Source organism: Chlorocebus sabaeus, chromosome 7, assembly GCF_047675955.1.
Source record: "Chlorocebus sabaeus isolate Y175 chromosome 7, mChlSab1.0.hap1, whole genome shotgun sequence".
NCBI classification, from domain to species: domain Eukaryota; kingdom Metazoa; phylum Chordata; class Mammalia; order Primates; family Cercopithecidae; genus Chlorocebus; species Chlorocebus sabaeus.
The window spans coordinates 92,976,664-93,980,136 of NC_132910.1; the positions used below are offsets into that span (position 1 = coordinate 92,976,664).

The 1,003,473-nt window shown below is 36.5% G+C and overlaps 1 protein-coding gene and 1 pseudogene across 9 annotated transcripts; one reads left to right on the forward strand and one right to left on the reverse strand.

Annotated features, from left to right (window-relative positions):
- Positions 1–87,795: 87,795 nt before the first annotated feature.
- On the reverse strand, positions 87,796–906,884 carry INPP4B (inositol polyphosphate-4-phosphatase type II B). 9 transcript variants are annotated; one of them, XM_073017648.1, is made up of 28 exons: positions 906,558–906,785; positions 827,861–827,951; positions 788,099–788,161; positions 722,030–722,084; positions 520,714–520,777; positions 483,635–483,851; positions 481,635–481,679; positions 457,805–457,923; positions 455,544–455,660; positions 368,243–368,293; positions 358,674–358,753; positions 322,964–323,075; positions 312,823–312,895; positions 297,338–297,485; positions 267,749–267,879; positions 267,275–267,379; positions 251,643–251,751; positions 230,456–230,633; positions 217,356–217,559; positions 203,069–203,225; positions 184,662–184,834; positions 183,365–183,488; positions 182,199–182,316; positions 177,685–177,825; positions 174,773–174,870; positions 151,477–151,589; positions 146,289–146,443; positions 93,644–95,005 (listed from the first exon to the last, which is right to left on the reverse strand). In XM_073017648.1, the coding sequence occupies exons 6-28, from the start codon at positions 483,723–483,725 to the stop codon at positions 94,831–94,833; spliced, it is 2,817 nt and encodes a 938-aa protein (XP_072873749.1). In that variant the 5' UTR covers positions 483,726–483,851; positions 520,714–520,777; positions 722,030–722,084; positions 788,099–788,161; positions 827,861–827,951; positions 906,558–906,785; the 3' UTR covers positions 93,644–94,830. The 9 variants fall into 9 exon arrangements, with proteins under 9 accessions (XP_072873751.1, XP_007998061.3, XP_072873749.1 ...); XM_073017650.1 differs by lacking the exons at positions 93,644–95,005; positions 722,030–722,084 and adding an exon at positions 87,796–93,602 and having other exon boundaries at positions 906,558–906,782; XM_037992378.2 differs by lacking the exon at positions 722,030–722,084.
- On the forward strand, positions 370,525–372,126 carry LOC119621867 (U6 snRNA-associated Sm-like protein LSm3 pseudogene; annotated as a pseudogene).
- Positions 906,885–1,003,473: the final 96,589 nt, after the last annotated feature.

Below are 1,003,473 nucleotides of genomic sequence, written 5' to 3' on the forward strand. Positions count from 1 at the left end.
ATCATGGCCATAAGGAAGATATCACAGTGCTGTAGAGATTTTGTTTATGACCAGATTTTGGGGCCTGTTCCCAACAGAAACTAAATTTTGAATGGAATTACCATTAATATATATTGGGGTTTTTTGAGAATAAAATGTCATAGGTGAGTTAAAATTAATATATAATAATAAAATTTAATAATAAAAATTAAACTTATATAAAATATGAAGGAATAAACATTACTTTTTCTAATATAGTTCTTCCTAAAAGGAAAAAAGTAGACTAAGATTATTATGTTATCAAATGCTTAAAGATAAAATGTTTGTACATCAATAAACACTTTTTAAAAGCTTCATAATACAAATGTTAGAATGGTAAACTGTCTTTTTTGGACTTAGATTTCTAAAGTTATATTGACCTATATAGGCCTAGTAATGACAATTTTTATAACATTAGTACAGTTGGATCTTGAATACTGTGGTGGTTAGGGGCATTGACTTCCTGTGCACCTGAAAATCCATATATGTACATATATATTCTATAATGGAAATTAGAGGTTTTGCGTAAAAATCAGCTCTCTGAACTTTAACTCAAGAAGGAAAAGAGAAATCCACCAAAATCAGAAAAAACTCCCCAAACCCTGGGGAGGAGATGCAGGCAAACAGCCCTCTTGACAGCATCTGACTGATAAAAGTGAGAAAAGTTCCAGTACATGTGAGAGGCACAGAGCCTCCCTCTGTGACACCTTTCTGCTGGGGATCTGAGCAACCCAGGCTGAGGGAGAGCACTTTGTTTCTCCCAAGCCCCAGGACTATTTCGAGGAGAGGCTTGGAGGTCTGAGACGAAAAGAGAGTGAGAAGAGCTGCAGGTATTTCCCCTGGACCCTCAGGACTAAGAGCAGGATGCCATTTTGAATCCAGGTTAATACAGTCAGCCATTCTTTGGTGACCTGGCAGCATGGCCCTCCAGGCATTTCAATCTTAGACTAGAGATTGGAGCACTTGCTCTGGAGTGGAGTAGGGGCCTCCACAACCAGAATTATAAAGAGCTCCTCAGCAGCAGTCACTGGAATTGCGTTCTTCCCCATCTCAGGCCTGGGTTGGGAAGAGGGCTGCTATAGCTACAGTTTTTGCTGGGTGATTTGAAGCCAGGGTCAACTTGGTGACCTGGAACTGGTCTAAGTGAGTCATTGCTGGGTGTCCCAGCCTGCTCCCCTGAGAGATTATGGTGCTTCAGGGCCCCCTCCTGTCTATGTGTAGGAAGATCTCCAAGCATTTGGAGCACTCATTCACATTGACTAGCAATGTGAGACACCTCATCCTTCTTGTGCAGAGAGTCCTCTCCAGGCCATGCCCAAGCATATTCCGAAGAATTCAGAGCACCCGTTCACCTGGATCAGCAGCTTGTCCCACCTCACCCTCCTTGTGCAGAGATCCTGGTGCAGGGAGCCTCTCTCCACTTTATGTTCAGGCAAGTCTCTAGGCATTCAGAGAAACTGCTCACCTGGTTCAGCAGATTGAGCCACCCTACCTGCCCTGGACATAGATTATGATGCAGCAGGTTCCTCTCTGTTGCATGCTTAGACTGATCTCCAGGTATTCAAAGTGCCTGCTCACCCAGATTCGTAGCTTGAGCCATTCTGCCCTTTTTGTGCAGAGATCCTGGAGCAGAGATTGTGGTGCAACAGCACTCTCTGCACTACCCACTCAGGCAGACCTCCAGGTACCTGGAGAACCCACTCTACTAGATTGAGAGTTTAGGCCACACTTTCTGCTCATGCAGAGAACTTGGAGGTGAGAAGATTTATCAGCTCAATGCCTAGGCACACCTCTGGGTGCTTGGAAGCCACACACTAGATTCTCCTTCAGCACTAGTGCTTGTGCCTGTCATCAAGGGTCCTGCAGGTGGGCATGCCTGGTCTGGACCTGTCCATAATAGTCCCCACTCCCCAGGGCTGAGCAGAGAGCTCATACCACTATGCATTCCACAGATCAGTCCATTGCCTGAGGTAATAGAGACCTTCTCTCAGTAAACAAGGGTCAGGTATAATACCCATCCATATTAGCTCCATCCAGTTCTTATTCATAAATACCATCGACTGGCTTGTAGGTTGAACTGCACAGATAAGTATAAAACTTGCCAGAAGAAGTTCAAAAGCAAAAAGACCTTACCCAACATTCTCTACAGTCACACCCCCTAGGGAGGGGGAAAAGGGAAAGAAAAAGAGACAGAAAACCACTAATTTTATAAAGAAAGAAAGTAAAAGAAAACATCCTACCTATACAAAAATAATTACAAAAATCAGAAGTGCCAGTATCTCCAGATGAGAAGAAACCAACACAAGAATTATGGCACCATAAAAATTCTGAGTGTAGTGACACCACCAAAGGCCACACTAGCTCTCCTGCAGTGGTCCCTAACTAAAATGGAAACTCAGACACAAGAGATAAAGAATTCAAATCTTTTTTTTTCATATGATTGTTGCCACATGTATGTCTCCTTTTGAAAAGTGTCCATTCATTTCCTTTGCCCACTTTTTTAAATGTTTTTTTTTTTTTTTTTTTTTTCCCGTAAATTGGTTTAAATTCTTTATAGAGGCTGAGGCTGGATATCAGACCTTTGTGATGTGTAGTTTGCAAAATTTTTCTCCCATTCTATAGGCTGTCTGTTTATTGATAATTTCTTTTGCTGTGAAGAAGCCCTTTAGTTTAATTAGACCCTGTTTGTCAATTTTTGCTTTTATTGCAATTGCTTTTGGCATCTTTGTCATGAAATCTTTGCCTGTGCCTATGTCCTGAATGGTATTGCCTAGTTTGTCTTCCAGGGTTTTTATAGTTTTGGATTTTATATTTAAGTCTTTAATCCATCATAAGTTAGTTTTTATATGTGGTATAAGAAGGGGGTCCAGTTTTAATATTCTGCATACAGCTAGCCAGTTATCCTAGCACCATTTATTTAATAGGAAATCCTTTCCGCATTGCTTGTTTTTGTCAGGTTTGTTGAAGGTCAGATAGTTGTAGATGTGGAGTCTTATTTTGAAGTTCTCTATTTTGTTCCACTGGTCTATGTGTCTGTTTTTGTGCCAGTACCATCCTGTTTTGGTTACTGTAGCCCTGTTATATAGTTTGAAGTCAGGGAGGGTGATGCCTCCAGCTTTGTTCTTTTTGATTAGGATTGTTTTGGCTATTCGAGCTATTTTTTGGTTCCATATGAATTTTAAAATGGATTTTTCTAGCTCTGTGAAGAATGTCAATGGTAGTTTAATGGGAATAGCATTGAATCTGCACATTACTTGAGCACTATGGTCATTTTAACAATATTGATTCTTTCTATCCATGAGCGTGGAATGTTTTTCCATTTGTTTGTGTCATCTCTGATTTCTTTGAGTAGTGGTTTTTAGTTTTCCTTGTAGAGATCTGTCACCTCCCTTGTAAGTTGTATTCCTAGGTATTTTATTCTTTTTGTGGCATTTGTGAATGGGAGTTCATTCCTGATTTGGCTCTTGGCTTTACTCTTGTCAGTGTATAGGAATGCTAATTATTTTTTCACACTGATTTTGTATCCTGAGACTTTGCTGGGGTTATCAGCTTTAAGAAGCTTTTGGGTTGAGACAATGGGGTTCTTTAAATATAGGATCATGTCTTCTTCAAACTGAGATAGTCTGACTTTCTCTCCTCCTATTTGGATGCTCTTTATTTCTTTCTCCTGCCTGATTGCCCTGACCAGAACTTCCAATACCATGTTGAATAGGACTGGTGAGAGAGGACACTCTTGTCTTGTGCCGATTTTCAAGGGGAATGCTTCCAGCTTTTGTCCATTCAGTATGATGTTTGCTGTGGGTTTGTCATAGATGGTTCTTCCTATCTGAGTTATGTTCCTTTAATACCTACTTTACTGAGGGTTTTGAGCATGAATGAATGATGAATTTTATTGAACGCGTTTTCTGCATCTATTGAGATAATCATGTTATTTTTGTTTTTAGTTTGTTTATGTGATGAATCACATTTATTGATTTGCATATGTTGAACCAACCTTGCTTGATTATGGTGAATAAACTTTTTGATGTGCTGCTGGATTTTTTTTTGCCAGCATTTTGTTAAGGATTTTTGCATTGATATTCATCAAGGATATTGGCCTGAAGCATTCCTCTTTTTTTGTATCTCTTCCAGGTTTTGATATCAGCATGATGCTGGCTTCATAGAATGAATGAGAAAGGAGTTCCTCCTCCTCCATTTTTTGGAGTAGTTTCTGTAGGAATGGTTTCAGCTCTTCTTTGTACATTTGGCGGAATTCAGCTGTAAATCCCTCTGTTCCTGGGCTTTTTTGTTGTTGTTGTTCAATAGACTATTTATTACTGCCTTAATTTCAGAATTCATTATCATTCTATTTAGGCATTTAATTTCTTCCTGGTTCAGTCTTTGGAGGGTGTATGTGTTCATCAATTTATTCATTTCTTGTAGGTTTTCTAGTTTATGTGCATAGCAGTGTTCATAATATTCTTTGATGATTGCTTTTCTATCCCCTTTGTTGTTTCTGATTGTGTTTATTTAATCTTTTCTTTTTTATTTATTACTCTAGCTAGCAATCTATTTTCTTAGTTTCTTAAAAAAAAAAACAAAAACAAAAACAACTTCCTGGGTTCGTTGACCTTTTCAATGATTTTTCATGTCTCTGTCTCCTTCAGTTCACAGTTACAGTTCACTTCTGATTTTGGTTATTTCTTGTTTTCTGCTGGTTTTAGTATTTGTTTGCTCTTGGTTCTCTAGATTTTATAGTTGTGATGTTAGATCGTTAATGATCTCCTTTTAATTTTTTATGTGGGCATTCAGTGCTATAAATTTCCTTCCTAACAGCATTGCTTATCATTAGAAAAATGCAAATCAAAACCACAGTGAGATACTATCTAACACCAGTCAGAATGGCTAGTATTAAAAGTCAATAAATAACAGATGCTGGCAAGGTTTTGGAGAAAAAGGATTGCTGGTGGGAGTGTAAATTAGTTCAACCATTGTGGAAGACAGTGTGGCAATTTCTCAAACACCTAAAGACAGATATACCATTTGAGTTAGCAATCTCATTACTGGGTATATCTGAAAAGACTATAAATTATTCTATTCTAAAGACACATGCATGTGTATGTTCACTGCAGCACTATTCACAATAGCAAAGATGTGGAATCAACCTAAATGCTCATCATTGATAGACTGGATAAAGAAAATGTGTTATATATACCATGGGATACTACACAGTCGTTAAAAAATAATGAGATCATGTCCTTTGCAGGAACATGGATGGAGCTAGAGGCCATTATCCTTAGCAAACTAACACAGGAACAGAAAACCATATACCACATGTCCTCATTTATAAGTGGGAGGTAAATGATGAGACTACAAGGACACGTAGAACAGAAAAACACACTCTGGGCCTATTGGAGGGTGGAGGGTGGGAGGAAGGAGAGGATCAGGAAAAATAATTAATGAGTACTGGGTTTAATACTTGCATGATGCAATAATCTTTATGACAAACCCCCATGACACAAGTTTACCTATATAGCAAACCTGCACGTGTACCCTGAACTTAAAAAAAAGAAGTAGAATGATTACACACCCTTGAAGTTATATTGTTGTCAGTTTTAATTCAATAGTTATGATTTAAAAAAATAAGAATTTGAAGCACAGGTTATAAGGAAGCTTGACAAGATCCAAAATAGTGAACACAAAAAGATTTCTCCCCCCCACCTTTTTTTTTTTTTTGAGACGGAGTCTTGCTCTGTTGCCCAGGCTGGAGTGCAATGGGATGATCTCAACTCACTGCAACCTCTGCCTCCCAGGTTCAAGCAATTCTCCTGTCTCAGTCTCCTGAGTAGCTCAGATTACAGGCACCCACCATCACACCCAGCAAATTTTTGTATTTTTAGTAGAGACAGGGTTTCACCATGTTGGTCAAGTGAGTATCGAACTACTGACCTCAGGTGATCCACCCACCTCAGCCTCCCAAAGTGCTGGGATTACAGATGTAAGCCACCATGCCTAGCCTAACACAAATAAATTTCTAAAGCTATTCAAGAAATGAATGAAGAGATAAAGATATTTCAAAGAAATCAGTTAGACTTCATGGAATTGAAAAACTCATTTAAGGAACTTCAAAATTCAATTAGAAACTTTCTCAATAGACTGGACCAAATAGAAGAAAAAAATTTCAGAACTCAAACACTGGTCTTTCCAACTAACCCAATCAGACAAAACTAAGAAAAAAAAATAGTTTTAAAAATGAAGAAATTGGCCGGGCGCGGTGCCTCAAGCCTGTAGTCCCAGCACTTTGGGAGGCCGAGACGGGCGGATCACGAGGTCAGGAGATCGAGACCATCCTGGCTAACACGGTGAAACCCCGTCTCTACTAAAAAATACAAAAAAAACTAGCCGGGTGAGATGGCGGGCGCCTGTAGTCCCAGCTACTCGGGAGGCTGAGGCAGGAGAATGGCGTAAACCCGGGAGGCGGAGCTTGCAGTGAGCTGAGATCCGGCCACTGCACTCCAGCCTGGGCGACAGAGCAAGACTCCGTCTCAAAAAAAAAAAAAAAAAAAAAAAAAAAAAAATGAAGAAATTCTTCAAAAAACATTGGATTATATAAAGCAACAAACCTATGAATTTTTGGCATTTCTGAGAGAGAAGGAGAAAAAGTAAACAACCTGAAAAATATGTTTGAGGAAATAATCCAAGAGAATTTTCCTAATTTTGCTAGGGAGGTAAACATTCAGATACAAGAAATATTATACAAGACAAACATCACCAAGGCATATAGTCACCAGATTGTCCAAGGTTAACACAAAAGAAAAATTCTTAAAGATAGCTAGAGGAAAAGGCCAGATTATGTACAAAGGGAACCCCATCAGGTTAACAGAATACTTCTCAACAGCAACCTTACAATCCACGTAACCTTACAATCCAAGAGACTGAAAGCCTATTTTCAACATTCTTAAAGAAAAGAATTCTAACCAAGAATTTCATATCCCATCTTCATAAAAGAACTAAAGCTTGTCCAGAGAAGCAAGCACAAAGGGAATTTGTTACCACTAGACCAGCCTTATGAGAGATCTTTAAGAGATTTCTAAGCATAGAAAAAAGAATGATACATGTTTCCACAAAAACTCAATTAAGTACATAGCTCACAGACACTATAAAGCAAGCAAACAATAGAAACTACAAAGCAACCAGTCAAATAGAAACTACAAAGCAACCAGCTAACAACTTCATAGTAGGATGAAAACCTCATATGTCAATAATAACCTTTTAAATATAAATGGTTTAAATGCCCCACTTAAAAGGCACAGAGTTGGAAGTTGTGTGTGTGTGTATGTGTGTGTGTGTGTGTGTGTGTGTGTGTGTATCTATATATAAAGACCCTTTCATCTGTTAACTTCGAGAGACCATTTCACATGTAATGAAACATACAGCCTCAAAATAAAAGGTTTGGGAAGGAACTATCATGCAAATGGAATACAAAAAGGAGCAAAGGTCACTATTATATCAGATAAAACAGACTTTAGACAGTAAAAAAGGATAAAGAAGGAAATTACATAATGATAATGATTAAGAGTTCAATTTAATAAGAAAATTTAGCTATCCTAAACATATATACAACCAACATTGAAGGACTCAGATTCATACAACAGCAACTTCTAGATCTATGAAAAATCTCAGACACACAATAATAGTGGAAAACTTCAACACCCAACTGACAGCATTAGACAGATCGTCAAGGCAGAAAACTAACATAGAAATTCTGTTCTTAATTTCAACACTTGAACCAATTGAAACGAATGGACATCTATAGAATACTCCACCCATCAACCACAGAATATACATTATTCTCATCTACACGTAGAACGTAATCCAAGATTGACCACATTTTCAGTCATAAAGCAAGTTTCAATAAATTAAAAAACTTTAAATCATACTAACCATACTCTCAGACCACCAAGGAATAAACATAGCAATCAATACAAAGAAAATCTCCCCAAACCACACAATTGTCTGGCAATTAAACAACTTGGTTCTGAATAACTTTTGGGTAAACAACAAAATTAAGTCAGAAAAAGAATATTTGAAATAAAAGAAAACAGAGGCACACATAGCAAAATCTCTAGGATGCAGATAAGAAGTGTTAGGAGGAAAATTATAGCACTAATTATCTATATCAAAAAGTTAAAAAGATCTCAAATTAACAATATAACACTACACTTAAAGGAAATAGAAAAGTAAGAACAAATGAATCCCAAAGCTAGCAGGAGAAAATCAATAACTAAAATCAGAGCATAACTGAATAAAATTGAGACACAAAATTCCATGGAAAGAATCAGCAAAACCAAAAGTTGATTTTCTGAAAAGATAAAGAAAATTGATAGACTGATAGCCAGATTAACAAAGAAAAAGAGTGAAGATCCAAATAAGCACAATCAGAAATGACAAAGGGAATTACAACTGATGGCACAGAAACACAAAAAAATCCTCATAGACTGTTACAAACACTTCTAAGCACTCTGAAATCCTGTGGATATTTGTTCCTGCTAAATCCCATGTTGAAATGGAATCCTCAGCAGGTGGGGCCTGGTAGGCGAAGATTAGGTCATGGGGGAAAATCCCTCATGAATACCTTAGTGTTGTCCTTGTGGTGAGTGTGTTCTCACTCTGAGTTCATGTGAAATCTCATTGTTTAAAAGAGTGTGGCACCTCCTGCCCTCTCTTGCTCCCACTCTCACCATAAGATATGATGGCTCCCCTTTCTCCTTTGACCATGGCTGAAAGCTCCCAAGGCCTCACCAGAAGCCAAGCAGATGCTGACATGTGTTTTCCATACATTCTGCAGAACTATGAGCCAATTAATTCTGTTTCTTTCTTTATAAATCACCCACCTCAGATATTTCTTTAGAGCAAAGCAAGAATGGACTAAGACACACACAAAATAGAAAATCTAGAGGACATATATAAATTTCTGGAATTTATAATTTCCTGGAAACACACAATCTCCAAAGATTAAATCAGAAAGAAACTGAAGCCCTGAATAGACCAATATTAAGTTCCAAAACTGAACCAGTAGTAAAAAACTTACCAACCAAAAAAAACTTCAGACCAGATAGATTCACAGCTGAATTCTGTCAGGCATACAAAGAAGAGCTAGTACCAATTCTGCTTAAACTATTCAAAAAAATTTAGGAGAAGGGACTCCTCCCTAACTCATTCTAGGAAGTCAGAATCACCCTGACACCAAAACCTGGCAAAGATGCAGCACAAAATGAAAACAATAGGCCAATATCCCCCAATATCCCTGAAAGACATAAACACAAAAATCTTCAACAAAATAGTAGCAAATCAAACCCAGAAGTGCATCAAAAAGTTAATTCACCATTATCAAGTAGGCTTATTTCTTCTTATGTAAAGTTGGCTCAACATGCAGAAATTAATAAACGAGATTCACCACATAAAGAGAATTTAAAACAAAATCCATATGATAGTCTCAATAGATGCAGAAAAAGTCTTTGATAAAATCCAACATTCTTTCATGATAAAAACCCTCAAGAAAATAGGAAAGTACATACCTCAAAATACTGAGAGCCATCTATGACAAACTCACAGACATCATACTGGATGGGCAAAAATGAACGAGCATTTCTTTTGATAATTGGAACAAGATAAGGATGCCCATTATCCCCACTCATATTCAACATAGTCCTTGAAGTGCTAGCCAGAGCAATCAGACAAAAGAAAGAAATAAAGCGCATCCAGATAGGAAAAAAAGAAGGCAAACGCTCTATCTTCAGTGATAACATGACTCTATACTGAGAAAACCCCAAAGACTCTGCCAAAAGGCTCCTGGAACTGATAAACGACTTCAGTGAAGTTTTAGGATACAAAATCAATGTAAAAATATCAGTGGCATTTCCATATACCAATAATATTCAAACTGAAAGCAAAATCAAGAACACAATCTCATTTAAAATAGTCACACACACACAATATACTTAGGAATACATCTAACCAAGGAGGTAAAAGACCTCTACAAGCAGAATGACAAAACACTGCTAACAGAAATTGTACATGACACAAACAAATGAAAACATTCTATGCTCATGGATAGGAAGAATCAAAATCATTAAAATGGTCTACACTGCGCAAAATTGTCTACAAATTTAGTACTATTTCATTAAACTTGCAATGCCATCTTTCACATAATTAGAAAATCTGTTCTAAAATTCGCATGGAACCAAAAAAGAGCCTGAATAACCAAGGCAATCCTAAGCAAAAAGAAGAAAGCTGGAGGCATCACATTAGCTGATGTCAAACTATATTATAAGGCTACAGTAACCCAAAGAGCATAGTACTGCTACAAAAACAGACACATAGACCAATGGAACAGAATAGAGAACTCAGAAATAAAGTCACATTCCTACAGCCATCTGATCTTTGAGCAAGTTGAAAAAAATAAGAAATAGAGAAAGGAATTCCCATTTAATTAATGGTGCTGGGATAGCTGGTGAGATATACATAGCAGAATGAAACTGGACCCTTACCTTCTACCATTTACAAAAATTAACTTAAGATGGATTAAACATTTAAATGTAAGACCTCAAATGATAAGAATCCTAGAAGTAAACCTAGGAAACACCATTCTGGACATTGGCCTTGGAAAAGAATTGGTGTCTAAATACTGAAAAGCTATTGCAACAAAATAAAAAAATGACAAGTGGGACCCAATTAAACTAAAGAGCTTCTGCACAGCAAAAGAAACTATCAAGGGAGTAAACAGACAACCTACAGAATGGGAGAAAATATTTGCAAAGTATCATTGGATAAAGGTCTAATATCCAGAATCTATAAGGAGCTTAAACATTTCAACAAGCAAAATACAAATAATTCCATTAAAAAGTATACACAAGACATGAATAGACAGTTCTCAAGAGAAGACATACTATTAATAGCAGCCTGAAACACAAAAAGATGGCTTAACATCTCTAATCATCAGAGAAATGCAAATCAAAACTACAATGAGATGTCATTTCACACCAGTCAGAGTGGCTATTATTAAAAAGTCAAAAAACAAAACAAAAACCAAAACAAACAGATGCTAGTGAGGTTATAGAGAAAAGGTAATGCTTATAAACTGTTGGTGAGAATGTAAACTAGTTCACCCACTATGGAAAGCAGTTTGGAGATTTCCTAAAGAATTTAAAGAGAACTGCCATTAGACTTCAGGAATCCCATTACTGGGTATATATCAAAGAAAACAAATCATTCTACCAAAAAATGTATACACTTGCATATTCATTGCAGCACTATTCATAATAGTAATGACATGGAATCAACCTAGGTGCTCATTATTGTGGATTGGATTAAGAAAATATGCTACATGTACAGCATGGAATACTATGCAGCCATAGAAAAGAATTACATCATGTCCTTGTCAGCAAACTGGATGCAGGGGGATGCTATCATCTAAGGTGAATTAACTTGGAACCATAAAACCAAATACCACATATTCTCACTTATAAATGGGAGCTAAATGTTGTGTACTCGTGGACATAAAAATGGCAGCAACAGAAACTGGGGACTGCTAGAGGGAGGAAGGAGGAAGTGGATAAGGTTCGAAAACTAACTGTTGGGTACTATGCTCATTATCTGGGTGACGGAATCATTCACATCCCAAACCTCAGCATCAGGTGACATGTAATGAACTTGCACATGCACTACTTGAATCTAAAATAAAAGTTGAAACTATGAAAAAAATGAATAAAGAACCGTTAGCTGATAAAATACCCAACCAAAGAAACAAACAAAAGCACAGAAATGAAAATCCACGTATAACTTTTGACTCCCTAAAACTTGTTACTAATGGCCTATTGTTGACAGAAAGCTTTACTGATAACATAAACAACTGATTAATATACATTTTGCATGTTATGTATATTACAGACTTTATTTTTACAATAAAGTATGCTAGACAGAAGAAAATGTTATTAAAATATTCAAGGAAGAGAAAATATATTTACTATTCATCAAGTGAAACTGCATCATTATAAAGCTTTTCATCCTCATTGTCTAGGTGCCAAGCAGGCTGAGGAGAAGGAAAAAGTGGAGGAGTTGGTTTTGTTGTCTCTTGCTCTTCTAAAGTACAAGAGTCAGAAGAGGTGGAAGAGGGGGAAGGGGAAGCTGGATAGGCAGGCACACTTGATGTAACTTTACAGAAATACATTGTCTTCTGTCTGACCAATTTGCTTTTCTATTTCTCTAAAACTGTTTCCATACAGCATCATTCATTTTTCCACCATTTGTTTTTGTTTCACGGTCCATATCATAGAAGGGTTCATGTCATAGAAAATGTCAAAAGAAGAGTTGAATCATTGCAATCCTTTTGCCAGATTGTCTAATGTCAATTTGTCTTCCCACACTGCTTCTTCTAAGTCTTCTTCCTCATCCTTGGGCATTGGTTCACAATCACTCATTTACATCAAGTCGTCTTGTGTTAATTCATCTGGTGTGGTGTCTATTAGCTCTTGAATTTATCCAAGATCTGTATCTTGAAACCTTTTGTCACCCACCATTTTTGCCATATCCATAGTCTCTTTCATGATTTTCTTTATTATCTCTGTCATAAATCCTGTGAAGTCATGTACAACATCTGGGTGCAGTTTTCTTCAGCAGGAATTTACTGTTTCAGGATTGATGACTTTCACAACTTTCCTGTAACAGTGATGACATCTTCAATGGTGTAATCCTTCTAGACTTCCATGATGTTGTCTCTATCTGGGTTCTCTTCCATAGTGTTGATATTTTTTTTCCATATAGTACCGTGTATAATAAGCCTTAAAGATCCTTATTGCCCGCTGATCCAGAGATTGAATTAGAAATGTTGTTTTTGGGGGTAAGCAGACACCTTTACCTACCTTTGTTGTTGAACTCTTGGGGTTCTGAGTGACCAAGGCCATTGTCCAATATCAAAAGAACTGTAAATGTCAGTCTCTTAGTGGCAAGGTATTTTCTGACTTCAGGGACAAATCATCAATGGATCTGTTACTTTTGCACTAACCTAATAGAAAATTAGGTTGCAAAAGTAACAGATCCATTGATAATTTGCACCAAAAAATTATTTTTGCACCTATCTAATATTTCAGAAAAAGCCCTTTTTATGAAATATAATATTTAAAAGGGCTTTCCTTGTTTAGGTTTTCTTATTGTACAACCAAAATATTGGCAGCTCGTGTTTATCTTTTCCTTTTAAGGCTCAAGAATTTGCAGCTTTACAAAGAAAGGCAGTCCTGATTATAAATCTGACTGAATTTACACAAAACAATAGAGTTAACCTAAGTCGTTCTGTCTTAAATCCTAGTGCTTGCTTCTCTTTCTTAACAACTATAAAATGTCCTTTGTGGAAATTTTTGCAGAATAGGGCACATCTGTCTATATTAAAAATCTGTTCAGGCAGAGATTCTTTCTCCTTGATGATTTTCTTAATGGCATCTGGAAACTTTTCTGCTGCCTCTTGATTGGCAGCAGCTGCTTCTCCTGTTATCTTGATATTTTGTGAGTCAAACCTCTCTTTAAAATTACCTGACTATCCTTTGCAGGTATTAAGTTCTCCAGCTTTAGATCCTTCACCTTACTTTTGCTTTAAGTTGTTGTACAGTAACTTTGCTTTTTGTTGAATTATATTAAAGTCCATAGTTATGCCTTACTTACAGAAATCCTGCACCAACATAAAATATGCATGTTCAATATATGATACAAAGTTATTTCAGCCAAAGGGCAAGGTTTTTGTGCCTGCTGACATAGCTGCAGCAATAGTTTCATAAATTTTCTTTCCTTTTTTTTTTTTTTTTTTTTTTTTTTTTTTTTACAGTGGTCTTTATGCTGGATTCATTGATCTTGAAATGGTGGAAAACCACAACTATAGACCTCAACCCATGGTACATATGCAGCAATTCGATTTTTATTGTAATGTCATGACTTTGATTATTGGGAGCACTTCAAGCATCATTAGTGTCACTTTACATGGGTCTCATAGTGTTGTTCAGTGTTCATGTTATTGCACTAAATGTGAAGAAAAAAAACACAAGACGTGGGAGATTACGTTTTACTGAAATATGCAATTTGGTGGAGAGACTAACTGGTCATATAGAGATGATTATCATCACAGGGTGTTTCAAGCAGACACAACACTCGAGCTCACCCCAATAGCAACAGGAGGTGGCTTGAAATTATTATAGTAGAACAGTATATAGTATGGTTGATGTTATGCAGTTATAATTTTACAGAAATGATATGCTTTTTCTTAATTTTTTCAACATTTTGACACTACACAGTTTATTTGTAAGTGTTTTCAAATTATTACAAATCTCAAAAAATTTCGACATATTTACTAAAAAAAAATCCATGTGTAAGTGGATCCGTGCAGTTCAACCTGTGCTGTTCAAGGGTCAATTGTGTAATTTTTCTTATAAGAAGCAAAGAAAAGTATAAAACGAAGAGAACTCTAGGTCAATTCATCCTGATGTACATAAACTATTGGATACAAGGTTTCTAAGAAAATGGTGTAATAACACATATTTTTCATTTGTTTTTTACAAACATCAGTATCCTTCAGATGTGCTATTGAGAAATGTTTTCAAATTTAGCCAGTGTTACAAAACATTTTTTAATAAGATTGATCCCAGAATATTCTAGTTCTGGCACAACTCAGCCCTTTATTGGAAAGACAGATTTGCTCAACTTTCTAGCTTAATCATTAGCATGAGCACAGAGAAGGCAGAAGCAGAAAATTACATCTCTCATTCATTGGAGATTCAAAAAGCTGTGTACTATTCACCACCTTTCTCTTAATATCAAATTAATTACATATTTTTATTTTTTCTTCCAGCATTCTTACAGTTTCACCATTTCTTGCACTTCCAAAGCTGAAGTTTATTCTCAGTCTTGGCATTTCCCTACTTAAACTATATATGAAAACCCAAATTTAGTTTCTTCATTTCCTCTGCAAACATAAGTTCATTTAGTCTTCAAATGATTGAGTGAGGTAGATATAAGAATGGTTACGACACACATTTAAAAATCATTAATTCACCTGAAGTAGTAAGTAGAAATTTTAGGACATGAATCACATCTGGCTAACTCCAAAGCTATACACTTTCTGTCATATAACAGTAAGTTTACCAGCATTCCAATTGCTGTTGCCAAAGTCTTAGATATGCTCCCTGTTAATTATATTAGAATTCTGCCCACACAGGTGGATAGAGGATGGGAATATTTGAGTTTTGTTTTTAATTAAGATACTCATTACATTTATTGAGCTTTGAAAATATATATATATGTATATGTATATATACATATATGTATGTGTGTATATGTGTGTGTGTATATATATTTTTCTTTTTTTTTTGAGACAAAGTCTCACTCAGTTGCCCAGACTGGAGTGCAGTGGCATGATCTCGGTTCACTGCAACCTCCACCTCCCAGGTTCAAGCAGATCCCTGCCTCAGCCTCCCAAGTAGCTGGGACTATAGATGTATGCCACCATACCTGGCTAGTTTTTTATATTTTCAGTAGAGATGGGGTTTCACCGTGTTAGCCAGGATGGTCTCGATCTCCTGACCTTGTGATCCACCCTCCTCGGACTCCCAAAATGCTGGGATTACAGGTGTGAGTCACCACGCCCGGATGATTATATTTTATAAAAAAGCAAAACTGCGGTGTTTCTTGGGAGGAAGCAGCGCCATTATAGCTATTTATATGCTCTTGGCATCTTATAGATCTAAGAAGTTTAGATGAAAATATGTATGTTTATTGAAGAAATTTACTTTCATCTCAAATATTTCAAAATTTCCAAATATAAGCTATCCTATAATTACATTTTACAATTTTCGTTTTTATTTTTCTTTTGTTTTTGTTTTTGTTTTTATTTTAGACAGGGTCTCACTTTGTCACCCAGGCTGGAGTGCATTGAGTGCCGATCCTCCTGCCTCAGACCTGCCAAGTAGCTAAGACTCCAGGCATATGGTACTGTGCCCGGCTAATTTTTTTGTCTTTTTTGTAGAGAGGAGGTTTCACTATGTTTTCCAGGCTGGTCTCGAACTCTGGAGCTCAAGCAGTCCCCCACCTTGGCTTCCCAACGTGCTGCGATTACAGGTATGAGCCTCCGTACCTGGCCATATTTTATAGTTCTGATAGTCTTGTGGACTGTTAAGCTCAACATATCCATTTCTTCCAGCCAATGGAAACAGAGAATGGCCATAAAATTGAGAAAACAGCATTTAAACTGTGGTAAGAATGGATTCCATTTTTATGATTTTGTACTCTCATTAAATCAGAAATAAGAAAATGCTTGCATAATGGTGTCATTTCTTCTAAAGCCAATTATCTTGGCCTTCAAAACAGGTTGTGAGAATGTCAATGCTTAAGACATTTTCGAAATTGTTGTTACTTGTTTATGTTTTTCTTTTTTAAAAAATACTTGCCATAAATTGTGACAGGCTGCCTTCTCAACCCTTTTCACTTAAATGCTTATTAACTCATTTGGGATAATTAAAATGTTCCCAATGAGAAAGTCAGCTTTTTACGAGAAGCATACAATCTTGTTTTTGAAATTCCAGAAAAATGCTAAGGGAACACCAATTGCAATTTAACATTTGTCCTGTGGCTGTAAGGGAAGAAAGCTGTTTCTGTTAAATAAAACTTTAATTCCTTTGACCCAGCACACAGTCTCCTACCCTAAATTTGTCTCTATGATTTAATATTTTGGCTTCTTAGGAAATATTTTGAAACAAGTAGTAAAAGAGATAATTTTTGTTAATATACTTTCATGAAAATGATTAAATGTAATTTGGAAAAAGAAGAAACTAATCTGTGTAGTTTAAAAAGACACGGTGGCTTTTGTATGATTATAAAGTTTTAACAGTTTATTTATTTTTTTTTATGGGTATTTTTTTTTTAATTTATTTATTATTATTAAACTTCAAGTTGTAGGGTACATGTGCACAACGTGCAGGTTTGCTACATATGTATACTTGTGCCATGTTGGTGTGCTGCACCCATCAACTCGTCATTTACATCAGGTATAACTCCCAATGCAATCCCTCCCCCGTCCCCCTCCCCATGATAGGCCCCGGTGTGTGATGTTCCCCTTCCCGAGTCCAAGTGATCTCATTGTTCAGTTCCCACCTATGAGTGAGAACATGCGGTGTTTGGTTTTCTGTTCTTGTGATAGTTTGCTAAGAATGATGGTTTCCAGCTGCATCCATGTCCCTACAAAGGACACAAACTCATCCTTTTTTATGGCTGCATAATATTCCATGGTGTATATGTGCCACATTTTCTTAATCCAGTCTGTCACTGATGGACAGTTTTAACAGTTTAAATTGAGAAAACATTTGTCAAAAAGCCAACATTCCGAACACTTAAACATTTCTTATTAACTCTGGTTAACCCTATTAACTATTTCAGTGGAAATAAAAACAACCTATTCTCACGCAAAGCCAAGAAAAATGAGACATTCGAGTATTTTGAACGTATTGATGCCTTTAACCTTCTACATAATTGAAAACAATTAGGTCTACATAAAAAAGTCTTTGTCATGTAAAACTTTGGCTGGAAACTAATGAAATAATCTGCGCATTGTATAACTACTTAACATATTTTTATTTGATTAGGTGACTAATCAGATGAATTAGAGATAAAATAAAATTGACTTTAAAATTTTACATTAACATATGCCCTGAAGTCTTTCTTAAATGTCTATCATGGTATAAAATATGTCTATTGAAAGGAAAGATACTAAATAGGCAATTTAATCTTTAAAATACAGGCAGTTTGACTGAAAAACAAAAACAAAAATCTGTGGCCTAGAAATAAATGTGTGATACATAAGTCTGGAGACATTACCAGGTGAGAGACAATTTCTGCTTTAGAGATGGATATTGTTACAAAAAAGCTACAAGCATACATTTTAGGAAATAAATTGTGTCATGCACTAAATGGCAACTTCATTTTGGGCACTGAGAGTGAGGATGACGTTCTCTACACACTTTGAGCCCTAGTGCTGCCTAATAGAAGCAAACAATGAAGAATGAACTTCCTTTGTAATATGTGCATTGACTAAACTGAGCTGGAGGAGAGATGATGTAACTGAAAATATTGTGGAATGATTAGCTGAGTATAAGTAAAATAAAGAAATCTGGATTCACTACAGGTTAAATGTTAATATGTGCATAGGCTGTTCAATACTGTTCTAAAAACAAGCAGTGATAGTGGATGTAGTGGAATAGAGTCTATAAGGAAACTTATAAGGTTCCATAAAAGAGTAATAGAGAAGAAGGCCAACTAAAATTTAGAATAAGTTATTGGATTACATAATCATCATTTTGGAACTCCTAATGATACTACTAATCCAGGTAAAAATTATCATCTGAAACAACTACATGAATGATTGATGAAAAACATGAAAAGCTGCAAATGTAACCCTTTTCTAAATATCTCTGATATGCAAAGAGGAAAAAATAACTACAATAAAGCAATCAGTTTTTCAGCCCCTTAGTACAATGTTTAATCTTAGTACCACTAATGGTTGATCAACTAGAAAATGAGTTTTCAGATATGATGCGATGTATTACCCAGCATTACTAATGTTATACTTACTTCGACAGTAGTTCTAATTTCTGGTTTGTAGGAATTGCAAAGGATAGAAGAAGCTAGATGATGACAGAGTTTAGAAAACTCTCACTGTGGCAATGCCTTTGCCTTTGCTCCTAGAAAATTTAGACCAATGAAGTTTTGAAGATATTGACGTGACAGAACCATTTAAGCTGAATAATTTCTTCACAATATCTCTGAACTCAACTCGCCCATTTTATAGATCAGGAAAGGAATGTTAAGTTCAAAGGCAACCCACACTTGTAAAAGCCAGTTAGCATTCTACCTCAGATCTTTTGATTCCTAAGTCAGGTATTATTTGCCTAGTACCCTGTTATTCTTCAGGGGCTTGGTGTTATCCCACCAAGCAATATATTCTCTATCACTGGAGAGGTTGGGGGATAATTTGAAAGTTATACTACAGAGACAATTTAAACAGCAAACTTGAGTCTGGACTAGGATAACATCTTTAAGATCTTCTCTGAGAGTGCGTGGTTCTGTGAGTAATCCACAGTCAGAGCAAGCAGGTGTTAGTTGGGTAAATTAGGAACCCACCCCCAGTCACACTCTGATCTTTAAGAGTGTAATTATTGCACCAGGAGTAATTTCAAGAAATGGCTGATCACCACAAACAAAATAAAATGGCAAACTTATTTTTAGCCCCTTAAGAATGGATAAACAAAGCATTATTCCAATTATTTTTCATTACCTTCAGATAAATTCACATAGAAAAAATGCATTTCTATTCTCCTGTCAAATTCAATTATATAATCATTTCATTTGAACTTCTTTTATGAAGAAAAGTAAATATCACCTTCAAAATATTTGCAACTAATCTATAACAGCAGCTATATATCCTGCTTAGATAATTTTTATAAAGTGTGAATTACAGTATAGATGTTAGTAATTATTTCATTCACTGCTAAAATGACCTTCGTAACTGTTTTGTACTGAAGCATATTGGTAGCTCTAGTTTCTCAACGCAGTTAAAACAAAAGCACAAAGTCAAAATATTCCTCATCAGGTTAATGAGAATAAGTAGCAAACACCTGCCCTTTTGAAGATGCGAAAATGATTTTAACAGATTAGGTTCTGAGCTTCCTCAGGAGGTGATTACAGTCTTTTTAAACAAACTGTTGTTCGACATGGCCCTGTAAGTCCTGCTGGTAAATCAATAGACTAACATTTTTATTTTCTGTCTTTCACTCTGAGAGTATTGAAGAACTGTCCTCAAGGAAGTTTTCTCAGAGAGTTTTTTGTTTTTTGTTTTTTATTTTTTTTAATACCTGCAGGGTAGAGGAGTGTGGTATTGATCTATATATTAAGAGAAGAAATAAAGCCCAAAACTTTGCATATGAGGCCTAAATTTCATTTTCTGCACTCAGTGAAATAGAACAATATGGAATAAATCAACACCACAACCACAATAACAAAAACGCTTACTTCCTACATTACATAACCTCTCCTTTCTTCTCATTGGTATAATTATTAATATACTACAGTTCTGATAGGTAAAATACTAATAACAATTACAACATTTTTAAGAGGAAGGCAGTTAGAGCAGGAAAAAAGACTAATAACATGAATGATCTACAGTTGGAGCCTGAATAGCTTTTCTGCCTTACTTCCCTTTACAAATACAGGACATTAATGTCCACACTTAGGACAAAGAATAGTATTGGACTTTCAAGGGTATTGAGCTATAGATCGTACTCTGCCACCTATTTAAATAATTAAAAAACCTAACATTTTATTTTTATTTTCAAAACCCTCCTGATAATAAATATTATGATAATTTCTATTTAGTGGCTATCTCGTATGTACCAAAAACACATGTTTTATCCGTTTAATCCTCACAACTACTCCATGACATAGATATTATCTCATTTAACAGATGAGGGAACGAATTTTGCTTCAGCAAGTTGTTCAGTTTACACAATGAGGAAGTGGAAAAATTGGGATTTGACTTTAGATCTGACTTCAAAATTTATGTTCTTTTCTCTATACTGCAGTCTTTTTAAGAAATTAGATGAGATGTGCAGAACAAATGGGCTAGGGGTGTAACTATTTTAATTCTTAATAACTGTCAATGTTGTTTACCCTGAATTTAAAGTTTTTAGAGTTATACAGATTAAGATATTAGATTATGTTTGAAATAAAACTAGAAGAGATTACTAAACAATTTATACAAATTTTAAATAAACAAAAAATCCTCTAAATCCTTACTATCCTTTTGAGCTATTAAAATGTTTCTGTTTCAATAATGTTAGTTTAAGTCTATATCCTAGGAATTGTCAGATGTTTTAATCATTAGTATACAATCCAGAGAAAGTTAGCTAGCATGTAATTTAAAAGACATATTCCAGATGTGGCTACTATAAGTTAGGTTTTCCTATTTTTTTAACAAATATTAAAGATTATCTTTCTTTGGTGAAATGGATGGTGTTAAAGATAATGAGCTGAAATGTGGAGAAAGTTGCATGAATAGAATATAACAATCTAGAGTGAGCTCTTCATCCCTCATCATAGAATTAAGAATCTAGGTTTCATTCCCAAATGGTCCTGTGTTTAGCCAGATTCCAGCAGGTTTTTGGTCACATGACTCAGATTAACATAGTTAGCTAAAATAATGTCACATTTGCCCTGGGGTGAACTTTTCATTTAATGTTTGTCAGAACACCCAAGGGACTGTTCATGCATACACAAGGGTTTGTGTCCCAATTTCATACCTGCTTACTACTAAATATCTGCATATGAGACAGAACTCTGTCTGAAACTTGCTTTCATTCAACAGTCGAGGAGGAGGAAGATCTGTCTTCTCATTTATCTCTAACTTTCGAAGATTACTAATATTTATCAGAAAAAATCTAGTTGTAAGTGGACAAATTGGCTTTGATCAATTAAAAACTAATATTCAACTCCATGCATTATATGATCAATTCTATGATTACCTTGGGACAATTGTTACCCCCTCACCATTTCTGCATTTGTATTACCAAAAGAGAACGCTAGAAGTCAGGCAGGGTACTCTTGTGTCATTCCTAAACTAGTTTTTGGATGCACTTGGACTTTTGATGGGTCTCTGGAGAGACTGGCAGGTTACCAGGCTGCCTAAGGATACATCCATCTGCATAACTTGTAGAGCCAGGCCTCAAAATTGCCCAACAAATTTAGAACAAGGGCTTCATCCAGATTTGGACACCAAAATAAATATCCTAGGACTCAAGAGCTACCCCTTCAAACTATTCAAGATTTGTGACGGTGTCGTATAAAAATTGGCAGATGTATTCTCTCAATAGTATTTTAAAAGTGGCTCCTAGGGTTTACAAAAGAGTGTGTGGTCATTAGATCCAGAAAGGTACCCTCCTTATACGCTGCCTCATGACGTCTTGTGATTGCAAATAGAGCTACATTGATTGGCCTGGCCACTGAGACGGGGCTCCTGGGCTCCCTGGAATGCATAATATGAGCACTTTTTACTATCACTAGGCTTAAACAGATCAATCTGGTGTTACAGGAAATAAAACTTAGTGTGTACTTGTATTATTTTTTATAGATGGGATTCCTGTCTAAGATTTCTGGTCTGGGTGATATTTGACAAATGAATTAACCTAGGATATATTATTTATTTTCAGTAATACATTTTTTTTAATTTTTATTTGCAAATATCTTAAATTGAACGACATCCTTCCTAAAGGCAGATATTATCATAGTTGTACAATGACCGGGAAAACATACCAGTTCTTAGGTTTTAGTGAGTTTAGGAAGTTTGTAGGAATGAATCTCAATTAGTATACAAAGAAAAGGTTTGTTAAATTCCATTTAAATAGAAAATATCCGCAACTTTTCATTTCCCACTCGCATATATTGTCTGAGATGGATTATGTCATTTTCAAGATTGCTGGGAGTAAGCTGTAGAATAGTTGGGAGCAAAACAGGATCCAGCTTCACTCTGGGGGTAAATATCATATCATCCTCTCACCAGTATAAAAATGCTACCTACCTTGTACAATTGTTTTGAGGATTAAATGATATAATTGCCATAAAGTAGTTAGGACAACATTTACAATAAACATGTTAACATGTTTACAATAAATAGATATTTAGATTTCCTATTCAAATTTCTTCAAAATAAAACTGTCTCCTAATTTTTATATCTCATCAAGTTGGGTTTCCTTAATTCTATTTTCTTGTGGCCACAGCTAACCCGTATTATAATCATAAACTCTCCACAGTTGTGTATAATTGCTGAAAGTATCAATGAGTCAAAGTACCAAGAGTACTTGATATGGAATCAGAAGTCCTGGTTTGAATTCTAGCTGACAATAGATTGTTTGATCTTCCTGAGCCTTACTTCAAAATTGTTCTGAAAATTTAATGAAATAATGTAAAACAAATGCCTATCATTGAACTAGCATGTAACAGATGCTCACAAATATTAGCTTATTTGTTCCATCTAAATTATATATTTCTGGAGAATAAGAAGTATGCTATAAATTTTCCTTATCTCTATGTAGCTCATTGATCTGCACAACGTTGGGGTCTTAACAATTAAATATTCCCAGACTTCATGAATAAAACGCATTTCTAACTTTGACCATGTGACAAAAGAACTGAATATGTGAATTTATTTGATTGCTTTCTCACTGAAATGTCTGAATGGTCTTCTGCACCTTACAATGTCAAGGATACTATTTTCTTCATAATGATATCCAAACAAATACAATGTTAAAAAGTAAATTGCATGAAACACAGTGGGAAATAAAACTTACCAGACAGAAGATCAGGAGGAATTAAGTGCCAAAGCTCTGGCCCACATGTCTATAAAATTGATTTGACTTAATAAGTTTGATGCGAAGAGAGTTGTATTGTTTGGGATGTGCGTGCACACACACACACACACAGAGACATCTTTAACTGTCTGAGCACACCTTTCAGCCATTCATTTAGAATTCCATGAATAAATAAATACAAATAGGTTGTTTCATTTTTAAAAATCAGCTTTTTATCTGAAATTTCAAACGAAGCATATACTAGCATATAAACAGACAGACTAAAAAGCAGTTAAACTGAAGAATGCCCAAATGTCAAAGACAACTCATGATTGTTATGCTCTTCTTGGTAAAAGAAATACTGTATTTCTTACCACATGTTGATTAAATCTGTTTGTTTTTGTAAATATTTCTGTAATTTTTTTTTTTTTTTTTTTTTTTTTTTTGCAACCACCAGCAGATTTAAAGCATGGAGGTTTTTCACTCTAAAGCTTTGTGGGGTGATTTGGGTAAAATGTTTTCTATCTGTTCTCCTAGCTAACCCCTATATATCCTTTAGAATTAAGCCTCAGTGTCTTCCAGGAAGGTGTTTCTTTATCCCTGTTCCTTTATCTTCCTGTTTGGGACTAGCAAAATGCCCTGAGTAATATGAAAGTGCCTCACACAATGTTAAAACTGTAGTGTTCCTGTCTGTATTATCCACCAGATTGTGAAAATCCTTAAGGCAAAGACTTCATCTTCTTTCATCTTGAGTCTAATCCTCTAGAATGGTGCCCAGCACATAACACAGGCTCAATAGACTTTTGGTGAACTGAATTAAATCTATTTATAGAACACTTTGTGTAACTAAATTTATTCTAAAGTGATTGCCAAGTTTCCACTAGTCCAAGAAGAATGCTACTTTATGTACAGCTTCCTGAAGTGGACATTAATATGTACTTTTTATGAAAGCAATTTCTGATTTGGGTTACAGTGATAGATTTCAGCATCTGATTATAGGATTCAGTGATAGGAGAGTGATACCACATATGTAATTCACAAAAGGTGTAACATGTAACATGCAATTGGCTGAGTTTAGGGACATAAGCTCATCTCCAGGTTACCACTACACACGTGACTGTAAGTTCTACCATGTCTTTTTGGTTTTGTGCTTTGCAAAAGAAAATGAGTCACTTCTTTCTACCTAACGGGAGTAAGAAAGTCGCTTCTTTCTACCTAACGGAAAGGACCAGTAAACCTACCCTGCACAACCAGATCATAAAAGATGAGTTTTTAATTGATAAGGGCTCATCCTCTCAAAGAGTTCTTTCACTTACGTGGTCATTCCAATTACTAATAAGTAAATCTGCAAAATAAATGTAGAAATAATAGCTGATCTTAAGAAGTATAATTTAGTGATTTATTTTCGAAGATGGCTAAATAGGAACAGCTCTGGTCTACAGTTCCCAGCAAAATTGATGTAGAAGACGGGTGATTTCTGCATTTCCAACTGAGGTACCTGGTTCATCTCACTGGGGCTGGTTGGACAGTGCATGCAGCCCATGGAGGGTGAGCTGAAGCAGGGTGGGGCATCGCATCATCACGGAAGTGCCAGGGGCCAGGGGATTTCCCTTTCCTAGCAAAGAAAATACATGAATGACTGTACCTGGAGGAACGGTACACTTCTGCCCAAATACTGCACTTTTCCCACAGGCTTTGCAACTGGCAGACCAGGAAATTCCCCCCCATGCCTGGCTTGGTGGGTCCTATGCCCACAGAGCCTTGCTCACTGCTAGAGCAGCAGTCTGAGATCAACCTGGGTCGCTGGAGCTTGGTGGAGGGAGGGGCATCCACCATTGCTGAGGCTTGAGTAGGCGGTTCTGTACTCACAGTTTAAACAAAGTGGCAGGGAAACTCAAAGTGGGCAGAGCCCACTGCAATTCAGCAAGGCCTACTGCCTCTCTAGATACTACCTCTGGGGGCATGGCATATCTGAACAAAAGGCAGCAGACAGCATCTGCTGACTTAAATGTCCCTGCTTGACAGCTCTGAAGAGAGCAGTGGTTCTCCCAGCATGGTGTTTGGGCTCCAATAACAAACAGACTGCCCCTTCAAATGGGTTCCTGACCCCTGTGTAGCCTGACTGGGAGACACTTCCCAGTAGAGGCCGACAGACACCTCATACAGGCAGGTGTACCTCTGGCGCAAAGCTTCCAGAGGAAGGATCAGGCAGCAATATTTGCTGTTCTGCAGCCTCCACTGGTGATACCCAGGCAAACAGGGTCCAGAGTGTATCTCCAGCAAACTCCAACAGACCTGCAGCTGAAGATCCTATCTGTTAGAAGGAAAACTAACAAACAGAAAGGAATAACATCAACATCAACAAAAAGGACATCCACACCAAAACCCCATCTGTAGGTCACCAACATCAAAGATCAAAGGTAGATAAAAACACAAAGATGGGGAGAAACCAAAGCAGAAAGTCTGAAAATTCCAAAAACTGGAACACCACTTCTCTTCCAAAGGAACACAACTCCTCGACAGCAAGGAAGCAAAATTGGACAGAGATTGAGTTTGACGAGTGACAGAAGTAAGCTTCAGAAGGTCAGAAAGAACAAACCTCTCTGAGCTAAAGGAGCAAGTTCTAACCCATTGCAAGGAAGCTAAAAATCTTGAGAAGGTTAGATGAATGGCTAACTAGAATAACCAGTGTAGAGAGGAGCTTAAATGACCTGATGGAACTGAAAACCACAGGAAGAGAACTTTCTGAAGCATACATGAGCTTCAGTAGCTGATTTGATCAAATGGAAGAAAGGATATTGGTGATTGAAGATCGAATTAATGAATAAAGCAAGAAGAAAAGATTAGAGGAAGGAGAGTGAAAAGAAATGAACAAAGCCTCCAAGAAAAATGGGACTATGTGAAAAGACCAAATCTACGTTTGATTGGTATACTTGAAAGTGATGGGGAGAATGGAACCAAGTTAGAAAACACTCTTCAGTATATTATCCAGGAGAACTTTCCCAACCTAGCAAGAAAGGCCAACATTCAAATTCAGGAAATACAGAGAACACCACAAAGATACTCCTTGAGAAGAGCAACCTCAAGACATAAAATTGTCAGATTCACTGTGGTTAAAATGAAGGAAAAAAATGTTAAGGGTGGCCAGAGAGAAAGATCTGGTTACCCACAAAGGGAAGCCCATCAAAGTAACAGCAGATCTCTCTGCAAAATCCCTACAAACCAGAAGAGAATGGGGGTCAATATTCAACATTCTAAAAGAAAATATTTTTCAACCCAGAATTTAATATCCAGTCAAACTAAGCTTCATAAGTGAAGGAGAAATAAAATCCTTAACACACAAGCAGATGCTGAGATATTTTGTCACCAACAGGCCTGCCTTATAAGAGCTCCTGAAGGAAGCACTAAACATGGAAAGGAACAACCAGTACCAGTCACTGCAAAAAAATGCCAAATTTTAAAGACCATGGACGTTATGAAGAAACTGCATCAATTAATAGGAGAAATAACCAGCTAATATCATAATGACAGGATCAAATTCATACATAACAATATTAACCTTAAATGTAAGTGGACAAAATACCACAATTAAAAGACACAGACTGGCAAATTGTGTCAAGACCCATCAGTGTGCTGTATTCAGGTGACCCATATCACATGCAGAGACACACACTGGCTCAAAATAAAGGGATGGATGAAGATCTACAAGCAAATGGAAAGAAAAAAAAAGCAGGGATTGCAATCCTTGTCTCTGATAAGACAGACTTTTAACCAATAAGATCAAAAGAAACAAAGAAGGGTATTACATAATGGTAAAGGGATCAATTCAACAAGAAGAGCGAGCTATTCTAAATATATATGCACCCAATACAGGACCACTGAGATTCACAAAGCAAGTTCTTAGAGACTTACAAAGAGACTTAGACTCCAACACAATAATAGTGGGAGACTTTAACCCCCCACTGTCAAATTTAGACAGATTAATGAGACAGAAAATTAACAAGGATATCCAGGACTTGAACTCAGCTCTGGACCAAGTGGACCTAATAGACATCTACAGAACCTTCTACCCCAAATCAATAACATATACATTCGTCTCAGCACCACATCACATTTATTCTAAAATTGACCATGTAATTGGATGTAAAACACTCCTCAGCAAATGAAAAAGAACAGAAATCATAATAAACTGTTTCTCAGACCACAGGGCAATCAAATTAGAACTCAGGATTAAGAAATGCACTCAAAACCGCACAACTGCATGGAAACTGAACAACCTGCTCCTGAATGACTACTGGGTAAATAACAAAATGAAGGAGAAATAAATATGTTCTTTGAAACCAATGAGAACAAAGACACGATGTACCAGAATCTCTGGGACACATTTAAAGCAGTGTGTAGAGGGAAATTTATAGCACTAAATGCCCAAAAGAGAAAGCAGGAAAGCTCTAAAATTGACTCCCTAACATCACAATCAAAAGACCTAGAGAAGCAAGAGCAAACAAATTCAAAAGGTAACAGAAGACAAGAAAACTAAGATCAAAGCAGAACTGTAGGATATAGAGACACAAAAAACCTTCAGAAATATCAATGAATCCAAGAGGTAGTTTTTTGAAAAGATCAATAAAATAGATAAACTGCTAGCCATACTAATAAAGAAGAAAAGAGAGAAGATTCAAGTAGAAGCAATAAAAATGTATAAAGGGGATATCAACACCGATCCCACAGAAATACAAACTGCCATCAGAGAATACAAAAAACACCTCTACGCAAATAAACTAAAAAATCTAGAAGAAATGAATAACTTCCTGGACACATACATTCTCCCAAGATTAAACCAGGAAGCAGTTGAATCTCTGAATAGACCAATAACAGGTTCTGAAATTGAGGCAATAATTAATACTCTACCAACCAAAAAAAGTCCAGGACCAGATGGATTCACAGCCAAATTCTACAAGAGGTACAAAGAGGAGCTGGTACCATTCCTTTTGAAACTATTCCATTCAATAGAAAAAGAGGCAATCCTCCCTAATTCATTTTATGAGGCCAGCATCATCCTAATACCAAAATCTGGCAGAGACACAATAAAAAATGAGAATTTTAGGCCAATATTCCTGATGAACATCAATGCAAAAATCCTCAATAAAATACTGGCAAACTGAATCCAGTAGCACATCAAAAGCTTATCCACCACAATCAAGGTGGCCTCATCTCCGGGATGCAAGGTTGGTTCAGCATACACAATCAATAAACATAATCCATCACATAAACAGAACCAATGACAAAAACCACATGATTATCTCAATAGATGCAGAAAAAGCCTTTGACAAAATTCAACAGCCTTTCATACCAAATACTCTCCATAATTAGATATAGATGGACTGTATCTCAAAATAATAAGAGCTATTTATGATAAACCCACAGCCAATATCATACTGAATGGGCAAATACTGGAAGAATTCTCTTTGAAAACTGGCACAAGACAAGGTTGCCCTCTGTCACCACTCCTATTCAACATAGTATTGGAAGTTCTGGCCAGGGAAATCAGGCAAGAGAAATAAATAAAGCGTATTCAGTTGGGAAAAGAGGAAGTCAAATTGTCTCTGTTTGCAGATGACATGATTGTATATTTAGAAAACCCCATCTTCTCAGCCTAAAATCTCCTTAAGCTGATAAGCAACTTCAGCAAAGTCTCAGGATACAAAATCCATGTGCAAAAATCACAGGTATTCCTATACATCAAGAATAGACTAACAGAGAGCCAAATCATGAGTGAACTTCCATTCACAATTACTACAAAGAGAATAAAATACCTAGGAATCCAAGTTACAAGGGATGTGAAGGACCTCTTCAAGGAGAACTACAAACCACTGCTCAATGAAATAAAAGAGGACACAAAGAAATGGAAGAACATTACATGCTCATGGATAGGAAGAATCAATATTGTGAAAATGACCATACTACCCAAGGTAATTTATAGGTTAAATGCTATCCTCATCACCCTAGTACTGACTTTCTTCACAGAATTGGAAAAAAACTATAAAATTTCACATGGAACCCAAAAAGAGTCTGCATAGTCAAGACAATCCTAAGCATAAAGAACAATGCTGGAGGCCTCATGCTACCTGAATTCAAACTATACTACAAGGCTACAGTAACCAAAACAGAATGGTACTGGTACCAAAACAGATATTTAGACCAAGTGAACAGACCAGAGGCCTCAGAAATAACACCACACATCTACAACCATCTGAACCTTGACAAACCTGACAAAAACAAGCAATAGGGAAAGGATTTCTTATTTAATCAATGGTGCTGGGAAAACTGGCTAGCCATATGTAGAAAGCTGAAACTGAATCCCTTCCTTACACCTTATACAAAAATTAACTCAAGATGGATTAAAGACTTAAATGTAAGACCTAAAACCATAAAAGCCCTGGAAGAAAACCTAGGCAATACCATTCAGGACATAGGCATGGGCAAAGACTTCATTACTAAAACACCAAAAGCAATGGCAATAAAAGCCAAAATAGATAACTGGGATCTAATTAAACTAAAAAGTTTCTGCACAGCAAAAGAAACTGTTATCAACTATCATCAGAGTGAACAGGCAACCTACAGAATGGAAGAAAAAAATTTACAATCTATCCATCTGACAAAGGGCTAATAGCCAGAATCTACAAAGAACTTAAACAAATTTAGAAGAAAAAAACAAACCACCCCACCAAAAAGTGGGCAAAGGATATGAACAGATACTTCTCAAAAGAAGACATATATGCAGCGAATAGACACATGAGAAAATGCTCATCATCACTGGTCATCAGAGAAATGCAAATCAAAACTACAATGAGATATCATCTCACACCAGTTGGAATGATGATCATTAAAAAGTCAGGAAACAACAGACGCTGGAGAGCATGTGGAGAAATAGGAATGCTATTATACTGTTGGTAGGAGTGTAAATTAGTTCAACCATTGTGGAAGACAGTGTGGAGATTTCTTGAGGATCTAGAGCTAGAAATACCACTTGACCCAGCAATCACATTACTGGGTATATACCCAAAGGATTATAAATTACGCTACTGTAAAGACACATGCACACATATGTTTATTGTGGCACTATTTACAATAGCAAAGACTTGGAACCAACCCAAATGTCCATCAATAATAGACTGGATAAAGAAAATGTGGCACCTATACAACATGGAATAGTATGCAGCCATAAAAAATGATGAGTTCATGTCCTTGCAGGGACATGGATGAAGCTTGAAACCATCATTCCCAGCAAAATATCACAAGATAGAAAACCAAACACTGCATGTTCTCGCTCATATGTGGGAGTTGAACAATGAGAACACATGGACACAGGGAGGGGAACATCACACACTGGAACCTGTTGGGGGGTTGGGGGCTCGGGGAGGGATAGCATTAGGAGAAATACCTAATGTAAATGATGAGTTGATGGGTGCAGCACACCAACATGGCACATGTATACCTGTGTAACAAACCTGCATGTTGTGCACATGTGCCCTAGAACTTAAAGTATTAAAAAAAAATGTGATTTGGTAATTGTATTAGTCCATTCTCACACTGCTATAAAGAACTGCCTGAGACTGAGTAATTTATAAAGGGAAGAGATTTAATTGACTCACAGTTCCACATGGCTATGGAGGCCTCAGAAAACTTAAAATTCATGGCTGAAGGGGAAGCAAACATGTCCTTCACATGACAGCAGGAAGAAGTGCCAAACAAAAGAGGGAAAAATCCCCTTGTAAAACTACCAGATTTCTTGAGAAGTCACTCACTATCACAAGAACAGAAGCATGAGTTTAACCATGCTTATGATTCAATTACCTCCAAACAGGTCCCTCCCACAACAAGTAGAGATTATGAAAACTACAATTCAAGATGAGATTTGGGTAGGGACATAGCCAAACCATATCATTTCACCTCTGACCCTTCCCAAATCTCATGTCCTCACATTTCAAAACACAGTCATACCTTCCCAAAAGTCCCCCTAAAATCTTAACTCATTCCAGCATTAACCCAAAATTCCAAGTTCAAAGCCTCATCTGAGGCAAGGCAAGCCTCTTCCACCTAGGAGCCTGTAAAATCAAAAGCAAGTTAGTTACTTCTTATATAAAATGGAGGCACAAGTATTGGGTAAATACAGCCATTCCAAATGGGAGAAATTGTCCAGAACAAGGGGGGCTATAGTCCCTTTTTGAGTCCAAAATCCAAAGATGCAATAATTAAATCTTAAAGCTCTGAAATAATCTCCTTTGACTCCATGTCTCACATCCAGGTCATCCTGATGCAAGAGGTGGGCTCATAGAACCTTGGGTAGCTCTACCACTGTGGCTTTGCAGGGAAAATTCCTCCTCCTGGCTACTTTCATGGGTTGGCATTGAGTGTCTATGGCTTTTCCAGGCAAACAGTGCAAGCTATTGGTGGATCTACCATTCTGGGGTCTGGAGGATGGTGGTCCTTTTCTCATCTACTAGGCAGTGTCCCAGTGGGAACTCTGTGTGTGGGATACAACCCCACATTTCTCTTTCACACTGCCCTAGCAGAGGTTCTCCATGAGGACCTCCTCCCTGCGGTAAACTGCTGCCTGGATAGCTAGTCATTTCCATACATCCTCTGCAATGTAGGCAGAAGTCCCCAAACCTCAATTTTTGACTTCTGTGAACCATCAGACCCAACACCCCATGTAAGCTGCCAAGGCTTGAGGCTTGCACCATCTGAAGCAACAGCCTGAGCTGTATATTGGCCCCTTTTTGCCATGGCTAGAGTGGCTGGGAGGCAGGGCACCAAGTCCCTAGTCTACACATAACAGGGGGTGATGGGCCTGGTCCTTGAAACCATTTTTTCCTCCTAGGCCTTCAGGCTTGTGATGGGAGGGGCTACTCTTTGACATGGCCTGGAGACATTTTCTCCATTGTCTTGTGGATTAACATTCAGCTCCTTGTTACTTAAATAAATTTCTGCAGTCAGCTTGAATTTGTCCTTAGAAATTTTCTATTGCATCCTCAGGCTGCAAATTTTCCAAACTTTTGTGCTCTGTTTCTCTTTTAAACATAAATTCCAATTCCAAACTGTATCTTTGTGAACACATAAAACTGAATGATTTTAACAGCACCCAAATTACCTCTTGAATGTTTTGTCGCTTAAAAATTTCTTACAACAGATACCCTAAATTATGTCTCTCAAGTTCAAATTTCCACAGATCTCTAGGGCAGGGACAAAAACCCACCAGTTTCTTTGCTAAAGCATAGCAAGAGCGACCTTTACCCCAGTTCCCCTCAAGTTTCTCATCTTCATCTGAGACCACCTCAGCCTGGACTTCATTGTCCATATCACTATCAGCGTTTTGTTCAACAAGTCTCTAGGAAGTTCCAAACTTTTCCGTATTTTCCTGTCTTCTTAGCCCTCCAGTGTGCCCCAACCTTTGCCTGTTACCCAACTCCGAAGTTGCTTCACATTTTCTGGTATCTTTATAGAAGCATTCCACTCTCCACAGTACCAGTTCACTATATTAGTCCTTTTTCATGCTGCTATTAATAACTGCCTGAGACTGATAATTTGTAAATGAAAGAGGTCTAATCGACTCATAGTTCTGTATGGCTAGGGAGGCCTCAGGAAACTTACAATCATGGTGGACAAGGAAGCAAAGACATCCTTCTTCACATGATGGCAGCAAGGAGAAGTCCCGAACAAAGAGGGAAAAGCCCCTTATAAAAACCATCAGATCTCAAGAGAACTCACTCACTATCAAGAGAACAGAAGCATGAGGTTAACTACCTTCATGATTCAATTACCTCCCACTGTGTCCCTCCCATAACACATGGAGATTATGGGAACTACAATTTAAGATGAGATTTGAGTGGGGACACCGCCAAACCATATCAGTAATTGTGTATAAAGGGCAGTTTAGAGGAGAGAGTAAAATGCTAGCATAGAGGAAAATACAACTCCTGCTTAATAGAAGTCATATATACAATAGAATTGCAACCATTTAGGATAGCAGATGTCTTTAGGACATTTCTAGTTATCTCCTAGAGCTAGGATAAAAGGATATGCTTTATTTCTTTTACAAGGAAATTGAAAAATTAGAAAACAATTTTACACACTCAATATAGGCTTCATTTCTCAAAAATACTATAAGAATCACAATGTGACAATAGTATTTTATTTATGAATCACAGCCAAGATCCAAGAGCTCCAGATCTCTATAAATATTCTTTCAAGAACACAAATCCTTTTTTATTTGCATTTTGGGTGGAAGTGCTGACTCCATTTAAAATAAGGAAAACTAAACAAGAGAAATAGTACATTTTTGACATAGGAATACTAATAAGGCCTTAGGAAAATTAACCATTTCATATTTTCACTACTTGGATCTTTGGGGTTCATTTTTTTTTTTTTTTTTTTTTTTTTTTGAGACAGAGTTTCGCTCTTATTGCCCAGGCTGGAGTGCAATGGTGCGATCTTGGCTCACTGCAACCTCTGCCTTCCAGGTTCAAGTGATTCTCCTGCCTTAGCCTCCCAAGTAGCTGGGATTACAGGCATGTGCCACCATGCCTGGCTAATTTTTGTATTTTTAGTAGAGATGGGGGTTTCTCCATGTTGGTCAGGCTGGTTTTGAACTCCTGACCTCAGGTGATCCTCCCAAAGTGCTGGGATTACAGACGTGAGCCACCACACCTGGCCTATTTAGTTATTTTAACAAATTTTATTGTAAATCGACAAATTATAAGTGTATATATGTATGGGGTGCAAAGTGATGTTATGATATATGAATACAAGCATACCTTGTTTTATTGTACTTTGTTTTATTGTGTTAGGCAAATATTGCATTTTTTTACAAATTGAAGGTTTGTGGTAACCTTGTGTTGGGCAAGTGTATGGGTTTCATTTTCAACAGCACATGCCCACTTTTGTCTCTGTGTTACATTTGGTAATAATTATAATATTTTAAACATTTTTATTATGATGATTTCTGTTATGGTGATCTGTGGTCAGTGACCTTTGAAATCACTATTGTAATTATTTTGGGATGCCACAAACTATGCCCATATAAGATGATGAACTTAATTGATAAATTTTGTATATGTTCTCACTGCTCTATCTACCAGCCATTCCGTCATCTCTCTCCCTCTCCTCAGGTGTCCCTATTCCCTGAGATGTGACAATATTGAAACTGGGTCAATTAATTAACACTACAATGGCCTCAAAGTGTTCAAATGAGAGGAAGAGTCCCATGTTTCTCCCTTTAAATCAAAAGCTAGAAATGATTCAGCTTATTGGAGAAGGCATGTCAAAAGCCTAAATAGATAGAATGCTAGGCTTCTTGCACAAAATAGCTAGCCAAGTTGTAAATGCAAAGGAAAAGTTATTGAAGGAAATCAAAAGTACTATTGCAGTAAACATGTGCAAGATAAGAAAATGAAACAGGCTTATTTCTGATATGGAGAGTTTTAGTGACCTGAATAGAAATCAAATTAGCCACAACATTTCCTGAAGCCAAAACCTAACTCAGAGCAAGGTTTTAAATCTCTTCAATTCTGTAAAGGCTGAGAGAGGTGAGGAAGCTAAAGAAGCTAGGAAGCTGACAGAGGTTTGTTCATACAGTTTAAGGAAAAAAGCTGTAACATAAAAGTGCAAGGTGGGCCAGGTGTGGTGGCTCACGCCTGTAGTCCCAGCACTTTGTGAGGCCGAGGTGGGTGGATTATGAGGTCAAAAGATCGAGACCATCCTGGCTAACATAGTGAAACCCCGTCTCTACTAAAAATACAAAGCATTAGCAGGGTGTGGTGGTGGGCGCCTGTACTCCCAGCTACTGGGGAGGCTGAGGCAGAAGAATGGCGTGAACCCAGGAGGCGGAGCTTGCAGTGAGTTGAGATTGTGCCACTACACTCCAGCCTGGGTGGCAGTACGAGCCTCCATCTCAAAAACAAACAAACAAACAAACAAAAAGCACAAGGTGAAATAGCAAGTGCTGCTGTAGAAGCTGCAGCAAGTTATGCAGAAGATCTAGCAAAAGTAAGTGATGATGATGGCTATACTAAACAGCATATTTTCCATATAGTTAAAACAGCCTCCCAATAGAAGATGCTATCTAAGACTTTCATAGCTAGAGGATGGAAGTCAATATCTGGCTTCAAAACTTCAAAGAACAGCATGGCTCTCTTATTAGAGGCCAAGCAGCTGGTGACTTTAAGTTGAAGCAAGCCCATGTTCATTTACCATTTTGAAAATTCTAGGATCCTTATGAATTATGATAAATCTGCTTTGCCTGTGCTAGAACAACATAGCCTGGATGACAGCACATCCTTTTAAGGCATAGTTTACTGTTTATATGTTTATAGCCATAGTTTATTATTTTAAGCCCACTGTTGAGATCTACTGCTCAGAACAACAAGATTACTTTCGAAGTGTTACTGCTCTTTGACCATGCACCTAGTCACTGAAGAGGTCTCAAGGATATTAAAGATGTTTCATGCTGGCCAACACAGCATCTATTTTGCAATCCATCAGTAAAAGAGTAATTTTGACTTTCAATTCTTATCATTTAAGAAATGTATTTCATAAGGCTATAGCTGTCATAGAGGGATTCCTCTTATGGATCCAGGCAAACTGAATTGAAAACCTTTTCAAAAACATTCACCATTTGAAATGCTATTAAGAATATTAATGATTAGTAGAAGAAGGCCAAATATTAACATTAAGAGGAACTTGGATGAAGTTGATTTCAACCCTTATGCATGACTTTGAGAGAGTCAGGACTTTAGTGGAGGACGTAAATGCAGATATGGTGAAAATTGCAAGAACTACAATTAAAATTGGAACCTGAAGATGTGACTAAATTGCTGCAATCTCATGGTAACATTTGAACAAATGAGGAGTTGCTTTATATAGATGAGCAAATAAAGTGGTTTCTTGAGATGCAGTTTACTCCTGATGAAGATGCTTTGAACATTGTTATAATTACAACAAAATATTTCGACTAACATTAGTTGACAAAATAGTGACAGGGTTTGAAAGGTTTGACTCTACTTATGAAAAGAGTTTTAGTGTGGGCAACATGCTAACAAACAAAATCACATGCTACAGAGAACTATTTTGTGAAAGGAAGAGTCAATCAAACTTTTTCATTGTCCTATTTTAAGAAACTGCCACAGCTACTCCCAAATTTTCAGCCTCCACCACCATGATTAGTCAGCGGCCTTCAACATCAAGGCAGAACTCTCCACCTGCAAAATGAATGCCTCTCTTTAAAGGATCAGGTGATTGTTATCATGTTTCAGCCACAAACTGTTTTTTAATTAAGGTCTTTACAATTTGGTTTATTTTCTTTATGTCAATTGCATACTTAATCTTTAATTATAGCATACATATGTTAAAGCAAACTAAATATGGCCTGAGAAGGACTCCACACTTCTATATTTGAATCCTTGTAGATAAACTGTAGCCTAGCTTAATAGTCAGACAAAATTGAAAACCTAACTTACTAGTGTGCACCTATAACAATAGCTTTATATTGGCAAATCCCAGCAGCCATGTTTCAACCACTCATAGACTGATGAATGTTCAAACTGCATTGAAGTAAGGCAAACACCGGGTTGTAACTGATCTCACTGTTTCTGTTGCTTGCTTCTAATTCTTGTACGTCATTTTACTTTTTTTTGGTCTATAAATTTGTTCTGACCAGGAGGCACCCTGGAGTCTCTGTGAATCTGCTGTGATTCTGGGGACTACTCGATTCGTGAATCACTCATTGCTCAATTAAACTCCTTTAAATTTAATTCAGCTGAAGTTTTTCTTTATCAGATGGTGCCAGAAGCAGGATCTGAAGTGGAGATTCTAGCGAGCCCCACCAGGAGCGCTGAGTGAACCTGCAAGGCACCTGCAGGACGCACTTGGCGTCCATTGATCTCACAGAGCGCCTGGAGATGGTAGGTAAGTTCCCTCCTGGGGTTCAGAGCTCCACGGATTTATATTTTGAGCTCTTCTAGTTTCTTTGCACAGACTTCTGATTCAAACTGGGTTTCGAGTCATGACAGAAACTGGACTGGATCCAGGAATGGATTTGACCCAGGAATTAACTGGCTTGCATCCAGTTAGAGGCCTCTTACATCTGACTGGGTCAGAAAGGAACTGATAGTAAGCAATCATGTTGCAGGGGTTATAAATTTTGGCTTTTGACAATTCACACGGATTTTTGTGTTCTATCTCTATGTTTTTTATTTTTCTTGCGTGCTTAGGTAGGAAAAAAAAATCATTGGTTAAGTTAATCAAGAGAACCTGAGAGGAAAGCTAATATTTTAGGTCAAAATGGGATTCTTAATTTCTGAAAAACTGAGTTTCTTCTGGCTTACACATAAAGCCAGGGAGGCAGCGAAGTCTTACAGAAACAGCAAAAATCTCACTAAAGATAACGTACAGTGGAACGTTCTGAATGAATAACAATGCATTGAAGTACCTTTAAAAATGAGGGCTTTTGGTAAAGTCCCTTTTGTCTAAGAATGGGTTTGGCACTACGGGATGTCTACTGCTATTCTCTTTGGAATAATCTCCCTTGCACTCTTTGCTAGTGGCTGTAGGTGACAGGATTAGGCATGTACAGGATCATGGGACATGGCAAGCTTTTTCCTCCCCCATACAAAAAAGGAGAAATTTGAGAGCTGATGGGACTGCTGGAAAAGATCCCTTCGCTACCAACAAGTGGCCGCCTGAACTTTTCCAGGTCACTGAAATGAATGAGTCTCGCTCTGGCATCCCTGAGCTCTTCACCTTCCGCACCCTGCCTCAGGCAGTACTTTCCTTTTTCTTCTTTTCCTTTCCTATCTTTTCTGTTACTCAGGGCAACCATCTTGCCCAGAGACCACATGTTGAAACTCCTAATCAGAGGTTGGATTAAAGACGACAAGACCCATCTGGGGGCAAATCTAAACCTTGTCAGTTTGATATTGGGTGCTAAGCAGGGTGGCTCATGTCTATGTTTTATTACATGTATTTTGCTCTGGCCAGAATGAAGAAAGGTAATTTTCCTTTATGATGTGGCTTGGCCCCCAAGGGTGATGATGCCACAAGTCAGATCACTAGGGCCGCTCAGGTAAAGGGAACCCAGAGGCCTGGCATGCTGGCAAAAGGGTAAGAATTTCTTACTAGTCAGATTTCTGGCTTTTCTCTCTGTGCAAATGGTTGTATGAATGGTTAAAAATCACTGCTTATCTCCTCTTAAAGTTTTACTATGGAAAAATAATTCTGAGACTAGTTCTAAGCTGTAGTTCATCTGCTCTATTTTGTGCTATGAATTCATTTTTCTGTGTCAAAGGGTACCTTATAAAACATGGGCTCCGCACCCCATAAACCGGCTGCTCAAGATGGCCCAGCAAGCTGATCAGTAACAAACTCTGCTGCAAGTCCCTAAAACAAACAAAAAACTGGATGGGGTCTCCATCTTTTTTATGTCCCTGGGAGTTTGACCTTGTAACCACGTGGCAGGATTTTCTCTTGGTCTCCACCTTCCAGGGAACAGGAATTTTAGGGTTTAGGTCACAGTTTGCTCTAAAAATTATCTTGAGTAATTAAAACTCTTTGCAAGCTCAAAATTAACTACTCCAAACTTCCTCTGGGAAGAGCAGCAGATATTTACCTGTGCTATATAGCGTGGTAGCTAAGGATTTTGCCCTTTTCACACTGGCGGTCTGGGTTCAATTCCCTTCTTAGAAAGTGAGTCCTTTCTGGTTTAATATCTGCATGACCTTGTCTATTCTCTTTTCCTTCACGGACTATCTTAAATTTTCTTTATCTGGGAACCTGGGAGGTTACCTTTGGTAAAGATCAAAAGCCAGAAATATCGACCATCTGACCTGGCTAAAATCAGGTAATAAGAACTTTTAAAAGGACTTTATTAAAGAGTGCTATGGTTAAAAGTCAGCTTAATTAAGTGTGAATATTCAAGCTCTAACAGCCTGGACTCCTTGGAGAAAACAAGAGGTGCCAGAGACCCTTTTCCTGGCCCTGTTCTTCCAAGGACTCCACCATAAAGTCAATAACCAATTAAACTTATAAATCTTACAACTACTGTAGTAATCTTCTGTCTGTGTAATTATATATGCATTGTGTATAATGTTTATATAAGAGCTCTAATTAGTTTAAACAAAAATAAGCACTTAAATATATTGAAAACAAAATAAGAACTGTAATGCCTTTTAGTTCATGTAACTTTAGTAATCTTTGGGAAATAAAAACAGCTTTAGGCTAGGTACCGTGGCTCACGCATTTAATCCCAGCACTTTGGGAGGCCAAGGTGGGTGGATCACCTGAGGTCGGATCACCTGGCCAACGTGGTGAAACCCTGTATCTACTAAAAATGTAAAAATTAGCCAGGTGTCATGGCAGGTGCCTGTAATCCCGGCTACGTGGGAGGCTGAGGCAGGAGAATCCCTTGAACACAGGAGGCGGAGGTTGCAGTGAGCCAAGATTGTGCCATGCACTCCAGCTTGGACGACAAGAGTGAAACTGTCTCAAAAAAACACAAACAAACAAACAACAACAACAACAACAAAAAAACCAGAAAAAGAACAGCTTTAAAGATTACTAATAAAATAAAGACATTTTGTCTAAATTAGGGCAGATACCAGGTTTGCTAGCTGCTTTAAGGTCATAAACTGCTTTGACTTTTGAAAATTGTTCAATTTATTTTAGAGAATTCTAAATAAGGCTTGAGGATATATGGAATCAGCCATGTCCCCTAGCTATGCAAAGAAGATTATAAAGAAAAGGGATTTTATATGAGAAAGGATGTTCTATGATAAATTCTTGTCCTAAAGTAAAATGACTAGTTGTTTAAGAAGAGGGATGTTTAGGAAATGTCAGAAAGTCTAAATATGTTGTACATGGTCTGTGTAAGTTGTGAAATAATTTATGAAAGGAATTTATGCCAGAAGTGTTGTATAATTTAAAGGTGATTAGGCCATCTAAATACTTCATAAAATGCCACTATAACTCTTAATTGTACAGCTTACCTGCTTTACATCTGGGTAAGGCCTGGAACACGTGAAGTTAGATGCTGAAAAGTGTCAGACCTCATCTGCATTTCTCTCTGGGTCCTAGGCTCCACACCTAGTACATAATTAACATCCCTTACTTACCAGTGTTTTCAAAGTAAAAGTTGCTAAGAGTTAACATTGTAATATGCAATTGAGACTACTGGAAAAGTAGATTTACTTGCAAGGTATGTAAGGAGAATGAAATGTGTTTTTTATGAGAGATAAGAAGATATGGGAATGTAAATTTTTGCCTAAGTTAGAAGATTAAAGGATTGTTTTAAATAAGCCTAAAGGTTTGAACAAGGTATGGAAGGTTTATAAAAAATTAAGTGTAAGAAATTCTATGTGTGAACATATTGGCTAAAGTTAAAATGGTATTCAGTTTTTTTCATATAATTGGACATTAAAATAAAAGCATAGATTTTCTTAGAACATTGTTCTGCTCTGAGAAAAAATTGTAAAGTGTTATAAGAGGTTTATAAAAATCGTATGTTATGGTCAAACTAAGTTCTAGATTATGCTAAATCATCCAATACTAAAATTGTTTAAATATACAATTTGAATGAACTCCATGGTCTAAGTCAAATTACCCATGATAACCCATTAGTTATCAGTGCTATCAATCTAAATTGGAGAAACAACTGGTATTCAAGTACGACAAATGTCCAATGTTAATCATGGACTCATGAAGAACCGGGATGGTCACCTTGTCCTTCCTGAGTCCTTAAAGCTTTTGTTATTAAAGGTTCTGTATTTCATGACTTTTCATAAAAAAGAACAAACAATCCAAATTGAATATATTGATGTGGTGACATAAATTGAGGAAATAGTTTAAAACCGATGTTTGGTTCTATATTCCTAGGGAGACAATCAAAGCTTCAGGTATATTTGGCTACTTGATGGGCCATTTAAACCTTTCTAAAGGAATTTCATTCAATTGTCATTTTCAATGCATGTTTTCTGGTTGTATAAAAGCTTTCCCATACAAGAGGGCTGTGTTAAACTGGTAGATTATTATGCAACAGTATATTTTCACCAGGTAAAGAAAACTTTTTATGGTTCACTGAGGACAATTCCTCCACAATCTAGAACCCAAAGATTGGATTTTCTGAGAATATCAGAGAAGGACTCTCCTTGCCATCCATGTAACAGCAAAACTTTGGAGCCTTGAACCTTAGGTTCATAATCTCACAACTGAGGAAGGTCCCTCCACACTCCTGGAACCATACACCCTTTGGAACCTTTAAGGTAAAACTAACTGGAAAGTTTCTCCCCAGAACAAGATGGCATTCTTAGTGTGAACAGCTTTTCCCAGGATCACGGATCAAGACTTCTACTATCAGGCAATTCTTATCTTTGAATTTTTTTCCTTGTTTATGCCTCTATGAACAATAGAAATGAAAAGAGAATCTATTATGTGCACTTCTAGGGTATACTTTTATTTGTGAAGGATTTGCAGCCAGCCTTATACATGAATAACCTTATACTTTAGTAGTTAAAAGATGAAGGCTCAATGTAGGTGAGAAACTTTGGTGATACATACGTTGCCTCTTAATCAGCCAAAACTCCTCTTAACCTACATTATGGATTAAAGAGAACATTGCCAGGGGGCCTTCACTCTTCTAAAAGGATATCATTTGTTAGGCCCTTTTTCCATAGTTTATATTTAAAAAGGCAGTAATTGGAAGTATCTCCCTCATAATAGGCTCTACAGCAAATTCTACCTTAAAGGCTATCATTATGCAACAGACTTTAAATTATCTTATAACAGTTGTGTTAAATAATAGAATTGGCTAAACAGAAAAGTACCTGTGCAGCTGCTGACACTTGTGGCCTATGGAGAAACACATCAAATGTAGATTACAAAAATTCAGCTGTAAGGGGTTAATGAAAAGACCAGTTAGTCAAGTGAATAGACTTCATCTAGCTCATTCTTTAATCTATTTAATTTTGGGGGGTTTGGTTTATAAGGACCCTGGATAAGGAACATATTCCAAACTATTGGTATTATCCTCCCAACAGTTATATTAATAGTCTCCCTTGTGCACTGTATTCTTTCAATGGTTTTAAATGTTTGCATGCATCATCTCTAGAATATCAAATGGTTTCTCTTCGACTGGAATGACAAGAGCTGAAGGAAATGTGCAACCATGAAGACACCATAACCTATGAATGACATGCTGAGACTGGAAACTCAAAATGATGGGAACTGAGAATGGCGATAAGGCCGCAAGTTTTGGTCACACTGTCACCTAAGTGAGAACCTGTCCAAAAAGAAAGAATTTTTTTAAAACAACATTATGGGAGGCCATTATTTTAGACTGAGTTCATGCAATAGGCCCCAACAAACCAAACCAAACTAAAATGGAGTCACTCATGCTAAATGTGACATAATTAAACTAAGGCTTTAAGGAAACACATAGATCCTAGAACAGACCAGGTTTGTTTTTTTCTCCTGTAAACAGGATGTTCCAGCATAAGAGCTAACCTCTACTCAGTCCTTATTCCCTCCTTGCAAAACCTACTGTTCTGCTGTTTTCCAGTGGGTCTCAAAACCGTATTAAGTGCAGTTACAATAGCAATAGTAACATCAATGACTAAGGTTTTGGTCAATCTCTCAAAATTGAGAAAATGACCAAAAGGGGGGAAATTCTTAAAGAAAACTAAATATGGCCTGAGAAGGACTCCATACTTCTATATTTGAGTCCTTGTAGATGAACTTATAATCCAGCTTAATAGACAAAATTGAAAACCTAACTTAGTGATATGCATCTGTAACAATAGATGAGTGTTGGCCAATCCCAGCAACCATGCTTCAACCACTCATAGGCTGGTGAATGTTGAAACTGCATTCAAATAAGGCAAATGCTAACTTGTAACCAATCTCATTGTTCGTGTTCCTCACTTCCGATTCCTATACGTCACTTTACGTTTTTTGTCTATGAATTTGTTCTGACCACAAGGCATCCCTGGAATCTCTGTGAATCTGCTGTGATTCTGGTGGCCACCTGATTCACAAATTGTTCATTGCTCAATTAACCTCCTTTAAATTTAATTTGGTTGAAATTTTTCTTTCATCATGTATAACTTTTATATGCAGTGGGAAACCAAAATTTTGTGTGACTCACTTTATTGTCTGATATATAGCAAGCAATTGTCTGATGTATATATGTATGCATAATGTGGAATAATAAAATCAAGCTAATTAACATATCTATCACCTCAAATACTTATCATTTTTATGATGAGAACATTTGAAATTACCCTCTTAGCAATTTCAAAATGTGTAATACACTATTATCTATATTCATTATGCTGTGCAATCGATACAAAAAATTTTTTCTCCTGTCTGAGACTTTGTACCCTTTGATCATCATCTCCCCATTCTGCACATCCCCTGCCTCTGAGAACCACCATTCTGCCCTCTCCTTCTATGAGTTCAATTTTTTACATTCAACATATAAGTGAGACCATGTGGTATTTGTCTTCTGTGCCTGCCTTATTTCACTTAATGTAATGTTCTTTAGTTCCATACATTTTCTTACAAATGATAGAATTTTCTTCTTTTTGAAGACTGAATAGTATTTTATTGTGTGTGTGTGTGCATAATTTTCTTCTATCTTATGATGGACTCTTAGCTTGATCCATAACTTGGCTATTATGAATAGTGTTGCAATGGACGTGGGAGTGCAGACATCCCTTTGACAACATTCTTGTCAATATTTGCTAGCCATTCTGACAGGTGTGAGGTGATATCTTGTAATTCTAATTTTCCTAATGACTAGAAATGTTGAGGTTTTTTTCATATATATGTTGGCTGTTCGTATGTCTTGAGAAATGTCTATTTAGTTCCTTTGTCTATTTTTTACTCAGGTTTTTTGTTTTCTTGCTATTCAGTTGTTTGAATTCCTTAGATAGTTTGGATATCAACCCCTTAAAGGATGCTTGGCTTGTGAATATTTTCTCCCCAATCTGTGTATTGTCTCTTTATTGTGTTAATTGTTTCCTTTGTTGTATAAAAACTTTTTCCATTGATGTAATCCCACTTGTCTATTTTACTTTCATTGCCAGTGCTTTCAGAATCAAACCTAAAAAATAATTGCCCAGACCAGTGTCAGAGATTTTTCCCTATGTTTTTATCTAGTAGTTTTACAGTTTTGGTTTTGGTTTTACACTGAAACATTTAATCCATTTTAGTTGATTTTTTTTTTTATATGTTGTGTGAGGCAGGGGTCCAATTTTATTTTTCTGCGTGTGGATATTATACCATTTATTAAAGAGACTGTCCTTTTCTCATTGTGTATTCTTGATACTTTTGTCAAAAATCAGTTGACCCTACATGTCTGGGTTCATTTCTGGTCTCTCTATTCCATAGGTTGATGTGTCTATTTTTATGCCAATGCCCTGCTGTTTTAATTACTGTAACTTTGTAGCAAATTTTGAAATCAGGTAATAAGATGCCTTGTTCGTTTTACTCATGATATTTTTGAATTTTTGTGTTTGTGGTTCCATATGGATTTTAGGAATTTTTTCTATTTCTATGGAAAATGACACTGGAATTTTAATTGAGGTTGCATTGAATCTGTAGATCACTTTAGGAAGTATGGATATTTTAACAATGTTAATTCATACAAGCCACGAATATGAGATATCTTTTTATTTGTGTTCTCTTCAATTTCTTTCATCAGTGTTTTAGTTTTCAGCATACAGATCTTTCATTTCCTTGGTTAAATGTATTTCTAAGTATTTCATTTTATTTTTTGTAGCTATTTTGAATGGTCTCCTAGGTTAGGTAGAGGCACTGCTCTGGCAGGACCAAAGGCTGTGCTCTATAGAAATGCACCATTGAGGATTGCCCCCTGCCTGGGTGGGACTTTAGGGTGGGGGGCTTTTTGGCTAAGCCAAGCTGCTCTTTGGCTTTCTGGATCAGGCAGGTCTAACCCCTAAACTTCTCCAAAATACACAGAGGCCATCATCTCCCTGCCTGTGCAGGGGATTGGATTGGGCTCTGAAGCTGAGCATGGACTTGGGCCAGGTTGAACTTCTCACTGTGCTTCTGAAAGCAGCCAACTCAATTTTGTGGTTGGGCTATCCAGTTGGGTGGTATTTCCAATAGAATGCCACAGCTGTCAGAATGCCAGTGGTCCCTATGAGGTGAGACTGGAGTGGGCTTCCTAGGAAATGTCTTGGAATGCTAGAGAAGCTGGATTGTTGCTTCTGGTTCTCTTTTCCCCCTGTAGAAACCCTGGACCCAGGGGAATACACTCTTTGTCTTTGTGCCAACTTCGGGGAGGAGACCAGTTCTATTAAACTTCTAATTCAGTTTTTATTCAATTCTGTGGACCACATGGATGTCTCAGGCTTGTTTCCACATATTGGAGTTTTCACAAAGATGCTAAGGGCTGTAGATAGTTACTGGTTGAATTTTCCATGGGGTGAAAGGAAAGCCTGAGAAGTCTTATTTTGCCATCTTGCTGATTTCACTCCTTTAAAATGTCTGTTTCAAAATTGGACTTAGAACAAAAAATGATTAGTACAAAAAGGGACTCCAAAAATCATTACCACTTCAGGTAAAACAAATCCTCAGTCATTTTAGACAGATGACTATCTGTCTAAGAATTTAAAAATGATCAAACAAATAGAAAATTATTCTATAAACTACCGTTTTGAAAATGACTTCATGGATAGTTGCAGTACAATGCATAGTACTCATCAGAAATGGGTGTGGCCATTTACTTTTTACTTTCTTCTCCTAATAATGTTAAACACTATCCTGTCATAGAAGAAATATATTTTATTCCGTATCTTAGCATTAACACAGCCTTCCCTAATTAAAGCTCAATTCAATAAGCAGTCATTGAATCCTAATCATATAAATTAAAATTAACACTGAAGTTTGTGTTGAATCTTCTAGGTAGTTTAAATGGCATAATCTAAGTAAGTAATCTCTCTTTTCTCATCTCCCTCCCTGTGGATTTAATGGAAGTGGAAATCACCTTGGTAAAGCAGCAGGTGCCTTTAAGCTTTGTTGATGATTTACTTTGCCTTCAAATGTTATTCCACCACAGCATCTGTGAGCAGAATCAATTGTGCATTCCAGGCAGATTCTTTTTTTCTTCTTCTTCTTGATAATTTGTTATGCATCTTAATATATTTTTAAAAAATTGTGTTAGTCTTATATTGGTTTCTGGTTCCAAAGTATTAAGAGTTACATATGTTCACTTGCTTACATTTGTCTAAGTGCTTTTCCCCCTTGTCCAGAACATCTTTAACATTTGGTCCACACTGATCTAAAGATTTTAAACAGTTATGAATGCAACATCTGTGACATTTAAATTTATACAGAAAAGCTTTTAAAATTCTTTTAGTTGTAAATTATGAAGGCTCTCATTCTTTAAATGTTGAAAAATCCATGCTAGCAAAGACATTAGTGTAAGAAGAATGTAAAGGCAAAAAAGTGTGTGTGTATGTAAAATACAGAGTTAACTAATTTCCAGTACAATTCTGTAAGTACAGAACAAAATCACGAAGGATTCCGACTCACAATGGTTCAACTTATGATTTTTTGACTTTATGATGGGTTTATCAGGACATAACCGTCTTGAACATTGAGATCCTTACAACTTACAATTGGGTTACAATTTCTGCTGAATGCATATGCTTTTGTACCATAGTAAAGTAAAAAAATTATAAGTCAAATCAACATAAGTCAGGGACCATCTACTATGTGGCCAGCATTAAATGCATTTATGACTTACATTATTTTTTACTTATGATGGATTTATGGAAACAACCTCATAGTAAGTCAAGGAGTATGTGTATTTAATATCCATGAAGTTTGTTTCCTAAGACAAGTACTCTAAGAACTAATAATTTCAAGAAATGCCTCAAAAATGTTTTACTTACAAGTCATATTCACAGGTGAAGTATTGCAAAATAATAAACAATTACATTTTTCTATTTATATATGATATCTTGCTCACGCCACTTCCTAAAACATTGCATTTTAAAAAGATACTTGAATTTTACTAAAAAATTCAAACAAAATCTCATACACAGTCTTCTAGCCTTCAATTTACTCAAATTATTTAAATCATCTATTGGAAAACCAATATGTTCATAACTGTCAGTTTACAGTGTTAGGAATAAAAATCACATTTTCAAAGGTGACATATTAAAACAATAAAACTCAATTAAAGACATTAAAAATTTAAAGTTTCAAAGAACAAATGGATAAATTTACACAACTACTCATCAGACAAAGGGCTAATATCCAGAACCTACAAAGAACTCAAACAAATTTACAAGAAAAAAACAACCCCATCAAAAAGTGGGCAAAGGATATGAATAGACATTTCTCAAAAGAGGACATTCATACAGCCAACAGACACATGAAAAAATGCTCATCATCACTGGCCATCAGAGAAATGCAAATCAAAACCACAATGAGATACCATCTCACACCAGTTAGAATGGCAATCATTAAAAAGTCAGGAAGCAACAGGTGCTGGAGAGGATGTGGAGAAATAGGAACACTTTTACACTGTTGGTGGGAGTGTAAACTAGTTCAACCATTATGGAAAACAGTATGGCGATTCCTCAAGGATCTAGAACTAGATGTACCATACGACCCAGCCATCCCATTACTGGGTATATACCAAAGGATTATAAATCATGCTGCTATAAAGACACATGCACACGTATGTTTATTGGGGCACTATTCACAATAACAAAGACTTGGAATCAACCCAAATGTCCATCAGAGACAGACTGGATTAAGAAAATGTGGCACATATACACCATGGAATACTATGCAGCTATAAAAAAGGATGAGTTTGTGTCCTTTGTAGGGACATGGATGCAGCTGGAAACCATCATTCTCAGCAAACTATCAAAAGAACAGAAAACCAAACACCACATGTTCTCGCTCATAGGTGGGAACTGAACAATGAGATCACTTGGACTCAGGAAGGGGAACATCACACACCGGGGCCTATCACTGGGAGGGGGGAGGGGGGAAGAATTACATTGGGAGTTATACCTGATGTAAATGACGAGTTGATGGGTGCTGACAAGTTGATGGGTGCAGCACACCAACATGGCACAAGTATACATATGTAACAAACCTGCACGTTATGCACATGTACCCTAGAATTTAAAGTATAATAAAAAATTTACACAACATAATGAAGTCACACACTAAACCCCAAAGCCTGACTAAATATAAGACTGTTACCCAGGCTTAGATGCATTAAGCATAAATACATTAACATAATGTAGTTATTCATTATGTTACAGTTTTTAATGAATAAATTTTACAAAAAACTTTCAGGAAGATTTTAGAGAGTTAATTTATAACATTTTTTTTTTTTTATTCAAGCACTGAACAAATGGGGAAGACAAGGAGTAAGGATGTCAGATGAAAGTATAAGCACATAGAGTTGTTTTTTAATTTGAGATTAATTCACAGAAAAATTGTAAAGATAGTATACAGAGTTTCTATACAACTTTACCTAGCTTCTCCTAATGTTAACATCTTATGTAACTATGATGTAATACTATTAGCTAAACAGCAGACTTTCTTTGGATTTCCCCAGTTTTTTCACTGATGTTATTTTTGTTTCAGGATTCAATCTAGAAACCCAAATCACATTTAGCTGTCATGTTTCTTTTGTCTCCTCCAATCCATGACTGTTCCTCAGTATTTCTTTGTTACGATCTTGGCACTTCAGAAAAGCACTAGTCAGGTATTGTATGAATGTCCCTCAATTTGGGTCTGTCTGATTTTTTTATTATTAGACAAACGTTACAGATATTTTTAATCACCTCAAATATTGAATTCATTTACCATTGAACTAGAATTATATGTATTTTTATTTTACTTTAAGTTATCAGATACACGTGCAGAACGTGTAGGTTTGTTACATAGGGATATATGTGCCATGGTGGTTCGCTACACCCATCAACGAGTCATCTACATTATGTATATCTCCTAATGCTAACACTCCCCTAGCCCCGCAGCCTCCAACAGGCCTCAGTGTGTGGTTCCTCTCCCTGTGTCCATGTGTACTCATTGTACAACTCCCACTTAAGAGAGAATATATGGTGTTTAGTTTTCTATTCTTGTGTTAGTTTGCTGAGAATGATGGTTTCCAGTTTCATAGATGTCCCTGCAAAGGACGTGAACTCATCCTTTTTTAATGGCTGCATAGTATTCCATGGTGTATATGTGCCAGTCTATCCAGTCTATCATTTTTATACAGGCTATCATTGATGGGCATTTAGGTTGGTTCCAAGTCTTTGCTATTGTGAACAGTGTCACAATAAACATACATGTGCATGTGTCTTTATAGCAGAATAATTTGTAATCCTTTGGGTGTATACCCAGTAATGGGATTGCTGGGTGAAATGGTATTTCTAGTTCTAGATCGTTGAGGAATAGCCACACTGTCTTCCACAATGGTTGAACTAATTTTCACGCCCATCAACAGTGTAAAAATATTTCTATTTCTCTACATCCTCTCCAGCATTTTTTGTTTCCTGACTTTGTAATGATTGCCATTCTAACGGGCATGAGATGGTATCTTATGGTTTTGATTCGCATTTATCTAATGACCAGTGACGATGAGCTTTTTTTCATGTTTGTTGGTTGCATAAATGTCTTTTTTTGAGAAGCATCTGTTCGTTTCCTTTGCCCACTTTTTGATGAGGTTGTTTTCTTCTTGTAAATTTAAGTTCTTTGTAAATCCTGGATATTAGCCCTTTATCAGATGGATAGATTGCAAAAACTTTCTCCCATTCTGTAGGTTGCCTGTTCATGCTGCTGATAGTTTATTTTGCTGTGTAGAAGCACTTTAATTAGATCCCATTTGTCAATTTTGGCTTTTGTTGCAGTTGCTTTTGGTGTTTTAGTCATGAAGTCTTTGCCCATGCCTATGACCCGAATGGTATTGCCTAGGTTTTCTTTTAGGGATTTTTATGGTTTTAAGTCTTACGTTTAAGTCTCTAAGCCATCTTGAGTTAATTTTTGTATAAGGTGTAAGGAAGGGGTCCAGGTTCAGTTTTCTGCATATGGCTAGCCAGTTTTCCAACACCATTTATTAAACAGGGAATCCTTTCCCCATTGCTTGTTTTTGTCAGGTTTGTCAAAGATCAGATGGTTGTAGATGTGTGGTGTTATTTCTGAGGCATCTGCTCTATTCAATTGGTCTGTATATCTGTTTTGGTACCAGTACCATGCGTTTTTGGTTACTGTAGCCTTGTAGGATAGTTTGAAGTCAGCTAGCATGAGACTTCCAGCTTTGTTCTTTTTGCTTAGGATTGTCTTGGCTATGCAGACTCTTTTTTGGCTCCATATGAAATGTAAAGTAGTTTTTTCCAATTCTGTGAAGAAAGTCAATGGTAGCTTGATGGGGATAGGACTGAATCTATAAATTACTTTGGACAGTATGGCTGTGTTCACGACATTGATTCTTCCTATCTATGAGCATGGAATGTTTTTCCATTTGTGTCCTCTTTTATTTCCTTGAGCAGTGATTTGTAACTCTCCTGGAAGAGGTCCTTCACATCCCTTGTAACTTGGATTCTTAGATATTTTACTCTCTTTGTAGCAATTGTGAATGGACAGCCACTCATTATTTGGCTCTCTGCTTATCTATTATTGCTCTATAGGAATGCTTGTGTGATTTTTGCACATTGATTTTGTATCCTGAGATCTGCTGAAGTTGCTTATCAGCTTAAGGAGATTTTTGGGCTCAGATAATGGGGTTTTCTAAATATACAATCATGTCATCTGCAAACAGAGGCAAATTGATTTCCTCTCTTCCTATTTGAAAATGCTTTATTTCTATCTCTTGCCTGATTTCCCTGGCCAGAACTTCCAGTACTATGTTGAACAGGAGTGGTGAGACAGGGCATCCTTGTCTTGTGTCTCTTTCAAACGGTATGCCTCCAGTTTTTGCCCATTCAGTATGATATTGGCTGTTGGTTTATCATAAATAGCTCTTATTATTTTGAGATACAGTCCATCTATATCTAATAGAGAGTTTTTAGCATAGAAGGCTGTTGAATTTTGTCAAAGGCCTTTTCTGCATTTATTGAGATAATCAAGTGGTTTTTGTCATTGGTTCTGTTTATGTGATGAATTACATTTATTGATTGTGTATATTGAATCAGTCTTGCATGCCAGGGATAAAGCTGACCTGATCGTGGTGGATAAGCTTTTTGATGTGCTGTTGGATTTGGTTTGCCAGTATTTTATTGAAGATTTTCGTATTGATGTTCATCAGGGATATTGGCCTGAAATTTTCTTTTTTCGTTGGATCTCTGCCAGGTTTTGGTATTAGGATAATGCTGGCCTCATAAAATGAGTTAGGGAGGATTCCCTCTTTTTCTATTTAGGGGAATAGTTTCAGAAAGAATGGTATCTCCTCTTTGTATCTCTGGTAGAATTCAGCCGTGAATCCATCTGGTCCTGGACGTTTTTTGGTTGATATGCTATTAATTACTGCCCCAATTTCAGAACTTGTTATTGGTCCCTTCAGGGATTCTACTTCTTTCTGGTTTATACTTAGGAGGGTGTATGTGTCCAGGAATTTATCCATTTCTTCTAAATTTCCTAGTTAATTTGCATAGAGGTGTTTATTGTATTATCTGATGGTAGTCTGTATTTCTGTGGGGTCAGTGGTGATATCCCCTGTATCATTTTTATTGCATCTATTTGATTCTTCTCTCTTTTCTTTATTAGTCTGGCTAGAAGTCTATGTTGTTGATCTTTTAAAAAAATCAGCTTCTGGATTCATAGATTTTTTTAAAGGATTTTTTGTGTCTCTATCTCCTTCAGTTCTCCTCTGTTTCTTGTATTCTGCTAGCTTTTGAATATGTTTGCTCTTGCTTCTCTAGTTGTTTTAATTGTGAAGTTAATATGTCATATTTAGGTCTTTCCTGCTTTCTCTTGTGGGCATTTAGTGCTATAAGTTTCCCTTTAAAGGCTGCTTTAGCTGTCCCAGAGATTCTGGTACGTTGTGTCTTTGCTCTCATTGGTTTCAAAGAACTTATTTATTTCTGCCTTAATTTTGTTATTTACTCAGTAGTCATTCAGGAGCAGGTTGTTCAGTTTCCATGTAGTTGTGCAGTTTTGAGTGAGTTTCTTAATCCTAAGTTCTAATTTCATTGCATTGTGGTCTGAGTGCAATCATAACTGCTTGTTATGATTTCCATTTTTTGCATTTGCTGAGGAGTGTTTTACTTCCAATTATGTGGTCTATTTTAGAATAAGTGCGATGTGGTGCTGAGAAGAATGTATATTCTGTTGATTTGGGGCAGAGAGTTCTGCAGATGTCTATTAGGTCTGCTTGGTCCAGAGCTAAGTTCAAGTCCTGAATATCTTTGTTAATTTTCTGTCTTGTTGATCTGTCTAATATTGACAGTGGAGTGTTAAAGTCTTCCACTATTATTGTGTGAGCATCTAAGTCTCTTTGTAGGTCTCTAAGAACTTGCCTTATGAATCTAGGTGCTCCTGTATTGGGTGCATACATATTTAGGATAGTTAGCTCTTCTCGTTGCATTGATCCCTTTACCATAATGTAATGCCCTTCTTTGTCTCGTTTGATCTTTGTTGGTTTAAACTCTGTTTTATCAGAGACTAGGATTGCAACACCTGCTTTTTTCTTTCTTTCTTTCTTTCTTTTTTTTTTTTTTTTTTTTTTGCTTTCTATTTGCTTGGTGGCTCTTCCTCCATTCCTTCTTTTTAAATCTATGTGTGTCTTTGCACATAAGATAGGTCTCCTGAATATAGCACACCAATGGGTGTTGAATCTTTATCCAATTTGCCAGTCTGTGTCTTTTAATTGGGTCATTTAGCCCATTTATGTTTATGTGTAATATTGTTATGTATGAATTTGATCCTGTCATTATGATGCTAGCTGGTTATTTTGCCCATTAGTTGATGCAGTTTCTTCACAGTGTCGATGGTCTTTAGAATTTGGTATGTTTTTGTAGTTGTTGGTACTGGTTGTTCCTTTCTATGTTTAGTGTTTCCTTCAGGAGCTCTTTTAAGGCATGCCTAGTGGTGACAAAATCTCTCAGCATTTGCTTGTCTGTAAATAATTTTATTTCTCCTTCACTTATGAAGCTTAATTTGGCTGGATATTAACTTCTGGGTTGAAAATTCTTCCTTTAAAATGTTGAATATTGACCACCACTCTCTTCTGACTTGTGGGGTTTCTGGCGAAAGACTCACTGTTAGTTATGGGCTTTCCTTTGTAGGTAACCTGACCTTTCTCTCCGGCTGCCCTTCACGTTTTTTTCCTTCATTTCAACCTTGGTGAATCTGATGATTATGAGTCTTGGGGTAGCTCTTCTCGATGAGTATCTTTGTGGTGGTCTTAGTATTTCCTGAATTTGAATGTCAACCTGTCCTGCTAGGTTGGGGAAGTTCTCCTGGATAATATCCTGAAGTGTGTTTTTCAACTTGGTTTCATTCTCCCCGTCACTTTCAGGTACACCAATCAAATGTAGGTTTGGTCTTTTCACATAGTCCCATATTTCTTTATTCATTTATTTTCTTTTTCCTCTAATCTTGTATTCATGCTTTATTTCATTAAGTTTATATACTCAATCTCTGATGTCCTTTCTTCCTCTGGATTGATTCAGCTATTGATACTCGTGTATACTTCATGAAGTTCTCGTGCTGTGTTTTACAGCTCCTCAGGTCATTTATGTCCTTCTGTATACTGGTTATTCTAGTTAGAAATTGGTCTAACCTTTTTTCAAGGTTCTTAGCTTCCTTGCATTGGGTTAGAACACACTCCTTTAGCTCAGAGGAGTTTGTTGTTACCCACCTTCTGAAGACTACTGCTGTCAGTTCATCAAACTTAATCTCCGTCCAGTTTTGTTCCCATGCTGGCGAGAAGTTGTGATCCTTTGGAGAATAGACATTCTGGTTTTTGCAATTTTAAGCCTTTTTGTGCTGGTTTCTCCCCATCTTTGTGGATTTATCTAGCTTTGGTCTTTGATGTTGTTGACCTTCAGGTGGGGTTTTGGTGTCGATGTCCTTTTTGTTGATGTTGATACTATTCCTTTCTGTTAGTTAGTTTTCCTTCTAACAGGCCTCTGCTTCAGCTCTGCTGGAGTTTGCTGAAAGTACCCTCCAGACCCTGTTTTCCTGGATATCACCATCAGAGGCTGCAGAATAGCAAAGATTGGTGCCCATTCCTTCCTCTGAAAGTTTCGTCCCAGAGGGGCACCCACCAGATGCCAGCCAGAGTTCTCCTGTATGAGGTATATGTTTACCCCTGCTGGAAGGTGGCTCCCAGTCAGGAGGCTTGGGGGTCAGGGACCCACTTGAGGATACATCTGTCCCTTAGCAGAGCTCAAGCGCTGTGCTGGGAGATCTGCTCTTTTCAGAGTCATCAGGCAGGAACGTTTAAGTCTGCTGAAGCTGTGCCCACAGCTGCCCTTTCCTCCAGATGCTCTGTCCCAGGGAGATGGGAGTTTTATCTATAAGCCCCTGACTGGGAGTGCTGCCTTTCTTTCAAAGATGTCGTTTTTTTGAATACCAGAGAGACAATGTGCCCATCTCATTGCATATAACGGAGGGTCATAATATTGATATATTTTCTTCCTAGTGATTTTATCCTTAATCACCTGGTGAAGGTGATGTCTGCCAGGCTTCTCTGCTATAAAGTTGCTGACTTTTTCCTTTTTGTACTCCAGGTTCTCTTAATGGACACAGCTAAGAAATGTATGTATATTCATGTATATATAGGAATCTATATTTCTATATCCCTTTATCTGTGGGTGCGTATGTATGTTTATATGCATACATGTATGTATGTATGTGAATACATTTACAAATAAACATGAATTTATACTGATATATAAATCCAGTACTACAGATATATTCTAGCCTTTTTTTTTTTTGTAACTCATGTCTCAGAGAGAAACTTGATTCTCAGAATTTACAGAATAATTACCTATTTGTCCAACCATAGTATAACTTGATAATCTCTATTCATATGGGATACAATTTATCAACTAGATTGCAGTGTTTATATGCAGTTATCTTCCTCTTTATATAAAAGTAAAGCATACATCTAGTCAAAATGCTGTTTTCTTCCTATTCATTTTCATGGGATTATGTTATACATTTGTAATATGAATAAAGAATATAGAAAACTAAAAGTGGTAGACATAAATTTAAACCGAACAAACCTGAAAATTCAATGTATTAAATATGTAGTATATAGTTAAAGCACTTAGAGGGCAATTTACTCTACATTTAAAAAAAAAATCAGCAATCAGAAATCTAAGCAATCTAAGCTTCTTTAAAAAATAATGAATAGTTTCTGGTTCCTCTTATATAATGTGCTTTATTTTTTGTCTACTTCATCTTCTCTGAGTCATTGATTTTTAGCAATTTGAATATGATATGCCTGGTTTATTTAAATCCTTTTTTGTGTTATGTGAATTTCTTTGTTATATGGTTTTGTGTTTGTCATTAATCCTGGCCACTTCTCTGGCATTATTTCTTCAACTATTTCTTCTGACCTATTTTCTTTCCATTCTCTCTTAAGGCCTTCTATTACACATATATCAAAACTTTTGATATTGTTCTACACCTCTTGGAAGCTCTGTTCTGTGTTTTAGTTGTTGTTGTTGCTGTGTTCCTCTTTTTCTCTTTCAGTTTGGGTAATTTCAACTGAACTATCTTCAAACTCACTGATTCCCTCTTTGGCTATATTCAGTCTACTAATAAAACTAAAGGACACTTTTCATATATCTTAGTGCCTTTTTAATATCAATTTTATCATGTAATTTTCATGTCTCTTCTCTAGATTTCCATCTATTTTTTATACTTTTTATCTTTTACATTAGAACTATCAACATACTAATCATAGTTTAAGTTAAATTCCCTTTCTGAGAGTTTCTACATTATTGTTAAGTGAACCTGGTTCTCATGGCCTTGTCTTATGGTAATGTGTTTACTCTTGCCTTTTTGTATGCCTTGTAGTTGTTTGTTAAATGCTGGGCATGCTTTTTAGGACAATAAATACTAAGGTTATTGTGGGTTTTTTTAATGCTTGGAATTTTTTCCTTCTTCTAGGCCTTTTTCATGGGAGTGTGTATTCATCTAATCCAAATCTAGCCTGGGTTTGACTTCTGTTGTTCTGACTGTTACCCTCTGTGTCCCAGAACATTCAAATGTATGTCGTGATTCCTGTTTTTTTGCAGTAGGGTTTGTTGGTCAGAAGTTATGTTTTCAATATTTGTTTCTTCCTTTCTGCTATGGCCTGAATGTTTGTGTCCTCCCCCAACCCTCAGAATGTATATGTTGAAACTTACCCCCTGATGTAATAGCATTAGGAGGTAAGACCTTTGGGAGGAGATGAATGCCCTTATGAAAGAAGACTGAAGGAGCTTTGTTCCACCAAGTGAGAACATTGTCATCTATGAGAAACAGAACCTCTCCAGACACTGAATCGGCCAGTGCCTTCATCTCGAACTTCTCAGCCTCTAGAACTGTCAGCCATACATTTCCATTGATTAAATTACTCCAGTCTAAGGCATTAGCAACAGGAACAGACTACTAAACTTGCCTTAGATCTTTTTCTCTATGCTGCATTCCAGAGCATAGCTCTCCATTCAGCTTTTCTAGACATATTCTACTTTTGTTTTTACTTTAGATTTGACAGTCTGGTGGTTGGGTCAAAAAATAGGGATTGTTTGTGATGGTGTGATTAAGTGTCTTGATTTTAGGCAGGCTGTGTCCCCCTGGTTCTTAGGTGTGTGACCTTTACTAGTTTGTTTCTCCTCTAGCTGTAGTGCTCGGCATAGCATATATTCCTGACCCTCCTTCAAGGCTAGAGCTTAATTTTCTTTTTCTTTCCTGACTCTCCTTTAAAACTAGAGCTTACTTGTCAATTTTGGCTTTTGCTGCTGTTGCTTTTGGTGTTTTAGACATGAAGTCTTTGCCCATGCCTATGTCCTGAATGGTACTACCTAGGTTTTCCTCTAGGGTTTTTATGGTATTAGGTCTAACATTTAAGTCTCTAATCCATCTTGAATTAATTTTCGTATAAGGAGTAAGGAAAGGATCCAGTTTCAGCTTTCTACTTATGGCTAGCCAATTTTCCCAGCACCATTTATTAAATAGGGAATCCTTTCCCCATTTCTTGTTTCTCTCAGGTTTGTCAAAGATCAGATGGCTGTAGATGTGTGGTATTATTTCTGAGGACTCTGTTCTGTTCCATTTTTCTATATCTCTGTTTTGGTACCAGTACCATGCTGTTTTGGTTACTGTAGCCTTGTAGTATAGTTTGAAGTCAGGTAGCGTGATGCCTCCAGCTTTATTCTTTTGACTTAGGATTGTCTTGGAGATGCGGGCTCTTAGATGTACCATATGACCCAGCCATCCCATTACTGGGTATATACCCAAAGGATTATAAATCATGCTGCTATAAAGACACATGCACACGTATGTTTATTGCGGCACTATTCACAATAGCAAAGACTTGGAATCAACCCAAATGTCCATCAGTGACAGACTGGATTAAGAAAATGTGGCACATATACACCATGGAATACTATGCAGCCATAAAAAAGGATGAGTTTGTGTCCTTTGTAGGGACATGGATGCAGCTGGAAACCATCATTCTTAGCAAACTATCACAAGAACAGAAAACCAAACACCGCATGTTCTCACTCATAGGTGGGAATTGAACAATGAGATCACTTGGACTCGGGAAGGGGAACATCACACAACGGGGCCTATCATGGGGAGGGGGGAGGGGGGAGGGATTGCATTGGGAGTTATACCTGATGTAAATGACGAGTTGATGGGTGCTGACAAGTTGATGGGTGCAGCACAGCAACATGGCACAAGTATACATATGTAACAAACCTGCACGTTATGCACATGTACCCTAGAACTTAAAGTATAATAATAATAAAAAATAAAGAAAAGAAAAAAAAGAAAAAAGTAAAAAAAAAAAATGTTTACAGAATAAAAAAAAAAAAAAAAAAAAAAAAAAAAAAAAAAAAAAAAAAAAAAAACTAGAGCTTACTTTTCTTTTTCTTTGTGTTTTCTTTCCCCAGCCTCCACGAGTTCCTACCAGTGCCCTAAGGTAATGATTTTTATTGCCTATTCTCCTGTTGATTAATGCTTTTGTTCCCTATAGGAGTTAGTGTATATTCGTCTAAATGGAAACTCAGATGTGTGACAAATTGAGGAAACATCATTAATTTGCAGTTTGTGTAGTGTTACTTCTGCTGTAAGGGTGAGAACAACATTCTTTCTAGCTCTCTATTGCTGAACTGAAACTGGAAGTCAGTATCAACACTTTAAAAATAGTTCAGTTAATAAAACTTAGGGACATGGTGACAAACTCACCAATGCTAACATCAGATTTGGACAAACTTACCCACTCAGTCCCTGGAAAACTTTAGGTTTTCCCAGCAGGAACAGAGTGTTTGCCAGTAAGTTTGTGTTATAGGTGGAAGCAGACCAGATTATGTTTTCTACAGATGGAAAATCCCGAGGTCAAGATGAGTAGAAGTGAGATAGTTATACATACTGATTTTTCTTCCCAAATCCATTACTCAAATATATCACTTTTCCCCTTTGGGGTAAGTTAAGTTGGGGTAGAGACAAGGAATGGATATTCTTTTAGACCCACAGAAAATAGAGGAACCCTCCTCCCTTCACAGCAACATTCCTCAGCCATGGTCATATTTGCCCATTCAGTTCAATCGATAAATCCACAGTCAACCTGTAGGAAGATATTAGCCATCCGTGAGTTTCTTTTTTCACTTTCCTGAGGCTGCTGTCCTTAAAATCCACAAAATTCCTTTGAGGATACTACTAATACCACTGTATTGCCACCACAAGTCCCTTAAATGAGTCAGAATAGAATACCAATAACTCTAAGCTCCTGTGTTTCATTTTGTTTTTGTTTGTTTATTTTTTTAACAATTAGACTCAGCAACCTTGTCAAAAATAGTATATTAAAGTTTCCGTAATAAGAATAAATGATAATGTAAAGGTTAGCCTATATAAGATGACAACAAATAAAGATGCCCAAATTTATTTCCATTATTAAATTCTAGGGGATACTTACAACCTGCTGGCTAAATCCTTCTGTTAATCATAGTGCTAAAATGTCAAAATCTAATATAATTTAAAGTGCAATTTCAAATTCTCTTTTCCTTATCAGTTACAAATCCAGAAGAATTTAAGAGTTCACCAATTTCTCATTCTGCTCAGTCTCAGCCCTAGGGGTCCTCCATATTTGGGTAGAGTTGGCATTTCTGAAGCAGATGCAGTCTGGGCTCTCGCTGGAACAGGCATAGTTCTTTCATGGCCCCAGAAGTTAGTTTAATGCCAAGTCTCTCATGTTGTCACTTTTAAAGCATCCAAATAATTCCTAAGAAATACCTAGACAATTGTCAATAGCTGGCATTAGGCTTAAAATTAAGCTACTTCTAGCCCCTACATCAGAATCTAGTCGTTGGTGTTGACAAAGACCACAATGGAAATTCAAACAGCATTTAAAGAGAATAAAAGATAGTAAAAATCTTACTGATTTTAGTCCAGCCAGGAGGCTTATCAATGCTAGTTATCTGGAATTCATGATCTACGAAATTAAGCTCAATTAGTAGAAATCTTCTTTTAAAGAATAGTTAACGTATCTGGAAATACAATTACTATACTTGGAAAATTCACCACTCTACACTTTCTAGTGTCACAGAATGACATTTGAGACACTGGTATAGTTTTACATTTTTTCTCCTTTTGAATAAACTATTTTTTAAACATTATACTTTAAGTTCTAGGGTACATGTGCAGAATGTACAGGTATACATGCTACATAGGTATACACTTGCCATAGTGGTTTGCTGCACCCATGAACCGGTCATCTACATCAGGAATTTCTCTTAATGCTATCCCTTCCCTAGTCCCCCACCCCCCGACAGGCCCCGGTGTGTGATTCCCTGCCCCCTACGTGTCCCTGTGTTCTCATTGTTCAACTTCCACTTATGAGTGAGAACATGCAATGTTTGGTTTTCTGTTCTTGTGTTAGTTTGCTGAGAATGATGGTTTCCAGCTTCATTCATGTCCCTGCAGAGACACGAACACATCTTTTTTTTATGGCTGAATAGTATTCCATGGTGTATATGTGCTACATTTTCTTTATCTAGTCTTTCATTGATGGGCATTTGGGTTGGCTCCAAGTCTTTGCTTTTGTGAACAGTGTCACAATAAGCATAAGTATGCATGTGTCTTTGTAGCAGAATGATTTATAATCCTTTGGGTATATACCCAGTAATGGGATAGTTGCATCAAATGGTATTTCTGGTTCTAGATCCTTGAAGAATCGCCACACTGTCTTCCACAATGGTTGAACTAATTTACACTCCCACAAACAGTGTAAAAGTGTTCCTATTTCTCCACATCTCTCCAGCACCTGTTGTTTCCTGACTTTTTAATGATTGCCATTCTAACTGGGGTGAGATGGTATCTTGTTGTTTTGATTTGCATTTCTCTGATGGCCAGTGATGAGAAGCATTTTTTCATGTGTCTGTTGGCTGCATAAATGTCTTCTTTTGAGAAGTGTCTGTTCATATCCTTTGCCCACTTTTTGATGGGGTTGTTTGATTTTTTTCTTGTAAATTTGTTTAAGTTCTTTGTAGATTCTGGATATCCCATTTTAAAATTTTGGCTTTTGTTGCTATTGCTTTTGGTTCAATTAATGGAAAAAACTGAATATCATTTTAACTTTAGCCAACATGTTCACACGCCGACTTTTACACTTAATTTTTATATACCTTTCACACCTTGTTCAAACCTTTAGCTTTATTTAAAACAATCCTTTAACCCTCTAACCTAGGCAAAAATTTACATTCCCATACATTCTTATAATATCTTATACAAAACACATTTCATTCACCTTACACATCTTGCATGTAAACCTACTTTTCCAGTAGTCTCCATTACATATTACAATGTTAATTCTTAGCAACTTTTACTGTGGTTGAAAACGTTGGTAAGTATGGATTTTAATTATTTACTAAGTGTGGAGCCTAGGACCCAGAAAGAAATGCAGATGAGGTCTGACTTTTCAGCATCTAACTTCACATGTTCCAGGCCTTACCTAGATGTAAAGCAGGCAAGCTGAAAGTTAAGAATTATAGTGGCATTTTATGAAGCATTAGGAAGGCTAAACACTTTTAAATTGTATACCACTTCTGGCATAAATTCCTTTTCATAAATTATTTCACAACTTACACAGACCATGTACAACATGTTTAGACTTTGACATTTTCTAAACATCCCTCTTTTTATACAACCAGTCATTTTACTTTAGGACAAGAATTTATCATAGAACATCCTTTCTCATATAAAATCCCTTTTCCTTATAATCTTCTTTGCATAGCTAGGGGACATGGCTGATTCCATATATCCCCAGGCCTCATTTCAATGTCTCTAATATAAATCGAACAATTTTCAAAAGTCAAAGCAGTTTATGACCTTAAAGCATTTAGTAAACCTAATATATGACCTGCATAATTTAGACAAAATGTATTTTATCAATAATCTTTAAAACTGTGTTTTTGGGTGTTTTTTTGAGATAAGGTTTCACTCTTGTCACCCTGGCTGGAGTACAATGGCACGATCTTGACTCACTGCAACCTCTACCTACAGGATTCATGTGATTCTCCTGCCTCAGCCTCCCAAGTAGCTGGGATTACAGGCACCTGACATGACACTTAGCGCACCTCAGACTCCCAAGTTGTGGGATTACTGGCATGAGTCACTGTGCCCGGCTTCTAATGCTTTTTTGTGCAGAAATACATAATATCACAAGAGTTGGAGACATGGATTTTAAACCTCTGAGCTGTAAGAAACTTACTCCTCAGATAAACACACGCAAATGAGTCCATGCATTTATATAACTGGGAGCTCTCTGAATTAACGTTTATATGGCATATACAATTTATTAAAGCATAACCATGTTTGAGACATTCATACATGTATTTACATGTAATACTAGTTTGGTTTTTATTGTACAAATTTCATTGAATATACCAAGTTTTATTCTACTATTGACTGACTTTTGTGTTATTTACTATTTTGAAATATTATGAATAATACTTCTATAAACATTCTTATAATTGTTTTGGGGCCACATGTATGCATTACGCATACTAAAATCTGCTAATTTGAAGCTGACATATGTATTATTAAAAGTCAATATTATCTGTATCAATTGTTTAGAACTTAGATAAGACCTTTTGGGGAAGAATATTTGCCCAGTGACATTGAAAATTTCTAGGGTAGAGAGATAAGAAAAAAATGAGACCATCTTTTATTCTTTTTTCTGTTTAAGTTGTTTTGTTCAGCTCTCTAAATGCAAGTCACACTCTAATTTCCTTCACCCAGGACTGATATCTTCCACCACCCCATTCTAGGTATGCCACTGCTTAGGAGTAGAATTTCTGGTAAAGAGGTTGCATATATTCAGCTTAGTAGATTCTGCCCAGTGTTCAGAGTTAGTGCGCTAATTTACACTTCTGCTAACAGTATATAAAATTTCCAGCTGTTTCGTATTTTCCTATCAGTACTTGGTCTGTCAGGTTTTTAATGCTAGTTATTCTGATAAGTGTAAAATGGCAGCTCAATGTGGTTTTAATTTGCATTTGCCAAATGACTAAAGAGGGTAAATATTGTATACAGGTTGCATATCTTCTTTTGTAAAGTGACAGTTTAAGACTTTTAACCCTTTATTGAATTATCTGTGTGGGGTTTAAGAAAATGATTTGTAGTAGTTACTTACATTTTCTGGATTAGCTACTTTGTCACAAGTTTTCTAAATACCTTCTCTCACTCAGAGATTACTTTTTTACTCTCTTAATGATGTCATTTACTAAATAGAGTACCTCTTTTTAAAATACAGTCATGTGTTGCTCAAAGATAAGGATACATTCTGAGAAATCTCATTAGGTGATTTTGTGATAGGAACATCACAGAGTGTGTTTACACAAACCTGGATGGTACAGCCTACTACACACCTAGGTTTTATGGCATAGCTTATTGCTCCTAAGCTACAAACGTGCACAGCATTTAGTATACTGTATACTGTAGGCAATGTAACACTAGTATTTGTAGATTTAAACATATCTAAACTTAGAAAAGATACAGCAAAAATATGGCATAAAAGATAACTGAGTTTTTTTCCCCCATATATTTGTTGCCTGGATTAGTGTCTTCTTTTGAGAAATGTCTGTTCGTATCCTTTGCCCACTTTTTGACGGTTTTTTTTTTCTTGTAAATTCGTTTAAGTTACTGGTAGATTCTGGATATTAGACCTTTCTCAGATTGGTAGATTGCAAAATTTTTCTCCATTCTGTAGGTTGCCTGTTCACTCTGTTGATAGTTTCTTTTGCTGTGCATAAGTTCTTTAATTTTTTTAGATTCCATTTGTCAATTTTGACTTTTGTTGCATTTGCTTTTGGTATTTTAGGAAGGAAATTTTGACACATTGCTATGATACAGATGAACCTTGAAGATATTATGCTAAGTGAAATAAGCCAGTCACAAAAGAACAAATACTATATATGACTGCATTTAAATGAACTACCTAGAGTGCTTGAATTCATAGAGATAGAAAGTAGAATGGTGGTTTCCAGGGACTGGGCAAAGTGGGAATAAGGAGTTATTGTTTAATGGGCACAGAGTTTCCAATTGAGAAGATAAAAAAAGGTTTTGGAGAAGGATAGTGCTGATGGTTGCACAACAACATGAATGTACTTAATGCCACTGAAATGTACACTTAATGGTTAAAATGGTAAATTTTACGTTATGTGTATTTTATAAATACCGTATTTGTTTAATAAAAAAAAAAAAAAGTAAAAACTGGCACACTTACCAAGTGTGTAGGGGCACTTACTGCTAATGGAGCTTTCCAGATTGGAAGTTGCTCTGTGTGAATGAGTGAATGAGTGAGTGGCAAGCGAATGTGAAAGCCTAGGACATTACCATACATTACTATAGATGTGCTCATCACTGTGCACTTAGGCTACACTAAATTTATTTTTTTCCTTTTTTGAAAATGAATTAACTTTAGCTTACTGTAACATTCCTACTTCATGAACTTTTTAAATTTTTGTAATCTTTGTAAAAACACACACATTGTACAGCTGAACAAAACTATTTTCTTTATGGCCATATTCTATGAGCATTTTTCTATTTAAACTTTTTTTGTTGAAAACTAAGGCACAATACATAGGGCTACACAAAGTGAGGATCATCATTATCACTGCCTCCCACCTCCATATCTTGTCCCCCTGGAAGGTCTCCAGGGGAAATAACATACATGGAGCTGTCATTTCCTATAATTAATGATGTCTTTGCCTCAAATACCTCCTGAAGGACCTGCATGAGGATGCTATAGAGTTACGATTTTTTTTTTCAATATAAGTAGAAGGAGTACACCATCTAAAATAATGATAATAAGTACAATATAGTGAATACATAAACCAGTAACATCATTTATTATCAATATCAAGTTTTATGTACTGTACATAACTATATGAGATGTACTTTTATATGACTGGCAGCATGGTAGGTTTGTTTATACCAGCATCACCACTAGTAAGTAATGTGTTACACTGTGACTTATGACAGCTATGATGTCATTAAGCAATAGGAATTTTTCAGCTCCATTTTAATCTTATGAAACCACTGTTGTATATGCAGTCCATTGTTGACTGAAACATTGTTATATGACCCATGACTGTAATTGCAATCTATTATTTTGTTCCATGGTTAGTGTTTTTGTGTTCTGTTAAAAACAGAAGATTTTCATTTCAGTACAGACAAATTTATCAATGTTTTCTTGGATGGTTAGGGCTATTGTGTCTTATTTGAAAAAGATCTTTACCTACTAATCACCATAAAGATAATACAGAAGCTTTAATGTCTTATCTATCACAGGTAAATCCAAAGTCTTCCTGGAATTGATTTTTTTTGTTTTTTGTTTTCTTTTGTTTTTCTTTTTTATTATACTTTAAGTTCTAGGGTACATATGCACAACATGCAGGTTTGTTACATATGTATACTTGTGCCATGTTGGTGTGCTGCACCCATCAACTCATCATTTACATCAGGTATAACTCCCAATGCCATGATTTGTTTTTAATGTGGAGTAAGGCAAGGGTCAAGCTGTCCAATTCACTTAGCACCATTTAATAAATGTACCTTCATTTTTCCACTACCCTGCAGTGGCAGATTTATTACAAATTAAATGACTGAATATACATGTGTTAGTTTCCATACTTTCAATGATATATTATTCTTTTAATCTAAACTTGAACTAATAGTTAATTAACATACCTTTATATAAGGTATGTGGAAATAGGATTGCTTTCTCTACATTTCTGTTATATTCAATCACTAGACACATTTACTCCTTAATTCTAATGGTTTATATCTAATTTTTAACAAATTTTCTCTTAAAAAGTCATGTTTCCTGTGTATGATAGTTTCATTGCATCTTATATCGTATTGTACTGATCAGGTCCTCCAATACAGTACCAAAGTGGAGAGACAGAACATTTTTTTTAGGTCCCTGTTATGAATATTTCAACCTTCAGTATAAGTTTTAAAAATAGTTTTTATAAGAATAAAGAAGTTTCTTTCCAATTCTAGTTTGTTAAGAATTTCTGCCATAAATGGGTGTTGAATTTTATTATATATATACTTTATGGCATCTATTGAGAAGATCATATGATTTTACTCTTTTGTTCTCCAAATATGGTGAATTATATTGATGGAAACCTGAATGTTATTCCAACCTTACATTTCCGGAATAAGCTCAACTTGGTTGTAGCACATTTTTAAAAATAGACAATTTATTAAATTGCTAATATTGTGTGTAGAATAGTTGTAATTGTTTTAATAAGAATCATTGGCCAATGATTTTCCTTTCTTGTATTATTTTCACCAAATATTGTAGTCATGATTATGCTGGCCTCATAAAATATGTTGGAAAGCATTCAACGTTCTTCTATTTTTTGGAAGAGTTTTTTAAGATTGGTATCAGTTTTAAATAGCTTTATTGAAATATAGTTTTCATACATAAATATTTACTTAAAATGTGCAATTTGATTAGTTTTTACACACACCATAGTATCTTATGATTCTTAATGGTATATCCTCCACTTATTGATAACATCCATTTATTGTTTTTAATTTGTATATCTTCCTGATCTCTCTACATACGTACACACAAACATACGTATGTGCACATATATATGGACACACACATATGTATGTACACACACACACACAATGAAGCTGTCTGCACAATCAAGGGAATGTGGATATCCATTGCTCCCACAGCTTTCTAATGCCATTTTAAAGTCCATTGCTCCATCGGCCAAACTGCATTCCAGGCAAGCAATTATCTACTTTATATCACTATAGATTACTTTGTAATTCTCTAGACTTCATATAAATATAATTGTATAATATGAACTCTTACTTTGTCTGGCTTCTCTCAACATAATTATTTCGAGATTCATCCATGTTCTTGTCAAGACTTGGTAAAATCTCAACTTTAGTGATTGTTGTGGGTGTATAGTGGTATCCCTTTGTGCTTTTTTTGAATTTTATTTTTAATTTTTGACTTTTATTTTAAGTTTAGGGGTACAAGTTCAGGTTTGTTACATAGGTAAACTTGTGTCATAGGAGTTTTTTATACAGATTATTTCATCAACCAGGTATTAAGCCTAGTACCCAATAGTTATCTTTTCTAATCTCCCTCCTTCCACCCTCCACCCTCTGAAAGGCCCCAGTGGGTGCTGTTCCCCTGTGTCCATGTGCTCTCATCGTATTAGCTCACACTTATGAGAACATGCAGTATTTGGTTTTCTGTTCCTGTGTTAGTTTGATAAGGACAATGGCCCCTAGCTCAATCCATGTACCTGTGAAGGACATGATCTCATTCTTTTTTAAGGCTTCATAGTAGTATTCCATGGTGTATATGTATCACATTTTGCTTATCCAGTCTACCACTGATGGACATTTAGGTTTATTCCATGTCTTTGCTATTGTGAATAGTGCTGCAATCAACGTGCATGTACATGTGTCTTTATAATAGAATGATTCATATTCCTCTGGGGATATATGCAGTAATGGGATTGCTGGGTTGAATGGTATTTCTGTCTTTAGTTCTTGAGGAATGACCATACTGTCTTCCACAATGTCTGAACTAACTTACACTCCCAGTGTAAGCATTTCTTTTTCTTCATAACCTTGCCAGCATCTGCTGCTTTTGGACTTTATAAAAATAGACATTCTGACTGTCACTAGATGATATCTCATTGTGGTTTTGATTTGTATTTCTCTAATGATCAGTGATATTGAGGTTTTTCTCATATAATTGTTGGCTGCATGGATGTCTTTTTTTGAAAAGGTTCTGTTCATGTCCTTTGCCCATTTTTTTAATAGGGTGGTTTTCTGGTAAATTTGTTTGCTTCTTATTGATGTTGGATATTAGATTTTTGTCGGATGCATAGTTTGCAAACATTTTCTCTCATTCTATAGGTTGTCTGTTTACTCCATTGATAGTTTCTTTGGTTGTGCAGAAGCTTTTTAGTTTAATTAGATCCTGTTTGTCATTTTTTTGATTTTGTTGCAATGTCTTTTGGTGTCTTCATCATGAAATCTTTGCCTGTGCCTATGTCCTGAATAGTATTTCCTAGTTGTCTTTCAGGAATTTTATAGCTTTGGGTTTTACATTCAAGTCTTGAATTCATCTTAATTTTTGTACAAGGTATAAGAACAGGGTCCAGTTTTAATCTGCATATGGCTAGCCAGTTATCTCAGCACTATTTATTGAACAGAAAATCCCTTCCTCATTGCTTGTTTTTTGTCAGGTTTGTTGAAGACCAGATAGTTGTTGGTGTGCGGTTTTATTTCTGCATTCTCTATTTTGTTCCATTGGTCTATGTGTCTTTTTTTTGTACCGGTACCATGCTGTGTTGGTTACTGTAGCCCTGTAGTATAGTTTGAAGTCAGGTAGCATAATGTCTCCAGCTTTGTTCTTTAATATGCATTTTATTATTTTATTGTAAAAGTTAATTAAAATTATTAAAACATTAATTTAAAAATTGACACATAATCTAGGAAAACTGACACAGTAAAACCTACTCATTTTATATACATCATGGATTTTGACAAACAAACACATAGAGTACTCTCTAAGCTACCATAATCAAGACATAGTGTAGTTCAGTCAGTCCCAAATCTCTTTGCAGTCAAAAATTCTTCTCACCACCATTTTTTGGTGGGTACTTACCTGTTCTTCATCCCTATAGTCTTCCTTTTCCAAAAATGCCATATAATGGAAGCATATAGTAAATGGCTTTTAGGCTATGATTTCTTAGCAAAAGCAAATTTAAAATTCGTAAATAATGTAGTAAAGAGAAATGATTTGTTATTTTATTTTGCTGACTAGTATTCCAATGTATGGATGTACCACAATTTTTTTAAAAAAAGTTTTATTTGAGATTCATGGGATAGATGTGAATGTTTGTTATCTGGTTACATTGTGTGGTGCTGAGGTTTGGGTTATGAATGATCCTGTCACCCCAGTACTGAGCATAGTACCCAATAAAACTCTTTTACACTTTCATCTCTCCCCCACTAATAGTTCCTAGTTTCTATTGTTGCCATTTTTATGTCCATGTGTGCTCAATGTTTAGTTCCCACTTATAAATGAGAACATGTGGTGTTTGGTTTTCTTTCCCTGTGTTAATTCACTTGGAATAATGGTTTCTAGTTGCATTTATACTAATTCAAAGGACATGATTTTGTTCTTTGTTATAGCTGCATAGTATTCCATGGTGTATATGTCCCCAGTTCACTGTTGATAGGCACCTAGATTGATTCCTTGTTTTTGCTAATGTAAATTGTGCTGCAATGAACTTGCCAGTGTGTGTGTCTTTTCAATGTAAATATTTATTTTCTTTTGGTTATATATCCAGTAATGGAATTGCAGGTTAAACAGCAGTTCTGTTTTAAGTTCTCTGGTGGGTTTTCAAATTGCTTTCTCTACTGGCTGAATTAATTTACATTCCCACCTACAGTGTATAAGCATTTCCCCTTCTTCACAGCCTCACCAGCATCTGTTGTTTTCTGACTTTTTATTAATAGCCATTCCGACTGGTGTGAGATGATATCTCATTGTGGTTTTAATTTGCATTTCTCTGATTAGTGGTGTGTGGAGCATTTTTTTAAATGTTTGTTTCCTGCTTGTGTGTCTTCTTTTGCAAAGTGTCTCCATGTATTTTTTATCATTTTTTAAAAAATGGGTTATTTGTGTTTTGCTTATCCAATTAAGTTGTTTATAGATTCTGTATATTAGCCCTTTGTTGGATGAATAGGTTGTGAATATTTTCTTCCACTTAGTAGATTGTCTTGATTACTCTGTTGATAGTTTATTTTGCTGTGCAGATGCTCTTTAGTTCAATTAGGTCTCACTCGTCAATTTTGGTTTTTGTTGCAATTGCTTTTAAATGTCGCAATTGCTCATAAATTCTTTCCCAAGGCTGATGTCCAGAATGTTGTTTCCTAGGTTTTCTTCTATGATTCTTACCGTTTGATATCCTGATTTAAATATTTAACCCATCTTAAGTTAATTTTTGTATATGATGAAAGGTAGGGGTCCAACTTTATTCTTCTTCAAATGGCTAGCCAGCTATCTTATACAATTGATTGCTTTCCCCTTAGCTTATTTTTGTTGAATTTATCCAAGATCAGGTGTCTGTAGGTGTGCAGCTTTATTTCTGGGTTCTCCTTTTTGTTCCATTACTCTACATATCTGTTTTTGTACCAGAACCATGCTGCTTTAGTTAACATAGTCTTATAGTATAGTTGGAAGTTAGGTAATGTGATGCTATCAGCTTTGTTCTTTTTGCCCAGGATTGCATTGGCAATTTGAGCTCTTTTTGGCTCCATCTGAATTTTAGAATAGTTTTTTTCTAGTTATGTAAATACTGACGTTGCTAGTTTGATAGGAACAGCATTATATTTGTAGATCTTTTGGGGCAGTATGGGCATTTTAATATTGATTCCTCCAATCCATGAGCATGAAATGCTTTTTCATTTGTTTGTGTCATCTATTATTTTTATTAGCAGTGTTTTTTAGTTATCCCTGTGGAAGCCTTTTACCTCTTTGGTTAGATGTAGTTCTAGGTATTTTATTTTATTGTATTTTTGGCTATTGTAGATGGGATTGTATTCTTGATTTGGCTCTTATCTTGAATGTTATTGATGTATAGAAATACTAGTGATTTTCATATGTTGATTTTGTATCCTGAAATTTTACCGAAATCATTTATCAGTTCCAGGAGGCTTCTGGCAGAATCTTTAGGATTTTCCTTGGTATAGGATCATGGCAGCTGTGAAGAGAGATAGGTTTGACTTTTCTTTTCCTAGTTGGATGTCCTTTCTTTCTTTCTCTTGCCTGGATTACTCTGGTTATGACTTCCAGTACTATGTTAAATATAACATATTTATATGTTTTATATATATGGGGATCCTTGTTTTGTTCCAATTCTCAAAAGGAATGCCTCTTCAGTTTTTGCCCATCAAGTATGATGTTGGTTGTGTTTGTCATAGATGACTCTTAGTATTTTGAGGAATGTTCCTTTGATGTCTAGTTTCTTGAAGTTTTTCTTTAATCATCTAATGTTGGATTTTATAAAACCATTTTTCTCTGTCTATTGAGAAAATCTTATGTTTTTTCATTTTTAATTCTATTTATATACCACAGTTTCTTTATCCATTTAGTTACTGAAGGACAATTAAATTGTTTCCCAGTTTTGGCAACTATAAATAAAGCTTCCATGAACATTCGTATGTATGTTTCTAAGTTCTCATTTCTCTTGGGTAAATATGAAAGAGTGAGATAGCTGTATTATATGGGAAACATGTTTATCTTTATATGAAACTGTCAAATTATTCTCCAAAGTGGCTATACAATTTTGTGTTTTCATGGGCAGCAATGTGTAGTAGTTTCAGTTGCTCCACGGCCCCACCTGGTATCTCATTGTGGTTTTAATTTGTATTTCTCTAATGATTAACAATGTTGAACATCTTTTCATGTGTTTATAGTTACTGACTGTATATCTTCTTTGGTAATGTGTGTATTCAAATTTTTTGCTCATGAACTTTTAATTTATATAGTCTATTTTCTTGAGTACTGAGAGTTACTTATATTTGAAAATATACATTGCTCTGGTTATGACTTTCAGTACTATGTTAAATATAACACATTTATATGTTATATATATGGGAATCCTTATCTTGTTCCAATTCTCAAAAGGAATGCCTCTTCAGTTTTTGCCTATCAAGTATGATGTTGGTTGTTTGTCATAGATGACTCTTAGTATTTTGAGGAATGTTCCTTTGATGCCTAGTTTGTGATTTGTACATATTTTCCCTCAGTCTGTGGCTAGACTCTTCCTTCTCTTAACTATGTTGAATGTGGAACAAGAGTTTTTAATTTCAGTAAACTTCAATTTATCAATTATTTTACTTTTATGATTTATACTTTTGATGTTACATCTAAGAATTCTGCCTAATCAAGGTCAAAAATACTTTTACTATACTTTCTTCTAAAAGTGTCATAGTATTAGGTTTTACATTTACATTTTCAGTAGACATTGGTATAATGTTTGAGGTATTAAGGTTTACTTTTTTATATATATGCACATCCAATTATTTCAGCATCATTTGTTAAAAATTTTTTCATTAATTTATTTTTGTACTTTTATAAATGGTACTTTTTATTTTATTTAAAGTTATTATTAGAAATATAAAAACTCAATTTTTAATTTTTTAACTTGTGAGTACATAGTAGATGTACATAATTATGAGGTACATGAGATGTTTTTATATAGGCAGGCAAAGCATAATAATCACATCATGGAAAATGAATTATTTATCACCTCAAGCATATATCCTTTGTGTTACAAACAATTATACTCTTTTAGTTATTTTTAAACGTATAATTAAATTATTATTAACCATGGTACCCTGTTATCATATTTTCTTTCTGTCTTACTCATTCTTTATATACATTCTTTAACCCGTTAACCATCTCCACCTCACAGCCCTTACCCTCTCACTACCCTTTTCAGCCTCTGGTAAACATCCTTCTACTCTCTATCTCCATGAGTTCAATTGTTTTGAATTTTAATCTCACAAGTAAGTGAGAATATGTGAAGTTTGTCTTACTGTGCCTGGCCTATTTCACTTAGCATAATGACCTCCAGATCCATTCATGTCATTGAAAATGACAAGATCTCATTCTTGTTTACGCTGAATGCTACTCCATCGTGTATATGTACCACATTTGGTTTATCCATTCATCTGTTGATGGACACTTAGGTTGTTTCCAAATCTTGGCTATTGTGAATAGTGCTGCAGCAAATATGGGAGTGCACATATCTCTTTGATATATTGGTTTCCTTTCTTTTGGATGTATATCTAGCAGTGTAATTGCTGGGTCGTATGGTAGCTCTATTTTTAGTTTTTGAGGAAACCCCAAATGGTTTCCCATAGTGGTTGCACTAATTTACATTCCTACCAACAGTGCATAAGGATTCATTTTCCTCCGCATCCTTGTCAGAATTTGTTATTGCCTGTCTTTTGGATATAAGACACTTTAACTGCAATGAGATGGTATCTTATTATAGTTTTGATTTGCACTTATTTGATGATCAGTGATGTTGAGCACCTATTATTATGCCTGTTTGCCATTTGTATATCTTCTTTTGAAAAATATCTATGCAGATATTTTGCCTCTCTTTAATCAGATTATTAGATTTTTTTCTATAGAGTTGTTTGAGCTTCTTATATATTTTACTTATTAATCTCTTGTCAGCTGGATAGTTTGCAAATATTTTCCCCCATTCTGTGGGTGTCTCTTTGCTTTGCTGATGCTTTCCTGTGTGGAAGCTTTTTAACTTGATGTGATCTCATTTGTCCATTTTGGGCTTGGTTGTCTGTTGTAGGGTATTACTCAATAAATATGCCCAGATCAATGTCCTGGAGAGTTTCCCTAATGTTTTCGTGAGTGGTTTCAAAGTTTGAGGTCTTAGACTTAAGTTTTTAATCCATTTTTATTTCATTTTGCATATTGTGGGAGATAGGGATCTGGTTTCATTCTTCTGCATGTGGATATCCAGCTTTCCCAGCCCTGTTTATTGAAAAGTTTGTGTTTTTCCCAGTGTATGTTCTTGGTACCTCTGTCAAAAATGAGTTTACTGTATGTGTGTGGATTTGTTTCTGGGTTCTCAATTCTATTCTATTGTCTATGTTTATGCCAGTCCCATGCTGTTTTGGTTATATAGCTCTGTCGTATAATTTGAAGTCAGGCAATGTGATTCTTTCAGTTTTGTTCTTTCTGCTTAGGATAGCTTTGGCTATTCTGGCTCTTTTGTGATTCCATGTAAATTTTAGGATTTTTTTTTTTCTATTTCTGTGAAGACTGCTGTTGGAATTTGGATAGGGATTACATTGAATTTGTAGACTGCTTTGAGTAGAATGGATTTCTTTTTCTTCTCTTTATTTTTATTTTTATTTTTATTTCTGAGATGGAATCTTGCTCTGTCACCCAGGCTGGAGTGCAGTGGCATGATCTCGGCTCACTGCAACCTCCACCCCCCAGGTTCAAGCGATTCTCCTGCCTCAGCCTCCTGAGTAAGTAGAATTGCAGGCTCACTGTAATTTTTGTACCTTTTAGTAGAAATGGGTTTCATCATCTTGGCCAGGCTGGTCTTGAACTCCTGACCTCGTGATCCACCCTCCTCAGCTTCCCAAAGTGCTAGGATTACAGACGTGAGCCACCGTGTCCAGCCCATGTGGATGTTTTAGCAATATTGATTCTTCCAATCCATGAACATTGAATATCATTCTGGTTTTTGATATCCTATTCAATTTCTTTCATTGGTGTTTTATAGTTCTCATTATAGAGGTCTCTTCTTTTGTTAATTTCTAGGTATTTAATTTTATTTATGGCTGTAGTAAATGGGGTTACTTTTAAATTTATTTTTCAGATTTGTTCAATATTAGCATATAGAAATACTACTGATTTTTATATTGATTTTGTGTCCTGAAACTTTACTTGTTTATCAGTTCTAATATCTTTCTTTTTTTTTTTTTTGGTGGCGTCTTTTGGCTTTTCCAAATACAAGAACGTATCATCTACAAACAAAGATAATTTGACTCCTTCCTTTCCAATTTGGAAGCCCTTTATAACTTTATATTGTCTAATTGCTCTAGCTAGACTTCCAGTACTATGCTGAATAACAGTGATGAAAGTAGGCATCTTTTTCATGCTCCAGATCTCAGAGGAAAGGGTTTCAGTTTTTCCCCATTCAGTATGATACTAGCTGTGACTCTGTCATATATGGCTCTTATTATGTTGAGGTATGTTTCTTCTATACCAAGTTTTTTGAGGGTTTTTATTATAAAGAGATGTTGAATTTTATCAAATGCTTTTTCAGCATTAATTGAAATTATCATATGGATTTTTGTCTTTCATTCTACTGATATGATGTATCACACTGATTAAGTATGTTGAACCGTCCTAATATCCTAGTGATAAATCTCACTTGGTCATGATGAAAGATCATTTTATTGTTTTGTTAAATTTGGTTTCTAGTATTTTGTTGAGAATTTTTGCATCAATATTAATCAGAGGTATTGGCCTGTAATTTTCTTTTGTTGATGTGTCTTTAGTTTCGGTATCAGGGTAAAAATGGGCTCATAGGATGAGTTTGGTAGTATTCCTTCCTCTGGTGTTTTTTTGGAATCATTTAAGTAGTATGGATAGTTGTTTTTCTTTAAATGTTTGGTAGAATTCAGCCCTAGAGAATTCATAGGGTCCCAGGATTTTCAATCTTGTTGTTTGTTACTGGTCTGTATAGGGTTTGGATTTCTTCATGGTTCAATCTTGATAGGTTGTATGTATCTAGAAATTTGTCCATTTCTTCTAGATTTTCCAATTTATTAGCATACACTTGCTCATGGCAGCCACTAGTGATCCTTTGAATTTCTGCAGTATCAGTTGTAACACTTTTTGAGCTCTGATTTTATTTATTTAGGTCTTTGTTTTTTCTTGGTTAGTGTGACTAAAAGTTTGTCAATTTTGTTTAACTTAAAAAAAAAAAACTTTTTTTTTCATTGATCTTTTGTATTTTCTTCATTTCAATTTTATCTATTTCTGCTCTGATCTTCATTATTTTTTTCCATCTACTAATTTTGCATTTAGTTTGCTCTTGCTTTTCTGGTTCTTTAAGATGCATCATTAGGTTGGTTATTTGAAGTGTTTCTTCTTTTTCATTGTAGGCACTTATAGCAATAAACTTTCCTCTTGGTACTGCTTTTGTTGTATCCTATTGCTGGTTTTACTATGTTGTGTTTCCATTATACTTTGTTTCAAGAAATTTTTGATTTTTTATTTTAGAAGATTAAAATTAAGAAACTTTTTATTGTTCTTAATTTATTCATTGACCCATTGGGCATTCAGGAACATATGGTTTAATTTCCATGAATTTGTATACTTTTTAAAATTCTTCTTGTATTGATTTTGAGTTTTATTCCATTGTGGTTAGAGAAGACACTTGATAGTATTTCATTTTGTGTGTGTGTGTATGTGGTGTGTGTGTGCGTGTGTGTTTTAAGACTTGATTTTTGACTTAACATTTGATCTGTTTTTAGAATGATTCATGTGCTGAGATAAAGAATATGTATTCTGTAGCCATTGGATGAAAAGTTCCATAACTATCTATTAGGTCCATTTGGTTGATAGTGCAGATTAAATCTGATATTTCTTTGTTGATTTTATGTCTGCTTCTGTCCAATACTGAAAGTGGGGTGATGACATCTCCAGTTATTATTATATTATTGTATTGGCATCTCTTTCTTTAGCTTTAATAATATTTTCTTTTTATTTTTGGGTGCTCTAGTGTTGGGTGCAAATTGGGTTAAAATTGTTATATTCCCATGCTGAACTGACCCCTTTAGCATTATATAATGATGCTTCTTTGTCTCTTACAATTTTTTTCTTGAACTCTATTTTGTCTGACATACGTATAATGATTCCTGTTCTTTTTTGGTTTCTATTGGTATGTATCCTTTTTCATCCCTATATTTTCAGTCTATTTTTGTCTTTATAGATGAAGTGTGTTTCCTGTAGACAACATAAAATTGGGTCTTGTTTTCTTATCTATTCAGATGCTCTATCTCTTTTGACTGGAGAGTTCATTTACGTCCAATGTTATTATTGATAAGTAAGGACTTACTCCTGCCATTTTATTATTTGCTTTCTGGTTGTTTTGTTTTCTTCTTTTTCTTTTTTCCTTACTGTCTTCCCTTTTAGCAAATGTGGTTTTCTGTTGTGATATGAGTTAGTTTCTTACTTTTTATTTTTTGTGTATCCATTATACGTTTTTGAAGTTACCATGAGGCTTGCAAATATTATCTTACAACCATTATTGTAACCTCATAGCAGCTTAATACTGTTGGCATAAGCAAATAATCAGCAAAAAGAAAACTAGTAAGAACTCTATGCCTTAACTTTACCACCCAACTTTTGAACTTTTTGTTGTTTGTGTTTATATCTTATTGCATTATCTATGTCTTAAAAAGTTGTTGTGGTTATTACTTTTTATAGGTTCATGATTTATTTTTCCTACTTAGTAGTATTTTAAACACCACAGTTACAATGTTATAAAATTCTGATTTTTTGTACTTACTATTATCAGTGAGTTTTGTACCTTCTGATAATTTCTTTTGCTCATGAAAGTCTGCAATTTTCTGATTGAAGTACTCTTTTTTACCATTTCTTTTACAACAGGTCTGGTGTTGATGAAATCCCTCAGCTTTTATACTTCTGGGAAAGTTTTCCTTTGTCTTTCATGTCTAAAAGATATTTTCTCCAGATATATTATTCTAGGGTAGAAGTTTTGTTCCTTCAGCACTTTAACTATATCATGCCACTCTTCTCTGGACTATAAGGTTTCTTCTGAAATGTCAGCTGGATGTACTGGAGCTCCATTGTATGTTAGTTGTTTCTTTTCTCTAGCAGCTTTAAGTATCCTTTCTTCATCCTTGATCTTTGGGAGTTTGATTATGCAATGCTTTCAGGTAGTTGTCTTTGGGTTAGATCTGCTTGGTGTTCTATAACTTTCTTATACCTGGATATTGATACCTTTTTCTAGGTTTGCGAAGTGTTCTGTTATCCATTTGAATAAACTTTCTACCCTTAGGTCTATCTCTACCTCCTCTTTAAGGCCAATAATTCTCAGATTTGCCTTTTTGAGGCTACTTTCTATATCCTGCAGGAACGCTTCAGTATTTGTTATTGTTTTCTCCTTTGTATCCTCTGACTTTATTTTCAAATAGCCTGCTTCAAGCACACTATTTTTTTCTTCCACTCGATCAGTTCTGCTCTTAGAAGGCTCTGATGCATTCTTCAGTATTCCAATTGCACTTTTCAGCTTCAGAATTTTTGCTCGATTATCTTAAATTATTTCAGTCTCTTCATTATATTTGTCTGATAGAATTCTGAATTATTTCTCTGTGTTATCTTGAATTTCTTTGAGTTTCCTCAATACAGCTATCTTGAATTCTCTGAGAGGTTCCATGTCTGTTTCTCCAGGACTGGTGCCTGGTGCCTTATTTAGTTTATTTGGTGAGGTCATATTTTCCTGGATGATGTTGATTGCTAATAGATGTTCTTTGATGTCTGGGCATTAAAAAGTTAGATATTTATTGTAGTCTTCTCAGTCTGGGCTTGTTTGTACCCATTCTTCTTTAGAAGGCTTTCCAGATATTCAAAAGGACTTTGGGTGTTGTGATCTAAGCTGTGTCTGCTTTAGGGGCAGACACAAGCCCAGTAACTCGCTGGTTCTTGTGGACTCATAGAGGTACCACCTTGATGGTCTTGGACCAGATCTGGAAGAATTCTCTGGATCACCAGGAAGAAACTCTTTTTCTCTTCCCTTACTTTCTCCCAAACAAATGGAGCCTCTCTCTCTTTCTCTGTTCTGAGCCACCTGGAGCTATGGATGGAGTGATACAAACACCCCTGTGCCCACCATGACTAGGACTGTGCTGGGTCAGACCTGAAGCGAGCACTCCACAGGGTCTTGCCCAAGGTCTGCTTTATCCACTCCCTGGCTACTGCCTGTATTCACTCAAGGTCCTAGAGCTCTACAATCAGCAGGGGAAAGAGCCAGCTAGGCTTGTGTTCTTCCCATTAGGGATGCCATCTGAAAGCCAGGGACTAGAATCAAAAACCTTAGAAGTTGGCCAAGTGTGGTGGCTCACACCTGTAATCCTAGCACTTTGAGAGACTGAGGCTGGCAGATTGCCTGAGCTCAGGCATTTGAGACCAGCCTGGGCAACGCAAAGAAACCTTGTCTCTACTAAAATGTAAAAAATCAGCTGGGCGTGGTGGTGTGTTCCTGTAGTCCCAGCTACTCAGGAGGCTGAGGCAGGAAAATTGCTTGAACCCAGAGGCAAAGGTTGCCATGAGCCAAGGTTGTGCCAGTGTCCAGCCTGGGTGACAGAGACAGACTTTGTCTCAAAAAAAAAAAAAATTCCTTACAAGTCTTCCTGGTGTTCTATTGTAATGTGATTGAGCTGGCACTCAAACCACAAGAAGGAGAATCGCTTGAACCCAGAGGCAGAGGTTGCAGTGAGCTAAGGTTGAGCCACTGTCCAGCCTGGGTGAAAGAGCAAGACTTCATCTCAAAAAAAAAAAAAAAAAAAAAAAAAAAAAAAAAAAAAATCTTACAAGTCTTCCTGGTATTCTATTTCTTTCTTTTTTTTTTTTTTTTTTTTTTTTTTTTGAGACGGAGTCTCGCTCTGTCGCCCGGGCTGGAGTGCAGTGGCCGGATCTCAGCTCACTGCAAGCTCCGCCTCCCGGGTTTACGCCATTCTCCTGCCTCAGCCTCTGGAGTAGCTGGGACGGCGCCTCGCCCGGCTATTTTTTTGTATTTTTTAGTAGAGACGGGGTTTCACCTTGTTAGCCAGGATGGACTCGATCTCCTGACCTCGTGATCCGCCCGTCTCGGCCTCCCAAAGTGCTGGGATTACAGGCTTGAGCCACCGCGCCCGGCCCGGTATTCTATTTCTATTGTAATGAGACTAAGCTGGCACTCAGGCCACAAGAAGGAGACCTTCCTCATCTTCCCTTCTCTTTCCAGAGGCAGTGGAGCTTCACCTCGTAGCCACTGCCCTTGTAGGCCAATAGGGAGAATTGCCAGACTACTGCCAATGTTCCCTTAAAGAAAAGGGCTCTTTAGTTAGCTTGTAGTGAATGCTGCCTGGCCTGGAACTCACCTTTCAGGGCAGTGGGCTCCTCTTGGGCCCAAGGCAGGTCCAGAAATGCTGTCCAACAGCCAACTCCTAGAATTAGGGCCCTGTGAGCCCACTTGGTGCTCTACCAAACTCTGGCCAAGCTGATACTTCAAGTTTATGACAAAGGCCCTGTTACTTTATCATTTGATTTTCTTATGCAGAAAGATTCTCACTCCATAGCCACCACATCTAGGAATGTGTTGAGTCTCACCTGAAGCCAGCAAGTCACAGAGTCTCACTCAAGGTCCTCTATGTAGTTCCTAGGTTCCTAGGTATTGCTGCTGGTTATTCAGGACCCAGTGGCTCTTCAGTTAGCAGGTGATTAATCCTGCCAGGACTAGATCATTTTCTTCAAGGCAGAAGGTTCCCTTCTGGCCCAGGGTGTGTCTAGAAATGTCATCTGTGAGGTAGGGCGTGGAAAGGGGGAGGCTCATGACTCTGATTGGTGCCTTCTCTTGCTGTGCTTGAGCTGGTATCCAAGATTCAAGACAACATCCTCCCCACTCTTCTCTTTCCTCTCTTAAAGCAGAAGGGAAGTATTTCTTTTGGAACCATGAGTTGTGTATCCTGGGAATAGGGGAGGAGTGATGCTAGCACGCCCTTAGCTGCCCCAGCTGGTGTCTTAGTAGGTTGTGTTTCCCCCATTCCACTGGCTCTGGGCCCTGTTTGGCACTAGGATTTGCTTAGTTGTTGCAATCTTTGTGTCCTAGACTGCCTGTTGAGTTTATTTTGAGTGCCAGAGCAATATAGCCTCTGATGGCAAGACTCGGGGTCATACAAGTTTCAACCACTGGGCTTAGCGATTCCCCTCTGGCCAGGGCTAGTTTAAATACTCCCTTCATGGGTGGCTGTCAGCTGAGCTTGGACTGGTTTTGCTTTCTACTATAACACTGCAGCACTGAGTTCAATGCCTCACAATTGCTGTAATCTCCCTCTCCCTAGTGCACAGCATTACTGTCCATGCCATGTTACTGTTCCTGGAGGATGGGGAAGGGGTGTGTTGGTGATTCAAGACTGTCCTACCTCTTCAGTGTCTCTTTCAGGGATATAAAGTTAAAAACCAGGTACTGTGAATACTCATTTGATTTTTCTTATGAAGGTGTTTTCTGTGTGTGTGTGTGTGTGTGTGTGTGTGGGTGGGTGTGTGTGGTTAATTGTTTAATTGATATCCGTGTGGTAGAGATGACTGGTAGAGCCTTCTATTCTGCCATCTTGCTCTACCCCTCAGCAATTAATTTTTGTATATTGATCTTATGCTCTGCAACCTTGCTACCTCATTTATTACTTCCAGCTTTATGAAGATTCTACTGGATTTTCTACATAGTAGATCACATTGTCTGCAAATAAATACAACTTAAACATCTTTCTTTTGAATATATCTGCCGTTTTTTGCCTTATTAATCTGGCTAGAACCTTAAGTACAATGTCAAATAGAAGTGGTGACAGTAGATATCCTTGTCTTGTTCCAGATCTGAGTGAAAGAATTATTTCCCATTATGTAAATTGTTCACTTTAGCCTTCCCAGAACGTTCTTTATTAGTTGAGGAGTTTCCATTTTACTTCTAGTTTTCTTAAATAGTTTTTCTCAGGAATAAATTTTGGACTCTGTTAAATGCTTTCTACTCATCTATAGAGATTATCATATTTTTACTTTTAGTTTGTTTATATGATAGATAATGTTGATTTTTGGATGTTAAACCATATTATCCTATGATAACCCCACTTGTTGATTTTGATTTGCTAAAATTTTTATATTTTTCCATCTTTTCACAAATAATTTTGGTTAGCAGTTTTGTCTCCTGGTAATGTTGTTGTCTGATTTTGGAATCAGGGAAATAATGGTCTCATCAAATAAATTGGAAAATATGCCCTCCTATTCAATTTTCTAAAAGAAAAATATCATTTCTAGGTAGGTAACTGTCAGAAAAAGGAAGAAAGATCATGGGTAACCTATGCATGTGTATTTCCTCTCTCCACATTCGCCAGTCAAGTAAGTCACCAAGCAAATGGCTAGTTGTGTGATATGTCATGAGAGACCACAAATATTATCCTAGAGGTTGTTCTTCATTTAAAAACATGAACTGGAGATAAAGGGATGTTTATCATTACATTTCTTCTCTTTAAAAATAAATTTAAATCCATACTTCTCTCTAAAAGTAAATCAGGGACCTTTGAAATGAAACCACATTTAAGAGACAATGTATATTTCATAGAATCCTTGAATTCAAGGGGATTCAGTACTTGTTCATGGAGCTAACAAGGGGTGGGCACAGAAAATGCTGTATTTGGTTTACATATTGGAAAATGGAAAATAACAGTGAACAGATTCATTCAGAGTTCATGGCAAAATAAGACACGCTTAGACCTCTTGCCTCTCATTGTTAGGATTATAGCTGTTTCCTTAGTTACATTTATTTCTCAGTGAAATTGCTTTTTATTTTTATCGTACTAGAAACTTTAGACTCTAAGTGAAATGCATATTCACAGTAAAATAATTCTTAAGAAACAGGCCATTTTTCCTATAACCCAACCTTTTAATGTTGGGGACCCTGGGAGCGTGATCGCAGGCTTTTTTCTCACTATACTTGCTCCCCATATGAAGTGGATATCTGTTTCTCGTGTCCTCTCCTTTTGGGAATTGCTCCTTCCCAGTGCTATATGACATGGTGGAGCTACCATTTAATTACCCACTTAACCTGCCACAGAGGTGGAAAGACTGCTCAAGCTGGCCCTCTGGAGACTCCTCCCACACGCAGTGATTGAGCAGAGTCCTTTTAGGGATTGATACTATTGGTAGGTGGGAAAGAATTTCTTTTCCCTTGTGAGGCATAAGCTGAAAGTACCCTGTAAGCCTGGAGCCGGTAGGAACGTTCTGAAAAATGTGAAAAATGGCATGAAGAGAGGGAAGCATAGGCAAACTACCTCCCTCCCCAACAATGCTAAATATATAGCACATGTATAATATAATATTATACACATACAGTTCAATCTAGTGAGGGAGACAGACAAGAAAACACAATTAAATGACAAGTTGGACCTAGGTGGGAGAGGGAGATAGTGTATTATTCTGTTTTCACACTGCTGATAAAGGCATACCTGAGACTGAGCAATTTACAAAAGAAAGAGGCTTAATGGACTCAGTTCCACGTGGATGGGGAAGTCTAAAAACAATGGTGAAAGACGAAAGGCACATCTCACATGGCGGCAGACAAGAGAAGAGAACTTGTACAAGGCAACTTCCCTTTACAAAACCATCAAATCTCGTGAAACTTATTCACTATCATGAGAACAGAACAGGAAAGACCTGCCCCCATGATTCACTTACCTCCCACTGGGTCCCTCCCACAACATCTGGAAATTCAAGATGAGATTTGGGTGAGGACACAGTCAAACCACATCACATTGAGACCAAGACAGAGAAGTCATATCATTTAACCATCAGGCAGCAGATGTGCCTAAAACTCAACCTCTGTTCTTTTTCAATTTGAGTCAAGAAATTGCTTTTTTGTTTTGTCTAGTTTTTTCTGTCACTTTCACCCAACAAGTAGTGACTACTACTTTGTTTTTATTCAGCCACATGCTGACAGCTTATGCTATTACATTCCCATTTTTAGACTCTTCTCTGAACTTTAGATTCATATCTGTGAATATACTTGACTTTCTTCTCAGATTCGATGAAACAGAGACAGCTGGACCTAACATTTCTGAAGCCAAACTATTGATTTTCCCCCAAAACCTATTTCTGCTTCACATTTCTGTATCTCAATAAGTTGCTACTACCTTTCAGTTGCTTGTCAGAAAGCTGAAACTCACTTTGATTACCTGTTTCACTCTCCTCCAACTCCAAACCATCAGCAAGACCTGCCACTCTTTCTTCCCAAAAGTTACATGTATCTTTCTCTCTTCATTTTTACTTTATCAACCTCAGTCCAAGACAATGCTATCTCTCACTGTATTGCAATATCCTTCCAAATGCCTCACCACTTTCAGCCTTGGTTCCTGTAATCCGTGATCTGCACAGCACCTAGAATGATCTTGTAAAAATATAGACTAGGTCACTTTAGTTTCCTGCTTGGAACCTTGTATATGCTTCCCATTGCATGTAAGGTAAATCTTGAATTATTTTTTATGGTCTGAAATACTTTTGATAACTCTAATATTGTCTCTCATCAAGTGGCCTATACTCTAGCCCTCCTCACACACTGCTGCTGTGTTGCTTCTTCCCCCCGGCCTTTTTTTTTTTTTTTTTTTTTTTTTTTTGGCTAGATGCTTCTCCTGCCTTATAACTCAATTTAAGTTACATCTCCTCAGGGAGCTCAATTCTGTCTACCTTACCTAAAACAAGTAATTCTTGACCAACATAATGGTTCTCTGTCAAAACTCTTAGGTCATGTACTTCGTATCATATGCGATAATTAATAATTGTCATTTAGTTTTCTTTGGTCTATCTCCATCACTAGATTGGACTGTAAGTTTCATGATTGGAAGAAACTTCTTTTCTACCACTTAACACCCTGTGCCTACCTCAGTGTCAGCTACACAGATACTCAGAAGTATCTACTGAATGGATAAATGAGTATACAAATGAATAAATTAATTATGCAGGACATGATATAGAAGAATTAAAGGAGAATGATTCTATTTAGAGTGATATAGGAAGATTGCTTGGGAGAAAGAGGTATATGCGCTAGTCTTTGAGTAGTAGCTTCAAGAATGATGGAAAGAAAGGAAATCACATCAGTGAAAACCTGAAAGAGCGTGTGTGTGTCTATGATATACTTATCATGTACATAGACTCCTAGTATGGATTTGTGTGGAGGATAAAACCACAAGGGATGGAAAGTAAGCCTCAATAGGGAAAGTGAGGCCAAACTGTAGATTTCATTGACTACCAGACAGTGAAAGTTTGGATGAAACTATGGTTTTAGTTTGGATGGAACTATAATTATAAAAGTAATAAAAGATGTATAGAAAGGAAGTTGCTTTGTTAAAGGAATAAGAAAGTAAAAGGTGTGAAGAGGAGGTGGTAAAATGGACAAACCTTAGTGACAAACAGAATATGTTGACAGAGATGGAGGAGTCAAAGCTGATTCAAACTTGTGAACCTCCGGGACAAGGATATAGATTCCATTAACAGAGACAGGAAACCTGGGAAGGCTGTATGTGCAATGAAATTGTGATTATTTAAATACATATATTAATACATTCACAAATAGCCAGCAGATGCTTGGAAAGGTAATGCAGGAGCCCAGATAAAAATAGAAGATCAAAAGGTTAATCAACAACTTTCAAATTTGTAAATATATACTGTAGACTAAGGGTATCAGTTATGGATATAAAATCCAGTTATTGCTAGAAGAAAATAATTTAGAACATTTATTACAGGGAATTAGATGTTCATAAAATAATTGGAAAACATGGAGGAACCTTATGTTGCAAGACCCTTAATAGTCTTCTGGCTTCAAACGTCTCTGATCCAGTTGTTACAAAGTGTTATTGCTAGTCAGAGGTCAAGAAAATGTTAGCTCTGTGGTTGCCACCACTGCTGATGTCATAGCCACCTCAACTGACAACCTAGTAGGTGGGCAATAGATATGGAAGTCTAACTGCTGCTTACATTCTGCAATATACCTGTCTGTGCACACTGGTGTAAAAAAAAATAATAAATTGCCTCCCACTCCTTTCTGCCTTCCAAATATGGTATAAGTGGATTCATTGGCAGACCCTGTAGCATATCATGAACTCTCATGGTAAGTGTGCCAGGGAAAAGGAGTTTTTACTCTTCTAGCCCTTCTCTTTTAGGTGGTGGTACTCCAGGGACATAAAATATAATTGGAAAAGATGCCGAGTGCTGGCAGAGAAGACGCAGCACAATGGTCATTGCGCAAAGGGCTATACACACATTTTCTCACTTTTCAACAAGAATAGTAATTCATATTATTGCTACATTGACTTTATAGATAAGAATGTGAAAATATAGAAACATTAAGTAACTTGACATAGATCCACACCTAATCAGTGTGGGAACCAAGGTTTGTATCCAGGCATTCTAACTTAAAAGCTGACATTCTTTAGCCCTGTGCTGGAGTATTTGCCTTAGAAATAACAGCTGTAGACCTCAAGAAAGAATATTAACTGAACAAAGAATATCAAGTCTAGATTTTGGGGCAATTCCTAAATTCAAGAAACAGGGAAAGGAAGCAGAAGTGGTAGCTGAGACTAGAGAATGTTGGAAGCATGTATCATACTCAAAGTCAAAGGAGGTGAATTATAAAGGAGATGGTAGTCTATGGTCAATTGGTCTAAGAACAGAGAAACCATCATACTAGGCAAAAGGCAGGTCAGTATTTTCACTGTTATTATTTAATTCTGTCAATATGAATAGAAGTATTAATACTGTATTTATTTGAAGGCTATGGTGAAAATCAAGTCATATGAATTAAGAGACAGAAGATAGCTTTTAACAGTTGAATACCACATTCTCAGCGTTCTAGCCAAATGTGATTTTTCCCATTGCCTTCTCTTTGAACTTAAAGTTTATTAAAAGACTTAGGTTCCTGATTCCTGTTATGCATCAAAACCATTGAGAAAACAGAACTGAGTGTGTGTCGTTCCATGCAGTTATAGAGTTACAGTCATACACACGTGGCCGCTTTGGCTGAAATAGATTCTAGATTGACAAACTCCAGCCACATCTACCTGCTCTCCTGATTCTACTCCCTGGTCCAAAATAAAGCCTTGGGACAAATTTTCTGAGTCCTTTGTTGTACTCTGATTTTGAGTGGGATGTCATTCCCTTAAAACACAGGAATCTTTATATGGATGTTTAAGAGTACTACTACTTCATTCAGGCTACTCTTCTGGTTTCATAGCAGGCAGAATTTTGCTAGAATTTAGTATGCATTGTTTCACCAAGGAACTACCTTCAGCATTATTCCTGCTCAGCTATAGAAAAACATGTTATATTAACATTTACTGATGAAGACATTACAGAAAGGAAATATTTCTTGCTGCAGGATCAGATATGTTTTTGAAAATCTCTAGATGGCAAAAATTCTTTCATTCCATGCAAACAGGAGTCTCATTTGGTTAATTCCTCTGTAACATGATCTAATTAAAACTCGTTGGAATTTGCCTTCTACTATCAATTGCTATAACAAATTATAAATGATTAGACCTAAATAGTCTAAGAAAAAATTTTCTTGGTGTGTTTAAATGACACTACATATAATCTTGGCGACAAAGATTAATGATTTGCTCCATGTTAAAGCATTAACACCTGGTTCTGAACCTTCTTAAAACTGCTTATTATTATTATTTATTTTTATTTATTTATTTTGAGACAAAGTCTTGCTTTGTCACCCAGGCTGAAGTGCGGTGGCACGATCTTGGCTCACTGCAACCTCTCTGTTTTCCAGGTTCAAGTGATTCTCCTGCCTCAGCCTCCCAAGTAGCTGGGATTACAGGCGCATGCCACAACGCCCAGCCATTTTTTTATTTGTATTTTTAGTAGAGATGGGGTTTCGCTTTATTGGCCAGGCTGGTCCTGAACTCCTGGCCTCAAGTAATCTGCCTGCCTCAGCCTCCTAAAGGGCTGGGATTACAGGCGTAAGCCACCATGCCTGGGCAAACTGTGGTTAATCTTGCTTCCACGGAATAGTCATCCTGAAAAGTAAATTCCGCTGGTGAAAATTAGATTAACCTAGCATCAATGAAAACTTTTCACTGTTAATTGCAGCCCAGTAGAAAATTAACTGGGAATTGGATTATTGTTTATGCTACATTTCTAATATTTTAATTAAAGTTTACACATTTCTGTAGTGATGAAAATGAAAACAATGTATAATAGGGAGAAAAAGACAGAAACATAAAAAATAAAAATCACATTTATTTAAACAAAAATATACACACAGTGTACAATGAATATGGTTTACACAGAACAATAAAACAAAAATGACATGTCTTAAATGCCAATATAAAATGATCAATCTATTTGTGCCTAGAAAAAATTCCTATTTTCTAGGAATACACGTTATTGGTTCATCTAAAATATATATGTAACATAAAAAGAAAACAAATGCCAACCTTTCAGATGAGTACCACAAAAATCTAAAAGTTCAATGTTAGGTTAAATAAAATAATAAAATATTCACATGAGAAGTCTGTGTATACAAAGTATTTTGTATGTATGCAGTGAAATGAGAGTGCCCATATAGTTATATGCAGTCAGACTTTTGAAAGTTTCATAGTTGTTTAACATAAAATATTTTTAATGTTGATAGTGACATAAAAACATCACAAGAATTATCTAGATAATATAGCAATCTTGCCAAAATTTGAGTCAATGTTGCCTGTCAGTGCAGTAGGTCATCATTGATCATGTCCTTTCATGACCTGGCAGTAATTTAGATGATTTAAGGAATATTATCAATGTATTTACATTGTGAGTGTGAAAGGGCAACATTTTTTTCTTCCTAAAGAACTGTATTTACTAAAAATTATATACTTTTTGGCAAGATGTGATTTATCAGGCAACATCACTTGTATTAGGTCTTCTTTCCCTTGATACTCACTCTCTCTGGGTACCATACTCAATTGTAAATCTTTTAAAAATTTAAAATTCTAAGTATGCATGCAATCTGTAAAAATTCCAACTCAGGGCAGCTAATTTCATTACCTTTTTTTTTTTTTTTTGCTTATGTTACCTTACTATTTTTCCTATCTCCTTGTTATTAATAGCAAAACATAATATGTTCCTTTTAGAAATGTTTGACTCTCTTATTTGCTTCGAAATAAAATTCAGTGAGTGATCAGTGTGCACCATGATTCAGAAAAACAAATGCAAATTTCCATACATTAACGCTACACCTAATAGCTTGCAATATTTTATCTAAAACATTCATTTTGTTTTCCCATTCTTAAAGATAGTTTTTGCTATAGGTGGCACCTCTGTGAACGCAGAGCTCTAACTTAAAACTGCCAAAGCAACAAAAGATAATATATTGGGACTTTATAAGCTAAGAAACATAAACATGGGGGGGGAAAAGCATAGCTTATGTAGATTGCTGCTGGGTTAAATGAATGTGAATTCACACTAAAATTGTCAATCAGCTACACATCTTTCACCAAATCATTCTTTTTAGTCGTGCATAATTTTTAAGGCCTCCAGCTACTATGATGCCTTGTGTTCAATATGTTTCCTTCCCTCTGTAACTGATGATCACAGTTTTTTTAGACAAGTTTCCTAAATCTGTGATAAAAGTTAATTTATTTCCTAAAAGACTACAAATGGTGCCTCGTATATTGAACCAAACAAATGATACACCATCCTGCTTGGAAATTAAACACCTAAAATATCTGTGGTGATTTAGCATAGTGCCAGAGTGTAATTTATTTAATGTAACAGTTTAGGTTTCAATTGAGCTACATTTATTAGAATCTGGGCACAGTAATATGTTACTGTTTTTCCTACTTTCAGCAAATGCCAAAATTATAAACTCCAAAATAGATGGTGAAGTACATTTTTAGTGATATCTGATTGGGCTAACATTTCCCTGAATTTAGCCCTGAGTTATTGCTTAGACTACAGTTGAATTGCTAAGAATTCTCCTGCAAAGCATTATCAAGAGAAAATGTGATTTAATAATTTAATTATGAATATAGTCATCAAATATGACTTTTAACCTAACAGGAGTCTTTAAAGAAGGTAAAAACCAAAACAAAATTATAGCCATCTGAAGATACGGGATTGCATTTGATACCATTTTAATAATTTTTATACTGCCTGTCATAATTTATTTCCTAATGAAGAAAAAAAAGATGAAGGCATTCATTGTGTGCCGGTAAATGCTCAACAACTGCCTTTCCAGGAATTAAAATTGCTAGTTCATAGCATTTGCCAGTTTCTATGGTATAAATACTCCCACTGTGGACAGTTTCAAGCTACTAACACCATGTTAAGAATCTGCAGTCAGGAAGAGACCCATAGTAGCACAATATTGTGTTCTGTTTTCACTGTAAAGATGCAATAGACCTAAATAGACTCAAGAGTCCTGATAAATAGTATAAGGTAGTAAAATAATTGGGAAGTGGTATGTTTTGATTATTACCTTTGTTTTTAATATATTCCATTGTTTTTTATAATTTCATATTTAATAATGGTTATATTTAACAACTAGCTTACAAAATTTCGGATAATTTAATTACCAACTTTTATGCATCAGAACGAGCTAGTTCCAGCCCACCAGTGGTATTGTGTCTCTTGGTACACTATCAGCTTTTACATAGGGAGAGGTTTGATTTGCTTGGGAAGGAAGGCATTACTTTATACAAATCAGTCTCTCTTTGCTTTTTTACCTCTTATTTTATGTAAAATGCCATACATAGTTGAAGGATAAAAAGGAAGTATCCTCCATCCAAATGCTAGCTTTTAAGCCTTCAGAGTTTTTCAGAAGAGGGGTTAGTCTTATAAAATAAGGGTTGGAGGCTGGGTCTGTGGAGCTCTGCCCTGATTGGGCAGTTTATCATTTAGTACAGTTTATCACCTGGATCAAATGGTTTCTTGATTCATTGAATTATGAGGCTGACCAAACTATGTTCAGGGATTGTTTTGGCAGGGTGTAGACAAACCTCAAGGCAATACTTAAAAGAAAAAAGCAATGATATGAAATGTAAATGAATGGTTTCCTTGTCTTTAAATATGTTTTTCCTAGGGCTCAGTAAATAACTAATCCAGAATTGATATCTGCATTTAATATCAAAGGGGAACATATTATTTTTGAGCAAAAAAAGAGTTCGGAAATGTCATTTGCTCACTTCATTTTTTGGCTCAATATGACCTCCTAAAATAGGTCTGCTGGTGTATCTTTTAAGTGAAAATGTAGATAGAATAGCATGACTGTGGCTGTGTTCGTTCAAGAGAGATTTAAACTATTTTTTTTTTTAAACATTTGCTCTTTGATTTAGCCTTAATAACTTAAGAAATAGTGAAGTGGTTGTTCAAGAATTTTTGAACTGTTTCTCAGGAAAAAAACAATATTGTTGTCTCTATGAAACACATTTTCTTGATGAAATCCACTTTTAGAAGTTTACACCAGTATAGGCTTTCTATAAGGAAATGCAGATGACTATGCTAATGAATGAAAATTCATAAAGCATTCGTATTACAGTAAGCACTATAATTTGAGGCTTCTATATTATTTATTTATTTATTTACTTATTTAGAGATGGAGTTTCGCTCTTGTCACACAGGCTGGAGTGCAATGGCGTGATCTCAGCTCACTGCAACCTCACCTCCTGAGTTCAAACGATTCTCTAGCCTCAGCCTCCCGAGTAGCTGGGGTTACAGGTGTGAGCCACCAAAGCCAGCTAATTTTTGTATTTTTAGTAGAGATGGGGTTTCACCAGGTTGGCCAGGCTGATCTCGAATTCCTGACCTCAGGTGATCCATCCGTCTTGGCCTCCCAAAGTGCTGGGATTACAGGAAATCCTTGAAATGTCTTTTAAAAATAGAAACCCCTACTGTTGGCTTTCTAGTTAATATTTTTCTATATTTGAGACAAGTGGTTTCATTTTTTAAAACTACAAATAAAAATTATTGTTTATAAGAGTATTTACAGGTTGATAAATTACTTAACGTTTCTTGGAACTCAGATTACCATTTGATATGCTGAATGAGGCTTCATAGCTATTGGAGGAAGCCTCTGTCATCCCAGCCTCTTTATGTTAAATCCAGTGGGGCATGAAAATAACCACAAATCCTACCATTTTCAAATGATATTGAGCAACTCAAAGGTCATATTTAATCACTAAAATAAAGAATGAGTTAAGAGAACATCAAGGTAATTTTGTCTATGAATGGATTCAAAGTACACAGCACATTTTCATTAAAAAGGCTATAAGTAGTTTCATAACTGCCTCAAGTATAATGCCCACAGGTAATTAGCTAAAATAAAAAATTGATAATTCTAGTGTAAAAAACTCCAAATGCTTACCTAAAATTTGTAGTAATTTGAAAATCTTAACCCAGGACTTAGAAATGTGTTTGGAATCCTTATTTCAACAGGAATATTAGGCAAGGAGCTATCACATTCGGTATGGAAAGCATAATTTTATCCATTGATCATAGCTAAGAGAGGGCTTAATGAGCCTCTGTTATTTTCAAGGGAGATTTATACTTTGGATAGCATGTTCTTCTAATGAGAAAGGAACAAAAATAAATTCGTAAAATTTGTAGGAAAAAAGTTTCATTCATTCAGACTTTTGTACTCTTAGTTTCAATTCCAGTGATAAATCCTAATTTCTTTTTAACTAACTAGCATTCTCCCTTAATTTCCATGCATATTTAGCATAGCAATTTGGAGAAGGGACAAGCCACAGGCTAGAAAAGTAAGAAGAGGTTGTAATTCTGATTTTGCAACTCTTTTGCTGGGTGATTGGGGGTGATTAACCTTACCCATTTTTGAATACTGGTATTATACAAGATGATTTTTAAGGAAACTTCTACTTTGGGATTTTGGAAAACTTATAAATGTTATTTTACTGAGTAAGGGCAAGTTTGAAATTCAGGGTAACAGAAAATAATTGTTTTACTTTATCATTTGTTGTGGTTGCATATGTTTTAAAGGCTTATTAACGTACACAAACCTATGCCATAACTGCACGCTTATACCGAGATGACTGCTAAAAAACATCTCAGAGACACCTCACTGACATTCATGAACTTCACAACATAAAGTTCAGGCTGATGGGGATTTTCATTTTGGGTATCAAAATGTTCATTTTTATTTTCTTTGCAATTTTAGATCATTGCAGTGTTTTGCCTATCATTCTATTAAACGCTCTATATTGCTACATTCACAGCTAGATCACACAACCCAAGTCAGAGTTCTGAAAAGATGCCATGGTTTTGAAAGGTCTGTTGACTGCTTTACTCACTTCATGCATATGCCTGTTGAAGAGGAGGAGTCACACCTTGACTGGATGATAGAGATCATTGTGGAACATACCTGCAAACTGCCTCAGTATTCCAGATCACGAGTTAACTCTACCTAATTGAGTGGCTACACGTTTTCTTTTAATCCCTTATATTGATTCTCAGGTTGACTGTGTTCTCATAGGTTATTAAGTTGTATCACAAAAAAACTCTGCTCCTTTTCCCCCCTCTCCTCTCTTCATTTGGATGGACAGTAGTGCTCTCTGAATCACCCCTAGTCCTACTGAAATGATCCACGTTTCCTCAGAAACATTTAAATACTCATGAATGAAATTTAGACTTTGTGAACCAATCACAATCAGCTAGGCTCAGCACATAGAAACTCAGAACTAGAAATGACAGTACTGAGTCATGTAAGATTTTTTAAAATGGATTTCTTTCAGAGTAATATGCTGACAATGAATTCAAGTAGTTCCTAGATTTTGGCAAACATCTGTGATCATCTCCCCCACCACAAATTCATGACAATAAAAACAAACAAAAAAGACCAAGGTGAAGATTATCCAACTGAAACGTATTTGTGTTCCTGTTTATTAACATGTTGGTAAACTTAGGTGTCAGCTTTTCCATAAGTCCCCTCTGGAGGTCTGTAGTACTTGGGGAAAGCCATCAGCTGTAGCATGTTGAAAGCATACTTTCTGCATTTGATATTCTTCAGTACATTCTCTATGCGGCATCCTTCTCTGGTGAAAGGGGAAAAAGTACAACTTCATGAAACACAGAATAAATAAATATGCTTTATTTGTTTAATGCAGAGTTGCAGCAACAGTCCAAGTAAAAATAACAAAGATTCAACTCTACATTTTTTTTTTTTTCCACAAGTGATGATACATCTTACAAAATTAAATCCTAGGCCAGGCCCAATACCATTATTGCCCTCTGAAAGAGATGACTTAAGTCTCTTTACTCTTAACAGACATTTAAAATTTAATAAACTCTTTAAATATAATTTGCTCCACAATACAGCTCCACTTTAGTTTCATAAATATATCTGCCATTTTATAACATTTTCACAAATTAATTTCTCAGTCTCTTTAAAACACATTAAAATCTATATGTAGCCCTAAGGATGCAGGTTCTAGAAATAAGGCATTTAATTTATTAAGTCTGGCCCTATAGATTTTTAAAGAAAAATTTCATCTCTATTTTAATTTTATTATTTTAGCTGTGCAAGGAAGAGAGAAAATGGCTTTCTGAACAGCCTGGGCCAAGTCTCAGCTTTATAAAGGAAGAGTGCTTGTCCACGGACAGTACAAAAGTCACAAGTGCTGGGAATGGTACATCAAGACACAAACAAGACCTTGTTAAAAAGAATAGAAAAGTCCTCTGAAAGCCAAATCAACCCAAACAAGAGATACAAACAGGTAATTTAATTACAAAACATAAATAGCCATTCTCTCCATAAAGTTACTTGACAGAAAAGAGTTAATTGCAGCGAAGAAGTAAAACAGGTTAAAAAAAAATTTCTATCAGCAGATGGCATCTATGATATTAGCACAGTGGAAATAAAGTCTGCAACCTCCCACATCTCTAGAACTTGTCTCAGGGTTTCAGTGTTTGTGCAAATTCAGTCTTAATTTCTTTAATAAATTTAATGGGATGAGGACAGGAGGTTCAGAACTTCAAGCTTTCAGGATTCTGTTCTTTGTCTTATTCCCAAGACAGTAATTTAAAAATTCTTCTTGAGCTAGTTAACAGTGGGAAACACTTTTCCACGAACAAAAGAGCAAAATAATCCACTTAATGCATAGTACTCTGTTTTTCAGATTTTAGGAAAAACAAACAAAAACACAAATTAAACATTTTTTTTAAATTCTGTGAATTTGAAAATGTAAAAATATTACATCATTGTCCCCATGATTTAAAGTTCATTGTCATTTGTAGAAAAGAAAAAGGAATACAACATAAAACTTATTGGTATTTGGCTAAGAGCAATGCCAGACTTAAAATAAGCCACACAACTAGCAGGTGTGAGCTGACAAGCAGCAAGGCGACAGGATAGAAGTGTCGAGAAGTTGGCTTGTTATCAGTTAGACAGCCTGTTTCAGGATCATCGGATTCATTCAGTGCTCCCTGGGTTTGTCTGCTGTTAAATGAGGGGAAGTTAGGGGAGAAAAGAAAATAGTATAGAGTTCACACAGTAAAAAAAATGCAACCTTAAATATTCTGAAATACAATGCACTATCTTACATAACACAACTGTTTCAGATGAAATCTTATGGTAAATTTCCCCAAATGCACCTTGTGTATTGTTTTCTCATTGTACTACATGGGCGAAGGAATTAAAACAGGAGATTCCTTTAGCTCTTTGTGCAAGAAGGAAGGGAGAAACACTGTAATGATGTTCACGTGGGTTAACTATGTATGTACAAGGAAGAATCAAATAAGCATAACAGCACCAAATCAATACTATGAAATAAGTAAACTATGGACTAGCTCATGAAAATAATCTGATAACTACATCTCTAGAAAATGAAATGAGCAACACAGGATGTAGGGAAGCAAACCAATGTGTCTGGCATATGTAAACATACCCTCTACTGGCATTGCACCTATATAATGTATTTAAAATTATAAAAATGATTTATTGAAATGGCACGATCTTTAAAATGAACAGGACATCTGACATGCCATCCTTGCCAGCCATAATATTAGTTTAATAAAATCCAACTCAGCACCCTTCTGTTAGTTCAGCTCATAAATTACATCACCTCCTGCTCATCTTCCTTAGATAGGGACAAATCTATCTCCTACGAACACTACATCTGATAAGAGATCCATATTTACAGGGTGATACCTCAGAAAATAAAAGACTTCATTTTTAGATTGTTTACTTTCTGTGTAAATAAATAAAAGTAGGGGGTTGGTTTATAATTCTGCTTAAAAGCAGCTCCAATTATGGCCAGTCTGAAATATACCATATTGATATAAACTGACAATAAAATAATGTTCTATGCTCTAGTTCATCAGTATTCAGAGTATTAAGAATCTCAGTCACATTCAGTGGTTAAGGGTGGTATATTCTCTATTAGCTCTCCTACATTTTCAGGCAAAAAAACTTCTAATAAAGATCCTTAGTTATGGCCAATTTCTAGCCCTTTGCAATCCCCAAACAAGTCCTATATAGAAATTTTTGACCAGGCATTGACCATGCCAGTGTCAGCATTTACACAAATATCAGTCATAATTATTTCAAACAACATGAATTAGTTTAAAACACCAAATCAACCATAATGTGCTGTGCTCTATTATATCCTCATGGTTTGGTAGGACCTAAGAACTATGTAATCAGTGACAAAGTAAAAGATTGTTTGGAAAACAAATGGTTTATTGAGCAAAAGGGGGTTTACTTTGGATTTACATTTATTCCTATTGTCAGTTGTATGAGTAACCTGGTTACTATTCAACTTTTTCCAGCACACCAGGTAGAAAATGTACAGTATTTTATGCATTGATATTTTTGAATGCGATTAAGAAAAGCTCCCCTGTTTTATATTATTTCTCTTATTGGCTTCAAATCCCTAATCGTTAATCCCAGAGAAAGAATTTATTCATTTGTTCAACCCAAAGCTTTTAGTGTCTACTATGAACTAATTGTGCTGTGTAGGCACTGGGCATACAAGGTTGGATGCATCAGATAGAGATTTCTGCATTCGTAATGTTTATTTTTGAGTTGGAGGAGGGGGAATAGAAAAATAAGAATAACATCTGATAAAAGCACCGTGAAGAAAAGTAAAGCAGAAGGGAGTTTCGTGCGTGTGTGTGAGAGACAGAGGGAGAATTTTAAATAGGAAAGTTAGAGAAGTTCTCACAAGAAGGTAGCATGTGATCACTGATTGAAGATAGAAAGGGGAAGAGTGATGTGGATGTTCAAATTAATTTTTCCATTGAGCGAGCAGTGCATTACCTAGTAACTTCCTGATATAATGGCACTGGAAAGTTTAGGCTGGAGGACAAAGGGGCATGAAGGAATATGGGGAAGGTGTTTTCTGCCTGGCTGGGTCTCAGTGGGAAAGCCCAGACTCCCAGGGGCAGCAGAGAGGTGGGGAGGGAAGTGACCTGAACTGGTGGATGGCAGACAAAACTGGAGGACAGACTCTACAGTTATAGACCCCACTTCCATTATAGAATCCAAATAGAGACAAGGACACTAAGATGCCTGAGGGTAGCAGTTTGAATTTCCCCTATAAGAATCCCCCAAGATGATCTTGGAAGGAGGGCACATAGATCTCAGAGCTGGTTCTAGACGGCTCACTGGAGCAGAGGACAAAAGTATAAGAACTTCAATATTGCCAAATAGGTATCACATTCTATTAAAATTACTCTTTTTCATGTATTTCAAACAGCATATATTAGGAGAATAGCACATATAGAAACCGCTGTGATATAGTAGATCAGAGCACAGACTCTGGAGTCAGATCAGCTGTTTCAAGCTTGGTTCTATCACTTGCTAGTTGAGTGGCATTGAGCATGTCATTCTGTATGTCATATCTCTATTTCCTTATCTGTGAAGTGGTGATAATAACAATACTACATCATAGAACTGCTATGAAGTAACTTACGTAAGTCGATTCTTACAAAGTTCTTAGAACAGAGAATGCCTACAGCAAGCATTCAATAACTTATGTCATTTATATATCAATAAATAGGTACATCTTGGTAGTGTACCTAGAAACATTTTAACTAGTATGTTCCCTCCTGTCTTTTTTTCCCCCACAAAGACTCCAGATTCTGTTTAATGCATGGTAAAGAAAAATATCACCAGGCCCTTGGGGGTAGCAAGAAAATAAAAAAACCCTAAAACATGTGCTTTGCAGAGAGGAACCCTTATTCCCATGGAAAAGAAAAAGAAAAAAAATCTGAACAATTGCTCATCTGAGGGCCATGTGGGTCTCCAAGGAGGCTTTGTAGCATGCATGCTTCCTGTAATCGAGGGGTAACCATTGTTAACCTGGCCAATTCAGCAGAGAGGGAAAAGTCAAATTTCACATGGAAGGCTGGTCCATAAACTCGGTTTTGCGCACGTTGTGTGTCTTACCCAGTCATTACCTTCACATACAAGTCAGACACATTCCTCCTCCGCTGTGCCAGCCACACCCTCTGGACCATGGGCCAGTGGTCATTTCCAGCAGCAGAGGCTTGAGGGCAAGGCAGGGTTGGAAGGAATTGCTGTAGTGAGTGTTGTGACAGCACCAGCCAACGTGGGGGAAAAAAGCAGCAAGCCAATGCCTGGTTGGGGTCAGTTCATGAGGGTCTGTAAGTCTCCTTCAGGGATCATTAGTGCTAAAAGGAGCCTCTAGAGGTCATTCTGTGCATTCCTCAACTTCCTTTGGGTCACTTTCATACATGGTTTTCCTTGCAGGTCTGATAGATTTTCAAGAAAGAGTATGCCTTCAGCTTCTTTCTCTCTCTCTCTCTCTTTTTTTTTTTTTTTTTTTTTTTGGAGACAGGTTCTCTATCATCCAGGTTGGACTGCAGTGGTGTGATAATGGCCTGCTGCAGCCTCTATCTCTCAAGCTCAAGTGATCCTCCCACCTCAGCCTCCCGAGTAGCTGGGACTATAAGTGTGCACCACCATGCCTAGTTAATAGTTAATTTTTGTATTTTTTATAGAGATGGGGTTTCACCATGTTGCCCAGGCTTGTCTCAAACTCCTAGGCTTAAGCAATCCTCCTGCCTCAGCCTCCTAAAATGCTGGGATTATGGGCATGAGCCACTGTGCCTGGCCTCTACTTCATTCTTATTGAGTACTGATACTCTACTAATCAGGCCAATCAGCTAACATTTCAGGGAATAAAGTCAATAGTTTGGTTACTGTACAGTCCATGGTAAACATTCAGCCCCGATTATCGACAGTGCTGAGGCTAAGAGACCCTGCTGTAGCATGAGACTCTATATACATATAAATACATCAACTATAACCTATACATATGAATACATCAACTATAACCTATCTAACCTTTTTATAATTTAAGAAAGTAGTTTATAACCAAGTGATGTTACCCAGGGACATTGGGCAATATCTGGAAAGATTGTTGGTTGTCATAACTATAGGAGTGGGGGTACTGCTACTGGCATCTTAGTAGGTGGGGCCCAGGGATGCTGCTCAACATCCTTCAATGCATAGGACAGTCCCTGCCACAGTCATCCAGCCTGAATGTCACTGCTGGCATAACAGAGAGGCTGGGCCCCGGCTCTTTGTATTTCATACTTGGCTCTGTCCCAACGATCCCCTCTTACCTCTCTCTTTCCACATCTCCTGTCTCCATCAGGAATTCTTTTACTCATGCAACCCCCATAAACAATGCTCAACTCCCTTCCAGCCCTCAGTTCCCCACAGCCTGACTCATCGCAGCCTGCACAACCAGGCTCACCACTGCCACCCTTCCTCTATCCCTGCTAGTCTACCTTCACAGACATCAAGCATCACATGGGACCCCTTCCCTCTTATCCAGACCACTTCGGTCAGGAAACCATATATTTGTTTTATGATGTCCCCTGCTCAGAGCACCAGGCACCTCCTCCTAGCCACTCCAGTCACGTTCATTCTCACCCTTGTTCACTCATAACTAACTTCCCCTGTCCTTTCTAAAGTATGGCTCTAGTAGCATCAGTTTCCTGCTGGAAGCTTCCATGGCTTTTCTAGGCCTGCTAATGAAGTTGATCTCTCCTGGCTAGGACACCCTTGTCCCTGTGAGTACCAATTCTGTGACCTGGAAAACACACACACACACACACACCCCATCTCTGACTAGTTTGCCCTCCTCACTTCTTGCATAGCTCCATCAAGTACCACTGCTTCCAGGAAGCCCTCCAGGCCTATGTCTGTGTCTCCCTGTCTCACTCATCTTTCTACCTCGAAGAAGCACTCAGCAGGATTTGTCTAAGGCTCACATCCACAGGAGGAGGCAGGCCAGCAGCCCCACTTGGTTAAGCACGAGGGATCTGAAGGCCAAAAGTCTGCCTTCAGATTCTACCTGTCCTCTTAGTTCTGCCTGCTTGAGAGATTTGATTTGTCTCTTCAAGCCTCCATTTCCCTTCTTGGAAAGTGAGGTTAGGATGAATGAGATCATCTCAATGTAGGTGCACAAAAAGCGCTGGCTTGCAAAGTCGCAGAGGTGGTTTGGATGGGACACATGCTGTGACCCGAGATATTTTGTGCACCTACATTGGCACCTTTTATAATGTATTTCTCTAGAATCTTTTTAACCAGATAAAGGTACTAATCACCTAGAACCTTTTTAACTGGTAGAGATGTATAATCAAACAAGGTTGCAAGCCACTGACCTCGCCCACTGGTGTTCAAAAGTGGATGTATCAGGGTGTGGGTGGAGGAGCAGAGGGCCAGGACGTGCAGCTTGATCTTACCAGCAGCAATTGTTTATGTACCACCCCAAGCCATATTTGGGTAAACAATAGTCATACTTATTTCTAGCAGATGACACAGCAATTTGAATTATACCAAATAAATCATGCTATGGTCTGGTTGCACAGAATAGTTGAAAATAACTGGTCTACCTCATGCTTGAACAATTTTGGCCATGAGGAGAAAACGCTTTTCAAATAAGTTCATTCCACCCACAGTCAGCTGTGGAGGGGTTCAGTCACAGAACACACATGCAGGCATGTGTTGGGGAGCTAGGGAGAGGGGCAGGAGGAGGCAAGATATAGTTCTTTTTTAAAAATCTTTCAACTTTCAATTTAGATATGGGGGGTACATGAGTAGGTTTGCTATTTGGGTATATTGCAACTGGACAGTGAGCTTAGTACCCAATAGGTAGATTTTCAACCACTCTCCCCTCCTTCCTTCTCCCCTCTAATAGAGTGCAGTGTCTACTGTTCCCATGTTTATGTCCATGGGTGCTAAATGTTGAGCTCCTACTTATAAGTGAAAACGTGGTGTATTTGGTTTTCTTTTCCTGTGTATTGTGGTTGCTATTATCATTAATATTATCCTAGCACTACCTCCTAATCTGTCCAGTTTTAAGGTGAAGGCACATCTTAATAACTTTATTGAAATCTTGATTCCTTTTCAATGTCTCCTATTAGGAGAGAAGGACAGAATCATCTATCAACCAATCAATCAATAATCATAGTATAAATATCACATGCTGATTATAAATTTAGCTTAACATATTAGCCACAGTTTATCAATATAATAGTAGAGAAATATTCTTTCTCAGTAGAGCCACCCTACAGATGTTCCTCCTGGCTGAGGAGTAGAGCATTCAAAAGTCTAAAAAGTAATTTGAAAGTGTCTTAGAATGGTCCTTACTCCAAATACAGGGAACTAATTTATGACAGATGGCTTTATCTTCTACAGCTGCCAAATCTGCATGTTGTATTGTCTTCCAAGTGAAAATCACTAAATTAAAAGGTTTTTGTTTTTGTCATGGAGGGGCAGTTTTACATTGGAATTAATTTGTTTATTAACTTCCATCTCTGGAAATTAGAATAACACATTAAAGATGTCTTGCACGTAATCATCCTATATTCAGCTGGAATTTAAAGCAACAAGGCCTAGGACGCTGCTTCAGAACCTAAAGCTTGAGTCCCATGATTGTATCAGAGTAGACACAGGGTGACTTTGGGACTGCTTCCTTGCTTCCTACTAAGAATAGGACAAATGGTCATTTCTTCATGGCCACCAATGAATCTGTAAGTGCCCTGCAAGTTCAAAACACAAGGGATGTTTTAAGTAATAACATTAGTAACTTCCTCACTAGGAGATTATGACAAATAATTAGTAGCTTGCAAAGTACTCTGTCATTCCAATGTCATTAGTTTTGGCCATCACTGACCGGTAGATCACCGTGGAAGCAAATCCCAATGTTGTTTCTACTGAAAACGTGACAAGATCAGACACTTAAGGGCAGTTGCTAAATCTGCAGGATAGAAAATGATCTTTTTATTTATTTTTTTAAGACCTGTCAAAGCAGTCACTTAAAATAGAAACAAGTAAAAAGACATGTCTCACTTTTAAACACATCACTGCCTACAGGAGGAGATATATCAGTAAATATAATCCAATGTGCATGACTTGATGACATTTGCTTATTTCACTTTCTTTTCTGCAAGTAACTATGCTGTATCCTAGATCACAAGTCACCCATCACAGATACTCTCTCAAATCATTCCGACTTCTAAAAATAAAAGTCAGTCTTCCTATCTTCTCCTGCTGGGTAGTTATTCATTAATAGGTTTGCTATTTGATATCTGATTCCTTTAACTATAGCTATTCAAGCTTCCCAAAGGAAAATTACCAATTAAAACTGAATTGAAAAATCTTTCCTTCTGACCACCAACCTGATTTCCTCCCATGATAAAATGAGACCATTTCACATTTAATTATATGCTTTGAGTTTGAAGCTATGGGTATACCATCCTGAAATTACGAGCCAGGATTTTAGAACCAATATCTTGCAGAGCTTTATTTGACTCAACATTCATCTGATGGATCAATATTAATAAAGTACCATGTTTCAGGCCCTGGACTGCTGAATTGTATCAGATTTAAACCCTGCAGATCTGTGTAAAAATGGATATAATGAATCTGGTATCAATAAGCGCTGTGAGTGTGGCACAAGAAATCACAGGACCATAGAATCTCAGATGTAAAAATGGCTTTTAAAAGTCTTTGAGTTGAATGTGCACATTTTCTAGATGAGGAAATAAATTTAAAAATCTTTCTTATGGTTCCACAGTAACAAGAAGTAAGTAAAGAATCTTGAGAATATAGTTTCCCTAAATCACAGTTTGCTTATATCCGTCTGACAGGAAATGGAGAAGGATTTTCATTTTCAGTTTAGATCAATGTCCATGAAGTTAAATAACTCGAAATACTCTAAGATAACAAATCATCCACCTAAACTTTTAAAAGATTATAATTAAAATATTAAAAGTAGAGTTTCAGGACTTTTCAAACACTGCAACTATTTAAATGTTGTGAAAATGTTTATAAAAGAATATCATGAGTCAGATAATTCCCATTGGCCTAGATGTAAGCATAGCCTATATGGCCACAGGATCCCCAGCTCCATTTAAACTGTCTTCTCTTCTAACTGGATTTCAGAATATAATTTAGAATATATTATGTTAATCACAGGAAAAGCCCCTAAATGAGAAAATTACTCAAAAGACATAGCCAATGTCACTGCTTGGGACATCATAGACTGTTTCTAATGATTATGGATAAGTTTGCTACAAAAGAAAGAGCAATCTTGGGCAGCATTAAGCAAAATGCCCACTCATGGGAGGTGTGAGTTCTATCCACATGTGTGCTTTTCTTGACATGGTATTCTAAGAGAAGTGTTCCTGTAAACTAGAGGATATCACAGCATGGTAGCAAACGTGATGATAGTGGGGTTTGGGAAACCTGGCATATCAGGAAAGACTGAAGACATTGAAAATGAGAAAAATCCATTGCATTGGAGAAGAGGAAAATTTATGATTCAGTGGTTGTTGATTTCAAATAATCAAATGCTATGTAGTATAAGGCGTAGGCTGCCTTGGAAAGGAGTGGAAGTGTGTGAAGTAGGGAGAGATCACCTATATACTGTCCTATCATGCAATATGACATCTTTTTAGATATTTTTTCATTTATTGCAAGCAGTCATACTAGTTGGTATTATTTTTCGTATAAGCTCAAAATGGTTTCAAAATTTGATCGAGTAGCAGATCAGGGCTTTTATCCCTGTCTGTCTAATGAAAAAACCATATTTCTTTCACTTCATGATTGAGCTCCCTTAAGCAAAGGTTTTGCTACCTCTCAGAAGCAGGGAGATATGGTTTCCCGCCAGTTGTAAGATTAGATTCAGTGACCTCCAAAATTACTTTCATCTTGACTTTCCTGTGATTCTTTGATCCTCTGAAAACATAACTGCAGTACTCCAGAGATGCATATTTTTTTCTACTAATAGAATACTTGACTGTTCAATAAGAAATCGTGGAGCTGGGGGCAAATCCGAAGAATCCAAAGCATGCTGACATTGTATTTGGTTTCTAAAATTGTTCATGCAGTCTTATCTATTTTCAACTTCAATATTGAAAATGAAAACACGACAACATGAATATATTTAAATGTATTAATTTTTCCACTATCACTTTTTACACCCTTTGTTCCAGTTCAATGTTTATGTTTTATAAAATTCCTAGAAAATAGGAATATCCTCTCATCAGAAGAAGCCAGGTACTAAGTAATAATATTTTCAGAGGATGTCTAAACATTGCTTTGAAGAGAAAGGAAGTACCTATGGCCAGAATTATAACTCAAGAACAGTTAGGAAAGTGGCCTGGTATGAAATTTTCAAAAGTGCTTTATTTAAAAAAAAAAAAAAAAAAAAGGAAAAATGAAAGAGAGACCTAATGAGTTGAGAGTATAATTGCTTCCATTAAATCATTTCAAAGAACTGACTCTAGTTTTGATCTTTGAATTTTAGAAAGGAAAATATTTGGATCAAGTCTACAGAGAAATATCACAAATGATTAAAGGACCAAGAAAAAAAATCTTGTGAAGAAGTGTTTAAGGTTAGTTTTGCTTGCATGAAGGAATGCTAATATGTGATATGATCACTGTATTTAAATATATGTAAGATGTAAAATTTTTGATATATCAATTTTTATTTTGATGTTTTTTTTTTCTTACCTTTTTAGGTTATTGTTTAAAATGTGTGCCCAAGGGAATTTTAGCAGTACTGGAAACAATAGCTGCCTGAACTAAATACATTTATCCTTTATTCATGACAGAAAATTTGAGGTTTCCATTGGGCGGGTAATACAGAATAAAAGGATCTTTTAGGGTAGAGAGAGAAAGAGAAACAGAAAAGAAAAAGAAGGGAGAAGTGGGGGAAAGAGAGAAACAGACAAACACAAATCCAGCAGTGACAGGAGAGAAGACAAGGGGGCAGAGTTTGTCCAGGAGGGTGAAGCCTTGTTCACTGTTCACTTGAGGGAGCCCAATAGCAGGGGACGCTGCAGGATGCATGACTGACCCTTGGTCATTAGTCAGCTTCCCCAAAGATTCCCCTGTGTTGAGTTAGGCTTGGATGCAGTGAAATGAAAAGGCATGATGGTACCATGATGTATAGGAAATAGGCACATCAGTGGCTAATGACTGATACAGAAAAGTCTGAAAGCTCAGTGCAAGGGAAGACTTGTGGCTGGAGGAGAGGGTAAAATAATAGAGACTGACTTTCTACCCCCTTGGCTAGATAGGAGCTGAAATATGCAATGAAGCTTGTTGAAAGAAAATCTTTAAAAGAAATGAAACAAAACAAAAATACATATCTGACATACCTTAGTTAGTAGACAGATAAATAGGGGAGTTCTACAAAGAAATAGGTATATAGATATAGATCTATGACTCATTTTCTGGTTCCAATACCATGTAATTATGCTTTACTCTGTACAGGATCTCCAACAAGATGACTTAGTCTTGCTTGAAAATAAGAGAGAAAAGGAAGGAGACTAGTGTCTTAAACATTCTGTAGGTGTGTTTGTTGCTAAGGTACTTTAAAATGTGAACAATCATGTTTCACTGTTCTGGTTTGTCATTCTCCTGGAGTTTGGGATAACTTTAATTCCCAGTTAAGAGGACATTAACATGTAAAATTACTGTCTAAGCCTTCTGATTCTATTCTTGATAAGCACTAGTCAGAGAATAGGGGAGAAATTCATCACGACACCTGGCTGAGAAGGCAGTCTGACTTCAGGGATACGCTTAGCTCCCAAATAAAAATAAAAGTCCACATATACCTTAGATAATAGCCTACATTCTGAAAGTAGCCTGGGAAATTTAGCAGAACTCAATAACAAAAAAAATTAGGATATAAGTAACACAAAAAAAAATTAGCTCATCTCCCTATTATCTAACTCCATTAAGTCTGAAGTTCTTCCCCTTAAAATGAGAATGTTAACATCTATCCCATAGGATTATTGTTGGAATTATGTAAAGGTACTTAGAACATGCTCAATAGTAAAGATAAATAAATAAAAAATTTAATATCCCTTTTTGGCAGGTACAGTGGCTTATGCCTGTAATCCCAGCACTTTGGGAGGCTGAGGTGGGCAGATCACCTGAGGTCTGGAGTTTGAGACCAGCCTGACCAAACTGGTGAAACCCCACCTCTACTAAAAATACAAAAATTAGCCGGGCTTGGTGGTGGGCACCTGTAATCACAGCTACTCGGGAGGTTGAGGCAAGAGAATCACTTGAACCTGGGAGGTGGAGGTTGCAGTGAGCTGAGATCACGCCACTGCACTCCAACCTGGGCAACAAGAGCAAAATTCCATCTCAAAAAAAATAAAAATAAAAAAAATTGATATCCCTTTTTGTTTCCCTTCCTGTGCCAAATCTCAGTTCTTACACAGACAATGAGTACCTTGCCATTGCTCAATTCTGGCTCTTTTCTCTCTAATATTGAAATGCCCCAGGATTCAGGACAGCATCCTTTGTTTTTATATATATTTTATTTCGTTCAAACAGTTCCATGACTTAAATGTCATTTGATGCTGCATTACAGACACATGTACTGCATTTCCACTTAGTTGTCCAACAGACACATTAGGTAACAAGGCTAAAACATAACTTAAGTCCTGCTTACTCTGCTACCACCTCAGATCAGCTCTTCCCTTTCTTTCTATCACAGGAAATGACACTCACCCACTCTCAGACATCTGTGTTAAACACCTCAGTCCTCCTTGATGCTTCTGTATTCTCTGCACTCCATAGCCATCCATCAACAAGTCAGACCATTCGGCAAGATCTCCACTGCTGCCTGTTATCTACCATCACTTGTTCTTCTACTGTCAGAAGCTATTTTCCTGTCTTTTACCATGCTTGCCCCTCTATTAAGTTTCACTAATTCCTAATATATCCCTTTAGACACATGGCAAAGCAACCAATGCACAATGCTAGTGGCATAGTAAAAATATTTCCCGAAGAGTTTTCATGGAATCAAAATTCAGCTGTATCCTAGCTACGCACAGGGAGCCAAGCTTGTCAAAATAGCAGTGGTGCTTATCCAACTGCAGGGAAGTGGAAATATTTTCAACTGCTCATCACCAAGAGATTGAAGCTCTTGAATCTCAAGGAGGAAGTTTATCTACAGCCTCTTTTTGCACAATCTCTTGTTTTTAAACTTGTTTCTCAAGTTTTACAACCCCCTTTTCCACTGCCAACTTTTTCTTTTTCTTTTCTTTTTTTTTTTTCAGATGGAGTCTCGCTCTATCACCCAGGCTGAAGTGCAGTGGCATGATCTCGGCTCACTGCAACCTTCACCTCCCAGGCTCAAGTGACTCTTCTGCCTCAGCCTCCTGAGTAGCTGGAATTACAGTCATGCACCCCCATGACTGGCTAATTTTTGTATTTTTAGTAGAGATGGGGTTTCACCATGTTAGTCAAGCTGGTCTCGAACTCCTGACCTCGTGATTCGCCCACCTCAGCCTCCCAAAGTCCTGGGATTACAGATGCATGAACCACCACACCCAGTCGATTTTATTAGGGTTGAATGCTACCAAATTCTCTCAGTGATAGAATCTTGCTTCTGTTCTTTTTTGCTGCATCTGAAATTGATGGAGCTAACTAACTATGAACTGTTTCAACATCAACCACCACCATTCCCAGTGTTATATATTCTCAAATATTAACCTCAACTCACTCTTTTGAGTCAGACCTCCCAAAAGAATCAATTTGCAGTTTTTGTCCCTGAAAGTATTAGAGGATTCATCATCTTTCCTAAAAGGATAGGGTCTCTCTCTTTCCTCCACCTTTATTCTTTTCCAACTTCTATTTCCTAACTTTTCTCTTTAATTCCACTATACCGTGCAAACATCAAGATGCTACAATTTATGTTATCAACTGCTGGAAGTGATACAAATCCTAGAGAAAGAGAATAAGATACATTTAAGAATCTTAAGGTTTAGTTTTGGAATAACATGTACATGGCTTAAAAAAACAGCAGCAGCAGCTACATGACTATGAAAAAGGCAAAATATAAAATATACCAGAAAGGAATAACTTCCAAAGTATAGCTCAAAATGCTTTACAAATATCATCAATTTCTTCTACAAAGATTCAAACACCAGGGAAGTTTTCTTAGAGAAATAGAATGTTGTGATATATAGTGAAAGCCGGATAGGGTTTCAAGGATTAGAAATTAGGGGAGATGGGTATAAAAATAACATGGAAAGGCATGGAAAGAAAAATGGCAGATGTATTTGGGAATGATCCACAGCTGGCTTTGGTTATAATGATGAGGAATAAAAAAACGAAGGAAGGAAAATTAAATGCTAGGATATTTTTTGTTGCTTATCTATTTTATACATTTATAAATTCAATAAAACAAGATGAGGCTATGTTGTAAATGTTTGTGGCTGACGACAAACAGACATTATTCTCTAGATGGAGGGTGGGCAAACACTGAAGACTCATGAGCAGCAAAGTGGTGGGATTAGCTGTGTTGTAGGATGGCACCTAGCAGGAATAAGTAAAGTGGCTTGAGCCATGACTGAGGGACAAGAATTGAATAAACTAGGCCATGGAGACCAATTAGGAGGCTACTACAATAGTAAAGGAAAGAAATGGTAAGGGCTTGAACTGAGGAGTGAAGAGGAAAGGCAAGGAAGTTACAGATTCTAAAACAGAAGTAATTTAAAAATAGAGTACAATTAAGATTTTAGAAGATCAGAAAGAGGAAAACAATTATTTTCAGGTTTTAGAAAAAATACATTATATTTAAACATGCTAAAGTTTGATGCATGACTTTAGTTAGATATGGATAATAAAAAGGTAGGTTTGGACAGGATCTATACCATAGCTCTATGCCTTATATTTCATGAAAAAAGTAGGTTAATTAGATGAAATAATCCATGTGGAGAATACATCACACAGACAAGGGTTGAGGGCAAAACTCTGGGGGAATGCTTACATTTGTAAGGCTAGAGAAGAAGGCAGATAGCGAGGAGTGACATAGAAAACAGTCACAGATTCAAAGACTTACTCTGTAAGTATGTGTCAAGTGCTGCCGGTGGAGCAAGGAGGCTACAAAGGAAACAAGGTCACCAGATTCCAGGATTTTGTTATTTATAGCCTGTGACTTTCAGTCAGATTTTAGGATCAGGGATTAGGTGACAAGCAGCTGATGAATGAAGAAATGGAAGACAGCACCCTATTCTATGGAAACTACTGTGTTCAGAGCACTGATAGTGAAAGAAAAAAAAAAAAAAAAAAGCACATAGAACCTTGCCCAGCCAATAGAATTGATGGGACTGTTTTAGGATATGTGAGATAAGGATGCTTGGAGGCACAGAGAAAAGGGTAAGTAGGGAAGATCCAAGAATAATATGGAATATTTCACCATCTTTTTGTTGTTGTTTCTCAGGAGAGCAAAAGCTATTTCAGGGTTAGATATTAGCCATACAATAGATAAGTTTCACCGATTATTAAAAAGTCCTTATTAAGTCAGAGTCCACAACCACAAAGCATTTTCCAATTCATCTGAACATGAAACTGGAGAGAAAGGTGTTTAGGTGCAGGATGCAGGGAATGTAGGAAAGTAACCCAGTTAGAAAATTCACCTTTCCATTTTGTGACATAATCAGAAATTTCTGCAATATGTTCTCAGTCCTTTACTAAGAAAATAAAGCCAAAATTGAATTTCTGAACACCTAACAATTAACGTCAAAATAAATTAGAACACCTGTGCTGCTAAGTGTGTTTGAAGTAGCATCTTTACATATAATTTTAAAGTCCAATGTTATGAAAATCTCAAGAGTGTACATACCTATATAAATATTAATGCAGTGTATACATCTCCTGAATTGATCCCTTCTTCACATGGTTATTTGGTTTAAAGCCTTCCAGTGATCATATAAACACAACACTACTAATTAGGAACATTTTATCAACACCAATGATTGTCAAAACGATTATGCCAGAATGCCTTTGTACTGGCCTTTTAATTTCTAATAACTCTAATAATTTTTAATTACCTGGAACTAGATTTTGTATCCAACATACCATTTCTGATTATGGTCATTGGGAAAGCCTTACAACTGGCTTCCCAGAACTTCAGTATCTACTCAGAGTTAATAAGGAGGTCCATCTAGTTTCCAGATGTCTACTTCTTCTTGTTTTTCTAATATTGAACATTTTTCTTTTTTAAAATTGGTACTGTCCCACTGTAAGTTACAGCGACTTGGCTGTGATGTTTATTAATCTCTTTCCATTTTTTACCTTTACCTCTCAGCCCATCTAGGAATAGGGAATAAAACTCTATGAAATATTTCTCCAAATATGTGTAATTAAATAAGCTGGGAAATGCTGGGTTAGAAAACTCAAACAGAATTTCTAATTTGCTTACTTATTCAAGAGATATTAAGCATCTGCATTGTGCTAGGCTTTAAGTAACCTGGATACAAAAATAAAGGAGATAAATGTCCTACGTTCATGAAACTTACATTCTGGTCAAAAGGGCAGACCATAAGCAAACAAATATATGTTTTATTTTAGGTAATAAGCCCGAGGAAAAATAAGAGAGTAAAGGGCTTGAAAGCAGTGAGAGGTGAGGACTTTTTTTCAATAAATGTATCAGGGAAAGCCTTTTTTGAGGGGGTGAGCGAAAGAAGGAGCATTTTCAATACTTGCTTCACCCTCCAACTTTTTTTATTGGTAATACAACATGTGTGAACCAATATTCTACAAAACAAACTTTGAGAAGGGCCAAACTACTCTGCTCCTCTACCTTTCCAAATCTGGGCTCTAGTAGTAACACTTTTTCTTATCATACAATAGCTATTTATGTCAACTTAAACTTTTATTGTAAGCTAAGGAACGAGTTTGGCAAGATGACCTGGAATGCCAATTTAATTTTAGAAACGATATTTATTAAGCATATACGATGTTTTAGACCTTTGTTAAAACTAAACTCAACTACAATCGAAGACAGTGATGAGAGCACCAGAACTAAGTGCTGGCCCAGAGGAGAAAGGGATTAGCTTGACCTTTGGGATTCATGGGCATCTGCAAGGGTTCTTGTGAAAGCTAAATTGGTGCCTAAAAATCTTATGAATGTAGTAGAGTTGAAGGAGGCGGGTAATCCACTCAGGAGAAGGAAAGAACAGCATGAACAAAGGTATTAGGAAAAATTAAAGGACATATGCAGAGGACTGTGAATAATCCAAACTGAACAGACACTACAGTGAAAAGAAAGAAGAGGGAATGAGGTAAGAAAAGCTGATGGATCCTGAAATGGCAGAGGCCCCTAAATTCTAGGTAATTTTAAAATTACTCTGTATGTAGTGGGGAGAGACATGATCATTTTTGAACTTTAGGAAACTACTCTTTGATGGGAATGTGGAAAGTAGATTGGAAGACAAAGGACTAGAGAAAAAGGAATTAAGTGACTACTGTAGTGGTCCCGGTGAAAAGTCATAAAGGTCTGGAGTAAAGCAAGAGGAGGAAATGAACAAAAGACCATGTATTAAAGATGGGAGTGAGTGAATTAGCATCTGAGAGAGGTCACCTTACAAGGATTATGACAGAGGTAGCAATTAAAAACTCCAAGAATGAGGAGACAGTATGTTATCTCAGATACATTTTTTTTCCTTTCTTCTCTCTCTCTCTCTCTTTTTTTTATAACTACACTGAAGCAGATAATCAGACTGGGTCTAACAGAGCCATCATTTCTGACACTTGCAACGATTCTCTGCAATAATGCTTGAAATGACTGTGTTGTTTGTCAAGAAGATGGCTATCAGGGAGAGTATAAAATATCACTTGGAGCCAACAGTGGTAATTTGCTCAGAGTTAACTTTTTTGATAAAAACAAAGAGTGTTTCAGTAGTTTTATTCAAGTAGAGCCAAGAGAATTCTAAGGGCACCACAGTTTTTTTCTATCCATTTGGTTTGTGCTTTGTTGCACATCAGTCAGAAATGACATTTTGTATCGACTATTCTGTTCAATTGAATAAGACACAAAGACACGGAGCTTGGAAAAAGGGTATTTTTTTTCCTGACTTTTTAGTTTAGGCTTCTGCTAAATTGCTTAAAGCTTTTCTTCAACTCTGACTGTTAAAGTTAGAAGGCACCCTTAGAGATCACCTGGTTCAACCCCTTCGTTTTTCAGATGAGAAAGCAGAGGCCTCCAGAGAAGGACCAAGATCTCATTAGTAGTCCATGGGGTATAGAGTAGAGATTATGTGCAGAACAATTAGATTAATGATACTCTTCAGGTCCCACAAAATAAAGCAGAATCTCTCCTCTCATGCCCTGTCTGGAACAAAGAGGAAAGAGTTGGTTTCTTACTTTTCAGGTTTTATATATTGTGAGACATTCCTGTGCAGAAATACTCCCAGGGATTGTAAGGGAGCAGAGGCAGAGATAGCACAGATATGAAACAAGATCTCTCTATTCCCCAGCAATCCCCATGGTATTTTCATTCCTTTTCCTAGACAATTATAGTATGAAATTATCCTTTCTGAACCTGCCACTGTGGCTGCTATTGCACCAACTTATAAGCCACTAAGAATTCAGGATACAGAAGAAAGGAAATTAACACTCATTCAAAAGCATCAAGTAAATTCATAAAAAGTCAATCTTAAAAGTTACTATGTATTAAGCACTGACTATTTCACAAATGCTGATCACTTCACCCAGTGGTCACCTTTAGCTTTCATACCACTCCTGTGAGGTAGGTACAAAGATCCATTCTGCAAATTGGAAAACTCAGAGAGATTAGGTACTATGTCCAAACTCTCACTGGTAATATGAGGTAGAGAGATAATTTGAATCCAGTTCCTTCTGACACCTAAGTCTGTGCTCTTAACAACTGTGCTATACTTTTTTTCTACATTCTCCATTGCACGAGAAACTCTGTAGATTATAGTACTTGCACACATGGCCTTACAGAATATGTAGGACAGCTCAACACTCAGAATAATTAGATAGTAATAAGTAGTAGTCTCTGTAAATGAAATACATGTTCTAAACCTAAAGAGTTATCAGAGTGGGCTTAGGCTTAGGGTGACTTGTGATAGCCCCAGTTCATACCTATTGTCCCAGCAGGATTTACATGGAAGGATGGAAGAAAGGCATCTGGTGAAAGACAACAGCATTAAAAAAGAGAGAAAAAGAAATAAAGAGAGGCAAGCATTTGTGGTGTTTGTTATGTTTGTGTTACATGTTTGCTGCATGAGTTGGCGGGGGCAGGTATTTATGTGAACTAAGACTGAAAGATATGTGGGGGAGAGAAACAGAGGTGTGCTCTGATAAAGGGATGAGCAGATGAGATGGGTAACCAGCAGAGGAAAAAGGACCTTGAGAGCTGGCAAAGAAAAGCCACTGCAAGATCATAGGATTATACATGATATACTTGGATTTAAAATATTAGTGTGAAAATACTGTGCATGGTAGATTGAAGCAGAGCAGTTGGAAGCAGAAAAGCCAGTGAGATTATTGCAAAGAATATTGAAATAATCAAGATGTGAGGCAAATAAAATAGGATCAGGGTGGCAGAGAGAACATATCAATGCCAAAGGACACATCGAGGGGGAAGAAGTGGCAGAATTTTGGGCAACAGACTAGTAGTTAAGACTTACATCATTGTTTACAATTACATTGTCAACAACTTTGAGATGTTATCACCATGGGCAGTGAAAGAATAAGAGGAGCTGGTTTACTGCACTCATGAAGTTTTGGAAGTACCAGCAAACCAAAATTATAGCATATGTTACCAGAAAGTTGTTTATAGTAATTTAAAAAAAACATAATGGAAGAATCCTACCATCACATAGCACAGAAAACATAGACAATCTGACCTGTTATATGTATTTTAGTTTCAGCAAAACATCATGTCATAATATATGAATTCTGCTAACTCAGATTTTGTTGGTTTTGTTCTATGTAAATTTGTACATTTGTTTTGGCTTATAGTTGCATGAAAACTAAAGACATAGGAAGTTTATATCTGGTTTTATGTTTGTATATCTATAGGAAACATAATAATTTATGCCTGAAGGAAGTTATGCGATAATTACTTTTTCTTAAAGAGGTCTATTCATAACTTGAGTTGAGAAATAAAAATCTAATACAAATAAGGTTGTTTTTTACATTACTGGCTTTGACAAGCTAGTAGCTATCTGTGATCTATGACTGTATAGGTTAAGTGGACTGGTGGTTTAGAAATAAAACTGTAAAGGGATAAGAAGAAAATAGATTAGAAAAGCAACAACAGTAAGTAGTTGCGACTGCATCAAGAAGTGTATGTTGTGTATGTCAAATTCTGAAGGATGAAAAAAGAATGAAGAAATATAAGACATAAAACTAACCACATAATCTACGATTGGTACTCAAGACTTGGTACAATAGATGCACTTGGCTAAAATGTGAGTTTTGTCAGTATGTGGTGGGCACTAAATATATTTCTTTCCAGAAAGATGAATATATGAATAAGCAGAAATTCATTTTGTGACAAAATTAATAAATGGTAATTTGTAAGATACATTGAAATACAAAGTAGCAAGAAATATGAAAGGCAATTCAAACACCATAACTCATTACTCAAAATCACAAAACAATCAACTAAAGCCCTATGTTCATATTCACATAAAATACCATTGATATTGGAAGCTGATTTTATGACTTTACATCAGGCGATGAATTACTATTGTTAGGCTCTTGTATCACATGGCTCAAATAGTTTTATTTTTCAGTTCATTTTTTCTAAATACAAGCAAATAATTCACTGAAAACTGCTGCCAAAAAGTTGGCTAGGGGATAGGGAAGAATTGACTTAGTACAAATGAGATTCCAAACTTAATCTAATAGGTATCTAAAACATGCTTATGTAGAAATCTGTAGCTAAAATTTACCAGGTTTCTTATCCTTTTGTTTTAGGGGATTGTAACCAAAAGGATGCCATTCTGGTGAAAGAAGAATTAGCTGCCTCTCTCATTACTTTAACATTTTTCTAATAAGAAGTATTTCAATGAAACAAATAATTAAAAACAAAAAAAGATTATTAGCTAGTGGATTCTTATAATTCTATAAATATCAGGTTTTTAGAAATTTTCAGAAGATAGCACTGTACATGGCACATAGCGATTCTATATATATTATGGGATTCTCAACTCCATGGTATACAGGCTTACAGTGTAGTGCTTATTTACTGAAGACTCAGACAATCCTAGGCTGAATCAGGCTTATTCTCTTCTACCTGTGTTATTTAGACGAGCTATACTTTGATTAATATTTAAAATAGGGATAATATAATCATTAGATTAATGTGAAAGTTAAATTTGTATACACACAAAAAATCATGAACAGAATCTTTAGCATGCCTGGCATATGTTAAATACCATCATCTCTTGGTACCTACAGTGTGGTGGATTGGCTCCAGGATGGACCACCATGGATAACAAAATCCGGAGATGCTCAAGTCCCTTACAGCTGGCCCTCTATGTCCACAGATACAACCAACCACAGATACAAACAACCACCCATCGTCTGAGTAGGATCCCATAGATTTAATTATATACAGATAATTATTAAAGAGATTATCTGCAGAATAAATTATTAACATGCATAATGATTTCTAAAGAGAAATGTTGTTGCTCTTTTATTATTAAACTATTTATTCCCTAGGAATTATTTAAAATTTCTCTAGAATTTGCTACCTGATTGAGTATAATACATGTTCTTCTGTGTTGATATATGCAAACTAGAGAAATTGCATATTTGTATAAATAAAATATATAGGTTTCTCTCTTCTCCTTCTCCTCCACAAACAAGCATATATTTATAAAATAACATTAATCCTCAAAAAGATACTACAGCAAAGAATACATTGAATACTTTCATTAAACATTGTTTTGAACATAATGGCATTACTTTACTGGCTAAAATTAATAGTGCTTAAATTGCCTAGTTTTCTAAGACAGACTTTCCTATATGGTATTCTATGAATATTGTTATAGAATAATAGATGCTAGGTTAACAACAGCATCTATTATGGTAGATTATTTATGGTAGAGTTTTCCTAAGACTTTAATATATAAATGAGACTTCTGGGAGCTAGCAACATGCTATTTCTTGGACTTGGGTAGTGGTTTCACAGGTTTTTGCTTTATAATTATGTTTTTGAAATGTACATCTATTTTTATTCACTTTACCATAAATACATAAAAAATGTCTTACGTATGCTGTGATATTCTAAGGCAAAATAGATGATAATTTTCTCTTGGCGCACATATTTAACATCTGTGTTGCCCTACAAGGGTTTTTAAAGATGTTTAAAGCTACCAACTAATTAGAAAGTAAACCATTTACCTAAATTGATATCCACATACCAAGATCGTGATGGCTCACAAGCTAAGTAGAAAATTAATTCAGATATCATTTTGTTTTGATTTGTAACCTAAATAAATGTTTCAGTTTTCTTTTCACTTGGTAAAGGATGAAATCTAGGGCTTTCCTAAAAATCTGTGGGTCCAGAACCTATCATTACAAGAAAGCAATGTGGATTCTTTATAATTATAAGCAAAGGTAATAACACTGTTCTCATCTCATTCTTCTTTGATGGTTTTACTTTGCAAAAAGTATAAAATGACACATTAGACTGAAATAAAACGTTCTGACTTCCTTAGAACCAACAGGTCTTTTTTGATCAAGAATAGAATATTTTTATCAGACTACCATTATATTTAAATACCTTTCAACTATTTTACAAAAAGACCTCACAAATTGTCCAAATATTTATACCTTTAATAACTTCAAATACTAAATGTCTTATAAATTAGATAATGAAAATTAAAGAGATTGGATATAGAATAAATTATTAACATGCATAATGATTTCTAAAGAGAAATGCTATTGCTCTTTTTATTAAACTAGCTTATTTATTCCCTAAGAATTACTCAAAATTTGCCCCAAAATTGCTACCTGAATACTGAAGTATAACCCATATTATTCTGTGTTAATATAAACCATTTTTATTATTCTTTAGATTTCTAAAAAACATGACATCAATTTTGCTGTGCTAAATACGTATTGTATATTACACTTTTGGAAACACTTAAAGACATAAAACATTTCCAACAGACAAGACATGCACAAATAACTGATTTCCCCCAGATTTTTATATAAATTATATAGTCATTTTAGAGCTTTTTAACAAGAACTCTGTTGATGAGATTTAGTCACAGTTATTGGGGAAAAAAGGCTCCTTTTAAGGAAAAGTATTAAAAATGATGGGACTTGTCAAATGGGAACCACATTTATGCAAAGAAAAGAACAGTAGAGGACACATTGGGGAAGTGGGTTCTGGGCTTGGTGCTCTCACTGACTAGTGGTGTGTACTTAAACTTGACTTACTAAAATGTTATTTGGGAGAATTGGCCTAGGTACTCTCTGTAAGCCTAAAGTCTATTCTACTTCAGAAATTCTATATTTGCTTGTCAAATTCTACCTCTTAATTTCTAACTAACTCTTTATTCATCATGTACCAGGCACTGTACTAGATGCTGGAAAGATAAAGTTCCAGCCTTCAGGGCTCAAAGACTAAGGGGGGAAATGATACCCAAATCGATACCCAAATCAATATTAAAACATCAGTCTCATGATGAATGTCTGTACAGTGACATTCAAGCATAGACAAAGGAACAATGAACCATCACAGAAGAGGTATTGTCTGGGAGAGACTTCACAGAGATGCGGGAGTTTATTAGGCAGAGAAGGGGAAAGGACACGGCCAACAGGGACCACGTGTGAAAAAGACAGTGAGTTCAAGGACCTGGAGGGTTGCCTGGGAGGACAAAAAATTGTGGAGAAGGGAAAGGAGAGGGAGATGGTTAGAACCGTGGCACATATACACCATGGAATACTATGCAGCCATAAAAAAGGATGAGTTTGTGTCCTTTGTAGGGACATGGATGCAGCTGGAAACCATCATTCTTAGCAAACTATCACAAGAACAGAAAACCAAACACCGCATGTTCTCACTCATAGGTGGGAACTGAACAATGAGATCACTTGGACTTGGGAAGGGGAACATCACATACCGGGGCCTATCATGGGGAGCGGGGAGGGGGGAGGGATTGCACTGGGAGTTATACCTGATGTAAATGACGAGTTGATGGGTGCTGACGAGTTGATGGGTGCAGCACACCAACATGGCACAAGTATACATATGTAACAAACCTGCACGTTATGCACATGTACCCTAGAACTCAAAGTATAATAATAATAATAAAAAAAAAAAAAAAAAAAGAACCGTGTGACAGGCCACTGAACTGTTCTTAAGCAGCTGGTGCACAGATTAGATGTGTATTTTGAAATATGAATTTGGAAAGTTAACACAAAGGCGAGGCTTCCAGAAGGCAATTAGGGGAGTGAATATGAAGAGAGACGGTGGTGAGGCTGGATCTACCAAAAACATTAAGTGATGACAGCATTGTATCATTAACAGAAAGGAAACATGTATTTTATAAACACTGGTGATATTGGTGCCAGTGTCATTGTTTTGCTGGGAAAAATTGTCATCCTGACTTATGTTCTAGTTTCCAAGGATGGCTACTACATTTCCACATACAGAAAAGTTAAAATTGTACCTGTAGTCATGGCCCACCTTCTCAGAAAATAGATATGCTGGAGTGTTTCACTCAAAATTAACCTGAATCTCCCAATTTTTGTCCAAGAAACCATGAATGATAACCTAGACCTAGAAAATTGTGGGAGGGTAGTAAGGTGCTAATTGCTAACCTCTACCAGAGAGCAAGAATGTTACAATAAGAACCCTAATTCAGGTCTTCCTTGATTTCTTGGGCTGATTTTTATTGGTAACATAGACTCCAGTGACCATTCTCCAATCCACTTGAGGCCTAATCTGTTCACATTTGAATATATTATTCTTGCTCCCAAAATTTTTAACTTAGTGTTTTAGAATAAAATAGGACAGCTAAAGGAATGAGTTTGTTTTCTTAAAAGCCCAGATGATTTTAGGCAATTCTTAGGACACTGGGGAGATCTACTCTGTTTCTTATTTTATGATTCTAAACAACCCTTACCTTCATGTATTTTCTTTGGATAACACTGCTGTTTTATACATTAACTTGGAAACTTCTGAAGGAAATATTTTTATACAGGTCATATGAAAAATTATGTGATCATGCTGTATGCTGCTCTGTCAACTTCTATTAAGTATAAAGTAAAATAAAACCTGGCTGGATGCCCAATGCTGAATGCAACAATATGCCCAACCACAATACCCTATGTTTTTCTCTCTTTTTTTTTTTTTTTTTTTTTTTTTTTTTTAACCTGTTTCTGAAGAAGTGAGTGACGTTAGCATCTGGAAACACCACTACTGTATCTGAACACTTTTATATGCATGTATGAGATAATCACTGCTGCAAGTTCAAGTTCATTACAGCTTCATTTCAAGTTCCACCTGGGAATTAAACTTAAATTGAGACTGAAATGGGTTTTGTTATCCTTATTGTGCTGCTTAGAAAAAGATGCTTCATGGTAATAGGGAGAATGATTGTCATTGGAGCTGAAAACAGCGTTTCAGATAGTTCACCACACACACACACACACACACACACACACACACACACACAAAATAATATAAAAGTGAGATAATTCCAAAGATAGTCCAGAGGGTCCCATTTTTTTATTCTTGTGAACTGACTTAATTGTGGGTATCTGATTGACTGGACTATGGATCTACAACACTTATTTTAATATTTTCCAATCAATTGCTAAGACTAGTGCTGTGATTGTAGGAGACTGGATAGTCACAAAAGATTCCTATATCATGCTTAAATACATCACTGACAGCTAATGGCATTGTTGGGCATTGAGTATTTGGGAGATGGAGATAACAATACACGTAAGGGGCAGTTAATCTTTATTATGTACTGTCAGTAAGAGCAGAATAGATGAAGGTCTCTATATCTGTGTTAACTTATTCAAAATGATATGTTCCACTCAACTTGTGTGGCTGCTTTAAAATCAGTCAATTTCAACTGTAATCACTCACTAAAGATTGCCTACTAAGAGATAAGAGTGGCCAGGTATGTACATGTGTATATGCATGTGTGTGTGTGTGTGTGTGTGTGTCTGTGTGTATGTTAGACTCCACTTACTAGTTTGAAACTTCAAGATTCTTGATGTTAACATACGATTTTAATCATTTTTTGGGGACCTACTTTGTGCATTTATAATTCCAAAGTAATACTAACTATGGAACTAACTGATTGGCATGGAGAAAACAACCAAGAATACCCTTTTCAACAGTGTGGTACATTAAGGTTTGATGGTTAAATAAGCCACTGTTAATACTGATAATCACTGATTTCTAAAAAGCACAACCTAAAAAGAGATGAAACACTGCACTCATTCTTATCATTTATAGTGATTCACATGAATCTGAGGTACAGATGGACTTTGAACATATTATGCAGAATAGGCTATGGTAAATATAATCATCTATCCCCAATTCATAAAGTAAAGCAGATCATTGTTAAATAAGAAAGTTATTTCCTATTGTTTATCTGATTCTTATATGCACTTTAAAATTAGATAATTTTCATTAAATTCTTAAAAATACTACAAAAATGAAATTAAGCTGATGTTTGAGTTAACTCAAAGGACTTTGATAGCTATGTCATATCCTAGCTCATCAGGATAAATAATCATAAAGTGGTTAAAACTTAAGTGTTTTAAATAGCATTTGTTCAACATTGTATAATCTTATTTTTCTAAATGTTTCTTTTTCTACAGAAAATTGTTTTCATGGAATATTGAAAGGATCCTTTAACACAGCAGTCCCCAAACTTTTTGGCACCAGGAACTGGTTTCATGGAAGACCATTTTTCCACTGACCTGGGGGTGGGGGCAATGGTTTAGGGATGATTCAAGTGTATTACATTTATTGTGTACTTTATTTCTATTATTACATTGTAATATATAATAAAATAATTATACAACTCACCATAATGTAGAATTAGTGGCAGCTCTGAGCTTGTTTTCCTGCAACTAGATGGTCACATCTGGGGGTGATGGGAGACAGTGACAGATCATCAGGCATTAGATTTTCATAAGAAGCACACAGTCTAGATCCCTCGCATGTGCAGTTCATAATAGGGTTTGAATTCTTATGAGAATCTAATGTCTGTGCTGATCTGATGGGAGCCAGAGCTCAGATGGTGGCTGTAAATACAGATGTAGCTTTGCTGGCTCACGCACCACTCACCTCCTGCTGTGCAATCTGGTTCTTAACAAGCCACAGACCTGATACCAGGGGGTTGGGAACCCCTGCTTTAACCAACCAAGACAGCAAAAACAAAAGAAATTAGTATTTAAATAGGCTGAGTCTGAAATACTTTCTTTTATGTGAGAGAGGTTTGAACTCTCTAAACATTGCTACCTTAAGTAAATCTGACTTTAAAAGGAATTCAAGCTATAGAAGATAAAATATTCAGTTGTCTCCCTTTTCTGAATGTTAAAACTTCAGGGAAACCTTTGATTAAGCACACTGCTTTATGCAACAGAGGTTATATAAATATAAGAAGGCGTTGTGGTACCTGGAAACATTTAATCTCACTAATGAAGTAAGTGATAGGAACATGAAGAAAGTCAACCTCAAGGACTTTTGATTCCCAGAACAGCATAAGATTCAGGCCCTGGAAGGAAGCTACTTCTCAGATGTTTTGGTTGGTAACAAAGTGCCAAAAATATCTGGAAGCAGCTAAGCCTAAAAACGCACACATATTTTACAAGGAAATGAACAGTCTCAAGTGCTAAAATGGAAAAATCTAAATCTGCAAAGTGTTGGTAACATTAATACTTGATGTCCATGGTGATAATAGGGTACATTCATTAACTTGGAGGTCTACTGTCCTCTAGTTGCCTTTGGGAATCTGAACAATACTGGTGACGAGTAAATTAAGGAGACACCAACTTTGAGCTGCATTTTACAACTCAAATATACCTTGTCTCTTGTCATGGTTGCTTGGGAACTCTGAAGGCTCTGATCAGAGAGTTTTGACCCTTCCTCTGCGATCCACACATGGTTGAGAGGTCATTTGTGCTAAATGCTAAGGAGTCACGTTTTCTTTCAAATTTTAGAGTATGGTACTGTTTCTGATTACAGCATACTCATATTCCAGAAAGACAGGCACCATTGAAGTAATTACATCAGGAAAAGATGGGAATATATAAATATCTCATCACACAAATAAAAAATTAGGAAACGTAGTATAGCGCATTTCACATGATCTTTTGTAACAATACATATTCCATTTTAATAGGATGTTAAAAATCACTCATAAGCCTTTCCTTTCTGCAGTATTTTATCTGTTTATCTGACTCTAAAGTTACAGAAACGAAACCTATAATCAAGTTCTTTATCGGCTGCCTCTTAACATAGTTTTTGTTATTCTTCCTCCTCATTATTGGTTAGTGATGGAATGTGAGAATAAAGCAAACCTAGGGGTGTGCCAAGATGGGTGCATAGGAACAGCTCCAGGTTCCAGCTCCCAACATGAGTGACACAGAAGATGGGTGATTTCTGCATTTTCAACTGAGGTACCAGGTTCATCTCACTGGGGAGTGCCAGACAATCAGTGCTGGTCAGCTGGTGCAGCCCGACCAGCGAGAGCTGAAGCAGGGCAAGGCATCGCCTCACCTGGGAAGCACAAGGGGGAAGGGAATCCCTTTTCCTAGCCAAAGGAAACTGAGACACACAACACCTGGAAAATCGAGTAACTCCCACCCTAATACTGTGCTTTACCAAGGGTCTTAGCAAATGGCACACCAGGAGATTATATCCCACACCTGGCCCGGAGGGTCCCACACCCATGGAGTCTTCCTCATTGCTAGCACAGTAGTCTGAGATCTAACTGCAAGGCTGCAGCGAGCCTGGGGGAGGGGCGCCCACCACTGCTGAGGCTTAAGTAGGTAAACAAAGCCACCAGGAAGCTCGAACTGGGTGGAGCCCACTGTAGCTCAAGGAGGCCTGCCTGCCTCTGTAGACTCCTCCTCTGGGGATAGGGCATAGCTAAACAAAAAGCAGCAGAAACCTCGGTAGAGGTAAATGCCCCTGTCTGATAGCTTTGAAGAGAGAAGTGGATCTCCCAGCACGGAGGTTGAGATCTGAGAACGGACAGACTGTCTGCTCAAGTGGGCCCCTAACCCCTGAGTAGCCTAACTGGGAGACATCCCCCACTACGTGCAGACCTACACCTCATACCTCACACGGCAAGGTACACCCCTGAGACGAAGCTTCCAGAGCAAGAATCAGACAGCAACACTTGCTATTCAGCAATATTCTATCTTCTGCATCCTCTGCTGCTGATACCCAGGCAAACAGGGTCTGGAGTGAACCTCAAGCAAACCCCAACAGACCTACAGCTGAGGGTCCTGTTAGAAGGAAAACTAATAAACAGAAAGGACACCCACACCAAAGCCCCATCAGCACATCACCATCATCAAAGACCAAAGGCAGATAAAACCACAAAGATGGGGAAAAAGCAGTGCAGAAAAGCTGGAAATTCAAAAAATCAGAGTGCATCTCCCCCTGCAAAGGAATGCAGCTCCTCGCCAGCAATGGAACAAAGCTGGATGGAAAATGATTTTGAGGAGTTGAGAGAAGAAGGCTTCAGTCGATCAAACTTCTCAGAACTAAAGGAGAACTACGTAACTAGTGCAAAGAAACTAAAAAACTTGAAAAAGAATGGATGAATGGATAACCAGAATAATCAATGCAGAGACATTAAAAGAACTGATAGAGATGAAAACCATAACACGAGAACTATGTGACAAATGCACAAGTTTCAGTAACCGACTTGATCAACTGGAAGAAAGAGTATAAGCGATTGAAGATCAAATGGATGAAATGAAGTGAGAAGAGAAGTGTGGAGAAAAAAGAGTAAAAAGAAATGAACAAAGCCTCCAAGAAGTATGGGATTACGTGAAAAGACCAAATCTACGACTGATTGGTGTGCCTGAAAATGACAGGGAAAATGGAATCAAGCTGGAAAACACTCTGCAGGATATCATCCAGGAGAACTTTCCCAACCTAGTAAGGCAGGCCAACATTCAAATTCAGGAAATACAGAGAACACCATAAAGATACTCCTCGAGAAGAGCAACTCCAAGACACATAATTGTCAGATTCACCAAATTTGAAATGAAGGAAAAAATGTTAAGGGCAGCCAGAGAGAAAGTTCGGGTTACACACAAAGGGAAGCCCATCAGACTAACAGCAGATCTCTCGGCAGAAACTCTCCTAGCCAGAAGAGAGTGGGGGCCAATATTCAATATTCTTAAAGAAAAGAATTTTCAACCCAGAATTTCATATTCAGCCAAACTAAGTTTCATAAGGGAAGGAGAAATAAAAACCTTTACAGACAAGCAAATGCTTAGAGATTTTGTCACCACCAAGCCAGCCCTACAAGAGATCCTGAAGGAAGTACTAAACATGGAAAGGAACAACAGGTACCAGCCATTGCAAAAACATGTCAAAATGTAAAGTCCATAAATGCTGGGAAGAAACTGCATCAACTAATGAGCAAAATAACCAGCTAATATCATAATGACAGGATAAAGTTCACACATAACAATATTAACCTTAAATGTAAATGGACTAAATGGTCCAATTAAAAGACACAGACTGGCAAATTGGATAAAGAGTCCAGACCCATCAGTTTGCTGTATTCAGGAGACCCATCTCACATGCAGAGACACATATAGGCTCAAAATAAAGGGATGGAGGAAGATCTACCAAGCAAATGGAAAAAAACCACAAAAAAACAGGGGTTGCAATCCTAGTCTCTGATAAAACAGACTTTAAGCCATCAAAGATCAAAAGAGACAAAGAAGGCCATTACATAATGGTAAAGGGATCAATTCATCAGGAAGAGCTAACTATCCTAAATATATATGCACCCAATACAGGAGCACCCAGATTCATAAAGCAAGTCCTTAGAGACTTACAAAGAGACTTAGACTCCCATACAATAATAATGGGAGACTTTAACACCCCAGTGTCAACATTAGACAGATCAACGAGACAGAAAGTTAACACGGATATCCAGGAATTGAACTCAACTCTGCACCAAGCGGACCTAATAGACATCTACAGAACTCTCCACCCCAAATCAACAGAATATACATTCTTCTCAGCACCACATCGCACTTATTCCAAAATTGACCACATAGTTGGAAGTAAAGCACTCCTCAGCAAATGTACAAGAACAGAAATTATAACAAACTGTCTCTCAGACCACAGTGCAATCAAACTAGAACTCAGGACTAAGAAACTCAATCAAAACCGCTCAACTACATGGAAACTGAACAACCTGCTCCTGAATGACTACTGGGTACATAACAAAATGAAGGCAGAAATAAAGATGTTCTTTGAAAGCAATGAGAACAAAGATACAACATACCAGAATCTCTGGGACACATTTAAAGCAGTGTGTAGAGGGAAATTTATAGCACTAAATGCCCACAAGAGAAAGCAGGAAAGATCTAAAGTTGACACCCTAACATCACAATTAAAAGAAACAGAGAAGCAAGCGCAAACACATTCAAAAGCTAGCAGCATGCAAGAAATAACTAAGATCTGAGCAGAACTGAAGGAGATAGAGACACAAAAAACCCTCCAAAACATCAATGAATCCAGGATCTGGTTTTTTGAAAACATCAACAAAATTGATAGACCACTAGCAAGACTAATAAAGAAGAAAAGAGAGAAGAATCAAATAGACGCAATAAAAAATGATAAAGGGGATATCACCACCAACTCCACAGAAATATAAACTACCATCAGAGAAGACTATAAACACCTCTATGCAAATAAACTAGAAAACCTGGAAGAAATGGATAATTTCCTGGACATTTACACTCTCCAAAGACTAAACCAGGAAGAAGTTGAATCCCTGAATAGACCAATAGCAGGCTCTGAAATTGCAGCAATAATTAATAGCCTACCAACCAAAAAAAGTGCAGGACCAGACAGATTCACAGCCGAATTCTACCAGAGGTACAAGGAGGAGTTGGTACCATTCCTTCTGAAACTATTCCAGTCAATAGAAAAAGAGGGAATCCTCCCTAACTCATTTTATGAGGCCAACATCATCCTGATACCAAAGCCTGACAGAGTCACAACAAAAAAAGAGAATTTTAGACCAATATCCCTGATGAACATCGATGCAAAATCCTCAATAAAATACTGGCAAACCGGATCCAGCAGCACATCAAAAAGCTTATCCACCATGATCAAGTGGGCTTCATCCCTGGGATGCAAGGCTGGTTCAACATGCACAAATCAATAAATGTAATCCAACACATAAACAGAACCAAAGACAAAAACCACATGATTATCTCAATAGATGCAGAAAAGGCCTTTGACAAAATTCAACAGCCCTTTATGCTAAAAACTCTCAATAAATTCAGTATTGATGGAACGTATCTCAAAATAATAAGAGCTATTTATGACAAACTCACAGCCAATATCATACTGAATGGGCAATAACTGGAATCATTCCCTTTGAAAACCTACACAAGACAGAGATACCCTCTCTCACCACTCCTATTCAACATAGTGTTGGAAGTTCTGGCTAGGGCAATCAGGCAAGAGAAAGAAATCAAGGGTATTCAGTTAGGAAAAGAAGAAGTCAAATTGTCCCTGTTTGCAGATGACATGATTGTATATTTAGAAAACCCTATTGTCTCAGCCCAAAATCTCCTTAAGTTGATAACCAACTTCAGCAAAGTCTCAGGATACAAAATTAATGTGCAAAAATCACAAGCATTCTTATACACCAGTAACAGACAAACAGAGAGCCAAATCATGAATGAACTCCCATTCACAATAGCTTCAAAGAGTATAAAATACCTTGGAATCCAACTTACAAGGGATGTAAAGGAACTCTTCAAGGAGAACTACAAACCACTGCTCAGTGAAATGAAACATGACACAAACAAATGGCAGAACCTGCCATTCAAATGGATAGGAAGAATCACTATTGTAAAAATGGCCATACTACCCAAGGTAATTTATAGATTCAATGCCATCCCCATTAAGCAACCAATGACTTTCTTCACAGAATTGGAAAAAAGTGCTTTAAAGTTCATATGGAACCAAAAAAGAGCCCGCATTGCCAAGACAATCCTAAGCCAAAAGAACAAAGCTGGAGGCATCACGCTACCTGACATCAAACTATACTACAAGGCTACAGTAACCAAAACAGCATGGTACTGGTACCAAAACAGAGATATAGACAAATGGGACAGAATAGAGCCCTCAGAAATAATACCACACATCTACAGCCATCTGATCTTTGACAAACCTGACAAAAACAAGAAATGGGGAAAGGATTCCCTCTTTAATAAATCATGCTGGGAAAATTGGCTAGCCATAAGTAGAAAGCTGAAACTGGATCCTTTCCTTACTTCTTATACGAAAATTAATTCAAGATGGATTAGAGACTTAAATGTTAGACCTAATACCATAAAAACCCTAGAAGAAAACCTAGGTAATACCATTCAGGACATAGGCATGGGCAAGGACTTCATGTCTAAAACACCAAAAGCAATGGCAACAAAAGCCAAAATTGACAAATGGGATCTCATTAAACTAAAGAGCTTCTGCACAGCAAAAGAAACTACCATCAGAGTGAACAGGCAACCTACAGGGTAGGAGAAAATTTTTGCAATCTACTCATCTGACAAAGGGCTAATATCCAGAACCTATAAAGAACTGAATCAAATTTACAAGAAAAAAACAGCCCCATCAAAAAGTGGGCAAAGGATATGAACAGACACTTCTCAAAAGAAGACATTCATACAGCCAACAGACACATGAAAAAATGCTCAGCATCACTGGCCATCAGAGAAATGCAAGTCAAAACCACAATGAGATACCATCTCACACCAGTTAGAATGGCAGTCATTAAAAAATCAGGAAACAACAGGTGCTGGAGAGGATGTGGAGAAACAGGAACACTTTTACACTGTTGGTTGGACTGTAAACTAGTTCAACCATTGTGGAAAACAGTGTGGCGATTCCTCAAGGATCTAGAAGTAGAAATACCATTTGACCCAGCCATCCCATTACTGGGGATATACCCAAAGGATTATAAGTCATGCTGCTATAAGGACACATGCACACGTATGTTTATTGCGACACTATTCACAATACCAAAGACTTGGAATCAACCCAAATGTCCATCAGTGACAGACTGGATTAAGAAAATGTGGCACATATACACCATGGAATAACAAGCAGCCATAAAAAAGGATGAGTTCGTGTCCTTTGTAGGGATGTGGATGCAGCTGGAAACCATCATTCTCAGCAAACTATCACAAGAACAGAAAACCAAATACCGCATGTTCTCACTCATAGATGGGAATTGAACAATGAGATCACTTTGACACAGGAAGGGAAGCATCACACACTGGATCCTATTGTGGGGAGGGGGTATGGGGGAGGGATAGCATTAGGAGATATACCTAATGTAAATGGTGAGTTAATGGGTGCAGTACACTAACATGGCACAAGTATACATATGTAACAAACCTGCATATTGTGCACATGTAACCCTAGAACTTAAAATTAAAAAAAAAAAAGTAAAAAAAAAAAAAGGAATAAAGCAAACCTTCATTCAATTAAGTAGCTGAATTTATCTATTTCTACTTATGATTCAAAAAAGATAAAGCCCAAGTGGCTATTTTAAAATGTAGTTTGACATATACACTCCCAGTGTTGGACTTGAAATTAAGAGGTCAGCTGGTATTGGTATGAACATTAACAAAGACCTATAGGCTAAACAAGAAATAGTTTAGCCTCTTTCTAATTTGCCTGTGTATGAAGATTATGGATAATCTCACATATTCACAGGCAAACGAAGGCACAAAATCCAGGGCTGGTAATATTCTATTTCCTTGAACTATTCATGCTAAAATTATATCAAAATTTGCCTTTTTACTCCTTAAAATTTTCTGCATATCCATTACCGCTTTGTGTATTGCCCATTGTGCTTATTAAATATTTCTAGAATCTACAGTGCCCATAATGTAGCAAAAATTTTATATCTATATCTCTATATCTACTATTCCTTAAGACCCAACTCAAACGCTCCAGGCAAAGAAAGCATCATAGGGTGTCAGCTTCCTCCTGTGAGCATGTATTGCACTTTCTGGATTCAACCAGATGGCATTCACAGCATGCAGCCCTGCATTTTCTCCATTTTGTATTTCTTTCCTACCCTACTAGACTGGAGTTAGTTTAGGGCAAAGAACATATTTTATCTACCTAATGTGCCATATACTAAAGAATCATATATAAAAATACAAGTCAAGGTCCTCTAAGGGAACTAAGTGCCGTTCTAACAAACAGTATCCTGTACTTGGGCCATGCATAGCCTAGTTACTCCATAAATAAACGCACTATATCTTAGTAAATTTCAGGAGCTTATGATCACAATATTTAAATTGTGGGTAATCATTATTTGATATTTTATACTGATTTGACATTTTCATCAGATCATATTATTAAGAAGCCTTGAAACTGAGGACTAATTCTGGTGTCTTGGACTCACTCAAATAAAAACAACCCCTCATTTTCAAAAATGGTTTTAAAATACATAGCACAATATTACTATGCCATTATTTCTCAGATTGTGCTTGATTTTTTCTTTTTCCCTGAACGCAACTTTGAGGAAGCAATTCCAGGTTCACTCTGTTGTCTATTCCAAAAGCATACAGTAGCACAAGAGACCACACACTCTCCAGTTCAGTATTACATTTAAGGCACTGCGGAATTTATATACCACTCTCATATACCATTCAACACTTACGAATGAAATACTCAGAAATGAGAAGGGCTCAAGACTTTTAAAAACAAAATAGCAAACTAAAAATTCTACTTTTCAGAAGTAATATTTTAAATGTCACTGCCAATTTTAATCCAATGTTAAAAATCTATTGAGAATTCTTGGACAAAAATCAACTTATCTGTTGTAAGATGTCTAGTTCTAATACAGTTTTCCCTATTTCTAAGAAGAAAGGATTGAGATTGGGTTGAGCAGCGATGGTGTTTACAACTGAGAGGTGGACACAACTAAAATTGAAACTAATGGGAAAGATTATGTTTTTGTTTCACAGATTTCTCACCCAAATATAGTCTTGCCTGCCGCTGTCTGATAAACTATAAAGCAGAAAAGTGCAGGCAGGTTAGAAATCACCTAAAAACCAAACCAATGTGTTTTTAGAGGGAGATAAGGGCTTATAAACCTGGATACTTAGTCACTTTTCTAGTTTTTCTTAAGGTCATTACTTTGTCAGAGAACATAACTTGATAAAATAATCGACTTTTAATATTTATTGTCAATACATCCCAATCATAGGCATCTAGCAAAACATGGTGACATTTCTAGAGTAAGCAATAACTTTTTAAAAATGAGAATCATCAGTGTCTCCTGTGGGTGGAGGGTGATCTTTCTTATCTATCCAGTAATAACACCAGCTTAAAGTTCACTTTCTCCCTGTAGCCCCTGACAGTGCCCCATACTTTCCTTACCCCTCCTACTTGCTTAATTGTTCCCTTATTTCTGTTTCCAAAAGCAGAAATTCTGTTTCCATTAAGTAGTTTGTACTTAATACCCTAAAATACTTAATCTATCATTATGTATCTGTATGTGATTCTCTTTCAGATTTTGAGGTTTTTCATGAGAAGGAACACAATGTACTCATATACGCATCTTCAATGCAAAGCATTGTGCTTGGTAAATAATATGCACTCAAAAATTGCTTACTTGTTTGATATAAGAGAGTGCCCAGAACCATATACTCTTTATGGTATATGGATTCTGGCATAGTGGAATAATAACCCAGAATAAAATAACATATTTTTGGAATAAGCAACGCATAGTCAACTAAATCAACCAAGGTCAGCCTATATAGGCTCTAAAGCATTTTGGGGCAGTAGGTAGACCCTTGAGACATGGCTACATTTTACCAATGGCATAACATATAGCTAGTTCAGGGGACTGATTTGCCAGTTTACTTTCCAATTCTGTACTCTGGGTGGATCTTCTTGAAGACAAGCTGGTTCTGGGTAACTGCAAATATTTACTGGTATTCTGTTCCCTTTAACAGCATTGTGCTACTTAGTCAGTGGGAAACTTAAGCGAATTTGAACAAAGTTAAATTGCCTACCACATCAATTTTCAAACTTAGTCAAGATTTTGTGGTCTGGCTTAACTCAAGAATTAACCACAAATTAGTTATAGAATGGCTGCTTGCTATATACACGTGACTGATTTTTGGTTTTGCACTTTTCATGATTTTACAATGCAGGAATCTCACCCTGCCCAAAGAAACTGCCCCATGGGATTTCTACTTTAAAAATTTATTTACTTATTTATATAAGTGTTTGGTTGCAGAGCCCGAAATCATTTATTAATTAGCTATCATTGGGTATAAGTATATCCTACCAAAAAACTCAGTCCCATTTCTTAAAGCACAGGAATATATAATGCTCATTTAGGCCACCATACTTACTTGATGGCTAGAGCCAATTAGAATAAAATTGTATTCATTTATATTTCATTGTACAATACCAAGCACCCCAGAACAACTGAGGAAAAACCTTGCAAGATGACAATATATACCACAAAGGACTACAGTTTTAAATTTATTACATAGTGAGACAAAGTTCCTTTAAAAAGGTGATGCATTTTATGGATCCAGGAATAAAGAGATGAATGTAATTTATCAGCCGAGGCTCTTGGAAGCTAGGACTCAGAGTAAAAGGGCCTGGTTCCACCACATCTTAGCTGTAAGGCCTTTTGCATGTCATTTAACCCCTCTGTGGCTGTTTCTTTAAGACTTAATCCATAGGTTAAAAATCCATAGAATTAATCCACAAGTTAGAAGATTTAATTCACAGATAACACCCTGCTTGTCTGGAGTCCATACCATCTACCCTGGCCAAGGGGCCCCAGCCATTAGAATTAGAGCAATTAGTATCTGTAAAGTAGTTAGAAAAGTGCTTGCTACTTAGTAAGCACTATACAACTGGAAGGAAAAAGGGAAAACAGGCAGACCTTTGTCTTATGTTCTTCATATTAAATTTAGAACATGGTAATTGATCTTGCTCGTAATTACTTATAAAGAGTATTAAAATGCAGACTGCATTGAGAAATGATGGCAGTATCTTTCAGGAAGAGCAGGACTTGGACCGACTTTCACATCTTAAAGGGATTTTAAAAATTAAGCAGAACACAGAAATCATATTCCAATATTTGACAGGCTGACCTAAGGAAGGTGATGGTTGATCCAGGCAGGTGAATGGATCAATAATCGGAAGTTATGGGGTAACAGATTTCAGCTTAACAAGAAGATAAGTTTTATAAATCACATAGCTGTCCAAACATGGAATGGGTTGATACCCAAAGTGACAAACTCCCTGCTATTGTACATGTGCAAGTAAAGGTTAGCTGACAATCTGTCAGGGATGTTGTAAAAAGAATCCCTGCCTTACTTGGCAGGGTCACTAGGTAATCTCTAAGGTCCTTTCCAAATGCTGCAGTCTTAAAATACCATTAGCAAAAAAAGGTATGGGTACATAGAAATGGAAGGAGTTTGAAAATTGACTTTTAAGAGAATAACAATTAATGTGTAAATAAACATTTTATTCTGTTACCAAAAACTTATGATGTTTCACTACCCCATGAAAATAAAAAGCAAAGTATATAGTCTGCCATATTTGGGAAAAATTAATTTATACCTATTCTTTTCTCAATTTGTCTTATTTTAATGAGATACACAAATGTTGGAATTTTAAAATTAATATTAAGTTTAGTGGCTGAAAAGATAGCATAAGAATACACATATATCTCAGGAGTCACAACAATTGGGTCATTTGAATGAAAATGAAGTTTATAAATGTGATCAAATTATATTTAAGCAAAAAGAGCATTTAAATAATTTATATATCTTTTATTTACTAAATACAATGAATAGCATGATAAATATATAAAATGTAAAATGTTATATATAAATGTATATATATACATATATACATATATACACACACACACACACACACATATATATATATATCTGTAACTTTGGTCTCCAAAGCAAGTAAAAGTAATGTGAAAAAATTCATTCCAATTTACTTTTGAATTTCAGTTATTTTATTTGGATCACAAGTCTTGCAAGTATGCTAAATTCATTTTGTCAAACAAAAGTGATTATCTGAAATAGCTTTAGTTAGACTATTTCCTCAAACACAGAGATCTAACCTTGCTCTAGTAATTCTGTATAAATTATCACTGTTGCTCAGAGAAGCATATCTCCTTGCAGTGGAATCAGTTCAGGTGCATAAAGGGAACATCCTATGGCATCCCGGCTGTCTATTCTTGCCCGCCATCACACTATTATACCATCACACCATCATCACAGCACCACACCATCACACCATCATACCAGGGAGAATCACAGAGCTTTCACATTAGATTCAAGGTGCAGAGTCTTCAATTGAAAAACCTACCAGAAAACTCAACTGAAGAACTAGTATAGAGTTAAGAACAATATCCAGATTAAAAAATAATTACTTTATTAGGCTGGGCGTGGTGGATCATGCCTGTAATCCCAGCACTTTGGGAGGCCGAGGCGGGCAGATCACCTGAGCTCAAGAGATCAAGACCATCCTGGCCAACATGGTGAAACCCCGTCTCTCCTAAAAATACAAAAATCAGCTGGGCGTGGTGGTGCGCAGCTGTAGTCCCAGCCACTTGGGAGGCTGAGGCAGGAGAATTGCTTGAATCTGGGAGGCGGAGGTTGTAGTGAGTTGAGATTGCGCCACTGCACTCCAGCCTGGGTGACATAGCAAGACTCCGTCCCCTACTACCAAAAAAATAAAATAAAACAAAAATTAAAATAAAAAAAATAAAAAAACTTTATTAGATAAATACACTCCTTAACATAAGATACTGCGAAGTTTTGGATCAGAAGGTATCTAGTTTTCCTTTCAACACTGATCCAACAGAAACACATATCTATAGACCTCAGGTACATATTCTGAGAGAAACGGGGAAATACGTTAACTACACTTTTGTAGGCACTTCAGTATATTTTTTGTCTAATGTTGAAATACTGAACCTTTAATTTAGATTTATTGGTGCCAATGGGGACAAAAAGCTTTACAAGGATAAAGATGCAAAAGCCTTCTTTTATATGTAAGAATGCTGATTCAACATTTATTTTTTTCAGGGTTGTGGCAAAAATTCAGATTGCCGAGCATTTTCCTTAGAGGAGAAGTCAATATCTATGAGGAGTGCTGACTACTTACCTTGCAGCTACTTTCTTTCTTAACTGCTGGTGGAAATAGTCCAGATGATCTGCCTGAACAGAAAGCTTACCTTTGTAGGGAAGAGAATGCCCTGCCTGTCTGAAGATGCATACTATCTACCCTGCCCAGGAGCCCAAGCCATGAGAATTAGAGAGGGAAGTTCGCACATGCTTTTACCTCGTCAGACTCTAAATGAATTAAAAAGCTTCTTTTTCTCTTCTAGTCCTCCACACACACAAGTTCAGGTTCTTCCAAGACTCTTTTAGTTTGTTTTTTCCTTGATTGTGATAAATGAAATTGAAATTTTGCTTCCTTTTCAAACTCCAGAAGAAAATATGTTCAGAAACGTATTGACAAAACATGCTAATACCATTTTAACATTTAGTTGGAGATAAGGATATTCAAAGGGCAACTACTAAATTTAAAATTGAGCTCAAAATTTTAAAAATATACACATATAAATTTATTTTCCCTAGTACTAGTGTGCTGACATCCTAAAATCCCTAAGGCTAAAATCCCATTTAAAAAATGGGATATTTTTCATCTTCCTTTCATCTTAGCACTAGTGCCAAGGTTATTAGTATACTTTTGTTATTCAGGGGATGTGGGCAAAGATAGCAAAATGCACATATACATATTTATGATAAAACTAAATAAAGCATACTGCAAAGAAACGTGACTTTCTTTTACTTCGTCATAAATAGAAATGCAACAGAGTTTCCACTTTCCATTATGGTCTGAAATCATAACCTCTGTGATGAAATTTTAATTTATAAACTAACTTTAAGGATTGCATAATGGAAGGTTATAACTGACTACATGAATATCAAATATGTAATTTTCTGAAAATAGATTTATTTCAACCCCAAATGCCCCATGATTTAGAATTAATTTCTAATTATGTACAATGTCTATGTACTATAATAACTCAACCTTCAAGACTAAATCCTTGCTACAACATTGTTGTAAGGCAAAGTTATATGTAATCACATAATCTATTTTCTTCTGAAACATCACATCTTTTATTATTCAGTGTATTAAAAATCAGCTCGATTCTCTGTTCAGAAACCACACGACATTAGCAGCTTTTAAGTTATTAACATACACAGTAGAATTGTATGTATGTAGTCAAACCACAGAGGAAAAAAAGATGAAACTCATCAAATGCTTGTTGGAGTGTGGGCTTCCACAGTCTGTCAACCATGTGTTTCTCATGTGGTCAAGCTGAATCCATGGTAGGTCTACGCAGTGGTCTCGGTTGCCATTTAACTTTATGACCAAGTAATACTTAATAATATGTACCTTGCACATATGCATATGAGATTTTTGTTATATGAAAGGTTTTTTTTTTTTTTTTTTTTTTAATGGTGACTACAGATACTAGGAGTTTTCAATAAATCTATTTCAAGAGCAGCTGCTATAAAATTGGTTCATTCTTGTGAAGGGGAAGGCATTTTCCCCTTTATTTTCTGGCAAAAATAATATACCTTGACAGCTCTAATATGTCTTTTTCTCACTTTTGTTCTAGTCTATTTTCCTCAATAGAAAAAATCTTTATCACAAAATCAAATAAAACTAATGGTGTCATAAAATTCTGTGAATTTATGTTATAAAATTAAATTGTGAAACAAAACTGAACAAAAGATGACATCTATTGTATTTCTATTTTCAAAAACAAAAGAACAGTCAAGGTGATTTGAAAACTCTAAAGCATATAATAAATATAATGGCATTATTTTCTCAAATAGTTGAGAAAACAGACACCATTTTGAAAACACATAAATTCAGATGTGAGAAAACAGATATTTTGCAGTTTGAAAAAATTTAGTATTTTCAGCTTGTATTGAAGGTGCTAAGAGTAAATTTAGGAAGAGTCTTTAGTATAGGATATAGTGAATAGTTTATATGATTTTATTGTTACTTAAGTATTTACACCCTGCCTTATTCCAAAAAGAATTTAAGGCAATTTACCTGAATACATCAAATTCAGTAAGATATCAGGAATAAAAAGTGAGAAAGAAACAGTAAATGCAAGAGTAATGTCATAAAATGGAGCTAAGAATGAGGCCAACACACACACACACACACGCACACACACACACAGTGAAAGCCTATTAAAGAATGCTATACATTTGAAATAGATGAATCACAAAATTGGCCCTGAGCTTTTTAGTAGTCTCTACAAAAAGGAAACTACAAAATTAAAGCCCACCTGTACACATACAATCACACATCGCCCCACCCCAGACAAACACATATGCACATGTGCACCTGTTTTGTTGTGGGGAATCATTCATTAGCCGAATGTTAATGCTCTGGGAATGACTGCACAGAATACTCACAAACAGGGAACTTTACAGAGGAATTAAAAATATCTGACAACATGGATGCACCTGGAAAATATTATGCTAAATGAAACAGAGCATTCACAAAAGACCACAAATTGTATTTATATGAAATGTCCAGATGAGGCAAACCTAGTGGTACCCAAGGGCTGGGGGGATGGCATTTGGGAAGACACTGGTAATGGAAATGGGGTTTCATTTAGGAGTGCCAAACAGGTACTAAAATTATTGTAGTGATTGGTATACAAATCTGTCAGCATACTAAAACTACTGTAAAAAGGGTAAAACACTGTACCCTTTAATATGTTTACTGGTTTATTATAAAGTTATTACAAATAATACAGATGAAGAGATATGTGGGGCGAGGTATGAGGGAAGGGATATTGAGCTTCCACGCGCTCCCTGGGTGCACCACCCTCTAGGAACCTCCATGCGTTCAGCTATATGGAAGCTCTATGAACCCAGTTCTCTTGGATTTTTACGGAAGCTTCATGATATTAGCATTCCTTTCCCCCAAGAGTGTAGAGCACGACCTGCTCTGGGAAGAGTCTCATGACCCACTGTCTACACTGTACACTTTAAATGGGTGGTTGTTATAGTCTAGTAAGTATATGTGAATTGTATCTCAAAAAGATGTTAAAAATGTATCAATATCCTTACACTAGGCAAGTTGTTATCAAACTTCAGTGCACATCAGAATGACCTGGTGAGCTCATTAAAACACTGATTGCTGGGCCCCACTTGTAGAGTTTCTGGTCAAGTAGTTCTTGAAAGGGCCTGAGAATGTGCATTTCTAACAAATTATTGGATGATGCTGATGCTGGAATCACTCTCTGAGAACCAATGCAACAGATGATATGAATAATGGAACTGACTTTTTTTTTTTTTTTTTTTTTAACTTTCCTCAATATAGTTTGAGGACATCACAGCCATTCACAGTTTAGTAAAAACAATGTGGTAGGAATCTGCTATGACAAAGAAGCAACAATAACAGTAATAACAGTCATCACCACACATCAGTAATAGCCATGACAGCATTTAATATTTACTAATCCTCACTATGTAACAAGTACTATATTAACTGCATCAGTGATCATTGTTTCTTCTAGCGCTCATGACAACCCTATTAGATGAGGATGCTGGTGAAATTATCACTATAATATAACAGTTTGACTTTACCAATTGTTTACTGTGAACTATACCCAGTTACCAATTTCTTTGTATATGTTGTTTCATTTTACAGATAAAGAACCTAAGGCCTCTTAGAATTTCATTCCCACTGCTAAGAAGTGAAGAAATCAGGCAGTCTAACTCAAAAGTCCTTCCTTTTAACCACTTTATGTGACATAGAGGGGCAGCCTGCTCTCTGCTGAGCTGGCCTAATTGTTAGATTTTAGGGTATTCAGAGCAGTGATTACCCCCAAATAATGCTGTGATATTTGAGAGATATCACATGTGATTTGTTACTAATAAAATATCAATTTTGCAAATGATATGCTTTATAAATTACAGTTTTGATCCCCATAATGATGTCATTCACACTCATGTGAGTTTTGATATGCTCACTAAATGAAAGAGAATGGGGTGTAATTCTGTATAATGCATCTTTGCTCACAGGACTTTAGACCATTATCCTTTGAGCATTAGTATATGATGCCCAGCATTTGAACTTCTCTGTCATCTGTGGTCTTCTGATCAGGAGAAAAGCTTGCAATATTTTGGGTGCTTATTCCTAAACACAGTTGCCTCCTAGTCCAGTTTTCTTTAGAAATTGGCCTGTGAAGCCATCCAATTTGTTCTCTTGAACAGGTTTCTGGAGCACTATAACCAATATTCAAGTTAGGAGAAGGGCTGAAACCACTTTATGACAGTGTTTACCAGAGTATAGCAAGCGTTCTGATAGAAGACAAGAAGTTTTAGACCGTATACTGATAATTCATTGAATTAATAGTTTTGGATTTCTTTGTATGTGAGGACAAACATAATAGGCACATTGAGTATATGAATTCATGGATATCATTGGCTAGGACAAGGCAGTTGGTGTTTGTAGAAAAAATCATTAGGTGGTGAAATGAAAATTACTTCCTTGATTCTCTTGTCTTAACCTTCCAGGGGCATAAACAGACTCTAGGTTTTGGCATAACTGCTCTCCATAGATCATTCAGGTTTGGGCTGCCTGCATCTCAGCCCTCTTTAGTGAAAATGAGACCTTTTGCTGGACTAGTTCTTGCTACACCTCATTTTCCAAGTGCAAAGGCATAAATCATCTCCCTAATCAACTATAGGTTTTTGTTTCTCAGCTGGAAGTGTCTTTCCCTTGGCTAAAGTGGAGCCCTGTCCCCTTCCCTGCTAAAAAGCCTCACACCATGTCACAGGCTCCCGTCATAGCATGATGCATTCTCTGTCCAAACCCAAGAGATGTGCCTGTCTTATTCCACTGTGCTTTCATTTAAAAAATAAAAATAAAGCATATTTTTAAAAAACCACACCACTCCTGAAACAGTGTCTTCTAAATGTAACTTAAACACAATAGGCCAGTGGTTTATTTATAAATGCTGGAAACCTTTCCTAATTTGCAATTAAGTGCAAAACTCCATTATGTGAAACATTGAAGATGAGATGAGTGAGAATCTGGATGGCCAATCAATGTTTAGACAGATATTTAATCTTATTTTGTCTTACTGAGAAAGTATAACTTAAACAAAGATAGCACTTTCCATCCATCAGATGGCTAAAAACTCTTACAGTACAAGTATTGGGATGTGTGGAGACATGTGAGCACATGTGCATGGCTTGTGGCTTATAAATTAGTATAGCTATTTGGAAAAGCAATCTGGCAGCATCTAGCAAAATTAAAAATACAAATGCCTTACCACCCATTCTACTTATGGGTTTATATACATGGATATACATGGAGAATGTCTATTACAGTATTGTTGGTAATGGCAAAACATCAGATATTTTGGGCACTAGATAAATTGTGGTCTATTTATTCAAGTGACTACTATACAAGTTTAAAAGAAGATAACTAGATATAAAATAAATAAGCACCGATCTCAAAAACTTGGTATCAGCTGAAGAAAATAAGTTGTTCAATGTGGCACACATTACAACATTTATGTAAGCAAAACCACTTGACGAGTGTGATGAGTGAATAAGCACTACTCTTATCCACTTAGATAATTCTGATACAGATTTTCCTAACTCCTGGCAACTTACCTAAATTGTCTGCATCCTCAAGACACAGTTGAGGTTCTACCTCCTCCAAGACATCTCCTGGCCACAGTGATTCTTTTTATCCTCTGAACTGCTTAATAATGAATGCTTCCTACGCTCTGGACTCATTTATCTGATACTGTTCTTGTGGGAATTAGCAGTTTCCCCATATAGGATGCTTAGTGTTATTCTTAGTGCATAGTAAGTCCTCATTGACTATTAGCAGCTGTTACGATTTCAAATGTGTTTCCCCGTTTGTATAGCATGGTACTCTGCCATAGTAGATATACAAAAGATGTTCACTTTTGACTATGAAAATGATGACCACATATTTCTATTAATGATCTATTTTCCCAACTCACCTCCAGAGGTGGGGCTGCTGACACATTTTACAGGATATCCTAACTCGCCAATAAAAGCTGTGGGAATTCAGGAGTTAGACATTCACCAGTTCCACAAACTGAGTGCTGAGTGCTGCTCTCTGGGGACCCCAGATATGCACTAACCCCAGCTCTAAGCTTAGCTGCTTCTAGATTCCCTGATGCTATAGCTAGGGCTCTAGCAAGATTTCCAAACCCTGTAGCCCACTGTCACTGAGAGAAAATTTAAGGCTTTTAGAAAGCAAATGTTAATCCTGGGACTTTTTTCCTAAGACCTCGAACACCAGGAGAACTCTCCCATTTTAGCAATATCCAAGGATGCACTTTTAGAGAAAAATGGGATAAGGAAGAACAAGCAGGGTAGATAGAAATGGGGAGAGTGTAGAGAGCAAGGGTAACATTTCTCAGCAGAACACTTCACGCCCACTGGGTGCAGAGACTTTAAGTAAGTGATCTCATTTATCACAACACTCAAAAGAGGGCGATGGAGCATCATCTTACCTTTACACATTAGGAAACTGAGGCCTTGAGATTAATTAATGTGTCCACCACTACATAGATAATTAGTGTTAGAATAAGGAATTAACTCCAGGTCTTCCTGGATTTAAAAACCTGTATTTGTGGCAGAAGTTAAATGTATTTGCTTCAGTTAGATTCATTTATATTGTATTTGATTTTAAGTGAAAACATATGTTTCACATCCTTCTACATCTAGGCACTTAGTAATTTTGGGAGTTGAAAGAAGTGGTTGACTTGGAAAGGTGTGTATAAAGCTGATGGCTGCTCTGGACTGTGGCCTCCACGCTCACAGGGTCTCAAGTTGCTACAACTGGAAAACAACCCTATCAACAAAAGAAATTAGGGGAAAGAAATAGACCTCAAAATCATCATTTTTCTGTCAACAGAATACTATGACAACCTTGTCAGGCATGAATATAGGAAGAAGATCCACTAAAATCAGCACATACATTTTGTTCAGGAAGTTGGAAGTCCTTTGTAGGCCATTCTTTGATTTCCCCAGGAAGGTTAGTTCTCTTCTGGGGTTTATAGTGGATGGCTTATTAAAAGCTACTTGCTCTAACATGATTTCTAAGGATGTACACATTCTTTGCAGTATCTTTTAACTCACCTTCAACTGAAGTAAAAACATCCCAAATAAGGTCAATTTTCATGTTTTTATTAATAACCCTGAGTTGAAGGTGACTCTGTCTCAGCTTACTCCTGTTATTTGCTGCAAATACTGACTGAAGTAATGTAGCAAACACGCCACTGAAACTCTCAAGGGAGGAGACAATACTTAGCAATCACGGAAAAACTGTTCCCAATTACGATGTTCCCTACAAACGCATCTCTTTCAAGTAGTCAAAAAATAGCTGCAAACTTCAATTACCTATGTTTACAATGCTTATAATTCTCTTTAATATTTGAAATAGGATATAATATGAAATAATAGCAGCTCTTCTCCAACGAGTACAATCAAAAACAAAGAAAAAAATAAGCTCAAGTGGAAACAAGACTAAAGACAGAAGGAAGAAACTTTTCTATTTCAACAATTGAACTACATTACTTAAAAGTGAACCCTACAAGGGAAGAAGTCATACAAACACATCTTTTACAGACATCAATTGGTTAAGAGTCATTTACTTATAAAGCAGAATACTTCACAAATTATGCTCCCCCAACAGATAAATTACAGGTGCAACAGTTGAGAATATGACATTTAATAAATGAAACTCAATAAGGCCAATGGGCCTTTTAAGTCTCTTATAAATTAAATATTTACTGAAATAGAATGACTAAAGCCCTGTATTGCAAGGGTGATACATAAGTATATGCTGAAACTTACCCTGAGTCTTCCTACTAACGGCATATTAACTATCCTAATTTTAAGGAGCCATGACAGATTGAGAAAGTAATGTAGTATAAAACAAAAGACAATGGAGAACTATGGTGTCACATTATTACTTTGTATAGCCATCATCCTAGAGTTCCTGTTAAGGAAAAAGCCAGTACAATGGTATTTTTGTTTTAATTTACTTTATAGAGGCATTAAATTTCCCTATACAATTATATTTTGTTAAAATAGTTTTCTAGATTTATGATGGTCAATGAGGGTTAAGAATCACTGTTTTGGTCTTAACGATATAGTCAATCACTAAGAGAGCCTTACAGAGTCAGATCACCCAGACACCTGGTGTTGATCTTCTATTCTGAAGAGGCATTTATGCCATTTCATCAAACAGATGGTACTCAAAAGTCCATCAGGAGTGTGCAGCTGAAAGTAATACTGGATATGTAGAAAAAAGGAAGTCTGCATTTTTTGACAATTGTACAAAGGGTGGATTCAGGTGGTGAGCTGAAATAGTTTCTTTATTGCCTATTTGTTTTTGAATTAGGATAATAAGACTTTTCTTTCATATTCTGCAACTTGTGCTTATCAATATGTGACAATTAAGTGATAACTTCATATGCTTAATTTAAAATGCCTATGTATGCACAATACCACGTAATACATAGGACCCGAAAGGTTTAGAAACCCATGTCATTCATGTATTCCTTTATTGTATATTTATTGAGAAAAAAAATGATACTGTGTTCACTGGGTACTGTTTTCGGTACTGGAAATATAGTAGTGAACAAAAAGAAACAAAAGTCTCTACCTTCAGAGAGCTGCTTCTCCTATGGGGATTTCTGAATAAGAACCAGATGGAGCTTTATTTACTTTCATAAACTGCTACAGAGATAAGCATATACAACAGAAAATAATTAATATAGATATGGAAAAAATAAAACTAAATAAAGAGTGATATGATAACCTTGGTGAACTTTATTTTTCCCTTGAATTTTTACGATGAAGAAACCTTGGTGAATTTTTAAGAAATCCAGATAAAATAGCCTGGAAGGTGATTGGAATAATTCAAAGGTAAAATAAACTGCAACTGATGTTAAATAAAATTAAAAGTTGCAGTAAATTCAAAAACATACAAATCAAATTCCCTTAAAACACTGATTTTTAAAAATCCAGAGTTGTTCCTCAGAATGTCTGTAAAGTTCTTAAAAAATTAAATTCTGGGACCCATCTCAGATCTTCTCAATTATAATCCATGTGGGGGTCTAAACATATGTATTTTGTTTCAGTATAGGACATGTTGTTTTATTATAAAATTGAACCCAAGATGATGATAACTTAAACTACATCTTGATATACTTTAAAAAATAGATTTGGGGGGTACAGATGCATCTTTATTACATGGACATACTGCATAGTGCTGAAGTCTGGGCTTTCAGTGTAAACACCACCTGAATAGTGTACATTGTACCCAACAGGTAGTTTCTCATCCCTCACTCCCTTCCCGTCCTTCCACCTTTTAACACACCAATCAAACATATGTATTTTTTAAAAGTTACAGTTCATTTAAAAACCACTGTCTGAAGGGTGGGATTTGATAGATGGCAGAGTGAGGAGCTAGGCAAATCTGCTTCCTCTCAAAAAACTCAACTGTAAAATATTGTCAGAACCCAGAGTTTTGGGACCCCGGTAATCAATCAGCATTAAGCAGTAACTTGAGAAATGTTTATTCATGAACCACTGTTGCATGTGGGGTAAGAAATTTGTAAGAGTTATATGTCTAAAAATATTGATAAGAAATTTCTAAGGTGACTTATCTTAAATTCTATGATTATTTCTAGATATATAATACACATTAGCATCAAAAATGTTTATAAAAAACCTATTCAGGGATTGTGATGCTTCCATAATTAACACAGCATTTGCAAACACTTGCACATTTTTAAAGTGCTAAAGAGCTGATTTTCTTAAATAGGGAAGATATTGCATTTGAAACCTTATTTACAAGAGCTGCCAGGACACTTTATTTTAACATATGCTATTGTAGTCCAACTTTATGTCATAAAATATTCACAAACATAAAACTACAAGGATCATAATTAACTAGATTATACTGCACATGGAAAATCAGAGTATTAACATTACAGCCCTTGATTTTTTTAATTTTTTTAACCAACATTATTTAATGATTACTATGTGCCAAACATTGTTAATTCCTGTACATGTATCAATTCATTTAATCCTCAAGACGCTCCTAAAATGGAGCTACTATTATCAAGTCTGTTTTAAAAGATGAAGAAACTGAGAGGTAGCAAGAGGTTGAGTAACTTGCCCTAAGGCACTAAGAGGCAGTGAGAGACTAACTTGCCTATGGGTAATGGCATATAGCCTGGATTCAAATTAGCTGGCTCCCAAGCCTCATGCTCTTACCTACTCTGCTGTGTTGCCAGAGCTTGTAAACCTATGATCCTGTGTTGTGAGGCAAAATACACAGAGGGAAATGAAGGCAGTTATTAAAGAAAAGAACACATCTTATTTTCTTTTAAATACGTGCATACATATATACACAAATACAGATCACACTCACGCTCTGGCACAGTCCTCATACACACACAAAACCAAAAGAAGAAGATCACCAGAATACTACGGATTTCAAGTTAAGCCTTTAGTGTTTTAGATTCAATTTCTAGTGCCTAACCTTAAAAACACAAAAATGAATCATCACAAATGCTATATCATGGGCAAATGTATTGCATATATAATGTCAGTCATAGGCAATACCAAAATATGTTGTTCTATAGTATAACATGTCTAGTATACATATAGCCTTTATTTACCTGTTTGAATTATTTTATTTCTAATTTAAGGGTTCCCTCTTCTATCTTAAATAAACAGACAGCAATTTCATCTTCCAGAAGATTTGTTACCTAAATCAGTTTAGTCCCATGGTGTACCTGGCCGATAATATCATGCATTCCTGCGTTTCTCACCAAGCACCTTTGTTCCATCTACAGTGACGTTTGTCTTATTTTTCTGCAGATTTGAAGGTTTCATACATGAATTTGTTATTTTACCTGTTAGTGCTGAGATATTATTTTTTGAAAGAAGTTTTTATATCAACCAAACATGTTTTATATGGCTGAGATGTTCACGTCAGGCCTCTAAGACATCCTCACACATTTATCAAAAAATTATGATAGAGCTCCACTGAACAATGAAAATGCCGAGAGACATGAAATGGGATGAAATACAGGACTTCAGAAACCTCTCGTTAGTGAGAAAACATAGAGGCATAGAACGAGCACAAGCAAACGTCAATGTCGCCAATGAAAGACTGCAGCAGTTAAAAGAAAACTGGTAGCTAATGGCAGGTTAGATAAGAAGCAGCCCTCTCCAGTGAATCACATGGCATTCCTTTCTGGGAACCCAGAGCCTGTCCCACGCTTCCTAGTGTGCTTCTGAGCTAGGCTTTGCAGCAAAGAGACAATTTCGTTTAACTTTTTAATTAACATGTGTCCTTGCTGATAGACACTGTGAATGAAGCACTTTTTCCTTCCCATTATGGCTTAGAGTTTAGATTTAATTACTGTGGAAATGAATCAAGAAACGTGACTTCGGGCATAGCATTTTAAATGTCGGCAGAGTAACCATATTAATTCTCTATTTCAAAGTATCAGTGTCATCCCATCTTTATGATGAGTGATGTGAAAATAACTTTAGAAAGGAGGTTACTGACCCAGAGACTCCGTGGGCCATGGGAATATCACCTATTCGTTGTAATTTGGAAAGATTTTGTTTGGATAATGAGTTAGTTTCATTTTGAGAGTACTCATAAATACTTATGCATCATGAAAATTTGTCTTACACTGTTATATATGACATTTTTGGGGCCCCTTAACTTCAGCCAATCAGCTAACAAAATATATAATATCATATATAATCATGCATGTCATCAAATGTGTACACAGTCACATTTTCTGAAAATAAAAAGTTTAGAAAAGTAGCCTAAAATGAGTAAGGGAATACAGATAGAGATAAAAATATTATAGAGGTAGAGAAAATTATCTCTCTCTCATGTCATAAGCTCTAAGCCATGAAAATACAGTAAAGTACTGAAATATTTAGTCCTCCAATAAAATATGCATTTTGAAAAAAAAAATAAAACAACTAAAAATGACCTTAAACAAACAAAAAAAAACTTGAAAAACACGTGAGATACCTTCTCATGCAATCCAGTGCTCGGATAAAGAAGTCCTTGTGTAACTGGTGCTCATCTCTCAAGATTGAGCATTGTTCAAGTGTCACTGACATTGATGTCCTGTCTTTGGCGCTTTTACAACAGGTGAAACGAATACCATTTAGTTTGCGGCAAATCTGTAACATATGTAAAAACGAATGTTTACTGTACATTTGTAATACAGTAAAGTGTTGGCCTCCTCCAAACCCTTCTAGTCTAAACACATCAAATATAAATTTGGGTTTCTGTTAATTTATGGTAGTCAATTGGTTCAATCAGTCTTATCAGATGTAAAGGCATTACCTTTTCATTTCAAAAGCCAGTGCAATGGACCTAATTTGTTTAGTTCTTTGTACATGAGGCGTGGAACCGTTGAAGCCGTATAAGATGTGAAATACCCAGCAGAGGACACAGCACACTACCCAACGGGGTGCCTGGTCTGCAGTGTATGACAATGCTAAACTAATTCCTGCTCAGAAACAACACCTTCATTGTAAAGAGGAAAACACAAACAAACCAAAACAAACAAACAAACAAACAAAATCTGTATTCCCTGGATTAAACAGTTGATTCAAATCGTATATAACTAATATTCTCTTATTTTACATTTAAGAAACATTTGCTAGTCTTGGTTTTATGTTATGAGATTTTAAACATCCTCATGGTGCCTCACAACAGACAAGGGAACTACTCATCAGTACTAAAAAGGAGAATACTAGAAATGGCCACTGTTTATTGCAAATTGACTGTGCTCTAGGGTACAACACTAAGAAATTTCATATACAGTTGCACTTTTTAACAAACTTCACAGGGGCTGGGCGCAGCGGCTTATGCCTGTAATCCTAACACTTTGGGAGGCCAAGGCAGGAGGATCATTTGAGCTCAGGAGTTTGAGACAAGCCTGGGCAACATAACAAAGACTCCTCTCTATCAAAAATAATAATAATAAAATTAGCTGGGCATGGTGATGCATGCTTGTAGTCCCAGCTACTTGGGAGTCTGAGGCGGGAGGATTACTTGAGCCTATGATCATGCCACTGCATTGCAGCCTAGGCAACAGAGTAAGACCCTGTCTCAAAAAACACCTCCCAAATTAAAAATAAAAATAAGTAAATAAATAAACTTCACAGGAACTCTAGAGGAAGGTATAATTATTTTCTTTTTATAGATGAGGAAACTGAGGTTTAGATGGGTTAAGTAACTTGCACATAACAGAGCAGAACCAGGATTTAAACAGAACTCTACTTAAGTTCAATAATCAAGTCTTTTAACTTCTGTTAGGTTCTGTTTTCCTCCACAGTTCTTTCTTTTTGTTATTCTGATTTGAGTCAGAGAAAAATCACTGAGCATCAATACTCTCTTGTCTCATTGCCTTATGGTTAATAGGGAAATCATTCCATTTGTTTCTCTTCTATGCCATGGTAGGGTTCTAATATGAAATACCAATAATCAACTTTGGCATTACAATGCTAATCAGTGTGCATTTAAAATAGATCTAATGTGATATAACAAAGGTCGTCTTTATTATCTGTCATCAAGCAGTCTTTAAAAGTTGTCTGCTTTTAAAAGAAGGTAAAATAATACAGCTAATCTAGAACTTATTATCACGTTTTAATTGTGATTCTGATACTTAAACTTGAATTTATACATCACTATTAATTTAGACCTTTGGTACTTCTATTTCCAATATAAGTGACTAGAAAATATGAGAGCATGATTTCTCCATATAATCTTTTTACATCTAGAAAATTCTAATCCTTTCAAATAAACAGTATTTCATTTTTTAAAATTCTTAACTATATTGATAATAATAAAATAGACCATAATGGCTATTTATGAGATACGATTTTTAAATGGAATATTCCTTAAAATTTTTTGTTACTATAAACATACGTGTGCATGTGTCTTTATAGCAGCATAATTTATAATCCTTTGGGTATATACCCAGTAATGGGATGGCTGGGTCATATGGTACATCTAGTTCTAGATCCTTGAGGAATCGCCATACTGTTTTCCATAATGGTTGAACTAGTTTACAATCCCACCAACAGTGTAAAAGTGTTCCTATTTCTCCACATCCTCTCCAGCACCTGTTGTTTCCTGACTTTTTAATGATCGCCATTCTAACTGGTGTGAGATGGTATTTCATTGTGGTTTTGATTTGCATTTCTCTGATGGCCAGTGATGATGAGCATTTTTTCATGTGTCTGTTGGCTGTATGAATGTCTTCTTTTGAGAAATGTCTGTTCATATCCTTTGCCCACTTTTTGATGGGGTTGTTTGTTTTTTCTTGTAAATTTGTTTGAGTTCTTTGTAGGTTCTGGATATTAGCCCTTTGTCAGATGAGTAGATTGCAAAAATTTTCTCCCATTCTGTAGGTTGCCTGTTCACTCTGATGGTGGTTTCTTTTGCTGTGCAGAAGCTCTTTAGTTTAATGAGATCCCATTTGTCAATTTTGGCTTTTGCTGCTGTTGCTTTTGGTGTTTTAGACATGAAGTCTTTGCCCATGCCTATGCACAATAGCAAAGACTTGGAATCAACCCAAATGTCCATCAGTGACAGATTGGATTAAGAAAATGTGGCACATATACACCATGGAATACTATGCAGCCATAAAAAAGGATGAGTTTGTGTCCTTTGTAGGGACATGGATGCAGCTGGAAACCATCATTCTTAGCAAACTATCACAAGAACAGAAAACCAAACACCGCATGTTCTCACTGATATGTGGGAACTGAACAATGAGATCACTTGGACTCGGGAAGGGGAACATCACACACCGGGGCCTATCATGGGGAGGGGGGAGGGGGGATTGCATTGGGAGTTATACCTGATGTAAATGACGAGTTGATGGGTGCAGCACACCAACATGGCACAAGTATACATATGTAACAAACCTGCACGTTATGCACATGTACCCTACAACTTAAAGTATAATAATAATAAATAAATTATTAAAAAAAGTTTTTGTTACTATCATATGTACTTGTCCTACTTAGAATATTTAACGTTCTAAATTTAAAGTCTATTAGAGGTAAGGGCAGTTGATTTCTGTATTTCTACAATACCTGAACTATTGATTTAACACACTTGATTGTCATTTGTCCTCTTTAAATCTTCACTTTTACTATTTAAACTTAAAGAAGATAAAACCAAATAACTTTATTTTATTTATTTATTTATTTATTTATTTATTTACTTATTTTTGAGACAGAGTCTCGCTCTGTCACCAGACTGGAGTGCTGTGGCGTGATCTCGGCTCACTGCAACCTCCGACTCCCTGGTTCAAGCGATTCTCCTGCATAGCTGGGATTATGGTCATGCGCCACCACGCCTAATTTTTGTATTTTAGTAGAGACGGAGTTTCACTATGTTGGCCAGGATGGTCTTGATCTCCTGACCTCATGATTCACCTGCCTCGGTCTCCCAAAGTGCTGGGATTACAGGCATGAGCCACAATGCCCGGCCACTTTATATTTTTCAATTAGAATGTAAAACATTAACTAAAGCAATATTTCATTAAATAGATTTTTTAAAGGAAAATAAAATAAAAAAAATATTGACAAAATATTTCTGGAAAATATCAAAAGGAATTTCTATATTTCTTTATATTAAAAGTTTCATTAAGGCCCATGATTTACAAATAGAACATTGAAACTGAGGCATTAGCCAACAGAAATGCTACTAATCATTTATTCAGTGGTGAATTGTGAGTAAATCATATTTGGTCAGTATACACATTTCAAAAAAATTTTTAGAAATGTGTGGGATTTATAGGAAAACTTTTTCATACATTAAAATGGGAAATTGCATATATTAAAAGAAAATACACATTTGTGTTTATATGTGTGTATCCTTAATTTATCTATTTACATAACTTCACAATATGTACATAATGACACATTTATGTTTGTAAATCATCAGATGGCATGAGTATCAAACTATCTTCATGCCGTCGTGTTTTCAGTAAAATAGAAAACACAATTTATGACCTGCCATTGTGAAATTTTTGTTAGAATTAACAACCAGAGTGGTCTCTGAAGATACAAAGAGCAGCCACACTATTAAAAACAACCTTCATGTAATACAGTATGGCGCTAAATGGAACCAGTGTAAATGAGCTGCCTGAAAGCAACATTTCATATTGTTCTTCCCTGGGGCTCCAAGAAAGCAGGAAGGAAAACTAAAGAAGTTAGTTAGCCTTGCTTTTGGTAAATTATTTCATATGGGCTCATGGTAAATTATCCATTCCTTTTTCCCAGAAGAAAGTAATAATACTGAATTATAATTGAAGCACTGGCAGTAGGGGAAAACTTTCTGTTTTAAATGCTATGACTAGAGAATGAATAGAGTATGCCAGAAGCGTGGTTAACCTGAGCTCCAAATTATAGGAATAACACTACAGAACTGCAAACATGGCATTTATCATAAAGATCTTTAACATGTACCTTTCCTGATGGAAGAATGCATTCCTAATGAAAGGATGTTGGGGTCTGAATGTTTAACACAATTCATAAATTTCATGTGAGCTATGCCTCAATGGTTACCAGATAAGAGCCTTAAACATACAGGCATTTTTTTCTAATTCTTGTAGAAACCTGCGGTGAGAACACAGGCAGATCTTTTACCCCAAAGGCACCATTAAATGAGAAAGAGCTACACAAAATATAGCTCATTACCCCTAGAGCAATCCATCAGTAATGAATTCTATGCCAACATCTAAATTAACAAACACATTTGTAAGCTTGTTAACTGAACAATATGTCCAGGAGCCTTATTGAAGCTGTGAATCAGAGATCTGATAACCACATTCTGTTGAAACCATATGTCTCTAAAGCAGCAGTTCAAAATCCTGGGTGATACGGGCAATTGACATTGCAACATGCAACATCAAGAAACTCACAGACGCTCCCTCAGAGTGGAGAACACATCCAAGGTTGGTAAAAATAGCAAGTGAGCAAGATTCTTTCTTGAGTGCATCTTCTTTCATCTTATGTTCTAGTCTATGGATAGAACTACCAACAAGAGTAAAAATGCCTAATCCACGGAATAATAGAAGATGACAGCTGGTAACCCCAAGTGCAGAGGTTGGACCCTGCACAATAGAGAACTGATAATATTTGCTGGTTATGACGTGGCAGGAAATAAGATTTGACATGAGAGTGCTTACCGTTGCAGCCAGCCACATAATTTCTACATTCTTTCTTTTTTTGGATTGGATATTTTGATGGAGATTTTCTAGTAATGCTTTTAAATCATTTTGTTCCTGAAAATGTGAAATATCTGAAGGAGGAAAAAAACAAAGGAGAAAAATAAAATGAGACAGTGTTCACATTAAGCTGCCTATGGAGGTTTTTTCAATACATTTATTTGCAACCACAACTTTTCTTTTAGACAGGGTCTTGCTCTGCCTACCCAGGCTGGAGTGCCAGTGGGACCAAATCCCTGCTCACTGCAGCCCAGCCTCAATCTCCCAGGCTCAAATGATCCTCCCACCTCAGCGCCCAAAGTAGCTGGGATTACAGGAGCATATAACCATACCCAGCTACTTTTTGTATTTTTTGTAGAGACAGGGTTTGGCCATGTCACCTAGGCTGGTCTCAAACTCCTGAGCTCAAACAAACTGGCTGTCTTGGCCACCTGAAGTGCTAGGATTACCGGCGTGAGCCACTGCACCCAGCCTCAAACACAATTTTATAACAACAAATATCATTTGAAGCAGAGAGTATCTGAGGATAACCATACTTATTAATTTATCTGGTTTTATTCTTTACTTATAAATACGCTTAATTCTCTCATTCTCTATTCTGTATAACTATGGTAATATCAAGTGGTCCTACAGTACTATTTTACCAGCATTTTGGACAAAGATGACAACTTCTGTCTCACTTTAATGAAAGCATAAGACATACATGTAATGAGATATAACTTTCCTTCTTTTTTTGCCATTGAGTAGCTAGTCTGAGTCAAGAGAATATATTAAATTGAACATCTCAGGGGTGGGAGAAATCTGAAAGTTCAAATAAAATACATGAAGTCAGTTGCTATACAGCAAGTTTGCTTGAACTCGGCACTATTAACTTCTTGAATCAGGTAATATTTTGCTGGGAGGAAGACCATACTGTGCATTACAGGATTTTTTGCAGCATCCCTGGCTTCTACCATTCACACACCAGTAGTAGCTTTCCCAAGGTAACAGTAAAAACGGCCTTCAGACACTGCCAATGTCTCCTGACAGAAAAATATATCCTGCTTGAGAACCACTGCCAGAAAGAAGCACAGATACGATGGAAAGAGGAAAAACATGAGGCTATAGTTCACAGTATGAGATAATTGAGTAGAAAGCAGGAAATGACACTGGTGGCTCAGATTTCTACATACTAACAACGAAAGCATGGGTAATAAATGGCATACACTTTATACTAAAAACAGAGACAATGTACATTATGACACAAATGTCCCCAAGACTTGGTGAGATGGGGTTCAAGATTATAGTGACAGAAACAAGAAGACTGTCTATGTCTTCTTGAATGGTTGGGTAAGTACTGTATAGTATGAAAACACACTCTACTGTTGAATCCATAAACTGAGAGAGAAACTCCCGAGAGCTTTAACTAAGACTAAAAACAGGAGAAAATACAATGGACTACACCTACATTACCAAGTTTCATTGAAGAAATAGATGACATAGTCCTTACAAGTTCACAAAAACTGACACAAATGAATTTTAGTAGTAATGAGGCTTTGTACTTTTTCAAATTTGTACCAGATGTTGCAGTTTAGCAAAATAATATATCTGAATAGTTGTAGTTTGTGGCTTTAGCTCCAGGGAAGAGAGGAAGTATCCCAGTGAACTATACTAGTGATTAAGAGTGGAAGTGGTTGGTAAGGTAGGAATTTCCATTGAAAAGAATCATATCTCATCTTGGATTTTATGATTACAGAATAGAGGAAGGTTGGGTACAATCCAGATAGGTTGAGGGAAGTGAAATTCAAAATCATCGTATAAAATATATGCATGATTCCACTGAATTTGTTTCTAAAAGGGAAAGTTGTCAAAAGTCAAATCTTTACTATTTAACTACAGAAAATTCTCATAAAAATGAGAAAGTTTGACTGAAGACATTGCATTGTGAGGTAGAAGCTTCTCTGATATACAGGAATTTTAACAGGACACAGCCCAAAGATAGCCTGAAGAGAAAGGGAAGTAGGCCAAATATGGAATGCCTTGAAGGGAGTTATAAAATCAGACCAGGATTTGGTAGCTAATCAAAGAAGGTAAGGACAATAATTCTGTCTTTTAATTTATAATCATGGCATGCAAGAAATAAGAAGTCAAGTCCACTATCCCTGCTTTTAATGTTGATAAATGGCAACCAAAACAAACCCAGGGGAAGCCATAAATTAGAATTATAAGCAGCCATTAAAATTATGTGCAGGTATATCAGTGACATAGAAAGTGTCCTTGATATTGCTGAAAAGAAGAATTGGTCAGATTAATGAAAGAATGTATTTGTGTAACAATGTGTGTGTGTGTGTGTGTGTGTGTGCACATGCACATGAATGCCTGTGTGTATGTTGGCTTCTCTTGGCATATGTATACAGGCAGAGTGAAACATTAGTTTAGATATTAACAGTGGCCATCTTTAGGTGTGCAACTTAAAGTTTCAACTGCCTTTTCATATCATTTGAAATGAACATATATTGTTCTTAAATAATAAGATGATTTTAAGAGCAATGGGAAACAGAGAATGTGCATGAGAAAAGGAAAGAAATTAAATTCTTTTTTTTTTTTTTAGATTCATGGTAGAACAGTTCATTATATCCTGAAGAACCTAAATTCTTATAATATGAAGACTTGAATTCAAAATTTCCACAGTCTAGTAGGGTGGGATGGATATTTAAACTATTATTAAATATGGGAAAGTATACTGCAGACTGTGACATCACTCAGTAAAGCTTTGTGAAGCAAGGGAAGCACTGGACAATTCTATAAGAATTGGTGGGTGTGGGAAGGCATCTAGCAAAGATAATGCTTTGTGTCTACCAAGAGCATTTGAGGCTGAGGGGCAAATAGCAAAGGCACAGGCATGAGCCAGTACTGCAGAAACAGTGTGTGCGGTTCACAATGTCCTTAGAGTGGATAGTCCTGGGGCAAGATTTATGAAGGAGAATCATGTTCTGCTATGCTGGGGAATCTGGGCTTCATCCTAGAAAATGCGGGCAACTGGTAAGTTTTAAACAAGGGCTTAACCCCTTCTGGAAAGCCCCTGAGTTTCTTTCTGAAGTCAGGCTTGTACCAATGGCTCTCAAATCATTTTGAAAGCAATACAGAATAAGAAGTTTCTTTTAACACAAGATGAAGACATCACACATGTTCTGGAGAGCTGATGCATAACAATGCAATTTTAATCAGCAATACTTTATTATGTATTTGAAATTTGCTAACAGAGTGGATTGTAAATGTTCTCACCACACACACACACACACACACACAAAGTGATAACAATCTGAGGTGATGAAATAGTAATTAGTTTGACTATGGTAATTATTTAATAATGGATACGTGTAACACATCATCAAATTGTTGCCTTAGGTATACATAATCCTTAATTATCAAAAATACCTCGATTTACAAAAAGAAAAAAGCTTAATTTACATAATATCTCACAGCAGTCATACACACACACACCCCTCTGTAACAAAAATTTCATGAAATAATATTTACTTTTAGTGCATGCCTTGCACCTGAAATTTTTCAATTTCATAACTTTTGAAAAATTGTAGTTCCAACACACCACATTTATTTAACATTTCATAGGATTAACATAAACCACTTGGAAAGCCCTGATTTAGGGCAACACTATGTCCAAAGTGACTGGGGCTGAAGTGACATTTTCACAAAGTTCATAGTGAGAGGAGGAGTCAAGGCTAAAACTTTGTCTCTTAACTGTTGTACCCGTAATTTCTCCAAAAGCTCTGCTGATGTTTTTACCATTGGTACCACTAAAATCAGCTCTGGTATTAACACAATAGGCCAAATTCTTCAGAATGCTGAGACTCCAGAACAGAGCATGATTTATCAAAGTAATTTTGTTTCATTGTAGACATGGAAATGTTTTAATAAGCCATTTTAAACAGACTATAGGGATCCTAAATGTAAAACAAGCACTTGGCCATCATTTCCCCATTCCCACCTCATAAAGAGAGTGTGTTAGAATCGACAGGCATGATGTCTCATGGAAATTTCACTCCCTCTCCCATGGTGTGCTTCTTACAAGAAAGTAATTTTGATGGTTTTTTTTTCGTTTGTTTTTTGTTTTTTATTTTTACATTTTTAGGCCACTATTTCTATTTCTATAGTGACAAAACTTGCTTTATTCAGAGCACACCTCTGTCAACATAATACTTTGGTTGCTGCCAGTTTTTTTTTTTCCAACTCAATAAAAATTGCAGACCACAGAAATTCAAGTCTGGTTCAGGAAAGCGGTACAACTAATAATAGCCAGTTTGTTAATAGGTGAGATTTCAAGATGTAATGATAGATCCTGATGTATCAACTGAAAATTGTGGTGTACACAGAACGTGAATTGGTTTTAGGCTTAGACCGTGTCTCCTCAAATGTAAGTATAGCCAAAAAGTCTTGCTTTTGCTACTCATTCCTGCATTATTCTAACACAAAATTTAGACAGCACAGCTGAGTCTCTATGCATATGTCCATAATAGTATTCTTTTTTTTTTTTGGAATGGAGTTTAAGAAAGTTGTCAGAGATAAAAGTTACAAGAATGTTTATTGCATTACTGTTTATAATTTTAAATAGCAAAAAAGCTTTAAAATGTTCATAAAGAGTAAGAATAAAACAATATATTAATGCAAAGTAATAAAAAATGATACACAAATGCCATATGTGTCAACATGGATATATCACAAAAATGATATTGAGCAAAAAAGAATGAATTATAGAAAGATGCATCCAAAGTAACAGTAGTCATACTGTTAAATGTGCAAAACTGTACCATATTTTAATGGATATATAAATATAGAGTAAAATGTGTATGAGGATGTAAAACATCAAATTCAGGGTATTGGTGTTCTCATAGCAGGGGAGGGTTAAGGGTGGTAAGCCGGAGGGGTACAAAGGGAGCTTTCACCCTATCTGTAAATATCTGTTTCTTACGAAAATTCCAAAGCTGAGCAATGGGTTCCCAAATGTGTGCTATTTATGATTTGTTCTTTTTTGTTTGTTTGAAACTTTTATAATTGCTTTTCAAAAACATCACTGAGCCAAGATTCCAGGAAAATGATTTCTAATGCCAACTCTACTGCTGCTTTGACGTGTAGTCTTGGGCAAATTGCTTAACCCTCTGTCCCTATTTCCTCAACTGCGAAATAAGGACAAGAATCCGGTCATGCGTCATTGACTAGTAGTGGAAAACAATGAATAAAAGCCTTGGCAGAAAAGGCTACATTATTAAATTCTGTGTCACCTCTGAAAAACAGAAGAAGATATTAGTAGCACTTAAAAAAGAGTTCATAGCCTCAGAAGGGAAGCTACTTTCTCAGGTAAAAGTCAGAATGTATCCAAAGTAAGAAAAAATCTCCTGACACACATGCAGTTACATACCCCAATCACAAACATTCACAAACCCTGCGACTGTTCTCCCACCTCCCCAATGGAACACAACAATCAAGTTGAGAGTCAGGTGTTAGGACCTATTTCCTCCTTGTTAGGTCAAATAGGTTTCTTCAATAAGAAGAGCTCTGAAAATGACATTGACCTGAATCACAGGCAGGGTATTAATAAGGAAACAGGAATGGAACCATGGCCTCTTAGCTCACTGAACTGTGATGCTAATGATGTCAAATAGCTTCATTCTCTTATGGCCAAATAACTGTGTGGCCAGAAACTGTTCCAAGATGAATCAGAAATTATGGTTGCCTTCCCAGTCCCTAATCTACTCATTTCCCACACGAAGTGGCAGATACAAAATTTCCATGGGAGGCACCACACTCTCACTCTGACATCCATTGGTGTGATCCATACCCCTTGAAATCAAGACTAGTTCAGGAATGGACATGATCTAAACTAGATGGCACCAAACTCTCATCTCAGCAACTGTTTTAAGGATATGCAAGTGGCCTGTGCTATTCCAGTTGAGCAAAGCTCCAGAAGAGGAAAGGAACCTCTTCTTAACCCTTTGGTTGAGTGTGGGGTTAGCTCATGACAGCCATCTTTTAGCCATGAGGAGACCAGATGTAGGATAAAATTAACATGATAAAAGATAAGATCAGCCTAATGACAAAATACAAAGGAGATTTTTGTTTGTTTGTTTGTTTTTGTTTTTTTGAGACAGAGTCTTACTTTATCACCCAGGCTGGAATGCAGTGCTGTGATCTCGACTCACTGCAACCTCTGCCTCCCTGGTTCAAGGGGTTCTCCCGGCTCAGACTCCCGAGTAGCTGGGCTTACAGGCACCCACCATCATGCCTGGCTAATTTTTGTATTTTTGTAGAGACGGGGTTTCACCATGTTGGCGAGGCTGGTCTCAAACTCCTGACCTCAGGTGATTCGCCCGCCTCGGCCTCCCAAAATGCTGGGATTACAGGTGTGAGCCACCACGCCTGTCCTGAGATATGTTTTATACTGCTGAGTCACTGAACCAACCTTCTCTTGAAACCTACCTTACTGCTAGAATTTTCAGTGAGGTTTATCAGCAAGTTTTCTTTATTGTTTAAGCTAGTTTGAATTAAGAGTTTTTGTCACTTGCAATCAAAAGCATTCTAAGGTAAGTAAATTGTTACATATGTATCTTAAACACTGACCAGCCATAGTACAAATGTGTACTGTTGATTTAAAATGAAGAAAGGACAAGTCAGAGTATTTCTGGAGGGCAGCAAACCTATCACACCTGCAGTGATGGTTTTGAAACATGATCCTACATTCTTCAACACTTTTTATTGAGACGTGGAATATATGTCTCCTCAGGTTGAATCTGGGTGGGCTTGTGACTATCTTGACTAATGAAGTATGACAGAAGTAATGCTCTGTGGCTTCTGAGGCCAGGTCTGAATTGATTATGCCTCTCCTGCTTAATTCTCTTGGAACTTTGCTGACTGTATTCCTCATTTTGAGATGCTCCCTATAAGAACCCAGCCACTATGCTGGGAGAAGCCCAAGCCACATGGAAGGTCTTGTTTAGGTGCTTAAGTCAACAGTCACAGCTGAGCCCAGCCTTTGAATCAAGTTAGCCCAGGTGCCAGAATGTGAGTACAGAAACTTCCAGATGCCTCCAGTTCTCAGCCCCCAGGTACTCTTCCTTCCATCTGAAGGTCATGGACATCGTGGAGCAGAGACAAACCATCCCCAGTTTCCCTTTCTGATACCTAACCCACAGAATCTGTGAGCATAAATAAAATCATTCTGATTTTATAACAGTAAACTTGAGGTAGCTTGTTATCTGGCAATAAATAACTAGAACAGAACAGCTACAATAAAAACAATTTAAAGAGCTTGTACTTCCAAGTATGAAAAAATTAACATGATGAACACTGCTTTCACTGCCTACTCTGGTGAGTACTATATTCTGTAATATCAAGTCTCTTCTACAATTAATTCTAAAATAATTAGAGTTAATTTTACCAGCAAGCAGACAAATACAATTAGGTAAAAGCCATTGAGATATCTTAAAATTGAAAATTATGTTGTTTTAGATGCTGTAAAATCTTGAAAATTAAGAAAAGACAAAACTCCACCGAAACCAGCTTTATTAAAATTGCATTTCTAATTTTCAATTTATGAAGATGGCAATACAAAAGAAAACCAAATGTCAAGATCCCAACCTGGTCTGAGTTGAATATTTTTGACCTACACACTTTCAGTGTCTTGTCTTAAACAAATTTCAAGGTTGCATCACCCACGGCAAAAGGAAAAAACAAACTTTAAAAGTAATTTTTAAATTATATTCAAAACAATGTATTAAAAATTATTTGAAATTTCCTCAATCAACATTGTACATTGGGGACTATGGAATATGGTGTGCAGGGAGAAGAATATAACGATAACATATTTTTCCTGCTTATATTTTTTTAAAGACAGAATTCATAATTTCATTCCAGAATTTCCAAACAATTTAAAGTCATGTCAAAAAATCTAAAGATGATTTGTTAAATGGCTCTCCAACTCTAAACTCTAGTCTCCTCAGGATGCCTAAGATAGTTCAAGCACAGATGATAGAGCAGAATGGGAAAGAAAACAGGAGTACGAGAAGGGCTTAACACAAATCCCCAGTTCAGTCTTCTTGTGAGCCAAGTTAAACTGGGTGAACAACTACTTTTGCCCATACTCAAGTGGCCTAGGTGCTGGCACTGAAGGCAGTTGAATGGCCTCCTTTGTTTCACCTAGTCAAACTCCCTAGTCCCTGCATTTTACCCCAACAATAGCCCTAGCAATAAATGGCCCACTGAAAGTGCATTCTCCACACAGAAGTCTGAAAAACAGACTAAGAATGGATTTCTTAAAATTTAGGCAGAGAAGGAACACAGCTTTTGAGGTGATTTCAGTGCCCTACCTTCCTAACTGTACAAGAGCCAGACTGCTAGTGAAATACACCAAGGTCAGATGGCAGCCCAGGGAGGCAAACACATAACAAGTCCTTCTCCAAAAACCAAGGGCTCACCTTTTCCATGCCTCTCCTGTTGTCTATAATGTGGAAGGAATTAAATCACAAACTGTAAGAAAATCAGAGAAAAGGGGAGATGGTTGATTGGGGCTTTTTCCAATAGTCACCATATGTGGTCTACCTCTTCAGGCTCTTGCAGGCAAGGAAGAATTAGGTCTTGAATATTTCTTACTATATAGAATAAGTTAAATGAATAATTTCTGAGGTATCAGGAAAGGTATAAATGAGGTAAAATACAGGAAGATGATGAAAATAAAGCTGTGTTGGAAGGCTCCAAAATGAGGATAGAGGTAATAAGAATATGAAACCTACAATTTATTCCATTCATATGACTCCCTTTTTTGACTTGATGTGGTCTCTGATTTGGTAATCTGGGACACTCATATATTTACAGTGTATCAATGGCAACAAAACATATGAATCTATTAATGTGCTCGCACTGTTATTTTCTGACCCACTTGATAAAGATAACTTTATCCTTGAGACTTCAATTTCTCACCCTTACTTAGCTTCTAAGGAGAGTTTCACTCTATCTGACATTCTGTGATGCAGAATTAGAATGACAAAATAAAGGTGGAAGAAAAAGTGGCCTGGAAACAAAAGGCCTTGCAGTTGTGGTTCAGGGAGGAGGAGAATGGTAAATAAAGAGTGAATGTTTGGAAGAGCACTATGCCAAATAGCTGAGTGAATTACAGAGTTGGAAAACTGGATCTAAAAAGTGAAATAAGAATTTGTTAATTGTCTTTAATTTGATGTTTCATTGAAGGTTAGAACTAATGTAGTCAACCTTTAATTGTTGGTCTGATTGAACATCATACTATGATAAATATCTGAGTTTAACTTCTTGTTAACAAGAAGTTTAACAAGGATTTAACAAGAAGTTAAATTTATATATTTATTTCCAAAAAGGATGATGAGTCTTAATATTTTCAGTATCCATCTTACTTTGCAGTGTGGGACCAAAGAACTTATCCTAATGATGATTTCAGGAGCTCACCTATAGAGGCATTCCAGAAAGAAAAAAGTATGCTTTGTTTGAAAGATTATCAGAGAATCAGTGATTTCATGAAAAAAAATAAGATAAGTCAACATAGATTGCAAAGATTATAGAAATGACAGAGAAGGAGAGAGACTATTGCATAGAGAAGAGATGAAGTTCCGTTCAAACTACTGAAAAAACTTCACGATCAAATTTAACTAGATTGTTGTTTGTTTCTGTTGTTTGTACACAGCAGATATACGACTGTGTTGAAAAGCTGAAAGTGTACCACAATTATCATCTTAACCATCTCTCTACTATTTTTAAGTACATGTGACACTTTTTAGTCACAGAAATTGACAGTGGAAATTTTAATACTAACTTCTTTTCCCTGGTGAGATAATGGTAGAATGTACTTTGAAATACAAGGTATATACAACGTAATTATTCTGATTTGGCTGACAATGAAATGCAGGCATTGAAAACACCAAATGACTCACCTAAGTGAGCTTTCAATTGAATTTATGTCTTTTGATTTCATGCCACTAAGTGCAGACTTACTAGACTGGTATACTGGGAGGCCAGCCAATCTTTGATGAGTAGTAGAATCTGGAATGCAAGAGTTAGACATTCAAAAAAGATGAGAACCTCAGTGAAGAGGAAATAATGAAGAAAATGTAAGGCTAATTGAAAGGCAAGACATCTAAGTTTGTGCCTACACATACTACAGCAGAATAAGGCTACCTAAAAGATTTGATGACTATAATTTATGAGGACCACCGAGTAACATAGATAGTAACATAGATCGATGCCTGGTTGGCCAAGCAGGTGGATCTTTGTATGTGTGTATGTGTGTCTATCTTTGCTGCCTGTACTGCTGTTTGTATTTCATAATTTGATGTAGTCTAAATTTTAAGGGACATTAAAAGTCTATGTCTGTGATTTAACATGCATTGAGGAAACAAAAATTGGATATTATTTCTTCTTACTTTTTCTTTTAAAAAGCAACAGAAGTACTTCAAAAGATAGTAAAAAATTCTCTGAATCTTTTTAATGCTAAAAAGGATTAAAAACTTCAAAAGGTTAGTACATCAGAGTTTCTTCTGCAATTAGTTTAAAATAAATTTGTAATTACAAGTGTGTAAAAATATATGTATGGAAAATAAAAGCATGGTGCTGGAAATATTCAAATATTTAAAAATCTATAATCTTAAATTCAGTGCAGAAGCCATCAGACAGCAATGGTGGAGCAGCAGCATATAAATTAAAAGAACATTTGACTGGGAGTCAGAGAACATGGAATTTCGTCTCTGTTCTCCTACTAAAGGGTATGTGAACGACCCTAAGTCCCTCATAGCAAATGATGGGGTTGGACTAGGTCAATATTTCTTAAACTATGTCCTGGGGAACACTTATTTAAAAAAAAATGAAAATGAGGGTTTCAGATAATTTTTTCTATTCCCATAATGAAAAAAAAGCTATTTTAAACAAAATTAATTTACATATTATAGATTAGGGTTAGCAAACTATGATTTGCAGGCTAACCCCAGGTCATACATTTTTTTATTTTCGTAAATACATTTTTTATTAAGACTCAGTCATGTTCATTTTTAAATTTATTTTATTTAATTAATTTATTTTTTTGAGACAGAGTTTCACTCTTGTTGCCCAGGCAGGAGTGCAATGGCGCGATCTCAGCTCACTGCAACCTCCCCCTTCCTGGTTCAAGCAATTATCCTGCCTCAACCTCCTGAGTAGCTGGGATTACAGGAGCCCGCAACCATGCCTGCTAATTTTTTTTGTATTTTTCAGTAGAGACAGGGTTTCACCATGTTAGCCAGGCTGGTCTCAAACTCCTGACCTCAGGTGATCCACCTGCCTCAGCCTTCCAAAGTGCTGGGATTATAGATGTGAGCCACCACACCCGACCTGATTTACATATTGTCTATGGCTTATTTTATACTATAGTAGCCAAGTTGAGTCATGACAGAGATCATATGGCCCACAAAGCTAGAATTATTTACTATCTGGCTCTTTACAGAAAAAGTTTGCCAGCCATCCTACAGACTTTCTCAGAACCTTCAATGTGATAATGTGAATTCCAAAATAATTTCACTATTTAATCCTTGTATCACTCAACAATTATTAACAGAAATAGTGTTACTTTTCATAGTCTTCATTAAATTACTTCCAAGATCCAACAGCTTATACTATGCATTGAACAAATGTTAATGGAATAGAAACAACGTGCTTGTCCTCCTGGAGCTTACATTCTGGCAAGGAGTCACTGTCAAATAATGTAAATGACATATTGTATGCTGCATGATGGTAGAGGCTATAGAAGAAAATTAAGAGAGAAGGGTTCCGGGGGGAAGAGGTTGCAATTTCAAAGAGGGTGTTTAAGAAAGGTCTTACTGAGAAAGTGACATTCAGGCAAAGACTTAGAGGAGGTGAGTGAGTGACCTCTAAGGGGCAAGGCATTTAAGACAGAGCAAAGAGTCACTAAAAAGTCCCAAGAAACAGCAACAGGTCCATGTGGGGCAGAAGTCAGCGTGGAGAAGAGTAAGGAAAGAGTGAGAGAAAGAGGTGGAGAGGGATCAAAGGATCAAAGGGGTTGACTGTGTGGTGCCTTAGAGGCCACCGTAAAAATGTAGGTTTTTATTCTGAAAACAAACAAACAACAACAACAAAAACAATATTGGGGTTTATTGGAAGAGTTTTAGGAGACACATAATGAGACTTTCATTTTAAAATAGTCACTTTGGATGTAGTGGATATGAGTGGACTGAATGAGAAGCGAGAGAAGAAACAAAGATGCTAGGAAGAAGCTGTTGCCCATACCTAGAAGAGGTAAAAAGGGTTGTAGCAATGCAGGTGATAATAACCGGTGGCATATATTTTGGAAGTGGAGCCAGTAAAATTTTCTGATGGACTGGAAAGGGGATGTGAAAGAAGGGACTCAAGGGTGGCTATTTTTTTCCCCAAAGCAACTAAATCGTTGAAATTGATATAAATGTAGATGGGGAAGACTGTAGGAAGAACAGCTTTTTAAGGGCTTATCAGGAACAAAGATTAAGGTGTTAAGCACGATACAAGAGTTTAAGAAAGAGAGACGGGCTGGAGATGTAGATATGAACATGGATAGTTAATAGCAGGTATTTAAAGCAACTAGGCTGTGTTCAATTGGGGAGCAGAGTAGACATCCGTGGACTGAATCCTAGGCCACTCCAAAATTAGACGTTGGAAAGATAATGAGGAATAGAGATTTAAAAGAAGCAGCCATAGAGCAGGAGAAATCACAGACTGTGGTGGCTAGGAAGCCAAGTGACAAAAGAAGGAAAAAATAACCATGTCACACTTGTTACTAGATCAAGGAAGATGAGGGCAAATGACTGAGCATTGGGTTTAACAATGTAGGCTCTTGACAGAAACAGTTTCCACGAAGTTATAAGGGTAAAAGACTTACTGGAATGAGTTTAGGTGAAAAAATGGGTGGTGAAAAATTTTAATTCCACTTTTATCTACTCTTTTTGGGACATTTTCAAACTTAAGCTTGTCCTGCAGTATTACATAATATTTCTCTCTATTTCCAATCTCTTTTACACATTTTTATATGTCTATGCAATGACAAATATGAATATATGAAGAATTCCTCAGCGGTCTTGATGTTTCCAAATATTCATGTTTTAAATAAAATATGCAAAATATTTGGATAACTGACTGGATTTTTCATTTAAATATTTGGGTGTCTACATGATATGACAGTTGAGATGTTTATAAAACAAAGTTATTAAAAGTACATTTTGTTTATTACTCTGTAATAGTCTAATGTATAGTTTCTGCTGGAATGATATTCATGTGTTAATTTAAGAAAATCCTTGTATTTCTTATATCTTTAAATCCTTATGTCTTCAAGTTTGTTAAAAATACCATATAGGCTGGGCACGGTGGCTCAAGCCTGTAATCCCAGCACTTTGGGAGGCCGAGACGGGAGGATCACGAGGTCAGGAGATTGAGACCATTCTGGCTGACACGGTGAAACCCTGTCTCTACTAAAAAAAAAATACAAAAAAAAAAAAAAAAAATTATAGCCGGGTGAGGCGGTGGGCACCTGTAGTCCCAGCTACTCGGGAGGCTGAGGCAGGAGAATGGCATGAACCCGGGAGGCGGAGCTTGCAGTGAGCTGAGATCCGGCCACTGCACTCCAGCCTGGGCGACAGAGTGAGACTCCGTCTCAAAAACAAACAAACAAACAAAAACATATAAAGCCCTTTAATATTAAAATTATTCTTTGTGTTTAGGAAATTTAGATACACTTACTTAGCTTAACATTATAAATCAAGGTAATCTCACATTGAACAGAATCATCATTACTGCTTAGTTGTTTTACATATACGTTTTGTTTAGGTCATTCAACTATTAATATTTGTTAAAACAACAGATAAATAAAAGATGAACAGTTTTAACATTCTGGGCAATTTCATCTTCTTTTACACTCATGTCCAAAGTATAATGCAGTGCAAAAATGTAACATTTAAAATTTGACAGCTAACTCTATCACATATTATAAATCCAAACAAGTGGTTCTCAGGTCTTACTGTGCGGGCAGAATCACCAGGAGGGCTTGGTAAAACACAGAATCTTGGCCCCACAGCCAGATATGGATTTTTTTGAAATTACTCTTATATGTGTAAAAGGCAAGGAAAGATACTGAGTAGCACAGGGGTCGATGATGCTGATCAATGCTGATGTGCCCTCATTTCTATATGTACCATTCCCCATTCTGCTCTTCATCACAGGAAACCTCATTTTCCAGGCTAACTTACACTTAACTCTGGGCAATGAGGAGCCAGAGGGAGAGTCAAGGGCAGGAGGAAGATAGAAGCCAGCCTGTTGCTCCCCCACCTTTCTGCTTCTTATGGGCCCCTGGAAGTGATTATGTCTTTTCTATGGCTCCAGCTCCCACTGGGAAACTTTTGCATTCACGGTCCCAGGTTTTGCTAGACAGTCCTCAACAACACTCTAGATCCAGAGGGATAGCCCCAGCTTTTGGCCTCTGGTGACACTACCTCTGACGTTTGTCCTTTTAGCACCTAAGTTAGTAGCAACTCAGTATTGCTAAACTCTTGGTGACTTCACCAAACTCTGCTTAATTTGTAAATTCCTAGACTTCTTGATTTCCTATCTGGGGCCTGATGAATACTGCCAATGAGCACTTGGCATCATTTTTTAATTTTACCTCAGTATAGCCTAGGCTAATATCCTAACTCAATTGCCCTTCTCTTGCTGATCTTGTTTGCAAGTTAACCCCTTCTTGGATAAGCTTGACCTCCTCCTCAGTTTACAGACAGTGAAAATGATGCAGAGAGAAAAGAGATATTTGGAAGGGAGAGTATGATGATAAAGCGACAAAGTTTAAAAGTGCTTTTTTGCCGGGCGCAGTGGCTCAAGCCTGTAATTCCAGCACTTTGGGAGGCCGAGATGGGCAGATCACGAGGTCAGTAGATCGAGACCATCCTGGCTAACATGGTGAAACGCTGTCTCTACTAAAAAAATACAAAAAACTAGCCGGGCGAGGTGGCAGGCGCCTGTAGGCCCAGCTACTCGGGAGGCTGAGGCAGGAGAATGGTGTAAACCCAGGAGGCGGAACTCGCAGTGAGCTGAGATCTGGCCACTGCACTCCAGCCTGGGAGACAGAGCAAGACTCCGTCTCAAAAAAAAAAAAAGTGCTTTTTGTCACTGTTGAACCTTAGTTGAGAGAAAAATGGCCACCTCTGAAGTCACTGTTCTGTAATGTGGAGAGGCTCTCTTAACATTCAGAAAAGATCTCTTTATATAAATGTGAACTGTTCAGAGGAAACTGAGTATTACCATGTACGGAAAAGTGATTAATAACTTAGAAATTACTGTAGAACCTGGGAAATAGTTAACATATCAGAAAGTCTCTGTGCTAATCAGAAACAATCTAATTGTTTGAAGACCTTTTGTGGGTGAAGTCTGGGAATCCAGGCTCAAGATAAGTGATAGTTTCTAAGGATAGAGGGCTCTGAAAAGCAGAAATGAGGAATAACAACCATGGCATGTTCTGAGAAAGTGAAAGCAGCACACTGAAACTTGTGGCAGCAATGAGCCACATTGGGGTGTCGTATCAACACACATGATTCCAGTTTTAGGTAAATAAGCAGAAAGTGGATTGGTATTCAGATGCACCCTTTTTTGTTTATGGAGCATTGCCATTCACACACAACTGGTACTATCAGTATTGATTCCACCATATATTTCTGGGGTCTGTGACAGAACTCATCAAGTCACCACTATGAAAGAAATACTCACTTAAGTAGCCTTAATTCTCATCGTTAGACAGATAAAATGTAGTACAACTCTTCTCTCTGATATATGTACCAACTATATATCAATTTATATTCTGTTTCTCAGTGATATTATCCTTTTCTAACACAAGGTATCTGTTAACATGTGATATTGACTGCTTTTCCACAGTCTGTGGGTTTGGAACAGTATGGAGAGTCCAACAATGCAGTTTGCTAAAGAAGTCTGCCAAAACCTAGTGTTGATTTCTTCCAGAGCACAATCTGTGTTATAAATGTTGTAGCTAGTTTTCTGATTCTCAGCAATAACCTCATGTGTATCGATTTGTAAGTTTATTACACATGGAATATGATTCTGTATATCTTAGTAGCTTTGTTCTTTTCTTTCATTTTGAAAACAAAATCTAATAATCTCATTCGGAAAAGCATTATCACATACTTGTTCTGGAAAAATTATCTTGAGGTACTAGCGAGTTCTCTCCTGTGTTGGAAAAATTTGGTATATATTCAATGGCTGTTTGGACAGAGTATTCAATATTAGGGGTGAGTTGTTCCATTATTTGACCTAACAAAATTCAATTTTAGATATTCCACATTGTACTTAGAGTAAAGCTCCTCCTTCTCACCTGCTTTTGTGAAATCCTCTCATGGGAAGGTTTACTTGTCCCAATGGAGTTCTTTTACTTTTCATAAATTTCATATTATTTTTCATTTCTATAATTTTCTTTCTAGTTGTACCTTGACTTAAGCCATCTTTGCTCCATGAATCTATATTTCAAATAAGATTTAAGATAATCGAAATACTAAAAATGGAAAATGCTAACTAAAAATGTAAGTTCAAAGCACACAGAATACCTTAATATAAATACATTGTGCCCTATTAACTAAATATACTAAATATTAGTTTACTTAAACTAAACCTAAGTCCTTGACATGCACTCACAGCTTCTACACATTATATTTAAGGGTTACATCTTAATAATTATGCTAAAAGAATTTTAAAGGATATCAGAGAGAACCATGATTGATCAGATTTTTAGTTGGTAAGGTAGATGTGAACAAAGTCTTTTTTTTTTTTTAAGCTTTTCCTCTGAAGCAACCAAAGGACTATGGGAGACGTGAGAGAAAGTGTTGTAACAGCAGAGGTCTGAAGACCAACCCCAGACTACATTTAGGATTCTTTCAAAACCTTTGCATCAGTCTTCAAGAGTTTTCTGTGACCTTTTGCTGGAATTCTTCAGGTGTTAAAGGGCCTCAGCCAGGCATGGCATATATTTCTTTTTCCCTGGAAGCCAGAGTACTACGTTTTCAGTCTCTACATCATATGAGAGGCCTAGTCCTCTGCTGTCTTATGGCTTCTGGTTAGCTTTCTGGCTAGTCTCAGGGCCCTCATCATTGTTACCTCCCTAGAACCTCTCAGCAGGATCAAGTATAGGTCCTTTGCCCATAACTTCCACCCTGAAATTTCCAACTGTCTTTAAACATGCATCAATTTACCATCTTGGGAAAAAAAGACTCAAGAAAAACTCTCTCACTTGATTCTATTGCATTCAGCCTATTTTTTAATTTCTCTATTTGTATCCACTGTTACATTTCCTAAGACAGTAGCTTTCACCACTCTGTTTCTCTAATTATACAACATGCATTCTCTCCTTAAATGCCTGTAATGTGATTTCAGTCCATGCTTTTTTATTTAAGACTCCATTAAATGTCATTAATGATTCACAATCATCAAATCCAATAGCTTCACTTTCATCCTCATTCTTCTTTCATCAACACATTTGATATTCTTGCTCATTTTCACGAGAAGAAATATTCTTCTCATTTAGCTTATTTAGCTTATTTGACTCAATCTCCAATAATTTCTACTTCTTATGGGATCCTTAGTCCTCCTTTCCTTACACTTATGAATGTTCTCATTTTATAATGTATGTTTTCCATGTGGACTACATAGAAAACTAGTCAAATAATTCCTCTGAAATTAGTTATCTATAAAATACTGGGTTCTTATCCTATTTTCTTATTTTTATAAATATAAGTGATATAGATGATGTTTTATTTTTCCTAGTGCAAAAATAAAATCTGTGACAATGCATAACTATACAATGAGTGCCAGAAGTTGGTAGTAAGTAAAATTGTTTGAACAATAGCAACTACAAAACTAAATTATTCAGAAAATGAATCAACATTCCAAAAGAGCAACTATTGTTTCAGAAAGAGGTTTAGCTTTAATGTAGATTATTCTTTGATTACCTTGAGTCATTAAATTGAAAGCTACTAGGGCATCGACTGTATCTTATTTATCTTTCATCATCCAAACTGAATAGAATAGACTTTTACACATAATATTATCTCCACCAATATCTGCTAAATTTAATGTGAGACTTACAGTAAAAATTGTTCATAAACACACACACAAATACATACACACACACTACATTCTACATACCCTCATTATAATACTAAATTTCTTTTTTTTGTTTTTTTTGTTTTTTTTTGAGACGGAGTGTCGCTCTGTCCCCTAGGCTGGAGTGCAGTGGCCGGATCTCAGCTCACTGCAAGCTCCGCCTCCCGGGTTTACACCATTCTCCTGCCTCAGCCTCCCGAGTAGCTGGGACTACAGGCGCCCGCCACCTCGCCCGGCTAGTTTTTTTTTTGTATATTTTAGTAGAGACGGGGTTTCACCGTGTTAGCCAGGATGGTCTTGATCTCCTGACCTCGTGATTCGCCCGTCTCGGCCTCCCAAAGTGTTGGGATTACAGGCTTGAGCCACCGCGCCCGACCCTAAATTTCTTTTTCTAAAAAATATTTTGTATATAATTCTTATTGATGTAGTTGATGAAACACTATATACAAAACACTGGATTGTCAAACATTGTATAAAAAGTATAGAAAAGGTTAAAAAAAAAAAAAAAAAAAAAAAAAAAGCCCTGTTTTCTTTCTTAGCTCACAGTGCTAGTAAGCTCAACCTTATAGTGCTAGCATAGGAATCATTATGGTACAATTTTAGAGCCATATGACAATATCCTTCTTCTTTGTTTCAGATAAAACACAAAGGATATGGGCATTATTATTAGAGAAAGGACACAGAATTTAGCTGTAATATTTTGATAGTTGGTTCTTCCTCCCTTAAAGGGAAGAGGAAGACAGAAGGGGCTTTATCTGCTTCCTTCAGAAGCCGTGAATCATGTATGAGATGCGGTGGTGACTTTAAACATGGAGCAGTTTGTGTTAGTGATTTACAGAAGTACTATTTTATTTTATTTCTAGCACAAAATGTAAGTGTCTGAATGCTTTAGGTATGCACAAAAGGGAACGTGAAGGATGTCTGAGATCATCAAGCCCAACAGGAAGATTAGAGAGAGAAAAAGGAGAAGCACTAATAACTGCCACACTGGAATTCCCAGGCTGATCAAAGGGGCCAGTGAATATCACAGGTAGGACCTGAGGGGAAGTAACTTCTGAAGATTTCTCGTGCCTTAGAGTCAGCAGAACAACTGTCTGAGAGCTGCATCACATACAGAGGAGATTTGGTGGGAGAAACACAATACATGTGCCCAGATAGAGCAGTCATCAACAGCTTTGTCTATCTGACAGATATATAAGTTGTCCCTTGGTACCCAAGGAGGATTGGATCCAAAACCCCAGAAGATACCAAAATCACAGATGCTCAATTTTCTTATATAAAATGGCATAGTGTTTGCAAATAACCTAAGCACATCATCCCCTATACTTTAAATTATCTCTAGATTAATTATAATACTTCATACAATATAAATTCTGTGTAAATAGCTCTTAGACTATGTTTTAAAATTTTTAATATTTTTGTCATTGCACAATTTTTTTTCAAATATTTTTGATCTGGGGTTGATTGAATCTGTGGACACAGATCACACGGATACTGAGGACCAACAATATATTATTTTCTGTGGATGAAGATTCAGCAAAGATTTACAGGAAAGGAACTTCTGGGATTCCTATATGTGGCCTTTTCTCTGTAACAGGCACATCCCAGATCTAGATCCCATGAATTCCCCAAAAGAAAGAAAGACACAGAGGCCACCCAGCCCTACCAAGACTTCCACTAATGGCCTTTCTACAGTTGCAAGGAAGATGGGGGTGGAGGATAATAATATCTGAACTTGGCTGAATATGTCTTCCAAATGAAACTGAGATTTTAAGTAGTCTAAAAGCACTAGACTATGCTAAACATATTGAAAGGGCATGTTGATCGGTAACTTTAATTATCCATTTCCTATTCCCAATTACTAACTTCTAAAGGTTGATGAGTGCTTCATAAAACTGGTAGTAGTTACTGAAATAAAACTATTCCATGTTTGTAGATTGCTGAATTGAGACTATAAATTAAAATTGCTACATATATAACAGAATTAGAAGACATTTTGGAAAGAATATTTAGTCCACAAATGTTTCTATATGAGAAGAGTAAAAAGATGAGAGCTACTTGACTTGGAGTGAATATATAAGCTAAAATTAATTTATCATTAAGTCCTGATATCACAAAAGTCCGGGATATCCCTTAAAGTTAAGAAAACCTTTGAAGAAGAAACCTTTTTTTACTTCCAAAATAGAATTCACCTGCTTAATTCATAAATCATTTAAAAAGAGGATCAATAAATTAAGAGTCAGTACATCAATAATGAATTAAAAAGTGAAAGTAATATGGTTTTTTTTTTTTTTTTTTTTTTTTTTTTGAGATGGGATCTTGCTCTGTCGCCCAGGCTAGAGTGCAGTGGCACAATCTCTACTCACTGCAAGCTCCGCCTCCCGGGTTTACACCATTCTCCTGCCTCGGCCTCCCAAGTAGCTGGGACTACAGGTGCCCACCACCGCGCCCGGCTAATTTTTGTATTTTTAGTAGAGATGGGGTTTGACTGTGTTAGTCAGGATGGTCTCGATCTCCTGACCTCGTGATCCGCCCATCTTGGCCTCCCAAAGTGCTAGGATTACAGGCGTGAGCCACCACGCCTGGCCAGTAATATGTTTAAGAAATTAACCTATCCTTTAACATTGACACAAATTATCCCTTGATTTTGCTATGAAAGAAGGAAAATAATAGATTATATGGATTATGGATATGACCCAGCATGACAGTTTTTTCCTTCTTAGCAAATGGCCTAACCTCTACTCACACTCTTATAAAAGCTGTATGTTTTTTTTTTTTTTTTCCCCTTAAATAGAGCACAACTCAAATCATTCTTTGGCTTGCAATGTGTCTATAGGAGGAATAAACCCATATGTCATTATAATTGTATAGATTGGATTTGTACTTTTGTTATGGAGCACAACCACAGTCATACTACAACTCCATTCTGTGTCAAAGAGAGTTGTCTCAAAAATACAGGAAACAAAATATCAGAAAAAAATCCAGTATGTTCAGACAACTGTGTAAGCAATGAAATGCAATTGGTTTTATACAAAATTCCATCTTATTTGCAAGGAGAGAAATATATTTACATGTTTTCAAAAACACTTGTTTAATATTTAATTGGCAACATATAGACTCACATGTTGTTGTTGTTGTTGTTATTTTGAGACAGAGTCTCACTATATCACCCAGGCTGGAGTGCAGTGGCACAATCTTGGCTCACTGCAGCTTCTGTCTCCCGGGCTCAAGCGATCCTCCCAACCCTCAGCTTCCTGAGTAGCTGGGATCACAGGCGCACACCATCATGCCTGGCTAATTTTTGTATTTTTTGTAGAGATGGAGTTTCACCATGTTGCCCGGGCTACAATTTTTCAAAGTTATATTCCTATGAAGAGCTACTTGAATGTAGAATTATTTTGTATTTCAACAGTGCCTCTACATATTTCTTTAGCAATATGATTGGTTTTAGTACTGAAACCCTTCACAGACTTTGCCAGCAACCTAATTTGTAATATATGTTTTGAGTAAGGATGGCGTATTATTAGTTCTCAAACATTAGCATGAATCAGAAGTCACCTCAAAGTCCTATTAAAACAGAGACTTAGGGAGAGTTTAGTAGATTCACAGCAGGGCCTGAGGATTTGAATTGCTAACAGGTTTCCTGGTGATGCTGATGCTGCTGACCTGGGGACCACATATACTTTTCAAGAATTAATACAAAAAATATAATTTGGAAAAAAGTCTCAGAATTTTTATCAGTAGCTTGATAAAAATTATAATTTGTTAAAAAAATCATTAACATCCAAGTTACAATAAACTCTTTTTCATTAATTACTAAAGAAAAATAGTTTTACTTACATTATTAACTTTTCAGGTCATTAAAAAATTTAATACTGAAAGTATGTGGCTGCCAAAGAATCTCCATGTACTTAAGTTCATTTTGGCCAAAAATAATATTTGATTTGAAATAAAATATATAAATCATAATATAAAATCTGCAAGTGACATTTTTTAACTATCCACACATGGGCATGCATATGCCACTGTAATATTTTGATACCACATTCATTAGGTTATGAAGACATAAACGCTCTGCCACCTGACATATTTCAACTAAACAACAGAATATAAATCAGTGAGCAAATTGTTCATGATTAAACAACAAGTAGTAACAAGTAGACTTTGATTATAGCTTTTGGTTAAAATATAATTTTCCTATTTTATTAAAACTTCACTTATCAATGTGAATATCTCAACATATTTATACTATTTATAGATGAATTCCAAATACATTCCCAGCTCTCTGATTTTGGACTGCTCAAATGTTTTGTGCTTAATACAATGGGGAAAAGAAATGTAGACTTGACGAGTTGATGGGTGCAGCACACCAACATGGCACAAGTATACATATGTAACAAACCTGCACGTTGTGCACATGTACCCTACAACTTAAAGTATAATAATAATAAATAAATTAAAAATAAAATAAAATAAAATAAAATAAAATAAAATAAATGTAGACTTGAACAACGGCCCCCTCCAAGACAAATTCCAAACGTGTAAAACACATTTTTAAAGGCTTGGGTCCTTAACTTTTTTGCACAAAATACTGCAATACATATATTTAATAAGTTAGTTTCCTCATTCACATTGACTTAATATTACCTTGTATAACTGGTGTTATATCTGATATTCTTCTGCATGCGTGTCCAATGTCTGATGTTGCTTGTAAATGGAGACTTAAATCTTTAGTCAAGTCTTTTATATGGTTAAGAATTATACAAAATTTTTATCAGACTAATTAAAATGTGTAATTATAAGGTCCATATTTTTATTATTTGGCATTTTCTAGTGGCAATGAAATTAATGTCTCAGAATGAACAGCAGGACACATTCAAGAAGGCAATCAAGAGAATGATGCAGGTGTTGGTCATGCCACCTTGGCAATCAGTCTTTGAAATCAGACAATTTCAAAATCACTCTCATATCTCCACCCCTGCTTCTTTAGTCCAGTGACCTCTATGTCTGACCTCTTCCAAAGATTTATAATCAAGAAGCCATTATTGTTGTCTTCTCTAACTCACATACTTACAATCAGGAGGCATCTTTTCCATAAATATCTTGTAATATTCTTGTAGAAGTTCAAAGTTTTCCTGATTAATACTTTCTTGCAAAGAGACATCCCCAAACCTACAAATAGAAGAAAGAAAACAGTTATAAGTTATAAAATGGCACCAAAAAGTAACACATTTTACCTTTCCTTTTTGAATAGATTGGAATAATTTCCTAAGGAAAGAGTCTGTCTCATTTTTCAGGCTACAATGCACAATGGTGATTTCAAACATATTCCAATCTCCACTGGCCCTGATTTTACTAATCACTTCTAATGCATCAAATATCCTCACAACCATCAAATGTGAATTTGGAGGAAATACCATGTATGAAACACCAGTCTCTGTGCATGGACATGATTGATAATATTAGTTTCTCCATCCTACTCCACACCTCCGCTGCAGGGCTGCATCTCTGTATGTGTTTTAAAAAAAACCTTCTTTCTTCTTATCTATCCAACCTTCCATTTCACTCATGGCTGCTTAGGGAGGGGTCCAGAAGATCAGCACTGGACACTGGGCTGCACGCAGTCTTGCCCACACTATCAACTGCTATAGGTACACATAGAGCCAGATTTCCCAGACAGTGGGTCATTTCTGCTGACATTTTTTTCTGTTCATACTGAGAAGTCAAATGGTTCTGTCCACATAGTCTTCTTCAAACTGTAATGTAATGTTTGTTGACTTCTCTTCCTCACAGGATTATACATTATTTCAGGATAGGAAGCAGATTTCATGCTTCTTGTTACCCTCTATTCCCCTTATATCCCACAGCTTGGCAGAGTATATGGTATTTTAAAAATACCATACTTGCTTAATATTAGTGTTATGGAGTAAATGCTTGTGTTGTCCTAAAATTCGTATGTGGAAACCCTATCTCCCAAAATGGCAGTATTTAGAGATACGGCCCCTAAGGGGTCAAGTTAAATGAGATTACGAGGGTGGGCTCTCTCTGTCCACAGGCACAAAGAAGAGGTTGTGTGAGCACACGGGGAGAATGTGGTCAGTCATTTGATAGCCAGAAGAAGAGCCTTCATCAGAAACCAAATTGGCTGGAACCTTGACCTTGGACTTCCTAGCTTCCTGAACTATGAGAAACAAATTTCTGTTGTTTAAGCCACCCAGTCTATGGTATTTTGTTACAGCAACCCTAGCAGACTAGTAGTATTTATTTATCTAAGAATGGTCATATACAAGATCTACATTTTGATTTTGAGTAAACAGTGGTAAAATATTACTTCTAGATTACATAGCACATCTAACATGTAGATGTTGCTGGTAAAGCTCAAAATTCAGAATCAGAAAAAGGAGGTTCAGAGAACAGAGAGTAAGCAATATGCCCAGATTAACAGTTGGTTGATGTCAGAGTACTATTCATATTCAGGCCTCCTGCTTCTCGCAGGGTTTCCCTACTTTGCCATTTTGCCTTCTTTTCCAGTCTTGTGTGTCTTGTATGGCTTCCGTGTGTGAAAAAAGTGCATTCTTAGTATGAAAGAGAGATGAGAGGGAAGGAAAGGACACTTCTTAAATAAAATGACTGACAAGTAAAACAGTCACAATGACGAGAATGATGCAAATTAGTCCATTTTAGAAGCCTTGAAAATATAATGCTGACTAGTCTTTGAAAAGTCTGTGAATAAAAGAGTCTCATATCTCTCTCAAGATCGCAATAACAGACCTTGTTAATTCCAACTCAAAACACTCTACTCTAGTGTACCAAAGAAGAGGCAATTTGGAGTGCTGTTTCCCTGCTCCAAGTTGTATAGTTTATGATCCGGAATATCATTCATCTCAAACACTGAATTTGCTAAGACAAATATGTATAGATAAATAGAATATAATCTGATCCTAGACACTAGCCTTCAAAAGTGCTTAATTACCAAAGCAAGGAATGTGCTAGGTACTTTTAACCTTACCTGTGGGGCAGGGGTCACTTGGAGAGTGAATTATAGACAAGCATGTTAAATATTATACTACCAAAGACTATCAAACTCCCCAAATTGTTGCCTGTGAAGGAATTTCTCCAGCCAGCCCCCACAACAAAGATGATAACTTCTTTCTCTAAAATATTTCAAAAGTATGCTCTATGATCTTTTTTTGTTAATTTTTTGAGACAGAGTTTCGCTTGTATCACCCAAGCTAGAGTGCAATGGTGCAATCTCGGCTCACCGCAACCTCCGCCTACCCAGTTCAAGTGATTGTTCTGTTTCAGCCTCGCAAATAGCTGAGATTACAGGCGCCCGCCACCACGCCCAGCTAATTTTTGTATTTTTAGTAGAGACAAGATTTCACCATGTTGGCCAGGATGATCTTGAACTCCTGACCTCAGGTGATCCACTTGCCTCTGCCTCCCAACATGCTGGGATTACAGCCATGAGCCACCACATCCAGCCGAAAAAAGTGATTTTTAACAGTGACTCATGGGATCACAGTACAATCATTTATTGACTGAGCAAGTAGTTATAAAAAAAAAGTTAACATTACCAAATAATAATCATTACAATAAACACAAAAAAGAGAAAGACTGTTTTAGATTTAAAAAATTTGATGCTATTATCTGTTTACAATATTGAGATATATATTAACATGAATTCTAAACTTTAATACACACATAGGTATTTGGAAATAAAGAAGGTTAATCCATTTGAATGCTTTTTTTAGTACTGGCATCAAGATTTTCCTCAATGTTTTTGCCACGTTTAAATTTGACTTAGGCCTGGATTCCTTAAATATGAAAATTTACCTTCTATCTCAAATAATTTGGTACTGATAAAAAGAAAAATGTTATGCGTAAATCGATGTTAGTTCTATATGCAGATACGTGGGACTTCTCATCATATGCTTAAGAGGAACAAAGAAAAATCTCAAGTGCCACTCTTACACCAAAGCTTACCTCTCAGCCAGAGTCTGCTGTTCATTGATTCCAACGTTGAAAAGTACTGGATACACATGAAGCAACTGTCCTTCTTTAATCTGTAGAGGTAGCGACTCAAACATTCTGGCTGGAAGCTTGACCTCTACCACGTAATGTTCTCTAAAGAAGGCAGAGGACAAAGGGAAGAAACATTACTTACTTGTTTTGTGTTATTTTAGATTTATTGGAAGAAAACAATAAAAGGTTTGGGATATAGCACTGATTTAGTTTTCTGTTTGCTATATGCTTATTTTCCTCATTCATTCATCTCCTTATTAAATTACTTGACATAAAAAAGTTTGTAAGAATTCATTTACATGTGTGATTTCTCTACCTCACTCTGAATTCCTTAGGAAAGAAACGTTTAGTCCATTTTTGTATACCCAGGGTCATGTGCATTGATAGCCTCATTTTGTTTTCTTATTTTTAAAACTTAATCAGTCCTAAGAATAAGAACACTAATCTAATGACTGCTGTTTCAATACAGTGAAGCTAAATAAACCAAATAATTTATATAATGTTTTGGTATGGCCTGTTTGTTATCACTATTGATGAGTGTTTCTGTTTATGATGGGCTGATGGAAAGGTAATGGTTTTATTGCTTAGAGTGAAACTTTTGGGAATTCTGGTCATTTTGAAACATTAACATATCACAGGAGTATTTTTCATTGGAAATGTCCATTAAAAACTACCCCCTTTTTAATGTTGAAAATTTAAGTTAGGATTGATACAATATGATTAATAAGAGTGGCTACTTACATATTTTAAAAATTGTCATCTTCCGATACAATGTGAATTGAATATAGAAATTTAGAAAGTTTTGCCCAGAGGTTGAGAAAATCCATGTGTTTCAAGAACTATACAGAGAGGAGGGATTGTAAGATACACATTGGGGAAATAAGCATAGGGCAAATAGTGAGCCTCTTTGTGAAAATCTTTTTAATTTCTCCTAGTGTAACATTACTGATAAACAGTATGGACCACTGACTCTGAGACTTGTTTTTTTCTAGCTATGAAACAGAGACCTGGTAAATATCATGAATTTAGCAAGCATAGATGTTAGCATTACTTTCAGATGAATGAACGCTTTATTTTTCTTTGTTTAATTGCTCTCAATGCCATTTACAATAGCCTGGCTAACAGTCTTTCAGGAATATGAGCATCAATGAGTCAGTTCATGATTTAAACTTGCTCTGAAGGTGAAACATATAATTTCTTTGTGATAATTTGACCAGGTTTATTAAGAAATTGATATGAACTAATGTATTTTAAGTATATAATTAATAATTTTAGCAAATTTATAAAATTACACAATCATCACAATAATCCAGGTTTAGTTCATTTCCATTAAAACAATTCCTCGTGCCCGTTTACAGTCAACTCTACTACCATCAGCAGCCCAGAAAGCTATTCATCTATTTTCTCTCTATTTCCTATGAATGAATTTTATTTTTCTGCACATATCCTATGAATTGATTCATACAGCATGGAATATTTTCTATCTGGCCTTTTTCACCTAGTATAATGTTTTTGAAGTCATCCATGTTGTGGTATGTATCAGAAGCTTGCTCCTTTTTATTAGTGAAAAGGATTCTATTGTATCGATATCACATTTTGTTGACACATTTATCAGTTGATGGACACTTGGATTACTCCATGATTTGGGGTATTATTAATAATGCTGCTATGAACATGCAGGAATGAGCCGTGGTGTGGAGGTATGTTTCATTTTCTCTTGGGTGTATGTCTAAGACTCATGTGGTAATTTTATATTTAACTTTTTAAGACTGTCAAACTGTTTTCAAAGTGACATTTCCACCAGCAATGTACAAGGGTTCCAGGTTTTCCATATCCTCACCAACATTTGCTCTTATCTGATGATTCTAGTGTAAGTGGATTGGTATCTTTGATTTTAAATTTATTCTCCTAGTGATGAATTATGTTGAATATGTTTTCTCGCACTTATAAATCATTCATATATCCTATTTGGTGAAATGACTATTCAAACTTTTTGCCCATATTTAAATTTGTTTTTTGGTGTCATTATTATTGAGTTGTAACATTTATTTACATATTCTGAATATGAGTCCCTTTTCAAATATATGATTTGTTAATACTATCTTCTAATCTGTGGCTTGTCTTTTTACTTACTTAATGGTGTTTTTTTTTTTTTGATGCTTAAATGTTTATAATTTTGATGCAGTCCTATTTATCTATTTTCTTCTTTTATGGGTCTTGATTCTTGTGTTATGTCTAAGAACTCATTACCTAAACCCAACTTACAAATATTTCCTTCTGAGTTTTCTTCTAGAAGTTTCACAGTTTTAGCTCTTACATTTAGACTGATAATCTATAGTGAGCTAATTTTTGCATATGTGTAAATTCTTCTCTTTCCATATAGATAAACCAATTGTCTCAGCATCGTTTTTTGAAAAGATTCTCCATTCTCCATTGAATTAACCTTGGCAGCTTTGCTGAAAATCAATTGACTTTAAGGATAATAGTTCATTTCTGGAGAGTAAGTTTTGTTCAATTAATCTACATGTATATACTTATGCTAATACTACATTGTCTTGATTATTACAGTTTTGTAGTCATTTGTGAAGTCTGAAAGTATAAGTTTTTCTACTTTGTTCTTCTTTTACAAAAATTGTTCTTCCTTTACAAAATTTCTGGGTCCTTTGCATTTACATATAAATTTTAGGTTAGGCTTGCCAATTTCTGCAAAAAGACTACAGAGATTTAGATAGTGATTGCAGTGAACCTATAGATCAATTATGGAGAATTACTAAACAATACTGAGTCTTCTAATGCATGAACACAGGCTGTCTCTCCATTTATTGGATCCTATTAATTTCTCTCAGCAATATTTTGTGTGTTCTGTGTACAACATTCTAACTTTGTTAAATTTACACCTATTCTTTTTGATGTAATTGTGAGTTAGATTTGTTCATCTAAACCACCACTATTTCTGACAACTTTCAGGACTGTGCTATTTCCTACTCCAATCCAAGTCAAATCAGCCCACTCTGGTAGTGAAGCTGTTGTGTTAATGGCCTTGCCCTAGGAGAACTGTGTTCACAGGGCCAGGGTTGATGGGAGCAGTCCTCAACAAAATGCCTCAGACTCTTACTGGTGCTACCCAATGTTCACTGGTTTCTTGCAAACAAGTGCTTCTGAATTTGTGGTGTGCATCCGATTTATTCTGTTTGTCCTAAAATGGTTGTTTTGGATTATTATTTCCAGTTGTAACATTGCTTTTGGAGAGAGGGTGTGCTAAGCTGCTCACTTCATCATTCTAGGAGTCATGCCCCTACCCGCATGATCACTTTTGAGTTTCAATACTGCTTGAAGAACTTCCTCAGAAAAAGCATGCTGCACTCTGCCTACGCCAGATGGCCTGGTAAGCTTCCCTTAAACATTGTGATATAAGTATTATTGTTTCACTTTTGACAGTAAACTTGAGAGAAATATAGAATTGTATTGCTTTTCAGGTGTGCGTATGAGCAATTTTATTCTCTTTCTCCCAAATGAATGTCAAATTAAGTATTAATTCCAGGTAAATATTTAGTTTCTGAGGATGTGGGGTTTTTTGTGAGTAAGAAAGTCACCTTTCAGCCAACTATGTGGTTCTGGGTATCCTTCACAAAATTTAAAATAATTATTATATGTTTACTATCAACAAGAAGACAAGTTTACTTTGAACTTTATACTTAGTTTGTTTTGCATCTCTCTGTAGCATGAAACGGACTCTCCCTTTTGTATATTCATATGTTTTGAACATGACCTGAGAATGTTTCAAATTTTAAATATCCTCACGCAGCAATTAAAAACACTAACACCAGAATAGTTTGGACTTCTGATTGAGACAAGTTACTATAGGATGTACCTCTTCTTTTGGAGGTATGTTCTACACACCATCATTTTTCTTAATTATTTCTGATATTTTGCCCATCATACACTGACCTTCGAAGCTATTTATTTAAAACCCTTCTCAGAAATCTCACAGTCTGAGAGTGAGTTGTCAAAAATAATTAAGAGAAATGGTGGTATATTCCCCTGACACAGAAATATATCTTTTCTAAAATGTTACTGCTTTTAACTGAATTTAATTTAAAGTCATATCAAGAATTATGACTCTATTAACTGAACGATTCCCACAAAAGGAAAAACACCCACAGCTTTGGATGAGATAGTAATAAGGAGAAAAATGTTCTCATGCAAACTATTATTTTGAATTTCTTGTATTTTGTGGGAGAGTACTGCCATACTCAACTCACTACAATTTAAAACATTCATGAGACTTCCAGGAGTTTTTCAAGATTGTATCATATCATATCACCCATGTTTATTTTTTACCAAAAAGGAAAAGAAAACAAAAGAAAAATTCCCAAATCAAACCTGAATTCTCCTTGCCTCCTCTGACAGGAGTTAATATGACACGTCTAACAAAGCCTGGTCTTCAGGAAGTGAGCACTGTGAGCACTGCTTACCGTCTTCCTGTTATAACTGGCAATACATCATTGGATTTGGCTTCAATTATTTTAAATGCGACTTTCTTTAAATCAGAAATGCCAACAGCCATGTCCTCTAGCATTCCAATTTCATCACCTAAGCAAGAGAAAAGGCACTTAGTTACAAACAAACATTTGAGGAAAATGTCACTAGCTACTATGCCTCCCTGCTGGAATTTGTTCTAGCATTTTATTGAATGAGTTTCTGAATGCAGTGAACCTACTCTAGATACTTTTCCTCAGAGGCTGAAGGTTTTCCTTAGTGAAATGAGAACCGTTTCAATGGACTCCAGAAGTCAATCTACCCTTTGAGGGAAGGAAGAATGTGGACATTTTCTGTGAGGCTGGAGAAAGGTTTTAACCCCTTTATGATATGTGTACATTTCTTTCTACTGGCAGGACTGATATGCGTTGTCTAGAAATAACAGAGGTAGCTGAATTGATAATCACTGACCCAGGTTCATGCTAGTTTTGCATCTCCACACATTAACAAATGAAGCCTGAGAGGGAGATCATTAAGATTCCAGATCAGCACTCTCTAACAGAAACATAATGTGAGCCACATATATAATTTTAAATTTCCTGATAGTCATTTTTTAAAAGAGTGAAATTAAAAAGGTAGAATTAATTTTAATAATAGATTTTACTTAATCCAGTATATCCAAAATACCATTTCAGTTGTAAATTAATATAAAAGTATTGTCAATATAAAATACCTTTTAAAACTAGTTTTTGAAATCTGGTCTGCATATCCAGTACTTATTGATTTGGACCAGACACATTTCAAGTGTCCAATAGTCACGCAAGGCTACTATATTGAACAGTGCAGTTCTAGACATTACAGGATTCAGACTTTAAAATCCAGTCATTGAAACTATGTTGGCACAGAGCCTTTTATAGTAAAAAAGCCAGATGGCTGCTCAGGAGTCCACTCTGAAATAATCTATAATTCCATTTTCAAACCTTAATGGGAGGCAAAAGTAAGTTACAAGGTGAATACAAAAAACTGAAAGCTATATTATTTTTGTAATACTTGGTGCAATAAAGGTTTACTTCTTATTTTTATGTTTTTCTGAAAAAATTGCGGGTTAAATATCCTTATGAATAGAAATGTGATTTTTAACTTGTACTAAAGCAATACTCACTGTATGTACTTAGTAGCCCTTCATACTGTACTATCAACCCCACTGTGTGAAGCTGCTGTAGGAAGCCTGGGTCATACAGACTTGTCTGTAATTTGATGATAAAACCACAAACCAATCCGGCAAGCTGAAAAAAAAAAATACTGATAAGATTTACTGCAGTTAGCAAACGTATTTGTTTTATTTTGAAATATTTTAAGACTTCTGAGGCATCACATATTCGATTCTCAGGTATGTGTAACAAAACTACAACTATTTGGTAGGCATATTAAAACAAGTTGACAGTCTTTGATCTAGAATTGCTGTGTATAAAAGTCTTGGGGAAGGTAGAAGTGCAAAGGGAAAAGAACACGGACAGCAGTGAGGTTGATGGGTCCTCAAATCTTTTGTGTACCATTTCTAACAGTAAAATCATAAACACTTAAGCACTTCCAAATCTTATTATTTTTTGTACATGTAAAATAGAGATGATAATAGTCATTTCACATGGTCATTAAAATAACACAATGACAAAACATGTAGGTATAAGGCAGAGCATATTTTCCGACACCTGGTTAGCTCCATGTGCCACTGTATCATTCATGAACTAGCATGGGAAAGGGACAGTTTGGTTAAAACATTCCCTTTTCCTAGAATGTTTAGAAAGATAAGTCTTCTTTTTCTTCCCCTCCATATGCTGTGTCTATAAAACTCAGCCATGGGGATGGAGGCAGGTGGGGAGAAGGAAGGCACCAGCACCGTCACCATGATGGAGGTAGGCCTTGGCATTATGAATCATGTTGGGTGTAGGCAAAGAAGGTGGCCCTGTCAAACTTCCCATTCAAGCCTTACTGCCCTGAAAACTTATTTTAAAAACAAAATAAGAGATCATTGTGAAACCCTGTCCCAAGATTCATGGGGGAACTGTACAAATAAGCAACTGCAAACGGATCCCCCTTGCCAAGTCCTAGTGTGTCACCTGCAGTGCAAGGCAATAGTCCCTTCCCTTACACTTATGTAGACCCCTGAGCATAATACAAAGATGATGACCACACCCTTCATGGATTTCATACCCTGTGAAGCAGAATTTATATGTTAGAGACTTGGCCCTCTCTTTTCAGAAATAAATACTTAAGGTCTCATAAACTCTTTGCTTAGAACATTCAGCTAATATTTATCGTGAATAAGAAACATGGGGTACCAAAACTTTAAGGATCTTTCTAAAAATAAAGCTGTCCCAATAAGAATTCTATTCATCATCAAAGATAGAATGTTAACAATCTGGCACTGTTTTGTACTAACAATAACAACAGGCACCTACTGCTTGACTGAAGACGATGTCTCTTCTTAGCGTCAGCATCAGACACTGGGGCAAGCTGTACGCAAGTTCCTGAAGGAGCACAAACGTCAGGGACTGCTTGGCTCGGTTCACCACTTCTCCCATGCAGTCCTTCAGGGTAAGGATGAGGGGATACAACTGTTCATACCAGTCCTCTGAGGGGAGGGGGTGTAAGAACAGTGCAACAAATGAAGGAAGGTCTTGGAATATAATGCAGAACCAACTTCCAACTTATTTTTAATTTTTCCATAAAGTTAGACATATTCTTAAGGATTCACAAAGATTAGACCTGAAGATCTCTAATTTAAATCTGTCCCCAAAAAATGTCCATAAGCAGCCACCCGTCGGACCTTTCCACGTGGATGCATTTAACATATTTGCAGCAGATCTCTCTTCTCTGCTTACGTCTAATCTGTGCACTGCCTGTATCTTAGTGAGTGGTGCCATCAAACCTCTCTCATACCAGAAATAGAAGTTTTACTGGCCTTCCTCTTCTGCATTTTTCACATTAACTTGATCATTAAATTATTTCTACTACTGTAACAGTCCATCAATATGCATCTTCTCCTTGTCCATGCCCATTGTCGTTTATTGCTCTCCCTTGGATCACTTCCTGGACTACTCCCTAACCCATCTCCCTTCCTCCAGTCATACTCTACTGAATTCCCTTCTTAACAGTGTTGCCGGAAATATTTCTAATCAGTTTGTATCTGATTCTATCACTCACTTCTCACTTCTTAAAATATTTTGATTAAAAAAACCACTAAAGCATTCATAATAAAGTTCAAACTCATGAAAGACGCTCCATTATCTAAACTTTGCCTATTTGTCTAATCTCATCTTTCAGAACTTTATTTGCTGTCTTGAGTCTCAGGTGAAGTGAACCATATGTATTTCCTTAAACTTATCCCGTTCTCTCATCTCAATGTCTTTGCAAATCCTATCTCCTCTCCTAGAACACTCTTTTTCTACTTATCTTCCTGACAAATGCTTTATCTCTTCTGCAGACTCAATTCGGGATTTCTCTTCTCCAGGAAGTCTTCCTTCATTTCCCCCTTACTACACTTCCCTGTTCCCTGAAGACTGGGTTGAGTTGACTTCCTTTTGTGCCTATAGCTTCTTGTCCTTACTGTTTCAGGACTACTCACACACTACTCACCATTTTCCTCTGCAAGAAAGAGAACTCACTGAGGGCAAGGAATTCATTTTTTAATCACTGAATCACTAGAACCTAGCACAGTGCCTACCATATAGTAAATATTCAATAAGTTTTAATTGAATGAGAAAAGTTACAGTAAATATAACAGAGTTTTAAAGATATAGACAAGTACAAGTAAGCCAAGTTTTCAGTAGTATTTGGGATTCAAATAGCTGTTCTTCAAATGAGGATGCAAAACTGAGACCATTTGTGCTATTTGTATGTCTAGATTTCTAACATGCCTCAATCATATAACTATGACTTTGGTATGATAGAGAAACAATTTATGTTCTGTTTCAGTTAATTTGGAGATCAAAGCCCTGGCAAATGTTAACTATCATAAATTCTTGACTGTGTGACATTCCATTAATATATAAATAAATTAATGGATGACAAATATGATTTGATATGAATGAGCACATGCTGCGAAATTAATTATAAAGCAGGAACTGAAATGATATGATCTCCTCATCATAAAAGTGCACGCATCATTGTGAGTAATGTGAGTGGTAAATAACCAGTTAAGACCTTGAAAGAGTGACAGAGAACAATAAAAAGAATCATAATCACTATCGTACCATGTCTACTGTCACTTATTTATTTTATGTTGTGGTATAATAGACTAGATGAAATAAACCCAAAGGGTTGAAAAGATAATTAATGGACCCAACATAATAAAAAGGTATGCTCTTATTAATACTCTGTGAAATGCCTATGTGATGCTATAATGTAAAATACATTAGAATGTTAGAAATTATTATTTTAAAAATATTGTAGATGTAAGTGTTATTATAAGGATAAAAAACATAGAGAAAGAAGAATGCAACAGAGTCCTTTTAATGCATAATCATTTAATATTGGACAAACTTATAGGCAGCCTAGAATAAAATGTGAACAAGGGTTCGATTAAAACAAGCATTGGTTAACTGTTGATTCTTATGTCATTGTCATGTGTAAAAGGGAAAATGGAGGTACACTGGACTTTTTTCATAATAAAAGATACATCAATAGATATCAAGAATGAATATCCTATATTCCCATTTTTTTCATATTTGCATTTTTTTATCTCCTGTTCTCTCACTTTCTTATGTAATTGTTGCTCTCAATTTGAATGGGTAGACTAATAGACATAGGGAAACACTAGAAAAAACTTCAATAAAATAACCCAGATGTAAATTTTACACAATAGCAGACTGAAAACTGATTTTGTTCTGTGCTTAGCTCTGTAGAGATTTGTTTCTACTAGAGAATTTCCGAACATAAAATACATCTTCTGTGCAGTAGGTGGCGCTGCTTAATCAGGCTGAAGTAGAACTACTTTGCACTTGCTGCATTCAAGTAACTGATTTTTACTTTTGTATGCAGTAGGATAGTTCCCAAACAGCATGGACTTATTGTTTAAGCATCTTGCATCATATTATCCTGAATCAAGTGGTGAATACTTTATATGATTTTTCTAGTTAGAAAATTAAAAAAAAAAAAAAGTGGCCACATTTTTCTTTCTTGCAAGATATTAAGTGACAATTCTAATTAAATATTTGTTTCTGTTAAGAGTATTTAAAAGAGAAAACTTTGCAGATTTTCTCGTTAGCATAAGGATAGGTGCTGTATTCAATTCCATCTTCACTTATTTAACCAGTTGATTCTTAATTGTAAACTATAATCAGATGACCAAAAACACAAAACCAAAACAAGTCTGGTTTCCAGTTCCACAAGAATAGAAGTGGAAACCTGGGAAAATAGGAACACACAACATTCTAAACCTAGGAACACTGTTACATACTTCTGATACTAACGATATTCCAGCATCTCTAGCATAATTATATATACTTTTTATGGCTAAAATTTCAGGAAAATGGCAATATAGGAAAGCATCAATTATGAATGAGAAAATTACAAGTTCATGAGCAACGTAAAATGTCTTTAAAATAGTAGTAAGCCTTCTATGGAGGAACATAAGTGAAAAAGTTAAAAATAAATTTTTTTTCTAGAAAAGAAACAATTTAAATTGAGCAGATAATGGAAAATTGTACTGGAAAATTCCAATTGCCAATGACTCCAGGTTTTCTTCTCTGTTAATATGCAGTCAGTGTAAATCTCAGGTTCTGAAATAAACACAGTGACTGTGACAGGCCAAAGCAAGGCCAAAGTCAGTTCATAAATGGCCTTTTTGCTCCAATGAACATCCCATATCATTCTCACAAAGGAACAGTAAATGCTTTAGTTTTTTGCTTTAAAATATATTTTGGGGGAAATTAAAGAAAAAACCCAGGCTTCAGCTCTTGACAGTTTTCAGATTTGTCACTTGTCTATCACCTTTGTGTCTCTCCATACTTTACAGTTTACATGGTGTGTATTTGGTCCTCCTGATAAAGATGAAGGTAGTATTCATTCATATATATATGTGTGTGTATGTGTGTATATATATATACACATATATACACGTGTGTGTGCATACACACACACACAATCTTAGTTGAAACTAGAAACTAAATTCAGAAGAGTGGATGTATTTCAGGATTTTGTACTTTTATGTACACACACACACACACACACACACGCACACAGTTTTTTATAAACTTAGTGAAACTGGGGAGCTAAGAGTGCCCCACAATATAGTTAACTTCCCCACCATCTCTTCCCTGAGCCAACTAGCCTAGCAGACACTAAGTGTGATTTTATTCCCTGGGCTCCTTTCCATGACAGAGGAAAATACTAAGAGAATGTTTCAGTGCATCTATAAAAACTTGCTGAGAAATCCTTAACCCTGAGACCAACAAGCAGAGTCTTTCCTCGGGAAAACATAAAATGCATGTGGCTTAGCTGAGCTTTTCCTGAGCTTTGTGAAGTGTGTTGGAAGCCATCCAAGCAGAGCCTCTGTTTTCCAGCCCCTCTACTTGCTTCTCCGACATATTCAAGGGAAGCTCACTGAAGGATTCAGAGAATGGCTGCTGGGTGCCCCCCCTCACCTCCTCCACACACCATCTATTTCCTGTGCAGGATGTTCATGTCCTCTGAGCTCAATGGCTCTTATGTTACTCAGGAGAAAAATAAAAGAGCCAAATATCAACCAGTTGTAGCAGAGCATCATGCTTTTTTTCCAATTTCTGAGCCATTCTCTTCTCAGGTGCTTGGGCTTCTTTGCTCATTTAAAATAATTAACTTCACAAAAGCTTGTAGCTATTGTTATTTTTGTTATCACAACCTTTCAGACACAGAAAAAAAAGAAAAGTGAAAAGATTGCACATCCATTAACTTTATACAAAGAGATAACAGAAGAAATGAGCCAGCTCTTAGGATTCTCTTCAGGTAACAAGATGACGAACTGTGAACAAAAGCGATTAGAATGGCCATTAAAGGGGGCAATAAAATTCCCAAGGTCATGAAGTGAACACAGACCAAACTTACAGCCATTAGGGGTTTTAATCTATGCCTGAACCCCAGGTAGCACAGAAATGGTGATGGGTTCATGGTTGGAGGCTGGGGGTGGGAGAAATCTATTTCCTGCTTATAAAATTTTTGTTGACTTTGAAGGGCCTATGCCTTACATCAACCCAAATATGGATACCTATGTGCCTCTCTGAGTGAAGTTCTTGTCTTTCAGGCACAATTTTGCAGTGTGAACATTCATAATGTGAAGGGATCAACTAATAATAAGGCTTCTTCTGTAGACACTTTCTAAGTAAATTCCTTTGTATGGGTATAATACATGTAACCAACTTTGGTCATAGACCCTTGACACCTGCCCATAGGAGGCCTCTAAATACCTGGACATATCCTAGGGGCACAGGGCATAGAAACTAAGCTAATTCCAGACAATAGAAGAGTAATCAGGAAAAGAAAAGCACCCATGGAAACTTGACTGCTTCGAATGTTTTCTGGGCCGCTCAGAATGTCCTTCTCCAACCAAGCCTTCCTGATCCTCTTCCTGTCTTTATAATCTACTGCCTGTCTCTGATACAGGAATTGAGAAATCAATTTTTTGTCTTCTTTTAATAAATGCTAATGTGTCTTTCTTATATCACTGCTCCCCCCTCCTTTTTCACTGACATCATGAGAAATGGACTCATTCATTGGACAAAGATAGTGTCTTCTACGTGAGGTGCTGTGGGTGATACTAATATTTTTAACTCGTGTCCCCTCCCTTCAAGGAGCTAAAATCGAGAAGGAAAAGTAAGAAGTATGAAGGAATACCTACAGTATAAGGCAATATGATAACAGCTACGAAAGTTGGGATAGTGACCAAACAAGTTTTAGAAGACTGAGAGTTTAGAGGCAAGAGAGTTCATCTCTGGTGAGAAGACTGTGTTCACTCATGGCTATGGCATTTACTGCACACTTAAAGGAAGCCACAGGTGGAAAGAGCCCAGGGAAAGCTGCCTGTACTGCAGGTGGTAGACACCCACAGTAAGGCTTTGTAGGAATAGAGACTGAGAGGAGTGTTTGATTTTGTAGTGGAAATCTAATAAATAGATGCATAAACTGACCAGAGGGAGAAACAGGGGGTACTGGAAGAAAGGAAATAAATGACTGAGATCACTCAGTGATTTGGAGAAGGCAGGAATAAAACAGAAGTAAATGTTAAGCTGAAGCCATGGAATAAAACCAATAGGAGTCTAGGTATAGGCAGTCACCATGCTAGGGATAGGGAGTGGAGGCAGATAGGGGTGGGGATAAAGGATGGTGCAGGGGATGTGTGAATAGGGCAAGAGCTAAGAAGCAAGGCCAAATCAGAAACAATGCATATCAGACAGGGTGAATGACGAAGCAAGGTTTACGTTAACCCTGAGAAGAAGGTAGCACGTGAATGTACTTTCCCTTGCCTCTATCTCAGGGCAGCCTCAAAGGCCCTAAGGACATTCACATAAAGACCAAACATGTATCTTAAAATGCCATGAGTGTAGTGTCCACTGAACTACGTTCCAAGGTAAATGACTGATCTTAGCAACTTCCACATGTATGAGAAATGACTGTACTGCTCAACCCAAGACAAATGGCTAAGACAAGAACAAAGGCAAGCTTTCCTCATGTCAAGGGAACCTTGTTTGTTTAAACCCTGCCAGCCTGAGAACACAATGTCATAAAACTTTCCAGTCCTGCTCTTAGAAAAATAGCAAAGGAAATGCATCAACTGATATCCTGGTTAAACTTCTCATTTCGTAGCACAAAGTTGAAAGCCTTAAGTAAATTCTGCTAAGACAGTTTCCAGGAACCAAATCCTTTAATCAAACAAGCCTTGTATTTGTTGTAGCACAAAAGTTTTAAATTTGGGTTATGTATTGACTGGAGGAGTCACACACCCACATTCACTGTGCTTATTTTGTTGCCTTTTGGCCTTAAATAAACTGTAACCTCAGGACTCTGGCCCTCAAACAGGTTGGGTATTTAAGAACAAGCTGCGTAAGTCTTAGGTCTTTGAGCAACCTGAAATCATCAATATGTCTACATCAGTGAGCTCCTGTCATTTAAATATTGGCCAGCATCTAAGGTTAAGAAGAGAGGTAGTGGATACTGAGTTGACTGAATCCTTATCAGCGAGCATTCAGAGAAGTGAAGAGGTGCAACATTTTTACTAGGTGAATGTAAATGAAGTAAACTAGGTGAATATAGAAGTTTCCTAGTAATGTTCAAGACCATGGAATATAGTGCATCAGTTTTTTGGAGCATAAGTTTATACAAGTGCAATTTTCTATATGCATGGAACGTGTAGTTGCACCAGTTTAAAAACAAAATTCTGCAAACACAATAGGGCCTCATGTCCATAGATTTAACTTATAAATGCCAAGTAAGCAATCAAGTAACCAAACAATATAAACAGTACATTTCTTAGGCCATTTCATTCAATAATCACATGCCCTATGGCCGGGCATGGTGGCTCACGCCTGTAATCCCAGCACTTTGGGAGGCCGAGGCAGGAAGATCACCTGAGGATGAGAGTTCGAGACCAGCCTGACCAACATGGAGAAACCCTGTTTCTACTGAAAATACAAAATTAGATGGGCGTGGTGGCTCATGCCTGTAATCCCAGCTACTCAGGAGACTGAGGCAGGAGAATTGCTTGAGTCCGGGAGGTGGAGATTGCAGTGAGCCAAGATCGTGCCATTGCACTCCAGCCTGGGCAACAAGAGTGAAACTCTGTCTGGAAAAAAAAAAAAAAATTCACGTGCCCTAAAGTCCCTGGATGGGAGCTATCATCTCCCTTTTCCTCTATCTCGGTTTCTCTGTGAGTGTGAACATCACCATATTTATGAGAAAGTTAAGTAATTTTTCAATGTAATTATGAATTCTTAATTTCTGCATATGATTCCACAGTAAGCCTTTAAGAGATATCTAAGGGATTGATTTTCCTGAAGTTATCATATAGCACCACAAATTTGTGCCTGAAGCAACTTAACATTTTGTTAAAAGGGTCCTAGCAAATATGTCTGTAGAGAATAAGATTGGAGAAGGTGTTTTTTTCTTGGAGAGAACAGAGGCAGTGCATCGTAGACTCTAAGAGGGCAGGCTCTGGAGCCAGATCACCAGGGTTAGAACCCAGGCTGTGCACAGGTCACTTCAACTCTCTACTCCTCCATCCTTTAATTTTGTAGAATTACTCCTATGGTGTTGTAAGAATTAAATGAGTTAATGCAGTCAATATTTAATTTTTTTACCACATATCAAGTAACCCATAAATAAGAGCTTCTATGTTAAAACAATTGAAATCAACAAAGTAATTTCTACATGATACTTTGCACTTGCCCTCCTACCAGCATGGATTCTTTATGCTCTTCCTTCTGTCCTATTTCTGAGGATGAACTGTTGTCTAGTTCAGACCAGCTCCTCTCTTGGTACACCAGAGACCTCATCCCCTCTCATCTACTTAAGAGTGTCACTCTAGCAATTCTCTCCCTTCCTCCCACATTATCAATATTTCCTTTTATGCTGGATCATTCTTGTCAGAAAACAAACATGCTATTATCTCCCCATCTTGAAAGAAATATCACTGTTTTGACCGTAATTCCCTTTATAGCTCCTACATTTTATTTCTCCATTTCCTTTCACAGTGAAACTTCTCAAAAGAGTTGTCTATACAGGTTCTCTCTACTTTCTTTACTTCCTCTTTCTTTTAACCAACTCTACTTAATTCCTACTCACTCCCGTAAGGCTACTCTTGTCATCAAAGACATCCATCCTGCTAAATCCAAAGCCATCTCTCAGTCCTCATTTTATTTGACCTATTTTCTAACCCCGGATTTCAGGATGGCATATTCTTTTTGTATTCCTCCTACCTCACTGGCCATCTCTTGACCAACTGTGTTGCTGGTTCCTTCACTTATTTCTAACATATCACCACTGAAATGTCCTCAAGTATAATCTATAGGTTATTTCCCCTTTCTCTGTATACTCAATTCCTGTTGTTATTATTCAGTCTCATGTCTTTAAGTGCCATCTATATAATAACAATTTCCAAATTAATGTCTTTAGCCTGAATATGTCTCCTGAACTCGATTCATAATGTAAAAATGTTATTGAAATTCTAGGCTTACAATAAAAATGTACTTTGTATGGCATATTTTGATTATTTAAGTTTTTAAAAAATTTGTAAGTATACTCTAGTTGGGAGGCCAAAGTGAGTGGATCTCTTGAGGTCAGGAGTTCGAGACCAGTCTGACCAACATGGAGAAATCCTGTCTCTACTAAAAATGCAAAAACTTAGCTGCACGTAGTGGCACATGCCTGTAATCCCAGCTACTAGGGAGACTGAGGCGGGAGAATCACTTGAGCTTGGGGGATGGAGGTTGTAGTGAGCCGAGATCGCACCATTGCATCCCAGCCTGGGCAACAAGAGCGAAACTTTATCTCAGAAAAGAGCAATTGTTTTAGCTGGAGAACTATTAATTTTTTAAAGCTTCATTCATTGATTTTTTTCCAATGAAATTCTCAACATTCATATGTAGAAATTTATGAAATTCAAAATATTAATATTTAAGCCTTCTAGTGAAAAAGATTGTTGGTACTTGTATGTTTGTATTTTACAAAGTAAAAGACTTGTTATAACTATAAAACCACTGAAATAATTGTCTAATGTTGAGTATAAATTCTGAGAATATTAGTATCTTTGTATAAATGTTGAAGAATATTCACTTAATAATATCAAGAAACACTCAAAAGTGTCAACAGCAATGATAGATCCAATGGTAGATCTACCATCCATATGGTAGATCCATATGACTAGGCCTTCATTCCACAATATTGGGCCTCTATTATTTGCTATGAATTATGTCAGGTTCTGGAGATTCAAGAACAAATCACAAACACTTTCTTATAGAGCCAAGTCTAATGGGGAAATGACATTTAAGATGGCATGTACAATAAATCAGAGATTCAAAGGTTTCAAATAGCAGCCTATAGACCAGTCTTATATGATCTGCAAATTTTATTTGGAATTTATCATGTTTTAGCAATTTTTAACCTTTAAAACAAGTGAGGTATTTTACATAAGCATTCAGATTTATTTGAAAAATCAGAAGGGATGAAAACTTTAGGTCCATGTCCTCCATGGAAATGATTGGCTGGGGCTGGAGCAGTGACCTCCTTTTGGAGGAACATACACTCTCTACTTTGCTCTGACTTCTATCCACTTCACTTGATTCATTCATATTACTTCACATGATGCCTACAGGCCTTTGTGCTTGCAAGCCCTGCAGAAAGTGTGACAATATAAATGATAGAATCCAGTAAAAAATAAAAACAGGAGGACCTATTCAAAAAGCAGTAAATGAGATTTTTTCCTTTTTCCCTCAGTGGTGTTGCTCCAGACCTGTCAGGATCTTTTGTTTTGTCTTGTTTTGTTTTAATGTTTGTTTGTTTGAGACAGAGTCTTACTCTGTCGCCCAGGCTGGAGTGCACAGGTGCAATCTCAGCTCACTGCAAGCTCCGCCTCCCAGGTTCACGCCATTCTCCTGCCTCAGCCTCCTGAGTAGCTGGGACAACAGACACCCGCTACCACGCCTGGCTAATTTTTTGTATTTTTTAGTACAGATGGGGTTTCACCATGTTAGCTAGGATGGTCTCGATCTCCTGACCTTGTGATCCACCCACCTCGGCCTCCTAAAGTGCTGGGATTACAGGCGTAAGCCACCACACCCAGAGGGTGCTTTTTATTTACTCTTTTGTGCCATCCTCCCTTGGATGTGGGGCTATGTGAATACAGAGCCTCAAAGACACCCAGCCTCACCCTGGCTCTTCTGCACTGGCACCCAAGCATGTTGGTAGGTGGGGGTGGGAAGTGATCATTGGACTGGCGTGAAGATGAAGGTTGGGCAGGCATTGGAGAAGCCTGCAGAACTACAAGTGAGGCAAGCCTCCAAGGACTGCACACAGGCCTCATTGCCCTATTGGACTTCACTGATAAAACACAAAAGCAAAGATAAAATTATTTGGAATTTCAGGATGGCAACTCAGAGCATTAATCTTAGAGCACAGGGCTCTGCTGAGTGAGTGGCCACGCGTGACCACATTGGTCTCACATTCACAGCCTTAACCTGGATGACCAGGGAAGGCACCCTGGAGAATGTGAAGTTTGGGAATGGGAAAAGCTTTGAAAGCTCAGGAGTGAAAAGCACCAGGTGAGTTCTCAGAAGAGTTAAATATGGCTGGATCATGGAGGACGAGACAGGGTGAGGTGGAAGGAGATGTCAAAGTGCCTTGAAGCGGCAGGTCAGATGGGGATAAAGAAATGTAGGGCCATATAAAAAAGGGAGAAAGTGCCTAGAAGAGGCAGGTGGTGGTAAGGGAATTTATCACCTTGTAAAAGAGGGAGAAAGCTTGGCAAAGTAGTGAAGCATAAGATATGACTATCTGAGAAACAGTTCATTAATATATCAAGGGCAAACGTAAAGGCAGGTAAATCTATATACAAAACTGCTCTTAAAATTTAATCATTCCTTTTTCCAATAGATATTCTGAGGATCTCAGACAGAGATCACTCTGGTCGAATTTGAATCCTTACTTGGACACCCACTACCTCTGTGATCTTAGACAAATTACTTAACCTCTTCATCAATGAAATGGGGATAGAACCAGAAACTCCCCTATAGGCTTGTTGTGAAAAGAAAGAGAGGAAAGAATGTAAAAGTTCATCAAAGTACTTGTCACATAAAGGTGAGTGTAGTAAGTGTCAGCTATTAATGTGATTATTACCCCTCCTTCGATACCTCATTTGGTCTCCAAACTGCATTTGATTTTCATTCCTTGATGTTTCTTACACCTCATCTGAGAGTAATCCTCATGCCTCAAGGCTAACAAAGATTTTGCTCATCTTTTCTTCTTCTTTCTCTTTACATTTTATCCAGTTTAATCTATCTGCTGACGCCTCCCAAATGTTTACTTCCTTTCCTAAGTCTTTTATCTCGTAAGTGATGCCTTTGGAAGATCTCTCACTAGGTATATCCCTTCAAATACAACTTACTCATGCACTAGACTGTAAAGACAGGGCCATGACTGAACATGTTGCTGGATACAGTAACTGGAACGGGGTAAGTACTCAACAAATATGGAATGAATGAAAGAATTTTCCTCTTTCTTTTCCAACCAACACAAATTTAGTATCTTTCCATGAGGCTTAATGCCTGAACTATTTTATATATAATTGCATTAATTAGTGAGTTGTTCTAGTCTTTAATTATTATTATTATTTTAGAGACAGAGTCTCTCTGTCACCTAGCCTGGAGTGTAATGGCACGATCTCAGCTCACTGCAACCTCCGCCTCCCGGGTTTAAGTGATTCTCCAGCCTCAGCCTCCCGAGTAGTTGGGACTACAGGTACATGCTACCATGTTCAGCTAATTTTTGTATTTTTAGTAGAGATGGGGTTTCACCATGTTGGCCAGGCTGGTCTTGAACTCCTGACCTTAAGAGATCCACCCACTTCAGCCTCCCAAAGTGCTGGTATTACAGGCATGAGCCACTGGGCCCGGCACAGTCTTTAATTATTTGAAGTGTATTAGATAGATAGCTAATCTAGGGAACCAAAGACAAAAGATGGGAAAGAGGAGCAGTTCACTACAGCCTTATATGTGTTCCTATTTGAAGGTTGGGGTGCACTTTTAGGATGAAAAATCTTTGGCACCAGCAAGACATTGATAACTGGTGACAAATCACTGGCAAATCTCTAGTAGTTACCAGCAGACAGCTGTGCATTTGTCTGTTTGTTTGCTTGTTTACTTTTTATATACAGATGGGCTCTCACTATGCTGCCCAGGTTGATCTCAAATTATTGGCTTCCAGTGATCCACCCACCTGGAATTCCAAAGTGCTTAGATTATAAGTGTGAGCCACAGCGACTGGCCCAGATGATTGTGTTAACTGAAGGCAGACAGAGATATGTAAAATATAAGGTAAATACAGTGCATTATCAGATCCCAGGAGGAAATGTGGAATGTGCCTTATAAGTTAAAAAGAAACTTTCAAGCCAAAAAGGACATGAGTACCACGAAACTAGAAACAAATTCTAAGCAATGATACATGGACTAATTCGATGAGCTGCATGGATTGTTTACCACCTTTGAAAGAAACAGCGATGACACGAGGCCCATATGGGCTCATTAAGGAAAATTATTTCAGAGGAACTTTATCTTTGACAGGATTTACAGCTGGATAGATTAGGAAAAATAATTCAATGGCATGGGATATTTGGCCTTTTTTAGGGCATTTCATGATATACTTGTGAAAGATGGAGAAATATAGGCCATGCAATGATATGAATGGGTGAAGAGAGAGCTGGTGGAACACACATCCCCAAAGGGTAGTGATTAACCAGCGTATTTGAATGCATACTGTTCTTTTTAGTGATGTGCCTTAAGAATCTTTATTTAGATCTGCTTTCTAATCACTTTTACCTGTTACTTCTAGGAATGGACAGAAAATGCATATAAAATGTGAATTAAATAATCCTGAGTAGATCAGTAGATATGAAGGATGAAAGAAACAGGTATTTATTAGAGTGTACTCAAAGGCGTTTTATACTAGTCAGTTATGGGTTTAGACATCCATCTCTTCAGTAGAATTGGGATAGACTGTTTTAATCTTCTCATGCCCCCAATATTTCATAATGTCTAGTATATAGTGCTGCTTAAATGTTGCTTGAATCTTTAGAAGCCTGAAGGGTAGGTTAAATTTAGCAACGTTTATGGATATCAATAGAATTAGTGGTAAAATGTGGGTGTCGAAACAGTGAATGTCAGCTTAGATATCATTAATATTCGAATAGTACCCAAAAGTAGGGAGGTGGTCCTCCTGGGTTACTCTGCAGCTATTAAACCATATTTGTATCACTGTGCCTAATTCTGCGGACTGCTGAGACAAACTACAAGATGTTCAGAGAAATGCAAACTATTGGTTATGCTTGAAGCTATTCCTTTGAAGAATGACTGAAAAGGTGACAATTCAAAAGGGACATGAGGGTTGCTTTCAGATACACCTTAGGCTTAATGTAAAGAAAGAAAAGTAAATTTGTTTTTTATTGCAAAGGATATCTGGGCCAGTGGGTAAAATGAAAGAAAACATATTAGGATCAAGGTCTGGAGTATGCTGCTCTAGAAAATAAAAAGAGTTTTCTACAACTAAAGATGTGCCTCAAAGGCTAGTTGAAAATTGGCAGATATATTGTAGATAAGCTTCTTAACATATTTTAGGAGGTTTAATTACATAATCGTTAAGATGACATGAAAATCTAAGATTCTAATTTTTGCTGATTTTACCTTTGAGTCAGCAGTTTATGAAACTGAAGGCATGTAGTGCTACACAGACAAAAGATGATTAGAAAGGTGTTTGTACAAATAAAAGGACAATCTTTGTTCATTAGGAAACCACATAAATATACATAAGCTGTAGAACTTTGGAATAGTTATTCTACTATTTCTGTTCAGAATAGCACAAAAAGTTTTACATCTCTCAGCACTATCTGCATATACTCTGAAAAGAAATTTATAAAGCAAGCCAAAGATATACGGTAAAACCTTGGTTCTCAAACAAACAGAAAACCTTCAAAACTACAGATTTAAAATATTACTAAATTAATATACTATGAAAAGGAAAATTTGCAACTTGAAAAGAGAAATAGCTGTACGTTATAGAACAGTGTAAGAAGGTGGATAAAAGTAGCACAACTCAGATGACCATCTGTTTAGCCATGTTAAGTACACAGCAGCAAAACAAACACAAATTATAGCTACAATGTAAAAATAAAGGAGTGTGATGAAAAAAGAAAAACTGTCATAGAATTGATTTACTCCATACTTAAAAATGTATCCCAACATAAATCACAATAATCAAAACCCTATGAAATAAAACAAAATTCCAGAATTTGATTTAAAATAGATACAGAATCTAATAAACAAAAAACAGAAGTAATACAACATGAAGAATAACATCACTAACGATGCAGCAACAAATGCTTATCAGTCTTTATCATATCATACATTGTAATAAATACTATATGTCTCAAATTGCTCACCTAATCAATTCACTAATTAATTGTAAAAAAGAAAGGAGCAAAATGGCTTCTCACCCCAACTATGGGCTGGAATAAATTTGGGACTATTTAAGAAATACATTTTATTATCAAAAATAATATTTTGGAAGGTAGTAATATGTTATATAATATCAAACTTCACAGAAACAAGAAATTACAATATGACATTTTCACCCACAGTGGCATGAAATAAGTGAAAATATTTAAGGCTGAGAAGATTGTAATTAGAAGGGTGCTTTTAGATCCTGTTAGTTAGAGTGCCTTTTGTTATAGAGAACCGTCAGAATTTTTCTATCCATCCAGATGTTGATTTCTAAATGCTGTTCTCCGATAAAATGAAACCAGGGTTTTTTGGAAATTGGCTGAACCTGAAGCTGGGGTAGGGAAAATATAAGATGAGCCTAGAGCTTCTTATGGTGCCAAAGAGGAATGCAGTGAGTAAAAAAAGTAAGAAAATCAGTAAGGGAAATAAGAAAGTAAGGGAGTAAACAACATACGGTAGAATGTTGTCAGAAGGACACAGAAATCAGTCTGAATAAGAGAGAACAACTTGAGTCCAAAATAAATAATATTAGTATTGGATTCTTAACCAAATAAAGTAAGTATTCAAACAAGAAGAAAACATTTTGAATGTTGTCACCACAAGGAATGATAAACGTTTAAAGTGATGAATACGGTAATTACTCTGATGAATACGGTAATAAAGGAGCACACGGGGTTTTACCCCAAAATATGGCTCCCTGATATAATGAATATTTTGAATTACAGGCCCTTGGATATCAACAGATGCTAGAACAGACTTTTCCTATCTACATAAAGACTGGGCACACCGACGAAGGAGAAGAGTTGTTTCTCCTCTGCCTTGGCTCCATGTCTCTTAATCTTCTACCTCTTCAAAAGCACAGGCTGAAGTTGCCTTAACTGCTTAAAGCCCAGATCTTCAAAAACAAACAAACAAAAAAACAAAAAACAATTTCTTGTGATCCATTCCTTGAGTTTCCATTAACTGAACCCATATCCCAGGAGGAAGACTAAAGTCGTCAACAAACTTGGAGATAATTTTGTCACAAACCAACAGGCCCAACAGACCACTGTATGTTCTTCAAGCCCATTAAATTATCCTAAAAATTATTTGCTTTCTTCCTAAAATCATCCACACTACCTCTCCTCTCCCTTTCCCTTTACATGTAGGGTATATAAGCATCTGTACCCCATTAAGAAACTAGGCAATCACTGTGTGATTCTCCCCTTACACATGATAGCAATAAATTTATATTCCTTTTCTCTTACAAATCTGCCTTTCTATGAGTTAATTCTTCAATAACTTTTCAGAGGGCAAAAGGAGAAGCTTTTCATTCACCCACACATACACATACATTGAGACAACACAGTGAACCCCATAAAAATGTACAATTATTATGTGTCAAATATAATTAAAATTTAAGTTAAAAATAAGTATTCATGAGTCCACATTGATATTTAAAAAATGGACAAATAAATACATAGGAAAGAGTGGGCGACTCTTCCTTACAAAATAATTCCAGTTCTCACAATCTAATTTATGAGAAAATATCTGAAATTTAGTTAAAGACTTAGAGAATCAAAGATGCTTATATGTTAATTATAGCATTATGATAGTACTTAAAAATCTAAAATAATGGCTTCTATTTTGATGAATTCATTTACAGTCATTATAATATTCGTTCTGGAGAATGGTTATGAGGAAATATTCAGACAAAAGTAACATATTTCACACATTTAAATAGTGACTTCTCCTAAAAAAAATTCTAACACAAGAAAGAATTGATGATGAGTGAAATAAACATAGATAATAAGAAAATAAATTAGTGGGTAATATGTTGTAGTTTGACTCTAACCATCCACAACATTGATCTAGTTGTGAATTCTACTTTTGCAGCAACTTCTACTTGGTTTTAGACTATATCTACACAATGTCTCATATTCAAATAAAAATGACTCATCTTATCTTACAAATGATTTATCTACCAAATATTTTACCTTTTAAAATGCATTTTGATTGCCCAGATGCAGTCTTCTGGTGAAATATAAGATAAACACACACACACACACACACACACACACACTCTATAATTTCAAATATTTTGGAATTTTATTGTCTTCAGTGAGAAGTTTTGGCAACATTGAACAAAAAATGTAACAAAATCCAGTGTCCCTTATTTCTGCTAAAAAATAATATGTCTTGAAAAAAATCTATCAATGGACATAGTCACTAAAATGAATTCTTCTTACCTCATTTTCTAGAGGACAGCAGTGTTTGGCCCATACTTGATAATCAATATATGTTCAATTAAAGAAAATTGAAGTATGCTATTTCTTTATGACATAGCTATGACAAGCTTTCATTTTGATTCATGTAAAGTTATGAAACTAGACAAGATTCATTAACTAATAAAAACTGGTATTATTAACAACAGAAAATCCCTACATACAGTTAGATCAAGTAGGTGTGAACATAAAGAACATTAGCATAAATGTTTCACCTATATGAATGTATGACAGAGGAAGAGGGACCATCTACAATAAGAATACTTTAGGAAGCCATAGCTTACAATATAATTTAGAAATGGTTCTTACTGTTAATCAAGTGATGAAAGATTGATGTTTGAGATAATTAAACTCCTGACAAAAATGTGAGTAATGAAAAATCAGGAAAACAAATTGAGGAAACATAAATCTAATTTTATAAATATTTCTATTTTCTTATGACTCTTTCCTTTTTAAAGTAAAAGAAGTAACAGATTTCAGAAGAAGAGAGTAGGATAATATTGCTTATTCTCCACAAAGACTTAAGGTACCCAGCAAAAAAGTCTGACTCAACCCTAATAGCAGTTCCTACTGCCATAAAGAGATGTAAACGTTTGTCTTGGTTTTTGTGGCAACATTAATCAAACATTAATCAAATCAACAAAAAGAAAATTTCAAAACCATTTATAGGGACACACCTGTAGTTAAAATTTTGTTTGTATTTTCTAGCCAACTGTGTAATAAGGTATACATTTGAAAGTATCTGCCTACCTATCTACCTACCTACTCACCTATCTCTCCACAGAAAAACACATGCACTCACATGTATATGCATGTATATGTGTGTGCATGGTTTCACGAAAATCTAGATTTATCATATATTTTTTAGAGCAATATGCTGACATGTTCCTTACAATCAAATCTTTCTATATGTTTTGGAGATAATTTACACAAATATTTCTCAGAATAATGCAAAAGTCACCCTATCTGATTACACTCTGTTAAGAAACCACTGTGAGATACTGTGTCTGATACGCCTCTAAGTTTCTAAGAGTTAAGTGCAGATGCTTATTTATCCTTCACAAAAATTTTGGAGGAATGTGTAAAGGTAGGTTAAACTATGTCAGATCCTTAAAACACTTTTCTTTTTTCAAGGTTTTTTATGTGGTAAGAGAATAAAAAAAAAAAGAACATTGCTAGCAGTTCCGAAAACACAACTGAGATGCAATTTGATAAATAGCCTTCCATCATCCAAGCCAGAGCTGTGGAAAAGCATGCTATCAGCACTTTCATCAAAGACACTATTGACTCCTCTTTTTCTATCTCATTTTATCATGACTTTCTCATTTTGTTTACTCAGTAAATGATTGGGGAATTAAGATTTCTTACCTCTTGGGTGAGAGGGGATGGAGTCTGCTAACGAAGGTTCCTTTTCTCCATCATTGTTGCTGCCACTGCCTTCACTGCCGCCATCTCTTTCAATCAGTTTATCCACCATAGCAATAATGCAGTTCAGGCTCTTCCCTACGTTGGCCCACACCCTGTCCTGAAAAAAGCATGAGTATCACTACATATTTTTATCACAAAAACAAGATAAGGTAAAGTCAGATAAATCTATTTTAGAGAAGCATTTGGAAGGGTAGTCATTAGATGCAGATGGAGTAGCTCTAAATTCCCATTAATTTGGTCAGACTATGGATATATAATAAATATATGTTCTCTTAATAAAGCAAAAATGAAGTATTATGAATCTTTTTATTTAGTACATTATTTTCACTCTGTCATAAAGAAATTACCATCATACAATATTAATCCATAATAGAGCACAAATTATTATATTTTAAATGGAAGATATCTATTCTCTTTATCAACACTTATTACGAAATCAAAGACACACCAATATTTTTAAAGAATGGCCTCCTTTTGTGTTAGAAATTCTTGGGAGTATTTTTGGTTTTTTTTATATATATATATATATATATAAGTATATTCACAGTAGCATTAAGTATATTCACATTGTCATGCACCCATTACTAGCATCCACTTCCAGAACTTTTTCATCTTCCTAGACTGAAACTCTATACCCCTTACACATGAATTTCAAATTCCTTCCTCTTCCAGCCCTTGGCAACCATCATTCTGCTTTCTGTACCTGTGAATGTGACTATTCTAGGTACTAGAAATTCTGGAAGTATAGTCTTTAGACCACTTCTAACAGACTAGCCCAGAAAATTAGTACGCAGATCCCTGGGTCCCACCAGTTGAATCAGAAATCTTGGGAGGAAAGCACAATAAATTGAAATTTTGACAAATTCCTCAGATACTTCTGACCATACTGTCTTATAACTTCTACTTAATATTATACACTAGAGCTACATAATAAGTCACTTTGAGTGATTTATTTCCCAGGAAGCAACCTGTACCACTAACAGGCCTCTTTGCCACTAATCTTCCCAGTTCTCATTAGTAGCAATTTTTGCTTAAGGCAATGCATGCAACTGAATTGTTTGATTCACAAAATTTCTATTATTAATTGCTTAAATACTATTTTTAACATATATATATCACGATAGAAGACTGCCATTCGCCACTTCCTTCGTGCTTCTCTTCCTATATCATCTAGCTCTGACTTCTAATTTCTCTCTCCAGGCATAATATCCAGACAGATTTATGGTGTTTTCCCTGCATCATACCACAGAACAACCTTTCAGTGGGTGCTTTCTCTATAAAAGAGGTATCTCAGGAACATGGAGTACCACTTAATGTAAAGATAGTACTAAATTATAGTATTTCCTTAGTGGTTTGTATATTTTTTCTCAAATGTACTTTTCTTTTTGCCTAAGCTAATTTTGCTACTTCATAAACATATAAATTAATTTGGGAAAGGATAAATCAAGGAATAGAAACTAAAGTTGAATTGAGATTATGTGATGGCTATCTTGTAAAGACGGAGTGCACAGACATGCCTACTTTAGCTGAGGAAGTAATAGGGATTTAAAGAAAAGCAGAACATTCAAAGTTAGCACAGGTAATTTTGGATCCTTATGTGACATGCTACCTAGGAGACATTGAGAAAAGCATTTTGTCCCTGGGGAAGCCCAGTCGTCTCAGTTGGAATGATAATTCTTGCTCTAACTACTTCACTAAACTACAGTGGGAGCCAAATGTTGTGTTTTCTATGACGGCACTTGTTAAAATTATTACCATTTGGCAAAATCACATCTAAAACTTCCTGGCTTTCCTAAGTGAATCAAGCTTTCCCCTCACCCTGTAACCCTGAGTGGGAAGTATTCTATTAACCACATGTGATTATAACTATCTTTCCCCTAAAGTCAGATCTTTCCACAAAGAATTGAAAGCACTTTACCTCTAAGAAAAATTTGAACACCAACCACATCCATAGATTACATCATCATCTGCCTGTTGTCTGAGAAAATGATGTAAAGGAACCTCTGAGCCATAAACCAGGAGAGCTAAGGAAGCTCATTTATTCCAGGAGGAAATGCTGGGGAAAGGTAAGTAACCAGATGGTCTTGACATGAGTTGGATTGGGATTTGGTGAGGAGCTTCCATTCTGGAGCACAATAACAAACTCATGGCCTCTCTTTTGAATATGTCTTAATCATTACCACCAACTGCATCTTTAAGGTGATCAAATTGAAAAATGAAACAACTGTCCAGCTAAAACTGCAAATCAACTCTGCTACTCAGGAAAAAAAAGGGGGAGCAGATTCCTCTCAATTTTTCAGATTAGCTTTGTACATAAGTTGTCAACTCTCTTCCTATTGTCCATGTTGAAAGCAACTTGTGTGTGTGTTTATGTGTGTGTGCGCGCGTATGTGACACAGTTGGCTCACTGCAGCCTTGATCTCCCGATCAAATGATCAAATGATCAAATGATCCTCCCACCTCAGTCTCCCAAGTAGCTGGGACCACAAGTGCGCCACCAAGCCTAAGTAATTTTTGCAATTTTTGCAGAGATGGGGTTTTACTATGTTGCCCAGACTGATCTTGAACTCCTGGGCTCAAGTGATCCACCCACCTCAGCCTCCCAAAGTGCTGGGATTACAAGTGGGAGCCACTGCACCTCAGGGAACTTTATATTTTGATCAAAGATCAAGTCGCATTGCATGTTGCTTTTCTTACATAAAGGAATGTAACAGATAGATCAACTTCTCTTAATCACATCTCTGAAGAGCCTGAAAATAAAAGTATTTAAAAGATAATTTGACATTCACACGTATATATTGTTCTTCCTTTCCAAACAGCTCAGGTTATAAGATTTCGCTGGTAGAAAAGTCACTTTTGTAGCCTGTAAAGAGATCTTTGTTGGTCTGAGGAGCAAAATGAAGCATGTTCATTGGCTAAAACCAATCAGCATGTCATAAAGGGCTATATACGGTAGGCAGAATAAAAAAAATTTAGTCATTAATGTTTAGAGGACACAGAAGATGAGACAAATATTTGTTGGGGGTGGGAAGTTGAGCAGTCTCTCCTGTGATACTAATACACAATTAATGCATAATCAAATATTTGCTTGAGGGGACACTCAACAGCAGACCCTAAGCAGACTCCTTCTATTCCTTGTCTGTTGGAGAGGAAATGCTGCCTATCTGGTGGTGAGAGAATTCAGCCTTGCTGGTCATGGCCTCCTTCTCTTTTATGGCCTTTACTAAGTCGTTATTACTACTTAGTAGCAGTTAATAAAGTTATTGATGTGTGTTTCTGTCTCTAATATTAGACTGAGTTATTTGAGAACTGTGTTCTAGGTTTGTGGCACAGGGCCTGGCTCTCTGTAATTTTTATTGGAGGAAAGGAAAGAAGGCAGGTGGAGAAAGAGGGAGGAAGTAAGAGAGGGAAGAGAAGGAGGTGACTCCAAAGACAGATGAAAGGCTATATTTATATTCATTTTGTATAGGCACATTAGCTAATTTAATGTTCAAAAGCCACCAAATAAGGTTACTGTTATTGACTCAGTTTTTAGAGATAAAGGACTTCTTGTAAGAGATATTTAATAACATTCAACATTAAAATGGTATAAATGGACTAGAACTTCCATTCAGTTTGGTTCCAAAGATTTGATTCTTCCACTATGATTTTCCACAGAAATGGGGTACACAGTAGAACAAACTATGCAGGAAACAACAACAACAACAACGACAACAGTAACAACAACAAAAACCAAAACAGAATAAAGGAGCCCAGGAAGGGTGAGGTAGAGGTGTGTGCCACCTTACAGGAGCAAGACTAGGTTTTAGTTATCTGAGACTTAAATGTGAGAAGAGATAAGTTTACAAAATGAACTGGTTGGTCCCATCCCATGTACCCTCAAGTCTGAGATCAAAGGTGTCTTACAAGCAGGGATAGTGCTCTATCATTTGGTTAAAGGGTCATTCAGTTTGGCACAAAGGACATAAGTGACCTGCATTAATAAAGGAGTATCAGGATCAAGTTCCCAGATCCATTCATGTGACCAGGATATAGAGCAGGGTGCAGATAACAAGGAGGAAAGGTGATTATTCAATTACTAGGAGATTGGAGTACATGGTAGTCAATTGTTTTGAAACTAAGATGCCAGAGAAGGGTAAGAAAGATTTTTAAAGGGAAGCCTTGGATATCTGAGATTTTTCTTAAACAAGCCCCTTTCCATTATATCTCTGTGAAAACAGACACAGAGGAAAGTTACCAGCACAAATACATTCCCATTCTGATGATTTTTACTCACTGTGCCAGTCCACAGGGGAAATGCCTTGTGCCTAGATTGCTGGTATGGGGCTAGGGCCTACTCTTCTCTCTTCTCTACTAAAATCACACAATTAGTTTCAGATTGCTCCCATGATGAAGAAAGGCTGATTAGTGGGAAGACAATAGTAGCATAAGAATGTGGCTGCAGTACGTGGTGCTTCCAGCCCCTCCAGATCCTGCTTAGCTCCCCGCCACATGAGAGGATTAAAAACCACTACCACCTATCAGAGAAATGTATTGCTGGGCCTTTTCCCCAGAAATAGCAGCCATTATCTTGCTAGGTCCCCTACTGTATGAAAGAAGTAATGGGGAATCGGTAGGTTAAAGTCTAATCTTTATTCAGTGGAGCCTAATTGGTATATTTAACCTCCATGGAGCCTTCACAACAACCCTACTCCTTGGAGGTGAACTGGCTATAAACTTTTCCTGGTCAATGAGGGCATAGAGTCAGTGGGGAACCAGCAGCAATATTTATTTCACTCTGGGTCAGGTGCTCTTTTATTTCTGGGTTACAACCTAAGCTAACATGCAGGTCAAACCCACTGGCAGTAGATGCAGAAATGTTGACAGATGTAGCCACGGGGACATTACACCTGGCAGAGTGAGCCATGAAGGCGCAGGCAGCATGATGGTGACTCAGCATGTCACACAATTATGAGTTTAGTAGCATCAAGAGAAATCCTGACTGCTTTGGAGCAGTATATATTTTAAGTTAAAAAATATATTCCGTAATGCTTAGCTGACCAACTTTTTCTAAGGCCAATTTTTGATCAGAAAGAATGTGAACACTAAGCCAGAGCTGATATAGATGTACAAAACAGCTCTGATGTATCTATATTTCCGGAATAATTTCTCACTTGTCAATATCAATTTCTGAGGACTTCGATTAGAAACAGTCAGTGAATTAACAAGGCCAATCCCATCTTTAAAAAGAAGCTTCCATTTATCCTTGATTTTGATAGAGAGCAATATGCTCTATACTGGCCAAGGTCTGTAATACTGAAAAACTTTGTTCTTTCAAGAGCTGGATAGCTTTTCTCCCTGAACCCTTTATCCAGACTGTTAGGTAAATTGAGTTGCACTTAAAATATTCTGTGTTTCAAACTGGCAAGTGTATAGCCCACGGTATCTGTCTCTTTCACACACACTCACACCCACACACACACCACATATCAACATACACACATCAACACACACACACACACATTCACTAAAAATAGCCAGACATGTAAACATCCACCAGATGGGATTCCCCGATCTTTGCTTCCTATTGGTCCTCCTGCTTTAACTTCACCTATTTCCTCATGTAAAAATACCTGACCTTCATCTCCCAGTAACTACATTCAGTTTAAAATTCACTCCTGGCCTCATCTTGAAAACGAATCCCCTGTAACAGAAATGGACGCAATTAGCCATTGTTTCTCCAATTTTGACCTCTCCATATTCCCCTGGCTTGGATTTTTCCCATGCCTATATTATTGGCTATCACAAAATCAGGTCTATCTATAAGTGCCACATTAATCTTCACTGATCACCCTCCTCATCTGATTATTTCTAATCAAAAGCAGGCTTAGTACTATAGCCAATATTACATTCATCTCTCAGCCTGTACATCTGTAGTTGGGTAGACCTAGATAATCCTTATTTCTCATTAGTCTTCAAAATGAAACTTTCATCCAGATGTCTTCTTGTGGTCTTAGAAACATGCTGTTACATTAAATCAACATATATTTACTAGACATCTGCTATACACCAGTTCAATGCTAAACATCAAAGATTTGAAGGAAACTTTGGAAGATCTAATATTTCTAATATCTTGAAACATGTTGGCTTTTATACCTAGAATACTTTCTCCATTATCTTCCATCAATCTAAATTCTTCCCCTTTCAAATCTCACCATCTCCAAGAATGTTTCATGCTTCTCTCCTTTCTCTTTGCCTAACATGCTTTTTTTTCTTTTTAATAAACTGTGTGCTCTATAAATGAAATGATTATTATTTTTTAATCATTTTATTCTCATGTCTTGGTCCTAGAGAGGAAATGGATGAATAAAAGAAGAATGGATACAGGAATAAAAGAAAGAAAAAGGGGGTGATTCCTCCATCTTTTCTGACTGTCACATAACCACTCTCTGAATATTTTTGGCAATTTTAAATTTCATAATTTCTTCTTCTTCCTTTATTTTTAGAGATAAGATCTCCCTCTGTTGCCCAGACCAGAATGCAGTGGGGCGATCATAGCTCACTGCAACCTCGAACACCTAGGCTTAAGCAATCTTCCTGCGTCAGTCTCCCAAGTAGCTGGGACGACAGGTGTCTGCCACCACACTTGGCTTGGCATTTTTAATGTGTATCACACAACCACTTGCATCCTTGGAATATCTTTCAATACCTCTGTTCATTTTATGAGTGCTAGCCATCTTACTTAAATGAGACGATATGACTGTTAAGGTCTGGTTTCATATAAGTGCCTATACCACTGTTGCACACTGTTTATACTTATTGAATATCTATTGACTGACTTACTAATCTGTTATTTGGTAGTAAAAAGAAATGATACTATAAGAAGTTCTCATTACATGCATCTTAAAATTGAATTTAGAACCAAGTTCCTACTCTGAATGGCTACATTCAACCTAATAAATGCCACATCATGCTAAAGCTTTCAGTTCAGTGCAAATATTAAATAAAGCATTTGTTTAATAATAAGTGAAAAAATTCCACTGATTGACTAAAGCTTTTAACTTTAAAATGGTAACTGGATGCTATCTGCACACCATTAGATACTTGCACAACTGGTTGAATTCTATGACATTATCAGTTAGTGTGCTGTGCACAACCATTTTCAAACACTAATTCTTTTTAATTGTATGTACCTTAATAAATCAAGCCAACAGCCTGCCTATATACACCATAGTGTTTCCTTTACTTATTCACTAAATTTTGGAGTTAAAAATTTTCTGTTTGGGAAACAATATCTCATTATTCAAAATAAAATATATTAAACTTTGAGGGCACTTGATTTGAATGTAATAATACATTTCTAAAGTGTATGTATGCAAGTTTGCACATTCATTATACACAGGCACATCAAAATACCTGATATTGAACCAGGCATTATAAATGTCTAGAAAATATCCAAGGGAGATGATGGTATCCAATACAGAACTGCAGGAAAATCATTACATTATTTTACATAATCATTACATTATTTCATTACATTAATAGAAATAAACTATCTATTAAAATACGGGTTTGAATTGGAGGATGAGCTGCTGGTTCAGCAAGTCTATCCACTCATTCCTACATTAACTCTGAAAAAGACATTGAGCTAGGATGTATAGGACATGTTAGGTGTTATAAAAGAGGGGACTGAAGGTGAAAATATTAACTGCATGTGGGAAAATCTAGAAATTGGCAGGATTTCATGAATATGCATGCACATAAAGATCTCATCAGGGGTTTCTTTCCTTTAATAGAACATTTGTGCATTTTAATGGACAGTCATGAACTTTGCTTAATCACCTTTTGTGGACCTTCATATCGGATAAGTATTCAAAGCACATTTCTCTTGGGTGATATAGACTGGAGAAGTTCAGGAATGTTTCCCATCCATCAAGAAAACAGAGGATAGAACACATTCAGTTGCCATATAGGGAACAACTGGACCCATTCTCCCTGCCTTTGACTGCCCTTTCTGATGGTGACAGTGAATGCTTTGAGTGTTCCCTCCTCCTTTTAAGATTAACAAAACCATACAACCCTATTATGTGTGACTTAGGGAGAAAAACAATAAAAAGCTGAGACAAGGGGCAAATAGTTGCTTTCAATTTATACTTCCTGGGAAACATCTGAAGAAATTATTTCTGTGTAACTAGAACCTTTGTAATCTGCACATGAATAATTAAATAAAGTTGCCACCACTGGTTTCTGGAGGCTTCTGAAGTCCTTCATTAGTCATGACCTTAGCTTTGGTCATCTCTGATTTTCTGTGTCTATCTTGAATTTTACCACTTTCTATATTTGAAGATATTTTGAAGATGACTTAAATAGTCACTACCAAGTTGATTAAGACACTAGGAAATATGCACTAGGGAGATGGGGATATTTTGCAGATGGCTAGAATAGTTATCTTAGAGCTAATTAAAACACTGGGAAATAAGAACTGAGAAGGACATAACTGGGTACTCTTCACTGGAGGGGAGAAACAAAATCCTCAAAAGGACTCATGAATTATAGTGGGAGAAAAGCTACTGGACATAGGGCAGAATTATATTAAGTTGAAATATTCTGTTTCAAAATAAGAAGACAAATAAAAATAACCATCTGCAGATAAATTTCAAAGATATTAATTTATTCTATAAATGTGTATTGAGTACCTTTTGTGTTCACAAGCTTCACTAACTGTGTAAATGCAACAGTGAATGAGACATTGTTTTTTTCCTATCAGAGCTTATAAAGTTCATGAATACATAGAGAAAACAGACATATAAACAACTGATTATAATTAGTGTTCACTAGGCTATGTGTTCAGGTAATATAAGAATAATGCTTCATTATACAAAATGATTTGAAGTTGGATATATATACATATATACTAGTATATATACACACATATATATGCATCTGTCTATCACTTACAAAATTTGGAAGTAAATGGCCACATTTTAGTAGAGATAATACTCATTTAGGTTACCAACTTATAAGGTGTTGCTTTGAAAAAGTTTAATCATAGATTAATATCAAGTAGTCTATAAAAATTTGTTACTTCTAAAGAATGAGAATGATTTATCTCCTTATTAAGATCAGAACAATGGTTTTAGATTACATGTAGCCAATTTGATAACTGAAGAAAATCTTTTGAATATTAATTTTCACAGGTACCTCTGCATTATGCATGTTCTCAATGTTTTTCTGTAGAGGTAATGTTTTCTAAGATGGACAGAGTAGTTGGACAAGAGAAGTTGAGAATATAGATCACTATAGATTTCCTGTGGAGATACCTGGCTAAATATGCTTTGGCCTCAACAATTAACAATGCTTGCAACTGTCTATGCTCACTGCTACCAATTATGGCAGTATAAATAGCTCTTCAATACTCCTGTCAAGCTTGATGCTCTTATGCCTAGTGTTCCATTATTGGAATACTAAGCATGCTGAGTTATTTATATCCTACTGCTCAAGGTCATTGCCAAGGTCTGATTTTTCACTCACGTAGAAATTTTAAAAATTGCAACCTCAGGAATAAATGGGTTAAGCATTCACATTTGCTGTAGGCATCATTAGAGGATAGTACAGTACAAAATGAACTGTACAAAATTTGTAAGGAATATATCAGAAGATGGTTCATATAAATCTTATTCCCAAACACAATCTTTGGTAGTACTCAGTTACAGAATGGCCATAAATTTTTAGGTTATCTATGGAGTTTATTAATAGGATGTTTAACATAAATATTACTATAAATTTGTGCTTTTGTTTCTAAAGTCTATAAAATTATTGAAAAATTAATATGGATGGATCATTCATTGTGTTTATGTAACATAAACACATTTAACATAATAAGAAATAGCAAATGTTTGCCTAGCTTAAGAATGAAGACTAAAATTTTAAATTTGGTTTATATTTGTAACACGAAAGGAATTAATTGGATAATCTGGATGCTGAAATGCCACTTGATATAGAAATGTAGTTCAATTAAAAATGGGCTTTGTATATGTCTAAATACTAAGAATTGTTTTTCACTTTGCTAGAATGGATCAGAATATAAAGGATCAGAAGTTTCTTTTTTAACAATTGATTTGAATAGAAGTAGGCAGATTTAGCCCTTAACCTATAGTAACTTTGAAATTAAATCACAGTGTTGCACAGAATTTCAGAATTATTAGAAACCACAAAAACTAGGTCAACTTAATAGTTTGGTTAAATGACATGCTTTCATATTTTGGACAAACTAATCTTGGAATCCCAGCTGCTGGAAACATCTGTTGCAGAGATGTAGAGAAAGAAAAGTAATATGTCATCTTAACTGGCTAAAAGAGAATGCTATGTTAGTCTATTCCTTGGCACAGATTGTTAGACAAAATCAAATATTCCTTTGGGGTTTAATTGTTTACTAACTTTTCAGGAAAATAAACCCTTGAAGCATTCCTCTATTTAATAAGTAAAATTCAGCAAATAATGGACTTTTTTGTAAACATTCATTTTAGTTTCAATCTTTACCTTATTTACTATATAATTATTATCCAGATTCATATGCCATCAATTTTGTCAACAAAACAAGTTGAAAAGAGAAAGGACAGCCTCACAGTGATTTAGAGTGGGCAGGATTCTCTTTTCTGACTTCAAAAGAATGGTTCTTACCTGCACCAACCGGGTAGGATTTAAGAGTAATGTAATAACATTTATTTGCTTGTCAAATACTTATTATAAGAAGCTAAATACAATTGTCCAAGTTGGGTAATTATTACAGTCACTATCAGAAATTAAGTAAAACAAATAAAAAATGCTTAATGGAGTTACTGTAACCTTATTTGCAAACGTAAGCCAATTTAAGTGATCAGGGAATATCTTCACATAATATCACAGAAACCCAATTAAATTAATTTAAAATACTGAATTACTTCCAGCGTTGACTAGACTTGTAATCAGCACTGAAACTTTTCTAACAACTAATTAAAAAGGGAGTACACAAAGTTATGTTTCTAATTCATTTAATGCCACAGTCTCTAAAGGCATTTTCAATTAGCTACATTTTCTTTAGTTTTACTCAATTTATCAAAGTTAGATAAAGCTTTGAGAATAATGTTAAATGGTTATGACTCTGGTGAAATACTGTTTCTATCTTTTTATAAGGGATTTTTATCCCTTGATGAAGGAATGTTTTCAGTAGAAAGTGGATGCTAAGGAAAATCGATGAAAATGTTATACACCAATCAAACTTGGTTATTGTTTGCAAAGAGAGTAAAATTATAACAGAAGGAGAGAATTAGAAGTAACTTTTCTGAGTGGGAAAGATTCTTCTTGTAATTATGGTAAATTTAGACAAAGCTTTTATATGCTTTCCAGAAACGACGAGTTCTGAAGGAGGCTTAGAAATGACAGGAATGGAGACGCAGAGAGTAATGCAACCCTTCATTATTACCCGACTCCTTTCGCCTTTTGAAGGACAGCAAGAGAAACTGAGAGTCACCCCTTCATCTACTGGAGAAGAGAATCAGGAAGATGTTTTTCCTGGTGTGAAGACTAGCAAAATATTCCCAAAAGAATAATGAATGCTAAACAAACAACCATGCCAGCTGGTACTCCAGCCTTGGCTGGCCCATCACAAAGCCTCAAATTTTTCACGTTACTCATAAGCTCAAGTACTCATTTCCTCGGTGCCTATTTGAAACCTTCACCACTCACTTCCTCCAGTCCTCCCCGTCTTTTTCTCTTCGTACAGGATTCTACTTTACTGACAAAAGCAGCCATCCAGCCCCACCAACCCTCACATCTTCACATCCTCCCTGCAGTCTCAGGAGAAGGGCCTGTTCTTCCACCTGGGCCCTACCATTGACCTTCTTCCTTCTCTTGTAAGGACCTTGCTCCATCAGTTATCACCTCTGTGCCTCTCACATAGCCTTTGGAATATAACATGCTCAAATTTCACTCACTTTAAAACAAAACATGTAAATAACTAATAATAACACAGGCACGAACACACACACTAACTACCTCTCTCTGTAGGTCAGCTATTATGTCCCATCTAAAAGGCCACCCCTTCCTCTTTCTTGAATGGTTAACTTATACTCAGATTTAAATCTCCAGAGTTACTTCTGGAAACACCACTATGGCTACCACATTCTTGCTGTATCCCATGTACATCTCTAAGGCTGCACTGCGATTGCCATTTGTCTTTCTACAGCACTTTCTACAGGGTGTGGAGTAACTGAGGACCCAGGTTGTTCACCTGTGTCCTCAGCATGTGGCACAGTGAATAAGGCAGAACAGGTACTCAGTAACACTGGAGGGAATAGTTCTCTGTAAACCTTCTCAACTAATGATACAGTCCCCACTTTCTTCCTTCTTTGCCCATCATAAGACAGTTCTGGACTTAAAATTTTGAGTTGAAGTCATATTAGCAGAAACTGTCTTCTATCAAGCCTCTTTCTAAGCTTTGTTGCAAAATGTTGTAACTATTTGTTAACATATTTTTATCTATCACTAGACTCTGAGCTGCAAGAAGTAAGGATCTAACATTACTTGCCTTCCTACTTGAAATACTTACTAAATAAAAGGTTTCAAAAATTATCTAAAGAAAAGGAAACAAGGAAGGAAGGAGAGGGACTATTTTCAACAGGAGGAGGGGGTCAAGGTGAGGAGGAGGGTTTGTAAAACATAGTGAGTTAAAATGAGGGGGAAAAATTCCAAAATTCTCACTTGATTTAATATAAAATGGCAATTATTTGTCAAAAGGTTAACACTGGACGTTTATTGAAATGTATCTTCCTTTCTGTATACACTTGTATTCTTTAAAATTCACGGTCCATATTGTATGACATATCTAATTTCCCCACTTATCTCAAGAGATAGTATTAATCTTCATAACAAGATTATACACTTTATATTACTTAAGAAACATATAACAATAACACTAAAGTAATATAATACATTTGCCTTGGCCTTTCCAGGAAATGGAGCATCATAACATGGGTAAATCATTGATTTCATGACCACTCTAAGAGCTAACAGAACATGTGCTGTTATTTTCATTTTACAGTTGAGAAAATTGAACTTCGGAGAGGTTAAGAGGTGTGTACACTTGGAACTGTGAAAAAAAATTGAAGAAGGTGAAGGTAAAAGGGAGAAAGAAATATTTGCTCTTTGAAAACGCTTCATTGGGAGAAATGCAATTTTAATCACCAACGACAAACACTTACTCAGCATTTACCTCTTGGAGTCTAGCTCTGTCCTTTTTGTGATAGAAATTTTACCAAAAGAAAAAGCAGGCATCACCTCACAGCCTTTCAGATAACATTGTTTTTGAGAGGCCTATGCCTTTTAAGTAATTTACTCCCCAAACATTCTTAAAGTCTAGGGTGGCAATAAGTAATTGTTAACTAAAAACTTAATATCTAATACAGCTAATACACTATTTTTTTGTTAAACATATGATACAGTAATAGATTTCCCTTTTTGTGTGTGTGTGTGTGTGTGTGTGTGTGTGTGTGTGTGTGTGTGTAATATGCATATACTTTGGAGAATTCTTGAATAATTTATATGTATCAATTCAGTAATAATACCCCGTTCCTCTGCCATGGTGAACCTTCACGTTTCTCCCACCGTATTCGGCCCAACTAGAATTTATCTCATCATATTTATTTCCTTTGTTTATTCATCTTTCCTAGTTATTTTTTTCATATCCTTTTATGGGGCCATTCTTCTGTAAATTTTAGAGCATCTAGAGCAGCATCTTACATTATAGAATCTTGAACGAGAGAAATTTGCGAGATATCTATGTCTATAGTCATTTAAATGTGAATACTTTTAAAAAGTACTTCCAGAACCAAAACACTGGATTGCAACAATGAAAATACTTGTTGCATCCAAGTAGTAGTAACATGGAGGATTTGTTAATCTTTTTCTAAAAAATAACTTTCATGTTTTATATAGCGTGGCAATAAATAAGGAAACATAGAGTCTTGTAACTGTGGCATCTTTGATGACAGATTCTCACTTATAGATATAATTCATTGGCTAGCAAATAAATTTTATCAGGATTTCAACTTCCAAAAAATATTGCCCCTAAGGAAAAATGTGACCTATTTATCCCCAATCTGTGTTATAAGTTTTTTCCATTTTTTAAAATGAAAAGCAGAGTTATCTGATCATTCCTACCTTATTTCTCATTGCTAAACATTGAGAGGCACGTGATATACAAGAGACTTACCCACTCTTCCTCATCGTAGTCTGAATGATGTGGTATGGAGTCCTGCCGTCTCATCAGTGGGGGTTGCTCTTGGGGACTGCTCTCCTCTGTGCTGCTCTTAGGAGATGGGGGTTTCTTAAGAACGCCTCCTGGCCTTGCAGTGTAGAGTGCTAAAAGAGCACTCCTGACAAGTTGATCCTTGAAGGCATGTACAAAAAGCTCTGTCTGGAAAGAAATTGACAAGGATTAGAAACACCTTGGTAGGCATCTCAGCATAGAGCTGTGAAAAGGTCAATTGCAGATTTGTTGGCACTTAAGTGGTGTGTATGGTGGAAAAAGTACAGACACCAAAGAGAGAAAATGATTCATACCAATCAATGGAAAATAGTCTGGTTTGGGGATGCTGCCAAGGCCTTAAGTCCTCCTGTTTTAAAGTTAATGCTGAGGTTTTAAATGTACTATAAACACCGTCTGTCTCCTCAACCTTCTCCCTTTTAGTTTCACAAATTCTGTCTTTGGAGATGAATTTCACTGGGGATAATCATTTGAACAACATCTACCTGCGGCAGTTTTCAAGTCATTTCAAACACTCTTGAAAAGAAAATGTAATCAGGCTATGTATATCTTATTAAAACCGCAATTAGTTTTGCATCAGTCTAATATATTTTAAACAGTTAAAGACTAAAGAAAGACATACATCCTTAAAGGAGGAGATTATTTTTTAGTATCATAAAAAGATCTCAACAATAGTAGAAATGGCATAGGCAGACTTCTTCATGAAAACATCGGGCCTGTATTCCTTATTATCACCTCCTAAATGCTCTTTTCCACTAAATTGTTTCAGTAATGCTTAATGTTAACGAGGTTACTGTGAAACTTGGCTTGTAGATTTTACAAGCTGGTGGCAAATACCTAGTAAGTACTATAGCAATGAAGGCTTCCCAACAATAAAGAACTTTACAGTTGTACTTTGCAATTTCCTGATGAGATGTTTAACAGTTGCACCCTGTAATAGACTGAAGGGTGCAGTAATGAGTACACTTAGCATGCATGTGGCCTAACAATCTGTTCAAAGACTAGAGATGTAAGTCAAGTAATGGCCCATATTGTTCACATATTCATCCTCTGTAATCTCTTAGGAAGGGATCCTTTAACTCATAGCATTATATTGAATCATAATTGATATTGCCCCCATTTAATGAGACAGTCTTGATAATGCTGGCTTCACCAGTGATATAACTCGACAGCATTATTTCTCGGTGTACTCTCAATATGCAGTCAACAGTTCCAAGCCTATCTAGTAGTCACTAAATTATCTCTAAATCTTCTTGTTTTGAGCATCAGCAACTAAAGAAAACCCGTTAAGTCCCATGCAAAACAAGTGTCCAATAAGACTCTGTTATATATGCATAGTTACTTATTTGCCATACATCATAAAATTCTAGACGTGAAAGGGATCTTAAAGTTGACCTCTTCATTAACCAAGATGAGAAAACTAACAAACAACTGTGGTGATACATTTTAGGGAATACCTCATATTGGCAGCACAAATGGAACAGGAATGAAGTTTTCTAACCAATCAGCAGCTTTCTCCCTTATTCCACACTACTCATCACCTGCTATAAAACTAGATGTTTCTGTCCTTCTTCCTCTTCTTCCCTAACTCCTACTTTCCAAGTGTTTTGAACATCTACCAGTTCTCATAATTAAATGTGCCTATAATGCCTGTGTAACTACTTTACTGCTAAATTTTGTTGAATATTTTAAACACCCTGTTATTAGCCACATTAAAGCCACTTTGCAGGTGAGAAAACAAAACACGAAAAACATAATTTATAAGAATAAAAGATTGAAAAATATTTCGGAATAAATAAGAAAGACAAAATAAAAAGCAGTTTATACCGGATAGGCACAAAAAGCAGTGTTCACTGGTGTTGACAATGAAGTATTAAAATGAGAATGAAAGATATAAAAAAACTGATGGAAAAATTGGCTAGACAGTACTCAAACAAGTCAGTGTAGTCATAGCAAAATGAGGAAACATGTTATTTACATAATTTTTTATACAGCATGGATGTGCTTATCAGTGTGACTTTAAATATTAAAAACGTGAATTTACTCCCATTCAGCTTAACTAAACAATTTCTCTGTTGATGGTTTCAATAAATTCTTTTGATTTATTTTTAGAGCCAAACAACTTGCCTTCTTTGAATTCCTGCTACCACATTTCAAGTCTCCACAATACTCATGTAATTGCCATGTAGCTAAATATTCATTCACACTCAATGAAATCTTCTCTAGCACTTGTAATCACCATCATTTTCTTTCCATCACATGCACATGCCGAGATTCCACTTCATTTATTCAAATCTCATTTGAGTTGATTTACCACGAAAGGCCAGGGAGATCATGCAGGAGGGTCTTGAAGTTTTAAAACCCAGAATTTTTTTTTTTTTTGATAACTGAATACAAGGCTTACAATCTTAAACATAATAATAGCTAATCTTTCACTTGGTGTCTGTACTGACAAAATTTATCTGACTTCTTGGAAACTCTCTGGATCACCGGTATCCTGTGTATAGAAACACATTTTTTAGAAAATACCCAAATGTCCCATTGTTATATCCATGTAACTCAAAAAAAATTTTAATTTTTTTGACCAGCACTACTTAGTGATGTAGACCAATGTAGACCACTGATGTTTTGCAGTCAAAGAAATCAGCTTGAAAAGATTAATGTAGTCATGAAATCCCAACACAGCTGTATACATTAGTCCCTCTTTGTCTGTGGTTTTGCTTTCCCATGGTTTAGTTACCTGTGGTCAACCTTGGTCTGAAAATATTAAGTGAAAAAAAAAAGAAAAAAGAAGAAAGAAAAAATTAAATAGAAAATTCCAGAAATAAATAATTCATAAATTTTAAGTTGTGCAGCTGTTCTGAGTCAAGTGATGAAATTTTGTGCTGTCCTGCCTCAGATTGCCTGGGATATAAATCGCCCAGTATATCCATGCTATATATATTACTAGCCCATTAGTCACCTAGGTGCCATCTGGGTCACCAGATCAACTGTCACGTTATTGTAGTGCTTGTGTTCAAGTAGCCTTGACGTAGAAGACTGACACTACATCATTCCCCCAACTTTATCTCATCGCGTAGACATTGTACCATCTAACATCATCACAAGAAGACACGTGAGTACAGTACAAGAAGATATTTTGAGAGAAACCACATTTACATAACTTTCATTATAGTATATTGTTATAATTGTTTTGATTATTAGTTCATGTTAGTCTTTTACTGTGCATAATTTTAAATTAAACTTTATCATAGCTATGTGCATGTAGGAAAAAACAGTATAAACAGGGCTTGGTACTATCAGGGATTTCAGGCATCCACTAAGCATCCACTTGGAACATATCCCCGTGGATAAGGGGGAACTATTGTATTGCCGTTCTTGCAACTGGGATGATACTAGAAAAGCTGAAGTCATGGAAAGGGTGTGACCATATCACCGAGTTGCCTATTGACTTCTGAAAAACCTTTTTCTTTACTCATTTAGCTTGAACTACATTAAATGAAAAAAAAAAAAAATGCTATCTAAATGTTATCGTAAGAGTAGGCCAAACAATTTATTTAAAATATCAGCTTAATAATATTGTGTAAAAAGAATAAACTCTGAATGTAAGGCAGATCTATTTTATTTTTTCATATTAGAAAATGAAAGAGAAATGTTACCTTAAAAAATGAAATGTTTTCTAGCCTTCTGACATTTTTCCAATTCATATCCCCATACAACTATTCTTCAAAGCAACACACAGAATTATCTGCAAGTATAAAACTACTAAAAATTACTTCTCCTGGGGATGAGTGAAGAGAATTTCCAGTTTCCTGAATATTAATGGCAGAGGAATAGTTAGGACATGTTCATTTAAAACCACTCTTTTTCACTAGAGAGCTCAACAAATTAAGTGAAGTTCTATTCTACTTAGAAATCTCCTTATTTTTGCTGAAAAAAATTTAAGTCAATGCCTCATTCCATCTGTAATACAGAAGCAGCCAATGGCATATGCAAGTGATTATTTTAGTAATCATCTATGCAGCAAGAAAGAATCCTATTTATTTTGATATTTGATATTTTGAAATTACTTGATATAGGAATAGTGCTATACTCTGTCATTAGTGCACTGATGTATAGTCAACATTCCCTAAAGGAAAGCTAGACTAAAAGCTAGGAGGATACTTAACATCTGGGCAGCTCATATATATATTATCAGTTTGCCCTTGGAAAAATCACATAACCATTTTTCCTAGTCTGCACAAAATTACAGTGCCTACCTGTGAAACTCTTATGAGAGTTCATTGCAAACCCTCAAGTGCACTCTTTAATGGTCTTTTTATTTATTATTGTACTTTATTTTTATTTTTTATTTTTATTGTAGAGACAGGGTGTCACTATGTTGCCCAGGCAGGTCTCAAACTCCTGGCCTTAAGTGATCTTCCTGTCTCCCCTTCCCAAACTGCTAGGATTAAAAATGTGAGCTACTGTGCCCATTCTAATGCTTCTCTTTCTTGATTGACCTTTTCAACTTCTTTTCTTGACTCATCATTCTCTGTTCACCCAAAATGTGGTAAGTCAGCCCACAAGGGACCTTAAATCACTTTCTCAAAAGCACTTTTTTCATTGGTGAGGTAATCCATTTTACCATAGCTTCAACTGTCATCTTTACACCAAGGTCTAATAAATCCATCTCTATTCACCTTCTGAACCAGCTCTATCAACTGTTTCCACTGAAAAGCCCTTAGAGTTCAGAAATGCCAGGCTGAACTCAAGATTATGTTGTTGTTCTTTTATTTTCAGTAATTTTGTTCTTTCAAGATTTTCCATTTGACTAGTATCATTAGTATTCAACAACTCAGAGTCCAAACCTCTGAATTATCCTCACTAATGCCTCTTTTCTGGATTAGCCAGCAATTTATTCTACTTATACCTTTACAATAATTTCAAAACTCGATCCTTATTTTACATTTCCACAGCTAGTCCCAGTTAAGATCCTTTCTACATTCCACAGGGATACTTTCCACAGTCTCTTTATTGGTTGGTTCACTTTAACTTGTCTTTCCTTTACGATGTTATCAAAGGCCACCAATGTTAAAATATACACTCCTGAGTTCCAACCTTGAACTACAATACAAATACAAATATAAATGAGAGTTTGTATTTTTAGCCAAGTCCCCCAGAAGCATTACTTTTATTTTGTGATGCCCAGTAATATTCAATAATTCAAATCCAGTATCTTAACTCAGCCTATGTATTGTTATAAGGATGACCTTTACAAAACATGTATCTAATCCTTTCTCATTCAACAGCCTTCTCAGTGCCAACAGAATAATATTTCTCTTGAATCAATAACTAGGTGTTAGATGATCAAATTATATGGTGTTTTTTAAGCTACGAAACATTGCTGAAACATACACATTTCCAAAGTGTGCAAATAATTGTGTACATAACAGTGATGCATGAAAGCTGCAGGTCCGTATCCTCCTCTACTCTTTTTATCCTCAGCCTTTTCGATTTTAGCTGTTCTGGTAGGTGGCTAAGGGCATCTCATGATAGTCTGAATTTGCATTTTTCTAATGGTAAATGATGCTGGGCAACTTTGCATGTGTTTATGTTTACCATTCATAAGTCTTCTTTGGTGAAGTATATTTTTAATTCTTTTGCCCATTTTTAATTGAGCTGTTTGTCATATTATTAAGTTCTAAGAATGCTTTATATATTCTGATACAAATCCTTTAACATATGCATATTTTATAAATATTTTCTCCTAATTCATGGCTTCTTATAGAAGTTTGCCTGCTTTTATTCTTTTACATTGTACATTAAGGTTTATGATCTATTATGAGTTAAATTTTATATACGTATGAGGTAAAGTTAGTTGTTCATTTTTCTTTTGCACATGGATATCCAATTGGTTCTGCAAAATATGTTGAAAAGATACTGTTTACCTCTGGCTAGCCATATGCAGAAAATTGAAACTGGGCACTTTCCTTACACCTTTTACAAAAACTAACTCAAGATCGATTAAAGATTTAAATGTAAAACCCAAAACTATAAAAACCCTAAAAGAAAATCTAGGCAATACCATTCAGGACATAGGCATGGGCAAATATTTTATGATGAAATCACCAAAAGCAATTGCAACAAAAGCAGAAACTAACAAATGAGATCTAATTATACTGAAGAGCTTCTGCACAACAAAAGAAACTGTCAACAGAGTAAACAGACCACCTATAGAGTGGGAAAAAAAATGTGCAATCTATCCATCTGACAAAGGCTTAATATCCAGAATCTACAAGGAACTTTTATAAACAAACAACCACAATAAAAGTGGGCAAAGTACATGAACAGACTCTTCTCAAAAGAGACATTTATGTGGCCAATAAACATACATTAAAAACAGCTCAACATCACTGATCATTAGAGAAACACAAGTCAAAATCACAATGAGATACTGTCTTATGCCAGTCAAAATGGTGATTATTAAAAAGTCAAGAAACAACAGATGCAGGCAAGGCTGTGGAGAAATAGGAACACTTTTATACTGTTGGTGGGAATGTAAATTAGTTCAACCATTGTGGAAGACAGTAGTGTGGCAACTACTCAAAGACCTAGAACCAGAAATACCATCTGATCCAGTAATCTAATTACTGGGTATCTAGCCAAAGGAATATAAATCATTCAATAATAAAGATACATGCACGTGTATGTTCATTGCACAACTATTCACAATAGCAAGGACATGGAATCAACCCAAATGCCCATCAATGATAGACTGGATAAAGAAAATGTAGTACATATACACTATGGAATACTATACAGTTACAAAAGGAACAAGATCATGTCCTTTACAGGGACATGGATGGAGCTGGAAGCCATTATCCTCAGCAAACACACACAGGAACAGAAAACCAAATGCTACATGTTCTCACTTATAAATGGGAGTTGAACGATGAGAACACATGGACACAGGGAGGGGAACAACACACACTGGGGCCTTTGGGAGGATGGTATGGTAGGGAGGGAGAGCATCAGGATAAATAGCTAATGCATGTAGTGCTTCATACCTAGGTGATGGGTTGGTCTTTGCTACACTAGTATGTTAAAAAGGACATAATACATTGGTATTATTTTTGTTTGTAAGAGTAAATATGTTTGAGAAACATGTTTGAATTAAATAAAAAATCTATTCACGTATTTACCATTTCTGGCATTGCCTATTCTTTTGTGTACATTCAAATTTCTCCTGGTATCATTTCCTTATTCTTGAAGACTTTCCTTTATGATTTGTTGTAGTAGAAATCTATTACGAAATTTCTCAGCTTTTGTTTGCCTGAAATGGTCTTCATTTCACCTTTATTTCTGAGAGTTAGCAGGAATTTTTTTTTTTTTTTTTTTTTTTTCAGTAGCTTGAGGATGTGACTTTATTTTCTTCTGGCTTGTATAAAGCCTAATAAGAAGTTTGCTATCATTCTTGTTGGTGAATGTCAGCGAAACATGTGCCCTTTTTCCTTTTATTTCTTGGTTGTTTTCACAATGTTCTATCACTGTTTTTCAGTAACTTGATTATGATGTACCTGAGTTTATTTTTCTATATTTATTCTGTGTGGAGTATACTGAGCTTCTTGGGTCTGTAGTTTCATTAAATGTTGAAAAAATTGGACCGTGTTTTCTGCCAATATCTTTATGCTTCCCTCTCTCCCTTTTTTGGCATTTCTGTTTATATGCCTTGATTTTTCTTCTGGTCATGGATCATATTTTCCTGCTTCATTGCATGCTTAGTATGTGCTTATTGGATGGCAGGCATTTTGACTTTACATTCTTGGTTGTCAGATTGTATTGCACTCCTTTAAATAATGTTGGATTTTCTACGACAAAGTAAAATTACTCGGAATCAGTGGAACCCTTTCAAGCCTTGTTTTCAAACCTTGTTATGGTAGACTAAGAGCAGCCTCTAATCTAAGACTAATTTAGTCCCACTACTAGGGCCATATACTTCTGAGAACTTTAGTCAATTCCTGGTGTATTAAAAGGTCTTATCACTTTACTGGTGGAAAGATAAACTATTACCGGGCCTGTGTGACCACCAGGAATTGCTTTATAAGCTTATTCCTAATATTTATTTCTGTGGACATGGGTAATTTATTCTCATGTATGCATAGATTGGTACTCATGAAGAGTTAAAGGCACTCATTTACAGATCTCCAGGGTTCCTTCTGTGTGAAGCTCCTTACTGTCTGGTACTCTGCTTTGTGAATTCTGGCAATCTTGGCCTCCCAAACTCTAATCTCTGTCTCTTCACCTTGAGAAGAGAGTGTTTAGGTTCCTTTTTGCTACAGCCTAGGAACTGCCCTAGGAAGAAATCTAGATAGCTATAAGAATCACATAATTTATTACCTATTTTCCAGTGCTGAAAAACCATTATGTCTACATTTTGTCCACTTTCTTGTTGTTTAAGTTGGGAGGGTCCATGTTACTCCATCATAAACAGCAGAAGTTGTGATTCTATAAATTTTGTATGTAGTCTCATTGTCAATATTATCTTACATTCTTATCTTTGTTTTTCTTATCGTACAATTTTCTAATAACAAATTTTGTTTATTATACACTATCACTTATTTCACCAATTAAATAATTACCATTTAAAGGCAATTATGAAAAACAGAAACATAAGTTCTATCCTGAAATTTCATTTTTACCTAAACCATTTATTCTCAAGTTTTCTTAGACTCCGAATACATACATTCACCAACCTTAAAAAAACAAACAAAATTTCTACTCATTAAATTCTTTCCCACAGTTTGGAACTGGGATAGACCTAGGAGTGGTTATAGTGAATAAACAATAAAAAGTTATTCTCAGTCTTAAATAATCAGCACAACATTCTTCTCTCTATTATGTGTATCTTCAACTTCTTAGCACACTAGCTGCCTGGCACTGCTGTTACAGAAAACACTCTTGAAAAAATCCCGATTGTATATGTTTCAGAATACAATAGTTTTTATTTTTCTTTGAATATAATAGAATGTTTTGGTATAGTATACTGAGGTTGAAAGAATAGTAGGCATTATAAGCTATGAGAATTTCTCAAATATGCTGTGAGTATAACCTCTAACATTTGCAATAAAGGCCATTATTTAACTATTTAACAAATGTAATATTGCAAAACACCCCATTCTTTTAAATTCTCAGGTTGTAAAAATTAAGAGCCATATCTATGTAGTATTTGTCATATAGCATCAAGTATAATACCACACATAATTAAGTGCTCAATAGTGCTTTTTGATGAGCAGGATAATAATGACTTTCTAACAAAGGTCTATCAGTCTCAATGGAATAGAGAAAGTGATGGGTGTTTGAACACTAATATCACACAGATTTCTGAACTACAAGAGACACCTAAACACTGTCCACCTTCAGGCCTTTAAAAATATTATTTATTTTAGTTTGAATTTATTTTATCTCTTCTTTGTTTTTCCTTCACAGAATTGCATACTTTTAGTCTGAGAAAAAAGGAAATGCATGTTTATCTCACTCTATTATTAACCTTTCATATGGTGTGTTAAAATTTTGGTCTATTTTTTGCCTTTTTTTGTTGGAATTATTGAGATAAACTCAGTTTGCCTTTTGTTAGATTCTTACACCATAAGATTATACTATTTCTTTAATATTTTCATGAACTAATATGCAATAACCAAACCCAGTTATCCATAAGAAGGCATACCAAGAATGTTAAAATTATAATACAATTTAACTGAGTTTGTGCATATTAGAACATGAAACATCAAATGTATTCATTTTTTTGTGAAATTTTAGTAGTACTCCTTCCCTGCCCCCACATTTGTTTCCTTAGTCCTATGTATAAGAATCCACATAGCAATCTGAAGATACAGCATACTGGTCAAGCTCACAGAATCTGGAGCCAAAAACACAAGGTGTGTGATTGTGAGTAAATTTAATACTTCTCTGCCTCAGTTTCCTCAACTGGGTAAAATAAGGCTACTCACAACACTTACTTCATAGAATTAGGAAAACTAAATGTTAAAATAATATTATCCACCACATGGAACTCTGAAAATTGAAGAGCTTATAAGACTATCTCAGAGTTATTAAGCCACCAATAAATGCTAGCTATTACTATCACTTCATCATCATAACCACTACTATCAAGGGTCTTGGAGTTCCTGGGAAGAACAGGCCTGTGTTTTAATACATTTTTCTACCTTTTGTGTTGAGCACAGTGACTGGAAAATAATATGAATTCAGGAATTATTTTTAGTGTATACATTGGTGTGTTTGTCTCTACCAACAGTGTTTAGATGGATGGAATTTTGGCTGGGGAGCCCTATCCATGTGCCTTGGTTCTCAGTAGCAGTAGAGATGATGTAAATTACCTTTGGATCTAGAAATATTGCCTACTCAAAGACTCCTGGAATATGACCTCTCAGCAAGTTGAATTTTTCTGTTGCCACTTGCTTTTCTCCCAGACTATGAGTATATGTTTAATTGATAATGATTTAATGGCTATTGTCTTCAGGTGCAATGGCTTACCTACGAGGAGAGATGCCATCTCATTACAAAATAGAATACCTCCTTCTTCACTGCCCTGGGCTGCCCTTAGCCTTTCCCAGGTACCCCAAGTCTACAACAGTAAACTCTTCCATGTTCAGGTGCTCAAAAGCTATGAAACCTTTACATTTCCCTGATAAGCATGAATATAGATAACTCCTTAATGTCTTGAATATGCTATATGGATAAGTCCCTAAGAAAACAACTTTAGGTACCTATTTTCCAAACATACCAGTTCAGAATCAGTAAAGGTAAGCTGGGACTATCCATGAAGTAAACAGTTTTATTTTATAATCCATAGTATACAACAAGCCCAAAACTTAAAAACAGAACTTTTAAAGCTTACATCCTGCTAATATTAAATTATATTTAAATTTAGAATACCACTAAAACGATCTCTCTTTCGTACCTGAATTCATGGATCATACTTTGTTTTAAACCATGAGCTACTAAGAGTTTTCATAGACTATACAAAACTGTTAACTTAGATACTTCTCTGAAATTCCAGGCATGAATTCTTAAAAGAATGCATGGCTTGCAAACTTAACTTAAAAAAAGATCCTCCTAGTTTTAAGGACTGAGAGATTTATTAGTAGACTAAACTTGTCTACTCAGTAGAAAAGAGAAAACCTAGGGGAAAAAGTTGGAGCAATGCTGGATTCAAGGAGAAGAGAATGCCCATCCTAACCTCCCCCACCACCAAAATCACTGCAGCAAGTTGTAAATGATGTATGAAATGACAAATCCCTGCCCAGTGCACAAGAAGAATATAAATACTGCTCTGTAATCACTGCAGTGGTGTGCTACTCGCTAAAATTTTCAGCTTAGGCGCACCCAGGAAAACCTCACCTCATCTGTAAATCCAAAAAAGAAATGAACCAAAATGAGATGATATTATTTTACGGTATGCAACAACCTCCTCTTTTTTCTCTTTCCCTAGCCATAAAAAAAAACATACTTATTGAATATTTAGAATACTTAGGTGTTACTAAGGCATTTGTCTAAGAAAAATTTTTTAAAAAACTTTTGAATAAGGAAATATCTAAATCCATATATTAGATGGAGGACACTAGAAAGAACTTCCATTCTGGAGTCATCCAGACCCAGGTTTGAACCCGGGTTTTGTTTGAACCCTGTATTTGACTCTAGCTGCATGATTTTTCACATTTTTAAAATTTCTCTGAGCTTTAGCCTTTTTCTATGTTAAATGAAAATAATACGTTCTCCATAATTCTGATGATTAAATAAAATGACATAAAGTGTGAAGCCCATTGCCCTATTTGACACAAAGTAAGTACTTGCAAAATTTGGGTCAATATTTTCCTCCCTTTTCATGATGGAGGCATGTGTTCTGTCATGGAAGGAACGTTGTATTTTGAACTGGAAGTTCTGAGTTTGGTTTTTCACTTTTTAATTTATTAGACAATTCACTCACACTTCCTGAATAGATATTGTTTTTTTTCATGAAAATAGGTATGTTTTCTCCTATGAAAATAACATACAAAAATGTATAAACTGAAATGTTAAATAAGTATAAGACACTATTATAAATTAACATACCTGAATAAAAAGTATGGACATACATAAGATCCAGGTTTCTATGAATCTGTTCTTCAGAGAGGTGAAAAACTATACTTTTGTCTTATTCTACAATTATGAGAATTTTCTTTGGTCAGTTTCTTCAAGGGTATATTTACTAGAAGTGTCTCATAAAAAAAATTACATGATCTCCTTAAAATGCAGAGGTGAAGGATGCACACATTGGAAGTGGACTCCAGGACACTGATTGTACATTGAAAATCAACTGTCACTTATCTTTTTCTATCTCAGCTTTCTATCACACAACTAGCTGCCCTCGTTAGCTCTGGAAGTTGATACTGAGTGTCTACCCCATGCCAGACTAGCTCTCCTTTCTGCAGATAAAGGAACAAGCCACCTTTGGAAAAACTAAGGCTTAAATTCGACTGCTTTTCAAATAACTAACACATTTGGAAATTTTTAGAATCTCTCCTCAGTAAATAATGTTGTAGAGAGCAAACCGAGGCAGGGGAAGGACCCCATACAGACTGATGTAAATCCACATCAAAGTTCTGCCTTCAAATGAAGTGTCATTCCTATTCAAATGTAAAGCTTTATATGCATAAAAATTAGGTGATCACCAGAGGAAAATAAAGTAATTTTCAAAATCTCATTTAATTCACTTAATAAGACCATAAACCAAAGAAAATGAAAAATGCCAAGGAAAAGAGAAGATATATACTAACCAATAACAGGTTTCATTTCCTACTAGGAAAAAAGAAGAGAGTGCTCAGTAAGATTTGAACAGAGAATGAGGCCAATTCATTTTGATCCTGTGGCAACACTTTGAAGCTTACTTTTTAACCTACTCTATTTTACATTTCCAGATGCTATGAAAGGCAATGTATGCAGAAAGCCAGACCGATGGGGATTTGAGTATTTCATTTTCCCAACTATAGCGATGATTTGGATCTTACTTTTTCTGAAAGCATCTTTAAAGAATTCTTCAGGCTGTCTGGAGAATGCTGGCTTGCAGAATTAAGCAGTAGGTCTGCATGGGTTGCTACAAGAGGTTGTAGTTGATTGATGTTGCTGAGCACTTCTTTTGCTTTGGCTGTGTTTTCAGGTGAATAGTAAATAAACTGGTATCCGGTACTGCAACAACAAAGATAAAAATAAGTTACACAAACAGCATAACGGATGTTCAGCCCTTAATACCAGATGGCAAATGATAAACAAAACTCCAAGTATCACTCTTTCCTATTGATCAGATAAGAACTGTCCTAAGAGATTTTTAATAACGCACTAACAATTTTTATGTAAGGTGACAAAAATACTTTTTAAAACTAGGTAATCTTGTCTTTGCTAAAACACTGGGAAGATTAATACTAATATTTGACATGATTACTAATACTAATACTTGACATGACACATATGTAATCATGTCAAGTCATAGTATTCAAAACAAATTAGTATTACTACTGATTTCTAATGAACTTGAGGCCACGTAAGCCAGTGGGAAAAAGGAGCTTTTATATTCAGGCCAATCTCAACTTAAATCCTGGCTTGTCACTAACTAGCTGGGTGACCTTCGGCAGCTTTCTTCCTCATCAGGAAACTGGTAATCATCATTCAAATGATTCTATGAGGTGTGTGACATTAGAAGTCATTCATATAAAGTGCCTAAAATTGTGCTTGGCACAGAGATAGCATTCAATAACTACTACCTAAAGTTCCCACCCCCCCGCCCATGTTACTAGGTGAGGACTGTGGAGGAAGTAAATTTTAATAGCTGAGAAATGAGAAGAAAATTAATGAATGTCAAGTGGGCACATGGACAAATATATTGGATAGAAAAAGGACATTAGTAGCAGAATGCTATTTCATGGTGTTATTTTATCATGATACTTTTTCTTCTTATAGTTTTCCATTTAACATACAAAGAAATCTAAAACTGATTATTAACTAAAGAATTAATAGACTTTTTTTTTTAAGAGACAGGATCTCACTCTGTCACCCAGGCTGTAGTACAGTGGTGCAATCAGAGCCTACTGCATCACCTAACTCTCAGTCTCCAGTGATTCTCCCACCTCAGCCTCTTGAGTATCTGGGACTACAAGTATAAGCCACCACACCTGACTAAATTAAAAAAAAAAAAATTCATAGAGACCAGTCTTACTATGTTTGCACAGACTGGTCTTGAATGCCTAGCCTCGAGCAGTCCTCCCCTCTGGGCCTCCCACAGTGCTGGGATTACAGGCTTGAGAATTATTGACTTTTATAATAATCATCTAGGAACTAATCAAGCACGTTATGGGAGTAGGGATTTTTTAGAGTGAAGGAATCTTTGATCCATTTCATTAGGAAAAGGCATTCCAGCAGGAAAGCTGCAAAACAGCAAAACAGTTGCTAGAAGCAAAGAAGAGGGAAGTAACGACTCGTGCATTCACAAGATTGGTGTAAACTTGCTTACATCCCATTATACCCAAATGTCAAGACATTTTTTCAAAACACTTTGCAGTCAATGTTAGGTATTTACTGAATATGTCTACTACATTTTTACCAGCTCAATTATTTAAATTTCATAATTTTATTTCTCACCTTGAAACCTCAGACACCACTAAGAAAAACTGACATCTAGGAAGCATTCTCTGTTCTATTCCTCTCACACTAGTGATTTTTCAGGGGAAAATTACCAGAATCTTTAAGAAAACAGTTTTTTTTATTTTTATTTTTTGCAAACACATAATGAATATTCCTCCTATTTATTTACTTATTTAGTAAAAGATTAAAAGAAATGCCCTTTGAGGCTTGGGCTATTCAGAAGATTGAACAATAAGTCAATGAAGGTATCAGGTTTATGAAGGCTAAAGAAACACACTACTAGTTTATGACCCTTACAGAGATTTGCTCTCAATTTTTTACTTGTAGACTTTTAAATGTCAGAAGTGAGGGCTTCAAATAAAACATACCTTAATTTGCTATTATGTATATCTTAATGCAAGTTAAAGTAAATGAAAAACAACAATTGTGAGGAGGGAAAAGGAAACAGCAGTCCTTGCCAATTCTTTGTGTCTCTTTCTGACTTCTTGAGTGGTTAAGACAGATCTCATGCAGGAGTGTAGTAAGGACTTTGGAAAAGAAATCATGAACTCAAGCTGGATATAAAGTTTAATCCATCATAGACTCAAACAGCTCCACATTATTTTTGCAAAGAAATTGATTCTCTAAAGACACATACGTGTCACCAGAATTTAAACAACGTTAGATACCCAGCAGCTCCGAGAGCAGAAAGCAGGACCTACTTACAGACCCAATGCAGAGCCATGTGGTCGCTGCTATGTGATCCCTCTTTGCAGGTCTGCTATTCTGTCATCAGAGGTTGCATCCTGTGTCCTCTTATGGCTATTTACAGACTCCCCATGGCTTAGCTTTTGGAAAGCTAGAATGCTCATGGCCTTGTGGGGTCTTCCATCTCTCTCTTCACATGACTGCTTTCTGAATGTGTCTTCTCTGGTCTCTCATACACTCACTTCTATCCATTCCATTTTACTCCTATCACTATTGCCTTCCTTCTTTACTATTATTCTTTCCCAGAAGTTCACTGTTACTGTTTTCCTGAATATTACTACTTTCATTATCAAATTCCCTGACAGTCTCTACTCCATTCTTCTCTAATTCATACATTTCTAATATGTATTCTGCACATGTTCTTTACTTATGCCCTAGTTGAATGGTGCTCAGATTTTAGCAGTCACAATGAGATTCCCTTGGGGTTGAGGATAGGCCTCAATGTTTCCTGAAAAAATGCAGATTCCTTGGCAACATCAAGAGATTCTGCTTTAGTAGGGTGTAGCATTTGTGACAAGTACCTCTGGAGATACAGATGTAGGGACGGAGCCTCTTTAGATATACCCTCTCACTGTTTTGACTGAGATCCCCTGTAAACCCTTGATCATGCTACACAAGGACTCTGATAAAAGTTCCCTCTTAAGGTATTCAAATTTTCTTAGCACCTTTTACAAGGCTACTTTTACACCCCATCTTATTCACACAAGTTGCTTTGGTTCCCTCCTCATTACCAGTGTTTGCTCTCCTAACCTTTTTCATCATCATTTCATCTTTTGCCTCCCAATATATTCCCTTTCCTCTCCCCAATACATTCTTCAATCACCATGATGGTACATAATCCTAACTTCTGCCTCTTTCTCCTAATTCAGTCTTCTTTGGAGCAGAGTTATGTAGCAGGCATCGGTTGAAGTCTTTTTAACGATGAACACCTCACCTAGCAAGGCTGAAAGATTCATTTTCCATAATAAAAGCCAATGCTGGTGTCCAGGATGAAAGGATGAAATAGTATGGTATAGAAAAAAAAATCACCACTCACAAAATAATTTTAAGTATACATAAATTTTATCTACCTATTCAGTGCCTTACTCTTTAAACATGTCATATATTTTAACAGTTATAGCTTCTTAAATGGGAAGTAATAAGTATAATTTAATTATCTAGATAAAAAGAATATAGCTAAACTCTATTTTATAGTAGTACGAAATTTAAACTGGATCCAAACACTTGAGTCAACAATCAATCAGACGACTCTGGAAGAAAGACAAAATATTTACTTGGACGAAATATTTTATAGAATATAAATAGTACTGCAAATCACAGATAACGAAAATTGAAATTAGTTTCATATTTTTTTCTATAGATGAGAGAGTGAATTAAAGTGTACTATATACTTTAATATATTCATTTAAATAAGGTAATTTAATATATTTAATATTATTTTCATTAGAATGCACACCCACATCCCCATCCTCACATGTTTGTGTGTGTGTATGTTGTTACTATCCATGTCATATTTTGGAGTTGTAAAAATAATATAAAGCACATAATGAAGTAACATTCATATTCATAAGCTCTAATTGCTAACCAAAGTACAATTAAAACAAGGACTTATATATTCCTGAGTGTATATTTGTGCCAGTCCCTTTTTCCTGGTCTTCCTTATTTTCCCATCCACTTGTTGGCTTGCTCCAAGACTCAGTTCTTGGAACTCTTTTATCTACATGTGCCTCCTAAGTAATCTCATGGTTCAAATACACATGTTGCACTAATGATTTCCAAATCTCCATCTCTAGCCTAGACTTTCACCCTGAACTCCAATGAAAACAAAAGCTCTCCTGTTTACAGATCCAGCTTAACATGTCCCAAACTGATCCCGAGATCTGCTCCCTGCTTTCAACACCTAGCTCCTTTGCACTCTTCCCCATCTTAGATTATGGCAGGTCCATTTAATATTGTCTGTCATTCTTTGGCTCTTATCTTTCATCCAAATTTTCAGACAGTCTTGCCTTTTCCTTCAAAATATATCCAGAATCCAACCACTTATTTCCACATTCATTGCAACCACCCCATCATTCCTACCACTAGGATTAGTGCAATAGCTCACAAACTGGTCTCCACTCCTCTGTACTTAAACGTATCTATTGCAAGATAAACAATACTCTAAGATATTGAAGTCCTTGACTTATGCTTAGGGTTTGAAGAAGGCAGGAGGCAGACAAGAAGAGAAATACAATTTATTTTCCTTAACTCCTTGACCACAAGTGCACATTGTGGGACTTGCTCTGTTACTTATCCATCCTTTCACTTCCCACTCCATTGCTACCTCTACTCCTTAATCTGTTTGCTCAACCAAGCTACTACTTTGCACAGCGGAGTCATTAAAAAAGATAGATGAGATATGATTAACAGGCAAGGAGGAAAACAAGAAAGAAAAGACAGGGAAGGTGGGGCATGAACAGAAGGGGATTGGGATTGATGAGTTTAGGGAAAAATGACTAAGAGTGGTGTGTCTCTTCTCCTGTGGCAGAATTAAATGTCCAGAGTAAAAAAAAAAATCTAGAACATCTAGAACTATTTCCACTTATCTTTTTCTAGCTCAAACACACCTTGTAAAAAACAAAAACAACAACAACAAAAAACAATGTGGTCTCTTGAATCCGGAGAACTTGAATGCTCTCAGTTCTGACTGAGAAGAAAATAATGTGGATCACAAAAGAAAATTTACACCTTAGTGCACTTAAATATACCCTTGTGGTCTCACATGGTTTAATAACGGGCTTTGTGCCTCTCTGCTTTCCCCAATGCACCCTTTCCATTTTCTACTGGAAGTGGGGTTTGGAGAAAAGAATTAGAAAACAAAAACAAAAACAAAAACAAAACAGTATTTTACCTCCTATGGATTTCACTTATATAATTAAATGAGCTATATGATCTGTACTTAAATTAATATTTATCTTTACTCCTGTTTTTTAAAAAATCATGGTTTTGAGTCGGGCGCAGTGGCTCACACCTGTAATCCCAGAACTTTAGGAGGCCAAGGCAGGCAGCTTGCCTAAGCTCAGGAGTTCGAGGTCAGCCTGGGAAACATAGTGAAACCCTGTCTCTACTAAAATACAAAAAATTAGCCAGGCGTGGCAGCATGCACCTATAGACTCAGCTACTCAGGAGGCTGAGGTAGGAGAATTGCTTGAACCCGGAAGGCGGAGGTTGCAGTGAGCCAAGATGGCCCCACTGCACTCCAGTGTGGGCAACAGGGCAAAACTCTATCTCAAAAAAAAAAAAAAAAAAAAAAAAAAAGGAATCATGGTTTCAAGAAAATTTTAGAATCAAAGAGTGTTCTGATCAAAAGTTGATTCTGTCATTTATTAGCTCTGTGACAAATGATGCTAATTAAGCAGGAAAAAAAAATTAGCATTCATTTCTGCTCAAAATTCCCCCTCTAAGAAAATGTGTTTATTGGCTCAGATCACAGTGGTTTCTACTATTCCACTTTTCAGTTTGCAAGTTCTTAGTTGCACTTTCTAAACCACTGAAACCTCTTTTTTATGCACATGCTTTACTTAGCCCTACTCTTGCTTTAATGCAAATTTTCCAGGTACCATTATATGACCTTGAAATAAGCAAAGTCCAATGTGCTTTATTTCCTTTCCTGGCCTATTCCTACTTGTCCATGAGTTCACTTGCCTTGATTTCCTTTGCCACCTTCCAAGATCTAGTCAGTTCTATTTCTGCCTAGTATGGCTTCTGGTATTTTCATGTTGTCCCTCTGCCAGGGTGTTATGAGGATAATACCCAAACCTGGTCTCCTGGTTCCTTCCAACCTCGAAACCTTCTCAGCTTCATCCTAGACCTTATGCCCTAATATACTTAATCAAGTATAGGATAAGAAAGATCCAGGAGTAAAAATCATTCCCCAGTACTCTACAAATATAAATGTTCCTTTGACTGCAAACAGGCATGAGAGACCTTTTTGGGGCGACGAAAATGTCCTAAAATGGGATTGTGATGATGACTGCACAACTCTGTAAATTTACTAAAAATCTTCAAATTATATACTTCCAAAAGTTCATTTTTATTCTAGAAAAACTATACTACAATAAATTTCTTTTAGAAAAACCAAATCTTTCTAGTATAAGACATTGTAGACTAACAATTATGATTCTGAGATAATACAAAAAAAAAAAAAAAAAACACAGAAGGTACATATATAAGCCATTTTATTTTTTCCATGTTAAATCAGATAATACTTTAAGCGAATCCCTAATAAAGCCAATATTTTATACTGCATAATTGATGCTAATAATGTAAATCTCCTCCTCTATCACGCTAATAGATAATCATCATTGGGTACATATACACTATGGGCCCAGCCTTACGTTAAATGTTAGTTTTTCAGGGATTATATTATTTAATTTTGACAACAATCCTCTAAGGAACAAATATTAATCCAAGATGTAGAAACTGAAGCTTGAGTAAGTTAAGTAACTTGACCTGGATCACACAAATTAGCATAGATGGTAAAACCAGGTTCAAACCTGGGTCTTTACTGTTACACAGTTTGAACTCCTAATTATGTTTTACTATCTTTTGAACACAGTATCAACCAATTTTAAATTTGAGAAAATGAAAATGCTATAACTAATATGGGAAACATCTTTAATAAGTATCACTTATAAATATTAAAATAAACTATAATTAAGAAGTTATCACCTAATTAAAACAAAGTTCATTAGAGATGTATGATTCTATTTTATAACACAGATTGAAGAATTTCAGAATTGTCTCACAGTAAACTATTTTCAACAAATATTTAATACCTACTACTCAGTCAATGAATTAAGAAAAGCAAAAAGACAGAGGTACTCAGTTAACAAGGTAATCAGTGGATCATGTGTAATGATGCCAGCCCACTAAATGCTACGTGCAGGGCAGGTAGTGAGAAAGAAGAAAAAGGGAAATACTATTTTGTCTGAGTCTTTTTCCCACAAGAGTTTGCAACCTAAGGCTCTAGACGCTTGGTGTCTATGAATATCCTGAGGACAGCTGCAGTTTCAGGGCTGGCTTACTAACCACTCTGCACTAAAGTTCCTTACATTCCTGAGAGAAAAGGAAAAGGATAGCATATTGCGTCCAACTGCTCTAGGTTTTCCGAGATTGGAGAATCTTTTTGTTACCTAGTTTCCTTATTTGCTGGAAGTGGAAGTTGCAAAAAGATTTTATGAAAACATTTCTCTTATTTTACAACTAAAAAAAGGAGGAAGGATAAAACAAATATTCAAAAATAAATATAACTGTATTTATCTGTGGCATTCTAAGTAAACGTATTAACCTTTCCAACACATTCACTGATGTGATTAGATTGATGTCTTCTGTATATATGTCATACTTCCTTTCAGGTACATTTTTTACATACAGCTCTACCTACCTCATAATCCACAGAATAATTGAAATAACTACATAATATTCAGCTTCAGTGATGCAGAATAGTTTGCTTATTCATTCATCAATTCAAAATGCTTATACTATTTTACTATTATGAATGGTAATCTATGAATATCTCTGAAAAATTTACTCCTTTTATTTTTATTGTGGCCATATTCCTAAAAAAGTGGTATTCCTGAGGGGTATTTGAAAGGGCTGTAGATAGAAAACTGATAAGGCTAGAGTTTTAAAAATATTTTTACTGACTACTAGGCAGAACAATTTTAGGCAGAATAACATAGTAACTGACTCTGAGTGCAAATCACCACATCAATTCACATGATTTTTAATAGCACAAATAATTTTTTTTAATTATATTCTCTTAAAGACCCATAAGGAATTGAGTAGACCAACTACATTTTATTTCTCTCTGGTGGATAGCAAAATCCCTTCCTAAGTTAACATTGCACATTTATGAAGAGGATGTTTGTATTGATTATCTTTTGACTGCTTGAGGTTAAATGAGTATGGAAGAAGAACTTGCGAGTAAGGACAGAAGTCTAATTTTCTAGCTTTAGTTCTGTTATTAGCTGCATTGGTGACTGAATCTTTGGTCGTTGGTATTTTCATCAATAAAATAAGTAGGAGAATTCATGCTTTCTGGGATCCTCCATAAGTTCTATGATTTAAAAGATTATTGGCTGGGCACGGTGACTCACGCCAGTAATCCCAGCACTTTGGGAGGCTGAGGCGGGCAGACCACGAGGTCAGGAGATTGAGACCATCCTGGTTAACACGGTGAAACCGCAGGTCTACAAAAATTACAAAAAATTAGCCGGGCGTGGTGGCGGGCGCCTGTGGTCTCAGCTACTCGGGAGGCTGAGGCAGGAGAATGGCATGAACCTGGGAGGCAGAGCTTGCAGTGAGCCGAGATCAGGCTACTGCACTCCAGCCTGGGCAACAGACAGAGACTCCATCTCAAACAAACAAACAAAACAAAAAACAAAAAAAAAAAAAAAAATTCTTAATGTGAAAAAAGCACAGACTCAACAAGATTATTTTCTTATTTCTCAAAATGTCTCTTTAATGGAATATAAACAACTGACCTTATTAATTAAGCAATGGAAATGAATGGCTTATTTCCTGTATCCCCTTTTTCAGCTGTCTTGGCATTTACCCAGTTATAGAAACCAGAAACCTAAGAGTGCTTCAATCCTGCCCAGTCTCCCTCAAGCCATCATCCAACTGGATTTAAATTCTGTTAGATACTTCCTTAAAATCTTCAACTCCCCAGGTACCTGTTTTCCCTTATGCCACTATTATAATAGTGTAATTGTTTTCAATTCTTCTGTTCTCTCTACACTGTCACTCCAAATACTATGATCATGCCAATCTTCAGCTGAAAACCTACCAATTGCAGTATCTGTAGCCTACAGGGTGAACTGCCAGGAGCTGACATAGCAAATAATTGTTTAAGATTTGGTCCCTACTCTCTGCCCAGCCTAACATACTTTCACATTCAACTACACTCTAGCAGCTACTCTGTGTTGCTGGAGTTTATAAGCCAAGGTGCAGTGAATGGCACTATCATTCCCCAGATGTATGTGGGAGTCTTCCTTGATACCTCTGGGTTCTTACCTCCACTCCTAACACACACACAACCCCCAGTTGCTTCTGTAATTTATCTCCTCTCCATCTCTGCTGACACTATAAGCCAATCCATCTTCCTTCTCTGATGGGGTTACCACAATAATCAATTACTAATGTAAGCCTCATCACAAGGAAGAGGACATTGAAATAATTCAGGCAAAGTCTTCTCTAATAACGATTTTCCAATAACAGTATTTATCTCATGTAACACAGCCAATTGTTTGATTTTTCCATGACATAAATTCCACATGTACATTTTTAAAAGTTTGTAATCTTGTAAAAAAAAAAAAAAAAAGAGAGATGTTATACAGTTAACTTTCAAAGCTCTGAAAAATATAGTATATTTTATTTGTAGATGCCTGGCAATTTATTTGTAGATGAGTTTCTTTTCTGCTGTATGCTGCCTTTGCAATGATGACTGTCAAATATCTAGAACAACAGAAAGCTTTAAAACTATTCTGGAAACCACTTGGCTTTTAACAAGTTCAAAAGTTCCTCCTTGGATTTAGTGAATACTGCGGAGATAACATAGTGTGTCATGGTTTAAAATGTTGTTTCAGTTTACAGCAAAGGAGAAATGTAACTTCTGATTTATAGAAAATAAATCCTCAAATCACATTATCTTTATATATTTAGTTTTAAAAGTAAATTTAAAAAAGGTATTTTTTCCTGTAATTTTAATATTAGACTTAACATTTTTGCTTTTAAACCCTAATCTTCCTGATTATTTTTTTTCTGACATATCTCCAGGTATACACGTGTAGCCACAGCTATAGCGAAGACAAGGAAACCCAAGAGTGAGAGGTTCAGTGGCTTTCTGAAATCCCACAATAAGACTGGTTATGTATTTTGTCATTTTCAGACTGCCCTCTTCACCAAATGTCATATCATTAAAAATGTAGGGATAGTTTAGCAAATACATTTTGTCATTTACAATTGAAGTCATTTTCTTTAAAATAAATATTTAACTTTTTAAAATTCTGAACTGTCACACTATACACAGTGCCTCTTGCCTAAACATCAGATCATTCTTTGCCTCACAAGCTTTTGGACAGGTTATTGGAAGAATGCCACAACTTGGAAGTGTTAAAGTCACTACTGCATTACTGATATTGAATCAGGTTTTTAAGTTAGCCATTTTTTTAATAAATTGTCTCCCTTCTTTCAGAAGACATAAAAGCATATTTTCCCTTGCTAGTGAGGTACAAGGAGACACTGATGTTATACCTGCCAAATATATGTATAGGTTTTGTTATCAAAACCTGTAAGACATTTCCCACAAGTGCCTCTTTGTTTCTTTTTCCTAATTCCAAAAAACGTCTCTATGTCCACTACCTAATTCCGTCACACTGATCTCTTCTTCAGGCATAGTCATTGGTTCTTCCCTTTGCTCTTATGGCAGGCAACCCTTTGATGTTATTCATTCATTCCCCCTATATAGGTCCATTCATCAAACACTTATCAAGTTAGTCCCTCGGGATACTGACTGTGGTAAACTGGATAGACACATTTCATATTCTCAGAGCACATATAGTCTAGACGGATTTTGTACACCACAGGCTTAAAGCAGACTTGGCCTAGACAAGGAGTCAGAAGAAGCTTCCAGGCAGAAATGATTTTAAGATCTGTGGTGGTGAGAAAGTTCTCTCTGATTCACTATGGAGGGCAGTGGGGAGGGAAAGATAATGGTGTCGTGGTGCGAGATGAAGCTGGAGAAGAGACCAGGGCCAGATCACATGTATATATTATTGCACCTTAGATTTTCTCCTGTAAGCAAGAGGCAGCTAAAAAATGTTTAAAATTATGAAATCACAAGAATAAATATTTGCCTTTAAGAAATATAACTCCAACCAAGATAAGGAAAAATGATTGGGTGAGAGCCAGTCTGGAAGGAAGGACAGTAATTAAGAGGTTTGATAGTAGAATATTTAAAAGACAGTGGTTCTATGGGCTAGGATTCTTAGCTCATATTTTATTGTTAAAATGAATAACTTCCAGATATATAAGAAGGTAAATTAATTTTAAGAGAAAGCAAGAGAGAAAAAGTTGTCAAGGATTTTCAGGTACTACACTGAACAGTGGGGTAGATGATCATACCTTTTTATTAAGAAACATAACACCCAAAAGAAGCAAGTTTGAGAGCCAAAGGGATGCAAAATGATTCAATGTCTCAATCTTGAGGTGTATGGGAGATATGAGTAAAGTGGAGCTACCTGCTAGATGCTTATAAACATAAATATAAATATAAATACATATATATATTTATATGTATTTATACACCTCATTAGCCATACCTCTACTTCACACATGAATAATATCCAAAGCTCAGTACTCAAGACTGAATGAGAAATTAGGCATAATATGAATATTAATATAACTTTTTGGTGGTATTATTTCTAAAATTTAACTATCTCTTAACTAAGAAGCCTTAGTTTCTTAGTTAAGAAGAAGTCCTCTTAACTAAGAGTAGTTATATTAAGTGTAGGAATTTATCTAGAAGAAACACTCAGAAATTTGCAAAGATATATGAATAAGGATATACCTTGCAAGTACAGGTGGTTCTAACCAAAAACTTAGGAACAATCTAAATGACCATCAATACTGTATTGGTTAGATAATTATGTTAAATCAAATCAATCAAGTCCTACTCAGCTTACAGAAAGAATAAGATTTCCATGCACTAAATTAAGAAACTGCCTAAGCATTTTTGTGGAAATGTATCCCTTATATATATTTACATAAATAATTGCTAATATCGATTAAGACCTCATCATGTGCCAGGCACAGTTATAAATGCTTAGTATATATAAACTCATCAAATTTTAAGAACAACCCTCTGGGGTAAGCAATATTATTTCTACTTTACAGATGAGGAAACTAAGGTACAGAAAGGTGTGGTAATCTAATGTCACAAAGACAGTATGTGAGAATCAGAATTCAAATCTACACTGGGAGTGGTGTCTATGAATTGTCTGAGATGAAAGTTTCTGCTTATCCCAGAATGGGGGACAGAAAAATTAAACAGACTTACAGAAAATTCAAGAACATTATATTCTCAAGATTTGAGTTTGTGGACTAAGAGAATCACTGCTAAAACTTAAATAATTTGACATTCCAAGAAGAAATCTTGCTGTAAAATATATTAAACTGTTCAGATTGGTTTGTTTTGAAAAGAGGACTGGAACAGGTAGGCTTTCAACTATACAAGTCTCTTTATTCTTTGAATTTGTGGGCTATAAACAAATTTTGATTTTGTATACAACTACAATGGAAACAAAGGAGGAGGAAAAACTGCATTACAAATTCACTTATTACAAATTCAGTCAGGATCATGTGAAATTGAGCAAAAGTCCTTCCATTCATTGTACCACATTTAGTTCAAAGCTTTGCAGGCCTCATTATTTACTTCATACAGTATGTTCAAGCCTCAGCATGACTACTTAATTAAAAGCACTTTACTCTCCCTTTATGAAGATTTGGTGTTATATACAAGGAGTTGTATATAGGGAAGTCCACATGAAGAGAAACCTGGTGGACAGTTTTGGCTGATCTATCCCGTATTTGCCAAAATATGAACAGAGTTAAGAGCTGAGAGTAGCCAACAAGGAACTAACTCACAGAAGGAAAAAAAAAAATGTACTCCCAAGGAATCAAATTATAATCAAAAGAAAAACTTTAATTACCATTTCCTTCAAAATGATATATTGTCAGCTACTGAACATAGTCCAAAAGAAAAAAGGAACTGACAGGGGCTTTTATTTAAATTATTCTTATTTCCAGAGTGCCCATGTAATTTTACCATAATTTTTAAAAGAAAATTTTGTGATAGAAAATGTTCTTACTGAAAAGAAAAAAAAAAAAAGTATATTCGAAAGTGAATGGGAGATAAATTTTAGCTAAATTTTAGCTATAGTCTATGAGGCTGATCTTTTTAAATTTGGAGTACTGGGCATGACTTCCAAAGAAACATAAAGATTTAAGTTGTTTTATAAATGAAGAGTATTATATTCATATTATGTATATGTGTGTGTCTGTGTGTGTATATATATGTATCTATCTATATAAATATATACACATTTGCATACCATATATATACACACACACACACACCCTTTTTTATTTATTTATTTATTTTATTTTTTTTTTTGAGACAGGGCCTCTCTCCGTCACCCAGAGGCTGGAGTTCAGTGGGGTGATCTCAGCTCACTTCAACCTCCACCTTGCAGGCTCAAGTGATCCTTCTACTTTAGCCTCCCAAGAAGCTGGGACTAAAGGCACATACTACCAAGTCTGACTAATTTTTGCACTTTTTTGTAGAGACAAGAGTTTTGTCATGTTGCTCAGGCTGGTCTCAAACTCCTGAGCTCAAGCAAACCACTGGCCTCGGGCTCCCAAAGTCCTGGGATTACAGGCATGAGCCATCACCCCTGGCCTATACTATGTATATAACTTAAAAATTAGTCATTTAAAACAGTTTTGCAGTTTTGAATTTTTAATAGAAAAAAAATAACAATGTAAATTATATGTGTTAAAAAAGACTGGATGAGAGCACCCAGTATGCTACCAGTAATTGTTGTTAAGGAGGAATATTACAAGTATGCTTTTAATCTCTTTCTTTTGATTTTTCTGTGTTCCAGTAAGCATATTTCTTTACAAACTGGAAAGTTATCAGTGAAATTATTTATTAAAATATATATCAATAAAGGATCAAAGTATTTCTACTTAAAATATATATGGTATGACTTATGAGTTCATACAAAATACAAAGCATAGTTAAGATCTCAGACTCCAAATTGCACTGTCAATGACTGACAAGTTAAAGGTCTAAGTGGAATCTAGGGATCAAACAGAAAAAAAAAATCAAAGTAGGGAAAAAAAGAATTATCATTCCCAATCAAATAATACGATCACATTGCTTTCACTGAATGCTTTCAAATCACTCTCTTTCATAAAAATTTTTATTCTTAAGAATGAAAGTGAAGGTGATTAAAACAAATATTTTTGTAACTACTGATTAGTCTGCTCATTTGTTACTGGAGAAGGCATAGAAATGTGAATTTATGTTTTGCATCTCCCAAATTAAGTAGTGGTTAATAGTTCTATCAGAAAAACACATTTCAAAGGGAACAGTATAAGGTTTTGCATCCAGTTCTCCCATTCCTGGTTTATTGGATGCCTATTATGTTATAGGTTATGGACAGCTTATTTCCCTGCTAAGATTTTCCCCTTTTTATGTAAAAAGCCTCCTATTTATAAGAGAGAATAAGAAAGTATCTACCCTTATTCCTCCTTACAGTAGTAAGAAAACTTTTCAGTCTCAGAGTTTTTGCCCTGTGACTGTGTAACCATTGATCTTACAGGAGATACGGCTGCTTTAACTCTTTACGTTGTTGTTTGCTGTGGTCTGAATGTTTGTATTCCCCAACATTCATATGTTGAAACCTAATCATGAAGGTGATAATATTAGCAACTGGAGCCTTTGAGAGGTGATGAGGTCATGAGGAATCTGTCCTTGTAATAGGAGGCCCCTGAGAGCTGCCTTGCCCTTCTACCAGGTGAGGGTACAGCTAGAAGGTGCCATCTATGAGGAATGGACTCTTATCAGACACTCAGTCTGCTGGTGCCTTGATTTTGGACTTCCTAGTCTCTAGAACTGAGGGCCATAAGTTTCAGTTGTTTATAAATTATCTAGTTAAGATATTTTGTTAGCAGCAGGAATAGACTAAGACCTTGCTTTACTTTTCTTTAAAAAAGGTCCCCAGACTGGGTGCAGTGACTCCCACCTGTAATCCCAGCACTTTGGGAGGCCAAGGAGGGTGGATCACGAGGTCAGGAGTTCCAGACCATCCTGGCCAATATGGTAAAACCCCAGCTCTACTAAAAATTTAAAAAAAAAAAAAAAAAAAAATTAGCCAGGCATGGTAGCATACACCTGAAGTCCCAGTTACTCAGAAGGTTGAAGCAGAAGAATCGCTTGAACCCGGGAAGCGGAGGTTGCAGTGAGCTGAGATTGCACCCCTGCACTCCAGCCTGGGTGACAGAGTGAGACTTCATCTCAAAAAAAAAAAAAAAAAAAAGTCCCAAATCCCAGCACAAGCTGTAGTTGTTGCAAGATCAAGTAGAATCTGCCACATTCTTATCAGTAAAATTTTAGTTTATTTTTCTTAATACTTTTTGAAGTGATTTTGTTCTCTTTTCTGACTGAAATCTGGGGGAAGCAAAAGTTCATTAAGAGCATCTGGAGCATATTTGGGGAAAGTGGGTGTGTAACTAGGGTAATCACTCAAGACAGGCATTCAAATTAGGACCACTTGCAGGGCATTAGTTCTGTAGTTCCAAATGAATACATAGATAGTAGCAAATTAAAATTCTCAAGAAGAAGCTAACATGTCCTTCGTGGGCCTTTTTTTTTTTTTTTTTTTTTTTTTTTTTTTTCCATTTTAACAAAGAGTGTGGGTTTTAATTACTTCTTTGTGTTAATGAAAGAGTTAGGCTTTTAGGTCATGATCCTACTTAGCGAAAGTTCCGTCTGAATCTGATATTCCTGACATCGAGGCAGGTGGATTGCCTGAGGTCAGGAGTTCGAGACCAGCCTGGCCAACACTGTGAAACCCTGTCTCTACTAAAAATACAAAATTAGCCAGGGTGTGGTGGTGTGTGCCTGTAGTCCCAGCTACTTGGGAGGCCAGGGACGGGAGAATCTCTTGAACCCAAGAGGCAGAGGTTGCAGTGAGCCGAGATCTTGCCATTGTACTCCTGCCTGGGCAACGAGAGCGAAACTCTGGGATGGGATGGGATGGGATGGGAAGGGAAGGGAAGGGAAGGGAAGGGAAGGGAAGGGAAAAAAATCTGAGTGTGGTGGCTCATGCCTGTAATCCCAAAACTTTGCAAGGCCAAGGTGTGCAGATCCCTTGAACCCAGGAGTTCAGATTGAGCAAGATGTTGAAACCCTATCTCTGCAAAGAAATATAAAAATTAGTTGGGCATGGTGGTGTGCATCTGTAATCCCAGCTACTTGGGAGGCTGACGCAGGAGAATCACTTAAACCCAGGAGGTGGAGGTTGCAGTGAATGGAGATGGCACTAATGCACTCCAGCCTAGGTGATAGAGTAACACTCCATCTCAAAAAAAAAAAAAAAAAAAAGTTTAAAGAAAGCAAAATATATGTTGTAGGAATAAATTTTCCTTTCTGTTAAACAATACTAAAAGTAAAAACTTGATTTATATTCTGAGGGAGAAATCCACGAACTTTCACATGGTGTTGAAGTAAATCAACTGACACCAGGTACAAGTAAGTGTTTGATGTTACAAGAGAATACATAAGTCACAAACATCCTGATTTGGGTCTATTAAAAAATGTGTAATTAGAATTTTGGTTCTCTTAGAAAGATATCAAGTTTTCAGTATGAAATCCTCTATGATATGTTCAATTATGTGTGTCTGAATGTTACTCAAGTCCAGATTGTCCAAGATCAAAATTCTTATAGCTTTACCCTCACATTCAGTTCCATTTTACAACTCTCTAATGAGTTTAGGATTCTCCAAACAAAAATTTCCAGTAAGTGAGTTGTAATACTTTATATCTCAATAAATATTCTTTTACTTAGATTTCCTTTCCTCTTGATATATACCAATTGAAGTTCTATATAGTTTTTCAAGTTCAACTCATTTGTGTAAGTATTTCTGGTTTTATTCTCCAAACCTTTTATCTGTCTTCAGATAGCACTATTCGCTCATAGCTATATCAGTAGTTCTCAACTCTGGCTACAGATTAGGCTCATCTGGGAAGCTTTTAAAATGTATCAATCCCTGGGCCCAACTACCAAAGGCTTTCACTTAATTTTTCTGGGGTGATATCCTGTTATAAACAAAAGGTTTCAAAGCTCCAAAGGTGATTCTAGTGTGCAGCCAAGGTTGGTAACCCCTGCTCTCTATATTATTAATCTTATTGCATTATGATTATTTGTGAAATCTTTTCTCCAATTCTGGTTTTTAGCTTTTAAGTCAGCAACTATATCTGATTTATATGTGAATTCCAATGCCTGTGTATTTGATCTACATGATACTTATATACACAAGGCACTCCATCTCTTATTCAAGGAAAGCATAATGTATTACAGAAACATCACACAAGAAAAACCTTAATACATTACTTTGGCCTAGTAAGGCTACAAGAGAAGTAAAAATAAAATATTAGGGAGGGGAGCAAAATCAACTTGAAAAATCAGGAAAGCCTAATTACAGGGGTGAAATTTTCACATGGACCATGTGTAGAATTTTGAGTAGGATTATGTAAATGGCTTTCACAGAAATAAATGAAAAATAGTAGAAAATGAGGAGAACAGAATAATTTCTTATAAAAGGAAACAGAACAAGGAAAAAGGAAAAGGTAGAAATACATGAAGCCCATCTAGGAAATAGTTTATACAGCGTTTTAGAAACAACAATAGAAGTGGGTGATGAGGGTAGACATTGGTGGGAAAATCATGGGTGCTTTGAATGCCCAATGGATAAGCATAGACTCCTCAAAGTTTCTAAGCACAAGAGTAAGGTACTCAGATACTGTGCTTTAAAAGTTCAATCTCCCTAATTATCTTATAACTTTTAATAAATATGGTTGTGTGACCTGAATTGCTTTATATAAATACTATAAGCAATGTTCTTATGCTAAAATCCTTTTCATTTTGTGGCCATTGTATTAATCACAAAAGAGATCATCAACGGACATAAACATAAATTATATCTTTTCTCAGATGACAGTATTTTATTGGCTTAGATGAGAAAAAAAATAAATGAAGGTGAAATAGTACAATGACTGTGGTATTTCCAAAAAAACCTGGCCTAAAAGAGTTGGCTATCTGTTTTTTTTTTTTTTTTTTTTTTTTGGTTGGCGGCAATATCAAATGAAAGACGAGGCAAAGAAAAATTTCCTCACTTGTGATTTCATGTCCTGCAAAACATCATTGTTTACTTTAACCTAAAGCCCAAATTACTCATTTCATATAGTCATTCTTCTATACATTGCTGTTGACTGACAAATGCAATATTTGTTGCTGAAAAAGCCTGCAGAAAATGTATTGCATGGTGCGATAACTCTGTAATCATTAAATCTCGGCTCAAGTTAGCTCTTAATTTAACGGGTAGGCTGATAGTCATGCTCAACAGTATATTGCCTCAGCAAGCATTATTTGTCCCAAACCACTGCCCTATGGAGAATTCTTTTAAGATCCACAAAGTTCTTTTTTATTTCTTTTAAAATATTTATTGTATTTTATCAATAAAGCAATGAAATACAAATAAAACATTTAAAGCAATCAGTGTTTGTAAGCACTGAACACACTTCTACTTTTATCTTAAAAGTAACCGAAGATCTGTGTGTGTGTGTGTGTGTGTGTGTGTGTGTGTGTTGATATGTAACAGCACAGTAAAAAGTGAAGAAAAGTGAAGGATTCAAATATTTATGCAAATATTTAAACCTTAAGAAATATTAGTTAGAGTCTAACCATAGAACTCAACAGTTGTCTTTGACAGAAATATATTTTATAAAATTATAGGGTTAGGTTCCATATTTCACATACTGATGCTTTATATGCTCAGCTGGATTCTGACCGCCCTGTGGGCAGTTTTGAGTCTTCTAATTGAGTTATACACTTTAAAATTTAATTGAAGAAAAAAAAATAGATTAAGTCAACTCTCAACTCTCAAGGCTGAGACATAGTTCCAGACAAGATGGAGTAAATGCAATCTATTTTATTTCCCCTGTCAATCACAATGAAACATCCTAGATAAAACATATACGTCACCTATCAAAAAACTCCAAAAGGTAGACTAAAAAGGTATATTAGTTAGGGACCTCGGGACTTAAGGAATGATATGACAGTGAGTTCCATGGGATTTTTTTGCCTCCTATAATGTCCCAAACTGGGTGCCACAGAATTTTTCAATGCAGCAAAGAAACAACAAAAAATAGCACCCAGGAAAAGCCAAAGAACCTGGAACAGGGTGGCCCAGACATACCAACCTGTTCTGGAAGTGAATACCACAAAAACGTCATGTCCCTTCTCCACTAGAAGAATGGTACAGTAGGGAATCAGTGAGAAACACCCTCCATCCCCACTCGATTCCATGGGCAAAACCCTGTCTTCCACCCATACCTCCACTTCAGTAGGCATGGCATCCCTTCCCCCATGGAGCCTGTGGTGTGAATTAACTTCCAACTCCCATAAAGTAAACAGGAGTCGCCTCTCCCCTGGAGAGCCCATGGTTGAAACTTTGACTTCCACTCCCAACTGCAATAATATTTGTGAGAAGGGTGTGAGTATTAATGGGTAACCTGAGGGAGTTTCTTTGTGGTGATGAAACAGTTCTATATGATATTTATAATAGTGATGGTTACTCTAATCTACCCATGCAATATAATTTTATAAAACTATAAACCTTTACCCACCAAAAGCAAACAAACAAAAATGAACAAAAAACTAGAAAAATCATAGTAAGAACCATAACAGACTTAATATTGTACCAAAGTCAATTCCATGAAAGGAAAAAAGAAAAATATATGTGTATTGGTAGTTTATATATTCATATGATAGTAAGTCAATTATTCAACTCTCACCTCCTTTAAATGCTTTCTTCCTAAACATCTGGGCACTAAAAAACAAATTTTATATTTGACAAACGTGATAAAACTTTAAAAAATTTTCTGGTTTTGGCATTCAAACCGATTTTCTAATACTATTACTAAATCAACTGTGACTGAAGAATGAGTATTTTTCCCTAATTTTCAAAATTTGGATTCTTCAACAGACACCAGGACCTACTTAAGGGTGGAGGGTGGAGGAAGGTGAGGATTGAAAAACTACCTATTAGATACTATGCTTATTACTTGGGTGGCAAAATAACCTGTACACCAAATCCCTGTGACATGCAATTTACTGTGGGGGAAAAAAAAACCCCTGCACACATACCCTTGGAATCTAAAACCAAAAAAATTGAGATTCTTAACTTAAGACAAGTAACTATTTGAAAAGGAAAGTAGTTATTCTTCATACCTGGATAATGCGCTTTATGTTTTACATGAGCGTGGTCATAGACAGAGAATATTATAGGATAAGCTCAACTGATGAGACATGGGGCAGAACTATAAACTACTGCTGCAAAAGCTTTATAAGGCAATATTTTAAAGCATCTAAAAACAAAACTGGGGAAAGAGTATAATAAAATTACAAATAATAGTGGTAATACTCATGCCTTTCCCCTAAGGAACAGAACACAGAATTCTGTATTGTTGTGTCTCTTTCAAGTGGCACAATTAAATGAGCCTGAGGTCAGCATAGAAATTACTAGTAGGGTAAAAACCATAAATTAGGAGCCATATTCTCTATTCAGTATCTTTGGCTCCACAGTTAAGTTAGACTGTATTTCTAGCTAAATCTCTGAACACTTCCTTTGAGCAAGCAATAGTTGACACTAGAATATCACCCCTTAGTCATATGACTTCCCGAAAATTTTCTGCCATCACAATGCCACTCAGTAAGGAAGACACTTACGCAATTTGTTTAATCTAATTTCTTCTCTGGTAGTTTTGAGATATTTAACAACTCCATGTTACTAAATAGGTTAAGATGTCAAGAACTATACATTGTGATGGACCAATCTTCTGTATTCTAATCTTGTATATAGACTTCCTCAAAGGGGAGATGTTATTAATGGAATCTGTGCTTTCCTCCTGTCTTTACTTACTTTCTTCTTTCTGTTTCAAATCTATGGAGTAGTTTCCGAAGACCACCATTCTTAAATCCCTGAAAATGGGCAGCTGGAGCTCCCACAGTGATGACATCATAGAGAGCATCTGGAATAGAAACAGACAAGGAGATGAACACGTTGCAAACATTTATCTCCGCCATGCTGTTTGCATTGAAGCATACCTACTGTAGGAAGTATGAGGAATTACTCTGTTTAATTTTGCAGGAATAACTATGAACTCACATCTCAAGGGGGAAAGAGGAGCTAATCAATCTTTCTAAAAGCCACCTGTGCACCTAAACAAGATATAATATTTTCCTGATTTATGACATCTTAATTCTATGCTACAGTGTAGAACAGTGTGTTCTCTCATTATTCTATATACTTACTGAGATAACATGTTAATTGTTCTTTTGTGTATTTTACTTTATTGAGTTTTGCATCATTTAATTTGCAATCATGTTGAAATTCAACAATAATGAACAATCTTTCAACCAAATTTTACATAGAAAAAACCCCAAAATATTAGATATTTTGACTCAAGGGCAGAAGAGTGCTAGTACATTTTTAAAAATCTATACAGAGTACTTTCCTGATTGTGTATACTAAATCTTACACAACTTCAAATGGATGCTTTTGCAATTTCCTTAGGTGACATAGAAAGAATACATAAAATGTTTCTTGTTCTGTTTTCTAGTAAGACACTTTGTTTTTATAACAAAAAATCCATACTTTTAAATTGAAACTTAATCCTTTGATCTTGAAAGCCATGAAGTTTGATACATACTAAGTTTATGACTTCAAAACATGCCATCAGTTTTACATTCTAATGCAAAGTATCCCCATGAGAAGGAAGACAGAGTGAATGGTCTCTTGTTAAACTACATTTTATTTGAGAAACCTAATTTCATAGTAGATCCTTGTCAAATTGATTTTGCTATTGACACTTTGGTTGTTCTTCAGATCTCATTTACTAGGAAAACATAAATTATTTTATTAGCTTCAGGTAAACACCGTAACTTCTTCAGAGCAGTTCAATCCAGATGCATCTAAAAATTTTCTTTCAATAAAAAAAGTCTTCAAGCGAAAGATGTCAGCAGCATTCAGAAAATGCAAGATCACAAGAATACAACACAAACCAACCCATCAATAAGGCATATCATGAAAATCACTTAATAGTTAACTGTGTCCTGTTTAAAAAGTCACTAATAAACTAGAAGTCAGCTCTTCTTAAGATAGCAGAATATTAGATTTGTAAGAAATTCAAATATTTTCTAGTTCAGGGGATTTTAACCTAGGGCTAAGACACTGGTTTCAAGGTGTCCAAGAATGTTTGTTAATTACACAATTATGTCTGTTCTATGTCATGGAAAGGGATCACAGCTTTCTCAAAGGGTCATGAGATCACCCCAAAGTTACCAACATTATGTTCTAGTCCACCTTCATTTATCTGATAAGAATCCTGAAGACTATTACAAGCTAACTGCTTTGTCCATTTATCTGATAAGAAGCCTGAAGATCATTAGAAGTTAACTGCTTTGTCTAAAACCCCAAGGATTTTACACTCAGGGACTTCTGGCTTCCAACTCAGCGACAGAGAGTAAGGGTTCCTTGGTGGTTTAAGTTACTGATGGGAACCTGAGTGCTGGCTTTGGATTCCAGATCTGCCACTTATTTAACTTCTCTCTGTCTCAGTTTCCTCACTTATAAAATGTAGTTGAAAGTAGCTAAAAGTGGCAAGCATTTAGTAAATGTTATCTACGATTATTATTTTCTGTATAAGAAACAATCGCACCAATTAAAGGTGATATAGTAACTTCTGTCTATTTCCCCATAAAAATAAACTTTTGAGTCTGAAAGGAAAAATGACGCTGGGGCTCAGTCTTCTGAATGGAATGAGTTCCCGTGTTAATTGAAATGCAAAAAGACAAATTATCATGACAATGCAACAAAATATGCTGCATTTCTGCCAAAAACTGGGTGACCAGCAATACCAACAATATACAGAATGACTAAAAATATTATTCAGCCTTAAAAAAGATGGAAACTCTGCCATCTGCAACAAAATGAATGAGCCTGGAGAACAATATGCTACATGAAATAAGCCAGTTCCAGGACAAACACTCCACTTACATGAAGTATTCAAAATAGTCAACCTCATAGAAGCAGAGAATATAATGGTGACTGTCAGGAAATGGAGAGAGGGAATGCAAAGTTGCTATTCAATAGGCATAAAGTTTTACTTATGCAAAATAAGTTCCAGAGACATGCTGTACAACATAGTGCCTATAGTTCATAACACTGTATTGTTCACTTAAACATGTATTAAGAGGGCATATCTCATGTTAAGTCTTCTTAAAACAACAACAACCAAAAGAAAAGGCCACAAAAAAATCTTTTAGACTTGATGGGTTTGTCTATTACCTTAATTGTGGTGACAGCTTCATGGGGGTATGCCTATGTCCAAATTCATCAAGTTGTATAAATATATGCAGGTTTTTGTAGGTCAATTTTACTTCAATAAAGCTGTTTTATAAAAAATGTAGACATATATTCCACTAAACCTAAACTAAATGTATTCTTACTTCAACGTCCCCCAAAACATTGCCAGTAGCCTCTCCAGAACTACCCAATAAGAAGGGAAGGAAAAGGGAGGGGAAATCTGAATAGAGACAGAACTCTGAATTAATGAAAGTTTAAATAACTAACTTTTGCCAAATTTGCAAAAACATTTGTCCACAAGCACGTTTATAATTCCTTGTAGTGTCTTGTAAGAGGCCTATGCAAGTGGCAGGCCCTGACACTTTAGCTGTTTCAGCTTTACGGTGAATCTGTGTCTTCAATTCATCCATAATTTCAGCATCCTCCAAAGTGACTCTCTGGGAACAGAAACAGTCTCTATTCATCCACCTCCCTGCTCATGAGAATTCTAGTCATCTATGAAGAAACCAAGACATTTTGAAATAGCAAGAAAAGAAGCAGCATGGTGTTTGAATGGTCTCCTCCTCTCATAACAAAGAACTGATTGTTGATTGTTAAATCTAAATGAAGGAGTTTGTGTTTCTATAGAACCATCTATAATATAACTCCTAAAGTTATGAACAAGCTGTTCTGTAAAGTTCTGATGTTTTCTTTTAATTCTATTTTCTATTTATGAACTCATCCCTTTTAGGGTTTTCACACCATATTTTTACCAAGGACTAAGAAATCTCTTGACTAGTTCTGACCTCTTCCAAACAAAATAATCCAATTCCTAACGGCTTTATGGGCAAGTCTGAGTTTCAAAACCTATTCAGCTTAACATGTTCTAACTCTTGACCCTAACTGGTTCTTCCTTCCTGGTTCCCTGTGACAAATACAGACAACACATTCCTTTAAGCCTCCAAGAGTAGAGTCCTCAAGATCATGTTCAATTCCTCTCCTTCCCTCATCATTGTATCTCATCAGTTCTAACAACTCTGTTACAAAATCTTAATTCTCTTTGTTCATGTTACTTATCTTTATCTTAGTGCTCACCTTCCTCATTTTTTGTCAGGATGACTACTGTCTCTCAGTGTTAGCCTCTCTGCATCCACAATGCAGTAGTTCATTTTTATATGAGTGGCCAGTCGGTTACTCTATCTGACACACAGCCTTCAATACTTAATTCCTCCTTATAAATGTTCATAGTAGAACATTAAAACATCTTAAGGTCATATTTAGGTCATCTATGACCTGGGTCCAATTCTTCCTTGGTCACATCATCTAGTGTATTATAAACACCATGAAAGTGAAAATTATTGTAATCCCAGCACTTTGGGAGGCCGAGGAGTGCAGATCAATTGAGGTCAGGAGTTTGAGATCAGGCTGGCCAACATGGTGAAACCCTGTCTCTGCTAAAAATCCAAATATTTGGCCAGGAGAGGTGGCAGCCAGCTGTAATCCCAGCTACTGGGGAGGCTGAGGCAGGAGAATCACATGAACCTGGGAGGCACAGGTTGCAGTGAGCCGAGATCACGCCATTGCACTGCAGCCTGGGCAATAAGAGTGAAACTCCATCAGAAAGAAAGGAAAGGAAAGGGAAAAGGAAAGGGAAAGGGAAAGGGAAGGAAAAGGAAAAGGAAAGGAAGAAGGAAGGAAAGAAAGAGGGAGGTAGGGAAGGAGGGAGGGAGGGAAGGAAGGAAGGAAGGAAGGAAGGAAGGAAGGAAGGAAGGAAGGAAGGAAGGAGGGAAGGAAAAAATTGTTGTAGTCATTTTCAAGAGTATATCCTCAATGCTTGACACATGGGAGGTACTCCTCATTTATAGCATGATTGTCTGTTGTCCAGTTACAACAGCAGTTCTACATTTCTTGAAGTCTTTACATCTTCGTCTTTGTGTTCTCTGACTTGGACATTTTTCCATCCCAACCTCCCTTCCGTTTCTTTGCTACTGAAATCCCACTGCTCTTTTGCAATCAAACTCAATTATCACCTTCTCTTTGAAGCCTTTCTGAATATTCCAGTCAGAATAATAATTTTTATCTATACTTCCACATTGCTTTGTCTTTACCTTGAAGATGTAATTCCTTATGATAGTTTCTATATTCAAATAAAATAATGAATGTGGTCATAAAATTGTTACAATTGCCTTAAGACTCATATTCTTCACTGGATATATGTTATTTGTGGATAAGAATTATATTTAATAAACAATAACAATGTTAATAATAATGATGGTGACAATATAGTAAGAGCACAATAAAAGTTCCTAAATGAATGAATAATTATGACAACAGCTGGCATTTACTCATTGCATACCTGAACCCTTACTCTAGGAGGTACTCTATTTTCAGGATCTCATTTAATTTTCAAAATAATACTATAAGATAAATATAATTTCCCCAACTTTACAGATAATAAAACAGATTCTCCATGAGATTAAATAATTCGTCTAGTCTTAATGCTAGTAAGTTTTGGATCTGATATATTTTCCAAAGTCTGATTCACTAAACAAAAAAACTTATACTATAAACAACCTTCAATGTCTTAGTCACGCTTAGATTCTTCCATTAGCTGCAGCAACAATGAGCACATACTGGATGCTCAATAAATTTGATTTGTGTTAACATTCTAGATGTTTGTTTCTAAAATAGAGATGTTTTTGTGATCACATCAAAAAGAAGATTAAACATTTATTGTTAATTGTGGTCTCAGAGGGCAAACAAAAGCTTGTAATTTATAAAAATAAAAAAATGATTAAACTGACCAGACCTATATTATCCTAATCTTTATTCATTCACTAAACAAACACCTACGGAACACACACTATTTTCAAGGGTGACCCTCATTTCCTGTGAATATTTAAAATTAAGGACCAAAAATTTCTGTATTAGAATTGATGTAATTCTTATTTATCAAACATACAGAGGTTTCAGCATGATTTACTACAGCAGCAACTAGGTACACACTTAAATTATAAGCAAAATTAATTTTCATCTTAATTACCTTTCTCATCCAGGTATTGTTTCTATTTTTGCTATAGTTTTCATTTGTTCTTTTCATTTTAAAATACTTCTTTTTTCTTAAGCTTTTCTTTTCCAGCTTTCTCCCATGCTTTTTTTCCCCTATTTTCACTTAAAAAAAAATATCCTTCCACAATCTTATGTCATATCCACAATTCCCTTTTCTTATCACTCTGTTCATTTCCTTGTTCTCATCTTTGGCTTCCTTCCCTGTGTTCCCTGCAGGATTCCTTCGCTTCAGAGGGTCAATGTCTTATTTATAATCCCTTGAATTACTTACAGTTTGTGAACTCTTTTCCAATTTCTCATCTATTTATTTTAGTATCTTTCTCACTTTTTTATTTTATAAGTTCATAATATAGGCAAACATCAAGTGGCTGTAAGATAAATAAGTGTAAATATTCTGAGGGAAAATAGTAGATCTGGCTTTTATCATATTTATGATTCATATTCCTAACTCAAGATAATTCATGGAGAGATATTCTACATATTCTGTTTAAGATGTCAGAATATAGAAAGTAAATGACACAATTAATTAAATTCCTTTTCTTTAATCCTGTTCCAATTCTCACACTCTCCCCTAAGGCTCTTCCCATTACCTAAACTGCCCTTCTCTTTTTCATTTTTCTGTTCTTTATTCTTGTAAATTTCATACTTAGGCCTTGTTGCTAAGTTAGTTCCTACACAGAGATCTTTGTGTAATGTATCCAGCTAGAAATACTTACTTCCTCCTCTTTCCTATCATAGTCCTAAATTCATATCTTTATCAGAGTATTACTTTTCATATTGCATAAAATAATTTTGATAGTTAATTTACTTTCTTCTCTAGGCTTCACACAATGTAAAATACAGCATTGTGCATTTAATGTCTTTTTCTTCAAATGGAAATCATTGTAAGCTGTAGGTGTTCAAAAATGTCGATAAATAAATAAATATATAAATATTTAGATGCTCAATTCGGTTTGTCTTGTTTGTCGTTAGATCATACAGGGAATTAATATTCTTAACTGATGAATAAAATATTTATATACTCTGTCAATAAAAACATTAGAATCTGGCTACACATGCACACACACACACAGATGCACATATACACACAGATCTCAGGAATATGTGTGTGTGTGTGTATATATATATATTGGATTATAGTGTATAAATGATCAAAGAGCTCATAACTAAATTGCTATCAATATTTCCATGGAATTTGAATTAACTTTTAATATGCTGTGTAAAACAGGAAGGAATATAGAATTCCTTTAAGGAGATGTATTCAGGTTGGTTTTTCCACTCACACATTTTTTTCTCTCCTAGGATCTTGTCTTTCATTTAGCTGTCAGGTCTTCTCAAGCTCCTCCAATCTATGAGAGTTCTTAAGTCTTTCACTGTCTCTCATAGTCTTGACATTTTTGAAGAGTACTGATCAGTTACTTTGTAGAATGTTCCTCAGCTTGGGTTTCTCTTACAGTTTGTCATTAGACTGAGGTTCTGCAGTATGGAGCAGAATGCTATAGAGGTCATGTGCCCTTCTCAGAGCATCGTATCAGTGTGTGTTTCTGTACTACTTTGAGGCTAACCTTGATGCATTGGGGTGCCTGCCACTACTGACAGTTAATTCTCCCCTGGAAAGTTAGTAAAAATCTGGGGGGACATACTTGGAGACTATGCAAATATCCTTTTTCTGCTTAAACTTTCACTCACTATTTTTTGCATTCATTGATGGATCTTAAATTGTTACTGATATATCTGAATAGTAATTTTTTGTTTCATTCCTCTCACATTATTAATCAGAATTCTTCTGAAAGGCATGATTGACTCTTCTCCTCCATTCATTTACTTATTCTGTTGTCTATTAATATTAATATAGGCCCATGGGAATTTTTTATTTGGTTAATGACTCAGTAATATCTTTTTGCTGTTCAAGTTGTGCAGCTTTGTGTTTTGGGAGCTCCTTAAGTTTGGCTGTTGTGCCCTTTATATATAACTATTCTATTAAAAACATTTTTTTTAGCATGTCACTACTTTCTAGAGCCACAAGATGCTCCAGAATCATCTTGCATTTTCCCTGACTCAGCCCTGCAATCAACCAGCTTTCCAATAAACCTTGATCCTTTTTATTAGGGAATAGTGTTTAGAAATCAAGCACTGAGGACTAGTTATGCTCACTGCTACTATGGTGTCACTGTTTTCCCTTTCAGTAGCTAGGACTAGAAAACATATGTACTATACTAATTGTGTATACATATTTCCATATTTATTTCCTTATATGCCTCTATTCTTTATTTGTCATTCCTTTTATTATCACTTTTATAATTTTATTGATCATTTATTATCACTTAACATAATGAAAGTAGGTTAAAAATAAAGCAGTTTGGGGATAATAAATTCTAAGACAGACATATTGATAAGCAACAAAACAATCAGGATTCGAAAAAAAATAAGCAGACTTATGTGTTCTCAAATGTGAAAGTACTAGAGAGCAAAAATAGGGGAAAAGTCCCCAAACATTCTTCAGTTTTGAACTTCATAGAACAAATTTCAAATTGACAAACTCTCACAGCTAGCAGAAGTGTAGCACCTTATCTAACTTCTAGAAAGGCATTTTCAACCTATGATATTCCATTGATATCAAGAGGTCTTCTCCACAAAGACACTAGATATGGTTTATGTCTAGATACTTATAAAGCAAACAAAGCCTCCCTCTCTTTGTATTTCCTCTATTGCATTCTGATTCTACCTATCTTGATCAGAACCACTCCTCAAAAAGCTTGAATCTTTGTGTGAATATTTTATAGAAGTCCAAAGAGTTTGGCTTTAAATAGCATTTGTACACTTCAGGTCTTCAAAAAACTGGTTTTAAGTTTTAAACTTTTAACTTTGATAGCCAAAGAGTGTCTTTGAAGAAAACAATAGGAAAGTAGCTGCTGAATATTATTCTCAGAACTGACATGAATTTAAGCCAAGAGAAACAGCTTTGTTCTCCAGCTACGGGTATGTTAGGTCTGTCACATGGTCTGAAATAACATTATGTACAGTTGTGTAATCCTTAACTGTAATTGAGATATTTCCCCTCACATTTAAAACTGGTCACTCAAATTGTTAAAATATCAATACTTCTCATGAAAATTACAAATTTATTATCTTAGGTAGTCTTCTTAATATTTCGCAGTTGTCATTTGATAATTATCAGCTACCAGTATCTCAACGTGAAACAGCTAGGTTTATCTCCTTTGCCCCTTCAGCCTTGAATTTCACTTGGAACTATTACAAATTAGTAGACTGATCCATGTATACCATGTGATTTATTTCCTGGTCTCTTTAGTGGATGAAGAATGCTATACACTTAAAGTACCATGTTCATCCTTAGCTGCGGCAGTTGTATTCCTTTAAATTTAGAATTAACTGCAATTGATTGTTTTCCTCCAAAGAGAAAAAATGCACAAGAAAAAAATAACCTATAAGAAAACAAAATTAAAATTCTAAAGTAACAATACCTATAAGAAAACAAAATTAAAATTCTAAGGTAACAATTTGATTGGTAAAATCTGTATTATCATTTTAAAAATCTTTTTATTGTACCCTGTTCTTTATGATTTTTTGGACAGCTTTTACCATGGCCATATCCTGTTCTTTATGTATCTTTGTGATTTGAATAGCCCTTAGCTGTGTAATAAAAGTCTTCAAATTTTTGGTATCAAGAGACAGTTATAAAAATCTAAGTGGGAACTTTTTATAGAAAATTTAAGAAAAAAATACGTTTTTTTTTCTACTAAATGTGTCTTCCTTTTTGGACATTTTATAGTGTCTCAAAAATTGTCTTTGGCTTTGTGAAAATTGCATAGTATCCAAAGTAATAGATAAAAAGTAATAGAGAAGTAGAATTTAAGTTGTTGAGTCTTGTAAAGCTAAAGACACCGGATTGGTTTGAGATTTAATAATAGGGCTGCCTTATAGCCTTTTAAAAGCCATTTAATAATAGAAATGAGATGATAATTCTATTTTTCCCAGAAGATCTTTCTAAAATTTCTACAACTATAAAATAGTGCTAATGTCAGAAATGAAGACACGCTGACCTCATATCAAGGAACAATTTAAATATAATCCCCGATTTCAAAATGGCACGTAATATGCCTTTGACAGGAATTGCAAGCCTTTAGGGATTTTTAAGGGAAATCTGTTTCAAAATAGTCCAAGCAATTTGACATCATTATTAAGTATATCTAATGTAATTATGCTTCACTGATGAGGTGATACTCTCAAATTCTTGAGATACAGAAACAGGAGAGGTCTAGAAGCTCCAGTCTTTTGCTCCTTCCTTCTATGTAGAGATTATAAAATGAAAGGCCAAAGAGGTTAGCTGACTCCTCCACAGTTAACACAGTAAATTTTGACTACTGTTCGACCTGATTTCAACTGCAGCTTTATGATATAAAATCATTTTTTAAACATATTTTAGTTAAGCTTCGTTTCATACCAATTTACAGAATCCCACTTGAGATATCTGAAAAACAACAAACAAAAACAATGAGAGTGGGCGGGGCTGTGCTTGACAGGTGTGTTTCACTCATGTAAACTAAGGGCAAGCCCATTCATTCCCTGTGGGCTCAAATCAGGTAATGAAAAGCCATGAGAGACTATCTCTGCCTTTCCTTTCTTTTTGTGGTCTGCCTTATTACTGTATGTCTGATTTTTCTTCCTTGTTGGTTCCCTAGAACACAATTAGAGTTAAATTCGTGAGGACAGATTGTCTCTGAATCCCCAAAGAGAATACACGAGTGAAACTCCATTGATTTAGCTTGCGTGAAGTGATCACACCAGACTCTCTTTTTATTTTTTTGCACATGCTGTGTCAGGCACTGCGATCACTCAAGCAGCTATATCTAAAGGGACCAGGCTCACAAAGTAAAACCATAGCTATATAGCTAATATTTACAAAACACTCATGCTTAGAGTTAGCTAATATATTAATAATGCAGAGTTACATAAAGAAGGCTTTCAGTACTATAGATTACAACAGATCCATAAACTATGTCTGCTGTGAAACAAAGTAGCTGCTTTAGTTCGAATTCATTACATTTTATAGCAAAATATTATACTTTTCTATTGTATATCTATAACATATAAAATAAAACAGAGTATTACATTACAGGAATTTATATTCCATAATATTCACAATTGATGTGCCATGAAAATAAAATTTATTAAAGTATATTAGTATAAAATCTTTTGTTTTTAATTTTGGGGTTTACGTTTCATTCTTGTCACTGCTGGCTAAGATCTATTGTGGTGAGTATTCTACTTGTTGCATTTAGTTTAAGTGATGAATAAGGACGAAAAACTTAACTTAATGAGTTTCAGGGCACCCTAAGTTAACTGCAGGTTATTCCATTTGTCAGTATGAGACATGACAACATTAGTTCCGCTCAGTTACTTATTTCAAGAGCTACATATTAGCCTTGTATTTAGTGACTCTGCCAGCTATTGTTTGCAAAGCTTCCTCTCCAAATATAGCAGGCTTATTAATCAAATGTGAAGACACAATTTACTAATGGTAAAAATGAAAAAAAAAATTAGACCACATCCAAATAGCTTGCCAGTAAAATGCCAAGGCTTAGCCCATCTTACTTGCATTATTACCTTGCAATAATAATTCAGCTAAACATTCAAATCAGTAGCCACAAATCTTAAATAAATTCAACTGCAATCCAAAATCTGTTAAATACATGTTATGAAAGAAAGTAGAATATTTAATTCACTACCATCTAAGAAAACTTTTAAGCTTTTCATTTTGCAAATAATAAAGTGACACTCAAAGAGGTCAAATAACACAGTTAAAGTCAAAGTAGTAAGTGGCAAGGACCCAAAATTTCAATGGAGTTTTCAACCTGTATTATAACATGTAGTTGGTGACCTAGTCTACATAGCAGCTACTTAATCTGAACTCCAGTATCAACTAATAACTTTTGATATTATATAAATATTTTTAAAACATAAGCTTGATAATTTAGCATGCTGTTATATATGCAATACAATTCTGTACTTTTCCCATTAATGTGGCTCTTAGGACATCTAACCTTTTCCCATATTTTCTTTTTAGCTCTTCAAAGACTAGAACCAGTCTTTCTGCTAACTGCTTTGTCAAAAATCTTCTAGTTTCTGGGTTGTACCCTAGATCTGTAACATTATTTTTTTTTTCTGTATTGCTTGATATTTGTCATTACAAGTAAGAAATTCCTTTCAAAATCCTCTTGTGGGTTTGCTTGTACCTCCCAAGAAAGATACCTCAGAATGTGACTTTATTTGTAAATAAGGTCTTTGCAGATATAATCCAGTTGAAATAAAGCCATTAAGGATGGATCCTAATCCTATATAATTGTTGTCCTTAAAGGGGACATTTGGATACAGAAACAGACATACAGAGAGGGCAGGAGAACACCATGAGCAAGATAGAGGATTGGCATATAACATCAGCAGGCAAAGGATTACCAGCAAACCAGCACATACCAGGAAGGGACAAGGAAGGAATACTCCATAGGTTTAAGGGGAAGCATGGCCCTGATGACATTTTGATTTCAGACTTCCAGTCCCCAGAATTGTGAAAAAATAAGTTGGCTATTTTAGTAACCCAGTTTTTGGTGCTTTTCTATAACAGCTCTAGAAAACTAATACATATCCCAAACCAAACAAGTTAGAAAACGCATGCATGCATACACACACACACACACACAAACACACACACCTTTTGTTTGCTTTTCTAAATTTCTTTCTTTTAGTTGCCAGATTGTTTCTTTCAAATCTTCAAATCAGAGATTCAGAAACTAAACATATTGTCCTCATCCTATTTTACTCTATTTTTCAGATGGTACCTTGGAAAACAGCATAGTACATGGTTCTTTCATTTTCAAGAAAGAAATATGAAGTAAAAGGCCACTTTGATCACAATTTCTCTTTGTTTGGTGGAAGTATTTTAAGGTTAATCAACAAACATTTGAATACATAATTAAATATGAATTCATATGTATGTGGTCCCAAACAAATCTATCTGGTTTGATGACACTGTCATCTACTCACGGCTGTAAAGCAAATTATCCTTTTCCTTCCTTGCCTTATTCCCTCAGTCAGTAAGTATTTGCATGTGATGGTTTCTCCAAAATGCATCTTTAAGTCATCTTTAATCTAAACTTGGCTATTTCCTTAGTTCAAGACTTCGTTGATTTTTAATAGGTTCTTACTTGATCAATTTTCTCCAATTTCATCAGTTCTTATAAAACAGATCCATTTTGTTCCAGTGATGCAAAATGCCACATGTATAATAAAGCTACTATTATTTTATCATTCTATGTGTTTTACACACCCTAACTCAATCAGGAATGAGAATGAAATTGCTTGGAAAGATTAAATAGCAGACTCAGCTCATGTAAAAAGTGGTAGTGCTACAATTCAAGCCCAGGGCTGTTACACTCTAAAATAATATAAACATTTTACTACATCATAAAAGCCTTTTCATTTTGGCTATTAGAAAAACATTATGTTGATTGTCAGAGAGTTCTTAAGATTTTAGTTTCTTTAACACTTGTAACACTTTGTTTTTGGTTATTTTAAAAATCATTACCTATTGTTCTGTTCAAACTACTGACAGACACTCAGGAATTAAGGAAGAACTACTGTCTACTCCATTTTGTGCTGCTATAACATAATATTATGGACTGAGTAACTTATATAAAAAATATAAATTATTCTCTAACAGTTCTGGAGGCTAGGAAGTCTGAGATCAAGGCACTGGTATCTGATGATGGCCTTCTGCTGTGCTTTTAAATGGTAGAAGGAGGAAAAGCAAGAGAACAAATTTTGTGACTCTACAAGGCAGAAGAGCTAAAGAGGGTAAACTTGCTCCTGAAAGGTCTTTTTATCATGGCATTAATTCACTCATAAATGTAGAGTTCTCTTGATCCAAATGCCTCCCCTTAGGTCTCACCTCCCAACATTGTTGCACTGGGGATTAAGTTTCTAACACATGATTTTTGGGGATACATTCAGACCACAGCAGTTTCTAAATGCCTTGGGCCAATCCATCTCTCTTTTTTTTTTCAGTTCTTTCATTTGACATAATCTGTGGTGAATAAGACCTAAATTAAAATTTCATACACTTGATCACGACATATAATAACATAATACATCAGAATAAGTATAATCACAGTTAAACTTGCAAATCAGCTGATGATGTATATATGGTTGGTAGGCAAACACTAGAAAACAATAAAGTTTACTTTTTCAGACTATAAAATTTCAGACAATTCTAAAGCAGAACTTAGATCTCACTTTCACGTTTTAAAATCACATTATTGAGGTATGATTACCATATAAAAAGTGATATATATGTATACAACTTGATGACATTGGACATAAATATATATTCTTTAAACCATTACGATGACTTATGTCATAAGCCTATCAATCACCTCCAAAAGTTTCCTCTCTCTTTAATATTGCTATTATTATTAATGTGTATGTGTCTTATAAGAACACTTAACATAAGATCTATCCCCTCAGAAATTTTAAAGTATACGATATAGTACTGTGAACTACAGATACTACCCTGTACCATAACTCTCTAGGGCTTATTCATCTTGCATAACTGCAACTTTGTACCCTTTGACTAATACCTCCTTTTTTCATCCTCCCCATGGCCTCTGGAAACCACCATTATACTCTCTGCTTCTATGAGTTTGACTATTTTAGATTCCTCATATAAGTAGTGTCATGTAGTATTCGTCCCTCTGTATCCTGGCTTATTTCACTTAGCATAGTATCCTCCAGGTTCATCCATGTTGTCTCATCGTGGCAGGATTTTCTTCTCTATAAGGCTGAATAATATTCCATTCTTTGTACATATCACAATTTATCTTTTCACCCATTGATGGACATTTTTCTGTCTTGGCTACTGTGAACAATGCTGCAATGAATGTGGGAGTGCAAACATCTCTTTGAGATTCTCATTTCAATTATTTTGGATAAACACCCAGATGTATGAATGTTGGACCCTATGGTAGCTTTATTTTTAGTTTTTTTAGGAGCCTCCATATTTGTTTTTACCATAGTGGCTACACCAGTTTACATTTTCACTAACAGTGTACAATAGCTTTTGTGTTTTAACCTTTCTAAACCTGTAACTACTATGTTGTGACAAGGGCTACAAAACAGAGTGTCAGAATGAGAATTTAGATGTCTCTCTAAGTATGTTTGTATGCATTTTTAGGCACTTATCCTAAAGAATTTGATAACTTTGTGACCCCTAAAAGATGGGTACTAGTAGGATGATCACAGCATTAGTCTTTTAAACAGAGAAACATTTAAGAAGGAAAGGAAGCAAGGGTACCATTAACAATGGTCATAGGCATATGTAGGGACAGGGACATAATCTAGGACTTTTGCCAGCAAACCAGGGCATAAAGTCACCCTGAATTTGCATAATTGCTATAGTAATAAGTTAAGGAAAAGGGGAGATGAAAAGATATTGGAAAGTATATTTTTGATAAATGGCAAGGGATTATGTATAATGGTAATAAATATGACACCATATTGGTCACTCTGGCTCATTTTCAAGTACGTTCAGAAAAACCTATATATTTCTCTTTGACAAATATTTCTTACAACTGATTACTTTTAAATACTCTACCACCTTCTACCTTACTATACTCACTTTTTTCCCCATAGAAAAGGGGGCTTCTATTGATAGTTACCAGTAAGTCAAAAAAACCTGGCGTATTAGTCGACTTTGGGGCTTTGGTTTCTCAAGACAGGAAAAATATGAGCAAATTTCGTTTTCTCTTTCTTTTTTTTTTTCTAATTCAAGTGAGCACAAGTGTTACCTATTAGCCACCGTTAATACTACTTAAGGATGCTATTACTCATTTTGCATTTTCATCTCTACCTCAATCCAGGTGCCACAATCATAAAATATTTCTCAAAAATACAGCAACAAAAATATCAGAGTCTCTTTAGCAGGATTTAGGGTCATTATGAGGTTCAATTGTTTCATTTTCAACTTTATATAATTGTTAAACTTGACTTCTGCCAATACTCAAGCTGTTGAAAGAAGTACACACTGTAACATAATTTGCCATTTTGAAAAGAATAATTTATGATGATACCTTTCAAGTGAGGGCTGTGTACCTGCATTCTTTGCAGATGTAGATTTACTGGAACAAATTCTAATGTTTTCTCTCCTTTGCTGCTGCTTGATTTGAAAGAGGACCCTGATGGAAACCAGAAATGAAACATTATTAGTAAATAATGATAAATTAATATGCATGTTAAAAGATAAACCTGACAGAAAAATGTTAAAAGAACTTCAGAAAGAAAAACATATCCTATATTTATGAGTTGCTTTTCTTCTTAGAAATTCAATATTTTAAAAAATTGTCTCAATTATTCATGTAATAATTCTGTAAGGTAAAATAGGGTAATGTTTTCTTTGTTTTAAGATGTTAAAGTTAGAAGTAAAAGAGTTAAAAAAAAATCTCCAGTTCTCCTATCTACATAAAATCACTTTATTATTTTTTTTTTTCATTTCACAAGCAGGAAATGCAATTCACTTTGAGTAAGTAGAGTTATTGTTTCCACACCTGTTTCCTTGCTCAGTTCTGTCAGAATGTCTTGGTACATATTCACCATTTGGTCACAGTGAGTAAGGACATTTTTTCGCAGATTGTCCCAATGTGGAGAAAGCTCACCAAGTTCTTTTATCTCCTGGTTTCTGTTAAGAGTGGAAGAGAGGAAAAACTTTACTTTTATCTTAAATCCATAGACACGTAACCCTTAGTCAGACTTGTCAAGATAGTAAGAAATTATTTCAGCATAATTACCAGGAAAGTTCTATGAGCTTATTAGCTTAAATATTTTTAAAAAATTATTTTAGCACACACAAAAATATGAATAGTTTAGACCACACAAATAAAAACATATGTCAAAGGGCAGAAATTAGAAATGTTAAATTCCCTGATGAAATTTTCACGAAGATGGCAGACTTCCTATTCTTATATACATAGGGAAGACATCAGTTAAAAAGCAAATCGTAAAACCTCTATGTAAAGATGGCTAAGTTTTTAAGTTTCAACGGCACAGAATCAAAGAATGCAGGAAGGGGTATCTGACCATGCTGGAAGCAAACATGAGATACTTAGGTAATTCAGTTTATATATAACATAGTTACAAACATTTCTTTAAAAAGCAAAAGCCCAGCCCGGCACGGAGGCTCACACCTGTAATCCCAGCACTTTGGGAGTCTGAGGTGGGCGGATCACCTGAGGTCAGGAGTTCAAGACAAGCCTGGCCAACATGGTGAAACCCCGTCTCTACTAAAAATACAAAACTTAGCCAGGCATGGTGGCACGTGCCTGTAATCCTAGCTACTCAGGAGGCTGAGGCAGGAGAATCTCTAGAACTCATGAGACGGAGGTTGTAGGGAGTCGAGATTGGGCTACTACACTCCAGCCTGGGTGACAAAGCGAGACTGTCTCCAAAAAAAAAAAAAAAAGCCCGAATAACAAATAAATGGTATTGTCAGGTATGGTTTTATTGGCTTCAGCTTCTGCCAAAAGGACAATGTATGAAACTACTGTATGTGTATGCGTTGTTCCCTCCTTATCAAAAAGAAGAGCTAACCATGTCATTTAGGCTTCAATTACTAACTTTTAACTAAATTTCTACCCTTTAGCCAAGTTAATTTAAATCATCGGAATGCCTTTTGAAAATTATAGTGATAAATGGTCCAATATGCTGCTTGGTTAGATCTCTTATTCATTTCTGTAACCTTTTACCAACAACATTTTCATGAGGCTAATTTAACCAGTAATAATGAAGCTTCTTTGCTATTTTGGCCATGAAACATGCTAAATACCAAGCTAATAAATTCACAAGCTGTAGAATCTTTAACATTCTGTTAAATGCAAGAATAATGGATGGTGTGCAAAAATGTGACTTGCTTTCAAATGGTTGTAGCTGTCTTTGTTTTGCTCCAATGGGATTGCAATTTTGAATTGCTGCAATTTTCATCTGAGGTCTTTATAATTTTTGTGAACATTCATGTCACTCTCAACTTTTCCAAAGATTAGTATTCATGATGAAGCACTCATGGGAGAAAAAGTAATTAATCAATAGACAATAGAGTAAAAAAAAAAAATCATGACCAAATGAGAGACAAAGAGAAGGTTGAAGATTGGGGAGTTAACTTCTTGTTTGCACTCAAACAGCAGGATGTACAAGTTTAGGAAAACGTAACAACCACTAAAGCAAACAAGTAATTCCGAAAGATTGATATATCCAAGTCTAGAAGAATCTGAGCAATTAGGTTGAATCTGAGATATACAGCAAGTGTAATATATCAACTTAATATGTAAAGTTTCAGCTTTGCTTTCAATATTCAGTTATAATGAAAATATTAGCTAACGATTCTTATTTAATACTAATAGATGCACCATATGGTTACAATTTGTATTGTCTCTAAATTATTATCAGAAAGAATAATTAAAGGGGAGATGACGAGGAAGGTAGAAGAGTGATAGTGAAGCCCCTGACTACATTCTGGGATAGTGGGGGTGGTGTACATTGCCTTGTCTAAGATAAGTTTGGCAAAACGTAATCAGAAAAGTTTAGTATTCTGTGAGGAGTGCCTTGATACAAGCTGTGAGGACTCCATAATTTTTGTTTAAAATGTATTGCACTCTTCCATTATGCCACAATTTATAAAGAGAAGGATACTGATGAATCTGTTTGTTTTAAGCAATGATAGTAAAAATAGGTATACATTCTGAAAAGGACAAACAACGAGCATACTGTCTCTCTGCACTGAGAAAAGTTCCAATATAGGGAAACTACATGATAAAAGTGTAATAAACCAGACAGAGTAATGAAAACATTGCAAAACAAAATGGGGCAGGGTAAGAGAGACACTGCATTTATTAAAAAAGAAATTAATAAGCACATTAATTTCATTAAAGAAGAGAGGTACATTCATACATTAAAATAGATGAGAATGGAAGATAACTTGGTGCATGAAAATTGGTAAACTTTCCAATCAGGAAGCCTAGGGCTATTTATTCATAAAGACATTTTAATTTGTCACTCAGTGTTCAAAAAACTTCCTGGATTAAAACCTTTGCTTGGCATCTCAATCCAGATTCTCTAGGAAGCACAGAATGAGATTAAGCAATGCCAGGTCAACCACAAGGAGGTAAAAAAAGAAGTGATACAGGGAAGAGAAGAAAGCAGCCACAAGGTGGTACATGACTGAGTTGGGCAGAACTTCACAAGAAAATGTGGCTCGTTATTTGGTCATGTGAAACAAACCTAAAGAAGTCATTTGGAACCTTTGTACCTTGGAACAGTTAGTCAGAGAGAGGAACATTTACATGTCAGTTGCTTGTCATACTCTATGTTTCATTGATAAAGATTCATCCTACAGGTCATTAAGTCCTCTGCCTTTATGATTTTATAATCTGCCCCTTTGTGTAGCCACTGGGGAAACCATACTCTAATGGAGATAGAATTTTCCTGGGTGTGTCCCTATATGACAGTTGCCAAAACTACTGTGAATCCTTCCATGGTGGTTGCTACTGGGGACACGCAAATGCCTGGTCTTCACCTTGAGGGAGGCTAATATAGTAAATGGTGTTAAGAGATAAGGTGACAGTGGTGGCAATATCTGAGGCTCATCATTGAGCAAGTGGTCAAAAACGTGAAGACATGTAGGATTATAAGGTTTTAATCCTTAGGATTAGGATTGAGCCAATGTAGAAAAGCACACAAACTGGGCCCAGGACAGACAACCCCATGTACAATTCAGATGTAATTGCACCATCTACTGATAACCCGATAGCATGCAAAATAAGATCCCTCACATATTTCCCAAGAGGAGAGTCTAAGTACAGTCCTTTAGAATGATGGCAAGCTGTGATTCCCCAGAGACTTAAAAGAGCAGTAATAAATCCAGCCACAATATCCAATCCTCCAACTAATTCTTAAGGCCTTAATTGACATTCATCACCTATCTCCTTTACCACGAATCCCAGATTTTCCCCCATACTCCACCAGCATTTCAGCTGGTCTGAGCTGCTGCTGAGTAGGGTGTTGCAGAACTAAATCCTGATGAATTAAGCCCTTAGTTTTCTTGCTCCTATGGAGTCTTGGTTGCTGTAATTTCTCCTTCCCATCAGGGCGTGGAGTACTTCTAAGTTTCAGACATATTTTGCCTCGCTCAGATTCTGTGACAGTAGCCATATCTCCTCATGGTGGTGAGTATGGATATCTCACGCCATTTTTTTGGTCTATTGTCATGAGGAACACCAGATCACATATGGAACCAATCACAGCTTCCACTTAAGTGGGATTCTAATTGTGTCCCCTGACAGAACAGCACTGTTCCCTTGATTCCACCACAAGAACCAGGATTCTAACTGGCAAAGTATAAGTAGGGAAAGGTAGTGCAAATACCACAAGCAGATCACTTCTATTGATTACTGGAAGGGCCTACCCTTAGTCCCAGGACTGTGCGTCCTGGGTATGATAAATACAGCATTCTATATCAGCGATTGGTTTGGCATATTTCCCAATCCTAGAAGGCAGTATCCCGCTTCTAAGGTTTTTCCTCATGCTGGTGTCTTGGCTGAACTTTTCATGATTAATATTATTCCGCTGTACCATCAGGCCTGTTGCTGTTGGATGATGAAACACATTATGACCATAAGCTCACTGTTGTGCCTTCTTTGATACAGCAGCAAATGTCCCTTAGTAGAAGCAATATTATATGGGACACCATATCATTGGATCAGTCATTCTTAGGCTATCAGATGTGGGTGCCAGTGAAAGCACTGTGAGTGGAAAGACAAACACATATCTAGACCATAATTCACCCACTTAGGACAAATTGCTGCCTGCTCCAAAGTGGAGAGGATGCAACTTAATTTGCCTGCCACCCAACAGATGTTGGGTCTCTATCGTACCCTGGAGGAATGGTACCATCTCAGTGGCTCAATGTCAGTCTGTTTCTGGCATTTGATAGTTAGAAGCGACAATAGCTATATTAGCTTTGGAAAGGGAGGCCATGTCCTGGGTCCATGCATTTTCCCTGCCTCTGTCACTAAGATCTAAGTCCAACCACAATAGATCATTCTCTTCATGGGTCTATTGCACAAACTCTGCAGTAACTGAGAAAGGAGGCTGGCTAATATCCACTAGATACGTGACAATGTCCACCTGGTAGTAGAAAACTTCCTCTGCAGTATTTACAGTCTGATAAGCATGATTTTGATTGTGTTCACTCCTACAGCCCCATCTACATGTCTCTTGCTCATATTCCTTGTATTTGATTTTCTAGTCTTATTTCTTTCAGGCCCATCAGATTATTAACTCTGCCAAAGCTCAATGTACATCTGCACCTCAGGTTACCTCCTTCTCTACATGAAGGGAACACCAAGTAAACACTTTGCTGATCTTCCCACTGGGTAAATTTCCTTCATTATTGACCGTGAAGTCCACCCAACATGTCAGGCTGACCCATTTTTATACCAGCGCAAGTTCTTTCCTCCTCCAACAGATAGTCATAGGGAACTCTCGAGGGTGTGAGTTGAGTACATGTTGAATGTACTCTCTAGAGTATATTCGGGAACTCTAAAGGTCTGTACTGACAGTTTCCTATTTGCTTTTCCTAAAGATTCCACATAACAGAGTTGTTTCTCACCACAGACACTTTCAGTCCCATTGGCTCTCCTTGATCACCCCAGGATTTGTAATATAGTCTGGATCTTCTGGGATGTCCTTCTTGAATGGGCCCCACTTGTCACATTCTGCTGTTTAATTCAATGGTTTAACATGTGTTTATAAAGGGGTTGATTAGCAGTTAGTTAAGCACTAGACAAAAGGTCTTAATGATACGTGAATCAAAAATATAGTTCAAAGCACATCAATTCTTTTTTCTTTTTTGAGATGGAGTCTTGCTCTGCTGCCCAGGTTGAAGTACAGCGGCATGATCTCAGCTCACTGCAACCTCCGCCTCCCTGGTTCCAGTGATTCTCCCGCCTCAGCCTTCCAAGCAGCTGGGACTACAGGCACCTGCAATCACACCCTGCTAATCTTCATATTTTTAGTAGAGATGAGGGTTCACCATGTTAGTTAGACTGGTCTCGAACTCCTGACCTCAGGTGATCCACCCGTCTCAGCCTCCTAAAGTGCTGGGATTACAGGCATGAGTCACTGTGCCTGGCTCAGCGGGTTAATTATTTGCATAGATGAAAAAAAGACCTGTATTGTGTATGCATACATATGTGTTACATTACTTATTTTCCTCATTATTTGCCATCATACCACAATATGTTAGAGGTGTGGCAACCACATATGCCAGTTTATACCTGTTATTCCACTGTAATTATTAATACCTACTTTTATTCTCAAAATATTTATACTAGATTGTCTAGGTTATAGGATATCAGAGTTCATATAAGAATCATAAACTCCCAGGATGCTACGGTTGGAAGGAAGCTCAGAGAATAACCTGAAACCTCGTGTTTCACAGATGGAGAAGCTAAGGTAAAATTGCTTGTTTATCTCAGAGTCACTAGAATATCATAAAGCTTTTAGACTGTAATCCCCAAGCCCACTCTTTCCTTACCTCACATTATTCTCCACTATACAACGAAGAAACATAAGACAAACAGCAACAAAAATAAAAACAAAAAGCAAACAAATGGAGTGTACTTAATGAAGGTAGGTTGTGAGTGGGATTTGGAACCTGGACTACTGATTTACAGAACTACATTTGTAAACTTTCACATGCTTTAAAAACTAAACCTGAACAAAAGATAAATTATTATTTGGGATTTTTAACTCCTGGATATTTTAGTTTGAATGGCACGCCTACCAGTTACTACGCAGTAACTGAAATTTTCTAAAACATATTCAAGAGCATAATGGTGTCCAGAATTATAAGATCCAAAGATAACAGCACCCTGTGGTCCAGTCTCTGCATGTTGCTTCATTGATATAAGAAGCAATTTGCACTTTGGGAGGCCGAGACAGGCAGATCACTAGGTCAGGAGATCAAGACCATCCTGGCTAACATGGTGAAACCCCATCTCTACTAAAAATACAAAAAATTAGCCATGCGTGGTGGCGGGCGCCTGTAGCCCCAGCTACTTGGGAGGCTGAGGCAGGAGAATGGTGTGAACCTGGCAGGCAGAGCTTGCAGTGAGCTGAGATCTTGCCACTGCACTCCAGCCTGGGCGACAGAGCAAGACTCCGTCTCAAAAAAAAAAAAAAAAAAAAAGCAATCTGACATTACTGTTATAATTAAACAGTTGCATACCATTACAAAGCGTTTAGCATGAGCAGCAAAGGAGATTAGCTACATAAATGTATTTTTTAATTCATAGAAAAATAGGTTTTAGAATACCCCTTTCCTATCTGTAAACATTCTCATTTTACTCACAGTCACAAAAGCTTCTACTTTCAAAAGTTTTCTCTTTCAATCACTACTTTGCAACAACAACAAAATAATTCTTCCTGTAAAATCCACTCCCTTGCTAAACACATACAATCTCATGAATTCATTGCTTTACTCTCATTAGAGCTCTATCTCCAAAACAAATCTTCTAACCTGTCTCTAGCTTCTCCCAGTACAGCAAGAGCCCAACAGGTTGACACAAGAAGTTAGAGAGAAAAGACTGAATAATAAAATATTAATAAGCTTAGGCCTCTTACACATTAAACACTTTTGGGGACTTACTTCCATCTGCTCCATTTCCCTTTGCTGACTACAAAAATAAAAGGCAAATCACACAAAATAAATCTCCAAAGGAGACATATAATTGCTAAGGTCTATTCAGGAAACATCTAGTGCTCTATAGATCCCTGCATTCAAACAGCAAAGTATGACATTCTTGATACTTGATGAAATATTCATACAGATGTCTGGAAATAACCTCATGAAGTACTTTTTGTCTATATGGCTTACTTTGTCTTACTGTGTTTAAATATTTCAAAAACACATGCTTTTTATTTTCAGTAAAATTGCAAGTTCCTGGAAGTCATTATATCCTCTGAACCTTCCACAATGTAGAACACCCTACTAATTATATGACATGTTTAAAACACAAGCTATTTTAAAACATGAAGAGAAAATGAGATTAAAAGACAAAACAAAACAACTCTGTGAAGAATAAAGAGAAATAATTAAGCACAGAGTGAATCACAGAATAACTGGGAGAAAAGTAACCAAATGTGCTTTAATTTTGATACATATAATGCGTAAAATATTGTCAGGAATATTAAACTGATAAGTGTTTTTTTACACTTTACTCCTTACACCCCTGGGGCTGTTGTGGCTATAGGGACCCGGAATGTATTGGACAAATTAGGGCAAGTAAATGAATAGGCCTCAGGTTCTTTCCTTTACTTTACCCACCCAGCAGCTCCAGCTATTTCTCTTTAATTCACATTGGAATTCTGTGTACAATTCTGTTTGGAAAATAAAAGTTACTGGGCGGGGGGTGGAAAAGGAAGAAGGCGGCTTAAGATCACCAAAATAGAAAATGGTAGCTCTATTTAAAGCTTCTATTTAAAACACAGCATTAAAGTCCACTGATGATATATTCAAGGAGGGATTTCCAACATGGGGCAAAAGTGCTTTGAGCATGTGAGTGGCAGAGACTATCTTTATTCATCTTTTTTTTTTTTTTTTTTTTTTTTTTTTGAGACGGAGCCACCTCACCCGGCTAGTTTTTTGTATTTTTTAGTAGAAACGGGGTTTCACCGTGTTAGCCAGGATGGTCTCGATCTCCTGACCTCGTGATCCGCCCGTCTCAGCCTCCCAAAGTGCTGGGATTACAGGCGTGAGCCACCGCGCCCGGCCCTTTATTCATCTTTTTATCGGACCACAGTCTCCTACCCATGGGAAGTATCCGGGATGAGCTTGAGCTTGTTGACTGAATAAATGAAGTTTGCTTGCAGATTGTTCTTGTATTTTCCTAAAATTTAGGATAAAGTCAAAATACAGACTAACCCTAATGTAGAGTGTTAAGCTCTGCCAAGTTTCAATGCAGAAATGAGACATTGTACGCCTGTAATAAAGCACTTTGGGAGGCCGAGGTGAGCGGATCACGAGGTCAGGAGATCAAGACCATCCTGCCTAACACGGTGAAACCCCGCCTCTACTAAAAATGCAAAAAATTAGCCGGGCGTGGCGGCGGGCTCCTGTAGTCCCAGTTACTTGGGAGGCCGAGGCAGGAGAATGGCGTGAACCCGGGAGGCGGAACTTGCAGTGAGCCGAGATCGCGCCACTGCACTCCACACTGGGCGACTGAGCGAGGCTCCGTCTCAAAAAAAAAAAAAAAAAAAAAAAAGAAAGAAAGAAAGAAATGAGACATTGTTCAGTCTTCTAACCTTGTATGATGTAGGTCTGTAATCCTAGATTAAGCAAGTCTTCCTTAGGGATAGAGAAAGATTTGAAAAATTTATCTTCATATAGCATTTCCTACTGTGATGGTTAATCGTATATGTCAACTTGGTTGGGCCACAGGGTGCCAAGATATTTGGTCAACAGTATTCTGAGTGTTTCCATGAGGGCATTTTTGAGGCAGATTAACATTTGACTTGGGAGCCTCAGTAGGGCCCACTGCCCTCTCTAACTTGGGTGAGCCTAATTCAATCAGGTGGAGGCCTGAATAGAATAAGAGGCTGACACTTCCCCCAAGTAAGAGAGGACTCTCCTGCCTGACTGCCTTCAAACTGAGACTTTGCTTTTTTCCTGCCTTTGAACTCAGACTGACACCCTGGACTGGAACCACACCATCGGCTCTATTGGGTCTCCAGCTTGCCTATTCAACCTGCAAATCTTGGGACTTGTCAGCTTGCATAATGATGTGAGCCAATTCTTTCTAATAAATTGTGTGTGTGTGTGTTCTACTGTGTTTCTCTGTGGAACTCCGACCCACACACTAATGATGCTGGGATTCCATCACACTGATTTCTCTATGCTTAGTGCATAAGAAGCTGAGAGGCAGGCTAGCTGGTGGCGGTGGGAGAGAGATGGAAGGAAATCATCCAGAATATAGTTTAGGCTCTTCCATGGGCTTTTATCCTCCTACCACATTTTACAAATGCTCTCCTGACTTGTTCAAAAGAAAAACAACTACAGAGATGTTCGACTTGTCTAAGGGACATGCACAAGAAATCTCTGTAGTTATGAGGCCAACATTCTGTGTGCAAGCACCTATGATATCGGAAGTGTGAACCAGAATTGGTAAACTTTAAAAATGTGGGTATATAAATTCAAAAATGTCAGAAATTATAGAAGGTAATTAGTGTAATAAGTATCTGAGAATAATAGGTAATTAATGTACAGAAAAGTAGTAAGACAAAGTAGCCTGATAAAAATGTATACACTAAAGGAAATAGCCCAGTATGAGAGACATAAACATGTTATTTGAGACTGCTATAATTTAAGTAAATAGAAATATTTTTCCACAAGGAACTCTATAATACCATTTTTAAAAATAAAAATAGCTATAGAACTTTTAAAAAGCCTTTTGTTAGTTATTACACAGTAAAACTACACATGGTATGCATGGGTAGAAAGTTTAACAGCCAAGATGCTTTCATTCATTAAACAAAATTAGACCTTAAATCAAACTTAAAAGAAGTCATAAAAAATTTATTCACTAGGAAAAAAATTAAATACTAAATAGTGAAGAATAGACTACATAAATGACTGGCAGGTGGCTTCAATTTCATAAAGTGGTTGGGTGACACCATAAAACTGCGCAAAGTTCAACTGGATGTCAGGTTTCACAGTATATTCAGCTCACAATTCAAAATGTCTGTACTTTAACCCATACATGGATAAAAATTGCATCCATAAATCACAGGCCTATTTTTTAAAATACATTCCTATAAATGACAATGTGGTTAATGTTGCAAGCCATGAGCCACTATTTCAGGGAAAAACAACTGACTACTCCAAGTGGTCATTCACTCCAATTTTCACTTGAAGTTAAAATAACGGCTTATTGTACTACACACACAATTAAGCCTCAAGTTATATACAGAGACTGACAGTTGGAACACAGTTATTACAGGATTTAGTTGTAATCACAAAATCTGTTTGTATCTGATAAACAGCCAGATTCTATTATTTAATTTTAGGTAACTGCATTAGAAAAAAATGAAGAACAATAAGTATGTCTTTTTCCAAACTAAGAATCTATTTGCTATTCTTGATAAAGTTAAATTGGTATTTATTTACTTCTAAATAACATCTAGTTTACCCTTCATAGTTTGCATTAAAGTTATGAAACATGGCCAGCATTTATTTTTTAGTATTTTAAAGCTCAGTGCTCCTCTATTGTCTAAAGCAGTGGTAGTTGCATTGTGTGAAGATGTCTCATAAATCCACATATGTTCATTACATGCCTTTTCATTCTAAGTAGCCATGGAAATTATGAAATGTACTTAAAAGCTGTTAAAACAAGAAAGAGTACTAATACTCTCATCACATTTTAATAATTTTTGCCCATAATTTCAGAAATAGAGAACATTTCTGGATACCACCCCTTTAAATTCCTCCAACCCTGGACTTGGATGGAGGATGTTGTCCAGTTTCATAGGTAGAAGGAATTCAGCAGGCTCCACTGGATATTCTTTGTCACATTTGTTTGGTTAGTGGACACCATAAGATTTTCCAGGTGTTACCCCTTTTGAAAATCGAGGTTACTTTTGCATAGAAAAGATCCCTTCCCTTGATTTCATAACAGTCCTCTGAGATCATTGCCCCACTGCTGCACCAAACAAAATAAAAAATTCAGTTGTACTAGGTATATTTCAAATGTTCAATAGCCACAAATGAGTAGCCTATGGGATGGAACAGTACAGAGCATTTCTATCATCACAGAATGTTCTTTTGGACAATATCACTCTAGACAAATGACTGAGAAGTAAAGTGACTTGGTTGATGCTACATTGCCAGTAAATGGTAGATTCAGAACATGTACTCAGGTCCTAGGAATTCAAATCCTGTTATCTTTTTTATGTAAATTCTTGGGGGAGTACAGTTTCTTCTATAAAAGTGCCCCTGAATAGAAGGACAAGATTAGAAGCTCCCATGTGAGGGGCTCATCCGAATGTAACTTTCAAATAGTTCAACTGAGCTGGTTCAAATATTTTCTTTGAACATGCATTGAACAGACAGTCTGGGCTATAGCGACTGCTGGAAACCCAACCAACACAACAAAACGTGTATTTACGTTCTAGTTGTTTAACAATTACTTATAGAGTGCTTCTATGTCAGCTATTATTCTGATCACTTCACGAAAATTCACTCATTTGCCATTCATGACAATTCATTGAAATAGGCACAATGATTATCATTCTCATTTTAGAAAGGAGAAGTTAACCAGAGATGTTAAGTGACTCACTCCTGGTCACCCACCTAGTGACTGGCAGAGCTGGCATTAAGTCCAGGCAGTTTGCTAAGACTGTCATAAGAAAGTCTTATGGTGGCTTAAACAATAGAAATTTATTTTCACAGAATTCTAGGGGCTACAAGTCCAAGATCAAGGTGTTAGCAGGTTTGGTTTGTTCTGCAACCCCTCTCATTGGCTTGCAGATGACAACCTCTTCATTATATTCACACTACATCTTTCCCCTGTGTACATATACTCCCTGGTGTTTCCCTGTGTACCCAAATTTTCTCCTATATGAACATGAGTCAGATTGGATTAGGGCCCACTATAATGGCCTCTCTTTAACCTAATCACCTCTTTGAAGACCCTGTCTCCAATATAGTCATATTCTGTAGTACTGGGGCTAGGGCTTCCACATGTGAATTTGGCAGGGGCAAGGTGCAATTCAGCCCAAAACAGAGCTCATGCTTTAAAGTGCTATGCTGTGTGGACTCTCTATTAGAAACATAACACAATCCCTCTCCCACTAGAAACCTTAGCAGAGAGCATCTATCTTGACATTACCAATCTGAGGAACACACAAAACAAAACAAACACCAAATTTCTGTCTTGCCCACAAGGATAGAGTAGAACGTGTGATGCCAGTCTTTTCGTTTTTCACATTAAATTCCAATGGGCCATAAGAAAGGAGGGGTTTTTTTTGTTTTTTGGGTTTTTTTTTTTTTTTTTTGATGTTACTATAGCTCTTTTTAAATAAATTACAGATGCTATTTACCCTAGATCAGTCTTGTCCAGTAGAACTCTTCATGATGTTGGAAATGTTCTTTATCTGTGCTACCTAGTATGATAGGTACTAGCCACACGTAGCTAGCTGTTTGGTCCTTGAAATGTAAGCAGGTGATGGAGAAACTAAATGTTTCATTTTATTTCATTTTTAAAAAATGTAAATAAGTTTAAATAGTTACATGTGGCAAGTGACTATGGTATGGGCTAGCTCGGTTCTAGATGATTCAACTAAGCTTCAATGAGGTCCTTTCCTTCTAAACCTGGTACTTACCCACTATTTCTGTTCTTGTTTTTATTTTTGTTTTTTCTGAGACGGAGCTTCACTCTGTCACCCAGACTGGAGGGCAATGGCAAGATCTTGCCTCACTGCAACCTCCACCTCGCTGCAAACTCCCCCTCCCGGGCTCAAGCCATTCTCCCGCCTCAGCCTCCCAAGTAGCTAGGATTACAGGTGGATGCCACCACGCCCAGCTAATTTTTGTAGTTTTAGTAGAGACAAGGTTTCACCATGTTGGCCAGGCTGGTCTTGAATTCCTGGCCTCAGGTGATTCGCCTGCCTTGGTCTCACAAAGTACCAGGATTACAGGCATAAGCCACCGCGCCCAGTCCTTACCCACTATTTCTTACACCCATGAATTATACTTATCTGTTCAGTTATGCTGGCCAGAATGCTTGAGTCATCCTTGACACTTACCTTCTAAATGTAATCCATCACCAAGTTCTGTTGATTTAGTTCCTTACAAAAGCTGAAATTTATGTACATGACTACCCTGGTCTAGGCCACCATCATCATAAGCCTAGGCACCCATAGTATCTCCTAACTTGTTTTTCCCTCCACACTTTTCTCCCATTTTCTAAATGTAATCATGTTGCCCTGTGCTAACAATTTCAATTGTTCTTAGGGAACATATATTATTGAGTGCTTATTATATGTTAGGTATTGCGCTAAATTCCAGGTATAATACAAATAACAAAATTGAGGAATTATTTTTATGTTGCTCAGCAGCTCCTAACTAATCTGAAGCCTGAGTATTACCCCAAAATCAGTGTCTCAGCTTCAAACACACCAGCTTTCTGGACAGACGGCATGCCCTGCCTGCACTTCTGTCCACTGGGAATTTGTGGCATAGTATCGTCAGCATATCTAAGAAGTGTGCTAGATTTTAAGCCAGAGGAGACTAAAATAAATCACAGACTCAGATTTGTATCTGAGACAGAACCAACTTTCAGCTGAAATACAAAAGAACTATCATAGTAGCTCTGATACATTGTTTCACCATGTATATGATTCTTCACATAAATGTTAAGCATGGTTTCCACATTTTAAAGGCATATGAATCTGTGAACCAGATTTTTTTTTTATCAATAGTTTATTTTAAACCTTGCAATAACCATGTGCATATACTATTTAGTCTCTTTTTTGCAGCTGAGGAAACTGAAAGTTAGAGCGGCTAGGTAAATTGGGCCATGTCATATAGCTAGTAAGTGGCTTTGGGGCAGCCAGGTTTCACACATATATGTTCATATGTTCCACACATATGTGCACGCACACACACACACACACACACACACACCCTATAGTCTTAAGTGCTAGACTCTCTTGATCACTCAGTTACTATAGTAGCTCTGCCAGACAAATGATAGTGGTATAATCAAAAAATAAAATAAAAATCTGGAAATTGAGAGATTAAATAGTGTTCTAGAAATTTTAACTATGTGCCAAGTAGTAGATATATATTTTGAGTGAGGTTTATATTTATTCTCATTCTGCACTTTTGTCATTTCCATACACTTTTCCTTCCTCCATTCACTTGAAATACAAAAATCTTGGCACAATGGGAAAAAAATGGGCTTCTGAATGAGTTTTGCCTTATTCTTTCCCGTGGGGATATTTTAATACCCACATAGAAAAATAAAAGACATATTTCTATCACCAGCTTGGTGACACTAAGCGCTCTACAGGACCTCTCATTAAGTGATACCAAGAATCCATAACACTGAACTTAATGACACACACCATCTGCCCTCAATACTAGGAGTTGGTAGGGCAAACATACTTTACATGATGAATATTATACCACATGGTATTTTAATTGTGCATCAACATTGCATAAAGAGGAATGAACAGAAGAAATAATATTAACCAGGTGTGAGTCAATGGTAGAGTCCTGATGTGATATTTTTAATGCATTTTTTTTTTTTTGGATCCTTAGTTCTCTGTTCTTAGAGACAGCAAGCAAGAAAGAGAAACAGAGAAAGAGAAAACTACAAAAACATCTAAAAAGTTTATTTGATACACATTAGATTAAACAGAGTAGTTGCTCCCTATTGCTTTTCCCACTAATCAATGTTTCTTTAAAGTCAGTAAAGATCTTCACTGTGCATTTGTTTTACCTAAGTATTCAAATGTCAACAGACATCCCAAAAGGCTTGTGCTTCAGCCATGCCAAAATAAACAAGACACAGGTGAGGCTGGAGAAATAGCTAGATATAAAATCATGCCTACCTTGTAGGCCAAGTGAAGGGGAACCCTTGTCTGATGATAAACATATTTTGACACAATACATAAATTAAATCTTAGAATGTCAAATCATGCTCAATGGAGAGTCTGGGTCACTATGTAATATAATCCTACTATCTTTTGCATAATGAAAGTGTTTTTGATATATAATTCACTTAAATAAATCTGAATGTATTTGGAGTTTTTAATATATATATTTTTAATATTTTAAGAGGTATTCTTGAAGTGCTATCATTTTGAAATAAAATGAATAATCTTTTAAATTATAGTCACAAAATGTTTTAAGATATAGAATCAGGAAATGAAATATCTTCTGTCTCTCAGAACAGCTTTACTACTTAGAAAACCAATTCTACATTATATGAAAACATTTAAGTAAACATATAGAATGTGTCTCTTTAACATATTTCCTTGTGCAGCAACTAGGATTTCAAAGCTGAGATTTTAAAGACTCTTACCAGCCATCTTCTTCATATATAATAATATAAAATGATCAAAATATAGATTTAGGATATATATATAATTTATCATTGTTCTAAAATACAGTTCTAAAATATAGAATACAGAATATCTGATTTAGTGATAAACAAAATATATGTTTATCACTGACTGAAAAAATATTTTATCACCATTAATCTAGTATATGTATAACATTTGCACACTGTGATATCCAAGATAAGGCGTGTATATTCTCTCAAATAAGTGGCCCATAAAACATTATATTTAAAGTTTCTATGTCCCAAACTCTACTGTATTGTTTATACTAAAGTGATGGTTAATGTTAAGTGTCAGCTTGATTGAAGGATGAGAAGTATTGTTTCTGGGTGTATCTGGTTGTTACCAGAAGAGGTAACATTTAAGTCAGTGGACTGGGAGAGGAAGACCCACCCATACTGTGGGTGGGCACTATCCAATAGGCTGCCAAAGTGGCTAGAAAAAGCAGGCAGAAGGTTGAAGAAACTACTGAGTTTCTGAGTCTTCCAGCCTTCATCTTTCTCTCATACTGGATGTTTCCTGCTCTCAAACATCAGACTTTAAGTTCTTTGGCTTTTGACTCTTGGACTTACACCAGTAGTTTGCCAGGGGCTCTCCGGCCTTTGGCCACAGACTGAAGGCTGCACTGTCAGCTTCCCTACATTTGAGGTTTTGGGTCTGGGACTGAGCCACTGCAGCCTTCCTTGCTCCTCAGTGTGTAGACGGCCTATCGTGGGACTTTACCTTGTGATCGTGTGAGTCAGTTCTCCTTAATAAACTCCCTTTCATATGTACATATATCCTATTAGTTCCTGTCCCTCTAGAGAACCCTGACTAATACATACACACACACACACACACATATAGCAATGTATATATATAGCAATTTATATATATATTTAATATTCTATTTATTTTATTTTATTGAATATTCTATTTATTTTATTGAATATTCTATTTATTTTATTTTATTTAATATTTCATTTATTTTATATATAGTAATTTATAAATTTATATATATAGCAATTTTAAAAAGGCTTTAAGTTCATTGTTTAGAATATTTGCATCCTTTCTTCTAAAGTCCTTGCATTATATGCTAGAAAGATCCTCCCACCTCCTTCCCATTTATTGAGTTAATGATAAGACTTCTATATAGGAATGAAAAGGGACAGGAGAAAAAGAGAAAAAAAAATATGACATAGATCAAATTAATTTTCTCCTGGCAACTTTTATTGGTTATGAGGTTCACTTCCACTGAAATATTTCTAGGTGTTACTTTAAAATATTTTGTGCTCATGATAGGTTTTCCAACACTATTTGAGGCCTAGGAATTTATACTTTTTTGATAAAGTCAGTATTTCGTGGCCACCACAGTCTCTCATCTGAACACATAAAGGTACACATGATGTAACAAAACATTTGTAGCTGTCATGAAGCTTAAGTTATACATGTACCATCACTTTATCTAGTAATCAACATATTTCAGTGTAGACTGAGCACAGCAAACCTTTCAAGCAGTACAAAATTTGAAGAAAATACTCAACATAAACAAAATATATGGCAACGTTAAAACATACTGTAAAAATTTTAGTGATAGTTTAGCAAGACCTACATAGCTTGTCGGCACTCAACCCAAGCTTGAAGGACTGTAAAGTCTGAAGCACTGTGAATACAAACAAACGCACTCACATATAAGCATGTACACACAGACCTTAAATAAACATAGGATCTCTATGCTGTTTTCAACATGTTGCCCTCTTCCTTCCACCATAATTACTCCACAATAAACCAGCTGCCATTTCCCCCATCTCTCATTTATGCTAGATCAAAGAGGTTGTTTTTCAATAGTCCCTTACATATCATGATTATGGAATAATTTATTAAACTTCTCAAAACAAAGATGTTATATTGAGTACGTTAGAGCTAATATTATTTGCCCACTCTTCCCTTCCCAACGGATAATTCCAGTATACTTCTTAGGAGGTTAAATATCAAAGCTGTCACCAGAAAACTCCTACTGTAAATCTGCATTTTATAACATTTTCAATCAGATTGTGTGGGCCTGCAACATGAGTCATGAATTCTAATGAAAAGAGTAAAGTTGTAGACAGAAAAACCATTAGTAGATGGTTGAATTATTATAGGGAAGAAATGATAGTTTAATAAGAGCATGGGGAACAGCAGATATAAAAATTAAATGGCCTTGGGATAAACTGTGGAATTAGAATCATCAGAAATTGACACTTAAAGTAGAATGTGATTAAATGTAGTCAAATAAAAACAAAAGGACATGTTCTACACTCCTGCACTGAACTGTTGGGTAGGCAGAGGGCAGTATTATGGACTGAAATAGGAAATAATTGAGGAAGAATGAATTTGAAAGGAAAAAGATAAGTTAAGTTTTAGACATGTTGAGTTGGAGCTAACTGCAAGACAAACAAATAGAAACATTCGGCAGGTGGTTGTGTAGTGGTATCGAGAGTTCAGAATACAAGCGAGAGTTGGAGGATTTAGAAAACAATAGCATGTAGGTAATGATGAACTCCATGGCAGTGGATGCGACTGATTACAAAGGGCAAATAGAGTGGGAGAGCTGGTATACTTAGAACCAAGCATGAAGAAACACCAGTCTGTAAGGGATGTATAGAAAAAGAAGAGTCTACTCTGGAGACACAGAAGGCATAGCAAGGGAGGTCATTTTACTACCAGGAGACTGTGCAGCCACAGCATCTGATAGAAGACTGTTTCCAAGAAGAAGTTGAATGCTGCTGCAATGCCAAAAATATGAGGGGTAAGGACTGCACATTGGATTTAATGATAAAGCTATCATTGCGAGATGTTTATCATATAGACCTTTTAACTTCTGACAGTATAAGTAACAAAAAAAGAGATAAAGAAAGAACATTAAAAATGTTATTTGATGAAAATAATTTTAAGTTAATGAAAGTTATTATAGCTTTTTACATCTCAGGTATAGAATGCAATATATTTTCATGTATTCACAAAAAATTTGAAAAAAATTAGGCCAGTCATGGTAGCTCACACCTGTAATCCCAGCACTTTGGGAAGTGAAGGCGGGCAGATCACTTGAGGTCAGGAGTTCGAGACAAGCGTGGCCAACATGATGAAACCTCTATACTAAAACAAAAATTAGCTGGGCATGGTGGTGGGCGCCTGTAATCCCAACTACCTGGGAGGCTGAGGCAAGAGAATTGCTTCAACCCGGGAGGTAGAGGTTGCAGTGAGTTGAGATCATGCCACTACACTCCAGTCTGGGCAACAGAGGGAGACTCTGTCTCAAAAAAATTAAAAAAATAAAAATAAAAAAGAAAGAAAAGAAGAAAAAATTAAACAGTATGTTTCAAGAAAAGCTAAATATAAAAACAGAATATATTTAAAAATTTTAAACCAAGGGTAAAAACAAAATTTCTAACATCTTCAAAAAGAAAATTTTCTGAATAACATTTGTTCAAAGATGGAACAAAACAAAAATTAAAGACTTTCAAAAATACTAAAAATGGAAACATGCACATCAAGGTTTGTGTATGTGATCTAAGATCTACTTATCACAAATTCACGGTTTTTAAATAGTCTCTCCATTTAAACAGACAGAATAGAAATAAAAGTAGCATGCAGTCCATGTAGAAAGTCTATATTTTAAAAAAGAATGAAGATAATAAAGATAAACAGAGAAATAATTCATTGAGACAACAAGAAATGTGGAATTGATAAATCCATAAGAATTCTTTTTTAAAATGTCAATACAAATCAAATATATTACTTTTTATAAAAATATGCAAAATCTATAGGAACCAAACTATAAAAGTGCATTGGATGCAGAAAAGATGTCTTCAGCAGACCATATTCTTAAACGTAAAAAATGAATATCCAAAGCTATGAGTTCTTTTGAAAGTAATTTCGCTGTTGTTGTCGCTGTTTAATTTTGTTAATTACTTTGGTGAAGACAGTGAGGAGACATAAAAACTTGGCAGTTTTGTAAGGAGGTGAGAAAGAGATGAAAGTGCACTAAATGGCATCTCCTTTTACAACATGCTAACTAATTCACTCCAAATAATTAACATGTTTACCATTTAATATTGAACTATTCTCAGAATAAAGTCAAACTTTCTAAGTACAATAGAAAAAATACACATTCAATTTTATAATAAAAATAAAATTTTAAATATACAGAGATAATATTTGAAAAATATGTATCATGAAATATATGCTGAATATATACTAAATATATAAATAGTTCTTGTAGGCCGGGCGCGGTGGCTCACGCCTGTAATCCCAGCATTTGGGAGGCCGAGGCGGGTGGATCACAAGGTCAGGAGATCGAGACCACAGTGAAATCCCATCTCTACTAAAAATACAAAAAATTAGCCGGGCGCGGTGGCAGGCCCCTGTAGTCCCAGCTACTCAGGAGGCTGAGGCAGGAGAATGGCGTGAACCTGGGAGGCGGAGCTTGCAATGAGTCGAGATCGCGCCACTGCATACACTCCAGCCTGGGCGACAGCGTGAGACTCCGTCTCAAAATAAATAAATAAATAAATAAATAAATAAATAAATAAGTAGTTCTTGTAAATCAAAAGGAAAAATAGGAATATCCCAGTTTCCACGTAAGCATTTATGTGTACTTGTGTGGATATTTGTAACAAATATATAGATAAATGTTCAACCACACAGGCAATCAAAAACTATCAGTTTAAAAAGTAATAAGAGTTTAAGTCCTGCCTATGTAATTAATGGAGGTAAAATTGACAAACTTTTTGGAGGCAAACTGAAATGTGAAACCAAGGCCCTAAAATACATACACACTTTGTCTCAATAATTTAACTTATTGTATTTAAACCTAAAGGATACTGAAGATGTGCACAAATATGTATTTATATGATTTTCAACATTTAAATTATTTATATAATATGTATAATGTATATTGATGTACAATATACATTTAAGCAACAATTTATATTTCCCTTATGGAGCAGTCCTATGACAGGACATTAAATAACCATTACAAATCATACTGTAGGGAACCATTTGTGAAGGATGTTAAAATATATGTGATACACGGTGAAAAATAAGGTTACAAAATGAAGCATAGTATCATTTTCAATAAAGCATTTAGATTCCTATATAGAATATGCAGCACTATTAATACATGAACTATATAAGGCTTTGACAACAGTGCCTTATTCAACATGATAGATAAGCTGTGGTACTGATCGTGGAAGGTGGTAGGTAGATGAATACCGCCCTGCTTCCCACATAGCCATTGAATGGTGTATAAAAAATCTAAAAGATTATATACATCCCATTGAGGACTTACAGAAGTCCTGAAAATGCCAATGTTTTGGTAGAAGCATATGATCAGGACCAAGCAATCCCCAAGTGCAGGCACTTCAAAGATCGGATGCAAGGAAGTACCAATAGAGATGCCAGAATATCACTCAAAAGCCAGATGAAGCTAATAGCATCTCCATGATTATCAGTCATCCCATAATAGAAATCCCTAGGCATCCAAAGGATACTGCAAGGAATCAAGAATCCCTTTGTTCCTGATGCTATGAAGACACAGTAAGCCAATCTCATTTACCTATATATTTTTAGGGGATAGGGAAGAAGGAAATTAAAATTCTAAAGGACTGCTGATTTTTCTGAAAAGATAGAGTCATCCAAACTTTTTAAACCAAGCCTAAGGGGAAGCTAAATTTTGAATAGACTTTGATATTTAGATGGAAAGTAAGCTATTTAAACCAGAAGAAACCAAGGTACCACTAACTGGCAAGTCTAAATAGCCTAGGCTATTTGTAAGGGTTCGTGTATTCATTTTATTTTTCTGTGAAACAAGTTACTACTCTAAATCCATCACCAAGAAATAACCATTGTTCATATGTTAGTATACTTCCTTCTAGTCTTTTTATGTATTAAATTAAAATATTTTTAACTGATTAGTGGCCTACAGTTTTATTTAACATTATATAAATAATCACAGATGTATGCATAATATAACTCATATGTGCAGGAAAAATTAAGGATGATGACAGAGAGTGATGGTCACAGGAAACAAACCTCTCCTACCGCAGCAAGGCTCATGAAGATGACAGTAGACATAGAAAATAAAAACAAGGCTGGGTGCGGTGGCTCACACCTGTAATCCCAGCACTTTGGGAGGCCAAGGCAGGCAGATCACCTGAGGTAGGGAGTTTGAGAACAGCCTGACCAACATGGAGAAACTCCATCTCTACTAAAAATACAAAATTAGCTGCACATGGTGGTGCATGCCTGTAATTCCGGCTACTCGGGAGGCTGAGGTAGGAGAACCACTTGAACCCAAGATGCGAGGTTGCAGTGAGCCGAGATCACGCCATTGCACCCCAGCCTGGGCAATGAGAGTGAAACTCCACCTCAAACAAAAAAAAAAAAAAAAAAAAAAAAAAAAAAGAAAGAAAGAAAGAAAAAAGAGAAACAAAATTGCCTTTCTTGGTGTGGATTTGAAGTTATTTTATCTTTTCTCTTTCATAAATTTTCTGTATTTTTACTATTTCACATAGTGAGCATGTATTATTTTCATGGCAAAAACTCAACATATATTTTATGTATCTGTAACTGTGGCTGCAGGAGCAAAGAATGAGAAAATTACTAAGCCCCCATATGAGCTTTTCTTCACAGCAGTAAACAACTTGAGTGATATCTAACATTTCCTCCTTGTGAATTTTTTGGAACTAAACTATAATATTAAAAAAGTATAGTGTTATGAGAACACTTCACTGCCAATTCAAAAACTGCTATGTATCAAACTTGAACTCAGAAGGTGTTAATGCTTAGGCCAATCGAAGGGAGCTCCCAAAGGATTGAAAGTCTATCACAACTCTGAGATTTTGTGTATGTACATCTCAAATTTAATAAAAACAGTTCATGTTGAGTCCAAATGTCACACTAACAGTGAGACTAAGAGACTAATAGCAAGTGTGTTTTTAGATGGAAGCTGCAGGCAAGACAGACCCTGTGTGCAAGTGATGGAAAAGTAGCTGCTGCGCCGTTATGTCTCTGCCAACAACATTTCCATTCAATGTCAGGATTGGCTGCAAAGAATAACCTCCTCCATTCTGCTCTATTATATATATGTGTATGCTTTAGACAAATAAGCGAACAGTAGACATACATGATTTCTACAAACAAGACTCACACGGACTTACGCTTTCAGGTATACACCAACTTTAGATGTATGAAAGTTAATAATATACTTTAATGTTATGAGTGGGATTTCATTCTCGCTGATTTAAAAAAATTATGAAACCACTAATAATACCTTGTTTTTAATACATAGTTTGACTATATATAGAGACATTTCTATATAATATTTTCTTAATAGTATTCCTTTGCTATTTGCCTTCACAAATCCACAGTAAAAAATTAAAAAATCTTCATCTGTGAGTTGAAAAAACTGATATCAATCATAGGAGGCTTTTAAATTCTCCATTTTCCACTCCCTTGGAAAAGTAGAGACTGTTACGTAAGCAAATATTCAAATAATTGTCTAAACACTTCTATAGAGAGATGGCAACACACCAACTCACAACTGTTTACTCTGTTCATCAGCTTATACATAAATGTTTCAAATTGGGATAAAAAAAGAGGTAAAGGGTCAATTTATTATAAAAAAGTATAGGATTTTTAAAATCCTGACTTCATGGAAGTCAAGGATTCACTATGGTTGCAAATTCATCATCTTGGTAATTAAAGACAGGCCTGCTTTTGTCAATAAAGTTTTATTGAAACAGCTACAATTAATCATGCAAATATTGTCTATGAGTGCTTCTATATTACAACGGCAGATCTAAGTAGTAAGGACAGAGATCATATGCCTTGCAAAGACAAAAATATTTACTATCTTGCCCTTTAAGTAAAAGTTTCTGCTTACCCCTCATGTAGGGCATGAATGAGTTCATACTGTATTTATTAATATTTTGTTAAAAATAATATATTTTACATATATATTTACTGTGCTTTACTGTGCTTAGCTTTATTGCTCTTTACAGATAACTGTGTTTTTTTGTTTGTTTTTACAAATTGAAGATTGGTGGCAATCCTTCGTGAAGGTCTACCAGCTCCATTTTTCCAACAGCATGTGCTTACTTCCTGTTTCTGTGTCACATTTTAGAATTGTTGCAGTGTTTTCAATGTTTTCATTATTATATCAGTCACGGTGACCTGTGATCAGTAGTCTTTGATATTACTATTGTAATTGTTTTGGGGTGCCATGAAGCACACCCAAAAGACGGTGAACTTAGTCAATAAATGTTGTGTGTTCAGACTGCTCCAACTGGTCAGACATTCTACCATCTCCCTCCCTCTTCTCCTTGGGCCTCACTATTTCATGAAACACAAAAATACAAAAGTTAGGCCAATCTATAACCCTGCAATGGCCTCTCAGTGTTCATGAAAAAGACTTACATGTCTCACACTTTAGATCAAAAGCTAGAAATGATTAAGCTAAGTGAGGAAGACATGTCAAAAGTCAAGAAAGGCTGAAAGTTAGGCCTCTTGTGCCAAACAGCCAAGTTGTGAATGCAAATAAAAAGCTTTTGAAGGAAATTAAAATTGCTACTCCAGTGAATACATGAATAATAAGAAAGCAAAACAGCCTTATTGCTGATGTGGAGAAAGTTACAGTTTTCTGGATAGATCAAACCAGCCACAACATTCCCTTAAGCCAAATTCTAACCCAGAGCAAAGTCCAAAGAGAGTTACTTCAATTCTATAAAGGCTGAGAGAGGTGAGTAAGCCAACGAAGAGAATTTGAAGCTGACAGACATTGGTTCACGAAGTTTAAGGAAAGAAGCTCTCTTCATAACATAAAAGTACAAGGTGAAGCAGCAAGCGCTGATGGAGGATCTGCAGCAACTTATCCAGAAGATCTAGCTAAGATCATTGATGGCGGTGGCTATCACTGATGAATGTGGTCTGGAACTGAATGCACAATATTTCTCAGGTATGCCTGTGTGTGTGTGTGTGCGTGTGTGTGTGTGCGTGTGTGTGTGTGTGTGTGTACTCCCACAGGTCCTATACAGAACAATATATCAAAGGGACTTAGACACAGTTTGTATCTGCTACTTATTGGTTTACTACTCTTCATCAAAAAATGTTACAACTTACTTAATATTTACGTTAAAATTTCAGATAATAGTTATTTAGTTTCCTTAGCAATGCAAATGACTATAATACAAGGTTTCTCAGGCAATACTTTTGTCTTTATGGATAAAAAAAAACAAGCAAAATTTTTGCTTAGTGGTTCTTCCAGTTTGGATTTCCAAGCATGTAAATGAATGGTCTGCACTCTTTGCAACTATTGAAATGTAATGGTACTAAGGCACCTGTCATTTTCATTAAACAAGGCAAGAGTCTATCTGAATTGTGGGACTGGGAGGGAAGTTGGTACAAATAAAACACTTTCTGGGATCTGAGTAAAGGTAGTGGAAGAGCAGCTGAGAAAAAACCTCAGAGTAAAGCTTCCCCTGGAGATTACACCAAGAAGAATGCCTCAAATTCTTTTATAGGACAATTTCCCATTCTTTTTTTTTTTTTTTTTTTTTTTTTTTTTTTTTTTTTTTTTGAGATGGAATCTTGCTCTGTCGCCCAGGCTAGAGTGCAGTGGCGCAATCTCTACTCACTGCAAGCTCCGCCTCCCGGGTTCACGCCATTCTCCTGCCTCAGCCTCCCGCGTAGCTGGGACTACAGGCGCCCGCCACTGCGCCCGGCTAATTTTTTTCTATTTTTTAGTAGAGACGGGGTTTCACCATGGTCTCGATCTCCTGACCTTGTGATCCGCCCGCCTCGGCCTCCCAAAGTGCTGGGATTACAGGCGTGAGCCACCGCGCCCGGCCAATTTCCCATTCTTAACATGCCTAATTTTTACATTATGGTACATTAATTTTATATCATCATATAATTTAATTTTTGTACTATATTACAAATATAATTCTTAAACTATTTTCTCAGTTGGACAGGATATATCTTCAAGTAGGATTTTCAAGAATGTTTTGTGTATAATGGTTTCTGAGTTCTTGTATATGTCAGTACATCTCGCTTCATCCATAAAAAATTTATAACCTAACCCTATATAATAATGTAAAACCACAGCCTTTTTCTCTCAGAAATCAGTAGATACTGTTCCATCGGGTTCTACAGGGAAGTATAATGCTAGCCTGATTTTAGCATGTAAAATTAAAAACAAAACTGTAGACTCAGTAATTTTTTTAATGCTTTTTGTCAAGTTTTTTGCACTAACTGTTCTTCTCCAAGAACACTTAAAATTATTTAGTAATGTCCAGCTCTTTGTCTTGCACATCTAACATCTTCTCTCTCATCCATTTGAACCTTTTTTTCAACTTTCTTTAGCATTTAGGAAGAGCTTATTGTGTTTGTCTTCCATATTATAGACATGATTTCTTAGTGTTAAATCTTTTCTGCTGGCTCTGTGGATTTAATGTGGACACTGCATTTTAAAATTTCATTATTTAGTGCATTACACTTTTCTTCATGACTTTTTTTCTTTAGATGGTTCTCTTTGTATAGATTTCTTATTCTGTTTTACAATAACTGTATCTTCTTACACTCCACTGAGACAGCTGACCAATTTTCCTACAAGCTTTTCCTATTTCCCCTGAGTCTCCAGGATGAATTTTGAAAATCTCCTTTTCAATATAAAATTTAAAACATTCATTGTTGGATTTCTAAATAAATTCTAATGATAGGAGATTTATACTGAAAAGGTATTGGAGAAAGTCAAAAGTATACAGCCTGGCCATCACAGACCCTGGTGAGATTTTGGAATCTATCAGGTTTCTATATCTTTTGTTTTTGTAGAATTAAAATGTAATTTTCTTCTCTGAACAATTCCAGTTTCTAATTTTGTCTCTGGCAATGGAGCTTCATATTGGGAGGTGGTGTTTATTCATCTTTCCCAAAACTGCCCACCAGCCCCTTCTGTGTGTTAGCAAATGTTTTGCTGTGAAGCATATGGAAATAACAAAAGAGATACAGAGAAAGTCATAAAGAGAATAGGGTAGGTGGATAATACTTTGATGTGTTAAAATAACAACAGTAATGACAGTGGCTATGACTACCAAAATTCAATAGCTTATTAGTTTCTTTCTCCTAATTCCCTACTCATTCTTTCTCCCTTGATTTGCTATCAATGAATGCAGACAGAAGGATATTAGTGAGAATAGAAGTGGATTTTGAAGATAGCACTGTGGAGGACTCAAAAGTAGCAGACAAGCATTAGAAAGACAGCTGCTCATCCTTTAAGAGGTTTCTAAACTGAAGACAAAAGACAGGGTCACAAGACAATTTTCAAATTCAAATAGGATTACTCTTTCTTTTCCTAGCTTGTTGAATTTTTTTAATGAAGTGGTGTTAATGATCCATCAACTAAGATTTTCAACTCAAAAATATTAGGCTAAAATTGGTTATTATGTTAAATACTATATATAGTATAATAATAAATGCTACGTTAATGAATATAAGTTAATGAATTTCAGTGTTTTATGACATGTCTTATTTATTTATTTATTTATTTATTTTTTAATTTATTTGAGACGGAGTCTCACCCTGTCGCCCAGGCTGGAGTGCAGTGGTGTGATCTCAGCTCACTGCAAGCTCCGCCTCCTGGGTTCATGTCATTCTCCCACCTCAGCCTCCCGAGTAGCTGGGACTACAGGTGCCCGCCGCCACGCCTGGTAATTTTGTTTCTGTATGTTTAGTAGAGACGAGGTTTCACCACGTTAGCCAGGATGGTCTCGATCTCTTAACCTAGTGATCTGCCTGCCTCGGCCTCCCAAAGTGCTGGGATTACAGGCGTGAGCCACCATGCCCGGCCGACATGTCATGATTTTATATTGTCTATGTCTTCAAAGACATTTTATTTCATTTATCTTATGTTTTATTGCTATATCATAGTTGTATATATTTTGGGGGTACATGTGATATTTTGATACTTGTATATGATGTGTAGGTCAGAGTAACTAGGATATTCATCACCTCAAAAATTTATCTTTTCTTTGTGTGGTGAACATTACAATTCTTCTAAGTATTTGGAATTACAGAATAAATCATTGTTAACTGTAATTAGAAATTTAGTTTTGGCTACATTAAATGTAGCTATCTGGAGCCATTTAAAGGGTAAGCCCTAGTTCTAAATTCTTAAGTCTGCTTCATGTGGCGACTCTTCTTCTGTGTTTCTCAGGTCCTGCCTGTAATCTCATGCTTGTCTACTGAGAGTCTTTCCTTATTCTGCATAACTCCTGTGAGGACTAGCTACTGTCTTCAACCCTTCAGGATAAAAAGGTGATCATTACATGGCTCTAGTAGAAGTGATTCTTGGTGTCCAGTGGTCTAGAACGCAATCATGTTGAGGATAATGACTTCCAAAATCCAAACTCCTTGTGCTTCTACTGTAATATATAAGCTTGCTTTATCCTTCCAGGTAACGTGTTTTGTCTATTGCCTACTGTCACTATGTCTATCAGGTAGGGATAATGTTGAAAACCCATTTCAGAATAACTTGGCTGCTGCTTCTTGCAGTTGGCTCTTACGTAGTGCGCTTAGATTCCTGAGCATGCCATAGCTTCTCTTTGCCTGAGTCAATACGTGTTGTCTGATTTCTCTGGCTTTATGATCCTCACTCTGCTACTCTCAAATATTCACCTTTCTGTCTCATTTTCAGTGTTTATTTCCCTAGATGCAGATCACATTTTAATAATCCAGTTTCCTGTCTAATTTCCCTGAAATTGGGGTTCTGTTTTCGTATTCGTGCAGTCATGCCTACCCTAACCAATTTTGCTAACAGTTGCCAATTTGACCTGCCCTGTCTATGGTGTCCTCACTGGCTTAGGTTAATATGGAATCCCTGGGGACTTCAGAGTCTACCAAAACAGTACAGTACTATTAAATAAATATGTGCACTAATGTGAGCATAAGGCAGGAACCCAAATGCTAGAAATTTCACACTCTGCTGTAGATTTCAGCAATTATAAAGTGTTAACTTTTTAAAAGTTGCTAATTTAATGAGATTTAGAACCTTAACAGGATTTTATATAATGTAGCATTCAGCATTTTTAATGTTATTACAGGTTTGTTTAAAAGGCAGAGAAACAAATTGATTAGTCATGGTCCAGAGATACTCTTAACAAGAAATAAGCTCTCAAATCCCTCTACCTTATTATAGCAACTGATTTAATTTTGTTGTACAATACTGTCTATTAGCATAGAATGTTTTATTCAGTCATCTCCAGTCATTTTTAGACTAATAAATTTCTGAAAGCCTTACTACAAATGAGAAGTCCAAAGGTGAGTCAAATAGGAATTATTTCCAGAAACAGCAACCATAAGCAGTTGAGGAAAAGACACAAGAATTATTAAAAGATCAAAGCTCAAATTATTGGCTAGATACCAAGGTATCCAAGAAATATAGCTCAAACCACAAATGAAAGTAATATATGTAATGTTAAATTTTCTAGTAGCCATATTTTAAAAGTTTAAATAAAAAAGCAGATGAGGTTAACTTTAGTAATATATTTTATAAAATCCCAATATATCCAAGTTAACATTTTGTTATTAAATCATCTGCAAGCGTGTGCTAAGAATTAAAGACCTGGTGTGTATCTTACGTGATAGAACATTTCATTTTGGATTAGTCATATCTCAAGGAATCAATAGTTACACAGGACTAGTGGCCACCATAGTAGACAATTCAGGTCTAGATTTTTATGTCATCATTATGCCTTTAGAAAAAATATTCTAGAGAAAAAATAATAATTGATAAGTATGTGAGGTAATGAAAATGTTAACTGGGCTCGATTTAGCTATTTCACAATGCATACATATTTCAAAACGTTGCACAGATTATATATAAATTGTCAAAAATTTTAAATGATATAAAATAATTAATATGAGAGACAACAGTTATTTTCTCTTACCTGCACAAATCTTCTTTAATGTGAAGGGAAATCAATTCCTTAGGAATATGAAAGGAAAGAATGCTCTCTGACATTTGCTCTCGAATTCGCATCCACTTATTGTCAGATGTGGGAAATCTATATAATTTACATACTGGGTTCTTTAACACTGGAAAAAAAAAGAAAAAATAATAGTTAAATTCTAAGCAAATGCACGTCAGGCGAAGCCCAATTAACAAAACCATTAGTCAAGGTAGCACTTTTATTATTCATTTGATCCAAAATTTCTTTTTTATCAAAATCCGTTAGTGTATCTGAATTTCTAAGAATTTTATTTTGACATTTTTTTCAGTAGCTTCTGAGACATATAATCTTTGTTAAATTAAAAGAAAAATTATACATCAGACCCCAAATCATAAATGTGGCTACTGTGGCTTTCTAATTTATTACCTATTGACTCTTCTCTTCTTCTAAAGTTTTATAAAGTGTATGTGCCTACAAATATACATTAAAGCATACATATGTACACCTAATATACACTTTGAACAAATATATTTCTGAATTTCTTCTGATCACTTTTAGTCAACTTTACCTATTTACATAGTAGGTCACAAATGTTATTTAAGGAGTTACAAAAGGTCTTACTAAATGTTATTTATGTTATTTATTACATTCTTTTGTCGTAAAATCTGTTAAAATTCAAATACCAAGCATACTTTAGTACCAATGAGTCAATAACACACTTTCCTGAAACCACATATTATCAGAAGCAAGGCAGAGGGACTGTGAAGAAACCGTATTTAGTATGCAGGGGAAAGTAACAAAGTCATGTAACCAAGAATTTTTTAAAAAGATTCAGAAAAAGCATATAGGATTAGATATTATGATAACATTCGATACTTATTAGTGAAGCCAGTACTCACACCACACTTTCAAGCCATCAGGGGTGAATTTCATTTCCATTGCTCTTCAGCAATGAATGCCTAGGTCACACTTACTTACACACCAAAGCTTAGCGGGCAATAAAATATCAAGTCAGTCACCAGTCAAGAATCTATGATTAGTTGACTTCAGTTTAAATAAAGCTAATTAAAAACATTATTTGATATTGAAGCAGAAGGCTTTAAATAATATTGAACATGGTATGTGGGCTAGATCTCCTCAATGTACAGGGAAAAATTCTTTTCAAAATTTTACAGTTTGTAAGAACACCGTATTTCATTCACTACTTGGGTAAAAATACATATTTTTGAACACTGAAATGAGGATCTATTCATCCATTCCTCTGCAATCATTCACTCTCAAAGGTACACATGGGACATTATCATTATCAAAACTAGTACCATAATGGAAACTTTGATTTCGAACATCCTGTTCTTCAACTACCAGATTCAAAACTTCTAGTACACTTACATACCTCCTGCCAAGAATTAGAGTGCTCACTTTTCAACAGCACCAACAGAAGCCAGAAGTACACTATTTCTAGCATGTTGAGAGAAAATACTGCATTTTAAAATCTAGAGTGGTATGCCCCTAAAGATTATCTTTTGAATATAAGCACAATATTTAAATGTTGTCAATTTGGTTCTTTACAGAATACATACTTAGAGTTTATTATCTTTACTCTCTTTTACCTGAAATATAAGGAAGTACAGCCGATTAAGAAAAGAAAAAGTTTTATTCATTTGTGAAGTGACAGTGTTTCAAAGATAAAGAATTTGATTACTCCTTCTATTACAGTATCTCTGGAATAGGAAGAGAAAAAATATGTACTAAATTCGTTATGGTGTCCATATACCAAATATGGGATCTCATGAATTCCCAATATACCTAACATGGTTAGGAATATGCATGCATCATTTTATGGTAAGACAAACTTCAGTCCTTAAAATAGCCAAATTATTTCTTATTTAGCAACATATATAAATATTTAGTTATTTGATTTATCTAGACTCAGTATAAGTGCTATTTTTTAACCTCTTTTTTTTTCATGATTACACAGAACTTTTGTATCGCCTAAAGCATGGTTAAAAATCCTTGGATTTTGCTTGCCTTTTATATATACATCAATAATAATTTTTTAGAAAAGTTGTATTTTTAATTATGTCACAAAATATAAAAGTCTTCATTTTTCTGTTGATTTCAAAACAAATCCTTCTACTTTTAGTTTACTGTTTTCTCATATATATATATATATATTATTTATTTATTTATTTTTATTTTTTTGAGACAGGATCTCACTCCGTCACCAAGGCCGGAGCTTAATAGTGTGAGCTCAGTAATCTTCCTGTCTCATCCTCCCAAGTACCTGGGACTATAGGAGCATGCCAATTTTTTTTTTTTTTTTTTTTTTTTTTTTTTTTTTTTTGTGAAGACAGAGTTTCACCATTATTACCCAGGCTGGTCTTAAACTCCTGGACTCAAGCTATCCCCCCATTTAGGCCTCTCAAAGTGCTGAGATTACAGGTGCAAGCCACCACACCTGGCCTTATTCTTTCCATTCTAATACTCTTCAATGCACTCTGAATATAAACCTTTGTTGAAATAGATTAAGCAGAAATCAAGGGTGGTTTGATTAATGAACTCCAGAACTCTCCTGTAACTACTAGGTACATAGCATCCAAGGACTCTCCGGGAATGTTGCTATTTATAAAGAAAATACTTGGAACAATTTAAAACCCAGGCACTTTAGTCATGCAAAAAATTGCCAGTAATGTTGCCTATTTAAATTTTGTGGTATAGGTTCTGATCTTTTAAGACTCATAGGTCCCCAAACATGAGTAGTAAATTGCATATCTTTATCATTATCTCAACGTAGGTATAATGGAATCTACTTTGCAACCCAGTTTGACCCAGCAGCGTTGCTTATTAAACACCTATCATGTCTGAAGCAAGTATCATAAAATGCAGTATATGTATGTATCATATGTATCCTATGTATCATAAAATACAGTATAACACAGTATTATTTTTAAAATGAATAAATTGGGTCTGAACTTTAAATACCATGCAAATTTGTTGCACTGGTTACACAAAGAGCAAATAAAATGTTCTCAACTCAAAATTCTCGATGGTCTGATGGCGGGGAGGCTTTGCTATCGTCACATAAAAGAAAGGCATGGTACTCATGTATCCAATATTGCACAATGGGCCACAAAAGATGAATGTTTTGTCAACTTAAAAAAAATGATTATTCTCTATAGCTATATATACACACTCTGCTCACACACACTCCAGCTGTGTAAATAAGCAAATGATTGTGAATGACTTTCATCTCTGGCTCTCCACTGGTGGCAAGTATTTATTCATGCAGGAGATGACTCGCTGTCCATACAATAGGCTCATCTCAATAACAGTAACTATGTAATACCTATTATAAGCTCTTTTTAAAGAGAGCCCTGTGTGTATTCTCATCTTCATTTTTTCACTGCTTTTGCCATACAATTGCTAAAAATATCATGTGACCGATTATATCAAAAGAAAAGTAGTTGAGATATTTTAGACCATATCATTGCATTGTGATGACAATGTGAGTAAAGTTCTGAACTAGTCCAGATCTTGATTTACACATTCTTCTTGAGGTCCACCCCTTGAGATCTACCCCTTGAGATGAACACATAGAAGGAAAGTAAATAGCAGATTTTTCTTTCCTTTGAAATTGCAGCACAACTCAAATTTCTATATTGTTTCTCCCAGTCTGTAATAGGGATATTTAACAAGGTAGCATGCCACCTGCTTTTTCATGGGATTCAGTAATTGTGAAAGCCAAACTGCTGCAGTTCTAAATTATCCAAAGTAAGGATGCCGAGGAAATGTTCAACAAAGCCAACATGGATAAAAAAGACTGCTGCTCAAGTAACCTTGGAGCAGAGAAGATAAACCAAAGAGATACCATAGAGATGGCCTTCTCTCTGCTGTTTCTGTAAACAAAGCTATGCTAGCAATATCAGTGGGTTCACTGGACAAGAAAAATTTGGAAATGTAGATTCAGGGTCCAGGGGATAATCAAAAAGCTCAAACATTTATTTCACCAGGTTATCGTTCATATGTTTCTCCAGAGGAAGCTAATCTGTGATTATCTTCACACACTTTCTTACTTCCAGTACATGATAGAAGCAGCATATTTAAATGAATCCAACTTGATTGGCTTCAGGTCATACAGATTATTTTACTACACTGCAGATTCTTGTAGAGAATCTATTCATTCCATAGTTTTAATTATGTAGTGGTTTAATTAATTATTCAGCTAAATGTACCTATATTGCCTATTCTCCAAAAGCTACATTATACTTTCTAAGGATAAGTCTGTAATCCAATTAGATACTGACACATCCTCATTTGTATTTGAAAATATCTTAGACTTAAATAAATGAACTTAAATAAATGAACATTGGCTCTTTTAAAGATTGGATGAGCACTGAGAAGCCTAAACAGAAATTACAAAAACACTATTGTTAGCATGGCTTCAGAAAAGTGAGGGCAAGAAAAACCTGAGAGGAACTCAGAAAACACAGCAAACAGACACCCTGAATCCAGCCAAACTCACAAGCTCTTGGCCAAAAATAAGAAAAACTATTACAGATGTCATAATAAAACACACATGCATTATTTGTCTGCAGTTGGTGACAACTGGTGAATTTCACCTGTAGAATTTGGATTTTAGATCCTGGGTGGTTAGAAAAAGGACTGTCCTTAGGTCTGTTCACTGTGCTTCAGTGAGTGAAGGATACAATTTGTAAAGCTAGAAGCTAGCTCCTATGTCGTGCTGAGAAAACCGGACAACCTGTACTCTACTGCACTCATCAAGTTGTTTCTTGCCAGTATGCCTCTGGTCAAGGCATTCCATGCAAATCACAGGAACTCCCCACTTTCCTAACCACAGGTAATCATCCTATAAACTTAGCTCAGCTATCGCCTCCTCCAGGAAGCCTTCTTCAGCTTATACTACCTCCCTCCCTATGCAGATGTCTCTCCTTTTTACATCACACCCCCATTTCTATCATGGATCTTACCGACTGTACTACAGTAGTCTGTTTAGTAGTCTATGTCTCCTGAGGGAATATGAGCTTTGTGTGTGTTGGGGGGAGAGTGGTGGAGAGAGCTGTGTAGTTTTTCTGGTTCTCTTTTTTTCCTCCTGCACTTACCATAATGCCCAGTAAATAAAACATTCTACAGAAATGAGTCTTAGATCTTACGACTCAGATGTTTCTCGTCATTACTCTCCCCATGAAGAGAGAAGGTAGGACACCACCAATTGTGGAAATTGAGAGGGGAAAATGCAAGAGGGAAGAGTGTAATTAAAAGCCCCAATGCAAGAGAGAGCACAGGGATCAGAATCAGGGAAAAGATTAACCATAACTGAAAGATCCCTTCATGTTCTTCCACAAAATGTAAACTTTTTGACTATTATCACTTTCTTGCCTGTATTGGTTTTCTTCTCGTTTACCTAAAGGAGGAAGAGGAGGAGATAAATGGACTTACAAAGGTAGTTGAAGCATTTAAAGTCATCTAAGAGATGGTCCTATTCATTATTAGATAGCGAAGTTTACCCTTCCATTTGAAGCTACTTAACATCTTAAGTTAAATACTGTATTAGAACACAGTAATGAAAACATACGGAAATTTCAAAAGAGCAAAGCCAGTGGATTGCATCACATTTGTTAAAACAGCAAAGGGCAAATAAATCTAGGGAGGAAGTAAAAAGGATCAAGGGCCAATGTTATAAACCAAGATGGCCCCAAATTTTACATACCAGAGACTTACAACCACTGAGGCAAAACCCATTTAAATCACATGGAGAAAATATATTTTGTTAATATAAAATGAATATCATCTGATATTCAACAAGGTAGTGAATTTAGTAACGCATAAATGAAAGGAAAAACAAGGAAAAACTTGGCATTTACTTTTGGCTGGAATTCATCAGGACTCAAAATGAGTACAGTAGGGACTAGTTTTGACTATCTTAAAATATTCTGAATCATGCATTGCTTTGGATGGGGGTGGTAATGAGGAGAAAGTTATCTCAATATTTAGCTCAATTGTGTGGTATTGTGAACGTCAATTAAAATTTATGGTGCTACATGAGGTAGAACAAACTTTATTATTATTGTTATTATTATACTTTTAAGTTCTGGGATACATGTATAGAACATGCAGGTTTGATACATAGGTATACACGTTCCATGGTGGTTTGGTGTACCCATCAACACATCACCTACATTAGGTATTTCTCCTAATGCTATCCTTCCCCTAGCCCCCCACCCCCCGACAGGTCCCAGTGTGTGATGTTCCCCTCCCTGTGTCCATGTGTTCTCATTGTTCAACTCCTACTTATGAGTGAGAACATGTGGTGTTTGGTTTTCCATTCCTGTGTTAGTTTGCTGAGAATGATGGTTTCCAGCTTCATCCATGTCCCTGCAAAGGACATTCACTCATCCTTTTTTATGGCTGCATAGTATTCCATGGTGTATATGTGCTCTCCCACCTTTTTTTTTTTTGAGACGGAGTTTCGCTCTCTCTCCTAGTCTGGAGTGCAGTGGTGCAATCTCGGCTCACTGCAAGCTCTGCCTCCCGGGTTCATGCCTCAGTCTCCCGAGTAGCTGGGACTACAGGCGACCACCACCATGCCCGGCTAATTTTTTGTTGTTGTTGTATTCTTAGTAGAGACAGGGTTTCACCTTGTTAGCCAGGATGGTCTCGATCTCCTGACCTTGTGATCCACCCGCCCTGGCCTCCCAAAGTGCTGGGATTACAGGTGTGAGCAACCGCACCCAGCCCACATTTTCATTCTCCAGTCTATCACTGATTGGCATTTGGGTTGATTCCAAATCTTTGCTATTGTGAACAGTGCTACAATAAACATACATGTACATGTGTCTTTATAGTAGAATGATTTATAATTCTTTGCATATATACTCAGTAATGGGATTGCTGGGTCATATGTCTGTGGGCCACATAAATGTCTTCTTTTCAGAAGTGTCTGTTCATATCCTTCACCCACTTTCGGATGGGTTTTTTTTCATGCAAATTTGTTTAAGTTCCTTGTAGATTCTGGATATTAGCCCTTTGTCAGATGAATAAATTGCAAAAATTGTCTCCCATTCTTTAGGTTGCCTGTTCACTCTGATGATAGTTTCTTTTGTGTGCAGATGTTCTTTAATTTAATTAGATCCCATTTGTCAATTTTGGCTTTGGTTGTCATTGCTTTTGGTGTTTTAGTCATGAAGTCTTTGTCCATGCCTATGTCCTGAATGGTATTGCCTAGATTTTCTTCCAGGGTTTTTATGGTTTTAGGTCTTATGTTTAAGTCTTTAATTCATCTTGAGTTAATTTTTGAATAAGTTGTAAGGAAAAGGTCCAGTTTCAGTTTTCTACATGTGGCTAGCCAGTTTTTCCAACACCATTTATTAAATAGGGAATCCTTGCCCCATTGCCACTATTTTACTGAGGATTTTTGCATCGATGTTCATCAGGGATATTGGCCTGAAATTTTCTTTTTTTGTTGTGTCTCTGCCAGGTTTTTGTATCAGGATGATGCTGGCCTCATAAAATGAGTTATGGAGGAGTCTCTCTTTTTCTATTGTTTGGAATCATTTTAGAAGGAATGGTACCTGCTCCTCTTTGCTTGTTTGTGTCAGGTTTGTCAAAGATCAGATGGTTCTAGACGTGTAGTGTTATTTCTGAGGCCTCTGTTCTGTTCCTATATATATGTGTGTGTGTGTGTGTGTGTGTGTGTGTGTGTGTGTGTGTGTATCTGTTTTGATACCGGTACCATGCTGTTTTGATTACTGTAGCCTTAGAGTATAGTTTGAAGTCAGGTAATGTGATGCCTCCAGTTTTGTTCTTTTGGCTTAGGATTGCCTTTGCTATATGGGCTATTTTCTGTTGTTCCATATGAAATTTAAAGTAGTTTTTTCTATTTCTGTGAAGAAAGTCAATGGTAACTTGATGGGGATAGCATTGAATCTACAAATTACTTTGGGCAGTATAGCCACTTTCATGATATTAATTCTTCCTATCCATGCACATAGAATGTTTTTCCATTTGTTTGTGCCATTTCTTATTTCCTCTCAACAGTGGTTTGTAGTTCTCCTTCCAGAGGTCCTACACAACCCTTGTAAGTTGTATTCATAGGTATTTATTCTCTTTGTAGCAATTGTGAATAGGAGTGATTTGTGAATCACTCATGATTTGGCTCTCTGTCTATTACTGGTGTATAGGAATGCTTGTGATTTTTGCACATTGATTTTGTATTCTGAGACTTTGCTGAAGTTGCTTATTGGCTTAAGGAGATTTTGGGCTAAGACGATGGGGTTTTCTAAATATATAATCATGTCATCTGCAAACAGAGACAATTCGACTTCCTCTCTTCCTATTTGAATACCCTTTATTTCTTTCTCTTGCCTGATTGCCCTGGCCAGAAATTCCAATACTATGTTGAATAAGAGTGGTGAGAGAAGGCATCCTTGACTTGTGCCGATTTTCAAAGGGAATGCTTCCAGCTTTTGCACATTCAGTATGATATTGACTGTGGGTTTGTCCTAAATAGCTCTTATTATTTTGAAATACGTTCCATCAATACCTACTTTATTGAGAGTTTTTAGCATGAAGGGGTGAATTTTATTGAAGGCCTTTTCTGCATCTATTGTGATAATCATGTGGTTTTTGTCATTGGTTCTGTTTATGTAATGGATTATGTTTATTGATTTGCATATGCTGAACCAGACTTGCATCCCAGGGATGAAGCCGACTTGACTGTGGTGGATAAGCTTTTTGGTGTGCTGCTGGATTCAGTTCGCCAGTATTTTATGGAGGATTTTCACGTCAATGTTCATCAGGGATATTGGCCTGAAATTTTCTTTTTTTGTTGTGTCTCTGCCAGGTTTTTGTATCAGGATGATGCTGGCCTCATAAAATGAGTTAGGGAGGAGTCCCTCTTTTTCTATTGTTTGGAATAGTTTCAGAAGGAATGGTATCAGCTCCTCTTTGTACCTCTGGTAGAATTTGGCTATGAATCAGTCTGATCCTGGTCTTTTTTTGGTTGGTAGGCTACTAATTACTGCCTGAATTTCAAAACTTGTTATTGGTCTATTCAGGGATTCAACCCTTCTGGTTTAGTCTTGGGAGGGTGTATGTGCCCAGGTATTTATCCATTTCTTCTAGATTTTCTAGTTTATTTGCATAGAGGTATTTACAGTGTTCTCTGATGGTAGTTTGTATTTCTGTGGGATCAGTGGTGATCTCCCTTTTATAATTTTTATTGTGTCTATTTGATTATTCTCTCTTTTGTTCTTTATTAGTCTGGCTAGTGGTCCATCTATTTTGTTAATCTTTTCAAAAAAACAGCTCCTGGATTCATTGATTTTGGGGAGGGTTTTTTGGTGTCTCTCTCTCCTTTAGTCATAGGCAGTACAAAAGTTTTAATGAGACTTAAGGAAAGTAGTAAATTATTTTATTCCAAACCTAAATAATTACATTTGAACATCTTTCTCAAAGAAAAAAAAAATTGAGTTTTCTGTTATCTGAAGCTTAAATTCAGATAAGATACACCTGTTGTTTACCATTTAACAAGCATTATTGTATTCTTGTATGGAAGAATCTCTGTGCTCTCCGGAGGGAAGGAAGGCATCACCCCTCCTGCATCTGCCCTCCAGCCTCCTGTGCTCCCATCTGCTCCAGGCACCTTCCACTCCCAGGATATGTTTATATTGTACATCACCAGAATGATGCCTCACTGACTGCTGACCACCCACATCCCAAGATCAGGTTAGCTCTGGGCATTTTTCCCTTTAAGAGGGTATTAGTGAACGGATTGTATCTATATCCAGACTCCAAGACTATCAATTTTTGAAGCCTTTTCCCCATGAGATTTAAGAAAAAAAAAGCACCTTTTCCTCCCCCTCCTTTCCCTCTCTCTGTCTCTATCTCTCTGTCTCTGTGTTTCTATTTTATTTTATTTTATTTTATTTTATTTTGTTTTAGTTTATTTTATTTTTTTGAGATGGAGTTTTGCTCTTGTTGCCCAAGCTGGAATCCAACGGCATGATCTTGGCTCACTGCAAACCCCACCTCTCGGGTTTTCAAGCAATTCTCCTGCTTAAGCCTCCTGAGTAGCTGAGATTATAGGTGCCCACTCCCACACCCAGCTAATTTTTTTGTATTTTTAGTATAGACGGGGTTTCACCGTGTTGGCCAGACTGGTCTTGAACTTCTGACCTCAGGTGACCTGCCCACCTCTGCCTCCCAAAGTGCTGGGATTTCTCTCTCACTTTGTGTGTGTGTGTGTGTGTGTTTAGATTTAGAAGTCACCATTATTTAAAGGGCCATGTGGGAAAATCAACTCTCTTGCTTGGTTCTCTTGAAATCTCAGGGGCACATTCAGCAGGGCTAGAAATTTTTATTCCTTATAACGAATTTTTGTTTCAACCAATAAAGTATTCACCAAATTCTAACTGATTGGAGATTTCTAGACCAATGGGAGAGGGTACATGCTAAATAATGAAGAATTCAATTCATAACGTTTAAGTGCCCAGAGCTTGTTAATGTAAAATGATACAGACTGCAAATAAAAAAGTAATGTTCCTGCCTCTTAAGTAGCTTACAATCTAGTATCTTCTTCAAAATAACAATAATAGGTGATTAAACCCTATTTGGTGAAAAAGAATCAAAGTTGTGAAGCAAGAAATACAAATACCAGTAAGTTCTCCACATAGGAAGGCGAACTGCACATATTTATGACTAATAGCAGCACAGTTTCCTCATTTTTGTTTGGATTCCAACTCACACAGTCATGGAAATCATGGCTGTTAGGTATATAAAAATACTGTATCAGATCTAACGCTTGCTGAGGGGCGAACTTACTGTAAACGGGACCAGAATGGGAAACTTTGTGACAGGGTCTACTAGATTCTTAGATTTGGCATGGGAATTTTAGGGTCCATGGGCTGAAATACTCTGTAGAATTATATAATAATTTTATCAAAAAAAGAGAGAATTAAGGAATTTACAGAGAATTGTGTTTAAAACATTTTTTTTTAAATGTTCTATCACTGGTCAGACTTTTTAACTGTAAATAGTAACCCCTGAGAAAGAAAACTATAAATGACAAATATTCCTCCATATAAAACTGATGAAAATGAATATTTTCATGAAGTGTTTCAAAAAAGAAGGAGAACAATGTAAACGCTAACCTATGCTACATCAGCTTCAAACATTTGAGAGCCAAAAAGGAAGTTAAAAACTGTTTAGGTTAATTTGGTCATTTTAAAATAACTGAAAGGCAAAGAAGCTGAAGTGTGTTTCAGGACCAAACTGCTGGTTGAAAAACTTAGGCTTTAAAACCATTTCTTCTGTCAGCCCATCCAGTGTTCTTGTATCGATACTACCAGAGCCCATTTATCATTGCTGTGCTGCAGACAAGGTACCTCAGTTAGTGTGACTTAGAAACCAAACTCCATGATTGTGTGAAAGACCTACCATCTCCCCTTCTATACAGTCAAAACTCATTTCCCCTACTCCCCTTTCCACTCCACCTCCAACAGAAAATAATTTAAAGTTTTCTTAGTACTATTTTACTTAAATAAGCAAATAATTAGAGATAAGTCTACTTTTTAACCACTTAATTTTATGAGTTATATAGTTAGAAAGTCAAACTAAGTAAGACCTTCACATGTCTATTACATACTATGCCTTCTAGTGTGCCTTATTTGTATTCCCATGTAATTAAGGTACTTGCATATCTTTCTTATGGAATTGTAAATTCTGCCCCACCTGTTCCTTATTCTCTCTCTCTTTCGACCCTAAATTCCCCAGATTCCCAATATCCACATTCAATTTGCAAGGGCATGAAAAGGGTGAGGCCTTTGGGGAAAGTGTTTTCCTTCTTAGTTTTACAACAGATAAGTGAACTTCCTGATTTATACCAAAATCTCTAGAGATGTAAATAGAATAGTGAGGAACTGATATAAGATATGACATTCTCTCCCACTCAGTAAGTACTTCATAACTCACTGGAGACTCGAAAGATCCATTTAAGACATTAATACAAAGACTTGAGAAGAATGTCAATAGATTACTTTGCCTACAGATTAAAGAAATACCACATGGGTATAGAATGGATTAATTCCAAAGTTGCTGAGTTTAGATAAATAAATAGGACAAAAGATTAAAGTGATACACATATACATATTTTATATCTGCACAATGCACCTTTACATTTTGAACAGAAACATTTTATGAATAGCACTTAGTTTTGTCTTTTTATAAGGTTTTTAAAAATCCAGTCTTTATAACATTTGATTTTCATTTAGTCTCATCTTCTCCTAATATAAGATGACTCCAAGAAAATATCGGTGACAAATATCCTAGGTTCTGAGTGGTCCTCCAGGTTGACTGGACTAAAGACATTTAGAATTATCTTCAGAACTAAGTGGACTGTCACCACCAAACTGTCACCTCCATGAAAGGAGAAAAGCAATAATTAATAATTAATCATCTTTCACTCCACAAAGTATATTTAAATTGCAGAATGCAGCTGCTCCCACCAATTTTATGTCAGTAGCTTTTGTCATATTACAGTTTATCAGTAACAAACAAATACCCTGGTAGTCTGGAAGAATTAGTATGGCTTCCAAGACTTATGCCTTACAGAATTTATGGCACAGCTATGGAGAGGTAATGATTTATTTTTCAATATGATCTCTCTGTCTCTTCTTCCATAAGTAATATGTTTGCTTGATTTTAAAGTAATGTTTCTCTTTCTCCTTGAAATTTATACTTAACCAATAAGTATCACAAAATGCCACTTCTTTTTGTGTGTATAAAAAAGTTAGAGGGTTCACGTAAGTCAATCATTAAAATGTGTCTTATTATACTATAGATGGTTTCGATGATAACCTGAATCAAGCTGTATTTAACATGAACTTAATATCCCACTAAAATTTATTTTTAAAAATTAACATTTAATGAATGAAATAAATTATGGTTTGTGAACATATTAAAGTAAAGAACTAAAGGTTTAGCCAACTTTCAGGTGAAAACAAATGTGAGGAGGACCCTTTGATAATACTTTAAATATTTTAAGAACACTAACAACTCAGGTGTTTTTTAGCATGTATGGTTGATTTATTAATAGCTTTCTGGGTAGACCCTTCAAAACAGTATTTAGTACATACCCCACAGTATTATATCTTTCATAAAAGCTAAGAAAAATCCCATTTTATTTGGCTGTAGGTTGAGAAACACCTGTTCTTCCTTGGGTTAATTCTTCATTCTGTGAAAGTGGACTTGATGTTTTGAAACATATTTCTCAATTAAATTGCATTTTATTTATCTGTGTGTATAAACAGAGCCAAAGGGATGCCTCTCCTTCCCCATTCCCTATTGTTAGCTGCCTCCTGCAAGAGAAAACTGCTAATAATTTAGGGGTTGTGTATTTGAAAGCTGTTGATGTTCTGTATTATTCATTAACCTGATTATCATGCTATCTATGTCACTGCTTAAATGTACAACACGGCAAGGCTAGAAAAAAGAGTAAGGTATTTTACCGTGACACCAATTTGTTGATTAATGCCTTCTTAGTAATACCACAGCCTATTATGAGCAAAGGCCTTGAAATCAAAGTGGGTTTAAATTCTGGACCCATTGTTTACTGCATAGGTTATCTTGAAGACTTCCTCATTTGTGAAATATGGATAATGACAGTACCTTCCTCATAGCACATGTCAGAGGATTATCTAAGACAAGGTATATAAGGTATTAGCATATTGTCTGTCACTACAGTAGTCATTATTTACTAATGGTCATTTAATTTACATTATCATTTAAAAATTGGGTCCACAATTTTACATATTCATATCACATATATTTTAACTGTACTATATGTCTCAATTTTATTCATAAATACATTTAATATATAGTCTAATACCTTGTTAAAATGCAAACATATTACTGTGAATAAAGCAATACACACATCTATACCCAAGAATGTACAAATGTGATTATTAATTTTTCCTACTGAATCCATATATCTATTGTTTTAACAACTTTATGAGTTACATAATTAGGAAGTCAAACTAAACAAGAGCTTCACACTGTCTTCTAGTGTTTCTTGTTTGGGATAGTACATGATCCAATAGCTAAAAGAAATTTACAGTCATGTGTAGTTTAACAAGGAGATATGTTCTGAGAAATTAGTCATTAGGCAATTTCGTCATGGTGCAAAGACCACAGGATACACTTACAATACCTAGGCGGTAGAGCCCACTACACACCTAAGCTCCATGGTATCGCCTATTGCTCCTAGGTTACAATCTGTATAGTATGTTACTGTGTGTAAAACTTTAGGTAACTGTACCATAATGTTAAGTATTTATGTACCTAAACATATCTAAACATCGAAAAGATACAGTAAAAATATGGTATAAAAGATTTAAAATGGTACACCTGTAAAGGGCACTTGCCATGAATGAAGTCTGCAGTGCTAGAAGTTGCTCTGGATGAGTCAGTGAGTGTGTGGTGGGTGAATGTAAAGACCTAGAACATCACCATACTCTACTGTTGACTTGATAAACAGTGTACACGTTGGCTACAACATTTTAAAAATCTTTTCTTTCTTCAACAATAAATTAACCTAGGATTACTGTAACTTTTTTACTTTATAAACTTTTAAATTTTCTTAACTTTTTGACACTTTCATAATAACATTTAGCTGAAAACACAAATATATTGTACAGTTGTACAAAAGTATTTTTTCTTTCTTCCTTATTCTATAACTTTTTATTTTATTTTATTTTATTACTTTTTAATTTTTTATGTTAAAAACTGAGACAAAAACACACACATTAACCTAAGCCCACACAAGATCAGGATCACCAAGATGTCACTAGGCGATAGAAATATTTTAGCTGTGTTATAATCTTATAAGACCACTGTCATATATGTAGTTGTCATTGACCAAATGTCATTATGCAGCACATGATCATATTTGGTTTTTTTGTTTGTTTGTTTTTTTGAGATGGAGTATCGCTCTGTCTCCAGGTTAGAGCACAGTGGCGCGATCTCGGCTCCCTGCAACCTCTGCCTCTCAGGTTTAAGCAATTCTCCTGCCTCAACCTCCAGAATTGCTGGGACTGCAGGGACGCACCACCGCGCCCAGCTAATTTTTGGTATTTTTAGTAGAGACAGGGTTTCACCATGTTAGCCAGGATGGTCTCAGTCTGTTGACCTCGTGATCTGCCTGCCTCAGCCTCCCAAAGTGCTGGGATTAGGGACGTAAGCCACCGCGCCTGGCCGATCACGTCTGTTTTGCCATACAGCTAGCACATTTATCTTTCCTGTGGAATTGTACGATCTTCCCCCATTCTGCTAGTCCCTTATGATTTCCCAGTGTATTTACTAAGCTTCACAAACAACTGTGAGAATGTTGGTTCAGTGTTGATTTTATATAAAATTAAAATTCATTTTCACATGAAACTAACATAAGTATTTAAAACTGAGTTACATACCTGAATTCAAAAAAGGTAAGTTATCTTTTCCGCTCACACTTTCTGGGACTGTACATTCACATACCAGGGCACACTAGGAAAAAATGTAAAAAAAAAATTTGAAAATAATCAAAATAAGAAATGATATTCTTTTATTTTCTTCGCAAAATATAAGGCTATGTACATGGTTCCAAAAAGTCTTGAATAAAATACTTTTAAAAAACTATTTCTAGTTTTATCTTTACTACGAAGAGTATTTAACTTGTGATTTACTTAAATGTATATGTAATATGCTTATATTACATAATGATAGAGGCTACTCAGGGAAAAAATTAAAAAGAGAAAAATGATTATTCCCAACATGCTAGAGATATGTTCCTAGCACAGTAAATCATATTTGACAAGCTGAATCATTTCGTATTTCTTTCACCTGAGCTAATTTCAGATCAACAGAAAGCAAATTATTCTCTAGAGTTTAAGTAATTGCAACTTTAAATAAAAGACAAAATATGTTGAAACCACTAGTTATACAGGGCAAAAGGTTATTTTGTCTCCAGCAAAACAATGCAAACACTTGCTCAAAAAGTATGAGGATCATTTATAAATAAGCTGATCTGTGGAATCCATAATGAACTGATTAAGCTCCTGACCTTTACGGTAATGTCAATTTCTCAACAGAAAGAAAGAAGAGATACAGAAGAGCACGGGGACATGTTCCTAGTGAATGAACCGTGATGGGAGAGAATGTCCCAGACAATTCCTCATTAAATGTGGTACTCTCCCTCAGCTTCCTGTGAAACTGTAATGGAAAGAGGAAACAAAATTCTTCTGGCCCCAGGAGTTGGACAAGATCTATTTTCACATAGGCAGGCTCTAGCATTTGCGTCTTCAAATGAGTTTCCTTTTATCTTTAGAAAAAACATGCAGGTGGGGGTGGGGACAGGGAAAGAGGAGAGTGAATTTTCACAGCAAATATACCCCATATAAACAAGTAAATGCAAACATAACAAAGCAAACATACACACGAAAATCACAGAAAGTTCTTTTGGTGACAAAGTCTGAGGAAACCAGCCATCCTTCTGTAAGTTTTGCATGGCTCTGCTCAAGGGGCTCTGAGGGCTCAGACAAGCTTCTCCAAGGTTCTATCAGCCTTGCTTGAGCTATTTCCCCACTGTTCTGTCTCCCTCCACCTCTCCTTCCCCAGGCACTGGCCCTCATTGAGAATCATAGACGCTATGGTCACTTTTAACAATGGAATGTTTACATTCCTCAAACATTTTGAGGAAGAAGACAAAGAATTCAAAACACTGATTTAAATGTTACTTTCTGTTTTCTTAGAGTCTACTGCTTATTCCGCAATCAACATTCATCACATTACTCAGTAAATTTTTTGTTGGGGTACAAAAAATGGTTTCATAATTTTTTTATTGAGGTCCTAGTTGACTGAAAGAACGAATGACTGAAAATAGCTCTTAAAATTTGATGTTCTCTAAATCACATTTCTGACCACACAGAAGTCAGAGGTGCACTTCCTCTAATCCACAGCAAGTTTGGAAATGCACTTCCTAAATCACTAGAATGATGTTCAATGATACTAGAAATACATAAAATTTTAATTTCTCCTATTTTCAATATTTCCTTTAATTCTTTTAGCATACACAGGGCTGTTAAAATAATTTTTCATCAACATTATATTCATCATATCAGTGTTCTACACTATAATAAATAATAGATATTTATTTAGCTCAGAGTCTTATGGCTTACAGCGGAGTACATGATCTGTTTCTTCCCACCCCGTGAATCTCAGCACTCAACTCCAACCACTTCTCCTCGACCCCTGAGCTCCAGTCACACTGGCCTATTTGCTGCTCTTTCAACACAACAAGCATGCTGCCACCTCGGGGACTTTGCTCTTGCTATTCATGCTACCTAGAATTTGTATTCCTGCCATATATCCCCATCTCACTCCCTTATTTCCTGAAAGTTTCAGCTCAAACATCACATTATCAGTGAATCTTTCCTTAACCAACATCTAGTATAAACAATCATGCCTAAGCACCACCTGTTCCTTTCACCCTGTCTTTTTTTCTGTACAGCATATAGCACCAGTCAGTAATTTATTACCTGTTATTTTAATTGTTTACTTCCCCTGAAGGTACCATCTGTGTCTCTCTGGTTCATTGCTGAATCTCCAGAAATTAGTAGAATGCTTAGAACTTAGTAGGTGATATTTTTGATAAATGAATGATGATTATTTGCCTACAAATATTCTCTATAAGGTAAGGCTGGTTATAATACTTTCAATTTTACATTTGGAGGAAATAAGGGGATAAGACCTTCTGAGACTGGTCCTTAGCCACTCAAAGACTCCACCTTTCCTCTGAGCACTGCTGATAAACTACAATGAAAACAGTACATCAAATAACAGGAGCAAGATGGCCTGAGAAAAGCAGAAGGTTTTCATAAGGTGATGTATTAATACTCCACTTATACTATTTTTGCTGGTATCATAAATAAGTAAGACATTTTCTTTCCTTTTGTAGAAATCACAATCTCTTTGGTCACTAGTGCTATGCTACATTCCAATACAACACAGATCTTAAACTAACAGGAGAGACAAGGCAGGGGCTGAACTAAACTAAGCTGCTCCCGTGCCTCACTGGAGGATGCTCCTAATAACACTTCAATCCTGACAGGAAGCTGATCATCTCTGCTGCAGGCAAAGAAGGGCCGTGCTCAATGGGAAGACTTTTCCTGTCTCAATCAATCCTTTTGGCTGTTACTTATTGGGTTTTCTCATTTTTCACCTGATTTTATTATTTGGTTCCTACTTATCCTTTTTCTAATAGTATTGTCTTTGACTACTTCAAAAGTTGTTCTGTAAGTTTCTTTCTTTTTCTTCCACAATCCTACACTCTTTACTACATGCCATCTTATTTATTGATCCACCAATTGGCATGGAGTTATATGCAGTCACATATTGTCTCTGCTATAGGATAATTTTTACCTTTACTTCTTTACTTCTTTAAAGTAAAGTTGACTTCATTTATTCATTTATTTCTGAGTTAGACCATTTCAGGCACTGGGGATAAAGGAGGGAATGAAAATAGACAGTTTTGTCTCATGAAGGTTAATACTAGTGAGGAAAATAGACCACAAATGAGATAAATTAGTCATATATATATGACATTGAACAATGACAAGTACTAATGACAAAAATAAAAAATAATGCAGAGAAAGGAGATAGAAAGCTTTGGGGTAGACACTGCAATCTTAGATAGGGTTGCAGGAAAGGCTTCACTGAGGAGCTGACACTTCTGCATAAAGAGCAGAAGGAAATAAGTGAACCACAAAATTACCTGGGGAAAACACTTCAAAGGTAGGTGGAAAAACAAAGTGCAGGGACCTTGAGTTGGCAATGTACCTGAAATGTTCAGGAACAACAAGGAAGACAATGTGACTGAACCGTAGTGAGCAAAAAAGAGAAGTTGGGGAGGAGGTCAAAGAAGTAATAAAGTTGCCGGGAGTGGGACAGGGAGACTCTTATAAGACTGTGTTTGGTCACTGAAGAGCTTTGAGTTTATACTTTCAGAGAGTCGAGAAGCTGTGGGAGAAAGACATGTCCTAAGTTACATTTAAATAGGATCACTTTGTTGCTCTGTTGAAAACAGACTGATGTAGTGACATGTGGTGGCAGATAGGGAGAGAAAAGGAAAAAATCAGGGAGACTTTTAAGTCATTACTGTAAACATCCAGGTGACAGACAACATTGGTAGCAGTGAAAGGGCCAAAAGTTGTTAAATTCTGATTTCATTTAAAAGGTGCAGTCAACAGGATTTGATGACATATTAACTGTGAGTTTATGAGAGGCAGAAAGGAGTCAAAGATTACTTCAATAACAGAAAAAAATATTTTGGATACATAATGCAACATTCATCTACTATATTAGTTGTGAAAAAAGACAATTTTAGTTTTTCTTTTGTAATTTTTTCTTTCTACTACTATGTGGTTTTAATGCTTTATCTTCTATTTCTATATGTGCATATACTGAAGTTTGAAACAATCTAATATGGTAAATGACCCTCTGAGCAATCTTCCCTTGATAATAAATATGTATTCATAATACGATTAATGGAAACAAGTAAGAAAAAGAAAGCAAACATATGTGAGAAGAAAGAGTTTGGATTTTCACTTATATTTTATTCCATGCTCTGGAATTTAACACTCAAGATTAAAATGTAGTATTTTATATAAAGGTACTATTATGGACTGAACTGTGTCTTCCAAAGTTCATATGTTGAAGCCCCAGCCTCCAATGTGACCATATTTGGAGATAAAGGCCTATATTATGGATGTAACTAAGATTAAAAGAGGTCATAAAGATGGGGTCTTAATACTACAGGACTGGTATTCTTACAAAAAAAGGAGAAGATACCAAAACACTATATCTCTCTCTCTCCCTTCCTTTCTCCTTTCCTCTCTCTCTCCCTCCCTCCCTCCCCCCACTTCCCCTTCCTGCTTTCACACAGAAGATAGACCATCTGAGAAGGTAGCAAGAAGGCAGCCACCTGCAAGCCAAGTAAAGAGCCCTCACCAGGAACTGAACAGGCTGGCACCTTGATCTGGGACTTCCTAGCTTCCAGAACTATAAGAAAATAAATTCTTGTTGTGTAAACCATACAGTTTATGGTATTTTGTCATGGCAGCCCAAGCTGAACAATATCAGTATCGCTCTTTTATTTACGTCTGCATTAGATAACATGTGTCACTTTCATGACACATGACTATGGTGCTAATAGAAGTTTCATTCCTTTGTCCCTAGCTCATGCAAACCAATGTGAGCAATGTTATTTTACAAATAACTTCTATTTCAGTTACTTTCTCTTTCCATAATGACAGTCATTCAGGTCTTAAATCACCATTAGTAACAGATAAAATTAATTGATTTTCTATGGATTTTTGTTTAACAGATGTACAATGGTCCATGCATTTGTAGTTCTAAAAAACACTCTAGGTGATTCTAATCACACTTTGAAAAATGCTGATATAAAGTTATTTACACAATAAATATCATGCATGTTGGGCCTTACTATATGTCTCAAACATTGATATTCTTAAAGATTGCCAAGAGAGTTTATAGTTACTTTATTAAAAAATTGCAAAAAGCTCAAGGTTTACAAATAATCCAGACAGGGCAGAGCTGATGTCAAAATGTTTGATGTGTTTACCATTTTAGTCAGCTTATGACTCACACACGGTGTGTACTGCCACTGCCACCTTCTATTTCTGGAACAGCTCAGTTAAGTCTTTTTTAAGTTCACGTCCCTAAGCCAGAAATACTATGTAGGATTTGGGTGGGGGCATATTTCTAGGTATCAAGTTCTCCATTTATGAAAAGAGTATAATTCACTTTGCACTACCTTATACTATAGTGACATAGTCTGGAGTCAAAGGGTAGGCTAGTTTTGAGGAAAGTGGAAAAGTGGCTGGTGATATATTCAGAATCAGAGAAAGGAGCTCTACTTTGAAATGGGAAGTGTTTCTGCTACTGGTTTCCTGGTACACAGTTACAGGTCTAGGCATGATTATCTGCCTCTTTCTGCTCTGTGTCCCCAGTTTAGCTTCCGAATCCTCCTTCCTTGAGCGTGATGCAAGTGTTCATGTGATAGTGATAAAGACGAGTCTTACACAGATCTACAAAACAAACAAGGATGGAATGAAGGGACCCAGCCCTAAGACAGGGTTTTGAATACGTACCCAAGAAAGTCTGCTCCAAAACTACCACAGCCCTGATATTAGTAAATTACCTGATTTAAACCTTGGGCCTTCTTAAAATATTTTTATAATGTGGGAATATATTCCAAGGAGAGGGGAGGATAAAAGAGAAGAACAAGGTTTAGGGTAGCAGAGAAGACCCTAGCCTATTCTGGGAAAAAGACAAAACATTTTTGAAAGAAAATCTTTGATATTTTTGTAAAGTTAATAATTTGTTAAGTGATGGATAAACACCATCTCCCATGCAACAGTTTCCTGGGTAAGAAAAATCAAACATGCTTCAAGATAAGAGACACTAAACCAGAAAGTAAGTCACAATGGGCCTTATTATTATTTTTCTTAATGCAATCAAGAACAAGACAAAGATGTCCATTCTCACCACGTCTATTCAACGTTATACTGAAAATTCTAGCTAGAACAATCAGACAAGAAAAAGAAATAAAAGGTATCTAAATAGGAAAGGAAGAAGGGAAATTGTTTATGTTTGCTAATAATGCAATCTTTTATGTAGAAAACCCTAATGACACAACCACACAAAAAAAGTCAGTTAAAACTGATAAATTCAGTAAAGTTGAAGGATACACAATCAACTCACAAAAATCAGTAGTGTTTCTTTACACTGACAACAAACTATTTGAAAAAGAAATTAAGAAATCAATCCTATTCACATTAAAAAAAATACTTAAAAGTAAATTTAACCAAGGATTTGGAAGATCTGTATACTGAAAACTATAAAACATTAATGAAAAAAATTATAGATAACACAGATACATAGAAAAGTATCCCATGCTTATGGATTGGAAGAATTAACACTGTTAAAATGTCTATACTACCCAAAGCAATATACAGATTAAATGAATCCCTATCAAAATTCCAATGTCATTTTTTCATGGAAATAAATGTTAAAAATCCTAGAATTCTTAAGAAACCACAAAAGAGTTGGAAAAGTCAAAGTTATCTTGAATAAAAAGAACAAAACTGAAGGAATCATGTCAGCTGACTTCAAAATCTACTATAAAGCAAAGCTATCATAATCAAAATGGCATGTTACTGGCATAAAAACAGACACATTGACCAATGGAACAGAGCAGAAAGCCTAGGAATAAATCCACACATATATGGTCAATTCATTTTCAACAAAGGCACCAAGAACACAGAATGAAGAAAGGGCAATCTCTTTAACAAATTGTGTTGCGGACACTAGATGTCCACATGCAGAAAAATAAAATTGGACCCTTTTCTCATGCCATGGTCATGCACAAAAATCAACTCAAAATGAGTTAAAGACTGAAAAATAAGCCCTAAAACTATAAAAGCACTAGGAAGAAAACATTTAAAAATGCTCAATGACAGTGGTCTGGGTGAGATTTCCGTGACACGACCCCAAAAGCACAGGAACAAAAGCAAAAATAAACAAATGGCGTTGTATCAAACTAAAAAGCTTCTGCACAGCAAAGGAAACAATAAAGAAACAACTCACGGATTGGGATAAAATATTTGCAAACCATACATCTGATAAGGAGCTAATATTCAAAATATATAAGAAACTCAACTCAATAGCAAGAAAACAACCCAATAAAAAATGGGCAAAGGACCTAAAAAACACTCGCAAAAGAAGACATACAAATGGCTAACAGATATATTAAAAAATACTCATCATCACTGATTACCAGGAAAATGCAAATTAAAACCATAATGAGATACTATTGCACACATGTCAGAATAGTTATTATCAAAATGATGAGGGAGGCCAGGTACGGAGGCTCATACCTGTAATCCCAGCACTTTGGGAGGCTGAGGCAGATGGATCACAAGGTCAGGAGATCGAGACCATCCTGGCTAACACAGTGATACCCTGTCTCTACTAAAAATACAAAAAATTAGCTGGGCATGGTGGTGGGCGCCTGTAGTCCCAGCTAGTCGGCAGGCTGAGGCAGAAGAATGGCATGAACCCGGGAGGCAGAGCTTGCAGTGAGCCGAGATTGCGCCACTGCACTCCAGCCTGAGTGACAGAGCGAGACTCTGTCTCAAAATAAATAAATAAATAAATAATAAAATAAAATAAAATGATGAGAGATAAGTACTGGTGAGGGTGTGAAGTAAAGGGAACCCTTATGCACTGTTGAGAATGTAAATTAATACAACCATTATGAAAATCAACACAGAGGCTCCTCAGAAAACTAAAAATAGAACTACCATAAAACCCAGCAATCCCACTCTGGGTACTCCAAAGAAACTGAAATCAATATGCCAAAGAGATATCTGCACACATGTTCACTGCAACGTTATTCACAATAACTAAGATGTGGAAGCAATCTCAGTGTCCATCATCAGATGAATGGAAAAAGGAAATGTGGTATATACCCACAATAAAAAACTATTCAACTTTGAAAAGGGGGAAAGTCCTGTCATTAGTGATAACATGGATAAACCTGGATGGTATTATGCTAAATGAACTATGCCAGGCACAAGACAAATACTGTATCATCTCATTTATATGTTGAGAAGTAAAACAGATTCTTCGGACCCCAAACTCACTATGTCGGAAGGAAAGTTAAGATTGGGAACTGAAACACACAAAAAACTGCCTTTGTTTTTTACCCCTGACGAACAGATAGCTGCAATGATAGAAGGCCACATCTCTCCCCAGATGCCCTCATTCACAAATTGCTCATAATTCCCTGTGGGTCCCAACCCTTTCAGAATATATATCCCCCCTATAAAATAGCCTTAATACAGAGTTTTGTTGAATCTCACCCTAACAATGTAAATTAACAGCTTATATTTCCACAGAGAGGGGACAAGGACAAGACTAGAAAATCATCCCTCGGCCCACTCTGAGACAAACACACAATTGACTTCTTTTATTTTAAGTAAAATGTAGATTTACTGAATATTAGAGGAATGCATAATTGACTATTCCTCTTCTCCCTTTCACATATAAAATGTAGATTCACTGAGCACTAATGAAAGCCTCACTGTGTGACCACTTACCTCATTGCCTACCCTCCCCCCTGTCTTTTTCTCTCTTCTTCCCCTCCTGCTTACTCTTTCTCTTTTACATATCGGAGTCCTCAAAACCCTCTTTGGAAAAGGCAGGGGTCACAGATGCTCCTCTAATTTGTGCTTTTTCCCAGGTGCAGTCTCAACCTTGGTAACATAAACACGTAAATTAATTGAGATCTGCCTCGGTCATTTTTTTTTTTTTTTTTTTGGCTTACATTTGTGGAATCTACATGAGTCAAATTCACAGAAGTAAAGGGCAGAATGATGGTTACCAGAAGCTGGGGAAGGGAAAGTTCAGGGAAATGGGAGGTACTCATCAAAGGGTACAAGTTTCCGTTAGCCAGGAGGAATAAGCTTTAGTGAGCTATTGAGCAGAATGGTCACTATATAATAGTCCATTGTAGATTCCAAAATTTCTACAAGAAGAAATTTTAAATATTTTTACCACACACACAAAATAAGTATGTGACGTGATAGATTTGTTAACCTGATTAATCATTTTATAATGTAAATATATATCAAAACATCACATTGTTCTTCATAAGTATATACAATGATTGTTTATTAAAATAATTTTATAAATGCTTCTTTATTAAAAGGTAGAAATTATAGTGTATAAAATTCATTTTCCTAAAAGAAACTACTAGCAGTTTCTAAGTCTACCACATGTGCTTCAATGGTCTCAATAAAACAGGAAATTGCATTCCTAAGAAAGAAATTTAAACTAGTATTTATGTAGAGTTTCTCTGCCTTAGTGAAAAGGAACAGAAAGAAAGACAGAATCCTGGATGCATGTTTATATGCATTAGGCCTTTATTCTGTGTTTCAGGAAGCAGCTTCTCCTTCAGTTACCATTGTCCCTCCTCCAGAGCTGTTCCTTCAGTGAATACTATTTCCTGCTTCTCTCTCCTCCATTTCATAAGGCACAAAGTTCTTGTTAAATCTGCCCTCCTTCACATAAAGGTGAAATACAAATTAAAATTGCATATCTTTCCAAAGAGGGTTTTGGGAGTACAGAACAAGTTATTTTGGGTAATAGCCCTCCCAGAATCTTCTGGCATCTCACATAGAGTTAATTGTGGTAAAATGTGACAATGATCAGTACTTTTGTTCCAACTGAGAACAGGCAGTGTCAACCAGGGAGCTGGCAGGGAAGAGAAAGGTGCTTTTGAATGGAGCATTGCTATGCATAGTTCCAAGCAAATGGGCCCTCTGATTCAGAGGCTGAAACACACACATTGTATTCCAATTTCAGAGTTGTTGTCTCATTTAGGTTTTGATAATAAGATTTCAAACCCCACAAAGATGTTGGTGAGACAGGCACCTGGCAAAGCTGATCATTTTTAACTTAATTTGTACAATGAGCGGACTGAGATCCTACCTTTTGTCCCTGCATATCTGTGGTGATGTGGTCGGCTTCCCCATCCTCAATCTCCCCCATCTTCACGACACTGACTTCTATGGTGCCAACCACTTTGCCACCATCTGAAGTTCTGCAACAAAAAATACACAAAATGGAAAGGTAAGAAGCTTCTCTCTTCCCCAAAAATATCCCAAACACATTTGTTTCTGAAAACCACTAGCATTGTTATTTACTTACAAGACAAAATCTGCATAAAACACAGCAAAACATGTTAATAGGGTAGGTGTTTTTTGTTTTGTTTTGTTTTGTTTTTGAGACCGAGTTCCACTCTTGTTGCCCAGGCTGGAGTGTAATGGCGTGATCTCAGCTCACTGCAACCTTTGCCTCCTGGATTCAAGTGATTCTTCTGTCTCAGCCTCCCGAGTAGCTGAGATTACAGGCATGTGCCACCACGCCTGGCTAATTTTGTATTCTCCATGTTGGTCAGGCTGGTGTCAAACTCCCAACCTCAGGTGATCCACCTGCCTAGGCCTCCCAAAGTGCTGGGATTACAGGCGTGAGCTATAGCATGTTGTTTTTAATTTGAAATTAAAATTATTCATGAATGTGTGAGGTAAGAGTACAGACGGTCAAAAAGTAACTAGGAAGATGAAACCTCCTAAATGTTCTCAGAGGTACCCTCAAGGAAAGAACATTGTGTCATAGATCAATACCCTATTTGAAACCATCAAATCTAAAACAGCATAAACTACAGCCCATCTATACTAACTGCATGAGATACATATGTGCCTATCACAGAAACTGTGGCCAAGTAAAATAGAAAAGAGTATAAATATTCTTATCTTCCTCTATGACTGGGCTATTGGCTACAAAATCTGACTTTGCACCTTTTCTCTAACATTTTTCTTCATATGCTACTAAGTAAAAAAGATTCTCTCCTAGCAAACATAAGAACATGTAAAGCAGAACATAACCCAAAGATCATTTAGTACAACTCTTTACCTTTTCAGATAAAGAAATTGAGACTCAAAAAGATGGAAAGACCCTTCCAAGGTAAAGAAGTGGCAATTTCAAGTTTCTATCTTCTCCAAGTCATCAACAACTCTTTTATATTCAATGATAATAATATAAGATTTTCACCATCATTATTTTTAGCAGCATAAAAATTTTATGTTTAGCAATAATAATGAAAGCTAAAGATAAGTTTAAGAGCCACACTTTAAGATTCTCTAGTTTCCTTTTCTGAGCAAGAAAAATTACAGAATAAATAGTGCCATTATACCATGGAAACACTGCAACATAGAATTATATTTTTCCCTTGAGCCTGTTGTGAAAATAGGTAGCAAGTCACCTCATAGATATGATGTGTTGCTGTGACTTCTATTTGAGTAGAATTGACTGAATAGTCATGTGACATCTCATTTTCTTCATCAGTCACATCTTTCATGAAATTTGTTTTCAACTTTGAGCTGAACACCAATGTTACCTTTCTTTTAACTAATTCCTTCTAAATACTGCTTCTTTTTTATTAAAAGTCTCAGAAAGGAGAAGGGGCATTCCTAGGAGTAGTTTACCAAAATGCTAATTAAAATAATGAATAAATTAAGTGAAAAGAAAAACTGACTCTACTACTAGATAAGGTACAAATTAAAACACAACTTTTGAATTAGGTTTTTTAAGAAAATTAAAAGAGAAAATATCTGATAGCATGTACACAGCTAATGTCATGGTGCAATAAAATAAAGAAAACTAAAACAGAAAAATAACAGTGATTTATTGTCAAACAGATTTTTTATTAAAATATGAAGTGAAATGCTTCTTGGTGATTCTGAAATCAGTGGAAATTATAATGTTGACTCAGTTGTTTGAAATTAATATAGAAAGCAAATATTTATCACAAAGAAGATGTGTAGACAGGTGACAGTATGATCTGTGAAGAAAACTATATTAACTCTAATTCTTGGATGGCTTTAAATAATTCATTATATCATTTTTCCAGTGTGTCATATTCTCATTTGAATATGACATAATAATTTGTGATAAGTCATGGTGAAGCATGTTTCTGTATAATTTTTCAGTACTTAGTAATTAAATAAAGCATATAATAAGGACCTTCATGGGTACTACTTAAAAATTAATTTTGTAGATATTTGCAGATTTCTTTTTGAAAAGAAACAGAAGGGTTGTGTAATAAATCGTATATGTCATATTGGTTAAAAGTGTGAACTCAAGAGTTTGAGTTATCTGCTAGCTGTGTGACTTTGGGCAAGTCATTTACCCACATGAATGTTTGATATGTTTGATTTTCTCATTTGTAAAATGGAGATAACAATAGCCTTGTTTTAAGAATTAAATTATGGGAGATGATTAATGTAAAGTGCTCAACACAATGTCTTACACAAGATAATTGCCACTTCCACCCCATCATCTTAATAGTAGTATTGGAACAATAGCACTAGCAGCAAAAACAGAATTGCTACTGTTATTAATGTATTAAATTATATTTAATTTGATGCTCTCAAGAAATTTTACTGAAACCGATATCTGCGACTATAGTAAAAAGGCTATAGGATCTCATGGCATATGCATCTCAACAGTGATTAAATGCTCACTGGGGATACAAAGACTTTGTAATAAGAGGATGTTCTGATGTTTACATTCCTAGTAGTGCACAGAACACAAATTTACTAATTACAGTGCAAGTGAATCAGTCAAAAATACTAAAGTAGATGAATAATCAATGAACTATGGGAGCAAACTTGGGAACTACAGCTCTATCTTCTCTTTCTTAAAGCATTTGGCTACTTTTTCATTGATTTTCCTTCTTTTTGGGTTTCCTATGTTTCCTTATCTTCTATAGGCTTTCACTTAGTGCCTGGGTGGAATCAAAGCAAGGAACAATCTTAATCTAGTGACACTATAAAATTCTAGCATAAATTTTTCCCCAAAACCATTTTGAATGGGCAGCTTTTTTGCATGCCCTAAAGCATGTTTCCTCAATTGAAACTTGCGGAAAAAACAGAATGGTAAATCCAGGTTATAAACCAAAGAACTAAACCCAAGACATCCAGAATGTGGTTCACCCTGTCACTGAACTAGAATGTAAAATGTAGAAGCCATTCCCTATTTATTCCGTTATAATTTACCATACAAAGAATACAGATATCCACACTTCTTGTCAATTAGGAGAGTCACAAATGAAATATCTATTTCATGTTTCCAAAGATTTTTTCAAAGATGACTTAAAGATTTAGGAAAAACATTCTTAAATGCTAAATTATGCTTTCAATTTATCACCTTTCAAGTTGGAAAGGCTAGTAATAATAGCTTAATCATTATTCATCACCAAAATTCTACTGAATTTTATCTTATGGAAATTTATCACATCTGCATAGAAGATATATGAAAGAGAGTTCTGTGCTAGGAATCAAGAAATCCAGGTTCTGCTTCCAACTCATCCACTAACATATCACTTCAGTTCTCTGGATTTGTTTCCACTACTGCAAAACAAAGAGTTGGTCTCTAAAAGCTGTTCCATACTATTAGCACTCAAAACCCATGCTCTAATCACTCCTGTGATTTCATCATAGAGCATCACAGATTGATATGGACTCAGCAAAAATCTCAGATCAATTCTAGCCTCTCTTCCTCACTCTACACGTTCCCATTCCACTTTCTGCCAGACAAACCAAATGCATGCCAAATCTGGAAAGTGACTTAGCACTTATAACCAAATTAAAAAAGAGCTAGTTTTTCTTATAATATCATATTATATAGGTCATACAGATGTATATAGCAATTATGACATTGGATCTTGGTATGTTTACAAGGATACAACTTTGATTGAACCCAAAACAGATGTGATCTTCATACTCTTACCTTTCCTAGCAATTTAGGTAGCAGTAAGATGGGGCTGCAGTAATCAATATCTCAATCTACTTAAGGAAAAAAACCATGTCATTTCAGACAGTGTATTGCCAGGTCATTACCACTGTTTAATGCAGAAAACAGAGAGAGAGAAGTAAAAGATAAGCAGTTCATGGCTGCTGCGGTAGTTCAATCACAATGTCAAGTTTCTCTTTCCCTCAGAAGATAGACTTAAATATTTAACCACAGTAAAAAGATATGGAAGACAAAGATGGGGAAAATTTCAGCAACACAAGTCTACACTCCCTTCTTACCTAGGTTTTCAGCATATATAGCACATTGGTGATTAAGGTTCTTTAAAATTTGCCTTTAAAATGACTCCCCTAATACTTCCTAATGAAATATTCAATCTCACATGCTGGAACACATAAACATTTTTAGAAGACTAAAGGAAAGGGAATGTTAAACAGTCTTCTAACAAAGGACAACTTAACGATACTTTTTTCTAAACTTCTTTCTTACCTATTCTGCCATCATTAATAAAGGCAAAAAAAAGAAAAAAGAAAAACACCTCCAGAAGTGTTACACAGCAAAATGTAAATAATTTCTCGATTTTGGAAATGCCACAGAGATACAAACCAATAAATGACTCTGTAAACATCCAGGGACAAACCATCATTAGCACTGTCAGTCTTTGTGAATATAAAGTAGTTCTGGTACTATGCACAGGAATCTTCAGCTGTGAGACATGCCCTGCATTTAAACCATCTAGACACGTAACCAGAGACGGAAATCTCACCCAAACATAAAAATAAACAAGGGCGATAAGTAAACAAACAGATTCACTGAGTGAGTGACTGCACCCTGATGATCTTTCTGGTGAATACAATTATACAGCAGTGCTGGATTTACATAGGGCTCACATAAATTTGATTTATATTTAAGTACGTATAACTAAACACCTCTATTCTGGCTGAAATTCACAAATGTCAGAAGCCATATAATGCTTTCAAATTAACAGTAAAAGCTTTTCAGTATTGTTTAATATTAATAGCTTATACTCTAGGGTTTATTAGTTTTCTGCTCTTTTTTCAGTATAGGTTCACCTTCAGACATTCCATCCATCATCATGAGCTTTAACTATCCTTTTATGAAGATCTACTCCAATCCTATATTCCCAGTTTGATCTCGATTTTCTGATCTAGAACTCCCAATTCGTTTTATTCTGGTCTCGTGATTTTACATTCTACAAGCTTGAGACCTAACCTTTCACTCCCTCAAACCCAAATTCACTCACATTAGTCACATGTCATTCTCCAAAACTCAAAACCAAGAAGATTTCATCTCTGCCTCTGCCTTGCCCTTCCTCTCTAATCAGTCACTAAGCCCTATCTGTTCTTCCTCCATAATGTCTATTTCATGTGTCCCTTCCCAATAGCAACATTCCAATTAGTTTTATCACTTCTCTTATGTTATCCCTGAAGAACCTACTTCCCATCCTCCAGTATCTGTTTCTTCCATTTCATTCATGTCAAGTTTTCATCTTAAAGCTCTGCTTTCACTATTTTATTTTTTTCCTGTTAAAGGTCCTTAGACATTGCTCAGTACTTACTCAAAGGGGCTAAACTACATAGCCTGTCTTTCAAGTCTTTGTATTAGGATCTGTCAAAGTTGGTGGACACTCAGTATTTTTGGCTCACACTGATCCACCTCATCACATACCATTAAATAATGAAGTATGGTTTAGTAGGAAGCACAGTGAATGCTGAGTAACAAAGCCCTTGGTTATGGTGCTGACTCTCTATAAACAGCTATGTAATTATGAGCAGGCAATTCAGCCTCTGTAAAGATTTTCCAGCTATAAAATATAAAGATTGTAAGCCATCCTACTTATCTCACAAGACTCATGTGATCCAAAAGAAAATATCTTAGGTTTAAAAATAAAATTGCTTTAGTATATGGAAATGAGTAGTATTGTTTACATGGCCTGGGCCACAAAGCTTCAAGAACATGATGTGCAAACGTTGATCATCATCGGTTTTTCACACTAACTGACTTGTAGATTACTCTTTACTGCTAAAAACAGTACTGTCCAAATATGAGGAATTATACAAATACAAATAAGATAAAGCAATTTTTATCTTCCTCATGACACTATTAAAATATATATTATATTTAGAAATTTGTTTCAATGCTAAATGTAAAATATAAATTAGCTCCTTGAATTAAGAAGTATTTTATCAGCAGGCTGAGAAAATAAGGTTGGTGTCTTGTAATTGTCTTGTCAGGATTTCAAAATTGCATTAAAATTAACAGGCCATTCTTCCAGTAGTAAGGTGGTATTGCACTATGATTTTGATTTGCATTTCCCTGATAATTAGTGATGCTGAGCATTTTTTCATATTTTTGATAGTCATTTGTACATCTTCTTTAGAGAACTATCTATTCATGCCCTTAGCCCAATTTTTGATGGGATTGTTTCTTTCTTTTTTCTTTTTTTCCTTGCTGATTTGTTTGAGTTTCTTGTGGATTCTGGATATGAGTCCTTTGTCAGACATATATATTGCAAAGATTTTCTCCCACTCTATGGGTTGTCTGTTTACTCTGCTGACTATTTCTTTAGCTGTGCAGAAGTTTTTTTCAGTTTAATTAAGTCCCATCTATTATCTTTGTTTTGTTGCCACAATAAAAAAAAATAAAAATAAATAGGTGTTGACGTGGTGTAGTGAAAAGAGAACATTTTCACATTGTTGGTGGGAATGTAAACTAGTACAACCACTATGGAAAACAGTGTGGAAAGAACTAAAAGTAGATCTACCATTTGATCCAGCCATCCCACTACTGGGTATCTATCCAGAAGAAAACAAGTCACTATAAGAAAGATGCTTGCACGTGCATGTTTATAGCAGCACAATTCACAATCACAAGTATGGAGCCAGCCAATACCCATTAATCAATGCATGGATAAAGAAAATGTAATATGTATGTGTGTATATACACATATATATATACACACACACACACACACACATATATATATATATACACCTATGTTCTCACTCATAGGTAGGAGTTAAGCTATGAGGATGCAAAGGCATAAGAATGGTACAATGGACTTCAGGGACTTGAGGGAAAGGGTAGGAGGGGAATGAGGGGTAAAAGATTATACATTGGGTACAGTGTGCACTACTTGGGTGATGGGTGCTCCAAAATCACAGAAATCACCACTAACAAACTTATTCATGTAACCAAACACCACCTGCTCCTCAAACACCTATTCAAAAATAATAAATAAATAAATAAATGGCCATCATCATCTGCCCATTGGGTTCCACTTGCAGGTAACACAGAGTATGCACATTCTACCACATTGTGCCCACTGAATACAGCTATAAAACCTAAACAGAACACAAGGAACAGCTATTTGAGGACCAAAAGTCAATAGCACCATGCATATTGGGGAAGGAGATCAGAATCTTAAATATCACTGAACCAGCAGTCAGTTTACCGTTTCTTCCCCTCTGGTTTCTCCCAACCTAGATTAGACACAGCTTGAAATAAGTGTGGGCATTGGTGTAGACAGAGAGAGTTCCAGGAGAATTCCTTTAGTTCTGACTCAGGGGCAGGAAAGTGGTCTCCTAATATTCAGAAAAATGAAGGGAAATCCTTTTTCCTCTCTCCACTCTCTCAAGCCCCACCCCTCAAGTAGTCTTGCAGTGGCAGTGATGGCAATATTTAGGGCTCACAGGGACCTAAAACTATGAAGGACAAAAAGTTTCCTCTCTGATTGGAGAAGCTGTGATCCCAAGAGAGTGGGGTGAATTCCCTTTACCTTTCATTTTTCTCTATTCTCATGGCCCCAAGAAGAAGGAGGAGTTGTACAGAAGAATAGGTAAATAAAACCCAAGCTTACTGACTGGAGGATCAAAAAAGGAAGCCACAGGAAACAGGAAGTATGGAGGAGATTGTGGAGAGGAAGAAGCTCCAGAAAGTGACTTCTTAATATTGTTCATGAACTCTGGGCTCGCTCAAAGTTGTGCATGGAAAGGTCTGATACTAAAAAGTATGTAAGAGACTTTGAGAAAATCTATGAACCAGAACACCACAAAGGTCTTGGCTGTCACCCGAATGACAAATATGAGGAACAGGTCTGAATAACACTATAAAAATTTTGAAAACAGAAGTGAGATTGAAACCACAGGTTTCACAGGACACGAGGTTAATGCGCAAATACCTGGCAATGAACAACTGGAAATTGAAATTTTAAAAATTCAGTAGATCCAAACCAAATAAAATGTTTAGGAGTGACTATAACAAAATACATATAAGATCTTTATGCTGAAAACTATAAATACTAATAAAAAATACTAAGAAGGTCTAAATAAATATACATATAGACATACACTATGATCATGGATTGGAAGATGCAACTTTAAAAGTTGTCAATTCTCCTCAAATTGATCTACAGATTTAATGTAATACCAATCAAAATTCCAGTAATATTTCTTGCAGATATCAACAAGCTGATTTGAAAAGCAACCAGGAAAGACAAAGAAAATAGAACAGCCAAAACAGTATTGGAAAAAGAAAATGAAGGAATTGAACTAACTGATTTTAAGCTACACTGTAAACCTAGAGTAATTAAACTCTGGTTTTGAAATGGAAAGACGAATTGACAAAAAATCAAGATGAAATATAGCCAACTGATTTTTGACAAAGTTACACGCACTGGAACAAACTAAAAGTAGTCTTTTCATTAAACAATGATTTGGAAAAAAAATACTCTGCTTAAACTTTACAAATTAAACTAAAGCAGTTAACTATGAAGTTTAACACTTGTATGAACAGAGTCTGTATCCATAGTCCAGATACAGAACTTTTCCATTACCACAAAGAAACCCCTTCCTACTGCCTCTTTGATTCATAACTCCACCCACACTAACCCCTGGCCACTATTGATCTGTTTTCCATCAAAATAGCTATTCCTTTTTGAGAATGAGATTGAGTAAATTGAATCATATAGTACATAATCTTTTGGGGTAACTTCATTCATTCAGTCCAATGTTAATGTTAATTTATAATATGGGATGAGAAAGGACACATCCATTTTCTCTAATAAATCAGTAGCAAAACAAACAAACAAAAAACACACAGCCATTTAGTCTGGGAATACAGAAATCATAATACTAAAATGTTATCATCTTCCATGTCAAGCAAATCTAATTTCTGACATTTACTTAGGATGTTAAAGTGTGGATTTTATCCCATGCACTATAAATTCAGAATATCTAAAGACATTAGAAATTTCATATAGGAAAGGAAGAAATTTCACTTGAATAGTAGGAAGCATTTCATCAGAGACTAGATTCTCATCCAGGAGGTGCAATATATTTACCAAGTCAGTGACTCATAAATCAGCTGGCCACCTATCATCTAAAATTATCACATTTAGACCTACAGAAAAGAAACTGTTGCTGAGACTTTTTGTTAGGTTCATTTATTTCATTATTTTTTTTGAATTTTTACTTTTGAGTAAGAGAAAGAGGAAAAGAGTGCTACACCTCTTAAACACAGACTATTGGGAAAGGAAGATGATTGTGGCAAGAAATACATATGTTATAGGAGGTTATAGACAGGCGACTGGGAATACCTGACTTCCTGTGGAAATTTTAGAAGCAAAAAATATATACACTTATAAGCCCAGGTGAAAACAGTCTTGATAGATAGCTAAGCTTTTTTTTTTTTTTTTTTTTTTTTTTTGCTTCTTCAACAAAAACTTTTTACATGAATGGTTTGTAAACATCACAAAACCAATCAAAATGCTTTTAGACACTCTGAAAACATTCCATAGATAACAGGTATGGAGAACTGGAGTATTAAATTATTAAACAATCAGTATTAAATGCTAGTGATGTGACAATATTTAATATTCAAATTTTGAATTATATATAGAGAGTTTGTATGCTTTTGGGTTTTATGTCTTTTTAATAGTAGGAAAGAATGCAGAGAGATGTCGAAAATAAAAGCTAGTATTAAAAGGTCAAAGTTATACAGTATTGAACATAATTTCAGAGTGTAATGTATTTCAAACCTGTGCAGCCAGAAATTCACTGAGCTTTAAATTACACATTGAGGCATGTACTCTGAAACTGAGCAGTTCTTAATCCCTATATTTTCATGCTTAATTGCATTATGATTTGTCTTAAATGTTTGTTACTCCGTTATAAAATCCTGTGATTTTTAATTTTTTAAATTCTCATTTAATCTGACAACACATGATAAAATCATTTTTAAAATACACAAAAAGCCATAGAGATGTAAAATTAAGGTCAAAATTATAGAAAATATTATTTCACAAACATTTATTAAGCATTTACTAGTACTATTAAGCACTAATCCATGCACAATAATGTAACAGAACAAAACAAAATTCTGTGCCCTCATGGAACTTATATTCTAGTGGTAAACAAATTTGATATGTCAAAATATGAAGAGTGCCATGGAGAAAAATTAAGCAGGGTAAAAGGGTGGATGAGTGCTGTGTTGGGGCTGCTACTTTGTTTTCAGTGGTTGGAAAAGGCTTTTTAATAAGATGACATTTGAACACACACCTGAAGTGTAAAGAAATGAGTCATACATCTTTCCAGAAAGAAGCAGATGATCCAAAAGTCTTGAAGTGAATCCTGGTTACCCTATTTGAGAAACGGCAAAGATGCCAATGTGGCTAAAGCTAGATAGATGGGGAAGAAAGCACTAGAAGACTAAATCAGATGGGCATGTATTAGTTTTCCATTGCTGCATAACAAATTTCCATAAATCCACTGACCTAAACTCTGACTGGACTTATTATCTCAGAGTTTCTATAAATCAAATGTCCAGTCAGAGTCCTCTACTCAAGGCCTAACAAGGTTGAAATCAAGATATAGGCTGGACTGCATTCTTATAAAAATCCACGTTCTAATTAATTCAGGCTGTTGGTAGAACTTATTTTCTTGTGGCTTTAAGACTGAGGTTCCCATTGTCCTGTTGGTTGTAAGTGAGGATAACACTCAGTCTCAAGGCCCTTCTTGCCATAAGACCCTCTCCACTGGCAATTCACAGCATGGTGGTTTGCTTCCTCAAGGCCAGCAGAATTTCCATCTCCAGTCTGCTAAGATGCTGTCATATACATGGTTATCCCGATAATTAGAGGCAGCATATATTGACAGGCCCCACCTGCACTCAAGGGGAGGGTGTTATGTAGAGCAGCTACACCAGGGGCTGAGAATCTTGGGGAACATGGTAGCATTCTGTTGACCACAGCAGTGTGGAGTGAGATAATGTAGAACTCTGAAGAAAACACTGTAAGAACTTTGCCTTTTACTTTCAGTGAGGTCAAATAATCAACAGAAGATTTTGAACTGACAAGTTTTAGACACATCTTGGGCTTCAATATAGAAAATAAACTGTAGGGGGCAGAGAGGATCATGAAGATGAGGTAGGAGAAATTAGGAGGAAGGGGAGATGTGTCTGATTTCAGTTTTATTTCGAAGGTAGAGCTAATAAGATACTGTGACTGACTGGCTATAGAGAATATGAGAAAGAAGAATCAGAGACTACAGAGATTTTGCCCTGAACAATAGGAAGGGTAGAATTGCAATTTCCTACCTGGGGAGATGGTGAGGACAAACAGAATTTGGGGGCATGGTGGGCAGCAGGCAGGAATGAGGAGTCCAGTTGAGCAGATTTTAAATTTGAGACACTTATTTAGTGTTCAATTATCATTAGGTGGTTGGATATTAGAGTCAGGAGTTCAAGGAACTGGCCAAGGCTAGAGCTATAAGAACAGTCATGCATTGCTAAATGACAGAATATATTCTAAGAAAGATGCCATTAGGCAATTTTGTCCTTGCATGAACATCATAGCGTGTACTTACATAAACCTAGATGATACAGCCTGCTACTTACCTAGGCTATATGGTATAGCCTGTTGCTCAGAGGCTACAAAGCTGCACAGCATGTTACTGTACTGAATACTATGGGCAATTATAACACAAAGGTTAGTACTTGTGTACCTCAACATAGAAAAAGTAGAGAAAAATATGGTGTTATAATCTTTGGAACCAACACTGATTATATATGCAATCTGTCATTGACCAAAACATCATTATGTGATGCATGAGCATATAGGAATCATCGGAACACAGATGATATTAAAAGCTTTAAGATTAGATGGAAGAGACTGGGTGCGGTGGCTCACGCCTGTAATCCCAGCACTTTGGGAGACTGAGGTGGGTGGATCACTTGAGGTCAGGAGTTTGAGACCAGCCTGGTCAACATGGTGAAACTCCCTCTCTATTAAAAATACAAAACTTAGCCAGGCGCGGTGACACACGCCTGTAATCACAGCTACTCGGGAAGCTGAGGCAGGAGAATCACTTAAAACTGGGAGGCGGAGGTTGCAGTGAGCCGAGATTGCTCCACTGCACTCTAGTCTGGGTGACAGAGCAAGACTCCATCAAAAAAAAAAAAAGACTAGATGGTAGATGGAAGAAAGTGAATGAAAAGTGAAGAGGAGACTTTTCATCCTAAACTGAGGTACAGGACACTTTAACATTTAGAGGTGATAGTGATGAGGAGCAACCAGCAAAGAAACAGAGAAGAAATGACCACAGGAAAATGAAGTCTGGTGTCCCAGATAGCAAGGGAAGAATAGGTTTTGAGGAGTGAGCAATTGATCCACTGGGCAGATATCCCAAGGAAGAGGAACACTGACAATTATCCTTCGGATTTAGCAATTTGGAGCCATCACTGATCATGACAAACGCTGTTTAGCTGCTAAAGTAATAGGAATGAAAACCTGATGAGAATAGATTGAAAAGACAATCAGAGGAGGGAGGCAAAGTAGATACAGTTCTTACCCTGGTTCTGCTTTAAAGAGAACCAGAGAAATGGGACATAGGTTCGAAAGATAAACAGGAGATTTGATGGCATTTTTTAATGCCGACACACATGATCTAACAGAGAGAGTAATTCATGATGCAAAAGAAAAATGACATAAGTGCTGGAATAATGTTCTCGAATAAGTGAGAAGAGATAGAATCTCAAACACTAGACAGAGGAGGAGTTGACTTTAGACACAAAATGGGAGTTTTTGTACAATAACAGGAGGAAAGGTAGAGAAGGTACAGGTAGGCTAGTAAACGTGGCATGGGAAATTGTCAAATTTCTCTTCTCAGTGAAACGAAAATCAGATAAATCAGTTGATAGGTTGGTAAATGTGGAGTGGGAAATTGTCAGATTCCTCTTCTCAGTGCAACAGAAACCATAAATCAGCAGAGACAGAGGAAGAGGAGAGATATTTTAGAGGTTTTAGGAATGCGGAGGTGTAAAATAGTGGCCCCAGAAAGTGGGAGTGAATGAATCAGGGGAGCATAGTGGCTACAGTATTAGTGAGGGTACCTGTGCAGTTAGGGGTCACGTACCAAATAAAACCTGTAAGCACGGAAGTCAAGCTTCCCCAGCCCGTTCAGCTACAGAAATACAAGTGTGAAATAGGTATGCGAAACACTGGGTTTAGCCACAGTTTTTGTTGTAATTTTTAAATTAGTGAATTAATCAGTTAATCAATTTATATTTTGCTCATGGAGTATAGCAACAGGAAAGTGGAGCACAGGAGTTGAGGATATATGTGAGGGAATTGTTTTCTGATTTCTCAGTGATGGATAAGAAAAGTGGATGTGGGGGAGGGGCTGTGTAGGGCAGAGCACGACTTCACATCAATGACTCGGGACAGTCAAAGAGCAACTGGAGGGAGTACACTGGAAAGAGAGGCGATAGAAGTCAGAAAATAGGATGCTTAAAATTGAGACTCCGAAGCACTGGGATTAATGATGAGATCTAGGAGATGACAATGAGAATGGTTACTAAAATAGGGCAGAGAAAAGCCTGAGAGGCCATTGAGCTGAAAAGGGCACCCCTGTGGCTACTGAATCACAAGAAGTCTAGAGGAGTAATGCTGAACTGAGAGTGCACCCCAAGTAAAAATTTTCATGAAGTGAGGGGAGGTGACATCTCTAGGTGACATAAGGATTGAGGCTCATGGCCTCAGACATGGTATATCTGAGGCCATGGATTGAGGCTCATGGCCTCAGATATACCATGAAGGGAGGTGACATCTCTAGGTGACCCAATGATTGAGGCTCATGGCCTCAGATATACTATGTCTGAGGCCATGAAATCCAGAAGTGTTTTTGGAGGATGCCTATCCTATACCAGGTACAAAGGGTAGTCACTCGGTAGGGTTGCAGGGAAGAGAGCCAGTTTCTAGGTAAATAAAGGGAAATGATTGAGGAGAGGTCATGGGGCTAAGGATGGACCTCACATATTAGGAGTATGGTTGAGGAGCAGAGGCTGCTAGAGCCAGAGTAGGATGTGGACAGAGAGGTAGAAGGATGATCCGCCATGCAGATGAAAGATGACCCGGGAATACAGGGCTTCTGCATGGTGAAAAATCACCTGGGAATGAGTAACAATTATGACTACAATAAAGCAACTCAGTTTGGCTAGGCAAAATATGCAAGGGCAGACAGGGCACCATTAATTTTAAAATAATATAAAGATCTGAAAGTTTCCATTTTCTGATTTTAACTTGTTCTGCTCTGTAGTGTTAACTCTGCATTACTAAATCATCTGGTAATTATTTTAGAGGTCAAAATGGGACTGATTCACAGTTTAAGCAGTCTATGTAGAACAATAAAGATTCCTACAGGACTTTTTTTGTTAAAAGGAAGAAAAGTAATTAAAGCAAAGTTCAAAATACTTAGCTGCATGGAAACAGTATTCCGCTTTAATTCATGTTAAATAGATTCTAGAGATCAGTGGGAATAAATCAAATGTCCTGCATCCATTTATTCAACATAAAGTACATGGGAAAGCCATCTACTTTCTTCTATGAATAGCTCACTTTTAGAACATTATTTCAAGATTTCTGATTATAAGAAAAGTTATCCATTAGTAGTTAAATGGCCTTTGTCATCTCTAAATAAAAGAATCCATATAAGAAAAAGAATATATTTTGGTATTTGGCAGATAGAGGTTCTAATAGGAAGTAGGAAAGATAGTAAAAACTAAAAGTCATAGAATTAAAATTTTCAATTCCAGAGGGATTGCTATATATAGTTTTGTAAATCTTTGAGAATTGATATGAAATTTGTATTTCAAGTAAAAGGTTTATTCATTTTAAATAACCCTGGATATAGCTGTTTTTCTTTCTTACTCTGAGATAAATTTCTTAGAACTCTTTGTATCCGAATTGACTGCAATCAGACTTCTTAGGGAAGAGAATAACCTTCAGTATCACTCAATGCATTTTGTATTAACAGGCCCGGAGAGGTTACATGAAGGGCTTAAGGCCACCTTACAAGTCATGAGCAGTGCTGGGATTATCCAAGAGTAGAAGAAATTAGAAAGATGCATCTAATTTTTAAAAATTTACTCTGAAAAACAAAATATAAAGTGGTGATCATTTTTTTTATCTTCTTGATCTTGTTTTAGCTGCTTGATCAATTAGTTTATTGTCTTTATCTAAAAGTCTTTACAGACTATTGTAATGGTTTGGTTTGTGTCTCAACAGCCCACTACTGAGCTATGAGGACACTTGCCTTCTTTTAAGCTACCTGATCTTTCTTCTGAGCAGGAGACATTTTCCTCTTCTCTTTAATTTCTTTCTTAGGCTTCTTCTCATAGTTGGGTGTAGCAGTGTGAGTTTCCTATACATCTCCTCTATGTCTAGAGTTGCAATGTTCTTTATGCATTGAGAAAAATGTTTCCTATAAGCATCTTCATCTTCTATTAGGTTATGCATATAATCTCCAATGGATCTGTTGTGATCCATGATGTGCTTCTGAAGTTTCTGGCACTGAGTTCCCTACTTTCTGAATTATTACCAGGAAATTATTCAGTACCTTGAGGGATAGACAAGCTTCCATCCATAGCGCCCATCAGAGTACCAAAAGCTTTATTTTAAGTGGTAGTTCTGGCAACAGCTGCATCTAAATACAAAATACCTTCACACTATACTTTGGGAGTTCATAAGCATCGGCTGTTCAGCGATTACATCCCCGTTTCTGTAGGCATAAGAATCAGACAAATGAGTTCTCTGTTGGTTATGCAAACTGTCGCCCTGTGTTTGGACATGTTGTGCTATATTTGTCCTGGCTTACTAAGCATTTCCGAGCATCACAATTAATTTACCCCCTTGTCTTCTTCTAAATCACACTTGGTATCTCTTGAAGTAGGCGTTATTCTTGATAACCATTAAAAACCCCATCCTGTGGAACAGAAATCCTAAGCCTGGGGCTTGCCACAGACCTGTGGCAACAGTGATAATTTTAAAATTATAATTATTAGAGATAACAACAAGAACACACAGACTTTAATAGACCCTTAAAGGTCTATTCCACAAAGTCTATGAGAATATAATAAGTCTTTATTTTAGTCTACTTGGATTACCATAACAAAGTACCACATAAAACTGGGAAACTTAAAAAACAGACATTTCTGTTTTCATAGTTGTTAGAGTCTGGAAGTCTGAGCTCAGCAGAGTTGGTTCTGGCGAGGGCTCTCTTCCTGGCTTGCCAATGGCTGCTGCCTTCTAGCTGTGGCCTCACATGGGAGGGAGAGAGTAAGCTCTCAGGTATCCCTTCTTATAAGAGCACTAATCCCACCATGAGGGCCTCACACCCATCAACTCATTCAAACTTGATTGCCTCCCAAAGACCTCATCTTTAAACACCATTACATTGGAAAGTAGGGCCTCAATATATGAATTTGGAGGGAACACAAAAATTCATCCATAACACTCTTAAAAACTCAAACCTTAAAAATTGCCAGAATATGATTTAATATTGGTCATTATTTCTTCTGCTTCAAACACAGAAAACACACTTGATTTGTATTTATAAATCACTAGAAATTTTTATCTAAAAATGGTTATTACTGAGTCTGGCCTATCTTCCCTAAAATAAGCCTTTAATTACAGTTATATACATTGCCTTGCTTTATACATTTTCTTTTCTCTCATACTTTCCAGTTTTTTTTTCATTTTCTCTGAAACATAACAGTAATATTATATTGGGTAACTTGCTCAACACCTCTAAACTTATTTTTCTCATCTGTACAATGTGAATAATCATATATTAAATGCCTTATGAGATATGTTGAAGCTTAAATGAGACAATGTGTGCAAACATTCAGTAAGTTATTATAATATTCTTGGTATCCTGGTGGTGAAAGCAGAAGAATCAGTGAAGGATTCAAGTATATTATTTGAACTCTGGAATATTGCCTGGGTTTATCTTCTGTTCACTGAGTCAGTTTTCTGCAGTGCCAAATAACTCTTTCTTACTTTCAATAAGTTTTTTATTTAAACCATTACATTATTATCTTTATTATACTTTCTCCTCTCCATTCTGGTATTGTTTAATAAATTGGTGTGTTATGGGACTTCATGGAAAGCATCAGACAGAGACCTTCTAAAATATACATTTAGTAGTGAATTTTTTAAATACAGTGATGACTTTTCTCTATTATTTCCTCTATTCAGAAATTTGCTTTTCTTGACTGTAATTTAAAATACTTTTCTAGGCCTTCCAGGGTTCTTTCATTATTTTGTATATGAGTTCATTAATTCATTCTTACAAACTTAACTCATCTAAACTCGACAACGTTTAAAACTGAACTTCCAATCTTTCTTTTTTAAAATTTCCAACTTTTATTTTAAGTCCAGGGGTACATGTGCAGGACATGAAGGTTTGTTACATAGGTAAATGTGTGCCATGGCCTTTGCTGCACAGATCATCCCATTACACAGGTATTAATCCCAGCGTCCACAAGCTATTATTCCTTGTCCTCTCCCTCTTCCCAGGCCCCTGCCCTCCAACAGGCCCTGTGTGTGTTGTTTCCCCAACTGTGTCCATGTGTTCTCATCATTTAGTTCCCACTTGTGAGAACATGCAGTATTTGTTTTTCTTTTCCTGCATCAGTTCGCTAAGGATAATGGTATCCAGCTCCACCCATGTCCCTGCAAAGGACATGATATCATTCCTTTTTATGGCTGCATAATACTCCACGGCAACCCAATCTTCCTCTTAAAACCTATCTTACCACAGTTTCCCCATTCAGCGACAACTTCATTGTTCCCCAAAACTATTGTATTGTATTTGTAGACCAAAACTATTGAATTCAGTTTTGTTTCCTCTATTTCTCTGAAATCTCACATTATTCATGCTGTCACATGTTCTACCTGTCCTTTCTTTAAAATGTATCCAGAATGTGACCATGTCTTACCACCTCCCTGCAAACCACCATCACTCCCGCCTTGAATTAAGACAGAGTCCTCCTATCTGGTCCCCCTGATTTCACTCTTGCCTTCCTTCAGTCTTATGATCTAAGTCAGATCACCCTTCTGCTCAAAACTCTACTATGGCTCCCAGTTTTACTCAGAGTAAAGGACGAAGTGGGCACAGTGACCTTCATTTCTATATCAACTGGAACTCATCACCACCTTGGCCTTATTTCTTTCTTTTTTTTTTTTTTTTTTTTTTTTTGTTTGAGATGGAGTCTCACTCTGTCACCCAGGCTGGAGTATAGTGGCACAATCTCAGCTCACTGCAACCTCTGCTGCCCGGGTTCAAGTGATTCTCCTGCCTCAGCCTCCCGAGTAGCTGGGATTACAAGCACCTGCCACCGCTCCGGGATATTTTTTTGTAGTTTTAGTAGAGATGGGGTTTCACCATCTTGGCCAGGCTGGTCTTGAACTCCTGACCTCGTGATCGACCTGCCTCGGCCTCTCAAAGTGCTGGGATTACAGGTGTGAGCCACCGTGCCCTGATGGCCTTATTTCTTTACCTCTCCTCCATACACTGCTCACTCAATTCTTGACTCATTGGACTTTTTACTGTTCCTCGAATATACCTAGGAAACTCCTTCTTTAGGGCCTTTGCATTAGCAATTTCTTTAGTTTGAAACTCTACCACCACCACCATCGCCACTTCCCAACTGATGGCTGCATGGTTATTTTCTCCTTCAAGTTTTTCCTCTAATGCCACATTTCCAAAGAGACTGGCACTGATCATCCACTGGACCAGGCTGACCATAGATGGGGGACGTGGCGTGTATGACCACAGACAGCTAGGCATCAAATAACCTAGAGCTGGATCTTTATTTTCAAAGAATGTAGGGGTTATTTAGGGCTCAGTGTTATAAGACACTCAAGTTGATGATGAGGATAGGAATGATGACCAATATTTATTGGCGGCTATGTACCAGGCACTAGTTCAATTTTTTGAACATATTATTATTATTTTTTTAATCTCAAATCAGCCTTATGAGATACAGTCTGCTCTTAGAAGTCCCAATTACAGATGAGGCTGTGAACTCTGTCAGTGCCTCTGTTTCTAAAGACTTATTCTTTAAATCTGATCTTAGAAGGGCTATCTTCCAGGAACATAGGAGTTACCCGATAAAAACCAAAAGCTTTTCCTTATATAATTCACTAATCATGTCTTCTAAGTAACACAAAATTTACTTCCTTCCTCCCGTCTCTTACAAGATGGAGAAAATCATGAGGCAACTAACACTAGGGATTGAAAGCACACCTAATTCAATTTTTTTAGAGATGATGTAATTGAAGTACAAAAAAAGACAGACTTTCTGAAGTGATGTGTCTAACTAATGGCAGAACTTAGACACAATTCCTAATGTGATGTGACTTAGTTTCTAGTCCCAGATGACATTATAGGTAATGCACATGGCCGTCGACAATCTGCACTGGGACCTCATGTGTCAGCTTTATATGCTGATTACTCACACGTTTGACTCAAAAATAGAAGGGGAAACTCTTTCCTAGAATGGGTATTCATGTACTGTTATAAAATGTTGCTTGCTCTCTACTCCCAGACTGTCTTCTCACTTTATAGTTGCCCAACATCCTATTCTTAAAATCGGCTCCAGAAGGAGGCCCTCTTTGTCACTGTCACTTGGAAAATCATTAGCCTTCAATTCTGACTCCATGTCTCTAAAGGGAAGGCATTAGGTAGAAAGTTCATAAAGCTCTAATTGAGGAATGGACCTATGAGGTGTAAAAAAAGAAAAATATTCTCTAAAAAATGTATTTTCATTTTTTTCTTCACTTAGCCCTGAAACTGAAAGGAAATTGTGCTGTATCATTTTCTATCCATGACTAGCATTTTTGGACTCAAAGAATTTAAAGGCATTACAATATCTGAGAAAATGACACAATTTTATAGCAAATACAAAACCAGTAATATTTGTTTTTAACATTCCCTCTCCCTGGATCTTTCATATATTATATGTATTTTTGTCTCAATGTATTTTTTCAAATGAACTTAGTGGGAAAGATAACATCACTCAAACACTACTTGTTTCAAGGACTAGTGGGAGTACTGAGAAAGGAGAAACGACATGAAGGAAAGAATAGCTTGAAAACTGTTTATTTTTCTATTAAAGTATAGGAGATCCTTTTCTTTAAATCTGGCTTGTAAAACTACAATTTGAAGTAATCCCAGTGATATTATTATCACTACCAGATAGACTGGTACATTTAAGCAAAGTAATGAACTCCTGGTAACAGTGATGAAACTCTAACTTCCCTCCACATTACAATCACAGGCCTATCCTGAAAGTGCTTTAAAAGCTATATCTCACTTGGTCATAGAAGCAATTCATTTTTCCTGATACTAGAGGCAAGTGTCAATAGCCAAAAAATTTAGTGTTAGTTGGCAGCCTGCCCAACAAACAAGCAAACCCAAGAACCATTAGAGACCATCTCTCTTATTTATTGCGTGAGTCCTAGAAAATCTTCAATTTGATTCTAGATAAGAGAAAAATAATCCCCACTATACACCATTTCTAAGTTTAGGTTTTAAACTTTTAAATCCTTTCCCTGAGAGAGACTGCGTCAGAGAAATATAAGGGAAGATTAAAAACTATGATAAAATTCAAGTGTTCTGCTCTGGTCATCAATGGATAGATAAGGATTAGACCTTGTTTATTATGATACCTTAAATTTGATTTTATCAATCCGTTTTTATATTAAGCTCTAAAGAAGTGTGTTTACTTCCCAATTTACATGTGTGAACATCAGAAAACAAAAGTAACATTTGGCGTGTCTCTACAAGCTGATTTGGTCTTTCGTTTTTCTTGTATAATGTAATATATGCCTAGTAACACTTCAGTCAGGTTCAATTAAACTTTCATTTGATAATTTGTTAATTTTAAAACTTTACTTTCTATGCAAGATGGTAAAACTGTCCTATAATGCAATAAAATAATCAGCCCAAGATGATGTTATAAATACCTAATTTTTATATCCTTTTTTTTTTGTTTTGTTTTGTTTTGTTTTGTTTTGTTTTGTTTTTAAGACAGAGTCTTGCTCTTATCACCCAGGCTGGAGTGCATTGGTGGGATTTTGGCTCGCTGCAACCTCCACTTCCTGGGTTCAAGAGATTCTCCTGCATCAACCTCCTGAGTAGCTGGGATTACAGGTGCCTGCCACCACGCCCAGCTAATTTTTGTATTTTTAGTAGATATGGGGTTTCACCATGTTGGCCAGGCTGGTCTCAAACTCCTGGCCTCAGGTGATCCACCCACCTCAGCCTCCCAAAGTGCTGGGATTACAGGGCATTTCTATTAAGCTTAAGTACATTGATCAGGGAACTTAGTGGATCAACCACAAAACTATAGGCTGGATGCAAAGTGACCATCCTCCATTGCAGCACAGCATTAAAAAAAGCAATCTGTTTATATTGGTACTAAATGTATTCAAGTAAAACAACATAAACTTGCCTATTACTTCTTCTGTCTTATTCTACATCTTTCATTTCTTTCTGTTTGATGTCATCTTTCTCTTCTGCCTTCTTAAAATCTCTCTTGTCATGTTATTTCCCATGTGGTTTCTACGTTTCCCTATCTTCCATGAATTAAACAGTATTTTTTTCCCCTAACTCAACTCTTTCTCTTACTGAAGCACTATTGCAAACAATCTCTCTTAACCACAGTTTTACTATGAAATAACTATGCTAGGCCACAGAACAACAGACAACAGTGAAAGTCATTTAATGGTTTAGGGTAGAAATTTCTGAGCTAGAGTATGCTACAAAGGGTAATACATTGCCAAGAGGCAAGTAACTTCCTATCTCTGCTTTAGGATGGTATCTTCAGTACAACTCACACTTAGGACTGACAATATCTTTTGCAGCAACATGGATGGAACTGGAGGCCATTATCTTAAGTGAAAAAACTCAGAAAAAGAAAATCAAATACCACATGTTCTCACTTATAACTGGGAGCTAAGTAATGTGGACACATGGACACAGAGTGTGGAATAATAGATACTGGAGACTCAAAAGGGTTGGAAGGGGAGCGGGTGGTGAAGGATGATAAATTACTTAATTGGTACAGTGTATACTATTCAGGGGATGGTTACATTAAAAGCCCAGACTTCACCATTAAGCAATATATCCATGTATCAAAACTACCTTTGTAACCCCTAAGTGTATTGTAAAAAGAAAATATATAAATAGAAATGCAAAGTAAAATCTCACTGGAAGTAGTTAAAAAATGATGACCTTCTAATGATCATTAAGCATCTTAACTGGAACAGGAATGATGAGCTCTGACATCCTTTTCCCAGCACCTAAAGCTTCTGATGATGGAAAGATGCTCATTGGTCATAGGAAATTGAGAGGCCAATGGTTAGCTGTGGTAGGGGATGGTGACTAGAGACCTTCTCACTGACATGCCTGGAGACTATTACCTCTCAATTCTTAGTACAAGTAAATTTGGAGAATACCAGGTGGATATCTTCGCTGGGCAAGGGATATCAAAAAATGGTGGGGAAAAAGTAGACATAGGGTGGGGAACAATCTAAGGTGCACCATCTGCACATACAAAAGTATGCTCTCTTGCTGGATGAAGTTGAAAATGAGCTTAAAGAGCATGAGAATAGGGATCTCAGAGAAATACAGGAACTCTGATTTCACCTTTAGAAAATGTTAAGTACCCACAAGCCACTATAAATGAGGTAAGAAGAGGTGGTCAGGATAAAGATGAATGTGGGTGGTTAGAGATGAAACTGAAAAGTAGACTTATGCCAGGCTGTGGATGAAGCACCTTGCATACCTGGGCTGAGCAGATGTACAGATGTTCATGTTCATGCTCACGGAGGAGAGAGGAGTGGTGTGGGGAAGGGAAAGAGGACATACAAAGTTTCAAGAAAGAAAAGAACATTACCAGATAAGAATTTTAGAAAGGATAAGTTGAAAATGATGCAGGGATTTCTAGCCTGGGCTACATTTAGGGTACCTGAATGTAGGATGGGTCTTAGTTTAACCTGAAAACAAACAAACAAACAAAGTCAGAGCTTTCAGCAGAAGAGCTAAGTTCAGTTTGGGATAGGTAAAATATTAGGTGATTACAAAAATATGTGTTCACTTATGCAAGCTTAAAAACAATCTGTCAAGGAACATCAAAGAAACATTGAGTATTTTGCCACTTTTCCCCATACTTCTTGTACAAATATTACAAACTCCTGCATGGGCATGAGCATAAGATGCCACAGGTCTGTCAATGACTGTGGATGGGGCTGTGGCACCGGCATGTGGATGGGAGCATGATGTGTGGGGAAACGGGGCGGGGCGGGGGGTGTGACTGTTCATTTGGATGAGGACCACACGCCTGCCTACAGATGTGTGTGTTAGAGAACATGCTTATGGTGGAAAATACACAAATACACATAGACAATCATTCACGCATTTCTTTGAAAAATACATTTTTGTTGTTCTTCTAAATCAGCATTTTCTAAATAACATGACTCTGTTTCCCGGAACATAGTGTCTAACAAGCTGTTGATAAGTATTCCATGACGAAAGCTTCTTGCATTCAAATGTATTTTATTTTATTTTATTTTATTTTATTTTATTTTATTTTATTTTATTTTATTTTGAGACGGAGTCTCGCTCTGTCGCCCAGGCTGGAGCGCAGTGGCGCGATCTGGGCTCACTGCAAGCTCCGCCCCCCGGGTTCACGTCATTCTCCTGTCTCAGCCTCCGGAGTAGCTGGGACTACAGGCGCCCGCCAGCTTGCCCGGCTGGTATTTTGTATTTTTTTTAGGGAGAAGGAGTTTCACCGTGTTAGCCAGGATGGTCTCTATCTGCTGACCTTGTGATCCACCCGCCTCGGCTTCCCGAAGTGCTGGGATTACAGGCGTGAGCCACTGCGCCCAGCCGCATTCAAATTAATTTAAGCAAAGCTGCAGGAGACACGTGTCCTCTGAGAATCTTCAAGGGCCTTGAAAGGCTACTAAAGGCTCTGAGATGTCCTACAGGAAGGAAATTCACTTTTCCTTTCTTTTTTTTTTTTTTTTTTTTGAGCACTTTCAAACTTATTTGGCCACAGAATTCCTTTATTCAAAAAACGTGTATTAATAACCGAAGGGATAACGGTGTTACAAAACAACCCTGGAAAAAGCAGATATAAATGTGTCCAGTGAAGCAGAAACACAGTGATAATAATGAAACTGACTTTGGTAAACATGGGCAAATCCAATTCAAAATTTTCAGGTCAAATATAATTCCTTTCAGGCCTAATCATTCCTACAAATTATCTTCAAAGCTAAATTAGCTCTCAAACTTCTTAAGCAGGTAGGTCTTTGTGTACAGATATCAACTTTACGTGATTCGCATTTTAAAAAAGGAAAGGTTTCAGGCTTTTCTATACAAATTGAGGAGCTATTGAAGTGTACTCTGGTATGTGTTGTCCCTTCAGTGACTGAGAACTCTAAACCAATTTGCAATCTGACAAATCCAACACCTTTTGAATAATGCAAACTAAGAAAGTGCTAATTGGTTTCCATGGTCATACCTACAGCTTTGTTTAAATGGATTAGGAACATAAAGAAAAATAAAGAATATATAACTGCAGAGCCACTTAAATTATAATGAAAAACAGTCTAGTTGAATGAAATGGGAAATGAAAGTACTGATGATGATAATTTAAATAGTAGATAGTATAATGAGTATCTGCTTTGCATTAGATACCATCTCCAACAGTTTGTGTACAATGTATCTTATCCCCTCTTGGAAAACAAAAACCTGCACTAGGGAAGCTAATCAACTGAAAATAAAAATAATAGCTAACATTTATCAAGAACTTATGTGTCAGACACTGTTGTAAGCATTTCACATTAGTAACTTATGTGATCCTCACAGAGAACCCATGAGGTAGGCAACACTAGCATCCCCATTTCACAGATAAGATAACTGAGTCTCAGAACAATCAGCCATACTGATAGGCAACAGAAGAGCCAGGATTTGGGCACAGATACGTCTCTAAATCATCCGCTTTTTGTACCTCTTTACTGTCCTAATCTCACATTTGCATGCTTTGCGTTCTCCCCAAGTTCTATAAATTGATGGAATTTTAAGTCATTACAAAATGGCTCATGTTAGAGGCTTTTGAAAATTTCAGACAATTGTGTCCCTAAAGGCCTTTAACATAGTTAACATAAAATAATCAATTTTATAAGATGTTCCTGCTTCTGTGTTTGATGTCACCCTTCATTCTCACAGTTCAACCCCAAGAAATGTCACTTGAATTTACTTCTCTAGACAGTTTTGTATATATTCAGCAATAAAATGAATCAGTAACCTCTAAAAGCAAAACTCTGTTACACTTATGAATTTCTGTCCTGATTTCAATCTTTTATTGCTAAAGTTTTTAGTTTAAATAAGTATTTTTCTCCCAACTCCGGCACGTTGCCTGATTCAACCAAACTGCTGTCCATATTTCTTTTTTTTTTTTTTTCTTTACAGTGTTTTTTTTATTTGTTTGATTGCTTTTATTGTTCTGATTGTACAGCCAAAGATGATATTTGGTTCACAATAAAGTTTATTTTACATCGTTTACTCTTTCATTTGTCTTGTAAATACTGTATTGTCAGATGATAGAAATTTGACTGTCCTGCTAACCAAAATATTTCCTGCTAACTAGCTGCCTTTGTTTTAATCCAATAGAATCCTCTTTTTTTTTTTTTTTTTTTTTTTTTTTTTTTTTACTGGTAAATAGTATTTAATAAAGATTTTATCATTATTTTAAAAACATTTTTTTAATTTATTTATTATTATTAAACTTCAAGTTGTAGGGTACATGTGCACAATGTGCAGGTTTGCTACATATGTATACTTGTGCCATGTTGGTGTGCTGCACCCATCAACCCGTCATTTACATAAGGTATAACTCCCAATGCTTCAAACTATACTACAAGGCTACAGTAACCAAAACAGCATGGTACTGGTACCAAAACAGAGATATAGACCAATGGAACAGAACAGAGTCCTCAGAAATAATACCACACATCTACAGCCATCTGATCTTTGACAAACCTGAGAGAAACAAGAAATGGGGAAAGGATTCCCTATTTAATAAATGGTGCTGGGAAAATTGGCTAGCCATAAGTAGAAAGCTGAAACTGGATCCTTTCCTTACTCCTTATACGAAAATTAATTCAAGATGGATTAGAGACTTAAATGTTAGACCTAATACCATAAAAATCCTAGAGGAAAACCTAGGTAGTACCATTCAGGACATAGGCATGGGCAAAGACTTCATGTCTAAAACACCAAAAGCAACGGCAGCAAAAGCCAAAATTGACAAATGGGATCTCATTAAACTAAAGAGCTTCTGCACAGCAAAAGAAACTACCATCAGAGTGAACAGGCAACCTACAGAATGGGAGAAAATTTTTGCAATCTACTCATCTGACAAAGGGCTAATATCCAGAACCTACAAAGAACTCAAACAAATTTACAAGAAAAAAACAAACAACCCCATCAAAAAGTGGGCAAAGGATATGAACAGACATTTCTCAAAAGAAGACATTCATACAGCCAACAGACACATGAAAAAATACTCATCATCACTGGCCATCAGAGAAATGCAAATCAAAACCACAATGAGATACCATCTCACACCAGTTAGAATGGCGATCATTCAAAAGTCAGGAAACAACAGGTGCTGGAGAGGATGTGGAGAAATAGGAACACTTTTACACTGTTGGTGGGATTGTAAACTAGTTCAACCATTATGGAAAACAGTATGGCGATTCCTCAAGGATCTAGAACTAGATGTACCATATGACCCAGCCATCCCATTACTAGGTATATACCCAAAGGATTATAAATTATGCTGCTATAAAGACACATGCACACGTATGTTTATTGCAGCACTATTCACAATAGCAAAGACTTGGAATCAACCCAAATGTCCATCAGTGACAGATTGGATTAAGAAAATGTGGCACATATACACCATGGAATACTATGCAGCCATAAAAAAGGATGAGTTTGTGTCCTTTGTAGGGACATGGATGCAGCTGGAAACCATCATTCTTAGCAAACTATCACAAGAACAGAAAACCAAACACCGCATGTTCTCACTCATAGGTGGGAACTGAACAATGAGATCACTTGGACTCGGGAAGGGGAACATCACACACCAGGGCCTATCATGGGGAGGGGGGAGGGGGGAGGGATTGCTGTCCATATTTCTTTTGCTGGTAGCTGCTACCTGGCAATAAGCCATATGATACCAGAGTGATTAAAGCCAGAATTTAAGTTTCAAGTAAGCACCTCTTCCTTGGATAATAGAAATGTTATATCCAGATCAAGGGTTAAGTCAACCCTTCTCCCACTGACCAAGAAACATAATTTGGATGTCCCCTCCAAATCTCATGTTGAGATGTAATCTCCACTGTTAGAGGCAGGGCCTAGTGGGAGGTGTTGGAGTCATGGGGGCAAATTCCTCATGGCTTAGTGCCATCCTAGAGATAATGAGTGAGTTCTTGCAAGATCTGGTTGATTCAAATGTGTGGCACCTCCCCCACCTCGCTTGTTCTCACTCTTGCCATGTGAGACCCCTACTCCCACTTCACCTTTTGCCATAAGTAACAGCTTCCTCAGGCCTCACTAGAGACTGAGCAAATGCTGGTGTCATGCTTCCTATGCAGTCTGCAAAACCATGAGCCAATTAAACCTCTTTTCTTTATAAATTGCCCAGCCTCAAGTATTTCTTTATAGCAATGCAAAAGCGGCCTAACACACCAAGTTTAGAGAAGGTGGCTGTCACATTCTAAAAAGGAATTTCAACAAGTTAAGCAAGTGAACTAAGCAAAAAACTAAGGGATGGCTGAGGGACTTAGTAAGTTTCATGCAAGAATAAAGAGAAACGATATTTATAGAGTTTTTCTCTAATGCAAGGCAATGTTTGGAACTTCACTGCATTTATTAATTGCCCAGAACCACCCTGGAAGGGAGTTATTACTACTTCCATTAATAGATGTTAAAGAGACATGCCTGGGTGATGCAGGTGGTGACCAAGCTTGGACTTGCACCCAAGTCTGGTGTGAAAGTTACTACCTCATATACCTTCCTAAGGGGGAAAAAAAAACAGGAGAGAAGATTTAGAGTTGGACAAAAGAGCTGCTTTCAGATGTGGTTATAGAGAAAAAGCATGAGGCTTGTTCTACTTAACTTCACAAAGAAGAGTTGGGACTGTAGTAAAGAGATAAAACTTGAGATACAATAGAAATACTTTTCTAACACTAGACCTGTCTGAAAATGGGAGGAAAAATTCTGAGTTTCAGTCTCCTGTCATGAAAGGGGTCCAAGAAGAAGGTGAAGGGCCAGGTTCAAAGTCTCTTCTGGTCTCCAAAATAATTTGATCTGGCCAGGTGCGGTGGCTCATGCCTGTAATCCTAGCACTTTGGGAGGCCGAGGCAGGTAGATCACGAGGTCAGGAGTTCAAGACAAGCCTGGCCAAGATGGTGAACCCTGTCTCTACTAAAAATACAAAAATTAGCCAGGCATGGTGGAGGGCACCTGTAATCCCAGCTACTGTGGAGGTCGAGGCAGAGAATTGCTTGAACCTGGGATGCGGAGGCTGCAGTGAGCAGAGATTGCACCACTGAACTCCAGCCTTGGTGATAGAGTGAGACTCTGTCTCAAAAAAAAAAAAAAAAAAAGATAATAATAATAATTTGATCCTAAAATTTTAAGCAAAATTCATATTTTCTGAAAAATATTTGATATCAAGAACACTTCTTCTCAATAATCTCCATTCCTTCTCAGCTGTGCAACCTTAAGAAGTCAGACTGCTGTTCCTCAGTTTACTTATTTGTGAAGCAGAATTAAAACCATTTTTAGGCCATCTTTTAGAATATTGAGGTGAATAGAAGATTAAATATGATGAAACATTTGAAATTCTTAACCCATCATAAACTCCAAAGAGTGTTATTTATCTCTCCCGACATTTTTATGAGGTCCAAGTCAGTGTCAGGGCTGTCATGGAGGAACTTCCTGTCACCTTAATTAGAATCATGCCAAAAGCACAGTGAGGCCTGCTCAGATGTGTGTGCCTGGACTCATTAGTGCACATTTGCTGTTGACTCACATGTTTTCCTGCTTGTTATTTATTTTTTATTTTTTTTGGTGGGGGGAGACAGAGTCTTACTCCTGTCCCCTAAGCTGGAGTGCAGTGGTATGATCATGGCTCACTGCAGCCTCACCCTCTCACCCTCCTGGGCTCAAAAAGGGATCCTCCCACCACAGCCTCTCACATAGCTGGGACCACAGGCACGCGCCATCACACCCAGCTAATTTTTGTAGTTTTTGTAGAAATGGGGTTTTGGCATGTTACATTTGCAAACCACTGAGCTAAAGGGATCCTCCTGCCTTGGCCTTCCAAAGTGCTGGAGTTACTGGTGTGAGCTACCACATCTGGCCTTGTTCACTTTCAAAGAAAAAAAAAAATGTAGTGTTTTGATGCATTACTTTTAGGTCTTATGACGTAAGTTTTTAGTTTTTCTTTTTTCTACACAAAATATAAACTTAGCTACTTATGTGCCATCCTCTTCCTCTAATTTTTCCATCCATGCTTTCAACAAAGTCTAACACTATTCTGTTTTATAGTTAATCACAAATGTGCTACTCTCTTCCAAAGAGGGGCTATTGGCTGCAATCACTTTCTATTGACTTTATTTAATACACAAAATATTTTAGACGTGGAAAACTCTTACTGTCGTGGAGACCATTAGAATCTTAGTTTCTGGTACCTCTCCCACCCCCCAAAAAACTGGAAGACTATTAAAAGAGAAAGAAATTTATGCCAAATACACGTGACTGTTAAGGGGCTTGGATATAATTTTTTAAAGACATCTCTGAAGTTTAAGTAGATATTGATAAGAAAAAATGCCATTATAGAAGTATTCATCATACACACAATTTAAGAAATAGATTCCATGCTTAAAGTAAGAAGATATACATAAACTTTATTTGTATGCAACAACAACAACAAAAAAGTGTAGGAATAGAAACTCAAAAGTCTAAGACTGTTTAATTTCATTTGAAAAGAAAACAAAATTTGTTATTTAAAACCCTATTGTCTATTTATGGCCAGGGTTGTTTTCAGGTCACTGCGGGGGTTCACATCAACTTACAGGATTCCAGCAACAAACTTATTTCAATCCACTGCCCTGTGGTCTGTAAAACATACCTGGCCTCCCAACCTGAGAGGTGCTACTAGCAATTTTATCTTTCTATCACTCTGACTATGCTTGTATAGAAGACAATGGAGCCTCTCCTTATTGCTACTTCTAGCTCTCAAATTAAGAACATGTCTTTGGAAGATTACGTGGAGTTTTTTGTTGTTGTTGCTGTTGTTATTCTTTTATTTACAGAAACTACAAAACTGAACTTTGTATCTGTTCATGTGTGTGTATTTAAGGAGGCTAATTAAGCAAAATGCCAAAAAATAAAAACTTAAAAACCTCACAATTTGGATCTTACATCTCTAGGCATAAACATTTGACAAAAATAGGAAATAAATATTCATAGTTTGTGAGGAAGCAAAATGTTCTAAAATGATATAGATGCCCAAACACATATTCATCCACATAATCTATAATACACGTACATAGGCATGCATATGTATACACATAAATATTATAAAAATAGGAGAAATTTAAAAAACAGTAGAAGTTAAATGTTTTTCTTTCATAGCATCTTGCATACATCTATATATTATAAAATGTAATTATATATCCATTTAAGATCATCCGTGTTTTATGTTATTTGTTCCATAAAAAACACTTCTGTAAATGTGGTAGAAGTAATAAATGAAAATCATATTCCCTTTCTATGAATAAATACTTGCACATCTCTATTCAAGAAAAATTTTTATCATATTCACCCTGATAAAATGATACAAAATTTGTTTAATTGGTGGGGTATGGGTGTGGTGACATGTAGAAGGTTACAAAAGAAATAATAAACTCCTTGTTAAGATGAACTGAAAGTTTCTGTGACAAGGTAAAGTGCCCTGTACTGAAATAAATGTAGATTCTAAGATTTTCAGCTTTTAAAGCAGATTACAACTTTCACTATTACTCTGAAATTTGCTTGCCTCAGATATACTCTAATGCCTATACTGCATAATATTCACCAATTTAGATGAATTACACCCAGAAATGAAGTCTTGGTGCTAGCATTATATTTAGCATCCATAGAAGTATAAGGAAGTAATCATCATGAATCGAAACTCCAACAAATAATTATTAAACCTCTACTATGTTGCAGGCAGATAAAATTGAATTTTAATATAAAACATTAGTAAAAATTAATTGAGATTCCTAAAACCCATTGAACAATAGAATTTAAAATAGACAAGGAAGAAAATGTTCTGTTAGATCTTGAGCTTCCTACTAGGTAGTAAAATAAAAGTAGAATAGCCTCTGGAGTCAGACCAAACTGAGTTCCAATCCCACTTGTACAGTCAGCAGCTGTAGAATTTTAGACAAGTTGCTATAAGACAGATGATAATGCCACATGGATTAAATAAGATAATGCATGAAAAGTACCTCACATATTCCTTGCATGCTAGCAGATGCTCAGTAAATAATGAGATTTTTTTTCATTAAACACATAATTGGTAACATCAATGGGAAAATATTAACTCTATCCCTGTACTTAGAACATAAAACATTCTTAGTAAATGTTTGCTGAATGAATGAGCACTGAGTGAAATCTAAACTGTGGGGAGTCACACAACAAAGGCATGACAAGGCTGGAACACTTGCTTCTGTCCCCACTCCCATGAGATAAATTTCCTAGGAAACAAATTTTACCTTTGTAGTTGTTGTTTTGCATCTGTGGTTGTTTAAATACTTTAAGATCAATGTAATCTTTTTCCTGACTGCTAGTATCATTTCCACAGAGAGAAACAACTTTTATATTATTTTACATTTAACTTTTATATTCATCAACTCATAAGACATTATTACGATGTTCCAAAGTTCTACTTGTCTAGTCCCCCCAAAATTATGTCAGGTTGGTAGAGCAAAGGATTGTCAGGTGTTTCGGCAACAAACCAGATCGAGATCAGGATACAGTCATGGTTTTGGGATAAGAACACATTCCATAGGTTTCCCTCAGCCTTCAATCCCCCCTTAAACTAGCAGGTCCTTTTGCACTTTTCCATCATGATTAACATGCCTACCCTGGCATAGGACCACTCTTTTAGTCATCACTTTCTGTAAGCCCAGGCACGGTCGTGAAGTCAAACATGGAAGAAACCATGAAAAACTGATTCTGGGCCTCAGTCCTTGCTTTGCTCTGTCATTATTAAGTTATGTGACGTGTGATATGAATTTCAACTAGTTCTCTGTTTTCTCTTTTGTTGAAAGAGACAAAATGTCGGTCATTAAAATCATGGATTTTGCAATTAGAAATGTGTGGTTTCATACCCTGCCTTTCCCATTTAAGAGCATTATAACTTTACACAAATTACTTAACTACTTTCTATACCTCAGTTTCTTGATTTATGAAATGGAAATTAAGAATAGCATCTCATTTGATAAGGGTCAATGAGATATCTCCAATATAATTATCAAAGCACAAAGCACATGGTTTGTTGTTGTCATTCTTGTTATCATTCTTAAAATATCATCAAGCGTCTTTCACAGCTATAATTATAACCCTCCATACAGAAACTCTACTTTATTTACAAGTCTAGAAGTCAGGACTACACAGCAATGAATTAGAAAACAAAAACAGAAAATATAATTGAGATAAAAAAGAAGTAAGAGGAGACAGGAACTACCAAATGCACATTAGTGAAACAGAGTAGATGTAATATAAAGATATAGACGATATTACTAAAAAGAACCCAAGTCCATTTGGGATGCTAGAACACTCAAAAACATAGTAAATTCTGCGTTTAACTAAAGGTGACATATGAATAGAAACCACTCTATACATTAGAGGCATTTTCCCCAATACAAATAGACGAATTTTACTCTACATCTTAAAAAATACACAATATCATATTTCATTAAATTTTAGTCTAAATCTATAAATTAGATGCACATGTCTTGTTCCTTTAAGTTTCCTGCAGGAAAAAAATAAAAGCAATATATCCCCTGCCCTTGATCTCCAGTTCAAAGCACATATGACATGGAAGCTATATTAAATCACAGTGCTCTGTGGAATTAGTTTGAAAGTTTTAGAATCTGAATTATCACATAAGAAGCTCCCAAAGAAATAGTGAATACAAGCACAACTGTAAGATTTGGGGAAGCTAAAATTAATCATGAAGAAAAGGAACTTTATTCATTATCAAAGAATGCTGTTACTTCTGTGAATTTGTTTTACAGAAATCGGAGAATTTTACTGTTTTAAAATTAATGACTATAAAATAAAAGTCAGAAATAATCTGTGCAAAGGAACATTTTAAAAATCGAAACAAAACAAAAATGCTTCTTAAGGCTGACCTAAGGCTCTTCTAATTCGATACTTAAGAGACAGAATCAGTGGAAAGAAAATAAATTACATCAGAATTTTTTTAAAAAGCCATCTACCAGAAATCAAGAGGCTATGATAAATCTATAATCTGTGTGGTTCACAGGGAGAGAAAACCACAAATTTGGCAAAGCACAACACTGGGAAAAATAATAACTTAGTCCTTTCAGAATTGGTTTTCTAACATTACATTTTTTTTAGAAAAGTCAATTCTTCGTTGTTGAATTTGTTTTATATAATCAAGATCAAATGACTAGGAATCGGGGTATTAAAATAAAAAGTGAAGAAATTTGTCTTGCTTCCATCTAAATATGAAATTTATGTATTTCTTTTCTCTTTCAAGGGTAATACTCTAAAACTGACCCTTTAGTGCTTGTTCTCTCTCTAAGGTACTGTGTGTTCACTAATTTTCATTTTACTAAGAACTTCTGGTCCCCTGATTTCTGTTTCAAACCAATGTCTAAATGTTGCACTACTATGTAGTATGCTTCTGATGTTAATGACTGTTATGTCATAATGAATACTGGGGCTTGTGACTCAGTAAGATGACAAAGAACATGGTATGCATCTGATCTAGAAAACATGTGGACTGCTTGGAGTCCTAAGACAGCTCAATGTTTGATATCTTCTGTTATGAATCCAGGGGTATATGGGTCAGAGTCAACAGTCAGGCTAGAATGATGATATTTTCTAGGTTATCTGTGACACTGATAACCAGCCTTTTTAGCTGACCCTTTATACTTCAAACTGAAAACAATAACAGCAGCAAAATTGTATTGGTAATAGCATCATAAAACCATAAAGATTTTAATATGTTTTCCCATACAAAATATAACACCAACACCAACACCAGATGTTTAAGAGACATAACCTAAAGAAAGCTAGAGCAGACGGCAGCCTCATTAGAATCCATGACTCATTTCTCTGCTTGAAGTATTACATAGTTTAAATTATATTTAAATTATATTATCAAATCAAAATGAGGAGCTGTAAGGATTAGAAAAAAATCAGAAAAAGACAAATCGTGGAGTAGAGATGCTAGCATAAGTCATCACATCTTTATCGAAATAAATTGTTGGTTACAAGTGGGTCCTTGGTGGAAAGGAACAAACAAACTTAAGACATTGTCCAGCTCCTTGAAAGTGGTCTCCATGTTTCATCAAAATAAGAGAGTCTTAACATTTACAAATGGTGTTCTATACAATTGTTGTATTCATTTGTACCATAAAAATAGTGCAAGGCAGTATTCCCAATGTATGCATAATTATGAAAGTTACTATACTGTTAGAAAACAATTGTTTCAAAATTTATGTGTTTTCAAATTTACTTTGAATTTAAAAAGAAAAGTTTATTTTATTTAACGCTCTTCTTAGTAATTAAAATAGTGTGACTTCCTAAAGACTGCTGTCTCATCTCCTATTTCAAAGCAAACTGTACTCAGAATTAGCTAAGATCTATTGTCTGTGTCAAGAATGTGTTTTAAATGATAAGTGGTTTAAGTGGTTTATGTTTAATAGTATAGCACCAACATAGGCTGAGAAAAGAATAATCAGCTTACTCTCTATTATCATAAAACTATGATATTGCCTCTAACATATTTCAAATATGGAAAGTTATTTGATTAAAAAGTAACATTTCGATAAGAGAAAAAATATTTAATAATGTGATCATAATTTATATCTACTTTCTTACTTTCAAAGAATTTCATCACTTTAATGATAAGGTAATGTTGTTTTTTCTTACAAGGGCTAACAACATTTCACAACCTGAAACATGAACTTCAATGTGAACTTGAATAATTGCTGTTTCACTATAACTTGTTGCAGCGGAGAACATTAGCTATTTGAGAGCTGACATCTAACATCTGCAAGAATTGTGACTTTCAAACACACTGGCCATCAACAAATACCGCTTGTTATTAACTTTAACAGTGTTTCTACAAAGAGACCCACCTCAGGCTCAGGGCCAGCAACTGCTCCTTTGACTTCAGTAGCTCTCCCACTTTAAAACTGGCATAGCCCAAGAAACTTCGCTGAAAATAACAGAAAGAATGGTTTCATTAACTTGAGGTTCTTTAATATGTTTGCTGTCACATCAATCACACAAAATTAGTCTGTAGAAGTATAAAATATTAAATCTATTAGCCTGACAAATATTTCAGTAACAGAGATAAAATTATCAATAATATATCCACCTCATGGGGTAGGATTAAAGGGTGAAAACGTATCATTTTCCCTAAAAGAAAAGAGATCAACAGGCTAGAAAATAACAAGAGGTAAAATGTAGCACCCAGAACTGTTTCACTAACCATAATTTTCTCTGCATATGAAAACTGAGGGAAAAGAAAAGATGATAAATTTTCCATATTTACCAATGCTGTTGTTCCTCTTATTAGAATTCCTCAAATCACTGGCAGCAACAACTTTGTATTCCAGATATGAGCAAATCTGTTAGTTGGAGCTATTTTTATGTGGGACTTTGTGCAAGTTATAAATAGAAATGCTTTAGTTTTCCCCCATCACAGCAATGTTTTAAAGTATTTTTCCTTTGTTATTTCTTTACTAGCATGGGATAATTTCATTCTAATACACGAAGGAGAATGACACTTATTCAGTTACATTTTTTTAATTACTTTTTTAGCCTATTATATTAGGTGTTAATGACCTTTGAATACCTGCTTTCTACTCTTTTTGACTCAATGCAAAGAATACAACTCCAAATTGTTTTTGTTTTTACTTTCCCAGGATAAAAACCCTACCATCTCTTTCTAATATCCCCAGCTACTTCTGATTTAAAAGTCACAATATTATGGGATAAATAACATGAAAAGGAGCTCTCGTTCTTCCCTTCAAGTCAAGGAGTAAATATGAAAATATTAAACCCATGTTATTTCTTATGCCACTGTGGCCTAACAAAATGTAAATACTCTACAATAAGTCAATGGTACTTCTTCCAGAACAGTCTCTCATCATAGGTCTGCTGCCAAGCTGCACTAGAATGAGAGGCTGGACAAAGAATTTGAGAGTAATGGCATCTTTTTAGAGGTAAATAGGAAAGTATTTCATACATGAATGGCTACATCCATACTCAGAAATTGCTAGGCAGAGGAAAGAAAATCTTGAAGTCAGAATTTTTATCCCTCTTTTAAAATCTTTAACTTAGACAAATTGGTCCTAAAAGGCTTAAAATCAAACATTTGGTAAAACACACTGGTCATGGTGGCTCACACCTGTCGTGCCTATAATCCCAGTGACCCTGGAGGCTGAGGCAGGAGGATTGCTTGAGGCCAGGAGTTCAAGACTGCAGTGAGCTATGATTGCATCACTGCATTCCAGCCTAGGAGACAGAATGAGACCTCATTTGAGGGGGGGTGGGGGGGGACGGGGAGAGAGAGAGAGAGAAAGAAAGAGAAAGAAAGAAAAAGAAAGAGGAAGGAAGGAAGGAAGGAAGGAAGGAAGGAACAAACGAACGAATGAATGAAAAGAGAGAGAGAAGAACTGATGAACGAACGAACGAAAGAAAAAGGAGGAAGAAAAGAAGGAAGGAAGCAGGGAGGGAGGGAAGGAAGGAAGGAAGGAAGGAAGGAAGGAAGGAAGGAAGGAAGGAAGGAAGGAAGGAAGGAAGGAAGGAAGGGGAAGGAGAGGAAGGAAGAAAAGAAAAGAAAGAAAGGAAAGGAAAGAAAGGAAAGGAAAGTCAAGGAAGGGCATGGCAAGGCAAGGCAAGAAAATACAACTCAGTTCTGAAGGAGATACCCATATATTGTTAATGATAAACTCAATTAATTGACTTAAAGTTCAAAGAGCTAGTTTAGACACAAAGTCATCAAAGCCTGAAAAATCTGAGACTAAATTATTAAGTGAGAAACATTAGGCAAAAAGTAGAAGATTTGTAGAAACAAGCTCTGATGATAAGTCCATGAGTGATGAAGTAGAGTGAATCAAGACAAAGAAGGAAGTTTGTGAGCTCTATCAGCAAAGCATGCAGAAATTAGGGTGACTTTTCAGCCAGGGGCAGAGAGGGACTCGAAGAGATCCTCCTGAATGAAATGAAATGTCACCTCATCAGAGATGCCTTCCAAAACATCCCTTTACAGAAGCACACTCCCCTCCCACATACACGCTCCACTATTCTCTATTCCTGTTTTATTTTTCTCTATCGACACTTATGACCACCTGACATATTATATATATTATATATTTGTTTATTTTGCACCTCTCCAAAAAATAATCAAGAATTGAAGCTCTACAAAGAGTTTTCTTTTGTTTGCTGATAACCCTCCACTGCACAGCACACAGTAGGTAACTGGTAAATATTTACTGACAATGAATGAATGAATGAACAAATGGCATAGACACCAGCCTTTAAGTAAGTGATTCTATTAGATATAGGAGAAAAGCTACTTTTGCAGCTATTTATAAACCACTGTAATTCACTGAAATGTGGAAAATCAAAACAATTTTGTAGTACGCAGATCGTATACTGCTGTAGTGAATTTTATTTTAGCATTTTGTATTTTAAAGAGATGTTGATCTCACTTTCTCTTTCACTGATAATCATAGCTTTTAAATTAAATTCCCACTCATTATTCACACTCAAAGAAAACTTTTAAGCAATCATAAATTTTATGACACTCCAAAATTGCAAATTATTTTCTATTTGCCTTTTAAGATTTTGGAGGTATGGATGGTTTTAGAATTAATAAAGCTGGCTACACATGTCATGAGATTATTGCAGTCTTTTTAGCAATAAAAGTAGCAAACACCCCACAGTGGAATGTAGCAGCTAGAGACAGGTGGAATTGCTATTTTCAGACATAAACTATGGACTCACCATAAGGCACAGCTGCAAGTAAAATTTATGACCACAAGCCATTGAATGTTTCTCCTGTTCACCAGACCAGGAGCTCCTGTGGAAGCAGAACCTTGGCTTGTCCATCTCCTAGCTGAGCCCAGTGTCTGGAACAGAGTGCTGCACTGTGAGTGCATACAGTGTGCCAAGGACAATGCCCATGAGTCAGGTTTATCCATTACAACTGTCAGCCACTTGCTTGATCCCAAAGGATAATGAAAGTGCTCACAAATAATAAAATCTGTTAAAAATCAATATGGATAATGATGGCATCATACCATTACATTTTGTAAACTTGTCACACAAGAGGAGGTATTATTTGGGTACCAATGCTATCCTTTTTTTAATCCTAAAAATAACTATATATCAAGACTGCATATTGTATAAACTACATTAATAAAATCAAAAAAATGTGAAGACAATTGTTTTATACTGCAACAACAAACAATGGGATTGCCTATACATTTACTTTTGAGCTGGTTTTTTATTTGTTTTCTTCACCTCAGTATAACTAAAACCAGGATTCTCCCACCCCCAAAGTTAGAAAATAAATCTTTAATCTATGTGAATACTTGCTGAACACATTGTAAAAGAATGAATGAGAAAAGAGTCTTCTCTATAGCACATGATGCTAATGTAAAAGAATAATTTAATATAAAGCTATTGTATCTTTGCTATCACTGTCATAATTATATAATTTAAGATAAGTTATTTAATTTTTTAATATTTTAAGTGTAATTCAAGGGACACTTTTTTCTGAATCTCCTTTGGTGCTGTTTCTATCGGGGGAAATAAAGACAAAAAAGAGAAAGCTTCACTAGAGTTGGAGCTCAGAGGTCTGAAGTGTGGCTCTAAATCAGTTATTCTGTTCAAAAATGAAAATCTGGACAATTACATTACTTCTTGCAGCCCCCAGGTTCACCATCTACTGCTAAGCATTGCCACTTCTTATTTCCCTGTCTTCTCCCTTATGAAGTCTGGGGCCTTGAACTAGTTGCTTCACTACTCTAGACCTTAGTTGCTGAAAAAAAAAATGCATATGATAACTTATCTTTCTCAAAGTTATTGCTATGAGAAAATTAAAGTAATCCAGGCAAAGAAAACATCTAGCCAGGAAAATAAAACATCTCCCATAAATATTTGCATAGTGATTAAGATCATATAACTAGAAGTCAGATGCCTTAAAAGCATCTAATGCACAGCTTAAATACTTTTGGGAAAAGGCAAAGTATTTTTTGAGGAGTCTATAAGAAATGCCTGCACTACAAAAAGAAAAATATATCTTTAAAAATAAATATTAGATTTGGAGGAAATATAACTTAGAATACATTTTAGAAAAAAAGATGAAAAAAGATACAAAGGCCAAAAGGTAATGTATAGTTATGAGTATTATTGTTGAGAAAATATTACCTATGATCCCTTATAACTGTAAGTTGTATTAGATTGCATAGGATATTTAAAGAGCCTTAAGGATTGTTAAGGCCCTGCTAGTCTGTAGATGAAGGAACTGGGGCCTCTAAGAGTAAACTGGCTTACACATGTCACCGAACTAGTTAATCTGTAGAAGCCAAGTTAGAACCCGGGTTTCTTGCTTCTCTCTCCAGCATTCTTTCATCCCCACCATGCTGCGCCTCATTTCTAGGACAGGTGGCAGTTCCCTTACCTTCTGACAGACTCTCTGCTTGCACAACATGCAGCTCTAACCTTTCTTGCCTGCTCATGACAATGCAACACTCAGTTATTCTGATGCAAGAACCCCAAAGCAGATGATCATTACATTGTTTGCTACATGATTTCAATCACTCTCACCTGGCTGGAGAGTACTATCAAACAGGATGAAAAAAAGTGGGGCATCTGTCAGAATCCCTGGCCTCTCTCTACAGGGAGTGTCCACATGAATACTGTATCCCACCAGCCCCTGGAGCCACTCCGAGCAAGTCACAGACATCCAGACTGCTCAGTAGGATTTGACATCTCCATGCAGCAGGTCTTCTGTGGCTCCCCAGTCACCTTTAAGGGGGTCAGAGAAGGTACACCACCACACATGTGGCCACAGATGTCCAAACCTCCATCATTCATGTTCTTTTCACAAAGCCTATATTCAAAGCACAGGTTTTTTTTCTTTTTTTTTTTAATTGCAATTTGCATGAACCTCATCAAATTTATTCAACTACTCTCCAGAGCTGCGCTATCCAATGAGTAGCCACTAGCTTTAGCAGGTAAAATGTGGCTACTCCAAGTTGAGATGTACACTCAGTATAAAATACACACTGAATTTAGAATGTTTAGTATGAAAAAGGAATACGAATATATAATGTATTGATTACACTTCGGAATAATATTTTGCATATATTGGGTTAAATAAAATATATTAAAATTAATTCAGCCTATTTCTTCTTACTTTTTAAAAACACAGCTGCTAGAAAATTTAAAATTACATATGCGGCATGCATTTTGTGACATACATTATATCCATTGAACACTGCTGGTTTAGAGGTCAAATGAATATATCAATAATATTTTGATCTATCCTCATAAAACAACATACAGGAACTATGGTATAAGTTTTTAAAGGTCTTTGAAAAGTTGAAGGTTGTATCATAAGACTGATATACAACATCTCTTACACATAACCTACAGACCAGTCTTTTCATAGCCTAGGTACTTTTTATTTCTGTAAACCATAACAGATATGGTTACATTATTTCCTACTCCACAGGAAGAGAAAAAGACTAAATGAACTATTAACATTGAAAAATACATCAGAAAGAAAAAATAATTGGGAAGAAATCTATTAAAAGTTGATGAATAGCCCAAAGGAGACATTAAAAAGCACTTTAAGGTAAAGTCACTTATCACAGAATGCTATCTTTACTTGTGAATATACCTCAAAAGGTCTAAGAGCACATATTAATATTTGCTTGACTAAGTCATCAAGAAAATATTTGGGTGCATCCGGTAAATTCTGTTTGAGAATGAAAAGAAACACACCTAACATATTTGAAAGATTACAATTAAAAAATCTAAGCTCTTTAAAAAAAAATTAGAGTACTTGAAGAGTAGAACCCTTGTATGTTGTAATGACAGAGCCATTACTGGCTCTGTGTCCTTGGCCAAGAGGTTAAACTCTCAGACCTGTTTTGGAGTGTCCAAGGAAATATTTTGAGGATTCGCTGATATATATTAACAAGTGGTACTTCATAGGTAGTCAACATATGTTAACTTCTCTCTCCAAAATAACATGTAATCTGAGGGTGTTAGGAAATCAAGGCATGCTGACTTGTTCTTTTTTAGACTTACTCTTACTGTGCTTGATATTTAGTTCTGAAGTCATACTTGCCATTTTGAGTTCTGATGGGTCATAAAAGTTGTTAGATTTTTTATTGTATTATTACAGTCATTTCTAGAATCCCCCACTCATTTATTTCTGGTGGTTCTAACAATACACAAAATGGTTGGCAAAATAAAATCGTGGTACGTTTTTTGATTTATTCAATACATAGATCATAGATTTGCTAGCTTTCAAGCACAAAGCCAGGAATATTAGAAATAGAGACTTTGTTATCATGGAGTACATCTAGCAGGAGTGTGGAGACATGACTAATTGCCTACCTAACACGCTTCCTGCCCATTCTTCATTACTAATAGCACCTCAATTTTGTTTAAATGAGAATTGTACCCAGATTCTCTTCTAGTTAAGGACTTAGGTCTTCCCAATACTATGTAAGTGACAGTATACAAAATGAAATTTCCCAGGAAGTTACTGTTTTCCAAGTTGAAGGAATAGGCCAGCTGAGCTTTTTCCCTTTATTCTTCACTCAACCCAGAATGTGCTACCTGGGGTACCATGGCCAGTCTGTGCAGTTCTCTAAGAAAGAAGGACCAGGAAGATGGGTAGAGTTTGGCTGCTTCAAGTCACTTTTGAGTAGCTGAAGCCCTGGACAATTTTCCCAAGACTTCTAGAACATGAGAAAAACAAACCTATTAATTAGTTTTAAGCCACAGTTTGTCACATTACTTGCCTTAGGGTACATTCCTAATTGCAAAAATAGGCATGTCACAGGATACCAATCGAGATTTCTCTTTTAGTCCAGGAATTATAGTCGAGTTTTGTCAAAGATGAAGACACAATATCATAAATGTACCCCATTGTATGTTCAGAGAACATTCAGTGTTTGAGGCCAGCAATCTTATTAACACGCTTGATGAGGAACCAGTGTAGAGATGCTGGTCTGCAAGTAGCCACAATACACCCAGTTAATATAAAGCTAGGGCTAGAAGAGAGGAGAGGTCAGCATTTAGGAAGGTGTCTGATTTTGGAGATGTGGCTAGTTTCTCTCTTAATCATCCCCCAGGAAAATATCTTTATCCCCAAAGCTGAAGCCAAGAGGGTCTGGTACCAAAAATCACTTATAAAGCCTAGAGGTGTCTAAACCATGTTTACCTCCACTGGGGACTGATTGTCTCTCTTTTGAGAATCATTGAATATGATCCAGTGCCTGATGCTGCTGGGGCTTGTAGAAAGGATCAGCAGAGAGATGGCTGAGCCGAAAGAGGAAACACACAACGGAACAGCCTGCATTTCTTCCATGTGGGATGGCAAGTACATGTAAGTTTCATGTATTTGGATAGCACAGAAAATAGCTGACCTGGAGCCAGGTACTTGAATGGTAGATCTCACAATAAGAAGGAATGGAGTAGGGGTGGGCAGTGGAGGAAGTTGGCCCAGAGCCAGGTCCCCCATGGTAGGCAATTATGCTATGAGGAGAACCTGACAAGGTCCCCAGAAATAAACCTTTGTCCATCAGAGAGCCAGCAAATCAGTATCTGCCACAGAGAGGACTCTAACAGCAGTCACTGCCTGAGAAGCATCAAGTCTAGCAGTAAGGAAACCTCACCCTCACCAGGAGCAAGCCCAGAATAAACCTCTGTCTCCCTACTCCTTCCTCTTTGCTGCCACAACTGAGGAATCAAAAGAAGAAAGGACAGGCCATGTGTGGGACTCACATTAGACTTCCTCCCTATTGCACGCTGTTAGAGTCACAGAAAGTCTAGTCTAAGGGGGAAATGGTGGGAAGAGGTAGAAGAAAATAAAATTAGATAAGAGACTCAAGGTTTAAGATAATTAAGATGGATTCCCAAGAACCTGAGTGAGAGAAAAAATTCGGAGAAATCTACACAATTGGGCCAAAATATCATTAAAGCTTCAAGCAAGGGGAATTCAACACAAGAGCAGTGGTGAAGTGGGGTCAGGGCAGGCAGTGATCACAGAAGAAAAAAATTAAACCAGCTAAGCTTCCTTGAACCTTGGTAAATAAATGGAACACCTTGGTAGAACAATGTATTACCCATAGTAATAGTTTAAAAAGTCTCACATTCTATGAAGCAGTGCCATGGGTGTGATGAGAGTGTGCATTTAGGATAGAGGGTCCTGTTGGAAGCAGGGCCCCAGGGTGGTAGTAGTGGAAACATGTGAGCTGGCCCTGAGCTATGGAAGGGAGCCCTCTCCCCATGGGGTGCAGCAGTCCAGGTTGACAGAAGGCCATCTGCCTGTGTCTGTGGAGGCCTGAGGCTGGGGAGAACTTTCTGGATGCGCTGGAGGAACTAAACGAAGGTTTGTGTAGTCAGCACAGAGATTGGTGGTGGAAGTGAGTGGCACAAGAGGTTGAAGGGACAGGCAGAAAAACTGCAAGGATTCCCCCAAATCAAAGCAGTTACTCAATCAGTCCCCAGGAAGAGATGAAAGGCTTGTGTTAGGCATGAGAAAGCAAGACATCGTCCTTTTCCCTCTGCTTCTTCACTAACAGCTGCAGAGATAACTGACATTATGCTCAGTCGAGTCAAACTTTGGTGCATATTTTTGAAGTCCTTCCTTGGCAGTTTGTGGCTGTGTTCAATGAGAAAATGAATGGTACCTAGTACAGTGCCCTCACACTGACTGGAAGAAGGTTGTCAAGTGCCTGTAGAATTTCAGGATATTTCAAATAGTTCTTCCAGTTGGCTCAGCCCCAGGGCTTCTTAGACCTAATTTACTTCTAGTCTTTTTCCTCCTCTCTGAACACACAGATCTCAAGGATTCATCCTGTGGGTCTGTATCTTTTAGGGGCTGCCACCACCTACTGTAGCCTTGTCTAAGCAGAAAGCACCCAGTACCTTCTTGTTCTTCTAAATTGTGAATACTGGAGAGGCAATAGTTCAGTGCAGCAAGAAAACCTCAGCAGGATTTTCCAACATTGGACTGAACACTGGTGGCTGCCTCTCTTTTGACCTTCATTACAGTGTTTAAGTGGCAGGAAACAAAATATCACAATCCTATGGCTGGTTCTCTTCCTCCTTCCTGAAGCGGTAGAGATCACATCTGTAATTTCCCTCGCCTCCTGTTGGTCCAGGAATCTTGGCTCTGAATCACAGTTCAGCTACCTGCAGGGCAAAATCTAGGCTCATCTCTAGCCAGCTGAACTAAATATGAATTCACTTGAGGATGATTTTCAGGAAACAAAAAAATGTATTCCATGCAATTCAGCAAATATGTGACAGTGCCTCCTCAAAGAGCCACACCCTCTTAACGTAATTCAATTTTATTTGTCAGCCACCAAGCAGGAGGCCAGAGAAAATCCAAATGATTAATTTAGAAGCAACGTGTGTGCCTTTTGGAAACATAAGAAACACTTACCCCAACTTCTGGCGGGGGATCCTTATGTTCTGGTAGGACACTGGTTCGAACCTGTGGAGAAAAACATTTTCTGTAAGACTTTGGGGTAGAAACTAGTGCAGAAGCCTCACACAGGTGCAGAGTTTCAATTTCCTTCATCTCGCATCAATTCAGACTCTGTGGTTAATCATTAATGAATTAACCTGTGTGCAACACCCACGGCAGTGCAGTGAAGTTGTGCTGTTACAGTTCCTGAACTTCCAGATTTTTCTAAGTGGACAGAGCTGCCTGGATCCTCACTCCATCTCTTTATCTAATACAGAGATATCTGAGATTTAGACAGATCTCTTTAATCTCCTAAAAAGGCAAGCTTTATTCAACATTCAAGGGAAGGGAAAGAGCTGGTATAGAGAAAGCAATTCCATGCATGTGTAATGAATGTTCCCAACACAAAGAAATGATAAATGTTTGAAATTATGGATATGCTGATTACCATGATCTGATTACAATACATCATATGTATTGCAATGTCATTATGTACCTCATAAGTACGTAAAATTATGTGTCAATTTTTTTAATTAAAAAATTATTCTCCGAATGAGTGCCCACACTCATGCTTCTTATAGGATATCTTTCCCACTTGAGAATTCTGGGCCAAACTAACAGATACTATCATCTGAATTTACTGGAAAGGTAATTCTCAATTGTGGGAAGGGGAATAATGTAAAAGAACCAGTTATCTGGGTAAGCTTTCCAAAAAAGTGTTCTAGTTGAAACACTAACTCCTTATATAATCAAGAGACATGTATCTTCAACTGAGTGGTGATTTTCAATCCTGACTGTACATTAGAATCACCTGGGAACCCTTTCAAACTCTTGGTGCTCCTCCATGCCCCCAGATATTCCGCTTCCAATGTACAGCTACTGACTCTATGGTTCTCTTAAGAAATCACATTTCTAATTTTAAAAAAATCATGATTACCTTTCTTGCTTCAGAAAAAGATAGTGAATGTAAGAAAAGGCAAGAAACTTATATCTAGTATGTCTTAATTTGAAATAAAGATGAGTTAAACAAGTTAAATGAATATAAAGCAATATATAAGGACATCCTGTTTACTTGGAGAGAAAGGGGATTGGAGGGGAAGAATCAGGAAGCAACAGCCTAAAACACTTAAAGGATCAACATTTTAGGGGATCATTCTAACAAAATCCTTTTAATCATACTTCTCTTCAAATCCCTTAAGTCTTGACATACCTGACCATACCAGGTCAATCCTCCCAGATTGAAGGGATGCTTCTAATACCTCTAATAAGTTAAAAGACTTGAATCAGCTCCTTGTGGCCTGCTAATCTTGAATACGGTGGCCAATTCCTTGAAAAAAGCCACAAGCTATAATAAAATGTGCATTTGAACTTGTAGCTTAATACTTTTTGTTTCTTTATGACAGATCCAGCACTGTCGCTTGCACAATTTTTTAGACATTATAACTCAAAATTGTTCACCTAAGCACAAAATAAATGACATGAGAGACCTCAATGGAGTAAACACAATTTGTAGAACACACTCAACTCTTCAACTCAGGACTGTGTGACAGAGCACTTGCTGGCTAAGAGCATTAGCAGTTTGGTAGCTGCATCAACATTTTTTGGCCCAGATTACCATTCAGTCTCATTATCTGAAAGTCATCAACTGGCCTCAAAGGATGAGGAAACTATATACAAATAGTGGTGGTGGACAATGTAGTGTGTGTATGGATTATATATAGTATGTATAAATATGGTTTCTCCCTCTATCACTGTGTGTATATGAATAGTTTATTATACTACATATATATGTATGTAGTATAAAGTGCTATATAATGAATATTCACAACATGTACCATATAATGCACATATGTGTACATATATACATTAATTTTTTAAAAAATTGACAGCCAAATAACATTTTCCAAAGATATACACTTGAATTTACAAATAAAGTGAAAAAGTCAGAAATTGGTAAGAGGGTCAACATACATAGAGTTGTATAAAGTATTTGATTTGGGTCATAAATATTAGTATAAAAGTGTTTTAATGTTGGACAAAGGTTGAAAAATTCTGACAATTCCTGCAACATGGTAAACGCCCACATTTTAATAATTTTATAGTAGAATACATATTTCTTATAATTATCAATAAACTAAAGAAGGAAAAGAACATTCCTTATCTTCTTTTACATATATATATTTAATATTCTTTATCCTATTACTGATGTTATGGTACATAGGTTATATCAGTGATGCTTTTCTTATATATTCCTCCATTGCAGTGAACACAAGCTAGGTAGCAAGCACTGGATTTGCTAGTGAATAATGCCCCAGTATTTCTTGTTGAGACTTCAGAGGTCAGTGAGTAAGACACATATGTGAATAATTTAGCACAATGCAATAAGTGCTGTAATAGAAATATGGGCATTGTCCTGTGGGCATTTAGAATGAAGTATAACTACTTTATCCTGTGAGTTTCAGGAAAGGCTTCACAAAAGAAGTGGTCTGGGCTTTGAAGGATGGCTAGGAGTTTTAGGCAAGGAAGGATATGATAAAACAAGCAGGGTTTTATGTAACAAGCATGTATCATAGAGTTGCAAGAGTTCCTCGGGAAGGGTGCAGGATTTGAAACATGGCAGATTATGTGGGCCAGCAACAAACTACCAAAACCACAGAGGAGCCCCTGGATCTTATCAGGCTCAGCCTAGATGAGTGAATCTACATGAAAATGGGAAATGACTGACGGCTTCAAGGCAGATTACATGCTTATGATCAACATTTAAATATGATGTTAGGAGATGTAGAAGAAACTGTGGCTACTATAGAAACTGATGAACAAACATATGAAGGGATATGTAAATCAATGAAACTGAGCATTGCAATGCCCTTTATCCAGGGAGATGGTGCTGTCCTGGTTGTCCCTCCACTGAAAGGTGGCTGACACAAAGAATTTGTCCTGTATGGAAAATAGGAGACTTTGTACAATTGCCTCTTTAAATGTGCAAAGCATTTGAAAGAGAAAACTGCACACATTTTGATATTAAGAAATAATTCTGAGGATTTTTCCATTCTTGAAATGAATTGATTTGCACATAACCCACGACTTCTTAAGCTAAATGGCACTTTTCCCTCCAACTCTTCCAATAAATGTAATCACCAAGATGCAAAAACAAAAACAAAAATGAACAAACAAACAAAAAACCAGAGCTCAGTTGTGTTCAGGGAATATAAGTATTCTGTTGATGCTATTGGGGCCCTGCAGGAAATGGCAGGAGTTACGTACGTTTGGGGAATTGGTTGGGACCATTTACTGGAGAGGGCTGTCTCCCATGTTATAGAAGTGGAGTTTCATTCTACTGCATTATTCCAGGCAATAGGAAATCAGGGAAGGCACTGAACAGTGGAGTGGCATGATCAGAGCCCTCAACACATCCCAACTCTTCCCAAGTCACTTTGGGAAAATGACTGAACCTCTTCATGCCAGCTGCCTTTCAGCCTTTGTATCAGTTATTTAACATGGGATTAATAGATCCTACAGGTCGTTGTCTTCTATCCTTTTCAGCACTGCAAACAGTACGTGACCCAGAGAGGGAAGAACAAAGTGTGTAAGAAAGAAATGGAGGGGGGAAGAGAGAAAATGAAGAGGAAAGAGGCAAGGAAAGAAAGAAGAAGAGGAAGGCAGAGGAAGGAAGGGAGGAGGACCAATGAGACAGGGAGGAAGGGAGAGAAGGAGGAATATGTCACTAAAAAATACTAAGGCCTGAACAGATATAGATGAGACCTCTTGGTGAGAAAGGGATGAAGCAAAGGCTGTCACTGTAGCATTTGGAATATTCTGGTTCACCGACAATGTCATGCCTCCTGAGAATTGCAAGCCTTCCTTTGGAATTCATTTTCCCTTTTTTGGTCTTGTCAGCAGTTCTTCTTTCTATTTTTCTTCACTATTCCCCCTCCCTGTCCCTTCCTGGAACATAAGAATGTCTTCCTGACTACAAATTTAAAACATTCTTACAGCTTCCTTTTGTCTAGACTTTTATGATGTCAAATAAAGCAAGGCAGACCAATTAATGGTAGTGATCATGTAGAAAATCATGTTTCCTATTCCATCTTGAATATTTTTTAAGGTTCATCTAAAACAAATTTCCTTCTCTATCAACCCCAGAAGTTCAAAATTAAACTAACTAAATTTATCTTAAAAACAAAACAAAACCAGGTAGCATAGAGTGGGTTATTCTCACTCTTTCATGGAATTCCTATGGACTACTTCACAAGTCTTAATTGTTGCCAACAAGATGCTGCTTCAGCTACTAATACAGCAACTGAACACAGGACTTTAGTGCTCAAATTTATGCAAGACATACTCCTCAGACTAGTCAACCTTGTTACAATGAGCATGGGCATTGCTGTCCTGAGGGTGTCAGGAGAGTGAGGACTGCTCCATTTTTTGTAGGTGAGTAGCTGAAAATCAGGCAGTGGGGCTGCCTGAAATGCTAGGAGTCTGTTGGAGATCCAGACCCAGAGAAGGAAAAGGCCATGCTGTCCTGAGTCTGCACACTAGACTGGCAGCACCTGGACCTCATGCAAGTGCATCTGCTCATTGGTAGGTGAGGGCAAAGCATCATCCCTCTGGACAGTCTCAGCTGGCAGGCAGAGGGAAAGATATTGGTTATCGCAGAGGGACACCTCTCAGCAGGGATAGAGCCCAGATCCTCGTCCTAGAAAACTGTCACACCTGGAAATGTCTCTGATAATGAATGTGTCTCATTTCTTTAAAAAAAAAAAGTGTTACTCTAATTCTCTATGTATCTCAAATTAGAATATATCATCACATTTACTTGTCTTACTTGGAAGGAGACACATAAGTGTCTTTAATCAAACATTAAAATTTGACTACAACAGAAATGTTTTGCTCTGCCTCACAGTATGAATTTTCCAGAAGGAAGCTGCCTGCTTAACCAGGATTCCATATCCTAGAAACCCTGCTCCCAGGAGCAGCCATGTGGCTAGTTCTCACGAATGAAATGTACATGCAAGTGATGTTTGCTGTAACCAAGCTGGATTTTGCAAAAGTGAATATATACACTCTCTCCACTGTCTCATTCTTCTTCCAATGGCCATACATAGAGGAGTCCAGTCTTTATGTGGTGGCTGAGCTGCACCTGAGTCCCAAAATTACCACATGAAAGAAAGCCTTCTGCCAGCCATCACTACTGGTAGTAGACTGTTAAATAATTGTGTTAGTTTTCTACTGGTGTGTAACAAATTACCACAAACTTAGCTGCTTAAAATAACATCCATTTATTTGTTCACAGCTTTGTAGGTTAGAAGTCCAAGCATGATATGGCTGGATTCTCAAGTCTCACTTGGCTGAAATCAAGGTGTCAGCTGGCTGTGTCCTCATTTAGAGGCTTCACTGTAGAAAGATGTGCTTCAAAGCTTTCTCAGGCTTCTCAGAATCTAGTTTCTTGCAACTCTTGAACTGTGGTCCTTATTTTCTTGATGGCTGTTCACAGGAGGCTGCTCTAAACTCCTGGGTTCACACACCAGCAGCCCTTGCCAAGCTCCCTCCTCCATTAAATTCAGCAACAGAGGATCTTCTTGGCATCAAATCTTCTCTAACTTCTGTTTTTAGGAAGAACTCACTCTCTTTTAAAGGATTACCTGATTAGGTCAGGCTCTTCTTGGATGATCTCTCTTTTAACTGGGCTATATAATATGACCTAATCATGAGATTAAGTGCTATTATATCACAGCATTGAGGATTATGCAGGGATGTACATCATGGAGTGCTAATTTTGGGAACAATCTTAGAATTCTGCCTACCACAATAATCAAGAAATAAACTTCCATTGTGCTAAGACACTAAAATTTGGATATTTACATTAACTTTGACAGAATAATTTAGACCCTCTGTTCTTTTTAATTTTACTAGGTTCTGGAAGAACATGTGGTGTTTGGTTATGTGGATAATTTCTTTAGTGGTGATTTCTGAGATTTTGGTGCACCCATCACCTGAGCAGGGTACACTGTGCCCAATGTGCAGCCTTTAATCCCTCACCCCACTCCCACCATTCCCCAAGTCCCCAAAATCTACTGTATCATTCTTATGCCTTTGTGTCTTCATAGCTTAGCTCCGATTTATAAGTGAGAAATATTATGTTTGGTTTTCCATTCCTGAGTTACTTCATTTAGAATAATGGTCTGCACCTCCATCTACGTTGCTGTGAATGCCATTATTTGATTTCTTTTTATGGTTGACCACATTTTCTTTATCTACTCACTGATTGATGGGCATATGGCCTGGTTCTATATTTTTACAATTATGAATTGTGCTGCTATAAACATGCATGTACAAGTGTCTTTTTCATATGACTCCTTTTTCTCTGGGTAGATACCCAGTAGTGGGATTGCTGGATCAAATGGTAGATCTACCTTTAGTTCATTAAGGAATCTCTGCACTGTTTTCCATAGTGGTTGTACTAGTTTACATTCCCACCAGCAGTGTAAAAGTGTTCTTTTTTCACCACATTCACATCAACATCTATTATTTTTTTTATGTTTTAATTGTGGCCATTTCTGAAGGAGTAAGGTGATATCACATTGTAGTTTTGATTTGCATTTTCCTTATAATGAGTGACATTGAGCATTTTTTCATAGGCTTGTTAGCCATTTATATTTCTCTTGAGAATTATTTATGTCCTTAGCCCACTTTTTGATAGAATTATTTGTTTTTTTCTTGCTGACTTGAGTTTCTTGTAAATTCTGAATATTATCCCTTTGTCAGATGCATAGTTTGCAAAGATTTCCTCCCACACTGTGAGTTGTCTGTTTACTCTGCTGATTATTTCTTTTGCTGTGAAGAAGCTCTTTAGTTTAATTAAATGTCATTTATTTATCTTTGTTCTTGTTGCATTTACTTTTGCGTTCTTGGTTATGAATTCTTTGCCTAAGTCAATATCTAGAAGGGTTTTTCTAATGTTAACTTCTAGAATTTTTATGATTTCAGGTCTTAGATTTAAGTCTTTGATCCATCTTGAGTCAATTTGTGTATAAGGTCAGACACGAGGATCCAGTTTCAGTCTTTTACATGTGACTTGCCAATTGTGCCAGCACCATTTGTTGAATAGAGTGTCCTTTACCTTCTTTATGTTTCCCTACTTTTGCTTGCTTTGTTGATGATTAGTTGGCTGTAAGTATTTGACTTTATTTCTGGGTTCTGTATTCTGTTCCATTGGTCTATGTGCCTATTTTTATACCAGTGCCATGCTGTTTTCTTGGCTACAGGCTTAAAGTATAGTTTGAATTTGGGTAATATAATGCCTCCAGATTTGTTCTAATGAAATTTTGGATTTATTTAGTGTGTAGTTATGAGCAAATAAAGCAAAATAGTTAACATTAAAACTTCATTTACTATTTTAAGGCCAGCAAACATGTATCAAGCACATATTATGATTCAATCACTATTACAAGCACTGACAATCTCAGAGAGTAAGAGATTAAGAAGACAAGGTATATTTTGCTGATACGCAATAACAATGACATGGTAATAGTCAGACATCTAATAATAATTGCTAAGAATCTTCAGTTTTCTAAAATCTATCAGCTAGTCTTCGATAACAGTTTTCCAGTTGTTTAATTTCAATTTCGCATGGAGAAAATGATGCATGTACAAATCTAAATGATTTAGGCCACATAATCTTAGAGATGGAAGGAATGTCTCAGTTAACCTAAAAAAAAAAAACAAACATCTATGCAATATGAAAATTATATCTGAAATATTCCTAGGAAAAAACTTAACATTTCTTGTTCAACATTTGGAATTTCTAGCTTACTATATCTCACAAATCGGTATCGTAAAGGTAGTGTTACAAACTCGCATGCCCACAGGCTCCAGGTAGGTTAAATTAATGAAAGGAGTGGGCTGGGTGTTTGAGACAACAGGAATTGGAGAGGACTCCGGCAAAATGGAATCATATTTCTAGTATTTAAGGAGTGACAACTACCCAACTTCAAAGGATTGAAAAAATTCTAAGAAATATTCCTTCAAATATTAACAATGGGTAAATATTAATTCTTTTGAAAGTGGGCTATTATCACCATTTACCGATTTTTACCAGAAACATGCTTTGTAAGTAAGGTGAGTGGGCCAAAGCAAGCCCACTACTATTTTAGTAAAAATATTTTTTAAAATGTGCTACCCTAAAACAGTTATTATGAATCTTGACAACACAGTAGAATCACCTGTAACATGTTTTTGGTTTTGTGTTTGTTTTAAATGCCAATTCACAGGTCACACCCCAGAATAATTAAATCAGAATGTTCAAGGGAAGGACCCAAGCATCAGTATTTTTAAGGTTAATACTCTACTTGATTCTAATGTGCAGTCAAGTTAAAGTAAAGAACTATTACTATAAAATAAATTAGATTACTTTTTGGTAAGAATGAGCCTCACAAACTAGCTCTAAGTCCTATGAGGAGTCTTAAAACGTATTGTGCCATGTTCAAGCCATCAAATATGGTTCCCTTTGAAAAGGACACACAAAAAAAGTTAACAGACTCTCAGAGCTGGAACATTTTTAGGAAAGGTTCCTCAAATGTTAGTGTGCATACTCATCACCTGCTGGTCAACAGCTGGTCAGGAGGATGGTCTCCAGACCATTCTCTAGAAGTCTGTTAGAAATGCAGTATCTCTGACTTGCCCCAGACATGTGAATCATAGTGTTCATTTTGGTAAGATTCCCAATTCATTCATATGTACATTAATGTTTGAGAAGCTTTGGTTTGGAAGAATGCTCATGAATGAAATGGGTCGTAATGAGAACAGTAGGTCTTCCTTGCACCTAAACATGCCTGAAATAGAAATGAGGTTTATTATTCCGGTTATGAAGATCTTTTTTTTAATGTCAAGCAACTGTAAAAGTTCCAGATGATACCTTCCAGCAGACAGCTGCCCCCTTTTTATGTGAGGCAAATGGCAGGTGAGGTAAAGGGTAGGGACTCACTCTTCAATCAAGTCAGAGATTGATCTGGGACAGAGCTGGGCTGGAATTGTTTATAAAATTCAGGGTCATTGGCTGAATTGTGTTTCTCCAATATTCATATATTGAAGCCCTTACTTCCAAGTAGCTCAGAATATAATTATTTGAGATAGGGCCTTTACAGAAGTGATTCATTTAAAATGAGACCCATAGGATAGGGTGCTAATCCAATGTAACTGGTGTCTTTGTAAGAAGAAGAGGAGATACTAGAAAAGCTCATGCCCAGAGGAGAGACCATGCAAAGAGGCAGCAAGAGGGCTGCTGTCTGCGAGTCAAGGAGAGAGGCTTTGAAGAAGCCAACCTTGCCAGCACCTTGATCTTAGATTTGCAGACTCCAGGTCTGTGAGAAAATAAATTTTTGTTGCTTAAGTTACCCAATCTATTGGTAGACTGGGTATTTCTTATGGGTTTCCCCAGCCAACTAAGACTCTGAATCTACCTGTGTTATCTGGTATGGCCCTCTGTGATTTTCAACCAACAGCCCGACTGGCCTTTGCTTCTCAGCCCTGAAAAAGTGGAGATTGTAAGACATTCCACTATACTTCTTTAACATTACACCCGACATAGTCTCAGAATCTGACAAAAGCCTTTAGAGGGAGACCAGCCATGAGTCTGAATCTCCTCTGGACTCTAAATGTGTCATTCCGACTATGCATGAAAATCCGAATCTCTGCTGAGTGCTATGCCTGCCAGCTGCCACCTTGTTTGGCAAAACCTTAATATTCAGACTTCTAGTCACAGGGAGACTCTGTGAATACCTCCAGGTGAAAAACGGCTTTTTAGTTTCTCAGTGTCAACTCAGCACTCCCTCTAGGGCATCTCTTGCCTGTTGTCAGTTTCTCTCTCCAGTTTCCCAAGCACTGTGAAACTATGGGGACTTTCACTCTTCTTTTTGGAAGCCTTTGACCTGGTTCTTTAGCCTCCTGCAAAGAGTCAGAATTCACCAAGTCTCTTCTGAGAAAAGAAAAATGGCCACTTATTTGAGCTCCCTGAATTCTCCATTTCTCACTTCATCCAACACAACTGCTGAAAGCTTTGCTGATTTCTCTTTCTCCAAGCAGCAGCTGCAGCAACAGCAGCAGCAGCAGCTCTCTGTCTAGGCAAAGGCCTATTCTTCAGCCCACTCTAAGAGTCAGCAAATACCCCTAGACAAAAATCATGGCTCCTGATAGCTCAACGTTGAAAGGTTCTCCTTGCTCTATAAATTTGGTCTCTCTAGTTATTTTTGCTCTGATAGCTTAATGGTGCTTTTAAACATGTGATTTTTTGCAATCAGCCCAGCTTCTTTTCTAGGTGTTGCCAGAAGGAGCAGTGCTTGTCCCACCTGCCACATCCTACCCTAACTGAACTCCTCAATATCCATAAAAGTGATTGGTAAACTAATAAATCTTCCAAACATGTGGTCAAGGGATAAAAAAAATGATATTCAACAGAGTATGGTTATATGTAATTGGAGAGGAAAAAAATGCCATTTAAATTTTGGTCTGTCTGTTATGTCTTTGACAAACTGGTACAAATGCGTAATGACATTTGGTTCCTTTGGTAAGACTAGAGCTTACCTGGAAGCCTAAACACCATCCCAATTAACCAGTTTGGATAAACAGTAATTCTTGAGTGGGATACGCTATCTTGGGTTTTACTCACTAAATGTGATCATCTTTCAAATGTCAAGCACAGTCTACCAAATTATGTATACAAGTCCATTCTACAGACGTCCATGCCAAAAAGAAACACTAGTTAAGACAAACATAAGCACTCTTTTAGTTTGGATGCTCTAACCTTAGATGTATTCATTTCTTTAAAGCAGAGATGTTCACACCACAGCTCCTAGTCACATGTGTCTCTTTATGTTTAATTGGTGGCTCTTTAAAACTTCTAATTTCTCTATATGAATGTGCCATTATACTAAATTCTACCAGTCATACAGGACTCATGTAGTTCTTTAGGTTAATAGTGACTGTAAATGTGGCTCCAGAGTCATATAACTCTGACTATCCCTGCCATTACCCACATTTTATTCCACTTCCCTTTCCAACTATTACAGAGGTCTATTGCAAGCAGGTGAAAGAATACTGAATGACAACAATATCTGTAGACATTACCTTCCTTTATCAGAGAATCACTGAAAGATACAGGTTCTGCTGAAAATAAGAGATGCTAGGTATGAAGTTTCGTTTTCATGGAAGTCAAAGAGGTCTCCTTACAGCTTTTCTGAGAATAAGTGATTCTGTCCTCCATACTACTTATTTCTGGGTCTTCCTGAAATGAACAATAGGCTGGGAAGCAAGCATTGTACAGACCCCATCGATTTTCTTCCACTATGTGTTATGAGCCAAGTCCTGACCTGTGCACTTAACTAAAGCAAGAAGGAGAAACCTCTAAAGAGCTGTATAAAGTAGGACAGACAACAGCTTTCCTTTAAGTAGTAAGGGATGTTTACATATTTTACAAATAGAAATAAAGGAGCTCTTTGTACTGTAAAGCCACAATCTAAAAATGTGTTTTATAGGCACTAAAGATAATAGCTGATAACTTGTTAAACAACTGTTCTTTATAAGCTGAGAACTCCATTTCTGCTGACTCCCAAAGCCTCACATGAGGATATTATTAACATATGAAACATAGAGTGCAATTCAAAACTCATGTATGCTACTAACAGTTGTTATCAGATCAAACTTCCACCACTACCTTCATCCATTTCCTCTCTCTACCACTTCAATATGCAAAAATAATTGTGCCGTCATTCTAAAACGTGGAGAATCATTACGGCTGATCACTTATCCTCAGCATTACACCTGGATGGCGATAGGCTACCCTAGAAACTTTCTGCCCTAGAAATACTGTAAAACTTAGAGTTGATACATAATAATGGAAGCAAGGAAATAATATATGTTTAATCTTTGGGTTAATTATTTCAGGGCATGTCATTTTTTTTTTTTACTTGTATTATTTCATTACAGTTCTGTGTTGCATTATTATTGCTTTGCCCATTTTACAGATGAGAAAACTGGGTTTCAGAAAACTGGGATAATTTGCCCAGGGTCACTTCATTAGCAAGTGGCAGATTAGACATTAAACAGTCTCCTTCCAAAATCTGTGCCCCTTCCATGGCTGTGTGCCTCCTCAGAGCCCAGACTGATGGTGACTTTAATTGTCTTCCCTAGGGCTGCTTAATTAGAGTTTTAAAAAGCAAATATCTATTAGCCTCAGGGAATAGAAACAGACACAATTTATCACACTACCAGACTCAAAAACGCAATCGTTAGGTATTAACAGCCCCCAATTAAGACCACAGTCATGAGTTAATGAACAAGCCATTAGACAGAAAACAGTAATATGAACAAAAGCACATGTCTATTAATCTGTTGCTCACTGAAAGTCATTAGTCCCAACAATATAAGGCTAAATAATTTCTAAGTAGCTTTAAAACAAAACTATCATGATACTGCTTATGTATTCCAGATAATTTACAACCTGGACTTTGAAGATCCAGTCAAAAGAAGATCACCAAACTCCCCATACAAATTAACTGGCTTACATGATCAGCCTACAAATTATTATTTACATGAATTGAAAAAAAAAAAATGTACATGGGCACGGAGTGGATGGGGCTTTCAAGGTAGCTGTCCAGTGAAGTTTCCTGTTTGTCAGGCAAAATTGTGATAACTGCAGTAGATCTATTCTACTGTCACAAGAGTTTCTTTCTCTATAGAATTCTACCAGAGCATCTAATAGTTTAATTAATGGTTCTCAACATGGGCTGCACTTTACAATTACCCGAAGAAGTTTTAGAAACTGCTGATTCCAGGGCCCTACTTGTTTACACTCCTTTAACTGGGTCATTCTAATCACTCAACATTCTTTTTCACCACTCTACTTAATTCTCTAAACAACCCTGTGAGAAAACCAAGACTCAATCTTTAACTTTCAACCTGTAAAATAAATAATACTACTCAAAGAGAAGTTAGCTTTCTTCCCAGGTTAGGTGACTAGTAAGTGGAGGAGGGAATATTGCAACTTGAATCTGCTGTATTCCAAAACCAATGCTTTTAACCCTCTGCTATGTTGCCTACAACTTAGGACTGAAGTCCCAGCACAAGTCTACTACACAAAGACCATGAAGGGAAGTTAAAGCAAAGCTCCCAGTTTTCCTGAAGCAGAGGAAATTGTGATAGCGGCACTCTAAACAGGCACTAGAACCATGTCTTTTCTCTAAGAAAAACTGTTTTGCAGTGTCTGTGGCCCACTGCATGGCTCACTCAGTGTTGTTTTAAAAGAGCTAAGGTATTAAATTCAATGTCATGAACTCTTCTGAGGAAGAAAATCAGGAAATGTACAGTTTCTATAGAAAAAAAGAAAAGTATTTCAAGCTTCAAAAGACTGACAAAATGAAGAACAAAATTTCATTATGTTGAGGGCTTCTTTACTACAATAAACCAACTACATACTGAAGCCTAAGTCCTTGCGGATGGCAGCTGAGAGATCGATTTCCTACATTTCAAACCATAAGTCAGCCATTATTCTAAAGTGTGATACAATCAGATCTGCAAGGTCAAAAGTATATTCACAATAGTATTTAAATGGCATTTTCCTTTTTCACTCTAATTCCTTCACCAGTGTACAGTGGAGTTTTCCATATGCTAAAAGACATGAGATATCACAAGAGGTTGAATGCAGAGAAGCAGACATGACAATGCAGGTCTCTCCTTTTGATCAGACATTAAGAAGATTTGCAAAAATGTAAAACAATGCCACTGTCTCGGTATATATTTTTTTGGTTTTCCAAAACAAAATTTTTAAAATCATGTGTTATTTAACATATGAGTTTATTATTTGCCATTTTAAATGAATTCATAAATATTTTTTAAATTTTGGAGTTTTATTTTCTTATGTGGGAAATATTCATAGTTAATATAACTGTATAAACATAAGCTCTTTGGGATTCTTGATCATTTTTAAGACTGTAAAAGGGTCCTAAGACCAAAAGTTTGAGAAATACTGCCACGGTGGGTCTCAGTATTACATTAATCTTACCTCTTAAAGACAGCTTCTTTCCAGAGTCTCCTTCAGAGGTGGATGTGATGATTACCACAGACATCCAATAATCTCACCAGTCTGAACCACTAAGACTCCCTGGACTTTCCTTGCTCTCACCTCCCTCCATGCCTTTGCATGTGCTGATCTGTCCTTTTAAGTACAAAAGATATGTTCATGAACAAGGAATGATCACTTTATGAACTACTTTCTAGCATCAGGAAGACATGGAAAATATCAAAATGTGTAAAGAAAGTAAAATATTAAAATAGGGTAATAAAATACAGTATAACTAGGTGGGAGTGCTTTACCTACAGTGGTGAGGTGGGTTTCCCTGAGCAGGTAACTTTGATTCAGACCTGCATAACGCAGAGGAGCCAGCTCAGAGAAACTAAGGGAGAATAGTATTTTAGGCCAACGCAACATCAAGTGCAAAGACCCTGGGGCCAAAGAGGCTGAAAAACGAAAGAAAATAAAGGGGAAAGAAGCGAAAGGTTGGGTGGAAGAAAGGCAGGGCTCTAGGAACACAGGGTTTATGTTACAATTACAATGGGAAATGCTAGCTGGGTTTTAAGCCAAAAAATGACGTGATATTTTTCATGCATTAAAAATATTACTCTGATGTGTGGAGAACGGACTGCAGGAGGTCAAGTGTGGAAGGATAAGCAATTAGGAGCCATTTACAAATTAGAGCTTTTTCATCATCATTCCTCTACTTTTTCTAGAGTCAGGATCAAGCTAGATATACAGCTTTTTAGAAGAATAATCATTGGGTAGCCTCGAGTTGTTTCCAAATATTTATAGAAAGCAGTTTAATACTGACAGAGAATTAAAGTGAGTATATAAATTTCCTCTAAATATAATTACATTCATCTATGAGGATAATAATGCTCAACTAGTCACAAGGATACTTGTGGATTAATAATTATTTAAATAAATTTAGTGCTAAATAATAAATATTACACTATTTACTTTTTTTTTTTACACTGTAAATATTAAAAGGCAATGCAGCCTTTGAAATAAAAAGCATCCAGAAAAAGCATTCTAACTTAAAACATGAGGAAACTCAATTCTCTGGAAAAAAATTATAAACAAACTGAGTGATAATAACAGAATTGTAATTACTAATGAAAGCCCTATGAATGAAATTGTTTATGGATGGCTTCAGCTCTTCTGGCAGGCACTTGTGGCAGCCGTATATAGAAAATATCTTCATTGTTACTTATCTGCATTTGAATCATATCGGCAAGCAATGATTCAAAGACCCCTGAATAGCAAATAATGATGCATGTGTGGAAGAATACAAAATAGAACAGCCCCTTTAATTTTAAAACAAACCCCTTCTTTCTAGCACCACGAGGCCTATTAACAGGAATTTTGAGAAGTATCTTTCTATCTGGGCACAATTTTGCATATCATTGGGCCTGGATTAAAATATCTTGAAAATCCATCTCTGGGTTTTTTAAGTTAAAGTTGTGAAACATTCTTCATCTGCACTGGAGCAAGGGCGGTAACTGCCTCTGAGATGGGTCTTTTACTTTCTAATCAGTTTTTCTGTTTTACAAAGTAAACTGCCAGTCAGAACCAGGGATGCATACACACATGCATATGTGCACACACACACACACACAATCAGTGAAGCCATTCAATTCCATTAAATGATAACTCTTCAACAAATGCCAAAATGTTCCTCTTCCCTTAAGCCATTCAAAAGACTTTAAAATACACCACCTGGGATGTTTAAGGACTTTAGTGTCTCAAGGAAACTACATTTGAAACCTGGAATTTTAACATTTAAAATTCTTAACAGTTGGAATGTATTTGTCATTTATAATGTACGTTTTGTGCATAAAGTGGGTTTACACTCAGTATTCTTGCTGCCTTAGGGCTTAAAGAAGTGAACTAAATTGGAGCTAATGGGTTCAGGCATTTTAGAGGAAACTACTTAAAACTAAGCCCGCTAAGCAATGTCCATTCACAGGAACAAGAGAAGCAAGGAGTATTTTCATAGATTTGTCCTATCAAAAGTTGTACTTTCATTTCTTTTCACTTCGTAAAGTGAATTTTTCTTTGATGTTGTCACAAAGAAGCTTTAAAACATTTTCAGATAATGCTGCTCTTTATTTGCACAGACCAAATAAAACCACAGGTAAGGAAATTCAAGGGATTTAATACATGTGGGATGGGCATTTTGTCTTTAAGAAGAGTGATGTGCAGATAATTAACAACTGACTTTTAAAGGACAAGGATGGAGGGAGCTACCATTAATAGTGCAAGCAATTTCTGTGGTGTGAATATTCCCACCTGGCCCATTTCCAGCTACTAACTTGAAGATCGCTGACCACAGAATTGAAAAGGGACATGTGCAGCAGGCTCCAGCATACCACTGTAGCATCACTTTGGAGAAGTCAACTGCATGGAAGTGTTTGGGACCCAGATCTACTGGGATCCTGGTGTGCTGTGAACCTGGCTGCAGTTGGCATAGGGATCAAGTACAGAAACATCTTCGTGAAATACATGTATATGACAATCAATCGTTTGAAAATACAGTCATCTCCCCCTCACGTGCCAGAGGATATAAAACCATGTCTCTGAAATCAATGATTTTAATTAGGCTTAAGCTTAATAGAATTTACATGTCTGTTTGAGAGGTGACAAGCACTATCTATTCAATCAGATTCCCAGTCATTGCTAAGGAATTCTTTTAAAACCAACGGAAACTTTGGCCATGGGAAAGATGCACGCCAAGAATCTGGTTTACCAGAATCAGTCTCATGACATATTTGGGCTCCAGGGTCAATTTTAAGTGCCCTGGCAGCTAGTGCTGAATGCTTCAAAAGTATCTCTGTCTTTGGAGTTTCTAATTGTGATCCTCGCAGGCCACAGATCATATTATGAGGCAATGTTTAGAAAATACTCTTACAGAATGTACCACAAAGCTGGGGGCACGGGGGGAGCTGAGGTTGTCAGTGCATCCCCTGACCCATAAATAGGCTCATAACCAGGGTTTCTGTGTTGAAGTCTAAACTTGGAAAATCATCCATTAAGGAATTCTAAAAATGTGCTCCAATTAAGCCAATAGAGGTTTCCTTAAGTATATTTTCCATGCAGACAATGTAGACTCCTAAAGAAAAGCTAATTTTTAGTACAGCTGTCTTGTCTTGCATAAGTCTTATATCATAGTTTATTCCAAGCCAAACTATCTAACATGACAATCTGTGCTTATATTATACCACGTTTCAGGGACCTCAGATGATTTTATTTTTTAAAAAAGAAAAAAATATATGACACTATAATGAGACTTTTTATTCTTGGCTTTATTTTCCTTTAAAATAAAACCAAACGTGGAGGTAACTACAGCTAGATATTTAGTACAGATTTTGTAATAATAATTAAGTTAGTAGCTTTCGTGGACATATCAATATTCATGAAAACAGCAATAGGATAGAAAAATACGAAAGGCTTTTATAAAGCAAGAAAGAAATAGGTCTTAATGTCCTTGAGAAACAAGTACCCTTATTAAAGGGGGAAAAAATAAAAGCATATATAGTTTTTTAAAAAGTTGTTTAAAAAAGGAAAAGGGGTGTTTGAGCTAGATAAACCTTTAGAAATAATTTAACTATTTTCATGTGAAGTTAAGAAAACTGAGTCTATTGGCGGCTAAATGACTGGTCCCAAGTCTCACAATTAGATCATAACAGATCTGTGCCTAGACAATTCTTTCTTTTTTTGTTTAAAACCTTCTAAAAAGGGGCCATGTGCGGTGACTTACGCCTGTAATCCCAGCACTTTGGGAAGCCGAGACGGGCAGATCACAAGGTCAGGAGATTGAGACCATCCTGGCTAACACGGTGAAACCCCCCTCTCTACTAAAAATACAAAAAATTAGCCGGGCATGTTGGCAGGCGCCTGTAGTCCCAGCTACTCGGGAGGCTGAGGCAGGAGAATGGGGTGAACCCGGGAGGCGGATCGCGTCACTGCACTCCAGCCTAGGTGACAGAGCAAGACTCCGTCTCAAAAACAAACAAACAAACAAACCTTCTAAAACTACAGACATGCAATTGCAATGAAAAGCTATAAAACAGAGACAGATTACACGGAAGAGCCAATCTAGTTCCCACTCCAATCACAGGTGTTGAGCAGGGGCCACGTGAGTCTTGTCTGATTTAATTAGTTGGGGTCATATGCTTTGTTCTCTCTTTTCCTGATCCTTAAAATGAGATTGTTGGATCAACAGCACTGGAATCATTTGGGAGTCTGTTAGAAATGCAGATTCTTAGGTCCTGCCCCAGACCACTGAATTAGAATTCAGATTTAGAATCCTCATTTCATAAAATCCTTAGGTGGTCCCTAAGTACATTAAATTTGGAGAAGTCCTGAAACAATTGATGCATTCATTGAAAATGAAGGAGTATTTTCTAAAAGACCAAATCCTTCCTTTACTAGCTTTTATCTCTCATATTCTGTTTTGCAGAAATTAAAAAGAAGGAAAAATAATAGTATATTTTGTTACTCTATATTACCTATATGTTATGATGTTAAAGCAAAATAGGGTTCTCATATATACAAGAAAGACTTGTAGATAAATATCATATAATTCAACAGTGTAAGTTAACTGCATGATCTTGTCTTTTTTACAGGTACTGAATTCAACTGTTTTTTATTTTTGTTTTTCTGTAGTGTACTACATTTACTCAGTTGGTCCAATGATTTCATTTTTTTCCCAGCTTTATTGAGGTATAATTCACAATAAAAAATATAGTTACTGTGTACAACTTGAGGTTTTGATGGATGTATACACTGTGCAATGATTACCACGAACCAGCTATTTAACCTGTCCATCATCTTACATAGTTACCTTTTTTTGTGTGTGACGAGAGCATTCAAGATCTACTCTCCTAATAACCTTTAATTACACAATATAGTATTGTTAGCTATCTTCACTATGCTGTACATTTGATCCCCAGAACTTATTTATATTATAACTGAAAGTCTGTACCCTTTGATCATCATCTTCCCATTTCCTCCTCCCCCCAGCCCCTGGCAAATACCCTTCTAATTCTGTTCTGTTTGTATGAGTTTGACTTTTTCAGATTCCACATGTGAGAACATAAAGTATTTGTCTTTCTCTGTCTGACTTAGCATAATGCCCTCAAGGTTCATCCATTTTGTTGCAAATGACAGAATTTTACTTTTCTTTGACTGACTATTTCACCATATATATGTATACACACATATATAAACATATACATATACTTGTATGATACACACACATACACATACCTGTATGTACGTGTATATATATGTATACAGCTCTCTCACAAGTTCCTTATTAAATCATCCATCAGAGGATTCTTGGGTTGCTCCCCTGTCTTGGTTTTTGGGTATTGTGAATAATGCTGCAATGAACATGGGCATGAAGAGATCTCCTTGAGATACTATATTCCCTTTGGATATATACCCAGAAGTGGAATTGCTGGGTCATATGGTAGTTCTGTTTTTACATTTTTGAGGAACCCCCATACTGTTTTCCATATTGGCTGTGCCAATTTACATTCCCAGTATAAGAGTGTACAAGGGTTCCCTATTCTCCACACCCTTGCCAACACGTGTTATCTCACGTCTTTTTGATAATAGCCAATTTAACAGGTGTGAGGTGATACCTCATTGTGGACTTAATTTGCATTTCCCTGTTATTAGTGAAGTTAGGCACTTTTTTCTCTACCTTTGGCCATTTCTATGTATTCTTTGGATAAATGTCTGTTCGGGTCCTTTGCCCTTTCTTAAATTGAATTATTATTTTTTTTATTTTTTATTGTTTTGCTATTGAGTTGTTGAGTTCTTTACATATTTTATATATTAGCCACTTATCAGATACATGGTTTGCAAATATTTTTCCAATTCTATAGGTTGCCTTTTAATGGGTTGATGGTAAACTACCTTTAAATACTGAATGAATAAATCTATTAGGGAGCATCTACATCTGGGGCAAACACTCCCCTGAAAGCCAGCTAGAATTCTGGCCTTCTAAGACCTCCTAGGAATAAAGCCTATAACTCAGGAGGCTGGTTAATGCTCTGTCTGCTACTTCCTGGGAAAAATGGAAAAAAAAAAAAAAAAAAAAAAAAAAAGTCTGAGTATCCACAAATTCCCAAAGCAGCTGGAGGAGTTATAAAAAGAAAGGAATTTCAACATTTCCATGAGAGCTTCTTCACTTCTCCCATTTTCTTTATTAATAGTGACTCAGATTAAAACTTGCAATAACAAAAAAAATCTAGTCAACTGATTCCTAATATTTACTTAGGGTGGAGGATGCTTTTCTTCCCTAACTTCATTTCTGGTCCTGTTGTTTTTCTAGTCCAAACTACCTTGGGTTTACTTTTCATCATACTCCATCAATTATCTTATCTTTCAGAATTTAGTCATTAATACCAGCATTTATTTTACTCCTCATAACCCCAAATCTCCCATGTACACCTTAAGGATGTCTTTGCTTCCCAAGTGCCAGAGGGGAAGAAATATTGGTGCAAGTTTAATGGATATTTACTGTATATTCACATTTCCTGTTTAATTATAGTTAGATTCTCAAATAATAAAATGCAATCTGAAATTTAAAAACAGTGACACTAAGCACCCATAGGCAGAGTCAATCATCAAAGGGCAGAACATGGAGCAAAGTCAGCAAACTTTTGGTCAGTTGACTTTTAAAAATGGTTGATTTATTTTTATTAGAAAGAAACCTGCATACTCACATAGGTACAGTTTAATGAATAAGCAAAAAGTAACACCAATGTGTAACCACTGATAGTGGCAGGAAACAAATTCCTAGGCAGACAAGGGCAGATTACCAGTGAAACCCAACCTTCAAGTAAAAAGACAGCCTGAAGTCTGAAAACCAGGCTGCAGTTCTGGTACAGTCCATCACCTAGTGAGAACTTCCGTGGTGTCTCTTAGCCAATCAAATGGTGCTTTTTCCAGGCCCGCCCATGGACCAATCAGCATGCATTCCTCCATTCTGATCCCATAAAAACCCCAGACTCAGCTGTCCACTGGACTATCCACTTTTGGGCCCCCTCTGACACAGAGGGCTACCCACTCTTGGGTCCCCTCTCCACTGAGAGCTTTTCTTCTGTTGCTTAATAAAATTCTTCTCTGCCTTCCTTACTCTCTGTTGTCCATGTACCTCATTCTTCTTGGATATGGGACAAGAACCTGGAAGCTGCCACAGGGCAGGAACAAAAGGAGCTGTAATAGGGTAACCCTCCCACCCACTTGAGGGGCAGTCAGGGATAAAATACCACTGGGAGCCACACATCTGTGTTCACTGTGCTGCAGGTGGAGGGAATGAAGAGAGCAGTAACCCTTCTGGGGGCCCAGACCTTAGGACTCCTTGAGTCAGAGCTGTAACATGCCCCTATCCGCCAAGCCACACGTGGCGGGACTGAAGGAGCTGGGACATGTTTCCCTTTGCTGCAATGCAGGAGGCAGGAACAAATGTGAGCTGTAACATGAACAAACTGTAATATGCCCCCACGGTTTGCCACACCCAGGGGTCAGGGGAATGAAGGAGAGAGATAACACCCCCTGGGGCTTTGTAGTTGCTGGAATCTCTGAGTTTTGGGCATGGCTGTGATTCCCCGCCTCGTCCAGAGGCAGAAGCCAGTTGCAGCACGTTGGGCCCAGCCACGGGCTGTACCAGGCCAAGTGGGCAGAGAAAGCCCAGCAGTGAGCAAGGAGCTGAACAAGGCCCCTGGCAGAGGCGCCGCTGGCCAGTCACAGAGATTTCTGGTTGGCCAAGTGGCACCAAAAGGATCCTGTGTCAACACTACCTGTAGAAAAAATGCAACTTCACCAGCAAACTAGAAAACCTCTTTTCTGACACTTTCTCCTAACACAACCCCAGTATTCTCCACTAGAGACAATCATTGTCCTTTTGTAATGATTTTTCTTTTCCTTAGAGTATTATCACCAGATAATGCACCTCTAAACACAACAGTGTGGGTTTTCTTTTTGCCTACATTTCTACTTTACATAAAATACATAAATACTATATATATAGTTCTGTTTTTCATTGTTAACTCAATTTCTTTTAGATTATCCATGTTGTTTCACATAGCTAAAATACATTTATTTTCATTGTCAGATAGTAACTCATTGTCTGCCTGTACTACAATGTATCCCTATCCCTCTTGATGGTTATTTAGATTATTTTCATTTATTAGCTGCAGTGAACTGCTGCTATGAAATTCTTGCACGTGTATCTGGAGATCATGTGTAAATCACTTTCTAGGGTGTGGACCCTAGAGAATAATTGCTATATCTTTAGAGATTACATCTACAACTGGACTAGAATGCTAAACTGTTTTTCAAAATGGTTGTATTATTTACCCTCGAACCATATGAAAATTTTACATCCTTATCTCTACTTGAAGTTGTTAGATGTTGAGTTTTTACCAATAATTGATATGTAATTATATCTCATTGTATTTTTAATTAATAATTGTCTGATTACTAATGAGGTCGATCCCCAAATTTTTACTGGCCATTTGATTTTTCTCTTTGGCGAAGTGCTGGTTCAAATCTTCTGTTCTTTTTTTTCCGATGGTTATTTATCTCATCTTAATTTGTAGGCATCCGTTATTCATTATATACATAATGAATCTTAGTTCTTTGCAATTTATATGTGTTGCAAATTTCTTCCTCCTTCTACAACTTGTCTCTTTTTATAGTGTCTTTTTCACCTCTCTTAGACATTCATATTTGAAAGCGTTATGATAAAGTGAGGAGAAAAAGGAGTATATAATTGTATACCTTTAAAAGACTACTTCTTGAAAATGTACCTAATATCATTATGTCAAATTTTGCACTCTAGAAGTGATTTGTCAGCACTTACATATCTGATTTCAACTATATCAACCCAGAATTGCCTGTATTGCTTTGCAAATGCTTTTAATACTCTTGGTATGTGTCTGAAATTTTCCCTTCCATAGAACCCCGACACCTAGCACTTAGTACTGATGTATATCTAATAAAATGACTTTTACAAAGTATGTGATTAAGTGCCATATGAGAGACTAGCCTATCCAAGTGTCCTTGGCAACTTTTTTTTTTTTTTGAGATGGAGTCTCACTCTGTTGCCCAGGCTAGAGTTCAGTGGCACCATCTCAGCTCACTGCAAGCTCTGCCTCCTGGGTTCACACCATTCTCCTGCCTCAGCCTCCTGAGTAGCTGGGACCACAGACATCCGCCACCACGCCCGGCTAATATTTGTTTGTTTGTTTGTTTTTGTATTTTTAGTAGAGACGGGGTTTCAGTTAGTTAGCCAGGAAGGCCTCCATCTCCTGACCTTGTGATCTGCCCGCCTTGGCCTCCGAAAGTGCTGAGATTACAGGCGTGAGCCATAGGGCAACTTTTAAAAACAATAATATTATAGCCATATGGAAATCTGCTTATCTACCTTGACATAAGCCCAACTAATGAATGAGTTGACTTTTGTTTTTCCTGCCTTTCAGATTCAATAAAGCAAGGCTCTCAAAGTATAAACTCCTCATGTGTATTAAACATGCTATTTTATCTATATATTTTTATCTCTTATGATTATCACAAACCATTAAAGACTTTCATTTCTTGATTCTAATTTTCACATATTGGAATTGGTGCTAAATGAGCCAAGCATGTTTCTACTTGTTCCTTCAGATCCCACACCCCACCCTTTTCCATCTTGCCTTCTGCCACTGGAGCATGGGCTCTGTGAACTACCTCAAAGGACTTCCTTGTCCTCTGACTTTCAGTTGGGTTTCCACAGTGTAGGTCCTGGGAGGAGAACAGAGGGTCCAGGAGGGGAGAAGGAGGTCGGAATATACCTGCCCTTCGCTCTCTTCCTGCTGAGTAGCTTCTGACCAGTTGTTCAAGAAGCTGTGTCTCTTGTCCAAGCTGATCTTCTCTACTCAGTTCTCTCAGTTTTCTGGAAACTGTTCCCTCCCTTCCCTTTCAGACCTAGGAGTGATAATAGCTCTACCATTGTTAAACCAGGTTACTGCACTATTCTTTGTGGTTCTACTTTGCAAACAGTCCCTTTGTAAATAAACCCTCCTGGAATTATCCTAATTTGCAAGTGCCATCTGTTTGCTACTGGGACTCTGACTGATACAGACTTAATAGCCATGCTTGTGTGCAAAAGGAGAAGCAAAACAAAGCATTAAGGTATATTATTAGGTATATTATTGTAAGTGCTGCTTTCCTAGGCTCATAGATAAAGCACATAGAAGCACAAGTACTCTTTTCTATAGAGCTCAGAGAATATAATCAGAGAGTATAAAAATTATGTTGGGCCCTGGGAATATAAAAAGTAATAAAGAACACAATTATTCTTCCCTTTAAAAGGATAGGTTCTTTTTACCAGGATCAGGTTGTAGACCCCAATCATTGTCTGCCAGTTGAATAGCATTCAGGGGTCTGGTGGAAACCACTTCCCTCACACAATAATTTTTAGCACCCTCTTGTTCATTCATTCTCACTACCACATTTTAAATCTGAAAGGAGACATTATTTTGTACAGAAAAGTGAATTATATCTCAAGTGACCCAATGAATGCTGGACTCTGAACTTCATTCAGAAATTTTTCTCCCTTACCATTTTTTTCTCTCTCCCTAAGGGAAAAAAAAAAGGCAGTTTTGATGCTTATTCATCTATCCCTCATTGTATAGATCTCTTATTTTCTCAGGCTTTGATGTAGTATTAAAAATAATAAGTATCTCCTCTTATTTGTAGCTCACACAAAACTAAAAAGCAATTATTAAACTGAAAAAAGGAACAAATTATAATTAGCAACATGAATAGATATACCTCAGGGGGCTACAAAGATTTTTTTTTTTTTAATTTCTAAGCTACAAGACTGTCTTCTAAAGGAAAAGCTGTATTGTTCTCATATTACAGAAATGAAAGCCTCTCCAAACTGGGGTATATTTAATACCACTACAAGCACATGGCATGGAGAGCAATTACTAACTGAAATTATTCACTAGAAATACATAAGGTGTCTCTTGGGAGGGAAATAACCGTGGAGGCCTCTCCATCTGTTCATTGATAGAAAAGGTGGCCTAATTTCCACACGAAAAACTCAGAAAGGCTTAGTTTTAGTATCCCTTGCTTCCCAACTTACTAGATGCTGTGGCAGGTAACAGAGGCAATTGTGGAGATGAGAGTCAGCCATTTTTCTTCACTGTGTAACAACGTTCCCCTTTTAAAAAAATAGGATGCCATCTAAGGTACTTCTTTCTTTTTATCTCTTTTTAAAATTTTTAGAGACAGGGTCTCTTTCTGTCACCCAGGCTGGAGTATATTGGCAGAGTCATGGCTCATTTTTGCCTCCAATTCCTGGGCTCAAGGGATCCTCCCACCTCAGCCTCCCGAGCAGCCAGAACTATAGATGTGTGCCACCATGCCCAGCTGATTTTTTAAAAAATTGTTTTGTAGAGGCAGGTTCTCACTATGTTGCCCAGGCTGGTCTTGTACTCCTGGGCTCAATCAATCCTCCTGCCTCAGCTTTCCAAAGTACTGGGATTACAGGCATGAGCCACCATACCCAGCCAGGGTCCTTTTCTTTAGCCTGCCGGTGAGGAGGAAGCTCAGCTTTATTCCTCCTCTCTACGAGCAATCAGTGACATGACCAAAGAGGAAGAGATTAAAGCCCCTAGAGTAGGCCTCAAGAGTACGCAAAAAAAAAAAAAAAAAAAAATCACAGAGGAGCTTTTCCTAACAGGTCTTTAAGTACCATCTGGAGAAAAAGAGAACTGCAGCTCTGTTGTTTTATCATATCTTGTTCTGGAAAAGGACATAGACAGCCCAAACTTCATAGTCACATCATTCTCCAGGAACTTAAAGGGCATCTAATAATACGTTTGCCATTATTCTATTGGACATTGTGATGATAATTTTAACAGAAGAACACAACACAGCTTCCAATGCACTTATAGCGAATATAAAAATATACTTATTGGATTGGAATTGATACTTTCATCTCTCCTTTGACTTCACTCAACATTTTATATAAAGCAAAAGTAAATCTTTTTATGCAAATGCCATTTGATGTCTAATTTGACATTATAGCTATTATGTTTCTAAACAGATATGATGTAACATGCACATGTTTTAAGGGGTAAATTAGGATAAACAAAGTTTCTATATATAAAAATTATATCACTTAAGTTATACTTTAAAAAACCTAGTAACATATGCACAGACATAAAGTTATATTTGCATTCTGTTGAGATGAAAAAATACAGTGGTTAATATATAGGCATTTAAGTCAGCAACATTTAGCTGTGAATCATAGCAGCTGTGTGACTTTGGTTAATTTACTTAATACAGCAGAGAGATCTTAGGGTGGCTCTCATGACTCCCCCCGCAACCCCATTCCCAGTGTTCCTGTTTTGTATAATTTCCTGGCCTTGAGTGTAGGCAAGACCTGCGATTTACTTCTAACCTAGACGATGGCAAAGGTCATAGGATGTTACTCTCATGATGTTCATATCAAATGGCAAAGGTGATAGGATCACCTTGTGATTATATTCCATTATATAAAATTCTGTTTTAGCAGACTAGTCAGCAAACTGGTACTTAGAGACTTGATATAGTAAGTAGCCATACTGGAGCAGGTCATTTGGCAAGAAATTGCAGGTGGCCTCCAGGACCTGAGATGAGTCAAAAGCGAGCATAAAACTGGAGTCTTCACTCATACAGCCAAAAGGAACTGAATTTTGCCAATAAGGGGAGTGATCAATGAAAAAGATTCTTCTCCAGTTAAGCCTCCAGATGAGAACATAGCCCATCCAACATCTTGACTGTAGCCTTGTGAGACTCTGGGCAGAGGACTGTGCTAAGGCTATGTCCTGACCCAGAGAAGCTGAGAGGTAATAAATAAATATTGTGTTAAGCTACTACATTTGTGGTAATCTGTTATAATTTCTCTAATCCTTAGATTCCTTTTGGGTAAAATAAAAATAATAGAGCCTCCCAGAGTAGTGTGAGCATTTAAATGCACCACTGTTTTCCATACATAAAGCTTAGGACCTGGTTCATGGAAAGCACTAGGAAATTGGTCGTAATTGTATTACAGTACACTACCATATTAAAAAGCGAAATCTTGGAAGAGTAAATACAAATAATTGCCTCATAAAAAAGTGAGTTTTATTAGTGTTAGTCATGAATATACAATCAAATAGAGTACTGGTTAACCACAAACTTGACTAAACTTAATTTTATTACATCTAATTTTTGGCTCAGTCCTAAACAAAATTGAGAAATAAAAGAAATTAATATTGAGTATCCTCCCCCTACCTTTGCAAGCCCTCTCCAACTTCTTTCCCCAGTCTCTCAACTCTTAGGTATTCAGTTTCTCTTAGCAGCACTTTATGTTGAGGATGGAGAAATACATTTTCAGGTAGAGAAACTTAGCTTCAGCCACACCAGAAACACAATTGCCTCTTGTTCCAGAATACAAGAATTGTTGCATATTTTCACAAGAAGTTAAATTAAAATAACAGAGAACTATAAGAATGCAAACATTTTCATAATATGTAAGAATTTCAAAATAGACTTCATAAATTTTGTATAAAGAAATTTTCCCAAAAAAGCATTCATGTTCCTTAATAGTAGTCTGAAATATCTTGTTTACTGCCTTAATCTCTGAAACTGAGCTTTATTTATTACTCTCATTTTGATTTCAGATCATTTTAATTACCAATAAAAAGCAAGTACCAATACTGAATAGATTATTACTTATGTGGATGCATTGAAAACTGGAATAGTTAGTGGCCTCATTCCAAAGGTTCTATAAACCATTTTTATAAGTGAATGCTATCATAAAGAAATTTGGATAGAAACCCTGTCATTAGTGGAGAAATGCAAAGCAAAGAATGACTAGTACTTTAAGTGAATCAAGTACAAATCAACATCATTAAGAAAAAACTAAAATTTCATCTATCCTCCAATTTCATTATCAGAATCATCATCAAAAAGAAGATAAAGGATTTCATTTATGTGCTGTCAATTCAAACATGCTAATTAGAAGACATTTGAATATTGCCAGCATAGGAGCTGATATAAAATAATTTTATGGTCTCAGTTCATTCCTATGGAGCAAACAAGTTCCACTGAAATTGATATTCTGACTGGTAAATTACCAGGGGTCTCAAGAACTGAGTAGACTACACAAAGTATTCTAAGGGGTGGATTTTGTATTCTGTAGTGATAAAGATATTGATTCTCTAGAGATGAAGGAGTAGATAGATACAGGGCATTTATCTAATGGATCATAAGAATATTCTTTGCCTCTGAATTCTCATAAATTTCTATCCCTGTGAAGGCTTAAAAAAACCCTGAGAGTTTATAATAAATCAAACTAATTTAAATTGGTCTTTTACTAAAACGGAAAATTGCAATTTTGCCTGTTTTTTCCTTTTTATATGAATTCCATAATCAGAAATTCTAGCTGATCTGACAGACTAATGATCAATAGCTCAAAATCACCCCTTTCATGACTCCTTTTATTTACCTTCCGATTTATTTTTCCTCCTTCTCAACTGGAATGCTAATGAAGTTCAATAGTTAGCTATTAGTGATAACTCAGCCACTAACTAATTGTAACTTTGGTCAAACCACTAAATCTCTTTGACCCTTTTTAGTTTCTAGTAAAAGAGAAAAATCATTTTTTAAACTACTCCTTTGTTTAGGGGGGATCAGAAGTGATGATATATGTGAAAGCATATTGGAAACAGTAAGCCACTATATAAATTCAATGTAAAATTACCATAAATATTAACATTATCATTTCTGGAACATAAATAGCTCATTAAGTATCACTTTTGCTAAGTAATAAGCTAAACTGTAATAATAGTTATTATCATTGAGATTTCCTGTGTATTCAAGATGTCACCATTTAGCCGCTTTTAATATTGAATGTGTTTTGGTTATCTTTCTAATAATAGCTATAAATTAGTTTGAATCCATTCATACAATCTAAAATAGTCCTCCTCTCTTGTGAAGAAGAGCACAGATTTAAAGAGAAATAGCCACAGAAATAAAATATATCTTTGCACGTGGAAAAGAGAATATTAGTCTCCTCAGAAATAGGGTGCTATAGCCAGATGCAGGCTGTTAAACAAGGAAAGCTGTGGACATATGTGTATTTTTAAAATAAAATTTTATGCTACGTGTATATTTTAATGTAAAGTGTTTTTAAAGGCCCTTTAGCCAAACTACCAGGGTTAGTACCTCAGAGATCAGCATTATAATGTAAAATGTATGTGTGGTGACTTTTCCTATTTCCACCATGCCTATTCTCAAATATTTCAGCAAAGTTTGAGTTGACAATCATATACTCCCATAAGGTGTAAATTTACATTAATGGGAAAATTTATTAGATGCAACAAGAAAATCAATCCTTTTCCAGTTGTACACTTATCAGTGAACTTAAAGATATTACTTGACAATATGATAAGGGCTCATCACTCAAAATGCTAATAATTTTTCTTTAATATATAAAGGTATATGGAAGAACACCTGGTGAAATAGAGGAGAACACACACAGGGGCCTTTCGGAGGGTGGAGGGTGGGAGGAGGAAGAGGATGAGGAAAAATAACACATGGACATATGTTTAGTACCTGGGGGATGAAATAATCTGTAAACAAGCCCTCATGAAACAAGTTTACCTATGTAACAAGTGTGCACATGTACCCCTGTACTTAAAATAAGAATTAATATATATCAGGCATAAAATAATCCTGAATTTCCACTTTCTAAAACATTTTGTGTCATGTAGTTAGTACACAACAGTATTTTCTCTAAGTGAATACTTTAAAATAATACGTTGTTCTCTTGGTTTTCTACCATCTCATTTGATTTGGGTAGAAGTGCACCGTAAGCACTTCTCAAATTATTCTAAGCTAGCTTGGCTTGGTTCTGCTTGTTTCTGTGCAGTCTAAAATTCCCAACTTCATAACCTTAAAGTGCACCTAACTCATTCTTATTTGAGAAAATATACACAATAAAAATATCTTTATGGGAAAAATCTATGCATTACAGGGCATATTATTCTTTAGTAAATAAGACATTATATAGCAGCAGGTACATTTATAACTAATCAAATTCTATGATGAGACACATAAAATGTGACAGATTTCTAGAAAAAGAAGGTTTTTTTATGAACAGGATCTATATTCACCATCAAATAATTGCTCCCTAATTTAAAATTAAGGCCACAGGGAAAATACTGTTGAAAAATAAAGCACTTGAAAGATAGTGCCAAAAAGTTAAAAGAAATATGTGTATCATGCATTCACAGAGGTATGAAAGGCAGCTCTTAAATTTCATGTGTGTGGTTAAATGAGTGTAGTTACATCACTCAATGTGCATGGCTTTCCGGAGTGGGAATAGTACACATGGACACACAGCACATACTTGGTGGGAAACTAAAACATGGATCACAGCACATTAATTAGAGAGTGTAGTATCCGAGCAGAGCTAGATCATCTATTCATTTCATTCAAGTTAAGTGGTTTAATTTCCATATATTCCAACAGTCTTAAGAATAAAAAAGAATAGAGCTATAGTAATTCACATTTGACTTAATTTAACAATGATCAAAAGGACCAGAATAATAAAAGAAAATAGAGGGTTTATGCTTACATGGATGTAGGGCTGATAATTGTCCATTTCTTTATAATTGCTAGTACTTCATCTTCATCAGTGTATTCTTACCTCAGTAAGTGAACTTTGAAAAAATGGCTTCTAGATATTTCTCTTTTTCGTTAAGTAATTGTGGTAGGTTTTGGATAAACTGTTTTTCGTCTCAGCTGTACCTCAGTTTGCTGATATAAACATGCAGTTGCAAATCTTTCTCATTAAGACATGCATATATAGTCAAAACAACAAGGAAGTGGCATCATAGGAAGATAGGTGAACAATGATAACCAAAAAGTGTAAATTATGCCCAAGAATAAAGAGAAATAAAGAATACTACAAAAAAATTGAAACAGAGGTTTTGAGAGCTACTTAAAAAAGATAAATTTTCCTAAACACAATTATGGCTTTAACAACTCAGTAAAATAGATCCAATTAGATACATATTAAGTAATTAAAGTCTACACTATCTAGATAACTGAAATGTTTGATATGAATCAGAATCTTTCAATATTTCATAAAAAGACACAATACTGAGTAGAATAAAAATGTTGAATAATGACATTCTAAGAGGTAGAGCCAGTTCCATGATGACATAGGAGTTAGCGGTTAGTGGCACCAGCCATCCTATTATTGACCGGGTTCAATTTCATGACTGATCCAGATTTAATAGATGAAGATGCCAGGCATACTGATATTCTCTACTTACTTTAATTTTTCATTTTGCTCTGAATAGATATAGCCCAGTCCTTCCTTATAAGAATGTTGAACCAATCCCTCTCTTAACTAATGTGTTGTGTTGGGATGCCTAGATAAACAACCATACCTTTAAAATGATAAGAAAAAGATGTAGTTTTGGTTTCATTTTATTTCATCACATTCAGTGCCATTCAACTGTAAGTTAATAGAGTAATTTTTTTTTTCAGATTAACCTAGCAAGACTTAAATAAAAGATGATGTCAACCTATTAAACATCTATTGAATATTTACTATGTTCCCTCCACCCAGACCCAAAATTCTTCAACCAACCTCTTACTAGGGATAACATAAAAAAAGTCTGAGGAGTGAGTTTTTCAGATGAAAGTTTTACATACATTCCAATTACCTGATTATTATTTGGCCAGTGCTCTGAGGGAAAAGTGCAGCCCTTATCATTATGAAGCACTTGAAGTACTGCATCACAACTGACACATAAAATGAAGGTTGGAAGAAGCCAAGTCAATACTGGTTTGAACACTTGCCTCAGGGGTCAAAAAATTCACAGTGAAGTTAATCTGTTGATCCTTAACTGAATTAGAAAAGATGCTGTTATTTTCATTTAATTTCCAACTTGTAAATATCAAAATAAAAAATTAATTTCAATAAAAATATTTTTTAAATTCATTAATTAAAATATTTTGGTAAATAATTTCTATGTAAACTTTTTTCTGGATATCTCTCTGATAACATAAAAGACTGAAAAGGAAAGCATTCATGAGACAAAGACTGTACTAGGTAAATTTTTTTTTTTTGGATTTAGGTGCATCTATAGCAGCAGAGGTGGTTCAGAGAAGGGAGACGAACTCTCATAAAATGTTGAAATAAGGTCAAACTGCTTCCACCTCAAAGCTAAAGATACCCATTCTAAGTCACAATAACTTCCTGATATCCTGAAGGAAAAAGATGAGGAAGCAATGAACTATAATTGTCAGAAACATGACAGAACATGTAAATGTGATCATAAGTTCTGCTATGTAATTATAAAACAAAATTCATAGTGCCATTATGTGACCGTATCAACATCACCACATTTTGACAAAATCACCACCATTAACAAAAATAAACTATGAGCTCCATCTTACAAATAATATGCTTCTTGTAGCCTTTGCTTATGATACAGGGGTGAAGTGGACAATGGTATTAGAGCTGAGGAGGGCGCATGGTAGATCCCTACCCTAACGCTGCTACTACAACAAGGTCATTGAAGAGCCTGTGTCCACCAGTCCCTAAGTCAATCCTTTCATTATTGATTGGCTTGGTAGGGGATAAAAATGCAGTGACCTTTGTCATTTTGAGGAAGTAAGGCATCCACCATTCAGTCACTTTAATATTTGGTCTTGTTTAAGGAAAATATTTTTTTTCCAGAATATTTTACCTTAAACATAGAAGTCATTAAACACTCCACTGTAGACTCAAATCAGGTTAATTACTGAGTTCCAGCACCAGCTTCCCCCTCCTGCCCCTCCAATTCTCCCCAGATACAGATGGTGAAGCGACACTAAAAATCATCAGCATGTGGGAGGCCCCTTCTCTAACCTCTTTTCTTCATCCACACAATTGACAAGTGCAAATCCAGGCTATAAGGAAATAAAGGAACTTCTTTCTCAATAAGAGCTTGGTGACACATTAATCTAAAGCAACATTGCTCCAAGGCTGCAAACTAGAACGGGCTCAACTCAGGGCAATGATTGTCTAAAACGTCCCTAGTGAACAGTTTGAAGGAAGAATCCTTCCCTCTATAGTCACAGAAGGTTACCAGAGCAAAGCCTTATCTGTCATAAGACTCCCCAGATGTCAAGTTCAGTGAGTCCCTAATCCCAGGAGCTGTTCTGCTGGAGGGAAGAGTGATTTCAGGCACTTCGCAGCCAGCTCAGGGCAGGGGGCTGGAGGATGATGCTATGGGAAGCTCGTATTTACAGCTCAGCCTTGCCAGTACCAGTGAAGAACAGCATTGGAGCAGATGTCAGTTTTCCTATATTTTTACACTCCTTTGGAAAGAGAGATTTCTTGTTTCTCTTCTAAATTTCTATCACATTTGCCTGTTTATTAGATACTGCTACATAGTCTGTTTAGTAGCCAAGATCATCATGGCAACGGTCATTTATTTACAATCTAAGCTAAAATAAATTGACTTGAGTCAATTATTAGCAATCTATCTTAACTTAGATACTGTATAAACTTTAACACCACAGAAGATAGGTCATTGTCAGCATACCTCTTTTTATTTCCCCCCAGAGAATAAGGACAACTGATATACAAGAGATAAAATAAGCATTGTGAATCACTTTCCAAATGAGTGGAAAGAAGAAAGATAATGTAAAAGGGATGCTTCGTTTTTTTCTGTATTGTATGTAGTACTCTGTCTTTGTAAGTTAGATGCTTAGGAATAAAGATCTACTTTATTATAGTAGCTTAGCACTAAGTGGTCCTCTAAGAGAATCAAAGTCCAACCACTCTCTTAGCAAATAGTTTGAAACTGGAGAATGATTTAGATGTAAGTAGAATCTCATTGATCAGCTTTTCCGTTTTCTTGCAATAGTGAAGAATGTTTCACTTTAAATATAAAATATAGACCTTTTTTGACATTAATAATTTATGAAAACAAAATACTTGATGAAGATTCCCAATATATCCACAAAATACTCTTTATTTGAAGCAGAAATTTTGTGAAAAGGAAGAATGTTAATCACTATCTGAATGTAATATCAAGAACTGTTCTCATAAAAGGCACATCTTTAGATTCTTTCCCTCTCCAACAATCAAAGAATCACACATGAGCTTATTTTTCAGCTATAGTTTTAAAAATAGACAAAGCAAGATTTTATTCTCAAGTAATTCCAGATCTTTCCAAAAACAATACTGTCAGATAAGTTATAAAAAAAAAAAAAAAAATCCATCATTACTGCCACTATCTAACCATTGAATATCTGTTTATTCTCTTCAATGTATGACAGAGATAAAGGGTTTTCTAAAAAAGTACTCTATTGCCTTAAAAATAATCTTGCTTTAGGATACAGACTGTTATCACCACAATTAAAGCTACCTCTTATGTGCTTAGATGCAATAAGACATAGAAAGAAAATTACCATGAGATATGTGGCTGAAGAACTTGAATTGTATGTTGCTTTCCACCATTAAGAACAGTCTGAGTGTTCAGAGATGTAATCTGTAATGGTACTTCAAGAACATATGGTATGCCCTTGCTTTATTTGAGTAAAAAAATAAAAATGGAATCATTGTTGTCTCATTTTTTCTTCAGCAATCGCTGTCCATGTTGCAGTTGTCATTTCTATATGATAATTTAAAGATATGTCAGAGTACATAATGCATAATATTCAACCTCTCTCTTCTTGGTGATCATTCTTCCAATTATTTTCTTTGGTAAAACAAAAAACTAGGACCTACATCAGTTTTCCTCACACATCACCAATACTAACGTAATTCAAATTCTTACCACGTTTCCCCTTCCCCTAGGTTTACCTCATTCTGCATTAATGTTCTAATCCTTACTTTACTATAGTAGAATAAGTATATTATTCATAAACCATTGAGCCTCAACCAAAAGGCCTCGTGTGGTGTAAATTTTAAGTACCTTGCTACTGGTAAGATATTCTACAACACAGAAGTCATTTAAGAATATCGAAGCCACTGTTATTTTCCAAGATTTAAAAGAGCAAAATTGTTAATGAAAATAAAATTCTACCTTTACACTGCAAACTTACACTTTACTTTTGTCAACATTGGAAAGCATTTTATGTAAAACTGTGCAAGAAATTATCTCTCAGCTCTGAATCTATTTGTCCATTCTGTAATCTTCATCGTGATGCTATGGCTGAGCCTCTCAACACCATGTTTATCCTGACTCTGATGGCTCTGTGTTAGGCTCTTCTAACCAGGAGCCGCAATGGAAACTGAAAAGCCTGGTGAAGAAAGAAGAAACATTGTTTTCCTATGAGCTAGCTGACTGCCTGCTATTTCGAACAGCATCACCCTAGCTGTTTTCTTTGCCCAAGGAGCAGCTGTTCCTTCCTGTAGTAGCAGCTGAAACCAGTTTGCAATACTTCCAGCATTTGCAGTACTATTGCACGCCTTTCAGAGATACCAGAGCTAGCCTGACCCAAGTTCCCTCTGCAGAATCAATTGCAGGTTTATGGGTCTTGTCCAAGTTCACTATTAGTGGGATAAATTTCAGCTCTACTGGTCCTATCCTCCAAGACTCTAAGTTTTAATAACTCCAAAGTCTTCTCTCTGTTCCCTAGCTCTAGAGGTGGAAGCTGCATCCTATAGTTGCCACTTCTGTGATTATTTGTAGTTCTCTTTACCCTTTCATTTATTTTATTAACAATAATGTTACATCTAGTTAACAGTTACTTACATTTAATATCTATGTTCAAATAACTGGTCTGGTTTCTGTTCCCTGATGGGTCCTGATTGATTCAATCACCCTATAGGGTTAGAGAAAGCATTTTTGTCCCCATTTCAGAAAGGGTTAAGTAACATTTTGTTAATCACTTGATTGGTAAGAGAAAATCCTGGGACTTGGACTCAGTTACCAACTCCAATTCTAGCACCTTTTCCATAGAAACTACTTCCATTTGGACACTGAATAAAATTATTCTCCTAAATGCTCTACATATCCAGTCAAGAAACGTAGAAAATAGTAAGTTGGCCAAGATGAACATGACTATTTAAAGTCAGATCTTTTGTATAAAGCCCCAGGTTAATTTTCACATCAAGGCTCTTCAATTTCAATAATTTCTAATAGTATTAAGAGTTGGGGTTAAAATGTATTCTTATTCTTGTAGTACAATAAATGGTCATGATCTGTTAAATGTGAGCACTTTGAAGAATGCCAAAACAATACTTGTGAGCTCATTATTTTCTATATAGTTTTAAAGGTGGAATTAAAAAAGCAAAAGCAAAATACTAAATGCAATATAGCTCTCTTTTACATTTGCTTGCTGCCAGATATTCTATAAATATAAAAACAGATCTTGGAAGCTGCTGTTTAGAAGATAAGTAATGAATTTCTTGATGGGGTGTTCAGTAAAATTTTCCAGACATAAGCTTTCTTACTCTGTTTGGCCAAATAGTGTGCTTTTCCCTCCTGTCTGCTCAGTGAATGTGTTTCTAAAGACCGCTTTGTGTTCCTGCAAATTACAGGAATTCCTGTATAGTACAACTGGAGGCCCTGGCAGCAAAGCCTAATCAAGTTAAAGAAAGCACCACAAATACTTCCCAAATGGCTTTCTTCCACAATTGTCAGTGTTAAGACAACAAAAGAAAGTGAAATCAAAGGCTACAAAAATAATACTTCGACTTTTCTTCTTCTCTCCTCATTTGCTTCCAGATCCTCAAGACTGAAACACACACACACAAAATAGATTAAAAGTACAATTATATCTCTAGTACCTATCATATTCTGTATGACAAGAAAATGATATTTATAATTATAAATTAATATATATATTATACATACTCTTTTCTACACCAAAAATATTCCCAACCCATATGTGTACATATCTTACCAAGAGTTTAACAAATTCACTTGCTACTTTAATATAATAGGATCATACCTCGACTCCCTTTTAGGGGTTTATGGCATGCCACTAATAGAGAACAAAGTAAGAGATGAGAAAACAAATAAAATAATCCTTTCCACCTCTCTAATTACATTTTGCTAATTAAACACCTATGAAAGTGCAACCACTCATTCTTATAAACTGAATATTATCAGGATTTGCCTTGAGAAATTCATGATAAATTTCATAACAGCATCTGAATTGCCTGTACTTATTGCTGAATACAACCTGCTGTGTAGTAGGAGGCAATATCTTACGAAAGTCTCGTGCCACGTTATCCATGGAAACTTTAGCTGATGACAAGTGGCCTGTTCAGTTACAAATATAGTCACTTAGAAATATAGAGTGGTGTTTTTTCAGTTCATTACCCATATAACTAAACTCCCGTCACTTGACTTTAGAGATTACCTGCATTTTGGAACATAGAAGCCCAATGTGCTACCACCGAGCATAAAAGGTAAAAGGTAAAAAGCATTAAAAGGTAAAAAGTCACCAAATGCATACTTTTTTAAAGTCCATTTAAAAAACGACGTCTTCAACCTTTTATTAATTAGGTACAGTTGTGAATAGTCTAGTTTCATCTTATTAAAATGTCTAAAGGTAATGAATAGAGAGCATGATAATATATTCCTCAGGAAAGTTTCAAGGCTTTGAAAACATCCTTGTATTCCAACGCTTTTTAAGTTGCAAGCATAAATATTAGCCTCTAGGGGGAGCGCTAGGCTCTTCCCCTTAGATTTTCTAAACGCTAAGTCAAGAAAAGTGGAAAAAACTCCATTCCCCTAAGAGAGAATGATCCAACTGGTCAGATTCCACGACATTGATTGGACCATGTTTGGTAGGACAGAAGTTTTTAAAAGGTCAGCATAAGCAATAACTTCTCTTCTCAGGCTCTCCATGCCTTCCATAGGTAGCAACCAGACTAAATCTCTGCCCTGGCAAACTACTTTTTCCTCTCTCTGTATATATATGTGCATATACATATATACCTACAGATGCATACACAACTGCACCTAGGATTATCTGATTGCTGACTCTGCTCAGCCACTTATGTCCATGTCCTTGAAGATAAATATTGTAAAATATTGTACAAAGGAATATTTGGCTTTTTCGTGCATTGCCCATAATATCACAGCACCCAAGATCTTTCTCTAATTTCTAATAGCATTCACGAGTAGTATAGAGTTTATTTTAAAGTTGCACAGAATGCTATTAACTAGCTTGGTGACTTTGGGCACATCACTCTGTTCTGTGAGTCCCACTCTCCTCACTAAATGGCTTCTAAAATGTTTTTGATTCCAAAACTCTATGAATTTTTGCCTTCAATAATTTTTTCCCAATGCTAAATGAAATTTTGTTCAATAACTCTTGGCAGTCTGAGTCATTTCCCCACTATGTGATTTAATTGACACAATGCCATTCAAGGTCACAGAGCAAAACCTAAAACATCTAGCAAGCATGTAAGAATTCAAGTCAAATGCATACAACCAGTCAGCTGCAAAGATCTCAGATGCAATAGCCAAAACCACCTTAGTGAATAAATCTAAATAGCAAAGTCACAATCTGCCTTTTATTTAGCACATTGGGTATCTTGTGCCATAAACCTTCTCAGAGCGTTGGGACATGGACTTAGCAAATGTGTATGCCGACTCTTACACCTAAAAATTCAGTAGAACCACAGATCATCTTCCTGAATATGCCAGCAGATCTTTATCCCATAACTATGTGCAATTCAAACACAGGTTTGGATGAGTATAGCTCATTTATATATTGGAAGAACAGAATTTTCACAGGAAAAGCAGAGTGGAAGATTCTTGTTCCCCCCACAGACTTGGAGTTCTTGTCTGTTTCCATTTGGTACCTTTCATCTATCTTTAGCGTTTAAGGAATAAACTGGACAGAACAATTCAGATGGAAGACAAAAAGTCAAATAAAATAGAATCATTAGTTCCAATTCTTCCAGAGAATTCACCTAACACAATGAGCTGGTGTTATGGGAGGTAGAACAAAAAGAATCCTAAATTGCATTTAATCCAATAACTTTACTTTACTAGTTAGAAAACTGAAACTTAGCGAGGTCCAATCTTTCATCGGAATGGCCTTTATTTTGAGCTTATTTTAGATGTTATTATGTGCTTTGCCATAATTGGGAAAGGTGAATGGGAAATTCTGCCTTTGCATATTCCAGAGATTAGGGAATCAAGCTAAATATACCTAACTAACATATGGCTAGTTATCTTTTTCCGTATAGCAAAGCAACCACTTAATGGCTTGATGGTGATTTATCACTTCTCATGGTTCTGTGAGTTGACTAGGCAATTATGTTTGTCTCATCTGGGCTCACTCATGGGATTCAGGCAGCTTGTGGCCCGAGTGGGGCTTGGGGCTCTAAGGTGACTTCATTCACATGCCTACGGCCTCAGGAGGATGACTGGAATGGCCCTGACAACTGGGAAGCTCTCTCTCTGTGCAAACTATCACCTGGACTTTTTATATGATTCTGGAAGTATTCCAAGAGGGCAAAAGTAAAAGCTGCAAAGCCTCTTAAAATAGAAGTTTAGAAGCCACATATCACTTTTGTTGCATTCTATCAAAGCAAGTTCCAAGGACAGATCAGTTTCAAAGAGTGGGAAAATGGACTCCACCTTTTTATAGGAGGAGCTGCAAGGAATATGTGGTTGTATTTAATCTAACATATCCGGGCAACAGAGAGAAATCAGGAAGTTGAATGGGATGCAGATTTGCTCCCTCGCCCCAACAGAATATGTACGTAAGGATACAAGTGATGTTATAGGTCATTAACTTATTTATTCAGATATTTCAGTATTTTGACTTCTAACAAATCAAACCCATGCCAGTGCTATGCTTTTATGCAGTGTCTACATTATAACTAGCACTCACTAAACACACAATCAACAATGGAGAAAAAAGTAGGCACGGGCATGTCTCATAGAAACTAAAATAGACTTGGTCAGCTTATTTATTAAGCACATATTCTTATCTACTATGAAAAGTCATGACCTACTCAACTGAGGAAAGCAATTACTTTTGCACAGAGAATCTTTATATAACACCACAAAGGATATTCAAAAGTTACCAGTTTCTGGCAAGACTAAAGCACCTAAGGCAGGCAGTGTTAATTATGCAAACTTTGTGAAGCATGAGATGAATGAAGTCAAAGCTTTGATCCTCAGATAGGCCAATATATTTCATGGAGAGAGCCCCCCCCCTTTTTTAAACATAATGATAGCTTTGATCACTTCTTCAACTACTGAGTCCTTTCTTAACCTCAAGAGAAATAGACAGAATTCAATAAGATTACATATTTTTTAAATGTCACATACTCCAATAGATACTACTGGGGCTACAAAAATTAGAACTATGTAGTTTTATCCTCCCCAAATTTTTCGTATTGATAAGGGCAAAAAAATGGGATGACACAATTGGTTTACAATGTATAAAACGAAAAAGTGCCGGAGAGAAGGTGCAAATTATAATACAAGTTCAAAAGAGAAAAGATTATATTAGTTAATCTAGAAAATGTACAAAGGAGGTGATATTTGCAGAATACCTTTAAAGATGAGGTAAAACTTTTGCCAAGAGAGAAAGGCATTCTAGATAAAAGGGACAAAGGAGAGCAGTGAGTGTTCATTTAAAATAAGAAAGGGTAATTTAACTGTGTAAGAATGAGAATATGCAGAGATGTGTGGCCTACTTTTCTCAGAGACAGGAGTCAAGTAAGGGAGAAATCTAAATCTTATATAAATGTTTGAAATGATGAGAAGGAAATGTGAGGAAAGCATGGATAGCCTTCTGGCCAGGACTCAACGGCTGTGGATCCTGGTTAGCAGGAGAGCAAAGCCCAGGACCTATAGGAGTGATGAGGAGCTGGGAGGATAAAAGGTTGCCGCTGGGTTGCCGCTGAGTTAGTAGGGTTTCAGTTGTGACATAGTACAAATAACATATTTGGTTTCTGCTCTTAGTTCCTGACACAGAACCCTAAAACCTTTGCAATTTCCTGAGTGATAGAAGTGTTAGGTGCATTTTTTGTCCTTTTGTTTGGTCTTTGGCCTCAGTTCCTGACATAGAGCTTCTAATTCCTTAGAACTTTTTGGGTGATCAGAGGGTCTTTTAATTTTAATGAGGTGACTCTTGGTGGGATGCTGGATGGGGGCTGGTCACCTGGTCTTCCTGGTGACCAGGAAGACCAAGCCATGGTTACAAGTTTGGACTTGTAACTAAAAGCTCCAGCTTTTAGCCCCAGCCCTCATCCTGCAGGAAGGGATGAGGGATTACACATTGAGTTAAAAATTGATTATGTCTCCTTGATGAAGCCTCAATAAAGAACCCTACTACTGAGATCAGAGGGCTTCCAGGCTGGAAAATACATCTATGTGCCAAGAGGGGGCGCACCCCAACTTTACACGTACAAAAGCTCCTGCACACGGGATCTTGCCAGACCTTACCCTATGTACCTCTTCATTTGGCTGTTCAGCTGTATCCTTTAAAATATCCTTTGTAATAAATTAGCAATAGTAACTGGAATTGCTTGTCTGGGTTCTGTGAACCACTTTAGGAAATTATCCAACACAAAAAGCGGATGGTGGGAACCTCTGATTTGTAGCTAAGTCAGACAGAAATTGTGAATAATCTGGGGACCCACTACTTGTGATTAGCATCTGAAGTGAGGGGCAGTCTTGTGCTACTGAGCCCTTAACGTGTGGGGTCTTTGCTAACTGCACTGGTTAGTCTTAGAATTAAATTGCTGGACACACAGTTGATGTCCACAGGGATTGGGAGAATTGTTTGATGTGGAAAACCCACATGTCTGGTCACAGAAGTGTTGAGTGTGTGAATATGGTGACAAAAAGAAAAAAAAAAAAAGTTTTTTCCCCTATACTTACATGGCAATTCTATCACCTTTGTGGGGAGAAATAGGGGTGGCAGACACTCAAACCTCCCCCTTTCTGCTCAGACAAACCTCAGAAATAGTGAAGCATTTAGATTATGGGGAGAGGTCTCATTTTTCTCTAGAAAAGTCTTCATATTCATCAACATGAGTACTGAATAAGATGGGTATTAAATAGATGATTTTCGCAGTCCTTTCTGGCATTAGCATTTTATGATTTTGTGCTTTTGCCTCTAGTAAATCTTATTATTTTGTCTATAGTAAATCCCTGACCTCTTAACTAGTTTGTAATTATTTTCAAATACATAGACAACTACAGAAAATAACATATTTGCCTTATTATGGATATACATGTTTGTGAAAAATGTAAAATATTCATAGAATAATGCAAATTAAATTGAGGACAGTTGGTATCTTTTGAATTGAAGAAAAATGGGATCAAGAAAGGACACAAAAAAGACTTGATGTGTTTCTTTACATTTTCCTTTAAAAGTAAAACTAATGTGAATATGGTAAAATGTTACAATTACATTAATAGTAGGTAGAGGGATATTTGATATGTTATGTTTCTTACAATGTATGTACAAATTTTGTTCATATCAACTACTTTAACAGTGTGAACATATAATTTACCTATATACTGTAACTTAATGAACCTTTAGTTTTCTTGGAATTTTATACTAATACAAAAAAATTGCAAAGAAATTCTGGGAGACCGGTGGCAACACTGCCTAAACATCACAGTTACCTGAGGAATTTTAAAAAATATACATATGCTTTATTCTAGAGTTATGCATTCCATTTTGTTTTTACATCATGGTAGATCTAGAAAATAATATTTATAGGGTGCACTGGGGTAAAGAGAAAAGTTTACTAATAGATTGTGAAAGAGGACCAGCCATGTCTGCCTCACCAAGCACACCCAGCACCCCAAGGGCTAAGAAGATTCAAATCTCAATAGATTGCTAACTTCTCAATTTCTAACATAGCAATATTCCAGGAACACTGGATGAACAGTTCTACTCTAGAACAGAGATTCTAAAATTTAGCTGCATATTAGAATCTTCCCAGGAGCTTTTAAAAAACTTTTATGCCCAGGCTATACCCTGGAATGATTAAATTAGAATATCTGACAGTAGGATCAAGACATTAGTGCTTTTAAAAAAACTCCCAGGTGATTCCAGCATGCAGCCAAGGTTGAGAACCATGTTGAGCAGTATCCCTCAGATTTCTCCCATGATAACAGTCACCTAGAATACTTGTTACAAATGCACATGCCCACACTTTAAACTCTTCAGTGGATGGCTTGGGAAGCTGTATGCTGAACAATGCCTCAGGTATACACCTAGATGCAACATTGCTGTGTCTCAACTGAGCAGTAGTAAGAGGGCTACTTTAGAGCCACTTGAAAGTCCTTATCTGTTGGAGCAATCAATGTGGCAAGTTATCTTGCCGCTTTGGGTACTTTCCATGTTTTAGAGGGCTATTCTGACCTAGGTACTGCAATGCTGGGTCTGGCTGGAATTGGAAAAATTAGTTCAGAAATCATCAGGAAATGATCTCAGCCTGTGGAGGAGCTGTATAGAGAGTAGCTGTTTGCTGATACATATCATATTGTCCATTGTGCCAGGAAATAGCCTTTGAGAGTCTAGCCACAGAATTCTTACCTTTCTTTAAAAGAACACTGGCAAAAAAAAACAAAAAACAAAAAAACAAACAAACAAACAAACAAAAAAAACGGCTCTGGAGCCAAACAGTCTTGGTAAATCCAGGCTCCGCTAAACAACTCATTGCAATCTTGGGCAATGCAATTTACCTAACCATGCCTAGGTTTGCTTCTTATAAAAATAGTCACAATAATAATAGTGCCTACTCTCATGTTGTTGTCAGAAAGATTAAATAGTTATAAATGCCTAGAATTTCAGTGTTTAAGAAAGATTATTAGTATTACTACTACCAATTTACACTTCTCAGTTCTTCCCTCGTTCAGGTATTCTTTTACATTTTTATCATCAAACTTCTTCCCATTTTTACCCACTCAAATTCCTATTCCTTTATTTTCACTGATTGTAACAAAGGAAAAACAAAGCAGTAAAATACCAAAATTCTTAACTATTTATCAGATAACAAATTCTACATATTTTCTAAAATATATTAAGTACTTTCCTCTCCTTTTTTGCCATGATTATCAATAAGTAATGTTGAGAAGATAATAACAAAGTAGACCGTGTCTACTTTGATGCTTTATGCTATTCAGATTCAATTATTTCAACAGTGTCTAGCTTTCAGTATCCCATACCTACTTTAATAACTTTTTATAGAGTTAAAATAACCCTTTTGGGCAGGAAATCAGGAAATTCTTTTTCATGTCAAAGTTTATCCGGTCATGCTGAACTTTAATCCCATTTTCTCTAGGTTTGTTTTCTGTGCCCATTTTTAAAAATGGAACTTCTGAAAACTATTATTACATGATATTGATTGCAGAAAGAACTTCAAAGCTTTAAAAATTACACTAGAACGTTACAATATGTTTCTTTCTGAGTTAAATTTCACATATAAGAGGAGCCTTTAAAGAAATATTAAAATAAATAGCATTTTAGGTAATTTTAACCATAAAATGGACCCCATTATAGACCCTGAAATCAGGATTCTGTTAACATTTGTATGATTTCTGACTCTAATGTTCATATAAATATAATACACACACAACCAGTAATTATGATGAACCATTTCAGAGACTGCTATATATAATGGTAAATAAGTAGCCAATCTGGCAGATATAAAACCAGCGCCAAATTACAAAACTTGCTTACTTAAGACTTTTAACATTATTTAGTACTTTGTTTTGTTCCAGAGAAGTGGGTGGTTACCTAAAACTATCTGGTTTTTGTGCTGCATAAAAAGATGTCAACAGTCAAGGTGGTTCAAAATCATCATTGCAGAAGCAAACATAGTTGAGACCTGGGAAATTCACAGGTTACCCTGAAAGTACATATCACACATTTTTATTTCTAACGACTACTTCATTTTACAAAGACAAGTGTAGTTACTAATACACTGAAAATAATTAATGCTAAAATCCCTCTCTAGGCTGTGAAGAATTTGGGTCATTTCAGGGATAGTGTAATATCTATGTTAATTCTGCAAATCCCACAGGATCCAGGTCAGAGATCCATACACTGCAGGAAAGAAAACCATACTTTTAGATAATAGTCAAGATGATGGTTATGGTGACTACAATGATGGAATGCCATTTAATTATGTCAATTCACAAAAATAGTGATTATCATTTATGACATGTTAGGTGGAAAAAGTAGATTCTAATTGTCATACGAATACAAAAACCTACCAAAGTGACTCAAAATTCCATATCAGTACTTTTGTTGTAAGAGCTGAGTTTCACCAAGGGCAAATATTTATATATACATGTTATTTTGTATAGTTTGTGTGCACATGCTATTGTTTGCTCTTTGAGTATCATCCTTGATGCTTTCTCTTTACTTCAGCTACTTTAGCCTATTGTTCACTAAGTCCATTTGATTTTCCCTCCTAGGTATATCTAAATCCAACCACTTTTCCCCATTCCACGGCCAATACACTGGTCCACCCACCATCACCTTTTCTGTTTTCTACCATCCGCATTTAAACTGTATTCCACATCATGGCTACTGTGATCATTTAGAAGTACAAATAGGTTTATGTTTCTTCTTTACTTAAAACCACTCAGTAGTTTCCTAAGTCAGATAAAATTATATTAGAATATCTTCAAAACCCTTTATGAATTGGCCCTACTTATATCCCTAATCTCTGAAAACTAACATCTGAAACTAGCCTAATCTCTGAAAAGGGACTGGAATAGTATTGGTAGGTGGTACAGGCACCGCTATTTGCCTACTTTATGTCGATTTGCCACTTCTTCCTTACTGTAACAATCCAAATTTTGGTAGGATTGGCAATTATCCCAGTTTTCCTTGTAGTTAGGTTTGGCTACCAGATTTCAGCCAATGATGTGTAAGTGAATATATATGCTAAGGGCCTTCTTTCAAGTTTCCAGTTGAATATTACTGCTTAAAGAGGCTTTCTCTAATTGTCCTATATAAAATTAGATTCTTTATTGTTAATTTCTCTCATGAAATCTTGTTTCTTCATAACATTCATTAAAATTTGTAATTATATCATATATTTATTGGTTTGTTAGTGTCTGATCACTCTGCAAGGTCTGTAATGACCATTTTTCCCTTATTTATAGGTGGATATTGTCACCTCTTATTATCGCAATATTATATATATGATAGTAGACAAAAGAATGAAAATAATTCATTTTATGAGTAATTATCAAACATTATAAATTATAAGTCTGTTATGTCAGTAAACATTTGCCACACATTTATTTTGCTTAAACAATCATTCTTCACACTGTAGGAGATATAACAGTAAATATGACGTGGCTAGTTCCGGTAAGAAGGACACATATTAGTGCAAAAGTAAAACATGAACACAAACAACTATAATGTATGATAGGTGTCATATGTATGACACAGATGTTAGAGAAGTTTAGAGGAGAGACAGATACCTGTGAACTGGGGTGCTGGGAAGAGATTATGGGAGAATTAATGTCTAAGTTGACAATAAAACTCTCCTGAGGGTGGGTGGGTGGTTGGGAGCCAACTCAGCTCAGCTGGAGAAACTCAGAAGGCATCCCCCAAAAATTCAGGTTGTTTGTGAAGAACAGGGAGTAGGTGCAAACAAATATATCATGTCTTTTGTCCACTTCTTTAACCCCTTACCTTGAGGCACTCAGTTTGGATGATGACTCACTTTGGAATAAGGGTAAGTGTGCTTTAACAAGGTAGATTTAACAAAAGGTAGATTTTATCTCCACTGTGAAGATAAAAGAGAAAGAGAGAAAAGGAAAAGGGTATGGTGTCTTACATAAATTCTATTGAAATTTTCAGGGAGGGTGGGGTAGGGAAGTTAATACTACTAAAAATTATTTATGTCCAAATTGGGAATCAATAAAAAGTATAATAATTGGTTATAAGGGTAAGAACTTAGATGATTGGCTGTTTAACAGAAACGTGAAACAGGAGAGAAATGAAAGTGCAGCCTACAAGATGTGGGAAGGGTCCTTGGAATACTACACAGCCATAAAAAAAATGAAATTGCATGCTTTGCAGCAACATGGAAGCAGTTGGAGGCCATTATCCCAAGAGAATTAATGCAGGACCAGAAAACCAAGTATCACATGTTCTCACTCATAAGTGGGTGCTAACACAGACATAAAGATGGGAGCAATGGACATTGAGTTTTCCGAAAGGAAGGAAGGAGGGAGAAGCGTAAGGGCTGAAAAACTTCCTATTGGTTATTATGTTCACTATTTGGGTGATGGAATCAATGGAAGCCCAAATCTCAGCATCATGCAATATATCCTTGTAAAATACCTGCACATGTACCCCCTAAATCAAAAATTCAAAAAAACAGTAACAAAAATAATGTGGAGGGGTAAAAGTAATTCATCTTTGAATGCAGTCTGTGATCTCCCTGTACTTTTATTCTCTAAATGTCTTTGACTCCATTTAGCTGAAGAACCATCAGTAGAGGGAAGCTACAGAGTTAGAGCTAAGAGTCAAGTTTTAGTTACTTGTGAGAGTCTGATAAAACACATACGCACATATGTGTGCATATATGACAAGTTCTCAAATTATTTAAAAATTGCAATGAATAGCCTATTTCATTTGTATATATCAATTTTAAAAATTTCAAGGGCTACTCCTCCAGTTGTGCCATGCAATTAACACAAAAAGGGGCATATATACAAATATATATATATATGTGTGTGTGTGTGTGTATGTGTATACACATGTCAAAAAGCATAAGGATATGTTATATATAATTATATAGAGCTATATTATTGTTACATGTGTATATATTTATACACACACACACACACACACACACACACACACATATATATATATGAAACTACCTGCCCCTACTTATCTTTCATGGATGTTGGAAGACAAATGAGATAATATCTGAAAACCCTTGGAAGAAATGTGATGTGTAAATCTAGCATATATATATGTATATATATAGGCTCAGATATATTCCTTAATGTGTTAGGACTCAAAGACTTTTCTTACCACTTGTGTTACTTGAGCCCCGCATGCTTCTGAGGAGTAAATGTTATTTTGCTGCACATTTTTTAGATATGGAAGCATATGTAAAGAGATAATGTCACTTGTCCAAAGAAATAGATGCCCAAAGCCAAGCAGAACCAAAACTTCAAAACTCATTGAGTCCAGTGATCTTTCTTTTACATTTAAAAGAGCACAGAGTCATCTCCTCTTATAGCAGGTGAAAGAATGATTAATGTGGTGTCTCATATTTAATGTTGCCCTGGATTTACACATCACATTTCTTCCAAGGGTTTACAGATATTATCTCATTTGTCTTCCAACATCCATGAAAGATAAGTAGGGGCAGGTAGTTTCATCTGCATTCCCCAAGATGGATGATCAGAGTGGAGAAAGGGTGAAGTCACAGTGCGCTGCTGAGCTCACACAGCAATCAGACTGGAATTCATGCCAGCTCGTCCCATCCTTGGGCTCGTTTCATCGATTTGGGAAACATGAGTTTGTGAGTGGAAGCAGCAGAGGATGGCAGAGTGAGGGTGGGAAGATTCTAGAAAAGCAGTATAGCTTTCTTATTTCATTATTTTCCTTTCTAACATCTCTCTCTGGTGTTTCTGCCCTTGGGAATATAAGAGAACAACAACAAAATCTCCAATAGGACTTCTCCTTTTGCTCCAAACTGGCGATTAATGTGTAATGCTAAGAAGAGAAAGAATAAAAATACCCCATATTCTAATGAGAACTGCAAATAGGGTCCCTCATCTTCAGAGTTTTCTAAGGCAGCTGAAGTAGAATTAATGTCATTCTAGCCTCCTAACTTTCCTTACATGCTTATTTTTAAAAAATGAGAAAGAAGACTTTGAAGAGGTCATCAAAAGCCATAGACACTTGCAATAGACTCTTGGCCTCACGGAAAGTAAAACCTACCGTTTGTCCAACATGCTAATTAAGAGGGATCTAAGAGAATCCCTAATAGATATTGGGGTTCCAGCATTTCAGTGATTTCCATTTGTGCAGGGTATTATTTTATCTTCCCTGTGTCTATCTAAGCCAAGGGAAAGCAAATTTTAAAAAGACAAAAGACAAAGGAAGGTGATTTCAGTATTGCAACTTACACTTCCAGTACTTAGTTCTCAAAGTTAAGTGGGCATCTTGGAAGAAAGCTGGATGAATCCCACAGAAAAGGACTACTCACCAAGTGAGGAGCCTCAAGTAGCAAGAGGCTATGGAGTGTGCCAACAGGATCAGATTCAGGAGACTGTGCAGAAGGAAAGTCCCCCAACAGAGCCCTCCAACAAACTCACGTGTGCTTCCCGAGAGAGAACCAGCTATGCAACTAGTGAGCCCGGGAGGCAGCAGCAATCAACAAAGAAAATTAGAACAGCACCAGTCATGCAAGGGACAACTAACTGTACCTTTTCCCTTTTATTTCTCCCCACCTCACCACACAAGAAAATGGAAAGAATATATTTAAAGGTCGGCCAACCAGTTCTACCCTAGGCTCCCAAGTGAGGTAAGGATAGGAGGAGTAGACAAGAAAGTCATACACCTTCCCCATGGATCAAGGGACCCCAAGTCTGATCCACAGCATTGAAAAGGAAAGTTTTATAAAAGACGTCAAATCAGAGTTTTCAACTGGGCAGAATTTGAGTAATGAAAAATGCCTTGAAAGTAATGGAATATGCCTAGGATCTTATTAAGAGATCTCCTAGTTAGCTGGGAGGAGGAATTTGACATAAACAATAGGAGAGCAAGGGCTTGTAAAAAATAAAAACATTTCATGTTTGATTCCCCACTGAGCTAAGCCTTTGCAATAATCTAGATACACGCAGATGCAAAAATCAACTGAGATCATGAAGAAAGAATGGTGAGCTTTAGCAGTGAAAGAAGAATATTATTTGTGCTTCTCCACAGAAATGACTTAGTGAAATAAAAACAACTCATAAGTAATAGGTGGAATACAAAGAAGTGAACATTTGCAGCCCTCTCAGCAGTATTTGAGCTTTCAGATTCCTTCTTTTACACTCAGATGTGGGCAATGCACATTGAGGAATCTAGAGAGGTTTACATTTGACACTAGAGGGAACATTTATTTCAGACATGTGGCTACATCAATTAAATGTGATGTGTATTCACAACATTAGTCACTCCACACAGCAGCTCATTAGAATGCATGTGCCTTGCAAAAGCAGCCAAGATTCAGTGAGGCATAAAACCATAAAGCATCACTATAGATCACAAAATGTTTTAACAAATATTTTTAGGGGCGTCTAAATATTAACAAATATTAAATTTTTACAATGGTTTTTTTCCTCCAAATTATTGATGCCAGTCAAAATAACCATTTTTTTCCTCACTTACTGAAGGTAACTTTGATTTGACCTTCCATCCTGATTATACAAATTGACCTTATAATTACCTTAATTTAATAATAATTTTAAAAAGTGTTTTCTCATATTAAAAAATGGTAACTATAAATTTTGCATAAAATATTAAAGAATAAATGGCTCTAATAAAATATTACAATATTACTAGAGGCAGCTATTTCTAAATTAAAAGGCTCATTAATTGAGTTTCAGCATAAGAATAAGGTAAACCACATAAATTAAAAAGAATAAATAAAGTGAAGCATGATTATATAAATGACTGTTTTAGCTTACGTAGGCAAACTGTCACCAATAATCTATGTGCAGCTTAACATTATCACTCATGGTGCCCGATGGACTAAAAATAGGAGGATTCAGTGTGAATTGGAGTTCAACTGAACAAAGATTTTCTTACAGCATCTTACAGGGATACAATGTGTTGAGGATTGCTCTAGACTCAGAAATGTAAAAATAAATAAGACATAGTCAATAAGGAGGAAACAGTGAAAGTCTGTCAGTATCTCTGTCAGCAAAATGCTATGTAACAAACCAATATATTCACTGGCTAAAAGCAAGTCCTATTTGCTGTATCAGTCAGAACCTGATGAGAAACAGATGGTGAACTCAAAATGGTTTAGCTGAAGGAGATTAAAGGAAAAGATCATTTATAGAGCCATAGGAAGGTCAAAGGACGCAAGAAGGGCTAGTGAAATACCAAACAATGTACCCAAAGAATGTGATCAGTTCTGCTCACCCCTGCTGGGAATGGTTAAGGGGAAGAACCATATGTACTAAAAACTTGCTGAGAGCTGAAGCCAGAAGTAGGGCTGCAGGGCCAGACAGGAACTGTGGCAGGAGGGGAAAGCAGCCAATCCCAGAACCTCAGCAGGGGTGGGGGCTATAAATAGTGTGTGTGTGTATATATGTAATCTCTCTCTCTCTCTCTCTCTCTCTCTCTCTCTCTGTGTGTGTGTGTGTGTGTGTGTGTGTGTATTTGCCAGTCATTAGAGAAAATCTAATTTGACTTCATTATGTTCTTTTTACCTCTTGGTTAAAGTAGGTTAAAGATGATAGAGTAAACTTTTTTAGGACACAATTCCCTAGACTTCCCCCTAATTCCCTACCTCAGCTTTCATATACAGTTTCCAACAAATATTGTCAGATGATGTACAGTAGTAATAAAAACAATTACATGTGGAACTCTAAGTATGGCATGGACTCTACTAAGGGCTGATACTTATTTATTACCATGTTTTACTATCAGTTTGTCTAGAGGGTGCTATTCTTGTCTCCATTTCACGAAGAGGAAACTGAAGCAGGGTTAGTAGCTCTCAGTGCCAAGACTCAAATCTAGATTTGACAGTCACGAAGGTTTGTGTTCTTAACATTATGCTCTATTGTCCGCAATTCATACATCCATAACACATCTTACCCAGTCACACAAGGGATGCCAGACCCAAAGTTTGAGAATTTGTGCCAGGTTCATAGTTCTGACATTAGAATAAGGTTAGAGATCTACCTCTGCTATGCAATTGTAGGCAGTTTATTTATTTGGCTAGATTCGAATATGCTCCCTGAGCTGGAAGGATTCTGGTCTTCCTTATGAATTTAATCTTGGGGCAAAGACAATAAACCATGGGTACAGAAAAGAGGAAGTTGGAAATATTACATGCCAAACTTTTGAATGAACAAATGTGCCTATCATCCAGTGTATTTCCTGTCACTCCGTATTAAGAAACACAAACATACAAAAAGCTCACTGTTGTCTGAAGTAACTTTCTACTAAGCCATGCTGCTTTTGCAAACATGTAAGCTCTCCAAGATCAAACAATAGGAATAATTTACAAATATAAAATAGCTCATTAAAATAAAGGCCACTGCCCTTGCTACTGACATTAAAATAGCTGATTATTTTCTTATATGTCTTCAAACTAACCTAGTAAAATAAAGTTATTATAATAATTAATGGTTTGTCATCAAGTGATGATTCTTCTCTGTATCTATAGTTCCAAACATTGAGTTTAATTTTGTATTAAAAAAATAGTACCACAATGAAAAATTCAGTGTCTCTGAAACCAAATAATAATTTCATTTTCTTCCAATATTCAACTTTTTGGGCAATGGCATCATTATTCCCTCAATCATTAAACATTAACAATAATATCTTTTTTTCATGATCTATATAATTAATAGCTGATGTCTAAATAGCATGTAACCACTCATGAAAAGAAAACAAAAATTGTGCACATCTACTTATTCTTTCATAAACCACATAATTTGAGGCACACTGAAGCTACAGAGCAGTGACAGATACTACCTGTGATTCAAAGGCATATCAGTTAGTTAAGGAGGCAGGCGAGGAAATAGAATGTTCAAACTACCCAGTACTCATTGCTGAAATGTATGTTTGTATAAACTGTTACGGGATGAGAGGAAATGATGACCTAAATTAATAGGAAAAAAAAATCAAGGAATGTTTTCCAAAGAGTTTCACAGGAAATAATGGACAGGTGAGTGTAAGAAGACAATCAGTGAAAGAGAAGAGTGACTGCAGGAAACAGAGACATGATAGGATGCCCAATCATCTAGGAAGCACAAGCCCTTGGGGGAAACACAGGATTCCAAGTGAGGGTGGGAGAGTAAAAGGAGACATTTGCCGAGTTAAGCCTTGGTCACTTCAAGAAGAAATTAGTGTTTTGGGGTAAGGAGCTTGGGCATTTCTACTTTTTCAACATTTTTCTTCCTTTCCTCACTTCTTGAACCTTTTCTCCCGGCTCCTCTTCTTCCTCCTTCTCCTCCTCCTTCTCTTACCGTAAGTAGGGAACATTCGAATTTGTCGGCTCTCCTAAAGTATCCAGGGATTACATTTGTGTGGGCACACCTAGATCCGCTGCACTCTTGGGGTTTTGATTGTTCTCTTTGTTGGCAACATTTTCAGATTCTTTCCAAGAGAAAACAACTAGATAACTTCTGAGAGCTTCAGCTCATTTCTAAGAAAGGCTTCATCCCCGCATATTTCCAGGATAAAAAAAAAAAAAAAAAAAAAAAAAAAAAAAATTCCTAGGCCGGGTGTGGTAACTCATGCCTGTAATCCCAGCACTTTGGAATGTTGAGGAGGGAGGAATGCTTGATCCAAGGAGTTCAAGACCAGCCTGGGTAACATGATGATGAAACCTCATCTCTACAAAAATTAGCCAGGCATGGTGGCATGCCTGTAGTCCCCAGCTACTTGGGAGGATGAGGTAAGAGGATCACTTGAGCCCAGGAAGTCAAGATCACAATGAGCTGTAATCATACCATTGCATTTCAGCCTGGGTGACAGAATGAGACCCTGTCTCAAAAAGAAAAAAAAAAAAAAAAAAAAAAAGACTGGACTCGGTGGCTCATGCCTATAATCCCAGCACTTTGGAAGGCCAAGGAGGGCAGATCACCTGAGGTCAGGAGTCTGAGACCAGCCGGGCCAACTTGGTGAAACCCCGTTTCTACTAAAAATATATTTTAAAAATTAGACATGGTGGTGGGCGCCTGTAATCCCAGCTACTTGGGAGACTGAGGCAGGAGAATTGCTTGAACCTGGGAGATGGAAGTTCCAGTGAGTCAACACGGTGCCACTGCACTCCAGGCCTAGAGGACAAAGTGAGACTCCATCTCAAAAAAAAAAAAAAAAAAAAAAAAAAAAATCCTAGTAGAGGGAGTGCCTCATTGACCTAGCTTAGGTCACACAACTAGAGAATTTGTGATAGAACATACTGATGTATCAGTCGTAGACCAATTGTAGTACACATAAAGCTTGCTTAAACAGTATTGGAATGTACATGTATTCTCTCATTTATAGCTCCTTTAAGAGAAAACTTGATAGCCAGGGAAGTTAAATGCTCAAGGTCACAGACAGCCAACAAATACTCAAACCCATGTCTATCACCAATGTCAATCATCAACATATAAATAAATGTCTTCATAATAGTGAATTACCAGCCAGAGATGTGTCCAGCAGTATGTTTTGAAAACTGACCCACTCTCATGAAACACACTAACCACTACACAATAAATCTCTGTGGAGATTGTCTGGAGTCCTAAAACTACTTTAGATTTTCCTTTAAAATAAATCATTTTGATAAAAGCAGTTAATATTTTAAATAGATTCCTCAAAATTTATGTTTACATAATATAATGCTGTTAATTGAAGAAATGGAAAGATTAATTAAAAAAGGCATCCAAATTGGAAAAGAGGAAGTCAAATTGTCCCTCTTTGTAAATGACATGATCTTATATACAGAAATACCTAAAGACTCTACCAAAAAAAATCTTAGAACTAAAAAATGAATTCAGCAAAGTTGCAGGATACAAAATACACAAAAATCAGTAACATTTCTATACAAAATAACTGAAAAAGAAATCAAGAAGGCAATCCCATTTACAATAGCTACAAAAAAAAAAATACCTAGGAATAAATTTAACCAAGGTAGTGAAAGGCCTCCATGATGAAAATTGCAAAACATCAAAGAAAAAGAAGCAAGAGGACACAAACAAACGGAAAAACATCCTGTGCTCATGGATCAGAAGAATATTGCTAAAATAATCATACTACCCAAAGCAATCTACACATTCAATGTAATACCTATCAAAATACCAAGACATTCTTCATAGAAGTAGGAAAAAAAAACCCTAAAATTCATATGAAACCACAAAAGACCCCAAATAGCCAATGCAACACTGACCAAAGAGAACAAAGCTGAAGGCACCACACTACCTGACTTAAAAATATACTACAAAGTTATAGTAAGCAAAACAGCATGGCATTGGTGCAAAAGACACATAGACCAATGGAACAGAAGAGAGAGCCCAGAAATAAATTCACAGCCAATTAATTTTCAACAAAGGTACCCAGAATATATATTGGAGAAAGGACACCCTTTTCAATAAATACAGCTGGGAGAACTGGATATCCAAATGCAGAAGAATGAAACTAGGCCCTCATTTCTCACCATATACATAAATCAACTCAAAATGGATTACAGACTTAATCATATGACTTGAAACTATGAAACTATTAGAAGAAAACACAGAGGAAACACTTCTGGACATTGGTCTAAGAAAAGCTTTTATGGCTAACACTTCAAAAGTACAGGCAATAGAAAGAAAATTAGACAAAGGGAACTATATTAACCTAGAATGTTTTTGCATAGCAATGGAAATAACAAACAGATTGAAGAGGCAACCTGTAGAATGGAAGAAAATATTTGCAAACTATTCATCTGACAAGGGACTAATATCCAGAATATATAAGGAGCTCAGACAACTCAATAGCAAAACAAAGAAAAACCAGAAAACAATTTTATTAAAAAGTGGGCAAAAGATCTGAGTAGACATTTCTCAAAAGAAGACAAATTGCAACAGGTATGTGAAAAAATGCTCAACATCACTAATTATCAGGGAAATGCAAATCAAAACCACAATGAGATGATATCTCACCCCAGTGAGAATGGCTATGATCAAAAAGACAAAAAATAACAAATGTTGGCAAGGATGTGAGGAAAGGTAGCTCTTATACACTATGGTGGGAATGTAAATTAGTACAGCCATTATGGTAAACAGTATGGAAGTCTCTCAAACAAAACTATTGTTAGTATTTATCAAAAGGAAAGAAAATCAGTATATCAAAGGAATACCTGCATCCACATGTTTATCACAGCACTATTCACAGCCAAAATAATGAAACCATTTTAAGTGTTCATTAGTGGATGAATGGATAAAGAAAATGTTGTGTATATACACAATGAAATACTATTCATCTATTAAAAATAATAAAATCCTTTCATTTGCAGAAACATGGATAGAACTAGAGGTCATTATGTTAAGTGAAATAAGCTAGGCAAGAAAGACAAATATCATGTGTTCTCACTCCTCTGTGGGTGATAAAATATAGGTCTCATGGAAGTAGACAGTAGAATAATGGTTACCAGAGTCTGGGAAGGGGAGGTGGTTTATAGATACACACATGCAGTTAAATAGAAGGAATCAGTTAGTTATAGCCTTCAACAGCACAATAGTTAACAATCATTTACTGTTTATTTCAAAGTAGCTAGAAGAGATTTGAAATGCTCCGCACACAAAGAAATGATAAATGTTTGAGGTGATGAATATTATAAATACATTGATTTGATCATTATACATTCTATGCCTATACCAAAATATCACATGTACCCCATAAATAAGTACAATTATTATATGCATAGAGGAGGTAAAAATAAAGGCAGAAAATATCATATGCATTGAGTTCTGCAATGGAAAAGATAGAGAGGGTTGGGAAGCATTTCAATGATGGGCATGTCTCCCTTCCTAAGGTCTTATTTCATTTCCAGTACAACTTCTGACAGCTGGTAGAAATGTGTGCCTCTGACAGAGCAGCTTCACACATTCTCAAGTGCAAAAAGTAAGGTTGACGGCATCCTTTCCATTTCCATCATCAGCTGAAGTGTCTCCTCTCCAGGAAGAAGTAATTAGCTCAGTCTTCTAGTACTGGAAGTCAAACTCAAGCATCTTGACTACACTGACTTCTGCTGCCCTGAAAGCCTCACAAATAGGAATTCACATGTTTAAGTACATTTTACCTCAATCTAGGCCTTGAACCAGTGACCTACCTTCTGTAACTGCCGACACAATACATACATACACACATACAAGGGTGTGTAGTGCACTTCTCTTCTGGACTTGAAATACAGATGGTTTTAAACTGAATCATTTCTATTCTATGCCAGAATAGAAATCAGTCTCAAATAGCTGCAGGCTCTAACAATGACTATTTTGAAAATCCGAATCCATGTTATGCAGCATAGTGGAAACAGCCCTCTGATTGAAGAGCCAAGTCCTGTATGTGTCATAAATTCTATTTTTGCATCTTTATTGAATAGATTGGTGCCCTTTCATAAAGCAGAAAGTGTTTGAGATGAATAGAGTAACAACATTTGACCTTTTAAGGTTCTGACAACCTAACATTATAAATCTCAAATATTTAGAGAAAAGTGTGTTTTCGTGAAATTGTTGGAATTGCTCCCTTTGAGACTTAAAATACATAATTAAAAACACTCCTTGCAAAATATAATAGGTATCTGAATAATAAATAATATTTACTATGTTATTTCTAGTCATCTTATAGTGTATTGATTAAGAAGAGCACAGACTCTGGAGCTAAATGGCCTGGTTCAAATCCAGGAACTTCTACTTCATAGTTTGGTGACTTTGGGAAAGCTACTTCACCTCTCTGTGCCTCAATTTCCTCATCCAGAAAATGAAATGACACTAACAACATCTATGTCTTAGTACTCTTGTGAAGATTAAATGAGCAAATATGTAAGGCCTAGAGAAATATGTCTGATACAGAGCGGTGTTATTAAGAGTTTGTTCCTGTGATGATACGGATGAAGACAAGTATATATTTAAAATATAAATATAGAACATTTTTAACATAAATAATCATTTAGGAAATATTATCTTTGGCTATATTCCCAGTTGAGAGCTTTCCTGTCGTTATTGTTAAAGGAAACAAACAAAAATCAACTTTTCCAAAGTTAATTATAGTACCGGAATATAAATAAAAATCATGTAATAATAGTAAGAACAGCAGCGATATAAACTATTATGCATCGAGCAGCCATTGTATGACAGGCAATCTACTAGAAGCTTAAGGAGTCTAAGTGATTAGACCATATAAAACGGTGGCAAAAAGAAGGAAAAGGAGTGTGAATGAACATGCAGAAATGTTGTTTTAGTTTAGGGTGTGTTTGAACACATTTGTAGATAAAATGAGACAACAATTATCTCATTTTGTCCTTAGAACCACCCTATGTAATACACACTCTTATTATCCCCCATTTTATTGATAGGTAAAGTAAGGCTCCCAGTGGTTAAGTAACTGGCCCATGATTACAGAATTAATAAGCGTTGAGGCCTGGATGTAAATCCTGATTCAGGTGAGCCACAGTTCACATTCTTAACCACAAGATCAGAGGCCATTGTTCTAAGCAAAGATGCATTTTGTATGCTGTAATTTTTTTCTCATAACTTTTTTTTCAGTCATCTAGATTTCTCAGCAAGGCTCACCCAGATAGGTAAACGTTTTGGAAGATGTAGAATAGAGAAGAATTTTTAGTAGCGGAGAAGTGGGAGAGAGCTTTCCATATTGCAAATTTTTTAGATGGTATGGGAAACAGCATATATGCCATTATTGAATGTAATTTCAGATATATTCTTTCATTATTCTACAAGAGTTTTTAAATTACATTTACTTTGGATCTTTCAGTTTTGTCAAGCTCATCAAAATCTTTTTTATTGATATTGTTATTAATGTTAAGAAATAACTAGACAATCCTAATTTCTTTATGTTTCTTAAGGAAGTCACATTACTGGTGATCTTCATATAACACAATTTACTCCCAACCAGAATCTCCAAATATGTCATGAAAAATAATTATCAATTCTATTTTTTATTCAATGAGGTAGGTCTAAGAGAGGCATTTTATTATTTCTCATTTGGTAAATTGATCCAAGGACGGAACTGTAATGTATATAATATATAATACTGTAGAAGAAATTTTATAATCTAAACTTAAAAAGCAAAAGCTGTGACTTCTAGCAAAGGTAGGAACGATTACCAAGAAATCTCCCGCTCTCTGCTCTGAAACCCTCATTTATACACCCTAAACTAATACAACCTTTCTGTGTGTTCATTCACACTCCTTTTCTCTCCCTTCTTTTTGCTACCCATCTTATATGGTCTAATGACTCACTCCTTAATCTCTCAGATTTTAATCTCTTTTCAGCACCTATTTTCTGAAAGGCGAGTAACCTCCCAATCAATAAATCCATTTTTTTCATCTTCCTTGACAGCTCTGTGGAGCTAGTCAACACTGACCAACCTTCCTCTTTGTCTTAAAATTCTTCCATAATTTGTTTTTCAGGACACTGCACTACTTGCTTCCCTCTCCCTGCCCTTTTTTTCTCACTACTCTTAGTCTTTTAACTGAAAGCTGATCTTTTCATTCTCCATGTCAGTGTCAGTATTTCTCAAGGTTCTAACTTTGATCATTTCCTCCTTCAATTTTTATTTCTTGAGTAATTTTCAAAGATCACTTCTGTAAGGATGCCATCCAAATCTTTATTCCAAACCCTGTGGTTATGTGCTTAATAAAAAAAGTCATTTCCAACCAGCTTCTTTTTTGCACATCCCACTCTAAGAAGTTTGGAAGTACAGATACTTGCTTTATCAGCTTTCCTTGCTATTATTGGTAGCCATGGGACACAATTTTGGCCAACAAAATTAGAGAAAAAAAGTCCAGGAGAGGTGTATTTTGTTGAATAAAAGGTACAAAATCAGAGGTACTACTCCTTTCCCCTTTGCTTCCTGGCTTATAAAGTAAACGTAAGGCCTTAGAACTTTTGCATTTTTCTCACAACCATGCAATGAGAGACAAGCATGTGAACTAAAGGTCAAGATGATAAGGGTAGTAAAGTGGAAATAGAAAAATCCTAGGCCTTTGATAATATCATTAGGAATCTGACCCAGTAACAGCAAGTGCCTACTCCTGGACTTTTTGCTGCACAAGAGAAAAAATAAAGCCTAATCATTTAAGCTTACTACTAGACAGATGTCTCTAGACAATAAAAATCTTGTCACTATATCTTCATTCCATTCATCTATTTCCAAATTATTGTTTTGATATTTCCACATGGATATCCATCTGCATGTCAAATTTATTATAATGAAAATAAATTGATATAAAGAGGCCTGTGTATATGTCATTTCTTTATACTTTCTTAATACATGGTAGCATTTTATATGGAATAAGTATTGAAATATTTAAGTAAGTTAATAAATTGTGACACAACTGAACCCTAGAGTAGCAAATATAATTTCTAGGAACTTTCAATTAGTGGAAATAGTATGAAGATATATATTTCTTCTTCCTACTTGACTATTTTCATCTTGATATTATCAGCATTCTGGGATAAGATCTAATGATAACTTGACAACATGACTCTGCTCCTCTCAGATGTCAGTTCTTCTACACTGAAGTCACATATATAAGCCAGCTAACCTAAAACAGGCACTAAATAATACTGACTTCTTGTAATGATGATAGCTATTACACAGCAATGCAAGGTAGCGCTATCAAAACAATTGAAAGGTCATCAGAGCATTTTGGCATGTGTTTTCAGATCCACTGATTCTCTGAACTTGATGCATTATCTAACACGGTTACTTTAGATACCTGTGGACACTTCAAAAAGTGAGTCCCTTTCCCTCCTTAAGAAATTCAACTTTAAAAAAGAAGCTCTTAGCCACATCTACAAGTATAGTTATCATCAACAATTAGTTAAGTGGAAATCATCACCAAACTCATATTATTAATGGAGTTATGTACCTTAATAATGTTCCTGAAAAACTTCCTATAGTTCAATGAATTCATGGCAGAAAACTTTGAGTCTGGCCCACATTTCAATCTGATTTTGAGCAAATTCCTCAAATTCAGCTTCCAGTTCCCTAATCCACATGGTAATACAACAGGGTCCCGATTGAGGATCAAATGTGGTGTTCTCCGTACAAATTATTTGTAATTAATGAAGTTTTAAATCATTACTTGTTCTCTATTTTCTGTAATGTCACAAGTAGAATTAACACTGCTGTAAGTGCTATGTATAGTTATGTTACATTACCATTTCCTTTAACTTTTCGTGCATTAACACCACTTACACTCCTACTTGTTGTTTAAGTAATGGCACTTAAGTCTTAATTCAGTTTCATCTTTAATGTTTCCAAGAGTCTAACTGGTTAAATTATTTTTTCCCACAGGAAAAACAATTTTTAAACAAATTTTAGGTGGCTCCAAAAAATCTAACCTGGTTAAACATTGGTATATTTCATGATTTTTTCCTGAAATTTATAAATTTCAGGCTAGTGAAGAAACATTTTGCTGATCTTTTTTTTCTGACAAATGTCTTAGAAGAAAGTAAAGCAGGATTGTGAGGAAAGTAAAAAAAAAAAAAAAAAAAAAATCCTTATCTGCTGCTTTTACCTTCTGCCATGTCCAAGGTCAAAAACTACTACAAAAGCCTTTCATTTGGAGCAGTTTGAATGATGTCTCAAATATCAAACTGGAAGACGACCCAGAGTCAGAAGAGTGAAAAAGAGGGACAAGGTGACATGCTGCTTAAATAAGTATGATTTCGAAAGTGAATCTGGAAGAAGAGGGGTTTTTCTGTCTTATTCTTTCTTACGTGTGGCTCCAGAAGACACACCATAGGCACATGGCCATTCGTAATGTAGGCAGATACGAGAATCAGGTATCAAAATGATGTTATTATGATGGAAACTATGAGCATTCATATGCAGTAATCATGTTTTTCAGTTGCTGTCCTCTTTTCAAAAGAAATACTCAAGAAATGAATGTTGGACTATCAGAATGCGGAGTATTAGAGTAATTAAATACTAAAATAAATACAGAGAAAATAAGTACTTATTCATTATTCTTCATAGACTTCACACTCAAACAACCCTGGTGTACCAGCATAGGCTCTGTACCCAGCCACAAGTCCCCTGAAAGAAACATATGTAACACATCCAGCCTGATCAATACAGTGAGAACATAAGGAGCCTTTTGGAGTCGGATACCATCAAACTGCTAAATCTTATCTTGGAAATACACAGTGTCACTAGGAAAGAATCCCTGAGTTGAAGAAAAATATCTGTAGTAAATAATGCTGATAATGGCACTACTATTGTATTTCCTGTTTCCAAAGTACTTTCACATGTGTGTCTTATTTTCCTTCCAGTAGTCGGCAGAGCAGGTACTGAAGTCTCCATTTTAGAGCTGGAGAAACTGGGACTCAAAAAAGATAACTTGTCCAAAGTGACATAGTAAGCAGCCGATCTGAGACTAGAACTTCTGGCTCTAAATTGTATGTTCTCTCAGTGTGCCATCATGATTGAGAAGGAATCTGTGAGTGAACACAGTTGTAGCGTTGACCCCTAGGTACAGCTGTTTCCAACACTAGGTGAGCCTGATTTTTCCACAATGGTGTTTAAAAACCTTGCTCGGGCACCCATTGGTGGGGTTTTCAAGTGCCTCTTACAGTCTATTGTAATAGCTCATTTTTAGTTTGGTATTATCTTTTCTCAGACACTTGTGTAGGTTGCAAGTTCAAAGTCAAACTGATGCCAAAGCAAGCAACTATTTATTCCACATATATGCAAGGGAAGGCAGAATGGGAAGGTGATAAAACAGAATCTGAAAGACGTGTTCCTGTCTTTAAGCCTACGTTAATTGAAAAGGTTCTCTCTATAGAGAGGAGAATATTTCTCTGAATATTATCATTGCCCTAGGACTATTTTGGCTTTTCTCAGCTACAAATGAACTTGAGCCTAGGATTTAAAGTTTCAAGCCTTACCTAATGTACATATACATACAACTTTGTGAATATCACTCAATGTACATGCTTATAATTAAAAGGGTATGTATGTGTAAATACACAACCACATGCCTAGAGTTTCCAACATGAGGCCCCGCTACCCTTGTTGCTGTGAAGCCACAACAAGCAGCTATGCACATTTCACTATTCCTCAACTTAAATTCAAAAATGAGAAGCAAATGTAGTAGTGCTAACATATGTTTCAAACTCCCTGAGCTGGGTCGGGGGTTGGGGGGTTGTGGTGAGTGAGCTCTTGTTTATACTTAAATCCCAGCCAATTAATATTTTCTTAGGAAGCTGCTTCCTCACACTCCAAAATGCCAATATGACTTATCAGTGCCCTTTTCAAAAAAACCCAAAATGGTAATTTAAAAAAATCAGTATATTATATAAAATTTAAATATCTCTATAGGCCCCATATCTTCTTATACAAACCTATCTAGGGCTTTCCAAAAGCTGCTGTCTCTATCATCATTACCAAAGTTTGTGAGAAAGACCAACATCCTTGTGAATTCACACAATGAATTCCTCAGGACATGGTATAGTGAGCAGCTGCAACCTCAGCATTTAGCTCCATTCTCAATGAGTACATCTTCAAAGACAGCTTGACTTAATGCCATGAAACTGAAGGAATCAGGCTCATGGCAACATAAGAAGAAATTCTTTCTGATGTGGAAACAGATGTCCCCTAACATTTTTCAGCATGTGACATCACCTTCTGCCTTGGTACACATAACTTTTTTCAGTAAGTTTATAAATAATTTTCACATGAATTTAAATACCAACCCCAACCTAGTTGCAATTATCATTCCATTCACATGACTCCAAAGAAAGCCTGCGTTTCTTTAAAACTTCCTTTTGTTCCTGCTGTGCAGCCTATAAAACCTTACAGTAATTAAAAGCTATTCCTAGCCAAAGCAGACTAACATTTTATATTACTTATAAATAATGAGTTTCTGCTCTTTTCTAGTCAGAAGAAATATTTTGGCAATATATCACATATCAGCTTGGCAAAGCCAAGCAGTAATGGGAAGCTATGCAAGACACGTGTCCTCAGTGTCCACGTCGGGCACTGTGTAAGAGATCACAACCGTCAAATTGAGGGTTCATATGCATCCACCTGCACTCACAGCTGTGCCAGGAACTCTACTGTGTAGGCAAGACCGGGCAGAGCTGGCCAGCCAGGCGCTGGAGGCCTAAAGCCACTAGACAAATAGTGACAACTGCAGAATACTTGGAAGTTGTAAGAATGAAGTAAATATCTCAGAGTCCAGGGAAATTCCTTGAGGCAGAAATAAACTCTAAGTTCAGGGTCCCAGTTTCACTCACAAATCCCAGTGATCCGCCGGGCGCAGTGGCTCAAGCCTGTAATCCCGGCACTTTGGGAGGCCGAGATGGGCGGATCACGAGGTCAGGAGATCGAGACCATCTTGGCTAACACGGTGAAACCCCGTCTCTACTAAAAAATACAAAAAAACTAGCCGGGCGAGGTGGCGGGCGCCTGTAGTCCCAGCTACTCGGGAGGCTGAGGCAGGAGAATGGCGTAAACCCGGGAGGCGGAGCTTGCAGTGAGCTGAGATCCGGCCACTGCACTCCAGCCTGGACTGAACAGAGCAAGACTCCGTCTCAAAACAAAAAACAAAAAACAAAAAACAAAAAACAAATCCCAGTGATCAGTTATCAGATCATTTGACTGGCGTTTAGCAGGTAGAAAGATAAGTGCTCCTAGATCCACTGTGAAGCATGAATTACTTATTCTGTTTACTGACTAAAACATGGCAAAGGATCATGCTCCTCCATGCTGTTGCAGATCTTAGCGTTCCCTTTAAAGTTTCCCCTAGTTATTTCAAGGAGTTCCCAAGGGCTTCATCAAGTATTGCAAATGGCTGTCACTTTCTTCCTCTTCTGCTCTGACCCACCTTGGTGATATTTTCAGCTGCTGCTTCATTCTCTACAGATGTTGAGCAGGCCCCTCACTTATCCCTAGGCACTGATGGCCCTGTCTCACACCATCAGTATTTCTCCAGGCTGCCACTTGCTCAAAACGGTGCCTACCATAGGAAACTGTGGCAGTCCTGATGTACTGAATCTTCAGGATACAAAAGAAACACTTCTCTCAGGACAATGTATTTTGTGTGGAAGTAATGGGAATGGCACTCTTCTTTATAAGTGATATTTATTTTATTTTATTAGAAATAATAAAATCTTTCAGAAAGGCTATTAACATAAGTGTTTTATTATGCTATTACTTAATTTCATATTTTCTTTATTTTTCTCTCACCTCCTCATCTGCTTCTCCTTATCTGTATGTATCCTCCCATATTTTTCTGCATACGCATAATAGTCACATATAATATATATCATGTAAGTGTAAACAAAAATAAACATACCTAAATACATTTTTCATTATTAATTTTATAAAAGTGTAATTATGTTAAATACTATTTCTGAAACATCCTGCTTTTCACAATCATGCAATATTTTGTGGTTCTTCCAAGTCTGCTTTTAGAGCTCCAAATTATTACATCGTTCTTTTTTTGTAAGGCTTCACTATATCACCTCATGTGGATACATCGGAATTTATTCACACATTCCCCTACTGATAAGCCTTCATTCTTTCTAATTTTTCACCATTATAAGCAATGCTCAACTACCATTTTCCATATATCTTTAAGTCCTGGTGTTTTATCTCTATGAGGTTCAAAATTAAGAGTAACATCGCTGGATCAAAATGTACACTTATTTTCATTTGAATAATTGCTGGTAGATTTTTTAAAGGATGCAAAAATTTACAATCAGTCAGCAATGTATGAGAGTATACTTTTTCTCACATCCTGCCAGCAATGGTTTTTAAAATTCTTGCCAGTCCTACGAGTGAAAATTGACAATCACATTGCTATTTTAATTTTGTGTTTCTAAGAAAAGACAAAGCATTTTTTTCATGTTTCTTGTTTTTATTTTACTGATTTGGATTTGTTTTACTGAAGAGAGCTTCCTCAAACCCTTTGCTCAATTTTTGACCATTCTGAAATCAGAACTCTTTATATATTATAGAGATTAACCCACTAGCCTCTAAATTGCAAATAATTTTTCATATCTAATTTTCATCTTATTTATGCCATATGTTCCCATAACAAATGTTTAGATTATGATACAGTCATAAATTACCATATATGTCTTTTCCGGACTTCTGAAGAAAACTTTCCCTACTCCTTGCCTCTAGATTGTACAAACAGTCTTTCAGATTAACTTGCAGAAGGTTTAATGTAGTTTAATTTTCTACACTTAAATAATCCAAATGAAGTGCATTTTTACACATAGAATACAATAAACTGTAATATTATTTTCTTCTAGATGGATAGTCATTTTACCTGCACTTTTTTTCTTAAACAACACATTCTTTACCTATTAACTAAAACCATCAAAATCATAGTTAATTATCATGAATCTTGCAGTCTGCTTCAGGATTCAATATTTTTCCTTACTCTTCTTGTCTATTACAATGAAAAAAACTATGCAGATTTGATTGTAATTTTATGTTATATTTCAATGCCTGATCAGGTAAGTCTTACTACTATTTTTAAAATTCCTTGGCTATTCTTGGATATTGATATTTACCCATGATTTTAAAGAAAAAAATGTATCTAATCCCAACATTCCTCTCCATAAAAAATATTTTTGAGATTTTATTTAAAATTATGATAAATTTACACATTGAATTTGGGACAGTTTCTATTTGTACTTTTCTTTCAGCAGATAAGTATTCCCGTTTGTAAAGATCTTACTGGATATTGTCCAATAATATTTTACACTTTTCAGCTGGGCGCAGTGGTTTACACCTGTAATTGCAATACTTTGAGAGGCCAAGGTAGGTGGATCACCTGAGATCAGGAGTTCAAGAACAGCCTGGCTCTACTGAAAACACAACAATTAGCTGGACATAGTGGCAGGTGCCTGTAGTCCCAGCTACTCGGCAGGCTGAGACAGGAGAATCACTTGAACCCAGGAGACAGAGGTTGCAGTGGGCTCAGATGGCGCCATTACACTCCAACCTGGATGACAGTGAGACTCCGTCTCAAAAAAATATATATATACATATATATACACACACACACACACACACACTTTATTAGGTCATTGATTTGCAAATACATTTACCTGTAACCAACAAACTTATTAAATGACCATATTAGGTCTTTATTTACCAAGGTGTCTTGGGCTGTCTAGATATTTCAATCATATCAGAGAAATAATTTTGTGTACTACCTCCCAAACTTTAAATAATTTTCTCATTGTCTTTCCTACAGAGTCCAAGAAAATATTGGATAATAATGATGATAGTGGTTAACTTAGTGTCTAGCAGAAATAATTTTAGTATTTAATTGTTTAGAATATTTATATTCCCTTTTAAGGACCTATTTTTTTTATATTCTTATATTTCTCTTTTTCTAGTAAGTGTGGCCATGAGATTTATTAAATGCCTCTTAGCAATGAGTTTTCTCCTTTAGTTATTAACAAAATGGATTGTGTTGATAGATGTACTGATATTAAGCCACTCTTGCTTTCCTGAATTAAACATTACTTGGTCCCAGTATAATTTTTTTCATAGATTAATCATACTGAATACTGTTAAATTTATAATCTTTGCACCTATGTTTTTAATTGAAATTTACTTACAGCTTTAAAAAAAAAAAAACATGAATCAGGTTTTGGTATTAAACCTACCTAGTCTTAATAAAATACACTTCAGAAGCTTTCTTTTTTTCCCAATATAGTCACAGTCATACTGCTTATGTACCAGTGTTTCACAGATTTCTATTACAATACTCATGAAAGGTGCTTGAAGGAAATTACTGCTTACCACCTAGGCTATGAGGCTGTGGGTCAAATGTAACTGCCTAAATTTCTACTTCCTTATGATGTGTTTCCCAGCATCTTCTGAGCAGACATCCATCAAAACAGATTAATGTGGACATGTCAAAATTCCAATCTGTGGACACAATAGGCTCAAACTAGATCTGCCTTGCAACTCACTCAACCACTCTTCTCAATAGTATCCCATGATGTTTAAAAATGAAACTGCTCACTATTCAAACACTGAGAAGAGAAAAAAAGTCATATTTTTACCAGAAAAAAATATCTATTGTTTTTGGACATGTGTAGTAATAGTTCAGAAATATAAGCTACAAGGATAATCATTAATATTTGTAACAGTGGTTGCACAGGCAGGAGGAAAAGGAGAGGAGATTGAGAAGGGGAACATAGAGGACCTTGACTTTATGATTTTTTTGCTTTGAATAATATCTGGGTGGGGGGAACGCAGGTGTGATCTTATTCATGTGACCTCTCTGCATGTCCAGCTATTTCACAAGAAAACTGTTCTGTGTCTCATTATGTTATCATCGTGCAGCTGTCAAGAAGCTCATGCGATGTCTTGCACTTTGCCAACCATCCCACAGACATTTGAACAGGTGTCTGAGCAAGTTGTCTCAAGTTTTCTCAGCTCTGAGGACCTCAAGACCCACCTATACTCAAATTCTGGATAAGCTGGCCATCTTGGGAAGAAAAGTGTGATCAGTAAGTTTCCAATCTGACATAACTTCTAAAAATGTTCAAGAATTCAAGTACGTGTCGGTTAAGACAAAAGAAATACCTTAGAAAAAAAACAAGTATTAACTCAATTAGTTTTTAACAGCTTCATTAAATTACATTCTAATGAATTACAGTCATGCATTGCATAATGATGGGGATAGGCTCTGAGAAATGTGTCATTAGGAGATTTTGTCATTGTGTGAACTTTGTAGAGTGTACTTACACAAACCTAGATAGTACTGCCTACTACACACTTAGGCTGTATGAAATAACCTATTGCCCCTTGGCTGCAAACCTGTACAGCATGTGACTGTATTGAGTACTGCAGGCAGTTGTAACACAATGGTAAGTATTTGTACATCTAAACATATATAAACACAGAAAAGATACAGTACACCTATAGCACTAGAGTCTTACAGGATCACCATTGATCTTATGGAATCACCATTGTAGATGCAGTCCATCATTGATCAAAACATCATTATGCAGTGCACGACTATATATCTTTTGATTATAATGCCCTAATGCCCTTTAATTTATTTTTATTTAACTTTTAAGTTCAGGGGTTACATGTGCAGGTTTGCTATATAGTTAAACTTGTGTCATGGGGGTCTGTTGTACAGATTATTTTGTCACCCAGGTATTAAGCCTAGTACCCAATAGTTATTTTTTCTGATCCTCTCCCTCTTCCCACCCTTGACCATGCAGTATTTGGTTTTCTGTTCCTGTGTTAGTTTACTAAGGATAATGGCCTCCAGCTACACACAAGTTCCTGCAAAGGACATGGTCTCATTCTTTCTATGGCTGCATAATATTCCATGGTGTATAAGTATCACATTTTCTTTATCCAGTGCATGGTTGATGTGCATTTAAGTTGATTCCATGTCTTTGCTATTGTGAATAGTGCTGCAATGAACACATGCATGCATGTGTTCTTATGATATAACAATTTATATTTCTTTGGGTATATACACAGTAACAGGATTGTTGGCTCGAATGGTATTTGTCTTTAGATCTTGAGGAATCACCACACTGTCCTCCACAATGGTTGAACTAAGTTACACTCCCACTAACAGTGTGTAAGTGTTCTTTTTTCTCTGCAACTTTGCCAGCATCTGTTGTTTTTGACTTTTCAATTATAGCCATTCTGACTGGTGTGAGATGGTATCTCATTGTGATTTTGATTTGTATTCTCTAATGATCAGTGATATTGAGCTTTAAAAGAAAAGAGCCATTCTTGAGTGTTCAGTGGAGGTAGAACTCAGTATGAACTCCGGCCAGCATTCCATTACAGAAAAACAGGGTAGTGTATGCTTCTGTATCTAGTGATTATTTATAATAACTTGTTCACCCCTGAATACAGAATAGGAAGTGGTCTTACTGAACCATTATATTTAATTGAAAAAGAGAAAACTAATTCTGGATATTGTCATTTTAAGCTACATTAAGCAATTTTTCTGTAGTTTACACATTTGTAGACATGTAAGTGTGAAAGTACTAAAACTACAATTCTGTTTGCCTTCATAAAATAAGAATGAGATACCTCTCAGTTAAGCATCCATTGCCACAGCCAAGATATTTTATTTGTGTATTTTTTTATTTATTGACTTTTGAAAATAAATTATGTTCTTATTTTAAAATTTTACTGTTAATTGACAAATAACTATGTACTACTATGTGATGTTTTGATATATGTTCACATTGTGGAATAATTAAATCAAGATAATTAACAAATAATCATCTCACACAGTTGTTACTTTTTTGTAGTGAGAATATTTAAAATCTTCTCTTTTAGCAATTTTGAAATATACCATGCATTATTACTAATGATAGTCACTAAGACTTATCCCTTTGATCAGCATCTCCCCTTCTCTGCACTTTCTTCCCCCAGTGTCTGAAAAACACTATCTTCTCTGCTTCTATGAGTTCAACTTTTTAAAATTCTGCATATAAGTGAGACCATGCAGTATGTGTCTTTCTGTGCCTGCCTTATTTAACATAATATATTCCAGGTTCATCCTTGTTGTCACAGATGACAATTTTCTTTTTTAGAGATGAATACTATTCCATTGTGTACATACACCACATTTATTTTATCCATTCATCCATTGATGAACTGTTAGGTTGCTACCATATCTAAGCTATTGTGAATAATCTATTGTGATAATGCTACAATGAGCATGGGAGTACAGATACTTCCTCAATATACTGGTTTTAATTTCTTTGTATATATACTATTAAAGCAAACTAACTATGGCCTGAGAAGGACTACATGCTTCTATATTTGAGTCCTTGTGGATGAACTGCCACCTAACTTAATAGGTAGACAGGACCGAAAACCTAACTTAGGAATATGCACCTTTAACAACAGTTGAGTCTTGGCCAATCCCAGCAGCCACTTCAACCACTTAAACACTGCTGAGTGTTCAAACCATGCTCAAATGAGGCAAATGCCTAGCTGTAACTAATTCAGCTGTTTCTGTACCTCACTTCCGATATCTCTATGCCATGTCCCTTTTTTTGTCTATAAATCCTTTTCCACCACGTGGCTGCACTGGCATCTCTGAATCTATGTGATTCCAGGGGCTGCCCGATTCGTGAATCATTCCTTGCTCAATTAAACTCCTTTAAATTTAATTCAGCTGAAGTTTTTCTTTTAATAGATGGTGTCAGAAGTGGAGTCTGAGTAGACCTCCTAACGACCCCCAGGAGCACTGAGTGAACAAGCAAGGTACCTACTGGACCCACTTGTATCCACTGATCTCTCAGGGCAGCTGGGGATCGTGGGTAAGTTCTCTCTTGGATTTTAGAGCTCTACGGGTTTGTGTTTTGAGCTCTCTGAGTTTCTTTGCGCAAACTTCTGTTCCAAACCCAGTTTGGAAATCATGACAGAAAGTGGACTGGGTCCAGGATGGGATTTGATCTGGTAATCAACTGGCTTAGATCCAGTTAGAGGCCTACTACATCTGACTGGGTCAGAAAGAAACTGGTAGTAAATGGTAATATTGCAGTGGTTGTAAAAATTTGTCCATTAAAAATTCATGGGGATTTTTGTGTTCTACCCCTTTGTGTCATTTTTCTTGCATGCTTACGTAGGAAATCTCATTGGCTAAGTCATCAAGGGAACCTGAGAAAAAGCTAATATTTTAGGTAAAAATGGGGTCCTTAATTTATAAAAAACTGATTTCCTCTGGCATATACATTAGGCCCAGGAGGCAGCAAAGTCTTACAGAAAGGGCAAAATCTTACTAACGATGAATTACAGTGGAACATTCCAAATGAACAACAATGCACTGAAGTGCATTTAAAAAAAGAAAAAAAGAAAGATTTTCTTTTGTGTTGTGGTTGGCCCTCAAGGTTATATAGTGTGGCATGCAGGGTTAGGTCACTAGGGCCACTCAGGGAAGAAACCTGATATGCCAACAAAAGGGTAAAAACCTGATATGCTAAAAGTTCTTACCAGTCACACTTCTAGCCTCTCTTTGTGCAAATCGATAGAATGAATGGTAAAAATCATGGTTTATATCCTCTGTTAAGTTTTGATTAATGGGAAAAAGGATTCATGAGGTAATGGTGAATCTGGTGTGCTTTGTGTGTCTTTCTGTATTGTTCTATCATAAAGAGGGGTACCTTAGGATAGAATGTAGGCCTAGGTCCCTATAAGCCCGCTGTTCAAGATGGCCCAGCAAACTGGTCAGTCATGTCCTTGGGAGCATGACACTGTAACCAAGCGGCAGTACTTTCTCTTGGTCTCTGCCATTTTACGACAGCAGCCCAGGTTCAATCCTGGCTTAGGGAATGAATACTATCTGGTTAATATCTGTGTGACTTTTATTATTGGTTGATTGCCTTCCCACTCCACGAACAACTTCCAAGTTCTCTTCTTAAATCTTCCTTTCTCTGAGCTACCTCTAAACATTCTAGATTTTATAAAAAGTGCTTACTACCTCTTTGAAAATATCTTGTATATGTGTGGTTAAGTTATAACCTTAGTTGAGGCTTGTTGGTTTCACCTGTGAGTTTAAAAATCAAGGAATATTGGCTGCTTGGCACGGCTAAAGCTAGGCAATAAGAAATTTAAGAGCGTTTTTAAAGGACTGCTATGGTCAAAAGTCAGCTTACTTAGAAGTGGCTATCCAAGTGATAGGTATATTTAAAAGGCCTTTGTTTTTCTCTTCTTGAATCTTGTTTTTCTGGAAAAAGGGTTTCTTTTTTTTCTTCTCAGTTGACGAAATTATTTTTCTCCATTTTGTCTTGCCACTCTTAATGCACACATGAGAGGCCCTAAGATAACTTCTAGTAGCCTGGGACTCCTTAGAAAAAACAGAGGAGGAGCCACAGAACCCGTTTTGGGAAAAACCTGTTTTCCCCATGGAACCCCAGGAATTGAAAGTGAATAGATCCCTCTCAAAGTTGAGTTATCTGATGTTTTTTGACTTTGGCAGGTATTAGAGATTGCTTCACATTTTGAGAGAGCTTTAATTTACTGTGCAATAAATAGGTAGAAAATATACTTTTAGGAATAGGCTAATTGAAAAATGGGCTGATTGGCTTTTGGCTGCCATGCAGTAAAATGCACAGTAAAAGAATTGCACTATCTTCTCCTTTTGGAGATCCAGGATACAATGTAAAAATGAGGCCCTCAATTTTGGAGATCTGTTTTGTCTTTCAGCTGTGCCTTATTATATTAGGCTGTAGAAACTGCATATCTTCCTAAGCCTGTGTTTCCAAGGACTCCACCCTAAAGCCAGTAATCCAATTAAGAAATTTAGAGGCCCATCGAAGTAGGTTTGTAATCCCACCTGTAATCTATAATCGCAGGATTTTGGGAGGCTAAGCGGGGCGGACACAAGGTCAGGATTTCAAGACCAGCCTGGCCAACATGGTGAAACCCCGTCTCTACTAAAAACACAAAAATTAGCCGGGCGTGGTGGCAGGTGTCTATAATCCCAGCTACTTGTGAGGCTGAGGCAGGAGAATTGCTTGAAGCTGGGAAGTGGAGATTGCAGTAAGCCAAGATCGCCCCACTGCACTCCAGCCTGTGTGACAGAGCAAGACTCTGTTTCAAAAAAAAAAAAAAAAAGGAAACTTAGAAACTGGTAAATGAACAATCTTAAAACTACTGGCTCTTCTTCTTTCTGTGCAGTTATATATGTGTCGTGTATATAATGTTTCTATAAAAGAGCTCTAATTAATTGGCTTAAAGAAAAATAAGCACTTAGATAAAATATTTTGAAAGAAAAATAAAAACTATAATGCCTTTTAGTTCATGTGACTTTAGTAATGTTTTGGGAAATAAGTTTTAAAGATTGTTAGCAAAAGTAAGCCATTTGGTCTAAATTAGGCAGATCAGATATTAGGTTTGTTGAATGCCCTAAGATCATAAACTGCATCTTTGACTTTTGAAAATTGTTCAATTTACTTACTTTGGAGCCTTGGAGTCTAGACAAGGCATGAGGACATGTGAAGAGCCACATCCCTAACTATGCTGGAAAGAGTCAGACCTTATCTGCACCTAGTACATAATTAAAATAATTTGAGATTTTTCACCAAGATTAAAAATTGCTAAGAGTTACCATGATAACATGTAATTGAGACTACTGAAAACATAGTTTTACATGCAAGATGTCTGAGGAGAGTGAAATGTGTTTTTGGTAAAAGATTATAAAAAGGCATGGGGATGTAAATTTTTGCCTAGTTTAGAGGATGAAAGGATTGTTTTAAATTAGATAAGATAACGCTAAAAGTTTGAACAAGTTGTGAAAGGTTTGTAAAAATCTTGTAAAAAGAAATCCTGTGTGGACACTGGGTAAAGTTACAGGGGTATTAAGTTTTTCTGTAAATTGAACATTGGAATAAAAGCAAAATAGACCTTTTTTAGAGCACTGATCTGCTCCTTCACAAGAATTATAAAGAATTATAAAATGTTTATGAGAATCTCACATTTTGGTCAAACTGATTAAGATTGATACATTTTATCTATAAGCTTTTATTAAAAATTGGGGATGCCATTAATAGTAGACTAATGCAAGGGTAAAATTTGGCTTTTTCTCTTGAACAAGATACTCATGTAGTATTAGAAGATAATAAAAATTTTGTTTGCTTCCTTTTGAATAAACTATCAGAAAAAGAAGGGAAAGTCAAGAATTTGGAAAGCTAAGTCTTCCCTCTATCAGTGAGTAAAGGTTTTTGCCATTTTAAAAATGTTTGAGTCATCATTTTGGCTAAATGAATGACTTATGGTAACCTGGAATTCTGTTTCATAGTAGCAAGTGTTTTAAACCTTTAACATATTTGATAGGCTTCCCAAAATCACATTTCAGCTTCAAAATTATCTTTTCTGACTTATAACTTTGAGATGCTACAGAGGGTTCCTGAAACATTCAAAAGAGAGGTAAACAGGATTATTTGACATGGTCAGATATATGGGAAGCACTGTCAAAACTAATATTTAATGTTCTCTGGGTTATATTTTAGTGTATGTCATCAATATCTTCCAAAATTGAATGGGATTTCTAAAATTCTAACATGTCTGAGTATATGCTATCGTAATTATTGTTATTAAATTGTTGTAGACCACAGAAATAACTGAATTGCCTTGTCAATTGTGTCTTTATGACCATTTAGAGTCATTTCTACAATTAATTGCATAATGCTGATACAGTTTCCGAAAACTTCACAAGCGCGCAAAATCCTAGAATATGGTGTCTTTTAGGAGGTTCATGAAAGAATGGAAAGGACCCTGAAAATACAGAATACAGGTTTCTAGTAACTTTAAATTCTTATTTGGACTGGTAAGAACTCCTGAAACTTTAATGCAAAGACTAACTGGTTTATAAAACTGCTAACCCAAGTAGAACAAAAATTATTTGAATACCAAGAAAATACTTTGCCAGATTTTCATACTAAATCAGGCAATACTAAAATTGTTTCGATATACAATTTGAATAAACTCCATTGTCTAAGCCAAATTACCTATAATAACCCATCAGTTACCAGTGCTAGGCACCTAAATTGGAAAAACAACTGTTATTCAAGAGGACAAAGTCCAGTGTTAAATATGGACTCGGCTGGGCATGGTGGCTCATGCCTCTAATCCCAGCACTCTGGGAAGCCGAGGCGGGTGGATTACCTGAGGTCAGGAGTTCATGACCAGCCTGGCCAACATGGCAAAACCCCATCTGTACTAAAAAACTACAAAAAATTAGCTGGGTGTGGTGGCTGGCCCATGTAATCCCAGCTACTTGGGAGGCTGAGGCAGGAGAATTGCTTGAACCCAGGAATCGGAGGTTGCAATGAGCTGAGAAGATGCCACTGCACTCCAGCCTGGGCCACAGAGCGAGACTCTGTCTCAAAACAAACACAAAACAAAAAGAAAAAACACATACTCCTGGAGAACCAGGATGGCCAACTTATCCTTTGAGTCCTTAAAGCTGTTGTTATTAAAAGTTCTGCATTCCGGCTGGGCGCGGTGGCTCACGCCTGTAATCCCAGCACTTTGAGAGGCCAAGGCAGGCGGATCACGAGGTCAGGAGATCGAGACCATCCTGGCTAACATGGTGAAACCCCGTCTCTACTAAAAATACAAAAAAATTAGCCGGGCACGGTGGCGGGAGCCTGTAGTCCCAGCTACTTGGAGGCTGAGGCAGGAGAATGGCGTGAACCCAGGAGGCAGAGCTTGCAGTGAGCCGAAATCGCGCCACTGCACTCCAGCCTGGGTGACAAAGTGAGACTCCGTCTCAAAAAAAAAAAAAAAAGAAAAAAAAAAGGTTTGTATTGCATTCCATGACTCATCACAGAAAAAATAATCCAAATTGAATATATTGGTGTAGTGACTTATAAATTCCTACAACAGTTTATAACCAATGTTTGGTTTGTCAACCCATATTCCTGAGAAAACAATCAAAGCTTCAGGTACATTTGGTTGCCTGTTGGGCCATTTAAACATTTTATAAAGGGATTTTATTCAATTGTCATTTTCAATGCATGTTTTCTGATTGTATAAAAGCTTTCCCATGGTAGAGGGCTGATGTCATAAAAGTAAATTATTATGCTACAGTATATTTTCAGCAGGAAAAGAAAGCTTTTTATGGTTCACCGAGGACAGTCAACCCCTTCACAATCTAGAACCCAAAGACCGAATCTTCTGAGAATATCAGAGAAAGACTGCCTTTGACATCCACACTACAGCAAAACTGCAGGACTGTGAACCTTGGATTTATAATCTCACAACTGAGAACGGTCTCCACACTGTTGGCACTGTATACCCAATGGAACCCCTTTAGGTAAAGCTAACCAGGAAAGTTTCTTCCCAGAAAAAGATGGCATCCTTGATGTGAACAGTTTTTCCCAAGATCATGGATAAAGACTTCTACTATCATAAGACTCTTTGAATATCCATTCCTTGTTTATGCCTCTATGAACAACAGAAATGAAAAGGGGGTCTGTTATGTGCACTTATGGGCTATACTTTTATTTGTGAAAGATTTTGCAGCCAGCCTTATAAATGGATAACCTTATACTTTGATAAAGATGAAGGCCCAATATAGATGAGAAACTTTAATGGTACATATGTTGCCTCATAATCAGTCAGAAACAGAACATTGGTTCACTCCTCCTAACCCACATCATGAGTTAAAAAGAACATTGCCAGGAGGCTTTCACTCTTCTAGAAGGGCATCATTTGTTAGGTCTATTTTCCATGGTTGGAGTAAAAGAGGCAATGATTAGAAATGTATCCCTAACAACAGGCTCTATAGCAGATTCTAGTGTAAAGGCTATAGTTACACAACAGACTTTAAAGTCTCCTGTCAAAGTTATGCTAAATAATAGAGTTGGCTAAACAAAAAAGTATCTGTGCAGCTGCTGACAATTATGACCTACGGAGAAAACATTGGGTATTATAGCAATTCAGTTGTAGGAGATTAACAAAAAGGCCACTAAGTTAAGCGAGTAGACTCTTTATCTACATCATTCTTTATTTGGTTTTAGGTGGTTTGTTTTTTGGGGACCCTGGGTAAGGAGCATACTCCAAACTCTTAGTATTACCCTGAAGTTTTGCTGTAGTATGGATGTCAAAGGCAGTCTCTCTCTGATATTCTCAGATTATTATTCTCGATAGTTGTAAAAATAATCTCCCTGTATTCTCTCAAATATTTCAAATGTTTATATGCACCCATCTCTAAAATGTCAAATGGTCTCTTTCCAACTGGAATGACAAGAGCTGAAAGAAATGTATGACCATGAAGACATTTAACTTATGAATGACATGCCGAGGCTGAAAACCCCAAATGATGGTAACTGAGAGTGGTGCGAAGGCCCTGAGTTTTGGTCACACTCTCACCTAAGTGAAAACCTGACTAAAAAGGGGGAATTAAAAAAAAAATTATGGGAGGCCATTGTTTTGGACTGAACTCATGCACTAGGACCCAACAGACCAAACCAAACCAAAATAGAGTCACTTATGCTAAATATAACATAATCAAACTAAGATTTTTAGGAGACACATAGAACCTAGAACAGACCAGGTTTGGTTTTTCTCCTGTAAACAGGATGCTTCGGCACAACGAGTTACCCTCTATTCAAGTCCTTGTTCCTACCTTTGCAAAACTCACTGGTCTACTGTTTATGAGTGGGTTTACGATGGTAATCATGACATTAATGACAAAAGTTTTGATCAATCTCTCAAAATTGAGAAAATGACCAAAAAGGAGGAATTGTTAAAGCAAACTAAATATGGCCTGAGAAGAACTCTGTCCTTCTATATTTGAGTCTTTGTGGAGGAACTGCAACCTTACTTAATGGTCAAGATTGAAAACTTAGGAGTATGTGTCTGCAACAATAGCTGAGTCTTGGCCAATCCCAGCAGCCATACTTCAACCAATCATACACTGCTGAGTGTTCAAACTGTGTTCAAATAAAGCAAACGCCAATCTGCAACCAATCCAGTTGTTCCTGTACCTCACTTCCGATTTCTGTACACCACCTCCCTTTTCTTGTCTATAAACTTTTTTCCACCATATGGCTGCACTGGAATCTCTGAATCTGCTGTGATTCTGGGGGCTGCCTGATTCTGAATCTTTCATTGCTCAATTAAACTCCTTTAAATTTAATTTGGCTGAAGTTTTTCTTTTAACAATACCCAGAAGTGGGATTTCTGGATCATATGGCAGTAGATCATATGGTTTAAGAGAAACCTCCTTAGTGTTTTTTTCTGTAATGATTATACCAATTTACATTCCTACCAACAGTATTCAAAGGATCACTTTTCTTTATACCCTTGCTGACACTTGTTCATTTTTGTCTTTTTGACAATAGCCATTCTAACCAGTGTGAGGTGATAACTCATTATGGTTTAAATTTGCATTTCCCTGATGATTTGTGATGATTAGCATTTTTTTTATATACATGTTGGCCATTTGTATATTTTCTTTTGAGGAATGTTTATGTAGGTCCTTTGCCTATGCCAATTTTCTAATTGAGTTATTTTCTCATTATTGAGTTGAATTACATACATATTTTGGATATTATCCCCTTATCAGATATATAATTTGCAAATGCTTCCAATTCATTGGTTGTCTCTTCACAATATTAATTGCTTCCTTTTATGTGTAGAAGCCTTTCCGTTTGATGCAATCGCATTTGTTTATTGTTATTTTTGTTGCCTATGTTTTTGGGGTCATAGTCAAAATATCTTTGCCCGGACCAATGTCACAGAACTTTTCCCCTACATTTTCTTCTAGTTCCTTTTAGTTTCATGACCAAAGTTTATTTTTTAAGAAATTCATAATTAAACTTACTTTCATTTCTACCATCAAAAAGTCAGTCTTTCTCCACGCAAACATCAGTATTTCCTTGTGGAAAGTGTCAATGCTTATTCTTTCCTCTGTTGTGAGAGTCCCAAACAGAAAGCAAACATAAGTTTTTGAAGAGATGATATAGAACAACTACTGTGTGAGTGCACATAATAGTAAAAAAGAGAGGACAGGAATATGACAGAAAGGGAGAAACCATGTGAAGTGCGTCAGCAGAGTGCAGCGTACTTTGATACGTAAATTCCAGAGAAAAGGAAACGAAAGAAGCAGAGATGAAAATGCAAATGTATGGATAGTAGCATAAATGCTAAAAGAAATCACTTAAATATGTAATACTTCTACTTCTGCTTAAAATATTAAAAGTTGCTAGAGACTGTTACCCGCATTCTAACACTGAGAAGTCAGGCACACTATAAAAATAATAGTTTTTGTTAAACTCATCAGGAAACTGAGTTTAATAAACCAAAATAAAAAATCCGAGAGTTGGCAGACTTTTCCCAGACCTTTCTTCAAAAAATTAAAAATAGAACTACCATAGGATACAAAAATCTCACTTTGGGGTATTTATCCAAAATAACAGAGCAGGATTGTGAAGAGATATTAGCACTGCAACATTCCTTGCAGCACTATTCATAATGGCCAAGATGTGGAGACAACCTAAACATTCATCAGTATATGAGTGGATAAAGAAAATGTGGCATATAAAATGGAATATTATTTAGCCTTAAACAATAGGAAATCCCATAATATGTGCCTAGATGAAACTTGAAGACATTATGCTGAGTGAAATGAGCTAGTCACAGAAGGATGTATTATTCCAATTAGGAGGAAGTATCTAAAATGTTCAAACTCATAGAATCAGAGAGTAAACTTGTGATTGCCAGAAGCTGGGGAGAGGGAAAAATGAGGAGTTGCTAATTAATTAGTATAAAGTCCTAATTATGAAAGATGAATAAGTTCTGGAGAGCTGCTGTACAACATTATCCCTATAGTTAAAAATACTGTACTGTATATTTAAGAGTTTTTAAGAGGTTAAATCTCATGTTAAGTGCTCTTACTACAGTTTTTTTTTTTTTAAAGAGGGATTAACCACGAATGAAAAAAAAAATGATAAACTGGATGTAAACAGAATTAAAAATTTTTGTCAACAAAATGTATTATTAAGGAAATTATTAGTCTAAGCCAAAGACTAATAAACCCTTTAACACTTATATACAACAAAAGCACTTGTATCCACAATGTCTGAAGAACTGAACAAGAAATAGAACACTTTTTAAATAAATAGGCAAAAGATTTGGATACTTCATTTTTTCAAAAAAAGATAGATGAATGGTCAGTAAGCCCAGGAAAATGTGCTCAACATAATTAGTCATCAGGCAAATGCCAATTAAAACCACAATGAGATATCACTTCATACCCACTAAAATAGCTAAATGGAAAAGACTGGCAATATCACGCATTGGAGGAGGAACTGGAACTCAAATTACTAGGAGTAGGAGTAAAGTCATGTAATCAATATGGAAAATAATTTGACAGTTTCTAGGAAATTTACAAATGAATCTGTACAATCTAGAAATTATACACCTCAGTATTTACTAAGAATAAAAGCACATTTTCATACAAATATTTGCCAACATACGTTCATAGATGTTTTATTCATCATTGTCAAAAACTGAAAGCAACCTAAATGTCCATCAATAAGAAGGTAAATGAACAAATTATATGACAACAGACTGCAACAAAAAGGAAGGGGCTAATGATTCATGCAGGAAATGAATTAATCTAAAAACATGTTGAAGAAAAGATACTAGATGTAACAGTGCAAAACTATATGATTTCATTCATATAAATTTCAACAGCAAACAAAACAGGTCTATAGGAAAGTGTTTGCCTCGTGTTGTATGGGGTGGTAATTGGCTGGAGAAAGGCAGAAGGGAACTTTTTGAAAAAATTGAAATGGTCTATATCTTGCCTTATGAAAGTGACATGGGCATATGCAATTGTCAAACTCATGGAACAGAACAGTTAAGATTTGTCCAGTTTGTAACATATAAATTATATCTCAATTTAAAAATTATGTCCTTTGTAAATAAATCCCACTTATCAACAAGGAAAGTGAACTTAATTATAAAGGGTAGAAACATTTTAGAAGCCTCAGCTCCCTCTACATGGAATCTGTAACCCCTCTTTGCAAACTATGTCACAATGAAGACAGGAGCATTTCAAAAGGCAGAGGCTGAGTGAATGAGCAGGTTGAAGGAACCACGTAGTACACATTATAAAAAAGGAAAAAGTAAGGCCTATGGAACAAAAGCAAAAGTTTGAGACATAAACTCAGGTATTTCACAACAGGTAATAACAGCTATTTTTTTTCCATGAATTATTGACCACTTCATTATAAAATTTATTTGGACAGTTTCAATTAGTGATATATGCTTAAGTACCTAAAAATTTTATTATACGTTTTTCTCCTCTAGCTGAATACTGGCCTTGCTTTCATAATTGATCAACTTTTAAGCTTCAAAAGAAATGTGCGGCCGGGCGCAGTGGCTCACGCCAGTAATCCCAGCACTTTGCGCTTTGGGAGGCCGAGGCGGACAGATCACGAGGTCAGGAGATGAGACCATCCTGGCCAACATGGTGAAACCCTGTCTCTACTAAAATACAAGAAATTAACCGGGTGTGGTGGCGGGCACCTGTAGTCCCAGTTACTTGGGAGGCTGAGGCAGGGGAATCACTTGAACCTGGGAGGGGGAGGTTGCAGTAAGCCAAGACTGAGTCACTGCACTCCAGCCTGGTGACAGAGCAGAGCAAGACTCCATCTCGGAAAAAAAAAAAAAGAAAGTGCTTTGAAACTATCAGTTGAAATAAAAGTGCCATACTACTGTGGAGAAATAAAAGTGAGAGAAATCCTATGGATAGTATATGTACCATGACATAGCCTAGAAAAAATATAAAGAATCTCAGACTCAGCCTCCTTAGATTCTTAGAATACCAATTTTTTCATCTTTAAAATAGGCATAATACTTTCCTCAAAGGAGTTTTATGGAGATTTAAAAAAAAAAAACACACACACACACATAACAGGATGGGTGCAGTGGCTCACGCCTGTAATTCCAGCACTTTGGGAGGCCAAGGAGGGCAGATCACGAGGTCAGGAGATCCAGACTATCCTGGCGAACACGGTGAAACCCCATCTCTACTAAAAATACAAAAAAGAAACTAGCCAGGCGTGGTGGCGGACGCCTGTTGTCCCAGCTACTCCCAAGGCTGAGGCAGGAGAATGGTGTGAACCTGGGAGGCGGAGCTTGCAGTAAGCGGAGATCGCCCCACTGCACTCCAGCCTAGGCAACAGAGCAAGACTCCATCGCAAAAAAAAAAAAAAAAAAAAAAAAAATTTATATATATATATACACACACACATACGCACACACACATACATATATAAAATATTAAACATAGTGCTTGGCATATACTTAGAATACTAACAACCTCAATTTGTTTTTCCTTACCTACTGTACCATATCTTCTGGATGAAGAAGAAAGCCAACTATCAAAATTTATATCTCAATAGGTATAGCTAGACTTAAGCTTCTTAAGAAGCCAATTTAGAAAATCAAGTGAAGTAAAAATAAATTAAATGCAAAATATTATCTTACATAGAAAAATATAAAAAATGAACTGGACACTACTGTCTAGGGAACTGCTCTAGAACTAAACTACCCTGGGCATATAACACAACACACATTATATAATATGCATATCCAATCTTGATATCTTTTTCTGAAAGTTTCAAATACAGGGTTGCTAATAACTGGTAGTAAAAAATGTCTTAGGACTACATCCCTCCCTGAGAAACGTTCAGTGTCTACTGGATACCAGATTCTATCCTTTAATCAAAGAATTTAACAAGTTGATGGTACAGCAAGCATTTATTATTCTCAGATCAAAAAGAGGGGAGTCAATGTATACTTCTGCAAAATAGAGTAGAAATTCAAATTTCTACCATGGGCAAAAATAATTTTGTGACCTAATTGTATGTTTGCAGATTTGATGGCTGTCCTCAGAGGGTATTGGAAGAGCTTTACTCATCAGTATCTTCCAAAGCACCATGTTGCCTGGGAGGAATGGGAAAAAGAGACAAAGTTTTATGGTGATGTTCTTTTCATTTCTAAATTTCCTCTTGCTTTTTTCTTGAGACGGAGTCTCACTCTGTCACAAGGCTGGAATGCAGTGGTGCAATCTTGGTTCACTGCAACCTTTGCCTCCCGAGTTCAAGATATTCTCCTGCCTCAGCCTCCTGATTAGCTGGGATTACAGGCATGTGCCACCACGCCCAGCTAATTTTTGTATTTTTAGTAGAGACGGGGTTTCACCATATTGGCCAGGATGGTCTCAATCTCTTGACCTCGTGATCCACTCACCTCAGCCTCCCAAAGTGCTGGATTACAGAGCCACTGTGCCTGGTCAATTTCCTCTTGCTTTTAAGTTTCTGCTCTAACATATGAAAGACTCAGAACCCCACAGCTTAACTCTATAGGGCTAAACATTGTAAATGATGTCCTGAAAATACTTATGTCTATGTTTCAGTTTCCAGCAGTTTTAAAATAAAGCCTAAAATTAGTATACATCCAGAAGATATCAACTTTACTATACAAACTAGGGTTCTCATGGCCTAGCCAAGGGCTTCAATTTCAGGCTTTAAAATTGCCATCAGACAGTGGAACGTTATGGCAGTTCATCCTGAGAAAATAATTTCCTTATAGTGAGAAAAATAATCAAAAGATCACACTAATCCTAATATATAAAGATCCTTCACCCCCTATGCCCCACCCCTTCCCCACCTGCTAAGCATTCTCTATCTGCCAAAGAGGGAGACTTAAGGGCAGTGAATGGGAAGGATGAAGGATGTAGTGGAAGGAAACAATAGTTATTCTGAATCAACACTTAGACTCTTCTCATTTGTTATGATGATTAATTGCATTTCTGCTGAAGTTACTAAGATAATCAATCCTAGATCCAGCATTTTAGAGGAGCACAGGAACAACTAGTTAGTGAGGTAATATCTGCATCAAGAGCACAGAGAAAAGGCCATCATTTCTCTTTAAAAACATCTAGTACGAATATATATGCAAATGATATGAAATGGCAAAGTAACATGTTTATTTCACTGGTTATCTCCAAGTAATAAGCTCGATAGAAAAATACAAGCAATTTAGTCATGACTCAACTAATTAGTATTTAACCAATATAGAAGATCTGATCATCCTGAATCAGTCTAGTATGATCAATGGCTTGCTAGGATCAAATATTTAAACTACCTTAAAACACATGCACACAATTTATTAACCTTCCAAAACATACAAATATTCACAATCTCATTTCTTATGTCTTAAGAACATTATGATCTTAAAATATTTAGGTTGTTAAGTGCTTATAATTATAAGCTGTAACTGTAAGCCACTTGCTGCCTTCCTCTATCACTCACTTTAAAGAAAAACTTCAGAAATGGAAGAAAGGGGCAAGGATAAAGACCACATGTCCATGGGAACTATTAGCATATTAATCTACTGTGTTTCTATCTACACTTCTATCACCAGAGCTAATTGTTAGCTACGTTAAGGAAGAGGTTATGCCTTAATTAACAGTGCTGGGTAAATGCAATCTGGTTGTATTTCTTAAGTATGTTCAAATTTCACAAGTCTTATTTCACAGTAGGGGTTTCAGTTCATTCCATACTTTTATGCTATAACACCTCTGATCATGGAAGAAAGTATTTAAAAGACCCCAAATAATTAGTTTCCAGAACTAAAGTCAACAAAAAGCATAATTAATGAGTAAATTAGTTGTTTATCTCCAAAGTATTAACATTCATGCACATTTTAAATGAAAGAGATTGAAGGGGATAGAAACACATTTAGCATGTAAAATTTCTAACTCTGATACTTCTAAATACTTCACAAACCCAAGAGTTTAGGGGCAACATTTTCACTTCTGTAGCACAGTGTTCCTATAACTCAGCCCCTTCCACACCCCACCCTATCTATGTGGGGGAACTAAATTTAATTAGGTGCTTTGCAGAACATAAAATCCCATAGTTTCTCTTTTGCTTTTCCTTTAGTCCTGATCATTTCTCTGCACAGTTGCATCACCCACTCCCACCTTCCACATGAACCATACCTCCCTCCTCCCCAACTTTATGATTCCTTCGCGTTTTCCTCCATTTCTCTCTCTTCTCTGGCAGAAGATTGAAAACAAAAACAACAACAAAACAGCGGGTGAGAGCTCGGGGCATAATTTATCAAAGCTGGTCTAAATGTCCCAGCCACAGTCTACTCCTTTTTCATGTTACCTCAAAAACCAAAGAGGTTGGAAAAGACAAAACTCCCAGACAAATATTTTTCAGTTGCCAGTTTTAACCCAAATTTTTACCTTTTTTGTTCAAAGAAGTAATAAACAGCAAAGGTAGGGCCACTTGAGAAAAAATAAAATTAGTAAATATAGAAAACTATTTTGGTTAATATTCCCTTAATTGATTTTTCCTATTTACAAGAAAGCATGAGCAGCTGCCAAAACAGTAACAGCAATAATAGCAGCACCTTACCCTTATTAATTACTCTGTAACAGTAACGCTTTACATATATTAATTTAATCCTTACAACAATCCCATTGGGTAAATATCTTAAAAGATGAAACAGGGGAACCAAGAATTTCCTCTCCCAAAGTCAGTAGATGGAATGGAATCAGACAATATGGCTCAGAATCTGCCTTCTTAAGAATTGTACCAGATAGCCACAGCTGTTTCGGTTCCACGTACATATGCTGTGCATTTACTTGAGTCTTTATTCTGCAATTTTAAAGAAATAAATTTTCTGGGGTTGACATGCATAAAATTCCCTTCAATATAAAATATTTTTTTCCATTAAATTTTCCCACTATTAGACTAAGTTTTGTGGTAAAGAATGGAAAGAAGAGAAAGTCATGAGCAAAACAGAAATGCCGAAGTGAGGGCAGAGTTCAAAGTGACATTTTCTCTATACAAGGCACTGTGGGATTCCCCAGGTCCAGCAGCATCCCTTAGCTTCAACCAGAACTCTCCTGGAACCCACTAGCCCACCTGCCACTAAAGAGTTTACTGCCTCGTGCTATAATATTGACCATCAAGTCTCTCACAGCTCCCTGCCCTGAAGACACATACAAATTCATGCTAATGGAAGAAATTTAAAGCAGAGAACTGCCTTCCCCTTTTAGCATTTCCCCAAATAGCATTTTCTCCTGTCCAAGAATTTTAAGAGTGTCCTCTATAGAGACTGAATACTTATCTTAACCAGGAGGGATGATTCAATTGGCGGAATATGCAGACCAGTTAGGAAGACTGAAGAATCTAAGACAAAAGACCATTGGGACTTTGCCTGGCCTTCATGTAAAGAGACCAGTTAAAGCTTCTTCCTAGTGTTTCCAATTACCTTCTGTTTGCTTTGGTGCCAGTAACAACATCAAGAAAAAGGTAGTCAGTTTCTCTCTATATGCTATGTAATACATTTTAAAAGTAGAGCACTTTGTCAATCCCCTATTTTAGAGTAATTACATACCAAGAAAGTTTTAAATATTCCTAATTTCCATTTGTTTCTACCCACAATATTACCACTCTGCTTAAAACAACAACAACAAAATGTAAACCAAAAGATCAAGTCAGCTCTCCTGAAAAAGAAAAATCTGTTCCGAAAGCTTTTGCTCCTAATCAATTGCCAATTTGGAAACAAGCCAAACAAATCTGGGGAAAAAACAATAAACGATAAACATAAGACAATCATGAACACAGTGCAAATATCCTCTTTGAAAAATGTCAGTTACATAAAACAGCCAATCGTGTGGAAAAGCATAACTTTTTCCCAAAGAAAGAAAGAAGTACCATTACTTACGGTGTCATGAGACTTATCCTTGACATCATAGACTGTTAGTTTTATTTTAGTCTCTTCATAGATGGGATACTCAGATGGGAATGTGACACCAGTCAAAAACAGTGGGTCTCTTGTTCCCTGTAACAGCACAAGCAGACAACTTTGATTCAATAAGGCAGCAACTGTAGTTGGCAGCATGCAAGTGACACATGAGAATGCAGAAAGTGTGCCTGCGTCTGTTTTTCGAGGAAATAGTTCTGTTAGAAGAGATCTGAATTGTCAAATCCTGCTCATGGGCAACAACATGGCCCAGGGCCTTAAAGTAGTGATACAACTGCTGATAGTAAATGAACCTGCATCATTGTCAACACTGTCTTGAAAAAGTGTATTTTCATTATCTACAGAACCCTTGTTTAGGGTTAGTCAGTTCATTTAAAATACATTTAATAAATATAACTTGTAATTTATGCAAATAATCTAAGATATTGACTGACCAAATTAAAATGAAGCTATTTGCTCCGAAAGAACCATGTGGTAATCGTATGCTTCCATTCATTTCCTTTCTGTAATGATTCAATTGAAAGTCATGCTCTGATAGTGTCCATTTGTCTTTAGATGTTCAGCTATGATTTTTTTCCCTCAGAATCACGTGAAAACTAATGAAAAAAACTCTAAATATGATAGATTTGGGGCTATAAAATTACTAGCTCAGGATGCAGTGCACAGGATATTTCAATGCCTCAGAATTCATTTTTAGAGCTGACATCAGCATAAATTTTATACATATATATTGCCTAATATCATGGAGATGTTTGCTAGAGTTCTATAAACTAATTGTCTATGGGAATTTCTGAAAGCCCAAGTAATTCATTCATTCATTCTTTTATTCAACAAATATATTTTGCTTGGCACTGCATCAGACACTTTGGAACAGGCAATGAATAAAACCAAAAATAGCAAAACATGTTCAAATATAACATTTTAAAATGTGCCAAAATAAGACATTTCTTAGAGTTAAGATGGTAAATTTTATATGTGTATTTTATCACAATAAAATGAAAACTAAGAAAAACTCAAAAATAAATGAGTGAATAAGTAAATTTTGGCAATATTTTAAAAATAACAGAAGTTTTAACTTTTTTATATAAAATGAATAACTTACAATTTTAGTTAACATGTCTTTATACGAGTAAGATTATTTTTGTTAATATAGCATTAACTGTATATTATACCAACACTGGAACCTAAAGTTTCCAAAGGGCATATCCAGGGCTGTATGCAGTATCTGGGTCATTCCCGTTATAGAAATGACTCCTGTTCAGTCTGAATCATTTATTCCACCACTGCATCAAAGCAGGCGGTCAGCCCTAAGCCAGCCAGGTCTGGGGCAGGCTAGTTAGGTTCTTACAGAGAAACTGCTTATTCAAAACATATGCAGCTCACAAGTCTAAGAAAAACAAGCAAATCTTAAGAAGTTTAGATTATACTTTCTCCGGCCCCAGATGTTTAAATAAGTATCTCTCATTCACTAAGGTTGTGAAATGTGTGATCAGAACAAAATAATCAAAAGGGAAACACTTCCTCTTCTGATTCTGATCCAACACAATAACAAGTTTCCTCTTGACACATTTTGAATGTTATAGTAGTAATAATAAATGTAAATAGGAGACCTCCCATCTGATGAGTAATATTTATACCTTTTGCCTAAAAACATAGTTTGTCAAATTAATCATCTACTTTTTCTTGAAAAACGTCGTAAGTTGAAAGACACAAACAGCAGAGAATATAAAGTTTCCACAGACTAAATAATATGGGGTGGGGGGAGCAAAAACACTTAACATGTTTAAAATTTCTCTAGGCACCGTACAACTATCTTTTTCTTCTCAAAATAAATATTTCAATTTAAAGTCTATATGTTGTTTTTCTTTATTCTATGCTCTATATGAGAATTTAAAGTGGGAACTTTTTTTCTATCTTTGGGAGAAAAATAAGCTCTTTTTACGAAAAGAAAAAAAAAAGACAAGTTATTTTGTCATTTGTTCGTTCCAGTAAATTATCAACACATTGCTTAATAATCTCAGGTATGTGCTTCTTAATGACAGAGGATGGTAATGCAGCATTACTACAGACTATGAACTAACTTGTTTCAGCTGTTCATTCAAATCCAGCGATGGGGCAGGGGAGGTGGGGAGAGAGGGAGAGCGAGAGCGAGCGAGCGAGCGAGCGAGAGACAGAGAGAGAGAGAGAATGAGAGAGATGAATGTAGGCACACAGCATCTCACCTCCACAATTTCCGTGCTGGAGTATCTTGTCAGACTCTGCTCCACGGGGTGGATTACGGAGATCTGCACCAGTGTATTCAGTTTACGATCACGGACAGGAGCCACAAGATCCTTGCATGCTGACAACGGCAGAGGAGACAGAAAGAAAAGAAACTAACACCATATCTCAGGGAAAACTTCTGCGCCAGGCTGAAAGTCAACTTAGCTACAGCACTGAAGGAAATCTCCTGGGGCTCAGGCTGGTTTTTACAGAGGAAGTCCCTTGGAAGTACCTTACAGAAATAGGAAGTCACGTGCTGTGGAGCTGAATTGAGAGTGCATTTCCACTGACCACATTTGCAGTTCATGCAAGTCTTGATTGGTCTGAGATCCCAGCTCTAATGCGTGACTATGCACACATGGCTCAGAAACCTCAGTGACTTTAATTAGTCATTAAGCCCTGGGCTTTAACTCACACTCCTTGAGGATGTGAAAGTTGATTTGGGTCGTATCTGGGAAACTTTGGTGTTCCTTATTGACAAGGATTGGATTAGATCAAATGTTTGAATGCATACTTGGCCCTTACCTATGTATTCACTAGAACTGGCCTCCCACAGTAATACACGCAACAGAAAGAAGGAGAGCAGTTTCCCAACCACAACAGCACACAAGCAGGGGAAGAGGAAGCAGAGAAAGAATTTTTAAAGCCCTAGGTCTGGAATTCAAGCTAAGCCTGGAGGAGATGGGTTAATTCTTGCCCAGGGGCCACAAAAGTTTAGGACTTTCCCTGGAGACACCAGGCTCATATTACAGACCCTCACCACCATACCATATTTACTTGAATATTTTCTCCTCTCACATATCATTCCCCCAATTTGAGGAAGAAAAATCCAGAAAAATATTCCTTTTAAGCAAGCCTGAATCTACTTTCCTCTCTATCCCCGCCATCCCCACCTCCCACCTTTGAAATAATAATTTTATTCCCCTCAGCTGGGTTTCTGAGATGTAAAGTGCCCTCACTAGAGGCGGTTCAAGTTAAATTCGGCTGGTGGCTTGCTGCAGGCTGGAGCTGTGGATGGGGCAAGTAGCCCGGGTCCTTGATTTCATGGTGAGAGAATGCAGGGTTCTATACCATCCCTACCCCACTTCCCAGACCATAACAGGAAGGGAGAGAAAGATGAGGTATTTAAGGTATGTTGTGGTCAGAGCCTGCAAGGTCCTCACCATTGTTACAAAGGTAATGTGGCTTAAATCTGAAACTTGAAAGCAAAGGAAAGTATAGATGCAATTATCACCTTCCAGTTGCTTACAGATAATCTCTTTTAGAAGTCCAAGGAGATACAAAAAGCAGGAACTTTGGAATGAAACAAGCCTGGTTTTAGTCCAGTTCAAATAGCTAGGCAACACTAGGAACATTATTTAACTGCTTAACTTCTTGCCAGACTTTGAGATCCTGCTGCTTCTGTATGGCATTTTGTCATATTTTTTTTTCCTTATATAAACCACATGCCTCTAGTAACAGAAGAGAGCTTATGAAAGCATGTATGGAAAAAACATAATAGCTACAATGTATTTAACCCTTCCTATTTTTGAGGCATTTTGCTAATTATCTCTGTATTCCTTAAAATGGTGCTTTGAATTATTTCAGTTTTACATAGAACTAGAACTGCAGGCTTGGAAACATGAAGCGCTCACATTTACACTACTAGAATTCTCTGGTAGCTTACATCCTACCCCACTGGCTTCATTTCTCTTCTTGGCATACTGACCTGCTCTCCTGCACAACGGTACCTCTCTTTAGAAGACCCACCGCCACACCACGATTCTTTATTACTCAACCCAAGAGACTTACAGTTTTAAAAAATACTGATGCCAGGTTTCAATAATGTCAACATATCACCGGAAGGAAAGAAAAAGCTAGATTTAGATTTTCACTGTTCTTTGGTGGTTATTTTGATCATTTCCTTTACTTGCAATTTGAATGTGTTTAATTTTATTGCTCATAAAATTAAACTGTTGGTTTTCTGCTCACAGTAAACAGCTCTTTTTCCGTTTCCTGATATTGACATATATCTGTCAGAATCGTAAAGCTGAGGCCACTGTGTTTCAACTACAGGCATCTTGCCCACTTTCTGCTTGTAGCCCCATCTTTTATCTTGTGAGCTCATGACACCTTTGCCCAAAATAAGTCACTTCTTTTCTGAGTTCTTATCAGACTTGATTGTGGGCTGTGGTTAGTTCCCAGAAATGAGCAGCTGTTCTCCATTTTATCAGAGAAACTCTCACACTCATTCCCCATAAAAACAGAGAAAATTTCTACTACACTGAAATGTTCTGTCCAACCCAATTTGCACAGCCCCAATACTGATAAAAATAATGACGGTGCTTTGTATTTTATTATATTCCATATCTAAAAACAATAAGGTTACATCTTGTCAGGAAAACAATAATAGTTACATCTTGGGCTGCACTTTTGTCTTCCTACAGCTCAGGATTTACTGTTTCCTAAGTCTTATGCAGCATGATATCCTGGAGAGACCCTGAGATCAGGCAGAATTCCTAAGCTGTACTCCCAGATTTCCTGCTTTCTGGTTCTGTGGCACTGATTAGGTCACAAACTCTGACACTCAATTGCCTCATCTATCTACCTACTTCTCAGGGTGGAAGTGAGGAAATCGGGCCTTTTTATAAATGGACTTTTCTATGCAAAAAAAGTTTACTAATATCATACTAATATATATTAATATCAACATTTACCACTATCTGGTGTTTTATTATTGTGTAAAATTGTTTTTATTGACTCAGTCATACTCAGCTTTTTAAAAGCTGTTAGCAGGTCCAATATTTCTCCATAAATACTAAATTAGTACGAGTCATTGCATTTCATAAGGTGAAACCTATTCACATCATGGATCTATACATACTGAATCAGTCCCACCAGACAGCTGATAAATTATGAGTGATTGGACTGTTTTGTGAACATATTACTCATACGATCACTATAAACTCTAATCTGCATGAGAATTATTTAGTAGCCAATAGTGAATCCTGAAAAATCTGTTTTCAGGGGAAAAAAAAAAATAGTGGCTGGGTGAGGTGGCTTATGCCTGGAATCCCAGCAATTTGAGAGGCCGAGGCCAGGGTCACCTGACGTCAGGAGTTCGAGACCAGCCTGGCCAACATGGTGAAACCCCATCTCTACTAAAAATACAAAAATTAGCTGGGTGTGGTGGCACATTCCTGTAGTCCCAGCTACTTGGGAGGCTGAGGCACGAGAATCGCTTGAACCCCAGGGGCGGAGGTTGTAGTGAGCTGAGATCACACCACTGCACTCCAGCCTGGGTGACAGAATGAGACTCTGTCTCATAAATAAATAAATAAAAAGTTATATCTGTCTTCCAGCTATACTTACCACTGCTCATTAACCAAATATAATTCTACTCTAGAAGTGGCCTGCATCTGTGGCCTTTCTCAGCTCAGAAGACTAAAAGAAATCAATGCTTTGGGATTTTGCTTCTGTTTGGTTTTGTTTATTTAAGAATTCTACCCACTTCAATCTAATGGTCAGTAACAAACAAATGCTACTGCAATCATTCATTCATCAGTAGATTTTTACTTTTATTTCTGCCTTCTTAATGGCTTTGTTTAGTATTGAGTTGTATAAAAGTGTTCTTAGAACTCAGAAGAGTTTAAATATGCAGGAGGTTGATAGGTGGGGATTCTAGTGTGCTTGCATCCAGTGTATTTTTTACTGAAATGGGGGAAAAAATAATAATACAGAAGGAATGTATTTTTAAACTATAATTTGTGACGTCATCAGAAAAAAAATAAAGAGCAATAAGTGACTTTTTATTTCCTGATTAATTTTGCTGTAGTAATTAGTTACATGAGGGTTCACATTCTACTATGAGTGGCTATGAGTGAGATGCCTACAGGCATCCCCAGCTCATATTTATACAGGAGCCAGGCAGTTTTCACTCTATGAGAAGAAAATCCTCAGTTGAAGCATAATGATAAAAATAAATGGAGGGGGCCACATTCGGTGACTCACGCCTATAATCCCAGCACTTTGGGAGGCCAAGGTGGGCAGATCGCTTGAGGTCAGGAGTTTGAGACTAACCTGGCCAACATGGCAAAACCCCGTCTCTACTAAAAATACACAAATTAACTGAGCCTTGTGGTGGGCGCCTGTAATTCCAGCTACTTGGAGGGCTGAGGTGGGAGAATTGCTTGAACCCAGGAGGCGGAGGTTGCAGTGAGCTGAGATTGCGTCATTGCGTTCTAGCCTGGGTGACAGAGCGAGACTCCTTCTCAAAAAATAATAGATAAATAAATAAATAGACTCAATATCTCCGGTGAGTGAGACTCTCTCTCAAAAAAAAATAAATAAAGACTCAATATGTCCAGGGAGGGCTAGGCACTGAACAAACTGGAAAGCTTATGCTATGTCATAAGATGAAACCTCTATAGAAAGTCATTGCCTGAAAAAATGAAGGCCCTGTGTCCTTGATTTTAGGATTTCTGCAAAGCTTGAAATCCACAGTCACTGTGCAGGTGAACAATGGAACAGCCACACAGAATACGTCTGGTTGCTAGATTTGGTCAGAAGTTTTTCTGAGGAATAGAAATTGCCAAATTCTGGTCTTGACGCTTACAGCTACTACTTAGCCTTGTAGGAAGAGGGCACAGATTATCTTCTGCTCCAGTAGTTCTCACTGGAGAGTCCAGAGGTAAAAGGCAGGGATCTTCAGGAGTTTTGTGAAATCAAAGATTCTGTCTACACAAAAATATTGCTTTATATAAAATACCAGTTTCTGTTTCCTGTAGCCATCATTTCAAAATCAGGTAAAGGCTATTGAGTCCGTGATCCTTTCTAGCATTCCAACCAATTTTGGCTGGAAGCCTAAAAATACCTCTTGACTCACATCAGAGAGCTCAGTCTCAGCAATAATCAATTTGAAGTAGAACACAACTGTTCATTCAGATGCTTTTGAGTTCAGCAACACTGCTCGAATTCAAGTCGTTGTAAAGCATACATTAGACAATGGGGGTGTCAACAAGCAGGTGGGTGCCCCAGGCTTTCATGAGAGTGGTGGTGTGAACGACTGAGGCACTGTGAATTGGTGGTCAACACAAGTGACCATCTCTTTCCCTCTAAGAAAACTTTCTTCTGTGAAGTGAGGTCTTTCTCTTGCCTCACTCTTACTTCATCTCTCTTCTTGCCATTCATTGTTAATGAAATCTAACAAAATTTATCCTCTTTCTTCCAGCTCAAAGCAGTGGCCACAGGTGTGTGGGAATCAGTGAGGGGGGTATGACAAGAATTTCCACATCTCTACAATTCTGTACTCAAAATTAGCCAAAGGAAATTTAGACTTAGAGGAGAAACCACATACCATAGCATATGCAGGAGAAAGAAATTTCTTTTAAACTTAAGATAAAACCTCATTTGAGAGAGCTATATATGACTTTGGATGAATTACTTAATCTCTTTGAATCTCTATTCTAGCATCTGTAAAATGGAAGTAAAAGAACACACTTCATACACCTGCTATAAAGACAATAAAATAATGTATATAGAATGCTAATATGAGTCCCTCTAAATTATTATTGACATTAATATAAATATACTGTGCATTAATACAAAAATAGATTTTATCTATCCTATATTTTTAAACTAATCATATGCTTAAGATATTCCAGATTGGTCCAAATTTTATATAAAGTTATTCTTTTTTCAGTAAAAGCATTTGTTAAATATATACCTGTGATTTTTTTCACCTTCTTGTTTTCAGATAGCTAAATACACATTTTTTAAAACTCTTTACTAGATCATGTGTTAATTGTGAAAATCAGAGACATCATTAATACGCTTCTTTCTGTGAAATCAGATGTGTACACCTGCACTTGTAATTTTCACCTCTAATGAGGCACTTCCAAATGAGAAACAATAGAGAAAGCAAAGTTGACTTTCTGTCTCCCAGCATATGTGCTACATGTAAATGGTCAACTCACCCTTTAAGCAGGGGTTTAACTAGGAGGTTAGTGCTCCATTACTCAGTGGATGATGGCCCACAGGGGAGCATTTGCTTAACTACTGAGATGTCCCAAAGGGTCAGGGAAAGAGTTGCTTCTCTGCTCTGTACATTTCCTTCATCAAAAAGGAAGACTGTGGATGCTAATAAAGCTTCTTTTTCTTGCAATTAAAACTAAATGTTACAGCTAGAGCCCAATATAGTCTGATAGAAGCATACCTTCGAGTCTGATGAAAGCTTACCTCTTATACCCTCTACAGACACTGCATAAAGCAATGGGAGAGATAAATCCATGCCTGTTAAGAGCAAAAAGGGCCAGAGTACAGAGGACACTGGCATCCTCGAACAGAAAAGTGGCCTTAATACAAACAGGGGCCAGGCACAGTGGCTAATGCCTGTAATCCCAGCACTTTGGGAGGCCCAGGCAGGCAGATCACTTGAAGTCAGAAGTTTGAGACCAGCCTGGCCAACATGGCGCAAACCCATCTCTACAAAAAATATAAAAATTAGCTTGGCATGGTGATGCGCGTTTGTAATCCCAGCTACTCGGGAGGCTGAGGCACGAGGATCACTTGAACCAGAGAGGCAGAGATGGCAGTGAGCTGAGATTGCACCACTGCACTGTAGCCTGGGTGACAGAGTGAGACTCCATCTCAAAAACAAAACAAAACAAAACAACCCAGAGCTTTAGGGAAATAACCATTTGGCTTCCTGCTTCCCTCAATAGCACCATTCTTAGCTTACCGTCATTTCCCTAAGGATGCACAAAAGACTTTTGCAGCCTAGGGGGCAGTTTTGTATTCGCTTCTCAAATTCTTAATGTTTTTCAGGTTTCTCAAAACTGTCACATATATATCCTTCCTCTTTGTACTCCACAAAATTAAATTCCACTAATTAACTGATAAGCCAATTTAGGTTACGTTTCCAGTCCAATAAATTACTGGACTCCATTATATGGTTTCACAGTTACAATTCCATACCAGTGATTACATCTAGATTAAATCAGTTTACATCATACATTAAAAGATATATAGAGCACTTAAAAAGCCTAATAGCCCCTCTCTCTAATTACTTTACTAGTATAATATGCTTTCCTATTTTTAATCTCCTTTGCTTTTTTTTGTTCTTTATTCTTTTCCCTCAAGAATTTTAAGACAGCTATTTTCTGAAGCGTAGGAGGTCAACCTCTCCAGTTCAGATCCCCTGAGTATATTCAGAAGAGGATGCTGCCTAGGCTCAGTGCACTACAATCCATGATAATTCAATCATAAATGGCAGAATGTACAGTGTTCCTGCCCAGACTAATATTCACACAATGAGAATTGCACAAGTAGTTGGAAATACTCTCCTCACTACTGACTGTTTATGGTTATTTCTTAGAAGAATATGGCTCTATATCATGCTGAGTTGATTTATGGCCATTAATTAATATATATCTTCCCATCTGTATTCTGTATTCTCTGTAAAATCTTTGAGTCTTTAATTCATTGAGAGTAGCTCTCATCTTGTCCTTCCTCTCATTTTAGCTTATTTTCAATTGGGCAAGCCTGTTTTTTATAATTTTCCTCATTTGACATTACTCCTTTTTGTTCTCTTCTCTGTTGTCTCATATTTCCTCTCCAACATATGTTTCTGTCATCACTCTGAAAGATGAGGTTATCAAAGTCACCACTCACATATTTTATAAGACTTGGGACTCTAGGAGTCAAGCACACACTGCTCTTAACAAACCACAGCTTCTCCCGTCGCTTCACTGGTGGTGGTAAAGTCTTTATAGAAACAAAATAAAAATGTGTTATGTTCTCCTTAACTTTTGTGTGGGAGATTTTAATTAGCACACACTTCCTAAAGGACCAGCATCACTGCCAACATAATAGATATTTGTTGGAAAAATAAGAACAAATGTATAAAAGTTGGCATTTTAAAAAATTAGAAAATGTGTAGGTTTTTTTAGTTTGTTTTCTTTTGTCTTTTAAGGCACTAGGTTCTAAAAATTAATGTCCCAAATTCAAAGTCAGGGTCTTTCTTTCCAAGAAAGACAATATCCATATAAGGGAAAACAACAGTATTAATTTTAGATTTCTAAAAGGTCAGCGGATAAAAGCAATTCAATGTTTTTGAATTGTTTTGAAAGAAAAGAAATCAGCCTAAGGAATCAGCACATATATACACATAAACTAAATGAGTGAATAAACATACAGACAAATAAATCAAGCCATTCTAAGGTAATAATCTCTTAGGCATATTGAAATAATGCTAGATAGTAGTATTCCTATCTTGTAATCATAAAATGCTAGTATTTTCCATATTTTAGGGTTATTATTAAAGATAATACATAAAACATGCAAACAAGGTGAGGAGTGGCAGGAAGCATAATTTGCTAAATGCTTAATATGTGCCAGGAAACATTGGCCTTAGGCTCTTTCCTTGTGTTAGCTCATGTATGGAACAACACGCCTTCTGCTGCCTTATAGTTCCATTAGTTCCATATTCAAATATTTAACTAACCAGCCAGTCAATATTTGTGGTTACACTGTCTGGCTCAAGGATAAATACTATCTTTTTATTTAACCAATAGCTTACTATTCAGTAATCTGAGTTAATTTGTTTTCAATAATGTCATTCTGCTTAGTCTGGTTGTCTGCATATTCAATAGTGATTTAGCTTTGCAACAAGAATTTTAAGACTATCAACACTCTGATGATAGAATCCAAATAAAACTTGAGGAAAAGATGAATCTAATACCATGGGGAGAAAACAGATGACAGAGTTATTGAGGAATATAGGTGATAATTTGCAAGAGGGAATTTAAGAGATTTTGTTGTAGAAATATTGCTTTAGAATTCTCGCCACATTGAGATTTGAGCACCAATGCTCCTAAATTTCTTTACAACTGATTCACTTGTAAATTAAACTGATTTCCTTGAAGTAAAATATTAGATTCAGACTGTTGAGAAATAAACCCTGAAATAAGATTTGTTATTTTTGTACTATCCTATAACAGAACAATATTAAAACATGTCACCATATTTTATGTGTGTCTATGTGTGTGTTAAATAGAAATGTGCTGGCCTTTTAAAGAAAAAAAAATGGCTGAGAAGATAAAATTCACTTATCTAGCTGGGAGTATTATTGATAGTAAAATAAACTTCACACCCAGTACCAATTCTCAATTTAAGTATCACTGAAGAATCAAGAGGGAAAGAAAAACAGCGTAACCTCTGCCTGGAACAATGATGCTCACGGGAAATGCTCTTGGATTGTCTGTGCTGGGAGAAATGAAGATGCCGGTTGTACAGCAGACAGCTTATTTGCATATGAAAAGAACAAATTTGGTTCAAATCACTGTTGTCAGTACCAGAAGACTCCCATTCTCAAGCTTATGTCCTGCTCCTTTAGTTTCTCAGGTCAGTCCTCAGAAAATCCTATTTTGTTTTGCTTTCATGAATATTACCTAGGTGGCTGAGACTCCATCTTCAAGCAATTGAAATAAAAACAAGTCTGTGCCCTCATCTTTTCTGGTTTTGATATCCCACACTTCATGCCATAAATTTGAAGCTGGCCTAGCACTGCCTATCGTGGCATTCAGACTTGGCTCTTTTTGTTCATGCTCCAAATCCAAGTTCCACTTTGGAAACAACAAGTGTTTGCAGCTTTCTCTGCTCTTTTCAGCGGGAACATATGTGCTGCTTAAGAAAGGATGAAAATGTTATTCCAAGAAGGAAAGCAGGTCCGCCTGAATACTAAAAGCAATATTGTGAGTCGGTTCATGGAAACCTGTAGTGTTAGGATTGGGCTGAAGAAGTAAGTGGAAAAAGAAATGCAAGGAACTACCTTAATTAAGCCTTTACCACCCTTCTTCAGGGTCCGAGGTGGCAACAATTTTTTGAATACCTACCACTGATATGGGAGCCAATAGGATTTCTGTCCAGTACAAGCATATGGCCCATGAGTGGATTCAGCAGTGCACATAGGTTAGTGGGGAGGGGCCGCTTCCCTGATCTACCTCTGAACCAAAAGATGAGTCCAGTGTGGCTGCTGGAGAAAGGTTACAGAAAGGGTGGCAGGAAAGTCAGGGCTTCAGTTACCGAAGGTGGATGGCTAAGGGGAGTAGACTCAAGGTGGCTGGACTCCAAGTGAGTGCACAAAATGGTGTCACGCAAGTATTTAGGAGTTTGAGGGAGAATAAAGAAAATAGGGACCTGGAATGTTGTCTTAAGGAGTTGAAAGTCTCCTGAGGTAATCTGTTTGGGCAGGAGGTAGCAAGCAGACTGGGAGGCAGCTGTTCAATCCAGATGACTTCACATACAACACACTGACTCACGGTCTGGGTTTTACCAAATCCTGAGCATGCTTTCTCTAACCAAAATATTTCAAGAGAATTGCATTGTGCGGATGGCAGTTAAGGGCTTGAATTTTAGGAACTGGTGTCTAAATTAAGGTTAAAAATTATTTAAGTAATTTTTTTTTCCTGAAAATTTGTTTTGGGCTTAGTGGCTATGTGTCAAGCTAACCGTTTTTAGAAAACTGCTATTGCTCGAATGCTGAATATTTTACCAGTAGAAATAAATTATTAAATTGAAGACATATAAAAAGAGATTAGGAGGTAAGAGGAATTGGGAAGAATGAGAAAAATAGATGGTTCTAGGGGCATAATGAGCTTCTCATTTTATTATCTCCATCTAGATCATCCTTTGGGAAAGAACCAGTTTTGAAGCACTTAAAGAAGATAACTCCAGTTTCGTTTCAGTCATCAATCATGTGTGATTTTGTGTAGGCAAAAGAAAATCTCAATATTCATTTGACTAAGTAGGGCTTTGAGGGTGTCAATTCTTCTGTCATAAGATAGTTGACTCACAGGAAATAAAACAAGGTTCATACAGATAAGCTAAAGCTAGAAATGACTAGTGATCCAGGATATAAGAACTAAGAGAAGGAGGAGTCTATAAGTGAGAAAGCAAATCTGGGCTGGCTGGAAAGCAGAAGGTCTAATTATTTGGAGCAAAGTCCACCAATTCAACAGTTTGTGAAAGCAACCTAGATCAGACAACTTCATGGGAAAGAGTGGTTCTAAGACGATCAGTGTTTGAAGGGAAAAAGAGCATACTTCTCGGAATATTTGGGATCTCCAGGAAGATCAGTTCAAACGAAAGCTCAGCAGAGTGGCTGCTAGCTCAAAGTAAAAGGCTTCAGAGCCCTAAGCATACAGGAAGTTTCAGAACGGAAGATTAGTTTACACTACTCAAATTAAATTAAAAAGAACCTCTTCCAGGATGCACTGTAGCCTAGGCAAGATGAGAATATGATGTACCTTCTCTGTAAGGTCTTCTTGGCAGTTCTTACTTGCTCTACATTCCAAATTGCCAAAAGTTGAGGGCCATAGATTCAGTCCTGACTGTGTGATTTGGGGTTGATTATGGAGTCTTACGTATCTTCATCTGGAAATGGGGATGATAATTATATTTATTCTCACTTAGTGCTTGTGTGGATCTAATTAAATAAAATGTGTGAAAAAATGTATTAAATTCTTAACAATGTATTAGTAATATACTTCTCAATTTCATCTATATTAGCTCAAACAACTTGCAAAATTGGAATTATTATCTGTAATTTACAGATAAGGAATCAGAGTTTCAGGGACAGAAAGGGATTAACCCAAGATAACTAGAATAACATCATTAGGGAATCACTTATACATCTAGCACTATTCTTAGCGCTTTAGGGATGCTGTCTGATTTAGTCTGCAAAACGACCCAGGAATGATGAATTTTTCAGGACTTTTGAGGCAGAGTCAGGATCCAAAGGCTCTCTGAGGCTGGCAGTCCAAATACCAGCCTGGCCCTGACTTCCCTCAGGGGCACATGTTGTAAGCTAAAATTTAAGCTCAAGTCTCCTTCTGTCAGTCTATTTCTATTATTTCAGTTGTCTGTTCTTGTTGTTATTTGTATATGTCTGTTCTTAAGAGTATTTCTGCAGGAAGACTGGTTGCTTCTCTGATGCTGTCATAACATAGGAATCTTCAGGTTACACTGCAAGAATTTTGGCTCCGCAATTCTACACAGGTACGCAGTCATCAGATATGCAGTCTACTTATAGAACTCAACTTGTTCACCTCAGCCTATAAGCTGATTCTTCTTGTCAATTTTCCCTAAAAGAACCCCAGGCCAAAAGACTCTATTTCTCTAAAATTTAATATATTCATTTGAAAACAATGAAAATTTAAAAGTTAAATAACTATATTCATTGGAAATTTTAAAATGGATTTTTTACAAATAATTGTGTTGGCAGTAATTATGAAACATTTCAAGGGAACATATAAATATATTGATTTATTTTATGAATAAATGTGTGAGGATAAAGCAATAGAATTCATGCATATCAGCCTATAGATATTTATTGAATGTCCAAATGTGCCCAGTATGATTCTAGGTAACAGTTTCACAGCACTGAACAAGAAAACAAATTCCCTGTTTTATGGGACTTACAGTCTAGTATGACAAGAAATTTTTTAAAAAAACAATGAGAATTCTAAACAGTGTAATAAACTTGAGAGTGTTAGGGACTAGTGGATCAGGCAAATGTTCTCTGATGAGGTGGCATTTGAGCTGTGACCTAAAACATACCAAGGAACCAGCTGAGGGGGGACAATCAGTGCAAAGACCCAAACATCTGACCTATTTGAGAAGCAGAAAGAAGCCCCATGGGTTGATGGAGAGTGAGCTAGAAAATTAACACAAGGTAAGGTGAGAATGGCCTGCTCCCTAAGGCCCATTTTGATTTTATTCTAAGTAAAATTGAAGCCATTGGAAGATCTTAAGTAGGGGAGTAAAGAAGTTACGTTTATATTTTTAGAAAAATGGCTGTTCCATCAGGAAGAGACTGAGCAGGGACAAGAATAGAAACAGACTCATGAGGACTTGCCTGCTGGCCTGGGTGAGAGCTCACAATGGCTTGTAATCGAAGGACAGTGGTAGAGATGGAAAGAGGTGGTGAAATTCAGAATATATTCTCAACCTAGAACTTGCAGGACTTGATGATGGATTTAATGTGAGGTTATAGAAAAAGAAGAATCAAGAAGGCATTATGGTTTGGGGATTTGAGTAACTAAGTGGATGGTGGTGTGCTTTATGGAGATAGATATCCTGGGGGAATTTTTAAAAAGTAGAGATTTAAAAACTCAGGTTTTAGCTATCTTAAAAATTTTAAAATACCTCCTAAACAAGCGAGTGGTGTTATCTGGTAGCCAGTTGAATATGGGAGTAGAAAGCTCTGTGGAAAAGTGAGAGCAGGAGTTACAAATTTTGAAAACAAAGGCTTACAAATATTACCTAAAGCTGTGGACCTTGGAATTACTTAGAGGGAAAAGAAATTTGCATTGGGATAAAACTAACAGTCTAAATTTGAACAAATTTTGACCTGGAATACCCACATGCTCAAACTGACTTCTGCCACCTTATCACTGTGGGTAACAGCTGAGAATAATCTCTTTGTCACTGGTAGACGTGATGGAGGAGTAAGGGACAGATAACTTAAGCTTTGGGCTTTTTTCTACCAGAAATGTCACTGCAGGCAAGTCACTTAACCACTCAAAGATTCAGTTTCTTCCACTACAAAATAGGAATAACATTGCCTTTGCCAACTACAAAAGCTCAAATAAGAAGCATTTGGGGAAAGACTGTTTTGTACAATAGAAATGTAAGAGAACTTATCTTTAATCTTGCATTGCACTCCATTAAGTCTCTTCATGTCCCCATGGCATGGTCCCCAAGTGACTTAGGATACATTTGGATGCCATCTGCTCAATAAAAAAACTGACAAACTTCAACCATACAGACAGCAGCATCAGGCGACCTCTCTCTCTCCCAACCCTGGTGGCTTTTGATTTTACAGAAAGCAAAAGCATCTGATAAACAAAGCCCTGAAGTAGTCCTGATTCCTCAGTTACCCCTAAGTAGCAACAGATGCTGCATAGAGAGACCTGTTTCAGTGACCAGTGCTCTCAGTAATTAGACAATGGAGGGAGAAAGTAATTAGGTAAACCACACAGAAATAGAAATAAACTGTATGGGATATGTTGGTCATGGATGAAAGGCAAATTTAAAAAAAAAGTATACAGGAAATATTTAGGGAAAAATAACTAATAAATAATTTGCTCAATCCATGTTGAATAATCAATTTAAGCCTGTGAAGTTAAACCTGATTAAAGACATGCTGTAATTAAAAAGTTCCTACAATGTATTACTTACAAATAAACATGACAAGAAGAATAGATTTATTTTATGTCAACACAGTTCAGTTAAATGATATAGTCCTGGCAGGAGAAGTGGGAGAGAAGTTTGAGATCTTACATACTTCTCATTTATTAATTGATGTATCATATCTCATATCTGCAGGGTGCACCAAACGAGAATTTAGACCAATGTCACAGGCTATAATCCAACTGCAGAACATGCTAAATCTTGGTCACCAGAAAACCACTACCCACCCGACAGATGTGTAAAGAAGCTCTAATTGGTTCATTTTCTCTTCTTTCAATGAAATAACTATATCAGAAGTACAAAAACCTCATATAGGCCTTAGATAACCTTTTATTGCTGTTCTCTTTCCCATTCCTGTGCTTTTAATCATAAACCACAAAGAACATGGTCTTTGGAATTAAAATCCAGATTGCTCTACATTCTAGACATATGCCTTCACACAAGTGAATGAACTTGTCTGTGAAACATAGGTAACGGGAAGCAACTGTGGAGTCTGTAATAGGAACAAAGGAGAAAATGTCAAAAGTGTTTAATGCCTTGCGCTTAGAAGGTGTTCAGCAAGTGATGGCAATTACTATGCACAAAAGGGCAGTGGCTAGACTCTGCTCAAGGAAGTTTGGAGTGTGATGAAGTGATTTATTCAAGGAAATACTAATCATATGTTAACCAACCACTTACACTAATTCATTTAATCATCACAAGAACTTTATAAGGTAAATAGTAATATCCTTCCCATTTTCCAGATAGGAAATAGAGATTCAGAAACATTGGGCAATTTTTCTAAGGCCTTATAACTATAGCGTAGCAAAGACAGGATTCAAACACTAGCAAGTTGGCATCACACTCCTAGTTCTTAGTTGGAAGCTATACTGCCTCCCTACTTAGGCTCAGTTTCAGCCTGGAATGCAAATCCATTTCTATTTATTGTCTTTATTTTTGTTGTTGAGTTGTTGGTGAATGCTTGTTCTGAAAAATATCTCCTCGAAAGTACTGCTAGTTATCCGATGCTCTCAAAATTGACATAGCTCAAAGAAAGGCTCAATGGGAAAATTACTGCCTACTTAAGTAGGCAATTAGAGGCACAGCCTGCCTAAAAAGTCCTCTCTGTCCAGCTCAGCATGGCCTGAGCCTCCTCTGAGTTTCATCTAGCACAGTCCCAGAGGCAGTAAGACTCAATACATCATGATACCTACATATAATTTGGTGGCAATAGAAATGTTTAAAGACTTGTGTTCATTTAGAATTTTAAAATGAGTCTCTGATATACATGTGACAATTATAGAATATTGCAAGAGAATTTCTAGAGCTTTAATTTATTTTAAAGTGGAATTATAAGCAATAAAGAGGGAAATGTAAATGAGCATTAAATGCATCACCTTGGAAAATGAGCTCTAGGATTTCATGTATTTTTTCTATTTCTTTTTTTCTGAATTCTCTCTTGTGTTCCTCCTAAACCAACTGAAATCCTGCTCATTCTTTAAGACTTGGTCCAAATGCCTCCTCCCTTGAGATCTGTTTTCGATGCCATTGTTATAACGAATTATACTTGTTCAGCGCTTCTATAGTTCTTGGCTTATGCCTTTATTTTGCCCTTATCACAATCTGCCTAACATTATCAAAGTTGTTTATCCTCATCACCTCCTGAAAACTCCTAGGAAGTACGAATCAATGAGGAGGGGGATATTGACTGATGGTTAAAAGCAGGAGCCTCTGAATCAGACAAAACTCAGCTTAGATCCTGACTCCATCATTCAACTTCTGTAAGATCTTCAGAAAGTAGACCTTTGAGAATCTAAGATTCTTAATCTGTCCAGTAATGACAATATGGGAGGAGATATTATGGTATGAACTCAGACTCCTGGGTTCAAAGCTTAGGCTCACCACTTTACCTGTTTATATTTAAGTTTTCTTACATAGAAATCAGGGTTGATAAAAGAGCAATTACTCATAATAAAATAAGAAGTAATTAATATATGTAAATTATTTAGAACAGCATATGGCAAACAAGTAAGCACTCAATAAATGTTAGTTACTTTTAATATTATTATCCTGTAGAATTGTGGTGAGAAATACATGACATGCTATTTGTAAAGTTAAGCCCATAATAGATGCTGAAAAAATGGTAATTGTTGCTGTGTCCTCCTAGGGCTCTGAACAATGACTTGTCATTAGAAGGCGCCCGGAAAATGGTAGTTCAGGGAAATGCAATGTTTTATAAGGGATGTGTTACACTATAAGAAGCAAGAAGGCCAGGTGTGGTGGTTCATGCCTGTGCTCCCAGAACTTTGGAAGGCTGAGGTGGTAGATTCACTGGAGCCCAGGAGTTCAAGACCAACCTGAGCAACATAGTGAAAACCCCCTCTCTACAAAAAATAAAAATAAAAAAAACTAGCCAGGCATGGTTATGAGCACCTGTGGTCCCAGCTACTCGGGAGGCTGCTGGTGGAAGGATTGTTTCAGCCCAGGAGTTGGAGGCTTCAGTGAGCTATGATTATGCCACTGTGTACTAGTCTGCGTGACAGGGTGAAACCCAGTCTAAAAACAAACAAACAAACATAAAACAAAAAAACAAAAAAAAATCAAGAAAATAGATGGCAATCAACTTATGATGAGGCAACAAAATATAAAATAAGGCAAGCACAGGCCTTGTTTAATTCTTAGCAGTTGCTTCTCTTATCGCATCCCATGTGGTGAAGTAAGAGTTTTATCAATACAATAAATGTGAAAATATACCTCTGTGCTTGGTATTCCCTTCAGCTAGCATACCATGTAGAAGGTAAAAATACTGAAAAAGATATACTAGAACCCTCCATTCTCCCACTGGAGTTTTACAAATGTCAGAGCCCTATAATCATTTATAGAACAGAGACCAGCAAGAGAGTAGGATTGTGAATATAGAAGATAATTCATAAGTTGGGCCTCCTATGATTTTTCCTTTTAGAAAAACATATAAAACAATGCCTGATTTATAGTAATTTATAAAGTATAAATGGACCTGACATGCAGGTTAATGAAGGCCCTTGCAAGTTGTAAATGCTGTGTCTGTAAAGAGATGAGACATTTTCTTGTCCAGATTGTCAGTGGGGCACATTTTTATACATTTTTAAATACCGAGCACAGAAAACTGATCACATGATTTTATCCTTTTTTTTCCCCTAAATGGGCTATTAAAATACAGTACCTGCATATACAAAATCCAAAGTCAGTTCACATTATTTAATACATGACCTAACAGACAAAGTATTTAGAATCAGCCCTCTCCTGGACAAAGCCTTAACCACCAAAGGGGATAAGCACTCCTTATTTATAGCCACTATAATATTTGAATTAACCTACCTGAGGACGTCTTGTCATTGTACTGGGACATATTGTTGTGAAAAAACTGAATTTTAATCATTAAACTCTAGGATGGTACACATCATATACCTGGTACAGACATATACTGAATTGCATATCCACATGACACTTCTTTCAATCATCCACTTCCATAGAAAAAATAGACCTTCTAAAAGTGGTGGCTTACAGAGTGAATATGAAGTTAATTTCCTATTAAAAAAACCTTTATGTATTTTTTATATATTAAAAAAATTTTAATATATACCACTCTTCCCAAAGGATCAGGATGTAGATGAATCAAGAATCCTATTTGAGGAGAATACTATTTTCATTTTCCTTCTAGAAATACAAGATGGCGGACCTTTCTATATGTAGCTTGTATAATAAATAATTATTTATTGTGGGTTTTTTTTGTATGTTCTGAATTTGGAGCTTTCATCTTGTTCCAAACACCAACCATCTGCTCATACAGCTCTCCTACTGTAGAATGTAATTTCCCCTTTCCTCTAATTATTCTAATCCTGTTTCCTTTCTTCAAAAATTGGCTTTAGTCAGTCTTCCTTAGTTAGCCTCAGTGACTACTCTTTCTCATAAAATTTTTATGCAATCCCTAATGTTCTTAGGTACCCTAGGAAATAGTTTAGCTGTTAAATGATTTTTAATGATTTTAAGAGTAGTAGTTTAATTTCTCTAATTCTATTTAGAGTTAATTAAAGGCAAAAAGCAGAATTTTACTTCTTAAGATATGCCACTTTTCTTGCTCAGTGCATTCAGCTTATTTATTAAAAACAACAACAACACTTGATTATGAAATTTACATGTATAGTTTGCAAAGACTTTACAAGATATAGAAGAGCATAACAAAGGAAATAAAAATTCTACCAACTGGTGAGAACCATGATTGAAGACACACACACCTTCCAATCTTGTTCTCTTGCACACAGAGACACAGATAGTTAAATAAAAGCCATATTGTGCATATAGTTTGTTATCCTGCTTTTAAAACTTTCATATTATTTTGTGTGATGAAATATCCTTCTGATAAATGATTTTTAATGACTGATTAGTATCCTATCTTATGAACGTATGTTTCACTTTAAAAATTAAACAATAACTTATGCTGATCAACTCTGAGTTGGGGATGAAATACAGTGGCCTTTACTTTCTTTCACCCCTCCTGAATTTGACATAGAAGAAAAGCCAGGGAATGAGATGGCGAAATAGAAAAAAAGAGGGTTAAATATGTCTAAAAATGTATGATGGATGGCCACATTCTAGATATAATTATGATGTGTTTCTACATTGCCTATTATTTATTTTTGTGATAATTTTTGCTTTATTAATATAAAATTATAGCAGCTAATGTGGATTTACCCACTTTAGAGAAAACCGAGAAATAAAGGCTTTGTTAAATAATTTGAATCACAGGTTACTCCTATTTTATGTGCCAGTAAAACCTATGGTGAAGGAGTCAGCACATTTTTTAATTTTTTTTATTTTTATTTTTTTGAGACGGAGTCTGGCTCTGTCGCCCAGGCTGGAGTGCAATAGCCAGATCTCAGCTCACTGCAAGCTCCACCCCCAAGTTTACGCCATTCTCCTGCCTCAGCCTCCCGAGTAGCTGGGACTACAGGCGCCCGCCACCTCGCCCGGCTAATTTTTTTGTATTTTTTAGTAGAGACGGGGTTTCACCGGGTTAGCCAGGATGTTCTCGATCTCCTGACCTCATGATCCACCCGTCTCGGCCTCCCAAAGTGCTGGGATTACAGGCTTGAGCCACCGCACCCGGCCTGTCAGCACATTTTAAATTTAAGAGAAAAAATTTTTCGAAGAAAATTATTCTACACATAATATATGGATTCTTAAAAGAAAACAGCTCCACAAAAGGTAAAAGATCTAACAATCTGTTGGCTTCAAATCCCATATCTCTCCATCCTTTACTCACTAGATGTTCAGCAGCATCCAATCACCAGGCCTGATCCCATTATTCAGATAGCTGCAGCTTAGTTAAAGGTGAAAGTGAGGGGACAATACAAGAAGCATGAGAGTGAGATCTCACTGGCTCAGCATGTAGTCTATCCTGCAATTGTCCTACTCTGATCTTGCGATTTCAGTAGCCCAGCAAATGGTCCTCCACTATCTTGCCATTCTCCCTGTGGCTTTTTTTTTTTTTTTTTTCTAATCTCAAAACCAGAACAACGTGTAACTTGGTTTCATTCCTGGTCAAATCACTAACCTAATTTACGACCCTTCGATCCCAATATTCCCATTATAAGAACCCTATTATGTGTTATTTAAATGTCTAGTATAGCTCGTCCCCTCCTACTTGGAAAGTCACCCAATTCTTAGGATTAATATGGACAATATCCAAATTAGTATCCATACCCTGCATAAGCACTTAGACGTCTTCTTTGAATTCTATATCTAAAGTAGTCTCTCTTTCACCCAAGTCAAGTGCCTCTCCCCTGGATATGTTCTATCCAGTGGCCTATCTTTTTCTCTACAGAGAACTTAACACTATCTGAAATGATTTTATATATAGGTTTTCAATGCCTCTCCCAATATAATTTAGATGAGCAAATGACCTGTGCTTATTAAGGCTTTCACTCTAGCTTCCAAGCCCCCATTCCTATCATAATCAACCCCAAACCTTGTTGACATGTACAAAATGTATCTTTTATTGTATCCCGTATCTGGTCATTTGGCTTGCATTGAGTATTGGCCATCAAGGAATAAATTAATTTCAAGAACATTACTTCAGAGTGTCAAGGAAAGAACACATGGAACACATATGCAAATATATGCATGCCATTCTTTCCTATGTATTTAATAGGTATTAGTATCTATTGTTTTGGATTTATAGTATATGTGATGTACATATAAAATATGAAGACATTCTCATAAGCATTCTATTGACTCTAGACATAATAGGTGAAGGTGAATAATCATCAGGAGAAAAACCTTAAAGTAGTTCATAGAAGTGTATTTTATATACTTGTCAAGATCAGTCTTCTTTATACATTTTCCACAATTGTTTCCATAAAGAAATGTCCTTAGTTTTTAAGAAATGATCCCTCTTCTTAAATGTCAACTTTATTGAAATCAAAACAATTTCATTAAACCATAAACAAACTCAGTGTTCTCTTAGGTTTTTAACTATTTCTTTCTTTGTGGGGAAAAAAAAAAAAAAAGTATTGATACACTCAAAGAAACAAAATATGAGAAAACAGAGTTGCGGTTGTAAGGGTGAATTATTTAATTTAAATGCAGTCAACCTTTAGAAATACAGTTAACAATGGACAAGAGATACTCAGTTTTTCAGTACATGCTTATCTTGTGCTCAAGACGCTTTTAGCCAATTAGCTTGCTCAATTGACTAAGTACCTCCTACCTTACTTATTTGGATAAGTAAGGAACTTCAGCAGAGGAACTCAATAAGCAGAGAAACTTCAACAAGATATAATTATTATATAGCAGCACACAAACAAAGCGGACATAAATCCTTGATGGAAAATAACTTAAACAAAGCAAGATGTTATCTAACAAATTGGTCAGTGTGGCTGCTTTCCTAATTTAAAAAGCAAGGCCATTGAAATTCCTAAATAATTTGAATACTTTGGTTAAGAGTAGAGAATCAAATACCAAAGATTTCGTTAAAAAAATTAGATGAGGCCGGGCACGGTGGCTCAAGCCTGTAATCCCAGCACTTTGGGAGGCCAAGGCAGGCGGATCACGAGGTCAGGAGATCCAGACCATTCTGGCTAACAAGGTGAAACTCCGTCTCTACTAAAAAATACAAAAAAACTAGCTGGGCGAGGTGGCGGGCGCCTGTAGTCCCAGCTACTCTGGAGGCTGAGGCGCGAGAATGGCGTAAACCCGGGAGGCGGAGCTTGCAGTGAGCTGAGATCCGGCCACTGCACTCCAGCCTGGACTCCAGACTCCGTCTCAAAAAATAATAATAATAATAATTAGATGAAAAAGCCCTCTACCTTACTGAATTTCTTTTTCCTAGAATTTGTTCTTGTTTTACTTCTGATTAAATAAAGATGCACACCCTTAAACATGATACAAATATCTAAGAAGCTATTATTCTTTCATTAGTTGTTAGGAAATGAATAGAAGTGACTCATACAATAGGTGACATCGAAGGATTTGTGGGATTAAAAAATCTCAAAAAAACATGACAAAAATATACAGTAAAACATACAAGGGTTTATCTGTAATATCCTTGAGAGAGTAGTTTTTAAAAATTCTTCAAGAAATGGTGTAGTTGAAGATCTTAAGTGCTAAGGAACCTAACAGTTTGGGAACTGTGTCTTCTAGGATCAACAACACAGTTCCTTGATGACTTGAAAAAACATTCATCAGGCATTTCTTGACATTTGATAAGACAGAATTATTTGGTGTTGTTTCTTAGTATATTTTAAAAATAAATATAAAAAAAGGAAATTGAAGTTTTTTATACTGGAAGAACATTATTATGAATAAATTATTGCAGCTGCTAATCTGTTAATTCTGTGATTCAAAAACGGAAATACAAGTGATGATAGTGTTGTTACTGAAATTTACTTGGCTTTCTAAACAAACAGCATAGTTAGGTCTTTGAACAAGATAGATTCTCTTAATTGCACTAGAAGACAGGTATTTGGCTCAGATATGCCATTTCTTGAAGGCTGGCCACCACATTTGCCTGACAATTGCCACCTTAATTGCTTCTGCTTCTTCAGATTCCCTCTTTCTCCAGCAGGCAAACAAGAAAGCTTTATTTGTGCTTGGAAATACATCAAACCACTCTAATGAAACTTCACTTTTCAGAAGTACTGTCAAAAATGTAAAAAGTGAGTTTCTTCTCTTAAAAATGAAAGATGGATAGATGTAAGCTCAAGTAGTAAGAGTGAAGAGTGCCTAGCCTTTCTTTTGCTCTTCAGCTCCATTTCCAAAAACATGTTCTTTTTATATCTGATACAATCTGAAAACTCTCTAGAGAAAGAGAGAGAGAAAAAAAGAATAGCTTCATTTTTGATACTATAAAGTTTTCTTGATTTTTTCACATTTCTGCCTGTTTCTCAATACCTGGAAAAATTTAAGTCTTTAATATTTAATTTATAGCACATTTTTAGCTATATTTGTAACAAAGAATGTTCAAAAAATGAATTACATATCAACTATGGCCTCAGTAAGTTATACTTTAAAATAAAATATTTTAGCAAAAAATATAAATATAAAACATAATAAAAATGCATGTTCCTAAAATACTTAGAAATTCCAACCACTAAAACCCAGTATAGAGTATGTATACTCGGTCTTAGTATTTCAATTTGCTCCCCAAACTTTAGAAAATATATGTTAGTATGTAAAAATGTTTATACTATAATACTATATGTGGTCTCTGTATATGAAATTGAATATGTGCATGTATTAGTCTATAAAACTTAGTTTAAAATAAAATGTAAAAATACTACTGTCTTTCTGAAATAATTCAGAACCATGAAAGGAAAAAAAAGACCAGTCTATATAGTTCATAGGAACCACATTTTTACCTTAGGTACTTCTTTGTAGCTAATTTCCTAATGGTATTTTTGCAGTCATACTTAATTCAAATATACAATAGTTTCCACTCATTAGTTAAGTAGTGGACTGGTCTCAGAATGCACACTTTAATTCATCCTTGGACAAAGTTACAAATTTTTACATGTGACAGATATTTAGAGTTGCTTAAACAAGTCAAAGCTTGATTGAAAGTTAAATTCTCACAAGTCACTGGCATGTTCACAAAAATCAATATGGAAGAGTCAGGGAAGGTTCTTGAATAAGACAGAAATGGGCAAGAATCCTGGAAATGCCATAAAGAACACAAAGACAAACTATAGGTGGCCAGTCTCCAGCCCAGGTATAGAAAATTAGACAAACAGAGTTGCAGGAATGTTGGTTAGCAACAAAATGCAGTCACTATGTTAGAATGAGTGCTGGGCATGGAATGTGTGATCAGTAGACCTGGTTGAGAGGCAAAACTATCACCACTGAACCCTGTATCATTGGGTAGCAAGTTAATTCCTATAAATTTGGAGAAAATAACACCTACCTTATAGAACAATTTTAAAAACAGAACAATGTTCATAAAAATTTGTAAAATATGTATTGATGTAAGCAATGTACCTATACTTTGCAAAATACTACACAAATTCTTATATTTATTGATACAAATAAGATGGAATTTCTTACCAAGGATGAATTCCAACTGTGGTTCATTTGGAGTCTTCTGGATACCTATAAATAATAGATGCAAATTCAGCTTTAAAAAAAAATCGAATTATCAAGAATATGTCAATATATATTACTATGCTTCATCATGACCAGAATGAATAAATACAATATTTGCCAGAATGAATAAACTTGGTTTATCAGGCCTATAAATAATCAGTTCTCAGAGCAGGGCATAATATTTGTTGCAGAACTAGATGTGACTTAAGATTTGATTGGTCATTTTATCTCTATGGTTATAAAGAAACCAAGAAATGTTGTTTTTGTAAGCCATGGCAAACAGAAAACATATTTTACAACTGTGTTTCTTTTGGATGCAATGTAGACAGAAGTGGATCCTTCATAAAGAACCCCCTTACCAAAATACTCTCTTAAATGGATTTTTTCCAAGCCACTCTGACCTGCTGTAAATAGTAAAACAATAACAAAAAAGATATCTTCAGCTAGGTTATGATGGACATTATAGTGCTGGCTATTCTACTAATTTATTAATAGCTCAAACCAACATTTTATAAAATGTTTCCATTCTTTCGGTCAGCAATGTTTAAAAAGTATAACAAGATGGCTAAATAATTTAAGATGAACTAGGAGGGAAAGTGAGTGTGGGGACAAAGGTATGGAAATGGAACCATCTAATGGCTAGAAGGTAGAGTGATCAGATTATGGGAAGTGATATGGGTAGATGCTTGAAGACCACACACAGTGTAGAAGCTTCCTAAACAAGAGTGGATGACTGGATGTATGAATGGGATTCCATTTGTTACAACTCAAGGGTGGCCAAATAAGTAAAACTAACATGTATGGAAAAGTAAACTATTTGGCAATAAATGAAAGAATATTATACAAATCCTTTCCTTGCTTATTTTTGCTGGTGCATTCATCAGATACTATTTAAATTTACTGGCATTTGGTCACTAATACATTTTAAGAATTACCCTTTTGTGTAAACATTAACTGCTTTTTATTCACAGAGTTATTTATTTACTTATTTATTTTTGCACAGTAACTGTATATTTTTTTCTTCTGCTGACATTTAACAATTGCTTTGGTTAACAATTTTTAGATTTTTCAAGAGAGGTTAAAGTGACAATCATTAGGTAGGCTTTTGTGAACTTGAAATGTCTGGGTTTTTTTAAAAGATCATTAACAATTAACTCTGCTTTAAACATTGACAACCAAATTTCTCAAAAATGCTTCCAACCAACACAATTTTCTAAAGATTAGCTTTATAATGTAAATTAAAAGAGAAGGTTAGGCATATATTGGCCAGTGTTAAATAATTGGACTATAGCAATCTTCTGAAAAGAAAAGAAAAAGGCATAATTCATGCTGAACAATAAAACCCAAACCCTAAAATTTTAAATATAAAAGCAAACATACAATTATTCTAATGATTTTAATTACTTGACTAATAAAAAATGAATTTTAATGTTCACATGCAAACTTGACCAAATCTCCACTGGCTCTGTATTTGTGGCTTAATGTTCTTTGGTAAGGCAGTGACAGTCTAAATTTCCAGTGTAACCATTTTTTTCTTAATGCTTTTAACTTAACTTCCTTTTGGGTTTAAAGAAAGAATTTCTACAGTATAAAAAATATTCCCATATAAGATTATATAAATACCAATAGAAATCATTCTTAGAAAGTATTAGTGTCTAGAAGGTATAATTAAAAAGTATTAGGCTCTTAATATATATTCAAGAGCTTTGATCTTGTTACTTGGTATTTAACCGTTTCATGGATTATCATCTATCTTACCCACGATAAAAGATGAGAGGTATATCATACACTCACACCACCAAGGTAAATAGTGCAAAGGAAAAAATACTTAGGTAATTTCATGCCATTTGTTAGAACCGAAGTTCCTATGAATCTATGAATACATATATATATGTGTATGTTTCGTCGACCCAATTTGCATCTTCAGATGCAAAAACAGGGAGGGATACACACATACTTACTTGTGAACTGACAGTCCCCGGGGTCACTGGCCTGGGCTGCAGGAAGAAAGTGCTGCCCTTCTTCTGACGCCCCTTCCTCTTTAATTTCCATGATCAACCTTCACAGTTTTAAAATTTTCCAAATTTTCTTGTCCAAATGTCACTTCCAGTGATTTCTGGTTTAATGTAGATGTATCTTCACACTAAAGATCTGATATCCCACTCTGAAATTCTGTACCTAGGAAACATCAAAAGTTAAAATTTCAGTCATATTGGAGTTCAGTACAAAGCTAAAAATTAAAGGTAGGTAGAGACCGCAACTACATTCAAATAAACTTTCTTCCTGCCTACTCCACTCATACTTTCAGGATCATTCCACACAATTAATGCATCATAAAGTCTAGGTGTAATAGGTATTCTCAAGGCAATTATTACATAGTCATATGAAAGATTTCTAAAACATGACAGGTATATTATTTCTCTTCTAGTTCATTCTGAAAGATAGTAGATAGCTGTAGAGGCTGCTAACTTAGTATAAAACCTAATTTAGCAGCAAGAGCATGTAGCATCTTGTCAAGACATTACCATGTTTTGGCAAGGTGAATATTACTATCGTTCTTTCCATTAGAATTGCCCTTTATGCTCATCTCTCCATCCACCCTTGTTAGAACATTATTACTGACCACATAAAAAATAATTTGGCATGACATTCTTCTTCCAAGATGAGCCAACAGGTTGTACAGGAGAGTTTCCAACCTCATTATTATCCACGGAGTCTTTTGCTGCTCTGCTTGAAAAAGGTGTAATTGTTTAATGATCATGGTATATGCTGAAAAGAATGAATCATTCTTCTAAAAAGCTAAATCTCAAGGGGAAATGAAAGCAATGGAAAATTGATGAAAATTAGCATGGGGAAAGAAAGACTCTCCAAGAATTTAATACCCTGTCAAACAGACAGCCTCAAATACTTACAAATTCATTTTGATATTTAGCATGATATATATGACCAAGAATAAATTTTTTAAAACATCAATATTGTTTTAAAGCAAGTTACCAGCTGAATTAAAATGTTTAAAAATATTGAAATATCTGTCCAATGCCATGTAATGAGGTAGCAGTAGTCAAGTTTGGTTTGGAATATTAATAAGGTCTCAAACTTCACAAACCAACAGCCTCACTCTTCGTGGTTCTTGGTAAAGTGGTTTCATTTATAATTCAGTTCTAGTTCGAAAAACTCTGGCAGAAATTAAATTCAAAAAGCTTCCTGAATTTTTAGAAAATAGTAGAATAAAATTATGGATAAATACATATTGGCTTCTAAGGATGCAATCAAGAATATTTCTGGGGATAGAAGGCTATTGCACCATCAATTAGACCGAATCCATCAATTTAAAAATTATGTTTTGAATCAATAATAAAGCTTGAACAACGATCATGCTTCCTAATTTTTTTTTTACCATTACATTTAGAAGTCTTTTCTGATAAGAACACACACACTTCATAGCACCACGTTCTTCCAAAGACCTATGACAAATGCTAACAGTGAGATAATATCTGTAGCAGACTGCAAGGCATGTGTGACTTGGACGTGAGGACTATATAATTTGTAAACTTCACTGTATTTCTTGACCAAAGACCCAATTCACAATCCTGATCAGTCATCTTCAAATGTGAAAAGGAGGCAGTATGATGAATCCTAGCAAAATAACACCTCAGCACACTATCGGTGAATAATTAATGAAATAAATGTTTAACTCTGTATATCGGTATATGTGCACTTGTATAATTTGAGGATGGGAGGAGAAGACTGATGTAAGATGTCTACAAAGGCTCATTAATGTGGTCCCATTTTAAGCATACTACCCATGCAAAACTAATTCACTAAGTGAAAATAAATTCAATTTTAGAGAGAATGAGGTTAAATACACAAAACAAGAATTATGAGATAACCTCTTGATATTCATTTATTTTCACTGAGGACAAACTTAAGATTTGGTACTTGTTATCCAAGCACACACTTCAGAAGAAATTAGTCACAAAGCTCATGAAAGTAACTGCATTTGTAGCTGTTAAATAGAGCATTTACCTATGGTTATAACATACAACAGTTTATTTTCTGTGCCTACTTGCAAAAATTTTTCCACAATAATAGATTGTGGCTGTTGTATACCACAAGCATGTTTAAAAGAGATAGCTTTTAAGCATAGTTCTACTCAGGCCAGTTCTCACATCTTTTATCTTACTCAGAAGAGGTACAAGCTGAATGGTCATCATACTCATAAAATACTCTTGGTTCTCTCACCCTCCCCCTGGGACAAAAGATGATTGGTAGTTATAGTTCAGTTATGTTTAATTGAACAGTATTTCTTACTGACCACTACAATAACAGATATTTGTTAATATTTTGTATACCTCACAATATAAACAGCAATCTGACAGACACATAAAATCATGCAAGAAGGTTATTATTAATTAGGAAGACAAAACTAACAACACACATTGAAAAATTGGAGACATTACATAATGAGGGGGCAAATGTGATGCACTCAACATTAGTACAGTGCTGTTCCCTCACTAGTGATAGGTAAATCAAGTAGCATCTTCGTATCAAGATAGTGTTCTGGTGGCAAATTGCAGATACAGGAGATTGGTGTTAAGGAGAATGCCCTTAGTTGTTATGGTTCCTTTTTAATAGCATATTTCAGGGACAGTGTCGTATACCAGAGTTCTCATCAAATTTGAGATTTTTAAAAAATGGAAAGAGAGATTAAAAGAAATAAGAAAGATAAAGGGATTAAAATAAAAAGTACAGAAGATGAAAGGAGCAATAAGAGGTGTCAGATTTCTTAGTGATTACATGTAAAAAGTTGTAATGAGGGCAATCACTTTGCAAATATTAAATAATGCAACTTATTTACCTCACAGTCATCTATAGAGACCAAGACATGTTATTTTTTAGTCCACTATAGAAAATGGCAAAACAAGTTTGAAGAAACAAGGTGTGCTAAACCCTCTACCTCTCCTTTAGTGAACTACAGTGATGTACCTGGATGGTCAAATTCCAAACTTTTTACATAATAAGCTGAAGACACTCTTGAAATCCATGAAGTTGGAATCAGAGGTAGACAAAGACAGGTAAGGCAGACCAAGTCAGGGTTCAGGGAGTGGTGCTCCTCTCTAGGACTTTAAATCCCTGAAGGGAGGAGAACTCACTGGTGGATGGATGGCAAGTGGATGTCCTGTCTCCATTGCAAATATAGGAGGAGCCATCTTTCAGGTTGTCCCCGTGGAAACATTGAACTTTCTACTGGGAGTGGAAGAGAGCCCAAAAAGCAGATGGGTAGAGGGACAGGGCCTCAGTTTAAACGCAGCGTTTCCCTCTGCTCCTCTCACTCATGGATGAACCTGAGAAAAGACTACTGGCTCTCAACGTGTGGATACAAAGGAAGCTGAGCTGAGACCTAGCACATGTTTCTTACAAAAGGGATATGGTGAGCCTGCAGCAGAGGTTATAGTGTTGGCTTTCTAGGCCAAGAAGCAGATAGAGGATATGGCCCAAACTCAGTAGGTTTTCTCTGCCATCTAGAGACAAGATGAGGCTCAGTTAATCAGAAAGCATGAGAGAAGACAATCTATGTAGCAAGGGTATCCAATATTTTGGCTTTGCTGGGCCACATTGGAAGAAAAAGAATTGTCTTAGACCACACATAAAATGCACTACCAGACAGCTGATAAACTAGGAGAAAAAAACATCAAAAAAAACCTCATAATGTTTTAAGAAAGTTTACAAATTTGTGTTGGGCCACATTCAAAGCAATCCTGGGGCCGCAGGTTGGACAAGCTTAGGCTACAGGTTACTCCAGCCAGATGGGGGAGCAGTGACTGGGCCAGGATTGCTGTGTCTCAATGGAGGATAGCAAGTATCCACCCAGTAACAGCATGAGTCCAACGAGTTCCATTTGTCCCCTGCCACATGGTCATGTGAGACCATTTTTCTCACACAAGTGACACTATCTTAGAAAAAGAAGCAGGGAAAAGGGGAGTTAGCATAAAGACACTTAAACACAAGTGTTTTTAATAGTAGTGAATAGAAAGTTAAAAACTTTTATTCATTCACTTTTGTTTAGTTTTGTGCTCTCATTTAGTGAGTGCTTATTATGACCAAAATATGAAGAAAAAAAAGTCCTTTCAATAAGAATGAAACTTGCCATTCCTACCACAAATTTAATTTTTTTCTAGTTAAAATCACTTTTAATGAAATGTTTAAAAAATCCCTACATAGTTCTCCCTTTAAGATAAAAAAAAAAGTACAGGAATTTGTTGGGGGGCAGGGGAGGGGGGGCCAACATGGCCAACTATAAGCAGTGGTGATTAGAGGCTTTCATCTAAAAGAAGCAAAAGAGCATACAAATCCTGCACCAGCCACTAAAGTATCCAGTTCTGTCATCAGGACTGATAGGCGGCTGGCATGACCCAGAGAGAAAAAGGAAGAGCAGTGTGGTGTGGCTGCCTACCTGAGAGAGACACAGGGCAGGGGAGCCCCCACACCCAGACAAGGGAGGCAGGAAGTAAGTATGCTACCCAGCCTGGAGAACCTTGCTTTTTCCAAGGAACCGTGCAACCCATAGATCGGGAAGATCCCGCTCACGAACCCATGCCACCAGGGCCTAGGGTCCAAACCACAGAGCCACGCAGATTCTCAACAGCCACTTGACCGAAATCTGCTTAAGTCTGCCAAGTTTGTGGGGGGAGGGGCAGCATCACCACTGCTGCTGTTGCTTGCTGTCTAAGCCTTATGAGTTCCTTGTGGGAGGGGCAGCAGCCAACATTGCAGCTGCTAGCTACCTAACACACTAAGCGCCCAGTGGGGAAGGGCGGCAGCCATCACTAAAGCTCCAGGCCACACTTTTCCCCTGCTGAAGCCAGGGAGGCTGGATGACTGGGTCCCAAGAGGTATTCCCCACAGCCCAGCCACCAGCTATGGCAGACTACGGCCAGACTGCCTCTTTAAACCAGACACTGACCCATCCCTCCTCACTGGGCGAGGCCTCCCTACACTCCAGACAGGGGCTCAGGGACAGAACTCTGATCTCCCTGAGCCTGAGCCCCTAGAGAAAGGGGTGGCCACAGTCTCTGTGAACCAGCAGACTTAGTCTTTCCTTCTGCTAGCTCTGAGGAATCCAGGCAGCCCAGAAGAGCAGGTTTCCCTCCAGCGCAGCACATCCCCTCCACCACAGGACAGTGAAAGTGCTTTATCAAATGGGTCCTGCTTCCCATGCCACCCAACTTGGTGAGACCCCCACAGGGGTCATCAGACACCCTATATGGCGGCATTCCTACTGGCATCAGATCAGTGCCTCTTGAGGTCAGAGATCCCAGAGGAAGGAGCAGGTTCCCATCTTTTCTGTTCTCCAGCCTCCTCGAGTGACATCTCCAGGTGCAAGAGCAAACCAGATGAATAGGGCCTGAAGTGAACCTCCAGCAAACCACAGCAGCCCTACAGAAGAGGGAGCTGATTGGTGAAAAACAAGCAAAGCAACAACAGCAGCATCAACAAAAATGTCCCCACCAAAACCTCATCCAAGGGTCAGCAGCCTCAAAGATTGAAACTAGACAAACTCATGAAGATGAGAAAGAATCAATTAAAAAAAAAAAAAGATGAAAACCCCAAAGGTCAGAATGCCTCTTCTCCTCCAAATGATAGCAACACATCTCCAACAAGGGCATAGAACTGCATGGAGGATGAGATGGATAAATTGACAGAAGTAGGCGTCAGAAGGTGGGTAACAACAAATTTCACTGAGGTAAAGGAGAATGTTCTAACCCAAGAAAAAGAAGCTAAGAACCATGATAAAATGTTAACAGGAGCTGCGAACTTCTGTTCGCAGAATAAACAGTTTAGAGAGGAACATAAATGACCTGATGGAGCTGAAAAACACAGCACAAGAACTTTGTGAAGCATACACAAGTATCAATAGCCAAATAAATCAAGCAGAATAATTTCAGAGATTGAAGACTATCTTGGTGAAATAAGATAGGCAGACAAGACTAAAGAAAAAAAACAATGAAAAGGAACCAACACAACCTTCGAGAAATATGGAATAAAATTTTCAAGAAATATGAGACTATGTAAAAAGACTGAACCTACAACTGATTAGAGTACTTGAAAGAGGGAGAATGGAACCAAGCTGGAAAACACACTTCAGGATATTATCCAGAACTTCCCCAACCTAGCAAGACAGGCCAACATTCAAATTTAAGAAATACAAAGAAATGTACTAAGATACTCCATTACAAGATCATCCCCAAGATACATAATCACCAGATTCTCCAAGGTCAAAATGAAGGAAAAATTATTAAAAGCAGCCAGAAAGAAAGGGCAGGTCACCTACAAAAGGAAACCCACCAGACTAACAGTGGACCTCTCAGAAGAAACCCTACAAGCCAGAAGAGACTGGGGGCCAATATTCAACATTCTTAAAGAAAAGAATTTTCAACCCAGAATTTCATATTCTAATTTCATATTCATGTGGCTTATGAAGCCAAACTAAGCTTTGTAAACAAAGGACAAATAAAATCCTTTTGAGACAAGCAAATGATGAGGGAATTTGTCACTACCATGACTGCCTTACAAGAGCTCCTGAAGGAAGCACTAAATATTGGAAGGAAAAATCAGTACCAGCCACTGCAACAACATACCAAAATATAAAGACCAATGACACTATGAAGAAACTACATCAACTAGTGTGGAAAATAACCAGCCAGCTTCATAATGACAGGATCAGATTTACATATAACAATATCAACCTTAAATGTAAATAGGCTAAATGTCCTTATTAAAAGACACAGACTGGCAAATTGGATAAAAGGTCAAGACCCACTGGTGTGCTGTATTCAGGAGACCCATCTCATGTTCAAAGATACACTTAGGCTCAAAATAAAGGGATAGAGGAAAATTTACCAAGAAAATGGAAAGTGGAAAAAAGCAGGGGTTGCAATCCTAGTCTCTGACAAAACAGACTTCAAACCGCCACAGATCAAAAAAGACAAAGAAGGGCATTACATAATGGTAATTCATTCAACAAGAAGATCAATTTAACAAAAAGAGCTAACTATCCTAAATATATATGCACCCAATACAGGAGGACCCAGATTCATAAAACAAGTTCTTAGAGACCTACAAAGAGACTTAACACTCCCACACAATAATAGTGGAAGACTTTAACATGCCACTGTCAATATTAGACATATCAGTAAGACAGAAAATTAACAAGGATATTTAGGACTTTAACTCAGCTCTGGATGAAGTGGACCTAAGTTACTCTCCATCCCAGAATAACAGAATATACATTCTTCTTACTGCCACATGGCACTTACTCTAAAATCGACCACATAATTGGAAGTAAAACACTCCTCAGCCAATGCAAAAGAACTGAAATCATAACAATATCTTAGATCACAGTGCAATCAAATTGGAACTCGAAATTAAGAAACTCACTAAAAACCATAAACTACGTGGAAATTGAATAAAATTGAACAACCTGCTCCTTAATGACTCCTGGGTAAATAATCAAATTAAGGCAGAAATCAAGAAGTTCTTTGACACGAATGAGAACAACGAGACAATGTACCAGAATCTCTGGGATGCAGCTAAAGCAGTGTTAATAGGGAAATTTATAGCACCAAATGCCCACATCAGAAAGCTAGAAAGATCTCAAATCACCACCCTAACATCACAATTAAAAGAAATAGAAAAACAAGAACAAACAAATCTAAAAACTAGCAAAAGATAAGAAATAACTAAGATCAGAGAATAACTGAAAGAAAAAGAGACATGAAAAACCCTTCAAAAAAATCAATGAATCCAGTTGTGTTTTTGAAAAAAAAAATCAATAAAATAGACAGCTAGCTAGACAAATAGAGAAGAAACAAATAGACACAGTAAAAAAGAAATGATAAAGGGGATGTCACCATTGATCCCACAGAAATACAAACTACCATCAGAGAATACTATAAACACCTCTACCAGATAAACTAGAAAATCTGGAAGAAATGGATAAATTTCTGGACACATATACCCTCCCAAGACTAAACTAGGAAGAAATTGAATCCCTGAATAGACCAATAACAAGTTCTGAAATTGAGGCAGTAATAAATAGCCTAGTAACCAAAAAAAAACAAACAAACAAACAAAAAAAACCCAGGATCAGGCGGATTCACAGCTGAATTCTACCAGAGATACAAAGAGGAACTGGTACCATTCCTTCTGAAGCTATTTTAAACAATTGAAAAAAGAAGGATCTCTTCAAGAAGAACTATAAACCACTGCTCAAGGAAATACAAGGGGACACAAACAAATGGAAAAACATTCCAAGCTCATGGCTAGGAAGAATCAATATTGTGAAAATGGCCATACTGCACAAAGTAATTTATAGATTCAATTCTATTCCCATCAAACTACCATTGACACTCTTCACAGAATTAGAAAAAAAAAAAAAACTACTTTAAAATTCATATGGAAACAAAAGAGCCTGTGTAACAAATATAATCCTAAGCAAAAGAACATAGTTGGAGGCATCATGCTACCTGACTTCAAACTATACTACAAGGCTATAGTAACAAAAACAGCATGGTACTGGTATCAAAACTGATGTATAGACCAATGGAATAGAATAGAGACCTCAGAAATATGACCACACATCTACAAACATCTCATCTTTGACAACCCTGACAAAAACATGAAATGGGGAAAAGATTCCCTATTTAATAAATGGTGCTGGAAAAACTGGCTAGCCATATGCAGAAAACTGAAACTGGGCCCCTTCCTTACACCTTGTATAAAAATTAACTCAAGATGGTTTAAAGAGTTAAATGTAAAACCCAAAACCATAAGAACCCTAGAAGGAAACCTAGGAAACACCATTCAGGACATAGGCATGGGCAAAGATTTTATGATGAAATTGCCAAAACAATTGCAACAAAAGCTAAAATTGACAAATAAAATCTAATTAAACTAAAGAGCTTCTGCACAGCAAAACAACAACAACAGCAGCAAAAAACTATCATCAGAGAGAATAGGCAACCTACAGAATAGGAGAAAATGTTTGTAATCTACCCATCTGACAAAGGCCCAATTTTCAGAATTTACAAGGAACTTAAACAAATTTACAAGAAATAAACAACCCCATCAAGACATTAAATGCCTTATACAAGTAAAGATGTTTGGTAGCCTAAAACAATTATTTATAAATTTCTTGTGAATAAATCACAGACATAAAATCTATAGATGAGCTAAACCTTTAGGGAATGTACACTGTGGGGCCATGGGGTGCACCACTCAGATGTCCCATCAAGAGACCTGCTGTGAGAAATATGTGTGGCTGAGCCTTGAGCCTCCATGTCTGCAGAGTACTCCAAGGTCCTCAGGGAGGCTATGTGCTTCCTGGATTGTTCCCAGTGCCTACCCATGGCAGAAGTATTATAGTCAGGCCATTTCTGCCTGATGCAAGATTTTGCTAACAAACAACCTTTGCTCTGGGGCTCTCCATCAGCTTGGCCAAGATTTCTTAAAGCTGTACTATAGTCTGAGGTTCTTCCTGTGTAATTCCCCTCCTTCCCTCTCTGTGCAGAAGTGTCATACAAGTGTATTACAGTCTGAAGATTCTCCCACCCTGCTCTTTCACCTTTATCCTTCTCAAGGGTCCTCCCAATAAATCCTTTGCACATCTCATCATTTCATCTTGGCATCTGTTTCTAGAAGACACAAACTGACACAAACACTTAGTAAACGCTACTATGGGAATATGTTCCCTCTTTCATGCATTCTTTCACATTTTATTAATTTATGTATCTATCTATATGTGTGATGTGTGTGTGTTTATTTGGGCTGATTCTTGACAGAACAGAAATTCTCAGACATGAACAAAATAATGCAGAAACGCAAGATTTTAACCAATTTTTCCTCCTATGAAGCAGCATACAAGTAAGAAACTCTCTAATGTTGGTATTCTTTATTGGCTTCTAGCCAAGATTTAAAACTCTCTCTGAGCCAATTATGGAGTTGAGTTGATGACAACCTCTGATATCAAATATGCAGAAGAAATGGGTCACATTACACCCAATGGCTTTCTATATCCCATTCTATCACCCTCAAATGCATTCCTAATTGACATACCTTCAAATTCTATGGGCCAGGTTTAAGTGCCACCTCACCCATGATGACTTCTCTTTCTTCAGCTGAAAGCAATATCATGCTCTCCTAAGTTCCCCAAATAACTTATCTTACATAATTTATTACTGTTTATTTTCTACTTTATACATATATAATATACATTTTTTCCTCTGCATTTTTAGAAAATGTCAGAATGTAAATTTGTTTTTCTTTATTTCCCCATAGCAACAAGATTGACTCCAATAAACACTAGATAAATCTATTTATCCATTTATTGTATAAACAAACATTTATTAAGAAGTCACCATGTGCAAGGCACTGAACACATAGAAATAAATAGCTTAGGATTGGTCTTTAAAAGAATTCAGTCTTAGTAGGAGGAAATCAAGTGAATAGTTACAATGGAATGTGATAACTGCCATGAAAGGGATATTATCAGAGTATAGGGCAGAAGGAAAGAGCATCAAATAAGGGCTCAAATAAATCAAAGATGACTGCATGGAAGAGACTCCAGGAAGTGAACTAGGCGAAGGTGAGAGTACTGGCAATTCCAGGCCAATGAAGCAGCAGATATGAAAGATGGGGGAAAATAAGAATATGACAAGTCAGAGAACTGCAAATAGTTCAGTTTGGCTAAATACAAGATGTTGGTTTTACTAATATCTTTTATCCTGTCAAGGAAATTTTTTTCATATGAAATATAATGGCTTATATGTAAAACAGATAAAAGCAGAGCTGCTCTGTTTGGGGTGGGTTGGGAAATACAAGTCCTATTAACCCCTGCCCCTTATTCACTCCTTGCCCTCACTTTTTCTCTCACAGAGCTTTAAAAATACCTTCTTAGAACTCAACTTGAAAACTTTGAGTACCTTTCTTTTTGAAATAAATACATTTTATTGTGTATATTTAAGATACGCACATGACGTTATAAGATACACATATATGACAAAATAGTTACTTTGGTGGAACAAGTTAACATATTCATCATCCTATATATTTACCTATTTTGGCCCCTATGGCAAGAGCAGCTATAATCTATTCATTTAGCAAAAACACTGAATAAAATACTACAGTCCTCACGTTGTCCATTAGATTTGTGTGTGTATGGTGGTGGTTATTCCTTATATGAAATGAGAATTGCTTCCAGAGAAAAACTAGCAAGATAAGCAGAGATCAGAGAAAAAGCTTGAAGGCCAGACTAGAGAGAATAAGCTTAATTATGAGAGCAGAAAGAAGCCACATTAGATAAACTTAAGCAAGAGAGTGACATGATCATACGTGAATTTTAGAAAGGCCACTAGAGTGTCAAAGTAAAGATTGTACTGAAAGGTAGTAGCTTGATAAGAAAATCAACCTATTCAGAGGTTATTTTAATATTCAAGGAAAATAAAATAGTAATGAGAGTTAAGCCAAGATAGAAGTAAATGATTAGAGAACAGAATCTAGATTCTAAGTTATTAAATAGAATTACTTGATGTTGGTGATAGAATTAGATGTGATATCAGAGTTGAATTCATGCAAAAGAGAAAGATCATGCTACCTAGTAAATTACATACCACTAACCTATCAGGAGAGAATAAAAGAAAAGGAATTTTGGTCAAGGATAATTAATTTAGTTTTACTCATGTTTTTCTGAGGTGCCTTAAAATAGAAACACATATGGATCTAAATTTTCTGAAGAAATATTAATGTTAGAGAAGTATCTTTGGTGAAGTGTATTTGGCTAATGGTTAAAACCAAAGAATTCACGAAGTCACCCAAAAAAAATGCATATAGTGAGAAGAAGAGAGGGCTGAGGAATCAACCTGAAGGTGCAAAAATATTTAAGTGGACAAGAAAAGAATTTAGTTGGAAAAGGCATGGTCAGTGACAGGAGGAGCAGCAGGTAGGAACAATAGAGGGAACAGTGTTATCACTCCACTTAGCTGATATTTCCCAAGCAGATAAGGCCACTGAGTTAAGATATAACTTTTTTTTTCTTAATAATTGGGACACATGAGCACATTTAAATGCTGAAGTAACATGGCCAGAAAAGAGAGAGAGAGAGAGAAAGAAATAATTGAACATTAAGGAGATACAAGCAAGGCAAAATCCAGTTGGTACAATCCATTATAATTAAAGAAAGGAAGGTGAGTAGAAAATGAAGCATGATCTGAAATTGATGATGCTCTTACCAATGGCTTTATTTTTCTTAGATAAAAAAGAATATTTATGAACTCAATGTAGGAAAAGATTTTTCAACCCAACTTCAAAAGCATAGACCATAAAGAAAAACATGGGCTGGGCACTGTGGCTCACACCTGTAATCCTAGCACTTTAGGAGGCTGAGGTGGGTGGATCATGAGGTCAGGAGTTCAAGACCAGCCTGGCCAACATGGTGAAAAGCTGTCTCTACTAAAAAATACAAAAATTAGCTGGACATGGTGGCATGCGCCTGTAATCCAGCTATATGGGTGGCTGAGGCAGGAGAATTGCTTGAACCCAGAAAGCGGTGAGCCAAGATTGTGCCACTGTACTCCAGCCTGGGCAACAGAGCAAGACTCCAACTCAAAAAAAAAAAAAAAAAAGATGAATAAATCTGACTACTTTAAAACTAAAATGTTCTGTGGGCAAAAGATACCATAAAAGTGAGAAAACAAACCACAGACTAGGAAAATGTGTTTGTAACATAGAAGGTTCCGGTTTCCATTTAGTATGTACAAAGATATAAAGAATGACTCCAATCCTAACTTCAAGAAAAACTTAAATGATGCATGAAATCATAAGTTTTCCTTAACTAGTAAAACAGATGAGGTCTCAGGGCAACCAACTATTTGGATACCTAAGAAAATTTACATGTCTCCGTGGAGCAGAGCATGGTAGGAAGAGATGTCAGGTCCTAAATTAGTGTGTTCTCACACTGCTAATAAAGACATACCTGAGACTGGGTAATTTATATAGAAAAGAGGTTTAATGGACTCACAGTTCCACATGGCTGGAGAGGCTTCACACAATCATGATGGAAGGTAAAGGAGAAACAAAGGCATATCTTACATGGCAGCAGGCAAGAGAAAGCTTGTGCAGGGGAACTCCCATTTATAAAACCATCAGATCTCATAAGACTTATTCACTATCATGAGAACAGTATAGGGGAAACTGATCCCATGATTCAATTATCTCCACCTGGCTCTGCCCTTGACACATGGGGATTATTACAATTCAAGGTAAGATTTGGGTGGGGACACAACCAAACCACATCAGACCAAACCACAAAAAGCTGGTAATAAGAATTCAGCCAAAATACATAATGTCATTTGTGGGCTATCATGAGAATATAACACTCCTGAGAATCTTTACTTAAGAGTATTCTGCACTAAAAGGTCTTCTTTATGGATCTCACCCAAATGCTCATGAGAATGACTGGAAGCAGAGTAGGTGCCTGGAGAAAGTGTCCCTTTGAGGTACATACCTGCTGAAGGGGAGCAGTAGTCATTGCAGGAAATGTACAAAGACCCACTTGGATCCTCTTTCCTACAGAACAAAAATGGCAGACCCTGTTGACCGTAGGTGAAGACTCATTGAAATCAGCAAGGGAGGAGCAGTAAATCTTCCTGGGATGAGACCATTAGAGATCCCCTTATCCTTTATTACTATAGAGTGACCGGATCACTGAGAAAATCCCACCCCAAGACCCAAGAACATAGGGCCTGTCTACAACCAAGCATGGAAGATGAGGATAGAGAATGCCTCTGCCCCCACCATTAGGCTGAGACACCAAGAAACAAGTGACAGAAGGCTACCTCCCACCAGAGGGGGCATGCGAGCACAAATAATGAACCTCTCTCAGCTAGAAACTTCCAAGAAAGCTTAAAGTAGACAGTGGAGAGTGGAGAGCAGTCTCCAGCCATCCAAACTGCACTCTAAGCACAATTTAATATTATAGTAGAATAAAGAGAGGAGGAAGAAGAGAATAAGATAAAGGAGAGGGAGAAAGAAGAGGAAGAGAAGAAAAAGTGGGGCAGAAGAGGAGAAGGATAAAAAAGTGTCAAAAGCAAAAGTAAAAAATAATATGTACATATATACCAAAAGACCCAGACTCAGATATTACCCAGGTATTAGAACTAACAGAAAGGGAATATGCTAAAAACTCTAGTGGAAAAAGTGGACAAGTTGCATGACCAGATAGGGAATTTTAGCAGAGATAGAAGCTATAAGAAAGAACAAAACCAAAATGCTAGAAATGTAAATAAAATATAATAACAGAGATAAAGAATGCCATTGACAGCCTCACCAGTAGGTTTGACACAGGCAAGAAAATAATCAGTGAACTTGAAGGTAGGCTAATAGAAATTATCCAGACTTATACATTTAAGTTTCTTGTAGATTCTTGATATTAGACCTTTGTCAAATGGACAGATTGCAAAATTTTCTCTCATTCTGTAGGTTGCCAACAAACAACCCCATCAAAAAGTGTGGGCATAGGATATGAACAGACACTTCTGAAAAGAAGACATTTATGTGGCCAACAAACATATGAAAAAAAACCTTATCATCACTGGTCATGAGAGAAATTCAAATCAAAACAACAATGAGATACCATTTCACACCAGTTAGAATGTTGATCATTAAAAAGTCAGGAAACAACAGATGCTGGAGAGGATGATGAAAAATAGGAACACTTATACCATTAGTGGGAGTGTAAATTAGTTCGACCATTGTGGAAGACAGTGTGGTGATTCCTCAAGGATCTAGAACCAGAAATACCATTTGACCCAACAATCCCATTACTGGGTATATACCCAAAGGATTATAAATTATTTTACTGTAAAGACACATGCACATGTATGTTTACTGCAGTACTATTCACGATAGCAAAGACTTGGATCCAACCCAAATGTCCATCAATGATAGACTGGATAAAGAAAATGTGGCACATATATACCATGGAACACTATGTGGCCACAAAAAAGAATGAGTTTATGTCCTTTGTAGGAATATGGATGAAGCTGGAAACCATCATTCTCAGCAAACACACACAGTAACAAAAAACCAAACACCATATGTTCTTGTTCATCAGTGGGAGTTGAACAATGAGAACACATGGACACAGGGAGTGGAACATCACACACCAGGGCCTGTCAGAGGGTGGAGGGCAAGGGGAGGGAGAACATTAGACAAATACCTAATGCATGCGAGGCTTAACACCTGGATGACGGGTTGATGGGTATAGCAAACCACCATGGCACATGTATACTTATGTAACAAAACTGCACATTCTGCACATGTATCCCAGAACTTAAATTATAATTAAAAAAAAGAAAAAAAAGGATATTATCCAGACTTAAACACAAAGAGTGAAAAAGCACGATAAGCAAAAAAGCATAAAATAGTATCCACAGTAGACTGTGGCAATTCAAGCAGTCTAGTACACATGTTATTTGACTCTTAGAAGAAAAAATAGAAAAGAGTAATTACTTGAACAGATAATGACTGTGAATTTGCCAAAAATACTGAAAAATATAAAATACAAGAACAAAACATCAAGATCCAAGAAACGTATAAAACATCAACAGAGCAAACATGCACACACAAACACATACACACACACACCCCAATAATCAAGCATACCAAAACCCCCAAACCAAAACACTCCCATAAACATTATATTCCAACTACTGCAATTCAAAGATAAAATCAGGTGCGGCTTCAAAGCCAAAATGATGGTTAGATGTAAAGTGGAATTTTAGTTGAGAAACTTTTGAAGGCAGCTAGAGCAAACAAGCAAATTACATATAAAGTAACAAGGTAAGAAATACAGTGGAATTTTTATTAAAACGTATTTCAAAAGTTAATGAATTAACATCTTTAATGTTCTGAAAGACAACAACATGTCAACTCAGAATTCTATACAAAGTAAAAATAATTTTTAAAATTAAGGAAAAATGAAAGCTTTTATCCAGATAAACAAAACTGACAAATTCATTATCAGCTGAGCTTCATTGAAAGAAATGTTAAGATGGCTTTTCATGATATAACATAGAGAGCATAACAACAGAGAGATGCTTGAATCTGTAAAGCAAATGAGCAATATCATAAGTAATATAAAGGAAAGTAAATGTCAATTTCATCTTTTCTTGCTTTTAGTGATTACTAAAGACAATTGTCTGAGGCAGAGGTTGGCAGATGTTTTCTGTTAGGGACCACAGCGTAAATATTTTGGATTTTGTGGGCCATGTAGCCTCTGTCACAACTGTTCAATTCTGCTATTATAGTGTGAAAGCAATAATTGATAATATATAAATAAATAGACATAATTGTGTTACAATAAACTTTATTTCCAAAAGTAATTGGTATTCTGGATTTGGCCTACAGGCCAGAGTTTTCCAACCATTTGTCTACTGCAAAAATAGTAGCAGAGCATTATGGGATTATAGTATACATAAAAGGATGATATGAAACATCAATAGCAAAAATGATGAAAGGAAGAAATTGAAAGTATAGAGTATAGTTCTTATACTAAAAGTATAGTATGCAATTATACAACTAAAATATTTGAAGGTAGACTGATTAATTAAACTGTATATGGTAATCCCTATAGTAACCACTAATAATTTCTTCAAACAAGTATACCTGATAAATACATAGCGGAGATGAAACAGTAACAAAAAAATATGCATCTCATCTAAAAGCAGGGGAAAAGAATAACAGATGCAATAAATAGAAATTAACTATCAAAATGATTTTTAATCCAACCATATCAATAATTATATTTAATGCAAACAGCTTCCCCCAACACACATATAACACACACACACATACACACGCACACACACACACCAATTAAAAGAGAGATTGCCAGCTTGGATAAGAAAAGCAAAGCTGACTATGCATTTAAAATACGTGTCATATTGGCTGGGCGCGGTGGCTCATGCCTATAATCTCAGCACTTTGGGAGGCCAAGGTGGGAGGATCACGGGGTCAGGAGATCGAGACCATCCTGGCTAACACAGTGAAACCCCGTCTCTACTAAAAAAAATACAAAAAATTAGCCGGGCATGGTGGCAGGTGCCTGTAGTTCCAGCTACTCGGGAGGCTGAGGCAGGAGAATGGCGTGAACCTGAGAGGCGGAGCTTGCAGTGAGCTGAGATCTGGCCACTGCACTCCAGCCTGGGTGACAGAGTGAGACTTCGTCTCAAAAAAAAAAAAAAAAAAGTGTTATATTTAAATATAATTACATAGACAGGTTAGAAACAAAGAGATAGAACAATATATATGATGCAAATGCTAATCTTAAGAAAATTGGTGTGGCTACATCAATGTCAAACAAAATAGATTTCACATTAAGGAATACTAACATGCACATTATATAACTATAAAATGGTTAATTCATCAAGAAGACATAATGATCTTAAATGTGAATGTACCTAAAAATTTGAAAATAGACAAAGCAAAAACTGACAGAAGTGAAATAGACAAACTCACAATAACTGAGGACAGAAACATTCCTCTAATTGTCAGAGTAAACAGAAAATCAGTGAGCATATAAAATACTTAGACAACACTACCAACAACTTGACCTAATTGACAGTTATAAAATGCTTTGCCTAACAATAGAATACATATTTTTTCAAAGTGCTTATGGAATATTCACCAAGATAGCTTCTATCTTGACTCATAAAAGAAACCTTAACAAATTTAAAATAAATGAAATCATAACAAGTGCACTTTCTGACCACAAGAAGATTCAGCTAGAAATTACTAACAATTTCAAAATATTTGAAAATTAAACAATATATTTTCAAGTAATTGATAAAGCAAAAAGTCACAAAAAACATTCGCATTTACTTGTATCAAAATAAAATCACTATACTACATATCAAAATATGATTGGAGGAAAATTTGTTGTATTAAATGTTTATATCAGAAAACAAGCTCTCAAATCAATGATCTTTTACTTCATAACTACAAAAAAATGCAAATTAACTCTAAAATAAGCAGGATAAAGAAAATAATCTGTGTCATAAACATAGCTGATGAAGATTTACTTTCCAGAATATATTAATCATGTGAGCAAATAATAAAAAAGTAAAAACAATAGGAAAAAGCTATCAAAATATATAAACAAGTAATTCAAATATATTAAACACAAATTGCCCAGAAACATATTAAATGATTATCAACTTCACTAGTATCAGTGAAATGTAAACTAAAACCAAATTATATATAAAATATAACCATCAATAAGTAAATATTTTAGTTTCAAAACCTCAAATATTGATGAAGATTTAGAGTAATATAAACTTTTATAAACTGCAGGTACTCCAACCACAATGAAAAATAATTTGGTGATATCCAGTAAAGTTAAAAAGTAATTTTACTTCTAAGCATATAATGTAGATAAACTCTTACAAATGCATATCAAAAGATAATTAGGAGAATGTTTATAGCAAATCAAGTTCTAATAAAGTATTGAAAACAAGCTAATTGTCCATCAACAAGAAGGTAGATAATATACTGTGATTTATTCATTCTTTATAGTAGAGAAAATGAGGAGCTCTTCATTTTATAAAGCAACATAGATAAACTTCATAAAGTACTGAGAAAAGAGAAGTACTGAGTGGCAGGAAGGCAGACAGAGAGAGAGAGAGGATGGTACTTGCAGACATTGTTAAACCCTGTAAAACAATACTCTTTGGTTCTACAGCTTAGCGCAAAAGTAATTGATATTTCTACCACTAAAAATCATATACTGCACCAACCTAATATATTGCTTAAGGGTACATACACAGAGATACATTACAAAGAAATTAAGGAGGTGCATGATTAACGTGATCAGGGAGGGGAACAAGTATTCTTCAACTGTATCAGGAAAGTTGTATTTCTTAAAATGGGTAATAGAAAAAATATTTTTCTTTATATCTGTTATGTTTTAAATATTCATTGTGAATTGAACTAAAAAGAGGCAGAGTCATGTTGAGAAAAATTTCTGAAGTAGTACGGTACAAGCTTTGAGAAGAAAAGCAGAGTTTTGAGCTGGTTTCTATGAGCACTGGGTGAGGAAACAAGCAAGCATGTGTCAAGGAAGTTGTATGGATCTGGCGGGGCTTGGAGACCACAGATTTGTGGGGGCCTCAGTCTGACTAGCTGAGGGGCTTTCTCCAGCAGTGCTCAGCAACCTGGAGAAGAATGACAGTATAGTGGCCATAGTGTTGGGATTTTGCCTGCTAGTGCAGTGAGAAAAAAGTGAAGCACAGAATGTAGTATTCACAATGTGACCAAGGCTGGATTTGGAAGCCATTAAAAAAGAAAGATGTAATATATTTAATATATTGGGAGATGAGAGAAGTATTCAGGTCTAAGTGATGAGAAGTGAGAAGTTCAGGGTACAGGCACAGAGTAAATAAGTGGCTGAAATGGAGTGGTGGTGTTAGCCTCTAGGGCCAGCAAGACAAAGAAACTATGCCTCAAGGGGGTTAGATGAGTAACTTGCATGAAAACTGAAATCACCCTGAAGGATCACGGTCAGGGCCTGAGGACTAGGGAAAGACTGTGTGCCTAGTAGAAAAGTCTGGAGGACCAGGAGTTTGAACAATAAGCATAATAAATAGGAGTGAAGATATATATAGCCAGGCATCTGTAATTATAAATGAGATTATTACAACTTAAAGGGCGTCCTGTGGCACTAGGAAAATGGTAACCCTGCCTCTGGGCTCTCTGATGTGTGGCCTGCCTACATGAGAGGAGGCAGCAAGGAAGCAGTCCTTATGAGAATAAAGCCAGGTTTCTAATAAGACAAAGAAACAAAGAAAACATTCCCCAAAGAAGTGGAAGGTGAAAGAGACTGTTTTTCATAGAAACAGAAGACTCCATGAACATTATGTTATATTTTAAAAGTGAGATGATTGGGAGAAGACAGTCATGGCCAACTAAGTCCGTAGCAAAAGAGGATAATACAATAGGGATGGGATAAAAGAGAGAAAGTGCCTGTGGTGTAGGTGGTATCTCAGGATGACAGGGATGTGAGGCATCACATGATTAGCTATATTCTTGGGTGCTGAATGGACCTCTGGTTAAATAGGTTTCGTGGCCTGCGATGGCTGATGTCCAGGCAGGGAGCGATGGATGCTTGATGATGCTACACACCTATGGCTCTTGTTTTGGTTTCCAAACAGTGCTTAGATATAAACTGCTGAATCCATTATTTCCCATCCATCTCCAAAACAAAACAAAACAAAACCAAAAAACAAAAAAAACAAAACAAAACAAAACAAAACACTGAGCAAGTCTCAGTTATGCTAATGACATAGCCTTTCAATAGTGAAGCATTAAACTTGTTCACATCACAACAACGTCGCAACATTTCTGAAGCCAGGAATTCATTCTAGTAATCTAGATATATTTCACAATGTCAAATCTCTTAAAAACCATCTGCACACCTGCTGGAATTTGCAAGATAGAGTGTGAATGGACAGGATCACACCTAGAAAGTCTGGTTAAGTAAGGATCAGCCAAATGCTAAATAATGTCAAGAAAAGGTAAAACCAGAAATACAATCCAGATGGGAATTTGCCTGTCTTTTCTGTTCTTTTCCTCTCATTGGGAACAAGGAAAACTACTTTGAAGGCTACCATCGTTGTAGGACAACTATATTCAGAATTTTGCAACCAGGCCCCTGTGCCCAGTAACAGGAATATATCCTGATTTAACATCATCCAAAAATAACATAATACAGAAATACATAAATACATAAAGTTTCAGGAGAAAGTTCTCTTTGTGGAAAATTGCATAAATTGGCAAATTCTGTATTTTACCTGATAAAAAAATCAAGCATGTATTTAAAGGTTAAAGGCATGCCTGGCTTCTCACGGAGACCCCTGACCAGGCAGCAGATAACTCCCATCAGGGCAATGGATGTGCATGCATGGATGGGGAAATGTTTCTGCCCAGGAAAACCAATCGCATCAGGAGACAATTGAATTCTCCAGGATGTCAGTACGGTTTTGCTAGCAATATTAAATTCAGTGAGGACCTGCTTTGTCACAATAAGAATAAAGATGAGAGTTGTCAAGGCTCCAGTATGATAAAATATCCTGAAGGCAACCAGTCCAGCTGCAGACTAGCATTGCAACTAGTTAATGATGTTCTCCTTTTTACCACGAGGAAGCAGCACTGACATCAAACAGACAGAGAAGACCCAGGGATCTAGCAAGACCAAACAGTAACAGTCTGTAAGGGTATTGACACTTAAAATATGGTCCCTGGACAAGCAGCATCTGTATTACACAGAAGCTTACTAGAAATGCAGAACCTTGAGCCATGCTCTAGACTTACCACATTAGCATGTACATTTTAGGCCAGGTTTAGTGGCTCACGCCTGTAATCCCAGCACTTTGGGAGGTCGAGGCAGGTGGATCATGAGGTCAAGAGATTGAGACCATCCTGGCCAACATGGTGAAACCCCGTTTCTATTAAAAATACAAAAATGAGCTGGGTGTGGTGGCACGTGACTGTAATCCCAGTTACTCGGGAGGCTGAAGCAGGAGAATCACTTGAACCCGGAAAGTGGGTTGCAGTGAGGCAAGATTGTGCCACTGCACTCCAGACCGGCAACAGAGCAAGATTCTGTCTCAAAAAAAAAGGAAGTACATTTTGGCAAAGGTGATTCTTATGCACACTTAAGCTTGAGAAGCACCACATTAAGGCATAGAAGACCACTCAGATTCTAGGCTCATAAATCAAAAGGGATGAATAGGGAATTCTGCCAGATAAAAAGTCAATGTGGGCTACAGACTCATGTTTACTTAACCAGACTTTCTAGACTGTTACCTGGAGCTGTCCTGGATTCTAGCCTGGGCTTCAGTCTCTCCAGCAATTGGTTCATGTCGTACCATCAGTACTTCCAGGCTGCCCAGGGTCTCATAATCTCAGTTCTCTCTTCCTGGTGCTGGACACTCACCTTCCCTCTCATCTCCTATAAGAAACTGACCTCTTTGTGATGGACTCTTACCATAGAGCAGCCCTGACCCAGCCTAGATTCTGTCCCCAGCTCTCACTCCCTTTCATCTTTGCTCTCCCCAGCCTCAGGTCTGCTGCCCAACTCCTGGCACCCCATTCAGCCCCTGGCAAGGACAGACCAAAGTACCTCTGGGACTAAACAGAGCCACTTCATGGCATGCCAAACTTAGGAATGTGTTGGAGGTTGGCAAGGACAGTTAGAGCACAGCTCACAATAATAACTAGTGTCTTAATGTCATCAAAGCAAGATCATCTAGAATTTAACAATTCACTAAAAGCAATGTGGGTTTTAGGACACACTGCGGTTCAAACTAGTGTGACATATAGAAGCATGCAGAGGGAGAGAGAGACCAGAGATAGAATAAATTCTATAAAATACCATTGACTAGAACATCACACTTCCCTTTCTTCCTTGGAAATACGGAATCAGGAGAGGTGCTACTAATATCCATCCATAATTTCCACAGAGTTTTATTTTTACTGCTGTTTGTGAAATTCATTTTAGTCAACAGTAGCCACGATTTTCTGAGGACGTTTATGTGCCATGCTCTATGTTATCATTCTATATGCATTACATTAATCTTCATAACAAATTTATCATGTAACTTCAGCTTTCCAGATACAAAACTAAAGATTAAAAAGTAATTTATTCCAGGATCCACTTACTAATTGGAGAAACATAGATGTGAACTGGAGTCTCCAATACTAGAGCCCTTTCTCCTTCTTTTCACACACAAAATTTTTCAAACTTCTATTATTTCTTGAGAAAGAAATTAGGGCAGAGGGATAGAAACAAAGAAGGAAGGACTAGAAGACATTTATCTTATATTTGCTGTTTTTAATTATATTATTCTTAATTCTTAAAAATAACTCTCCCCTCAAAAAAGTATAACCTATCAATATAGCATTTAATATCCAAGTACTACAACCTATAGATAAAAAAGTGAAAATCAAAACACAACAGGTGTATTTATGATCTTATTTATAGTATCCTGTGTGTTTGTGACATACTCATCTCTGGTTCTTTTACTGGTTCTTGATGCAAATATACTTTCTGTGGATAAGCCAGAATAAAAAAAAGTCAAGAATAAAGATTCAAAATCATTGGTAATCATCGGTGTTTGAACATAGTTTCCTTTTTTGTTGCTGTTTTTTTTTTTTTTTTTTTTTGAGATGGAGTCTCACTCTGTTGCCCAGGCTGGAGTGCAGTGGCATGATCCTGGCTCACTGCAATCTCTACCTCCTGGATTCAAGCGATTCTCCTGCTTCAGCCTCCTGAGTAGCTGGGATTACAGGCACACACCAGCACACCTAGTTAATTTTTGTATTTTTGGTAGAGACGGGGTTTCAACATGTTGGCCAGGCTGGTCTCAAACTCCTGACTTCAAGTGATCCGCCTGCCTCAGCCTTCCAAAGTGCTAAGGTTGCAGGCGTGAGCCACCGCACCTGGCCTGAAAATAGTTTCTAATGATTGGATACATCCAGTTATCCAGACCCAGTATTCTGGTTACTTAACAAAGAGATAATAGTTTCTTTTATTGCTTCTTTAAATTATAGGATGGCCTTTTGGAGATCACAATCCCAGTCAAGAAACAATTCCAAATCACAATGAGTAATCCATGATCACTGGAACTAGCAAAATAGTGACAGTTAAAAGGACAGCACACAAAGCAGCAAGGCAGAGACCTCAGCTGAACAAGCACTGTGCTTTTGATTCATTGTAAATCAGAGATCAGTTCTGTTATTCACTCATTTCAAATTAGGGTAAGAGTAATGTATATGAAGTAAAGGGGGGTGCTCTATCTCTGTGACAAGGCACCCTTTTTTATTATACTTTTAAGTTCTAGGGTACATGAGCACAACGTGCAGGTTTCATACATAGGTATACATGTGCCATGTTGGTTTGCTGTACCCATCAACTCATCATTTACATTAGGAATTTCTCCTAATGCTATGCCTCCCCCAACCCCCCATCTGCCGACAGGCCCTGTGTGTGATGTTCCCCACCCTGTGTCCAAGTGATTTCATTATTCAGTTCCCACCTATGAGTGAGAACATGCAGTGTTTGATTTTCTGTCCTTGTGATAATTTGCTCAGAATGATGGTTTCCAGCTTCAGCCATGTCCCTGCAAAGTACATGAGCTCATTGACGAGGCACCCTTAATTGTGACAACCCAAATAGTATCAGATCTGAATCAGAATTTGAATAATTTCCAACAATGACCCGATGTCCTGAAGGGGAACACATGGACCCACTTTGGGAATGCAGTGAGTCAGTCATCTAACTCATTAGATTTTGTTCTGCGTCATTCAGCAAAAGGGAAAGCATCTTGAAGAATTACAAAGTGAAGATAGAAACACATGCTTGATGGAATCTCCATCTGCTCTTTGAAAGGGCTTGGTTAAATCTTTAAAATACGGGGGTAAAATGTTTCAAGAGAACGTAGAATTGAAGAGGTATAAAGAAACTGGTAATCATCTCATTTAAGTGATGGGAACACCAAGGCTCAGAGACAAATCTGAAGAGTTTTTCACGTATCCAGCTGACTAGTGGCCACATGGGGATTAAAGAGGCCTTTTGTTTTGATATGAGCTTTTTACTCTGCTCTTCAGTGTGTGACACACTTGGTTGCTTCTCACATGTCATCAAAAGGATAGAAACTTTCACTGGATGTTCTAGAAAACACTGAAACTTCATGGAAACTTTTTCTTCTATAAATACTTCACTCGACACATTGGACTTTGCCTGCTTAACAAAATCTTGTGAAGCCTTGAACCCCAAATACTTGAAAAGGTAAAATTGCTATCACACAGCAGAAGTTTTTTTTGTTTGTTTGTTTTTTAAAGAACACGAGAGTTATATAACAGTTTGCTGGATGGATAAGGAGTTTTCAGTGCCTTTCTCTGACATCTTCTGGAAATCTAAGTAAAGGAAAAGAATATATTGTCCACACTTAAGGTGACAGGACTTTTTCTGATACTTTTCTTCAAACAAACTGAAAATTCCAAATATAGTGACTTCTAGCATCCTATCTCAGGAAGCAGAAATACATAAAGCAAATTATAATTTGACTGGAGATTCTTTTTTCGCATGTACCAAAGTAGAGGAATCTAAAGAAGTGTGGCCTCAGCACTGTCAGATGTTTCAAAATCCTTATGCACACAGCCAAACATGTACCCAAGATTAGTTAAATACATGTGCTAAAGCAAAACTAAAACTGAAGCTTTGATTGTATCCTCAGGACATTTTTAATGCAGACATCATCACACATTATTAATTCCTAGGGCTGACTGAATTCCTTATGATGATACATTTCAGGTTCAAATTAGTATTGACTAAATTATCTATAGTTTCTGATGATGGATTACTCATTTTATTTTGAAATTTAACATTTCAAAGTAAGACAGATAATGAATTCAATTAAAATTTTATCTTCTGCTTTTTATGACGGCAGGCAAGAATAAATATATATATGTGATTATTATAATTTCACTTTAGCTCTCCAGAGAAGTTCATTGAATGCCTGAGGTTATCTGCAAAGAATATAATATGACATAACTAAGTTTTCTCTTTCCCTATTGCCTACTGCATACACATAATGCATCTTAATTCTTTGTACCACAAGCAGTTTCCTTACTCTCCAATATGTACACAATCACGCAGTCTACCTTAAAATATTTATTCAATAATACTGCTCTACAGTGAGAATAAGAGAAAAAATCAAAAATAAAAATTTAACTGCTAAACTTGAACTGGGTGGAATAGCTACAAGAAGAAATAGTGCAGACAATGAAGTTCCAGGCCATTGTTCCACCTGCAAATTCATTCAGCATTTCTCTGAGCAACTCATGGGACTAGAGGAAATCATGGACTGATTTAACAAATGCCCTGTGAAACATGGGTTAATCCTCTGTGATGAACTGGGGTATATGAAGGCCTGCCACTGAGTTAGTAGAAGGATATGAGCTCAAATTTTATGTAAATGTATGATATGATTTATGTCACTGAAAACTGAAAAAAAAAAAAAAAACATGTGTAGACGTTCCTTCTTCCTTCCCCATCTTCTTAATCTCAAGTAAAAGATCACTAGCTTTTAGGATTGTTTTGACCCTACATGTCAGAAGGGAGGAAATATCATGATTAATTCATGTCATATGAATTTATTGAGCACCTACTATATAGAGTTTATTGTTGTAAATAGAAATGTTTTCATTCACATTCTGCCCTTGCCAGAGTACTAGCTTTCAATTTGTAATTAGCATAACCAACATAAAACTCATTTCTGCACACCTCCCTATGCACCCTCCTAACCCCTGAATGTTTTTACCACTTAAAACCTACTGCTTCTTTCCCCATTCATGAACTACTCTGATAATTTCTTGACAAGCTTTTAATCCCTTCTCTAGGCAAGTTAATATGTTTGTTTTTGAATGACTGTTTTCTATTGTTTTGGTGTCTTTCCTGTATTCATTAACACTGTGTTAGTCTGCAGTGCTCATCTAGATCCCTGTCATGTCACATGGCATTTAACATTATAGTAATTCCAAATGAGAGAGGTACAGCAAAGTGGTTGGGACCAATTATGGATCCAAACTGCCTAGGCCTTTTCATTTACTCTGCGACCTTGTGCAATTTACTTAGCCATACTGTCCCTTAGTCCCCTTACAATAAATTGGGAAAATGGTAATATCTATTTTGGAGAGAATTCATACATGCAAAGTTGTTAATTGTTTTATTTCTAGCCAAGATGCATCAGGGCAGCTAAAAGCTATACCTCACACTGATTAAGAGTAAATACACTAAGCAAGCTACCTAAAGACTCTAAAAAAATAAGTTAAACAGGAAAACTGTTGAAAGGAGTTAAAATTTGGAGAAGTTAACCTTAGTACAGTGGATTTTTCATTTTCCTTCTTTGTTTTCTCATGGTTTTGATCAAAGAACAGTCCCCATTCTTTGACATGAACCATAAAATAATCAAAAATTGAAATCATATAATATTTTTAAACCACAATGATATTTAACTAGAATTCAATAACAAAAAATACCTGGAAAATACAAACATTTGGGAACTGGGAAACACACTCATATATCAGATTGTTGGATGCAGCTAACATGGTGCTCATAGAAAAATATAGAGTGCTTACATTAGAAAAGAAGTTTCAAATAAATGAGCTAAGCTTTGAAAATTTAAAATAGAGAAAATCTATGAAATCAACAATTAATTGTTTGAAAAGGTTAATTGATAAACCTCTACCTGGAATGACCAAGAAAGCAGAAAATATATAAATTACCAGTATTGGGAATGGAAGAGAGGATATCAATGTTGCGTGAAGTCAGGGACCCCAAATGGAGGGACCAGCTGAAGCCATGGCAGAAGAACATCATTGTGAAGATTTCATGGACATTTATTAGTTCCCCAAATTAATACTTTTACAATGTCTTATGCCTGTCTTTACTGCAATCTCTGAACATAAATTATGAAGATTTCATGGACACTTATCACTTCCCCAATCAATACTCTTGTGATTTCCTATGCCTGGCTTTACTTTAATCTCCTAATCCCAATATCTTCATAAGCTGAGGATGAATGTCGCCTCAGGATCCTGTGATGATTGTGTTAACTGCACAAATTGTTTGTAGAGCATATGTGTTTGAACAATATGAAATCTGGGCATCTTAAGAACAGGATAATGGCGATTTTCAGGGAACAAGGGAGATAACCTTAAAGTCTGGCTGCCTGTGGGCCAGGCAAGACAGAGCCATATTTCTCTTATTACTGAAAATGGGTAAGAGAAGTATTGCTGAATTCTTTCCCCAGTAAGGGATATTAATAATTAACAGCCCTGGGAAAAGAATGCATTCCCAGAGGAGGCCTCTGAAATGGTAGCTCTGGGGGTATCTGCCTTATGCCGATGTAGATAGGGATGAAACACACCCTAGTCTCCTGCAGCACCCCCAGGCTTGCTAAGATTAGGAAATTCCAGCCTGGCAAATTCTAGTCAGACTGGTTCTCTGCTCTTGAACCTTGTTTATCAATGACAATGCATGCACAGCTGGACAGGGAAGTTCATTAGTGATTCTAGTTTCGCCCTGACCTTGTGATCTCACCCTGACCTCCTGCCTTGTGATCTTTTATTGCCCTTAAAGTATGTGATCTCTGTGACCCACACTCTATTCATATACTCTCTCCCCTTTTGAAAATCACTAATAAAAACTTGCTGGTTTTACAGCTCAGGGGGCATCATGGAACCTGCCGACATGTGATGTCTCCCCTGGACACCCAGCTTTAAAATTTCTCTCTTTTGTACTCTTTCCCTTTATTTCTCAGACCAGCCGACACTTACGGAAAATAGAAAATGACCTACATTGACTATCGGGGGTAGGTTCCCCCAATAATCATATAGACCATAAACATTAATATGATAAGGAAATATTCTGATATTATGAAGGTAAACAAAAAAACAGATAAAATTGACCAATTACTTAAATGACACAACCAAATTTCACTCAAGAAGAAATAGGTAACCTGAATAATTCTATGCCTTTCATAGAAATTGAATTCGTAGTTAAAAGCTACAAAGAAAACTGACAGGCCAGATCCTTAATCAGATAATGGGCATAGTGAATGATAAAAATCCTTGATTCTTTGCCCATAAAAATGAGAAAAGACAAAGATGTTCACTTTAATCTCTCCTGTGTACATTGGAGGTATGATGCCTATGCAATAAGGGTAGGAAAAGAAAAAAAAAAAGACATGTAGATTGAAAAGCAAAGAATAAAGCCATCACTGTTTGCAGACAACATAACTGTTTACATAGAAATTCCAACATTTTCTAGAAAAGAAAGTTAGAAATAAGTGAGTTTATTATATACTATTTTAATTTTCAATTATACCAAAATAAAAGTAGGAGGGGGAGAATGAAGTACTGATATATCCTGCAAATGTTAATGAATGTTGAAAACATTATACTATGTGAAAGAACCATATACTGTATAATTCTATTCATGTAAAATGTTCAGAGGAGACAAATCTATAGAGACAAAAGGTAGATTAGTGGTTACTAGAGCTGGGGAAGTTGGAGCAAAATTGAAGTGATGGCTTTAGGGGCATAAGGTTTCTTTATGAAAAAATAAAAATGTTCCAATATTGACTGTAGTGATGGTTTCACATACAGTTCTGTGAATATGCAGTTTAAACAATTTTTGTATTTAAAATTTTTATGGGTACATTGTAGGTATAAATGTTTATGACGTATCAAAACCTCATCATTTCATGATGTGAAATAATCACACCATGGTGAATGTGACATCCACCCCCTCGATCAATTATCGTTTGTGTTACAAATAATTCAATTACACTATTTTAGTTATTTTAATATATACAATTAAGTTATTATCAACCATAGTCACCCTATTATGCTATCAAATAGTAGGTCTTATTCATTCTTTCTAATTATTTTCATAAACATTAACCATCCTCACATGCCCCTAAGGATACTGCTATTCCTAGCTTACTGATAACCATACTTCTACCTTCTAAGTCCATGAGTTCAATTGTTTTGATTTTTAGATCACACAAATAAGGGAGAACATATGATATTTGTCTTTCTGAGGTTGCCTGATTTCACTTAACATAATTATCTCCAGTTCTATCCATGTTGTTGCGAATGAGTGGATCTCATTCTTTTTTTATGGCTGAAGAGTATTCCATTGTGTATATGTACCACATTTTCTTTATCCATTCATCTGTTTATGGACACTTAGGATGCTTCCAACTATTGTAAACAGTGCTACAACAAACATGGGAATGCAGATATCTCTTCTATATACTGTTTTTCTTTCTTGTGGGTATATACCCAGTAGTGAGATTGCTGGATCACATAGTAGCTATATTTTTAGTCTTCTGAGGAAACAAGGAAACACCAAACTGTTTTTCATAGTGATTGTACTAGCTTACATTTCCTCCAGCAGTGTATGAGGGTTCCCTTTCTCCACATTCTGGTCAGCATTCGTTATTTCCTGTCTTTTGGATAAAAAGCATTTTAAATGGGGTGAAATGATATATCATTGCAGTTTTGGTTTGCATTTCTCTTATGATAAGTGATGTTGAGCACCTTTTCATATAGTTGTTTGCTATTTGTGTGTCTTCTTTTGAGAAATGTCTACTCAAATATTTAGCCCATTTTTGATAGGACTATTAGATTTTTTTCTATAGAGTTGTTTCAGATCCTTATGTATTCTGATTATTAACCCCTTGTCTGATGGGCAGTATGCAAATATTTTCTCCCATTCTGTGAACTGTCTCTTCATATTGTAGACTGTTTCCATTGCTGCACAGAAGCTTTTTAACTTGATGTGATCCCATTTGTCCATTTTTGCTTTGGTTGTCTATGCTTGTGGAGTACTCCTCAAGAAATATTGCCCAGACCAATGTCCTGGAGAGTCCCAATGTTTTCTTATAGTAGTTTCATAGTTTGAGGTCTTAGATGTAAATCTTTAATTCATTTTTATTTGTATATGGTGACAGATAGGTATCTAGCTTCATTCTTCTGCTTATGAATATACAGTTTTTCCAGCCTCATTTATTGAAAATACTGTCTTTTCCACAGTGTATATTCTTGACACGTTTGTCAAAACTGAGTTCACTGTAGGTGTGTGGCTTTGTTCTTGGACTCTCTATTCTGTTTCATTGGTCTATATGTCTGTTTTTATGCCAGTGCCATGCTGTTTTTTACTATAGCCTTTCTATTACTATAGCTGTTATATTACTATAGCCTTGTAATATAATTTGAAGTCAGGTAATGTGATTCCTCCAGTTTTGCTCTTTATGTTCTTCATATAGAATATAAAATGTAAAGAATATAAAATTTCATTCAGTTTTGTTATTTATATAGAATCTGTGTGCTATAATCTATCAATATTGATGAAAGAAATAAATAAGATCTATTTAAATAGATAGACTGTGCTCATAGATTAGAAGACTCATTACTGGTAAAAGGTCAGTTTTGCCCAAACTGATCTATAGATGATTGAATATAAATAAATAAAAATCCAAGCAAGAATATTAGTAGATATCAAGAAAAAGCTAATTCTAAACTATATATGGAAAGGCAAACAATGAATAGCAAAGTTTTGAGAAAGCAGAACAAAATCAGAGAACTCAAACTACTTAATTTAAAAAATAACAAGACCTTGGAAGAAGAATAGTTACAGAATAATAAGACAGAGACAATACATGCTTACATAATCAATTTTTTTTTACAGATTCAAAGGCAATTCAATGGATAGAAAAAATAATTATTTAAATAAATAGTGTAACAATTGAATACCTACGTGCAAAGAAACAAAAAAGAGAACACATTTCAGACCTTATACAATCAACTCACTATTAATAATCTGATTACAAAACCTAAAACTATAAAGCTTATACAGAAAAATATAGAAGAAAATCCTATAGACCTTGGTGAAGATTTGTTAATATAACACAAAACATAATACAATCCATAAAAGAAAATCATTTGTAAAGTTGACTTTATTGAAGTTAAAAACTTCCACTCTGTGAAATACACTGTTGAGAAAATGAAAAGACAAGCTACACATTGGAAAAAATATCTGCAAAACTTATATGCGATCAGGAATTTCAATATGGAATATTTAATGACCTTTTAGAACTCTATAAGAAACAAAAATATTCACTAAAAAACAATGGACAAATAATTTAAATAGACACTACACCAAATAAAACATATAAGATATATTAATGGTAAATAAGCACATGGAAAAAATGCTGTGTCATTAGTCATTAAGAATATATGAATTAAAATCACAGAGAACTATCACTACATACATATTAGAATAACTATAAATCATTCTAGAAGACTGACAATACCAATCTCTGGTAAGGGTGTTGACCAACTAGATCTCTTATACACTGCAAGTGGGAACACAAAATAGTATAGTTACTTTGGGAAAATATCTGGTAGCTCTTTTTTAGTTTTAGTTTTTGTTTATTAAAGACAGTGTTTCACTATGTTAACCAGGCTGGTCTCAAACTTCTGAGCTCAAGCAATCCTCCCACCTTGGCCTCCAAAAGTGCTGGGATTCCAGGCATGAGCTACCATATCTGCCCCAGTCTGGTAGTTCCTTATAAAATTAAATACACACCTACAATATGACTCAGCAATCTAACTTCTAGGTGTTTAGTCAAGAGAAATGAAATCTTTGATTACTCAAAAACCCGGACGCAGATGCTTTTAGTGGTTTTTAAAAAATAACTAAAAATCCAAAACAACCCCAAAGATCTCCAAATAGTAAAAGGACAATTACACAATGATAAACCTGTAAAATAAAATAAAAAGGAATAAAGAGACAAATGGGTGAATGTCAAGCACAATATGGTAAGTAAAAGGTGGCCAGCTCAAAAGGCTGTGTACTGTATAATTCTATTTTAATGGCATAAATATAAAAGACAGAATTAAAGGTATAGAAAAAGTCCAGTAAGTAAGCAAAAGAATTTGACCATAAATGAACAGGAAGAGGGAAGTTTTGTGGGATAATGTTAAGTGTTCTGTGCCTTGATTGTGGTGGTGGCTGCACACATGTGTGCATTTGTCAAAACTCAAAGAACTGTATGCCAAAGGTGAAAATTTTACTGTATGTAAATTTTTAAACAGTGAATAAAAATAAAAAGTATTTTAGAAGGGTTCATTAAATATTATGGTATTATTTCTTTTAATTATATTTATTATTAATATGGCCAGGAGAGTGGGAAATGGCCTACGAGAGGAACAATTTGAAACCTTTGATAATAACAAATGTGAAATCAATGAAAAGAGTTGCAGGAATAAAAAAAGTAGCAAACAGAAATCCCTTTGACAAGGCAGCAAGAAGGATAAAACTGGGACAGAAATATTCACTCATCTATAAAGGAGCCAACAGTTGCCACGATTTAATTGATATGCCTCAATTTGATCTGAATACACATCAATAAAAAAGAGGCCCCCATGGGTTTTGTGTGGTTGATAGAAAAATGGTAGAACAGGCTTCTGTGGAGGAGCAGTTCTCAGTGTCATGTGTATATCCAAGTCATAAATCAGGGAGAAATACTCAAAATAAGTTAAGTCCACAAGGAAATTGATGCAGGCAGGTGTCCTGGGAATTAAGACACCTAGCTCACCGTGCTGCAGAGCCTGGCTCCTGACTTTGAGGAAAACAGTAACAAAAATTAAGGACTCATTCAAAAAGCCAACCTGACTCAGACAACTGATATGGCTGCAGCCTGGTGATCATGGCCTAAATTCATCCCACCAGTAACCTAGAAAGCAGTGTGGAAAGAAGCTGCAAGGTTTGCCAGTGGGACACTCCCTTGGTGTTTTTCTTTTCGTTTGTTTGTTAGTAAAGGTTAAGGGTAGAGTAGAGGATAGAAGGAAAGAGGCATTAACATATTATGTGACTTGACTTCCACTGGCTGTATTTCAGGCTCAGTTTTCACAGATACGGATCAAAGGACAGTGCGTGAAAACAAACAAATGAAAACAAAACAAAGGTGAGAAGATCATTATCTTAGGAACTATCTAGGACAGTTTCATGGAGACAATTATTTTTATAAGAATTTAATAAATTTTTGCATCAAAAACATGAGGGTCGATAAAAGGAAGGAAGAGGAGGAAGAATGAAATGAAGAAGGAAGGAGGAAGAATGGGAAAGAAAAACAGGGAAGAGAATATTGAGAATGGAAGATATTAAAAAACGTGAGTAAAGACAAAAATGTAGTAATGTGGAATATACACAAATAATAGCAAACTGGCCAATCTGATGGTAGCAGTACATGCAGAAGCAGCACATTTTCAGATGGGTGATTATTCAGTCTGACTAGAATCTCTACTATCAATGAATGAAAAAAGTCACAGAGAAGTGTCATTTCTCTTACTCTAGATGTTAGATACGAGGTTTGTAAACCAGGGAATAGGACAATTTGGGCTGTTTGCACCCTAGCACTGTTAGTTCATAGCTTCACTCAATCAATCAAATATTAATTGAGCATCTATCAAGCTTAGCAGCATGCAAAGTGTTGTAATTCAGAAATTATATGTTACTATGCCTCTACCTGGAGTTTAAATCTGGATAGAAGAATCTAGAACATCTGCAAGAAAAAATAGTTTTAATAAAAGGATAAATGAATGTGCCTTTAAGTCTTTGCCTCCAGTGTGCAGAATCAATAAGCACTTTCTCAATGTTTTGTATTTGCAATATTGTCTTAGATATATGTTCTTAAAGTTAGCCTCCTTGCTTTTTAAGCTTCCTTCCCTTCCTTTCTAGAACTTACTATATCTAGATACGCTACTATATACCAGTCAATGTGTCAGTTAAGAGAGCAACAAGACAGAAACAATGTTGAAAAACAGAATTTGCAAATCCCATTTTAGAGAAGAGCTAACTGAGATTAAGAATAGTTACAAAATTTGTTCAGGGTCACACTAGAAACAAGTAAAGCAGCTGGGATTTAACCCAGGCTTCAAAATTCACCACCATTGCTTTTATCCTGAGAAAAATATAATCTCTAAAAACTATAATTTACAGATTACAAGACTCCTCATTTGGTTTGGAAAATTCCTCCTGAAAAAGGAAACAGTAAAGTTCAGTTTGGCGTCAAACAACATGCTCCCCAGAGGCCAACTAATTTTCAGATGGGTGATTATTCAATCCGGCTGGAATATGATGTTTTTCTTCCTACATTTATGTTTCAGTGTTGGTCTATTTTCTTTCTTTCCTTTTTTTAAGAATCCATTTTCAATTAAGATTTCTAATTAGATTCCATGTTTGAGACACATCTCTAGTAGAAAGCAAACGGCAAGAGTAGTAATTAAAAAGCAGCTGTCTCTTGTCTTTCTGGAACGAAACAAGCCATTTTGTCTGTAAGTTATGAAATCCTAGGAAATTCTGTGATGTTTGTCTCAGTTTTTAATAACAGTCAACTTAATTGGAAGATGCTGAATTGGTCTAAAAATGTCGATGCCCTTTCTAACACATATGCTGAAAATTTCTCTGCTAGAATAAGCATAAATCCACTCTGGGTTTTTCAGACTTTTAGTACTGCAAAGACAAAATTTCCACATTTTATATAAAATCAAATCATTGGCCCAGCAATGATAGCTAACACTTATAATCCCAGCACTTTGGCAAGCCAAGATGGGCTGATCATTTGAGCTCAGGGGTTCACGACAAGAATGGAAACATGCCAAAACCCCATCTCTACAAAAAAATTAGACGGCATGGTGGTGCATGCCTGTAGTCCCAGCTACTGAGAGAGGCTGAGGTGGGAAGATCAGCTGATCCTGGGAGGTGAAAGCTGCAGTGACCCATGACTGCGCCACTGCAATCCAGCCTGAGTGACAAGAGTGAGACCCTGAGTGACAGAGTGAGATTCATGGAACATAGCTATTTCTTAAAGATCAAATCATTCTTTAAAGTACTAAAGTAGGTATTACCCCAAGTCATTTGCCTTACTTTAGGACTTTTTCAGAAGCCTGCATTATAAAACTTTATAAATCAAAGAGAATAAGCATTTTCGAAGGAAAGAAATATGATTCAGATTAACTGAGATGCAAACAGTTATTTGTGTAGCTTTTCTCTGTATGGTTTAAGAGAACCAATATTACTAATGCTAATGTTGAAAATTATTTAGGAAGCTTTTACTCCAGTTGTTCTTGATACCTGAGGCTATATTTTCACATGTAAAGTATAATCAGGATTTGAGGCAATTAACCATATAATTAAGGTCAAGAAAAATCTTCAGCTGGAAAAAAAAATAAACCAATGAAGCACACAGATTTTTTCTGGCTTGCATTATCTAGATTCTAGAAAATTATCTAACACAGTTTAATGCACATAGCCATAAAATAGGTCAAGTTCCCTAAAAGCAGGCCAGTCTCAGGTACAAAAGAAATCTCTTAAAACGCATATTCCCAAGAGGTAAACTTTTGAAAGATTTCCCAATATAATCCTGGAAATGACTTCAGGAAATAATAAGTTAAATAATAGTACAAACACATACACACACACACACACACACACACACACACATTGGGGTAAGGTGAGGTCAGGTGACAGACTCGAAAGCAGCTATATTCAGGGAACCAGGAGAGAAAACCAAATGACATCACACAGAAATGCAAGCAGAGCAAGTCCAAAGGCATCTTACGATGGATATTAAGGACCTATGGGGCTGGGCTTTTCATCTTATTTTCAGCCCAGCTTCATTTATATCTGTCTTCCCTTCTGTGACTTTACTGTAGCCACACTACTCTTCTTTTAATTATTTTCTTTCTTTTTTTCTTCATTTATTTTCTTTATTCCATGCTGTTCCATCTACCTGGGACTCTTTATTCTCATACTTTAGGTCTCAGTTTAAACGTCATCTTCCAGAGAAATAGCCTCTGTCTACCCAATCCACAGTAAATTCTTTACTTGTCTCCCAATATTTTATTCCATAGAATTCTGTGATTTTACATCATAGCACTTACCACCGCTTTTACTTATATATTGAAACCTACTGAATCTCCTCTACTGGAATGTAAGTACTGCCTGATTTGTCCAATTCTAGAAAATCGCCTGACAGATGAGTGTTTCCCAAATAACAAAACTTTAGTGCATATGCATTGATTTGATAAGTAATAACATTATTTTTTTTAATTTCTTCACATTTCTGCCTACGGTGGGCCTGGCCTAACTAAAACCCTCAAAATTAGTTTAATGTATTTATAGAAATTAATTTATCTATAAAATTATGGCCACTCATCTATAACATGCAGTCACACATATGCTAAAACACTTAACTGGCATTATTGTAAAATATTTGGTTAATAAGTTTGAATTGATCATCAGTTGAAATGAATATAATGTGTTAATGTTACATGTTAGGAATGACTCTTGTACCTGATTTATGGTGTTTCCCTTGACAGAATTGTTCTTCGATTATTGTTTTGCTGGTTTCAAGGCTCTGCAAAAAACAAAAGGAAAAAAAAGTCAGGATTGAGTGTTTACTGGAAATCTTCTTACTAAAGCACCCATAGGTAAAGTGTTTAATATATATCTTATACTACACATCATTTAAACTTGGGGAGTTATCATCATCACAAGATTCATGGAACATAGCTATTTCTTATTTCTATCCCAAATTAGTCAGCTTTATTCAGCCCGTAGAGCTCCTCTAGAATAAATTATAACTGATCCTTGTTTGCTGCTTAAGTGTGCCAAGTACTATCCTATGCCAGGCACTATTTTAAGTTACATGGATTAACTCATTTATTCCTCATAACTACTCAGCAAGAAAGGGTTAACTCAGCAGGTCTGAGTTACTCAAACTCTGCCCATCACAAAGAAAGGTGAATCTTCAGGTCTGGCCTTCAGTTAGCTTCTGGGAGATAACCTCTGAACTCCTGGAAGAGTCTACCTGGTAAGAGTGTTTTGTATGCATGAGGCCTTAGGCTATGCTGTTTCAGTTGGATCAGATAAATTTATTCTAAAATGTGATTTATGATGAACATTTATTTTTGCTTGTGGGAAGGGGGTCTGGTGTCTGAATCATCCAGTGCTGCATGCTTATGTGAGTGATATCTAATAGAAGTCTAGAAACCAAAGCTTAACTGAGCTTCTCTGGTTTACCACACTTCATAGGTTACATATCATTTTGCTGGCAGCTTTAATCACATCTCCATGTGACTCCACTGGGAGAGGATACCTGGGAGTTTGTTCCTGGACTTTGCACCATGAACCTTTTCTCTTTGCTGTTCTTAGTTTGTATACTTTCACTATAAGAAAGCATGACTATGATTATACAGCTTTTCTGTATCTTAGATGATACGGTTTGGCTGTGTCCCCATCCAAATCTCATCATGAATTGTAGTTCCCATAATCTCCACATGTTGTGGGAGGGACCTGGTGGGAGGTAATTGAATCATGGGAGTGGTTACCTAGTGCTGCTGTTCTCATGATAGTGAGTGAGTTATCACAAGATCTTATGGTTTTATAAGGGGATTTACCCTCTTTTTCTCTGCATTTCTACTTGCTACCACCATGTAAAGGACATGTTTGCTTCCCCTTCCATCATAATTGTAAGTTTCCTGAGGCCTCCCCAGCCCTGCAGAACTGTGACTCAATTAAACTTCTTTCCTTTATAAATTACTCAGTCTCAGGTATGTCTTTATTAGCAGCATGATAACAGACGGATACATTAGTAAATCATCAAGCCTAAAGGTAGTCTTGAGGACCCCCAATACAAGCACCCTATGAGGGAGGTACCATTATTATTATATAGAGAGAATTTGGCAAAGACAGGTGAAGTAATTCAGTCAGAGTCCCAAAGGCAAAGGGTAGTATTTGAATTTAAAACCACTGATCTCCCAAAGTGCACTTTGGGAGGCCGAGGCTGGTGGATCACGAGGTCAGGAGATTGAGACCATCCTGGCTAACCCGGTGAAACCCCGTCTCTACTAAAAAATACAAAAAAACTAGCCAGGCAAGGTGGCGGGTGCCTGTAGTCCCAGCTACATGGGAGGCTGAGGCAGGAGAATTGCGTAAACCCGGGAGGCAGAGCTTGCAGTGAGCTGAGATCTGGCCACTGCACTCCAGCCTGAGCGACAGAGCGAGACGACTCCGTCTCAAAAAAAAAAAAAAAAAAAACAAAAAAAAACCACTGATCTAGTTCCAGAGTTTGGGCATTTTACCACTATATATCATGCTATAAATAAATAAATTTACTATTATATCTAATTCAATAAGTGTATAAAAAAAGTTACCTGGTTCTTTTTTCTATTATCAGGAACAGTTTTCAAATTGTAAATTTACTATTAGTTGCCTAGATTTCATACTATTTGGTCAAAAGATGTAGTAACTCATTGGATTAATGTTGTTGTTTCACCATTGTACATTATTTGAAAGAAACTTTCCCCTAGTAATGTCAATAATGCAGATGAGACATACAATTTTCTCATTCACATTATCATATATCTCTCATCATTCTGTATTGTTTTCAATATAAGAAGGTGAAACTACAAAGAATAAGCTTTAAATTATACCAGGCCTCCTTTAATTTGGGGAAAACAAAATATTCCAATTTTTCTTAAGTTTTCTCATTTTTTGAGCCTGGTAGACCCAGAGTTGCTTTTAAGATAAGTGTTAAGAAAAAACACATGTTTCATAATAAGAGAAATCATGAAACTGATCACTTAGTTGCAACAAAAGAAAATAGAAACCATCTATTACTAAACTCAAAACAGAAAATAATATAGAAAAGTCACACGTTTGCTATATCAAACTTCCATCAGGTAGACTTTAGAAGACACTTTGGTCAAAGTTTTGCGGTCCTTAAGTGTCTGAGATAGGAGTTTTATTTTAACACTTGAACAACATCATAATTTATCTTTTATCTTTTTCAAACCCACCCAAAGCTAAGCATTGTGCTCTGTTGTACAGAGTAGATGGCAGTGTCCTGTCCTTATTAATAGAACAGACTGCACATCTCTTCTGGATGTTTTAGCTGACATCACTTCTGCAAAGGTGATGAGTTTAACTTGCAAATAAAATAAGAACACACAGAGGCCAACATAGTCTCATATAGTCCATAGTGTCAAAATAAGCCCTTGAATAAGTTTTTTAAATACCAGTAATGCATACAGAAGAAGGGTAACACTTTATATAGCAACGAATAAATACATCAAATACAAACTGGCTAGCTGTGCAAGTCCAAAGGACCAAAGTTTATGATGCAGAAAGGTCAACTGTCTTATGTGAGTCTGAGTCTTTCAGACTTTTTTTTGTTCCCATTATGGAGTCATTCATTACTTGTCAGCTCCCATCACGTAGCAAGAACCAATATTTACTAAAACCCACTGAAGTGTATAGTCACCTTAAATACACATCCCACAGAGTTAATGCAAATAAGGCCTTATTTAACATTTATCATTATCTTCATGATAAATGACCAAATAGGATATTTTCTTTAATTAGGACATAAAAGTTTTCTTTCAGTAGAAAATTCAAACTTTTATGTTAAACAACTTCTGGGTGTTAAACTGAATTGAACATTATTGCTTAGAATTAAAATGCAGAATATTCAAAAAATTGAGGTGGCCTCCTATTGTGCTTCCACCTTATTCTATGTAGGCTAGTGCCTTCTTTGGTCCCTGTATCCATTCTTTTTGTGGCCCTTGATATGGGGTTTGGATGTTTGTCAATTCCAAATCTCAGGTTGAAATGTGATTCCCAACATTGGAAGTGCGGCCTAGTGGAAGGTGACTGGATCCTGGGGGAGGATCCCTCATGAATGGCTTAGCAACATCCCCTTGGTGATAAGTGAGTTCTCGCTCCAAGTTCACATGATATTTGGTCGTTTAAAAGAGTGTAACACCTCCTCCCCACCTTGCTCCCTCTCTCACCATCTATGTGCCTGCTTCTCCTTTGCCTTCCACCATAATTGGAAGCTTTCTGAGGCCTCACCAGAAGCAAATCCTGTCACCACACTTCCTATGGCACGTACAGAACTCTGAATGAAATAAATATCTTTCATTTACAAATTACCTAGCCTCAGATATTCCTTTATGGCAATGCAAAAGCAAACTAAGACAGGAAATTGGTACTGAGGAATGGGGTGTTGCTATAAAGGTTCCAGAAACTATGGAAGCAGCTTTGGAAGTGGATAATGGGCAGAGGCTGAAAGAGTTTGGAAGGCTCACAAGAAGCAGGAAGATGAGGAAAAATTTGGAACTTCTTAGAGACTGGTTAAATGGTTGTGATGAAAATCCTGACAGAGATACAGACATTGATGTCCAGGATAAAGAGATCTCAGGTGAAAATGGGAAACTTATTGGGAACCAGAATAAAGGTCACCCTCTTATTCCCTAACACAGAACTTGGCTGCATTCTGTTCAAGTTCTAGGAATCTGTGGAAATTTGAATTTAAGACTGATGACTTAGGGTATCTGACAGAAGAAACTTCTAAGCAGCAAAGCATTCAATATGTGATCTGGCTGTTCCTAACAACCTAAATGAGATACAAGGGCAGATAAATGACTTAAAATTAGAACTTACAATTAAAAGGGAAGCAGTAAAAGTAAAGTAAAAGTTAGAAAAATTTGCAGCCTGGCCATGTGGTGGAGAAAAAGCATTTTTGGAAAAGGAATTCAAGCAAGCTGCAGAGCAACTACTTGCTAGAGAGACCGGCATGACTGAAAGGGAACCAAGTGCAAATATCTAACACAATGGAAAAAAGGTCTCAAAGGCATTTTACAAGTCTTCAAGGAAGCCCCTGCCATCATAGTCCCAGAGGCCTAGGAGGAAAGAATAGTTTCCCGGGCCAGGTTCAGGGCCCCATTGCCCTGTTCAGCCTTGGGATACTGCTTCCCACATCCTGGCCACTCCATCTCTAACCTTGACTCAATGGGGTTCAGGTACAGGTATAGCTCAGGCTGCCACTTTGAAGAGCACAAGCTGTCATACACCTTGGTTGCTTCTACATGGTGTTAAGCCTGCAGGTGCACAGAATACAAGAGTGAAAGAGGCTTGACCACTCCCACCTAGATTTTAAAGGATGTGTAGGAAAGCTTGGTTGCCCAAGTAGAAGTCTATCACCAGTGCAGAGCCCCAACAGAAAAACTCTACTAGGGGAATGCTGAGGGGAAATATGGGATTGGAGACCCACAAAAAGTCTGCACCAGTGCACTGCCTAGTAGAGCTGTGGTAAGGCAGTCACTGAACTCCAGACCTGAGCATGGTAGAGCCACCAGTAGATTGCAGCTTCAGCATGGAAAAGCTGCAGGCACTCAACTCTAGCCTAGGAGAGCAGCCATGTGGACCCACAGAAGCCACAAAGGCAGGGCTTCCTAAGGCCATGAGAGCCCAGCCCTCACACCAAGATGTGGGACATGAGGTCAAAGGAGATTGTTTTGAAGTTTTAAGATTTAATGACAGCCCTGCTGGGTTTCTGACTTGTGTGGGGCCTATTGCCCCGCTTTTTGGCCAATTTTCTCCCCTTTTGGAATGAGAATGTTTACCCAATGCTTGTACCACCATTGTATCTTGAGAGTCAATAACTAGTTTTTTGTTTGTTTATCTCACAGGCTCATAGATGGAAGGAACTAATTTCCAGACGAGACTTTAGAATTGAGACTTTTGAGTTAATGTTTGCATGAGTTAAGACTTTGGGGGACTATTGGAAAGGCATGATTTGTATTTTGAAATGTGAGAAAGACATGAGATTTGGGAGTCCAGGGGCAAAATGATGTGGTTTGGATGTCTGTCCCCTTCAAATCTCATGTTGAAATGTGATTCTCATTGTTGAAGGTGGGCCTGGTCAGAGGTGACTGGATCATGGAAGAGGATCGCTCATGAATGGCTTAGCACCACTCTCTTGGTGACAAGGGAGTTCTTGCTCTAACGTCATGCAATATCTGGTTATTCAAAAGAATTTGGTACCTCCCCTCCCTCTCTTGCTACCCCTCTCACCATGTAATGTGCCTGCTCCTCCTTTGCCTTCCACCATGAGTGGAAGCTTTCTGAGACCTCATCAGGAGCAGATTTCCAGTACTATGCCTCCTGTAAAGCCTGAAAAACCATGGAGCAATTAACCCTCCCCCTTTTTTTTTGAGATGGAGTCTCCCTCTGTCGCCCAGGCTGGAGTGCAGTGGCCAGATCTCCACTCACTGCAAGGTCCGCCTCCCGGGTTCATGCCATTCTCCTGCCTCAGCCTCCCGAGTAGTTGGGACTTCAGGAGCCCGCCACCACGCCCGGCTAATTTTTTTGTATTTTTAGTAGAGACAGGGTTTCACCATATTAGCCAGGATGGTCTTAATCTCCTGACCTCATGATCCACCCGCCTCGGCCTCCCAAAGTGCTGGGATTACAGGCGTGAGACACCGCGCCCAGCCCTAAACCTCTTTTTCTTATAAATTACCCAGCTCCAAGTGTTTCTTTACCATGATGCAACAGCAAATTAACACAGCCCTGGATGAGGTTTTCATAACATCCTTTTTTTTCCCCCTACTCCAGGATCCTGGTGTGATGGGGATATAGCTAAAGTCAGAGATGACTATTTGTCTTTTCCATCTTACCCCATGGAAGAAAACTGGGCCTTGTGCTGACCCCAAATAGCCTAATAACTCCAGGTTAAGGGCCCACATCAGTGAGAGGTTTTGAGATATTATAGCAAAGGCAGAAGCTGAGTGAGACAGAATTTAGAAGAGATCAAGGAGAGACCATGCCATGTAAGTCAGCGAATTCTGCAATATGGCTGCTATGATTTGGATGTTAGTTTCTCCAAACCTCATGTTGAAATTAGATCCCAAATGATGGAGATGAGGTCTAATGGGAGATGCCTTAGTCATGGGGGTGGATCCCTCATGAATAGATTAATGCCGCTTTCTGCAGGGAGTGAGTCCTCACTTTATTAGTTTCCACAAGAGCTGATTCTTAAAAAGAACCTAGAACCTCCCCTCTTGCTCTCTCTTGCTTCCTCTCTTACCATGTGATCTCCGCACACACTGGCTCCCCTTCCCCTTCCACCATGAATATAAGTAGCCTGAAGCCTTCATCAGATGCAGGTGTTTGTTCACCTGCAGAACCATAAGCCAAATAAACCTCTTTTCTTTATCAATAATCCAGCCTCAGGTATTCCTTTATAGCAATATAAATGAACCAAGACAACGGGTTTTCATGGGTTCTGAGAACCCATACACTTGTTCCATAATAGGTCCAGCATTGAAATATTTGCCTTAGAAATTATTCAAATATAGTTACTAGAATCTAGATTAAACCACTTTTAAGATAAATGTTAAAATTAAATCTAATTTCCCAAAGGTTTTAAAAATCTTACAGTTGTTCTTCAGTTTCCATCCCTAACTGTAAAGGCAAAGTAGGATTAAGCTGACAATGGCATTCTCAACATAGCCTTCAGGTCAACAGAAAAATTGTAAATATATATATATATATATATATATATATATATATATATATGAATAAAATAACTCAAAATTCAAGGATACAAGGTAAATATGCAGCAATAACTTTTCTATATAATAGCAAAAAATAGAAAATAAAATTTCCAAATGAATGCAGCTCCCGATAGCAGCAATAATAATCCAAATTACTATAGCAGTAACAACAAAATCAATAAAGAAATTATGAATAACTCTGTAAGGAAAATTATAAGAAGTTATAAAGAGAAGTAAAGAACTGTAACACATATATAAGTGGGAAATTATTTACAGTAGAAATATAAATTCCTTCCAAATTAATTTGTTATTTTAGTATAATTCCAATGAAAATTCTAACGAAATTAATTTTAGAAGCTCTTAAAATTTTCCAATGCTTATTTGAAGAAAGTATTCTAGATCATAAAGAATATTCTGAATATGAATATTAATAAAATGTTTTGTCTAATGATAAAATATATTCTGTGACATAACATGTAACACAATGAAGAAATGGCTGAGAAAGTTATGTACAGATTAGAGGGAAAATATGGGTATCCCAGAAACATTCAATTTTATGTATTCGTTCATTCAACAAATATATAATGCCTGTCATATGCCAAGCACTATGCTAATCATTAAAGGGACAATATAATTCCTTCAGATGTTTGGTGGGGAAAAATTAACAATTATTTTTATTACAATTGAAATTGATATAAATGGGCATAGGACTTCAAAGTTGCATATAGATAGCAAACCTAAACCCAGTGCATAATAAAGTGAGCATCACAAATTAATAAAAAAGAAATGAATTATTTAACGATTGTTGAGACAGCTGCCTATCTTTTTGGAATAAAATCAATTATGTCCCAATCAACAGGGATATAAATTCCAGATGTATTATGGAAGTAAATACAAAGTAAAAAAATAAAGAAAAATGGAATTGATTATTTTTACACCTTTTGGAGGGGTCAACTCTACTTCTGAATCTTATAAGTGCTAGAAGAAATTATAAAGAAAATGCCTGGAAGATTGGGCTATGCAAAAAACTTTCCTAGTTAAAATATATAGGAGTAGACATAAAATTATTTGCAACAAAAGCAATATACCAAAATCTATTTTGTACAAATACTAAATATCAAGTGAGAAATATTTAAAAGATGCTTCACAGTGAAGGAACAATTCATGAATAAACATGAAAAATGTTCAGCTTCATTAATACTCAAGGAAATAACTATTATAAATAATGATCAACAATATTTCATCTAACAAATTGGCAAAGAAGAAAAAGTTCGTACTTGATGCTATTTTGAGATTGCTTTGAATGCTACTTTCCTACATTCCCAGAGTGTTTTCTAAGAACTCTAAAAGTGTTCCTACCCTGTCCCAGAAAATCTAGGAAGCATTCTCACCATATGTGGTTAGCACAAGATGCTCATTTCAGACACATCCTATTTTAATACCCACTATACAATAATGCTGTTTAGGCAAATGACTGTCAAATATTTATCATGACATTACAGGTACCACAGGAAACATGTGGGAGGCATGCAATAAATATGTTGAATGTTGAATAAATTAATGAGCTTGTTTCTTCATCATTAAATAAAAGTGTGACATTGGCTTTTCAAAATATGTTTTCATATTCTTTGATCCAGTAATTCTAATTTTGGGTTTCCATTCTAGAGAAATAATCCTAAATATAGAAAAAAGTTATATACACAAATTACCACAATATGACTAAAGTAGGAAAGAAATAGAAACATCCTAAATATTCAACAATAGATAAATCTTTGAATAAATTGCATTAACTAATTTGATGGAATACTAGGTCACTATTAAAAAGACATTAATGAAGAGTTTAAAATGGCTTATACCAAAATGTTAAATGTAAAAAGCTGTATTAAAAGTTGTATATCTCATTTATGACTATGGTTTATATAGCAGGTAAAACTCCACATAAAATTCCATCTTACTATTCTTTATCTCCATGAAGAAGTTACCTAACTTAAGTCTGCTTTTTTTCATCTATAAAATGGGAAAATAATAATACTGGCTATCACCAAATGTTGTCATTTTTAATTAATGATCAAAATAGATAATTCAAACAATATTAGCTATACCTATCACACAGTAAGTATTCATGTTTCTACAGCTATAGCTTTTTTTTTTTAAAGTATTAAATGAAAACAAAACCTAGCATACCAGAAAGTCTAAATGCTAATACGTCAATGTGTTGGCAGTAGTTATTTTTGTGTGGTGGATTTGGCTATCCAAAACATTTGGGACATCTCTCCTACGTCAAGGAAACATCCCACCTTACAAGTTCACACATCACCAAGACGGATGCTAGAAATCCTCTTCTTAGTCTTCCTTACACATAGAGAACAAATATATGGCCTAGGCTTTTCTGATACCAAGTCTTTGTCCAAGACTTCAGCTCAAAAAAAGAATCCATCTAGCAACGCATTCTGAGAGATGACACTTTTGCCAACTCTCAAGACAGTGGGGGCAGAGGTTCTGCCCTGAGGCCCAGCATCAGCAGTATGGGCAGACCTGTGCTAGCAGCAGTCACAGTGAGATTTCTTTGGAGCAGTGCTCATGTGTATTTGGGCTGGGGTTGGAGCTCCTGAGCACCCACCCTCCAAGCCTGAGCCTCTGTTCTTTAGGATTTTAATGGATCCTAGGCACTCTTGCCTTCACCAGCCCTTTCCTCCATAGTATACACAAACATGCACATGTATATGTTATTTAATAATAGTTTATGACTGCATTGGTATAAAGATATATTAATATCATGTAATAAAAATTTTTCAACCTACAAATTATTTTCTTTTTCAGATTTTCAAAGCATTGTGGGCCTTAGCAGTATGCCTATTGGGTAAGTTCACCCTGCTTAACGTTTTCAAAAGAATTCCTTTTCCCTTTAAACTAGCTAGAGTATATTCTCTGCAACTAAGGAACCTGACTGTACAGGTGGCAAAACTACAGTGAAATTTTCACTTTGTTGAACATTTCTAGGAATTCTTAAATTCTTTGGAAAAGTATGTCTTACTTAGTAAAGAGAAAATAACACATTTATGAAGAAAAAAAGAAAATCTAAACAATTAATTTATCTTCAGTAGCTTATAGCATCAAATGAAAAAAATATGCATATCTCAGAATCTTAAGCTACAAAAGTACTGTAAAGATCGTTGTAGGGAAAAAAAAGTCATTGTGTCCAATTACCCATCTGCCATTTCAATTACCTTTACCCCATACCCTGACCAAGTTGTCACTGTCAGTGATACTCAGCCCAGTTAAATACTATCTCTGGAAGAAAATCAAACATTCTGTCTCTTGATTATATGACTGTTAAAAGTTCCTCTTTAATACTGAAAAAGAAAATATATTTCTGAAATATTTTTCCCCAAATGTATCTCCAATATCTGAATATTCTTTACGTTCCCACTTTAGATCCCCAATACCAGTGCCTCAGAATTATTACATAGATCCCCAACTCAAAAGACTCTTATATCTACAGTACAAACTTTTTCCTTTGATTCTGTATCAATCTATGATTACGGAGGCCACCCGTTGCTCCAAGGCAGAGATGTGAATTACTGAATCAGAGGCACTATATCTCTTCAGATCATTATTTCTTTGACTCCCATCAGAAGAATACAAACTTGCATGAGGCCAGTTTAAAAGGAAATTTGGAATCCAATCCAAAAGCAAACATTCGTATTTTGAAAAGAAAAACTTTTCTACTTCATGAATTTTTCTTGAAGTAGCTACCCAAAACAAAATAGTAAAAACTACACAAAACTAGAACTCTGGCAATACCAATTTTCAGTCTTGGTACTGCTCCTAAATCCTATTACCTATAAAATCACAGTCTCTCAGATAAATTAATGAAGACAATTTAGACTCTCAATATTTGATGACTTGACTTCTAATAAAGATTAGATCCCTTAGGTCATTAGCTACATGACTAAGGAAAATTAATAAAACTTATCAGTGTCATCCAATTTGTAGTTGATATTTCCTTTTTGAGGGAAAGGCCAAAATGGCAGACTAGAAGCAGCTCACATGTGCTGCTTCTAGTGGAAACAAAAGGGCTAGTGAACATTGACCCTACAGGCTGATCATCTGAGCAACCACATCAGAATCCATCAAGGCAGCAGAGGAACACAGAGAGCAGAAAGGAGCAAAGCTGGACACCAGCCTGTCTGGGCTTAACGCAGAGCCAGGAAAACCTCTCCAAAATGGAAAAGGATAAGTAAGATCCCTCTTTGGGATACACACTATCTACAGGGACAAATGCAAGACAGGGAATGAGAGCATCCCTTTGGCCCACTCTACGACCCCCCACCATGCTTCTAGACTGAGGCAGATGTTTTGTGGGGGCAATTCTCTGCAAGGGGAACTCTAAGAGACCTTGGCCTCAGAGCAGACCATCACCAGCACAATAGCCCCAACAGAGGTTGCAGCCGTGGTGCCTGAGAGCGGTAAGATTGCTCCACCCAGCTCACCGGACAAGGTTCTGTGTTAGGTTCTAGCCCAGTGGTCCCACTTCTGCTTTAACTTGGCTGGCAGCCACCATCTCCTATTGTCCTTGGAAGTACCCAGACAGCAGGGCTGGTGATCCCATGACCCCCCACAGATAGCCAGATGGGAAACACCTGCTAGAACTTCTAGTCCAGCAGACTCATTTCCCTGTGAACTCAGCTGGAAACTGCAGCTTCCTGTTATCCCGGGAAGCACCCAGATGACAAGACAGGTGACCTCACCCACCCTTGTCACGGACAGCCAGATGGACAATGCTTGCTAGTTTCTGGCCTAGTGGTCCCAGTTCTGTGTGTACTCAGCCTTAAGGCATAGCCTCCTGTTGTCCCAGGAAACATCCGGGCTGCAAGGCAGGAGACCCCACCCACCCTCACCACTAGTAGCCGAGAGGGCAACACTTGCTAGAGCTTCTGGTCCAGTGGTTCCACCTCTGTCTGAACTGTCAGTAGACACAGCCTCCTGTTGTCCTGGGAAACATCTGGGTAGCTTGGCAGGTGACCCTGTCCATTCTCACTACGGGTAGCCAGGCTAGCCATACCTGCCAGAGCTTTCAGTCCAATGATCCCTCTTCTGTCTGAACTCAGCCAGTGAGTGTAGCCTCCTGTTGTCCCAGAAGACATTCAGACAGCAGGATAAGTGATCCTGCCCTTGCCTCCAACTGCTGTTAGCTAGGCTGGCAATGCCTGTCAGAGCTTCCAGCTCAGTGATCCTTCTGCTGTCTGAGCTTGGAAGGCAGGCACAGCCTCGTGTTCTCCTGAGAAAACCCTGTAGAGTAGGGTAGGTGACCACAGGTGGGTAACCACAGGGTGAGTGACCCCACCCACTCCCACTGCTGGTATCCAGGCAGGCAACACCAACTAGAGCTTTTAGCCTATCAGTCCCACTTCTGTGTGAACCTAGCTGGAGGGCACAACCTCTTGTTGTCCAGGAAAATACCTGGACAGTAGGGCAGACTACCCCACTGACTCCCGCTGCTGGTAGCCAGGCAGGCAACGCCTGCTAGAGCTTCCAGCCCAGCAATCCCACTTCTATGTGAATTCAGCCAGAGAGAACAGCCTCTTGTTGTCTGGAGAAACATCCAGATGGCTGGATAAGTGACTCCACCTACCCCTCTCTCTCTTAGCTAGGCAAGCTACACCTGCTAGAGCTTCTGGCCCAGCGGTTCTACTTTTGCCTAAATTTGTCAAAGACCACAGCCTCCTATTGCCCCAGAAACCACCTGGATGTAGAAACTACCTGGATGGTAGGGCGAGAAACTCCACCCACACCCACCTCTTATAGCCAGATAGACCACACCTGCTAGAGCTTCTAGACCAGCAGTTTTGCTTCTGTCTGCACTCTGTGGACAGGTGCAACCTTGTGATCTCCCAGGAAGCACAACAACAGCAGATTAGAACTGACCCAGAAAAGATATGGCCTGTCTGCCAACTGTGGCCCCTGCCTGAAAGAGCCCCATGGATCAGAACACTTAACAAAAGAAATTTGGGCATAGAGACAGTAACTGGAGGGGACACCTCCAAGACCCAGGAGTAGAATAGAATCAAAACTAGTCGACTGAACCCATCTTATACCACAAGCAAATTTGCAAGGGCATCACAGAAGATAAAAGCAAATAAACAAGAAACCCAAAAAACAAAACAAAAACAAAACAAAAAACATCTAAAGGACAGCAACTGCAAGGACTGAAGGAATATCTCACACACATGAAAAAAGAACAGCACAAAACTCTAGCAACTCAAAAAGCCAGAGTGTCCTTCTTACCTCTAAACAACCACACTACTTACCCAGAAATGGTTCTTACCTGGGCTGAAATGGCTGAAATGTCAGAAATAGAGCTCAGAACACGGATTGGAATGAAGATTATCGACATTCAAAAGAAAGATGAAACCCAATTAAATGAATCTAAGAAATATAATAAAATGGTACAGAAACTAGAAGACAAAATGGCCATTTTAAGAAAGAACCAAACTGAGCTGATAGAAGTGAAAAATTGACTTCAACAATTTTATAGTACAATTGCAATTGTACTATAAATTTATAGTACAATTGGTTGATTAACAGCAGAATCAACCAAGAGGAGGAAAGAATCTCAGAGCTCAAAGACTGTTTCTCTGAAATAACTCAGACAAAAAACAAACAAACAAAACCAATAGAGAAGAACGAACAAAACCTCTGAGAAATATGAAATTATGTAAAGAGATCATATCTGTGACTCATTGGCATCACTGAAAGAGAGAGGCACAAAATAAGCAACTTGCAAAACATTTGAGGATATCATTCACAAAATTTCCTCAACCTCGTTAGAGAGGCAAACATTTACATTCAGGAAATGTAGAAAATCCCTGTGAAATACTACACCAGAAGACCATCCCCAAGACATAATTATCAGATTCTTCCATGTTGAAATGAAAGGAAAAATATTGAAGGCAGTTAGAGAGAAGGGACAGGCCACCTACAAAGAGAACTCCATTAGGATAACCACAGACCTTTCAGCTGAAACCTACAAGCCAGAACAGACTGGAGGCCAATAGTCAGTATTTAATAAAGAAATTCCAACCAATAATTTCATATTTAGCCAAACTAAGCTTCACAAGCAAAGAAGAAATAAGATACTTTTCAGAGAAGTATATGCTAAGAGAATCTATTACCACTGGACCTGCCTTATAAGAGGTTCTTAAGAGAGTGCTAAATCTTGAAAGGAAAGACTGTTACCAGCCACCACAAAAACACACTTAAGTACATAAACCATTGACACTATAAAGGAACCACACAATCAAGTCTGCATGATAACCAGCTAACAACACAATGACAGGATCAAACCTTAAATGTAAATGGACTGAATGTCCCAATAAAAGCACAGAGTGGCAAGTTGGATACAAAAGCAAGACCCAACTGTGCTGTCTACAAGAGACCCATCTCACATGCAGTGACACCCATAAGCTAAAAGAAAAGGGATGGAGAAATATCTACCAAGCAAACAGAGAAAAGCAGGTGTTGCTATTCTAATTTCAGATAAACCAGATGTTAACAGTGATCAAAAATGACAAATAAGGGCATTACAAAATGGTAAAGGGTCAAATTCAATAAAAGGATCTAACTATCCCATGTATACACACTTAATACAGGAGCACCCAGATTCATGAAGCAAGTTCTTAGATACATAAGAAGAATCTTAGATAACCACACAATAATAGTGAAAGACTCCAAATCACCACTGACAGACAGTATTAGAGTGATTATCAAGGCAGAAAAGAAACAAAGATATTCAAGATCTGAACTTGACATTTGACCAAATGGGGCTAATATCATCTATAATACTCTCCATCCCAAAACATTCTTCTCATCAGAACATGGCACATACTCTAAAATCAACCACACAATTGGTAATAAACCAATACTCAGTAAATTCAAAAACAGTGAAATCATACCAAACACACTCTTGTACCACTGCACAATAAAAATAGAAAACAATATTAAGAGAATTGCTCAAAACCATACAGTTACATGGAAATTAAACAACATGCTCCTAAATGACCTTTTGTTAACCAATAAAATGAGCACAGAAATCAATAAATTCTTTGAAACTAATAAGAATAAAAGTGCAACCTATCAGAATCTCCAGCACACAGCTAAAGCAGTGTTAAGAGGGAATTTGATAGGGCTAAATGCCCACATCAAAAAGTTAAATTTCAAATTAAAAACTAACATCAAACCTAGAGGAACTAGAGAAACAAGAGCAAACCAACCCCAACACTAGCAAAAGAGAAGAAATAAGCAAAATTAGGGCTGATCTGAAGGAAATAGAGATAAAAAAAAAAACCAGAAGTTGTTTTGAAAAATAAATAAGAATAAAAGAACACTTACTACACTAATAAAGAAAAAAAAGAGAGAATATCCAAATAAAAACAATAAGAAACAACAAAGGAGACATTATCACTTGACCTCACAGAAATTCCAAAAACTCTCAGAGAATACTATGAAAAACTCTATACACCCAAACTTAAAAACCTGGAAGAAATTGCTAAATTCCTAAAAACATACAACTTCCAAGATTGAACCAGGAAGAAACTGAATCTCTGAATAGACCAATAACGAGTTCTGAAATTGCATCAGTAATACAAATCCTACTAAACATAAAAAGCCCAGGACCAGATGGATTCACAGATAAATTCTATCAGATATATAAAGAAGAGATGATACCATTTGTACTGAAACTATTCCAAAAAATTAAAGAGAAGGGACCCTTCCCTAAGTCATTCTTTGAGACCAGTATTATTCTGATATCAAGACCTGGCAGAATCACAACAGAAAAAAGAAAACTTCAGGCCAATATCCTTGATGAAGATAGATGCAAAAATATTTTACAAAGTACTAGAAATTGAATCCAGCAGCACATCAAAAAGCCAATCTACCATGATCAAGTAGGCTTTATCCCTGCGATGTAAGGTTGGTTTAACAAATAGAAATCATTAAATTTGATTCATCACATAAACAGAACTGAAAACCACATGATTATCTCAGATGCAGAAAATGCTTTCAATAAAATTCGACATCCATTTACATTAATAACTCTCAACAAACTAGACATTGAAGGAATACACCTAAAAATAATAAAATAATACCTAAAAATAACAAAAGCCATTTATGACAAACTCACGGCCAACATCATATTGAACGGGCAAAAGGAGAATTCCCTCTGAGAACTGGAACAAGAAGGGTCGCCACTCTTATCACTCATTCAACATAATATGGGAAGTTCTAGCCAGAGCAATAAGTAAGAAAAAGAAATAAAAGGCATCCAAATAGGAAGAGAGAAAGTCAAACTAGCTGTTTGCAGGCTTTGTGATTCTATGACGAAAACCTTCAGTCTCTGCCCAAAAGCTCTGAGATCTGATGGACAAACTTAGCCACATTTTAGAATACAAAATCAATGCACAAAAGTCAGTAGCATTGGCCAGGCACAGTGGGTGCCTATAATTCCAGCACACTGGGAGACCTAGGTGGGCAGATTGCTTGAGCTCATGAGTTCAAGACCAACCTTGGTGACATGGCAAAACCCCATCGCTACTAAAAATACAAATATTAGCCAGGTGTGGTGGTGTATACCTGTAGTCTCAGCTACTCAGGAGGCTGAGATGGGGGGATCACTTGAGCAGAAAGTTGGAGGTTGCAGTGAGCTGAGATAGCACCACTGCACTCCAGCTTGGGCAATAAAGCCAGATGCTGTCTCAAAAAAAAGCTACTTTAAAAATCATTAGAATTTCTATACATTAATAATGTTCAAGTTGAGAGCCAAATCAAGAATGCAATCCCATTTACCACAGCCTGAAAAATAAAATAAAATAAAATACCTAGGAATACATCTAACCAAAAAGGTGAAAGATCTCTACAAAGAGAACTAAAAAACACTATTCAAAAGCATCAGAGATAACACAAACAAGTGGAAAAACATTCCATGTTTATGGATTAGAAGAATCAATATTGTTAAAATGGCCATACTTCTCAAAGCAATTTAACAATTCAAAGCTATCCCTGTCAAACTACCAATGACATTCTTTACAGAATTACAAAAAAAAAACTATTTTAAAATTCATATTGAACCAAAAAAGAGCTTGAATAACCACGGCAATTCTCAGCAATAAGAATAAAGCAAGAGGCATCACCTTACCAAACTTCAAACTATATTACAAGGATACAGTAACCAAAATAGCATGGTATTAGTACAGAAACAGTTACATAGATCAATGGAAAATAACACAGAGTCCAGAAATAAACCCATACACCTACAACCATCTGATCTTTGACAACATCTACAAAAACAAGTCATGGGGAAAAGACTCCCTATTCAATAAATGGTGTTGAGATAACTCGGTAGCTATATGCAGAAAATTGAAGTTGGATCTCTTCCTTGCACCACATGCAAAAATCAGTTCAAGATGGATTAAAGACGTAAATGTAAAACCTAAAACTACAAAAAATCTGGAGGATAACCGGCAAGGTTTTCATGATGCAGACAATACAAGCAATTGCAACAAAAACAAAAATTGACAAATGAGACCCAATTAAATCAAAGAGCTTCTGCACAAAAAATAAACTATCAACAGAGTAAACAGACAACCTAAAGAAGGGGAGAAAATATTTGGAAACTATATATCTGACAAAGGTCTAATATTCAGCATCTATAAGGAACCTAAACAAATTTACAAGCTAGAAACAAATAAACTCACTAAAAAATGGGCAAAGAATACAAACTGACACTTTTCAAAAGAAGTCATACATGTGGCCAACAAACATATGAAAAAAATGCTCCACATCATTAATTGTTAGAGAAATGCAAATCAAAACCACAATGAGACACCATCTCACATCAGGCAGAATTGCTATTATCAAGAAGTCAAAAAATAACATGCTGGTGAATTAGCAGAGAAAAGACAACACTTTTACACTGCTGATGGGAATGTAAATTAGTTCAACCATTGTGGAAAGTAGTGTGATGATTTCTCAAAGATCCTGAAACAGAAGTAACAACTGACCCAGCAGTCCCATTATTTGTTTTATACCCAAATAAATATAAATTATTCTACCATAAACACACACGCACATGAATTGGAGGACTATTCACAATAGCAAAGTCATGGAATCAACCTAAATCCTCATCAACAGTAGACTGGATAAAGAAAATATGGTACATATATACTATAGGACACTACGCAGCTATAAAAAAGAAGGAGATCATGTCCTAAGCAGCAAATGAATGGAGCTGAAAGTCATAATCCTAAGGGAACTAATGCAGGAACAGAAAACCAAATACCACATATTCTCACTTTTAAGTGGAAGCTAAGCATGGAGTACACGTGGACACAAAGAAGGGAACAATAGATACTGGGGCTTATTTGAGAATGGAGGGTAGGAGGAGGGAGAGGATTGATAAACTACCTGGCAGGTACTATGCTTATTACCTGGTTGATGATATAATCTGTATACCAAAACCCCTTGGAATGTAATTCATCTATATAATACTGCACATGTACCCCTGAACCTAAAATAAAAATTAAGAAAGAATATTTCCTTCTTAACTAATGTACAGAGAAAGTATTAATTGCAGTTGAAATCAAGATAGACCATCATTAGTTATCCTTCTGATTGCCACTCCAGATAGTCATTTTTGTTTCTGCTTTTGGAAAGCAACAGATCTACATGTGCCAAATACAGAAAGATTGCAAAGACATAAATGACTGCAAAACCTATATTTATACTAATTGGAAATCTTTTCTCCTAATTGAGTTGTTCAATTTATTTTTAGTTTGTATATGTTATAGTAAATTCTAGTTTTAGTAAAGCTAACCACAAAATCTCAGTCACTTAGGTTTATGTTATTAATTCATGGATCCAATTTTTGCCTGACAGAGGCAGGAGGGTGGGGAAGATCCTTTCTGCTTTATGAAGTTTTTCAGAAACCCAGCCTGAGAGAGACCCCACCACACTGCAGACAGGTCACTTAGTCACACTCAATATGGACATCCAGCAAGAGACTAGGAATGAGGGAAAATGAGTACTTTACAGGCCATGTCTGTCAGTGTCTCATTACTCAACTGGGTGCAAGGCGGTCTGAGAAGTCAATTATACAACTTGGAAAAAAACAAGGATTTCTGCTGGCCATCTGGCCATCTCCATCATAGTCCACTACAGTTAAATTTTTTATTAGGCTCAATGAGTCCAAGGCAGGTAGCATGCATTTGTCCATACAAATTCTAGATATCTAAAAAAATGAAGTGGGTAAAGCGAATGAGCTGATGATAAATAAGGTCTTTGGTAAAACTTGCATCTAAAATAGCTGAAGACAAGAGGATAATCAGAAGAGTATGGTGATTATAAGCAGCAGGCACTTCAGGGAGACTAGACAATAGGGATCCAGGAGGAAAGTAGTTGTGGATGAAAAGTAGCAGAAATATCTTTGGTACAAAAGTCATATAGAAAAAGGAATGTCTAAGGGTGTTATTTTTATAGTCACATAATAAAAGGTGAAAATGCTTATCAGAAATTCATTCAGGACATTTTAAAATCTGCCCCTTTCCAACCCTTACTATTACTCTACATGGATTTTATCTTGTTTTGTGGCATCTTTGGATTTCCTTTGTCTGGAGACACCTTTCAACAGGTTACCACCTGCTGGAACTTTACCGATCCAACAAAGGCTCCTTACATATGATAGGAAGAATGTTCTCCTTCTTTGGAATTCTGATATGTTTTATGATATGATGAATTCTTATATGGTTATTTGTATATTGTTATACAAGTCTATTTTTTTTTTTTTAGAGACAGGATTGTGCTCTGTTGCCCAGGCTGGAGTGCAGTGGTACAATCATAGCTCACTGCATCCTCAAACTCCCGGGCTGAAGTGAACCTCCAGCCTCAACCTTGTGTGTAGCTAAGACTACAGGCTTATGCACCATGCCCAGCTGAAATCTACTTTCTTTGACTCCTCACATTATCATATATTCTCATGTATGTTAAGAGATAAAAACATGTATTGAGTGAAAGACTGAAAAAGTAAAACAGACTTATATGTTCAAGTAATGGTTTCTAAACTTTTTTTATACTAGAATTACTTGGGGACTACAGATCCTCAGTCAGTATAATTGGGAGTATGCTGCATTTCTGAAAAAGCTCCCAGATAATTTGATTTCATGATTTCATGAGCTTTGGGAAAACAAAGTGACTAATCCTGATGTATCTGAGCTAAAACTGTTAAATTACATTTCAGACAAAACTACGAGGTCAGTGGTTTTAATTACCCAAACATAAACTGATAGGCATATGATTCAGCAATGGAATGTTTAGGTAGGATTGAGATCTATTTCTTAGACTAAGTAGTGAAAACTTCTCAAGAAGAGAGCATGTATTCCATTTTGTGCGGTCTAGTACATAGGAAGTGGTAAAAGATATGACTGTGGGTGGGCCACAAAGTAATAATCATCACAATAACATTACCTTTAGTGTTCTCATGAGAGTGAGGAAACAAAAGAAATAGTTAAATATTTGAAAAGAAGACATATGGCAGCAATATGTGGGCATTAGTTGAGAATTATTTTAAATTAAAATTGAAAAAGTCAATAGCTTACAAGAATGTGATCATTTACAAAATCCCTTATTATAAGCCCAGGAAAAATACACTTTGAGGATCAAAACTATAAGCACGGCTAATAAAGGGGAGCCCAGATATCACAGTCAGGAAAAAGGTACTTTTTTGTTTGTTTAAAGTGCAACTAGCTTCATCAATTTTGGGATAATAGAGCTTTGAAATTTTGCTCTTTCATGTAGCTTCGTGCACAAACAATAAATACTACAATCAAATGTCCTAAATAGTCGCCTCCTAAAAAATCATCTTCCCAATCACAGAAAGTCAGACAGAGTAATGATAACAGAGAAGCCCTCAAAATAGCCTGCAGATCAAGTATTATCTAAAAACAATGTTTTTCCCAAAAAAGACTTGTAAGATTACCTTTCAAGGAATGTCAATGCAAATAAAAGCACACATGTTTCCAAAATACCAAAGGAAAAAAGCCAGCTAGAGACTCATGATAATGACTGGTCAAAGACACCACTTGGGGGTTAGGATCTTAAAAAACATAAAGACCAAAACTGACTGGCTGCCTTTTTAAAAGGAAGGATTTTGGCGGGTGCGGTGGCTCACGCCTGTAACCCCAGAACTTTGGGAGGCTGAGGTGGGCGGATCACGAGGTCAGGAGTTCAAGACCAGCCTGACCAACATGGTGAAACCCTGTCTCTACTAAAAATACAAAAGTTAACCGGGCGTGGTGGCACATGCCTGTAATCCCAGCTACTCAGGAGAGTGAGGCAGGAGAATAGCTTGAACCCAGGAGGCAGAGGTTGCAGTCAGCCGAGATTGTACCACAGCACTCCAGCCTGGGCGACAGAGTGATATTTTGTCTCAAAAAAAAGAAAAAAAAAAAGAAGGATTTTAGGGGACTAGGGGATACCATAAATTGTCCCCTACCATCATAGATTAGCAGTACAGAATAAAATAATTACACAAAAATCTAACCATAGAAGTTAGCTTTTCTTCAGAATTTATTATATTCAGGCTGTATGCCTAACACTCTTTCATTATCATCCTTACTTTAGTTATTTCCCCATTAAAAAGGTTGGCTGAGGCCCAAAACATTAAGTCCAAAAGAAGACGATTAAGAGATGAGAACAGGCCAGAATGATTTCTCCTCAGGGAGATTGACCTGGGAAGCTACTGAGATGCTGTATGTGTGCTCTTACAAATCTGTAATGTGAGCAACAGGAAAGCCATGCCTTGAAAATCCAGATGGCTCTAGAAAGAGATTTTAGAACCTGGGCTTATGTTTGAGGAGTAAAGGCACAAATAATGGTGTCAAAACCTCAGAATGTTATTGGGTTAGTTTCAAGGCTCCATAATTGTAGATAGGAAGGCTGGGATTGCAGTTCCTAAAGCAGTGCTGTGTTTCAGGCCATGAGATTCAGCCCACGAGAGCCACATCTCTTCCAAATCTGCACCGCTGCCTGCAAGGGACATATTCAAGACATTATTAGAATTAAGACTCCAGAAAAGGAAGCATTTATGAAAGGACATACTGAAGGAAATCCAAGGAGGATGTTGACGAAGACCACCTAGGCCGAGATTAGATGTTGTTCTAATGAAAAAAATACTTCCGAGATAATGTTCTCCAATTCGGGAGGTAAAGATAAATATAATTTGTATAAATTGTATAAATGTCAGATGCTTTTGAAATGGGTGAATTTTATGTCTATCACTACAGGGACCCCGCTAATAAAATATTCAGAAGAACATGCTGGAAAAACAGTTTATTGGGCCAAAATTTTTAAAAAGGTACTCAGATGCAGCAAATGCTACCTGTGCTACATGAAGTAGAGAAAAAAAGGAGCCAATTTAAGAAGTAGATTATTGCCCGGTGCAGTGGCTCAAGCCTGTAATCCCAGCACTTTGGGAGGCTGAGGCAGGCAGATCACAAGGTCAGGAGATCAAGACCATTCTGGCCATCATAGTGAAACCCCACCTCTACTAAAAATACAAACATTAGCTGGGTGTGGTGGCACGCACTTGTAGTCCCAGCTACTTGGGAGGTTGAGGCAGGAGAATCACTTGAACCCTGGAGGCGGAGGTTGCAGTGAACCAAGATCACACCACTGCACTCCAGCCTGGCAAAAGAGTGAAAAAAAAAAAAAAAGTAGATTAAACTGTTTAATCCTCTTCTGAGCCTACCACCAATGAGTGAGAGAACAGTGGGGGAATGAACACTAGAAGCTGATCTTTCTCCTTTAGACAAAACATGAGGTAGAAGAAAATCTTTCCAGTACCCCTAAAGAGCAACATTTATTTAAGGCCTGAAAAGGGTAAAAAAGGAAAACAGAAAAAAATCACCAGGTAGAACACAGGGTCCTAACTACACAATTACAAACCCCTACAACCACTAAAACCACCTAACTCTATCCATGGTTCTGAGTGGAATACCTCTAATGAGATTTCACAGAGTGAGAAATTGAAGGAAGGGACATTTAGAAGTTTATTTATTTATTTATTTTAGCTTTGTCTTTGAATATAATTTCTCCTTTGTTAGAGATTTTATAATAATTTTATAAATTATTAATTGAATTTTTATTATCGAAGCATATTTGTTATGTGTTATAGTTGTATTAACTCTCTTGAAACATATTGGTGTGTGGCTAGGTATAATTTGGGATAAAAAATAAAGTAAATGGGCTTTGGCATAAGGTACAGCAAGGCCCTGGAGCTCACTTTTTCAGTGCCCTCTAGAGTAGTGCTAGCCAATAGATGGTTCTGTGATAGTGCAAATATGTTCTAATCTTTTCCGTTCTCGTATTAACCAGCTATTGAGAATTGGCTACTTCGCACTGAAATGTACCCAGTGTTAATAAGGAACTGGACTTCTATGCAAATTGAGTTTACATAGCCATAAGTGGCTGGTGGCTAATTTATTGGACAATGTAGCCATAGAATTAAAAGCCAAACTCCCCACCAGATACACAAAGGAGTAGTGCTATTCTCAACTTCATGAATAGAGAGCAGGACTTCCTGGGAACCAACAGTCTCTTTCCCATAAGGGCCACATTTAATACTGGTGAGCCATAGGGTTTGACTGTTATGTCTAAATGCATGAAGGAGAGAAAGAGAACATGACTGGGGGTGGGGGTCTTCCATTCCTTAGGAATTTTATTGCTAATAGAATTCCACTAGAGAGTTTGCCCTTTTCTTCCTTCCTTATTCATTTGGGCTTCTCTGTTTTACTCTCAAGAAACTACCTTCTTTTATTGCTTCCTATGTATGGTAAGCCCATGACAGTGAACTCTGCTCCACACAGGAAGCCTGACTGTCTGGTTAGATAAGTTAATTCCAGAATGAAATATTAGATAGCATCAAGTATATCATATTATCCAATTAAACTTTTATCCTTAATAAAGCTGTTATGCAGAACTTCATTTACCTGATCCCCATGCCCACTAATCGGTTGCTTCCAAAACATGAAGGGAAAATGAAAACAAAATGTATTTATCACCATCCCTCCTTAGAACTTCAACACTAAAGAGTTCTGCTTATTTAATAACTTCAAAGTAAAAGAATTTGTATTTGTGGTGGACTCACTTTTCTCTAAGAGACACTGATTAGTACTTTGAAGCATATAATACAAGTTCTGTATGTATCAGTTTCTATTATGGCAGTCATAAACCAGAGGAGTAAGTCATATGCCAATGCTTTGTGCTGAGATTAAAGCCTTTCCTGACCTTTTTGACTTGGTCTAATTCTCCATTATTTGCTTCCACGGCATCTAATACTTCCTCCTTTGTGGTATAGCATATATTTATTTGTGTGATTCATTAATGAAGAGTTTACAATTCCCATTGGTTTGTAAATTCTATAAGGAAAAGAGATCATGTGCATTTTAAAATAATTTTATTTCCCAAGTTTGAAATAATGACTGGCATATATAAGATTATATATAAATACAGCGTGCAATATTTCATTTAATGACAGAAAAATTGTCTTTAGTATGGACAAAGATTATAATACAAAGTTAGTTTCTGGCTTCTTCTTTATGCATAGTCTCCCCAAATTAAAGAGTCTGCAAAAGAATGATTTGGAGGTGTGTAATTGTCCTCAGTGATATAAAAACAAAAATGTCCATGATAATAGGAACCAATAATAATGACTGGAGTCAGGCTATGCTTTTTTTTTTTTTTTTTTTTTTTTTGCATTCAATATGTCAATGCCAAGGGTCTCACAATGGCATTAGATATTCAAAGCACACAATCATGGTGCTAACATCACAGCAGCAGCCTCCGTTTGTTGAGTATAATTCTGTTCAGACATTGTGCTAAACATTCTTGAAAAAGTAATAGTGGCAACCAGTTTATTTAGCTAAGATCTTTACCACTTTGCCATGATAGCTCCCCCGAACTCTCTGTGAGTGGACATTATTAATAAACTAAAGGGGCAGTAGTATCTGATATTCGGTTTCAGCTTTTCATTTTTGCATCACAGTTTCTCTAGGTCTTAGTCAATTTTGTAAACTTGAAATTGTGTGCTTTACGGATGCATGTAGAGCCTGTGTACATATTTTAGATCAAGCTGGGAGGCAGGGAGCTAAGACAGGATGAAAGAAATGATATGATTAGAGGAAACCGGGAAGATGCCTTGTCTGAAGTGATGAGCAGCAACCAGAATAGATTTATTGAATTCAAAAATACTTACTGGAGATTATCAGAAATTCTTACAAAGGGACCTGAGTTTCTTGCTATTGTATTGAGTGAGTACTGAAAGTTATTGTTATTTGGATATTAAAGGAAAACATGATACTGGAAAGAAAATATATCCATAGGTTCCAGGGCTCTGAATTAATTAGAAAGAAGTGAATGGAATCTGGGATGCTTAGAGGGCTGTATGGGTCTTGGTAGATGTTGGTAACAGAGATGTTGATAAGGACTACAGACTGTTATGCATCATGAAAGGATTAATGCAAAAATATCAAAAAACTGTTTTCTGTCCTAGGATACCATGTACACTTCTTACCACTATAACTTAAGAAGCATATTTACAATTAAAGAAGATGCAGAAAAGAACACCTAAAACAGGCGAATGAAGTGTGAGAGCTATCATTTGCAGCCAGGTTAAAATGGTATGACTTTGCTAACTTGGAAGCGAAAGCTGTAGAAGAGCAACAATATAAAAATGAACAACTTGAAAAGCAAGGTAACTTACCAATTAATACAGATTTGCTCAACAAATCTCAAAGTATCAGGGCAAGGGAATATGCTTTGAAAAAATAAAATTATGAGTATTTTTAACACCAATTAAGAATATTCTGGAAATATACATGCATACAAAAATGTGTGAAATTTATGAAAAATTAAGTCATACACAGTTATTAAAGGAAAGCTTGTATATAGCCTATCTTTAGGGTTGAAAGCCACAACCTCCAGTAACCATCCTGTAAGGCTTCCATTGGCAATCAAACACCAGAATTAGAAGGGCCTTGATAGATCATCAATTTATCAAAATATTCCAAAATATTTTTAAAAAGCAATTAAAACAATAGCTAATATGTAATTTTCTGAAACAGAACAATTTTACTTATTTATTTATTTTTTTTTACTTTTAAGTACATGGGTACATGTACAGGATGTGCATGTTTGTTATACAGGTAAACATGTGTCATGGGAGTTTGTTGTACAGATTATTTTATCACCCAGGTATTAAGCCTAGTATCCATTAGTTATTTTTCCTGAATCTCTCCCTCCTCCCACTTTCCACCCTTCAATAGGTCCCAGTGTGTGTTATTCCCCTCTATATGTCCATGTTTTCTCATCATTTATTAAGGAAATCCTCCGAAAAGGGTCTCTTTGTTTAGATGTTACAAAAACAATTGCAAATAGGGGTCCTGTATTTCGTTTTTGACTAATAATGCTCTATATTTTTAAAATACCTGTATAAACAAAAGGAAACTGAAGTTTTCAGAATTTTAATTTGTTCTTGGGTGCACAAAACCAGAAATATCTGACCGCTTATCAGAGAATCCCTGTTCTGCATGGGATTTTAGGAGATTAGTTTGCTTCTTTCTAGGGAATAGAAGTAGCCTCCAGAGAAAGCATGCACCAATAAATTTTTTAAGCTGACATTAAGGGAGATACAAAGTTGCTTTGATAGAGGAGACTTTGATCTTAGGCCAGAAAGCTGAGAGAAGAGAACAAAGCAATCAGAATCCAGCATAGTCTCAATCTTCATTTAAACTTTTTAAGGAATAACACTTTGGAGTGAAAATAAAAAAGACAAACCAACCAACCTTAAGTATTTAGCTTTTAGGCTAATAGTCTTTATCTCTGAGCCACAAAAAGCAATAAATAATGATATTCATTCTACAAGGGCTCTGTTTTCTAAGATCTGAATTTATATCAGCATTACATAGATCAATACTCTTTTGTCAGCTAAGAAGGAAAATAATTCATTTTTCATAATGTAGTTTTGATAGTTCAGAGACTCCATCTACTTTGATCTTCAGGACAAAACTAGTATGAGTAAGGGCAAATATTATGATTTCTACTTTAGGGAAGTAAAAGTTTAATCTCTAAGAGCTAGGAAATACATAAATAGCTCCGTTTTGTAAAACCCATTGCACAAACTGGTTTAATTAAAGGCTCAGGTTAAGAAATTGGGAACTGAACAAATGTGATTCTAAGCTATGCTCTTAAACCACCATTTAAAAAATTTCTTGTCCAAGGTAACATGCATCTACTACTAGAACTGGTAATTACACTCATAAACTAGTGTTCTCATTATACAAATTGCCTCCCACATATACCCATTATTAAATAGCACTATGAATAAGGCTACAATTGGCTGGATAGTCACCAAATCCTTTCCCCTTTGCTGCTTTTCACACACATAAACAATGCTTCCCAGCCTTCTGTGCAATTAGGTGACTGAGATCTGGCTGACAGAGTGCAGGTAGATGTTACATATATTTATTCCAGGTCTGGCTTGCAAAACCCCTCTATACTATCCTCTGTGTTTTCCTTCCCTCTCCATTAGCGGAATGAGGAAGACACCAAGAAGTGCTAATTCACAAGAGGAAAGGATCCTAGATCCCTGAATGACCATATAGAAAGCCTTCTAGCTACCAGCAATAGCCAGATTGGAATTTATACGAAAAGACATAAACATATTCCAATAAACTGCCAAGATTTAGGAATTTCCAAAGTGGTGCGCCATTTTCTACTCCCACTAGCAAAGTATAAGAATTCCATTTGTTCCACATTCTCACCAATATTTAGACTTCTTAATATTAGATATTCCATCCATATGTAGTTGTAATTGTGGCTTTAATTTGCTTTTTCTTGTGACTTTTAGTTTTAAGCATTTTCATTATGCTTACTATCCATTTGTTACATCTTTATTTGAGAAATATCTATTCAATTTTTTTTTCAAATTTTAACTAGGAAGTTTATTTTCTATTATTGTGTGATAATAGTTATTATTATATTCTGGATACAATCTTTTGTCAAATATATATTTTTGTCAGAAATATTTTCTCCTAATCTGTGACTTCCCATTTCATTTTCTTTTTTTTTTTTTTTTATTATTATACTTTGAGTTCTAGGGTACATGTGCATAACGTGCAGGTTTGTTACATATGTATACTTGTGCCATGTTGCTGTGCTGCAGCCATCATCTCGTCAGCACCCATCAACTCGTCATTTACATCAGGTATAACTCCCAGTGCAATCCCTCCCCCCTCCCCCCTCCCCATGATAGGCCCCAGTGCGTGATGTTCCCCTTCCCGAGTCCAAGTGATCTCATTGTTCAGTTCCCACCTATGAGTGAGAACATGCGGTGTTTGGTTTTCTGTTCTTGTGATAGTTTGCTAAGAATAATGGTTTCCAGCTGCATCCATGTCCCTACAAAGGACACAAACTCATCCTTTTTTATGGCTGCATAGTATTCCATGGTGTATATGTGCCACATTTTCTTAATCCAGTCTGTCACTGATGGACATTTGGGTTGATTCCAAGTCTTTGCTATTGTGAATAGTGCCTAGAACTAGATGTACCATATGACCCAGCCATCCCATTACTGGGTATATACCCAAAAGATTCTAAATCATGCTGCTATAAAGACACATGCCATTTCATTTTCTTAATGGTATCTTTCAAAAATCAGAAGTTTTACATATATAGAAACTCTAATTCATCAGTGTTTCACTTATGGTTTGTGCTTTTAAAGTCACATGTTAGAAACTATTTGTTGTGCAGCATTATAAAAATAGCCCCTTTTTTTTAAAGTTCTATATTTTAGCTCTTGCCATTTTGAATATAGTTTGTCTAGTGAGAATAAAAGCTAGTGTTCATTTTGCTGCATAGGTTTATCCAGTTGTTCCAAAAATACTTATTGCAAAGAATTTCCTCAGTAAAAGGCTTGATGCCTACACTAAAAATCAACTAACCACTATATACAGGTCTCTTTTGGACACTGTATTTTGAACCACTGACGGATTTGTCTATACTTATGTGGTATGGTTTGGTTCTGTGTCCCCTCCCAAATCTCATCTTGTAGCTCCCATAATTCCCACGTGTTTTGGGAGGGACCCGGTGAAAGATGATTGAATCATGGGGGGTGCATCTTTCCTGGGATACTCTCATAATAGTGAATACGTCTCATGAGATCTGATGGTTTTAAAAATGGGAGTTTCTCTACACAAGCTCTCTCTTTGCCTGCTGCCATTCAGGCAACAAGGATGTGACTTGCTCCTCCTTGCTTTCTGCCATGATCGTGAGGCCTCCCCAGCCATATGGAGCTGTAAGTCCAATAAACCTCTTTCTTTTGTAAATTGCCCAGTCTTGGGTATGTCTTTATCAGCAGCGTAAAAATGGACTAATACATTATGTCACTACCACAATGTCTGGATTACAAAAACAATATAGTAAAATTTGAAAGTAGAGAATATAAATTCCCTAACTTAGTTCTTCTTCAAAATGTTTGTCTATTCTTGGTCCTGTGGATTTCTATATTAATTTAGTATTAGCTTGTCAACTTCTACCCTAGCTCCCCAAAATCTGCCAGTATTTTGGTTGAAATTGCACTAAATTTATATATCAATTTTTGGAGAATAAAATTGACTTGTTTAATCCATGGATTAAACATGAAATAAAAATCTTATTTTAAATTCTCTAAGCAACATTTTAGTTTTCACTGTAGAAATTTTGCACATGTTTATTAAATTTCCCAGAGTATTTTATGTTTGGGGGATTTTATTATAAACAATTAATCTAAAATTTATTTTCAGATTGTTTCTGCATGAATACAGAAATACCTTTGTATAAAATTGGCCTTGCATCCTATGGTCTTTCTATATGCACATACTACTTTTAGTTGCTTTTTTGATTTGTCAAGATTTTCTGCAAACACATATCTTCTGTGAACAAAGCCAGTTTTACTTATTCCTTTTGAATTGTGATGCCTTTACTTCTTTTTCTCATTTTTTTGCATTGATTAGGATTTCAGTACAATGTTGAATAGAAAGCAGACACAACCTATTTCTGATCTTAGCTAGAAAGTATTCAAAATTTCACCATTAAAAATGTTTGCTGTAGAATTTTTATATAATAGATGTGCACATGAGATTAAATTCTTTTCATTCCTAGACTTCTGAGAGCTTTTATTATGAAAGAGTGTTGAATTTTTCAAGTGCTTTTTCTACCTCCATTGAGGTGATCATGTAACTTCCTCCTTTCTTCTGTTAATGTTATACAATACCTGATTAATTTTTAAATGTTGAACCAATCTTGAATTCCTGGGAAAAACTCCAAATGCTCATAATATAGTATCCTCTTTATATATAATTAAATTGATTTCCAATATTTTGTTAAGAGCTTTTTATCTCTTTTGATGAGAGATAATGGAATGTACTTTCTTCAAATATCTTTGATTACAGAATCATAATGTCTCTGTAAAATCCAGTGTGTAGTGCTCATTCCTTTTACACTTTATGAAAGTTCATATAAGATTGTAACTTTTCTCTTTCTTAAATGTTTCATATAATTTACAAGTGAAGTCCTGTTGACCTGGAGTTTTCTCTATGAGAATGTTTTGAATTTTAAATGTAATTTGTTTACCAGTTAGAGGACTGCTCATATATTTTGTTTTTTCTTATGTCAATTTTGCTAAGTTGTGATTTTTTAAGAGAATTCTTCATTTCATCTAAAATTATAGAATTTATTGGCCTAAAGTTGGTCATTGTTCATAGTACTCCCTATATTCCTCTTAACATCTTTAGCATATTTGTCTTCTCTGTCAAAGGCAATATTGGTAATGTGTACTTTTCTTTCTTAATCCATCTTGCTGAGGTGCATCGTTTTGATTCATCTTTTGAGAAAAACAACTTCTAGTCTTTTAATTTTTTTCACTTTTTCTATTTGATTACAGTGTTTATTATTTTTTCCTTCAGCTTACTTTGGTTTTAATTTACTCTCCCTTTTCGAGCCTTTTAATGTGAAAACTTCGTTAACTAATATCAAGTGTGCTGTCTTTTCTATTTTAAGCACTTAAAAATGTTCATTTGTTCCCAAACACTTTTCTACTTTCTCCCCACAAATTTTAATATCTATGTTTTAAATTTTGTTTAGATTAAAGCATTTTCTAATTTTCTCTGGGATTTCTTCTTTGACCCACAAATTATTTAGTCATGTACTACTTAATTTCCAAATATTTGGTATTTTTTCAGATGTATATTTTAATTTTTCCTCATTTAAATATACTGTACAGTAGCGAGAGAAAACTGCTCTACAAAATGTCTATCTTTTGAAACCTTTTATGGCCCAGCATGTGGTCTATTTTGGTGAGTGCTCTATATATAACTGAGAAAAATGTGTGTTCTGGAGATGTTGGGAATAGTATTCTACATATGTAACCTAGATCAATTTGATAGATGATGTTTTTTGTTTGTTTGTTTTCGTTTTTTTGAGATGGAGTGTCACTCTGTGACCCAGGTTGGAGTCCAGTGGCAATCTCAGCTCACTGCAGTCTCTGCCTCCTGGGTTTAAGAAATTTCATGCCTCAGCCTCCCAAGTAGCTGGAATTACAGATATGTGCCACCATTCTCTGATAATTTTTTGTATTTTTAGTGGAGACAAGATTTCACCCTGTTGGACAGGCTGGTCTCAAACTCCTGATCTCAAGTGATCTGCCTGCCTCAGCCTCCTGAAGGGCTTAGATTACAGGTGTGAGCCACCACAACTGGCGTAGATGGTGTTTAGGCTTTTTTGTCTAGTGATCCTACCAATTTCTGAGAGGGAATGTTAAAAATACTATGATTGGGCATTTGTGCATTCTTTCTTTGGTTGTGCCAATTTTTAAGCTCTGTTATTAGAGTACATTCAAATGTAGAATAGTTATGACATCTGATATATTGACCTTCTTATCTTCCTTTTCAAGTAATAATCCTTATCTCAAAGTTCACTTTGTCTGATAGTAAAATAGTTAAATCAACTTTCTAATGATTATGTTTGCATGTTACATACTTTCTCATCATTTTAATTCAATGTGCATCGATCTCTTTGTATTACAGACAGCATATTTTTGGGGGAAGGAGGGCCTTGGTTTTTTTGTTGTATTACAATTCTTTCCTTTTTTTTTTTTTGTTCAGACAGGGTCTTACTCTGCTACTCAGGCTGGCATGCAAGGGCGCAAACAGAAAACATGTCTCACTGCAGTCTCAATCTCCTAGGCTCAATTGATCCTCCCACCTCAGCCTCCTGAGTAGCTTGGACCATTGGACCACAAATGTGTGTCACTACACTAAGCTAATTTTATATATATATTTGTAGAGACAGGGTCTTGATGTGTTGCCTGGGCTGTTCTGGTCTTGAACTCCTGGTCTCAAGTGATCCTCCCACACTGGCTTCCCAATGTGCTGAGATTACAGGCCTGAACCACCTGTATCCCTGGTCTTTTGTATTTATTTTCTTTATTCTTTTTAACTGACACATAAAAATTATATATATTTATGGTGTAAAATATGATGTTTTGACATATGTATACATTGTGCAATAGCTAAATCAAGCTAATTAACCTATCCATTACCTCATAATTATCATTTTTTGTGGTGAAAACATTTATAATTTATTCTTTTAGCAATTTTCAAGAGTACGATATATTGTTATTAACTATAGTCACAATATTATCCCATACACCTCTTGAATTTATTCCTGCTGTCTAAATGAAATTTTGTATCCTTGGACCAACATTTCCACAATTTCTCTATTCCAGCCTACCACCCAAACCCCTGGTAACCACCATTCTACTCTCTGCTTTTATGAGTTTATAACTTTTTTAGATTTCACATATAAAAGAGATTATGCAATATTTGTCTTTCTGTGCCTGACTTATTTCACTTAGCATATTATCCTCCAGCTTCATCCATGCTATTGCAAATGACAGGATTTCCTACTTTTTAAGGCTGAATAGTATAATACTTCATTGTGTATATATACATTTTATTTACCATTCATTCATTGATGATCACTTAGGTTGCTTTCATATCTTCACTATTGTGAATAATACTGCAATGAACATGGTAGTGCAAATATCTCTTCAACATACTCATTTCAAACACTTTAGATATATACTCAGAAGTGGAATTGCTGGATCATAAGGCAGTTCTATTTTTAATTTTTGCAGGGCCCCCACACTGTTCTCTACAATGGCTATGTTATAAAAATTTACATTGCCATCAACACTGCACAAGGCAGAAGAATAAAATTGTACCTTTATCTCACCCTTTATACAAAAATCAACTCAAAATGGATTAAAACCTTAAATATAAGATTTGAAACTATAAAACTTACTAGAAGAAAACATCGGGAAAAAGCTTATTGATATTAATCCGGAAAAAAATTTTTATATGTGAGTCCAAAACACAGGTAACTAAAGTCTAATTAAAAAATAGGCCACAGCACTTTATAAGGCCAAGGCAGGTGGATCATCTGAGGTCAGGAATTCAAGACCAGTCTGACCAACATGGTGAAATTCCATCTCTATTAAAAAGACGAAAAAAATTAGCCAGGCATGGTGGTGCACACTGGCAATTTCAGCTACTTGGGAGCCTCAGACAGGAGATTTGCTTGAACCCGGGAGGCAGAGGTTGCAGTGAGCCAACATCGCGCCATTGCACTCCAGCCCAGGTGACAGAGTGAGACTTCATCTCAAAAAAAAAAAAAAAAAAAAAAAGGGCCAAGAGCATGAAGATATATTTTTCAAATGAAGACATACAAATGAACAACAGGTATATGAAAAAAGTGCTCAGTATCACTAGTTGCTAGGGAAATGCAAATTAAAACCACAGTAAGATATCACTTCACATTAGGATGTCTATGGCCAAAAAGGCAAGAGGTAACAAATATTGGAGGATAGACCAGCATATATTCTATTTCTTCTGTTGCTTTTAAATTATTTTTATACCTTTTTATACAATTTAAAAAATAGTAACTTGACATGGTTTGCCTGTGTCCCCACCCAAATCTCATCTTGAATTGTAGTTCCCATAATCCTCACGTGTCTTAGAATCCTCACGTGTCTTAGGAGGGACCTAAGTTACCTTTGGGAGGTAACTGAATCATGGGGGCAGTTAATCCCATATTGTTCTTGTAATGGTGAATGAGTTCTCATGACATCTGATGGTTTTATAAGGAGCTTTTCACCCTTTGCTTGGCACTTCTCCTTGCTGCCGCCATGAGTGGAAGGATGTGTTTGCTTCCACTTCTGCCATGATTGTAAGTTTCCTGAGGCCTCCCCAGCCATGTTGAATTATGAGTCAACTAAACCTCTTTCCTCTATAAACTACCCAGGCTTGGGTATGTCTTTATAAGCAGTGTGAGATTGGTACCACAGAGAGAAAGGCACTGCTCTAAAGATATTCAAAAGTGTGGAAGCGACTTTGGAACTGGGTAACAGGCAGAGGTTGAAACCTTTTGCAGGGCTCAGAAGAAGATAGAAAAATGTGGGAAAGTTTGGAACCTCCTAGAGACTTGGAGGACTCAAAAGACAGGAAGACGTGAGAAAATTTGGAACTCCCTAGAGACTTGTTGAATGGCTTTAACCAAAATGCTAATAGTGATATGGACAAAGCAGTTCAGGCTGAAGTGGTCTCAGATGGAGAGAAGGAACTTGTTGGGAACTGGAGTAAAGGTCACTCTTGCTATGCAAAGAGACTGGTGGCATTTTGCCCCTGCCCTAGAGATCTGTGGAACTTTGAGCTTGAGAGAGATAATTTAGGGTATCTATGGAAGAAATTTCTAAGAGGCAAAGCATAGAAGAGAAAGAAGAGCATTAAAAGTTTGGAGAATTTGCAGCCTCAGGATGCAATAGAAAAGAAAACCACATTTTGTGGGGAGAAATCCAAGCTTGCTGCAGAAATTTTCATAAGTAATGAGAAGTCAAATGTTAATCACCAAGACAATGGGGAAAATGTCTCAATGGCATGTCAGAGACCTTCACAGCAGCCTGTCCCATCACAGGCCTGGAGGCCTAGGAGGGAAAAATGGTTTCATGGGCTAGTCCCAGGGCACCCCTGCTCTGTTCAGCCCTGGGACATGGTGCCTTGTATCCCAGCTGCTTCAGCCCCAGCTGTGGCTAAAATATGCCAACATACAGCTCAGGGCATTGCTTCAGAGGATGCAAGCCCAAAGCCTTAGTGGCTTACATGTGGTGTTGCACCTGTGGGTGCACAGAAGTCAAGAATTGAGATTTTGGAACCTCTACCTAGATTTCAGAGGATGTATGGAAATGCCTGAATGTCCAGGCAGAAGTCTGCTGCAGGCGTGGAACCCTAATGGAGAACCTCTGCTAGGGCATGGAGAACCCTGGTGGAAGGGACATGTGGGGTTGGAGCCCACATATACAGTCCCCACTAGAGCACTACTTGGTGGAGCTGTGAGAAAAGGGCCATTATCCTCCAGACCCCAGAATGGTAGATCCATTGACACCCTGCACTATGCACCTAGAAAAGCCACAGATACTCAATACTAGCCTGTGAAATCAGCCAGTAGGGCAGCTGTACCTACAGGGGTGGAGCTGCCCAAGGCTGGGGGAGCCCATCTCTTGCATCAGTGTGACCTGAATGTGAGACAGAATCAAAGGAGATCATTTTGGAACTTTAAGGTTTAATGATTGTCCTATTGGATTTTGGACTTGCATGAAGCCTGCAGCCTCTTTGTTTTGGCCAATTTCTCCCCTTTGGAAGGGCTGTATTTACTCAATGCTTGTAACCATTGTATGTAGAAAGTAATTAACTTGCTTTTGATTTTACAGGCTCATAGGTGGAAGGGACTTACTTTGCCTCAGATGAGACTTAGAACTTGGACCTTGGGGTTAATGCTTGAATGAGCTAAGACTTTGGGGGACTGTCGGTAAGGCATGCTTATGTTTTGAAATGTGAGAAAATGAGATTTGGGAGGGACCAGGGGGTGGAATGATATGCTTTGACTGTGTTCCCACCCAAATCTTATCCCGAATTGTAGTTCCCATAATCCCCATGTGTCATGGGAGGGAACTGGTGAGAGATAATTGAATCATGGGGGTGGTTACTTCCATGCTTTTCTTGGGACAGTGAGTTCTCACAAGGTCTGATGGTTTTATATCGGGCTTTTCCCCCTTTGCTCAGAACTTCTTCTTACTACTTCCATGTGAAGAAGGGCATGTTTTCTTCCCCTTCCACCATTATTGTAAGTTTCCTGAGGCCTCCCCAGCCATGCTGAACTGTGAGTCAATTAAACTTCTTTCATTTATAAATTACCCAGTCTCAGGTATCTTTATTAGTAGCATGAGAACAGACTAATACATGACTCTGAAGATTGCAATTTGCACCCTTAACTTAGAATTGTCTACTTCTAATTGTTATTAATGTGCTATTCTTGCCATATGTTATAAACATTATAGATAATATTATTTTTATTCTAAACAGTTTTCAGTTGAAAAATAATAAAATCATAAAATACAGGCTTTTTAAAATTTACCGAGTTATAATTTCTTGTGTTCTTCATTCTTTCCCATCAATACAACTATTATTATCTTCAGCTAACAGAACCTACTTTAGCATTCCTTGTGTGCAATTCTGCAAAGAATTCCCTCAAATTGGAAAATGTTTCTATTTTACTCTCAGTTTTGTTGCATACATTCATTAAATATAGAACTCTGATTGATAGCTTTTGTTTTCTTTTCAAAACTTTAAAGATATGGTTCTATTGTTTACTGGCTGTTATTATCTTTGGACAATAATTGTCCTCTAGGTAATGTGCATTTTTTTCCCTGGCTGCTCTCAATATTTTTTCTTCATCTTTTAAAAATTTTACTGTTAGTTCCACATAAATCTCATCCTATCTTTCCATAGGATACCTCAGTCCGAAATTCAATCTTTGTTCTATCTCCTCAATTAGATCTCCACTCTCTGTTTAATATCTCTTCTTTTGCTCCAAGTCAGAGAACTTAAAACCACGTGAGATAAGCCTCCTTTTTCCCCATTTAACAGCATAAATTTGTGCAATGTCTGTTGCCCAGCAACTGTAGGTAGTCACTATATTCTGTCCAGTTTTGTAGTTTTGTACAGTGAAACGATAGCTTGGAAAGCAGTTATTTTTTCAAGGATTGAAGAAATCTTCTACAGGCATCTTAATGACTAATATTCTACGAAGTTCCAATGTAGTACTTTCACTAAACATTTTTGTATTAATTAACATATATGTTAGTTAAGCATCTTTATCTATTATATGTGAAACTATGAAATTAGTTCTTTAAAACTTCAGTACTATTTCCTTGGGATTGATTCCCAGAAAAATTAATAAATACGACATATTTCTTGAAAATACCCAAAAAACTACTCTCCTGAAATCTAATCGGTTTTGAGAAAAAATAATTCTCTCTATATATACACATATAAAGTGCACACACAAACGCACACACATACATGCACACATACACACATATATATCTTTAGATAAATATATATCCAAACTATTTCCACAACAGTTCTATCAATGTTATGGTAAACATTATGACAATGTGTTAATCACATAAATAGTCAAATAATGAGTTGATAAATGGCAATATATGTGTGTGTGTGTGTGGGGGGGTATTTTTCTGGGTTCTCTGTCCTCTGGTAGCCACCTTCTGCCTGTGGTTACTTTGGATTTGTATCATCCAGCTGACCCCAAATCCTTAAGCATCCTTAGGAAAAAGGTGCCAGCCCTCTGCATTGTCATTTCACCATTACCGATTTTACCACCAGAATTTTCAGACTTTAATCATGACAAAGGTGAGAATAATTTTACTATGACTTTCAGAGGCTTTCGCTTTAGCACTTTAGTTTCATTCAAAACCTCAGAATGTACTGAATTATAAACCAGCTGTGTGTTCTCTGATTTTGTTACTTCTGTGCTGAGTGGGCACCAAAACGTTGCTGATCTCTTTCTCCTAGGAGTGATGCTTTGCTTAGGTGAATATGTAATCCTCATGCTTCAGCCCATATACGCAAATGCCCCAGGGAAACAAACAGCTGCTGATCCTCAGCAACTTCTGAAATGTTTTCACCTGTCTGAACTTTTAGTGCATGTAGTACTACTTGATTCCTCAGTTTTCTGTTACCTTTAACAATATGATTTTTGCAATTTATTCAGCTTTTGTAGTTTAATCAGCAGTTTTATTGGCCTCACATTACTTGCTACAGTCTACTTTGAAGCAGTTTAGTTTTGCCTGTTTTTAATTTTCTTTAAGTAGAATTACAAAGTATGTATTTTTTTCTTTCTGGTTAATTTTGTTTCATACTGTTCTTTTTATATATATACATCTATTTTTTGCATGTTCATACTAATTACTGAATTAGTCCATTGTATGATTACACGAACATTTATTTATGTATTCTACTGTTAGTATTTGAGAAATTTTCACATTTTGGCTATAATGAATAGTGCTGCTTTGACCATTCTCATAAATGTATTTCATGAATATGTAAACACATGTTTGTTAAATGCATATAGTAGTAAAATTTCTGGATTATGGGGCACGCACATATGTTTATCTTTAGTAGCTACTGTCAAAAAAGATTCCAAAATGGTAGTTTCCATTTATATTTCCACCATTAGCATATGAGACTTTCCATTGGTGTTAATTGGCTGTATTTTCTCTCAGGCCTCTTTCCATTTCTTTATGAGAGTATTGTTTCCTATTGTTTCAGATAAATCATTTATGTAATAAAGGCATTAATTCTGCCATAGTTGCAGCAAATGTATTCCTATATATTTGGTTCTTTGTGTTTTAACTCCAGCTATAGGAAATACAATGTGGAATGACTTTGGATTACTCATACTTTCAATTGTTCACGTCTCTGCTTCAGTTCATTAGAGTAACTAATTGTCTTAACTTCATCACAACAGTGAATGCTTTATCAAAAGCTATACTTTAAGACTGGGATTTATAAAGCAATTCGGGACTAATGTGGATTCACTCACACTCTTTGAGGAGATAGAATTATCAATTGGCAAATAGCTAAAAAGGGGGGGGAGAAAAAAAAGGATATCTGTATAAATGCTGTTTCAAGCTATATAATCACAGTAGGATGAATCTATCATTAACAGGATGATGAGGCTTTTGTTTGTTTTAGGGGATTGGTTAGAGTTGTGTTTTTCTGCATCACATGCTCTCATAAAAAGCCACATCTGAATGTTTGCAGCCACCCTGTTTCTCTAGCATGCCCACATAAAACAGGCTTATTTACCTGATACTTTATTAGCCACGTCATATCCCATTTCTCTAGTTGTGACTAACGTGAGGTGAGAAATGATGCTGAGCCCCTCTCTCCTAGCCTCACAAAAACTGTTAGCACAACAAAGCCAAGCCAACTAGCAATGCAACATGATAAATGATAGTTATCTTGACATTCATTAAAACCAATTTTTAGTCTAATATGTTCCCATAACCAAATAATTTTCCCAAAAAAGTATAATACAGAATCAAAGCTACATCTGTTAATAATGAAAACCTCAAATTTACACAGAAGCAATTAGCATCTCCAATACTTCCAAGTAGGTCCATAAATCCACAAGATGTTTCATGGTGATTAATCTTTTCCTTACCTAAAATTTACTTTAAGTAAATGCTTTATTGGTGAAACACAGGACAAAAGCATCAAAGTTACAAATAATTAAATCAATAAACAGCATTACACTTAAACATAAGTAAAACTATGTCTAAATTATTGGTTTGATTTTAATCTGACTTTTTCAAAATTATCCTGAAACAATAATATTTCCCAGTAGTAGTCCTAATTTTCTCCTACCAGTATACTGTCACTAGCTTCAGTCATTGCATAGAAAGCCTGTAGCATACTTGGCATACTGCCACCTGCAAAACGCCGTGGCTTGGCTTAACCTCCATTAATGAGTCCACCCTCTACACATCTGAAACAAGTAGAAAACATGAAAACAATCATTTCAAAAAAAGCTGAAGTAGATGACTACCTGGAATTGTATGGTCTGTGCCTTATTTGGCCCAGAAAATGAGAAAGGTATTTGCAAATGAAAAGAAAAAACTCTAGTCAAAGCATATGTTATGCATATATAATTTAGTTATTTTTATGAGCCTCTAAAGGAACTTGAAATTATAGCACAACCACCTTATTTCTATTTTGCAAAATATTTTGTGTGTGTGTGTGTGTGTGTGTGTGTGTGTGTGTGTACATAAACTTTTTTTAGGAAAGTTCATCAGGGGAATAAGTTAGTGTCAAAAATGAGAACCCAAGCAACACATGATCACAACTCAGATCTACCAACCCCTACCCATAATTTCTCTAATGGATAAAAGTCATTTACCACGAAGCACTGTGATGGAAATAAACTGAGATAATTAGAGCTACCTTAAAGGTTGAGGATGACTGTGATTTTGTGAGACAGTCAACTGTTATTATAAAGAATCTGCCTAATAAAAAGTATTATTTAAAAAGGAGTTAATTTAGGCCAGGTGTGTTGGCTCACACCTGTAATCCCAGCATTTTGGGAGACAGAAGTGGGAGGATTGCTGGAGTCCAGGAGCTCGAGACCAGTCTAAACAACATGGCAAAACCCCATCTCTACAAAACACACAAAAATATTTGCTGGGTGTGGTGACGTCTGTCTGTGGTAGCACCTACTCGAGAGGTTGAGATTGGAAGATTGCTTGAGCCCAGGATGGGGAGGTTGCAGTGAGCTGAGATTGTACCACTGCTCCAACCTGGGTGATAGAGGGAGACCCTGTCTCAAAAGAAAAAATAAATAAATAAAATGTGTCTTATACTGGAAATTAAAAATAAATAATTAATTGACTAAAAAATTAAAAAGGAATTAATTTGAAATACTATGATTTAGCTTAGAAGATACTCTTTACAATGTATTCTTTGAATACTGGAAGATACAATTTTGAGTTAGTATTGTCAAATATAGATGCAATCTGTGTGACTCTGTAAATATTTACTTTCAGAGTTAAACAGTGGAATGCGATTTTCCACAATGTAGAAAGCATTCTGAAAAGTTATTTGGAAAGACTTCTCCCTGTAGCGACTGGTTGTCAGGACCTTTGTAGTTGGGTAAAGCAAAAAACGCTCCTTCATTCCTGTGATCTGCCAAGATAAAGAAAAAATACTCCATAAAAACATTTATTCTATCTAGGGAACTGAAACTGAGTATTAATGTCACTGGGGAACTGCTCTTGTTGTTCACTTGACTTATCAAGAAGCAAATAATCCAGCACTCAGAGAAAAAAAGATGTAATTAAGGCCTCAACCATGCAAAATAATAATAACCAAATATCTGTAAACAAGGAGTTATTGTTAGCATATCTCATTTGATTAGAAGGGATTTTAACAAGAAACTCACAAAGGCACAAAATAATTCAAAACACAATTTAGAATAGGTTAAAGTTGTGTTTATCTAAATGTATATATAAACTATAGTATCCCTTATGGGACAGACTCATTGAGGCGATTAAGATTTTATTGTGTTACTCAAGTTATGAGATAATTTTGCTTTTTCTTATGATTATATTTACAAACTCTTTTTTTTTGTCTAAGACATACTGAACAGAAATAAGAATTGCTTTTATCAAGAAACTGAATATGTGACTGTTGAGACATAACATGAAACCAGAGTTGTCCTGAAGATGTTGTCATTCATCAATCCAAAGGAGTCATAATTGTTGAAAGATACCAATTACCAATTCAACAATCCTCCAAGTATCCTCCCCTTTAACCAGCAGAAAAGATCAGACCTCCCAGACTGTTAAGAAATTATTTAAAACCTGTTACATCTACAAAGAGTGATCTATAAACTCCCTACCTTTACTTCTTTGTTTGTAACCCACCATTGCAATCTGACTAAAACCCTGTCACTATCATTCCATAATACAACCATCACTGAAAACACTAATGAGAGCCTGAGGCCAAATCCCCTGCCTGGTCCCAGCCTTAGAAATGTAAGAGAAATAGAGAGGATTCTAAAAATATACGAAAATAAATCCAGGAGCTCCCTTTACCTCCACAACAAGCTCTAAACATTTGGCCAATTCTGAGTCAAACGAATGGCTAGGACTATCACAAGCTAGGGAAGCTAATAAGCTTTTCTCTCTAGAGGGAAGAGCTTGACAAAATTCTGAGGAACTTCACTTAAGCCCAATAAACTGCTTTTGAGGATAAACTTGGCACTTAAAACCTATATATTCCTGAGAAGGCTGACTGCTGGGTCTCCTGAACATCTGTCAGATAGACTAGCTCCATCAGCTGGGCGAGACTCCTTGCCCCTAAGTCCAAGACATTACAAGGGATTTGAAAACTGAGAGGCTTTATCAGGAGCAATAGTAATTGTAGATTCTAGCCTGTAAATTATTTCTCTACTTCTTTGAGATGTAAGTCTCTCTTAGCTTCTTGCCAGTTTTATAAGTCAGGAATGCCTTTCTTGAGAACCTGGGAGCCATACCTTCGAAATGTTAGCATCAGGAAAAGTAGTGTGTTCTTTATAAAAGTTGAATAACATTCCATTGCATGTATACACAACATTTTCTTTATCGTTTCACCCATGGAGGACATTTAGGTTGTTTCCACATCTTGGCTATTGTGAATAATGCTGCAATGAACATGAGACTGCTAATACCTCTTCAAGATCATTAACAACATAGATGAATCTTGAGGACATTTTAGTAACTTAGATAAGCCAGACACAGAAGGACAAATACTGCATGATTCCACCTATATGATCTACTCAAAGTATACAAACTCATAGAAGTAGAACATAGAATGGTAGTTGCCTGGGGCTAGAGTAAGAAAGAGATACGGAGTTGTTCAATAAATACAAGGTTTCAGTTAAACAAGATAATAAAGTTCTAGAGATCTGCCATACAACATTCTGCTAATGGTTAACAATACTGTATTGTAAAATTAAAAATTTATTAAAAGGTTAGATCTCATGTTATACATGTTTACCACAATAAAAAATAGTAACAGTAAAAAGATAGTGCTCTAATCTCCAAGTCTCTGTAGAGGGGTATGTGCCTAACTTTCATAAGCGTCAATTAGTAAACATAGATTGCCTAATCACGTTTACCAACATCTACTAATGTTCACTAGGTCATCAGGTGATTGACAGTTGTTGGCTCCTATATAACAGGCCTACAAATATAGAAACCAGTGCCTTTGACCCTTTGTAGAATATCGTAATAACAAGAACTGAGCCAACAAAGAAAACTCACAACTCATTTTAACTGATTAGCAGCCAGAGGTAACAAGAAAATTAGAAAGAGCAATCTGCCCAGAGAAGTAGTATTTCTGGAAAAGACAAATGGAAATTGGAATAAAATCCCCCTTGATTTCCAAACGAAAGACTTTATTAAATGAAGTGAAGAAGTGAATTATCACTGCCAGAAACAAAAACAGTTTCTTAGAAGATCAAAATCAAGAGTTATAAAATCCAGAACAAAAAGTAATTGAGATGAAAACATGAGGGAAAAAATAAAATATTTGGAAAATAAATACAATGGATCCAATATCCAAATAAGAGGAATTTTAAAAAGAGAAAAAATAACTAGTGAAGGCAAAGTGACAATTAAATAATAGAAGAGAATTTTCCTGAGGTGAAGAAAAAATCTAAATAAACAATTGAAGTGGTTCCCTAAGTTCCAGACTTCACTGATAAAAAACATATATATTCCTAGGCCTGTGCAATTAAAATTCCAGAAGTTGGAAAACAAAGAAAATACTGTATGAGCTTAAAAATACCAAGAAAAAGTTACCTAAGAAAAAAGAAAACCAGACCATGAAATGGAGCAGGAATCCCTTTAAGAAGCCTTTGTGTCCCCCACCAAGTCCCCCTCCACCTCCACCCACGAGCATGGAAGTCAAGGAAAATCTCTACTTCCTTCAAGGGAAGTTCCAGACACCTAGCTAGCTGTGAGAAGTAAGTAAGTGATTTGATAAGCAAGAAGGTAAAATAACAGTTTAAAACAGTAGCCAAGGACATCAGATTTGTCAGATGTTTGCTTCCTTATAAAAACTAAAGACAACATCTTAATATATGTCCCTGAGTTGTTTTTCAGAAACTCAAGACCCACACTAAATGGATCCTCTGGTGCCTAAACCTCAGATAAGGGGAAACTGAGGATTGAACTCTGACCACTGTTTCTTGTTCTAAACTTCTTTCTGAGGCGCCTGGAGGAGGTCACACCCGGGACCCAGAGCTAACGTTCTTTTCTGCTGAACCCAAAATTTTAAACAACATTTCTCTTCCTTAGCCTTGAAAGCCAGAAAATCACTGAATCTACTTATGAATTGCAATCTCCTGCTTCAAGATGTCCCATCCTTTTGGGCCAAAACCAAGGTATAAACTCCATGTATTATTGATTTATAATTTTGTCTGTAACTTCTGTTTTCCTGAATTTACCTCTGCCTTTATTTATTTATTTATTTATTTATTTATTTATTTATTTATTGAGATGGAGTTTTGCTCTTGTCACCCAGGCTGGAGTGCAATGGCGTAATTTCGGCTCACTACAACCTCCATCTCCTGAGTTCAAGAGATTCTCCCGTCTCAACCTCCCAAGTAGCTGGGATTACAGGTGGGCACCCAGCTAATTTTTGTATTTTTAGTAGAGATGGGGTTTCACCATATTGGCCAGGCTGGTCTCGAACTCCTGACCTCAGGTGATCCACCTGCCTGGGTCTCTCAAAGCGCTGGGATTAAAGATATAGGTATGAACCCATGACTGGCTATCCATGCCTTTAAAAACCCTTACTTTCAAGCCATCAAGAGGGTCAGAACTTAAGCGTTAGTTCTCCAATTCTCCTTGCTCCATGCCCTGCAAATAAACACCTTCCTTTCTCCTACTGCAAAACTCAGCATGGATATCTGACTTTACTCTGCCGGGCAAGTGGATCCCTAGTTTCGTTCAATAATAACTGAGATTTGTCATATGAAGACTTGGAAGCTATAAGACATTGGAATACAATTTATAGTAAATTGAAAGACAAGCCTGGCAACAGTAGAATGGTTTTACCAGCCAAGATATCCATTACCCATTAGAGTGAAATAACAATATTTATGTATATGCGATAATATATAGAGGGTCACTTGTACTGTGTATAAAGAAAATACTTGTAAAAATACTCTAACCAAACAACCAAAGTGGTTGTGTGAGTGGGCTGAAATAGTTGGGTCAAATGTACCAGATCATGAATGCTGAGACAGTAAAAAGTAAGAGTTAATGAAAGAGTACAGTAGTGCAGTTTGAAGCAAGATAAATATTATTTAAAAAGCCTTTTTTTCTTTAGCAATAATAAACTTTACAATGAGAAAAATATAATAATTATAGTACTTATAAACATTACAAAATACTGAGAAATTAATAAAAATGGCATGAGACATATGCTATATGGAACAAAACCATATAATTTTATTGTAAGTTATTAAACAATATCTAAACCAAATAGGAAGGTCTTTAGTGGGGAACACATAGTATGAAAATAATATCTTTTTCCTAAATTAGCACATATATCTAATGGAATTCCAATTAGAGTCCCAACAGGACTTAAAGCAGATTGGAATAATATAATCTGGGATTTACAAGAAGAATAGGTGCCTAATCACAGCCAATAAAATCATGTAATAGATGGCCAGTAAGGAGGTAATTAAAACTCATAATAAAGCCACTGTATTATTACTAAATCAATATGTGCTGGTATGGAAATAAACAGATCAATGGAATGAGAAAATACCTAGAAATAGATCTTGCTATATAAGATCAGTACAGAAAGAACAGATTATCAAATAAATATGCTGGTACAACTAGGTATCTAAAAATTATTTATTCCCGTCCTTTACCATACACAAAAAAACAAATTCCATATTCATTATAAACTTAATTATAAACAAAACAAAAACATTAGGAGACAGTATCTATGATAAACAGAAAGGAAAATCTAGACAAAATTGGAATCCCATAACTTATATATCTATTTGATTACATGCTACTTTCTGAGGCAAACAAGTCAATAGACAAATGATAGATTTACTTTCTGAGGCAAACAAGTCAATAGACAAATGATAGATTTAGAAAAATGTATTTGCCAAGCAAATGGTAGACCAAGGGTTAATTATCCACAATATGCAAAATACTATTAAAATTAATAAGAAGTCGACTCAATAGAAATAGAGGCAAAGGACCTTGAAAGAACAGTTCACAGAGGAAAAAAAAAAAAAAAGATGCTTAAATTTACCAAGAGGGAAATTCAAATAAAAACAGTGAAATATCACTTTAAACCTATCAGACTTCTAAAAATTAAAAAAGTTCTAACACCAAATAATGGCAGGTATGTAGGAAAAAAGAAACTCTAATACATTTCCAGGAGTGTGAAGTGTGAAGATGACTTGTTTTTTGGAAACTCGTCTAGCAACATCTGTTAGAATTATAAATACATATACTTTTCTATATGCCCCATAGAATAAAAGTCCTAGTGCATTAATAGTTATGTAGGAGAAGATTACTGTTCTTCTGTTCATTTTGACCAAAAATAAACACAAAGACAAAACGTTGTTAAGCAAATGCTCATATGTAGAAGAACGGCTGAAAGAATGATGATATGCCACACAATGGGAGATTGTTCAGCCATTAAAGAGAATGAGTGAGAGCTTTACCAGTTGATCTAGAAGTATTTCATACTATATTGTTGAATCCAAAAAGAAAGATACCGAAAAATGTGTAAAATATCACCTATATGTGCAATGTAAATGATTACAAATCACATAAACATATTTATATTATTAATAGTATATGAAATGAGGAGAAACATGGAAGAATAAACATTAGGACAACACAAGCAAGTATTACCTTTCTTGCGTGATGTGATGTGGTTGGTATGGAGATTTGCATTGAAGATGGAGGACAGGGAGAAATCAGGCAAAAAAGAAATAGGAAAAAGACTGTATTAAAAAATTGATACTCAGAAGTCTGAGGTGGGAGTTTTATTTGAGACCAGCCTGGACAACATAGTGAGACCCAATGTCTACAAAAATATATATATTTTTAAATTAGCTGGGTATAATGGTATGCCTGTAGTCCCAGCTACGCAGGAGACTGAGGCAAGAGGATCCCTTGAGCCCAGGAATTCGATGTTGCAGTGAGCCATGATTGTGTCACTGAACCCCAGCTGGGTGACAGAGTGAGACTCTATTTAAAAAAAAGAAAAAAAGAAAACTGTGCAAATATGCAAAATTACATATGCAAATATAATTACATATATGAATATAATTTTTATCATTAAAAGTGGTGATGATTGTTGTTTTGGAAGCTTTTTCCTCAGTGACCAGGAAAATTTCTCTGACTATGTTTAGGAGATAAAGGAAGAGGGCCCATGGGCTTTGGTGCCGGATAGCTGGAGTTCAGATCCCAGCTCTGTCACCAACTGGAGGTAAGACTCCCAATGCATTTTTTCACTTTTTCAGGTTCCAAATGTCCTCATCCATGAAGTAAGATTATGAAAATAAAATGCAACAATGTAATTAAACTGTTTAGCACACTGCCTGCCGCATAGTAAGAGCTCAATAAATAATTTAATAATACTATCATTCTTATTGTAGTTATTGCCAGATTTGGGTCCTGGTTAGAGGAGATGGAAAGGTGGAGAGCAAGATGATTTTGAGTTTCAGGTGTAAGTGATTGGAAACCATGCTACTATGTTTAAATCCTCCTTCTTAGGTTTTGTTTCAGTATCCAAGAAAGTTAAAATCCTTAGCATGGCATTCAAGATCTTCAAAATCTGTCTTTCATCTAATTTCAACAATTCTCCTATAGCCAGATATGGCATTTATTTTCCAAATAATTCCTGCAATACCTACTCAAAGAGTTGCTATTAGTGAAGAGGTTGAGACATTTCTTTTTTTCACCCACTACATGCCAGGGTCTGTGTTATGTGCATTAACACTAAAATGTATGTTCCATTTCCCCATTTTGAAGACAAAGAAATTAATATTATCATAGTTTAATGAGTGTCGAAGTTTGTTTTAACTTTAGGTATGGCTAGTTCCAAACCTTAGACTTTTTCTAATAAAGCTGGCTGCCATCAATGTATACCAGTGTCCTACAAACAATAAATATTCCACAAATTTAAATGTAGCAGGATATTTAATAGGAAATTTCCATTGCCATAAGAGTCTTGGCAGAGGTCCTAAAATTGAGGACAGCTTTGATAAATGTTCATGCATTCTATAGAGAGGTGCCAGGCACTCCTACCCAGACCTGCTGAGATAAATCTAAACATGTCCTTGCCTCTTTTCTTCCTCACCTATCACCAGCTATATAATGAATATAAAGTTGATTAGGTAATGGAGTTTTCTAGAAAATGTATTAGCCTAGAAGAAAGAAGGACTGGGTTTTTCACCTCCTCACTTTCAGACGATACTCGAGAAGCAGCCTGTTATAGAAAAACCAAGCAACTGATAATCTGAAGCACATGGCACCGTGCTGGCTTAGAAGAGCACCAGACAGGGAGACATTGTCTCATTACTTGTTTCCTAGTTCCATCCTAGAGTATGAGGGAAAAGGAACACAAGAGCAAAGTGGAGGAAGAGTGAAAAAAGACAAGGCTCCTCCTTTCCTACTGTGGGTCTGGGGAATTCTTGTGTCAGAAATGAGTTAGAAAGATGGGGAGATGCCTTAAATGGGATTAGAGGTGAAAGTTATGATATACGATTACATTATACTTTTAATATTTGAAAATGACAGTCCTAATATTCAATGACTGCTCTATTATTATTTCTGGAAAAGCTCTGTGATCTTTCAGAGATATTCTCCAGGGGCAGAGAAGGGAGATCCAACAAAGCCTGTTGGAGGACAGTGATTGGAGAAAAGATGAGCCTATTGCATAATTATCCCTTATTGAATGGTAACCTAAGAAATAGTACTTCTCCCATCTGCTGTGGCTGACATGGTTCACATACATTGCTCTCTTTTGAAATTCTTCCCAGCATTCTAGTCTTACCTTCCATGATCCTGCTTCCATAATGTCTTTGATAATGTCTCCAGATGAATTTGTATTTCCTTCTGTGCTCCCACAGCCCTTAAAGCCCATTGATCATACAGTATTATAGCTACGAGGATAGTCAGACTCCTCTGAAACAATGAGATCCTTCAGGATGGGCATGGTGTCTTATTTGTGTTTTATTTCCAGAGTTAGCACGGTATTTTGCTCAAGCGAAATACTCAATACTAGCTCATTAAATTGCCATGGAATAAATTGATTGTTGAAATCAGTCACATACTCCAGAACTTTGTTGTATCTGCTGTGCCCCAGTGCCTCTGGTGGATAAATCCAGAAAACATCTCCTGGGCAGAGGACTGCTATTTCTGCTTTCTTGTGATTTAACAGGTAAGCGGCAAGATAACTCTGATATAGATAAATATTCAGGAAATTTGAGACCTAGTTATCATCTGTGCATGAAGCAAACAACTAGATAACGTTCCTACTATGTGTCAGGCCTTGTGAATGAAAGATAAAAAAGACACAGCATCTACCCCACTCCTTTAAGCAATCTGCAATTGTTTAAAATGAATCTCAGTTTGGGAAATGCATGATCATCTTTTGCTGAGAGTATCAGCAGCTTGAACTTGGAGTTGGCAGAACTCTGGATGTGAGTTGCTGGCTCTACAAGATAAAAGATACAGAAACTGAGGTAGGATTAGTCTGACGGCAATAAAGCAGGCCTTGGCTTCAACACCAGACCCCTCCATAGACTTTCTTTGCTGAGAGTACATGATGATTCCATAAGTCCCAACCTAACTACTGACTTAATGACATATCCAGATTCATTCTAATTATGTAAGTATTATCATCATCCAAAATGGCCTTAACATTCCCTTCAGCTAGACTAAACTTCAGACAGACTTTTGCTGATTATAGTCCCTGACCTCCCTTTTCTTAAAGCATTACAACCTTAGAAAACTTAAGGCTGTAAATTCTTTTGCTACCACTTTGAGATAAAGATCTTCTTTCAGTCTCTTGCCAGTTTTACAACCAAGGAATGTCCTTCTCAAGGATCTAGGGGCCATCTTTTTGGCATGCAAGCATCAAGAAACCAGGGTAGGAGCCTAACTTCCATGAGCTCCAATTAGTAATAAACACAGATGGCCTAATCACATTGACCAACCTGGCCCCTACAATGCTCTAGCACGTTTCCACTAGCTAGTCCAGTGTTTAAAATCTCTTCTGCCTCTTGTTTCAGCAGAGTTGTATTTAATCACTCTCCCCATCTCCCCTATTGCAATAGTCTTTTTCTTTTTTTTGACAAAGTCTTGTTCTGTCACCAAGGCTGGAGTGTTGTTGCGCAATCGGCTCCCTGCAACCTCTGCCGCCCGGATTCAAGTGATTCTCCTGCCTCAGCCTCCTGAGGTAGCTGGGACTACAGGTGCGTGCTACCCTGCCTGGCTAATTTTCGTATTTTTTTAGTACAGATGGGGTTTCACCATGTTGGCCAGGCTGGTCTCAAACCCCTGACCTTGAGTGATCTGCCCCCCTTGGCCTCCCAAAGTGCTGGGTTTACAGGCATGAACCACCAAGCCTGGCTTGCAATAGTCTTGTAAAAAGTTTTCACTGCCTGTTTAACTCCACCCAGTGCAATTTTCTTTGAAAACATTTTATAGTGTTTCAACCATGGCAAGTGGTGTGATAGTTGTGATTAGGCAAAATTATCCAATAGCCTTTCTTGATAATATAAACCAGTGGTTCTCACCCAAGGCCAATTTTGCCCCTTACAGGACATCTGGCAAACTCTGAAGACATTCTTGGTTTTCTCAAGAAAAGAAGGAAGTTTGGCATCTAGTGGGTAAAGGCTAGAGATGCTGTTAAAAATTTTAAAATGCACAGGGCAGCCCCTCACTACAAAGAAAAATTTAGTCCAAATGTTAAAGCCATGGTTGGGAAACTCAGCTACAAATAATTAGACTCCTAAGAGCACTCTTCCTAGGCTTCATCCTGGTCAAGGAAATGAGGTTGTGCCTAAGATCCAGATAATCCAGTTTGTGGGCTTGCTGAGTCACTTTGGATTCATAATCAACATGAAGGTATTTCCTAGTAAGAATCTCATTAGATGTTAGTTCGTCTATATAGAATAATTAACTGCCACTTTGCCATTATGTGCTTTAGAGGTTCATATCAGCTCATTTATTTACACAATAATAACTGATTAATCCAACATAGAATGCCACTAGCTATCATATATCACTGACAAAGGAATAGCTCTTCAGTTAGCTCATACTCTCCTTAGAGGAATTACTAAATTTGCAGATGCTCTTTCAGTAGCTGGCAAGAAAACTTTAGCAAGTTACCTGATTGTATTTGCATTTGCTAAAGAAGCAGTTATTATAGCAATAATAAAGAACAAACATAAATTTAATTCACTTGTGGTACATTGATCTCATTTTATTTGGCAAATACACAATAAAAGAATTAAACGCCTCTTTTGCACATAGCTTGAAAACCCGTATCAGGATAAGCTAGCTCAAAATATTTGTAGGTAGGTCAGTTGCAAATTAATTTGGTTTATTATGTAATACAGAGTTCTAGTGCATTGTCATCAACTACATATTGAGTAATAGACCTTAAATATCATGCCTTATGTTTTCATTTGTCCCACATTTAGAGCTTCTATTACTTATACTTGTCTTACTCCTTATTTTCAGTGTGTTCAAGATTACCTGAGTTTCCTCAAGAACTAGAGTTGAAACTTTAAAATTCATTAGTATATGAGAAGTAAAATTATGAAATCCCATTAGTTTTTACTCAATAATTAATTTTAAAACAATAGGCAAAGAATGTTTTTAAATCACCAAACTAAAATAAACCTAAAGATTAAATACAATGGATTTCTTACTTCCAAATTTTCTAAACTGATTGTTTCTTCAGATAGACTTGTCAGTTCCACATTGAATGTGACTTAAGTTTCTGAATCCTGGGAAATGAAGGATATTTCACCTCATTTTTTATTCCTCTATAAAGCAGAATTATATTAAAATTTTCACATTTCTTTTTCTCTTTATGAGCTCCACAGGGTACATTTTGGTTTGTTCAATATACTATTCCTATTTTAACTTTCTCATACATTCATTTTTTTCAATTTTATTCTAAAATTTCAAGTCAAAGAATAAAATCTCTAAAGTGCTAGTCCTCCCTAATGTACTTTTGAAAGGAGAACATTAGGTGTAACTTCAGTGAGGTACAGATCAGGACATAATGCTAAGAAGAACTTAAAAAAAATTATTATAAAGAGCAGCATAGCTACGGAATTACCCTTTACAATAATCCTAACAGGAAGTCAAATAATCTGCTTGTCGTTCTATCTAAAACAGAAATTTGTTATCATCTAGAAATCCTCTGTAGACATTGTTTGGAAGGACACTTCCTATAAATCAGAACTCATTACAGTTCGTGAGCTAACAAAAGTCAGTATTTTTTTTGGAAAACAATACTATAGTGTAAGTAGATAGTGTGTTAAGAGTTTAAATCAGTGGTTCTTACCTTTGGTTGGGCATTAAAATCACCTATGGAGCTTTGAAACACTCCAATCCCCAGACTGCCCCCCAGATCAATTTAATCAGAATACCTAGGCTGGGACTCAGGCATTAGTATTGTTTATTGCTCTCCCAGGTGATTCCAATATGCAATCAATTTTGAGAACCAATGCTTTAAAAAAATCAAAGGCTTCATAACAATTACCACTATAGGATAGAATTAAAAGAATATTTGAAAATATTTTCATAATTGATGGCTAGAATAAAACAATTGCCTCTACACTCTTAAAATAACATTTAAGACGAGCTTTAAAGTTACTTCTAAAATTGATTTTTAAATTTTTGAACTTTTCTTACAATACCCCAGCAAAACTTTGAGATTTGTTTGATACATTTATATATCTAACTTGGGGCAATTTGATCTGCCATAGCCATTTTTAAGACACTAAAATATGAAGGTAAACTTTGCTAACCCAATTCAACTGACTCTACGTAAAACAGAAGCAATCAGTCATTGCTCAATCTTAGTTCCTCAAAAGCAACATAGTAGTGTAAAATTTGGTATAAGAATATCGTAATACAGTAGGAAAATAACTTTTGGCTTCATATCTTGAAATAAAATCCCATGACCAGTTTATTACTCATTAAAAAATAGCTAAGCACATTTTAGGTACACAGCACCATGCTAGACCCTGAGGATACAGTTTTAACTGAAAAATTCACAGTTCCTACCCTCATCAACTTACAGTCCAGCTCGCTGATTTTGCAAGTCAGGTCAAAGATTATGATCCCATCTATACACTCACTATAAACCCGACATTACTAAAACATTAGTAATACATCAAGTTCCAAGTGAATCACCATTTGTCCAAATAATATAACATTTTCAGATTGTGTTGGTTGATTTTTCTATACCTTTTTCTATATTCCATCTTCTAAAAGACCAAGAAAAGACTAATAATGTAAACATTACTACTTGAGCTTGGGCAAGTTTATGAGAAAAAAAAAACGTAGCAGATGATTCTTACATCCCCACCTCCCCATAATTTTCTGTTCCTTTCTTTGCTGTCTTTTACTATGTCTTACTTTAGTCGTCATCATCATCATCATCATCATCATCATCATCATCATCCCATTATTGTAATTGTCACAACTACCTAGGCAGAGTCTCTAATGTGCAACTTAAAAAGGTATCTGAAAGCAAAAACGACGGAATTGGAAAATTGTTGATCTATTTCAAACATTTTTTTAGGTCCTGATTATTTTACATTTTCCTTGTAAAAGTAATTTATGCTTATTAGACTGTAGTAAAAGCACAAGAGAAAATTACCCAAAACCCACCACCACGGCAACCATATTTTTTGATATTACTCTAAGCTTTTTATCTATCAAACATGTACACAAAATCATGCTGAATTTAACATTTGACATACAGCTTTTTAATTTTTTGACATCATATACTAAGAATTTTAAAATGTCATTAAGAACTCTTCATAAACTTCATTTAAAATGGTCTGTGGCTGAAATTCATAATATGATGGGGTACTTCAAGAAATTCAGAATCTTAATTGAACGAGCAAATATGTACACACTGCTTTCTATGTACTGGGCACTATTCTAGATTCTGCAGACACTGAAAGAAACAAAGACAAGTGTCTTAGCCCATTCACACTGCTTTACCAGAATACCATCAACTGGGTGGCTTAGGAAAAACAAATTTATTTCTCACAGTTCTGGGGGTATTAGGGGGAAAGCTGGGAAGTGCATAATCAAAGTGCCAGGAGATTTGATGTCTGGTGAGGGCTTGTTTCCCCATTTATAGATGGGAAAACTGTGGCTGTGTCCTCACATGGTAGGAGGCGCAAGGCCGCTCTCTGGGGTCTCTCTCTCTCTTTTTTTTTTGAGATGAACTCTCCCTCTTGGCTGGAGTGCGACGGTGTGATCTCGGTTCACTGCAACCTCCATCTCCTGGGTTCAAGCGATACTCCTGCCTCAGCCTCCTCAGTAGCTGGGATTATAGGCACCTGCCACCATTCCTGGCTAATTTTTGTATTTTTGGTAGAGACAGGGTTTCACCATGTTGGCCAGGCTAGTTGAGACCTCCTGACCTCAGGTGATCCACTTGCCTCGGCCTCCCAAGTGCTGGGATTACAGGTGTGAGACACTGTGCCCTGCCTGGGGGTCTCTTTTATATAAGGGCACTAATCCCATCCAGGAGGGCTTTGCCTTCATGATCAAACCACCTTCCAAAGGCCTCCAATGCCTAATATCATCACATTGGGGATAAGGATTTAAACATATAAATTCCAGGGGAGCACAAACACTTAGATCACAGCAACAAGATGCCTGCTTTGTGGATTTTATATTCTATTTTGTAGAAACAGACAATTAAAAAAAAATCAACCAGGTAATTTCAGATAGTGATTCCTATTTTGGACAAAGAAAAATAGTCATGAGATTCCAACATCTTGAGAGGGGCTGGCTAGAGAGGAGAAAGGGGGAAGTGCTTGTGAAATGTCCATCTACAAGTAGGCAATATTTGATATGAGAATGGAGTGGCAAAGATAAATCAACCATATGAAATTCCCAAGCATATGCAAATGTGGGAAAAGTGGAATAATGCTACCTTCCTGAAAATTCCTAATTGCCTGGAACAGACATCTTTATGAAGGTACAAGAAAATAATAAGCAAACCTTCAAATGCCTATTCCCCATCAGCCCTCATGTGGTCTTCCTCAAGGTCCATCTCAATTTTAATTTATTGTTTCTTTGAAAGTCACTTAGAAGCCAATGCCTTTGTTACATCATTCACCAATCACAATGAGAACTACTATGACCAAATTCCTCCCTAAACTTCCAACCAAAGGTGTAGAAACATAATCTGAATAAAATCTGTGTTGTCTTTTGTTTTCTGCCATAAATTTTGACCATAAATTTACTATGATCCTTGACATTTCAAATTTATATTGCTGTTATTATTTTTTGTGATAATTTGCAGAACTGAAGTTTGTCAAGTTTGTATAATGCATTTAGTGCTGTAGTTAAGAGCATGGGCTACGAATGGATGCCAATGGTAAGATACTACTGAAGCTACTTAGGTCAGCTTCAATTTTCTTATCACAATAATAATATAATTAGTTTTATAAAAGACGATGTAGAGAACTCAGCTTAGAGCCTGACATAAAACAAGCTTCCAATAAACAGTGAAAGAGAGAAACAATATACATTGCCACCGCCACTCCCTCCACACACCCTGATTTCATTTTTGTTTTTTGGTTTTTTTTGAGACAAAGTCTCACTCTGTCACCCAGGCTAGAGTGCAGTGGCAGGATCTCGGCTCACCTCAACCTCTGCCTCCCAGGTTCAAGTGATTCTCCTGCCTCAGCCTCCTGAGTAGCTGGGACTACAGGCACCTGCCACCATGCCCAGCTAATTTTTGTATTTTTAGTAGAGACGGGATTTCACCACATTGGCCAGGCTGGTCTTAAACTCCTAACCTCAGGAAATCTGCACACCTCAGCCTGCCAAAGTGCTGGGATTACAGGCGTGAGCCACCATGCCCGGCCTTGAGATTATTTTAAATATTGTATGTATATAAAGATCTTAGTAGCAGCAAAAACAAGGTTTAATTTAGTTATGCCAAATTACTCTTTGAATGGTCTCCTGAAACTCTTGCCTGGAAGACTGTGTGTGGTCATCTAAGAAGGGCTATTCATCAACTTTCACTCAGATGAACTGTTTAACATGGGATGTGGGGAGCCTGAGTTCCTGAAACCCACTAACTCTTGGTCACAGACTTCTCATCAAGTTTCCAATGCAATCATGGTGGATCATGAAAACAAAATGCTGACCGTCTTATTTAAATTCTCTCTGATGTTTTCTTCTGTTCTTAAAGCCCTCATTAAATGACTTTTTTTCACACTAACACAAATATTTTCAGAGAAGACTGTCTTGAAGTCCAGAACTCTGCACTTGAAATAGGATTTCAAAAGACAATGGAGTTGCTGAGTCCTGCACCCAAGGATGTAAGGGAATTCAGAGACTCAAAAGGTAGCCTTCACACTGTTCTCCTCAGCAACTCAGCCCCCTTCCATTGGAGTTACCTCAGAGCAGTGGGAAAGAGGGCTCAACAGGTGGGCTTGAGCCAGAAGACTCCTTTCATATAATTCATATGTGTAAGGATATGATGTTCAAAGGGTTCCATGGCTAAAACCAAAGTCTCAAAACCACAGAGCCAGTAATGTGAATGCAGGCCCTCTAAACTATAGTGTGATTTTCTCATGCTAGTTTTTAATATTATTATGGATGTTTGTTCTTGAAAAAATTTAAATGCTTGTTTTATTGGAAATTGCTTAATTAGACAATCAATCTCACAAAAAGGCATTGTTCTAATTCAAAGATTCATTTTTGTTTTTACTACCATTTTGTGCAATAAACACTTTTAAAATGCTGTTCCTGAAGGGATTCACTTAGTGGAGAAAGCAGGAGCAGTTGACTAAACTTTTCCATCCAAAATTTAATTCACATAGAGTCAACCCAGTCAGTCAACTTTTCCAGAAAAGAAATTCACCAGATTTCTTAGTTGTCATGAAGATATTCAGGGGGAGGTTTTCAAAAAAAGAAGATCTCTTCTTTTGCTGAAAGTGAGGATTCTGAGGATCTCAATTCTATTACTGCAACCTGGATATTTAATCCCAGGATGTAGCCCAATACCAAAGGAATACTGAAATATAGTCACTAAGAACAGAAATCCAACTTAATTCAATATATGGGATTTAATAATAATAGTAAGGAGGTATAACGCTTACTATGGGCCAGGCATTAGTTCAAATGTTTACACACACACGTTCATTTATTCATTACCCCAACCCTGTCAGCTTAGCCCCATAATCATCTTCTTTCACAGTTGTGGGACAGAGAGAGAAAGTCACCTACCAAAAGTCAATGTTGGAGCTAGAATTCAAACCCAGACAATCCAGCTCCAGAGATCACCACACAATGTTCAGTTTCAGTGAAATAAAGCAAACAAAGGCATTTAGATATCAATCCTGCCCATTTTAAATATGCTTTTGTGCTCAGTGTCTTCCTTTTGTCCCTTTGGATTCACACACTGCTCTGTGCCCTGGAGCCTGTGTGGACAGAATCAATTAAGAGGTGAAGGGACACTGAGGTCAGCATATTCATTTTTCTGTTTTCTTTCCCAGTCAGGTTACTACTGGTTGGCTGCATCCCTCTGTTGAAAGCTACAGCTCCCATCAAATGACACAGTCCACTCTGGACTCTGGTACCTCTCCCTTCCTCTGCCCCTAATCACCCAGAGATAGCAACAGCTCTCTACTGTTACACTCACTGAGGCATTGCACCATGTCTATTATTTTCCCTAAACTCGAACCACATCTTTGTAAATACTTCTTTTATTAAACTTTTCTCAACTCACCATTCCAAGAATCTGAGCGGAGCATTAATTTCTTGATCTAGTTTGTATATGACTAGCAAAAAAAAAAAAAATGCAGCATAACCTTCACCATTTCCACCTTCTACCCTCTGCATACCAGGCCCAGGAAATAAATTCTACAGCAGTCCAAAAGGAGCTCCTTGCGCCCACAACAAGTCTGTGTGAAAATTATTCTTCAATTTTTTTTTTTAATTTTACAAGAATTGAGGTTTGCAAGTAGAACAGTATATTTAGTCTAATAATAGTCATTGGGTCTATTAAAGCACCATTAGTATCAAACATCAGGGCAGTAACAGAGTTATTCATGTTGGGTGTTGGTCTCTTTGAGTTGAATGGCCATGCTGAAGCCTTGGTTCAGGTGTTGTAAATCAGACAGCCTAATTAAATATAAAAATATCTAATGTTACACAGCTGACAGTACTAGACAGTTGGCTTCCTGGAACTGGGTGTAAAATACATCCAGGAAATGTAATCCCATGGTGCAAAGAGATACCAGGTGCATCCTTGTACTCCCTTCAGTCAAATTAGCCATTCATCAGAAACAGTGCATCTTATGAATATGTCTTAGCCTTAAACAAAGAGAGTTTCTAAACTGACCTTAACATCTCCTCTTCAAAACATCTTAAGTTGTTCTTGCCATTTACTTTAGCAGTCCAACAAGTGATGAGAATGGAGTCTACTTCCATTGAAAGAGATGTAAGAACAATACCCTGAGCCACAATTTTTAAAAACCATGGCCACCAATACTTCCCTCTCCCCTAATATACCTTAATAGTGCTAATAACTCTTCACACCTCCACTTCTGGTTTCTATATTGAAAGTACAGACTCATAGCTACAATTCAGCAGGACTGGTATTGATGGATGTATTTCCTTTTACCACATCTTGATATTTATAGTGAAATGTATGTAGAGGTAAATTACTCACTGTCTTTACTAATAAATCTTATTGTTTCATTATCACAATGTGTCACAAAGTCTTAAAACGTAGGCACACATACCATGTACCAGTGGAATAGATACAATAAGTTGACATCTTCCTGAATTACAATTTCATAGAGCAATGGTTGGAGATGAATCCATAATATATTGATCTATTTCAGCAATTGGCATTTAAATAATTTCTTGGGGGCACTCCTGGGCTGGTAGGAGGCAATGACCAAAGATTAAAAGTCAGAAACCCTAAATATCATTCCTCTAATTATAACTCTTGCGCCATCTTGATGTGTGACACCAGAGTTTTCCCAGGTATAAAATGACAATTCTATCCACATAACCTGATTGACAGTTATTGGCATGAACAAGTGACTTATAAGCACAAACAGTAACATAAAAAAGCATGTGATACTTCACCTAGCAGAAATCAGTCAGAAATTATTTTTAGTGATTGATATTTTCATTATCCTGAATTATAATTAAGATAAGCAGTTCTTTAAAACTATATACATGCTATGTCTTTCCCTCCCCACCAGTGGTAGCCAATCACTAAGGTGACTTCCTCTAATGATTGTCACCTTCTGTTATACACACACTCACATAATTCTCCCCTACACGGATCAGAGCTAACCTGCAGGTCCAATAAGATATGCAGAAATGACCGTGTATGACTTCCAAGGTTAGTTTATAAAAGTCATCCTTGCTTCTACCTTACTCTCTCATATAATTCACTCTAGGAGAGCCCGTTGCAATGTAAAAAAAGACACTCAAGTAGCTCAGTGGAATGGCCCACGTGATGAGAAACTGAGAGTCAGCACCAACTGCCCATCACACAATTAAGCAAGGTTGGTAGCAGACCTTCTTGCTCCAGTCAAGCCTTCAGATGACTGGAACCCCAGCTGACATCTTCACTGTAACCCTATGAGAGCTGCCAAGCTAGAATCACTCAGCCAAGCCACTGCTGAATTCTGGATCCACAGAGTCTGTGTGAGATAATAAATGTTCATTGTTATAAGCTACAAAGTTTTGAGGCCACTTGGTACAAAGCAATAAATAATTAAGACACTCTTCATTCTAATTTTTCACTCACTACGAGGTTTACATTGTATGTGTATATATCCTTTCTGCCACCCCCTAACATACACACTACCATCTTGCAAGCAAGTCCTCCATATAGGAGCACAGGAAAATATCTAGAAGCAATAGGTGGGTGTGGACACTTTGATAATCACATACTTTTAAGGAATTAAAACTCTAAGGTATTTTTGTCCATAGCTACACCTGCATACATAATGAGGCCCATCTGTAAAATTTTCTCATACAAGAAATTATTCACAAAATTAAATATCACATGTTTAATCTTCATTAACGTACATATGCTAATTAATTTGTAGCACAATACATCATTCCATTTTCTTACAGTAGCATAAGCAGACTACTGCTGATATAATTTTATTACCCAGGTGGTTATAAGCATTGAGTTAATGTCTTGTCATTGACTTCTGTTAACTGGCAGAATTGAGTTGTTTCATACTATTTCAGCTGGTAGTGAGACAAATGAGTTACACAGTTAAGAGGGACATCTGCCTGAAATACTGCTAAACTGTAGCAGGACATTTTAAAGCAAATATGAATTTCTTCAGCAGCAGAAAATTTTTATACAATTATTAACTGTAACTTTACTATGAGTCATGATCACATTATGTAAAAAATGCTAAAGTACTAACATTACCAGAAGCACTCAAAGCAGTTAATCTATTATTAGTTCCATCTTCCCTTTGTCTTACATAAAAAATAATTTATCATTAACGTTTCAGATCAATGTTAAAATATGATAAAATTTGAGAAGATAAACAGTTACTGTTTGTATCCCTATATTTCCAAGACGAAAATGACAAAGCAGATGAAAGATCACCTCTTGGAAAACTTTTAGATACCTGAATAATCTCTACAATAGAACTGATTAAAAACTGTTTTCAGTATTAGTTTCCAATACAAAAATGGTTTGAAAACACAGATTATTTTATGAGTATTGATCTAAATTTCTTCTGTGAAAATCTGGGTTCTAAATTAACCTAAACAATATTAAAGGTATTCAAGTATATTACAATATGATTTTAACTCTATACAAATTATATTTCTGCAAAGCGCAGATGTATTCTTTTGTATATGCCCATGAAACAGCTTTTAGAGTGGCATGAATTATAGCAAAATAACATTTTTTAAAATGAGATTTAAATGTTTTATCCTTCAACAAATAGCAGCATAATTTTACCAAATACAAAATGGTCGAAAAGGTAATCGTTACGAAATGAGAATCACAAACTGCTCTTCTGAAACATTCAGACAGACAAGGGTTAACCATTCATCATATGTACTAGATCTTTACACATAACTTTAAAAATTTGATATTTTCATTTAATACCCATATTAATCATTTGTAAATTATTGAAGGAGTAGAAATGAGAGGTATTTGCTTCTGACATTAACTTGGCTAAGGGAGTCTTATGTGTGTTGGCAATATGTAAGAAATAAAATGTCAAGTCAATAAATTTTTGCTTAGTCAATTCTATTTATTTTATTTATTATTGTATTAAAATTGTACCCTTGCTAACCAACGAATTTAAAATGTGTATAGTATTCAAAAATATTTAAATGAATGAATTATTTAAATAAAATGGTAAATTGGACTTACACTTAATATAGTTTTAAAAGGGCTGAGTTATTTTACCCTGAGAAATTATTGATGATATAATTGAGATATCTGATGCACTGAATTTTATTTGCTACCCATATATTATTAAAGTATAATTTTTCCCCAGATTATTTAAAATATTTGTTGAAATAAATGAATGAATACATGAAGGACAGATGTCTACAGAAACAGGTCTGGCAAAGTTTTGGCATAAATGTATTCCATTTGTTTGAAAATAAATAGCATTGAACTTATGATCTTTGTGTTCCTCAGATTTGCTTTTTAGTGCCACAGAAAACTGTGTGCAAGGGCATTTTTTTACTTCTTCTCTCCCTTGGCCCCAAAACTACATTAAGTATGATGACCTACACAATAATTTTTCCAGAAAATCAAACCCATCAAAGTATTATTTTTATATCCATTATATGCCTATCTAAAAGGAATAAGACTTCAGTCTTGGTATCAAAGAGACGAAAAATATAATCAGGAAAATTAAGTTAAATTACATAAAACAATTAGGGAAAATTAAGTGCTGTGATGTATAACAGCATTTCCCAAAATATCCATGAGTTGTTAATAGATGTTTCATTAAGACAAAAATAAAAGGCTTCCATGGTAAAATAAGTTTGGAAAATATTTCATAGCACATTATCCTCTTGGCAATTCATATTTCCATTAGCATATTAATGACGGAAAAGTTTTGCAGCAAAGAAAATTCTTGTATTTTAACCGAGAATACCCAAAATGTATTTGAATCCATGAAAAACCTTTGTTAAATTTTCTATTTTTTAGCTATAAAATATTTCAAAAATTCTGAAAAGTGAAGAGAAATAACTAAAACAAGTACTGGCCACATTAATGAAACAGGCATTAGCACTTTGCCATATTTGGTTCAGATTTTCAAAGTTACCTAACAGTGAAACATCACTTATACAATTAAGGCCACCCTGACGCCTTTTGTTTCCTTCTTCCATCTTCAGAGATTTCCAGTATTCTGAAACTGGTATGTATTCTTCTTGTCCATGATTTTATACTTTGGATACATATATTTGTAACTACAAATAATACATAACATTTCTGTGTTTTAAACTTAAAAAATATCATTTTGTACACATTTTGAGTTACTAATCTTACTAGTCTTATTCAATATTACATTCATGTGGTATATCTATGATAATGCATATAGAGTTAGTTCATCTGCTTTAACTGAAAAATTGTATTTGTATAAATAGAGTCCACAAAATACGAGTTAATTTGTTTGGTATTGAGAATTTAAAAACACAGAGTGGTGAATTAACTAAAACATTTCTTCATCATAATATCTATATCACAACAGTGGATTAGAATCCTGGCCTGCCACTTGACTGGCTATGTGCTTTGGGCAAGTTATTTCTCCTCTGCTGGACTCAATATGCACATATATAAAACAATGACAATATTGCCAAACATTTTTTGGTTTATGATTTATCTTTCATTTTATTTACCATTTCTTTTGTTGTATTTTTATAGGTTTTTATGTTTATCAAGTTTTAAAGTTTGTATTTCAGTATCTCATGTTTTCTTCTAAATTTTTCAGTTTTATTTTCCAAATTGAGGATTTTATTCCATCTGCTATTGTGTCATGTAGACATTTACTTGTCCCAGAAATATTTCTTTCCTTCTTCTTTTTTTTTTCTCCCAGACATGAGATTTTACTGTGTTGCCCAGACTGGAGTGAAGTGATTATTCACAGGCATGATCACAGAGAACTGCAGCCTTGGATTGGCCTCAAGACATCCTCATGCATCAACCTCCCGGTAGCTGGGACTACAGGCAATCAACACCACTCTTGGCCTGTCCAGTGATATTTCTTGGTTAATCTATCCCTTTGGTACTGAGTTCCAATGCTACCTCATCATATACCAAGTCTGTGTAATAAAGGGCATATCATTAGTGGATGAGAGAAGGGAGAGAGTTTACTATATCACCTGCTTAATCATACAAGGACTGTCTGAAAGAAGCGGCCTTAGATGGCATCTGAATATAAGCTGAACACAATGAGAAAATGGGTTTTCATGTCAGACTGACCTTCATTTATATCCTTTCTATAACACCCATTACAAGTGAATTAATCTTACTACAAATGAATTTCTTTACCCATAAATGAAGCTAATACAACTTATCTAATAGTATTATTTAACAAGCTACTATATTTTAAAGTGGTTACCATAGTATCTTGCACATAAAGGGTGTTCAAAATAGTAGTATTGAAGTCATTTGATTTCTTGTTGCTAGTAGCAGTCATGTCTGATTAGTAGCTGTGAGTTTGTAAAGAAAAAATAAAGCAAATATAAAAGGAATTCCTAGGAAAGAAAAGGTAAACTGGGGCATCGCTTGACTAGAAAGATGAAAATTAGAGTTGATTCCAAGCTGTGATGTGGAGGACAAGATATAACAAAAATTGAAGGTAGTGGTTTAGGACAGAGGTTCTCAAAGTTGTTCCAGCATGAACAGCAACAATTACTGAACATGTATTACAAACGCAAATTCAGGACCCTAGACCTACCAAATCAGAAACTCTGACTCTGACATGTGGACCAACAATTCATGTTTTAACTAGTCCCCAGATAATTCGAATGCATGCTCAGGTTTGAGAACACGATGGAGCATGTTTGGAGTATGATGAGTGGGAGGTGATGCTGAGACACAAGGTGAACATGACGTAAGAGGAATATCAGAACTGAAGATGTACACTTGTCATGCAAAGGGCTGAAATTCTTCTTGTCTGATGCCTTTACTTGCTTTCAGTTATAGGTTTTATTGTGCTGAAAAGCTTCCCAATCTCAGAATAATTTCTAAGCTTTCAAATTCTCCTTGCAATCCACATACCCGGTAAAGCAATGCCAGGTTTGTAACCCTTAATCAGTCTCCACTCTTCCCACAATGTCCCTCCTGCATTGCTCTCCTCCTGCTTTTAGCTTGAAGTCTCTGCAGGGAAGACAATTTGTCTGGCACAATTTCATGTAACATTAAATACCGTGTACATTTACAGTGCTTTATCAATATTAAATGAGAGTAGTAATAGCCTAGAACCCAGACTTTAACCCAGTAGGAATCCCTGGCCATTAAAAATAAAACAGTTATCAATATGTGTGTACCTAGTGACTTCCCTTTCTGGCACCAGAAAGACAGCAGTCTGCAAAGAACATGCTGTATCTATACTATTTAAAAGCCCTTTTATCTTAAAAACAAATTTCATCTTGTATTCAATAGGTGTAAAAGTGCACAAAGAGTAGAGCACTAGCCAGGCACAGAAAATACTTGCTGGAGTCACCCTGTTGTGCTATCTATTTTCAGATTTCTCCATAGTATTTCTTTAGTTGTATTGATTCTGTGGTGAAAGTAGAGGTGTGGAAATGAGAGCTCTCCCTTCAATAACCTGTCAGAGACCCGACCAGTGAGTTAATTTTGGCCATAATGCATCAATTCCAACTGTAAAGGATCAGTTGAGCCATGGCTACAGGATCAATTGTATAGACTTCAGAGATAAGTTAATCGACCATGGCATGCTCTAGAGCAGGATGCACACAGAGATATTACCTGGATTTTAAACTAGTGCGAACTTCTTTGCAACATCTGCAAATCCATGTTTAATGAAACAAAATCAATCTTCAGAGGTTTGAAACATGTCACTCCTACTATTTATAAATATGAGATAATCTTTAGTGTTTCTCATATACTTTTCCTTTTGCTTTATACTTTCTGTATTTCATGCATGCATACATGAAACAAAATCTATAAAATATGTAAGATACCATGTTAAAAGGAGGCCAATAAAACATATTTTAAAATTCTTAACTTATGTAACATGTTTAACAATATAGACAAAATTAATCTGCAATGAAAAAGCTTTAAAATTTCAAATATTTTAGACAGTTAGATAATGCTGTGTTTGTGATGTGAAATTATGATTCTTCACAATAAAGTCAATTTATTTGTATTATTTAATTCATCTACAAACACAGCTAGAAGTTTTGAAGCAAGTTCTAAGGTTGAAACTGCCCATTAATTTTGTAATAGAAAATTGAAAATATGCCCCAGATGAAATTCAATTGCATGAAAGAAAACACACAAAACAGCTAGCAATGATTTTATCTTGGAGAAAAGATAATACATAATCTTTTCATTAAAACATAGTTATTTTCTAAATTCCCTGTCATAAGTAATATTTTTAATGCTACCAATATTAATAATAAAATATAAATAAAATATGTATTTGTAAGTATATTTAAATCATATTCAACTTCATACCAGAACCACCTTTTTATAGAATTTATACAAAATAAAAATCAAACACGTATACATACACACACACATAGATGCATATACCAAAAACATATTTACAATATATTTCTTGATAGTTAATAAGCAGAAAGCATTAGCAGCAAGTAACGGTGAGAGTCAAAACTGTTCTTTGGTATGTTTGATCTTGGACTAGTAGACAGTGAACACAGGTGAAGCAACGTTTCAACAGTCATGAATTGATAAGCAAAGTCAATTAAGTGTATTATAAAGATAATTTCAAAATGTTATAAAATCCAGTTTTCTGTTTTAAAATGATGAGAATTGAGCATTAATTACCTTTCCCTAGGGTAATTTTACTATGTTGTAACATACGGACTAGGGATAGGAAATTAACAATTCATCTGGTGTAATAATTGAGATAATCTAGATTAGCAGTTCTGAAAGTGTAATACTCACATCTATATGGGTCCTAGAATTTTTTTCAGGAGGTCTCTGAAGTCAAGGCAATTTTTACCACATTGTCTGTTTTTTTCATTATTTGTCTTAAAATTTTTTCTTTTCCTTTTTTTTTTAAATTTATTTATTATTATTATACTTTAAGTTGTAGGGTACATGTGCATAACGTGCAGGTTTGTAACATATGTATACTTGTGCCATGCTGGTGTGCTGCACCCATCAACTCGTCATTTACATCAGGTATAACTCCCAATGCAATCCCTCCCCCGTCCCCCCTCCCCATGATAGGCCCTGGTGTGTGATGTTCCCCTTCCCGAGTCCAAGTGATCTCATTGTTCAGTTCCCACCTATGAGTGAGAACATGCGGTGTTTGGTTTTCTGTTCTTGTGATAGTTTGCTAAGAATGATGGTTTCCAGCTGCATCCATGTCCCTACAAAGGACACAAACTCATCCTTTTTTATGGCTGCATAGTATTCCATGGTGTATATGTGCCACATTTTCTTAATCCAATCTGTCACTGATGGACACTTGGGTTGATTCCAAGTCTTTGCTATTGTGAATAGTGCTGCAATAAACATACGTGTGCATGTGTCTTTATAGCAGCATAATTTATAATCCTTTGGGTATATACCCAGTAATGGGATGGCTGGGTCATATGGTACATCTAGTTCTAGATCCTTGAGGAATCGCCATACTGTTTTCCATAATGGTTGAACTAGTTTACAATCCCACCAACAGTGTAAAAGTGTTCCTATTTCTCCACATCCTCTCCAGCACCTGTTGTTTCCTGACTTTTTAATGATCGCCATTCTAACTGGTGTGAGATGGTATTTCATTGTGGTTTTGATTTGCATTTCTCTGATGGCCAGTGATGATGAGCATTTTTTCATGTGTCTGTTGGCTGTATGAATGTCTTCTTTTGAGAAATGTCTGTTCATATCCTTTGCCCACTTTTTGATGGGGTTGTTTGTTTTTTTCTTGTAAATTTGTTTGAGTTCTTTGTAGGTTCTGGATATTAGCCCTTTGTCAGATGAGTTGATTGCAAAAATTTTCTCCCATTCTGTGGTTGCTCTTTCCTTTTTAACTGTGTTAACGTGTTCTTTTTCACTTTGTTGATATGTATTTGCACTGGTGGTACAAATACAGTGGTGGGTAAAATTGCCTTAGAATAAATCAAGGCAATAGAACCAAGATGACTAGTAGACCTTGTACTATCATGCACTAAAATGCTAGCTTCACTTGAGACTATCTTTGATGAAAAAATAAAATTATTACTTTTATTGTCTTGGCCCTTAAACATGCATTTTACTATTTTATATGACGAGTTGAAAGCATGTATAAAGTATATAAAATACTTCTATTACATGGTGAAGTAGAGAACTGTATTAGTTATCTATTGCTGTGTAACAAATTACCCCAAAATACAGCAGCTTAAAACAACATACATTTATATCTCAGTTTCTGTGAATCAGGAATTCATACACTTCTTATCTGGCTCAAGTGCTTACAAGGCTGCAATCAAGGTGTTGGGGCGAGAGTCATCTTAAGGCCTAAATAGGGAGGAACACACTTCCAATCTACTCATGTAGCTGCTGTAGGATTCAGTTCCTTTTTAGGTCTGAATCCTAAAAAGTTCCTTGCTGGCTATTGACTGGAGACCACTCTCCATTCCTTGCAAATTGCCCTCTATCCAGGCAAAAATGAGGAAGAGCTAGAGGGAGAAGTCCAGCAGGACAGAAATCACAGTCGTTTAAAGTCTAATCATAGAAGGGACACCTTCTTACTTTTGTCATATTCTATTTGTTAGCAGCAAGTCACTAGACCCAGCCCATACTGAAGGAGAGGAAATTACACAAGATCATGAGCCAGGATCAGTGAGATCAAGCCAGAAGACGACTCCCACAATAGTCGTCTCCAAGCAAAGCATGTGTGTGACTGTGTTGCAAGCTGAACTAGATGCTCTTCTTATTTAAACCTGTTTTTACCTGAAAACATAATTAACAGACAAGCTATAGTTATTCAGGCTTGGGTATTTGCAGATATTTGCAGAATTGAGTATTTTCTGAAAACGAAAAAAGTGAGTTTTGTCACTGCAAGGAAAATAATGGACTGTGTTTGTTGCCAATTACAGAATTTGAATATTTGAATGAATATTAGAATTTTGGAAAACCTGTATCTGGCAACAGTGTCTAAACAATTTTTCAAAAGAAAAATTTTTTCTAAGGAAATTGATAGCAATATTAAAGAATGTGGGTTTTTGATGTTGCAAAATGATACGTATTGGCATTTCTCCTATCCGTGAAACTCAGTGAGCCAATATTTTAAAAATGACCAATGGATGCTTTTACGGAATCATGCGTGTGTCCATTTAAAGTGCAAGACCAATGGATCTGATGTAACAATATGAAAAGTTGTTGATATGGTTTCAAATTCTACGTTGCTATTAACCTTTGGGAAACTATCACTTACAGAACTCTTGTGTAGTATCAAAGGATAATATCCATGATTATCAGAAAAGGATATTAAAATACTTCTTTATTTTCAACTATATGAAGCTAGATCTTTTGCTTATACTTTAACCACAACAAATTGCAACTGTTTGAATGTAGCAGAAGCAGATAAGATAATTCAGGTTTCTTCTATTAAGTCAAAGACACTTAGGGGCATGTATCTAATCATGATTCTTCTCATGAAGAATGCTTTTAAAAATATAGCTATTTTCATAAAAATATATCTTATGTGAACTTAAAATGGATTTATTGTTTTTAAAGAAATTACTTTAAAATGTCTATTTTAATTCCTAGCATGATAAATATTGATGAATATGATATCCATAAACAAAAGCTTTTTAGGGGTCTTCAATAAATATTAACAGTGTAAAAATGGGGTCCTTAGACAAAAATATTTGAGAACTACTGGTTTAAATTTTGATTTTTTTGACCAAATAACCTCAGAATCTTAGCAGCTTGAGCAACTAGATTTACTTCTCATTCACATTTCATATTCACTGGTAATGGGTGAGGGAATGTTTGTTCAGGAAGCCAGAATTATGGAGACTAGATCTCACCAAAGTTCTGCGTGTGCGCGCGTGCGCGCGCGCGCGCGCGCGCACACACACACACACACACACACACATACACAGAGAGAGAGAGAGAGAGAGAGAGAGAGAGAGAGAGAGAGAGAGAGAGAAACAGAGGTATGCTAAAATTTGCAAAGGTTATAAAGCTATATCTAGAAGTTATGTATGCTACTTCCATCATTGGTCATACTCCTATGAAAGCTGCATAGGAACATGCAGGGGGCAGGAACATGCAATAAAGGAAAACCGTACATGTTTAGTGAATAATACTACTAACTACCACATATGTCAACTCCAATGGATAGATGGCTGAAGCACTGAGTTGAAAAGTATTCCAAAGTCCGAAAGTACATTAGTTTTTGTTGCTACTGAAGTATGTTGTCAGAAATGTCCTGTCTGTAAAAAACCCAAATATTTGATCTTATAATTCTGAAAGGTGAAATATCCTAAAATCAGGGTATCAGCATGGTTTTATTCCTTCTTCAGGCCCTAGGAGAGAATCAATTCTCTGTTTTTCCCAGCTTCTAGAAAACATCAATTCTTATAACATTCATTCTTTAAACCAACATTAATTGAGCATCTGTGAGGTATGATACATTATTCTACCCACTGTGGATACTGAGCTGAATGAAAAGTTGAAGTCCCAATTGGCATAGAGCTTATATTTCAGTGGAAGGAGAAATGGAATAAATGAGTAAACAAACATACATGTATATATTAGGAGAGTGACATACACACACATACACACACACACATATACACACACATAAGGAAGAAAATTAAGGCAGAAAAAGGTCATTGAGAACGATATGATGGCTGCTCTTTTAGACAGGGTGGTCACCATAGGTCTCTCTGATCAGACTATGATTGAGTAGATGCCTGAATAAAGAATAAAGTGAAGGAACAAATTAAAATATCTGGAGGAAGTACATTCAGGCATTGAAAACAGCAACTGAAGAGGCCTTAATGTGGGAGAATGTTTGAAATGTCTGAGAGAGCAAGGAGGCCAGTGTGGGCTAGAGAGCAGGGGAGGAGAGGAGGAGGAGATTAGGTTAGAGATTAAGCTATCGGGATGACAATAAGGACATGGCCTTTACTCTGAGATGGGCAGCCACAAGATCATTAACCAAAAGAAGTGTTATGTTATAGGTTATATATTTAAAGGTTACTGACTACTGTGGGAAGAATATAACCTTGGGGGGTAGGGTAGAAGCCAGAAGAGTAGTTTGAAGGTAACTGTAATAACAAAGGAAGGAACAGATGTTGGTTTGGACTAGAGCTTTAAAGTACAGGTGGGGAGTATTGTCTAGATTCTGGATACAGTTTGAAAATAAAGTCAATACAAATACTAATAGATTAATGTGGGTGTGAAAGTCACCACAAATAGTTATGACTTAAAAGGGGTCACTCTGAACAGGAAGAGAAGAAGAGATGATTAAAAAAAAAAAAAAAGGAAGAAAGAAAGGAAAGAAGGGAGGGGAGACAGGAGGGGAAGTCTCTGCTTAGCTTTTCAGTTGAAATATGTTTGTACCAGAATGAATAGGTGTAACTGGAAAATTAATTCTGTGATTTAGGGAAGTGTTGGATATCAGTCAGTAGAATGATGAATCATATGTAATCAAAACATGCTTATCTAGCATCAAAAACTTGAAATGGTGTTAGGAAAAGCTGCCACATGTAGTTGCCTGTGGACATTTGTTTCGTCTATGAGAAGTAATTTCTCTTTTATGAGTCTATGTTGATGATGTAGCTTTTGACATTATTACAACATGATTTATTATATAATCCACACTTGAGTAAAATGACGGTTATTCTCTGAATGGAATAAAATTTCTTTTGAGTAGATGTTTTTTAAAACAAGCCTGCGTGAAGGTCATATTTGCTGTCAATTCCACAGTCTCAGACTAAGGGGAAAGACCCTACCAAATGTAGTAAGATACAAGTCAGTGGTAGACCATTTCCCAACAAAGGAGCCAGAATTTGTTAGTGACATTTACAAAGGCCAGTTCTTAGTTCCTTCTCAAAATACTAATTTTAAAGTATTGACTAAGCTGAATATAACTGATAAATATAAACATTATTGATTCACTTTTTAATATCCAATTTCACCATGTTAATTTTATTTTCTAATTATTATTAAGACATATTGATTTGTTCTGTTCTTTGCCATCACCATCCTGGTTCTTATAATCATCTGTAGCCCAGGCTGCTGCAATATTTTTCAAACTGATTTCTGCATTCACTCTTATCCTGCTCTGCTTTTTCTCAACAGAGCAGTAGGAAGGATCCTTTTAGAAATGCAAATCAGGTAATATTTCCCTCAGCTTAAACGCTTTCAAAGGATTCCAGTTGTTCTTAGGATAATGAAAAACCACTTGAGGGCTTGCATATGCCTGCAGTTGGCCTCTCCATCCGCTTCAGCAGCAGCACCCCCTGCTCTCATTACTCTTCACTGTGGCCTTTCCAGGAATAGCCCGGCTCCCTCCCAGTCAAAGATCTTTGCAGGGGCTGTTTCCCTGCCGCCACACCTTTTATTCTCATCCCCTCATCTTTATCCTTCAAGCCTCTGGCCATTCTGCTTTACTTTTTCAGGGAACATTTTCCTAACCTCCATCCAAGGAGGTGAAATCTTTCCGTTACATGCTCTAATCAACCCTGGCATCCCTTGTTGATAACACTCACCAAGATAGCAACTTTCAACCAATCTGTGTGATTATGTGAGTAATGGCTCTCTCCCTCACTACTGGCCTTCAAGCTTCAATAGAGAAGGGACCACAATGGCCTGCCAGAGTAAGATAGGACCTCAGTAACTACTTGATGAATAACAAATGTATATGTAAATTATTCAAAAACAGAATAAGAAAAACATATATCGAAAGAAGAATGAGTGTAAAAATGGAATATGTCAAAATACTTAAAGTAAAAAATATGCTCAACATGTAGATATTTAAATTATAAACTATAATTATGAAATGGATACTTGTAAAAAGAAGGGCTGGGTAAATTCAGATTTTTAAAATCTTATTCAAAGTACATCTATCTGCTCACCTAGTGCCTTGTGGACTTTTAGAAAACTTTATAATTTTGTTTTGCTTTATGTTAGCAACTGTAAATCACAATGCCAAGTATTAGAGTTTTTAAACATTAATGCTGAGAGAGATTCAAATGCCACTAATTAATGCATTAGAAAGCAAATGAAAGGCATGTTAAAAATACGGTCTCAGTTAAAATAAGTGAATCAGGAAAACATCCCAGTACTATAGTGCCCAAAATTATAGGTCTGAAACATGATTATTGCATTCATTTTATCTTTGGAGGTCAAAGTTCAAAATATACTACAAATATATCATCAGTCTCACAATGTGAAAGAGCTCAATCTCAGTTGTATGCATTATACAAAAGACAAATGTTTCCAATGCTCTGTAGCAATCGCAAAACCTCTACTTAAAAGACAGTCTACTCTGACATCAGTGTGAGAAAAAAAGGTACTTCCGCTTAGGAAGATTGTATGGTGAGTCTTCATCTGATCTTTGCTTGGTATAAAGATTCAACTCAATAAGCTCTCAACCATTTCTTTTGATTTTTAAGAAAGAGGAATTACTGTTACCCTGGATTATAAAATGTATAAAAATCTTTATTTTAAAAAACAAAAAACCAAGAATAATGTCGAGCTTTATAGCACAGGATGACTCAACAACACCCCAAGAACATAGTAGGAATTGCTGTTGACATTTTTAAGGGGTAAATCTATTCTCAATTACTCATCGTAATTACTGTTATCACACTTTATAAAAGATTAGACTAAAAACAGTTCGAGTTTCAGGAACAAAGTTAGTGAATCAGGGCAAAAACATAACAAAAATGTTACCTTGACTGCATTAGCAAAAAGTTTAAACAAATAAAGAAACATGTTGGGAAGAATATGACCCACTTTGAAAAGTTGTGAAGGCAATTCATGAACACCCAAATCCAAAATCCCACATCTGTGTCTTTGAATATATAGTTAGGACAACTAATGTGGTAGTCATCAGTGCAAGTTCTGAGAACATGGTAGGATTGCATTTATTAGGATGGCATGGTCATAAACTTGCTTTGGCCAATGAAATGTTAGTAGAATTTACTGGTGTCATTTTTAGATAGAAGCTTTAACAGCCAGTGGACAATTTGCCAAGTTCCGTTCTCATTGCCACTGCACTGGCATTGCTGCAGATGGCAGAAACTCATTGATCCCGGGTATCTAATTTTAGAGACATGGATCAAAGCCCCAGTCAACACATTGTGGATATGTATCTTGATTGAGAATTAATGCCTTTAGTGTTTTATGCCCTTTAAAGTTGAAGGGGTTCATTTCTCTAGCATAACCTAGCCCATTCTGAATACACACACACACACACACACACACACACACGCAACCTCAAGTCATGAAAACCAACTGCAATTGTTGTACTATGGTGGTGTTATGGTTTAGATGATGGTGACACCTTCAAAATTTATGTTGAAACTTAATCCTCAGTGCAACAGTATTAACAGTATTAAGAGATGTGGCCTTTGGGATGTGACTACGTCATGAGGGCGCTACCCTTGTGAATGAGATTAGCACCCTTATCAAAGGGCTCAAGGTTGGAAGGAGCATTTTGTTACCTTTCCACCTTCTGCCATGTAAGGACACAGCAACAAGGGCCATCTTGGAAGCAGAGAGCCTGATTACTTGATCTTGAACTTCCCAATATCCAGAACCATAAGAAATAAATTTCTGTTCTTTCTAAATTACACAGTCTGTGGTATTCTCTTACAGCAGCATAAATGGACTAAGACAAATGCCTATGTATTTATAAGTATAATTACTTATGGTATGAATATGATATATTATTTAATAAATTATATAATTATAATAAATATTTAAATAAATAGAATAAAAGAGACTAATAATACAAAGATTGGAGAGTGTCATCAGATTTCAATTCATTAGAATTCCTTTTTCCACTCTGTACTCAAAATTCTTTAATTTCCTTTAACTTTTTTTTTTTTTACCTAAGAAGAAAATCTGCATGTATTTCTATAATTATCTAAGAGCAAGTAGAACATTTGTTGTACCCTTTTTTACAGGTATAGCACAATTTACTTATTACTGAAAATAATACAATTTGTTATTAAAATATGTTCCCTGGGGAAGTAAGAGTTTATTCTACAGCATGTTCTAGTCTCATGCTTATATCAACAATATCTGAAATAACATCAATTATCATACATTATCAAAAGGAAGTACACATTATCTTGAGGGACTGTATAAATGACTATATTTATGTATAATTTGTTCAGCAATGCCAAACATTAGGCACTTCATGAGTCAGTTGATAATTCAACAAAAGTCCCTGAGCATCTAGAAACACATCTTTTGTCTGATGTTGTCCCTTGAGTTAAGTAACAACTCAGAGACAGAAAAGCTGAGAGTTTAGTTTATCCTCCTACACAGAACTGGGTACATCTGTTTTTCTTGCTTCCAGATAAATGTCAACAATTTTTATGTCCTTTTCACAAAAACAAAATTCCAAGCAGAGATTTAATACTTCCTGTACTTTGGGCAATTCACTACCTATTTCTGTGCCCATGGCAGGTCTTTAGACTTTCCTTGGGAGGATCTGCACATAAGTAAGAGCTAACTCTAAGGCAGTATAGCAAAAGTGAGCAGTTTGCTTGGCCACAGTTGCTATTCCTGATTTATCAAAAATAAATGCAAGAAAACTAATTGAGCTATAGCAAATCTCTCATCTGTAATAAAGGGCTTATATATCCCTTACTTCAAGGGATTGTGAGGATAAAATGTTCTAATCCACACAAACTGTTTGGTGCATGGTAGGGGCTCAATACATTATAATTATTGTTATGATAATGACTATTTGAATCAATTACTAATATGTGTGTAGATATTTCCTAAATTCAACCATCATTCTCTTTTTTTCACTCGATACTCTTTTCCATAGAAATCTCATCCAATCTTCAGTCTTCAGTTATCAACTCTAAAATAAGATTCCCAAATTTACATACATACTTCTAATTTCTAGGCTGATATCTTCAGTTCTCTCTAGAACATTTCCAACTGGATGTCCCATCGTTTTCTCAGACTCCTTATGTCTACATCACGCATTATATACCCAGCCCAGTACTGGCCTTAGACTTAGGTGAGGAGGGCCTTTGCATTAGGGACCTATTTACAGGGTTCTGTTCTATCCTTAATTCGAATGCATTTCTCCCCACAGAGCAAGACTCTGCAGGACCAAGAGGTCTCATCACTATATAATTATAGCACAATTGCCTAATTTTTAGAGGGTAAGTAAGATTGTTGATAGATTAATAGCGTAGAAATAAATTTCCCAATTATCTGTATAAGAATTAAAATTAACATTCAACACTTGGTTCATGAAATCTAACAAAGTCTTATATTTAATATTTCTATAAACAATGCTGACTGATTTGTTTAATCTCTCTTTTCTCTGTGTGCCTTGATAATTAGCTGCTCTCCATCTCTCCATTCTCTGCTTCAGAAAGCTTTTCTGATTTTAACTTCTAAAAATTGAAACTGAAACATTTCTAAGCAGGGAAAAGATAAATGACCATTAATTCAGCTGATAATTAACCACCTGAAAATCAACAAAAGGCTATATCATCATCATTTTCTGTCTTTCTACAATTTAGGATTTTATTTCCCACTAAGTAGCAAAATTGTTATTTTCTCAAAGAAAAAGAAGTGGCAGCTGCACGTAGAGTGGTGTGCCCTGGCATTTTTAGAGCTGAAGTTGTCTCTTCCTGCACTTCACCAAACAGTTCCTATCAGAACTTAAGGAATCTAGGCAATGACAATAAAGATGGGAAAGGGCCATCTCAGCACCCAGAAGGTTTGAAACTTCCCTGGTAGCCTGCCCCTTTGATTATCAATGAACTTGACTCTGAATGGGCAGAATCACCAGGGGAATGATCAGGACAACAGTTCTTTTTTTCTTTTTCCAGATGGAGTCTCACTCTGTTGCCAGGCTGGAGTGCAGTGGCGTGATCTTGGCTTGGCTCACTGCAACCTCCACCTCCCGGGTTCAAGCGATTCTCCTGCCTCAGCCTCCCAAGTAGCTGGGGCTACAGGCGCGTGCTAGCACGACCAGCTAAGTTTTGTATTTTTAGTAGAGATGGGGTTTCACCATGTTGGCCAGGATGGTCTTGATTTCTTGACCTTGTGATCCACCGTCCTCAGTCTCCCAAAGTGCTAGGATTACAGGCATGAGCCATCGCCCCCGGCCAGGACAACTGTTCTTAACAGGACAGTAAGTGTGATTCATAGGTAGCAAGGGAAAACTTGGGTGATATATATTCAAACTGAAAGCTACAGAGTCCTGAGTGGCCAGTAAATATAGGCTTCTAGAGATGGTACTGGGAGTGGGAGAAGTAGGACCTGGGTAGAATGTGAGAGTGGATGGACAGGGCTCTTAAAGGGAGATCAAAGTATATACCTTAGATGGAGGCTGAATGCCTGTGTCTAAGATGTTGCTGAAAGGAACAAAACAGAAGAAAAACCAGTTCTCAGAGACCAGAGATTTTACAGATAGCAGAGAGAGAAAGAGAGAGAGAGAGAGAGAGAGAGATATCTTATATATTGCAATATAATATATAGAGCAATTATATATAATTGCAATATACAATTGTAATAATATATAATACAATAATATATATTGCTGCAGTTATATATTATTGCAATTATATATATTGCTTATATTGCATATATATACACATATATAATATGGAGAGAGAGAGATACACATACACATACATACACAAACACATAAAGTGAGTCCTCACAACACACACACAATCACATACACACACGTAAAGTAAGTCCTCAAGTAAAGTTGTTGACAGGTTATAGGTTCTTAGAAGTTGCAACTTCAGGCAAAATGATGGACAACAGGTCCTTGAATAATGCTTTTTGCAGCCTCATTTCATTTTAATGGTGAGAGATAAAAAATTGGTTTCATTAAATACTTTGCTTATATATGTGTGTGTGAGTATGTATGTGTGTATGAGTGTGTGTGTGTGTGTGTGTGTATGTGTGTGACTGCATTTATGGAGTGGGAAAATATAAAAAGCATCTTACCACAGGAACCCCAGAAATATTTAATAATTATTGCAAAATTTACTTTGAATTTTTCAAATCTGGGTTTCAAAAAGGAAGCAATGGAAAACCGAAGTAAGCTAGAGTTCAGGATGTAAAAACTTTTGTTTCAAGAATATCATTTCTAATACTTTAACTTTAAAAAGTGTTTGATAACTTTTATACCTTAAAAAATAAGAAAAACAAAACCCTTACCTAGATGTGAGGATTTTGGAAAACAATCATGCTCATTATGCATGACCTTTATAGAACAGGCGCTAAATAGCACAGCTTGGTTTTGATTGCTAATTACCCACCTAAATCCTCATGTAAGTGGTTTCCCATACTCCTTCTTTGTAAGCATTATTTTTAAACACAGAACATATTCAATACTGATTGCTAAATTGGTTAAATCCCCACATGACAAGAAGGGTAGCCAACAATCTGGAGTGTGGCAAAAGTGGTAAGACATTGCCGATAATTTCTTGCAAATTCTGTGACGAGGGCAGAAGTATATCAGAATAATGTTGATATTGTAACTATGATATAGTAAATTCATCAGAGTTATATGCATGTGAGTATATATATATACATACTAAAACACAGATGTAGTAACGGGAATTCAAACAACCATGAAACTTTATACTTCAACCATAATATTTTAAGCAAACTCACATTTATGCTAAATGCCAATAACACTAGATTTTATATTCTTTGTGATATCATAAAAGGATACCTTCATTGTCTATGCCAGTTGAAGAAAATATAACTCATGCTAAATATTACCTTAAAGAAATTTGAAGTGTTCTCTTAAGAACACGGAGAAGTACAGAAATTGCACCTTGGTGAACAAACCACTTTGAAATTCTATTTTGAATATAAGTAGTGGGTATTTACATGTTCATATTGCAGGCATGGATGTGAAGGTTAAGGAAAGTAAAAATATTTTTCCCAAAATTGTTTTAACAAAACACGTATCCTATTGAAATAAGACTTCCTTCAACTTATAATTATGAACCATGCATGTAGTAAAAAAAAGAGATAATCTGTTTAAAAAAAAAAAGGAGAGATAAAATTAGTGACAACGCTGAGGCTGGATATTTTATCAACTATACCTCAAAAAAGCTAAAAGTAAACCTCAAATATTTGTACAAGACAACTAAAAAAATTGTTTAAACTTGATCCTGGCCCTTTCAGGCCTCTTTTTGTGATTATATACTCTTTTTGTGATTATATATGATTACAAAATTGTTATTATGTGTATATATATAAACAATTTAGGATTTTATTTCCCTCTAAGTAGCATTTTTTTCTTTGAGAAAATAAAAAATATATATATACTGCCAGATATCTGAGTGTCTGGGAAAGTGAAAAACAGTCAGATGGCATTTATTTTGCATATCAACATGACAATATAACAACAAAAATGTTCCCTAGTGAAGCAGAACATGCTTCAAGGTATATTTGACTGAGGAATTTTGCTAGGAAGAACTATTCATCATTAAAGATTTATCTGTGTTTAGTCAACTAACCCATCAATGAGGTTAATTCTAATAGCTCATCAATTCCATGGAAGTCACATTACTTGAGCTCAACTGCATTGACTTATTGAACTGACCACATGGTTCAATCTAAATATTAGATCAGTGGTTTTAACAAAGAACACAATTTAAGGTGTTATTCCCTTTGCAGCTCCCTTCCCTTTGCCTTAGTTTATTATTTCTCACACTGAATCTTGCTGTTGTGAGAACAAAACCTGCACCAATGCTCAAAGTTTCCTCTGTGGTTCTCCAAGGAAACCTGCGAAAAACTGTTGAGTAGGACATTGATTAAACCAAATAAACATCATTTACCAGCTCTGATGTTATATATCTTGCTGTTTTGAATCTGTTCTATATTTTGTTATTTTGTTTAATATATTATTCAATTAAAGTGTTCCTTGGGACAAACAGGAACTGACAGCAAGAGATGGGCTATGTAATTATGATAAAATGAATTAGTGTACTGTAGATGACTTTCACAAGTACTATCAATATGTAGGGGAAAAAATTACTAAGTTTTTAGTGAAATGAACAATATCAGGAAAAAACTGAATATGAAAATAAAATGTTCATGCTAGTTACTGGAAACACATATCTTTTTCATCATTTCAAGTTCCTCTTTTTCTGTCCTTTTTAACTCCAAATCACTTTTTTAGGGAGAAATACTTTTTTACACAGTTCCTCTGTTAAATAACTAGACAAGCTTCAGTTATTATTTTAATACAAGTGGAATGAAATAAAAAGAACTCCAAAACCATTTTATCATTTGAAGATCAGAAAAAACACTACCTTATCATATCACCCTGAATGTCGCAGACAGAGATTAAAGTGGAGACCTTGAATAATAAAATCCAGACCAAAAAGGAAAATTTCCTTTCATTTACTGAGGCCAAACTATTTAATCTCCAAACAGTATGGTCACATTGGTATGAAAAGGAGGACTTTTTCTTTCACCTAGGCTCAATTAAACCCTCCTGTGTAAGCTTCCTAGGGTGATACTGAAAATGGTAACTCTCAGGAGCTATCGCATCTGAAGATTCTGTGTGTGAAGATGCTGAACCTGAGTTAAAATATCCAGCAATCCTGCTTCTGGTTTTTATATCTTCCGCACTAGAGCTTACCCTCATTTTTCTGTTTTCTCCAACTATTCTAGAGTGTAAGAGTAACTTGAATAGAAATACTCATCTGTCATCCAAATGAAGTCCTGAGGCAGTCTGTGTGTCTACAGAAGGTTTTACTTTATACTAAAAGTAAATAATATGGATTGAACATCTTTGTTATGCTACAAATATTCTAGGAATGGTGCTTAGTGCTTTAAATACATCATTTTATTTTCTGCACTGTAAGGTGTGTGTGTGTGTGTGTGAGAGAGAGAGAGAGAGAGAGAGGGCATTTCTACATGCACACACACATAAACACATACATACTTTACAGAAGAAAACATTGGGGTTAAATAGCTAAACAAAGATCAATCACACCAATAAGAGTTATAGATTGAAAACCAGACATTCTGGCCACAAACAAATACATTTTTATTATGCTTTTTTCACTTCTTGCATATATTTAAAGTAAGAAAGATGATTTACCACTATGTTAGACAGCAAGACATGGTAGTCACATTGTTTGGGATGCTACCAGTCCACATCCTATGGAACTATTAGTAGAGACTTCCTAAAGACAGCATCCCTTCAAGACAAAAGCTGATTTGATTTTGTCATAACCAATATCAATAACTAATATTATCATAAATAGATGACGTTTAAAGAGAATGGAAGTCTCAAATAGTTTGAATTAACTAGCTCATGTACTCCTCAAAAAAGTATAAACAGTAATTAGGTGCCATAATTATTACTCTTTTATGAATAAAGAAACTGAGGTGTAGAGAAATCTTTACACAGCTGTAAGTCAGATTTAAATCCAGGCAATTGGCAATAAGTAGAAAAATAACATATTTCCAGAGGAAGATGTTAGGTACTAGCAAATGTCTACAAGAGTTCTGGTTGGCTACTACTCTTCACTAAATCCCTTTGTACACTGGAGCCCAGAAAAGACAGGGGTCAGGATAGCAGGTTGGCCCCAAGGCACAAACTCCTAGGGATTAAAAGAATCTGTCCAATTCAAGGCCAAAAGACTAGGCACTTTTTTTCTTTAATATGTGTGCTGCTTATCAATTTATTGCCTCACAACTCCAAATCTACCCTTCAATGCTTGCTTTGCAGAAATGAAGCTGAGCTCTTGAAATATATTCTTCTTCTTTGCCAGTGAGTAAGATGCTCGGCTTTGTTGGTAGAGAGCCCTGAAGACTTTTTCTTCTTGGTTCCTGTGCGCTTGCTCAGCTCCTGAAGCGTGAATGTTGACTTCTTACACTCTCAGCTCCTATATCATGCTTGGCTTCCCCAGCACCCAGCTCCTGGAGCACAAATAGTGTTCTCAGCTCCAGCTTCTTTCTGCAGTGCATGTGGCTTCCCCAGTGCCCAGCTCCTGCATTACTGGCTGCTTCTCCAGGGACCAGCTTGCGAAGATCATGATGGCCACCACTGCCCACCACCCACTAGGCTTCTCCTGGCAAAACTCTCAAGAGATTTTGTAGAAGAGTGCCTCTGGGGATACTGCTTCCCTGTGAACAGTTTCCCTAAGAACCCTAGAGGGTGGATTTCCTGCAAGTTCCAGAGTGCATATTTCCTGCAAGTTCTGCCTGCATGGCACCATGGTAACTTCTCTGTCATCCCATGACCATGGCTGTCCCTCTCCAACAAGTTCTGGATCTCAGGCCTGGAGGAAGGAGAGGTGAAACCCTTTGGATGCTCTATCTCCTTACATCTACTATTGGATAATAGTAGTTGCTACTTATATATATTATTCTTATATTTCTTAGATTCCTTTTTATTTGTTAATCTGATCCCCTTTTGTAGATATAATTCTTGTATTAGACTTTCTTTGTTCAAATTAATGTATGGTTTCTATGTTCTAATTAGAAACTCATTGATACAATAATCAAAAACATTCTTCCCCATTATAGGAAAATAAGGTATTCTTTGTCAGAAAGTGAATAAATAATCTCATTATATAAAAACTGTTCAAGAAAAACTAGCAAATTTTCTGTGTCTGATATAACATTTAAATTTCTGCTAATCTTTAAATAATCTTTCTTGCTTTTATTTAATTAATACACATGAAGCAATTGCTTAGGATAGTATCTGAAACGTATTCCAGGATTATGGAGTTGAACATTAAAAAATAAAATATGAAGTAGTTTTTCCTTCTTGGACTGCAAATTAATCTTGATGTCCAGAGCCATAGCTCTTTGATACTTGTTTTTTTTTAATAACCAATTTCATATGAAGCTCATTTCCTTCTCACATTAGAAACACTATAAAGCAATAAAGCCATTTTGTCAAATCAATAACTAGATTGTCATCTTCTAATACTCATAACTCAGTAAGATTAAATAAGATGCTACATATACCAATGACAATTCACTGAAAGAAACTGCCTTTTTTATAATGGCAACACTGTAAATTGTCTGTGTTCAAAATCAGCATTAACTGGTTTGATCATGTAATGGAAAAAAGGTGTATGTTCAGAGAAAGGAAAAAAATGTATATGTATGCTTAAAGTGGTATCTTTCTCATTATTATTAGTGAAAACACCGTCTGGAAATATCATACTTCCAGTTTCTAAAATTACATTAACAGAAATTGGAACCTATTTCTCAAAGTATTGATGTATGTACACAATTTAGAATGCATCTTGTTTACACATACAAATTAAAGCACAATATTCTTACATTTAAATGTATTAATCCCAAGAGAAATCATTGCATTACTGTGGTTCACATTTTCAGTCTATTTTAATCACTAAATAAATGCTGTTTCCAATTAAGTTTAGTGATGTGTTTGTTCTAACTGAGGTTTAACTGCCCTGTTACCATTCTACTTCTTAGCTAACTGCACATTTGGTAAATATGAGTGCTTCTGTTTCCAAGTAAATGAATTTTATGCAAACGCATTTCCACTGTCACAGGATTAATTCCCCTTTAGCATAATAATCTATTATATTTGTGGATGATAGGCAGAAAATGAAATGAAATTTTTCTTTCTGATGGAGCTAAATCCATTAGTGAAACTTCAAACTGTTTAGCTAAAAGGTCATTTTACTTCATTGTAATAGAAGTGGTTTTTTCTTAATCTTAAAATTCAATTGTAGAGTCAGCATTAAAAAAAAAAAATCCTTCTAATGATGTTCAGTAATGTTTGCTCTTCTTCATTGCACAGCATTTTTCCTTTTTAAATCTTAACTATTACCCAAAATTTGAATTCCATAAGACTTTTTGTGGCCCTAGTAATTTTTAACCTGGAATTTCAACAGAATATATATTGTATATAGTTAGTGAAACGTTTCTGACATATTTTAAAACTGTATTTAAAAGTCTTAGCTGTTCCTTATAAATATATTTTACATCTGATTTTAAATTAAGATGTCAAAATACTAATGAAAACAGATATCAAAGTAAGTGCAGGAATGTCCATCCAGAAGTAAGTCTCAGAACAAGATCCCAAAAGCCTGCTGCTTGGCTGATATAGCCTTCATCCTACATGTAGGTTTAAAAAGAGAGAAGAAGTGGATTTTTATAGAGAGGAATATGTGTAGAAGTTTTCTTTGGAGAATGCTGTGCTACATAACTAAAACCTAGTTAGAGACTCTTTCTGGGGCCTACTCAGGAAGTATAATGTACAAATACTGCATGGTGTGTGTGTGTGTGTGTGTGTGTGTGTGTGTGTGTGTGTGTGTGAGAGAGAGAGAGAGTTCTAGGCTTAATACCTAGGTGATAAAATAATCTATTCAACAAACACCCATGACACAAGTTTACCTGTGTAACAAACCTGAGCTTGTACTGCTGAACTAAAAATAAAAGTTAAAAAAGTATAAAAAAGATCTCATAGTGGACTGAGATCTCACTTCTTCCACAGAGTGAGAGATGCCATGACCAAGAAGCAGAATAACCAGAAGCGTTACTATTGCGATAGAATCAATCTGGTTCCCAAAGTACATTGGAATAAATGCATGAGTGTTTGATTGTGGATCAGATGTGGAAACCCATGAGAGAAAGCTGGTCTAGAGGTGCTTCTTCTCAGTGGAAAAACACAGAAAAGAGCATGGAAAGAGATCGTGCTGAAGGGTTTACAGCCAGCTGAGCTGGTTGCTGCAGCTGGAGGATGCAGTGCATTTCCCAGGTTATGGGGTTGCCATCACACGAGACCTTGCAAAGAACCATCAGAAGCATACATGAGAGAAAAAATATTTTTAAAATATTTGCTAGAACAGAAAGAATAAAGCAGATTATGATGTTACACTCAAGAAAGAACAACCTTTGCTTTATATTCCTTCCTACCATCTCATTGTGACTCTGGAGGGTTGGAAGCAACAAGTCCAGAGAGGGAGGGAGAGGCCCATGTGAGACAGCACAGGCTGACCATACTTGATTCCCCATAGACAGGTGGCCGATTGAGACTGCCCCAGCCAGAGGAGGAGACTAAATGAAGATTGAGTGTTGACTAATAAATTGGACTAGACAACCTATTTTCTGAATTGTGACTGTATTTTGTATAGAAAGTGACCTTAGAACATCCTATTACCCAAGAGTAATAAACCTGTTGAAGTTTTCATCCAGTAACGGATAAAGAACTTCTCTTACTAAAATATATTTTATATAGACATTGGGAAACAAAACCATGTACATTTTATGGTTACATTCTAAGAGTTGTACATGTTCAGTTACTTACGTTGTTTATACAAATCTATATTTTAAATTGGAGGGATGCTGATTATATGTGTATAAGAAAAAAACAGAAACAATTGTTTTATTTAAATGTATCTGTGTTAATGTTCCAAGAGTAATGGCTATACAGTATTATAATAAAATATATCAAGGAAAATGGCACTTATATAAGTTCAAGACACAATGAGGCAAAGATTTAATGTAGTTAATGTACAGCAGTTTCAAACTTAATGATAATAATATTTAACAAGTGCCATGCATTTATTTTGTGCCAAACACTGACTACTGTGAGTACTTTATAGTGAGAATTTTCACAATGCTGTCATTAACCCTATGAGGTAGGTAATGCTATCATCCCCATTGTACAGAGAAGGTAACTATAACACAGAAAAGATAACTGAGTGACTCACTGAAGGTCACTGAGCTAGTACTATGTGACAGATAGATTCAGAGATGAAACTCAACCAATATCTATGATAACCAAAGAGAAAACGAGGTTAAGTCCATCATAGAGTTCTTTTATTTATTTTTACCTAAAAGGCAAGTTCATATGCCAACAATTATTTATCCATCCTCTAGTTCTCAGAAAGCCTCCTTTATATGTAATTATGTTCAATTTTCACATACTATTTTATCTTGCCTGTGCAAAGAACAAGATATATTAGATTTAATACAGAAATATATATAATGGTCTGTTCAAATAATTGAGGATGCAAATTTCAGAAAAAACATGACTGAGACATTCATCTTTCAAGAATCAGTTTCTCTTTAATATTTTTTAACTTTTATTTTTAGTTCAGCGGTACAAGCTCAGGTTTGTTACACAGGTAAACTTGTGTCATGGGTGTTTGTTGAATAGATTACTTTATCACCTAGGTATTAAGCCTAGAACTGATTAGTGATTTTTCCTGATCCCCTTCCTCCTCCCACTCTCCAACCTTTGAAAGACCTCAATGTGTGTGTTGTTCCTATGTGTCCATGTGTTCTCATCATTTAGTTCCCACTTATAAATGAGAACATGTAGTATTTGTTTTTCTGTTCCGGTGGAAGTTTGCTAAGGATAATGGCCCCCCACTCTATCTATCTCCCTGCAAAGGACATGATCTCATTTGTATTTTTTGTGACTGCATAGTATTCTATTGTGTATATGTACCACATTTACTTTATCCAGTCTATCATTGATGGGCATTTACGATTATTTCATGTCTTTGCTGTTGTGAATAGTGCACAATGAACACAGCATGCATGTGCCTTATCTAGAAATTGTATATTTGATAGAGTAAGATACCACTAAGGAAGATCTTTCAGCCACAGTAGATGTCCAAAATTGAGAAACCTGGAGCCTTAGACAGTATCATGAAGAAGAGATGTCAGAATCCCAGGTTCTTTGTCTTGATATGCCACTGATAAGTTAGGAAAATTATGATTACATGTCAACATGTAGATATTCTAAGAGTCAAGCTGGATAGTGAAAGTGTCAGTGCTTAAATGTTGTTTAGTAATATCGTTATTTTGAAATATGGGAATACTAAAGCAATATTTCAAAGTAGAGTCTTCATATTATCTGTTAATTTAAAAAAGTCCCACCATTCAACATTAATGCAACTTAGATAAAATACATCTTTGAGTACATAGAAGAAGTGGTTGAGAGGGATGCTGAATTCCTAATACAACCAACTTTCCCATTTATAAACGTAAAACATGCTTGTTGAGTTATATTAAGAAATTACAGATAAAGAATATAGAAAGTATCTATAATTTTACCATCCAGATGTAAGCAATATTTTATGCTCTTTTTCAAAATTATGATCGTAATACAAATTATTTTATCTAGATTATTTCAGTTAACTTAATATTTTGACCATTTGTTTCATTCAAGATTCTTTGAAATCATACTTTTGATTCTCTGCATATTTCCTACTGTATAGCAATATATATGTTCTTTATTCCCCTCTTCCTGATCCCAGTGCTTTTTTTTTTTTTTTTTTTTTTTTTTACTTTCCCATGGCAATGAGGATGGCAAATAAGCTTGAAAAAAGCTAGACAATTACATCCTGCAAATTCATACAGCATACCCCTAAATTAGTGTTTTGTGTGCAAGTAGTATTGATGGAGTCTGAGGTCTCTAAGAATGCTACTGAGATTTTTTTTAAGAATTAAACATCCTGACAAAATACAGCATGCCCTAACCCTCTCACCAAGCTCTGGGGATCTCACAGATTTAATGAAGGATGCTTCCGCTTCTGACCCCTCAAGTCTTGAAAGATTGCCTGAGCAATAGCTGGACATAAATACTTATGAGTGGCTCCAAAACCCTGCACTAATTTTCTGCAAACCAATTAGCAAAATTTGGCAAGAGAAAAGTGTCCTTCACCTTCTGGATCACTAGCAAATCAGAGAGTAAAAGAGCCAAATGGGCCATGGGAGGTCACAGAGTTTATGCCCCATTTTATGTCTCAGGAAATCTGAAAACCATGAAGGTTAAGTGACTTGGCTGAAGCGACAGTGTGTTGAATGAGGCTCAAACACTGGCTAGTAGAAAAATACTGCTTTTACATTTCCTGAAAGGAAAATGTCATCTCTAATAATTTACATTGAAAAAATGACTCCTCACTTTTTATTGTATCCTGTTTTCTTATCTGTGGAAAACAAATGTAGGGACCAGTTTAGAACCTCATGTATCATACCTTGGTCTCTTCTTAAGACTAAAATATTATGGGAATTCATAAGCAATCATTGGTCCTGGAATATTCAGGCAAAAACAATGCAACTTTATGAATTTATTGCCACCATGTTTTATTTGAGAGCTTGAACTCTTAAAGATTGAGAGAAAAGCTATCACATTTTTCTTCAAGACAGCTACAAGCTAAGGCTTGTTATTAATAGAGGTCATACTTGAGGCGGGAAAATGGGCTGTGACTCTGGCCAATGTTAAGCTTGGAGAGAAGCCCAAATGAACAGCTTTGAAAGTAGACAATCTCTCAAACTTCTGTACAATAGAGGCAGACATCTCTTTGGAAGGCTTAAATGGTGGAAGAACCAAGTTGTCAAGTACTAGTCATGACACAGCAATGTTTCCAACATGACAGAAAGTTGAGAGAGTCACAGACTCGATGGCTAATGTGTAGAAACTACAAGTAGTAACCTGAGTGTTTTAAGCCCTTCTGTTAGTAATGGAACAACAGTCAAAGTATTTCAAAGAATATAAATATCCAAACAGAGAGACAACAAAGGTCATCAAAGGAAAACTCTACTTTCTGAAATACAAATGAAAAGATTAATATATAAATTCCTAGAAGAGTCTAACTAATTCAAGTGCTCTTGTCTTACAGAGGGAAGAAATATGACATGAAGTTAACATATTAAAACTTAATTGCCCCCATAACAACTCATCTAAATTGTTTAATTTGGAACTTTTTTGTGTTATTGGTAAACACCTCAGTATGAAACAGTAATTTTGCTCAATTGTTTTGTAGATACAATAGAGCTTCATTCTACAGAATCCTTGAAATGTGAGTCATTCAAGATGACATGCCTTCAGAATAACAGAGGGGTTACCTATTTAAGTACCAAATATAGTGCATACAGATGTGTCTGTGTGTGTGTGTATACATACATACATATATACATACATATATATATTCATTTAATGTTTTGACAGAAAATCATTCTAAAATGTATTAAATTTTATAAGGCTTCCTTAAAAGCACATTAAACATAATGCAATTTTCTTTGATGGCCTAAAGTCATCATTGTGAATATTAATTATTATACTGTGCTATAATAAAATGATGTCTGTGAGGCCCTCAAAAATGGGTACTCTCTATTGCCTCTAGAATTATACAATGTCAGAATGAAATTGGACTTGAGAGCTTGTCCAGCCTTCTCAATTACAGATGAGGACACTAATGTCAAGAGAAGAGTGATGGAATTTAATTAAGAGGACACAATAGTGATCTACCCCAGGTCTCCCAACTTCTTATCCAAAGTCCTTTCACTTAACCCGCACTGCACAGCATCATCACCTATGCTTTCATTTCTTCTGCTGCTGCCTTTTGTAGTTTTTTTCTCTTCTCCCTGGTTAGGGTCTATGTTCACCCCATCACTGTTGTTGATAAAATCTCATCCTTCCATACTGTGCACTGTAATGATAAGTGGGGCAGTTCTGGAATGTGGGAGAAGCACGGGAGCCCATGACCATCAGAGGGTAACAACTGGATGTCAGTTTCTGGAGCATGTGCAGAGAAGATTTAGGAGAGTGATCTAACCTGGCTCCCTAGTCAGGGAGTCTAACCAAATGCTGGAGTTGAAGGTACAAAGCCAAAGTGAGGGGTGGGTGCAGAAACTAAAACACCAGGCATGAGCTGCTGGAAGGAGCAAGGCGTGGGAAGTGATCTGGGTGAATTCCAATGACTAAGATGTCTTTGCCTTCTCTAGGGTGACCGTATATTGAAAAAAAGCACAATGAAAGGGACAGAGACTGTGTGCTTTTTATATGGCCCCTCAACTATCCTATTTTAATTCTGGCTTAGAAAAGAACTCATTCCTTGGATGGTTAAACAGGGGTGTCATGGAGATCTGGTAAGTAACCTGATGGGCTTACATTCAGGTAATAGACACGGGTTATCAGGCAGGGGCCTATGGCAGTTCAGAAATCTTATTTGCTTACTTCCTGGTAAATATCTCTTCCTGGCTTTATTCCATAGCTCTCTGAGGTTTCAGAACAATTAAATTCCAGGTAGGTGAGATGTTACCTTATGTTTTGGTTTCCATGTCAATAAATAGATAAGGCAATAGCCCAGTGTATTAGGAGGAGGGGAAAATGGCATTTTAAAAGCCAGGCGCATTTGAGCCTGTTCTAGCAGGTTGGTGAATTTTCACTTCCAGGAACAACTATCCTCTTGTTTAAAATGATGACTGAGGCTCCCGGGGATAAATGACCTGTCTAGGGTGCCACAACAACAAGGCTAATACCTCTGATTAAAACAGCCAAGTATTAGAGCCCAGTGCTCCAAGTGGTGGTCATAGGTCAGGTTATTATCATCTCAGGGTGGAAAATGCTCACTACGTGGTGGGCACAGGAGACTCTACTGTGCTTTCTTCCTCATTCTTTCCTGTAGTGCCAGAAGGAGGCTTTGCTCTGCTGCATCGTCTGGAAGACAAATTGATATTCTCCATAGGAACAGACAGGATGATTCATGCTGGGTGGTACATAATTAAGGTCTGTGAACTCAAAATGAGCAAACCAGGATGTTAGTAATCGTGGTAGAGAAGTGGCTCAAGAGGGTAGGCATACCTTATTCTTTATTTTAATCTCTTTGAGGTAGGAGAGTTCAACTTCTCTGAGATAAGGGAACTTATCCAGAATAGAAATTCTTTTCAAGTGTTTTCTCTTCTATCTCTTGATCTCTCACTTTCGTCATATAACTTTACTGCCAAGAAGCTAGATTTTTCTCTCATCCCTTGCCCCTTTGAAGCGTTCATTCAATTCAAACAATTACTGAGGCCCTGCAAAGTACTAGAGGACCAAGTACTTCAAAGTCACATATTAAAACATGGTTCTTACTTTCACAAAAGCCCAGTCTAGTCACGGAGATAGATATGCAAATAAATTACCTGGGTAATTATCTGGCTGTGTCGCTATGGGTAAAACTTAAATTCCATAATTCCAGTCTCCTTAAGTATAAAATGACAAAAATAATACTTACCTTGCTAATGGTGTTGTGAGTATGAAAGAGTTAAAGTACATAAATCATAAGTAGTTTGCTTGGCACATATAAAATAACTTAATACAAAATAGGAAGTGATAACACAAACTAGTAAATGTTCTAACCAAGGAATTGCAAAGAGTCATGGAAACAAAGGAAAGAGGAGGCGACTCTGCCCAGAAGAAGCGACCATTTGTTGTTTTATGAAGTGGCCATTTGTTGTTTTATGACTGCCCAGCAAGCACACATTCTTCCTCTGGCAACAGCATCCAATTACCTTGGACGAGGCCCTTGTCCCCATACTCAACCCATGTGTTTCTGAGGGAGTCGACTCCTTTTTTGGTTACATGGCATGGCAAGTAGCCTTTTCAAAGCTTCAGCAGAGTCTGGGTTTACAAAGGAAGCCTAAATACTAAATTAAAGTGAACTAAAAGATGGAAAGAACTCATGGGACCATTTTCCTTTTGTGATTTTCTTTTTGGGACTGCACAGAAATAAAAGGGAGGAGAGAGGGAGGGTAAAGAGACAAGGCAGGAACCCGGGTCCCAAGGTGTAAAAATGTCCAAAAGTACATTTTAAAATAATGATTGTGTAAATGTTTTACTTTTAAATTGTTTGCATTTCAGTGATGTAAATCCCTTCCATCTCCTCAAACCTATTATAATTTGTGATATACACAAAGGTCTCGTGTGAGTGTTTCTGTTTATTTGTTTTTCTGGAAAGTGAGAGAAGTTTGAGCTCTGTATCTGTGTTATCATGCAGTAGAACTGTAGCAGGATGCTAGACTGGCAAACTGATTCATAAACTAAACCAACTCAGTGGAAGCAGAAGCTCAGAGTGACATATGGCCAAGAGAATGTCAATTACATATAGGAAACTTTAAAAAATTGGATGGCAAGAAGGCATAAGACTTCCCTAAGGTATAGAATAGTAATTTGAGCCAATTTTATCTATTTTTGAGGTTAGAAATACTCTAGCTGACACTAGGGCTATATTTTAGGTCCTGTTGTGGTTCATTTGAACTCTGATGCAATAGACAGTTGCACCTTGTTTAAATCCCTCCTCTAGTTCTGAACCAGAGGCATATAAATGTCAAGTGGCAGGGGACCTATTTCAGAGAAGTAGCAATTGACTCAGCATCAACCAGAGTCCTGGGATTTCTACCACAAAGTCACAGGAAAGCTGTGGAAAGTACTCTGAAATTACTCTTACAGAATTTGAGTAAGGAGGCTCTTTGAAATTGAACGCTTGTGGCAAAAAACCAAGTGTAAGAAATGCTAAATGAACTCTCAAAAGCAATGCTTTTTAAATTTTGATGTGTGTGTAAATCAACTAGAATTCTTGCTAAAGGGGAGATTCTGATTAGCGGGTCTGGGTAGAACCTGAGATTCTGCATTTCTAACTGGCTTCCCAATGATGCTGAGGCTGCTAATCTAGGATCCTCACAATATAGAACCTTGAAGTTTATTAAGTAAACTAACCTAATTATATACAGAATTCCTTAAAACTTGAAGTCTAGAAGTTACTTACTGTGACCCTGCACTGCCTATCTGAGTACAGGCTTAGAGAAATGAATTCCTACACCAGATTGGTGATTAGGCAAGTTTTTGAATTTTTTGTAGGTGTCACATATCACCAAAACCTAGGAATATTCTTGGAAAGTGCAATACCAAGGATTAGAGAGAATTTGGAGAAGAAGGCAACATTGACTTTCTGAGAATATAAAGAATAAAATTAACAGTTGCTATCATTTAATATTTACCATCTGTCAGACACTGCTGTAAGTATTTTATTACATTATGTGTTAATATTACAGCAACTCTACAGGTAGGAATAATTGTCATTCCAATTTTAGAGATGAGAAAACTAAGACTCAGAGAGGGCAAGTTACTTGCCCAGAGTTGCACAGCTTTGGACAGGCAATTGAACACAGGCAGTCCTGCTCTACAGTCCAGTCGTAATCACTATGCTCTCTGTATCTCCTACCTTCATTGCATTACCAAAATAGCTTTCATTTTGGAGATCAATAAATTTCCATTATGCAAGATACAATAGACATTTTCAGTTCTCTAAGCAATACGGTAGTCTGAAGACCTCTCTCCTTCCTTCTCTAAGTATTACCCTATTATCTTCCCTTGGTTTTTAAGGCTTGGATTTTTCTGGTTTCTGTTCTATTTGTCTAAAACTCCTCTCAGCTTTCTTTTTAGTACCAAATTCCCTTAGTTGGTCCTCAATGTCCAGATTTCTCAGAGTTGAGTCAGAAGCTCTCTTGTCTCACCCTGTAGTTTCTTCCAATAAACAATATTAACCACTACTTTCATTATCACCTCTACACAGAAGACTCCACATTCCCACTCTCTTTTGAAACCGAGATTTATAAATCCAACTTGTTATCTCTATTTGTATGTCTGAAAAGTTACATCAAGTGTAATAAATCTAAAACTAAGTTCAAGATGCCACCTCCATCTTTACCTTCCACAAAGTAACCTGTAGAAAAGATTGCTTTCTATGCCCTTTCATATCCCCTTGGCTTTAATAAACCTGTCTTGGTGTCCGCTTCTGGAAACGACCATGTGAAGACACACCTTCCCCTTGATTTTCTTATGTATTCATTTCTCAATGAATGGCCTCACCATCAGTCTTATTCCACTAGCTAAAAAGCCAGGTGGGCCAGATGCGGTGGCTCATGCCTGTAATCCCAGCATTTTGGGAGGCCGAGGTGGGCCGATCAGGAGATTGAGACCAGCCTGGCCAACATGATGAAACCCCATTTCTACTAAAAATACAAAAATTAGCTGGGCATGGTGGCAGGCACCTCTAATCCCAGCTACTCGGGAGGGTGAGGCAGGAGAATCACTTGAATCCTGAAGGCAGAGGTTGCAGTGAGCTGAGACTGCTCACTTCACTCCAGCCTGGGCAACAAGAGTGAAACTCCATCTCAACAAAAAGGAAAAAGAAAAAAGCCAGAGTCATCCACTTTCTTCCATTCCAGATCCACCATCACCCAGAATGACAAATGTTTTCTATGAAAGAGCTTCAGATTGTCCACGGTTCCATCTCCACCAACTCCACAGTCCATTACTATTATTTTCTCACTTGCCATAGTAAAAAAAAAAAAAGAAAGAAAGAAAGAAAGAAATTCCTCCAACTGGTCTCCCATGCCTACTCTTGATCTCCTCAAATCAGTAGGAATATAAAGCAACTCTGCTCATGGCATACCCTCCAAGTGCCCCCTATTTAAACCTTTTAGTGGATTTCAGGCTAATGAAAGGCAAGCTTAACTACTGGACATGGTACTGTGAGATTTGTTTTCGCTTCCCTTTCTGGCTTCACCTTACATCAAACTACTCATCACACCCTGGGCTCTACCCACTCTGAACCTTAAACTAGTGTCTTTGTGTTGTCAACTTCACTAATGAATTTTAGTAAGGTGTGAAAACAATTTAGTTTGTCAAAGTCAGAATTTCATTTTAATGTAATGGGAGAAAAAGACTGTTGTTAGAACTTTTCTTTCAAATGTTTGTATACCGCATTCATGATGAACAACATATTTGTAATCAAAGACAACATCCAGTCCCTTGTAGGGACATGGATGTAGCTGGAAACCATCATTCTTAGCAAACTATCGCAAGAACAGAAAACCAAACACCACATATTCTCACTCATAGGTGGGAACTGAACAATGAGATCACTTGGACTCGGAAAGGGGAACATCACACACCGGGGCCTATCATGGGGAGGGGGGAGGGGGGAGGGATTGCATTGGGAGTTATACCTGATGTAAATGACGAGTTGATGGGTGCTGATGAGTTGATGGGTGCAGCACACCAACATGGCACAAGTATACATATGTAACAAACCTGCATGTTATGCACATGTACCCTAGAACTTAAAGTACAATAATAAATAATTTTTTAAAAAGTTTGAAAAATGATGCATTCAACATACCATGTTTTTACCACCAATGAGCTTCAGCGGATGCTATTCCCTCTGTGAGAAAGCTATGCCCCAAACTGTTTGTCTACAAATTCCTATATACTCTCTTAACATCGGCTACATCCATGCTGGGGTCCTAAGGGCCTGGGGGATGGCAGGCGATCAGGATTTAAAAGACTGGCACCCAGGAAGCACCACATGTAGCTGAGGAGAATCCAACACATCCAACTGGAGAATGTTAAAAGTAAAAGCCAAGAAGAATCCAAATATCAGCCTGCAGGATGGCTATGAACCCTAGCAACCCAAAAGAGATGGGTTATGAGACAGAGTGGGAAATAGAACCTGCAGATGAGCTTCAAGCCATCAGAGTGTAGCCACTGGGACTTCTACAGGTCACTCAGGCACACTGTGAGAGGCAAATTGTAGACTGAAAAAGCTTTGGTAAAGATACCATATTTAGAAAGCTAGTTCAGCAGCCCTGGTGAGAGGTGTAAGCATTTTTATTTGTAAGGAGAGCAGCTACAGCATTGGAGAAAAGAGGTAAATGTGAAAGATGTTAATAATGGAGAATCTATAAGATTTGGCTACAATGCAGTCTATCTCATGTATTTGTGTATTTGTTAGACACTGAATAGTTGTAAATGGCTATTTTATAGTTGATTTATACAGACTCCAGAGCTAACTTTCATAGGGTGAGAACCTTGAAGCTGTTTTAAAAAAATTTAAAAAGCATTTCTATGTTTCTGTCTACAAGCAGAAACAGAGAGAGAGAGAGAGAAAGAGAGACAGAGAGAAAGAGAGAGTGTGTGTGTACATAGATAGATAGACACATATCTTTTCAGCAAGCGAGGAGAGTTCTTAGCTGTGGGTAACTTATGAGGATACAGAGGCAGGATTGTAAAGATGGGATAAATTTCAACTCTTTAATTGATAGCAACTGAGGCTCAGAACTTCATTGTGTTACAAACTAAGAGCCAAAGCTGTGATCAGAACCCAGATCTTTAGTTAGGTAGAAGAAAGTTCTGTCCTATCTTCTGTGGTTGGTCAAAGGTGTGGCTTCTGAGCATGAGTCACATGAGTCTCTTCTTTTTATACTAGCAAGACCAAGAAACTTCTTTGGTCCAAGTACACTGTGTTCCCACTGTCACCAACTGTGTGGGAACAACACCACATCACTCCTTGGTAACGACGGTAAGTCATTACTGGGTCTGTGACTCCAGACAGGAGTTCTAATTATATGTAAGTGAAGAAAAACTGTTATTTTTAAAATGAGGACATAGATTAGAATTATGGTAATTTAAATAGAAGAAAAGGAAGTTTGGGGAAAGAGAAAGACATTTTAATATTTGGGTAGATTTGGGAATAAAGGAGAAAGACGCATCAAGAAAGAATCTGAGGCTTGGAGGCTGGTATGAAAGTGGGTACCAATGACCGAAATGGGGTCCCCTGGGAAGGAGAGGCAGCTCAGGTCAGAGAAAAAAAGACCATAGGTCCAGCCTGGGATGTTAACCTTGAGAAGAGGGGGAGGTATGCATGTGATGATTTCCTGCTGATGTGTTATTTAGGAAAAACAAATGTTTTGTATCACCTAAGACAGTTTTATTTCCAATTTGAGTCAGAAAGACAAGGGTAGCAGTTGCAGTAGGAGGGATAGGGGCCTGAAAGAAGCATGCAAATTGTAGGGGAAAGTATCGATTGCAGTTTTTTATTATCTAAGCCGATACCTAGGAAACTTCGCTATCTCTTCATATAGTCAGGCAGGAGAATAGAAGACAGAGGGCTGGAAGAGGCTTTATCTTCTCTTTATTAGATATATCAAAACCAATATAGCACAAAGCTGCTCCTCAAAACTGCCCTGTCATGACCACCAGAGGCCTAGCAGCCAACCTCCAATATTATATCCCTAGCCAAGTTTTCACACAGCTGCACCTAAGAGATGCTTTCAAATAGGCTGGCTGGAGAGGGTTGCTGGTGCAGGCGTGAGCATCTTTCTAAGCACTCACAACTGCTGACAATGCTGGAGAAGGAAGGCCAGCAGTTCTCCAGGGTAGGGCAGCTGATGGGAAATTTGGGGCAAGAGTTGTAGAGAGGAGAACATAAAGAATGGATAAAAGTTGAACTAAATTTAGGCTCAGATGTTAAGAGCAACATGAATAAGAGGAGAACAAGAAGAGTATGTAAAAGTTCCTTTAGTTTCCAGAAATGAAACCTCTGTGAAAGTCAGACTCACTGTAAAGAATTACTTCAAAGACCTGGAGAGACACACAGACCTTGAAGTTCACCTAGTCTACCAGCCCCCACCTCCCACTCACACACAGACATACAGCCTCCACGAAGAAGAAACTGAGGCCAGAGAGGCCACCTGCCCAGCTGGCTGTTCATGGGCAGGAGTTAGTGGCAGAATCTGGGAATACACTCAGGACTGCAGACACATGCTCCCGATGTCCAGGCATAGTTCCACACTACAGTGCAAAACCTGTTTAAGATACAGCCTTGGTAAACATTAACTCCAACATGTCGGAAGTTGTTATAGATACCTAACAAATAGAAAAAATACTAGAGGTAACAATAAGGAATACCAGTGATGAAATATAAGATGCAACTAAAATAATTTATATTCCATATAAAAAGGAATTGGGCCCCCTAAAATAAGTCTGTCAGAAAGGGTAGGGTTCCCCACTATAATGATCTCTAATGTCTGTTCTTGCAGAATTTCTAGTTCCATCTATGTGCTCATTCACCTATTACCCCTTCTAGGTTCTGGTCCTGCCCCTGAGGGCCATAAGGCTGCCACAAAATGAACTGTTCAATGACAAAGTTAACTCTGTTTCTAACTCTATTTTGACCTCACTTTCTAGTTCTATATCTAAGGCTCTACTTCCTTTGCAGCTCTTGACCTGCATCTCTGGTACCAACCATGGTAATCCTATTTGTCCATTTTCTCCTAAGACACGGGTCCCATTCTTCATTCTAAATTCTGAACTGTACCTATCATCTCAAACTTCTGGAAGAGCCCACAGGTTCTAACCATGGTGTCATTCCTCTGTCCAAGCTCTTTTCAAAACCCTGACCCCCAGATCTTGAGCTCAGTCTGTGTACTCAGGTCACTTGTCCATGTTCTCTGTTGTGGCTTGACAGATATCCAGTCTTACCTTGCTCTGTTCTCTGGATTCATAGCACTTATTTGTCCTGCATCCAATTCCTTACATCCTCATTGACTTCCAAATTTAATCATCCTGCCTGCCCCAAATAAGACTTTGCCAATTTGGTTTCGGCAGCAAAAAGAAGGAAAAAAGAAAGACAAAAACCAAAAGTTAGGGAGGAAATAGATCTTCTTTTAGAAAAAGTTATTACTAATATATATAAATCTAGATCCTAAAAGTGAAGAAATTCTATAATCCATAGGTATTATTCAGGCTGTGGTGTGCCATTGTTAACAAATTCATCTGGAAATCTCAGTGGGTTAACACAAGATACATTTATTTCTCCTTCTTGGTATAATTCAGTGGGTGTTGTGGGGGTGGGGAAAAATCTACTATGTGTAGGAACTGGAGGCCTGGGTTAAAGGAAGCCTCAATTTTCTGAAGCTTCATCAGGAGTATGTTTCCTTGATCGCCTGTCAGGTGAAGACTGAACAATTACATGGGGTTTTTACTGCCTCAGCCTGGAACTGACATATATCCCCTTTTGTCTCAGTTTATTAACTAGAAGTAAACACAGAGTCCCACCCATCTGTAGAACGCTGCGAAACTCAACTTCTCCATGCAGCCGAAAGTGGAGAACTGTAGGTCAGGAATGCTAATAATGTCTGGTGCACAATGATTTCAGTCGGCACAACTCTGGAATTTTTGCAACTGTGTCAGTTAAAGGATTAATGCACTCTCAGTTGTTACAGTGCTTCTCGTTTTTAGTTGGTAGTAAACAAAGTGATTTGCAGTAAATGTGATAAAAAGGAATGAATATGGACTAATAGGGTCATAAAATGGTAGTGCATACATCAAAAGCTAAGAGAACCTAAGATATCAGAGAGTGGTGGTGCTATTGCAAGTTTTTTTCACTGTTCTGCTTTTGTTTCTTTTATCTTTGTGGCTTGAGAATTATTTAAATTTAATTCTTAACATGTACCTTCAAGTTTCAAATGAAACTTGAGATTCATTTGAGATTCACTCGAAATTCATTTAAAAACCGAGAGGCAAAATGGGACAATTACCTCTCATTTTTACACGTAATAGCATATAACATTCAAAAGCATAAAATAGCAAGGATGTCTTGCTATTTTTATTATTTAAACATGACAGCAGACTTGCAAACAGCAAAATCGTATGCATAAGTTTTTATCAATATTGTGATTTAATCCTAGAGTGTCACCCACACTTCTACACATATTTATCTTGTAATCATAGCCCTTTAAACATAAACCTATGATAACCATATATATATTATTTATGTCACTAGTTTAACTAGACATGTCATTAAAGTACTTTAAACTCTCAATGTATAAATTGAACATTCTGCCAAGAGTATACTAAAAATAAGAAGAGCAAGCCATTGAATTTCCCTTTATTCTTGCTTGATCTTCTTTCTATTATCATATGTTGAAAAAAAAAGTTTCAGTTATTTATTTACATTTCACTCATGAACATAGTTTTTATACAATTTAAAAATCAACAACAAGAATAGAGCTAATGCCATTCTGTCCATCTCACTTGCCTAGAGGCATCTAGGTGGTATATGAGGACTGGTATCTCTAAAAGCCTCATTACATCTCAGGACATCACATCAGATAAGCAGCAGGAAATAAACACAAACAAATAGCTCCTCTCCAATTTCACAGAAGGGGGTTTATCAAGACATGTTTTCTCTATTGAGATTGCTACGGAAGTGAAGTGCTATAGGAAGATCTAATCCTCAATGCTAACAGCCTGTGCTTCCCTTCCCTGCCTCAGCCATGTGCCTCTCCTAAGCATGCTGAGCAGGAAAAGGGTCAGCCTAGACACTGCATGGGCACAAGACAATCAGCCTCGTCTGTGGAATTTAAGATACTTCTTAATTCTAAAAGCTCACAAATACTACTACTATTGTATTAGTCAGGGTTCTCTAGAGGGATAGGGTAGATGTACATATGAAGGGGAGTTTATTACGAGAATTGACTCACACGATCACAAGGGGAAGTTCCACAATATGCTGTCTGCAAGCTGAGGAGCAAGGAAGCCAGTTCAAGTTCCCAAACCTCAAAAGTAGGGAGGCCAACAGTGCAGCCTTCAACCTGTGGCCGAAGGCCCAAGAGGCCCTGGCAAACCACAGGTGTAAGTCCAAGAGTCCAAAAGCTGAAAAACATGGAGTCTGATGTTCGAGGGCAGGAAACATCCAGCACAGGAGAAAGATGAAGTTCAGAAGACTCAGCAAGTCCGCTCCTTCCAACATCTTCTGCCTGCTTTATCCTAGCTGTGCTGCCAGCTGATTAGATGGTGCCCACCCAGACTGAAGGTGGGTCTGCCTCTCCCACTGCACTGACTCAAATGTATCTCCTTTGGCAACACTCACACAGACACACCCAGGAACAGTACTTTGCATCCTTCAATGCAGTCAAGTTGACACTCAATATTTACCATCACAACTACTAATTTTTAAAAAATCCGTCTCACATAGATTGATAAAATCTCGACTGCCATTTTGGTGAAAACTAAAGTGACCTTTTTATTATCATTTGTTTTTTCCACAGGGAATTACTGCCAAATCCATATTATGAATTCCCCAAAAAAGTATTTAATAAGACAGCACTTAAATGTAACAGAAAATATATGTAAGAGCTAAACTCATGAATAGTATAATTTACACTTCTGTAAAAGATCATAATTTAATTTTTTAATTAAAAAAAGTGTGGTAGAAGACCAAATTAATAACTACAAAATTCTCTACTCACTGATTTTTCTGGATGTAGTCTCTGTTATGGAAGAAAAAAATATAATACTGTTTTAAAAGAGACTTGAGATTTAAAAAATACTTTTGAGGAAGAAACTAACTCACAAAATTATTTCATTTGTCTAGATACCCATTTTATAAATGGAAACATTGAAGCAGAAAGGTTATATAACTTGTTAAAGTTTCTTTGTTTTTTTGTTTGTTTTTTGAGACAGAGTCTCGCTCTTTGCCCAGGTTGGAGTGTAGTGGCGCGATCTCGGCTCACTGCAACCTCCGCCTCCCGGGTTCAAGCAATTCTTCTGCCTCAGCCTCTGGAGTAGCTGGGACTAAAGGTGTGGGCCACCACACCTGGTTAATGTTTTTGTATTTTTACTAGAGATGGGGTTTCATCATATTGGCCAGGCTGGTCTCGAACTCCTGAACTCATGATCCGCCTGCCTCAGCCTCCCAAAGTGCTGGGATTACAGGCGTGAGCCACCATGTCTGGCCGACTTGTTAAAGTTTCTAAAGTTGATTTGTGAATGGAGCAAGAAATTAGAATGTCTTTCTTTCAACGTCAATTCAATATCGAATTCAATATGCTTTGGGTGCTCATCTTCTTTTAAGATCTGTAAGATTGAAGTGTTTATGTGCACACTGTAAAAAAGGTTCTGTCTAAAGCCTGAAAAATAATTTTTTTGCAGAGAGTTTCTATGTTCGTTTCAAACCTTCAGCAGTAGTATGTCTAGAATTACTTTTTCCTTCTCTTTTTTCTTTTTCTTTTTTCCTTTTTTCTTTTGATTAAGATCCTCACTTCTCACAGGGGGAAAAACAGGAAAAGTGAAATTTTATAAAAGGTCAGTTCTGACCTAGGAAGAGGAAAGAAGGTTTTAACATAGAGGAAAACTGAGGCACATCTTTAAAGTAGAGTACAGGATTCTCACTACATCATTTTGCTTTAGGTGGACGTAAAGGGAAAGTTACCAAGTGTTTTCTTGCTTGAACAAAGATAGGTATTTTCTCATGAAGCACTGAAAGGTTTTCTAGTTGAAATGTAATGAGAAAAACAATGACTTCTGCCACTGAATGATTGTTATAAGCCTCAGTACCTTCAATAAAAAGATGCTTCTGTTCAATTTCCAGTCACATCAAATTCTCATTACAAGCAGCTAAATCCCATCTCTCCATGAGCCAGACTGTATCAAAAGTAGCAGATTTATGCATTAAGTTTTGTAACATATACTTACATCCCATATAGCCCAGGTCACAAAGCAAATTCTAGGACTTTTTCCCCTCAATGAATACCAGGATTGGATGCCAAGCTTCAAGGAGACCAAGAGCAGGAAAGTACTTGTGGCCAAGGTGTCCTTGAAAAATAAGAAAGACATCCTATCGCTGTTTGAAAACAAAACTGTCCAGTTCCCAAGTGTTGCACAAAATCTACTTTGTGTTAAAGAAGACAAAAGATTTCTGAGAGCTTTATTTAGAATCCATAAGAAAGAAAATAGAGAGATTATAGGCAAAAAAAGAAAATAAAGTCCCTAGGGTAGAAAACCAACAGGTCTTCTTAATAATTTCCACGCCACTCTCTCTTCTCATGTTATTTGCAAAATGTTAGATATTGCTACTTTTTTCCAAGGTGGATAAGAAAATCAAACTAAATGCCAGTGTAGTTGAATTTCCCAGATTGACTGTGGAAATAGGGATACAAAGGTGCATATGTCAATAATAAACGCTAGGGTTCAACACACAAACTCTAAGTCAAAGCACCTCTCACCCTACCAGTAAAGAGGCCAAGGGACATGCCCCTAAGATGGCTGTAACTTTAAAGACAGCTCTGCTTAGCAGTGAAGAGTACCTCTGCTAGGCAGAAAGATGAACACTGCTTTTACAAAGAAAATAGGCCAACTGATATAACAGAAAGAAAGCAGGATTTTGTCAATTTTTTAAGACAGAAAAACTGACAATGAAAGGAAAAAATCAAGGTTACAAAAATGATGTGCTTTCTTATTGGCAACATGTCCAGTGTCATACTTAGAGTCCACAGTTTGCTGTGCCTGAGAATGTTGGCTTCATTTTAAGATGTAACTAAATTCAAGTATTTAATTGAATAGTACATCCTTATCTGTGTTTCCGATAAATAGATGCAAAGAGTTCTCCAGAATAGGCAAATTGAAGGGGAATAAGGTGACAGGGCTGGAAAAGCAGCAGCAACATTTTGTAACAGAATGGTTTGAAGATTAAAATGAAATGAGGCCTATCTATAAGGCAATAGCAGTGATAGAAAATTAGAATCCAGTTATACCTACATTGTAAATTACAATCATCAATTCATATGCATTAGAGCCATGGAATTGATTGCAAAAATGACCATAAACATTTGAGTACCTCCAATCAAGAACTTGAGTCTATTTGCCCATTCTTGAATTTGGGGTAGTGTTGGGACTTGCTTTGGCTCATAGAAAGTGGCAGAAATGATACTGTCTAGTTCTGAGCATAAGCATGAACATAACTTGCAGTTTCTTTCTCACTTCTCCCTCTCTATCTCTTTCTGAGAACCTGTCACCTCCATTTGCCCAAGCCCAAGTCCAGTCTAGCCTTCCAGAGGAAGGTTCACGGCACAGCTATGGCTATGGCTCTACCCAACAGTCAGCCAATCCCCAGAAGCAGAGCCTTTTCACTGACCAGCAGCTGCCCACAGACACATGGGTTAGTCCAATTGTATCAACAGAAAAACTGCCTAGCTGATTCTAGACCAAATTTCCAACCCACAGGTTTATGAGCCAAACAGTTGTTATTTCAAGCCCCTAAATTTAATAATGATTTCTCACACAACAAAAGATAGTAGATAGAATCCATATAGAAACTTCCTGCAAGTCAGTTAGTTATTAACCCATTTTGCTAAAACTTTACTGAATAGGAACTATGTGCAAGCATGCTAACAAAGCTTATTCATAGTCCTTTGTGGAAACAGAACTCCCTGGTGCGTAATATGAGGCTTACAGTTTACCTGGGGAAGCCAGGAAGGCTTGGAGCAGAGAACACCTCCGTGAGGACTTAAAATAGATTTATGAGTGGATCAAGTGAAGTAAGGTGGGACAGTTATGTCAGGCAGAGGAAATGATAAAGGTATAAACAAGTGAAATAGCAGGGCATAAGCAGCGGGGTACAGGAATTGATAGTAGAAAAATGTAGTGTCTTAAGGAGTGGCAAACCATAAAAAAGAAACTCAGAAATTAGTAAGAACCAGACCATGGAAGACTCGATGCTCCCATAAATATCCTGCATTGAAGTATATTGATAAAGGCCCAGGCCAGTAGTCCTCAAACAGTAGGGCATATGAAAATCATCTGAACAGAAATTTTGAGAACTCTCTTACTCATATATTAAGACTCGGCAACTTTCTGATGGGGCCCAGACTTTGGGCTTTAAATTTTCAAACTTTACATTTTTAATATGGAATGTTAGAGTATCTGATGCAGGTTGTTCATGGATCACACTTTGAAAAATATTACTGTAAGGAATGGGAGGAGTCCAGTAGTGGTTTAAAAAAATGGAGTGACTCAGGCACTCTCATACTATTTTCAGGTCAGGAATTAAGACTGATTTTTCTTAAATCAGTCTCTTGTATGGATAAAATGTATAAGATTATAATATAATACGGAATATTACTTAATCTATAGAACATATTCAAATTTCTCCAATTGTTCCACCAATGCTCTTTTTTGGATCAGGATCCAATCCGAAAACACACTTTGCATTTAGCTGTCATATTTCCTTAGTCTCCTTTAATATGAAACAGTTCCTCAGTCTTTCTTTGTGTTTTATGACCTTGACAATTTTCATGAGTACTGGTCAGGTATTCTGGATGCCCTCACATCAATGAGCCCAACAGATTCCCAGACTTTGGTTTCTAAATACCACTCTCCAACATAAGAAAACTATGGCTCCTTGGAGAAACAGTTGAATCCAAGGCTGAAGGAGAAAAAAATAAGATGAGCCTGAAATATTTTGTTCTAGAAAATACCAAAGAGTTAAAAAAGAAAGAAAGAATAGGCACATTTCAAAAAGACAAAGTAGCCAACTTGACTGGTGATCCTAAAGGTCAAATATGGAAACACTAAATAACAAAATAAATCTTGATCATAATGGATATAACCCATAGAATAATGTAAGGATTCATGTGCCTGTACTAATATAAATAAGTGAACAAATGAATGAATGAATGAATGAATGAATGAATGAATAAATAAATAAAGGAGAAAAGAAAACTTTCCCTTACTATAAAACTACAACTTGTATCTCAGTTAAAGAATTGCTGAACCAGAAAATTACTATTTGGCAAACACCACAGTAATAGTTGTTTCAGGCAAGAATCATTAATGGATGCTAAAATTAGTGGCAGAGGTGTGATAAATTACAGGATATTTAAATTCTCTCAAATTATTTCCCCATGAGACACTTGTAGAGTACAAAGAAATATAGTGCCTTTTAGGGAAGAAACCTGGCAAATGCCACCTTCCCCAAGGGATCAAAGTTAACATTTTCAGTAATGGAATAAATTGACATCAAGAGTCTTTGGATAAGATATGTTGAGAAGGTCACAACCTCACTCTTTGGTATCCTTGCCAAAAATGCAAAACTGAAGTTAAATATGAAAAAAAATCAGAGAAAGTGCATCGATTGTCAGAGCCTCATCGACCTAGTATAAGAGACACACCAAGGTATGTACACTCATATGTGTTAGAGGCACTTTCAGTTTGGCCTTCATTCAGTTCACAAAGAGATCCATTTAAAGACTTTTAAGAAGAAAAAATGACAGGATGAAAACTGTGCCTCAAGGAGATTAAACTGGTAGCAGAAGGTAGTATACAAAATGAAGGGGGTGGAAATGAAAGCTGTGGAAGGCATTGATGCCTGTAAGTGATCTATTACATTATTTCAGGCACATAGTCATAATAATCTCAACCAGGGTAATGACCATAGAAATGGAGAAAAGGAAAGTGAACACAGAAATAAGATGAAGAATAATGAAAATTATTTTTGTACTCATTGAATGTGAAGGAGATGTAAAAGGAGGGGAAAAAAAGATTCTTATTTACTAAACTGGGCACCTGGGTTTCTATGCAGAAGGTGAGTCAATGGAAGGAGAAGGAATATGATCCTGTACTTTCAAAGAAGGGAGTTCTGTTTTAGGCAGATATTTGAAGGCATTATTGAGATATCCTAAACAGAATGTCTAGCAGGCAGCAGAAAAGGTGAGATTGCTATCTGGGAAAGAGGGATAACACATAGGAATGACTGCCTTTGATGTGACACTTGGTTTACAGAGAATATGTAACTTTTCCAGTGTTACAAAGCCAGTAAAAGGCAGAATCAGTATTTAAACCCCACTTCTAGGTTCAGAAGTTTCTTTGGCCCATATAATGTTCTGTGTGTACTGGGACTCTCCAAGAGGTTAAAAAGAACTGTAAACCTCTATTACTATCAGTTTCTAAGTGCACAATTAGACTTACGTGCAAAGTCATAACCAGCTCATTTTTAAAAAAAAAGCAAAAGAATAAGTGAAGCTCTCTTTTCATCAGTGCGTTCCATTGGGCTTTCCATAGAAGTAAGGACTATGTTCAGAGTCATGTAAGGTTTTTGATAGTCACGTGATTGATTGTCAGAGCCCGGTCATCTCAGAGACCATCCCCTCAAACGCTATCCTTTTACAGATCAGGTATCTGATCCTGCACATTCAAATATTTATATATAGGTTAGATGGGAAAGAGATTGTTATAAGGAATTTAATTTTCACTAGGTCTCTCAGCCTATTTTAAGAGCACTCAGGAGCTAGAGATTTCAGTCTTCATTTCCTATATAAATTGGCAAAAGTGTTGCATTCTGAATAACTACACTATAGAAGTACATCGTCCTTTGAATTAACTCGAATCCATACACAGCAACACAACTGAGGTCAGCTCAGAGAGTGGGCAGTTGATCCATCACTTCACACACTGGGTCAGAGGGCACAGCTGCCCTGACAGGAAAGGAGGGACAGGGCAGATGTTGCTGATCGCCAACTACAACTAGTCACTCTTCTAGTAGTTCCCTCCCAGTGGGTGCTGAAAGTTGTTCTTTAGCTCATCATCTCCCCCTTCAGCCTTCTGATAAAAGAAGATGATGAAGTTAAAAGAAGCAGGGAGGCTCAGCCCCTCTGTAGAAAAGGTAGAATGAAAAAGAAAAATATCTTTCATTTTAGGTAATACATGAGCATGTTGAATAAATATATGCTGAAATAAGTAAGTTTATCTCAATAAATATTTTTTCTTATTTCTGATACCTGTAATAACCGTGAAATAGATAGATACATATTGGAAAAAGTACACTTGAAAAAGCGTATCTCCTACATAAACACAGCACTTTGTAAATGACCACAGTCAAAGTAATCACATTCTTAAATAATTCTCTAACTGTAGTTCATTGCATACTCTAAGGAAGGTTTCCATTATTGCTCTTTATTTACTTATGCTCCTGTAAAAGAATAAGAAAAAAAGAAAACCATTTCCAATTCAAGTAGTCTCAAAGCATACTCTAGCTTCTTGCAATTAAAACACAAATTTACCTAAGACATTGGTTGGCTCAAACAATCATATTTTCCAAATAGTTCATGAGATTTGTTAATAAGAGTTGAATGCTTTGGAATAGAGCAAGGCTTCAATTAAAGGATTACAGTTCCAGAGCTAAACTGTGAGAGACTGTGAGCTCAAGGCTGAACCTTTTCCCTCTGCATTCTTTCCTTCTGATTCTAGTTTGGCTTTGATTATTCTTTCCCCTTTTCCTTTCTTTTCTTATTTTATTTTATTTTTTTTCTATTTGCTGCTGAACAGAATTATAAATTATAGGGAGAAAGAACAGTCTGATCTTACCAAGGAAGTTCTTTTTCTCAAGTCGTTTCTTTCATTTTCAAGGTGTTTCCCAACTCTGGCCTTATCTTGTAAGACCTGAAGCTTCGTCACTTCTGGTGACTTACTAAGGTCCAAAGTCTGCCACAGAACTACCTGAATACTTGAATCACCCAGAAATCGGCTTGCTGGCATGGAACTCTTCCTGTTTTCCCTCATATACAAATAAGATTTAGAAATGTTTAAGAAATAATTAAATGAATAAATAAGGAAAAGATTTAGATATCGGACTTCATTGTTATCACAATTTCCTTATGCACTTTCCTTTATATCATGTACGTATCTAAGTAACCCTAAGAAGTTAATGAAACCTGAGTACTTAACGTATTTTTCCAAAAATATCCAAATTAGAAAAGTGACAAGTCTCAAAAAAAAGTCTCTTTGCCATCATTGATATATTAAGAGCAGAAAAAAATACATTAATAATCCTGTTAGATAATCATGGATATAATTAACAGCTATGAAGATGATATTACTTGATAGGATATACTTCAAAATACAATTTAGCACCACTCAGGCTTGAAGCAGAATTGCTTCTCTGTTGGAAAAAGTATCAAATAAATATTTTTAACTTCTCAGTAGGTGATAATTTAGTAGCTCAGAGAAATATTTTATAGGCATATGGAACCAATTAGTATGGTAATTGCAAATGGATTATTAATACCAACAAGTCATAAGACAACCTTTTCAAATGTAACTGCTGAGACTAGAATTTAAACTAAACATTGTGATGTTTACCTAAAATGTTTTAGATAAATCAGAGATAAGATTGATGAATTACTTAAATATACCATGTAAATTTTTAGCCTGTATAAATAATAATGGGAAATAATATTTGCCACATTACACCCAATTGTACACACATACACAGACTGTCTTTCTGCCTTACAAATTCTAGATGGCCGCTGGATGGCAAGAAGAAAGGGGAAAACTACATAGCCTTCCTTTATCTTAATTTTGGCCTTGTATTTAGGAAAGGTGAAGGATAATTCTGTCCATTGTTTGTTCAATGTCATAGGTTTGTAGAACAGACAATATCAGTTTCTCAGCAATGCTACACCATTTATTACGATCACAGCAGAGCCAATTTCCTAATGAAAACATTATTAGAAAAAAGTCCTTCTTATGTAGCACTGTAAACCATCTGCCATGTTCAAGTTGTAAAATATGTAGCAAACTCAAAAAGAAAAAAAGTAGAAACAAAAGTTTTTGGGATAATCTCAGCATCTAAGAAATATAATATAAAAATATCACATTACTGGAAACCAGTACACAAAAATGAAAAGCAAATGAACAACAAAGTATCTACCACTGCAAATAAACATGAAATTTTTTTTTTTTTTTTTTTTTTTTGCTAAAAACAACATATTCCTCTCTATGTTGAAATATGTTTCTACCCCACAAAGGAGTGGTTTACTTGCTTTTGCTTATTAACAGTCAACCACATAGTGCTAAGTGTGTGCCAAGTCTGTTCTAAGTGTTTTATAAAGGTTAAATCACTGAATTTGCATAACAAACATACTTATGAGGTGAACTCTGTTATCATGATTACTTCACAGAAGGGAGAAACTGGGCAAAAGAGACAGGACTGAAACTCAGGCAGTCTCTAACAGAATCTCTACTCTTAACACCATGTACGCTGGTGATTAGCTCCTTTCTCTGCAATGTAGTTGTAAAAATTTCTCTAAGGTATAGATAAGTCAAAATTGAGGATTATATTCTAAGATTCATTTCAATGTAAAAGTTATCACTAACATCCAAATTTGCATTCTGATAGCTCATTGAATCTGTGCTTTCTTCCCTGAAAAACTTTCATATAAAACAAAAGTCCACATAAAAAATGAAGGATGCTTTCCTCTTACCACTGATAAAGAATACAGTGATTAGATACATTAAAAATTCATATACTTAACGAATGCCATCTCTCATACATAAATTTTCTGTGTGTACAAAATACATAGGTAATAAAATAAAATCAACATTACTTTTCCTCCATTCCTCCTCCAATAAAATTTATTGCCTTAGTTGAGTAGCTAGGTGCAAAGATCAACAAGAACGCCTCTTCCAAAATGCGGGAAGTAGGGAATAAATAAAACTAAAGAGAAAAATTAGTTTGTGCTTCCCTATTGAGAATAACAATACATACTTAAGAAGTCACATCATTTTTCAGTGTCTATGAACCAATAGAAATAAACTAATATTGCTTCTTTATATATTTCATTTCATACTCAATAATAAAGTGAGTTTCAATGACATTAACAATATGTCCTCTTGCTAAACAACTATATCTCAAGAGCCTCATATTCTTCCTCTTTTTTAAAAATCCCTGAACAATCATTTGAAAATTAACTTACAGCTCTTATTACACTTGTTCCTAGAGCCACTGAAAATTTTCAGCACATTATAAAAATTAAGTAATATTTTACTGTATTTTTTCCATTGGGAAGTAATAGGGGTAACATTTCTTAAAGTGTTTTAATTGGGTGGGGGAGTAATAAAATACAAATTGAAAGTTTAAAAAAATAATTTTTAGTTAATTTGAGTGGGAAGATAATACCCTACAATTGACTATAAGCTACATGAAGGCATGATCTGACTTGATTCTGAACTTGATAGGAAACCTAACACCCAGAAGATGCTCTATAATTAAGCCATTTAAACTATATTTAAAGAAGAATAAAAAATTCATTAGCAATTTTTAAACAATCTAAGTCATTTTAGCTGTTTTTTTCATATAAAAAAATGCTTTTACAAACCTCAGATGAACTCAGAATCATAGATTTCACCACCCATTGCATACTTGTAGCACACCCAACCGAAATGTTAATGAATTTTACTTCCCTTCTCCTTTCACATCAAGCCTAATTTCTTTTTTGCTACATCTCATCAACCCCACTTTCACCCCTAAAGAAAGACATATTAATATTTTACCTATAAAAACCCAAAGTCTACCATCAGACCTTCTTTCTTATTCCATGGTTGCATCTTATAATTGCCTTGCTGTTTTTCTCCCTGGTTCCCATGAAAAAGTATCCTTTCGTGATCCTACCCCTACCTCATGAAATTACCCTTTCATGAGACTATCCCAAAGATTTCCAGGAGTCCTCACTCAGTTTTTTGTTGTTTCTCAAAAAAAAAAAAGAGCATGGAGTGGGGCAGAGGGTGAAGAGGGAAAAGAGGAAGGGGGCCTTGGCACCCCCAGAAAAGCTTCCAATCCACACAGCTCCTGCCTTCTTCATTTTTCTCTTGTCTTCCTCCCACTTATTTTTAATCTGGATCCCACACCTTGACTTATAACCCCAGCAACCTAGTTATCCTGAGCAATTTAAAAAATTTTTTTTAAATTTGTGTAAAGATGTACAACTTGATGTTTTGATATACATGTATACAATGAAATGATTACTGTAGTCAAGCAAATTAACCTATCCATTAACTTCCATTTAATTTGGTTATTCAAAAGAAGTCAGCTAATCATTATTCACATATACTAATTAACATTTAACCTGAAAGTAGGCCAGTAATTATTATATATAATCATAAATGCTGGAGAAACTTTGTTCTGAGTTTCACTTAATAACAATAGTTTAGTCTTACTACATGTGCTCAGTCTTTATAAACTCTTGCATGAGTAGCATAATTATCTCCTTGCAATAAAAAAGCAAAAAATTATATTATTTCATATCCATCTATAGATTGGAAACGTTGTCCCAACAAGTGAAAAAGTAAGTTTTGCTAGCAATTATGGAATTAAATAAAATGACATTTTGAGAGTTTTGGCAAGGAATGGCAAAGAGTCAATTTGAATCAGATTATTCCAAAAGGAAATAGAGCACCAGGTATTTATTTTTTTAAGACCCATATTTTAGCCAACTGGTATTTTTGAAGGCTATGTTGTTATTCAGTATTTAATAGTGCCTGATATATGGAAAGCACTCAGTAAGTAATTTGCAAATTAAATAAATTAGTGAATAAATGAATGAATTGCTTTTTTGGTTTGTACCAGGGCTACTAAAATATGTTTGTGAATATTTTGCCACTTTTTCCATTCTTCAGTTGCATATTGCTGCTCCATAGACAGTCAATGCTAAAGATTCATTTTCTTGGATTGTCTGTAGTAGGTTTCATTACTTTTATCTTCTCTTTCCAAAGCCTTTTGTGTCTTTGAAGATTGCTTGTCATACTGCTCTGTTGTTGCATTCAATTAAGCCTATAAAGCTTTGTACAACTGGCATGTAAAACTATGAAATTCTGCTCAACAGCTAAAGTGAAAGGGTATGATTTTACCTCAAGTATCCTGAGAAGTGCTGAGTATTGGCACATTTGTGTCCCCCGCAGAAAGAACCTGAGAACAAGGTGTACCCGTGGAGAGAGCTGTGGGATATCTACATTCCTGAATGCTTCTCCAGTAAGAAGTGAGAAGTTACACTGACACTGGTGTAGTAGTCTCTTAAGGATACTGACGAGTTGGTGGGAAGTTGGAAAGACACCAAATACAACCACAACATTGCTTCTAACAATCACAACACTATATTTTGACAAAAGCACAAATCAGTGAGAAATTTGCATGTTATTATTTATAGAAAATGACTCTGATTCTCAGTTTGTATTAGGATTAGAATGGATAGAGAGAAATGAACATGAATTTAGTGATCTGAGATTTTTCAGAAAACAGAATTTTTTTTCTGAGTGAGAATGCTCCCAGATAAAAGATAGTAAGTTAATGATGTCTTATTAACTCTTTGATTAGAATCTTACATTCTCAGTACCCCTCTTTAATTGTACAATGTGAGAAAAATAATAATTACCTTCCATGTTTATGAGTACCATGGTTGAGATTCAGTAAATATTCAATGAATAGCTAACAAGCATTAAATATGTACTAGATAGATGTGAATACATACATATATATGCTTTTATATATTATAGATAAATATATATGTATAAACACATAAATATACATCCTTCTATCCCTACAATTATCTTGTATGTATTACAATAGTTCTTTACAGAACTACCTAAGACTGAGTAATTTATGAAGAAAAGAGGTTTAATTGATTCATATTTCCACAGGCTACAGGAAGCATGGCTGGGAGACCTTGGGAAACTTATAATCATGGCAGAGCGGTGAAGGGGAAGCGAAGACATCTTACCATGGCAGAGCAGAGGAGAGAGAGAGTGAGAGAGAGAGAGAGCTAAGAGGGAAAGTGCCATACACCTTTAAACAACCATATCTCACTATCACAAAAACAGCAAGGGGGCAATCACCCCCATGATCCATTCACTTCCCACCAGGTCCCTCACCCAACACTGGACATGAGATTTGGGTGAGACACAGAGCCAAGTCACATCATGGCACTTCGTGCTACCCAGTTCCTTTTTTCTTTTAAAAAACCCTTCCCTCTCTTCCATACTCAAGGACCCACAACCATTTGGGTCTTGCATTCATATCAGAGACATAAAATAGTACAGCAGGAAGAGGAGAATTTTGTTCTTGAGTCAGAATATCATGGTTTTCTGGCTCATAGAAGAAAATTCATAAAATCAATCATATACCTGGCTCAGAGAAAAGTTATCTCTATTGCCTATTTCTAAATCTTACTGTGCTAAAATAGAGTATCTGTCAGCTTCCTACCCTCAAGTTGCATTTTTAAAAACATTCATCTATTACCTTTCGGCTGGGCCATATTAGTTTGGTAAAAGGATGCAGGTGCATGATGGGGAATTAGCACATCATTAGAGGTTCCTTGTGCTAAATCACACATGGACTAAGTTTAGCTTAAGCACAGTCACCAAAAACATCACTGAATACATTCCCCAATATTGGATTATTGCCACCACTGCCTGTTTTCCTGACTTTATTCTCTTCCTCATCAAATCTACCTTGTATTCCATTGACAGTTTACATTCTCCAATCTTCTCATATCTCTCTACTTAAAACTTCTTGGCTACTTATATATCTATTTATTTGCATAGAATTCTATAATATACAAATTACTGTATTATATATATTATTTTACTTGATTGTCTGAAATAAAATGATGGGGAAATATGACATTATCCACAACAGAGGTCAAAGGGTAAAAAGTACCACTGCTAAAATTCTAACTCAAACCATTTAACTCTTGGACTGTTGCTTTCATCAACACCAAAAGCCTTAACAAGACTATCAAGACATTACAAAATTTGGACTCATCCATTTCCAACATTATATCCAGCTATTTCCAGCTAAGTTTTCCACTCCAGTAAAGCTAGTCTTCCACAGTTACAAACTCATGGAGGGAACTGGTTTCCTCCTCTATACTCTAATCTCAACATGGAATATTCTTCAGCCTCCTTACTCTGTCTCCTGAACTAAAATCTCTGACAATCCTCCGTCTGCTTAAGGTCTAATTAAAATCCCTCACTCCCTCCAAGTTTCCTCACACTGCCACAACCCATCATGGTCTCTCTTCCTTCAGAATTCTGTGCAGTTATTTTCTCTCTCATGCGGGCATTATGACTAGGCCCTACTAACATTAAATGCTGTCTTGAGTCACTTTCAGCCTTACCCTGGCCAGAGAAAGTTACTTGAAGCTTACAGAGTGAGTTTCTCCTGAAACACCATGTTATCATGTCACTTTCTGTTATGCTGTCACTGGGGGACAGAAAATTACCAATGTATCAACAGAATACTTTTCAAAATTGTCAGAATTGAATATAACTACCTTCTCCTCAATAAAGTTTCCCTGACTCTTTCAGTAAGAATTCAACAAGTTTTCTCATATCGCCATAATAACTAGTACATGCTTCTCATACAGCACTTACTTCAACATGCTACCATACCTTTGTTTGTTTGTTTATACAGTGGTACCCTGCCTTCAGCTGCATAGCTCCCTAAAGGGAAGGCAGGTAACACTCATTGTGACCAACTATGAATGAAGATTCAAATAGGCAGGCCTCAGTGCATGTTTATTATGTGGCTGGGTGAAGGAATGCCTGGATGAATGAATGAATGAAAATGTAGGTTTAGTTGAAACCAGAACAGTTTCCCTAAATAACATTTCGCTAGCACTGAGCATCTCAAGCTATCCAACAAGAGCACTGTTAATCCTTAAACTGGCTGAACTGATTTTCAATTCTTATAAAGAGCAAAAGAAGGAAAATTTACCATGAAACAAGGTTGCCCTTAGGAAATGTTAACCACATTATTCGGCTCTGAGTTCAGTCCCAAATCCCGTTTGACACATATTGCAGTGAAATCGTGATGAGAGGCCAAACAAAAGGAAAAAAAGAAAAAAAGGGGGGGGGAATGAAGAACAAAAGTTTCCATTGGACAGAAAGAATAGATGGACTCACTCAAGAAAAGAAATCAAAACAAGAGTCACAGAAATGTTTTTTCAAACTACAGAGGATTTTTGAAGACCTGGTGTCATTTTACAGATGAGAAGACTGAGGTCCAGGGTGGGTTGTGAGTTGACAAAGATTAATTAGCTAATTCTATAAGCCTTCTACTTTCTCCACCATACCTTACTATCTGTCTGATATATTTCTGTTGCTGCTATATCATGAATTTAAAAGTTCTACAAGGAAGACAATAATAATGTAAACACCTCTGAGTTCCTCACTCCTCATCAATATGATGAAATAATCAGAATAGGTAGTTCACAAAGCCTTTGTCAGTATTAAATGAGATAATGAGATGCGTGTAAAGTGCTTAGGATAGGGATGGCATACTGAAAACACTCAATGAATATTATTATTACTGGCTAGTATCATCTGCTTCAATCTCATGCCCATGTCAATATAGATCGTCCTGAAAAGCTGACATGAAATCAGAACTAGTACAAACATGACATAGACAATGCCATGTCATAAAAAAGAAACTATGATAATTACACTCTACCATTACACCCTTTTTACCCTCTGGTTGCTGTAAATATCACCTACCTACTCAAGTAACTCAAGGTTCTATGTGCAAAATCACATACTGTCTGTGCTCAGGTTATACTGAAGAGATTGAGTTCCTGCCTGTGCCCTTTCATAGCTGACACAAATACACCACGTTGTAGGGTCCACGTTCAAATGCATTTTAACTGGCCTAGATATCTTTGTTGATTTCCCAATAGCCTACCTGTAACACTCCTGTATTTCCACTCAATATCTGCCTGAGGCTAATTCATTTATTTAGTAAATATTTATTGAGCTTCTGATATGCACCAAATATTTACATGGTGCTGGGATATGGCAGTGAAAAAAGCAGGGAAACATTCCTGATCTAGTAGAATTGCATTCTAGTACAGGAATGTTCCAGAATCGTAAAGGGCAGAAATAAAAGTGCTTATTCTTTGGAAATGGTGTCTACTAAGCCCAAAGTACAACTTCACTTACATTTCAAGAAAAGGTATTTTTTAAATAAAAAGTTGCCTTTTACCTCAACATGATGCAATCTACCTGGTAAGATCGTAGGCATGTCTTTCTATATTATGACCAATTGTTTTTCCTAACATGCTTTTTAACTTCCTTCTCTGCAGCATGGATTCCACTTGAAAATAATATATAAAAAATGTAGTATGAGAAATATCTATTGACAATGGAGATAATAATTATGGATAACTTAAAGTAGAAATACCAACGCCATAAAAGAAAATCATATAATCACATCACCAAGGGGGAAAAAAAAAGTCATTTATAAGGCCCTTTCACTCACACCTTTTAAACCAAAAGCACACCTGTAGTTTGCAAAGACACTCAAGGATTTGCACTACAACCTATCATCTGATCCCTCTACACCCACTACAATACACATATCAAACCCAAATCTAGAATGTTTAAATACAAGGAACAGTTCAAACATAATGGTATTTAACACACCTTCCAGATATCAGCAGAATGTGCTACATTTTCCATGGTAAGGTTTATGCTATTTGTAAACATTTTATTTAAAAAGCTATAAAGAAACTAGTAACTTGCAATAAGAGTAATGTGTCCATATCCACACACACATAGGCATGTAAACATAAATATGTACATTTATTATAAATCTTACAGATACAGAGGTAGCACATAATTTACAAGTAATGAAGTATCCAATAGTCTACTAAATTTCATATAGTCACTGATTGCTTAAATAATGCTTCCCTAGATTTGTGCCTATTCTTGTATCCATAACAATGTATAACTACAATTCAGCTATATGCACATTTTTTTGTGCTACTAAACACTTTTACATTTAATCTGCATGATCAACATACTGTTCATCATTTCCTTAAGTCTAGATAATCAAGAAAATAATAAATCAAGCCTTGATGTGTAGTGTTCAGTGTCTGTGGTGAAAATCCTCCTATCATATCCAATTTCAAATTACCAACATGAGATCACTGATGGCAGAGTTAGGAAGAGATATTCAGTAAGGTACCATTGTATGTTTTTTCTGCCAAAAAAAAAAAAATTAGTTCATTTTTTAATGTCTAATTCTATGCTATTCTCTATGAACAACATACAATCACATAACACAATTCCTGTCCTAGAAGGGTTTTTCTGTCTATTAGGTGAAATATAAATGGGAAGAGAAAGAAGAAAATAATTCACGGAGTCATGGACTGAGACTGGTTGTATTGTGAAAGGCATTTTACCATATGAAAGTCAGCACAAAGTCCCAGCTTTATCATTTACCAATTGTAAGAACTTACGTGTTATTTCAGCCTTCAGTGCTAGCTTTTCTCATGTAAAAGGGGCATGATATATGTATCCATCTTTAGAATTGAGTTTGCTTTTGTGGGTTGTATAGAATAGTGCCTTGAACTTGATAAATGCTGGCTTTTTCTCTCTTATTCTGATTGGAAATCACTAATTTTTGGCTGTTGGTCAGAGGCTGCCCTCAGCTGCTAGAGGTAATCTGCAGTTCCTTCTTACATGGGTTCCCCAACATGGCTGTTTACTTTCTCAAAACTAGCAAAAGAGACTCCAGCAAGATGGATGCTATAATCTCATACAACATACACATGTTACTTAACATGTTACACTAATGTAACCACGTATGTCCTGTCACCTTCTGCCAATTTCTGTTGGTTGGAAGAAAGTCACAGGTTCTACTCACAATCTAGGAGCAGGAAAACCACATAAAGGTGTGAACACTAGGAGCTGAGGATTATGGGAGCCATCTTAGGAGTTTGTCTGCCATATAGGTAATGATGTTTATTTTGTGAATGACACAAAAGTTGAATATGTGAGGGGCATCAGGCTGAGATTGGCTGATGAATTTACCTCATCTTCATCACAGAAAATCTTGTCAACAAGATGGATACATTCTACGGGCTTTCTTCCTTGAGTGATGCTTAAACTGGTGATGATGAGATTTGCCTTGTGACTATCTTATTTCTTTTCTATGAATGTCCAACTCCTCTCTGATTGTTAGATGCTGTATTTGTCCGCTAGGACTGCTTAACGCAATATCAAATATGGGGTGACTTAACAGAAATTTATCCTCTCATAGTTCTGAAAGCTAGAAGTCCAAAATCAAGGAGTTGGCAGGTTGGTCTTCTCCTGAGACCTCTCTCCTTGGCTAAAAGATGGCTGTCTTCTTCCTGTATCTTCCCATGGTATTTTCTCTGTGAGCACAGACATCCCTGGTCTCTCTTTGTGTGTTCGAATTTCCTCTTCTTATAAGGACACGAGTCAGATTGGATTAGGGACCACACTGTTGGCTTCATTTTAACTTAATCACCTCTTCAACCCTTATCTCCAAATATAGCCATCTTCTGAGGTACTGGGGGTTAGGGATTTAATATATGAATGGGGAGATATATTTCAGCCCGTAACAAATGCTGTCCTTTAGAAATATTACAACATGAATGAGCTTACGATTGGACCTCACTTTACTGTTACAACTTTTTAAAGTGATTTAACCATCTTGACTGTGTGATCCATTACATTTTCATGTGAAATTTTAAGTCTCAGAGATAAATTATAGTCCTCTTAAATTTCAGTTCCCAGGCAATCTGTTACTGTGGTCTCTTGTAACTAAAAAGTAAATATGTTTTATGGTCTATTTCTACCAAAAAAGACAAACATACATACAAACAATAACCACAATTTTGCTAAACCCAATGTGTCAAACATTGTATTGAACATCTGACTTCATTTATTTAATAGAATGGAGTTCCTAAAACAAAGTCTACATGTTCTCTACTTTCACACAGCCAACATTTAAATGGGGAAGTAGGGAGGGAAGCAAGTGTTAAATAGGCAAACAAATAAATGCATATCACATTTGTAATGTGAGTTATAAAAAGTGATAAATGCTGTGAAGGAGATAATGTCAGTGGATTAACAGGAGAAGAAACTTGTTTTATACAGAGTGGTCAAAGATGGCCTTTCAGAGTTAGAGACATCTCATTCAAAGCATAAGAAAGCGCGGTGGCTCAAGCCTGTAATCCCAGCACTTTGGGAGGCCAAGATGGGCGGATCACGAGGTCAGGAGATTGAGACCATCCTGGTTAATACGGTGAAACCCCGTCTCTACTAAAAAGTACAAAAAACTAGCCAGGCGAGGTGGCGGGCGCCTGTAGTCCCAGCTACTTGGGAGGCTGAGGCAGGAGAATGGCGTGAACCCGGGAGGCGGAGCTTGCAGTGAGCTGAGATCTGGCCACTGCACTCCAGCCTGGGCGACAGAGCGAGACTCCGTCTCAAAAAAAAAAAAAAAAAAGAAAAAAAAGAAAGAGATAATTGTGTAAAGAAGGAAAGAAGAGTGGTTCCAAATCAAACTGTGATAGTTAATTTTATGTGTCAACTTGACTAAGCCATGGACTGTCCAGATATTTAAACATTATACTAGGTGTTTCTCTACAAGTGGTTTTTGATGAGATTAACATTTAAATTGGTAGGCTTAGGAAAGCAGGTTGCCCTTTGTAATGTGAGTGGGCCTCATCTAAACAGCTGAGGAAGTGAATAGAATAAAATGGTAGACCCTCTCCCAAGTAATGGAGGATTCTTCCTGCCTGACTGCCTTTGAATGGGACATTGGCTTTTTCCCCACCTTCAGACAGGAAAGGAAACATGGTTCTTCCTGGGTCTCGTGACTGCCAGCCTTCAGACTAGAATTAAACTCTTAGCTCTCTTGTGTATCATGCTTGCTGACGCACTCAGATGATCATGGCACTTGCCAGACTCCACAATCACGCGAACCAATTCCTTATAATAAATTAGATAGACTGGATGGATGGATGGATGGATGGATGGATGGATGGGTGGGTGGGTGGGTAGATAGATAGATAGATAGATAGACAGACAGATAGATAGATAGATATCCTATTGATTCTGTTTCTCTGGGAAACTCTAATACATAGAAACCAGCACAAATGCAGGGACCCCCAAGGGAAGATACACAGACTTTGCTCTGTTTGAGAACCTGAAAATACAGCACAGAGGAAATGGGGTGGAGGGAGCTGTGGAATGAAAATAGTCCAGCTCTTTTTGGTGCCATCAAGTAGCTGACACATACAGGAATTACTCAGGAGAGCACTGTGGTTGAGAAAGTAGGCCCCAGCCCTAGAAGACTGGGTAGGGAGAAAATCCTTAGATTCAAATCCCATCTTTGCCACTTACTAGCTGTGCTAGCTAAGATTCAATTTTCTAACATCAAAAGCAGCAAAGGGTTATTGCATTTGTAGACTACATGAGTTCAACAATGTTAGGTACTTAGTATCTATCACATTGTGCTCAGCAAATATTAGCAGTCTTAACATGAAACAACCCAACATATAATTTTCTCTCTTTATGTTGCTTCCTGTTTTAAACATGCATCTGAAGAGATAATTCTAATAGTTAAATTTTCTTAAGAATCTCTAATTAAGAGATATAGTTTATTTGAGAGAACTGAGAATTAAAGACTACACACAACAGCTGTGGTGAAAATCTAGGTGTTAGTTCTACTCAGAAAAATGATCCCAACATAGGTTACAAAGAACGTGTTCATGTGGTCCATTTTTGGTGTTCAAATATTACAAGAAGACAAAACATGTATTGAAAATCAGATTTTTCTCTTGTTAGCTTCACCTCCTCCCCCAAAATGCAAGACATTTTTGAAGGCTTAGAAAAGGCAGAATCTATTCCATTTTACTGGATAAAGTTAAATCTGACAGAGAGAGATACATTAAGTAAATTGAGTCAAAATCATTTAATCCACTTCCCACACAATTTCAGCTTCTGTAGTAGATTACAAAGTACTATTTCCTAACTCATCAGGCTTGATACATGCATTGTTATATGGAACTATATCTTATTACATGGAGTCTGGCCCAGGTGCAGGACATGTCCTAATTGTACAATATGTATAGGATTTATCCTTAGAGCAAAGTGTAACTTAGAACTCTTCTCTCACTTTGTCTTTGTGAGATTTCCAGAAGAAATATGTCAGAAATACATGTGGACTTATTTCTTGAAGGGGCAAAAGAGTGGCATGTCTTGTCATTATTTGGGGGTATAAAGAACAGGATGAATAGCAGAGAAAAATGCATCAGGTTAAAAAATATACTTTTGTTTACTCTTTGCCGAAAGGATATAAAATCCAGAAGGACAAAAATAAGTACATATTTTATATTTCTCAAAAAGCTTTAGAGGCTTTTTCTCCAAGTTTCGTGCTACACAAGAAAAGCACTCAAGTATTTCTACACAGCTGTTATCTCTCCGATTCAGCTTCCCAAGTCCTACTGGAAATCAAGGGCAAGCAAACAAACTACCCAGGTTACTGTTAGATTAATAGGTTATTGATTGATATGCTATCTTTCAAATCATCAAGGTTAATGGACAACAATTATCCATGAACTTTGGGTTACCAAGAAATAGATTCTTGGAAAGTTCCATTCTTTCCATTATCATTATTTCCAATAATTCATTTTCCTTCAGAATACCTGATGGGAAAACAGAGCACTACAACTATTGTAAATTGAGCATCAGTATAGGCATATTGTTTTGCATATGAGATTATCCCAGAGGCCTGTAATGAGAAGACTCCTATACCATCTGATCCTGAATTCACAGGGGTAGGGAATGGTGCTGTAGACGCTACTTAGAAAATACAAGAGGTAACTGCTGGCATGAGAGAGGCTTACCGTCTTGTTCAATTGTGTTACACAGAAGAAAATTAATCACAGCGAGGAAAAAAACCTACTTAAAAAATATATATATGTGCTACAACTGTGCATTGTAGGAGCCAGCAACTGCTGTATTAGCCAGCAATTTGGCATGCACATGCTGTACTGCTGCTTCTCTTCCCAAACACATTACACCTGCTGCTGCCAATTTGTTCTTACTGTAAAAACCCTAGTGGTCTTGAACACCTTCTCCACTCATTTCCCTAATCTGCTGAAAACATAATCATCTAACGGATAAAAAAAAATAAATCTACTCACAAATGACTATAGGTTGTAAAAAAGTAAATGTTACTAAAGTATAAATTAGTTTTCAAAGGTCCAGGAGTGGACCTAGAATTTGTATCCTACATTTATTAAAGCTGTCAAGTGAAGCCACAGAAATATATAAGAGAAAGGAGCATAGGCAGTTTTATTTTTCCTCTACCTAGGTTCTGTTCAAGTGGGTGGCAAAAACCTAGGTAACTAGAGGTCTATGAAACTTTCAGTAATATGCTCAAACAATATTTTCCTGTGTGTGTGGGAGAAGTTGGGCTGAAAAGATGCAAATTGAAATTTATGTCACCTGGAACTCAAGATGTTCCAGGAAGAATTCAATGACTCATGAAGGGGATGGTGCTAGCTATGAATAGTAGCTTAATCAATCTATGAAGAAAATGGTCTAACCAAAGAGGAAAGGAGGTCTTTTGTAAAAATCTTGCAATAATGAGTTTGGAGGGTATGAAATCAAACTCTCATGAAATGGGCATGGGCCAGGCCACTCACTGGATTCACAGTGCAGCTTCCCCATCTGGCAGTTTCCGCACTTGCTGATCTGTGGCTGCTAAATTCAAGTCAGAAACAAACAACTGAACAACTGCCCCCGTAAGTTCCCTATAAAACCAATATGATTAATACAGTCCCCATGAGCATGTCTAACACACTGAAAGCTTGGCATTTTGCTTACTGCATGTCCTGCTATTGATGCTCCACCAATGTATAATTTTTTCTAACCAAAAATTAATGACAATTTATATTGAGTTTTATATGTAAAATGCAGAGAATGAATTGCTAAGACTGAGTCTCACCTTTACTAATTGATTACCTGTGTGACCTCAAGGAAATCTGAACTCTGAACCTCAATTTCTTTGTCATAAAAATGGATATAAGAATAACATTGTATCTCTTACCCCCAATGATCAAATAAAATACATGTGTATCCCCAATGTTGCTAGCCATGCCAATTTTACATTTCAAATGGGGTCAAATTTATCTTTAGGTCAAAACTACAGTAACTTTGATACCTTACCTGCCTACCCAAGAAAATAGCCCCTGTCACAGATGCGGTCACCTATGTTTTGAGAATCTAGAAAAGGGACTTCACCAACTGCAGTTATTCTTCCCTTTTCTTTCCTGCCCCACTTACCTCTCCTGCTGGCTAAATCCTGCTAGGAAAAGGTAGCCTTGCCCCCACTGTGCAGCAATTATTTTGAGCTTTCTCTCTCTTTCCATAAAGTATCAACCCAGGCAATAGAGCAGAATGGAAAAGAAATGCCTTGCCACCCCGTCCAACCGTCTGGCTTCTCCAGTCCCTCACCTCAAGCAAACCTCATCAAGGTTTTCCAATTTCCAGACACAGGTCCTGAGCAACTATGTGAATACAAACAAACACTGGTGATGACTGTAAGGTGGGTGCAATATACAAATAGCACACGAAGCTGAAATGCCTGTTTATGTGTGGATGCACTCATTTACTCAACGAATATTTAATTTAACAAGTATATTGAACTATCTACATGTGTAGAGTGGAATCAAGAAACAATATTACTTGGCTCATAAAGTAACTTTCAATTCTACTTTTTTTTGGGTAATCCTTTCTTCCCCCAAATTGTATCTTAGAAAGTTCCCATAGCCTTTTCCATTTTTTTTTCTGATATTAACACTGGCATTATTAGATATTATATAATTAATTTAATAATTAAATAATTCTATTACAATCAAAATTAAAACTTCAATCTCTCAGTAAGTTTAATTTTCTCTTCATCCCTCTCCAGCTCTCACCTCAGCCTTAGAAACCTCTGGGGGAAAAGGAGGGTATAGGTTTTGTCTTTGGCCCTTCTTATTCTATATGCCCTGTACTCTCCTTTTATAACAGGGAGCAAGTATAAAGGAAAAGAGAATAAGAGTTTTTTTTTTCTTTTCTATATAACATTTTTATAAATATATCTTTTTATTTTAGAGCAGTTTTAGATCATCAGAATAACTGTTAAGATAGTAAAGAGAGTTCCCATAAATCCCATACCCAGTTTCTAGTCTTACCAACATATTTCATTCATATGGCTCATATGTTATAATTAGGAACATTATTATTATCTACACTGATGAACATTGATACTCTATTATTATCTAAAGTTCAGACTTTATGCAGATTTTCTTAGTTCATTTCTCTGTTTTAGGATTCCATCCCACACACCTTATTTCATTTAGACATTGTATCTCCTTAGGATCCTCTTGTCTGTGACTTTCTCAGACTTTTTCAGTTTTCTATGACAAGTTTTAGGACTGGTCAATTATTTTGTAGAGTGTCTCTCAACTGAGATTTGTCTGATGTTTTTCTCATAATCAAACCAGGATTTGGGGAGGAAGTCCACAGAAATGGAGTGTCATTCTCATCACATCATGTCAAAGGTACATATTATCAGTATGACATATCACTATTGATTTGACCTTCATCACCTGGATGAGGCACTTTTTGTCAGGTTTCTCTGAAGTTATCCTTCTTTTCTTCTTTCCCTATGGTAGTTTTTTTGGGGAAAAAAAAGTCACTAAGTGCAGACCATATTAAGAGTGGGACTTATGCTCCACCTCCTTGAGGGCAGAGTATCTACACAAATTATTTAGAATTTTGCTATATGAGAGACTTAGCTACTCTCCCACATTTATTTATTTATTCAGTCAGTTACTCATAACTGTATGGAATCATGAGTACTTACTTTAAACTTTGAGTTATAAGCCAATTACTTCATTTTGTTGCTAAAATGCTTCCAGCTTTGACCATTGAGAGTTCTTTCAGTTGGCTCCTGGACTCCTTTGACACACCCGTAGCATTGTGTGTGTGGTGGTGGGGGAGGAATGAAGGGATGGGATTGCTGTTGTTGTTGTGTGGTGTTGGTGGTGGTATCACTTTCTCACTTTCTGGAAGCAGGAGATGCTCAGGGCCTATTTTATGCATTCACTGTCTTAGCCCTAGGCTCAAGCTAAATTCAGTTGTTCTTCATTCCTTTCACTTAAGAATGATGTCAGAAAACAAGATCTTTGTTTTGTTTTTTAGTTATTTAATGCTGCCTATGATTCTTTCTTGGCTGTCAAATGCTCGCTTTTTAGAAGATGCTCTTTCTTCTTTATGGAGTGCTTTTATGATTTATTCAGAGAAGTGCCTATTGGAAATCTACTACCGCACATTCCTAGCACAGTTGACGTTCTCTTGGCTTAACACCTACACCTCCCCTTTTAGATATTGCTTCTGGTGGGACAGCCTACACAAACTCTCTCTGTGGGATTATCCAGGAAAGCAAATCTCTTGTCTGAGGCATTTTGAAAGCTAAGCAAGCCCACAGGACAAGTAGTCATATCCACTGTCATATATTCTTGCTCAATCATTGGAGGAAGTCCAGCATGTGGCCCCCTCCTCTTGCTTTGCTATCAGGAGAAGTTCCAGAAAGCCGCTCACAGTTAGATTTTACTATGTATAAATCAAGCAGTGGTTCATGTGTCAGCCACACTCTAGGGCCATGAGTTATTTCTTTGAAGTATCTCTTTCCATGACTTGAGTTAGGAGGCAGGCAGAGAGCATAAGAGACTAGAGAGAATATTATGACTACCTCCAAAAAACAATTTACACTAAACACTTTAATATTAGTATTGTAATACTTCAAGTTCTAGGGTACATGTGCACAATGTGTGGGTTTGTTTCACAGGTATACATGTGCCATGTTGGTTTGCTGCACCCTTCAACTTGTCATTTACATTAGGTATTAGGAGAAATAACTAGACACTTTTCTACAGAATCCTTAAATTGGGCCAGGAGTGGTGGCTCATGCCTGTAATCCCAGCACCTTGAGAGGCCAAGGCAGGCAGATTGCTTGAATTCAAGTGTTGGAGACCAACCTGGGCAACAAGGCAAAATGCTGTCTCCACTAAAAACGCAAAAATTAGCTGGGCATAATGGCTTACGAACCTCTGGTCCCATCTACTCAGGAGGCTAATACAGGGAAATTATTTGAGCCCAGGAGGCAGAGTTTGTACTGAGCCAAGATCGCACCACTGCACTCCAGCCTGGGCAACAGAGCTAGACCCTGTCTCAAAAAAACAAAACAACAACAACAAGGACAACAACAATAAAATAGAATCCCTAAGTCTCCTTGTGTATAACCCAGAGGCAAGAGAGGGACAAAGTGTCCCAGAACCTGTTGGGAACCATACATTTTGCAAGTCCTGAATAAATGAACTAACAACTCTCTGTAAACAAAAAGTGGTAATTCTTGCCTTCTCCATCGTTTCCAACAGCATTTTGAAAGCAGATAAAGGCTCACATTTTTAACATTCTGTTCCATTAACAAGCACCTGCAACACACAAGGCTAACAGCTAGGTGCTGGGGATTATAAACTGAGAATAACACACAGGCTAGTGGTAGTAAGTATTGCTAGTAAAGAAGAAGTTTCAGTATTTCTGTGTTATAGAGATTAATACACAATACTGAGAAAGTATATAGAAGAGGCACTTATTTTACCCTGTGAGGAGGAAGGAGAGAATTAATGAGATAAGAAGGCAAGGAAGGCTTCTGAGGAGTGATATTTAGGGTGATATCTGAAGAATGTATTTGAACCAGCCAGGAAAGAGGCAAGTGAGCGCTACAAGTAAAGAAATAGCATGTACAAAAGCCTGAAAGTCAAGGAGGGCAGTGCTTGTTAGTAAGACTACAAATTCTGAAATATGGTGGAAGTGTAGGATGTGAGAAGAGGTATATTGAGAACTGAGGCCAGAGAGCATATGGGACCCTGAATGCTATTTTCAAAATGGGGAGGCTTTGATGGGAATCACATGGTAAACTGTGAATAAGCTTATGGATATATTTGTGTTGAGTTGGTGGAATCTTTTTCCACTGTGAATTAACTGATTTTTTAAATAGAAGTAAACTAACCACAGGGAACACCGAGGGTTATCCTGTAATGGCCAGTGGGTAGTAAAGAGAGAAAATCAGAGAAAAGAAAGGAGATAATATCCCATCCATTTTTAAGAGGTCATACTTTTTTTATATCACTGGTTTCCATAACACTCACCATTTTTGGTGGTTGTGATTAGGTATACATTTATGATGTTTGATCTTACCTGGATTGTAGTGATATTTAAATGGTACTGAAAAAGAATGCCCTTTTACAAAGGGGTTTTGCTATCTGAAAAGTCTTCTATTTAAAAAATTGAATCAACAATTAATATTATTCTGAAAAAAAGGTACCAGTTTTTCAGATGAGCTTATTGGTGAATGCTACAAAACATTAAAAGAAGAAATGATACCAATTCTTTTTTAAGAAAAAATTTTTTGAGTAAATAGTATGTGTATATACTTATGGGTTACATGAAATATTTTGATACATGCATGCAATGCATAATAATCACATCAGGGTAAATTGGATGTCCATCACCTCAAGCATTTATCCTTTGTGTTACAAACAATCCTATTATACTCTTTTAGTTATTTTTAAATGTACAATTAAATTATTTTGACTCTAGTCCCCCTGTTGGCCTATCCAATACTAGATATTATTCATTCTTAACCATCCTTTCCAGAAAGTAGGAGCAGAAAGAACACTTCCTTTTATTCTATTATGACAGAATTACTTTAATATAAAAACTAGATAGAGACACTAGAAGAAAGGTAAACAATAGACCAATATCTGTCATAAATATAAATGCAAAAATGCTCAACAAAAATATATAGAATATCATATCTAACTTGCATGAACAAGTGATATTTATTTCAGTTATGCAAGTCTGGGTCAACATATGAAAATCAATGTAATTCACTACCTCAACAGGCAAAAATAAGAAAAACTATATGATTTTATCAAATACAGAAAAAGCATTTCTATAAAATTCAACATGCATTCATAACAAAAACTCTCAGCAGAGTAGTAATAGAGTAGAACTTCTTTAACTTATCTACAAACAACCTTCAGTTAACATTATACTTAATGGTAACTAACTAGATACTTTTCCTCTAAAATCAGGGAAAAGGCAAGAATATCCTCTTACCCATTCCTATTCAAATTTGTACTGGAATTCCTAGATAGAAAATGGAAATAAAAATAAAATTTAAAGAGAAGAAATAAATTTGTCTTTTGTTTTTGTTGTAAATGACATGACTTATATGTAGAAAATACTAAAGAACTAATAACAAGAACAATAAACTACGGAGACAAATAAGGAAGTATAGCACTGGTGCAAGATACAAAGTTAATATACAACAGTCAATTTCTTTGCTATACATTAGCAATGAACAACTTGAATTTCATATTAAATATTTTATAATTTTATAATATATAAATTGTATAATTCTATATAATTATTAATTCCAAAAAATGAAATAAGAATACATTTAACAAAATATGCATGCGGTCTATATTTTTGCAGAAAACTACAAAAATCTGATGAAAGAAATCCAAGAAGATCTAAATAAATGAAAAGATATCCCATGCTCATAGATTGAAAGACTCAATACTATCAAGATGTTAATTCTTCTCAAATAGGTCTACAGGTTCAATAAAACCCCAAAAATCTCAGCAATTAATTCTGTAGAGATCAGCAACAGCAACCCAATTGTAAATTTTTTATGGAAGAGCCAAAGAAATAGAATAGTCAACACAATACTGAAAAGATGAACAAAGTTATAGGACTTATACTATCTGATTTTAAGACTTATTACAAAACTACAGTTATCAACAGAGGTTGTAATGGCAAAAGAGTAGAAAAAAATAGAAGACTGAAACAAATAGATAATCCAGAACTAGATCCACACAAATATAGCCAGCTGATTTTTTCCAAAGAAACAGACAATTCAATAGGGAAAAGACAGTCTTTTCAACAATGTGTCAGAACAACCGGACATCCATATACATTAAAAATAACCAAGCACAAGGCTTACATAACAAAAAGAAACATAGACCTAAATGTAGAATACAAAAACTATACTTGATGTCCTTTTATTTGGTGGTGAGTTCTTAGATACAACAATAAAAGTTCAAGCTGTGAAATAAAAATGTGATAAATTGGACTTTGTTAAAATCAAAAACTTCCTCTGCAAAAGACACTATTAAGGTATCAAAAGACAAGACACAGACTAGAATAAAATATTTGCAGAACACATATCTGACTTATATCCAAAATATACAGACAACTCTTAAAAGAGTAAGATATTTTTCAAAATGAGCAAAAGATCTGTACAGATAGCTCAACAAAAAATGAATACAGATGTCAAACAGCATACGAAAAACTGATCCACATAAGTTTTCCTCGAGAAATTTCAAATTAAAAAAACAAGATACCACTACATGCCTATTGAATAACTAAAATCCAAAAAGACTGACAATACCAATTCCTAGTAAGGATACAAACCAACAGTAGTTTAAACTCACTGTTGGTGAGAATACAAAATGGCACCACTACTTTGGAAGACAATTTGGCAATTTCTGAAAAGCTAAAGATAACCTTACCATATGACCCAGCAATTGTGCTTCCAAATATTTACCCAACAGATTTGAAAGCATGTTTACCTAGAAACTACATGCAAATTTTTATTGCATATTTTTTCGTAATCACCCCAAACTGGAAGACAACCAAAATAACCTTCGATAGAAAAACAAACTCTGGTACATCTATAAAATATAAAATGAGATACTCACCAATTTAAAAATAAGCTGTTAAGACTCTGGAAGGATATAGATACATCTTAAGTACATATTATTAAGTGGAAGAATCCCTTCTGAAAAGACAGAACTATAAATACAGCAAAATGTTCATTGGTCGCCAGGAACTGATGAGACAAGGAGGAAGGATTGAATAGGTGAAGCACAGGAGAATTTTAGAGGAGTATTTACATAGCTATTCTGTGGGATATCATAATGGTGAATACATGACACTATGCCTTTTTCAAAACCCATAAAAATTCACAGCACAAAAACCGAAACTTAATGTATGCAGAATTGTTATAAAATCAATTAGAAGATGGAGGGAATCCCAAGATACAATGCAGAATTTTCTTTTAAAAAATGTCTAGTTATATTACAAATGTATAAAACAACTTCACTGAAGAGAGTGGTAGGAGAAGGTATTGACCAAGCAACTTTGCAAATGTGTGTAGTGATTAAGACTGAAGACAAAAGGATCTGTACATAAGCACTGTACTCTAGTTGATAAAATTGTTTTGCCCATGGGAGTTTAGGTTAACAATTCTAATACTGACACAAGTGTATGCTGAAATTGAAAAATTAAGCACATGGATGACATGTGTTGGAAGCCAGATTTCTCATTGTTGGAAAGGGAGATTACAGATTAGTAACAGGAGGAGGCTAGAATGATCATCTGTTAATGGATTAGAGTTAGATTAATAGGTATAAACTAATATTTAGCTTAATATTATATATAATACATAGAGGTTACATAAAGATATTCATAAATGTGTGTATATATATATATAGATTACTCTAAAAACATGCATTTCCTTACTTTTTCCATGGACACAGTCTAGTAGCAACGAAACAGAGTCTAGTTGCAATGACACCTCAATAGCAACAAAGCACAGCCAGTGCCAGATCTTGGTTCTTTTATATCATTCTCAAAAAAAAAAAACAAAAAAACAAAAAACAAAACAAAAAAAAAAACTAGGGATACTTAGAGAAACAGATGAATAGATAATTTTCTGGATGTGAAAAGAAGTATAGAAGGTGAGGCTGGTAGTTCCAGAAAGAAAGGAAGTGATCAAAAAAAAGAAAGGGAAAAAAACTCAGGTCAGGCCTGGTGACTCTCAGTGTAATCCCAGCTCTTTGAGAGGCTGAGGTGGGCACATCACCTGAGCCCAGGAGTTCTAAGCCAGTCTTGGCAGCATGGCAAAATATTTAAAATTTGGTCAGGTGTGGTGGCACACAGCTGTAGTCCCAGCTACGTGAGAGGCTGGGATGGGCTGAGAAGTCGATGCTGCAGTGAGCTAAGATCGAGCCACTGCACTCCAACCTGATCAACAGAGTGAGACCCTGTTCCCATACCTCCCTCAAAAAAAAAAAAAATAATAATTTAATGATAGGTTTATTCAAAAGAACAAAGGGGCCAATTGAAGGTGCTCCCAGTGGCCAATGTTACAAAAACTTCAGCAACTAAATAAATAAAGCAATAATAGATTATAACCTAAAGTATAAAATAAATAATCTAACATCCATACTGATATAAATAAATAATTTAATAAACAAATGGAGAAAGGGCAAATCTTCAGTACACAAGAATTCCAAATAATGTATGTAGAAACTCAGCCCTCAAGGAGGTGGAGCAGAACACTCCTTAAATGTGGTCTGTGTACAGTGATTTCCTTCAAAAAAGTACTATGGCAATAAGACAAAAAAGAGTAAATTTACATGGGAGGTCCTGAAAAACACTGTCTTATCCAAGTGATCTACATGAACCTCAACAGTGCTAAGTAATGTTGATACTATGTGCCCTTGATATGATGTGATAAGAATGGTCTTCCTCATAAAAACACATAACCCTAGACTGACCTATGAGAAAAGTCCCAGACAAATTCCAGTAGAGAGACATTCTACAAAAAGCCCGATCAAAACTGTCAAGGTCATAAAAACAAAGAAATGTGAGAAACTGTCATAGTCAAGAAGAAACTAGGGATATGTGATAATTAAATAAAATGTAGTATCCTGGATAAAATCCTGGAACAAAAAGAATATTAGGTAAAAACTATGAAAATCTGAATGAAGTATGAGCTGTAGATAAAAATAAGGTATCAATACTGGTCCACTAATTATACTAAATGTACTATACTGGCACAAAATGTTAATAGCACGGGAAGGCTTATATGAGACACATGGGAACTTTGCATAGTACCTTTCGAACTTTTCTGAAAATCTAATTTTTTTCTAAAATTACAAGTTTATTTTAAAGCTGAGTTGCAGCAAATATGTGTTTTTCAAAGTAATTCCCAGGTGACGACCCAAGAATCTAGGTGTATAAACCAACCATTCCTTAGAACTCTAACATACAATCGCTTTTAGAATGGTTTCTCGAAAGACTTCCTATTATATTTGACTTCACTATTTTAAGATTGAAAAATAATAATTAGCAATTAGCATATTGACACTTGGCTGTCTTCTCTTGTTTTTTAAGGTAAATGAAACAATTCAACAGATACTTTTCAAATAAAAAACTCTTATTTTTCTAATAATAAGAAAGTTCTTTAAAAAGCAACAAATGACAAAGATCCGTGTGATTTGTTCAAAGGATCTTAAATAACCATCATTCAATAAACAAATTTAAGTAAATGAGTGTATATTAAGTTTTTTTTTTTCTATTTCTATGGAATCAGTTCAAAGTTCCTTCTATCCATAGACTAGAAATATTTTCTTGAAATATTGTATTAGAGATTTGAACTTAGGCAGTCATCATTTTTTTTCTTTTTAAGTGGAAGCATAGTGTGGAAAAGTAATTGAAGCCTTTTTGAGGAAAGACCGTGAAATAAGACTGATTTTATTCTTGTTGAGTTGGAGTAAGGAAATGCTGAATTTATAGGATCAAAGACCATGGTAGGCTGGGTACGATGGCTCATGCCTATAATCCCGGCACTTTGGGAGGCTGAGGTAGGAGGATTGCTTGAGGCCAGGAGTTCAAGACCAACCTGGGTAACATAGTGAGACCCTATCTCCACAAAATAAAAACAAAAAATGAGCCAAGTGTGGCAGTGCATGCCTTTTCTCTCAGCTACTCAGGAGGCTGAGATGGGAGAATCACTTGAGCTAGGGAATTCAAGGCCGCAGTGAGATGTTATCACGCCACTGCACTCCAGCCTGGGTGACACAGTGAGATCCTATTTCAAAAAAAAAGAAAAAGAAAAAGAAAAACCATGGTAGTGTAAATTAAATTATGAAGGGAGGGATTTTAGGATTTTAGGGAAAAACTAGTCTGCATCATTTTCACCACTTATTTAAAATGTGAGGCAGTAACAGTGTATTAGGGAGTCAGAGGAAGCTTAATCCTGACAGATGATGAGGTAAAACAGGGAGATTAGAAGGGATTATTTCAAAGATTCTATGCCTGTAACTGACCTCTTCACCCTTCCCTACAAGTTTCCTCACTCAGTCACTTCTTATACTTCTGTTCTTTAACCTTCTCAGAATTTATCATCTTGACCTCTTTCTTTCTCCTTATCAGCCCCCATTTTACCTTCATTCTTCCAATCCACAGACCTACCCATCATTTTAGTGACTCTCTGGCCAGTATCTTCAATTTTCTCATCTCACTTTCCTGATATATACTTTAATCCTGTATCAATCAACTCTACTTTCTCATTGCTGAACCCTAGGCCACTGCATATGACTGGCAAAAATCACCACCCTGTAGCCTGTAAACTCCAGTAAAACTCCATAGAGTTTTAGCCATAATGGGACCTACAATACAGCATGCTTTCCATTCTTCCACTTTCTCTCTTTCTCCATAGAATTTGTTTTTCTCTTTTTATAACAATATTGTTATCATTGAATTATTCCATGTTCCTTTAAGAAAATAAGCAGCATATAAAATAAAAAGTCAAAGAATCCCTTCACTTTCTTTCCCACTCCATAGTTAGTTATATATTCTTCCAGAATGTTCTCAGCATAAATACACACACACACACACACACACACACACACACGGGATCACACTTTAAATAGTATTGAACTATTTTTTTTTTGTTTTATTGCTTATTATATCTTAGATCTTTTCATATCTCTACAAGCAGATTTTCTTCATTCTTTTTAATAACTAGATGGTATCCATTTTATTGGTATGCCGTAATAAATTGAACTAGTTACTGATTGGTGGACATTTAGAAATTTAACAGAATCTGAATCCATGTTTTCTAATTTGTAAGATGAAAATAAAAATATTAACAATTCCATTTAACTCAAGATTGTAAACGTTGTTGAAAAATGAAGCAGTTGACAGCATTTGTTATAAAAAGGAAATAACATTGCACCAGACATTTCTCAGTGTAGATCTTTATTCTTCTGTTGAATTATTTTTTGAGGTAAATTTTTAGAAATGTGTTTACTGAGGCAAAGTAAAGAACATTTTTATAGTGCTTGGTATGCATTGCCATTTTACATTTTAAAAGGTTTGCATCAATGTCCAGTGCCCACAGCAATAAAATAATAGCTAATATTTTTCAAATGTTTATTAACTAATTTGTTTCTTACAAAAATTCTATAAGGTGGATATTATGGTCAACTCCATTTATTCAGATGAGAAAACTGAGACACACAGAGAAGGCAGCATGCTCCAAATTACATGGTTAGTAAGGAGTGAATCTGGATTTAAATACGGACAGCCTTAGTTTGGGGAGCTGGACCACTTATTATTGCCTTTCATTGATTAACTACATATATTATATCAAACATTTAGATGTTATAATTCTGGAGGACAATAAAAGGGGAGCATGAGGACAGGCACAGTGGCTCACGCCTGTAATCCCAGCACTTTGGGAGGCTGAGGCAGGTGGATCACCAGGTCAGGAGATTGAGACCATCCTAACATGGTGAAACTCCATCTCTACTAAAAATAAAAAAAATTAGCCGGGCGTGGTGGTGGGCACCTGTAATCCCAGCTACTCGGAGGGCTGAGGCAGGAGAATTGCTTGAACCCAGGAGGTGGAGGTTGCAGAGAGCCAAGATCACGCCACTGCACTCCAGCCTGGGTGACAGGGCAAGACTCCGTCTCAAAAAAAAAAAAAAAAAAAAAAAATAGGCAGAGCATGAATGCAGTAAACACTATCTCAAAGTTGCTTCATCTTTATTTCTTTGACTATTAGCTGTAATGACTTTTCCATTGTGTCAGTTATTGTCACTATTTTGCATTATTTGTATTTTCTTTTACATAAAATGCCTATTTACATAAGTTTTCTGTAATAGTGGAAATTATGTAGGTTTGGTACATTACCTAAGTTTTAGTTATAGGGAGGTAGATGTTGAGCCTTTACTCTCTTAGTGGTATTTCCTCTCCCTGCCTATTTGTTCCTGACCCTTGCCCTTGGATGAAGTGGCTCCTTAGGCAGCTCCCACAAAGAGTCTGGGCTCAACAGGCACCTTCTTACTGACAGATTCTACAGCTACAAATTAATATATTAATGACAGAGGCCCTAGAATGGTGGAATTTTTTAAATTTCCCCTCTGTGAATACACCTGTCCTCCAAAATGTCCTCAGTAGTGTATAAAGGTCAAAGGTTAGAAAATTATTTTTATCATAGCATGATGGAACATCAAAGTACAAATGTACACAGTTGAACTATACTTAATGGGAACAGAAAATTTATTTTATGTTTATCCAACTAAAATTGGTCATTTTGAGAAGAAGAGAGTGTACTGTTTTTTATTTTACTTTGGGAAAGTAAACAAACAGATCTGCCCTGAACAACCTGGACACACAGTCACCCTGGCCAAGGTAAACAATCAACTTGGCAATGTACAGGTAATTAAGCAGTCATCTGAGGGAGCAAATTTTGCTTTGCTCTTCACAGCAGTAGATGTGCTCTTCCCTGCATTTTTGGTCACCTAGCATCACTTTCCTTATTATAAATCCACCTGACTACTTCTTTACGAAAAGCTGAAGTAGATTCTATGTATTTATTTATTTATTTATTTTTATTTTTTGAGGTGGAGTCTTGTGTGTAGTGCAGTGGCACAGTCTTGGCTCACTGCAACCTCCACTTCCTGGGCTCAAGCCATCCTCCCACCTCAGCCTCCTGAGTAGCTGGGATTACAGCCACTCACCTCCCTGCCCAGCTAATGGTTGTATTTTTAGTAGAGACAAGGTTTCACCATATTGCCCCAGGCTGGTCTCAATCTCCTGGCTTCAAATGCTTGCCTCAGCTTCCCAAAGTGCTGGGATTATAGGCATGAGCCACGGCACCCAGACATATTTCTTTTTTTAATGAAAAAGACCACAATAATTATTCCCATGCCTGCTTGTAATATGATTCTTCCACTTATTCCATTAAAGATAAAGTCTATATTCTCTTCCCTTGAATTTGGACCAGTCTTGTGACATGCCTTGGACATGCGGAGGAAGTGATATTATGTGATGTTTGGGACCTAGGCCTCCAGGCACTTTGCAGCTTCCTCCTTCATCCTCTTAAAATGCTGCTCTGAGACCAATGACATATGAAGAAGCTCAGAATGAAGCCCTCAGCAGCTGGGCCAATTTGTCCTAGCAAAGGTCAGTCCTAGGTGACCACCAGCTGAGTGACTGGGCCCAGGTAATGCCAGCAGAAGAGCCATCCAAGAAACCCACAAACTTGTGAGAAAAGTGACTCACATTTTGTTTTAAGCCAGTATGCTTTGGTCAGTTTGTTATATAATAAGTGATAAACAATGCTTAAAATTGCAAATGCAGAAAAAGGGTAAGAACTTCCCATTTATACTTGTAGTTTAATAACAACAATAAAGCCATTTGGGATTCATCTAAAATACCAAGTTTTAAAGACTGTGCATGTTTTAAAACCACCACAATCCTTAGCACATGGTCTCTCTGCTATCCGCTAAGGCAGCAAGCTTGCCCTGGCCAGTTCTTTGTGGAAATCAATAAAGTAGAAGGCTTAGTTTATGCCAAGTCAGGGACCATGCTCATATCCCTACAGGCTTGAAACACACAGATTGAAGTGCTTTATTTTCTGCTTTTTGTTTTGGCCTCCAAAGTTACTGTCATCTCAGTTACCCTCAAACGAGCGACATGTTTTCCTGCCTAGGCTCCACAGCTACTGTTATGTATTAAAAGGTACTATTATGATGGACTAAGTATTGGACTAGAGGATTTACATAATCTTATCCAACTCTCAAAACAGAGATACAGGTGACATTGGAGAAAATAAATTCCTGGCCCAGGTTTTCCCAAATAGTAACTGACAGCACCAGGACTGCAATTCAAGGACGATGTTACCCCCAGAACTTATAGGAGTTCCTGTTTATTATTATCTGTCTTAATGTTCAAATGAAGAAGGTTCTGATTTCTTCAGAGTCTTTAAGATCTGTAGATTTCATGTTTCTGCACATGGAGAACAATGAACTAAGAGAACTATCTCAACTATGTGGATCAATGGTGATACCATTTACTGGGGGTAGGGATTAGGTGTTCTTAAACATTTCATAATAAATTGTCTATGCTTTTCAGATAATGTCAGAAAAATAATAATTGAGATAAATAATGAGATAAATAGGCCTTAAATGAGTGGAGTCTAGGTGATTTTTCACTTGAATGACTCCTTGAATCGCTCAGAACTCCTCTTTATCCTAAACTAGAAAATCTCCTCTGAGGTAGGATTAAATTCTGGAAGGTGGTTGTCAGCAGGTTTCAAAATCAGACATGCTGCATATAAATCCCTGAATCCATAAGCCCCTTTCCATTTGGGGAAGCTTAATGAATATCGTAAGTCATTTAAGAATCTGTGGTAACTCATTAGAAGTTTATATACACAGTGACAGAGTATCTATTTATCTATCTTTAAGACTACCGTGTCTTCCTCTGAAACAACAAGATCTATAATAGGCAACAGCGACTAAAATACCTCCAAGTTGGGAGCTAATTCCCTTTTATAAACAAGAATTTACAGTTTGAAAACAAAATGTTCCCAACTTACAGAAAATTTATTGTAGAAATGTCACTATTCTAGTATAAAAAACAAAACAAGCAAAAAAATGAAGACAATCTTCCTGCATCAAGAAAAGTGAAGCAATTCTAGTTCGAGATGGCTAACTAGAAACATTGCACACTTGTCCTCTCCAGAAAGAAAAACCAAAATTATGAATAATCATACCATGAATAGAACACCTAGGAGAGGACACTAGAGTCCAACAGAGAAGTCACGGAGACCACCAGAGGCACAGAAGGAGAGGGAAGCACGCAGCCAGCTCAGTTGACATTGGCCAGGAGCCCCCAGGGGCTTGGTATTATAGGGAAAGGGTAAGTGAGAGAAATTCAGTGGTCCACATCCCCACCGCCGCCTGCTGCAATCCCAACCACAGGAGAGTTATGTTACTCACATAAACTGCTGACACTACCATGGGTGATGATTCGGAGACACCACAAGGTCATTATACCACACAGGAAACTCACACAAGGTCATTCACCTCCTCACCTCTGAGACTTAAGCAGCTGCAGCTGGGCACCATTTTTAGAAAATAGTCATCACAGGACAGAATCCAGCCTGGGAACAACCCCCATATATCCATATCCCGTAAGTCCCCATTGACAATTCCCATTTCCACCCAAAGGACTACAGTGACACAGCACTGGCTAGACCCAAGGATGCTGGAGAGTACCCAGTACTCCAGCCCACAGGGAGTAGTATTCCTCATGGAAATGACAGTATAAATGCCCAAAATTGCAGCCCCTAGGACAAAGGAAACCAAAGCACATGTTTCTAGAGCGCAGGAGCTCCCTTTGGGGCTGAGACAAGTGATCCCAATCTCAGCAGCAGCACAACCTTTGTGCTTGGCCTTGTAAGCAGAGAATGAGAGCTCCTCCCACAGTGAGCTGCCTCTGTGCTCAGGCTCATGCACAGAGAGCAGAACCCCTTCTGCTCCTCCAGACAGTACTGCAGGCCTACCACTACTGCTGCTGCTAGAGGCTGAGGTAGGTGAATCAGAGGACTGCCTGTTTGGGGCTGGGAGTGCCAACTGCACTCTTGCTGGTTGCATGGCCTCCATGCTTAGGCTTGCATGTGAAAGGTGGGATCCATCCCCTTCTTTGTATAGTGCTGTGATGTTGCTGCCACAGAGAGTGAGAGAGCCTGATAATTGTGTGTCTGGGGCTGTCAGTAGTGAGGTCATACCACAGCCACTACCAATACCAGTAAGCACGCATTGGGACCCAGTTGATCATCTTGCCACTGCAACTTCCGTCGCCTACACCACAATGGCTTCCCAGGTTCCTGAGTACCCTCTTACACACCCAACCCACCGCTGTCACTACTGAAACCAAAGTAAGCTCAGCATCAGTCTGACTGGCTGCTAACACCAGTGCCAACATAAGCCACCCAATATTAGCCCACTGCTGCCACCAATTGGGGCCCAAAGACTGGCCTAGTCACCATAGCCTTCATTAATAACTGTACCCTAAGCTACTGAAGAAATCAGAGATATTACTGATGCTATTTACAGCCAACAAAATCATACAGAGAACATGCTATGGCACACACCCAAAATCAAAGCCAAAGAGCCCTACCCAAACAACACAATTGTTTGAACTTCAGGAAAAAGTCTTCCCCTATATAAGTAAACTCAAAAATCTAGAAGAAGCCACTACCAGTGGCTGTGCTACCAGAAGCACAGACAGCAACATGAAGACACAGGAAGCATTAAAAAGCAAGAACATAATACACCTCCAAAGGATCATAAGAATTTCTTAGCAACAGATCCTAATAAAAGAAAAATTGCAAAATCTCAGAAAAAGAACTCAAAATTATAATACAAAAAAAAAATCTCAGTAAGATAAAAAAATTGTGAAAAAGAAAAGAATACAAAGAAATCAGAAAAAAAAAATTTATACTATGAGTGAGAAATTTGCCAGAGATACATATCATAAAAACAACCAAATAGAATTCTGGAGCTGAAGAATTCCTTTAATGAAATACAAGGTACACTCAATAATAGACTAGACCAAGCAGAAGAAAGAATTTCAAAACCTAAAGACAGATTTTTTGAAGTAACTCAGTCAAATAAAAATAAAAAAGAATAAAAAGAATGAACAAAGTCCTCATGATATATGAGAAACTATAAAGTGATGAAATATGTGAATTATTGATATCCCCCAAAGCAAAGAGAAAAGGGTTCAAAAAACTATTCAACAAAATAATAGAAGAACATTTCCCAAGTCTAGGAAGAGATCTTGACACCCAGATTCAGGAGGCCCAGAAATCCTCAATCAGACACAATGCAACAAAGTCTTCTCCATGGTACATTATAGTCAAACCGTCTAAAATTAATGACAGGTACTTTTTCTTCAAGTTGCCCACTTGGATCTCTTTCAAGTGCAATAAATAAATAAATAAATAAATAAATAAATAAATAAATAAAATAAAGTAAATGACAAAGAAAAACTTCTAAAATAGTGAAAGTAAAGTGTCTAGTCACCTACAAAGGAGTTCCCCATTAAACTAACTGTGGAGTTCTCAGCAGAAACCTTACAAGTCAGGAGAGAATGGGAAGATATATTCAAAAGGCTGAAAAATACTCTAACACACAACGGTACTATATCAAGCAAAATTATCCTTCATACATGAAAAGAAATGTTCTATCACAGATGAGCAAATGCTGAGGTAATTCAATACCACTAGACCTGCCTTACAAGAAATGCTCAGGAGAATCCTAAACTCGGAAGTTAAAAGATAGTAGTTATCATCATGAAAACATATGAAAATATAAAATTTACTATTAAGTACATACAAATAAGTAATAAAAAAAGACTCAAATGATAGTTACTACCATAGCAAAAGTATATCACAAGGACGATCAAGAGAAAAATAATAAAGAATATACTAAGCCACCAGAAGAAAATTAATAATACAGGAGAAACAAAACCTCACATATAAATAACAACTCTTGAATATAAATGGATTAAATTTTCTACTTAAAAGATATAGACTAACTGATTAGATTAAAAATGATTCAACTACATGCTGCCTACAAGAAACACATTTTACCTATAGAGGCACGTATAAAGTAAAAGGTTTGAGAAGTATACTGCCATGCAAACCGAAACCAAAAACAGGCAAGACTAGCTATATTTAAACCAGATAAAACAGACTTTTAAGTCACTAACAGTGAAAAAAAGGCAAAAAAGGGCATTATATAATAATAAAGAGATCAATCTACCAAGACAATACAAAAATTCTAAATATATATAGGCACTGAAAACTGGGGCACCCAGATTTATAAAGCAAACCTTACTAGATCTAGAGAGAGACAGACTTTTATACAATCAAAATGGGTGAATTTCCACATCATACTTTCAGCATTAGACAGATTATCAGGAGAGAAAATAAACAAAGAAACATTGGGAAAAAAAAAAAGAAACATTGAACTTAAGCAAGCAAAACTGTACTTTAGATCAAATAAGCCTAACAAACATTTACAGACCATTTCATCCAATGACTGAAGAATACACATTCTTATAAACACATGGAACATTCTCCAGGATAGACTACATGCTAGGCCACAAAACAAGTTTCAACAAATTTTCAAAAAATCAGAATCATATCAAGTAATTTCTCACAACAATATGGTGTAAAATTAAAATCAATACCAAGAGCAGTTTTGGAAACTATGCAAATACATGGCAATTAAACAACATGCTCCTGAACAACTGTTGGGGAAATAAAGAAATTAAGATGAAAATCAAAAAAATATTAAAATAAATAAAAATGGAAACATAACATACCAGTACCTATGGGACACAGCCAAAGCAGAGACAAGTTTATAGCAACAAACTCCTATGTCAAGAAAAAGACAAGAAAGATTTCAAATATACAACCTAACGATGCACCTCAAGGAACTAGAAAAACAAAAACAAAAACAATTCCAAATTAGCAAAAGAGAGGAAATAATAAAGATCAGAGAATAACTAAATAAAAAAGATTTAAAAAATACTAAGGATCTACATCTAGAACACCCCATTGTCTCAACCCAAAAGCTTCTTAAGCTGATAAGCAAATTCAGCAAAGTCTCAGGATACAAAAATCATTGTGCAGAAATCACTAGTATTCCTATACATCAGTAACAGGCAAGCAGACAGGCAAATCATGAATGAACTCTCATTCACAATTGCTACTAAAATAATAAAATACCTACGAATACAGCTAACAGGGGAAGAGAAGGACCTCTTCAAGCAGAACAACAAACCACTACTCAAAGAAATCAGAGAGGACAAATGGAAAAACATGCCATGCTCATAGATAGAAATAATCAATACTGTAAAAATGGCAATACTGCCCAAGATAATTTATAGATTCAATGCTATTCCCATGAAACTACCATTGACATTCTTCACAGAATTAGAAAAAACTATTTTAAAATTTATTCTACATGGAATGTAAACAAGAAAAACAAACAACTCCATTAAAAAGCAGGCCAAAGGACATGAATAGAAACTTTTCAAAAGAAGACATAGATGCAGCCAACAAACATATGAAAAGAAGCTCAACATCACTGATCATTAGAAAAATGTGAATCAAAGCCACAATGAGATATCGTCTCACACTAGTCAGAATGGCTATGATTAAAAAGTCAAAAGACAAGAGATGCTGGTGAGATTGTAGAGAATAAGGAACACTTTTACACTGTTGGCGGGAGTGTAAATTAGTTCAACCATTGTGGAAGAGAGTGCGGTGACTCCTCAAAGACCTAGAGGCAGAAAGATCATTTGACCCAGCAATCCCATTACTGGTTATATACCCAAAAGAATATAGATCATTCTATTATAAAGACATATGCATGAATATGTTCATTGCAGTTCTATTTACAATAGCAAAGACATGAATTGACCTAAAAGCCCATAAACGATAGACTGGACAAAGAAAATGATGGACTGGATAAAGAAAATGGTAAATATGCACCATGGAATACTATGCAGTCATAAAAAGGAACATGATCATGTCCTTTGCAGGCACATGGATGGAGCTGGTAGCCATTATCCTCAGCAAACTAATGCAGAAAAGGAAAAACAAATACTGCATGTTCTCACTTATAAGTGGGAGCTGAATGATGAGAACACATGGACACATTGGGGGAACAACACAAACTGGAGCCTGTCAGAGAGGGGTGTGGTGGGGAGGGAGAACATCAGGAAAAATAGCTAAAGGAAGCTGGGCTTAATACCTAGGTGATAGAATGATCCATGTAGCAAACCAGCATGGCACACATTTACCTATGTAACAAACCTGCACATCTGCACATATACTGCAAACTTAAAAGTTGAAAAGAAAAAAATACTAAGAATCAACAAAACTACAAGCCGATTATTTGAAAAGATAAACAAAATTTATAAAATGCTAATTCATTTAAGAAGAGATGAAAGACAAAAAAATCAGAAATGAAAAAGGTGATATTACAACTGATATCACAGAAAAGAAAAAAGACTATGAGAGACCATTATGAACAACTACATGAGAACAAACTGGAAAATCTAAAAGAAATGGATAAATTCCAGGAAACATAAAACCTACCAAAATAAAATCAGAAAGAAACAGAAATCCTAAACAGACCACTAATGAGTAGCAAGATTGAATCAGTAACAAAAAAGTCTCCGAAGAAAGAAAAACCCAAGACCAGAGGCATTCACTGTAATATTCTACAAAACATATAAAGAAGAACTAATACCAATTCTCCTCAAACTATTCCAAAAAAATTGAAAGAAAGGAAATTCTCCCTAACTCATTTTATAAGAACAGAATTATCCTGATACCAAAACCAGACAAGAACACATACACACAAAGTACAGGCCAATACCCCTGCTGAACATAGATGCAAAAATCCTCAATGAAGTACTAGTGAACTGAATTCAATAGCATGTTTAGAAGATAATACACCATGATCAAGTTGAATTTATCCCAGAAATGCAAGGATGGTTCAATACATGCAAATCAATAAATGTGATATGTAACATCAACATAATAAAGGGCAAAAATCTTATGATCATATCAATAGATGCAGAAAAGTCATTTGACAAAATTCAACACCTGTTCATGATAAAATCTTCTCAACAAACTAGGTATAGATGAACCATACTTTCAAATAATAAAAGTCATATATTACACACCCATAGCTAACATCACGCTGAATGGAAAAATTTGAAAGCTTTTCCTTTAAGAACTGGAGCAAGACAAAGATGCCCAAATTCACCACTCCTATTTATCATAATACCGTGAGGTCTAGCAGAGCAATCAAGCAAGGAAAAGAAATAAAAAGCATCCAAATTGGAAAAGAGGAAGTTAAATTTGTCTCTTTCCAGATGACATGATCTTATATTTAGAAAAACCAAAAGACTCCAACAGAAAACTCCTAGAACTGCGAATAAATTCTGTAAAGTTGCAGGATGTGAAATCAACGTGCAAAAATTAGTAATGTTTCTATACACCAATACTGAAATTGTCAAAAAAGAAATCAAGAAAATAATCCCATATACAATAGCTACAAAAAATACTTAAAAATAAATTTAACCAAAGAGGTGAAATGTCTCTACAAGGAGAACTACAAAACACTGATGAAAGAAATTGAAGAGAACATAAACAAATGGAAATACATGCCATGCTCATGAATTGGAAGGATTAATATTGTTAAAATGACCACACTTCCCAAGCCATCTACAAACACAATGCAATATCTATCAAAACACCAATGTCATTTTTCACAGAATTAGAAAAAAACATTCCTAAAATTCATAGAGAACCGAAATAGAGCCTGAATTGCCAAAGAAATCCTAAGCAAAAAGAACAAAGCTGGAGGCATCACACTACCTAACTTCAAAACCTATTAGAAGGCTGTGGTAACCAAAACAGAACACTATTGGTATAAAAACAGACACATAGACAAATGGAACAGAATAAAGGAGCCAGAAATAAATCCACATATTTAAAGCCAACTGATCTTTAACAAAGCCACTAGAAACATGTATTTGCAGTCAACCTACCAAGATTGACTCCAAAGAAACAAAAATTGTGATCTGACCAATTTTCAATAAATGGTGATAGGAAAACTGAATAACCATATGCAGAAAACTGAAACTAAACCACTACCTCTCACCATACACAAAAGTCAACTCAAGATGGATTAAAGACTTAGAAGACCTGTAACTGTAAAACTAGAAGAAACTGTAAAACTAGTAGAAGAAAACACAAGGAAAACTCTTCAGGACATTGGCTAGGCAAAGATTTTATGGCTAAGACCTAAAACACACAGGCAATGAAAACAGGAATAGACAAATGGGACTATATTAAACTAAAAAACTTCTACACAGCAAAAGAAACAATTGACACATTGAAGAGACAACCTCTTGAATGAGATAAAATATTTGCAAATTACTTATCCAACAGGGGACTGCTATTCAAAATATATAAAGAACTCAAACATCTCAACAGCACAAAAACAAGCAATCCTATTAAAAAGTTAGCATAGGTCATGAATGCACATTTTTTTAAAAAAAGGGGGAGCATACGAATTGTCAAAGGTATATGAGAAAATGTTCAACATTATTAATCATCTGGGAAACACAAACAGAAATTACAATGAGACATCATCTCACCCCAGTTAGAAAAGACAAGTGATAAACAATACTGGTGAGAATGCAGAGAAAATGAAACTCATATACTGCTGGTGGGAATCTAAATCAGTACAACCACTATGGAAAACAGTATGCAGATTTCTCAAAAAAAAAAAAAAAAAAAAATAGAACTACTACACCACCCAGCAATCCCACTACTATCTGTCCAAATAGCTATCAATATATCAAAGAACTGCCTGTACTTGCATGTTTATTGCAGCACTATTCACAATAGCAAAGACACTGAATCAACCTAAGAGCCCATCAGTGGACAAATGGATAAAGAAAATGTGGTATACATATATAATAGAATACTATTGGCCAATTAAAAAAGAACGAAATCATGTCATTTGCAGCAACATGGATGGAACTGGAGGTCATTAGGTTAAGTGAAATAAGCCAGGCACAGAAAGACAAATACTGCATATTCTCATTCATTTGTGGGCACTAAAAAACCTTAATCTCATAGACACAGAGAATAGAACTAGAATGACAGATATCAGAGACTGGGAAGGGTGGGGAAGGAAGACATGAAGGGAGGTCAGTTATGAGTACAAACATACACTTAGATAGAAGAAATAAGTCAAATGTTTGATAGCAGATCAAGGTACTAGCAACAATATTACATATATTTCAAACTAACTAGAAGACAGGACTTGAAGCAATACCAACATAAAAAAAAATAAGCAACTCAAGGTTTATCACTCATGATAAACCCCAATTACCCTGACTTGATCATTACACATTCTTTGCATATAAAACACACTCTATACAGTGTAAATTTTTATATATCAATAAAAGGGTAAAAAAGAAGCATTAAACAATTTTAAAATACCAGATTAAAACACAGCTGTTCAAATACATATTTTCAAATATTTTGGATCCTTAAGAATGTTTGCCTAAAGGAAATTTTCAGTCTTTTCATATGCAACACTCTGGCCTTGAAAGTGCTAAAATTCCATGAGGAAGCTTCTGGCTACATTTCTGTTTCAATAGAGAAAAATACTAAAATCAGTTTACTCTGGACTCAGATCAATAAGGATTACTGAAAATGACAATTTTAATTATCTGTGGTGCATGTATGTCTTTTAAATATTTGAAAATCAGAGGCAAATTCTTTAAAACACAAAGAAAAGTAACAAATTGTTTAACAATTGTTTAAATCTGGGTATATATTCAAAGGATTATAAATCATGCTGCTATAAAGACATATGCACACGTATGTTTATTGCGGCACTATCCACAATAGCAAAGACCTGGAATCAACCCAAATGTCCATCAATGACAGACTGGATTAAGAAAATGTGACACATATACACCATGGATACTATGCAGCCATAAAAAAGGATGAGTTCATGTCCTTTGTAGGGACATGGATGTAGCTGGAAACCATCATTCTCAGCAAACTATTGCAAGAACAGAAAACCAAACACCGCATGTTCTCACTCATAGGTGGGAATTGAACAATGAGAGCACTTGGACACAGGAAGGGGAACATCACACACAGGGGCCTGTCGTGGGCTGGGGGGAAGGGGGAGGGATAGCATTAGGAGATATACCTAATGCAAATGACGAGTTAATGGGTGCAGCACACCGACATAGCACATGTATACATATGCAACAAACCTGCACGTTGTGCACATGTACCCTAGAATTTAAAGTATAATTTAAAAATTATAAAAAAAGAAAAAAAAATAGGAACTAAGTAGCTAAAAACTCTGAAAATAGTAAATCCATCAGTTTTATTCTATGTAAATTATATAAAAAAACAGAAATTTTACTTTTGTTTTAGAACTTTGTCAAATTGCCTCCTACTGAATAACAAGGAAATAAGGTGAAATGTATTTTGGAATATGCAATAAACGTGTATATATATTATATATCACATTATAAATTTAAAAAACACAAAGAAAAGCAACAAATTTTTTAAATTTTACTTTTGCTCTTTTACTTATTAAATGATAATGTGTAATTATTATAGAATAATTAGAAAACTAAATATATAAAGAAATCTAAACTATAAATAAATCTATATAACATTATGTTAATATGATTATTAACTTATATTTGATAATACTGCTTTCTGTTTTACATATATCATATTATAATGAAAATATAATACTATATCCAAATTTGTTTTCAACATTTTTTGCGTAAATACATCCCCGCACCTTTTGACAAAAAATAAAAAATTAAAAGACAAACTTTAATGCTGTGTAAAATCTATCATGTAGCTATTCAATAATTAAATTAATCATTCCCTTTTTGTTGAATGTTGTGGTAATATATGGAAAGCAGATAAGATTTTATTTACATATAAAACTGGTTAAATATATGCAAATGTTTAAATGAGTTACTATATTAAAGGCTATAGCAGTAGCTTTTTCATTACTATACACTCTGAGCATCCTCTAGTTAGGTAAGCTAATATGAGGCATTTAGAAATTGCCACCTATTTATATATATCTGTAGCTTTACATGTTTCTTAAGTGCCCCAGTCCCAGCTAACATAAAGCTTGATACCAACATTATTAGTCTTCATTCAAACCTCTTGGTCTCTAGAGAATATATACTGCATTTGCATTCTGGTCTGTCCAGCTGATCCAAAATAAAAACATAAAACTATTTTTTCCAGATGCCTATGTAAAAGACAAATTTAAAATTAATAATATATTTATGTTTTATGTACAGATTTACGGTACTTTCAATTTTATTTTGCACATTCACATTAGCCTTGTTTTACAGTGCAATTACAGAGAAGATATACAAATTTAGAAAGATAATATACTTTTTTTAAAAAGAACACTTATTAGCTTCCAGGATCAAGAGAGTTGAAGTAATAAAGCTTGTAGGGATGGAGAAAAGAAAAGACCCTTCCACTATTGCCCTCAATTCCTCAATAAATCAGTTTCTCAACATGAATGTTATATTCCTGTTCTATGGGGCAAATGGCAGTAGCTTCCTCTATGGACAAAGCTGCCATGAAACCTTCCCAGGACATCTGCATTCAACCTTATTCTATGCTTCCCAGGCACTCTGCCACCCCAAACATTTTCCATGATCTTACATATTTACTGCTATATTTTCAGAGCACAAGCATTAAAGAAGTTGTTTGGTTTTTTGTTTTAAATAAATGAATGAATCATCAAGGGCCTATTGTCTTCTAATTATAAACAGTACAGTGACTGCTGCACCTGCCCATTAGTTAATGATTTCCTAAAAATGAAGGCAGAGGTTTCCTTTTGGAGTTTTCCGGAAGAATTACCAGGACTTCTTTCCTTTATTTACTCTTTTGCATAATACAAAAGTCGATAATAAAGGCAATTACTCTCTCACCTTCATGAAAATACCACACCTTTGGCATTCTAGTGAGTTGGAAGAAAATGTATTGAAAACAAACATGATAATGTTAATGGCCTAAAAAAAGGCTTTTCTTGATGCCAGCATTCTGGAATATGCAGGATTTGTGAGTTTTCTATACCTTCTAACTATGTTTTTCTTTTTTAATACCCTATAATCTTCCACCTGTTGCACATGAAATCTGTCTCTGGCATATTCTCTACTGTATTGCCAATGCCTAGAATGCCTAGAACAATACTTGGACGATAGTAGGTGCTCATTAAATATTTGTGGACTTCCTAGGTTACAGAAGTACCCTCTGGTCTCCACTCTCTCTTCCTCTGACCTACTCTGTACAACACCCTCCAGGACTTATCATCTTGAAAGACCAGTTTGGTAGAGCCCTTCTCCAAACAAAATTTCAACAGAGGCTGCCTTTGACAACTGCATGCACAGCCAATAACTGTTACTTTCTTTTTTTTTTTTTTTTTTTTTTTTGAGACAGAGTCTGGCTCTGTCACCCAGGCTGGAGTGCAGTGGCCAGATCTCAGCTCACTGCAAGCTCCGCCTCCCGAGCTTACACCATTCTCCTACCTCAGCCTCCAGAGTAGCTAGAACTACAGGCGCCCACCACGTCGCCCGGCTAGTTTTTTGTATTTTTTTTTTTTTTAGTAGAGACGGGGTTTCAACGTGTTAGCCAGGATGGTCTCGATCTCCTGACCTCGTGATCCACCCATCTCGGCCTCCCAAAGTGCTGGGATTACAGGCTTGAGCCACCGCACCCAGACAACTGTTACTTTCAAGATCCTCTCTGTCTTCGCTGTATCTCACCTCTCTAGCCAGTGCTGCTATACTAACTTCAAACACACACTTTTTGTTCCCATCATGCTTCCTCAGGGTCTGTTCACTAACCCCCACCCTTGTCATATTATGTGTACATTTGAATCTTCAGGACTGCTTATCCCTGACTTAGAGGAGCCTCCCTTCCTTTTTCCCCTCTCAAATTCTTATTTATGCTTCAAAGGAAGTTCAGTCTTGCTATATGAATTGCCTTTTTCCCCTAACTCTATAATGAGATTTCCTTTGTTTGAATCCATATTTCCTAATAATTTTGTTCTCTTATTGTTTTTCTGAGGTTTCTCTCTTCAGTTAGATCCCCTGGTTATAGCTCCTAATAATTTTCCAGTAATGAAAAATATTATTAAACATATTTATTTATATTTAAAGATAAATACTTATTTATGTTTATTATAATTAATATTAAGACCAAAAGGCTGTACGTGGAAGGATCAGAGCACGCTAAGTTTGCCTACTAATTGCTGAGAGGCTCATTTAATTCATCAGCCAAAATAAATTTGAATGTTTCAGCTCAAAAAGAATGGAGGCTTTAAGTATGTGATTCTGTGCACATAAGTAAATGTGTGTTTCTATCCTAAAAGAAAAAAAAAAGTAGTTTTCTCTCCTGTTTCTCTGGGGTACTTCCCTTTCCCCTTTTCTCAAAAGATTACCATGTTTAGCCTCACATTGTTGGATATCATGTTAATTCAAAGTCTCTACAACTTTACTGACAAGTCCCTGAAATGAATACTTCTAATATTGTCTCCAAAAGGCTTTATCACTGATAAAAATTATGATTCAAAATGTTTCTCCAAAAAAAGCTTATCTAAGATACCATCTATAAATATCCATGATGCTGACTTCCTAAAAACCACTTATCTGCTTAGTTGCACTTATTATTCTAATTTCACACATACTCATTTTCTCTTGAATAGGAAAACTGTTTCTTGAAGAGTCAACTGTTTTCTCAGCCCTTTTGATACTGCTAGTTTGCTTGCTCACTGTTCATAACACTCCCATGCACCAGCTGAAACAAGAATGTAATTATAATTTCCTAAGAAGTAGTGAACAGAATAGCCTTCTAACATAGCACTTTCTAGATGATGGAAATGTATAATTTGCACTGGTGGATATGGTAGCCACTACCCATATCTGGCTACTGAGCATTTGAAATTTAGCTAATAGGATTGAGGATATAGATATTTTTATGTTAGTCAATTGATATGGCTTGGCTGTATCCCCATCCAAATCTCACCTTGAATTGCAACAGACCCCATGTGTCAAGGGTGGGATCAGGTGGAGATAATTGAATCAAGGGGGCAGTTTCCTCCATATTGTTCTCATGGTAGTAAATAAGTCTCATGAGATCTAATGGTTTTATAAATGGGAGTTCTGCACAAGCCCTCTTGCCTGCCACCATGTAAGATGTGCCTTTGCTTATCCTTTGCCTTCCACCATGACTGTGAGGCCTCCCAGCCATGTGGAACTGTGAATCCATAAACTTCTTTCCTTTATAAATTACTCAGTCCAGGTATGTCTTTATTAGTAGTGTGAGAACAGAATAATATCTTAATTTAACCTCAAATAGCCATCTGAGGGTAGTTACTACTGCATTAGATGGTGTAATTTTAACATAATCAATACTGTTAAGATTGTATATTTAATAAAAATTAAGAGGTTAAATAAACAATACTCAGAATTAAATGACATTTAGTTTAACAGCATATGCTTTTCATATTTGTAAATTAAAAAATTTAGACAGAGTATTCCCTATATCTATGTTTATAGCTATACTCCTAATTAGTTGTGTGGTATTAGAAAAACTGCATTATTTTTATGGACCTCAAAAGTTTAGAACACGTGATCACCAACTTTGAAATTATTTGATTCTATATGGATCTTAAACTTATTACCCTGAGAATATTTTTGAAAATTAACTGAGAAATATATGTATGTATGTGTACACACATTCCCACACATTACAGACTGAAAAGCTGCATGCCAATGGAAGCATAATTTTAAAAAAATAATATTCAGGTTCATCAATTTTTAAATCTACTAGGACTTTGATGCTGAAACCTAAGTTTTCTTGGACCACCACAGAATATGTATTAGTCCATTCTTGCACTGCTACAAAGACATACCTGAGACGGAGTAATTTATAAAGAAAAGAGATTTAGTTTGTTCACAGTTCTGCAGGATATACAGAAAGCATGATGCTGGTATCCACCTGACTTCCAGGGAAGCCTCAGGAAACTTTCAATAATGACAGAAAGCAAAGGGGAAGCAGGCATGGCATATCTTACATGGCAGGAGGAGGAGCAAGAGAGAGAGAGGAGAGGTGCTACATGCTTTTAAAGAACTATATCTTGAAAGAACTCACTATCAGGAGAACAGCACCAAGGGATGGTGCTAAATCATTCATGAGAAATCTATACCCATAATCCAATCACCTCCCGCCAGGTTCCACCTCCAACATTGGGGGTTACAATTCGACATGAGATCTGGGCAAGGACACAGATCCAAACCATACCAGAATATATGCTGGTATTTATAAGCATCTGTAATATTTCACATTTGTTTGTTTTGCTTTGTTTTGTTAGCTTCAAGGAAAAGCGAGTAATGGTAAGTATATAACATACTCATAACTATGAATTAAACACTTTTATCTATGAATTAAAGACTTTTATCTGGCCTAACATTAAAAAATATATATCTTTTATTTTTTCATTTGTAAAAAAAAAAAATATTTGTGTGCAAAAAATAGATTGGCTTTTCAAACACTTAATTTTCCTTCTGGAAGTTCCGTCCTTTTTTTTTTTTTTTTGAGACAGAGTCTGGCTGTGTCACCCAGGCTGGAGTGCAGTGGTATGATCTCGGTTCACTGCAACCTCCGCCTCCCAGGTTCAAGCGATTCTCCTGCCTCAGCCTCCCAAGTAGCTGGGATTACAGGTGCACGCCACCATGCCTGGATAATTTTTGTAATTTTAGTAGAGACGGGTTTCACCACATTGGTCAAGCTGGTCTCAAACTCCTGACCTCAGGTGATCTACCAGCCTCAGCCTCCCAAAGTGCTGGGATTATAGGCTTGAGCCACCTTGTCTGGCCTGGAAGTTCCCTCTTTAAGGACAGGTTTCTGTAACTCACTGCATAGCATACACAGGTATACATGCATTATTTTTTTGGACCTCAATAGGTATGCATACCCTGTTTGCACATGGTATGCAAATCATCCCTCTTCCGCCCAACTAACCACTTTCAGGAGAACAAATGGACGCAGGAGAAGATAGTGAGTTCTTTCAAGATATGGCTGTTTAAAAGGCAGCTGCTGATTGCAGCTCTCTAGGAATAGCCAAGGAGTTGGCAAAGGAAGCTCACTCTCCCTGCTGCTTCTGCCTCTGAAGTGAGTGATCCACGCTTTGGTAGATGAAATGATTCATTTGTATGCAGAAAGAAAATATTAAGACTCTTGCCTATATTTAGTTTTTACAGAATAACTAAGAAAGAAATTAGGCCTCACAATTATTTAACGTATAGTGTGTAGAGACTGCTATGTGCTCACTGCAATATCTGTTCTTTATGTCTTGATCCTTCTTGGCTATTTCAACAAAAATGCCACAGACTAAGTAGCTTAAAAACAACAGAAATGTATTTCTCGCTGTTCTGAAGGCCAAGAAGTCCAAGTTCGAGGTACCAACATCTTTGATGTTTGGTAAGGGCCCAATTCCTGGTTTACAGAAAACTTGAGATTAGGTTGGTGTAAAAAGAATTGCAGTTTTTGCCATTTTAAAAAGTAATGGCAAAACTGCAATTATTTTTGCACCGACCAATATAACCTCACAAGGAGGAAAGGGAAAGAAAACTCCCTGGGGACTTTTTTATGAGGGCACTAATCTCATTGATGAAGGCTCCACCCTCATGACTTAATCATCTCCCAAAGGCCCCATGTCCAAATATCATCACCATGGGTGTTAGGATTTAACACCCTATGAAATTGATGGAAAAGAAACATTCAGTCAATAGCACTTTCCTCACTTAGTAACAGAACCTGGACTGTTAGCTCAATATGTTGTCACTTAGAATGAAAGTTATTATTCCCTGGTCTTATTTCTAGCTAAGTTTTGGCCCCTATATTCAATCAGAAATAATGTTAAGTGCCATCTAGAAAACTTCCTTGAAGGGAAGCATGGCCTTTGTTCTCCTTTCTTTCTTCCTGCTAATTAGAATGTGAATGTAACGGCTAGAGATCCAGCTGCTGCTTTGTACCATAAGGGAGCAGACCCATGATGAGAAGAGACATTCAACAAAAAAGAGAGCTTTTCTCCCTGATGATCAGAGACCTACCAAACAGTCCTTGACTGTCAACCTACAGATTTCACATGGAAAAGAGATACAATTCCATCTAGTTTAAGACACTGCTATTTGTTTTAAATACTATTTCTGCCATATGCAGCTGAACATAAGCAAAACTGATACGTATAGATTTGTGAGTAGTAGGTTTTATAAGGTATATATTAATATGAAGATAACAAATGCATGCTCTTTATTTTTCACAGGATATACAATAAAATAGTTTTGAGATTACAAAACTAAAAGACTGTTACATGCTCCTGCCAAGGTCATCTATATCTGGAAATCAATAGAATTTCATGAGTTACCATCATACATACACTGATTATACTGCCGTAGACTCTCAGTATTTTGGGGACCTATCGCTACAGATCCTTGGGAAATCTAAAATTCACAACACATATGTCTTTGTATAGACCCCTGACTTTTCATAGACATAATTTCTGTCCAGAATCTCATGTTCTGTGACTATATCCTTCCATCATATTAAAAAGAGAAATGTTTAAATCATTTAACAAAAAGCTATACAATAACAAATGGAGAATGCAAAAAGCATTAATATTTAGATGCTGGGTGCTTGGCTAGATTCACTTGTCACTTAATAACTTAGTCGTACACATCAGCCTCATGGTGTATGTTACTCACACACCTTGATTAAATTGTAAAAAATCAGGTGTCATGATCTTCAAGGTTATTTGCAAATGGTTGAGTCCTCCAAGGCCAAATTCACAAATATAAAGGGTTTGTTGTACTAACAACCAGACTTCCACTGCATCCCACCATGTTATAGTAATATTCTTAGTTAATATGAACTTATACTTAAACACAGTGGTGATGGTTATAGGAAGGGGTAGCAAATAAATATCAAAATAAGTCCTCAATTGTAACTGAAATAGTATAGTGCTGGTATAAAAATAGACACACAGATCAATGGAACAGAACAAAGAACCCACAGGAGGCTGAGGCAGGAGAATCACCTGAGCCCTGGAGGTAGAGGTTGCAGTAGGCCAAGGTCAAGCTACTGCACTCCAGTCAGCATGGGTGACAGAGCAAGACTCTGTCTCAAAACAAACAAACAAACAAACAAAAAACAACAAAATAAAGCTACATACCTACAAGCAAGTTGTCAAAAATATACTCTAGGGAAAGAACACACAGTTCAATAAATGATGCTAGGAAAATCTGATAATCATACACAGAAGAATGAAAGTGAACCCCTATCTCTCAGTATATACAAAAATTAACTAAAGATGGACTAAAGACCTAAATGTAAGGCTTGAAACTATAAAACTCCTGGAAGAAAACCTACGAAAAACTCCTCTGGACATTGGCCTAGGCAAAGAATTTATGACTAAGTCCTCAAAAGGAAATGCAACAAAAACAAAAATACACAAATAGGACTTAATTAAACTGAATAGCTTCTGCACAACAAAACAAATAATCAACAGAGTAAACAGGCAACCTACAGGATTAGTGAAAATATTTGAAAACAATGCATCTGACAGAGGGCTAATATCCAGAACCAAAGGAACTCAAACAGCTCCACAAAAAAGAAACAACTCCATTAAAAAGTAGGCGAAGGACATGAACAGACATTTTTTCAAAAGAAAACGTAAAGTGACCTATAAACATATAGGAAAAATGCTCAATATGAGTAATCTTAAGAGTAATGAAAATTAAAACCACAATGAGATAGCATCTTACCCAAGTCAGAATGACTATTATTAAAAGGTCAAAAAACAACAGATGTTCGTGAGGATCCAGAGAAAAAGGAATGCTTACAGACTATTCGTGGAAATCTAAATTAGTGCAACCCCAATGGAAGACCGTATGGAGATTTCTAAAGAACTAAAAATAGAACTACCCTTTGATTCAGAAATTCCACTACTGAGTATCCACCCAAAGGAAAAGAAACCATTATATCAGAAAGAAACCTGAACTCATAAGTTTATCGCAGCACTATTCATTTTTTGTTTATTTATTTTTATTTTAAAAGATTAGTTCTGAGTCAGTATGACTATGTATCGAGGAACACAATCTGAAGAGATCCTGAGACAGTGCATCTGCAGAAGTTAGACTGCACTTTGGTTTTATACATTTTAAAAAGGGAGGAGGTTTTACACATTTTAGAAAGGGAGGAGTTACAGGCAAAGTACTAAATCAGTACATGGAAGGTATATGTTGGTTTGGTCCAAAAAGGTAGATATCTACAGGTTATAGGTGGATTAAGAGATTCCTTAATTTGCAATTGGTTAAAGCAGTAAAGCTTCGTCTACAAATTTGGAGTCAGCAGAAAGGAATGTTTTAAGTTAAGATAAGGAAGTCTGTTAACCAATAAACTAGGTCAGAGCGACCTGTAGGAGTGTGCGAGTTAACCCTTGCCTAGCATGGCCTTAGATCCTATTTATGATTCAGTATCTTACTGTCACAAAGAGTCCATCTAGTTAGTGTCATGATCTCTATTTTTATTAATTTTTATTAGTGCTAGTCAGTTGTGCCTACTCCAAAAGGGAGAGAGTATAATAAGGTATGTCTGACCTCCCTTCCCATCATGGCTGGGAATTCAGTTTTTAAGGTTTTTCTGACGTCCCCTTAGCCAAGAGGGTGTCTCTTCAGTCAGTGGGGTGCTTAAGATTTTATTTTTAGTTTACAACTTGACAGTTTCACTTTTTCATAGGGGTTGAGAGAATGCTTCCTCTGCCCACTGAAGGTTCGCTGAAAATAAACTGACAAAAGCCAGATTAATAGGAGAAAAAAGGCATACAAATTCATAATGTGCCTAAATACGGAAGTCATATACAAAATATGAGACTTAAAGAGGGGCCATATGTTTGAGGAATAATAATCTCTTTATATGGGAGAGATGTATGGACTCAGGTGTTAGATATTATTTTATAAATGATTCTATTTGGAAGCTAGATGGACAAGGTGAGGGGTAGAACTGCATAGAAACAAAGATAGACACGTTTATGCAGATAAAGTCCCTCAGCCCCACCCAAGGAAATCTCTTGGTGCTGCCCTCAGAATGGACGAAATGTCTTTCTCAGTGTGATGATGACTCCAAGTTGCTTCTCTTCTTTGGTGGTTGATCTTTCCTGGTTATTTGATGAGATACCTAGAGAGAGAGTCTTAAAACATAAAACATTGCTTTTGGAAATAAGCTTTCTTAGATAAAGAAACTTCAGAGAAAGTATCTCCCAGTGCTTCTGTAAAGAGGATTAGAGAGACAAGGAGGCAAGAGAAGGTCAGAGACTTATTTCTGAGACCTCTCAATTTTTAAGGTACTTAGCATGTTAAAGAGCCATATTTTGGGGAATTATTTTCTGTACCCCAACTCTTCTAAATTTTACCCATTCTGGTGAGCATAAATTTTTGTCTTATTTTAGTTTTCATTTATATTTCCTTGAAGGCTGAAGATGTTGAGTATCTTTTCATGTGCAGCATTATTCATAATAGCAGTCATGGAATCAACCTAAGTGTCCATTGATGGATGACTGAATTTAAAATATGCTATATATACACCATGGACTACTACTCAGTCATGAAAAAAGAATGAAATCTTGTCTTTTACAGCAACATGGATAAAACTGGGAGCCATTATCCTAAGTGAAACGACTCAGAAACAGAAAGCCAAAAAGCACATGTTCTTACTTGTAAGTGGGAGCTAAACAGCAGTTATATATGGGCATCCAGAGTAGAATAATAGACACTGGAGACTCCAAAAGGTGGGAAGGATAGGAAGGGTATGAAGAATTAAATACTACCTATTGGGTACATTGTAGAGTATTTGGGTGATGGGCACTCTAAAAGCCCAAACTTCACAGCTACACAATACACCCTTGTAAGAAAACTATACTTTTACCTCTAAGATCTAGAAAAATACAATAAAAAATTTTTTTAAAAGCCCTCTATTTTCTCAAACATGCACAAACTGGGAACCCTCACACTCCTAACCCATTATCATTTATTCTATTCAGTGGCTTTCCTGGAATATCAGGAGTTTCTAGCCTGGCAGAATACTCTGTGCCTAGAGCTGCACTGTTTCTATTGACAAATTGACACAAACAAAGGCAGATCTCATCCATTCCCTGGCTGTGGAAAAATGAACATAGCTGACATACATTCGCTCCAACTCACACACATGCATAACTGATCTGCACCCACCTTCCCTCAGGTCACAAGGATGACAGCTGGAGGAAAAATGCTCAAGGGCAGCAACCACTGCTTGCTGCTCAGAATATAATCTCCCCTCCCTTCAGCAAGACCAGGACAGCATCAGAGGCAAAAGCTCATGGTTGGAGAGACACAGTCTAGCACAATCTTCACACTCAGAGTGGATGCTAAGCAGCTATCAGGGACATGAGTTTGGGTAACATAAAGAGAGAAGGCTCTGCCATTAATTTCATAAAGGTTAGCCGGTGAGCAATAAACAACGAGCTGGCATTATCCTAGGCACTCTCTGCCTGCTTCCAAAGCATGTGACTCCTGGAGTTCAGAGAAAACAGCACAGATGAAAAGGGAGAATATCCCTGATTAAGTCATCTGTTAAAAAATAGTCACAATATAAATCCTACAGAAAACCCTGTTTGGAGGATGCACTTAGCATCTCTCATCTTGCCTTGACAAGTTGAATTGAATTAACACAATTTCCAGGCAATGCAACAGAGATAACAGCATAAAAGTTGGAGATTCTCATGTCACTTGTCACTCTTCAGGTTTCACCTCCTTTTGTTGAAATGAGTTAGTCCAAATTATTACAGTTTATCAATAAAAATATCATGCTTAAGAAGCATTATGGCAAAATGTCATTACAATGATGGAATGGTAATTCAAATCATCCTTTTTAAAGGGAATTAAAGAAAATTAGATTTTATATACTTTATGTGCTATAGTAATATAGCCAATGGGGAACATTAAGAAATGAATATTGAAATACTTAATATTGTCAAAATGTCCATACTACTCAAAGTGATTTACAGATTCAATGCAATACCTATCAAAATGTCAATGGTCTTTTCTACTGAAATAGAAAAAAAAAAAAACTAAAACGTATATGAAATCACAAAAGACTTTGAATAGACAAAACAATCTTAAGAAGAACAAAGTTGGAGAAAGCACACTTCCTGGTTTCAAAATATAATGCAAAGCTATTCTAATTAAAACACTATGCTGCTGGCATAATGAAAGACATATGGACCAATGGAACAGAATGGAGAACTTCTGAAATAAGCCCACATATGTATGATCAACTGATTTTTGATAAAGGTGTCAAGGACATGCCAAAAGGAAGGCCAATTTGTCTCTTCAACAAACAGTGTTGGGAAAACTAGATATCCACATGCAAAAAGTAAAACTGGACCCTTTTTTTACACTATACACATACACACAAAATTCTAAAAATGGATTAAAGACTTAAAATAATCCCAAACTATGTAATACTCATAAAAAAAAAAATAGAGGAAAAGCTTCATGACATTGGTCTTGACAATGATTTATTGCATATGACACCAAAGCATAGGCAATGAATGCAAAACTAGGCAAATGGGACTATATCAAACTGAAAAGCTTCTGCAGAGTAAACAATCAACAAAATGAAAAGACAATCTGTGGAATGGAGACAGTTTTTGCAAATACTATATCTAATAAGGGATTACTATCCAAAATAGATCCTTCAACTCAATGGCAAAATAAAAATAAACAAAAAACAAAGAGCCAAAAGCAAAAAGGCAAATGACTTGAATATACATTTCTCCAAAGACTACATACAAAAGGCCAACAGATGTATGAAATGATGCCCAACATCACTCACCCCCAGGGAAATGAAAATCAACACCACACTGAGATATCACCTTACACCTCTTAAGATGGTTTTTATAGAAAAAGACGAAATAAGAAGTATTGGCATGGATGTGAAGAAACTGATTATTTATGCCATCCTGAGTATGTAAAATAGTGCAGCTGCTATAGAAAACAGTATGGAGATTCCTCAAAAAAATTAAAAATAGAAATACTATATATTCCAGTAACCCTGATTCTGGATATTTATCCAAAGGAATTGAAATCAGGATCTCAAAGACATAGTTCCACTCCCATGCTCACTGAGCATTATTCACGATAGCCAAGATGTGGAAACAACCTACATGTCCACTGACAGATGAAGGGACAAAGAAAATATGGTTTATACATACAATGGAATCGATTCAGCCTTAAAAAAAGGCAGTCCTGCCATAGGCAACAACATGGATAAACCTTGAAGACATTATGCTAAGTGAAATAAGCCAGTCACAGAAGAATAAATACTGGATAATACTACTTAAAAGAGTTATATAAAAGAGTCAAGGAGTTACATAAAAAGGTTCAAACACAGAGAGCCAGAGAGTAGAATGGTTGTTGCCAAGGGATAAGAGGGAAAGGGAAGTAAGGAATTGCTATCCAATGAGTGTAAGATTTCAGTTATGCAAGATTATTAAGTTCTAGAGATCGTCTATATAACATTGTGCCTACAGTTAATACTGTATTGTCCACTTAGAAACATGTTGAGAGGGTAGATCTCATGTTGTGTTATTATCGCAGGAATATCCTCAAAAGGAGAAATGAATATGAGATTACAGATTATATCTCAGGAGTGGATAAGAAAGGAAAGGAAGAAAGATACATTTATTTTGCAACTAAGTAAGGATACTTTCTGAAATGTTTGAGCTCACATGATTTAACACAGAATCATAGTCCTAAAATTTAAAACCAAGTAAGAGTAGAAGGACTAATTTAACCTAACCTTTTTTAAAAATGAAGAAACTGGGGTTTTACAAAGTCAAAATAATAGATACTAGCTGCAGAGAAAAGAGAACTCTCATACACTGCTAGTGGGGATGTAAGTTAGTTCAGCCACTGTGGAAAGCATTGTGGAGATTTCTCAAAGCAATTAAAACAGAACTACCATTCAGCCCAACAACCCCATTAATGGGTATATACCTAAAGAAATGTAAGTAGCTCTACCATAAAAAGACAGGGACACATGTGTTCATATCCACACTAATCACAAGCACGAATACAGGGAATCAACCTAAATGCCCATCAACTGTGGACTGGATAAAGAAAATATGGTACATATACACCACGGAATATTACACAGCTGTAGAAAAGAGCAAGATCATGTCTTTTGCAGCAACATAGATGCAGCTGGAAGCCATTATCCTAAGTGAATTTATGCAGGAACAGAAAACCAAATACTGCATGCTCTCACTTATAAATGGGAGCTATACCTTGAGTACACAAGCACACAAAGAAGGAAACAATAGACACCAGTGCCCACTTGAGGACGCAGTGGGGGAGAAGAGTGAGGATCGATAAACTACCTATCAGGTACTATGCTTATTACCTGGATGATGAAATAATATGTACAACAAACCCACATGACATGCAATTTATCTACAGAACCTACTTGCTCATGTACGCATGAAACTGAAATAAGAGTTAAAAAAATAAAGATATGAGTATTAAAAATCAAAAAAAAAGTTAAGAATGTCTATAGAATTTCACAACTAATTAGCAGCAGAGTGGACAGAAAAATTCAAGTTTTCAGATTTTGTTCAAGTTTTTAATTTTTTCATTATTTTCAGATTGCTCCTTTATTTCTGACTTTAATCATTTTATTTTTTTCAAAGACTCGCTTAAAACATAACCATTTGGGGAGTTTTTTAGATGATGGAATTGCATTGTATTCTGATTGTGTTGGTGGTTATACAAGTTTATACATGTGTTAACATTCATAGAACTATAAATCAAAAAAAGTAAATTAAAATATCAAAAAAAAGTTAAATGCTATTGAAGGAGCTTTTTTTTTTTTTTAATCTAGTATATCTGGATTTTCATACTATAATGTTTTAGTTATATCCAAGAGGAAACCAAGAATAAAATGCAGGACGTTTTAGCCCCTTTGTCTATTATTCACTGATTCCGATTATTGAATGGTCTACTACTTTATCATGCAATTTTTCTACCACCAAATATAAACATAAAATAAAGAAATAAGAATGAAGTGTAAATCCTTCTTCTTAGTGACCAAATCTGCAAAAATGTAGAATACTATTTGTGAGAAACTTAGCAGTAGAGAGGTAAGTGATGTAGATCTACTAAAAGATTTAGAAAATTATATCCGTTTAGGCCAGTCCTAAATAGCTCATGGTAAAATAGATGATGATTGCAACCACCCACCACTTATACGGTCCCTGTGCACTTGAAATTGCTTTAGATGGGTGTCAATTGTATCTATCCAAGATTCAGAAGTAAAAGAAATATTTTTGGATGTCAATCATCTGTATTTAATACTAATATAAGAGATAAATCCAGAGCATGGCAGAGTGGAAAGGACATGATTGTCAGAGTTACTCAATGGGATTTAAATTGCAACTTCACTCTCTTCTCACTCTGAGATATTTGACAAGCATTTATTTTTTAACATCTCTAAACCTGTTTTCTCACAAATAGAAAAATCTTTGCTACCTTGCTGAATAATGATGTGGATTAAATATGATATAATCACATATTCCATGCATGTAACAAAATATCACATATACCTTATAATTGTATAAAAATATTATGTAATAAAATATAATTATGTATACAAACAATAATATTTAACATTTAGTGTTTGCCACATTGCACATGATTATTCTCAGTGCTTTAAGTAGTATAACTTACTGGTCTGAAGAAAAACATCTAGAGGCAAGTGTTGTAATAGCCTACTTTTATAGGTAGAACTAAGACAGAAGACTAAGTAACTTAATGAAGGTTGTACAGTAACTAAATTGAAAATTGAGATCTGGACCCAAACATTCTGGTTCTAAAGTCCACGTGCTTAAACAGCTTAATCAGTATTTCTTCATGTATAAATGACCCGGCACAGAATAGATGCTCAATTAATGGCTGCTGCTGTAACTGCAGCTTTGCATTTTTTATGGCAAACTAATCTCATTGGACTACCAAGAAGCTCAATGTGGGCCAGGGCTACAAACATTAAAGATGTAAATAAAACCATATTACTAACACTGATACTTTTCATTACATTTTGCCTTCAATAAAGTCAGGGATTTATTTATAACGCTGATGTGAATCAACAGTAAAAGCTTCCATTAAAAAAAAAAAAAAAGTCTCCATCCCTTAACTTCTCTCCAGGGCCCTGTACCAAGATGCCCAGGTGCTCCCAACATCTCAGTGTTCATGTCATACTTGTTTGTAAAGGTTAAAGCAATAGGGAATTGGGCAGATAAAAGAGATGGGGCATACAATGAAGAGCAAATACAACTTTTTGCACCTCAGTCCTTGTAAATGATGCAAGAAGAGACATTGAGACTGTAAATTAGACATGTAAATTAATGTAAATTAATTAGACTGTAAAGAGACATGTAAATTAATGCAAGAAGAGACAATGAGACTGCCTGAGTGGAGATGGAGAAAAAAATATCATGCAGGAAATTCCATGGGCCAAAAGAAGATGACAGGCAAGGGGAGCAAGAGAAACCTCAAAGACAATCAATGAGGATCAATGGTGATCCAAGAGAAGGAACTTGGTTGATTGGCACAACCAATCATGGTCTCCGTAGAAAACAGAGTCTACTATAAAACCTCAGCTACATCTTGGACCCTTATTTTGTTATTGTTAAAAAAGATTTCTGCTGTCAAACACATTTTGAGTCTGTACTACAGAAATTTCTTGGAACAGCATTATTGAGATGTAATTCACATATCGTAAAATTCACCCATTTAAAGCATACAAAAGTATATTCATAGCACTGTGCAACCTTCACCTCTATCAATTAAAAAATTCTGTGTTAAGCCCATGAGAATAAATTACTGCCAAATGAGATGTTTTGGCCCTTGACACTCCTCTATAGCCTCCTAAATATCCTCATATCCCAGATTCTCCTACACTTCTGACTGTCTGAGGTAACCTGTGGAAATCACTTGAAAATGGAAACTCCTGAGTCAAATCGCCTTTACTTCTCCCTGATTTCCTTATCTGAGGCTTATCTATCATAGCCTCAAATATACACAGAGTCTGTATATCTTCTGCATCTTCTCTACTCCTGTTGTCCTACTGTACCTGCTTCAATTCAGTCTGACACCATCCATTTCTAGGACTACTGGAATATCGCTAAAAGGGTGGTGAAAACAAAGTACATTTGCTGCCACTCCTACCTTCTTTGCCTAATTACAGGAATCTTCCTGGCTTGGTGAACCCTTAGCACGATGCCCTAGAAAGCCCCCACCATATAATTGCAGTTGACACACAAACTGACACCTTTTGGCAATATCTTCATACCTTTCTAATCTGTCCTTCATATTTTGCCAGAGTCACTCTCCTAAAACAGGGATCCATGGTGATAGCTAAATTCTAAGAGAGTCCCAACATTTCCATTCCTTGTTATACATGCCTGTGTAATTCACTGCTTTTGAACGTGAGCAGAACTGTGAACAGGATGGACTATCATCCCCATGATTAGGTTAATAATCAGTTGACTTTATTCAAAAGGAAAATTACCTAGGTTGGCTTGACATAATCAGGTAAATCCTTAAAAGGGACAGGGATCTTCTTAAAGTGAGAAAGATTTGACATAAGAGAGATTCTCCAATGTTGGCTTTGAAGATGAAAGGAGTGATGTGGCAAGGATGTGAGAGCAGCGACAGGAAGCTGAGATCAACCCCCAGTCAACAGCCCAGAAGAAAGCAGGGGTCTCAGTTCTACAACCATAAGTAACTGGATTCTGCCTACATTGATGTGAATTTGGAAAAGGGCTCTAAGCTCCATGTATTAATTAAACTCCACTTATATCTGATTTCATCTGTGTGAGATCATGAGCAACGACCCCAGTTACACCATGCCCAGACTTCTGACGTATAGAACCATGAACAAATGTGTAGACATTGTTTTAAGCCACTGAGTTTGTAAGAATTTGCTACACAATAAAAAAGAAACCAATATATTCACTCTTTCTTTTTCTACTTGAAAAATCCAACTAGCTCCTCCAAAATGGCAGAATAAGTTAATTGTTCTTAATACTCGGTGAAATTTCCTCAAATAAACTAGTATTGTTTGATGCTGTAAGGTATTTCTTCCATTCTCTGGTATATGTCACTATCCAAAAACACTCATAAACTGTGTTTTCTCAATGTGTTTCTCATCCAAATGAAAGCCTCAAGTAGCTAGGTATGATTAAAGGATCCTGCTTGGGAGACTTTTGTAAGAGGCTGTATATTCTATCACTGAAGTTTCTGATACACAGTCTTCTACTACAAGAGCCCTTCACTGTGACACTAGAAAGTGACTTAAAATGACACTCTCCACTCTCGGTACCTCTGTGCAGTGTCAGTGCACTTCAGCCATCTGCACCACTCTTAAGACTTGTTGTTTGATTGTCACTTACTACCACACCATTTTCCTGCCATGATTATTCCCTTGGGTGCATAGGTTATTTATATTTTTCTTTGATTCATCCTTTTTTTATAGACATCTCATAAGATATGGTTCCACGATAATACAGAATTCCTAATGTTTAGTTTCTTTGCAGAGAAGATATATTCATTCTCTATGACAGTTTTATTCTCCCATAGGAGTTCCACCCAAACAAAAGATAAATGCAAATAAGTGCACAGGCTGCATCACAGGGAAGGTGTGCTGGGGAGGAGCACAAACCAAGTATCAGAGATAACACAAAGCATTTCTTTCCTAAGAAATAATCCAGTACTGTGCAGTCAAAATAAGTCCATAAGAAACAAAATCCACCTCTCTCACATTTTATTTATTCTTCTCTATTCTCACCCATTTTTTTAATGGAAGCAGAATTTAACCCATTTTCCTGCAATTGGTAATCCAGAAATAGAATATACTATTCTGATGAGAGTATGCTGTTCCCTTCCAGGACTAAGGATATAAACAAAAGTAATTAATAGGTAAAGAGGGTGCCTAGTGGTTCTCCCAGCCCAAGTCTGCTGGAAAAGTAAGGAGATTCTGGGGCATATATTAAAACTGCTTCCCAGGGAATTGGCAGTCAATCAATATTGAATGTTTACTGAGCTGAGCATGAATTCCTGGAAAACATCAGTTTTCATTTACTTATTCAACAAATGATTATGGATTGTTTTAGGTGTGGCAAACTGTAAAAGAGTATATATGAGATAAGAAATGGCAACTAAATTGGAGTTGATCATAATTTGGTATAAGAAAATAAATAAGAATGATATTAGATTCAACGGGATAAATGCAGAGATTCTGATTTAAGAAGGAGAGATTGTTTATTTCTAGATGAGATGAAGGAAACTAGAGTGTGTGAGTGTATGCATGAGTGTGTCTGTGTGTGTGTTTGAGGGGCAGAAAGAACACACTGAGGTATTTTGTTAAGCTGGGTCTTTACAATATTTAGGCAATGCTAGGTTGCACAACAGAACATAGTCAAGAAAACAATATAGAGCCATGAAAAAACATGACACACTTGGAGGGAAAAGTGAGAAGTTCACTGTGAAAAGAATTAAGGTGTGAGGGGGCAACAGTAAAATGTAATGTTGGAAGCAGGATGGAATTTCTTTGTGAAATATTTGATGCAGCATAATATAGGGGTTATTCTTGTCCTCTGCCTAATTACCCTTCACCTCCATGCCTCTTCTCCCATATACAGATCCTGATTCCAAGGCTAGCATCTACTGCTGCCAGTTAGAATAGCCCCTTCTAGAGAAACTGACCAGAGTAAGGTGTCCAAGGATGAATGTAGGATTTAAGTCAAACTACAGAAACTGAGTACAGTGATGATCCAAAGAGAGGCATAGGGCCTATACCAAACATTGTCTAGACATTTCCTAGGATTCTTCATATTGGATTTTGATGGAAGGAAAAAGGAAGTGAAGGCAAATAGCTTCTTTTCCCCTTTCTGATGGCAACATGTAAGCCCAACACTATCAGTAATTATATTCCCACCATGATGAAAAAGCTTGTCCAAAGTAGGGTAAATTCAACACCTAAAGAACAGAAGATGCATGAAAACCAAGGGAGGTATCTTCCTCAGGGTTTTGTGCTTTTAATCTAGTTATTCCTGTTATAGTTCTTTCTAAAAATGTGGTTAAATAAGACAATACTTTCATACCCAAGCTAATTAAAATTGGATTTCTGTTACTTACAATCAAAATAGTACATTTGTGCTTTTTGTTTATCTTTTATTTTTTAAATCAAGTTAAACATTTAAAAATTGTCAGGAACTTTACTTTTACATTCTAAACACATTAGTGACGTTTATGTTCTTCTGGGAGGTGAGGTAGCATTCAGGTTTTTAACAGGTAAACTGAATAGACTCTATTAAGGCTTCTCCTTCTGTTAATGACAGGCTGGTTAATATAAATTAATACTGCTACTGAGGGCAACTTGAAATCTGGATAAAATGTTATAAAAAAATACTGCATTTTAAGTCTTTTCAGAGCAAACAAGAGAGTGAAAAATTACCAGATCAGGAGACTTAGGAGAACAGAAGAAGAGGAAGATAAGCCTGACTTTTGGGCCTACTTTTCTGAGAAATCTGGAGATTCAGCTAAGAAGCAACTTAGATAGCCTCACAGCACTAGGAAAAATGGGATTGAGGTACAGTACACTTACCTACTATGCTGAGGTGGTAGGTAAATCTATCTCTTTGGGTTGAGACATGAAAAGGCTTAATCTTAGAAGCAATGTTGAATTAAAAGTGAACATCTCTTTACTGGGACTGCAGCTTAGCTTCAAGCCATCACACCTAGAATTGAATGGAGGCACTCCTGTATTTCCAGTGTGACCAGGTGCCTGGCAGGAGTTAACATAAATCCTCTCTGCAGAAAAATGACATCATGCTAGGACTCAACTTATTTCTCCAATTAAAAAATACTATTTTACCATATAATCCAAAATATGGACACAAAGCTATAAATCACCAGGGATGAAACCCTCCAGGTACAACATACAAGAGGAACAGAGTAGTATGACCTCTAGATAGCAGGATAGATTTTAAAGTGACTAAGCTTATTATGTTCAAAGAGACAGAAGCAGAAGACTGGACATTTTGGCAGAGAAGTGGAACCATAAAAAATGATGACATGAAAATTCTAGAACTAGTAAGTATGATAATTAAAATTAACCACTCAATGGATGGGTTTAAAAGCAAAAGAGCAACAGTTGCAGAACTATTTGGTAACCCTGAAAATGATTTGGAAGAAAATATGTAGAACAAAGCATAAGAGATAAAAGGATAAAAATGCCAAAAAGAAGGTAAGGAACAGAGAATAGAATGCAATGGTTTATTATTTTGGGTAACTTGGACAAAATAAAAAGAGAAGGAGAAGATAACTGCATTATTGGAAACAGCACCGACTAAAAACGTTCCAAAATTTGAGGACATTAAGCCATGGACTCAAGAGATCTTACAAAACTGGAAGCATGACAAATAAAAAAAAAATCTACATCTAAACACATCATGGTAAGCCTACAGGAAATTAAAGATAAAGAAAATATCTTAAGAGGTAGAAAAGAGAGGATTAACTTCAAAGTGCAACAATTATGCTGACAGCTAACTTATCTACAGAAAAAAAGGAAGCTGAACAAGTAAAATATTTAAATATGCTTAAAAATACATGCCAACCTAGAGTTCTCTACCAAAATACAATATTCTTCAAGAATGAAGGTGAAAGGCAGATATTACAAATAAACTCAAACTATAAAAATTTATCAGCAACAGACCCATATACATGAATGTTCTCTGAAAGGACCACATATGCAAAGTGACCCTCAAGTGCAGAAGGAGCCAGGAAACTAAAAAAAAAAGGCAGACAAATTCATTTTGTCAATATTGGGTGATATATTGAGGGAACTTACAGACAGAAGCGTGGTTGTGAAAGGCAGCAAGACAGACAGATCTCCACACTGTTACTTCCCAGACGCAAGGGTTATATACCACAGGGAAAGGATGTATGTGCTCCGGCAAGACAATTAAAGACAATTCTTGTCATTCTCTCAAACAGGCAAGAATGCTATGTGCGTCATAGCCTATAATTTGTGTGACAACAACAAGGTTTGACATGCTCTTACACTAAGGACAGTAAATAAAGTAGAATTAGGAGGCACTTATGGGACTGAGGCTAACAGAAGTCAGCAGGGCAGACTAGCATCCAACATGGGGTCACCTTTGTTTTCAGATACACAATGGAATATTGTTCAGCCAAAAAAATAAAATGAAATTCTGTCATTTACAGCAACATGGATAGAACTGGAGGTCATTATGTTAAGTGAAACAAGCCAAGCACAGAAAGACAAATATTACGTGATTTCACTCATATGTAGGCACTGAAACAGTATATCTCATGAAGATAAAGAGTAGACTAGTGATTACCAAAGACTGGGGAGTGTTGTGAGGAGAGGGGAGATGAAGATTGACTAATGGGTTCAAATATACAGTTTGATAGAAGAAATAATAGGACCTAGTATTTGATAGATCAGTATGGTAACTATAGTTTACAATAAAATAAAGGGCAATAAAAATAATAAATATGAAAATATCTACATAAATATCAATGCTATAAAATATAAATAATAACTTTTTAGATTAAATATATAAAAATAACTAAATATCCAATGATAATAGCATATACTAAAAGGCAAAATAAATTGAGTTAAAATGTTCAAAGGTTCTTATATTATCAGTAATGAAGGAAGACTATCAACTAATATTAAATTTTCAGAAGTAAAAGATGCATGTTGTGAGATCTAGAATAAATTCTAAAAATAGTAGAAGAATATACAACTTCCAACTTGATAAAAAATAATACTTCATCACTATAAGACAGTTAAGGAAAGACAGAAGGATCACAGAAAGATGGTGGATTTGAAAACAAAATTTAAATAATAATAAAAATAAATAGGTTAGATCTTAAAACATAAAAGAAGATCAAATAAAAACATCTCAATTTAAAAAACATATAAACTATATGGACAAAGAAAAGTTGAAAGAAAAAGAAGGGAAATATATATATGATGCAAATAATCTCAAAATAATGCTGGTATAATCATATAATTATGAGAAAAAGCAATCTCTAAGTCAACAAAAATTGCTAATGACAAAAAAGACACTTCATAACAACAAAAGGTTTAATTCACTAGGAATATATAAAACACCTTAAATTTGTAAACACCTAATACTTTTCAAATACTTTTGAAACACCCAATAGTTTCAAAATATAGAAAGCAAATACTTGGAGAAATAAAGGAAAAGTAATCAATAATAATTTGACATTTTAGCACAGCCTTCTCACTATAAAAAAAAAGGTAGACTGAATAAATAAATAAGTAAATACTGAAGATAAATACAAGTAGAAGAACAACACTATTAACTGAAAAAAATAGAGCACTTTTCCCAAAAGCTGCAGAACAAACTTATTTCCAAAACCAGTGGAATATTTGCCAAAGCTGATCACTTGCTGGACTGTCTTAACATACTTAAAGGAATTAAAAGTATACAAAATAGTAGGTGCACATAGTGCAATTAAGCAGCTAAGATCATGATTGTTAGAGAATTTATATTCCTAAATGGATATAATGGGAAAGGAAAAAGACTGAAAGCAATGAGCATGTTTGGTAAGAAGTTGGAAGGAGAGAGTAAAATCAAATTTAAAAAGTAAAAGGCAGGAACTCAAAAAGAGGTAACATTAATACAGAGAAAACACATTAGAGAATATCAAAACGGTAAAATGACACTAAATTGATTAAAACTTGGAAAGAATAAAATAAGATAGCATAAAATAGATTAATTGAAAGAGAAGCATCACTAAAAACCCTGTGGACATTAAAAGATAAAAGGTAGATATTAAAAATTAGCTGGCATGGTGATATGCCTATAGCCCCAGCTACCTGGGAGACTAAGGCAGGAAGATCAGCTGAGCACAGGAGGTTGAGGCTCTGGTGAGCTGTGATCACACCACTGCACTCCAGCGTGAGGAATAGAGTAAGACTCTGTCTCAAATAAAAAGGCAGGAGGTGGGGGGAAAAGGCAGGGGGCTGGGGGGATATATTAGAAACACTTGAATGCAAATAAATTCAGCAACTTAAGAGAAATGCAAATTACTTAAAAGTTACAAAACCTAACATGTGAATAAATAGAAAATCTGAATAATCTTATCACTATTAGCAAATTAGACCCATAATGAAAACTCCAGATTTAGATGGCCTCGTTGATAATTCTATAAAATACTTAAGACAAAATATGCCTCTTTTACAAATTATTTCAGAGTATAGGAAAAGAGAAAATATTTTCTAACTCATTTTTCAAATTCTTCATTTTTTTAAACCAAAACCAAACAAGAACATTTTGAGAAATAGAAATGACAGTCTAATTTCATTCAGGATCATAGATGCAAAAAATACTAAGTAAACCTTATATGAGAAAAATCAAGTCCAACAACATATAGAAATTATAATACAACACAACCAAGTTCAACCCAGAAATGCAAGGTGAGCTTAACAAGTAAAAACTAACATTGCAACTCAGCATGTTAACAGAATATACAAGATAAAACCATATAACTATCTCCATATATATTAAAACATTTTACCAAATTTACCATTTATTCCTGATTAATTTCTTAGAAATTCTCATTAACCTGCTAAAAAAAGATCTGTGAAAAAATTATGTAAAATACCACTTTCAATAGTGAAATATCGAAATATTTCTCTTTGAGACTGGAAATTTTTTAAAGTACAACCACTATTACCACTTCTATCAATATTGTAGTGGAGGTTCTGGTCAGTGTTATAATATAAGAAAAACAATAAAAGGTATAAGAATTGGAAATAGAAATTAAAATATTATTATTTACCAGGAACATGGTTGTGTACTCAACTACATTCAAAATATTCTATGATGCACGAGAATTAATAATGTTAGTTATGTTACGCATCTAACAAAGGTCTAATATCCAGCATCAATAACGAACTTAAAAAAAATTACAAGAGAAAAACAACCCCATTCAAAAGTGGGCAAAGGATATACATGAACAGACACTTCAAAAGAAGACATACAGGTGGCCAACAAACATATGAAGAAAAGTTCAATATTACTGATCGTTAAGAGAAATGCACATCAAAACCACTATGAGATACCATCTCACACTAGTCAGAATGGCTATTATTAAAAAGCTTAAAAACAACAGATGCTGGAGAGGTTGCAGAGAAAAGGGAACACTTACACACTGTTAGTGTGAGTTCAAATTAGTTCAATTATTGTGGAAGGCAGTACAGTGATTCCTCAAACAGCTAAAAATAGAACTCCCATTTGACCCAGCAATCCCATTACTGGGTATATACCCGAAGGAATAGAAATCATTCTACCATAAAGACACATGCACATTAATGTTCACTGCAGCACTATCCACAATAGCAAAGACATGGAATCAACCTAAATGCCTACTGATGACAGATTGGATAAATAAAATGTGGTACATATACACCATGGAATACTATGCAGCCATGAAAAAGAACAAAATCATGTCTTTTGTGGGAACATGGATGGAGCTGGAGGCTATTATTTTTAGCAAAATAGCACAAGAACAGAAAACCACATTCTCACTTGTCAGTAGGAGCTAAATGAGGAGAACATATAAACATAAACAAGGGAACAACAGATACTTGGGTCTACTTGAGGGTGGAGGGTGGTAAAAAGGAAAGCAGTAGAAAAAAATAACTAACGGTTATTAGGCTTAATACCTTGGTGATGAAATAATCTGTACAACAAACCCCCATGACATGAGTTTGCCTACAAAACAAACCTTCACATGTACCCCTGAACCTAAAATGAAAGTTTAAAAAAATAAATAAGTTGTGAAAGATTTCTACAAAATCTACAAAAATAATTGCATTTCTATATGCTGGAAATAAAAATAATTTTAGGTGACATGTGTCCCCACCCAAATTTCACCTTGAATTATAATAATCCCCACATGTCAAGGGTGGAACCCAGTGGAGATCATTGAATCATGGGGGTAGTTTCCCCCATGCAGTTCTGGTGGTAGTGAGTGATTTTGCACAAGATCTGATAGTTTTATAAGGGGTTTCTCCTTTCACTCAGCACCCATTCTGTCTCCTGCTGCCCTGTGAAGAGGTGCCTTCTGCCATGACTGTAAGTTTCCTGAGGCGTCCCCAGCAATGCAGAACTGTGAGTCAATTAAACCTCTTTTCTTTATAAATTACCCAGTCTCGGGTATTTCTTTATAGCAACCTGAGAATGGACTAATACAGAAGGTAATATTTACATTAAAATGAAACAAAAGTCAAATACCTAGAAATAAATATAATAAATAATGTGTAAAATCTATATGAAGAAATGAAATATTTTGAAAAACTAAGGAAAACCTAAGTAAAGAGAAGAAACTATTAGTTTCATGAATTAGAAGTCTCGATATCATTGAGTTGCAAATTTTTCCCAATTCATAAATAGGTTAGCCAAATTATTGTTTGTCCACTGAAAGAAGGCACTAAATAAATAGTGATTTATTGACCAAGAAGTATTAGTTTTAGTTTATTAGTGGACTTATAAAATATTTCCGGTCAATTTTATCCTAAAATCATACTCTTTCTAAAAAATGTAAATAACCTAAAATGGTATACATGTAAGAAAAAAATTTATATGGATTATCTAAACCTTAAAAATCATACAAGCAGAATTATTTTTGCTATACATTCACATACTTTAGTCCATTTATTAGCTCCCTTTCTCCCTCTAATATCATGTCACTGGTATTTCCTGAAAATATTATTTTTATTGAATATAGTCTTATTATCTTTAAATTTTTATAATGGCTACAATTGACAACACTTTCAATGATTCTTCCTATAGGTGATATTTTAATTGCAAAAATACTCTAAAAACATGGCTAAAGTATATTACTTAAAATCTGCTAAATGGGTCATACTCTCAATTTTATTTTTTATTTATCACTAAATTTTATTTTTTAAAGCAGTTTTAGGTCTATAGCAAAAAATGAGTGGAAAGTACATAGAGTTCCCACGTACCACCCTTTTCTGAACACAAAACTTCTTCCATTACCAACATCCTGCACCAGAATGGTACATCTGTTAGAATGGATGAACCTGCATTGACACATCATTATCACTCAGTCTATAGTTTATCTTAGGATTCACTCTTGTTGTATATTCTATGGGTTTTGAAATATATATAATGAGGATATACACCATTGTAGTACAGTACAGAATGGTTTCATTGCCCCCTGCAAAAAAATTGTCTATGTCATGCCTATTCATCCCTCCTGACCCTGCAAGCCCTGTCAATCACTCACTTTTTTATTATCTCCATAGTTTTGTCTTTTCCAGAACACCTAATATTTAAAACCATATCATTTGTAATCTTTTTAGATTTGATTATTTCATTTAATAATATGCATTTGAATTTCCTCCATGTATTTTCATGGCTTGATATATCATTTCTTTCTAGCATGGCATAGTATTCCATCGTCTGAATATACCACAGTTTATTTACCTACTCACTTACTGAAGGACATCTTGGTTACTTCCAAATTTTGGCAATTATAAATAAAGCTGCTGTAAACATTCATGTGCAAGATTCTGTGTGAACATAAGTTTTCATTTCATTTGGGTAAATACCAAGGAGCATGATAGCTGGATCTTATGGTAAGAGTATCTTTAGTTTTGTAGCCAACTGCCAAGCTGTTTTCCAAAGTGGCTGCATAACTTTGCATTCCTAACAGCAACAAATGAGTTCCTGTTGCTCCATATGCTCACCGACATTTGGTGTTGTCAGTGTTTTGGATTTGGGCCATTCAAAAAGGTGTGTAACGGTATCTCAGTGTTGTTTCAGTTTGCAGTTCTCTAATGACATATGATGTTGACCATCTTTTTATATGCTTACTTGCCATCCATATATCTTCTTTGTTGAAGTATATTTTTAGGTCTTTTGCCTATTTAAAAAATAAAGCTGCTGGTCTTTTTATTGTTGAGTTTTAAAAATTCTTTATATATTTTAGATAACAGTCTTTAATCAGATTTGTCTTTTGCAAATGTTTTCTCCCAGTCTGTGGCTTGTCTTCTCATTCTCTTAACATTGTGTTGCAGAGCAGAAATTTCAGTTTAATAAAGTCCAGCTAACCAATTTTTTTCTTTCATGGATTGTGCCTTTGGTGTTGCATCACCTAAACAATCATCACCATACCGAAGTTCTAGGTTTTCTCCAATGCTCTCTTCTAGGCATTTTATAGTTTGGCATTTTACATTTAAGTCTATGGTTCATTTTGAGTAAATTTTCATGAACAGTATAAAATCTGTGTCTAAACTAATTTTTTGCATGTGTTATTCTAGTACCATTTGTTGAAAAGATTATTTTTGATCCATTGTATTGCCTTTGTTCCTTGTAAAAGATCAGTAGACTATGTTAGTCTATTTCTGGGCTCTTTATACTGTTCCATTGCTTTAGTTGTCTATTCCTTTTTTTTTTTTTTTTTTTTTTTTCTTTTTTGAGATGGAGTCTTGCTCTGCCGCCCAGGCTGGAGTGCAGTGGCATGATCGCGGCTCACTGCAAGCTCCGTCTCCTGGGTTCACGAAATTCTCCTGCCTCAGCCTCCCGAGTAGCTGGGACTACAGGCGCCTGCCACCACATCCAGCTAATTTTTTGTATTTTTTAGTAGAGACGGGGTTTCACCGTGTTAGCGAGGATGATCTCAATCTCCTGACCTCGCGATCCCCCTGCCTCGGCCTCCCAAAGTGCTGGGATTACATGCGTGAGCCACCACGCCCAGCCTAGTTGTCTATTCTTAATGGAAAAACTTCTCGTTTTCACCATGAAGTATGATGTTAGCTGTAGGTTTTTTTGTGGATAGTCTTCATCAAGTGATGATATTTCCTAATATTTTTGGTTTATTGAAAGTTGTTATCAAGAATGGGTGTTGGACATGAAAAAATGTTCATCATCACTGGTTATCAGAGAAATGCAAATCAAAACCACAAGGAGATACCATCTCACACCAGTTAGAATGGCAATCATTAAAAAGTCAGGAAACAATAGGTGCTGGAGAGGATGTGGAGAAATAGGAACACTTTTATACTGTTGGTGGGATTGTAAACTAGTTCAACCATTATGGAAAACAGTATGGCGATCCCTCAAGGATCTAGAACTAGATGTACCATATGACCCAGCCATCCCATTACTGGGTATATACCCAAAGGATTATAAATCATGCTGCTATAAAGACACATGCACACATATGTTTATTGCGGCACTATTCACAATAGCAAAGACTTGGAATCAACCCAAATGTCCATCAGTGACAGACTGGATTAAGAAAATGTGGCACATATACACCATGGAATACTATGCAGTCATAATAAAGGATGAGTTTGTGTCCTTTGTAGGGACATGTATGCAGCTGGAAACCATCATTCTCAGCAAACTATCACAAGAACAGAAAACCAAACACCGCATGTTCTCACTCATAGGTGGGAACTGAACAATGAGATCACTTGGACTTGGGAAGGGGAACATCACACACTGGGGCCTATCATGGGGAGGGGGGAGTGGGGAGGGATTGCACTGGGAGTTATACCTGATGTAAATGATGAGTTGATGGGTGCTGACGAGTTGATGGGTGCAGCACACCAACATGGCACAAGTATACATATGTAACAAACCTGCATGTTATGCACATGTACCCTAGAACTTAAAGTATAATAATAATAATTTTAAAAAAAGAATGGGTGTTGGAGTTAAATCAATTTTTTTTTTTTTTTTGGCATCTAATGACATGATCATGTGATTTTTCTCTTACCTTGCTGAGGTGTTGAATTACATTGACTGGTTTTTGAATGCTGACCTAGCCTTGTATACATTGGATCATGCCACTTGGTTGCAGAATATAATTATTTTTATACATTACTGGATTTGATTTCTTAGTATTTTGTTGCATCTGTGTTCATGAGTGGTACTGGTCTGTAAGTTGCTTTTTTTTGTTATGTCTTTGGCTCTCATATTCAGGTAATTCTGACCTAATAGAATGAGTTAGAAAGTACTCACTCTGCTTCTACCATCTGAATGTGATCATAGAGAATTGATATAATTTTTTTCTTGAATGTTTGGCAGAATACATCTGGTACTAAAACTTTCTGTTTCAAAGGGTTGTTAATTACTGATTAAATAGGCTTATTCAGATTGTCTATTTCTTCTTGTGTGAGTTTTGGAAGATTGCGTCTTTGTAGGACTTGGTCCATTTCATCTAGGTTATCACATTTTTTGGCATAGAGTTGTTTATTAAAATGCCTATATCCAAATATTTTTATAAATATTGACTCTGTCACTTTTAAGAGCACTATTTTTTTGACAAATATTTTCATAAGGCAGAATTTGTTAGATAACCCAAAGGCACACGCAGGCGGCTTTGCGGAGACAGCAAAGTCAAGTAATTTTCTGCCACCAACCTAAATCAAAATGAGTTAGCTACTCCTAGCTCTTCATGTTTGAGTTCAGTTCATCAGTAAGCATTCTGCTTGTTGTCTTTGAATGAGAAGTATTATTAGCATTGTGACTGGAAAAGATTGACAAAAAGAGGTGGATCACTGCTGGTTAGTTTTCCAATTTAACCATAAGTAAAAGTGAAAAATCTGTTCACTACCCATGTATCGCATCTACTTTAGTTGAAAAGATAATCTTTTCAACAAATGGCACTACTACTACTTCTAGAAGAGACCATGCAGAAGCTAGAATTACAAAGTAGAGGTATACCCTTTCTAGCTTATCATAATTCAATAATAACATGAATAGTGAAAAGGTGAAAAATCTCATACAAATACTAAACTAGATAGGATACCAGAGCTACAGGTGTAAACTGTGACTGTCCTACGCAAACTAGACAGAATGTCATATTTTCTATAATTCAATGCAATCTTAATAAGAATACTAACAGATATTCCAATGGTACCTAACAAGCTAATTCAAAAACTTAAATGAAAATGCCAAAGAAATAACCAAAATTTCTTGAAAAAAAAGGGACAAGGTAAGATGACTTGTTCTATTGGAAATTAAGACTTATTAAAAACCTACAGTAATTTAAAATTATGTGGTACTGGTACAAGGGACAAATGAATAGATAAATGGAATAAATGGAATAATTAACATACGGATATGAATTATGAGGAAGTTGACACTGTAGAGCTGTAGGGTAATGATTATTTTCAATATTTGTACTAGGACAGTTGGATACTGATATAAAAAATATCTAAATATAAAATTTAAAATAGCAAAGGTCCTAAAATATAATATGTAGAGATATAACATCAACAATTTATCAAAGGGAAAAATTTCTTACAAGAATTTAAAAAGCACTAAACAAAGAAATTAGAGATAAATTAAAAATTTTTATTTATCAAAATTCGCATTAAGACAGTAAAGAGACAAGTCAGAAAGCTAGATAAGACATTCACAACACATACAATCAATAATTGCTAACAAATAAAAAAAGACACCATAATAGAAAAAAGGTCAAGAGACTTTAAAAAGCATTTTCAAAAAAAAAGATAGCCAAATTCTCAATAATCATATGAAAAAGCACACAATCTCATTAATAATCATGGAAATGCTAATTAAAACTGCAATGAGATACTGCTGGATACTCAGCAGATTGGCTAAAATTTAAAAAGTCTTCAAGTCACAAATTTTGGTGAAGATGTGAAGTAGTAAGAACTCTGTTTTACTGCTGATAGGAATATAAATCAGTACCACTTTGGAAAACTGTTTGGCAATATCTGCTAATGTTGCAGGTAAACATAACCTAAGATGTAATAATTGCACTCCTAGGTATAATACTATCATAAATGCACATACATGAGCCCCAAGAGAGATGCACAAGAATGTTACAGCAGCATTGTCTGTAATTGTCCCAACTAGAAACAACTGAAACATCAAATATTCATCAACAAATGACTAGATCACTAAAATGTGGTCTATTCATACAAGAAAATGCTATACAGCACCAAAAATTTTAAAAACTACTTCTCACAACAACATGATGAATATTGTAAAAAGTGTGGGAAAAAACAAGATAGACAAGAATAGTGTATGCTTTACAATATTTACATACAGTGAAGATAAAAACAGAAAGTGCTATATAAAGTGATTTAGGGATACATACTTATACGGTAAAACTATAAAGACAAACAAAAGATGTGAATAAAACGAAGTAATGCTAGTGATTACATTTAAGGAGGGGACCAATTCAATCGGGGTGAAATCAAGCCTGTAATGTGCTGGCAATCCTGACCTGATGATGGTTGCAGGGGTGTTCACTTTGATAAATCATTGAGGAGAATATTTTTTGTTTTATGAATTTTTCTATATTTTGCCATATTTCAACTTTTTTCCGAAAAAGGTAATTCTGTAACAGCTCCTTATTCAGTGTTCATCTCACTTCATTGTTTGGAGTATAACAATCTCAGTCATATTTGCCTGTACCTTCTTCAAAGCTTACCATGAAAATACTTAATGGCTAATTGGGTAGAGGCTTACATGAGAATTTCATACAATTTTAAAAGCTAAAAGCAACAAATTATTAAATAGTAAGTATGGTGCTGAATGGCATTTTTTCCATTCAGAATCACACTAGAACAGAGCATGATCAAGAAAACTGAAACAATAGTGAAAAGCTACATCAACTCCCCACATAAGAATATCTGGAGCTGGGTGCAGGGGCTCACACCTGTAATCCTAGCACTTTGGGAGGGTGAGGCAGGAGGATCATTTGAGGCCAGGAGTTCCAGACTAGCCTGGGCAACATTGCGTGACCCCATTTCTACAAAAACTAAAATAATTAGTCAGGTGTAGTGGCAGGTGCCTACAGTCCTAGCTACTTGGGAGACAAGCAGGAATATTACTTAAGCCCAAGGGTTGGAGGCTACAGAGAGCTGTGACTACACCACTGCCCTCCAGCTGCATAGGTGACAAAGTGAGACTGTCTCAAAAAAAATAAAATAAAATAAGAAGGAGAAGAAGGAGGAGAAGGAGGAGAAGGAGAAGGAGAAGGAGAAGGTGAAGGAGAAGGAGAAGCAAGGGGGTGGGGAGGAGAGGAGAAGGAAAAGAAGGAAGAGGAGGAGGAGGGAGAGAAGGAGGAAAGAGGACGAAGAAAATCTGTTTCTACTTATCCTGTCAGGATTACTGCAGTCTGATTATCTCAAGAACTTTCCAATTATGAGCCAAAAAGAGATATGAAGTCATATCATAGGATAACGGTTTCTGCTTAGATTATTAAAACTTTAAAACAGGATTTTTTTTTGCCAAACTTTGGTGATTAAAATGATATTATTGTCATCTAGCTTTAGTTAACTTCAGTGACAGAACATTAAGTTCCAGGAAAAATTTTTATTCATTCTGTGACTGAATTTAAAGAGTGAAGAGGACAGGTACAGTGGCTCATGCCTGTAATCCCAGCACTTTGGGAGGCCAAGGTGGGCTGGGCGGATCACCTAAGGTTAAAAGTTCAAGACCAGTCTGGCCAACATGGCAAAACCCCATCTCTACTAAAAAAAAAATACAAAAATTGGCGGAGTGTAGTGGCAGACCCCTGTAATCCCAGCTACTTGGGAGGCTGAGGCAGGGAGAATCACTTGAACCCGGGTGGTAGAAGAACTTGCAGTGAGCCAAGATCAGGCTGCTGCACTCCAGCCTGAGTGATAGAGCAAGACTCCATCTTGGCAAAAAAAAAAAAAAAAAAGAAGAGCAAAGAGAAACATCTTAAACATCTTAGCTTTATGAATTAATTTATTCTACGGAGAAAGAAAAAGTACATGTTAAGATCTGTTATAGATGATTATATAATATAACTACTAAAAATCAAGATGTATCTAAAACTTTGTTGACAGTGTAAGCTAGTAGTCATCAACAAACAAAAATATACAGAGGTATTAAAAAAGAGTCATTTGTTAATTTTAAATTCTGTCTCACAATTTAAACAATACAAAAAAGTAAGGACATTTGTAAATGTTGATAATGAGTTTCAAAAAATTTATAATCAATAGAATTGGACAAAATTTTAATAGAAGAAATGCTCTGTCAACTGAAAAGCAGTCATATGATTTGACCATTAGGATGTAGAGGTTCTCTTAGGATGGATAATGTCGGTACAACAGTAGAGGCAGAAGTCAGAAAAAAAATTGAGTGGAAATCAAGATAGTGGAGGCATTAATTTGCTTTCAAATATCCTTTCTTCCTTTTTCTTTTACTATAAAACCCCTAAATTTAGCTGGATATGTGGTTTTCCTAATAAGACTTTATTTCCCACTCTTCCTTGCAGTTATGTGTGGCCATGTGTCTAAATTTTGGCCAATAGAATGTGATGTTTGCAACTTCTGTGCTATCCACATCCTCTTCTCCCCTTCCCACTTTTAGAAAAACAGCCATGAGGAGTTGTGCTAAAGAGATATTTTTAGCCCAGGAGGCAGAAGCCGGATGTTAAAGCTGGCAAAACAATGAGATAAAAGGAGTCTGAGTTCCTGCCATTGGAACGGTTATATCAGCTATTGAATTCTTGTTCAGACTGTTACATAAGGCAGAAATAAACTCTATCCATAAGCCACTGCCATTTTGGTCTCTTCTTTTTCCCCCCAAAGTGGAACCTGGCCTAATTAATACTGTAAGCATTGACTCATCTTGAGAAGTTAAGCAGTGATAACGAGGAAGAAATAAGAAAAACAAAAGATCCTTTTTAGGAAGAGAGAGACTTAACACATTTTCATAGGTTGAGACTTTAATGAAAAAACAGAGCCCTTTGCTATACAATCAGAAAGAGACCCAAATATGCAGTTAGTGATTCTATAGTGACAGAAACCTGATCAGTAGTATCCTGTGACCACAGGTAAACTGAGGGATGACTGCAAAGGAGAACAAGAGCATGTTTTTTGGATGATGAACCCTTGCTATATTTTGTTTGGAGTCATAGTTATGTGAGTATATACGTTTATCAAAACCACTGGATGGTATTTTTAATGTTGGTGCATTTTATTGTACGTAAATTATATCTCAATGAAGTTGATTTTCAAAAAAATTTAAAAGTCAACACAAGAAACTAACACAACAGCCTAACACAGAGTATGAACAGAAATCTACATCAAAGTAAGTCATTATAATGTTTTTAGACTATCAGCTACAGAGACGATCCTATTTTTAAAAAAGAAGAAGAAAAACAAGAAAAAGATTACAGACAAAAGATCCAAAATCAGCATAGTATCAGTTTTCTTTATAGCAATATTAGAATGTTAGAAGAAATACCTTCCAATGCCATGAAGTGATAGGTTCAAAACTCTGTGAAAAAATGTTTCAAAACTCTGTGAAAAAATGTTTTAGTCCCAGCCACACTGACAGTTGATTATGAGGAAAGAATGTTGACACATTCAGACATGCCAGAATTCAAAGGCTTTACTTCCTAAGTATCCATTTATTAAAAAATAATGGAGAATGTGTTTCACCAATGAAAGGATAAACCAAAAAATGCAGAACATGACAGGTTCAGGTAACAGGAATTGCAACAAAGAAAAGGTCAAAAAAATCCCTCAGTGAGAGGAAACTGCAGGACCACTGGACATCAGGTATAGAAAGTAACCAGTCTAGATAAACCAGGAGAGCGTGCTCCAGGAAAGCCCTCTCTAAGGAGCAAGGGTGCTCTTGAGAAGTTTGGACCATACAAAACTAAGCAAACCAAACACAGCAGTTATTAACACCAAGGAAAATAGAAAAATTTACACAAAAAGGAATGAAATTTTAACATACTAGGTGGCTCAGCTGTGAGCAACATGTTAAACTGTAAACACAATACCATGATTTCACTGAGGACTGTAATTATAACTTTACTGGGGGATAAAAAAGCTTTGTATAGGGGACGATCTTAGGCTTAAATAAGGATCATCTTCCATAAAGAGATAATAGATAATGCTTAAAATTAAGAACATAAATAAAGATGCAGCTGTGTAGGCCTGTTACTAAGGAAAAAAGAAGAAAATACCAAAATAAATGGCTGAAGAATTTGACCATATTTCCCTCAGACACATGAGAATCAGGATCCAGGAGGGGTGGGGCAGGGCCTGCTGATATTTTTCGTTGTTGTTGTATCTTCATGTAAATTTTAACTGAGCACATGTATTACTTTAAAAATAATAATTTGGAAATGAAATTCAGTTAATGCAAGGATTGAGACCTGTGCATCTAATGCCTGACACCAACCCTTTCCTATTTTTATTGGTACAAGAAGATAGAGGGCATAAAGGAAGAAATATGACAAGAAAGAGTGGAAAGGCCATCAATGATAACTTGAGGGGATGGAAGGCAATGTGCACCCACTTCACAATGGTGCCTAACACCTGCCCAATTGTGTGTGGAGAAATAGACAGTGTCCCCAGAGGTGTTTTCTTTCTTTCCTGGATTGCTGATAACCATGTGTGAGACCAGAAAATTCAAAAATACCTAGCTAGAGAGAGGGAGCACAGTGCAGCTAAAAGGGCACGAACATTGAAATGGATCTGAATTCTAATCCCTTCTTGCCCTTATCAGCATAGTCAGCTGAAACAAATTACTTCACCAGTTTTCCTACAGGCAATGTGGAGGTAATGATATCTCCCACACTGGATTGATATGAGAATCAAGTAAAACTGCAAATGTAAAGCACCACACTCAGGGCTTTGCCCAAAGCAGATGCTAATAAAGGTTACTTTCTTTTGTTCTATCATTGTTTTCCACCATTTGTAGTAAGTGACTATCAGTTGATTGACTGTGTACATGCAAATTTCCTCCTCCCTTTCCTTCTCTTTTCCTCCCCCATTCAATCCAACTGAGTTCAACTCTAAACTTCGAAATGACACAAAATCTGAAATGAGTTAAAATTAATTTCTTAGAAAGGAACTCACTGCTTCTCTTCACCAACTCCTCTACAAAAAAGTACTTCCTGGGTTAGTTTCCCTAAGTGACATTTGCCTCCACTGCAAGGCTATGAAACTGCATTGGCACAGGTTAGCAGAAAAATACGTAAGTGGTTCCAAGATGGCCAAATAGGAACAGCTCTGGTCTGCAGCTCCCAGCGTGATCAACGCAGAAGATGGATGATTTCTGCATTTCCACTTGAGATACCTGGTTGATCTCACTGGGACTGGTTGGACAGTGGGTGCAGCCCATGGAGTGTGAGCTGAAGCAGGGCAGGTGTTGCCTCACCCAGGAAGTGCAAGGGGTCAGGGGATTTCCCTTTCCTAGCCAAGGGAAACTGTGACAGACTGTACCTGGAAAAACAGGACACTCCCACACGAATACTGTGCTTTTCCCAAGGTCTTAGCAACCAGCAGACAAGGAGATTCTCTCCTGTGCCTGCCTCTGTGGGTCCCACACCCATAAAACCTTGCTCACTGCCAGTGCAGCAATCTGAGATCAAACTGTGAGGCAGCAGCCTGGATGGGGGAGGAGTGTCCACCGTTGCTGAGACTTGAATAGGTAAACAAAGTGGCCAGGAAGCTCAAACTGGGTGGAGCCCACCACAGCTCAGCATGGCCTACTGCCTCTATAGACTCCACCTCTGTGGGCAGGACATGGCTGAACAAAAGGCAGCAAAAAGCTTCTTTTTTGTTCATAGTTGAACAAAAAGCAGCAACGTCCCTGTCTGACAGCTCTGAAGAGAGCCGTGGTTCTCCCAGCATGGTGGTTGAACTCTCAGAATGGACAGACTGCCTCCTCAAGTGGGCTCCTGACACCGTGTAGCCTAATGGGGAGACACTTCCCAGTACGGGCCTACAGACACCTCATATAGGTGGCTGCCCCTCTGGGACAAAGCTTCCAGAGGAAGGATACGGCAGCAATATTTGCTGTTCTGCAATAGTTACCGTTCCGCAGCCTCGGCTGGTGATACCCAGGCAAATACGGTCTAAAGTGGACCACCAACAAACTCCAACAGACCTGCAGCTGAGGGACCTGACTGTTAGAAGGAAAACTAACAAACACAAAGGAATAGTACCAACATCAACAAAAAGAACATCTACACCAAAACCCCACCTGTAGGTCACCAACATCAAAGACCAAAGGTAGATAAAAACACAAAGATGGGGAGAAACTAGAGCAGAAAAACTGAAAATTCTAAAAACCAGAGTGCCTCTTCTCCCCCAAAGTATCGCAGCTCCTTGCCAGCAATGGAACAAAGCTGGATGGAGAAAGACTTTGACAAGTTGACAGAAGTAGGCTTCAGAAGGTCGGTAATAACAAACTTCTCCAAGCTAAAGAAGCATGTTCAAACCCATTGCAAGGAAACTAAAAACCTTGAAAAAAGGTTAATGAATGGCTAACTAGAATAAACAGTGTAGAGAAGACCTTAAATGACCTGATGGAGCTAAAAACCATGGCACAAGAACTTTGTGATGCATGTGCAAGCTTCAACACCCGATTTCATCAAGTGGGTATCCGTGATTGAAGATCAAATTAATGAAATGAAATGAGAAGACAAGGTTAGAGAGAAAAAGAGTAAAAAGCAATGAACAAAGCCTCCAAGAAATATAGGACTATGTGAAAAGACCAAATCTATGTTTGATAGATATACCTGAAAGTGATGGGGAGAATGGATCCAAATTGAAAAACACTCTTCAGGATATTATCCAGGACAACTTCCCCAACCTAGCAAGGCAGGCCAACATTCAAATTCAGGAAATACAGAGAACGCCACAAAGATACTCCTCGAGCAGAGAAACCCCAAGGCACATAATTGCCAGATTCACCAAGGTTGAAATGAAGGAAAAAATGTTAAGGGCAGCCAGAGAGAAAGGTTGGCTTACCTACAAAGGGAAGCCCATCAGACTAACAGTGGATCCCTCAGCAGAAATCCTACAAGCCAGAATAGAGTGAGGGCCAATATTCAACAGTCTTAAAGAAAGGAATTTTCAACCCAGAATTTCATATCCAGCCAAATTAAGCTTCATGAGAGAAGGAGAAATAAAATCCTTTTCAGACGAGCAAATGTTGAGAGATTCTGTCACCACCAGGCCTACCTTACGAGAGCTCCTAAGGGAAGCACTAAACATGGAAAGAAACAATTGGTACCAGCCACTGCAAAAACATGCCAAATTGTAAAGAACATCAATGCTAGGAAGAAACTGCATCAATCAGTGGGCAAAATAACCAGCCAACATCATAATGACAGGATCAAATTCACACATAACAATATTAATCTTAAATGTAAATGGGCTAAATGCCCCAATTAAAAGACAAAGACTGACATATTGGATAAAGAGTCAAGACCTATCAGTGTGCTGTATTCAGAAGACCCATCTCAGGTACAGAGACACACATAGGCTCAAAATAAAGGTATAAAGGAAGATCTACCTTCAAGTGGAAAGCAAAAAAAAAAAAAAAAAAAGGCGGGGGTTGCAATTCGCAATTCTAGTCTCTGATAAAACAGACTTTAAACCAACAAAGATCAGAAGAGACAAAGAAGGCCATTACATAATGGTAAAGGGATCAATTCAACAAGAAGAGCTAACTATCCTAAATATATATGCACCTAATACAGGAGCACCCAGATTCATAAAGCAAGTCCTTAGAGATCTACAAAGAGACTTAGACTCCCACACAATAATAATGGGAGACTTTAACACCCCACGTCAATATTAGATAGATAAACCAGACAAAAGGTTAACAAGGATATCCAGGATTTGAACTCAGCTCTGCACCAAGCAGACCTAATAGACATTTACAGAGCTCTCCACCCCAAATCAACAGAATATGCATTCTTCTCAGCACCATATCACACTTCTTCTAAAATTGACCACATAATTGGAAGTAAAGCACTCCTCAGCAAATGTAAAAGAACAGAAATCACAACAAACTGTCTCTCAGAACACAGTGCAATCAAATTAGAACTCAGGATTAGGAAACTAACTCAAAACCTCACAACTACATGGAAACTGAACAACCTGCTCCTGAATGACTACTGGGTAAATAACAAAATGAAGGCAGAAATAAAGATGTTCTTTGAAACCAATGAGACCAAAGACACAATGTACCATAATCTCTGGGACAAATTTAAAGCAGTGTGTCCAGGGAACTTTATAGCACTAAATGCCCAAGAGAAAGCAGGAAAGATCTAAAATTGACACCTAACATCAAAATTAAAAGAACTAAAGAAGCAAGAGCAAACAAATTCAAAAGCTAGTGGAAAGCAAGAAATAACTAAGGTCAGAGCAGAACTGAAAGAGATAGAGACACAAAAGTTTATTCAAAAAAATCGATGAATCCAGGAACTAGTTTTTTGAAAACATCAACAAAATTGATAGACCACTAGCAAGAATAATAAAGAAGAAAAGAGAGAAGAATCAAATAGATGCAATAAAAACTGATAAAGGGGATATCACCACTGATCCCACAGTAATACAAACTACCATTTCTACGCAAATAAACTAGAAAATCTAGAAGAAATGGAGAAGTTCCTGGATACATACACCCTCCCAAGACTAACTCAGGAAGAAGTTGAATCTCTGAATAGACCAATCACGGACTCTGAAATTGAGGCAATAATTAAGAGACTACCAACCAAAAAAAGTCCAGGACCTGATGGATTCACAGCCAAAATCTATGACATATACATAGAGGAGCTGGTACCCTTCCTTCTGAAACTATTCTAATCAACAGAAAAAGAGGGAATCCTCCCTAACTCATTTTATGGAGGCCAGCATCATCCTGATACCAAAGCTTGACAGAGACATAACAAAAAATGAGAATTTAGACCAATATCCCTGATGAACATCGATGCAAAAATCCTCAATAAAATACTGGCAAACTGGATCCAGCAGCACATCAAAAAGCTATCCACCACGATCAAGTAGGCTTCATCCCTGGGATGCAAGGCTGGTTCAACATACGCAAATCAATAAACGTAATCCATCACATAAACAGAACCAATGACAAAAACCACATGATTATCCCAACAGATGCAGAAAAGGCCTTTGACAAAATTCAACAGCCCTTCACACCAAAAACTCTCAATAAACTAGGTATTGATGGAATGTATCTCAAAATAATAAGAGCTATTTATGACAAACCCATAGCCAATATCATACTCAATTGGCAAAAACTGGAAGCACTCCCTTTGAAAACCAGCAGAAGACAAGGATGCCCTCTCTCACTACTCCTATTCAACACAGTGTTGGAAGTTCTGGCCAGGGCAATCAGGCAAGAGAAAGAAATTTGGGTATTAAATTAGGAAAAGAGGAAGTCAAATTGTCCGTGTTTGCAGATGACATGATTGTATATTTAGAAAAATCCCATTATCTCAGCCCAAAATCTCCTTAAGCTGATAAGCAATTTCAGCGAAGTCTCAGGATAGAAAATAAATGTGCAAAAATCACAAACATTCCTATACACCAATAACAAACAGCCAAATCATGAGTGAACTCCCATTCACAATTGCTACAAAGAGAATAAAATACCTAGGAATACAACTTACAAGGGATGTGAAGGACCTCTCGAAGAAGAACTACAAACCACTGCTCAATGAAATAAAAGAGGACACAAACAAATGGAAGAACATTCCATGCTCATGTATAGAAATAATCAATATAGTGAAAATGGCCAAACTGCCCAAGGTAATTTATAGATTCAATGCCATCCCCATCAAGCTACCAATGACTTTCTTTACAGAATTGGAAAAACCTATTTTAAAGTTCATATAGAACCAGAAAAGAGCCTGCATTGCCAAGACAATCCTAAGCAAAAGGTACAAAGCTGGAGGCATTATGCTACCTGACTTCAAACTATACTACAAGGCTACAGTAACTAAAACAGCATGGTACTGGTACCAAAACAGGTTTATAGACCAATGGAACAGAACAGAGGCCGCAGAAATAAGGCCACACATCTACAACCATCTGATCTTTGACAAACCTGACAAAAACAAGCAATGGGGAAAGGATCCCCTACTTAATAAATGGAGCTGGGAAAACTGGCTAGCCATATGTAGAAAGCTGAAACTGGATCCCTTCCTTACACCTTATACAAAAATTAATTAAAGATGGATTAAATTCTTAAACGTCACACCTAAAGCCATAAAAGCCTTAGAAGAAAACCTAGGCAATACTTCAGGACATAGGTATGGGCAAGAACTTCATGTCCAAAACACCAAAAGCAATGGCAACAAAAGCCAAAATTGACGAATGGGATCTAATTAAACTAAAGAGCTTCTGCACAGCAAAGGAAACTACCATCAGAGTGAACAGACAACCTACAGAATAGGAGAAAAATTTTGCAATCTACCCATCTGACAAAGGTCTAATATCCAGAATCCACAAAGAACTCAAACAAATTTACAAGAAAAAAAAAACCCCATAAAAAGTGGGCAAAGGATATGAACAGACACTTCTCAAAAGAAGACATTTACGTAGCCAACAGACACATGGAAAAAAAATGCTCATCATCACTGGTCACGAGAGAAATGCAAATCAAAACCACAGTGAAATACCATCTCACACCAATTAGAATAGCAATCATTAAAATGTTAGGAAACAACAGGTGCTGGAGAGGGTGTGGAGAAACAGGAACGCTTTTCCACTGTTGGTGGGACTGTAAACTAGTTCAACCATTGGGGAAGACAATGTGGAGATTCCTCAAGGATCTAGAACTAGAAATACCATTTGACCCAGCAATCCCATTACTGGGTATATACCCAAATGATTATAAATCATGCTACTATAAAGACACATGCACACATATGTTTATTGTGGTACTATTCACAATAGCAAAGACTTGGAATCAACCCAAATGTCCATCAGTGATAGTCTGGATAAAGAAAATGTGGCACATATACACCATGGAATACTACACAGCCATAAAAAAGGATGGGTTAATGTCCTTTGTAGGGACATGGATGAAGGTGGAAACCATCATTCTCAGCAAACTGTCACTAAAGAGAGAAAACCAAACACCACATGTTCTCACTCATAGGTGGGAACTGAAAAATGAGAACACTTAGACACAGGGCAAGAAACATCACACACCAGGGCCTGTCAGTGGGTAGGTGGGTCGGGGAGGGATAGCATTAGGAGAAATACCTAATGTAAATGGCAAGTTGATGGGTGCAGCAAACCAACATGGCACATGTATACCTATATATGAAACCTGCACATTGTGCACTTGTACCCTAGAACTTAAAATATAATTTTAAAAAAAGAAAAATATATAAAATGAGTTAGAGAACTGAGACTATGAAGGGCATCGATCACTTTCCTCTGCTCTTCACACTTCCTTGCAGACATAGTGATAATAAATTGATCTTAAGGATAGTTACAAACTATGGATTTAATTGTATACATTCTATGGATCTAATTCTACTATGATATTATTGTATCATTTCAAGAGGCTTGCTTGATTACATTTTTCTTGTTTCATTTATAGTGTCAATTTTCCTGGTTAGAATGATACTTATGAAAATCATCTCACCTAGTGGTCCAGCTCCAGTAGGTGAACTCCATTATCTTCACACTTGTTCAGTCCTTGTCATTTTATTTTCTAACCTTTCATTACAGGGAATAGTCGATTAAAATTCTCCATCTTCAGTGAGTCCTCTTTGTGTTATAGAGCACACCATGATTTCAATGAACCAAACTCTTTCACACATGGCCCAAGTCTAAGTAAAAGGATCCTCCATATGCTCATTTTTAATATCTGCCTTCAGGATTATCTGTGAAGTGTAACTAATTTGTACAACCTGTATGTTAAGTGCTTTCAGGCACCTGAATGAATTATATTTTTTTAAAAAACCTGCACCTTACATTTTCTATAATTAACTAGCATGAGTCTATGATTAAGTAACAAGACTTAAAAGGATTCCTTAAAGCTAATGAATGGCACAATTATCTGAGTTTAAAAAAATTATAATCTGTGGCAACATACTGTAGATGACAAACTTATTCCTAACAATTTTACTTGGTTATTTTGATTTGTGTACATGATTCCTTTTAAAGTCCATGTGAAGGGTGGGAGATTCCAACTACTCTAATTTATTTTCTATTTTTACTTGCACTCTCAAAAGCCTCTTGCATTTTTGTTGGTTTTCAAAAGCAGACCTACTGTCAGTTAGATGACTAATACCATTCTTTAAATATTGACAGTGACATAATGACATTTGTATACTTGATTAATCATTAATTCTGAAACATAAGATACAGGTAAAATAAATACTGAATATTACAGGCAATACACAATCATAATTCTTGTGAGATAGCGAGGTGGGAGAAGGTCCCTAAAGAAATACCAACCAGACTGCACACTGGAGTGGAGCCTCAAGAAGTTCACACCACTTGCAACAGTGAGGAGCCTGGCCCCTCCACTTCCTGTGTGGACCTGGGATTTGATCACCAGGTGGGAAGCACTCTAGTGGAGAGACTCTGGCCTTGCTAGAGTCCCAGTTTGCCCACTTTTTTCCATTCAACCCAATAAAACCCTGTTTTGCTCACCCTTTAAACTGTCTGTGAGCCTAAATTTTCATGTTTGTGGAACAGATAAGAATGCCATCTCTAATTGAACTAAGGAAAGTCCTGCATCATTTTAGCGCCCAAAATGGGGCTCGAGAAGTGGTGAGTGAAATGGGGACACAAAACCTCTTACAGTTGCTTCTAAGCCTTTTCATCCTGGGACTTCTGAGGGTGGGGAAAACCATGCCCCTACCCCCTGTGGCTCTCGGGTCTTTTCATGGGCTTTTCTTTCCTTTTTCTGGATCTACCACGGAGCAGCAGCTTCCTGCCTTGCTGGGACTGGAATGCATGGCCTAAGGGTCCCGCACAGCCAGCTGGCTGGTCCTAACCACTTGCTGCTGCTGCAGTCTTCCCCTTCCTGGGCCAAGGGGTTTAACTCTATTGGACAGCAATTAAGCTTAAACTTGTCTCCGTGGTAGAGGAACCATTTTCATAAGAATAAGAGGTTCTTCCCCAGGAATTTTTAAACTGCTTTTTTGTTCTTCCTCCTTCTCTACCTCATCAACAAGTTAGTCCTTAAAGATATTTTTTTCCTTTTAGAAGATGTTTTTACTGGGCCAGGCCCCCCAACTATCACTGTTTGTACTCTCTGTAAAGTTTTGGTTGTGGAATAGGATTTGTGGGGCTAGTCTTTGGCTGTGGCAAATCTGATGTGCTTTGCATGTCTGTATGGTTTGTGTTGCAAGCCTCCATCTTGCTTTACATCCTGGGAGCATGGCCAGTAGCCACTCAGCAAGGCTTTGTTTAGCAATCCTGTCTGCCGTGATGAGCCCTCTCAGATTACATATCTGCATGTTTTCCTAGGCCTGTCTCTTAAAGGGCTACACCCAGTGACTGGGTGTTCTTCTGCCTGTCTGTGTGTGTACTGTGTGTGATATCTGTAAAAAGAGCTCTAATTAATTTGGCCTGAAGAAAAACAAGCACTTGGATCCAATATTTTTTAAAGGTAAGATAAAAGCTGTGGTACCCTTCAGTTCACGTGACTTTAATCTTTAAGAAACATAAGCAGCCCTAAAGACCACTGGTAAAATTCCAGTCAGATGCAAGGTTTGTCAAGTGTTTTGAGGTTACAAACTGCTTTTTGGGTTTTGAGAACTATTTGACTTGCCAGTTTCACCACTGGTAAGGTGTGGGAACATATGGAACTAATCACGCCCTTAACTAAGAAGGCAAACCTTGGCTGCACTTAGCACACAAAGTAATTTATCAAGTTTTATCTTAAAGTTAAAAATTGCTAGGAGTTAACTGAAACTACTAGAAATAGATTTACATGCAGGGTGGGTAAGAACAGCAAAATGTGTTTTTTATAAAAGGTTATAAGAAGGCATGGAAATGTCAACTTTTGCCTAGGGTTAAAGAATTGTTTTGAGTTAAATTAGGAAAAAGCTGAAGGTTCCAAGAAGTGGTGAAAGAACTGTGGAAATTAATCTTGTAGAAGAGGTTCTTTGTGTAAACATATTGACTGAATGGGTTATAAAAGGTTTTTGCTTCTTTAAAATTTCTCAGTCATCATTTTGGAAAAATAAAAAACATGGTAATCTGGAATCCTATTTCATAATATCATTAAACCGTGAAGATATTTAACAGCTTCCGAAAATCAAATTTAAGTTTCAAATTGTCTTTTCTGACCCCTGGATTTTCAATTACTTCAGAGGGCCCCCAAAGTGTCCAAAAAAGAGAGGTAAACAGGATCATTTGACATGTTTAGATACATAGGATTACCAAAATGATATTCAATCTTCTTAGAAAATAATGTTCATATATGTTCCAAAATTGCATGGGATTTCTAAAATTCTAATGTCTATTTGCTATCAATCATAATTAAGGTTAAGTTATTGGAAACCAAGAAGATAACCAAATTTGTCAATTATGTTTCTAATTGTAACTACACTGAACATTTTGCTCTTTACAGACAATTGTTGTCTTGTTTTAATCCTTTTCAAAAAATTGTTTATAATTAGCTATAGAACTGTAACAGGTGCTCTTAAATACAGGCTTCTGATAACTTTGGATTTTGTAACACTGGAATACAGGAAAATGTAGAGGACTCATGAAGAGCTGAAATGCTCACGAATATAAAGCAAAACAAGGGCTAACTAAATGAACTAAACTGAGAGAGCTAAAGCAATCTTTTTGACTTTTGGTTGAAATATTGCTGATCCTTGTTCTGTTTTTCATAGTCAAGGAAACTTATTTTAAATGATTTACAGCCTTTAAGAATTAAGATCCTGTGATCAAGATATGGAGCACGTTTGTTTCTCTCTGCCTGGTTCCTCCAGAATTTGGAAACTATCTGTGAGTATTCTTAACTTATGACAATACAATTGTTTGCATCAGTGCAATAAGAATCTATTTTTCTTTTACAACAGGATGCAATGGGAAAAACTGATTATTTTACCAAGACTTTAACTAGAAGGGTTTGCTTCCCTTTAAGCAGACGATCTTGACTTGCAGAGCCAATAAAAGCCCAGTGGGGAAACTGGTCTCATACCTCATCTATGAAGTCCCTATACAGGGTTCCTGGCCTGTGGTCAGTAAATAATGTCACTTTCTAACAGTTCTAGGAGCTCCAAGTTTATCGACCTTACAAGGACAGAAGCACCCAACTCACAGGTGTTTGAGGATACAAACACATGGTGGGGCTTGGCTTTAAAAGTTTTTATCTGAGATTTCTTGTGGAACAAAATCCCATCAAAGCCAATCCAAAAGGCCTATGTAGAAATAATCATTCTTGCTGCACTTTATCAAAATAATCCGGCCAAGTATAAGACTAAAGTCTATTTTGCAAACCATTCAGTCCTATAAATTTTTTTAACAAAAATGAGGACCAGAGAGAGAAATTATTTTTCAAAACTTACGTATTTGTCATTAAATTCTAAATTCATTAGTTGTTTTTAATTTTTTGCCTATATTTTAAACTAACCCTGCCTGTTCCTATGAACCAACCAGCAATCTCTAGCTGCAGCTCAGAAAGAACATGAGAGATGAGTGATGTAAAAATCCTGATAAATATTCTAGTTCTGAGCAATTATCCTTCAAATCCTGCCAGGTGATGGGAATAAACAGGATACCGATCACTTGGAGGTTTCCTTTTGGGAAAGTAAAACCAAGGGAGCTAACCAAAGTCAAGCACCATGCACCCAAATCTTAGCAAGCATAACTATAGCCACCACTTATCTGGGCGTCTCACAAGACATCCTTTCCTCTCCCTTGTTGGAGGAAGACTCAATTCCACAGCTTCACCTTAGCATTCGGCTTATGATATGGCATCCATACAACGCCATCCCTACCCCCAAGATACAGATTTGTCCAAGACTCAATTCCAAGCTTTGGGTCAAAGCCCTAGGAAGGAAAACTGGATGTAAGGGATCCAAAGGCAGATAACAACAGAGGTTAAAAGGCACAGAGCAAGTGAGCGTGGCTGATTTCTGCCAATTAAGCCAACCCCAAGCTTCCTGTTTCATGAATAAAGGCCATGTTAATATCCATGGCATAAATGAGGTCTAGGGAACTCCAAGGCTACTGACATTAGGTGGGAAAGAGACATAGGTGAGAACAGATAATTCCTTTTCTCTAGCCGCCCCTCTCCACCCCCCACTTAATGGGTACAAGCTGCTTTGCATGACGATACCTGCCAAGGTCACCAGGACTTGGGGATGCAAGGATGGGAGAGGGAAAGAGGATGCTGTTCTCTCTCCCCCTCACTTACCCCTGGGTATCTACTAGGAAGACAAGGGAACTAGGGATGTCTACTCCCCTCTTTCTAGATGGGTAGCCATTCGTCTTCAGTCTGTACCCCTTAAATATGCATCCTGAACCCCTGGGACTCCTTTAGAAGACATCTTCTTTTCATTCCTTTCTCCTCCTTGGTTCTCTCTTCACTGATAGTTAGTTGTGTCTCTGTACTATGGGACACTCCCCTCAGGTGCATTTTCCAAACTGGAAAGAGTTAATTTCCCAAAGCTGAAACTGGTTGGCTTAGGATTGGGCCCAGGGGAAGGAAAGCCCAACATGCCAGCAAAAGGGTAAAGATTTTAACCAGTCAGGCTTTTGGCCACCCTCTCCCCATGCAAACTGGTAAAGGGCCTCAGGATTTTTAAGCTGTTCTTACCCCTCCCCTTGTTTCATTTTGATACGTTTTCTAATAACTGGGTTTGTCTGTTCTTACCTTTAGGCCATCAAACTCCAAACAGTCATGCAACCACAGCCTCTGAAGATGGCCCCTTCTGCCGGGAACACTTAGATTGGCCTCTGAGGGAGTTCTGACTGCCATTTCCCCAAAACAGTGCCCCCTGTTAGCAGGAAGCGGTTAGGACCAGTCTTCATCCTTATCCTTTATCTAAGGGCAGTTAGATGTACTTCTTTAGAGTGGGGAATGAGGCAGCCAGTGGGAGGAGATCTCTGGAGAAACTCCAAGCAGCCTGCGCACTCGGGTGGAGCCTCGGGAAGTTCACGCCATTTGAAGCAGGGAGGAGCCTGTTTCGTCCTCTTCCGGTGTGGACCTGGGATTTGAACGCCAGGCAGGTGTTTCCCCCACCACTTTTTCTCCCTTTTCACCCAATAAAACCCTGCTTTGCTCACCCTTTAAACTGTCGGTGAGCCTAAATTTTCGTGGCCTTGGGATGGACAAGAACCCAGTCTTTAGATGAACTAAGAAAACTCCTACAACACCAGGGAGGTTTACATTTATCAATAAGAAAATAAAAACATATCGGCAGTAATAAAATAAATTTCAACAGACCAACTATAACCAGCGATTATCTGTATTCTGCAGGAGAAGTGCACAAGAAGAAATGAGCTCAATCACAGCATAAAGAATTTTAGTCATAATAGGTTCCTGATACTAAGCTCTTAAAATGGATATAAACAAGATGTGGTAGAATTTGAAAAACAGGTTACAATCACAGTAGTAGGTAATGTTTGAGAGTCTCTCCACTTGCAATATATATCTTTTATAATAGTTAAACACTGTGGACTTCTAAATTTCGCAATTTTTTCAGAGTTTATTTAAACCCTTTAAAAAATACAACGGGATCTTTCTTTCATGCTTTGTTAGATCTCAAGGATGATTATTTAAAACAGAAATCTTTCAACTTCATTCAAGTATAGTGCACTACAGCTACTAACTAGGAAACAATGAGAAAACACTTTTCTTCACCTTAAGTTACAGATACTGGAAGTTTTTCCTTCAAAACAGGAGACAGTCCATCTGAAGCTAGTAGTAGATGCATAGTTAAGGATAACCTACTAGTATATGGAGCTCAGGAGATGTTACCTTAAGTTGAAGTCTTCCAAATTATCAGATGAGGACTGAGGTGAACAGGATCCTAAACCATAATTGGTCAGAAGAGTGGGAGAGGTTGAATATAGTTTGACCACTGCACATGTGTGATCATGTTCTTGAAAACTCTGCACAATCTTAATGCTCCCTTGTTATTGTCTCATTATTAGAGAGCATCACCTATATTACCTTTGGGGTATGTACTCACATTTTTAATTTTCTGTGGCATTGATGACTAATCATCCACCAAAAATTTTCCCCTCTCTATTTCAGAGCATGGTGTTGATGATGTGGGGAGGTGGCTGCACAACTAGAGATACACTTCCTAGCTACCCTGGATTCAGGTTTGTCCATGTGCTACCCCCACCAAAGGAACTTGAAAAGAGATTGTGTCGCCTCCATGCTTAAAGCATTTAAGCAGCAGATAGATCTGAGATGGAGAACTCAGAGGCACCAGAGTATGGTGGAATCAAAAGGTGGAAAGAGGCTGGGTTGCCTGAATGATTCCATGGAGAAAAACTGCCCACTAGTCAGAAGTATTCATACTGGACTCAAAGAAGTGAGAAATTTAAAATTTGATGTTTATTCATTGGAGCAGCTAGAGTAACCCTATAAATCCAAATCCAAAAATAAAGTAAAAGAAAATGTGATATATTGGAGTTTTAAAAAATTCCTGGCTATGGAAAGGTTTGAGAAATAGTTATAATCTTAAAATACATGGGCTGGTCTCATAATTAAAAGGCTATAACCATTGAAAGTCATCTCATTAGTCCAAAACATTTAATAAATATTAATAGTCATAATTTTCCTAAGGATTAAAAGTTACTGGAACAAGTTGGGGGTCTCTTGTTGAAACAAATTATCAGAATAAAGGAAAAACTTAATTTACCAACTGAGAAATTGAAAGACGTTAAAAGCATAGATGGAGGTGAGAGTGAGGCAAAGGTACGAACTACAATGGGTGTTTTTCTAGACCAGAAGTAGTCAGGCGAGGTATTCCATTTCCATTTTCTCATTGAAATGTTTGATATCTATCTTGTTTATCTGTTAAAAGGTCGAGTCAGAGAAAAAGATGTTACATCTCTTTAAAAAATTTCAAGTACGAAGAGAAGCAAATCAATGTCATTGTTAATAAATTAGAATAATGAGAACACATCTGTATATTGAAGGATAATAAAATTAATTTCATTTATCTTTCAGATTAGATTTGGAAGTTCAATGAAATCTGTGATTACACATTTTACTATAGATATATTAATAGAAATAGAAGTTTAGAAATAAAATGAGAGATAAGAATTAAATGGGTGATATCTTTAAGAACTGTCTAAGTTGACATTGTAATATAAGAAATGCATCTCTGTTTACAGAATAAGAATAGACAGGTTTTCTTCAATATAAGGAGCAGGTCTTTATCAAAGGTCACTTAACTGTATATTTTTTGAAATATTTCCAAGCTGCTAAAGTAATTATGTGTAATATTTTTAAATAGACCATTTATTTTTCATAAAGTAAAATTAATATATTTGAATAAATTTATAAGCTGAAAGACCACTTTAATTGTGTTTTGATTCATTTCTAAGAATTTCTATAGCAACTGTCACCATAGTTTTCAGATTTTCAGACAAATGTATTGAAAAATTAGAAAAATATTTCAGTAAGTGGAAATTTTCACTCTGATAAAATTAAAAGATGATGAATTATAAGAAGAAACTCAAGAAGATATATTTTTAAAAAGTGTTTGCTTAAATGAAGCAATTACCTTGGGAAAATATTTCCAGATATTCCAAAAAGATGACTAAGAAATGAAATGTATCAGAGGAATGACTTGGTTATCTGCATTCTTTGAGGCAATTCATGAACTCGATTTCATCTGAGGAATGCCATGCACTTAACTCTCTGGCCTGAAGACCCTAATTATGTATTTGAGGGATCTACCTGGCCCACTTAGCAGCTTCAATTGGGGCCCCATCAGGAAGAGTATGAGAGGCATCTTACAGATTTTCTTTACTCACCAACATACATGCCAGCCATGCCAGGACTTTGATGGTAGCAGGCTAAGCCATGTCCCACACTGCCCAGATGTTCCTATGCCCAACCCAAGCTATTTACCTGGCTTGCTGGCCCCTGGTTCTCTTTGCCATCTCTGCTCCCTGCTAAGGCCAGGTCCCTTTTCAGCCTTGTGTCTAATATTCCACCAAAGTCTCACCCAAGTCTGGGCTGTCCCTTCTGAGCCCAGAACAGGTCATTGCCATCCAATACCTGGCACTGCATAATATATAAATGGGACAATTCAAAGGCCATCAGTGAGATATTAGATCATTTCTAACACATTAGAATGCTGAAATCAGGTTTATATCACTTCCATTCAGAAACACGAAGACTAACAACAAATAATGAAGACTAAAACAACAGTAAAATCAGTAAAATAATCAGTTTATAATCAATACTTATAATTATAAAAATTAAGTTTTAAGAATTTTTTTAATTTAAAGGAAACCATCAATAGAAATGAGATGTATTTCAATTAATAAAATGTAAAAAAACAGAATTCCAAGAGCACAGAAATTTACAAGAAAACAGAAAACAAGATGCCTAAAGAAATTAAATTTTACTTTTTTCAACCAAAATCCTTATGTAGTAGTCATGCCTTGCTTAACAACAGAATATGTTCTGAGAAATGTATTGTTAGGCAATTTCATCATTGTGCCAACATCTTAACGTGTATTCATGCAAACTGAGGTGGTATAGCTTATTATTCACCTAGGCTCTATGGTACAGCCAATTGCTTCTAGGCTACAAACCTGTATAGCATGTTATTGAACTAAGTACTATAGCCAGTTGTAACACAGCTAAGCATTTGTGTATCTAAACATATCTAAACATGGAAAATGTACGGTTAAAATATGATATTATAACCTCATTGGACCACCATGGGATATGCTGACCATCATTGATCAAAATGTCATTATGTGGCACATGACCATACTTCATATGCCTTTTATCTCACAAATTCACTAGAAAATTATTCCGGCCAGGCGCGGTGGCTCACGCCTATAATCCCAGCACTTTGGGAGGCCGAGGCGGGCGGATCATGAGGTCAGGAGATCGAGACCATTGTGGCTAACACGGTGAAACCCCTGTCTCTACTAAAAGCACAAACAAAATTAACCGGGCATGGTGGTGGGCGCCTGCCATCCCAGCTATTCGGGAGGCTGAGGCAGGAGAATGGCGGGAACCCGGGAGGCGGAGCTTGAAGTGAGCCGAGATCACTCCACTACCAGCCTGGGCGACAGAGCGAGACTCTGTCTCAAAATAAATAAATAAATAAATAAAAAGAAGAAGAAAATTATTCCAAAGAAATAAAGATTGATGTGTCAAAGATTTAGCTATAAGGTCATTCACTGCATTTTTCTTTACTAATGAGAAAAAAAAAATGGAAATAATGTAGCCAAAGAACTGATTAAAAAAAATTATGATACAGCGGGATACTGTATGCCATTGAAAATATCTTCATAACCTATGTGAAGTGATAAAAAATCCAGATTTTATTAACAAAAAAGCACCAAAAATAACTGTCATATTTAGAATACTTATTTTGCTTGATAAATCAATATAGAAGTATGTGTGTGTACAGTAGCCGCCTCTTATCCATGAAGGCTATGTGCTAAGACCCTCAATGGATGCCTGACACTATGGATAGCACTGAACTATGTTTTCTTCTAGGTATACATGCTGATGATAAGGTTTAATTTATAAACTAGGAATAGTAGAGATTAAAAACAATGACAAATAATAGAATAGGTCTAACAGTAATACTGTAATAAAAGTTACATCAATCTGGCCTCTTTCTCTCTAAAAATATCTTCACGGTATTCATCACAGGTAAACGAAACTGCAAAATGCAAAATCACAAACAGAGGGGACTACTACATATACATGTATGTGTACATATATGTGTGTGTATATATATGTATAAATGGAAAAGTATAAATCAAAATATTAAGAACTAGGAAGGTATTGCTTATTTTTGTATAATTGATCCATAATTTCTAATTTTTCTGCAAGAAACATTTTAACTTTGCAACAAGTAAAAATGTATATATAATTTTAGATTCATTTAATAAAGTTTTAAAAACCTATTTACAAGAAATGCATATAAAGAAAAAATATAAAGCTTAAAAATACAAAGATGAAAAAGAGTTTAGAGGTAAATAAAAACAAAAAGTAATCAAAGATAAAGCTGTCACTTTAACCAAAGCATTGTGAGTTAACAAATATTTATTTAACAATATTATACAGCCAATAAAATCAAATTTTTTCTTAATATTTTATTATATTAATGAAAATCTTATGATACACTATCAAGCAAATATGAACCCTTCCAAATATTATAATATCTCAATATTTAGTTCTTGAAAATTAAAATTTTTAATGTGGGATTGGCCTTCTATGTGTGTGTGTGTGCATGCGTGTGTGTGTGTACTTTTCTTGCTGTTGAACACCTACTATTTGTTAATGTCCAACTACATCACCAGCATTGGCTTTGAGAACAAAAGGATAAAGACAAATGCAATCTATGAACCTTTTAATTTGCTAACATTTCTTAAGAAAGACTAATAACCCTTAATATTCGTCTACTCAATAAACACACTATTTATATGAATGGAAGGTCAACACAACCTGAGACTTTTTTCATGCGTTCTTCCGGATTTCAATGGCTGCTGAAGCTCAGTTGCTGTAAATCACAAACAAAAGCACACCCATATTTTAAAACATGGACTTTATAGATAAAAGAAATCACTTAATAGGATATATATTTGTCAACATCTACCTTCCTTAGCCTGGATCCATCACTGTGGTCTGGCTTTGAAAGCCTAAATTCTGGGGCCATGCTGATCATACTAACAGTATAATAGGCTCAGAACCACGATCAGATGAGGGCATCAGTAAAACTTATTCCCTACATAGAATGACAAGGGTTCTCTCTCAGAATCGGTGTGTCTACTCAATTGTAGCCCTCCTTCTCAGTCCCTGCTGCATTTGTTCAGCCTTCACATTTTAGTTTTTTCTTGTTTTCTGATCTGTGCTCCAGTTTGTTTCCCTAGAATCTTGACCCAGTTGGTCACGACCTGATATCTATATGGTGGAGGCTGCTTCCACCATCATGTACCTCTTGATGCTGGTAGAATATGGCTCCATGAAGTGCAGATTACCAACTCAATAACTATAATGCACTGTATTGGCCTGTTTCAATATGGCTGCAACCTGGACATTAGAGATGTTAGGAATTCAGGTTCTGGAGTCAAACTACTGATATCTAATCCTATCTTAGCTGCTTACAAATTGCATAGAAAAATGAGTCATTTAACTTCTCTAAGCCTATGTCTCCATCTGAGAGCATATCTCTATGGGGTTATTTTGAGAATTAAATGAGATTGCATAAAATGATCCTGACATATGACCAGCCCTTGCTAAGTGGATCTAGGAGTAGTATATTGGAGGACAGTGAAGAATGTAAGGCTTTCGAGGTAATGAAGAATGAAGAGAGACTCCATCTCACAGTAGATGATTGAATAGAAAGGATTGGGTATAGAGGTGCAAGTCTGAAACTAAGTGCTATGATGATGATTCAAGGATAAATCTTGGTCATATAAAAAGCTATAAGCCAAATAAGAAGAGATTGAATTAGTAATAAAAATTCTGCCATCAAACAAAAGTCTTGGACTGGATAGTTTCACTATGAATTCTATCAAACATTTAAAGAATACCTAATACAAATTCTTCAAAAAATTGAAGAATGAATATTTTCAGGCTCATTTTATGAAGCCAGCAGTACCTTAATATGAAAATCAAAGAAAGTATAAAAAAAGGAAACTACAGGTTAATACCCCTAATTAACATAAATGCAAAAACACTCAGCAAAATAATATCAAACTGAATTAAACAGCATGATCAAGTGGAATTCACCCCAGGGATGCCAGTATGGTAGAACATACATAAGTCAATAAATGTGATATGTCACATTAACAGAATGAAGTACAAAACATACGATCACTTCAATAGGTGCAGAAAAAATATTTTGAAAATCGAACTTCCTTTTATGCAAACAAACAAATTAGGTATAGAAGGAGTGTACCTCAACAAAATAAAGGTTACATATGACAAAACCCCAGCAAACATCATACTTACTGGAAAAAAAGTTGAAAACTTTTTCTTTAAGAATCATAACAAGAGAAGGATGCTTATATTTACCACTTCTAGTTAATATAGTACTAGAGGCCTAGCCAAGCAATTAGGCAAGAAAAGGAAATTAAAAGTATGCAAATTGTAAAGGAAGAACTTAAATTGTCCCTATTTGCAGGTGACTTGATCTTACATATCAAAAATCCTGAAGACTCCACCCCAAAACTATTAGAACTAGAAAAACAATTCAGTCAAGTAGCAGAATACAAAATCTACGTACAAAAATTAGTAGCACTTTTGTACACTAACAGTGAACTATCCAAAAAAGAAATCAATTGTATTTACAGTAACTACTAAAAAATAAAATGCTCATTAATACATTTAACTACGAGGTGAGAGATCTGTACACTGAAACCATAAAATATTGATGAAAGAACTTTAAAAAGACACAAATAAATGGAAAGATACCCTGTATTCTTGGATTGGAAGAATTAACATTGTTAAATTGCTCATAGTACTCAAACTGATCTATAGATTCAATTGAATCTCTGTCAGAATTTTGATGTAATTCTACACAGAAATGAAATAATAATCCCAAAATTCATATGACACCACAAAGACCCCCAGTAGCCAAAATAATCTGCAACAAAAAGAAAAAGGCTGAAGACATCATACTACATGACTTTAAAATATGCTGCAAAGCTGTAGTAACCAAAATGGCATGGTACTGGCACAAAATCAGACACACAGACCGATGAAGCAGAATGGAGAGCCCAGAAATAAATTCACACATTTACAGCCAACTAATTTTAGACAAAGGTGCCAAGATTATACAATAAAGGACAATTCTTGATGGTATTGGGTAAACTAGATGTCCACATGAAGAAGAATGAAATTAGACCTTTCTCTCTCATCATAAACAAAAATCAACTCAAAATGAATTAATGATTTAAATGTAAAACAATAAATTATAAAACTACTAGAAGAAAAGATAGGAGAAAAGTTCCATAACATGGGTCTGGGCAATAATGTTTGGGATATTACCCCAAAAGCACAGGCAACAAAAACAGTAGCCATAGCCATGGCTATTATCAAAAATAAGAAAGATAACAAGTGTTGGCCAGAAGATGGAGAAAAAAGAACCCTGTTTCCTGTTGTTGTGGATGTAAATTAGTACAGCCTTTACTAAGAAAAGTATGGAGATTCCTCAAAAAATATGAAGATACAGGAGCCCCCACTTCTCCATAGTTAAACTTTCTGTGGTTTCAGTAGCTGGTGGTCAAGTACAGTCAAAATTGTAAATAAAACATTCCAGAAATAAATGATTCATAAGTTTTAAATCGCATGCTGTGTATACACATATACACAGTGTATATGTTATTTGCCCATTACTCACTTAGTAGTCACCTAATAGCCATCTAAGTTATCAGATCAAAAAAGCATAGTATTTTTAGGGTTTGGTGCTATTTGTGGTTTCAGACATTCTCTGGGGGCCCTGGAACATGTCCTGCAGATAAGGGAGGACTACTGTGGAACTACCATACGAACCAGCAATTGTTTAATTATTTAAGTATTTAAATAATTAAAGATCCCAAAGAGGTATCTACATTTCCATGTTTGTTGCAACATTATACACAATAGTCAAGGTATTGAATCAACCTAAGCAAATGTCCATCAGTGGATAAATAGGTGAAGAAAAAAATGTATTATACACAATGATATACTCGTCAGTCATAAAAAAGAAGGAAGTCTTGTCATTTGTGATGACATAGATGAGCCAGAAGGACTTTATGTTAAGTGAAATAAGTCAGGCACAAAAAAACAAATACTACATAAATTTCAGTCATATGTAGAACAGAAAAAAGTTGACGTCATGGAAGAAGAGAGCAGAATGGTGACTATCAAGGGCTGTGGTGGTTTGGGGGTGGGATTAGGAAGATGTTGTTAAGGGACACAAAATTTCAGTTAGATAGAAGAAGTATGTTCAAAAGATCATTACACAACATGTCAACTATATTTAATAATATACTGTATTATTAAAAAATGCTAGGAGAGTAGATGTAAAGTATTCTCACCACCAAAATGATTACTATGTAAGGTAATGCACATGTTAATTAGTTAGAATCAATCATTTCACAAATACGTATATACTTCAAAACATGATGTTCTACATGGTAAGTTCATACAATTTTATCTATTAATTTAATTTTTTAAAGAGAGAGGGGAAGCTAGAAGCCTAGATAATTAGACATACAGGGAAAAAGCAAGACTACCCTAATCTTAATGTAAATTTACCTGAAACATTAAACTAGCACTTAAATTTTGCACAGTGTGGAAGATAATTTTTTTCTAGGGCACTAGATGGGGAAAAGAATATAGATGTTAGTAAAAACACCAAAGTTTTTGGGGGTTGCAGGCTTGTCATATGGAAAATCAAAGGGTCATTATAACCACCTTTTCTCTTGAGCCATATAAAACCTATACTAAGGCCTGCCGATCTACCAATCTCCCTGAAGTGCAGTTATAGTCATCAGCCAATTTGTCTCTCAAAGCCTTGAATGGATTACAGAATTACATACAACCTTTTCAGCACAACATCATATGACCCAACTTTCCTTTGCAGCCTTCATCTCAATATAGTCCTACGTGTACCTAGTGTTCCAATGAAATGGATTCTGAAATATGTTGTGTATTTTCCTGCCTCCAATATTTTGCTCTCACAATGTTTTTTCCTCTGGGAATCCTTCCCACCTTATAGATTTGTTGCAACTGGCTCCTTCAAGGCTCATCTCAAATGCAATTTCATTGTATGGTACTACAATACCAATTCAGTGGAATTTGTAGGTCCAGAAACCAAGGGATAAAGTAGAAGTTGTCCCACTTACTACTATTGCCAGCGACACTTGGGAAATTCATGCATATCACCCTCATATCTTTAGATTTACTAGGTTTAGAGGTCTCAGTTCCAAGACAGTAACACTTCCACCAGGGGGAATAATAAAATTCCCATCGAACCTGTTAAAATTTCATTTTATTGAGGTGTAATTTACATACTGTAAAATTTACCCTTTTATTGTATAATTTGACTAGCTTTATCAAGTATATTAATTGAATAACCACCAAATCAATATATAGAACAATTTCATCACCCCAAAATATTGCCTCATGCTCCTCTGAGGTCAAGTCCTACTCTATTCTCAATGTCTAGCAACCAGTGACACATTTTCTGTCCTAAGATTTTGTCATTTCCAGAATGAAATCATGAAATATGTGACCCTCTGAGTCTGATTTCTTTCATTTCCCATACTGCATGTTGTTAAATATATCAGTAGTTAATTGCTTTTTATGCTAAGTAGTATTCCGTTGTTTGAAAGTACTAATTTGTTACCAATTGGGCAGTTGAAACACATTTTCATAGTTTACATTTTGGGCTATTATGAATAAAGATATGTAAATATTCATTTACAAGTGTTTCTGTACTTATATGTGAACATAAGTTTTCATTTGTTTTCAGTGAATAGGAGAGAGAGTGGTGGGTCATATGGTAAGTGTAAGTGTACTTTTACAAGAAATTTCCCAACTATGTTTGAAAGTGGCTCTTCCATCTGCATTCACATTAGCAATATTTGAGACTTCTGGCTATTCTAAATCCTGGCCAGTCCTTGGTAGGCACAGTGGTTTTTTAGTGATGTTTGTTTGTTTGTTTTAGACATTTGTTGACTTAGTAGTATCCCCTTGTGTTTCAATTTGCTTTTCTTTAATGACTAATGATGTTGAGCATCTTTTCATGTACTTATTTTCCATCTGTATATCTCCTCTGGCAAAGTGTCTCTTTAAATATCTTTCTTTATATTCAGTTATTTTGTTTTCTTATTTCATTTTGAAAGTTATTTATATATTCTAGAAAAAATTTATATAACACATATATGTTTTGCAAATATTTTTTTTCCACCTTTTAATTTTCTTAATAATGTCTTTCAAGAAGCAGAAGATTCCAAATTTGATAGTCCGATTTATAATTTTTATGAATCTTGCTTTTAGTATCAGAGCTAAGGAAATCTTCACATAATCAAAAGTCACGAAGACTTTTCCCATGGTTTCCTCTGGAAGTTTTATGGTTTAGATTTTCTATTTAGGTCTATGATGTATGTTGAATTAATGTTTGTATATTATGTGAGGTGTAGGTTGAAGTTCATTATTGTGCAAATGGATATCCAATTTTTCCAGTATCTTTTGTTAAAAAGACTACCTTTCTTCAATGAATTGTTTTTGTACCCTTGCCAACATCACATGGCCATTCATGTGTCAGCCTGTGTCTGAAGTTCCCAATCTTTTCTAGCCATTTATATACCTGTCCTTTTCCTAGACCACACTCACTGAATTACTCTAGTTAATACAAGTCTTAAAATCATACAGTGTGAATTTTCTAACCTTGTTCATTTAGAAAATATTATTGTGGCTATTTTAGTTCCTTTGACTTTTCAGATTTTAAAATCAATGTACCAATTTCTATTTTAAAAACTTTGATATTAATTGAAATTGCATTGAATCTATTTTCATTTTTAAAGTAGAGAGAGTTCAATTTATAAAGTTTGGAGACAGTTCTATTATATATTAGCCTATGAGTGTTGCTAGTCAGCTTCATCCCTGGGATGCAAGGCTGGTTCAACATACATAAATCAATAAATGTAATCCATCACATAAACAGAACCAATGACAAAAACCACATGATTATCACAATAGATGCAGAAAAGGACTTTGACAAAACTCAATACCCCTTCATGCTAAAAAATCTCAATAAACTAGGTATTGATGGAACATGTCTCAAAATAATAAGAGCTATTTATGACAAACTCACAGCCAATATCATACTGAATGGGCAAAAACTGGAAGTATTCCCTTTGAAAACCGGTACAAGACAAGTATGCCCTCTCTCACTACTCCTATTCAACATAGTATTGGAAGTTCTGGCCAGGGCAATCAGGCAAGAGAAAGAAATAAAGAGTATTCAAATAGAAAGAGAGAAAGTCAAATTGTCTCTGTTTGCAGATGACATGATTGTATATTTAGAAAACCCCACTGTCTCAGCTCAAAATCTCCTTAAGCTAATAAGCAACTTCAGCAAAGTCTCAGGATACAAAATGAACGTGCAAAATTCACAGTCATTCCTATACACCAAAACCAGACAAACAGAGAGCCAATCATGAGTGAACTCCCATTCACAATTGCTACAAAGGGAATGAAATACCTAGGAATACAACTTACAAGGGATGTGAAGGACCTCTTCAAGGGGAACTACAAAGGATTATAAATCATTCTACTATAAGGACACATGCACACAGCTCAAGGAATAAAGAGAGGACACAAACAAATGGAAAAACATTCCATGCTCGTAGATAGGAAGAATCAATATTGTGAAAATGGCCATACTGCCCAAAGTAATTTATAGTGAATGCTATCCCCAACAAGCTACCATTGATTTTCTTCACAGAATTGGAAAAAACTACTTTAAATTTCATATGGAACCGAAAATGAACCCATATAGCCAAGACAATCCTAAGTAAAAAGAACAAAGCTGGAGGCATCACACTACCTGACTTCAAACTATACAAGCCTACAGTAACAAAAACAGCATGATACTGGTACCTAAACAGATATATAGACCAATGGAACAGAACAGAGGCCTCAGAAATAATGCCACACATCTACAACCATCTGATCTTTGATAAATCTGACAAAAACAAGCAGTGGGGAAAGTATTTCCTATTTAATAAATCATGTTGGGAAAACTGGCTAGCCATATGCAGAAAACTGAAACTGGAACCCTTTCTTACACCTTATGCAAAAATTAACTCAAGATGGATTAAAGATTTAAACATAAGACCTAAAACCACAATAAAACCCTAGAAGAAAACTTAGGCAATACCATTTAGGACATAAGCATGGGCACAGGCTTCATTACCAAAACACCAAGAGCAATGACAACAAAAGCCAAAATTGACAAATGGGATATAATTAAACTAAACTGCACAGCAAAAGAAACTATCATCAGAGTGAACAGGCAACCTACAGAATGGGAGAATATTTTTGCAATCTATCCATCTGACAAAGGGCTAATATCCAGAATCTACAAAGAACTTAAACAGATTTACAAGAAAAAAACAAACAAACTCATCAAAAAGTGGGCAAAGGATATGAACAGACACTTCTCAAAAGAAGACATTTATGCAGCCAACAAACATATGAAAAAAAACTTATCATCACTGGTCATCAGAGAAATGCAAATCAAAACCACAAGGAGATACCATCCCACTCCAGTTAGAATGGCAATCATTAAGAAGTCAGGAAACAACAGATGCTGGAGAGGGTGTGGAGAAATAGGAACGCTTTTATACTGTTGGTTGGAGTATAAATTAGTTCAACCATTGTGGAAGACAGTGTGGTGATTCCTCAAGGATCTAGAACCAGAAATACCATTTGACCCAGCAATCCCATTACTGGCTATATACCCAAAGGATTATAAATCATTCTACTATAAGACACATGCACACATATGTTTATTGTGGCACTGTTGACAATAGCAAATACTTGGAACCAACCCAAACGCCCATCAATGATGGACTGGATAAAGAAAATGTGGCACATATATACCATGGAACACTATGCAGCCATAAAAAGGGATGAGTTCATGTCTTTTGCAGGGACATGGATGAAGCTGGAAACCATCATTCTCAGCAAACTAACACAGGAACAGAAAACAAAACACTACATGTTCTCACTCATAAGTGGGAATTGAACAATGAGAACACATGGCCACAGGGAGGGGAATATCACATACTGGGGCCTGCCAGGGTTTGGGGACTAGGAGAGGGATAGCATTAGGAGAAACACCTAATGTAGATGATGGGTTGATGGGTGCAGCAAACCACCATGGCACGTGTATACCTATGTAACAAACCTGCACATTCTGCACATGTATCCCAGAACTTAAAGTATAATAAAAAAAGTTTTAAAAAAAGAAAAATAGCTTTAAAAAAAGGTATAGAGCATATGAGGAGTCTTGTCATGTTGAGACCAATTAAGGGTTACAATATAAATTTATCTTTTCAGTAGAAATACAAATATGAAGACAGACTATTAGGACATTATTGATTAGAATACTATGATGATAGGCTGCCACATTAAGCCCACAGGCCTAATAACTGACCATGAGAGATATAATAAAAATTGAGTCAGTTCAGAGAGGTCTACCATATCAGCCCTCTAGTCCTGCAACAAGCCTGCTTCCTGCCAGTTAACAAAACAAATCCTATTTTGCTAGAATAAATATTTACTTCATGATACCTGATAATAAGCAAGTAGTAACAGATATTCAAACTCCTCCTGAGAGGGGGTTTACTAGATGGTGTTATACTCTGTAGCCAGCATGTGCCTCCCATTAGACAACTGAGTGTGTGTGATCTTAGGAAAATCACTTCACACCTCTTGGCTTCATTTACTTATTTTAAATATTTAGATTTTGAACTAGGTATCCCTTAGGTTTATTTTGGCTCTAAAAGACTATGATTCTATGATACACCGCTCCAGGAAAGACTACGTAGAAGACAGACTTGACACTTGACTTAAGAGGATATAAAAAGGGTTAGTGAAAGAGAAACTGTTTATATCATATATCCATTCACAAGTTAAATTTTTAATCTGTATTTTGAACTGGAAGAAATGCTAGAAAGACTGTCCTCAAATGCCTTCATCTTAATGATGAGTAGCTGATCTGAAGTTCGACCATCCTTGGAGCATTTAGAAAGTTGAATGTCTCATCTACTCAAACATTTGTTGTGGTGTTTTTGTTTTTCCTTTAGCTGGGCAATAAAGAATTAATTGCATAAAACATTCCTGAATCATACATTAATTTATCTTCTCTAATCCTTAAAAATTCCTTTCAGTAATAAGATTCGGAAAGTTATTCTACTGTTCTAACCAAAAAGGGAAAAGAAAGTTTAAGGAAGAAGTCATTTCCTTACTAATAAAAACAGATTTCCTTTCATGTACTTCAGTTTATTTTTGGCTCTCAAGAGACCACTGACACAATTAGCTATCCAGACCCCTGGACCAGAGATTTCTCAGAAAGAAGTCATTACAATTTACAGGAAGTACAGGAGGGCTTTTATCTGCTTTATATAGGTTTATATACTATATACCTGCATATGATTTCTTTGGACGAAAGGGTCCTTACTGCTTTAGCAAGTCAGGAAAACATCTATCTAGACCTCAAAGGCTTGACAAAACATTTAGTATACTCTTTAAAGGAGGAATCCTAATGAGATTAGTGCAGTCCCCTAAAGCTTTCTTGGAAATAGTGAGGGTATTTGTTTGTCCTCTAGTAAAGTTTTGCATGGGGATTTACCTATTGCTAGGCACATTATTTTATAATAGCTTATTTCCTTTTTAATGTTTAATTTATGGCACTAGAGTTTTTTAAAATTACGTATAGGTAGATTGTATTACTTCTGAATCTTATTTTATAGTAGTAACACATGTATTCCAATATAGTCATTGTATAGTAAGGTTGAGAAGTGCCAATTAAAATAAATACCATTACAGGGGTCATATGTGGTTGGCATGCATTTAACCATAAGCAGTCTGTTCTGTGACACCATCAACACCTCAAACTCATACAAAGGATTAAGATCTATAAGATGAAAAGTTGACAAGCCCTTATCTAGCAGAGAGTACTCTCTATCAGAGAACTTTTCAGACTATTTTTATGAGATTCAATGCTTACTCAGGAAATACTAATGATAACCATCATTTACCAAGAGAGAATTCTCTTTCAGTCAGGGAAGTGGGCATTAATATAGCCGTATACCCTTCAATAGTACTCTCTGTGTCAAAACGTTAAAAAAAAAAAAAATAGATACCCTAGGTATTATCTAGACATTAGAGACTTTAGCAATTAAATTCAGAAATAAATGGCAACTCTTAATGAAGACCTGGCTTCGCTTTTATCTATTCCATTTTATTTTCAGCAATGGACAAGCTGGCTGGTTTTAGCTAGCCATATCCTTCACCCACTATGAGTTCTGATTTAGAGCTATAACATCACCATGTATGAAACTAGTTACAAATCTTAGCCAGTGAATTCAAACTAGACTTGATTATTTTTAGAATAATTTTAAAATGGCATTTTAACATAAAATACTAAAACTTCTCATATTTATATTAATTTGAGTTCCTTATTTTGTGCCAAGAACCCCAGCCAAGAAATCAACAGGAAAGCAAATCAAATATTTCTTAGCTACACTGCATTCCAAAATTACCTATACCATGCCAAATCCTATTGCCCATTCTTACCTATCATATCCCTCAAGGGAAGCACTTCAGCTAACATGATCATTTGTTTTAACTTTGCTTCCAAATTAAAAAGGCATTTACTTCTCCCTCTAAAATATCCATTGCTAAACAACCTGATTCTTTGTTTATAGCTGGCTATTTATCTATAAATAACTATGAAAAACAAAAAGACAGAAAATTCTAGAATCAAAGGGTTCTACTTGACGTGAAACAGTTTTCAGCAAGCACATAATTTAAGCCTCTTTATTTAATGAGTTACCTGCACGCTATTTAGAAGTGGAAGTCACTTTTTTAAAAAGCACCTTTCATACTAATTATTTTTACTAGAGATGTATTGGTTCACCAAATACAGTTCTACAGTTAGATTGCCAATACTAAAAATGTCCTCTCCACCAACCATCTCCCTATTTCTGTTTCCCAAGCATCTCATTTTGACTTTGGGTTTAGAACTGGGTTCTAGAACCACCAGGACAAACTGGAGCTGATTAGGCAGCCATGGTTCACTTCCCATGGCTATCATAGCAGACGGGCTTTACAAACACCCACGACACTCAAACATCCATGACACAAAAGTAAGCCAGACACTTTTTACAGACATTCATGAAAGTCAGAAAATCGAAATATTATTTCCCCTTTAATACATTCTCTTGAGGAAACCCCTCCTCAGGAGCCAAGAAGAATAGTCCTGTCAAGACCCATTTATACGAAAAGGCTGCTGGGGTGGTTTCATTTTCATTCAAGTCTATCTATAATGCATGTAATTATATTATGTCAGGCTGCATGCATAAAATCCTACTTTCCTGTAGTTTTACTCAGTGTATACTCTGATTGACTGTAATTACATGGCCTTTTTAAACAGTCTAAGGCACACACTTATGTTAGCATCCTTTTTTGAAACTCTGTACAGTGTTTTAATGAGCCATGGATCTGAAGTCAATGTTGTTTCCTAGCACAGCCATCATAGGCCTATCATCACACAGTGAAGAGAAGCATCCTGTTCAGAGCAAGTGATTCCACTTAACCTAGACAAGCCAGGACCTAAGGTCTTAAATAGAGAAGAACCCACTGAACCAAACTAGACTTCACAAAATTCTAAATACAATTCAGTAGTGAAGTACAAGGCAGAAAAGGTCAGGTGTTTAAAGCTTAAAATCAAAGACTGAATTTAAAAGTGGCATTAATTTTGGCATTAAAGAAAACATCTGGATAACTGGAGATGGAGAGAGAGAGAGAGCATGAGAGAACAGTAAGGGAGAGTGAGAGAAGAAGGGATGGAAGAAAGAAAGAAAACGAAAAACCAAAAGGGTTTTCAAGGTAGTGGATGCCTGCAAACGCCAAAGAAATGAAGGTTGCTAATGATGAGAGAGAAAAAATAACAATAATAGGAATGTTAATAGTAGAAGAATAAGGCAAGTAACTTATCCTAATGTTCTAATAATCTACCTTGAAATTTCTTAAAATTCAACATAACAAATTGTATTATATGGCATCTTAATGCTCCATGTGCATTCAATCTTAATAAATGTGGCTGGCAGATATTGCTGTCTATGCTTTACAATATTTCATTACATATACTTATCTAAAATCCATGCAGAAACAACTCAAAAGTTCAGTCATAAAGTGCAATTTTTTCTTGTTCAACGTGCAAATTTACTCTTAATGTACACCTTTGGGATGTTTGTATCCTTCGTTGTTCTGGTGCTCTGTGAGTTCCAGCCTGATCCTCAAAGCAATATCTGTAGGAAAATTATTTCATCTGCTTCTGAAATTTGAAAACAAATGTTCTAATGATGTGGGGAAATGATTTTACAAGCAGTTAATTTATTCTATCAATTTCCACAGTTTCTTTAGGTTTTTTGGATGCTTCCCCCCCACTCCCCGAGAGATTATTTAATGTAATTACTTGGCAAGAATTTTAATCTCTCTTTCTCTCTGTCTCTTTCTCTCTTCTCCCTTTTAGTTATAAAACAATACCTACTAAATCTAACCTTGAACACGGATTATAAAAGAAATGACATTTCTTTAAAAATCTAAAGTGTTACATCTTTTTTTGAAGACTGTGTCATTCATATCAATCAAAAAACTCTGAAAACGAAGGGATATTTCTATAATATATTACAAATACAATACTATCCTTAAAAGTAATTAAATTACATCACTGGTAATATAATTATTATATTGTGTTTTTTATTAAAATAGAATTACTAATTCACCAATAACATTTTATACCTAAAACAGTGTCACTTTCATTCAAAGACTATAACAACTATATCTTTGCGTGAAAGGTTTTCTCTATCGCATAAGAGCAGAAAATATTCTCTCAGAGTATTAATATGTGAAGTTAAAAATGTCCTCCATCCAGGGACTCCAATCATGGGACTCTGAGAGAAAGGCAATGAATTGATATTTGGGATTTTATCCTCAAAAAGAAGAGCATTCTGTTTTGGATATTTGATGTTATAAAAAACACTTAATTAAAAGTACCTTTGGCATCTATAAGATATCAATTAGTAGGTATAAAAATGGTACTTTAGCTTTTGGAACAGTAAAGGAGAGTATATTGTACAGTAAATGTATTATGACAATTATATATTATGCATATGCATACACACATATATATGTGCTGAATGGACAGTCTCAAAAAGATGTGTCTCTTAGTATTTGAGATAGATGATTTCCTAGATAAGCAAAGGTTAGCTCAGCTGAAGCTTGTCTTATTCATTTTTTGCTTCTTTAGTCATATTGCCCATGAACTCCTAAGTCTCCTTTAAAACAGTACATGCATATTAGATGTACAAGCAACCCACTGTAATTAAATGTTGTCATCCTGAAACAAAAGGATATCTTTTCTCAGTGTGCTTTGTTTGTATTTCTTTGGCAGGAGAGGAGGAATACCAGTTGTTTTAGAAAAGCTTATGTAAGGTATTGAGAGCACAAAACAGGACTTCCTGTAATAGTGGAACAAAACAAAGTACTAGAGAGAGTGAAAGGACTTTCCCCATCAGGCAATGGGGGGACACTGGTGTACAAAATGAGCATGGTCATTTAAACAGAACACCAGACAGGTTTCCATGTGGAAGGAAACAGATGCAGCACAGAGTATCTGGCTTTGGTGGCTTCCAAGGGCCATCAGAGAACATGCCGTAGAAGAGAAAAATGCTATCTACCACTTGGAAACTAGCAGGACTAGTTTCATTCCCAAGAGTTGGTAGTCATGGAGTTGTCCTCCATGAAACCTATTAAATTTCTCACAAAGGTTTCTTAACTTTCTTAACAGGTTTCATAGGTGACAACCCCATGACTACCAACTCTTGGGAATGAAGCCAGACAATGCCTTTCTGTTCGGTTATTGTGAACCTATATTTTACTCTCTAGGCTGGAAAGACCTGAGGATATATGAATCACATGTGTAAACAAGTCAGTAAATCTTCATTTAATCTATTAAATACTGCTAAAGGTATAAGTATAAGGTGATTTATAAAAAAGGAAGACCAAAACTATTATGTGCTTGGGAAAGGGAGAGAAATTTTGGAAACTTCACAGAATAATTGGTGTTTGAGTTGAATTAGGAAAACTGAGTATATAGTTATCAGACAGTGACAGGAATTTTGGTTATTTCAGGCAAACATACAAAGGCAAAGGAGAACATGGTATGTTCCAGGACTAGCTGTTACTTGGGGAGGCTAAAGCATAGTGGATATATGGAGATGAAAAAGACAAGAAATAAGTTTGGAAAGCTATAACTTGGATTTGTTCATTTGTTCATTGCAAATCCTCTAATTTGTATGCAATAATAAAACTTTGTTTGGAATTTTTGTGGTCATCATGTTTGCAAGCGGGAGAGTTGCTACCAGCCAACAAGGTTGCCCAGTATATGGGTTTGCCAAGATTTTTTAGTGAGTTTTATGAAACAATACAAAATGAGACATCCTTAGAATGCAATATGGGCCTTACTGAATAGCGCTCCCAAAAGGGATTGCATGGGAATAATCCCTTTGTGGAGACTCAACATAGGAAAGTCAAACAGGCTCATAGAATTTGTTCAAGAGCACATGTTTGGTTATTTGCAGGACTGTGAATACGAGAATATTCTCAGACTGGAGATCAGTCTAAGTTAATGATATGAATGAAGGCTTCTATAAAGATTTCTCCTCTCTCCCCTACACCCACTCCCTCCTACTTAGGCAAAAGGACTCCACTATCAATAATTCCCAAATAGCTCAACAGCCATAAAACGGAGAAAGGTCTGAGAATTTAGGAGGGTGATAGAAATGTAATAATTTAAAAATAAAAGAAGCCAATAAATTATGATTTAGTACATGCCATTAATATTTAATTGCATTTTTCCTGAGTATTCAGGGACATTATTTTTGAAAAGGTATCCTTGATATTTGGCCACAGCCATTTCAGATTAAAATGAAGAGTTGAGATATATTTAATTAAATATGTCTGGGTCACATTATTCTTATACAGGAAGAAAAGGCACTTTCATATTATTAATTGCTTGGCAAAATTATAATTGGACAAAATTGGCATAAGACTACAAAAAAATTAGCCAGAGTGATAATCCAAACTTCAAAAGGTCAGTTTGAACACTGCATGCTGGTTATATATTAATAAAAGGGAATAAATCAAAGAACATATGTGTGACTTTGAACATTTCTAAAACTTAATATATTTTAAACTGCTGCCAAAAAGTAGATATTTATTTTCTCTGACATTATTCTCTGATTCAGACTTAAGTATGTCCTCAATAATTCCAAAAGGCATAACAGTCAGTGATATATCAAAGGAATGCTGCAGCTTCAGATATGCTTCTTCCCAATTTTACAAGCCATAGCAATATTACTTAATAAGCAGAAGCTGACTTCTGCCAACAGAGTTCTATGCTTGCCTGAGACGGGCAAATATATAGTACTTTACAAGAAAAACATTTGAATATTTACCATTTTATAGATCCTCCCTGACTGAATAGAGGAGAAAAAAAAGCCAATTGCACTTTAGAATAATCCTTCATTGGGGAGACATTTTTAGTGAGTAATATTTCAAAGACTATTCAGTGGTGAAAAAAGCATTGTATAAACAATAAATATTTTAGTGACTTCCATGGGGCAAATTTCACAGTATAGTTTTTTGATATGGTCTACTTTACTTCTGCTGAAATTCTACTATCTTCAGTCATTTCTAAAAATACAAGTGGTCAAGAGTTTCGCTTTTAAACAAAGCTGCCTTTAAATTTCCAAAGCAATTATATTTGGTCTCAAATTAAATAGGTTTCTGCCAGTCATGTTGACTTACAGCTGTAATCTCAGCACTTTGGGAGTCCTGGGTGGGAAAATCACCTGAACCTGGGAGGTCGAGGCTGCAGTAAGCTGTGATCACACCACTGCACTCCTCCCTGGGTGACAGAGTTAGACCCTATCTCAAAAATATATATATATAATTAAATAAATAAATAGGTTTCTATGTGCACATTTTTTCATAACATTTTTTAAATATGTGTCAAGACAACTGACTTAAATAGGTAAGTCTATAAAAATTATACATGGCGCTCACCTGGAAAGCGCAAGGGGGAAGGGAATCCCTTTTCCTAGCCAGGGGAACTGAGACACACAACACCTGGAAAATCGGGTAACTCCCACCCCAAAACTGCGCTTTAAGCAAACAGGCACACCAGGAGATCATATCCCACACCTGGCCGGGAGGGTCCCACACCCACGGAGCCTCCCTCATTGCTAGCACAGCAGTCTGTGATCTACCGGCAAGGCAGCAGTGAGGCTGGGGGAGGGGCGCCCGCCATTGCTGAGGCTTAAGTAGGTAAACAAAGCTGCTGGGAAGCTCGAACTGGGTGGAGCTCACAGCAGCTCAAGGAAACCTGCCTGTCTCTGTAGACTCCACCTCTGGGGACAGGGCACAGTAAACAATAACAAACGCAGCAGCTCTGCAGACGCAAACGACTCTGTCTGACAGCTTTGAAGAGAGCAGTGGATCTCCCAACACGGAGGTTGAGATCTGAGAAGGGACAGACTCCCTGCTCAAGTGGGTCCCTGACCCCTGAGTAGCCTAACTGGGAGACATTCCCCACTAGGGGCAGTCTGACACCCCACACCTCACAGGGTGGAGTACATCCCTGAGAGGAAGCTTTCAAAGCAAGAATCAGACAGGTACACTCGCTGTTCAGAAATATTCTATCTTCTGCAGCCTCTGCTGCTGATACCCAGGCAAACAGGGTCTGGAGTGGACCTCAAGCAATCTCCTACAGCTACAACCTACAGCTGAGGATCCTGACTGTTAGAAGGAAAGCTATCAAACAGGAAGGACACCTACACCAAAACCCCATCAGTACATCACCATCATCAAAGACCAGAGGCAGATAAAACCACAAAGATGGGGAAAAAGCAGGGCAGAAAAGCTGGAAATTCAAAAAATAAGAGTGCATCTCCCCCGGCAAAGGAGCGCAGCTCATCGCCAGCAACGGATCAAAGCTGGACGGAGAATGACTTTGACGACATGAGAGAAGAAGGCTTCAGTCCATCAAATTTCTCAGAGCTAAAGGAGGAATTACGTACCCAGCGCAAAGAAACTAAAACTCTTGAAAAAAAAGTGGAACAATTGATGGCTAGAGTAATTAATGCAGAGAAGCTCACAAACGAAATGAAAGAGACGAAAACCATGGCACGAGAAATACGTGACAAATGCACAACCTTCAGTAACCGACTCGATCAACTGGAAGAAAGAATGTCAGTGATGGAGGATCAAATGAATGAAATGAAGCGAGAAGAGAAACCAAAAGAAAAAGAAATGAACAAAGCCTGCAAGAAGTATGGGATTATGTAAAAAGACCAAATCTACGTCTGATTGGGGTGCCTGAAAGTGAGGGGGAAAATGGAACCAAGTTGGAAAACACTCTTCAGGATATCATCCAGGAGAACTTCCCCAACCTAGTAGGGCAGGCCAACATTCAAATCCAGGAAATACAGAGAACGCCACAAAGATACTCCTCGAGAAGAGCAACTCCAAGACACATAATTGCCAGATTCACCAAAGTTGAAATGAAGGAAAAAATCTTAAGGGCAGCCAGAGAGAAAGGTCGGGTTACCCACAAAGGGAAGCCCATCAGACTAACAGCAGATCTCTCGGCAGAAACTCTTCAAGCCAGAAGAGAGTGGGGGCCAATATTCAACATTCTTAAAGAAAAGAATTTTAAACCCAGAATTTTATATCCAGCCAAACTAAGTTTCATAAGTGAAGGAGAAATAAAATCCTTTACAGATAAGCAAATGCTTAGAGATTTTGTCACCACTAGGCCTGCCTTACAAGAGACCCTGAAGGAAGCACTAAACATGGAAAGGAACAACCGGTACCAGCCATTGCAAAAACATGCCAAAATGTAAAGACCATCAAGGCTAGGAAGAAACTGCATCAACTAACGAGCAAAATAACCAGTTAATATCATAATGGCAGGATCAAGTTCACACATAACAATCTTAACCTTAAATGTAAATGGACTAAATGCTCCAATTAAAAGACACAGACTGGCAAACTGGATAAAGAGTCAAGACCCATCAGTCTGCTGTATTCAGCAGACCCATCTCACACGCAGAGACATACATAGGCTCAAAATAAAGGGATGGAGGAAGATTTACCAAGCAAATGGAGAACAAAAAAAAGCGGGGGTTGCAATCCTAGTCTCTGATAAAACAGACTTTAAACCATCAAAGATCAAAAGAGACAAAGAAGGCCATTACATAATGGTAAAGGGATCAATTCAACAGGAAGAGCTAACTATCCTAAATATATATGCACCCAATACAGGAGCACCCAGATTCATAAAGCAAGTCCTTAGAGACTTACAAAGAGACTCAGACTCCCATACAATAATAATGGGAGACTTCAACACTCCACTGTCAACATTAGACAGATCAACAAGACAGAAAGTTAACAAGGATATCCAGGAATTGAACTCATCTCTGCAGCAAGCAGACCTAATAGACATCTATAGAACTCTCCACCCCAAATCAACAGAATATACATTCTTCTCAGCACCACATCGTACTTACTCCAAAATTGACCACGTAATTGGAAGTAAAGCACTCCTCAGCAAATGTACAAGAACAGAAATTATAACAAACTGTCTCTCAGACCACAGTGCAATCAAATTAGAACTCAGGACTAAGAAACTCAATCAAAACCGCTCAACTACATGGAAACTGAACAACCTGCTCCTGAATGACTACTGGGTACATAACGAAATGAAGGCAGAAATAAAGATGTTCTTTGAAACCAATGAGAACAAAGATACAACATACCAGAATCTCTGGGACACATTTAAAGCAGTGTGTAGAGGGAAATTTATAGCACTAAATGCCCACAAGAGAAAGCTGGAAAGATCTAAAATTGACACTCTAACATCGCAATTAAAAGAACTAGAGAAGCAAGAGCAAACACATTCGAAAGCTAGCAGAAGGCAAGAAATAACTAAGATCAGAGCAGAACTGAAGGAGATAGACACACAAAAAACCCTCCAAAAAATCAATGAATCCAGGAGTTGGTTTTTTGAAAAGATCAACAAAATTGACAGACCACTAGCAAGACTAATAAAGAAGAAAAGAGAGAAGAATCAAATCGACGCAATTAAAAATGATAAAGGGGATATCACCACCAACCCCACAGAAATACAAACTACCATCCGAGAATACTATAAACACCTCTACGCAAATAAACTGGAAAATCTAGAAGAAATGGATAATTTCCTGGACACTTACACTCTTCCAAGACTAAACCAGGAAGAAGTTGAATCCCTGAATAGACCAATAGTAGGCTCTGAAATTGAGGCAATAATTAATAGCCTACCAACCAAAAAAAGTCCAGGACCAGATGGATTCACAGCTGAATTCTACCAGAGGTACAAGGAGGAGCTGGTACCATTCCTTCTGAAACTATTCCAATCAATAGAAAAAGAGGGAATCCTCCCTAACTCATTTTATGAGGCCAACATCATCCTGATACCAAAGCCTGGCAGAGACACAACAAAAAAAGAGAATTTTAGACCAATATCCCTGATGAACATCGATGCAAAAATCCTCAATAAAATACTGGCAAACCAGATTCAGCAGCACATCAAAAAGCTTATCCACCATGATCAAGTGGGCTTCATCCCTGGAATGCAAGGCTGGTTCAACATTCGCAAATCAATAAACATAATCCAGCATATAAACAGAACCAAAGACAAGAACCACATCATTATCTCAATAGATGCAGAAAAGGCTTTTGACAAAATTCAACAGCCCTTCATGCTAAAAACGCTCAATAAATTCGGTATTGATGGAACGTACCTCAAAATAATCAGAGCTATTTATGACAAACCCACAGCCAATATCCTATTGAATGGGCAAAAACTGGAAAAATTCCCTTTGAAAACTGGCACAAGACAGGGATGCCCTCTCTCACCACTCCTATTCAACATAGTGTTGGAAGTTCTGGCTAGGGCAATCAGGCAAGAGAAAGAAATCAAGGGGATTCAGTTAGGAAAAGAAGAAGTCAAATTGTCCCTGTTTGCAGATGACATGATTGTATATTTAGAAAACCCCATTGTCTCAGCCCAAAATCTCCTTAAGCTGATAAGCAACTTCAGCAAAGTCTCAGGATACAAAATTAATGTGCAAAAATCACAAGCATTCTTATACACCAGTGACAGTCAAACAGAGAGCCAAATCAGGAATGAACTTCCATTCACAATTGCTTCAAAGAGAATAAAATACCTAGGAATCCAACTGACAAGGGATGTAAAGGACCTCTTCAAGGAGAACTACAAACCACTGCTCAGTGAAATAAGAGGACACAAACAAATGGAAGAACATACCATGCTCATGGATAGGAAGAATCAATATCGTGAAAATGGCCATACTGCCCAAGGTAATTTATAGATTCAATGCCATCCCCATCAAGCTACCAATGAGCTTCTTCACAGAATTGGAAAAAACTGCTTTAAAGTTCATATGGAACCAAAAAAGAGCCCGCATCTCCAAGACAATCCTAAGTCAAAAGAACAAAGCTGGAGGCATCATGCTACCTGACTTCAAACTATACTACAAGGCTACAGTAACCAAAACAGCATGGTACTGGTACCAAAACAGAGATATAGACCAATGGAACAGAACAGAGTCCTCAGAAATAATACCACACATCTACAGCCATCTGATCTTTGACAAACCTGAGAGAAACAAGAAATGGGGAAAGGATTCCCTATTTAATAAATGGTGCTGGGAAAATTGGCTAGCCATAAGTAGAAAGCTGAAACTGGATCCTTTCCTTACTCCTTATACGAAAATTAATTCAAGATGGATTAGAGACTTAAATGTTAGACCTAATACCATAAAAATCCTAGAGGAAAACCTAGGTAGTACCATTCAGGACATAGGCATGGGCAAAGACTTCATGTCTAAAACACCAAAAGCAACGGCAGCAAAAGCCAAAATTGACAAATGGGATCTCATTAAACTAAAGAGCTTCTGCACAGCAAAAGAAACTACCATCAGAGTGAACAGGCAACCTACAGAATGGGAGAAAATTTTTGCAATCTACTCATCTGACAAAGGGCTAATATCCAGAACCTACAAAGAACTCAAACAAATTTACAAGAAAAAAACAAACAACCCCATCCAAAAGTGGGCAAAGGATATGAACAGACATTTCTCAAAAGAAGACATTCATACAGCCAACAGACACATGAAAAAATGCTCATCATCACTGGCCATCAGAGAAATGCAAATCAAAACCACAATGAGATACCATCTCACACCAGTTAGAATGGCGATCATTAAAAAGTCAGGAAACACCAGGTGCTGGAGAGGATGTGGAGAAATAGGAACACTTTTACACTGTTGGTGGGATTGTAAACTAGTTCAACCATTATGGAAAACAGTATGGCGATTCCTCAAGGATCTAGAACTAGATGTACCATATGACCCAGCCATCCCATTACTGGGTATATACCCAAAGGATTATAAATTATGCTGCTATAAAGACACATGCACACATATGTTTATTGCAGCACTATTCACAATGGCAAAGACTTGGAATCAACCCAAATGTCCATCAGTGACAGATTGGATTAAGAAAATGTGGCACATATACACCATGGAATACTATGCAGCCATAAAAAAGGATGAGTTTGTGTCCTTTGTAGGGACATGGATGCAGCTGGAAACCATCATTCTCAGCAAACTATCACAAGAACAGAAAACCAAACACCGCATGTTCTCACTCATAGGTGGGAACTGAACAATGAGATCACTTGGACTCGGGAAGGGGAACATCACACACTGGGGCCTATCATGGGGAGGGGGGAGGGGGGAGGGATTGCATTGGGAGTTATACCTGATGTAAATGACGAGTTGATGGGTGCAGCACACCAACATGGCACAAGTATACATATGTAGCAAACCTGCACGTTGTGCACATGTACCCTACAACTTGAAGTTTAATAATAATAAATAAATTTAAAAAAATAAAAAAATAAAAAAAAAATTATACATGGCTATATAAATATCAAAAGATTGGTTAAATGGAGAACATGAGCTATAAATAAATATTTGATTTAGAAAACTAGAGTTTTGATGTTTACAGCAAACTACACGTCATAGGTTAACAAAGCCCAGAAGGCTTGCTTTGAATTTTGAATACACCAAAATCCCTATAGGCTGTTGACCGATTTTCCTGACTCTAGAACCAGGTTGAAATTAGGACTGAAAAGACCTCAAAGACTCTAGGACTGTGTTTTCTACTCCCTACATGACCCATGAGAATTTGAGAAATTATCTAGAATGTTAGAATTCAAGATGCTAGAGCAATACAGGCTCTATTTGATAGTCAAGGCCTCAAATAACAAAAAGTTAAAGTAAAGACAAGCTTATACAGAGAATGACAAAGCCAAAAACTCAATTGTAAATTAAGAACCCTTATTAGGGAGAAATGCTGATTCTAATAACCTTTGCTGCCAATTCGAATAAGCAATATATGGTGGCATGTTGAGTCAAAGCCAAAAGAAAAAACCCGAGTTCAGGGCCAGACCAACAGTCTAGTTGGCTCTGTATGCATTGCCCTGACAATCAGTGGCCAGGACTCCTAATGAAGGCTGGAGTACAGATGAGGTCAAAGGATTAATGGGCCACTGAGTCATGAAACAAAATACAGGGCAATAACTACTTCATGCCATTTTAACACAAAAGAAAAATCAAGGATCCCCAAAATATTGTTATATCTTTGACATTTTCTATTAACCATTCTGAACTTGACCATCACTACTAAGTTTCAACTCCAAATACTGAGCTTCTATAGTACAAAATGCATTTCATAGATCAGATAGCATACTTCAAAAACAGCTTTATTTATCAGTTATAATCTTTGCTTATTCCTGGATTTCATGTGCTACTTATAACTTGAAAAAATCAACCTTTGTTAGAGAAAATAACCCCTACAGAGATGATTCTGTGCCTCCTTTACCTCCACTCTAGAGATTAGAAAGCAGGCCAGCCAAATCATGAAAAAATGGAAACAGAAAATGTTCATTTCACTGGAGATAGGGGATAGAGACCAAGACTTATTCTTAGGAATAAAATAGATTTTGGGGGAAAAAAGGCAAGGTATTCTTTTTGGTATATGGGAAACAGTGATAATTTCAGGAGAAAAAAAAATTATTGGGGATTCTTGAAAAACTGGGAAGAAACAAAGAATTTCTTTGTTTCTAATAAGATGGGGGACTTTCTTATTGAAAGCTATGTGGATGCTAACAGTTACGAAGAAAAAGCACCAAACGAAAGAGTATATGAATTGACTGACTGACGAGGAATCAAGAATGTGCTCCAAAGCAGAGAACTGGGAGGATTACACCCGAGAACTCATAAACTTAGAAAGGTTTTTGATTATTTTTACTTATTAGTTTCCATCACATTCCAAAAGTGTTTCAGAGCGCTTTTAAAAATAACTCAAATACCAAAGCCCAAAACTGAGGGATGAGAAAATCAAGAAAAGGCAAAAAGAAAACATAGGTAACTAAAGAAGGGTCTGGTTGGGACTTGCACAAAGAAATGCAAAGTACAAGCTCTTATAGAATCTTTGAGCTGGGAAACAAATTTGGCTTTAAACTTCCTGGGATTCAAAGCAAAAAAGGATGCAGGAATAGTGAGGCCACTATTTTCTTTTTCTTTCCCAATTATCCTTCCTCCAAAAAATAAAAAAATAAAAATAAATAAAAATAAAACATAAAAAAAATCACTGAACGAAAAACGGAAGCCTTGGGTTACCCAGGTACTGTGAGTTGTGAGGCTTCTGCAAGGCAAAGCTGGGCAGGGAGATAACAGTCAGAAGGAGCTAATAAGTGGGAGGCATGGAATTACCAGGAATATAAGACACAGCCCTGATGACTATGAATAATACAGTTGACATTTGCTAAGACACTCTAAGCAGGGTGGATGTTGGGGGACTCTCAGGCACTATGTGCCTGCCCGAGATCCAAACTTTTCATCCTTGTCAGGTTCTGGCATCACCTAAGATGCCAGGATGACACTATCCAATCTCCGCCTTGTCCCCACAACATCCCTCGTGTTTCTCTCTTCACTTACTCCTTTCTACCCTGTCCTATGAAACCCTTGTTCCACTATCACTCACTTGACTAAACTTCATTGTGTTTTTGCCTTGAAAGAAACACAAATCTCACCTGAAAACACTATCCTCCCTACTCATTCGCTCATGACCCACAGGCTCTAGATAGATACCAAAGATGTACTCAGCCTTTCCACGAAGGGGCCTGTCCCTTCATACAGTATTATGATTATTTTAGCTTTGTCTTTATAACACTTTCCAGATTCACTTCATCACAAGAATCAACTACATAATAAATATGAAGCCATCCTGTTTAGTAGCTAACTGAAGACTATTTCCTTGTCTTTCTATTTTCACACATAAAGAGAATTTGTTTTCTCTGTGAGTGCTGAAAGGAGAGAAAACTCAACAGAAAACACAGCAGAGCTGTGTACACTTCCCCCAAATACACCATGAGTGATTTTTTTTTTTTTTTTTTTTTTTTTTTGCCTTCATCATTCTGCACACGTTATTTGCTTGTTCTGAAATTCCTTCCCATAATACTTTTATCTGGAAAAGATTTATCTTTCCAGACCCAACCAAAAGTCCCCCCATATCTTTTCCTTTCTCCTACATGCCCTGAAGCCTTCTTGAAAACACCTTTGCAAAAATTATAACTGAGAAAATTACAAGGATAAAAGAGATCTGACCTAACTGACTCCATCTTGCTTCCAACCTCCAAGTTGTCCTTGTTCATTCCTGGGCATAGGCTGAACTAACTTTAGAAGGAACTTTGAAAGAAAGATGATAACAGCCCTTGCACAAAACAAATACCCTTCCTACCTGGGACTACATTGACTTTGTAGGACTTACAAATTCACCATAAGATTAGAAATTATGGTTTAGGAGTCATGCAGCTGAAGGCTGTAAGATTCTTAACCTCTCTAAATTGCTCCTGGGGATACCATCACTGTTGTGAAACCTAATATCAGTGCTTGAAATATTCTGGAGACTCTGCACTCAATGGATCAGCTGGTATGACCCAGGTCGATAAACTGGCTCAAGTGGTCTCACCCAGGAACTGACTCAGCACAAGAGGACAGCTTTCTACTCCTCATGATTTCATCTCTGACCCAACCAATAGCACTCCCCACTTTCTAACCCTCATCCACCAAATTATGCTTAAAAACCCCTATCCCTGAGTTTTCAGAGAGACGGATTTAAGTAATAATAAAACCCTGGTCTCCCATACAGCCGGCTAAACTCTGTATTGCAAAAACTCTGTATTCTGTATTGCAATTCTTCTCTCTTAACAAATCGACTCTGTCTAGGCAGTGGGCAAGGAGAACCCATTGGGTGTTACATTCTCAGGAGACTAATGGTCTTTCCATCCAGAATGATGTAGAATGATGAAGGCAAAAAACATCACTCTTTACATCACCTTTTCATCCCTGTTGCACCTTGCATCTCCACTATGAAGAAATAAATCTTTCTCATCAATTAATTTACATGTTTGTTGGGTATGGACTAGCACCTAGGACCATATGAAGATCTCAGCACATTGGCAAACAATGAATATTTGTGAAATAAATGACTTTTTTTGAAATTGCAATCTGTTAATTTCAACTAGTGATTTCAACAATCTGTGCTAAATTGCCAATGATAACGGTTTTTGTTAGGTTTAAACCAAAGTTATGATTCTTTTAACAGAGTTTCCAAAACTCTTTGTTTCGGGGTCATTTTGAAACAAAAAGCCACAAAATATTAGAAGAGCTAGTGGTATTTCTCTACCTAGCAACATTAATTCTGCAGACTTGTTATATGAAAATTCTTAAAGAGGTAACCTAAACAGATGGTATAAAATGACCCAGAATATACTTCCCTTTCTAAAGCATTAAAATATATCACAGTTTTTAGAGATAAACATTTGTGATTAAGCAAATTCTGCCATACATAAATGTACATGTTTATGCACAGCTGACTAATTATTTTTTTAAATGAGATTTATTTTCCCCTTTTCCTACAAAACTAAGTTCTCACTAAGTTCTGGTTTCATGCAATTTAAAAAGTCAAACAGACTTTCCTTATCTTGCAACATAGATAGATCGCAACTACTGTCTGCATAACAAAATTAAGTGACACATATATTTAATAATCTTTTCCATGATGCACTGTCCTGTACATTGCTTTTGAGTTTTATTAAGCAACTGAGTGACATGATGAGCTGTATTTTACCAAAAAGAGATCTAGTCACCATCAATCAGCACCATAACTTCAAGTCAGGATCTGATTCTTAGCATCTTCTGAAGATACCACATGGCATCTTTTATTGATCCATGAATAAATGACTCAGGCGTGCTGCAAAGCACGAAGACACTGGCTGAGAGCTTGAGCCAACAAGGTGCTGTGCAGGTAGATAAAGGAACATAGTATGGAGAAAATGTTTTAAAGGTAATGTTTGTTCTTTTGGACTAGGGAAACTCTTCACCACGTAAAACAAATAATACTAGAAGATGCAGCGAGAAAAAGGGCATATGAGGGCAGACAACGTATTTTTATAGAAATGTCAAAGCCTTTTAATTTTTGCTTCCAATTTCCCTCCCTCTTCAGTGGTTTTATTTGCTGCCTCCTTGATTCTGCATCCACTCCCCACAGGAGCCCTGACTGCCTTCAAAATTTTCTTCACTTAAAAAGACTAGGTTGGGACTTACTGTGCTCTTGATTTAGTGTCAATCTAACATTGAAACAATCTTGAAAGAAACCCAGGCTCCCCTGCAGAGAACTGCTGGAGAACTGGAAAAAAGGACCAGAGAAGGAATTGTAAATGGTTGCCTCCCACTCCTCCAAGAGAACCTCCCCTGGCGCCTTCAACTTCATTAGACTTTTTAAATGGCTCCCAGTACCCATCCTGGTGAATACTAAAATTGACCTTTTTGTACAGCACAACAAGGGTTTAGAAATAAGTCCTGAGGACCCCAGCACCTTCTTCCTCACCAACCTCCAGAAATTAGAAACCACAGAGTCCAGGACCTTGTCCCTCAAAGCTATTTTTAGAAATTCATACCCAGAAGCTGATTATAGAAAGCAACTATCTCTTTTTCACACTGCTATTTCAAGTTCTGAATATAATGCTGAGTGCCCATAAAACATATGATCCAGCCTGTGATGACCAGCTGACCTGTAGAACTACACAGCACTAAGAACTCGGTGGGAACCATTGGTTTAAATCCATTCCCACGAGACCATGAAGCTCTAAGCGCATCTCAGCCCCCACAGTGTGTCTCTTTTCCTTTTCATCTCAGCATTCTCTTTGGTTGCAACTATCACCTTGTTTCCTATCAAACTCTAAAAACCCAGTGAGAAAACTCAAAGGAAAATGATAGCCCCTTTTACACTGAGACTTGAATGTGATGTTGAAGCATTTTGAATAAATGTCAAAAACAGTGGGTCCAAAATGCCAACAAGGGCAAAGATTTTTTTAATTTTTAATTTTTGCTTTATCAGGACCCACACAATCCTAGGCCTATGTTTGGAAAACAGATGCTACTAGAAAAATTTCCCCTGATGAATAATGTACTCATCAACTTGTACCTTTAATAAGGTCAAACCGTGTTGTACCTTTATAAAAATCAAACAAGGGAAAGAAAACCACTGAATAAAATGTACCCTGTGTCTTGCAGGATACATTTATATTATTATAAAATCCAGTCTACTTCTCCATCAACAACCCAGATTTAGAAACAACACAAATTCAGAATCCTGGTTACCTGACTCAGAAAACCTCCATTTACTCTCCTATTATTAAGTAAACTCTTCTTTGTATTTCCTGGGGCTAGTTCAGGAAACAGGGAGTGTGACATGGGTCCTTCTGAACTACCAACTTTCTAAACCACTGACCTTGGACTGCAGGGCCCCTTCTGTTCCCTCCTCCCCTCGAGGAGCTATATAAAAACTCTGCGTCAAAAACGTGGGGGGACAAGCAAAAGGCTTGAGTTCCACTTCTGACTCTGCCACTGACCATGTTCAGGCAGGTTCTTCACTTTTCTGGGTCTTGCTGTCTCCTCTGAAAGGGGGAGGATAAATAAGAGAAACTAAGACAATCCCCTTCCAATTCAAAAATCTATGAAGAATTACAGAATATTCCCAAAACAGAATCATACTGGGTCTTCACAGGAAAAAGAAACCTCATGGAAGATGTTAATTATTTCCCTGTCCCACTAAAGATTTTTTTTTTTTCCCAGAGGCCACAGATGACACAAATCAGATTAGGTTATCACGAAGGGACCAAGGGGACCCTTTCACTTTGCCCTCTGAAGTTTTACGGAAAAATCAACTGATAAAAGGCAGATTAATTGGGGGTAAAGTTCCTTGTGCTCCTTCACTCACTTTCCTTATTGTTACTCTAAATAGATTACTAAAACAAACAAAAAATACTGGAGTAGAAATAAATATTGAGGATAAAAAATAGGGAATATTAATAGGAATTATACTTTCAATGTTTAGTAATTCTCCACCTTCTATTTGCCAACAAGATTTACAATTACCCTAAAAATTTTCTCAGATTAAATGTATCAAATTGGGCCAGGTGGGGTGGCTCATGCCTGTAACCCTAGCACTTTAGGAGGCCTAGGTGGGAGGATCGCTTGAGCCCAGGAATTCCAGATTAGCCTGGGCAACAAAGCGAGACTCCCAACTCCAAACAGAATTAAAATTTAAAAATAAAAAAAATAAAAAAAATAAAAAAATAAAATTATCAAATTGGCTTTTGTTGGGGCTCAGAGACTAATGCCTGAAAACATGGCATTTTGATGTGCTGAACTAAAGGACCTTCAAAGTCTTTCTGGCCTTCCCTCGCTCACAACTGTCTCTCTCAAAGAAACTGAAATTTCTTTATCTGCCTAAGATCCAGACCACCAAGGAGAACAACAGGTTTGTTTTCTCTCCCTGATATTTTAAGATTTACTGTAGAAAGGATGACCAAGAGGTGATCACACATGAACAGACCTTTTCACGAGTATAAGGACTGTCTCTAAGGATCATTTAAATTTCAAAGAAAACTATTTACAAGTTAATTTTTGTTCCCCAATTCAGTCATTCATTCTCTCCAGTGATTATTTATTGCCCTCCATAGGATTTCTCTTCCCCCTTTTCCCATAATCTGTTTTAACAAGATATAAGCTCTTATTCTTTCTGTAATCTCAATATAATACATAAGTTTCTATAACTCATTGAGAAGTTGGGTCTTCATTCTGAAAGCTCTCATGTATACACATTAAATACATTTGTATGCCTTTTTATTTATCAATCTGCTGATTGTCAGTGAACTTTCAGCAAACTTTTAAGGGGCCAAGAGTCTATGGCCCTTTATTAGGTCATTCTTTCATTGCTACAAAGAAATACCTGAGACTGAGTAACTGCAAGAAAGAGGTTTAATTGGCTCACGGTTCTGCAGGCTTTACAGAAAGCATGGTGCTGGGATCTGCTCAACTCCTAGGGAGGTCTCAGGAGGCTTACAATCACAGCAGAAGGTGAAAGGAGAGCAAGCATGTCACATGGCGAAAACAGAAGTGTCAGAGGCATGTGAACCAGGACAACTCCATCTTACACAGGAGCTGGGTAAAACGAGGCTGAAACTTACTGGGCTGCATTCCTAGACGGTTATGGCATTCTAAGTTACAGGATGAGATAGGAGGTCAGCACAAAATACAGGTCATAAAGACCTTGCTGATAAAACAGTTTGCTGTAAAGGAGCCAGCCAAAACCCACCCAAACCAAAATGATGACAAGAGTGACCTCTGGTGGTCCTCACTGCTACACTCCCACCAGCGCCATGACGGTTTACAAATGCCATGGCAACGTCAGGAATTTACCTTATATAATCTAAAAAGGGGAGGCATGAATAATCCACCCTTGTTTAGCATATCAAGAAATAATCACAAAAATGGGCAACCAGCAGCCCTCAGGGGCTGCTCTGTCTATGGAGAGTCATTCTTTTATTCCTTTACTTTCATAACGAACTTGGTTTCACTTTGCACTGCGGACTCACTGGCCCTGAATTCCTTCTTGTGCGAGATCCAAGAACCCTCTCTTGGGGTCTGGATTGGGACCCCTTTCCTGTAACAGAGCAAGCAAGAGAACGCTGTGGAGGAGGTGCCACACACTTTTAAACAACTGGAATCTCATGCAAACTCAGAGTCAGTGCTCACTTACCACCAAGGGGATGGCCCAAGCCATTCATGAGGGACCCTCATGATCAAAACACCTCCCACCAGGCACCATCTTCGGTATTGGCCATTACACTTCAACATGAGATTTGGGTGGGACAAATATCCAAACCATAGCATGCTGTTACAGCTAGTTAGGCATGAGTGGAGCAGGAGAGGGCTCTCTCTCCATGCACTAGGAATATCAAGTGATGATTTGACAATTATCACACTGCCTCTCTAAAAATGATAATTCAGCAGCCCACCCAAGGGACCAAGGAGAGGTCATTTCCTGATGATCCACAGCTATTAACATTAAAGCCTTGATTGAATGCAGATACTAGGGGGAAAAAGAAAAAAACTTTCTCGGGCATGCGCACTAGGGACAAAAAGGGCCAACTAAATATAACCTTCTGTGTATACTCCACTAATAAAAGGAAGAACGCCTCAGACAGGCACGTGTACAACGTCCTAAACACACTGCACATGCTCAGTTCCCAAGGGTAGGAAAGGCACTGCACATGCGGAAAGCCCACCCCCTAAGGGAGGAATCATGGGAAAGAGGCCAGCCTGTGAAGTCCTAGGATCAAGGTTAAACGCCTTCCTTTTTTCTCTCTCTCTCTTTGACCTTCAGGAGCTCATTTGGATATCTCCCAAGGGTTCTTTCTTTTTTCACCTATTCTAAAGCCTTTTTAATAAACTTCCAGTCCTGCCTAGGAACACTTGCCTCAGTCTCTTTTTATGCTTTATGCCCCTCAGTCGAATTATTTCTTCTGAGGAGGCAAGGACTGAAGTTGCTGCAAACCCACATGGATACAGCGCTGGTAACTCAGATCTCTTCCATCAATAATAATTCTGCCCCTGCTCCCAACCCTCACAATCTCATGTCCTTCTCACATTGCAAAATACAATGATGCTTTCCCAATTGTCCCGCAAAGTCTTAACTCATTCCATCATTAACTCAAAAGTCCCAAGTCCCAGTGTAAAGTCTCATCTGGGACAAGGCAAGTCTCTTCCACCTATGAGCAGAATCTCAAAGCTGCTTTTCTCTCCTGGAAGCTACAGTGAACAGAATCCAAGAAACTGCTTTTCGGGCAAAGGGGTAAGAATTTCTTGCTACCCGACCCCCGTCCCCGCCCAGGCTCCTGGCCTCTCTCTGTCTATGCATTCTGGTGAGTGGGCAGTAAAAATTCCATTTGTCTCCTCTGCAAGGCTTTGATTAATGGGGAAAAAAGGATTTGTGTGACTAGCCTTGAGCTGTAGTGACTCTGGTGTACTTTTGGTACTTTGTGTTATGAATATTCATACTGTTTGATCCCTTTAGCTCTCAGAAACAGCCTTTTTTTGTTGTTCTTGTTTTTCTTTGGCTTTATCTTTCTGTTTGGTTCTGTCATAAAAAAGGTTTCTAGACCGGGCGCGGTGGCTCAAGCCTGTAATCCCAGCACTTTGGGAGGCCGAGGCGGGTGGATCATGAGGTCAGGAGATCGAGACCATCCTGTCTAACACGGTGAAACCCTGTCTCTACTAAAAAATACAAAAAACTAGCCGGGCGAGGTGGCGGGCGCCTGTAGTCCCAGCTACTCGGGAGGCTGATGCAGGAGAATGACGTAAACCCGGGAGGCAGAGCTTGCAGTGAGCTGAGATCCGGCCACTGCACTCCAGCCTGGGCGACAGAGCAAGACTCCGTCTCAAAAAAGAAAAAAAAAAAAAAATTGGGTTCTATAGGGTAGAACTCGGGCCTAGGAACCCTATAAGCCTGCTGTTTGAGCTGGCCCTGTAGACTCGTCAGTTTAATGGTTGAGTTGACCAGGGTCTGTTAAGACAAACCTTGTTGGGGTCCTTGAAATAAAAACCAAAAGAGGTTTCTCTCTTGTCTATGTCCTTGAGAGCCTGACTTTATGACTAAGTGGGGTACTCTCTTAGTCTCCACCATCCAGAGGGTATAAATTTTCAGGTTCACCTCAGGTGGCTGCCTGAAAGGATGAAGTGTCTGAGACACATAGTATTTTAAACAGCATACTCTTCATTCCAAACCTGTCAACTTCTTAGGGCAGTTTTGTATTAAAAGATCCCTTTCTTACTGGGCTTTTTGTCTTTTGCTGTCTTAAGTCTATTTCTTAGATAAATTTTTAGGGATCATGGGAATTGCCTCCTGTATACCCTCTTCAGGAATACCTCTTGCTAATATGGTAAAAACCTGAAAAATTAACACCTGAGCTTTACATAAAAAGGCTTTTGGGTTGAGCCACTGTTGGAGTTAGGTGCATCATTGAAAATAAAAAGATTTGAAAGATCTTTTTTTCTAAACAATTGTTGGAAAGGTTAAATTAAATGGACACAAAGTAATGGCATAGCTATTCCTTCCAGCAGATCTGACCTAAAACAAAGTTAAAATTCTGTTCAAGCTCAAAACTGCCTGCTTTACATTCCTTCTGGGAAGAACAATGGAGACCACTCCGTGCTGTGTCCAGGAGTTACAGTTCTGCCCTTTCACTGTGGTGGCCTAGGTTCAATTCCTGACCAGGGAACAAGTCCTTTCTGGTTTGACAGTTGTGTAATTTAAAATATCAGTTCTTTGTCCCTACTAAATTCTGGTAATAAGAGGTTTGAGAGGATTTTTTAAGAGCTCTGTAGTCAAAAGTTGACTTAATTAAAACCTATATTTAGGCTAGTCTCTCTCTCTCTCTCTTCGCCCCCATACACACACACACACACACACACACACATAGTAAAATCTAACAACTTGATGCCTTAAAAAAAGAGAGAGAAATTAACAGAAAAAGGTGACACATATTTCTTTTTGCTAGTAACTGCTAGTTTTCCTCAGGGAATCCCCAGAGGTATAAATGAACTGAGTCCTCTCAGATCTAAAATTCTGTTCTCTTTTGCATTGCATTTCCTGATCTTTTTGGCTTTGGGGGGTACCAGAAATTACTTTATGAAAAAAAATTAACCTTGGTATGTGTCATGGCTAGGTGAGACATACACTTTTAGAATGGCTGATGGCAGTTGCTTACAGTGAACAGTTATTACTACAGGGTGCTCCTCTTTGAGTGTTTGGATAAGACAAGCATCCTTTAGGCCCTAAAGACTGACTGCTTTCTTAGGCTGAGTTCCTTAAAGGGCTCTACCCTAAAACCAGTAATCTAATTAAGAAATAAGCTAAGTTAAAAAGTCATTTTACAACTTTCTGGCATTTAGCTGGATATCTTAAAATGCTTTTCTCCAAAAAAAAAAAAAAAAAAAAGCCTGACATATTTAAGGAACTCTCCATTTGTAAGGGTGTCTGCTTGTGTACATTAAAAACGCTTAACCATTATTTTAAATTTATAAGCTATACTTTTATTTAAAGTGCTTTTCCTTTTCCTCGCCTTCTTAACTAAAATTTCCTTACAGGATTTTTTTCCCTTGGTTTGAACAAATGATGGTACAATATTCAGGCCTAATGTCTTAATGTTATTCTTTCAAAATATCAAAATTCAAACTATCTATGTTGTTTTATCTTAGCTGTTCTTTTCAAAATGCAAATTTAAGGTAGCCTAGCTAACAATTACCGAGAGCAAAGAAACAGATAATCAAGAAATTGACAGTCTAAAGTGGGAAGAAAAAGCCTTGAAAACTGGCAAATTAAAAATATCACAAATTTATAAGATCTGCTTCTCTCTATGTGTCTATATGTCTACGGAATTACACTGGTAATGTGTGATGTTTTACTACTAAAATATATAAAAAGGCTCCAATGTATTGGTTTAAAGAAAAAGTAAGCGCTTAAATCAAGCATTTTATTAAAAATTTTAAAAAAAATTAAAGCAGACTGGGCATGGTGGCTCACACCTGTAATCCCAGCACTTTGGGAGGCCAAGGCAGGCAGATCACTTGAGGTTGGGAGTTCAAGACCAGCCTGGCCAACATGGTGAAACCCCGTCTGTACTAAAAATACAAAAATTAGTCACGCGTGGTGGTTCATGTCTGTGATCCCAGCTACTCGGGAGGCTGAAGCAAGAAAATACCCTGAACCCGGGAAACAGGGGCTGCAGTGAGCTGAGACTACACCACTGCACTCCAGCCTGGGCAACAGAGCGAGACTCTGTCTCAAAAATACAAAACGAAAAAACAAAACAAAACAAAATACCCTTTAACTCAAATGCCTTTTAGTTCACATGACTTTAATAATCTTTAATAAATAAAGCTAATTTTAATATTATTGATAAAGTAAAAATGTTTTCCAAATTAAACATTTGGTCAAAACTGGTCAGGCAGATCAGATACTGTCTTCGTTACTTGTTTTAAGGTTATAAACCACTTCTGCAATATTTTTTAGAATTGTGTAACTTGTCTGTTTTGGAGGCATTCGATTCTAGGCTCTAACCTAATAGGCAGGGTAAACTATGCTGGGAAGGGTCAGACATTATCTGCAGCTTTGTCCTTCGTGGTGAGCTCTGCATCTGATACATAATTAAAATTGTACTAATTTTTCAGTGAACCCTTAGAGGATTCACCCTGAGAAGATCCTATGGCCTCCACACTTTCCCTTAACATTTTTGAAAAATGTGTTTACTTTTACTGCATGTATAGGGAGAGATATCAACTAAAAAGTCCCTCAGAAAAACATTTTCTCTACTGGGAGCAAAAACATAAGAAAAACACTTCCTGGTTTAAAAACCCTACATTTCACTATTGATCTAGTAATAAAATAGGGTCTCGTGGTAGGGGTAGGGGTATTATTCTGTATCTATAAAGTCAAGGATATTTGCACAAATAGCAACACAAGTTAATGTACCTACAACACCTTCGTAATCATTCACTTTTTTTTTTTTAGTATTAACACTTATTCCCATGTAGTAAAATTATAAAATTATGTATAAATTGTACAAAGCATTACCTGACAAAATAAGTTCCATTATGGAGACATCAAGATCACTGACCCTATTTCAGAATAGCACGAAGATGATAAAGTTCTAAAACTGAGTTTCAACAATGACCCAGGAACTGAAGGATCCCTCATATGAAGCTACTTCTCAAACAGCCTTGCCAAAGGTAAAGCAAAGATTCTGTTAGCCAGAAATCCCAAAACAAACCTTCTGCCAAATTGAATAGCTATTTTGTTTCCCTAAAAATAAAAATTTTTAAATTAACACATAGAAGTGAATTTTAATAATGCCAAAAATATTATTTCCTATGTAAAACATCTAAGTATCTTAGTCCTTACTGTGCTTTTCAAGTGAAGGATAGAATGTAATGCAGCTGTCACTTTCCTAATATAATTATCTGAAAATTATTAGTTTATTTTTAAAATACTATGCACAAATTTATGATGAAAATGACTGGTTGAAAGAAAAATAAGATGTTCCATCATGTTGTTAGCAGCATGCCTCAAAGGCAAGAACCTACCCCACAGATACGATTTAATAAACTGTGCAATAGAATTTAAATCAGTTATATAATGCTCATTAAGACAATGACAGTGCTCTATCCAACAGAGCACTAAGTTACTACGATCAAATCTTAGTTGTCAGGCATAAGGCTTGAAGGAAATCAAAATATTTTACCCCCAAATATACATATTTGGCATATTTTAAGATGGATATCCAGAGGGCTACAAATTCCCCTCAATCCCTACAGGCTCAAGGCAGTGTTTCTTATCCAGATGAGGGATCTCAAGGGAAAGATGGGCCAGGATAACTCAAAACCTAGACACTGTAGATCAGATGACAGATCAAGTTCAAGGAGAACCAGCTGGGACTATGAGAATTAGACAGGTGCCCCTGGATTGAGCAAAAAAAAATGTTGAGTATTGATGAAATCATCAGACGAGGAAAGATTAGAAAGGTCCCAGGAGCCTAGAAAGGCAGTGTTTATAGTCCAGGAAGTCAAATAATGACACCAGCATATTAGATGGATTAAGGCACACTCTGATTCTAAAACAGGTCATTTCCTCTGTGCCATTTTCCATGTGAGTGATAAGACAGAGAGTGTGCCTGGTCCTACTAGCATTTATACCATCCTCAAGGGGCCAGAAAGCCCCAGGAGAACTTTCCAAGAGATCCTCATGCAACAACCCACCTTGTTCCATAACTGTGCCCAGAAGCTCAAGGGAACAATTATAACACAAGGATATCACCCTCAAAGAGTAATAAAATCTAGCCAAGGGGACAAAATATACACAAACATCAGTGCAAGACACTAACTGATCCAGGCTCTAATTCTGTGGTACAGATACTCCCTTTCCCCACCCCAGCCCTGACATCTGTCTCCTACACAAACTACACCTTCAGTGCTTGCCCAACTTTGTTGCTTACTTCACTGCTTACACCCACTTAAACTGGGTTATCCTGGCATCTGTAGTGCCCACTCAACCCTGTGTCCCTCTGCCTTGGCATCAGATACTACTTACATTGTTCTTTCAAAACCAGGCACTACACAGCCATCGACTTCTGATCCTAATTCACCACGTCCTGTAGAGTCAGCCAGTAGAGAGGCTTAGTAAGAGGGCAAATTGGATAACACCAAGGCTGTCCAAGAAAAACAGGTTCATAGTTCCATTCTTTTATTGTAAAATTACTTATTAAATTACTTCCCTTTGCATGTTTTACTTGTTTTTGTAACAGTGCTTTCCTCTAGCAAGGAAGTAGATAAAACCACAGTGTGCAGCCCCGCACACTCCACTGTATGCGTTTATTCTTAGAACGGTAAGTCAGAGAGAGTGGAACACAGTAAGGGAGCTGGCAAGCTTTCACCTGCTTTAGTTTAAAAGTGTGTCAGTTGTAGTTTATTATCCCAATGATGCATTTTTTTAAATCCTTGCAATCATATTGTATGCATGTGATGTTGATGTCAATCATAAGCAGCCTAAATTATGTTGTTATTAAAATTATCTGTTGTACAATGCTTCGTATTTTCCAGGAAAAGGAGACATTTAAATTATATGGTTTTGGTGAAAACACTTCTGTAACTGAACATGGGATGCACAACCTCTATATCATTTTCCCTTTTAATACTGTTAGGCTTTCCCCAACCCACACCAGTGCCATCAGCCTTGCTCCCAGAAAAGCTACCTAAATTCTCTGAGTTGCCATTAATAAAAACAGAGTCTGGGATCAACTGTGAAAGTGAATTATATACATGAGTGAATAAATCAAAATAATACTCTAACAAAATAGGTAAGCCAAATTTATTGTTTCTGGCAGTAAGCTTTAACCATGTGATAATGTTCTGTTGATTTCTCTTAAAAATGTCCTCCAATTATATAAAACTGTCAATCAATCTCAATCAAACAAGATTTGGACAATGTATTCTTAGTGGACTTTTCTGTATTATTAAATGATAGGAACTTATTTGCTTTATTACTTTATATGGCCAAAGCATACACTGGAAACCTACAAGAAAAATCGGAGACAAAGGTGAGTTATGAGCAAGGAACTGAAGAAAATGCAGCCATGAAAATTTCCCAATATCATGAGTTATTCAGATCTCCAAGCTGGATCAACTAGAAATCCTAGATCATGAGGCATGGGTAAAAGTTCTTAAATAGGGCAAAAACATTACAAATTCCTTTCTAGGCCATGACTTACTTAAATCACTTTTTGTTCCTGCATTCATATGCAAATAACAGTAATAATAAAATCCTTATCAGATAAGCTCAGAATTTTTAAGACTACATTTGAGAATTTCAAATTCCTAGAATACTGAATATTTAACAAAATAAAGGGCTATAATTTAAGGTTAGCTTCTTATAATATGAAACATGCTTGAATTTAGAAAGAGTATGGTGCATGAAGACTGGCTGTGAAAATTTTAAAATTCTAATCTGCTTATAAAACACTCAAGCTAAGATAAATCTTGGCTTTAATTAAGATAAGTAACCACAGCTATATGGCTACTGTTAGCATGAACATGCCCTTACCAGTAAGAGAAAACAATTCAGTTACAGATCTTGCAACTTATAAACAATTTTTTTCTGAAATATCATTTTTATTGATTTGAAATCAACAGACTTTTCATAAGCTATTTCTCATAGAAAAAAAGACATATGAGATTAATTTTTAAATCTTAGCACTGAAAGGATAGGTCACCATTTCTCCTTCCAGTGTTATTCTTGTCATAACTATTTGAGATTTCAGTTTCCACAGATATGATCTTGCCTTTTGTCTTAAATGATCGTCTCCACTTTATTAGGACTACTCATTTTCATTACCAGACCCTAGATCTTGTCACTACCAATATCTGAACTTTCTCCAGATCTCAATCATAAGCATCTCATTTCCTAATTTTTCTAACTCCCATTCTGTGTCCAACAGTCTTTAAGCCGCATCAGGATCTACTGAGGAATCTGAGTTTTGACTAAAAACCTACTGTGATCTTTCAGGCCTAACCCCAGGCAGTTACAAGGACTTTTCCTGGCAGACCTGAACTACCATCCTCATACCAGACTTGGGGTGCAGCCAGTGCATTGCTGAAAGGAGTTGCAGTCACAGACTCAGGCCCCCTGGGCTGGCCATGCACTTATGCACATCCGTGTTCTTAGCTCAGCAAGAAGGCCTTCAGGAACCTCTGCTAAGAAATTATCATTTGGAGGAGCTGAAGGGGAACCTTGAAGACACTTTTCTCCACTCTAGCTCAATAATTTTTTACTCCTACCCCTTCCTTTTCACCATTTTCCCTGGGGCCCTAGTACATAAAACTAAAGGAGGCTTTTGTTCAAGACTCCCTCAGCAGTCAAGCAATTCCCCACGTGTATTGATTCACCTGACCCTCAGATATTCAGTACTGTTTCATGGGTGAAATGGACAGAGGCAGTGCATGGGTGGGGTGGCAGTGGGAAGTGGTAGAGAGAGTGGTCAGAACTTTCTCTGGTTTAGCCTCTTGCTTATACTATCACAGTGAGTGATTAAATGTTTGAGCGTTATTTCATTGTGGATTATTGTCATAATCAGCTATTCTGACGCATGGTAGGTAGCAGAGCACAGCTCTCTCCAGCTCAGCTTGGCCCCTGACACCTACAATTCATTGTACAACCACCTTTTCAATATACCTTCCCTCCTCATGTCCTCATTTCCATTCTTATCCAGCTTAAATGTCATGGTTGTTTATTACATTCAGCCACATCTTTATACCCCAAACTACCATGACTCTTGCACTTCATCATGCGCACTTGGGAAAATCATGTGCTTGGTAAAACCAACTCTCCACCTACTCTGCCCTTTTACCTGTGTGGTTGAATGTGTCTGGAGAAAATCCCATAACCATACTGACCAGCATTGCTTTATATACATGATCTCTATCTTCAATGGCAAATATACTCTACATCCCTGATTCATTCACTCTTCCATATACCTCAAATTCTATTAAATACTTTTGTCTCCTATTAAACATCTGATGCCCCCTCCATCTTTATGTCTCTCTGACAATGTGCTTCCTATTTCAGTAAGAAAATATAAGCAATTGGAAGATATGCAAGCTCCCATCATAAGGTATGCAATATCTAGACCCTTTTAACAACATCTGCACTTGTATATCCTGCCTGTTCTCCATCATTGTGAGTCAACTCTATATGCATTTGTCTAAAACCATCTCCAATTTATACTAAATCTCAACTCCTCTTGCCTACTCAAGGGCATCATTTTAGCATTTTTTTTATTTTCTACAGTTTTCCCCTCTCCACTAGTTCTTTTTATTCAGTATGCAAACAATGTTACTTCTCCCATCTTAAAAAAAAAAAATTATTCAGCAACCACCCTCTTTCTCTCTCTCCCTGTATAGTGAAGCATCTTACTAGATTTGCCTTTACTCATGATCTTCAAAGTTTCTTCTCCAATCCTTTCTCACAACCATTCCAATCAAGCTTTGGCATTCATCACTTTATCAAAAGTCTGATAATGCCAACTAGTAACTTCTAAAACCACAAGGGGGGAGAAAACAAACAAACAAACAAAAATCTAGGGTCACAATAAATGAGGAATTTGAACAATACATGGATATGGGTAATAATAAACTTTTTGCTATTTAAAATGAAGTCATCCAATTTAACTTAAATAATGAGAACACTAGTTGGACACATTTTATGGCTTCTCTTTTCCATAAATTCACAGTACTGAGTTGAATATGGTTTGTATAATTCTTTTTTGTGCTGTATCTTGTATTCCTTCAACTCAATCTATAGGAATTGAAGATGAAACCAATCAGATTCCTATAGAATTATACTTATTTCCATAGTAGGATAGAGAATTGCTTTGCTTCAAAGTATCTGTTCCAAATTCTATTAACCCCTTCATTCCATATTTGGAAAGAAAAGAGCAATCTTATTTAAGAAAACAAGTAGTCATTGTACACTTGCCCAATTTTTAACTATGTTTTTGCCCTGTCTTATTTACATGAAACATTTTTTAAATTTTTGCAGCAGGTGCGTTTTCCTATCTCAGATTATAATCTTTTCTTAGAAGCAGGTCACGTGACCTTTCTGTGAAATTATATGTGGTTTTGTGTTTGTGCATCAGTGAAATGAATTTATATTTTTACACCAGTTTTGAATATAAAAACTATCTGGACCAAGAATTATTAGGTAATATTATACCTAAAATATTATAAAATATTGATACCCAGATTATTTAAACATGTTATCTCAGAACACATTATGGTTAAGATCATGTATCAGTCAGGGCTATAGATCAAAAACAAAAGAAATAGGCTCCGGCTACCTTAATCTATAAGAAAATTTATGGGAGAGATAACAGCATTAATGGAAGGCTAGAGGGCCAGCCTTGGGAAACTGGTGAGAGGAAAGGCGCCCCAAGAAAGTAGGAATCACAGAAAAGATTATAAGGCAAGAGCAAACTGGTCTGCTTGCCACTCCTGGAGCAGCCTCTACTTGAAAGTTTCAGAAAAGTGCAGGTGGTAAACAAGGTATGTCATAATTACCACTGACTGTTCCAAGGTAAGAGGAGAGGATATCCCACCCGTTTGGTTTCCATAGTGGTTAGTAGGTAATCCTTCCTGCCAGCTTCTCCACAGTAGGAGATGCCCCAAAACAGAGGGTGGAAATGATGTATTATAGCCCGGAGAATAAGGAAGGTCAGCTCTAAGGCTCCTTAAAGGAATGCCACACGGATCCAATCAGGTCAAGGTGCAATCAGGCTGGCATGATCATCAGAAACATGCTGAAAATGAAAAATAATAACAAGCAGTACTGAGCAGCCAAAAAAAAAAAAAAAAAAGGTAAGGTTTCATGGAAAGAAAAAGGGATTTGTCTTGGTAACAGTTTGGGCTTGTTTCTATTTCACCAAATATATACAAATATATATGAAATTTTGGAGTTTTGTGTTAAACACTAGTTTGAAAGTTACCGTTTCTCCTACTAGATACCTTCCTGAACCATTGCTTATAGTCAAACTCAGCAGTAAGGGGTTAGTACCTGTACTCTGATATGCAGAAGAAAGAGGCGACCATGGAGAGCCTGAAAATCTCATACTGTAGGTGATAAGCCCTTCTAGACATTTATCAAATAGACACTTGAGTAGGTTGACTACGTAGATGAACTATGGAAGTTTCTCAAAGTTGAATGAACACAATAAATATTTGTATTTACTCAAATAGTCTACATATTTTTATGTCTACTATACTATATATACTAGTACTAAAAATTTTCTCACATTTATTACATATTATGAGAGTTCAACACAGAATGAACTAGATGAAATCAAACTTCTAGAAAGAGTTAGACTCCCACCCACCCTGAAGCTCAACCAAGTCAAGCCTAAGTTAGGAGCCTCAGCAATCTGTTAGCAGTCTTACCAATACAAGGTTTTCCTGGCTTGTAACCCCACACACAGACCCCGTCACCTTTTCTGTGCTTTCATGGTTTTGTCCTCCTTAAGCTTTAGTAGTTTCTTTTAAAAAAAATCATTCTTTCAAGTTCAAATCGTCTGTTACAATTAGACACAAAAGACTCCATATAGGCACTGGGTGGAGTTTATTTCTTGTGTGTGGTTCACAGAATTCTCGTTAATGAGGCCCTCTTAAAAACTATCTACACTTTTTTATTCCAGTCTTTATCATATTCCAGAAAGCCTAATTACTTACTTCAAAAACATAAAAACAGAAATCTCTTCACTAGATTATTATTTAAAGAATGAACTTCGAGGCCAGGCACGGTGGCTCACGCCCGTGACCCCAGCATTTTGGGAGGCCAATGTGGGCAGATAATCTGAGGTCAGGAGTTCGAGAGCAGCTTGACCAACATGAAGAAACCCCATCTCTACTAAAATTAAAATACAAAATTAGCCAGGTGTGGTGGTGCACACCTGTAATCCCAGCTACTCGGGAGACTGAGGCAGGAGAATCACTTGAACCCAGGAGGTGGAGGTTGTGGTGAGCTGAGATCACGCCACTGCACTCCAGCCTGGGCAATGAGAGGAAAACTCCGTCTCAAAAAAAAAAAAAAAAAAAAAAAGAAAAAAAAGAAAAAGAAAAAAAAAGAAAAGAAAAGAAAAGAAAAGAATGAATAAACTTTGAATTTACTTTGGGTTCACAAACTATAACATTTTTAAATAAAGATTGGTTTCTGCAAAAAAAAAAAAAAAAAATTCCCTAATTTGATTGCATAGCATTAGTGATTTTGGTGCTGACTACATCTGAAGTTAGATAACATTGAATAAGACATATTTATCAACAAGTACTAATGTCTATCATGTTGAAGAAAACCTAGTTTATCTAGAGTACTTGCTCTGGAATTAATAAGATGTGAGTTTAAGCCTGACTCAGAAACTTAGTAGCCGTGTTATTTTGTGCAGGTTACTTAACATCTAGCAGCTCGATTTCCTCACCTGCAAAAGGACGATAATAATATGTAATGATTAAAATGAAGAGATTGTGAAGAAACTTGGTAGAAAAACTGTTACTCTCTCTCCTGCCCTCTTTGTGGGTCTTTCCAGGCCATTTTTATCCTTTAGTTAATGTAAATGAGACACTCACAATGTCCTCAACTTGTTGTATTGACCTTTCCAAACACAGCCACTTTCTCACAAACAACAAATATGTATTTGAAATCTCAGAATTTTAAATTAACAATCAGTTTTCCATTTTTAAAAAGATAATACCTCACAATAATGATAATAATGCAGCAAGTTAGATTCAATGGTTAGGTCACAATACTATTATGACAGAAGTACTGTTAAAGGAACATTATGAGGGGCAGAGGTGACAATGCTAGCCTTAAACAGATTGTTAAGAAGGTAGAGAGAACAAGAGCTTCAGGAGAATAAAAGAAAAATGTGCTCCCAAACTTGGTGATGAGTCCAGTGAGTCCCATTAAACAAATTAGCAGGTTTGGAGCATAGGGTTTGATGTTTATGGGTGTATAAATAAAAAGTTTGTTTTCACTGGGGCATCTTAATTTACTACAGCATGTCTCATCGTTCCTGAAAGAATGAATGATGCAATTATTAATACCCCTAAGAATGAGTTCATCCTGGGATAAAAATGGGCTCCTCTCTGAGGGCAGAATGCATTGGCATCAAACTCTGGAGCATAAAGAAGACTAGATGCATTACAGTAGGAAAAGGGGGCTAACTCGGGCAACAAGTGAATGAGCAGCACCAGACCAGTAACTCAGAAGAGCTCCACCATTTGGTGCAGCCCAATATGAGAACATTCCCTTCAAAGTATGGAAGGAGATAGTGTATCCAACATCTGGCACTTAACTAGCCAGGAGCAAGGACTGACCTTAGAAGCAAAAGGGGGCAGTACCTCCCCAAAACCAATGAGAGTGCATCAGTAGGAATGACTATTAGAAGGAGCTGTGTTTCACAGAGCAGAGGACTCACAGACTCACCAGCAACACAGGATGCAACAGGAAGGCAAGATAAGGAGGCCGGAATGAACAAACCGCAGGAGCTTGTTCCAGAACATGTATGAAGAAAACTTTTAAAAACAAAACAAAACAAGCTGGGGCATGATGGTGGGGTGGTGGAGGGAGGGACAGAGTATGAGACTGATAAATAACATATTGGAAACATTTTGAGATAGCTAATTTTCAGCAACAAATCAGTAAAGAACTTCTGCCACAAGAATTTACTAAAAAAATTAATTGCATTGAGTTATATAATGGTGAGTACAATGATATATGAATTATATATAATTTGATAAAACTACCCCTTGAGACATCAACTTTATTTAAATTCTGTCTAAACAAGACATGTGTGACCTCCATGACTTCACAGAATGAATTCCTTCATCATGCAGAATTCCCTTAACTTCTTGCCACAAAACTTACACATTTACAGGCTTCTACACACTTTTTTTACTCATTCCTCCCATTACCATGGGGAAGTTAAACTTAAAATTAACTTCCCTCCAATGCTCTGTATGAATTCCCCTCCCAGTTGCTCAAAGATCGCTATCATTTGCATATTCTAAAACCTGCATCTTTCATGTTCTTTTCTACTAACTTTTCTCTATTGCCACGTAAACATACTGAAGATTCCTTTATTCTTAACAAATGACAAGAACAACTCTCCCTCAAGCCCTTGCTCCTGATAGTCATTGCACTTATTCTTACAACTTACAAACCTCTTGACATAAATGCCAATTTTCTATGTACTTCTCACCCCCTACCCATCCTTCATGTCACAGTAATCTGGCTTTTGCTCCTACCTTCCCTGATTAGTGCCCTCTTAACCATCACTTTGTCCCTTGACTAACCACTAAATGTAATGCATTTCTCAGTTGTTATCTTATTTTGCATTTCAGAAACATTTACTCTTATTGGCCTTTACGCCTTGAAATTCACCATACCCTCCTGGTTTTCCCTCAGACCTTTGTTCTCAATAACTTTTACTGGCTCTTTCTTCCTCTGACTGTTCTTAAACTACTGTTCCTTCCTGGTCATATTTTATTTCCAATCCAAACATATTTCCTGGAAATGTTCTCCACTGCCCTGCATTAGACGGGAACCTTGATTCAGGACCATCGATTCTCTATTGACAGTCTAGATCATGTTTCTCTGCTGGACAGCTTCTACAGGCAATCCTGCACAGTCACTGAATGTATCATCTCCCACAGACTGACTCTCCCTTTTTCGTGCATCTCAGTGAATGATTGAAGCCATGAACTTAATTGATCAGTAAAAATTCTGCATATTATCCTTCTCTTCCTACCAAGTCTCTCTGCCCATTCCCACCCCAAACACACACACACACACACACACACACACACACACACACACAGAGTCAATCATATTCTCCTGACTTCCAAGACTAGATTATTTCTCTTCAGCCATTCTACTACCCTCAATCATATATTGCTTCTGGGAAGCTGCAATTGGGGTGATATGTCCTAATGGTTCCAAGCATGAGTCTCTAAGACAGAGACTGATTCCTACCTGTCTGCCACTCATTCATGGTGCTGCTTTCGACAATCTGTTAATGTCTCTAAGCTTTCATCTCCTCATCTTTACAGCTGGAATTATTATAAACTCCAGCCTCACAGGATTATCTTAATAATTAAATGAGATAATGTACAAGGTTTTGTTATAATGCTGTCAAATAGTTAAGCAGTCAGTATACTGCATTGACAGTGTTTCCAGGCTGCCAGTCTTACCCCTTGGTCTCTACTCTCCACAGTGCAACCTGGGTGATTGTCCTAAATAGAAATGTAATAAAACTCCCAAATTAAAACCATTTGGTGGCTCCTGTTACACACAAGACAAAATCCAAATCCATTAAGGTGACTCACCAGCTCCTTCATGGCCTGGCCTCTTCCACACTCCCAGCCTCATCTCTCAACCTTTCCTCCTGTCCTCTGTTATACTCACAGGTAATTTCCTTCCATTCTGCACTAAACTTCATGCTTTCACATCTCCAAACTTTGCAAATGCAATTATCCACATTTGAACATCTTTCCCACTCCTGTTTGCCTGGCTAACGCTGTCAGGCCTAAGCCCTCAAGGCCATTGCCTTGGCTGTGAATACCCATAGCACCTTGGCATACCCAGAGCACAGCTACACTTGTTTGGATGTCTGTATCCCTTTCTGGATTTTAAACTCTGTGAGAGAGTGGCGGATATGTATCTTGTTAACCTTTGTACTTGGTTCATGATTGATACTTAATAACAATTTTGAGAAACTATATCAATCAATCAATCAATAAGTTGGGCTGCTTAATTGCCTTATACAGAGAAAAGGAGCATCCTGTCCTTTGTCTAGTTTGGCTAGGAGTATGTGTTTGTTTACCCATCTGTTTTATGTGGTTTGTTAACATGACTCAATACCCAGAGCTCAACCTCCACAGCTGATGACCTGACATTAAAAACCACTAATCCATTAAGCTGTAATCATCCTAGGCTAAGGCTAAACCAGCAAGCCTGGCTTTACTGCATGCTTCAAAAACAAATCCCATTGGCTGAAGTTTAAAGCAGGGATCTCACATTCATACACCTACATGAGCCAGACAAGCCTCACAAATGAGTGATATACATTATACAACATGCATTTGCTGGGTAATGTAAAGGGGCTGGGCTGAAAGGAGAACACAGGTCTTGTCTAAAGACACTAGATGTTGCTCAACTCCAGTGAATTATTTCAGATATTCTGGCTTATACTTAACATCTGGAAATCTAAAATTTGCATATGAAGCTCTTTATCTTAAAACTTGGCTTATTAAAATAACAGGAAACAAACAAAATAAGTCTATGGGTTCTGTCTGGCTCCTATGAATGATCAATTCATAATCTTAACTTTAGACCAATGAGAAAGAAGGCAGAATTGTAAGTTGTGAATAGATAAGTACAAAGTGTCAAGTCCACCAATCCCTGCACTGGATCAGCACCTTCTTCTACTCAATTTCTCTCCGAAACTTCAGTGTTATCCTCAACCACTCTCTTGACATACACCCTCTTACTCTCAGCAGAAGATCCTAATTCATAAAGAAACTCAGAGATATTAGTAAACATCCTCCTTGTCTTCCCATTCTCAGTCTACAAACTTAAGTATAATTGGAACCACTCAACCTCAAAGGAGAGGTGGCCATTCTCTTCTTTAACAGGAATCCTCCTACTTTTTTTCCTAATACACTGTAATCCCATTAATTATCTTGTCTCTATCAAGGCTCCTTAGTTATGTCTTTCTGATATGGTTTGGATTTGTGTCCCACCCAAATCTCACGTTGAATTGTAATCTGCAATGTTGGAGGAAGGGCCCAGTGGGATGTGATTGGATCATGAGGGTGGACTTCCCCCTTTCTGTTCTCATTATAATGAGCGAATTCTCACGAGATCTGGTTGTTTAAAAGTGTGTAGCACCTCCCCCTTCACTCTCTTACTCCTGCTCTAGCCATGTAAGATGTGCCTCCTTCCTCTTGGTCTTCTGCCACGATTGCAAGTTTCCTGAGATTTCCCCAGCCATGCTTCCTGTACAACCTGTGGAACCATGAGATAATTAAACTTCTTTTCTTTATAAATTACCTAGTCTCAAGTAGTTCTTTATAGCAATGCAAGAACAGGCAAATACAGAAAATTGGTAGCAGGAACCGGGCATTGCTATAAAGATAGATGAAAATGTGGAAGCACCTTTGGAACTGGGTAATGGATAGAGGTTGGAACAATTTAGAGGGCTCAGAACAAGAAAGAAAGATAAAGGAAAATTTGGAACTCCCTAGAGACTTGTTAAATTATTGTGACCAAAATGCTGATAGTGATATGGACAATGAAATCCAGGCTGAGGTGCTCTCAGGTGGAGATGAGGAACTTATTGGGAAATGGAGCAGAGGCCACTTTTGTTATGCGTTAGCAAAGAGATTGGCGGCATTGTACCCCTGTCCTAGAAATCTGTGGAACTTTGAACTTCAGAGTGATGATTTTGGGTATCTGGTGGAAAAAATTTCTAAGCAGCAAAGCATTCAAGATGTGGCTTGGCTGCTCCTAACAAAGTATGTTCATATGTGTAGGCAAACAGTTGACCTGAAACTGGAACTTATTTTTAAAAAGGGAAGCAGAGCATAAAAGTTTAGAAAATTTGCAGCCTCACCATGTGGTAGAAAATAAAAACCCATTTTCTGGGGAGGAATTCAAGCAAGCTGCAGAAATTTGTGTAGGTAAAGATAGAATGTTAATAGCAGAGACAATGGGAAAAATGCCTCAAAGGCATTTCAGAAAACTTCAAGGCAGCCTCTCCCATCACAGGCCCATAGGGAGGAATGGTTTTGTGGGCTGGACCCAGGGCTGCCCTGTGCAACCTCAGGACTGCTCTCTGCATCCCAGCCACTCTAGCTCCACCTGTGGCTAAAAGGGTCCTAGATACATGTCACATTGCTGCTCCAGAGGGCGTAAGCTATAACCCTTGGTGGCTTCCACGTGGTGTTAAGCCTGAAAGTGCACAGAGGGCAAGAGTTGAGACTTGGGAGCCTCTGCTTAGATTTCAGAAAATGTATAGAAACACCTAAATGCCCAGGCAGAAATCTGCTGCTGGGGTGGACCCCTCATGGAGAACCTCTACTAGGGCAATATGGAGGGTAAATGTGGCACACAGAGTCTCCATTATGGCACTGCCTAGCAGAGCTGTGAGAAGAAGGCTACTCCAGACCTCAGAATAGTAGATCTACCAACAGCTTATACTGTATGCCTGGAAAAGCTTCAGCCACTCAACGCCAGCCTGTGAAAGCAGTGGAGGGGGCTGTACCCTGCAGAACCACAGGGGCAGTGATGACCAATGCCTTGGGAGCCTATCCCTTGCATCAGTGTGCCCTGGATGTGAGACATGGAGTCAAATGAGATTATTTTGGAGCTTTAAGATTTAATAACTGCCTTGCTGGGTTTTGGACTTGCATGGGGCCTGTGGCACCTTTGTTTTGGCTGGTTTCTTCTTTTTGGAATGAGTGCATTTATCCAATGCCTATACTCCCATTGTATCTTAGAAGTAACTAACTTGTTTTTAATTTTATAGGCTCATAGGTGGAAGGGACTTTCCTTGTCTCAGATTAGACTTTGGACTGTGGACTTTTGAGTTAATGCTGAAATGAGTTAAGACTTTGGGGGACTGTTAAGAAGGGATGGTTGCATTTTACAATGTAAGAAGGACATGAGATTTAGGAGAGGCCAGAGGTGAAATAATATGGTTTAGATTTGTGTCCCTGCCCAAATCTCATGTCAAATTGTAATCACCAATGTTGGAGAAGGGGTCTGGAGGGATGTGATTGTATTATGGGGGCAGACTTCTCCCTTGCTATTCTCATAATAGTGAGTTCTCATGAGATCTGGTTGTTTAAAACTGTGTAGCACCTCCCATTCACTCTTTCTCCTGCTCCAGCCATGTAAGGTGTACATCCTTCCTCTTCTCCTACCACCACGAGTGTAAGTTTCCTGAGACCTCCCTGGCCATGCTTGCTGTACAGCCTGTGGAACCATGAGCCAATTAAATCTCCTCCTGTATTAATTAACCAGTATTAGGTAGTTCTTTATAGAAATGCAAGAATGGAATAACACACTTTCTTTTCAACTTATTACCTGGTTTGTCTCAGAGGGGAAATTGTCCTTTGATTTGTAACCCCCTCTGTCTACTGCCCACCTCTCATTTCCTTTCAAGTTTATTTTTCATATTGTTCTATAAACTTTAGTATTGCATTGGCATAGATTTACAGCACAGGAGGAAATAATCATTTCTATTGGCCTATGCAAATTTTCTGACTTTCAAAAAATATATTACTTAATGTCATTTGTTTATTTGACAAATATGTTTTAGCCTCTAGTATATGCCAAGCACTACTCAAGAAGATCCATTCCAGATCTCAACAGGGATGAAAGCTCTCCAGCACAGTTAACTCCTTCTGCCCTAGGCCATGGATCTCCATCTCAGAGGTCATAGAGGCAGAATAAAATCAAAGTAGGGAAACTTGCGCATATTTTTTGTTGGCAGGATAAATTTATGAGCACAGCCAATGCCTTTAACTGTATACTGAGTCTTAATGATATTAGAATATGTTTGGATTAGCTTTCCTATTGATTTCCAGTTGGTGACTATACATTGAAAGGTAAAAATTTTATATGTAAGAGAGAGATGATGTTTTTGAAAGCTTCATCAAAATGGCCAAGATATGATACTGACAAACATGGTAGAGGATGTGGACAATGGTTCCAAGAGACAGTCTTTTATCCCCGATTGCTACATATGATCATGTTGTTGAAATCATGAGTCAGAACCCTAGAGTGGGTTATAAAATTATTTAATAAAATAAAGCCTTTTTTAAAAAAAAAGATAAGAGAATGGAAAATATAATAGTATACTGCACATATAAAAAGTAATTTTTATCTCACAAAATATTATTTTCACATATTGAAAGCCACTTTTTTGTGTCTATCAAGCTTCATGAATGAGCAATCTATATCCTCCACCTATACCTCATTACTTCCCAATCTCAATCAGTTGTTTTTGCTTTAGTAACTCCACTAAAACTGCTCCTGAAAATGCCACAGATTAACTTCTATTTGTCAAATCTGATGTATCTCCTTCAGATATAATACATTCATAGTTGAATTCTCTGCAGTGGTGTACATTGTTCATATCTTCTTAAAACTTGCACTGTCTTTGCTTTGGTGACAGCACAAATGATTCTCTTCCCATCTCTCTGGTATTTCTCTCTAGTTTTGGTTCCTTGGTGTCTCTCCCTCACTCTACTCTTTAAATCCTGGCACTTCTGCAGAAGAGAGCATGAGCCTTAGAGAAGCCATATACACTAAAATTGAACTTTATCTCTGCAACATGTCCCTTCCAACACTTCTTTTGGGCCCCATTACTATTGTCTCTTGCCTAGATCTTTCCTTCTCTTGATTGTCAAAAGTGGCTAGAGTGGCCTTAGTGAAAGGAAAGTCAGATCAAAGGTTTTGATTCCTTTTATCAAAACCGCTCTTTGACCCTATGACCTCCTTCCAGTCTTTGCTCAAATAGGATCTTCTCAGAGAGGCCTCCCAGGCCTCCCTATTTAAATATATAACTCCAGCCCCACCACAACATACTCTGTCCCCCTTTCCAGCTTTACTTTTCTCCATAGTCCCTTTATAGAATACTTTATATTTATTTGTTTACTGCCTGTCTTCTTTAACTGGATCATAAGATTGAGCAGCACAGTAATTTCTGTTTTGTAGACTGCTATATTCCCAGCATCTAGAATCAGTGGCCCATAGAAAGAGATTAATAATATTTGTTAAAAGAATGAGTGACTATCATCAATCATTTATTATTCTTCTTATCATGGTAGACCTAAAAGTACACATGGCTATGTGTATCATTCTATTCAGTTATCTCTCACTAATACAGTTTTAGAAAGACCTCTTTACCATTGTTACGGTCTGAATGTGTCCCCACAAAATTAATATGTTGAAACTTATTTGCCAATGTAATAGTATTAAGAGGTGGGAACTTTGGAAAGTGATTAAGTCATAAGGACAGAGCCTTTATGGATAAAATTGATGACCTTATATAAGAGGTGTAGGCCGGACACGGTGGCTCATGACTATAACTCCAGCACTTTGGAAGGCTGAGGCGGGCAGATCACTTGAGGCCAGGAATTTGAGACTAGCCTGGCCAAAATGGCAAAAAAGCCATCTCTACTGAAAAGTCAAAAAATAGCTCATCATGGTGGCACATGACTGTAGTTCCAGTTATTCGAAAGACTGAGGCATGAGAACGGCTTGAATGCAGGAGGCGGAGGTTGCAGTGAGCTGAGACTGTGCCACTGCACTCCAGCCTGTGTGACAGAGTGAGACTCTGTCTCAAAAATAATAACAATAAATAAATTACAGAGATCCAAAAGAGATGTTCATCACTTTTGCATCTTCTACCATGTGAGGATATAACAAGAGAGTGCTAGCCCTCACCAGACACCAAATCTGCTGGTGCCTTGATCTTGGACTTCCCAGGTTCTAGAATTGTTAGAATAAGTTTCTATTGTTTAAAAATTAACCAAGCTAAGGCACTTTGTCATAGCAGTAGGGTGACTAAGATAGCCACTAGGCAAAAATAAGAGATGTCTATATGAAATTGATTTAAATTATAGCCAGGTCTTAAAAGATGAGGATATCTGAATCTTACCCTTAACTGTGTTCCTGCTGGCTGATCCTATAAAATGCAGATACCTACACATGAGCCAGGATGAACAGATAATCCAAATGTCCAAGGTATGCTGCCATTGGGTCCTTCTTTTTTATCTACTCCACCACACACAAGATCATTTCTATTGGTCTAAAATGTATTAAAGATAGTTTAGTTTCTTTCTTTTATTTTCCTGGCAATAGCCCATCATTGTATATTGAAAGAAAAATTTGATAAATTATTGTCTCATGAATTCTAGTCAATCGCAAACATACTTGTTTTCTTTTTTATTCACTACTATAGCATTTCAAAGAGATATTTTTTACCATATAAGTGTCAGCTAATCCACTAAGATTTTTCCCCTAATAATAAATAAGTACTTCTCCTAAGCCCTCATTCCTAGGGAGAGGAAAGAAAACAACTTAATTTTCTCTCCATACCCCCACTTTATTCTCATCTAATTTTCACAGGATTACAATAACTCTCTTAGGTTGTACTACTATCTCCATCTTACAGATGAGGAAAATAAGACATTAAAGGGAATAACAAACATGTCCAGGGTCCCCATATATCAAGTGGAAGAGCTATGTTTTGACTCTGAGGCCAGTGTTTTGCTAAAACCTAAGGAAAGGAAAGAAATGGGAATTATGGGACAGAGAAAATATTTTGACAATTGTCAAAACCAATAGGACTTGGTGATTAATTGTGAAGAGGCTAAGAGCAAAGAGAAATTAAGGATGACTCCCAGGTTTCTGGCTTGGTTAACAGGGTAGATGATGGTCTTCAAATAATATATAGAAGGAAGATAATGAAAGTACAAGTTTTTGGGATCAATTTTGAACATCAGTTCAAGATGTCTCTGGGGATACAATTTTGAAGCTCAAAAGTGTAGCCTGGGCTAGAGCTAGAAATATGGAAGTCAAAAGCATTTAGGTAAAATACAGAATCATAGAAGAGACTAGTAAGTTCACCCAGAAAGAGTCTACTGCATTTGGCAAATGGAAAATCTGTGAAAGAGTTCTATTGGAATGAGAGAATAAGTGAAAGATTGTTGTGGATCGAAGAGTAAATGGTTGGTGAGAAAGCAGAAATGGTAAGACAAGTCAACTCTTCTGAGAAATATTTACTTAAAGAGAAAAGGAAGTTATTGAACATTCTCTGAAAGTCACACAGCGGCACTATTAAATTTTCTTGAACTAATAATCTTCCATTTGATGCCTTCCAAAATCGACCTTTCCAGAAACATAACTCTGAAAGCCTCATGTGCCAAAAAAGGCCTTGCAGATATGGTTGTCCACCCTTGAGTGTCCCTGGAACCCCCTGAAACAGTCCTCCTTAGGAAATATGTGCTGGCCTTTTCTACATCCTCGGGGTCTTAAGATCCTGCTCATGTAGGAAAGCCAGTCTGTCTAAATAAATGCTAATGTGTTAAAGTGTTACCCTCTCACTGGGTAAACTTTGGGCTTCCCACTTGGGAAACCATGTTTTCTTCTAAAGCAGCATTTTACAATGTGATTCATTGAAACCTAGTACCACTAGATGCTACGAGTATTACATGAAAACATATACTAAAATATAGAAGGCTTCATGGTCCACCAATTTGAGAAAATGCTGGGTTAAACAAAGTGAAACAGGTTTCTTTACAGCAAGATTTCTCAGAGACGAATATTCTAATGTGCATCATAAAAGTACGGGAGGGGGATATAAAATTCAGCATTTTCCAAAATTACCTGATGAGAGGACTTTCTTAAAGGTTCATCACATGGGTCATAAAATTAGGACTATGCCATCCAATAGGAACAATATTAGCAGAGGGTATTTCAGGCAATTTGACAGACTGATTAGAAATCAAACTTGGAGCCACTGTCATAGTAGCAGGCATCACGCCCTCAACCATGTTCTCTTCTTTTCTCCTTACTTTCTGTACTTTCCTCACACATTGACATAAATTCAGGCACAATCACTTTTAATGAGAACGGACCCTTGCTTGAAAATTGAAGTGTTTGTTTTCCCTTTTGATCAGCTAAAGTCTATGGATTCCGTAATAAAACTGGGATTGCTGCATGTGGTGCTTTTTATTTCACAGACCTGTGGTGACTGACTACAAATGAGATAAAGCTGATGAATAAACTTGTTGATCGTTGATATTATTTCCTTGCTTCTATTTGTTTTTGTTTTTCTCTTTTATAGCTTGCAAGCTCAGTTGTTACAAGAAAAATCAATAAACAAGCTTTTAAGGAAACTTACACCCAGGGAGAATAAAGGCCCTTTTTGCCTTGAAGTTACTCTTTTTCTCTTTTAAGGGAGTAATATCCAGTCCACAGCCAGAGTTCACTTTCAAGTCAACAGGAGCCCTGTGTACTCACGAGGACTCTGCTGGGAGAACAAGGGCCCCAGATATTTGCAAAATATATCTGGGTTATCTTCTGGGAATTGAACTGTTCTACAAATCAGACTGAACTGATGAACAGAAACTAATATACTCAAGAAAATAAACAATTGTCCACATGTCTAGTGGCTAGGAAATAAATTAGGTAAATCTACCAAAGGCAGTCTTTTCATGTGAATATAAGTGAAACATAACCCTGTTAACTGAAGTCGAGATTTTCATCTCTGTCCTCTCCCAGAGTTCATACCTGGGCTTATCAAATCCTTTTGAGCTCTCTGTTCTAGGTAAAAAGATTTTCATCATTGAATCCTGGTATTTAAGGGATTTAGCCTTGGACCACATGTGCGATTTGCAAGTTGGAACAGTATCATCTAATAGAACAGTGAGATGATTAAAATACTGTATAATTTTGCAATGTCCAGTATGTTAACCAGTAGTTGTATATAAATATTGAGCACTTGAAATGTGGCTAGTGTAGAGAAATTCCCAATTTTATTCAATTTGAATTTAATTCAAATCCAGATAATCACATGTGCCTAGTGGCTATCAGCTAGCATAGCAGTAGAGAGTAGGAGTAGAATTTGTCAAGTTGGAATACCAGCTTTTTAATAGGGTGCATAGAGTAACATGGGGATCTCCAACCCCATTTTCATCCAAGAATAGTATATCACAAAGCCAATGAAATACAACACTGAATACAAAATGTCTATAACCACCTGGTAAAGCAAAGTGCATAGAAATAAAGGCATAGGTGAAAGTGGAACAGCAGTACCAGGTAGAGCAGGGTCTGACAGGTGTAGCAGAAGAGAGCCCTGGGAAGGAGCTATGGGAGAAGTTAGTTTTGCAGTTAGCTATGACTGCCTAACAAATTATCACAACATTTAGTAGCATCAAATATTGACATTTGTTTTGTTCATGAATCTGCATTACAGGCTGGGACCATGGGGAGATAGCTTTTCTCTGTTTCACTCATTATCACTTGGGCTGTGCCAAGGCTAGGAGCTGAGACCATATGAAGATTTATTTACATGATTGGCAAATGATGCTGGCTATTGGCAGAGACCTTAGCTGTACTGTCAGCCAGAACACCTTACAAACGGTTACTCCATTAGGCCTGGACTTTCTCACAACATGATCGCCAGATTCTAAGGACAGGGGTCCCAAAAAAGAGATAGGCAAGCAGCTTCTATGTCAACTTTATGACCTACATTTGGAGATCACATTGCATTACTTCTCCAGTGCTTATCAGAGCAGACACAAACCCACTCAGGTTCAAGGGAGGGGAAAATAGCCCTCACCTCTTGATGGAGATGCCAATGAGGTTCTGGAAGAACATGTGAGACTAGAGACATTGTTGTGTCTATTTTTGCAAACTAATCCATTGTCATTAATTAAAATTGTTTCGGACTCAAATAAAAGAAATCTTAGTCAAACCTATTTAATAACATACACATACATATTCTATAAAAATTAGCAAGTTATAGACTTCAAGTACGGCTAGATTCAGTGATCCAAATGATACTATTGCATCTTTCTAATACTTGCTCATTCATTCCATATCTTGGCTCTTTCTTATCTCTCATTATATTCCCCAAACGGAAGAACAAAAAATGACTGGCTGCCATAAGTCAACATCCTGACAATTTTGATCCTAAAAGAAGAATCGTTCTCTCTTAAATAGCATTTCTCATGTTATGGCTATGAATAATTCTGCTCAGGTCACATGCCCAATCCTTGTAGAATCACTGGGTCCTGAAAAGTAAAGTTTCCTAATAGACCAGGCAGAGGTCCCAACTCTACCTTAGCAGAAAGTATTTAAATCTCATTTTATTTAAGTTTTTTCATATGTAGGATGGATTTCTGGCATATTCATTGTAAAACAACCTCAATTCTCCCACCTCTTCTATCCAGCCAATTGTAATGGTCAGTAGCGTGCAGTAATTTGTGTCAGTTCTGAACTTTGGGCCTCAAGAGCTCTTTCATATTTCTGCCTTCACTTTCTTAGAACCCTGCTACCAATATGAGGATAAGGTATCAAGTGATAGATTAACATAAGTAAAACTTCTAATTCAGTTTCTTACACATAAGAGCAGGATAAATGGTTACTATGATCAATCTTATTATTTCTATTTTATAGTTTTATCTTCATAATAATCCTAGGTATGACCATAGCAAGTATTATTTGTCCTTTTTATTGATGAAGAAATGAATATACCAAGTGGTTAAAATATATAGATCACCAAACGCGAAAGTACTGATAGGGTGGACTGTTAGACCTTGAAATACAGGCTAATGAGATTAGTGGCTGCACGAAGGACAGTAAATTTTGACGCTAAATTTTATGAGAATGAATTTTGAAACTGACTTGATGGAATTCATAGTGGCTAATACACATTACTTACTATGTGCCAGTAACTATTTTAAGTTTCTATTAATATCCTCACTTAAGTAACTAAATTATGTAAGTATCTTCTTTCCCAGTTTTTTAGAAGATGGCAATAGGAGACACAGAGCTTAAATAACTTGCTTCAGCCAGGCAGCAATAAGTTAAGAAGTTACCAGTCTGGGATTTGAACCCAAACTATATGGCTTCCAAAATGTTCATCAATGGTAGACTGGATTAAGAAAATGTGGCACATATACACCAAGGAATACTATGCAGCCATAAAAAAGGATGAGTTCATGTCCTTTGCAGGGACATGGATGAAGCTGGAAACCATCATTCTGAGCTAATTATCGCAAGGACAGAAAACCAAACACTGCATGTGCTCACTCATAGGTGGGAACTGAACAATGAGATCACGTGGACACAGGGTAGGGAACATCACACACCAGGCCTGTCATGGGGTGGGTGGCTGGGGGAGGGATGGCATTAGGATAAATACCTAATGTAAATAATGAGTTAATGGTTGCAGCAAACCAACATGGCACATGTATACATATGTAACAAACCTGCACGTTGTGCACATGTACCCTAGAACTTAAAGTATAATAATAAAAAAAAAAAAAGCAAAATGAACAAACAAAAAAAGAATTGCCCCTTGTACACTCTGCTGTCTCTGAAATGAAGAATAAGATGTTAGGAAAGGGGAGAAAAGAGTCAAATTCTAGGTGGAAAGAATGGTAAATGCAAAGCCATCAAGGTAGAAACAAGTAAGTCACACACATATGAGATCAACCAGGCTGTATAGCTACAAGGCAACATCTGGGTGAGGAACCGACTGGAAATGAGGTTGAGAAAATTTAGAATGCAGCAGTGGAAAAGTGGTCTTTGAATGTCAGACTGAGGTGTTTGAATTTATGAAATAGCCCAAAGGAAACTTCATTCTCTCTGTTTTAACTTAATCCACATAAATGTGCAAGCAAATTAACATGTTGAGAAGAAATGCACTGATACATATAGAAATGGAAGTTAGCTTTTTAAGTGTAGTTAAAACAGTTTGTTTAAAATTGGCACCCTCTCTATTCAAAATATCTCATGAGCAGTTGTCATTTAACTATAAATTATGAAGAAAGTGGCAGACTGAAGACAGATGCCCCAGTCAGATCTTATTCCTCGCCCCTTCTAGAAAGTTAAGCATGGGAAGCATAGGCTGGACTATTCTAGATCAAGCAAACTTGTGCTTCCACATCAGACTCTATGATAAGAGTGTCTTAACTGAACATCAAGCTAGTGCTGTGCCTTCCATTCATGAATAGCACTTTCTCATGGCACAGGGAATCGGGGCCATGAGCAAGCGCTATTCATGAATGAAAGGCACAGCACTAGCTTGATGTTCATGCCAAGCAACTGCAGCATGATTTCAAATGTCTGCCTCATCATCTGTAAACATAATTAAAGAATAACAATCACAGTCTTGGGGAAAATCCTGATAAGTCCTTTTTACTGGTAGTTCTAAAATAGAGATGCAAAACTCAGTAAGATTTAAGAAACTCAGTGTTAATCTTATGAAGTTAAACCAATAATCCTCAAATATAACAACTTCAGTATGAAAGTATGTACTCCCTTAGCCTATGTACTCGCTCAGTTAGCCTCACCTCATTATACCAACTAAAATAATTTTTAAAAATATTAAACTTGATAAAGATATAACATTTACATTAATATTTTCCTTGGTACAATGTGCTTCAGGAAAGCAAATGTTTTTTTAATTATCTTTACATCTTGAATGGATTTAAAGTGGATTTTTTTCCAAGGGAGTGAAATAGGAACAACTCTTCCTTTCTCTTTATCACTTACAAATCTGCTTCACACTTGGTTGACTCACGCCCAATCACCTATGACTGATTTCTAACTCATGCCTAAGATCCAACAAATTAGACTGAATCTTCCTGCTAATGAAAACCTAACCTTATAAAAAATTAATGGCATTATTTAAAATAACATTATCAGTATCTATTGAACATTGGCCAATACTACAATTTTCTTATTTTTTATTTTTTGAGACAGGGTCTTTGCCACCCAGGCTGGAGCGCAGTGGTGTGATCACGGCTCACTGCCGCCTCGACCACACGGGAGTTAGGTGATCCTCCCACCTCAGCCTCCTGAGTAGCTAGGACTACAGGTGCCCTTCACATGCCCAGCTAATTTTTATATTTTTAGTAAAAATGGGGTTTTGCAATGCTGCCCAGGCTGGTCTCGAACTCCTTGCTTCAAGTGATCTGCACACCTCGGTCTCCCAGAGTGCTGGGATTACAGACATGAGCCATTGCACCCAGCCTAAAATTTTCTTATTAATTTGTGAAAAAAAAAATGAGATACTTTTACTTATTCTTAAGGACTAAAAAATTATATGTACTACAATTCAAGGAAAATATCATTTTTTTCTTATTTCCAGATTATGTTGTCAACTCATGAGCAAACATTCACAATAATCTATGGCATCTATCCAAAAGTTGAGTACCTTGTAACAACTGAACAGAGATCCATGAAAGTTTAGAAATTATTAAGGAAAAAAATTAAAGATAGAATTTACTAAGTAAAAAGGGCACAGATGTAGACGCCAAAAAATTAATACCACACAATCTACTGATGGGCTACAGCACCAAATGCTTTTACAAAACCAGAATGAAACAAACCCAAAGCACAAATACTCATCCAATGATAGAACAAATGAATCATAAAGCATCGAAGCAGAAGTTTAGAGCTCTGGCATCAGGTACAATTTCTGACAAATTACTCAAGTTTACCCATAATTCTTCATTGCCATCTCAATGATACAGAGAATACTGGAAGTAAAAATAACTTGTTACATGTGAACAGAAACTGGTTTAGAAAATAATTCCAAAATATTTTATGCCTGCAATCCTACTCTTTGTATGGGAAAAAAAAAATAGTTCTTAAACTTTCAAATTAAGTACCTGCTATTCCCAGATAAGATGTTCTAATGAAGTACCATTTTTTATTGTTAACAAATTAAGGTCACGGGAACCCCAGGAGGTTGCTACTGACATCTAGTGGTATACTTTTTAAAACATCAAATTCATTAAAATATAGAGAGCTATGCCTCATTATCCAGTGGGATATGGTTCCAGGATTCCTCTTTCCCAATGTACCAGAATACATGGATGTTCAAGTCCCTTATATAAAATGGCATAGTCTTTTCATATAACCTATGCACATTCTCCCAGACACTTCATATCATCTCTAGATTATAATACCTACTACAGTGTAAATGCTATGTAAATAGTTGTTATACTGCATTGTCTTTTAATTTGGATTATTTTTTATTGTCTGTTTTCCAAATATTTTTGATTCCCAGTTGGTTGAATCTGTGGATGTGGAAACCATGAATATGAACGACCAACTGTATGTGTGTGTGTGTGTGTGTGTGTGCGCGTATAATCTCTCTCTCTCTCCCTCTCTCTCTCTCTCTCACTATATATATATATATATATATATATATATATATATATATATATAATATATATACACACACACATATAGTTTTCTCATTTTTATTTTTTGAGACAAGGTCTTACTTTGTCACCCAGGCTGGAGTGCATCTCGTGTGTGTGTGTGTGTGTGTGTGTGTATGTATGATTTTCAGCATCATATATATATATATATATATATAGAGAGAGAGAGAGAGAGAGAGAGAGAAGAACAAACATACATTTATATTCATGTGTGTACTTGCAAAATCTAGTGGACATGCTACCAATTATTTGTAGCCCAGATCACTTTGCCTTCAATGATGTGATTCTCCTTCCAAGGTAATCTTAGTGCTGCAAAACCAGAAATAAAAATGAGCAGATCTGCTAAAGCCTTAAAGGAACCAATTTCCTTAAAGACTTTAGTCCTTTACTGGGAATTGTCAATTCTCTGAGAGCCCCAAAGGCTTCTCCCTAACCCCAATAGGCCTAATTTCTTTTCAGCTTTCCAAATAACCATGACCCTACTCCATTTCCATACCTGGCATTTAAGTACTTTTAGGATCTTAGCCTAGAGAGACTCTACTATAGAGCAGAGTATATGCTCTTGAACAAAAATGCCTTTGTTGGGTAGGGCAGGTTAGATTTTTCTGCAATGATGTATAGAGTAGCACAAAGCCAGTAAGTGATAGAATTAGGCCATCTCCCTTTGGTGAAGAGAATGTGTTCCTACAGTGTTGTTATAAATTAGTTGATTTGAATTTAGATTTTATTCTTATTGAAAAGATGTCATAAGACCGGGCGCTGTGGCTCATGCCTGTAATCCCAGCACTTTGGGAGGCCGAGGTGGGCAGATCACGAGGTCAGGAGATCGAGACCATCCTGGCTAACACGGTGAAACCCCGTCTCTACTAAAAATACAAAAATTAGCCGGGCGTGGTAACACACGCCTGTAGTCCCAGCTACTCGGGAGGCTGAGGCAGGAGAATCTCTTGAACCCAGGAGGCAGAGGTTTCAGTGAGCCAAGATCATACCGCTACACTCCAGCCTGGGTGACAGAGAGAGACTCTGACTCAAAAAAAAAAAAGTCATAAAAGCTGAGTAGGTTCTCCAGGTAGTCCTAATTAATACAAAACATAGCTAAATTATAACTTTCTTATTACAAAGAGATCTTTTAGTCATTTAAATATACCTTCAGTGGAAATCCTGGAGATTCAAGGAGCTCATTCACTCAAAATTTGTCTGCTTTACTCATAAGGAAAAGTAAACGTGGTAGGCAGAAAGATCTTTTTTACAATTATATTGAAGAAAAAAAATCCATGTCTGTGCGTGCACCTTTATATATGATGATATCAAATTGTATACACACACACACACACACACACACAAGAATATGCCAAAGTATGCAAATCAATGACAGTATGACAGATACCACAACTAAGTGTGAGTGAATACAGTGTAGGCTGGCTAAGGGAGAAAGATAGTTGTAATATAATGAAGGTCTCAGAAAGCATCTTAAAGAAAAGTTTTAAAATTATATAGTTTTTGGAATAAAGAAGAAAGCAGACTAGACACTCAAAGTAGAGCTTTAAACCTAAGCAAAGACAAGAATGTTTGGAGTATGTGGTGTTAAGAGAGACACAAATAGGGTAAGAAGCATAGCTGAGGAATTTATGGAAGAACTTGAATAGTAGCAGGAGTTGATTCTAGACAATGCTATGGTTTATAGTTCTGAGAGTTTCAAAAAGATAAAATATTGCACAGAAATTAATACCCAGAAGAGTTAAGAAGACCAAGAACTTTTTGCAAATGAGAAAAATCATAAAAACCACAAAAGCCAAATTCTTAAAAACTACCATAATAGCTTTTCATGAAATTTTTCTTTAATAATTACTTTTTAATCATTTCTCCATAAGAATGTTCAATGATTTATTCTCTGATTGCAGTTTCAATACTCATTGAGCGCATACTGTGCGCAATGTTATAACTACGTTTTTGTAAAGCACTGTATAGTATATATCAGACATAGAACCTAATTTCGGCATTCTGAGATTTACATGTATTTTTTATCACTAATCCTAAACCATTTCTAACTCCCATTTAAATGCATGGTCATTAGCTTATTAATCAACCTGCAAGTTACAATGCTGTACTTTCATTTGTTATTATTATAGTAGGTATGCGATAAATAATAGAAAATATAATCTGTAATAAAGTCTTAAAATATCACAAGATTTTTATCCTTTTAAATCTCAACATGTATCACGTCTATATCATTTTCCACATCAAATAATAAACCAAAATAAAATCAATCTGTAAACAATGTATTTACAACTTATTTCTTACTGTCCTTGAACATAAGTAACCCCATACAGTAGCCTTATAACCCAGTTTATTTTCAATTTTCAAAACTGTGTTTACAGTAAGCCTAAATATAGTAAACCTATAGTACCTAAAAGAATTGCTGAATTCTTAATATGCTATTTCAATCTCCTCCAGAAAAAATTCAATATATGTGAGAATAAAATTTAATATTCCTGTATAATAAAAATATAATTACAGTCATAAAATTTCCTTAATTGAAATTTGATCTATTTCCAGGACATGTAAACCTATGTAAAAATTGAACAGAATCACAGTCTCTATTTTTACACGTAATCCAACCACGGTATACCTACCAAGTATATTGAAAGATATTTTAACCTCATTGATGTTGCCTCTGTCTTTGGATGACAAAATTAAGAATATTGTAACTATAACTTATAACCAATAACTTCACATTAAAACACTTCATGAAAAGTTGTTTAAATGCCCTTTGGAAAAGAGTCAAATGTAGAACTCACAGGTATCTGCACACATAAAAGTGTCCGTTAATCCAACAGATTGCATGCTGAGCCCATTGCCAGAATTAATCCTACACAAAATGAATGTGTTAGTCATCATGTATAACTAAGAAAAGCTGAATGGTTCCATTTGTTTAAAAATAACACCTTCACTAGTATGTCTTAAATTTTTCACTATTTAAACATTGATATTTAAATGCACATATTCCATCTGAGATAATAGGCAGAATGTTAATATGTTAGCGTGTATTGTCTTATTAATAGGAATTTTACGAGATTGCAAACACCCCCAGTTCAACAAATCTGTAGGACCAGCCCAGAAAGATAATGACATGAATGTCATTTTTCCCGGCCATAGTTCTCCCATTCCCAGCTACTCCTCCATATCTCACTTCCACCCTCCACAACAACATACATATCTTGGATCATAATCACCTTGGGAGTTGTATCATGCCAAAGCTCTTGGATTTTGGCAATACACAGAATGATTTATTTATTTTCAAAATGAAAAACAAACAAACAAACAAAAAACGAATTTTGTTATTCTGGGTACACTGATGCTGAAAATTCTATCCCGCGAATGGGAATTACTTTCCCTCACCCCAAGTCTTCCTTTGTTACATTCACTTCAAACTAAGGTTATACATAGCTTAAATAAATAAAATAAAAGCCTAAAAATGAGTATATTAGTATATACATACCTCTGAGAAAAGAAAAACTCACATAAATGCAACCTGGAGAGTCTGTGCTCCCTGCATGCCTTATTTATATTCTAAAGCACATGTATCCCTGACCTTTCCAATTAGCTTCACGTCATTCAGGATATTTTTCTTTCTCTCTTTACTGTGCCATCTTCCATTGAGTCCTCTTCAACAAGCACTTTTCTATCATTTATCTCCATATGCCTACATCACACAGCTCAGCTTCAACCTCTTCTACATATTGTATTTGTTCTCTTTCTAATATCCCTATTTGCAGAGTCAAAGTTAATAGTTCTATGTAAAAGACAACCCTCAATTAACTTCATTAACCATTTAAGAATATTTTAATTTGAATTAACATTTCAGTATAGATAAAACTTGGATAGGGTGACTACCCTTAGGAAAAGAAGCTATTTTCTCAAGGAGTTTACACCTGTTTTGAAGAATTAACTAGAAGCCAGAAATATGTAGAAATATATCACATTTGTAATTCAAATTTAACAATTTATTTTTGCTCAACTGCAAATCAAATTTCAGAAACAAGTTTTCTGCTGATGTCCATTAAATTTAAATGCTACCTTTATTTCAGTACTCATTTGTTTTTAGAAATTCAGAAATTTGTCAAAAATAAAACCCAGTCAATTCTAGTTAATATAAAAATATATAATACATTTCATTAATATATATGTTCATGAACATACAGTGTCATCACATCTTCATAACTATGTAAGTAGACAGGACTCAATGGATGTCTCAGTTCCCTTCAAAATTTTAAACTGTCTGAAACTTTTCTGCAAAATTCTCTTTTGAGATAGCAGTTTTATTCATAAAACATACACACATTGTTTATCTGCCACTATACTCATACTTTGTATACATGCATATGTCATTAGAATATTTGCACGAGTTTTCATACTCTTAGAACAACATATGTAAATAAATCACATAGCGATTTGAAAATTTAGCAACTAAATATGCAATCTGTTAAGCATAATCAGGCATGCTATTCAACAACTGTATGATATAATTCAATCTTTCCAAAGAAAATATGTATTTTGTATGAGGATGTCTTCATAAAGCTTGATGACATTTTTTAGAAATTCATATTGAAATTTTTTGTATATTCAAAAAAATACATAAAATCATCTAATGCCAAATAAAGGCACAAAGAATCTTATCATTGTACCCTAACAAGGGTCTAATGCTGTTATCACCTATCATTTGTAAATATGATAAACCAATAGGAGGTATTTCCAAAGAGACTGAAATCTTATAGTCAAGATCCTCTTCATATATTAACATAAACTTCAAAATGGTATTAGAAAATTACGATTACCCACAATGTTTTGAAAAGCTATTATATATCTAAAAATGTACTGTTCACTTTATCAATCTGATGATCATCGTAAGGCCTTCCCTTGGCTTTTCAGATAATAATTTACTTTTTTGATGGGTAATTCAATATCTAAAACCAGTAATCAAGGATAGCCAACTAGTTTCATGTATCAGAGTTATACACACTGAAAAAAAATATCAATTCAAAATAAGCATTACCTTTGTCTAATTTTTCATAAAAGACAGAAGATCTCTTGCCAGGTAACACCATTTCTTTGTGTTCTATGGGAAAAGAGAAAGAAGATTAATAAAAACAACCTTTCTTTTTTCCTCTTTAAATGCTTCTTAAAGAAGAATTCATTAGTAATAAAGGTCAGAGAAGAAAATAATTTAACAAAATATTCAGCTCCATTCAGCAGCTGCCTCAGGAAACACTTGCTTTAAATGCCAAATTACTTCCCCAAATGTCCTTTCTCCCTTGCAGCTGAGAACATGGGTGACTGCAGCAGATACTCAGCCCTGTTTTCTTTGCTTATCTTTCTTCTCTCACATGTGAACAAGACTGGCACTCGAGCAAGAAAAGGCACTAGCTTCGATCATTTCAAAAGACAAGATGTAAGCCGTGTCAAGACAGAACATTTACTTGGAATACAACGGACTGAAATGGAATTTACAATTATCTAAACTGACTTTCTTTCCACTACTAGTGAGCATGGGTTTTAAAATATTCATGGAAGTTTTGATCTTTCCACAAAGTAATAAAATGAGATATTGTGGGATAACTGTAAATAATTGCAGATTTCCTTCCTTATGAGATGTAATTTCAGAGCTTTTCTATGCTGCAATGAGGAGGAAAGTACTTTATCAAAGTCAAAAGTTATGAAAATATATCTTATTCCCTCCCTTAACATATAACAATCTTGAGGAGTATCTCATAAAATATTTTACTGCATCATTATCTGAATGTTCACATTGGAGGATACAAAATTCAAGCCTGAGCAATAGCTTTCCAGAAAGGACTGTTACATAGACAGGTAAGAATTTTAAATTCACCCCTTAAGAAAGTTATTTGGCTAAAGAGAAGATGCTAACAGTTTAAAACAACATTGATTAATTGACTAAAGCAGTCATAAGAATAGTGATATAACTGCAATCACTTCATCTTACCAATTGTGTGATTTTGGACAAATAAATTCTGTAAGTCTTCATTTTTCATCTGTAATACGGGAATGATATTTTTTCCTATCCCCCATGGAGTTGATAATTGAGATAAATACATGTAAAGAACATAGCATAGTACCAAGCTAAGCATTAGCTAATATAATATCATCATTATTATTCCTATTATTATCACTGTTCTTTAAACAACAACAACAAAGAAAGCTTACTATTCCATTGAGAATCACTGCCCCACACAATAAAATGATTGAATCACACCATACTGGACATTATCTATTTTGTCAATTTATTAATTAGACTCTGTGATGATGAAGGAAGAAAGAGTCCTTCTGGGTCTTTCAGGCAGGTGGGTGAAAAAGACTGAATAGCAGTATTTCAAGATTAGTAAACTGTCAGCTGCTCGACTCCAGTGGTTCCCCTTGATTTTGCTGAGAACTTTAGCTTGAAGAAGGCCTTCAAGAAATTGTGATATACTTCAAGACTCACTTGAAGCAACTGGCCCTTATCTATTCTTATGAACACTCGATCCAATTCAGAAAACACCTGGTGAGCCCCTACTGCAAGCCAATGTCTGTGACAGACTGAAGAAACCACAGCAAACAAAAAGAGACTTAAGAGAAGCACAGTTTAGTGGAGGAAACACATCTGTGGACAATTATTTCAAGTAATTGGTGAAAATATCACCATTAGACAATACACAGAGTTTGAAGGGGCAGGAAGTATTAAAAGAATATTCTGGAGTCAGAAAAGGATTTAAAATATAATCTTAAAAAATAAGTCAGAACCGGGCGCAGTGGCTCACCCCTGTAATCCCAGCACTTTGGAAGGCCAAGATAGGAGGATTGCTTGAGCCCAGGAGTTCAAGACCAGCCTGGGCAACATGGCAAGGCCTTGTCTCTACAAAAACAAAAATTAGTCAGTTTTGGTGGCACATACCTGTAGTCCTAGCTATTCGAAAAGCTGAGATGGGAGGATCACTTGAGACCAGGAGACAGAGGCTACAGTGAACCGAGATTGCAGCACTGCAGTCCAGCCCAGGCAACAGAAAGAGTCCCTGTCCCCCACCCCCACAAAAATCAGTCAGAATAGCTGAACTGGTACACATGGCTGACAATCAGCACTGTTTGGTCTAAGAAAATTTCACAAAAGAGAACTCTGAAGTACTAAGGCCTAACAGACAGGTAAGCAGGTATGTCTTTCCAGGAAGACGGGGCAATGTATACAAAAACTGGAAGCATAAAAAAAAATGAAGTCCAGATTAACGTAAGGTCCACTCACAGTGTCCATCAGGAGTCTTCTCAATTTCTTGTTAAAATGCTCAGAGGATGGCAAAGAAGAGAAACATTAGTAACAGCACTGGGAGGAAAATGGACAAAATATAAAGTGGCATTTCTAATAGCTGAGCCCCGATTGGGCTTAACTAAGAAACACTGTTTCAGACTCAGAACCTCACACTGTATAGCTTGAAAGAGTACAGCACACATGTCTTCTAAATAAAGAAATTAGGAAGGGACTTTGATTCATACCAACAACAATCCCTAACTCCAGGTACAGGCATCAAGTAGACCAAAATCTGCATAACATCTGTTGGGGGTTAAATTATGTACTTCCAAAAGACATGTTGAAGTCCTACCCTAAATATGATCTTACTCAGAAAGAATCTTTGCAGACACAATTAAGATGTAATTTAAGATGAGGTTATGCTAGAATAAGGTGGCCCCTGAATCTAGTATGACTGGTAACCTTATAAGAAGAGATGAGACATGGGCATGGACATACATGGAGAAGAGAATGCCATGTGAACACAAAGACACACACAGACAGAGAGCCATATGACAAGACATGCAGAGATCGGAGTGATAAATCTACAAGCTAAGGAATGCCAAGGACCGCCAGCAACATCAGAAACTAAGAGAAAGGCATCAAACGGATTCTCCTCCGGAGCCCCTGGAGACAGCAGAGCGCTGCCGACACCTTTATTTTAGATTTCTAGCCTACAGAAAAGTGACACTAAATTTCTCTTGTTCTAAACTGCTCAATTAGTGGTAATGTTTTATGGCAGCCAAAGAAACTAATAACACATGTCTTCGGCCAACCAGAATCAGGCTTCTACCTAGACCCTGATCACTTAGAACTTATCTAAAAAAAAAAATCTTATGGTTACTTTAATTGGTAGTCTTCAAACCTTTTGGCACCAGGACAATTTCTTCTAAAGATAGGGGAGGTGGAATGGTTTCCAGATGAAACTATTCTTCCTCAGATCATCAGGTATTAGATTGTCATAAGGAGCACACAACCTAGATCCCTTGCATGTGCAGCTCACAAGAGGGTTCATGCTTCTATGAGAATCTAATGCCACAGTTGATGTGACTAGAGGTGGAGCTCAGGCAGTAATGCTTGCTTGTCCACCACTCATCTCCCACTGTGTGGCCTGGTTCCTAACAGGACACAGACAGTTACCTGTCCATGGCTTGGGGGTTGGGGACCCCTGCTAGCGCATCAAACATATTCTTAATTTAGAAATCAGAACACCCAGCTGCACGTGACAAACTGGCTTACAGTTTTAACAGTCTTCTGTAGCTAGAATCTGCTGCAAATGGCAGCCAATAGCCAATGGAAAGGAATTTGTTGGTCCCTATTTTTCCCCCATGTCCTTCTTTTCCAGCTAGTGAACCTTGGATCCTGATGCCTCTGTAATGTGGCAATGGAGTGAAAAAGGAAAGGTGAGGTAACAAGAGGTAAATGAAGAAGCAAAGTGCTTAATTTCTGCTCACTAAGCAAGAAGGCTCACTCTTTGGGGCAGGCACAAAGTTGGTTCTCTCCCCGTTGGAACTTTTCCTGGTTCTTCAGTAATACTCCCCTCCAATCACTGGAAACCCTTCACCTGTACTCTGCCTGATGTGGGTCGTACTGTCTCACTTTGTTACTTACTCCATCCACAGCCACTAGTCAGCTGAGACCAGTTCAGTTACTGGGAAGCCTTAAGGAAATACCTAGGACAACCTCATGACAGCTCTTTCATATTTGTGGCCCACCTCTCTTCCAGAGGAAACTAATGACCCTGAAAAATAGATGAATCCCCATTCAGAATCTCTACTTTGCTCTACCATAAGCTGCTCACCGCCTCATCTTTGGTCTTTGAATTCATCAGAAACCAGTCCACTGTCTCCACTAAAACCTCAAAACTTCAAGAGATAAATTTTAGAGAGTCTCCTTGAAGTAGCTCTTTCTGGTTCCAAGGGAGAAAACACCCTATACCATCTCTCCTTATGTATATTTCTAGTACACCCTCGGCTCACTCCATAAAATCTTCCCCCAGTCTCCAGGTCTCCCAACCCTTTTGGATTAGAAATGTAGGAGATATCTGTGCAGTTCTTACATTCCCACTAGGGAATTTCTACGAGGTGATCTGGTTCATAAATCACATTAGTATCTGATAACTATTGCTTTAAGGGGTCAAAGTTTTCCAATTTTACATCCTATGATATTAGTTTTTCACAATTTATGTTTTAAGAAACTCAAGGGGGACATAGCTAAAAATTATACAATGTGTCTTCTGGATATATTATTTTTTAAAGGTTTCCTAACAATTCCATGAATTTTACACTGTTCTTCAATATAATCTCTGTTACTCAGTCAAGCAGAGTGTCTAATGGCTGCCACATTGTTCTCACCCAGTTCCATTCTTCATGTCTGTTCCTTCTGCTTGCGGTTCAATTCTTACTTTTCAGTACCTTCCAAATTTACTGCCCTGTCAAAGCTTTAATGACAACTTCTCCAGAAAGTGATCTCCAGATACTTTGGACTCCGTTGATTTTATCGTTCTTCTACCTTGTGCAGTAATTATAGCCGATGCCTATAACTTATATTGCCTTCTTGCGTTGTCTTGTGCTGTCATGTCTCCACAGGTATATTTGAAGTTCTTCAAGGGCAGTTGTTATATAACCTGTGCCTCTCACCTTTTTCCTTTTGTGCTAAACTCAATGATCAGAATATATGGAGAAGGTTCCTGTTAAGTGCAGACACAATTGCTGTCTATTAAATATTTATTAATGTAGGCAGACAGAGTTGACTTATGCAGCATAATATCTTTCCATGTCCTATGATAGCACTTCCTTATTGTTGTCACACCAAGTTTTTTTTTTTTTTTTTAATTTACTTTTACTTTAACTTCCAGGATATAGATGCAGGACATGCAGGTTTGTTACACAGGTAAACATGTGTCATGGTGGTTTGCTGCACCTATCAACCCATTCCCTAGGTATTAAGCCCCACATGCATTCGCTATTTATCCTGATGCTCTCCCTTCCCCTGCCCCACTCCCCTGACAGGCCCAAGTGTGTATTGTTCCCCTCCCTATGTCCATGGCCACATTAAACTTAAAGACTATTAGGACGTGTCAGATAGAAAAGAAGCAGAAAACAAAATCACATGAGAAATATGGTATGACATTATTTAACAAGGATAACAAGGATGCTGTTGTTTGGAAATGTATCTAAAGGCAATCCTTTTGCATTTGTCTGTGTCTGACCTCACCTTTCTGCCAGGCATAGCATTTGCCTCTAAAAAAGTCAGAATTGCTAAAAGATGAATAAAATAAGAAAAAGGTCAGTCTACTTTTTCACATCGGGCAACAATTCTGGATCCATATAGCAAGACAATGATCTTGACTATAAGGCTTTTCCTGTTTCCATAACAATACTCGAATTCAGACTTAGAAAACTAGATTCAAGGACTTTCACCATGCTAAAAGAGGAGAAAAGGATATGATGTAAAGAATATAAAAAACTACCTCAAACTCAAGTGTACAGGCAAGAGGAAAAGAAACAGAGGAGAAGATCAAACATGAAGTCTTCATTTCCCTTCTCTCTAAGTGAAATCCCCCACAAGAAAGTGGAATGAAGGTAATAGAAGCATTAGGACTAGCAGATGGCTTTTCTGGATGTAGACTCAAAAGAACTTGAGATTTTTAGGGGGAAAAAAACATCATTCAACATTTAACATGATATAGGCACACTTAGGGTGCATTACTGGAGGACAGTCTCTAAAGAGATGAACCTGAGACAAAATTGCATCATCTCAATAGCCAACAGCTGGTATCCAGGAGCAACAGAAGTTCTCAAATACCCTGAATAGGAGACGGGGGAGTGAGGTGGACTTTGTCCCACCTAGTACCTTCCCCAGAATGAGGTCACATGAGGCCCATTATCCCCATCATCACAAGACTATAAAAGAAAAAGCAGAAAAGGAAAAAAGTCTAAAGTACAATCATTTAGCAAAAACTTAGTCATCCATCCCAGATAAAACAAAACTTAAACTCATGTAGTACAGTATCATAATTTTGTAGATATAAAAACAAAAGACCAGAAAGGCAGACTCATTTACTGAAGAGTATTATGCTTATGAAGACAGAGAAGAGGCAGTGGTTCCAGTTTTTCTAGCATCTGCTCACATGCTGTTGAACTATTCCACACTCTCATCTATAGCCCAGCTTTTCTTTTCACTGTAAGTTAATATTATTCAATTAATATTTTAAAATAAAAACTCCAATTTTATTTTCAATAGAAATATCAATGAAAATAATTTTAATTCATTTCTTTTAATGACGAAATACATTAAAATGAAAGTAACGGTTTTTAAAGTCCACAGAAAACTATTAGATTTAATTAGTAAATTTAGCAATGTTACTGAATTCAGTTATTGTACAAAAACAAATTATGCTACCATAATGAACAAACAAAAAGTAAGAATTATAACATTTAAAATAGAATTAAATATCTCAAATACTCAGAATAAAATCTAACAAAAGATGTTCATGATATCTACACCAAAAATCTACAAAATAGTATTTAGAGGAAATAAAGCAGACAAAAATAAATGGAGAGAAATGCATCATGCTTACACACTGGAAGACTCAGAATTATGAGGATGTCAATTCTCAAATTAATCTAGATATTCATGGTAATCACAACCAAAATTCCAGTAGTCTTTTTTTTTATATAAAAAATAACAAGCTAAAATTTGTGCAAGAATACAAAGCGCCAAGATGAGCCAAGGAAGACAAAACTAGAATTTTTAAATTGCCAGATATCAAAACTTATTATAAAGCTTTTGCAATTAAGACAGTAACTGGTACAAAGACAGATAAATAGATATATGAAACAAAAGAGGAAGTCTAGAAACAAACTTACACAAGTTATAACAACAAATTACGTAAATTATGGCAAGTTTGACAACGTAGAACAGTACAGAAGGGGCAATTGCTTTACTAAATGGTGCCGAATGAATTAAATATGCATTTGTGGGGAAAAAGTGGATCTTGACTCCTACATACACAAAAATCAATTCCAGAAGGTTGTGCATTTACATGTTCAAAACAAAACAATAAAGCTTCTAAAAGAAAATATCTTTCCCTTTGGGGCAGACGGTGATTTCCTAAAGAGAATATAAGTGGTGACCGTCAAGGGAAGACATTAAAGTTTGACTGCATTTAAATAAAAAACTTCTGTTTATCAAAAGATGCCAAGTAGAAGATGAAATGATAAGCCATGGAGTATAAAAAGAAACTTGCAATACTCAGAATATATACAATAAACGTCTATAAATCAATAAGAAAAAAGGCAACTCAATAGAAAAATGGGCAAAAGTCATAAACTTCACGAAAGAAGGCTTTCAAATTTTCAATAAACATACTAAAAATCCCTCACCTTTATTAGTCTTTTGGAATGCAAGCTAAAATTACAATGAGAAATCACTACATGCAAACAAATGACGCTGAATTAAAAAAAAAAAAAAAAAAAAAAAAAAAAAAGATGATAGCTAGAATTAGCAAGGATGTGGAACAATGGTACTCCCATACCCTGATGGTGGGGGTAGAAATTCATGTAATTATTTTGGAAAAGAGCTTGATAGTAACTCTCCTTTGGTAGTATCTCACCTTATGGCTGTGCAATTCCACTATAAAAGTTGCCGGATATTATGTACCAGAATACATATTGTATTATGTACAATATTCTTAGTAGCACTATTCACAATAAGAAAAAACCAGAAATAACCCAATTTCCATAAACAGTACAACTGATTAATAAATTAAGATATATTCATACAATGAAATGCTCTGCATTAATGAGACTGAAGAAGCCCTGATTACATGAACAACATGAATGAATATCACAAACCATGTTAAAGAAAGAAGTCATATGGAAAGAGTATGTACTACAGGAAAACATTCTGTTATGGGCTCAATTGCATCCCCTCACAATTCATATGGCAAAGCTCTAACACTCAATTAGACTGTCTTTGGCAATAGGGCTCTAATCTAATGCAGGTGTTGCCCTTGTAAGATGCGAGAAAGACGCCAGGGATGCATGAGCACAGGCTGTGTGGGCACAAGAAGATACTGTCTGCAAGTCAAGGTGGGAGGCCTTGGGAGAAATCAACCCTGCTGGCACCTTAATCTTGGACTTCCAGCCTCCAAAACCGTGAGAAAATAAATTTCTGTTTCTTAAGCCACCCAATCTATGGTATTTTATTATGCCAGCCCTGAAAAACTAATACACATTTATATAAAAGTGGGAGGAAATGCTCCAAGGATACAGTACCCGAAAGAGGACATGAGGAGAGCCTCTGGGGTTTAAGAAAATGTTCTGTCTCTTGATCTAGGTGTTGGATCTTCAGGTATATTCCTTTTGCAAAAAATGTATTGAGTTGCACCCTTAAGATTTTCTCACTTTTCCATATGCACGTTTTCCTTCAATATGCTTTTCAGTGACATTAGGATCCAAATTCATCTGTCTATGGCCCTTAAAAAATGGGCACTATTAGATTTTGTTTGTCTGTTTCTTTTGAGACAGAGTTTCACTCTTGTTTCCCAGGCTGGAGTGCAATAGGGTGATCTCGGCTCACTGCAACCTCCACCTCCAGGTTCAAGTAATTCTCCTGCCTTAGCCTCCCAAGTAGCTGGGATTACAGGCATGCGCCAGCACGCCCAGCTAATTTTGTATTTTTAGTAGAGATGGGGTTTCACCATGTTGGTCAGGCAGGTCTCAAACTCCTGACCTCAGATGATCTGCCCGCCTCAGCCTCCCAAAGTGCTGGGATTACAGGCATGAGCTACCATACCTGGCCAATTTTTTAAATAATTCCTGATTTTAAAGGTAATCAAGAAGAAATAAAAGGGCAGCTTTCAATCTGCAGATGTTCCTCATTAGCGCTACAGGTGTGATCATTGGAGAACCGACCTTTCAGGGCTGCGCCTGAAGACAACAGCAGTCTTTCCCTAGAATACATTTTGTTTTTATATTTTTGACTTAGATTTCTCCTCAGATTATTTAAACATTTTTATGTTTGTTTAATTGAGCATAGAATCTATGTCTATTCAATTTTAAAGCATATTTTTATACTTAACAGTATATATATTTGAGAAATTCTTAACATTTGGGCAACTTTAGCCAGGAAACACCCAGCGTCAGACTTTCAGTGCTATGCCTGATGTCTGAAATTATTTCCTTTTGTAAACACTAAATATTCTACCAATTGGATTCCTATCTAATTTTCTCTTGCCTATTAATTTTATGGAGCTTTTTTTTTTTTCAGAAAAAAACTCAAGTAAAGCAGAGTTTGTAATTGTAGGTTTTTGAAGTGTCTGCATTTAAACTTTGGAAAGAAAATATAAACAGAAAAAGAAATACAGTAAACACCTCTTTGTCTCTGTCTAAAAGCAATAAGATAGAAAAAACTTTACTGAATTATAATTATACCTAAATCAATCATCAATAACGAACACCCACAAAGGTAATGATCAAGGCCCAGGAATTTAAAACTATATGCTTAATCCATGCCAGAAGAAAGGAAGAAATAAAATAACAAAGATAACAAAGCTAAATTCCATGTTTAAAGCATATGGAGAAGCTGAATCCTAAGAATAATTCAAGTCTAGCATTACTTTTTAAATTTTAATAATCAGATTTTTACTTAGTTTATGACAACATCCTTCTCTAATTATTTTTTCACTCTATATTGTTTATTTAAATAAATAACCCAACTTTTCTCCCATAGACAATTTAGCAGCAACATGGACTCAAGAAATCTTCTGTTTATTTATTTGTTTATTTTTTGAGACTGAGTTTTGCTCTGTCACCCAGTCTGGAGTACAGTGATGTGATCTCGGCTCACTGCAACCTCCATCTTCCAAGTTCAAGCAATTCTCCTGCTTCAGCCTCCCGAGTAGCTGGGGTTACAGGCTCGTGCCACCATGCCTGGCTAATTTTTGTAATTTTTAGTAGAGACGGGATTTCACCATGTTGACCAGGCTGTTCTTGAACTCCTGACCTCAAGTGATCCACCCACCTTAGCCTCCCAAAGTGCTGGTATTACAGATGTGAGTCACCATACCTCGCCAGCTGCTATCTTTTGAGAACTATCCTTTAAATATCTTAGCCTTAAATTTTTAGAAATAACATTATTATCATTATTGTAATAATAAAACTAATCCTTCAGTCCTGCCAAATAGAAGCCAGGCATTGCTCTAAGTTGCTGTCTTGCATATTAAATTGTATATGTAATCATGTCATCTGCAAATATAGACAGTTTTAGTTCTAAAATAAATAAATAAATACTCATAACAACCTTCCTGGCTGATTACACTATTATCCCCACTTTATAGATGAGTGAGCTGAAGCACAGTTTGGTTACCATGTTGCCCAAGGCACAGCCATTGAGCAAAGGTAAGATTTGAAGGCAGGGAACTGCCACCAACCCTTATCCTTTGACTTCTCAGCTGAGCTAATGTGTTTCTGTTCTTTCCACATGTGCACCTGTTAGTCTAACACAAATTCTGTCCTTATGTCTTATTATTGGAATGTATTCTTCTTACTGTGGAGTTTCTCATTTTACTTTAAATGTATGTCCCCCACAAATTCTATTCTTTGTATGTCTTTGCTATTTTCTACATTTTCATGCATTTATTAGAATTTTAAACATATTATATCTTTAATTCAAAATAGTTATTATCGCCTAAGAGTTTAAAGAAATTTACATATATTATTCTATACATTGCAGCACACACACACACACACACATCCATCACTATTCTCTGAACTGCATTTGAGGTATTTTATTACTTATTTTCTTACCTTCTGTGTGACACCATTGCCAAAGTCAAATTCCAAGAGTCTAGACCTCTTATACTCAACTGGTGATCCATAAACTGGCAGCATCACCATCACCTAGAGTTAATTAGAAATGCAGAATGCCAGGCTCCACCAGCTGAGTCAGATTCTTCATTTCAACAAGAGTGCCAGATGATCAGAAGGCATATTAAAGTTTGAGAAACTTGCTTTAGATGATATAGTGCTCTAAACTAGGGCTTTCTTAATTCTTCCTTCAACTATTTCCTTAATTTCTATGAAACTTATTATTGTAATTATTTTACCACTAAGTGTTCTAGTCTGTTACAATTAATAGTATGGAGTGCTTCTCTCCCTTATCAGCGTTCCTTCCTGGAATATTATTTAATTTTCCTGAGTTAATTATTGAGACCTTAAAACAGAAGCTTCTCTTCTTATAAACATATTAGATTCCAAGGGCTGTCTGCAAAACTAGTTGTTTCAAAGGTTCTGTATTCCCCATATGTGTCTACAAATGCCATCAGTTGGAAACAATAGGCAGAACTGACATACTTGAGCTCCGGTGTGTAGCCTAGTAAATGTCTATGAGAGTTCCTAAGTTAAAAGATCAGTAGTAGAGGAGCTACTATTTTCTCAAAATCCTGTTTGATTTTATACTATCTGCTGCATTCACAATGTTCATCTTAAGTCTTGTGTAAATTCTTCTCAGGTTTTCTTAGCTATCAGGTATTCATTTACCAGTTGCCCTAGGTGTTTCTTGCTTTTTGTATAAGCTGTCCTGAAGAAGTTCCAGAAAGATGACTTAGCAGTAATATAGGATTCTTGCTTCTGGCTAAAACAATCACCATCAACAATGTCTAAAACCAAACATAATAACAAAATAAAACCCTCAAAGAGAAACACCCCTTTGAAAACCATCAAATAAATTTCTAAAACAGTAAATTAATGCAAAAGAAAATCAATCTTATTTCAGTTTTTAAATTAAGGCAAAATTCTGTGTTGGTAAGTGCTTTACACTATTTTAGTGAAATTCTAGTACCCATATCTTGATAGAAATCATGAAATTTCTTTATCACTTTGTCTTTTTGCATTGGCTCTGGAATGATTTTCCAGTATATGAGCTAAGTAGGATAAGAATATTAATTTACTTGAGCATATGGTATCAAGGAAAGTAATTGTTTAGAATTTGTCCAATAGGAAAATATGAACTGTTTGCCTATAGAATGGGCATTAGATGGTAATGAGTTAATATTAATTGTGTCACGTGTGATAACCATATCGGATTTATGTAAAATGAATATATTTATCTCTTAGAGATTCATATTTAAGTAAATTCAATTGAAATATCAAAAAAATTATCAATGTAATATACTGGTATACACACACCACCAGCACAAAATGTAAAAAGACAGAAGCACCACACACATCCCACAAAAACAGACAGAAAGAGGAACATTAAGAGCCTAGAAAAGATATCAATAACACAGACATTTTAGCATCAATGCAGGAGGCTCAAATAACTCATTAGCTCATTGGATGAAAAGCAATGACAGAAAAAATAATATGATTTTAAGTATTCACAGTGTAACTGAAATAACACATTATATTTAAGAAACGCTGCAAGCACTTTTTATTGACCCGTTGCTCAAACTAATCACTTGGAATTTCTTTTAGATATATATTATTGCTCTTACTATTCACAATAACTTTTGAAAAGAGACATGAAGAACCCTTTTCCCATTTTCATAACACTTCTAATTAGCCCAAAGAGGACGGAAGTTTTACTAGTAGGTAGTTTTGATGCATAACGCACTAAATCATGTATAAAACATAGTATATAAATTTAGGTGTGCAAAGGAATTAACATTTTAAAAATTAGATAAAATTAACTCTCAGTCTTCACCTCTATTCTTCTAGGATTCAACAATTTTGATGGAGGACATAAACAACAGAAATAATTCAGCAGAAACAAATTTTGCAATGTGGAAAGTACATAAGTACAGAAAACCCAAAAAATCTAAATTCAAAAAATAAACAATCTAAGCAAATGGAATTATAGTTGAATACCTCCATATCCCACTATCAAAGTATGATGGAAAAAGGAAACAAAAATAAAAACTACATTGTGCTCAACAAAGCAGATTTATGCTTCTGGCAATATAGACACTAATAATTCTCAAACGCTCTTCTGCTTCAAAACATTTAGAAATGCGTAATAAAATACAACAAACATACTTTAAAATGCACTTTTGAATTCACAAAAAGCAAGGATGATCTCACAAGGGCAAAATGAAGACAGAGTTGAAACAATGGTTAACATCCTAGTGCAAAAATTATGGGTACTTTGGTGGTGTTTACTAACACTAGGATCTTGGAACCTTGGATTTTAATAGGAAATAGTGGAGAATCGGAAATAGTGGAGAAGATTTTAGGCTTGCAAAAGATGAGCTGTTGGAGTTTACAGTACTCAAAAGTACAAAAGAGTGGATAATTTCTTAAAAATGCCCCTTAACAGGGGTCAGTGACAAGGGAAATATTTGCGACATTTCTGGTTTGGAGTAGCAAAAAAAAAGAATTCTTCTAAAAATGCATAATCCACAATCCTTCCCCTATGGCTTTTGGACTTTGTTTTCTAGTGTTTATAAGTCCTGAAAATCTTCCAGAAGATAAATTAACTTAAAGAGCAAATTAAATCCTCTTCAAAGGAATTTAACCTCATCTTAGACATCTCAGGATTCCCAGAATTTTAAATAAACCAATAATAAGTTCACAATCCAAAATTACACAATCTACCCAAGGTAAGCCTTTATAAAGGAGAGTGCAAACAAGCAACAAACAGTAGAATTAGATTGCCAAGGAATTCAGATTTTGTACAGTCAGATAACACAAAACAAAATCAGTGTGTTAAAAACCCCTGAGAGTATAAAAAAGGAAATGTATTAGGCCATTCTTGTGTTGTTATACAGGAATACCTGAGACTGGGTAATTTATACAGAAAAGAGATTTAATTAACTTACAGTTCTGCAGGCTATACAAGCATGGCACCAATATCTGCTTGGCTTCTGGTGAGTTCAGCAGTAAGTTTACAAACATGGTGGAGGGTGAGGTGGGAGTAGACACACCACAAGGCAAGAGTGGGAGTAGGAGAGAGACATGGAGTAGCCAGTCCCTTTTAAACAACTAGATCTCATGTGAACTATCTGAACTAGAACTTACTCCAAGGGGATAGTGCTGAGCCATTCATGAGATATCTTACCCCATGATTCAATACCTCACACCAGGCCCCATCTCCAACATTGGGGATTACATTTCAACAAGACATTTGGAGAGAACACACATCCAAACCATTTACAGAAACTCAAGATGTAACAAAGAAACAATAGGATATTAAAACCAATTAGAATTTTAAAAGACTAAAAGTAACTTCTAGAAATTAAAAATTAAATTAATAAATTATAATTGCATAGATGCATTGAAGAAAATTAAGTACAACTTCAGAGAGGGAGTTAATAAACTGAAAAATACATTCGAATAATTAGATAAAATAAAAGAAAGACAGAAAAAGTGATAAAACCTATGCAAGGTGGAAGAGAAAATAGGAAGTTCTAACTTGTGACCAATCAGATTCCCTGAAGAAGAGAGAAGAGAGAATGCAAAGACCAGGGCCAAGCCTAGGTCAAGGCAAGCGAATAAGGCAAAGAGTTTAAGGAAGCATTTACTCTTAAATTTTGTCATCTAGAAGAGCCAATACTAAAAAAAAAAAAAAGAAGTTTCAATTTTCCATAATTGAATCTTCAGGTTCAGGAAACAAAATGTTTTCCAAGCAGAATAAATAAAAAGAAATTTGCACCAAGAAACTGGTAAAACAGTACAATACCAAGGACAAAGAGATCTTCTTATAGCCTGAAATAATAGATTGACTCTTGGTGCCCTGCCCAGAGTTCCTTCACCAAATCAGTAGACCCACACTCACCCTCCTATTGATAATTGTCCTCATATCACTAGAAATGTCTCAAAAGTTTCACACTCCCTCTAGGGACAGCCCAAAGCCAAAGCATGACTTATAAAAGGATACCAAAGGCCAGTACCCTAGCGTGAATGGGGGACATTTTTGTGGAACCCTCAGGTTGCAGAGCTGCTTATAGGACCAGGCTGATCTTCTGCTAAGTCGCATCTTTAACTTGCGATTTTCCTGCTCTATCTTGTTTTTTTATTATTATTTTTATTTTTCTGATTCCAACTAACAAAACTGAGAATCCTCATCTTGAGTTGACTCTACTTAATTGCAAGCTAAGACAATTACCAACAAACAAATCACAAATATATCATCCATCAACAGATTTTCAAAGCAATGATGGATGTCAGAAGACTAGAAAAATATAGTCTTAGTACTGAGAAAAAAATGTCAGTTAAGACTCTATTCTCAAACTATAATTTGAGAACAAAAATGAAGTAAATACATATTCAGATGGATCAAAACAAAGTTTACAACCAAATGACCCAAGGGAAAGGATACTTTAAAGAAAGATTTTCGGGCAGAAAGAAAAGAATCTCAGGTAAGTATGAGATACAAGAAGAACTGGAAAAAACAGTGAATAGGTAGGTAAACTTAATAAACCATAACTATTTAAAGTAATCATGTTTAATTCAATAAGTAACAAAACAATGTAGAGCTAAGTGATTGTACCAAAAAAGAGGGAGGTGATAAAATTTCAGTTATAATATCTTGCAATGCTGAGAAGGAGACAAGAGAGATGAATTAACTTTAGAATCCGATTATGAAAGTAATGACTCTAAGATTAATTTCTATAAAATAGAATTCAAGTGGATTAACCTCAAGCCAGCAGAGTGAACAGAAGAAAATAGAAAACCTCAATCAGAAAGAAAGCATGAGGAATTTCTGTTTCTGGCTATAATGAAGTAACTTGTCCTGGATTAGTCCATTCTGTACAAATGACCATAAAGTGGCCAAAATATATTCAGAAAATATTTTCAAGCATTATACAACAATATTTTCAAGCATTGTACAACATTGTACAAAACTGTACTTTATGAGTAACAGGAAAGCTCCATAATAGTCCCAGTTATCTCCTTAGTGATAACTTTCCAACCTCAGCAAAGCAAGCTGGAATCTAACCAAAGCAAAGGGCCTGCAGCTCTTAGAAGGCAGAGATTAGAGTTCAAGGAAGCTGAAGTGAACGGAATATGCAAGGCAAGAAGCCAGAAAGGAAGTAGCTGCTCAGAAGGGAGGTTTCAGATATCTGAGCAGAATTCCCTATGAGTTCTGGGCCAAGGATTGAGCTATACATGTCCAGAACAAGAATACATGAGGCATTTTAGAGAGTTACTGCTACTGATTGAGAATGCATGAGAGATGTCAGAGAAATTAGAGGTCAAGCAGTGACAGTGGATATCGGAGTTCATGTCACCCAGAGTGGAGATACCTCATTAGTGCAGTCTAATACCCCAGGCAGCCAGCTGAGAAATTGGCTGCTTTATGAGGCATGCTTTGTGAGTAGAGATAATGAGCTAAAATAAGGTATGTTTTAGATTCACCCTAACAAAGCTTTAAAGCTAAATCTTGACAAGATCTACAGGAGACATAGAGTTCAGAGATTAAGTGAAACAGTTAGAGTGGCTTTTGACACATGTAAGGTTTTCCAAAGGTCTGCCCTAACAAAATGTATACCCTGGGATACGTGAATTCAAGGTGATCATCTACTAAACATTTTTACCATGTCCAGTATATAACTACTTATATTACTAGATTACTAGATAGACAAAAAAAGTGACACATAGTAAAGAATAAGCCATCAAAAGAAACTGACCCAGAGATGGCATGGGTCTTGCATTTAGCAGATGATGACTTTAAATCAGCTATTAACATATATTCAAAAAACCAAAGAAAATGTGTTCATAGAATTAAAGGAAAATATAGTCTTAATGAAAGAACAGATGGTGACTCTCAGAAAATAAATGAAATCTATTTTTAAAGGCAAATAGAAACTCTATAATGGAAAGAACAATAAATGAAATGTAAAATTCACTACATGAATTGAACAGCAGGCCAGAAATAGTAGAAGAGTCAGTGAGATGAAAGAGAAATCACTTGAAGTTCTGCAATCTGAAGGATAAAGGCACAATTTATTTTTTAATGAACGGAAATGGGGGACAATATCCAATAACTAACATATGTATAATAGTAGTCTTAGGAAGAAAAAAAATAGAATATAAAGTATTTAAAGAAATCATGGCTGAAAATATGCTAAATTTCATGGGGAAAAATCAACTTATAGGATCCAGAGCTTGAAAAAATCCTAAAAAAGATCAAATTAAAGAAATACCCAAACACGTCATGGTCAAACCACTGAAAACAAAAGATAAAGCAATCAGAGGAAAAGGAACATTACTACAGGGAACAATAGTAAAAAATAATTGCTGACTGTTCATCTGAACAAGGTAGGGAAGCTAACAATGAGCCAATATCTTTAACATGCTGAAAAAATTTGAGAATTTTACATCTAATAAAAATATCCTTCAAAAATAAGGTAAAATGGGCATTATGAACAAAAGATCATAAATTATTTGCAACAAACTACAAAAAATGCTAAATAAAAAAGGGAAAATTATACTTTATGAAAAGTCATGTTCATAGATGGGAAGAGTCATAAAAATAAACAGACAGAAATATAAGATGTTATTCCCCCTTATTATTTTCTTAAAAGATAGGCTATTTTTTATAAAAGCAATAATAATTTCACAAGGTAGAGTTTTTAATATATAAAAAAAGATGTGCAAAAGAAGGTACAATGGATAAGGGACAAGCTAACAGAATTTTACTGTTGAATGTTTATTATATTTGGGAAATGGGAAGTAGAAACTGAAAAGTGGGAATCATCAGGTTTGGAGCTGGAACTGTGAACGGTTAGGTGTTAAGTGGAATAACACTGAATCTAAATAGACTTTAAAAGTTGAGAATAGGATAGCATTAACCTTAAACACTATAAAATTTTTTTAAAGAGCTAAGAAGCCAATAAAGTAAATAAAACAGAATATTTAAAAATATCCAATTAGCACAAAACAGTCAAAAAAGGAGCAAAAATAAAACAAAAACAAAAGACAAAAGGAAAACAAATAGGATGATGATAGACTTGAACACAACCATATGTATAATTACATGAAATGTAAACAGAAAAGGAAATATAAATAGACTAAAACTAAACAAGGAGTCAATAAACTATGTCCTGTAGGAAAAATTTTGCCTACTTGTTTTGTAAATATTTGTGGAAAAATATCGCCTGACCATTCACGTGTTTTCTGTAAATGCTTTTGTGCTACAATGGCAGAATTTGATAGTTTTGACAAAGACTGGTTTGCAAAACCTAACATATTTTCTATCTGGCCCTTTACAAAAAACATCTGGTATCCCTTGGAATAAATACTCTATACAGGAGACTTTATGAGAATTATGATGTCACTTTTTAATCCCCATAAAGTCTCCTGTACAATCAGAGTGCCTACAAAAGAGTCCATTTAAATCTGAAAAGACAAATAAGTTGAAAATAAAAAGATGGAAATAATATATAGCATAAGCAGGAATCATAAGAAAGTTGTTGTGGTTATGTTAATATGAGACAGATAGATCTCAAGACAAAATATATTTCAAGAAACAAAAATAGTATTTCAAAATGATAAAAGAGTAAACTCATCAGAAAGATATGACAATCTTAAATATGTATGTACCTAATAAGAGAATTTCAAAATTCATAAAACAAAAACTGATAACACTAGAGGGAGAAATAAGCAAATTGATAATCTTTGTTGAAAGTTTTTAATACTAGTCTGTCAGTAATTAACATAAGAAGAAGATGAAAAGTCTTTATTCTTTATTTCTTTATTAAGAAAAAAATCTGAATAACACTACCTAACCACCTTTGCCTAATTGGTAGTTATAGAATACTATACTCAACAAATACTATACACATATTCTCTTTAAAAACACATGGGATATTCATCATGATAAGACATATGCTAACCAGAAAATAAACCTCAAACATTCCTATACACCAATAACAGACAAACAGGAGCAGAATCATGAGTGAACTCCCATTTACAATTGCTACAAAGAGAATAATATACCTAGGAATTGACTTACAAGGGATGTGAAGGACCTCTTCAAGGAGAACTACAAACCACTGCTCAAGGAAAAAAGAGAGGACATAAACAAATGGAAAAACATTCCATGCTCTTGGATGGGAAGAATCAATATTGTGAAAATGGCCATACTGCCTAAAGTAATTTACAGATTTAATACTATTCCCATCAAGCTACCATTGACTTTCTTCACAGAATGAGAAAAAAAATGCTTTAAATTTCTTATGGAACCAAAAAAGAGCCTGCATGGCCAAGACAATCCTAAGGAAAAAGAACAAACCTGGAGGCATCACACTACCTGACTTCAAACTATATTACAAGGCTACAGTAACAAAAACAGCATGGTACTGGTACCAAAACAGATATATAGACCAATGGAACAGAACAGAGGCCTCAGAAATAACGCCACACATCTACAACCATCTGATCTGTGACAAATCTGACAAAAACAAGCAATAAGGAAAGGACTCCCTATTTAATAAAAGGTGTTGGGAAAACTGACTAGCCATATGCAGAAAGCTGAAACTGGATCCCTTCCTTATACCCTAGGCAAAAATTAACTCAAGATGGCTTAAAGACTTAAACATAAGACCTAAAACCATAAAAGCCTTAGAAGAAAACCTAGGCAATACCATTCAGAATATAGGCATGGGCAAAGACTTCATGAGTAAAACACCAAAAGCAATGGCAACAAAAGTCAAAATTGATGAATGGAATCTAATTAACTAAAGAGCTTCTACATAGCAAAAGAAACTATCATCAGAGTGAACAGGCAACCTACAGAATGGGAGAAAAATTTTGCAATCTATCCATTTGACAAGTGGCTAATATCCAGAATCTACAAGGAACTTAAACAAATTTACAAGAAAAAATCAAACAACCCCATCAAAAAGTGGGCAAAGGATATGAACAGACACTTCTCAAAAGAAGATATTTATGTGACCAACAAACATATAAAAAAAAGCTCATCATCACTGGCCATCAGAGAAATGCAAATCAAAACCACAATGAGATACCAACTCACACCAGTTAGAATGGCGATGATTAAAAAGTCAGGAAAAAACCGATGCTGGAGAGGATGTGGAGAAACAGGAATGCTTTTACACTGTTGGTGGGAGAGTAAATTAGTTCAACCATTGTGGAAGACAGTGTGGTGATTCCTCAAGGATCTAGAACTAGAAATACCATTTGACCCAGGAATCCCATTACTGTGTATATACCCAAAGGATCATAAATCATTCTACTATAAAGACACATGCACATATATGTTTATTGTGGCACTGTTCACAATAGCTGAGACTTAGAATCAACCCAAATGCACATCAATGATAGGCTGGATAAAGAAAATGTAGCACATATACAGCATGGAATACTATGCAGCTATAAAAAAGAATGAGTTCATGTCATTTGCAGGGACATGGATGAAGCTGGAAACCATCATTCTCAGCAAACTAACACAAGAACAGAAAACCAAACACCGCATGTTCCCCCTCATAACTGGGAGTTGAACAATAAGAACACAGAGACACAGGGAGGGGAACATCACATACTCTCGAGGGGTTGGGGGGCTAGGGGAGGGATACCATTTAGAGAAATACCTAATGTAGATGACGAGTTGATAGGGTGTAGCAAACCACCATGACACATGTATACCTATGTAACAAACCTGCACATTCTGCACATATACCCTAGAACTTAAAGTATAATTTTTAAAAAATTAAAAGAATGAATTTTCACAAAGTATATTCTCTTCCTAAATTGAAATTAACTTAAAAATCTATAATAATTATATATATAGAAAAAGCCCAACTAATTAGAAATTAAATAACCCACTTCTAAATAACCCATAGACCAAAGAAGAAATCACAAAGAAACTTAGAAAATGCTTGAAACTTAATGTTAAGAATGCAACAGAGTAATAGAGGACACAACTAGCATGGTGATTAGAAGGAGATTTGTAGCTTTAAATGCCTATCTATACTAGAAAATAAAATCTAAGTTTCTGACTTAAAAAAAAATGAAAAAAGGAAGAGCAATTTAAATCAAAGTAAGGAAAAGAAAAGTAATATTAAAAATCAAAACAGAAGCCAAAGAATTAAGTAGACAAATGATAGAGAAAATTTAAAAACACTAGTTAGTTCTTTGAAAAGTTTAATAGAATTGGTAAACTCCCAGCAAACCAGAAAAAAAGAAGAAACAAAAATTATAAAAGTTAATAATTAAAGAATATATAGTGCTGGTGATTCTACAGATATTAAATGGAAAATAAAATATAATGAACAACTTTATGTCAATTAATTTAATAACAAATAGAATGGACATTTTCTAAACAACTCAACTTATCCGAAATGAATCAGAAAAAAAAAAAAAAACAGAAAATTGAATGATATTCTTCCCTCTATTAAAGAACTTTAATAGTAATGGGAAACTTTCCCACCAAGAAAGAAGGCAGAAAGAGGAAAAACAAAAAGTATAAGGGGAAAAAAGACAAAAGACAAACTGGAAACACAAAATAACAGCAGAAGGACTTTCAAAATATTAGCTAAGACAGGCCTTGCACAATGGTGTAGGCCTATAATCCCCCACCTTAGGAAGCCAAGGCATGCAGACCACTTGTGGCCAGAAGTTCAAGACCAGCCTGGCTAACATGGCAAAACCCTGTCTCTACTAAAACTACAAAAATTATCCAGGTATGGTGACACATACCCATAATCCCAGCTACTTAGGAGGCTGAGGCACAAGAATTACTTGAACCTGGGAGAAGAAGTTGCAGTTAACCGATATTGTGTCACTGCTCTCCAGCCTGAGTGACAGAACAAGACTCTGTCTGAGATATATATGTGTGTGTGTGTGTGTGTGTGTGTGTGTGTGTGTGTGTGTGTGTGTATGAGTATATATTTGTATATACATTTGAGTATATATGTGTATATATATATATACACACACACATACACATATATATAGTCTAAATGTGTTCTTTAAAAAACGAAGTTTCTAACTTCAAAAAAGTAACCAAGTAAATCTAACAATAGGTCTTCAAAAGAGTCAAACTTACAAAGGAATATTGGATACAAAGGATAAATCAAAAGAGTAAACCCATTAAAAGAAGTAAAAGAAAATGATTTAGCCATCATTTTCAGGATCCATTTTAAGACTAAAAGTAGTACTGGGGATAAAGAGGTATCCACTTGATAAAAGATCCAGTTCACCTTAAAATACAACAGTGAATAATTCTAAAGTTGTGTCCACTTTGCTATATAACATAAAAATTAATAGGATTAAAAGAACAACAGTATTACACAGTGCTGATACAATTCTTTCGGAAGACTAACCCAGATAAAATTATGTAAGAATAATATTAAGGCTGTGACACATTTATGTGATGTTAACCTATATTACAAAGTGAAAATTACTTAAATGATAAGTATTCGACATAGAAAACTAAATTAATAAAAAAAACAGATAGTCAAGAAAATAAATCAAACAATTATAAAACTTTAATAAATCCCAAATCAGAGCAACACAATAATAGATGAAAAATCATTACTACTACTAAAGATGTCATTGTGGAGAAACTTTTATAAACTCATAATTCACCACCTCATGGCTATGCATTTCAAAAGCATCAAATAATTAAAACCAATTTTAATACAAAAACAGTATTTTTCATCCCTTCTGAAAATGAGACAATATCTTGACTCTTAAAGAGATGAAGCACAATCATTAGACACAAGATAGATTAAGTACATTTTAAAATTGTACACTAAAATGTAATATATTAAAGATAAAACTATGATATAGAGAATATCAATATATATGTGGATAAAAATGATCCTACAAAATATTTAGGGAATATGTAAGTGTTCAAAGGCCAACTTTCTTCAGATAAATCACAAAGCAGATGAACTAATGATACAGAGAATGAAAAATACAGAAAAGACTTCACAGGTGTAATCATGGGTACAGCACCATTATAATTGAAAATAGAAAAATAACCAAACTGCCTAATGAAAAGGGAATCATTAAAAAATCTGTCATTTACCAAGTGGATGGAATATATGATTTTTTTTAATGACAAGCGTCAAGAAGGATGTCTCTTTCACTAAACCTAGCGTTTATGGCCACCAATAACTCTCACTCATAGTTCATCATATGTATGTAGATATATAGAAGAGGTTTCCACTAAGAATGTGGCACATAAACTGGGAACAAAGCTGGGGTGGGCTTCAAATCACCTGGATGTAATGGGAAGAGGTCTGAGAACAGGTCGTGCTGGAGCAGAATAAACACAGAGGAAAGATTGAGGGATCCAATTCCAAGGGCCCCTTGGCAGATGGGTCTGATCAGATTGGAAGTGAATGCTGAGTAACTCTTAAGTCGGATAATGAGCAGTCTTGGATGCCAAGTTATAGAATTTAAACATTATTTAAACAATTTCTGAGGAGGGGAGGGTTATGACCAATACTATTGTCTTTTAGATCATTTAATGTGAAACACATGGGAGAACCTAGAAACAGGGAGACTAAATGTAAAATATCAGATGAGAAAACTTAATAAGGAAAATTCTCAAAAAGTAGAAGAGTTAGGAATTCATACAGTATGCAAAACAACTAAATACAATTATCGTAGAAAGACCTAAGTACATTGTAGCCCAATAGCAAATTTTGAGTACAGCTGGAAAAATAGCATGATGTTGAGAAATACTGAGAACTATGACAAAAAGGGGTCCATGTAAGCTCCATGTTAGAACTATGTGAAGGTAGTTGCATTCATCATATGTTAAACATGAGCTCTAAGAATACTATATGTGAATTAATGGGCAAACAGAAAGTTTTGTTTCCTTGTTTTCATAAAAAGCCAAAGTAATGGAGTTAACTGTGACCGAAAAAAAAAAAAAAAAAAAAAAAACAAGACTGATGATGACAATTGACCTCAAGTATGGAGAGGGAGTGTTAAGGAGACAGATGCTGATTAGCTGACTTTTGCAATACATCTGTGGAGGACTGTGCAATACAAAATGAGTTTAGTCAAACAAGAGGTATTTTCCTATAAGATATAAAAGCATCTCCGAACACGTACCTTCTTTCCAGTCTCTCTCTTTTACCCCAAAAACCTATGTAATATGCATCCCTGAAAATCTTCAAGAAGCAGTAGCACTCTGCTTTTCATTTTCACATTTCCTAATGGCCTCCTCAAGACACATGATTCTGTGATTCTATTAATATGCCACACTCTATTCAGTAAGATTGTCTTCTAAGCAGATAGCTTCTGCCTGGAGTATATGGAGCTATGATGAAAGAGAGAACTCTCTTGAAGTCAGCCAGAACATACCAGTCAGCCATCAGAGAACAGTGATGTGATAGACACGTTTCTATCACTTATTCCATATTTGACACAATAATTTTTTCAATCATTACACAATATCACTCAGGCACAGAGAAGAGACAACCTCTTACAAAACTGTCCCCAACGCCTGATGCACTGTCCAAAAGAGACAATTAGTTTGAAATCTGAGTTGTCTCATTGCCAGCCTAGATGCTGCTTCACTCTGCATATTTTCTGCTTTCCATGTCTCTACTTTAGTGTTTTTCCAAGTATTTCTGAAATTTATTTCACCCTCTCCAAAGCATATCTTATCTTGTATACAACCACTTTTTTAAAAAGTTGAAATTTTAAACAACTTAACATTTTTGGAACATATAATTCTATTTTATTTTTATCTAGGGGCCTGTCTTGTAATATGTAAAGCTAAAACACAAACTCTATAAGCCTACAGGCATCTAAGTTGAAGTTTCCTCTAAGACCTACTTAAAGAAGTAGACTTTTTTTAGAGCTGTAGAATGGAAGCTAGCCACATAAGGTGAAGATCAGTGAATCACATCACATCCAACTGAAAAAGAAAATTAAGTTGTTCCCTGTGAAGAACAGAGATTTACGAGGCCTAAGGTGCCTCACAGGCAAGGGGATGTGGGCCTAGGAAATAAAATTCTGATCCAGGAGGAAGTTGTCCTGGCAATCCTCTCCTAAAGATAGGCTCGAATTGTCACACGGGTCTTCAGTTTCCCCAACTACTGATTTTCTCCAGATCTAACTTCTCTAGACTCAAGAATCACAACCTGAATTTCCGCCCAAGCTTCTGTCCCTAAGGCTTGAAAGTATGTGTCTTTCATGTGTCAAAAGTGAACACCCTGCTGGTTGCTGGAGGAGAAGAGGGAAGCTTTGTCCTTTCTCAGCTTTACTGTTTGATTTTAAGCAACCAGCTGAGGAAATTCTGGACTTAATGAGTCCTTCTTTTGTCCTTGGAAGAATTACAGAATGCAGCTGTCAGGCAGCAAGAGTTGTACAGGAATCTTACAGATCCTCTGTAATTCTTCACATAACATTGTATTTTACATTATCAGTTACTAGTGGCCTGACAGCTGAGACTCTACCTCCTATAAATTCCCCAACAAAGGAAGACCAGATGTGTCTTCTTTATCGGCCACATTTTCCTGTACATCCTGAGAGGTCTTTGAAGAAAAGCAAATTTTCCTTTTTTCCTATGAACAAAGGAAGGAACAGCATGTATTAATAGAGAGTTACTAGAATTCAGTGACCCAGGAAGCACTTCCTAAATATCTCTTTGAGCCAGGCATAGAGTGAGGATCTATAGATCTGGTTCAGAAGAGTATAAATAATTTCTTGCACACCCTGCCTAGGCGGAAGCAGCTCTGTGCAGAGGAGAGCTCCAAGCCTCAAGACATGTGATAAAGCCTTTATTCTGACAGAATCAGAACTTTTTCATAAGAATAAGCATTTTACTGAGATGTAATGTTTAAAAAATACTCAACACAATAGTTTTATAACACCGTTCTTACAGCAACCAGATTTGGACTTATACCAATTAGTTATATCTTGCTATAATAAAGTGACAATTTTATTTCAAATGCTTACTTTTTTCAAGGTTAAACTTCTAAATGTACATGGAAGAGTGGTCAACAATAATGATGTAGTGTGTCTTTGTCATTCTCGTTATCATACAATATTTAAATATATCCAACATTACTTGGTAGCTAGCCTGATATTGTTGGATTACTCATACTCTTGAACCTACTTTATAGTGAAGCTAAAATTGATTTTCTATTAACATACTGATTGTCATTTCAACATCAGCAATCCAGCTGGTATGATGAAGACCAGGTCAGCCCAGGAGAATCTCTCAAAACAAATGTGCATATTGATTCCCCTCTCTCTCCATTTGCTCTTGACCAGATTTAAGGCTTACTGTGATCTAGGGACACTTGGGAGTATATGTCTTTTCAAATAGAGATAACCTGAAAGCTTCCATAAATTTATTTTAAGGATTAATTTTACTGTTGAAACCTCACCTATAGTAGAATTTGCTTCTCAAAGAAGAAATACAACATTTTAAATAGTTTTCCCTCCTATGTACAAAAAAGATGAACTTTATATCAGTATGACTATGACAAAGAAAATATTAAGAACAATATCATATCTTTTTGTGCAAATTACTACAAAAAGCTAGTATTCTTATTACATGTAATTTTATTTTTAAAACTCTGAAGATAGCATTTACCACTTTCCTGAAATCTCAAGTATAATTCTCCTTCTACTTTCTTTCATTTCCTTCCTTTTTTCACAAATGCCCAATCCAGCTCTTAATAATTTTTAAGAAAAACCTAGAAGACATTACCTTCATGACTGATTTCCACTTTCAGTAACTGAAAAAGCAGAATTACAATGGTGCAATCCCAAGTAAGTTCGTATTTAATGCCATAGATGCCAATTGTGATTGTTTCCAAACTTGTTGATCTGGAATATTGAGTGTGAATTTTTCATTCAGAATTTCCCTTTATACCTTTAATAATTCCCTAGATTCTCAAACATAACTCCAAAATATTATTAGCTACGGGTTTCTTTGCATTCAATTTGTCAAGTAAATGAGTCCTGCTGTTCTCTAGGACTTCTTTTGCTAGTGAGCTTTTTTATTTGGGCTGAAGTAACAGTGACCCCAAGTAATAAAGCAACAAAAAAGAATTGCTTGGAACCCAAATCATGTGTCTCTATGTGAATAAACCTAATGCACGTTGTGGTATATACCTGTTTTTTCTTTCATTCTGTATCTCCTCCCTGCCTACACCAATATTCACTATCATGTTGTATCTTTTCTAACAGTTACGCCATATCCAGTCTTTAAAAATCCTTGGAGTAGCATTTTAAACACAGGTCTATGTTACTTAGCAAAATGTATTCTTTCCCAAATCAAAAAATTTTTTAAAAAAATTCAAAGTTATTATCTCAGGGTATGGGGGTTCTTGTACGCATTTGCCAACTTTAAAATACACCCATATCTGTAACATGAATGGATTCAGTCTCAAAATGTGGTTTGGCTAGTGAATTTGATTGGAAACTCATTCCTGATTTAGTGAATTTATTAAATATGATGAGGTATTGAGAATAGGCATCAGATAAAATTGCTTAATGATTCTTATATAGCTAAACTCTGATCCACGGACTTTTTGTGTATTCACATTAGAATTGAAAGGAGCTGGCAGGACCAGCAATAGACTGACATGTGTGCAGAAAAACATGGACTAAAAATATCTTGCATTTGTATGGCACATCACAGTTTATAATTACTTAATTTCTTATGATTTATACCTGCTTCATATTGCACCTGCCTCAAAGGGTTGTAAGGATTAAATGAAACAATGTGGGTGACTCCTGCACACATAGTTCAATCACAATGAATGGGAACTCTCATACTGATGACTGATCCCATTTTCTTCTATAGGTGGTACACATTTCTATCTATCCTCATAAATCTGTTAATCTTTTATTTAAGTTAGCATTGAAATTAAATAATAGGTACTTTCATTCACCTAGAGTTTTCTTTCTGAAGGGCATTGAGTGATTCACAGTGCATGAATTCCTCAGACTACATTCTATGTCTATATCATTATCTGTTTCTGGACCCCATATGTCACTAGGATCAATTAAAAATAATATTGTATTGACTTCATATGAACTTTTTCAAACAAATTTTTAATTCGTGCTTAACTATCCAGCTCATTGAAAATTATATTTCCTCTTCAAGATGCTTTCCTCTGTCAGCAGTCTCAATTAGTCCTATTTTTCCATTACTTCCAATCACAAAGCTGTAATTTTGACTCCTTTTAAAAAGAGTTATTATGAAACAGACTAAAGAAAAAAAAATAAAGAAACTCTTACTTCTGAGAGCTGAAGGTCCCGTCTGAGAAAGGATGGAATACTCTACATAAAGCCAACAGTCACAGACATAAAATTAATCTGGAGCCATTCACAAACTATTTTTTTTTTAAATGGCTTTAATTAATTTGCTTTTAAGAGAAATAAAATGCTAACATGTGATCAGTATAATAGTTTATACTGTTAACTTTGCCCTATAAAATATTTGCTTGATCTTCAGCAAAAAGCCAGAATCTCAACTATTTGGAGAATATTTTTAGTAGCATAATTACAATATATACTCTTTAAAAATAGAAAATGTTTCCGAGCTTTAGTAGTATAACAAACATTGGTAGTTTCTCACCCAGAAATTGTTCCCCACAAACACCTCTGTTATTGCTCACAGAATCTCAATTTTGTTTAGGTGTTGTTCATTAAACCCCAATTTTTACTAGGTATCAAACCCTCCAATGACCTCATCTCTAGATCCAGTCCCAGTCCTAGACCCTGGAGGGGAATCATAATTTGTCCAGATCCTCTTGCTAGTGATTGCTTTATTCTGGGGTATATGATATAGTGCAGGCGAATGAATGAGACAAGAGAGAAAATCTGATGAGAAGATTCTAAACAGAGATGAAGAGGAAAGAGTTCCTCTTTTGCTCCTCAATGTTGCCATGTCTATATACTATGAAACTGTAGCAGCCATTTTGGGACCATGAAGGAGGTTAGCCTGAAAGGAATTGCTGAAGATGGCAGAGTAGAAAGATGAAAATAAAGTAAGATTTTCATGACATTAGAAAGCTGCAGAGTTAACAAAATTGAAACTGCCTTACCTCTAGCGTTCTTGCTAGGTAAGACAATTAATCCTCTTATTATTTAAGATACTCTAAGTTGAGATCCTAATAGTTGCAGCCAAAATCAGCCCAACTAAGATACAGCAATATCATCTTATAAGATCCTTGATAACAGCTGTAAGATACCTAACTTTACTGATAAAAGTGGAGGCTCCTTCTCTTACTCTATGGCATTCCGAGCTCATTCTCTGTCAGCTCCAAACTCTGTGGGCATGGATTATTATAACTTAGAAAGGAAAGGTGATTCGAAGTATTAGGCATATTAATAGATACGTCAAATATAAATGAGTAAGGACAACACATTATAATCATAAGAGAAGAGTATGATAAAGAACAGACCTGAATTAATAGCTTTTGTAAAATTTATCATTTTGGATTGCCTACCCAGAACTAATGAATTTTTACGATAATCTGAATTAGGCACATGAAATTGTAAACAACAATGGTAGTATAGAATAATGGCTAGAAATGGCCAGGATGAGATGTAATAAGTTTAAACGTAAAGTCATAGATTTATGTCCCAGAAAATGTAGTGTACAAATTTTGGAAAGATCTAAAAAGGAGTCCTGCTAGTTTTAACAGTTTCCAAATCTGGTACATAATGAATAGTGTTATATGGCTGCAATAAACGTTATGGTATCTTACCTTCATTAATTGAGTATAGTGTCTAGATTTACGGCTTCCAGCCCCAGGTAGATATCAAAATTATGTGCAGAGCTTTTAATTAGTAAATTTTATTTTAGAGTAGTTTTATGTTCACAGCAAAATTGAGTGGAAAGTACACAGAGTTGTCATATATCCCCTTCCACTACAACACAAAACCTTGATATCATCAATAGACCGAACTCCTTCTCTACCCGACTACATCAGATTGGTATATTTTTTACAATGGATATCTACAATGATGCATCATTATCACTCAAAGTCCATAGCTTACTATGGGTCTGTTCTTGATGTACATTCTATGGGCTTTGACATATATGTGATGACATATACCTAGCATTGCAATATTGTACAGAATAGCTTCACTGCCCTAAAAATCCTCCATGCTCTGCCTATTCATCCCTTCTTCCCTGAAACTCTTGGCAACCACTAATCTTTTTACTGTCTCCATAGTGTTGCCTTTTCCAGAATGTCATATAATTGGAATCATACAGCATATAACCTTTTCATGTTGGCTGCTTTCCCTTAGTAATATTTATTTAAGTTTCCTCCATGTCTTTTTCTAACTTGATAGCTCATTTCTTCTTAGCACTGAATAATTTTCCATTGTCTGGATTTACCACGGTTTATTTATTCACTCACCTACTGAAAGGCATCTTGGCTTCTTCCAAATTTGGGCAATTATGAATACATCTATAAACATCCATGTGCAGGTTTTTATGAGAACATAAGTTTTCAGTTCATTTGGGTGTATACCAAGAAGCATGATTGCTGGATCTTAGGGTAAGAGTATATCTAGCTTTGTAGCTAACTCCCTGTCTCCCAAAGCATTTTCATTATTTTGTATTTTCACCATTTTGTATTTTCACCAGCAATGAATGAAAGTTCCTATTGTTTCTGTGGTGCTTTTTTAAAATACCAATATCTGGGCCCAAATCCAGACCTAGTGAATCAGAATATTTTTGGACTGGACTTGGCTTTGTGCATTTTTTAAACTCCATAGGCAACAGGCAGTGACACTGGTCTAGATTCTAGATTAAGCAAGATTGGTTGTACTTAGCTCTGAATAGATCTCATCAGTAGGACATTATTTAGTTCTGGAATAATAGTTTTTAAAAAAAAGATATTTAAAAATTGAAGTGCAGCCGAAGGAAGCCAACCACAAAAGTGAAGAATCTTGCAATCACAGCATAGGATGAGTAGATGAAGACCAAGGATATTTGGTCTAGAAGTGAAAGGACATAGGGGGAACCCATGAAAGGAAGTCACATATTTATGCTGAATATTTAAGGCTTGACATGTGAAGAGTTGTTGTCATTTGTTATCTCTGAAATAAGAGTTAGGGAATTAATGTGTGAACGTTACAAGGCAAAAGAATCTCAGACCAATAGATGGAAAACTTTTCAAACCATTAAGTATTCAGCAATGAAAAGGACTGATTTTGGAAAAGAGTGAATGATCTCATAACTGTAAATTCTCCCAGAGGCCCATGACAATACAGAATAAAATCAGGAAGGTTGTAAAGGGGACACTTGCCCTCAACAACGAGTGGATTAGAAAACTTCTAAGGTTCCCTTGGGCTCTGCAATTCTATGATATTCTGAGCAAATATATCACATAGAGATGACAGAAACATGACAAAGAAACCAAACTTGAAATCCATTTGTTAAGGCCGGGCGCAATGCCTCACACCTATAATCTCAGCACTTTGGGAGGCCAAGGTGGGAGGATCATCCAAGGTCAGGAGTTCGAGACCAGCCTGGCTAACATGGTGAAACCCCATCTCTACTAAAAATACAAACATTAGCCAGGTGTGTCGATGTACACCTGTAGTTCCAGCTACTCGGGAGCCCGCAGCACGAGAATCGCTTGAACCCAGATGGTGGAGGTTGCAGGGAGCTGAGAAATGTGCCATTGCACTCCAGCCTGAGTGACAGAGCGAGACTCAGTCTCAAAAAATAAAAAAAATAAAAAATAAAATCACTTGTTAAAAGCCTTTCATTGTATAGATAATTGCTAATACTAAGTGAACAACTGCTATGTGACTGTCTCTTTATGCATGCTATTCTTAATTCTTACAGAAACACAGAAAGATGAGATGGCTATTATCATTTTATAGATGAGGAAAGCAAGTTTCTCAAGAGTTAGTTTGACTTACTTAAAGCATTTAACTAGTATGTAGAAGAGAAAGCACTTGAATCAATGTCTTACCAAAGCCAAACCCTTAATGACATCTCAGAGAAGTTCTACAAAATACACACTAAACCCCTGTTTTGTGTTCAAGATCAGTGATCTGCCACCAATGTTAATTTTCAACCTTAGTTTCCTTCCAAGTTCCAAGTTTCCTAGCAACAAGGCTTACATTAAAGTGGTTCTTTCAGATTCCAACACCATTTCGTCTTCTCTCTACATCTTGCTGAACCCAAACTCTATTAGAAAACTAGTCCAAATCCTCCCTCCTGAAATCTGTGTTGACATCAACTCAAAATGAATTACTTATCCCAAGAAGTCTCACTGCATCTTATATTAAGTCTCTCCTAGTACTTAAAATGTTCTGCTTTGCATGAATTACATGTGTGTGTATGTGTTGTCTAATAACAATTTTTGTATGTGTCTCGTTTCTTCTACTAAGCTCTAAAATTCACTCCTAAGTTCCCCTGAAAAGTTGAACATAACACAAGGCACATGGTAAACAATCAATACATTTTGATTCAATAAATGAATGGAGCAAACATACTTTGCCACAAAGAGGTTAAGTGATTTGTCCAAGATCACAAAGGTAATTTGGCTCTCAACCAGAACTTACCGCAGAGCTTATATAGAGCTTTTTTTAAAAAATAATTTTAGATTGTCCTGTGAAGCAATTCTGGTACATACTTAGACACTAAGAAGCAAAAAAAGAACATGTGAATTATTGATTCAGCTCTCCAAGGGGCAGGAGAAAAGGGGGGCTTTTTCCTAAACTTAAAAAAAAAAAAAAAGCTTAAGGAAAGTCCTCTGATTTTCTTCTCTGAAGAAAGAAAACCAAAAAATCTATTTGTTGGCATTTTTGTAATATGTTGCCTCAGTTAATTAAAGCCAAGCTAAAGTACCTCAAACCAAGATCTGTCAGTGCAGTCGCTAAATATACAATTGCCAAAGTTCACAAATATCCAGAAACCTACATTTCTAATTAAGTAGATAGTATCATGGAGTTGAGAACACATTTTCTGAACAAATAAATCTGGAAAATGCTATTCGTATGCCATCATATTTAAGAACAGCAATAAATCATTTTAACAGCTTCTCTGCCATGTCACACATGGGGAAGACAAAATATCTTTTAACTAACAAAAGAGATCAGAGAGGAAACTAAAATCAGAGATCTTGGTAGAAAAACATAGCAAAAGGATATAAATTATTGTAAAAGGTTATTGTTTTATTCAAATGGACAATTTACATAAATGACCAGCTGTATACTTGAAGTTAGTGGCAACACATGTAAAAGCCTGCAAAACCAATTCCAGAGATGAAATCAATTATGCTGAAGAGCCACAATACTCTTAAAGAGCAATCAATTAGGCTGAAAATTCATACTTTCAACTGCTGACTCAAAAAACTGGGAAAGTCATGTTACATAAAATAAGCTAATTGAAAAAAGTGAATCCGATCATTTTAATGATTCTACCTATTCTTACATTAAATTTTGTATAAAACCATTGAAAATCAGATATTTTATGAAGAAAAGTGTTCCCTGAACAAACCATGCTTTTTCTTTTACCTTTGGCCTAGCAATGGTGTTATCACATCCAGGGACACCATTGGCAATTATTTCTCTCTACCCTTAACTCTTCTACTTTGCCTAAATTGTACTCATTCTTTAAGTTTTAGATGACGAGTTATTACCTTCAAGAATTCCTCCCTGAATGTTCTTCCTAACACTGGGTTAGGTATTCCCCAAATGAACACTAGACCTAGCACCCTGGTCTCACCCACTAATATAGTACACATCACAGTGTTCTGTTATTTCTTATTTATTTGTATTCTCCCCAAATCTTGCAACATGAACACACATTCACACAGAAGCTTCTTTGGCCCAGGACGTAGCATCCACTATCTTCCCAAGAACACAATATGGGCATAATTATTTTGCTTATATAAATACACTGTCATAAAAATAAGTAATTTTTATTTTTTGCTTTTTGCTAAAAAATATCCACACCTTACTGAACATTTTTAATTGTATTCTGCAGCCTTCTCCACTTTGTCTCTTGGTCATGCTAACAGGAGCCCTCAGTCCTTCTGCAAGTTGGAAAATGTGTTGAAGTTTTGTGCATAGGTTCCTTTTGACATTTTCCATATTGATCTCCCCATTTGAGAATAGAGAAAATGTACTATATCATATAATTTATTTCAAATTGGTACCATGAAAACCTTTCTACAGAAAAACATACATCAGTGTGTGGCCAAGATTGAGAAATGTGTTCATTTTAGTATTCACACCAATATTTGCCAAATAACTGAGTCATATTTTTTTCTACTAAATTTGAATTTTATAAAAAGAGTGTTCACAGTGGATGCCATTGCAATAATTGTTGTAAGAGATTTTTAAAGCTCAACCTGTGATAGAAAACTTCAATTGAAAGTCATTGTTAAGTTGACCAAGCACTTGTGATATTTGTTTCTATTCCTACACATTGACAGAAATAGAAAGATTGCGCCAGCCCTCTTTGTCGGATATTACATTAAGTAAATTACATTAGGCATTCTCTGTTAAAAGGGAACATTGGGGCAGCCCAGACTTTTTATATATTCAAATACAAATCAGTCACACTTAGACACTTAAGACAAGATAACATAATTCTAGCCAAGGGTGAGCATAAACCATTCCCAAAACCTCTCAAAATACAGCAGGGCCAGCTGCGTAGATATGGGAACTAGACAGATTATGGTTGCTAGCCAAAAATGATCATTTCTGATCTTCTAGAGTCAAAATGAAACCCTGACACAATTGGATGTAAAAGAAAAATGTGTTGCATAACTTGAGGCCATGACTTGGGGTTGACTTCCCTTAATCTTCTCAGGCAGAGAGAGCTGCCTGTGATGTTATGCCAAATGCACACACACGACACTTGATCTCGTTTATTCATTTTGATGCACTCTACGCACTCTACATGTCTGTGTTATGTGTCCTGACTCTCATTCTGCAACTCCCTCAAATTTTGTAAGCATCTTAGAACCTTCAGGGCTCATGGAAACACTGATTAATACTAGAGTGGAGAAATAGCCATCACCCTACTCACCTTACTTCTCTAACTACATCCCCAACCCAAACACACACACAAATACGTATGCACAGAGTTTCCCTAAGTTCAGAAGAAAAACTTTGGGAAGACAGATCGCCTTAGTGATAAAAATTTTCAGTATAATTATGGGAACCACCATAATCCTGTGAGGTGAGCTTATTCAAGAGTAAAAATAGCTGTCCTGAGTGACACTGCATCTGGATAAAGCTCGCTTATGACACATTGCTGAACAGTAAAGCAATCCTACAAGAAGCACTTTTCAGCAAGCCAGACCAAATTTGTCCATGAATTTCCCTGTCTTGTTAGTTTAGATCTAATCCACTGCAGTATACTTTTCTAACAGACAAGCAACAGGTACGTTATCTTCCGTCATCACTGAAGTAGAAAGCATTCTATATGTGGTGTGGTGTGTGTGCCATATATTTATTTGAAGAGGATGTGTGAGCAGGAAGAAACAATATCAGAACAAGAATGAAATCTTAGCAGCTATCTGTGTCATTGCTGCTATGGTTGAAACTTGATTGCCAATGTGATAGCATTAAGAGGTAGGGCCTTTAGGAGGTGATTACATCATGAGAGTAGAGCCTTCACAAATGGGATTAATGATCTTATAAAAGAGGTGTGAGGGAGCTGTCCATTCTTTTTGCACTCCCACCTTCCATCATGGGAGGACACAGCGACAGGGCGCCATCTTGGAAGCAGAGAGGCAGAGAGCAATCCTTACCAAACACCGAATCTACTGCTGCCTTCAGTCTGGACGTCCCAGAACTGTGAGAAATAAATTCCTGTTGTTTACAAATAACCCAGTATAAGGTATTCTGTTATAGCCACGAGAATAGACTACAATTGTCATCTTGGAGAAGTCCTTTCATTTCTCTAAGCAGCAGTTTCTACTCACTTGCACCTACATTATCTTATTTCAATTTTAAATAATATTGTTAAAATTGCTTAAAAGCTTACATTTAAATATATTCTAAGTCTCTCTCCAAGTATGTTAACTTATTAACACTAACAGAAGTCTTTCATAATTTTGTAAAACCCATTAACACATTTTGCTGATAAAATTAAAATGGCAAATTTAAGAGAAATAATATTTTGATAGATATTAATTAATTTTCCCCTTGATTAGATTTAACACTAAATAACAATATGCAAAGCCAAGAAACAAGCAACAGAACATTATGAAGAACCAATATACTGTCCTAATAAACAGGATGGAAGAGTTTCATCAGAAAAATCAACCCATGATTGAGAAGAGAAACTGAGCTTGAGAATTACAACATTAATATAACATCAGATCTTAAGGAAAAACCTGGAAGCCAAAAATATATTCAAACTGTACTTGTTACTTTTCTAAAGAACAAATAAATAATATCATAAGGAAGTAGGAAACTAGTAACCATCAATCAGTGTGCTAGCTGTGTCTACTACCACAGTAAAAGTGATGCCTGAACCAATTTTAACTATGGTTCAATTTTTATGCTATACATCTCTGCGGCTAGGAAATTTTCTAAAGACAAGATTACAAATTTTGCTTTGTAATTTTTTTTAAAAAAATCAGCAAAGAAGTAATGTCAATAGTCAAGACATGAAATTATCTAAGTTCTCATAAAATTGAAACAGAAAGGAAATTCTGTAAAAAATTAATGATTCAACATACTCATTGATGCTGCCTAAAAGCTCAATCTGCTCTTTAAAATTCTTTGAGCTTATTCATTTTAAGATGTTTTATTTCAAGTTCAAAAAGTTATGACAGAATGCTAATTTTATTACTTAATTTATGAGAGTGTAAATTTTTCTTTCCTCCAAAAAGTTTTATCACATCCGCAAGATATTTTTTATTCCCCTTTTTGATGTGTTAGACAAGATTACACATGCATATGCAATAAAAATATATAATTTACATCTGAAATACAAACTGCATTTAATCTGTACTTTGTAAGTAAAAACTCACAAGCAAACCAAAAACAACAGAAGTTCTTTTCTCACTAAACTCTTAGGTTCATTTCTTGACTTTTAAAATGGTAGTTGGAAAAGTATATGAATGAACACATACATCAAACAGATACTGAAATCCTCAAAGGTCATTTCTTGCTTTATACAATAATAAAAAATTCAAGGCAACTGTCAGAAAATAGCTGGCACAGCACCATACTGGGCTGACATCAAAGAAGGTGTTGATGTTATAGTTACTGTCAAATAAAAAAAAAACCTTAGTTGGGGCTCTGATGATAGTGAGATCCCACCCTGTGAACCTAACCATCTTGTTTTGACAAGAACAAAGAGAAACTAACTGTTCTCCTAGGAACATATTGGAATTCATAGCAGCCATTATTCTTCCAGGGATGTTTCTGAGAGAGGATAATGTCCTAAATCTCTGAGGATTTCTTTATTATGCAACACCCAGCATTAGTTTCCATCCTCTACCCCACCCTCCCACCTCCTGACATTAATGTTAATCAAGATCTACTCTGAAAACAAGAGACCCTTAACAGGCTGGAGATCCTCAGATACACATGCTAGAACACGGAGGTTAAGGCTAGACCATGGAGGCTCTTAAATATAAGGCTAAAAAGTTTGCTTGGTTAGAAAGGACAAAGGGAACCATGAAACTCATTAAGGCTAGGGACATATGAGATTTACTCTCTTAAGAGTAAATAATCTACTCTGGGGATGGTGCAATCAGAGTGTTTGAAAAAAGTGAAAAAGATTTGGTGGAATTGCTTTGACAACTATCCTAGAAAGTAAGAGAAATAAGAGATTAAGCCACAGTGAGGATACAGCAGAGGTGAGAGATCATGATGCTGCACAGACCTCAATCCAAAAAACGTAATGGCATTCTTCAACAAAGCTTGGTAACCTGACAGTGAAAAAAGCTGATAATGGAATGACCCCAAATTAGAGATTACCAAGGCAATGAAGATATTGAAGCTTTTAAAAGGTTAAGTGGATCTAGAAGCACAGGTGAGGGAAAGGAGGTCTACAAGGTGCTTATGGGTGGGGGTGGCACTGAAGGGGTGGATGTGTAATTCTGCAAAATAAAATTACACAGGAGTTGTGACCACCTAAGTATGTCTTTATTATGCAACACTCAGCATTAGTTTCCATCCTCTACCACACAGCAAGCGGTAGACTGCACCAAAACACTCTCTCCAAATACAGCACAGAAATTCAGACTGGACCAACCACTTTGACTGCATTTAGAGGAAAGATTGTAATGGAAAAACAGTAGACAGGTGGAAGGTGGTCCTTGTAATTGAAAATGGGTGTATTTCCCCACTGTCCTCCTAACAATCATGTGAGAGAGAATTTGCTTGAAGATAAAATTAACAAAACAGAATGACTTTGGATGGATCCAGAAAACTGTAAGGATTTTCACTGTTAACCTCATTATTTCTGTCACTTCTAAGGGAGATATCAGTAAAACCAGTTAACAGCATAGTATGCCAACATCTTTCTTTTATTTATATAAACATGGACTAAAATCCAGCATTATTTTTCTGATCATCTCTTATAAGCTATAATTCCAGCTCATAAAACTTGTATAAGAAACTCAGCAAAAAGCTTCTGTTTTTTATTTGTTTGTTTTTGTTTTTGTTTTTTTAATCAAATACAGGACAATGTAAGTCAATGTATCATTATTTTCCAGCTAACAAGGTGCTATTTTTTTCTCAATAAATATATTACTTCAGCTGAGGTTGGTCTGTTGAATTTTTCCAGCCCATTAGATTCTCACTTAATGAGATTTTTCTCTCTAAAGAAAATAGAGATATTGAATCAATATAACTTATAGAAAAGTCCAGAGCAGTGAAATATCTGCATAAACATCTTAATCACAGACATTGGAATCAGAAATAGAAATATCAGAACACCTATCCATCATGTTCTCATTACTTTAAATTTTACTTATATTGTACAACAAACATTATTTGTACTATATGCCTATCAGTTAATCATTTACATATCCACTGTTATGGCAAAATAAAATATTCAAACATAGAATAACAACAGAATAAGATGTAAGATATAAATGTTTGTTTTTTCTCACTAATGTCAATTTTAAAAATCACCTAGACTCATTAAATAATTCGTTTATGGTGAGTCTGACAGCAGAAAGCATAAGGTCTTTTTGTTTTTTTCTTTTTTTTTTTTTTTTTTTTTTTTTTTTTTGACATGGAGTCTCATTCACTCTCTCACCCAGGCTGAAATGTGATGGTGGCATGATCTTGGCTCACTGCTACCTCAAGTGAGTCTCCTGCCTCAGCCTCCCAAGTAGCTGGGATTACAGCCGTGCACTACCATGTCCAGCTAATTTTCGTATTTTCAGTAGAGACGGGGTTTCACCATGTTGGCCAGGCTGGTCTTGAACCCCTGACCTCAAGTGATTCTCCTCCCACAGTGATTCTCTCCCAAAGTACTGGGATTACAGCCATGAGCCTTTATGCCCAGCCATAAAGTATTTTCTCGCAAAAAAAATCTAAAGCAAAATGAAATCAATGTGTGCTTCCTTACCTAAGACCATAGGAGGCTGGAACTGGAATAGGGTTTAGAAATTGTGTCCATGGATTTTTAACCCCAGAGGGTCCACAGATGACACCAGCGTCTGAAATTACACAAGGAAGAACACATGTACTTGTGGATGTGTAGAGTGGGAGGAGAAATAATAGAGATGATATACATAGAGTTCAGAAGATTCTTAATGACTCTAAAAAAAGTAAGAGCACCCACTTTAACTCAAACTCTTTATCTCACACAATAGGAAAAATAGAGGCCCAGATTGGGGAATAAAGTCACCCAAGGTGATGAAACTAGTTAGCGATTCAGATGACACTGGTTTCCTTAATGATAATCGAAACGCTCATTCCACTTTTCACACTGCCTCTATTCAAAGCCCTCCAATGTGAAATTTTAAAAAAGCAGCTTTTGAAAATGGGAAGTTACAATACTTTACTGTTTGCTTTGTCACTCTTTTAGATTGTTCTTCTTCTGGGGAAAAAAAAAAAACACTTTGGAGCTTAAAAGTGGGAATTCATTTGAAAGAGGGAGAAAACTCTAAAGAAGCAGGATGCCCTTGCTTCCAAACTAGGAAAGAGATACGAAAACTTAATCTTCCAGCCAAGACAAGTTTTAAACATGATAAGGGTAGGTAGGTAATATTAGACAGTTTGAGACCCCTACGTCTGTTATAAACCTCATTGAGTATAGAGTGACAGGAATGGGCTGGCTCTGCAGCCAGATTATCTGAGTTCAAATTCAGTCTCTTTCACTTTCCAGGTGTAAAGTCTCAGGCAAGTTACTTAGCTTAGCCTCTCTGTGCCTCTGTCTCAAATACATTGGGGACAGTAGTAGTACTTATCTTTATTTGGGTTTCTCAAAAATAGAACATGACAAGATCTCGGACGCAGGTATTTGGCTTGGGAGATGTCTCTGGAAGGAGTTATGGATGACAAGAGTGAGACAGAGCTATAATAGGAGTAAATTATAGAAGTCGCTTCTATAAGCAATGGAAGTTTGACTCAGCTGAGACTTCCAAGAGTGTACAGAATGCCTTTTAGAACTGTCCATTCAAAGGGTGGGAAGTTAGAGAATTTACCCACCAGCTCTTGTGCGTCTGTGGTTGAGGGTTGCCCTGAGAATGTTAAATCCACTTCACTTCTGTGCCAGGACATAAAAGGATCTAGTGACTTCCTGCACTTTAGAGAAGGCCTGAACAGGCAGACTGATACTTGTGCATGGGGTGAGACACTCAGCACAAGTCTGAGCTCACACAAAACTCTCTGCCATAGTGATGGCTGAAATCTGAGTTACGTCACAGTGACACAGGGCACTGGAAGCATTGGCTGTGTTGTCTACCTCAAAAGCATTGTTGTAGGGACTTAATAAAGTAATTCATGTAAAGTGGTTAGAACAAACCTCACATATAGCAAGGGATCAATTATGTTAGCTGTGATACTTCTTTTTAACATTTACTGAGTGCCTACCAGACACTAAGTACTATACCATGTGATACAAAAATAATGACAATAAATTAAGCAAATAAATAAATACTAAACACTCTGCTCTCAGTGTCTTCACAGTTTACCAAAGGCAGCAAAGAAGCATTTGCCGGTCAAAGCAGTAGACATCAAGATAAATGTATACATTGGGGGGTAATTGCTATACAAAGTGGACAGCAACACACTCTGCCCAGAGATCATAACAGTCAGAAAGATTTCCCAGAGGATGTGCCATCTGAATGCAACCTTACCAGACACATAGGAGTGGCCTCAGGAATGGCCGTAGAGATGACTGAAATCAGAGTTAAGTCACAATGACACAAGGCAGTGAAGGCATTGGCTGTATTATCTACCTCAGAGCATTGTTGTAGGAATTTAATAAAGTAATTCATGTCAAGTGGTTAGAACAAAGCTGGCACATAGCAAGAGATGTGCATTTCAAGTACTGAGAGCAACATATACAGAAGCAAGTCACAGAAGCAAGAAAGAACATGGAGCTTTTAGAGAATAGCCAGGGCGCTCAAAGAGGCCAAGACATTGAATTCCATGGCTGACTGTTAGAAAATAAAGCTGTACCATGAAGAGGTCAAGCTGTGGTTATAAAGGATAAACAGCTACATTTGCCTTAGTTTGGGATTAATTCTACTGGCAAAAGGGAATAAGGAAAGGATTTGTTTTTAGGAACTTGCTGGAAGTATGGAGGATAGATTTGTGGAAAACTATACCGGATACAGAAAGGATTAGATGGTATTCTATTACAATAATCCAAGGTAAATGTTGTGAAGATCTGAACTAATCTGGAAGAGTGGTAGTGAAGAGGTCAAATTTATAGGTTTTGGTGACTGGATATACATGGAAATTAAGAAAGAATCATGTTTCTGAGATGACCCCAGGTTTCTGTCTTAAGTGGTTGCTTGTTTAGCAATGCTGTCAACCAAACGGGAAATAAATAAGGGACATGCATCTTAAAGAAAGGAGAAGAAAATAATGAGCTCTTTTTTTTTTTTTTTTAGACAGAGTCAATGAGCTCATTTTGAACCTGTTGACTTTGAAGGATCTACCTAGTGCACGCTCTCTGCAGCTGCTCTACTCGTGTCCATTGTGAACTCAGCGAAAGCGAGGTGAGAAAGGCACAGAGAGGTCCCCATAATGCTCTGCAAGGCACTTTGCAGGATTTTTCTGGATCCCAAAGTGAAACCAGACCTTAATAAGTACACCTGCGATATTTTAGTCAACTATAACTAAGCTACATGCAACCATTTTTTAACTCTGCTAGTTTACTATATCATCGTTAGAGTAGACATTAAGAACATGGCACATGGGTGTTTAATGATATGATGTGAATTAACATTATGTCTGAAATTCCCCTATGGATGAGTACTCTTAAGTGATTGTTCTTTTCAGGAATTTTTATTTTAAAAGTGCAAATACCAGCCAGGTGTGGTGGCTCACGCCTGTAATCCCAGCATTTTGGGAGGCCGAGGCAGGTGGATCACCTGAGGTCAGGAGTTCAAGACCAACTTGGCCAACATGGTAAAAACCCCATCTCTACTAAAATACAAAAATTAGCCAGGTGTAGTGGTGCACCCCTGTAATCTCAGCTACTCAGGAGGCTGAGGTGGGAGGATTGCTTGAGCCAGGAAGACAGAGGTGGCAGTGAGCTGAGATCCCACCGCTGTGCTCCAGCCTGCGCAACAGAGTGAGACCCTGTCTCAAAAAAATAAAAAATAAAATCATAAAAGTAAAAGTGCAAATACCTTTGGACCCACACATTGGGTATTACTACTCATTGACAAATCTGTTTTTCTTCAAGTGAGAGAGAGGCTCATAGAAAATGGGAAGTCATTGAAGACCAACTTCATTATTTTAGCTCTTTGAGCTCAGCCTTCAAATTCTGGTATGATGTGTGGTGTCAAAAAAAAATTACATTAAAAACTGACTGAGTTATCCTTGCAGAATACTGATCACAGTTGTTTGCTTAGTTGATTGGTTGGTTTACAAAATCAGATCACTTCTTAGTCACAGGAGTTTGCCAAAGAACCTGAAGTATTCCCTTGGTTGGAAGTAAAGCCAGCAACGTTGGTCCAATACAATGTTCCATGTATAATATTAAGTTATATTATCTAAAATTTTATAATAAAGATAAACATTTAATCATGTTAATATAAGTAAAAGGGCTGTAATTTGTGAGAAGACGTAAGCCAGTCTCTCAGCTTACAGAGAAGACGAACTTTTCTGACAGATCATTTTTTTCAGTGAATTAATCGCATTGGTTTTCCTGCCTAATAAACTGACACCAGGAGCATCAAATCTTCATCTCTTCTATTAAGTGAAACTATTCCCACTGCCTTCCTACCACATTATTTCATTAGGCAAGTACCTTAGGTCAGAGTTTCTTTTACCAATTATAGGCCTCATCAATTCCCCAATCTCAGTTTTAAAAGGCTCTAATAGGAATTTAAGTTTCCTATAACTAACAAGCAATTTCATTAGAAAAAGAATGAAAGAGGAGTGATTACAGGATTAAAGAGAAAACACATGCACTCATCTGTGCCGTATTCTCTGAGAGGCAGTGGTGATACAAGTGTGGTATCTGCTTCCAAGGGGCTCACAGTCAAGCATAAGAAAAGGCTGTGATGTGCGTGGAGAGCTACAAGACACGGCACAATTCTTACCACAGGAAAAGGATCTGGCCGCCTAGACAGCAAGGCAGACTGTCACTGAGATGGCATTAGTCCAGCAGTTAGTCAGTCAATAAATACATAATAAGGCAAGTACTATTGTAGATAACTCATAACTCATTCTAGTTGGAAAGTGCAGGTAACAAATGCATCCTGCACCCAGTATGGGCTACAGAGAATTTGAAATCACAGGATGCTCATTATCCAAGGTGGTCAGGGAAGACTTCTGAGGACTTAAAGGGAAGCTCTGAAAGAAAAGCATTTCGAGCTCAAATTACAAGAACAAAGTTCCTACGCAAGAAAAAGTTTCTTTGTCATGTTTGAGTGACAGGAAGTGGGTAAATGTCACCATACCATGTGAACAAAGAGGAGAGAGACAAGCTAGAAGTTACTCAGGGGTCAGATTAAGTGGGCCATTGGATAATGTGGTTAGAAATTTACATTTAGTTCTAAGTAGAAGCCATTGGAGAAGTTTTAAAATGGGGATGTTATGATCTGATGTACACTCTAGAGAAGTTTCTCTGGCAAATGTATGGAGAACCAATTTTAGGGAAGTAATAATGAAGGCAGGTAGACCAATTAGGAGGCTCTGAATGTAGTTCAGGAAAGAATATGGTGGTACTATTCCAGGTAAGAAATGATGGTGGCTTGGATCAAAGCTGTGGAAAAGGAGATGGTAAAAATCTGTAAGACCCGGATATATTTTGGCAATGAACTGACAGGTCTTATTCATGAATACCGTGTGGAAAGGAGAAATCAAGGCTTATGCTCAGGTTTGGCCTGAGCGGTACTGGAGTGCTGTAAATGGTTGTACCTACAAACCATTTGCCTTGGTCACAAGGGAAACTTGTGACCAAGAAGTGATCTGATTTTGTAAACCAACCAACCAACTAAGCAAACAACTATTATCAGTATTCTGCAAGAATAACTCAGTCAGTTTTTAATGTAATTTTTTTTCACATCACACATCATACCAGAATTTGAAGGCTGAGTTCAAAGAGCTAAAATAATGAAGTTGGTCTTCAATGACTTCCCATTTTCTATGAGCTTCTCTCTCACTTGAAGAAAAACTGATTTGTCAGTGAGCTGAGAAAACAGTACTGCAGTGCTGTAAATGGACTTTTACTTGAGATAAGGAAGAGAAAAACAAAATCAAGAGTTCTCTGGTCATGATAAGTTTGTGATTCTAATTGGAAAGGCAAGGGATTAAGTAGATACTTGGATGTGTGAGTACAAGATAGGTAAAGACAAGTCCAGGCTGTAGATATAAATTTGTGAGTCATCAGGGAATAGATGGTTTTGAAATGATCTTAATAAGGCCCTGAAATGTGTCATTCATTCAATTCACACTTATGAGGTATTTGTAATGTGTGAAGAAGGTACTATTCCTGTGCTAGGATAACCAGGATGCCTGTCCTTAAGGAGCTTACAGCAGAGTGTGTGGAGGCGTGTGTCTCTGGGGTGAGAGTGAGGCATCAATAAGTAAAATACACAGCAGAAGGAAATAGCTGTGAAAGAGAGTGAAGCAAAGTGGTGTTGAAGTTGTGATTAATTCCAACCGAACAATCTGTTTCTCACAGACTATCACATTTCAGATGACCCTTAAATAATGCATAGATTTCAGTAGGTAGATGAAAAGGAAAGGAGCTGAAGTTCAGTGAGGGCAGTAGCAGGAAGGTGCAAAAGCAAATGCAAAACACCATCATGGCGCAAGAAGGAATAAACGAATAAACAATACACAAACCCAACAGTAAAAGAGCCTAAAGTCTACATAGGGAAATTGACATGTGAACAAATAATAAAAGTGGCTGTCCAAAGGAGTGTGGGTGATGTATGAAGGAAAATTCACCCTACGAAATTTGATGCTTTAAAGACACGATCTGGTCAGGCGTGGTGGCTCATGCCTGTAATCCTAACACTTTGAGAGGCCAAGGCAGGTGGATTGCCTGAGCTCAGGAGTTCGAGACCTGCCTGGGTAACATGGCGAAACCCTGTCTCTACTAAAAATACAAAAAATTATCTGGGTGTGGTGGCGCACGCCTGTAATTTCAACTACTTGAGAGGCTGAGGAACTAGAATTGCTTGAACCTGGGAGTCAGAAGTTGCAGTGAGCTGAGATTGCACCACTACACTCCAGCCTGGGTGACAGTGAAACTCTGTCTAAAAAAAAATGTTAAAAAAATTTTTTAAAAAGACACAATCTAACAGTACAGTTGTTAATAAGGTCTAAATCTTAAGGACTCAGGAAATGGATGCTCTTGGAAACTAATGCTGGAAAGTAAAAATGAAAGCATCCTCCTAGACTAGAGATAAGAAAGAAATTAGTTAATATTAAAAAATAATATTAGCAAAAAAGTTAGAACTCTAGTGTGGCACAAGAGCAGACATAAAATCCAAAAGTTGGTATCTTCCACTAAAAAATTACATTATTGACATTTTTTTATTTTTTATTTACTTATTTTTTGTTTGACAGCAATAGGGGTTTTTTATTTGTTTCTTAAATATGAGCATTATGGTATGTTCTAGGCCTTCCCAGTCTGCTGGGAAGGGCCATAGCTATTGAAAAATATAAACATAGTGACATAGGAATCTGGAGGCTAAAATTCCACTGGAAAAATGTCCTCACCTTTTATTATTGTATGCAAACCATTGCCAACAAATACAGCGCTTAGAAATGACAGATTTTCTACTTACCATGTACTTATATTTTAAAGTAGCAGAACTGTCTAATGGAATATACAGTTTATTATTAAAATTCACATGAGCTACACATACGCGCACACACAAATGTACACACAGACATTGCTCTCTATACATTCGGTATACTAGGATATTTCTTGATGTGAGATTTACTATCTACAAGCTCAATTATTTTTACTGGAAGAGCTAAAATTTTAAAGCAGCTCGAGCTTCAATGCGATACACTTCTTAGAGGGCAGATGTGATAGAAGACATCATAATTTCGCATTCATCTCTGTATTCCTGAGGTTCTGTAATTTTTTATAACATGAGTCACAAAGTAGAGATGTGTAAAGAAGAAATGCACAGGCATGGAAACACATAAGCAAGAAAACACTATTTCTCCAGTATTATCAGAAGGGTGGTGACTAAAATTTCTGCTGCTGTTGTTTCCCCACAAGAGAATGAAACTGATCTGAATTTTTGGAGAGTAACAACCATCTGTTCCCATGGATAACAACAGTAGCGCTGCCCTCCAAAAGTTATTCCTGAATTCACTGGAGTTGGCCTCAAGCATCATTTTACCGGATAGTATTTAAAACTGAGATGGTAACATCTAGTATTAAAACCATGGTGGTGTTTTGTTTTCTGTCTTAATTTTATCGCCTTTAACTTTTTGTTAGTTTTCTTAAGAGAAGAGTGCATGTACATAAATAAAATCTCAGAGGCTTTTCTTTAATCCGTTCCTCATAGTGCTCAACAATTATTTCTCCCTTTCTATCCAGACTGTGTAATTCCAAGATGATCAGAGAAAAACTTGCCAACTGGATGTCATAAGTAAATAACTTGTTTCTGAGGCCTGCCTGGAGCTGTCTGAACCAGTGCAATCGTAGAGGTGTTGGCTAACGCAACAGTAATCACAGCATCTGAGATGAACACAGCTTCAAGCTCATTCCTGTTCAACTGTTCTTCATGATGACATTTCTTTAGCCTCTGTCTGAAGATCATTAAAAGGTAGTGCTGCAACCCTCTCCAAAGGCAGGTTAGTTATATTTGGACATCTTAATAATCATAAAATTATTCTTTCAATCTAAGCTAAAATCTGCTCCCATGGAACTTGAATCAATTTGTTCTTTTTCTGCCACTGGAAACTAAAGTGAGCATGATCCCTTTACATACAACATCTGAAATATTTGAAGGCAGTAATTATAAGTAATTCACCTACAACAACTTCATAAACACTTATTCGATTATAAGGACTTCATCAATACTATCTCTTTCATTTTTTAATCACCTGTTCCATTTACAAGCTGTTTACCAGAGTTATTTATTGATTTTGTCTTCTGCACATCTTGTTTGTCTCTTTTTAAATGAGTTATTTTGAAACTGTTTTAGACTTACAGAAAAATTGCAAAAATAGGGCAGAATTCTCATATACCTTACACATGCAGTTTCTATTATTAGCATCTTACATTAGTACGTATATTTGTCACAATTAGTGAACCTATATTGAGATAATTAACTGAAGTTCATACTTTACTTAGATTTCCTTAGTTTTTAATGTCCAGATTTCATCTAGCTATTTCATTAGGCTCCCCTTTACTGTGACAGTTTCTCAGGGTTCCTTGTTTTTTATGACCTTGATACTTTTGAGGAATACCAGTGAAGTATTTTGTAGAATGTCTTTCTTTTTTTTTTTTTTTTTTTTTTGAGACGGAGTCTTGCTCTGTAGCCCGGGCTGGACTGCAGTGGCCGGATCTCAGCTCACTGCAAGCTCCGCCTCCCGGGTTTATGCCATTCTCCTGCCTCAGCCTCCGGAGTAGCTGGGACTACAGGCGCCCGCCACCTCGCCCGGCTAGTTTTTTGTATTTTTAGTAGAGACGGGGTTTCACCGTGTTAGCCAGGATGGTCTCGATCTCCTGACCTCGTGATCCGCCCGTCTCGGCCTCCCAAAGTGCTGGGATTACAGGCTTGAGCCACCGCGCCCGGCCAGAATGTCTTTCAACAGAAATTTGTCTGACGATTTTCTTATAATTAAACTGGGGTTATAGGCTTATGGAGGTAAACCAGTGCTAAAAGTGCTATTTTCATCACATAGTATCAAGGGAAGATACCGCGAACATGATTTATCACTGTTGATGGTGACCTTGATCACCTGGTGAGACAGTGGTTGTCAGGATTCTCCTCTGTAAAGTTACTCTCCTCCACGCATTCTTCTTTACTGTACTCTTTGAACCAATGTCATTATACAGAGCACACAGTTCAAGAATGGATAGTTATGCTCAAACTTCATGAAGGCAGAGTATCAGCATATGATATTTAGAATTCATTTGCATCAGATACTTGTCTTTGTCCACCATGAATTAACTTATTAAATCATTTACTATATCCACATGGATATGTTGAGTATCCTTCTGTATGCTTATTTACCCTCTACGTATTTTTTTTCCTTTCTTTTTTTCTTTTTTTTAAATTTATTATTATTAAACTTCAAGTTGTAGGGTACATGTGCACAACGTGCAGGTTTGCTACATATGTATACTTGTGCCATGTTGGTGTGCTGCACCCATCAACTCGTCATTTACATAAGGTATAACTCCCAATGCAATCCCTTCCCCCTCCCCCCTCCCCATGATAGGCCCCGGTGTGTGATGTTCCCCTTCCAGAGTCCAAGTGATCTCATTGTTCAGTTCCCGCCTATGAGTGAGAACATGCGGTGTTTGGTTTTCTGTTCTTGCAATAGTTTGCTGAGAATGATGGTTTCCAGCTGCATCCATGTCCCTACAAAGGACACAAACTCATCCTTTTTTATGGCTGCATAGTATTCCATGGTGTATATGTGCCACATTTTCTTAATCCAGTCCGTCACTGATGGACATTTGGGTTGATTCCAAGTCTTTGCTATTGTGAATAGTGCTGCAATAAACATACGTGTGCATGTGTCTTTGTAGCAGCATAATTAATAATCCTTTGGGTATATACCTAGTAATGGGATGGCTGGGTCATATGGTACATCTAGTTCTAGATCCTTGAGGAATCGCCATACTGTTTTCCATAATGGTTGAACTAGTTTACAATCCCACCAACAGTGTAAAAGTGTTCCTATTTCTCCACATCCTCTCCAGCACCTGTTGTTTCCTGACTTTGGAATGATCACCATTCTAACTGGTGTGAGATGGTATCTCATTGTGGTTTTGATTTGCATTTCTCTGATGGCCAGTGATGATGAGCATTTTTTCATGTGTCTGTTGGCTGTATGAATGTCTTCTTTTGAGAAATGTCTGTTCATATCCTTTGCCCACTTTTGGATGGGGTTGTTTGTTTTTTTCTTGTAAATTTGTTTGAGTTCTTTGTAGGTTCTGGATATTAGCCCTTTGTCAGATGAGTAGATTGCAAAAATTTTCTCCCATTCTGTAGGTTGCCTGTTCACTCTGATGGTAGTTTCTTTTGCTGTGCAGAAGCTCTTTAGTTTAATGAGATCCCATTTGTCAATTTTGGCTTTTGCTGCCGTTGCTTTTGGTGTTTTAGACAGGAAGTCTTTGCCCATGCCTATGTCCTGAATGGTACTACCTAGGTTTTCCTCTAGGATTTTTATGGTATTAGGTCTAACATTTAAGTCTCTAATCCATCTTGAATTAATTTTCATATAAGGAGTAAGGAAAGGATCCAGTTTCAGCTTTCTACTTATGGCTAGCCAATTTTCCCAGCACCATTTATTAAATAGGGAATCCTTTCCCCATTTCTTGTTTCTCTCAGGTTTGTCAAAGATCAGATGGCTGTAGATGTGTGGTATTATTTCTGAGGACTCTGTTCTGTTCCATTGGTCTATATCTCTGTTTTGGTACCAGTACCATGCTGTTTTGGTTACTGTAGCCTTGTAGTATAGTTTGAAGTCAGGTAGCGTGATGCCTCCAGCTTTGTTCTTTTGACTTAGGATTGTCTTGGAGATGCAGGCTCTTTTTTGGTTCCATATGAACTTTAAAGCAGTTTTTTCCAATTCTGTGAAGAAGCTCATTGGTAGCTTGATGGGGATGGCATTGAATCTATAAATAACCTTGGGCAGTATGGCCATTTTCACGATATTGATTCTTCCTATCCATGAGCATGGTATGTTCTTCCATTTGTTTGTGTCCTCTTATTTCACTGAGCAGTGGTTTGTAGTTCTCCTTGAAGAGGTCCTTTACATCCCTTGTCAGTTGGATTCCTAGGTATTTTATTCTCTTTGAAGCAATTGTGAATGGAAGTTCATTCCTGATTTGGCTCTCTGTTTGACTGTCACTGGTGTATAAGAATGCTTGTGATTTTTGCACATTAATTTTGTATCCTGAGACTTTGCTGAAGTTGCTTATCAGCTTAAGGAGATTTTGGGCTGAGACAATGGGGTTTTCTAAATATACAATCATGTCATCTGCAAACAGGGACAATTTGACTTCTTCTTTTCCTAACTGAATCTCCTTGATTTCTTTCTCTTGCCTGATTGCCCTAGCCAGAACTTCCAACACTATGTTGAATTTTTTTTCCTTTCTTCCTTCCTTCCCTCCTCCCTCCCTCCCTCCCTCCTTCTTTCCCTCCTTCCTTCCTTCCTCCTTCCTTCCTTCCTTCCTTCCTTTTAATGGAGATGGGATCTCACTGTGTTGCCCAGGCTGGTCTTGAATTTGTGGGCTCAAATAATCCTCCCACCTTGGACTCTCAAACTGCTGGGATTACAGGCATGAGCCACCATGCTGTATATTTTCTTTAGTGAAATGTCTATTTAGATCTTATGTCCATTTAAAAAATCAGATTTTTTGAATGTTCAGTTTTTTATATATTTTATATATATTATATATTCTATCTAAAATATATCCATTATCAGATATGTTATTTAGGAAGGAAGCATCTCATTTCTCATTATTAAGCATGATGTTTACTGTAGGTTTTTTTGTAAATGATATATTGAGAATACTCCTATTCATATTTGGTAAGAGTTTTTATGACAAATGAATATTTGATTTTGTCAAATGCTTTTTCTGCATCAACTGATATGATCATCCAATGTTTCTTTTTAGCCTATTGATATGATGGATCTTTGTATTTTAAAATATATCTATGTCTTTCCATATAGAGCGTATATGGGGGTCCCAAACCCCCAGGCTGTGTACTGGTACCAGTCTGTGGAGTGTTAGGAACTGGACCGCACAGCAGGAAGGGGGTGGTGGGCAAGCAAGCATTACTGCCTGAGCTCTGCCTCCTGTCAGATCAGCGGTGGCATTAGAGTCCCATAGGAATGCAAACAATAGTGAACTGTGTATGTGAGGGATCTAGGTTGAACACTCCTTATGAAAATTTAACTAATGCCTGATGATCTGAGGTGGAACAGTTTCATCCCAAAACCATCACCTCCCCACCCCTCCCCAGTCTGTGGAAAAACTGTCTTCCATGAAAGTGGTCCCTGGTACCAAAAAGGTTGGGGAGTGCCGATGTAGAGTACTACGTTGATATTGACAGGACACAGGCAAATTCCTAAACAGACAGGGATGGGTCCATGGTGAAACCCAACTTTCAAGCCAAAAACAGTTTAAACCCTGAAAACTGAGCTGCCAGTTCCAGATAGAGTCCACAACCAAAGTGAGAACTTCTATCCCTATCTTACCTTCTCTCTATATATACTGGTTGCTTCTGGACAGTGCCTTTTAACCAATCGATGGTGCTTTCTCCAAGCCCACCCATGGACCAATGAGCAAGCACTCCCCAATTTTAAGCCCATAAAAAGCCCAGACTCAGCCGCACAGAGAGCTATCCCTGCTTTCCGGGTCCCCTCTCACAGGTGAGAGCATTCTTTCTGTCACTCAATGAAATTCTTCTCTGCCTTACTCACTCTCTGGTGTCTGCGCACCTCATAGCTCTTGGTCTCAGGACAAGAACTTGGAACTGGCAGAGCTGCAGGCAGCAGGAATAAAAGAGTTGTAACATGCTTCCGCTTGCCAAGCTACCAGAGTGAAGAGCTGCAACATTTCTTGGGGACTCAGACCTCGGACACCCCGAGAAAGAGCTGTAACATCCCTTGGAGTTCTGCGATTGCTGGTATCTCCAAGTTTTCGGGCCCCACCGTGTTCCTCTCATCTAGACACCAGAGCCCAACATGGAAGCCGCTCACGGCATGCCCAGTCCATCCACAGGCTGAGCTCTGTGCCACAGCAGGTGTGGGATCCAAGTGGGCGGAGCAAGCCCCATAGGCCCAAGCGATGACCAGACAGAGGTGGCAGCGGCTGCAGATATTTCCGGCTGGTGAAACGGCACAAAAGGAATCCTGTAACAATGTGACTATTACTTCCTTTGTTTCTACTAATATAAGTGATATATGTATTTTTCAATATTTTTCAATACCCTGATATCCAATTTGTGCTTGCTATTGAGAAAAGTCTCAAATTATTTTCTCTCACTAATTATTTTTGATTTAGATAGTTTCCATTCTCTACTCATGTAGCTGATTTTTTATTTCTCAATATACAATCTTACAATTATTCTTATCAAATTTAATTAAATATTCATTAAACGAGTATGTATTGAATGCCTTCTGTGTGCTCCTCTATTTTAGGTACTGGGAATTGAGCATTGAGTGGAACAGGCCATGTCCTTGTTCTCATCAAACTTGCATTCTGATGGAGGTGACAAAACATAAATAAATAAAAAATTACATATATCAGATTCTAATAAGTACTATGAAAAAATAGAGCAATGTCTGGGAACACACTGAGGGCTGAGATGTTAGTTCACTGAGCATGGTCAAGAAGGGCCTCTCACATTAAATGTGATATTTGAAGCATGAGAAGTCAGTTTATTGAGATTTATCTTTTGAGTTCTGCCATCGAGCATATTTTATCATTTACAGCTTTGCATTATTAAGTGCAATCAGCAGGACAGGGCCAAGGACAGAGCTCTGTTGACTGCATGGCTCTGTAGCTTTGAACTGTGTCAACTCAGCTATGTGGGAACTACATTTCCCATAATTCCTTTCCATTTTGGTTAAGATTGGCTACAAAAGAAATTTATGGAGATTGAAAGTCAAGAGGGAAGCAGCAGCCACATTGATGCTGGGAAGATTTGGAGCAGGACCAAGTCCTGTTGCAGTTCCTATAGATCTGTTGTGAATCTGCTGGCTGGCCTCATTGGCACATGGCAGGTGCCAGGATTATAGCTCCTTCAGTTTCTCTGTTTCCTTCCAGATACCTGCATCATTGGAACTGGAAACTTAGAGATTGAAGCAGGATCCAAATCATCCTCACATGTTCAGGTTTGTCCTCATTTTCTCCCATTTCACATCCATCTTTTCTTCCAGATTTTCTGCCATGTTCATTTCAAGGCCAGCACCAAATGCAGAAGCCACAGCCTTACACTTCAGCTAGTTCCTACAATTGCATAACCTCAAATCCCTATAAGCAATCCCTTATTTCATATCATTCCTAGGGGTTCTCCTCCTATAACTGAACTCTTACTGACACAGGGACCCACTCCTTTCCTCAAACTGTTTCAAACTTCTTTCCTTAAACTATTTGTTATTCAACTTATAAGAGACAATTATTCAACGATCACGCATTCATTTGGCTGTGCTATTATTTGTACCACAATTCTGCATATAATCTGTAAAGGTAGCATTAGAAACTACCATGCCTGTAGATTTGCCAGGTCCTACCAGTTTTAGATGCACATTATAAAAAACAAATGAAATTAATTTGGCACGATTCCTGGTGATTGCCATTTCTATTTCTAAGAGCTGACAGGTTACCTGTTTAAGAGTTCTTTCCAGAGTTTTGCAGGAAATTGTTGTAAGGCTCACTACCCAGTAATTTTTGGAATTCATCTTTTTGTTTGTTTGAAAAAAAAGGCACCTTTCTGGTTCTCTGTGATTCTTCAGATTACTGGCAGTGCTTCTCTAATCACAGCTATAAATTATTTCTGTACCCCAAGGATGAAATTTGTCTGACCCTGGAGACCTGTATTAATTCAAAGCAGTTTGACTTGCTCTTACTATTTCTTTTCAAGATTGTTATCAGCTGTGGGCTAAGGTCTATTACCCACTCACTCTGACCAAGAAAACACAGGTTAAGTATAGCTCGTAGAGGCAGTAGTGCTGCTCAGTATGTGGTATAATGTGGTGCTTCTGAAACACTAATGTGCATATAATTACCCAGGATCTCACTGAAATGAAGATTTTTCTTCAGCAGGTATGAAAAGGGCCAGAGATTTTGCATTTTAATACACTCCCACAAGTGATAACACTGTTGGTCCATGGACTGCTTGTTGAGTATTGAGGATATAGTGGGAAGCAGAGGCAGAATTCCACGGAAGCTAATGAAGCTTCAGTGCTCATCATTTGCACTGGCTTTCTTGGGTATCGGAAGTTGCCAGGAACTACAGAATATTCTAGATATATGCAAGGAAGCTGGACTGCAAATAGGAAGTATTTCTACATAAGCATTTCTGGCAAAATGCTTAGATATCTTAGAAAACAGGCACCTAGATCTCCAAGGTTTGAATGACTTGTTGTGATTTCTCCTCCCATTTTAAACATTCTATTTATATTGAATATTGTACATTATAATTTTGTGTTCTCTTGCTCAAAATGGACACCACAAATTGTATAAATTTCAGAGCCTAGAGACCTGGATCTGTCCCAGTGTAGAGCATAAAATTTAGAGTCCCACAAACCTGAGATTAAACTCCAGGACTGCCAGGTACTAGTGAGTTAGTCCACACATGAATTCTGGCCCGAATTTGAAAATGATCATGAGTAGTGACTGGAACTCAGTTCAAGGTTGCCTTTAATCTGATTTATTCCTGAAGCAACTAAAAAGCAATGCAAAAAATTGTATGTGATAGAGGTGCAGATGGGGAGTGAGTTTCCCCACTGCCTTCTTTACACTCATGAATGCATGTCCAAAATTTGGTGGTCCTAGCAGTCTGTGTTAAGGGAGTGGCTCAACTAGGCAGCGCTTTCTACAACTATGGACTTTTATATGTGACAGACAGCCCCTAAGGTGACCTCTCAGTACTCCCTGCCTCATGGTGTTAAGACCTTGGCATAAACTCCTCCCTTATGACTTGCTTCTAACCAATAGAATATGGCAAAGGTGATAGGGTGTAACTCTTATAATTACATTACAGAAGACTGGAGAGAGGCAGAGAGAGAGTCAGAGAATCTCCTGCTGGCCTTAAAGAAGCAATCATGTGTAAACTGCCTATGGAGAGAGCAGACTGTGTCAGAAAACTGTGGGTGGCCTCTAGAAGTTGAGGGCCTGAGTCCTGCAATCCCAAGGAACTGAGTTCTGCCAATAATCACATGAGCTTGGAAGAGCACCTAAGCTCCAGAAAAAAATGCAGCCCAGCCAACACCTTGATTGCAGCTTAGTGACATCCTGAGCCTCTGATCCAGGTAGGCCATGCCCAACCTCCTGACCCACAGAAACTGTGAGATAATAAATGTGTGCTGTTTCAAGTCACTAAATTTGTTACACAACCATAGAAAACTGATATAATGCATCAAGCCACATTAGCATCCAGAAACTTATACTATCACATGAAACAATGATTCTTCTTCTGAGGGAGCCACATCCCCCAAGCCTAAATCCTGATTCCAGAACACAGAGTTCTGGCTGTGTCTGCCCTGGGGCTACCTCTCTATTTCTACATCTGCTTTACAGGGAAGAGTTTTCACAGTGTGTCTTTAGAGATTATCTATGGACAGAATGGCACAGCCTACCAGCAGGACTGACTATATAATATGTAAAACTCAGTATGAAATGAAAATGTGTGCTCCTTGTTCAAAAATTTTTAAGAATTTCAAGACGGTGACAGCAGAGCCCGTCTAAGTTTGGGGCCCATCTAAGAACATGGCCTTGTGTAAGTGCACAGGTCTCAAAATCATGAGGCCAGATTTTACTATTACACCATGTTAGCCATGCCTTGAGAAAATTATTTAAGCTGAACCTCATCATACTCATTTGGAGAAAATGACATGCTGTAAGCTTCAGTACGGAGAATTGTGAAATTTAAAAGAGATAATATATGTGCAAGTCTCTGACCTAGCAATAGGTATTCAATAAACGTTGACTTTTTTGTCTTCCTTTCAGTCTTTGCTTTTTATTGAGCCATCAGCCTCAAGCATGCATCCTTCCTTACTCATCTTTTTTTCTCCAAACACAACTGATATAGGAATTTGAATCGTCCAAGAACACACTGGCTACAGGAAAAGCAAAAATGATTTCTTTTGAGACTCATGACTTGTTTTCAGGTATCTATTCCTGTTTTATTATTTTAAAAAATCAGCAAGTTACATAAAGTTTTATAGCACAAATTCTGAAACATTTCAAGGTTTTCCAGCCTAGATTTCTGTCATTTCATTACCCTTCTCTTACCCATCTAATTACCCATCATTAGAGAATTTCCTCCACCAAGTACTCTGGAGCAATATGGCACACTTCCATCAGTACCAGTGACTTACCATAGCAGATTCTCAGCTGAGTGTGTCTTGGGGGTTAGAAGGAGATATTAAGAACTAAAACAGTCTCTCACGTTGTTTATGATTCTGGCAAGGCAAGCATGCAACTTACCACCACTACTTTGTTGAGAATCATTATTTTAGAAAGAATTTCATATAGTTTACCTTCCAAGGATGTACAGGGTTATTTCATTTTCAATATATTTTTTCCAGATCTACAGTTTTTCATGACTTATGACTTCCTGACCATGTAAAATCTCATGTAAGCAACATATGACATAATTTAGGATGTGAGATTGGTTCATACATACAACTAGACAATTGAGGGTCTAAATTCAAAGCATTTATCCTTGTCCACCCCCAAGAATGCAGCAATCAATGTAGCTGCTGGAGAGTAAGCCAAATTACCAGCTTGCATATTTTTATGTAAATGGAAAAGGTAACTTTCCATATACATAAATAGAGTTAACATGCCTCTGATTTTTAGGTGACTCACTCCTACAACCCCTTCCAACTCAGTCCCTACAGAATCACAGCCAAATCTCCTTGGCATACTGAGATAAAACTCAAGATTTTTTTTTCCTGAGAAAATTTTATAAATGACAGTAACAAGTATTAACAGTATTAAATATATATCTTAGATTCATTATTGTGTGTTGAATGATATTTTTAGGGTATCCTAGGACCCCAAACAACATTGGTAAGGATGTTTTAATTATATAAAGTCCCAAGTCAGTAATTTATAAACAAAATTTTGGAATGCCCCTTGCACATGATTTGGGGTCTACATGAATTCATAACATTTAAAACCATCAAGAGTACAGACCAAAGGAGATTATAATAAAAGAAAATGACACATTAGTGACAAATTTACTATCTTATCAGAAAATGTTTCTTTCCATCCTTTCTACAAATCCATGACTCGCAGCTATTATTATTTATTATTTTGTACCAACATGGTACACTGAGGTCAATATTGGTATGGCATCCCTTCCCTCTTGTCCTTCATTCTGTGTTTATAACATAAAAGGTAGTGGCTAAAACTATGAGACACTACTTCTTGTTCCATCTAAGAGATCAGGAGGGTACATCTGGTTTTTAAACAACAGAAAACTAAACATTTGATTGTTACAAAATAAAAATAAATAAAGGGAGGAAAGGAATGAAAGAGGGAAAGGAGGAAAGATAAATAGAAAACCAAGAAAAGATATTAGGTTGGTGCAAAAGTAATTGCGGTTTTTGCCATTACTTTTGCACCAACCTAATAGTTAAATCTGTGTGGTAGAAGAGAGTCACAGTGGCAGAGCTCACAAAAGGGAGTGAAAGGGAACCAGAGACTAAGCTTCAAGGTGATTGAGCCAGAAAATAAGGCTGCAGCAGATCAGACAAGATGTGTCCAAAGCGCAGTGCACTTCAGAGAAATGAGCCCGTATTTACTAAATAAATGCCATTACTTTTATATTCACAACCAAGAAAGAATAGAGCAACTTCTGCCACCTCAATGACAGCTTAGATAAGTTCAGGTTCAATTTAGAGATAATTACATCTTTTCTTTAAAGTGAACATTATTTTCACAGTTTATTAATGTCAATTCCATAAAGCTAAGTATCTGTGTCTTCACTATGATAAAAGCAAGTAGAGTTTCTCATCTCTGACCTTCAAAAATATCCCAGAAGAGTGGTCATGAGAGTTTCAACTAAGGTTTAATATCAGAGGAAATTGAAAAAACGAAATGGATTCAAATGAATTTTCAGCAATAGAATCAACAGGACTTAATCAAAATACAAAATGGTGAAAGAAATAGAACATAAAATCACAGCACGTTTAACATGATACATGCTGAGAACACATACACTTAGCACTAAGAAATTAAGGCATTAATAAACTCAAGAAAGAGAATTTCTAGGTCAGGTGCAGTGGCTCACGCCTGTAATCCCAGCACTTTCGGAGGCCGAGGCAGGCGGATTATCAGGTCAGGAGTTCAAGACCAACCTGGACGAGATGGTGAAACCCCCATCTCTACTAAATACACAAAAAATTAGCTGGGCACGGTGGTGGGCACCTGTAATCCCAGCTACTCGGGAGGCTAAGACAGAGAACTGCTTGAACCCAGGAGACAGAGGTTGCAGTGAACCAAGATCATGCCACTGCACTCCAGCCTGGGTGACAGAGCAACACTCTGTCTCAAAAAAGAAAAGAAAGAGAATTTCCAATTTTAACCAAAATTTGATTCTGTCTCGACTGAATCTGATCTTAATATACTTCTCATAAAGGTGTCAGAAGCTATGTGATTGCTTCTTTTTCGGTTGTGAATATAAAATTAATGAGAATATAGAGAGTGCCTATGAGCTCATTTATCTCGAGACCTTAGAGGCGTTAGAGAAATCAATGTCATATAATACTGAATTTGTGAGCTAAAAAGTGCTCTAACAATGCATGGTATCGTTACTTTTGTTCTTTAGGTGCAAGTGGGATATTCTTAAAACTTGGCAGATTTTCAACAAGATAGTGATGGAGCTGGGTGTCAATGAAAGAGTGGTTGTTAGGCAAGTGGGAACAGGATGATGTGTTTCATTTAGAGATTCATCCTATGAGGATGTAAGGGAGTACTTCTCCCTCCAAATCATAGGGAAACTTGCGCTCTCCTGTCCTTCACATGTTTCCTCTGCTAACGAGTCATCTTTGAAGTGTTGATCCTATTTCCATAGGCAGGGCTCACCTCCCCACATCCCACTGGTTGTACTGCTGAGAACAGGCTCTCACTCTTTAAAGATAGAAGAAGGAGGGAACAGCGTTCAGTCACTTTATGAGAGAACCATGTAACACCCAGGGTGGTTCACTATGAAATGGATCATCTTAAGAAGTGATTAGTTTCCTGCCACCAGAAACATTCAGACCATTTATTGGCATGGATAATATAAAAACATGAACTGGATTGATTGTGGTAGAATTAATGAAAATTTCCCATCTGTGATTTAGTGAAACTGGAAAAGCCTAAAAAAACCAAAGATATAAAATTAGAAATTAGATGATTTTGCAAAGGATCGTAGAATTTATACATCCAGTGGAAAATAAATCTTTATAAATTAGGATTTACATCTTCACGTAAGGTGTGTGGCACTGATACTGCAATATTAAATGTATAGAATATAATAGTAAAATAAAAGAAAGCCCCATGGAAATGGTCTTTGCATAAGAAAATAAGCATGTAGCAATAAGAATCTGATTACTGCCCTTTAAATAATTACTACAGAAAGGCCATTGCTTTATTTGCTGGTCATTGGTTCTGCTGAAATGACTTATTCTCAATTTTTGTCGTGCTAACCTTTTTTAAAGCAAGCTTATGCTAAATTAAATTGGGTATCTTCCATATTGGCAATATTTATGTTATGGGGAGTACTGAAGCACCACGCATAGACAGTTTTTATTGACCTGGCTTCCTTTCCCCTCTTCTCTCATAGTTTTTAGTTTCTAGTTTCATTTTTATGTATCCCTTGTGGAAGATTAATTTTATTAAATATCACATTTTGCAACACTGGGATTATGATAAACAGAAATTTAGAATCCTCTGTGCACTCTGCAAAACATTAAAATGACAGAAATATGCATTAAAAAGAATACAGAGTGTAATAACACTTCATGTAGCATATTACTTGCTTCTCCCAATCCTCCCCACCTCTTTCTTACCAATTATTGAGGTGGGTTAATCACCTAATGTACTAGGTTCTGGGTGGCAAATAGTGAATGTAGAGCAGGGTAAGAGAAAAGGCAGAATGTTTGCAAACAGGTAAGGGTGCATCATTGGACTATAAAGAATGAGACAAATTAGTTTATAAGAATAAATTTTAAGACTTTTCAATCTGAAAAAATATGCCGGGGACTTTTGGTTTCTCCTCTATCATGTAAAGAGCTTAGAAGTCATCACTCTCATGATTAGGGCAAGTGAAAAACTGAACAAACTAAAAATCAAGAACGTGGCCGGGCACAGTGGCTCATGCTTATAATCCCAGTACTTTGGGAGGCTGAGGTGGGCAGATGGCCTGAGGTCAGGAGTTCTAGAACAGCCTGGCCAACATGGTGAAACCGCGTCTCTACTAACACTACAAAAATTAGCCAGGCGTGCTGGCATGTGCCTGTAGTCCCAGCTACTCAGGACAATGGGATAGGAGAATTGCTTGAACCCAGGAGGAGGAGGCTGTGGTGACCTGAGATCATGCCACTGCACTCGAGCCTGGGTGATAGAGAGAAACTTTGTCTCAAAAATAAATAAATAAATAAAAATTAAAATCCAAAATCGAGGTCACAGGGCAAACCACCACCCCAGAATTTGAAAGGATAGGCAAATACATAGAGTCACAGCCAAGAAAAGCTTATCTGGAACAAAAGCTGCTAGAGCCATCAATTTCTAGAAGCATTTAACTGATAATTTTGATGAATGCTGGAGGATAAATGCAGGTTAGCTTGAGAGTGAGAAACTCCTGGAGACCAAATTTAAGAAGACCCCACAAGTTGGTAGATTTTACCTCCAGGAACCCAAATGGGTCCTCACGGTAAAGATCTGAGAAAAAAAAAATTTTTTTTTGTTTGTTTATTTGTTTCAGAGAAAAGAGAAGAGTAACCATTTTACAATGCACCCATAGCATTCCTCATACCAAAGTCTTCCAGAAAAGACTTTGCCAGAGCTTTATCTGACCTAAGAGCAAGGTGATGTTTCAAAAACGGCCCCCTTTAGGCTTCCTGTCTCACTTATAGAGATAACAAAAAAGAGCTAAGAGATACTTGTGGAGGTAACAGCCCAGGTACACAGCCTACTAAAAGACAGACTTAATCATAAGATTATAGAATATACTCCCTACTCAAACCTGTGCAGCAATGTCAACAGGACTCCAGCATAGTAACAGTGAATTATATTTAGAGGATCAAGAAGATACAGATTCTACTCAAAAAGGAGTTCTCAGGGAAACCCAAAGACAACAGAGGAGAAAAGAACAATAAAATTAGAGGAAATTTAAGCCTCTGGTACCTATAGCTATAGCAAACTTTAAACACAGCTAAGTTTCTTGTCAGAAAAACATAAACTTCCCCCTAAATTTACTATTATCCAATACATCATGCTCATCTTTCAATAAAAAAATTACAAGTCATGATTAAATGGAAGAAACAACACAGTCTGAAGACATAAAGCAACTGTCAGATGAGATTCAGATATAACAGAGTTTAGAATTATCAGATAAAAAATTAAAATAATTATAATTAATATATTAAGGGCCTTAATGAGAAAAGTATCCAAGTAAGAACATATGGATAACGTAAGCAGAAAGATGAGCACTCTAAGAAAGAATCAAAAGAACATACTGGATATCAAAAACGTTATGATAGAAATTAAGAATGCTCTTTATGGCCAGTAAGTAGATGGGCATGGTTGTGAAAAGAATCCATGAGTTTGAAGAAATAATAATAGCAACTTCCAAAACCAAAATGTAAAGAGAAAAAAGAACAGAATATTCAAGAATTGTGAAACAAGTTCAAAAAGTATAACACATATACCATTGGAATACTAGAAAATGAAGAAAAAGAAAAACGAGCAGAAGAGATGTTTAAAGTACCAAGGGGGAAGAACTGTCTAGTATTAATGAAAATCATCAAAACCATGGATTCAGGAAGCTCAGAGAACACCAAGCAGGATAAATCCCCTAAAATCTACACCTAACCATGTCATATTCAAACAAAATAAAACCAAAGACAGAAATTATTGGAAGAAGCCAGGGCGGTTGGAGGGGACACCTTGCCTTTAGAGAAATAAGGATAAATATTATATCAAACTTTTCATCTGAAATCATACAAGCAAGAGGTAAGTGAAGTGTGTGCATGTGCATGCAGGTTAGTATATAAACATATTTCTTCGTTCTGTCAACTGAGAGGACCTAAATGAAATGACACCCCAGCAAAAACAAATACCCACAGCATGCAAATCTTTATTTCTAACACCAGTCTCCACTAAAAGGAACCTGTGCTCTTTGGATAAATGGTTGATTCTAGGACTGAGGCAAGAAATATCCAAGATTAGGCCAGAGCATCTTGGAGTCCAAGTAAGTAAGAAAGTGCTCAAAAACAGAAAGTAAAACCTCAAATTGATGGGACTATACCAAAGGGGCAGAGGAGTCGAGTTAAAGAGCTCCCTTTGGCCAAAGCTGAAACAATTTAAGCAAAAAATAAATTTGTATTGGATTACAACCCAAAGCATAAAATAATTAACTAAGAGTCTATATTGATATAAATGATTTAATAAATTAATAAATGGGAGGGATAAGAGACATATTCAAATAATTTATGTAGATACTCTACCATAAAGGAGGTGGAATATAATTCCCTGCTCCTTAAGTATGGAGTGAATACAGTGATTTCCTTCCAAAGGGCTAATATGAAAATGAAGAGAGAGAAAAAAAGTAACTGTACAGTGAAGAAACACAACACACAGTATTTCAGCCAGGTGCACGAAGGTCAATATGCAATAAATCATGTTGACAATATGTACCCTCAATATGATATGATAAAAAAAGGCACTCTACCTTTGTCATTTTCCTCCCAGCTCCCCCTAAAAGCATAGATTATACACAATAGACAAGTCTAAATTGAGAGACATTCTATAAAATACCTAACCAGTAATCCTCAAAACTGTCAAAGTTGTCAAAAATTTAAAGAGGGAGAAACTGTCACAATCAAGAGGAAACTAAAGAGACATGACAAGTAAATATGATGTGGTATCTTAGATGGAATCCTGGAAAATAAACTAAATACATGCTAGGTAAAACCTTTAAAAATCTGTGTAAATTATGAGCTTCAGTTAATAATAATCTATCAATATTTGTCAGTTAATTAAATCAAATGTTAAAAATAAGGGAAACTGTGTGCATGGGGTATGTAGAATTCTCTGTACTATCTTCTCAATTTTGCTGTAAATCCGAAACGGTTCTAAAAAGAAAACCTATTAAAATAAATGTCAGTTTCAGGATAACAAGAAATCCTATTTCTAGGGTTTAAATTTATCCTTCAAATAGTATGTGTCGAAAACTTAATTTGCAATACAACTGTGTTGGGAGGTGAGGTCTAGTGAGAGGTGATTAGGCCATGTAGGCTCTGCCCTCATGAATGGATTAATACCATTATTGTGGGAGTGTGTTTCTTATAAAAGAACAAGTTTTGTCCTTGTCACTCTTTCTTACGTGCTTGCCTTCCACTATGGGATGATGCAGCAAGAAAACCCGCTCCAGATGCTGGCTCCTTTATACTGGATTGCCCAGCCTCTAGAACTATGAAAAATTGATTTATTTTCTTTATAAGTTACCCAGTCTCTGGTATTGTGTTTGAGCAGCATGAAATGGATTGAGACACATATAAGCTGGGTTTCATTCATATTCATATTACCAACTTATTTTATATATTGAGCAGTCAGCTGTGCCTGTTTATGCAACAATAGTTGGGAATTACAATAGTTAATTACAAATTTATATTCAAATTATGCTTTGGGTAAAGTAGTATGTTGGTATTTAAAGAATAAAAATATCCCATAGGAGATAGTGACTCCCTCCAAAAAAATATACTGTCAAAATGGAGGTGGAGGAACACACACATAAAAAGGCAAATAGTAATTTACAATAAGCACCAAGTAAATATAACTGCTATAAACATTCTGACAGATTGGTGTAGACTTGATGATCAGAAAATAGGTCCCAAAGAAACTAGTGCAAGATTGGGAGAGGTGGAGGGGGAGAGGGCAGAAATGTGATGAGCACAGAGAGTAGAGCAATTCAGAGGAAGTGGAGGAAAGTCCTGGGAGTTCTGATGGGAGCAATAGGAGCACTTTCGGTTGTGTGAAGCCTTAAAGCCAACTTATAAAATATAGACATTATCCTCTTTGCAAATGCCTCAAAAATGCTGACCCATGTAGTACAGAGCATAGCAATTATAATATTCAAGCCAATAAACATTTAGTACATTTAGAGCAAATAATAACTTAAAAATAGGCAATATTAATAACTTTAATAATGCATCTTTATTCCAAAAAATTCAAGATAATCTCAAATAAAATTTTAGTTAACTTTTTATAAAACATATTAAACGTAGTAAAAGTATAAGATTTAAAAATGCTCATATAAAAGAATAGAAGATGACTTTCTAAGATAAACCTGATACTAAAATGTGGGTTTCCAAAGCCTTATAAGAAACATTCTGCCATATCACCTACTAGTAACATTTGAATGTTCTTTAGGATATTAGAGAAACTAGAAAAGTTTTTTTATTGAAATTTTTTATTTCCATAGGTTATTGGGCAACAGGAGATGTCTGATTACATGAGTAAATACTTTAGTGGTGATTTGTGAGATTTTGGTGCACCCATCACCCAAGCAGTATACACTGCATCCAATTTGTAGTCTTTTATCCCCCACCCCTGCCTGGCCTTCCCCGCTGAGTCCCCAAAGTTCATAGTGTCATTCTTGTGCCTTTGCATCCTCATAGCTTAGCTCTCACTTATGAGGGAGAACATATGATGTTTGGTTTTCCATTCTTGAGTTACTTCACTTGGAATAATAGTCTCCAGTCTCATCCAGGTTGCAGTGAATGCCATTAATTCATTCCTTTTATGACTGAGAAGTATTCCATTGTATTTATATACTACAGTTTCTTTATCCAATTTTTGATCAAAAAGATAATCCACCATGATCAAGTGGGTTTGATACCAGGGATGCAGGGATGATTTAACATGTGCAAGTCAATAAAGTTGATACATCAAATAAATAGAATTAAAAACAAAAATCAGATGATCATCTCACTAGATGCAGAAAAAGCATTTGATGAAATCCAGCATCCCTTTAGATTAAAACTCTCAGCAAAATCAGCATACAAGGGACATACCTCAATGTAATAAAAGCCATCTATGACAGACCCACAGCCAACATAATACTGACTGGGAAAAAGTTGAAAGCATTCCCTCTGAGAACTGTAACAAGACAAGGATGGCCACTCTCACCACTCCTCTTCAAAATAGTACTGGAAGTCCTGCCAGAGCAATCAGACAAGAGAAAGAAATAAAGGGCATCCAAATCAGTAAAGAGGAAGTCAAACTGTCACTGTTTGCTGATGATATGATTGCTTACCTAGAAAACTCTAAAGACTCTTCCAGAAAGTTCCTGGTACTGATAAATTAATGCAGCAAAGTTTCAGTGTATAAAATTAATGTACACAAATCAGTGCTCTTCTATACACCTACAGTGACCAAGTTGAGGATCAAATCAAGAACTCAACCCCTTTTACAATAGCTCCAAAAAACATGCTTAGGAATATACCTAATGAAGGAGGCTAGGTATATTTTGTAATTTTCCTTGCAGAAAACTGCAAAATACTGCTGAAAGAAATCATAGACAACACAAATAAATGGAAACACATACCATGCTCATGAATGGGTAGAATCAATATTGTAAAAATGACCGTACTGCCAAAAACAATCTATAAATTCAATGCAATTCCCATCAAAATACCATCAACATTCTTCACAGAATTAGTGAAAGCAATCCTAAAATTCATATGGAACCAAAAATGAGCCCACATCACCAAAGCAAGGCTAAGCAAAAAGAATAAATCTAGAAACATCACATTACCTAATTTCAAACTACACTATAAGGCCATAATCACCAAAACAGCATGGTACTGATATAAAAAAAAGGCACATAGACCAGTGGAACAGAATAGGGAACACAGAAATAACCAAATTACTTACAACCAACTGATCTTCAACAAAGCAAACAAAAACATAAAGTGCGGAAAGAGCACCATATTCAACAAATGGTGCTGGGATAATTGGCTAACCACATGTAGGAGAATGAAACTGGATCCTCATCTCTCACCTTCTACAAAAATCAACACAAGATTGATTAAGGGCTTAAATCTAAGACCTGAAACTATAAAAATTCTAGAAGATAACATTGGAAAAACTCTTCTAGACATGGGCTTAGGCAACAATTTCATGACCAAGAACCCAAAAGCAAATCCAATAAAAGCACAGATAAATTGCTGGGACTTAATTAAACTAAAGAACTTTTGCATGGCAAAAGGAACAGTCAGCAGAGTAAACAGACAACCCACAGAGTAGAGAAAATCTTCACAATCTATACATCTAACAAAGGACTGATACCCAAAATCTACAATGAACTCAAAAAATTAGCAAGAAAAAAAAAAAACAATCCCATTAAAAAGTGGGCAAAGAACATGAATAGATATTTCTCGAAAGAAGATATACAAATGGCCAACAAACATATGAAAAAGTGTTCAGCATCACTACTGATCAGGAAAATGCAAATCAAAACTACAATGTGATACCACCTTACACCTGCAAAAATGGCCATAATCAAAAAATAGTAGATGTTGGCATGGAAACTAGAAAAGTTTTAATAGATTTTCAAAGCTGAAGGCCTATGTAGAAGAAAGTAACAAAGTGGAGCAAAAACAACAACAACAAAACTTATTAGTTAATCAATTAACTATTAAACTGCTTTATTTAAAATATATATATTAATATCTATTTCTACATGATGCAGAAAAGAATATTGTTTTAAATTGAGTTCTTTTTTCTTATATTAAAAATAAACCAGGTTCCAGGAATGTCCTATTTTTTCCTCCTTTAAGACCTTGAAAGGGAGACATATGAAGCCCAGCATCTCAAATGGGTGCACCAGTTAATGAACCCCACACTTCATCCCACTCCTACTCTCTAACACCAAACTCAAACTCCATTGCAAGTTTTCAGAAACCTGCCCACATTTAAGAACATTCTAACTAAAGAATAATAATGTTAATACCTAGCATCTATATAAAACATAAATATTTACTTGATATTTTCACATACATTATTGTCTTTTGACCTAGGACTCCAAAGCTGGAGAAAAATACATCAAGAATTTATAGAAAGGAAATAGAGATACAGAATATTGCAATGATCTGACTAAAATCAGATGCCTAAGAAAGGGCATGACTTTCTGGTTTTATCACCAAAGCTTAATTTCAAAGCATGGAGGCTTCATTTCAGAAATTTACTGCTGTGTGGAAAGGGACTGTTAAATACTGCTGTTCTATAAGAGCCTTTGTTTCATTTCATTTGATTTCAGCAATTTTCCAGGAGAAGGAAATGGCTATATACTAAAGGGTCAGAGATTATAACAGCAGCAATTAAGATGAGATTCCGCCTATAGCATTAGCACATTGTCTACTGCTCAAACATAAGGTAAATTCTGTGAAAGGTGTGTGTAGACAGCTGCCAGCAAGGGGTAGATAGATTGGGGAGGATTAGAATGAAGCAGTTTATTTTGTGGTCACTCAGCATCAAGGCTTTAAATAGGCCATACCCTGTCTTGCCACTAACATGGCTCTTGATTTCTTCTTGATGATTAAGCTTCAATTCAGTGACTAGTTTAATATCTTACCCATATCGTCCTACATAAGAATTTTCTAATACCTCAGCCCCTGGGGGTGCAACCTCAGGGATCATGAATGGCTTCTTTTTGCGTTTGTTTCCAGCTGTAATTATTTCCAGAGCCACCACCCTCCTGTAAAGTGTATACCCTGACACCCAGGCTCTGCTACTTACTCACCCATTGACTGCTATCTAAACTTGCCACTGTCATTGATCCTCCTAAATACTGATTTCCCACCCAGAGGTTCTCATATTGCATTGCATTGCTCACAGCCCACCTCCAACAGTCCTGGCACCCAAGTATGCTTGACAAGAAATTCTAAAATGAACTTCAAATTATAGTAACCAAGAGAGAATTGTTTAAAGTTCATCAAATTCTTAAATTTCCCAAGTAAATAGCTCTATAATGTCTCAATTCATCACACTGGTTGTATTAATGTGATATTCTTTTTAAAAAATAAATTTTAGCTAGATGTGGTGGTCCTGTGCCTGTGGTTCCACAGCTACTTGGAAGCCTGAGGCAAAAGGATCGCTTGAGCCCAGGAATTTGAGGCTGCAGTGAACAATTATGGTGCCTCCAGCCTGGGCAACAGAGGGAGACTCTGTCTCTAAATAAATAAATAAAATTTTATTATTTTTTAGACAATGTTACTCTAATTGGCAAAACAATACATATAAATTTTTAAAAACTTAAAAGAGAAAAAAACAGAAAAAATACAAGAATCATTAATATATCTCAGTGAATATTAATAATATGAAACACACAGCAACAGTTCATTTTGCTAATTTCACTTAGCATTTTATCGTAAACATTTTCTCATAACATTAGCAATTATTTGAACGCTTTTAGGTGCCGCATGATTTTCCATCATATGAATGTATGATAGTTGCCCCAAGATCTTTTTCTCTTAGCTTATGGAAACTGCTCTAAGGTGAGTCTAAACAGGGATACTAATAAGCCCATTACCATGTACTCAGAAAAAGTGACATATCCCTCGGCCATATTCTCATTAATTTTAGAATGGAAAATGTGCTGAGAGTCTTCTCAGATGGAAAAATCACTACACACTTAAGCACAGCAGCTTTCCAGGCCACACAAAGCCAGTGGGGATGGATTCTGTCCACATCATAGGTAAAGGGTTGATGTGAAAACAGTACCAAACTTAATGCAAACACTGCTCTGACTTTCAAAATTGAAAATGAAGTGCCCAAGGTATTTTTAGAAACACAAGACAAAAAAATTACCAAAAGTATATCTCAAAATGGATTGGGCCACGTAAGGTTCTCTATACCCGAATCTTGGCCCTGATGCTCCCTTTACTAGATAGACATCGGCAACCAAACTCAGGAGCTGGAAGACCCAACATCCATTCTGTCAAAATGCTCATCTTTTAACTCTTTGACTCTCCCAAGATACTCTCTGAAGTAAAGAGCAAATGACAAAAGTGCTACAGAATCAGGGATGGGCCAATCAATAACACACATGTTTATTTGTTTAATCCCCAAGATAAAAACATATGGAATACCCACAAGAATGTTTTGCTTCTAGTAACTGCCCATCAGAAGTGGAACTTCCTGAAGAAGATAAATTACCCTCAGCAATAAACAATTAATCAGGAACAAGTCAGCCAGAAAGTACACTAGACTCTAAATTACTAGAAAACGAGAACTGACTTGTCCATTCTTGTATCCCTAGCATCCAATCCACTGTCTGGACCAATATTTAGCCACAATAGAAACTCAGTTAGTGTTAAGCTGAATAGAGAAGCAGAACTGTGAGCAGGATGCATATTCCAAAGCAATGATCGTGGAACAAAAAGAATTCAGGGCAAAACAAAGCAAATGATATGCTTGTTGCAACAGCTAGGGTTCAAGCCCTGCAAGTAAGAAAATGTATCTGTAAGGATTTTCCTCAGAGGCCTCAAAGTCCCAGTCAAAGGATGGTGGTAATACTAAGCACTTTAATCAATTGTGCGTAGAAAACTGTGATTTCAAACATCAAACAGAAAAGACAAAATAAATGAATAGGATGCAGAGCTAAGCACTTTCTATTTGTTACTAGGATTAATAAAACATTTTAGAAGGGTTACTGAAAACAAAACAATATAAAACCAATTGCATTTCAAAACACCAGCAGCAAGGAGTCAGAAAATGTAAAAAAAGATGCTACTTTAAAATAGCAGGAAAAAAATCCACAAAGTAGTTAAGATTACACTTAACGAAATATATGCAATACCTTTCTGAAAATACTATAAAGCTTTATAAAATATTAAAGGAAACTAAACAAATGGATAGATGTACCTTATTCATATATTGGAAAATTATATAATGTATAGGTGTCAGTTCTCAAATTGATCTATAGAATCAATACAATTACAAACAAAGAATCAATGGGTTATTTTTGGTGGTAGTGGTGGTATCTATCTACCTAAATGTTTGCCTATCCATCTACGGATCTACTTATGTCTGTATGTATCTATCTATCACAAGCTAATTCCAAAATGTGTCTATTGGAAGAACTAATTTTCGAGAATAGCCAAGACATTACTAAAGAAAAACAAGGTAGGAGGACCTGTCTTGCCAGCTATCAAGTCTTACAATTTTTAAGCTATAAATAAAGTATTCAGAATATCAGACTGTAGTTTAAGATGGCAGAGATTAGGGATAGACAAATAGAATGGGAGCAGCAAGAGGACCCAGAATCAAAGACATATGGAAGCTTGATTTATTACGGGCCTGAATTAAAGGTCGATAGAAGAAGGATGGACTTTTCAGTAAAAGAGCCTGAGACAAAGTGGAAGAAAAATCACATTAGATCCCTACTGGTGCCATACACAAAGAATTCTATGTGGATTAAAGAACTAAGTGTAAAAGATGAAAGTTTACAATTTTTAAAAAATAAGAGAAAATAATATACTTAATGCTCTAGGGTAAAGAATGATTTCTTAAACATAAAGTGCCCAAATCATGAAGATATCCTGGATTATATCAAAATGGGGAACTTTTGTTTATCAAAAGATATCATACTTTAAAAGTAAAAATTCAAGGCACAAACTGGGAGATAATATTTGTAATATATAAAAATATTAGCATAAATACATATAGCTCATATGCCAATCAATTAAACAATGACAAACTAATAAGAAATATCACAACTCTTCACAAAAGGAGCAATAAAAATCAAACCAAAATTTGGGCAATGTAATTTGGAAAGCAAATTGGTATTATGCAGTAAGATGTAAATACATTACATCTTAGCATACACTGTAAGCTAACAATACAAATCTTAGGTGTGTGTGCATATGTATATACTTTTTACATGTTACATATATGTGTGTATGTGTATATATACATATATTCATGCATAGGAGCATGCACAAGAATATGCACAGCATTATTTGTAATGGTCAAATATAATTCAAGAATAAAGTTGATCAATAAAGCATGGTATACTCATTTTGGGGAATACTGTTTAGAAACAAATTAACTACTGGTGCATGCAATAATACAGATGAATGTTAGAAATATAACATTATATGAAAACGCAAGTTATAGAAGAATTTGTCAAACATAATGATTTCAAAAAATATGTTGTTTAGTATAAAGAAATACAGATAAACTATAAAGAAAAAGCGAGGAAATTATAGCCACAAACTTCAAAATAGTATTTATGTCTTAGGAAGCACAGACAGATGCCAATGGGATGGGCACTGGAGAAGCTTCAAAGGCAATTGTTCCCTTTCTTAACCTAAGTGGTGGGTGTCAGAAACTGCTGTATTTTCACTTTGTATACTTTATGCATATTTTATAGTTTTTTGTTGTTTTTTTTCTGAAATAGGTAACAAAAATAAAACAAAGAGTGCTGTTGTAAGTTCCTCTTAATGTCCTTGGGCTGATAACTTTTCCCTTTTAAAGCTGTTTTCAGTTTGTAAAATGAATTCTAACAGTATTCCCTTCACAAGGCTGTGTGAAAATCATAGCAGAGCTTAGAACAGTATCTGTCACATAGTACGAGGTTAAAAATTGCTAATTGTCATCATTATTCTCATCAATATCATTGTATCCATTATTACCAAAGCAACCATCAATGTGGCCAAAAAAATCTGTATCATCTCTGCTCACCCAATGCTTTAATCCTCTCTACAACCAATAAAAACAAACTCGACTAATAAATTAGACCTTTAATCAACTACCTTTAAAATCTTTTATATCCTACTGTTCTTATCACTACAAATCCTTTTTCTAAAACTTCCATAGTTGCTGTATTGACTTAATATGCCCCCTATATGTTCTTGCCTAATTTAATCATTATTTCCAATTTAAGAATATTATCTAATATGAGAAAAATGTACAATTCTTCCATATCCATTGCATTTTACATCCATTCCTCCTAAAATAAAATCCCTTATTATTGAATTTGGTTACGGTATTCATGTATGATACAATAAATGTGAGAATCTTGAAGATAATCATTGTTCTACATCCATCTTCTTGTAGGTGACAAGCACATTCATACGTGCTTAAGAGATGCTTGTAGAATGAATGATGGGTTGTAAAATGAATGAATTAAGGAGAAGTAAACAGACATGGAAGATTCTTGTTCAATTTGAAGGACAGCAGAATTTTTGCCTCTCATTTGTTCAAAGACAACAGTGCCATTAAAATGATAAAAATCAACACAAAAGGAAAAAATATATTAAAAGAATAGGGGGTTCAGCAGTCAAATTATTAAATTTCTAACAGGGAGAAAGTTGCTGGGAAACCTGTTAAGAATAAAACAGAAGACACTGTAACCAGGGAATGAGTACTCTGAACACGCTCTGTGCTAAAGTCAGCAGACACAGTTGACAGTAGGGCAAAAGGATGCTGAACAGAGAAGAGATAAAAGAGAGCTTTTTATGTATAAGAAAGTCTACCCATGGAGATCCTCTCTTTCTGCCAAAACATAAAGGCAGAGTCACCAGCAGCTTAACATTTATATTCAGGCAAAAAAAAAAAAAAATCTAAAAGAGCTCTTTCTGAAGATTTAAATAATTGCTGCAGAAACTAGACTATTGATAATGAAGTTGACACCTACCTATTCTGGCATTTATGAGTTCTCAGCCTTAGAGGAAGGTTTCTGTTCATTCACCCTAGAACAGCAGTTGACATTTACAAGACCTATCCACATCCAGAGAGTTTCCAAAAGGCTTCTGTATTCACAGAAACTGATGCGGAAAACAGGCGTGTGTGTGTGTGTGTGTGTGTGTGTGTGTGTGTGTAATAGCGGAGAACAAAATTATACTACCTAGCTAGATGATGAAACTAGTTCCATATTCTCAAACATATACAGAAAATTGGAAATAATTAAACATATTGCCTCCATAAAAGAGAAAGACAAATAGAAAAACAGATTATATTCATCAGCGAAGTTCAAGAAAGTAAAACGCTAGCATTTATTTCAAGTTTAGTATGTGCCATGCTCTGAACTGAGAATTTGACAGGCTTAATCTAATGAAATGTTCCTAGTGTCCTCATAAAAAAGCAGATAGAGAGCTCTAGATTCAGATAAATTAAGAAACATGTCTAACGTCACACAGTAAATGACTGAGCCAAGACAGGCACCCAGGTGTTCTAAAATCTCTATTCTCAGCCTTACGTTCTACTGCCTTTTGAAACATAGCATCTATAAAGCAAGAAGTCTGCTATATAATAAGATTGCAAAAAAAGCTTCCATAAATGTCAGTTATGATTACCATCAGCAAAACAGGAAAGTAAAGTCAAAGAATTTTCCTGGAGCACAGAGCAAAAAGGCAAAGAGAAGAGAATTTGAGCTGAGAGAGAAGAGACATAGAAGATCTACATCTAGGTGATTGAACTTCTACAAAATGAAGACAGAAAATATTCAGAATCATCAAATTTCCCAACCCAATAAAAGAAAAAAATCTAGAAAAATTTTCATGCCATTTTATATCCCTAACATAAAGGGAATTTTCTAAGTGATTCCAAAGTAAAAGAAAATAGTGTAAAAGGTTGCTAACAAAAAAAATAGCAATCATTTTGCCATTTTTATCATTAAATATTAGGAAATAAAATTAGAATAATGCATGAAGAAGTTATGGGAAAAAAATTAAACCTAAATTGTCTATTTTCAAATTTGAGGTAAAATAAATATGTTTTCAGATATTCAAGAATTCAGGAAATTTATCTGCCCTATACTCCTCTGAGGAAGTCACTTGAGCATGGTCTCATCAAAACAAGAATGGAAATCAAGAAAGGGAAAGACAAAAGAAATAACAACAATGACTGAAGTAAACCAGAATAAAGTGAAAAGAAATATCATTTATGCAGAAAGCCTAAAGAGTAATCCATTTTAACTGGGACAGGAAAACACTGGACCATCAATAGAAAAATCTCAAATCACAAAAATTACATAGATTCTAATCAATATAACAAAAATAAGTCAAATGAAATTACTGATCTTACAAAAAGCCACCTATTTCTTTACTGTTACCAAAGGAAGGACAGGAGAGGGAAGATCAGAAACACTAGGAAAAACAGAAAACTATTTTTACACATAAAAAGCAACTCAAAATGTGGCATGATTTTGAGCAATTAGCAGAGTACAAGAAAACAACACTACTCATTTGACCTTGATGATAGATTCAAGAGGCATAAGAAGTGCGTAATTGGGCCCATGAAGAAGGAAAATAATCTTAGCTCATCATCTTTAGTATTTACTTAAAGCATGAAAAACACAATTATATGGTTGCAGAACAGAGAATGTGAATGTTTTCTACTTACCTTAATAATGTTTGAGTGAAGTTACAGCTCACAGAGGTTGGAAGATGGAGTTGAGTAAATAAGAAAGAGGAGAGGTGCTAATATCCCCCCCAAACATAATGAGGAATAAGGAGATCCCGTATAAAGACTACAGAACAAGAGTAGAAATTAAAGTGTATCATCAAAAGTGATGCAGACACATAACTGAAGAACTTTTCTGAAATATGTTACTATTCAAAATTTAAAAGGGGAGGGAATTGTGTGGGAGAGATTGTATAATGAGATAAACTACCATATTTCACAGTAAGAAGTAGAGAAGTAGAGAGAATGCTGAAAGTTGATACATCAATTAGTATATTATTTATTTAAAGTATATATAAGTACATATAAAGTATACAATGTGTATGTATGTATATATGTTTGTGTGTGTGTGTATAAAGTATACTAAAGTTATAGCATTAACTAATAGAAGTACAAAAAGCAGAAATGGTGTAATGGTTAAAGTGTTCATAGGATCAGTAGGATGGGGACCATGAGAGACTGGTGCTTTCCTTGATTAACACTTTGGTAGTACTGGACTTCACCCATGAGCACATGATACACTGATATTTCTTTTTAAAGAATTAAGTAAATTTTACAAAAATACTAGAGTTAAATATTGGGATGAATGTCCATGGAATATCATTATAAAAAAGGAATTCTCAAATTCAATCTCTGTTAAAAGCTCTAAGACTAACATTATTTATAAATGCTACGTATACAATCCCTTGTTCGGCTTTTCCCCATATATATTTCAGGATTACTTTCTCTTCATTACTTTCTAAAACTCATCAGTCTCAATATATTTTGAATAGTCATGTGCTTTTTTCAACAATTTTAAATTGTACACATAAAAAAGGTATATATTTGTGAAAAAATTAACTCCAAAAAATATACACTACAAATGATCATAATCCACCCTTCAGAAGCAACCACTTTTGATGCTTTGACAATTATCTTAGTTATTTAACATAGCTGAAATTACAACACAGCTAATACTTTGCATTCTACTTTCAAAAAATAATATAAAAATGTGTATGCTATTAAAAGAACTATTAATTTAAAATATCATTTTAAGTAAATCTTGAGGGATTATAAAATAGTACATAAAACATAGAAAATTCAGAAAGTGTAGAAGAGATAATAATCCTCATAATTCTATAATCCAGAGATACTCAGTTTTAACATTGCAACATATTTCTCCAAATATTTTCCCTGTATATATTATAAATAGTGTGTTTCTAATAGTGGATGTAGTGTATCTGCAAGTTTGTTCCCTGTTTTTTTTTACTAAATATTGTAACAAACTTATTCCTCCCACATATAAATTTCTTTATGAATATCTTTTACATGTTTTATTTATCAAATTTTAATGAACTCTTGTTCTACAATAAGTGTTTTGTGTTCTTCCAATATATCAATTATTCAGATTATAAATAATGATGCAATGAACACTCTTATACATAAAATCTTTGCCTGTTTTGGATTATTTTCATAGTTTAAAATTTCCAGAAGTATAAATACTGAATCTAAAAGAAGTCCAATAAATTTAGACTATAGAAAGATCATTCTGAATACAATAATTGGAAAAGCATTATAATTTAAGCAGGATGACTCTTTGACTTATATAAAATGTTTTTGCATAAAAAATTAAAAGGGATAGGTGAGAGTTCTTTGTTAGCGCTTTGAAAATGAATGAGAAAACATGATGCCTTTTAGGTCGAATGTAAGTACAGTAACCTTAGCAATAACAGAAATAGCAATCTCCTTTCTCCCAAAAGTGAGTAATAATTTATACCAGGCAAACAAACACACTACTGGTTTCATTCATTTTATGGCCAGTGTATCTATATGGAAGCAGTAAAGCAGGTAAAGATTCGGAGTCAAATACAAAGTACAAGTACTTATTTACAAAGCTGCAAAGAAGTTGCTTTAATAAATCATGTTTTCTCTCCTATCATAATGATTTTTGCATGGCATCAACTTAAGATAATGATATAATATATGTACGATCAAACGGAAATTGGATCAACAGAAATATTAAGTGATATTAAAGAATTTGAATTTTTGTGAGACTTTTATACAGATTCCTGAAAGGAAAGGGAAAATCCCAAAAATTTGCTTGGATCTCTTAGTATGTTAAGTTCTAAAGGCAAAGCACTAAGTAACCTTATTATGTTAGTTAGCTTATAATCTTAAAACACCACAGGATGTTATAGTATAATACTGACTTCTGCTTCAGGGATTTATGTTAATTACTTGTGTGTTACATGTTGGGGATCCCTTTTAGTATCTCCTCCTTAGTACTATGCTTGGAACTTCTTATGTTCCCATTAAGTGATTAAAGGTAATTAAATGGTAGCCTTAAACTCAAGAAGAGGGGATAAACAGAAGACAGCGTGTTATTCAACTTTGGAAATGAGTAACAAACAAAGGTGGTGTCTGAGAGTCCATCTGTAGAGAAGGTCACTTAAAGGATCTGAAAGTAGGTCCATGTTGGCTGGAAATAGATTTGATGAGAGTGTGCTTGAGGAGGAATTGTCAAGAGATAAAGATGGAAAGATTGATCAGAGACTGATCAAAGGACCTTGCATACCAGGTTAAAGTAGTGAAAAAAAAAAATCAGTGGAGGTATTTAAACATGGAGTATGAAGATGAGATATAGCAAACAGTATAGTTGGAAAATAAGGAAAAAGCTGGAGGTATGGTCAAAAGTGGAAAAACAGAGGTGATTACAGTAATCTAAGCAGGAGATGATAATGGCCAAAGTTAAAACAGTATAACAGGGACAGTGTTATGGGCTAAATTATCCCCGCATCCTAAAAACATTCACATATTGAAGCTCTAATCCCCAGTCCCTCAGAATGTAACTGTATTTGGAGAGAGGGCCTTTAGAAAGGTAATTAGGTTAAAATGAGACCATTAGGGCAAGCCCCAATCCAATCTGACTGGAGTCATAAGAAGAGGAAATTTAGATACATGCAGAGACACTGGGGTTGCACGTGCACAGAGGAAGGACTATATGAGGACACAGCGAGTGGAGGCAACTGCAAGCCAAGGAAAGAGGCCTCGGAAACCAAACCTGCCAACTCCATCTTGGACTTCCAGCCTCCAGAACTGTATGAAAATAAATTTCGGTTGTTTAAGCCACACAATCTGTGGTATTTTATTATGCCAGCCCAAGCAAACCAGTACGGATGGATTTCAGTGAAAGATTCTGAGAGATACTTAGAAGGCAAAAATCTTAAAATTCAGTGATGGATATAGGTTATAATGGAGAAGTATAAGTCACAGTGACTCCCAGATTTTTAGTTTCAGTACTTGGGAAGGTACAGAGCCATTGTTCAAGGTAGGAAATCCAAGAGGAGGAGCAGGCTAGACTAAAAAATAACAAATTCTGTTGTGGTCCTGTCGAGTTTTTTTTTTTTTTTTTTTTTTTTTTTTTTTTTTTTTTTTTTTTTTGGTAATTATGCTACATGCCCGTGCCATGGTAAATACTCCATGGTTAAATAAATACATAGATCTGAATCTCAGGAAAGAGAGCTTGGCTGGAGAAATTGACCTAGGTGTCATCAACATACAGATTAAAAAAGACTCCGTTAGGGACCAGGAAAATCATGGGTTTGGTCACATACAGAAATGAAAAGATCACAGACGATCTCATCCTCCTCAAAGGTCACTAGGGTTTGGCTTTCAGGTATTGAGGCAGATACTCAAATGCCTACGCAGAAGACATCCCACACCCCACCACATCCCTTCCTGCCCCAACAGAGTTTTTAATGTGGCAAGCCCCCAGAGAGTGAATCATGATGGTACCTGCAAGTCACTTCCTTTTGCCAGAGACTGTTTAGTAGGCATTTGACCTATTCATATCCAACAAAGATATATCTAAGGTTTTCTTCCAGATAAAAAGAGAAAACAAGTATGAAGTACAATTTACCTTTTTTTCCTGAATGTGAGAACTAATGAGAAGCCATGTTGATATTTTGGCGCCATCTTGTGAGAATGAGAGACGCAAAGACGGCCCAAAGAATCACAGAGAAGCCTTCCCAAAGGTCTGTGTTTGTGAACCTGGAATCCTGGTATCACCTATCCACTCACTTGTTATAGGAGAGAGAAATAATCTCTTGCCGTTTATTCCAAATTCCACTCTCAGTTGTTCAGAATCCTATCTTTTGAAGTTAAAGCATTTCAAAAGGTTCTAGAGTTTTTCTTAAAGAACTCACCTACTAAAATGGCATGGAAGTTACCTTGAAAGCACAGGTTAAGATGTCAATTTACTCGGCCTACTAAGGCTAAGAAATTCCAACTTTTCACCTGGGAGTGAGTTTTTCCTCTTTCAGTTTCTGTTTCTTAAAATGATAATTTTAAAAGTGGTATTGACTATTTTATGGCTTCCCTGTGCAAAATAATAAAGTTGAATTCAGTGTCTGGTAGGATGTAACAAATGAAACGTCAGGCTTTGAAAATAAGTGAGAAAACATGATGTCTTTTAGGTCGAATGTACGTACAGCAACTTTAGCAAAAACAGAAATAGAAATCTCCTTTCTCCCAAAAGTGAGTAATAATTTATACCAGGCAAACAAAGCAGTGGCTAATGCCCGTAATCCCAGCATGTTGAGAGCCTGAGGCAGGTGGATCACCTGAGGTCAGGAGTTCAAGACCAGTCTGACCAACATGGTGAAACCTCATCTCTACTAAAAATACAAAAATTAGCCGGGCGTGGTGGCGGGTGCCTGTAATACCAGCTACAGCAGGGGAGCTGAGGCAGGAGAATCGCTTGAACCTGGGAGGTGGAGGTTGCTGTGAGCCAAGATTGCAGCACTGCACTCCAGCCTGGGCAAAAGAGTGAGAGTCTATCTCAAAAAAAAAAAAAAAAAAAAAAAAAAGGAGAGAGAGAGAAAGGAAGGAAGGAAGGAGAGAGAAAGAGAAAAAGAAAGAGAAAGAAAGAAAAGAAAGAGAGAAAGAAAGAAAACATCAAAAACCAGTTCATTAAAGAACCTTATACAATAAAATGAGTTTTTGCAGGAGTTACCAATTACATCAATTAGTTAATAGGTATAGATAGTGTAATTTTAAGAATACATTCATCTAATAATCAGGCAGTAGATACTCAAGAAATGTTTTTTATCAGTTGAATTTGACAGGAAAAGTGCTGAATATTGTCAGTAAAATCATTTTTAGTTATTTATTTTCTTGTTATATAAGGAAAAAACATTCATAAAGACTCTTCTTTACATTTTTTTTCATAAAAGAGGGAAAAAAATATCTCTACCATTTTATATTTTAATTTTACTACAGAGAGAGAACCCTACAAAGGGACTTCCCTTCTGTGTTCTAAGGCAGGAATAGATGATATAAGAAATATGTCTCTGGCTTCCCAGGGGAATTCAATAAACCTAAAAATAATAATAATAAAAAATTTAAAAAACAGAAAGAAAAGAAGCCTCTCAATTATTTTTATGAGGTAAGGAAGATACTGATGGCAATCCTCAATAAGATTACTCAGTGAAAACAAAAACCATCCAGACCAATTTCACTTATGACTATCAATGTAAAAATCCTTGAGAAAATCACTTTGGGAGGCTGAGGCAGGTGGATCACACGAGGTCAGGACTTCGAAACCAGCCTGGTCAACATGGTGAAATCCCGTCTCTACTAAAAATACAAAAAAAAAATTAGCTGGGCATGGTGGCACATGCCTATAATCCTAGCTACTTGGGAGGTTGAGGCAGGAGAATTGCTTGAACCCAGGAAGTGGAGGTTGCAGTGAGCCAAGATTGCTCCACTGCACTCCAGCCTGTGAGACAGAGTGAGACGCCATCATAAATAAATAAATAAATAAATAAATAAATAAAATCATAGTAAACAAAATCCATTATTACTTCAAAAAGAATAGTTTATCTTGACTAAATATGGCTCATTCTAATAGGAAATATACTATTTATGATAAATGTGTCACTTTAGCATTAAAGTCAGATCATGTGACTTTTCTAATGTAAACCTGCCAAAGACTTGCCATTTCACTCATGGTAATGCCCAAATTCTTACACTAACCTAAAGGGTTTATATAATCTGGCACCTGCTGCATCTGGGTCTTATTCTCTCTAGGTCATACTGTGCACTCTGCTGCTTCTCAAACAATCAAGGAACATGCCTGGCTTATTTGTCTGGAATACTTCCCTCAAGCAACCACAGGGTTGGATCCTTCATCTCCTCCTCCTTTGTTTCACTTAAGTCTTCCCCCCACAGTAAGGCTTATGCTGACCATGCTGCTTAAAGTTACAGCCATCCTACCCTCACTTTGACAGTTTTGATTCCCTTTCCCTGCTCCTTGTATGTTTGCTTTATTCTATAGCACTTTCTACAGCCCTTTGATATCACCTTCTAGAACTGACTCAAAGTATTGCTTATTTGCTTTTTGTTTTTTAAGACATGGTCTCACTCTGTTACTCAGGCTGGAGTGCAGTGGCACAATCATGGCTCACCGCAGCCTTGACCTCCCTGGCTCAGGTGATCCTTCCACCTCAGCCTCCCAAGCAGGTGTGTGCCACCACGGCCACCTAATTTTTGTATTTTTTGTAGAGACGGGGTTTTGCCATGTTGCCCAGTCTGGTCACGAACTCCTGGACTCAAGCGATCCACTGGCCTCGGCCTCCCAAAATGCTGGGATTACAGGCATGAGTCACCATGCTCGGCTAAATTCTAAGAGGGCAGGACTCTATCTGTATCATTCACCACTGCGTTCCTTTCATCTACAATAGTACCTGACGCGCAGCATTCAACTGATCTTTTAAGATAAACAACTGAATGGTTATATTAATATATGTGAATAGAAAGCACAAGATAATCTCTATAGACATTAAAAAGCCATTTGATAAATAAATACGCATTCTTCCAAAATGTTTAACTAAATAGAAAATTGACAGCTAAATCCTTAACATAATTTAACTGAAAAATATTCTTAGTATGTAAACACTGGGGGCATTCCACTATAGAAGTTAAAAGGATGTCCGCAATCACTATTAATACTTAACATTATATAAGGTGTATTAGGAGAGTCAATTATAAGTAGAAAGACATTATAAATAGAAAAAGAATGGATGGAATAAACTAGAACTACTTGTAGATAAGAGGATTATACAACTAGAGTAAGAAAGTCCAGTGGAAAACTACCAAAATGAATATGAGATTTAGTGAGGTAGTGGAATACAAAATTACAGTTGGCCCTTGAACAACATGGGCTTGAACTGATGGGTCCACTTATATGCAGATTTTCTTCCCCCTCTGCCATCCTTGAGGCACCAAGCCCAACCCTTCCTCCTCCTCAGCCTCCTCAGTGTGAAGACAATGAGGATGAAGACCTTTATGAAGATCCACTTCTTAACATTTTATTTCTCCTAGCTTACTTTATTATAAGAATACAGTGTATAATACATATAACATACAATACATGTATTAGTTGACTGTTTACCAGGAAGAATTCTGTTCAACAGTAGGTTGTTAGTTGTTTTGGGGGAGTCAAAATTTATACATTCATGTGCAATTGCATGGGTGTTGGCACCCATAAATCCCACATTGTTCAAGACTCAACTGCATTGTTAAGTGAAAAAAAGTCAAGGTATGGGAGAGTATGAATAACTATGTCATTATCTTTGCTTAAAAATAGAGGAGAAAAGAACACATAAATGCATGTGTGCACTATATTTTCAGGCAATTGATAATATATATGTATTATCGCTTCGAAAATTTAAATACATTTTTTTTTAAAAAGAAGCACCTTTCTCTAAAACATTACAGAATAACATCTTAAGAAACAAATTGGGCCAGGAGCAGGTGGCTCACGCCTATAATCCCAGCATTTTGGGAGGCCAAGGAGGGGTGAATCACTTGAACCCAGCAGTTCAAGACCAGACTGGGACAAATGGTGAAACCCCAATTCTACCAAAAAAATACAAAAACTTAGCCTGGTGTGGTGGCATGTGCCTGTAGTCCCAGCTGCTCAAGAGGCTGAGATGGAAGGATCACTTGAGCCTGGGAGTCGGAGGTTGCAGTGAGCTGACATCATGCCACTGCACTCCAGCGTGAGCAACAGAGCAAGACCCTGTTTCAAAAAAAAAAAAGAAAAAGATAAAGAAAAGAAAAAGAAATGAGCTAGAGTGAGAGAGAGAAAAATTCAAACGTGACGTCTTCCTAGAACTTAAACAGGGTGAGCAGCCTCATAAACAGGGTGAGCAGCCTCTTTTCCAAGGACTGCCATTCTCATCATGTGTCTGCACCTCAACATGTTCATCCGACAAAAAATCATATTTGATGCTTTGATACATGATTGTGGTGTTGCATGACCTGTTCCTTTTGCTTTGCTGTAATGTTTTTGTGTTTGTAAGCATCTAGAAATGATGTGTAAGCACCATTAATTCAACTCAATATGATCCAACAAACACTGAGTGCTGACTTTGCTGATTAGCCAGAGCCATTGCCTTCCATGGTAGCAAATATTGTCAGGGAGGTGTGAGACATGGGACACATATAGAAGTATAAAGGTAACAAAAAGGCGCAAGAAACTTCCCAAAAGAGGTGGTATCTTATACCAATTTTGAAAGCAGACCATAGGAATAGAGAAAAGGAATATTCCAGGAGGACGAGATTGCATGTGCAAACTAATAAATGTGTAAAGTAGCACAAAGATGAGTTTGGAGAACAGTGTGTTGCTAAACTGGTAAGTGGTATTCGAAGGGCAAAGGGAATATGGGAGCGGGAGGGCAATGATCAAACTATCAAGGGCCTGGACAGTTTATGCTACAGAGTTTAGACTTCATCTTGGAGTGATGTGGAGCAAGAATATCTATCAGTAGGGAGAACATGTGGCCAGATACATCTGTTCACCTGGTTAGCAATGTGGAATATACATTGGCAGGAGCAAGACCAAAGCATGCAACCATCCACTGAGATATGATGAGAACGATGTTTCCTTAGGGTTCATCTTTGTGTCCTACTCAGCAACATGTGCAGCAAATTACACACAGTGACTTTCAGTGCCCCTGATTGCCTACAATGTCACAACTTTTATTTTTCTGACAGTATCTTAGCTGTAAGAATAAAAGAGTGTAAGAATCAATTTAACCTGGGCTGCCCTAGCATTTTGAAACAATATTTTATCTAAATATGCAACATTTATACTAGAATGATGTGAAAACTAAGATTTGTCTATATGTTATTCAAAATTCACTTGACTATGCATGGGTTGCACCGGTACCACAGGTGGTGTTTTGATTTTCCAACTTCGTTACAAATATTTAAGTTGCCAAGTTCCATCATCTCCTATTACCACCTAAAATAAAAGACTTTACTGAACTCTTGCTATTTCTCTAAAGAAGCCCTGTTATTCATTGAGCTTCATGATAAAACACACACACACACACACATACACACACACACACACACACGAAAAGAAACAAAGAAAAACAAGCCATCCATCCACCAACTAGATTCTTTCTTAGGGGGAGAGTAGTTGTTCTTTTTCTTGTTTCATTTTGCTGAAGAACAAATGCTGAAAATAAATACAAAATAAGGTTTCACAACAGGTGAGACTTCCTAGGATTCTTTCTTGAAGGTTTGTAAATGGACAGTAAAAATGCAGATAATTCAAAAAACTTCTCAAATTGAAAGCCATGTGAAGATACATAAGAAAATGACAGAGAGAAAGTCTCTCAGATGATTTATAATACCTGTTTCAGGACTCAAAGATTCATCCAGTCAGGAAGAAAACAACACACAACCTTTATTTAGAAATTGAATCTAATCTCAACTGTGCTTCCCACTGTACCCATCTTTTTCAGGGCAACAGACAACTTCAGATAAATAATATGCATAAGTAATTAATAAGAATATAACTGAGTATATTCAGAGGTAGTTATACTGGAGAATCTAGAACTTAACAGATTGTTTATGTGGAAATAGCCTTTGACAATGCAAACATAAGTACCTATCATTCTCTATTTTTATTCATTTAATTTATGGTCAGAACACTATAGAAATTGCCACATAACAAATCTTTTCAGAATGTTTTAATTTTGAATGTTTTTAGAATATTTATTTATATAACTCACTACTTAAAATAGTAAAGATTTTGAATCTGAAGAACTTAAGGATGAAAATCATCTATATATTTTAGTATGACATGACAGTGCCTAAGCAGCTAACATTGTTATCCTAAATAATTGTGGATTTGTTAATATTAGAATACAATGTTCAAAAATTAGAATCAAATATTCAGTTTGTTAAGTGAAATATACAAAATGTTTTTAATTTTTTATTTGCAGGAATATTTGTACATAAGTGATTAAAAACCTTGTTGTATATTAATCTTATCAGTAAATGGATTAGATTTTTATCAATGAATGATGTTTTAGAATCAAGCATATGATGAATAAATTTTAATGTTAAAAATTTTAAGGTTAAAAAAAGCATGAGGGAAAATGGTCAATATTTTTATTTAAAAAGATGTAAAACATAAGATTCCAAAACATAATTTTATTTCTTATTTTTTATTTTTGTGGGTACATAGTTGGTATGTATACTTCCTTATTATTTAATTTTCATTGATGCAATATAAGAAAAGATGTTAAGAGGACTAAACAGCTGTGCTAAATCTTAATCCTGACTTTGCATATTTCTTAAGACCTAGTAATTAATTTTCATTTCACTCTTTGAAAAAACAAAGGCCTTCTAAAAATCCAGCTGTTCTAACAAGTATTACAGAGATCCATTAGTCTCTAATCCCTTCAACATTACATTTAAGACAATGTTTGATGTTCCAGGTACCTCTACAGTAATAGGCACCACATGCCACCCATTTGGCATAAATGGAGGTTATGAAGGATAGATTCACAGACTGAATTTTCATTTACAAGCTAGTAATTATATTCTGTCATCCTTTGAAAAAAGTACTCACTCAAGCGCAAAGAAAAACTTGTACAAACATCCTAGAATATATATCAGAGCTTATGTAACAGTGGTGAATGTTGCATAAATTATCCATGGTGTTTCTTCACCTGTATTCTCCTTATGACTGATTTCCCTGAGTCAGCAAGACACAGTCAAGCTGCGGCCAATGACTCTGGAAAAGATTTGACTTTTCCATGTTTAAGAAAAAAAAAATCCACAGGATATCACCTGACCTTGGTCTTAAGAATTTATCACCAGCCAGGTGCCATGGCTCACACCTGTAATCTCAGCACTTTGGGAGGCCAAGGCAGACAGATCACCTGAGGTCAGGAGTTTGAGACCAGCCTGGCCAACATGGTGAAACTTCGCCTGTACTAAAAATGCAAAAATTAGCTGGACATGGTGGTGGGTGCCTATAATCCCAGCTACTCGGGAGGCTGAGGTAGGAGAATTGCTTGAACCCAGGAGACGGAGGTTGCAGTGAGCCGAGATCACAACACTGCACTCCAGCCTGGGTGACAGAGTGAGACGCCATCTCAAAAAAAAAAAAAAAAAAAAAGATATCAAGTTGTAAAACAATGTGAATGTACTTAATGCCACTGGCTTATGCAATTAAAATGGTTAGAAGTATAAATTTTATGTTGGTTATGTATATTTTACCAAAAATAAAAAAAGAATTTGTCATCAAACGTGCATCAGTGAGGCTGCCACTTATTATTTAATTATAGAATAGTATTCTTCACATTTGTTCACTATGCATCCACACAGAGTTTAGAATGTGCCTTTGTTCCTGTGGTATCAGCATTTTTACCCATAGTCCTGAACTACACCTTGATCCATCAGCATTATTTATTCATTGATTCAGAATATGAATATTTTCCTGCTGTAAGTATGAGTAGCAATCTACTGAGATTAACATTTCAGTTATCGGGCCACAGCTAATACACACAATCATATTTTTAGTACCTAACCAGTGATTTCATAAAATCAGCTCACCTAACATCTATTACATTCCTATGGAGCAAAAAGGACTCTCCCAGTTGCTTTTATTGTCATCTCAATATATAGGTGACTAACTTATAAGCTTTATGCTCATACTGTAGGTATGGTCATACATAAGGCTGTTATTAATCTCACATTGTAATCCTAAAGTCACTAAAGAAATTTTCCAGGACCAAATCTTGTTGGTATTTTATGTATTCTACACTTATACTTAGATCTGACCCCAATCCTCTTGCCTGAAAGACAAGTGTCTTGCATACAAATTGTCATTCAAAAAATACATTGGTTTAGAAGTATTTCTTCCTGTCTTTAACTAATTATACATGTCCAGATAGAAGGAGGTTCTATTCTAGCCATTTAAAAATGAAAAATATTGTGTAAGTGCACTGCTGACATTTTTCTGCACTCGTTGTTAAAATACTAATCTACTTTCAATCCAGTTGTTAAATTCTACACTTACTGTCTTATAAGGAGTCACTTAAAGATATTGCCGCAGCAGTAGAGGCTGAGATTGGGGCTCGATGTTGTGCTGGTGCAGACGTCTTCCCTACCTCCACCTGTACATATATATGCTCGGCACACCAAAGTAGTAGTGGAGTCATAGGCAGTGGCTATCATTGCCTCAGAGGAGCATAATGCAAGCAGAGAGCAGTGTTGATGGCAGGGAAGGCAGCATTAGCGCAAATGTTATTGACAGAGGAGAGGGCCAAGTCAGTTTTCCTGGGCTCCAGCACTGAAAGAAATTGCTGACATCCAGGTTCATAGCCTGTCCTGACCCAAAAAACATTATGTCAGCCACCCTCCAACTGCATGGACATGCTGATTAGGGGGGGCACTTACTGGGGACATCAATGGAAAGCTTGATGTAATTTGCTAAGTCACGATTCAGAAAGGGGAATTCTAATTATTGACAGCTTCCCAGAAATAGTATATCACATTGATACAATCAAAAAATTAACTGATGATTTGAAAATTATTAGAATGATGTGACTAACAATTTGCATTCCTATTTATAGCACTTGGTAAGCAGTCTTAGATATGTCAGATTAGAAAATAAAATAATTATTTTAAAAATTTTGCTTGTACATTGATTTTTATAACTCAGCTGACCATCTGGCTGTTAATATTTTGAATATCATTTCTTCATTTTATTCTCATCAACTCCCCACTCCATGAGGATTAGGACCTATATCTCTGTTTGCTTACCAATATATCCCCAAAGAAAAGCGCACGGCTAGCACATAGTAGTTTTCAAAATAATATGCAATGAATGATGAAATAATTGAATAAATATATACTCAACTACCAGGTATCATTCCCCAGGTCTCCCTAAATCCAAAGTCAATAATTCTATTTCACAAAACATCTTTTTTGAGAAGCTCCTAAGTGTAAGGCACCATGAGAATTACATGGATGTATGAAGATGAGCAGTTACCCAACACCTGCTCCTAAACAGCTTAAAATCTAATGAGAGCTAGAGCTTCTTAATAAAAATTAAAGCCTTTTCTAGTTATTGCATACTTCTTTGCTGAACTCTATATTCGAGTGACAGCAGGCCCTTCAGGAAATGATATATCTCCCAGAATGCACCTGCCCATGCACCCATGGTATTTTAGCCTTGACAGTGAATAAAGAGTTTGAGGTTTCGGGATTGTACCTCTCCTACACTGCCCCGGAAGCCATACTCCTCTTATAACTGTGGTTCTCAAAGAGAAACATTGCACTTGCTTCTGGCTGTGTATGTCATGACAGATGCTTCATCATCAAGATTCTTGTTTTTGTTTTGTGTTTCCTCCCTTTAAAGTTAGAAAAGACTATTATGCATTTTAATAAATATAGCCATTTAACAAATTCCACTAAATTCTATTCAATCCCATCCTTACCAAAATGTTTGTCTTCTTGCCTACTGTACTGTAACAGGCATAAGCATATGCTATTCATTTTCAGAAATAAACAACATGGCTGCTTAAAGGGTTTGAGAAATATCTAAGTTACCATAGAGAAAAAAACTGGAAACAATTATATTATTGATGTCATATGTATACTTTTTTATACCAAAATAAGGTAAAAAAGACATTAGAACACCTAATTTTAGTGAAATATTTTTGAGCAATAAAGACTTCTAGAATCTACACACTCCAGGATGATAGAATTTCCACCTTCTCCATTGATGTAGATTTGACAGGTTGTATATGTAAAAGCATGACCATCCTTTATAATTATTAGAATACCCATCTGGAGCATCTTACCAGTCACAGATGGGGGATTTTCATCTGTCCTTTAGATGCCAAAAAATAAACGGCTTTGCTATGATCAACATCAAATTTATATTCATAACATAAGGCAGTCCAGGAATTTAATGCCATATCACCTGCCTCAGCTTCTCATGTTCTTGTGAGCTAACTCCTAAAAATGTTGAACATGAAATTTGAAAGCAGTCTTGCTGTAGAGGGAATTTCTTCCACTCCATTCTAGTACTACATGAACTCTTTCTAAACCAAGCAAAGAGACTCATGCATGCACTGTTGATATCCCAAGCCAATAATGAGTAAAAATGACACTATCTTACAACCTTATAACCTTTTCATAAACATTATGTCATTTAAAAGTGGAAACTAATGTCTTATTCTGGACATTCTTATAGTAACCTGCTCTGTCATTCCTCCCCATTTATTTGATAAAGATAAACAAAGAAATGCCAATGGATCTCCTAGAAAACAAACCTCTCCAGACAAATCATCACATGGAGCCAAAAATCTCTGGATGAACAGAGCCCAGAGTTTACTTGTAGGAGTCAGTTGGGTGAATGCAGTAAATAAGTATAACACAATGTTTCTCTAATATCAATTTTTTCTTGTCTTTCCTTTATCCCTGTGTTACTAAGAAATGGAATAATGTTTGGGGTTATTCAATAGAGCTTTGCTCTATACTTTGTCACTGACAATAAAGCAATAAAGAAATAAGCAATATCACATAAAATAAGTTGGCAAAGCTTTCTCATGGCACAGATTATACATCCGAGCTAATAAAAAGTTTCATCTAGAAAGATCACAGGGCAACCAACAAAATAAATGAATACTAAATCAATGATTTATAATATATTGTGGCTTTATATCCTAGGAAACAACAAAGTAACTTACGTAACCTCTTATCTCTCCCTTCCTTTTATTATGCTGCACTTTGTGTCTTTGGGCAGTATTTATATTCTTAACCGAAATTCGAGTACTTAATAAAACAGTGTTAACTGCTTTAAAAATCAGGATACCAGTTTCTCTGATCAAACCCCAAAGCACTCTACTCCAAATCACCAGACTGCTCCCAATTTGGTGTTACCCCTGAGAGGAAGAAAAAGTTATAGAAAAGAGCTCAAACTTTCCTTCAAATGTAGACTGACTGGAGAATGCTTTCAGCTGCAGGCTGAGGGGATTCTTACTGGGAAGTAGCTGAAAAATGGGAGATACCTTTGCCCTATCAGGGTGTTCCACATTACCGTGCAAAAGACAGAAGGGGAAAAATGGTAAGAAAGCAGGTAACCGGGAAAAGGAGAATCATGCATCCTCTCTAAAGGAGATTGTATTTTAAGTACAGTATCTTCAAGCAAAAACAAAATGTCAGTGGAAGGCTGCAGGCAATGGGGGGAATGTTTCTTCATTACGTACATCCCCAGCCCTTTCCCCAACATCCCAGAAGTTAAAGAAGAACTACCTGAAGTGTGAAATAATTGGCAAACATATTAGCATAAATTGAAAAATGTGTCTATTTTTTCTTGAGACAGTATAAATTAACAAACTGCTAAGATAAAAATGAAAACAAAGATAGAAAATAGATACCACTATCTAGTTCAGTTACCTACTACTACCTTGGCCATGTAATCTCTCTGTTTTTCTCCAAAATTATCTTACAGAGTTATTGTTATTGTATGAAGAGGGAAAGAGATGTCATGGACCATTTAATTCACTTTGGCTGACCTGAAAGCTACACGTAGGACTCAAGAGCAACTGAAAGAGTTCCCAATGGCCAAAGCTGGAAAAATTGTAGCAATAAAATTCACAAAGTAGTATGCATTATAACCCAAAGCATAAAATAAATATCCATGATTCCATAGTGATGTAAATAAATGATGGATTAAATAAAGAAAAAACAAATCTCCTGTGAAAAAGGATTTCAGATAATGTATGCAGACACTCTACTCTCAAGGGGATGGAGCATAAGTTCCCCCATTCACATTCCTGAAGTGTAGGCTGTGCACAGTAACTCACTTCCTACAAGTCCAATGTGGAAAAGAAGAAGGAGAGAGTAATGCTGGGGTGCTGCCGTGGAGACTCCTGATAAACACTACCTCACCAGGTGATCAAGGTTTGCATCAACAGTGTTAAGCCATGTGGCTAATATGTACTTTTCATATGATGTGATGACACTGACATTTTACTTCTGTGGTCTTCCTCCCAAGAATGCATAAACCCAGCAGAATCAGGAGGAAACACCAAACTACTCTAGAGGGGTGTCCTACAAGATGCCTGGACTGGTATTCTTCAAAACTTTGAGGTCATTAAAAACAAGGAAAATCTGAGAAACTGTCACAGCCAAGAGGAGCCTCAGGAGACATGACTAAAATATAATGTGATGTACTGACATTAGATAAAAACTAAAAAAATCTGAATAAAGGATAGGCTGCAGTTAATAATGTATCAACACTGGTTCATTAATTGTAACAAATGTACCATACTAATGTAAGATGTTATTAATCAGAAATCAGATGTGGGAAGCATGGAAACTCTATTTCCTTAATGTTTTTGTAAATCCTAAACTGTTCTAGAATAATGTTTACTTTAAAGTTAAACTAATAGAACTCTATTGTGCCACTCATTCGTTTCTGTTTAGAAAAACAATCATCTTCATGCTATTCATTCTTTTAAACATCAGCTGTGATGAAAAAAATCAAATCTGACATCTAAACTATGTCTTTCTACAGGGATCTAGTTGTCATTAGATTTCTAATCTGATGAAGGCAAATTATATAAGTAAAGCTTAACAAAACATTAGCTTAATTCCATATATTTTTATATGTATTTGCTTCGTTATTTATTTTTCTCCATCCCAAATCAGGTGATTGGAAGAAAACACATTTCAAAAATTAAAATGCCCTGCTTTAAAGGATAGGTGAGAAACCTACTCCAGAAAACCTCATTTTTCTTCCATAGGTAGTTATTAATTTTATTTCCACTTTTGTAAATTGCTCACTTTGTACTCAAACAAGATGCTTTTTTTCCTTTCACAGTAGGCCTTGTTCACCTACTGTGTAAAGAAGCAAAAAAAAAATAAAGGCCTCTTTTCTATTGTGAAGTCATAATGCAAAATGTGTGTCCCCACCAGTGTTTCTGTGGCAACAGACTGATGTCAGAGAAGTGAGCAGGCTGACTCACTCCAGGACAGACAAGAGATTCATGTCTTCTGCTTCTCTTCCTAGCAGGCCCTCTTGGGGAAATACCTCTGCCTTTGTACCCAACATTGAGCCTTTAGGAAGAGATATCCTATTAAAGGGCTGTTTTTCCATTCCTTATTTTTAGGATTGTAAGATTTAGAGAAGAAGATATTTCTCACAATAAGTTAAATCAGGGTAAACTCAAAGTTGCTAATTTCTATTTCATATGAAATTATTTCATCAATAACATTATGATGATATCCTTTTAAATTAGGTTTTTATAATTTCCATACCCTTTTGTTAAATATTCTGTCATAGGAAACGTTAAGAGTCAGTGGGAGAAGGAAAAAGGATCTTCCCTTTAAAGATCGTTTAAAGTTAAGAGTTAGTAAAGATCTTAAAGGATCTTCTCCTCTCCCATTAACGCTTCACTTCCAGTCATTTCTCTCAGGCAACAGGCTTAAATTATTTCTCATCTTAAAAAAAAAACAAATAATAACAATATCCCATTGTACCTAACTTCTTTAGAAAGTTGTACACAAACATATAAAAATATACCTATATCTACATATGCATATGCATGCAGAAATATATATACATATATATGTGCATACACACACACACATATTCAGCCATTACTCTTCCCTCATGGAGATGTTCTTAGGTACCAGAACCTAATTTTTTCTTAATAGTATATTTGAATGTTCAAAGTAAAGCTGTCATTTAACAACCATTTATTAAGTCCTACTGAGTTCCAAATACCATGCTAGATATTGGAAAACAAGTAAGGTATAGTACACTATTTCAAATACATTTAGAGTTTTGTGGGGAAGTGTACTGGGTTGAATAGTGTCCCCAAAATTTTATGTCTACCTGGACCTCACAATGTGACCTTAATTGGAAATGGGATCTTTGCAGATTCATTGAGTAAAGTTAATATGAGTTAATATAATAAGAACTGGTATAAGAATGGATTCAGTTTAAATAAAACCCCTTAAAATACTGATACATACAAATCCTTCTCTGTCAACATGGTTGTCCTAGACAAAAAATTATATAGGACATAACAATGAAGATGGGGATCAGGGAGGAAATGGGATTTCATTAGTTCCTCCGTGGTTGATAAGCCTGTTCTTATACGTTGTATTGCATTCATTCATTTAACAAGATGGTTGATCATTGTGACTACAAGATAAGACTTTTTTAGTGAGGTTTCCAGCCATCTCTAAAAATTTAAAACATAATACTAAAGAAGTGTGAAATAAAATTATCAGTCACATATCTGATAAGTTTCCATCAGACAAGTGAGCAGGCCACTCAAGGCCTCTTCAGTCCCCTTGCTTTCTCCTCGATTATCCAAGCTTTACAAAGTCAAACGGTATATGGAGTACTTTAATCTTTGAATGTACAGCTGAGTCAGACTTTTCCCAGCTCTTTTCACACTTTTAATGGATCCTATTCACCTCCTTTCCAAGGGGCATGTCTAGGTAAGTGACAGGGTGACGATAATGCCTTGGCCACACAGGCCTCAGAAAAGAATGGTGACTAACGATTAAATGCTTAGCATGCCAGCCCACATAAACCACAAACCATGAAGCCAGGGATTAAGACTCGCTGGCAGCACATCGCCCAGGAAGTCAGTTTTCAAACAGAACTAAATCCGTTTTAAATAACTTAACATTAACATTTCTTAGGTCTCTTCCATCATCATATTGTGCAACTTTATACTTTGGGTTTATTTGGACTAAAAATATAAAAACATCTAAACCTACTTTATAACTGCTATATATTGACATTAAAAGGAAACCAAAATAACAACAAAGACACCAGGAAATTGGGACTTCTTAGATAAACTTAGTTGTGTGGTATTTTGCTTTCCTTTCACTAAAATTAGAAAAATAAATGGCCCACTTTCTAGAAGTGGAGAGTAAAAGGGAGGGAAAGAGAAAAATTGAGAAGAAGAAAACATTTAAGTAACAACAAAACAACAGGATAGGTAAAATATCAAGTCTTCAGAAATAGTAAGGAAATGAAACTCTAATAATGTTAAAGAATGCAAAGATGATAAGAAACCAGCTCCTCTTGACATCGTATGAAAAAGTGTGAGAGAAGAACCTAAACTATGTCCAGCTTGCATGTAGTCACTGAGTCCCTCCTACTCCCCTGCCCTGGCCAGTTTTTCATTTCCTCTCTGACATCATTCAAACTTCAAAGACCATCCATCAATCCTTCATTGAGAAATGCCTGCTTTCCCAGAAACAACACGAGGGCAGCTTTTTATGCCATTACTGGCATTTTATCAAAGTAAAATTTCCATAGTTTTTTTCTCTCAGAGGCTATTCTAGGGCTTGTTTTTCCTACAAGAAAGGAAGGCAATTTAAATGTGTGTGTGTGTGTGTGTGTATTTCCAGTTCTATCTATAGCTACATTTCAGCAGAATTACAATTTCTATAGGAATAAAAATTTAAATAAAGTAAATAATATACTTCAAAATATTTATTATAAACATTTCATTGACAATATAGAAAGGCAATTGATACAGCATTAGCAATAAAAAAACTTTGTGGCTAGGTGAGCTCCTGGGGTCACCTCCTGCCTCCATTCCTGTAGCCAGTAGCTGCCTCTATACACTTTCAAGTGCTATGCCTGCTGCTTACAACTCTCTTCTCCTCCTACCACCACAACTCTTTCAGGTCACTGTTCAATTGTTCCCACATTAGAGAGCCCCTCACCCTTATTAGTTTATATAAAATAGCAACCACTCAACATTCTTGTTTTATTTGTAATTTCATTCTGTTGCATTTTTACCCATAGTGTATCTCTTCCACTGATATCATATTTGCTTATGAGTTTTTGGTCCACTAGCATGTGAATGCTAAGAGAACAAGCACTTTTCTAATTTGGTGTATTGCCTTATACCCAGCACCAAAAGAGCAGTTGGCTCCCATAGGCTCAAGATGAATGTTTGTTGAGAGATGAAGGACTCTAGCCATGCACTATGTGCTGGGATTACTCTTTAGTATTTACTCTAGAAGGAAGAGAGGCCTGAACACTTGTATTCCCACCCTTTAGGGTAGAAATGCTTTGGCGTAAACAAAAGATCAAGAACTGAGGACGGAGTATATACTGATGAACAAACAGCTTTAACAGCTTAAGTAAACAATTTCCCTTTCAAAGACAGACCAAAAGGCCTAACGGGCTACATCCAGGGCTCTCCTAGTCCTTACCTTGTCCTTGTCACATGGCCTGCAGAAATTGTGCTGAGAAGTTTCACCCATTTCTAACCAACTTGTAAAGATCTGTCCCTACTGAGAGCGGAACATAGGGTCTAATTCACATTTGAGTCACCAAGCAACAAAGCAAGAAACTGAGCACACAAAAATGGGAGGTCTTAACATGGCAACTAGAAAATTCAAAGTGAACCTTAGGAGATTATGAAACTGGAATTCAAAATGAAGGCTGTTACCCACTTCATCTAAATCTACAGCTATCTACCAATCTGGGTGAAACACTAGTATAATTTTTGTGCTGCAAATTCTATCCACATTCCTTTTCTCTCTGGAAGGGCATATAGAAAATGTATTTCTGAAGGCCAGAGTAAGTTGGTAAAACCAAAATTCAAATATGTATTTGGTAGAGGTTATGTTGATGTCCTGTCCAGATGTTTCTTTATGAGGCCAGTGCCATGCCGATAGGGGGTCACCTCACCAGGGAAGTTACGCACACACACACATGCACACACACACACATGCACACACACACACACACACACACACACAGTTCATAGGGTTCATAGCCAGTGACTGACAGACACCTTGTCTGACAATCCAAAGTATAACGTGGCTTATGGTGTGTTTCTTTCCTCCACAGTCCCTCTCCTCAGTCCCACAGTGAATCTACCTCGAACTAAGGCTAAAATTTACTTGAAACCACCCTTCCTTCACCAGCCTGCATCACCTCCTCCCTCATATCCTCTTTCTGAAGAGCATTCCCTCAATAAATAATGGCACCTGAATCCTTTTCTCAGGCTCTGCTCCTGAAAGTCCAACACAAAACAGTGTACCTCCAGGTTAGGCTCTTGTCTCAAAACCTGCATTATTTGGGCTTAATTTAGATTATATTGGAATAAATGTGCTGTAGTTTAGAGATTCATCCTCCTAAACCCCATGTTGAAGTCTTATCCCAGTGTTAGAGATGGGGCCTGATGAAAGGTCTTTGGGTCATGAGGATGGAATCCCCATGAATAGATGCCCTCTCTGGGGAAGGGAGAGTGAATGAGCACTTGCTCTATTAATTCCCACAAGAGCTGGCTGTTAAAAAGAGCCTGGCACCTTCCTCCTTTCCCTTGCTTTCTCTCTCTCACTTCCCCTCTTACCATGTGATCTCTGCATATGCTGATTCCCCTTCCTTTTCTGCCATGAGTGCAAACAGTTGAGGCCCTCACAGCAGATGCTGGCACCATGCTTCTTGTACAGCCTGCAGAATTGTGAGCCAAATAAACCTCTTTGATTTATAAACTACCCAGCCTCAAGTATTCCTCTATATCAACACAAAATGGACTAAGACAAAATCCTCCCTCATTTTGAGGTCACATAAATGTAATAAATTTTGAGTAAGTTCTTAAAATTACAAATACATTGTATGCAAAGGCAGAACTTTCCATATTTCAGTTGGCCAGTTCATAGCCCATCCAAACTGTGATGGTGTTGAGAAGGAAAATAGAAATGCTTTATTCAAATGAAGGATTGCAATGTATTGTAACAGTTTCTCCCTTTGCTCCTTTTCTGTATGTATAATAAGTTGGCTTTCTTGTCTTGTTTGTTTTTAATCTTTTAACATAGAAAAGTTGACCCTCGAAGTTTAAGGAAAGAATTTGTTTAGCTTAGTCTGAGTCCTTTTATTCTAATTTCAATGTTTTGTCTTATAAAGTCAATCTTGTGTATTTGATGGATTTTAAGTGGTTACTTTCTCATGATTTCTATTACAACTTTATACTGGTTATAGTCAGTTAAGAATTTTATCTGTCTCCTGCATTTTATTAGCAAACTGTGTGAATTATCTTCACAATATGCAGGCTTGCTCCTGTTTGGTCAGTTATTTCTCTAGGAATTATAATGCCTCTTGAGAACTTGGTCAATTGCTTCTTTATTTTAAGTTCATATTTTTAGAGCCTAAGTTCTCTTGAGTGGATTTATTTATTTGATTTATATACTACTTTCTCATGGAGCAGTTAGATTTATATTTTAGTCAGTTTTCTATTTTCTTACATTATATTAGAAATACGCACTGCCCTAATTAAAATAATACCCCATGGTGGCTATACCTTTTTTGGAGGACAACGTTCTTTCTTTGTTGCTTAGAATAATCCAAAATGTTACTAATATAAGCATAACAATAATGTACATTTCCTACATTGTATTATTGGTTACCTAATTAATATGAACATGATATTAGTAGGTATATTTTATTTTTCAAATTGCCATAACTATGTAGCCTTATCTAACATATTTTTTATTTTATTGTTTATTTTGTGAATTTCCAGTTATAACTAGATGTACAAATATTTTCTGATGTAATCAAAAATAAATACAATGATATCTTTTTTACTTTTCTCAGTTTCTTAAACATAAATCGAATATAATAACAAGAATTACCTCATAGAATTGTGGAGAGAACACAGCCTGGCAGGTAGTGAGCCCTCAACAAACACTAGTCTGACTGTTAGGCTGGTACAGCAGTCTGTATTTCAGTCTAGACACATACCAAAAGGAGTCGCTGTCACATCAAAGAAGTGAGGGTATGGGGAAGTCTTCTCATCTAATGATTGGGTAAAGGAACTAGCAGTATTTTGTGGAAGAAAAATTCGATTTTACCTGTGTGTCCCTAAAGGCCAGGGTGAGAACCAATAGGTGGAAGCCATGGGAAGATGGTCTTCATTCCCACATATGGAAGAAGTTCCAGCTGCCTCACAAGGAAGTGAGTTCGCTGTCACTGGAGATTTTAAGCAAAAGCTGAAGAGCTACCCACCAAAAACATTGAAAAAAAAAAGTGGTATCTCAAATGGCTGGGAAGTTTGGCTAGAAGAATTCAAGATTCCTTTCAACTCTAATCACAAAAACCAGTAAAACCTAAAGCTCACGGTATGTTTACTGTGCAGCACTATGCCGAGCACTTTAAGTGCATTATCATTTAATCATCACAACTTCAGGAGGTAAGTGCTAAGGTGATCACTCCCATTTCTAGAAAAGGAAACAATGGCTTACACACTGTGCCTTAAAGCAGGGTTTCCCAGCGCCTGGGCTATGGACCAGTATGAGTCCGTGGCCTGTTGGACTCCAGACCAAACAGCAGGAGGTGAGCTGCAAGAGAGTGAGCAGTACCACCTGAGCTCTGCCTCCTGTCAGATCAGTGGCAACATTGGATTCTCATAGGAGCGCAAACCCTATTGTGAACTCTGCATGCAAGGGACCTGGGATGCACTCCTTATGAGAATCTAATGCCTAATGATCTGAGGTGGAACAGTTTCATAATGAAACTGTCTGCACTACCCCTGACTCCATCCACGTAAAAACTGTCTTCCATGAAACTGGTCCCTGGTGCCAAAAAGGATAGGAATCACTGTCTTAAAGGACCAGACAGTCCTTAAGCATTAGAATATATTGCCTTCTGTTACATGAAAAAAGTGACTCAGATCCCCTCAACAATAACAGTGGACATTCTCTCCTTTTTTTTACATAGTCTCCTAACCTAGTCTTACAATTTGGAATTCCTTCTGTTTCAGTCACTATGCAGGGTTATATGTTCACAAACAATTCCAAAATCTTCCTGTCTTTTTACAAAGGTTTCTTTCTCACTTACTACACATGTTTCTCATGGGTTGGCTCCAGGACCTGCTCTGCATCTCCCACTCTTGGATCAGGGTTGACAGAGTGGCCACCATCTCAAAAGGTATCTGTAATCATAGCAAAGGACAAACAGAAGAGCTCTGGAGGGTGACACACTGGCAGTTAAATGCTCAGGTAAAGAAGTGACACAAAGGCCACTTTAGATCACAAGTCACTGGTCAGAACTAGTCACTTGGCCACCCACCCACAAGTGGCTAGGAAGTACAATCCTGTGAAGCTCAGAAGGCAGAGAGCCAGAAGTACTGGGTGAAGCAAACTAAAATATTTTCCCCAAGATATTAATGAAGTGAACTTTTCATAGTAGCATAATATAGTGATAACATTGTTCATTTATTTCTCTTTCACAGCATTTATACCTCTTCAAAAAGTAGTTTCTTCTAACATGAACACAAACCATTAAGATGTAAAATACTTCCAAAGCATCTGAAATAAAATAATAATTAATAATAATAATAAAAGATGTAAAAATATTGCAAGAATATAATAGTATCTGTTCACTCCCAAAACAATGCACTTGAGTAAAGATGATCACACAATTTTACATGTAGTCTTTTTGAAATCATAGATTAAATTTATATTAATCTTGATAATGCTAAATGATGAAGATTCATTTTCCATTAACAGCTTTATTGCTATTTTTAGGTCATATAAGTCATTAAATATTTTGTCTTCCAAATTATCTCTACTTTCAAAACTAATTCACAAAAATGTATGCTGTCTTTAGGACACAACTGACTTTTGATTTTTCCATAAAAGCTATTCTCCTTACTCTTGGAGGCTCCGATGGGAAAGCAAAGGTTGCACTGCGTAAGAACAGTCAGTCCTTGTGATAGTTACTACGGCTATTTTTGTGTGTCAACTTGATTGAGCTAAGAGATACCCAGATAGCCAGAAAACATTATTTCTGGGTGTGTCAATGAGGGTGATTCTGGAAGAGATTAGCACAGAATTACTACACTGAATAATAAAGATCCACCCTCACCAGTGTAAGAAGGCATCACTAATCCATTGAGGGCCTGAATAGAACAAAAGGTGAGAAAAAGTACAAAGCCATTCTTTCTGCTTGAGCTGGGACATGCATCTCCTCCTGCCCTTGAACATGGTAGTTCCTGGTTCCCAGGCCTTCAGACTCTGGGACTTATACAACGGCCCCCCATGTTCTTAGGCCTTTGGACTCAGACTGAATTATACCATTCACTTTCCTAGATCTCCAGCTTGCAGATGGCAGATTGTGGAACTTCTTGGCCTGCATAGTAATGTGAACCAATTCCCATAATAAATCCTCTTTTAGCTATCTATCTATCTATCTAATACTTATCTATCTATCTATCTATCTCCCTCTATGTCTATCTATCTCTATCTCTTTCTCCTACTGATTCTATTTCTCTGGAGAACCCTGGCTAAAATAGCCTCCTAGGATCTTTTCCACCTTGTCATCCTCTAAATCATCATGACTCTAAAATACTCTCTAACAGGCTAAGAATAGTTGTTAAGTGTTGCCTTGAACCTATTCAATTAAATAAGCAATTACTTTAAAGTTGAGAGCTAACCATAACTCTAATTCTAACTCCAAGAGCCATGGCTTTTCTGGTATGAATCACTCCCTTCAAAGACACAATCCAGAAGCTTTCTCTGCGCAGTATCAGAAAAATGAATTTCTTTAGTTATGAGCTGTCATAGCAACCTCAACTCTGATTCATTTTCCCCATTTCTTTATTCAGATACAAGGGTTGAATGCCTCTCTCAAAAAGATGGTTTGATTACCTCAACATTATTCTACTTTATAGAAATGAATTTTTTTAATAAAAAGGATGCTTTATTGTTAAAGAAGTCTGGAACTTAAAAAATCACATCTTAATTTTTATAATATAAATTGGAAATATATTGTTTAAAATGGAAATGTTTGTCTTTGGGTTTGCAAATACTTTCCTTGACAAAGTGTTGAGGACTTTTTTTAAAGTTTTTTTCACTTTGGCATTAGAGAATTTAAACTAGAAAGTACACTGCAGGAGAAAAAAATTATGAAAGCCTTGTGAAATAGCACTGCATCCTTGGATTTGTGTGCTAGTTCTCACTGATGAACTAAAGTACATGTCAGACATTTTTAGTAACCATGCTCCTTTGACATATTTTAAAGGGCAGGCTATTTGCATGTTGTGAATGCAATAGGTTATTTTCTTCCCTTTGACTTCTCTTGCCTTTCTTTTGCTTTAGTACTTTTTTTTCAAGAGAGGATGTGGTTACTGGAATTACTATAATGTAAGTATTGATAATCTAACTTATCATATCTGGAAATAGAGATGCCCAGAAAAGTTCCCATTCACTTGTTTTAGATGCTAAATCACAAAATTTGAATATTTTCACTAAATGTGTTGCATAGGTTGGAGATTTTACTGTAACTTTAGTTGACTTTATTACCAGCAAGTTGTTTTCTTTCTAAACTTTCTAGTCAACATATATGTGCAAAGGCACTATATATATATACATATATATGTATCATATCATCATATCATATATCATTGAAAATCCAACAGTGGAATCTCTGACCCCAAGAAGATTATAATCTAATAGAGTTATTAAGAGTGGGCATGTAAAGAAATACCCATACTATAAAGAAGCATGTAAAGAGTATTAGAGTCACAAGTGCTTTTGTGAGTAGCACCTAGAGATCACCTTGAGTTAGAGGATATGGGGAGAGCTTTGTGGAAAAGCTGGTATATGAACTGGGTTGGATCTTAAAGTATGGGTAGAATTTTGAGAGGCAGAATTGGAATAGAAGAGTGCTCTGAAAGGATAAAATATTAAAAAAAATAGGAGATGTGTTTGGTAAAAATCAAGTAGTCTTATTGGGCTATAGTATAGGGTACAGCAAAGAAGAAATAAGAACTAAAATGTAAAATGTAGAGTCTAAAAGTCCTATAATGCTTAAGCTAGAAGAGATCTCAATAACCCTTTGTCTTATCTCGTGTTTTACAGATATGGAAAATAAAAGTCCCTTTTCACATGTTCCTTTGTTTACGTACCCTGTTCTAAACACTGATTTTTAATTTGATTGTGTTGTTGCATTGCCATTGATAGGCTCAAATGTAATTTTGATGCAAATAGCTTGAGTAAAAGTTACTCAACAAATTCATCCATGAAATATATATATATATGAGAAACGGTAATCACATCATTCTTTTTCCAGCTCTGACAACCAAAATTTGAACATGATATATCTTTTCCCTAGAATTCAGCTGGTTAAGTTTGTAAATTTATTTGACTGCACAAGGGAATGAGGCTAAGCTATACTTTAAGTTTCACGAGCCAAGTTCTTCATTTTTTACCATTCTTGCATTTCAGGACAACACTGCACAAGAATCAATAGCATTGGCTTCAGCCTTTTACCTAAGAAATACATGTCCTTTAGGTTTGCCCTTGCAGATTTTGCCTGATGTCCCCAAATCTGAGTCCCAGTAGGCACTGAATCCTGTCCCCTTTTCCATTTTCCTAATGCTAAATTGTGCTCATAAAACCAAACACACACACACACACACACACAAATAAAACCAAAGCAAACAAACAAAACTTTCCCATTCAAATATCTTAAAATTTTATATCTGCCCTCCAGAACTTGTTCTGCCTCTCTAATATTTTTGTTACACTGTCCTCATCCAAGATACTGTTCTTTTCGACTGCTGTTTCTCTGTAGAAACTCAGCCAGTTTAGCCTATGTTTCCATTCACTCTGACAAGAGCTCTCTCCACTTTGGTCTTCACAAACTCAACTCTTCACCTTCCAACACACAGAAAGAATGAATGACCCAGCAAGCTCTTTAAAATAGTCTAGATGAAGTACAATAACAATTTTCATCTTTAAAAGCTCTTGGAAGCTTGTCGCTGTTGTTGAAATAGCTTCTCTTCGTCCACAGGCCTACTGGTGCCTTTCGGTAGTCCCTATTATGCCAAAGTCACCTTCCCCACCATTGTCTTCAAAACCTCACTGTAGAACGCAAATCAGGGCCTGCCATACTGTGCCTAATAGTCATTCACTTTCTAGACTTGTTGTTGGGAAAAGCCACAAGTGCTTTATTTTGAGGGTCAGTCTTTAGTTTTACTCCACACAGCAGTAGCTTGTTCTTCATACTATTCTCTGTGGGAAGAATCTTAAATACACCAGCCAGCCCCATGTTGTTAGCATAAGAGCCATGCAATATTGATAAAGTCAGATTTCACCCTACTCCTCTCCCTCTGTGCACTTAAAGTGCTCTTCTACATATTTGAGTGTTGTATTCTCTGAATATTTGCAGAACTTAATTTTATTTTATCTGCTCCACTTGAACCTAAGTCTCCAAGTCCAGTCATCCAACTTAACAAAGTCACACACAAACTAGAAGGTCCTCATATAAATTGGAAAAAAGTCAATAATAATTTGTTACCATTCACTGAAAAAGGTGCAATAATATCCCCCTAGGTAGAGTGAAAAGTCTCATCATGAACAGAAACAATTTAGAATTCACCCAAGTACATTATAGCTATACATATTTTTAAGAAAGGGGTAAACATACTTAACATTGTCTATAGCGTGAAGGTAGAGGAAAAACTTAGAGTCAGAAATATATTTCCTAAAGAGAAGTACAAACTTCAGGAAACTGAAATAAAATGAAAATATTTATCTATTATGATGCTGTTACTGTTCTACCCCCCCCTACAGAAAAATAATTAATCATTTTCTATTGAGAAACGTTAATGGTTCTTCCTTTCTGTCATTCATTCAACACATATGAACTGGACAAGAACTATGTGCTGGGTATTATGCTAAACATTAAGGAGATATTGGTGAAAAATACCAAAACAATTCCCTCCCACATAAAGATTACGGTAGTTTGTGAGTTAAATAATAATGAATTTGTAAGTGTAAGGTGACACAGAAAGAGGGAGTTAAACAGAACTCTGAGGTACCCAAAACTGAAAGGATAATCAGGAAAATGATATTGCAAAGGGTGACAAGGCAAGAAAAAGGGTGAATAAATGGGAGAACTGATGATCTTCTTTCACACCAAAGTTCCACATTTCAGATAAATTGCCATAGCATATACAGTTCTGAGCTCACAAGAAATTAAAGAAAATCTCTCCATGGCAAATTAAAATTAAAATAAATTTTAAAAGAATAAGACAAATATAAAATGCCAGGAAACTAGGCCTTGGGGAATTTAAAGCCCAGGTATATGAGAATAGATATTAAGGCCTTAAATCTATGTTATGTTGGTGGATGACCTGAGCCCCACATAGAATATGCAATACTTAAGTGAAATATCGTTCATAAAAGCTGGGCCGGAAGACTTCTGCCTATCAATAAAGGAACAGCTGAAGAAATCTGTTACTCTCTACCATAGTTCTGAGCACAAAAAAAAATTGACAACTTTCTCTAAAATACTGTTCATATAATCATTCGTTTACATGAGTCCAGGGTTTAAAAGACTCTACTTAGACAGAGAGAGCTAGTGGAAGTCCATGATATCTTACAGGAAAAAAATGCAAATCCTCACTGGAGAAAAAAGATCCTCAACTCAGGTCCCTTAAGAATAGGAGAGATTAATTTTAGACAAGAGTGGGCTCGCATTGAAAAATGAACATAAACTCAAGAAAACAAGCCATAGTGAGCAAGAGATAGCAGAAACAACCAAAAATTGTTGAACTTCAAGACTTAGATATCAGAGGTAACAGACAAAACATAAATAACCATACATGAAGTGCCCAGAGAAATAAGAGACAGAATTAAAATTCAAAAAAGGAGCAAGAAGTATCAACAATGACAAGACAAGTTTGAAGCGAAAAGAGAATATAATTGGTTGAATATTTTATGTTGACTTGGATCCGCACTTCTCAGCTTTTCCACCATGCTCTCTGCCCTCGGAAAGCTGACCTGTATGAATCATCGCAGCAATCATATAATGACCCCTGACTTCTGATGGACTTTAGCCAATGTAGATCATAGGTAGATCAGAGGGAGGAGGGAGAGTGAGTCCAAGTGTTTATGCCCTTCGCTTTTGCCCTGTGAGGTCTCCAGGAGTGGCTCTACCTTTTGACAGAAGTCATTGCTCCCTCTACGTGGATCTGCTCCACAAAGCCTCCCTTCTTCTTAATTCCAGTGACTTCTCCCTCACTTAGACTTCTGTTGCTGCTATTCCTGAGTTTCAGCACTATTCTTTGTGGTTAGCCTTTATCCTAACCAGAAAAAAAAGACAGAGCACTCCAAAGAAATGGCAATTACACTGACAGTGAAATTCTTAATAGTAACAACAGAAGCCAGAAAACTGTGGAGCAATATCTTCAAAGTGCTGAAAGAAAAACTGTCAAGTTGGAATTGTATAACATTATCATTCAATAGCAAGCTCTATACAAAGCAGTTTAAGACAAACAGAAATCAAGAACATTTACTAGCAATAGACTTTTATTACAACAAATATTCTACTTAGAAAATACCAAAGTTATAGAAAAAAACTAGCATGAGAATTTAATAAAGGGACTGATAAAGTCAATACATTAAAATCAATAATATTTCTATATGCCATTAACAAATAATTAAAACATTTAATTTTAAAAAATATACCATTTTAATAACTACAATAAAAATGAGATGTTTAAGAATAAATCTGGCACAAGATGTAGAGGACCTTTCTCGAGCAAATGTTTGAACTCTATTGAAAGACACTGCGGAAGATAGAGATGCATTGTGTTCATGAATACAAAGGTTATCATCAACATTACAAGAGGTCAAGTCTATCCAAACTGATCTAATGATTATAGATATATGTATCTACATATACATAGATACATATATATCTCCAAGATCCTTTTATATTCAAAAATTACATTTAATAAAAGGAAAATTCGGTATCAAGAAAACCAAAGCAAGAATTTTTCTAAGGGATTAACACAATTTAATATTGCCAAGTGGTCAAGTAAAATGAAGAGAGAGAAGTACCTATGAAATGTAATACGAAGTCTCTCTCTTTTAGTGACCTTGACAAAAGCAATTTCACTGGAGTTGTGGAGGTGGAGTCCAGACTATAATGAAATGGAAAGGTATAGAAAATACTGACCACCTCTGCCAAGATCCTTGGCTCTGCCATGGAAGAGAAAAGAAGCCAGCTAGAGGAGAATATGGAGTGGAGAGGGAGTCTTACTGCTTTAATGTGTGGAAATCTTGAGTGTGTTCCCTGCTCAAAGAAAAGAGGCAGAGGAGAAGGAGAGGTGAAGATACTGGAGACAAGGAATAATGGCCACATAGAGATCCCTGAGACTGCAGGAGGAAACAGGATTGAATGCAGAGGTTCAGGGCTTAGTTTACCCATGCAGAAAGAAGAGAATGGCAACAAGATTCAAGAGTGGAGCAGGCACAGTGACACACGCCTGTAACCCCAGCACTTTAGGAGGTAGAGATGGGAGGATTGCTTGAGTCCAGGAGTTAGAGATTAGCCTACGCAACATGGCAAAATGCTGTCTCTACAAAAAGAAAAAAAAAGAAAAAATTATCCAGGTGTGGTAGCATACGCCTGTAGTCCCAGCTACTAGGTTGTGAGGATCAGTTGGGCCCAGGAAGCAGAGGTTACAGAGAGCCAAGATCACACCACTGCACTCCAGCCTGGGTGACAGAGTGAGACCCTGTCTCAAAAAAGGAAAAAAATAAAAATAGATGCAAGAGTATAGTAGACTGGGTGGCGGGTTATTAAAGGAACTGCTTTTACTGACTTCTACTTTTTCTGGAAACAAAGATGTGAGAGGACCTAAGAATACATCCTCCCCTCACACCATTTTCTACTACTCAGTTTTGATGCCAGTAAATTGAGTAATAAATTTCAAATAAATAGATAAGCAAGAAAATCTCAATACTGCCATGTAGATAGTTATTCCACCAGATCTAAGTCACAGTTGCTCCATGGTTCTATACAGCAGAGTCTTCAAGTGCAGGCCAGATATAGCTTTGCTTTAGTGGCTCTATTTGACTCTACAGAAGTCTTTAGGAAGATAGAACATAAGGGGAAAATAAAGCAGTAAAACTGTGCAGCTCAGAGTGCCATTGAGCAAAAGAATTGTGACTTGTCTGCTTTTGCATATTAAAACATTAATCTCCCCATGGGAGAGAAGCTCTGGTAATCTCTCTGCAAATGTCTTCTACAAGGATTCACAAGGGTAAAAAAGATTCTTCACTATCCATTAATTTAAAGAACATGGTACATACAGATCCTTTTGTGTTTTCAATGAATTATGATTAGGCTAAAAACACAAATTCCTCTCATATTTTTCAAAAAGCATTTTTCCTCTTCCCAAGATTAAGCCTTTATGTTGAATAATCTGCAAACAAACTTCACCTCACCCATCAGCAAATAAATCTGAAATGTTCATGCAATGTTAGTTCACAACAGTCCTCCATTAAGAGATAGAAGATGCTTTATAGAATTAGATTTAATCCATGGTTATTTTAATGAAGATTTATTACCCAAGGTGTACTTATTTTTTTCCTACATATATTGTTCTTACAGTATGTATAAATTCCCATGGTATCTGCACTTATAAGTAGCTATGGTACAAATAAACCATAGTAGCATTAGCACCATCCAGCATAAACAAATCCTTCCCAAAAATAAAATATATTTTGTGCTCGAGACATATCTTCTGAGACAGCAGGAGGGAAAAACAATCCAGCATGTACAGTGGTTTTTCTACATTTAGCTGCCAATTTCTACGGATAGCTTTAGCCAGTGGATTTGACGGAGGTTAACATTTATTTCTACTTATGTGGAATATGCCAAGTAGAAAATTCAGTGATGAGTAAAATTTTTAAGTGTGCCCAATGTACATAAAATGACCGTGTAAATAAAGCATGTTGGGTTCCAAAGCTCTTATGAAAAGCAACAGATGTTTCCTTCCAACTATAATGTGTTTCAGGCCATGAAAAAAAAATTGGCTAGAATGTTCAAAATGCATGATTAAAGATTTCCAATTCCTGGGCAATTTTATGATGATTGTCATCATAGGATCTTCAGACAGCATGTATATGTTCAATAGATTGATCCAGTTAGAGCTAAATAACCATTTTCCAATTTACAGAAGAGACAAACGGCAAAGCAAAGGATCCTACAGATACATAAATTGCTTTTAGCCTTTCTGAACTGGAAGTCACCTTCAACTTCATAACCACAAGGGAGGAAGCCCACCTCGCCCCTGCCACCACAGTGGTAAGCCACTCCCAAAGGGCATTTCCTTTCCCATCAGTTGAAGCTCAAGTGAAGAACACCCAGTATATGTATTTAAACTGCTTTATGCAGATCAGGGTAACAATATTTGTTTAAATTTAATTTAATTGATTTTAGATGGACCATGTCTATTCACATATCACAGTCTCTACTCCCCAACCCATTGTCTTATACCTAACCCATTTCACACATACACACACACACACACAAATAATTTTTATTGGATTTTTAAATTTCACAAAAGAATGTCAAGTCTACGAATCATGTTTTAGTCAAGTTTTAGGTCTTAAGCAGCCATAAAGTGTATTTGAATAAAAACACTGTCAGAAAACCTAACAGTGACAGTATGTTGCTTCCCTTTTGCTGAAGCCTTGTTTTATATGCTATTATGCATAAAGGATCGTTTGGGGAATATATAATCCATTTGGTTTTTTTCTAGTTTGGAAGATTTTTTTCTAGTTTTTTTTTTTTTTTTCTATTTTGGAAGACTCAAGTTTTTTTAGGGACAGGCAAATAATATACACAAGTGAAGAGGGTCAAGTATATGACAATAGGGAATGGTGGAGACCACGACATGTGAATAGACATAGTTTGTTTAAATTTAAACAAATAAAAAAATTTAATGAAAGGAAAACCAAGGTCTCAATATGCAAACAGATTAAAGGTATGAATTAGCACTACAAAATGAAGTACAAATAAAAATACACATTTCAAAAATGTTCAATCTCAAACAATAGTAGAAGAATATAGTACTGTTTTTTATTTGTATAAATTTAAGGAGTACAAATACAGTCTTGTTACATGGATATATTGCATAGCACTTTAAAGCTTAGACTTCTGAGTAAAATCAATCTCGGTCCAAGACCCAATTCTACTACTTACCTGCTGTGTGATCTTGGGTAAGTCACTTAACCTCTCAAAAAATAAGTTCTCTAACATTTAAAATAGGAGTGATAATATTGTCCTCCCTTGAGATTGTTGCAAAGAGTAAATGAGATAATGTAAAGCTATTGCATGGCGAATTGTCTATAAGAGGGGCTCAATAAATTTTAGCTTTTGTTGTTGTTGTTGTTACAATCACATTCACCTTTCCAATTAACACACTTTAAAAAACAGTCCCTCAATACTGGTGAGGATGGCAAAATGACTTATATCTTCCAGAAAGAATGAAATGAGGGAAAGCTTTCTGGAAAGCAATTTGGCAATATGTATAAGGCACTTTTAAAAGGTTCATACCCTTTCTCCAGCATATCACATCTAGGAATCACTCCTAAGAAAAACAATGAGAAAAGTAGACAAGGAATATAAAAAATAAGATCATGCAGAAAATATCCATCGCAGTGTGATAGCAAAAATATTTCCAATAATCTTAAGGTCTAAGTTGAGAGGGAAGGCTAAACAATTGATAATAATTCATAGGCCTAACTATTAAATAGCAATGAAAAGTTAGACAACAAGTGCTTACAGCCATGGGAAAGTGGTGCTTTTTTTTTTTTTTTTTTTTTTTTTTTTTGAGACGGAGTCTGTCTCTGTCGCCCAGGCTGGAGTGCAGTGGCGCGATCTCGGCTCACTGCAAGCTCCGCCTCACGGGTTCATGCCATTCTCCTGCCTCAGCCTCCCGAGTAGCTGGGACTACAGGCACCCGTCACCACGCCCGGCTAATGTTTTGTATTTTTAGTTGAGACGAGTTTTCACTGTGTTAGCTAGGATGGTCTCGATCTCCTGACCTCCTGATCCGCCCGTCTCGGCCTCCCAAACCAAAGTGCTGGGATTACAAGCGTGAGTCACCACGCTCGGTTCGTGGTTTTTTTGTGTTTGTTGTTGTTGTTGTTGTTTGTAAGTATTTATTGCTGTGAACCAGAACAGAGCTTATCACAGTACCTGGCAAATAGTAAGTCTCACTCAATAATTCAATTGAATTGAACTATAGAATTCTAAGTGACAAAAAGCAGGCACTCATTTTTCACACACATACACACACACATAATATATCTCAACTTATCTAAAAGAATCACAGAAACCCTAGAAGTAAATATGATATAATGCTAACAATATTGTCTTTTGATGATTTTTTTTCTGACTCTTTAGGCTTTTCTCTACTTGCCATTTTTTTTTCCAATGGAGATTTATTACATTTATAATCAGAAAAATAGTGAGTAGGAAAAAAATGAAAGAAATCCTAGATATTGAGTAGAAGCCAACTGTATCAATTATTTCTCATTACACTAATCTGAGTGTATACTATTCTTTACTCCTACTCAAAATATAAAATGGGAAAAGGATATGAATAGCATGAATAAATTGAGAGGCAGTCTTTAAAACATACTCTATGAAAAAATATTGCAGTAAATTTCAAAAAAAGTCAAAAAAGTATGTATCTAATATTAAGAAAATTGTACATATGTTTTGCTGCCTATATAACTTGCAAGTATAAAAATCATGCCATGGCATAAACCCTTTAGGTACAAATTACAAATTTTTTCACAATGCAATTATATTTGCTTTTAGATACTTAATGTCACAAAGATTCACACATAGTGGTTATCATCAATTTTTTTAAACCTGAAAACATTCTATTCATTTAAAACTTCAACTCTATATGAAATCCAAAAGGTGTATTTCAGGAGATCCATGACATTCTCCAAGGGGAGAACCAAATAATTTCTCAGATTCCCAAATTCTCAAACACACTCACCACAGACAGCCCTAGAAAGTGACAAAATTTGTCAACCAGTGCATCAAGTTACATGGGGGTGTGGCTGCCATGCCATTGGCTGGGCTCACCCACTGAAAGTTCAGTCTCCAAAAGGATGTGACTTAAATTCACACCACAGTAAAATTATAGCTTACTATATGTCATGTACCTTTAAAGAGGATGGTAAAATCGTTACTTATGTAAAGCTAAGTTCTTGCATTCCATGGGTCTGCTATATCTACAATGTCTGCTGCTTATAAAAGTAAAACTTTGGCTGGGTCTGGTAGGCTTATGCCTGTAATCTCACCACTTTTGAAGACTAAGGCGGGTGGATAACCTGAGGTCAGGAGTTCGAGACCAGCCTGGCCAACATGGTAAAACCCCATCTCTACTAAAAATACAAAAATTAGCCTGGCGTGGTAGCGTGCACCTGTAGTCCCAGCTACCCGGGAGGCTGAGGGAGGAGAATTGCTGGAACCCAGGTGGCAGAGGCTACACTCCAGCCTGGGCGACAGAGCAAGACTCCATCTCAAAAAAAAAAAAAAAAAAAAAAATGACATAGAACATAAACTGAAGTCTATACCTCAATCATGTAACAAATTCAAGTACTTAATTTATCTAATGCCAAGAGTTCGGACTTTTAAAGTAAAATATGTAGTGTTTTTACTATAGTGATTATTTTTAAAATTTTCCTTTTTATGATAACTGTATTTGTAAATAACTGCTTCACAAGTCTGTTTCTTTTGATGTAATTTCTAAGGTTTGCTTCCAAAAACTCCTAAGAGGGAAAATGTGAGTGGGATTGTAAATGAAATGAGAATGGCCACGATTTGACAATTATTGAAACTGGCTGATGGGTATGTGGGAGTTCATTGTACTACTCTATTTTCCACCTTTGAAATGTTACGTAATAAAAAGCTTTTAAAAAAGGAAATGCATTTCTTAATTATGCCAATTTGAGTTCATTAACTTATTTTTTTTGTTCTCCATTCTTACAATAGCCACATCCAGTGAACATGGCTGAAATTCTACCACATTGGTCTTAAGGACGTTCCAACCAGACACTTAAACAATACAGAGAATGCATTCTGATGCACAGATGACAGAATAAATTAATTTACTCTGCTATGTCCCATAATTTAATTATTCAGCCAAAGGCAGGGGTGTATATATCCAGATTAACCAAGAAGAAATTGTAAAACAAGTTTCAACTGTCATTGTAACCAATAAATTATAGTACTACATGGCTGATTCAATTTGGTCATTGGTGACCAGGTCATCACTAAAACAGAGAACATTAGGGGATCTGCTGAAGCATCTTTGAGGTAATTTGCATTTTTTCTGCATTCTTCCAAGGGCAATGCAACAGAAAAAAAATTAATAATTATAGTCTTTGACTCCTAGAAAAAAATAATTTGCTCAGCAGATGCTGTGAAGGGATTAGGATTAAAAATGCAAATGGTTAATACAATGTCTATTTTAGAATAATCATATGTTTTTTTCTATCATGTTCATTTAATTTTCTTTTTTCCTTTCTCTTACCCAGATACAAATAGAATGTTAGCATATTTAATTTAATTAATTCCTAACAGTTCCTCACATAAGCAGACCTCCCATAAAAGCAGAGTGTGTTAAATATTACAATCAAATCTTTGAAGTATTACTCATAATCGATCTTCTGATTATACTACTAAGAATTTAGGTGCCTGTTAACTTTAATTTTATTAACTCACTATGATGTAAATAAATTATGTTTAAAAGAAAAGCTTTAAAAAAATGAATATATTGTACTTACAATGACTCAAGGTTTCTAAGCATTGCACACTGCCACCTAGTGCTGAATGTCTCTTTAACGCCAAATGCATAATGGATGTCTTCAACAAAGTGGAAATGCTGTATTTTAAACCGAATTTATTCAGAATGACAGGTCTAAAATAATTTATTCATAATTTCTTCAAAATAAGAATGCCATTAGAAGTAAATGAAATGACACATACCATAAAATCACACCTATCTCAAATTAAAATTTAAAAGATCTGAGTGGATTAGTTAATATAAAAAATTGCAAGTTTTGTTAATAAAGACATGCTGTCTTTTTAAAAACAAAGTGATTTGCAAGTTGCATTAATGAAGACAAGAAATTTTTACTTCTTTAAAAAAGTGATTTTTAACTACTGTGCATCAACTATGAAACTATTCTCTTATGAATGTGATGCGTGCTCATTTCTAAGTGGAATATGTGGTTATCTAGCAAGTTTTGCATAAGAAGATGTTGAAAAAGACATCATAGAGTGTTAGCTTATCACTAATAGTACTTTAAAGCTTTCTTGAAGATAGCCATAATCTCCACGCACCTATAGGTTCTCACTTCAATTAAAGATCCCACTGGTTTTTAGTCCTACTTTATTTTTATTTTCCCAGAATTGAATAGTTTTTGTGTTTTGGTTGTTCTAGTGGCTACAGCTCATCTCTGATCTTTTGGCTAAGAAAGCAAAGCTCCATGAAAATGAATGAGAACCATTTTGAAAGAACTAAAGGAAAGATTGCTATTGATGGTCAGGGAGTATATTCTATTTGATTCATTGTATTCTAAAATGTTAGTCCCCAAGTCTGATCTACTTAATGCGCTACGACTATCTATTCTAAGAACTAAAGTGAAAGGTGAAAGGCTCATATTTCTGTCAAATTTTTCACAGTAAAAAATATTAAGATGATTCCCTGTAAATCATTGTCGCTTAACATTGAAAAACTCACACTCTCTTTTGAGAAACATAAAAATCTTGAAGTTCTCCTTCAAAGCTATTCAAAATGTATAAATAAATGATCTATTATAAACAACTAGTAAACAAAAATTTTAAAAAATTATATTTTCTTTTGATCTTGGAAGATACTTTACATCGATGCTGTTACTCCAATCATTAGAAGTCAGCATGACAAAGTTGTCTGTGTATCTCACAAACTTTTCTATCCTTGTGAAACAACAAAGAACAACATTGAGTAATTTCACCATTGTTTGTTGCATTGCTTTATTTTCATAACCAGAAGAGCATGTAAAGATAGATAGACATAGATAGATGATAGATAGATAGATAGATAGATAGATAGATAGATAGATAGATAGATACTCTCCTTTTAAGGGAGGAGATGTTGCCCTCATTCCCTTGAATATTATTGATTTAGATAATTCCCAAAGAAATGTATCATCAAAACTACATGATTTGAAAAACTTCTCAAAATTTCCTTTAATCGGTTTAAACAAATTACTGCCAATTCTATTTCACTTAGTTCTGCATAGGGCTATTTAAAGACTTTCAATATACAATCAGGAAACCAAGTTGGCATGGCTGCCTAATACAGAAGATAGAATTTACTCAAAATGTTGCAACTCAAGAAACTCAGTTTGAAATATATTATTTAAGGACACACACTGTATTGAAACACAATTCACATCATGCTGGAATGACATCTATCATAACAGCTAATGTTTGGTGAAATTACACAGTCCATTGAAAAAAATCTAAAGTTCTGGCTCCTAGATATTCCACTGACCTTATGGTATGCCATTGATAGTGAGATACTTTCAAGAATATATATATATTATATATTTATAAATAATAATCCTAACATAACATAATATACTGGATATACATAATCCATATATATTATATATATAATATAATCCATAAAATTTCCTAAACATTTTAAATGCTTCTTTTAATCCACAAGGTAGTGAAAATACATTTTTAAAAATAAACTAACATACCTTGATTCAAGTGACAATTGCGTCTGAGACTGAAAGAGTAATTAAAATTTTTGCACATATCTTAATATCTTTTCCAGTTATATACTGATCTTTTCTAGGTATATACTGACCTAAAGTTTTAGAACTCAAAGACTATATGTACTTTGCACGACAAAATTCAATCATAGCATCATCATTTGGATTTATCTAAAAATAAATGTTTAAACTAAAATTGTTTAATAATCTCATGTCTGAAGCCTAAATATTATAGTATATATGATTAGAGTATGCTCTAAAGAGTTCTCTAATCAAAGGTTTCTAACTCGACATTTTTTGAAAGTATTAACAAAATGGCCTATGGAAAGATTCCTTAAGGCTTTAGAAAGATATACAGGACATATTGAAAAACTAAGGTACATAATACAGAAGAGACTCATACAGCTTTCACCTGAACATTTAACTTGAGATTATTTAAAACAGGGCATTTCTATCTATTAAAATCCTCATAGTTGTGAAAGACAATAATTTATTTTATACAGATTAGGTATGATATTTGTATACCTAATATTAGTACTACTGGGCATTACTCACTATGAAATAAGAAAATGTAATAGATATTCAGTAAGCATTTTACTTACTAATTATGATTCCACAATTTCTTTAACTTTTTGTTCTCAGATGTCAAATACTTACCTAGAAACAGCCACTCATTTGGCTGCTATGAGTTTTAAGATCAGTTGGCAGGTTTTTTTCCTGTCTTTCAGAGAATTGCCATCTTGAGTTCTGCCTCAAGGTAGTGAAAGTTAACTTTGTTACCCATCTGGGGATTTATAGTACTTATACTAGAAGATACTCCAAGGTTTCAGAAAGGAATTAATTACTTTCAAGTTGCACAGTTTAGAACAAATATCTGGCTTTTCCCTAAGCTTAATGATTTTCCATTTCATATAACTAAAATATAATAGCATTATTTTATAAACAAGTTTAACTGATGATTCTATGATATTAGAGCCATTTAGTGTTTTGACAAAAATCTTATGAGAAATGAAGTCATTCAGTTTGCAGCCCCAAACTGAAGCTCGAACACAACATTTTAAAAGTATTTTCTGCCTATACCTTTGACTGCGTGCTACTTTAAATAGAAGGACAAGACTAAATGGTCTATCTGGTTGTTCTTATACTTTATAAAGAGTCAAAAGCAAATTTGAGTTATAAATATGAATATCATAATGATCATTAGTTTATCACAAATAAATATTGATTTGCTTAATCAAAGAGAATACTCTCCTAGAATAAGGGCAGTATTTCAATCAGTGAACATGTTTCTTTATGACACTGAGCATTTAGCCTATCTTCACACACACATTTCATAACCTTTCAAGGACAATCTTCTAAATCACATTTTAAAGAAATACACTGAAAAAGCGATCCATTTTGCAATAGCATTTTACATTACTACAAATTCATGAAGTTAAACCTTTAATGCCCATGTACCTTTCCCAAAACTATTGATCATTTCCTGACAATGCTTTACCGGATTATATCACAAAGGAACACATAATATATGTATGTGCATCAATGCATAAAGGAGAGGATGCATTTCTTTGTATACTGTGTGAACTGACAATGCCCACTTGCCCAGTCCTTGCTTTACTCAACTTCTTACACAGCATCAGCCAGCTGCCCTGTTGATGATTCCTTGCACCTTTTGTGCTGCTTTATCATTGAGTCAGATTACTACCATTTCTGGTCCAGAACTCATTAAGAAAATTCCTTTTTCAAGCAAGGTCTTTGAAATGTAGTTGTACACCTATAAAAGAACTATCTGGAGCTCATCTTGAGAGAGAGAAGATGAATTTATCCTCTGTCTTTAGGCTTTTTCTTACAGAGCCACACCTTTATAAACAAGTTCTGTCTGTCATACTGAGAGGAAGGAGATACTCAAAATGTAACATCTGGAGTCATAAAATGTAATGACCTCAAATAACATTCTAGAAAGAGAAATGAAAACTAGTTCTGGTTAGGGAGAAGATAAGAGAGTAAAAGGAGCGAATTTACATCATTAAAACAAGAGTAATAGAAAACCCTACCGGGTTTTTCCAGTAAGTTTTGTGCAGCAGCAGCAACAACCTAAACAATACGTGCTTCCTCACCCTCTTGTCCCCGAAGAGAAACTGCTGGGCCCCTCCTCACCGCCTCCCCAGGAGCAGAAACTATTGCCCCCAAGGAAGGGAGAATTCAGAAGCGTGGGAAGGGGGAAAAACAGGTATATGTGGTTCTAGCATCCTCATCTTCATATCAGCTACCAGCCTGAAAGTACATTCAGGAAGCAGGCTCCCAGACATTCTCTGGCCCTGGGCCCTGCCAGAGGTGCCAGAGAGCTTGAGGAGCCTGCGGCATAGTTCTCAGACCCAAAACAATGACCTCCCCACTCCAAACCCAGGCACTCTCGCGCCAAGGCCCTAACCTCTCAGCGAGACCTCTTTGGGGTAGGACAAGAGATGCTGCCTGATGGCCGAGAGAAGACATGCCAGGCTTCTCTGCCAGAATGAGTTGTTGAGGGTGGGATGAAGGCGGTCAAGGAGATGGGCTATTTATTTAAAAAAAAAAAAAAAAAGGCAACCGGGACCCCCAACATCAGTCACCCTCACTCCCCACCACTGTCCCTATTCCTTAAGGACTTCTTCGGAGGCCGGCGGCGGCGGCGGCAGCTTGCGATCATCAGGATTGAGAGTGAGAGCGAGTGCCCGGGCCAACCTCAGCGTCTCTCAGGGACAGCGCAGGTGGGCACAGCCTTGGAAGGTCAACGAGGCCAGAGCTCAGAGTTCCACGGGGACCAGGAGAGTGTGCGTGTGTGAGTGAGAATGCGAACACGCGCGCTCGCCAGGCAGAGGGGCGCTCGGCTAGAGGGTAGGCGCGGCGACAGGGGTACCCCAGCAGTCAAGGAGAGACAGCACACCCCACCCTTTAAGCTAAAGAGCTGGAGGGGTGATGGAGGCTGCAAGACTGAGAAACTTGATGCAAAACAGACAGGCTTCCCCCTCCAAGACGTGCCGCCACGCTCTCAGACACGCTCCCTCGCCTCCCGGATTACCCACCACGAGCCACTCCACCCTGCAAAATTCCCCACCGAGCCCTAGGATCCCAGGCGGGTAATTACCTCTCCTGGAGGCGGAGTAGGGGGCGGCAGCAGCAGCAGACACTTTTAGCCTGACTTTCCTGCGTTCGCTTGTGAGCGTGTGAGCGTGTGCGCGCCCAGGAGGAGCTGTAACCTGCTATTTATAGACCGAAGCCTCAGCACCCGGGGCTGAGAACCCGGAGGAAACTAGCAGGCGGCGTTGACGGCGCAGGGCGCGGGCCGCGGCTTCGCGAGGCTCCAGCAGCTCCCCCAGCCTCTGGCTTCGGCCGCGCTCCCTGCTCGCTCCACGCCTGCCAGCCCCGCGCGCGCCCCAGAGAAGTTGTCACCAGCGCGGCTGGCTCTCCGGCTGCTCACACGCCCCCTGGCACAATTGCTACTTTCTTCCCCCCCAACCCCCACCCTCCCCGCTCCTCTTCCTCCTCCTCTGCTCTCTCCAAGCGGTCTCCTCCCAATGTCACCAGCGACCGAGTAGAGGCGGCCGCGGCAGCGACAGTCGCGCAACTGGCGCAGCTCGCTTCCCGCTACTGATAGAGCGGAGACGGTGGCCGGGCTGCCCACCCCGAAATCACCACGCTGGCTCCGTGTGCTGACACCCCGCACCCCGACCCCTTTCTGCGGCCCCTCTGCCCGCTGGGTCTGACACCCAGACTGGGCTGTGGGATCACCGCTACCGCAAAGAGGGGGGACCCGAGGCCGCCACGCTGCCACGAGGGCAGGAGAAACCACAGAGAAAGAACCCGCGGGAGGAAGAAAGCGCCCCAGTCCCCGGCCTATGGCAGCGCAGTCCCCACACCGAGGGTTTTTTGAAGGGGCTTGGAATCCCTGCTGTCACTGCCTGCGTCTAGGCATCCATTCACGCCCGCGGGACCCCCGTCTGCAGCCGCGCTGGGACCCCTGTCTCTTGCCTCTCCTCCCCCTTGCCCCGGGCGGAGGTCGGGCTGGGGAGACCAGCTCAGAACAGCTTTCGGCCACCCACCGCCAGTCCCCACGTTGCGGCGGGTGACTGAGGCCGAGATGCTCCCAACTAGCCTGTGATATGCCTTTGATATCCCTGGTGCGTGGGGACAAATCCGCCCTGAGTGTGTTGGGGTATCAGGAAAACGAGGTATGTAAGCAAGCAGTCTGGACGGAGACTAAAACTCCCCCACATCCTAGCCAACAAGCCCACAGGGGAAAGCACGCACCCTGGTTATTCCGGGCTGTGTACGGTGTGGGGCAAATGACTCTCCCCATCTGCGCCTTACAGGTGCCACCTGGCGGCTCTCTCGGAAAGGTTTTGATGGAGCCGTTCAAACGTAAAGGTGCCCAGAGTCAGCCCATAAAGACACCCCAGCCCTTCTCCCTGAGGGCGTTTTAAATTCACAGTTTAAATAAAGCAGTGTACGAATGCTTGTACACAAGTGTTACATTTGCCATGCAAAAAGACAGGAATCTCAAAGTCAGGACAGTGAAATCAATTTGGGTTAAGTCGGGGCTTAACAGTTTCACAGACTAGGAAGCTGTATGTACCCCCAGCTGTCACCCCTGCTGTCACTGCCTGCATCTAGGCATCCTTTCACTCCTCAAACATTTGACCATCACATTATAAGCCTTGCCAGTGAGGACAGGGACTTTGCGGGGGGTTTTGTTTTGTTTTTGTTATTTTGGAGGGGGAAGTTATTTGTTCGTTTCATTTATTTTTCTCACCACTCTGCTCCCAGAGCTTGGGACAATAACTAATATTCTGTAGTTTCAATAAATCTTTATAGAATCAATTAATAAACACTATAGGCCAGAAATTGCTTGGCGCCCCTGAAGCCCTTCCCTTTGTTTCTCTTCAAGCCTTTTCTCCTGTGCTCAGCCTCTAGCCCAAGTGAGCTGAATGCAGAGAGATAGGAGAGTGAGGAACAAATAAATAATCCCTGTCAAGATGTGGATCAGCTTTGAGAAGCCATCACACAGTTAGATTTCTCCTCCATGGGGCAGCACTGAACACACCCATCTCCAAGCAGTGGGTAAGTTCTGTTCATAGAGATCTGCTGGAAAGATGATAGAACTTTCTCACTGGGCGGTTTCTGATTTTCTCACAAGAGAGACATTGAAATAATATCAGGACATTAGGATGTCAGAGCTTTGTTACTAAATTGGAAATATAGTTAACATATCTGTCCTCTAACTTTAAGTGGAAGTGTGTGTGTGTGTGTGTCTGTGCACATGTGTGTGTTTATGAAGACTACAGCAGCAATGCCAGAAATACCAAACCATACCTCCTAAAAGACTGAGTGGTAAACAAATGCAGTTACTGATTCTATGGAAATGAGTTTAAAGTGAGATGCTTAGATGACCCTATTATAATTAAAGTCCAGACATGGACCATGCTGCCGAAGGCCTTTTACACGGCGGCTGAGAAATATGTGACTTACTTATGCATATCATGTAAGAAGTTTGAATTCTGGGAAAACAGAGAATATGAATCAGGATGCCATCAGATGCATGTACCACACGGCATTTTTAAAAATCCATCAATCATCCTGATATTTACCTTTTTTAGTTATTTGGTGGCTTTTTCCTTGAATAAGCCTGGAGGATTCGGATGCTTCCACGGTTTAACAAACTCATTCAGCATTCACTTTTACAAACCTTGAACTTTTGCCCACTTGTACCCCCAAAACATAACTCCTTTTGCCAATGAAGGACAAAATATTTTTAATCTCCTTTTGAAATATCTTTGTAGGGCCAGAAGTCAAAGGTGATTCCCTGCAGGTACCTTGCTGTCTAAAACAATAAAATCAAGCTAGGATCTACAGGGCTGTTGTCACACTCTCCTTTGCAGTGAAGCAGCCTACACTGTCTCCATAGATTCATTGTTCCTCTAGATTTTTATCTCAGGTGAGATTAATATGACATCATATCTACACTACATATCCTTCACTATTCAAAATCTCTTCTAGAATAATGCACCAAGCATCATATAGGTTTTTTAATGCTTATTCAGTTATGTTAATGATAACTCATAAAGTAAGTTTTTGTTTTCATCTCAATTTTTAAAAACTTAAACATTACAGAAACTTTGTTATGTATACATTAGCATCATCTCTTGTGTATGTGATTGTGCGTATATGTCTGTGTGTATTTAAATTAAGAGGGATGTTGTTAGAAATAAGAACTACCTTAAGTAAAAAGGCTAAATTATTGTAAAGATACTTGGCTGCCCCATGGAACCCCAAAACAAGAATGCAACTGGGCACTAGCAATGACTGGAAACAGAGACAGGCCATTAGAAATTTCTCTGTCTCTTTTCCCCCACTACACTAACTGTTCCATTCTGTATCTCTCTCCTCTTTCTCTCTCTCCCCACATACATTGTCTCTCTCTGCTTATCTGGTATGCACTAAAGTGCACGGTTGCTAACGACTCTTAAACTTTATAACTTGTGAACCAGTTCCAAATTCTCCAAGTACTGTGATTCTTCCAGCTACCAAACTGCAGCCAACAACCTTGGCCAAGGATAGTAATCAAGTGACATTTTCATAGTACCTACGTAGTAATCAGGTAGATTAGAGTGGTAGGCTGAAGAAGAAGAAAAAGATGAAAATTCCCAAAATGAGGGGAGGAATACAGGTCATTCCTTACCACTACTATCTCCTATTCCTGGTTGTTTCATGAACATTGACACAAAAGGCAAAAGAAAGTAGGAAAAAGAAATATTAAAAAAGCAATAATTTCTATGGTGTATTAATGCATATGCGTGTCTGAATATTGAATAAGATGGAATGCTTCTTACTGCTGGTAGTGCTCGAAGATAGCTGTTCCCAGTATAAGTAGCAGTATGATTTTATGATCTCTTAGCATGGGACTGGGTGAGTATGAGGAAGAAATCAAGTTTTTCACAGACAGTTTACTTTAGCTTCTTTTTTCATGGCAAATTAAATAAGAGATTTTTTTAAAAAAGCAAATGAGTGTGCTACAATTTTACATTTATTGAAAATAAACATTAGTGGCTCTCTCACTTTGCATAGTATATTTGTAAAATTGTATGTAAATCATATATTTGAAAATGAGTCATATTTCAAATATAATACAGTGGTGAATCTTAACATTTATGCAGTCATAAATCCATTGGAGAATTTGAGGAGAGTTGTGGACTTATTTTCCAGAAAAATATGAGCATGCACATACACAGTTACAATGGGATGTTATATGACATATTTATTCGAGATCTGGAACTTAACACTTCATATTGCTTTTGTCTTCCCCCAGTCATTTCTATTCAAACAAATGAAATAAAGACTCCAGATTCTTAAACAAAACTTTCAAAATGCCCAGTATGTACAAGTCAAAAAATGGATTGGGGTGGGGAACATATAGGAACGCAGGGAACTAGCTCCCTCTTCCACCAGCTCCTGCTCCAATGAGACCTAACTAAACTGCAGTAGGAAATGAAGGACAGGAGAGAGTTATAATGTGGGGAATGCTGTATTCGTCCACTAGGGCTGCTATAACCTATTACCAACAGGTTTGGCGACTTACACAATAGAAATGTATTTCTCACAGTTCAGGAGGCTGTAAGTCAAAGCCCGAGGAATAGGCAGGTTTGCTTTCTGAGGCCTGTCTCCTTGGCTTGCAAACGTAGCTGTCTCGCTGTGTCCTCATGTGGTCTTTCCCGTGTGCATGTGCAGCGCTGGTGTCTGTGTGCGTCTAAATTTCTCCTCTTATAAGGACACCAGTCAGACTGGATTAGGACCTGCCCTAATGGCCTCTTTTTAATCTGATCGTCTTTTAAAGGCCCTATCTCCAAATGCAGTCATATTCTGAGATACTGGGTGCTAGGGTTTCAACATATGAATTTGATGGGGACAAGATTCAGCCCATAACAAATGTGCACTATAACAAACTCCAGGAAGGGTCTAGGGGTGAAGTTTGAATATGAATTTCTCCCTTATGTAAAGAGGACCCAAGAGTAAAAATACTTGTACTGTTTTCCCCTTGGAGTATCGAGAAGGCAAGGGTGTAAAGTGGGAATATAAATGCTAGCATGCCTTATCTAGATCCTAAAGGGCCAACGATCCCTGGGATTTTGTTGCCTAAGTGATGAGGAAGAGACTGTGGTTCCTTTGGACTATAGGAGGCCTGGAAGTTAGTCAGGAGTGACAGCCAGCAGGACAGGTAATCACCAAGAGGTCCCCTGGGAGGGCAACCAGATTAAATGCCAAGGAAAGGGCGTGGTCTGTCTATGGAAACATAGAGGTGTGGCTACAATTGCCATGGCAAAGACCTCAGAAGAGTCAGTGGCTATGCACTAGAGTAATGCCATCTTCATTCACACCTGTAGAATGGAAGCCAAGTCAGCTCTTCAGAAAATGACAGACATGTACCCCAGTGTCACAATGCTGCATAAGTCTCCCCTGGGCCAACAAGCTGCCCTGGAGGTAAAGGAGAAGGAAAAAGGGAGGGGCAGCAATACTTAAACTGAGTAAGTTTTAAACCAGGGTAGACTTGGTTTAGCTTATTGGATACAACTAAGAAAACTAAATTAAATTTGCTATTTCTGAGTACAAACAGGGGCTTATAATTAAGTTAATTTTATGGTAGAAAAATTATGTTCCATTTTTACACCCGAGGTTTAAAACTCAACTGATATCCTTTTATAATTCATGTTTTAATGCCTTCTCAGGAAGCCCATAGATACCCTGAATAGCATCTATGATTCCATGTTAAGAATATTTGTTCTAGATGATCTGATTCTTTAAACCTGGCTGTAGGAAAAATATTTTTAACTGAAAAATACCTGCTAATAGGTATAATTCTCCACTGATATATTGTTTGAAATGCTATTTCTGTTTTTTTGTTTGTTTGTTTGTTTGAGACGGAGTCTTGCTCTGTCACCCAGGCTGGAGTGCAGTGGTGACATCTCGGCTCACTGTAAGCTCCACCTCCCGGGCCTGGGTTCACGTCATTCTCCTGCCTCAGCCTCCTGAGTAGCTGGGACTACAGGCTCACGCTCAGCTAATTTTTTGTATTTTTAGTAGAGATGGGGTTTCACTGTGTTAGTCAGGATGGTTTCATTCTCCTGACCTTGTGATCCACCCGCCTTGGCCTCCCAAGGTGCTGGGATTACAGGCACGAGCCACCATGCCCGGCCCTGAAATGTTATTTTCTTAAAGAGAGTAGTATCTGTAAGTTACAACATAATAGCTTACATATTTATGTTTAGCAAATGCCAGAAAAAGAATAAAATCACAAATGGAAAAATTATAGATAATGACTAGGTAAAGATAACCATATTCAAATTTAGGGGAATTGAAGGTGACAGTACTATGCTGCTTCATTTCAGGAAGTAGGAAGCTTGTTTTTTTTTTTAACAGAAGTCTTCAAAAAAGAAAACATCTGAGTTATTTCTTTTTCTTACTCTCCCCATTTTCATCCAAACACTTTTTTATTACCTAATTATGTCACTAAGAACATAAAATGGAAAAGAACCTTATATATCAGACACATTTTTAGGAAATGTTTGTGGTAATCTGGGAGATTGATGGGAGCCACTCGTTCTTTCCAGAAGCGAGCATCTTACCTCTGAATATTTTGTTACACTTTGTTCATCAAAGTCTCTATCTTATCTTCCACACTTAAAGACATGAATAGATTCTTTTCACCTATTTTCAAAACTTTCTCTATATCTAATTATCTTGTCAAAATACCATCCTGGGTCTCTTTTCCTTGGTGTAATCCAGCTCTGCCATCTCCCGGTGACCTGACTTTGGCTGAAATAGACCAACTGTAATCACCAGAGCAAGTCAGAAGAATTGGTCAGATGTCAGAAGACACTAGAACCTCTTAGTTAAACCTGTATCTCTGGAGAGTCCTCTCCTTCATTTGTTCATCAAAGCAAAATTTGTGCTTCAGAACTGAACAAATTAGGGCTCCATTCATGGTGCCACATTCACCAAGTGCCTTAAAATTTCTGAGTCTCTGTTTCTTTATCTGTAAAACTAGGGATAATAGTCCCTTCCTCCTAAAGTGACCAAAAATCCAAGACACTATGAGGACATGACCTGCTGTCCATCTTGTGCTACTTTTTTTTACCCGTAATTTTTTGCTAAGACTGAAGAAGATGGACATGGACGTGGCAACAGCAGTGCCCTCATGAAATCCTCCAACGTTTGTGTTCTAGGCTAGCTATTTCACCATTACCTACAACCTCACATTTGTCATAGAAATATTGGTCCACAACTGTGAAAAGTAACACACTTCTGGAGAATCTGGCTAAAGTCTTTGCCATATGAGAGAAGAATTTTCCACATAGTTTGTTATGGAGACTCTCGGCAGAACCACTTCTAACTCTCAGTTTACCTTTACAACCCTCTTTCCTATATCTTCAATTCTGTTATAATAAGTGTTCACTGAGCATCTACTACTTGCCACAAATTGTGCTTGGCTCTGGGAATAAAAAGGTGAAAAGGGCACACATTGTGTCTTCCTTGTTTGGTAGAATTAGAGTTGATTTTCATAAACCTATCTGCTATTATTTATTTCCTATTTGGTTTAACATTATATTTATTGAGTGTGTGAAAGTTATCAGTATCAAAATGGAATGTGCGTGTGCAACCCTGATGTGTCCGTGTGGTCTAAATTTCCTCCTCTTATGTGGATGCCGGTCAGATTGTATCAGGGCCTGCCCTAATGGCCTCATTTTAATCTAATCATCTTTTAAAAGTCCGATCTCCAAATACAGTCACATCCTGAGGCACTGGGTACTAGGGCTTCAACATATGAATTCTGGGGTGAAGGGGACACAGTTCAGCCCATAACAGATGTCAAACACTAAAGTTAAATAAAGAAAAAAACCTCCCTAACAAATAGAGCTGGGGAAACCCATGAAGAAAGGGTTCCCACACTACTATGCCTCGCAATAAAAACTGTCACAAAGAGTTCTGCAAAAAGCACAACCTGCACAAAGGCCATCACAACCTTGCACAAAAAATAGTTCTGCATGGACATCTGCCTCGCTACTGCCCATTCAACCCAGCCTGGCATCACCCCTGGTATTGGTATTTGTAGCCAAATAATATCATTTCAAATCAGCTGTGTAATCCTCCTCATTTGTCCTTTAAAAACCTTTGACTTTCTTTTCCGTCCTGAATATGCACATGGTTTACTATGAAATGCACACATATTCCCATTGCAATGCTCTATTCTCAAATAAGTAACTTTTTCTTTAAGAGAGCCTCTCTACGTTTGTTACTTAGGTTAACAGTGTCTAGTACACACAAGGTAAGGGGATGTGGCAGCACAGGGATGCGCAGATAATTTAGTTGAGGGGACAAGGCAAGTATACAAATAGGTACAAAATGAAGTGAGATACTATGTGTCAATAGAGTAAGCGAAAGTGCCATGAATATTAGAATAAGGCAGGAGAAACCAAATCGAGTTGGAAGGATCCGAAAAATCTTCATGCAGTGGCATTTGATAGATGGAGGATTTCAGGGAACATAATTGGCAGGCATCCCAACACAGGCATGAGTAAGGCCCTCCTGGTAGACTTATCCTTCGGGTCTGATTGGAACATTACCTACTCTGCAAAGACTGCCCGGTTAATCCTTTTCTGTGGTCTTCTAGCACTGAACATTTTAGTTGGTTGTATCTCTTACTGCACTGTATTTGTTTAACCATTTGTCTCCTTCACTGGATTGCAAGCTCCTCCTAAGAGTAAAGCCATGTTTTATTTAGGTTTATGCAACAGATGCAAAGGCCCCAGAAAACTCTGAGAGCTTGGAATCTAGGGAATGTTGTATTTATTTATTTTTAAGGGAAATTAGATCCAATTTGAACTTCTCACTAACTTGTTGAAAATCTGTCAGTTTGAGGAGTCCTCTTTGGCTGTCTTGGACTCCATGTTTGGATGGGGATCCACACCGCAGATCAACACCTTCTGATCCAGTTTTCTCAGCACCCTTCCCTGCTCCACAAGGTCATCAGGAACTTTGCATCTCTGCATGGCATATCCATCCGGACACTTCCCTCTGCCAACGCTCTCTAACATGTTACACCATGCTGGGTGTGAGACTTCTGAGACCCGTTGTGTTTGGAGTTCTTCAAATCGTGTCTTGTTGTATCTGCTCTCTCCCACTGCCAATCAACCTGTAAGGATGAACAAGGAAAAATCACAATTCTCCTGCCCTTCCTCCTCCTCATTTTTTGCCGTATCTCCTCTCCCAGCTTTCTACTTTCCCACCCTATTTGCCAAGGCTCCTATATCATCTCCTCCTCTTTCTCTGGTATCGTTTGTGCTACCCATTTATGGGACCATAATGAGAGAGTAGATTCAGAGAAAAAATGTGTTACCACAAGGAGAAAATTCATCTTGAATACTTCAAAAGTAGTATCCAGTGTTACACAAATATGTGGCTCTGTATGTATGTATATTGTGTATGCACATGTGGAATCACTAACTCTTTTAAAACTTTAAACATTCCAGAGTAACTTTTTTTATATAAACTGAAGTGTTTGTATCTACAGCATACTCCAGAAAACTGTAGAGTTACAGATATTTTTCTTTGTAAATAGAATATAAGCTTCTCACACAGAATCACTGTAACATTCTCTAAGTTAAAAGCTGAGAAACCATTATAGATAGCTCAAAAATGTTTTTCCTTTGAAACACAGCACTTATGGGCAAATAGGATCATTTGAAACCTAAGGAAAAAGTTGAGAAAATTCATCAATGTGAATAGACAACCAAAGACAACCATTTTATTTGGCCTAAAATGAAGTTACATTTTACGGGACTGAAGTTTAGCTTCAGGAAAGTTATAATAAAAACAAATAAGTGATTCACTTAGTGCTTTCTGTAATATAAAAATAAACTTCCCCCTCCATCTGAGTGACCCTTTTCTGGTTTTATACCCAAAAGCTCTAGCTGAGAGTAGACTCAAGTATTTTTTAAAGCTTTGATAGATGGGATATGCCGGGGTGAGTGGGAACAGAAGGCAAGGGAAACACCACTATTTTAAAACTGTGACATTTTATCAAGTTCTCCAAATGGAGGTTTAACTTGAACCATGTGGTCAAATTTTGTTCTATTTTAGGAAAATGTACTTTGTGGGTTTTTGTAATGGTAAAGTCAAAAAGAATTCTATTCTACAGTGGGAGTTCCAAAATAGTGGGAAAGGGCAAACAGCTCTGTAAGATGATGAAAAGTTTGTCTTCTAGATGATTCTGGGTCCTACCAAATCTCTGAGCATGATGTGTTTTGGAGGAAGGTTTTGAACTGAGGGATAGGGTTAGTGGATAAGGGAGAAATTGGATTTGCCTCTTGCTGGACCTCAAAAGACTTCAGAGGAACGAGACCCCAGGAAGGGAACCCACGACCAAAGGTATTTTTCTTTCAAAACCGAGGAATCCTGCCTGTAACATGTTGGCAAACCAACTTGCATCCCTTCGGCACCCCCATTTGCTCCATCCCCGTATTTTAGCTCAGAATGCTATAGCAGAATATGATAGACTGGGTGGCTTAAGCTACAAACATTTATTGGTCACAGTTTTAGGGGATGGAAACTCCAAGATCAAGGTGCTGGCAGGTTCTGCGTCTTGATTTTTGATTCATAGACAGCCATCTTCTCATCATCTCCTCATGTTGTCTCGCCAGACTAATCACTTCTTCATGCCTCTTCCTTATAAGGATACTAATCATTCCTGAGAACTCCACCCTCAAGACTTAATTACTTAATTACTAGCCAAAGCCTCACCTCCTAGGACCACCACATTGCAGATTCGAATTTCAACATATGAATTTGGGAGGAAGGAAAAAACATTAAATCCATAACACTCCCCATCCCATGTATCCTTCATGAAGGACTTTAGAAATATAGAAGACTAAGAAATCACCTTTTTGTTTTTCTTTTTCTTCCTCCACTGTCATTCCTTCCTGGGCTTCCCATCCATCTCCTAGGTGTAAAGTACAGTCAGTTACAGAATCAGAGCCTAACCTGGTAACTTGTTCCTTCCCAGGATAGGCAAAGGAGGCAGCAACAGTCTGGAGAAACCAGTCATGGAGTTGGAACCAGAAGATGATTAGTTAAAGGGGCTCTGCAAACCAGAAAAAATGAGTGAAATATATAAACATTTTTCGGATCAAAAAAAAAAAAAATACTAGACTTCCAAAAATGAAACAGGATGCCAGCCCTAACTAATCTTGTTTGTTAAAGGAAGTGTGATCCTTGAAAGCCAAAGAAATTGAAAACGTTTGGGTGATAGTTACAAGGAACACAGACACACTGGGCAAACATGAAATACTATGAGTCTGTGGTATTTGGCCTGTAATGGCAGGTGCCCTCTCCCTGTATCTGTCATTTTTCTCTGCCAGAGAAGCTGCTGGCATTGGTCTTACTGGGGTCCCAGTCACTTTCTACTACATAGCTATGAGGGGAGGGATGAGGAAAATTTGGGGAACTTGCCATCCAGGACCACAGTCTTGCTATCTTCTGCACGCTTCCCTTGGATAGTTAATACTTCTCAGCAATTTTCATTGACGGTGCTTCTATTTAGAGTTAACCCTTTCCTCTTCTCCCACTAACTGAATGATCTCCATTCTCCTCAGTCTAAATTGCAAAGGATAGCATTAGATTGAGGTCATTCACATCTCTCCTGTTAAAAAGAGAGCCTCTTGCAGCAAGCTGCCTCATAGATTGCAGACCCATTCACGCGTAAGCTAGCCTTAGATCAGATGGCCATGCTCTAAAGAGCATCTTAGCCAGGTGTGGTGGCTCATGCCTGTAATCCCAGCACTCTGGGAGGCCAAGGTGGGCAGATCCACTGAAGTCAAGAGTTTCAGATCAGCCTGATCAACATGGTGAAACCCTGTCTCTCTAAAAATACAAAATTAGCTGAGCATGGTGGCGGATGCCTGTAATCCCAGCTACTCGGGAAGCTGAGGCAGGAAATCACTTGAATGCAGGAGGCAGAGGTTGCAGTGAGCCGAGATTGCGCCACTGCACTCCAGCCTGGGCAACAAGAAGGAAACTCCTCAAAAAAAAAAAAAAAAAAAAAAGAGCATCCCAGCATTGTGTCTGAGAGCAGAGAGCTGTGAGCTGGGGATTTCAGCTTGAAGGGGACATTAACCACCAGGCTAATAGAGGTCCTTAATGAAATGAATACAGATTCAAATACATAAGAAAGTAGCCTTTGATGAAAATATACACACATACAGTGAAATGTGTTTCTACTAAAGGTCATGGAATCAAAGAGAGAGGTTCAAGTACTTGTCACCACTACAGACCACACTTATAGATGAGGTTAAGCCAAAACAGCATAGGAAAGTCAAATCTCTTACCGTTCAGGTCAAACTCCTAATATGCTATTAATTGTGGAGCTTTATCTTTCTAAAATAAGAGAAACACTGCCTGGTCTTTGTTCTGTTTTCTATAATAAAACATGCAGTTGTGGCTTTTATTAGTTCTGAAAGAGAAAGCATACTACATGAAATAGTAAACCACAGCTTGATTGTCTCTTGATAATCTATATTCCAGGGAGGCTGCAGTTTATTTATCCAAGTATTGATGAAAGGCTAAATTTTTATAATGCACAAGCCAATTTAAACTGTTCTTAAAATGAATAGAGAAGAAAAGTCATTCCTACTTGTACAATTACATAATTACATAGTTTTCAGCAATCTCTGAATGTTTCTTTCTTTTAAATTTTCTTGAGATGTAGCTATTTTTATATCACCTGTAGGTAGATTTTTTTTTCTGGGAATCTGAGGAATAAAATTAAAGGTAAAAGTGACTGGCTTCTATCTCAATGGCAGACAATATTCCCAATCCAAACGGCTTATTGGTGAAGAGGCTCAGAATCAATATTGCAGAGACTTGTTTTATCAAAGCCTGTAGTTCCTGGCCACTGCATTTCTCCTCTCCTTGCAGCCGAGCCATTTGACACTTCTCAGTTCCAAAGTCACTTGATGAGAGGGTGTTGAAGACAGCCACATGATACTGGAAGAGCCAGATTGGAGACATTTATTGTTCATCCCTCCCAGAGCCTGTGTCCAGTTCTACTGACTACATTTTTCCTTGTTGGTGAACCCCCACATTAAAAACACCTTTTTGAAAATTGGCTTTGTGTCTTGAACAGGTCATTGAACTTTCAAAGGATTTATCTTTCATCTTTGACATCAAAGTGTCTTATTAAGACATCTAAGCTACCTTCTGCTCATCGGATTCCATACCAAGAGTGGTGTCAAAGTAATGGAACAGTTGGATGTTCTGTAGACTGGTGAGATGGCCAAAGTCCCTAGGAGCTAAGCTAGGGTTCAGCAAACTACAGTCTGGAAGTTGAATCTGACTTGCACCCCGTTTTTGTAAACTTGCAAGCTAAGAGTGGTTTTTGTTTTGTAAGGTTGAAAAAGAAGAAGAAGAAGATGCAATAGAGACCATATGTGGCCTGCAAAGCCCAAAATATTTACTATTTGGCCCTTTACAGGAAAAGTTTGCCAATCCCTACACTAAATTGTCACACAGAGCCAAAGAGTTGATGTGGTCCTTAGTCCATTACTGTTCCTGCCAGTTGAAAGGAAATTACTTCTGTGGTCTCTTTTTATTGGGGTATTTTTTAAAAAAGCATTTGCCAACTTGATAGATAACTCTGTATATCAAGCATCAGAATCTGTGCCGACTGGCTCCAGAAAATAAACCACATATGGAACAGCGGCTTCAGCGGGAATCACTCTCTCACTAAGTTTGTGATAATCCATTGCTATTATTCCCAAGACCCATCTATTTTCTCACCAGTCAAATGGGAAAGCTTAATGAGGATGCAAGAACCTAATGAGGATGTGGGGAAATTGGGGGATGTAATAAGAATTATGATCCCTACCTTTTCCAACTGCTTAATAGCAACCCTGATCTCTACAACCCCTCCAAGTATGTGGCATTTTGGTAGTGCCCTTAGCACAGAGGCTTTCTCTGGCCCTTCAAAGCCTTCACTCCATGAATTAGAAAGCCAATGTGGAGATGTTGAAAAGTATGTCTATTCCAACTATACAAATGGAAACTAGGACAGTAAACACAGAATAATTCACCAATGAGTCCACATTGTCCCACTGTGAGGCAAACATAGACAAAATCCCCACTTAGAATCCCTGACCCCTATAAGCCTCCTCAGAGTAGAGGACCACAGTGGCATTCTGGGTCCCCCAGGGGTGATGTTAGCTAGAACTCATGTCAGTAATTCCCCAGATATCTAGGTGGTTCATTTTGCTGAAAGACGACTACAAGCCCTTTTCAGAAGATGATGAGAATGAAGACGTACAGTACATGCTTGTGGCACTGTCATAGGGTACTTCCTCAAGAGTTCCTGGCTTCCCTGTCATTTGTGGGTGACAGGTCTATGAACCAGTAATAGGGCCACAACTCTTCATCGTAGTTCCTCAGATCACCTAGAGTTTTGTTTTTGCTTTGGTTTCAGTTTATACAGATCAAAGGGGATGATAATGGCTACATACCTCTTTTGGTCCTAGAAATTTCTCACTCCATTAGCCACACCCAGTCAAACCTTGTGATCATCTCTCAAGCTCTACTATCTGCTATATTATAGTAACCACATCTACTTTGCCTCTGTCTTTGAACCCTATCATTGTGCTGTCCTTTGCATTCTGCCATCTGGGCCCCTATCTCCTCATAGAAATCATTCTGCTTCCTTGGTCCCCCCCCCCACTATGGAAATCAAAGAATCCTTTTCTTTGGCAGCTGCTCCTACAACCGTCAGATCTGGCCTGCAGAGGACAGCCATTCTGATACTTATCAAGTTATTTCTTGATGAAAGTAGTACCTCAATGAAGAAGGTAACTTCTGGGTCCTCTTGTGAGGCATAATTAGGTACAGATGAGTGATTTGCATATGATAAATATACCCCAATGTTTCCTTGTGTTTGCATCCATTTCTCTACATTATCCCAAGAAATTTCTGGCATCGTAACTTAAGCATTGACTGCCAATGCACCCACATTTCTATCAAACACTCTGAGCTGCTCAAGTGAGCATATTGAACCCAGAATCTCTGGCAAGTGCACTCATTGCAAAATATTCAACCCAATCTAAAATTAAGCTTCTCCCTTCCTGGTTTGGAGCCACTGAAATCCATTGCCACACATATTCCAGGTTTTTGCCATTGCAAATGAGCAAACTCTTGTGATTCTTTTTGTTGGGTAAGACTTATCTTTTCAGCTTTGACTTGGTGTTTGTTTGCCACCACATCAGTATGCCGGATTTGATTCTAGTTAAGGATTGGAAGGAAATGCTAGAGGGTAAGGCATGTAGAGAGGATTGACACCTCCTTGTGGGTTAAATCCCTCCAGTGAGGTTACTGCAAGGCCCTCAGGCCAAGAAGAAACAGCCTCATAAAACAGGAAACAGGTTTGCTTCTGTTTTCAATAAATACTTGATTTTGTCGAAGGCCTTTTCTGCATCTATTGAGATAATCATGTGGTTTTTGTCTTTGGTTCTGTCTATATGATGTATTACAAGTATTGATTTGCATGTGGTGAAACTCTCTAGCCATATGTAGAAAGCTGAAACTGGATCCCTTCCTTACACCTTATATAAAAATTAATTGAAGATGGATTAAAGACTTAAATGTTAGACCTAAAACCATAAAAACCCTAGAAGAAAACCTAGGCAATACCATTCAGGAATAGGCATGGGCAAGGACTTCATGACTAAAACACCAAAAGCAATGGCAACAAAAGCCAAAATTGACAAATAGGATCTAATTAGACTAAAGAGCGTCTGCACAGCAAAAGAAACTACTATCAGAGTGAACAGGCAACCTACAGAATGGGAGAAAATTTTTACAATCTACTCATCTGACAAAGGGCTAATATCCAGAATCTACAAAGAACTTGAACAAATTTACAAGAAAAAATCAAACAATCCCATGAAAAAGTGGGCAAAGGATATGAACAGACACTTCTCAAAAGAAGACATTTATGCAGTCAACAGACACATGAAAAAATGCTCATCATCACTGGCCATCAGAGAAATGCAAATCGAAACCACAATGAGATACCATCTCACACCAGTTAGAATGGCGATCATTAAAAAGTCAGGAAACAACAGGTGCTGGAGAGGATGTGGAGAAACAGGAATATTTTTACACTGTTGGTGGGACTGTAAACTAGTTCGACCATTGTGGAAGACAGTGTGGCGATTCCTCATGGATCTAAGACTAGAAATACCATTTGACCCAGCCATCCCGTGACTGGGTATATACCCGAAAATTATAAATCATGCTGCTACAAAGACACATGCACATGTATGTTTATTGTAGCACTATTCACAATAGCAAAGAATTGGAACCAACCCAAATGTCCATCAATGATAGACTGTATTAAGAAAATGTGGCATATATACACCATGGAATACTATGCAGCCATAAAAAAGGATGACTTCATGTCCTTTGTAGGGACATGGCTGAAGCTGGAAACCATCATTCTGAGCAAACTATCACAAGGACAGAAAATCAAACACCTCATGTTCTCACTCATAGGTGGGAATTGAACAATGAGAACAATTGGGCACAGGGTGAGGAACATCACACACTGGGACCTGTCATGGGGTAGCGGGAGGGAGGAGGATAGCATTAGGAGATATACCTACTGTAAATGACAAGTTAACAGGTGCAGCACACCAACATGGCACATGTATACATATGTAACAAACCTGCATGTTGTGCACATGTACCCCAGAACTTAAAGTATAATAAAAAATAAAATAAAATAAAGAAATACTTAGTGAAATTTGAGTTTTTAAGGTACTTGGAGACATAAGAATTTATCACATGTCCCTGGTTCAGTTTTCCTGGTCCCATTCTTTCCAATAAAAGTCCTAATGCTCACAATAAACACTTTTTAAATGTATGAATTCATCCTGTCTTGCAGTTCAGCAACTTAAGAATCACACTGGGGTTCTGCTTTTTGGCTCTGTCAGTTCAGCAACTACAAGACAGAAGAGATTCTTCAAGGAAACCACAGAAGTTCCTTGATTATCTGACCGTGCTTTAAACAAATAACTTTAGATCTTATTTTATCATTTTTTCTTTAAGCTTTTGGAAACAGAGGAGAAACTTCAGTACCTCACACACACACACAACTATCATTACATTCCTTATTTTCCCCGTAATGATCAGCATTACTTAACACTTCAGAACATCACCTTTGATAGACTTCTTATTCTAAACAACCCCAGGTAATTATTTAAGTTAATATATTATCAGCATGTACCAGTTATTAATGCTCAGAGAATCTTAGCTCTCTTCAGTTCAAACTGGTGAGCTAACCAATCACAGAAGCTCATTTCTTTGAGAGTCTGTTGCTTGCAACCAGTAGAGAGCAATTACTCTCTTGAGGTTTAATTGTACAGAACAAAAGCCACTCTAGGTTGTTTTAACAGAAAGAAATTTGTTTTATGAGTTGTGAAATGGTGTATAAAATGGTTTATAAACTGAAGAGACTTTAGACTGATCTTCCAGAAAAATCTCTTAAATCACGATGCTGAAATGGACCACCCAAAATGCTGTTGCCATGGTCATAATCAGGAAGCTACCTGATAAATCAAGAAGCCATAATGACAGCTGCTAGGTCAAGATCAAAGCACTCCCACTTTGATCTGCACCAGCAAAAGTAGAGACCTCATGCCACCTTTCCCTCTGTTTTTTGTCTAATTTTTAAAATTTGGGTAAAATTAACACTGTTACACGACCATCACCAACATCCATCTGTATAACTCTTTTCATTTTATAAAACTAGAACTCCCTACTCATTCAACACTAACTTACTATTCATCTCCCCTTCCCCGCAGCCCCTCATAACCACCCTTCTACCTACTGTCTCTTATGGTATTGACTACTCTAAGTACCTCATATTTGTGGAATCATGTGGTATTTGTCTTTTGGTGACTAGCTTATTTCACTTAGCATAATGTCCTCAAGGTTCATCTATGTGGTAGTGCATGTCAGAATTTCCTTCCTTTTGAAGGCTGAATGGTATTCTCTTATATGTATATACCATATTTTGCAGCATGTATTCATCAGTGGATACTTGGTTTGCTTCCATATTTTAGCTATTGTGACTAATGCTGCTATGAACATGAGTGTGCAACTATCTCAAGGCCTTGCTTTCGATTCATTTATATGTATATACAGAAATTGAATCACTGAATCATATGGTAATTCTATTTTTAATTTTTTGAGGAGCTGCCATACTGTTTTCGACAGCACTGTATCATTTTACATTCCTACCAACCGTGCACAAGTGTTCCGATTTCTCCACATCATCACTAACACTTATTTTCTATTTTATCAATAGTAGCTTTCCTAATGGATGTGAGGGGATATCAAATTGTAGTTTTGATTTACGTTTCCCTAGTGATTAGTGACATTGAGCGTCTTCTCATGTTCTTATTGGCCATTTGTATATCTTCTTTGAAGAAATGTCTATTGTAGTCCATTTTCCATTTTTGATTAGAGTTTTGGGTTTTATGTTGTTGAGTTTCCCTTCGTTTTTATTTCAGTTCTAGATTTAAGTCTTATGTGAGTCCATTTTGTTGGCAGAGCATAAATTACACCAGAAATGTGGGAAATGCAGATTTTAGCTCCACAGCCTCTGTAGTGTAGAAAGGTGCACTAGAAAGAGGTGGGAATCAATTCTGAGCAAGCCAGTCTGCACTATCCATGACGGTTGTCTCCCTGGACACTTCCTGTGATCGGAACCCTGCTACCTGCTGACAGGATTCCCTGATGTCAACTTATCTGTCTTGCTAAATGTCCTTACATTGACAGCTCTTAGATTGTTCATATCATCCATTAGATAAATATCCACCATCCCATTATTTGGCATTAAAACTCTTCGTCAATAAGAACTACTTTCCTGGAGCATTTCTGTATGCCTCTCCTGGTAATACTAACTGCATGTAGTTTTATGCTTATGAAGTTGAGCATTTCCTACCCCTTCTTCTGTCTTCACAGCACTTATCCCGCAGAAAGATCTCGGGCACTGACAAGATATCCAATCTCAATGCTATGTTTTATCAAGTCTCATGATATATTGATAAATAAGTCTTAGTGGCATTAATCTAAATAAATTACTATTCCAAATTCTCAAATATATTTCCTCTCTTATAAACTATAGTTTCTTGGTATGACTTGACATTAGTATTTATCAAGTCATATCCAGAAACTGAACAATATCTTGAACCTTCCTTTTAAATCAGATGCATGAACAAGGCTGTATATTTTTTCTGATTCAAATATTTCTTCTTGTTTCCAAAAGGATATTAATTGTGCTGATCCATTCTCAGCTAACTGGGTCTACCCTAATTAATAAATCTCTTTTCTTTCAAACCCCTTGACTTACTCTGGTGTCTTTGTGTTTGATTTTAAGATTTTTCTGAAGAATCTAATACAAAATAAATGAGGCTGCTTATTTCTACATGTAATTCAATTTCAAAAAGCTTTTTTTTCTATCAATAAATTACATACAGATTAAATTTATCTTCACTACCCTAGGACCCTTCTGTGCTGGTCATACCAGAGTTTAAAAGGAGCATGGAGAAAACAGTAGCTTTGTCAAACTATGTTGAATCTTCCTAATAACTGGTCTATCACAGATTATATTCTTGATCTTATGCACGATTTATATCAATTTGAATATAGTATAGGTAAGGAAGGTAAGGACTCCATTTTATTTGTACTTGACATTTTTGTTAAATTGGTAAATTTTGCCACCAATAAAATATGCATTTTGTTCTAAAACAACTGTTACATATATTTTTGAGATTAGGTCTCCAGCATATAGTTGCAAAGTTTCTATCTTTGATGAGTTAGAATATTGGTTTTGTCTAAATGTGTCTGGCATGTTTGATTCTAAAAATAAGTTTTGGATGGCTTCCAGGTTAGCTTTCTGAGATTACATAATTTTCCCAAGTTATTAATATCACTCAAAATTTTTCTTTCCATGTTTTTTTTTAAAAAACAACATGTGGTCTCCTTTACTACCACTATCATCCCTAAGTCACTCTTCTTTTCTCTTAAGGGGGTCTTGACAAAGAGAGGCATTAATTAATTCTATCTTCCTAATCAGCAGTAATAGGAAATGTGGGCCTCTCAAATAGCTCTAGTTCCAAGGACACCCCATGTACTTTCAGGCTTTTGAAAACAGTCATTTCTGTTTGTTCAGAATTCCCTTTTTAATTGTTACCACCCTGTTTGCCAATGCAGAAGCAAGCCACATGGTGGGCTCTGCATTCCCCTGTGTTGAAATCCAGGTCTGCACATGGTTAGCAAAGCACTCCACGGCAGGCAAAATCAATGGCTTTGGTTCTCTGCAGCTTGTCTTCATGATCAATGGATTATTGCAGCTGGGCTAATTATGCGGCAATTTATATGGATTGTTGAGAGCAGCAGTGGTGAATCCTACTGACTACATTTGCCATACTAAGACTTGCTTCTTCTTGACCTGTGCAGATATAGGATAATTGAAATGCCTTCTGAATTTACATAAGTTTTAGGTCCATAATTCCATGTGGTCCAAATAAGCCCAAGAGGAACACAGCTTTCTATTTACATATGGCTTTAAAATATGACTTGGAGATTAAGGTGGGCAAAATATTTTCTTACAGGTTTCCAGTTATTATTCTATTGTTTTCATTTAAAATTAAAGCAGATGCAGAACAGTATGCATGCACTTAATTTTATATATGAGCAAGTTGAGTCAGCCTATATCATTGTGCCTATAGCACTGATTTAATATCAAATAGATCGCAAGACTTTTTTCACCTTTAACATTAAACTCGATGGAGACTTGAAACTCTAGTTATTTCACATTTAAAAGTCAATTTCTGGAAAGAAATTTGGGCAAGATGACTGAATAGGAACAGCTCCAGTCTGCAACTCCCAGTGAATCAACGCAGAAGGCAGGTGATTTCTGCATTTCCAACTGAGGTACCCAGTTCATCTTACTGGGACTGGTTAGATAGTGGGTACAGTCCATAGAGAGTGAGTTGAAGCAGGGCAAGGCATCTCCTCACCCAGGAAGCACAAGGAGTTGGGGAACTCCCTCCAAAATCCAAGGGACGCCTTGAGGGACTGTGCTGTGAGGAACGGTGCATTCTAGCCCAGATATTATGCTTTTCCCATGGTCTTCCCAACCTGCAGACCAGGAGCTTCCCTTGGGTGCCTACGCAACCAGGGCCCTGGGTTTCAAGCACAAAACTGGGCAGCTATTTGGGCAGACACCAAGCTAGCTGCAGGAGGATTTTTATTTTGCTGTTTGTTTTGGTTTTTGTTTTCATGCCCCAGTGGCACCCGGAAAGCCAGCAAGACAGAATCATTCACTCCCCTGGAAAGGGGGTTGAAGCCAGGGAGCCATGTGGTCTAGCTCAGTGGATCCCACCCCTAGGAGCCCAGCAAGCTAAGATACACTGCCTTGAAATTCTCGCTGCCGGCATAGCAGTCTGAAGTCTACCTGGGACACTTGAGCTTGGTGGGGTGAAGGGCATCTGTCATAGCCGAGGCTAGAGTAGGTGGTTTTCCCCTCACAGTGTAAACAAAGCTGCAAGTTCAAACTGGGTGGAGCCCATTGCAACTCCACTAAGTCATTGTAGCCAGACTGCCTCTCTAGATTCCTCCTCTCTGGACAGGGCATCTCTGAAAGAAAGACAGCAGCCCCAGTCAGGGGCTTATAGATAAAACCCCCATCTCCCTGGGACAGAGCACCTGGGGGAAGGGACAACTGTGGGCACATCTTCAGCAGACTTACACATTCCTGCCTGCTGGCTGTGAAGAGAGCAGTGGATCTCCCAGCACAATGCTCAAGCTCCGCTAAGGGACAGACTGCCTCCTCAAGTGGGTCCCTGACCCCTGTGTCTCCTGACTGGAGAGGCTGACAGATACATCATACGAGAGAGCTCTGGCTGGCATCTGGTGGGTGCCCCCCTGGGATGAAGCTTACAGAGGAAGGAACAGGCAGCAATCTTTTCTGTTCTGCACCTCTGCTGGAGATACCCAGGCAAACAGAGTCTGGAATGGACCTCCAGCAAACTCCAGCAGACCCGCAGCAGAGGGGCCTCAGTGTTAGAAGGAAAACTAACAAAGAGAAAGGAATAGCATCAACATCAACAAAAAGGACATCCACAAAAAAGCCCATCCAAAGGTCACCAACATCAAAGACCACAAGTAGATAAATCCATGAAAATGAGCACAAACCAGCACAAAAAGGCTGAAAATTCCAAAAACCAGAACACCTCTTCTCCTCCAAAGGAATACAACTCCTTACCAGCAAGGGAACAAAAGTGGATGGAGATTGAGTTTGATGAATTGACAGAAGTAGGCTTCAGAAGGTGGGAAATAACAAACTCCTATGAGCTAAAGGAACATGTTCTAACCCAATGCAAGGAACCTAAGAACCTTGAAAAGAGGTTAGAGGAATTGCTAACAAGAGTAACCAGTTTATAGAAGAACATAAATGACTTAATGGAGCTGAAAAACACAGCATGAGAACTTCGTGAAGCATACACAAGTATCAATAGCCGAATCAATCAAGCGAAAGTAAAGATATAAGAGATTGAAATCAAATTAATGAAATAAAGCATGAAGACAAGATTAGAGAAAAAAGAATAAAAAGGACTGAACAAAGCCTCCAAGAAATATGGGACTATATGAAAAGACCAAACCTACGTTTGATTAGTATACCTGAAAGTGATGGGGAGAATGGAACCAAGTTGGAAAACATACTGCAGGTTATCATCCAGGAGAACTTCCCCAATCTAAAAATACAGGCCAACATTCAAATTCAGAAAATACAGAGAACACCAAAAAGATACTCAACAAGAAGAGCAACCCCAAGACACATAATCGTCAGATTCACCATGGTTGAAATTAAGGAAAAAATGTTAAGGGCAGCCAGCGAGTAAAGTCAGGTTACTCACAAAGAGAAGCCCATCAGACTAACAGCAAATCTCTCTGCAGAAACCCTACAAGCTAGAAGAAGTGAGAATCAATATTCAACATCCATAAACAAGAAAAATTTCTAGTCAGAATTTTGTATCCAGCCAAACTAACTTGCATAAGAGAAGGAGAAATAAAATTCTTTACAAACAAGCAAATGCTGAGAGATTTTTTTGTCACCACCAAGCCTGCCTTACAAGAGTTCCTCAAGGAAGCACTAAATATGGAAAGGAAAAACTGGTATCAGCCACTGCAAAAACATACCACTTTGTAAAGACCACTGACACTATGAAGAAACTGCGTCAACTAACAGGCAAATAACATCAACTAACGGGCAAAACAACCAGCTGGAATCATAATGACAGGATCAAATTCACACATAACAATATTAGCCCTAAATGTAAATGGGCTAAATGCCCCAATTAAAAGACAAAGCCTGGCAAATTGGATAAAGAGTCAAGACCCATCAGTGTGCTGTATTCAGGAGACCCACTTCATGTGCAAAGACACACACAGGCTCGAAATAAAGGGATGGAGGAATATTTACCTAGCAAATGGAGAGTAAAGAAATCAGGGGTTGCAATCCTAGTCTCTGATAAAACAGACCTTAAGCCAACAAAGATCAAAAAAGAAAATGAAAGGCATTACATAATGGTAAAGGGATCAATATAACAAGAGCTAACTATCCTTAACATATATGCACCCAATGACAGAACCAATGACAAAACCACATGATTATCTCAATAGATGCAGAAAAGGCCTTCAATAAAATTCAACACCCTTTCATGCTATAACCTCTCAATAAACTAGGTATTGATGGAGCATATCTCAAAATAATAAGAGCTATTTATGACAAACCCAAGCCAATATTATATTGAATGGGCAAAAGCTGGAAGCAGTCTCTTTGAAAACTGGCATATGACAAAGATGCCCTCTCTTACCACTCCTATTCAACATAGTATTGGAAGTTCTGGCCAGGGCAATCAGGCAAGAGAAAGAAATAAAGGGTATTCAACTAGGAAGAGAGAAAGTCAAATTGTCTCTGTCTGCAGTTAACATGATTGTATATTTAGAAAACCCCATCGTCTCCACCCAAAATCTCCTTACACTGATAAGCAACTTCAGCAAACTTTCAGAATACAAAATCAATGTGGAAAATTCACAAGCATTCCTATAAACCAATAATGGACAAACAGAGAGCCAAATCATGAGTAAACTCCCATTCACAATTACTCTAAAGAGAATAAAATACCTAGGAATACAATTTACAAAAAATGTGAAGGACCTCTTCAAGGAGAACTACAAACCACTGCTCAAGGAAATAAGAGAGGACACAAACAAATGGAAACACATTCCATGCTCATGGATAGGGAGAATCAGTATCGTGAAAATGGTCACATTGTCCAGAGTAATTTATAGATTCAATGCTATCCCCATCAAGCTACCATCGACTTTCTTCACAGAATTAGAAACAACTACTTTAAATTTCATATGGAACCAAAAAAGAGTCTGTATAGCAAAGACAATCCTAAGCAAAAAGAACAAAGCTGGAGGCATCATGCTACCTGACTTCAAACTATACTACAAGGCTACAGCAACCAAAACAGCATGGTACTGGTATCAAAACAGATATATAGACCAATGAAACAGAAGAGAGGCCTCAGAAATAACACCACACATCTCCAACCATCTGATCAACCATCTGTTTTTGACAAATCTGACCAAAAAAATCGATTTGTCCTGATTTGTCCCATTTATTAAATAGGGAATCCTACTGGTACCAAAACAGATACATAAACCAATGGAATAGAACAGAGGCCTCAGAAATAACACCACACATCTAAAACCATATGATCCTTGACCAACCCGATAAAAACAAGCAATGGAGAAAGGATTCCCTATTTAATAAATGGTGTTGGGAAAACAGGCTGGCCATATGCAGAAAACTGAAACTGAACCCCTTCCTTACACAAAAATTAATTCAAGATGGATTAAAGACTTAAATGTAAGAACCAAAACCATGGAGACCCTAGAAGAAAACCTAGGCAATACCATTCAGGACATAGGCATGGGTAAAGACTTCATGATTAAAACACCAAAAGCAACTACAACAAAAGTCAAAATAGACAAATGGGATCTAATTTAACTAAGGAGCTTCTGCACAGTAAAAGGAACTATCATCAGAGTGAATAGACAGCATACAGAATGGGAGAAAATTGTTGCAATCTATTCATCTGACAAATGGCTAATATCCAGAATCTACAGGGAACTTAAACAAATACAGAAGAAAGAAACAAACAACCCCATCAAAAAGTGGGTGAAGGATACGAACAGACACTTTGCAAAAGAAGACATTTATGTGGCCAACGAACATATGAAAAAAAGCTCATCATCACTGGTCATTAGAGAAATGCAACTCAAAACCACTATGAGAGACCATATTATGCCAGTTAGAATGGCAATCATTAAAAAGTCAGGAAACAACAGATGCTGGAGAGGATGTGGAGAAATAGGAACACTGTTACACTGTTGATGGGGCTGTAAATTAGTTCAACCATTGTGAAAGACAGTGTGGCGATTCCCCAAGGATCTAAAACTAGAAATACCATTTGATCCAGCAATCCCATTACTGGGTATGGAACCAAAGGATTATAAATTATTCTACTATAAAGACATGCACACATATATTTATTGTAGCACTATTCATAATAGGAAAGACTTGGAATCAACCCAAATACCCATCAATGATAGACTGGATAAAGAAAATGTGGCACATATACACCATGAAATACTATGCAGCCATAAAAAGGATGAGTTAAAGTCCTTTGCAGAGACATGGATGAAGCTGGAAACCAACATTCTTAGCAAACTAATACAGGAACAGAAAACCAAAACCGCATGTTCTCACTCATAAGTGGGAGTTGAACAATGAGAACATATGGACACAGGGAGGGGAACATCACACCCCAGGGCCTAGGGTGGGGTCTAGGGAAGGGATAGCATTAGGAAAAATACCTATTGTAGATGATGGGTTGATGGGTGCAGCAAACCACCATGGCGCTCATATACCTGTGTAACAAACCTGCACATTCTGCCCATGTCTCCCAGAACTTAAAGTGTAATAAAAAAAAAAAGAGTCAATTTCTGAATTATTTCTCAGTTTGAAGAATATGTCCTATCCATTAGAGGAGAAAAATTTTCACACAGAGTTGTAGTGCTGTTTATGACTACAGTTCACCAGTGCCTATGGTCATACAGTTGTGTGTGTGCAATGTATATGTATTCAAATTGCTAGCCAAGGGCCACTGATGTTTTAAAGACAAGTGAAACAATAGTTCTTCTAAATGGGAAATGTTATTAAGAAACTATTGACTGGCAAGTTGTAGGTGACTCCAGTCACTCTCGAATTACTGAAAATAGGCAATTTGCTCTTTTGCCTTTTATGTAAAATAAATGAAGTTCTTCTGACTCATGAATGCTATAATAAAATGTCAAAATCTTTTATTCCCATCTCAGGAGCAATGTCTCTAAAAGACACCATGCCCTATGCCTTTGCTGAACAAAACAGCTAGAGAGGTAGCAATTTTTTTATTATAGAATACAATGCTTTTCCAATGACCTTACGACTTTGGGACATTAAAAAGCCTGTCCACTAACAAAACACAAAAACAGAAGACACTTGAAGGAAAATGTCAATTGAAATGTTACATATAATTTGTTTAACTGTATATGAATAAAAGAAAATCAGTTGCATGTCTTTTTTAAAAATAAATTGTTTAAAAATATTTGAATTTCCTTTTCTTGTATTTATGGAATATGTGAATGTGCACTTTGTGTTACCCTACTGATAATTGCTATTGAAATTACATGTGGTTTTCTTAAAGTAACACAAGTTCTAAGTTTAAATTTTTTATGACAGAATAGATATTTTATAGAGAAACACAAAAGATTTTTTCTCATTGAATCACCATTGATGACTGTAAGTTTCAAGCTGATGTATCAGGTAAACAGAAATATTACAGGAAGAGAGTTCATCACTAAATTATTCGTGGTTTTTTAAAAAACTATAATTACAGAAGTATTAATATTCATTTGGTGAATTCAGAAAAGCATTTTGAATTTAGAAAACCTATTATAACCTACTCAGAGGTATCTACTATTAATATTTTGATGGATTTTATTTCAATATTAAGTGGTTAAGAGCATAGGATCAAGAGCCAGTTCAAAATACTGCTCTATCATTTACTAACCTTGAGACTTTAAGCAAATCACTTAGTTACTTTGTGCCTTAGTTTTTATATCAATAAAACAGACATGATAATATACCTAAGTCACAAGGTCATTGACAGGTTTAAGTGAGGTAAAACATGTAAAGTGCTTAGAAAAAATCCTGGTACATAGAGTGCAATATGTAATAGCTTTAATATTATTGCTAAGGTTTTCCCTTTTTTTTTTTTAATATTGTTGATTTATTATGTTTAGGATGTCACCAACTTAAAAATAATTATGAATTTTTTGGAAATTTTGGAAAATATAGTCAAACTTTAAAAATAAAATTGTACTTATTACATTATCATACATAAGCACTGTTAATATCTGGATGCACAGTTTAAAAACCACCTCTGATCATAATAGACCCCAAAATACTCAGATATGATAAATATATACATGTATATTTATAAATACATAGAAATAAATTTAACACAAGCAGTGACAGACTTGTACACTAACAATTACAAACATTGCTGAAGAAAATTAATTTCTAGTTATTAGGAAGACTTTCCTTATACATTAACTGAAATATTCAATACCATTAAGACTGTATTCTCCCAAAATTGATCTATAGCTTCAGCACCACATCTATCAAAATTCTAGTGGGCTTTTTTGGGGCATAAATTGAGAAGATAATCCTAAAATGTATATGAAATTTCAAAATGTCTAGAATAGACAAAAAAAATCTGAAAAGAATAGCACAAGTAAGGAGGGGCCAAAATGGACGACTAGCTACAGCTATGGTTGGCAGCTCCCACTGAGAAGAACAAAAATGATGAGTGAATCCTGCATCAGCAACTGAGGTATCCAGGTTCTCTCACTGGGACTGACTAGGCAGTTGGCACAACCCACAGAGAGTGAGGAAAAACAGGGTGGTAAGACCCACCTAGGTGCCACACAGAGGCAAAAAGAGACCCCACCCCAAGCCAAGGGAGGTGGTGAGTGATTGTGCTACTCTGACTAGGAAACCACACTTTTTTCATGGATCTATGCAACCCGTGGATCAGGAGATCCTCCTTGTGAATCTATGCCAGCCACCAGGGCTTTGGGTCCCAAGGATAAAGCTATGCAGATTCTCAGCAGCCACTCTGCTGGATACTGTTTAAGACTATGGGGCTCCAGAGGGAAGGAACAGACATCATCACTGTGACTACCTGCTGCCTAAGGTGACTGAGCTCCTGGGGGGAGGGATGGCACTGCAGCTCCAGCATTCCATTTTTTCCCCTGCTGGTGTCAGGGTAACTGGGCAGTTTGGACCGAAAAGGAATTACCCACAATGCAGTGCAGCAGCTGTGGCTGATCATGGCCCAACTGCCTCTTTCGACCAGACCCTGATGCATCCCTCTTCACCAGGTGGGGCTTCCCTGCAGGAATTTTAGCAACTCCAGCCAAGAGTTTAGGGACAGAATTCTGAACTCCCAAGGACTGAGCACCTAGGGGGAGCAGTGACCATGGTCTCCATGGATCAGCAGACTTAGTCTTTCCCCCTGCTGACTCTGAGGGATCCAGACAACTCAGACAAGTAGTATTTTCCCCAGTCCAGTGCACCCACTCCATCAAGGGGCAGCTAGAGTCCTTAATTAAGGGAGCCCCAGATCCCATGCCTCCTGACTGGGTAAGATCCATCCAGCAGGTGTCACCAGACACGTTATACAGGAGTGTTCCTGCCAGCATCAGGTTGGTGTCCCACTGGGACAGAGATCCCAGAGGAAGGAGCAGGCAGCCATCTTTGCTGTTCTGCAGCCTCCACTGGTGACACTCTCAGGTGTAGGAGGGACCCAGAAGAGTAGGATCTGGAGTGGACCCCAAGCAAACCACAACAGCCCTATGGAAGAGGGGCCTGACTGTTAAAAGAAAAACAAACAAACAGAAAGAAACAACAACTCTATCATCAAAAAAGCATCCCCACAAAAACTCCATCCAAAGGTCAGCAACCTCAAAAATCAAAACTAGATAAACTCATGAAGATGAGAAAGAATCAACAAAAAAATGCTGAAAACTCGAAAAGCCAGAGTGCCTCTTCTCCAAATGATTGCAACACCTCTCCAGCAAGGGCACAGAACTGGGTGGAGGCTGAGATGGATGAATTGTCAGAAGTATGCTTCAAAAGGTGGGTAATAGTAAACTTCACTGAACTAAAGCAGCATGTTCTAACCCAATGCCAAGAAGCTAAAGGCCATAATAAAACATCACAGGAGCTGTTAACCAGAATAACCCAGTTTGGAGAGGAACATAAATCACCTGATGGAGCTGAAAAACACAATACAAGAACTTCGCAATGCAACCGTAAGTATCAATAACTGAATAGACCAAGCAAGAAAAAAGAATTTCAGAGCTTGAAGACTAACATACTGAAATAAGACAGGTAGACAAGATTATTTCAAAAAAAAAAAAAAAAAGAATAAAAAAGAATGAACAAAACCTCCAAGAACTGTGTATCAGATTATGTAAAAAGATTGAACCAGTGACTGACTGGGGTACCTGAAAGTGACAGGGAGAACAGAACCAAGCTGGAAAACATACTTCAGTTTATCATCTAGGAGAACTTCCCCAACCTAAAAAAATAGGCCAACATTCAAATTCAGGAAATACAGAGAACACCACTAAGATACTCCACGAGAAGATCAACCCCAAGACACATAATCATCAGATTTTCCAAGGTCAAAATGAAGGAAAAAATGTTAAGGGCAGCCAGAGATAAAAGCCAAGTCACTTATAAAGGGAAGCTCATCAGACTAACAGCAGACCTCTCAGCAGAAACCCTACAAGCTAGAAGAGAGTGAGGGCCAACATTCAACATTCTTAAAGAAAATAATTTCTAACCCAGAATTTCCTATCCGGCCAAACTAAACTTCATAAGCAAAGAAGAAATAAAATCCTTTTCAGACAAGCAAATGCTGAGGGAATTCATCACCACCAGGCTTGCCTTGCAAGAGCTCCTGAAGGAAGCACTAAATATGGAAAGGAAAAACCATTGCAAGTCACTAGAAAAACACACTGAAGGCCGGGCGCGGTGGCTCACGCCTGTAATCCCAGCACTTTGGGAGGCCGAGGCGGGCGGATCACAAGGTCAGGAGATCGAGACCATGGTGAAACCCCATCTCTACTAAAAAATATTTAAAAAAATTAGCCGGGCGCAGTGGCGGGCGCCTGTAGTCCCAGCTACTCGGAAGGCTGAGGCAGGAGAATGGCGTGAACCCGGAAGGCGGAGCTTGCAGTGAGCCGAGATTGCGCCACTGCACTCCAGCCTGGGCGACAGAGCGAGACTCCGTCTCAAAAAAAAAAAAAAAAAGAAAAACACACTGAAGTACAAAGATCAATTACATTATGAAGCAACTACATCAACAAGTCTGCAAAATGACCGGCTATCATCATGATGACAAGATCAAATTTACACATAACAATATTAATCTTAAATATAAATGGGCTAAATGTCCCAATTAAAAGACAGAATGGCAAGCTGAATAAAGAGTCAAGATTCATTGGTGTGCTGTATTCAAGAGACCCAACTCATGTTCAAAGACACACATAGGCTCAAAATAAAGGGATGGAAGAAAATTTACCAAACAAGTAGAAAGCAGAAAAAAAGGAGGGATTGCAATCCTAGTTTCTGACAAAACAGATTTTAAACCAACAAAGATCACTTAATAAACTCAAAAAAAAAAAAATCCCTCAATACTGGAGCTGTACTCAGCTCTGGATTAATTGCACCTGATAGATATCTACAGAATTATCCACCCAAAACAACAGAATATACATCCTTCTTACCACTACATGGCACTTACTTTAAAATCAATCATATAATTTGGAGTAAAACACTTCTCAGCAAATGCAAAACAACTGAAATCATAACAAATAGTCTCTCAGACTGAAGTACAATCAAATTAGAACTCAAGATTAAGAAACTCACTCAAAACCACACAACTACATGGAAATTGAACAACCTACTCCTGAATGACTCCTGGGTAAATAATGAAATTAAGGCAGAAATCAACAAGTTCAGCAAACTGCCATGGCACATACCTTTTTAAGTTATGCAAGTGCTAAGTTGTTCACATAACAACAAAGAAGAGAAAACACAAACTTTGTTTCTGAGCCACTATAATAGATTGGTAACTATAGGGATATGACAGTGTACATAAAGTACTATATATGAACATGAAAAATTTAATTTTGTAAAAATTATATATATGTAGCACCATGTCATTGAGATAACAGTATAGAAATATTTTTGGCAAACACATAAATATGAAATGTTAAGGCAGAAATGTCTCCATTCAGTTATTTCATCATTAATGTCTCATCTTTTTCATCACAGAAAGATGTTTTCCATATATTGTTCATAATAACATTACAAAATAATTAACTATTCAAGAAATTGTTGTCCTAAGTACCAGTTAATCTATCAAAACAAGTTAAAATAGCTGTGCAAACTGTTTGTTTTGGTTACTAAAAAGATGCTGTAGTATCTCCTGGTAAACATGTTTCTTTTATGTTTGGTACATTCTCTCAGAAATAGCTATGCTAAAGAAGCAAGAAAAATACGATAAAAATCAGCATGTGTTTTTTCATTTGATAGATAATATTGAGTGTTTATCACTTGCTTATGAATATATTATCCAATAAATATTTAATGGCCTTTCTATCTGTGATTAAATAAAAATGAATATCACAATCTCAGCAGCCCAGAAATGTACAACTACAAAGAACAAGATAGCAATTTTGGGGATCAAATCTAGCCTGATGATTCTTAGGTAGAGGCGACTACTTGAAAAAAAAACTCTGGACCACATTTATATACAATCCTATCAGTATCCTGTACTAGCTCCTATAACCCAAAGCATCCTTAAAATTGTAAGAAATTTACTGGCAAAAGAAATTCCTCACATAACCCTGCACTAGCATTTCCTATGCTGAAATGTATTACTTATTATGAGGGAGGATAGGAGATTTCCTTCTCACAGAGTTTCAAGGAAGATCATGAAATAAGACCTTGTGGGTAAAACTTCTCATTTGTTGGTCCCTGAAATAGAAACTTTAAAATAATCCCAAATCACTCTTTGGCTAGATTCTATTGGCTTCCCTATTGTTCCCCACTCATGCGTGAGCTAGTTGTGTCAAGTCTCTTCCCTGCTTTGAGTCATTGCAGACATCAAGCATCACCGTTAATCATTCACATGAAAGATGCTTCCAGTAGGGAGTACAGTTTGTGCACACCTTAAAAATATGTTTTTAAGGTCTTTATCCAGGATCCATTAATACTCATTTTATAGACACATATGAAGTCAAGCTGCCTGAGCTCTTTAACAGAACCTATACAGGGTCTTCTACAATATAAGGGTCAGCTAATTTACAAAAACTTATATAAAGTCTTCCACAATATATGGATCAGCTAATTTATAGAAGAACCAATATAAAGTCTTCCACACTATAAGGGTCAGCTATATGTGTAGAAGAAATAGCTCAACCTTACATGTCATAAAACCATCTGACAAAAGCCACCTGTTACTTACACAACTTCCTTCCCCCCACCCCATTCTCTCAGGTATGCTTTTTACATTTAGTGACCCCCCTAAAAAAGTCAATCGATACTAATCAAATTAACTGCCAAACCCTTTAACTTCCCAAGCAAAGCATTTCTAAATTCATGATGCCCCAAATACTAAACATATTCTGCTAATATTAGATCTATTTGAAACAAGTTGTTTTCTTCAGTATTAAATCAACCAGAAGAAACAATGTCAACCAAAACAACTTTACTGTAGCTGAATTATCTCAGTTCCTAGCTCATAGCCACATGAATGGGGCGGTGCATAAGCTCATTCTTGCAACTCCAGTAAGTGTTGTAAACCAGCGCTTCTCAAACTTTAATGTACATATGAATCACCTGGGATTTTGTTAAAATGTAGATTCTGATTCAGTAAGTCTAAGGTGGAGTCTGAAGTTCAGTAAGTCTAGGGTGGGCTGAGTAAGTCTCAGCATCACAACTCCCAAGTGGTACGGAGGCTGCTAGCTGGTGGCCACCATGAGTAGCATAGTTGAGGTCTTGAATAAGGAAAGCATACCTGTAAGTATGGAAATATCCAGACAAAAAATGCTTCCATTCTTTTAACATTTGTCTACAAGTAGTTTCGGAATTCAAATATCATCAAAGGGTGGAACTTTAGAAAAAAAGATAGGAAGAGTTTATAAGACTAAACATTATTAGTCCCCAGTGCAGAGCTTGGAAACTACAAGTTCGTTCATTCCTGTGTTTCCTTATTCATTCATGCACAAAGCATATATGGTAGGCACTGTGCTAAATTGCAGAGTACAATGTTGAATAGACAAAATTTTGGGGTTTAGGAAACTCATAATCTCATCCAAACAAATAATAAATTGTGAGATAAAGGGACCTATTTATGATTGCACACCAGGAAAAGTAAAAACATAGAGGCAAAAATACTTCATTCAGCAAGGTGGGGCGATAAAGTAGGCAGTTCAAGGAAGAGTTCACAGTAAAAATTGATGGTGATTTTTTTTCATAACTTAATTTGTGCTAAGTACTTTTCTAAGCACTTTAACTCTCACAATGATTCTTTTAAGGTAGGTGCTCTTGGTTTTCCAATTTTTAGAACTGAGAAAACAAAGGTGGAGAGAAATTATATAATTTACAAAGTAAATAAGTTACGAATGATAACCAATAGCCACAGAATTTCCTCTGCTGTCTTCCCTAATACTGTTTACTAATATGTCCCACAAGGTAGACATTACTGGTAATCACTAAGATTTCTGGTCATCACTAAGATTTCTGGTTCTCCTTCCCTTCAGGGCACATTCCTCTTTGAATATATGCATGGACACATGCCAATGAAGTGTAATCAAATGCAATACATGTCACTACCAGGCAGAAGCATTTAATAGCCCAGTGCACAATTTTTCATGCTCTCTTTACCAGTCCCTGTGGCCATGGTCTTTATCTGCTCCAATGGGAACCTGCTCCCATTGTTAATGTGGAACTTCGGCAAGATCAAAAGATCCTGCAATGCTAGGCCACTACGAAAAGGACAGCCTCCTCAGATCATCTCTCAGACTCATGCAGGATATTCCAAATGCAAGAAATTTACTTCTGTCTTGTTAAGTCACAGATTTTAATTGTATTTGTTACTGTAGCCTAATGTAACCTATATTGATAATGTATTACTGTAGAGGTAATGTGTAAGTTACCTTGTAGAATAAATGTAAGTAAGTCACCAGAGGAGGGCAGTGTGTGCCGGGGAGGAAGCTCACAGCGGGCATAGGAGATATTCAGAAGTGTTCAATAGAATGGTACATTTAGGAAACTTCAGGCTGTCAGGCTTTACTAGAGAATATGTTTCTGAAGAAGACATGAAAGAGGAAAGAGAAACAATGTGAGTCTCAGGCCCCTCTGGAGTAAAGGAAAGAAATGGAGAAGGAGTTAAAGTCCAGGCATATCACTCAGGGCTGCGTACAGAGGAAGATAATTACCAGATTGGACTCAAGATTAAATCGAAGAGGTAAGCTTCTGCCTAGGAAATCGGAAATCAGAAAAAGCACTATGCTAGAAAGAGGAGTCAGTCACAAATAAGGAGGTAGAACAGAGGGAAAGAGGAAAGAAGCAAACAGACTAGGAATTTAAAAACCTAGAATAGAGCTAGAGAAGATGGGAGGCATAGGGATGGGAGGGTGGGTTCACACCAGAAAAAGCTGAGAAGAAATATATGTGTCTATTTGTAGGATATGTCTGTTCTCGCCCACATATCTCACACATGCTGCTCTGTGGTTTGCCTTCCCCATATGCCTTCACCTGGATGAAGCCTGCTAACTAGGCTCAAAGATGTGGCCTCTGAGCAGTCTTCACCTCCCCACATTCCCATTGACCTCACCGCTGGGTCCACATGGTATCCTTTCCACATCGTCACAAAGTTTCCTCACTTTCATCACTAACTTATCCAAGGGTGTTTTAGTTGTCTGTTCATTTGTGTACCTCCCCAGTTATGACAAACTTCTTTAGGACGGTGATTTGATTTAATCTGCTTTTCTAATTCCAAGACCAAGGTCAGCGTTTGGTCTGTAGTCGTCCCTTAATAATTGGTAGTGACTGTGGAAAATCCAGGGAAAGAATTTCCCATGGATGTTTAATATATTGTTTAGGAGCTGAGAACTAGATCTGAAATAAAGATTAAAATTTGGTCATCCTCAGTGAATTTGCTTACTCAACAAATACTTACACGTGCTTATTATACTAAGTGGTGGATAGTCTGGTGAGCAAAGAAAACACCGCGTCTGTTTTAGTGGTGCTTGGATACTCATAGAAGAGTATCCAATAATTTATTTTAAATTTTTTTTTAAATTTTATTTTAAATTTATTTTAAATTAATAATAAGTTAATTTAAAAATATACACATGTAAATATAAACAGCTTTTCTCAAAATCTCCAAGGATCTCCACATTACTAAATGCAATGTTCAATTCTTAGTCCCTGTCTTACCCGACCTGTCTTCAGCATTTGACACAGTTCATCACTCCTTATTCCTTGAAGGAAGACCTTATATTCCTCTGGTTTTCCTTTTGTCCCGCTCCATCTCTTAGATGGTTCCTCATTACCTACCAAACTCTAAAAGTGGGTGTGCCCAAGATTTTCCTCTTTCCTTCTGCATTCACTCCATAGTGATATCATCTAGATTCATGGCTTTAAATGCATTCTATATGCTAATGATACCAAATTATATTTCCAGTCAAAACCTTTTCTTTGAATTCTAGATCCATATGTCCCAACTGCCTACTCAACCACTCTATTTGACTGTCTAATAAACATCTCAGACAAAACATGTCCAAGAGTCCCTGTTATTTCCCTCATGACCAGATCTTTCTACAGTCTTCTCCTTCTCAGGTAGTTGTAACTCTATTCTTACAGTTTCTCAGAACAAAAAGTTAAATCTCATCCCTAACTTCCTTCTTTTGCTCACATCCTACATCTTGTCCATTAGCAAATACTGTCTTCAAACTAACTTTACTACTTCTTACCATTCCTACTGCCACCACCCTGATCTAAGCCAGCATCATCTCTTATCTGAGGTCTCTCACTGGTCTCCTAATTGATCTCTCTGTTTTTGCACTTGCTGTCTTTTCTCCACACAGCAACCAGAGTGATCCTGTTATGTCATATTGTGTTACTCTTCAAAACTTCACACTTGCTTCTTATTTCACTCAAACTAAAGGTCAAAATTCTTCCAATTATTCATAACCCTCCATATGATTTGGATGGAATATGGTCTCCCTTAGAATGCATCCTATTATTTTAGTATTTAAAGTACTTTTCTAAAATTTATCTCCCCTTTAAAAGAGAAGCCAATAAACAAAGAACTATTGAACAAAGTTTCAGTATCTCTTCTTTTTATTTATATTTTGTGAATGTCAGTGTCAGAGCAGTTAAGTGGAAATGGACCTATTCTATTTTCAAAATTCCTTGAGAAATCATAGTTCAGTGTTTTTTTGAAGGACTTTGTGAGTTCATTTATAAAGACTCCCAGAATCTGTTCTTTATTTAGGCAACATCAGACTTGCAAGGTAGTAAGATGGAACAGAGATTTAGAGAGGGAAAAAGCCTACTTCAGCTGATAGAGTTCAAAAAGTATTACTTAAGTCAATCTCAGCAATTTTTTGTGCTATTTATTTCCTCTTATTCTTTTTCACTATCAAATCACAGAGTTCTTCACTGATAACCTACAAGTATTTACTACTTACCTCATACTCAACAAAAAGCATTTTCTACTCTGATCTTAGACTAGAGTGAGTTCATATGTCTGAGTATGTGTATATGTATTAGAGAAAGAGAGAAGTATGGAAAGAGAACAAATTAATTCAGAGGAAAACAAGGTAGTAGGTTAGACTAGGTCTTTGTACAGGAAGAATAGTTAGCCACCAAAAAGCCCACTGGGAAGTCAAAATAGAATTAAAACAGAGGTATTAAGGCATTTCTCTCCCCCATTTTATCCACCAAAACCTGGAGAAAATAACAAATATCAAAAGCAGAGAGAAAAACAAACAATTTTTGGTGATACTAGGAAACACCGCAGCCTAATCCAGAACCTATTGAAAACACCTACCAAATTTAAGACCACGTCAAGAAAAGATTTTGACAGAAGCATATTCCTATGCAAATTTCAAACACCCTAAGGAGCTCCCCAAAAGTAAGTGGCAAACCGTGAGGAAGTAAACCAATGACCCTTGCCTGGTGCTAAGAATATGAGAAGACCAGATGCATTCCTGTCCCTAATTCAACAGCCCTAAGTGACAGAAGAGGACAGCTGAACAAGGAGCTGGACAGATATACCACCTTCGCAGGAAGCAGATGTCATAGAATGGAGGGGAAAAAGAAGATGGCAATCAGGAATGTAGCTGCTGAGGGAGAGCAAATGTCAACTCATGAGGCAAAAGACCTGGGGCATTCATGCTTCTCTGAGTTCTAGGAATTCCTGACTGATGCAACCAATTATCTCCATGCATCCAGCAGAGCCTCTGCCCTTGCTCTGAGCTACTGCAAGAATTTCTCTACAAGAGTTACAATGAACTTCTCTTCTTACAGCTGCTTTATGTAGCTCAAAGGCAAATTTGGCACAGGCCACACTTCAACTGACTAGTGCACCAGTGGTCAAGCAGAGATGGCAGCAAAGAGTGTTTTTCCCACCATCGCCAGACACCAGTGGAGTTGGCTACCCCTACTCTTTGTATTTATCTGTGCTTAACTGCACATGCCCCACCTACTGAACTTGAAAGGGAAGTGTGATATCAGGTTATATATGGAAAGAGTCAAAATTAGTAAAATGTGTTATTGTCTGCCAACCTTTAGATTTAACTGTATGTTAACTCTGCTCACTGTACATGCATAAGTAGCACATTTCGAAGTGGAGGCTGGAAGTATAGAGTGAAGGTTTATCAAATTCATTCAAGATTATTTTCATGCAACTATTTATATACTACTTCATTTTAAAATAAAAATAAAAAATCTGAGGCAAATGCAAAATCAGACCAAATCCTGGGGCAGCAGGTCAAACTATGGCAAACTTCTGGTCATAGAAGCAAGAGACTAACTCATTTCTAAGGGAGAAGATTAGGCTGGCCTCAAAATTATTCATAGGAATATTGACAGCAGAATATTGGGAAGCATCCAACAAAGTTGACAGAGAAATAATAGAAATCACGAAGAATTTTTCAAAGGCAAACAATTTTCAACGTAAAGAAGGAATATAGCACCATAAACCATTCTTGAAAACACTACATAATAAAATCCAAGAAAACTGGTGATAAATGGAGGAGCCAACGAGAAAAGACTAAATGAGAACATTGAATTCGTATAATCACATAGTATTAAACAAGGCGTGGTAGACAGTTTATAATGATAAACTGTCACGAATTTGTGTATTACAAAATATACATAGCACCAAAAGTAATAAAGAAAAACTACAGAAAACACCAGGAATATCAAAACAAAATGAAAGAATTTTAACTTTCCTATTCTATGAGAAAGAGGAGAAGAAAAAGTAAGGGATACAGACTCTAAATAACAACACATAAGGTAGTTCTAACAGGTAAATATTCAACAAGATGCTAGGAGTCAACACTTTCTTCTCAAATGCCCAGGAAAATATATAAAGCTATGCATGTACTGAACCACAGAGAAGACCTGCTGCAGATCACATGTCAAAGTGAAGACCTGGATTAGATAGACGGTGAATGGGATTCACCATCCTTCATTGCTAACCATACTCCAGATCTGCTGCTGGTTTAAGGACTAACTGTGACTTGTTAGTCTTAAACAACCATGAGTCGAGAAGCAAAACAAAACCAGTATTTTAGAATATATCACAAAAAAACTATGAGCTAACCCCCATTCAAGTAAATTTGAAAAGCTGAATGAGTTAGCTCTTTCGCTGGAAAATATATAATCATCTAAATTAGGTTCCAAAAGAGAGATAAATCTAAACAGATCATTAGTATGGAGAAAAACATTGGTAGTGGCCTTTACAAAATCTACATTTTAAAATGAATGTCATTTGCGATTTTGTGATCTAGTTTTTGGGATTTCCCCCTCATTAAAAATAATTTGTTGAGATATAATTCACATACCACAAAATTCATCTTTTTATAGTGTCCAATTCAGTAGGTCTTAGTATATTCACAAAATTGTGTGGCCATCACTACTATGTAATTTCAGATAGATATATAATTCCAAATTTTTGTAAGTCTGAGAATAAACCCTCATCATTAGCAGTTACTCTCACCATAAGCCCTTCTTCCCAGCTTCAGGCAACCACAAACTTACTTTTTGTCTCTGTAGATTTGCCTATTTTGGATGCAGTGGACTGAATATTTACGTTCCTCCAAACTTCATGTGTTGAATCTTAACCTCCAAGGTGATGATGTGGGTCTTCAAGAGGTGATTAGGTCATAGGGGCTCTTGAATAGGTTTAGAGCCCTTATTAAAGAGGCTGGAGAGAGATTCCTTGCCCTTTCTGCCACGTGAGGTTATAGTGAGGACAGCTGATGAATAACGAAGAGGGCCCTCACCAGACACTGAATCTGCCAGCACCTTGTTCTTAGACTTTTTAGTCACCAGAACTATGAGAAATAAATTTAGGTTGTTTATAAGCTACTCAGTCTATGGTATTCTGTTACAGCAGCCTGAATACTCTAAAACACAGAAAATGTCTTATAAATGGTATGATACAATATGTAGCCTTTTGTGGGGGACTTCTTTCATACAGCATGGTGTTTTCTAGGTTAATTTATTTTGCAGTATATACTGTAAGTTCATTCATTTTTATTGCCAAATATTATAACATTGTTTAGATATATCACAAACATGTTATTTATTCATTCTTCAGTTGATGAACATTTTGGCTGTTTCTTTTCTTTTTCGTGGTACAGGATCTCACTCTGTTGCCCAGACCAGAGTGCAGTGACACAATCATAGCTCACTGCAGTCTCAGCCCTCTGGGCTCAAGTGATCTTCCCCACTCAGCCTCCCAGGTAGTTAAAACTGCAGATGTATGCCACCATGCCTGACTAATTTTTATTTTTATTTTTATTTAAGAGATGAGATCTCACTGTATTGCCCAGGCTGGTCTCAAACTCCTGGCTTGAAGTAATCTTCCTGCCCAAGCCTCCCAAAGTGCTTGGATTATAGGTATGAGCCATCTCACCTGGCCCTGCTTTTACTTTTTGGTGATTATGAATAATGCTGCTGTGAATATTCATGTGCAAGTTTTGGTTGGGCATATGTTTTCAATTTATACATATATAACATATAACTAGAGGTAGAATTATGGGTCATACGGTAACTCTGTTGAAATTTTTAAAGAATTGCTGTCTTCATCCATCTAGTGTTGCTATAACAACGTACCTAAGACTCAGTAATTTATGAAGAAAATAAATTCATTTCTTACAGTTCTGGAGGCTGGCAAGTCCAAGGCTGTGGGGCTGCATCTTGTGATTGCCTTCTTGCTGTTGGAGACTCTCTGCACATCCAAAACTAGCACAGGGAAACAAATGGCAAAGGACTCATGAGAGACAACAAAACTGGCTTTTATATCAGACTCACTCTCCTGATAACCTACTAATTTTTAAGTCATTAATTCATGAATGGATTAATCCATTCACAAAGGCAGAACCCTCATCACCCAATCACCTCTTAAAGACACAATTTTTAAATATTGTTACATCGGGGATTGAGCTTTAACGTAAGTTTTGGAGAGAATATCCAAAGCATAGCAACCACTAAACTATTTTCTAAACTGCTCTATTATTTCATAGCCACACCAGCAATGAAGGGCAATTCCAGTTTCTCCAGATCCTCATCAATACTTTTCATTGTCTTATAGATTATAGTCACCCTAGTGGATGTAAAGGGTCTCTCTCAATTTTTAAAAGTTTCTTAATGTATTAAAGATGTTGGTTCTTTTTCTAAATATATGTCAATATTATCTCCTTGTTTGTTGTTTTTTTTTTACTATGTTAATAATATAGTTTAAAAAAGGTTTTTTTCCCGTAGGCTGAAGGGTTTTTTAATGTAATCAAATCTATCAATCTTTTTTCTATTGCATCTAAATTTTGAGCCACAGTTAGAAAGTCTTTTCTTATTCCCAGATTATAAAAGAATTCACCCACACTTTCTCCTAGTGTTTATACGGTTTCGTGTTTTTTTCATACTTAGATCTCCCATCCATTTGGACATTTTTGTGTGCATGTGATAGGTTCAAACTTTATCTTTACCCAGAAGACTATACAGTTATACCAGCACCATTTATTTAAAGTCCATCTTTGCTCAAATTATTAGAAATGCCACTACTCTTATATCCAGTAATTCCATGTGTATTTGGGTCTGTATCAGGACTTTTTTTTTTTTTTTTAATTATACTTTAAGTTCTAGGGTACATGTGCATAATGTGCAGGTTTGTTACATATGTATACTTGTGCCATGTTGCTGTGCTGCACCCATCAACTCGTCAGCACCCATCAACTCGTCATTTACATCAGGTATAACTCCCAGTGCAATCCCTCCCCCCTCCCCCCTCCCCATGATAGGCCCCGGTGTGTGATGTTCCCCTTCCCGAGTCCAAGTGATCTCATTGTTCAGTTCCCACCTATGAGTGAGAACATGTGGTGTTTGGTTTTCTGTTCTTTTTTTTTTTTTTTTTTTTTTTTGGGACGGAGTCTTGCTCTGTTGCCCAGGCTGGAGTGCAGTGGCCAGATCTCGGCTCACTGCAAGCTCCACCTCCCGGGTTCACGCCATTCCCCTGCCTCAGCCTCCCGAGTAGCTGGGACTACAGGCACCCGCCACCTCGCCCAGCTAGTTTTTTGTAATATTTAGTAGAGACGGGGTTTCACCGTGTTAGCCAGGATGGTCTCGATCTCCTGACCTCGTGATCCACCCGTCTCTGCCTCCCAAAGTGCTGGGATTACAGGCTTGAGCCACCGCGCCTGGCCTGGTTTTCTGTTCTTGCGATAGTTTGCTAAGAATGATGGTTTCCAGCTGCATCCATGTCCCTACAAAGGACACAAACTCATCCTTTTTTATAGCTGCATAGTATTCCATGGTGTATATGTGCCACATTTTCTTAATCCAGTCTGTCACTGATGGACATTTGGGTTGATTCCAAGTCTTTGCTATTATGAATAGTGCCGCTCTGCAAAGCTATTTATTTATGAGTGATTTACTGTTTCAGTTATGGAGGCTTTATAATTTTATATTTTAATATCTGAAGGTCTAGATTTTCCATAACTTTTCTATTTACTTTCTTTTGTGTTTAGTTTTTTACTTATTTATACCTTTTATTGTATGATACATTTTTTTTAAAAAAACTTTTATTTTAGGTTAAGGGGGGTATATGTACAGGTTTGTTACATAAGTAAATTGTGCATTGTGGGGATTTGGTGCACAAATTATTTCATCACCCAGGTAATAAGTATAGTACCTGATAGATAATTTTTTTATCCTCAGCCTCCTCCCACCCTCTATTCTCAAGTAGGCCCTGATATCTCTTGTTCCTTTTTTCGTGTCCATGTATATTCAACATTTAGATTCCACTTATAAATGAGAACATGTGGCTTTTGGTTTTCTGTTCCTGTGTTAGTTTGCTTAGGATAATGGCCTCTAGTTCCATTTATGTTGCTGCAAAAGACAAGATCTCATTCACTTTTATGGCTGCATAGTATTCCCTAGTGTGTATTTACAACATTATCTTTAGCCAGTCTGCCACTGAGGGAATTTAGATTGATTCTGTGTCTTTGCTATTGTGAATAGCGCTGCAATGAACATATGCATGTATGTTTCTTTATGGTAAAATGATTTCTATTTCTTTGGGTATATACCCAGTTATGGCATTGCTGGGTCAAATAGTAATTCTGTTTTAAGTTCTTTAAGAAATTGCCGAACTGCTTTCCACAATTTCTAAACTAGTTTACATTCCCACCATTGATGCATAAGCATCCCCTTTTCTCTACAACCTCACCTGGATGTGTTATTTTTTGACTTTTTAATAATAGATATTCTGACTGGTGTGAGATGGTATCTTCTCTATCCTTGTGTTTTGATTTGCATTTCTGTAAGGATTAGTGATGTTGAACATTTTTTCATATGCTTGTTGGTCACATGAATGTTTTCTTTTGAAAAGTTTCTGTTCATATCCTTTGCCCACTTTTTAATGGGGTTGTTTTGTGCTTGTAAATTTGTTTAAGTTCGTTATAGATACTGAATATTAGACCTTTGTTGGATACATAATTTGCAACAATTTCCTCCCATTCTGTAGGTTATTTGTTTACTCTGCTGATAGGATTTTTTTTTAAATTTGTGTGTATTTTTTTAATATTCAGAAGCTCTACAGTTTAATTTAGTTTCATTTGTCAATCTTTGTTGCAATTACTTTTGGTGTCTTTGTCATAAAGTCTTTGCTGGGTCTTATGTCCAGAATGGTATTTCCTAGTTGATATGATCTGAATTTGTGTTCCCACCCCAAATCTCATGTCAAACTGTAATCCCCAGTGTTGGAGGAGCGGCCTAATGGGAAGTGATTGGGTCATGGGGGCGAATTTCCCCCTTACTGTTCTCATGATAGTGAGTTCTCATGAGACCTGGTTGCTTAAAAGTGTGTGGCACCTTCCTCTTCATTCTCTTCCTCCATCTCCAGCCATGTAAGATGTGTCTGCTTCCTCTTCATCTTCCACCATGATTGTAGGTTTCCTGAGGCCTCCCCAGCCATGCTTCCTATACAGCCTGTGGAACTGTGAGTCAATTAAACCTCTTTTCATAGGCAGAAGGGACTTGCCTTGTCTCAGATGAGATTTTGGACTCTGGACTTCTGAGTTAATGCTAAAATGCATTAAGATTTGGGAGACTGTTGAGAAGGAATTATTATACTTTGCAATGTGAGAAAGACATGAGCTTTGGGTTGGGCCAGGGGCAGAATAATATGTTTTGGATTTGTGTCCCCACCCAAATCTCATGTCAAGCTGTAATCCCCAAGGTTGGAGGAGATGCCTAGTGAGAGGTGATTGGATTATGGAGGTGGACTTCCCCCTTGCTATTCTCATGATAATGAGTGAGTTCTCATGAGATCTGGTTGATTACAAGTGTATGGCACCTTCCCCTTTACTCTCTTCCTCCTTTTCTAGCCATATAAGACATGCCTGCTTCCCCTTTCCCTTCCCCTTCCACCATGATTGTAAGTTTCCTGAGGCCTCCCCAGCTATGCTTCCTACACAACCTGCAGAACTGTCAGTCAATTAAATCTCTTTTCTTTATAAATTGCCCAGCCTCAAGTAGTTCTTTATAGTAATGAGAGAACAAACTAATACACTAGGTTATCTTCCAGAGTTCTTATAGTTTTTGGTTTTAGATTTCTCTTTAATTGATCATGAGATAATTTTTTCATATGGTATAATAAGGAAGGGATCCAGTTTCAGCCTTCTGCATATCGCTAGCCAGTTGTCCCAGCACTATTTATTGAATAGAGTCCTTTTCCCATTATTTGTTTTTGTGAATTTTATCAAAGATCATACTGTTACAGGTGTATAGCATTATTTCTGGTTTTGCTATTCTGTTCCATTGCAGTATATGTCTGTTTTTGTACCAGGACCATGCTGTTCTGGGTACTGTAGCTTTGTAACATAGTTTGAGGTGTGGTGATGTGATACCTCCAGCTCTGTTCTTATTGGTTAGGATTGCTTTGGTTATTTAGGCTCTTTTTTGTTTTATATGAATTTTAAAATTGCTTTTCCTAATTCTGTGAAGAGTATCATTGGTAGTTTGATAGGAATAGCATTGAAATTGTAAATTACTTAGGACAGTATGACAGTTTTGAAATACTAAATCTTTATATTCATGAACATGAAATGTTTTTCCATTTGTTTGTGTCATCTCTGATTTCTTTGAGCAGTATTTTATAATTTTCATAGTAGAGGTCTTTTCCCTTTTTCGTTAGCTGTATTCCTAGGTGTTTTATTCTTTTTTGTGGCTGTTGTGAATAGGATTGGATTTGTGATTTGTCTCTCAGTTTGGATGTTGTTGGTGTATAGGCATGCTACTGATTTTTGTACATTGATTTTGTATTCTGAAACTTTGCTGAAGTTGTGTATCAAATCAAGGAGCTTTTGGGCAGAAACGATGAGATTTTTTAGGCATAGAATCATATCATTGATAAACAACTGTAGTTTGATTTCCTCTCTTCCTATTTGGATGCATTTTATTTCTCTCTCTTGCCCAATTGCTCTGGCGAGGAATTCCAGTTCTATGTTGAGTAAGACTGGTGACAGAAGGCACCTTGTTTTGTTATCGTTTTCAAGGGGGGAATGCTTCCAGCTTTTACCCATTCAATATGATGTTGGCTGTGGGTTTTTCATAGATGGCTCTTATTATTTTGAGGTATGGTTCTTCAATGTCTACATTGTTGAAAGTTTTTAATATGATGTTGAATTGTATTAAAAGCCTTTTCTGCAGCGTGTGGTTTTGCTTTTAGTTCTGTTTATGTAGTGTATATCGTTTATTGATTTAAGTATGTTGAACCAACCTTGCATCTCAGGAATAAAGTCTACTTGATAGCTGTGGATTAGCTTTTTGATGTGCTGATGGATTTCATTTGCCAGTGTTCTCTTGAAGATTTTTGTATTTATGTTAATCAAGGATATTGACCTGAAATTTTTGTTGTTGTTGTGTCTCTGCCAGGTTTTGACATCAGAATGATGCTGGACTCATAGAATGAGTTAGGAAGGAGTCCCTCCTCCTCAATTTTTTGGAGTAGTTTCAGTAGAAATGGTACCCGTTTTTTTCTTAGACATCTGGTAGAATTTATCTATAAATTCATCTGATCCTGGGCTTTTTCTGGTTGGTAGGCATTTTATTACTGATTCAATTTCAGAACTTGTTATTGGTCTGTTCAGGGATTCAATCTCTTCCTGGTTCAATCTGTCGGGTTGTATGTTTTCAGAAATTTATCTGTTTCTTCTAGGTTTTCTAGCTTGTATGCATAGAAGTGTTTGTAATAGTCTCTGAGGGTTTTTTTGTGTTTCTGTGGGGTCAGTGGAAATGTCTCCTTTGTCATTTCTGATTGTGTTTATTTGAATTTTGTCTGTTTTGTTTTTATTAATCTAGCTAGCAGTCTTTCTATCTTTTTATTTCAATGGACCATCTCCTAGATTCACCAGTCTTTTGTGTGTTTATTCATGCCTCAGTCTCCTTCAGCTCAGCTCTGATTTTGGTTATTTCTTCTGCTAGCTTTGGGATTGGTTTGCTCTTCTTTCTCTAGTTCCTCTAGATGTGATGTTAGCTGGTTATTTGAGACCTTTCTAACTTTCTGTTGTTAGCATTTTGTGCTATAAATTCCCCTCTTAACACTGCTTTGACTGTATCTTAGGAATTCTCATATGTCGTATCTTTGTTCTCATCAATTTCAAAGAATTTCTTGATGTCTGCATTAATTTTATTATTTACCCAAAAGTCATTCAGGAGCAGGTTGTTTGGTTTACATTTAATTGTATATATTGAGTGATTTTCTTAGCATTAATTTCTATTTTTATTGTACTGTGGTCCAACAGTGTGGTTGGTATGATTTTGAGGGTTTTTTTCTTTGTATTTGCTGAGAGTTGTTTTATGCCCAATTGCCAGGTCAATTTTAGATGTGTCATGTACAGATGAGAAGAATGTATATTCTGTTGGTTTGGGGTGGAAAGTTCTGTAGATGTCTATTAGATCCATTTCCTCAAGTGTTGAGTTAATATGTTTCTTAATTTGCTTGGATGATCTGCCTAATACTGTTAGTGGGGTGTTAAGTCTCCCACTATTATTGTGTGGTTATATAAAACTCTTCATAGGTCTCTAAGAATTTGCTTTATGTATCTGTGTGCTCCTGTATTGGGTGCATATATATTTAGGATAGTTAGATCCTCTCACTGAATTGAGCCCTTTATCATTATGTCATGTCCTTCTTTGTCTTTGATCATTATTAGTTTTAAGTCTGTTTTGTGTGAATTTAGAATAGAAACTCCAGTTGTTTCTCTGTTTTCCCTTTACTTAGCAAATTTTTCTCAATGCCTTTACTTTGACCCTATGGGTATCATTGCATGTGAGATGGGTTTCTTGAAGACAGGGCACCATTGGGTTTTCCTTCTTTATTCAAATTGCTACCCTGTGCCTTTTAATTGGAGCATTTCCCTCATTTACATTTAAGTTCAATATTGATATGTGTGGATTTAATCCTGTCATCATGTTGTTAGCTGGTTAGCTGCAGACTTGTTTGTGTGGTTGCTTTCTAGCATCACTGGTTTATATACTTAAGTGTGTTTTTGTAATGGCTGATAACAGTCTTTGCTTTCCATATTAGCACTCCCTGCAGAACCTCTTGTAAGGCAGGTCTGGTAGTAATGAATTCTCTTAGAATGTGCTTGTCTGAAAACATCTTATTTCTCTTCCTCATTAGGCTTAGTTTGGCCAAATATGAAATTATTGGTTGAAAATTATTTTCTTTAAGAATGCAGAATTTAGGACCTCCGTCTGACTTATAAGGTTTCTGCTGATGGGCATGCTGTTAGCTCGATGGAGTTTTCTTCGTAGGTGACGTGTTCCTTCCCTTCAGCTGCCTTTAACATTTTTTCTTCATTTCAACTTTGGAGACTGATGACTATGTGTCTTAAGGATGGTCTTATTACGCAGTATTTCTCAGGTGCCCTCTGCATTTCGTGAATTTGAATGCTGGTCTCTCCAGTGAGGTTGAAGAAATTTTCATGGATAATATCCTCAAATATGTTTTCCATGTTGTTGGCTTTATGTCTTTCTCTTCAGCGATGCCAATGAGTTGTAGATTTTTTATCTTTGCATATTCCCATATTTCTCAGAGGTTTTGTTCATTCTTCTTTATTGTTTTTTCTCTACTTCTCTCTGACAGAGTTATTTCAGAGAGCCAGTCTTTGAGCTCTGAGATTCTTTCCTCAGCTTGGTCAATTCTACTATAAGTACTTGTGATTGTATTATGAAATTCTTGCAGAGTGTTTTTCAGCTCTATCAGATCAGATTATTTCTTCTTTCTTATAATGCCCATTTCATCTATTAGCTTCTTTATCATTTTATTGTAATCCTTAAATTCATGGGAATGGATGACTTTCTCCTGTATGTTGATGATCTTAATTCCTATTCATATTCTGAATTCTTTTTCTGTGATTTCAGCCACCTAAGCCTGGTTAGAAACCATTGCTGGGGAAATAGTGTGGCTGTTTGGAGGTAACACACTGGCTTTTTGAGTTGCCAGAGTTCTTGCACTACTTTTTTCTCATCTTTGTGGGCTGATGTTTCTTCAATCTTTGAAGTTGCTGACCTTCTGATATTTTTTTCTTTTATCCTATTCAATGTATTTGGGGATTTGATTGTGGTATAAGGTGAGTTCTGTCAACTGTTTTCATTTCTGGAGAATTTTAGGAAGCCAAGGCTCAGCTCAGGACTCCAGGACTGCATGCTCTAATTCTTGGGGGCTGACATCTGGCCTCTGGCTTTGTTTTGTGTTCCCTTAAGGTTGCTGGAGGGATTGAGTTGTTCCTGGACCACTGGTCAGAATACTCCAATGAGTGATTCCAGCCACAGTGCTTTGTAAGATTGTAGCAGCAGCATCTGTCCTCAATTGCATGTGCCAGCAACAGCAGCAGCAGCACTGCAGTGTGCACATTCATAAGCTGTAGCAGGGTCCTGGCAGGTGAAGGGGTGCCAGCCTTCATGTGGGCATTCACAGTGGCAGTGGTAGCAGCACAGCACAGGAGGGCCAGGGGTTCTGCCATTGTCTGTGTGCACATTTGCACTGGTAGTAGTGTTAGCACAGGGGCAGTGCCAGTGCCCTGTGTACCCTCTATACATGTGTTCACACATGCAGCTGCTACTGCTGGGGGTGAGAACAGATCTCCTGCTCTCCCTGCCTAGTTTCACACTGGTACTGGGTGGGGCACTGGCAGGCTCTGTGCCTGCAAATACTCCAACAGCAATGGTGGCACAGCAGGGGAATTGGGGGAGGGTGTGCACTCATGTCAGCAACTGTAGCAGAGTGGACAGGGTACATGCACACATGCATGCTGACAAGGAAGGGAAGGCAAGGTGCACCAACTTGAACACGTGGTGAGAGAGTAATGTGAGGGATGGCCATGTGTGAGTGCATGCAGGCCAAGCAACTCAAAGGAGGATGTGGTCGGGGGAGGCCACAGGCAAGCTAGTGTGCATCTGCTGGGGTGTTCTACTGAAATTCTCCATTGGTCAAGCATAATCCATCAATGCAGGATCTATGATGAAGGTTTCCAGGAACCCTCCAATCTGGGAATCTGAGGTTGCACTGCAAGCAGGTGTGGCCAGGCTGGGGCCTCAGAAAGAAGCAAACAGACAAAGGGATGCCCAGGTTGGACCAGCCTCATCTCATGGACAAGACCATCTGCACTCTTCAGGTCCAACAGTTTTCCTAGAGCTAAAGTCTCCTGGAGGAGTAAGAGGAGAGTCAGGGGATGGGTGTCCTGGGCATGCTCCACTACAGATGCTCCCATGCCAAATTCTTTGGGCTCCCAACTCTCTAGAGTTCTTTCCCTACTATTATTCTAAGCAGCTTTCCCTGTCAGCTCAAGTGTCTGTGGGGGTTGTGGAGTCTCCTGTTGGCAGGATTTCAGAGATCCGTGGCAAGAGTGAGTTTCTCCTTGCCTGCTCAACTCACCAGTTCCCCAGGAGTCACTGGAGGATAGGAAGGAGTCCCAGCGCATGGTAGACTCATTCAGGGTTTCAAGCTTCCACCCCCTTCAGTCCAGCATCTGTGTCTTCCCTCTGTCCACTTTCAGTCTATGTTTATGTTTCTACATAAACTTTGGCATTAACTTGTCTAGCTTCAGGGGAATAAAAGACTGTTTTTACAATTGGGATTGCATAAAATTAATTACAGAGAAAAAAACTTTTTGATGATGCTGCATCATCCTATCCAAAAATAAAAACTATTTTTTTCATTTATTCAGTTCTAATTCTTTCTTTCAAAAATGTTTTAGAGGTTTTTTTTGCACATAAATTTTACATATTTTTCTCAGGTTTATCTTTTTCTTTTTTGAGACAGAGTCTTGTTCTGTTGCCCAGGCTAGAGTGCAGTGGCATGATCGTGGTTCACTGCAAACTCCACCTCCTGAGTTCAAGTGATCCTCCCACCTTAGCCTCCCAAGTAGCTGGGACTACAGGCGCACACTATCATGACTACTAATTTTTGTAATGTTTAGTAGAGACAGAATTTTCCTTTGTCATCCAGGCTAGTCTCGAATGCTGAACTTAAGCAATCCACCAGCCTTGGCCTCTCAAAGTGCTGGGATTACAGCTGTGGGCTAATGCACCCAGCCAAATTTATAACAATTTTTATGTTCTTCATTGTGAATGGCATTTTTCAACCATTATATCCTATACTGGTTATAATTTGTGTATGTGAAACTACTGATTTCTGTATGCAAATTTTATATCTTGCTACATTTACAAATTATTTTATTGTTTAAGATACCATTAATCGTCAGTATTAAAGTTGAATTTTATTATTTATTTAGTATTTTTCAGATATATTTCCATGGAATGTGTAATAGAAGTAAAATAGTTTTTCATTTTCTTTTCTTATGTTTATGCAACTAATTTATTTCTCTTATATAACTGCATTAGCTGATATGTCCAGTACAGTGTTAAATAATAATGGACATAATGGGTATTCTTTCTTGCATATTTTTGTAAAAATTCCCTTAGTTTTACCATAAAGTAAAATGCTAGCTTTAGAATTAAGATGTGTAATGATAGATCAATAGATCCATATGTAGACACATAAAACTATATGCTGTATGTATATAATTTATATATCTCATAAATTCATATACACAATACTAAAACACTTGCTAAGTATCTATTAATTCCTATATTTGTATGCTTTTGTTTTTATCTAGAATAAGAGTTGAGTTTTGTCAAAGGCTTTTCAACATTTATTGCGATAATCGTAAGATTTTCCTTCTTAGAACTTTATATAAGGTATTATACTAATTAATCTCCTAATTTGGAATCTATCTGGCATTCTTGGAATGAATTCCACTTGGCCCTAGCACATTATCTTCTAAATGTGTTGTTAAACTCAGTTCACTAATAGTTTGTTTGGGACTTGTGTATCAACATCAGTGATATTGTTCTGTGACTTTTTCTTTTGTCCTATCAAGGGTAAATATCATTATTTTATGTTTAAAAAAAGAAATGTAAAGTTTTTCATTGATTTCTATCATTTAAAACAACTTGTATAGCATTAGAGCTCTCTGATCTTTTAGATTTTGAAGGATTTTCACTGTGAAACCATTTGGGACTAATGTTTTCTTGTGGGGTCATTCCTTTGTAACTTTGTCTCGTTCTTCTATACAAATTGATCTACTTAAGCTTTCTATCTAAAAGGTAACGTGCTGGGTAAAACTATTTTCATAAAATTAACCATCTAATTCATTTAAAAATATATTTTATACAGGAGATCTGCAAAGTAATCTCTTACATTTTCTATTTTTCACTCTTACAAAAGTTATCCTGCCTTGCCGTTCTTGTTTTGTATATTTGTACTTTCTCACTTTTTGATAATTATCTTTTCTGTGCATGTGTTTTTCTCACTATTTTTTCTAAATATAGCTAGTGCTTTATTCATATGCTTAATTTTTTAAAAGCACTAACTAATTTAAGGAATAAATGGTCACTTCCCACATTTGTAGCTTCTGCTTTTTATTCAGTTAATAGGCAGTGTTTCCTAATATCTATTTTGTCATTATACCTTTTTATTAGAGCCCCTAATTGTTAGTTGAGCATGTGACTACTCTAAATAATGACATTTTCAGTCTAATTTGCAATTTCATATTGCCAGGTGCTAAATTTTGACCAATTCAATGTAAGTGGAGATGTTGTTTATAGTTTCCAGAAAATGTCCTTAAAGGGAAATATGCTCTTCTTCTTCTATCCTTCTTGTTGTCTGGAATGCAAATATAATGGTTCATACATAACAATCGTACATGTTTATGGAATACATATGAGGTTTGTTTATTTATTTATTTATTTATTTATTTATTTATTTTGAGATGGAATTCCGCACTTGTTTCCCAGGCTGGAGAGCAAAGTTGTGATCTCAGCTCACTGCAACCTCCACCTCCACTTCCTGAGTTCAAGTGATTCTCCTGCCTCAGCCTCCTGAGTAGCTGGGATTACAGGTGCTTGCCACCACACCTGGCTAATTTTTGTATTTTTTTCGTAGAGATGGCATTTTACCATGTTGATCAGGCTGGTGTCAAACTTCTGACCTTAGGTGATCCAGCCGCCTTGGCCTCCCGAAGTGCTGGGATCACAGGCATGAGCCACCACTCCCAGCCACATATGATATTTTAATATGTGTATACAATGTGGCCATGATAAAATTAAGGTAGTTAGAATATTCATTATATCAAACATTTATTATTTGTGTTGGGAATATTCCAAATCTTTTTCTCTAGCTATTTTGAAATATACAGTAAATTGTTGTTAACTATGGTCACCCTATGGTGCTATTAAACATTCCATTTTATTTCTTCTATCTAACTTCTATTTAACCTCTCTTCACCTTCCCCTCTCCTACACTTGCCAGCCCCTGGTAACCATCATTCTACTCTCTACCTCCATGAGATCAACTTTTCAGCTCTCATATATGAGTGAAAACACATGATATGTGTCTTTCTGTGCTTGGCTTATTTCATTTAACATAATGAACTCTAGTTCCATCCATATTGCTGCAAATGACAGAATTTCATTTTTTAAAATTATGCTTAAGTTCTAGGGTACATGTGCACAACGTGCAGGTTTGTTGCATACGTATACATGTGCCTTGCTGGTGTGCTGTACCCATTAACTTGTCATTTACATTAGGTATATCTCCTAATGCTATCCCTCCCACCTCCCCGCTCCCCACACTCCACAACAGGCCCCAGTGTGTGATGTTCCCCTTCCTGTGTCCAAGTGATCAATTCCCACCTATGAGTGAGAACATGCGGTGTTTGGTTTTCTGTTTTTGCAATAGTTTGCTGAGAATGATGGTTTCCAGCTGCATCCATGTCCCTACAAAGGACATGAAGTCATCCTTTTTTATGACTGCATAGTATTCCATGGTGTATATGTGCCACATTTTCTTAATCCAGTCTGTCATTGATGGACATTTGGGTTGGTTCCAAGTCTTTGCTATTGCGAATAGTGCCACAATAAACATACGAGTGCATGTGTCTTTATAGCAGCATGATTTATAATCCTTTGGGCATATATCCAGTACTTCGATGGCTGGGTCAAATGGTATTTCTAGTTCTAGATCCTTGAGGAATTGCCACACTGTTTTCCACAATGGTTGAACTAGTTTACAGTCCCACCAACAGTGTAAAAGTGTTCCTATTTCTCCACATCCTCTCCAGCACCTGTGGTTTCCTGACTTTTTAATGATTGCCATTCTAACTGGTGTGAGATGGTATCTCATTGTGGTTTTGATTTGCATTTCTCTGATGACCAGTGATGATGAGCATTTTTTCATGTGTCTGTTGGCTGCATAAATGTCTTCTTTTGAGAAGTGTCTGTTCATATCCCTTGTCCACTTTTTGATGGGATTGTTTGTTTTTTCTTGTAAATTTGTTTCAGTTCTTTGTAGATTCTGGATATTAGCCCTTTGTCAGATGAATAGATTGCAAGAAATTTCTCCCATTCTGTAGGTTGCCTGTTCACTCTGATGGTAGTTTCTTTTGCTGTGCAGAAGCTCTTTAGTTTAATTAGATCCCATTTGTCAATTTTAGCTTTTGTTGTCATTGCTTTTTGTGTTTTAAACATGAAATCTTTGCCCATGCCTATGTCCTGAATGGTATTGCCTAGGTTTTCTTCAGGATTTTTATGGTTTTAGGTCTAACATTTAAGTCTTTAATCCATCTTGAATTAATTTTTGTGTAAGGTGTAAGGAAGGGATTTGTGGTTAAATAATTTTCCATTGTGTACCTATAACACATTTTCTTTATCCATTCATCATTAATGGACACTTAGGTTGATAATCCCATACCTTAACTATTGGGAATAGCACTGCAATAAACATCAGGGTGCAGGAATCTTTTAAATATAATGATTTCCTTTTCTTTGGATAAATACCTACCAGTTGTATTACTGGCAGACTTATTTTTAGTGTTTTAAGAAACCTCCATACTGTTTTCAAGTAGCGCTACTAATTTACATTCCACCAAAAGGGTAATAGCATTCTCCTTTCTCTTCCTCTTCACCAGCATGTTATTTTTTGTCTTTTTCATGACAGCTATTTTAACTAGAGTAACTTGATATATCTTTGTGGTTTTTATTTGCATTTCCCTGTTGATTACTAATTTTGAGCATTCTTTTTCAGGTACCTGTTGGCCATTTGTATGTCCTCTTTTGTGAAATATCCCTTTAAATAATGTCCTACTTTTCAATCCAATTATTTATTTTTTTCTGTTGAGTTGTTTGGGCTCCTTATAGAGACTGCTCATTAATCCTGTGTCAGACGAATAGTTTGCAAATATTCTATCTCATTCTTGTTAACTCCTCACTCTGATGATTATTTATTTTGTTGTGCAGAGGCTTCTTAGCTTGATTTAATCTCATCTGTCAATTTTTGCTTTTGTTGCCTATGTTTTGAGGTCTTAACCAAAAAGATCTTTGACCAAATCAATGTCATGGAGTTTTTCCCCTATGTTTTCTTCTAGTAGTTTTATAGTTTTGGGTCTTTTATTTAAGCCTTTATTATATTTTGATTTGATTTTTGTATATGGTGAGAAATAGGAATCTAGATTCATTCTTCTGCATATGGATATTCAGTTTTCCCAGCACCGTTTATTGAAGAGACTGTCTTTTCCTCACTACACACTCTTGGCCACTTTGTAAAAAATCAGTTGGCTATGCATGTGTGAACTTATTTGTAGGCTGTCTATTCTGTTCCATTGGTTTGTTTCTGCTTTGATGCCAGTATCATTCTGTTTTGGTAGCTTTAGCTTTGTAGTATATTTTGAACTCAGGTAGTGTGATGCTTCCAGCTTTGTTCTTTTTTCTTACTATTGCTTTGGTTTTTCAGGGTCTTTTGTGGTACTATACAAATTTAAAACTTTTTTTCTATGCTCATGAAAAATGTCTTTGGTATTATTGTATCTGTAGATGCCTGTAGGGAATACAGAAATTTTAACAGTATTTATATTTTTCCATTCATGAGTGTATTAGTCTGTTTTCACACTGCTGACAAAGACATACCAGACACTGGGTAAATTATAAAGAAACAGAGGTTTTAGGGATTCACAGTTCCACATGGCTGGGGAGGCCTCACAATCATGACAGAAGGTGAAAGGCACATCTTACATGGCAGCAGGCAAGAGAAAGAATGAGAGCCAAGCCAAACCCCTTATAAATCCATCAGATCCTATTTAAGACTTATTCACTACCAGGAGAACAGTATGGGGGATCCACCCCCATGATTCAATTATCTCCTGCTGGATCTATCCTACAACATGTGGGAATTATGAGAGCTACAATTCAAGATGAGATTTGGGTGGGGACACAGCCAAACCATAAGTATGCAAATCTTTTTTTTAATTTTTTCGTGTGTCCTCTTCAATTCCTTTCATGTGTGTTTTATAGTTTTCTTTATAGAGTTCTTTCACTTTTTTAGTTAAATTTATTCCTAGAGACTTTATTTTTTTGTAGTTAATATAAATGGGATTCTTTCTTCTTTTTCACATTGTTCACTGTTGGTGTGTACAAATGCTACGGATTTCTGTATGTTGATTTTGTATTTTGCAACTTCACTGAATTCTTTTATTAGTTCCAACAGTTGTTTTTGTTGTTGTTGTTGTTGTTGTTGTTTTTTGGTGAAGTCTTTAGGTTTTCAATATATAAGATCATGTCATTTCCAAAGAAGAATAATGTGACTTTTTCCTTTCCTATTTGGATGTCCTTTATTTCTTTCTCTTGACTAATTGTTCAGGCTAGAACTTCCAGAAGTATGCTGAATAAATGTGGTGAAAGTGGGCATCCTTTTCTTGTTCCAGATCTTAGAAAAAAATGCTTTCAGTTTTTCCCTATTCAGTATATATTAGTGGTGGGTTTGTAATACATTGACTTTATTATCTTGAAGTATGTTTCCCCTGTACTCAGTTTTTTGAGTTTTTGTCATAAAAGGATGTTGAATTTTGTCTTATTATTTTTCAGTATCTATTGAAATGACTATACGGCTTTTGTTCTTGATTTTTTTAATGTGATATATTGTGCTTATTTATTTGCATATGTTGAACCATCCTTGCATATCTGGAATGAATCCCACTTGATCATGGTGAAAGATCTTTTCAACGTGTTGTTGAATTCAGTTTGCTAGTCATTTGTTGATGATTTTTGTATCTATGTTCATCAGTGATATTGGCCTGTAGTTTTCTTTCTCTCTGTCTCTTATTCATTCTCCTTTTTCTTTTTTCTTTCTTTTGCCTTTCTTTCTTTCTTTCTTTCTTTCTTTCTTTCTTTCTTTCTTTCTTTCTTTCTTTCTTTCTTTCTTTCTTTCTTTCTTTCTTTCTTCTTTCTTTCTTTTATTCATTCATTTGTTTTTGTCTGCTTTTGGTATCAGGGTAACGCTGGCCCCATAGAATGAATTTGCACATTGTCCTCTTTTTTAAAAAAAGAGTTTAAACACATTTGGTATTAGTTCTTCTTTAAATGTTGGGTAGAATTTAGCAGTGAAGCCATTAAGTCCTGTTTTTAATTTGATGGGAGACTTTTTATTACTGTTTCCATCTCTTTACTTATTATAGGTTATTGTATATATTCAGGTTTTCTATTTCTTCATTTTTCAATCTTCATAGATTTTATGTGTTTATGAATTTATCCATTTCTTTTAGGTTTTCTAGTTTGCTAGCATATAGTTGCTCATAATAGTTTCTTATACTCCTTGGTATATCTGTGTTATCAATTATAATATCTCCTTTCTAATCTCTTATTTTATTTATTTAGGTCTTTTTTTCCTACTGTAGCTGAAGGCTTGTCAATTTTGTTTATCTTTTCCAAAAACAAATTTTTATTTAATTGATCTTTTGCATATTTTTTAGTCTCTGTTTCATTTTCTTTTGTTGTGATCTTTATTATTTCTTTCCTTCTACTAACTCTGGTTAATTCTTGCTTTTCTAGTTCCTGGAAGTGCATCATTAGGTTGCTTATTTGAAGTCTTTCTACATTTTTGGTGTAGGTGCTTATTACTACAAATCTCTCACTTATAATTGCTTTTGCTACACCCCATAGATTTTGGTGCATGACATTTCTGTTTTTAATTATTGCAAGACATTTTTGAATTTCCTTTTAACTTTCTTCACAGTCCCATTTATTGTTTAGAAGCATGCTGTTTAATTTTCATGAATTTGTAAAGTTTCCAATGTTCCTTCTGTTATTAATTTTTAGAATAGAATTCTATTCCATTGTGATTAGAAAAGATGCTTGATATGAATTTGATTTTTTCAACTTTTTAAAAAATGTGTTAAGACTTGTTTGGTAATGTAACATATGGTCTATTCTGAAGAATGTTCCACATGCTATTGAGAAAAATGTGTATTCTGCAGCTGTTGCATGGAATGTTCTGTAAATATCTGTTGGGTGCACGTAGTTTAGAGTTCAATTTAACTATGAAATTTATTTGCTGATTTTGTTTCTGGATAACCGGTCCATTGCCAGAAGTAGGATGTTGAAGTCCCCTACAATTACTGCATTGCAATCTCTCCACTTAGGTCTATAATATTTGTTTTATATATTTCAGTGCTCTAGTGCTGAGTTAGGTTCATCCATATTTACAATTATTATATCCTCTTGCTGTATTGACTCCTTTATCATTGTATAATTGCCTGCTTTGTCTTTTTTAAAAATCATTCTTGACTTAAAGCCCATTTTATCTGATATAAGTATAGCTACTCCTTCTCTTTTTGGTTTTCATTTGCATAGGATATCTTTTTCCATTTGTACACTTTCGGTTTGTGCATATCTTTAAGGTGAATGAAGCCAGTGTCCTGTAGAAAACATATAGTTTGGACTTTCTAAGTAAATTTAGCTACTTTATGTCTTTTAATCAAAGAATTTAATCAATTTACATTCAAAATTATTAGTGATAGGTAAGGTTTTATTGTTGTCATTTTCTTACTTGTTTTCTCATTATTTTGGAGATCCTGTCTTCCTTTTCAATCCCCTCTTACTGTCTTTGTTTGTGGTTATTTTTCTCCGGTAGTGTGTTTTTATTCTGTGCTATTTATTTTTCATGTATCTATTACAGATTTATGCTTTGTGGTTACCATGTGGCTTACAAAAAATACATCCTACAGTTCTAACAGGTTATTCTTAACTGATAGTTTCTTAACTTTGATTGCAAAGAAAAATATAAAAAGCAAGCTACATTTTAACATCATACCCTCCACATATTTTGACTTTTTGATGTTTCAATTTATATCTTTTTATACTGCCTATCTCTAAACCAATTGTTGTAGTTATTATTATTTTTAAGTTTTGTCTTTTACTCTTCATACTTAAGATGTAAGTGGTTTACTTACCATGATTACAGTACTACAGTATTCTGAACTTGTCTGTTTTATTACTCTTACTAGTGACAGTTATACTTTCAGATGTTTTCTTGTTACACATCAGTGTTCACTTCTTTCCAATTGAAGAACTTTCTTTTAACATTTCTTGTAAGACAGATCCAGGGTTAATGGATTCCTTAAGCTTTTGTTTATCTGGAAAAGTCTTTATCTCTTCTTCATGCTGGAAGAATAGCTTTGCTGGGTATGGTATATTTGGTTGACAATGTTTTCCTTTAGCATCTTGAATATAGCATACTACTCTCTCTTAGCATGCAAGGTTTCTGCTGAGCAATCTGTTGAAAGCTGTATTTGTGTTCCACTGAATGTGATATATTTCCTTTCTCTTGTTCCTTTGAATATTCTTTATCCTTGAATTTGCTAATTTTATTATGATATGCCTTACACAATTCCTCTCTAGGATGAATGTCGTTAGTGACCTTTGAATTTCCTGTATGTGGATGCTCTTATCTTTGTCTAGATTTGGAAAATGTTCAGCTTTTATTTCTTAAAATATTCTTTCAATGCCTTTTCTTACTTGTCTTCTTTGGGAACTCCAATTATGCAACAGTGAGTTCATTTGATGGAGTCCCAAAATTCTTGTAGGCCTTCTTCACTCTTTTTGCACCTCTAATTGGACAGTTTCATGTGTTCTGTCTTCAAACTTGCTGATTATTTCCTGTGTTTGATCAAGTCTGCTGTTTAAGCTTTCAAATCAGTTTTTGTATTTAAAAATATATATATACGCTGTTAGATTTTTTTTAAATTGTTTCTATTTCTCTCCATTTTCTCATTTTATTCTTGGATTGTTTTCAAATTTTATTTAGTTTTCTATTTATATTGTCTTGTGATTCCTTGAATATCCTTAAGAAGGTATTCTGAGATCTCTGCCATACATTTCATAGATCTTCAATTCTTCTGGGTCTATTGCTGGAATTTTGTTGGCTTCTGTGTTGGTGGTGTCATATTTTCCTGAGTTTGCACAATTCTTATATCTCTATGCTGATTCTGTGCCTTTGAGGAGGCATCTACCCTTTCCACTTTTTGAAGATGTTCTTTGGTGGGTTTAGACTTTTACTTCTTAGGATCAGTATTCAAACACATATCTTTTTTGAGGAACACTTACAGTAAGCACCAGAACTTATAGTAAGCACATTTCACTGGACCTAACTTGCTACACTGTCATTGTTTCTCAGTCTAGGTAAGACTTATGGTGAACAAAGTTGCTTGAATACTGCTCTGGAACTGTACTGCTTCCCTGCTGTTGTTTCTCAGTCTGAGGAGAACCGAAGCAGGGATCAAAACTTAATCAGAACCTATTAGTTCTTTCTGGGCCACGATAAGTCTCCAAGTAAAAAACTGGGCTCTGTGTAAAATCTGGTTAGGAATTCAGGTTTTCTTATGTACTGTGTCCCCTGCAGCACTATGGCACCGGCCAGTCTTTTCAATGTGGTGTCCCTGATAATCAGAGTGCTGAGTAGCCACTAAGGCCCACATGCCAGTCACTGCAACTAGTGACCTTCTCCTTGTTCTCAGTTTATCCCACATCGTTCAGTCTTCCTGGCACTCTCAGTGATTCCTGTGGGACAGAACCAGAGTGGGCTTCTCATGAAAATTCTCAAACCCGTGTAGAAACTGAATATTTATCTCTAATTCCTTCCTCTTACCTTAGCAAACTGTGCATCTAGGAAAACATTTTGTGAATGGTATTATGCTGGCTTGGGGGACAGGGTGATACAGCCTGAAATCACCATTTCTCTTACCAGTTATGACTTCTCTTGATTTCATGAGTCTAGGGGATTTCTCCACTTCTCCCCCAAGTTCTGGTATGATCTGGGTGGCATTCTCATCTTTGAATAGTTTATAGTTGTATAATGTGGGGGCATTGATGCCAGAGTATTTTCTATTTTGCCATCTTGCTGATGACATTCTCTGATATGAGAATTCAATATTAATAGAAGTGAAACGAATCCTTTAATTAAAATTAAGTGGGCAGAATATAATTGTATCAGTATCTAAAATCTGTCTAACTCATTCTTCTAAAGTATCAGTGGCCAAAAGTTAAATCTGATTTTTCTTTCATAATAAAGAGTTGTTCAGAAAGGGTATTAGCTATAGAATTTAGCTAGAATTCTGCACATTGCAGAATTTAGAGTTATGAAAAACTTAATAGACCATAGAATCCAATATTTTTATTTTATAGAAATCAAGATCTAAAAAATTCGTATAGCATACCTAAGGAGGCTATATAACTAAGCCAGTTTCATTTCATTTCAAATTCAAACTTCTTATTCCCCATGGTAAAGTTGTGCTTTATATTGTGATGTTTTGTTCACTGCCTGGATACTAATCTCCTAGAAATGAAAGTCCACACCTAAATATAGACCTCAATCCAGCATTGAGACATGCCAACTAAGCTTTCTCCCTATGAACCAACTGGTGCATGCCAAGCCCAGCTAAAGATACTGAATGCAAAGCTTTCTATTCCTCATTGTTTATTTGCAGCCATATGCATTTTAAATATGGCTTCGCACATCACAAAAAGTGCAATTTCACACTTTTTGTACCTAATTACAACATTCCCCATTCATTGGCAGACTCAATCATCCAATAAGTAACCTTGGCATCTGCTACATAGTCTTTCTTGTAATGAAATGTGCAGGAATTATTGTTCAATTAGATTCTATAATTGAAACAAATGAAAAATGAACCAAGAATTCCAGAGTTAGCAAAGCTGTTATTTGTTTGTTTTTTTTCCTTAAAATATATCAGTGTATTTCAAAATACTGTTTAAGGATAGCTTTTGAAAAGAAGGTCTACATTTTTGAAATATAGATAGGTCATTCATGAAAAGACAGACAAGTGACACTTAAATGCATAAACCAAAATACAAATCCAGGATAAATTTCTTGTGACAAGAAACTATTATTACAGATTTGAGTATGATGGTGAGATCCATTGTTTCTATCAAAGAAAAACAGGAACTACCCAAGTTGTCATGAGTACACTGTTTCTCATTTGATGCCTTCTTTTTTTGTCCTTTATATTCTGATTATTTGACAATCTATTGTTATTCCAGTTTTTTCTCTAAGGTCCCAGAATATTTCTTTTGCATTTTCTCCCTTAAGTTTTATTCTCAAAGATTCTGATTTTATTCTTACTACATGTACTTCAGAAATTTCTTTTTTTCCTAACAAAGCTATTGGTTCATGTTCAATCTTTAAATGCAGTCACATATGCACATATAAGTAAAAGAACTCCAGTTTTTAATATTTCTAATAGTTACCTGTTTCTTTTATAACTGCTTGAGATTTGCTACCAATTTGCATAAGAGTCTTAAAAACTGCCAACTAATTCCATAAAAATTTATTTTATTTCTTTAAGAGAATAAAGTAGCAGTCAACGTTTTAATGAAATGAAAATAAAGCTTCTTTTCCTTACCATTAAGCAATGAGAAGTTTGATTGGCTAGCCAAGTTTCTGATTTTACTGTTATCAAGTTTAACTATGTGAACTGGGGCTCACTATGTTAGTTTTAAAAATAACGTAAAAGTGAAATAAATAAGTCAGCTTCTGAAAGCTCCAGGAAGTAAGATAATATAAAAGCTACATTTCTATTGTTGATAGAAGATATTTATCTTTAAGTTTGAATCTCTTAATCCATGGAGCTTGAATATAGTAAGTACTTATCATATTGAGTGGTAAAGCAGAAGGATGATATTAAAGTTTGACTATTATAACAGATCTGCAATGCTTGAACAGAGTCTTTGTTAAACATCTGCCTTTAAAAACAGCCACCAATGGAGAAAAAGCTTATACACTTTCTCAGTCTGTGCTTCATTTTAGTCTAGGTCTATAATAACAAAGTTAAGTGGAACGTTAAAACAGCCAGTTACATCAAGACACAATTCTAGCACGGGAATAGAAGATTTGAGAGTTTGAATTTTCTATGTTAATTTAGATTTTCAACCCAAACTGTATAATTTCTTAGCTCCTATTCTAAAGAGGTAGGCAGTGAAGTGATCTGATTGAACTCCTGCCTGAGCATCTCTCTAAAGCCCAAATTTAGGGAGGCTAAGCCTCTCCTTCAGCTTCCTTCCTACTCTAGACCTTGAAACTAGTGTTATTCCTATTTGGGAAGAATTAAAGTAGCTCTACACCAGGAGCTCACTGGCTTAAAATCAAGGTAATCTTTTCCTTAGTTGCTCACCAGAATATAAATTTTGAGAACAGGAATTTTTCTGTCTTTTCCACCTCTAAGTAGTCTGCACCTAATTTTTGACAAATACTGGTGACTCAATAAACATGTATTGAACGAACAAAAATGGATGAACAAGTAAATGAAAGAACTAATAGTTTCTCTAATGTTCTAGTTCCACTCCAGGCACCAAACCCTTCTTGTAACTAAATTCAAATTAGTGAATCTTGAGGTATTGCCTGATGCCCGTCCTGAGGTCTTGCCTTGCTCTGCAATGGTCCTATGAATAAGAACACTGCTTCTTAACTATGGTTCTATGGTTGAGTCCTTTCTCCACCTGCTTCTTGATTTTCCTTGGGCCAGATAAATCTTTATTTTCCTCCCATTTCCTCTTTCAGATTCCATGCTGCCACCATACTCCATCTATCCACTAGAATATTCATGTTAGAATTGGCTTCTCATTGCTAACATGGATCTTCTCTCTACTTCCCCAGTTGCTGTAGTCTAATACTCTACTCGTGATCTTTTTATATAAAAACAAGAATTTTCAGGCTTGTATATAATTATCAACAAATTTATGCTGGAATATTTTTGAAAAGTTGAATGGTTCTTCAAAGTAATACCTATACTTCATTGAATGATACAAATGATTTGTAGCTTAGTATTTATATTTCTGTTTTCTCTGTTCTATAAATGTCGTAAAATGTGGAAAGAAGAGCAATGACAGCCAGTTTGTAATTAAGAAAACTCAAGTAAGAGTCACAAGGTGGATGGTATAAGAACAGGATTAATCCTACTAATCTATTGCAATGCGGTGTTTATCTCCAGAGATGTTTTCAGTCATAGGGCTTGTGAGACTGGGTAATTTATTATGTAAACAAAAGAGGTGTAATTGACTCACAGTTCCACATGGTTGGAGAGGCTTCACAATAATGGCAGAAAGAAAGAGGAATCAAGGCATGATCTTACATGATGGCAGAAGACAGAGAGCGCGAAGAAGCGCCACACTTTAAAACCACTAGTTCTCATGAGAACTCACTCACTATCACAAGAACAGCATTGGAGAAACTGCCCTCATGATCCAGTCACCTCCCACCAGGTTCCTCCCTCAACACATGGGGATTACAATTTGAGATGAGATTTGGGTTGGGACACAGAGCCAAACCATATCAGGGCTGATCATTGGCCAAACTTGAATGAAATGTAGTAAGTAGCTATGAATGTAGCCCTGAGCTAGAATCCAAAACAGACAGGAACAACCTATGCCAGTTTATCAACATTGTTTATAGATAAAGTACAGCTGGATGGTTTGTACCTAGTTTCTATTTATTCTCTTTGTTTCTGTTTTTGAGCTTGGTCATGAAGCCTAGTTTGGGCTATGTGGCCAGAGAGGTTTAAAAGATATCTTACATGGGACTTTGGTTTCCCAGAGATCAAGGCAACTTGCATATCTGTTGGTGGTTCAAAATCCAAAGACAAAGTAAGTCCTGTGTGACTAAGAAAGGAACCTGGGAGCTGTACCAGAAAGCTATGTGACTCTCTGGTTTTGTACCTTCTTTCTCTTGCTATACCATATCCTTTCTCTTTATTAGTCTGTTATCACACTGCTGTGGAGAAATGCATGAGACTGGATAATTTATAAAGGAAAGAGGTTTAATTAACTCACAGTTCTGCATTGCTGGGGAGGCCTCAGAAAACTTACAATCACGGTGTGAGGCAAAGGAGAAATATGCACCTTCTTCACAGTGTGGCAGGACAGAGTGAGTGCAAGCAGGAGAAATGCCAGATGTTTATAAAACCGTCGGATCTCATGAGAATTCACTTACTATCACAAGAACAGCATGGGGGAAACCACCCTTATGATCCAATTACCTCATCCTGGTCCCACTCTTGACACGTGGGGATTATGGGGATTGCAATTAGAGGTGAGATTTAAGTGGGAACACAGAGACAAACCATATCAGTGAGTATGCATGAAGAGTTTCATGAGTCCTTTTAACCATGTAACTGTAAAAATTGCAGTCCACATAAATTCAAATTTCCTTTTGTATTACTTCCCCTGACATAGTTATTTGTGATGGTGATCGCAACAGCAGATTATATTGACCAGGTTGCTGGGTCAAATATGATGCAGCTTGATGGAATAAATGGCCTGGATATGCCAAATTGTTCTGACTTTCTATCTGTTTGTGGAGTGTATTCACAATCATGACTTCAGTATCTTTATAATGTCAGAAACCTACTTTGTTAAAAATGTGGTGTAACCTTAGTGTACCTCTGCCCATCAAGTTATAGCTTTGGGTATTTTAAAAATAGATCTTAGAAAGGCAGAGTCACAACACGAAGGAACCAAAGACCTTGGTGTATTAGTCAGGGTTTTCCAGAGAAACCAAACCAATAGGATTTATATATATACACATACACACACACACACACGCACACACACACACATACACACACACACACACATATATATATACACATTATTAATTCAAAAATAATTATTTTACTTTCTTGGAAATCACTCTATCCTTAAAGTATGCATATATATTAGGAGTATTCTGCTGATTATTAATGATAGCTCACATCCAGTTAATGTAGTTCCTTTAAACGAACATGTATTCACATCAATTGTGTCCTTATTACTTACATTTTTTATTTTTGAATTTTTATTGTTTCTACTGCAGTTTATCATTACTATTGCTAATGTCTAATTGCTAAACTATGAAAGCAGAAATTATGGTTTAGAGTTGACTTATTAAAGCATAATAGTACTAAATAAAATATTAACCTAAATATTACAGCTTAGATAATATCATAAACATACAAGATGAATATGAATATACAGAATAGGCTGGGACAATTGCATCTTCAACAGTGGTTATTTGTATAAGCCTCAATAGTGAATTTTACTGGACCTGTGATCCATTCACTTCTGGTCCCCATGGCAGTTTCAGTAAAACATTGTTAAGTCTTCTGCTTCATTTTCAAATAAATCACATGGTCTCTTTCGTAAACCAGTTGTGTTTTTCCAGAGCAATTACAATATGATGTTCCTGAAGGAAAAAAATGGTTATATTACTAAAGATGGAGAAGAAACAAAACAACAGGAGCATTTTTCATATTGCACATCTTCTAGCGAAAATAGAGAAAGCTTATTGCTCATAACAAGTCTCTAAAGATAATAAAAATATTGTGCTAAAAAGAAAACAGAACCTACATTATTGACAAAATTCTTTTTATCAAATGAACTTATTGGATATCACCTAGAATCAGCGGCACAAAATGTGGTGTTACAAACATATAAATATATTATCTTGGATTTGGATGAAACCACTGATGTATTTTATAAATCAGTTCTTATAATATGGTAAGTTTAAAAAATCCATTACAATCAAAAAATTTTAAAATTTGAACAATTAAATATTAGATAATTTAATATATAAGAGGAAAAGTGATGATTTCTTATCACATTTACTGCTAAGATTTCATACTAAAGGACAAAAGACATTTTAAAAAATATTAGCTACAATTTTCTTTGAGGGATGACGTAGTCTAGAAAGGGTGTGTTGGGATTAGCACTTAAATAACAGTCATTAGCTATGCAGCAAGAAAGGGTGTTACTAAGCTTTTGTACCAAAAAATCAGTTAAATATCTTGCTGTATTCATTTTAAAAATGTGGTTGATTCAGTGTTGCAGAAAATAGCAATCATTTTGAATATAATTAGGTTAAAGTTCTTTAGTTACAAACAACCAAACCAATTTCTGACTGACTTAGATAAAAGTAAACTTATTAAAATGGTAACAAAAGCTTACAGAATTGATGGCAGGCTACAGAAGAACCTTTGGGAATGGGAAGGAATGAAATCAGTTCCCGAGGCTAAAAATTGGAAGTCCAGCATTTGTGGCAAATCAAGACCAGACTGGTGAAAGCCTGCCACTGGAATGAGACAGAAGGCCAGCTGTTTAACTCGCCTTTTTCCTCTACACAAGATTAAAATATTTCACCTCAAATTGTAGAAGACGGGGACCTAATAAAGCCCTACCAGATTGTATTTCATTCATCAAATTGAAGTGCTAAAGGGGCTAGGTAGGCAAAATGTAACCAATGTCCGAAACAGGGAGAGGCTGAGAACTTTAGTTTCAGTATACTATGTAAAGAAATGGTCAGCAAGTACAGGAGACTACACTGCCACATGTTAAAGACAAGATATCAGGGTTTCTTAAGAAAAACAAATTGTGAAACAAATGGTTTATCTCTAAGGGTTTAACTTGTATAATGTTGGATAATTTTCTTCACACCAAGAAACAGAAACTGACAACATGTCTTACATGTTACATGTTATAAAACATTTTATTATCACATGTAAATTCTGATACAGAACAGAGTTAAATGAAACCGCAAAGTAAATTTAGAGGCCCATCAACCTCACCTCCCAAAATAAAACATTTACTAGATTTCCCAACTTCTGAGTGTGGTCAGCTTATAACCATATCTAATAGAGCAATGAATATTGTCTTCAGTTAAAAAAAAATCTGCAAAATCACTAGATATATATTTGATCTGATTACCTTGAACTTTTGACATATTCCCTAAACCCCTGCAAATTAGAGGTTTTAAAGAAACAAAGAGAAAAAAAAAAAGATGTGAGTCTTAACCAGCAGCTCAAAATATCCATCACTGAACCAGATATTGTTATTCTAGGGAAAGGTTAAAGCAATGTGATCTCACTGAGATGAAAAAAAAAAAAAAAAACAACCAAAACTATAAATTTAGAAAGTCTATGCTTTATATTTAATTGGTTTAATTTTTAATTTTTAAATTTAAATTTTAAAATGTTAATTGTAAAGAAATGTTTTTAACTTACCAAAATTGGTGGGCTCCATTTTCTCATGTTGAATGGTCCTTAAGTCAACAGAGATGCCAGAACTTGAGAAACAACCCTCCAGCAGCAGCCTGGACTCTATCTATAAATTTTGAGCATATTAATCTTTGCCCAGAGCTCAAATCTGGAGATACAATGAACAGCATTCAACATGGATCATAAACATGAACACATTTAATAACAGTTATAGGGAGCTTAATCTTAGAAGAAAGGCATGCCACACTCTCTCCTTGGAAATATGTACTAGCAACTAAGGTGATAAGTTGAGTAATTTGACAGATAATAGAGTGTATGTTTAAGTATAAATTATCATGATTATTTGTTAATTATAATGGGAAGCAGAGTGGTATAGAAAGTACACAAGATTTGGAGATAGAAATCGCCTTATCCCTGGTTTTTCTACCAAGTGAATGTTTGCTATTGAATGAATTATTGTACTTAATATCTCTAAACCTCACTTCATTCCCCTATAAAATGGAAAAAATAATGATATGCCCAGATACTACATGTAAAGTAAATAAGGTAGCAGTGTGTACATTATAAAGTAATCTAAAAATATTGCTGACTTTTTCACATAAGTTCTCAAATCTTCATTCTATTTGACCTAGGGAAATTAGATTAAAAACGTGTTTTAATCATCCAAAAAAGACTAACCTTTTATCTTACCCTTCAGAATTAAAATTAAGGGAAATAAGCATCATCATAAATGATAATGTCAAGTAGATGTAATTCATCATTCTTATAATATTTCAAGTGTCAAAATAATCTCTTTTCGGCACCAATCCTAATATCAGCCAGAAATGGTAATGTCAAAACCACCATTACACTTTTTATTATTGTGCACATTGTATTTTTAATATTGCCTTCATTTCAAATTCTTATCAAATTATTGTGAATTACCACCAATAGCATTTAGATGTTCATAAGTAGGAGTAAATACATTTCCCTGCTACTTGAGTAGAGGAGAAATATGAGGACTTAAGACCTTTGTAAGTACATAGAAAAGTCCTTTTCAGAGCTTAAAAATGTTACCCATGTTGAATGAAGTAAAATACAATTTTCTAATACCAATAATCTCTCTAGACTTTTTGTCTTTTCATCAGTGCAGATCTTAACTGAAAAGGCTGTTATCGATTTAAGATAAACTAACAAAAATAAATAATGACTGGCTGTATTAGTCTGCTCTTGCACTGCTAAGAAATACCTGATACTGGGGAATTTATAAAGAATAGAGGTTAATTGGCTCACAGTTCTGCAGGATTTACAGAAAGCATCGCTGTGGAGACCTGAGGAAACTTACAGTCATGGCAGAAGGTGATGGGAAAGCAGGTAGATCTTCCATGGCCAGAGCAGGAGGAAGAGAGAAGGGGAAGGTGCTACACACTTTTAAACAACGCAGTGTCATGAGAACTCACTCACTATCATGAGAACAGCAAAGAAAAATAAATGTTGAGTGTCACTATAAGTTTTAATAATAAAAGAATAGCATTTACTGCATAATTTCTCTGATTAATAAGTGTGCCCCAGGTTAACGAATACGTCAAAATCCTACACCAAATTAATCCTAAACCAACTTACAAATTCAATCCAGAAACCAACTCCTCCAAGGATACAAGGTTTGTGGGTTCCATGACATTATCTCATACCATTTGCTCTTACAGATATTACCTGCTGGATATCTGCTGAGGCAGCAACAGCAAGTTATTACCCAGATATGTTCTCCCTTTCTTCCTTTTAGTAATAAGATCCACAACATTTCTGGTTGGCCTGTGACCACCTAGATCCAGCCCCCTTGAAGCCAGGTGTAGCTGGTGACAGTGTGGCTAATAAGGTATGAATTGAAGTGATATATGCAACATCCAGGTATCTCCTAAGAACCACTGCTGCCTGCCCTGTACCTTCTCCATACCCCTTATCATTTCCTTAGAAATGGAGATGATGGGGACGATGGAAACCATAGACTGAGAAAATTCCACCTAGCATAGAAAATCCCTTCTTTCATTTGTAGAGCCCTATAAATTTTAAACACTGAAACACTTAAAACCTATGGAACTACAGTCTATTTGCAGTAGAATGGAGTGACACATCCCAGAAAGCACTTTTCAATCACCTCACCATTAGATTAACAGTTGTCTATAACATGAAAGCTTGTATTATTCACTTGGTGTTCACTAAACATCTGTGAAAGTAAGAGAAGGAAGAAATAAAGGAGTGAAAGAGATAACAGAGAGAAGAGGGAAGGAGGGAGATTATTAGTAAATGTTTGCTGATTAAATTGATGACCAAACTATCACCTCCTAATTGGAATGAATCCATCCCAATGTTAGCACTTTTTACGCAGTTGAATTTCAGCTTAATTTTGGACCACAGAGACCCAAGAATGAAAAGGATTTTTCCTGTTTAGTTCATGGAAGGAAAACTTTGTTTTAGAAAACGAATAATTTCATGAAAACATTTAAGACTACAGCTAAGAACATGACAAACTAACAAGAAAAAAATCTTTGATGAGGAACTCAGTTGTCAATTTCCATACAAAGGCTTATCCAGCACAGGCATGCAGATAGTCTACACATGGAGAAGTCAAAAGCAGCTTTTCAGTGTCTGGAAGCCAAGGCGAGTTCTAATCATTTAATCACTTCTGCTCCATATCTTTCTCCTCATTATCAAAAAACTCAGAAGAAGCCTAGCAGTGAGAGAAACGAGAAGCTGGGTCGCACCTCCAGGACTTATTCCCGGATCCCAATTTCGCCCCGTAGGGTTAAGATGGCATCACGCAGCCAGGTGCAGTGGCTCACATCTGTAATCCCAACATTTTGGGAAGCTGAGGAGAGCGGATCACCTGAGGTCAGGAGTTCAAGACCAGCCTAGCAAACATGGTGAAACCCCATCTCTACTAAAAATACAAAAAAACTAGCTGGGCGTGGTGGTGAAGGCCTGTAATCCCAGCTACTCAGGAGGCTGTGGCAGAAGAATCGCTTGAACCTGGGAGGCTGAGGTTGCAGTGAGCCGAGATCATGCCAGTCCACTCCAGCCTGGCGACAGAGTGAGATTCTGTGGGAAAAAAAAAGATGGCATCACTCAAAGAACTGCTGAAAGAGGAGTGGGGAAAGCTCTATTGTGAGCATATGAAAGGGGCATGGAGGTTCCGGGTCACAGAAAGTTGATGACACCTCTAATGTCTAAAACATGTTGGCCAGAATCTCAGACACAAAGTGGTCATCAGTCTGCTTCTGAAATCTGAGTCAGAGCTAACTCAAAGAAAAACGTTAGAATGTAAAGGCCAAGACCTTACCAGAAACAGGTCAGAAGGGATGCGGGTCACTCTTCTCATCCACCAGCAGAGAACATGAGGTCCTGAAGCTCTATCTGTAACATGCCCCTCACTCTTAGGTGTTGTTGATGTTTCCTGAGAGAGTACCCTGGCAGAGCCTCGAGAGCTTGCTGAATGTCCACCTACACATCAAATTGAACCAGCCACACACTTAGTTCCCATCCATTCACTTTCTGGGGTGCAAAAGAATGACACTGTCCAATTGGACTTATGGCTTGTGAAGAACTGGAGAAGCTTCTTTTCCTCATTCCATAGGTTTCATTAAGCAGATTTTAAGAATAGTTCTCACTTTTTTTATCATTCTGGGGGGCTTCAATCTGGCCTCAAAATCCCCTCCAAGAAGGGCAATAATTTGGCCATTTATTTGTTCATTTTTTCAGCTATTCGTTTAACACTTATCAACTATTAACCCTTATTTCATACTCAGTTCTGTGTAAGGTTCTCTGGGAGTCACATTCCCAGGCTTTGAAATGTACTTGCAAGCCAGGGGGACATAATTCAATGTATTAAAAGTGCCATGGAAGCAAGAAAAAGATCAAAAATGAGAAAATCTAACCTGAACCAGAAAGGTTTAGCATTTACCAGGAAGAGAAGAGCAGGAAAGCAGTCCAAACAAAGGGCACAGCACCAGCAAAACAGGTGGAAAATGTCTTCTGTATCAGGTGAAGTGTAAAGAACTCCGTGTGGTTAACAGCACTGAGTGCGTGGGGTCCGGGTTAGAACATGAGGCCAAAATAATCTGTTGGGGCTCCATTTGTGAATATGGCTTCAACAGAAATGGAGAAACATTCTAGAGTCCCCTGGGGTGCACCAGGGTATACCCCAGCCTGAATTTCCTTACACAATAAACAGAGTTCACTCCATTCCCCATTCCCTACTCCAATTATCTCTACTTCTTACTCTTTTGGAACCATGTGATTCAGGGCTTTTAACCGTTGACCTTGAGGAGGGAATAATTAAACTGGTAACTGGGAAAGCCAGAATCTTTCAATCCTGAATGTCAAGGATTGCAAGACACAAGAAGCTTTTGAGCAAATAGCAAAGGTTAAATTAAGCAAATTTCCTTTCTCAATCTTGACAATATTTACTCTACTCCTCTGGCATTCAACGTGAGTAGATGCAGCTCTGAGTTGGAAGAAGGATGAAATTCAAAACAGATCATGAAAGTTTAGATTGGGAGAAAGGAATGTTTGGTGATCTTTATGGATATTGCTTTAGGGAAAAAAAAAAAAAAGTACATACATCACATACATCATTGACTTCAGCTTCTGGACCTAAAAGGGAGAGATTCTCTGAGCTCTCTTCTACTATGGTATTAATACAACTAGGTTCCAGATAAAATACTATAATTCATTGCTGGGTACAAGAAACAAAGAAAAATCTATTGGAAAACAGTGAAATAAGGTTAGAAATGTCCGCAAAAAGCAAACACAATGCCAGGGTTACGCTGGAGCCAATGTAAATTGCTAATAGCAATAGGTCAGGAATCTATTTTAGTCTCCTCGAGGTGGAAGAGCTGAACTACAGTCCCACTTGGCTGTACAAAGGGGTTCAGGTGACCTAAAGACCCCAGGCAGAAAAAAAGAAAACATCTCTGGAAGAAATGTAAGCGAAAGTCACTAGAAATAACAGTGCACAACTGTCATACTGGCAAAAAAAATTTTAATAGGTTTGACAAGAAATGTTGGTAAGACTAGCAATGAGGATTCTTAGACATATACTTCTAGTAAAGATGTAAATTGAAACATGAATCTTAGACCACAACTTGGCATTAAAGTATTTGTAATGTATTTATAATTCTTAGAGAAACTCCAGGAAATATGCAGACCAATATTCATAGTAATATTGTTCACAATTAAAGAAAAAACAGAAACAACTCAAATGTCCACTGGAATAATTAATTTTTACATAGTTATATAATCAGACAACAAAATGTTATAGTGCATTGTTTTTTAAATCAAGAACTAAAACTAGAAGCAGAAATGATTTTAATGAATTCTTTTGATTTTTAAGGCCTTTTATATCTCATATTATGCTTGAGAGTTTTCTTTAAAGATATGATATAAATTATTTACTCTGGTAATTTCAACCATATTCTTGGAATCGTGTGAATGTGTTTCCTACAGTACGTCTCTGTGCATTCTGAAATCACTAGGTAATTTTTTTTTAATAATACTAAATCTGGGAGGGAAGGACATAGCAATTTCTCAATTAATATTTGTTGGTTATTTAAGTTAAGTCAAATGAACTTTGTGCGTCTATATGATTGATAAGGGATCCTTCAAGAATCCTAGCACTCCTAAAAGTTACCTGAGTCTCCAGGACCACCATCTTAAGGGTTATCCTCAGAATAGAGAAGGATTTGCTATAACTGATCTGTGTCTAAGATATTAAAGACCTCACAGATTTATGCATATATATAGTGTACACATTTACCCTGTCTCTGTCTACTGAGAAGGCTTAAAAACAATGACTCACAGTAGCAATGAGAAATCTCATGCCAAGTTTTTGCTTTCTAAATGCCATTTCTTACTAAAACGATCCAGAGATCCTTTGCAGAAATGGTTGATTTCAGGGCTGCTTTTCGGAAAGTACAAGATGAGCCTGGAACATCTTGTTGATCCAGAAAGTCAGGAAATGTTGACAGAATCAAAGGACCACATCAAAAAGTCACAGGAGCCAGCCTAAAGAAAGGCCCAATGGCCAAATCTAGAACAATCTGAGCAGCAAACTAATGACGGTAATGGATTATAATCTACTGAATAAAATAATACATGAGTTCATTCTGATACAAGTAAACAAATAAGAGGAAAATCTCTCCCTTATAGTTTAATGACAACTAATAAATGCAGAAAGAAAGATGGAGTGTAAAAAATCATCAGTGGATGCTGAAACTAGGAAGTAAAACCTTACCATGAAACAATATTTTTATTTATTCACATAATACCTTTTTATAGATTATTGATTAATTACCAAAAAAGTAGATTTACAGTGGAGACTGCTGGCATCACCAGTATTAGAACCATCTGACATCATGTGACTCTGGGTACAATGGCCTAAGAAGTAGATGGCCTCTCTTCAGTTGTTTTCTTGCCAAAAATAACTACATAGACACACAAAAATTAGAAAACATCAGATAACCCCAATTAAATGTCATTCTACAAAATAATTTAATAACTCAATTATTCTACAAAATTATAAAATCATCAAAGTCAAGAAAAATGCAGGCTGAGGAACTGTTCTAGATAGACTGAAACTAAAGAGATGTAAGAATTTCCATGCTCCTAGACTAGATCCTGAACCAGGGAAAAGCCATAACAGACACCGAGAAGAAGACTGATGAAATCTGAATAGCCAGTAGATTAGATAATAGCATTGTATCAATATTAAGTTTCCTGATCTTGACAACAAAGATAATGTTCTTTTTTAGGAATACATGCTGAATTATTGAGGGATAAAAAGGTACAGTCTCAACTTACAAATGGTTCAGGAAAAAAAAAATGTTTAAACACACATAAGGAAAATAAGCCCATATAAATACAAATATATATACTGAGAGGGAGAGAGAGACAGAGACGGAGAGAGAAGGAGAGAGAGAAAGGATGATGAAACAGAAACAGCGGAACCTAGCTGTTTCCTGAATAAAAGGTTTTCAATGACTGGCCAGAAACCGCTGTCCCCTCACAAACTAATGCCTATTCTTGTGATTCACCCCAAATTCTCTCACGGACTCTGTACCCTAACAAGAGGTAGAGCCTTTACATAATCCAGACAGACTAATACAAGAACAGCTCCAAAGCATAGAGTCTACACACTGGAAGAGATGCCAACGCGTATGGCAGGGCACGGAAGCATGAATGGATGTTGATTCTGAGTATCAGATCAGGAAGAATGAAGCATAAGGTTTGACCCAGTTGAATTAATTGTCAAGAGTCTGTTCACCCAGGATTCAAGAAAAATGTACTAGGTCATAAACATGGCAGTGATGTTAATAGTCTGCTAAGTTGGCCAATTGAAGTTGAATCTCAAAATTATCTATGTCACAGGTCAGCAAACTATGGCCCATGAGCCAAACCCTGTTCACCATCTGTATTTGTAAATAAAGCTTCATACGAACGAAACTAAATTCATTTATTTCCATACTGTCTGAGATTACTTGTGAATGAAAATGGCAGAGCTGAACCGTTGAGACAGAGATTATATGGTCCTCAAAGCCTAAGACATTCACTGTCTAGCCTTTTACTGAAAAAGTTTACTGACCCCTGCTCTGCATCACTGAGGTCAAAATGCTGGAACATTTTGAGTACTAGAGAGGAAGAAGCCCTGATGGTAAATGAGAGATTGGAATGAATCTATTATAAGTAATCTGCTCACCACTTCTAACCATAATCCACAGGCTGCCCAGAGAATGCTTCCTTTACCAAGGCATTGATGAGAACAGCACCAAGAGGCTGAAAAACTATGTTGGCCAGAGATAATGATGCTGCATTAAAATTTGTCTTCCTGATTTCAGTGGAAATAATGAGATCCCAGAGGGGTAGAGACAAGGCATTTTCACTAACCATAAGCAATAAGGTGTATGCAATTAAACAATAAACCTCTAGGAAAAATGGGGCCAGACTGTTTTGGCCCAGAGGGATTTGTGGGGATGGTAAATTGATCATGGAATCTCTAGATATGAAGCAGATGGCCTGTAAATTAAGGTATGTCTGTACATGTGTTGGCAGAAACATTCTGGATATGATCATCAGAAATTTAAATCACCAGAGTAGGGATTTATGGTCTTTTATCCACCCAGGGCAATCAAATTTACAAATTCAGAGGCCCTGCCTCGACTGAGGGAGAGGCTCGGACCCTTGGGGAAGGTCCACACAAGACCAGGAGTGTTTCCCAGTCCTTCCGGAACACATATCTGTGGCCATTTTACTAGGTTGACTATGCACTAAGAAAAGGAAAATACTCAGGCCTTCTGAGGCTTATTAGAGCCTGGTTCTGATCTGCTGCTAAGCTCAGTCACTGAAACACCACCACTGCCCCGAAAGGATATTTATGCATTCTTGGCTCCAGTTCCTCTAACAATTTATCACTGGGTCCAGTGGAGAGAGTGAGATTAGGGTATTTATTCCCCCAATTCCCTGCAATGTAATCACAGGTCGCCTGCCTCCCTTACTTGAAATTGACAGCTCTGGTCTCCATGTACATTTCTCTTTTTCTAAGTTCTGGTAACCACTTTTTCCTCTTGCCCCTTCAGGCATAGGCACGGTAAATGTACCTTGCCATTAATACTTCTAAACTCTGGTTTTCCTAAACTCTACCCACACACATTTGTAAAAAGTCCCCAAATTAAATTCTCATGTTATAGTCACAATACTGTATAACAAAATTTGCAACACTTCAGTAGCATTCAACAATAAGCACTTACTGCTTGAATCTCAGGTATCAGCTAGACTATCAACTAGTGAACCCTTGGTCAGGGTTGCGTGTATGTCTGACAGCCGTCTGATGGCTGATCTCAGACAGCCTCAGCTCTGTTCTCCGTGCTTCTTGACCTTCAGGAGGCTATCCCGGGCATGCTCCCATGGCGCTGCAAGAGGCACAAAAGAGGCAGCCCCAGTGCATAGGTTTCTGCTTGTATCCATTCTGCTAATACTGCCTTGGCCAAAGCAAACCACCAGGTTGAGCCCAGTGCCAAAAGAAAAAGGAGGTAAGGAGATATGGCAGGTCACCTGCCTATAATGAAAAAACTCTGCAAAATCACGTATCAGAGGGGACAAATGGGGGAAGAATAAAGAATTCAGACCATCATTGCAAACCAGTACATTCCTCAAATTACTGAATTTGAATGTGCCATCTTTTCCTGATAGAGCCCTGTCTAGTTTGTTTAGAGAGATTAAGAAGGTATTTGAGTTTACCCACTAACAAATCAAAGCTGTGAAATAAACCATGCAGACTACCTATGGTATCCACAACAATAACCATTGTCTTGGCTTGGTTATTAACACAAACAGAGTAGCTACCACTAAAGGACAAAGGCAAACTGGTAGAGGCAAACCAACTTTCAGAAGTGAAGAAACTGCACCACTGGTCAGGTCCAATAGATGAGCATGGGAAATAAAATAGCAAATAAGGTGGCATTTGAATACAGGTAAGAGCAGATACAAATGGAACAGAAATATGAGAATCTTCTGGAAGGAAGAATCTCGTGACATTAAATATGAACAATATGGGGAAGGCCCAGAATTTACATTTATTGGGTCTCCCTACACGGTAGTTCTAATTGATCTACAGGTACAGACTTATGTAGTACAATAGGGAACAACAAAATTTGCAAACATGGGAACTTTATAAAAGTTTTAGAAAATCATATACACTTCTTTCTGTCATCACACCTATACTTGCTGGCTCACTTCCTTGATTATTGCTCTCCTGCATCCCTCTTTAACACTTTTATTCTTTGTCATGTTGACGTCTCTTCTCCTCAATGTTCTTTCTTGTCCCTTTTCTTTCTATTAGTCGTAAAGATGAACTAAAACAAAATTAGGAGTGATGTGTCCTAGTATGTATTTATGTATTTCAGAAGCTGTCCCTGTTGGCTGTCACCCCTTTCAATGGGTTCTCTCCCATTTTCTCATTAGATGGGAGGACTAGTGTAAAACTCCTTAAGTTAATCACTAGTGTCACAGTGAGGCAAGGAAACTCAGAAGCCAAGCTGAACATGAGGAAGCTACAGCTTATAAAGCAAGTTACTGCCTTAGGCTATAGGAAATTCTTATCTAAATGTTCTTTCACAATTTCCTTATGGTGCACTCGGGAAAACCATGTGTCTATGTTTGGGTCAAAGTAAAAAAGAGAAAACAAAAACCTTCCCCTACCCGATTTGGTCAGTAGCGGTGTCAAGTGGAAATGAGGTAAGAGAGGGGATGGGTAGGGAAGAATATCACGAAATGTTACAAAGACACAAGCTATGGCATTTGGAGGCAGCTTACATGAAGGTCTCCAAATATCCTTTCATTATCAGAAAAACACACTTCTGCAAACATAACAGGCTACAATTTTCTCCAAGTTCTTATTAATGTTTGACTTTTAACAGAACGCGAAGCACAAGCCAAAATGAAATGTCATCTTTAACAATATAATACGATTTAAAATCCTGTAGAATGCCTACATGATAGATCAACCTTCATATGAAATATCCTCGATAACAATATTCTGTGTAATCATGCATATTTTGCATTCCACAGTCAGTGTAACGCATAGGTAGAATATTGGCAGTCTGAAAAATAGTAAAAATATTGCCAGGCATTAAACTTTTCTGCATACAAATCACATCTTTTATTAAAAATAAATTCTAGAACGTTCAAGGATGGCATTAGAAGAAGGTTCCTCATGTAAGGATGGCAGCTGGACCTCACATCTCACTTCTGTTTTCCCTGGGATCACTTTCTCCTCTTAATTCCAATGCTACCACTGCCAAGGGTAGAAAATACTGTTGCTCCACATTTAATGCTCTGGTCCAAACCCTGTAGTCCAAACCACAGCAAAAATCACACTGAAACAGTTAAATAAAAATTTTATGCCCCGTCTCTACTAAAAAAACCACAAAAAAACTAGCCGGATGTGGTGGCGGGCACCTGTAGTTCCAGCTACTCCGGAGGCTAAGGCAGGAGAATGGCGTAAACCGGAAGGCGGAGCTTGCAGTGAGCTGAGATCCGGCCACTGCACTCCACAGAGCGAGACTCTGTCTCAAAAAAAAAAAAAAAAAAAAAAAAAATTATGAAATTTGAGGATCACAAAAAGAAAATCTACTCAGAAGGCAACTTTAAACTAGATATATATGTAATGGCTATAATATTTTAAAACTAGTATAACCATGTATTTTTAATTCCCTACAGCTCTCATGCAGTGAATCAAGGGTTTTTACTGCTTTCGTGGAAGAACCCATAATACCTCGGAAAAAAAAATTATTCAGATTTGAGGGTTAAATCATATTTGTTCAATTCATAGTGAGAAAATAGCCTTGAAAGCCTGGTTTCTTTTAGTAAGAGCACCCCTACATACCCCTCCAGGCGCACACACACACACACAAACACACATATGCCACTTAATTTCCAAAAGCTTCTCTTCAAATACTGAGAAACTGGGCCTCAGCTGGAGTACTTACTGGGAAGTGCGCACGCTCAGTGGACTCGCCTCGGGCTCCTTCCTTCCAGCAGACCTCTGTGCGGGTCTGCAGCGCCGCACAGATGGTTCTGTTCAAATCACTACCTGTTTACAAGGCCATGGCTGTGATTATGGAGACACCTGGAGTTAAAACAGACTTGCCTCACTGATTACAAGGAGCCGACACAGTGTTATTTTGCATATTTGCACAATATTTTGCTCTATCTTACTTACTGAAATTTAAAGATGTCACAGATTGTGATTTGAATGTTTCAGCATATGTCATCTTACGGTTTCAGCAGATGACGATGCTGAGTCATAATAGATGACTTACGTACTGGGCTTGTCCTTAAATTGTCTTCTATGCCCAAATCACTTGTAGACAACTTTTAAAAATTAAAGCAAACTAAAATTAAGTTTAAACCTTTGAGAAAAGGTGAAGTCAAACTTGCATGGTTTAAACTAAGTACTTTGTGTGGAAGTAAAACATTTTCCGGAATTATCTGAGTAATTTCAAAGTCACTTTTTCTCTGCCAATATAGCTTCAGAGGAATTAACTAGTAACAGAAAATTCTAAGAGAATTAACTTATTTTTATATTTTAAAAAAGGAAAAAAAATCCTGTGGATGTATCTACAGACTAAAGAAAGTACAATTTACCATTTTCTATTGGTTACTATATACTTACCGATGGCTACTGAGAAAATATGTTTTCCACATAAGCAAAACAAAGTTTATGTCTATGCATATGACTAAGTTTTGTCTATATTTTCTATATATAAAAGTGCTTTAAAAACTGGATATCTGTAAGTTCATTTTATGCTTTAATTTTTGAGACAAGGTAATTTCAAAGAATCATTCTATTAAATGTAAGTAACTAAAATATTATTAATTAAGATTCCTATATTCCCTGAAGTGACTTTTAATTCTTATTTTAGTATTATGGTTTTTATTACCAATAAAAATTAAATGTGCACATTAAATATCTAACATAGTTATGATCTGAATACATTACAAAATGTGTATTGCTATATTCTTAAGTCAACTAAAAATCAAAATACTTTGAATAAATACAGACCTAAAGACAGTATTTATTTCTCATTAATATATGGAATCAATAGCAATTAAGTTAAAATGTCATTGAAAGAAAAGACTACATATCATACACCCTTTTTAGTTAAATCTCAATAAACCCCAGAGTACGGAAAAGATCTGAGAGAGGAAAATGGGATTTGTGAGCAACTTGTTCATAGGCAAAGCCATGAAAGTGATTGAAATTACCCAAAGATAGCACAGACAGCATAGACAGTGACAAGAGAGGTAGAAGGAGAACAGAATTCTGGGACACCAACATTTGAAAGGCAGGAAGAGGAGGAGAGCAGGCAGTCCATGAAGCAGACTGATAAAATTTTACAAAGCTCTAAAAAGAACTCCAAGAGAGAAGGGTGCCATTAGGAAGTAAACATGGCTGAAAAAAAAAATCGAGATAAGAACACATGATGAGTGAGAAGGATTTTTAAAGTGTTTGGGAAAAAAAAGAGTGGGCAAGGTGTGTGCCTGCATGCCATACACATGTAAGTGTCGGCCTTTGCTGTGCTGTGCTTATAGTTGCTGAGCGATTAGTACAGTGAGTGGTGACTGGTTTAGGATGAGAACTCTTCCATGTGTGCCAGATAATGCCACCATGACCAGGAAGTAGTCTATTGTTGAGTGAGCTATTTATATGAACACTCAAGCCAAAACTGAGTTTTGTCTATGGAGGCAGTTCATGCTGTCACATTAGGACTGATGTAGAGAGGAATCATAGGTAATGATTGAGGGCACCGTGCTGAAGTCAGACACGCTGGATTCATATTCCAATTCACTTACTTACATCCTTGAGCAAGAGAATGCCATCAGCAGAGCAGGGATAATAAAAGCACCTACCTAGTAGGATGGTTATGAGGATTAATTGAGGTGATACATATGAAGTCATTAGAGTAGTGTCTGGCAGATAATAGGTGCTCAATTGATGTTAGCTACCATTTGGAATGAATTGTGACACAGTGCTCTTGACACTGTGCATCAGATAAATTAATTCATATGGCTTAAGCTCCAGTCTTTTCACATGTCAGTAGGTGTCTCCTTCACCAACCAGCGAGCATGAAGGATGTCACCTTCCTATTTAATATCCACATAATGCCCAATTTCTGGAGCTAATCTGTTCTGTTATCTCACAGTGCTTTTGTGCACGTGCAGGAGTGAATTCTCGAGCTTTCTGGTTAAGCCTTAAGATGCCAACATCGTTGTCAGTGAGCCCCTTCTGGAGAATACTCTGCTAGGCTCTGAAGGCCTCCACAGGGGTGGGCGGTTGTTACCACCTTTGAAAAGGGGCAGGGCTACCCACCCCCATTAACAGTCAGGATATGGGAACCTCCTTTACTTCCCCACAGCACAGCCTATATCAACCTCTCACAAGGCTCCACAGAGCATGCAGAGATAACGAAAAGCCCAATACAGATTAGCCTATAAACTAACTTACTTCCTGATACAACTGCCCTTGGGCCCATGAAGCCACCTTGTGTTCAGAATCTGTCTCAGGATTTCTCACCATCCCCACATGGCAGGAGCACCTCGTGTATCTTAAGCTGTGAAATCCAGGCCCAACTTTCACAGCCTCAGAACGAAGGATTGTACCTGTTCTCCAGTCCATGGTTCACCTTCTCAGTATCTCTGCAATCCCTTGCAAAGATGGCTGCCCTTCTCTATTAATCTTCCCCCTGAAATGCAGGAACTTAGTTTTTTATTCAAAGCACATGTGCACTCAGGGCAGGACTCTAAAAGATGGTATTTCACAGGAAAAGTAGCCTACAGTGGATGGGTGGCATTTCTTTCTGGCATTCCAGGGATCATGCCTGTGGATCTGGTCAGGCAGTGGTCTCAATCCCACAAGCAAGAGGGGACACCTGATCTTTCTGGGGATGCTCTTTGCTGATCTTCCTCTGCCCTCTGGTTTAAGACCAAAATGTGTACAGTGACATCTTCTGCCAACCCTCAATTAGGTGTCACAGGGCACAGCTAGCCCTACTCTCTACCTTTCCTCAACAACCTACTTATCAGGCTGACTTCTTCACTCCTCTTCCAGGACCTCATCTGCCTTCGTCTGCTCAAGGGGTCACTGTGACTCATCTCAATAGTGTCCATCGAGTGTCCCCAACTCTCTAAGGAAATGGCCATCTCCTTACGGCTAAGACTAAATAGCAGATATTTTCATTTTATAAGTATGTAAGAAGAGCCTCAGGAACTTTCATCTTTAGGTGTTGGGCAATGTCCCTCCAGACTGGGATAGATGTTGAGGATCCACCTTGAACAATTTGGGCTCTACTCACTGACTAAACTTCTGCTAAGAGGACTGCAGAGTATCTTACTCTTGCTATCATGCATGGTCCCCTCCCTCCCTCTCTTTAGTTCCAGGACACCAGGAAGCTGGCTTTGATATTCCTGCAGATCAACATGCCCTGGAACACTCCACTAAGGAGGACCCCAACCAGTGGCCACTTGGAAGTGCTTGGAATAAAGCCTATTTGTAGTTGGTAGAGTAAGAACCCCTAATCAAAATTAATTTTCATAAATGTGATACTAGAAGGCAGGAAATACATAGAACAGTAACTTCAAGAACACGCCAGTTTTAGGAGAGAGGATATTTCACTCATTTTTTATTTCATTCAAAAAATGCTAAGAGTGTACTATGCTCCAGGCACTGAACCAGGTACTGGGGGGGAGTTGAGGTTGTAGCCATGAGCAACAGCAGGTGCCTCTGTCCTCACATGGTTAGAGTCAGTGTAGAGTGGGGGAGGGGTAGACATTAAGTAATTACACAAATAAACATAAAATCACAATTGTTAGAAATGCTGTGATGAAAGGTTAAAAGGTGCTATAAGAACATATAATAATCATTCCTGAACCTACTCAGAGTATTCACATAAAGTCTCCCTAAGGAAGGGAGGCCTAAACTGAGACATAAAGGTTGGGGAGGAGGATAGGAGGAAAGAGGGAAAGAGAGACCACAAAAGCCACATATTTCTTTAAGCAAATCATCTTTAAGTCTGGATGTGCAGAGGCATTTTATTACTATATATAATATGTGTTATGGATATTATTACTATAATACGTGTACATAAAAATGTATTTGCACATAGTATATAAGCGGAATTATCTTATTTTCAAAAATCACCAAAAATGATCTTTTTGAATACCTTAAACAAATTATCCAGGACCAACAAGTCTTGCTAGGATAAGGGTACTTAAAGTCGATGAGGGCTGAGGAGAACTTAGAACCTGGCTTCCAAATTCCAGGTGCTAGCAGTGGCTTTCTGTGAATTAAATGGCCTTGAGCAAGTCACTCAGTCCCTCAGAATGTCATTGCTCACATGTGAAATTTGAATGTTACAATAAATTATATTGAACATTTTTTCAAATTCCAAAATTCTATATTTCTGTAGTTATTGCCTGCAGTATCTAGAGACCTAAAATTATGATTAAATAGTTACCCAAAGACTTCCACAATATGAATACCTATGTAAAACAGCTAGGCAGAAAACTAGCTCAACCCTACTTGGAATTAAGAATGGTTTATACCTTAAATTAGGCACTTTAAAAGAGTAGAATAAGTTTTTCCACTAAGCTCTTTTTAAAAATATATCAATTTTGGGAAATGGAATCCATTTTGAAAGTCTGGCAGAAATATATGCTAATGGAGTTCAGGATGTAAAGGAACTGGAAACATCTTGCAGTGTTACAACTCATTAAAGTACTTACTAGACCATAGAGTACAGCATCTGAGAAGAAAATAGGGCTCTGAACACTTTTCTTAATTAAAATTCTCTATTTAATTCAATTGAAATACATAGTAAAAAAGAAATAAGATGAAAATTCAAAGCAGAATAGTCATTGAGAAATACTACCCTAAGTCCTGACTATTTGTTTTTCAACTTGCAGGGTATTTCAAGTTGCAGAATCATGATGTAGTTAAAAATATAATGAGGAATTGGCACTGGTAGTTTCATAGGAATTCAAGATTGGTTTTTGGTTTTCATGCATCAAGCTTTTTGTTATTTAAACTTTGTTACTCTCATCATTTGTCTAGCTGTTGAATTTAACCTTTGAACACCACAGACTGCAAGACTATACAGCGTGCTTGCAAATAAATGAAAAACGTTACTGGGCCCAGTGATCCATAGGGCATGTCATTCCACAGTGAAGCTTGCATGAAATGAGCCCTCTTTTCTTGTGCATGTGTTGTTAAGCTGCGCATAAACTGCCCAATTTATAAGCCACTATATATGAATTTACTTATATGATTCCCAATACAAAAATAAAACACTTAAAGGCTAGTCGGCACACAGATAAGGTAGAGAAGCATTTGAATAATTATAGAATATGTGGGCTGGATGAGACCTCAAGGTCTTCTAGATGAATGTTTCCCAAATGTGCCTGGAAATAAAAATCATCTGAAAGCATTTTTAAAATGTCTAAAAATTATAAGCTGACCAAAAAAATTGAATTCAAACCCTATAATCTGACTTAGAATTCTCAGTGCAAAAAGCCTTGGCTAAATGGTTACAAGTGCTCTTAGGTAATATCTGAGAAAACCTGATCCAGTCCACCTTTCTACCTGAAATTTCAATCCCAGCTTATGTGGTTCCTAATATGTTATGTTCATTAAAATCACTTGGTGCATTGTTTTTGTTAATATTTATATTGAGTCCAGTGCTTCTTCCCCAGACATACCGAATTTGACATACTGAATTTTGTTTTTATATTGAGTCCAGTGCTTCTTCCCCAGACATACTGAATTAGAAGAACCTCCAGGGGCTGTGATGGTTAATTTTATGTCAACTTAACTAGGCTAAAGGATACCCAGTTAGCTGGTAAAACAGTATTTCTAGGTGTGTCTGCAAGGGTGTTTCCTGAAGAGATTACGTTTGCACTGGTAGACTGAGTAAAGCTCAGCCTCACCAATGCAGTGGGCATCATCCAACCCATGGAGGGTCCAAATAGAAGAAAATGTCAGAGAAAGGACAGATTTGCTGTCTTTTCTTCAGCGAAGACATCTTCATCCATCTTCTCCTGCCCTGTGACATCAGAGCCCCTGGTTTTTGGGCCTTCAGACTCAGACCAGGACCTACATCACTGGCTCCCCTGGCTCTCGGATTTTGGGGCTTGGACTGGAACTATACCACAGGCTTTCCTGGGCCTCCAGCTTGCAAACACAAGATTGTGGGACTTCTCAGCCTCCGTCATTGAGTGAGCTAATCCCTCATATTAGGTCTCTTTTGTGCGTATCTCTATGCATCCTACTGGTTTTGTTTCTCTGAAGACCCTGACTAACACAGAGATTTGTAATCTGTTTTTGTTTTATTTTGTTTCATTCTGTTGTGGGGCTGGGGGTGGTGTTTGCCTGTTTATTAGTGTGCCCCAGATAATATTGAATCCCAGACTGGCTTGGAAGGAGCCCTCAGCCCCACTTTCCCTAACAGAATTTAGCCCATCTCTGCTTGGACACCTCCAAGCCAAGAGCCCAACCACTACCCCCAGCATAATTACAAATATTTTGTTTTCTCTACCTAGAAAAACTCAAATTTCTCCACTCTCCTTTTGCATATAAACAAAGCTATTCTATGAAAACAAGTACATATTTTTTTTTCCTACAATGTATTTTTCCTACAATGTATTGACAGTGAGTTGGAAGAAAGTTTTTGTGTGGTGACTCTTCAGGGCAAGATGGGAGGAATGGAAAGGGGAAAATCTAGTCAAAACCTGTTATTTGGTAATGTGCATGCAAAACAATTAGTTGGCTGGCTAAATTTGTAATGCTAACTAATAAATTCATCAGAAACAACTATTTACAATACAGCATTACACATTTTGAATACTATAAAACTCAGCTATTTGGGAATCTCTTTGAAGAAAAACATTTCATTAAATGAACACACTTCTTATTCTAAATTGATGTTTTGAACCTCTCTAACATTCTGAGAGATCACTAGAAAATTACCAAACTGAATTTTTACTTTTATTTCAGCAAATACATATTGAGGACTTTCTATGTTCAGCCAGTGTTTTTGACACTGGAGATGCAGCAGGAAACAAGATTGTCCAAAGACTCTACCCTACTGTAACCTCCATTTGGGATGGGATTGGAAGGAAATAACCTATAACAAAATAAACATGTATAATAAAATATCTGGCAAAAATGAGGCAATGAGGAAAATAAATCAGGATAAGCAGAAAGAGAATGACTGAAAGACTTTTATGGAACACAGTACCCAGCACATCACTATTAACTGGCATTCATTAGTATGATTTATGGATGTACATCAGTTTCTTTCATATATGATGTTAATGATGCTGGCAATGCTGCTTTCCACATTTATGAATGTAGCTTTTAAAGAAACTGCAACCCGCTCCAAACAGAGAGTTTCGCTGGTCAAATCCAGCTTTCTGACTGCACATACCAAGGCAGGGCCTGTCACTGTTGCTGATTTTCCTAGCCTCACAGGCTGCTCAATACCTTGAATCAAAATGAGCCACCCCTGTCACATGTGCCATGTCAGTTCACTGACAACACCCCTCATTCATCACTAACGGTAGCCCCTAGGTGTCAAGTCGACATTTCCGGATGGGCTTCTTGGTGAATGTTTCTGTGGAGGTTTTTTACACCCATCTTACCACCAAGCAGCTGCTTCATAGTCCTGAGCATCCATCCTCAGCCAGTGTGCAGTCAGGCAAAAAGGCGCACACACGGCACCGTTTGCACACTGGCTGCTTTCCAGGGCAGCTGGTAAAGGCTAGTGTGATGCTGTGTTGCTATGTATTTATACAGTGATAATCACCTGTGAGGCATGGCGACAGGCTGATCAAACGATATGTCCAAACTAAACCTGGATACATTCACTACCTCTCAGAGAAGCAGGAAAAAGTGAGGCACAAAGAGGTGATAGAAATGCTAGCTTACAAAAACATGGAATTAGCGAGCTTAAAATGTCTTGTGTAGCATTGATACTAAGAGGCCTGGCCAAGTGTGCCCCATTCTTTAACTGAGTTACATATAAACATCACATCTTTTATGTTTATAGATTGTTTCGATTGAAAGCCCTTTTATAGACGTTGTATCACAGTATGTTCACTTGGTTTTCACTGAAAATATTTTTGACTACATCATAAAAATAAAAATTTAATAAAATAACATTTTTAAATCTGTTGTTTAGAAAATTTGACTTTATTACCCAGAGACAGATGATGTCTACAGTTAACTCAAAATTATCTGTGTCCATGGACAGAAACAATGGAACACATTGTAGATAATCTAAAATCCACTTATACCACACTGTACCACAGAATTCAATTAACTGCATAAGGGATATATCAAATGTTTTGCTTTATCCATTTTACAACAAATTATTTCATCTCCACTAGTTACTACTGCCGTGACCTCATCTTGAAACTTCCCTGAATTTCCTGTCTACTTCATGCATAACTCCTTTTCTTGCTCCCTTTCTCTAAAGACAAATATGTCCTAAGGTTCAAGATACATGTTTGGTCCTTCTCTATAACTACTCTCTTCCCCAAGATCTCATCTGCCTTCACATCTTCAACTTTCTTCTCTTTGTGAATGATTCATAAACCTTTATCTTCTACCTGTAAATAGATTCTATGGGGAATGCTCCATAAAAGGTATAAAAACAACTGACCATTCATTTTGGGAAAAAAAAAAGTAAATGCAGATTCTATCTTCACACTACGTACAAAATTGAATTGTAGGTGGATTACAGAAAAAAAGTCTTAAAAAGTTTTTCTACAAAGTACAACACAGTCATAAAGTTTGGAGACAGATAAATGATAGACAAACTAAACTGCTTTGATAATATCCTCTGAGATATGCCAAAGGGATAGGCTTATTCAGGAAAATCAGAGATACAAATCAGCACATCACACATGCATGTTCAGGCACTGATGGAAATATAATGTCAATGAAACACATTAGTTGCAACTTTGTAATGCATTGAACTACCTGGCACTAAAGAGTGACAACACATTGAACATATCATGCAATGTCATGAAACATATCCATTATAACACAATATCAATAATCCTTTTATTATGCATATTTACCTGTGTTTCCAGACTTTCGGATAACCTTGTTTAAGGACAAAGTATACGATTATTTTATTTAAAACCATAGGAAGAGAGAAACATTTCTACCTACATCATAAAACTCAAAAGCCATGAAGTAAATATTTTAAATGCATTTTATAAGGCCCCAAAGAACACAAACTGATAACAGAGATTATCTTTAGTGAGTGAAAAATTTATATTTATTCTAAAAATGTCTTAGTTATTTTATTTTTTAGTAATGAGAATATTGCCACAGATTATTTGTATAAATTTTTAAACCATAGACATAAAAAGTACTGTACAGTACTCAACTGAGTCACTACTAATCAATATACTTATTGGAATAAATTTATCTGTCAAAACACTTTTTAATATTGTTGATAAAAACACAAAATATGACTTTTCTATAATGTTTTCAACTAAGGAAGAGTAAACATATAGAGAAGAAGAAATTTATCTCTCCAAGTTATTCAGAAAGATGACCAATTACAGAAATCTATTGGAAATGATAGGAAAAAAAATACAGCTATCTTGATTGGAAATGTCAGAAACAAGAAAAGAAAGTTTTGAAAAACAACAGGACAATAAATTATGGATTAAAACAGCTGCTTCTGGCCAGGCATGGTGACTCACGTCTGTAATCCTAGTACTTTGGGATGCCAAGGTAGGCGAATCACTTGAAGTCAGGAGTTTGAGACCAGCCTGGTAAACATGGTGAAACCCTGTCTCTAATAAAAGTACAAAAATTAGACTGGCATGGTGGTGGGCACCTGTGGTCCTAGCTACTCAGGAAGCTGAGGCAGGAGAAATTGCTTGAACCTGGGAGGCAGAGGTTGCAGTGAGCCAAGATCACGCCACTGCACTCCGGCCTAGGCAGCAGAGCAAGACTCCATCTCAAAAAAAAACAAAACAAAACAAACAAACAAAAAAAATCTGTTTCCCAAGGGTTATTTTGTTTTCTTCCTTGCAACACTAGCACTTCAGTATATAAGTATTCTATTCTATAGGGGAAAAAACCTACTTCATCATCCAAAAAGTTTGAAAGAAAACTTGGCTAAACATGAAAGTATTTCTTAACTTCCAGACTTCTTGAAACCCTTAACATATTCATGAACATGGTGAGTCTCAACCCAAGGCAAATAGTATCAAAAGAATGATACATTGATTTGATTACAAATCCTCTTTTCCATGGTAGCTATTAATGGCCCATGTTTTGCCAAATTCTTATCAGTATGTCAAGGAAGGTGCTTAAGTTAAAATAATAAGTCCCAAAAATAGAAATTACAAATTGCCCCCCTGATTCCTTAGCTCACTAAATAAACCTAGACCATACATAGGCTGCACCATGTGTTTCCTAGGACAAAAATGACAGTCAAAAGTTTTAGAAATTCTTAGGAAAAATAGCCTATTTATCTTAATATGTATCCCAGATATTCAAATTTGCATCCTATTTACCAAGGGTATATCTGAGCTTCAGGGAGTATTTTCTCTACCACTATTACTCATCTTTTATGATCTGTAATTAAAACATATATACTATTTTAAATGATTTTTTTTTTGAGACAGAGCTTCATTCTGTCACCCAGGATGGAGTGCAGTGACATGATCTCAGCTCAATGTAACCTCCACTTCCTGGGTTCAAGCAATTCTCCTGCCCCAGCCTCCCAAGTAGCTGGGATTACAGGCATGCACCACCATGCCCAGCTAATTTTTGCACTTTTAGTAAAGACAGGGTTTCACCATGTTGGCCAGCCTGGTATGGAACTCCCGACCTCAGGAGATCTGCCCCCCTCGGCCTCCCAAAGTGCTAGGATTACAGCTGTGAGGCAACGCACCCATCCTCCCATCAATAGCTTTTGAGTTCAGAACTTTGTATCTCTGGATGTATTTATACTAAAACACTGCACACCAAAAATTGTGTAGCAAAATTCCTATAATTCAAATTATTTAGACTGATTAATAGTGTCTATATTCACAAATAAGTCAAATTACATATAATAAGTACGTTATAGATTTATACTCAAAGAGAAGAACTAGCTCTAGAAAAGTTTACACAAATGAAATAGAAGTATATGTAATATGTAGGGGAATTTTTATTGTATATTAATTCAAGCACAAGTATATGTGCTAATATACATTTACATGTGAATCTGTACATATATTAGGTATCTCCTTTTCCTTTCCCTTATCATTAAAAAAATTAGTGAAAATCCTTAGTGGAATATGGCCAAGAAATATCTCTGTTCTAGAATTGCAACGTTCTAAACACAAAGAAAAGATAAATGTTTAAGGTGATGAATATCCCAATTGCCCTAATTTGATCATTATACGTTGTATGTATGTATCAAAATATCACATGCACCTAAAATATGTACAACTATGATATATGAATTTAAAAATACAAAAAAAGGAAAGACTCTGTTCTGACCCAGATTCTTTTCCCTTTACAGTAAACTGCAAACACTACAGGTCAGGAATCAGATCACACAATTGAGCAGAGATGTGGATATATTTATACTTTTAGAATGACCTTAAGCATACTCCCTAGTTGCAGAGGCTTGGAAAGTTTACCATTTAGTCACTCTATACCTATAATTAGATGGACTGCAATCAGATTTCAGTATTTTCTAAACAATGTCTAAGAAGAAGAGGCTAGCAAACTATAGCCCTTTGGTCAAATCCAGCCAGTACCTGTTTTGTGAGTATAGTTTTATTGAAACACAGTTATGCCTGTTCATTTTAAATATTGTTGATGATTATTTTCATGCTACAATGAGGACTTGCAATAAAATTTCCTTTATGGCCAAGAAAGCATAAACATTTACTAGCTTGCCTTTACAAAGAAAGTTTGAGGAGAAACTGAGATGGTAGACTAGATGCAACTAGGAACCACCTCACCACCAAAATATTGAGTAAACCATTACACTTCAAACAGATCTTTTGAGAGAAAACACTGAAAGTCAATAGTCAGACAATGCAGACACTGCAACTGAAGAGGGAGGAAGCTGGGAAGGCTGCATGGAGCTGCTGAGCACTAGGAGCAGCTCCTGGTCCTAAACAGATCCTAAGAAAGGAGTGAGTGAAGGAACTCCACAGCACCACACTCCCACCATGGACCTCTGGGATGCTAGCTACAAGAGATCCCATGATCCCTACAGACATTTGAATTGGAAGGGGGAACTGCCCAGAGATCAGGCAGAGTCAAAGCTCAAACCTGTGCAGAACCGAGAAGGTTTCGTGGTGCGCGGAGACCCTGCAATAAAATGCAACCATAGGAGCCCACCCCCAAGGCTCTCTACCTTGGTCTGGTGTCTGCCGCCCCTACTACTGCCAGGCTGGAAGATAACAAGGCTACCTGTCCCACAGGATCAGGGCATATCTGATCCATGCACCCCCTTGTCCACTGGCCCCTCAACCAAGACTGCCTACCTGGTCACTCCTGCGGGAGTGCCCACAGCAAAATTTCCACTGTCCTGGCTGAGTGTTTGACTAGCAAATCTGGGAGAAATTTGGCCCCCAGCACAGCTGGCACTCAACCCTGAGGGGCCAGAGGACAAAACCACATGCCCAGTCCCAACACCTCAGGATTCAAACACACCACACAGGGGTCTCAAGCTGAGATGTGTGGTCTGAACTTGAGGAGAGGAGGAACCACCACTCTCAGAACACTGAGAAGAGTGTGGGTCAGCGTCATGTGCTGACACAGGAGCTGGACATCCCTCCCCTAACAAGCCTGGTCCAGGAAGGGTATAGCTGGTTAGCCAGCTGCAGCTTCTGCCCCAGGGTTCCCCAAGGCCTGAAACACCTGGAACAGTCCAACAATATGGGCAGAGAATGCTTTGGACAAGTTTAGCTGGTCAGGCCTGCTCCAGCGACAGATAATGGAAGAAGACCTGGTCAGGGGAGTGTGAGTCATGTAGGGACCACAGTCATCTGCTGGGCTAAAAGCTTTAAACCATGGGCACCACACAGCTGCACACCTGCAGCGCAAGCACCCTGCCTGGGGATCCTTCCTGCTGACCCACTGCATCACCAGACCAACAACAGACATACTCCACAACCCACTCTGACTCTGCGAAGCTCAGAGGCCCAGCAGGTCCCCAGAGTACTTCAGGTCTCGTGGTGACTTAATCTTGGACTCAGATCACCCCTAAGGGAAAAGGGAGTGCAGCCCATTTAAGAAATGTGGATGCAGAGCCAGTAATTGAAAAGGGATACCCCAAGACCCAGGAACAGACTTGGTGAGGAAGTCACTGTCACCATCCTCATCTCCTCTGTGCACAGCACTGTTGCAAACACACTGAAATGGAAAAGAGGTACATGCCTGAGTAAAAGCCTATCTGCTGGCCTATCTACTGGATCACAGTCTGATTTCTACCACCAAACAAAAGTAAATTCCTTCAACCTGCAATTACTGTGAAATGCAATGCAGGAAACTATCCACAGATAACAGACCTGAACAGATCCTTGGCCCTCTGAAAGCACCCAGAAAATTTGCCAATCAACTATACACAACGTACACCACAGCCAAACCCTGAAGGAGGAAAAAAAAAAAGAATATAAAAACAAAAATCCCTCTCCAAATGACAGCAATTTCAAAAATAAAAAGGAATATCAGCTCCTTCATATAAGAAAGAATCAGCACAAGAACTCCAGCAATTCAAAAAGTCAGAGTGTTTCTTTACTGCCAAAGGATTACACTAGCTCTCCAGCAATGGGTCCTAAACAGATTGAAATGTCTGCAATGATAGACATGGAATTCCGAATCTAAATGGGAAGAAAGCTCAATGAGATTCAAGAGGAAGTTGAAATACAATCCCAGGAAGCCAGGAAAACAATCCAACAGTTGAAATACAACGTAAGAACCAAACTGAACTTCTGGAATTGAAAATTTCATTACAGGAATTTCAAAATACAATTGGAAGCCTTAACAACAAGTTAGGCCAAGCTGAAAAAAGGATTTCAGAGTTCAAAATCCAGACCTCCAAATCAATCCAGTTAGACAAAGGTAAAGAAAAAAGAATCTTAACAATGAACAAATCTGTGAGAAATATGCAATTATGTAGAGGGACCAAACCTACATCTCATTAGTATTCTGAGAGAGAAAGAGAGAGAGAGTAACCAACTTGGAAAACATATCTGAGGATTTAATCCACAAAAATTTCCCCAATATTAGTGGAGGTTTACATGCAAATTCAAGAAATTCAGAGAACTTCTACAAGATATTCTACAAGATGACCTTCCCCAAGACAAATAGTCATCAGACTTTCCAACGTCAATGTAAAAGAAAAATTCCTAATGGTGGCTAGAGAAAAGGGTTAGATCACTTTTTAAAAAATAATAAAGAAAGAAAAACCTCCTCAGTCAAACAGTGAACTTCTTGGCAAAGACTCTACAAGCCAGAAAGCATTGAGGGCTTATTTTTAGCATTCTTACCAAAAAAGAAATTCCAACTAAGAATTTAATGTCCCAACAAACTAAGCTTCATAAGTGAAGGAGAAATAAAACATTTTTCAGATAAGCAATCATTAAGGGAATTCATTACCACTAGACCAGCCTTACAAGAAATTCTTCAGGGAATTCCAAACAATGGACATAAAACAGCAATAGCTGCTACCATAAAAACATACAAAAGAACATAGCTGGCCGGGCATAGTGGCTCACGCTTGTAATTCCAACATTTTTAGAGGACAATACAGGTGGATCACCTGAGGTCAGGAGTTCAAGACCAGCCTGGCTAACATGGTGAAACCTAGTCTCTACTAAAAATACAAAAAACTAGACAAATGTGGTGGCAGGCACCTGTAATACCAGCTACTTGAGAATTCTGAGGCAGGAGAATTGCTTGAACCTGTGAGGCGGAGGTTGCAGTGAGCCAAGATCACACCATTGCACTCCAGCCTAGGTGACAGAGTGAGACTCCATCTCCAAAAAGGAAAAAGAAAAAAAAAACAGCAAAGAACATAACCCACAGACCCTATAAAAAACTATACAATCAAGAAATGCAAAGCAACCAGCTAGCAATACCATGGAAGGATCAAAACCTCACAAATTAATATTAATCTTGAAAGTGAAAGACCTAAACATCCCACTTAAAAGGCACAGAGTGGCAAGTTTGATTAAGAAAATAAGACCCGACTTTCTGCTATCTTCAACAGACCAATCTCAAATGTAATAAACCCATAAGCTCAAAGTAAAGGAATGGAAAAAGATCTATCACACATACAAAAAAGAAAAAAGGGTGAGTGTCATTATTCTTACATCATATAAATCAGACTTTAAACCAACAACAGCAAAAAAGGAAAAAGAAGGTTACTGCATAATGATAGAGGGTTCAGTCCAACAATAAGACTTAACTATCCTAAATATACATGTATTCAATATTGGAGCAACAAGATTCATAAAACAAGTACTTGTAGACCTATGGAAAGACTTAGAAAACCACATAACACTAGTGGGAGTCTTCAGCACCCCACTGACAGCGTTAGACAGATCATCCAGGCAGAAAACTAACAAAGAAATTCTGAACTTAAATTTGACACTTGACCAACTGGACCTAATAGACATCTACAGGACACTCCACCCAACAACTACAGAATGTAAGCACTTCTCATCTGCACATGAAATATACTCTAAGTTCAACCACATGCTCAGCTATAAAGCAAGTCTTAATAAATTTAAAAAATAGAAATCATATCAAGCATATTCTCACACCTCGTGGAATAAAAATAGAAATTAATACCAAGAAGTTCTCGCAAAATCACACAATTACATAAAAACCAAACAACTTGCTCCCGAATGATCATTGTGTAAACAAAATTAAGGTAGAAATCAAATACTCTTTAAAATAAATGAAGGAAGAGACAGAATATACCAAAACCTCTGGGATGCAGCAAAAACAGTGTTAAGAGGAAAGTTTAGAGTGCTAAACACATCAAGAAGTTAGAAAGATCTCAAATTAACAAACTAATATCTCAACTAGAGGAACTAGAAAAACAAGAACAAACTAACCCAAAAGCTAGCAGAGGAAAAGAAATAACTAAAATCAAAGCAGACCTAAATGAAATTGAGATCAAAGCTTCATGCAAATAATCAATAAAATGAAAAGTATCCTTTGAAACGGTGAACAGGATAGCTAGATTAACAAAGAAAAAGAGAAGAGAATATCCAAATAAGCATAATTAGAAATGACAAAGGTGGCATTACAACTAATCCCACAGAAATGCAAATAATCCTCGGAGACTATTAATGACACCCCTTTGCACACAAACTAGATGGTCTAGAGAAAATGGCTAAATTCCTGGAAACACACAACCTCCCAAGACTGAATTAGGAAGAAATTGAAACCCTGAATGGACCAGTAAAATATTTCAAAATTAAGTCACTAATAAAACAACCTACCAACCAAATAAAGCCCTGGAACAGATAAATTCACAGCCAAAATCTACCAGACATGCAAAGAAGAGCTGATACCAATCTTACTAACAGTATTCCAAAAAATATCTAGAAGCGATGCCCCACTAACTCATCCCATGAAGCCAGCATCATCTTGATAACAAAATCTGGCAACCACACACACACACACACACACACACCCCTACCGCCAATATACCTGATGAACATAGACACAAAAATCCTCAGCAAAATACTTGCAAACCAAATCCAACAGCACATCAAGAAGTTAATTCCCCACAATAAATTAGGCTTCATTCTGGGGATGCAAGATTGGTTCAACACATGCAAATCAGTAAATGTGTTTCACCACATAAACAGAATTAAAAATAAAATACATAGGAATATATATCTTATTGTCAGTGTCATTGCTATTAGATTTGGTTTGGAATTGAGTCTGCATATATGTGAATATTGGAATTTTCTGAGCATTCACAATTTATATAATAAGATTATATTTTAAGGTTCTGACTAAAGAATGTAGTAAAGTTGTGCTTTTTTTTCAATACTACCTCATGCTTCAAAAACGTGCTCTTCTGAGAGCGATGAAAAGCTCCAATCTCATAGAGAACCACTGGTTCACTTCCTAGAGAAACAAACCTAATGAAAAATAAGTAAGGCTTCTGTACAGAAAACAATAAAACATTACTAATATAAATTTTAAAAGATGAGAGAGAGAGAGAGAGAGAATGCTTCCAAAAATTGAAAGGCTCAATTTTGAAAGTTAACAGTTCCTTTCAGATTGATCTGTAAATTTAATGGAATACCAAAAAAAATTCACAAGAAATTTTTATAGAACTTGACAAGCTTATTCTATGATTTATGTGGAAATCCTAAAAACAAAGAATAAAGACAAT

Bases quoted from the DNA above. Each gene is read 5' to 3' on its own strand.
- INPP4B (XM_037992380.2), bottom strand. From the start codon at position 483,725: ATGGAAATTAAAGAGGAAGGGGCGTCAGAAGAAGGGCAGCACTTTCTT. The intron at 251,752-267,274 runs GTATCATCATAA...TTTCTATTCCAG, and splicing joins ACACAGCCCTCACTTGAAAG to ATGCTCTCTATGATGTCATC. The intron at 182,317-183,364 runs GTGAGTATTGCT...TCTCTTGCTTAG, and splicing joins AGGGCTACTAAGTACATACA to GTGATGAAATTGGAATGCTA.